The sequence below is a fragment of the Mustela nivalis genome (assembly GCF_964662115.1).
Source record: "Mustela nivalis genome assembly, chromosome: 3".
Classification (NCBI taxonomy): Eukaryota; Metazoa; Chordata; class Mammalia; order Carnivora; family Mustelidae; genus Mustela; species Mustela nivalis.
This window is the reverse complement of record NC_139022.1, coordinates 55,483,737-56,523,617: the sequence shown is the minus strand read 5'-3', so window position 1 is coordinate 56,523,617 and position 1,039,881 is coordinate 55,483,737. Positions and strand designations below refer to the sequence as shown.

The window sequence follows — 1,039,881 nt, the reverse complement described above, 5'->3', positions numbered from 1 at the left end:
GACTCCACCCCATGCTTAGCCTCTGGAGTGACGTTCCTCCGTGGAGCAGACTTCTAAAAGTTCTGATTTTGTTCTCCGTTGCTCTACTGCTTCCTGGGAGCCGGCCCCTCCCCGCTGCAGTCTATCTTCCCATATAGCACCTCAGATTCACTTCTCTGCATGTCCTACCTTCCAGAAAGTGGTCGCTTTTCTGTTCCTAGAATTGCTGCTATTCTTTTTTTCGATCTCCTGTTGAGTTTGTAGGTTCAAAATGGTTTGATAACTATCTAGCTGAATTCCTGGGACCCGAAGAAATTTAGATCTCCTACTCCTCTGCCATCTTGCTCCTCCCCCATACAAATTACTTTTATGACATCTTTTTCATTATAATCCATCAATGCAATTTAGTAAGAACCTGATAACTTTGCTTCATATAATAATCAGACTCTAGATCCCTTTCTTCAAAATGCCTACATGCAATTCAAGCATCTTAGTAGTGGCATAGCGGAGATTTAATTGACCAGTCATGAAAACACTATAGACTGCTTTGTAAAAAATTATGTTAGAGTATCTTCCAGTTATGTTATTTTTAAATTGTTTTTTTAATTATTTTTTTAATTTTATTTTTTTATTTGACAGACAGAGATCACAAGTAGGGAGAGGCAGGCAGAGAGAGAGAGAGAGAGGAAGAATCAGACTCCCCGCAGAGCAGAGAGCCCAATGCGGGGCTCGATCCCAAGACCCCGGGATCACGACTCGAGCCAAAGGCAGAGGCCTTAACCCACTGAGCCACCCAGGCGCCCCTATTTTTAAAAACCTAACTCAGATTTTTTTCCTCTCATCATTGATACCAAAGATGATTGCCTTCTCTTGCAAGCTTAATTTGGGCATCCTCCCCAAGTAGAAACTTCACCTTTCTTTGTATTCCTTTGATCTTCCTTCTCAAATGAGGAATAGCATTTTCCTTTCTTGACCACTCCTTTATTTCCCTTTTGGTACCATCCGCAGTAAATATGTAAATGTAGAATAACAACTCTTCTGATGTATATGTGCCTGTCCACTGTATCTTACATATTTTTTTTTATTTCAATGTGAGGATTAGTCCAATACCCCAAAGTAAATGTTTTATGCACTGACTTTGATGGTGCTCAAGTCTGCTTACACTGAGGAAATTAGCTGACTTGCACTTTTGTGGTACAATATTTGACCCTCAGCTCCATCAGCTACTTTTTTGAATGTTATCAAATGTTCCTAAACAGTTTACAGTGACTTGATGGATTCAAAAAAATAAAAATAAATATGAAAATGATGTACTATAAGGAGGTGAGAAAGATAAAGGGAGAACAAAGATAAAAATGGAAAAGTTAATACAAAAGTCATTCCTATTACATCTGCTCGAGGGAGAGAATTTGCCTCTAAACTTTCTAGCAGCTCATTAAATAAAAATCGATTACTTACATAATTCATGAGCCCATTAAACATTAAGAGTTCCTAATTATAAGACCAGAAAAACTTGCTCCCAAGTACCTTCTGAAAGACAGCAAGATGTGTCATTGAGGTCTTCAACGATATCCATTGAGTAGACAAATACCTTTTGCAGGTCTGTTCTTACGTATGTCCCTTACTATAACATGCAGAATTTTATGCCTAATATAAGAAAATGGCATGATAAAAAAGAAGAGTTGGGAAAAAAAAACTCAGGGGTGGTACAATCCTGTCCTAGTACACTACCCTTATTCTACTAACCTGGCTTGACTGAAGATGGTACACTAGAAATGAATGAACTCCATTGCCTTAAGTCTCTCCACTGATGATTGCTCTTAGCTGAATTTCATTTATTGAGACCCTCAGAGATTGCTCTGCTTAGGAAGTACCTAAAGAAGTGCATCCTATACCTGGCTTTACTGTAGAACCACCTGGGGAATTAAAGAAGAAAAAAAGACAGGGGGCACTCCTTCCATAGATCCTGATTTAGTTGACTTAGAGGAGTATCTTGGTATAGGCCATGCTTTTTAATATCTCTAAGTAATTCTAATGTGCATCCAGCATTGAAAACTGCTGTCTTTGAGAACAGCTGTTCCACTGTGCCAGTTACTATGAGTAGATACCTATATTTTCACATACGTTATGGTTTACAAATGTTTGGAGAAAGAAGATGGGATCTGGGGTATTTTAATTTTGACCATTAATACCAAGATCTGACTGCCTTAATTTCTCAGTGTTTTAAATTGGATAAATAAAATAAGCATAATTGACTTATTAAAAAGACAAAGAGAAACAGCTGGGCTTTGATTTTTTTACATTAAATTATCCAGAGAGTATTATTTGGGGGAGGAAAAAGAATTGCTCTGTCATTCACTGAATTGGCCCTGAATTATCATATGCATAAAATCTTTTGTTCTAAGCTTTCTTCTTAGTTTATCAAATCAGCATATTCTTTCTCAAAATTCCCATGCATCTTTAAACTCTCACTCAACTGTTATATAAATTGAATATTTAAGTAGGTGAATGACAAGGGAAGCCAAAGACTTGGTTTTAGGGCCTTTTCCCCAGACTGTCATCTACCTAATAGCTCAAAGTTGGTGTAAGTCAAAGTTGATGATGCCCATAGCATACTTCTCAGATTTCAGTGAATATAAGTATCAGCTGTGGGTACTTATTTTGAGAGGACGGACTCTTGATCCCGTACCCAGAGTTTCTGATTCACTATGCTGGGTGGGGCCCAGATCTCTGCATTTTTAAGAAGCATCCCTGGTGATCTGGACCCAGGTGTTCTATGGACCATCTCCAAGAAATATAGTCCCACAGAGAGTAGCCAAGCCTTAAAACAATTATTAGGCATATGAAGCCATGTTCTCAAATATATGGTCTCCAGAGAGAGAGGCCTAGAAGTCATTGACCCCACTTCCTCAAACCCACATCACAGAAACCACAGGTGCAAATTATCTTCACAGCCAGAACTTACCTACCAGCAACATCTTCCTTCCATTCCCTTAACAAGGATCATCCCAAAGACAAAAAATACAAGTGATGTCCTCCACAGGCCACCACGCTAGTCTTATTTTCTCTTTTCAAACCACACCTAAAGGCAAGAATCCACCAGATACATTTGGTGTGTTTTTCCTGCATCCTTATTTAAGGGAGCATATATATTCAATCTAGAGAATACACTGATGATGATAAATGTGACTCCTCCTTATAGACTTCCAATTTCTGAAATACCAATACCCAGAGATGTCGGTCATACCTCTAAACTAAAGGTACAAAACAAGAAACAAGTATTTTCTGTGCTCCAAAACTGAGTACACTATACCATCACAGGGATTTACCAAAGAAGACTTGATAAGAGAGTGCCCAAGTTTGGACATATGAAGAAAGAATATGAAATAGACGAGTTTATAAAGACAAGTTTGACAATAAAAGAACTCTTCATTTTTGAGGAAAAATGCGTTTTCTCCTATACACATACATACATAACCTGAACAAACCAGTTACTTGAGAATGCTTCATTTGGTTCCTCTATTATACTAACATCACTCTCCATGTCTTTAAAAATATATATTGTCCAGAAGCTGACGTAAGCATGCAAATGGATGAAACAGCAAAAATGCACTGGTTCTTACGATTAACTTCCAGATAAGGAGGTAGTTCCATTCAATAGTGCAGCTTAGTCTTAGCCAATATTGACTTTGGAAAGAACGCCGGGTTAAGATGAGAAAGTTCTGAAATTCCAAGCACTAGATCTTACTATACACCATTCTGAACCCACCTATAGCTGTATCTTATATGCCTATAAAATACAGACCATTTTATTAGTCAAAGTTCTTTAGTCATAAATCACAATTTACACAATTCTTACTTATTAAGAGTTAATAATGATAATAATGAAAAATTAATCATTTATTAAGATATAGTACTACTATTTATTCATTCACATAACTGAAAAACTCAGGCATGGCTAGATTCAGTAACTCAGAAGATGCTATCAGGAATTTGCCTCCCCTCGTCCCTCAGTTTGTCTTTCTTCTACAAAGGATTCATTTTCATGCACACTCTCCACCCAGAAGTAATAAAGGTGGCAACAAGCAACTCTGAGTTTAAATCCTCCCAGCATTAACTTTGAGGGAGATACCTTCCCTTTCTAAAGAGTTCTAATACATTGACTAACTGGCCTGATTTGATTTCTGTGCAACTTTAGAATAAATCACCATAGGCAGGGCAAGTGGGATATGTAGAACCAGAGCAGAGTCACATCTCACAGTAACCACACTGATGATTTATAGAGAATTTGTTTCACCAAGGAAACTTCAGATACTACTGCCAGTTGAATAAATGTTGATTCTGGTAAGAAAAAAAACAGTAGACAGGCACTAATGTTCTATTTCTTGGATAAAGAGGTTTACTGAAATGCCTATTTGTGTGGTGCTTAAATTATTACATTAAAAAGGGACATTGAGCAATTAAGTCTGTACCAGTGTATAAATGAAAAGAGTCTCAAATTCCCACAAACAATACTGAATACAAGAAGAAGTGTTCAATTTGGATCTTTCACAAAAATAATGACAATGAAAAATATACAAAGAAAACAGAGCAAAGATTTGAGACCTAAAATCTGTCTCTTATACTACGATTTCTACTCATCTAAGGTTGATGGAAACAGGTAGCTTCGAATCAATAAAAGAGATAGTTGCCTTACTTAAAAAAAGATAAATCATGGATGTTCAGTCAATACTATTCATTCTAAAACAAACAAATTATGATGTTCTTTTGTCCCCAGTTCTTCCTCTGAAAATTTCAAAGCTATAGCAATACTGAAGACTGTCATATTGACTATCCATATACCCTTCGCTTACACTTAACAGAGATTAACATTTTGCCATATGTGTTTTTCTCTTTCTCACAGGTGTGCAATGCATGCACACACTAATTTACCTCTACTGAGAAATTTGAGAATAATTTGAGGACATCATAACATTTACTCTCAATAGTTCAACACATATCACCTACAAATTAGGCATTCTCCTACATAACCACAGAAACATTGTTACACAAAAGAATTGAACACTGATTCCTTAATATCGGCTAATATGGTAGTCTACATTGAACCCCCAGTATCTCTAAAATTCCCTTTGGAGCTTTCTATTTTTGATCCCAGGATCCAATTAATATTCACATGATGCATTTGTTTCTTACAACTCTTTTGTCTCCTTTTTTAAAAAAATTATTTATTTATTTATTTGACAGAGAGAGAGCACAAGTAGGCAGAGAGGCAGGCGGGGGGTGGGGTGGGGGAGCAGGCTCCCTGCTGAGCAGAGAGCCCAGTGCGGGGCTCCATCCCAGGACCCTGAGATCATGACCTGAGCCCAAGGCAGAGGCTTCTTCCCACTGAGCCACCCAGGCAACCCCTCTTTTGTCTCTTTAATGTAATTCTTTTGCCATTCTTTTTCTTCCAAAACATCAACACTTTTAATAATCCAGTCTGGGGCACCTGGGTGGCTCACTGTGTTAAGCTTCTGCCTTCAGCTCAGGTCTTGATCTCAGGGTCCTGGGATCAAGTCCTGCATCAGGCTTTCTGCACAGCAGGGAGCCTGCTTCCCCACCATCTCTCTCTGCCTGTCTCTCTGCCTACTTGTGATCTCTCTCTGATAAATAAATAAAAATCTTAAAAAAAAAATAGTGCAGGCCAGTCATTTTGCACAAGGGCTCCCACTGTAACTTCATCTTTTTTTCTCATGATTGATTTATAATTCTGATGATGCCTACCTCCCACTGCCTCATATTAGGAGACACACAATGTCAGTTTGCTCCATTATTGATGATGCTACAGTTGATCACTTAAGTAAAATGATGTCTAGGGCACCTGGATGGCTGAGTCAGGTCATGATCTCAGGGTCCTGGGATTGAGCCCTGCATCCAGCCCCCAGCCCCCTGCTCAGTGGGGAGTCTGCTTCTCCCTCTCTTTTGGTCCCACCCCCCGCAATTCGTGCTCTCTCTCTCTCTCTAATAAATAAGTAAAATCTTAAAAACAATAAAAAATGTTTTTAAATGTACAACAAATTCCCCATTATATATGTTCCATTTCTACCTTTTCTTTATAAAGTGTTTCTGAGAGAAAACTTTTTTTGAGATTTATTTTTTATTTTTTTATTAACAAATAATGTATTATTAGCCCCAGGAGTACACATCTGTGAATCGTCAGGTTTACACACTTCCCAGCACTCACCATAGCACATACCCGCCCCAAAGTCCATAATCCAACCACTGTCTCCCTACCAACCCCCCACCCCAACAACCCTCAGTTTGTTTTGTGAAATTAAGAGACAAAGTAGGAGAGAAAACATTTTTAAGATTATGTGAGTATCTACTCCCCCAAAACTTTTACCTTATAGTTTTTTTATCCATTGGTGATGTTTTCCTGAATCTATAATTTAGGGAGAGTTCTTAAATAATAATGGTTTTCTTTATTTTTTTTAAAGATTTTATTTATTTATTTGACAGAGAGAGATCACAAGTAGGCAGAGAGGCAGGCAGAGAGAGAGAAGAGGAAGCAGGCTCCCTGCTGAGCAAAGAGCCCGATGTGGGACTCGATCCCAGGACCTTGAGATCATGACCTGAGCCGAAGGCAGCGGCTTAACCCACTGAGGCACCCAGGCGCCCCATGGTTTTCTGATTATATTATTTTTTCTTCATTTATTAGCAAGCCTTTTTCTGTAAATGACTGAGTCTTAATCTCACCCCAGTAAATATTGGTAGCATCTGTTCAAGAACATAAATTAATCCCCTCATTTTATATATAATTAGTATGATATATTCCCCAAACTCATGGCACAAATATGGTCAAATACCTTCTATCATCCTACTTAACTGCTCAGGTCCTTACCTTTCTTACTGATAGAAAGCCGGCTACCAACGTTTGGATTTTGGGATTCCCTCTCCTTTCCTTCTCTGAAGTGGTCAAAAAAACTGACTGATGGTCAGAGCAGGAAGGGGTGAAAGAGGGACAGAGGGAAGGAGAGATGAAGGTGACAGCCACATAGATTTTTATAAAGCATCTTCAGGGTAGTTATTACCAGTGTAGTGAGTGGCTGACATCTGGTGGTAAAACAGTAAAAATTTGCATGGGTTTGTACACTCCTAGAAGAGGGGCCATTTGGTGAATGACGGCTGTGTCTTCAAGAATAATTTAAAATGCTGCGAGTCACCCAGTTTTTATGTCCACATCATACCAAGCACCCAGGTATTTGAAAAGATCTGTAACATCAGCTGTCACATAGATACTGACAGTATCCATGTCATCTTTGACAATGGAGTCACTATTCTCCAAACCAGAGAACAGAAAACCATGAAATAGTTCAGCTACTTTTTCTTTTTAACATGAACATTTAAGGAAGGAAAAATAAACATATATAATGGCACTCAAAATCATTTGCATATTTTGTTAACCCATTGCCATTTTAAGAAATAAGAGAAAATTAAAATTAAGTTCAGAAAAGTTTAAAAAATGGGTGCTTGGTATTGATCCCTGGGAAAGAAGGCACAGGCGATAATGATGCCAAAGGCCATTACATCATTGGCTAGGAGATTGTGACCTGGACTGGATCTGAAAACTGGCAGATCTTTGTACAGTGCTGTGGGACTTGCTCATCTTCCACAGCTCTGGGGACAGCGCCAGTCCCAGGTTTGTGCCCCTACTCATGAATCAGTTCTTGGTGGTCTATGGCAAGAAGCCCAACCTCAAGTTTGCCAGTCCTCCAGGTTTCAACAGCCATGGTGGAGCCCCACAATTCCTTCTTGATCATTCACATGACCTTATATCATTCTTGCTGTGCCTTCATGGTCACCAAGGAAGCCATCTACGACATAGGTCAGCAAAACCAGGATATCATACATACTAATCTCCATCATTTGATTGGGCAGGTTGTGTCTATCATCATTACGTCTCTGCAATTTGACAGTACCCTGAATGTGAATTTGACAGGCTTCCCAACCAACCTGGTTCCATACCCCCACATCTACTTTCCCCGGGCCACTGACTCTGAGGCATCTCAGCTAAGAAGGCCTATGATGAGCAGCAAGATCACCAACACCTGCCTGAAGCCAGCCAGTCAAATGGCCAAGTATGACTCTTGCCGCAGCAAGTACATGGTTTGTGGCCTGTGGTGTTGGAGGGACGAGCCAATATCAACACAGCCTTTACCAGCAACAGGATGAAATGCAACACCCAGTTTGTGGATGTTGCCCAACTAGATTTAAAGTGGACGTCAACTACCAGCCCTCTGATTGTCATCCCCCAGGGAGACCTGGCCAAAGAGCAACAGAGTGTGGGCGTACTAAGCAATACCACTGCCGTGGCTGAGGTCTGGGCCTGCCCAAACCGTAAGTTTGATCTCACGAAGCAAAGTGAACATTTATGTATTGTATGTGGGAGAAGGCATGTAGGAAAGAGAGGTCTCTGAGGCCCAGGAGAACTTGGCAGCTCTGGAGAATGATGGGGAAGAGGTAGGCATGGATTCTGTGGAAGAATAGGAGAATGCGGCTGGCAGCATGGCTGGTTTCAAGTTGTTTACAATTAAATTTCCTGTATTAAATGATTAAAATAATAACTCTATGACTACTAAAAACCATTGAATTTTTACTTTATTTTTATTTTTTTAAAGATTTTATTTATTTATTTGACTGAGAGAGAGACAGAGATCACAAGTAGACAGAGAAGCAAGCAGAGAGAGAGGGGGAAGCAGGTTCCCCACCGAGCAAAGAGCCCGATGTGGGCTTGATTCCAGAACCCTGAGATCATGACCTGAGCCAAAGGCAGAGGCTCAACCCACTGAGCCACCCAGGTGCCCCTGAATTTTCACTTTAAATGAGTGAATTTTATTGTATGTTAATTTTACACACACACACACACACACACACACACACAATCATATTCAAAACTGGCAAACAAAGACCATCCTCAAAGCCTGAAAGCTCCTAGTCACAGTCGGGCCGTGTAGAAATCGCTTTGTATCTTCCAAAACTGTAGAAATCGCTTTGTATCTTCCAAAACTGAGTCATATCTCCTTCAAATAATGAATCATTCCTACCCCTACCAGGGGCCTTACTGATGAATTCTCTAGCTTCACACTTGTGAAAATGCCCTATAGCTGTCCTGCTTAGGCCAGCTGCCTACTCTTCCCCAGGGTGTCCTGCAACCCTGCTTTCCTTGCTTAGGTAAAGGCCTACAGATATGGGAACATTTTTGTTGTGTGTGGAAGTCTGCATCCCACAGCACAATTTCTCTACCTGGTGCCGTCCTCTTGCTGTACCCTCCTGCCCTCCATCTCACTGTCAGGCACATCTACTGCCTACTGTGGATTCCACAGCTCAGGGAGCCCAAGTCTGTGACATTCAAAACCTGAAGAGTCTCCCATAGGGGAGAGATGAGAAGCTAGCTATGGAAAGAAAGGAACTGTGTAGGAGGAGAACAGAAAACATTCAGCTTTCTACTCCTTCAGTACCTTCAGTGCCCATTCTGTCTTCCCTACTTGTACATGACCAGTCTTTCCACACAGTTGGAATAAAATTCTTTACCACTGGAGCCAAACACAGCTTCCTGTCAGAGTGAACTGAAATATCATATTGTTTCAGAAAAGCTCTGTATCCCAATGATCTTGGCAATTCAGGTATCTCAGTAAAATATATACTATGCTAAGACTTTCATGTTCTATTATGAACTGACTGGAATTCAAAGGAAGATTTAGGATTGAAGGCTAATAACTTCAAGTTTGTGAGGTAGGATAGGACATATTCCTAAGAATTTCTGATTCTTATTCTGGGGGAAAAAAAAAAGGTTCTGTCTCCAATTTTCAAATTGAAAATTGAGGTAAAAGTAGGAAATTGATATTCTATATAAATTACACTGGATTGTAAATTCCTTAGCAAAGACCAAGTGCTATATGATTACAAAATAATATGTTACTGCAAAGACTAATGTTCTATCTCATTAGGTTTCTATTGGCAGATGAGAATGAGATTCTTGAGAACTTGCAGGCTTTATTTGTAGTCCCTTAAAGGTGGCGTTCACATCTGGTATACCCATCAAAAGGCGGAAGGGGGCCAAATGCTCTGCTGCCATCATTCATAAAGCTAGGAACCTTGCTTGAGCATCTGTTCGATTGGCCAGGTAATATAAATAATGCCACAGACTATGTATCATCAGTCACCAGATGTCTTGGATCACTACCTCAGCCAAGATTAACAAGAAATGTGGCAGGTCGATAGCAAGTACAGATCTCTGTAGCAAAGAGAATGTCTTGGCCTCTCCAAAGGGACACATATTAATTAAAGTTTCATTCTGGAGAGTTCCAAACTGTGCATAAGTGAATGCTGAACTCCTATCCCCAGGACTCCAGATTCATATCCAAATATCTACCCAGTGGATCTACTCAACGTATAATAAGCATCTCAAACTCAACACGTTCAAACTGAACTTCTCTTTTCTTCCCCAAACCTGTTCTTCCTAGTCTTCTTCATCTCCGTGCTTCTAGTCCTGCAAACCTAAAAAGTTTAGAATCCTCATAGATTCCTCTCCTCCTCTAAAAGCTATCTCTGGTGTCAGCAAATCCTGTTTACCTTTAAAATATAACCGATACTAACCATTTCTCATCGCCTCCACTGCTATCCGTGCCGTCATCTCTCCCCTGAATTACCACAACAGCCTCATAACCAGTCTGCCAGTGTGCTTTTTCTGACCATTCCTATTCCAGTTTGCAGAGTGATTATCTAAAACAAAAATAGTAAGTCAGATCATGTCTCTTTTCTCAAACACTTTCAGTGAGCTCCCATATTAAACTAAAAACAGAGTCCATACAATGACCTACATGGCTGAACACAATTTATTTCACCCCCTAGCCTCTGTGGTCTCCTGCTATACTCCCCCTTATTTCATTCTAGGTCTCCTGGACCCCTTCTTATTCCTCAAAATGCCAGACACAGAAACACTACATTTTTCACTTGCTATTTCTTCTCTCTGGAATGCTCTTCCACTAGGTATACACATGGCTCCTTTTCTCATTCTATTCAGAATTTGTCATCTTCTCCTGTTAAGTTGATTTTTCTGCTCCCTATGATGTTTCTGATTTCATCCATGCTCTCTTTTTATGTAGCTTTAACCTACTCATTTTCATTGCATTTAGCATTCTACTGTACAAATATGTCACAATTTATCAATTCTATTGATGGAAATCTATGGTGTTTCCAATGTTTTATTATTATGAAAAAAATCCTCTTATAAACATTCTTGAACATAGCTCCTGGTGCAAAATTGCTGGATTATAGACTTGCTGCATCTTCAGCTTTGCTTTGCTACATAAAGCTAAACTATTTTTCCAAAATCGTTGTGTCTATTGATACACTCACCAACTATGTATAACTGTATTATCTCCTCTACATCCTTGCTGATATTTTTAATTATTCCCAATATGGTAGTTTTAAATCGTCTTTAATAAGGGTTTTGATCTGCATTTTTTTCTGGCTATTAATGAGGTTGAGCATCTTTTTGTATGTCGATTGACTGTATCAGGAATCCAACAGGGAACAAATGACAAGTTAGTAATCAAAGGAACTAAGTACAAAGATGTACATGGAGTGTAGGAGAACCCAGTCTGTCCACAATAGTGTTGTTTCCACCCTAAACCCAAAAGGACAAGAAGAGGAAAAGGTTACTGAAACCCTAGAATAGTTCTTACAAAGCAGGAAACTATGGCTAAAAGAAATAGCTAGAGTGAGGAAGGGATCAAGGAGAATATCTCAACTTCATTCTCCTCCCTCCTTCTGGTCTATTGTCAGGAAGCTCCATTGGCTAAATCCAACTGGAAGTCAAAGGGAATAGGAACTCTGCCAATGCCAGGATCCTGGACAGAGCACAGGAAAAGAATGTAAAGTTGGTATGTAGGGGCAAACAAAAGGTATCTGTAGGTGCTGTTCATGTTCACTTTTCTCTCCTATGAAGTACTTGTTCAAGACTTTTGCCCATTTTTGCATTGGATTATCTTTTTCATATTGATTTATATGGATAATAATTTCTATTGCAAATGACTAGTTTTTCTCGTAATCCTTATGACTTTTCTTTTTTCTTGTCCTAATATATTGGCTAGAGCACCTAATACAATAGCAGTGACACCTGGGACTGGGACTTAAGGAGAATACTTTCAATGTTTTCCTCATTAAGTATAAAGCTTACTATAGAATTTTTTCTTAATAACATATACTGTATCAGGATAGGGAAATGTTCTTTTGAGTTTGCCAAGAGTTTCCTGTTGCTCTTGTTGTTCTAAATTTCAAATGGATGTTAATATTCAGCGAATATTTTTTTCTGCATCTACTAGATCCAGGGTCTAAAAACTAGTGTCCTCAAAGGCCAAATCCTTCCCACATTTTTAAAAAATAAAGTTTTATTGGAAAACAGCCACACATACCTGTTTAGTACACATGGCTGCTTTCACACTACAATGGCAAAAATGTGTAGTTCTATGGCCAGCAAAGCTAAAAATATTTACTATCTAGTTAGCCTTTGGCACAAGTTTGCCATCTAGATGATTATACAAGTTTCCTTTTTACTTCTGATCTTTTTGTTTAACTGGCTATTCTCAGAGTGAACACCCCAAATCCGCTCCTTGTCATTTACTGTTCCATTGCCTACAAGGCTTATTTTTACTGCTTGCATCCTGAAGCTTCCTTGCCACTTGCTTTTCCTGGAGGCTGACAAATGAGAGGAAATAGGGAGCCCCTGTTGGTCACAGCACTGACCAGAGGTTCTGGCAGTAGACACATTCTTCTATGGCTACAAATACTGATGGTTAAACCCTCTTCCATAACTCCATCTCTCACTAAGCATTTCCTCTTCTTGCGCTTTCATTCCTATAGGTTTCTGGCTCCTACTGGTTATCAAAGGGATGTCCAAATATCCCTTACTGGTTCCATTAAACCTTCTTTAACTTGTTCCTTAAATTTTCTTCAGTTATAACTGTTTTTTGTGTTTCATCTCTTTCTTGCTGTGTCTCTTAGAAATGTAGCCATTAATTATACAAATTGCTTTTCTAAATCAATCTTTAATTTTGGGGATCTACTACTCAATTGCTCATAATGCATATTGTTATAGGTCACTGTATTCAGTTTGTTTTTTATTCTTTTTCGTGTTTGTATTTGTATTTATTTTTAAATTTTTATTTTATTTAATCAATTAATTAACATGTAGTACATTATTAATTTCAGAGGTAGAGTTCAGTGATTTATCAATTGCCACATTTGTATTTATGGGAGAATAACTTGTTATTTTCCTTTTTCATTCTGTCCTTTTCAGATTTTGATTATTACAATTATGCCACCCTCATGTCAAGACTGAAGGAGTATCCTGTTTCTAGACTGAATAGTTTGTGTAAGATGTAATACTATGTGTTCTTTAAATTTTGTTATGTTTGGCAAAATCATCTGGCTTATTATTTTTTTTAATCACAGTCAGTTAAATTTTTTTTTTAGAATTTATCCATTTTAATGTTTCAAGTTTATTGAGACAAAGTTGTAATATCTTCTATCTTTTAAATATATGTCTCATATCAGGTCCTGACCCTTTTTACCTCATAGTATTGTTTATTTATAAATTCCCTAGGTTTTTCTTAGTAGAATTGCTAAATTTTGCCTCAGTTCATGTCATTATATGTTCATTTTCTATTCCATTAATTTCCATTACTCTCATGATTTCAATCATTCCATTTTCTTTAGGCTTATTCACTTGTTCTGTTTAGATCACATTAAATTACGTTAACTCATTACTTTATAACCCTTTTTTTTTTCCCCAATATAAGCTCATAAGTCATAAATTTTCCTCTAAGGACAATTTGAGCTGCATTCTACAAATTTTAAACAGCTTAACTGAGATATAATTCACACAGCATATAATTTACCCAGTTAAAGTGAATACCGTAACAGTTTTTGGCATATTATGTTACTCACTTGATGGTAAATTATAGTAAAATATATATAATATAGAAGTTGCCATTTTAACAACTTGAAATCTACCATTCATTGGCATTAATTGTATTCACAGTGCTGTGCAACCATCACCACTATTTCCAACATGTTTTCATCATTTCAAACAGTAACTTTGTAATCAATAACCATTAACTCTCTTTCCCACTCCCCTTGGCCCTAGTAACTACTAATCTACTGTCTCTATAAATTTGCCTATTCTTAAATTTCATCAAGTGAAATTGTATTGTATGATTTCATACAATATTTGTCCTTTTTGTTTGGCTTATTTCATTTAGAATAATGCCTTCAACAGTCAATGACGTAGCATTCAGAACTTCATTCCTTTTGATGGCTAAATAATATTCCATTGTACATATATACTGCATTTTGTTTATCCATTCACTTGCTGATGGACACTTGTGCTGTTTCCACCTTTTGGCCATTGTGAATAATGCCACAATAAACACTGGTGTTCAAATATCTCTTCCAGTCCCAGCTTTTAGTTCCTTTGGGTATACACCCAGGAGTGAAATTACTGGTACATACGGTAATTTTATCTTTGAAGAACAGCCGAACTCTTTCCTTAATTAACTGAACCATTTTACATTCCTATCAGCAATGTACAAGGGTTCCAATTTGTCTACATTCTCATCAATACTTGCTAATTTCCATTAAAATATAGTGGAATTAAAATATAGCCGTTCTAGATGTGAAGTGATATCTCATTGTGGTTTTGATTTGCTTTTCCCCAAGTACTAATGATACTGAGCATATTTTCCTGTGCTTTCTGGCCATTTGCAGAACTTCTTTGGAGAAATGTGTAATTGAGTCCTCTGTACATTTTTTTTTTAAGGTTTTATTTATTTGACAGAGAGAGAGAGAGAGAGCACAAACAGGGGGAGTGACAGGCAGAGGGAGAGGGAGAAGGAAGCTCCCTGCTGAGCAGAGAGCCCAGTGTGGGGGCTTAATGCAGGGATAGATCCTGGGATGCTGGGATCATGACCTGAGAGTTTTTATTTTTTTTTAATTTTTAAAAAAATTATGAGTTTTTAATATATATTTTTTTCTGCACTTTAGGTTTTTTGTGTTGTTTTGTTTTTTTACATTACATAAATAGAGGCCATTACCTCTTCAAACCGTATTAATTACCCTAGGTAAAATTAGTGATTATTAAACATAGTTGGGTATGGCTTAACAGAGGTCTGATTCTAAGTCTTGTTCTGAAAGCCTAGGCAGATTTGCCACTGATTTACTTCTAGCTATGATCAAGTCACATAAACCATCACTATGATCATTTTATCACTATTTATTACATAAAATTGAAAAAATGAGTAATACATATATTTGTAAGGATATATATCCTTATATATATATTTGTATATATACATATATGTATCTCTTGATATGTACATATATACATATATATATGTATATATATTTGTAAGGATGAAATTCTAAATAAATAGAGCAAAACCCAGAACAAAACACTGCTCAGAAGCTCAGAGACTACAGATTTTGTATTATGATGCAATAGAAAAACGTGGTATTGGAGGAGAACTATTCCATCTAGTCTTTTTCCTCCATCGCTAATATGAAAGTGATACAGGGGAAGGATTAAAGTCAGACCCCCTTTCCTTTAGTTTCTCCTGATTCTCCACTTCGATTCCTGAGACTTTCAGAACTAACAGAGGCTTCCTTGGGATATAGGGGAGAGGAACAAAGTTGTCATTGACTATCTGGTCTCCTCCAGCTACCCACCAGCCAAGGCTTTCTTGTGTGCTCCTCACAAGACCTTCAAAGTCTGAACAGTGAGGTGGTCAGATACGGCAAGTCTCCTGGGCCCAGTGCCACTTAACTTCTAAACAAGTTGTGGCTGGGTGCACAAAGGAAGTAGTATTAATGGGAATAAGGAAGAAAGGGGGGTGAGGAGAACACTGAAGGATTGATTAGAGGAAGCAAAAGAGTCATTTTGCCTGGGCCTCACACTCAGGGCAAGCTACCAGTTTAGGTACTTTTTAATTTGATGGCACTGAATTGATCTTTGCCTGCTTAACATTAATTGTTAACACTGCACAAGGCTAGCATTTCCCACTGAATAATAAAGCACTTATAGAAAATAAAAGTTTGAAAGAAGTTTGCTTTTTAAATGCTTAATTTCTTTTTTTAATTACTAATTATACTGGTTAGAAACTCCCACTGGAAGTGGCCCAGCCCTTTTTAGACATGTGAACAACACTGTTACAACTTTCTATATAGTCAAACATAAGCAGAAGAGAATACTTACTTCTTTTTCAAGGCTTAATGTAGGGATCTGAACAAAATGTCTGTGCAAAAGGCTACCAATGAGATTTTGATTGAACGTAAGTAATGTATCCATTAAGAACTGTAGGTACTACTTTACTATCCAATTGGAACATACGCTCTAGGAGTGTAGGGATTTTTGTTTCCCACTAATATAACCTCAGTGCCAGAACAGTACTTGGAGCAGAGCAAGCATTTAATACATATCTTTTTTGTGTGTATGAATGAATCCCATAGCTATATATGTAATAAGTTTTCTTTTATAAATATCAGTGAGTTATTTTTTAGACAGTCACATAAGAAAATTTTACACTGTAAATGTTAATAATGATATTTAAAAATAACTTTTCAAGCCAAGATATTATTCTCATTTAAAATATATTTCTCTTCTATTGTAGCTCAGGATCTCCACTTTCTACTATATCATGTTTTTAAGTGTTCCTAAAAATACCACAAGGTGGCATACAAAACCTCATAGAGACATTTGTGGAATTCTGTCAAAAGACATGCCCCTCTTCACCTGGAGAACCCCTTCCAAGGCCTTCCTGGTCCGTCCCAGAAGGGCAGGTGAAGCTGTAGAGCGCACACCAAAGGTCAGGACTACTCAAGCAGTGCATCTGCAGGAGCTAGGTGGGTTGTCCTTGGGAGAAGACGGCACTGGGACAGAGGGCTCTCTGAGTTCATCTCTCCCTGTTCTGCCACACATTAGTGCAGGGCTTGAAGAGTCCAAGAATTCTGGGAACCTTAAGAAGGCATGTTTGACAAGGTAGGAACAGTTTGTTAGTGTGATTTCTAACTTCTGATTATTTAGGTAAATGGTATGTGGACCTCCATTTTCACTGACAGAGCCCTGCAAACATTAGAGTCAAGACTGTGTGTATACATAACTTGTTGATTGTTGTGTGTGTATATTTGCTTACTTATAATCTGTACTTGGAATTCCTACTTTAAAATCCCAAGATTTCAATAACAAAATCAGCAGTTTATTTGAATAGCTTGTATTGGCTATCGGGATTTAAAAATTATTCATCAAAATGGCCTACAATAGAATTTGTAAACAAAGGTAAGTACAGCAGCTATTATATTTATCTGTCACTATTTCGGTTTTTCTCCTTCCAGGAATATAGAAGGACTGAACTTAATGTATCCTTTGGTGTTAGGTGTGGCTATGTGACATTTATTTTAAATTCTGGTTTAGACTCTTTATAATTTATTGAGATGTAACTCTCATATCATAAAATTCACCCTTTCATAGTGCACAATTCAGTGGATTTTAGTATCTTCAGTTATGCAACTAACATCACTAACTTTAATCCTTTTGTACCATTGCCACCTGTACCCGTTAGCAGAGTATGACCAGATTTGACCACTGCAATTTGAGTAGGAAGGTTGTATATAACGTGACAGCAAGTCTTTTCCAGAGCTAGTGCTGGGTTCACCACCTTGTCCCCTTGCCACAGTGGCTGGTGTATTACACAGGTAAGGCTCTATCAGCCTGCATCTTGGAGGATACAAATGGAACCACATTAAGAATGTGGCTAAGAAATAAAAGTTTCATTATGTTTAGTTACTAAGAGTCTACCATGATCCATGCACACAGGATAAAGATCTGTTTCATCAGAAACTACTTGAAGCGGAATTTTTTTACAGTGCTTAGAAATTGTAATTATAAAATGACTCATTACTAATCACCCCATTATAATGAAAAAGAGGCTATTTTGAATGAGATGACTATTGAAGGAAAGTTACTTCATTTGAGCTAAGGACACTTAACCAATTATATTTACCATAGAGGGTCCAATATGACTCCATCATGAACTTTGATCTGTTGATGGGAACATGACAGGTATCACTGTTTGGGACAACTATGCTTTAAGGTTTCCTTCTAGAATCCTACCTGGAATTTACTTGGTCTATGGTATAAGATAAAGCTCGAGAATGGTATTTTTTTCCTCCAATCTTTTACCCTCTAGCCTATATTAAACATAATCTTTCTTCTTAAATGAGTAATTGCAGTATCTCAGGTCTCCATTTTCAGTATCCTATCACTATTCAGTATGGTTGATACATAAAATGTGAGATATTCTATAGATCTTAAGCTATGCTCTATTCATGAATAATGAAAGCTACCAGCATAGCTTAGGTTCCCATTACTCATCATCACTGCAAAATTGTTATCAATGACGAATGCCCATTCTTTTCTTCTCTCTTCCTCTAACGTACAAGCTGCCAGATTAAACTCCCTAAAATGTAGTTCTGATCGTGATACTTGCCTATACAAAAACCTTCCTCAGTTGGAGGAGCATTGGACTCTCTTCATTTGGGGTACTGAGTTAATTAAGCCTTATGTTGTGTGTAGTGTTTACATTAAACAAAACAAAACAAGAAGTAAAAAACCAACTCAAAATCCAAACACAAACTTTAAAAAATCCTCAGGAAAAAAAAAAAAAAAAGGTAGCTAGGTATTGTATTACTTTGCTAGGGCTGCCAAAACAAAGTACCACAAACTTGGTTGCTTATAAAAAAGGTTATTTATTGCCTCACCAGTTCTGGAAGCTACAAATCTGATATAAAGATGTTGACAGGGGTGATTCCTTCTGAGGGCTGTAGGAAGAATCTCTTTCTATGCCTCGTCCTTAGTTCTAGGTGATTTAATGGTAATCTTTGGCATTCCTTGGCTTATAGAAGAATCACCCAAATCTCTGCCTTCTTCACATGGCACTATCCTGAGTCTATGCCTAAACTTCTTCCTTTTATAAGGACATCAGTCATAGTAGATTAAGACCTCATTCTACTACAATATGACCTCATATGGGTTTACATCTGCAATAACTCTATTTCCAAATGAAGTTACATTCTGAAGTACCAGAGTATAGGACTTCAACACTGGAATTTGGAGGTATACAACTCAATCCTTAACAGTATTCGAAGCCCTCCACTAGCTTTCCTACTTCCCTTTTCAGCTTTATTTTCCCATACCTTATTATGTCACCTTACACCTGAGGCACTGCAGACAACCAAAAGGTTTCTGTGAATCACTACAATACTTGTTCTGTCTGTTCATTTATCTTCCTTTAATTCTTTTGGACCCTCTCATCACATCCTGTGCATTCTTCAAGGTCAAACTCAAATGATCCTTCTAATCCTTCTAAGCATAAACCCAAGATTTCTATCTAGAAATAACTTCTCTCTCTTTTGACTCCCTAGGTGTATTATTTGTACTTCTCTAATGGAATTTAGCATGTAATTTGTAACTTGTGTTATACATGGCTTATATTGGCCTATAATCCTTACCAGACTGTAAGCCTCTTATGAAAATAAGACACACATCTAACTCATCCTTTAATTTTCTCACAGTATTCTTCAAAGTGCTTTCTAACAAATATTTGTTGAATAAAGTTATAAATATCATAGAGCTTATAGTTTAAAACCTCTGATACTATTTTATCATTAGTATTTACTTAAGACTGGCAGAAAAAATTTTATTAATGGGTACTTTTGACTTTAGTATGTTTTATGGAAATGCACAAATGTTTTCAAACCAATATATAGATTCAGATGCAAATTCTGAGCCTAAAAGGTGAAATTATCAATATCCTATAAGAGCCCATTAAACAACTTTAAATTCTTTCCTACAATATTATTTTTGAAAGTTCCAATGACACAGAAACAAACTTCACTTAATTCACTGTTACAGTTGAATAAATATTTATTAAGCCCATTCTAGGTAGTTCAAACTTGTTTTTTAAAGGGGAGAAATAATCCAAAAAAACCTGTAAACTGAAAACATGGTACCAACACCAGAGAAAGATCTGACAGTCTTGAGCTGGAATTTAGTTTCCTTCGTAAGAAGCAATCATACTTTGCTTATTCTATTCTCATAAGAAAAAGTGGGTTTCATATATTATATGCTTCCTTTGCCTTTATATATATGTACTGACATTTAAACATGACACAAGTTTAGATAAATTAACAGTTATAAAATAAACCTTCAGGATTTAGTCATTCAGAGAATGGCAAGACACTTCTATACAACTTTTTTTAAGTGGAAAAGATAAAGATTCAAGGAGTTATACTTTTTAAACAATCACTTTACGTGAGTTTTGGTATTTACTAACTTAAGTACTCAAGGACTTGGTTTGAAGAGTCCAACAGACTGAAAGTCTGCTTTTCAAGAGTACTATGATCTTCTATCAATGGAGAGATTTTGGCATTTCTAAACTCTAACAGTTCACGATCTTTGCTTGATGTGAGTAATTCATTATCAACTACACCAATAGTTGCATCTTCTACCAGAATATTTGCTTGGTATGCTCCAACTGGAATTTCAGGCAATCCAATGTAGTCATGATCTGCCACAACTGAACCTTGTAAGAGATAAAGACTGTCTGAAAGAAGAAACATTGTAAGTTCACCTTTTAGAATTACAATTAAACATCATTTAAAAATTAAACAGTGTTAAATGAGGACGAAATCCCAAGTAATAAAAATTAACTATAAGATTAACTTCTGGTGGGTTCTCCTATCTGCTAAATAAATATACATGTCAAAGGGCGAATAAAATCATACATACATTTGACAGTTCATATATATAGAATTCGGGAAAGAGCAAAGATTTTAAAAGAGCCAACTTTTCCCATTCTCTTGATCGGTCTTTGGCAGGTATGTGTGATGTGGTAGAAGTGGCTGAAGATTATGGTGAAGATTACAAGCAAAGTTATAAAACTCTGCTTTTGATGATAGGCTTTACATACTATTGCAAGGCACCTCTGAGTCAATTAATGGGATACTGAAAGATATTTAACAAATTAAATTGTTACATTTGTAACTTTGATCTTCAAATAATCCATATTAGAACAATGTCAGGTTGTTTATAATTAGGACAATAATATTGAGTTGTTTATAATATGAAATTATAAACTATGATGAAGTTCCTAGCATCAGGCTTATATGACAGTTACTAGTGTCAGACTCATACAATATAGGTAAGTAAGCAGGCTTATATGTAAGTAGGCAGTTTAAAATGCTTAGCTTATTTGGGGCACTTGGGTAGCTCAATGGGTTAAAGCCTCTGCCTTCGGTTCAGGTCATGATCCCGGGGTTCTGGGATCGAGCCCTGCATTGGTTTTCTGCTCGACAGGGAGCCTGCTTCCCTTCTTCTCTCTCTGCCTGCCTCTCTGCCTACTTGTGATCTCTTTCTGTCAAATAAATAAATAAAATCTTTAAAAAAAAATGCTTAGCTAATTTAAGCCCAATTTAATAACAAAATGTTCATGAACTTTTCAGGTGGAGCTAAAATCATACCAAAAATACTGCCAAAGAATTCCCCTTGTCAGCATTCAGCTCTGTTTTGAGCAAACTTATCATTACTATCAGGAAAAAAAAAATGCTTCATAAGAATGTTAGACTGCCAGCAAAATAGGAGCAACTATTAAAAAAAAGGTTAATGTATATAAAACGATTCCTCCCTACCTGATATTTTAATTCATTACAACAAGGAATTCTTCCACCATAGATGATTAACTTCCTGGACCCCTGCCTTCTCTTTCTGGATTTTCTCCCAAAACATTAATGATTCTCTTTAAGATTTTAATAGCTTAAAGAACCCTCAAATTTTAGGTTCAAGAAATAGCAAGAGGAAGATTAATTGTCCATTAGATTGGAAGTCAAGGGAAGTTTCTCAGAGCAGATAAATTTCCTAATAAACCCAGGAACACAATCTTATTCTACCCATTCTCGTACTAGTATGCGAAAAGCTCAATGAACCTATTCCAATCCTGTAGATTTACACACTTAAGAACTTTTTATTTAAAAACTTAAAAAGGTCAAAGACATGCTGCTTTCTACCCACAGATGGCCTAAGTGGACTTGGGGATGTATGGACATTTAGTTTTGCACATTTTGTTCTTCATTAGGCAGAGTATACTTGGAATTTTAGTTTTGAGAGATTTTCCAAGTTTTACCCCACCAATTCTTATTTATGCAAAAGCAGTAATTAGACTAAAAAGGATGTAAGATACACATACTATGATGAAAACAGAAGCGTGGATAAATAAAGAACTAAGATTTGTTTTGTTTCATGAAAGCAGACCATAACTACAGTAGAGAGAATAATGGGCCCCAAAAGATGTTAATGTACTAAAACTCCCTGGAACCTGTAAATGCATTACCTTACATGACAAAGGAGAATTAGAGAAGTGATGGAATTAAGGTTGAGAGCCAGCTAACCCGAAAGTAGGGAGCTTATCCTGCATTATCCAGGTGGGCCCAAGGACAAGGGTCCTTAACTGTGGAACAGGGAAGAGAGAAGGCTGCAGAACTGATGTGGGGAGGACTCAACCTGTTATTGCTGGCTTTGAAGACAGAGGCAAGAGACCACAAGCCAAGCAGTGTGGGCAGCCCCTAAAAGGTGGAAAAGGCAAGGAAATAGGTTCTTTTTGGGGCCTCCAAAAAGGAACACAGCCCCAGCAATGCCTGATTTATTGGAATTCTAAGCTATAGAACTGTAGGATGTCTTAAACCATTAAATTTATGATAATTTGCTATAGTATCAATAGGAGACTTATGAAATATGAAAACCATCTCAGAAACTGTGAAGGGCAATCAGTAGATGGAAATCTATAAAAACTCTTTGCCAAAACAAAACAATAAAACTGCTCAAAATCTATATTGGGTAGAATAATGAATCAGAACATTCTTGTTCTGATTCTTTTCAGAACATTAAGATTGCAAAGAGATACAATAGTATGTCCTAAAACTTACTAAAATAATTAGTCTTAAAAAAGTACCTAGCATTGAACTGGACAAAATGACATATGCCTGCTTAAAATAGCAGAGAGAAATACTCGAGTACTGAATGTGCTCCCTCTACATTATGTTCTAGATAAGAATGGATAAGTAGTTGGCAATAGAAGCTTATCTGCTTTGGAGAGTGAGTCTTTAACACAGCTACAAGATATCCCAGCTGGTAGTAGCAATGACAAGTACAGACAGATAAATTCATAGTTCTTCTGGCTATACCACTTCCAAATTTATGTCAAATGAAAGAGTAGGATTTAAGACATTCAAAGGCATCTAGTTCGCTTTACATTCAGTTCAAAGACTCTTTAAAATCAGCTTTTGAGGTAATGATTTTCAGGACAATATGTGATACTGAAGAAAAAGACGGCAGAAATCATATTTATTTTGAATTTCTACAAAGAAAAGAAACACAAAATAAGGAACAAATCAAGAACCAGATTCCAGGACGGCCAGATCACACTTCCTTTGGTTAACAAGAAAAAACAATTTTACCCATCTCAGTTTCTTATATGTACACTAGTACTAATATTGTAATTTCCTTTATACTACTGGAAGAAATATCTACATAGAATTCAAGCATGAGGGAAAAATTAGATTGCCTCTGTTTAGAAACTGTTCTACTCAATTGGATTCTGAAATATGCAGCAGTAGCAAAATGTTTGGCCTCCTTTCTGAGAAAGTCTTTGGCAAGAGCAAACTGCAAAATGTTGAAGCAGATCCTGATATAGCAACATTTAAAATGTAAATTTTGTATTAAGTAAGGAAGGCTAACACATTAGAAGGCAGTGACTCCTGAATGCTGAGGTTAGGGAGAAAATCTTGCTAGAAAGGAAAGGACAACATGTATCTATATAATCTTTTTTTTTTTTCCCCTACTTAACTTACATAAGGCAGAAATCATAAAGGGCAGCTCAGTACTGAGAAGAAGTACAAGGAATGAAAGTGCTGATCTTCCAACAAAGAGAACACAGGTGCTATGAGGTTTCAGAATTACAACAGTCCAAGGTAAGTTTATTAATATAGAAAACAGGCTGTCACAAGGAGAAGGAAAGGTACGAAGAGTTTTTAACTTGAGAGTTTTCATACAGATCAGTACAGATCAGAAGCAAAGTTGAGCTATTTACTGAGCAACCCCCTTGAGGGGGGGCTTTATCCTAAAAAAATAAGGTAAGATTAAATACTGTTATTTTTCTTGTAATACTCACTTACGCCTATTAAATAACTCAGTTGTTTAAAAATGTACGAAATTCACCTTCCATTAATTGTTACTCATATTTAAGGGATATCAATGCTTTATTTTTCTTTATAGGAAAAATTAGCTGGCTGAGGTACCAATTCACTTCCTCTCAGCTAAATGCCCCAGAGAAACTCTAGGGAGAGGTTACCATAGGACAAAATAAAACAGTCTCCATTAAATGGGATTTAATCTGAAAGCCATAGCAAAATGTAATTTGTCTCTTAATTTCTGAAAGAAAGGGTTAACAAAATCAGGATATCCTTCTGACTGTTCAAAACCACATCTGGGGTCAAGTTCAACCTTGTTCAGGCTATCACCTCTTCTTATAGCACCTTACAGCATTTTGGTTACACCCGACCTTACAGCCTCCCCTGCATCTATCATGACCGGACTATAGCATAACATATAAAAATTAATCACTTTTTAAAAAGTTCCCTAGTATATTTATCTCAAAACAGAATTCTGGATGGTATGTTTGGTTTTGGCAACATTTATCTTAGTTGATATTTTCTCATGTTAAACCAAGACACAAAGTGACAAAATATTGTGAAAGTGAAAATTGAGAAGACCTAATTCTTCCTTCTGTGAAACAGGTCTAGTATCTCCTATGTGAACTATGGGTAAATGTGTGAAAAGGACACTAGAAGTCAGAATAAGATCTCTTACAACCCTGACAATTTCAGAAGAGTTATTCTAATAAAAGAGAATACCTGAGATCTAAAACTATACCACATCTTATAAAAATGAGAAGGGAAAAGAAAACCTAACCGAGAGAAGGAGTTTGGGCTAGATTGGGGGTAGATTCTTATATTATTTTTAACTTCCGTCCTCATTCACAGGAAGTAAAAATGTAAAGAATTGACAGATGCTTACCTTGTTCACTGGACTCTCTTATATAGGGCTTAAGATGGGACATTTTGATAGGTCTTTTAAGTCTAGTCCCAGTGTTGTCTCTCAGAACAGCACATCCACTCTCTGTAATATAGTCTATGACACAAGGACCAACCCATTCAGACTGGAACCGACCATCCTTCCACCAATTTTTCCTTTGTCTTAAAACTTCATGACCCACTTTCAAATGAAATGGATTTAATTGCTTTGGTTTCTTTTTAACAATGATCTTGCTTTTATTTAGTTCATCAGGATTGCTGTTCTCCAACTACAAGAGCAAAATAAAAGAGAAAACAAAGGGATGAAAGAGCTGTAGTTTCTTGAAGGTAAATGTAGATAACAACAAGATGGTCACTGCTAATACAAAAGCAGGCATGGATCCCATTTATTTTATTTTATTTTTTAAAGATTTTGGTTATTTATTTGACAGAGACGAGTGAGAGAAGGAACACAAGCAAGGGGAGTGGGGGAGGGAGAAGCAGGTTCCCCACTGAACAGGGAGCCAATGCAGGGCTCGATCCCAGTTCCCTGGGATCATGACCTGAGCCGAAGGCAGCTGTTTAATGACTGAGCCTCCCAGGCGCCCCACCATTTAATTCATAAAGTCATATTTCAAAACCAGTATCATTACCCCAATTTTACAAAGAAGTTAAACAGACAGGTTAAGTAATCTGCCCAAATCAAACTGGAAAGCAACAAGACCAGGAATATGAATTCAGCTCTACTGGATTCCAAAGAATAAAGCTTTCCCATTACTGCCTCTCAAAATTTTATAGCTAATAAACATACTGCATAATCAAGACAAAAGCAGAATTTAACAGAAAACAAAATCTGGCTTAATATATCGTATGTATGCCATATGTGTGTGTGCATGCTGAAATTTTTAAAATTACTTCATGAATTTTTAGACTATAGAGTTTTCTATTAAATAGAATCACCTGTCTTGCTGAAGTTGTCTTATTCTCTGTTATTTTATCAGCTTCTTTAATTGCACCTAGAATTTTGGCAAACATACTCGTATCATCACCATCCACTTCATGAAGAGCATCTGAAGTCTCAGGCATATAAGGATTGCGATTAAACATTTGAAAATATGGTGTATTTTTAGGAGGCTCCTATTTTAAGGAAAACGGACAAGGATTTGTAATAAAATATTTAAGTAGCCAAACAACAGTCATAACTCAAAAGTATAGAATCATAAAAAGACACATACCAAGTGAGTTACATTGAACGCAAATGAAATGGCTGATAGGTGATCATCCCAGTTGTTTGGGTGGTCAGCACAGTGTTTAGAAAGAAATGCTTTGATTGTGCTAGGTGTACTTTCAGTCGGATTAATGGTTTGGGAGGTATGAGAAATTACAATTTGCTTTGTGCCGAATAATCCACACAGTTCAACATTGATCTGAAAAATATATAAAACAAAGTTGACTTTAAAATTCGTATTTTACTTTTCCCTTGAATGAATGGCTTCAAAAGAATCTGAATCTTGCCGTTTTCACTGAACCATACCTACTCTATATAAAAACATACATACTGTATTTAAAACAGCAGTTACCATTTAGTGAGTCCTTACAATCTACTGGTAAATACACTAGATGCTTTACATGACTGTCATTATACCTTACAACAATCATGAGTTCTCATTAATCCCCTTTTAAATAGAAGAAGTTTTGGGAGGCTAAATTCCTTGCCAAACATACATGTACAGCAAGGAAATGGAAGTACAGAATTTAACACTAATTCTGAGTTCATATAACATTTTAATTCAGCAGACAATTTTTCAAACAAACACTGTATCACAAATCTAGTTAGTAGTTACGTGACTTTGGCAAGTAACTAAGCTTCTGTGTACTCAGTTTCCTCATCTGTAAAATGAGGAAAATCCTACCCAGAACCCTTTTGAGAATTATATGAGTACATGTTTGTAAAGTACCTAAAACAGTTATTGGCAAGTATTAAGCACTTTATAAATTGTAATGTTACTATTATTGTTGTGGATTTATTATCTGCAGAGCCTAAAAAAAAGTCAAAATGAGTTTAGAAAACTTCTAACAATAGGCAGTAAAATAAGAGTAAAATAGTCTATTTTTCCTACCTTATGTCTCAGAGTATTTTTTCTTATTATTTTTAATTGGGTAAACTTTTGGTTAATAAACTAGTCTTTTAAAAGATTGTATTCTTGTTGCCTAATTGTAAGAAGACAAGTAGTACCACAGTAACAAAAGAGGTAAAGCTAGTAAAAAACGCACCAAAACCAAAACCACATTTCCCATGCTTCCTTGTAAGGAAGGAATAGTCATGTGATATAGTTTTGGTAAAAAAGATGTAAGTGGGAAGTTACTGGGTTTTTAAAAGTTGTTGGGTAGATTCAGCTGCTACTAGGTATTTTTGTCTATTGTCCTCCCCATTCTTTCTGTCTGAAATACAGATTTTTGTGGCATGGCCTCTGGCAGCCATATTGTGATCCTAAGACTGAGTCACATCTCAAAGATGGTAGAAGAGAAAACTAGAAGCATGGGTTCCCAAAGACATTCAGGTTAGCCTTCCAACACTGGACCATCTGGTCTTCTTTTACTTTTTGGAGTTTATATATTAGGCACAAGAGGAGTTCTCTCACTTGCAGGTAATACATTTCCTAGCTGATATTTGTACTAATTTAGGCTACTTCCTTTTAATCTTTTTTTTTTTTTTTTAAAGATTCATTTATTTATTTGAGAGAAAGCATGAATTGGTGGGAGGGTGTGGGGAGGAAGCAGAGGAAGAGGGAGAGAATCCCAAGAGCACTCCACGTTCTGAGTGCAGAAGCTGATACTGGACTAATCCTATGATTATGAGATCAAGACCTGAATGAAACCACAAGTGGGATGCTAAACTGACTGTGCCACCCAGGAACTCCTCCTTTTAATCTTTTAATTCAGGAGTAGTTAAAAAGATATCCTAAAAAAAAAAAAAAAATCCTAGAGGGGCGCCTGGCTGGTTCAGGAGATTGAACATGCAACTCTTGATCTTTGGGTTCTAAGTTCAAGCCCCACATTGGGTGTAGAGATTATTCAAAAATTAAATCCTTAAAAACAAAAGAGAGGGAGAGAAATCTCAGAGAACTGGTGTCATTTGGGTCAGCCTCAATCTGAGGTCATAATCAGTGGTTTTAAATGACTGAGCTCTGGAAGAGGGTCAAACCACTTCTTAGTTTCAAGAGGCTGTTGCCTAAGAATGATCCGGTGAATTCATTTGTGGGATGCCAGCCCGATATCCTAACCCCAGAGCCTTTTTTCTCCCATCAAACCAGACATTCTATTAGTTGTTACAATTTTGGTTTTCCATAGACATATTTTTAAAATCAAAGAAGTAGATTTTCCTTTGGAAAGTGTATTTTCTTTCCTTCAGAGATTTACAAAAAGTTCATGCAGTTTATCGAAACACCTGTATTTCCATCCAATTGTGTGTGTAATACACATACACTGTATGCATCCACAGTGTAATATTCTAATCTTATTTCAACACTTGAGCAGTGTTTGGTATGTGTTTGCTGACAAAAGAAAACATTTCATTTTGTCACCATTATGCTAATATTTAAGCCATTTAAGCTAATATTTAAGCCAAAAAGAACACATTTTCTCAATCTTCAGTGATTTTTAGTTTTTTGCTATTAAACTTTACGAAAGAGGCTTATAAACATTTATTGCTACCTTTGTTAAAATTTCCAAAGACCTGGATTATCACATGACTTTAAACATAACCAGAAAAAGTGGTGACTCATAATAGCTTCATACAGTCATTATTTTTATCTCTGAGCACTTCATGCACTAAGGGTGAAGCTTTTCATTAGATATGGTGGAAGCAAATCAGTTTCTTGATATTTTGAATTTAGGTGACCAATTTCCTATCATATTTGTTTTCATCTCATTAATATGTCTATAAAAGAACTAGTACCAGAGGTTAAGTAGAAGTGTCAGCTCTATCATTTTCTTATGGCTGACAGGTGATTGCATTATTGTATTATCTTGTATTCACTGTAAGAAACTTAAGCCACCTGGCTATTCTATGAGGAGTAGTTTGGTGGAAACTAGATGATATTCAGAAATGCAACTACTACTGAAAACAAAGAATGAGCTAGGAAACTAATGAAGATCTCTTACATGTGTGGATTCTTATTCTTTTCTCAAGATAACTTTATATATCATGTGTGATATACAATCCTTTTTTTTTGTTTTTAAAGCCTTCTTTTTTTTGTTTTTAAAGATTTTATTTATTTAATAGAGAGATACACAGTGAGAGAAGGAAGACCAGCAGGAGGAATGGGAGAGGGAGAAGCAGGCTTCCCGCCGAGCAGGGAGCCCGATGTTGGGCTCAATCCCAGGACCCTGGGATCACGATCTGAGCCGAAGGCAAATGCTTATCGACTGAGCCACCCAGAAGCCCCCAATCATCTGCCTTCTTACATGTTGTGGATTCTTACTCTTTTCTCAAGATAACTTTATATAACATGTGTGATGTACAACTACCTGCCTTGTTGATCTGGGATACTCTTAATCATCTATACATACCATTAGCAAAACTTCTTTTCTTTCTTATTTATTAGGTAAAATAGAAATATAAGCAGAACTTCTAACATTGTTTATCCTATAAACTGGATTGTTTCATATGCCTCATTTTGACTATTGCTCTGTCAGTCAAGGCAGGCAAGATTATCTGATAGTCAACAGAACACATTCAAGTCTCAGCTTTAATGCAACAATTTTACTGCTTGCTCTTATGAACCTGGCTATGCGTCAGAATGTCTCTTCATGGCAGTTATTCTTGACTATGTGCCTTAGCAGTCCTAGATGAGAGAGATCCCATCACCCTATAATGTAATAACTGGAATGTTCAGTCAATTCCCTAGAGAAAAAGTAAGTATTATTACTATTTTTGTTTTTTAGATAAGTTAAAATGGTCTTAATTTTCAATATTCATTCCTATTTAATTTGAACACTTTTCCACATTTGTTATTCATTTATTTATTTATTTATTTTTTTACAGATTTGCTTATCTGAGAGAGAGAGAAGGAGTGTGCACACTCGCAGATGCATGGGAGCTGAAGGGATCAATAAAAAGAGGGACAAGGAGACTCCATGCTGACTGCAGAGCCAACATGGGGGCTCAAATCCAGGACCCTGAGATCATGACCTGAGTGAAATTAAGAGCCAAACACTTAACCAACTGGACCACCCAGGGCTAGGAACGGGATTTGGGGTGGGTTTCCACCATCCCCTTATATGTTGCTCACAGCATTTAAACTATACAAACAAGGGGTGCCTGCGTGGCTCAGTGGGTTAAGCCTTTGCGTTTGGCTCAGGTCATGATCTCAGCGTCCTGGGATTGAGCCCCGCATTGGGCTCTCTGCTCAGCAGGGAGCCTGCTTCCTCCTCTCTCTCTGCCTGCCTCTCTGCCTGCTTGTCATCTCTCTCTGTCAAATAAATTAAAAAAACAAAACAAAACAAAACAAAACAAAAAACTATACAAACAAGGTGGTTTATGCCAAACACCATTTTTCCTTTAGAATCTAGAATTTTGGTACAAGCCAGGCAGTGGGCACCTTCGTGACTAGCTACCAAAAAAAAAAAATCCTAGGCACTGAGGGGCACCTATGTGGCTGTTGGTTAAGCATCTGCCTTTGGCTCAGGTCATAATCTCGGGGTCCTGGGATTGAGCCCCACATTGGGTTCTCTGCTCAGTGAGGAGTCTGCTTTTCCATCTTACTCTCCCTCTATACTCTCCCTCTCTCAAATAATAATTAAAAAAAAAAAAAAAAAACGATTAATCTTAAAAAAAAAAATCCTAGGCACTGTGTCTCTAATGAGCTTCCCTGGTAGCACATTTTACATGTGCTTGCTTTAATTCCTTGTTGACAGAATTAAACATGTCTGGCTGTAATTTTTGTTTATATCAGTACTCTGTTTAATTATGAAAATTTTAAGATACGCCTTAAGTGTCATAGTCACTATTCCTTTTTTAGAATTTTCATATATATTCTTGCCTGTATATTCTTTCAAGTTTACTTTAAACTGTAAAAAGGTGAGGGCAAGAAATAAGCTCCCTCCTTATTAATGCTGATTAGAAATTAATTATATAAATTACTGTGATTTGGGAAAAATCAATACCTTTCAATATTGAATATTCTCATTCATAAACATGATATATTGTCAACTCTCCCTCTATATGTCAATCATATAATTTTTTTTTAACGATTTTATTTTTAAGTAATCTCTATGCCCCATATGGGTCTTGAACTTGCAACCCTGAGATCAGGAGTCATATGCTCTATCCACTGAGCCAGCCAGGGACCCCCAATCATGGAATTTTTAAGCTAGAAGTAAACAAGGATTATTTGGTCCAGTTTCCTCATTTTTAGTTTTAGGAAACCTAAAGACAGATTTATAATTATTTACTTGCACAATCAACATAAAAATCTTGGTCTCTTAACTGCCAGTCCAGCTACCTTTGTGCTATGCAATATTAAACTTCAATTATCTGTACCAATTTATATAAACTTACTAAGAACCCTATAATGAATGCATAGGTGTGCGTGGCACTGAAAGTTTAGTAAAATATGCTCTTAGACCTAACTAATTATTTGTCTTACCTCATGAATGAACTCTTCTCTTTGGTCCATTATTATTTTCTGAGGCGGTCCATATAAGAAAAATATATTGATAATAGCTTTAGAAATTTCTGATGCTGAAACATCACAGAGAGGCAAAATCACAACCCATTTTGTGAACAAATCTGTCATGATTATAGTATAAACATGACTTCTGTTGCTTGCATGAAATGGGCCCATCAGATCAACAGTAACTATACTCCATGGATTTTCCACCTTCAGAAGGTGCTGTTTCGGTGCTAGAATAACTGTATTTTTTGCCACTTGGCAATGCTGACAGGCATATACCTATAAAACAGGCACACAATAAGAAAAAGGATATACAGATGTTTATATAGTCAACATAATAAAAGCAGTCTTATTAAGTATGAAGTTTTTATTAAAATGGCTAATAGTTACTTTCTGTTTTGAAGGAGAAACCGTTAGACTATTCTCAGAATAGAATAAAACCTTCTGTTCAGAATAATAAGCAAGTAATTACTTGCTATTACAATCCAGTGACTACTTTAAGGGGTCTTATTAACATAGAACATCACTCTAGTTTACATTCAACAAATATTTTTTATGTAAATAAATATTTAAAAAAATTTATTATATCAAATTTATTATATTTTTAAGTCAATATCTGAATATATAATAATTTCTATAAGCAAAAGATTTTTGATCTATTCCAATGGTATTTACTAAAACATGATTTTATTCAAAAAATACTTAGAGATGCCAGAAATTCCTCAAGGTCCCAGGAAAATAGAAAGAACAAAAGCAAAGCCCATGCTGCCATGGAGCTTTTAATGTGAGTGGGATGAGAACTGATTAACATATGGATGGTGCCAATGCTCAGCATATTTCGAGAATTCCACTTTGGAAACCACTTTCAGACCAACTTGTGAACAAATATTTTATAAACTCTCTTTGCATAGTTACTTTTAATCAGAAGTTTTATTGTCCAAATTATATATTAGCTTTCATCATAAATAACCTCTATTTCTAAAAACCATATCCATTCTCAAATGATAAAGATCTGACAAAGATCAAAGAAATGTGTGGCAGGTTCTAAAAGCAAATACAAATATTGAGGTCTACCTGCACAGACAACAAACTGATATTACAAACAATATTTAAACGTTGCTTTAATTCTTTACACCTGAAGTGACAATCTTCTTTATAATTATTAAAAGGATCTCACATAGACACCAAGTCATATAGAGTACACTAGAAGGAGTAGGGATCAGATGACCTACCAGTAAAAACACCAGAATTCCTAGGGGAATATACTTTAAGAAGCTGAAGGTTGTAGTAAGTTATAAAGTTACAAAACTCAGACTAATGTCATCATTTTCACAACTTGATTTTGACTTTAGTTGGTTTTGGGTCTCTGCCATATTTGACATTTTCTACATCAAGATGAGATATGCACAAAAGATGACAGAACACACTGGACCTGACTTACAAACAGATTCTCCTTTTGAGAAGAGATTAAATGATGGCCATTAAAGAGGTAATCATTTAGTCAAAGGAATTTCACCCCCATTTGAATTCTGCCAAGATAAGAGTTCAATGATGAAAATCTGGTTCTAAATAATCTATTTTAATATGCTATTTTTCAAAATTTTAAATACTGTTTTATTTCAAATTATGCTTCAGTGATTCTAAAGGAGAATTTGAAAACCTGATCTCTTTTTTATTTTGAGGGGGGGTAGGGAGGGGAAGCGGGAGAGAGAGAATCTTAAGCAGGTTTCATTCCCAGTGCAGAGCCTGAAGTGGGGCTCTGTCTCACAACCCTGAGATCATGACCTCAGGTGAAATCAAGAGCTAGGCACCCTGAAGGAGAATTTTGATGGGAAATAAAACTCCTTTTAAATGTTTTTGTACAAACACTACCCATAGAAAAAGTACTTAACAAGAGGTAATCTCCAGAGTAAATCTGAAGCAATAATGAATTCTGGATATCTACTACAAAGATACTATTTAAAATATTCTTAATATGTAAGCCATACCCACTGTTTGACATCATTGGTCACAGAAGTCCAATAATAATTGGATTCCACTAGAGTAAGGGTTCTGGATATGCCATGATGAGCTCCAGTGTCATTTTCATGGCATTCTCTTAGGACTTTCTTTTTTTCTTCTTCTGAAACAATTACCAAACGGTTTTGTTTTCTGTCTTTTCCAACATAAAAGAGCTTTTTTTCTGGAATAAATCATAACAAAAAGATACTATTGCAATTTTTAGAGATCAATATAGTTTTAAGATAATCTAATCATGGCCTTATCATCAAACCATTATGGTTTTTAAAAATCTTTTTCCCTCTGAGATAGAATACTTATTTGTAATGATGCATACATACAACCTGAGAGGGTCTCAGCTGTTATGTTTGCTTGTTATATAAGAGGATCACTAGTTGCTATAATTTTGTAGCTATCCGTACCAGTGGAGCTAGTTTGTTCACCAAAACATGTGATAACTACAGGAGTATGAAATTATCTTTTTATGGGAGTACTCAAACTGGAAAAATACTTGCAGGCACCCCTTAAAAATGGCATGAATTAGCAGATGAATTATGTATAGATAAGCAACTTCTGGAACAGAATTTTCCAAAATAGTATTTCAACATAACTTACATTTTTATAAGCAATCACACTGTTAAGTTTTTCTAGATTTGAACAGGCGGTGGGATGTGCAAAGCAGGAAAGCAAGAGAACCTTTATCCTTAAGATAGTTCTCTGCTTTCTTCTGGAGGGTACCTGAGAAGAATCCATAGCTGGAAAGCAATTGAGGTGGGGAAAGAATCCTCTCTCTCTCCAGGGTGAGTACATACTCCAGTATGAGCACATACTCCAAAATACAGCACTAAGTTACTAGTGTTTAATGAAGCATATGCTGAGTGAAACATTCCTTCCTTGAATTAGAAGGTAAGCAACCTAAGGGCAGGAACCTTATCTACCTTATTCATCCATGTATTATCCCTAAGGCCTAAAATGTGATTGACACACAGTAGGAACTTGGTAAACATTTGCTGCATGAATGTTTAAATAAATAAATGAATGAACGAATCATAACTTTACTAAGAGCTAAGAGGTGTACTTATGAAGTATAAAGGAGTTACAGGACTGGATATACACAGAGATATGAGGAAGTATTTATATATTATTTTAAAGTCCCCTGATTTTGTACCTAGAGGAAAAACTTCCATTAATTAATAGCACCAACATTCATTTAGTCCTCTGGCAACCTAACTTCTGGCTTATTTCATTGCAAACGTCTCTTTCCTTTGAAGGAAGAGAAGAAGGAAAAATTACCATAATCTTTCAACATAAATTGTCTACTGCCTTTCAAATATTTAATCCATTCAGGGGGATTAGGTATTCAAAAATGAATGTGATCCTGAAAATATCTGATGGCAGAGGGACCACAGAAATAATTACAGTAAAAAGTCAATATTTTCATATCAGCATCAAATAAGCTCTTCATCAATAGTGACATAAGTGCTAGAAAATGCCATTAAAGTAGGAACTACCTGAACATGAGATGTTAATTCAAATGGGTGTTTTTTATTTTATTTTTTATTTTTGCCATGGTTATCATTTTCTATGATTTAAAGTCCTTTTCATGCTTACTTATATTCAGTTAGCTTCCCTGGAATTTTTATTTTGCTTTTGACTGAGAGTCATCATCAACTGCGCTGGTAATTGTTAAACAACAACCAGTTACTGCAGAAAATTCTCTGAATTCCGCAAAGTACACATAGAAAATCATCTATACTAACTCTACACTTAAGATCTGGGGCATACATGTTACCTTTGTTTCTTTTCTTTTGCTTTCTTTCTTTTTTAGAGACAGAGAGAAAGAGAGTGTGTATGAGCGGGGGTGAGGTAACAGGGAGGGGGAGACGGAGAGGGAGAAAGAATCTTAAAGAGGCTCCATACCCAGCACAGAGCCCCACACCGGGCTCCACCTCAGGACCCTGAGATCATGACCTGAGTCAAAATCAAGAGTTGGATGCTTAACCAACTCAGCCATCCAGGTGCCCCAGTGTTACCTTTGAAGATAAATTTTTTTGCTGCTCTTCTTATGCCACTTCTTTCACTTGGTAGTGTAGTTGGATGGTATTCACCAGTTCGTTTATAATATGCAATCTGTTTAAGATGAAGGTCACCATTTTTTCCACTACGGACCATGATGAACCTAGGTAAAGGTATTTAAAGATATAATTTGAATGGTAAGTTCATTCAGTTGCTATTTTGGTTCATGCTTCTGTCACATTTCTGCTTATATATGATTGAACATTCCCGGAATATTATCTGTGATGGAGATAAATATAGTACAGAAAAGGAACTGTGTGGTGTATACGAACTAAAATATTCAAAAGCTATTTTTGAGATACATCATAACACATTATCTTGTCTCCTTCCATGTGAAAAGAAATGCTGAAAATTTTCCACATACTGGGAAAAAACAAAATAAATGATTACACTTCAAAAAGTTTTGCATAAAGTCTCTCACTACCATCAATCGAAATCTTAGTTACATAGAATGGTTCTGTTGTATGACATTTAAATACGTGATAGGTTATAAAGGGAAAAAATGGTTTTTTTTTCCCTTCTTTTTTTAAAGATTTTATTTATTTATTTGACAGAGAGAAATCACAAGTAGATGGAGAGGCAGGCAGAGAGAGAGAGAGAGGGAAGCAGGCTCCCTGCCGAGCAGAGAGCCCGATGCGGAACTCGATCCCAGGACCCTGAGATTATGACCTGAGCCGAAGGCAGTGGCTTAACCCACTGAGCCACCCAGGCGCCCCTTTTTTCCCCCTTCTAAATACATTCATGGTCATTGCAAAATGCAAAAAAAAAAAAAAAAAAAAAAAAAGTCCACTCAGGTAATTTATGAAAAAGATCTATTTTGGAAATGTTTAAATGATAAATGACAGAGAAGATATTTAGTTATGCCAGATCTCATATACTCTTCTGAACTACGTATAAGCTGCTTTTTCTTGAACAGAACTGATTTTTGGTCCTGTACATACTTTATCTATGTTATAAAGAAAACTCTGGCCGTACCAGCAAAACCAAAACAAAATAAAATTTGTCTATTTTAGACCATAAATTATATAGGAAACCATTAAGTTAAAAAAAAAAAAAAAAGCCCCTTTCAGATTTTTAGGTGAAAGAAACTATTCTATGCAGATTATTCTGTTTGCCACCACTCCCACCCTTCCAGATCAATCTTTTGGCCTTTCTTTCCCTGCTACTGTGCCCTAAGAGACTGACCCTTGGAAACTACACTTACAGTTTTCTGATTAGGCTTGCTCAGTGGGAGGTGCCAGGAGGCAAATCAGAATGCAGAAGCAGTCAGGATATTTATTTATTGGTTTAGATTGCAACCCTCTGCAACTACTGCTTCTGTAGAATAGCCCATCTTCCATGTTTCTAATTCTCACTGCAAGTCTATAACATCATTTCCTCTTTTCGCTAACGCAGGAGCACTAGTCCATCATCATGCCCTGCTGTTACTAATCTCAGGGTACCATGCGGATTTCTTTGACCCTGTTCTTTGGTCTTTTAAGTAGGAGCTTCATTTAATTTTCTTCAGATTTCCAGGAGAATGTATCTTCTGTTTCTTCCCCCCCTCCCCAGATTTTATTTATTTGATAGAGAGAGAGAGAGAGCGCGTGAGCATGCATGGGGGGGGTAGGGAAGGAGAAGGAGAAGTAGGCTCCCTGCCTAGCAGGGAGCCCAACATAGGGTTGGATCCCAGGAGCCTGGGAACATGACCTGAGCCCGGAATCATGACCTAAGGCAGACGCTTAAGGACTGAGCCACCCAGGTGCCCCATCCCCCATCTTCTGTTTCCTACTAGGACTATAACACAGAAGCTTAAAATTTTTAATTCTGAAAACAATACTGATATTTTCTGATTACTAGAAGATCTAATGATGAGTGTACAAGAGAGTATTACTGCAGAAAGAATGTTAGAATAAAAAAGAATAGACTGCCCAGGAACCTATAGCTTTAACAGTCTATTAAGTCCCTTCTCCTATGATATAGTATATGACATAACCATCTTTCCGATCTTTTCATAACTTCACTGAGGATATCAGTACATTTATAATATCTCTTAGTCTTGGGTTAGCATAAAGAGTAACCTATTTTATGGTATATATAAAGATTTCTTCAACATGACACAAAAAACCACTATTCTTAATTAGGAGGAAAAAATTATAACAAATTGTACTTCATTGAAATCACAACCCATTCAAGAGACATCTTTAAGGAAAGGAAAAGATAATCCACAGACTGGCAGAAGATATCTTTAATATGTATATCTAACAAGGGACTCATACTCAGCATACATAAACAACTGCAAATCAAAAAGAAATGGATAAAAACCCAACTCAAAAAATAAAAGTAAAATCTTACACGGCACTTTAAAAAAGAAGATATCCAAATGGTTAACAAGCAAGTGAAAATGTGCTCAACATCACTACTCCAAAAGAAAATTAAGAAGTCATGATTTCTGTTAACTACACACTATCAAAAGGGGTAAAATTAAAAACATAAACAATGCCACCTATAAGAACAGGTAACAAATGAAACACTTATACATGATGGCAGTGCAAAACGCTACAGCTACCTTGGAAAAACTGAGTCTTCTAACTTGTCTACAGTAAGGACTTGACCAATCTACTTTTGAATTTATACCCCAGTGAAATGAATACATGACTATCAAAAGACGTGTAAGAAAATGTTCATAGACTTTTTGTAGTCAGAATAACCCCTAATTGGAAACAGTAAAGGCATGGAAAGATTTTACTATGTATATACTTAGCCCTTGTCCTGTGGCTCTGTCTTCAAATTCCATCATGCTCTAAATCTTAGTTCTTTTCAAACTCTCTTAGGTGAAGTACCATTCCCCCTGACCCCTACCACCCACTCCACCTGTCAAAGAAGACCTTGATGCCTTTACCTTAATGTCACCCTCACTACAGTTTTCCCCCTGCCGAATGATTCTGGCAAACTTCCACTGTTCATCAATTTTCATTTTAGGGAAACTGGTGAATCAAGTAGGGAATACAGACTATGCTGGCCTACCTATCCATTTGCCTGCCTGTCACTCTAGCTCTGTATTAAACCTCCTCAACTCTTAAACCAACAAGCAAAAATCATTTATCCTATTTTCAACTCCAGGGTACACTGACACAAGCTCTTCCATGTCCAAGGGAGAGAAAGAACTGCCCTGTCTCATTTTACTTCTTAAAGATTTTATCTTTAAGTAATCACTACATCCAACATGGGACTCAAACCCACAACTCTCAGATCAAAAGTCACATGCTCTGCTCACAGAGCCAGCTAGGCATCCCTGCCATTTCTCATTTTAGATTAAATCGCTAGGGTCTATATTGTATAAAATATATGACCAACCCCAAATTATGGTTTTCTATGAGTGGCTTTTGGAATCAACAATGTTCTAAATCATCTAAAACAGAACCTTGAAACATCCCATCCTAGACAGCTTCTGAGCATGGTATTTGGAAGAAGACATGATTTATACAAATAAGATAAAATCCTTTAGTGCCTTCCTTTCAGAGATCAGTAAAGGTTGCAAAACCTGAAGGACCTTAAAAAGAAAAGGGAAGAAGCATTTTCAGGCCTATTAAAAAGCCTCCAGGAGCAAAACCAAACTTGCACACCTTATGAGAAAATACAGATCCCATAACACAGAGGGATATGGGTAATTGTAACTGGTAGAAAAAAAAAAAAAACTGGCTATTGGACAACATGAATGTCTCCATAAACTACAGTGATGTCCATTATTTTCCCCTTATACTTAAAAACTTCTACCTTTTAAGTTCCCCCAACTGTCCCCTACAATTCTCCAGGGTGTCTTAGTCCACTTGGGTTGCTCTAACAATATACCATAGACTGGGTATCTTATTAACAACAAACATTTATTTTTCACAATTCTAGAGGCTGAAAAGTCAAAGCACAAGCTGGCAGATTCAGTGTCTGGTAAAAGCTTGCTTCTTGCTTCATAGATTACATCTTTGCTTTGTCTTCACATAACAGAAGGTGCTGGGGAGCTCTCTGACATCACTTTTAAAAGAGCACTAATTCCAGGGTGTCTGGGGGCTCTGTTGGTTAAGTGCCAACTCTTGATCTCAGCTAAGGTCTTGATCTCAGGGCTATGAGTTCAAGCCTTGCACTGGGCTCCACACTAGGCATGGAGACTACTTAAAACAACAACAGCAGCAGCAGCAGCAAAAATGAAAGGCACTAATTCCATTCTTGAGGGCTCCATCCTCATGACCTAATCACGTTTCAAACACATCACCTCTTAATATCGTAACACTGGTGGTTAGGATTTCAACATACAGATTTGCAGGAGCTGGGGTATGGGGGAGAGAACACACAAACATCCAGAAAATCTTTACTCTAATTACTCAATATAAGATAAAGCCCTTAGTACATTTAAGCATCTATGCTATTAGGATACTCCTGGCTGTCCTACCAAAATACATGAGCAAAGATTCATGTTCAGAAAGTCTATTCACTAAAATTAACCTTTCCACTTTCAAACCCTTAACTTTTGAAGAACTGAAAATACATCAACATAGAACTTTTGCTCCTCAGAGCAAGTACATAGTACAAAAGTTCAAGGAATAGAAGAAATCAATAAACAAAATCTTGAAAACTGAGTTCTCTGAGGTTTTTGGCTTTGTTGTTTGTTTGTTTGTTGTCAACATTAAGGTAGAGTGGACTCTTCTAATAGTGGAAGACATAAAAATCAGAAAATTTCCACATATTTTTGTATTTCAAAAGTGTGTTATATAAGGGTTGGCTGTCTTAGTAAAGAACAGAACACTAAAGGGGTGATTATTTGACAGTTACCTTGAAACTTAAAAACTATTCATTGTCCTAAGCATATTTTTATCTTCCAAATGAATTATTAGACAGAGTAGACACTATTAGAGACTGCCCTTGGCCATCTCCACTGCTTACTGACAAAGTCTGAACTATTTAGCCAAGCATCTACAACCTGGCACAATACAAGCTCACAGTTTCTCCTCTCGCCTTCTTTATATACCTTTGCCCACATCCCAACCACTCTCTGTACCTTGGTTTATGTCACCATTTCCCCGTGAATGGTTTATCCTTCCAATTTTATCTGAGTAAATCTTTTTTTTTTTTCCTAAGATTTTATTTATTAGAGAGAGAGAAAAAAGCAGAATTCCCACTGAGCAGGAAGCCCAGCTTGGGCTTGATTCCAGAACTCAGCTATCATGACCTGAGTCCAGGGCAGATGCTTAACTAACTGAGCCACATAGGTGCCCCTACCTGATTAAGTCTTAACCATTTTTCAAAATAAATCTCTTAGCACCTCACTGAAGCAAGCCTTTCATGATGTCTGAATCTGAAGCGATCTCAACCTCTCCTGACCTTTGTACCACTGAAGAACTTCCTATGTTTTACTCACTACTGCAGTTGTCAGGCCTTTCATCCACGTAACTTTTTATTTGTTTATTCATTTACCAAGTCCTTAAATCCTTATATGCACTAGGTTATGGGAATACAAAGCTAAATAAAAAACCAAAAACCTTTTGTTCTTTTATTTTTTTTAAAGATTTATTTATTTATTTGTGAGAAAGAGAGAGAGAGAGCAAGAGAGCGAGAGGAGAGAGAAGTTGAGCAGGAGCAGGGGGGAAGGGGCAGAGGGAGAGAATCTCAAGCAGAAACCACCTCAGCACGAAGCTCATTGCAGGGGCTTGATCTCATGACTCTGAGATCATGACCAGAGCTGAAATCAAGAGTCAGATGCTTAATTAACTGCACCACCCAGGCGCCCCAAAAAACTTTTGTTCTTTTAAAGGCAATGTTAAGAAAGTGAAAAGAATAATAACAGCTGGGAGAAAATATTTGCAGTATACAAATATAATAAAAAACTTGTATTCAGAACTTATAAATAACTCTTATTTCTTTCAAGTTTTCATTTAAATTCTAGTTAGTTAGCATATATGGTAAATTTGGTTTCAGGTGTAGAATTTAGTAGTTCATCACTACATAGAACACCCAGTGCTCATCACAAGTGCCCTCCTTAATACCTACCCTCCTCCCTCCATCAACTCTCAGTTTGTTCTTTATAGTTAAAGAGTCTCTTATGGTTTGCTTCTCTCTCTTTTTTTTCTTTCCCTATGTTCATCTATTTTGTTTCTTAGATTCCACATATAAGTGAAATATGGTATTTGTCTCTGACTTATTTTGCCTTGTTTAAATCTCTAGCTCCATTCTCATCATGGCAAAGAATTTGTAAAGAATTCTTAAATCTCAATAAGGTACAAACAATCCAACTTAGAAAATGGGCAAAAGATTTGAACAGACCTTTCATCAAAGAAAATATGACTTGCGAATAAACACATGAAAATAAAATATGCTCAACACAATTAGACATTTAAAAAAACAAATAGTGTTAAAATACTGCTATACATCTATCAAAAAGGCCAAAAAAGAAAAGAAAAGGAAAAAAACTAACAATACTAAGTACTACCAAGGATACAGAAATCGCTGGTGAGAATACAAAATGTTACAAACATGCTGGAAAACAGTTTTAACTCAAGAGAAATTAAAGTATATATCCATACAAATGTGTATGGGACTGTTTCTAGAAGCTTTATTCCTAACCGCTGAAATCTGAAGACAAACCAAATGTTCAGCAACTGGTGAGTGGATAAATAAATCATGGTAGATCCATATGGTGAAATACTACTCAGCACTGATAATGAGCGAACTAAAAAGATACTTAATAGGGATAAATCTAAAAACCATAATGTTTTTATGCTAAAAAGTCAGACACAAAAGGCTCCATACTATATGCTATTATTTAAATGACATCTGAAAAAGCCAAAACTACGGGGGCAAGGAATAATTTTTTTTAATTAAAGGAGAATTTTTGGGCGCCTGGATGGCTCAGTGGGTTAAGCCTCTGCCTTCGGCTCAGGTCATGATCTCAGGGTCCTGGGATCAAGGCCCACATCAGGCTCTCTGCTCAGTGGGGAGCCTGCTTCCCCCTCTCTCTCTGTCAAATAAATAAATAAAATATTTAAAAAAAGGAAAATTTTTAATTAACTGCAAAGGCAATTTTTAAGAATTGCAAAACATTTATACAATGCTTTACTGTGATGATCCTCACTACATCCTATGAAGTAGGCACTAGCTGTATATCCACTTTATAGGTAAGAAAATAGAGTTTCAGAGAGAGTATCCAATTTGCTCAAAGCAACACAGTGAGTGGGGGCACTGACATCTGAGCCTTGTTTTCTGTTGTTTCAAATTTTGTTGGCTTTTTTCTCCCTGCTATGCTAATAACATCATTACTGTCGATCTCAGATTTCATAATACTTGGTTCAGGCCTCTTCTAGTGAAGTTGTAAAATTATTTTGTAATTAATAATTCAGAAAGTCTTATTCACTTTTTAAAAATTTTTTATTTTTCATAAACATAGAGTATATTTTTATCCCCAGGGGTACAGGTCTGTGAATCACCAGGTTTACACACTTCACAGCACTCACCATAATGTCTTATTAATTTTTAATGTTTATATCATTTCACATAGTTTGGGACACAGTAGACATTCACGTATTTGTGAATGAGCTAAGAATTATTTGCCACTCCTCATAGGAAAGATAGCAGTGAATTAAAAAAAAAAGAGCACATGTTCCAAATGTAATTGTTATTGCACTTAGGAAAACACTACTTCTCTTACATATATATGGCAATATAAGTAGGGTGTGTCTACGAAGTCATGGCTTTCAGGAGTCAAAATTTGTGGTGTATGAGCTACCTAAGCTTCAGTAATCACATATGAAAAAAGAAAATAATACTTATTCTTCCTTTTTCATAAATATCAGGATCAGTGAGATTAAGCATTTGCAAAGTCCCTTGGCAAATGGTAATTCAACATATAATTATTGTTAGAGTATTTATTATCATTCATATCAAACTGTTCAAAATAATAGAAAACTCTTTTCTCAAAACCTCTATCTACAAGGAAAAAGATTTTAAAATCTCGTTTTCACTAATGGTGATTAATGTTTTATGGTAACGTTTATGTTTTAATGCTAACAAGGAAAGCCAGAAGACTGAAGAGTTGCACACTTTGTAATGATTATAGTCTAATGTGGTTCACAAGCTTAAATACATAAGAAAAATCAGTTCACAAAAATGAAAATCATCTAAATAGGTTAAAGTTTGCTGCTAATATTTGGCATTAATATACAGAAATAATACAGGCTTTAAGTTGTAGGAGTAGAACAAACATAAATGAAGTAGTTTCCCATATCCAAATATTAAACAAAAGTATCATTTACAAGGGAGAATTAGTGGTTTAAGTTATAAAAATAAATATTAAGCCTTCTTTAAATAGCCCTTATTTTTAAGAATTTGTGTTAAATAAGTACTTGTGTATTAAAATATGTAGGGATGATAAGAGGAGGTGAAGGTGGCTGATTACAAGTTCTGATTTTGCAAGAGGAACTGTCAGGGTCAAATCTGATTAAGCTTTAACGCTAGGTCCCTAAGACAACGTCAAATAAAATCAGTAAGTAGTTGCGTAAATATTTGTTACTTAATTCCTTTGGTTTTTATCTTGCGTATGCAAAAACTAAGGCAGTTAAGTATCACTTTAAGTAAGAACTGGACAAAACCCATCAAGGGCAACGACTTAAGTCTCCAAAGAGTTGTCACATGCATGTGTTCCAGCTTAAAAACTTAAATTTTGCAGTATTTCAACATATTCAACATACTGACTTGTGATCAGAGTTTTTACTTCTGATTTAGTGTAATCTTTGAGAAAAAGAGGAACACGATTTTTGGGGGTCAGGTCTAAGAATGGGAAAACTGATGACACCGGAACACTTGTAATCGGCTTCGCTTCAACCTACAAGTTCGTTGAACCAACATGCCCTCCCTTCCAGAAGCAGACCCACAAAAGTCACGTGGGATACACGAATTTCCATTTTGGAACACTATTTCTCTACTTTGGCCCAGAAACGCTCATTTGAGGAGAACTCACACGGAGGTAGTGTTCTTTTCCTTTTAAACTACACTACCGGACTAGATTCTCCCCCGAACTCGGCGATTTTCCCCCGCTAAAGGAAATTTTAATTTGGGGGGGCACGAGGGCAATATCCCAGATCAATCGACAACGACGGTCAAGGCAAGTGGGGAGAATTCTCCGGAGTCCGCCAACTGCGGCAGGTCAACCAGCTCGCGGTCTCGGACGCTCCTTTGACTATCGGAGAGGAGAGCATGTCCAGCGAGTCTGAACGACTCGTTCATCAATTCTTAAGGGCAAGGTCCAGCTACACTTGGCCTGACCAGCCAAACGATCTGAAGCAAACCTCGGTCCCACAGACGAAGCACCACCCCACGCCCAACTCCAGAACTCGCCCCTTTTCAAGTCAGCTGGCGCGGGACACCGCAACGCCCAAGCAAGGCCCTCTCTCCTCAAGAGCGCCTGCGCAATCTCCGCGGTCAATTAAACCCGTCCTTAAACTAGTCGATGCAAGTGGTTTCGAAATTACTGTCAGGGGATGCCGCACTTAAAAAAAAAAAAACAAACAATACCTCTAACAAAGCATACCGGAACGACCACTCACCGAAAGTGGTCCTACACACAAACGACAGGATTTAAGCTTCCTCTCGCGACTTATCTGGTGCTGCCGGAAACGGAACTACCGTGCCTTTTGGGGGGGGGTGTGTGCTTATGGGGGCCGGGCAGGCCGTTTGGCACTTGCCGGAAAGCGTTCCGCCCGGTGAGGTTTCTGTGTGAGACCCGAGGCGGGCGGGGAGAGGCGTGACCCACCGAGATAAGGGAGGTGGTGTAGTGCCTTGCAGTACCTCTGTGTGGCCCTACAGCTGCTACTGGAGTGAAAGACCTGCGTCCAAGCTAACAGCTGGAGTCTTTCGCGGACCGCTTGCCTTCTGTCTCTGGGATTAAAGGGGAAGCCGAAAGCTGGGAAGGGCGCGGCTCTCTTCTGCAGCTTGCGTGGCTGCTGCAGCGGTAGCAGGTGAGGACTCAGCCCTGAGGAGAACCGAGGTGCCGAGCTCGGTCACCCGAGGCCGCTGCTGGGCAGTTAGTTGCTTTGTCTTCTGCGCTTTGCGGAGCTTAGACACGCGCTCTTCCCAGGGGCGTGTGCCAGGGCGAAAGGCGGCGTGGGCGCGGAGGCGTGACCCTCCAGCCCCGAGGGTCTTTTTCGCGTCTCATTTTCTTCTCTTCCGCGGTTGCCTCGCTTCTGTATTCCTTGGGCTGGGGAGACCAGACCTTTCAGAAGAAACCGAAGGAAACTGCCGAGCGTCCGTGGCTGGTACTCCAGGCGGAGGGCTCGCTCCTCCAGAGTAGGCAGCCTCGAGTCTGGGGACTGAGGTGTGGGGAGGGTAGCGACGGCTGTTTTGATTTCCCTCCCTCAGTCTTGACCCCTCTTCTCCTCGCCGCCTGCCCCCCCTCACCCCCCCCCCCACTTCGGAAGAACCGAAAGGCCCTTGCGTTGCAGCTTTTCCAGAGTAAAAACGGAGACGGCAGGTCACCGCCTCACCTGATCAGTTCGAGTGGGCTGCACCTCGCGCGCTTCGAGGGAGAAGGACCGAGGGTGGGGACCTCAGGATCGCATGGACTCGGTTCTGGACGACTTCTGGGAGTTGGCGACCTTTGGATTCCTGTGGGTGATCCTTGTTTTGCTTCAGTGTGCTGGAAGCCTTAGATGGGGGAAGTAGGAGGAAGCGTGGCTGGCTTTAGTACCCAGCATCTTTTTGCCCTAGCCTGGGATAGGGTATTGTTTTGCTATTGAAAAGACTTCAGTGAAAAATACAGTTTTTGTTTCAGGCGGTTGCCAGTAACTGAATTTTTTTTTTTTCTTTTCTTTAGATTTTATTTACTTATTTGACAGAGATCACAAGTAGGCAGAGAGGCAGGCAGAGAGAGGGAGGGAGAGAGAGAGGGGAAGCAGGCTCCCTGCCGAGCAGAGAGCTCGTCGCACGGGACTCAGGGCTGGGATCATGACCTGAGCCGAGGGCAGAGGCTCTAACCCAGTGAACCACCCATGCGCCCCAGTAACTGAATTCTTAATTGTGCCAAGTGCTTTACGTATTTTCTCATATACTTCTCTCAACAATCCCATGAGTTATATTACAGTATTATTTTCACTTTACTGAGCTAGGTTCTGAGACTGAGAGAGGCCACTTAACTTGTCCTAACTAAAACCACTTTTGTTACTAGTAAACATTTACGCTTATTATTAAATGTGTATTAGAAACCACATTTATTAGACTCCATAATCTGTATTCTTAATTATACTACTTTTTATTTTGGGGGGGGAAGATTTTATTTATTTATCTGACAGACGGAGATCACAAGTAGGCAGCGAAGCAGGCAGAGAGAGAGGAGGAAGCAGGCTCCCCGCAGAGCAGAGAGCCCCATGTGGGGGGCTCGGTCCCAGGACCCTGGGACCATGACCCAAGCCAAAGGCAGAGGCCACAACCCACTGAGCCTCCCAGACACCCCTATCTTACTCTTGTCTTACCATTATGCTTCTTTGCTTCCAGTTTCTTCACTAATATTTTCAGTGGTTGAAAGTATTCATTAAAAAAAAGAAGAAAGTTTTCATTAAAAAAAAAAAAGAATTCAGTATGCCTATTTATGTGTCTTATGAAATGATCTCTGTCCTCATGCAGCTTCCATATTGTGAGGCAGAAATAAATAGTTCAGAAACCAAAAGACTAACTGCAGCATGGGTTTTTTTTGAAAGCAGACGACGAAGCTAATGTGCAGAACCTTCAGAGTTGCATGGTCAGATCTTGCTGTTTTAGGTTTTAAACTTGTATGACTTTTGTGGTGGTTGTGGTGAGGTTATTACACTTAACAGTTGGTGGGACGTTTATTGATCACCCACATAAGTGCTCTGCACCAGTTAAGTACTAGGAATATACAGATAAGGTCCTTGTTCTCTAAAAGCACCGGCACAGCTACGTATACATAGTATTAGGGAACTACTAATTTCCTAAGTGGAAATGATAATTGGTTATATAGAAGGATGTCCTTATTTTTAGGAGATGCATACTGAAGTATATAGAAATGAAGTAAATTGATGTCTATAACTTTCAAATGATAGAGCAAGTATATGTGTATATAAATAGAAAGTAAATATGGTGAAATGTTAGCAATTGTTGGAATCTAGTGGTAAGTATATGAATGTAAGTGTGTAGTGAATCATTCTCTCAACTTTTCCGAATATTTCAAATCTTTCACAATAAAAATTTGTGGAGGAAAAACCTTAACTCTAATGGAAACAGGTAATTGGGGAGATACATCTCAAATGCTGTGGATCATGAAAGATGGGAAAGATGCTGATGTGTATTTATGGGTTGTCAGAAGCATGACAGTTGTCAGAAAGGTGTTTGTTGAAGACTTTGCAGTTGTTTATTCAAGGAGGAATTGGAACTTTCAAGGGCAATAGTGAATTATAAGTAGAAGGACAGACAGGCTCAGCAAAAAGATAGTGTATGAATGTTTGAAGAAGGAAAAAAAAATCAATGTGAGGGTTTTGTGAAACTTGGCATGGGCTTTTTTGTATACACTTCTAACTGATGCTTGGCTGCCTTTGCCAGCATGCAGAAGCCTATTTAATAGCCTATTATGTAGCTGCAGTAATAGCGCCTTGGAACTGGAGCTACCATTTACAACAGTACTTGCATTGGAAACTGCTTTTAGGGTTTCAGGAAAATCAGGCTTTTCAAGAAAGGTGGGTTTATGAATACTAGGTATTACTGAGGCTTGATCAGTGGTATCATTTTAAGAATTAAGCAGCTTTGACCGTGGTAGATCTGTTAAAGAGAGGAGTGTTTTTTTTCAGGCAGTAGTGTTCGTGATAGTCTCAAGCAGTGTGGTAAGACTGGAAAACATGTCATGAAGTCTCCAGTGTCAGCCGCAGCAGCAAAAAGGAGTTTCTGTGGCTTCATTACGTGGGTGCTAAGTAGGTACCTTCTAAACTGAATTGTTTGTATTTGTTCTGAGCCAATAGGTCAGGAATCTAGGTCTTAATTATAAGAGCCCGCAAGATAAATAAATAGCTAACATTTACTAAATGCTTACCTTGTGCTAATTGCCATTGTATCTTCATTTTCATTTAATTTGCATAATAATTAATGAGATTTATCCCATTTTACAGATGGTGGCTGGAGTTTCAGTAACTTAGTTAAGGACACAGAACTAAGGACAACTTAACTAAGTTAACAACTTAACTAAGTTAAGGACAGTTATCAGCAAAAGCTATCTACCCAATTTTGTCAAAGTCTAGAGCAGTGCGTCCCAATGTGTGATTTCCAGGCCAGCAGCATGAGCATCACGTTGGAATTTTTAGAGTATTGGGTCCTACTTTGAGACTTTTTTTTTAGTTTAATATTTTAACAAGCCCTCTGGTGATTCTGATATGTGAAGTTTGAGAACCACTTCTTTGAGTGTGGATACTTACTAGCATGGTAGTTTCCAATATAAAAATCAGAGTTGAGCAGTATTTGGTATTCATGAGCAAGTATTTTACTTTAATTTTTTAATCACCAACTGTTTCAAATTTTGTAACACTGTGAAATTTTAATTTAAAGTTTCATAAAGTGAAGCCTGGCTAGGTACGCTAGGGTTTTAATATTTAATAGGGAGTCACCAATTAAACTAGAATTAGATCTTTAGGAAAAAGAGTTTTGGGGGTAGTCTTTGTGGTTCTAACATATAATCCAGCTTCTAAGAATATTTGATCAAATAATCTACTATATTACCAATAAGCAAATGAATTATTTGATATATCGTTTCATCTTGGTAGGTTATTAGTTTTAATATGACTAAGGGAACAGTAATACAAACAGCTTTGGTAAAGATGTTTTGAGATATCACTGTTATATGAGAGTTCTTAAACTGATGTTCATAGGCATCAGTTTATATAGAAAAGCTTGGATGTCAGTCATATAAAATTGTTTGCAGAATTTATTACTCATGTACATGTTTTTCTGAGGAGAAGATCTATAGATTTTATTAGGCTAGCCAAGGAATTTCTGACTTTTAAAAGTTTAAGATCTGCTGTTATAATGAAATCTTGTTTTTATTCTAATTTTATTTTGTTGATTTTTTTTTTGAGATTAGAATGTGAAACAGTTTTGTTTCCTGAACTTTCTAGTTAGTCTTTTAAAAATTGGTTTAATCAAATTTCAGATTGATTTATAGATGCCAGTGGGTTTTAAACCCACATTACACTTTATGGGTTTTTTTTTTTTTTCATTCTATTCAGGTATTCTTAAGTGCATTGCAGAGGTATTTAGCTTTTAATGGAATTTTGTTATAATTTGAATAATTTTCTCATTTGTTAGATATTTTTGGACTTGAAGAATTTAGTGTGTATTTTTGTTATTGTTACTTTGTTATTTTGTTACTATGCTTTTATTTTGAATCAGTTTGTCAAATTGCTGAAATGTAGGTTATTGAAGATTAGAGCTTAATTTTTTATATTTTATGGAAGCAAATGTCATTTCATTTGAAGGTATGCATCAAGTTACTGATCAAGATTTTACAAGTGTCATTTAAATAAATATTTTTGAAGTACAGTCTCCAAAATTAATTTCTTTTATTGCATTTTAGGTAGAAAGATTACTGCATCAACTCACTGAAGCAATAACCTCACTCTTTGTCTTTTAAACTTCATCAACAATGAAGCAATGATATCTGAGAACAGAAGAGCATTTGCCAACTAACTGTCATCACAATTCCAAGTGATTGTATAAGCAGAAACAAGCTGCGGCAGAGCTCTGTCTGCTAGTATAGAGAGAATGGTTTATTTAGAATCAGTTTTAGTATAGTGCTTTATATCTGTATCAAATGAAATAAAAATGAGTGAGGCCCCCAGATTCTTTGTTGGGCCTGAAGATACAGAAATAAACTCAGGAAATTACCGACATTTCTTCCACCATGCAGATGAAGATGAGGAGGAAGAAGATGAGTCTGTAAGTTGTTTTTTTGGAGAGAGAAGACCAGTACAATATAGGCTTCTTGCTAATCAGTGTCAGGGTGAATTAATAGTATCTAAATTGTGAAGACATTTTTGCACATAGAAATTTGTTGGAAATCTTCTGCACTGAAAAAGCACATTGTGTTTCACTAGTAACATTATTGAATCTGTGGTATGGCAAGAAATCCATTAGGGGTCAGATTTCTAAGTTGCTTAATGATGCTAACTTTAATGTCTTTCATGATATGTTCACTGATCTGCCTAGCGTAACACAGGATTGAGTTGAAAACATGGCAAGGAGAAAATAATCAGGGCCATAAACCAAAAGGGTTTCTTGTATACAGAAGTACCTAAAAAGTACATGAAGATAAAGAAATAAGTTGAAGGAGATAATTTTAAAAGTACTGACTTAGCCAGCTTCTTTAAGTTTGCCATGTTGTCAGTAAAAGTCGTGGTTGACCCAAAGATAGCCTTATATATTAACTATTCAGGAGTCTGTAACTGTGTGACTAGATGGAGAGGCTACATCAAGTATCCAGAGAGGTGTATAGGAACATGAGTCTTGTTTTCTTTTTGATCTATCTACGAGGATGTATAGCTGTACCAAATCTTTGGGAATAACACATATTTATTATGTTCATTTTACTATAGTTACATCAGCTCAACATTTTTCTTTTTTTTGCCATTTTATTTTATTTTTTAAACATATAATGTATTGTCTGTTTCAGGGGTACATGTTTGTGATTCATCAGTCTTACACAATTCACAGTGGTCACCATAGCACAGTTGAATGCTATAGAGCCATAAAAAACAAAATCTTGCCATTTGCAATGACATGGATGAAACTACAGGGGATTATGCTAAGCAAAATAAGTCAGCCAGAGAAAGACAATTTTCATATGATCTCATTGATATGAGGAATTCGAGAAGCAAGACAGAGAGGATCATAGGGGAAGGCAGGGAAAAATGAAATAAGTTGAAACCAGAGAGGGAGACAAACCATAAGAGACTCTTAATTTCAGGAAACAAACTGAGGACTGTTGGAGTGGAGGGGAGTAGGAGGGATGAGGGGATGGAGTGGTTGGGTGATGTGCTATGGTGAGAGCTCAACATTTTTCTTACTTGTTTTCCCTTTAGAAGTAGATTGCTTTACTGTGAAAACTGATTTAAGATACAACCTTACGTTTGTTTTTTCTTATATTTCCAGTTGAAAAGATAATTTTTTTTAAAGATTTATTTATTTATTTGAGAGACAGAGAGAGAGAGTGGTGGGGAGGGACAGAAGGAGAGTGAGGAGAGGCCCAAGCAGACTCCATGCTGAGCGCAGAGACCAAAACATGGCTTGATCTCAGAACTCTGACTGAAACTAGGAGTATGTCTCTTAACCAACTGCACCATGCAGGCGCCCTCATAATTTTGTTTTCAAATCAAAACCCGTTATACTTTGTAAGAGTAGAAGAAAACCCAAAAGACAAAAATAGCTATTGGATGATTCTTAACATCCATTTTCATCAACCATTTTCACAGTGTTGTAACACATCTGAAATGCCAATGAGACTGTCATTCACTTAAAACCTATTCCACCCCCATCTTACCCCAGAAAAAAACGATTTTCAGGCTTCCCTTACCAGCAAAATATTTCGTCACCTAAAGTTGTTATGCAGAAATCCAATGAATAAAACATATTTTTTTCTGTCTGCCTTAAGCTAGAAAGTACTATTGACTCAGCCTCTGCTAGCCTACCCCTTTTCGCCTGAGTTCTTCTGAGTTCATCTGTGAACATCACTGACAGCTCAAGTCCATTTCTTACAAATATCTAGAACTGTGCTCGTCTCTCCTCCCTTCTCCCTTTTATGTTTAGACAATATCAAATTTTTTTTCACGTATTATTCAATGTTGTACTATGCCTCCGCTCTTGTATGTATTTCTTCATCTCTGTGAAATGCCCCCCCCCCTTTTTTAGATTTTATTTATTTGACAGAGAGATCACAAGCAGGCAGAGAGGCAGGCAGAGAAAGGGGGAAGCAGGCTCCCCACCGAGCAGAGAGCCCAATGTGGGGCTCGATCCCAGGACCTTGAGATCATGACCCCAAGCCAAAGGCAGAGGCCCAATCCACTGAGCCACCCAGCTGCCCCTGAAATGCCCTTTTCTGACGGGTACCTTATGAATTGTTTTTCATTCTTCAAAACCTTGCTCATATTCCCTATACATTCTTCCCCTTCTCCTTGTAGATTTGAATACTTCTTCCTCAGTACTTTTTATTTTTTTAAAGATTTTATTATTATTATTTTTTTAACTTTTTATAAACATATAATATATTTTTATCCCCAGGGGTACAGGTCTGTGAATCGCCTGGTTTACACACTTCACAGCACTCACCAAAGCACATACTCTCCCCAATGTCCATAATCCCACCCCCTTCTTCCAACCCCCCTCCCCCCAGCAACCCTCATTTTGTTTTGTGAGATTAAGAGTCACTTATGGTTTGTCTCCCTCCCAATCCCATCTTGTTTCATTGATTCTTCTCCTACCCACTTAACCCCCCATGTTGCATCATCACTTCCTCATATCAGGGAGATCATATGACAGTTGTCTTTCTCCGCTTCACTTATTTCGCTAAGCATGATACGCTCTAGTTCCATCCACGTTTTCGCAAATGGCAAGATTTCGTTTCTTTTGATGGCTGCATAGTATTCCATTGTGTTATTATTTTTTTTTAAGATTTTATTTACTTGAGAGAGAGAGCACACACAAGCAGGGGGAGGGGTGGAGGGAGAGGGAGAAGCAGACTTGCTGAGCTTGACATGGCGATCTATTCTCGGACCCTCTGGGATTATGATTCGAGCCAAAGGCAGATGCTTAACCAACTGAGCCACCTGGGTGCCCTCACAGTACTATTTCTGTACCTTGACACATATACTTGTATTGCACATAGCATGAAGTACTACATTATTACTGTGATCTGTTCGATTCATAGCACTTTGAGGATAGGTAGTTTCTGCTTATCTAACTTTAGCATTTAGTGTAATTCTTAGACTATTGGTACTAATTAAATTGAGTTCAAATTTCTGTTGCATAGTTGACACTTTTGAGAAACTTGATTTGGTTCATTTGGCCTGCAGTTTGATAAAATAATTGGTTCCAGATCATTCTCCTATTTTTAAGATTAAAGAAAAGAATTTCAGAAAAATAAAATAAAGGTATGGATTTCATTTTAGACATTAAATCTATCAAAATAACTAAGATCTGGGGCGCCTTGGTAGCTCAGTGGGTTAAGCCTCTGCCTTTGGCTCAGGTCATGGTCTCAGGATCCTGGGATCGAGCCCTACATTGGGCTCTCTGCTCAGCGGGGAGCCTGTTTCCCCCTTTCTCTCTGCCTGCCTCTCTGCCTACTTGTGATCTCTCTAAATAAATAAATAAATAAATAAATAAATAAGATATGTTTTAAAGTTATTTTCATGCTTCCAAGGTTCTACCTAATAAAATCCTATAATTTTGCCTTAATAATGCAAGTTTATTTGTGCATTTTAACTTGGAAGTTTCTAGATCATTTTAACTAATGGATAGATACTAAATAGATCTGTAATAAATAAAATTTAACTTAGTAGCCTTTTTATAAATTATAGAACAATAGGGAATGTTAGGTTGAGTGCTTTTTTTACTGAAGTATAATCGACATAATAGTTTCATGTGTACAACATGGTGATTCTGCAATTATATACATTATGAAATGCTCATCATGATAAATATAGTCATCATCTGGCACCATACAAAGTTACTCTTATTGACTGTATTCCTTCTGCTATATTTTTCATCTCCACGATTTTATAACTAAAAGTCTGTACCTCTTAATCCCCTTCGCCATTTTTATCCATCCCACCTCCCCCCTTCCCTCTGGCAGCCACCAGTCTGTTTTCTGTATTTGAGTCTATTTGCTTTTTGTTGATGTTGTTTTGTTTTGGTTTTTAGATTTCACATGTTAAGTGAAATCATAGTGTATTTGTCATTCTGACTGACTTATTTCACTTAGCACAATACCCTGTAGGTCCATCCATGTTGTGAGTAACAAGAATTTTTTCTTTTTTATGGCTGACTAATATATATACTGCACCTTCCTTATCCATTCATTTATTGAGGGACACTTAGATTGCTTCCATATCTTGGCTTTTGTGAATAAGGATGTAGTCAGCATATCTTTTTGAATTAGTGTTTTTGTTTTCTTGGTAATACCCAGAAGTAGAATTAATGGGTCACATGGCATTTTAATTAATTAATTAAGTCAATTAATAAAGTATTAATTTAATCAAGTATTTATTTAACCAATAATGATTAATTATATACTATCACTATTAATTATTAAATTAATATTAATTATATAATAATAACAGGGACCTCCATACTATCTTCCACAGTGGCCATACCATTTTACATTCCCAGCAACAATACAGGATAGCGCTTGCTATTAATTATATAATAATAACAGGGACCTCCATACTATCTTCCACAGTGGCCATACCATTTTACATTCCCAGCAACAATACAGGATAGCGCTTGCTATTTTTTGTCTTTTTGATACTAGCCATTCTTACTGGTGTGAGCTGATAGATATCTCATTGTGGTTTTGATTTGCATTTTCCTGATGATTAGTGATTTTGAGCGTCTTTTCATGAATCTTTTTCCCATCTGTATGTCTTCCTGGGAGAACTGTCTGTTAAGGTCCTCTCTCCATTTTTTAATTGCATTATTGTATTTTTTTGGTATTGAGTTGTATGAGTTCTTCATATATTTTAAAAATTGACCCCTTAAAAAAATAAAAATTAATAAAAATTGACCCCTTAGTGGATATATCATTTGCAAATATATTTTGTTGGTGGGGAATTATTCATTAGGAACATCATAAGCTATATAGAGGCTTTTAATCAGGAAAGAATTGAATAACGGTACATAAAAGTGGATGATCAAGGGGGAAAAACCGCAGATCCCAGGGAGATTAGGCTTTACAGTCAAGTTCAATACCAGTTTAATCTCTAAATTTCATGAGTTAGAAGAGGGAATGAAGAAATCTAATTTTAGACATAAGAAGAATAGTAATTTAAATCTGATGTTACCCAATTTTATTTTTAGATTTACAATAAGAGAAAGACTAGTAAAACACTTTCGAGCTCAGATTACAATATTATGTGAATCATAAAATATGGAAGAGGGAAAACTAAAACAAACAAACAAACTGGGCACAGCTTTATTTATTTGATAAAACTCTTCATTACTTGAATGCAAAGATCTCAGAATGAATCTTGAGTCATTTTGTAAACCTCTGAGTTACTTAAAAGTATTTCTGTATCTTGGTTTTTTAATTTTTTTAGTTTTAGGACGAGTCGTGGCCTTTGAGCTGTAGCAAGGGCATTAGGAGATGAGCAATACCATTAAATAGGAATATTTAGTATGTAGATTGGAGTTCAAAGAACATTGACACCTCTGTTAGCAGTTTGGCTTTCTCCAAAATTTTCTTCCAAGTTGTTGTTGACCAACTCCTATTCAAGCTCAAACTACAAAAACAGTTTAATACTATATAATACAGCTTTGTAGTCAGAATATCTTATTTTAGGCAAAAGAATGTTTTATCCCACTCTCATTGGTCTTTTTACTTGGATTGGATAGGTTTTGACCCTCATTTTTCCCTTCCTATTGTGGCAAAGGTAAATAAATACTAGAGATAGTTAAGGAAGGAGTATTTTTTAAGTTTAAAATCAGAACAAAAATAGTAACAATGTCCTGAAAGTGAAAGTTTTTCAGACTTTTGTATTATTATTTATTATTTGTTATTTATTGTAACAAAAATGTAATTTAAAAAATGCCCTTTTTGGTTAATGTATCATTTATATTGATTACATCCTATATCTACTTCTGAAAAAGATTTAATATAGCTCTACTTTGGAGTTTGTATTAAATCAACTTGATTTTTTGTTGTTGTTTTCTTTCTGTTTTAGCCACCAGAAAGACAGATTGTGGTTGGAATATGTTCCATGGCAAAGAAATCCAAATCCAAACCAATGAAGGAAATTCTTGAACGGATCTCCTTATTTAAATATATCACAGTAGTAGTATTTGAAGAAGATGTTATTTTGAATGAACCAGTAGAAAACTGGCCTTTATGTGATTGTCTTATTTCGTTCCATTCTAAAGGTATTAAAGAATGGGGTGGGAACTCCCTTTATCGTCTTATAATAAACCTAATACATATTAATTGTAGAATATTAGATAAAACAGGAGAATAAAATTAAATTCATCCATCTCACAGATCAGTGATGTTAACATTTTTATGTATTTCTTTTCAGGCATTTTTTTCTCTGTGCATTTTTCTAAACAAATTTACTGTGGCTGTGTATATGTAATTTTATATTTAAGTTTTTCATTAGTTATATCAAGGAGTTTGTTTTTTTCGCCTCTATTACATTCTTCAAAGACCTAATTTTTTTTTTAAGATTTTATTTATTTATTTGACAGACAAGGATCACAAGTAGGCAGAGAGGCAGGCAGAGAGAGAGAAAGGAGGGAGCAGGTTCCCTGCGGAGCAGAGAGCCTGATGCGGGGCTCGGTCCCAGGACTCTGGGATCATGACCTGAGCCGAAGGCAGAGGCTTTAACCCACTGAACCACCCAGGCGCCCCAAAGACCTAATTTTTAACGACATCATAGGGTGTCATCATGAGATTGTCCTATGACATAGTTAACTATTATCCTAACAGTTAGTCTCCAGTTTTCACTATTAGAAATATGGTTGTTATGAACTCTTCTAATGCATATCTTTGTTGGAGCTACTCTAAGTTACTTAGAATAAATTCTCGGATTATTGGATATTTTTAGCCATATGCTTTTGCCATACAGAAAATGATCTATCTTTCCACATATACATATTCATATTTTATTTCTAAAGAGCTTAATATTTGAATTTTCCATTTTACTTGGTTTCTTCTATAAATCAAACAGAAGTATTAATTAAACTTAAGTATTACTTGATGGTAAATTATGCCTTCATAGTAAAACCCACAAATCAAAATTATTAGTGAATATTTGAAAATTTGTGACCCAAGAATCTGTGAATTAAGTGAATTTCTAAGAACTATAATTTAAAAGATGCATGCTCAGTTATAAATGTATTCATATTAAATCACCTTGTTACCAAAACACGTAATCTCCAGTTATGTTAAAGTTTTACTTTAGTTGGGTGTTCAAGAAATTTCTCCTTCAGCAAGAAGGAGATGGAACAGGGTTGAGATTTTTTGTGCTCCTATATCCTATAGATAAGCCAAGGCCCTGGTCTTTATAAATTGAAGTCCTTTACTTCAGAGAATTTTAAAATTGGCTTATCCTTCAGGGTAAGGTGGTCTTCCCTTACTACCACATGATTTTTCCTACCATTTTCCTACCTTTCCTATTTGTTTTTGTCTGTAAAAACTAGCTGCTATCTAAGGTCATATCCCATACGCTGTCTCTTGGTAAGGAAAAAGTTCCTCTTTAACAGCAGTAACAGAACCAGAAAACTGTTACAGCGGTTCCTATATGCTGAATTCGGTTAAGATGCTTTAAATCATAGACACTGAGATATCCTGATGACAAGTGATGAATTCTTCTCAGAGTCTTTACAAAACGAGAAGGGTTTTTAGTTTGTGGAAGTCATTCTTGGTATAGAGTACTTTCATTAAATTTTAAAAACTAAGAGGAATTTAGGAATGTCTTTTTTAAACTGACCATAGTTGTTTGTTTAGTTTTGTTAACTTCAGTATGCCTTTGTACTTACTTCCCCTCCAACTGTTCTGATAATAGTACAAAATACAGTGTCTTCACAGTAATACTGTAGTACCCAACGTTAAATTCTAAAGTTATGCATGCTTAACTGATTTTTACGCTTTTCCATAGATAAGATATTCACTAAAATATTGTCACTTAAGGAATATTAAATATTTATTGGGCGCCTACTCTGTCAAGGACTATACTGTTTGATATATACTCCTTTATCGAGTTCCTCAAAAACTCTACTAGATAAGACTAGTATAATACCCATTTACAGCTGAGAATCAGGGGCTTAGCGATGTTAAATAAACTTACCCAGGATCACAAAGCTAATGAAAGATGGAGCCAGGATTTTGAACCCTGTTTTATTAGACTCTATGGTATACTGCCACAACATCTCTTAATAATATATATTGATGGATAAAATTGGAGACTTTTAGTGTCAATACAGAGAGTGCAGTATAATTATTAAATGCTTTAGATTTTTTTTTGGACCTCTTACTATATCTGCTATTTGAGTTGTTTTCCATGTAATTAGTAGTTTTATCAAAGTCTAGAAATTTTAGGGAGTTAATTTCTAATATCTTAACAGTGACCTAGTAGCAGCAAGTATGATTCTATGCATAAATTTTATATTTAGAGCATATCTATTGTATGTGAATTAACTTTTGTTTTTGCTATTTTTAAAGGTGCATAAGTTCTTTGAAGAATTGGCAATTTATATGTATAGATATCAAACTAAAGTGAGAAGTTATATTTGTTTTCTTTTAAACACCAAGTGATTGTGATACACTTAATTATATTTAGATTTCTCTTTTGTACATGAAGTAATCTTGTTATTAGGTGACTTTGAATAATCAGGCATTGACTAACATGTCAGTGCTTTATATTTGGCTATATAGCCACTTGCTTGTTATGCCTTATCAATCAAATTAACTAGGAAAAAATAAGACTTATTATTAATACATGTCAAGTTTTATGTGTTTTTCCTTGCTTTGTATGGAAAGCAATTATATGCATAATTAAATTTACCTTTTATGGGAAGTGATACAGAATCAAATTGATATAGTTATAGATGTCAACTTATCTTGAGATTATACGGAATATGTTAATAATATGTGTTCTTAGGATTTCCACTGGACAAAGCAGTTGCCTATGCAAAACTCAGGAATCCATTTGTAATCAATGACTTGAATATGCAGTATCTCATACAAGATAGGTGAGTGATGGAGATGGCTGAATTAAGGGAAGGAAAAATAACATTTATTTAATGCCTACTGTAAGCTGACATCAGGTGTTTTCATATATATTAATTTGTGGTATCCTCTAAATAATACTTAGAAATAGGAAATTATACCTAGTTTTATAGATGAAGAAACTTGAGACTCAGGGAGATGAATAAATTTGCCCAGAGTCACAAGTAGTTCAGTCAATAGTGGAACAAGGACTTAAACTAGGTTTGTTTAATTTCCAGAGCCTACCGAACCATTGAAAATTTAGTTTCAATTTGAAATTATGAACAGTTTCTCTCTCATTTGACTAAAGATGAAATTAGGGTTGTACTCATTGAACTAGACTTTTTTTTTTAATGGAATAGTGCAATCTCATGATACATCTTAGCATTCATTTTACAGGCTAAAAGCATGGATTTCTAAGAAAAACTGTAGAATACAAATATATTTATTTATTTTGTTTGAGTGCTGTTTCACTCTGATGGCTACCATATAATTCCGCCAACATTTACTTTTCTTTTGTGTTAGGATTATTGTACGAGATTATATGTGTGAAAATGCATTATAAAGTTTAAGGCCCTATAGTTTTCTGGTTTTGTTTTTTTTTTTTGTTCTTCCAAATAGTACAATATCTAACATTTTAAAACATTTTCCCTAGATTTACATATTAATACATACTTCTTTGTTATAAATATATACATAAATATGTAAATGTATATTTACTTTAAGAAATTTAGAAAATAAAAGCAGAAAGAAAGGCATTTAATCCTACTACCGTCTATCCTATTTTTTCATGTGGAAAGCAATACATATATCCACTCACATTTTACACAACGAGGGTCACTTTTCTTTTACAATACCATGAACATTTTCCCATGTCATTAAATATTCTTTGAGTATAAAGTGTTTTGTTTTTTTTTTTTAAGATTTTATTTATTTATTTGACAGAGAGAAATCACAAGTAGTCGGAGAGGCAGGCAGAGAGAGAGAGAGGAGGAAGCAGGCTCCCTGCTGAGCAGAGAGCCCGATGCGGGACTCGATCCCAGGACCCTGAGATCATGACCCGAGCCGAAGGCAGCGGCCCAATCCACTGAGCCACCCAGGCACCCCGAGTATAAAGTTTTTAATAGATAATATGCTGTCATGTCATATCACAACTTTGCATTTAACCATTTCTTTTTATACATTTTTATTCTCACTTTGAAATATTAGTGTTTTAATATGTCACATAAAGTATTGTGCATACATTTTTGCTCTAATGAGGCTGAATATTTCCTTAGAAATGTTTAATATTTTTAAATGATTTATTTGTTTATTTAAAAAATAAGAAGACTGGATACCCATGCCTTTTTAATTAATACAATAGTAATAATGTACTCTTCAAATAGAGCAATAAAACTTAAAAAAATGTTTTCCTTTTTCTTCAGGAGAGAAGTATATAGTATTCTTCAAGCCGAAGGTATTTTACTTCCTCGTTATGCAATTTTGAACCGTGACCCAAATAATCCCAAAGGTAAGAATATGAGATTTTGAGAAAGCTACCTTTTGTCATTCGACATACTTTTGAGTTATTTCCTTTCTAATTAAGTAGAAGGAATTCAGAGAACTCATACTATTCTATTTACTTTTTTTTTTAATGAGCATTTTGCTCAGTTAAAGTGTGCCACTATAAGCTAAAAGGCCCGCTAATAATTTAAGAATTATACATCCTACTTTTCTTTGTTCTACATTTAACATATGGAATCATAAAGATTTTTGAATTACATGCTTAATAAATTTGTATTGATTACGGGTGATCGGTAATCAGGTGATTTATCTGTGGTTGTTGAATTCAGGATTAGAAACTTCATGCTAAGATACCATAATTTCTGATGACTGGGAGTTCAGAAATATTACTACTTATTAATATCCTAAAGCAGCCTTTGCTTCATTTTTCTGGTTATCTAAAACATAGCATGTAAGTTATATGTAACATTCTAAAAAGCCAAGATAAATGTTTATCTGCTTTAAGAGTTAATATTCTGACAAGGGTATTTTGGGGAATTTTGTTGATTTTATTGTAGTTTAAAGCAACTTTTGTTAAAAAACTAGATATAGCATTTATTATCAGTAACAGGGAACTTCTCTTATTTGTCTAGAGCAAAAAATTAACTTCCTGATTGGTTTGCTTGCTTACTTTATATAGGTTACTTTAATAAGTTAAATAATTTCATGTTTTATGGTATCTGTGATACAAATAATTCCATATAATTTTCAGGAGATGATAGCAATCTAGAAAGATTTCTCAGTGTTTCTTGTTGGCATCATTTCATATCTAATATTGAATTCTGTGGGATGACAAGGTAAGATGTCAGGTTCATAAGATTTTGAAGAATAACTGTAGTTTTTAATGTCAGAGATCATAAATCTTGATGTATATTTTTTGTGTAAATATTATTTTAAAGATGATTTATTATTTTAGCAAGAGAGGTTGGGGAGGGGCAGTGTAGAGAATCTTGAAGCAGACTTCCTGCTGAGTGTGGAGCCAAGACTGAGCTCCATCTTCAGACCCATGAGATCATGACCTGAGCTGAAACCAAGAGTGGGACGCTTAACCAATTGAACCATCCAGGCACTTCTGCATGACTTTTTAATTAAAATAAAATCATACGTTATCCACAGTTACTTTTCTTTGTAAACTCTATTCTAGTAAAAACTTAAACAATAATGTTAAATGTAGCTAATATACAATATGTAATTTTTCCTGCTGTTATGTTTGATTTTTAGAATGCAATCTGATTGAAGGGGAAGATCATGTAGAAGTAAATGGTGAAGTTTTTCAAAAGCCATTTGTGGAAAAGCCAGTCAGTGCAGAGGATCACAATGTTTACATTTACTATCCCACATCTGCAGGTGGTGGAAGTCAAAGACTTTTTCGAAAGGTAAACCTTTGTTATCCTAGGGGATACTGTTACTCATACTTCATAGAAATTCTATTAAAAGTAACCAAGTATTCAGTAGAATTAAGATTAAATAAAAATGTACCATTCAGGTATAAATTCAAACATATCCTTCTTTGTTAGAAAAGCAAGATGTTATTTTAGTTATTTAATGTTGTTTATGCAAAATTTCTACATACAAAATACCAAGAAAATTACTCGATTTTCTTTCTATCTTCCATTTATGTATCTGGCATATGAGAAATACAAGCAAAGATCAGTAGTTTGTAAGAAAAATGGCCTCCAAGATAGATAATTCATAGACACAAGTAATATCTATAACATTTACATTCATGAAAGTATGCTCAAAACTGTACCCATAATAAAATAAATGCAAATGAAGTCTAAAAGGTAATGACATTGAATTACTTTTTTGTTGACACAAAATCAAAAAGATCGAGATAGTTGCAAAACAGGCACAAGCCCAAATGTTGTTAGCAGAAATGTACATTAATATAGCCTTTATTCTCTTAGCAACATAATTTAACAGTGTATTAAGATCAAAGATGCACGTATATTTATAAGCAATTATGGAAATACAAAGTAAAACACAGTGAAGTACTATTTTATATCCATTAGAGTGGCAAATATTAAGTTTAAGAATACCAATTATAGATGAGGATGTGGAGCAGTGGGAGCTCACATACATTGCTAGAAGACTAAAAATTGTTAAAATAGTTCATAAAATATTTTAGATTTATCTTTGTAAGTTGAATATGAGCACCTAGTAATTCTATCACCTAGTAGTTCTACTTGTAGTATGTACCTTAGAAATGCCCTTGCACCTGGGACACTTAAAAGAATATTGAAAGCAATACTCTTCTACTGGCTAAAGGTTAGAAGACAACCTAAATATTCATTAATAAAATGAATAAATTATGGTGTACCTATACAGTGGAAAATTCTGTCGTGGAAAAAGTAAACAAAAGAGGGTTACATGCAAGAACATGGCTGAATCTTAGGAGCATTATTCTTACTGTTCATTGTATTCTTATGCTACTTAATTTACACGTAAGTTACATTACAACAGAAAATAATGCACTGTCAACTCTATAGTAAGTGTTGTTAAATATTTGTTCACCAATAAAAGTTTTTGGAAATGTCTAAGATGGAAATAGATGATTAAGAGGTTATATTATAAAAATGAGATGAATAACTTAGCTTTTATATTTGTGGACATCTTTTGTTTCAGATTGGCAGTAGAAGTAGTGTTTATTCCCCAGAAAGCAATGTACGAAAAACAGGCTCATATATATATGAAGAGTTTATGCCCACAGATGGTACTGATGTAAAGGTAGGATTGATTACAATATAATTTAATTTTGCCTTTAGTTTATCAGTGATACAGAAAAAGGGATTACCCCAAGGATAGACTCTATTCTGGATCTCTTTCTTTTTATGACTAGGGATTCTTTATCTATTTTGTATTATGAATGCCTTTGGCAGTCTGAAACCCGTGAACCCTTGTTTTAGAATCATGTTTTTTGATGCCCAAAACAAGATTGCCAGGGAGACAAATATTTTTTGAAATGTAGTTATAAAAATATTTAAAAACCAACTTTGTGATACAATAATATGTGTGCTTCTTTAAAAGGACATTAAATAATAAAATATAGTGGGTTAAGGGTCTAATAGCCACTAGTTTCCAAGCACTGATTAGTGTAAATGATGCTCTGAGATCTGTGACAACTGTAGTGTAATATAACAATATGTTTGAAATTTCCTTGGGTGACAGATAAGGTCTTAATTGCTTTACCTTCAACTAATCTCTGTCTCATGAGAGTATCTTTTTTTCTAAGGTATAAACCTGATTGTGAACCTCTCCTTTAAAATTCTCTTATGGATTTTGTTGACTGTAGGGTAATATTCAAATTCATAAGGGTGGCATACAGAATATTTCCCAGTCTGTTCTATGAACCTTATTTCTTACTGTATAAATGGCACCAAATAACTTACTCTTACCTTACTACATCGTGCTTTTTAATGCTTCTGGCCTCTGTGTTTACTTAGGGTGCTGTTCCCTTTCTTTTCTGCCTTTCAGCATATGCTGCTCCTCACCACCACCATCACAACCTTTCTTTTGGCTATTACTTCCTTTTATAACGTTTCTATAATTATTTTTACTTCTCCTTTGGTTAAGCTAAAAACAATTTGGGAAAGATCACATCCTATTCAACCTCGTGTTCCCTCATCTCGCTCAGAATAATCATTCTCTGTAGAGAACAGAACTTCATGTTACCAGTTTTGCCATGTAATTAATTATTTATAATCTTTTCCAGTGTATTGAAAATTTTGGCATGTGAAATAGAAAGAAGTGTGAAAAGAACAGTCTGGAGACTGAAGTATTTTTTATTGATTTTTTTTTCTTTTGATCTGTTGTCTTGCTTTTTAAAATTTAATACATTTTTTATAATATATACATTTTTAATGTATATATTTTAACATTTATTAAAGGTTTATACAGTGGGTCCAGATTATGCACATGCTGAAGCTCGAAAATCTCCAGCTCTTGATGGCAAGGTGGAACGAGACAGTGAGGGAAAAGAAGTTAGATACCCTGTTATTCTTAATGCACGAGAGAAATTAATTGCCTGGAAAGTCTGCCTTGCTTTTAAGGTAAGATGTTTTACAGGCCACATAGACCCTTGTAAAAGAAATTCTAATTTTCTCTCTTGAGTAAAAGAAATGTTACGTGGGCATTTAATAGGAAAAATCAGCTCAGAAGATTAAAAATGATATATTTGAACTGTTTATATGCTTCTCAGGAGATTCTTGTAGTGCCATTAATAAAAATATACAGTAAATGAAGGCCTTTGTTTTTCTGTATTCTTTCTGTGTTATGTAAAAGGGAATTTTGCCTATTTGTTCAGAAATTAAAGTTTGATGGACTTAACTAAAGCAGTGGCATTAACCAGTGTTTAGAGGTATTGTTTAACGTGGTAAAAACAACTGGTTAAAAGTACTGTTTACTCAGAATTGATAAATGATTGCTTTGTTGAATAAAAAAGGTCCTTAGCAGTCTTTCTCCTATAGCCTATTTATTGTATATGTTAAAATGTGTTCATGAAAGCAATATGAATACATTTCTTAAAGAAAACTTTTTATTTCTAGCATTTGACTAATTCCCTCAGTCTAGATCATTAGGCTTCCAATAATGTATGCTAAAGATGTAAACCGCGATAGTACAACCTGATCTTTTAAAGGATAAACTTTACCTTTTGAAGTCTTGTCTTGGGTATATAATGTAAAGACTAGTGTATTACTGGTTATTAAATAAACCTTTATGTCTTAATATATTGAAGTCACTTTTGTGAAAGGAATATTTGTCTATAAATACATTTTAATAGCTTTATATAAATTGTTTTAATTTTGTAATACCAGGATTCCAAAAGACATGACTTAAAATCCCATTATACTGGTATGTGATAATTTGAATATAAGATGCAGAACATAGAAAATTTCAGGAGCCTGAGCAGGAGCCTTGCAACTGTTTCCTTCTCCCGAATAAAATAAATGTATTTCAGGTGCTCACAAGGATATAGTTGTCAGGATGTAAAATATTCAGAGGGCAGAGCACCTGGCTGGTTCAGTTGGTAGAGCCCGCAACTCTTGATTTCGGGGTTGGAGTTTGAACCCCCCATTGGGGGTAGAGATTGCTTAAAAATAAAATCTCATTAAAAAAAAAAAAGATTCATAGGGGTAATTGGATGTTTCCTCTGGGACATATCTTCAAAACTGTTTTCCTTTATGCATTTTTGGATTAAAGCAGTAGAATTTCTACTATGACAAAATTTAACAAAGCTTTGAAAAACTGTTACTCTTGTTTTTTAATTAAGTGTTACTTGAAGAACATCTTATAATAGTATGTTATTTTTTGGCCTCTCTAATCTCTTATACATTTTGGTTCTATATTTATTTCATGGGGGAACTCAAATGGTCATATGGTATGTTTTATATATTTTCAGAGTACTCAGGTTAGAGATGGGTAATTTCATTTATTACTTACTATGAAATCAACTAATAATCAGTAGTAAATTTTTAGGCATTTATAAAATTTGATACATTGTAAGACTGAAAAACTGTGGATCCTAATTCAAATGTAACTTTTTAAATATAATTTATTTTAAATAGCAAACAGTTTGTGGTTTTGATTTGTTACGGGCCAATGGACAGTCCTATGTCTGTGATGTCAATGGCTTCAGTTTTGTGAAAAATTCCATGAAGTATTATGATGATTGTGCAAAAATACTTGGGTAAGAATTTTTCTTTACATTTCTCCTCTTTACCTTTGTTACAGCTAACGCATACTAGCTATTCAGAAACGAAATAATTGCAAACATCAAATGATCAGGGTCCTGAAAGCACTCTAGAATAAAAATCAGTGTTCATAAAATGACATTCCCCAAAGAACTACACCAAATCCTGAGTTATACTTCGGGTTATCAAAGGCGGAGTAATTTATGGCCAGGATAGATGATGGCTTAAAGATACTTTAACTTAAAGATTTAGAATTGCTATGCAGTGATTTTTTTTTTTTAAGATTTTTTTTTTTTTTTTTTTTGACAGAGAGATCACAAGTAGGCAGAGAGGCAGGCAGAGAGAGAGATGGGGAGCGGGCTCCCCGCTGAGCAGAGAGTCCAATGTGGGGCTCAATCCCAGGACCCCGGGATCATGACCTGAGCTGAAGGCAGAGGCTTAACCCACTGAGCCACCCAGGTGCCCCATGCAGTGATTATTACAGCTAATTTATTAGGTTACTTTGTTTTGCAAGTTTTTGGTATATGATTACAGTTGAAAAGGTTTCATTTTCTTACTTGGAGTTATAAAATGAATATTCATGAAATAAGTAACTGGATTAGAATAGAAATATTTGGAATTTAGAGTTCTTTTGAATGACAACTGTTTTCTACCATTACATGTCACTTCAAGATAGTCACAAGAGATTATCAAGTGAACCCAAAAGAAATTACTACATGTAGAAATGCGATTTTTATTTTCTTTGAACTATTTTCTTGTACCTTGATTTAGAAGATTCACAAGACATATTTTTAAACCGTTTCAAAGTATATATGACAAAAGCTTAAGAAACTTACATTTTAAAATGTATTGTCATAATTATCATATGATCTCTCTGATATGAGGAATTTGAGAGGCAGGACAAGGGGGTCCTGGGGGGAAGGGAGAGAAAAAAACGAAACACGATGGGACCAGGGAGGGAGACAAACCATAAGAGACTGTTAATTTCAGGAAACAAACTGAGGGTTGCTGGGGGGCGGGATAGGGTGGCTGGGTTATGGACATTGGGGAGGATATGTGCTATGGTAAGTGCTGTGAATTTTTTAAGACTGATGACTCACAGACCTGTACCCCTGAAGCAAATAATACATTATATGTTAATAAAAATAAATTTAAAAAATGTATTGTCGTAATTGGAGTCTGCTTTTATAATATATTTTAAAGATTGGAGAACTGACCCTTAAGGTGAAATTTGGGGGAGCTTACTAAATTTTAGCATGAATGCTGAATTGAAACAAGACAAAAAATGTTTTATAATTACTTAACATGTAATTATAAAATTATTGTTAACCCTATTAGTAAAATATAATGGATATTTGTTTAAAAAGAGCCATGGTATTTAGAGTAATTTCAAAAGCGATTAACAGGTAAGAAAGGACCCTTGGGGCACCTGTGTGGCTCAGTTGTTGGAGCTTCCGATTCTTGGTTTTGGCCCAGGTCAGGTCTCAGGGTCCTAGGATTGAGCTCCATGTAGGGCTCCATGCTCAGTGGGGAGCCTGTTGGGAATTTTCTCCTCCCTCTGCCCCTCCCCCCTTCTTTCACACACACTCTCTAAATAAATAAATAAAATCTAAAAAAAAAAAAAAGAAATGACCTGTGACCATAAAGAAGAGACAATCTTTGTTTTCAGAATTTATCTTTGAGTTGATATAATGCAGTTATAGTGATTTGACTCCAGTGTGATTTATACTTTGAAACTAATGTAAATAATAAATAATTCCAATTTTTTTAAAAGATTTTATTTATTTGACAGAGAGATAGTAAAAGAGGGAACACAAGCAGTGGGAGTGGGAGAGGGAGAAGCAGGCTTCTCGCTGAGTAGAGAGCCTGAAGGGGGCTCGATCCTAGTACCCTGAGATCATGACCTGAGCAGAAGGCAGACCCTTAATAACTGAGCCACCCAGGCGCCCAGTAATTCCAAATTTATAGCGTTTCTTCAGTGTGTTCTAATGTACCAGTTTAGAACTGCTAATATTTGTTTTAATCAGGATTGATACTTTGAGTTACTTTTTATGTGCTATAATCACAGAATCACTAGTTTGACCGTAACTTTTATGATTCTGTATTATTAGTCATTAAATACTGAGTTTTGTCTTAAAATGAACTAATTTCTAGTTTGTTTTTGTTTTTTTTAATCAAAGCAATATTGTAATGAGAGAGCTTGCTCCGCAATTTCATATCCCCTGGTCAATACCCTTAGAAGCTGAAGATATCCCAATTGTACCAACTACATCTGGAACTATGTAAGTTTGAATATTTTCTTTTAGAAATTTGTGTGGTTTTGTATATCGATCTCTGCTGTTACAATAGAGATTAAATTTCTGATGGTTACTGGACACTTTGCTGTGTATGTTTTCATATGATTCACTTGGCAGATGGAGAAATAGATTACATGCTTTTGCGGGGTCCACCTAGACTAAAAATCTTTTATATTGTTAAAAATAAAATTCTGTGGGGAACAATTTCTGAAAAATGCTTAGATAGTTATAGAACTATTGAATTAAGTCATAAAAATAAATGAGGTGCCAACAGGTATGTCACTTAAAGGTTCATAGTTGATGGTTTTACAACTTCTGAGTGTGTACAGAAAAAATATACAGGTATGTCTTGAAGTAAATTAATTAGACCAATATTGCCAGAGTGTCTCATAACATTCTCCTAGTGAAAATTACTGCTTGAAACTCACCTGCTATTCAGGTGAGTTGACCAAATGCTTCATATTCACAGCTTAGACATTTACATTAGCATGTTAAAAATTCTGAGAAGTCCTGGTTGGGTAGGGGGGACAAAAAAACATTTATAATGTTTTAAAACCAGTATTCTCAAACTATTTAGCATAACATTTTTTAGGTAACTTATTAAAATCCTGCAGGGTTGTATTCTGTGGCTTACAGTTCGGCACATGCTAAAGTATACCCTAGCGTTCTTTCTAAGACTGTGTTATCTTCTAGTAATTTGAGTTTGAATACCTGTTCTGTTCTTACAAGGGCAAAATAAATATAGTAGCTATAAAGTAAAGCATTATTTTGCTTTGATTTAATGAAATCTCAGTCCATAATGATCTATGCTACAAAACAAGTATTTCATGAAGTTCCAGGATTGCCGTTCGTTTACTTTTATCCCAGTGTGAGCATAACCATCTCTAGAGAGGAAGCTAATGTAAAGCTTCATATTACTCCCCCTCCAGCTTCTAAAAATCTTAAGATTGAATTTGATAAAATCAACTGGTTGTTATGAATACTGTTCTTCATAGGAAAGCTCTCAAATGTAAAAGGTAGCTTTAAACAAATAATGGGATGTTGTATTAGTCTGAATTATTTAACAGAAAACTTTGTTAGAAAATTGAAAGCATTTTTTTTTTTTAATTTTAGGATGGAACTTAGATGTGTCATAGCTGTGATACGTCATGGGGATCGAACACCAAAACAAAAAATGAAAATGGAAGTGAGGCATCAAAAGTATGTTTTAGGAGGAATAATTTAAGATTTCTGATAGGTGATTAGCTGATTTGATTAACACATCTTATAGAAAATCTGTTTTCCCATTTCTTGGCCATTAATTTAAACTGCTGGATGCAGTGAAAAGCCATGTAAAATAACTGTGTGTATCAGCATCTGAAAATTATTATGTTAATATCCATCTGGTCTGACTTTTGTTTACTGCTGGAAAGGCATAGACATCCTAAGGTATTCTGTTTAATCTTGGTTTGTTATTCTCTTCATTGGTTTCTATGAGTCTTTAACCTCTCAACCTTCTAGAAGAAAATTAGTAGAATGGAAGTTTATCTTATTTCTCTTCAGTATTTGATTTGGAAATAATAAAATTTGAAAACTTGAGCCAATAAATATATGTTGAAACATTTTTAATATGTATGGGTATACAGTCACTTCAGAGAATGTAATACTTAATATTACAATCATATACTCAGTTTCCATCATGAGAAAACTTTAAAAAATAATCTAGTGATTGTGAGTTTGATGTGCTCTGGAGAATAGTGAGTTTTATTGCCCAGGGTGGAGGAGCAACCTTCTATGTGAAAGAGAACACACAGTATTTGAAATCCATAGACCCGAGTCCCCTATCTTCATTATAAGTGGTTTGTGTAAGTATATGGTATTAGTACTAATTATTGCAAAGGACTAACTGTGCTGTCTTTTTTTTATAAGATTTTTTGATCTTTTTGAAAAGTGTGATGGATACAAATCGGGGAAATTAAAACTCAAAAAGCCAAAACAATTACAGGCAAGTGCATTTTATTTCTTGTTGGTTTTAAATTGCTAATGGCAATGTTACATAAAAATTCAGTTCTTTATTATTTTATAGGAAGTGCTGGACATTGCCCGACAACTTCTTATGGAGCTGGGGCAAAATAATGATTCTGAAATTGAAGAAAACAAGTCAAAACTTGAACAACTTAAGACTGTATTAGAAATGTGAGAATCTTTCTGAAACCCTTAACTTTGATAATTACTTGCTGTGTTCTTTTTTTAATATATGAGTTTGTTAAATTTCCTTTACAGTTGAATCTTTTTGTAATTTATTGCTGAATCTGAAGAGAAATTAGTGAAGGTCTAGTGAGATTTTTATTTGTACCAGTGAGAAAATAGATGCTTGTTTTGAAGGTTATTATTTTAGTTTTACTTTTCATTTTGATGAGAAGAATTTGGATATTTTATGAAGTACTACTTAGGATGAAAGCCAAATTGCTAACATGACCACTGATTAAATGTTGTTTAATTAAAAAACAATTTTGAGCTGTTTTAGTCAAGTGAAATTGATAACACCGGTATGCCTATTATAAACTTTACATATTTGACCACTTAGAATTTTATTTCCTTTAGATACCCATACATTTATTTTTTAATATTTTTATACTTATTTATCTCTTCAAAATTGTCTGAGTTTTGTAGAGAAACCTTTTTGTATTTTCATTTTTAATGTGATTAAAATGAGTATCTATTTTATGGAGATTTTCTGTAGGATATGTTAGAGAATTCAGCAATTAATTACAAATAGAAAGGTACATTAATATGTATTTTTAGTTTTCTCTAGATGGGTGTAATTTTTCTTTAGGAGATTGCATTGAATACTTACTAAATGTTATTTGTTTTGCTTGTCGTTTGTTTTTCAGGTATGGCCATTTTTCTGGAATAAATCGTAAAGTCCAATTAACTTATCTCCCTCATGGTTGTCCTAAAACATCTAGTGAAGAAGAAGGTATATCACTATTAATGTCTATTGTGTTTTAATTATGTGTAGGGACTTAACTACTCATTTGATGACCTTCGGGCCCGCTTGAGTGTAATAATTTAGGGACTGACATGCTGAATAAAGGAAAAAATAAAGTAGAGTTTTGTTAACTTTCCCTAACTATATTTTAAGTAAAGGATAGATTTTATTCTTGATCCTTCAAGGATAGATTTTATAGTTTTAGAAACTGCTTCGGACTTCCTTTTTACTCTGGGATTGTTTCAGAAAGTTTATTTATGACTAGATGTTACTTAATGGATTCCTTTCTTCCTCTTTTGGTAAAAGAGGACAGAGTATACAGGAAGAAAGCTCAAAAAGTACAAGAAAACTAAAAAGTACATAATGAAAGTGTTTCTGATATAGCTGTTTTCCTCCACTGAAAAAGTCAGAATAAGTATTTAAAGAAGGTCAGTCTCTAAAAGTAGTCAGCATAAAACTCCATAAATTCATTTACCTTTTAAAAGAAAAATGGGCAGGGGTTAGAGAAGCCATTTCATAGAGGAGTATAGATGCCCAATAAAATAATGATAATAATAGTAGTAACTACTTTTGCATATCACACTAGCAAAGTGTTTTCTTATTCTTTGTCAAATCGGTGATAAAGAATGTTAATGAGAAGTGTGAGTATATTTCAGTCTATTGATTGGAGTATAAATTGACGTAACTCTTTGAAAAGTTATTTGGCAGTATATATTAGAAACTCAGAAAATGTTCATATGAATTGATCTTAATTCTGCTTAGAAGAATCTTAGGCGCCTGGGTGGCTCGGTTGATTAAGCAACTGCCTTTGGCTCAACTCATGATTCCAGAGTGTCTGGATCCAGTCCTACATTGGGTTCCCAGCTCCACGGGGAGTCATCTTCTCCCTCTGACCTTCTCCTGTCTCCTGCTCTCTCTCTCAAATAAATAAATAAAATCTTGGGGGAATAAAAAGAAGAACCAATCCCAAGGAAGTTGTTAGATATTCAGGGAAAGATTGATCTTTGGGAATATTCTCAATGTCATTATTTATAGTAGCATAAATTGAAGTAATGATTATCTTAAATGAAAGCACAAATTTGATTATGTTGATCTTTAATAAATTTATTTTTAAAATTTGACATGTTGCTGTTTTGTCACACTTGTGATTAATAGCAATACAGAATTTCTTTTATTTAATGTTTGTGATAAAAAAATTCAGTAAATAACTGTGATTGAAAAAGTTTGTTAATTAATTTTCCTTCCATAAATTAATATTGGCCTGTGTAATAAACACAGCTACTATCTAATCCCAAGACAAAGGTTGATTTCTATCACTTTTAATGAATCAACATTAAATTTTTTAGAACTACTATTGCTTATTTTTATTTCTAAAATTTATTTATTTTAATTAATTTATTTTTTTAAAGATTTTATTCATTTATTTGAGAGAGAGAGAGACAGAGGAAAAGTGTAAGAGCCAGGGAGGTGGCAGAGGGAGAGGAAGAAGCAGGCTCTCCCCTGAGCAGAGAGCCCAATGAGGGGCCTGGATCCCAGAACCCTGGGATCAGGACCTGAGCTGAAGGCGGATGCCAAACTGACTGAGCCACCGAGGTGCCCTCTATTGCTTATTTTAAAATTACCTTTGTTTCTGTAGCCCAATACAGATTTTAGGACATGATAAAGGGCAGATGAATTAAGTATAGAAACTCATTTGCTTGTGGAACTTCCACTAATATCTGAGAAAAATCTTTGGTAAGGAACATAAAGAGATTGTGCAATTCCAAATTTAAAAAGTTGCTCTTGGCTACATTTTATTGTATAAATCATTCATAAACTTAAATTATAATAAATTTTAGGTTTTCTCATCTCATGTCTTCCTAAAATTATGCAGATCATTAATTTCTCATCATAAAAATGTATACATCTTCACTTCAGGTAGCATTACCTTTTATGTGAGACTTTTGATATAAAGACAAGATCTTGATCCTGTGGTCAGGGAGCTCTTAATCTAACATTGCTAGCACAACTAAATTAAATATATTAGGCAAATCTTATTGGTGTCCTGTCACTATGATAGCAGGGAAGGTAGAAGCAATACTTCTTTCAGAAAACTAAGAGCCTTCTCCGTAAAGTATGGAAGAGATTTTGAAATTTGAGTAAGATTTTAACTGAAGGAGCGAAGAGTATTCCTGAAAGAAACAAAAGCCTTACAGATAGGTATATGTTCCAAGGAACAAGATAATTTAGATAAAAGTTATATTTCACTGGATAAGAGAGAACAAAGAAAAAATTAATCTTGATAATATGTCTCTTTAAAATAAACAAACTTGACATTTGCCTCTATCTATTCACATGTGTCTTAGACAGCCGAAGAGAAGAACCATCCTTACTTTTGGTTCTAAAATGGGGAGGAGAACTAACTCCTGCAGGCAGGGTCCAGGCTGAAGAACTTGGAAGAGCTTTCAGGTGTATGTATCCTGGAGGTCAAGGTAAATCTTGTCGTTTCTTTAATTTGGTTAAATCTATGCATTATGTTTCCAAATCTTCATTTATTTTGTGATGTTATTAAATATTTATAGAAATATAGTGAGACAAAAATATAGCTTAAGTGATTTGAGTATTTATTTTCAGGAGATTATGCAGGATTTCCTGGTTGTGGTTTACTTAGATTACATAGTACCTACCGACATGACCTCAAAATATATGCTTCTGATGAGGGACGAGTACAGATGACTGCAGCTGCTTTTGCAAAGGTATAAATGTTTTTTAGAATTACTAGGAATGTCATCTAATATTATATTTTAAGAGATTTTTGCTAAGGCAATGTTTAAAAATTCTAAATTTGAAATTTCAAACTCAGGCCCTGAAATGGTGATGGGCTATATTATTAACACTTTATTTATTGCACATAGTTAGCTTATACCTTGTGAAATTCAGCATGTAACAAAATAATTATTAAAATGCTTTCTGTTAATTTGCATACTAATTTTAAAATCTGTATTGGCTTTATTCAATATATTTAGGGGCTCTTAGCTCTAGAAGGAGAGCTTACACCCATTCTTGTTCAGATGGTAAAAAGTGCAAATATGAATGGTCTTTTGGATAGTGACAGTGACTCTTTGAGCAGTTGTCAGCAACGTGTGAAGGCAAGACTTCATGAAATACTTCAGAAAGATAGAGATTTTACAGCTGAAGACTATGAAAAGGTGAGTTTAAACAAACTATTTTACATTGTGAAATATCATGCATGTACAGAAAAGTATATAAAACATAAACTTACAGCCTGTTGTATTAGAAAGCAAATACTCAGATAGCCACCATCCAGATACAGAAATAGAACATTGGGACACCTCTGACCCTGTGTGCCCCTCCTCAATTGTAGCTCTTCCCAATCTCTTAGAAATAATTACTATCCTTACTTTTTTTCTTTTTATTTTTAATATTTTATTTATTTATTTGACAGAGAGATCACAGGTAGGCAGAGAGGCAGGCAGAAAGAGAGGAGAAAGCAGGCTCCCTGCTGAGCAGAGAGCCCAATGTGGGGCTCTGTCCCAGGACACTGGGAGACCTGAGCCGAAGGCAGAGGCTTCAGCCCACTGAACCACCTAGGTGCTCCCTATCCTTACTTTCTATTGCTCTTTTTATAGTCTTCTCATATCAAGAAACTTATCTGGGTAAGTATGTATCCCTAATTGCTATGGTCTCTGTTTTGGCCATTTTCTAAGCTTCATACAATAGAGTAGGTTTTCTTTTATGTTTGGCTTCTTTTGCTCAATACCGTGTTTATGACGTTCATCCATATTTTTGAGAATTTCCACAGTTAAACAGTAATCACTTCTATGTAGTATTTTATTTTAGGGATTGGCTAACTTTTTCTGTGAGAGACCAGATAGTAAATTTTAGGCTTTGTGGGTCACTTTGGTCTCTTTTTGCATATTCTTTTTGTTTTTTAACCCCCTTTAAAAAATGTGAAAACCATTCTTTGCTCATGGGCTATGCCATAGGCTCCATTTGGCCTGTGGGCTGTAGTTTGATGACCTGTGTTCTATTCTATGAGTATACTATAACTTATATATACTTTGTATCATCGTTACAGTCTTGTGCTCTTATGATTAATACTGCTGAGCTTGTCATTGTGCATCTCCTAGTGCATATGAGCATACATTCTCTTGGTGTATTCTAAGACTGGAATTGTGACCCACTGTACGCTTCTGTTTCAATATTAGTAGATAATGTCAAACTGTTTTCCAAAGCCGTTATTGAGCCAATTTACGCTTCCACCAGAAGTCCATGAAAATAATCATTATTCTACATAGTCTCTATTCTTGGTATTCTCAGACTGTTAAGTTTTGACCGTCCTGAAGGTGGATGTGTAATAGTAGCTCAGTGTGGTTTTAGTATCTTTTGACCGTTTAGCTATCCTTTCCTGAGGCCTTCTCTTCAAGTCTCTTGTCCTTTATTCTACTGCTTGTCTGCTTTATTCTTAGTGCGTGGTAGAAGTTCTTACGTTATTTTGAATATGAGCTCTTTTTTATATGTATTCTAAATCCTGCCACCTACTCTGAGCCTTTATGATGTCTTTCAATAAGCAGAGGTTCTCATTTTTCATGAATTCCAAGTTTAATTTTTTTCCTTTATGGTCAGTCCATTTTTTTAGTGTAGTCTACTATCTTTTTTTTAAATTATTGAGGTATAATGACACACATTGTTTCATTAGTATCAGGTATACAACACATAATTAGTTGATTAGTTGATTAGTGAATATACGGACAAGAGTGTTTGTTGTGCCATGCCCGCCACAAGTGTAGCCACCATCTGTCACTGTGCAACACTATTAAATTATCATTGACTATATTCCCTGTGCTCTGCCGTTTATCCTCATGACTTGCTCATTCAAAAACTGGATGCTGGTATCTCCCATTCCCCTTTGTGGTCAATGCATTTTAATGTATTGCTTCTAATATCTTTTTCTCATTAGAGGTCATAAAATAGTCTTATGTATGATCTTCTGTAAGCTTTACTATTTTGCTCTTCACATTTATCTATAATCTGACTAAAATTGATGTTTCTTTGGGCTATAGGATGTCGAAATTGATTTTTACCCAGCTGTTTATACATCCCAGATATTTCAGTACCACATCCTGAAAGACTGTCCTTTCCCCTCTACTTTGTAGTACCATCTTTATAATATATATACATGATGTTTTTCTATACTATATTCTTTTATTGATCTCTCAAGTCCTACAAGGTTCCTTCTTCAAGTTTTTTTTTTTTTTTTTTTTTTGGCTTTTCTTGCATTTCCTTGTAAATTTAAAAATAACCTGTCAAAAATCCTGTTGCAGTATTGGATTACATGGATCACATCTGTAGTTTCTGAAAATGTATTTCTTTTAATTTATTTTTAATGCTGTTGTAAATAGTACCTCTAAAACTTTTATTCTCTGTTGTTATGTAAAAATAGCTAATGTTGACTTTATACGCATCAACCTTATTGAACTCATTTATTACTTTAATAATTTATTGGTAGATTTTTCTTTATCCTTTAAAAGCATATAGGGTTTTTTTCTTCCTTTCTGATTTTGTTTATTTATTTTGTTTTCTTATCTTCAGTAACTAGCTTAAAAACAGTACTAAATAGAAGTGGTATATCTTGTCCATGTTCTCAAAGATACCTTTTAACACTTGTCGATTAAATATGTTTTCTATAGATTTTAAAATAGCTATTCTTTTTCAAAATAAGGAAATTCCATTTTGTTCCTGTTTTGTTAAATGAAAAGTTGGTGAATTTTATCATTATTTCCTTTTTATCTCTTGTATTGTTTGATTTTGGGGAGATATCAAGCTATCTTGGTTCCTAGAATAAACTCAACTTTTATATGTATATGTGTATGTATGTATTTTGTTATTGTTGTTAGTATATATCCCTAGTTTGGGTTTGCTATTTTTGGGTAAGAGTTTTACATCTGTGTTCAAGTTAGACTGACCTTCACATTTTTGTTCTTATGTCTTGGTCTGCTTTCAATATCAGAATTATGTTAATCTCCTAAAATTTGTGAGGGTGTCCTATTTTGGGGAAAGAGTTTGTGTACATATCTTTAATTAAATATTTGGTAAAATTTACTAGTAAATCCTATGGAGATTTTCTTTGTGGGAAATCATGTAATCATTGTAATTATGGATTCCAGAGTACTTACTAATTTTTAGTTACTATATTTTGTGTCAGTATTAAATTACATTCTTATAGAAGTTTATTTATCATATCCTTTTTAAATTCTTTGTGATGTCTGCAGGATCTGTAGAGATGTCCTTTTCTGTTTCATAACATTGTACGGTCTTTTTTCTCTTGATCAGTTGGACTGGTTGATATACTTTACTAGTCCTTTTAAAGAAATATCTTTGATTTGTTGGTCCTCTTTATTATGTACTTGTTATTCCATTTGATTAATTTTTGTTTAATATTATATTCCTTCTATTTCTGTAAACTCATGTCACTAGCTGTGTGCTTATTAACTCATGAATGTTCAGTCTTTTCTAAAATACAGACTTTGGGCTATAAATTTCTCTTTAGCACTGCATGCATAAATTTTGAGGTTTGTGTGGTTTGGGATATTTTCTAATTTCCTTTGATTTTTCTTCTTTGATCATAGATTATTCAGAGGGTTTTTTGTTTGTTTGTTTTTCAAAATTTCCAAACTTATGGCATTTTGAGTTAAACTTTATACCATTTTAGTAAAAACAAGAATTCTTCCTGAATTTGTTGTTGTTGTTTTTGTTGTTGTTGTTGTGTGTGAACATTTCCCTAACTGTGGATTTTCCTTGTCTTTGTAGTTTTCTTAATCTTTGCTTTACATATTTGATGACATGTTGTTGGACAGACACAAATTTAGAAATGATATATCTCCACCAGTACTTTTTGCCTCAACATTTGAGGTTAACATAAGCAACAACACTTTTTCCCCTCTTACTTGGTCTTGACTTTTGTATCTTTTTTATCTTTTCACTTTAAGTCTTTGTGAAATTTTTTTTTAATTACGTTTTTAGATATATCTATTGTAATCTGCATATAGCTGGATTTTAAAAAATGTATTATGAAAATATTTAGGGCATTTTTATTTACAGTATAAATTATTGGTAAATTTAGATATGAATCCACTATATTTTCAAGGGCTTTACATTTATACTGCCTTAATTTTTCTCTCTTTGTTGAAATTGGTACTTTTTACTTACTTATTTCTGTTAGCTTAAAAATTATATTTGATTTTATTTTTTGTTTTGTCATTACCCCAGAGATAACAGTAGGCTTCTATGACTTTTTTTTTTTTTTTAAGATTTTATTTATTTATTTGACAGAAAGAGAGATCACAAATAGACAGAGAGGCAGGCAGAGAAAGAGGAGGAAGCAGGCTCCCTGCCGAACAGAGAGCCCGATGTGGGGCTCCATCCCAGGATCCTGAGATCATGACCTGAGCTGAAGGCAGAGGCTTAACCCATTGAGCCACCTAGGTGCCCCACTTCTATGACTTCTTAAAGTCAAATGTTTACATACATGGTGCTCTTACTCTGGACAATGCACAGATTCTAGAAAAATATTGTGCAAACGTTAACTTGCATAATAATCATCTGAAGTCTTATTAAAAATGCATATTCTTATTCATCCTATCTGGGATGGGGACTACGATTCAGCTTTCTAATAAGCTTCCAGTTTGTGCCAGTGCCTAGTTCTGAGACCATACATTTAGCAGCAAGCCTTAAAATCCTTGTAACATTTGCCTACCTGTAACGTGTATGCTCTTAATATTGTTTAATTTTGTGTATTTTAAACTGTACAATGTCGTTTTGTTATTCTTTTATGCAAGGAGTTTTTAATTAGATTTATCCATTAATTTGCCCTTTTTTGGGTTTTTTATTTTGTTTTGTTATGATTTGTTTTAGTAGGCTCCATGCTCGGTGTGGAGGGGCTTGAGCTTAAGACCCTGAGATCAAGAACAGAGCTGAAATTGAGTTGGGGGCTTAACTGACTGAACCATCCAGGCGCCTCTCATTTGCCCTTTTAATTACCTTTTATTCTTTTGGAAGTCCATAGTTTCCATTTAAGACCATTTTCCCTCTGTCTGAACAACTATATTAATTCTGTTAGTATCAGTCTACTGGTGGTGAATTCTTTTCTGTTTGAAGATGTTTTTATTTCAACTTTACTATTTTTTTTTTTTTTCTAAAGGGAGGGTAAGGGAAGGGCAGAGGAAGAGGAAGAATTTTAAGCAGGCTCCATGCCCAGCAGCAGGGTCTGACGTGAGTCTCAATCTCACAACCCTGAGATCATGACCTGAGCCGAAATCAAGAGTTGAATGCTTAACCAGCTGAGGCACCCAGGCACCCCTCAACTTGACTCTATAGGATATTTTCACTGGGTATAGAGTTCCGGGATAACGTTTATTTTCTTTCATTGCACTGAAGATACTGTTAGACCATCTTGTAGCTTCTAGTATTTCCCTTAAGAAGTCAGTTGTTGATCTTACTGTTAGACCTTTGAAGATAATCTTTTTAAAAATTAATTAATTAGTTAATTAATTTTTATTCTTCAGTAACTCCTTCTGGCCACTTTTAACATTTTTGCCTTTGATTTTCAGCAGTTATTCTGTTACATGTTTAGATGTAGATTGCTTTTTTTTTTTTAATTTTAAAAAAATTTTTATTTATTTGACAGACAGAGATCAGAGGTAGGCAAAGAGCAGGCAGAGCGAGAAGGGAAAGTAGGCTCCCTGCTGAGCAGAGAGCCAGATGTGGGGCTCAGTCCCAGGACCCTGAGATCATGAAGCTGGAGCTGAAGGCAGAGGCTTTAACCCACTGAGCCACCCAGGCGCCCCTAGATCGTTTTTTGTTTGTTTGTTTGTTTTTTACTTATTCTGCTAGTAGTTCATTAGGATTCTTGTATCTGTGGCTTCAGTTTGGGGAACTTGTTTTTGTGGTTTTGATTTTTGTCTTTTAATGTGGCATTTCTTACCTTCTTCTGGGTCTCTAAATACATGTTTGTTAGAAATTTCTCTTCTCTTATCCTTTAAAAAAAGTTTTTTTTTTTTTTTTTTTTTATCCTTTGGTCTCTATGCTTTATTATGGATAAAATTTTCTCACCAGTCTTCCAATTTACTAAATCTGCCTTTGGCTGTATTTTATGTGCTTTTAATTTAACCAGCGTATTTTTCAATTCTAAAATTTCTTTTTGCTATTTTAATATTGAATTTGTCATTTTTCAGTCATTTGCAGTTTTTTATTTTTAGTGTATTCTTTTATCTTTTTGAACACAGGAAGTTTCCTCATTTTTCAGGTGTTTAATTTTTTACTCTTTGTTTTCTTTCTTAATTCGAATATAGTTAACAGTGTTTTATTAGTTTCAGGTTTACAATATAGATTCAACATTCTACACATTACTCAGTACTCCTAAGTGTCGTCTTAGTCACCCATCTTCCATCTACCTTCCCTCTGGTAACCATCAATTTGTTCTCTTCAGTTAAGAGTGGTTGTTTTGATTGTCCCTTTTTTCTTCATTTGTTTTGTTTCTTAAATTTCACATAGGAGTGAAATCATACGGTGTTTGTCTTTCTCTGACTTATTTCACTTAACACTATACTCCTTACATTTATCTATGTTGCAAATGGCAAGATCTTATTCTTTTTCATGTTGAATAATATTCCTGTGTGTGTGTGTGTGTGTGTGTGTTTGTACACACCATACCTTTATCTGGTCATCTATATGTATACGCTTGGACTGCTTCCATTATTTGGCTATTTTATATAATGCTGTGGTAGACATAAGGTGCCTGTATCTTTACAAATTAGTGTTTTCCTCATTTTTTAGTTTTTAATAAATCTAATACCTAGAGTTTCATACTGTCCTGTTTTCTTTTGTGCCTGAGTTATCTTTTTTTTTTTTTTTTTTTTTTTGTGCCTGAGTATCTTGAGTAATGGATGCATATTTGTTTGTGGAAATAAAGTTAGCTTAAGATTATATTATCATCTTCCTATATGGCTTTCTTAATTTGTTCCTGCCATGTACCTGTTGGTACAACAATCTAGGATTGCCTTAATCCAATTTCAGAACAGGTCTTTCAGAGCTAATAGTTCACTTGAACCTGGTCTGCATTTTGTCATGGATTGGTTTGCTTCTGATTCATCTTTACTTTTTCAAACCTTAAATGTATAGTTTGCCAGAGTTCTACTTTTGGGAACACTGTACTTCACTTTGGTCCTCTTAACCTAATAAGACTATTAAACCTCTTTTCCACCTCTGTGCTATCTATTCAGACTCAATAAATGTCTCTGGTACAAAAATAGACCTAAATGCCAGGATCATTCTCTGTATCTCTGACCTATGAGTTCGGCTGCCACAATTTCTTACTATGCTATTTCTCAGATACCTTAGAGCAGAAATACAGAAGTTAGCCCAGAATTCTTACATTTCTTCAGTGATTGGATTGATCCAAACTAACTAGTTTATAATAAAAAGAAGTGAAATTCAATTTACATACTTTAAAGAAACTTTCTTAATGATAAAATAACTTGCCATGCTAAATATCAAAACTAATTTGAAACTATGTTGTCCCTAACAGATTTTGTTGACAGGAAAATCTCATCACGGTAGCATTAGCATGGTCATTAAGAGGACAAGCTCTATAGCCAGACCACCTGCTTTTTTTTCTCACTCTTTTTTTTTTAAAAGATATATTTATTTATTTATTTATTTATTTAGTTGACGGACAGAGATCACAAGTAGGCAGAGAGGCGGGCAGAGAGAGAAGGGGAAGCAGGTTCCCCACCAAGGAGGGAGCCCGATGCGGGGCTCAATCCCAGGATCCTGGGATCATGACTCAAGCTGAAGGCAGAGACTTTAACCCACTGAGCCACCCAGAGGCCCATTTTTCTCTCATTCTTGACCTACTATTGGTTTGATCTTAGGCATGTCATTTAACCTCTGTTAAGAAACTCATCTGGAAAAAAGATAATGATAGTGATAGAGTCTTAGGGTTATTGCATGTAAATATATGTTGAATGGTTAAAACCATACTGAGTCAGCAATTTGTCACTGTAAGTTAGAATAAAATTTCATTGTAAGTGAGAGTACTTCTGCGAAATTTTCTCTGTGAGTAATCTTATGATACCTAATATTTACTATTTTTTTAACATAAAATTCTGAAATTTTTATTTCCTTCTTGATCTTATTACTATATTTTGGGGGTCATCTTAATTTATGATATAGAATTATTCTCCAGCTATTGGAAAATTTTGTGTGTTATTCTCTTGGATAATTAGGCTTAACTAGATGTAAAATTTTTACTTTCTTCATTTGTAGCTTACTCCATCTGGAAGCATTTCTTTAATTAAATCAATGCATTTAATTAAAAATCCTGTGAAAACCTGTGACAAAGTTTATTCCTTGATACAAAGTTTGACTTCTCAAATCAGACATCGAATGGAAGATCCCAAATCATCAGGTAAATATTATGTATTCCTTGGGACATGAAACAAATGAAAATTATTATCCAGTTAAATAAACATTTTAAAACCAGATACATCAATCTAAAATTAAGCCTCGTACTGTTCTAGGTCTGAGTGAACATACATCCAGCAAAAGAATAATAGCTAGGTTACAGTTTCTTTTCTCTATGATAACATGAAAAAGATAATAAAATATTATTATTTGATAAATCCCGTAGCACTGTCATATAGTTAATGGGCAAGTAGGCATCTTATCAGAAACAAACATGGGAAGATGATCTGGGCTCTAACTCTGATATTAGCTTTGTTATAACTTGAGCAATTTTGAAATCTAGAGTTCTTCCCGGTAAAAATAAATCCTTTGAACTGTTTAATTTCTAAGGTTCCTTTCTGCTAAAGAGTGTCTATTCTGTTGTTAGTTCTGTGAATCTAGTAAGAAAGAATGGTACTTAAAATTTAGAATTGTAAATAGTCTTAGAGAGGCCTGTTATAATTGTTCTTTTTCTTCTGATTATTGAAGTGTGTAACATGAAGGTCTTTTCTTTAACCCAAGTCCTAAGCCAATTATTTACTCTTTGAAAGTCTGCAAAATAAATACTTGCAAATGGTATATAACTATGATAACATTCCCTACTTTCTTAATAGTTTTACCTCTGACACTAAAAGAAGTTTCTAATTAGCAATTTTTAAAAGTTTCTAATTATCAGCTTTTTAGTATATTCCCTTAATCTGATTCTAAGTTTAATAATACTACATCTGTTATGTTGTTTTAGATATTCAGCTTTACCACAGTGAAACATTAGAGCTTATGCTACGTAGATGGTCCAAGTTGGAGAAAGACTTTAAAACAAAGAATGGAAGATATGACATTAGTAAAATCCCTGACATATATGACTGTATAAAATATGATGTCCAGCATAATGGTTCCTTGAAATTAGAAAATACAATGGAATTATACAGGCTTTCGAAAGCATTAGCAGATATTGTTATCCCTCAGGTAAGTAAATCTAGGAATCAGTTTTCTTAGAGTGTTCTTTAGATTCTTTTAAAAAATTTCTGTCACTGGAAAAAAGATAGTTGGTTTTTATCTCTCTATAAAATCCATAACTTTTAAAGGAAAGTTAAGTAATTATGGACTTATATTTTAAGCTTTTTATTGTATTAAATCATTACTTGATTTTCTAATAATTTAATTACAATGATAGTTTAATAGTTTAATTACTACTTATTATGCAATAAAAAAGTTTTCTTTTTTTTTTTTCAAAATACCTGCACATAATTAAATAGACTTGCAAAATTTACATAGGGCCACAACTACCTTTTTCTCCCACTCCCCACATACTTCCATATTATTATGTACTATATGCAAGTATTTTGAAAAAAAAATGTGCAAGTAGTTTGAAAAAAAAAATTTTTTTTGAGAGAACGGGGGAGGGACAGAGGGAGAGAGAATCTTAAGCAGGCTTCACACCCATTGCAGAGCTGGACATGGGGCTCCATCTCACGACCCTGAGATCATGACCCGAGCGAAAATCAAGAGTTCACACTTAATTGCCACCCAGGTGCCCCTTGAAAAAATTATTTGAAGGTCAAGGTGTAAGTTATTATTGGAAGGGTGCAAGTCATGGGTCTTTTCATTTATAGGAGAATAAAAATAAAGGTGTAACCAGAATTCAAATAATTGAAATGTAATTAGGCAGAGAATCAGATTGATAAATAAAGAGGCAAATGACAAGACAAGTGAAATACAGAACATGATAAAGGAAAATGGTTCCAGATTCCCTGAGCTGAAATCCAGAGTCAGACCCCTGACTGAGTCACCCTGGTACTCCTTAATTCTTCTTAAATTTGGGACCTGTTTTCTACTCAATGACAAAAGATTATTTGGATATTATAAAGAAGAGATTGGAGTATATCAGATATTCTACCTATGAATCAAAGTTAAATAGAAGGAAAAAATGGGATACCTGAAAAATATGAAGATGCTGAACAGAAGTAGTAGCCTTACTTAAAAATACGTATGAAAATGGTTCAAATAGTATCAGTGTCCCTTAATTTTCACAGAAAGTTCAGGAAAAACTACAAACTTAAAAAACTGGGAATTCAGACAGTACACAACTTACCTATAATTATTTGTGTACCTGCTAAAGATTAGCTTATTCTTTCAGCCTGAGAGAACACTGCTTACTTGTTTGGTCAGATGTGTAATATAGACAATCTTAAGTATATTGTATGATCCAGTGATGTGCAAAATGAATTCTTAAAGAAGAAGATAAAAATACGTCACATATCAAGAATATACTTTGGGCCTTTTAGGAAACTTAAAGTTTGACTTAGCAAACAAGGAATTGTTATTTGACGATCTGTTTTACTAAATGGAAGAGAGTTTTTATTCTGCAAAAGAGAAATTTAAGGGCACCTGGGTGGCTCAGTCTTTGAAGCGTTCAGCTCTGGATTTAACTCAGGTCATGCCCTCAGGGTTCTGGGATCAAGTTCCGTGTTGGACTCTTGGATCTGTCAGTGGGGAGTTGGTTTGTCTCCCCTTGCCCCTCCCTGCAGGCATAGGTACTCTCTCTCTCTTTGAAATAGATTTAAAAATCTTAAAAAAAAATGCAAAAGAGAAATTTAATTTTACAGAATAAAGAGTTTTATGACAGGTAAGATGCTTTAAGATTATCATCAGAGTGAACACACTAAATTCTGCATAACTCAGTTTTAGCTGCAATGTATAGACAGTCATTGAGCTAACACTGGTTTGATTATAACTGAAGTTACTGAGTCAGAGTCATCTTTGTTTTGAAATTCAAGAAAGAAAGTTGATTCAAATTTTTATCAACTATTCCAAGAATGATTGCTGGCTTGTTTTGTTTTATTTTAAAATATTTTATTTATTCATTTGAGAGAAAGAGAGCACATGAGCAAGGGAGGAGAGGAAGAAGGAAAGGAAGAAACATACTCCCCACTAAGCAGGGACACCAAGGTGGAGCTCAATCTTAGGACCCTGAGATCATGACCTGAGCTGAAGGCAGATGATTAAATGAATGAGCCACCCAGGCGCCCCGGAATGGTCGCTGTTGATTCTGCTAACCATATAATTAGTTTGCACTGGAAGTTTTCATCCACTGGATGTTTTGGATTGCTTTGACATTAGTCCAGGCTTAGTGCATATTAGTTATATTCATTTCATCAGTGAAGATTATTTAAAAGTATGCTTTTTAACAGGTAAACTGTTAATATAAGGCAGTCTTAAATATTTAGGGTGGCTATATGCATTCTTCAGAGTAGGCTTTCAGTATATCTAAACTTAGCTCCTCGGTGGCTAACTGCACAAGTGATTTGTTAGCATAATCATGTCTATTTTGTTACATGACTTATGTAACCTCGTGCCTCTCAGTTCTGTATACTAAACATTCTAGAATTGGGCATGAAAGCCTGGTTTCTCAGAGTTGGGCTTAAAAAGATACTCAAGTGTTAATAGGGTTTTAGATGTTAATTTCTCCTATGTATCTATGTATTTTAGGTGTATTGCTTAAATCACTGAAGAAACTTCTTACCATCTCCTTATAGCTTAAATATTTATAACGAATTTTTCAAAGTACTAAGAATCAGTAAAAATGAGAATGGGTTGGGGATTTGAAGCATCATATATATCTTTTAAGATAATTTGTCATGCTCAACTGTTCTCGGTCTTTATTACAGTAATTGTCTTCGGATGTAGTTAGGTTAGATCTCAGCAGTCTGAGAATTTACTTGAAGACATCTCCAAAATTTCTTTCTTGGATAAATTACTTATCCAAATCTTTGGATTCTTTAGACAACATTTTGCCTGTCTACAAGAATCTGTTTTATTTTTGGTAAATTTATAATTACATTTTGGAAAAGTTGTAACTTTGAAAGCAGAGGTTTTTTTTTAAATATGCTTTTCTGTAGTTCTGAGATTATAACTTGAGTAGAGGTCAGCTTTGGGTTTACCTCCCTAACTTTTTGGTTTGATATTCCTTATTGTGGCAGAAACTTGGGATTTCTTCTTTTTTAATGGAGTATTGAATTCAGTCCAGTAAATATTATTTTGCTTTGTTAGCCTTCCTAAATCCACAACTATGGATGAAATACATTTATTTCCAGTTACTTAACAAACTAAAAGTTATTAATGTATTTATGGTAATTATGATGAAACTGTAGTTTATAATGGAAAAAAATGAAAATTTTGCCTACTTATTTCTCAAGGAAATTAAGACTATTTCAAGCTTAGAGACTTGATTATTCAGTCAAATAACGTAGAATTTTGACTAGTTTAGAATAGGTTAATTTAGATTGAGGATATCACTATCTGCAAGAAAAATGGGTATAGGCACTGGTATACCTCAAAGTGTTATGCCTCTAAAAATGTATTTCTGTGCTTACATTGAATTGATTAATTCTTAAATGTACACTGTGTGAATTATGTAATTCTAATCACAACTAAGCTTAAATATGCAGTTTATTGCTTTTATTTATTTTAAATTAAACTAATTTAATTATTATAAATATTTTTCTTTTGATAGAATTAACTTTCCACTTTTTAACTAGTCTCAATTTTCATCAAATAGAGGCCGTGTCTTAAAAATGATGCTTAAAAATAGTCATGATGTTATGGCAGCAGATAAGAACCTCTCAAGACTAAATTTGGTATTAAGGTTCTCTTAACTGGGATCACATTTATGAGCATTTGAAGACAATTTGTTTAGTTATTTATGGATTATGAAGTGGAGAGAATTGTTTATAATAGCATTTACTATATAAAGTCCATTGATACTCTCATTAAATATAACCACATAATAAGCTTTCAGATAGCCTCATCTGGTATTTTAATTAGTTCTATCTATGGCAGAAATGTTGTAATTACACGTGAGAACTGGGGTATCTAAACAATTAATTATTTGATCCTACTTGGTGGTGGCAGATGAACAAAACATGTATGTTGGTTAAAGGGAAAAATTTCTTTATTACAAAATTAATATGTTTGTGTAAAATTAGAAAATGTAGAAGTCACTGTGATATTACCAACTAGAGGAAAACATTTTAATGTTTTAGAAAATTCTTAAAGGATTTTTCTCTTAAATTCATGAAGATACAATTTTTCTCATACATATAACAAACATATTCTTTGCACAAATGGAACCAGAAAAAGCATACTCTTTTACTACCTGATTTTTTTTCCTTCACTTAGCACCAAGAACTTCTTTCCATATCATTAAAGCTATATGTACATCATTATTTCTAATGGGTAATGGTATGATATTTATTTATTTAACCAATTTATCGTATTTGGGAATCTGGACTCTTCATTTCTTTCACTCTCTTTTCACATGTCTTTACATATACTCAAGACTGTTTCTGTAGCTGCAGAAATCTTTCACTAGTTTTTTTTTTTCCAGGTAAACACAGTGTGAGAGCATCTGTCTCTTCATACCTTGCTAACAACACAAAAAAATTTCACCTAATGGTTTTTAGTTCCAGTATTTTCCTTTTATTTACACTTACACAATTACATATATATCTTTTTTACATACTCTGTTCACAGTCATCTATATTGGCAAGACTGTTGAACCAACCAAATTTTAGTTTATGATAAAGGGACCCAAGAAGTTTCTATTTTCATGGGCCTTCCATCTGTAATCAGTCAGCCTTTTCTTTACTTGACAGTTCTCAGTTTTATTATCCATATAGAGTTTTTGCTATTTGGGAAGTATCTGATAGCAGGAAGTAGTCTTTAAATTCAGGATATCTTAGAATAAACTTGGAGAGAGAGGGTATGCCTGTTTATTCCCACCTCCTCTCTGCACTCCTTTCTGTCTCTGTCCCTCCCTTTCTCACTTTCGGCTTTTCTTCCTCTCCCTCTTTTCCATCTACACACATATCACAGCTTTTTCTCTTTATACATCAGGTCATTTTCTAACCTGTTTCTTTGAACTGTAATTTTTATTAGAATTATTATTATGATTATGTTTTCTTAACACTTCATATTGTAAAACCTCATTGTAAGTTTGATTAACTCATAATTATTACTGAACTCATTAAATATAATTACATTACATTTTTTGCTCACCACTTTCAAAGCATTAGCAAAAGGCTTTTAAGTAATTTGTTAGCCTTTTTAATCTTTGGCATTTGAATAAACAAAATCTCATGGTTTCATTTGTATTTCTTTTCATAGGTTTATTGACTATTATTCTGTGCTCTAGTGTTTGTGTCCTTAGTCCATCTTTTTTTTAGGATTGTTTCTACATTTAAAACCTTATGATTGAGTCAAACTACTGTCAATTAATATTACATTCATTCATTCATCCTCCCTTCTTCAGAAATTACTTGCTTTTTCCATTCTACCAAAAAAAAAGTCTTTCCAATTATACTTAGAAGTTTTAGGATGGTATACTTGCAGTTGCAAAAAATGTAAACTCAGAAATTTGTAATGTTCAAAAAAAGAAGCTTAATAAAGGTAGTTGTCTCTTACCTAGGATGTTTTAAATAAGCAGTGCATTTGCTAGAGTGCTTTGTCATTGTACCCTTTTTCTAATAATGATATTATTTTCTGCTCAGGAATATGGTATAACTAAAGCTGAAAAACTGGAGATTGCCAAAGGCTACTGTACTCCTCTAGTTAGAAAAATTCGCTCAGACCTCCAGAGGACACAAGATGATGACACTGTAAATAAACTCCACCCCGTGTAAGAGACTGTACTGGTATTGTAAATCTATAGGCACCTGCTTTTGCATACTTTAAATCTAATGTTCCTATGAAGAAATCAGGAATGTGTTGCTTAGTGCACTGTGGAAATAAGGATTACTGAGGTATTGCTAACATTTAACTTCCAACCAAGGTTCTTTAGGGGTCCAAACTGAGGAAGAACGGAGATGAAAGGGGACATGTGTCATCTTTCATATGGGATCATCAGTGTGTACCCCATTCAGCAAGATAAATATCTGTGAGCTTCTTTAGGGTTATGACCTTTGTCAATCTTTTTTTTTTTTTTTTTAAAGAATTTTATTTATTTGATAGAGATACAGTGAGAGAGGGAACACAGGCAGGGGGAGTGGGAGAGAGAGAAGCAGGTTTCCAACTGAGCCCGATGTGGGGCTCAATCCTAGGACCCTGGGATCATGACCTGAGCTGAAGGCAGATGCTTAGCAACTGAGCCACCCAGGTGTCCCCGACCTTTGTCATTCTTATTAGAGGAGCTAAAATGATCTATTTACAGTGAATTTGACTAATATTAATTTTTTTAAAATATTTTATTTATTTGACAGAGATCGCAAGTAGGCAGAGAGGCAGCAGAGAGAGAGAGAGGGAAGCAGGCTCCCTGCCGAGCGGAGAGCCCGAAGCAGAGCTCGATCCCAGGATCCTCAGACCATGACCTGGGCCAAAGGCAGAGGCTTTAACCCACTGAGTCACCCAGGAGCTCCAAACTAATAAGTCTTTTTTGACTAATTTCAGAGATCCTAGTTAGTTCTAGTTAATCTTCATGTTAGAGGAATATCTAAAAAGATAACTCCTCAGTTGTGGTTGGAAGAGGGATAGATTTACTCATTATAGTTTTTTACTTCTAGTAAGATTAAATTCCATTACAAAATAATTTCAATACTTAATGTTTGACTAGATGGTTATGTTCTAACATTGTCTGCTACTAACTTTAGGTATTCCAGAGGTGTTCTGTCTCCTGAACGTCATGTCCGTACCAGGTTATATTTTACCAGTGAAAGTCATGTACATTCTTTGCTCTCTATTCTTCGCTATGGTGCCTTATGCAATGTAAGTAGAATAAGCTATTCCAATCTACCAAGTATGGTTCCTTGAACTCATAATCAAATCACTAGTACCAGTTTTTACTGTGCAATTTCAGTAATTGATCATTTACCATCATTTGTCAAAGGTCTACTATACACCAAGCACTGTGCTAGATGTTGGGGATAAAGACATGTTCTCTTCCCTTTGGAGAAGTTTAAGCAAACAATTGCATAAAATATTTTAGGTAATGTTATAGACTGGTGGTAATTAGATAAAAAGAACCTGATGAATTTGAGTTATTTAGGGGGTAGAAAGAACTTAGTGTTTGTTTGGATATTGTGCTTCTCATCTCTAGTTAGTAGTGAGTCATACCAAAATTTGGCTTAATACAGCCACACTTACTTTTATCTCCCACAGTTTAAAGGATTGACTGTGATACACTTAGGCAGTTTCACTTTGGGTCTCTGATGAGGTTGCAGTTAGACAATGGCAGGGGCTTGAATCAACTTAAAAGATTTCCTCTCACATCTGGTACTTGATGCTGTATGTCAGCTAGAACTTCAGCTGGGATTGTTGACTAGAATACCTATATCTGACCTCTCCGTGTGACCTCCTGCTTCCTCAAAACATGGTGGCTGAGTTCCAAGATTGAGTTTCATAATGGAACAAGCATGTGCAAGACTTTCTTATGATCTAGCTTATGCAGTAACATACTGTCACTTCTACTGACCTGAATTGGTTGAGGCAGTCATAGAGATTCATGCAAATTCAAGGGTTGGGGAAATAGATCTACATTACTATATGCATGGAGTGTCACTGTCACATTGTAAGATGAGTACTTGGGATTAGATACATTTGGTGGCCATCTTTGAAAAATAGGATCCATCACAATCTGTCTGTTGAATACACAATCCATGTTTCTCCTATATACAAAATTCACTTAATCTCTCATACAATATTACCTGTCTTATTTTATTACATCATAAACTTGACATCCCAGGTTTCTTCATCTAAGTCAAGTCCAGATATAGATAGGGTTCCTTGGACACAACTCCTGAATGCTCAAGAGCATTCGATCTTAATTCAAAGACCTATGAACTGAAGAGACCAATTATCTATCCTTCAAATATCCAACATACAGTGATGGGTTAGGCATTAGGCATAAGATAACTGCTGTAGATGAACTTTTCAAAAGAGGATAAAACAGAAGGTGCATTGTAGTCACTGGTCCATAGCAATTTAGCGAATCTCCCCAGGTCCATGTTGCCTATTCTTTATTTAGGCCTCTGTCATACTGCCAGGAAGTTGCTTTCAATGGCTCATGGCTTCATAATTTGGGTTCTTGATTGCTTCATCTGGGTCCTCCTTCCTTTAAAATAAAAAGTAGCTCATGTTTGCAGTTGAGTAGTTTTCTTCAACCTGCTTCCTTCCCAGAGAAGTTTGGGGTTCCAAACATATGTTTATTTTTAGCTCAGGTGGTGTTATTTTAAAAAAACAAAAAAAAAAAAGGAATAATTTAGAATATATACTGTAATTAAACACACCAAAACTAAAGATCTCTTAAGGATAGCCCTTTCTACCTTGGGTTCCTTATGTGGTTACTAAGGGATGGCACTCAGCAATCCTTATTGCTTAATACTGAGCATGTGGAGATATACTCCTAGGATCCCGAGAAAGTGTGTTTCTTTGGAAGATCTGTGAAGCACCTCATTACAGCTTTTGGAGGTCTTAGCAAGTGTTTTTTATAATTGCACTATGTTATGGCAATCTTGTGTTCCTTTCTTCTCGAAAGTCTGTTAATTACAGCATCGTTTGGTACCTGAAAATGCTGTGAATGAGAAACAGTTTTATTTTTAGACCCAGCAAGCTTCTTTATAATTGACAATTTCCTTGTAGCTTATCTCTCTCCTAGTTTATCACAGGCAGTGAGAAGAATCTTGGTGACATGTTCAGCACTTGTCCTAAAAGTCTCCAAAACTAGTTCATTAGAAATACTTCTTATTTATTTTCCACTGTCTACAGGCTAGTGTTTTCTATACTTTATGCCACTACATAGCAGGAGTTCATTTTCCTGTAGCTTCCAGTAACATTTTTCTTACCATTATATAATCCCTCACCAACAACCTCCTCCAGCCTGTTAGGCTTTCACTAACGCTCTCGTCAGGACCTTTCCAGTGCTCACACGTATGGAGAGTGAGAAAGAAGAGAGAGTCAAGAAAGATTCCTGTATCTCTAATGTAGGTAATTTGGTAGATGATCCTACCATTCACTGATAAAAGTAACACTTGGGAGGAAGATCAGGTCTTCAGAAGGAAAAATAATGAGTTTAGGTTTAGACAGCTTGAGTATATTCATATGTTAGGATAGAGGTTTGGGTTAAATGTACAGAGTTAGGAAGCCAATATACAAATGATAGCTAAGGTGGTAGCTAGTAATAAGGTTCCCAGGGAGTTTGTAATTGAAATGATAAAATGACATTGTAGGGATTGGTAATGAAAGTGATAGTGTACAAAAGAGACTTAGAAATTTTAATATCTGGTTTCTCAGTACACCCAAACTATAGAATACCTAGAAAAAATTTCACTCTATTGTGTTTTATATAATAGAGATATATTTCCATCCATCTCTAAAATTGCAAAAAATAAGAATTTTCCTTCAATTTTCTCTGTATGTATTGGTGTACACATCCGTACACATCTGTTAACAAAGTGGTTCTTAAAAGAAAATGTAGTTTTGTCTTATCTTTTTAATAAAGGGCATTTAGATATATAATGAAGATTGGTCAGTCTCTTTTTAAAAATGTTGTATTTATTTATTTGTTTGACAGAGAGATCACATGTAGGCAGAGAGACAGGCAGAGAGAGAGGGAGGAAGCAGGCTCCCTGCTGAGCAGAAAACCCGATGCAGGGCTCGATCCCAGGACCCTGAGATCATGACCTGAGCAGAAGGCAGAGGCTTTAACCCACTGGGCCACCCAGTCGCCCCTGTTAGTCTCTTGATTCTTAATTTTATCATTAGCCTTGATGAATAGTTAATATTAAAGTTATCCTAAAATTATTTCAGTCCTCTGTTCTCATCAAATTTTCTCATTCCTATGTTTTTCCTTGTTTCAGTTTCTTTGTCCCATTAAGGAATAGCAAAGTGACATTCCTTGCATGCATATGTGCATTATTGAGCTTTAATAAAGGAAATTGTAGGAAAAAATGATACTTAATTAGCAAGTAAGGAACTTAATTTATCCAGTAGTAATGATGGAATTGTTTGTTTTGGGGGAGAAAAACTACTTCTCCTATGTGGTTCCTTTTTGACTCATACACTTATTTAGAAGGTGGAAGAAGCATGGAAAATACAGGAGCCAGCAGAACAAGCCTGTGGAGCATTTTAGTGAGCAGTGGGATGAAATGGCAACAGATAGGATTGGAGAGCCAGTGCCTTGATGATCCTAAGGGGATTGGGAAACCATTTTTAAGTAAATGGCTTTGGTTGCTGTGTGGACAGCAGATAGTCTGGAGTAAATGTGAGAAAACCAGTTTGGAAGTTCTCTCACAGTGACCTGAAGAAAGGTATAACTTGGACTAGGGTAGTGGTAGTAGAATTAGAGCTTGTTGAGTATATATTGCATTCAGCTACATTTTTAAAACAGAAGCTGAACAGCTCCATCCTTTTAAAAATCTGCTTCCAGGATCTCAAAAAAATTATTTTTCATGTTAGTAAATACATGTAGGATCTTTAATATCATTATGATGTCCCATTTTCTAATATAAAAAATTAATTTATTTGAACTGTAATTCATTATTGCAGTTCATGTTACCTTTATAAGACCCTATAAGTGGTATCTTAAAACCTTGTTCAGTCTCTCCCCACTTGAAATTTTTTATTTTTTTCAGTGTGAACTGGGTAAAATCTAGCTCTCCATAATGGATTTTATTCAAAAAGGTGTTTGTTAAGGAAACATGATTGTAAGTAAGATTTCAGGGAATGTATTTAATAAGACTTAATTTAAAAAAGATATTTTATAGATTCTTGCATGTTAATTGTGTTCAGGAAGATGCTACTAAATATTATTTAATTTCATATGTTCATTAGACTAGACCTAGGAGAATCTATAACTGAAATACTGAATTAGATATTATTAGATGGTGTTTTCATTAATAATATAGGATCACAAACTCTAATTTATCTTTTTACCTACTGAAAATTTTTAGTATTAAATTTAAATCCATTATTTATAGTAACTCACATTTAGTGAAACTCAAATGCTATGCTAATATTCTCCCTTACCAATTTTGAAAAAAACGCAGATACATCTTTGCATATATTCCTACCGCAAATACACAAGCAGGCACATGCAAACAAACACAGACTCAGTTTTTTCCTCTGGAATGTTGCTTAGGTTGGGAATAGCTTCCCTAATGGCTTTGCATTAGAGCATTTAGAGGTGTGGATATCCATTTATTAAAATGATGCTAAGTATACATGGAAGAATACAAATTATGTGATGTATATTTAACTTTACTTTTCTAGAAACTTCAAAAGGGGAATGCTTCCTCAGAGATGTGTAATGTCTAAATTCGAAAAGTAATACATGCTGGTTTGAGATTTTGTTGTTGTTTTTTTAAATAAGTAATCAACATGTGATCTTGTAAGTTTAGGCTTTTGTGTGTCAAATTTCATTTTTTAAAACAACAGAAATCTTCTGAAGTCCAAAATATTGTATACTCTTACTGTATGCAAAAAATTGTTGTATGCATTTATTTCTAAAGTTTATGACATATGAAATGCAGGAAAGTTTTCTGTGATGTAGACCCTGTTGCGCATTGACTGTAGACTTTGTACTTTGAGTAGTTTTGCCTTTTCAGGTAGAATTTTCTACTTCAAATGCTTGTAGTACATTTTCTCTGGGATTCCTTTCAGTTCTCATGCTATATGATTATATGTTTAAATACCAATGATTACCTAAATGAAGATGGAGGAGTGATGAAAGAGATGATAAGATTAATCAAACTTGTAAATATTCCACCTTCTGCTGATTATTTTAAATACCACTGCAGTATAATGAGGCATATTTACTGATAAGTGTGTATTACATACATTGACTATCTAATACTGGGAAAAATAGCTCTACTTTTAGAGGATAGTATTCTGTTTATGAAGGGTGATTCCACACTTTGGGAGTTAAGTTTAACAACACACTGCCCCTTACTAAGCCTCAAAATACAATGTGCTTTTGTATTTCAGAGATTTTTATTTTTACTTTCTAGAAGCTATTTAAAAAGTCACCATTAGACTTTCTATTACTGCTGATAAGAGATTCTTAAAATACTTTAGCTAAACATAAATAATTTATCAAGACTTAAGTATAGTTGAGTTATTTTGAAAGGTTGAGCATATACGAATTTACCTTGTTTGTGTGGTATCACTCAGGATTAAACAAACTACCATAATGAAAATAAAGTGACTTTCAAGTAAAGTGGTATGTGAAAAATGCTTTTATACCTTTTGTTCAGGAATCAAAGGATGAACAGTGGAAACGAGCTATGGATTACTTAAATGTTGTCAATGAACTCAATTATATGACTCAGATTGTGATCATGCTTTATGAAGATCCTAACAAGGTAACAAGAGTTCTTGATTTGTATGTTATTATCAGAGGTAAATAAGTAGCCTGTAGTTTTTCATTTTGGAAATGTTCTATAATATTTTTTAGGATCTTTCCTCGGAGGAACGCTTTCATGTTGAATTACATTTTAGTCCAGGAGCTAAAGGATGTGAAGAAGACAAAAATTTACCATCTGGCTATGGATATAGACCAGCTTCAAGAGAGGTAATAAAGATGAAACTTGCAGTGTTTGGTTACTATAGTTCTAGATTTCTGTAAGAATTTCCTGTTAATATACTTCAATTCTTACCTCAACTACCAAGTTGCAAGATGATATAAATGTATGATTTGGGCAGACAACATTTCTAAGCATACTAGACTTTTATATTTTATTTAGATTTTTTGTATTTTTAAGACCAGTATTTAGAATGCTTAACTATAGTTTTGGTTGTTGTATTACTTGAGGACTAGTGCATGGTAAATACTGTGCTAATGAGCACTTGGTACAAATTATTGTTGTTTTAATCCTTACACTAACCTTACAAAGTTAAATATGTATTCAATTTAAAACTTATCACTAAATTATAATTCATATTGATAAATCATACACTTATGATTTAGCTTAATGATGTATTACAGAATGAACACAATTACAAAATAGCCAGGCAGGTTATATGTAGCGTATTATCGTCATTCCAGAAGACCCCTGTATGCCCCCCTCCCTATCCAACCTCTCTTTCTTCTCCTCAAAGATACATACTGTTATCAACTTTAGCACCATGTTTGAATTATGCCTATTTTTGAACTTTTTATAAATCGCAAAATATATGCTTTTGCGGGAGTGTGAGTGGGTTTGGCTTCTTTCTTTCATTATGTCTATGAAATATATCCATTCTGTTTTTGATTTTTGTTGTCATGTAGGATTACATGGCAACAATAAAGATAAATAAATACAGTGCAATGTGTTCATCTCTTCTACTTTGATCATTTATTTGTTTCTAGTTTAAGCTATGAAGTTGCTTTCATGAACATTTTTTTTTTAAGATTTTATTTATTTATTTGACAGACAGAGATCACAAGTAGGCAGAGAGGCAGGCAGAGAGAGAGGAGGAAGCAGGCTCCCTGCTGAGCAGAGAGCCTGATGCGGGACTCGATCCCAGGACCCTGAGATCATGACCTGAGCTGAAGGCAGCGGCTCAACTCACTGAGCCACCCAGGCGCCCCTCATGAACATTTTTGTACAAGTCTTTTGGTGAACATATGTACACATTTCTTTTGGATATACATCGAGGAGTAAAATTGCTAGGTCATAGGGTGTATATGTTCAAGTTTAGAAAATACAATCAAATAGTTTTCTAAAGATACTGCCATATCCTTGTCAGCACTTTGTATGGTCATTGTTTTTAATGTAGCTATTTTGAAGGCTATATAGTGATATCTTGTCATGGTTTAATTTTACATTATCCTCTGACCAGTAAGGATTAGCAATTTTCATATGTTTATTGGCCATTTGGATATGTTTTTTATGAAGAGCTACTGGCTTAGAACAGCATGATGTTGAATAGAAGTGTTGCTATTAAACACTTCACTCACAGTGCCCATGGGTGGCTCAGTCAGTTAAGCATCTGATTCTTGATTTCAGCTTAGGTCATGAACTTAAGGTTGTGAGAATGAGCCCAAGTCCAGCTCCAGGCTGGTTGTGGAGGCTGCTTAAGATTCTCTCTTTGCCCCTCTCCCCCCAAAAAATAAAATAAAAAAATAAATACTTCTTTATTCTCAAGCTAAAGTAAAAAGTAATGTTCCAAAGAGAACTTTTTGGGATTTTGGTTGAGATTACATAAATTCTGCAGATCAATTTTGAGGGCAATAAACTTACAGTGGTAGATCCTCTAGTCCAAGGGGTTGATATAGCTCTGAATTTATTTAGCTGTTTTTGTATCTGTTTGGTAAAATTAAGGGTTTTTATGTCTTGTATCTTCTTTGTCACATTAATTCCTTGTTCTTTATATTTTTATGCTATCATACATGGTTTATTTAAATTTCATTTTGTTTGTTTTAGTGAATAGTGAATTTTAACTCATTTGTGTATGAAAATTTTATAACAGCTTTACTAACATGCTGTTATTAATTCTAATAATTTATCCATGATAATATATGTAAATATATATATAATATATATAAAATAGATCATATCTATTTTCTATAGATAGGATCATATCTATGAATGATGACAAATGTCCAATATGGTATTGAGTAGATTTAATAATAGTGGCCCCACACTAATATTTCAATGATTTATTAACTGTGATGATTGTTATCAAGATTTTAGATATCTCTTAACCAGTTAAAGAAGTTCTTTATTTCCTATACTCCTTAGTTTGATGATGGATTTTATGTACTTCTGTCTGATTTCTTTTGACTAATGTTAGGTTTGTGAGATTTGTTGAATGTAATTGTATTTAGTTTTAGTATGTTCATTGCTATTGCTTTAAAATGTGTTTTACTATATGTATGACTATGCTCCAAGTTATATCTATTATATATCTATTATATATCTATTATTATCTATTATAGATAGATATTTGGTGTAAGTTGTTTTTAACTTGTTTATCTTTTATCTGGGACTCTATTTTATTCATCAGTGTCCTGGCGCATGGTACACACCCAGTAAATATTTAGTAAGTCATCATATGATTATTTATGCAATCATCACATGTGTTGGGACTATTTGGAACATAATTTAAATGTTCTGAAATTTATAAATTAAAATGCTGTTTTAGTTTGTGCTTATACTGATGATATTCCTGTATAATAAAACTGATCTCTGTTCTTTATTACTGTTACTTATTATTATTTCTTACTTATGTTGACATTTGACGAAATATAATTAAACAGTTGGTTTTGTGTGGCACTTTGTATTGTCACTTATTGTTTAATTTTTCCACTGTGTATTTCTTAAAGTCAGGAACTCTGTCATCTGTCTTATGATACCCAGATTAATATTAGGCTGTTGTAAAAACTCAGTTAATATTGATTCATTTGAATCAGCAAGCTTATATATGTGCCTCAACTAACTTCACAGTTGGTGGTTGAATTTATCATAAGAGACTCTTGCTTTATCTGAATTTTATATGTTGTATTCTTTGCTTATAGAATGAAGGCAGGAGATCTTTTAAAATTGATAATGATGATGAACCACATACTTCTAAAAAAGATGAGACTGATCGTGCTGTGATACTGTTCAAACCTATGGTATCAGAGCCAATTCATATACACAGGAAGTCTCCACTTCCAAGATCTAGGAAGATTCCTACAAATGAAGTAAGTATATGTGTCAGAGCATGTTTTTCATAAAACAAACTAACTATATTTTAATAAAACAGAAAAGAAAATACAGCTTTAATTACGGAGCTTGGGAACCTAACATATTTTTAATTGTCAACTTTGCCTCTTTCTCTAATTAATATTTTAAAAATAGAGAGGCCGTTAAAAAAGAGAAAAAGCTTTAAGAATCTGGAGCTTTATGTATTATTTTCCTAACAAAGTTGAGTAGACATAGTAAAATAAGACCTTTCTAAAAACTCATCTATTTTTTTCTCCTGTCACGTTAGGTTATTCTAATAAAGAACTTTTTTAAAAGTCTGATTTAATAGGCAGAGAATAATTTTTGCCTGAAAGTAGAGAGGAGCTACCAGAAATGCCTTGACAACAACTGATTCCAATGACACTGTAAATTAAGTATGAAATTCTAAGTTGTTAGCCTGATTGCACAAATCAGTATAGGAATTTGAAAATGTGAGGAGATAGTTGAAAATGTTACCTTTTGTATTAAGGTCTATAATTAAATAAGGCTAATTCTTATGTTCTCCAATATAATGACATTTAAATAACTACTAAAATAAGATTTAACAGGAAAGCTGAACAGTTGGAATGTAGCTTGTTAAGTAATTCTTTAACACCACTATGCATTTTTTATAATTCAAAAACCTTTATTTTGGGTTATCTGTATTTCCTATAGGCTGATTCTCCCAGCACTGATTGAGATTAGTACTTATAAATCTTTTCTAAATGCTCAAGTGAAAGTACAGAGCAAGATTTTAAAATAGAAACCACCTTCATCTTTTAAGTTAGAAAAATATCTTTGTTGATCATGACATATGCCAAGTCATGAGAGTTAAATATAACATTTAACTAGCAGCTGGGGAGTAAGAACATAAATAACAACAAAACAGAACTATGCTCATTTCTGTTGCCCCAAATTATACAAAGAGAAGTGCTTTATGATTCTCAAATTTCAAATAAATATGTGGCCCAATTTGACAGTTATGCATAGGAAAAACATCCATCAATAAGTAGATTGTGGTAATTTTATAATGGAAATTGTATCCTACTTAGGGTTTCTATAGGGATTGTGATATTTTAAGTTAATTATTAAAGACAATGACTAAGAGCTGTAGAATTTGGGACTGTGTTCTAGTATAGCTTAGTTTAAAAATAAGAAACCTGGGACTATGTTCAGGTATCTTTAATTTCAGAAAATTGGGAAGTGACATATTAATAGAACTTAAACATCTGTGTGAGGGCAGTGATTTTGATGTTGTTGAACAAAACAATCTGCACATTAATCAGATTGTTCAAAATTTTACCATTAAACCTTCTGTACTCCAGAAAGCTTCTAACACTGATTAAGCCAAATGTGTTGTGAGTCTTCATTTTGCAACACATTTGTATTTGTAAAATCTTCAACAGAATCACTGCCCTTTGTTAATCTTAAGACGCAGAACACATTTATAAACCTTTTTTCTCATAAATACTTAAATAATTGCTTTCAAGAGATTATTTCTATGCCATGCTAAACTTTTACTTCCATAAGGTAAATTATTCAAGTAAAACCTTGAAGACTTTTTCCAGCGTCCACCATCTCCATGGATATCAGAAGTTTGTACTTCCAAAAGACACACAGAGAAAAAGACTATTCTCTTCATTTTGTGCAAGTAGATTTTACTCTGTCCTCACTGTCTGAAACCTGAACATGCAAACATGTAAATGATGATGTTTGCTGCATGTTTTGCTTACTGAACTCTATAAATAATCTTTGGAGGGGGTAAACAAAATAGCTTGAAAGTGGAAACAAGTGCAATTTGAATCCATTTTACCTCTCTTTTTTAAAGTGTCTGGCAGATAGGTTTTCTTTTCTACATCATATACATTGAAATTTCTGTAACCCTTTGCACAATTCTTTAGTGCTTTGGGCTAGAAGGTTATCCAGTATAGCACAGAATGTCTTGAATATTTAAAATTAAGCAGAATACTTTTATACTTTAAAAGTTGCTAAGACAGAAAATTGTTAAATCTTTCCAGTTTTAAGAGAAAAGAGACAACTATTAAGCAGTATAAATATTTCGTATATTGAAGATAAGGTAATTCCTATAATTGTTATCACATACAATTAGATTTCTAACTCTTCCCATGAATTTCTCAAATATTTGAAATATTTGGCTCCCAAATTACTGTTTAATAGTTTTTTTTAAAAAAATTGATAAATGCGAACAAACTGTATTTTTTTTTCTTTCTGATCATTTGGCTCTGTTGTATCTAACTTTGCATGCTCTGCTTTTTTTTTTTTTTTCTTTGCCCCCTTTCTCACTTCCAGGAAGAGAGCCCCCTGAGTGTGTCTAGCCCAGAGGGTACTGGTACCTGGCTGCATTATACCAGTGGTGTGGGTACTGGGCGTCGAAGACGCAGATCAGGGGAACAAATCACTTCTTCCCCTGTCTCCCCCAAATCATTGGCTTTCACATCCAGTATTTTTGGCTCATGGCAACAGGTTTTTAAACTTTACTTCATTAAACATTTTCCTACCCGCATTCAGAGCAACAAATAGCTGTCTTTGAGGACATCTAATCCCTTATATTTAACATCAGAGTAAATCCTTCTGTATTTTAATTTTCCGTTCACTTAAAAATAAGCTTGTGATACCTGACAATATTTGAGAGAAAGAAACCTCTTACATTGCATGTGTTTAGGATTTTTATTGGAAGGATTTTAAATATCCAGGATTTAAAAATTAATCAATAAATTTTATATTCCTGGAACTTTAGTGTGTTTTTAAAAAATTTTAAAAAGGAAAGATACCTTTTTTGGCATAGTTGTCCTTCAAAACATTCAGAAACAAAATTATGTAATTTGATGGTAAGAAAATTTAATGACCTTCCCCTCCATAATTGAAAAATTAGATTCCATTTGGAATTTGCTGAGCGTATGAACATTTTTTAAACTATCAAAATTTACGTGGTCCTGTGTTAATTAGCAGGGTATACCTAATATTAATTTATCTCTCCTCACTATTCCATTATCTGGAAGTATTCTAATATCCAGTGTGGGGTTTTTTTTGAGTTGTATAATATTTTAATGCTCTGTTTATATGAAGATGCAATATATAGGTACCCATTAGTAATATGGGCTGAAATAAAAGGACTTCAGAAGGACTTTCTGTGATGACATTTGGAAATTTAAAATAATAGAATTTTCTTGCTTTTTTTTTGCTTTAAGAATGGAAGGTCTGCTGTTATACATGACTTTCCCAAGAATTTCAGCAACTTCCTTTTGGAAATATAATGCATTTGATTATAGGAAAAGGGATTATGGTATCCATTAAGGCTGTGAATATTTAAAGGTTACTCTGATAAAGCCCGTGCATGGATCAGTAATTGTATGGTGACCTCAACAGTCTCTGTCTGTCTTTTCTTTTGTTTGTGATTGTTTTTCCCCCCTTCAAATACAGGAGCTGTGTAAGAGTGGGCATTTGGCTTCTTTTAAGAGTGAAATTATATCAATCTATTAATTGTTTCTTTTCATCTGTCTTGTTTCATACATGATATTTCATTCTGAATGCCTGCTTCGCACCACTTCATTGCAAGGACTTCATATGAAATGGACTCCCTTCAGAAGGGGATCTTGCATGATCTTTCATGTTTTATGTACTTCTACTAATATTTATCATACAGCTTATTAACCTTTGTCTGTCTGGAACAGGCTTCAAATGAAGTATGGACTTTTTAATTGATTTAACTGTTTTACCTCATTTATTTTGCTTTGCTTCTACAGGTTGTATCTGAAAATGCTAATTACCTGCGAACACCAAGAACTCTTGTGGAACAGAAGCAGAACCCTACTGTAGGTACGTGGTCTAAAGGGAAATTATATTCCAAACCTTCTTCAACTCCCTCTTTTGCACATACGTAAAATTTCAGTGATGAAAGCATGACCAAATGCTATGCTTTAGTTTTAATCTAACACATACTAATTAAAAAATATTGTACGACTCAAAGTATACAGTAAAGTTTCAATAGAATGAACGAGGAATAGCATTTAATTTGATTTATAACTATTTTGACTGTCTGCAGTGTGAACTACTTAGTCCAGTTGCCAATGCTAGTTTTTAATCTTGTATTCTATAAATCAAAATCCCCAAATGTTTTAATTTAGGAATGAAACTTTATTCTCCCCAGTTGATAAAATTGTATATATGCTATTGCAAACAAAAAAGAAACTTCTACTAAAAAGAAAAAAAAAAAGCTTCTTTTCTGATTAAAAAAAAAATTTTAAGTGGGAGTGTTTTAAACCCTTTCTTGGTATATTGATTTTCCTTTTGATTATCTCCTAAGGAAAACCAAAGCAAAACTAATGCATAAGTGCAGTTGTTATTCATTATTGACCTATGGAACGTAACTAGTTCTTTGCAAAAAGTGTTGCGAAGCAACATTGAAAAGGACCTTTCTAAACTTAACTAGTTTTAAGCTCGTGGTTGGTAAACGATATGAGGTAATGGCATATAGTATTTTCTCTATAAATACTTGTCTAAATAGGCTTAATAAAGCATGAATAAGGTTCAACTTTTTATGTACTTTGACCTGCATACTAAGTATATGAACTCTTTGTTGATGACTATTTACTTGGGGATCTTCTTTAGTTAATACACACAGCTAATGTTGATAGCTTCTAATATTCCCACATTATCTTCCTTTATGTATCATAATGTATTTGATAGAAATTTTTTTAAACTTTACCAAGTGGTAAAAGTTTTCCTTGGGTATAAAGATTTTTGCTACAAATTAAACATTATTTTATACTGGCTATGTTTTATTTGCTAATAATGTGTTTCATGGGGTCTTATTAATTAAGATCTGAAGTCATTTAAGTATTAGAAACTTAAGGTGATTTAGGCCTGGATGACCTACAAGGAATTGTTCTCACATGGTCTTCTCACAGATTAGTAATTTGCTTTATTTTGTAACATATACTGATGATTCTTAACTCAGGGGTATCAGAAAAGATTCTTCATTTATAGACATACATTAAAAAATACTGATCTGTTATGACTAGACTTGTGCTAGGAGAGGTTTTTTATATGAACTGCTCATGCAAACTGAATCCCTTATCAACCTAAACTAATTCCTGTGGTAGTATTTTTAGTACTTTTAATATGTATATGTCTAATTATGGTATAGGTATATTATTTTCCTCAAAGGCAACCTTTTACCCAGTGTTAAATACCTTTATTTGTACATACAATAAATGGTGGTGGTGATTATATTAAAGTTGACATTACAAGTGAATTGTGAGTCTATTGAAGGCACTGCCAGATAAGTGTGGTAAGAGCCATGTTATTGCATGCTGCATGAATTCCCATTGTGAATGGAAGAACACCCGTTGTGTATGTATTTTCTCTAACTCCCATCAGGGTCTCACTGTGCGGGCCTGTTTAGCACCTCGGTGCTCGGGGGTTCTTCAAGCGCACCTAACCTACAGGATTATGCTCGTACTCATCGTAAAAAGCTGACTTCTTCTGGCTGCATAGATGGTATGTGCACATATGCACACACAGATTCATATGCATACCCACGCACACACCCATAAACATACAGTACTTCTCAAAGGCAAGCCTAAGTCCACTGACTGATTCAACTGGAATCCTAGCTCCCTTTGATGACACCTAGCGCCTAAATGACAATCACTGCTTTCTTGTCCATAGCTTGGATCCGTGTTTCATCAGAATTAATTGTAGTTAGACACACAGTACTTATTCAATGACTAGTTTGTTGAAATGTGAAATTTAGAACTGCATCATATGTATTGGTCTTATGGACAGTAAGTAAGCCATATTATAAAGAATAAGTCTTTCTCTGATCTTTTAAACTTTTATTCATTGTTATCCCTCATTTTACTTATTGACAGTGATCTAAATGAAATAAAGTAAACAGAACGTTTATAAGTAGAAGAAGATATTTTGGCAATACTTTTATAAAATAAACATAGGATGAGAATATTTTAGAATCTCTAGTTGGAGAGCCTCTCACTCTTGTTAAAATACCTTAAGTGTTAATATTCAGATTGTCTTTTGAGGCTCATGGAAGCTCGTGCCTGTTAATAGGAACATTTATTAGCCCTTTCAGGATTAGCTTTATTTAAAATGTTTTCTCATATATCCACAAATTTACTTAAGTCAGCAAAACATGGATTTACCAGAATTGCTGGCTCATCCCGCTTTTCTTTCTTTTGTATATTTCATTAAACACTTTGCCTCTATCATCAAGCCATTTTACTTTTAACCAGTACCCTCTCTCATTCCCTTCTGCATGTTACCTAATTCTAACCTCCTTATATATTTGTTTTTTCTCTCTTTTTTTAAGTGTTCTTCTTTTGGTAGCTGTTATGAATTTCAGGTACCTGTTTTTCTCTTTCTCAGACGCCACACGCGGTTCTGCTGTTAAAAGGTTTTCTATCTCATTTGCTCGACACCCAACCAATGGTACGTTTTGCTTTTATTTTAAAAGATATTCCCCTGCTTCATCCTTTTTTATTTTTCTTTTATTTCAAACTGTGGGGTATACAGTATCATTCATTTCTTCATTCTTAATTTCAGTTGGCATATAATTCCAACTTACTCACCTGAAGCATTGATACTGTCTAGCTCCCCTTTTCAGCTGTAATTTACATAATCACTTAACATCACTCATCAAACTTTTAAATGACCACAATGATGATGAGTTTTAATACTAAATTAGCACCTAAAAATCCCTTCTAATTTCTCAAGTGATCAGTCTACACAAATTTTAAAAATACAATTAGTATTCTGTTTTCTTTTTAATTCTTAATCATTTTAATTTTTTTTCCTAATTTGTTTTCTGATCACGTGGTTGTTTTATTTAGTTACTTAAAGAAATACAGAGACACGCTTGTCAAATAGCCAAATGAGATGTGTCTTTGAAAAGTTCTTGGGAACTAGGAGATGCAGATTTCACTGTGTAACATCATTTATCTGTGGCTCTTTGTCTAAAGTAAAACTGTGTTTGGTCTGGAGCAGTCTGAAAACTTCATCTAGCCCTCACTTTGTTCTCATGTGGCAATATGGCAATATGGTTTGCTATGGTGAAGCAACCAGTTTTGGCGTTTTTTTGTTGTTGTTGTTGTTGTTTTTTTTGGTACCACTGTTTTTTGCTAAAATTTGGAGAACTCACGATAGGAAGAAGACTAAGCTGAAAATCTAGAAATCTAATTCAATTAAATTTCTGAGGCTAACAATAAAGTGTTTCGTGCCCATTGTTGATAAACTGAATCCTTGCACTACTACTGCTTTCTTACACAGAGCTTGTTCTTCTGGGACAAAAGGGATTATTTACTGATCATTTTAAATAACTGAGGATCAAAGAATTTAAAGGAAAACATACAGATTTTTGCTTTTCTTCGGAGTGAAGTTGCTTTGGTCCCCTAGAAATTTTTTTTTCTTTTTAACTGCAAATAAATCTTTCAAAAACTCGAGTCAGGTCTTTCAAAAACTTCTATGAAACGAAAGGGTTAAACACAGCTTATAGTCACTCTCCCCTGTCTGGATCCTTTAACAACACACTTAAGTAACACTTAAGTAACACTTCCTGGAGGTGGAGTAAGAAGATCTCATCCTCAAACAAGAGAAAACTTGGCCTTAAAGCCTAATGTGCTTTCCATCCCTTGTAGCTCTTTAAATGCTACTTTCTGAAGAAAAAGATCCTTACTTGATACAGTTGCAGCTTCTAAGAACCTCTTAGAAGAAAAACCAAAGTCACAAGAAACACAGAAGTCACAAAATCCTAAGAAGTGACATTGCAGGTTTAAGACTGACTGTAGTTTTTGTGCGGACTGCTTATGTATTTATAGCCAGTATTGCAAGTTTTATTTATAGGAGGAATCTGTGTTTACTGAAGCTTTAAAAAAAGTTTGTGAAATTTAACAGAAACTAGAGTAACTTTATATTCCTTTGGCCGAGACTTTGGCTAAGACCCCCACATGTGGGTTTTCCACATGTGTGACTTAATGCATGTAAAATGCATTCTTTTCAACTCTAGAAATGTTTCTTTCGGGTTTTCAAGATTCTTTTTTTTTTCTTTTTAATACTGTGTTGTCTTATCTGTCCTATGAATTGTCATTTGACTCTTTCACTTTTTATTTCCCCTAACGTTTATGTTATTTCCATCTTAATACATATCATGGACTTACCCCTCCCTTCATCTTTAGTTCAAGGAACATGGTGAAACAAGTATCTTCTGACAGTGCTTTACCTTGTTTTCTGGGCCTCTGTGCAGAACACCTACACCTCTATAGGTGCTGGTCCGTTTCCTCTGTGGAATGTCTAGGCTCCAGTGGTATGTTTTCATAGCTTCTAAACATGACAGCAGGGTGGCTTTTTAAATTGCTGCGCTAACCCTTTCCTTGTGCATTAAATGCAAAGTTTACTAAAGATAAGTGGGGAAATATGTCACCAGAGGAACTTACTGTATTGTTATTTGCCTGTTAGGAAATCCAACAGGCAAATGCAAGGAAATAGTTGTTACAAAACATTCTGACTAGAGGAGAAAAAAAATCATATCGTTAAGTTTCGTGTAATGCCAAGAAAGGGTTTGCGTGTATTTGCATGAATCCTGTACTTTAAAAAACATAATACTTGTGCAAACCTAATTTTTTTAGTGCTTAATTTAGGTGCTTTAACTGCTGTTACGGTATAGTTTCTCTTTTGTTTTGTTTTTGAGTATATGTAATGTTACGTCATGCTTTGGTTTGCACCTGAAAAATCAAACAAACCGGTTTTATAAACCTTCTTCTTATTTTCATAGGAAGACTCCATTCTCTTTCAACCATACTTTCCCTACTTCAGCCAAGACTTAGGCAGTTCTCGGGTCACTCTTTCCTCCCCAAATTAAGTAAACAATCAGCCAAGTAAAATGAGCACATGCCTATTGAAGCAGAGAGTTTTGCAGTCTATTTGAGTTTGATTTTTAATTTTTATTTAATCATATTAGCCTTTATAGAAAATCTTAATTTAAGTGTTAAAAGTATTTCCTTTGGAGGAAAATTAGTTCGAATTTTGCAAAGAATAGCTGCAGAAGGACCTATTATTTCAGTTGTATATGAAAGCAATTTTAAAAGCCATTCCGTTGAATAAAGTTTAAATGAACAGGCTATTCATATAAAAAGCAAATAACCTATATCCTATTTATTAAAAAAAAACTGTATTTAAGCATTTTTGTTTCACTGATGGTATTAATAATATATATGTGCATGATTTGTTTCAAGGAATTTTTGTATTTCTGTGCCATTGTTGAATGCAAACATGTCTGTATTTTGTATTGCTTTTTACTTGGCTTGACTTTACTCAACTAGCAATTTCAACAATAGCATTATTGAGTTAATTCAAAAAGGTAGGTAAATGTTTTCAATTTTCATTTTCAGCATAAATGAATGAATGTTGTTTACAGGTCACACTAGAGAGTCGTTGGCCTTGGTATGACTAGAAAAGCTAATTTAAATCACTCTTCACAAGTAATTACAACATAATTATTCTTCAATAAGAGGTTAATTTTAGCATTCTGGCATCAGGGACACATTATGGCATCAACTTATTCACCTTTCAAGTAGACCTGAAATTTTAAAGTAAAAACTGAAACAATATAATGTTTTCTGCTTCTCCCCACCCCCAGGTTTTTTCCTTTAAGTATCATTCTTAAATTTTACCAAAATATAGAATGAAATTGTGTGCATGCTATACTATGTGATTACATTTAAAATGAAATCTTTGTCACATCTTGTTCCAATCCCATATTGCATAGCATCTGGCGTCATGACTTCAGAGATCTCGTGTGTTTGCATGTGATAGATTGGAAAGACCTAACCCGCATAGTTCGAAGCAGTGGTTGTCTTCCTTATGTAATGATTTTTTAAATATCCATATTTTTTTCTTTCTTTTTTTCAGGCTTTGAATTGTATTCCATGGTACCATCTATTTGTCCTCTAGAGACTCTTCACAATGCCCTGTCTTTAAAGCAGGTGGATGAATTTCTTGCTTCCATTGCTTCTCCATCAAGTGAAGTTCCAAGGAAGACCCCTGAAATTTGTAGGAAAATTATTTTATTATTATTATTATTATTATATCATTTTGTGGCAGTAGATACTATCTGAATATAAAAAGAAATATAATAACAAACTCAAGTAGTAGTAGTGAATAGAATTTTAGGAGAAAAGGGGGTATAGAGGAAGATTATTTGGAATTCTTTAGTGTAATTACTATGCAGTGTGGCGCTTTTCGTGACTCCTCCCAAAAATCTTTCTCCTTCCAGAAAGGAAAAAGAAAAAAAATCTAAGACCCAGCAATAGGGATGCCTGGGTGGCTCAGTGGGTTAAAGCCTCTGCCTTCGGCTCAGGTCATGATCCCAGGATCTTGGGATCGAGTCCCGCATCGGGCTCTCTGCTCAGCAGGGAGCCTGCTTCCTTCTCTCTCTTTCTCTCTCTGCCTGCCTCTCTGCCTACTTGTGATCTCTCTCTCTCTCTCTGTCAAATAAATAAATAAATAAATCTTTAAAAAAAAAAAAAAAAGACCCAGGAATAGAAGTCAACAGTATAGAGTTGTGGTCTTTTTTTATTTTCATATCGTGTATCATTTTATAATAAGCTTTTTAAAAAATTACAAAATATCATTTGTCATTAACCTACACAGGCACACATGCCCATCCCCACAACACCTTTGATAAGTAGTCATACTGACTGAGAAGGCACTCTGGACTAAAGAGAACAGATTAGGACGGAAGGGTTTTCAAGTTACATTCCTCAGAAAATATTCTGAAAATGTTCATTCATTGTATGAAGAAAAGGGATTCATGGCTCAGGAAGTTTTGGAAACTATTTATTATATTCCCCCCTCCCTTTAGAGAGATAGAGTTATATTTGTGTAGAAATAGCTAAGATTCTTCTGTCAGGAAAGCTGTATACCTAGATTTTCCAAAACTTATTTTTTGAAAAAACACAATTTTGGTGACATATTCTTCAGCACTGTTGTAAGGGACATCATTTTGGGAAACCTGTAGAGCTACCGTTTTGGATGTGAGAAGTCAGTTGACCGCTATCATTCTCAGCTCAATAGGATCCGTCAGCATGTTGGAACTTTAGGAAGCATACAGTTTGGGGAGAGCATGCTCTGCTCTGTTAAGAATCTTGCTGGGGTTAATCATATCTTTGGAAAGTCACAGTCTTTCAATGTATACTTTTCTCCTTTTTGTAAGTTGCATACTGTAAATCTGTTTCTCTGAAGAATGAAGCTGGAGGGCTTGGAATGAAAGCCACTTTCACGTGTTGCTGGGTTCTCTTCTCTGGCTACCACACTGTATTATTCTAGAGAGTTCTGTTCACATTGTATTCTGTCGGAATGGTGCCCCTGCATTTCTGCAGTATAGTGGGCTTCCCTTTTCCTCCGCTTCTGGTAGTAGAAGTCAACATTGAATCATTAATGATAATGGAGAGATATCGGGGCATTCTAAAATACTTTTAGAAATGGTTTTAGGAAGTAGGTTTTAATTTCAGAATTTTCATATGAATTATTCTGATTCTGGGAACTAGTAATACTGCAAATGAAATAACTTCTCCATGAAGTCAAAGTTAGGAAAACAAAGTATGTTCAGATTCCTTTCTTTTCTGTTAGGTGATAGAATGGACAGTGCTTTTCCTCAGACTGCATTAGAGAACCTGAATGAATTCTCATTTACCCTTTACCCTCTTTATACTTGATGTTTCACTTCTTCCCTGGGCTAAGGTTTTATGATCTTAAAATAGAGATGAAAGAAATATTCTGATTATTAAATTAGAACTTAGGATAGATATCAATGTTAGTTAGACTTTAGAAGATTTTCAGTGAATGACTTAAGGAAAATAGCAATAATGACTTCTGGGTTTTTTTGGAAAGAGAATTGTGGAATATTTACAAAAGGATCATCTTTGAAGGTGCATTCATTTCTGTGATGCTGTTACATTATGTTGGCTTTATTTCTGGGGTTAGTGAGTTCAGTTCATCAGAGTATATTATTGAGGTATATTAATGAAAAGAAGGATATCAAATTCCTTTTCCAGTTCAGATTAGCTCTTCTCTGAATCATGGATATAAGTTGTACCCCAACCTGTAGCTCTCTTAAAATTTCCTGCCATTGCTTACTAAGGGGACTAGAGGAGAACGTAAATACAGTTAACACAGTTCATAGAAGTGGATAAACCTTAGAGTCCATCTGGTTCTTTGGTCTTCAGTCTGTATTCCCAAGAGCTTTTGGAAGTTCCATGAGGACGACGACGCTGAATGGTTAGGCCTTATGTCTTGCATGGCTGCTTCAACCAGAGTATCTCTTTTCATCCATTTTGTTTTAAGATTTCATTTGGGAAAAATTTACTGTTTAAAGAAAAAAACTTAGAATACCCATTGAGGAAATCAAGCAGTTAGTGGTCAAGCAAGACTAAAACCCAGGTCTTCTAAAGTATATGGTTTTTTCATTCTTTTTGAATAGTAAAGAAAATAGATGCCAATTAAAAGTTATCTGACTTTTTATTTTTTAATTTATTTTTTATTTATTTTCAGCATAACAGTATTCATTATTTTTTCACCACACCCAGTGCTCCATGCAATCCGTGCCCTCTCTAATACCTACCACTGGTACCCCAACCTCCCACCCACCTGCCAATTCAAACCCCTCAGATTGTTTTTTAGAGTCCATAGTCTCTCATGGTTCACTTCCCCTTCCAATTTCCCCTGACTAACTTTTTTTATTTAATATTTTATACTGTAATTGCAGAATTAATAATAATCATAGTACATTTACATTACTTATACTTAATTCCCTGAACTGTCAAGGAATTTGTATCATGATGTAGACTATATTGATTTTGTGCTGTTTATAATAAAGAAGCTGACATTGTTAATCCTCTGTCACTCAGAAAGTCTTTTTCCTCACTTAGGACAAATTTAATTCCGTGCTAACTAGTAGATAGCTTAAAATGGGACACTAACAATATCTGATGGGGAGGAGGTGTGGAAATGCTAATTGGATAAGTTAAAAGAAGGAAGTTAACAGGATGAAAATATGCAAGCGGGAAAGAGCTTGGTAGCAATGTAGTGCCTTACATGGTACTTTAAGGATTTTTTCTTCATTTGTGTATTATGTCATTAATGACTACTTGGAGCTTCCACCAATGGGATTTATATTCATTCAGTGTAGATAGATATCAGCCATCTAAGGCACAGTTGGTGTTATTGGCTCACATATTTTTCAGAGACATGCTGTTTATTGCTATCAGGTCCTCCCCCCCAAAAAAATCACAAAAACAGGCAAATCTGTATTTTGTTAACTCTCCACCTCCTTTTGGTTGGGAACTCAGAAGCTCATGCCAGTAGCTAACTGGTTCTGGCCTATCCTTCCCCAGAGAAGCTTATTCTTAAGAATTACCCCTACGTTTCCTTTTTACACCTCTTAATTGCCCCACCTTGCTTAGAAAGAAAAAAAAATTCTTTAAAATTCCCTTGCATCAAGATAAATCTCAATTAGGTAATAGAGTAAGACAATTTGATTTATTACTTATAATCATATTAATTTATTCTTAACCAGAATAGTTTAATAGACCATAGTGTTCATGAATTATCTATCCCTGAATCTCCACCTCATACCTCATATTTTTAAGGGAAAACAATTTGGCACCCTGTCTTTTTTTTTTTTTTTTTTAATCAGGCAATAAAAGTGTCATAAGCTCTTCACCATCCCTTAAGAATCTGAGTTTCTGTCAGGGCAGGATAAAATTATGTCTTTTGCTCTATTCTTGTTGGCATACCTTTAAAGATTTTATTTATTTATTTGAGAGAGAGACAGTGAGAGAGAACGTGAGAGAGGAGTAGGTCAGAGGGAGAAGCGGACTCCCCATGAAGCTGGGAGCCCTATGCGGGACTTGATCCCAGCACTCCGGGACCATGACCGGAGCCAAAGGCAGCCGCCCAACCAACTGAGTCACCCAGACGCCCCATGGCATACCTTTAGTAAATACTGTTAAATGCTTATTATTTACAATAGAAACAAAACATCTATTTGGCTAAGAGCATGAGAGAACTTTTTATAGGAAAGATGATTTTGCTGAATTTACTCTCTAAACCTTACATTGTTTATTTTCTCCTGTAATGTATATTCTAAAGTCCACTAAATATGTCATTAGAAACTTCTAAAATGTAAAGACTTGGCAGGAAATTACTGAACTGCCATATCTGTTGTGTTTTTTTTTCTTTCAGCCTCTACAGCTTCACGTTCCAGTCCAGTAATGAGAAGAAAAATAACTTTAAATACTTATACGCCTGCAAAGATCCTCCCAACACCACCGGCTACCTTAAAGGGTACGAAAGCAAGCAGCAAGCCAGGTTAGGACTGCTTGTGAATTTATGATTCTGTATAGCAATCAGAGGAGTAAAAATAGCTTGCTTTTTGGGGTTAAAATCTATTTTTACAAAAGATCATTACAATTCCTAGAGTTAAAAACTGTTATGGTAGTCCATTGATGTATTTGTATTTTTTTTCTCTTTTGGCTCTCCCACCCCTGTATCTGTTAATAAAAATTATTTCATACTTACATGTTTCTGCAAACTAACTTATGAACTCTTTTTGCTTTTCTTTTGAGTCTAGGCATTATTTTAGTCCTTTTATATGAAATTTTTTTGTCTTCCTTTACAGTGTCTTAATTTTCCATTCTCAGTCTAATGGTAAGAATACCAAATTCAACTATCTTTTATCAACTTTTTTCTGTTTGTTTCCGTGAGTGTGTGTGTGTGTGTGTGTGTGTGTGTGTATGTGTGTTTAAGATTTTATTTTTTTAAGTAATGTAATCAGCCTAGGGCTTGAACTCACAACCCCAGGATCAAGAGTCATGCTCTACCAACTGAGCCAGCCAAGTGCCCCAACTTTCTTCTGTTTTTAGTTTTGGCCATATTTGATTGTGTGATTGATCCTTCCTGAAACTGTATCTTATTCTGACTTCCACAGTGTACTCTGTCTTGGTGCTCTTTACCTGTATCTGATTCTTCTACTCTTCTTGTTTGAGGGTCCTTCTTCCTACTTTCCTATACTAAATAAGGACATTCAGCTGTTCTTTTTTTTTCTTAACCTATACTTCTTTTCTTCAGAGAATTCTAGGCAGCTCTGAGTTTTTGACTGTATCCTCACTGGAAATCTCTTAATTCTTTGCCTCATGGTAGTGTGCTCAAATATTCTTTTGGTTAACAGTTTGTGCTTGGGAGTGGGAGGAACCTAGATTAAAATCTCAACTCTACTACTTGTTAGTTATATGATCTTGGGTATGTTACTTAACTTCCCTGATTCTTGGTTTCATAGTCATAACATCAAGGTAACAGTGCCTCTTAATGGTTGTCAGAAATGAATCCAATAATATTATAAAGTACTTGACCTAGCAGTAAACACTCACTAAATGTTAGCTGCTGTTATTGTTACAGTGTTGCAGACTATTCTCTTCACTTCCCCCCAAATAAATCCCTGTGATACTCAGGTCATTTTTCTTCTTCTAAAATGTTCTCCCATTACTTCCCACTCTTGAAGACCCAATCCAGCCCCCTCCACTGGTGATATATTTATAGGATTACCAAAACAAGAGCTCTGATGACACTCTACTTCTGACTTGATATTTATACCTAATTATAGCTCTGTCAGATTATCAGGCTTTAATAAGTTAAAGACAATATCTTAAATATATTTAAACTTAGTACCTTCTAAATAATCAGAATATGCAGGTATAGACAACTGAAGTCTTAAATATAATCTTAAATATAAAACTTAATATCTGAGTATCTTAAATATAAATTATGGTATATTCCATATGTAACTCAAAGCTAACACATATAGTTTTTTATTATGCAAAGAGCTTTTTTACTCTTATATTTCTAAACATGGCCCATGGCCATGCCATTATGGATGAAAAGTTACAGAGAGGTTGTGACTTACTCCTGTTCACATAACTGTTAATTGGTAGACTTGAATACTCTTTGAATCATGGTACATTGTTGTTTTCTATATATTAGACACATAATAAATGCATTATTTCATAAGCATTTTTAAATAATGATGAAATGGTATTGTATTTGACTTTCCAAATATAAGCCACTAAAAGCCAATATTGCATTTCTGGGATAAACCTTACTTGGTCATGATGAATAATTTATTTATATGTTGCTGAATTCAGTTTGACTTTGAGGATTTGGGCACCTGCATTTGTGAAAGATAGGGACTGGTCTTTAGTTGGGTTTTTTGTTTGTTTTCTTTGTTTTTGTAATGTCTTTTAGATTTTGGTATCAGGTTGGTTCTGGCTTCATGAAATAATTTGGGTAGTATCTCTTCCTCTTTCTATTTTCTGAATGAGTATTTGTAAGATGGGTATTTCTTAAATTTTGATAGAATTAATTTTGTTTCATTTTAGTGATGGCTTTGATAACTTGCAGTTTTCAAGGAATTTGTTCATTTTATCTAAGTTGTCAACTTTCTTATTACTTTATTATCCTTTTAATGAATGTGGTAATAACTTCTATAATTCATGATACTGATAATTTTTGTTGTGGGTTTTTTTTTTCTTTATTATGCTTACTAGGAAATTATCCATTCTGTTGGTGTTTTCAAAGAGCTAGATTTTAGCTGTTTGTTATATATTTTATTGATTTCCACTCTTTAATATTTTCTTCCTTCCTTCTACTTATTTTATATTTATTTCCTATTTCTAGTTTCTAAATCACTTTTTGTGAGACATTTCTTCTCTTACTATATAAACATTTAAAGCTGTAAATTTCCCTCTTTTAGCTACACCTCACAAAAGTTAAATTTTATTTTCATTCTCATTCAGTTAAAAATATTTTCTAATTTACGTTGTGATTTATTCTTTGAGTCATGGAGTATTTAGAAACATATTGGTTAATTTCTAAATATTTGGGGGGTGGGGATTTGATCTTATTACTAATTCCTTGTTTCATTGCATTGCAATTACAAAACATACGCTGTTTTGTAACATACACGGATTGCAGTCTTTTAAATGTGAAACTTTTTTATGGCTTACCATTTGGACTTGGTACATCTTAAATGTATCAAGAACACTAGAAAAGAAATTTTATTCCATAGTTCAGTAATGTAATGTTCTATCAGTACCCATTAGGTCAGAATTGCTGATAATCATATTCAGATCTTCTGTATCTTTACCATTTTGAGGGGTGGTAACAAGTGCATAGGAGAAAAGTTTCCTCACTGTTTTATCAGTTGCTTAGAGAGCAGTTTTCACTCAACTGTGGAATTGTCTGTTTCTGCCTTTAATTCAGTCAGTTTTTATTCTGTGCTTTGAAGCTTTTTTATTATGTACATATATATTTGATATGACTTCCTAATGTATTGACTCATTTCTCATCATGGAATTTCCCTCTGATTCCTAGTAATGGTTTGTCTTCAAGTTTATTTAATCTGTTGTGAATTTTGCTACTTCACATTTCTCATGCTTACTGTATGCATGAAGTATTTTTACAAATAGTCTGTGTCTTCATTTTTTTTTTTAGTATAACTTTTTTATTCAGAAAATAAAACCCAAAAAACCAGAAATGTTTTCCAACCATACACAGGAGAGGTTTGTGGTGGGGGGATGTCTGTCCATCTAGCCCCAGCCCCAGCCCCCAGCCCACACCCCCAGCAATAAGGGGTGTGGGGTAATGGCCCCCAAAATAAAAATGGTGTTATCTGTATGTCTGGGAAGGAGAGGGGTGCAAAAGCCATGGGGAGTGGTGGGGGGCAAGGACAGATGAGGTCAGTACTGGGAATGCCGCAGGTGGGAGGCCACTTCCATAGTATTTCTTGTTGATCATACCACCATGGACACCTTCTTTGCCCATCAGCAGGACTAGCGTCTTGGCAGTCATGGTGACAGTGATTTTGAAAGTGGGGGTTCCACTGGTGCTCTTGGTACGAAGATCCATGGTAAATTCCCCGTCCTGTCTGGCCTCTAGGTGTCAGTCAGTTCACGAAAAAACTTGACCAGTCTTTGCCAACCCAGGACACCAACCTCCGCTGGCATGATGCTGATGAACGTTTTCCCAGGGACAGCGGCCCAGATGGAGGGCAAGTCCTTATAGGCCACCATGGCAGCGTCCTGACAGGTCCTGTCCGCCATGAGGTTGTAGATGTAGGTGTTCTACCCGGCCATGGCGCTGCTGCTGGGGTCCATGTGGGCCCCTGAGCCTCCGGCTGGCATGCAGGGGGAGGCAGAGAGCTCAGGGCGCGCTGCGGTCCGGACCTCGGCTCTGCTCTCTGCTGTGTGTCCTTGAATTTAAGAAATTATTTTGTTGTTGTTGTAGGCAACATACACTTGGCTTTTTAAAAAAAAACCCATTCTAACAATATAGTCGAAGTGTTTATAACTCATTAACATTGTAATTATTGATATGGTTGGGTTAGATCTACTATTTTATTATATTTTCTGTTTGTATATTCTGATTGTTATTCTTTTATTCTTTTTTGCCTTGTTTTGTATTAATTTAGTATTTTTTAGTATTTTATTTTAACTTACCTATTACCTTTTTAACTTTATCTTTTTGAATTATTCTTTTATTGGCAGCTATAAATACACATCTCTCACTTTTCATGGTCTACTTAGAGATAATTTTATACTCAAAATGTGGGAAGCGTTGCAACTATAGGTTTGTTTACCTTCCTGTCCTCCCATCCTTAACACACAAGTTATCGATGTGTGTTACGTCCACATGTATTATAAAGGCTATAATTTAGTGTTGGAATATTTGTTTTAAGTAGTCAGTCATATATGTATTTTAAAGAAATTAAGAAGAGAAAAAAAGTCTTTTATTTATCCACTGATTTAGCCATATCAGTTTTTTTTTTTTAAATTTTATTTATTTGTCTGACAGAGAGATTACAAGTAGGCAGAGAGGCAGGCAGATAGAGAGAGAGAGGAAGCAGGCTCCCCGCTGAGCAGAGAGCCCGTTGCGGGACTCGATCCCAGGACCCTGGAACCATGACCCGAGCCGAAGGTAGTGGCTTTTACCCACTGAGCCACCCAGGTGCCCCAGCCATAGCAGTTTTTCTTCCATTTTCCAAGTCTTTGTTTCCATCTGGTTTTGCTTTCAACCTGAATCTTTTTAGCATTTCTTATACTGCAGATCTGTTTCTGTATTTGAAAAAGTCTTTATTTCACCTTTATTCCTGGAAAGTAGTTTGGCTGGATAGATACTTCTAGGAAGAAAGATTTTTGTTTGTTCATTTGTTGTTGTTACTGTTTTCAGCATTTAAAAGGTGGTGTTCCGATTTTCTGGTTCCCGTTGTTTCTGATAAGAAGTATTTGCTAATTTGAATTGTTCCAGTGTATGCTGTGGATTAATGAATTATTTTTTTTCTTCCTGCTTTGAGTATTTTCCCATCTTTGACAAAGTCTCAACAGTTTGACTATGGCAAGCCTGCCCAGGACTTTTTTTTTTTTTTTTTTAATAATTTGGATTGATGTTCACTTTTCCCTCTCCATTCTGCTGTTAACCTATCTAGTAGATTATTATTTCAGATATTTACTTATTCTTTAGTTTTAGACACTTTTTGATTCTTATAATTTTTTTCTCTTTGTAGATTTCCTATATTCCTATATTCTTATTCATTATAAGCAATCTTTTCCTTTGTTCTTGAGTATAGTTAAAGTGCTTGCTTTAAAATTTTTGCGTAACTGATCTGGCTGATCTTGGGATTGGTCTCTATTAATTTATCTATTCTCAAGAAGAAAGATGTTTTCCTGTTTTTTCATACATTGAGTAATTTCGGATTGTCTCCTAGACATTATGAATGAGATGTTGTATAAACTCCAGACTGTTATTTTTGTTATGTTTCTCACATCGCTTCTCGGCCTTTTGGCTAAGATCAAGTGTTGTTATGTTTCTCACAAGACTATTGAGTTGTTTGGGTTCTTGTAAAGCAAAGAGTTAACCTTGACGGAACTCAGATTGAAAACTGTGTCCCTTGAAGTCATTGATAGCTCACATTTCACTTCATTTCTTTTAGCCTCAGCTGGAATTCTTGGTGCTTACCCTGCTCATGCCATAAATATGATCAGGGTTTATACAAAAAATGGGGGGCTTTCCCTTTCTGGGATCACCCACCTGACTTCAAGCAGCTGTAGTTGTTCCAATATTTATCTTCTGGTTCTTAATGCTAAGAATGAGTTTTATGTTGGAGTTTTAGTCATTGCACATGGTTCAGACTAGTTACTCTGGATACTGTCCTCAAGCCAAAAGCTTTTTTTTTTCTTTTTCTTTTCTTTTCTTTCTTTCTTATTTTTTTTTCCTTTCTTTTTTTTTTTTTTTTTTTGAGAGCGACAGCTTGTGAGCCATGAGCTAGGGGCTGGGCACAGGAGGTGGGGGGTGGCTGGGAGGGTGGGGAACAGAGGGGTAAAAGGAGAGGGAGAGAGAGAATCCCAAGCAGGCTCCACACCCAGAGCAGAGCCCAATGTGGTCACAACCTTGAGATCATTACCTGAGCTGAAATCAAGAGTCAGGCACTCAACTGACTGAGGCACCCAGGCACCCCATTGTTTTTAAGGCCAGAAGCTTTTTCAAAAATGTATGTGTGTTGTGGGGACTCAGCATGGGTTTCCTTCTTCCAAGTGTTGATTTTTTCCATTGTATGCCTGCTTTTGTTTACTTTGCAGTGTCTTCAAATAGTTGTTTTTCATATTTTATCTTGAGTTTATACTTGTTATCTGCAGAAGAATTGGTGTGGCAGAAGCTTCCCATCTGGACCGGAAGTATAATCTGGCTTAGAATAATTTTTTAGCAACTCATTAGGGCTTGATTTTCATTTGGATATAGAAGGATGAATTCTCAATCAAGACTGTCTATATTGGGGCGCCTGGGTGGCTCAGTGGGTTAAAGCCTCTGCCTTGATCCCAGGGTCCTGAGATCGAGCCCCACATCAGGCTCTCTGCTCTGCAGGGAGCCTGCTTCCTCCTCTCTCTCTCTCTCTCTCTCTCTGCCTGCCTCTCTGCCTACTTGTGATCTCTCTCTGACAAATAAATAAATAAGATCTTTAAAAAAAATGATGAATAAATTAGTTTTCTAGGAAGAATGTAGAGTGAAAAGAAAATTTTTGGGGAACATGGCCCATTGAAATTACTTTTTTGTATTAGTGTTGAATTCTAAAATGTTAAAAGGTTAAAGATGCTCTATTGAATGTTTATAATGTTTCATTTACATCACAATTATAAAGTAATTATTTTATCACTTAGCAGTATTATTTGAACATGAATTCTTGTGAAAATCTAAGCAATAGTTTTCTTTTTTTGTATAGCTACCAGTGGACCTTCTAATGCAGTTGTTCCTAATACCTCATCTCGAAAAAAGAATATAACTAACAAAACAGAAATGCATGAACACAAAAAGACCACTGGGAAAAAGAAATGAAATCTTAGCAGAAGCTGGAACTCCTTAAATATATAAAAGTCACATGTTCAGTAGAAAAGGACACATAATAAACGTTGACTGAAAACTGTCAAAGCAAGTAGCTTATGTTTCTCTTATACATCTCTGAATTCATTTTAGAATATGTTAAATCTAGAGAATTCTTTGTATATATTCAGGTAAGGAACTTTTCTCATGATCTTGAAATGTTTAAGACAATGTTTATTAACATTTTATGATACCAAAAGTTATAGCGATGTAGGTCTGTCATTCTTAATGTTATGTTTACAGTGTACCTTTGATAAAGACAAGGACAGAAAAGCCTAGATAGCTTGTACCAGTGTCCCACCAATAATGCTGTTTACTGAAGAATCTGTGAGGTGACCTCTATATCCACTTTCATTTTCATGGGATTTTATCTTAGCTGTGAAAACCTGTAGCTTGGGTTAGAATTTGACAGTCAGGATTACTGATGCAGATTTCTTTGAGTGTATTTCCAAAGAGATTTCATTGACCATTTAGATTAGAAACCTTTTCCCCCAATTGTTAGAATTACATATATGCTGCAATATTTAATAACTGGAGTATTAACATATGGGTTATTTTTTCAATCTGTGCTTTGAGTTTTTTTATTGTATGTTATTTAAAATATTACATATACAGCTGGAATAACTACACCTTTATGCACATAAATTTCTTATATTAATTTGTAGAAAATATTTTCTTTATATATTTCCTTACCATAAGGTGCTTTTGCTCATCAGGAAAATTTTGCTTCATATGTTGGGAAGAAAGACATCTTTAGGGTTTTTTTTTAAAGAGATATAGTTGACAAGTTTATAAATGTTACACTTATTTTCAGAGTTCTTTTTAGATCTAAGGAAATCAGTTCAAAAATGGGTATCATTAATGTGCGAAAAATGTCTGAATTCTGTAGTTGGTAGATATTATCTATAGCACCTTTTTAGCATTTCTACTATTATCTCTAGTGTATCAGTTGGTCTCACTAAGAAAGCTTAAAGATAGAACATTTGAAATAAATGCTCTTTTCAAATGATTAGATTTTGAAAGGAAATTGAGATCATTGTTTTGTGATTTCATCTATGATGTGAAAAAATATTTATTATCCTTGGTGCTTTCTCCCCCCAATGCACAAATAATTATAAACCACTTGAAATGACTTAAACTGTAAACCAAACAGTACAACCTGATAAGAATTCCTTGCATTGCCAGTCAGGTCACTTAAATTGCTAAAGCTTTAGTTTGAAGCTTATGTTCAGGAAATTACTGAATTCTCATATGAACACATCTATTAAAATTTTTCAGGAGACTCTCCTAACTCTAGATCATCATCTAAGAATTGACTTTTAGAAAATAAGCATATTATGTGTTAGTTTTAAAAGTACCAGATACAGGAGTCACAAATATATATAATTAAACAAGTTTATATACTTATATACTTTGAATGTAATTGTATTATGTGGAGACATGTCTTGTAAACAGTTGAATGTACCTAAGCTTTCTGTATGTGAAAATGTTAATGTGCTCAGTGTGGGAGTAAGAAACTCCTTTTATTTTTTAAGTGGAACTGAATTAAAATATTTTATTTCCAGTATCAGAGTGACTTAAATGACAAATTATTTTTTATTCCTATTCTTTATCTTTCCTTTTAGCTTTCAAAATAGAAGTAAATGAAGAAAACTATTATTAAACAATGCTATCTTAGTTGTGAAATAAAACTTGCTGTTGGCCATACACATTGCAATATATTTCCTAGAAATTAACTAGAAAAGTTCAGCATAGCTCACTTTTTCCATTTTTATACAAGAACTGTGATTTGACTGTAGTCACTAAACTCAGTAATATTTTTGTATAGACTGGACAGTCTTATTTCAAAGAATCTTAATCCTTTTCTAAAACAACAAAAAGGCTTATACATAAGAGCAAGAAATTATAGTTACCACAATTTAGTAGAAGTTTGACTGAACCATCTGTTTCTCAAATGATTCTGTCCCTGGAAGGTATATTTTTCGTTTGTTTTAAATACTGGAAGATACCGCTTGCAGCTTAATCCTCCACCTGGCAAAGAGATGAGAAGGCGCTGCCTGAGGAACTGTCCAGCCATTCTGGGGTATTGATCTTAGAGTACCTTACTCATTCTTCCCATCCTTAACCATACATCTGAACTCAGACAACTTTGCCCTTGAAGTTGTGCTGGTGGCTTTTGCTGCCCTGGTTGTATTGAGGTCTCATAGTCCAGCCTCAATGGGAAATATTCGCGGGGTGGGGGCGGCGGGCAGGCGTGTTTCACCAACCTCAGGTTAAGGAGCAAAATGTGCTGAACAGCTGTTCTCATGTTTCCTTTGAGCAGGAAATGGAGGCAGAAGAAAAACAGTAAAGAGACAGAGAACTTGTGACAGTGTGCTTAGTATATACATGGAGCAAAAGGGAATAGATGGCCATGGAGAGAGACAAGTTAAATGTACACTTCTTCAAGAAATACTTCATTAAAACTCTTGAGACAAGACAAAAGTCTGTTTCGAACAGTACTACCCAGATTTCCCTCCAGGTTTTCTGGCTCTGCTCTGCATGTCCACTATTACCTAGTTTCATGCCAGTTTGAACTAAGATCTTACCTTTTTGTCTGGTGTTGGTCCTTGGTGAAAAGTCCTCAGTATTTCCTTTTGCGCTAATCAAAGTTTGCTTTCCATATAGTGTTCATTAATATTACATCATTTTATCCTTGACTTACCTGGACAGTGTAGACTGCCTGTATTTTTCTTAGTCAAGTGCGGATCATTTCTGCGATGGTTCAGCACCTCCCTCTCTAGCCTCTCTCCAGTTTTCATAAACTGTACTTAGAGCTGTCACCACTAGCAGCTTCTCACCCAGGGGAACAATTTTTCTATTTCTTCTGAAGGAGTCACTTGTCATAAGGAGTCCAAGTAGAAACAGCTCTCCCTTTGTACAGAATAATGGGTACCACACAATTGCCTTGTGACGTTTTCTTTATATGGGTCAATTGTTTTGAAGGTCTACTCTATATTCAGAGAATGGAGAACTATATAAGATCTATTATTTTATATGTAAATTATATTTTGATTAAATATATCATTTAGATTTTCTGTAACCTTTTCGTTTGGTCCATGTGCTTAGGCATAACTTGAGACAAAGGTAAATGAAAGTTTTCACTTAGGGGTTTTCTCCTTTTATGGTCGGTTTTAATTTTTTTTCTCTGCTGTATGTGGCTGTGTTTTCCATTGTATATGAATTCAGGACTGCTAGATTTCCAATGTGGGTATAACCTTTATCATTACAACAAAATTTTTTGTTGTTGTTGCTGTTTCCCTGGGTGCTTTTGTCCTGTAATTTAAAATGTCTGATATTAATATTATGACTGATATTTTAATTTAGCTTGCATTTGCTTGATTATATCCCTTTATTCATCCCTGTATTTTTTGTATTTTTGTCAGTTTTTTCAAGTTTTTAAAAATAGTATATGGTGAGTTTTGCTTTGTGATTCAATTTTAGGATTCCTCTTATTTCATATATTAGTGTAGTCTATTCATATGTAATATACTTTGCTTTTAGGTTAATGCTTTCTATTTTTATTGCTTTTGTTATTTTGTTATTTTGTTTATCTTTTTGTAACACTCCAAATAAGAAAAACTCCAGTTGAAACTTAAAATCATAAGGAAATTTAGAACACATTTCTGCAAGTCTGCAGGTGGGAGTTGGGTTCCAGCCACAGTCTTCTCAGTCCATACTGTCTTCAAGGACCCACCTTCTCTCCCTCACTCCTATAGCACTGTACAAGCTTTATCCCAAAGGTGTTTTCCCTCATGTTCACAAAACGGCTTCCCATGGCAGTTAGGGTTTTATGCTCCCTTGTTCATGCCTAACACAACAAAATTGAAGAAAATTCTCTCTTACCCATGGAATAGTATGTCTTTTATTTCCATGTGATTGGGCCAACTTATTTGGTCATCTATCCATTCCTGGATGAATAACATTCTCTAGGAGATTTCTATGGGCTTATTGGCTCTGAAGCTGGTGATAGGGTCAAGTTTCCCCAAAAGCCTCAGCATTGTAGATAGTTTGGACCAATTAATGCTTTATTGTGGAAGGCTGTTCTGTTCCTAGTCAGTGTTTAGCAATATTCCTATGCTAGGCTGCAAGAGTTGAGGTAGTCAATTAATACAATGAGCCAAAATGAAAATAATGATCAAGTCTCTGTTTACTTACTGTGATAATATAAGCAAGAGGCCCAAAAGAAAAGTAGTACGGCTCTTCACTGTTCTTCCTTCCCTCCTGCCCCACCCCCCACTGAGTGGCACTGGGCAGGGATCAATCACATGACATGTAGTGTGGATGGAGGAAATAGTCTCACTGCTGAGGAGCACTGAGCAGAAGATTCCTGCCTTTTTATGAACCCAGGGACAGGGAGGGGAGAGAAGGAAAGGCTAGAAGTGGAAAAAACAGGAGAAGTGTATCTTGGTCTCCTCTCCCCAGTAAGAAGGTCTCAGTGGAGATGCCCAAACATTGCCATAGCCAAGGTCCCCCTGAGAAGGAGGCCTCTGGATGGAGGTGCCAGGGCTGGGAAGGCAGATATGAATATGAGCATGGTGGCCATTGGTGGCCCGAGTCCTTGACTACAGCTCCCTTCAAAGACTGTGTGGGGAGGACAGCTTTCTGTCATAAAGCCCATGTAAAGGCTTTTGTAATTGCCTGTGATAAGGCTTGAAAGATCATACATAGGATTTTGGCCTGAAGCTGTTCTCCTGGTCTCTAACCTAAATGCCAGTAACTCCCCCTAAAAGAGAGTCAAAAAATGTCTCTAGATATTGTCAAAATGTCCCCTGGAGAAGCAGAATCACTCTGGGTTAAGAATTCCTCCTTTGAGCACATGATTATGTGAAGAAAGGATGGACATATGATCAAAATTTGGGTTCTGTTAGGGATGAGGGGTGGAGGGATGAATAAAGGATAAGTAATCAACAATATACACTGTACACTGCATTATGTATCATCCATATTTGCTCTGGTTTCCTTTGTTCCCCTAGTGGTTTTCTTCTTAACTGTAATTTGATTTATGTATTTCATTTTTTAGATGCTGTTGACTCCCTGCTATGAACAATGTCCAATTAGTATACTTTTTTTCTGCCTTCCCTCTAGAGCAGTTTTAGTTGGCTGTATTATTTCTTTGGTTTTCCTTGTGTTTAGCTTTATGCCTATAAATATTTTATGGCTTTATTACATGCTTATCAATTTAAATGCCACATTTTGAACCCCTGACTAATCAAGATGAAACCATTTCTACCTTATCCCCTTTTGGCCCTCTCTCAGTTTCACTTCTCCCTTTTGTATTTCCTCTGGTATGGCATTTGTTTGGGGATGGCTTTTTCGCTTTTCCATTTCTTTCCTGAACTCTTACAAACTCCTATTGCATTTCCTTCTGTTGTGTTGCCATGTGGTATCTCTAGATAAACTTCTGGTTTCCTTAAGTTGAATTACGACAGTATATTTGGTCATATATTTCACATGCTCAGTAGATCAATTTTTTTCTGATGAATAGTTTTCTCTACAATTTTTTAAAAAGATTTAATTTATTTATTTGAGAGAGAGTGAAAATGAGAGTGAACACAAGTAGGATCAAGGGCAGAGGGAGAAGAGACGCCCCACTGAGCAGGAAGCCCAATGTGGGACTCGATCCTGGAACTCAGGGACTCAGTTCTCGGACTCCTGGCTCACAACCTGAGCCGAAGGCAGACGCTTAACTGCCTGAGCCACCCAGGCACCCCTGTATCAACAATGGTTTTACCTGCTATTATTTCTCCTGTTCCTGTCCTTTTTCTTGGAGTGTTTGTGCGAGTAACAGGCAGGATCATTTTCATTCATCACTCATCTTGAAATAAGTTTCTTTCTAGCTCACCTATTTGGTATACAACCATATAGTGGGTAATGCAGCATTTTGAACAAACAGTTCTTCCTGGGTATTCAGGAAGCTACTTATGACAGGATTGTGGCTCTGCAAGAGCTGTTTTAGCCTTGTATTCTCTCCAGCAAACAATAATTGACAACTGCAGAGCTACTCCCTCTTGGAGACTCTTTCCTCCACTCTTGGCTCATCCACAGACAGCTTCTTGTAAGTGACATGTCTGTATCTCCTCCTTTGGCTTTGCCTCACTCGCTACTCTGTGGTCCCAGGCCGTATCCAGAAAACCCCTCTTTGCTGATTCCCACCGCATTTCCATTGTCTCAGACAAGAAATTGGTTTTGCCCCTCAGATAATGTCCACTATTTTGGAGTCTTTTTGTCTGATGACTTTGGGGTCTGGAGTAGAGACATCCTCTCTAGGCATCTTCCTGTTAGATCTCTCTTCATTTGACAGCTTGTTTCGTCGGTTGTATCTGAAGTTACAACTGTTTTCCTGTTTTGTTGAAGACAGTTTATATCTCTGTTTTATATTTGGGGATAATCATTTTTATTGAGAAATGATTTCTCCATTTTCAAACGAGGAATCACTTCTTTTTTGGTTACTATCCTTTGACAAGAAGGAAGAGGAGGAGGAAGAAGTCAAGGAGAAGCTCCTGTTTTATAACACAGTTAATATTTTTTTCAAGATTTTATTTATTTATTTGACAGAGACACAGTGAGACAGGGAACATAAGGAGGGGGAGTGAGAGAGGGAGAAGCAGGCTTCCCGCTAAGCAGGGAGCCTCATGTGGGGCTCGATCCCAGGACCCTGAGATCATAACCTGAGCCGAAGCCAGATGCTTAATGACTGAGCCACCTAGGTGCCCCAAAACAGTTAATATTTTTAAATGAAGTTAGTAATGCCAGTTTTGCCTTAAGTCCAATATTGTCAGTATCAAATGAAATAGTAATTTTGGTAAACTGCAACAGGAAGAACAAATTTGAAGGATTATTTGTGTTCTTTTGTTGTAAAAGAGTTGTGTATAGTCCAAATGTCAACCAGGGCTCTGTTTTCAATTGCATTTCAGCATTTTTGCAGTCAAAGATGTTCTAGACAGTTCCCAATACTCTTTTATGGTTGCTTTTGTTGCCACGGGAACAGCCTGCCTAGTAACAATCTGACCAAAAAAAAAAAAAAAAAAAAGTTATTTTAGCATCTTTTTCATTTATAAAATCTTTAAAATAATACGTTCCATCTTAAAGCAGGGTTTGGGGGGAAAAAAAACCAACCCACAGTATTTAACAAAACAAAATGAAGTCGGCCTTCCCACCCATCCATCTCTTGTTACGTGTGGTTTGAAGGAATGACACAATTGGGTGACCCTGGTGAGATAATGGATGTATGGTTTAGGCACCCATTTTAAAGCCCTTACAAGGATGTATCTCAATGTCCTTATTTATCATGCTATGTAATGTGCTTCATGAGTGCTTGAGGAAATAAAGGAAATTTTTTTTTTAAAAAGGAAAAAACCAATATGCTTTCTGAAAGTATTTTGCTACTTTAAAAAACTAGATTTTTCTCAAACTAGTCAATAGAACAGAATGCTTAGTGTTAAAGGGGGATGGATGGATAGATGGGAAGTGAAGGGAAAAAAAAATAAAGGACAGGTGAGGCAGAGAGAAGGAAAGAACATAAGATCTACTATTGTGTCGTCAAAACATTGCTGATATAAAGAAATGGGAAGCCAGGTAATCAAAGACTGTTTCACTATATGTAGAAAGAAATTTGTCCAATAGGAAAAATGAGACCTGGGAGTCCCAAATGTTATAATTCACAATAGTTTTGTATAACTGATTCTTCTTTGTTCATTTGGAAACCTTTCTGAAAGTTTCTAATATACCACATCTACCTCCTTTTTGAACATGAATTTAGGTAGATAGCGTAACTAAAACAAGTGTTAGTGGTACTGATATCCATTACTACTCCTTCTTGCTTCCCAGTGGCTCTTTCAAGGAATTTACTGTTAATGCAATTGATGTTACAAAGTTTGTAATTATAATTTTAGAATTACCTACTCGAGAATATTTACTAACTTTGGTTTATTACCCAGAGTGCACTTAGATCTAGATATTGCTTAGTATTGTAAATGCAAACTGTATTTTATATTAGCCTAAACAGTATGGAATATAGTTAGAGAAATGTTTTTGTGGCAAGAAAAAGAAAAAAATTATACCTAGTATATTGGTAATGTAGTACAATAGATTGTGTAAAAGCAGATGACTAATAGGAAATCTTTGAGTATACATAATGTGTTCTATATTTCTGCTGCATGTGCATTATTGCCTTGTTTGCTTGTTTTAATGAACATCTGTAGTTATTCTGTAAAACATTAATCTGGGTTCTCAGCTCTCTTTACAGCCTCTGACCTGATTCTAAGAAAGTTCTTGACCTTGTTACTTTCTGCCCTCTATTCTGACCAATGTTGCAATGATGAATAAGTATCTTTCTTCCTGTTTGAGAAACAGCAGACCTGATATCATTTTATCATAACATGATTATAACTCATTTTAACAACAACAAAAAATTATCCCTAAAAACTAGTTACCCCATAGGAATCAGATGATCTCTGGGTTGGGCCAGAAGGCTACTACATAAGCAGGAGAATTGGTTGCTAAGTAAGGAGTGGGAATTTGGGAGGAATTTATCTGCTCAAAATCGTACCTACTTGCTAGATACAGTGTCTGAAGTGTCAACAGTGGGGATCATATGGGGAAAATCATTAAGAAAGCTCAATGAACTCCCTGCCAAACACATAGATAGCCTCTTTTAAAATGCAAATACCCTTGGAAGGCTTACATCATTAATCTGGCCATTAACCCCATAATCTATCAACTGCTTTTCTCACAGTCATCTGAGAAAGGCATTCCTTCACCAAATGTGTGCTGGATGCTGATTATAAACCCATTACTGTGCTAAGCCCTGGTGTTATGAAAAGACCTGTTAGCATTCTTCGCGAAATTTACTGTCTTTTGGGGACCAAGTGCTTTAAAGCTATCACAGAGACCATGGCAAAATGAATAATTAAAAATTCTGGATGAAATACTTACTTTGGAAATGCATGTAACAGCTCAAAAACAAGAAACTAAACCAAAAGGTATTGGAAACAAAAGGAAGCAGTGGCTAAATCAAGCTTGAAGTCTTTTTGTCTAGGAGATTCAAAGGGTACCTCAATCCTTGATTTTTCAGGGATAATTTATTTGATCAGCGTGAGCTGAAAAGCTAAGGGTACTCTCGAAGAAGTATGATAGGGATTGAGGTGGCAGACTGTTTGCACGGCGAGTTGCTGGAGCTGGGCTCCGTTCATAGAAGAGAGCAGGAAAGACTCCATACTGTGTGAACCAGAATTGTAAAATCTTACACCTACTCATTGTGTGGAAAAGTCTTGCAAGTCCACAGAAAGAAGCAAATGCCAAAACACATCACTGGGATACTTTCACAGTCCAGGGCACACACAGGGAACTCCCCACAAAAGAAAATCACACTGAAAAAGGAGCTCGCCATTAAAAAACAACTTGCAAATCCCATGAGAACACCACAGCAGACCTTTGGCATCCTAGGAGAATTTTGATCTGAGGAAGTAGGTGGTGGTGAGTTATTGTGGCATGAAAGGATCAGAATAAGGTTGGGGCGGGAAGAGATTGCGCGTAGGGGAAGATCGGAAAGACGAACAAGGACAACTTCATAACTGTGCCTAGGGGGGTGTTGAGTGAGAAGCTTTAATTTAGGAGGCTTAAAGAATTTTGTTGACATTGGAGTCTAAACTACTGGAGACAGGGATGGTTTCCATGTTAATACAGTCTCAGAGTGAGTGCTCTGAACTGGTCGTCTGTAAATTGTAAGAGCTTTTCCAAACAAGTGATGTCAAGCTAATATGAAGTTCAAAAAAACTTAAGTCATTTTTATTTCATCAGCCTGGTAAGACTGTTCTCATTTTGTCATGGTCTCTTCCAGTTACTGTTCTTAGATATCTTTACATACGTCTAATTATTGTGCCACAAACAGAAAATGTTGTTTTTCCTAGGTTCTTTTTACTCCATAGCATGACATTCTCCCATGACCCATAGTATTTATCATGGTCATAACTATCAACTTTAAAATTCTATCATTTCATTTAAAATGTTTTATAAGTTTTATTAAATTAATATGTTTATATTAGATCAAGTTACTAAAATGAGACAAAAGGGATTCACTTTTCTTCCTTTTTTTTTTTTTGTTGACCTCTACCCATCCCTACCCCAAGCTTATTTTCTAAATGCATCTCCTTACGTGTTTTCCAGCTCTTTCTTCAGAGACTCACCTCTACATTTCTATATAATAATCTTACACAGCTGTGTTTTGATGTATCCATTTTAGATATTATCTATTGACTTCTTGTTATGGTAAGTAAGAATTTAACTTCCTAAATTCTGCTTTTCCTTTCTACTCTCTAATAAGGTTGTTAAATCATTAATCAGGACCTACAGTATGAGTGGGTGTATAAATATTGCTTATTGCTGAGCCAAGTAGTATGCTCTGATTGTTCCCTTTCTTGTAAAATACTTGTTTCTTCTTGAAACTTTCATCGGTTTCCATTCAGTGGCTGTATTGTGACTTCTTTAAATTCTCCAATGAATATGTAAAGTGGAGTTCAATATTATTTTCAACAACCAGGTAACTACTTAGTTCCATGTTCTGCCCCTGAATAGCTTCTTCTTGTTTCTTGTCAGTAGGATGACTTTAGAAGTTGGACACACAAAACTAGACCCCTCCCCCCCCCCCCGAAAAGTGACAGATACTCAGAAGTCAATCCAATGACATCTTACCATACCTAACAGTTCTGTGGTTCTACCAGTCAGGAAAAATTTGAAGTGAATGAAAGATTCATGAAGTTCAGTATTTTTTTCTTTTTTTAAAAAGATTTTATTTATTTATCTGAGAGACAGAGAGAGAAAGTGAGAGAGATCATGAGCTGGGAGAAGGTCAGAAGGAGAGCAGACTCCCCACGTAGCTGGGAGCCCAATGAGGGACTTGATCCCAGGACCCTGGGACCATGACCTGAGCCAAAGGCAGTTGCTTAACCAACTGAGCCACCCAGGCACCCCATGAAGTTCAGTTTTTAAAGTTACACAGGGGGATATTTATACTTGAAGAAGGGCCAACGAAATTCAAAATCTAATCAAGTCACATAGCCAGTCATATAAAGGTGACCAACTTAAAGACTTCTTTGAGTAGACAGAAAAATTAGGTGACATGTATTTACAGGCTAAGAGATGCAGGCTACGTAAAGGCCTCTTCCTCCTTAAGGTCATAGCATACTTAGTACAGCAGCAATATATTGTGCTCTGTAAGTCCCATCAAAGTTGAAGGCAAGAATCCCATCCCAGGCTAGTCCAAGGTCTTCTTGGAATAGAAAGAAACCTTGGACATGCTAACAAGGTGGCCACAAAAATGGGATGATAACTTCAATATTTTGTGGGTGGGTATGAGTTTTTTCCTTAGCGGGAAAGAACTATTTTTTTTTTTTAATTTTAAAATTTATTTTCAGCTTAAGAGTACGTTGGGAAGACTTCAAATTAAGCAGAGGAGTAGTTAAGGAATCAAACTTAATGATTTTTTTGTGTTAAAGAATCCCGGCAGTTTTGAGGTTTATGTAATTGTAGTATTTAAGAAAACCTGGTTAATGGCAGTTAACAAATCAGCCTTGTGATTTGAACTTTAAGGGGTGTAATTGATTTAACTTGATTTTAAGTTGAAATCTAACTTACCAAATCTATAAGAATTTATAAATTCTTGGAATATTTGTCACACACTTGAAGTATTTAAAATGCAATTTAAAAAGCCTACACAAGTGTCATGAACGAAGCTACTCAGTGGGACTGAATATTAATAAAAGGATCCCTCAAAAGTGATTAAAATTTACAAAATTTATGAATACCATACTGTTATCTTTTTTTTCCCATACTGTTATCTTTAAGTCAACTTAAATGCTTAAAGTCAACTTTGAGTTTATAAGTTTATTAAATTGAGCATTTTCAAAACCAAAGTGCTCTCTGCAAAATCTTTTTTGTACTCCCAGGCTGCCCTTTAATGGCATTACAGAACTCAAATTGACAGAGTGCCCTGCTCTGTGCGTCATTCTGGGCCCCTTCTCCCTGAGCCTGCCTCCTCTGCTTTCTTGTGTCAGCTTTCTGTTTCCCACATTTCACCCGTGTCCTCCCCTGAATCACGTGGTCACAAAGTCACACTCAGAGAAGCATTTGGCATTCTCCTAGGGAGGAGAAAGGGTGACTGTAGAGGGCTGGGTGAGAAGCAGATGTTGAGAAAAATACTGGTGTCCGCACACAGCCTTTCCCCCAAGCCCCATGCAATCCTTGTCTTCCTCTGAACCATATGCCCCCAGCCCTTCCGGGCTTGCTGGATTGACTGGTTTGCTTCACTTTCGTGTCCCCATCTGCAGTGCCTTGCAGTTGCCTCTGCCCTTCACACCCAGTAATACAATGTGGTGTGCTTTCTACTTTCCATAAATCTGTTGACACCTGATGTTCTTGTCATTCGTACTCGCTTTATGGTTTGTTATTTTCTAATCTCTCCTTTCTTGTCATTTTAGAGTGGTTGGGAGAAGGAAACTTAGATACATTTCAAGAGTTCAACTTTCATTAAGAGGAAATCTCATTTTCACAATAGGTCAATAGTCTATTAGATCATCTACCATAATGTGTTTAAATGTTTGTTATAGAGATCTTAAATTCCTTTTTTGTTTTCCAATCAGCTTTTTTTTTTTTCCTGATAAATTATCCCCTTCCAATGAATTACGAGAGGTAGAATTATGGGCTGGAAAATTAGAAGGTGATACAATGTGGGTTAGTAGAAATGTGTGGATTTTGATATACAGTTCAACTCCTAATTCCACTCATTCCTATCTGTGTGATAAGCAATTTACTTTTTTGATCCACCTGAGCTTCAGTACCCAAAATTCAGATTAAGACAGAATCTTCATTCCAAAAATCAAAATACTCTGCAAAGTAAATAAAGTAAATAAAATTTAAAATAACTAAATATGGCTTAAAAAATAGAAGGTAAAATAGTCTCCTTGGTGTTAATATCCTGCTACATAACCTCCTTAACAAATTTAATTCCATGATTTACCATTTTCCTTTCTTAAGAAATCTCTAGGTTTGACAATTTCTATGCATCAAATCACTTCTAAGTTTTATCAAACTGTCCACATGCTCCAGGCTTTCTAGGGCAGGTGTCTGACGGTTGAACAGTTTTTTGCACCCAATTAGAGCTTGGCAAATGGTATTATAATAAAAAACAAGTTCTTTTCTCTAATAGCGTTTTGCAATTCATATAAAAGTTATTATACCTTCCTGGAATCTTGCCAGCTTTTAGAAATTGACTAAGTACGATCGGGAGGATACTTCCTTTGCCTCATTGTCCTACTTGCATTACTAGGAAGTTGATTGCCCACACTGCACAGAATAGATTTGTAACTTTTCTGTTTCTGTTTTCACTTTGAAGAGAACAGTTTACTACAGATTTTTTTCAAATTGAAGCCCGCCCCGTTCTTGGGTCTTACTTTATTCTTCTCAGACTACAGATGAGACATTTAATATTTCCCTGAGTATACGTTCCACTTTCAACCAACACCTTTATTAAAAAGAAAAGCACAAGTGAAATCAGAGTAAATGGGGGTAGTCATTAGAACATCAGAACGGATTCTCTCTTTTTTTTTTTTTTTAAGATTTTATTTATTTACTTGAAAGACAGAGATCACAAGTAGACAGAGAGGCAGGTAGAGAAGAGGAAGCAGGCTCCCTGCTGAGCAGAGAGCCTGATATGGGGCTCGATCCCAGAACCCTGAGATCATGACCTGAGCCGAAGGTAGAGGCTTTAACCCACTGAGCCACCCAGGCACCTCCACCAGAATGGATTTTAAAATCACTTACATATTCCTGAATGTTTCACATATGGCCAGAACTAAAATACATAATTTTAAGAATGCTAAGTCTATATATTATTCACATGATTTAAAGAGAGCAGAAGTTCTAGTCAAGTAACTCAACTACAGTCCTTTCATTTGAACGAGACATATTCTTTTCAACTTCATCATGAATTATTTTGCCAAGTTCTTTAAAGAGCCTGGGGAGGTGAACAGAACATGTATGATTATTCTTACTTGATAGGTAAGGAAATTGACATCCAGAAAGTTTGCCAGAGGAAACACAGTGGGCCAGTGACATAGCTGGAAAACGGATTCAGGTGCTCCAACTCCTGGGCATTTTCGTCTCCCCGAACCATCTCCTGATGACCAGCTCTCTCACTGTGTAGTACTTTGACTTGCTAACCTTGCTCTGTGGCTGAAGTTCTCAGGGAATATCATTTGGTGTTTGTAATTCATTATGCAGTTACTGAAAAAATGTTTTTCACATCAGAAGCATTTGCACAGAAATTCTGGTATCTTGACAGGGTTTCAGGAGTCTTTATTTAAGAAATAAAGCTCAATCTTCTCTTTTATTTATTCAGCCTCTACCTCAACTCTGACCACTGTGTGGTTACAGGAAGAGAATGGGTGAAAACCTGGGAGATCTGTCTGTCTCAGCCCTGACCTCCATGACTGCGTCTCCTGGTCACCCTCCTCTAACCTCCGTTGCTTCATAGGTAAAACTCAGGATGATATCTACTACTGCTTCCCCAAGCTTTTTGTGATAAGTAACACTTAAATGATATATGGGATAATGCTTGGTAGACTGTAAAGCAGACCACCAAGGGAAGATACTATTATTTCCTCAATACCACAGAACAGGGGAAGAGATACCTCTTAGTTTCTTGGAAGAGAGAAAGTGAGAGGCCATTTAAAAGACATTTCAGGGGCGCTTGGGTGGCTCAGTCGGTTAAATGTCTGCCTTCGGCTCAGGTTATTATCCCCAAGGCCCTGGGATCAAGCCCCGCATCCGGCTCCCTGCTCAGCAGGAAGCCTGCTTCTCTCTCCCTCTGCTGCTCCTCCTCTTTGTGCTCTCTCTCTCTCTGTCAAATAGATAAATAAAATCTTAAAAAAAAAAAAGATAAAAGACATTTCAGCCTTAGCTGTTAGGATTTATTTGCTTGAATGATACAAGTTGACCTTTAGTAAAAATCTCTGCCATGAAAGCAATACAAGGATGGCAGTTTACAGTAGGCTGGGCGTCTCTTTACAAAGTACAGAAGTACAACAGTTAGAGCTAGATTAACATCTCAGTCTCCAGGGATGAGAGTAATAGGGAACAATCTGTAGGATTAAATCCACGTTCACTGAATTCACGTTCACTGTAATTCGGAAGTTGAGTTGTTTTCAAACTTTCTGGCTAATGGATTTTCAAATCCTCCTATCTTAAGTAAACAGTATTTTTTGAAAGAGCAATAGTAAAATGTAAAAATTAGTAAAATGTGTGTATATCTGTGTGCATGGAGGTACTCATGTAGGCAAGAACTAAGCATGGTAAATTTCCTGTTTCAGTTTGACAGAGAGAGAGGGGAACAGAGTCTGCCAGCTTAATACAAGTTGTATCTATGGTTGTTCAAACGTCTCAGTGCTTTAGTTGCCCTGAAGATAAATACCTGTGCATCCATTTCTACCCACTCTGCCTAACTTTGAAAATTCCTTTACTGTAGAGTTCTGAGATAAGAAATTTGGATCACTAAGTAGGTGAATAAGAGAGAAGAGCAGGGAGGGAGAAAAGGAAAATGAACTGATTTTAAAGTCAAAAAGCACCAAAGAAAATAATCATTTATTTTTTTTAATTTCAAGATAACTTATTTTCTAATAAATTTTAACACTCTCTAATAATATTATTGGCCCTTTAAGAAAATTACATTTGTGACATTGGTCAAGTCATTAAGTGATGATGTTCAAAAGTCCCTTATGCATATAGCAGTTTTGCAAATGGTCTTTCTGCATCAGAATAACCAAATGCTCTGCCACTTATTAGTAGAAAATGGGCTTAATTTTTCAATTTTCTGATAAGCAATTGTTTATGATTAATAAAACTAATGTGAGAAATTAATGTAATTTTTCTCCATTAAACATTTTTTTTGACAGTGGATTGCACTGTCTTACAAAAAAGTTTAGAAATGGTTCTTACTTCCATGGCATTTATAACATAGCAAATCTCTTTGACCAAGAACTAAACAACCAAAGAATTCTCTTATTTTTGTTCTTTTTTTTTTTTAAAGATTTATTTATTTGACAGAGAGAAATCACAAGTAGACAGAGAGGCAGCCAGAGAGAGAGAGAGAGGGAAGCAAGCTCCCTGCTGAGCAGAGAGCCCGATGCGGGACTCGATCCCAGGACCCCGAGACCATGACCTGAGCCGAAGGCAGCGGCTTAATCCACTGAGCCACCCAGGCGCCCCTCTTATTTTTGTTCTTTCATGACTATTATCTTGCTCAAATCTTTGCTAGACTGATCCAAAAGATAGCCTGTCCACATGGTAGAACTAGGCCTTTTTGGAATGGTTGGTAATATGCTGTTCATTTAACACTGAACAGTTATTAATGCAGGTCTCCTGGATGTTATTAGCAATTACTTGGGGAAAAAAGTTCAATGATTAATTAAATCTACAAATAAGCTTGGATGAAACAAAGTCAAATGAGCTTCATTAATGCAGGAATCCTTCACAGCCTTTAAAAATGATAACAAGTTTGTGATTCTTCCACTGGAGAGTTTAATAGACCATGTTTTCCAAAAGCTTTTGACCTTAAACTTCTTTTCTCATGAAGGCCTCTCTTGGGAAAGAAAGGTAATTTAGAAGTTGATATTAGCATGAATATTAGGAAAGCCTTTAAAATGGTCTGGCTCTGGATTAGAATCAGACAGAGTTCTAGTCCTAGCTCAGCTACTTATTAACTATGTCCCTGGACATGTTACAAAATAAACTTTCTGGATCCCGACTTTCTCTTCTGTAAATGAGAGTAAAAATACTTCAAATTGTAATTAAGAGAATTAACAACAACAACAAACCCCAAAAGCTTATGTGAAAGTGCCCTGTAAACTGCAAGGCATTTTGAAGATAAAAGCATCACAGGAAAAAAAAAATGGATATAGCAAGAAAAGTTGGTCTCACTAAGAATGTTTGACCTACTCATTTTTTAAAAATGTGCTCTGACATTAGATCAACGATATGTAATAATCAGATTTCCTGATTCCACAAATAAGAGTTGTTCTCTTCCAAACCATGCAGGTAGTTAAGTATTAACTTTAGGAGAAATAACTATAAGCCAATGAGGCAAACATTTCCATGTGGGTCATTATTTTATAACAATTTCACACGTGAATTCTTGCATCGTGCTTATTGAACTCGAGATTATAGATGTTAAAGAATAAGCCTCATTATGGTTGGTGAAATACCAGACTATAACTTTTCTCACTTGGATTGGCAGTGAAATACTCAGAAATGAGGAAAAGAAAATTATGTGAGTAAATAACAGGACGTTTTTGAGTTTCTGCCTAGCATCACCTAGATAGCTGGTGGAGAGCATAATAACCCCACGAAGGTCAACAAGAAGGTTGGAGAAGAGTGAGGAGGCAGAGGGCCTAAGACATCTAGCATTACTGAAACAGTGAAATTGGTTTTCCTCTCCTAGAGAAGAATGACAGTGTAGTAAAAGAGAGAGGTTTAGAGTTAGCTAGCCTGGGATTAAGTCCTGGTCCTGCCAGTCTATAAGTCATCTGTAAAATAGGTATACAGGGGTACCTGGGTGGTTGAGTCAGTGAAGGGTCAGACTCCTAGTTTCAGCTCAGGTCATGACCTCAGAGTTTTGGGATCGAGCCCCGCATCTGGCTCTGGGCTCGTCAACAAGTTGTCTTAAGATTCTTTTCCCTTCCCTCGCCCTCTGCCCCTACTCCCACTTGCATGCTCATAAATTTAAAAAAAAAATTTTTTTTAAATACAAATAATACCTATTTCACAGGTTTGTTGTGAAGAGTAAATGAGTTAGCATGATGCGAAAGGTATGTAATGTTAGACCTGTAATTTGTATATTTAACACCAGATGGCAGTGTGACCATCCCAGGTCAGATTGCCGGGGAGTCTGACAGAGGAACCGGCGAGAATATCTGAAATACAGGGTAACCAAATTCTAGAAGAGTTCTATGAAAATAAGATGAATTTAAAGGCCTTATGCAAATACTTCCATATAATTTCACAAATATATATATATATATGTTTTATATATATATATGTGTATATATATATAAAAGATCTTTTAAAAAAAGAAAAGTTTAAATAAAATACCTCTGCTTAACACGAGTTGCTTTCTGTCGCTAATTATTCCAACCATGGTTCCCTGGTTTACTAGGTGAATAAGCTTGGGCAAGTTACTCACCTTTTCTACGCCCTAGTTTTATCTGTAAAATAATACATGCATTTTAAAATTTTGTTGAGCCACTGTGTGTTAGACATTGTTCTAGGAGCTGTGGATATACACGTATTAAAAGGACAGAAATCTTTGCCTGTGTGATGCTCTCTCCAGTACCTAGAATCTAATGAATAATCAGAGAATGCCTATCATTTAAAATCAGACACTGGCTGTATACCAGGCTGTTAGAGCGAGACTTTCCACTTCTGTTTTCACTGAATCCCCAAAAGTCTAGAACTAAATTGTAGTTTCAAAGTATCTCTGCAGATTCTAGGGGCCGCTGATACAGTACCTACACAAAGAGTTGTCAACCCTCAGCTCAGAACCTCCCTTGGGCATGTAGGAGAGCTTGGGTGGGTCGAAAGAAAGAACAGTTTTGGTTTTTTTATTTTTATTTTTTTTTTAAGATTTTATTTATTTATTTGACAGAGATCACAAGTAGGTAGAGAGGCAGGCAGAGAGAGGGGGGAAGCAGGCTCCCTGCTGAGGGGCTCAATCCCAGGGCCCTGGGATCATGACCTGAGCTGAAGGCAGACACTTAATTTATTGAGCCCCCAGGCGTCCCTCTACTGGCCACTTTTATTTATTTATTTTATTAAAGGGTTTTTTTTTTTTAAGATTTTTAAATTTATTTATTTGACAGAGAGAGATCACAAGTAGGCAGAGAGGCAGGCAAAGAGAGAGGAAGGGAAACAGGCTCCCTGCTGAGCAGAGAGCCCAATGAGGGGCTCTATCCCAGGACCCCGGGATCATGACCTGAGCCGAAGGCAGAGGCTTTAATCCACTGAGCCACCCAGGTGCCCCTTGAACTGTTTTTGTTTTGTTTTGTTTTGTTTTTAAGATTTTATTGATTTATTTGACAGAAAGAGATCACAAGTAAGCAGAGCAACAGGCAGAGGGTGGAGGGGGGAAGCAGGCTCCCCACTGAGCAGAGAGCCTGCTGCTGGACTCGATCCCAGGACCCTGAGATCATGACCTGAGCTGAAGGCAGAGGCCTTAACCCACTGAGCCACCCAGGTGCCCCGCAAGAACTGTTTTTAAAGAGAATGTTTTTGGAGACAGTTCCCCACCGCAGTGGAGAGTGGGTAACATTCCTTCTCACCCCCATGAGAAAGGGACCTTCAGGAGAAGCCCCGGGGGAAGCCTGACAAGGAGTCTCCTGGAGCCGGAGCACATCAAGGTCCTGTGAGAGGCTGTGGCTGCTTAGCCCTAAGGTGGCAGAGCTGACGGAGGGGAGCTGAATTGCACGCAAAGTACATGTCTATTGCTGACTGGCCAAAAAGCAGGAATGCTTCTCATGGGCAAGATGTGAACTCCAACGATGGCAGAATCCCTATCTGGAAAGACTATCTCATAGAACTGTTAAAAGATAACCCGAGGCACATTGCAATTTTCAACGAGTTTGTTTGAGCAAGCATGGATTGTTCTGAAGCCGTGCTAGGAGCACTCCGCAGACAAGAGGTGGGGGAAAGGCTTGCATATAGCAGACCTGGAAGGAAAGCAAGGGAATGATTCGAGTGGCTGTAGCTTACGTGGTTGCCTTACTTAGGAACAGCCAGTTGGCTGTCTGTGATTGGTTGTTCTTCAATTTCATTTTCCTCGAGGGAGTGTGCTTACAGGAACTGACTCAGACTTAGGTTTCCGCTTGCTAATGTAGGCTACCGTGACATTAAAGGCACCTCAGTCTCCTGGCTTCCCTTGTTTAATTACTTTAACACCATAAAGGCCACCAAGTGGATGGCCAGGACAGGAGGGAGGAAGCATGATGACCACTTGGGGCAAGGCACGGTGAGCCTCATGGTGTGAGTACCCCAGCGACAGTGTCTTCGAGGAGCTCCACTGACGAGAAGGAATCCCGGCTGGCGGCCCACCAGCCCAGGAGCCCCAGGGGCTGTATCTGTGCCACTTGTCCCTTACTTCTCGCCACACCTCTGAAGTGAAGACAGGAGGAGTTGCCCACACTGGGAGAAGGAGGGAGCTGGAAGAAAGTTTGGAATAATAGTTATTACACTGCACTGAACATTTTCATTACTAAAATGAGAATATTCTTGCATCCAGAAGGGATTCGAGGATGTATGTTTTTGTTAAGATCCTAACAATGATTGTAGCTGCCTGACATTTCAGCTGGGGATGGGAAAATACTTAGCTCTCCGAGTTGAATAGAAGTGGATTTAACATAAACAGAGTGCCTCACATAGTAAATATTTTCAGTTTCCATCACTGTCCGTATTATCAGTCTGGGTAACTTGTTGGACTTTAAGTTGGATGACTCTCACACTGGAGATGGGATGTATGTGGCCAAGGACACCCAAGTGCTGTTCTGTGAAGAGCGGGCCAAGCAGAACTCATAGCACTGTTTCGTTCCTTCACCATCCGTCCACACCTCAGGGCGGGCTCTGTTCTCGAGCGCCCAAAAGGAGGGGGAAAGTCTCATACCTGAATGTCTGGTTCATATTTTCCAGTCTTCGGCACATAGTCCTTATGAGCTGTCCAGTAAGGCTCCGTAGTCCCCCCAGGGAAACAAAGTCAGAGCTACTCATCTTGAGATCAGCTCCTGCCATGTAGTGAGCCCTCCATAAAAATTTGTAGAATAAGCACCGGCCTGAAGGCTTGTGGCAAGTTTAGGTGGGATTCAATCACTTTGGTGATTTTGATGATGAACTCATCTGGTCACCAAGGCAAAATGGCGTGACTTGAATGGTGTCTTCAGAAACAGTTCTTTCTCACAAGACTGTGGGGGGTTTTCACCATGGAGTATCACTACTTTCACGAAAGACGGGTGGTATTTTTCAGAGTGGTGTTCTGCCACATTTTCCAGCAGTTAATAGGAATGGAGAGAGAAAATTAAAGTTTCCACCAGGCAAATAAGCTTGAGAAATGCTACATGCTTTGTCTTCCCCACCAAGACATACACATCGACCTATTATAGAGCCCTGAAAATGGCGTCCATCAGTTTTGCTAAACCAAGCATATTTACTGACTTTGTAGGCGCTCAGAACACCATTTCCTTTTCTCTTAGCACATTTGTTAGCATCCTTTGGACCACTGTTCTTTGTCGCACCATTCTGGATACATGGCATTGAGGCATTATCTCTAGAAAGGCCCTTTGAAAAGGAACAGCGTGTAAATAAATTGGTGTGGATTATTCCCAGCCATGATTCTGGAAAGGAGAGAGCAGGACTGCAAGGATGCAGGATCCATGGGCCTGAGTAGCTTTTGAGGAAGAGACAGAAGATAAAGGGTTGAAAACCACTATATATAGCCAGAAGACTGGGAGGTCAAAAAGGAGCAGGAGCCCAGTGGAGAAATGCAGTGTGTTTCCCAATTCTGTGTATGACAAGAGATAGAAAGAGTACATCATGTTGCTCTGGGGGACAAGAAATGCATCAGATTCTCAAAATAATTGTAAGGTAGGTCCCATTATTCTCGTGTTCATTTCACAGATGAGAGAACTGAGGCTCAAAGATACTAGCTTGCTCAAGGGCTGGGACTCGGGTCCAGATCCTGTCTTCAGAGTCCATGCTCCTAATCTCTGCTCTGTGTAGCCTTTGTGAATCCATAAAGTCAAATGGGACTTTTGCTGGAGGGGATCCCCCAAATCATCTAAAATACAAAAAACAACTGCAAATATAAAGGGAAACTCCCCTTCTTCTAGGTCCTCTGAAATGGGACCACTTTAATCAAAACCGACTGACATTAATGTTTACTCCTGTAACTTCTTGATATGACCTTTCATTTGCCCAGAATGAAACTAAAATTGATGTGAGGGAGAGCGTTCCAGGTAAAACAACTTATGTGATAAAACTTGTTACCTCATCAATGTTGCCCGAGGGGCAGGCTTACAGTTTTCCTGGGAGATGTTAGGCAGAAGGTTCTGATGCCATTTCATGCACCATTTAATCAGGTTTTTCTGGAGAAAGAGGGAGAGACAGAAAGCTCTATTTTTCTTTTTAAAAAATACAACTCCTATCTTTAGTATAAAAGCACCTCATGCTCACTATAGACAACTTTGAAGTAACATAAATTATAATTAAGAAAATAAAAACTGTGCCTAATTTTACCACCCAAAGACAACTGCTTTGATGTATTTACTTCGATTCATTTTTTCCTGTGCTGAATATATATATGTGTGTGTGTTCCACATAATTATGGTCATTCTGAATTCATTTTGGATCTTACACATTTTATTTAACATTATGTTGCAAACATTTTTGCACTTCTCAAAAAAATCTTTTTAATGTTTGTTTTGTCTGTCATGTTGCTTTAACTTTATTTTTATGTTTCGGTGCCGTGTCCTGTGTTCTTTGTCTTTCAATATAAGGAATATGGTTCTTTTGCTTTTGTCTTCTGTGGTATTTTATACAGTTTTCACTTCTTACTTGTACTTGCATCAAACAAACAGATCTCTAATTATTCAAGTCAAGATTGAAACCGAGTTTTTTTTCCTTAGCCCATGGATGGGGAAACTTTCTGTGTTTCTGTTGCCTCACACCTGTCCTCCTCCATTTCTTGATCTTTGCTAGATCATTTGGAGTTTAAACTATTGTCTAATATTTAATAAATTAAAATAGATTTAATTTATACTTAATATTATATTGTATATATTTATATTTTAAGTACTTATTATATTTGTATATTCAAATATACCTTTAAAGATGATTTGTTAACATTTATAATTCTTGTGACTGTATTTATAATGATTTTTTCTTTTTTACTTTTTAATTCAGAAATAATTTCAGACTTTCAAACTATTGCAAGAACAAAAAGATGTATAAACATTTTTGGAAGTACAAGCACTCCTAGATAAGACTTGAAAAAGATTTCAGTATATACTTGAGCAAAGAAATGTAAAGATGGCAAAAAGCATACAAAAATTCAAAAAAATTACCAGTCATTAAGGAAAAGTAAATTAAACCCGCAATGAGATACTACCACACCTGTGTTAAAATGAATAAAATCAAAAAGTACTAAGTGTTGACAAGGAAGCAGAACCACCGGAGCCCTCATCCACTGCTCGTGAGAATATAAAGTGATATGGCTGCTTTGGAAAAGAGCTTGACAGCTGTGTTAAAAAATCACACATATGCATGTCATAGGACCCAGTCATTCCACTCCTAGATATCTACCCACAATAAATGAAAGCATATGTACACAAATTCTTGAATTTCATTTTTATGTCTACAAATAAGTGAATGAATAAACAAATTGTGTTATATCCATACCATGGAATACTATTCAGCATTAAAATAGAACAAAGTATAGATACATGAAGCAACAGAAATGAGTCTCCATATAATTGTGATGAGTGTAAGAAGCCAGGCAAAAAAAGAATCCACACTGTATCATTCCTTGTAAGTAACTTGTTAGAATATGAAAACAAATCTAGTGCCCGAGCAGATCTCTTGGCTGCCTGGGTTGGGACTGGGGAGTGGGGTGGACAGGGTGGTGATACAGATCACTGTGGAAGAAAGGATGACAAAGACATGAGGCAACCCTGTACTGATGGATATCTTCATTATCTTGATTGTTGCAATAGCTTCATAAGTGTGTGTACATGTCAGTGCCTATCAAATTGTGCTTTTTAAGTAAGTGCAGTTTGTTTTAATTATACAAACAGTTTGCTTTAATTATACAAATTATATAATCTGTAAAAATTCATAATAGACACCATGTTTTATGTATATCTGGTACTGTTTTCTGGCTCTTTATAAAAAAAATAGGTATGTAAATGCATTTAGCACTCAAGTAGGCAGTTATAGGAGAGACTTGGTATAATTTACTTGAAAATAAATCTGTTTTAATATATCATCTTTTCTGTGAAAATGTTTGGTATAGAGTAAAAAGTTTACTTCTAATTGCGTATAGAATCATAGTTTTGTCTACGGCCATACCACCCTGAACGCGCCCGATCTCGTCTGATCTCGGAAGCTAAGCAGGGTCGGGCCTGGTTAGTACTTGGATGGGAGAATCATAGTATCCTTTTGGTATAGTTTCAGACTAAACAAACAGACTAGAGAAAACAATGCTAAAAACAGACTGAAAAAACAATGCAAGAAACAAGTTTTCCTGGCCCATGGAACCCAATAACAAAGCAGCAAAAACAAGAGCTACATCATTTGCCTTGCTCTCTCTCTAAATGCATAGATACAGATACATATATGCACGTGTCTCTATATATAGTCATACATAATACAGGCTGAGAAGTAGACCAATTTAACTCCATCTAAGAGGATTCCATAGATTTTTTAGAACTCTATTCATTGGTACCAGAATGTCCGAGATTTCAAAGTCAATTTATTAACAAGATGCCTTAAGCACTGTTGTGTTCAATAGATATTTTTTAAAAGTGAATCAATGAACAATTTTGTTTTTTGAATTGCTTATATATTGATGCAAAAGTTTTAATGAAAATAACTTTCAATATGTCATTTATTGATTTTGTGAGAGAGAATGGGAGCACGTGAGTGAGGAGGGGCAGAGGGAGAGGGAGAGAGATTCTCCAGCAGGTTCCAAGTCCAGTGCAGAGCCTGATGTGGGGCTGGATCACATGACCATGAGAGCACGTCCTGAGCCAAAATCAAGAGTCTGCCGTCCAACCAAGTGAGTCACCCAGGCAACCCAACTTTCGACATAGGTTTTAAAGATTTTATTTATATATTTATTGAGAGAGAAAGAGAGCACAAGAAGGGGGATCAGCAGACGGAGAAGCAGGCTCCCCGCTGAGCTGGGATTCCTGATGCAGACCTGGAGCCAGGCCCTGGGATCATGACCTGAACCAAAGGCAGCTGCTTAACCGATTGAGTCACCCAGGAAACCCCAGCATTTGATATTTTAAAAATTTGTTTCGGTCCTGTAGCCCCAAAAGTTGTTACTATTTATGAAAAAAATCCCTCTTAAATAGCTTCTGATCGAAGATACTAAAAATAAATAAATAAATAAATACTGTTTCCAAAATTATTTTGGCATTGAAGTTAGTATTATTTGTGTGATACTGTCTAGAGACAACTAAAAACAAAGATAATCACTTGATGGTTTAAAGTGGAAAATAAAAAAAAAATACTTTCTTTTGTTTAATTTGATATCCTTGGAATATCCTCATACTGTTATTACTTAAAAACTCTGGTTTATCAAAGGCCAGAGCTCATTATAGCACCAATACTGTTTTTTAATAGTAAAGTTAAGGTGTTAAGGTATAGGAGAAGGTAGAGAGGGGAGTAATATGAGAAAAGAGAGGTAGAACACTGAAGATTTCTACTGTTAAGTATAAAAGATTACTAAATGTGCATGCCACATATGGAATTTCTAAAATCACCATTTAGCCTTGAGCTGATATTTAATCAGCTCATCAATAATTCAATATTTATTAAACTACTATAGTTAAAGAACTATGAGCAACACCATGATAGATGTTTCTTAAAGCTTCAAGAAAGATAGTGCATAAGAAAAGTAGCATATGGCTGGAAAATGAACCTTGGAAAACATCTTTATAAGGGATGTGGAAGAAGTAAATCCACTGGGGGGGGCGGACAACAGAAGAAGAGAATGAAAACGCTAAACGGTGAAGGTGCGCATTATGTCATCTTGGAAATGAAGCTTGTATCATAAATACGGTGACACAGCACTGGGGACATGTTGTAGACATCACCGGTGCTCATCAATATCCATTCTCCTCTCCTTTGAGGCTTGAGGAAAACAACATACTCCAGCTCCCCGCCCCGCCCCCCCACCAAGGCAGTCGGGGCGATGTGACTGGGTCTAGCCAGTGAGCGTTCATGGGCAGTGAGGGCTGGCAGCCTTAGGCACAGAAGAGCCGATTTAAGATGTCCCTTCCCTCCCTTCAAGGGCCACCATATGTTGGCTCAGTGGAACGTCCCTCAACCTGTGTCCTTGAATGACTACAGGAGGCAGAGCATTTTTATGGGGACCTATAATACGAGAGAGAAATGTTAACTTGTGGGGTGTTTAAGGACTGAGATTTGAGGGCTGATTGTTTTTAAAGCGTGTAGTTAGCTGTTTTGACTGATACAGAAAGCCAGAATGAGCACTGCTACCTATCAGAGCAGCCAAGGTCATTTCTGCCAGGCAGATTTTGGTGGGCCTGTGATGGTTTACAAATAGGTAGGTAGGATGCTATCTTAAAGGATTTTCTCTTTCTGGATCAGAAAGATGACATCATCATGTGTCTCCAATGAAGAGATTAAAACAAGCATGGCCATGCTTTTGGTGGTATGTATAGATTTACCATTTCCAATCTCACACCCTTCAGATATCTTATCACGGGAATACTATTTACATGCGTGAAAGCTCCACATTGCCGTTATCTGTACATCGCAATCAAGCATCTTACCACCGTGGGCCTCTACGAAATGTTAACAGTTTTTATGAAGCACGGGAGGATGACAAAGGATTGTATATGGGATTTGAGTGACGTAAGTTTTAATCACCCCTTCCAGTCGAGACATTGTGCCATCATGCCCCACAAGATCACTCACCCAAGACCAACACCCGTGGCAGTAGAAACACCGGGATAGACACAAAGCTGTCAGAAAGTCCTGGGTGGACTGAGGGCTGTTTTGAACAGTTGTGCAAGGACATGCTGGTCCTGGTCTAGGGCATTCTCTGCCTTGCCTCAGGGCCATCAACGGTGCCAGGATCCAGGCCCATGCAGGCGGTGTCAAGTATAAAATCTTGGCGGTCCAAATACTGGTTAGGACTTCCCAAAAAAGCAGGTGGGGATTGATAGCTCTTGGATGGTCACTTCTCTTCTTCCGCCTCCTCACCCAAACCTCACCCAAACCTCACCCAAACAGGACAGGCGACACAAACTAAGATGTTTCTCTGGTGCCCATGGCTCTCCACCTTTAGACTCACACCTCTCTCCTGCCCTGTGAACAATCCAAGGGCATCACGTCAGAGCTAGGCTGGAGTTTGACCTTTGCCCTTCCCCCATATATGTTCCTGGACAGAGCAATGAGTGTTCCAGTTGGAATATTAACTGATAGGTTAAATTGAGGAGATATTGGAGGAGGGAAGTTTTGTTTTGTGTGTGTGTGTGTGTGTGTGTGTTTTAAAGAAAACAGCAGGGATGCCTGGGTGGCTCAGTTGGTTAAGCCGCTGCCCTCGGCTCAGGTCATGATCCCAGCGTCCTGGGATCAAACCCCACATCTGGCTTCTTGTTCAGCGGGAGCCTGCTTCTCCCTCTGCCTCTGCCTGCCACTCTGTCTGCCTGTGCTCACTCTGACAAATAAATAAATAAAATCTTAAAAAAAGAAAAGAAAAGAAAACAGCAAACTAGATTACAGAGTCCATCAAGAGAGTAAGTTTTACATGTGATGGGACAAGGATTCAAAATAGGCCCTGTAAATACACTCAAACGGATTAGGAACATTATTACCAACACGAATTGATAAAAAGAAAATGTAAAAAGAAACAGGTGGAAATATTATGTGTAAGAAAGCATAGGAGTTGAAATAAAGAGGCCCATAGAGGGCATAAATCGTAGAGTTGGTACAGCTGCCGAATTAGTGGACACACTTGAAATCTGATAGAGGCACTTTCCCAGACGAAACAGATAATAATGACACAGAAAATGTAAAAGAAAAGTTAAGCAGTATGAAGACGATAAGTAGAAAGCCTAACCTCTGGGTATTAGGAGTTCCAGAAACAAAGAGAGGAGTTAATATTTGAAGAAACCATAGAGATCAGTTCACCAGACTGAACGATGAATGCTTTCAGTGAAAACAACTGTAGTGTGACAACTATGAGAAATAAAGAAAAAACCCACATTTTGGTGTATTCTATGAAATTTAAGAATACCAAGGACAAAAAAGTTTAGTTAATTCCAGGAAAAGCAAATCAGATACCTCTAAACACTGACAGCTCTTCATTGGTGTTGGTTCTGCTCTGCCTATATGTACTGTTCATAAGAAACGGCTACGTTTCTAAGCTATCAACTTATCTGCAGTTGAAACAAAATAGCACTGGTTTGCCAAGGCTGATTAGAAAAATAATCCAACAAGGTTTGAGGATATGACTAATTAGTAAAAGAACAAAACAATTTATTCACCATGGCTGGGGAAAAATCTATTTTTCCTTGAATATATGCAGTATTTCCTTTGACTCTTTCAAAGTCCTAAACAATAATCTGAAAAAACATATCACCATGCTACATGACAACTATGAAGAGGCCTATATAAATACTCTAGGGGGGTAAAACTATAATCAAAGTAATCTTACCAACTACAGTGTTTATCATCATTATCATTTTGCAAAGTAATCTGGTTTAGATAGAAGTAGTTCATGTAAATGAGTGTCAGTAATATTGTTATAATCAATCAAAAGTTTGTTCTCTCCTCATTTTTTTAGTTCTCCAGTTAAAAATCAACTAAGTTTTGGGGCACCTGGTGGCTCAGTGGGTTACGCCTCTACCTTTGGCTCAGGTCATGATCTCAGGGTCCTGGGATTGAGCCCCGTATCAGGCTCTCTGCTCAGCGGGGAGCCTGCTTCCTCCTCTCTCTTTGCCTGCTGCTCTGCCTACTTGTGCTCTCTCTCTCTTTGTCAAATAAACAAAATCTTTTAAACAATTTTAAAAATCAATTAAGTTTTAGTAAGACTTGTCATTCTCATCGTTGTCATCATCATCATCACCACTCTGGCGTGTATTGGTAATTTTACCCCCTCCCCCACATATATAAAATGGCGGTCTTGATTCCGATTACCTTAAGTATTGGGCTTTCCTTGCCACCAACCCCCTTTTACCATGGCTTAAAACATAAAATGCCCAGTTTTTTGCTTGTTTTTTTGCCAGATCATTTGCAAAATGCCCCTTCTTTCCTTGCTCCCCTCAATATTGATTGAGTACTCATTTATTGTGTACTAGACTGGATGACGGTGATAAAAGAGAAAAAGAAAAGCTTTGGTCCCTGACCTAGACCTTCCATAAGATCACCAGACTCGTGAGCAATTGCTCCCTGCCCAACAGTTCAGTGTTGACTCTCCTGGGGACAAGGGGATTGGAGGATAGAATCCGGACCATGAAGATATTGAAGATATTGATTGTATGTCACCTGTGTGCTCCCAGGATATAGGAATGAAGAAAGTTCTCATGCAGGATTTGCAGCAATGGAAAGGCAAGTGGAAAAAATATGACTACAGTTATGATTAAGTTAAACTAGTTTCAGTGAAGAAGGGATGATCAGCAACTCCTCCAGGAATGTAGGAATGTCTTCTCTCTCAACCCTTCCTCCCCCCCTCCCTCCTTCTCTCTCTCTCTCTCTTTCTCTCTCTCTCTCTCTCACACACACACACACACACACACACACACACAGAGACACCCCAGATTTGATTTAAGTACCAATCTTAAGCATGCACAGTGTGATTTTAAGAGCCAACTCTTTCATTCTGACTCTGATGATTTTAGCACAGAAACACAAAAGCTTTCTTTTGCTTGGTAACTGTGATTGAGTTAGTGGTATAGCCTCCCTGAGATGGCTATGTCACTGAGGAACACAGGAACCAAAGAGCAGATTTATGGTTTCTGGCTGATGATTCAATAGGAATGGACCTAAGTTTCAAAAGTAATCAATAAAGGAAAAATGAACTGTGGGTGGGGGGAATCGGAGGGGGAGAGGAACCATGAGAGACTTCAAGAAACAAACTGAGGATTTTAGAGAGGAGGGGGTTGGGGGGATGGGTTGACCCACTGATGGGTGTTAAGGAGGGCACGGATTGCATGGAACACTAGGTGTTATACATAAACAATGAATCTTGGAACAAGATTCCAAGGTAATAAAAAAAATGGTGTAATTAAAAAATAAATAAATAAAAAGAAAGTGATAGTGCAAAAGTCACAATGCCTTAGAAGGAAGTCATCATTATCCTACTATTTGCTTGTGGTACTTAATATAATAACATCTTGATTAAACTCACCAAATTGTGTGAGTGGAGGTACCACCTCCTCAAAAAACCGGAAGCTGTCAGATGTTTAAAAAAGAGTCGGGGGGCGGGTAGTGGAGGGGAGGGTTTTTCTAGGTAAATACTTAGATGTTCAAAGGACAGAAAGGGTAGCCTGGAGAAGTGCAAATCTAGGCTTGAGAACCATTTGGAGCTTTTGTCTTCAGGTTGCCCAGGAAAGGTCCAAATGGGCCAACAAGGGGACCTGGACAATCTGACCCGAACCAATGGTGGTGTGTGTAATTCTTACCCAATTTCGAAAAAAAGTGGGCTTCTAGCATCAAATTGCTTTCTCTACCAAGAAGAAATATTTCCCTTGAGAATGATTAAGTGACCTTTCTGCTTCCAATTTGTCTTATAAAACTTTGGATAGTGAGTTTTTCCAGGAAATGGAGAACCCAATCCCTACAGTTAGAAGATTATCAGCTGTAGCACAGGAGGAGAGAACAGAAACTGCACAGTGTTCTGTGAATATCAGTTTATCATTTACAGATACACACCTCTCGACATTTCAAAGCCTTTGACATGGGCAACAGAAGGTGAGTCCAGTCTCATAATAAGACTATCTTCTTTGTCAATGAACCTAGAGAAGTAGAGATTAGTGACCATCGAGATCCATTCTGTCCCTGTGAGTCTTCTAGTCATATAAATTCTGCTGCATGCTTAGGTAGGATGATAGTTTCAATATGGAAATTTCTTAGAATTCCAAGAAGTCCAAGAAATGATCATCACCTGTGCGGTGCACATTAACATATGGGTAACAATCCAGAAACAAGGATATGAAAGTTCTGTGATTTGACTGCCCTTTTGACTACATTAGAATTTGAACAAAGAGATTACTGTATGCAAATTGTATACCAACAAGGGCAGAATACTTGGGAATGTGAATGTTAAAGTTACATGCTACTGTGTGGACTTCAAAAGGGCAACTGGAAACTTATAGCAACAGTAAATATTTATTTTTTTTCTTCATTCTCTATTTATTCATTCTCTACCTACAACATTTCAGAAACACATCTGACCCATGTGGCTATTGAAACAACATGGAAAATACAGAGACATCAAGGGAATGTCACTTAGAGATTCATAAATTTGAGGTGACATACACTAGGTTAATGTCTTTCGAAACCGTGGCTGTCTGCGTCATACTCAATTAAGGCAGACGCTGACGTGAATACAGTGTATTACTGGTGTTAATCTACTGATCTAATGGGAACCAACCTGCTAAAATGGGCTCAGATTGATTTGTTGTCTTATTTAGTTAGATGACGACACAGCTGATAATTCTCTGACATTGGAAGTTTGTTCCTCATGAAACAAACCAAGATAAGAAGGAGAGAGGTGAAGGTGGGGGAGGGGGTTCCTTGTCTTAAAGGTGGTTTCCACGTTGTGAGAAGGGCTGCCTTGTGTCTACTGAGTGTGATCTGCGTGGCAACCTCTTCCCATTTCACCAACTCATACTTTCTCTTTAAGAGATTTACAAAGGAGGAAGTTCATTTCATACCCATCCCTGAAGCCTCAGCTCTGCAATCTCCATTCTCCAATGGCGGCTGCTACCAACTACAGCTCCTTACTTTCCCCCCACGCTAGGGAGCTGGCCTGGACTTCACGTTCCTGTGGCTGGAAATTCCACACTTTGTTTACTTATTATGTAGTCTAACTCTCCAAAAGCACTAGCAGTCAAGGCTGCACGGGTGAAACAGTTTTCTCTGAAGAGTGAGGAATAATTAAAGAAAATTAATTATACCCGAGGATAAGAACCTTTAATATTATACCCAAGATCTATCTGTTGCCCTAGTCCAAGAGAAAAAATAAAAAGAGGCAAGGTCAACCCCTGAGAAGGGGTCATTTTAAGATTTTACTTATTTGACAGAGATCACAAGTAGGCAGAGAGGCAGGCAGTGAGAGGAGGAAGCAGGCTCCCCGCTGAGCAGAGAGCCAACAGGGCTCAATCCCAGAGTCCTGGGATCATGACCTTTAGCCAGAGGAAGAGACTTTAACCCACTGAACCATCCAGGTGCCAGAAGGGGTCATTTTATTTATTTTTTTATTTTTTATTTTTTAAAGATTTTATTTATTTACTTGACAGAGAGAGATCACAAGTAGGCAGAGAGAGAGAGAGGAGGAAGCAGGCCCCCTGCTGAGCAGAGAGCCCGATGTGGGACTCGATCCCAGGATCCCGAGATCATGACCTGAGCCGAAGGCAGCGGCTTAACCCACTGAGCCCCCCAGGTGCCCCAGAAGGCGTCATTTTAGAGCACACTGTATTTTTGTATTGTTCTTCTGCCTTCTTTTTCCTTGCTGCCAATGTTCTTCCTCCTCTTTTTAGGAAAATCCTACTGCCTGCCCCACAGGGATTTTACCTTGCCCTTATTTCTATCCCCCTCCTCCAAGGAGGATAATCCAGAAAATGAAATCATCTTCAACCACATTTTCAATGAGATATTCAGTCTGGAACAACCTGAAGGAAAATCCAGGTGGGCTTTGGCACTCAGAAGGTGGAGTGCCATACGGTTTAAGGCTAACCTGTGCCTATTCATCCTTCCTAAGGGTAACTAAAGAATAACACATACACAGAGACAGAGAGAGACAGAGAAAGAGAGGGCACTGAACAACAGTGTCACAGCAGAAAAGTTTAAATTCATAAAGGAAATAGAGACATTTTCCTAACTGTAATAGAATATGGGAGGTAATGTGTAAGAGCATCTGTCTTTATCTCCTACCTTCCTTGTTAATTGGGTGAATTTCTTGAGATCAAGAAAACTCCCCAAAGTCCCATCCACCTGTAAAGATTTCTTTGGTGGTTGGGTTTCTGTTGCTTTGTCTAACCTGGGGCCAGGGAGCCTCCAGTGGGGTGAGTGGATTCATTTCACCAGCACAGGTGCACAGGGCCCCCAAGAGTGGCTGCAGTGAAAACAAGCCCTCACAGCCAAAGCAAACAGCAAGGGAGAAGGCAAGGACTTGTCACCTTACTACTTTCCTTACCACTACTGAGGAGTTTCAAAGGAAATGCATCATTTACTGAGTTAAAGGGATCTGCCTCTTGAACTTTGCAAAATGGAAGGAGTGAATGCACCAAGACCTAGCAGTCATTCTGAGAAGCTCCTCTAGATTTAGGAAACAGCTTCGTGATGCTCCCTTTCTCACTGCTTCTGCCAAAGACTGGGTCCAGACTGGGGAACCAAGACTCCTGCAGGAGGAAGACTTGCTTCTTGTCGACCAGGGAGCCTCTGGTTTTCACATAAAGTGAACTGTAACACGGCAAAAAACTGTTGCCTGATAATACTTTTCTTTTTTTTTAACCTAATATACCCCCTCTTGGAAATGTCCCCAATAGTACTGTTACAAAGTTCAAGTTGATTTCTTATTCAAGTAAATGGATTTTAGTGGGGATGGAAATTTACAAAGAAACTCCTGTTTCTTGAGCCCCTCCTGCATGCCAAAGCTAGGGGCCAATTCTGTGGCTTCATCTTAACCCCGACTCTGCAGGGGCGGGGGGGGGGGGGTACCATCCCCCTTGCAAAGTGTTCCACCAAGCAATGCTATCTGAGGGTCAGGCAGGAACTGAACCCCAGTTTGCCTGACTCCGAGGCCCGCCGACCTTGCTTTCTATACATGTGGCCTCTGCTCAGTGCTAAGCCCGGATGGACAGCTTTTTACACAACAACCATGTTCCTGAAAAATGTAAATTAATTTCTGTAAATGGAATTCTATTTCAAATGTGTGGAGAGGCACTTTATTTTAAAGCTTTATTGCCTCACTTGCGAAGTGATTGGAAGGAGGTGCTTTTAGCTACTAGTTCTCGTGTTATTTCCAACTTGAAAATGGGAGGATGGAGAGGCACATACCGGAGTCCTCTACAAAGTCCATCTAAATCCTGGACCCTTTCTTTGAGAGGAGCGCACAAGATCCTTGAAAAGCATAAATCGTAGGGGAGGACAAAACCGTTATCAAGCAATCCTGGCTGGTTATGTGGTTGGAGGCCAAAAACAGAGAGACTTTTCCACTTCATTTTTCATTTTTCAGGGCTATCTCTATCACAGAGTGAGATCCATTTCATTCAGACTTTTGGAAATTTAGATAGAAAACTCAGGAGCAGGAACATTAGAAAAAATTTGGATGTGTTTTGATTCTAAACAAAAACTAGTTTTAGGGGCATCTGGGTGGCTCAGTGGGTTGTCTCTGCCTTCAGCTCGGGTCATGGTCTCAGGGTCCTGGATTGAGCCCCGCGTCAAAATGTAAGCCATCAATGAACACATATTTTGTGTACATATTATACACTGTATTCTTACAATAAAGTCTGCTAGTGAAAAGATAATGTTAAGAAAATCACAGAAAAGAGAAAATACATTTGTAATACTGTACTGTATTTAAGAGAATAAAAATCTTAGGGGCGCCTGGGTGGCTCAGTTGGTTAAGCATCTGCCTTCAGCTCAGTTCATGATCCCAGGGTCCTGAGATAGAGCCCCATATCTGGCTCCCTGCCCAGTGGGAAGCCTGCTTCTCCCTCTGCTTGCTTCTCTCTCTCTCTCTCTCTCTCTCATTCTCTCTGACAAATAAATAAATAAAATCTTTAAAAAGGTAAAAATAAAAATAAAGCCAAGTATACATGGATGGGCACAGTTCAAACCCGTATTGCTCAAGGGTCAGTTATATTTTCCCAGCTGTTTTTATCAACATCAAAGGAAAAATCAAGCTAAAACTTCATTCTGGATTTCAAAGCAGTGGAGTCTTAAAGTTATTATTCAAACTTTTGCCCTGATGCTATTGTGGAATCTGAGAAAAGGGTCAGTAATTTCATAGTCAACACACTGTCCTAGCTACAATAGTAACAACTAGGAACACAGATTTTTCCATAACCTTCTTTTTTTTCCTGGAAAAGAATGGGCATATTAAAGTGAATCCTCCTAATTAAAAAAGGAGGATTTTGGCTAAGTGTTTAGGAAGAACAAGAAGTTGTAGTACCACACTCGGCTACTGATTCACAAGGGGGAAAATGCCACTTCGTGTAGTTTCTGAGTAGAAAATTAACAGATTAATCAAAACTGTTAACAATTGGAAACCATCAGGCTCTGACTGGTTGAGGGATTTCAAAACAGATTATGTGAAAAATCTATTTTTGCATAAGCATTAATTTTGCATCATTCAAAATCAAAATATACAAAAGAATGTATACTAAATGAATTACCTCCCACTCTGTTCCCCAGCCATCATCTTTTCCTCCCTGGGCGCAATTCATAGTTTCCACTTCTTGGCTGTGCTTCTAGAGATCTGTTGTCGACATGCAGATGGGCTGCTTTTAAACTCCTTCAGTATTTTAAAGCTTGTTATTTTGACTTATTTTGCAGTTACAGGAAATAATACAGAGAGAGCCCATAAACACTTTATCCAGATTCCCTCTTGGTAACTTACAGTAGAGTGCTAGCGAGTTCTACACTATGGTGCAACATCACAGCCTTAACCCCCGGCAACCACTACTCTTCTATAATTTTGTCATTTCAAGAATGTCTGTAAATGAAGTCATACAGTTTGTAGCCTTGGCTTTTTTTCTTTCAGTATAATTCTCTGCAGGCTGTTCCATGTATCTATAGTTCGTTCCTTTTTGTTGCTAAGTAGTATTCCATGGTATGGATGTGTCACGGTTTAACCATTCACCCACTGAAGAACATCTAGGTTGTTTCCTGTTTCTGACTCTACTAAATAATGCTGAACATTATTATTATGAAGGTTCCAACCATTCATGTACAGGTTGTTGGGTGGATGTGGATTTTCATTTCTCTGGAAAAAGTGCTCAGGAATGTAATTGTTGGGTCATATGTCACTGCATGTTCAATTTTTTTTTTCCAGAATGTTTTTCCAAATTGTTTTCCAGAATGGCTACTCCATGTTTCCTTCTTCTTCTTCTTCTTCTTTTTTTTTTTTTTTAAGATTTTATGTCTTTATTAGAGAGAGAGTGAGAGCAAGAGAGGGAGAGCACGAGCCCAGGGGAGGGGCAGAGGGAGAGGGAGAAGGAGAAGCAGATTCCCTCCTGAATAGGGAGCCCAACATGGGGCTCAATTCCAGGACCCTGAGATCATGACCTGAGCCAAAGGCAAACCCTTAATTCACTAACCACCAAGGTACCCTACCATGTTCCATTCTTACTAGCAATGTGAGTGATTCAGTTTCTCCACATCCTCACCAGCATTTGGTGTTGTCATCATTTTTTTATCTTAGCCTTTATGCTAGTTGTATAAGTAATATCTCATTGTGGTTTTACTTTGCATTTCCTTAATGGCTAGTGATCTTGAACATCTTTCCATGTACTAATTTGCCATCTATATATCCTCTTTGGTGAAATATCTCTTTATATATTTTGCCTACTTTATAATTGGATTATTAATTTTTTTTTTTTTTTGCATTTTAGGCATTTTAAATATATTTTAGGTTCCTGTTCTTCATTAGCTATATGGTCTGCAAATATTTTCTTCCAATCTTTAGCTTGTCTTTTGATCCTCTTAACAGGGTTTTTAGCAGAGCGAATGTTTTTAATTTTAATGAAGTCCACTTTATCAGTTTTTCACTTTAAAATCGTGTTTTTCATGTTGTAACTGAGAAGTTTATGTTTTTCTAAGTGTTTTGTGGTTTTTATAGTTTCATGTTTTACGTTTAAGTTCATGATTCATTTTTAGTTAAATTTTATATAAAGTATGAGACAGCTTAAACTTCAATTTTTTTTTTCCCTAAAGATATCCAATTGCTTGGAGCAATATTTGTTAAAATGGCTATCTTCCCTCTGTTACATTGCTTTTGCTTCTATGTCAAAAATCAGTTTGCCATATTTCTGTGAGTCTATTTCTGGGTTCTTTATTCTATTCCTCTGTTCTCATTTAAAATAGCTATATAATAAGTCTTGCAAAGGTGTAGACTGAATCTTCCTGTTTTCTTCTTTTTTTAGAAAGAGAGGGAGAGATAGAGAGAGAAAGCTCAAGTGTGAGTGAGGGGGAAGGCACAGGGGGGGATGGAAAGAGAGAATCCCAAGAAAGTTCCATGTCCAGTGCAGAGCCCTAAACAGGGCTTGATCTCACAATGCTGAGATCATGACCTAAGCCAAAATCAGGAGTCAGACACTTAACTACTGAGCCACCCAGGCACCCCTACTCTACCATTTTTTTTAAAGATTTTATTTATTTATTTGACAGACAGAGATCACAAGTAGGCAGAGAGTCAGGCAGAGAGAGGGGGAACCAGGCTCCCCGCCAAGCAGAGAGCCCGATGCGGGGCTCGATCCCAGGACCCTGAGATCATGACCTGAGCTGAAGACAGAAGTTTAACCCACTGAGCCACCCTGGCGCACCCCCCCCCCCACCGTTTTAGGATTTTTTTTTTTTAAGCTGTTCTGAGACTGTGTTTTTCCATATAAATTATAGAAGAATAAGTTCATATGTGTCTACATAAGAAACCTTGCAGGGATTTTGATAGGGATTGCATTAAACCAAAAGATCAATCTGGGGAGAACTGACATCTTTACTAGGTTGGATCTTCCAATCCATGGACACCATATTTCTCTTCATTTATTCAGATCTTTGTTTCTTTCATCAGCATTTTGTAGTTTTCAGCATACATTGGTTAGATTTAAACCTAAGTATTTCTCTTTTTTTGAGTGACTATAAATTTTGCAGTTTTATAGACTGTAGTTTTGGTTTTCATATATTCATTATGGGTACATAGAAATACAGTAGTTTTTAATGTACATCTTGTATCTTGAGGCCTTGCCAAACTCACTTAAATAGTCCTAGGAACTTTGTTTGTTCATTTGTTTTTTAATAACATATAATGTGTTACTTGTTTCAGGGGTACAAGTCTGTGAATCATCAGTCTTACACAATTCACAGCACTCACCATAGCACATACCCTCCCCCATGTCTATCACCCAGCCACCCTAAACTGCCCACCCCTCCCCTCCAACAACCCTCAGTTTGTTTCCTGAGATTAAGAATCTCTTGGGCGCCTGGGTGGCTCAGTGGGTTAAGCCGCTGCCTTCGGCTCAGGTCATGATCTTAGCGTCCTGGGATCGAGTCCCACATCGGGCTTTCTGCTCAGCAGGGAGCCTGCTTCCCTCTCTCTCTCTCTGCCTGCCTCTCCATCTACTTGTGATTTCTCTCTGTCAAATAAATAAAAAAAAAAAAAAAAAAAAGAATCTCTTATGATTTGTTTCCCTCCCTGGTCTGAATATCTTGGGATTTTCTGTAGAAAACCAGGTCATCTGTGAATAAGGGTAGTTTTATTTCTTCCATTCAAGTCTGTTTGCCTTTTCTTGCCTTATTGTATGGGTTAGAAATTCCAGTGCAACTTGAACATTGAGTGGTGAGAACAAACAATTTTGTCTTTTCTGCAGCACTGAAGGGAAAAGCATTTCATCTTCCACCATTAAGTATCATGCTAACTGTAGCTTTTTTGCAGATGCTCTTTAGCAAACTGAGAAGCTTCCTTTTTTATTCCCATTTTTCTATGAGCTTTAAAAAAATCATAAATAGCTGTTGAATTTTATCAAATCCATTTTCTCTATTAATTGATGAGATCATTCGAGTTTTCTCCTTGAGTCTATTACTATGTGGATAATACTGATTTTTGAATATCAAACCAGACTTTGATCCCTGGGATAAACTCACTCAGTCATAGTGTATACTTCTTTTTCCATATTGCTGATTTTTATTTGCTAATATTTTGTTGTGTTTTTTACAACTATATTCATAAGGGATACTTGTCTATAGATGTCTTTTTAAACAGAGTCTTTTTTCTGGTTTTGGTATCAGAGTACTATTAGCTTCATAATATGAATTGGGAAGTGTTCACTCCTATTTTCTGGGAGTAACTGCAGAGTTGGTTAAAGAAAGTTAAAGTTATTAGTTAAAGTTATTAAAGTTAAAGAATTAATTTTAAATGTATGATGGAGTTTTTTAGGAGTACTCTAGACCCAAATATTATTTTTGTAGAAGTTTTAAAATTATGAATTAATTTCCTTTAATAGTCACATGGCTGTTCATATTATCTATGGTACAGATAATATGAATATGGTAGAGATAATATATAGAGATAATATATAGAGATAGTATGATTATGGTAGAGATAATATGTGGTAGAGTGCCTCTGTTCATATTGGGTGAATTGTGGTAATTTGTATTTTTCAAGGAATTGGTCCGTTTCATTTAAGTTGTCAAATTTATGAGTATAGAGTTGTTCATAATATGTTCTTATCATCTTTTTAATGTCTGCAGGGTCTATAGCGACATCCTCTGTTTTATTCCTGATTTTGATCATTTGGGTTTTCTCTTTTCTTCTTAACTTTGCTAGAGGCTTGTGAATTTTACCGATCCTTTCAAAGAATCAGCTTTCCATTTCATTCATTTTCCCTATCGTTTTTCTCTTTCAATTCCATTGATTTCTGTTCTGATCTTTATTATTTCTTCTATTCTGATTGCTTTGAGTTCATTGGGTTTATTTTGCTCTTTTTGTTTTTTAGATTCTTAAGAGATTAGATTAATCTGAGATTTTCCCCCCTCTTTTCTAATGTATACATTTTAGTGCTACAAATTTCCCTTTCCATGTTGCTTTACTTGTGTCTCACCTGTTCTGAAATGTTGTATTTTCATTTTCATTCAGTTAAATAAATGTATTTTTAAATGTCCCTCAAGAGTTCCTCTTTGATTCATGGACTATGCAGGGGTTTGTTGCTTCATTCCAAGTGCTTGGGCATTTCCTCGTTTTCTTTCTATTATTGATTTCTACCTTGATTTTATTGTAGTTGGAGAAGATGCTCTGTATGATTTCAATTGTTTTTAATTTGTTCAGATTTGATCTATGAACCAGGATATTATCCTTCTTGGTATTCCAAGATTGTGCATCCTTCTGTTCATGGGTGGACACAGATGTCAGTTACATCCTATTGGTTGATGATGTTCTTGATCCTTTCTGATTTATTGTCTCATTGTTCTATCAGTTCTTAATAGAGGGGTGTTGAAGTCTTTAACTATAATTATATGTTTGCCTGTCTCTCTGCTCAGTTCCACCAGCTTCTATCTTACAGCTCTCCTAGTTGGTGCATTATACATTAGTATTTCATGTATGTTGACCATTTTTATCATTTTATAATGTCCCCTTCTGTCTGTCCATTTTCTTTGATCTGACGTCCACTTTATCTAATATTAATGGAGCCACTCTTGCTTTGTTTTCAACAATGAATGCGAGATATATCTCTTTATTCATTCTTAAACTTTCAACCTGCTTATATCATATATTTGCTAAAGGACCCTAAATACAAATGACTGATAATGTGTGAGGCTTAACAAGACAGTCTGAGACATTAGGCATATGCTCTGTCTCCAGGTGTGGTGCTGGAGCCTGCGAGAGCTAAAGGGAAGGTTCATGAACGTAGGACAGAGCCATCCCATCTATGGATGCATTGTATACAGCAGCATGTTACTGTAGGTGGTAGCTCTGGGAAGGGACACTAAAAGCCTCTGTGGACAGATGCATATAAACCAAAGGACTTCCTCCAACTCCCTGTCATCTCCACCTACACATAGCCTGGTGTGGAACTCTTGGAACTTTGACCCTGCAAGGGAGTGGGGAAAAACCTTTAAGGAAAACTGAAGCCTTGAAAGTGAAATAAAAAGATGTGCTGATTCAGGGCCTGTTGGCCCTCCAGGGCACATTTGATGCCCTTTCCCTACTTGCCTCTGTGTGGCCAGAGAGCTAACCCTGACGGGTGTTTCTTTGATTCTCAGGATGGCTGGGGTGGAAGTTTGGCTGAATGTCAGGCACCGGCAGGAGATGAGAGGGTGCAAGGAGAGGAAAATCTATGGTCGTTTCCCCCTTTCCCTTCTTTGGCAGTAGCTGTTCCTCTTCCATGGTCGCAGCTCCCAGACTGGCCTTACTGCCAGGCCCCTGGGCTCCAGGACCTGTGTCTCCTCCCTTTCCTTCTCCAGCTAGGGGCCATGCTTGCTAATTTCTGGATCACCTCACCAACCCCTGCTCAGCTTCTGAGTTCTTCCACTATCTGCGGCATCATTTCCTTGCACTTAGTTGTGCCCTTGTAAATACTCAAAATCCTCTCTTTCCCTGGTTAGCCCCTGACGGAAACAAACGGGTTTAGAGCAAAGGCTGCAGTGTGATATTTCCTACACACTTGGCTTTGTAGTTTATATCCACTACATTATTATCAAATCTATCCACCTTGTTCTCTCAAGCTGGCTGTTTGCTAAGTGACGCTGTTCCATCCATATATAAGCCTTCTCAGGCAACCATCATTTCGAAGTCATTTTTCTGGGAAGGGTGGCTTGAGGCAAAGATGTAACTTACACAAGGAATCTTTGAGGGAGTGTTGGACTTCTCAGATTCAGACCTATCAGACCACAAGATCTTTTCGACATGTGTCCTTATTGTTTATAAGAATGGCATTTTTCTTTATAGATTGAATAGATCTTCATAAAACACAAAAAAAATCTGGGAAGAGCTTCTGCATTCCCTACCTCCCTTCAGCCACAGCCGCTACAAAGCCACAACAGATCGGAATTAAGGCAATACGCAATCAGGGGACCAAGGGGTCACACATAAAGTTATTATTGGTCATTAGCTGCCTCATGAACTGGTTTATTAGGTGGGTGTTCATTGTGATACTCAAAAACGGACTGAAATTTTGTGGGGTGAGGAGTTAAAGGTGGGTTGGAAGCACCACCTGGAGGGCAAGGCAATTTCGAGGCAAAGCCTCAAAGGTGGCTAGCCTGAAGCCTAATAAAGCTAAGGGCAAACCAGCACTTTATTGCTTTTGGCCAAAGAACATTGCCAAACTTTCAGAGCAAAGGGCAAGTACAAGTCATTCTTCTGAGAGGTTATGAGATTTCAGCTAGGACAGAATAAAAGGAAGTTTCTGAATATAAAATAGACAATATTTTGGAAGAGGTTTTATGAGCATGAGCATCAGAGCAATTCACCCCTGTGTCAAACAGATTATAATTTGAAATAATTGATGCAAAAAAATCCATTCATTTATTTATTTAATACATAGTATTTGAGGTTCCGTATTTGAGAAGCTACCTACGTATCTATGTTGGAAATAAAGTAATTTATGTTTCCTGAAATTGTTCTTTAGAGACTATTCTTCAAAGTGTCCTTCTCCCTCTGTATTCCCATACTTACTTCAGGGCACACAGAGGTAGTATAAAATGCCTTCCAGAGGAGAAGCCCGCAGGGATCACTCCGTTGAAATAGGGGTGTTCAGATTCATTTGCCTTTGTATTATCAGAGGCATATGTAGATTTTGGAACATGTTTGAATCAAGATTTATTTAAATTTGTTCAAAGTTAACAGCAAACTCTCTTGGATTGAGACTGGAACATAAATTAGCAACATTTATAAACCTTTTTGTGGTTCTACTCTCTGAGTTCAGGCTCAGCTCAGGCACTAACTAGGTGTGTGACCTCGAGGAAGTTCAACTTTCTAACCCTTTAAATTGTGGATCACATCCTTAGAGAAGTGAGAGGTGTAAATTTGGAAATGCATGTGAAAAGGCTTGGCACATCGTGAGAGGGAAACAAATGTCATGTTCTTATCGCCGAGTTTCTTGTTTGGCAGAGGTGGTTCGTATGGATTGAGAATAGAAAAGACTGATCAACTCTTTTTTATATATTTTTTAAAGATCTTATTTATTTGACAGAGATCACAAGTAGGCAGAGAGACAGGCAGAGAGAGAGAGGAGGAAGCAGGCTCCCTGCTGAGCAGAGAGCCCGATGTGGGGCTCCATCTCAGGACCCCAGGACCATGACCTGAGCCGAAGGCAGAGGCCTTAACCCACTGCCCAGCCTGATCAATTCTTATAAGAATGGAAAAGATCCAGTCTGAGGATTCAAAAACAGTGAATCCAATCAGAATTTAAATCTGAATGCACTTCACCCCGCGGTTTTCAAGACTGACCCTATAATTTGTCATTTCATGGGCTCCCAGTTCCTCCACTTCTGCTCGTGCTGAGTCCTTCAAGCAGACACTCCCAAATGACAAACCTCACCCCACCACCTCACTGAGGGAACCTGAGTGGAACCAGGCCTGCGAGTCGGACCGAGCTCCCGAGTCGGAGTGCGGGTTGGGACCGGGAGGAGGTGTTAGGACTCCTCCTCCCCACCCTAGTCCGCAACTCCCCCGCCCCCGCCAACTACTTCAGGCCTCTTAGCGCCTTTCTGTCGCCGGCCCGCCCTTCCTCGGGGTGTCGGAGCGGGCGCAGGAGGCGGGCCCCGCGCTGACGGGCTCCGCCTCGGCAGCCAGAGGGAGGAGGGCGGGAAGGCGGGCGGGGGAGGAGGAGGAGGCGGGGACTGCGCCGGGCGGTAGCTGGCGCCGAACGCGGTGGGAGAGGAGAGGGTACCCGGCTGGCTCGCCTGGCGGCCTCTGCCCGGATCTCGGCGCCGCAGCCCTGCGCCTCTCCCGCCCTTGTCTCCGGCTCCGCGGCCCGGGCACAGCGGAGGTGGCGGCGCCGTGGGCCACCGGTAGGTTGCACGGGGACGGCGGTTCCGCCTGCAACCTTTTGTGCTGTAGAAAAGGTGGTGGTGATGGGTGGGTGGTTTGGGGGGTGCCCCAGTCACCGAGTCCCGGTGCCAGCCCCAGTCGCGGCACCGCCCCTTCCTCCCTGCCTCGTGTCGGGGCCGGGCGCGCGGTGTCCGCGCGGTGCTGGGGAACCCCGGGCGGGCGGGCCTCCGGGATAGGCGGCGGGTCGGCCGCAGGGGCCCCGGGCCTCGGCGGGCCGGTCCTTGGGCGCCAGAGCAGGAGGCTGGGGTCTGGTGAACTGGGTGGGGCCCTTGCGGGGTGCGGGGAGCCCGCGGCTGCTTGGCACAGGGGTGGGGCCGGAGACGCCGTGAGTGTGCAGCGCGTGTGAGTGTGCGGGGGCGTGCGCCCCCGTGTGCGCGCGGCGTGCGCTCGCCGGGGAGGTGCGGGGACTCGGCGAGCCGGAGCGCCTCTCCCGCGGTGCGGCGGTGCGGAAGTCGGGGAGCGTTGGCGCGCACGCTAGTTCCTCCGCCGGCGTGCCCGCACCGCGGGGCAGCTGGCCTCGGGGCCCCATTGAGAAGTAGCTCTTTCCCGGGCCTGCTGCGCCTCTGGCCGCACGCCCCGGCCGCGCGCCGGGTGCGACTGCCCCGGCCAGATAGCGCCTGGGGGCGAGCCCTAACGGGCTTATCTCGTCGGCCCTCTCCTCTCGAGCCGCAATCCGGGGGGTGAGGCCGCTCTCCAGCCCGCAGCCCGCGCCCGTTGCGCTTCTGCGGGTGCGGCGGGGGCGGACGGACCGACCGTGCCCGGGGGCGCGCGTGTAGATTCGGGCCGAGTGCTGGCCAGAAGCGAAAGCGGCAGATTTGTCGCTGGGCATCTCCGCCCTCTCCCCACCTGTCGCGGGTGGACTTTGGAGCGGGTGGTAAGCAGAGGAAAGGGGTTTCCAGGCGGGCGGCAGTCACACGTTGAGCAGGCGGCCCCATTGTGAAGCTGCCAAACTCTAGTGGTGGAATCTGCAAATCTGCCAGCTAGGCGATGGGAACATGAAGGGAATGATGGCCCCGGCCCTTTCCCCTTGCAAATGTTCCACATCCTTAGGATCTTCCTGCTTCTCCGCCCGCAGCACTTTGCACTTGGGTGGGTTAGTTATCTGTGTCCAGCCAAGATGCTGAGAGGGTATGGTAGGATTGTAGTGCACAGGTAAAACTGGGGCTGGGAACTTTCTCACCATTTGAGGAAGAATAGAGACAGTAGCGTTTTATTGCATGCTCGCTACTCCTAGCTGAAAAGAGCAATTCTTGCACAACAATTCTGACGTTGCTGGAACTCTTTCTTTTATGTTGTTTTTCTGAGATGAGCCACCCTACAATTTAGAGTTGTTAGTTGCTTTATGTATTCTTTTTAACCCTGTAGAGGAAGTTACACACTAAGAGAGATAGAAATGATCTCTTCGCAAAGTTTATCTTCTCAGTGATTTCAAAATACAGTATTGGTTATTATTGCAGAAGTTTTGGGTACTTTATATATTCAAGACCATGATTTATGCTTACACAATTATGCTTAATGAATTTTGCATAGATTTTGGTGTTTCTGTCATGTGGCTGTGTATGCATTATAAACTTAATAAAATGACGAAGATGAAATGTTGGATTAATGAACCCGTAGAGCTCTTGATTTGATAAGAGCAGTGTATACAGTATGCTTCTGTCAACATTCTAGTTAATTAATTGCAGGTGAGACTGTTTAATAGTGACAACCCCAGGACAAAAGATATACAGGGTATTTATTGACCTTGCATCATGGTCAGTGAATTTGTTTCCTTTGTATAATTTTGTATCCTTTGGAGAGCTCTTGTACACCCTTTGAAGTATTTAGTGTGGTGGGAGTAATAAAACTTTATATACAGGGTTGAAATTTGCTTTGCTGTTGCTGATTTATATCCTTTGGGAGAAAAAAATCAGGTCTTTTCCTCCAGAGAGAACTCTTGATTCCGTCACCAGCCTATCAAAATAAGTTCCTGGGTTTAAGCTTTCATGTGGAAGGTTAACCAATTCCACCGTGTGCACCTGTCCCATTTTGCTTGTGCTTTCCTCAGAGACAGATTTCTTATAAAAACTGCATGTAGATCTGCAGTTCCAGTTACTGCCAGTCATATTTGTAGTGAAACCAGTTGTTTGGTTTTTTTTCCCCCTAAAAGTGAAGGGTGACTTTACATAATAGTGAGACAACATTGGTAATATAACTTTAATCTCTACTAGCAGAAATAGAGGGGAAATGGATGCTGCACTTTCAGGGGGTTGCTATTAAAAGAACTGATAGTAGGGAGAGAAACACCTGTTTGTTTTTTGTTTTTGTTTTTGTTTTTTTTTTTGGTCTTACTGAACTGATTATGGGTTGTCTTACCCCCTTGGTGAGGTTAATGATTTGTTTGTAAGGTCAGGGATGGTGGGTGGTTTCAGAAATGTCACACCCTGCTCAATAACTCTTCCTAAAATTGTTGATGATTTAGTTTTTATGAGTTACAAATGGAAAAATGAGATTGAAGTAATCTCTATGATGATCATGTAGAGTAGGGTAGGTACAGCTAAGCATTTTGTTCTTACTGTGTGTGTTGTAACTTTAGCAGTTAAGCCATTTTATTTCTGCTCAGTGTTCTATTACTTGAGAGATGTTTTGGTCCTTGTCTTTTTTATTTTTAGAGTAATCTTTGAGACTAGGGGTTGCAAAATATTTTCATTAGTCTGAATACAACGTTTACCTATTTTTTTCACTTGCTTTTTTTATGTTACTGATTTCTCCTTGAATAGCTACTCTGAGAAATATTGCCTGTTTTCATTTTTTTTTCTTTGTGTGTTAGATCTAGAATTAGAACCCATAACTTCTACTCTACCATTTTTCTTTGCCTAAAATTTATCTTGTTTTCTGTAATATACTCTTTAATGATTAGTGGGATTTATTTACCAAAATTCACAAGGGCTATTTGCTGGCTTCTGTACTTATAACCATATGATTTGGAAGTGATAGATTTAAATTTCCTCTTCTTAAAAACAACAACAACAACAACAACAAAAAACCTCTTTATAAAAGTAGACTCCATGGTGGAGCCCAGCATAGGGCTTGAACCCACAACCCTGAGAACAATACCTGAGCTGAAATTAAGAGTCAGACCCTTGACTGACTGAGCCATCCAGGTGCCCCTAATTTTTATTTATTTCTTTTTTCTTCCAAATTTTTATTTAAATTCTGGTTAGTTAACATAGTGTAGTATTGGTTTCAGGAGTAGAATTTAGTAATTCATCACTTATATGTAACGCCCAGTGCTCAACATAACTGGTGTCTTCTTTACTACCCATCACCCATCTAGCCCATCCCCCACCACCTCCCTCTGTCAACCCTGTTTGTTCTCCATTATTTTTTTTTCTTACTGCTATTTTATTAGTGGATCTGTGCTGAAGTCTGATACTTATGGCTTTTTTGTACATAGGGATTTTGTGTGGGCTTGAACATTTCTCTGTAGCGCTTTCTGTACTGGGGGGAAAAATACTGCCTTCTCTGGGTTCCCAGTACCATTCAAGTTTACTATTCTATGTTTTAGATTTCCTTGTGTTTCCATGTCTCTCTATCTTTCGTTCTTGCCTTGTCTCCAGCTTCACTTTTTGTATTTGCCCCAGTGCCTGTATAATGCTGGGATATAATAAGACTCAAGAAATATTGTTTCATGACAGAATGAGTGAATGAATAATTGAGCAGCTGAGTGGATACACCCAAATAAATACTCCTCAGATCTGTGTGGGAAGCCACCGTGCAAGCAGAAGGGTCTTTTTTCCTTACTTCCCCCTCCCCAGTCTTTTAATTCCTTACCTTTTCATTGTTAAATATTATTTTTGAAAAGGATAACAGTATAATTGCCCAACAGGGACACTTTGGAGTGATAAAGGGGGTGCTATAAATAATTATGCCGCATTACTGGCTGTGAACTGAGACATATGGCCTCCCTACTTTTGAAGGACATTCTTCTTTATTTACCTGTTTTGATATCTATCACCCTGCCTGAGAAATTTGACACACTTCCTAGTTAATGTTTGCAAACTTTCCTATTTGCAGAAGCTTCATTTGCAGTCATATGTGGGGTGTCTTTTGCTTAGTCACTCATGGCTTCCCTATCCAGAGGCCTGCGGGAAGACCTTGGCCATGCTGACTTTTTCCTATTTTCATTGCTTCCAGCATAATGTCACGGGGTTTTCTGCTCTTTTCAGCTGTTTGTAGCTGGAAGCATTATATATTCTAGCCTCTGCTCTATTTACTTCTGTCTGTTTTTCTGCACAGCATTTAGTATATCTTGTAAGCCTTTCACATGAGTTCTTTTCCTTCTTGCTGACTGTCTTGGACAGGAGATCTGTTGATACCTTGCCAAGACTTCATGGTCAAAGCATTGGCCAGAATCAGTTGCAAGTGTTAGGGACTTAGAGATTTTTAAAGTATTCTAAAAATGTTATTCAATCTAAAACTTTATTCTAGATTTAAAAGCAGGGGAACCTTAAAGTATTTGTCTACTCTTGCCCTGGAGTTAAAGTGGAAATTTAGGAAATGGTTGGTACTTTCATAGTAAACAAGGTCTATTAATTCATCATCCCTATTCTGCCAGGGTCTGTGGGCTTTGGAGTCAGACTGGTAGGTGTTCAGATTCTTGTTCTGACTCTCAAATAGTGTATTACTTGGTCAAATACTTTAAAGTGGGGGTGGTATTTTCTCCTTGAAGTAGCTATAAATTGCTTATAGCTTTTGGCATAGAGAAGACGTTCAAAAATATTGGTTTCTTTTTTATTAAAAATCCAGTTCTTTGGGAACTTTCATATGACATTACACACAATCGTAATTGTTTCTACAGGACATGGGATAAAGCCCTTTCTTTAGTTTTTCTCCTCCTTCTTCTTTTTTTCAACTAGATTCCTTTACAGGCAATCTCTTCAAGAAGACACATTCTTATACTAGTGTCTGGTCTCGTCTTTTCATTCTTCTCGTCGTCATCATCTTCATTCTCTTCCTCTTAGTCCCTGGGCACAGATAGCAGGTGGTTATACACACAGAAATAAGCAGAGTCAGAAATGAGGAAAAAATGAGACAAGGAATGGAGCTCCTTCACCTTAGTTTCGCCTGGGTGGCTCCCTTTGACTCTGTGTTTGTGTTCTATTTCTGGCTTGGCACTGCCCTAATAGGGATAATCAGTTACTACACTTTGTTTACTATGAAATTACCGACCATTTCCTAGACTTCCACATCAGCTCCCGGGCAAGAGTTGGAAAATTACTTTAAGGCTCTCTGTTCTCAAATCCAGCATGAAGTTTTAGGTTGATTTTTCTTTGGCTCTTGAAGAAACTGTTGGAAAATATATTTTTTCATGCATTTAAGAGCTTGAAAAGAAGCACGTATCACCAAATACGTGATACAAATTACGTGATAGTTTGAATGAGATTTTACAGTGTTTTCTAAAGCTAGTCTTTTTTTTTTTTTCTTAAAGACTTTATTTATTTATTTGACAGAGAGTTCACAAGAAGGCAGAGAGAAAAGGGGGAAGCAGGCTCCCCACTGAGCAGAGAGTCTGATGTGGGGCTTGGTCCCAGGAACCTGAGCTGAAGGCAGAGGCTTAGCCCACTGAGCCACCCAGATGCCCCTCAAACTAGTTTTTGTTTAGAATTAAAACACGTCCAGATTTTTCTTATGTTCCTGCTTTGTTTTCTATCTAAATTTCCAAAAGTCTAAATGAAATGGCTCTCACTCTGTGATAGAGGTAGCCCTGAAAAATGAAGTGGAAATGTTTCTCTGTATTTGGCCTCCAACCACATAACCAGCCAGGATTGCTTGATAACGGTTGTGTCCTCCCCTACGATTTATGCTTTTCAAGGATCTTGTGCGCTCCTCTCGGAGAAAGGGTCCAGGATTTAGATGGACTTTGTAGAGGACTCCGGTATGTGCCTCTCCATCCTCCCATTTTCAAGTTGGAAATAACACGAGAACTAGTAGCTAAAAGCACCTCCTTCCAATCACTTCGCAAGTGAGGCAATAAAGCTTTAAAATAAAGTGCCTCTCCACACATTTGAAATAGAATTCCATTTACAGAAATTAATTTACATTTTTCAGGAACATGGTTGTTGTGTAAAAAGCTGTCCATCCGGGCTTAGCACTGAGCAGAGGCCACATGTATAGAAAGCAAGGTCGGCGGGCCTCGGAGTCAGGCAAACTGGGGTTCAGTTCCTGCCTGACCCTCAGATAGCATTGCTTGGTGGAACACTTTGCAAGGGGGATGGTACCCCCCGCCCCTGCAGAGTCGGGGTTAAGATGAAGCCACAGAATTGGCCCCTAGCTTTGGCATGCAGGAGGGGCTCAAGAAACAGGAGTTTCTTTGTAAATTTCCATCCCCACTAAAATCCATTTACTTGAATAAGAAATCAACTTGAACTTTGTAACAGTACTATTGGGGACATTTCCAAGAGGGGGTATATTAGGTTTAAAAAAAAAAAAAGTATTATCAGGCAACAGTTTTTTGCCATGTTACAGTTCACTTTATGTGAAAACCAGAGGCTCCCTGGTGGACAAGAAGCAAGTCTTCCTCCTGCAGGAGTCTTGGTTTCCCAGTCTGGACCCAGTCTTCGGCAGAAGCAGTGTGAAAGGGAGCATCACGAAGCTGTTTCCTAAATCTAGAGGAGCTTCTCAGAATGACTGCTAGGTCTTGGTGCATTCACTCCTTCCAGTTTGCAAAGTTCAAGAGGCAGATCCCTTTAACTCAGTTCCTTTGAAACTCCTCAGTAGTGGTAAGGAAAGTCATAAGGTGACAAGTCCTTGCCTTCTCCCTTGCCTTTGCTTTGGCTGTGAGGGCTTGTTTTCACTGCAGCCATTCTTGGGGGCCCTGTGCACCTGTGCTGGTGAAATGAATCCACTCACCCCACTGGAGGCTCCCTGGCCCCAGGTTAGACAAAGCAACAGAAACCCAACCACCAAAGAAATCTTTACAGGTGGATGGGACTTTGGGGAGTTTTCTTGATCTCAAGAAATTCACCCAATTAACAAGGAAGGTAGGAGATAAAGACAGATGCTCTTACACATTACCTCCTCAGGAAAGGGAGAGGCCTAGAGGAGATGCTCGAAATCTTAAGCAATGTAGAAACTCTGTAAAGAAGTGGTGTTCTCTTAAAAAAAAAAAAAAGAAAGAAAGAATGAAAACTGTTTTCGAAGGCCTTTCCAACCATTTGCCTCAGAGCGGTCTTATGAAGGATTTTTATTGTTGCTATTTTACGGCTACGATGAGTAGACAGCAAAAATTAATTGCATAATAATAACATCACACATTTCTAAAGGGCTTTATAACGTGCAGAACACGTTCCCCTGACTCCTCCTCAAAGCAGCTCTATGAGGGAGGAAGAATGGTATCGTCCTCATTTTCAATATTGCTCTTTATACAAGGTCAGGCCACAAAGTTCTTAGCCAGGCCGTAAATAAGACCTGGTCTTTTAACCCCAGCCTAATCATCATTTTTTCATAGGATACTGTGAATTTCTTGAGTACATGAAGAGTGCTAGGGTGATGGACCTAACATTTAACCCCCAAATTTTTGTGTCTGTATTTAGTCCACTTAGCTGCCCTTAGTCTTGAGGTAGAATTTCAGCAGCAGAATACAGAGGAATAAACATGATAAAATGGTTGACGTTCAGTTTAGCTAAACAAAGTCAGTTTGCTTTAATAAAAGGAATTAATATTGCGTCCTCTATAACCTGTACCTGATATTAGTTACCTCCTGCTAGTTTCTTCCTGTGTTGCAGTTAGCATTGTTCTAATTGCTTTGTAAGTTGTGTTACTTGTTAAATTAAAGGTTTATTTTTATATTCCATGTTTAGTATCTGGAGTAGAGCAGAAGAAATATTATGCCTGTGTTCCCTTGGGACTCATTGGACATTCTACAGTGACATCTTCTGGGATTTAGTCTGGTGAGTTATATTTTGCTTTTTCTTTTTGTTAACCCATTGTATGAACACATCATCATGTGTTTTAAGGACTACATAAACAGATGAATGTGAAATGTCGAGATATGATTGCAAGTATATATACTACAGTAATGAAATTTTTAATGATGGGAACTGAAATTATTGTTGCAGATTGCTAACTTTATTATCTTGAAGTGTTTGCCTTATTGATTGGGGTTTTTCCTTATTCCTGTGAGATAAAGGAGATTTTTGGAATAATACTTAAGAATAGAGTAGTTAAGAGGTAATTGCTCTGATTTCAGGGAAATTTTAGTAAAACATTAATCCCTAGAGAAGGGCAAAATAATTTGCAAAAAGTTCTTGTTGTATATGGTCATATGATATTAAAGAAAGGCATATAGGTGACTGAAAGGAGCATCAGTTTCACTTGGTCATACAGAAGTTCACTGCAAGTGTGACCTTCTTTTTATTACATCATCAATTTAAACTTGCTAAAATTAACGCAGTGCTGTTGTCTTTTCGTTGTCTTTTTTCAGTGCGTCGCCTTTGTATCTATGCCAATGCAGTTATCCATGTGACTCCATGTGTTTGAAGGTGAAAAGAATTTAATAATTATCTGTAGCTTCTTAGAATTTTAAAAAGTATACTCATGTGAGTTCATTGCTGCTTTGCTATCTCATTATACTTAGGCAAGATCTTTATAGGTCCTTGCTTTGAATTGGAGTGGTCAGAATCCTTGGGGGGGAAATACTCGGGGAAAAAAATTCTGGAAAAACTTCTGGTTTCATAATAAGTGATCTCCAAATTAACCATCAGCAGCGGAACGATTAAAAAAAAAATGATGGGGAAAACCAGACACTTTCATTTCATTAGTTAGATACAGTGTACCAGATTAATGACAGTGCATTTTAAAACATTGGGAAAATGGAATCATTACTTTTAAGTTTTGAGGAAAAAAGCCATGTGTTTGAAAACTCAAAGTACAAAATACTTAAGTGGCTGAGTTAACTCATCTAATTTAAATAAAACACAAAACTAGGAGTAGTGAGTGGAATTTACAGGAATGTGTGTGTGGGTCTGTGTGTTTCTTTCTCTTCAGAGGCACATGTGTAGGTATGTATACATAATTGTGGATATAGTTATATATTAAATACAAGGACAGTCTAGCATAGCTGCAAAGGTGAAATGAACCAACAACTCAAGAGGTAATGAGTTACCTGTCATTGGAGGTGTTCAAACATAGACTGAACAACCATTAAGATGCCTTGTGATTCTGAGATCCAATAATTTGAAGAATTTTAAAATTAGGAAGATGTTCAAAAACTTGGAAGTGTGTGACAGGCTTCTTTTATTTTAATTTAATATTTTTTTTATTTTTTGAAGTCAGACTTCAAACTGAAGTATAATTTGTATATAGTAAAAATCACCCTTTTGTATAGTTTGATGAGTTTTGATAAATGTACCCAACTGTGGAATACCCATTACAGTTTATATATAGACTATTTTAAGCACTCCTCGGCAAGGTTCCCTGTGCCCCTTTGTAGTTTTGTTCCCACCTCCCAACCTTGACCTTTTGCAGTTGTTGATTGATTTCTGTCCCTTTAGTTTTCCAGAATGTCATATAAGTAGAATCACACATATGTAGCATTTTCTATCTTCTGCTTTCACTCTTGTAATCTTAGTTTGCTCCTTTTTATTACTGAAATGTATTCCATAGTATGGATGGGTCACTCTTTCTTTTTCCATTTCCCTGTTGATGGACATTTGGATTGTTCTAGTTTTTGGTGATTATGAATAAAACTGTTAAAAGTATTCATGTTCAGATCTTTATGTGAATATATATTTTCATTTTCCCTGGGTAAATACCTACAGTAGTGTAGGTGGGTCTTTAAATAACATTTATTTAGCTGTGTCAGAAATTGCCAAACTGTTTTCCAAAGGGCTGTATCTGATACAGGCTTCTAAGAAGCTGGAGCAGTGTGTGCACACCAAGGGGCCCGATTCTCATTCAGCACAGATTTATTTTTATTTTATATCCAGTTTCAACACGTTTGATCAGCACTTGCTTTTTAAGCCCACAGTGGATTAGACCCAGTAAGCCAGAAGGCATTAGGGATAGGTTGTTACAATTTCAAGCAGCAGAAAATGTATCCACTAGTAGGACAGTAATGACTGATCTAAAACAAAGCAAAACAAAAAAGGCACGGACTTAGAGGAGTGAAATTCTTCTGTCTGATAAATTCTGTCTGACAAGTTCCCAAACATGTCTGCAGAGTAGAATGTCCTGGAGGGGTGCCTGGGTGGCTCAGTGGGTTGAAGCCTCTGCCTTCAGCCCTGGGTCATGATCCCAGGATCCTGGAATCGAGCCCTGCATCGGCCTCTCTGCTTAGCGGGGAGCCTGCTTCCTCCTCTCTCTCTCTCTCTCTGCCTGCCTCTTTGCCTACTTGTGATCTCTATCTGTCAAATAAATAAAATCTTAAAAAAAAAAAAAAAAAGGTCCTGGAGATCTTTTTGAAAAGTTCAGAGCCTAGGCTGTGCCCAATAGGACTTCAAACACAGACCTGAGGTAGAGCACAGGCATCGTAGTTTTTGAAGCTCCTTGGATGCTCTTTGCATGTGTACAAGTTGAGGAACTGTGTCCCTCCCACGTAGCATGATGAAGTTGCCAGTGTCAGGAAACCGGGACTGCCTATCCCGCCCTGGGCAAGCCCCTGCCTTCATGGCTTCAGTGTCCTCTTCCTCATGACAGAAGCTCTGCATAGGTGAAATCCAAGATGATGCTGGCACTGAAACTAAGTGGTTCTAGATATTGCTAGACTGACAGTAGTCATGCTTGGGAGACTCCCATTTGCCAAGAGCCGGCTTTATTCCAAATGGATCATTTCTTGAAAAGGATTTTGTTCGCACGGTGACATTTTTGTTCTGTATATTTAGACGGTTATATATGTTTTCTCTTAAATGGAATTGCTGCATGTTACTAAAAACGGTTCAAGCATATGGGATAATTTTTTTGATTACTGATGGTGACTTTTTTTTTTTGATAAGCCTGATTAAAAAAAAAAATTCCCAGAATGCAGTACATTTCAAAAAGAATTCTTTGTAAGGCAATTGTGAAACTTCTCGGCTATTTTCGGAGCTGGTCTGAGGAGCTGAGGTACCTCGGTTATATTTTTTAAATGCTCCTTGTGCCAGACGCTTGGGAAGTTGGACCTCTTGGGGAGTGTTTAGAGCTGAGCATATTTTACACCGATGATGGTCTTTTGAATGCGCACATCTCGGTGTACCAGGGTCCCCTACACATTGGTTATACGTTGGATCTGTTGGCATTAGTTGCAGACGGAATTCATAATGGCATGCCATACCCATATTTTTAAAATAATGTGCTATTTACATTTTTCTAGCAGATACTGAGGTGCTACCTTGTCTAGCCTGGTTGAGTTTTGAATCCTCCCAGATTTCAAAGAAACACACTGGCCCCTATGAACACAGGTCTTTCATGTTTTGTAAATCTATGTCAGTACCTTTGTTATGGATTAGACTGGGAAGGAATTTGATCCTGAACACCCTTAGGTGGCGGTTAAAAAAAATCATATATGTTCCTGGAACTTGCTTAGGAGACTCAAGTTTTAAAAGTATTCATCAGCTACAAGTTGAGTTTCCTATTCTCTGTTGTATTTTTTGTTGTAGACTCTTCTACCAACAGAAATTTTGCTGCTTCTGTTATTACAATAACAACACTTTTCGGCTTTCTGTTTCCGGTTTTTATTTTTGCTTTAAACTGCATATGAAAAGCATTACTGGAATCAATAAAAGGTTGTCATTGCTCTGTGATTTCTAGTGCTCAGCAGTGCAGAAGGTAGCCTGGTGCCTAGTTTCCCGGTTCATGTTTATTCTTACTAGTGCGGTGGGAGTGGCTGCCTGTTGCACATACCTGCAGTATTTGTAAGAGTTCTTTGTAATCTTTTATCTTGGCAGTAGGCATTTATGAGGCACAGTTTATTTTAGGATAGGAAATAAAATTCTTCATCATGAATGGTTTGTTAAGGAATAATAAACCTATATGACAAAATATGAAGAATATTCTGATCACAGGTCATCTCCAGTTGTAGTCATGGTAGCCATGTTTCCTGATCACTGCTTTTATTAATTTCTCATTATTTATTTTTTTACAGAGAGAGCAAGTGAGCAGGGTGGAGGGGATGTTGAGGGCAGAGGTGGAGAGAGTCTTAAGCAGACATCATACCCAGCATGGAGCCCGACTGGGGGCTTGGTCCCATGACCCTGAGATCATGACCTGAGCCAAAATCAAGAGTTGGTTGCTTAACTGACTGAGCCACCCATGCATCCCTGATACAGTGCTTTTAGTAAGAAATTTTACTGTGTGAAAAAGTATCTCCATCTTTAGTATCACTGCCTTTTTGTTGTTGTTGTTGTTGTTGTTGTTGAATTACGGAATTAGAAAGTAGCTCGACTTCTTTTTCAGATGTGATACTACTTCTGCTCATTTAAGAGGTCACCTGGGGAAGTTGATCCTGTAACTACTCCCAGGGCCTTAGTCCAGTCTTTAAATCCAGTCAGGAAATTCTCAGCAATTTAATAGCATAAGAAGTTTGCTTTCTGTGAGTCACATTGAAGAGTGGAGGGCATACTGCTTAGTCAGCATTTCACTTAGCTAAAAACAAAATATTTGCCAGTCCATGTTCTCTTTTCTGAAACGTGGCCGCCACCTAGCTTTCTCAGTGGTGCATGCTAGACGCTCTTTAGAAGGACAATTGATATGTAAGTAAAAAGTTTTTTTTTTAAATCTAAGTAGTTTGCAAGAGTCAGGTTGTGCACTGTGAATGTTCCTACATGAATATCAAGATCTGAAGAGGTTCTCATACGTTCCACAATACACTGAAGAAACCAACGAAACCATCTCACAGAGCTGTTTTGAGACTCTTACTGTTTGGAGCAGTACTGACGTTTTTATCGCTAAAACATGCGAGCACTTTTCCAGAATTTACAGTCGTTCATCAGAAGTTCAGTAGGTTGCAGCGATCTATGTAACATTTAAGACAAGTGTTCTTATGTTCCAGAACCGTGAGACTGTAATTAAGAAACCTGACGTAGAGTGTTGACCTTAGTTCCTAGGCCACATACCTGTTAGAGTGTATTGGAAGTGGTTGTGTCATTAAGTTGCTGCTTAAGTGGTGTCTTCTAACAGGGGGTGTGTTGTTTACCTCAGCAAAAATGGCAGGTTTCTTACACCAGGCTGCTCGGTTGGAATTTCCAGAGCTCTTAGATCACATCGGTTTCTTTTGTTTGACCATCAGGGTGAAATCACTGTCTGTCAGGTATGTGCCTGAAGATCCTGTTAGGTAGTTTTGGCCAACCCACGTGGTGGTTTTTACGATGTTATGGCTGCTGGAAACTGAAGCCGCAGTGTTACTCATCTCTTTGTATTGTCCTGGTAGCTGTTTCATGTCCCATCCAATCGTCACCTTTATAGATCACTTCACTCACTGTCTTCAGTTTTCTCATTTTCTAGGTGCTGATTTTCTAGATAATACTTTCTGCCCTTTTCTCTCAAGCCTTTGCATCCTAACAAAGGTTTGTTCCTCTTCCCTTGCTTAGCAATTTTTATCCCTTAGAGGCACAGATGACTTTCAGCCTAGCCTCTGAATTATTACCCGAACCCTGATGGGTGGAGTGTGGATGCTTGGATTGGGGCAAGTTTGTAATGCACCGAATGAGAACACAGGAAGGTGGCTGGTGGTGGTGTGTGGACTGTCATGGACTCCCAGATTTGGAAGGGACCTAGACCAAGGGTGTCCCCTCATGTGGACTGACTGCTTGAGTGCCATCACCTAGGTCATTCTTACGTGGGGTACCCATTTGCATGTGTACTCCGTTTCCTGCACAGCCCTGGTTCTTTGAGCCTCACTGGCCCTCCTCTCCTTGTCTTTCAGAATGGACTGTAAGAGATACACTTGCCGCCTGTAGCTCCCTGTCAGGTTCGGTAACTTGGAGGCCTTAGATCTGACCTCCTGGGCTCCTTCTGGGTATCTAGAATTAGTGAGAAAGGAAGTATTAGATTAGTATGTCCTTTGGCTTAGAGGAAACATTTGTTTATTCAGTATAAGGTTTGACAAAGCTCAGGCCCTCTGAAGTGTATCAGATAAGAAATCTTCAGGTTTCTGTATGCTCATCAAAGTAGCTGATAGTCCTCCTAACAGAGAAATAAATTACACAATCAAATAAAAATTTACTTTTTACAGTATACAATAAAGCCAGTTACTTTAGATCTGAAAGGGTTGAGGGGGCTACAGTATTTTGATTAAATTTGGAACTACATAGACTAAAGTTTAGAGCAAAAAGTAAGTAAAAGCTCTGTGGATCCCTTTGACGTTTGCTCTATCACAGGACTCCGTTTTCAGCTGTGTTCTAGATGTCGGTGTAGTGAGGATAGGACGGTGTCTGGGGACTTCTTCATAGTCTTGCTTTATTTCCTCATAAAGGAAAGAATAGCATGCAAGTGAGGGAATAAGGCTTTTTTTTTTTTTTTTTTTAAAGCTTTAGAATTGCTTGGATTTCAAATGAATACCCAAACGTTGGGAAATGCTTCAACCAGGAAAAGGTGATTTGTTTCACAAAAGCATTTATAAGAATCATTTAATATAACAGTCTCTTCCAATAAATTTTTCATCTTAAAATTAGTTACTATTTGACATCATTTTGGTTGGCAACCTGAGATACTTAAAAAATTGTGTTTTCTACGCCATACTGATGGTAGTAGAAATAAAGTTTCTCTGAAAAGACACTGACACTCAATTTCCCTTAGTACTTTTTTTATTTTCCAAAATTTGACTTATCTGCAGCTTCCTAGAAACCTGGCCATTTTTCGTGGTACTTCTTGTCAGGGGGTTTTCCAAAGTACATAGTGTCATCATCATCATGATGAATAATATCAGCATTCATTGAGAATTATTCTGCCATTTATTAAACTATCCAAAAGTGCAGGATCTTAAGTATTGTAAAATAAAGTAATGTAAAAATCAGTGGCCTATTTTCTCGAATAGAGTGCATCTGATATTTTATATATGCTTAATACTAAAAGTGACCTGATTTATTGGATTTAGGGTTTCTTTTTAAACTTAGGAAATGGTTTGCTGTAAATAATTCACTGGGGACATGGGAGGAAGAACATTTGCAACATTTGGGGAACTTAAGACTGACACCTCCATACCTTCAAAACATTTCTTTAGGCCTGTGTTGGAACCTTTGCAGAAATCGATCCGTTTTCATCTTTCATTATATGCCCCTTAAACACGTTTGGAAAAAAAAAAAAAAAAGGCGTAGGTGTGAAGAGCTCAGCGCTTATTTTAAATTAAATGATGGAAAATGTAAAGATGCCAATTTTCAAGTTGGGAGTCCTTGGTGGATTCTTGTGGCGCCGTGTAGGATATTTTTATTTGCCTCACGTTGAGATCTGTACTTGATTTGCTTACTACCACATCAAGGAATAAAGCTTGCATGATTGAACGGAGTGCCTCCTGTAGGGAAGGACTGTTTTCTGTTTTCTTCTCTATCTGAACCTTTTAGTCGTCCTCCAGACTTTAAGCTGCCTCCATGTTTGTGAAGGTAGAGAAGTCATAGTCTTTCTTTTCTTTTTTTTTTTTTTTAAGATTTTTATTTATTTCTTTGACACACAGAGAGAGATCACAAGTAGGCAGAGAGGCAGTCAGAGAAAGAGGAGGAAGCAGGCTCCCTGTGATGCCGGGCTATGGCATCCCAGGACCCTGAGATCATGACCTGATCCGAAAGCAGAGGGCTTAACCCACTGAGCCACCCAGGCACCCAGAAGTCATAGTCATTTTAATGCCTGCTCTGGAGTGCGTTATGGACACAGATAAACGTCTGGCAGCTGGACAGTGGCCGCCTTTCGGGCCGGTGTTATTTCATGCTCCCCAAGCCGTCTAAACCGCTCCAGCTTGGCCCGAGGGTCTGTGCACGACGCCATTAATGATCTGAGTCTGTTTGCTTTCAGGAGTGTGCCGCCTGGTGCCTACCATGGAAGTCGATGTCAACGGAGAGTCCAGAAGCACCCTGGCCACGCTGCCCCTGCCGGTGGCCGAGGCGAGCTCCCCCGGCAAGGCCGAAGCGGAGAAGCCCCGCTGCTCCAGCACGCCGTGCTCGCCCATGCGCCGGACTGTGTCGGGCTACCAGATTCTGCACATGGACTCCAACTACTTGGTTGGCTTCACCACTGGCGAGGAACTCCTGAAGTTAGCCCAGAAGTGCACGGGAGGTGAAGAGGGTAAGGGAGAAGCTGTGCCTTCCTTGCGCTCCAAGCAGCTGGATGCAGGACTCGCGCGTTCCTCCCGTTTGTACAAAACCCGAAGTCGGTACTACCAGCCCTACGAGATCCCGGCGGTGAACGGCAGGAGGCGAAGGCGGATGCCCAGCTCAGGAGACAAGTGCACTAAATCTTTACCTTACGAACCTTACAAGGCCCTCCACGGGCCTCTGCCTCTTTGTCTTCTTAAAGGTAAGAGGGCTCACTCCAAATCTCTGGACTACCTCAATCTAGATAAAATGAGCATCAAGGAGCCAGCGGACACAGAAGTGCTCCAGTACCAGCTCCAGCACCTCACCCTCCGAGGGGACCGTGTGTTTGCCAGGAATAACACATGAGCCAGGGGCAGAGAGTACCGACCAGTGTAGGTCAGCGTCCGCTTGGCTGGGAAAACCCACTGTCGTTCTCTGTACAGGACTCCTTCACATTATAGATGGTTATATCAGCTCAGTGTTCCTGGAACCTAAAAATTGTCTGGATCAAAATTTGAATACAGGAATGAAATCACAGGTACTTGGGGGGAAATCGTTCTAGAGCACGCCACTGCAAAGAAAACAGAATGTCGGCCATTAGTTTGAATAGCTTTTTAGCTAGGGGGAAGAAAGGCTGTGGTCAGTAATGCCATCTTTATGATTCTGACACTCAAATTGGGAATGTTATCTGCTTGGTTATTGCTGACTTGGTATGATTCATTAGAAAATTATATCTTTAAGTACTCAAGTACTTCTTTAATCTCTGTATTTTACTATACGATGTATGTAATGATTTGTTTTATGAAATTTAGAACTTGAACATTGCTGAATTGGACCACTTTTTATTTTTAAATATTGAGTTTAAATATTTTATAACTGGTTTTGCACTGAAAAATTTAACATTTCAGATTGACAAGAGAATAATCTGTCTTCACTTGCCTCAATAATACTGTTGAGCAGTGGATTTTTTTATTTCCGCATGGAAAGTTATGGATCTCTATGGCTGTAAAATATTTCTTTATAGCATTATTAAAGTGTGTCTTAATACAATTAAATTTGGGATACAAAGTATTTATTTTACAATGGGTGGGGGGAAGCTTTTCCAGAAAGTTTCCAATATGAAGTTTTCATAAGTTAAAAAAAAGTTTCCTTAGTGCTTACTTTCTAAGTTAAAAATTCATCTGGAACTTTAAAATAGAGAGGATTCTTTTAATTACGGATGATAGGCATAATACTGTTTGCATCTGAATGTTCTGTAAGTGAATGAAACTTTTAGTAGAAGGACTCATGATTTCTACTATCGAATGCTTAAACTAAGTATGGAGTGAGACCATTCAGCATGGCATCCGGGTTATTCTAGTTTTAGTTCTGTGCAGCTCAAGCGCTCGTTGAAATTCCAGTTTCTAGGATTAGTGTGGGAGCCTAAAGTGCTTCTGCAGTTTTAATGGGTTAATCCTGGATTACTTAACAATTTGTGTCAATTGCACTGGTTTAATTTGTTGCTAAAGTAATAACGCCCTGGCTTTAGTAACAAATACAGCTCAACTATTCTTGAATATATTTTGAGAAAAATGTATGTAACTTAACTTTTGTAAAAGTTTCTATTTCTTTTTTTTCTTTTTTGACTCTTGAAGGTGCAATTTATTACCGAATTGGCATTTCTGGCAGCATAGAACTGCTTATTTTAAATTTTAGTTTGGGGGCTGTGAGTTTCTTAGGTGTTAGCAGTCTTGCTTATAAAATAAGAACACCTTTTATTAACGAGTGGGTCATTCTTGGCGCAGATATGACTTTCCTTTAACCAGAATGAATGGCAAACTCTGTTTAGAGCAGAATAATTATCAGAAAACCCTAGAACTCTTAATCAACATTTATTAGACTTTCACTGAGGCAAACCGTTTGAAAGCGCCTTGGGGAAGTTGACCCCTCTCTTACTGAATTGATCAGATTTCTTGGTGGGCTGGAAATTTTCAGCTGTTGTATATTTTAAAGTAAATTGCACCTTTGTAACATAATTGTATTGACGAATGATCACTAAGATTAACTATCTATACAGTCATTAGTTTGACAAGAAATAGAATCCTGTCAGATGCCAAAGAGTTGGGATTTTTACGTTTAATGATTAAACACCGTTATTTATTGATGATTTACCCTGTGGAACTGTATTATTTCTAACTATGAAATAAAAGGGTGATGTAAACACACATCGTTGTGTGGTGCTTTAAACAAGGTCCATCATCTACAGGCTAGTTACTGTTCAGGAATTGCGCCTAAAGACTTATTTTTAGGCCCCATTTTTGTAAAAAAATAATAATTATTATTATTTTTGGTGCTCATTTGCATTTTAGGGTAAAGGATATATTCATGGCAATGGTATGTATTCAGTCCATGAGGAAACACGGCTGTGTACCTATGAGATCTGTCCCCTGCCCATGCACCTAAGTACTTTGTTGAGCTAAATAAAAATGTGTAGCTCTTATGTTTTGTTTTGTTTTTACTTAAAGACAAGTGAACCTCAGTGGGGAAAATGAAGGGGTTGAAAGTTTGAGATATGTCACGTGAGCAATGATCTGGTTGGTAAAGAGAAATAGTTTTGAGTTTGGTTTCCTAGAAAGTGAGTTCTGAAACTCTGGGTCTGTAGTTCACAAAGTGTGTTTGGAGAGCTCCTTCTTTCCACCTTGCTTTCTCCGCACTCCGTGATCTTGTTGTGCTCCTATAGTAAGTAGTAGCTCATGGAAAAAAAAAAAAAAGTTTGGCTTGGCTCTCTTTTCACTGGAGGAAAAAGAAATCCCCTTCTTCAGACTTTTGACATGGTTTATACTTTTGTACTCTCCCCCTACCATTTTTTTTTTTTAAAGATTTTATTTATTTATTTGACACTCCGAGATCACAAGTAGACAGAGAGGCAGGCAGAGAGAGAGAGGAGGAAGCAGGCTCCCCGCTGAGCAGAGAGCATGATGCAAGGCTTGATCCCAGGACCCTGGGCTCATGACCTGAGCGAAAGGCAGAGGCTTAACCCACTGAGACACCCAGGCGCCCCTCCCCCCACCTTTTTATTCAATTTAATATTTCATACTAAACAGGGCACACTTGCCCAGAAGACACTTGATGCTATCTATCCTACAGTGCCTGACTTTCAATAAATGGCAGCACCACCACACTTCATATATATATGAATATATATATATTTTTTTTCTTTTCTTTTTTCTTTTTTGCAAAAATATCATGTTTTTGAGGCTCTGTTGATGTTTCAAGTGGCAATAGGATTTCCCTCTTCTGCCAGTCTGAGGTGAGCTGTGTTTGCGTCTCTGACTTCCCCTTGGCTGTGTTTGCTCCTCTGGTCTCAGGGCTCCTGGAGTCAGCAGTCAGGGAGGAATGGACAGTGGGGGATGGATTGAAATGTAAACTGGTACAGACCTTGCAGACTCTGGCTCAGCGAGGCTCCTGTTCCAGGCTGTTGCCTTATGTCATGTGATGCCCCTGTGTGTGCCTTTTTCCTTCCCTGAGATAAGTAATTTAAATGATTTCAGTATTTGGGATTTGGGAAGCTTTTATAAGATTGTAAGTTAACTTACAAAGACAAACTGGCCTTTCACTAAAAAAGAATCTTTATTGAATTCTTGAGAAAAGCAACCTACTTTTACTTATTTTCTTACTCTATAACATACTTTTTTTAAAAAAATAATTTTGGAAAGACTTTATATTTCATTATAACTGTTGAAAACATTTTAAAGGAACTTTTAAATGACCTTGGCCTAAGTGGTTTGGTCTCAGAGAAAGGGGGAGGAGAGGCTGTCTACCAGTTCATAAGTGGCATAAATGCTTTGGAAGGGTTGGGGCGGAGAGTGCAAGGATGCATGTTGCCGTAATGCAGAGGAAACAGCAAGTATTAAGCAAAATTGCCTTTTTAAACAATAGAATTTGATTAGGGAAGTGCAAATTGATGAAGATTCCCTTAGAAATATAATAAATTCGATTATAAAGCTAGAAGTAGAGATTGCCTGTGCTCCATGTGCTTTGCTTACTAATAATGCTGCTTTAGATAAGAATTATGAAATGGATTCTTTGATATTTTATATTACAAAAAAAAAATTAAGGATTTTTCTGGCTGAGGGGAACACGATCCAGAACAAATCAAAAGAAGAATGGGTTTGATTTGTTATTTTGAGTTTGCTGAGCCCCTAGGACATATCTGGGCTCCTGTTGGGGGTGATTGTTGAGTTTGTATTCTCACCATTGTGAAGCAACTTTGTGCAAGGTTTCATCAGATGATTTCAGAGGAGAAGCTGGAAACCAAATCTCCTGATGCTGTACCCCTGATCTCAGGGTTGTCTTTGATGTCCAGATTTATGGGAGAGCACCGGATGAGGAAAGAGCTCTTTAAACAGAAGAATGCAGCGTCTCCTAGAATGAAAGCGAGTGGCTGCACTGTCCGTGGGATCCTTAAGTGATCCCGGCTGGTGTCGCTTCTGGAATGAAGAGCTTTGATGCTTTTGCTTTTGTGGAAAAGCTAGCGGCAAGAGGAGGGAACGCTGGGTCTATCGCATTGACCTTCAAGTCTGATTCTTCACCAAAACTTTTTTATATAAAAGGATGCATAGAAATAGATATCTGGAAGACTTTGAATCCTCTCCGTCCGTGGCTTAACACTTCGGTTAGGAAAGGAACCGAGGCAGGAAGCAGTTTCTGAAAGTCCTGAAATGGAGATTTTGGCTCTGTGATTGGGGCTGGGATGGCCAGTACTGAGCCCACACAGCGCATGCTCCTCCCCTGCACCCGCCGTCGCGGTCGCTGTCCCGAATCCCTCAGAGGTCCAGGCGTGGTCTCCTTATCTTTCTTAACCGAGCACTATAGGCAGCTGCTACTGAATTGATCAGAATTCTGTAGGAGGTAAAACCTGTTTGTTTACCACATCCCCATACCCACTACAGTAGATTCTAATGGGAACTGAAAAAACGGTCTGGATTTTTTGAGTAGGAGGCTGTTCTTGATCCTGTCTCCTAACCAGAGACCGCAGGAGAACCGCCCATCCCCATTACCATCACCCACAGGGCTTCTCCTGAGCACATGCTGGCACTCTGCTTTCACCTCCAAGGACTTGACTCTTATTGGGAGAGGAGAAGGGGAAGGCAGCCTGAGATGCATGCCAAGTGCAGTGTGTTGAATAAATAGCGATCTAAGGAAGAGGAGCTGAAATCTATGGGACTGAGATCTGGGAATGAACTATCTTGTTCAGTAGCAGGGCCAACATATTTTGAATATATTCACCTCATTGCTGATGTGTTTAGAAGGTTAAAAAAAAAAAAAGCCTTCATAGGGAAGTCTGGGGAAGGCAAAGGCTTAAAATAATTGAATCTAAGAAGTATCATGGCATGGCAATAATGTTCGCTGGTTATCTACAGCCTTCTCCTCGGTTACCGACCTGTGTTCTAGAAGAGAAGCATTAAGGTAGATGGTCCTTCACTGAAATATTGGAATTGGGCTCAGGGCAAGTGAGAGCTATGAGGGAATAAGTAAATGGATGTTTTAGTGATCTCTTTGCCCTTGCCCTGCTCTTCCTGCTGGGGTGGGGTTGGCTGAGGATGATAGAAGGTTTTCTCTAATGATTTAGGGTCAGGGGTATATTGAAAAGTGTGAATTCTTGACATAATTTGCGTGAGAAATTGAACTATAGGGGAAGTGTTTTGTGCAAGGAGATTCCTCATATGGATTATCTTTTAAAACAGCTAACTAGAATCCTGCATTATGTGGTAGATTTCTGTTTTATACTTTCCAATATTTATAAAGTGTGGGTTTTGTTACTCTCAATGTTTCACATACAGTTTTGGTGTCATGCTCCTATAATAAATTACTAAAGTTAAAAAGAAAATTTCTAGGATTGAATATTATTCTGTGTCTGTGGTAGGTCACATAAAGGGACTCAGTGGTAGCTCACAAAGATATTCCATAAACATGACAAATGGCCTTTTTTTTTTTTTTTAGGGGAAAAGGACATACTGTATTACATTTGACATAACACTGTCTAGCTACACCCCACCCTGAAATTCATTTTTTAAGTGTTTGCTGGATCAAGCCCTCCAGACGAAATGGAGATTTTTTTTTCCTCAGAAAAATTTTTAAAATTAAATTAATTAATTAAAAAATTAAGAAAGATTAAAATATCTTTCCTTGTTTTTGAGGAACATTTTGGTGCTCGCTTCAGCAGCACATATATGAAATTAGAATGATATTGAGGAATGGTTTGACGAGAATAGAGATGCCAGAGAATAAACAGTTGAAAGGCTAACTTTCCTCACTGGGCCAGGCCATCTTGTACAGAAACCATAACAAATGCTGGAAATGACAATCGATCCTAATTTGTGAAGAGAAGAGTTGTAAGAGCCACCTCTGCTAGATTTAGTGTTGTATGTTGACAACCAGACGTACTGGTCTTGGGAGGCTATAGACAAAATGCAAATCCTGGTTTGAAACAGAACCACCAAGACCTAGCTATGATAATTTATCTGTAGGAGTCAATGCTTCTTCAGGTTCCTGGATTCAACATTTAGTTATTTATCCACAAAATATTACTGTGATATAGTCCATGTCAGGCACAGTGATTAGTCGTGAGAATGCAAGACCGTCAATCCCAGAAAGCCATAGTCAAGAACAAACACTCGCATTTTAAAGTGAGTGCTTCTAATAAAAAAAATTTCAGATCTTTTCAGCATGCAGAGGAGAAAGTTCCTGATTCCACCGTAAGTGTGGGGAAAGCTTCACAGGGAAGCTCTGCTGGGGTGCGGAGGGTGAAGAGGGTTTTGCCTGTGGGGGAATTCCTGCGTGGGAATATAAAACTGGAAAAGGCCTTGAGATTCATCTGTTCTGCTTCTTCTACTATCTAACCCAACCTGGACAGAAGTATGTCATGTATCTTTCTAAAAATGTCTAGGAACGGGAATCATATTGAGTCACTAGTGTATTTGGCCCAAGTTTTCCATTGAGGAGTTGGGCGGTGAAATTTCAAGTCGTGGTACTTGAACTGCCAAACCGAATTTTAGTCAGCATTTCTCCTAATCCAGCCAATTTTTACCTTAAAGTAACTACCTCAGCCCCACTGACTCCAACTTTTGTGGGTCTCTGGTGGTCCAGAGTTTTCAGATATTCTTTGCATATGTGTTGGGAAGAGGAGTACGTTTTGGGGTACCAAGTAGCCAGTTTCAGACTCTCTTTGAGAGCACAGCCAGAAACACGGGGCCCCGGAGAAAAATCCAGGATGCTCCCAATTAACAGAGTCGATCCAGCAAGATGAGTGGGGAGGGAATCCGGCTTTCCCTGTCTCCGCTGCTCTTGATCAGGGCGGAAGAGCACACCCTGCTCTGCAGGCTCCAAAACTCAGTCTTCACAAGTTCATTGTTAAGGTGAGAGGAGGGCCTTGTTTGGGGAAACAGTGCTGGTTAGACTCTGAGGTTTGGGACGACTGTTATTTGAAGCTTACCCTGGGCCTGGGGTGTCTGAGCACTGGAACCGCTCCCAGAATTCTGTCCTGCAGGCCTCTTTCTAGGACTGCGTGCTGGAGGAGAAGAGAGGAGCAGGTGGAAATATCTGAGGGCTGTTTTTTTTTAAATGAAGGTAATGTTTAATAGCCAACCATTTATTTCTCTGTTCCCCTCTCTTTGCTTTAAGGAGCCAGCCAAAAACAAAATATTGAAAGAGCTAAAATACTGGCCTTTCGCATCATGTCTTAGAGTTGTGATCACTTTGCTTTTGTGGTTTTAAGAATACCCACCCTGGCTGTGCCACTTATTTGTAGGAAACAACTGATCATTTCATTTTTATAAAATAGGAAAAGTGATTTCTACTTTATAGTTCTTGAGAGAATCAGACATACTGAAAGTAATATCAATGCCTATCTCATTGTAGTTGCTGAATAAAATGCAGTTATTGACAGTGATAAAAACTGTCTTCCAAACTCCTGACCTGCTCTCTTAATTTGCCCCACAACTGCTTTACGAAGGTTCTAGACCATAAAAGAAAAGCACTACATTTAAAGTTGAAGTATTTTCTTTTTTTTTTTTTTTTTTTTTAAAGATTTTATTTATTTATGTATTTGACAGAGATCACAAGTAAGCAGAGAGGCAGGCAGAGAGAGAGAGGAGGAAGCAGGCTCCCTGCTGAGCAGAGAGCCCGATGCGGGACTCGATCCCAGGACCCTGAGATCATGACCTGAGCCGAAGGCAGCCACCCAGGCGCCCAAAAGTTGAAGTATTTTCAATAAAATACTGCACAATCTCAAAACATGTTTGAGCTGTGTCTGAGCCAGTTGGTGAACTAGTGTTGTCGGAAGTGAGTTGTTGATGTTCCAAGTTGTGCAGCTGTGCAAAGATCATGCACTTGGGCATGGGAAGAAAAGATTAGACCTAACATGAAAATTCTTCTTGTTGAGTCCAGTTTCGTAGAATTTTATCTTATTAAATGTTTGTAACATGGGCTTGAGACTCAGCAAGATTAAAAAATAAGGACTGTTTAAAAAGGAGTGGACAGTTTTTTATTTTGATTCTTATTCTCCATCTTTTTTGCTAGTAATTTTCTACCCAGTGCTATATTTTTCAGATTTCTTGGATTTGCTGTCTAGTTTTTAATTTGAGGACTTAATACCATTTGGGAAATAAAAGACACCAGAACAGAACCGATCTGTCTCAATAGATTTCTGAAGTTTGAGTTGTGAACCTTTTCCCGTGCACACATTATAGTTTTGGTTAGGGACTCCTGAACCATGCAGTGAAACATTTGCTGAATAACCCATTTGCAGAATCCATTTTTTGTGCCTTGAATGAGGTCATGTTCTCGGTCATGGTTTTTAGTCATGTCTTTTAAGAGAATGAAAACTACTTTACTGTGAAGAACTTTCTGCTTCTTACCACATAGTTCTTTCAGGTTGCTATCTCCGATCATTTGAAGACCTTTTTTTTTTAGCACATTAAGCAGAATTCCTGATCCCATTCTCTGGCCCATGATGCCTCTCTACAGAGGTTGATTTCATTTGCACCTATAGGTCGATTGTGCATATGGTTACTCTTCCTATTCTGGAAAGAAAAAAAAAAAAAGTAAAACCAGAAACTGTGGTGATATATTTTGTTACCAGCATCTTTGGCAACAAAGGGATAAGTAACAATGACAGAAAGCATCGAGAAAGTCGCTTCTTTTTTGCCCTGATGTAGCCACAACTTCTAAGAGCTGGAGCTCACCCCACCACTCTCTCTGGGCCCAGGCACTGAATATAAAACACGGGGTTGGGTGTGGTCCAAGGACCCACTTCTGGTAACCCACACATGGTTCCTCCCATTTTAGGACCAGCTGGCTCTCAGGGCTCTCATCAAAATATACAGTGTAAGTAACATAGGCCATCCCTCTAATAGTGATTAGCCATGGCTGACTTAATAAGAATGGAGAAGAGAAGAAACTTTGTACATGTACCATAACCTGAATGTTTACATCTCTCCATTAACACTTGTTTGTTTGTCCTCTCAGTGCCTGCTCTGGTTTCTTCCTCCCTTCCTCTCTTTTTTCCTTCTTTCCTTTTTTTTTTTTTTTCCCTTAAGATTTATTTTGAGAGAGAAACAAGGGTTGGGTGGGGGAGGGGAAGAGGGAGAGAATCTTTCAAGCAGGCTCCCTGGTGAGTGCAGAGCCCAAGGAGGAGCTCCATCCGAGGACCCTGAGATCATGACCTGAGCCCAAACCAAGAGTCAGACGCTTAACCCACTGCCATCCAGGCGGCCCCCTGGTCCAGTTTCTAGTGTATATTTTTTGTTTAAGTGTTGTTTTTGTTTTGCCTAGGCTAAATTGAAAACCCAGAGGGGAATTTTTCAATTATTTCTGCAGGAGTTTTCCTGAGTTGCTAACAATGCCCTTTTTTGTTGTCTAGCCACTATGCAAACTGGCTTTGACAAGAGCCTCTGAGAATTTAGCTTGTCTTCTTTTTTCATATAAAAACATATTAGCCATTTTAAAAAATCTTTTTTCCAAAAGTCTCTTGTGGCTGGTACAGCTTACTTTTTCATAGCTTCTGAAGTAAAACACAAATTTTTTTTTTTAATGCACAACTGTAGATTCTTCATTCTGTAACAAAGCCTCAAATGGACACATTCTTTTTAATGTTCTGTGATATACCTGAAAGGTGGACATACTGGCAAAAAACTTGAAAATCAAATTTTATTTGGTTGGAAATGGAAAAGGCAAAAGAACCAATTTGGCTTAAATCTGCATTCACAACACCTCTGTAGCTGCTAGTTTCAAGAAGCAATGGAATATTGGGGTGGAGGAGGGGGAGTGTGTGATTGGACCTTTTTGAAATTACAGAAATTTTCAAAACATTTTGTACTTAAAGGCTTTTTAAAGCTGTGTTCCATTCATACGAATTTAGATACATAATCGAAGTTTATAATAGCCCTCTGTGCAGTGGGTTGCTCCATAAAAAATCTGTACCAACAAGCATCTTTATGTGGGCTGTTAAATGAGTAACTCCCCATTCACAGACTTCATTCAGCATACCTGGGAAGTCTTGTTGCCCCTGCTGAAGGCCTGCCTCTTACATGGCATGCCTGGTGTTTCGTTTTGAAATCAGTCACTGTTACAGACTGTGTGTGTGTGTGTGTGTGTGTGTGTGTGTGTGTGTGTGTGTGTGTGTATTTATTTGTTTTCCCTCTGGCTATTTCCTAGGTTTAAACTGCCTTGGTTCATTCAGATTATACATTGAGATCCTACTGTGTGCACACAATGTTTTGACCCTAAACCAGATTAGGTTGTAGGTGGCTTTGAAGGATAATGATTAATGTTCAGAAAGCCTCTGCATTTTCCTTAAATTAAATATAGCATGCTCTTTGTTTTGTGTACAGATAACCAAGGGTTTTGCGCAGTTGGGTTATCATGAAAGATATCATCTGTTTGACAATTTGATAATAGTTATTTGCTCTCATGGATGTACTATTCAAGAAACTTTGAAGTGACTGTTCTAAAAGGAGATGAAGAACTTTACAAGTAAATAATTTCACTTAATGTTTGAAGAAATCTGTGAGTAAAAGGCCTTAGGATGATCAAGTCAGCCTATGTGTGAGGGTTTCCAGATAATTGCTCTAGATTTGTTCAAACTCTTAATGATAGTGCCAAAATGAAAGGAGCAATGCAAACACGGTGGAAACTGAGAAATCGAAGTAGGTTCAGTAACACTCACCTCTTACTTTTTTTTTTTTTTAATTATCACCTGGTTTATACTTAAAAATAACTTTGCAATTGTAGACTTCCAAGTTTACCCCAATGTTCTCAGTACTGTGGGCTATATGTGGTTGCACAGTGTGTGTTAGCAGTACCATCTTGAGATTTTTTAAATGACTTGTTATTACTGTGAAGTCACAAAAAAACGTGACTGCTGAAATATGCAAGAATTAGAGCAAGGTGATAGAATCTGGAGCATCTTATAAAAACCTGACCTTACGCTTTCATTTATTGAACTCCCACACAATCTTTTCTTCTCACAAGTTTAATTGAGTTGCACTCAATACTTGTTTTTTGTGGATTAGGATAATTATGCCAGAATGACTTTAAAATCTCTTTACATGTACTGTTTAGCTTGGGCACTTCTTATAATCACTTGGAGAGGGATGGGAGTATCCTATCCAGAATTCCCAGGGTAGGGAGGTGGGGGAGAAGAGGAAGGTGAGTTTAAGGAAGCAGCTACCTTTGTTCCGCACGTTCAGAGCCGCTAAGGTTGATCATGGAATTGAAAGCTTCATGACTGGAAGGAGCCGGGTAAATGTGAAACCAAGCAGCAGAATATGCGGTGAGAAGAACATGGGCCTTGAAACTGGACAAAACCTGGATTTGAATTCTGGGCATGAGCTCTGGCACTGACGCTCTGAACTGTATGACCTTGAGCGACTGAATTTGAGACTCAGTGTTTTAAAATGTGTTGTGGAGGATGGGAGTGAAATTAACATGTCTTTGCTCAGCAACTGTCTGGTGCTGTAGTTACTCTTTTTTTTTTGTCAGTTTATGATAAAGAATGACATCTATTCACCTTTGGCGTATAATTAAGGATAATGCATCACTCATTTTTATTGACTTTTCATTTTTTTAATCATTAAAATAATGGCATGGCATTTCACAGACTATGAAAACTCAGTTTAAAAACAATTTGGGGGAAAAAAAACAATTTGGGGCATATTCTTCTCCTATGAAGAACAAGCTATTTTCTCAAGATATCTTTGATATTTGATGGTGCGCAATAGAAGCGATATGGCTGATGTCAAATCCGAATTGATTTTCCAAGAAGAGTGTCAAGCCGTTGTGCGTTTGCACCTAGCTGAAATCTGAAATGATTTTCCTTCCTCTCGTTTGTATGACTCATTTTCACTGTGAAGGCAATTCATAAAAACAATGTGTAATCAAACCTGCCTATCAAGATAAACCATTCTTTAGCCCACTGATTTAAAATTTTGTGTTTTTTCTTTAAAGATTTTATTTATTTATTTGATAGAGATAACAAGGAAGCAGAGAGAGAGAGAGAGAGAGAGGGAAGCAGGCTCCCTGCTAAGAAGAGAGCCCCATGTGGGGCTCGATCCCAGGACCCTGAGATCATGACCTGAGCTGAAGGCAGAGGCTTAACCCACTGAGCCACCCAGGTGCCCCTGATTTGAAGTTTTTTAAACAAACAACAAACAAAAAAACCCAACCCTTTCATGACCAAACTACAAAGCATCCTTCAAACAGATTGTAAAATTAATAGAATTACCTAACTTGAAAATATTTAAAAAGCATTTCTAAACCGCTTCCCAACCTAGACCTATATGTTAGTTACAACAGGTTAGATTTAAGTATTTTCCTGATGTTTCCTGATAATTAATTGCATAGCCTCCTGGAATCTGATATTACAGTGTAGCTAAACAAATTCAATTGAAGATTAAGTGATGAGGTGGAAATGTAGCCTCACCTTGGTTTCAGACAACATTACCCTTTAAATAAGATATAGTAAACCATTAGTCCTGAGTTTTTTCTTTTTTAGTTATTACAACTGCTTCATATTTGTTTGTAGAATAAGACTGTACAACCTTTCCTCTCAGTCCTAAGTCATTAAATGAATGCTCTGTGAGATCCTAGAGATGATTTTGTTCCATAGTCACATCAGTTTATGAATTCAGTGTAGGAAAAACAGAAACAATTGCAAATTTAATCCTGGAGATCATGGTCACTAGCTTAGTGGAGTTATTTTTACTGACTTTATTGGATAGAGTATCTGCTTTCTGTGTGATTTCCCTACCCTATTTAATAAATACTTGGTGACACAGCAGTTTTATGACTTTGTGCCTGCAATTGCTTATTTTGAGAGCAGCAGGTTTCTTTAAAGAATATTTACTTGGGATTTTTTTTTTTCCCCTCTTGCTGCTGCTACAAGTCAGAAACTTTCTAGACCAAATCAGAACTATTTTGATCAATATAACCTCATTTACACATTTAAAAAAATGTCCTGTTAGGTCTAGTCTATCACAAGGGAAATATTTTTTTCCTTTAACATACAAATGAGAGAGCTAGGTTAAATATAGCAGATAATCTTAATGCAGTGAACATGCTGAGGACCCATAAGTATGGCTATTTACCAATTTGAGTTCCCTAAATGAGGGCAGTGAGCATAGGAGCCTGTGGTTAGCTGGAACGAACGAGCAGAAACAGCAGTGACCTTTTGTATCAGGGGAAACACATCATTCTGATTCTGGCTTTTCACAGCTTATGTGTTCGTGTTTTTAATGTATGACTGAACCTGAAAGTTCATCTCTAATCTTGATCCACAGGGAATGGCAGAAATCCTAACCAGCCAAATGATACAAATTTAAATTTCCTGTGGAGGAAAGGTCAGTAATGTTCTGTTTGTTCGCTGGGGACAGTCTCAGCACAGCAAGCAATCCTTCTGATTAAAATTCCCGTTGAGAGCTAGTGGTTTGTCTGACTGAAAAACTAAATAAGTCCTTAATCACCTAGATAAGATGACATCACTGGCACATCATAAACTGTCCAGCAGATGAAAAACCCCTCTCAAATATCAACTTCATTTCAAAATTGAAAAACAAAAACATAGGGCTACATTAAACAGCAGCTATTTATAGTTCTGTGATGTAAGACCTCCAGCTTCCTATAATTCCCATTGTTCTCTAAAAATAAAGACCCATTTAACTGAGGAGGACTGGCAAGTGATCTTGTGATGGATTTCAGTTATTGTTCAATGTGTAAGACCGGGCAGAGGACCACAACAGCATGTCAGTACTGCGGGGAGCCTCTGGGTTGCTGGGGGTGGGGGAGGGGCGGCGGCTCTCTGCTCCCAGTATACACCTGTTTGCACCCTGGTGCTGTTGAGGAAATAACACTCTTGTGGTTGGCTTCTGCTTTTCTAGCAGAAAACTTAGTCCTTTTATACGATGAGCACACAGCCGGCATACTTCGCTGCTATCAAGTGACTGACCTAGTGAATTAGGTCAGCAAGGAGAAGATTTCGTTCCCTTGCCCCATCCTTAAAGTTCTTGTTTTTTTTTTTTTTAAACCGTGGGAGCTTTGTATCTGTATCACCTACATCTAACTAGGGCCTTCCTGTGCAGTCTCAAGACAGCCTTCATCCTGAATTTAAAATAACCTTGGATGCACCATTTTAAGTAGAGGCCAACAAAATAATGTTACACCCTTGTTAAAGTTTCTAATATGAGATTCGACTTGACAGTCCCTTCTTTCAGTTTACTGCTTTTCTTTCTCAGTTGTGATGTGCGCTCTGGGGCCCGCCCTTTTTCTTTCTTATAAGACAGGAGAAAGTAATACAAAACAGAAGTTAAGAAAAGATATCCAGGGGCGCCTGGGTGGCTCAGTGGGTTAAAGCCTCTGCCTTCGGCTCAGGTCATGATCCCAGGGTCCTGGGATCGAGCCCTCCATCGGGCTCCTTGCTCAGCAGGGAGCCTGCTTCCTCCTCTCTCTCTGCCTGCCTCTCTGCCTGCTTGTGATCTCTGTCTGTCAAATAAATAAATAAATAAAGTCTTAAAAAAAAAAAGAGAGAGAGAGAGAGAGAGAGAGAAGACATCCATGCAGACGAGGGGCATTTCCAGGCTCATTTTGAAATCACATAAAGCAGTGGGTCTTTCCTGGCTCTGTGGTGTAAGCAGAGCTCCCAAGGAGAGCCAGGGACAGGGTCTGTTTTGGGCGAGGCCCTGGGAGTCCTTGCCTTAGGCTTCTCATCTTGTCAGGGCTGAAGGGCTGAAGGAGAATTCAGGGATTTCTCGCAATCGGCAAACCCTGGCATTTTGTCTTTAATCTCTTTTTCAGTGTGAATTCTGTCAGCTGATCTGAGAAGGCTCCCAATTACAGTCTGAGGTGCTCTCCAGTGTCTAAAACTGCTCAGGAAAAGGGCTTTCTTTTCAGGAATATGATGGCAACTGTGTTTTCTGAGCCTTTAGCTTTTCATATGAAATCATACTAAATTGTGCATGAAGGTGAAACACTGAGGATGATGCAGCCTTATTAAATTGAATTTAGTGGCTGGTTAATTCTGATGATGCTGAAATATTGCTCATTGGGAAGTAGGCGCATCCGTGCCAGGAAAGTCCTTGGTGCATTTGGCGTGGAGCTGTGACATTTCGCTCTTAGGCTCGAGTGAAACATGAATAGAGCTGACAGGGCAACAAGGGCTAGGCACTTGAGTGGTCTCACTTCTAATGCATTTGGGTAGTTCTCTGTGTGCCTAATTATAACTGAGAACTTTCTAGATTTTTCTATTTGGTAAATACATGCTATTTACTCAATTTATTTTTTTATTTTCAAGATTTTATTAATTTATTTGAAAGAGAGAGAGAACACAAGCAGGTGGAGAGGCAGAAGGAAAGGGAGAAGCAGGCTCCCCCCTGAGCAGAGAGTGCGACACTCAAGGCTCGATCCTAGGACCCTGGGATCATGACGTGAGCCAAAGGCAGACGCTTAACTGACTGAGCCACCCAGGCACCCCTATTTACTCAATTTAAAAGGCTTACTGCTCGGATAAGTAAGTCTGAGATATATTTTTAAATTATCTAACTCACACATTCTCTGTTATCAGAACCAGCTCTATTTTGTGTGTGCAAGTGCATCTAATACCAAAGAAGCTGACATATTTGACCAACGCTTAGTAGGTTTTCAAAAGCAAAATATTTTCAAATGTTTATCCGTGTTTTAAGTGGACACCTGTTGTAGGAAGCAATGGACACGAGGAGGCAAGTTCACAGACTGAAAACTTGATAAAAGTATTTTTGTGGACAAAGAAAATGATAATCAAAAATGGGGGGGGGCCTTGAAACATTCTTGCTGAGCCCAGTGTATAATTCACACCACTAAGTGCTGACAGGGCTAGTGAACCCTAAGAAGGTGGATAGGGCTTTTTCTCATTATTCGTATAGAATTCTCTGCAGATGGTTGTGTCTTATGTGAAAATTTGAATTTTAACCCCAATTCCACAGTATCCACTTTGAAGTCCTTGATACGGTGAAATTCTTCTGGTTTAGTACTGAGTGGGCTTTCATCAGTGAGTCTTCACATTTTGGAGAGAGAGAGAGAGAGAGAGAAGTCCAAACTGCTTTATCGGCTCGGTGGCCCTAAGTGCTTTGCTGATTCCACAGAAGGTTGTGTCACAGACCACGTCATATGGTCTCCGCCTCAAACACTACTCAGGAAGCATAGGGGTCACACAAGGACGTCAGAAATCTGCACCACTGGGTTATTTGCCAGAAGGCTCCAGGTGGGATTGACGTATTTAGTTTTCATTTGGAAATATATCCACTTGTGAAGTATCAGATACCAACACAAATAAGCAAAATAATAATAATCTTAAGTGATTTGTAAGATATGTCCTCTTTTTCTATTGTGCTTTGTGACTCCCTGCAACTTCTTCTGAGTCTAGAAAATCACATTTCTCATACCTAGCAATAAGAATTGAATATAGATGACCAAATTTACTATATATATAGGGGTACTAAAATTTCAAATGTTTAAAAGCTCATTTAAACATTTTTACTGGGGTATTATTTTAAAAGCATTGACTTTTTTAACCAGGGACGCCTTTTCCTGCCACCTTATCTAAAATTGCAAAACCACTTGTAACTGTCTCGATAGACTTTTTTTTTTTTTTTTTTTTGCTTTATTTTTCCTCTTGGCTTTTATGACTAACATACTGAATATCTTACTTATCCTGTTTATTTTCAGTTTCTCTCCATCAGAATGTAAACTCCTTGAAGGCAAAGATTTTGTTTTGCTCACTGCTGTCTGTCCATTGCCTAAAACGTTGCCTGACACAGAGTTGGCGCCAAATGAGTATTGGTTAAAAGAATAAATAAATTTTAGGAGACACAGGATTCATTTATTCATATCAGACATTTATTAAGCAGGCACCGTGTGCCTCTGCCTCATATGAGTAAGTACCCATCTTGGTTTGTGAGTTTGTTTATTTATTTATTCATTTGTTTATTTTTGTCTGTGAGTATATTTATTCAGTTAATGAATGTTAAATTCATTCACAGTTTTATTAAATGTACAGTTCCAAGCACTCTTGTGCCTGAAGAGGTCTGTGATTTTCAGTATTGGTGTTCAACAGAGCCCTACTGACTTGTAGGAATTAATATGGGCATTAAAAAGACTTCTACAGGTGTAGTTTATTTACTTACTTATTTTTTAAAAAGATTTTATTTATTCATTTGACAGGCAGAGATCACAAGTAGGCAGAGACGCAGGCAGAGAGAGAGGGGGAAGCAGGCTCCCCACTGAGCAGAGAGCCTGATGTGGGGCTCAATCCCAGGACCCTGATATTATGACCTGAACCGAAGGCAGAGGCTTTAACCCACTGAGCCACCCAGGCGCCCCTACAGGTATAGTTTAAATGCTAAATGTAATTGTGTGAATCACTCCAAGTGAATCATGTACATTTAGAGGATGGGAAGGAACCAAAGAAAAGAGAAATCTTCAAATCCTACAAATCATGCCTGGCCAAAGTAGACCATGCCTTCTGTCGCTTGACAGTTTTGCCAGGGCGTCAAAGCATTGGAATCATGTGCCTGGGTCTGAAAGCTGGCTCCACGACTCACTGGGTGACCTTGGGCACGTCCCTTAGCCTTTTTGTGTCTCAGTGATCGAATCTGAAAAGCGGAGTTTGGTGAGGAGGAAAGGAGGTCATACATGTACTGGGCTTAGGACAGCGCACAGAGTAGGTGCTCACTGGTGTCCGTGTTGGTGTGGCTCTATCTAACTCAGAACACTTTCTCTGTTTAGCCTGTTTTTGCCTTTCTTTAAGTACTGTGAGATTCATGCTCTAATATTTTTGCTTTATTGGAGAAAGGAGAAGCAGTGATTATTAAATGTTGTCTCATGATCTTAGTTAGCCCAGTGTTGCTTTCCCTCTCTAGGGGAGCCAGGGATCAGGTACCTTGTATACACTATGTCCCAGAAATGAAAACCAAGGGATAATAGTTGGTGAATTTAAGAAGAGTTTAGAGGGACAGTTTTCAAGTGCATTGAACCCTGGGGACTTGTGCATCTGGCCTGGTGCTACTCGGGGATAGATGGTAGGGCAAACAGCCAAGTTGCAGTGGGATCTCCCTCTTCCTGGTGATGGGATTTTTTTAATCAGTTCCCTGAGTTTTTAGAGAAGCAGAAAAGAGTGAAGGGGGAGGGCGGTAGGGACAGAGACCTTGGTTTAAATCACAATGCTTACTGGGGCACCTGGGTGGCTCAGTGGGTTAAGCCGCTGCCTTCGGCTCGGGTCAGGATCTCAGGGTCTTGGGATCGAGTCCCACGTCGGGCTCTCTGCTCAGCGGGGAGCCTGCTTCCTCCTCTCTCTCTGCCTGCCTCTCTGCCTACTTGTGATCTCTCTGTCAAATAAATAAATAAAATAAAATAAATCCCAATGCTTATTAATTAGCTATAGACTTTGGGCCGGATTGCTGACTGTATCTTGAAGTCTTGCTTTTCTTATCTGTATATTGGCCACAGAAGATTCTCTTTCATGCTGCTGCTAACGGAAGACCCACGTTAGATCACTTTGCACTGGTTCATGAAAGATGCCCGGGACTTTGTTGCTGCGATAATGATGGGTAACAACAGGGTCTACCTTAAAGATTTAGGGACTAAATGGGATCTATTTAACACCAAGCACATAGGATATGTTTTTAAATTGTTCTTCCTTCCTTCCTTCATGGCTTTCCCAGGAATGGGTGCCATTCTCCTGCTTCCCCAGAGGGCCGTCTATACCTTCTGCTCCTCCTTCTCTCGTCTCCAGCAGCACCTCCCCACTCAGAGTGTTGCTCCCTCCCTCACACAGCGTATCGGCCCACATCTCTTGCTTTGTACTCCGGAAACGCAAGAGTCCGAGGAGGATGGCAAAACGGGCCCCTTAGCGAACACCACGCATTTCATCTTTTTGAGCTCTTCCGCTGAAAACATACCCACCTACACCCCTCTCTTCTTCTCAACCATGATTCTAGATACTCGGTGCTTAAAATCACAGAATTCTAACACTAAATGGTGTTTTGTCCCGAGGCAGAAAACCGAGGGCCTGCAGGCCAGTGCAGCCCAGAGACATTTTCTTTCACTGCTTACAGTTGGCTTAGGTGGGTGTTTTAACAATTTTGAATTCGTTGATAATATTTTTAAAAGTCTGACACTTCAGGGGCGCCTGGGTGGCTCAGTAGGTTAAAGCCTCTGCCTTCAGCTCAGGTCATGATCCCAGGGTCCTGGGATCGAGCCCTGCATCGGGCTCTCTGCTCAGCGGGGCGCCTGCTTCCTCCTTTCTCTCTCTCTCTACCTGACTCTCTGCCTACTTGTGATCTTTCTCTCTCTGTCAAATAAATAATAAATTTTAAAAAAAATCTTAAAAAATAAAAAGTCTGACACTTCAAAAACAGACTCATAAATGGTACTGGCTACTCTGGCCAAGTGGGACATTTGGACAACCCTCAGCCCAAATCCCCAAAGGTTACGCCGGGCCGTAGTGGAGCGGCAGCTGTCCCCTTCCTTAGTGTCCCCTGTGCACACCCAGTCCCTCACTACTGTCTTCCTTCCTTTATTTATTTATTCATTTATTTTGGTCTTCCTATATTTATACCTGTATGGATGCTGTCCATGCAAAAAATCCAGTTCTTTCCATTTACCGATGTGGCACCTGAAGCCCACTGGGGCTGAACGCCGCTGCTTATAGATCCTAAAGTGAGTTAGTAAAATGGGTGAACATGAGAATTCTAGTTTTTAGATTCTTTGACTCCTACTCTTTTTATCTCCTTAGCTGAAATTCATGGAAGGTCATTATTTGGCTGAGGACAGGTCTTGAGCTTTTCTTTCTTTCTTTCTTTTTTTTTTTTATGACGAATTTTCAAACATCTTGGCTCATTATCTTTCCTGGTTAGAGCCTGAGCAAGTCTAAATGAATTCACGAGTCCCATTTTGTTCTTTGGTCTTATTTCTTTCCTTTGTTAGGGTTTGCAGCCTCAGGCCAGCCCCCCACCCCCCCCCCACCCCGCCCCGTACCCATTCCCAAGCTATAAGGCACTGATGCTGCTTGCAGACAGTGTTTAGAATATAAGGTGACTTCTTTCAACACCATCCATCCAGAAATGGCAAACTCTGATTCCTGCCCCTCAGAGCCAGGCGGTTAACTCGTGGATGTGACAGGCTGGGGACACCTGAAGAAAGAGCACACAGCCATTCCTCAGGTGTCAGCGGCTGTGAGGGAATCCTGGGGCCATCACATCTTTTTATGCTTTTCTTTGGAAGGGGAAGCCTCAAATGAAGATTTTATATGAAATCTCAGGCTTTAAACTTGGCTATTAATTCACATTTGTAAATGAAACGGTTCTGTCTAAAAAGAACAAAGGCTCAAGTTTGTGAGCCCTACTAAGGAGAAATCTGGATTAAAAAAAAAAAAAAAAAGTAGTCTGGGTTTAAAAAGAAAAAAAAAATGGAGGGAACAAAAATGCCCAGAACGGCAAAAGGGAGATTGACACAGTGCACAAGCTATGGTTTTAGACAGACTCGGGGTTTGAATCTCAGTTCTACCACTAGTCCTGTGTGATGCTGGTCACATGACTCATCTCTGATCTTCAAAACCCTCTTGTGAAAAACATAAGGACCAAAGGAAAAATGTAAGTACAATGCCTCTCACACAACAGGTACGGAGTTGAACTCAGCTCTTTTCTTCCGTTGTTGATACCATCGTGGTTTTTGTAGGATAGTGCATTTGAATTTAAAGTCGTGTACTTACTTTGTTGTTCTTTCCCCCCCCATCTCAGAGTACCACGAGTGTGGTGGATTGAAGACTGACTGTTCCCTCATGCTCACTCTCTTAGATGGAGGACCAAAGTGATCCTCTAGGCAGAGATAGGCTGTATGAAATGTTACCTGGTACAATGAAAAGACATTGAAAACAAGTTCCTATTTATGGCATTAAAACTGGAATCAGCAATTAAAATACATTCAAATATGGCATTATAAAGGTAACGATTCACTGAGAGGAAATATGCTATATTCCCAAGTAGCATTTCCATTAAAAAAAAAACACATAGATATCAGAACAATCCAGAAAGTCTGGAAAATTCAGATGTTCAACTTTATTTTTAGACATCATTTCAGTTTTCATGGGGAAAAAGACATATTTTATAGCTTTTTTCTTTACTTTTTAGGGGGGAAAATCAAGATCTCTCCTACTGGATTTGGTTGAACTTCGAGAGAATTCGAAGTGCCTTTTTGAATAATGAAAGCTTTTAGACTGAAGAAATGCCCACCTTCTCCCTTAATATCACCAATGGGAGCTGGGGTGGAGTGAGGTTAAATAACTACAGACAGAATTTTGGGATTTAGGGCCTCTACGTATTGATTCTGTTATCATCCAGTTAGAAATTGTTTGATTTGTAACCATTTTTCAGCTAGGGGTGGAAACAAGAAAAGCCACAAAGAAAAGAATGGAGCCAGGGGTCACCAGACCAACCATATCCCCTATTGAGATGGCGCCAGAGACAGGGAATCCCGTCTCTATCCACTTGCCTGGTTTACATGTGCCTCTCTCTCCCTCTCATGCATTCTCTCTCTATCTCACTGTCATCTGATGTTATAGAATGGCTTTCCATTTTTTTGCCCTTAGCAAAGGATGAGTGATTATAGATACATCCTTAATTTTTTTTTTTTTTTTTTTTTTTTTTTTTTTTTTTTGGTGCCCGGTGTATGGCAAGTCTTAATTTCCCTAGGCATATCTTAGTTTAGGGGAAATGTTCCCATGGCAAAGATAAAAAATATTCGATAAAAATCTTTTTATATATTTTCCTATAATTTCTCTTGTAAGCTTAGAAGTGGTCTGAGTTGTATGATGTAGCCGTTGCTAGGGAAACTTGCTTTTTAGTGAGCAGCAATTTTCCAAAGCAGATGCATTTCCTCTCTTACTAATGAGTGTGTAAATGGTACCTCTATTGCTTTTTGCCTCCATATTTTGGAAACAACTTGAACTATTTGCTTAGGACAGCAGACATCTGTTTTATAAAATTGAAGCAGATAGACTCCTAGAATGTCTTATTTATATGCAACTTGTGCTGCATATTTCAAAAGCACATTTGCTGTTCGGCACTTTCTTGTTAGAAGACATTTTACACCTGTTAATGGCAGAAATAATTGCTTAGATTTAAAAAAAAAATAGTCCTCTCTAAAAGGTTTAACTATGTTTGGTTGCATTGTGCATCTCATTCACACCAAACCAATGGGAGGGAGAGGAACTTTCCTGATTTGGGCTGGGCAGCCGGCTGGAAGTCCTGCTACATAATAGCAAACGGAATATTGTTATGCAAAGTTGAGCGGGAGCAAGGCTATTTCAGAGGCAATAACATTTCCTTCCAGTTCACTGATCCACTAATTTCTATTCACTTTAAACTGCTCTTGTATTTTTCAAAGAAAAAAAAAAGCTATTTTCTACCATTTGCACTGTTCTAATCTTTGGCTTTGAACAGAATCTGCCTGGATAATAAGGAGGAATGGTCACCCTCCTGCTTTTACAGACAGCTGGTAATGGGTCCAAACACATGCAAATAAGGAGTAGAGCTATTTCCATAAAAGGTGGAGCCGCATGCCCTCTAATTATGCTCTCTGGTTTTAGACAGAGGAGAAAGATGGATTTAAGGAGTTAGGAAAGGGAAAAGGCCAGAAAAGGAGGGCAGCAGCTTGCGTAACATAAAAGATTATCTGAGCAAAAGACAATGTACTCACAGTTTTTTAAGTATCTCCCTCCCTGAAACAGTCCTCGAAAAGTTTCTAAATTTGGTGGCTTTTTATAGTACCGCTGAAATGAAAGCCTATTATTCTGCTTATTAGTTTAAATTTATAAGAGTGGCCCTCTGATGTGATTATACAAGATCATACGTATCTTTTTTCATTTTGTGAAATCATTTACTCATTTTATTTTTCTTGGAAGTTTTGTACTTCTTAACGATCTTCCTTAAAAGGATTAAAACTGCATTAGCATTGGGTATATTATGGGAATGGTTTTATGGTTTTAGATCTCAGTTTATTCAACTTGAAGCTTTTTAAAAAAATAAATAATATGCTTTACTAATATACAGTTTCAAGCTGACTTGGCATTCTGGTTGTAGCATGTATAAGGGAGAATAGAGAGGAATTAGTATTTTTCTAATATATCTCATACAAGATTATCAAGAGGATTCTAATGTACCCAGAATGAGAGCCAGATTTTCCAACAAGTTACTTTGAATAGAGACTTTCTCTGTGGGTGTGATGAGGTTATTGCTCCTTTCCCATTCCTGTATTGGGAATGTAAATTACCTTGTTTCTAGGGAATTGTGAGAATTTTTCCTCCCTGAGTTAGATATCAGAATAATGCTTCTATTCTTGATAGTATTTTTCTTTTTTTAAACTACACTCTAGAATTCATTTGAATTTCATGAGTTTTTCTGTTAATATTTCTGCCAGTCGTGGACAGTTTCTCAATCTTTCCTTTTTTTTTTTTTTCTTTTTTTAATTTAACCGAGACATTGATGGCCTTGAGGAGTACTGGACACTTATCCTGTAGAATGTCTCAGATCTGGATTTGTTTGATTTTCTCCACCGCCCACCCACCCCAGCCCTGAGTTAGGCTAGCTAGGGTTACCATATTAGGGTGGTCCCTTGCTACTATAACAAAGTACCATGGATTGGTTTGTCTGTTTGTTTGTTTTAAAGATTTTATTTATCTGTTTGACAGAGAAAGAGAGACCACATGCAGGGGGAGCTACAGGCAGAGGGAGAGGGAGAAGCAGTATCCCTGCGGAGCAAGGAGCCCTACGTGGGACTTGATCCCAGGATCCTGGGATCGTGATCTGAGCCAAAGGCAGATGTTTAACCAACTGAGACACCCAGGCACCCATGATTTGGTTGTTTAAACAACAGACATTTATTTCTCATAGTTCTAGATAGTTCCAGAGGCTAAGTCCAAGATCAAGGAGCTAACAGATTTGGATACTATGGGAGCTCTCTTCCTGACTTGCAGCCAGCCACATCACTATCTTCCCACATGGGGAGATAAGGGGGAACAAAGGACAAAGAGGGGGAAGGAAAGGAGTGAGGTAGGATGGAAGGGGTTGGGGGAGACAAAAAAGGAGAGAGAGAGAGAGAGAGGTAGAGAGAGTGCTAGTGAGAGTTGTAGCCTCTGCTTCTGACAAGGACATTAATCCCATCCTGAGGGTCCCATCCATCTGAAGCTAATTAACTTCCAAAGGCCCCACCTCCAAATACCATTCCTTTGAGGGTTAGAACTTAAACACGTGAATTTGTGGGGGACACATTCAGTCGATAATGGCCTTAATCCACTATGACTGGTGTCCTCATAAGAAGAGGAAATTAGAACATAGGGAAACATAGACTAGACACAACCATGTGAAGATACAAGGAGAAACTGGCCATCTGCCAACCAAGGAGTGAGACCTCAGAAAAAAATCAAGCCTACCAACTAATACCTTAATCTTAGACTTCCAGCCTCAGGGCCTAATCCAGTCAGGGTTAGTGTGGGGAGAAGGGAAGAAATGGATGCAGAGGTTTTACTGAGGAAGTCACATTTAAGTTGGGAGCTCAGGAAGCCACAAGGCCAGGGTGCTGAGGACAAGGGGCAGAATGTCTAAGATGAGGCTAGGGAAAGAGACAAGCACATGGCAAAAACCAGGGATCTTGCTTCTTTCAGTTGGTATACTGGTTCATGTGGCATTACGGATTCTCTTAGAACAGTTGAATTTCAAACTGTGCTCCCGGAATCCTAGGTGTCCTTGGGGTGCACGATTGCCAGCCAGGGCCTGGCTCTGGGAAGGTGAACCTACCTCAGCTGGAAAGATTTGCTTTTATCATGCAAGCTTCTCTTAAAAGTCTTACTTACAGGAAAGGTTTTACCCAGAAAAAGTTTGAGAACTATTGTTCTACATGACTTTTATGTTCTGCAACTTGATACCTGCTTATCTGTTATGCGGGTATGTTTTACTTTATTTAACCAATTCTCCCATAGCCACATATTAGGATTGTCTTTAAAGTTTCATTAATAAAAACTCATGAGCATCTCTATTCAGACTTTTGTTTGCATGCAATGACTTTGTGCAAAGTTCTTTCCTTGGAATTCTATCCACACACAACTGACTGCATTTTTAGGAATAGAATTGTTGGTCAAAGGGTATGTCAGTTATAAAGCTGCATAATAAATGACCCCCAAACTTAGAGGCATAAAAACAAAAATAAAGCTTTATGCTGGGTCAGGGATTCAGGAGTGGCTAGCAGGGTCTTTCCTGGGGTTGCAGTCAGATGTTGGCTGGGCTGTTGTCATTTGAAGGCTCGACCAAAGATGAAGGATCCACTCCACGTGGCTCTACATGTGGCTGTTAAGTGGTGCCAGCTGTAGGTGGGAAAACACCATTCATTCTTCTTCCCATGGGCCTCTCCACAGGGCCGCTTGAGTGTCCTCACACATGATAGCCGATTTCCCCAGAACAGAACATTCCAGAAAGCAAGACTGAGGTTGCATTGCCTTCAATGACCTCACAAAGGAAATCACATGCTGTTCCTACTGCCATTTTCTATTGGTCACTGTGCTGAGCAGAATAATGATGGTCCCTCAAGGATGTCCTAAAACAGTGGAACTTGGAACTATGTTATCTTTTATGGCAAAGGGGAATTTACAGGTGTTGTTAAGTTAGGATTTTGAGATGGGTCGAGTGTCCTGGTTCTATCCAGGTGGATCCAATGTAATCACAGGGTTATTATAAGTAAAATAAGGAGGCAGGAGTGTTAGAGTCAGAGATGTGACTATAGGCACAGGTGTGTCGAATGGTGTGATTGCTGGCTAGAGGCCACGAGCCAAGGAAGCTGGAAAAGGCAGGGAAACAGATCCTCCCTTAGCAACTCCAGAGAAAACACACCCTGTCGACACCTTGCTATTAGCAGTTGTGACCCATTTTGAACTTCTTGCCTCCAGAACGTGAAAACACTAAATCTGTTGTTTTACGTAGCTACATTTGCAGCAATTTGTTACAGCAGAAATAGGACACTACTGCGGTCACCCAGGCACGATTCACTGTGGGAGGGAACTCCAGGAAGGAGTGAATTCCAGGAGCCATCTTGGATGCCACAAAGGATATGTCGGCTTTTAAGGTATTGATAATTCTATTGTCACACTGCTCCCTAGAAAGATTTTATGAATCTCTACAATCAGAAGTTTGGGGGAAATACAGATTTCACTGAGATCAGAGAAGGTGTCTTTCAAATGAGCAATCTTTCCAGGTCCTTCATCCTCCGATGGAGGAGAATACAAAGGGGAAGTAGGCTCTTTAACTGCCCAAGTTTCTTTCCATCTGACCTACTGGGAGAATAGGTAGCAAATAGGACCACAGCCAGAGGCCCTCTTCCTATCTTCATGTTTCCTGAGACCATTTTCTTTTCCCGCCACAGTTTATTCTGACCTCCTTCAGTAAGAGTAGATTCCTACTTGCAACTCCATAAACGCAGTTCTTGGTTAGGAGAAAATAGACTCTAAAGCCAAGAGATTTCTAAATATTAGATGAATTTTTTTGTTACCTTTAAGTGTTATTCTGAGATTTGTCTCTCAACCGGGTGAACCTTTTCATACTGTTCCAAAAAGAGGAACTTGAAATAACGACTCATGTGTGTTTAAGAGAAAACAAGTGGTCTCCATAGCAGCTAAGGTGAGCTTATTCTTTGCAGAAGGCAAATTCTCTGTTGGGGAAAAATTTTAAAAGCTTATCTCTGGCTCCCTGTTGATGAGGCCTAATATCTGAATGTGCTTTCATAGCGCTGATATTATATTACAGTCCTGGGCCACAGTGAGTGAGGAAAGACTTATTTTTCCCAAAGAGTATCTGCTGCCCAGAAGAGAAACACCGAGCAGGGTTCTTTCTCATTTCAGAAGTTATTATTGTTTTTCCTAGAAGATATGAAATGCTTTACAATGAGTTAAACTAAGGAAGGGAATATGCCAGTCATCAGATGCTATTTCCAGCGAGGAAGTCCGGGTCCTCCATATGCCCCCTCAGGTTTTCCCCACAGAACTCACACAATTCCTCAGAGGGAATTTAGAGGCCACTTAGTTCCCCTCATGCTTTAAATGAGGGATCTGAAGGCTAGAGGCTTGATCTGCCCTAAAAACTCAGGATGTGTGGTTACTAGGCCAAGGACTCGACTGAAAAGAATATATTTTATTTACCATGCAAGTAGTTTTCTCTTCACTTCCTATCTTTTCCCCCTTCCCTTATAATCAGCTAGGAACTTTCAGTTGAAAAGTCTCAAAAATTCTAACCCCAGCTTGTCTAAGCCAAGGATATTCACTGCGTAATGTAACTTACAAATCCCCAGGTAGGTTTGATTCCCATGACATTTGACTCAAGCGGTTTCTTTCTCTAGGCTCTGACTTTTCTCCCAGTCCCTTGGTTCTCCATCCTCTGCGTCAGAGCCGTTTTCAAATACAGTTCGTCCTTGCAGTGATAGGAGCCTCTCCTTCTCCAGGTTCACGTCCGGTAGGAGAAGGAGCTTGCCTCTCCCCTGGCTGCCCACCAAGTTTCCCAGCATCCCATTGTTTTTGACGGGGTCCTGTGCTCCTCATTCAACCAGCGTGATTGGCCATGAGGCTGCATCACTCTGCTTTGTCAGGCCTGATCCGTGTGCCATAACCCTAGAGCCAGGGGTAGAGCCAACACTTCTTGAATCACAGGGACTGAGAGTGCAGGGAACTTCTGGGTATTGTGACAAAAAGAAGGGGAGTGGATGCTCTCTGACCCCCAAGTTGCAAGTGGTTTTCTGTATTCACTTTTAAGATGTCTTCCTTTCTATTTAATTTATTGAGCACCTCCTACATACTAGGAATGTAATCAGGGAAGGAGTACAAGTAAATATTAAAATGAATAACCCCACAAACAGGTGAAGTAAAAAAAAAATTAATGGTTAGTGCTTGTGTATTAGAGAGACATCCTGTAAATACAGATAGCATGATGTGATGGCTGGGCTATTTTCTTCAAAGTTGTCTGCGTTTGTGGAGGAGGGGTTGGGGGTGTGGATGAACTAAAATTGGGTGGATAATTGATGAAGCTAGTTGATGGGTGTGTGGGGTTCCATATACTGTTCTGCTTCTGTGTATGTTTGAAATGTTCTATAATAAAAAGTTTAACAAAACTGTCCTACAGAAAAATATGCTGTTGGGTAGTGACATGGAGGAGAAAATAAGTATGGTAAAGTGATATTTATATATATAATATATTCTGTAATATATTATATATATGATGCATCAAGTTTCAATGGTCGGGGAAGAGTTTCCAAGGAGGTGATGTATTTGTTATAATCTGAAAAAGGACTAGTAAGGAGACATTAGGAGGACTACACATAACACTACTCTCCTCCTGCTTGAGTTTGGAAACAATTGAGAGGAAGACAAAGGAGTCAGACAGATGGAGATCAAAATATCAACTTTATTATAATATAATTTAGAACAGAGCTTATACATATAGTCAGATAAGATTGCTAATACTTCTCTGAATTGAATTTATGCTTTAAAACTGCACGCAAGATCACAGACTAGAATACACCCTTATGGAAGCTGGAATAGAGAATAGGATAAGAACCTGACCAGGGTTAATCAGTCCCTTCCTGCAAACACCCCAGTCAAGTGCAGCTCCCTGTCCTAGGATGAAGTGAGTCAGAGTGGGAAGGACAAAAGACCGTTTAAGTGTCACTGTGGGACTTCCTCATGAATGGGTCCAGGAGGAGTGAGAGTACAATGTTCTTTTCTAATCAAGTAGAACAAGTAGTAGTAAACGTGGTTAAGGGGGGTGAGGTGGGTGGAGAATAGAGAAGTGTTTCCTGGGTAAATAAGACCGTACGTGCAAAGGCCCTGTCTACTGCCGTGAACAAGGCATGGTGCCTCGTGTTGGGGGTACATAGGGAGGAGCCAAATTTGGTCTCCACCCTCAAGTTGTCTGTGCTTTATATGAGAGACAAACCCAACAAGATTCAAACCCAATGAACTTTAATACTAATACAGAAGAGTATGTGCACTAGAGGTTAACATCATAGAGAAAGTGAAGATGAATTCTGAACAGATACTAGTGGAGGAGAGGGAGAAAGAGGGGAGAGTAAAAGAGGAAGATTAGGAAAGGCTTCCTGGAGAAGCAAGTATTTAAGTGGTCCTTAGGAGTGGGTAGAATTCCCATACGGGGAGGGGCAGGAAGGACGCTCTAGGCAGAGAGAACTGCACGAGGCCTCTTCTGGCCTATTTTTGCCCACTGTTCCACCTGTATAATTGTCTCCACATTGTTCCAGCTTTTGAGGGAGGGGAGGCCCCTTCGATCCCCTCCCCCAGGTTCCAGGAAGCCTCAGAGCCCAGATCCCACATTCAGCGCTATTGCCCTCTTTCTCCTACGGTCCCACACAAAGTGACCCTACCCTCAGACTTTCTGAGGCTTCTACTTGTACGGCTCGTGTGGGTGGATGGCTATCAGCAAGCCAGGATGCACGCCCACAATGAAGCTGGTTTTATTAGTGGCTTGAGGTCAAGATTGCAGAGAATCAGAGTTTGTCTCTGCAGAAGGGAATACTCTTGAGGGAGCGGCAGAGGACTTTTCATTGTATGCTGTGGTTGTCACATGGAATGACATTGTCATCCTGTTCTGTTCCACCTACTTTCTAAAGCTTTTAAACAAACAAGCTTGAGAGGGGGCCTCTTTAAGAAGTAGGGGGAGGGGCGCCTGGGTGGCTCAGTGGGTTAAGCCGCTGCCTTCGGCTCGGGTCATGATCTCAGGGTCCTGGGATCGAGTCCCGTATCGGGCTCTCTGCTCGGCAGGGAGCCTGCTTCCTCCTCTCTCTCTCTCTGCCTGCCTCTCTGCCTACCTGTGATCTATCTCTGTCAAATAAATAAAAATAAAAAAAAATCTTAAAAAAAAAAAAAAAAAAGAAGTAGGGGGAGTCATGGGAGAGAAAGTTTCCCTCCCAGGAGCGCATGTGACAGGTCTTTCTCTGATGTCTTAAATAGTGGGATTCCCACGTTGAGGTGGTTATTCTTAAATAAAACAATAGATTGAAAGTGTGTCTGTTTTCAAAGATTCACCCAAGAGCTATTCTCTGTTTTTAACACTTGAAGGTGTTTTTCCTGCCCTAAAATAATTTCTATATGGCCAAAGTGCAGCGGAGTCCTTGCTGCACTGAATATTTTCAAATCTCTTGGCATTTACAGTTCACAGCAGGTGGTGTTAAGGGGTACGTACTGACCAGGGAAAAGAAGAGGCACGCTTTTTTCGGAACGTCTAAAGGTTAATTGACAGGCTGTTGTTGATCATAGGAGACAGCTTGGAACAGGTCATCTGTGACAACCCCTCAGGATCATAGCTACTCTGAAAATTGTAAGAAGGCACCATTCCTTCAGGTGGAGGCCGTTCCAGGCCAGCCCGGTACAGCTGGGTGTGCAGAGCACCCACTGGGTTTCAGTGCCTTCTTTGTTCTCGGTCTCAGGGCGTTTCTTCATTGATTCGCCAACACACCTGGGGCTATGTTCACCAACAGGCTTAAGAGTGATTAGCTACTCTGATATGAGTCACTGAGTTTCCTTATTTTTGCCAAAATTACATCCTTTTAACCTTGAGGGTTGTGATGGTGGGTTTTATGTGTCCACTTGACTGGCCTGCGGGTTACCCAGAGAGCTGGTGATACATTATTTCTAGGTGTGTCTGTGGGGGTGTTTCTGGATGAGATTAACCTTTGACACAGTAGACTAAGTAGTTTGTCTTCCCCAGTGTGGGTGGGCATCCTCTGATACCTTCAGGGCCTGATTATAGAAGGAGAAAATAGAGGAGGGGAGAATTCTCTGGCTAATTGTGCTGGAACATTGGTCTTCTGCTCTCAGACTGGGATGTACACCATTGGTCCTGCTGGTTCTCAGGTCTTCCGACTTTGGACAGGAGCTTTCTCAGAGCTCTTGGGACTCCAGCTTGTAGACAGCACATTGAGGGACTCCTCGGCCTCCATAATCCTGTGAGTCATTTCCTTATAATAAATCTCTTTATATATATATACCTCTTGTTTCTGTTTCTCTAGAGAACCTTAACATAAGAATCAATAATGGTATAAAATTGTTTGATTTTTCACAAATATATCATGGAGTTTTCCTTTTCTGGGCCAAAGGATGTTCATTCTCCATTCAAAGCACTTTATTGTTCTGATCTTCCATACTTCTCCCTTCATACCACAGTACTGCCCATCTTCCCATTCTTTTTGTTTCTGACCACATTTTTGCAATATATCTCAGAACTCCTAAATCTCTTCAGTTATTCAAGTTCATTCATATCCATCCTGGTAGGGATGTTCTGGGGAAGGTCAAGGAGTTGACGTTTTTATTTGGTCACTGTAGACAGGAGTCCTATCTCTACAAGTGTTGGCTTAAGAGTTCCTGCACATTTTAAGTTAAGAAATTTTGAGGCTATTAAAGAATACAGATTCATAAAAACTTTATTTATATACTTAATGTACTCATCCATATACTGAGTGCGAGGACTTGAGCTACATGCTGTGGAGAAAACAGCAGATTACAATGATGACCACATCATCAAGGTTCTTACAGTTTAATGACACCATAGACAAAAATAAACGTCTTGTGATACAAGATACAGTGGATCTAGTAGGCAAGCTCCAAGTGCTGCAGCAGTTCAGATAAAGGGTAGGAGCTGGGAAAGCTTGATGGATGTGACTTTTGAACAAAGGTTGAAGAATAAATTGGATGACAAAGGGGTGGGTGAGAATTATAGACAAATGGGGTGTGGCAAAACATAGACAATGGGGGGGTGGGCTGAAAATGTGGTCTGATCTAACTGAAGCTTACAGTAGAATGATGAAAATAATTAGACAAATTATTTACTGAGTACCTACTATGAGCATGCATTGTACTTAATCTCTAAACCGTAAAATAAGCATGGTTATACCCTTTCCAGATGAGAAGGTCTTCATCTTCAAGGAGTAACTTGCCCGCAGTTATGGAGCTGTTAAGTGGTGGTGGTGGAAGTCAAATGCAGATCTGTTAAAAGCTTGTGTTCTTTCTACTGTGCGACCACTGTCCATCACTTGTGGATGTGGAGGAAAAAATGAGGAATGATATTTCATTCATTCAGTAGATTGGGTAGCTTAAGAAAGAAGAGGTATATGCCAGGAAAAGAATATGCTTTGATTGAAAAAAATTTAATAGGCAAGAATGACAAAGGAATGCTCATAGCTAGATGACACTAGAAACATGATATTGGTGGTAATAATTAGGTGTCACTGAGCTCCCAAAACTGGTTAAAAATTACTTGATGTCTGTACTCACAACTAGGTGTAGTACAGTTAAATGATTCATTACCTGATGTGGTGGGAAGAACAGAGGTGTAGACCCAGAGAGAACTTGGTTAGAATGTTAACTTACTATACTTTTCTACACTTTGAATTAGATTAAATTAGGTAGGTTATTTAAATGTATGAGTTTTAGTATCCTTATCTGTAAAATGAGCATATATGCGTGTGTACTAGAGTTGTTGTGAATGTAGAAAAATGTTTTAAAAACTTAAAATGCATTTTGTAATAACCAGAGTGGGAGAATTAGGTAATGAAAATAAAATTCTGCTGTAGAGGCAAGGGTATCTCTGAGCATGTCTAATGAAAAACATAATAGTATGATAAAAATATGAATATTCATAGCATCAAAATTAATCCACCTTAATAAAGGTTGTTCTTCCCTTTACAAAAAGAATTATGTGCCAGAACAGGCAACTAAGGATATGACTCTGAATTAAATGATATTCTAAGAACTGAGAGGATTTATATTAATGTATCTAACAACAAAATATACCTAAAAATTATCAGTTGTAGAATCTCATGAAAAATACAACGCATTCTACTGTGTTGAAATAGGCTTTTACATCCATTGTGTTAATGCACTTCTGTCTGAATTTTTAATGACAGTTTTTAATTCTTTTTGAGAAAAAAAAATCAGTACATCAAAAGTAGGTCATGCTGTGCATAGATTTCTTTTACTAGCTTGATGTGTGTTAACATAGTAGACTGAGAATCGAACCTTCTCAGAATGAAAAATGGATGATTCTGACGTTTATATCGAGCACCAGAAATATTATAAACATATTTATTGAAAATGTTGCTGTGGTTGTTTTGAGTGAAACATTCTTGCAAAAAACACTTGTCTAGAAGGCTTTGTTTTTCTTAATAGACTCTTCTAATTGAGACTCTTAGGTGGAAACCTCCCAGAGGGAAATCCTGTAATTGCTGAAAGCAGGGAAGGAATGTCCACCATGCCAGATAATTTCACCTTCCTCAAACCCTAGCCCCTGTTGCTTTAATTGATCGCTTACCCTATCCCAGGGCACTGGACCTCGATTAACTTGTCCAGGGAAATATCTGGAATGGTTTTTAAGCATATCTGACTAGCAGAGTCTTGAGGATGTGTTTACGTGCATTTTGTAAGGCATCATCAAATAACTATCCTAGAACACATTGTGAAGAATCGTATTGAACTCTATCAATAGTGTTATCAGATTTGTAAAGCAGAAACAAATAAAGACAAAACACATAAAACAAAACACAAACCCCAAACTGGGCAAGTATATTCTTGAAAGAGTTCTCTTCAAGACACTAGGGCAAAATGCTGAAAAAGAAGTCCATCCTGCAAGATATGTCATCATTCTTGCTCTGGAGTAACATATGCACAGAGTGTAGTTTTAAAAGTTGCAGAAATGATTGCAATAAACTGATAAGTCTCACTCTGACTTGCAGTCTATATCTGAGTAATTTGTTTCAACAGAGAGACATATAAATGCTACAATATCATTTATTGCTCTTACATTCTTAGTACTCAGGTATCCCCAAGTCTTTGGGGTTCTTTTAAGATTTTCTTTTCTTTTCTTTTCTTTTTTTTTAATACCTGTCAGTTTTCTTGAATGATGACTATGCTCATAGTATATCTAAATCTAAGGTTACAGTATTAAAGTACAGAAAATTAAATTAATAAATATAATCAGTGAGGTTCATATGCAAAATTCAATTTTACTTCTATATATTGCTAATTGAAAAATCTAAAACCTGTTTGATGTTATTTGTTGCCATGTAAAAGCAAATACTTGGGAATAAATAAGGTTTTTTTTTTTTTTTTGAGAGAGGAAGTGGGGGTGGGGGAGGAGCAGAAGGAATGGGACAAGCAGACTCAGTGCTGAGCTTAGAGCCCAATGTGGGGCTTGATCTCATGACCCTGAAATCATGACCTGAGCTGAAATCAAGAGGTGGATGCTTGAAGCACCCCGGTGGCTCAGTCAGTTTATTGGCTGCCTTCTGCTTGGGTCATGATCCCGGGATCCTGGGATGGAGCCCCACGTTGGGCTCCTCGCTCAGTAGGGAGTCTGCTTCTCCCTTTCCCTCTGTCTCTTTCCTGCTTGTGCACTCTCTCTTTCTCAAAAAAATAAAAAAAGAAAAACTTAAAAACAAAGAGTTGGATGCTTAACCCACCGAGCCCCTTGGGTGCCCCAAGTATCCCCAAGTCTTAAAAAAATTTGTACATCTTAACCTTGGAATTTATCCCATTTTAAGGGTTTGTTCCATGTAAGTAGTCATAAATTTAGATACATAAAATGTACAAAAATGGTCACTGTTGTTTTATTTACAACAGCAAAAAAAAAAAAAAAAAAAAAAAAACTGGAAAAATACTGGAAAGAGCCCAAGTATCTAATAATAGGAGAGTGTTTAAATACATTAAACTAGAGAGTCATAAGTTGGAATATTATGCAGCCATTAAAAGTGGAGGTTTCGGGGGACCTGCGTGTCTCAGTGGGTTAAAGCCTCTGCCTTCGGCTCAGGTCATGATCCCAGGATCCTGGGATCGAGCCCCAGTCAGGCTCTCTGCTCAGCAGGGAACCTGCTTCCTCCTCTCTCTCTGCCTGCCTTTGCCTACTTGTGATCTTTGTCAAATAAATAAATAAAATCTTTAAAAAAAAGTGGAGGTAAAGATTTTATTTATTATTTGAGAAGTGAAGCAGGCAAAAGGAGTGAGAGAAGCAGATTTCCCACTGAGCAGGGAGCCCAGCATGGGACTCAATCCCAGAACCCTGGGATCATGCATGACCTGAGCTAAAGGCAGACGCTTAATGGACTAAATCACCCAGGAGCCCCAAAAGTGGTTTTTGAAGAATATCTTATAATTTCAGAAAACCCTTGGAGTTTGATATAAGTATCAAAATTAAAATTGTAGATACAGTTTCTACCTAAATTATAAAGACACCAAAATATGTTTGCATTAAAATTACTGGAAAGGAATACACAAAAATATAACTGCCTGTTTTGGGGTATGGGAATTTTGAAAGATTTGTTTTTTTTTCATTTGTTTGTTCACTAATTCATTCATGTAAGAAATCTTTATTGAAAACCTAACATGTGATAGGTGCTATAGGAGAGCTGAACAAATTAATGGAGAGCAAAAACTAAATAGCCTCCGTCATCATTATGCTTCCAATCTATTGGAGAAGACCTATATTAATTTCAAAAATCCACATTCAAGTAAATGTAAAATTGCAACTATGCCAAGTGTTAAGCAGGGAGGCGACCATGAGAGCATACAATAGGGAACCTAGCATAATGTGCAGTTTAGTTCACAAAAGAAATGACAAGCATACTAAAATTTGGTATGTGGGCAGATTGAAGCAGGTACGTGGGGAGGAGGATGCTCAGCGGGGAGCCTGCTTCTTCCTCTCTCTCTGCCTGCTTCTCTGCCTTCTTGTGATCTCTGTCTGTCAAATAAATAGATAAAATCTTTTAAAAAAATGGGCTTGAAGCAGTGAATGATCAGGGAACACTGAAGACTCCTAGGTTTCTAGCTTTAGCAACTGGTTGGTGGGTGGTGCCTGTAAGTACTTGGGAGGAGGATTAGACTTGAGGAGATAATGTTTGGTTTAACATGTGTTAATATGAGATGCCTTTGAGGCATTCAAGTGGAGATAATGGCAGGCGGTTGGATATATGGGTCTTTTTTTCTTCGCTCTTTGGATATATGGGTCTTAAACTCAGAAAAGTCTGGGTTCATTCACTCTCTTATCCCAGGTGACTGGCATATTGTAGGCATTTAAAAAATCTTACAGAATGAATGAATAAATGAATGGACTGAAGAAGTATATTTGGGAGTCACTAGCTTATGGTTGATAACTAAAGTCCTGTTGGATAAAATTCCTAAGAGCATAGAATGAGAAGAAAAGAGGACATAGAAAAATTCCATTTAATGACTTTGAAGTTTCAAGAAAACTAGATATCATTCTGTCTTGAAAACCACAAGGGAGAGGTCAATCTTCTCAAAACTTCTGATAAATTGTATATGGTGAGGATCCAAAATGAACACCCAAAATAATATCTTCGGGTTTAGATATTAAAAGCCATTAACTAGTGAACTTAGCAAGAGTTATTTAGGTAAAAGAGTGAGTGGGATGTAAGGGGAGAAGGAGATAGAAATGGTTTTGGGACACCTGGGTGACTTGGTTGGTTAAATGTCTAACTCTTGGTTTCAGCCTAGGTTATGATCTCAGGGTTCTGAGATGGAACCCTGCTCGGAGCCCCCATTGGGCTAGACACTCAGCATGGGGTTCCTCTCTCTTCCTCTGTCTCTTGAATAAATAAGTAGAAATCTTAAAAAAAAAAAAAAAATATATATATATATATATATTATTATATATATATATATTATCTAAACATGAGGGAAGGGGCAACAGACGCTGTTTATTGATTAATTGATTGCCAGGGATTTAACTCTGGTTAAAGTCCACGGGGAAGGATGGATTCAGATTGTGTGTGTGTGTGTGTGTGTGTGTGTGTGTGTGTAAGATTTGAAAATACAAGAAGGATAAAAAAGAGACTATTATATAAATTTCCTGTGAAGCTCAGAGGAGATGAAATTCAATGCTATCCTAGTCCTGAAGGAGTATCTTTTTAGGATAATAAAAGCCGAGGAAGTGAGTTGATTCTCAAAGAGAAGAGGGGTACTTTCTCTTTGGTACAAGGTGAATGGGAAGGGTACAGAAATAAGTTGACATGTTGAGCATGATGGTCTCCATTTCTTCTGTGAAGTAGAAGGATACATAATGTGGAGAAAAGAAAGGAAAAATGAGAATGGGAAAGCTGGAGGTTTGAGGAAAAATGAGGGCACTTTAAGTAGTCATTTTATTTTATTTTTTTAAAAAATTTATTTTTAAGTGATCTCTGTACCCAATATGGGGCTTGAAATTATAACCCTGAGATCAAGGGTCACTTGTTCTACCAATGGAGCCAGCCAGGAACCCCTAAATAGTCATTTAAATAGATTGCGAATGAGGTGGTCCGAGAGACATCATAGGGAGGTTGCCTTCCTGAAGTTGGTCCTATTAGTTCATAGCGATGTTAGTCTGTCCCAGTTGCGGACTTCCTCTAGCAGAGCTCAGCCACTCATGGCAGGAACAGAGAAAGGCAATAGTTGGGTTTATCCAGAGGTGGGATATTGCCATACCAGTGAGACGTGAAGATGGCAGAGCAAGAGAGTTCAAAATATCAATGGAGATTTTTCTGTAACAAGGGACTCTGAAACCTAAGCTGGATATGTGAAGGAAAGAGAGTGATCCTAATGTCCTGCTGATAGATTGACACTAGAAGGATCAGTGGACTCGTGTTTCCAAAGAGGTTGGAGATCGATCATAAGTAAGCAACTTGAAATGTAGTTTTTGTTAAAGAATGGAATTTTTGAATGGCTAACATTACCTATGAAATTCTACAGACACCCCCTCCTTCCCACCAACCCGATCTGTAGCTTCTCTTTCTGCAGTTTCAGGTTACCTTCAGCATCTGCAATCAGAAAGCACATGATTCTTTTCCTGATGAATTGTCAGGTCGATAGTAGCCTAAGGATACATCGCAAGTCTCTGTCATTCATCTTCATCACATAGCTGTTTTAGCATCTCACATCATCACAAGAAGAAGGATGAACACAGATAATAAAATATTTTTAAAATTTGGGGGGTATAGCTGATACACAATGTAACATTAGTTTCAGGTGTACAACATAGTGATTCAACTTCATACATTACGCTGTGCTCACCACAAGTGTAGCGGTCATTTGTCACCATACAACACTATTATGGTCTTACTGACTATATTCCCTATGCTGTGCCTTTTATTCCCATGACTTGATCATTCCACAACTGGAAGCCTGTACCTCTCACTGCCCTTTTACCATTTTGCCCATTCTCCAGCTCCCCTGTCTTCTCTCTGGCAGGCATCACTTTGTTCTGTGTATTTATAAGCCATAATACGATATTTTGAGAGGGCGAGAGAGACCGCATCCATGTAATTTTATTATAGTACTTCTATTTTATTATAGTTATTGTTATTAATCTCTTACTATACCTAATTTCTAAATGAAGCTTTATTAGATGTATATATAAGAAAAAAAATATGTACTTTGTATAAAGTACTATCTTCAGCTTCAGGCATCCACTGGGTGTTTTGAAATGGATCCCTCATGGTTAAGGGGTGTGGGGACTACTGTATTTTAAAATAATTAACAAATTCAACTTTAAGTTAGTCTATGTGCTTCTCATCCAAGGTGTCAAATAGTTTTATTATGAGGAACCCTTTACACTAACAAATTTTGAAGGTCCCCACCCGCATGTTCTAATACTATGGTTTAGTAGCTATTGAATGAGAAGATGCTTTTCAGGCATACTGGGTCATAGGTAAATCTAATGAAAACAGTAGCATAGAGAAGATTAGGAGAAGGAAGGGAAAAATGAAGGGGGAGAAATTGGAGTGGGAGATGAGCCATGAGAGACTATGGATTCTGGGAAACAAACTGAAGGTTTTACAAGGGAGAAGAGTGGGGGGATGGGTGAGCCTGGTGAGGAGTATTAAGGAGGTCACGGATTGCATGGAGCATGGGATGTTATACGCAAACAATAAATCATGGAACACTGCATCAAAAACTAATGATGTATTGTATGGTGATTAACACAACACAATAGAAAAATAAACAAATAGAATTATACTAATTACAAAAAAAAGTAAAAATAAATTTAAAATAATAACCAGAAAAAGAAAGATAGTATTTGTAACAAACAAATTTTGAGGCTGTGTGCATTTGAGGGGTATCTATGTAGGTGGGTATAATAATTTTAAAACTCAAATTAGTTAGAATTTGGGACAAGTAGCCATTGAACTCCAACCTCCAGGGTGAGGAATAGCTGGGCCATAGTTTTTCAATGATCAGTTTTGAATGGGTTTATGGGGAGAAATACACTTTGAGAGATTTGAAATTGATGGCAAAAAATGGTTTGGTGGTTTTGAGTGAGAAGTGTGTTAGAGGTCCCTTCATTGAAAAAGGTTTAGTGCTGGGCACAGGATGATGAATAGACTGTGGTATGCACAGGTTATATCTGAGGTAAGATTGAGGTGACATGAGTCAACCAAGGAGAAAGAAAGTAAGACTATAAACATCCTGACTCCATTTACCTTTTCATTTTTCTGACCCAGTGAGAATTAGTTAACCTTAATCCCCGAGTTGATTTGGCTTCTGTGACGTGATTCTTTGTTTCGCACCCTGTCTCTCTGCAGCCTTCTATGTGCTGCTGTTTCTAATTCACATTGTGAAATGAAGGATTGTGCTCTAGGTGGGAAAAGAGTTAGGAAAGTCAGAAGGTGATCGCACATTATCCATGCTTTGCGAATGTTGAAGAGAGGGAGGAAAGCACAGCAGCGTGAGAATTTGTCCTTATGGAGCTGATAGAAAACAGTTTCAGGCATAACTATGTAGAGCTTTGATTTATAATTCAGTTTACAGGCTACATAACATGCTAGTTTAACATAGGGGATATGGAGTGAGAATATTTTAGTTTAGATCCAGTAAGTAAGGATCTGTGCCTTAACAACTGCGACCTTGAACATGATACTGAACCCCCGTATGTCTCAATTTTACAACATGGAGTTGTTTGAGTTTTGAGTTGTTTAAGATTATTAGTGAGATAATCCACTTAGAATACTGTCTGGGACTTAGAAATCCGAGTTCAACTAATGTTAATTCTTTTTATTATTTTTCTCATTAGTAAAGTATTATCAGTGATATTCTATACTGCAAAATGTAAGTGTTGGCTTTTTTGTTTGTATAAAACTGCTTGCTGGTTCATTAGCATTAATTCTTGATAAATCTAGCCAGTGTCTATTAATACACATTAAGTTGTTATTGTGAGTGGATGAAAATCTGATTTCAGACAGTGACCTAGTGCATGAAGTAAATATATTCATTAGTGTTTTCTAACTTTCCTTATCCAAGCTTAGCTAAAATCATTAGAATCAGAATACATTCTTAGAAAAAGCCTGGGATAGCAAGCTCCCTTCTGCATATTCGTAAACCCTCAGCTCCCCAGCCATTGTGCATTTTGACTTCTGATGATCTCTGAAGAGAGAAAAAAATGTTAGCTGTTTTCCCCTTGCCCTTTGGAGTGAAGTTATTATACCACAAGCAATAATACTCATAAATGAGTGATAACCTAGTGGCCTTAAAAATGAAGGGAATGATAACATTTTGGGTGTTTTTAGGTTGTAGGTGAATTACAGTTCATATTTTTTTTCATATTTTTTTTGTATTAGCATACAATGTGTTATTTATTTTAGCATACAATGTGTTATTTATTTCAGGGGTACGTGTCTGTGAATCATCGGTCTTACACACTTCACAGCACTCAACATAGCCCATACCCTCCCCAATCCCCAATGTCCATCACCCAGCCACTGTATCCCTCCTCCCAACCCCCCAGCAACCCCCAGTTTGTTTCCTGAGATTAAGAGTCTCTTATGGTTTGTCTCCCTCCCGATCCCATCTTGTATCATTTATTCCCTCCCTACCCACCACGATCCCCTGCCCTGCCTCTCAAATTCCTCATATCAGAGAGGTCATTTGATATTATCTTTCTCTGAGTGACTTATTTCGCTTAGCATAATACCCTCTAGTTCCATCCACGTCATTGCAAATGCCAAGATTTGGGGTTTTTTTTTTTGATAGCTACATAGTATTCCACTGTGTGTGTGTATATATATATACATACACACACCACATCTTCTTTATCCATTAATCTGTTGATGGACAGCTAGGTTCTTTCCATAGTTCGGCTATTGTGGACATTGCTGCTATAAACATTTGGGTGCACGTGCCCCTTCGGATCACTACTTTTGTATCTTTAGGGTTAATACCCATTAGTGCAATTGCTGGGCCATAGGGTAGCTCTATTTTCAACTTTTTGAAGAACCTCCATACTGTTTTCCAGAGTGGCTACACCAGCTTGCATTCCCACCAACAATGTAGGAGGGTTCCCCTTTCTCTGTATCCTCCCCAACATCTGTCATTTCCTGACTTGTTAATTTTAGCAATTCTGACTGGTGTGAGGTGGTATCTCACTGTGCTTTTGATTTCTATTTCCCTGATGCTGAGTGATGTTGAACACTTTCTCATGTGTCTGTTGGCCATTTGGATGTCTTCTTTGGAGAAATGTCTGTTCATGTCTTCTGCCCGTTTCTAGATTGGATTATTTGTTCTTTGGGTGTTGAGTTTGGTAAGTTCTTTATAGATTTTTGATATTAGCCCTTTATTTTATATGTGATTTGCAAATATCTTCTCCCATTCTATCTTCTTGGTTTTGTTGACTGTTTTCTTTGCTGTGCAAAAGCTTTTGATCTTGATGAAGTCCCAATAGTTCATTTTTGCCTTTGCTTCCCTTGCTTTTGGTGTTGTTTCTAGGAAGATGTTGCTGAAGCTGAGGTCGAAGAGGTTGCTGCCTGTGTTCTCAAGGATTTTGATAAATTCCTGTCTCACATGGAGGTTTTTCATCCATTTTGACTCTATTTTTGTGTGTGGTGTAAGGAAATGGTCCAGTTTCATTCTTCTGCTTGTAGCTGTCCAATTTTCCCAACAACATTTGTTGAGGAGACTGTCTTTTTTCCATTGTGCATCTTACCTGCTTTGTTGAAGATTAGTTGACCGTAGAGTTGAGGTCCATTTCTGGGCTCTCTATTCTGTTCCATTGATCTATCTGTTTTTGTGCCAGTCTTGATGTCTTGATGATTACTGCTTTGTAATGGAGCTTGAAATATGGAATTATGATGCCACCAAATTTGGTTTTCTTTTTCAACATTCTTCTAGCTATTAGGGGTCTTTTCTGTTTCTATAGAAATTTTAGGATTATTTGTTTCATTTCTTTCAAAAATATTGATAGTATTTTGATAGGGATTGCATTAAATGTATAGATTGCTTTATGTAGCATAGACATTTTCACAATATGTTTTCTTCCAGTCCATGAGGATGAACATTTTTCTATTTCTTTGTGTTTTCCTCAATTTCTTTCATGACTACTTTATAGTTTTCTGAGTATAGATTCTTTGCTTCTTTGGTTAGATTTATTCCCTCGTATCTTGTGCTTTTTGGTGCAATTATAAATGGGATCAGATCCTTAATTTCTCTTCTTTTGTCTTATTGTTTGTGTATAGAAATGGAACTGATTTCTGTGCATTGATTTTATATCCTGACAATTTATTGAATTCCTGTACAAGTTCTAGCAGTTTTGATGTGGAGTCTTTTGGGTTTTTCTTGTAAAGTATCATGTCATCTGCAAAGAGTGAGAGTTTGACTTTTTCTTTGCCAGTTTGGATGCCTTTTTATTTCTTTTTGTTGTCTGATTGCTGAGGCTAGAACTTCTAGTACTATGTTGAATAGCAGTGGTGATAGTGGACATCCCTGCTGTGCTGCTGAGCTTAGCGGAAAAGCTCTCCATTTTTCCCCATTGAGAATGATGTTCACTGTGGGTTTTTCATTGATAGCTTTTGTGATACTAGAGGTATGTACCGTCTATCCCTACACTTTGAAGAGTTTTGATCAAGAAAGGATGCTGTTCTTTTTAAGTGTTTTTTTCAGCATCTATTGAGAGTATCATATGGTTCTTGTTCTTTCTTTTATTAATGTATCACATTATTGATTTGTGGATGTTGAACCAACCTTGCAGCACAGAAGTAAATCCCACTTAGTTGTGGTGAATAATCCTTTTAATGTATTGTTGGATCCTCTTGGTTAGTATTGGTGAGAATTTTCACATCTGTGTTCATCAAGGATATTGGTCTCTAATTCTCCTTTTTGATGGGGTCTTTGTCTGGTTTGGGGATCAAAGTAATGATAGAATGAGTTTGTAAGCCTCATAGAATGAGTTTGTAAGTTTTTCTTCCATTTCTATTTTTTGGAACAGTTTCATGAGAAAATAAGTATTAATTCTTTTAAAAATATTTGGTAGAATTCCCCTGGGAAGCTGTCTGGCCATAGGCTCTTCTTTGTTGGGAGATTTTTGATGACTGCTTCAATCTCCTTACTGGTTATGGGTCTGTTCAGGTTTTCTATTTCTTCTTGTTCAGTTTTGGTAGTTTATAAGTCTCTTGGAATGCTTCCATTTCTTCCAGATTGTGAGATTTTCTGGTGTATAGTTGTTCATAATATGTTCTTATAATTGTCTGTATTTCTTTGATGTTGGTTGTGATCTTTGCTCTTTCATTCATGATTTTATTAATTTGGGTCCTTTCTCTTTTCTTTTTGATAAGTCTGGCTGGGGGTTTATCAACCTTATTAATTCTTTCAAAGAACCAATTCCTAGTTTCATTGATTTGTTCTACTGTTCTTTTGGTTTCTATTTCATTAATCTCTGCTCTGATCTTTACTATTTCTCTTCTCCTTGCTGGGTTTAGGCTTTATTTTCAGTTCCCTTTCTAGCTTCTTTAGGTGTAGTGTTAGTAGGTTGTATATTTGAGATCTTTCTTATTTCCTGTGAAAGGTTTATATTGTTACATACTTTCCTCACATGACCACCTTTGCGATAGCCCCCAAATTTTGAACAGTTGTGTTTTCATTTTCATTTGTTTCCATGAATCTTTTAAATTCTTCTTTAATTTCGTGGTTGACTCATTCATTCTTTAGTAGGATGTTCTTTAGCCTCCATGTATTTGAATTCTTTCTAACCTTCCTATTGTGGTTGAGTTCTAGTTTCAAAGAATTGTGGTCTGAAAATATGCAGGGAATGATCCCAATCTTTTGGTACCAGTTGAGACCTGATTTATGACCCAGGATGTGATCTATTCTGGAGAATGTTCCCTATACACTACAGGAGAATGTGTATTCTGTTGCTTTGGGATGGAATGTTCTGAATATATCTGTGATGTCCCTCTGGCCCAGTGTGTCATTTAAAGCCTTTATTTCCTTGTTGATCTTTGCTTAGATGATCTGTCCATTTCAGTGAGAGGGGGTGTTAAAGTCCCTTACTATTGTATTATTTTCAATGTGTTGTTTTGATTTTGTTATTGGTTTATATAATTGGCTGTTCCCATGTTAGGGGCATAGGTATTTAAAGTTGTTATATCTTCTTGTTGGACAGACCCTTTAAGTATAATATACTGTCCTTCCTCATCTCTTAGTGTAGTCTTTGGCTTAAAATCTAATTTATCTGATATTAGGATTGCCACCTTAGCTTTCTTTTCATGTTCATTAGCATAGTAAATTGTTTTCCACTCCCTTACTTTAAATCTGGAGGTGTCTTTGGGTCTAAAATGAGTTTCTTGCAAACAGCATATTGATGGGTCTTGTCTTTTTTATCCATTCTGATACCCTGTGTCTTTTGATTGGGACATTTAGTCCATTTACATTCAGGGTAACTACTGAAAGATATGAATTGTATTGCCTGTAGGATGATTCTTACTATGTATTGTCTCTGTTCCTTTCTGGTCTGTTACTTTTAGGCTCTCTCTTTGCTTTGAGGACCCCCTTCAATATTTCCTGTAGGGCTGGATTGCTGTTTGAAAATTCTTTTAGTTGTTTATCCTGGAAGGTTTTTATCTCTCCTTCTATTTTCAAAGATAGCCTAGCTGTATATAGTATTCTTGGCTGCATATTTTTCTCTTTTAGTGATCTGAATATATCATGCCAGTCCTTTCTGTCCTGTTAGGTCTCTGTGGATAAGTCTGCTGCCAATCTAATATTTCTACCATTGTATGTTACAGACTTCTCATCTCAAGCTACTTTCAGGATTTTCTCTTTGTCACTGAGACTTGTAAGTTTTATTATTAGATAATGGGGTGTGGACCTATTTTTATGGATTTTGAGTGGTGTTCTCTGTTTCTCCTGGATTTTAATTCTTGTTCCCTTTGCAAAATTAGGGAAATGCTCTGCTATAATTTACTCCAATAACCTTCTGCCCCCCTCTCTCTTTCTTCATCTTCTGGGATCCCAATTATTCTAAAATTGTTTCATCTTATGATATCCCTTATCTCTTGAATTCTGCCTTTGTGGCCTAGTATTTGTTTGTCTCTCTTTTTCTCATCTTCTTTATTCTTCATCATTTGGTCTTCTATATCACTTATTCTCTCTTCTGCCTCATTTATCCTAGCAGTAAGAGCCTCCATTTTGATTGCACATCATTAATAGCTTTATTTCTCCAGGAAGAGATTTTGTTTCTCCAGAAAGGGATTCATTAGTATCTTCCATGTTTTTTTTTCCAGCCCAGTTAGCACCTTGAGAATCGTTATTCTGAACTCTAGTTCTGACATATTACTAATGTCTGTATTGATTAGGTCCCTAGCCATCGGTACTGCCTCTTGTTCTGTTTTCTGTGGTGATTTTTCCCACCTTATGATTTTATACAGATAAGAATAGATGACTGAAAAAATAAAATACTAAAAGGGTAGCAACGACTCCAGAAAAATATACACTAAGCAAATCAGAAGAGACCAAAAACGGGTGGAGAAGAGAGAAAAAAGAGCAGGGGCATATATATACATACATACATATTTTTTTTTAATTTTTTTTAGACTGGTGAAGAGAACACAGCTACACACTTGGTTCTGGGTGTACTTTGGTCTGTTAGAAGAAACTGCCTCCCAAAATTTTAAAGAAAGAAAAACTTATATATATATACCAAAATAAGGGTAAACATGATGCAGGGATGGAATATGACTGCAAAGGTGAAAATTTAAAAAGATTCTGGAAAAGAAATTGATAAGAAGTTGGTTGAGAAAAGAAAACAAAATGAGGAAAGAATGTTATCAGGCTAGAGACTAGAACAAAGCCATATGCTAGATTTAGGGTATATTTTGATCTATTAGAAGAAACTGTATCCCAAAATTTTAAAGAAAGAAACTCATATATGTATACTAAAAATAAGGTGAAATACAATGAAGGGATAGAATATGAGTATAACAGTGAAAATTTTAAAAAGATTTTTAAAAAAGGTATTGATAAGATAAAATAGTTTAAAAAACATTAAAATAGGAAAGAGGAAACATTTAAAAATAGAATAAGAAAAAAATAAAATAAAATAAATTAACTTTGAAAGACTAAAGAATCATGGGGAAAAAGCCATGAATTCTATGTGCTGTATTCCCGTAGCTCTGAAGTTTTACAGTTCTCATCGATGGGTGAACTTGGTCTTGGCTGGATGTTCTTGTTGATCTTCTAGGATAGGGACCTGTTGCTGTGACTCTCAAATGTCTTTGCCTGAGGAAGAATTGCACTGCCCTTGCCAGAGGCCAGGCAAAGTAATCTGCTTTTTTGCTCTTGGTATCTTTTGTTCCCTGAAGGCTTTCTGTATAGCTTTGGAGGACTGGGAATGAAAATGGCAGCCTCCCAATCTCCCACCCAGAGGAGCCAGAGCTCAGGGCCCCAATCCTCAGTGCACCCTCAGAGAATAGCAATTAATCCCTCCTCTCTCCCTGGTCTCTGGCCACACTCCATGCTCACCTGGCCCCTTATCAAGTGTTTCTAACTCTGGTGCATGGCCCTGTTTGGAGTCTCCAAATCCAACAGATTCCTGAAGCACACTCCTTGTGCCACTCCTCCCAGAGGAGGAAGGAGGGGGTCTCCCTGGATCTTCCAGGGGTCCCTGCTTGAAGAGCAGTGGTCTGACTGTGCCTTGGATCATGGTTTAAGGTAACCCCAAGCTGACACCACACTCTTTGACTCTGCAGCTGTTGTCCCTGCTCTGATACCTGGGAACTCTGCTACACTCAGGCACCCCTGGTCATTTTGTGACCCGATGGGTCCTGAGACCACACTGTCCCCACAAGTTCTCCACCCCTCATTTTTAGACTCTGGAGTGACATCCCTCAGTGGAGCAGAGTTCTAAAAGTTTCAATTTTGTGCTCCACTGCTTTACTGCTTGCCAGAAGCTGGCCCCTTCCCCCATGGTCTATCTTCCCGTATGTTATCTCAGATTCACTTCTCCTCACCTCCTACCTTCCAGAAAGTGGTTGCTTTTCTGTTCCTAGAATTGCTGTTCTTTTCTTCAGTCTCCTGTTGAGTTTGTTGGTGTTCAGAATGTTTTGATAGCTAGCTGAACTCCTGGGACTCTGTGAAATTTAGGTCTCCCACTCTTCTGCCATCTTCCTTCTCCTCCTCTTGAGTCAGTATTCTTGATCAAACTTGAGATGGTTTCCAAAATATTACAGTATAGAGAAGGCAAATATTGATCAAAACAAAAAAGAGCTTTGGAAAATGCTGTAGGGATTAGTTTAAATGCTCTATATTTGAACAATGGAGTAAATATCATTGATAATAATTGGCAATCTATCCATTCTATATCATACAGCCCAATTGATTATGCACCTAACAAAGAAAAGTCTACATATGTAAGTGCAAAATATCCTCAATTAACATAACCTTTCAGTCTATTTATACTTTATACAATGTGTAATATAGAACTGATTGTATGAATCATTAATTAATTGTACTGATTATATTAGCCATTAATTGATCATTAATCACTCTCAAACACTGGAATGTTAAAATTCTCCTTGAACAGTTTGAAAATCCCATATGTATAACTCTCATTGATGCCATCATGAAGTTGGGCAATGAATCTATTACAGTTACATTTACTGAAGTTCATAAAATCCCTGTGGCTTTCTTTATGTCACATAAAGTTTATCAGTGGCCACAACTGACAACAGTTGTCTGTGCAACGATGGCATCACGGAGTCAGACATGCGGTTCTCTTTTATGTCAAATCCTACCAGAGACATTGTGCTTTGAGAACTTTGGTGTGGATGACTTAGAACTTGACAGAAGAATATGGGACAGATCATAGTTTGGGTTACCAAGACCTTCGTAGTGGCTTTTATTGATTACTTTCATTTGCCAAGTTGCTGTTGGAGCATTTCTTATACTGAGCCAAGGGTGGAGAAATATGGCACATTTATCTCATGCAAGGTTTATGCAGACTACATTCACTGTACAAAGTGGGGGGGGGGCAAAGGGCACAGGGTTAATAAAAATCTTCAGGTGATCCTAAGGTCTTATGTGTGTTTCAGCTTATTCCTCTTGAATTTTTTTTTTTTTTTTTTTTTTTTTGCAGAGCTATGAAGATAAAACAAAAGGGATTGACAGACATATCACCATGACCTTTCTCTCTTACACATTGATGAAGAAGGTAATGAGCAGTAAAACAGAGAATGAGTAGGCAGCAGAAGGGGAAAAGGGGGCTCACAATCATCTGGCACATTAGGCTTGGTATAATCATAAATAGACTGCTTTTGGACAGTCTCTTTCCAAATTAGATGAGGGCATGTGTCTAATTTTTATTTCTGAAAACACTATAAGCACTGCCCCCATCACACCCCATATTTCACGTAATATAGGCCCTTCCAAAGTGGCTTGATTACCTTCCACTGAATTATTCTATTAGGAAAGAAGCTTTCATTGCTTTTGGGCAAGAAGACAGGCATTGTGAGGATGTGGTCTGCCACTCAGTGACAGTGTACTGCTGTGCCTTTGTTTCTTGAGTACACACTGAGAAAAGAATACTACAGCAGACCCCCCTGCCTAAATGGCTTAGACTCGGGAACAATCAGACAAAAACATAGGGGAAAGATGGAAGAAATGGTTATTATCAAATGTACTAGACATTGCCCTTCACTAGTCAATGTTAAAGTCTGGGTTAGTGTAAATCAGAGGTGGAGATTCTGAAACAAAACAGAACAGAGATTGAGATGATTTTGTTGATGCTTCTTGTTTTTCACATTGTTTTTGACTCATTTATGAGAGATGCATTTTTGCAATGGCTTTTTGTAATGTGCCTCTTGCAATGTGTGTGTGTGTGTGTGTGTGTTTTGATTAGTGTTGTATGTGTAACACTAGTATTAACAGATTAAGGTATCTGCTGGTATGTGTGTTGTGAGTGGTGACTGTGTGTAAGTGTGTGGTGGTTGGTGGTGTGTGTGGTGGTGGTAGTTGTGTGTGAGAAGGGTGGTAAGTGGACATATGTGGGAGAGGCTATTGTTGTGTGGATTTGTAGGAAGTACGGGTCTAGCTTCTGTCCAGGCAGACCACTGAATTAGTATTTGGCCATTTGAACAAATGAACCTTTGGCATCCTCAGTTTATCTGTGGATAAACTGTTCAGTGCTGAGATGCTGGCTCTTTTCTTTGAAGTCTTTAGTGCTTGTGCCAGTGAAATTCCATTGCAAGTTCTGAGGAAGTCTTGAGCATCCTCCCAAAGCAATTGCCCTTGAACTCTGGTTGTTGAGGAACCCCTCCCTCTGAATATCTTTTCGATCTGCTTTAGGAGGAGAGAAGGAATGAATGTGAAAGGAATAAGAGGAAGAGAAAGGGATGGAGAGGGCTAGGGAGAGACAGACACAGAGATTCCTGCTGCTGTTCTGTGGCTCTGCCATCTCTAGGACAACCTGGGCTTTTTCCTCTGGGGATTCTCCCTGACCTGGATAGTAGGCTGGGCTCACAGAGCATCTCTAGAGGCACTAGTACTTATTCCCACCATTATAAATGAGTTGAGGATTAACTAAAGTATTGCTGGATGGCTTCACAAACTGGCAAAGTACAACATTTCGACCAACCTTATCTGGGACAAAATTAATCTTTTCAATTCTTGACTAAAAAGTCCTGCAACAACTCAAATCCCTGGTTCATACCAAACCAAATTATCTCCCTTTGTACATATAATGACTGAGAGAGAGAGAGAGAATATGAATGAGGGTGTGGGAAGGGGCAGAGGGAGAGGGAGAGAGAGAATCCCAAGAAGGCTCCACACCCAGCGTGGAACCTGACCTGGGGCCTGATCTCACCACCCCAAGATCACAACCCAAGCTGAAATCAGGAGTCAGACACTCAACTGATTGAGCCACCCAGGTGCCCCTTAGGTGATAATATTTTGAAAAAGCAAGTGGAAAAGGGAAGGATAGCCTCATTTTTGTTAGCTGATATGTATACAAGGTGACTCTACCTCAGTGACAGCAATGGCCAGAGAATTATTGCTTTTTGATTCTGTGACTCTGTTAGGTCTTCAGAAGTGTATTCAAAAAATCAGTGTTATCTGGCTTTAGAGGAAATGTTTTTAATGGGCCTGTTGTTGCCTGGTCACCCTGGGATGCCTGATCAATGTCTCTGCACATTGATAGAAGCACTGTGCAACCTGTTTCTGAGCAAAACATTCTAGGGGCTCAAATGCTTACAGAGGTCAGACAGATGTTATAAATGTGTGCAACAATTTGGTATATGACAGTAGGTAATATTGGGGATCGTGTGAGATTGAGAAATGTCTCTCTCATGTAAAGGAGGTTGCTACTCTTTATTCCAGTCTGTGGATGCCTTGAGGGAATGAGTGTTGTGGGAATATCTCAAGGTTTCTCCATATCTAGTATAAGAAACAGTCTAAGTCGGGGTCATATACAGTTAAACCTGTGAATGAGTCATCCTGAAGAAGGAGGTTAGAGAATCCTCTGATACTAAAATCTCTCAGGGAGGAGTATATTAGTCTTCTAGGGTTGCCATAACAGAATACTACAGTCTGGGTGGCTTAACCACTAGAAATTTATTTTCTCACAGCTTTGGAGTCTAATATCAAATTATCAGCACATTTAGTTTCTGAGACCTCTCTCCTTGGCTTGTAGAAGGCCGCCTCATGGTGTCCTCATCTGGTCACTTCTCCATGCTCTGGCATCCCTGGAGAACTTTTGTGTGTCCAAATGTCCTCCTCTTACAAAGACATCAGTCAGATTAGGTTAGGTCCTGTCCCGCCAATCCCATTTTAACTTAATTACCTCTTTAAGGATTCTATCTCCAAATATAGTTACACCCTCAAGTCCTGACTGTTAGCACTTTAATATATGTGAAGCTGGAATTGGGGAGACACACACAATTCAGCCCATAACAAGGCAGCACCCCACAGTCTAGGTTTCTCAGAGGCGGCAGCTTGGGCATCTGTGTCCCATTCTCCTCATTCAGACCAGTAGACAAGTATGTATTATAAACAAGGAGGGAACAACTCCAGCATCACACACACAGTGACTTAATTAATGGTTTAAGCTTATCCCTAGACAAGAATCCCCAAAGAAACTTGTGATTAATGCAGATTATAAAGGCTTGCTAGGGACAGTGTGGAAATACTTAACTATTGCAACAGAATCAACTTTTTTCATAATTGTGAACCGTATTCCATTCTGGAGATGGCATTGTCCTTAAATAGTTAGTAATTGGTACTTCAGTGCCTTCTGGCATTTGTTCTAAGCACAGCTCCTATCCTCTAACACAAAGCATCTGTGGTGAGAAATGGTGGTTTAGATGTTCTGTCTGCGTGTTGCCACCGTCTCTGAAGTCAGTAAATGCTTAGACTTCCAGATAGAGGCTCCCACACGGATGATGAGAACAACTACACAGACTACTTTTTCCAGTAAGTAAAGATAAATTTAACTTTTGTGGGGGGAGGGAAGGCAAGCAGAGTAGAAATTAAATATCCTAAGGATGTGCTTGGAACTCTTCACCTAAAAAGAAGTGCATGTGCTTTTTGTTGGGTTGGATGAAAATCAATAATATTGATCTGATAACTTAAGAATTTGGAACCAAATATTCTCACTTCACGTTTCTATAACTTCACTTGGTTACTGGACGAATCAGAATGCTGTTGTTAAGTGCTGAGGCATTTTTGCAACCCCATGGGTAGACATCATGATACAGCCTCACTTCTGGAGTCCTAGGAAGCAGAGTCTTCGGAAAAAGTCGTAAGTAACAAACATCAGGGAATGAAGACTTGACCTAAACTATTCTCATCAGTTTCTCCACTTAAGAATTTGGAATTAGGTTCAGAGACTTTAGTTCATCCCTATTGGAGATGAGGGAATAGAAAAACGGGTGTGTGTGTGTCATATTTGGGCCGTGTGCATCCCAAGGTAGAGAAGGCCTATCTGCAGAGAAGGAGAATAGAGGAGACAGAGCAATAAATGTGGAAATGGGAGCATCTTATCTTCTAGGGCCATGGTGATTGTCATCACAGTTCCTAACTCCCATGTTCTTGCTTCTTTCCTTGCCTGGTGTGGCTTAGGGATATTTTCTGCCATCTGAGTTCAGTGAAATATCCATGTATCTTTTTAGTAAATACAACTACTTGCTTAAGAGTGGTTGAAAGATCCCGTTTCTTACAATCAGAATATATCCCAGACCAAGAAAAGTAATCAATTAATTGTGAAAATCATCATCCAATTCTGAGTAACCATCCCAAATCTTTCCGTGTCTTCCTTCCTTGGAGATTACCTTTGTAGTCAATGTACCCTCAGTTTATACTCTGAATTTTGAAGAAATGACTATGGTGAATTTTGCTTGCTGGTTTATATTACTTATTATCAGATTTTCTATGGTCTAAAGGTTTTATTTCTGAAATATGGGAGCCAAGTATGCTAATTTTAATGCTATAGTGTTTAACACACTTCTGGTCCATATTAGAGCCTCAATAAATAGCTGGGGACGGATTCATTTTGCGTTCTTTTCTAAGTCCCTCATGTGGCCCAAAGCTTTGTATTGTTGGGTAATACACTTGGTCTGGCTTCTAGTGGATACGGACTTGATCCATGCCGCGAAGTGACTATGGTAGAATCAGTGCAATGACTCTATCAACTGCCTGAATTCAGATACTGTCAATGTATTTCACATTTCTTATCTCTTTTCTTACTCTTCTGCTGTGGAGGATTGCCAAATAGTCCAGTCCAGAGAAATTCAGGGCTAGATGAAGATTCATTTTCTTGGATAAAATGCGGGATAGTATGCTATTCAACTGATGGCATACTTTGGGTCTCTAAAATCACCTCGTGTATAGTCAGTTGGATAATCAGGGTCAGGCCTAAGGTAGACTGGCTGCCACCGGCAGGTGTGAAGCCCATGGGATTCTTAACACCATAAATGTAGTCTGATGCACTTGTCCTTTGGAAGAAAACACCCTCCAATTACTGAGATTTGACAGTTTTGCCTTCAGCTCTAGAAACTGCTGCCTGGTAATTAGTGGTACAGCCTTAGGGCAGCTCCTGCATAGCTGCTACAAGTACTTGAGGCAAGAATCTAGCTACCTTGAGTCAGAGCTTTCTTAATACCTTTATTTGTCCTTTTTACAAAGAAAGATATAATCTTGCATTTATATAATTAGAAGTGGCATGGGCACAACAAAGTGAACGCACTTAACGCTACTGAACTACACACTGAAAAGTGATTAGGAGGATAAATTTAATGCTACATGCATTTTATTACAACAAAAAATGTAAAAAGGTAACAACTGGCTCATGATCTTCTTCTTACCTATATTTTGCCTGAGGTCACAGGGAAGTGCTGATGTAGGCTAAAGGTGGCCCTTTGGGTTTAAATTTATATTAAATGTTTTGTTGGATTAACACTCTCCCTCCATTCACCTTGAATGCTAAATATTCTCAAATATCTCGTAAATACCCCAGCCTTCCTCCTGTCTGCTTTGCTCCTATCAACGTTCGTTGAGCATTTATATCTGGAACAAAGGATTCCAGGAGCAGGATGTGCTCCCTGCCCCTAAGAAGCTACAGACTGGTTGGGATCACTGACAAGCAAACAGTGGAGCAAAAATTCTAAGACAAATATGTATGTCGACATGATGTTCAGGAAAACCTGAGAAGGGCATCCGCCAAGTCTGTGTTGAGGGTACAGGGTGGACTTGCAGGGCTCAGGGGAGGAGGTAACGCAGAAGGGAGTCAGGGAGAGTGAGAAGGGAGTAGCCGAATGAAGAAGGGAGAGCAAGGCATTGGAGACAGAAGGAAAACCATGGAAGAAAGTACAAAGCCTGAGGCGCATGAAATACTGCAGAGAATTTTATATCTTTGGTGACTTGTGTTTATGTGAGAAGGAGCTGCTGGGAACAGGTTAAGAAAGGTGGGGAAGTGGCAAGAAATGAGGCCAGAGAAATAGACAAGGTCAGACCCTGCTATACTGTGATCAGGAGATGAGAGTATCCTAAAGTTTCCTCTAAATATTTGGAGGTAGAATTATCAATGGAATTTAAACAGAAAAGAACATGAGATTTTTGGTTTGAAAAAATCACCTTGACTGCTACAAGAATGAATTAAAATGGAAGATACTGGCTGACTTTTCAGTAATCCAGATGAGAAATGACAAAACTATGAACTAAAGCTGTGGGCCTGGAGGAGAGGGAAGGGAGTTGAGAAATGTGGAGGATGACTGGGTAGGAGTGGGTGGGGAGGAAGAAGGAAGAGTGGAGAATGAGTAGTGCTTAGAGTACCACTGAAGATGTGTGCATGCGATACATGGAAAATCACCTTCCTTAAGATAAATGTAGTGAATAATAGTCATGCTCAAATATTTAGGGGTGAAGTGTACAAATATCTACAGCCTACTTTGAAAAAAGATGGATTAATACAAGGCTAGATGGATTGATATGTGATAAAGCAAATATAACACAAGTGATAGAGGAGAATCTAGGCATATAGGTATTCACAATTCAATTATTTTAATTTTTCTGTGAGATGGATAACTTTCAGAAATATGGGATATTAGATAGAAATATATAGAATAGAAATAAATAGAAATAGGGGGGGGGATATTGATCCTAAATTTATGCCGTGTGGAGAAATTATAATATGGCTTATTATATAAAGCAATTACAAAATAATTTGAGTTATCAAGACCATACTCAAAAACTTAAAAATCCCATCACATGTACTACTCATAAAATAGAGCATTTCTACTCTGTGACCATATTAATAAACTAATGGATATTTTACTTTAATCTTTTTGCTTTTTCAAGCCATATATATTTTCTGCCAAATAGTTCAGAGGCAAATGACCAGACAAAAACATGCTATTGAGCTAGATACCAGTAGGTAACATATATAAAATATAGCTTACTGAAGATTATGTTATTCTACTTAGAAACTAGTATAATTGACTTTGGGTACTGTATATGAGATGGCAATTTTAAATATTTTTGAAAAACAAAGAATTTCCCAATTTGTTATATGACAAAGGCAATGATTGTATGCTTAAGCAAGGAAGGGAATCCGGACAATATAATAGATTTGGGGGTCAAGGGGCATGAGCAGAGAGGGTTATTTTAGGCTTGGATATAATGAGTGTGAGGTGTATATTGTTTTGAAACTCAGGGGAAGGTTCTATGATGGAGGTGGGGAGTCATTGGAATATAGTCTGATGGTTACATGGACAAGACACCGGGAGGGAGGTAGAGTGCAAGAAAACATGACCAAGATTAGGGTTTTGGGGGAACATTCATAGAGATACAGCAGCCAAGTCTTCTAAGAGGACTTGGAGGGAACATCTTCAGATAGGCAGGAGGAAAATGCATGCACATGAGGAAGAGGCAGAAAGAGACATCACAGACCTGAGAGAGATCAGTGAGTCAGAAGGAAGGGGTGCCTAGCAGTGCCACGTGCTCCCCCTGAAGTCAAGGCTAAGGAGTAACTACTGGGTTTGGTTGTTCTAAGTGATCAGACACCTCGGTAAGAGTAATTCCAGTGAAAAGGTAGATTCAGAGCATGGGATACAGGCAATAAGGAGTTGAGGAGCAAACAGGTTAGATTTAGACACAGCGAGTGTACATTATTCTTTAAAGAAGTCTGACTATGAGAGATAGAAATAAACACGGTATTTTTTATAAGATCAGAACTCAAGTACATCTGAGGACTTGGAAACAGATGAAACAGAGTAGAAGTTGGTAATAATTGAGGCCAAGTGCCTGAATGGCTGTGAGGGTAAGGAACCCAGAAGTCAGATGAAGAATGCAAGCCAGGATGAGCCTAGGGAGAACTCCCTCACCTCCCACTGAAATGGGGAAGAGGAGGTGAGTGTGTGTATGGATAATTTCCTTTCCTGGGTGGGGAAGAGGGCAAACAGGAAGGTGAAGAAGCTCTACTTCCTGGCCTCTTATTTTTTTCTATGACGTACCATATGATGTGGCCAGATTCATGTGATAGGGAGAGTGGTTGGGGTCAGGGCTTAGGAAGTTGATCTAAAATAACTATCGTGGAACTGTGAGTAGAATCAGAATAGAGTCATAGAAAGGAATACCAGGTCATCAGAAGCAAGGTTGGGTAGTTTTCTCTGGGAGCGCTCAGCTACTTGGATGTAAGAGACCTCTCTCTCCAGTTCCACTCTGGACTGCTCATCAGCTCTCAGCTGCCTTCTGCTTTGAGTTTAAGCCTCAGAATGTACCAGAGGTTGATACTCCTTGTGTAAAGGGATAAATATTTTCCACCTGTACAGCTCACAACAATGAGAAAATGAGTTTAAAGATGTTTTCTCCAGAAATCTAATTTGAAATATACTCCCTTTTGATGTTGGTACCATAATTAGATTGACCCACAGGCAGACATGACCACTTAAGCTGGACATGATCTAGCATTTCTGTTGTATTTGACAGCTTGTCTCCTTGGGCAGGTAGTGTATTCTGGTTTTACAAACCTAAATGCTCTTTTACTGGAAGACCAGTCGCCCAGTCTAACTCTCCTCTTCAGCTCCTACATATTTTAGGGTGGGAGTCAAGATTTCACAGCTTTAAATTATAATCTTATTATTCATGTTGTGTTTTCCCACTGGCCACGTGTCATCCCAGTGTTCTTTCTGGACAAGTCACCTCCAGTCTTCATGTCTACTTTCTCAGATACAGTTTCAAGGTAGGAATCAACTTAAAGGCAGGGTCAGTCTCTGGTGTGTGGCTTCCTGTGTGAGTCCTAGATGCTTCATTTTGACAGCTTGCTTCTCATGTGGTTTTCTTCTTCACCTCAGCTTCAGCTGCAAGTCTTTCTCTGAAATTCCTTTAAGTGAAGAGCCTCTTGGTTTCTCCAGTGATCATTACCCCGACCACTCCTCATTGACATCCAGAAAAGCCCACCACTGAGTCTTTCCTGAGTCACCATACTCAGGAGACAAAACTTGTTGGAGTATCAACTTGGTTTCACTTGGTTTCCCATGGAGCAAGATTAGTAAATGTTTCAGGAACAGTAGTGAAGTATGGAGTCAGTTCTGAATCAGAACCCAAAATAATTTCTTTCTTATTACATCTTTGAAGATTTTATCCCATTCTTTGGATTTAATGAGCTATTTGATGAGTTCCACTTCCCTACCTTCTGCTTACTGAAAGGTGCTCCTCAGGGTCCCAGGCAACATGGCAAGGCAATAAAGAGACAGATAAATCACAGTACCGGTCATCAAAGGTACTTACAGTTTGGTGAGAGACTAGCTAACAGCTCAAAAGATAGTGGTGCTTTTTAAAAGATAGGGTACAGAATAATCAACTGGAAGGCAAGAAAAAAATGCAGATTGCGGAGCACATCCTTAGATCTATTCTAGAGGGCTGCCAAAGAATCTGTGTTTTTAACAAGCGTGTAGGGGCGGGTGGGCTGGGCAATGGTGGAGGTGAGTCTGATGCGGATGGTGGGAGAACCACATTTGAAAAAGCAGCACAAGATGATGTATGGGGTTATGGTAAAGGTATCTGCCGTGGGTGCTTTGGGATGGAAGGAGGGGCTGACTCGCTAAGCTGATGGAAGTGGTTATAGGGTGAGGAGGCTGAAGAAAGGAGGTTTTATTACTATAACCATATTGTCCTCTCACATGATCTGTAAAGATGAAGTCATATAAATCTCCTTGACCTTTGGCCCTTTGTCTCTAAACCCCTCCTAAAGTATTTCCTGCTGGATTTATAGTGTGCACACTTTTCTCTTATATATGTTTTTATGTTTTGACTGAACACATTGCACTCTCTGTAGCTTCATGGATTTTGTGTGTCTCTTCCCATTTCTAGACACGTACTTTAAGTAGCAGTTTCCTCCAGAACCAAGTTTCCCATCCTTGGCTCCTTATTTCTCCATTTCAATTATTGTGTATGTTTTTTGTCTTTGACAAACAAGCTCTTTTCATTACTTTTGAACTCAAAATATAACCCTTACCTGACTCAGACTGTGAATGCATTGTTTGTTTCTGTCAGTTCGAATGTAGAATGTAAGTCCAGTGATACTGGACTGCAAAGAAAAAAATGTCCAATTGAGAACAAGATCTATTCTTTCTAGAAATCCATTAGCTTTAATGGGTATGAGTCTATAGTTTTTACCCTTGGGAATTTTACAAAGTGAGGGCTACATAAGCAGACTAGGTTAGAGTAACTAATGGTAAGTATTATGGAATGTTATCACAGGATAGCTTAGCACCTTTACATTTGTGTCCTTGAATTTACACGTTGATGTGGAGAAAGTGTGAGATGTATCACATGCAAATCTTTGTGTAGTTAGTCTTTCAAATAAGTCATCACTGAGAAATGAGAAACAATGTCAAACCTTTTTTATATCCAAGTATTTTCCCCTCATATTGAAAGGCTGATATACAGAGACAAAGTTGTTGTGTTACCTTGACAGAAGGAACGATGTGAAAGTCGTGTCACCCATTTTATGAAAGAAGACACTCTGAACTGAATTGTGTTCTCCTAAAATGAGCATGCTGAAGCATCGATCCCCAACACGACTGGTTTAGGAGAAAGGGCTTTTAGGAGGTAATTAAGGTAAAATGAGGTCACGAGGGTGGTATCCTCCTTGGATAGGATTCGTGGTTGTAGAAGAAGAAGAAGAGAAAGAGATTCTCTCCTTGCATCTGCACGTAGGAAAGGCTATCTGAACATGCCGTGAGAAGGCTGCCCCCTGCAAGCTGGGAAGTGAGACCTCACTAGAACCTGACCATGCTGACACCCTGATTTGAGATTCCAGAACCATGAGAAAATACATTACATTTCTATTGTATCAGCTACCCAGTCTATGGCATATTATTATGACAACCCAATGAGGCCAGTAGAGAAGATATACTTGGCAGCACAGGATTTTTGATCTGGGTTCTCATTCTAATTCCACCGTCCTTATTCTGTGGTTCTAGAAGTTTCATGAGACTTCACTTTTCTCTCTACAGCACAAGGGGAGTAACGCTGACTGACTTCAAAGATATTTTTTATTTTTTGAAATCTTTGATTCAAATTACATAAAATGAATTGCTTTGTTGGAAATGATATACAACATTGAGTCAGAAGCAATCTTCAAGGCCTTTTTTACCCAACTTTCTCATTCAATGAAAAAGGAAATTAAGGCCCCAACATATTAAGTGATACACCTTTTCCATTGTCACATTCCTATTCCTAACAGCACCTCAGTGTGTAGACATTCTTTGTTCCTCTTCCTGGTTACACCACTGAGTGGGGTGCCAGCTGTTAAGTAGGATTAATGTTTTCTATCACAGACCTCTTTTATTGGGAAAATGTTAGTAAATTAGAAAATACCATGCTTTTCAGAATAAAGCAGTTTTTATTGTATTGTGGCAATTTATGATGAAAATACTCTATGAACATTTGCTTGTAAAGTTACCTAATATTGTATTTAAGTATTTTCCTCTAAATATTAATTAATAAGTAATGCCAATAGGCATATATAGCAGTATTTTTAATAAATTATTTGACAAATGTTTTAATAAAATAAAAATTAGTTTTTTTAAAAAAATGCATATGGTAAATCATTAAATAATATAGATGAGTTTATGAAGAAAAATAGGTTTCTCATCCACAATTCTCTATTTCTAATTATATTCCCCAAAGGCAAAATCTTTTAGCTTTTCCCTTTTAAATCTCTTTCAAAGACTACTTTGATAACTTGAAAGCATATGTTTATTCCTATGCTCTTCCATAAATCAATGAACCACATCCACAGACTTCTTATTAAGAAAGTTGAGGTAATAACTCCCATTGCCCCATTTCCATCTCCCATGCTAAAGTTTGTTATTAAGATTTTTGTTTTTTCTAAACCTTTGCAATTTTTAAATAATATCATAAAACTCAGTTTTTGGGTAGGATTGTTGGGTTCTTTGCTTGTAAAATGAGTACATTGAAGTAGTAGAACTCCAACTCTTTTCTCACTTTTTATTTCCTATTTCAACACCCTTCTCCTGTCAGCTACACTTCTGTTTTTACATTGTCAAGGTTAACATTTACATCCCATTCTGCAACCACAAATGTGTTACAGCTTGTACAGACCTTGACTCTGAATGTTGAAAACCGATAAAACAATGTTTAATATTTTATTTTTAAAGAATGTTTTGGAACCCCAGATATTCTGTACAAATGGATTTTCTGCAAAAACAGAAATCAAAAGTTTGCCCCTTAGGCAATCCTGAATTTAAAAATTACATTTATTTGAATTATGATGGTAAGTAAATATGCCATTATTCTCTGCTTTGCTTTTAAAAAATGGCTTAGCATACATAAGATGTGTGAAAGGGTGTTATGAATATCATTTAAATAATTTTTTTAACTGTTAATATTTATAAAATCAGAATTTCTGGTTTGGTTCAAAAGGTATGATTAGACACTGCATTAAATTGTATTACTTTAGAAACCTTGATAGTGACTCTTTGACAACTGCTTTACTCATTAAATTCAGTAAAATTCTACCTTTAATTTGCTTCTGCCATGTGAAGCTTAAAATTATTCCAAGTAACTAAATTAGAACCTCACTATAAATCATCCTCAGAGTCACACCAAAAAAACTGTTATTGTTAAAGTGTAATTACGATAGTTGGTTTGGGATGAAGGGAAGGTCTTAACCTTAATAATCTCCCTGTACTAAATTCTCTTATGTCCAGTGAAGCTTGTAGGAGATTTCAGTGGGCTTTGGGTCAAGTGCGTCTGTATTTTTAATTATATCAACAACTCTAATACATCGCCTTTTTCTGTGGTCGTATTTCCAGTATGGTTGCTAGGGAGTTATTTGTATAGCAGGGACTACAAGCCTCTATGCCTTTTTGATGAAAATATGTTCTTGAGCTTCCTTGCCTATTTAGCATTTCATATCTTGCAGACATAAATCCTGGAACTAAGCTTAGCTCACACAGCTCTGTATATTTTTACTTCCCCAAGGATAGTTATATCATTTCTGAGGTAAGAGGATCAATACGGAATAGGGTTCTCTAAGTAAGGGCTAAACCAGCACCAAATATAGCACTGATGAAGCATTTAGTGGCTTCCTGTTTGTGATGTCCATCAGAGCTATAAAGCTGACTAATACCAGGATTTGAGCTCTGCAGAGGACTGTATGGTCACAAAATATCTGAGACAGTCTTCAAACTTGTCATTGTGCCTGAAGGTTTCTATTTTTACAATAGGTTGAAGTAGAATTTCCTTTTAAAGCCCTCAATTCCTGATTAAATCACATTTTTCATTAAGACAGAATTTATTATGAACTAATATTACTATATTTCAGTAGATCGTTCTAGATTATGAACTCCTAGAAAGCATTTATTATGCTTTATTTTTTAAAGTATGCATGTATGTATATACTTATTTATGTTCAGTTAGCCACTGCATAGTACATAATTAGTCCTTGATGCAGTGCTCAGTGATTCATTAGTTAAGTATAACACCCAGTGCTTATCACAGCTTGTGCCCTCCTCAATACCCATCATCCTGTTACCCCCTTCCCCCATTCTCCTTCCCTCTGGAATCCCCAAGTTATTTCTCAGGGCCCATAGTCTTTTGTTGGTTCATGTCCCTCTCTGATTTCTCCCCCTTTGGATTTTCCTCCCTTCTCTCATGGTCCTCCATGCTTATGTTCCACATATGAGTGAAACCATATGATAAATGTCTTTCTCTGTTTGACCTACTTCACTTACTTAATCCCCTCCAGTTCCATCCATGATGATGCAAATAGTGGGTATTCCTCATTTCTGACGGCCGAGTAATATTCCATTTTGTACACATACCACATCTTTATCCATTCATCTGTAGAAGGGCATCTTTTTTCCTTCCATAGTTTGGCTATTGTGGACATTGCTGCTATGAACATTGGGGTGCATATACCCTTTCTTTTCACTCCATCTGTACCTTTGAGGTAAATACCCAGTAGTGCAACTACTGGGTTATAGTGTAGCTCTATTCTTAACATCCCAAAGAACCTCCATACTGTTTTTCCAGAGTGGCTGTACCAACTTGCATTCCCACCAACAATGTAAGAGGGTTCCCCTTTCTCCACATGCTCACCAACAGTTTTTGTTTCCTGTTTTGTTAATTTTTGCCATTCTAACTGGGGTAAGGTAGTATCTCATTGTGGTTTTGATTTGTATTTCCCCGATGGCTAGCTTTGTTGAGGATTTTTTCATGTCTTTTAGCCATTTGTATGTCTTTTTTAGAGAAGTGTCTATTCATGTCTTTCGCCCATTTTGTGACTGGGTTATTAGTTTTTTGAGATTAGTTTTTTATAGATATCAGCCCTTTATCTGTAATGTCATTTGAAAACATCTTCTCCCATTCCATGGATTGCCTTTTAGTTTTGTTGACTATTTCCTTTGCTGTGCAGAAGCTTTCTATCTTGATGAAATCTCAAAAGTTCATTTTTGCTTTTGTTTCCTTTGCCTTTGGAGACATGTCTTGAAAGAAGTTCCTGTGGATGATGTCAAAGAGGTAACTGTCTATGTTCTCCTCTAGGATTTTGATGGATTCCCATCTCACATTGAGGTCTTTCATCCAATTTGAGTTTATCATTGTATATAATGTAAGGGAATGGTCCAGTTTCATTCTTCTATATGTAGCTGTCCAATTTTCCCAGCACCACTTATTGAAGAGACTGTCTTTTTTCCACTGTATATTTTTTCCTGATTTGTCAAAGATTAGCTGACCATAGAGTTGAGGGATCATTTCTGGAGTCTCTAGTCTATTCCACTGGTCTATGTGTCTGTTTTTGTGCCATGCTATCTTGGTGATCACAGTTTTGTCATATGAGCTTGAAGTCAGGCAACATGATGTCCCCAGGCTTATTTCTCTTTTTTTTAATCCTTCCCTTGGCAATTCAGGGTCTTTTCTAGTTCGATACAAATTTTAGGATTGTTTATTCCAGCTCTTTGAAAAATGCCAATGGTATTTTCATAGGGATGGCATTGGAAGGGTAAATTGCTCTGGGAAAGATAGACATTTTAACAATATTTATTCTTCCAATCCATGAGCATGAAATATTTTTCCATCTTTTTGTGTCTTCCTCAATTTCTTTCATAAGTGTTCTTCAGTTTCTAGTGTATATACATCCTTCACCTCTTTAGTTAGGTTTATTCCTAGGTATCTCATGGTTTTTGTTGCTATTGTGAATGGAATTGATCCCTTAATTTCTCTTTCTACAATTATATTGTTAGTGTATAGAAAAGCAACTGATTTCTGAGCATTGATTTTGTATCCTGCCACATTGCTGAATTGCTGCATGAGTTCTAGTAATTTGGGGGGTAGAGTCTTTTGGGTTTTCCACATAAAAGTATCATTTCATGTGGGAAGAAGGAGAGTTTGATTTCTTCTTTGCCAGTTTGGATACATTTTATTTTTTTGTTGTTGTTGTTTTTTGATTGCTGAGGCTAGGACTTCTAGTACTATGTTGAACAATAGTGGTGAGAGAGGGCATCCCTGTTATGTTTGTGATCTTAAAGGTAAAACTCTCAACTTTTTCCCACTGATAATGATATTCACTGTAGGCCTTTCGTAGATGGTTTTTATGATATTGAGGAGTGTTCCCTCTATCCTTGTACTCTGAAGAGTTTTAATCAGCAACGAATATTGTATTTTGTTAAGTGCTTTTTTTCTGTATCAATTGAGAGGATCATATGTTCTTATATTTTTCTTTACTGATGCATTCTACCACACTGATTTGAGAATGTTGAGCCACCCTTGCTTCCCAGGGATAAATTCCACTTGTTTGTGGTGAATAATCATTTTGATGTACTGTTGGATCCCATTAGCTAGGATCTTGTTGAGTATTTTGACACCCATGTTCATGAGGGATATTGGTCTGTAATTCTCCTTTTTGATGGGGTCTTTGCCTGGTTTGGGGATCAGTATAATCTGGCCTCATAGAAATAGTTTAGAGGTTTTCCTTCTGTTTTTATTTATTTATTTATTTTGGAACAGCTTCAGTAGAATAGGTATTATTTCTTCCTTAAATGTTTCCTAGAATTCCCCTGGGAAGCTATCTGGCCCTGAACTTCTGTCTTTTTGGGAGGTTTTGGATTACTGCTTCAATTTTATTACTGGTTATTTGTCCATTCAGAATTTCTGTTTCTTCCTATTTTAGTCTTGGTAGTTTTTAAGTTTCCAGGAAGGCACCCATTTCTTCCAGGTTGCTTAATTTGTTGGCATACAGTTGCCGGTAATAGTTTCTAATATAGCTTCTACTTCCTTGATGTTAGTTGTTATCTCTCCCCTTTCATTCATGATTTTATTAATTTGGGTCCTTTCTCTTTTCTTTTGGGTAACTTTTGTCAGTGGTGTATTGATCTTATTAATTTTTTTTTGATCTTATTAATTAATTCAAAGAACCAGCTTCTAGTTTTGTTGATCAGTTCTACTGTTTTTCTTGGTTCTATTTCATTGGTTTCTGCTCTGGTCTTTATTATTTCTCCTCTCCTGCTTGATTTAGGTTTATTTGCTGTTCTTTCTCCAGCTCCTTTAGATGTAGGCATAGCTTGTGTATTTGGCATTTTTCTACATTTTTGAGAAAGGCTTAGATGGCTTTGTATTCCCCCCCTTAAGACTGCCTTTGCAGCATCCCATAGGTTTTGGACTGATGTGTGTTTTCATTCTCACTGGTTTCCATAAATTGTTTAAGTTATTCTTTAATTTCCTGGCTGACCCACTAATTCTTTAGCAGGATGCTTTTTAATTTCCAAGTGTTTGAATTCCTTCCAAATTTTTTCTTGTGTTTGAGTTCCAGTTTCAAGACATTGTGGTCTGATATCATGCAGGGAATAATCCCAGTCTTTTGGTATTGGCTGACACCTGATTTGTGACCTAGTATGTGGTCTATTTTGGAAAAAGTTCTGTGTGCATTCAAGAAGAATGGGTATTTTGTTTATGTATCCATTCATCTGCTGATAGTCATCTTGGTTGTTTCCAAGTTTTGGCAATTATGGAAATAAAGGTTGTATAAATGTTTGTGTGCGGGGTTTTTGTGGCTGGCTATAATTTTTCAAATTCTTTCATTAACTACCAAGGAGCACAATTGCTGGATCATATAGTAAGAGTATGTTTACTTCTGTAAGAAACCACCAAACCACCATTCACAGTGACTACCATTTTGCATTCAGGTAAGAAATGGATGATAGTTCCTGTTGCTCCACATTGTCAACATTTGGTGTTATCAGTATTCTGGATTTGGACCATTCTAGTACACAGGTAGTAGTATCTCAATGTTTTATTTATTTATTTTTAAAAATATTTTATTTATTTGACAGAGAGAGAGAGAGAGAGAGAGAGCACAAGCCGGGGGAGCAATAAATAGAAGGAGAAGCAGGCTCCCCATTGAGCAGGGAGCCAGATGCAGGGCTTGATCCCATGATCCTAGGATCATGACCTGAGCTGAAAGCAGACACTTAACTGACTGAGCCACCCAGGTGCCCCATTGACGTTTTAATTTGAAATTCTCTGACATGATGTTGACCACTTTTTCATATGTTTATTTGTCATTTGTATATTTCCTTTGGTGAGGAGTCTGTTCAGGTCTTTGACCAGTTTTGTGGGTTTTTTTTGTTGTTGTTTTTGTTGTGTTGTGTGGTTTTTTTTTTTTTTTTTAAACCTGGTTTTTTGCTTTCATACTATTGAGTTTTAAGGATTTTTTTGGGTATATTTCAGATAACAATCATTTATCAGATTTATCATTTTGCAAATATTTTCTTCTTGTCTGTGGTTTGCTTTTTCATTCTCTTGACATTGCCTTTTTCAGAGCAGAACTTTTTACTTTTAATGAAGCCCAGCTTTCCAATTATTTTTTCTAAGAGTTGTTCCTTTGGTGTGGTTTCTAAAAAGTCATCACCTTACCCAAGGTCATCTAAATTCTTCCCTGTGTTACTTCTAGGAGGTTTATAGTTTGTGTTTTACATTTAAATCTCATTTTGAGTTAACTTTTGAGTTAACTTTTATAAAGAGTGTAAGGTCTATGTCTAGATTCATTTTTTTTTTTTTTTTTTTTTTGCATGTGGATATTCAGTTATTCCAGTGGTATCTATTGAAAAGACTTTCTTTGCTCCATTGTATTACCTTTGCTCCTTTGTCAAAGATCAATTTACTCTATGTGGGCTTATTTGTAGACTCTGTATTTTTTTTTTTTTTTGATTGATCTATTTGTCTCTTGACTTACCAATACCATACTGTCTTGATTATTGTGGCTTTATAGTAAGTCTGAAAGTTGGGTAGTGTCACTCTTACAATTTTGTTCTTCAATATTGAGTTGACTATCCTAAGTCTTTTGGCTCTCCATGTACTCTTTAGAAACAATTTTTTGATATCAACAAAGTAATTTGCTGGAATTTTATTGGAATTATGTTGAATCTATAGGCCAAGATGCAATGACTGAAATTATTGACCATATGGAGTCTTCCCATCTATGGAAATGAAGTTTCTTTCTAGTTAGTTCATTCTTCTTTGATATCTTTCATCAGAGCTTTATAGTTTTTCTTATATGGATCTTGCACATATTTTATTAGTTCAATATCTAAATATTTCCTATCTTGTGGTGTTAATATATATGATAATGTGTTTTTAATGTCAGATTCCACTTATTAATTTTTTGCATATAAGAAAGTGATTGATTTTTATTCTTCAGCCTTGCTATACTCACTTATTAGTGTGAGATTTTTGTTGTTATTATTGATTTAATCAGATTTTCTACATAGATTATCATGTCATTTGTGAACAAAGATAGTTTTATTTTTTTCTTCCCAATTTGTATACCTTTTATTTCCCTTTATTGTTTTATTACATTAGTTATAACTTCGGGTACGATTCTGAAAAGCAGTGGTAAGAAGGGAGTTTCTTGACTTGTTCCTAATCTTAGCTGGAAAGCTTCAAATTATTAAATATGATGCTGGCTGTAGATTTCTTTTAGATATTCTTAAGCTGAGGCAATTTCACTATAAGTTTCCTGAGAGGGTTTTTTTTTTTTTTTTAAATCATAAATTGATGTTGGGTTTTGCTAAATCCCTCTTTGTACCTATTAATATGATCATATGATTTTTCTTCTTTAGCCTGTGGATGTGCTGGATTATATTATCTGATTTTTGAATTTTGAAACTGCCTTGTATTACTTGGGATAAATTCCACTTGGTTGTGGTATAAAAGTCTTTTTGTACATATTGGATTCAATTTGCTAATATTTTGTTGATTTTTGCATCCATGTTCATGAGAAATATTGGTCTATACTTTTCTTGTAATATCTTTCTCTGATTTTGGTGTTAAGATATGCTTATAAAAGGAGTTAAGAAGTATTCCCTCTTCTTCTATCTTCCAGAAGAGATTGTAGAGAATTGTTATTTCTTTCTTAAATATCTGGTAAATTTTGCCAGTGAAATCATCTGGGCTTGATGCTTTCTGTGTGGAAGCTTATCAATTTTTTACATTTTTTAAAAAAGATTTTTATTTATTTATTTGACAGAGATCACAAGTAGGCAGAGAGGCAGGCAGAGAGAGAGAGGAGGAAGCAGGCTCCCTGCTTGAGCAGAGAGCCCAATGTGGGGCTCCATCCCAGGACTCTGAGATCATGACCTGAGCTGAAGGCAGAGGCTTTAACCCACTGAGCCACCGAGGCTCCCCAATTTTTTACATTTTTTAAGTGAATAATGGACTATTCAGGTTGTCTATTTCCTCCTGTTTGAGTTTTGGTAGATTGTGTCTTTTTAAGGAATTGGCCCATTTCTTCTGGATTATTGAAGTTGTGGGCATAGAGTTATTCACAGTATTCCTTTATTATCCTTTTAATGCCCATGGGATGGTGATGTCCCCACTTCATTTCTTTTACTGGTAATTTGTGTGTCTTCTCACCTTTTTTCTTAGCCTGGCTGGAGGTTTATATTGATCTTTTCAAAGAATCAGCTTTGGGCTTTGTTAATTTTCTTTATTGATTTCCTATTTTCAGTGTAATTGATTTCTGCTTTAACTTTTGTTATTTCTTCTGCTACTTTGGATTTGATTTGCTCTTTTTTTTTTCTAGCTTTTCAAGTTGAAACTTAGATGATTGGTTTTAGATATTTCTTCCTTTATAACATATGCATTAAATGTTGTAAAATTCCCTCTAACCACTGTTTTTCATTACATCCCACGAATTTTGATAAGGTACTTTCATTTTCATTTAACTCAAAACATTTATAAATTTCTCCTTTCACCCATGTATTGTTTAGAAGTGTGTAGTTTTATTTCCAAGTATTTGGGGGATTTTTACAGCTATACTTCTGCTATTGAATTCTAGATAATTCCATTGTTGTCTGAGAGCAGACATTGCATGATATATTCTATTTAAAAAAATTTTTTTTTAATTTAAGAAGGTGTATTTTATGGTCCAGAATGTGATCTATCTTGGTGAATATTTTATGTGACCTTGAAAAGTATATATGTATTCTGCTGTTGTTGGATGAAGTCATCTATAGATATTAATTATATCCAGTTGATTGATGGCATTGTTGAGATTATTTTCTTACTGATTATCTAGCTACTAGATCTGTCAATTTCTGATAGCAATATATTAAAGCCTCCAACTATCATAGTGGATTCAACTTTTTCTCCTTGTGGTTTTATCAGTATTTGCCTCATGTATTTTGATGCTCTTTTGTTAGGCACACACACATGTTAAGGATTGTTATGTTTCCTTGGAGTATTGACCCCTTACAATTATGTAGTGCTCCTCTTTATTCCTGATAACTTTGCACTCTGTGAAGTTTCTCTCCTGAAATTACGATTGCTACTCCTCCTTTCTTTTGATTAGTGTTATGATGGTATATCTGTCTCCTTCCCTTTACTTTTAATCTACCTGGGTCTTTATATTTAAATTGGATTTCTTTTATACAGCATATACTTGGGTCTTTTTCCTTAACCACCTAATAATCTCTTTTAGGTGGTATATTTAGACCCTTGACATTTAAAGTATTATTTGATTATTTGATTATTGATGTAGATGGGTTAGAATATACCATATTTGTTATTGTTCTCTATTTTTTTACTTTTGTTCTTATTTTTGTCCTCCACAATTTTTCTATCTTTCATGGTTTTAATTAGATATGTTTTGTGATTCAATTTTCTCTTCTTTATTAGCATATCAATTATACTTCTTATTAATTTCTTTAGTGATTGTCCCAGAATTTATAATATACATTTACAACTAAACCAAGTCCACCCTCAAATAAGAGTATAATACTTCATAGGTAGCATGAATACATTATAATCACAAAAATCTTCCTAATCCTTCTATTGTGTGTATGTGTGTGTGTGTGTGTGTGTGTATGGTTACTATCATTATTTTGAACAAATTTTTATTTGTTTGATCAATTAAGAGGAAGAAGAGTAAAAGGTTTTATTTTATCTTCACTTATTCCCCAGTATTCTTCCTTTGTTTATGTAGATTCCAGTTTCTGACCTATATTATTTTTTTCTTCCTAAATAACTTCTTTTAACATTTCTTTAATGGATTTACTGAAAACAAATTCTCTCAATTTTTGCATGTCTGAAAGTTTTTGTTTCTCTTTTACTTTTGAAGGTTAATTTCACAGGGCGCAGAATTCCAGTAGGTTGGTGACTTTTTTTTTCTTCTCAACACTTTAAATATTTCACTACACTCTCTTCTTCCTTATATGGTTTCTGAGAAGAAGATGGATATAATTTTTATTTTTGCTCCTTATTAGATAAGTTCTTTTTCTTCTGGCTTCTTTCAAGAATTTAAAATAGCTTTGATTTTCTGAAATTTAGATATGATATGCCTAGATGTTTTTTGTTTGTTTTGGGGTTTATTTGTTACTTGTTCTGCTTAATGTTTTTTAAACTTCTTGGATCTATAGTTTGGTGTCTGGCATTAATTTGGGGGAAAGTTCTTAGTCATTATTGCTTCAAACATTGCCTCTGTTCCTTTCACGCTTCCTTCTCCTTCTGATATTCCCATTATGTATATTGCATCTGATGTTGTTGCCCCACAGTTTTAAAATATTCTGTTCTGGGTTTTTTCCAGTCTTTTTTTTTTTTTTCTTCTTCTTCTTCTTCACCATTCTGTATTGGAAGTTCTGTTGTCATATCACTAAGCTTAGATATTCTTTTCTAGCTGTGTTTAGACTACTAATGAGCCCATCATAAGCATTTTTTCATTTGTACAGTGTTTTTGATCCTTAGCATTTCTTTTTGATTCTTTCTTAGAATATCCATCTCTCTGCTTAAATTAGCCATCTGTTCTTGCATGTTGTCTACTTCTTCCATTAAATCCCTTTGCATATTAGTCATAGTTTTTAAAAAAATCCCTTGTCTGATGATTCCTGCATTATCTATCTGACTTTTGTTCTGATGTTTGTTCAGTCTCTTCAAACTTTTTTTCCTTTTAATATGCTTTGTAATTTTTTGTTGAAAGGTGGACATGATGTAGTGGGTAAAATGTACTATAGTAAATAAAACTTTAGAAATGTAGTGGTCAGATTTGTGGGGAGGAGATGTGTATTACAGTCTTATGATTGGGTCTCAGCCTTTTGGTGAGTCTCTGCCCCTGAGCTTTGAACTCTACCAGTGACTTTCAGTCTCCCATTGCTTAGGTGTGACAGGATGGTTAAAGAAGACTGGAGTTGGGTGTTTCTCTTACGCCTGTAGTTTAGTTTCTGATAAAATCCCAGCAGGCTAGGCTGTGGTGAAACAATTTCTCCTGAAGGTAAGTCTTTTAAATAAGAAAAGAATTCTCTTATTTCAAGATGGTTCCTTTCTTCTCCCCGTGATGGAATTCTCTAATATTTTCTGTGAGGATCTAGTAAAGAATATAGGATCTAATAAAGCTCCTAGAGGTAAAACCCCAAATGGTTTTACCTATAACTGAGGCACACTGGAGTTCTTAAACTCTCAGTTGTCTACACTGAGTCACCATCAATCTGTCAAGTAAATTTCAGGTTTTCCTACCCTTGTACTGGTTATCTCAGAGGTTTATGCTTTGGTAAGTTGTGATTCACTCTATCCACCAGGTTGTGCCTACAATTTGGGGGGCAACAGTTTGTCCTTTGACCTCAAAGTGCTGATGGATCTAGGAAGAATTACAGATTTTTCAATTTGCTCAGCTTTTTTCTTGTTAGGATGAAGTAGTGACCTCTAGGCTTCTTACATCCTGGACCAGAAACCAGAATTCTGCCTGAACTCTTGATAATCATTATGCCCCATTTTTTTCCCACTAACTATTGGTTGACTGGAATTCTGGGTGTGTGGTATCTTAGCCTGGGCTATCTAGGAAGCTGAACCCGAGTTAAGGTCTTATGTGTTGTTATTTTATTAGGGAGTTCAATCCCAGGGAGCAAGGGATGGGGGGGGGGTGTGAAATAAAGAAAAAAATGACAGCCCATACGAAGATGTGTTATGAAACTGGCCACTGCCTGGTATCAAGTTTGATTGACTATTCAACTTCAAGAGGTCTTGGAAAGGCCATAAAAGGTTTACATTTCAGAAGAATCTCGGGGGTGGAGTGATAGTAAAAATTTCTCTGCTTACTCAGTCTCCCATTCATTACAGTTTTACTCCATGGTTTAACTCTTTTACCCTGCACTTTTAGCTTGTCCACAAGTTGGTAAAGAAATAGGGTGTCTTAATTTGAGTACCCTTGAAAAAAGAGTTTGAATAAAGTTTTGGGGTTTGAATAAAGGCTAGGTAACTTATTTGGAAGGTGATCCCAAGAAGTAAGAGTGAGGGGGTTGGGAGAAAGAGAGAAGGAGAATAAGACAATATAAAGATGTTTTATTAAGGTCCCTAGTGGTTTTATTCTACCAGGAATGCTGAGATGCAGTCTGTACATTTCTCAGAATTGTCTATCCATAGGATGGGAGGCTGGGACATTTACCTACTGTTTCCCATCCCCCATTTAGTGAGAGTTGTCCTGAGGGCTAATACCTCTTTTCCCATTTTGGACAGTGCTTACATGTAACCTGAGAGGACTTCTGGGATTTTGGAGAACCCGTTTGTTTGATTTGAGTAGCCAGCATGAGCCTGAGCTTGTACACAACTGCCTATCACAGAGGTGGGCCCAAAAAATGTGCCATGGATTATCAGGTGCCTCAGAGAACAGGGAAGTGTGGGGCAGATGATCAGGATATTATTTCCTTTGTGGGTAGTGTGAAATTGACCCTCCATAATGGTGCTGACATTGAGTGGCTCACATTGTTTATGTAGTCACAGGTCCTGTTAAAAACATTTGCCCAGGACTCTATACACCCTAGAGGGAGCCCTGCCTCTGTGAAGCAGTTGGTTAATTGCAGTAGCTAGAGCTGGAACAGAAAAGTAAAAGTGAGAGGACTTAAAGTGTCATACAGGAGGTAACCGATAATCTTGGTTGGGTGCGTCCTCAGAAAAAAATTTTTTTTTTTTTTTCCAGAAGAGTTTAGAGTCTATGTTTCTCTATACATAGAGAATAACATTTGTAAAAATTTTATGAGTCAGTCATCATATGGGGGTAGATTGCAAAATGTGACTGCAAATTCTTTTCATCCTGGTATGTATATTCCCTCCATTCAAAGATGGATTCTATTTCTCTACTCTTTTGAGTCTGGACTGGAAGATAACTTTTTCTTTTTAGTCTATAGGTCTTAGATCTGGAGAAGTTATACCACTGGAGCTAGCTTTGTGACTCCCATTGACCAAAAGAATGAAGTGGAAGTAAAATTTGGCAAATTCTGGGACCTAATTACCAAGAGGTATTGCAGCTTCTACCTTTACCCTCTTCACTAAGGCCATCAGAGGCAGGAGCCAGTCTAGCCTGCCAGAAGATGAGAGGCCATGTGGAGGAGAATCAAGGCATCCTAACTGATGGCTAGCACCCACTCCCAGACATGTGACTAAAGCCGTTGTGCATCCTCCTAGCCTGGCCACTCCTCTCTACTCAATGAAATCACATGAGTGAATCCAGGCATAACCAGATCAGACTACCCAGCCAAGCCACAAAATCCTTGTTGTTTTAAGACATTAAGTTTTAGATGATTTGTTACACAGTAACAGGTAACTAATCTTACATTGCCAAAATCCTAGGTCTTTGGAAGAATTTTTTATGCCCTAACTAAATAGGTGACTAAATTAAATGGTGTGTCAATATGTTTGCAAATATTAATAAGGTTGACTGGAGAGTTTTGGAGGATTCCTTTTCTGTTTTTAACCAATGATGAAATCACAAATGCAGAGTCACTGTTCTGTACCAGAAAGTAAGCTTATGAAAATTATACCTCAGTTAAATAAAAGGGTAAATAGTACCTTAAATAGTCTGTGTAACTACAAAGAATAATTTATATGTATGAATTCTTGGCTTCTGGGGAAAAAAATCATCAGTTTAGTGACTCAGAATTTGCTTGTGTAGATGGTGCAATTTTGTACTCTGCCTGATTTTGTACTCTGGTCTGATTCTAATTGATTCTGTGGATCAGAGTGGTTACTAGCATTCACTAAAAAGACCTAAAGGAATGGGGCTCTGTTGGCTGAGTCAGGACTGAGTTGTTCTGGTAGTGTTCCAAAGAGGTTCAGAAACTGGCAATGATGGGAAAAGGGAGGAGGAACCCAGAAAATAGCTTTGCTTGGCACTGTGATGTCTAAAATCCAGAAATAACACATTTTCTAATGAGAGAAGGGAAATCTCACATCCTGCCTTTATAATTTGTAGCAGCAGAAATTTGAGTTGGGTAAAAAATGGAAAAAGAGAGCTAATGGATTTTCACAAGATCACTCACTGATTACAAGAAATCCTTCCTGCATGGTATTAGGTACAGTAGGCCCAGTTCTTTGACAGTGATATGCTTGTTATCTAGATTATGAAATTCATAATTCATGGGACAAATTTATCTAGCTTCTAGTATATTTTTGTTAGCCTATACTATGTATAAATGTAGTGTGTTGCAACAATTGAGCTTCATCTAAAAAATCTGAGACCTTTTGCATGAAAATTCCTGTTTTCAACATGTCTTGAAAGTTAGATGATCTAGCCACAGTTCTAGAGTGACGGATGGCACCCACCTTAGACTCCATAATCCTTGGCCCGCAGGGTATACTGTTGACCTTATTAGTCTTCTTGTTGTAGCATGTGCCAGCCTTTCTAGTCATTTTGAAGGGGCAAGTACCCTGGTAATCTGGACTTAATTGACTATTTAAACAGCAATAAATGCCTTGATTTTCCGTAGGTGGAAAATGATTAGAAGAAGTGATCTACACATGAAACGTGCATTTTAAATCATTTGCACTACTAAAAAGGCACCAGTTCAGGCAGAGGATTCATAGGTTTAGATACAATGCCTTTAGGGACTGCTTCACAGCTGATAAAGAGATGCTCCCAGGCTGACAAGAGGAAGAGAAGAGAGTCACTTGTTACTGGGAGTGAAAGAGGACCCATGTTTTACTTTACTGTTCCCTGAAACAAAAAGCTGTCTGCATTAGTCTGTTCAGAGAGAACCACAGACAGCTCCTCCATAGTAGCAGCACAGACCTACAGAGCAGCTGAAAAGGACATCACGTACCTCATAGGCAAGCTGTGTGAACAGTATGTGAGAACAGGGTATTCTAGTCTCCACCTTCTTCCCAATGCCTTGGCTTGGTCGAAGATCTTAGAACTTCGACAGAACCCCATTAAAAGGAGAAGAGAACCTAAAGAATGATAATAATAAGTTTTCTATAATCTCATTGAAATGGTGCCTGGAGTCAGTAGTTATTATAGAAAAAATTACACTTTTTTAAACACATCTAGAATTGTGGCCTGATATTCATGGCCATTAGAGAACATATTTTAGGGAGGTAAAAAAAAAAAATATTCCACTAAGTACAGTTAGCTTGTATTTTCATGCTATTGTGGTTTGTTGTTGTTTTGCCCTCTAACACTGTTAAGTTTATAAAATACATCCTGTGATTCTGCACTTGATTGTTGCACTGAATATTAGAGTCCTGATCGTGGGAGTTAATTGCCCTCACATGTTCAGTCATTTGCTGCCAGCTCAGTGTCTTTGTTTTAAGAGCATCCTTATGTTTCTCCTTCCCACCAGCCAGAAATGTTTCCAGTGCTGTGCACAGGTAATGGCTCTTTAAATTACCACCGCTCCGTCATCTTCTGGACAGGTTTTCTTCAAGAGTCAGCAAACAAGCAGGACCTTCAAGGACTGCTCTCCAAATGAGTGGATCTACTTTGTATGGGCGGAGTTTGTACTGGGGAGTGCTTTCTGTGATTCCGGGATTTTATCTCAAGGTACACTGTTGAGGTACATTGAGGTACACTGTTCAGTCTTAAACCTTAGTGGAGCACTCCAATGGCAAACTTTATCAATATGGCAACTGTATTAGTTTATTTATTTGGAAAATATATGGTTATTGGCACTATTGTTCAGGATAACAAATAAGATCCAGTATCCTCTCTCTTGGGTAGGAGGTGAATATATGCGTGATTGTAAAATGATGTGAAAATACTATGGTAGAGTAAGGCATGGGAAAACAAAGGACAGAAATTGGGATTTGGGAAGTCCATCTAGAAAGGGAATCAGGAAGCATTCTGGGTGAAGTGATATCCAAGGTATGTTTCCAAGTAAGGGGTTGGAATTATTCGAAGAAACAAGGATGTTCCTTGAAAGCCGTGTTAGAAAATATAGACTACTCAGAACTGGATGTGGTTTTATGTGTCACCATTAAAGGATTCTAAGCAAGAAAAGAGCTTGATCTGCTATTTTTGAAATGAGCACTTTGGTGACAGTGTGGAGAATGAATTAAGAGCAGAGCAAAGGCAGGGGAAAGGATATCTATTAGCAGGCAGTTAGAATAGATAATATATTATAAGAGCCATAACTCAGGCACTAGAAGTAGGGATGGATAGATGATATATGGATGGATAGAATGGATAGATAGATAGATAGATAGAAAGATAGATAAACTCAAAAGATACCAAGAAGGAAGAGGATTATGCTTTGAAGACTGATTGTATGGGTGGGGTGAAAAAGGGTAGGAGTCAACGATGATTTCAGTTTTCTGCTTGGGTCATTGGTTATATGACTGGATCCTTCATAATGTTAATGAGCAAGATGAAACGTCTTCATCTGAGGATGAATAAATCTTTGGATTTGTTGACTTCAGGGAGCCAGTCGAATGCTCAAATAAAGATTCCAGTTAACATTTGGGTATATGGATCTGGACAACATGGGAATATCTGGGCTGGAAACAAATATTTTGGAGTCTTTAGCACATAGAGTTAGCTAAAACCTGGAGGATGAATGAGATCATCCAGGGATTGTTTGTAAAGGGAAAAGAGGAGAGTACCAATTATAGATTTACGAGGCACAGTGACTTTTAAAGGAGGATCATTTGAAGAGTATGTAAAACACTTGTGAAAACAAGCAACTAGGAAAGTAAGAAGAAAACAAAGAAAGGGTGAAATGAGGGAGCAAATGGAAGAAATAATTGAGAGAAAAGGAGAGAAATTTCCAACTAGACCTGAGCTAGATCTGTTCTGGCTAGACCTAAGATTTCAAGAGGTAGACTTACTTAGATTTTTATTCCAACCCAACTAATTAAAATAGATGAAAAATTCATTGTGAATAAAAGCATAGCAAAGACAGAAGAAATTAAAAACTGACCTCGGAAAAAAATCAGCAAAACAAGTACAGTTTTATTTAATGATTTAAAAATGAAGCAAACAAGTAAACCATCTGCAAATTTATTCAGATAGCTTTATTTTTGGGTAAATATTGGGATATGAGTTTAAATATTTTTGAAGTAAATTGCTTATTAATCTTGTTTTTGGCAATTCCTATTGTTGTATCCAAAATGAAAATGAGTGAAAACTATTTAAAGTACCCTATGGGACAACAAATTTTAGTTTTTGTGCTATCCAGCATATCTGCTTCAGTAGTTGAAGGAAAGAGCAGTGCAATGACTAAGACAAACATGGCTATAGTAGTTTGCTACAGCTGCCATAACACAGTACCACACACTGGGTGGTTTAAGCAATAGAAATTTATTTTCTCACAACTCTGGAGGATAGAAGGCTGAGGTCAGATGTCAGCAGGGTTGATCTCTTCTGAGCCTCTTTCCATGACTTGTAGTTAGCCATTTTTTCCTTGTCTCTTCACATGGTCTTCCTTCTCTACATGTCTGTGTCTTAACCTCCTCTTCCTCTACATCAGTCATATTGAATTGGGGTCACCCCTAATGACCTCATTTTAACTTAATTACCAAGAGGAAGACCTTAACTCCAAATACAGTCACACTTTGAGGCACTGAGAGTTAGGGCTTCAACATATAAATTTTCGGGAGGCACGATTCAGCCCATGACAACCACAAAACTCAATCTGCTTAAGAATTTTAATTGTATTTATTGACAGAAAAGGAAGTTTTTTTGTTTTTTTTTGTTTTTTTTACATAATCATGTTTTTAAAATTTTAAGTTTCAGAATGTGTATATTTTATCACAGGCCTATTTTCATTTTGTTATTGTTAATAAAGTATGTGACTATATATACTTAGAAGAAGCACATTTCACTGAATCACTAGTGGATGCTATATATTTGTTATTGTAAATCATGGAATGATTGCTTGAGAGTTTGAAGACAGCCACACATTCTTTGATACCCTTCTCATTGAGAGATGGGGGTGGGGAGGGTCTTATGTCAATGTCCCCTTCTTTTGAATCTGGAAGTGTCCTCTGTTTTGACTATCACTGAAGGGATTCAGTTCTGGGCTTCAGCCTTATGATACTGGCAGCTTCCGTTCACGTCTCATGTCATGGCTCATGTTTCATGTCTAGGCTCTTCTAGAGCCTAGAGGAGCCCTGAGCTGTCTGGTAAAAAGTCCACTACTCTGACACTGCCATACTGGGGAGGTGATGTATGGGTGATCTGGTCATATATGGGTGATACAGCATCATTGTTAGGCATCAGATATGTAAGGGTTTGGGATCTCTCATCTGCTAACTGAATGCTGCTAAATAACCTTGGTCAATCCCACTTAGAAAGTAATAGTTGTAGAAATATGTTCTACAGACTACTTCCCATCCCCACACTGTCTTCATGAAATAGACATGAAGTGAGATGTGTTCAAGACTTTGATGGGATAGTATCAGTTGAGAAATTTTTTGTATGTGATGTGAATTTGGGGGGGATGGTACTAGACTTTCTTTCAGAGCCACTGATGATCCTTAACATGACATTGGGGGCTCAAAAGGAAATAAAGATTTGCTTCTTTGCAGAAATACTTCAGTGAGAAAAATGTATTATATTCAAGCAATATTCTGTGTAAACAGCTAATAAATCAGGGAAAAAAGGGAAAAAATGTTAACAGTAATTTAGCAGCAAATGGGGCATTTGACCTGCAGCTCCCAGATGAATTCTCAAACGACATGAATAATTTATTTTAGGAAGGTGAAATGATATGGGTTATGTAATGCCTGATGAGAAATTGCAGTTGTAATCGTGGAAATTGCTTCTACTTAGCAGGGTCACCAGCAGAGGAAGGAGCAGTCCCAGGATATCATTTTCCACCTTGAGAATCTTGGCCAAAGCAGTGCCTAAGTGCTTTCTGCCCAGCTGTGAGCCAGCTAGTGTAGCCAAAGTTAGCTTCATTTCCAGAGACCTCAAAAGCCCTTTGAATATCTAGCACCCAAATGGCCTCTGTGCTATTTTCTGAGAGACTGTGCTCCAATCACAGTTCCTCGTCTTAGATCTGCAGTTACATCTCCTAGATTGGCACAGATGCAAGGCTCTCCCCAAACTAGGATAAACTGTCAAGTTGTAGGGCAGCTCAGTTGCTCCTTGGAATTCATGCCCTAAGGGACAGGCATTCCATAGAGCATTTGGAAGGCTGACAACTTTGTGCTGGCAGCTGAATTTTGACATTTCAGGCTATTATCAAAACGCTCTCAAACAGCTAAAACTGTAGGTATGTGACAGTTAAGCCTTCTGTGAGGCATGTTTATCTGGCAGGGGGAATGCTATCAGTGCCTTTTTATTCTATTTCGTTGTGCATTTCTGTGGCTTTTTGTTAATCAACTAAAACTAATGCACTGTTGCGATCCTAAAGTGAGGATGGAAATAAAGAATGATGGTTAGGATTTTAGCCTCGAGACCATGCTGAATTTAAAGATACTGCCTTCCCATGTCAAAATACTTAGTTGGAAAAATTTACCACTGAGCTTCTGAGAAACGTAAGAAACCATAAGGATTTCACTTATTTGGTAGTTTCTGGAAAGGCTTACACTTAGCCCTTGCCCTGTGGACTTAGAAGGATATAATGAAACACAATATTTCTTCCAAAGCTAGAGCTGACATGTTGGTGTCTGAAAACATATTGTCATAAAGAGTTGAAAGGTGAGGTTTTTTGTTTTGTTTTGTTTTGTTTGTTTGTTTGTTTTTTTAAATACAATATGGTCCTCTTAGTTTTTGTTCCATTAAATGCTGAAAAAAGAAAATAATTGTCCGGCAGAGTTAGAAGAGCCATTTTGAGAGAATCAGAAAAGGAAGAGTTGAGATTTTTTTTAATAGTGAAAGGAGGAATAATCCTGTAGTTATATTTACTACCTATACATAGTATATATTTTTGTTAACAAAGAAAACATGAAATTACATTACCAACAGTAGAAGAATATGGTTCTCCTTTTTCTAGAAAAACTGGTTAAAAACACAATCTCCTTATCTTTCTTGGAAAACATACCTCACTCTCCCTTGCTAACAACCATCAGGTCAACTCAGAGACTTAAACTTGTCCCAATTCCAGTAGAACCCTCCCCAAAGAACGTAGCAAAGAATCCTATCTTATGCTTAAATACTGGATAAGCACAAGCTGAAAAGTGTCACTAAAGGAATAAACACAACAAAATCCCCCAGGTTGCCACAAATTGAATGTGAAATTGTAGAAATCTTTGATGTCCTCTGATTCATGACCAAAAACTGAATTTAATAAAATAGCTTTGCTATGAGTCATGATCATATTTTCAATGTATATATACAACACCAAATAGGCAGTCTATTCAGTAAAAGTAATTTCTCAAAACAATTCTCAGCAGGGAAAAAAAGAGAAATATGTTTAGTTGGACTTTGTTCATGAGTTAAATTTTACAGAGACACAGATTTTATTCAGTGCCACAGTCTGATCGATAGGCTAAGTTGTTTGGTAGCTCTGCAGTGACACTAATAATAAACAATTATATCTAGATAATAAATAAATAATAAACAAAAATATCTGAACTTAAAAGAATGTGTATGATATGCTAGGCATGGTTCTAAGCTGCATACACACACACACACCCCTCACATAGACCTATGTACATATGTATACATACTTATACATATGTGTAATAGTTAATCTTCAAAACGTCATTGACTAGGTAGATGCTATTATTATCTCCATTTTTCAGAGAAAGAAATAGAGGCTCAGAGAGTTTAAATATTTTGTCCAGGGTCACAAAGTGGTAAGGTTGGTATTTAAGTCTGGACCATCTGATGGTAAAACCTATGCTATTTATCACTACATTATAGTGCCCTTTGGTTGAGTTTCCAGGACATTTACATGTTGAAAAATACTCAAAGTTTACCTGCAAACCCAAAATCTCAAAATTCTCTACAGGTTTCTTAAAACATGTAGTCTATATAGTGAAGAGGAATGACCACAATAGGAGAGATAGTTTCAGTGCTTCCATATAAAAATGTCTGGAGGCAGAGCTGATAATAGAAAAATATTGATTGTGAGTTTAATAGGTGATGAACTTCAAGACTGATAACAACCAAATTTATATCCTTAAATTTTCCCTCTCATATTTGCAAATTCCCCTTTCCACATTTGAAAAGCTAGTTTTTAGAAGTGATGAGTCAGCCCTAATGACAGCTGTTAGCTCAGATTAGTGCCAGTAAAAATCTCTTTCAATTTCTGCTGCACATCTGTTATAGTTGTTGTTTTTTATAAAACTGTGGCTAGTAGGCTATAGGGTGGTATACAGGAGTTTTTCCTATATTTAAAATATTTTTCTGTATTTCCTTTTTTATGACTTTGCCTCATTTCCTGGAAGTTTTTCTGTTAATGCATTATAATCACTTAGCTTCAAGCAGACACCAAGGAGTGAATAAAAATATGAATGCTTTCCTCAAGTAAAATAAGGTTTATTTGGACTTAAAAAATCTTAGCTTTATTATTTTTATATATAAAGTTATTTTTTTCTATGTCATCATGTACCCCTGAATTTTAAATTGCTTTATTATGGCTATTAATTGCAATATTAAGATACACTATGTTTGAGAAATAAGCTCTTTCTTTTCCCTGAGACTTCTATTTGCTTTGGTCAGAAAATTATATGATCCTTTCGTTATTTATTTTATCAGGAGTTTAAAAGCAAAAACAAATTCCAGTACAGGCTAATTGGGTGGCAAAAGTATTAAGACCTTCTGATTACTGAATTTAGTCTTTGCCAGAGGGCTTTTAGTCAATGCTTTTGAAACAGTTGCATATATTTATATACAAAAATTCAATTCCTTATTTACATTTGTCATTATGGTGAGAGAATGGAGTTTTATTTGAAATTTCTGCCAAAGGAGGGGACTTTGAGTATCAACCCCATGGGTCTTGTCTTCATCTCTGATCAGGGCAAGCTCTCTTAGTGACAGCTGCAGTGGGCATTCCACCACCCATAGGCTGCCTTGGGTCACGTGGTCAATATAAAGATGGAGAATGACTGTAATAGAGGTAATGTTTTCAATGTTTCAGATACAAAATTGTCTGGAGGCAGAGCTGGTAATGGGAAAGTATTGATTTGTGATTTGAAGCTCATCAGGACAGATAATAGCCACCTTTACACCTCAAGAGCTTCCACAAAGTCTGGCTTCTGGCCAATCCTGGCTCTACTGAGAAGGCAGCCATGAGAAATGAAAATCTATGGGTTTATACTCAGACTCTAAAGGTTCTCAAATTCCCTTCCATGTGGCACCAGAGATTTGAAATTTGTTTCCAGGAATCTGACCTTCGGTTTCCTTATCTTTGAATTAGAAGTAAAGCTATATATTTTTTATTTTTTCCAAGGACTAAAAGGAGATGAAAATCTGTGAAACTTTTTGGGTCTCTCAATAAATATACCTATTTTTAGTTTGCTAGTAGTCTGACAATAATTGTTACAATGATGATGAAAATAGAAAAGTAGATATTGACCAAGATCTATTTTTGTTGGGTCAAAAAGACTTTACCTTTGTGAGGATTCTTTCTTGTGGAATTTGCAACACTTAGCATTTTTCACAGTGTGGTCCAGAGACCACCTGCATCTGAATCACTTGGAGTATTTGGCGAAAAATCAATTACCCGTCTCTATCCTGGACTTACTGAATCAAGATCTCTGGGGAAAGGACATGGGTGAACACATATTTAACATCCTCAGAAGATTTTTTTTCCCCCTGTACAGAAGTTTCAGAAGCATTGCCTTACCATACCTTTATCTGTATTTGTATCTATTTTATATATAGTGCTTTATACTTAAAAAATCCTAAATCACTTTGACACTTAGAATGTCATCTGCCTCTCAGAACAACTTTGTTAGCTATAAAGTACAGTTAACATCTCATTTTTATAGGTGGGGAAACTTGATCTAGAGAAGTGAAGTTTCTCACCCAAGGCTCAAAGACATTAAGAGGTAGACTTTAGGTCTCTGCATTCCGGGTTCCTTGTTCTCTATACTATATCTCACTCATTCTCCTTCTACCAGAGAGGATGTTAGCTGCAGATAGTTTGGGGCTGCAGGTGAATCTTGCTACTGTACACCACCTTATTCTATAATCAGTAGAGATGTGTCAGAAATTTTTAAGAAGTAAAATGACTTTATGAAATCTGTGTTCTAGGAAACAGCCTTAGAGAATGGTTTGGAGAGGACAAGCAGGAAGCAAATTGGGAGACCCATGCTCTCTTTTCCTCATCAGTAGTGGAAGCTGGGTTACTTATCCTAGAGTTCCTCAGTTGCATTCTAGAAGGCACTGAAAATGAAAAAAAATTGGAACAAGACACAGTTGTGAAACCCAGAAAATGGCTCTTTACCATATTAATTGAATTTTAGCATCAATAACGTTAATATGGCTGTCTCCTCTAATAAGTTGTGAACTCTGTGAATAGAGCCATGTGTTATTCATCTTTGTATCCATAGAATTTAGTTTAGGGTTGATCATATGGCTTCACTTAAGCATGCTTGTTGTTTGTGCAATAAACTTGAGTGAATGAGAGTAAAAACTTTTTTACATTGTCAAATATAAATTATTGTTTAAATACAAAGCTCATTTTTATTAGTGTTAATAGAAACCAGCATAAAGCTATAGGTTTATTTACTCATTTAGTCATCATAATCACCCTATTAGAATAAACCCTTTTTTACACATGAGCATCACAGAGTGGTTAAGTAACACCCAAGGTCAGTTACTTGTCTAAGCTCTAGTCCTAGTGGAACTGGGATTTGAATTAGGTAGCCTGGTTCCAAAGCTTCACCGTGCCACGTTATATTCATAAACATATCATTATGTTTCAAATACTTATCACTTTTGATATCAAATCTTATTGGTATAAATTAGAGTTTAATAGGTGCACTATATGGTAGGATAACAAACAACACTAAAATATCAGTGGCTTGACCCAATACAACTTTATTTCCTATTCACTTAGAGTTTGATGTGGCTTAGATGACTTTCCTCTGTGGCTCTCCTCCAAAAGATGACTCAGCGACCTGGGTTGCTTTCATTTTGTAACTATGCCACCTCGAACAGGTGTCCTCTAGGGTCAGGAGGCAGTTGAAGAGAAATGAAGGAGGCACATCAGCTCTTAATGTCTTGGTCCATAAGATCACCTGTTCTATCCGCAATACTTCACTGGACAGCACTATTCCCACAATCCCAGTTAACTGAAAGGGGGACTAGAAAATGTAAAGGAGCATATGGATCTTTGGTAAGCACTAAGAATTTTTCCCACAATAAAGGTAGGAAAATACACAAAAATAAAACATGGGGAGCAATATGTTTTACTTTAGCCCTGACTCTACTGCATATTAGTCCAATGATCCTGATAATGTAATTTATCTGCTTTAAATCAGTTTTGTCATGCATAAAATGGGTACAGTGAGTGAGACCCAGCTCATAGGGTTGTTGAAAGGGTTAAGCAAGACAATAGATGTAATAACCATAGCACAGTGGGGGATACACAGCAAGTGCTCAATATATCATAGTCATTATAGTAGTTGGGTTCTCCAGAAAAGCAGGATCAATATGGATTATATATAAACATAATGTACATATATATACATATATGGGTGTGTGTGTGTGTGTATAGAGATTGATTGATTTAGTATAAGGAATTGGTTCATGTAAAAATGGAGTCCAGCAAGTCCAAATCTGCAATTTAAATTCAAAGACCCAAAGCTGCTATAGAATCAGGAAGAGATGATGTTCTAACTGGAAGGCCATGGAGCAAGAGTATTCTCTTATTAAGGGGTGGGTAAGCTTTTTTACTCTATTTAGGCCTTCAGCAAAAGATGAGGTCAACCCACACTGGGGAGGACAATCTGCTTTCTCAAACTATTGGTTTAAATGTCAATCTCATCCAAAAACACCCTCACAGAAAAAACCAGAATAAGGTTTGACCAAATAGCTGAACACCTATGACCCAGTCAAGTTGACACATCACATTAACCATCACACCCATTACTGTTATTGTTATTATTATTACTGTTATTATATATAGTCTATAATAAGTTTTCTTGCTCCTTGATGAAGTTCATTTTTTCTCACCCACATTTTTTTCTTTTTAAAGACTCACATTGGGACGCCTGGGTGGCTCAGTTGTTTAAGCAGCTGCCTTTGGCTCAAGTCATGATCCCAGTGTCCTGGGATCGAGTCCCACATCGGGCTCCTTGCTCGGCGGGGAGCCTGCTTCTCCCTCTGCCTCTAGCCTGCCACTTTGTCTGCCTGTGCTTGCGCTCTCTCTCTAACAAATAAATAAAATCTAAAAAAAAAAAAAAAAAAAGACTCACATTAAAAATTCCTCTCAGGGTGCCTGGGTGACTCAGATGGTTGGGCATCTGCCTTCGGCTCAGATCATGGGATCGGGTCCCGAGTCGGGCTCCCTGCTCTGCGGGGAGCCTGCTTCTCCCTCTCCCTCTGCTGTTCCCCCTGCTTGTGCTCTTTCACTCTCTCTCTCTCTCTCAAATAAATAAATAAAATCTTTAAAAAAAATTCCTCTCAGATTAATACTCAAACAGTATGACACCTAGGAGTGAAGACAATCTTTTGGTGCCTGGAGAGAGCAGACCAAGGTGGTAACTCTCTTACCAGACCACCCATCTCAGTAGTCCAATGGCCACCATGAACGATGAGCAGACACTTCCTTTAAAAGAGGAGAAGGGAGTTGAGGGAAATTGGAAGGGGAGGTGAACCATGAGAGACTATGGACTCTGAAAAACAATCTGAGGGGTTTGAAGGGGCGGGGGTGGGAGGTTGGGGGAACCAGGTGGTGGGTATTAGGGAGGGCACGGATTGCATGGAACACTGGGTGTGGTGCAAAAATAATGAATATTGTTATGCTGAAAAAAAAAATTAAAAAAAAAAAAAGATGTTTTGTGGAAGACTGAAAACAAAATTGTCTCTTCAGTCTTTTGGCCTTTCTCTTCCTCATTACCATGTCTGTAGTAATCATGTTTGTGTTATTTTTTTATTTATGCACACTTTATAGTGTTTAGTTCAATTTTAGTTAGACTCTCACATTCCTATTAAAGCTACTGGCTTCTATAATCCTCAGTTCACATTTAGCAATGTCTTCATTGACAGTCTCCAAACAATCAGGCAAGGCAAGGAGGAAAAAAAATCTGCCAAAACTGTTGGAGTTGTGCAAAGAAAGCAATCAGCTGATTGACGTAATTTCTCCCTTTTCAGCTGGTTGTCATCATAGAGACACAGATGAAGAGATATTCCAGAGCCAAGTTCATCTCTGTGATACATTGGAGAGACACAAAAAGCCTGGAAAGACATTGTGTTCTTGGTGCCCAGAAGTCTAGCAGACACAGGCTTTGTCAAAATGGTAGAGGAAATAAATTCTAGGCACATGATGCTTTCCAGGAAATGTCTTCTAATTTTTGGAAAATTTAACCAGAAAACTTCCTTTGAGAGAATTTATGTCAGTTATACACACTCAAGCCAGCTAACCTGTGGGACTGAATCAGCCAGTCAGTTGGTAGTGATTATGAAGCAGTTGTTTGAATGGATGGAATGTCTGGCCAGTGAATCCCTGAGGCCAGACAAGCAGTATAGGTAATAAGGAAGGATTAATTGCTATATAGTCTTGTTTCTTAGAGAGTTTCCCCAAAAATGTGGAATAATTTCATCTATAGGTTGCTCAGTTGGTGTGGGTCCATCAGAAAGGAGGCATCAAACACATATTTGGTTGTTAAAAAGAAGCATATACAGTAAGCTAGCCCAGAAGATTCTTGGTCTTATTTTAAAATATTGGAATATAAAATTAAAATGTTTCATTTTATTTTAATATATTAAAAAAGTAAAATATATTTAATATATTTATATTAATATTTAATATCAATATCTTTAACATTATTTTCTATTTAATATTATCTTAATGTTTAATATATTAAATTGAATTAAATGCAAATACTTTCCTGTGATACAAAAATAAAATAGCTTTTACATAATAGTTACATATATGGAAACACATGTAATGATCATATTTTGAGTTTTAAGCAAAAGAGGTGTTTGAAAAAGTCTTGTCAAAGTTACAAATTGTGTTATTTTGCATTTAATAGCCAAGCTCTATTTAATTTTGTGTTTCATGATAATTACCATTGTAGGGACATAAAGCAGAGCCAGAGATGGTCAAGTATCCACTTCTTGATTTGCACATTGACCTGCACTGTGCTTATTATGCCTTTATGTAGGATAGCACGTACTTCAGCAGCAGGAATATAAAAATGTGAATTGTATGAAAAATCATACACTATCTATCAATTTTATAGTTACTATGATTTATCACAGAAAAGTCTTTAAAAACCTAAATGGGAAAGATTATTAGAATATGCAAATTTATTAATCTATCACTTAAGTTAATTTCATCATATTCAGCAGGGGAGAAAATACACCACTCCAAACTGTTTCTACTCTTCGTTATGTGGATGATCCTATGATACATTTTTTTTTATAAAGTTCTATGTGGACTCATAGATATAGATTGTAGAACCTCTCAGAAGTTTTTGTGTAAAGCCAATAGGAATAAAGGAAAAGTCTCTTTCCACTACTCACACTTCTGACATCGTTTGTGTGGATTTTTCCACACCAAGCAGTTCTCCAGTTCTCTGTGGACACCAACTAGATGTCCTATCATCGACAATTTAATTCATCCTGACACTACCTACCCAGAGTTAGCACAGACCACACATGTTTAAGGCTCAGTCCCACATGGCTGCCCCACTTCAGACTCTAGGCACAAGTCCCACTTGCACTCATAGGATTTGTCACCTGTATTTCTGACCAACTGGCTATCGATCCTCCCCCCCCTCCCCCCCAAGCTCACTCATTTGCTATAACAGTTCATATAACTCAGAGAAACTCTTAATTATATTTATTGATTTATTATAAGGGATATAATAAAGAACACAAAGAATTATTAGGTGGTAATAAGAGACACACAGACTTAGGATTCAGTGGCCCAGTTGTGGCTGCTAAATCCTGGTTTGCTAATTAATTAGTCCTTTCGGGTGCCTGGGTGGCTCAGTGAGTTAAGCTGCTGCCTTCAGCTCAGGTCATGATCTCAGGGTCTTCTGATCGAGTCCCAAATCAGGCTTTCTGCTCAGCAGGGAGCCTGCTTCCTTTTCTCTCTCTCTGCCTGCCAGTCTGCCTACTTGTGATCTCTCTCTGTCAAATAAATAAAACATCTTAAAAAAAGTTAAACAATAATTAATCCTTTCATTCATTTATTCAATGATATTTTATTGAGCACATACTATGATGTAGACTATTCTAAGTACCAGGAATATAGCAGCAAAGCCCCAAGCCTGTGCCATCATGGAGTTTACATTCTATTAAGGAGAACCTATTAACAAACAGGTATTTATATCATATGACAGATAGTAACAATCACTGTGGAGAAAAAGAGAACAAGAAAAGGAGTTCCAGTGAGCCAGGTTGGAGGTGGGGTCTACGCACAGATTCAGAAAGACCGGTCTGATACATTGACATTTGAGAGGAAATGTCTGAAGGAAATGAGGGAACGCACCATGCAAGTATTTGATGCAAGAGCCTACCAGGCCCAGGAAACAAAGGCCGGGGCTCCAGGGCAGGAGCGCATTTGGCATAGATGGAGACCAATGAGGAGGCTACCGTATCTGGAATGGGGTTGGTGAGAGAGATAGGATGTGAGGTCAGAGAGTTGGCATGGGGGAGGACCTAGAGGGTGGATATGTGAGTTGATCTGTGGTTCCTTTTGATAATACCCACACCTTGGCCTCAGGTTCCTCCTACGTTACCCCAGGGTCCCTTGGTGGTTCCAAGTCCCTGCCCTCCTATTTGTCTCCCACACTCCTCTGAACGCCAGATTTGGCTGGATCTTCACACCTGCACTTCTGTCTTTGTACTTTGTAATGTAGTCACACTATTCATCCAGGTCTGGACAGTCTTGGTCTTGTGCCTTTTAGGAGTCTCTGCCCTGTTAGCATTTGGAATGTCTCCCTTGGGGACTGCGTAGACTCAGGCTCCAAAATGCCCACCCTCCCTTATGATATGTGGCTTGTTCTGCTTCGTCTATTCAGTTGGTTACTAAATTGTCATTCTAAATGTGTCATTACTAAATTGTCATACTAAATCTCTTTCCCACCTTTTTAAAAAAATTTCTAATTTTTATATTGCAAATTGTAAAGCCCCATCCAAAATGCTCAAATGAAAAGGGAATTTCATTGGTTTACAGGGCAATGCCAGTGTCAGGTTTGTTTGATCCAGGCCTCAAATGACCACACCAGGATCTCCAACTTGGCTTACCTCGAAATGGCTTCAGTTTTAGGCTCCACATGGTAGCAAAGTGGCAGTTGCAGGAGTAAATCTCTCACTCTTTCCCCCTCTCTCCCTCCCTCCCTCTCCTGTCTCCTCAAAGAAAAAGTCTAAATCCTACTAGCTCTGATTGCCCATCTCTGAACTAACTACTGGAGCTGGGGGAACGTGGGAAGCCCTGTCACATCCCTTCTCCTGAGGCAAAGGTCAGTCATGAAGTCCTTCCGAAGCCTATGGGCTAAAAGTGAGGGAGGAAAGTGTTTCCCCGAGGGAAACTGGTGTCTACTTACCAGAAGGAGAGCGAAAGGATTTGGGTGGCAAAACCACTAGATGTTCACTACACCTGCTGCTTATTTTCCTGCTGTAGTTACCACCCCCATTTATCTGGAAGTAGGTTCTTGTATTTTAGGCTATGACCTATATTCTCCACCTGCTTTAGTTTTATTTATGTATTGTGGGCTTCACACATCAGGGCAGCCAGTGGTTCACAAACGGTAGCGCCTGGACCGTCACATTGGTATCACCTGGGAACTCGCTAGAGGTGCAGATTCTTGGCCCCGCTGTAGACCTACCGAATCAGAAACTGAGGGGCCAGGGCCAGCAATCTGCCGTTGAACAAGCCATCCAGGGGATTCTGATTCATGCTCCCGTGGGAGAACTTCGGCTTGCCTGTCTCATAAGTGGGAAGATGCCAGAGATCTTGGATCATATGTTGTAGCCACTCTGGGTACAGTTTCCACCCGGGACTTGGGATTCTTACTTGCTTGTTTATTTTTTAGTGACTGGCTACTATTATTTTAGTAAGTAATAGTAAGCAGTGGTAAGCCTCTGATGTTGCTTGTCTGCGAGATGCAGCTTTGGGTATACCCACAGTGATCCTGAGAAGACACTGGTATTGGTAGGAGTTTCTGGACATGGAGACTCTGTCCCTGACCTCACCTCGCTGTGGACCTCCACTAATTGCCTGATGATTGTTCTATTGTTTTTAACAATAACCTGGGGGTCTAAATTGCCCCACACACCAATCCAATCAAATCGTGGCTTTTTTGATGGAATAGTTCCGGAGGTCCTTGCTTGATCCTTATTCTGAACCCAGGAGGGCTCCTCCCTGCTGCCTTCCCCCCCTCCCCCCGCTCCTATCCTATAAACCAGCTGGCCCACAGTCTAGGCTGTCTCTTCATGAAATCCACGATCTCCCCTCAACTGCCTTTCAACACAACCTCTACTGTTGGTGAGGGAGCCTTAGAGTTGAATTTCTCCCTGCTCCATTGCAAATGAAGTCAGTGCCTTTGGAAGGAGGTGAGCTCTCTGTTTGACAGTGCTTCTCCTTCCAGACAAAAATCTATGAAGCAGGGCTCTAGAACTGGGTGTGGGGTAAATAATGAGCTCTCTCTGTGTGATAACCCCATTCCAGAAGCTCAGTGCTCAGTGGAATGTAGAGGCAGCAATTTGAGGTCCTCTTGGCTGCCTCTTCTGGTACGGAGCCACTGTCCCACTATCCAGCCAGGGCAGGATAGCCAGGGCTGCCTTGTCCTTGACCTGCGGCACCCGAGGTAGAGCCTCTACTCCTGACAGCCCTCCCAGCGGTCAGGTGGAAGAAGGGAGCCTCCACCTCCTGAGGGCACCCACCTGACGCTTAGCCTCAGGTCCATGGGCTGGATGAGAAATGCTGAAGTCCTGTTTTTGAGGGAAGAAGCTGAGAAAAGAGGGAGCCCTGGGCCAGAGGCTCTGGTCACATGGAATGGAATCTTTGCCTCACTGAGCGGAGAGTGGGAAGGAGGGAAGGATCTTGGTCCAATTCCACAGATTCTCCCATTTCTTACCAAATTTTCAGACTTTCTTGAGTCGATATTGTACTTTCTATTTGCTCTTAGGACCATTTCCAGAAGCTTTAAATGATTTAAAAAAAAAAAAAGTTCACCCGTTTCACTGGTGTGTGGCTCAGCAGAGCTCCTCACTCTGCTCTGCCAGAGGTCAGTCTCCCTATGTTAGATTGGAATTGATGCCAGTTGTTTTCTAAATTATGCCTGAAGTTAATTACACTCTGGACACTGTGGAGTCTGTCTGGGCATGGCTGGGAGAGTCCCCCTATTTCCAGGGCCAGATGCTTGGCCCCACGCCAGGTCTGACACGACCTGATAGTTCTGACCTCCCCACAAGTTCCATATTGCTGTGAATGTTTTCCAATGTCACGAGCCCCATGGCAGGAATTGTAATGGGAAATGGTGCCGGTAGGAAGAACGGGTGTGAGAGCCAATTGCCTTTTGCAATTTTGTCCATCAGCCCAACCTTGTCAGTTAAAGTCACCATGAAGGCTTCCCTTCCAGGGTGTGTGTTGACTTCCTATTAGAGGGTGCTCGTGTTTTCTTCTTACTCTCCAATAGCTGTGGAGACTTTTCTTTTGATTAGTTCTTTAAAACCAGTATTCAGGGATACTTGCCCTGCATTGCAGCTCTCTTAGGAAGAAAAATATCGACCTCAAAGCTCGAGCATTCTTCATGCAAGTGCAGCCTGTAAGTCATGAGTATCTCAGAGGTACAGCCCTCAAAATGCCTTGGCTGATGTCATAGGCCTAAGTGAATAGTCCTTTGCTCATGCAGTTGGAGGTAGCCACTATGCTTTTATTCAGCCAACATCGAGTGGACAGCTACAGACCTGCAGACACTCTGCTTGGACTGAGGCCAATGAGGAAACAGCCCCAGTTTCTTCAGGGAGTTTATAGTCTAGGGGAGAAAACAAAAATCAAGTGTCACAGGACAAAAATAACTGTCACAGGACATGGAGACAGAGGAGGGGAATCACAGCTGTGTGTTTCAGCCTTTGTTCCCAGATACTCGCATCCAGAAAGCAGTGCTGAGGGTCTTTTGGAGGGAATGGGAAGGAGGTTCTCTTTAAAGTTGAGAAGTGAATGAGAACTGAAGATGTATAAGAATGTGTCCAGGCATGCTCTTTCTCTCTGATTTTTTAAAAATAGATTTTATTTATTTATTTTTGACAGAGAGAGAGAGAGAGAGACAGACAGACAGATAGACAGCAAGAGAGGGAACCCAAGCAGGGAGAGTGGGAGAGGGAGAAGCAGGCTTCCTGCTGAGCAAGGAGCCTGAAACAGGGCTTGATCCCAGGACCCTGGGATCATGACCTGAGCCAAAGGCTGACACTTAATGACTGAGCCACCCAAGCACCCCCTCTGATTCTTAAATAAAGGCAGAAAAGGAGAAGAAAATTTCTGTCTTCACCAGAACATGCTGAGGTGCTGGCATTGTGACAGTCACCTAGCAAGGCACAGTCTGCAGTCCAGAAAAATGTTCTTGGCAATGTCCAAGTGAGGAGCTAAGAGCCTTGACACAGGCTCCCTTCAGCAGGATGAGGGTGACTGAAGACTGAGTAGGGTTACTCTTTGAGAATTGTGAGCGCCACTACTCTGGGTTGTCAAGAGACAATGATTCCTTGCCTCAGAAAGATGAAAAGGAGACGGTATTGGCCTCACAACAGGAAGACACTCTGCTCGTACGGCTGAAATGCCTGATGTTGTTCCTAGAAGGAAGCAAACTAATGGACTTAGGATTTATTCTTTACCCCATCAGGCTTTATATGACATTGAATTTAGGCAGCCACAGTATGGGAGCTGGTGAGGAGTAATCAGCCCTGCAGGTTTACTTACAAAGGGGAAGAAATGACAATGACTACAAAACAGATGGGAAGCTAGTCCTCACACATTCACAGAGAGAGGGAAAATGAACAACAGACCTGGATAGGGCAGAACCGCCCTGGGCCAGAAAAGCCAGCCAGGGCACAGCCCGGGGTGAGTCTGTCTGGGCATTCATGACTCGGGGTCACAAGCACACCTAAGCGACTGAGGAAGAGATGGGAAGAGAATAGGGGTGTGGATGGACCTCTCAACCTTTCCCCACCTGGTTTCCATGTGCTATAGGAGGACATTCCCAGGTTAAGTCTGACGTGCTCCACACAGAAAATTTGTCCCAGGCTCAAAGTTGATTGCGCACTGTACACCATTGGGAATGCCTCTGGTTTCCAGACTTGGTGGTCAGATATCTGAGAGGTTAAGAGACAGGCCCTCCTCAATACTTACCTCAGCTTTTGGAAAAAGCTCCTAAGGTTCTCCTTCCCTTCAGTCTTATTCCTGAGCCCCCTCTCGCATACTGTTGCCAGAATGATCTTTCAGGAGTGCAAATTGCCTGTGTTCCTCCCTTACTCAGAGGTTTTGCTGGCTGCTCAGTGCCTGTAGAATAATGGTCCTTACAGAGGACATAATTTGCTTTTTGACCCGGCCTCTGTCTGGCTTCCCAGCTACCAGCCTCTCGCCACCCCTTTGATGCATACACATTTAACGTGCCGGCAATGGTAAAGTATGTGCACACAGTCACCTACTTCATGCCCCTTTTCCTTTGCTTTTATTTTTCTTTTTGCTTAATACCCACTTTTTTTTTTAATTTTTAATTTTTTTATAAACATGTATTTTTATCCCCAGGGGTACAGGTCTGTGAATCAGCATTCACCAAAGCACATACCCTCCCCAATGTCCATAACCCCAGAGGGAGACAAACCATAAATAATACCCACTTTTTACCCCCCCCTTTTTGGGTCAGACTTTCTTAAGAAAGATATTCTCATCCGTTTCAGACTACATTAGATGTTCTATGCTTCTGAGGACCGTGCACTTCCCACTAACCACTAATGACACTCACTGTATCATATTATGTGTGTACTTCTCTCTCTCTCTCTCTCTCTCACTTCTCTGGGAGCTTCTCCTGGCTGTGTCTTATTTATATTTGTGTCAGCCGGGGTGGAGCATAATGCCTGGGACATCGTTGACACTCCAAAAATACTTTGTTGCATAAGGATCCTTAAGGATCCTTAACTGCCTCCCGAATAACTAATTCTAGACAGCATCTGTTTGGATTTTGACTGCAGTCTGGAAGCAAGAGGTGCCTTCATTTAGCCATTGGACCTAGTACTGTAGCATCCTGCAGCCTGCCAGGCTGAATGCACCTGAAAGCCTTAGGAAATCTTGTCACTGTGCATTTTAGTATGTGACTACAACTTGAGTTGAATAGGGAGAAATGAATCCTGGCCAGCACTGAGCATCGTGCCAGGAATAGAATAGAGGGGCCATTGCGGTCAGCGAAACTGAAGGTTACCATGGTGTCGTCAGAGGGTGTTTTCAAAGGGTAGTGCACCGTATGCCTCATTCCACCAGGCCTCTGCTCCATGGCCCTGAACGGAGAAGCCTTTGACTTTCAGTATCCTCAGAGGAATGACACATTTCCCTTCTCTCCTAAACCTGTCCCTGCAGAAGCCTGCTTACCCTTGAGTCCCTCTGCAGAATAGTGAATGTGCTCTTGGCCCCTCCTGGGTGCTCAGTGAAGGGCATCTGATCAAGAGTGCGCCAGCGAGGTGACACAGCAAGCAACCAAAGCACCTCAGACGGCCTTTAGTGTCCTGTTCCTTCTGCATAGAACATCCCGGGTGTCTCATTTGGAATATCGCTAGTTATCACTTCCTTTCCTTCCCCCAAACGGAGGGTCACCTCACTGACCGGAAGGTCAAAGGTGTCAGCTGAAAACCAAACCGTATTCCTAGACAAGTGCATGTGATAGGTTTTCGACCCGAGGGGAGGCTTTGGGGCGAAGAGGGACTTGTCACAGAGGGGAGAGAGTGCGGTGTGCTTCCAGGGTGTGACAGACACTCACAGGGCTGCAGGAGGAAAGTCCACCATCGCCTTTCCTGCTTGGTGGGAGATATTTTTTTTATATCCTTGAACACCATGTGATTAAAACAAACAAACAAACAAACAAACAAAAAAAAACCCCAGAAAAACCAAACCTTCATTTTGAATGTAAACCTGTGGGAATGAAGATGATCTCACAATCTGCAATAAAAAGGTCACCTCTTGATCTTGACTGTTTCCCAGCTAAGCACATTCAGGATGTCATTGCTGGCAATGGAAAGCCTGGAGTGCCTGCAGCCTCCACGCTGTGATTTAGTGAGGGGAGTGACTGAGAGTATTTTTGTCAGAGGAACTGGTTCTCTGCTTAGCCTCAATATTTCATAAAAAGCTCATTGCAGCAAAATTTTCATTTGGCAGCATCTGCTGGGCTATCATCTTGATAACTTCACATTAAGTAACAGTGACACTTCAAGGTCAAATGGAAGTCAAATTGATGTGAATATTCACTTAAGAACCTTCTGTCAGTCCCATACATTTAAAAAAAAGATTTAATTTTTGTTTTTTTTTTTCTGTAAAGATGCAGGCAAAGCATGTAATCAACAGTGTTTGTAGGAAAAGTTGGGATTCTCTGAATCATAGGGCACCTTAAAAAAGCTTAAATTTGAAGATATGAGGGAGATGGTAGGAAAACCACTAGAAGGAATATCACCATTGCCTCTGACACTGTTGATCTTGGACAAATCATGCAAAGTGTAGATCTCGGTTTCCCCAAATGATTGGTTTTTGGGATGCCATTGAAATTAATTTCCTAAATGTTGCAAAACAGTGAAACATACTAAGGGAAAAAAGTGTGTGTGTGTGTGTGTTTTCCTTGAGCACTTAAATAATAGAGTGGGCAGCAGTTTCTTAAGTGAATAGGCTGAATAGAATGCAAGTCACAAGGAGACTGACAAGGTTGGGAGAAGAGTCTGAGGGATGGAGGGACAAAGAAATTTGGCCTATTTGCATTTATAATGGAGAACACAGGATGCTGAGGCAGGAAGGGGCCTTTACTAGCATGGTCTTAGAAGTTAGGAGATGACATGTGAGCTGTGTAACATAGTGGCCAGAGAGCAGGATGTCAAGTGTGCTGGGCCTTGATCAATGCCAAGCCTGAAACGACTGAGAAGCATTTACTTCTGAGCAGTCTTGGAAAGTTAGGTATTCTATTTGAGGATAATGTAAGCATTTGTTTCTGGAATTCTGCCCAGTAACCCAGAACACACAAAAAGGTCTCAGGGTAATTTGATCAGTGTTTCTGTAAAGAACACCAAAGCCACAGATTCTGTTACTGGCAAGACAGAAAATGCATTATAAGGGAAGACAACATGTTTCATGGGATGATGGCTTGGCCTGGAGGGACTGAGGAGAGTTAACTGACAGCAATTAGGAGCAATGATTAATGCTAACCTAAACTTCTGGGAACCCTGCCCGAGCGCGCTCATCATAGTGTGTTGGCGTTTGGAACGTTGTTCCTTGTTCTCGCTCTCCAGAGTGATGCAGTTTGGGTTGAGGTTCTCGTTACTCTCTCTTGCCCGCCACCACCCGCCCCCCACTACCCTCCTTTTGAGCACTGACTGGAAAAGACATTCTTTAGAAGTGCTCTTTTTCCTACTCTGTCATCTTATGAGGTATCCACGACTACATGTCTAGAGGGAGAGTCACCTTTTCAGCATCACTGCTTTGAGATAGTCACTGAATTTGTGGGCATAATTTCTCTTCCATAAACTGGTCTTTTTTTTAGCTTCTTGTAAGTAGTGTTGGTAACTGTGGAGAAAAGGATTGGTCCATCCTTCTATGGCCATGGGCCTCGCCTTCTTTGACCTGGGGTGGAGGGGCATGTGAGGGTTGGGGAAGAAAGAAAGCAGATGTTAGATAAGTTCCTTTGAGCTCCATGGTTAAAGTTTTTGTTATGGAAACTGAGCATTTTCGATTGTTGTTCAGGGTATATAGCATACCAGACAGCCAGGGAGCATTGTTTTAAACCATGTTCTAACCACACTACCTATGCTGCAGATCTCCACGTGTTGGAGGTTATGGAGCACCTGCCCGGACCATTAATAAAGCTAATTCTTTTGTGTAAAATTGCCTATCATGTCCTAGAATCATTTTGTGATTTTGATTTGATTCTTTTTTTTTTTTTTAAAGATTTTATTTATTTATGTATTTGACAGAGAGAAATCACAAGTAGATGGAGAGGCAGGCAGAGAGAGAGGGAAGCAGGCTCCCTGCTGAGCAGAGAGCCTGATTCGGACTCGATCCCAGGACCCTGGGATCATGACCTGAGCCGGAGGCAGCGGCTTAACCCACTGAGCCACCCAGGTGCCCCATTGATTTGATTCTTGAAGAGAGGAAAGTGAATCTTTTTTTCCCTCTGTACTAATAAGTTTTTTTTTTTTCATTTTTTTTTCAAAGATTTTATTTATTTATCAGAGAGAGGGAGGGAGAGAGAGCGAGCACAGGCAGACAGAATGGCAGGCAGAGGCAGAGGGAGAAGCAGGCTCCCCGCTGAGCAAGGAGCCCGATGTGGGACCCGATCCCAGGACGCTGGGATCATGACCTGAGCCGAAGGCAGCTGCCTAACCAACTGAGCCACCCAGGCGTCCCTGTACTAATAAGTTTTTATTTATTCATGTATTTCCCAGAAACAAGAGAGAAGGGAAAGGGGTCAGCATGGGTGTTACCAAACAACAGCGAGTGGGAACGAAGTGCACATGGCACAGCAAAATCGGCCATCAAATAATCACTCCCCAAAGATGAAGTCAGTAAAGCTCAAGGGGCTTCAGTTTCCCTCGGGTCATAAACGAGGGGAAGGGATTAGGGAAAGAATAGATAGGTACAACCTTTCCTCCTCTCCCCCCAATAAATTCAAGATTTCACATAAAGCTTTGGTTTCTAGCAGTAACCATGGAATTATGTCCCTCTTTCTCCTCTTAAACAGTCATGTGGCCACTTTGACCTAAGTTTCTTGCATTTGCATAAAAGTTTCTGAGTGACTTGGATATACATTCATTTTCCCTTTCTTTCTTCTGACCCTCCTACTTCTTACCTGGAATGACCCCTTCATTGCTTCTGCTTCTCTCTACCCTGGCATTAGAGATTAAAGTGAGTTTGACCCATCCAAATATAAGTGTATTAATACACATCACTTGAAGAAATGGCCTTGACACAGGAGGTTGGGAACAAGGGATGGAGTGTTTTTAGGTTCTTCAAGATGTAAATGTGTTACATTGGGGGGGGGTGCTTTTTTTGAGAGGGAGGATTGAAGTGGGGTTAGGGTAGGAGTCAGAATTTTAGGATAGAAGATCTAGCCCAAAATAGGATATGGGGAAGGAGAATGGAAAAAAGGATGGTTCAAGACCCCCATACTTCATGAGGGGTTGCTAAACTCTGTACCAGATTCTTTTCCTGGTACAAGACTTTTTGTCAAAGATCTTTGACTATTTTTCCCAATGAAAAAAGAAGTTTATAAATAATAAAACACAAAAAGAACATGAAGACCAACACATTATATTCACACAAACCAGGTCACCTAGCAGTCACCTAATGAGCTATTTGTGAAGTCCTACAAGTAGACAAATGCAATAACTAGAGGGGGACAGCAACTGGGGGAGACAAGAACCCAGAATCAGACACACATCACGTGATGCGTTCTATTGCATTTGCCCCATGAGGAAAAGCAAATCTTCCACACTAGTATGATAAAAGCTGAGAACCATTTCCTGTCTAGAAGTTCTGTTCAGATGTTTTTAAAATTTGCCTTGTCAAAATTCTCTTACTTGTGACATTCCTCAGAATTGAAAGTAAACCTGCATCACTTTACTTTTTAAGTTATTTCAGGTGATTACTCCTTCCCCTTCAAGAAACTTCCCCTGATCTCATGAAGCAAATAACAACTGGTACCCATCTTCTATTTCACCTTGTTCCCGAACTCTCCCCTTGTAATGATCATATCCATTCACTCATTGAAGACTGTGGGCCTGTCTCATGGTCTTTTGTTTCATTTCTAGTTCTGACCTCATTGTGGCTGATGGCAAAATCTCAGATTTTTTTTCCTTCTTCATCTTCAATATAATCTTCTCAACCTCTGTACTTCATAGCCTACTGCCATAGTCAGAATAAACTTCTCCGTCCTGGAAATCATATACCTAGACATTCTTTTTTTATAATCTCCTGTCTTTTTAGGTCATTTGCTAAGTTGTTCCCAATATATCAATTCTCTGACCTCATTGAGATCTCTATTCTGCTTATCATCTACTTTCAGTGTTTCAAACATTTCCTCTATTTTTCTTTCCTCATCCAATTCATATAATTCAAGACTTCAGACATTCTTTACTAATTACCTGAGATGAACTACCACATCTTCTTTCTATTCTTACTTGACAAGACCCCAGTCCTGGGTCCTTTTCTCTACACCCATACCTCAGATGATGAATGTTCCTGAAGAAATATAATGATTTCTACTTTGGTAATGGTTGACTAGATGATTTGGACAAATTTTTAAAATAACTAAAAATGCTGGGCATATTATTAAAAACATCTCTTTTAAACATTGCAGAATTTTAAAAGATATTAAGAAATTACCAGATTAAAACTTAAGGAAAACTGGAAACTCAAGAGGTAAGCTGAATACTCAACTCACTTGGTCCTGAAGGTATTCTAATGTTGGGAAAATTGCACTTTGTTTTTGGTGGCTCAGAGGTAAGAGATTATTATTTAAGGCCTAGGGCCAATGCAAGTGGATAATCTAATAAGAGACTCTTCACATTAAGTCATAATCACAAAGGGCTGGGAAGTGTGAATCAGAAAGAAACTGCTGAAAAAGTTTCCTTGAAACTACATGTAGAAGAAGAAAAAAGGAAAGGAAAACATTTTTTGAAAAGTTGTAGCCATAAGCCAAACTTTGTGTAGATTTGCAGATTAACTTCACATATTCTGAGGGGTTTAGGGAAACTGCAAGTCAAAAATTTGTTGTAAGGTGGTTCTAGAGTGGTAATGCCCTTGGTTTCTGACAGAAATAAATTCAGATCTTCTTTGGAGGTAGACAACTTGGTTCAAAGCTTCAAGGAATCCCTGTAAATATATTTCAGAGAAAGTAAAAACATGGAGTCATAAACAAAATCAAGTATGTAAGGCAACAGAATATTATGAGGTGGAAACATTAGGAATAACATAAAAACAGGTTGACAAAAACTTTACAAATTGGAATCAGTGGATAAAAATTGTAAAAAATTATGCTTATTCTCCTGGCAAACACACAAAACTCTAAAATTTAATGTAAAAGTATTGAAAAAAGAGCCAAGTAAAACTTCTAAAAATGAAAAACTAAAGATAACTCAGATTAAACTCAAGTGTCTGGATTTAAGAATAAATTATCCACAGAATTAATGCAAAGATTAATGGAAATATGAATGAGAAGAAAATATACAGGGTAAATCATAAAGAGAAGTAATGAAGGAAGCTATAATGTATGTTTAACTAAGAAGAGAGAGTAAGGCAGGGGCAATATTTAAAGAAATGATAACTGGGGTGCCCAGGTGGCTCAGTCAGTTAATCGTCTGCCTTCAGCTCAGGTCATGGTCTCAGGGTCTGGAATCAAAGCCACGTCATGCTCTCTGCTCAGTGAGGAGCCTGCTTCTCCTTCTTCCTACCACTCTGCCTGCTTGTGCTCTCTCTCTCTCTCTGTCAAATAAATAAATAGAATCTTTAAAAAACAGTGAATCACTGATGACAGAATTTTACAGAACTGATGAAATATATCAATCCAAAGACTCAAAAACCAATCAAGCATGGTGGTTACAATGGATGAAGGAACTAGACTTTTGGTGGATTTCACATTTTGTGTATGTTCAACAGATGTTGAATTAGAATTTTGTGCACCTGAGACTTATGTACTGTTATTTACAAATTTTATCTCAATTAATAAAATCAAATTTTAAGCAGAATAAATATGACCTGTGTACCTAGATACTTTACAATAAAACTACAGAACACCAATGAAAGAGAAAAAAAAATTAAGGAAAAAAATAATCTAGGCCAGAAAAAAAAAATGTTAGAATACTTTTAAAAGAATAGCAGTTAGGTTTATTGCTGACTTCTCAGTGTTATCTATGAAAGCCAGAAGTCAGTGGAATGATACCTTCTAATTGCTGGAAGAAAAGACCTGCCACATTAGAGTAATATACCCTTAGAAAAAACTTTAAAAAGTGAAAGTGAAATAAGATCATTTTTAGACAAACAAAGATAGGAAGTGTTTGCACCAGGTATTATGACTAAAGGAAATTTTAAGGGAGGATGAGCTCAAATGAAAGGCCTAAAATGAAAGAAGGGAGAGTAAAGAAAGAAAAGAAAAGAAAGTGGTAAATACATGGGTAAATATAAATGAACAGTTACTATGTAAAATAACAATAATGTCTTATGAAGTTACAGCACACTATTAAAATACATGTTAATAATATCATATGCTGAGTTAGTAAACTCAGTGAAAACCTATGGTCTTCACTATCTGATAGGAGGGTAAAGGCATTAATAAAATTTAGAAATATTTATTTAAGTACAAATATATATTTTATACACTTTTCTGTATGTATATATTAATTCACAATAGAGTCAAAAAGTTTTTAATCCAGTGATTGAGTCCTCTGTAAGTTAGGTCTTCAGCTTTAGTCAGCAAGATTTTCAGTGCTTCTTGGCAATCCTGTCTGGTTTCCATAGTCATGTCCCTAACATTCTCCACAGGAATGCATTCAGATATTCTCCAGTCCCCTACTCTTCTCGGCTCCCAACCTATCTCCTCCTCAGCACAGAACATTACCTCCTAATTCACAGAGTATGGAACAGCCAAAAAATCAGAGCTTCTTCAATTTACTGCCACAAAAACAAAAGTTTTCTCATCATCAAAATCAATCCTTTCTTGAAATTTCTCCTGTTCAAGGGACTGAGCTGTTGCTTCTCCAGTCAAAAACCAATTCCTCTGTTTCTTCTAAGAGATTTTATTCTTTCTACTCCATTGCCCGTCTATACATCTCTCTCTTTAAAGGGCCCTTAATCTTAGTATTTAAACATGCTCAAGTTTAAATCCTATTTATCTTAAATGATGTGTGCCACATGGGCACATGTGTGCGCGCGCACACACACACAGACACGCACATTTAGACCCCAAAGTTCCCTTCTAAACTAAATTGCATACTATCTCTTTCTTTTTCATAGCCAAACTTCCTGAAAACATTGTTTTTACTCTCTGTCTCTATTTCCTCACTTCCTACTCAATTTGCTAGAATAGCAGTTTTCAAACATTTTGATCTTAGGACTTCTTTTAGACTCTTGAAAATTCACAAGGACCTCAAATAGCTCTTGTTTAGGTGGGTAGCCACAGGTATTACCTATTCTGAGATGCTTAACTTCTCTTTCCAGATGGATAAATACTCTGTCCTCTTTATTTTTACCTAGAGTGAACATAGAGTAGAATTTTGTGTCTTGCTAATCTTGGAATCCCTGGTACCTGACTCAGAACTTGTTACTTTTCGGTTATTACTAACTCTATCTGCTTATTTTCCTGATCTCTTGAATTCTTTGTTAGTAAATATGAAAGAGTCAGTGAGTATTTTTGCCGAGTTTCTTTTTAAGTTTCTTAGGTGCTTTGTGCAGATTTAAAACAAAGTGAAAGAATAGTTTATGAAACAGGAGTGCAAAACCAATTCAACCCCACTCCTTGGAATACATGAAAAAGAAAAAAAAAGAAACAACCCAGATCCAATTTCACACTCCAGCTGAATTCTGTCCTATATCTGAGAAAATTGCCCCAGGTGTCCACAATGGAACTTCTGCTTGAGATTCTAATATGCTAAAGATGATTTCTCAGGAGATGTTATTTTTTTTGAGAAGTGACTGAGAAAAAACTTTGTCAACAGCAAATTAAAATAAAGCTGAGATACAATATTATTATTCTGGCCACATGGAGTGGTTTTATTCCATCTCCAAGCAAAGAAAGAGATACAGAAGGAAGTCCAGGAATAAAGCAAGGTTGATGAAGTACATACACTAACTGAAAGTTAGTTTATGGTGGTTTTGCTGTAAGATAGGCTGCCTCTCGCTTCCACTGAATGGAGGGTTCTTGTTGTTTGTAACTTTAATATCTCAAAATCTTTAAAAATATTAAGACAAAAATGGCTTGCAGTAAATGCCATTACATGTGTGATTCTGTGTAGCCAGATTCTGGTATTATTTTACACATTATACTGGAGTTATAGCTGCGTAGGTTTTTGCTGGCCCTGAGGAAGTGTGTGTGTGTGTGTGTGTGTATGTGTGTGGTCTTTGACAGGAAAGATGGGTGAAAGGCAGTTGTGGGAGGGGGGAGGGGGAGCAGGTAGAGGCAAAGCTGGGAAGTATATCTGAATGGTCCTTGCAGATGTAGTATGCAGGGCATCCTGGGAGACAATTAACCACATTGTCATTATATGGTATAAATGGGTTGGAATGTAGCTGGTGGTGGAGGCTTGGTAAATAAAAACTGGGTGCTGAACACTACCCAAGAGGTTGCTTGCTTTAAAAAAATCAAATGAAATTTAAAGAATGATTTCATTCTTCATAAGTACTCTTGGTACAAAGAACAAAAAAAAAAAAAAAATAGAATTTGCTTCACGAGTCCAGTGTTAAATCTGAAATATGGTCTGAGGCAAAGAGAACCAGATTCCCTGCAAAGCCTTAAGTGAGCCCTTTGTGCTCGCCAGCTTTCATTGAGTACATGGGTTGCCCTAGTGATGAATGTCCTGCTTTGTGTGGTCTCAGCATTTTTTCTGGAGAGGCTATTTTAATGAGAAGGTGAATAGAGGGGGCTTCTTTTGAAAACAGGATAAGAGGAGGGCCACTTCTGAAAATGCAAGCATAATGGTGCCATTCCTTATCACAGAGATCTGACAATCCCAGGAGACTGTCTGCTTCTCCCCGTCTCCCCCCTCTTCTCTTCTCTTCTCTCGACTAATTGCTGTTTTGGTTTGGCCTATGGTCTCAATCCCTGGAATCTTCTTTTGGAAGTACAGAGTAGCCCACCAATCAGATCCGACCTTGTACCCTGGCCTCCTCTTCCCTCCTTGAAAAAGGGAATAGACTCTCGGTGTTTCAGGGAAGGACACACCCATGCTCCTTTCTCCTACCTATTTTAAAATGCTGCCCTTTTTCAAGATTTACCCACGCGCTAAGAATTATGCCGCAGCCTGTTTGAACACCCTTTCTCCTTCAGGATCCATTATGCGGGGCAGGAGTGGGAGGAAACCATATAATTGCTATATTTTAGGACTCGCTTGGGGCTAGCTTTGATTGAACGCACACAGTAAACTCTTGATTATCCATGCTAATGGAAGGAATAGTAATTCAGAGCGTACAGTGTTTCTGACTTTGAAATGTGTTATGTGATTTTTTTTTCTCTTTTCTGAAAGCAGTAGCAGGTGGTTTACTGAGAATAATAGTGAAATTACTTTTGTGTTGCCAATGTTTTTGGTAGGCAAAATGTGAGAGGCACCATTCTCCTCATTCCTGTCCCTACCCCACAAACTCACCTGGAACAGACTCCTACTGCCTTCAGATGACATGGTCTTTTTTTATTTTCCCCTTCTCTTAAAAAAAAATGAACTCTCAAGAAATTGGTCAATGGGGAAGGTTTACTTGACAGGTAACCAATACAAGGCACACACTGTCCGATATTTACATTTAAATAGGAGTGAACATCAAAGCCAAGGAAACAGAAGTTACTAATATTTCCATAATATTTAGTAGTTGCACAAATAGGGTAAGTTCCACTATAGTAAGTAATTATGGTTATTAGTATTATAGTTTTGATGGTATGTATTTTTATTTGTTTTGTTTACCAGTGTTTATAATGGTTCTGTGAATTTAAAAATGCACCTACTACTACATTTTTGTGGATCAAATGAGAAACCTTGTTCATTTTTTAAGTACTTTTTTGTATACATTTCTGGGTATTCCTACAACTCTCCCAGAATACAGATCTCAAGAGTTGTTGTTGTTATTAAAATAACCAATTCTCGGTTTATTCCCCCTTTTGTTTGTATGTAGTCAAATGTCTAATTCAGTGTAAATTTTCAACGGACTATAGAATGATGAAAGGGTTTTTTCCATGCACAGTCTCATCGCACTTTTGCTACTTTGCACTTTGTTGATTTGTCGGGCCAAGTTTTCATCATCCTTATGGAGACAGCTTTCTTCTGGAGAGAAGCGGCACAGTTGTATGCTGCTCACGGGCCGTTTCTGCCCCGGACCCAAGCTCTCACAGTGTGTGTGTATGTGTGTGTGCGCACGATAAACCACTCACTGCACAGTGACCCCAGCTGGGCTCACTCCAGCCTGTTTTCCTTAATAAATACAGTTAACCAAAAGATCTTTCAGCTTTGTGCCGTGTTAGTTGAAAAGAAACCAGAAAGAAAAGGTCAGCATGGACTAGAACTCCCTTTCCTTGGGGAGCCTCTCAAAGGAAGCAGGAACAACCGTGGAATATTAAGGTGGACGGCTTCTGATTCCACCTGGAGGAGGGAGGACTTGGCTTGTGGTTAGAACTTTCCTCATGCCTGTGTTGTGCTAGGGAAGTGAGTTCACTGTTGGTTCTGGAGACTGAGCAGGGGTGAGAGCCAACTCTGCCACTTACCAGCTTTGCAAATAGAGCAGTTTAAGTCCTCTTGGCTTCTGTTGCCTCATCTTGATAACAAGAATGTCCACTTTAGAGTGAGAGTACATTTTTAAAAATTTGCAAAGGGCTTAACTTCATGCCTGGTACACACACATTGTCAACCCTGATGAATACCTACTGTGAGCTAGGAATGAGGCCAGATAAGTTTTGCATGGCCTGCAGTGCAATTCCTCCCTGTATCGACCCATTCTTCCCAATGAGAAAACTGAGGCTCCTGGGAGTTCATTAACATGCTTTGTGTTACCCAGCCCCCCAGGGAAATTTGGACCTGTGTCTGTCCCTTTGTATAAGCTGTGACCTCCCTGGGGTTTGAGTGGCCAAGAAAGTTATATCCGTTCCACAGCTACGGTCCCCAATAATAAATACCCCCCTTCGGTTATGAGGGAGATAAAAGGTAAAAGCATTTATCAAGGGGGTACCTGGGTGGCTCAGTGGGTTAAGCCTCTGCCTTCGGCGCAGGTCATGATCTCAGGGTCCTGGGATCAAGCCCCACATCTGGCTCTTTGCTCAGCAGGGAGCCTGCTTCCCCCTCTCTGCCTACTTGTGATCTCTCTCTCTCTCTGTCAAATAAATAAATATATATATATTTTTAAAAAGAGCATTTATCAAGGCAGGGATTAGGTAACTGTGGTCAGTTCTCCTCTTTTGTGTTCTTTGGAGGGTGTACTGGGGCCTCTACCCCGGGGCTTGGCAGGGCACAGCGAAAATGACACTTCCTAAGGGAAGCTCTCCCTCCCCACCCTTCCTGGGGTTGCTAAGCCTCCGTGCCACAGCTGCCATGAAGGTATTATCACGACCTGAAATCATGTGTGAATTTGTTTGGGTCCTCGACGGTCCCTCCCACTGCCCTGTGAGGTCTCGCAGAGAAGGGACTTGGCTTTGTTCACTGCTGCGTCTTCAGCACATGGCCCAGTGCTCAGGCGTGGGAGGGCCGCAATAAATATTTGACCGATTGACAAATGAAGAAGTCCAACCCTTGTGGGAAGGCTGTAGTCCTGGGAGGCGTGCATTGTGTGGGAGCCCCCACATGGCCAGGCTTTCAGTAAGAGATAAAGGGAGGGTTCGGGGAGTAAAAGGTGCCTGAGTTCTTTGCCATAGGTCTGCTTTGTGCCCCTTTGATGTCAGGAGGGAGCTGTCCTGATTCTTCTGCCAGAGAGTGAGGCCTTGAGGTGCAGCCCGTGGCTAAATATGTCCCAGCTCAGCTTCTGCTTCATCCTCATTAACTCCACTTCATAGCTGGCCACAGGGAAAGATTAATTTAGTGACCAGGCTTAATAAATAGATGCTTCTGGTCTTACATTTCATGCATTGCTCTCAGAGGCTAAGAGCTCACTGAAGTGCCAGTTTCAAGATGTCAAGGGCAAGCAGCTGGGCTTCGGGGAAGTGCAGAGATATTTCTGCTGAGCCTTTGTTCCCCAGCCCAAACTGCAATCACCAAAACTGCAGCGACGACAGGAAAAGCCTTCAATATCCATTTCCTGCGCAACCTAAAAACCACATTTCTGAATCGGATTGCCTTTGTGAGGCATGACCACATGCATGGCTCTCCAAGCACATCAAGCCACATTTGCCGAGGAGGGAGTGTCAGAACGTTTTGATTTTATCAACACATACACCTTTTTTGGGGGGGTGGGGTGGGGGTGGTCCCTGCATGGCATCTGACGTAGAGATTCGTAACCTCTTCCCCGCTAGAAAGCATTGACAAAGAGTTTTCATTTTGGAGGAAGAGGCTTGTTTCCGGGCAGCCATCTCCAGAGAAAATCGAGCGTGAGGTACTAGATGGTAAACAACCTCGTTTCCCACAGGGGCTGAGGCGACCTGAAGAAGTTCCAGAGTGAGTCCACGAGAGCAGCAGAATCATTATGGAGTGTGTGTGTGCCCATGTCTATGTGTAATTGTAATGTATAATTAATACAGAGCTAAAATTAAACGCCTGGATGAAAAGACTGGCAGGCTGAAGAGGCTGCGGGATATCGACCTGTGAGATGCAGCTTGTTTGCAGCAAACCTCAGCTCGCAGTGCTCTTTTCCACAGATGTATGCCGTGGTTTTTTTCTTCCTTTTTGTTAGGACTTCAGCCTTGAGGAATGACGATTTTGCAGTTTATGCGCTCCCCATCCCCCGCCACCCCGCCTCTGACCCCGACCCCGGGAAGAAATTTTTGTTTCATTTACTCTTGTCCTCTAACCACTTAATGATTATTTTCTATCAACTGGGGAGACTCCCAAAAGCAAGCAGAAAAAGGACAGAAACATCCCTTTCCTGGTACCATTCCTCTGTCCTTGGTTGGCACTGACCTTGCCATAAAGCCATGAAGGTTTGTAGCCCGAGAGGACTTCTGACTCTTGCTCACAAATCCTGCCACGTTCCTCATGACCTCCACCATAGGTGACCCGTGGGTGCAACTGTTGCCCTTGATTGTTAATGAAGGTTGGATTCTTGGAGCAGCTGTTCATTGAAAATTTAGGGAAAAGATGGTTTCCCCTTCTCTTCTTCCCTGATTGTTTGAAACTCACGGACAGGCTTGAACTAAACAAGCATCTGGCAAGACATGGCTTCTAACTCCCACTTTACTTTTGTCCACACACAGACCCTCTGTTCCTGCCGCTAGCCAAATGAATGCTCATTTTCTGCCAGAAGTTCTACAAGTTCTTTGTGTCACTCCTAGATTTTGCTATTCTCCACTTGAGCAGTGATCTTATTTCTTATTTGTTTGAATAACCTCTAGCTCCTGGTTTCCAGGGAGGCTTTCTAGTAAACTCCCTGAGCATCTTCTGACAAGATGTAGTACATACTAGTCACAGCTTTCTGACATCCTCCTCCTAGAATTCCAATGAGAGGAAAGAGAGGGAGAAAGGGAGAGAGAGACCCCATTAATTCTCTTCTGTATCATCGTCAGCAAGTACGAGCAAGTGATTCTCAAACTCTCTTGCTTTTGTCACTGTGATCTTGAGCCAGTTATGAAACAACTCTGAATCCTGGGATACTCATTTGTAAATGGGGAGACAGAAGCAAAGTTTAATTCTCTCTGAATGTGAGGTTGGCAGAGGACCCAACACAGCTGAAAATCTTCAGTTTATTTTCTCTTTGATGCCCTTGCTGAAGCAGGAAAACCAGTGCTGAAGTTTCAAAAACATGCATCCTGGAATTGATCAGAGGCCATTAAAAAAAAAATATTTATTTGGCAGAGAGAGAGCACAAGTAGGCAGAGTGGCAGGCAGAGGCAGAGAGAGAAGCAGGCTCCCTGCTGGAGAAGGAGCCTGATGTGGGACTCGATCCCAGGACCCCGGGATCATGACCTGAGCCAAAGGCAGCAGCTCAACCCACTGAGCCACCCAGGCGTCCCTCAGAGCCCATTTTTAACTGATGGGAAAGTTCACTCAACAAAATTGGTTTGAATCCTGCATCCAATCTGATGGTATTAAATTATTAGTTTTGATGAAAGAATTCTTTGTGTGTTTTGATTAAAATAAATGTTCTGAAAAGGTTCAAAGAACTTCTTGAAGAATTCCATGTAATAATAATAATAGAAAATAAAGTACTGAAAACAAAACAATATTACAAAATTTATCATTGGCTAAGTATGATTATTATACTTTTCAGCTCACTTACGATATTTAGAAAATAAAATGGGAAACGATAATGGGCCCAGAGCGTCTCTAAAAGCAGACTTAGAATGACAGTCTGGGTGGAGGAAAGGGCTAGAGTTGGTTTTGAAGTTCTGTTTCCATAGGAAGCCTGGTGATTTTACCCATGCTCATCAGGGGCAACTTTGATGCTGATGAAGTCATGGGGCTTCCCATAAAGTTGTGTTTGCATAACCAACCCAGAGTCCTTACTTACTGGTAAGGCAGCTTATTGAGAACTTTGAGTGTATTGACAGAGACAGTGGTTGGACTGCAATTCATTTTTGCTACCAGTGAGGATAAATTCTGTCCAAGATATATTTAGGGCTTCTGTTTTAAGTTTAATTTGTTTAAAACACAGTGTTAAGATTAGATATGTGAAGAATTCCAATGTTGCCAATTTCACTCACCACTAATTCCTAGACTTGGAATGATTTTTTTCTTTGCAGAAACAAGGTGTTTGAAGAAGTAGTTGAGAATTGCAAATGTGATATCAGAGCTGTGCACGTGCTGTGATTTCTTTCCTAGGACACGATATGTTTGCAAGATCTGTGATGTTTGCTCTCTTTAAGCTTGGATGTTTAAATAAGGGTTTTTAAACTCTGTGCTGAAGAGACAGTCAAATTATAGTATTTTTCCATACTTTATGAAAGGTAGTATCAGCATTCCAGAGGGGCAGTAATGTTCACTGGGGAATAAAGTTAGGTCTTACCTTTAGATGGAATACCTATGGGATTTGGTTTGAGGTCTTTCTGTCCCTAAAACGTCTTGATCTGGTTACCCACAGTGCCTGAAAACCTAAGATATCTCATATCATTGGGTAAAATCAGTAAAATGAAAATGCAATCCAGGAGGAGATGCAATGTCACATTAATTTTGCAGATTCGGATATGTAAGTCTTGTCTATATGTGCTTATCCTGGGAACTATATCTGCTTCTAACTGTACGGATCAAGCAGCTAAGCTTTGTATAGGCCGGAATGGCTGACGGCACAGACTGTCCTCTGGTACTTGTAAGATGGTTCTTGATTTTATTTATTTAGACATTCAATACTATTAATCAGGCACTACTCTGTAAAAGTGGAAGATCTAAATATGAACCCTTGAGTATAACTTGTATTTTTTTCTAAATATCAGCTATTAAAATTCTTTTGTTGATCACTATTTCCCTGTGCAAATGTAGTTATTCACCAAGGGTCTTCATGTTTAGAGTAAGAAACCTTCTGAGACCTTCACACAGAAGGTGTTGGGAGTAGTTGGGAGCCATATGTCTTTGACAGGGTTCCCCCACAGCTTACAGACCAAGCAATGCAGAAAGGATGGGAAGTAACTAGGAAAGAGGGGAAGAACAATCTACCCAGCCTTTTCCAGGATCTTGGGACTGTGTTTAGTGCTTTCTTTTTCATTATTTTGTGAATGGTGGACCATATGGGTTGTATTTTCTCACCCTTGTGTTTTGGGGCTGACTCGTTTTAGATCATTTATGTCCTTGGACATCTTTGTCAGTTTGAGAGTCAGACGTTGGATTTATTATGACACATTCTTTGGGTTTCCATGAAGAGTAAAGCCTGAGACCAGGACTTGGGTGCAGGCAGTTTATTTGGGAGATGATCTCAGGAAACAGTGAAAGAGTAAGAGGAATGAGACCCGGCATAAAGATTGAGGACATTGCCTTGGGCAACATGTAGGGGCTTGCTTTTGCTGAGACTTGATGAGACCCGTGCAGAATGCTTCTGAGACTTGTCTGCCTGAGGGTAGAAGGAGAAGGCATCCATCCATTGGCTTTCACACCTCATTGGCGGAGGACTTAGCTGGGATGTTTACTCCCCTGTACTTCTGGACTGGACCGTGCCTGCACCTGTTCTTGTGCCCAGTGGGCACCTGCAGTGACAGAGAAGACCCTGAGGAACAGCAGAAAGACGTGCAGATGATGGCAGATGTGGAATGCAGGTAGAGCATTTTGTCTGAGCTTCTATTACTATCCACTGCCGCCATCCTAAAATCACAGGGGATGGTGATGGTGATGCTTCCTCTGGCTCATTCATCACTCTTTTCATTCATCTATCCATTTCCAAAGAGATGTCCATCCATCTCTTGGGCTAAACGCACTTAGCGCTCATTCTATCCCAGTCTATGAGCTAAGCTCTAGGGATGTAATAGGAAAGCAAGGCATGATCCTTATCTTTAGGGAACTTACATGTTATTGACAAGCAGGGACACCTAGTCTTGATAGATTCTTCTATGAGAAGCAAAAGTGAAGGTGATTTGGAAAGGCTGGAGGGTAGCCAGTTAGATTTAATTCTGACGGGCTTTATGGTGCTCAATAAAATGAAGTTGAATTGGTCAGAATTCTAACAGTGTAACCTATTAAAATGTAATCTTCAGCCAGTCCTACCAAACTACTTGGTACATGTCAGAATTAGTTTTCTGTCACAATGGGAATATTTAAATGGTAGAAAAATTACTGGTTGATTAAGATCACATTTCCATCCTTTGGCCGTCTTCTCTCAAGTGCCATATTATTTTGTGGCTCTACACACACACACTTGCTGAAAAAACAACAATGATGTGAGTACGCTGCCTTGAGTATTGCTGATTGTTGAACTTTCAGGCAACTGTGAGGTAAGTAAATGCCAAAAAGAAAACCCTTCGAGAAGGCAAGGATTAATTAGGGGCGGCAAGCTGTTTGCGATTAACAAGGTTCAATAGGTTTCTTGCTGTGTGAGTGGATTTCCTAGGTTTTCCTGGGCTGGGGTTTAAACAAGAAGTAATTTGGGCTGCTGATGTCATGTTCCAGAATGCTCAGGTGTGCTTTCCCACAGCGCAGTCTCCAATGGAGCCTGTTTAGCATCACTTGCTGCTGAGAGCCGTTTAAACTTGCATCCGAGGTGTCACTTTCTGCCTACTGTGGGAAATTCTTCCCAAATGGTCCTTGGCTGGCATCTTGCCCCAGCTAAAATCAATGCAGTACAGTCCTTTGAGTCCGGGCATGGGGCCAGGAGAGCAGGAGCATAATTCTCATGTGGCAGAGAAAGACGGACGTGAGGGCGCTGCACAACATTATCTTACTTACAAACTCTGAAATGGCAGAATTATACTAAAGAATGGACGTTAGACCTGTGACCATCCCTCTTGGAGAGAAGATTCCCTGGCTATAGATGGAGAAATTCACTTACCTTTTTAAAAATACTGAGTTCCTGGGGCACCTGGGTGGCTCAGTGGGTTAAGCCTCTGCCTTCGGCTCAGGTCATGATCTCAGGGTCCTGGGATCGAGTCCCGCATCGGGCTCTCTGCTCAGCGGGGAGCCTGCTTCCTCCTCTCTCTCTGCCTGCCTCTTTGCCTGCTTGTGATCTCTATCTGTCAAATAAATTTAAAAAAAAAAAATACTGAGTTTCCATAGTGTGCTAGTCACTACTGCCAGCTGCTAAGGTAGTGAACAAGACAGAGAAGATCCATGCTTCCATGGAGATTATATTCTTCTGGGGGAAGACGTGAAAGAAACAATTAAAAAAGATAAGCAAGAAAATGACCAGATAGGTGCTGTGGAGAGAAGTAGGGTGATGTAATAGAGAGTTTCTTGGTGGGAGTTTCTGAAGGTTTAAAATAGAAAGGTGTAGAAAATTGGATCCAATTAGTGGAGTACAGAACAGTGGTGCATGAAAGTCTGGGTGATAATGCATTACCTGCATGGTGACAATGATGTGACCATGATGGGAGAACATGAGTAGCTTACTCTGGGTAGGGTTTTCAACAGGGTGTGAAGAGCAAAGGGGACAAGAAACAGTTACCAGGATTGGGAGCACAATCCTCTGAGTGGTACCGAAGTCCTGTGGTATTGCAAGCTGGAGAGGCAGTTCCACTTGCTGGGAGGAGGCCAGGGTGAACCTCTTCCCATAAGTGGTACAGTGTTGTGTTGACTGGGACACAAGGCGTGGGTGCTGGCTCTCACTGGGCAGCTGGGTGACAGAAATGATGAGCTCCCTTTGCACAGTCTGTCATCATCCTCTCCTTAAGGGATCTACTCTCATAGCACCTGCTGCATCTATGGCTTTATCCCTGAGGGAGGATTCATGAGCCAAGACATGCGTGATTTTTCCATTCTATATATATATACCTGCTATGAACTGCAGATGGGTAAGCCAATTTTCTGTCTCCTTCCATGGTAGGGCAGGATGAAAAATGTGCATATGTTTATACAAAAAAAAATATTTTATTAACATCTGAAATTTTTCCTTTTTGCATATTTCTTTTCAAATGACCTCTCCTTTGGCCATTATTATCATCCTGTGTAAAATAAAAAAAAAACACTTCCATTCTACCCATCTACTCTCTTTTCTTTATTTATTTTTTTTATTTTTTGGAGATTTGCCTTTTAAATTTTATACTGCCTTTTTGAATTGGATACTTAATTCATTATTTTTCAGTTTTCTTTTAATACTTGAATTTAAGGTTGCTTGTGGATTCCTCTCAAATGACATCAGCTGTATTCTACTAGTTCTGAAATACCGTGTTTTTTAGAAATTGCTGTTCGATTCTAAATAATTTTCAAAATTCTGTTATGATTCAGTTTTTTGAGCCACAGATTAACATGTGTTTTAAGATTTTCAAATGTGCAGGATTTGGGAGTTATTCTGTTGCTGATAATTAGTTTTATTGCTCCATCAGAGAATGAGGTCTGTATGAAGTCAATGTTTTGGTGTTTGCTGAGTTTTGCTAAGTTGTATTGAATTTGGTCAATTTTTATAAATGTTCCATGTATGTTTACAAAGAACATATATTCCCCTAACAGTGCTGGATTTTATACATACATTTTTTACATCTTGTTAATTGTGACATTCAAATCTTCTATATTCTCAATAATTTTTATTCACTTGGTTTCTATGTTCTTGAGGGAGGTATATGAAATTCTCTCATTGTAGTTTTGTATTTTGTCATTTGTAAATGTTTTTCTCATATTTTTGTTTATGAATTTTCAAGCCATGTTGTTAGGCGCTTAGAGGTTCAGGATTATTATATTTCCAGCAAATGTCATCTATCATTACGAAATGCTTTTCCTTTTCTCTATAATACTTTTTGAAAAAAAACCTTAAAATTCTTTTTCTGATATTAAAAATGCAACCTCACTTTTTGAAGTTTATTCTTAGAAAATCTTTCTACATAATTTTAGTTTCTATTTTGGGGGAACTTAAGGTTGGGTGTTTCTCTTATTACATATAACTTGATTTTAAATAAGCTTATTTAATAGTTTCTCTTTCATTGATAGTTTTATCATGATTACTTTGCTTAAATTGTTCTACCATCATAAATTCTGCTTTTTAGTTATCTCACCTTCTTCTTGCATTGCATTTTCTTCTTTTATACTTCTATCAGATTAATAAAGTTCTCTTTACTCCTGTCTTCTGCATTTGCAAAAATGCACTCTATTTGTAATCTTTAAGAGTTTGTCCCCACCTTTTATACATGCATTCTTAACAAAATATAGGTCTAACCAAACTCTCTGGCAAACTCTTTGCCTTTATACAATAAAAGCGCTATTAAATGTCCTAATGTTAATCACTCCCTCCTATATTCAATGCTCATGTTGCTTTGTTATTTTAGTTCTATTTTTGTGTGAGTTTGGCTTTTCTATGAAACAAAAATCAAGGCAGGATTAGATGCAAGAAATTAAGTGAAAGAAATGAAAGATAAAGATAAAGTGAAAGATAAAGAAAGAAGAGAACCAGAATAGAATGGGCAAGTCTTCAGACCATAATGCACAGCTGAGAACCATGAAAGGAGAGAAGGAAAGGAAGTAGGAAGTAGGAAGTAAGAAGAACTTTAGACTTCAGAATTTTAGATTTCTGGGACGGTTTTGATGGAGAATTCCTGACAAAAAGTTGCCCACTGGAAGAATTACATGTTGAGCAAGAATGTCTGGGCTCTTGTACCCTGGAGACTAGACCTCAGAATGAACCAAGTGCTACAACCAGAGGTTCAGTACCTGGGTTATTGATCAATCATGCTCTTTTCAACAGAGTATTTTTTTTAATATTTTTAAAATTTATTTTCAGCGTCCCAGTATTCATTGTTTTTGCACACACCCAGTGCTCCATGCAATACGTGCCTTCTCCAATACACACCACCTGGTTCCCCCAACCTCCCACCCATGGCCCCTTCAGACCCCTCAGATTGTTTATCAGAGTCCATAGTCTCTCATGGTTCAACTCCCTTTCCAATTTCCCTCAACTCCCTTCTCCTCTCTAACTCCCCTTGTCCTCTATGCTATTTGTTATGCTCCACAAATAAGTGAAACCATATGATAATTGACTCTCTCTGCTTGACTTATTTCATCATCTCTCCCAGTCCCGTCCATGTTGCTACAAAAGTTGGGTATTTGTCCTTTCTGATGGAGGCATAATACTCCATAGTGTATATGGACCACATCTTCCTTATCCATTCGTCTGTTGAAGGGCATCTTGGTTCTTTCCACAGTTTGGCGACCGTGGCCATTGCTGCTATAAACATTGGGGTACAGATGGCCCTTCTTTTCATTACATCTGTATCTTTGGGGTAAATGCCCAGTAGTGCAATTGCAGGGTCATAGGGAAGCTCTATTTTTAATTTCTTGAGGAATCCCCACACTGTTCTCCAAAATGGCTGCGCCAACTTGCATTCCCACCAACAGTGTAAGAGGGTTCCTCTTTCTCCACATCCCCGCCAATACATGTTGTTTCCTGTCTTGCTAATTTTGGCCATTCTAACTGGTATAAGGTGGTATCTCAATGTGGTATTAATTTGAATCTCCCTGATGGCTAGTGATGATGAACATTTTTTCATGTGTCTGATAGCCATTTGTATGTCTTGATTGGAGTGTCTGTTCATATCTTCTGCCCATTTTTTGATATGATTGTCTGTTTTGTGTGTGTTGAGTTTGAGGAGTTCTTTATAAATCCTGGATATCAACCTTTTGTCTGTACTGTCATTTGCAAATATCTTCTCCCATTTCGTGAGTGGCCTCTTTGTTTTGTTGACTGTTTCCTTTGCTGTGCAGAAGCTTTTGATTTTGATGAAGTCCCAAGAGTTCATTTTCGCTTTTGTTTCCTTTGCCTTTGGAGACGTATCTTGAAAGAAGTTGCTGTGGCTGATATCGAAGAGGTTACTGCCTATATTCTCCTCTAGGATTCTGATGGATTCCTGTCTCATGTTGAGGTCTTTTATCCATTTTAAGTTTAATTTTGTGTATGGTGTAAGAGTATGGTAAGAATAAACATTGTTAAAATGTCTATACTTCCAAGAGCAATCTATACTTTTAATGCCATTCTGATCAAAACTCCACCAGTATTCTTCAAAGAGCTGGAGCAAATAATCCTAAAATTTGTATGGAATCAGAAGAGACCCCGAATCGCTACAGAAATGTTGAAAAACAAAAATTTAAAGGGGGGGTATCACGTTACCTGATTTCAGGCTTTACTACAAAGCTGTGATCACCAAGACAGCATGGTATTGGCATAAAAACAGACATATAGACCAGTGGAACAGAGTAGAGAGCCCAGATATGGACCTTCAACTCTATCGTCAAATAATCTTCGACAAAACAAGAAAAAATATACAGTGGAAAAAAGACAGTCTCTTCAATAAATAGTGCTGGGAAAACTGGGCAGCTATATGTAGAAGAATGAAACTCGACCATTCTCTTACACCATCAACAGAGTATCTTGAAGGGCATTCTGAGAGCATTGAACAAATGCTCATGGGAGCATTGAACAAATGTTGCCAGATCCATTTCCTTCTTTGCTAATTCTCTCTTCTGTTCAGTTTGACCTGATGGTTAACCTACTCATTGAATTTTTACTGTCAGCGATTAACTTTTTCATTTTTAGGTGTTCTATTGGTGTGTGTGTTTTTTTCGAATCTGTCAAGTTTCCTTTTTCTCAGTATCTTACTATTTTCTTATAGCTTTTATATCTTTTTAAAAAATCTCTTGCTGTATTTTAATTATGCTTATTTTATAATCTATTCTGTCTGCCTCACATTCATCCTGGATAGTTCCCTAATATGTGTCATAATTTGTGAGCTCATCTTCTCTTGGCATTGATCTTTCCTGAGGGAATCTAGGGCAGACTGATTTGCTACTGCATGATTCTTCAGAGATATTTTGGCTCATGACATACTTACCTGAATTATCATTTTGACAATTCCTATACTACCCAAGTGGAACTCCAAAGGCATATGTGGTACAATGCTGGGCATTTGGCTTCTTAGGGGATTATTTCTTTCTCCTACTTATATCAGAACAGGCTTTTTTATAGTTTTCATTGGTAGATGAGTTTAGTTTCTCCAGTTTCTCTTCTACTGAGGATTCAGCTTTTTTAAGTTCCCAGGTTTATGCAAGGTCTCAGCTCCTAATTCTGCTTCACATGGGCCTAAGTTTTTTTTTTTTCCTCTGGCCCCTGTGTGTGCATTATAATCCAAGCCCTTAGCCATCAAGTCCTCATTCCTAATCTGACTCCTTCCCATGTTTCATCCCATGTCAGATTACATTCTTACTATCTTGTTTTGTTTTTTTTTCTAAAGATATTTATTTATTTGACAGACAAGAGATCACAAGTAGGCAGAGAGAGACAGGGGGAAGCAGGCTCCCAGCTGAGCAGAGAGCCCACCAGGACCCTGGGTTCATGACCTGAGCTGAAGTCAGAGGCTTTAACCCACTGAGCCACCCAGATGCCCCCATCTTGGTTTTCAGTTTCAACTTCATTTCTTGCATTTTGGGATATGCATTACTTCCATGAAAAAATTAATCACAATTTCAAAAATAGTCATATATATATATATGTATATATATATATGTATATATATATTTTAATATGACTTTTCTGAGTCTTTTTAGCATGACATTTTTATGCAATTTTATTTCTTTGGGTTGCTATCCTAGACATTCTTTAACCTGCCTTAATTTTCTTATTAGTGCTTACTCTTCTGTTATAGAGTGAATTCTCCAGAAGCAGATGCTGGGGTAGAGTTTGGGGTCAACATTGTTTATTAAAAATTAAACAATGAACAGGAAGAATTTGACCTGCAGTGTGGGCTTGATAAACCCTTGGCCAGCCATGTTAGAAGCTCTGGGGTGAATACTGCTTTTGAGAGTGGCCCATATTGAGCCAAAATGTCTGAACTTCTCTGTTCCTTTTCCCTGCTTAGTTACCAGTTGCAGACTTTCTTGGAAATGGTGTGGTTTTGTGAAAGGTGCCTCTCTGCATCTCAAATGGGTCCTGAAAGAGGTGACAGCTGGGCCTGCCCACTGACTCCCTTCCCCGTGGCTGGACAGTCCTTTTTTGAAGATGATTGGGACAGCACAGCTCTGTGTCTACCACACACTTCCCGAATTTATACTATTTAGTCATTTCTCTATTGATTTTTGTTTTCTTCACTAAAGAATGTAAGCTCTGTGTACAAAGCTGAGGTTGGCCTGGCACAAATGAAAAGCTGGTGTTTGTGATCTGAGGAAAATTAGTTGTGATTAGTGAATTAGGCCTAGACGTTGATGTGTCTTGAAGAGTAGGAAGAGAGTGTACATTTATTAGCTAGTGCAATAACCTTTTGTTGCTGTCATAAATGATCACACACTTGGTGGCTTAAAACAGCACAAACTTAATATCTTATGGTTCTCTAGGTTAGAAGTCTGGTTCCTCTGCCCTTGGTCTCACAATACTGAAATCAAGTTGTTAGCTTGTCTGAAGCTTTGGGGGAGAATCTGTTCCCAAACTTATTCAGGTTGTTGGCAGAACTCATTTTCTTGTGGGCATAGGTCTAAGGTCTTTTCCCTTGCTGGCTGTCAGCTGATGGCTTCTTGGAGCTCCTTCAGGAACACCTGCATTCCTTGTCATTTTGCTCTTCTTTCTGAGCCAGGAATAGTGAGTTGAGTCCTTCTCATGTTTTGAACATCTCTGACTTTCTCTTCTACATTTCTTCTGTTTCCAGCCTGAGAAAGTCCTCTGTTTTTAAGAGCTCATATGATTGGATCGACTCTACCAGGACAATACAGGATAATCTCCCTGTTTTCAGATCTTAGACTTAATTATGTATACAAGGTGTTTTCATCACATAATATGATAAGTCACAGTTATCTAGTGTTGACAACCTTGGGAGACATTATGCTGCCTACCACTGTTGCGGAGAAATTTCAGAAATTCCTGATGTAATAAAGTTGCCATTTTTGGAATATTTCTTAGCAGTTAGGTAGAGAATAGATAGGACTAGGGAGACAGTGAGAGGGTGTTACTCTAACAGAATATGAAAGCATGAGAGCATGGATGAAAGATAGAAGATATGGACTTCAATTAAAAGAAAGATATGGACTTCAATTAAAGTGTTTAGGAATACCTGACCAGATTTGCTGGTGGATATAGGGAGTGGAATTGGATAGTGGGTTGCATGAGATAATGTGTTTGAAAGGAGATGAGTTTGGTTGAGGAGGTTGTGTTCAGTATTACCATATTGCTACGGGGCTGCATCATCCAGACCATCAAAGACTTAACACAGTGGCAAGATTATATGGAGCAGGCCCTATATACATACATCTCTTTTAATTTTGACTTTAAAAGCATTTATTCTAGAAACACTGCAAATGGGCAGTAAGATCCCAATTATCTATCCAGATAAGGAGTAATGTATGCAAATCATCCAGAATAAATTTCTAAATCCTAAGTGACATACCTTTGACCTGAAAACACATTCTGTAATTCGAGACAACGTACATATCTTCTACAGTGTGTTTTTCTTAGGCTGGTGTTAAAATAAGTTTGTGTTCTCTCAATGAATCAATTGGTGACTGAGAAATTTCCTTTGGAAGCATGTTGAAGGGAAAACAGCCTAAATACTAATTTTTCAGGAAAATAACATACATAGAGATAATTAAGGAATCACTCTATTTTTATTCTTCTTGTACAGATGGTAGAAAGAAAGATGAGTTATTCAAAGTCTTAAGGAGAATCTATACAGGTATTACCTTAGTTGTCATTTGCTTTTCACCAATGAATTCCTGGTAGAACTGGAAAAAAATACATTGAATAAGTGGTATCCCAAAACAGAAAGGTCACGTTTCTTTGTTTGCAGCACTGAATTCTCCAGAGTAGCTGGAGTGAGTTGGTTTTTGGCAGCTTGCATGACCAGCAATTCTTTGAACACCTGCAGGCCTTAACCTTCAGGTCACTCAAGGTTCAGGCTGAAGAAAAGCTAGAGAGAAGTATTTTGAATTAAAGAATGGATAGCAAAAGGGCAGAAAACATTTGGAGGGGAGAGAATGGATCAAGCAAGGTGTTTAACTGTATAGAAATGGCATACTTTTCAATATTTGGTGGATTTGCTCTGTTTCATTCGCTGTGCTTCTTTTTCTCATCAGCAAATGTCAGTTTTTATCCTATCAATAGAAAGGCAGCATTATCCCCATTAGGCTGGACAGGACAGGTTTTATGATTCCTGAAATGATACCACCAAGCAACTTTGCCTGAAATTTTAGGCAGAAATAGTTTGTTTTGTGATCGAGATGCAAGGTTTTGAGAAAGTGGGAGGAAAGAGAAATGGGTCAGTGCCAGTGTTCCAGATGAGGTATCATAGAAACAGCAGCATAGGGAGGTAGTCTTGATTGACAAAGGTTGGGCATGATTCAGGGACCTGTACCTGGGGTCCAGGCAAATATTGAGAGATCTACCATCTTTCTGATATACCTATGCCTAATGTTATAGTCATTGTGCCTGTGTGTGACTTTCCTGTAGCTTTCATTAAATTCTAAAGGTTAAGGACCAGTGGGCCCAGAAGGGAGATTAAAGAAGCAAAATAAATCTAAAACTAGATAAATATTATCTGAAACAGTTCCTAAAGCAATCACTAGTTGGATAAGGGCATGGGATGAAAGAGAAGAATTTTTTAAAAACATCTTCCCTTTTCTGAGAACATCAAAATAGACAGTGGGTCCTCAGGACAGTGGGGAGAAGGAATGTTTTATATTGAATATCGTTGGAGCAAAAGGCTTTAGAAGGATATGAGCCTTATTTACATATTTTCTGGAAATGTGTCAGAAAGAATGAGAGCATCTCTGTATGCCAAACTTCAACCAAAATAGATGATCTGAGTGAAGGAAATATTATTAAGGGAGCTGGCTTGCCTATTGACATTTATTTAACTCTTTTAGAAGAAAGTACACATTGGCAAGAGTTTTTGGGAAAAAAATGTATCCGATTTCCAACTATAAGAAAAGGCAACTGATTTAAAGCCAAGGAGTATTCTTGGACTGAACTTTTGTAGTGCCTTAATTTAGCCAGCTGGTGAAATGCTTTTTTTTTTTTTTTCCAAGTATAAAATTATTTAAACTTTCCAAAGGAAAGATTTTCATTTTGGTTTTAAATCTGGACGTTATTGTAAAGTTGTCCTAGTATGAATATGCCAAAGTAACCTCCATTTTTTAGTGATATGAATATATATAAGAGGGGTTTTCATTTGGACAAAGGAGGTAAGCTTGTCCCTATATACTTAGCCAATGGTTCAATCTTAGCAAGCAGCGAGGGGACTTTTGACAAAGATATGAATGACAGCGCCCTAGATCTATATAAATCATCAGGGATCTAGCTCAAAAATTTAATGTTGAGTTTAAAAGCAAGTGGCAGAAGGATATGTATGGTGTGTTATTTCTGGATAAGTATGAAAAATTTGAAAAAATTATGTATATTGTGCTACTGGTTGCCTGGTGTGGGGGAGTTGCCTGTAGGGCAGAGAATAAAGAGAAATGAGAAATGAGGTTGGTAGTTGTCAAAGAGAACTTTAGTCCTTCCTTTTCCCTCCGTTCCCCCCCCACCTGCTCCCTCCCTCCTCCCTTTCCTTCTTTCCTTAAAAGAAGGCAAGCACAAATTGCCTGCACTGTTTTATTTTAAATTACCCTCACAGGGAAAATAGTGGAATAGTTAATTCAGTATTAAACGTTATTAGTTCTGGGAGTTGATGGTAGGAATATATGTGTTGTTCTTCTGTGTTTTAGGGACAAAGGATCATTTACTGAAGATCCCTATCTATGTATTACATCATTGTTAAGTGTTTTTAAAATGCCAGTGTTAACACCAATCTCCTGTTTTCCTACCAGGTATCCCTTAGAAACAAACAGGCAAAGAAAAGAATGAGAAAAAAGAATCGAATTCCTATTCCATATTCCATGATCAAGGTAAAAATAAGGAGGTGAAAACACTTGGACAGAGGTTTAAAAGTGAGAAAATAAATCACATAAGGGACAAACAGTATAGAAGAAAAAGGGGAGAGAATATAAGCAAAGAGAGTAACCGGGGACAGTTGAAAACTTACACATATTATGAAGCAAACCAATTACATTAAAAGTCAGTCAAGTCTGGGGCACCTGGGTGACTCAGTGGGTTAAAGCCTCTGCCTTCGGCTCGGGTCATGATCTCAGGGTGCTGGGACGGGCCCCGCATCGAGCTCTCTGCTCGGTGGGGAGCCTACTTCCTCTTCTCTCTCTCTGCCTGCCTCTCTGCCTACTTGTGACCTCTCTCTGTCAAATAAATAAATAAAATTTTTTAAAAAGTCAGTCAAAGCAGTTGGTCAATATCATGTGAAACTTGTGAATCTTAAAATTTGAACTAAGTGTCATAAGATCCATGAGGCTAAAATGTGGAGAAAATGAATCTGTCACATGTCACATTCAGATCAACCTGAAGCAGGTGGGTCAGAATTTGATTAAAACGTTCTGCTGTTTCTCTGTGTTTTCTGTGAAATGAGATGCTAGACAAGACACCTGTTCTAAGAGTGTGGGAACATGACCCGTCCACAGAAGATTTGACCTGTGAGCACAGACTTCGGCATTTGCAAGGACAGACACTCCTTTCTGACTGAAGGCAGTTTTTGTCTGGAAAGCTTCCCTCTAGCAAGACAGAGACCCGAGGAAAAATAATAATAGGGCCGTGTGGTCATGAAGACATGGCCTCTGCAACTGATGACTGCGGGTCTACAGCTCCCCACTGTGCCAGGCATTCTCAGTGAAGGTCGTGGAAGGGAAACCACATCCAGGATGGCGGGGAACGCACACGTGTTGGATCACATTTGGGTCTTTGGATTCGTATCTCCATGCCCTTCCTCTCTCTCTGCCAGGCCTGTTGCCATCTAACCGCAAGGCTTCAAATGAAAATAGACAGGTTCCTCTTTGTAAATTGTCTTGGGAGGCCTCTCCTTATCTGCTTTCTTCTTCCTCTAACTGGCCCTTTACGTCCAGCAATTTGTGCTGGTTACAGAATGGGGGAGCTGGGGATGAGAAAAGACATACTCCAAAGGGGAGAAACTAACAGGGTCTGGCAAGGAAATTATCCTTGGTCCTTCAGTGCTTCCTGCTGAACACATCAGTCTCAACTGGGTTTTGCACTGGTGACCTTGAGTCCCTCCTTTGCTGTAAAAACTGAACAGAGATGCTGAATAGAGCAGAAATAGAGTTCCTCATGGTGAGTAGTACCAAGTTGAATAAATCATGCCTTCAGAACCTGACCTGATTTTTTTTTTTCAGCAGAATTTTGTGATCCCCTAATGGAAATGTTTTAGAATATAAGGGCATATATGATTTCCTGAAAACAATTAGGGGTTCTGTAACACAGCACTTCTAATAAAAATTAAGAATTCTATGGCAAAAACAAATATGAGGTTTTATTGATAAGCTGATGGTTGCACAGGAACACTAGGCCATATTGACTTTAATAAAACATTAAGTGGTTTAATTAAATCATTAATTCCACCCCCAGTTCCATTTGTCAAAAGACAGTCAATGTAAAAATAAAATGGTTTCTTTTTTTAGCTGCTTCTCTTTCCTCTATAATTTATTAAGATGAGTCTATAGATTGACTTATTGCTATTCTGCCATAAAGCACTTGCTGTCATTTCAAGAATATAGCACTTTAGGCAGGATACAAGGAGGTATTGATTTTAAGGTGACATCTTTCTTCACTTTTCATAAAAGGATTTTTTTAGACAAATCTATAAAATGTGTAAGAATGTAAGAGGTTTAAGTCACAACATTATTACAATACTACTAAAATGATTATTAGCTTGTTTCTCTGATTTATGAGGAAAACTTAGGAGAGGTAAGTGAGGAATTTTAAATCCATATAATGGTAGTCATTACCTATTTTCTTTTCACATTAATTTTTATTTATGAAAGTAGAACAGAGATGGTTTTAAAAGTCAGTAATATCAGAAGGCTTAGAAGTAATCTTCTGTCTCCCCATGCCTACCCTGCAGTCCTACTTCCCAGAGAGAGGCAAGCCATTTCTTCAAGTATTTATCTCTATATTTAAAGATAATATGCTGTCTTAGCCTAGATTTTCTAAAAACAGATGAACTCAGGAATTAATACTTGGATACTTCATTTGGGGGGTATAAGCCCAGAGAGGTGAAGGTAAGGCAAAAGAGAAGGGAGGAAAAGAGAGCTACAAAGCATTGCCATGTGATGTGCTACGTGGCGAATACACAGTGTGCGTGTCAGGTCCACGTGCGACTTCAGCACACGGGCTGGGGGCAGTCACCCCACCCTGAATACTGTGCGGATGGGAAAAGGAAGGGAAATTTACCTGCATGGTTTCCTCTTGTCTCCTTTTTCTCTTCAGTCACAGTTCACTCCTTGGGGAGCTGCCTCTTCTGTCCTTTATTGCTGAGCCGTCTGGCCTTCTGGTGGCCCCTCCAGAAGCCTTATTCCCTATCTGGTGGTATTGCATTCCACTGAAGCTCAGGAGAGGAGGGTGACTTGGTGTGGGTAGGCACTCAACATGTGGGGTTTGTGGGTCATCCACGTGCTGGATGTTACCTTAACTCTGGCCAGCTGGGGCACTTGGCAGAGTGGTAAGAGGTGGGAGTGGGGGGCTTAGCTCAGGAGGCAGACAGCCTCCTTAGAAAGGCGATAGTAGGGTCAATGTGAGTGGCTGTGTAATACACATACTGTATTTATTCCTTGATTTACTGACTTTGGACATTAAATATCGCCTTCTTGATATGAGCTGATGAGCATTTAACTCTCTTAAATCTCTTTTCTTTTCATTTCTACTCCAATGTAGTCATATAATATTTTTTGTATTTTTGTCATGACCAGGTAAATTAGGTTACCGCTCAGCCAAGTAGTGACTGTAATTAGATTTTCTTTCTTACACAACTTTTATTTCTCCCGATTATCACAGGTTTTTCTTTACATTGTTTTCTAAGGACTTGTTTGATTATTTTTCATTGCCGACAGTGATCTCTTCGTCCAAATCCTCCCTCATAGGCTGTCAATTCCATTTTTATTTTTTTCCTCCCTTTATGACTTTTTTCCAGAGCCCTGAATCTTCTTGCTTTAATCTGGACTGATTGCTTTTCAGGCCTGATGGTATGGAATCCTTTCTTTCCCTTTTCTTGGGTACTCCTTTGTTTTGCTTGAACACATCTCACAGTGGCTTCCTAATATAAATATGGTAGCCATGTCTAGTACCTCTCCATAATCTGCTTTCCTTCCATCTTGGACAGATGAGAGGGTGACACTTCACTGCCTCTTGGCAGCTATATAGGTCATTAAGTAGTTCTGGTCAGTGGGTTGTGAGTAGAAGTAACATGTTCCAGTTTGGGCAAAAGTATTATCTTCCCCTATGAAGAAAGATATCATGCCATGGAAGATATTTGACCTGGAAAATACAAAGGAACAGGAATTAAAATAGAATCAAACTTGTCTGTAATCTAGAATTCTATATCAAGCCAGGTTATTAATTAAAGGTGAGGGGGAAATAAAAATCTTTTCAGATTGAAGTGGCTCAGAAATGTATTTCCCGTGAGCCCTTTTGTATCAGTCAGGAGAGACCAGAATTCCAGCAATGCTAAAAATCTCAATTGCTTAATAAAGCAAAGTTTGCTCTCTTGACATACTTGGAATTTATGTGAGTATAAGAGATTTTCCAGGTCAAACATCTTCCATGGCAATTTATCAACCCGGCCTTAATTTGGGTCTTATGACCTTCTCTGTGTAAGCATGATATCTTTCTTCATGGGGAAAGATAATGCTTTTGCCCAAACTGGAACATGTTACTTCGACTCTGCATCTAGTTGATACCATTCATTCCTTGAGTGTTTTTTCACTTTATGGCACAAAAAAGTATTCTAGATTCATATTGGATCTTCCCTAGTCGGCCTGGAATGAGACAATTCTCCAAGAAGGCTTGGCTTTCTTCTGGCAGAAAGTCAGCTCCCAGTCACTTCAGAGAGTACCTTGGCTTAGAAGCTACCTTGTCCAAGCTGCCTCTGGGCAGCCCCACTGAGGGAGGTATGAGAGTCTGTGTTAGAGTATACCTCCTGGAAAACCCAAACTGTGACTGAAGCCAAGTTTAGTCACTAGTTATATTCATTGATATTGGGGTATTGTTGTTCCCAGGCTCTCAGGGGGCAGAGGTATTGTGTATGTACACGTGTGTGTGTGTGTGTGTGTGTGTGTGTGTGTGTACACACACAAATGCATTTACAAGTATATTCTTTTATGTGTCTGTGGTAGACTTAAATATAGGCCCCCAAATGTTATCCACATTGGCTAATTGGATCGTTGGCTATCCACATTGGGACAACCAGTAACATTCAAGGGGGTCCACGGGTTAATTGGTAGTAATATACCAGCGCTAACTTTTTTATTTTGGTAGTTATACTGTGGTTGTGCAATAGAACTATCCTTGTGAAATGCACATCAATTTCTTGGAGAGTGATGGTGCATCACATCACTGCCTTATTCTCAAATGATTCAGAAATAAGTGTTTTTGTATATTACTTGAAACTTTTTTGTAAATTTGAGATTGTTTAAAAAAATTCAAGTGACTCCCTCAGCTTTTGCCAAACAGCTCATAGCATTACTTCTAGGCTGGTTGTTGATCCTCTTGGGCAAAAGGGGATGTGGAAGAAGACTGATGGAAAGTGCAAAGTGAAGGAATAAAAATTTATGGGGAACGTCATGCCACTGACCCCCCTCATCCTGAGAACTGTCTCCCAAGATTTGATTGTTTTCCACTGAAACTCCATTCCTTTCTCATTTCAGCTCCTTACCAACCCTCACCATTGCAACTATAGGCCACTAATTTGTTTTCTGATATTTTATCCCCACTACCCAGCTTAGTGTCTGGCATGTGGGAGGCTCCATAGTCATTTAAAAGATTAATTAATAATCATCTCTAGAAATGAAGCTGCCAATGAAGTCTTGAAAATATCAGTTAGTTCAGGCTTTATTTAACATTCTCCATTAGTTAAAGAACGAAGCAGCCAAAAATTTGTTTATTTTGCTTTCTGTGTTATTATTTTGAATGAGGTATTTCTATTTATGGCCTCTCCAGCTGCATACATTTTCCTGAGCAGTCCCAGTAATTAGCTTCCTGGAATATAATGCTATGTGCCAGGTTCCTCTAGTCTAGCTCTTTTATGCTTACCTGCTTGAGAGAGTTGTCGTGTCTTAAGAATTGATGGAAGAAGATGCTTTTTTAAGGATCACTTCATGATTTGGTTTAGCCTAGACTTCTTTTTTTTTTTTTTTTTTTAACTTTTTATTTTTTATATACATATATTTTTATCCCCAGGGGTACAGGTCTGTGAATCACCAGGTTTACACACTTCACAGCACTCACCAAAGCACATACCCTCCCCAATGTCCATAATCCCACCCCCTTCTCCCAAACCCCCTCCCCCCAGCAACCCTCAGTTTGTTTTGTGAGATTAAGAGTCACTTATGTTTAGTCTCCCTCCCAATCCCATTTTGTTTCATTTTTTCTTCTTCTACCCACTTAAGCCTCCATGTTGCATCACCACTTCCTCATATCAGGGAGATCATATGATAGTTGTCTTTCTCTGCTTGACTTATTTCGCTAAGCATGATACGCTCTAGTTCCATCCATGTTGTTGCAAATGGCAAGATTTCATTTCTTTTGATGGCTGCATAGTATTCCATTGTGTATATATACCACATCTTCTTGATCCATTCATCTGTGGATGGACATCTAGGTTTAGCCTAGACTTCTGAGTACCAACCGCCCTGGGACGCTTCTTTCTTTGAAAGATAACCTTAATTGGACTAGATTTTTGATGCGTCAACTGTGATGTGGAGAGGTTCTTTCTTTCCCATTACTCTCGTATTAGTGAAATGGTGAACTTGTAGATTCTTTAGATGCCATGGGCTTGGATTTGCTCTTTCTTCCTAGCCAGGATAGTATTTTGCTCCCTCGTAGAACAGAGAAGGTCAGTACCTCTAGAACTAGGCATTTACTAATTATCACATTTCCCAGCCATGCTGCCTGAAATTATAATAGCTCTGGTCACTCATGTCCTATGCAAGTACAGCATGCTTGTCATGAGACCAGTAGAATCTATTCTACCCCAAATTCAGAGTGCTTTCTTGCTCTTGCTTCTTGTCATTATAGAAAGCTCTCAGTGCAAGTTTTGGATTTGGGGGAAAATTACTATTTGTTTATCTTTTCATATGAAGTAATACAGCCATTCCCATGGCAGCATTCCTGCTTCTGGTGACCAAGTCATTATGCTTTGGGGACAGATCTCCTTTAAGAGGAATATAAGGAATTCACCTTATGATGGAATTTCCAGTTCCCCAGGGTGCGAACTATGGTTCCGTGTCCGTGAACTGACTTCAGGTCTTTAGGAGGGAATAAAAAAGAACCTAATGCATTTCTCTGAAGGTCACTGTCTTTTCTCTTCTCTCTACTTTTTCTACATTATTTACCAGAGTTTCTTGCTACGCCATGAGGTTTACTCTCTGCCTCTCAGACCACTACTTCTATGTTATACAGAGAGTTAGTGTCTCCAGTTCCATTATGCTCAGGTAACCTCCAGACAACTAGTTTTTACAACTTCTAACAGATTTCAGTTTATCTTGAAAATGAGAATTTAAAAAAAAAATCTTTCCACTATTTTTTAAAGGGAGTGAAAATATCAGATGAATTAGTTGCTGGAGCCTCTCTCCCCCTGCTTGAACACATTTACCTATAAATGGCTAGGGAGTTCTTCCATATAGTAGGGTTTATGTTGAAGATAATTTGGAGTCTCCTTACTCTTTACTCTCAGGGTAAGTACTCACTCCTCTTTTTCCGTATAGCTTTTCTTTATGATCTCACTTACCTTTGTTGTGTCTCTGCTTCAGTACAAAGCAAGTATTTTACTCTGTGGCAAAAGAGTATACTGAATGTCTGTTGCCTATGACACAATTGATCTACGATTTTAGGACTTGTGCTTTAAGTTATTTTTTATTTAGGAAAAATTAAAAAAAAAAGGTCTCTCGAGAAAACTGACAGTTTTAGGGGTGCAACTTGAGGCCTTGGAAAAGAATAAAGCTAATGCATGAAGGTGTTTGACCTATTAAAAGACCCATTAAGGAGCTCAATGGGTTAAAGCCTTTGCCATCAGCTCAGGTCCTGGTCTCAAGGTCCTGGGATGGAGCCCCACATCAGGCTCTCTGCTCAGTGGGGAGCCTGCTTCCCTCTCTCTCTCTCTCTCTCTGCCTGCCTCTCTGCCTGCTTGTAACCTCTCTGACAAATAAATAAATAAATAAAATCGTAAAAAAAAAAAAAAGAGAGAGACCCGTTAACATTGGCAGTAACTAACTGAGTCAAAGAGTTGCTGAGTAAGGAAAAAATTCCTTAGCGACAACATTTTGTTATCCTGAAACGATTCTATGACAGAGTATTGATCTGTGGTAAAAGTGCCAGGAGTGGTAGAGAATCAGCACCCAGTTATCTCATCGAATGTTCAGCCTAACAAGAGGCACAGGGACTAGGTAGAGGCAAGAACATGTCATGCAAAATGTAGCACGCTTCATTTTTAAACTCTGGTAATTCATTGAAAATAATGAGGTGAAATTTATGTCTTCACAGCTTGAGTAATGGTGCTTTAATAGCTAGTTTAGGATGCCACCCCACCCAGCAAAAATATTTGAGATTTCAGTGTCAGAACAATGGTTACTTTTAATTAAGAATGTATTATAACTCATTTAATCATGCCCCCTTCCCAGGTCATCTGAGTTATGGTCTGAAGGACAAGCCCCCCAGGTATCCACTATTACCTCATCTCCATTCTGGGTTCAGTATAATCGCCAATCTGACTCCATCTCCTCGCTCTCTTGTGCCCCCAAATCTCCGGCTCATGGTCAGCAAACTTGTATCTATAAACTCTTTTCTGATTATTCACTTGCTTTTCTTGTTCCAGCAGAAATTCAGCTCTTCCCAAAGGGACTTCTTCTCATCCTCTGAGTTTCAGTTGAATAGAGACACCTCTCTTGCCCATCTTATCTGACCAGCATAATTTTTATTCTCTATCTGTACAAGCTGGTTATTTTTCTCCTTGCACTCATTATCTTTTTTGCTTATTAAATTCATTGATTTATTTTGTTGTTTGTTTATGGCTTGACTCCTCTACTAGAAGGTCAGCTCTTCTATGGGAACAGAGATCTTGTATAGCAGGCAACTCTTCTCCAGAGCCTGACATACATTGAGAATGAGTGACTGAATGGATGATTATAGAGCTAACTTTTTGATTATTTTTTAAGATTTATTTATTTTTTGAGAGAGAGAGAGAAATACAGTGGGGAGGGGCTGAGGGAGAGAATCTCAAGCCGACTTCCCATTGATCATGGAGTGGTAGGCCTGGATACCACGACCTTGAGATCATGACCTGAGTCGAAATGAAGAGTTGGTTGCTTAACTGACTGAGTCACCCAGGCACTCCTGAGTAAATTATAAAAACTAATTTTATCTTTTCACTAAATATATGGATATATGGTCATCACTTTTTCCTGATAAATAGAATATTTATCAGTTAGTGATGGCCTAATGCTGCTTTTACCAATATTCAGAAGAAAAATTTAAAAATCCCATATAGGTTCATCAGGGGGCCACATTTACGTTACTTGGTTTTTGAAGCATTAAACTTTGTAGCAGGTCATGATGATCTTATTTGATATGGCGTATTGTCCTTTTCTCCGTAAAAAAGTTGGCAATTTTTAAGCTATTTCTCCCCCCGCCCACCCCCCTACGTATCTAGGAGTGCACTGACTAGCACCTGTAACTTGTTTAGCTGAATTGATGAATACACAATTCTAAGCTGCGTTTCAAACCAGGTATAAACAGATCCTGGAGTTAAAACACCATAGTTATGAACTGAAAAAATGGATGCTATAAGTGGTAAGAGGCTACTTTAAAAATATTTTTCCTTTCAGGATTGCTGTGGATAGGGTACCTCCATTATTCTTACTGTGTTTCAAGGACATTTTGTTCAATTAAAACCCTGTCATGGAATTTTTTTTTTTAAGATTTTATTTATTTGATAGAGAAAGACACAGCAAGAGAGGGAACACAAGCAGGGGGAGTTGGAGAGGGAAAAGCAGACCTCCCGCTGAACAGGAGCCCAATGTGGGACTTGATCCTAAGACCCTGGGATCATGACCTGAGCCAAAGGCAGACGCTTAATGACTAGAGCCACCCAGGCATCCCCTTGTCATGGAATTTAAAATGTCTGTCTTACTTCAAGGCTTAGGAATTCCTAGGTAAGATTTTTAAAAAGACGATAAATACACAAATATGTGCACACACAGATTCGTTACAAAAGATCAGGAGGATGTTCTCATGAAATAAGGGGGGGAAATGGAAAACAGCATATCATCCTCAGTATATTTTTGTGGAAGTCTGTAATTAACTAATTCACAGTAAATATAATAATGCTGAAAGAACTAGGGCTATATATAACTCCATCAGTCCAATTAGTATCAGATTTCACATGTAATTAACACTCCAGAGGAAGGTGAGAAAAGCTGGAATGAAAAGTCCATATGAGAGTAGAGTGAAACTATTGGATCACATTACTTTATGTTGGTGCAAAGAACAGATAACAGATTCCCCAAAACAAAATTCTTATTTATTTTGCAGCATAGAAAAATACAGCAGGGATCATTTAAAAATAAATTCATAATTACAGTGACTACAATTGAACAGATTCACTGAGCAAAACATTTTATTAATATCTACAAGTTGAGAAACTGGTAAAGCATAAAGGACAAATATGTATAATCAGTGGGAAAGTTGCCTGAGAGGGGGATTTTAGCAAAATAAAGGATTTGGTGTGGTTCAGTGGCATTCACCCAAGAGAATTCCTACTTCAAACTCACGTTCACAACGTAACACTTGGTTGCTTTGCTCCTAATCAACACGGTAGTGGAGCTCTGTGAAAGGTCAAGCTTGAATCCTGTATTATTTGAACAATGTCTACCAAAAGGGGTCTCTTGTTTTATATGTATAATTTTAATTACAGATTACTATATGTTTCTCATGATATTAAACTATATTGCAATTTCTTGTATAACCTAGTGACCAGTTTAAAGTATGGGGGAATGAATTATACGATTACGAACTTAGAAAAGCACAATCATTTCTCAAGCACTGTCGTTTAAGTATACTGATTTTGAAATTCAGTTGAGGGCTGAGTGTGCATTGTGCAAAAATAAAAAAAATAATAAAAATAAAGGTGAGGAAACTAAATATTGGAAAAGCCAAATGACTTAGTGGACAATACAGCTGGATGGTGACAGAACTGGGATAATATCACAGGCTGCCAGTTAACAGTGGTGATCAGTGGCAGCTTTTGCTATGAAAAACAAAGTCCTGTCTCTGACATAGGACTCTGCTGTCTCCTGCCAGCATCCAGGGAACTCTGGAAGACTTTCTCACTAAATTGCATAGTCATTCCAATAGGAATTCTTTGGCCCCTGGGCTCTTCTACACCATTAAACCCATTTAAGTAGGGTAGAATCTCAACCAGTGACTTCCCAAAGGGCCCATTTTCCTGACAAACTTCCCAACGATTCCACTTCCTGAAAGTTCCCTCTTCCTTCCTCCTCCTATTTCCCTCCAAACAAACACAGAGTGGGGGCTTCAGAGATCCTCGAATTTATTTTCTTACAATGTAAACCCACCTTCTTGGTCATGAGTAATTGGTCTGTTTGAATTTCTTTTTTTTTTTAAGATTTTATTTATTTATTTGAGAGAGATCACAAGTAGACAGAGAGGCAGGCAGAGAAAGAGGAGGAAGCAGGCTCCCTGCCATGCAGAGAGCCCGATGTGGGGCTCGATCCCAGGACCCTGAGATCATGACCTGAGCCAAAGCAGAGGCTTGAACCCACTGAGCCACCCAGGTGCCCCATGAATTTCTTAGAATCAGTATGGAAAGAGAGAAATTATTCTCTCATGGGGAACTAACCGGACCTGAGAACATACATACTGGAAGTTGTGAGCTACAGTCCTTTTCCTCCATGTGAATGACCACGCAGAGAATACCATTGTGCACATTATTCATAAAATGACATATATCTTACTTTGCCCAAGACATTCCCCGCTTATATCCAGTGTTTATGATTATGAATACTGTATTTTCTCAAAATGTCCTGATTTGGAAGCTGAATTATATGGTCACCCTGATCACCCAAGATTCTGATGGCAAATGTTAGAAGCTGGACTTGGACAGCAGCTGCCTAGATATTGTTAAGGGTTCCACCATCCAAAGTGAGAGACATAACGTTCAAGCACTTGGAAAGAGTGGAGGGACAGTATTTACTGCTTTGTGAGAGCAAGTGCCTCTGAACTGGGAAGTCTCCTATATCTTTTCTATGAAAAGAGAGGAACTCCTTTTTGAATTCAGTTTTTTGTTAGTGTTGCTGGGTAGGCCCTGTGTTATTGGTGATATGCGGATTAGCTCAGCCTGATGTGTTGATCCTTCATATGATGGTTACAAAGGCTATTCTACCTTATGCTCTGGCTGCTGACTTTATGAGTAAGCGGGCAAGCAATCTTCATGTGTGGATGTCGCCAAGACGCTGTGACTGTCATTGGGATTTTGACCTAAGTTTGTGCACTCATTCTCTCTGTCCACAAAAGTCAAGCTGCAGGGAGAAAGAAGAATGAAGTGGGTACACAAAAAGCAGGAGGACACAGAGAGATGAGGACTTCGGTTTTCTCCTTTGTTTCTATGCCTAGAGGCTACCTCTGAGTTTCATTCTCGCCTTAGTTTCCAGAGAGGCTACCGTTTGTTCATAATGATACCTTCAGGCTTAAAAGTTCTCTCAAAAACTTTTCTGTCACTAGCAAACCTTAAAGTCCGAATCCAAATCAGAATCTAAACTCAAAGTTAGCAGGGGTGCCTGGGTGGCTCAGTGGGTTAAGCCTCTGCCTTTGGCTCAGGTCATGATCTCAGGGTCCTGGGATCGAGCCCTGCATCAGGCTCTCTGCGTGGCAGGGAGCCTGCTTCCTTCTCTCTCTCTGCCTGCCTCTCTGCCTACTTGTGATCTCTCTCTCTCTGTCAAATAACTAAATTTAAAAAGTCATTAAAGAAGTTAGCAGATTTAGTTTTCATCGGTGATCAGGTCAGTAGCTGGAATTCATGTGTTGATGCGTTTACCACATGAATGTTGAGTGCTTAGTGAACACTGGACATTGAGCTAGCCTCAGGGAATACAGTAAGTCAGACAGACATATTCCTACCTGCCTCCAGTCATCAAACCAGAAATTACAGATGTGAGTCCTCCCCACTCATCTTCAGAAGATCAGGTAATCCACTAGCATAATTCAAACCTTGTTTGTGCCTCCTGAGTATTCATAGCCTGTGAAAAGTCACTGAAGTGAAATACTCCACTCAAGAATGGGTTCCATTCTATTTGTGTGTGTGGTGTAAGAAAATGGTCTAGTTTCATGCTTCTGCATGTGGCTGTCCAATTTTCCCAACACCATTTGTTGAAGAGACTTTCTCTTTCCCATTGGATATTCTTTCCTGCTTTGTCCAAAAAAAAAAAAAAAAAAGTTTGGAAACATATGAGGGATATTTTTCAACCAAAAATATACATGCATAAATATTGTAGATGTGAGCTGTGAGGTATTGTTAGAGTGGTTACTGTTTTAAAAATAGGATTTTACCTCCCACTCTGGACATGTCTTTGAAATGGTTTTACATGGCTGTTCCATGGATTTGAAGAGAAAACATTTTTTTTTTTAAAGATTTTATTTATCTGAGAAAGAGAACGAGAATTAGTGGGTGAGGGAAGAGAGGGAGAGGGGGGTAGCAGGCTCTCTGCTGAGCAGGGAGTCCAATGTGGGGCTCAATCCCAGGACCCTGGGGTCATGATCTGAGCCAAAGGCAGACACTTAACCAACTGAGCCACCGACACATCCCTAGAAAACAGAACTGTACTATATAAGCCAAACCTCTGGAGAAAGCATATTTTCTCAGAAATCAGGGTGGGTGGGGGACAGATAAATCCAAACCCAGGAAGGTGCTTGAGAAGTGATTTGGAAGCAAGGGATCATTGAAATCATGTTCTCAGGCTAAGTGGGCGAGGCAAAAAAGGAAATAGACTGATTGTGTGTGGCATTCCCTTTCTTAAATCATTTGTGTTCTTTGATTTCTTAATTTATCTTCACTAAATGTAATTCCCAAGTACAGAGCAGTCCGGGGATTTTCCTTTATAGCATGCACATTAAGTCAACAGATGAGGCAGAACAAGAATTGGAGTGAGACCAGCATGACTTGGGCCCATCAGGGACCTCCTGAGATAATTTGGACTTAGTTTAGGGCTTGCAGGGGTACTGATGGAAAATCTTCCAAGTTTATCAAGGATTTGGGCTAGCAGAGTTTTGACAGCAGCAGGCCAGTCTTGACAAATGTAGGGCTCTGAATAGGCGATACTATGTGGCATATGACCCAGAAAGCCTGACACTGTAACTTGGCCCTCTCTGTTAAGTCTACTTAAGGTGGAAACCCTGACAGAATGCTCCTTCATCTCCTCCACCTGCAGGCAGTGAGGTGAAGGACACAGGATGTATTCCTTCAGGAAGAGTCCACAGAGATGTGAGGTCTATGTGTAGCCAGCTGACAAGCCTCGTTAACGACACTCGTGTCGGGAGTTCACTGGGACCAGTCACTGTTCACTGTTCATTTCCCATAAACACATGGGACAGATACTATACTTATCCCCATTTATAGATGAGGAAACAAAAGCAGGGAGAGTTAAAGGAACCTGCCCAAGGTCACAGCCAGAAAGTGACAGAGCTAGAATTGGAACTTGGGCCTTCCGGTTACAGAGGACATGCTCTAAGAATTTTTCTGCCTCTCCTTAATGTTAGCAGGCTGGTGGCAGCCAGTTCTTGGCCCACATTAGGTGCTGAATGAACATTTATTGACTAACTGACCATTGGACTCACGGCAAGTTCTCCTTGATTTGCCAAAATGCGGGCTCGTCCTAAAATATGCAGTGAGATAGTGCATCTGTAGAAGCCCGGCCGTGCACTTTCCCCTCCCTCTTTTATCGATTAAAGATGGAAACCTTGTGGATCTTGAGCAATGTTCTTAGTCTTAGAACTGAAAAGTTCTTTTTGAGTCACATATCCCTTGAAAATTGTATCAAAGCTTAAAATTCTCTCCACATAGAAATGCTCACACACAATGTTGCTGGGGTTTTGCATAATGTATGGAATTGTTTAGATCTCTAGAACCTTCCAGGAATAACAACAGTACTTTCTGAGGAGTATCTTTAAACTTTGAACATTGATACCTTTCACTTTCAAGTGAGTTATACGACTGCTTAATTCAGGGAAAATTGTATTCCCATTTTATTGAGGTGGTTGCCTTTGTTTTTCTCCTTCAGGGGAGAGCTCCGTGCCAGCGTTACAGTTGGCTGTGGTCACTAGCTGGCTGCCTGGTAACGGCACAGTTTGTACGTTCTGTGGCAGGGCTCCAGAAGGGCTGAGCGCTCCGCTGGGGAGCGGATGTATGAGCTCCAGGTTTCTGACACGAACATTACTGATGCTGCCCCTGCTGAAAGACCTCATTATTATCATGGCAAGGACCGGGGGAACAAAGGGACCATTGTCAGAACAGAGGGCTATCTGTTATTGTTAATTGAATATTTTTGATTATGGTATTAAGTTGGATAGAGGATCGCAGCATGGCTTTTTTTGGGCATGGGTTCATTTGTGCAGCTTCTCTTGACAGGAGAACGAAGGAGCACAGGCTCCCACACTCACAGGCCTCCTCTGGCCGAGCTGTAGTGAACGACCGCTGCAAGCTGTCGCCATCTTTTTGAAGAGTTCACAGGCTTCTGGGGGTGGGGGGCATGGGAGGTGAAGAGTATAGGAGCATGGCTTGACTCTTGATCTCTTTTTCACATTTAAGATTCTCTGTAAAATATCCTTTGCATGAACCACGAAGCCCTCCGTGAGACCGTAGAGATATAAACAGGACGTGTTGCTGGGCTCCATGTGTTTTAGTCCTCAGGCAAAGACCAGGACTGTTGGACAACTTTGGGAAGTGGGTCATTACCTCATCTCTGTGAAACCACACTACACCCTTGGTCACAAGGAAGGGTCATAGGATGAGTGAGAATAACACTGGATGGAGGGATGAAGACCTGGGATCCGTTCCAGTTCAGCCAGGAACAACCTGTGTGATTTTCAACAGTTGACTCCCTTCCTGAGCGGCAGCCATAAAGAAGAGGACTTGAGCTGTACGGGTCTCGGGAGCTCTGAAATACTATTATTTTGTGAAAAGACGAGACCTCAAATTTTTTTGTTGTTGTCAGAAGCTCTTCCAGAGCACTTGAAGCTGACAGTTGAACTCCCTGCAACTTGTTTTCCGTGTTCCATTAGTAAGGGCATGGGACTTCCGAGTACCTCACAGAATTGTGGCCACACACTAGGATTGTTCCACTAAGAAACAAAGTCGATGCTTAGAATTCATTTTTGAATTTCTCCGAATGTCACTTCCAGGGTTAAGAGCAGGACATTCTTGATTTATTTTGTGTTTTCCCCTTGTAGTGTCACAGATACTCAGGTAATAATTCAGGTAATATTGTGATGCATGCCTTTGAGTTTTCTCCCCTAAGTGTAGCCTACTTTTCTTTATTTTATTTTTATAACAATACTTGTTATTATTTTCTTTCCTCAGGGAAGTCCTGGGAAGCACTTGGGCCAGTCGATTGTAAAACGGCCTGACAGAGATGACCTTGTTGAGTTGAATTATTTCCTCGCCATTTAAGTCACTTCATTTCTATGATCTTTATTTTTCCAAATATCACCTTCCCACATCCTGGCCTGTAGGCATTCTAGGAAGCCTACAGTCAAAGGACAGAGCGGAACATTTAACAAAGAATATGAAAGAGAAAATAAATCAACGTTTATTGTATTTATGCTTTCAAAAGACAGGGGTATGGGACATACTACATTTTGATGCTAACATGTGCAGCCTGAGGGGCAAAAACATGGGGGGTGGGGATTAATGATGTTGACGTAAGTTGTATTTCCTGAATGTTAGATTAGATTTTGGTGCGTTGGTTCAAAAACAAAGTTATGATCTTACCACAAAGCTTTAGTGTATCTGAGGAGCATTCAGTTAAATGCTATATAACGAAAAATTCTTTTGTTTCTTCCCACAGCAGATCGGTGATGATCTGTGGGCCCCTTCTCTTAAGATGAGGGTTTCTTTCACATTCTGGTCTCCTCTAGAGGTCGGTTCATGAAGTCTTGAATAGCCTGATGCAAAGGAACCCACTTTTTGATGGATGCTTTCAGAGCCGTAATCCAGCTGCCGAAATAACATTAAGCGATTTTTAAACAAACAGGTCATTTAAAACAATTACTGGGCTGTAGGAAGGCAAAACGTTAAAAAAATAATCTCTTAAATGTATTTCCTAATTGTTTCTTCTAGTTATTTAGCTTGAAATTAATACAGGAGGCCCTGATCCTTCGGTTTGGATTGAATGAAAAGGTAAGATATCAAATGTGGAATATACAATGGTAGCAAAGAAATAAAACTACATTGATGTAACTGATAGGATCAGAAGAAGGCACAATGTTTGTCAACAGAGATTAACGGAGCTGTAAATCTTTTACAATCATTACTAGTATTTTATTGTTTCTAATTAAATTTCAAGTTCGAATGGTCAAATGTATAGTAATCAAATATTGCCATTAGGGCAAAATATTCCTTTTTACATTCTGCAAATCACAGCGAACTCTGCAGATTAACTCCTCTCTCTTTCCTACTCCCTTCTTTTCATTTTATTGGGTGATGTTCCATAAAATGTGCCAGTATGTAATTTATTCTAAAGTTCGTTAGTTGTTATTTTTTTTAGAAGAATGGTTTGGATCAGGTAAGTTCAGGTAGGGGGAGGCATAGAGAAGTAACTCAGCATTCGTTCCAGTGCAATGTGTCAGGAACATTAATAAGTTAATGTCCTCTGTGATTCTCTGAGAGGGGAATATAATTTGTATCATCTCTTAAATTTGCCTAGCTATATTTGAGGAGTAGGGCATCTTATGAAGCCAGAATTATATGAACTATACTTTGTGAAACTCTGCTCTTAGGCTTTGAAATATTTCTCTAGTGATTCAATATTGTTACCTATTGATAATATCCACTCACGGATTTGGCAGTGAAACCCAACTATTCAAAATCCACTCTTAAATCAGATAGGAGTTAACTTTATTTCATTGACCTCTTTTCCTATATACCAGCTGGAGCCTCACCTTCAAGGGAACTGTCTTAGTCCGCCACACAGATTGTAGAGCACAAGCCCAAGGAAAGAGATCTTGGCAAAATAGCTAACAATTCTATATTCCTTAACCTCCCACTCTAGCCTATCCTTAGGAATGGGAGGAGCAGACAGGGTTTACATAATGGGAGAAGTCCTAGGGAGACTCCTTTGTTCCCTACATGGTTACTGCTGGAAACCCTGAAATTCTACTTTCCAAGTTCTATTTCTTTGGGTTAAAGCAATGTAGTCGGTTCTTATAAATACGCCTGGAAATTTCTACCATGTTCTCTGTTTTAATAAATGACTGTGAATTTCTTTATGAGATCTTTTTTGACCCAGACAATTGGGAGAAAGCATCTGGATGAGGTGAGGGATGGTCATCAAGCCGGTGAGGGTAGGAATGGGAGACGGAGGGCACCGGATGTCTTAGGGGTTGAAATTAGAAGGGGGAGCGTCCTCTATGTCCAAGAGAATACTCCTTTTGCCTCATGGTTTTGTCTCTGTTGACTCTACTGCTCTTTTTTCCCTCAAATCATCATAAACCCAAGTACCCATTTCTGCCTGCCAAGCTGGGTAGTGAACATATTGAATTAGGGAGGTAAGTTCTGTATCCTTCAGTGGCTTATAGCAAAATGAAACAACCGGCCATATTTAGATGGACACAACAATAAGAGTTATATGAAAGGAGCCGAGACAGTGAATCTGAATTAATAACTTATAATATTTACAGATAACTATGTGAGTGGATCTTTTATATTGAAATCTGAGTCAGTCACTGCTTTAGGAAGAATGGCGGATTCCTTTTTCATTGTAAAAAAGTACTTCCAGAAGAGTCATCTTCTATGCATTGAAAGAAAAAAATGCTGGGGAATATTAACTCTAGAGACTATGCAAAGAAAGGGAGAGACTTAATTGAAGGTGGGAGTTGAAATTGGAAAGTAAGGATAAGGGTTTTGCTAAGATGACTCTTGTCAGCACAGATGATGAAGAAGAAATATGTAGACCTTGACTTACCGTTGGTTCTCTGTCTTATTCTCTGCGCAGAAATAGAAAGTCTTGAACTCTTCAGATGGAGGTTCGAGTTCAATTACTGACTGCTTGAAGCTTAGGGTCTGCTCATTCACCTTATATCCTTGTAGATACAGGCCACCTACAGAGGGAAAGAAATGAGGAGAAGAATAGAGAAAGAGTAAGATGGAGAAAAGGAATCTGAAAAAGCACCAAGAAAAATTTTTAACTGCAGGAACCTCTAATCTAAGTGTCTCATTTTACAGATGAAGAAACAGACTCAGGACAGTATGTAATTTAATCCACTAATGATTAATGTCAAGACTGCTAATAGAGGTGGCTTTCCCGTTTTTCATTTTTGTGGTCTTCTCACTGCATGTTCCGTATTTAGCGTTGGGTTCCCGTGGGTCTACTTTACCTGGAGGACACATTTTGAAATAAATTTTTTGGTATCAAAGAGTGACACCTGTGCTGTCACATTAGAGGAAAATTAAATAATATTTGATCGGGCAGAACCATTAAGACATCCTTCCTGAATAATGAGATTGCTAGCAGTTTCTAAAACCAACACAGATTCTCACCTTCTTTGTGCATATGCAAAACACATTTAAAATATGAACCCGCAGAGTGATATGAGAGAGCCAACTTGAATTAAAATGAGAATGAATGACTGGTGTTAGGAGATAATTTCTTCCCCATGGTCCTTTGAATTCATGTTAGTGGGTATATATTGCTTGGTCTGAATTTTGTTTCCATTACTTGGGATAGGGAGAGCATATCAGTTTGGGGGAAGATGATGGAAAATTAAAACCCTTTGTGTTTTATAGTGTCTTCATGCTCTGAGGTAACCTGAATGTCTTGTTGATACTCTAGGCATCACTAATACTGATAATTCGGTGTTTAAACCTCTTTCTTGCTCTTGCTAACTCTTGTTCTAATCTCCCATCTCCCCACAAGATGCATGTTAGTGCTCTGACAATCATCCTATGCCAATAACGGACTGTGAAGGGAAGATTTGGTTCCTTTGAATGTGACTGAGTTTGTTTTCCTTTTTTTATATTTGGTACCAACATCTGGAACACATACATTTTTTTTTTTCTTTTTAAATGCAAGGAGTGGTTTTTGGACTTTAAAACCTGTCTGTTCTATAGAGGGGGGTTTAGATACAGTACTAAATTCAAAAAAGGTTTTCATTTGAAGAGTCCGTTTTAAAGCTAACTTCTAGGAAAGCACTCATTGTAGAAACGGTTAGATTTTTTTTCCCCCTTTAGTAGGCCCCAGTAAAACAGTGTTTGCCAAAATCTGAGATTGAGATTAGCTGTCTTTGTGCGAATGCACACACCATAAAATCCACACATTTGAAGTGTGCAATCATTGATTCTTAGTTTATGTATGGAGTTGTGTGGCCATCACCAGAATCTAATTTTAGTACATTGCCTTCACCTCCGAAAGAAACTCCAGACCCATTATCAGTCCCTCCCCATTTGCTGCACCTTCCTACCCCCAGGTAAACCAACCTCCTCTCTGTGTCCACGGATTTGCTTTTCCCAGGGTGCTCAGGATAAGTGGAATCATATGCTCTGTGGTCTTTTGTGACTGGCTTCTAATCTGATGTGCCATTTTCTGGGTTCATCCCTGTGGCACGATCAGTTCTTCATTTCTTTTTCTTAACAAGTATCTTCCATTGTATGGGCATACCACACTTTATTAGTTAGTTCACAGACATTTGAGTTTTCTTCATTTTTTGAGCTCTTACAAAGAATGTTATGAATGTGTACAGATTTTTGCATAGACTGGGGCATATACTAGAAGTGGAATAAGCAATATGTTGGTTGTTTCAGGACCATGGGCTACTTAAAGACATACCAAGGGTTAGTTTGCTGTCTTAATTCTCTGCTTCCAACAATAGTACAAAATGTTTGTATTGTTGTACTGGTTTCTGACCTTTTCCTCCTGGTGACATTTCCCTTTCTCATATGTCTGAGCAGATATGAATACCCTCTCTCATTCCTACCCTTTTTGGGAACAAACAGAAAGTTTTGTCCAAAAACGTGTCTGCTACAAACAGGAGAGTTTTGGGGCCCCTTTTCTAACCAGTTATAGAGTAGAAATGATTGGCAGTAAAGACATCAGATTACTCCTCCATTACCTCATTTGAGGTGACCTCATTGGGCCAGTCTCTCTGTTATTAAGTAGCAGCAGTAAATAGAAAGCTGGCACAACATTTGGGCAGAGATTTCTCACAAGAACTATGCAAGCATTAAGTGTTCCATTTGTTGCAATAAGATAAAATGTATCTGAGAAGTACACGCAGACCTTGATGTGATTTATTCAAGAACAATAGTTAACAGTCACAATTTGTTACTTTTACCTTCTGCTGGAGAAAAATAAAAGGGAAAAAAATCACCCAGTATATGGTGAATGACAAGGGGCTTCAGGCCTATGAAGAGGCATTTGACTTAAGGGCTTTTGGAATACTGACACAGTGGCTTTTTAACATTAGCCAGCACAGGCAAGGCAGTAATGCATGCTGTTCAAGTACGAGCACTTTCCTTGACAGTAAGCACAGACTTCAGGGAACTGACTGGTGCTATTTCTACAACTCTGACAGTACACATTAGAGGCATATTTATCTAGCTGAAAGTAAAATGTGAGATTCACATCTAATGTGGTTTTCACAGGAAATTAGGGCCATATTGCCTCTCACGTCGTGTACTTTCCCCTCATTTCACTGTTATCTTTCCCGGCCTTCTGTCTGTTGTCCCCAGGATTGCCTCGCTACCTCAAGTGACTGTTACAGTCAGTCAATCATGTCCCAAACACTACAGATACCTGTAGAAGTGAGAAATAGCACATGATGTCTCGTGGATCTCTCATCGAGAAGATAAACCAATGGAATAAAATAAATGTAAAATGAATTGAAAATAAGCAACTGAGATGCTATGGTCAGGGGGGGTCTTGTCTCTGGGAAGTGGTGACTACAGAAGCCTGAGCTTAATAACAAAGCAACTAACATGGTAGACATAGGACAAAGATAATGGGAAGGAGAAGAAGCTTTTTTAAATACCCTAAGACTGTGAACGTGAAACTGCCCATTTAGCAAGCGTGAATGCAGAGACAAGTGTTTTTGTACTTGAGTGTTTTTCCAACCTTTTCGGCTGTGATCCAAAGATGTAAATAAATGCAGAGCTCTACATTTTTAAATTTTCATACAGTTAGCCCAAAAGTTTTGTGAAGCACTGGGATGTATCATGATATTTTCTATGCAATTAAACTCGATTCTGTTGTATTTTTAAATACTTGTCACAACCTACTACGTCGACTGCATGATTCAGTCATGGGGTAAAAACCTGTAGTTTGATGAATAATGCTATAAATAGCAACCAAGGCCTGCTTCACAGGGCTGGAGAACAAGGAACCAAAGGAGGGTGGGATACGCAAGAGCCAAGCAAAGCTTGGACAATACACATAAGGGAGGAAGTAGTGATCAGACCAGTGCAAATGTCACTCAGTATCACCTAGAAGAACTGAAAATAAGTACTAGAACTCTCTATAATCTTTATGAATATAAAGATTCATATCCCATGTATAGAAAAATGATTACATTAACTGAGTATTTTATTTTTGATTAATGTATTTCTTTTAGTGCCTACAGTGTTCATGGCACAGCATGGGTTCAGCCATTCTCAGTAAATTTCTCTGCTGCCTGTCGTCACAACTCCTGGTGAGGAGTTGTTGGACTACACAGACCATGGCTACGACAGTCATTGTGCTAATTTCTGGAGACCCAGCACCGATTGCTACTTTAACAAGATTGATTTCTGGCAGGGAGTGCTCTCTCTAACATTATGGCTAAGATGATGGGCATAGGGTTTGGATAGCATTTGTTCATATTTTGTCAAGTACCAGCGGGGGGGACCACATAAGCGTGTTAGTTAACTTCTCTAAACCTTTGTTTCCCATTTATAATGGGACAATAACAGTGGATGTTTTTCCAATATTAGTTTTAGATGATGACTATAAAGTGCTTCTAAGTCTTGGACACGTAGGAAGCATTCAGTGATACATGCTAACTTTCCGCCTCCAATACACCCAAGCAGTATGATCCAGTACTCTCAAAAAAACTGTGGCTCCCCTGGGCAGTGATACTTAGTGGACAGTAGAGAGAGGCATTTCTGTTTGGAGAATTTCCCCATGGGAGACTGGGATATGTCTCCATTGTAGCTTGGGTTTTGTTGTTCCCGAGCGTTGGCTCCGGGCCTCAGGTCCTGATGCAAGTTAAGATGTACAAGAAGACTGGGGAGGATTCCTAGAAAAAGGATGCAGACCTCAATTCACAGTTCCAGTCTGGGGCAGGGGAAAGTACTCCAGAAGATCTCCTGCACAGCTACCTTCATGCTAGAGAAGAGTGAGCGGCTGGTTAACCCTCGGAGAGCTTCCATCCAGACCCAGCATCTGTCAGTGTCAGAGTGGGGAGGAGGTGGCAGGAAAGCACATTTTCTGGAAGAAAGTGCATGTTCAGACAAGTGGTATTTTTTTATTTAAGAAAGAGTAGAGTCATGTAAAACCCCAAATCACAGGCCTCTATTTTAGAACATGGCCTAGATATAACAATTTCTTTAGGAATTTCAGTAAGAAAATGTTCTTTTAATCCACATTTGAGATAATTTAAGCTAGAAATCGAGGGCCTGTGGACATAGGCATATTTAAGATGTACAGCAGGGTGGGAATGGATGGGTTTGGATTAAACATTTTTATTAGTCACAGAATGATATATTTTCAAGAGAAGGATTTAAAAATAGATAGAAATTAGGTAACTTCTTAGGGCTAGAAAGAATGTGATACAGCAGAAGGGCTAGGCGTCTGGTGGCCTGAGTTTTGGTTTTGCCTTTGAATTGGCTTTCTAATCTTCTAACCTTTCTCTACTATTAAGTGAGGGAAAAACAAACTGTTCACACTTGACGGGAATGATGGCCATTTGGGGTGACTTGATTCATTCATTCATTCAAAATACATAATATAGAATCATCTTTGGCGCATATAGTCCCTTAGAAGAGATAAGATGGCTATCTAGAGGTAACATACAAGGTAGAGGGTGGTAAGTGTCACAAGATAGGTAAGTGTGGAAGACCAGAGAAGGGAGATACTTTGTCTAGGACCATCTGGGATTGTTTTATAGCAGACATGGCTGGTGACTGAATAAGCATTTGAAGGACTGGTAGAATCTGAACAACTAGAGTTGAGAAATCAGTAGGTATAGACTTCCAGGGGAAGGACATGGTGTCAGAAAAATGCTCAATGTGAGGTGTGTTAATGAAATAGAACATGACCATGTTCGGTTAGAGTGCAAGTCACTTTAGCACATGGAATGGAAAACAAAACCACAGAAAGGGTTTGGGGACAAAGTATAAAATTCTAGAGTGCTCTGGAGGCAACAAAGAACAATGGAAGATTCTAGAAAGATAAGTGAGATGATAGGACCTGAATATAAAGAGGACTTCCTTTTTTCCTCCTCGTCTATTTTTTCTTTTCCTTTGTGTAACTTAGGCTACCTGGGTTCAAATTCTGTCTTCACCATTTACTAGCCAGAGGGAACATGAGCTAGGTATCAGTTTACCAAGTGGTAGTTGGGAAAGTAACCTGTCTCATAGGAGTGTTACTGAAACTTAATGAAATGATAAGCAAAAACATTTAACAGAGTGACCAGTACAAAAGCTGCACTTACTAATGGTAACTCTACTTTTGTTGTTATTATTTTTAAGACATTTATTAGTAGCTATTTCCCAGGGGGTCACTTGTGATCTTTCAGAATAAGGGAAGCCACCTAGTGGCTGTCGTTACTGTTTTAAACCCGGAGTCAGCAGCAATCTCTGGGCCCCATGGATTTGGAAGCATTTAGTTAATATTTCAGTTTGGAGTAATCTGAGCATTCAATCCTAAACCTTTCTTTTCTATCTCTGGAAGCAGTCTCCAAAAAATGAGTTTCGTTGATTTGGTAATTAAAATGATTCAGACTTTTGCAGTGATATTTATTTTATTTATTCATTTATTTATTTATTTTAGAGAGATGTGCATGGGGGAGAAGCAGAGGGAGAGGGAGGGAGATAATCTTTTTTTTTTTTCCCCAAGATTTTATTTATTTATTTGACAGAGATCACAAGTAGGCAAAGAAGCAGGCAGAGAGAGGGGGGAAGCAGGCTTTCTGTTGAGCAGAGAGCCCGATGCGGGGCTCAATCCCAGTACCTTGGAATCAGGACCTGAGCCGAAGGCAGAGGCTTTAACCCACTGAGCCACCCAGGTGCCCCGAAGGAGGGAGAGAATCTGAAGTAGACTCTGCCCTCAACACAGAGCCTGACTCAAGGCTCAATCTCATGACCCTGAGACCACAACCCCTGCTGAAACCAAAACAAGAGATGGACCCTCAACTGACTGTGCCACCCAGGCACCCTTGCAATAATATTAATAGTAAAAGTGCCAGTCCATGACTGTTTTGGAGGTTTGTTGTGTTTATCTTCATTTCCATCCTGGTATCAGGTACTTAAAACTATGGATTTGGAGTTGAATAGGAACAGCGTGTTCTGTAAGCACTTAGAGAAGCTGGCTCTCTCCTAATAGTTGAATGATGTTTTGGGTTATGTTGTAACACTCTCAATAGAAAGGTGAATAAGTGAAAGAGAATCATTGTATCCTTCATCCTGAGTAATAAGAAATAGAACATAGTGTGCCATTCACCTTGTACTTCTTTTGCATTTTCCAACAAGGCTGAAATGGTCACTAACTTCCTTTCCATTTGGCATGGCTGTCTAGCTTAATTAAACATAAGCATTAATGTTAAAAAAAAATAATAATAAATGACTGCGGTTCAAGGATATTTACTACTATTAACTATTTAAGGATTATTCATTTGGTGAAAAAAATCCAGCCACAAATAAAATGCCAATAATCTCTTTTGTCAAAAATTACAGGAAGGCTAGGGATGCCTGGCTGGCTCAGTTAGTAGAGCACAGGATTCTTGATCTCGGGATTGTGAGTTCAAGCCCCACAATGGGTGTAGAGATACTTAAAAATAAAATCTTAAAAAAAATTACAAGAAGGATAAATAATATTTCTTGTCAAAATCAGGCACAACTATTTCATTATTGAATTATAGTGTTTATATACCCATTTTGTACATAGAGCTTTTAAAATACATAATTTAATAAATTGGGGCACCTGGGTGGCTCAGTGGGTTAAAGCCTTGCCTTCCAATCAGGTCATGATCCCAGGGTCCTGGGATCAAGCCCTGCATTGGGCTCTCTGCTTGGTGGGGAGCCTGCTTCCCTTCCTCTCTCTGCCTGGCTTTCTGCCTACTGTGGTCTCTGTCAAATAAATAAATAAAATCTTTAAAAATAAAATAAAATACATAATTTAATAAATATGCAAGATGTATACATGCTGTATAGAGAGAGCTTTCTATGTAGAGCTTAAATTACCCTAACAGCAGTTACCTCATGTAATCTTCCCAACAGTCCTATAAAATAGATAGCTGTTTCCATTTTACAAATGAAGAAAGTTAAGTTCTAGGAAGTTAAGTAACTTGCCTGAGAAAAATTAACAGTTAATGTTCTTTCTGTTACTCAATTGCCCAACATTAGGAATACTCTGAGAAAAGGGAGTTACTACCCCCCAGAAAGATACTGGCATTGATTCCGAGTATCATCAGCGACCATAAGAATGAAGGAGTTTGGGAGTCTGGGTGGCTCAGTCAGGCAGAGCTGAAGCGTCTGCCTTCAGCTTAGGTCATGATCTCAGGGTCCTGGGATCGACCCCCTGCTCAGCAGAGAGTCTGCTTCTCCCTCTCCCTCTGCCTGCTGCGCGCCCTGCTTGTGTTCTCTTTCTTTCCGTCAAATAATATTTAAAAAAAAAAAAAAAACCTCTTTCAAAAAAAAAAGAATGAAGGAGTTTATTTTTTGCTTTTCTAGGGAATAAAAGCATGGGATCTGGAGTTAGCTTGGCTGTGTTTAGCTCTCAGCTTCATTGCCTACTACTTGTGATCTTGTTGAGTGAAGTAGCCTTTCCAGCTAGTTTTCTTATATGTAAAGGGGGAATAATAATAGTATCTCTTCATTGGAGGGTTAATGAACTAATTTAGGCAAAGTACACACTAATTTAGGCAAAGGTTTGGTTAAAGGTCCATAAAGCCAGGACATCTCTACTATTATTACTGTAACGACTATTATTTCGACTAAAAGTTGAGTCCGTACCTGAAGCCTGGGTGGAGCGAATGCTAGCATAGAAGTACAAGCAGCCGTCCTTCAGAATGCAGTAGTGCTGGACCCACCGATCCGTGCTTCCGTCCGATTGGTGCAAAAGGCCCAGGCACTCTGGGTTCTTGATAGCCAGGGGTGGGAGGCTACTGTTGTGCAGAGTAACATCTTCCCACACATGGGTCTGCAGGTGTAGCACAAAGGGATCATCTGAGTGGTCATCTTGACTCCCAGAGCCAATGATAGCAGCACAAAGACTGTTTGATTTCAGAGAAGACACTGCCTTAAGTGATTATATTGTTAAGTCAATCTCATACTTGAACTACTAGCCAGAAAAGCTGAATTTATCCAGTAGCTGTAGAGAACTTCTTCCTTTCCATGTCCATTAACATCCTTAGTCTTGGTTTCTATTCTAGTGTGAGGAAGGAAGCCCAAAGAATATCAGTGGTATTTAGAAAGGAAGTGGAAATGGGCACCTCACCAAAGACTGATGGCCTTGTCTTTACATGCCGGTCCCAATGTGCTATTTCACTGACCGTGGGGATTGTCCTCTTAGCCCCATTCCTGGCCTGTCTACTGTGTCTTACAGCAGCCCGAGGTTCATACTTCACTTTAGAACTCCCATTTGTGGGCGCCTGGGTGGCTCAGTGGGTTAAGCCGCTGCCTTCAGCTCAGGTCATGATCTCAGGGTCCTGGGATCGAGTCCCGCATTGGGCTCTCTGCTCAGCAGGGAGCCTGCTTCCCTCTCTCTCTCTCTGCCTGCCTCTCTGCCTACTTGTGATCTCTCTCTGTCAAATAAATAAATAAAATCCTTAAAAAAAAAAAAAAAAAAGAACTCCCATTTGTGATGATTCACAGACCTGTGCCCCTGGGGCAAATAATACATTGTATGTTAATTTTAAAAAAAAGGAGAAAAAAATAACTCCCATTTGTGCAAAGGACCAAGATAAATGCCCCAGGCCAGATTTGGCCTTAGGGTCTCACGGTCAGTGATGTGGAAAGCCATTTTAAATCAAGATCTTCTGGGAGGGCAGCCCTCGATCCACAGGCCTGATGGGCAGGCTTTCCCCTGTAACTTGACCTGAGGCCGGGGACACAGTGCTTCATCTCTTTATCATAATTGCCCGGCCACGTGCTGGCCAGGCCTCCTTTATTTGGTTTCAATTTTTGCATTTCAGTTTTAACAAGGCAGTGCAGAAGATTTCAGGATGCAGAGCTGACTGTATTTTTTGCTGTGAGGTGGAAGCCTGCTGGGAGTTTGGGTGTGCCTTTTTCATTCTGCTATAGACACTCTGAGTGCATTAGCAGAACAGAACCCTCTTAAAAACATCACGCTCGTTAGAATGACGCATTGGAGAGATGGATGAGGGCGTTGAGTATTGTGCTCCAGGTAAAATGAAACACAAGTCTCGCTGTTTATCATAGGATGATGCCAGTGATTATTCGGAAAGGACAGTTATAGGACACAGGGCAGTACATGTAAGCTCAAACAATCCAAATTCTCCTGAATGTTCAAGAGCCAGAATCTGCAGGGAAGATAATGGATTGTAAATATCTTTTGCCTGTGTGGCATTTTGTGAGAAGGTGAGCATATTTAAAGGAAATCTATAACCTTATTAGAAATCTTGTACAAAGCATAAAAATGAAATAATTGGGCATTAAAGCCATCTCCCCTGCCCAGCCAAGTGATAGCACTAGCACAGAAAAAGGGTTATCAAATATCTTAGGGCCTAAAGTGATGACTCACCTGTTGATGTTAGGAAGTTATGACTTTATAGATCAAACCTAAATTAAACAGTATATTGCTTGAAACGGGGAGTTGTGAACAGGTAGGGACAGTGAAAGGCGGGCTAGTATGTATCCAAAACAAGGATATGAACATAAACCACTGCATTTCTGAATATAAGACGTTCATTTTCTAATAAGCGGCTCAGCCAACAGCACAATCCCAAGACATCCCCGAGATCTTGTACTTAAGGAATGAAAAGAAAACAGAAGCAGTGGTTTAACCTCCTGGACTGCGCTGTGTGAAACGGAAATCCCACCCCCATATGTGACTTCCCAGCGAGTTCACTGAGAGAAATGTCACACCAGCCCGTGAAAATAAAAAGAACAGCAGGAACCCAAGTTCCCTCATAGAATCTGAATAGAAAACCCTGTTCACTTAAAATCCTCTTTCCCAGCTTTTAGAGATCTGAGAAGTCCCAGGGTGAACTGCAGTGACATCCGACTTGATCCTTTCCCCCTCTGAGAAAAAAGCAGAATCAAGGCAGAGATGAATATCACAGATGCCTTACCTGGCGGACGGGATGGGCTGCTTTGTCCATTGCCTGGAGCCACCTGAAAGACAGTCCAATGCGAGGCACTCTCCTTTGGGGGCTGGTTAAGTATCCTTGGGAGGGGCTTGTCGTTCTCCCTGGAAACCCATCTTCCAGACAGAACCCTCCCGAGGCTCAGAGATATTTTTTCTGCTTGAAGATCATAGTGGAAAGGCCACACATTCTTACAAAACTGGTACTACTAGAGGGTAAAATCCCACCCCCCACCAGGCATATTTAAAATAAATCATCGGGGGCGCCTGGGTGGCTCAGTGGGTTAAGCCGCTGCCTTCGGCTCAGGTCATGATCTCAGGGTCCTGGGATCGAGTCCCACATCGGGCTCTCTGTTCAGCAGGGAGCCTGCTTCCTCCTCTCTCTGACTGCCTCTCTGCCTACTTGTGATCTCTCTCTGTCAAATAAATAAATAAAATCTTAAAAAAAAATAAAATAAAATCATCATTATCCTTCTCCTTTGCCATAGTTTCATTAGTGTGTAAGAGAAAATTCATTCCTTCTTTTATTTTTCCCAACGTATGTGGATTTATGACCACCAGCAGAGCTAGTTAACAATTGGTGTTCCTGACTGGAATGCACAGGCTGGACAGTACAGTCTGGGAAGACACAAACAGTCGCTGTCCTGAGCTCCCCGCCCAAGGGTTCCTTGGACAGTCCATTTTTAGTGCAGACCGCATTTTCTTAGTCTTGTCTCCTTAGCCAGGTTCCAGCCTATCTGCCCCACATCGTTTGCCAGTCTTTTTCAACATTCTTTTAAACTCTGTGACTCTCAATCAAGCCCTACAGCTTGCTGGCTTCCCCAAAGGTTTGACTGATTCCTTCTGTCCTCCCTGGTTCCATTTCTTCTTTTGTAGGCTTCTCTGATCCTCTGCCACATCCCTCATCAGCTCCTCCCTCATCCCCACCATGAGAGATCCTCCCTCTCTACCCTTAATTCCCAGACCGTTTTGCCTTCTCAGATAGCACTTCTCAATTTCTATTTTGCATTACAAATACCCAACTAAATGCCCTCTCTTCTTGGTTCAGCATTTGTCTGAAGGCAAGAATTGATATTTAAACATAGTAATACTCTGTGGAGAACTTAAAACAGTGTCTTGGACACATTAGCTAGCTACCCAACAAATACCCATGATGAAATACAATCAAGTTACTATTATCATATTTCCCTATTTGTCCTTTAAAGCAGCATGTATTTGAATAAATAATGTTCCCCAAATAGGAACAGTATATTGTTTGCCTAAGAGGTTTCAGGGCTAGGCCTCTCTTTAAAATTCGAGCTGCCTCCAAAACCTCTTAAAGAGATATGCCATTGATAGACTGTTGACCTTTTACATTTTTTTCATTCTTTCTCACTGCATCCAACCTTCACCCTAAATTAGCAGCACTTACACTCAAATTTTCATTTGGCTCACAGGATTGACCAATGGTCTCTATTTCCTTAGGCTGATACACTGAATAATGATCCTAAGTCACTAAATACTTAGAATTTGTAGGCTACTGTCTTAGAAAGCCTGACCCTCCAGTTGGGTTATATGCTTCGAAATGTCAAGCCTACTGCACTATTTTTGTACCTGAGACTACCCATCCAATTAGCCTAAAATATATGAATCTGATAACTTTGGGAAGCTAGATGTGAACCATGACAGTACTAAACTTTTTTAGAAAATGTGGAGGTCTAGAGTAAATGAGTTAGGAGAAGATGTTTCTCTTCTTTAGAAAGTGTTTAAAAAAAAAAAATTGGTGGGGCGCCTGGGTGGCTCAGTGGGTTAAGCCACTGCCTTCGGCTCAGGTCATGATCTCAGGGTCCTGGGATCGAGCCCCGCATCAGGCTTTCTGCTCAGCAGGGAGCCTGCTTCCCTCTCTCTGCCTACTTGTGATCTCTGTCTGTCAAATAAATAAATAAAATCTTTAAAAAAAAATTGGAGAAATAATAAAGAACCAAACATCTCAATCTTCAGAAAAAGTTGATTGACTTATGCTGTGAATCTGCCGTTCCCTCCTCTACTTCCAATTCCCCAAATCTATAAAAGTGCTATTGAAGAAGCATTTCCTCCACCCAAAGTGAAACTCCTAAGATCAAAGAGTAACGAATTACCTTTTCATTTCTTGGTTTGAGGTTGCACAGAAGCAAAAAGTCCTATTTCCAGACTGAGGCGTACAGTTGAACACAAATGGTTTTCCCAAACTGCTATCCATGCCAACTTCTGCACCTTCTAATTTTATTACTTCCAGAGGCGAGCATTTTCCTTCATCCTGTAATTGATAAAAAAGAGGTTCGACATGGGCAGGCACTGCAACTAGGCAGATAAGGAGAAGATGACTGAGGGAAGGAAGGCTAAGCTTATTTTTTTAATTGACTGTATATTCTGAAATGAAAATATAACCCAAATGAGGTTTTGTTGATTATGTTCTCCATGATATATTCCATGGAACTCCAAATTTCCAGCTATGATATTTTTCCACATCCTTTTTTTTTTTTTTAAGATTTTATTTATTTATTTGACAGAGAGAAATCACAAGTAGATGGAGAGGCAGGCTCCCCGCCAAGCAGAGAGCCCGATGCGGGGCTCGATCCCAGGACCCTGAGATCATGACCCAAGCTGAAGGCAGCAGCTTAACCCATTGAGCCACCCAGGCGCCCCTTCCACATCCCTTTTGAGTAGCCTCTAATAATATGAATTTTATTTATGCCACCTTGGGGAAGTATGATTAACCATTAATGCTCATTTTTCCCATGAGAAAAAAAAAACATTAAAAGAAATTTATTTTACAAAATGTATGTGGTTGATAATGACACGAAATTGCTAGTTAGTGTCTACAATGAGATGCTTATTGGGGCAGGCCCTCTTCTACATTGTTAATATATATTAATTGGTTTTCTTGACCAATGCTCATGAGGAAGTTGCTTTTATCATCTCTATTTTATAGATCGGGAACCTGCAGCACAGAGAGCATAAAGAACACTTTTTTTTTTTTTTAAATGACAATATTTTAAAATACCATCTATATGTGCAAGACTAAAATAATTTTACAGGTAAATATTTTGTTACATTTATTTTACAATGACATCGCAAAACATCCTGTCCATTATTCATGTCTTTTCTAAAAACAGCTATATTGCTGTGTAACTCATATGAGTCAAGTCACTAACTGTATGGGTACAAATTAGTGATTGCTTTAGTCAGTGTGCAGAGTTGCGAAACCATTGCCACCATCTAGTTTTAGAACTTTTCCATCGACCTCCAAATTTTCTTTGAGGCCATCTGTAGTCATTTGCCGCCCTTGCTCCCCCACTCACAGGCAATGACACATCTGTTTTCTGTTCCTATTGATATGCCATTTAGGTACATTTCATGTAAGTAGCATCATACACTAGGGTCTTTGTGATTAGCTTCTTTTACTTAATGTAAAGTTTTCGAGTTTCATCCATGTTGTAGCCCTTGTAATTCTTCATTCCTTTTGATTTTTGAGCTATATCCTCTTATATGGATATAAATCTTCTAGTTCATCCATTCATAAGATATGGGGGATTTTTCTTTCAATTTTGGTCTATTCTGCATAATGCTACTGTAAACATTTGTGCACAGGTCTTTGGGCACATGTTTTCTTTCTCTTTGGTAGATTACTAAGAGTTAAATCGTTGGGCCATATGGAAAGTTTATCCTTAACTTTACCGGAAACTGCTGAACTGTTTTCCAAAGTAGCTCTGCCATTTTACATTCCCACCAGTAGTGTATGAGTGTTCTAGATTCTCTATACCCTCACCAATGCTCTATAGTGCTTGCCTTGTTGATAAAGTTGCCATCCTACTAAGCATTTAGTAGAATTTCCTGGTGATTTTAAATTGCATATTTTTCTTTTCTTTTTTTTAAAGATTTTATTTATTTGACAGAGAGAGATCACAAGTAGGCAGAGAGGCAAGCAGAGAGAGAGAGAGAGAGAGAGAGGAAGAAGCAGGCTCCCTGCCTAGCAGATAGCCCGATGCGGGACTCGATCCCAGGACTCTGAGATCATGAGCTGAGCTGAAGGCAGAGGTTTAACCCACTGAGCCACCCAGGCAGCCCCTAAATTGCATATTTTTGATGCCTCATCATGTGGGACATCATCCAGACCAGAGCTTCTCAACCAATTTTAGGTAATAACTTTGAGATACAGATAAAAAGTATGGGCCCACTCATCCTGCCCCCAAACATGCATGTGCGCACACACACACATGTGTGTGTGTACCCAAACACGCATGTGTAAATACATATGTGTACATGGATACACACATGTGGGGGCATGTAATACCTATGTGTGTATGTGTGCATGTAAATGCGTATGCAAAAATTTTTTGCAACTTATAAATAGACGGATATAAGAATATTCTTCAACTAAAAGTAATATCTCAGAGTTGTATGGCACTTGAGTTTATAAAATATTTCCCCGGGCTCCGTCTTTTTTATTTTTTATGACTACTGTATAAAATAGGAAGCCAATGTTATCCTCATTCTCTAGAGGAAGAAACGAAGTTTCAGTAATGCGTCTCAAGGTTAAATAGACAGAAAAAGATCTTAAACACTGGTCTTTTTGGCTCTGTTTTCTATAGTATTTCTCCCACGTGTTTGGCTTCTTAGGCCATGGAAATTTGGGAGATTGCTGGATCTCAGCATTAGCACTTGAAAGCTGTAGTATTCAACATTTAAGGAGACGGAGCATTTCCTGAAGCCATCAACTTTTCTGGAATAGAGAGAGATGCAGAATTTTGATTTTTCGATATTATTTTCTCAGAGCATTCCAAACTACAAAAAGAAATGGGGAAAGGAATAAAGCCCGGGAATTTCATTCTCTTGAGAAGTGAGAGATGAGTCATTTCCTAAGAGCAAACGTTCACGGGGTCTGCTTTCCTGTGGGTGTAGGTAAGACGATATGTCGGTCTCTCAGTGTTGGTACCATTATGGTGCTCCAGAGCTACCGTGTTCTCCATGTCCTTTGCTGTAGAAGAGTGCAGAGGACTACACTCATATGGTGTGTGACACGCGACCAAGAGCAGTACCTAAAATCACTCTCTCTTCTGTTCAAGGAGCAGCTTTGTGAGAAGAATGAATGATTGATGAATGGACTAGATTAAAAAATGAATGCTACTGTCTCTTACAGGGCCTCTAGCCTGGCCCAGATTCCATTTTGACTAATCTCAGCTGCTGCCTCATTGTCCGTGATTAGGAGCCTCCTGTGGCCCTGGGAGCAGCTGCAGGAAGACCCTAGACACAGAGCCTGTGTAGTGGGTGTGGATACTCCTGCAGCTGTTCTTACTTGTCTGACTCTTTTCTCTCAGTTTCACCCGTCCAAGAACCTTTAAGTTCACTCTGATGGAGATACAGGGTTTGGAAAAGGTTTTCCTTTTAGTCTGATCCTAACCGTGCTGTAGTTCGGTATTTGCAGATCAAATGTTTTCTAGGGATAAGGAACGACTAGAACTCCATTTTGCCTTGTTGCTGTGCCCTTAGGATCATCAACTTTTCCTTTAAGCAAAACTCAGTCCCTCAGTTTGATTCTTAAGTGGGTTCTGTTTGATTCTTTCCCTATGGCTCTGCCAAAATTCTCACTTATGTCAGTACTGAAAACAATAAAGATTTGTTTAAGACCAGTTTCCCCACAACTTTGTATTCTCCTTTCCAAGGCACGGAAAGGCTCTAGCTTCATTTTTCTCTGCTTGAGCCAAAATAGAAATCTAGCTGCTTCATGTGTGCAAGATAGAATAAAATAGAAAAGAGGCTGAACAGAACAATATCACGGACTTGTTTAGTGAGGTCCAGAAGCTATCAACTTCAGAATAAAGGAACTTGGGCTCTTGATGCCAGGTGGCCTTGGATAATGTTGACATTGCCTGTCATGGAAATAAGATTTCTACGGAAATAATCCCAAAGGTCAGACTGCTCAGAAAAGGGAAATAGCAAATAATAATAATGATAAAACCCAACCATAGTGAATCTACTTCTAAATTAAATTATTTCTCTAAAGAAAAATGTGGTCAAGGACATTTGTATATGTCTGCAACGTGGACTCTCTAGTAAACTAAAATTACCTACAGAGGTTTTTAGCTATTTTCTTTGGTCCAAATTTTGGTTTAAGCTTGGTAGAAATATTTTGTGGTGGTGCCTCTTTGTCTAAAGAGAGAGAAAATGTAGGGACACTATGCCAGTGAAACACTATGTGTTTCACTTTATCTGAAGGCACAGCCATGAAAATCTAGGAACTAAGAAGGAGGAAAAAGACATCTTTAGCCATGAAAAAGAGCTAATTCTCAGTGGGGAAAACAGAGCCAAAATATATTTAGAAGGAAAGAAAGCATGCCCTAAAGCAAAACAGCACATGAAAGGTGTATAAAATACACATCTAGAGAGCTGTATTTAAAACTAGCGGATGGAAGCAACATTGAGGAGTGAGTGTCTCTTAGAGCCTTATTAATGATGATCAGAGCCTTTGATCTGTAGGCAACAGTTTGGGGGCATCTCCTCCTCACTGGTGTCTGAAAACCATCCTTCTTTGATAGCTGAGATAGAGTGGCCTCTGGCCATGTCATAGCTGACTAGATCAGGAAGGTGGCAAAGCCCACCGAGGTAAGAAGGAGAGATACAAGAGTGCTTTCGCTGTACTGACGTTTGCTGTCTTGGTTCTTGATTAAATGGAAGCCTTGACCCTAGGGACTGCACTCCCCTCACGATACAACTCAACATCATTACATATATGTATGTATGTATGTATGTGTTTGTTTATACTTTCCTTTATGCTCTCCAAGTAGGCAAGAAAGCATGGATGAAGAACAGAGGGCAAGTCAAACTTGTTTGTGGGTGGTACTGGGGTCCCTGCCCAAACTTTGTGAATTTAACATTTCTCACTTGGTTTTTATCCAAAGATTGAGATGATGACAATTTTCTCCCCCATGGTGGCAGCAGCTCTTGTCTGAATAGAAGCATAGTTCCTGCTCTTTTCCTGCTTTTATAGTGCCTGGCTGCCACCAGCAGCGGCAGCAGAGGTAACTGGCTGCAAATTCGGAATTTTGTGCTTTTCTTTTCGGTTTGCCTGGAGTGGGGAACCATGCTTTAGGAATGACAAATACATGTTGGCAGCATCACGTTGTTTCCTGGCACCAGGGAGATTCCAGGCTCTGGGAGGCACAGGCGGCTTTGGGGCCTGGAGGAGTCGATGTGCTCACAGACCTACGTGTCACAGTGCACCCAGACAGGCTTCCTGCGTGGCAGTTAGCGAGGGGGCAGGGACGGCGGCCATGTTGGAGTCCCAGCCGCCCAGGCTTTAAGGCTTTGGAGAGACGCTTCTGACCTCAAGCATATGCCTCATTTGTCACCCTTTTCCTTGGTTCCTAAACTGTCCCTGAGAGCATAGCAACTACCACCTGGTCCGAACAGCGAGACTGGGAAGACGTTAATCTGAGTCATGCTTGTGACCTTCCCAAAATTGTCAAGAAGTTACCAGGTGAACTGTAAAACCAAGATAGTCTACATCTCAGGCTCTGCCAATGAATGCTTGCCCTACAAGCTTTCTCTCTGAACTCGCCATATTTTTGGTTTGGAGATGGATTCTAGAGCCAGGAAAGCTGGGTTGGAAAGCTGACCTTGGGCAACCTCTTTAAATTCCGTGCCTCAGTTTCCTTATGAGAGAAGATTTAGTCAATACATAGGTAAACTGTTCAGAACACTGCTGTGCATTTCATAAGTGATGGATACATGTTAACTTTCATCATTTTTATTTTTTTGTTAGCTTTCATTATTATGTCTATATAATATATTTCATATTGCATAGAAATTTGATGAAATTGGGGAGTCAGAACTAGAAATTAACCGAGATTTTTTTTAATGTTTTTTTAAAGGTTTTATTTATTTATTTATTTATTTGAGAGGGAGCAGGAGAGAGAGTATGAGCAGCGGGGTGGGAGGTGGAGGGGCAGAAGGAGAGGGGGAAGCAGGCTCTCCACTGAGCAGGGAACAACATGTGGGGTTCGATCCCAGGACCCTGAGGTTATAACCTGAGCTGAAAGCAGATGGTTAAGCAACTGAGCCCCCCCAGGCTCCCCCCAGCATCTTCCTTTATAAGGAGGAGATGAGGTGAGATCATCTATGTAAAGTTAACCTAAAAATGAGGTTTTTTCCCTTCCCACATCTGGGCTCTGCTTTCCGTTGAAGTGCAAATGAAACATCACTGCCATATCCCTAGGGCTCAAGACACCATGAGAGGAAAGTTCTGCACCAGACCAACCAGTGGTGGTTACTGAGAAGAGGGCTGGGCCGCGCTGGGGCCTGGGTGGGCATGGGGCTGGAGCAGGGGAAGACGGCAGAGAAGGGAGGGAGTCTGGGTGACGTCGCTATCTTATCTAAGAAAGGAGTTGCGATGTTCTCGATGTTCTCGGTGGTTGGCTCCTGTGTCTGGATTCCTGCTAATCTTCCCCTTATTCACAGATTCAGAGGAGTCCGCATTTGCCTCTAGTTATATGTAGACCTAGAATCTCCCATCTCAGATAGGTAGATGCTATCTGTTGCAAGAGCAGGCACTTACTAACGGCTCTGCCTTCCTCTGTGATCATGTCTTGAGGCTGCTGTCTTTTGGCCTGGTTGTGCTTGGATGAACATCCTGGCTGGAATGAATTTCTTTCTCCTTACTACCCTCTCTCTTGTCCTTCCTTCCTCCAGCACTTACTGAAGGTGTCTGTACCTTTTGCCAGACTTCGTGCTAGGCACAAAGACCCACCACGGACATTACCAGCCTTAGACTGATCTGTTGGGTCTTCAGGCAGTCTCATTCTTGACAACAATTCCTAGGCCCCCTTTCTGGCCATGTCCTTAGGTCCTGGGATTCCCAAACCCAACATGCCCTTTATTACTCGTGGTTTTTTGCCTGCCTTATTCTGCCCTCTTCTGACCCTCATTATGAAAGGGGTGACCCGGGGGCACTTGGGAGGCTCAGTGGGTTAAGCCTCTGCCTTCAGCTCAGGTCATGATCCCATGGTCCTGGGATCGAACCCTGCATCGGGCTCTCTGCTCAGCAGGGAGCCTGCTTCCTCCTCTCTCTCTCTCTGCCTCTCTGCCTACTTGTGATCTCTATCCGTGAAATAAATAAATAAATAAATAAATCTTAAAAAAAAAAAAAGAAAGAAAGAAAGAAAGGAAGAAAGGGGTGACCCAGTTCTTCCAAGAGGGAGTGTTCTGGTTCTCAGTGGATTCAGACGTTTATCCAGACATACACGATAGCATACTCAGTACTTCAGAGTAGAGAGAACGTGGTTCTCTTTCTCCAATCTCTTTGCAGACCTCCCCTGCTTTCATCATTTAGGGTGTGTTATGGACTAAATGGTTGTGTCCTTCCCCAAATTCATATGGTGAAATCCTAACCTCCAGTGTGATGGTGTTAGGAAGTGGGGCCTTTGGGAAGTGATTGGAACAAGGGGCTAGACCTCCATGAATGGGATCCATACTCGAGTTGTTTTAGACATTGCCCCTTCTGGCATGGGAGAACACACACAAGAGACAGCCATCTATGAATCAGGAAGCGGGTCTACACGGGACACCGAATCTGCCAGAGCCTTGATCTTCTACCTCCTCGTCTGCAAAACCGAGAAATCAGAATTTGTGGTTTAAGGCACCCAATCTCCAGTGTTTTTGTTATAGTAGCCTGAACAGACTAAGTCAGGGTGATAACCTAAAGCAAGAATTCTGGTTTTCCTTTGAAATATTTCACCCCAACCTTGCATTTCTTTCCTAGCGATAGCACTTTGGTCCAGGGTCTTGGCATCGCATGCCTGTGTTGCTATAGCAGCCTCCTGGCTGGGTTTCCCAATGCCAGTGCAGTCTTGACAATGTAATTTGAACTGCCTGATATCATACACCCAAGGTCTGCATCCAGTGCATTTCCCATGGTATTCATTGCCACTTGACTGCCTCTCAGATCCAGATTTATCCTTCATTGCCTGGTTTGTGAAAATGGACCTGGGACCTTAATAGTTTAATATTAATATTAAACATAAATAAAAATTATAACATTTTTCCTATGCCAGCTGGCATGAAGTTAAACTTTGCCAGTACAGAGTTCTGGAGGGGCGTTGCAGGAAGAAGGCTTCTTCCTTCCAGTTCCTGTGGGCGGTGTTGCATTTTTTCTCTATTCCTCAGCCCTTTAGGTTTCTTCCGGTGCTAAGTGCTTGTAGGATACAGCTTCTCCAGGGTTTCCCAGCTTCAGTTTAGGCATTGATGGTATAGTGGGGAGTCCCAGACACTGAGGCCTGGGTGCCTCTGTACACCCTCTCCTCAGTCCTGTGCAGCTAGACAGGTAAGAAACAGACCCCCATGCCTTAGAGGTACTTAAAGTATACTAAGTTATTATAGAGGGAGGTCTTCCCAACTCCCAGTTTCAGCAGCACCTCCACAGTGGCACTCCAGCACCTTCTATGTACCCAACTCACTCTACATGGCCAAGCATCAGCCTCAGCTCACATGTGCCCTGGACATTTGTTTTGTGATTGTTGCAAGGCAGACACCAAGCTCTCTGGGCCTCATACCTACAGCAGTGCCCAGTACTCTCAATACTCCTGACTCCCTGCACACCTGTCCAGCAGCCTTGGCTCACCTGAGCCCTAAGGGTTGTTTCTGCTAGCCCAGAGACTGTGCACTAGCTCTGTCCTGCCAGCCCAGCAAAATCTTTCATCAACCAGTGACTGCAACCAGCCTTCTCTAATGAGGCCTGAGACCCTATTTCCAAGTTTATGCTTCCTTGAGTACTCTCTCTTTCTACCTGAAGACGCTTAAGAATTCCCTTTTTTAACTTTATAATTAGTTTCTTATCATTGGTCACTAGTTTAAATTATTGTGTGCAATGGTTAATTCTATATGTCACATTGGCTCATGATGGTGCCTAGACATAAGGTCAAACACCATTCTAGATGTTGCTGTGATATATTTTTTTAGACGTGATTAACATTTAAAGGAGTAGACTCGGAGTAAAGCAGATTACCCTCCATGATGTGAGTGGGCCTCATCCAATCAGTTGAAGGCCTCAAGGTAAAAAGACTGAGGTCTTCCAGAGGAAGGAGTTCTGCTTCCAGACTGCCTTCAGACTCCTGCTGCAAAACCCACTCTTCCCTGGGTCTCCAGCCTGCTGGACTGCCCTGTACAATTCAGATTTGCCAGCTCTTACAATGGCCCAGTTCCTTAAAATCTCCCTCTTGAGTATACACACACACACACACACACACGCGCGCGTGCGTGTGCGCACGCGCACAGACACACACGCGCACACACACTTCCTGTTGGTTCTGTTTCCCTCACTAATACACTGTGTTATTTCTTTCTCCTGACTGGACCAAGATTAATAGACTCCTGAACAAGTCAAAAATATCTTGTCAAGGGGCACCTGGGTGCCTCAGTCCATTAAGCGTCTGCCTCTGGTTCAGGTCATGATCTCAGGTTCCTGGGATCGAGCCCCACGTTGGGCTCCCTGCTCAACAGGGAGTCTGTTTCTCCCTCTCCCTCTGCCTCTCCCCCCATTCATGCTTTTTCTCAAATAAATAAATAAAATCTTTAAAATCCAATCAAGTCTTTCCGGCTGACTCCAATCCCCTCTCTAACCTGACCCACCATTTCTATCAATTTAATTAATCGTCCTCAGTGTCCATCCCAGGAATACACCCCCCTCATTCCTTCTCTGCCTGCACTCAGTTTCCCTCACCTTTCATGCCTTCCTGTCTTTCCTCTTCCTATTCATATTCTAGCCAACCTCAGGTTCCTCTACCTTCATGAAGTCTTTTTATCTCTTGCAGCCATCACCATACTCTCTCTTCCTGCAGACTATGCCCATGCCGTATCACTGGGGGCTAAACTATATAGTACCTCATTTGGTTTGTGTGTGTCTATGTGTGTATGCCCTAATATTTACTGAGATCGAGTTTTTATGGTGAAGCAGGTCCTATGCTATATACTTTTAATCATTTGATCAACTCATTTAGGAGGTTTTTTTCATCACAGACTCTTTGTAGGGGGCTATTCATTCCTCTCACACTCAGTATATAATTAAAAATTTTCTTCTTTCTTTAAGGAAACAAATGAGATTAGCAAATCAGAGCTGTGGTCTCTTGTTCTTTAAGATTTTTTTTTTAAATTTTTATTTACTTGACAGAGAGAAAGATCACAAGTAGGCAGAGAAAGAGAGAGAGAGAAGCAGACTTCCCGCTGGGCAGAGAGCCTGATGCGGGGCTCGATCCCAGGACCTGGGATCATGACCTGAGCCGAAGGTAGAGGCTTAACCCACTGAGCCACCCAGGTGCCCTTGGTCTCTTGTTCTTAAGTAAGATGCCAGAAGACTGGGGTACCCCCTTCTTGGAAGAAAAACAACAGCTACATATTGGGAGAGAGGACATATAATACGTCCTGTGAAAAACCTCTCTGTGTGTCTGCATGTTATAGCTGTCTGTTGGTTTAGTACATCTAGTAAATAATGGAATCTTCCCTTGAACCTGCCTCAATTGAGACAGCCATTGTGAAACTCCTTGGGGATAGTAGATTGGATTAGAACACCTCCCCCTCTTTACATTAGTTGCTTGGTCATGTCTGCAGAGTTGACTGGGAGTTTCTAGCAAACTCCTTCCTGTCTAACCAAAGAAATCTAAATGGCTCAGAGCTTTGGAAGAGGGAAGAGAAATTTCACCAACATATTGTTAAAAATAATGTAGATAATTCCTGAATGTCATTTGACCTTGTCTTGTGTGAAGAATAAAATGGAAGCAAACAGGCCCTGATTCTTCACCTCAGAAAGGATTGTCTTAATACTGCTTGTTGATTTTGGCAGGGTTATGAAACAATATCACTGTGAGAGCTGCATTATCCACATTCTACAAACCGGGAAGTGGGGACAAGGGGGTTAAGTAATTTGACCGAGGAAATGCAGGTAATAGGTGGTAAATCCAGAAAGTGAACCAAGACTTACTGAATCACAGCATGAGACTGTCTCAATGAAAAGGGATTTAATCCATACAGGTGAGATTCAATGTGTCCCATGTTCACATTCACCTTGGGAGGTTAGGGCTAATATTATCCTCATCTTATAGTTCAGGAGAAAGGCTTGGAAAAGCTCACTGAATTCCCTGGGTCCACCCAGGTAGCAAGTGAGCAGGACCGAGGCTGGATCCCAGTCTGTGAGAACCAGGGCTAGTAATCTTATTAATCTCTGTTCAAAAGACTATTTCATGTGGGTCTTATGGACCCAGGTAGATACAAGCTCCATCTGAACAGGGATTATGTGTTTTCCCCAGGTAGTAGCTAAGACAGGGTTGAATCCAGAGGAAGTGCTCAGTTAAACACGCAATGATCAAAGCAGATGACTGTCAAGGAGCCCATAGTCCTGGTATTCAGCACCAGTCTCTCTTGGGATAGGTGTGTTTTGCTGTGTTTCTTCACAGCTATAACATAATCCCTTCAGAGACAAATTTTCCTAGTTCTCTTTTCTCCTCCCTAGAGTTATCTGAAACTCACTTGTGTGGTGGCTTTGGCCTTTTTCAATCCTTGAGACCTCAAGATAGAAGATTGGCCCTGGAGGATGTGCTACTCAGGACAGACGATGGCTAGAGCCAAGGGGTAGCCATGAAGGTGGTGTTGCACGCTTTGAACTTTGGTGTCCTGGCCCTGGCTCTGCTGCTTCAGGGGTAGCTTACCCACTACCTGTCATCCTGGAGTGAAGGACATATGGGCTATTTCTCCCAATTTAAGGAATGATCCTACAGAGTGTTTTGGCCACTGCATGACTTTAATTCAGAGATCTCATTGATTATTGTCCTTCTCCTATGATGTGGGCAAAGAAAAATAACATCATGAAAGAGGTATTCTAACTGGGACCAAAGCTTTGGGATAATATGTTGATTTAATCTGTTACTCTGTTCCACTTTTGCACAGAAGCAGAATTGACTAGGTATTAATTTTCTCTTCAGTGGAAAAACATTTGGAATCTCAGGGCTAAATGGTATTTTCTTATAAAATGTTTCAGCTCCATGAGCTCTACTTTTATTCTACTTCTGCAGATAAAAAAAAATGAAACCTGCCCCAGTTTTGTAGTTTAGAGATACTATTCTTGGAATTGGAGACTGTGATTTATTGGAAATATTATTGACTGTAACAGCAATAAGAATGGGTTTCCTTAATTTTTTTCCCATTTGTTCAAAAGATTGTACTAGATGCTTTTATATATATATATATATATATATATATATATATATATATAATAAAATTATATGTATTTTAAATTCCAACAATATTCCTTTTGGATCTGTGTAGATCCTTTATGCCAATTTGAATTATGCAAATTTTAAAGAGTACGATGTAAACATCAAGTACAAAATTACAAATAAGGTAAGTACTCCCAAATTTAAAAAATCACAAGAATTTTTAAACTTTTGGGCCAAGAGCACTCTTTACTCTGTTGCCACAAGGTAGTGCTTCTTTCGCTGGTAATTAGAAATACCTGCCATTCTCCGTCAAGCTTAGTCTTGGATTCCATCCACTCTTGGGAAAACATTCCTTGCATAAAATACAATTGTCTTGAATTGTAATGCCAGACAGCCAAGAGCAGTGCGTTCCTTGTAGGTGATGAGCAATTAGTGAATGATCATGTAGTGGATTTGAATAGGGTAAATGTGGTCAGAAACAAGCTGGTTAGTCCTTCACCTTTGGGATGAGAGCCTGACCACTCTCTTTTCATCCCTTCTGAGCTCATGAAGAGGGTTTACATTTCCAGCTGAGGATGCAGGTGGGAACTTTTCCTGTCCAGCCAAGTACCTCTAAGTGGCTTCAAGTTGATCCTCTCTTTGTTGCTCTTAGACTCCTTCCTCCCTCCTCTTTCCTTTAGAAAACTAGCACATGTCTGAAGGCTTTTTGTACATAAACTTTTATTCTCAAGTAAGTGTAGATTCACAGCAAGTTGAAGAAATATGTACCCTTACTCAGTCCCCCTGACACATACATACACAATCATCTTATAAAACTCTGGTAGCACATGTGTTTCTGAAGGACAGTAGCTCACTGAGTTTAAGTTCTGAGGGAAACACATCTATACACTGAGAGGCAGTTACCGTCTCCTCAGGCTTCAGTCCGGGATGGGTCATGAGCATGGGCAGAAGGAGGCAACTGGCATCTTGGAAATCTTAAGTATTTTATCTTTGGACTTGTGTTTTGTAAGTGAGGATGGAACAATGGAGCATGCACTGGGGGGCTTGGAGCCTCTGCTCACATGGGGTTCCACCTGCCTGCCTCTGAGAGATGTGGTGTTCGTCTCCTGCTCTCCTGTTCCCCGCCAGGGACCACTGCTGACTTCCCCTACTGTGGGGTGCTGAGTGTGGGAGCCAGAGTATTGGGTTGAGGGGAAGCATCTGGTGCCTGCGAGGGTCTGTGCTTGCCCGGCAAGTATCCTCATGTTTGAGGGAGTTATTTCATATTGAATAATACAAAACACCATGAGAAGTCAAGACAGAGATGGCTGAAGAAAGGAAAAAGCGTATAAACTGCGTTTTGAACAAAGGGCCCTACATTTTCCTTTTGCACAGGACCCCACAAATTATTATTGCCATCTCTACTTAAAACTATTTTTTAGTTAGCCCAGCCTCTTACAAGAAACCTAGGCATGAAAATGAATATTTATCAGGAAATAGGAAGCTTCCACAGAAGCACAGAGGAATATTTGTTTGTCAAAGGCAAATATAGTTCCCACTAATGCCAGAGAAATCTTGCTAAAGCACCTTTTTATCAAGTCAGAGGCTCTAAAACGCGCAGTGCTCCCTGCTCACAGAATACAGTCCGTAGCCACAGCCTGGCCCCGGGCTCTCCAGAAATAATCTGCCCTCATCTTATTTTCGGAATTTCAGGTTTGACCAGACCTTGATTGAAGTCTGTGCTTGCTTCCAACTGAGTACAGTTCATGCTTTCCCATTTCTGTGCCTTTGCTTAAATAATTTTATTTCCTGAAATGTCATCTTACCCATTCTTTGAGGCCGAACTGTCACTTCTCTCCTAAAGTTCCCAGTCTGTGCCTACCACAGTGCCTTTGCGCTTGTTTCCTCTGCCCATGTCATTCCTCTCCTAGGTCTTATATAGTTAGAGCCACCTTGTCTTTAGAGAAAAGGTCACCTTGCCACAGAGGCTTACCTAAAGACCTACTCGAAACTAACCTTCTTCTCATCCCACTCATATTCCATTAATTGTATTTATCACTATTTAGATTAACTTTGTATATTTATTTATTTGTTTTTACTAGTGCAATGATCATTTTCCCCCTAAGAGTAGGGACCTCTTTTGCCTTCCTCACTTCCATAGGCCTCAAACGGTTTAAGCACGCCTGGCATATACTTGTTGAACAAAGGAAGGGCTCTTTCCCTCCTCCAAATGCTGCAGCATTGTGTATGTCGTATTTTCCTTCCATGTTTTCCCTCCTCTTCTATGCTGTTAGCTTCTTGAGGGTGGGGAATGATTTGTTCTTATCCCTCACAATGCCCAGGAGAGGCCTTAGGTTCTGATACGTCTTCACTGAATGCATGTATAAAAATAAATGGTGCAGAGGCAGAGCATTTTTTTCCCCTTTCAGAACAACTGGACACAGCATTAAGCCAGAGAGATCAAAACTAATTGCTGGAACGAGCAGCACATGCCATTTAGCATTCATTGCCTCTGTACCAAGGACAGCCTTAGAAAAGTGTGTAATCAACTAACAGCCCATCGTATCCAGAGTGACCTCTGTGTTCATCACAAAGCTATTCTCTTCAGGCAATTGGTTGCCTTTGTGGCCTGTGGGATGAAAAGCTTCCTAAAATAGAGACCAGGGATGAAGTCTAGTTCTGATGGGAGGGATCAGAGCTGGAGGGCACCTTCTTTGTGAGCATCGGGCATCTGGGTTATTCTCTTGGCGAAGTAGTTTGTTTTTCATTGTTGATAAAAATGGAGATACGAACCCACAAATCATTTGGGGGATCTAGGGAGCGCGAAGGAGGTAAGTAAGGTGTGGCGTTAGTCGAGAGTGACAGGTTTGGGACAGAAATGGGACCATTAAGTCAAAATGGGGTACATGCAAAACAAAACAAAACAACAAAACAAAACAAAACACAGAAGAGTGATCTGTTCTGACTCTCTTGGGCAGAGGCCCACTGAACGGCTCACGTGGGCTGAGGTGAGGCTTCTTACGTTCTGTGATGAAAGTGGGGAGCAGCAGATTACCCCCTCAGGCAATGGAGAACAGGGTGAACACGCACAAGCTGAGACCTCTGGAGGCCAGTGAGGGGACATGCAACATCCGGAAACTCCTTTGCACAGCTCCCTCCCCCCTATTCCGGCAGAACAGCTTCTCGCCCTTAGATGCTGAGCCCTTGGCTTCCCTGAGGAGCAAGGAGGGCTCCCCTCCTCTCTTAGCTGTGCAGAACCTTGTGATGGGAAGCCTCTACAAGGAGAGGACAAACAGTTTCATTCCTGGGGAAAGTTCGGGATTCAAAGAACGTTTCTTGGAGGGGAGGGGCGGTGTGTGCGGCACACATAGGGAAACACAGCTATGCAAACTGTGAGACACATGGGAAGCGTGCCACAGCTCCTGAGAGCAATCTGCCAGGCTCAGGTTCCTCCTCAGGAGGCTGAGATTGGCCGTGGGTGCTGATGGAGAAAGGTGTGATGACCTGAGCTGGTGAAGTTAGAGCTGGGGAGGGGATTTTAGGGAAATCTTTCCAGCAAGGTCTTAGAAGCCTGGGGGGAGTGAAGACTTATTTCAGTCTTCTCCCCCGACCCCCAAGGGAAGGCTTTCTATTGTGTGATAAGGCAGCATGACTTGTCCCCCATGGAATGTCCCCAGGCCCCCGGTTCTCAGTCCTCCAGATGGCATTCCACACAGCTCTGAGCTGCAGTGCAAGGACGGTGGGCAGAGGCCACGGTCTGAATCCCTGCCTGTGTCAATGTCTCATGGCGATAGCAGGTGGGGCCCTGGACTCCAGGCGGGATGAAGGAGTGGAGGTGGTGCTCAGAGAGGTCTGACAAACGCTACTGGGGTAGAGAGGCGATTTCTTTCCTTCTCATTCCTGCCACCAAGAAAATCATTCTTCTTACGCCTCATAAGAGAGAAATTCGGCAGAGCCTGGCCAGAGATACCGTCTTACCCTCGAGGTCCTTCCCTTCTGTGGCTGCTGCTGTCTTGAGCCCTGCTTTTCCGTTCTTGATGACAGTACAAAACCAAAGGGCTTGCCTTTAGACTTGTACAGTCTGGGCTCTGAGTTCCTTCATTTTGGCTAGATGTTTCCGGTTGGTGAGTAAATTATTTATCTGTCAAGTCAGTTACCTAGTAAAGCAGCACTTGCTTCCTAGGACTGAGGACTCTAGTGTGCCAAATGGTACCTCGGGTTCCAGCTCCCGCCAAAACAAAGACCAGCTTAGGAGCTACAGGGACTCTGGCAAGGCCTAGCAGCTCTACCTCCCAAATCCATGTCTGGTGTGTCTCCCTCCTTGTCACAGGTCTGTGTGGCCACTGTTACTCTCGGACGGAGCCACGTCATCTGGATGGCGGTAATAGCATCTCAGCTGGCTTCCCAGTTCCACCCTTGATGTCCTCCTTAAGCCATTCTCCACTCAGAAGCCAGAGGCATTGTATTCATTTCCTATCGCTGCTGTCAGGACCTGCCACACTTGTCGCAGCTTAACCCACGATCGTTAATTTTCTTAAGAGTTCTGGAAGTCAGAAGCCCACAGCTATTTTCACTGGGCTAAAGTTGGGGTGTTGGCAGGGCTGCATTCATTCTAGAGGCTCTAGAGGAGAATCTCTTTCTTGCCTTTTCCGGCATTAGAAGCTGCTTGCGTTCCTAGGCTTGTGGCCCAGCTTCGCAGTAACCTCTGCTTCCTTTGTCACATGTCCTTTCCTGAGTCTGATTTTCCCACCTCCCCTTTATGGGGATCCTTGTGATGACCTTGGGCCCACCTGGATAATCTAGGATATCCTCCCCGTCTCTAGACTCCTATTTGTTTTAAAGACTTTATTTATTTGCAAGACAGAGTGAGCAAGAGAGAGAAAGGAGCAGAGGGAGGGGCCGAGGGAGAGGGAGAAGCAGGCTCTCCACTGAGAAGGGGGACCAACGTGGGGCTCAAACCCAGGACCCTGAGATCATGACCTGAGCCGAAGGCAGACGCTTAACCGACTGAGCCACCCCAGTGCCCTGTCAAGACCCTTGACTTAATCACGCCACAGTGTCCTTTTTGACATATAAAGGAATATATTCACAAGTTCCAGGAATGCCGATGTGGACATCTTTGGGTAGGTGGCACAGTGTAGGGGACTGGACACATTATTCTGCCTACCCAAACATCATGTCACTCATCTTGTTCAGATGTATGACTTCCCTTTGCGTGTAAAATAAATCCACACTCCAACACCTGGCTTTCAAGACCCTGCCCATACCTCCAGCCACTTGTCCACCAGCTTTTCCCTGACTCTGTGCCCCTGTCACCCTGGCTTGTGCCTCCTCCTCTGAAAACCCCAGACCCTCTCCTTTTGAGGGTCTTAGTGGTTACTCTCCAGCCGGATTGTTCTGGTCCCAGCTCCTCACACAGCTGTTTACTCTTACTTTGGGTCTTTGGCCAAATGTCAGGTTCTCTGAGAGATGGTGAGTATATAGCAGAAGAGTTTCCAATTATGGAATTTGTTGTTTATTAGAAGGAAGGAATATACCATTAATTATGTGGCTAGGACCTTTTATTGCTTAATCCTCAAATGCCCCATTTGTCAAGCATTGTGGGTCCCACTTGACTCAGAAGAAGAGACTGAGGCTTAAGTAACTTGCCTAAATGTCCAAGGCTAGTGAATAGTAGAGTGGAATCTGACAGCAATCCCAGTACCATTACTATTGTACATACCTGTATAGCAGGGATAGCTTAACCAATAGGAGAAAGCTCAGACTGTGGATGGACACTTGAATTCTGACAGTACCACTTAGTAATTGTGTGACCTTGAGTGAGTGCCTTAATCTTGCTGAAATTCAATTTCCACCTCTCATATCTTTGTTAGGAAAAGTAAGTGAAGTAAGACATACCAAGACCCTGTGTAGCATAATGCCTGGTAGTAAAGTGAATGCTTAACAATTTAGTAGGTCTAAAATGGTATTAATAGAACCCTGCTACTCAAGAAGAGAGGCATTTTTGCTTCCCTCTAACTTAAAAGAAACTTCAGTGAAAAAAACAAATACTCCAATTTAAAAATAAGCAGAAGACATGAACACTTTTCCACAGAAAGACATCCAACAGACACGTGAAAAGATGCTCAACACCGCTCATCGTCAGAGAAGTACAAATCAAAACTACAATGAGAGATCCCCTCACACCTGTCAGAATGGCTAAAATCCACAATACAAGAAAAAAATAAGTGTTGGCAGAGATGTGGAAAAACAGGAACCTTCCTGTACCGTTGGTGGGAGTGAAAACTGGTATAGCCACTGTGAAAACAGTATGGAGGTTCCTCAAAAGATTAAAAATAGAATTACCATATGATGCAGCATTCTGCTACTAGGTATTTACACAAAGAATATGAAAACTTTAATTCAAAAAGATATATGCACCCCTATGTTTATTGGAGCACTAAATAGCCAAATTATGGAAGCAACCCTAGTGTCCTCCATAGATGAATGGATAAAGAAGAGGCAGTATAGTTTTATACAATGGAATATTATGCAGCCATAAAGAAGGATGAGATCATGCCATTTGCAGCAACATGGATAGACCTAGAAGGTACAGTGCTAAATGAAATGTCAGTCAGAGAGATATGATTTCACTCATATGTGGAATAAATAAATAAATAAATAAACTTTTAATATAGAGAACAAACTGATGGTTACCAGAGGGGGCCTTGGGTGGGGGAGATGGATGAAATAGGTGTAGAGGATTAAGAGTTCACTTACCATGATGAGCCCTGAGTAAAGAATGAATAGAGCTGTTGAATCACTATATTGTATACCTAAAACTAATATACCACTGTATGTTAATTATACTGGAATTAAAATTTTAAAAATAAAAGAAGCTTGAGTGAGAAGAGTTGAAAGAAATGCCCCTGGCTAATAGTTTCCTGTATTTTTATCATTATTTCTTCCTATCACAAATATTCTCAAGCTGAAATGCACTGAAACAAGTTCCCCCATCAGGAATGGATATTTTGTAACTCACTCACAATCTGCAGGGAAAGTTCAAAATTTATCAGTGTCGAAATGATGTTCTTTTGGGACAGTGGAAGCACAAGAAATATTCCAAGTGGGTGAGAGAAAATGTCCTGAGACCCAGTAGCTCTTGTTTCCACATAAGATTATCTCCCTAGTGAAATATTTCCAGAAAGCTGTATTTTTCCTATCCCTCCAGGAAGGTAAATCACTTATCTTAAACTCCCTTGTTAACAATTTCCTTTCCATGTAATGCTTAATGCTGCCATGTTTAAAAGACAAGTGTGTGAAAAATGTTAATACAGATATGTCATATCCTTGCATCTAATCTCCAACAAATTCCCATAACTTTGAGAACAAAGCCCAACCACCACTCCTTGTCTGATAAGGCTCTCTACCATCTCATTCTGATCTACTTCTCAGAGTTCTGTTTCTCGGCACTATTCTCCATTCCATCACTATTGCCTCAACACACCACCCACTTAATAAAGAAGGTGCTGTTAGTTGCTCTTCATTCTTATGCTGGGAATTAACTACAAGGATGTAGACATGTTTATGTTCACGAGAGCACCATGAATGAAATTTATCCCTACATCCTCTACAGATGAGAGGAGAGTTTCTAACATGGTCTAAGATCTCACTATCCCAAGATTTGGACCGACCAAACCTATGGGTATTATATATCCTTACAGGTAGCTAAGATGGTATACAGAGTGCCAACAAAGCAAAGAGCTTCAAAACTTGTATTTAAAGTATCAATTTATTGATTACCAAATAGGTAGTCTGTCCTCATGGAAAGTTCAGTCACTGGGTCATTTTTCAACAAGAGTCATCAATGATATCTCCACTTTCTTGTATAGAAGATGTCCTAAGAGATGTGCCAAGTCCTAGATATCCATGCATCTTTCCTTTAACTTCAATGCCCCTTACTTTTGTTGAACACCTATGAGGTGTAGGCACTTTCTTAAAGACATAGACACATAGAAGTATGGAGCTGGAATAAATTAATTATAATCTGGAGATACTTACAGGCTCTCATGAAGGAGGCCATATTTTGGCATCTATAGATCTATGTTAGAGGGAAGAGAGCCAAGCAGAAGGAATGATGTGGAGACCGGCGTAGGAATTGGAGCAAAAGAGTATTCTGGGGCAGCAGCAAGTGGAAGGACACTGAATGGAATGCATTAAGATGCATTAAGATGCATTAAGATGCATTCTTCAGTATGCACTGAAGAATGCTACGGGAGGTAAGTCTGGATGTTATACTCACATTACGGAGACTCTAATCAGCCAGGCTGATGCATTTGACCTTGTTCTACGGATAGTAAGAAATTACTGAGACTTGGAATAGAGAAGTGCCACGATCTCCCATTACTTATAATAAAATATGGAGAAGAGTTTGTTGCATGTTTCAGATGAGTAAGTCATTTACCGTAGGTGTTTCTCAAACAACACATATCCTAATTTCTTTCTGAGCAAGGATTATAAGCTCAAAAGAGTGTGCTCCTGAACAAATACAACAAAAAAGGATTGCATTGTCCACATTTTGCTCTTTTATGTTCCACTGAGTTTACAAGAATGTCAACAGAATACTTGTGCCTGGTTAAGATTGATAATATTTAGATGGAAAATTTATAAGAACTTGAACAGAAGAAAAAATGTTTAAAAAAGCGTAACTGGACTCTAGCCAAAAAAGCCCATTGGACTAAATTTATCAATCAATTTCAAAATAAGAGTTTACAATTAAATTTAGGAAAGTCCTATTTCAGGGAAATGCAAGAACCCTCTCACCTTTGGGTCTACATTGAGTTCTAGCTAAGCCAAGGCAACTAGCAGCTAAGTGAGCTTGGGGAATATGCTTTCCTTTCTAAGCCTCAGTTTTCTCATCTGTAAATGCGAGTAATAATGTTAACTACATACATGGGTCATTGAAATTATAAGTTTGTTATGAGCTTAACAGTTCTATTTGTTCCTAAGAAACTCCCGGTAAATATTTGCCATTTTTACTGTAGTACTTTCCTCCTGTTTTTAATAAAATTGACATTGAAAAAAATTATTATCTTCCATATTTCACTTCCCTATTTTGTTTATATAGTTTTTTAAGTTTTTTATGGAACAGAACAGTTGGTTCTCATTATTCATGAATTCCATATTTGTGAATGTTGTGAATTCATATTGTGAATGTCATACTTGCTAAAATTTATTTATAACCCCCAGATTAATACTCACAGCACCTTCATGGTCATTCATGAATATGTGCAAAGTTGTGAAAAATTGGTGTTCCCAGCTAAGGCTGAACAAAGCAATGTTCTGTCTTCTTGTTTCAGCTCTTATTTTGTGAACAAGTCCTTTTCCTGGTCTATTTACGCCATAAATTTTGTATTTTTATATTTTGAAATTTTGTTTTTGTTTCTTTGTGTTCTGGTGATTTTGCTTTTGTGGAATTGTTGGCCAGAGTTCCTAAGTGCGAGAAGGCTACGAGGTGCCTCAGTGGAAAGCTTGTTTGAGTTCGTCGTCTCTGTTAGATAAGCTTCATTCAGGCTTAAGTTACAGTACCGTATGCTGCAAATTTGATGTTAAAGAATTAACAGTATATATTAAATAAAGTGTATCTGAACAAAAACATACATATACCCTGATGGGCTGATGAAAGTGTTGTGACCAGAGGTGTGTGGGAGCCTCACTAACCCTGTTTCCCCTTGGAGGAAGGGTTCAGTACTCACGAATTCGCTGCTTGCAGTCATGTCATAAAATATGACTTCTGAGAGTAATGAGAATCAGCTGTGTTTTTGAAATTTGTCCTTAAAACCATGAATATAATAAGTGGTTAAACAACTAGCTGTTTAATCAATAAATATACCATTATAAAAACATTGTTTAAAATTTCTGGCAACTTGTTATTTCTTGGTCATTTTATGTGGGACAATTATACTTATTTCATTTGTTTTTGCTTTTTTAGCTCTTTGTTACAGTCTCCAAATTTTATACTATCAATTTCATAAAAAATCAATTGAAACAACATATAAAAGGCTAGTGTTTTCATTATTTTATTCCTTGCATATTTGTTTCAGGCTATTTATCTCTTAGTTAAGTTTTTGTTTGTATTTAGTTTCAATTGGTTGAGCTCTTTGAATAATAGTCACAGAATCCTGATAATGGTGGTATTAATAGAAACCAAATACATCTTTAAATAGTGAGAATGTCATTCTTCGTGAACCAGCAGGAAAGGTTGTGTCTAGGTTCTTCTTGTGAAAACTCAGACACAGAAGCCGATGGGCTATGTGCTCATAGATCAGCAGGAAAGTCTAGCTCCAATACCATGTTGTAATATAGATTTTCTTTCATCTCAGAGAGTTTAATATTTTAAAAAAGATCTGTAGAGAAAGAATTTTTTTTTGCAATTTGTTTTTGTTTCAACAGTGTTCCTTAAAAGAAATTCTTTATTTTAATTTATACATAGTTATTTTCTAGGCCTTATGTTCTTTTACTTTTAATTTATTCTTGAAAAAATTACAGAATTTGTAGACACTATTCTCTATCTAATAGTCCATAAAGACAATTGAAAATGTTAGCTAATAATCTTTGTCGTCTAAACTACTGGCCTTTAGCAGTCAGTTACAAAAAATTTGAAAAGGACATTATCCAAATTGATTTAAGACCTTGATATCCACTATATGGACACCTCAGGGACTGAGATACAAGAAAAAAATAATAGAATTTCTATTTTTAGAACTCTATCCATAAATGTAATTATAAATTAAGCTGTATTAATATTTATAATTAATATTATTATTATTCAATACCAATAATATTAATAGTAATATTAACAATACAGCAGGGACAATAGATTGTCCCTGCTATACATTGTCATGTAGCCTGTGTTTCAGGCAGTTTGAGTTAGCAACCTGTACCCAAGTTTCCAACTCCCAAAAACAGTGTCTGAATTCCATACTCAGAGGCACTAACAACATGCCCATGGCTGTGTGTTCACTTTGAGCATATTGCAATATCAAATTAGTATATGGGTAAGGGAATTAAGAAATTAGATTACCTATGTTAAAAAAAATCTTTATAATACTTTCCAATGATATGAAGCAGTGATTTTGAAAATTCGGCACCACACAGAGGTTTGCTGGTTATGTTGCAGGAAGATAACATGTCAGACTTAAGATTCATTGTGTATGGTTTTTTTGTTTGTTTGTTTTGTTTTTGTTTTTGTTTTTTTACTAAACCAACCAGAAACCCCTCACTTGCAGCTTTCTGACCTTTTGTGATGACAAGTAGTTATCAGTAGTGTGTTACCTAGCAGATATTTGAAACAATAAGCAGACTTGATTTGGCCCTGCAAGGTAAAGGTCACATTTTAATAATGGATGAGAAAGGAACTGCTCTTGAAAGAAACTCATGTTATAAGGAAAGTATTTTGGGAATATTTCTCTCATTAATGATTTAGCTGCCACAAAGAGTGGGTTTCACTTATAAAAACTCATCCCTCCACATTTAAGGGACTTGGAATTTAAGAATCTTCCAAATAAGATGTTCTGAACCCATTTGTTAAAAATAGTAAAATGCAATACTGCCCAGATAGTTTGCATGGATGAGTGACTGACATCAGGGAAGACAAAAATTTACTAGCCAAATTTAAATGAAAAACTTCTGCATAATCGGTGAATGGGATTGAAAATGAGTACCATGGGGCACCTGGATGGCTCAGTGGGTTAAAGCCTCTGCCTTCGGCTCCGGTCATGATCCCAGGGTCCTGGAATCGAGCCCCGCATCGGGCTCTCTGGTCCTCGGGGAGCCTGCTTCCTCCTCTTTCTCTGCCTGCCTCTCTGCCTACTTGTGATCTCTGTCTGTCAAATAAATAAAATCTTAAAAAAGAAAAGAAAAGAAAAGAAAATGAGTACCATGATTTAGGATGTGCAGCCAATAAGGCACTTCTTCCGTTTGAATCTCTAGCTTTGTAAAGTGTGTATTTAAGTTATGACAGCCACTAAAACTATGTAGGAAAACAAACTGAATTCTGGGCGAGGCCTTTGAATTCCTGTCTCACAAAGACCTAAACCAAGATTTTTTTAAAAAATAAAATATACTAAATGAGTTGGTCTGAACAATATTTTTAAGACGAGAGAGAATACAATGGTTCTTAGAGTCCTTAATAAATAGAAAGTTTTAGTGTTGATTTTTCGTCCTTTTAAATTTATATTTTTTGTGTAATAATATCAGAGCAGCATAAGAATGTAATTTATAAATAAAGTCCCATATACTGGGGATGTGTGCGTAAATTTAACTGAAAGAATTAGGAGTTCACTAGCCTGGACTACCCATTCTAAGAGTCGAAAATGAAAATGGGTTTGGGACCTTGGATATACATTTCAATTTTCTTTTCCTTTTATTTCAAACTTTTATTTAAATTCTAGTCAGTTAGCGTACCATGCAGTATTGGTTTCAGAAAGAGAAATCAATGATTTGATTTCTTCACTTACATACATACATGTACAAGAGTCCTCCTTAATACCCATCACTCCCCAGCCCATCCCCCACCCACTTCCCTTCATCAACCCAGTTTATCTATTTTTTAAAGACTTATTTATTTATTTGAGAGAGAGAGAGCAGAGAGAGAGAAAGAGAAAGAATCTCAAGCTGACTCCTCTGCTGAGAGGGGAGCCAGACGCAGGGCTTGATCCCACGACCCCGAGATCATGACCTGAGCTGAATCAAGAGTCATATATGCTCAACAGACTAAGCCACCCAGGTACCCTGTTCTCTGTCTTTAAGAGTCACTTATGGTTTGTTTCCCTCTCTTTCTCTCTTTCCCCCTCCCACATGTTCATCTGTTTTGTTTCTTAAATTCCACATATGGGTGAAATCATACGGTATTTGTCTTTCTCTGTCTGATTTATTTTGCGTAGCATAATATATTCTAGCTCTGGCCACGTTCTTTTTGAGGGTTGAGTATTATTCCATTATATGTATCTCCCACGTCGTCTTTATCCATTCATCAGTTGATGGACCTTTGGGCTCTTGCCATAATTTAGCTATTGTTATTAATGCTGCTATAAACATCAGGGAGCAAGTACCCTTTTGAATCTGTATTTTTGTATCCTTTGATAACTACCTAATAGTGCAATGGCTGGGGTAGTTCTATTTTTAACTTTTTTTAACCCCTTTTTACCCCAATGATGGGTAGTTCTATTTTTAACTTTTTGGGGAACCTCCATACGTTCTCCAGAGGTGGCAAATGTCTTTTAAAAAATTCTTTCCCAAAGAGAAACTTTTCAGAAACAGCTATCCTTTTGTATTTCAAAAAGAAAAGGCAATTTAACACTAGAAAATTAGGAAGGACGTGTTTACAAAAAGAAAAATAGACACTGACACTGAAAGTAATTTACTTATGAGCAACTTAAAACATTGTCCTATAAACAAATTTTTTCTGTGACCTCTTGAATACCACCATGGAATGGTACTGGCCTGTACCTCCTAATTCTCACAGTCTTTTTTTTTTTTTTTTTTTTTCATTATACTTTCTCAGGATTTTTTTTTTCGGTAATTCATTTCTTTTTTAAATTTAATTTTATTTATTTATTTGACAGACAGAGATCACAAGTAGGCAGAGGAGGAAGCAGGCTCCCTACCGAGTGGAGAGCCCAATGTGGGGCTCGATCCCAGGACCCTGAGATCATGACCTGAGCCAAAGGCAGAGGCTTTAACTCACTGAGCCACCCAGGAGCCCCTGGTAATTCATTTCTTAATGCTACATGGATTTTGTCCTCTCCTGTGATAGTTATCCTCCTCCTTCATGTCTTCCTAGACTCAGGGCTCAGGTAAAGCACCCCTGGTGCTATCCTTAGTGAATCAGTGGCTTCACCAGTAGCCAGAGCAAACATTTTTGCATTTTCCATTTTAATTTGCTTTCTGGATGCATGGCCCACTCTAACCCTTTCACATTTTTGGTCTCACACAAATAGACATTTGGCTCCTCTTACCTCAGTATACATTTGTTCCCATTCACCAATTACTTCCAGTTATAAAAGCCATTAGAATTTCAGGCCTACCTTTTGTGATACTAGAAATCCTTGCGTCTATGACTCTAGTCTTCATGATCAAACTTCACATTCCTATTTTCTTGACTATTATTGAAAATGTCAAGTTACAGATTTTCAGAAACAACCCCTGAAGCTTCATTGTTTACTTGCAATAATGGGAAAGAATGTTGATAAAAATTCTGTGTACCGTTTCTGGCTAATTATTTTTTTCATTAGCCATTTCATGTGTATGTTAAAAGAAACAAAGACCTAACAAAGCAAAACCACGTTGAAATCTCCACAAAGTTCCACAGTATGTGTGTTACTTTCCATCACCAATGCCATCTCTTATAGAAAATGAAGTAAATTGGAAACAAAATCTGTGAACATTATTTTTGTTTCATCACAATATCAACCAAGAAAACACTAATGGTTTCATTTTCCATATGGGGCCTAAGCCTGTGCCCTTTGAAAAGTTATATAACAGAGGTTATCAATTTATGCACCCGTTCCAGGATTCTCAACACACATCGTCATTCAGTAGGAACAGTCAGGGTCACTCCTAGATGAAATTCATGTTTGGTGCACATCTTGTCCCCTAAAAATACCTTCTTTCCATTGTTCAGTCAACAATTTCCTTCCTGCCTTCTCACCCCGCACCACTGGATGAACATGCCTCCCGCAGCATTAATTTCCCAGCAGGAAATTCCTCTCTCACCTCTTGCTCCCAATTACAAGGAAGTGAGTTAACGGAAACTGGCCTTCACATAGACACTGTTGGCTTCTGGTATGTGGCAACAACAAACTGACTGGATCCAGGAATAGCATGGTATTTAGCATAGAAAGAATTCTCCAGGGAAGAAAAAAGATTGAGATTATGCTCGGTTATAGAAGCACTGGCATTCTGAAGGTGCATGAAGCAAAGTTCATAAAATAGAAAAAGTAAAAAAAAAAAAAAAAAAAAAAAAAAGGAGGGGCGGGACGGAAGAGGCGAAAGTAGCAACAAAGTAGCAAATGAGGGGGGAATCTTTCCTTCCGTGATCTACAGGTGAGGACTGACAGATGGAATACTTTCTTTCAAAGATAAGAGAGACCTTGAAGATGGTGAGGAAATTGTGTCAGGTCATGATCTCACATGATCCAGATCTCTAGAAGGCTTCTTGATGTGTAACAGTCTGGAGAAGCTTGTGTATCTTTTTTTAAGAATGGGGCGCCTGGGTGGCTCAGTGGGTTAAAGCCTCTGCCTTCAGCTCAGGTCATGATCTCAGGGTCCTGGGATCGAGCCCCGCATCGGGCTCTCTGCTCAGCAGGGAGCCTGCTTCCTCCCCTCTCTCTCTGCCTGCCTCTCTGCCTACTTGTGATCTTTGTCTGTCAAATAAAATAAATATTAAAAAAAAAAAAAAGAACATTTTAAAATGTGTTAATCAAAATACATAGGATTACAAAGGAAATCAGTTATAGGTAGAAATACCACCATCAAAATATTAAAGACAGGGGCACTTGGGTGGCTCAGTTGGTTAGGCAACTGCCTTTGGCTCAGGTCATGATCCTGGAGTCCCAGGATCGAGTCCTGCATCAGGCTCCCAGCTCAGCAGGGAGCCTGCTGCTTCCTCTGACCCTCTCCCCTCTTATGCTCTCTCTCTCTCTCTCTCTCTCTCTCCAATAAATAAAACCTTAAAAAAAAAAAAGGACCCAAGTTTAAAAAAATATTAAAGAAAAATTTGTGATATGGTAGCACTTGCCTTTTTAGTAACACATTAAACAACAGAATCTGGTAATAGTTCTAACTGATGCCTTACTTTTAAAATAGTGATGAATATAAACTATTTTAATATATGAACAATAACTGTAATATGACATAAGCTATCTATAATTTCTGTTATCAAAAAGTTGACAGAACAGCTTATTTTATAATGGTATGTTTCCTATTTTATAATTGAGAAAAATTTTAAGTTGCAGTGAGAGGTTAGTAAAAATAAAGGTGGAACTTTTTTCCCCATCCTAGTCCAAGAACCTTTTAATATTACGCTCTCAGGGGTCTCTGCACTCCAGGTTAAGAACTTGCGTATCTATGGGCTGAAGACACGGGTTACGGCACTGTGAAGGATGGTGTCTATGGTGGGATACAGGACGTAAGACTGGTGAGAGCAGTACGGGATAGCAAGATAAAATCTGGAATGGCAGATGAATAACTGTATCTGAGTTGGTTTTTCTCTCTTTGATTCTTAGTGCCATCCCCCAAATTCATTGTCTCATCTCTTGCCTGAATTAATGCAAAGCTTTCTAAGTCACTGTATAACTCAACTTCCCAATACTGCCCCACAGTCTTAAAGAATGGCTCCATTTATCTTTCAGTATGCTTCTGGGGTTCAAAACAACTCGGTGAATCTTCATGGCCACCCAAACAAGGTACAGCTCTTTATTCTGAATTTAAGATTTGTTACTATTTGGCTTTGGTCTATCTTTACAACTTAAATCTCCTTTGGTTTTCCCCAAGTAGCTCATGGTGCAATCAGATTGGTCCACTGACGGCTCTTTGGTTGGGTCCAAGCACATTCTTGTCCAGCCTTTCCTCAAGCTTCCATCTGGAATTTTTTTCCCACATTATATGCGCAGAAATCCTACTCAAGCTACAAGTTTAAGTTCAGTCACCATCCATTGTGAGTGTAGGAGCTTTGTCCTATTCAACTTCATTTTCACACTAATGTTATCTGTGTCCCTTGCACACAAAAGATGGTCAGTAAGAGCAAGAGTAATGAACAAGATGACTATACATGGGATATTGGCAAAGACACAAGGTTATAAATAACTAAATGGGATTTGAATGGGATTCAAGATAGTGTGATTCAGCATTAGGTCTGAAAAACTAGGAGAGGGGCACCTGGCTAGCTCAGTTGGTAGAGGGTATGACTCTTGATCTCAGGGTCATGAGTTCAAATCCCACATTGGGCATAGAGTTTACTTTAAAAAATATATATTGGGGGGCGCCTGGGTGGCTCAGTGGGTTAAGCCGCTGCCTTCGGCTCAGGTCATGATCTCAGAGTCCTGGGATCGAGCCCCACATCGGGCTCTCTGCTCAGCGGGGAGCCTGCTTCCTCCTCTCTCTCTGCCTGCCTCTCTGCCTGCTTGTGATCTCTGTCTGTCAAATAAATAAATAAAATCTTAAAAAAAATAAAATAAAATAAAAAATATAAATTGGGAGAAAGAATTCTGATATTTGGGAGAAAAAATAGGGAGTTGGTCAGCAATGAATCAGAGGTCTTTTCTCACTTTATTTGGATTAAGCTGTTTTCATTTTATTTGTCTATAATACTTTATCTTATTGTTCCTATTATTATTACCTCCCCATCTAGTGAAAAGGAGGAGAAAATAAGGCATATTAGCTGAGAACTATGGAGGAATGAATATTAACATCATGGTAAGAAGTCTAGAGAATATCTTTTATATGGAGGCTAATTTTTTTTTTTAAGATTTTTTTTATGTAATTCTTTTTTAAAAATATTTTATTTATTTATTTGACACACACAGAGAGAGATCATAAGTAGGCAGAGAGGCAGGCAGAGAGAGAGGGGGAAGCAGGCTCCCCACCAAGCAGAGAGCCCGATGTGGGGCTCGATCCCAGGACCCTGAGATCATGACCTGAGCTGAAGGCAGAGGCTTAACCCACTGAGCCACCCAGGCACCCCTCCTTTTTACATAATTTTGACATGCTATTTCTTAAATGTTGCCTGCCTTTAACCTGTATGCGTTAACCTGCCATTAACCTGTATGAGATTCTGGTTAGAAATTATACTAACAAACTCTAGCTTTCCAGTTCCCAGAGTACCTATTACAGAACAAGGCAATCTAGTGGCTGCTGATGATATGAGATCTGAGGAATTCTCTGTTCCCTATAAATTATTCAAAGGCAATTTCAACTTACCAGAAATGAATTTCCTTTTCTATGAAAAAAAAAAAACAAGTTTTGGTCATCTTCACCTTAAAATAACCTAATGGTACGCAAGACTTAATACATGGGTACAGAATATTTCTCAAGAAACTTGTCCTGTGAAGGCTAACCTGACCTAAATTCATGTCTCTTTACCAGATTCAAATGCAAGTTGATATCTGTTAGACGAAAGAGCTGGGTGAGAATTAATATTACACTGACCTTGAGTTCTCTCAATTTCTGATGAGAAGTTTCAAGTTGCAAATGTTCCTTCTGTGCTTTCAGAACACATTTTTCACAGCAAGAGCAGATACTCTGCTTATAAGCTTTTTATTTTAAAATTTGTTGGGTGGTATTCTAGGCAACTCCTTTAATATCTTAATTCTTTGCACTATACAAACACCTCTGACCATCTCACAAAATGGAACACAAGAGATTTGGGGACCACAGTTCAGCTTGCCTTGTCATTGTGTTTGGCCCAAGGAAACAGGAGATAGGTAGTCCGTGCCACTATGCAATATTTAGGACAAAGATGACTCAGTTTAAATGGAAACATTATCCTAATTCTGAGGCAAAGAGCAGATCTGTAAGCAAATACCCTCCATGTAAATGATGATGACAAACATATCCCAAAGGGAAAAATGCAAATAGCATATGTCTTTCTGAATAATTTGCCTTAATTGTCCATTCTTAAACTTGTACCCTAAGAATTTCTTGTGAAGAACAAATTCACAAACTTTAGTTTATGGATTCTCCTTTTGCTGGTCTAGCAGATATATTTTTTAAATTTTTTTTATAAACATATAATGTATTATTAGCCCCCGGGGTACAGGTCTGTGAATCGCCAGGTTTACACACTTCACAGCACTCACCATAGCACATACCCTCCCCAATGTCCATAACCCCACCACCCCTCTCCCAACCCCCCTCCCCCCAGCAACCCTCAGTTTGTTTTGTGAGATTAAGAGTCTGTTACCGTTTGTCTCCCTCCCGATCCCATCTTGTTTCATTTATTCTTTTCCTACCCCCAAACCCTCCCACGTTACAACTCCACTTCCTCATATCAGGGAGATCATATGATAGTTGTCTTTCTCCGATTGATTTATTTCGCTAAGCATAATACCCTCTAGTTCCATCCACATCATTGCAAATGGCAAGATTTCATTTCTTTTGATGGCTGCATAGTATTCCATTGTATATACATGTATATATATCCATTCATCTGTTGATGGACATCTAGGTTCCTTCCATAGTTTGGCTATTGTGGACATTGCTTAGTCTAGCAGATATTTTACTGAAATAAGAAGGTAAGGCTATTCTGGGGGAAAATCATGTATTATGGAGCCATAAAATAATTTCCACTCTAACGAAGCCTCTGACATTTTGGTTAAAGCATTTGAAGGGTGTGAATTTTGGTTGAAGAGTCTTTAAGCAAAGGTTGTTGGGCTTCTGGAACATCATTCCCAAGGTCCCACCACTATAGCTGCAGCTACTGTTAGGCACTATAGCCTACTCGAAAAATCTATGGAAGAAAGAAGTTACATGCTTTCTCTTTAAATTTTTGATGATAAAAAGTAAGAAAGAAATCAAGCATTAAATATATCAGTCTATATCGGGCAACCAGAAATCCTACTCTTTGTTGGTTTACTGGGGTTGCGTAAGTAGAAGAGTTAGTTAAAACAAAACAAAACAAAACAAAAAGCACCAAAACCTCAGTACCTAATTACAGATGGGAGGTGGGCAGGCAAGAAGTCCAAATTTACTCTTTATGCTTTTTTGGCTATAGTCTTCTAAATCAAATACAAAGATACCAGTGGATTGAGGAACATACTAATTTTCCTCATCATTCCAAACGCATTTGCCATGTCCTCATTGTTGTCTACTGCAGGGGTTAAAATCACAACCTCCCAACCCACAGTTTCACTAATGGAACTTTCTTTCCTATGTATCCCCAAGAACTGGATCAGCTGAGAGCTCAGTGCTCTTGAGATTCAGGAAGAGAACATTATTGCCCACAAAATTACATCATTCATAGGAAAAATAATATTATACCCTAAAGAAAACCTAAGGTCCTTTGATTATTCAAATCCAGAAAGAAAAGGGCTCCTTTATGTATTATAGATAAAAAGCCCCACAAATTATCAAAGACCTATATGTTTTTTTATAAAGGGAACTACTAAAGGTCTCTAAAACTCCCTAATGTTTTGCAGGTTTTTTGTCATGCATTAATCTTCCCTTTTTCTCTTGGAGGTGTTTTAGCCTTTTCCTACTTTGAAGAACAGCGCCTGTACTAGCAGAAATAGAAGGCCATACTATTTGAGGAGGCAAAACACTGGTAAAATGTAAATTCTACAAAGCATCAGTTCTCAACTTTAGTGTGTATGACATTTATGTGTGTGTGTGTATGTGTGTGTGTGTGTTTTAATGCATATTCTGATTCTAATAGATCTGTGCTTATTATAATCCCCACCCCCATAAATTCTGATTTGAAAAACCTGATGTGACGCCCAAAGGTATGTGACAAGTGCCTGGTGATTCTAATTTGTGGGTTTCAGGCTACATTTTGAAAAACAATGAGGTGGAAGAAAGCAGGCTATTTTAAAAGCTCTTTCAAGAGCTACTTTGTAGCACTACCATTTGTATTTGGGGCCCTCTGTTTGTCCCTTTAGTAAATCTTTCCTGCTTGCTTGTGATGTCGCCTCTCAGCAACATCCCCGCAGCCCAGTGTCACACACACACAATTCTCCCCCACCTCTGCACTAGGGAGAGACACGCCTGCCCTGTTCCAGGATGGCCCCTCCCCCTTCCCTCTTTTTTTTTTTTTTAATTTTTATTTTTTATTTATTTTTTTTTTTAAAGATTTTATTTTTTTATTTGACAGAGAGAGATCACAAGTAGGCAGAGAGGCAGGCAGAGAGAGAGAGGAGGAAGCAGGCTCCCTGTGGAGCAGAGAGCCTGATGTGGGACTCGATCCCAGGACCCTGAGATCATGACCTGAGCCGAAGGCAGTGGCTTAACCCACTGAGCCACCCAGGCGCCCTCCCCCTTCCCTCTTTTAAACTTTAGTGCCTTCAGCATCTTTCTCTACACCAGGTAGAAGGTCTCAAGATGCAGTAGGATGAACTATCCAATACTTATTAAGGATATAATGATTAAAAATTGTTTAATACTTCTTCCACAGGTCCTTTGTATTAATTGTTTCCTCTGCTGATATCATTCCTTCTGATCTTTGTCTTATCTTAAATACCATCCTCTCAGACAAGCTTTCTTGACCCTTCCTTGAAAATGGTTCCCCAACCCCATCCCTCCCTGAGCCCCTGTCACATCCAAGTACTTGTCAGTGTCTAAACTTATCTTGTCTCTTTTCCATCTCTTCCCACAGTAAAGTGAAACTCCATGAGAACTGTTGGTCTTGACTACTATTTTTACAACTCAATCCTGGCATAAACGAAGTTTTCAATAATTATTTTGCCAATAATGGGATGGATGTGGATTTCTCCCGGGAATGTCTTTTGGAAGTGAATAGGACACGATGATCTTGCCTCTAGCTCCCAGAATGCCAGGGACTGGGGTAGCATGGAAAGTAAGCCCCAGGTGGGGTTTTGTTTTAGGGGAAAAGGCAGAAGGTGGTAAAAGGTGATTTTAAATGTCCTTTTAAAAATGGGACTTCATAATACCAGATAAATAGCTCCAATACAATAGCACCCGAAGAATGTGGTCTTCTCATGGCAGAACTTTTCCTACATACACTTGCACCCTCCTAACCCAGAACCAGCTGCTTAGTGACAGTGCATGGTCTTCTTGGGGGAAATTACCCAAAGTTGGAGGCTGGAATGTAGTATAAATAGGAGAAGTTTAGTTGAATGTCAGCCACATGGTTCAAATGCTGGACCTTCTCTTGTAAGTTATATAATATTGAATCCCCATTTTCCTATTTTGGAAAAGGAGGAAGCTGGTTTAAGTTCATTTTCCAATCTCTTTCTGCATTAACAAGAATTTTATGGTTCAAACTCTGATCCGATGGTAGCTCTGAAAACCATCTGTGAGTAAGTGGCACCACCTACTGGGCATCTCTTAAATTACAAATGAGTTTCAAGGAGGTATTGAAATTTTGCAAGATGAGCTTTTTGGAGATCTTACTGAGAACTTGCAGACCTCTTTTTACGTTGACCATGTGCATTTACTGACTCATTCCCTTCTTTCTGAATGCTATGAGCATACTTCCTTCGACTGGATATTTATTTGCCTAAAATAATCCTGTGAAGTAGACAATGTTCGCAAATCTTACCTAATAGTTCTTAACCTTAGCCTCTCTTTTGTCCTGCAACTTTCTCTAGGGGTTGACACAGTTATGAGGTGGGGACAAGTGGGTTGGGCAGCCAGCAAAGGCTGATATCTAGAGTAAAACCAGATTAGCAGGGTAAGGTCCAGCTTGGAATTGTGAACCTGGAAAGTGGTTCAGGAACTGTGGTTTCCAAGTAGTTGACAGGCAGGCAGGCATTTTAGCCAAGCAGACCTGAGTTTGTTTTTTGTTTTTTGATTTTTTAAAATATTTTATTTGTTTATTTGATAAAGCAAGATCATAAGTAGGCAGAGAGGCAGGCAGAGAGAGGAGGAAGCAGGCTCCCTGCCAAGCAGAGAGCCTGATGCGGGACTCGATCCCAGGACCCTGAGATCACGACCTGAGCCGAAGACAGAGGCTTAACCCACTAAGCCACCCAGGTGCCCCTGAGTTTGAATCTATACTCTCTTAGGACCCATGTGACCACAGGCAGTTTACTTAGAATAGGGTAAAATGGGCCAAGGAGATAGCATCTAGTATTTGAAAGTATGTGTAAGACCCTGTAACTATTAGTTTAAAAATATTATGTAATTTAATCCACATAAGAGTCTTATCAGGAAGACATCATGCCCCATGAAATGTTGGTGGCCCATTGCTTTTATCATCCTACACTCTTTTCCTGGATAATCTGGGTATGCTTATAATTCCAACAGCCACGCGAGAACAGAAACAGATACCTGATTGCAGTGAATTAAGAAAGAAAGTAAAAGACTCCATTAGATAACTCTCAGAGTTTGCCTTAAAAGGGGAGAAGAGAGAAAGTTACAAGAAATATACCTGCAAGGGCATTTCCCCTCGGGATGGCAGAGAGAAATATGCCTTTAGATTTAGAAAAAGTAAGATCAAAGCTGTAGGCAGACAAAGCCAGCTATAGCAAGGGAGGTCCCTCCTCCTCTAAGAGGCTTGTATCTAGCAGGAAATTAATTCATAGCAGCATTTGACTCCACTGACCACACCTATCTTTTTGAAACACATTTGTCTCTGGCCTTGGGGAACATAAGACTTCTCTTGTCTCATTGTCTGTTCAACCAGACAATGCTAGATCAACCCCAAATGCTAGATCCTCACTGCTGCACCAGACTTCTGACTGGCTCTGTCCACAAACCAATGGCCTTGGCCTTAGCTCTCTCTTCTCTTGTAATTTCCATTCTTCCTAGTTTATTTCATGGCATATGGTGCCAACTCCATATGCGAATGATTAACCCAACTGATGCTCTTGCCAGACTTCTCCCCAGCCCTCCAACATCCTGTCTCCTCATATAGTCACCTGGACATCTAAAGGCACAGAAACATTCTGGTGATAAGCAAAACCAGAGGGTGCTTTCAGAAATGCCTATGCTATTTCCTTCTACCGCCCAATCAAACCAATTCTGTGAGCCTGGTTTTCTTCTGCTTCTTGGATCAATTCTAGGGCGAACACTAGGAGTTACTTATTTCCTGGCAACTGGTGGTTTACTAAAAGTTGTAATAAAAACTTATTCAAAAATGGGGGGCTGTACAGCTAGACTGGCCTTCAAAACCCACACTCTTACTCTACTTCACCTTGTCTCCATTTAGTTCTTTTCATAAAAGGAAATCAGTGACAAACAGATTTACAAAGAGATTCAAGACACATAAAACACCAAACTTATTTCATGCTCCAAATTTTACTCTTTGTTCAAAATGAAGTCTCCCACACTATTGCGTGTTATTTAGTCTCCTGGGTCCCTCCTCCAACATAGCAAAGTAAATATGCTGTGGCGATCAGAATTCCTGAAACAGAGACAAGTATTTAAAGCATGGCATTGTAAAGCCCAGTGTGTGAAGCGTCTCCCAGTCCTCACTATGCTCCCCCCACACACCCATATTTAGTTTCTTGCATACATAGACTCATAGGACAGACAAAAGTTAGCTTGTTCTGCGACAATATACAGAGAATGCCTTGTTTTGTTTCTAACCTGGTTGAACATTCAGTCTTCTCCTTCACAAAATTCAATTTCTCTTCTGCTACCTATGGGCTAGCTACACCCGAATTTTAGGATAGATGGCTTATAAGGCAAACATATCCATCAGTTATTCCTCTATCTGTATCTTCAACTTTTCCCCCTCTCTGTTTGACTCTACCCTCCGCAGCATTCACCTTTTGGTATCTTATACCAGAAAAACAATAACAAAACAAGTTTTCCCTCATACTTCCTTTTCAGCTGTCATTAGAACTGTTTTTTTTTTTTTTTTGTAATAGCAGATTAATTAATGGCAGACGAATTAATACAAACTCTATCATTGAGAAAAATAGAAAAGTTGAAGTGTACATATAAATGGCTCTTCAAATACTTCGGAAGGCTTGTAAAACAGTGAAGTATAATGGGGCTAAAACCCAGCAGGGGAGGAGCCCAACACTGGGGCCATTTCATCTGAAAAGGCTGAGAAGCTAAAAACAGCTTTCAAGTACTTCATGGAGTTTAGACCCCCTGAAGAGGTTGGTCCTGATAAGTTAGGCTCTGAGTTAGAACCCGCAAGGAATGACCCTGGGTGAATGACAAAAATGGCCAACCCTCACAAGGACTACAGGTTGCTTACAACTATTTTCATGCTGATTAGAGGAAGATGATTTGGGACTAGCCTTTATCATTCCAGCCGAAACAAAACTGCGGAAATGGCAGGTGCCAGAAACAGACCTATGGGGGATCCTGATAAAGGATGTAATTTCACATGACTGTGATTACTGTGTTCAAGTTGAAACATTTCAGCTTATGCAGGAAACTATAAAAAAAGAAAAGTCAAATGAAAGCTGGAACTGAAAATACAATTATGAAAATTAAGAACTTTTAGGGGGTTGATTTGATATTAAACTAGACAGTGGGAAGTCTGTGAGAGGAATCTATGCAGAATAAAGCACAAAGAGACAAGGAGAGTGTGTTTTGGGCTTTCTATGGAGAAGTTAAGGAAAATGTTGCCAGGTGAAATGCTTGAAGATACAGGGACAGATGAATGCCAACAGAGCAAGTAGGTATGTAGATAAATACAAGAATATTGATTGTATGAAAGGATATTAATAGTGTCTTAGCAAGTTATATGGAATTAAAATACATGGTAACACCTACTACTTAGGGTGTGGCAAAATTACATGCTGTGATGGCCATAAAAGTGCGTTAAGTACAAATTTATATTCAATGCTAATAAACACATGTTGTAATAGTTCTGATAATCACTGAAAGAATAGTAAGAGACTTAATAACTCCCAAGTTAAGTGGAATTGAAAAACTATTTAATGAAAGCAGGCGAGAAAGGTAAGGAAAAGAAACAGAACGGAGAGACGAGTGGAAAGCAAAAATGGTGATAGTAGATGCAAACCCAATTATATAAGTAATTAACTGTAAGTGAACTGCATACTCAGTTATCACACTGCTTCTCTAGTCACTTTCAGAGACAAGGTTTTCAAAAGACTGGTCTAGCCAAACTATGGAAAGAACCTAGATGTCCATCAACAGATGAATGGATCAAGAAGATGTGGTATATATACACAATGGAATACTATGCAGCCATCAAAAGAAATGAAATCTTGCCATTTGCGACAACATGGATGGAACTAGAGCGTATCATGCTTAGCGAAATAAGTCAAGCGGAGAAAGACAACTATCATATGATCTCCCTGATATGAGGAAGTGGTGATGCAACAGGGGGGCTTAAGGGGGTAGGAGAAGAATGAATGAAACAAGATGGGATTGGGAGGGAGACAAACCATAAGTGGCTCTTAATCTCACAAAACAAACTGAGGGTTGCTGGGGGGAGCGGGGTTGAGAGAAGGGGGGTGGGGTTATGGACATTGGGGAGGGTATGTGCTTTGGTGAGTGCTGTGAAGTGTGTAAACCTGGGGATTCACAGACCCCTGGGGATAAAAATATATTATATGTTTATTATATTATATGTCTACAGGGCACCTGGGTGGCTCAGTGGGTTAAAGTCTCTGCCTTCGGCTCAGGTCATGATCCCAGGATTCTGGTTTCAAGCCCCACATTGGGCTCTCTGCTCAGCAGGGAGCCTGTTTCCCCCTTCTCTCTCTGCCGGCCTCTCTGCCTACTTGTGATCTCTGTCTATCAAATAAATAAATAAAATCTTAAAAAAAAAAAAAAAAAAGACTGGTCTACAAATGCTACTTACACTTTTCCAATTCACACTAATGAATTGTTTCACTCTGCATAAGCCAGATTTCTTGTACCAAAATTTGCAAGGACTTGCATCATGCCAAACTTAATGGATACTTCCTAATACTCATCATAGCGTGGTCTTGTGGCGACACTGGAAGACACTGGTAACCTTCCTTTTTGAAACTTTTTCAAAAATCTTGGTTCCCAGCACAGGTTTGGTTTGTATCCCTCTGGCCACCTGGCCACCCCTCTCCACCACCCTTCCCTTTTCCTTCTACTCTGTCCACCTTGGGGTAAAGCTGAGAGCTCTCTTTTCATCTCACTTTATATTCTCTCCTTAGGCAATCTCATCAATTTCTGTGGGTTTAAATAATATATATATATTTTTTTTTAAAAATAATATTTAATTTAAATGTATATAATTTATATATATTTACATAATATATAATATATATTTATTTTTAATATTTAATTTAAATTTATATAATTTATGTATATTTAATTTATATATATATATGTACCATACTGTAACATGTAGAATAGACAACACTACAAATTCTCTTTCTATATTCCATAGTTGTTCAAACTGAACTACTGATCTCACCTTACCCTGTACCCTTGTCACCTCTTCCCTCTTCAGTAAATGATACCTCATCCAATGAGTTACTTGTGCTAGAGCTTTGAAGTCGTCCTTCAATGTTCCTTATATCTACTTTCTCTGCCACATTGAATTCATTGCCAAATCTGTTGGTTTTAGCTTTACATATATCTGGAGATCTGTCCACTCGGCTTTATTACTCCCACTCCGATCAAGACCACTGCCTCTTCTCGCTAAAATGGCACTAGAACTGGTATTTCTATTCAACTCTCGTGCTCTTCCAATTTATTCTCCACAGAACAGAAAGATCTTCTGAAAATTCCTTTGCCTGAGATATTTTGGTGGCTCTCTATTATGGTTAGGAAAACATCCAAATATCCCTGTCACTGACTCTGGGCCCCACATCACCAGCCTCTTGCTGAACTCTTCCCTGCCTACCGCCTTGCACTCTGGTTTAACTACATGGGGCTTTCTCCGAGATCCTCAGACTTTTAAGCTTTTTTTTCCCCCCAATTCGGGGACTTCACACATATTTATTCTGCCTAGAAAATGTTCATCTCAACTTCTGGTCTGGCTAACTTTTATTTAATCCTCAGGCCTCAGATGAAATGTTACATCCTCAAGAAGGAATTCATTACAGAGTTCCCATTTTGTTAATTTATACTAGACCCTTCTTTTTACTTTTGTGCCAATTGTGAGCTTCCTGATTCTCCTCTCCAAATTCACTTCGCATGTGCACCACAATAGTGGATGGAATGCCTTTCCATAGTTCTTTTACAGTAAACGTGGGTGCTCAGCTTTTTCGGTAGAGGGCGCTGGAGGCACATTGTAGGAGGAAGCCTGCTCCTGGTCTTTCCAGGGGCTCAGACTGGGTCTAGCAGTGTGGGTATATGGACACATGGGGGTGTTCTGACCCAACGTGCTGACCCTGAGTCCTGGCGGCCCCAGTGTGGCCTAGTGATCACCTTCCTTCAGCCCTCTCCACGCGGACGTCCTTCCTATGCTCCAGGTCTCTGCCCGCCCCCACCAACCCCGGTATATTGATTCCCTGCGTTCACTTCTCCACCCCCCCTAGATTTGTCTCCTGCCCTCCCCAACCCACCACCCTCCAGACATAGTCTTCCTCACAAGGACACCTTATGCTCCAGGTTTCCAGTCCACACGGGCATCCTCACTCCTGTCACATACCCATGCACAGGCTACCAGCTTCTGTTCATGTGCCCCCTCTGTGATCCAAAGGGTTACTTCCTGTCTGTTCTGTGACTGGTCACTCATTCTGGCCCAGCAGACCAGTGGGCTGCCCTGCTGGCCCATGAATTCAACTACCTTTCCCCCAGGAGATCCGAATCCCCAGCCTTGGAGAGGATAGAAGTAGTTCTAAGTTTGTCCTTGCTTGACTACTCCCCCTTGGTACCAGATAGGTTTTTGTTTTTGTTTTCTTTTGTTTTGTTTTGTTTTGTTTTGTTTTGTTTTGTTTTTTATAGCCTGTAGTTATTCTTTTATCATAATTTCACAATTCTTCATATCAAAGTTCCTTGTTTAAATCACTGTGTTACTGTATCTCTTGGTTAGATCCAGACTGCTACTGTTCTCCTCCCTCGCCCTGTCATTGTACTTACAGTACTACTCACCATTGCAAATTTATTTGTGAATATATTTCTTAATATCAGTCTGTCCTATGTAACCATAAGCACAAACAGGGCAGGTACCCTGTCTTTGTAGTGTGTGTTTCCAGGGTTTAGCATAATGCCTGGCTCGTAAAAACACTCGATAAATATTTATTGCTTGAGTGAATACTGTATAGCTGAGTTCATTTTCTGCCAATTTATTCTGTTATGTTCTTATTATGCCCCTTTAACTCTTCTCCATCATTGCTATCTATTATAAAGATCAGATGTAATATATTCTGGAATTTGCAGCTCCACAAGGGATTGGATTTTGGTCCTTTATAAACAAAATAAAGCCTTATTTTTGTATTCTACCATCTCCACACTAAAGCCTACTTGTGGCATTGATGGTCTGTGTCCAAACTATATAAGATCCACATTTCTTTCCCAAAGAGGACTAGAAACAGTTAAAAAAAAAAAAACAACACAAAAAAAACAGAACACCCTTTTAATTTTAACCACGATACCGCCACACTTCTAATTCTTCACATAAATTCTACCCCAGGATTCATATACTCGAACCCTTACAGGGCCTACTGGGTAATTTAAATGACTGGGCTCAGTGTAAGGAAATGAGGAGTAGTAGGGATTATGGCAAATTGGACAGCACATGCTTCACCTGAATGCATTTAATTAAAAAATTTATGAAAACATCGTGCAAGCCAAACATAACATCTGCAGGCAGCACCCGTCCTGAGACTGCCACCTGGCAAACTCAGACCTGGAGCACTGGATCCAGGAACCATTCTGAGTTTAAGAACAGGAAGCTTAAAATATGGGGTGCTTGACATAGGCTGCTTTATGTTATTTGTTTCGCTGAGGAAGGCCATCCCAGAAAAGCTAGCATTGTCTTGTCACTGTTTCACAAGAAGAAACAAAAATTATCACTGAAAAGGTAGAAAGGACACATTCCCAGGATAAAGAACTATCTATCCTGTGAAAGAAAAACTGGTAAGCTTGCATTATTGTTTTTATTTTTGCCTTCTGACTCTAGACAGGAACACACTTTGCCATGGGACTCGCCCAGGTTACAAATCAGTTGCATGAGAATTACCCTGAAAAAGCATAAAAAAGAACATAAAGTTTCCAAGACCCCCTTGGGGGGTGGGGAAGGAGAAGGAGACAGGTCTTTGCATATACTTTGGAAAACTCTTCAGGGGCTTCTGAAGCAATACCCAGGCTGGAAACTTCTGGTCTGTTTTACTTTAACAGTCAGAATAGAGAGAACAAGCCTGGACTGTCGTTTCTCATCCTGATTACAGAGAATCCTATTTTCCTGCACTGGAGGGAGACAGAGTTTTTTCAAAGTGGCAATGGCTCACATTCCCACAAAAGGTAGACACCTCTTCGTGGATGTCCCAAATAAATGACTCACAGTTTAGGAAAAGGGATTCTTTGCAATGATTCGATATGCAAAGTTATTCCTCATTTTTAAAAAGGTATTGATTTTTTTTTATTGATGTACTCCTTTCTTTGATCCAGAAAGCAATTAAGGTTTTAAGCATGTTATATATATAATACAAAACGAAAAAAAAAAAAGGAGAAACTAGGGTAATGTAAAATAAAGATTGTGTCGTATGTAAGGAAAACAAGCCAAACTCCTGTTCTTACTTCACTTACTAGAGATAGATCACACCTGTGGTTCAGAGTGAAGCCAACAGGTCAGAAGACAGTGGGAAGGAGTCAGCCCTCTCTTGAACCAGACAGCTCACAAGCTCCTAGAGGACGGAGTGAGTCACTGTTCAGCCCCCACCAACTGTTGCTTGGAAATTTTTCAAGAGAAGCTGGAAATCGGGACTTCTGTGGGAAATCTCTGACATTTATGATATTTGCATCTGATTAAACAAATTAAATACCATATTGCGTAGGGCTGAAAAAACACTTCTGCGGGCAAGACGTGACCCACAGGCTGACCGTGTGAAGGGCACCCTAGAATCACCCCAAGTGCCTTCCCCAGATCCCTGGGCCAGTCCCCATCCCTCGTGTGCTGAGAAACGCCCGGAAGGAGGAGAATCGGATCTGCTCATTTCCCCAAATATTCCAACCTTCACCTATAGTTAAAAATCGCTGCTTTGATGAAATCTGGGAAATGAAACAAGGTATTCTAGGCAGCTTCTCGGAGGCTTCAGAAGCCTCGCTGACATCAATCCCTGTAACCTAGGGAACCGCGCTCGGGCGCCGCGGTCCAGCGAGATGTTAGCTATACTTTGCCTTAGCCCGCTTTGATTTCTCCAGGGTACTAGGTATGCACTTTGGTTCTTATTTTCTTGGCTTTGATAAGGAAATTTTCACAGAGGATCTGAAAATAGGAATAAACGAGATAGAAACTTATGCCAGCCTTGATTTATGCAGCAGCGGAGAAAATAAATTACAATTCTCGGGACCTCTGAAGAAGGAAAAGTACTTTAAAAGTCACAGGAGAGAACACTGTTTCCAGAATCCTACAACACGGTACCTTATGAGAAAGCACTTTGGGAATGGACAGACGGCACTTCTCAGTTTACCTTCTTATGTCTGTAATAGTGGAGGCAGCCGTCATGCTTCAGCACAAACCACCTCTTCCTCCAACCCTTCACAAAACCCGAGTGAGTCCTTTTATGTAGGTAGCCGCGGCAGGTGGGCCGCGGGGTGTTGGGACAGCGACTGATGTCGGATCCCACCACCAGAGTCAAGATGTCAGGACCTAGAGAAATGAATTTGGGATAGTTCAGTGCTTGAAAAACAAAACAAAACAAAACAAACAAAAAAACAACAACAAAACAAAACAAAAAAACAACTTACAATCCACTTGGAAAGATTGTTGCTTTTCAGAAGGAATGGAGGAAAGTGGGGTTATGGTTCGCATACACAGAATAAATGAAATAGACTCCTATAGCTGGAATGAATGCGAGCGTTCCTTAGGGACTCAGTCCCTCACGTTGATGAGGAAAATAAAAGCTGGAGAGGTAAAGTGACTTCTCCGAGGACCCACAGCTCAGGAGGAGTTGAGTCAGCCGTGGGACCCAGGATTTCTGGCTCTTCACGCAGAACACGTTGTATTCTACCATGTGGTCTTGTCAGCTCTCGTCTTGGATGACTCAAGTCTATCCATTCTCACTGTCTATACTAACGTCAAGTTAAATCTTTAAAATATTGTGACTAGATCCAAGGGAAGGGAGATGGGCAATGTTTGGCTTTTCTCTCTCATTTTTATTCAAGATAATTGTCTTCCACGACCTGGGTTAGCTCACGGGAGGAACTAAGCATGCTAATATATCTGTTGCCCATATCCTTTCTGATCAAAATCAATGATAATCCTCTGACCGTGGAAGTAAACAGAAATTCTAGGAAAGCCGAGGCACAAATGTTTTTTATCCTTTTTTCTTTCCTGTCCAACTTAGTGCTGCGGGTTTGACCCTGAACTTCCAGGTACCTGTCCTCTTTCTCAGAGTGACTTCCTTGGGGCCTGGACTCAGAGGTGTCCCCTTCCCTCTATGATCAATATGGTGCACAGCTTGGGGGAAACTGTCCCTGTCCCTAATAATATGAGGTCACCGTTTACCAATTGTGCTTTGATGCTGCCAGCGTGGAAACAGACTTTCATCATACGCCTACCTCTTGATGCCTCAAGAAAATTCTCTGAATGTCACTCAGACAGACAACAACCCTGACATGCTTTGAAGATTGCAAATGGGGTATGACTTCATTTACAATTCCTCTGAGAGGGAGGCCACATCCCTGAAGGGGGACATTTGGCCTCAGCAGCGCTGACTTCATCATGATGTCTGACATTGAGATTACCGATCTGTTTAGAGCTGTCTATGGAAATGGGGGTCAGTGAGGAGACTCTTCTTCTATAAATGACAAGCTCCAACCCAGGGGATCATTCCTGGCTGAGCCACATGGCCCTGAAAATAAAGATTTGTCCCAGAAAGGCTGACACAGTCTTAACTTTAGCAGCACGCAAAGCACCTTGGTAATTAAATAACTCTGTGTGTCAAGATAATTCTTCATTGCCATGTAAATACATTTTAATTTATTGAACTGCCCTTAAGCTCCTGTCAAAAACACATCCAGAAAAATTAGAAGAAATGCTCCAGATTGACCGGCAACCCACAAATGTCTTTGTCTTTGGACTTTAGTCCCCAAAGAACTGCACTCTGGACTAATATGCATAGTTGACACATCTGCCAATTTATTTATGTACTGCTGCAGTGGGCTGCCCCTTGAGGTCATTTTCCTCTTGCTTACACAGACTGCATATGGGTTTCTCTGATACGGATCAGGCTAGGCTTGAGTTTCAGCTGGCCAAAAACATAACTTGGTCCACCAGAAAATTCTCTCTGGGGCAGGGATACAGATGGTCCTGCTGTGGCGTGGTGTCATCATATTAAAGGAAAGTTTTTCACATTCAGAGTCAGGACATGATCCCGATACACGGGGAGTTGCTGAGTTCCAAACAGCTGCTGCTGTTGTGATGGTGGTTTGACATCCTTTGCAGGAGGACGTGGGTCTGGTAGAATTTAGATTTTTTTATATGATTTCCATGTTAGATTATTTATATAGTCATTGTAGTGTGTTTGTGTGTGTTAAAAGAACTAATTATAAAGTGTAGAATTTAGATTTTTTTATATGATTTCCATGTTAGATTATTTATATAGTCATTGTAGAGTGTGTGTGTATGTTAAAAGAACTAATTATAAAGTGTACACAGTTAAACCCTCCTGGTTTTGTTATTACTTATCTACTAATTTTACTGGGAGCTAAAAATAGGGCAATGTCCTAGGACAGTGCTCCTCAAACTAAATGTAGATGCAAATCACCCAGTGTGTTTGTTAGACTGCTCTCTCCATTCAGTAGGTCTGGGATGAGCCCTGAGATCCCATATGTGTAGCAAGTTCTCACTTGATGTTGGACCACAGCTTCAATGGCGAGTAGCCCGGCGTGCCTCAGTGGCCAGGAGGGCTCTGCGCATGAGCGGTCTTTGTCATTAACCACTAAGCTCTTCTCTTTCCTTGGCTATGATTTAGGTTCCCCCTGTGGGCTTTTCTTTTTCCAACTGCAGTATTTTACAAAAACAATATTATTAGCTTTCCCCCCGCTTAAGTCCTTCCCTAAGTATCTCCCCGCCCTGGAGAAAGAAACTCCTGGCCATTGCCTTCCTGGCCTGGACAGCCCAGCAATCTCGCTTGCTTTCTAGGACACAGAAGACAAACGGCCTGAAGCGAGAGTCCAGAGAACCATTTGTTTCAGGAAATGAACGAGGTTGAAAATCCATGTTTTTTGCAAATACATTTCTTTGGTGATGACGTCCTTTAAAAGACAAGCTCTCCAGCAAACTCTTCCTCCCTAGCCCTTTGGCCTGGAGTTTTGAAAAGTAGGGAGCTGTGGGTGAGGTTATTTACAGCTAGAGGAGAGAGAAAAATGATTTCTTTTTCTAATTCACACTTTCTCCTTGGATCACTGTCTTCTTATTATGCCACCAATCTTACACCGTGTCAGAGTCGCACCTCTGCTGTGAGACAAACGCCACCACTCCTCACAGGCGTGGAAGAGGAATGTGCAAGACAGGTACCATCCCCGGGGCTGCGCGGTCGGCCGGCGCTGCGTTGGGCCGCCCAGGGCCCAGACTTCTGTACTTGTTTTTAGTAAAGCTGCTCTTGGGAAACAAAGGAGCCCAGCGGGTCCAAAGGACTTCTGGGTTGATGACACTTCATTGTTTCCCTTTCCTCTTTCTTTTCCGTGTTTTTCCTTGATGATTAAATCTTCTCTTTCGGTCTGCGAGTAACTAGTCCCCAAAAGCCCAAACCAGGAGGATGAAGGACTTCGTGAAGTCAAGATTCACATAGAACTGTTGTCATTCCCACTGTGATCCCGAGCACTTGGTTAAGTCTGTTTTAGTTTTCCCCTCGGCCAAATGGAGGTAATTTGTACAGGGGTGTGGGATTAGTATTTTTGAAGAGGATTATTATTTGATTACTGTCATATTACATGCTATATTCTACAGTGTAATATATACTAATATATTATTTGATATTAGGATTGAATAGGACTTATGTCAATAGAATTCTTGATCTTGCAACATACAGTAGGACCCCTTTCTAGTGTTTGGAAAGCTGGATTTCAGATTTGATGTTTTAAGGAAAATGATTTGATGTTTAGATATCTAAATCAGCAAAGCAGCAGCCTGTAACATAGTGATATTTTATGAAAGTTTAGAATATGTAGGAATGAAACTGTACAGAAATTTTAGCAGTAAAAAAAGATATCAGGCTTTTAAAGAGTTGATGCAAACAGGTACCAAAGGCAGGGGAAACATGCAGATTTTTAAACAACTTCGGATTTACTTGTTACTCTTGTTGGATATTGCAGAAACATATTTTTTAAGATCTCTGTATACTATATGAATTGAACAAAAGGTTCTATTTTTTGTTTCATGATTATTGCTTTCTCCAACAACTTGGTGACTTTCCTCTCCCGAAGAGAACCCCCAAGAGCTTGTTTCAAATTCTACACATTCCAGAGATACCCTGACCAATTTATAGCGTGCTAAAATGGAACACGTAAAGCACAACATAAAAACTAAATTATTCCTGTTATTTCTTTTCTTTTCTCCCCCCCCCGCCTTTTTTTTTTTTTTTTTTTTTTAAGTTTCATGGTCGTGGATGTCCCTCTCCCAGCCCCACTGCCTCTCAGCAATCCTATTTTGTTTTCATTTTTGCTTTCCTTCACATTCCTGCCTATACACTGTAGAATGTGCAGGGAGCTAAAACTATGCGTGGGTGGGTGCCGTTGAGGAGACCTCCTTCTGTTGCTCATGAACTTGGGTGCAGACTGCTGAGCCCATCATAACACTCAGGTCATTGCACACAATTGTCTTTGGAGTGCAGACCTCCTTTTTTGTTTGTTTGTTTCACTTTACTTGCTGGCTCCATTCCTAATTCTCCTCACACATTCTGCTCCCCACAATAGGCACTCACAGAACATGTCTGATATAGGGGTGCCTGGGTGGCTCAGTTGGGTTAAGCCTCTGCCTTCGGCTCAGGTCATGATCTCAGGGTCCTGGGATTGAGCCCCACCAACCCCCTGCATCGGGCTCTCTGCTCAGCAGGGAGCCTGCTTCCCCCTCTGTCTGCCTGCCCCTCTCTGCCTACTTGTGATCTCTCTCTGTCAAATAAATAAATAAAATCTAAAAAAAAAAAAAAAAAAGAACATGTCTCATATAGGACTGTTCATGCACTCTTTTGTGTATGTCTTTCTATTTCATATACCTGACATGCAAGATCTCATTCTATTTCTGTCTCGCTCTCTCTTTTTAAACTCTAAAACGTGTTTTTTAGGGTCTACGCATGTTGCTGGCTAGATGCACATCTTGCATACTGTTTCAAAGTGAGGCATCAAAGTGCAGAGTATGCATTCATTGTTGGTTTATTTATCCGTTGCCCCCTGTGCTGGTCGCTCAGACTGCCTCTAACTGTTCTCTGTCACACAGAACACTGCAATGAACGTCCTCGTGTCTGTCCTCTCAGCAGTTTCTTTGGGCTTGTATCCACAGACGAGCAATTGCTAGGACAAAGGATTTATAGGTGCTTCATTCACTAGGTGCCGCCAGACTGCTCTCCGAGACACCGATAGCACAGCAAGAAAGAGTACATGAGGATTCCCATTTTCTCAGAGCCTTGCCAAAGCTGGCCCTAATCAGATTCCTACCACCTCCCCCCCACCCCCCGAATCTGGGGGATCTAAAGTATCATCTTGTTCCTCGTTGCGTTTCTCTGATCACTAAAAAAATGATTTTCCTAGTTTCGTTTATTGACGTTACGCTTTTACCTTAAAAATTGAGGTCTTTAATATATGTGAGGTCCACCTTTGTATATGGTATAAAATAGAAAGCATAACGTAGGAAGGAAGAAATCCATCCAATTTATGGTTCTTTATAAAAATGATGTAGTAAAAATTTTGTCCCCTCCTCATTGTGCTGCTACTTTTATCATACATCAAGTTTTAATAAACATTTGAGTGTGTTTCTGAGCTTTTAATCCATTCCATTCCACTGGTTTATTTCTGTGAGTGCTACCTTTTTTATTAGTTATTATTATGGTTTTGCGATATACCTTAATATCTCGTATGAAAAGTTCCTTTGTCATTGCTAGCCCTATCATAAATGAGCTAGCTATTTGTAGATGTTTATCCTTCTACATATATCTGAGGATAAGTTTGACAAACTACTCAAATATTTTTAATAAAATTTTATTAAGAATTTATTGAGTAGTTGGATTAATTTGGGAGGGGGATTAAGATCTTTACAAAGTTTTCCACCCATAAAGATACTATATAGCTGTAGTTATTTAAGTCTTCTTTTATGTACTTTGGTTGAGCTGTAAATATTTTTTTCATGAAGTTCTTGTGTGTTCTTGGTTTGATTAATTCTTTCCTACCTGGTAGTTTTGCGGCTATTATTAATCATATATTAGTTTCCTTTTATTTTCTTTTTGGTTATTACTGGTATAGAAGAACACTACTGATTTTTATAAGGAGACCTTGGTTTGGTCAATCTTTTGCTAATTAGTTCTAAGCACTGGTATATTGATTTTGTTATAATCATATAATCTGCAAATAATAACAGCTTTATCTCTTTCCTTCCAAGACCATTTACCTTTATTTCTCTTTCTTGCGTTTTTGAGTAAGTCAGGACCTTAGCAATGTGTATATACTTTTACATACTTTTCTCTTTTCATGGTTAGGTTTTTGAGAGTTAACTTTTATCAAATTATAAAAAGAAACTTATATTCCTATTTAGGGAATTTAAATTGTACACTCGTATTGAACTTTATTACATGATTTTTTGTTTTACGGAGATTGTCATGCACTTTCTTTCTTTGATTCACTTGTGATGAGCTGTACTAAAATATTTTCTTAGAAAGCCATGCTTATTTAGGGATAAACCCTACTTCATTATGATGTACTATATGTAATTTTAATAAACAGTTTGATTCAGGTACTTACTATTTTTTTTTTTAGGCTTTGTGCATCTATACACTCATAAGTAAAATGGACATCTTCTTTTGTTTTTCATATTATACCTATCTTGTTCTGGAATCAAGATTATAGTAGCCTCATAAAATGAGATGAGAAGCATTCACTCTCCTATTTTCTGGAAGAACTCTGTGGAGTAGGGGTTATTTGTTCTTTGGAAGTTGGAAAAATGCCATCTGTAAAAGTGGTAACTTGCACTTTTGAATGGAGAATGAAGTGGGGGTGGAAATGGAAGAAAAGTGAGGTGGTCTCTTTACTCTATAAATACCTTTATTGTGGTCTATACAAAATTTCTAACCTGGCACTAATTTTGGCACTTTAAATACTTTTGGAAAATGTTATTTATCTAGTTTTCACATGTATTGTTACATAGTTGTTCAAAGTTGTAATTTATTATTTAAAAACTTCCACTTTTTTTTTCTATTCTTTGTTATTTATTGGCATCTTTTTTATATTTATTATTTCTCAATTAAAAGCTGTGTTACAGAGTGCCTGGGTGGCACCTGGGTGGCTCAGTCAATTAAGCGTCTGCCTTCAGCTCAGGTCATGATCCCAGGGTCCTGGGATTGAGTTCCAAGTCCAGGCTCCCTGCTCAGTGGGGAGCCTGCTTCTCCCTCTCCCTCTGCTTCTCCCTCTCCCTCTGCTTCTTTCCCTGCTTGTGCCCTCTCTCTCTTTCTCTCTCTCGCTCACTCTCTCACTCAATAAATAAATGAAAAGTTAAAGAAAAAGAGGCTATGTCACAATTAGTCTTAGAAATTAAGCCTGAGGAAGAAGTGATCAACACCCTAATCTAGCTGGGTTTAAGGGCCATCTAGATGTTTTCCACTGACTACGCAGACCAGGTGCTGCCATTTGTTTGGCTTTCAGTAGGGCGGTTTAGTCTTGGCTGCCCAGCCCAGGCCAGGGAGAAAAGCACTAAGAAGCTATCTCTCAGCCATTCCTTGCACCCTTGCACGAGATGTTGGGCTGTCCTGGGCTATCGGCCACACTTCCTGTTTCCCCGAACATACACACGTAGGAAATGAACTTGTTTACCTAAAAGTCTCTTAACTGTCCTTACTGGAGCGTCTCAGATCTACAATTCACCTTTTTGCTTCTGAGGCATTTCCACTGCTGTGTTTGAGAAGGTTTAGCAAAGATATGGGGAGGTTCCCTGCCAGTCAGGGAGGCCAAGCTGGCAAGCAAGGCATGGTAGAAACCAAATTACAACAGCAGATAAAGCCATCCTACAGAAAACCGTCAGGAATAACACGAACGAAGGTGTTGAGGTTAGCTCTTCTCCAGTCTCAGTATTAGTTCATTATCTCTTGGGAATAAAAGAATCCTCTTAAATTTTAGAGATGTTTTCTGCTTTCCATTAACTGGTAGAGTGAGTCTGAATGGTTCAATATTACCAAGAACATTAAGCTTGTTGGGGAAAAATAAAAGAAGGCCTAAAAGTGGAAATAAAATCAGCTTTTATTGAACTAAAAAAAATTAGAAAAGTAATTATTTGTGAGAAAGAAACTAGGACAGCCAAATCCAAAAGTAAGGGATAAAATCCCCTCATTATCCAATTCATTAGTATAATCGTTACCATATTATCTGGATTTCTTATCTCTGCTGCGTATAGGATAAATATTTGTTTAGGATTTACAAGGAGTTGCTGAACGTGCTCACTGATAGAGTCCTTGGGTTTCTGAGGCACCCACTGCACAACAAGTCCTACAGAGCAGCCAAATACTCAGCTAAATTCTACATCGAAAAGGGCCAGAATAGCTTACCAGGATACAAGATCTGTTTGTGGTTTTCTTGTCCTGGTCTCCACTAAAGAAGTCTGTCTCTGTTGCTACCCCTCAAGCATGATGGCATCACCAGGAAGGATAAACAATACTGACTGTTCAGTGAGTTGTACTTAACAGCACATGTGGCCTATACTAAATGCTTGAATTTTCATACCTTTCATACCTTTTCATATCTCTTGCCTGAAAATACATTTAGGAGCAGGGAGGTGTGTATGCAGCCCTTAGAGGCCAGGAACAGGACACCTCTGGAAATAATCCCAGGGGTGGAACCCAGCATTTACCAGCTGTATATTTTTAGTCTGCAGGGGGATAAGGATTTGTAACACAGTGTCAAAGAAAGTAACTTGTTTTGCAGAGAGGAAGATGTTATTGACCTTCCCAGAGAAAGTGAGTGGATGCAGGGGCATGTAGTATTATTGCTCTCTTGGTGGTTCCATCTGTGTCAGGACTGCTTTCAAGGCAGGCCCTTAAGTGGCCCTAGGATCTGTAGAAGCTTTAGATTTGTGGTTTCTTTCCTTCTTCCTCTTTTTTTTTTTTTTTTTAACATTAAAACCCCGAGTCTCTTAACTCTAAAAACTGATGGAAAGGGAGTCAAGGAAAAAGGAGGGAACAGGGGAGGGAGAGAGGACAGGAGGAAGGAAGAGAAACAGTAAATAAATTCTCGTAATGAGAATATCATTACAGTGACATTTTTTTCAAAGGCAAGGGGTTTAAGGACACATTTTTGGGGTAATAAATAGAGCACACTTTGTGGCCATTTTCTGGTTTCCCTTTTGTAGCTGGTCATTAATGCAGAAGGAACGTGGGGGGGGGGGGCAGAAACATGATTTAATTCCTGTGATACACCCATGTTGATGGCAAGGTTTTAAAGGGGGCTTCCGGGGAGAAGCACCTTTGCACCCTCCGGGCTGTTGCATCCTCCCCATGCTGGAACTCCCTGGTGTACCGAAGCCCTCTGCGTCTTCAGCTTAACGCTGAACTCTGTGAGCAGCCCACCCACCTTTCCTTGCAAGGTGCACAGCTTCTGCGTGCTCCACGCTGGTGACCTCCGTGCCGTTGACAGCCAGCACCACATCTCCGATCTGGAGCCCGGCTTCCTCCGCGGCGCTGTCTGTAAATGGACAGACAACAAGGGTCTCATTGAGGAGGGGTCCCAAATTGAGTGCCCTGCTGTTTGTCCTCTTTTTAAAAGGCTCTTTCTCTAAAGGGCCTTTCTTTCCAACTTTAGACAATTGCCTCTGTCATTAATAAGAAGGAAAACGCTATCCTCGCCGCCTCCCTTTCATTTCCTGCGCGCAGTTTCTTTGCACATTCAGCCAGGCGTCTGCATGGCCTCTTTGCAGTATAATAGCCAGGCTGCTCAAAAACTCAATCTATTCATCCACCAGAAGGTTGAACTGCTAGTTCTCATTCCTTCATTGCTGCTAGGTCTCTTTGTAACCCTGAGAAAATCACTTAACCTCAATATCTTCATCCATAAAGAGGGGGGTGGGGGCAGGGCTTCTCTGCAGGATTGTTGAGGGAACAAGTAATTGAAATACTTATGAAGTTGTGGCAAAAACAGATCTTGGAGTAGTCGGGTGGGGGGGGGGTGGAAAAAAAAGAAATAGAGAGCTTCTTTTACTTTGATTGTAGAGGCTCCTTTCTGAGACATCTCAGAAAGGAAACCGAAAATAGTCTAAGCCTTAGGATTTAGGCTTTGGAAGGTGGGGAGGACCTCTCCAAAGGCTATTTATTTTATCTCCTGGTTTTCTAGCATCTGCACTTACTGTAACATACCTAATATTTCTAAGGGTAAGAAAGGGCGTAATAAGCCATTTCAAGGTTAATTCATTTTAAATAAGCTCTCCCATATATTGGACCAAGATTCATGCTGTAGCAGTTTAAATCCATTTTTTTCCCTCTTTTAGATAAGCTTAAGCTTATTTCCTCTTCTTTAATGGTTTTTAATGACTCTAGCTTAAAAAGATTTTTTTTAAGTTTTTAATTTTAAGTCCTGTATAGTTAACACACAGTGTTATATTAGTTTCAAGTGTACAATGCAACGAGTCAACAATTCTGTACATTACACATTACACAGTGCTCATCACAAGGGTCCTCCTTAATCTCCATCATGTGTTTAACCCGACCCCTCCATCCCTATCTCCCCTCTGGTAGCCATCAGTTTGTTCTCTGTAGTTAAGAGTCTGTTTCTTAGTTTGTCTGTCTCTTTCTTTCTTCCTTTGCTTATTTATTTTGTTTCTTAAATTCTATACATGAGTGAAATCATATGGTATTTGTCTTTCTCTGACTGACTTATTCCACTTAACATCACACTCTTTAGCTCTGACCGTGTTGTTGCAAATGTCAAGATTTCATTCTTTGGGCGCGCCTGGGTGGCTCAGTGGGTTAAGCCACTGCCTTCGGCTTAGGTCATGATCTCAGGGTCCTGGGATCGAGTCCCGCATCGGGCTCTCTGCTCGGCGGGGGGCCTGCTTCCCTCTCTCTCTCTGCCTGCCTCTCCACCTACTTGTGATTTCTCTCTGTCAAATAAATAAATAAAATCTTAAAAAAAAAAAAAAAAGATTTCATTCTTTGTTATGGCTGAATAATATTCCATTATATTTATATCTTTTTTATCCATTCGTCTATCAGTGGACACATGGGATGGTTCCATATCTTGGCTATTGTAAATAATGCTGCAATAAACATAGGGGTGCATCTGTATTTTCAAACTAGTGTTTTCATATTCTCTGGGTAAATACCTAGTAATGTGATTACTAGATCATAAGGTAGTTCTATTTTTAACTTTTTGAGGAACTTCCATACTGTTTCTTGACAGTGGCTGTACCAATTTAGATTCCCACCAATAACAGGCTTTGGAAGGTGGGGAGGCTTCCTTTTTCTCCACAGCCTCATCAACACTTGCTGTTTCTTGTGGTTCGATTTTAGCCATTCTGATGGGAGTGAAGTGATATCTCATTGTAGTTTTGATTTGGGATTTCATTGATCATCAGTGATGTTGAGCATCTTTTCATGTATCTGTTGGCCATCTAGATGTCTTCTTTGAAGAATATCTGTTCATGTCTTCTGGTCATTTTTAAATTTGATTATTTCTTTTTAGCTTTTTTTTTTTATGTTGAGTTGTATCAGTTCTTTATATATTTTGGATACTAACTGTTTAGTGGATACATTATCTTCAAATATCTTCTCCCATCAAGAGGTCACCTTTTCATTTTGTTGATTGTTTCCTTTGTTCTGCAGAAGCTTTTTATTTTGATGCAGTCTCAAAGTTTTGTTTTTTTGTTTTTTTCCTTATATTTCCCTTGCCTCAGGAGACATATGTAGAAAACTATTGCTCTGGCTGATATTAGAGAAATTACTGCCTCTGCTCTCTTCTAGGCTTTTAATATTTTAGGTCTCACATTTAAGTCTTCAATCCATTTTGAGTTTATTTTTGTGTATGGTGTAAGAAAGTGGTCCAGTTTCCTCCTTTTGCACGTAGCTGTCCAGTATTCCTAACACGATTTGTTGAAGAGAATGTCTTTTTCCCATTGCATATTTTTGCTCACAAGAAAAGTGAGTAAAAAGCATCCAAACTAATAGGAAGAAGTATTTTACTAGCAGATGACATGTTACTATATATAGAAAACCCTAAAGATTCTACCAAAAAACTACTAGAAGTGGTAAATGAACTTAGTAAAGTAGCAGGATACAAAACCAATGTACATAATTCTGTTGCATTGCAGCTAAAATGATGTAGCAGAAAGAGAAATTAAGAAAACAATCCTATTTACAGTTGCACCAAAATAATAAAACACCTGGAAATAAACTTAACCAAAACACACACACACACACAAAACAAAAAACAAAACAACCCTACAAAACACTGATGAAAGAAATTGAAGATGACACAAAGAAACAGAAAGACAGTCCATGCTCATGGATTGGAAGAACAAATATTGTTCAAATGTCTGTATTACCCAAAACAATCTACACATATAATGCAATCTCTATTAAAATACCAACAGCATTTTTCACAGAGCAAGAACAAATAATCCTAAAATATGTAAGGAACCATAAAAGATGCCAAATAGCCAAAACAATCTTGAAAATGAAAACAAAAACTGCAGTATCACAATTGCAGACTTCAACTTGTATTATAAAGCTGCCGTAATTAAAACAGTAACATGCTGGCACAGAGATGGACACATAGATCAATAGAAGAGAATAAAGAGCCCAGAAATTAACCCACAATTATACGGATAATTAACTTTTGACAAAGGAGGAAAGAAAAAGCAATGCGAAAAAAACTGTCTTTTCAACAAATGGCATTGGGATTACATGGACAGGTACATGCAAAAGTATGAAACCTGACCACTTTCTTATACTATACACAAAAATAAACTCAAAATGAATTAAGGATTTAAATGTAAGACCAGGAACCATAAAAATCCTAGAAAGGAGCATAGGTAGTAATTTGTTTGACTTAAGCCATAGCAATATTTTCCATTTCTTCTTATCTTAGATCTTAGTCCTAGGTGCATGTTCATGGACTTGCAGAGCATTATGCAATATTGGCTGTCATTATCTAAAGTGTCCTCAAAGACTTTTAATCTTAAAGCATGACTCAATTGGTGAGGTAACATGACTGAATATTTTTAGCTATGACTAAGGTTTGTCTAAGCCTCTTTATAATAGTAAGGGGAGGTCTTCTGTGCTCAAATAAGCAGTGGCTGATCAACATAGGAAGGTTAAGTAAAAAGTAATAATTGATATCATCTTCACTTACATAATATCATCCATACAACCAATTAAAATCTCTTGATGGTTGATCATTTGAATAAATTCCTCCCATAGTCTTAAAGGGTTTAAAGAACTTGCTCATGGCAATGCCTTCTGAATTGAATTCCAAAATGATATATATGTCAAGAAACAACTTCTTACCAATTTTTATACTCCCTGGGGTAACCATATCTGATGTCTTATATGTAGTAGTCTTCTAGTTAATACACAGTGAATGAACAAATGGATGACCTAAAAATTATACCTTCAAGAAACTTAGAATTACACTGGGGAAGATAAGACATGCACAATCAAAAAGAAAAACAACTTTGCGATTTGATGAGTGGCAAGTATAAAATAAATAACAAAGATAATAGGTATTGTAAAACTTCAGAAAAGGGAATTCTCACACTTCCATCAGAGTAGTTAAGAAATGCTTTTCAAAGAAGGTGGCATTTTGTCTGACCTTGATGAATACACAGATTCTTCTTATAGGGGAATAATGAAAGAACATGGTGGCTAAGAATGCTGGGTAGTCACAAATCCAATTCCTCTTCTGTCTGGGATCATGGTTGGACAGATTTTCTCAGGCTCTCTTGCTGCTGGGTAGGCAATATGATTGAGCTCTAGCCATTGGAATGTGGATAGAAGTGGTGTGTGCCATGTCCAGGCCTGGCCCATAAAAACATCCAATGGACCACCCTTCATATTCTTTCCCCATCTTCCTACCAGATGCAGATGCTTTAAGAACAAATGAATTTGGATCTTGAAACATTCTGTGGGGCAAAGCCACCTTCCAGCCAAGAACATCTACAATGGACAATTAATGTGAAAAACTAATGAGGCTTTATTATCTTAACTCATTAATACAGTTTTGTTGCCAAAGCTAGCATAATCTCAAATAGCTATCCATGAAGGAAAAGTTTTTTGAGCAAAGTTGCATGAGCAGAATGTTTTAAGACATGCCAAAAATTCAGTGACTCAGAGCAACTGCAGCAGAGGCTGTAGGTGGGTAGAGGCAGTGTGGAGGATAAGGCTGGAAAGATAGCCAGTCCGTAAAAGGGTCTTGAGTATAAAGATGAATGTGTACTTGATACATCAACAGTGGAAATCCATTAACAGTTTGTGAGCAGAAAATATATATGCAGTGGTTTTTAGAAGATTAATTTAGAATGGGAAAAGATTAAGATAAGCAAGTCTATTGTTATTATAAGAATTAAATATAATCTTGCAATATGACTCTGGAAATAAGAGCTGGAAATGAATGGGAGGTGTTACATACTATCATAGGACAGAAAACTCTTCATTGTACTTATTTGCATATCTGTCTTTCTACTTTTAATGGAATATGTGCAGCTCAGGGACTTATAAATTTTCATTTAGGTATTTCTTATACCTAATAATCTCTGGCACATGGTAGGGGCTTGAAGAGGTTGGCTGAAGGTATTTGTGTGTTTTTTGATAAACTGAAATAACCATGAAAGAAAAAATAGAAAATGTTCATTGAGCTGGTAGAAAAAATAACTAGAAACCTAGGAAATGAGAAGGGCCTGAGAAATTGATTTAGAATTTATAAGTAAAGGGACAAGTATACAGAAAAAAGTAAGAGCACTGAGGACAAAATCTTGAAGAATAAAGAAGAGCTGAAGAAGAACATAAAGAAGGTGCAAGCAGATCCTAGAGAACATGGAAGCAAGAATATAAGATAAGTAAAAACAAGAGAAGAATTTTAAGGTGGAGGAAATGGTCAACGGTTATACAGTAACAGCACAAAAATAACCACAATGATAGCATTTTAAATCCTAGTCTATTTGAGAAGTCAAGAACAAGGGTCAAGAAGTGATTAAATCTCAATATGGGAAAGTAAATGATATTACATAATTTTAAGGCGTAGGATGGAAATGGAAGACAGATGTTTGAGCCGTTGGTGCTGATCAGTATATGCTGAATGATTAACCAAATAGAATCATACACTGATATCATCAAAGGTAGAAGACTTTGATGAAAGGTCTTCTCTCCCAAGTAAACAACTTTTTGAATTGAATAACCCATCAATGTGGAAATAACTCATTTTTTAACAACTTTGTTAAGTTATAATAAACATACCATATATTTCACACATTTAAAATATAAAATTGAATAGTCTTCGGTATATTCATGGAGTTGTTCAACCCTTACCACAATCTAATTTTAGATCACTTTTGTTACCTCAGAAACTCCATAACCATAGCTGTCGATCTATTTCCCCCAACCTCTCAGTTCTAGGCAACCCTGGGCCTCTATGGCCTTGTCTATTGCAGACATTTCATGTAAATGAATTTGTACAGTACTTATTCTTTTGTGTTTGGCATCATTCACTTAGCAAAATATTTTCAAGACTCATCCACATTGTACCAAGCACTATATTCCTTTTAATTGATGAATAAATGTTTTATTACTAGAGTCTAGCACATTTTGCTTATCCATTCATCAGTGGACTGAAATTTGTGTTGTTTTCACTTTTTGGATAAATAATGCTGCCGCGAGAATTTGTACACAAGTTTTTTTTGTGGATACATATTTTCATTTGTCTTAGGTATATACCTATGAATGGAATTGCTGGGTCAAAGGGTAACTCTGTATTTAATTATTTGAGGAATGAACAGACTATTTTCCAAAGTAGCTATATCATTTTACATTCCCATCAGCCGTGCATGAACATGGTGAATTTCTCCACATTCTTGCCTGTATTTGTTATTTTTGACTTTTTGATTATGACCATCCTAGTGGGTATGGAGTGGTATTTCATTGTGGTTTCTTTTGCATTTCCCTGATGACTACTGATATTGAACGTGTGTGTGTGTGTGTGTGTGCACGCGCGTGCACATGTGCGTGTGTACACACACATGTGTGCTTATTGGCTATTTGTTTATCTCTTTTGGAGAAATCTCTACTCAAATCCTTTGCACATTTTAAAATTGGATTATTTATCTTTGTATTATTTTGTTTTGCAGTGAAAATTATTCTTGTTGTAGAAAATTATTTCTGTAGTGTAACCCTTCTTGACAGCTCATTTGATTGCTTTTAGCTATAATTATAGATTGCATTGACTATGTTCCCCTATTCTGCAATGCAACCTACAAATTTTCCCTTTATTAATCATGGTGAGAGTTTGAGGCAGTAGGGCTTCTTGGAGGAAGGAGGTATTTCAAAGTGACCCTGTAATATACCACACAGTATGTAATCTACTTGAGGCCGTTCTAGGGAGCAGATGGAAGTATATATATCCTGTATTAGACAGAAAGGATTAAGGTGATAGGAAAAGATTTTCTAAGTTTGTTTCCCTAATAGGACCCTTGACTGTATAGTTTTATGTTTATTATAAAGAGTTAAATGCTGAGCTACTCCATCTTTTGATGCATATTTACATATAATGGAGGAACTGAAAAACTTATAATTAAAAGGGGGGGCTCGTCTTTTCATTTAAAAAAAATTGTACTATAACAGTAGAATTTTAAATTCTACAACTTCCAGAAAAATGGGCCTGTCCATAATTTCCTCTATGGTTTACACAACCCTAAATGTATAGTTTTCTTTTCAAGTTTGCTTGGTATCAAAGTTGGAACATCTGTTTCTTTTGTTTATGCCAACAGATCTCATAAGCATTTAGGCTTTCATAGAAAATGTTCATGCAAATGCCAGCGGGTGTGGGCAATTAGTTATGTAAGCTACAAGCAAACTCCCTCTCTGTAGAGTTATGGATAATCACTTCCATTCCACCTACAGGTCTCCCTGCTTTATCTTTTTCTCTTCAGTGTGTAATTAAGCCTTTCTAGTACATCCCGAACAATGTTTTGTGGTGTGAATGAGATTTTCAGAAGTGCAGAAAATACGTGTAATTTTAAAGTCCCTCAACCCCTCATTTAGCAGATTTGACTAGACAATAGATTTCAGAGGTTGCTCCTCAGCATTGAGGAGTACATTTAAAAAAAAGAGAGAGAAGTAGACTCAGCAGCTACATGAATCCCTGCCAGGGCAGCACTTTCTGATGTTGAATAAAATCCTAGGTTAACTCTGCATTATACGGTTTCTGCTACTGTAGAGATCCTTCGGCTCTTCCTTTTACAAAACCTCAGGGCCTCCTAAATACAAAGTCACTTGCAAGGCAAACATTGTGATTTGTTTTCCATTTGGATGGACGAGACACAGTTGATGTTCTCATTGGAACAGTTACAAAAGGCATCAGAAAATAAAGAAATTATTATGTTTTATTAAAACTGCTTTTAGTTATTTTATCTAGAAAGAGAGGTATGGAAAGTGTTCTGGGTGTTTTGTAAAAATCTGATTCAACTTATCAAGTCAGACCTGTTTGACTTTTAAAGGGTAGTCCTTTTTATTTTCCTTATGAGTTTTATTTCTTTGTTTAACACTGATCTTTTAAAGTCAGAGGTAGAAAGAAGAGAGTAGGGAAAGGGCAAGAGGGAGTGGGAGGGAGAAAATGGAGAAAAAGAAGGAGAGGAGAAAATAGAATGGGAAGATGGGAAACATCCATGAATATGTTCCCTATGAATAAACATGTATTTCCTTAAAAACAGAGGTCTTTGAAAAACATAGTAAAAACTCAGAAGAGACTCTATGATAACAACTTGCCTATCTTTGTGTCTATGTAAAAATAATTAAGCCAAAAATTATTTTTTACTTTTGGTAATTTGAAGGGCACTAGAGGTCAAACAAGGTTGACTCTGGCAAAATTCCTCATTTTTATCTTTTGTCCCATGACTTCCTCTTTTGCGCTCCACCCCACACTTACTTGGGGTCTATGCTTCTACTGCCAAATTCCACCATGTGGGTAAAACCCCTCTCTTCCACAATCATTAAGGAATTTATTTGCTAAATAATCACTTACATATTTAATTAACTGATTAGAATTTAATGAAAAAATGAAAAAAGAACATCAGTTGGCATTCATTCACATAAAAAAGTAAAAATATACCCATGCATTTGCATTTTAATATCTAATTACAGAACAAAAAGGCTTTTCCCCCAGTTCAAAGAACTTTCAGCTTAATAACTTGGCCCTTTGCTTTTCTATAAACATGTTAGAATCTCACTGAAAAATTTCTTTACCAATAAAACAAAAGCAAAAACAAAAGCAGCTACTCTACTAGAATTTTTTTTATAAGATTTTTATTTATTTATTTGACAGATCACAAGTAGGCAGAGAGGCAGGCAGAGAGAGAAAGGAGGAAACAGGCTCCCCACTGAGCAGAGAGCCCGATGCAGGGCTGGATGCCAGGGTCCTGGCATCATGACCTGAGCCGAGGCTTTAACCCACTGAGTCACCCATGTGGTCCCTCTACTAGAATTTTAATGAGGATTCCATGTATAGATCAGTTTAAGACAGAACTGACATCTTTCAATGTTAAGACTTAAAAATGATACTTAAGTTTTTCCTGGTGTTAATCCAGGTGCTCTTTAATGTCTTTATTATTTTCCAAGTAGTATTCACTATACATTTATTAGAACTATCATTATCAATATGCTTTTTTTTTTTTCCTAAGGACTTTCTGTTCCATACCCTATATGGAGGTCTTCGATCTACACTGCCCAGATATGCCTTCACCTGCCACACTTTCTGATAGTCTTACCTCATGCTGAGGTTACATTGTCACCAGGAAGTCACCAATTCCAGCCACTGACTGAATTTGGAGGGTGTACTAGAGCCAGGCTCATTCTGGCCAAGGCAAGACTTCTTGAAATAACACTCTGCTCTGGGGCTTCCTATCAGCCTGTCTCAGGATTTTTCAGAGTTACACTGCAGCTTGAGGTTCTAACTATGTAATCCTGATTCCTTCTCTGTCTCCACTCACATGTGCCAGATCTCCTTGTGAAGCCTTCAGAAACTTTTCCTATGTATGCTCTTGTCGGGGACTGCCTCTGGCCGGGAAAGTCCCTGCCATTACAAGAAGGTGCTTGGCTCACTGCTAGCAAAATACGCTGCAAGTATACAATGAACTTTCTGGTGAAGCCCGCCTAAAGGAGGATATAGTTATTGGCTGTATCAAATTTCATCAGCATAGTAACAGGACTCTCATTGGCTCTCCCCATTGCTTGACCCCTTATTGGTCACCCTGCTGTATATAAGCTAAGGAAGTTGATTAAATAAACGGAAATGAAGCATTAACACCATGCCAGGCTCATTGTCGTCCTTGCGGGGCCGAGGGCGACAAATGGTGCTGAGACCCGGGAAATATTAAGAAAAATAGAAAACCCTTGCAAGGGAGAAGTCCGCAGGTAAGCGGGGAAGGGACCATGATCAAAGTGGTGGGAATCTTGTACAAGACCGCAATAAGAAGCGGGGCGGCCTTAGAGCCGGGATTAAGCAGCGAGTATACACAGAACAGCCATTAGGTTGGGATTCCAATTATGGGATCTGGACTGTCAAAGTTGAGGTTAGAGGGTTCCCTAAAGGACCTTCTAAAGGCCAATGGCACGCCATTAAAAACGATAACTGCTAGGACATTCTTGAATACAGTTGAGACAGTGGTGCCTTGGTTTCTGGACGAGGGCTTCTAAATATCCCCCAATGGGACCAGTTAGGTGAGGATTTTAAGAAGAGGGATAAAAATAAACCATTACCGCCGGGAACGTTAGTTATATAGACTCTAGTCAGAGGGTGCCTGGGAGGATATAAGCCGAAATGTGATTCAGTTATTCAGGAGGGCGCTGAGGCACTCGAGGAAGTGAAAGAAGAACGCTCATCTCTTGCTTCGGAAAGGAGTAATTCTAGCGAAGGGGAAGAAGAAATGTCGGGGGAGGAGCTAGAGTGGAAGTTCAAATTAAAACCAGACCCTCCCTGTTCAGCAGTGACCCCTAGTGCTCCGCCTCCTTACAATCCCCTGGCCGGGGAGATAACATGTAAATGTCATCCCTCTGCTGATGAGGATTGGAAGACCGCATGGAGGGGGGCCAATAGCAGCTCGATTTTCCCAGTTCTAGAGGACCAAAGTCATCAACGGTATCACCGGCCCTTGGAATTTAAATTAAACAATTAAAGGAAGCGGTCATGCAGTATGGCCCTCAGGCAGCATTTACTATTTCTCTAGTGGAGTCCATAGCAGGCATGAATTTAATCCCCGAAGACTGGGGGAATTTAGCAAGGGCAGCCCTCTCTGGAGGGCAATATTTGGTCTGGAAGACAGCATGGCAAGAGCATTCCCAGGATGTTGCACGGCGTAATGCCGCAGCAGGCAATCCACAATGGAATCTGGATATGCCCAAATGGTTATCATGGGACCAGTCCAATTAGGGTTACCGTTGGTATCTGCCCTCCCCTCGAGTTGGCCTTCAATTGTTGTAGATATCAAAGATTGCTTTTTTCCTATACCATTATCTCCAACACATTATATGGGACAGAAAGGTACCCTTTTACATAGGGCATATCAGGGCACATACGGCTCTCCCCGGCCCCTTGACGGAAGGCAATCGCACTGCAGACATGTTAACCAAAGAGCAATTTATCTTCACTTTAATGGAAAATATTCAACAAGCAAAACAATTTCACAAGCTATTTCATGTTAATGCTCTTACTCTCAGACTTAAATTCAACATAACTAAAGCTCAAGCCAGGGACATTGTAGTCTCTTGCAAAAACTGTGTTACCCTCTTGCCATCCCCCTCCTTAGGAGTTAACCCACGAGGCCTGTTACCCAACCATATATGGCAAATGGATGTTACTCACATCCCTGAATTTGGTAAACTAAAATATGTGCATGTTTCCATGGACACATGTTCTGGTGTCATATTCGCCTCTATCCATGCTGGGGAAAAATCCAAAGATGTTATTTCCCACTGCCTTCAAGCCTTTGCCGCTTGGGATAAACCTCGACAAATAAAAACAGACAATGGACCTGCATACACCTCACAAGCATTTCACGGTTTCCTTACTCAACTAAACATTACCCTAAATCATGGTGTTCCCTACAATCCTCAAGGACAGGCCATCGTGGAACGTGCCCACTTAACCATCAAACAAACTCTTTTAAAACAAAAAGGGGGAATAGGGGACACGTTCCGGTCCCCTAAAGACAAACTAAATACAATTCTATTTATTTTAAATTTTTTGACGCTCGATAAAAATGGTCAAGCAGCAGCTGAAAGACATTCAGCCCGTATGGATTCTTCCCCCAAGCCCTTAGTTCTTTGGAAGGATATCCTTACGGGACAATGGAAAGGCCCGGATCCTGTATTAATCTGGAGCAGAGGCTCCGTTTGTGTTTTCCCACAGGACAAAGAAGTGCCGATTTGGATTCCAGAGAGATTGGTCCGGAAGGCCCCTGAGAACGAGGATGAGGACAGAGGAAGCCGTGATCCTCCTACTGTCGTAGGGGACTCTGATATTCCTAATTCCCCTGATGGCGACATGTAAATTATGGGCTATTCTGAAGGCTTGGCCCTATCCTTTACCTTTAACTAATTCTTCCTTTATCTTCCCCCCGTTCTTCACTAGCTGATATACTGAGTGTTGGTTCTATTCCTTTTTCTGCGCTTTGTGTTACCCCTGTAAAATTCTCTCAATTTAATAAGGCCAGCAATTCCTCCCAACAGCTCTCTTAGTATTTGCAGGGTGCCTGGTCTGACGATATTCAAAATTTCACATGAATCCTTCTGGCTGAGATAACTCGAGTAAATAGCACGTGTGTGCAACCAGCTTCCCTTCCAGAGCTATTTCAAACATTCAGCAATATGTTCCAGTTCACCAAAAATGGGCTGGTACAATTGGTCATCTTGTCCTCCTTCTTATTGGCATTCTGCTTCTATTCAGAAACGTTCACCAGTGGAGAACATAGCAGTGTCCCAATAGAGGCTGGGACATCTCCCCAGATATGGCTAAGCATGCTAGATCGGTAGTCAAAGACGGGTAGGATCAGTAGAGAAACATACCAACCTAAGACAGGACAGAGATCATCAATATCTTGTGTCTGATGACGGGTAAGGATGTTTTCTGCTACTGACAACCTAAGACAGGCACGATCTCTGCCATAAAACAAAAAAGGGGGAGATGTCGGGGACTGCCTCCGGCCGGGAAAGTCTACGCCATTACAAGAAGGCTCACTGCTAGCAAAATACGCTGCAAGTATACAATGAACTTTCTGGTGAAGCCCGCCTAAAGGAGGACATAGTTATTGGCTGTATCAAATTTAATCAGCATAGTAACAGGACTCTCATTGGCTCTCCCCATTGCTTGACCCCTTATAGGTCACCCTGCTGTATATAAGCTAAGGAAGTTGATTAAATAAACAGAAATGAAGCATTAACACCATACCAGGCTCATTGTCGTCCTTGCGGGCCGAGGGCGACATACTCTCTTTCTTTTGTCTGTCATAGTGATTTCCTCCACTCTTTTGCACATCTACTTTCATATTCATGACTATTTCTCAGACTATAGGAGCTGAGAAAAAGGACCTCCTTTTATTACCTTAAACAAATTTGCATCAATTCCCAATTTACTGTAAACCATGGGAAGGCTCATTTGAAACTGTCAGGGTAAGATTTCTGATGAATGGAAAATAGAGATGAGAAATAGTGAAGAAGATAAACCATGCTTGCAAGCCTATGAGGCAGGCTCAGGCAGAGGAGAGAAATTCTAAATTGGATAAAAATGCAAAAATTTTGATTATTACACTAGAATAACCTATAGTTCTATGATTACTGTATGGACTTTTAATGACAAAACAACAGTGCTTTTATTGTTTAAGAGAGACTACATAAAATTAAGATCCATCCCAGAACTCACCCGGAGCAACAAAGAGTGGGTCGGTAAGTTAAGCTTAATGGAGAGTATTAAGAAAAAATTATTTTATGTAACACACTGAATCCTACTTAACCATAAACAGGTATTTGGGATAATGTCAGTTTAACAGTTTAACTAAGAGGAGTTGATGTGGTTTTTAAAGTATTGGGCATTTTTCTTAACAATTGAGAATGGACTAGGTCCACGCATTCAAAGGCAATTCCTCGATAAGAATAATAAAATTTTTAAAGAATGGGAATCGATGGAAATAATAAACCAAGAAGAGACAGACCACCTTTGTGTGTATTAGATAACACTTTGTTGGTTTGTGTGACTTGTGTTGTCTCTCTGTGGGTGCAGAGTGTCGTGGCAGCAGTACGACTTGAGGCTCAGTTCCTTGACGTCCTCTCACATCTTCTTCATCTCTTCTCCATTATGTGGTGGCTTGAAATAGGTAGAGCAGCATTATTCTACTCTCAAGTCTGGAGCGTACCCTGGTTTCCTAGCAACTCAGGCAGGCAATGTTATCCCCTTGCATTGGGCGTAAGTGAAATAGTTCACATTGTTCTGTAGGGGCCCAGAAACCAGAGGACATTTGAGGGTTGGAGCCCATCCCCTCTCTTTTTATGACTCTGATGTGCCATTAGAAGACTAGAACTGCAGAAATCATTTTGAATCCAAATGGGAAGCTTGTAACACCAAGGAAATTGGGGTCAAAGAATTCATACCTTTGATAAAATTGAGCTACAGAAACAAATCATCCACCTACGCTAAGAACCTTCAACTTTTGTGAGTCAATCAACCCCCTTCATTGCTTAAACCATTTTCAGTCAGATTTCCTTCGGAGTTGCAACAGAAGGTCCTAACTGATAGAAGCCATAGGGAAAGAGCTCTGTTTCCAGGGGCAGAAATTCTGAGATCTGAATCTGGGAGTTGTCGTGATAAAGTTGTGTAACTTTAGGCCAGTTGCTTAACCAGTTTGAGCCACCATATATTAGTTCATTAAATGGAAGTGATAATGTCAAGTTTCAAGTTCTGTTGCATAGATTACATGGGAGAAAGTATATCATAACAGGTATCCAATGAATATGATGGCTTTTATATTTAAAGTAAATTTGATTTCCATTTTGATATTATAAATTAGCAAGTAAATTTCCTGTTAGAAAACATCAATGAATGTGTAATAGATATCCAAGTTACTTAGCACTAAGTTAATCCCCTCTGGCTTAAAGGAGACTAATCCTCTATATTACACAAAATCTATGCCATTGATCACCCGGCGTAAATGGTAACTTGTACAAAGAACTTTCCTTAGGAAAGCTTCTAAAACTATAAAACTTCCTTGTTGCATTAGGAATATTTCACATTCTACTTGGATACTCAGTATTTCTTCTATTCTCATGCACTGAGAATTGATTGTTAAATTCTGTTCATGTAAAAAAAATAGGTGATTGTCTGAGTCCACTGTTTCCCACGGGCGTCCCCCAGGACCGTGGAACGCCGGACTAGGAGGCGACGATTTCACGTGCTCAGCTCTCACCCCTCTGGCCTTTACCCAAGCTGAGAAGCCATCCACTTTTTTACAGATATGAGGACACATTCCCAGTGGAATCACAGAACATACAATGGAGGAACACCTGAATGCTGAGAAGCAAAGGAAAATGAAATGTGATCCTGGATGATAATGGCACCAGAGAAGGAATTATGGCACCAGGCCAAGGCAGGAAGGGTTGTCAGGGAGGTGGTACTCCTCCCTTCCTTCTGCCCCATGCTGACCCAGCCTTTAGCCCTAAGGTTCTCAGAGTCTTCCAACAAGCATTTTGGAGCATCTCCTCTGTTGCCTTAAGACACTGCACAAAGTACTGAGGATAAAATGATGTATAAAATAGTTCCTGACCTTGGTGAATTCATAGTATAGATGGGGACCATAATGTAATTCAGAGATCCCCCAGTGGACCTGGGCCTCCCTCTGTGATAAGCTCATTAGGCCTTTCCTAATGCAACATGCTGGCTGTAGATGTCTTTATCTTTTAGTCCATCCAATCTTAGTCTTCTAGCTCTAATTTTTCATAGCATTGATCTCAGATTATTCACCTGGTATACAGATCAGGGAGCAAAGGATCTGACTTTGTTTAGGTGTTTGTGAATTTCTAATTTGCTTGTTAGGAAAGAAGGGAATCTGAGGAGCTGTAAGGGAAATAATTTAGGGAGAATGGAACTCCTCCCAGAAAGGATTAGAGACAAATAGATTGGCAACAGTTGCCTGTGTAAAACCATTCTTCTCTCCAGAGCTTCAGCCCTGTTTCAACAGCTACAGGTAGGGCTCTTCTCTGTAGGGAGACCAACGCCTTGTGGCGACCAGGGGACCATGTTCCACAGGGGAAAGCATAGTCCTTTAGAAAGTATTTGACTCTGATGTGGGCACTTTCAATCACCATGAGTTTTTGATAGACCGAGATTTAGAAATTGCTTCTATTGCATGTGTATGTTTTATGGGACTATATCAAAGGCTATTTATTATCTAGTGTGAAGTTGGATTGAGTGGTTCTGGTCTGAATGAAAGCTGCTATAGTGAGACAACTTACTAGCGTCCACTTCAGTTACCACGATTGGTTTGGAGAATTGAATTCGGAATCCCCAGGGATAATCACCAGTTCCTTTGAACAGTCTCACCGTTCGCTCGCGAACTAAAGAGGAAGCAAAGAAGGCATTCTTTTGAGTTACTCTTTAGATACCACAAATATGATCGTAAAAGTAGCTAGTATTTATTGCTAGTTTATGACATGCCAGATCTAATAAAAATGTTTTAACCACTCACTAGTATTATCTAATTTAATCTTTATGTCAGCCTGTTATTATTCTTTTTGTGGAGAGGAAGAAACTGAGGCACAAAGAGGGTTTTTTGTTTTGTTTTTAAGAGAGAGAGAGTGTGGGGGGGGGCTCCGTGGGGTGGGGAGAATCTTTTTTTTTTTTTTTAAGATTTTATTTATTTATTTGACAGAGAGAGATCACAGTAGACAGAGAGGCAGGCAGAAAGAGAGAGAGGGAAGCAGGCTCCCTGCTGAGCAGAGAGCCCGATGTGGGACTCGATCCCAGGACCCTGAGATCATGACCTGAGCCGAAGGCAGCGGCTTAACCCACTGAGCCACCCAGGCGCCCGGGGTGGGGAGAATCTTAAGCAGGCTCCTTGCCCAGTGTAGATGTGGAGCTTGATCTCATGACCTTGAGATCATGACCTGAGCTGAAATCAAGAATTGGATCCTTAACTGACTGAGCCACCCAGGTGCCCCAAGACACAGAGAGGTTAAACAGTTTGCCTGAGTCACATGGTGAGTAAGGGGCAGTGCTCACCACCCCAAGGCAGTATGATTCCCAAAAGGCAGCTGAGACTTACAGGTCTGAGTCACTCAGATCCATAAACAATAGGCCATCTGTTGCAAAGTTCTACATGGAAATAAGAAAACAGAATCCTCAGCTGTATATTTAACTCTTACAGGACCCAGGGAAGCCTGAACAATTGAGTTTCTCGGAATAAGCAGGAACTGCTGGGTGGACTTTACAGATATTTTTAACTATAAGGTTGTGCTGTATTGAAGGTAGTTCCAGAGACTTCACAGTAAGAATTCATGGATTTTTACATTAGTCTAATGACCTTTAATTAATGTGGTCCTGTTATTTCTCAGTCTGCTTTTCCATGTTTCTTCTCCCTTTTCCTCCTGCTACTTTCACAGCATCTTTTCTGTATATATGTAGGGCTCTGGGTGTGTGTGGGGTGTGTGTATGTCTGTGTGTGTGTGTGTTTATTTCATCTTCTCCTCACCAATGAGTTTGGTTTATTCATAACTTCAGCTCACTCGTGGACCCTCTTGAGTTTTCTCTACCTCAACTCAAGGCCTTTTCACTTCTGTGCTCACTACCATAAGGGCTTCTTCAAATTTCTGAAAGTGAGAATCTCATCAGGTGAAAACATCTCTGCTCATAACTGTTTGGGCTGTTACTCTTTGGAGGCAACAAAAGGGCAGGATTATAAAGCAGAAAATATGTCTCCGCAGGACTGTTCTTTTTGTGGCAGGACAATTCACATAATGGGAGATGTGGATATTGTAAGCAGTTTGTCTTTTACTGTATATTGACATCTTGGTTTTTATTTAGAAAAAAAAATTTATGCCTAAGTCATACTAGAATATAAAACTGAAATAAAACTCTGAAGGGCCTACGTGATCTCAAAAAGATCCATTTTTTTCAGTGCTGACAAAGTTATCCCATGAAGAATGTTAAACAAAAGTCTTCAAAATACTGAGTGGTTAGCTATATTTAAGGTCAAATTCACCAGAGAGAACCACTCACCCAATACTGGGAGAATTAATCTGTCTCCCCAAATGATACTTTATTGTGGTATACTTTATTGAATGATTTTATTAATTTTTCTATGTTAATATCTAAAAATGATAAAGAATAAATCATAATAAAATATAATGATAAACTCCCTACGTGCTATAAGTGAATTATTGGTAATAGGCCTATTGTTAAGTCTGTAGGGGACTAACTGTAAAATAAGAATACTCCTCTAAAAAAGAAAAAAGAATACTCCTCTATTCATAAGGACAGGGCAAATTCACACCTTAAAACTATAATTTAATAGTATCCCCTTTTATTAAAAAATAGGAGTACATTAGAATTTATCGGTAACATTTTGCTGCTGCTCTCCAACCCTTCTTTGATATTTTGGTATTTCCCTTCTCACATCTCAGAGGGTTTGAGATCTTCCTCCAGATTAGAGATCAAGGACATTTCCTCCTTTCGGGGTTGCATCCTCTTTAGATCCATATTCAAAGGCTATTATGGAATGCCTAATGTAGGCAAATTATAGATAGAATTAGAAGCAATTAAGAGGCCAAAGGAAAGGGCGCTGGGTGGCTCAGTGGGTTAAGCCTCTGCCTTTGGCTCAGGTCATGATCTCAGGGTCCTGGGATCAAACCCCGCATCGGGCTCTCTGCTCAGCAGGGAGCCTGCTTCCCTCTCTCTCTCTGCCTGCCTCACTGCCTACTTGTGATCTCTCTCTCTGTCAAATAAATAAACAAAATCTTTAAAAAAAAAAAAAAGAGACCAAAGGAACTCTTAAGAATTTAAAATGATTGACTTAACAATTACATTTTGAGTGGGAAAAGATCTTACTCCAGGTTTCTACTTGATGAGGAACTTCTTCCTTGCCATCTGATAGATGATCTGGGTGGGTGAGTCCCTGATCTTTGGAGATACTATTATTATTAATTTACATTACAGTTTAAAGATTTCTGATTACAAAGTTTGTAAGAAGATGTGCCGTTATTTTATTAAATTTTCTCTCTGGTATTCTGAGGTAAATGAGTAGGGTTTTTTTAAATGAAATTTCCTATAAGAAGTTACAAATATAGTAAAAAAAATTAGGCAATATGTCCGAATGTGTTTGGATGTGACCTTCTGCTTGGTCGTCCAGGGTACAAAAATATCTGCTAAAAACAAGGAAATAAGTGTCTCTGTCTTTTAGTGATCCATTATAGCCTAATAGTGGAAGTTATTCATTCATGAACATTTACTGAATATCGACCAGGTGTCCAGGTGTTTTCCTTTGTGTTACGACTGTAATGGTAAAGATGGACAAGAGACTTCTTCTCATGAACTTTTCATGCTAGACACTGGCTGCCAAAATCGGCATGCGTTTAAAGAGAGGAAGGATAAAATCTCTTCGTATGCATTAATGAAGGAATGTTTAACTTTCCAAAATGTCTGAAGAAAATACAGTTTTTCTGTTGTTGAGCACAGTATCAGGAAAACATGCCGAAGTTCCTGGGAAGGCACTAGTGTAACCCAGCCCTAAAACTCTGTCCTCTGCTCTATTCCATGCTCTTGGGAAGATTTCCATCATTTCTTTAATTTCCTTTTGGCAGTCATTTTATATCACTGTTTTGATTGCCATTTACTGGATCTCAGAATAATTTAAGGGACAGAAATAAGAAATTCAAGGACACAGAAATGGATATTTTCACAATCTGTAACAGGCTGGTAGCCAATCAGGGCAGAAAGAAAATCAGAAATCCTATTTCTGACCTCTGTAGAAATCATTTCTAACATCCCCACTTGTCAAAACGTTTTGCTCCCTCTAGGTTACCCTCTTGATACCGTCTTCTGCTTTTGACAGATTGATTACCCAACAGATATTTGTTTAATGGAATATTTTTATTGTGTTGACTCAAATCAAATCATGTTTGTTGTTTTGTTTTTGTATTACATGAGACTGTGAAGATAGCTACTGCTTTCAAGGCTTCGGTGATGGTGACTTTTTTTTCCCCTTCAATCAGGCAAATTGAATGTCAACAATGTATGCAAAAGTATAAACAATTCAATGAAGTCTTTAAATGGTGAACTCAACTGTAGCATTCTCCTGTGGGAGAGGAGACAATCAAAATGTTTTGCAATATGTTCCCCTCCCATTCTCAAGACAATTTTCTCATATTCTAAGATTTGCAGGCCTGGTTTCCCCTGCCACTGTCTGGTGGATAATCTATGAGTGCCACACAGCTGCTGAAAAGCCACAAATGAATGTCATTGTCTTTTCAGAGACTCTGTGCGTACATCTTCAAGTCATTTATCCCCTCAAATAACACACTTCCTTGGAATCATCTTGTTAGATGTAAAAGTGCAAATGAAGGTAAATATTTCCATAAACATAACACCACTCATATATTAAAAATACCTTAAATTTTTTTTTTTTGCTCCCTCAATATGCTTTTTTTTTTTTTTTTTTTTAAATTTGAGAGAGAGTGTGTGTGTGCACTCAAGTGAGCACAAGAGTGGGGGGAGGGACAGGGAAGAGAGAGAATCTTAGCCCCTGAGTCGGGGCTAAATCCTAGAACCCTGAGATCATGATCTGAACCAAAGTCAGACATTATAAGCTTAACCAATCAAGCCACTAAGGCACCCCTCAATATAATTTGATAGTGATGCAAACCTTTACCTAGTTCTCTAACTTCTAGAAGAGCTCTTTTAGGGGATATAGATTGATTTATTTTTTAAGTGTAAAATTTATTCTTACAAAATACAGGCTGGTAGATATAAATTAGTATTGCAGTACCTTAAGATGACATTAGGTTAATTAAGGTATTTTTTAGTTAAAAACTATTCATTTGCCTTCAGCTCACCTCTCCTCTTAATCTTCGCCTTCTTCTGCTGATATCTCAATGTCATGTAGTTAAGAACATAAGCATCTGCTAACACTTCAAGTAAGAAAGATCAACTGCTGCATTCTCGAACTAAGTTTCAGTCCAATAAATGGTATTATGAAACTCACTGGCAGCATTTAAACATTTTGTTTTTCTTAGGTGTGATATGTATATCACACATAAGATTTTCTTTGGCAAAACTGAACAAAAACACGTGTATGTGGATATGTATATGCACATATATATGAGAGTATATATGTATGTGTATGTCTGCAACTTTTGGGCAAAATTGAAGAAGTTTTCATTTTTTTAACTAAAGCAAATAATAGTGAATCAACCAAATGCTTTATTTTTTGATGACCATAAGCAGTTGTTGAAATAGTGATAATTGTACTTTCTCACAGATATCATGTATTAGTACTTGCCAAAACACTGTGAGGGAATAATTGTATTTACTCATCGCATGTTTTCATACCTGCCTGCTATAAACAAAGAGGCAATAAATATTCATAAATCTAGTGAGTATCTTAAGTAACAGCAATTGTTTAGAATTCATAGAAAATATGTATGAATATATACAAATGTATGTGAATATATATTTAATATTTATCCAAAATTCTCATAAGAATTAAGAAAAACAGGGGTGAGGGGCACCTGGGTGGCTCAGTGGGTTAAAGCCTCTGCCTTCGGCTCAGGTCATGATCCCAGGGTCCTGGGATCGAGCCCCGCATTGGGCTCTCTGCTCAGCAGGAGGCCTGCTTCTCTTCCTCTCTCTCTCTCTGCCTCTCTGCCTACTTGTGATCTCTGTCTGTCAAATTAAAAAAAAAAAAATCTTAAAAAAAAAAAGAAAAACAGGGGTGAGAGATAGCAATATCTCTTGACCATCTTCAAGGTCAAGATGGATAGAAATAGCCAATAATAATGATCAAAAATAGAATTTCATTTCATTTTTTATAACACTGTAAGATTGGCAGAGAGGTAATAACAATAAATGACTTTTCTAAAGTCAGATAGCTGGTAGATTTCTGAATGTTACTGAAATCCAGGACTTCTTATTTATTCATTCAACAATTATGTATTGGCTTCCTATGATGAGGAATGCATCAATGCATATTCCTACAATACAATACATATTGGGTGGTTGGAATACATCAGAGAACAGATAGACAGAAATCCTAACCTCCCAAATTTTGCTTTCAGCCTGGTGTCCTTTCCCTCTACTATTCTATTACACAAATAAAAGTTAAATATTAAAATCTTTTAAAAAGTTTATTTCTAGATTCTTATCATCTATTTTAATTTTCAAAAATTCTGTTCTGAATTCTTTGAATTTTTAGACTTAGAGTCTTATACTTACTAGTCAATGAATGGTTAAGCTTATCATGATATGAATATAAATAAATATTCTAAATGTACAAAATATAAAACTTGTATTTTATGCATGTGTGTAGGAACTGATTTAGATTTACAACTTTGCCTGTACTGAACATGAGAAGTACATCTTTGTAAAATCTGTCAGTTCTCACTGTGTGTCTTTAACAACTTCCACTAGTGCCTGGACCATAGTAGGCATGATATTTGTTAAATGCATCATTGTGTAGTTAATTTACAATATTATTTTCAACCTGAATCTTTGCTTGCTCGAGTTAAATTTTTAACTCTTTATCAAGGTCATTTATTTATACCAATAAGGCACAAATTTATAAAAGCTCTACATCTTAAATTTTATAGCAAAGATTGCATGAAATAATAATTTCATATATTAAAACTTATAATTCAGGTATGAGATTTTTTAATCATTAAGCTGTTACTGCATTAAGGAAATATACATACTGTCAGTAAACTAAAAATTTCATAACAATTATGAAATCATTAGAATATTAATAAAGTCTGCAAAAACATTTATATTATTAAATGAAGATATACTGACTAAATAATCACATTTTAAATGTGAAAAACAGGCTATAAAATCTTATGTATCAGACTGTATACATGATAATATAAAACGCATATTTCATGTATATTTAAAAACAAAACTAGACCTATGTATAATACATAATAATTAAAAAATCCAGAAACAATAAAATGGTTATATTTTGGTGTTGGAACAGTACATATTACTTATTCATACTCTTCAGTAGATTTTTTAAAAATAGTATTTTTACCCCTAGAATGGAAAATATTGGACCCCTCCTATGTTAATCTTTATTTCAACTTTGGAATGACAATTCTATGTTTGAATGAGCTCTTAAAACAGTTTTTAATAGTTTCAGATTCTTTCCAAATAGTAAGAAATACACTGTATATGTACACTCCAAACTCCAAAATCTCCAAACATTCCACCCTGTGTGTGCATTTTGCCAACCTCAGAAACTAGCCTGGAGCTTGGCTACAAGTTCTCTAAGGTGTTTCTTTTATACTATAACTGTAGAGTCCTTACCAGCTACTGGACGGGGTTTTTTGCTAAGACATCTGGGACTGTCCTCCGGATTCCCATCATCCCCTCGGAAAACCCATGCTGCTGAATGGAAATTCTCTGTGTAGAATCCTTTCTCTTCAAGATCAACTCGAAAGCCAAGATCCACAGAGCAGCCATCTTCTGAAGTGACTGAGGAGCAGAAAAGGGGTAAAGTGAATTATGCTCTGGCAAGAAAGGAGAACCTCACGTGCTAATGGGCAAAGTAGGAAAGCAGCAGAATGTGTGCAGGGGTGAAGTGTTCACTCAAGGCACAACATCATCCTTGATAACAAGGAGCTAAGTTCGTTAGTTCCCTTGGGAAAAACTTTGCTAATCCTAAAATAACATAAATAAAACAGACATTGCTTGAGGGCCTACATGATGGAAGTCAGTACCTTACAGATGGCACTGTGAATCTTTTTGTTGAGGAAAATATGGAGAAAATAATTGTTCTGAGACTTACATAGTAATACTTAGGGTCAAGAGGAAGCCATGTAAGACTGCAAATGAGAATCTTTTTCAAAACTCCAAGCACAAGGGAAGAAACCCTATTACTTTCTGTGGTTCAAAGAAGGCACTGCAGAAACATCCCTAAGAAATTCCTGTGATCCTCCATGTAGAATAAGGCATATCGGGAGGTGGTAAAGTTTCAGTCAGTAGGTTCATTCATAGAAGTTATGGGTTTCAATGTATGTGGAAGTCTCCTGGCTAGTGTGAAAGGCTGTGCTTGCGAAGCCCATAGCATCGCTTTTCTGTATTTGCTTCCAAGGGTTTCTTCGTTGCCCTGTTTCGGTAACTCATACCTGAATAAAGTCATGCCCCACATCTTTCAGTCTTTCAAGCATGCAGAATTAAGAAGCAGCATTTCAGAACTAAAATATAATTTCAAGAAAAGCCTAAATCTATGACTTGCATCTCTCACCTATCATGAGGAGGGGTGCGGTTTGAGGTCACACTATGCTTTGTCAACAATAGCAGAACACCTCTCTTTCAATCTCTCCTTATAGACTATATACAGTTCTCCCTAGATCTTTCCCTCAAAGAAAGAGCTAAAGTTTCTTCCTTCTTCTCACTATGTCTAGCATTGACCAGCTGACTTCCACTGAAGGTCTCTTTTCTTCTCACTGATTGACTCTGGAGAACCCTCCTGAATGGGTCCAGTCCTTGGCCCTACATTTTCACATCTGCTTTCTCAGTACCAAAGACTGTAAATGTTACTTATTGTCCTGACACACAGACAAATGCAACAATAGTTTCTAGCTCATATATTTGTTTCAGTTGCGTAGAAATGGTCACAGGTGGTATGATGACCAAGCGTGCATCAGCCTAGTCTCTTGCAGACAGTCAAGAACAAACTCCAATATCTTCATAAAAATTTATTAGTGAAGTATAATTGACATACCATGTTATGTCAGTTGAACCCCAATATCTTCAATGCTTATTCTTGTAGTTCTTATTTTGTACAGCAAATGAGATTTCATGAATCGTCTGATAACTAATCCACAGTTTAAGTGGTTTCAGGTGCATTCATTCATTGTTCTCTCCTTTATTGAATTGAATTAGCCCAAGAGAATTGTTCTTCTGTCATAAGGAAGGTGCAAGTTAAGCACAACGGGGGTGAAACAATAAGATAGGGGACTCATGAGGCAGTAAGAGAGTTCATAGGAAAGAGAGAACAATTCTGGATGCAGGGAAGGAGAGGATTAAAGGAAGAAGAACTTGAGGAGTGGGCAAAATCTCTACAGGAAGATGGGGTTGTGGACTGCTAAGTAAACATGATATAGACAAGTAGACTGAGGGTGAGGAAGTAGATACTGAGAAGATAGACCATGTTGGTTGAATAAGTACACTGTTAGTGCAGAAAAATAACGGGGATGGCATACTGGAGTGCTATGTAATGATAAAGTAGGAATGTAAATTATATGAGAATGTTACTGGATATCTTGTTGATTAAAATAAAAAAGATGAAAACTTTAGAATACCTTAACTCTGCATACAGCATGCCTTCTTTCATACATCATAATTCAAAATCACTTTTTTTGCATTCATTTTTTTAATAACTCTGAGTGTGACATTTGAGTTTAGATGGTGGGAAAAGTAAACTAAAGAAATTATAACAATTTGTTGACCCATCTTTCTGAGGTTTAGGCCTAATTCAAAGTTGCTTTCTACATTGTATTGACTACAGTTGCAGAAGCCCTGAAGGATTTTAAAGTATGAAAGCACCTTTCCTTATTTGATTTATATCTTATATTGTTGGCCTTAAGTATTCAGTTACATTTTAATATTTATGAATATAAGGTACAGATTCCTGGGCCCATGGATTTATCTTTATTATTATTTTTTCCCCCAAGCAGTAGGTCGGTCTCTAAATTATAGTGATCTTTGTTTTTATCAGCATGCAAGAGACTGTTAAAACAGCTCACTTATTTACAAACAGATTTGATTATGTGGATGAGTGGTTTTCTGTTCATTCAGTTACCAAGACAGAGCTAATCAACATACCCTTACATAAACTGAAACATAAAATTTGTGATAAAATTCAATGAAGCAGCAAGCCACACACCTGCTGCAGCTTTGAACTTCCAGATTTCTCAACAACTGCCCCTGTGGAACTTTAAGCCAAGTAAAAAACAAATCCAAATGTACCTTTGTCACTAAAAATTTGTCTCCAAAATTTGGCTTGTGGTGATGAGCCTTTTAATAAATGAAACTTTAAAACAGAATGAGCCCTTAACATTGCCTGGTATTACTGAAATTGGATTTGAGCTTCTTTGTTCTTGAAAAACTAGAACACTTCTTTTCTTTTTTTCACTTGAGAATCAAAAAATAAAATGCTCAACTCAGTTCCAGATGGCTTTAGACATCCTCATATCTCTTACATTCCTCTGTATTATTTGCACATAATAATGTGGTATCACAAGAAGGGAGACCCAGTTTGGAGTTTCCCAGAGATGAATCGGGTTCAGATCTGAATGGTCCGACCAGAGGTGGTAGACTGGGTTCAAGAGCATAGGCTATGTGGGCTTGAAAACCAGCTCTGCCGCTAATTTATACCCGAGTGACTGGACACGTCACTTATCCTCCCATGACTCAGACTGCTCATTTGGTAAAGTGAAGATGAAAATATAGTTCTTAATTTATGATGGTGTTAGCATAACTCATAAGCAAATGTTTTGTAAAGGCTGACATAATAAGCACAATGTAATTGTGAACTCTAATTTTTATTTATTTTTTAGTGTATTTTGCTCTTTTTTTAAAAAAAGATTTTATTTATTTATTTGACAGACAAAGATCACAAGTAGGCAGAGAGGCAGGGAGAGAGAGAGGAAGGGAAGCAGGCTCCCTGCTGAGCAGAGAGCCTGATGTGGAGCTCGATGTGGGGCTCGATCCCAGGACCCCAAGATCATGACCTGAGCCGAAGGCAGTGGCTTTTACCCACTGAGCCACCCAGGCGCCCCAAACTCTTATTTTTAGAAAGCAGAGTTCCTTGGCCTGCTTGCCTCTCTCTCTCTCTCTCTCTCTCTATCCCCTCCTTTCTTATTTCCATGGAAACTAAGTTTTTGAAAATACATTTATGCAATAATTTTTGTAGCTGAACGAAATAAAGGAAATGCTATCAAGTATCCTCATACAATTAGACCCAAATTCTTGCCACATCTGTTTGTGATACAGGAGCCGTTTGAGATGATAAAAATCAGAGCTCCATTTTGCAAGCCCTTTCTGACTTTAGTTTACAGCCTTCAAGTTATTTACCTGGTGTGCCTTAGTCAGCATTCCCCACAGCCTAGATGCATTGATCAACTGTGTCCACATACATAAATATGTCATTCCTAATGTCTTTTCCAGTTATTATGTAGGAAGTCAGAGATGAGTGAGATTAACAGACTGAGAAACACCAGCTGTAATGATGCTCGATAAAGCTGTCAGGTTTTAAGTCATGGATTAGTAGCATATCCTGACTCTATAAATGAGATAGAAATTAAGCCACACACTAAACAATGGTAGCTCCAGCACCTCAGAGTGAACTGCAGCCTCTCTTGAAATGTTTCTGAAGAAACACAACATGAGTGTCTGTGGCTTGGATTAAACTGAGAAATAAAATGGCAGACAGTTCAATTCCCTTGTGTCTTAGGTCATACCGATTGTTCAAGTTTTCCTTCTGAACAGAATTCGCCTCAAAGAAAACAGTCATTGTTTTAAATTAAAATGACTGTGCTCTTTTGGCCTGAATGTGAATGTGTGTAAGTGACACAGCTGACTCCTGTGTTGTTTTGTGCGGGCCCTGGTAAATGATTAAGTGGCTCTTCGAAAGGAAAAACGAGAAAACAACCACCCTGATTTGTAATGTTTGCCAGTCTCCACTGCACAAATACTCCCAGCCTGACCAATTTCTAGCTACCAACCTGAACTCACTGCATTGCAGTGTTAGGACAAAGTGTGCTCGGAGAGCTACTGTGAACCACCCAGAGCAGGTTCCAGCACACCCATGGCCGTGTCTTTCTCTCAAGAAACACACAGCAGATGTGAATGTCTAGCAGCAACTATGTCTAGAGGACAAATGTCTAGATTTGTCTAGACAAATCTAGAGGATTTGTCCATCAAATACTGGATGAAACAGGCTTGGACTGAAAGGATCCAGGAAGCTCAAAGACACAATGAACTAGAACAAAGGGGTCCTTCTACAGGAGAAGAAACAGAAGACCAGAGAAAAGGATCCCTTTTGCTATGACACATAGACATCGTCTGTGGTTAATCAAGCAAAGCTTCCATTCAATCTAATTTTTTTTTTTTAGATCAATCATAAATTGTTCCAGGTAATAGTGGAAACTACTGCTATAAGTAATAGATTTTTATTACTGCATGTAACATTTTGTTTCTGGTTTTCTTGCTTATGGCCAGATTGTTCTTCCTTCTGACTCTTGCTTCTTAGCTCTTAAGATGGGTAGATTTGGATTACGTTAGTGTTAGTGGATTGTCGAGGACCTTGGTAATTTTGGTTACATGGGTTTAGAAGTCTGAGCGGCAGTTGAATTTTCTGTGGTATAAAAGACAAGAATTTCAAGGGTCCAAAAGGAGAAAACAGAACTCAATCAACATGTGGATTATAAAAGGGAAGTGGGGTTATAAAAGGGCTTCCTCAGGTGAATACAGGGCAGTTGGAGGCCTTTAAGGTAGAGCGGCATCTTAGAAAGGTTTTCAACAACAGCAGGACCTCAGTCTCCTCATTCCTTCAAGGTTCCTGCTGATCTTTCCCTCTGGCCAAAGTCCACAAAAAACCAGGGGGCAAATTAGCCCCTTGATATAGTCCATAGAGGAGAGACACCTAGGGCTGAGTACAAGGTGGAGAAGAGTAGAAAAGGAAGCGAGGTGGGCAAATGGAGGCTATTTGTAGATGTGGGTTCAGGATAGAGCAGTAGCAAAAACCCAGTCTCCCAGTTTGATGAGAATGCTAGAAAACATACATGCAGGTAGGTCCTAATTCTTGCAGGTATTTTATTGAAAGTGTGATGAATCGAATTACACATATGTAGAAGCAAGAGTTGCAGCTGAATTTTTTCTGCATAATAAAACAGCATTTCAAAGTTCAGAGGAAATCAGCAAAAAGATGGAAGGGAAAGGTGTGTGGTGTGTGTGTGTGTGTGTGTGTAGCACAGCATGTTTTAAGACCTATAGATGTGTTTGAAAGCAAGAAGGGAATCAGTACACAAGTAACTGAGAAATACCTGAAGTCCAGGATCAGCCTATAAGCCGTGAAGTGAAATCATAGCAGAGAATACATGTAAGAAAAATTGTTTCCTGTTGAAATCTATTTGACATAGAATATTATGTAAATTGAAGGTGTACCACGTGTTAACTTAGTACATTTATACAACATAATATGATTGCTATTGTAGCAATAATTAGCACCTGCGCTACATTTCATAATTATTCTTTTCAGTGGTTTTGAATAATGAAGTTCTAGTCTTTTAGCAAGTTTGATGATAATACAATGCTGTTGTCTGTACATTTTATCTTTAAGACATAGTTACTACTCATTGCAAGTTAGTACCTTCAAACAACATCTGTCTTTTCCCCTACTCCCCAACCCTTGGTAATTACCATTTTACTCTCTGTTTTTATGAGTTTGGCTTTTTTGATTCCACATATAAGTTATACAGTACTTGTCTTTCTCTGACTTCTCTGTAAGAAAGTTTTGATGCAGAATGACAGGAACACCACCAAGAGTGAGGGAGCTAAAGTGCCCCAGGGTGCAAACAGTGGGGTAATCAGTTGGGCAACCACGGGAGAAACAGCAGGTAGTTTGACGTTCGTACATCACTCACTTTGAACTACACTGTGGGTCAGGAAACAGCAGTGATTGTACCTGTCTTTAGCCATGAACAATGAGTGTGTGAAAAAGTCAAGGACTGAGAACAGAGGACATCCAGATGGGATATGGGATATCTTGTGCAGCAGTGTCATTTATTGCAACCTGAAGCAGGAAACTATGAGAAGAGAAAGGAAATTAGTATCTGAAGAAATCGTCTCTGAGAATTTATGAGAGTGGAAGAATGTTATGAGTCATCAGGATGTAATGGCCTGTGGGATGATAAACATGAAAACATATTTGAAATACACGCAGTGAAATACATGCTAGAAAATTTTTAGAATACCAAGGTTAAAGCAAAAACTCTAAGAGCTAATAATAACAAAAGCTGGATTAATTGCAAAAGTTTTGAGAAGGAGATTGGATTTAGACTTCTCATCAGCACCAGCAGCCTCAGGAAGACAGCTTGTTCAGTAGTCAGAACCTGGAATTCTGTCCTGAACTATGCCAAATTGCCATTAAGAATTAAATGACAAATATATCTTCAGATATATCAGGACTCAATTTATCTCCCAAATAATCTCTCTCAAAAAATTATTAGAGGGGGACGCCTGGGTAGCTCAGTTGGTTAAGCAGCTGCCTTCGGCTCAGGTCATGATCCCAGGGGCCTGGGATCGAGTCCCACATCAGGCTTCTTGCTCGGCAGAGAGTCTGCTTCTCCCTCTGCCTCTGCCTGCCTCTCTGTCTGCCTGTGCTCACTCGCTCTCTCTCCCTCTGTCTCTGACAAATAAATAAAATCTTTTAAAAAAATTATTAGAGGATTATATTAAGATGAAAAAAGAAATTCTCTTGGAAGTAATTGGTGCATCAAGCAACGATATGGAAAACTAATTAAATATTATTAAGTATCGATTATTAAAATATTTCTTAACAATTTGAACCAAATTCTGCAATATATCAGTATAGAAACTGATGAGGGGAAGGGGGACTGGAAGTGGAAGAAAAGGAACATCACAACAAAATGTGAAGCAGTGGGAGTATTTTATTGGAAGTCTAATATAACAAAGGTATTCTCCAGGGAGGTGTTTCAAGAGTCCACGAACAGAAGAGGGATAATAAAACAACCCTACAGAGTAGTATATGTGAAACTAAAAATTTAAGATTACAGATCCAGAGTCCGTGTTGCCAAATAGGAAGATGCAACTGGAGGAATTAGACATTGATCAAGGGATAAGAATGAAACACGATCAGGATAAGACAAAATGGACCACTTAAATTGTCTTCTTCACTGTTTACATGAATGCAAGAACACTGTGCTGGGATAATACAGTACAGTGTTTTATTATTTCAGTATCACTATGATTTTGCCCACATGTTTATAGCTACATTCCATTCCTAATCTGTGCCAGCTCTGTAACTCACTCTGGATGAATTTTCCTGCTGCATTCAGGAACTGCATTTGTGTCATTCTACCTGCTTGTCTGTAGGAATAATCTAGAATAGTCACTACTGTCTCTGTCATAAAGACCTCATTCTTTGCAACACAGCTCTTGGGATCCTGGACCCGACTGTAACATGTGTGTGCCCGGGCGTGCACAGCACACACCAACAAGCAATTCTCTGGACACCTCGCTGAAAATTCCAAACCTCTAAGCTCTGTGGTTAGCTTTCTGTGGTCATCAGCCCCAACTAGGTTACCTAGGGCCTTCCGAAGTTACCTTAATTGCTCTCCTCAGGGAATTCTTTTTTCTTTTTTTATTTTTTATAAACATATATTTTTATCCCCAGGGATACAGGTCTGTGAATCGCCAGGTTTACACACTTTACAGCACTCACCAAAGCACATACCCTCCCCAATGTCCATAACCCTACCTCCCTTCTCCTAATCCCCCTCCCCTGAGCAACCCTCAATTTGTTTTGTGAGATTAAGAGTCACTTATGGTTTGTCTCCCTCCTAATCCCATCTTGTTTCATTTATTCTTCTCCTACCCAAAATCTATAAAGAACTTAGCAAACTCAACATCCAAAGAACAAATAATCCAATCAAGAAATGGGCAGAGGACATGAACAGACGTTTCTGCAAAGAAGACATCCAGATGGCCAACAGACACATGAAAAAGTGCTCCATACCACTCGGCATCAGGGAAATACAAATCAAAACCACAATGAGATATCACCTCACACCAGTCAGAATGGCTAAAATCAACAAGTCAGGAAATGACAGATGCTGGAACGGATGTGGAGAAAAGGGAACCCTCCTACACTGTTGGTGGGAATGCAAGCTAGTACAACCACTCTGGAAAGCAGCCTCGAGGTTCCTCAAAATGTTGAAAATAGAACCGCCCTATGACCCAGCAATTGCACTACTGGGTATTTACCCTAAAGATACAAACGTAGTGATCCAAAGAGGCACGGGCACCCGAATGTTTATAGCAGCAATGTCCACAATAGCCAAATAGCTATGGAAAGAACCTAGATGTCTATCAACAGATGAATGGATCAAGAAGATGTGGTATATATACACAATGGAATACTATGCAGCCATCAAAAGAAATGAAATCTTGCCATTTGCGACAACATGGATGGAACTAGAGCGTATCATGCTTAGCGAAATAAGTCAAGCGGAGAAAGACAACTATCATATGATCTCCCTGATATGAGGAAGTGGTGATCCTCGGAGAATTCTAATAAAGGTTTTAGGAGCTGTGAGGCAGCAACCAGTGGACCAAGATCCACTTTATATGAGGATGAATTTGAATTACCAAATTCAAAAAATATATTTTATATTTCTTATAAATCACAATATTGCATCAACTCTTTCATTTTTTTCTTTTCTTTCTTCCTCCTTTCCTCTCTTGCCTCTTTCTTCCTTCCTTCTTCCCTTCCTCCTTCCCTCCCTCCATTTCTCTCTTTCTCTCAGGTTTCCATATCACTGTTTTTCATGACAAACTGGTATGTTCTATAAATAACACAGAAATGATGAATGTCTACTATTTGGATAAGTATCTTCTAACAACTCGCTTCTAGAATCTTGCAGCCAGACTAGTGGTGGTATGTACTGAATGTACTAATACTCCCCTCTATTTTCTTTAACACGTTATTTTCCCTTCAGTTGGATTTCCTTCCATTCTCAGTTGCAAGTGATTGTGGGACTGAGGTATAATGCTGATTTAATAATACTCTTTCAATACCAAGAGAAATACCATTTCATTAAAATATATATCCATTTAAAGACAATTCCTCACTTTAGAAATGATAAATCAAGAAGAAAATTGTTTCTTTTAATCAAACATACCAATCTTAGCTTTTTCTATTATACATATTTTTGTAAGCCAACTCAAATTCTTTGAAGTAGGGGACAGATTTAATTCTGTAAAGAATCCTATAGTTAGTTGTTTCAGTTTCTGAAGAGAAAAGGAGCCTTAGTAGACAGTTGTGTTTTGAAGGAGATAATTTACCAAGTTGGGATTCTTTAGTGGACAAGGAGGAGTTGATCATTCCAAAAATATCTTGTATATAAAGGCATAGAATCACCACATTGCCATGTTCAAGCAGTAGGGTTTATATTCTGGAGATACGAGGGAGGGGACCTGGTGGGCTTGACCTGTTGCTTTGCTCTGGTTTTGGAAAAGAAAGTGATTGTCTACTCACTGGATCCTTCAGTGATGTTGCTGGTAAATGAACTCCCCCCTGCTGAACTGCATCTTTTGCCGTCTTTGAACTGCTGCCTCCTCCTGGCCCACTGGTCTATTGCTTCTTCTTGGGAACCATCGCTGACCCTTGTGCCTCTTGGAGCCCATTCCTGGGATAGTTTGCGGAGGCTATTTATTTCCAAATTCCAATCTAGATTAAAGTATGAAAGGGAGACAACATTTCAAGATAGAAATTCAAATATTCCAGGCAGGCTTTGAAACAGAATCACTATAGACTAGGACTAGAATAATTCAACTCTTCCACAATTCAATTTTTAGACTTGTGAAACATGAAAAAAAAATCCATTTGGATTGAAGGTGGGACCACGCATTATCTCATTTGGAGTCAATTCAATTGATAATGCTTAGGTACCAGAAGTATGCCTGGTACCTAAGAGAGCACATGTGCTCGTGGTGGGGAGCATGGAGGAGGGAAAGGGAAAGAGAGACCAGCGGCTTGATCTCACAATCCCGAGATTGATCTTGACCTGAGGAGTTATTCTGGAGGAGCAATGTGCACATAAATTGTTAATTATGCCCCCTGAATTCTCAAAAAGAAAACAAGATATTACCTGAATTAGTTAAATTATAATCTATGAGAGTAAATTTACTATTCCACTCAAGTCCATTATGGTTTAACTTCTATTAATCACAATAATGTAAATTTCATGCTATTTTTCTTGTTGCATGTGTTGACTCAAAATAAGGAAAAGGGAAAAAACCCCAAATGAATGAGGCTTTGATAACTTTGTATTTGAGTAAGTAACAACTTGAAATACTTGATACACTTCCAAACTGCTGCCTACTGTTATTATAAGCCATGGGACTGAGGAATAATTAGAAGAAAGAAAATTACAAATAAACTAATTGCAATAAAATCAGATTTTAAGAAAACAACTAGCAAGGCAAAATAAAAGGAAAACAAAATAGCAAAGCACATTATACCTATTAGGTAATTTGATAGGCTGGAGTTGGTTAAGATTTTACTTGCTTTTACTTTTTGACACTATATGAAAGGCAAGCAACAGCAATTTAAACAGAGAACAGATCTTAACCTTTATTTTTATTCTATTCTAAGGAGCAAAGGAGTTTTAAAATTTGGCCTTTGTAAATTAAAATCTAATTTATGAGTATCAAAGTTTACTCTTAGAACTATTTAAATAATAAATGGGATATATCCATGAATAAATTATCTCTTTATTTTATTCATAATTATTAGGATTCATTTCCTTAACAATTGAAATTTCACTTTTCAGGGACAAAGACCTGGAAGATGGGAAGAGTCATTATCTAACTCCTTTCATTATTTTTTTTTTTTCTCCTCTTCATTTTCTGTGACTCAGCTGTTGACCCTTAACTCTTCCTTAGGAAGTAAGAGGAGATCAGAAAAATGACATTCATTCATTCATTCTATATTTACTCTTCACTTTCTTTCTTTTTTTTATTTTTAAGATTTTATTTATTTATTTGACAGACAGAAATCACAAGTAGGCACAGAGGCCAGCAGAGAGAGAGGAGGAAGCAGGCTCCCTGCTGAGCAGAGATTTGGATGTGGGGCTGGACTCTGGGATCATGACCTGAGCTGAAAGCAAAGGCTTAACCCACTGAGCCACCCAGGCACCCCTGCTCTTCACTTTCTATACATATATCCTTTACTTATTATTATTATTCTTTTTTTAAGAGGAATAGAGAGCACATGTGCTCGTGGTGGGGAGCATGGAGGAGGGAAAGGGAAAGAGAGACCAGCAGCTTGATCTCACAATCCCGAGATTGATCATGACCTGAGGAGATTACCTTTATTTATTTATTTATTTGGCCTCTGGGATTTCATACATTGGTAGAACTTTTAAAAATTCTCTGACCATTTTCTCCAATGCTCACTCTAGTTCCATTTGTTGAGATTAGGAGTCCAGGTTGATTCTGAAGACATCCATGAGATAAGAAGGAAAATTTTGCAATGTCAACTATTTTACCTTTAAAAGCAATTCTTTCCTGGGTGCCTGGGTGGTTCAGTGGATTAAAGCCCCTGCTTTTGGCTCAGGTCATGAAGCCAGGGTCCTGGGATCGAGCCCCACATTGGGCTCTCTGCTCAGCAGGGAGCTTGCTTCCTCCTCTCTCTCTCTGCCTGCCTCTCTGCCTACTGGTGTTCTCTGTCAAATAAATAAAATCTTTAAAAATAAATAAATAAAAGCAATTCTTTCCTGAAATTGCTGGAGAAAAAAACAAGTTCTTTTTTTTTTTTTTTTTTTTTTACGATTTTATTTATTTGTCTGAGAGAGAGAGAGAGAGAGAGAGAGAGAATGGGCAAAAGGAGGGAGAGAACCAAGCAGGCAGGAGAAGCTGGCTCACCAGTGAGCAAGAAGCCTGATGTGGGACCTGATCCCAGGACCTTAGGATCAAGACCAGAGGCAAAGGCAGGCAATCCCAAAAAAGAGAAGTTCTATGAGCCTAAGAAACTGTGTGATAGAAATATGGCCCTGTGATATGGTGGGGAAAGTTTTCTTCTAGCCTTTTCATTTATGTATATAAATGAAAGAAATTGTGTGCCCTACAGTATGTTTTGAAGTATTCTTTGAGAACCACTGTAATGCCCACTGAGGACAGTGTCACTCCCATCGTCCTGCTTGATATTTATAGAATCTCAGGTTTGCAAAAATATATAAGGTAATTTGGTCTAATTACCCTATATGCTTAAAACACTTTCACAAGATTTCTACTAAGTAGTCATTCAGTGTAAGCTTGTACACTTCGCATACTCAAATGTATTACCCGTTTCCAACCTGGATCAGCACAATCGTTTCATATTTCCAACTGTTAGAAAGTTTTTACTTGGTGAATTGAATCTGTATCTCAGTAACCTTCATTCCCATATGAACTTTTCCTCCTTGCATGAATATCCAGTGGATATTTACTGAGCATTTCTAGGAATCAGGCAAGATGCTTGCCTGGTTTGGGGCCGAAATGAAGACAGTCAAGTATTTCGAAGGACTCTATTAAAATACACACGGTCACTTTGTAGGAGTAATATGTTAATCCATTAAAAGACATACTAACGTTTTATCAAACATGAATATAAAAATAGAGAAGTATCACTTTGTGGGGGAAAAAAAAAAAAAGAAAAAGAAAGCAAGCTATCACTTTGAAAGCCAAAGGGAGGTCTGCAAAGTGAGCTGGAGACCGAGGAGAGGAAGATGCTCAGCTGGGAGAAGCCCTGGGGGAGGAAGGATGGGCACCGAAGCTGGACCCCAGATCCTGCACCCTGGACCCTGCACTTGCTCATCTACGGAGAAATGTTGAAATGGGCACCAGTGTGAAAAGTTCACAATTTCATCAAAAGCTAACTTGTTGGAAATTATCCTAACAGCTGTATTCTGCTACAGGAGAAGGAATATTTTCTTTATTCATCTTTTGATTCCTAGAACTTGATACAGATCTTGGAACCACCCTTTGCCTTGGTGTTGGCTTTCAGAATCACTCCTCCCCTGGAACGTAGCAAAATAAAGTATCTTACATATGCACGCAAGTTTTGTGTCCCATTATGTATAAAGGGCTTCTTAATGATAAATATTTTATGCCATGTAAAATAGCGTTTAATCTTTCTCATTCTTTCCTTGCCATTCTCAAAGAGTAGCCTAGTTTTGGTTTCTTCATTAATATATTATATGATATAAAATTTCTAGTTTTTTAGCAGAGATCTTACAGTTATATTTCAGTCTATTTACAGCTGGAGAAATAAGGCCCTGAGAAAGTTCTTTACCCAGGAATATGGAGACCTGACTTAGCAGGGGAATAACCCAGGATTTAGTGTTAAGACTCTCAGACTGGTTGGTATCCTTTCCTTTGTATCACTGGCTTTTTGACCTCCTAAAACCTGCCCATCTCTACCCCCTCTTTTTTATCGAGTTCAGAGGTCAAAGACTGTTTAGTCTGTACTTTGTCTTGAAAGTTTTATAGTATAGAGGTGCATGTACACACCCCCCCACACACACACGTGTGTGTGTGCGTGCGTGCACATGCATGCATATATATATATATATATATACATATATATGTATATATATATATATATATATTCCAGATCTCCAGCTCTCTTGAAAAATTAGAAGATCTGGCAGTAATAGACCTGTATTCTCATTCCCTGGAGACACAGTTCCCTCTCAATCACCAACACTCCATTATTTCTCACATGCAGCCTGCTTTACTCATTTACATTATCTTCCTGGCTCCTGTAAGCAGTCCAGATTGTGACCTCTAATCTAGTTAATTTGCAAGCACACACACAGATGGATAGAAGGGACTACATAATACAGATCTTCTTCAAATTATGATAGGGTTGTGTCCTGAAATACTCATTGTAAATTGAAAATATCGTAAGTCAAAAGTGCATTTAATGCGCCTAACCTCACAAACTTCACAGCTTAGCCTAGTTTACTTTAGCTGTGCTCAGAACACTCACATTAGCCTACAGCTGGGCAAAATCATCTCCCACAAAGCCTATTTTATAATAAAGTGTTGACTATCTCACATAGTTCATTGAATACTGTACTGAAAGTAAAAAATAGAATAGCTGTATGGTTTCAGAAGGATTGTAAGCGTCTGGGTTGCTTCTCCTTGTGACGGTGTGGCTGACTGGAAACTGGGACTACCACTGCCCAGCATTGTAAGAGAATACGGCGCCACATGTCACTGGTTGGGAAAAGACCAAATTCAAAATTTGAAGTATACTTTCTTCTGAATATGTATCATTTTGGTGCCACCCTTAAGTTGAAAAATTTAAATAGAATCTTTGTAATTCAGGGACTGTCTGTATTATAGTCAGCACTTTCATGCCAGGGATCCTTTTTTAAAAGATTTTACTTATTTATTTGACAGACAGAGATCACAAGTAGGCAGAGAAGCAGGCAGAGAGAGAGGAGGAAGCAGGCTCCCTGCTGAGCAGAGAGCTGAATGCGGGACTCGATCCCAGGAGATCCTGGGATCATGACCTGAGCTGAAGGCAGAGGTTTAACCCGCAAAGCCACCCAGGCGCCCCCTCATGCCAGGGATTCTTAATCTGAGTGACATGGACAGGATCTGAGGAGTTGGAGGACACTTCTGAAAATTTAGCCATAAGTTTATGCTTATATCAAATTTATAATTTTCTGATAAAACAGTACAAAGATGTCCTAGTTCCTCAAAGCAATCTACACCTTGCAAAGATTACAAAATCCTGGCCTGAGGTATCCATAGTATAATTAATAATAGTGCTGAATAAAGTATAAAAAATTTTATAGCTCTAGGAGAGTCAAATCCATACAAATATTTAGAGATTTAAATATTTTTAATACAAACATTTATATTTCTGAAGAATTTCCCTGTTTTTTTTGTTCTATTTTCCCATATGAAGGCAGAGTTTCACACAAAGAAGCCTGATGTGACTTCCTTGAATCTTGCATTCAACAAATACTCATGGAGTGCCTGGTCTACAGGACAGGCACTGTTCTAGTGTTGTGGATAGAGCAATGATTGAAACAGAAGTCGTGCCTTCCTGACTGCATCCTTGTGAGAGAAGACAGAACAAATAAAGCAGTAAACTATATAGCATATTAGAAGGTGGCAAGTACCGTGCATAAAAATAAAACACAAAAAAAGGATGGGTTATATCTTGGCTGGAATGGACAAGACTCAGGTTGTGGTTTTAAGCTGAATGGTCTGAGAAGTCCTCACTGAGGACTGAGAAGGTCTCATGTGAGCAAAAATTTGAAGGGATGAGAGTGAACCATGTGGGCATGTGGGGGAAGAGTGGTCTAGGTAGTGGAAGCAGCCCAAGCAAAGGAACTGATGCAGTGTCTTGCCTGGCAGGTTCTAGTAACTCAAGGAAGTCACTATGGCTGGGACAGAATGATCCCGGGGAAGAGGAGTAAAGGTGAGGGAGGGAGAATTGTAGGGACAACCTTTTCCTGAATCATAGTAACACATGGAACAGATAGTTGCAATTGTTCACCCAATGAGATCATTTCAAAGTCTACTGAAATGCAGCATCAGCTTTGGGCAGATTCCAACTTGAATTATTAATATACTTAAGGAAATAGGCCTTGCTGGGAGAGGCAGTCCAGGGAAGAGAATGGCCTTGGGGGAAAGAGAGCCAGCCTGGGAGGTATGCATCCGGGGAAGAAATGCATCTGTTTTGAGAGGCACAAGTGCTCTTAGTGCAGATCTGCCTCTTGCTGACTCAAATAATTACAGACTGAAGCAAAAGTTGGGGTTAATGTCATTGATCTTGTTATCTGGAGGTATGTTGGCACTTGGAAGGAGTCGCTGTGATCGACAGATCTTTGCTTAGGGTGTTCCTGTTAAGCGAGTGTCTATAGCAATTTGTGTTATTTTAGGAGATTTATTCTCTGTACAGTAAATTTCATGTTTTATGCCAATACTTATATAACTGCGCTTTCTGTATTTTACTTCTACTTTTAGGCTGTATTAATTCTATTTTGGAAATTAGGGATGGAACGACAAAGAAAAGATAGTTCCATCATTCCTGGACATGTGAGGAATGTTATCAGTGGTTTGAAAGGGAGTTTTTATTTGTTCAAGATGTATTTTGTTTTTTTAAAGATTTTATTTATTTATTTGGCAGATAGAGATCACAAGTAGGCAGAGAGGCAGGCAGAGAGAGAGGAGGAAGCAGGCTCCCCGCTGAGCAGAGAGCCTGATGAGGGCTCGATCCCAGGACCCTGGGATCATGACCTGAGTCGAAAGCAGAGGCTTTAACCCATTGAGCCACCCAGGCGCCCCTCAAGATGTATTTTAATAGACAATGTGGAATAATGCTAATATTAAATATAAAATATTTTTAACTTATTGAGGAAAAACAAGGAGGGCCTTCTGTGAAGTTGTCAAAATGATATAATGTCGACCCAAGATTGAAAGCACACAGGGCAGTATTATGTACTTAGAAAAGAGCTTCTATCCTAGCCCTCTAGAGGTCTGGAGAGCTGCTGGGTTCTATCAATGTTTTGAGCAGGGCCAACCAATGCACAAGGGAGGTCAGGGGTCTGCTTGAGGTCAGACACCCCCATGGATGGCTCAATCAGGATTAGCCATGGATGTTTCTGGTTTTCGTCCCTTGCTTTGATTACTATTCCACATGGCTTCCTGAAACATGTACACCAACCTTCTGCAACACCCCAGCAAGGTATAAGAACACACTTTCTCACCAACATATTCTTCCTATTATAGATATGCTTAGCTTGCAAGAAGGAAAAAACGGTAGATTATTTAAGAGTGGCAAAAGGCTAACGTTTCCTACAAAATTGATTTGGCAATACATCAACCTTTTAAAGAAATTGATTTTTTAAAAACTTTATATTAAATTGCAGCCTTCATGATTTTGTTATGCACTATTTATGGGTGGAGTAGGTGATAATGTAAAGAAGCAAGCTGATATATGCTTCCCCATATTCATTTAACTCTAAAATACTCAATATATCTTCAGCATTAAAGAAGAAAAGCCCAAGCAATAAAAAATAAAATAAAAATTTTTAAAAAGCCCTCACATTAAGACTTTCCAAAGCTCAAACATGTAAGAATAATGAAAGTTAAAGATTCTGTAAAGCCACCATACCTGCCAAGGCCTTCTGCTTCTGAGGCGACAATAATACATCTATTTGGTGATAGTAAGTTTCCTTTGGGTCATTTCGATCTCCTTCAGAATTTGGCTTTGTCGATGCAATCCTTTGGCACTCTGTTGGCTCCTGTTTAAAGCTGGTTAGACCAAGGCCTTTTTCATCTTGGTTGCCATATTGGTCTGCATCATTGGTCAGTGTTTTCTCTATAACAAACAGTTTATCTGTAGCACATGCTGTGCAGCTGAACTCAGCAGTGTTCGGAAAATCCATCGGAAAACCGACTTCATCATGATTCTCATTTGATAGGTCTTCAAAGTCTCTATGGCATGCATCCTTTACTACTGGCATTACTTGGAATTTGTCTTTTTCATCATTTCCCAGAGAGTTGCATGAGTCTTCAGGAGTTTTCATCCCCATGGGACAATGGGAATAAACCATGCCTTCTTTATCGTTTTGAATAATCAATCTTTGCTCTAACGCATCAGATACTAAGGACATGACTAGCTCTGTTGTTGTGCTGAGAGCTGCTGTCTCTGGATGGCTTGCCTGGGATTTGGCTGGACCCCATTCCACAGTGCTGTGGCTGCTACCGTTGAGGGGGCTGCCTGCAGAGAGGCTGCTGAAGGACGCAGGGCTGAGGGTCGAGCACTGTGTACTCTTCATTTCCAACAGTTGCTCTCCTGTTGTACAAGAGTCACTATGTAAGGTGGCTTTGTGAAAGTCTCTGTCAGTCACCTCAACATGCTCTTCCTCACAGTTTTTTAAAGACTCAACACAGTGCTCAAAGGAAAATGTATCCCCAGGGATTTCTTTAGGTTCTGAATGTCTGGTGGCCCAGGGGGATGGGCCGAACGAGGTGGAAGACCCGAGAGCGTTTTGACTAGAAGGCAAAGGTAAAGAGGTTGATTTCTCACAACAGTCTGCAAGTGGAATTTTGCTGCCTTTGTAATAAATGTCGGCTGCCTTTTCTCCTACCAGCTGCATGCTCGGAGAAGACAAAGAACGTAAGGCAGAGTCTTTGCCACCTTGAACGGGGAAGGTACCAGTTATGGCACTTGGCAAATAATTCATTTCTTCTGTACTTCGCCTGATACATAAGTCTGATATGATATCTTCTGGCATATCAAAGATGACTTTTGTCTCTTGGTCCACATCCTTGGGATCCTCAAAAGACATTTTCTGTAAGTCCATTTCTCTTAACCCTGTGGTCTTCAGGGTGTCTTGTAAAGTAGGAAGAATGTTTTTGAGAGGAGCCTTAGCCTCAGAGAAGGGTTTTTTTTTGAGAGTGCTCTGACTAATTTTGAAGTCCTCCTGCTGAGAGATGGCAGATTCTACATCACAGTGATCTAAAACTGGAGATACTGTATCAGGGTTATTCTTCTCCCTCTCAGGGGTTGAGCACAGAAAATCCACAGCTGTATCGATATTCTTCTCCTTCTGCACAGCAAACACAATAGGAGGAGAGACAGGCAAACCTTCTGAACTCTGATGCTTGTTCTCAAGCTGCCACTTTTCAGGGTGCCTAATTTCAGATGGTGCAGAAGACCTGGAACATTCTTTAGTAGTGTGATTGGAGGAAATGTTTTTGTATTTAGCTGTTTTCCCCTTTCTTTTAGGATGAGTTATATTAATTAATATGTTCTGTTTCTTACTCATGTATTTAACTTTAATTCCTTTTTCCACAATGCTTACCTTTAGGGAGGGTCTCTCCATTCTGGCAATTTCTTCAGACTTGGATGCCTCCTCAGGTTTTAGTTCTTCTACCAACACATTCCTACATCTGGAAGAGCAGCTTCTAGAAGTGTACCATTTCTGAATGTGTCTGGAAAAGTAATGTTGGCGACATAGTGGACATCTCCTTTTTGTTGGGAACTGCATTTCTGTTTTACAGAAAAATCTGTTCTTGATTTCTACTTGCATGCTGAAAGCCCCACATTTTACTTCTGTAATGATTTTGCCTTTTGTTGGTTTAAGGGCTTCCACTGTGTCTGGGAAATCCTGCAGGGTAATTTTTCCTGATAATGATTCTTCACAGGCATTAAACATAGCCGCTGATAACACTTCGTCTCGTTGATGAGAAATGGATGGAAGAAGATGATCATTTTCCTTCTCCCTACTTATTTTGCTGTCAGGTGAAAGTTGTTTATTATCTTTAGGAAGGAAAGGGGAATTCTCTTTTGCATTCATAGAAGCAGATGCATGCTCATCTCCATTTCCCTTAGATTTCCCTAAGGCCTTAGTTGGATGAAGCACAGCCTTTGGGGTATCTCCTTTGACTTCCTTTTCAAGATCTTTTATATTTTTTTGGTATGCTTGATTATCAGGTTGAGGTACACCTAAAGAAGAAGAAAAAAAAAAAAAGAAAAGAAAAAAGAAAAAGAAGAGGAAAAAAAAGGTTTTCTATGTCCATTTAGAAACAGATGGGACTCAAATTCTAGAGTAAAATTCAGTGCATATTCTTTGTATTTGAGCAATATTTTCTTTCATTTCTAGTATATAAAGGTATTTTCCATAAAAATTCTTTTCTAATAAATACCTTAGTTTAAATCAGTTATTTTAGAATGTAGATTATTACTTGGTAGTTCTAGGAACTAAGAATGTAATTATGTTTGACTCTAAAGCAGAGACTTCCAAAATGGGTGAAAAGAACATTTCAGAACAAATTTATACAAAATTTATACAAAGAGACTTCTTGATAAAGAATAAGTTTCCATGATCAAGTATTTGAACATGGCATTAAAATATTATATATAACACTACTATAATACAGGCTAAATCAAGCTTGATTTAATTTGAAAAGCAAATAAAGAGACCCAAGTATGGGTTATAGACAGCCTTTTAAATAGGTCCAATAGTTTCCTTTGGATGGGTAGAGGCTTTTTATAGCACAGAGAAGGTGTCCTGGTATTGCCAAATGCTATCACTTTCCAGGGGAGAACTAGAGTCTGGATTTATTATATTGTGAAATCTCCTAATTTCTAAAGATTGTCTCACATTAAAAACAAAACAAAACAAAAAAACACAACGAAACCTTTTATAGATGGAGGCCAATAAATTTAAGGACCAGCTTTGGCCCAAGAACTGCCAGCTTGCAACCTTTACTCTTCCACTTTATAATTTTAGAATATTTTGCTTGAAAACGTTGTGAATCTGAGTATGAAGTAACAGATCTTGTGTAAAAAAAAACAGTGGACAAAAGACAAAGATCTCATATGTTTTCAATTACGTCTGAGAGAGTATTTGGAAAGGAGAAGAGAGAAGAATGGGCAACAAATAGAGACATCATGGAAACCTATGATCCAGGTCTCCATGAAAATAATTTTAATAGGTTGATTAAGCTAAAAATTGGAAAAGATTACTTATAATTATTTTGAATGTTCTTAATTTAAATATGATATGATTAATAAAATATATGTAAATACAAATAAAATCATATTTTTATAAATATTTATATAAAGGATAAATAAATTCTCTGTAACCAGAAAAAGAAAAACATCCTACCAAAGTTTGGCTGGAGGTAGCATACAAGTATGAGGTGTAGAGATAGAACTACTTTTTTAGAATCAAGTAAAGAATCATAGGTTTAGGAATTACTGCTTCCTAACTTGAGGTTCTCAGGCATCCTGGAGTTCCGTGGAGTTCCAGTTCGCCTCTCTGCTAGTCTGAGGCAATGGCTGTTCTCATAGCAAGTCCTGAGAGAGTTCCCAGCAGGCCTGCTTACAACCTGAGAGCTGTAGTATAGAAATCGTGGGAGATAAGACACGAAAACATATCTCTCTAAAACCCATTTACAGTATAGCATGATTGTACTTTATATACTGGTGGACTGCTTTCTAAGACTATAGATGACAGTTTATTCTTAAAAGAACACCCTCGTGCCAAGAGCAGTTCAGTTTATAGACTTTTCAATTTCATAATTTTATAGTTTATAGCCTCTTTCAACTGACTATACTTCAGTTTCCACAACTAGCAACGTAGAACTGAGATAGTCATACAATAATCCACTAATAATAGATTCTACGGACAGGGGTCTTAATAATGATAACTTTTTTAATAAGTAAATATTTCTGTTTTAAATTTTTATTATTTGCAATATGTACATACATCCCAAACTTCTAAATTGTTTCATAACATTTATATAGATTTATCTTCTTTCTTTTATAGGCATTCTGTGGTAAAAAAGCAAAGTACTTAGCTGGGTAGTTCATTTTATACATACTTATAAAACCAATGAATGAGACTTACATACTGTGGGATTCAAGATTTTCCATTTTTTACAGACTTTTCTTCTTTCCTTTCTCATTTTGGGGAGCTGAGCATCTTCAGTTTTCACTGTCCTTTGAAAGCATAAAATTTGAAATTATTTTGCCCTCAGAATACTAACTTAACTCATTTGCTCACTTGATAACATAGTATCTTTCTCTGGTATCCAATAGTGCTCTCCTCTGAATACGTTGTGTTATCCTAATTATATCTTCCTTTCCTATTTAATTCTACCCCAACTATTTAAGTTCATTATTATATCCCATGTGAATGCTTAAACATGTGTTTTTTCTTATGTATAGACATTTAGGATGCAATTTATAAAGTCATATTCTGTTTAACTGATGATTTTTTGTATTCTAACTTTTCTTAGAGTAATAGAAATACGATTTTTGTGGGTTGACATATATTTATTATCATCAAATTTATAGCCATGCCTTATTGAGGGGGAGTAGGGTGAAGGGGAGATGGTTTGCCTCCATTACAATATCACCATAAACACTATGTTTAAATATTTTAAGATTGGATATGTACTCTATGGTCTTGTAGAAGATAAATTTAATTCTATAGTTTCATCGCAAAACAAATGGTTATTTTCCCTGTTGATGATGTCTTAACTGATAAAAAGTATTGGGAAAATTATTTGGGGGAGTTGCAGCCTCCTAATTTCCTCAGATCACCTCCATAGGCACCTGCCTGTGCTTAGAGCTATGCCAGATTCAATTGCTTTCCTTTTAGAGGATTAAACTGTGCAAAGAGGCAAAGAGAAATAGCTTCTCTCTGAAGCAATTGTTTTGGGTGTATTTAGGTAGACTCTGCCTTTGGATACCTCAGCAGAGCAGCTCAACTTTTATCTGTTTGACACAAAACTCAAATAAAATGGGGCTGTTTTGTGGCCAGTTTTGGCAAAAATTTATTTAAATTCTTCTTAACTTCTCTCTGTCCTCAAAATCCCCTATATCATGGTATGTGATGATTTCAAATGCTTTTCCTCTATAAACTCTCAAAATCTCAACTTTCTGAAAACTCTTTTTCCTTAGGCAACCTGTTTTATATGGAGTAATTGACACTATTTTGGTGTCTTCCAATTATCCTTTCTATTCTTTCCCCCAATAGGCACAATTAAGTTCCGATGGCTGACTAAGCAATAATCCTTTATTTTTGTTTTTTTATTTTTTTATTTTATTTATTTATTTTTAAAGATTTTATTTATTTATTTGACAGGCAGAGATCACAAGTAGGCAGAGAAGCAGTCAGAGAAAGAGGAGGAAGCAGGCTCCCTCTGAACAGAGAGCCCGATGTGGGCCTCGATCCCAGGACTCTGGGATCATGACCTGAGCCGAAGGCAGAGGCTTTAAGCCACTGAGCCACCCAGGTGCCCCGAATCCTTTCTTTTTAGAAGGCCAACATGGGGGTTGGTTTGGGGAGAGGATTACAAACACATAATTAATATTTTTCTTTTTTTTTTAAATTCCCATCTTAAACATATAAGGTTTTCTAATTTTAGAAGTGCTTCAAAAACGCTTGACTAGGTTATCGATTATTTCTCTGTGTAGTTTGAACAGCAAAATGTAGGGGGCTCCTCTGTGTTTAGTAGAGAGTACTCTGGGCTTTGACTCAGAAGGTCTGGGCTGTGTTCTGGCTCTGCTGCTTATTCACGGCAGGTCATGCAGTTTCTGTGAGGCTGTTTCCTTTGACTCTGAAGCAGAAATGTGACAAGTTTCACCTTCCAGAGTGGTTCTGAAGAAACAACTGAAAATGTGTGATAAATAGTTCCAGTCAAATGGCATCGATCATTCTTAACCTTATGTAGGTCAAGGTATCTACATATGTGTTAGATAGACACATTAGTACTGAGCAGTGCCTGACATGCGGAAAATATCCATCACATCAGAGCTGCAAGTGAAAGCTTAGGTAAAGCTAATCCAACCATCAACTCTTTTTGAGTGAGAATTTCTAAATGAAGTGTTCAAGATCATCCCATTCAAAAGTCTCATTTTGTTCGGGAAAAATGGGTACGCAGAGAGTCCCTGCTTCCTTTATCACTCTAACAGTGGTAAATTCAGGACTAGAACCCAGGCTATTAGGAATTGGGCTAACTCTCTCTCTGAGCAGACCAGCAGAGTATAGAGTCCTGAGATTGCTTCTGATCATACAGAGCAAATTTTATATATTTTTTGCACTTAGGGTCAGAAAGAGCATGACAACTTTGATCCAGGAAATTGAATATACTATTGAACATTGAATATGTATGTAGTATGTAGCACAGTGCCTGACACATCATGGGCACCCAATAAATATGTATGACTAAGTGAATTAGATAGACAGCTCAATCTGCATCTAATTATATTTTTAATAATGTACCCTCTTGTATTTCTAAACGGTCTTTCTTATTACTGTGTATTAATTTGTTGATTGTTAATAAAGGTCTATTTTTATCTGATTTTTTAAAAAAACATTTTATTTATTCACTTTGACAGACAGAGAGAGATCACAAGTGCAGAGAGGCAGGCAGAGAGAGAGAGAAGCAGGCTCCTGCTGAGCAGAGAGCCTGATGCTGGGCTCCATCCCAGGACCCTGAGATCATGACTGAGCCAAAGGCAGAGTCTCAACCCACTGAGCCAGCCAGATGCCCCAATAAAGGTCTATTTTAAAACAAATACACTGCTGATCTTTCTCCCCATTAATTATCTCTCTTGCTCTGTACTGCTGTAAGAGGTACCCAAATCAATGATAGTGCCTAGAAAAATTGTTCTAAGTCCCATGAGCAGTCTCTCATGTGTGCTACAAATTCTAGTTTACTTGTTTACTTAAACAGAAGCAAAGATTTCCCCCATTTACCTGCTAAACAGGGCGCAGCTACAGGGACATTGTCTTAACTGACCATGAGCAAAATGAGGAGTGGAAGAAGGTGTTCCTTAGCGTCCCAGTCTACTGTTTCTTTGTTTCTTGTGGGGGGCCCTCTTCTTCCTAGTCAAATCACTGTATTCTCTCCCCTGCCTCTTCTCTTCTTTCACAAAGAGCCTAATAAATTTATTCATAGAGACAGTGCTTGCTTAGGACACCATAAAGCCGGGGGCACCAAAGTTTTAAAAGATTAAAGAATTCAGCATTTTAAAAATTTCAGAGCAGTCATCACTGGGGAAATCAGAATATTGTTAGATTTCCTTCCACATGCTGTAGAATTTTTTAATTTCACATCAATATCACAATCGTTTCAAAGCTTTCCTACAGTGATTTAGTGGTATTTGCATACTGGGCATCTGGGTGGCTCATTTGATTAAGTGCCTGACTCTTGATTTCCACTCAGGTCATGATCTTGGGGTCATGAGTTTGAGCCTGGCCTTGGCTCCTCTGCTGGGCATGGAGCCTGCTTAAGATTCTCTCTCCCTCTCCCTGAGCTCCTCTGCCTGCCACGTGCACACAGGCAGACATGCAAGCTCCTTCTCAGGGAAGAAAAAAAAAAATTATTTTGCAGGGGTCCTGCATGGCTCAGTGGGTTAAGCATCTTGCCTTTGGCCCAGGTCAGGATCCCGGGTCCTGGGATCTAGCCGGGCATCAGGCCTCCTGCTCATCAGGGAGTCTGCTTCTCCTTCCCCTTGGCTACTCCCTCCTCCTCCTGCTTGTTCTCTCTCCCTCAAATAAATTTAAAAAAATTTTTTTGTATTTCCTATCTCTAAAACAAGTATTTCACACTTTCTCTTTTTTCCACCCTCTTAACCCTGCCCTTCTTCCCACTCTCCATGATGATATGGACATATGATCAGAGGAAATAGAAGCTGAGTGAAATTCTCTGTTTCCCAATACCAAAGCTGTGAACTTCTTTGTCTCATTTGTATCATATACAATTGAATCTTTCTTATTTGAAAGATGAAATGGTCCCTAGGACCATTGTCCTACAATTATTTTTCTCTTCTCACATAGTGTCAATTTCTGTCTTCTGTAGCATCAGTCTCATGTCAGAGTACAAACATACCATGACTACTCCCGTCTATTGTCACCTGGCTCTGTTCACCTCCACAGCACATCTTGAAGGCGTTATCTATTAAATTCCACTTTATCTCCTCACATCTCCAAACTCACTCCAGGAAGTCTGTTATGTGGCCATCCTACTGGGAGCACTCTTGCCTCAGTCACCAGGGACATCTATATTGCCAAAGCTTCTGGTCCCTTCCCTTTGGTTAGCTTTTTCACACTTTTAGCAGAATTGGAGACAATTGGTTATTCTGTTCTTCTTGACTCTATTTCTTTGCTTAGATTTCATGGCACCATGTTCTCCCAGTTCTTGTCTTGCCCCACTGACCATTCTTCGTAGATGCTTTTGCTCAGGATCTAGTCTCTGCCAACTTCAGTGCTCTTTTTGCCTCTTCATCACCTCTCTCCCTAGGAAATCTCAACCATTTTCATGGCTTTAAAACCATCTGTATGGATGACTCTAAGATTCATAATTCCACTCCGGACTTTTCCCCAAGTACAGTGAATCCTTCCAATCTCAGCCAACACCTTCAGCATTAGTCTAGTTCAAATCAAACACTGACATATCACCTTTGACTCTTCCTTTAACTCACTTTCCTCCTCAAAACCACTAGCCAGTTTGCCCTACACTATTTCTAAACTTCTTATCCTAATGTATCCATTTATTTTCTTCTCCTTACTACCACTCCAATCTAAACCTCCCCCCTTTTCTACCTATATGTGTGTATATCTATGTGTGTATATGTGTATATATATTAATCTAGATTTTAAAATATGCATATGTAACATATAAATATAACATATATAACTATACATATATAACATAAGTAATATATAAATGTGCATAAAATATACAAAATATGTAATGTATATATATACATGATAAATAGGTATATATTATATTATATATGTATATTTAAAAAATCTAGACTACTTCAATAACTTTCTGACTTTCTTCTATATTTATATATTATATGTAATATATAATAAAATATTTATTTAAAATAAATTTAATATATTTATATTTATTGATTGTTCATATAGCCAGAAGAATTTTTAAATATATAAATTAAATCATGTCATCCTCCTCCTGTTTAAAATTATCTAATGGCCTCTCATTCCACTTGGAAAAAAATTTAAGCACTTCAATGTTTTTTTTTTTTAACACATATGCATAAAGTCTAATTTTACTCACAAGTAAAATATATCATCATTAGACCTTAGGATGTACATTAAGGTATCCATTCCACTACAGATTCCCTAGATTTATGTTTTTCATAAGTGTTTATTTGTTCTGGTATTGTTCTGAAAAATTGATAATAAAGCTTAGAAAAGTTACCATCATTGCTGTTATATATCAGCTGAATCTTATCACATTTGAGACCTTTATGTTGTATTTTATAGATCTTTTATCTAACTGGGTTTTGACTCATTACTATAATTTACAGAAGAATGAGTAAAAATATAAACAGGAAATACTAACAATATCTTTCTGCTGCAGTATTAGATAGTGACACAATTGTCCTGAGAAAACTGGTAGATGGTAAAGATTTTTTCAAAGGTATTGTTAGAAAATTTTACTGGTGCCACTATTCTGACAAATTATTTAAAAATTCTCTATAGCATTGCTAAGCTGAAATGTTTTCCTTGGACCATTCAAAAGCAATGACCTGTTAGCAATAAGAAGAGAAAGAGTCATAAAAGGGTACATAATGATCACTATTACAATTCTAAAAGGAAACTAAATATGATATCAACGATACTTCAATTTAAAAAAAGAAAGGAAAGAAAAGAAAGAAATTTCAGAAGGTTAAATGTTAAACTTCCAGGGTAGTGTACTAGCTCTCTTTAATGTCTTTATTATCCATTGGCTCCAGTTTTCTGTAGAATTTGAAAGAAATCTTAGTGTATTTCTTATGGTTTTATGTCCTTGATTTTAGCACAAAGCCCATGTTCTCTGTACTAAATGTTTAAAGGAGATTCATACATGTAAAACACACCATGGAACGTTTAAGCTTAAAAATAGTCAAAGAAAAGAAAATTCTAAAGTTTCCATTTACTTTTGAAAGGGTACCAGCCCGTCTTCTGTCATTCCTGATTGTTAGTGGCATGGATTTTAAACTATATTCTTCTGGCCTTTATTTTTTAAAATTCCATAAGGTTAAGAAGACCAATATTGGAAAACGGCTCTTTCAGTAATGACCATATCATTATCATGATCAAGTTTGCACTCTGGTTCCATGGGGCTGCAAGGATGAAAGCGGACACACTTGGTCGCTGCGTAATAATTCTTAATGAATAGTTTTCTAGTGTCTTGAAACTCAGCAGCTTTAGCTAAGATCACTTAAGGCGGTCTCGGTACTATTTCAAGTTGTCTTTTATGCCTTTACTTCTTCCCCGTGTTGGAAACAGTAAAGTGTAAATGCGTTTCTACTTATGTCTATATACGTTCACCTGGATAAAACACTGGAATCCGTTAGGTTATCATTTTAAAATAGAAACGTCCAGCGAAACCAGCTTTTCCTTTCCCCAAGCACACAATAAGTTGTTGAGGCTCGTAGGTAGTATCCATATTCTTGGTGATCACTGGACATCATGTGTAATGGTTGTGAGTCCAATAGACATAAAAGAGCCTCAGTACTAAAATTATTATCCTGAAACATAAGGTTTGTTGGAATGCCCTCACCTTTTTTGACCCATAATTGATCAAACAGAACTTAGAGGTTGAGGGTAATGCTTGGAGAGCGAGAGGCATGCCCTGTATACGTGAAATGAGAATCTGCAGAAACGACATGAAATGCAGATAGAGAAGAGCATTGTGCAGTGTGGAATTTATTATTGTTCATGTTACTGTGACTAATGTTTTAAAAATTGGGTAAGGAAAAATTTGTATTAGTGAACCAAAAGGAAATTGAGCTCAGTATTCATTAATGAAGTTTGATAAATTAAGTAATACCAGTCAAGGCAGGAAAGGAGGAACAAAAAATGAAAGTTACTTATACACCTGAGAATGTCTGCTGTTTGTTTCAGGATAGATGGGTGTGAGATCACCTACCCAACTCCCTCCTGTCTCATCAGAGGAAACGGAGAGGCAGCAAATGGCCCAGGGAAATGTAGCCCTGAGAGCCTGCCTCACTTCCTCTTCCACCATGGCAAGACTCTGAAAGTGAAGAATTTTTTAACCTAAGATTTTTCAAAGATGTTTATGGCTATACAGTGTTAAACGTAGAGGATCTTTCTCGTTTGCTTCAGAAACTACCCCTTTTTTCTCTCAATTTATTATAAAATGAAAGGAGTTAAACTATAGTTGGGAAAACCCAGTGTACGTCCCACAGAGGTAGCTTTCCTGCAGAGATGCTCTGGGCTCAAGGTCCTGAGCTGGACTTAATGTGGAAATGTAAATATAATGTAAACTTCAAGGAGTTCATGGTGTAGCCCAGGGAGTCTCCAACTTGAGAGTGCTCAGAATGTCACTGAACACCTTGCTAAAAATGTAGATTTGGGGCTTCACTTTAGAGATTCACAATCTGGGGCAGGACAGAGGAATATGCATTTTTAGTAAGTATTCACTCTCCTACTCCCTTGCAAGCAAGTGATTCTGATTCAGAACCCCCCACCCCCCAAGCAGATCTAACTGGGTAGGTGGGTTGGGTTCTCATCCAGGAAATCTTTAACCGCCTTAAGAGTTTAGAGTAGGGCAGTCCTGAGGAAACTTGCAACGAATTCAGTTTCACTTCATGCCACCTCATTCTCTTCCTCTCCCAACTGGTATGCAATAAGGTTTACATTTTTTATTGTTTTGGTTTAAGCTCAGATTGTTTTTCTTTCTCTATCAGCAAGCTTCTAGGGAGAAAACTCCTTGAGACATCACTTGGTTTTTGTTTTTGTTTTTTGTTTTTTTTCTCCACCCCATTGTAAAGAAGCTCTGCTAAAGTTGTGTCCTAAATCAATCTTAGGTATTAACTCTCCAATATCCTTCTTTTATCTTGTGCTAATCATAATTTGTGATAAAAATCTAGCATGTCAGATTAGCAGGCCAGAGCCTCTGGAGTAAGAAGATGGCACATATTTTTGATTGCTTATCTCCCATGTTCACATTTGACTTCTCAGAGTTAAAAGGTTCCTATATTTTGGGATTGACTTTGTTTATAAGAGCCAAAATGGTTGGCAGGTACATGGGGCATTACAGTGTAGTGGAAGTATTCAGACAGGGGGTACTTGGTAGAGTGAATGAGGTACCCAGACCTTGATCTTCCTATTTATAGTGGTGCATCCATCAGCTCATTTCCTGAGAATATTTGTTGGGCATGGCTCTTTATGAAGCACCTCTTGTGAGACTAGTCTCCTCTGAACCAGACTTCTGGCTGCTCCACAGTCAACCTGACTTGAGCCAACAGAGCTTTAGAGGAAATTTAATTTGGGGCCCTGCAAAAGTGGATAGAATGCCCCAGGGTATACAGCCATTGATTAACCCAGTCTCCTGAGAAATCATTAGGGTTGTAGGCTGAAATGCAGGATCCATAAGGACACAGAACTTGTCTATCTTATACTTTGATGTGTATCTATTTTACATATGTGGAAAAACACAGTAGTTAGTAAGCATTTTAGGGTGGATGAATGAGTAAACCTTGCTCTAATGTTTCCCAACTTCAGTCATTTGTATACTACCTTCATGATTCTGACTATTCCCTTGAAATATCCATGCTATTTGCTTAATAGTTTCTTGATTCATTAAAATTTTACTTTAGCTTCACGTTAGGTAATAATGTATGTGAAATTCTGGGTTGTAGCTATTGCACATTAAAACAAAAACAATAACTAATAAAAAAAGAAAATGTCTTTATGTTGTACCACCCCAAACCATTTTATATACCAGCAGTGGTATGTTGCCTCTTGCTTGAGAAGATAAAGTCATATGCTGTGTGCTGTTATCATGACATTATAAGACTAGAAATCTGTTTTGTATTTTGCCTTGCTTCATTTCCTTTTTGGCTTTGGGATGATTATTAGACTACAAGTTTTGCTAATCCCATGTGCAGAACGATGCATGAATTAAATATCATTGTATGAAGAGGAATCACCCTATTCAACTACAATTACAACCTGAGCTACTCTAAATTTTTTTTCAATTGCTAGGTCTGAGAAGTCTGTAATTATGGTTTTCCCCTACTCTGACCTTGACCAGCACAGGGACCTGCAGACTCTATCTTGAGAATCCCATTTCCATTCTCTCAGTCCTAAGTGACAATTTACATTATTCCTTTTCCACTAATTATACTGTCTGCAACTAGATGAGAGTGACAACTTTATTGCAACATTTATATATTTCAAATAATAACAAGTTTACTAAACAGGTGTATTTCTATTAGACGAACAAAGAGGAAAAATAAAGCACATATGTGCACTTAAATATGTCATTAGATGCTTTGAAAAATTGGCCAAGAATAGGCACAAAAGGATAATTGAATAGATCTCAGGGACTACTTTTTTCCTGCTCAAGACTTTCCCTACCTATTAATTAAATGAAGAATGCCTTTGAGTTTTCTAAAGAGGAATGCTGTCTCCTTTTTCACTTACGGAAGTGGAGCCACACTACTTCACTAGGTTACAGAAGAGCTATGCTTCTCTGAAGACTTAATAATTGCTGAAATACCAACTCTTGATGGGTTTAAATAACATCCTCTTAATTTTGAAGCATTCAACCTTAAACCTCAGTTTGAAGTAGTGATTGAATATACTGTGTCTTGATCTTCATATAGAAACCTCTGTGTGTAATTTCCCCCAAACATGAAATCCCTGTGATTCTTTCAATGAGATGTCTTATCCCTCAGGGGCAGATCTCATCAGTTCTGCTGACAACAGAGTTTTTGATAGCTCAAAACAGAAAATGTGTAACATCTTTATCCCTTTTCAGCAGAACCCAGGAAAACCAATATATAACCACACTGCCAAGTTCTAAACAGTGAGAAAAAGCTGAAGTCAACATTTAAACACTCAAAATAGTTTTTCCTACCCCCAAGCAAACCTGTACTTTGCTCGTATTAGCCTAAAAAATGGCCATAGGTTAATTTCTACTTCTTCCAGTCACTCAGAAGGAAGTAATGAATATATTCTATATATTGTATATATCTATATATATATTTATAAATGCATATACAAATTCAGAAAGAAGCAATGAGTATATTCAGTGGAAATGTTATCATCATCAGCTATTTATTAAGAGCTAGCTTTTTATTTCTATTAGGTATTTTGGGCATTTTTATTTTTTATTTATTTTTATTTTATTGGGCATTTTTATTTCATTTTATTAGGCATCACGGTTTAGAGTTCATAATTCAAGATACCTTGAATTGCCTTAAAATTAAAATTATTTGTGTTACCTCTGAAAGAAGTAATTTGGTGAGACTCTTAATGTTAACAAGACATAAGGTCTACAAAGATGCTTCAATGAAAAAACTTAGAGACATCATCTTCAGTAATTTCAGAAATCACGTTTTTAAAAAATTTCTATGCTCATTTTACTAATTCTCTAAACAAATTTTCATAGCTTAACCCATTCTAATGCATGTTTTTGAAAGCAACAAAAAGGCATTTCTTTTAAATGTTTTATGTTTGATATTTTCTGCTGACCTTTCTCTTATATAACTGAGGCTACCAACTATGCTCTAGTTTGCCCACTGTCATAAAAATGTGTGTCAATTGCAGTCTGGCCAATGATGAGGGAATGAGAAATTATGCTTAGAATTAATCTGCCAGGGTAATTTAATCGCTTTATGATTAGGTTTATATTGGGCAGATAATCAGGGCTAACATTCCATCCCATCCCTCAAGTTCATGGAGCTCTGGGCAGTTACATGAGATAAGAACAACGGATCAGTGTATTTTGTGTAAGGAGCATACATCTTCACAAGTCAGTACACTCAGAATTTTCATTCTGCTTTTTACAAAAATAATCAGGAACCAGTCTATGAAAGAGCCATCATAACTGAGAGAGTTGAGAATTGGACCCATCACAGTTGAATTCCTGGTGTGTCATTTTAAAGACCTTTTTGAAAACCTGGCTATTGAATAATTTTTTTCCCCTGAAGGCACCCAGGCTCTTCATTAAGCATCCTGATTGTAATTTCGTCACATGGGTACTACAGATTTCTCTGAGAAGTTAAATTACTGCACCCGGAATTTTTTTAAAAAAGGGAATTACTAGAACTGAGAGTATATCTGGGAAAACCAAAAGTAGACAATAGAGATCTATTTTTCAGTTTACTTTCCAAATGAAGGGTTTTAGGATACTTATTCAACACTGGTGCAATCTGACACTAGAAAAAATCACTAATGTTTAAATGCTGGGATAAGAAAAGAAGGCTAAAAATAATTTAGTATTTAAGTTCTAAGTGAGATTAAGAAAGGTAAGAAGGACTGGCTGAACTCTTAATGGTGAGAGAAATCTTTGTAAATTTATATTGACATCAGAATCTTGGAAGATGTCATTTAAAGATCAACTGATTGTGAAATTACAAATATGTTATTTTGCAAACTTTGATTTGGTATTATTTATACAAAAGATATCAGCCAGAATATTTTGCTAATGAAATTGGTCCAAATCTCATAGTAACTGCAGTTGTTTATAGGAAAAACATTATTCCCTAATGTCTTCTTTCTGGAGATCAGATCACAATGCTTTGGGTGATCAATACATTTCAAAAAATTAAATATAAACTTTTATATAGGTAAAATTACTTTCATATAGTATAAAATTAAGGAAGAAAAATTCTATTAACTAAATCAGATGAGAAAATCATTTTGGTGATTAGTAAATTTAATGCTGCAATGGAAACAAAGCAGAATTATAGAAATTCAAAACAGGGGCTATTGCTTTGAAATGAAACTGACCTTCCATGAATTCAGAATGAATTTCAATTATGCTTAGAAGCCTAGCTTGTCAGTTGCATTTTCCTTGCTTTCCAAATGCACAATTTATTTCAAATAACCAAATTAGGATATGGATGGTAGCTATTCAAATGTGCATATGATGTCTTTCTTAGCATAAATAAAAGAGGCCTAAACACACTGACTATTTAGAATTTTTTTTTTTCTCCCATCCATCCTTTTTCTGTATCCATCCTATTTGGTAACACAGCAAGTTACAAACAGCTGTTGGATTTTTTTTTGTGACTGGAAAGAAATGAGTTGTTAAATTGTCTTCATATATAACATTCAAATAATTTCCCTTTTGCTATTATCCTTTGCTAAGCAACGAATCTAGGACAGAGGGGATTAAAATAGAGGATACTTCATTCAAAACAGCAAAAGAAAAAAAAGAGAAAGTAAAAAGAACATTTAATCAACTCACCTGGGTAAAGCCTTCATAATTCCTCAGCTCTGAAGGAGACATAGATAAAACCCAAAGATGTATTTTGAAAAACAAGAAAAGGAAGTAAAGATTTGAATACTTCTTCTTGTTCTACTTGGGATTTATCTGGGTTGTCTAAATCCAAAATCTGATTAGCATACTTAATCTTATGGAGTGTCAGGAATGATCTACCATCCTTTAATCAGTCTATTATTATCTGTCCTAACCATTCCTTTCAGTCTGTTGGGTTTTCAAACATACCTTTAATGAAAAATGATGTACTGTGTGCTTTTGTGGCCTAGGAATTTCGATAGGGGTACTTCAAGACACAGATGATGTTCATGTGGTGTAAATGGAGTGGAAGAACTCCCACCCATCCCAACCCCCCCCAAAAGGAGTTTGATCTAGTTTGGTTCTTGACACTGGTGGGGTTAATTATAAGGTAACTCATTTATCTTTGTGTGAAAGATACAGGGGCAGAAACAGTATGGTGTATGGTATGGGATGTATGGTGTGGCAGAGGTTGTAGATCTTGATGAGGAAGATTTAAATTTGAGTCACATTTCCATATCCTATATTGATTTTGAGGGTCATTTGACTTTTCTTAGGATCAATGTGCTCATCTATAAAACTGGGATAAATAATATAGGCTCTTATTTAGAATTTTTGAAATCCAATGAAATATGTAAATGAAATTAGTTTAGAAGTAGAGTTTAGAATCTTTAAATAAATGAGACATTTCTATTAAAGTAGTAGCAAATGACATGGCTCATAATTATATAGGTGATTCTTATTAATGTCGAATAAAAACTTGGAAGGTTTGTCTGTAGCTTTTTTGCAAACACATAAATTATGATATATATGAGGCTGGAAGGAAGGGAAGTGATCAGAGTTCAAACTGCAGAGGTAAGTTGCTATATTAAGAAATTTGGACTTGATCTTTTGTCCAAAGGAGAGTCTTTCTGAAGAATTTAGCAAGATCTCTTTGGTTGCATTGTGAAGAAGGAATTGTGAGTGAAACCTGAAGGGGACCAATTTAAGAACCTGATGCAGAAACCAGATGAGTAGCCTGAGTTCAGATGGTGGCAATGGACAGAGAGACAAGAAGTGTTAAGATCCAATACATATTAAGAAGTAGATGGAAGGAAAGAGAAGATAATGAGACTCAAGAACTTAAAAGAAATAGGATATGAAGGAATGAAGTAGACAATAATACCCAAAAGTTCCGTATTAGAAATTGCAAGATTATTAAACAGAAATGTACTTGGGATAGAAGATATTTTAATTGTACACATGTAGTATTTGGGAGGCAGTGAAATGTCCCAGCAGGTATCCTAATAGATAGGTGGAGATAGAAATCTGATAATTAAGCAAGTAGTGAAGGTCTTACAGAAATGTCCAGAGTAACAAGAATATAAGGTCCAACCTGAAAAATGACCAAAATTGAAGGAACTAAAAGAGAAATTTGAAACAGAAGTTCTCAGTACAGCATTATTAAGAAAATTCTGTGAGGTAGCTCTGATAAGTGGAAAGATGAAAGGATTTGAAGTGAAATACTTGGGTTCAAATTTTGGCTCTCCAATTTATTCACAATGTGACTTTGAAAAAGTTAACCCCACTTAGCCAACTGTAAAATGGGGATAATGATATTGATATTCATTTCACAGGGTTAAGGATAAAAAGAAATAATAATTGTCCAGATTTATATATAAAGTCCTATATAAATATTATTAGGATTATGAGAATAAGCTAATCAAAGTGTTACATTTTCTTAGGAGTCTGTTGTAAAGATCCATAAGTAGTACTGAGAAATATGCTGGGAGAAAAAAGGCAACAAATACTTTTCACAAAGTTCAGAAATCTGGATTTGAATTAAACTTACAACTTATTAGTGTTAATGTTAGATATACTGACCAAGGAAAATATACATACCCCCTTCATGGTGTAAAAACCAAACAATGCATTCTATGTGATCATCTTAATAGAATGATGATAAATCATTAAAGAATACTAGGATTTATTATCATATAGAATATTATAATTTATCATCATAATAAAATGAAAAATCCTTATTATTCATGAGGATGTATGAAATCGCTGGAAACTAAAGAAAAAGATCAGTATGACAAACCCAGTAATATGTGTAAAATGAGAATATTTTTCTGAACTAATTATTATTAGACATCTGTACAGCAATAAAACTTTGACGTCCACACTGACACGTGCCTATTTTCTTTTCATCCTTGACAGTGCCTCCCAGAACACGCAGAGTTCCTACTGGCTACCACTCATGGCGACATTCCCAGTAAAGAGCTCACTACAATGCAGAGCAGATTATGTCAGGACCAAGGCAGCCTCTGAGGTTTGAATTTGTACATGTTATTTGGAGTTCCAAATCCTCCAAACTGGCATTAGAGTACTCAAACTTGTTTCATAAACACAAGTAAATCCAGCAAAATAACTCTTAGCAGCAAAGCCATTGGATAAATGGCATTTTAAATTGTTTTTAGCTCCACTGATAGAGATAACTTCAGCTTACTGCTACCTGAAAGCAGTATAAATATTTATAAGGTACTCTACTGAGGTGTTCAAAACATCACACTGCTCCAATAGACTACAATTTCAGGGGACAGTAAAATGGACAGGATGAAAAGTAAAAAAACCAAACCAAAGCCAAAAAAAAAAAAAAAAAAAAAAAGCAAACAAACACTTCAGACAACATCATCTGTCCATTTACACTGGCTGTTCTAAAATAGATACAAGTACTATTTTCAATTTCTGCTTCTGGGTGGAACTTTTACATCACTAAAAATGAAACCACCTCACAAGTTAAGTGGTTAGAATGTTCTTAATCCATTAGGGATGAGACAGTTGGTCTGGTAGAGTTTCCATGAGCCTAAGACTGGAAAGGCTGGATATATTTTTTTTGCTCCTTATGCTGTATTTTGTCTGTCTCTTATAGACTTCTAGTTAGAAAGAAAAAGTTTCCATTAGCAGAAAGTCTTCTTTTTAAACTTAAAATCGGTTTTAAAACTTCACAGCTGCTCCGACTATTCTGTACAGCATCATTACAATGGGAATTGTGAAAAGAAATACCCATTGTCCAATGCTGGACTATGTGTTGTATGTGTAGCAATAAAAGAGAAACATAGTATTGAAAGAATAGAGAAAAGTTGAAAGTGCTATTTCCACCAGTAAGTACAATTATATGTAGATATCCTTCAATAAAAACAGGATGAGGAATTTGCCTGTTAGCCCAATTAACATAACCAAATGTTCTTTTTATAGTTGAAAAAATGTTTCCCAAACAATAAAAGAACTCAGGCTTCTGATTACCCATTTTTCCTATGCCATCTTTATTACTTGAATAACTTTCCTTTTGACAATTCTACTTTGGGCAAATAAAATGAACCATTTGAAAATCTATTGTAGATGATAATAAACTGTGCTTGCTCTTACAGAAGCTGTTCTGAATTCTACCTGAGTGTCCTGGGAAGAAAAAGGACAAGGCTTAGTGTAGGGGGAAAAATCATTTTCAGTATTGAGTTTATTTTCACAAAGAAACTCCTTTCCATTTCTCTTCTGACTGGTAAGGCTTTTTGAAGATGCAGGCTCTGGTGACATTATCCTTCTCTCCTTGAAATATATACCCTCTGTGTATTACATCTGCCCCTACCTTTCATCTGCCTCTATGTCAAAGCCCCCTAGCACGTGAACCCCTGATTGAGCACCCTCCACCAGCACTGAAGTCAAACTCTCTTGCCCTCTTTTTCAACCCATTTGCTGCAAGGACTTCTGGGTTGCCTCAAGAACTAGCTCTTTTACATGTATAGACAGATACTTCCGATTTTGCACTTTTGGATTACTTTGTCCTAGATATTTTTCTACCAGAAAAAACTGTGCCTTTTGCCACAACACATACATAAAATTCAACAGCTATTACTCCTCCCTTGCTTGAATACACACACACACATATGTATATATGTTTGTACATATATGTATGTCTATATATATGTATGTATATATTCAGAACCTAATAGTTGGTTCTAATCTTTAATAAAATTTGTGTTAATCAATAATTAATGGATTTGTTTTACAGAACATTTTCACCTATTATTTTCTATATACACATTAGCGACATAGTTCTAGAACCAGCTGTCTACTTTTATATGATATTTAATTGGGTTTATTTGGCTTATTAACAAACATACTCACTCCTTCCACCTCATGGTCTCACCCTTTGTTGTTCCATTCTTTTGTCTTCATCCAAATCTCTAACCTGATCTCTGAAAGTTACTTAGTAATTTTTCCAACTAAATATGTGTGCTTCTAATTCTTTTAGTCCTTCCATGAACAATAAACAGTGGAAAATTCAAAATGCAAAGATTGGTAATTTGAGACAAGTGATAAAAACAGACATTAGTCATATAACTTCAAATCTGATGATGAAAAATTATTGACTGTGTATACAAATGTCTACGTGTAAGTTTGTATGTGTGTATATATACACATATGACTTAAAGATTTAATTTTTCTAGATAGGACCACTTTTAAAAGGGCTTTTATACTTTTTGTTTACACATCATTAAACAAGGGAGGATGACTAAAGTTTGGCTTTTTCATTTTTCAGAAGACATTTCTCAAAACATATTAAAAAATACATAACACACAAAACAGAATAAATGGATAAATATTTTAATATATTGTTACCTTCATTTCCATTAGAATACATTCATGGCACTTGAACCTCTGAAATTTGCTATTCCTTTCACTTACATGCAGTTATTTACCTCAGAGGTTAGCAATGTTAAGAATGATTATTAGTAACAACAATTTACTTACTGATTTTCCCTGAGCATAGGATTAAATAACCAAAGCTAAATTTATAACTACATTTTGTTGATATTTTATATTTTACTTTGCTACCTGAACATGGAAACCTGGAACTTTATGATGTAATCTTAGAATCTCTAAGTAAATTTGGAGTAAAACTGAACCTTAAGTTTTAAGTCCCACTTCATTAGAATCAAGGCACATAGTTTTCTATGTATTTATGTAGTTCAAATTTTATTATGTATCTTAATGTCCAATGTAAGTCAATTTTGTCCAAATTCCTGATCCCAATAACATTTCATCTGTTACTAAGAAAATCATTGTTCATTAGTAAAGTTCTTAATCTAAGAAAATTATATTTAAGTTAAATGATTTTAGTTTCTAAAATTTTAATTAACAATATTGGTAAATTAAATTATTTCTTTTTATTCCTTATTCCTAATTTCGTCTTATCATTCCTTCTTGTCATTTAATTTCTTAACTTTACCCATAATTTAAATAGTAGTTTCTACTTCCTACTAGAGGAAGAGTCCTACACTAGGCTATATAGGACAGATTGTTAAAATTAAGCAACTTAACTATAATTACAATTAATTGTATGAACAATGGTAAGTTGTAATTGTGTAACTTTCATCGATTAATAAATTGATTCAACTTTAATGGATTAAATTAATTAAATTCACCTTTCAGGATTTCTTTTTCTTTATCTATAAAAGGTCACTGATCTACATATATTATCCTTATGGTCTCTTCCAGTTCTAACATAAAATACTAAAGAGCCAAATTATGTAAACTTATATATTTATAGACTAGCTTTTAAAACAATTTCAAAATAGCCTTATAAAATATGACAGTTCTATGTTGTGAAATTGTGAATTACTACAGTTTACTTTTCTCTGAATCTTGCTGATTCAGTTCTAAGATATACTTATTTTATAAAGGCTTCTTTGAATGTATTGAAATAAGGCCAAAATCAAAAAGTTGCATTTCAGTTTAGTAAATATAATTAGTAATGATTACATAATTTTTGCTAATACAGATACATCCCTTATCACAGAATGACATAAAGCCAGTGTTTTTATTAAATATGTAAACCTATCTGGGAAATATTAAACATCTGATCTTTGAGGAGAATTCTTCAAATACACTTGATTTCAGTGAGAAAGCAGAGAATTTTGATTTGTCTTAAAAACAACTTTGAGTGTAATAAATAACTATACATATTAATTGATTTTAGGTTTAAGGGGGAGGTTCCATACATAATGGTATGCTCTCACTTAAACTCTCCTTTCATGAAGGCATGGTATTCTGATCACTAGCAGAGTTGTTAAAGTAGAAAATTCTTAACACTGATCAAAACAGACACATGGTAGCACTATAACAGCACCACTGCTAGAACAGTGAAACCAGGAGAAAAAGTGGAATACAATGGGAAGTGAACAAAAATCAGCTACTGACGGCTGAAAGAACCTTTATGGTAATACAGTGACTGGAAATGAAGCTTAAAATTCATTAAAATTATTTCTCAAGAATAGAACTTTAGTGAGCAGTCTAATGCTTTAAAGAAGCACTGGAATTTAGGTTTGTTTACATTTTAGAGTATCTATCTTTATAACATGATTTTTCTTAATAGAAATATGGTTTAATATTTGGACAGGCTGACTTGGATTTAACAAAAACTGAGGCAATGTTTTAACTTACAAAAACACAGATTCTATGGTTAAGATGGAAAGTACGTGTTGAAACTATTTTGGAAACCCAATACTGTGTTGTGACATTCCAAAGAGCAATAAATATTTCTAATCTCACTTGAGGAATAAGTTATTAGAAATCAATTAATACTCAAAATCTAGTTATTTGATTTAGAGATTGGGGTTCATTCCAATCCAGTGTTTGATTAACTGATGGGCAATAGCTCGGCTTGGAGGCACAAAGAATGCCTGCTGCTTCCCTTTGGTCAGAACATCCACAACCTAAAATACACCATAATAAAATGTATTAGGATTTCAACACTGTCACAACTTAAGTACTACTTCTATGCTTATGCAATTTAACTAAAATGTGACTATTTTACAGTGAGTAGCAACAGTACAAAGTGACAACATCCATGTTCAATATGCAAAATTTAGTACAGTACTTTTAGTTGATTCAATGAGTTAATGAATCAATTTGTAAAAATATTCCAGAAGAGCATATTCCCTTATGAAAATAAGGACATGAAAAAGAAAAGTACATGCTCCATACTTCTTTTCTTTTCTTTTTTTTTTTTAAAGATTTTATTTATTTATTTGACAGAGAGAGATCACAAGTAGGAAGAGAGGCAGGCAGAGAGAGAGGAGGAAGCAGGCTCCCTGCCGAGCAGAGAGCCTGATGCGGGGCTCGATCCCAGGACCCTGAGATCATGACCTGAGCCGAAGGCAGTGGCTCAATCCACTGAGCCACCCAGGCGCCCCTCCACACTTATTTTCAAAGTAAAATCAACTTTCCAACAGTTTCCATTTTATAAAATTCCAAAAAACACTTAATTTGTCCTTTGTGAAGTTGAACATAAAATAAATTTTGTTTAGGCAAAGCAGAAATGATTTCACTCTTCATTACTAATAGTGCATCCATTTGTTTTCTCTACAAATACTTTGGGTTAAGCAAAACACAGACAAGTAATTTATCTTTCATTATACTACTGAAGGAAGATGTTTTAAAAAGTTTTTGTGAATGTATCTTTGGTATATAGTTTTGTTATTTGTGTCCTTAAGCACATTTTAAAAAGAACAAGAACTTTTCAAAAATTTTAAGCATTTTTACTGATACTTTTTGAGGACTACTTGTTTTAATGCTGTAAACTAAAATACAAAATATCTCAGAATAATCTTCCTGTTTCTCATAGTTCTCATAATGTTTACCTATTTTAAGTCCATTGAAAAGCATCATTAATCTGAAGGAATGGCATTTGAAATTAGAAAATGGCACAGAGTCATTAACTAAAAGAACCTTACAGAATGAGCTGATATAGGACACATCAATTACACTGTAATCCATGCATGATGGGTGGGCCATACCATTCATTCAACTTGGTGAAAACATGTATCCCTGCTGCATGCCCAAACTGATACAGTCAGAGAACAATCAATAGAAGAAGGAAATTAAATTGAACTTTACCTGTTCTCTAGTGAACCAGCGGGCATCCTCTATTTCATTCTTGTCAACTTTAATTTCTGTAGACACTGCCACAGCTAAGCAACCAATCATTAAGGAGGAGGGCATTGGCCATGGCTGACAAGAGACATACTGAACATGGCCAACTTTGACTCCACTTTCCTCTTCTACTTCTCTCCGAACAGCATCTTCTATTGTCTCTCCTAATCAAATGGGGCAAAAGAACAAGTAGCTGATGAACATGCCTTGGACATTTTGTGCTCCGAATGGTTCAAACATTTGGAAATCACTTTGGACAGAAACCCAATTCAAAGCATGAGAAAGCAGAAGCCTAAAACTAGACTGGAATTTTAAAAAAAATTATTAAAGTATATGACCACATACATAATCAAAATGCCCCCAAATTTTTCCTGAATGTCCAGATTTTTTGGTTACAGTGTAAAAATGGTAACATCTACAACTATCCAGCACCTGCTATTAGCTGAACACCATGCAAACATTTTATATATTATCTCATTTACATATTATCACTAAATAGTTACAAATTACCATTCCAAGATTTTTATAAATGGCTTTTTCCTTACTAAAATTTTGAAACTGTTTTCTGTCATTAAAAAATTACTGCAGACAACTTTCTTGAAAAGAGTTGAAAATTACATTAACACTAAAAGTTTAAAAACCATATAAGAAACAGTATTTTTTCTTTCTAAATGATTTTTTTTTCTTCTAGATGACTATTGACTCAGTTATGATAAAATAAAGTAGTGCCTAGAAATGTACTTAAAAATTTTTTTAAATTTATATATATATAAATACATATCTATTTTTATTTGTATGACATATATAATATATAAATATATATATTATATATATAAACATATATAAATATCATATAAGTCATATAAATATGATATTTATATATTTATATGATACAGAGAGAAAGATCACAAGTAGGTGGAGAGGCAGACAGAGAGAGAGGGGAAGCAGGCTCCGTGCCAAGCGGTGTAACCCTCTGAGCCACCCAGGTACCCCAAAATGTGCTTTTTAATTCTGATTTGTTAGAATTGAGAAATAGAATAAAGAGAATGGTTTCTAAGTTTATCTGAAAGTTTAGAAATATTTTGCTATTTAAATGTAACTTTTTATTTCAAATAGATGCTATATTTCCATATTAAAATCAACTCATGTTCACCAAAAAAAATTGTGGAAAGGTAAATCATAGACTAGCGTTAAGATATCTGCTAGGCCATAGCTAAAGAATACATATTACAAAACACCTGAAATGAGAAAAGATAGATAAACAACCAAAAAAAAAATTAGGCAAAGAGTATAAACATGTAAAATTCAGAGAAAAGAAAATCAGATGCCTAAAACACATTTGAAAAAGATGCTCCAACAGCAGGGAAATGAAAACTACAATAAGACTATTTCATACCTATCAGATTAGGACATTATAAAGTATGAAAATCCTAACTTGGTGAAGATATGGAATAATAGAACATTTCATGTGCTTTTAGACTATAAATTGGTAGGAACACTTCCGAGAGCAACTTGGCAATGTCTATGAAAGGTTAGGATGCTTATAACCTATGAGCCAACAATTCTACTCTCAAGTATACCCTTGATAACTCTTGCAAATGTGCACAAGGAGCAGTATAAGAATATTCTTTGCAGTGTTGTTTGCAATAGCCAAAACAGATATAAACTAACTGTCCGACAGCAGATGGGTGAATTGAAGAGTATTTATAAATAAAATGGTACAAAGCAGTTAAAAAAAAAAAAAGGGCGTAGAGTTATTAGAGACAGCATAGTGATTAAGAGCATGCATGGACTCTGCCAAATTGCTCAGGTTTGTATTCCTGCCCTATCACTGATAAGCTGTTTGATCTTGGGCAAGTGATTCAGCCCCTGTACCACAGTGCCCTATCTGTAAAATGGCTGTAATAAGTATGTACTTTATAAGGCTGTATGAGGATCATATGATTTAATATCTGGGAAGCCTTCAAAAGAGAGTGTGCACAAAGTATGTTTACTACTATTATTATCAGTGCAGATTAATACTGGAAGTTAAGATTAAACACATATATTAATTAGCATTTATTCCACAGATATTTGCTGAGCTCCTACTACATATAAGGCAGTGCTCTAAGGGTGTGGGCTATAATGATGAATGAAATAAAGTCCTAGCCCTTACTCAACTTACATTCTGGTATGAGAAGATAAGAAAAGAGTAGATAGATAAATAGATACATCATACATACATCATATAATAAATACAGAGATACAATCTCATATACATAAATACAATTATACATACATAAATACATACATACATACAAACCATGTCAGGTAGTAATGAGCGCTATAGGGAAAAGTCAGGCAGGATGACAGAATTGTGAATGCAGAGTATGATGCTAACTAATGTATTTGGGGCTATTTGGGAAGGCCTCTTTGATAAGGTGACAAAGTTGGGTCTAGTAAAGAAGGAAGTAAGGTGTAAGTCATGCAGTTACTTTGGTAATAGCAATAATATGAAAGACGAAATGTTGAATTATTAAAATGGACAAAATTATTCTAGTAAAAACAAATATTACAGCACTCAAAATACACAGAAGATATTTAAAAATGCCCAATTTCACAGCATGATAATTTTCAAATGCCGCCTAAAATTTTTATTTGGAAATTTTAAGTTAAAGGAAGATTATTATTAAAATTATTAAATAAAGGCTTACCAGGTTCAATAAATCCAGCAAGGCAAGTAAACATGCCTGGGGGAAATCTTTTCTGCCTGCCTAAAAGACATTTGGTCCCATCTGGATGAATAACTTGCATGATTACTACTGGATCTGTTTTTTAAAAAAAAATCAGATGAGTGAATGATAGGAAAAATAATTTAATTGTGTAAAGTCACTGTCAAACAGTATAATAAAAAGGTATAGCCCTTATAAGAACAAGACTCTTTTCTAATTATGAGACTGTTTCTTTCTGCCTCATGACAGAATATTTCAGGGAAACTGCAAAGAATATGATACGTAAAGAAAGATCAATTTTGCCTTCTTCTTAATAGCAACAGGTATTACATACTTACTGTATGCTAGGCATATATTTTAATTATAAAAATGTTAGAGTAGGCACTTTTTAAAAATAATTTATTTATTTATTTGAAAGAGAGAGAGAGAGAGAGCACAAATAGGGGGAGCAGCCGGCAGAAGGAGAAACAGGTTTCTTAAGCCCTACGCAGGACTCAATCCCAGGACTGCAGGATCATAACTGAGCTGAAGGCAGATGCCTAATGAGTGGGCTACCCAGACATTCCAAGAGTAGGTATTATATGGCATGAAGAACATACAAATTTTACCATAGTAAATACGAATTTTCCTCTCCCTTCCATCCCAAACTTGAACAAATGTTTTTAAAAGCTAAAGTGGCTCTATGACTAAGTTTAAGCCATTAAAAACATAAAATTTAACTTAGAGTTTATTTCCCAGAAGTCATTAATGCAGTGAATTCTCCTTACTAGATCATGAATGAAAACAGGAATCAAACGGAAAAGGCTCCTGAGCAGTGAAACCAGGTGTCACAAAGTCATGCATTTTACTCTCAGGAGACTTCCTCAGGTATTGATTAGTTTATTATTATTTTTTCACAAGTTTTAAAGGACGAGGTTCTCATATTTCCAAACCTATAGAAGGCTCCAAAGCAGCATTTAGAAGGAGAGAAGGTATGTATAGGTAGGCAACATGAGTGATGCTAGCTCCAGGCTGTACTGCCTTGGTGATGTCCTGAACAGGTACTGAATTGTTGTTTTTTATTTATTTTTATTTTATTTTATTCTTTTTGGTCTCTGCACTAAGCAGATCCAGATTGGTAGACTTTTGAAATCATGTATTTTAATACATAAAATTCATTTTGATTAACTCAGAGTTAAGAAATGGCTAATTAGGAATGCCTGGCTGGCTCAGTAAGATTAAGTTTCTGCCTTTGGCTCAGGTTATGATCCTAGAGTCCTGGGATCAAGCCCTGCATCAGGCTTCTTCCTCAGTGGGGAGCTTGCTTCTCCCTATGTTTTGCCACTCTCCCTGCTTGTGCTCTCTCTCTGACAAATAAATATATAAAATCTTAAAAGAAAAAAAAGGCTAATTATGTACAATGTCCCTTACTTAAAAGCCATGAAACTATTTAATATTTAATACTTATAGTCTCAAGTTATATTAAATGTGGTTTTAATAAAAAGGTGAACCCTTCAAAAACTCAAAATCTTGTCTTCCCAGAATGTCTTATTCCCTAAGATTCCAGATGGCTGAAATTTCACTGTAAAAGAAAAAGCTTACCAACTCTTGGATATGATGTATTGTGAACACCATGGAGGCTAGGGCAGTCTTCTTTTAAGCAGACTCTTTTGTAGCCACCTTCTTCAATTTTAGTTGCACTTCCACAGGTTGGGCAGAATTTGTATCGACTGTGCCAGGCAAGAACAGATCTTGCTTGGGCTACAACCCCTTTAAGAGAAGCATAAAAAAGTTTTATTTCTGTGATAAACTGTAAACAAATTATCAAAGTAAAATGTTCATAAGTCAAGGCATACACTATATTTTCTGAATAGCTAGGTGATCAAGAATTTTCATATTCTTATTTTTATAATGTATAGTTCTTTTGAAATAAAATATTTAATCCAATAGATGACAGATGAAAATCTGATTTAACTTTAATTTGAACTAATAAGATGCAACTCTTATGTAAGATAGGTATTAGCACACCTATCTTATATACTATATTAGGTCAGGCTTTTACAATTGGTGATTTTTAAATTTTAGATACACAAGGTTCTAGTGTATTCTAGTGAACTTACAAATATTGATTTTATAATAGTGACTCTTATAAAAATACACTATGTAGACACTTCCTAATTTAGACTTGGACTATAAAGAACATATTAATAGAAAACTACAGGAATTTCCTTTCCTGGGTCCCTAAACTAGTACCGGTCCATGTCACCATGAAACACATCCTGTTTACAACTGGAAATTGCACAGAATATTAAAAAAAATACTTCATTTATAACATTCATGGTTAACTTTGTTCATGAAAAAAATGCCTACTAGAATAAATCTTCTATATACATATATAAAAATATATATACTTTGGCTATAGCCTTTACCCTGGTACTTCAAAAAAGAAAATGGCCTGATCAGAAATGTTATAATTGAAACAGTAAAAGTAGAAATGTTACATTTGCATTTGCCTGACACTTGCTCTCACTAAAACACATTATTTGGGTTAAGGATTTTTGAAAAAAAAAGCAAAGTGACCATAAACAACAATAATAATGTTTTAAACTGGGAAAAACAAAATAAACCATGCATAAAAACAAATTAATACTGAAATTCAATGAACTGTAGGCAACAGTAAATATTTCCTTATTATGTCATCTTGTAATATGTAATTTGTGCTACTTACATTATTTCAATATTGTTTCAATAAGAAATGCTAGTATTTATTTAGTACCAACTATGTGTGACGCATCATAGAAAGATCTTCATATGTATCATTTATTTATTTATGAGGAACAAAACAGTTAGATTTCTATTGGCCCGTCTGATACAGAGGATAGTGGGGTATTGGCGGATAATACAAATGACAAATAATACAAACATATTTTATGTGAAATGAATAAAAATACTTACATAGTTCAACCTTACATAGGTTACCTCATTTTATTTAATGTTTAGATCCATCCTATAATGTAGGTATTATCATCCTCTCTTTCTAGAGGAGGAAACTGAGGCACAAAGAGGTTAACTGTGGAAGTTTACACAGCAAGTGAATAAAAGGGCCTCAGTTTTCTTGCTAGTAAAAAGAGAGAGGAAGAGAGAGACCCTTTTGATCTTAAAATTACATAGCTACAAAGAAAAGATATTTTCTTTTTCAAAAAATAATTTATTTATTTTTGAGAGAGAATGAGAGCACGAGTGGTGGGGAGGGGCAGAGGGAGAAGCAGAGTCTCCACTGAGCAGGAAGCCTGATGCATGGGCTTGATCCCAGGACTCTGGGATCATGACCTGAGCCGAAGGCAGCCACTTAATGACTGAGCACCCAAGTGGCCTGAGAAAAGATATTTTCTTTAAAAAGTGCAATGTTTTCTCCATAGATGAGGAGACTAAAACATACCAATCCAGACTTTGGGATGAGATAATCTAAGCGGTCTCTGAAAGGACCCACCACACATCTTCTAAGGGAAGGTGGACAATGACAAGGTGACATTCCTTACCTCCCACTAACTTTTGAGGATACCTTTATTTAGCTTATATTCTTTCCACTTCATCAATATACCTCTTGTCAAATTCATCAACAGCTTCCTATTACCAAAATGAAAGATCCTTAAAAAAAATTTTTTTTTGGTCTATCTTACAGCATTCAATATATTTGACCACTTCCTCCTTGAAATACTCTGCTCTCTTGATTTCCATGAGCACATTCTCCTGTTTTCCTCGTACCTTATGGCCACACTGTCAATAATACCTTTGATGGCTCCTCTCTTTCTACCTGACCTCAACATTTAGGGGGATTAAGGTATGATTCTGAGGCTCTCTTTCTTGCTTGTTCTCAACTCCCCATCTCAGTTTCCTGAGATCTAAATATCACCTTTACGTTGATGACTCCCATATGGGTATGTCCACTTCACACCTCACCTCTGTGTTCCAGATTCCAATATCCTCCTCTATAACTGAATATGCCCAAAACTAAAATCTTGATTTATTTACTTCAAGACTGTCCTGCTTCACTTGCTCAACCTGTTACCCTATATTAATCAAGAAATAGTATCACTATACACCAAATTACTAAACTCTCAAACCTAGCCATCATTCTTGATCTTTTCTTTCATCATTATATATCCCATACCCAATCCATCAGCAAATGCTGATAATTTTCTCTCTAAAATATACCTTGAACATAAACCCCTTTCTTTATCTATACCATTATCACCTTAAGTCAGGCTGTGGTCCAGGGTACTATCATCTCTCTCACTTATAATAGCCTCTACACTGATCAAGCCTGATCAGTTTTACCTCCAGAACATCTCAAACTTTCCCTTTTGCTCCATCAAACCAATCCACTGCAATCTCTTTACTTAAACTACTGTAATCGCCAATCCCCTCTTAACAAGACTTCTAACTTCACACTTAATTACCTACAAATCATGATCTACAAAGCAGGCAGAGTGAGGGTTTTTGTTTTTTAAAACCATAGGTCAGGTTACAACATTTAAAAGCAATTTGGAATAAAACCATGGCATATAAGGCCCCACATGAACTAGCATACCCAGCAACAGAAAACAAAATAATCAGTCTTTGCCATCATGCTTAGTGTGTAGCAAGTGCTCATAATTATTCACTGAAGAATCAAATAACACTAGCACACATTAGGATTAATTTTGGGGAAAGTAATTTTGGCTGATTAAAACTACTGTAACTGCTCAGGAGAGTAGTACCCTAGAATGAAAAATTTAGGAAAGTTCTAATGAAGATAGCCTAATTTCATTGCTTACTGAAAAAAGCACGCCTCCTAGAAAATGAAGATATGTATAACTCCAACCCAGTTCCAAAACCCCGATTATTACCAACAAGTAATTGTTACCAATAGGTAAACCATATACACTTCTTACCAGCTTCTTTTTCTTTCAATTGCAGAAGAGCTGGCATTGGAGGATGAAGAAAATAACAATTTTCGTGTCTTTGCTTAAATTCTTCGGCAGCAGCAGGATCTATACCTAGAGCAAACCAGGCAACCAACCCATCTTCTTCTTCTCTTGGGACTTCTCCAGCATAATTAAATGATTCTTTTTTCATTTCAAGTTCTACTCCAAGAAAAATCAAGGTGATCTTTTCACGCTGACCCAAATAATTTTTTATATCTGTGTAGTTCAGCTGACAAAGCCTGACTTCTGGCTGTTGGAAACTTTCTTTATTGCCACCTAGAGTAACCAAGGGATTTAAGTCTGAGAAAAGGATATAAACTGTGGCTGGATGGCTTTCTTTAGCTAGTAGCCAGTCAGAATTATTTCTTTTTTCACTTTTTCGGTCTAATAGTGTTCTGCTAAAATAATTTTCACAATCTTCCACTTCATTAGTTATGAACCAAGGCTTCATCCCACCTTTAGCATTAGCTAGTAAATTAGCTATATGCTTATAACCCCAAAATTTTGCAATATCCAGTGCAGTCTGCCTTGATTTATTGACAATGGATCTGTCACACCTACAGATGGAAAGAAAAATAAAATAGGAAATAAACATTTTCTTTAATATTTATTACAATAAAATGTTTCCAGATGCATATGATAGCCCCACTAATGATTATTATGTAGATTTTTCCCTTTTAGGACATAATTTACTAATGGGAAGGTTAAAAGATATAATAAATGATGAAAAGTTAGAGATAGATATTTAGTATTTCTGGGGAATTATAAAATAAAAACAGTAAGTTTTATATGTTATAAGAAAAAATTAAAATTTTATGAGGGGTTCTTCATAGTCATAGTGGGTAGATCTACATTTTCTATTGGGGAGTAAAGGATTAGACTAACTCATAAATTTGATTTGATATTAAGTATGAAGGATTTCTCTCTCAACAAATGGAGTTAAAGGCTTTTAGTTAGATACTATGCTGTGTTTTTATATAATAAAACTGGTCAGTGAGTTATTTACAAGCCCAATGGTATAAATATGGCTACAAGAAAAATATAAAAGGAAGTATGTAACCCAGAAATTAAACCAGAGCCCTTCAAGTAGTAGTCCCTAAAATGTTTACCCTTTCTCAAGTAGAAATTGGACAACATCTGGGTGCCCATTTCTTGCAGCATACATTAAAGCAGTCCAGCCATTTTCAGACGTTTCATTGAGAAGAGATGGAGAATGACTGAGGATTACTGTTAACCTGGCAATATCTCCTTCTGCTGCTGAATAGTGAAACTGGGAAATTATTTCTTGATTTGGGCTTCTTTTTATAGAAGACATTTCTTCCTTAAAAAGAGGAAAATAGAAAAAAAAAATCCTCATTTTCAATTGCTATTTGTTCAATGGTGGAACATTACCTACATACAGATGTAATTAGGACAGTTATGGTTTTTAAATTACATACTCTTCAAAAGGTAATTAGTAGTCAATTGGCATCACAGCATACATTTCAAAATTGTCTTAAATATAATTTTAATTTTAAATATAATTCATCATGGGATGTATAACAACGTATGAAGAACTTTGGTAATAAAGATAAGGAAGCATATCCTTGAGAAGGAGTGTCAGGTAACAAACATTATGAAGAGGAGGAGGACTCTGAAGTATTCCGGAGGGATTTCAATATAGATCAGAGGAATGAGGGGAGTTAAAGCGTAAGTCAAGTCAGAGGTTTTTTAGCAGATGATGAGTAGTATTCTCTTAGATTCTATAGTACCCAGAAACAGGTGCCTTCCCTTAGGAAAATTATTATCCTACAGCTGATTATTCGAAAATTGTGTTAAGTTTCACATGAAAACAATTTATTGCTTTCCCGTGCACAATTAATTCTACAATCCATCTGGGATTGATCTTGGTTCATAGTATGAAGTAGGGGCTAGATACATTTTTATCCCAGTGGATAATCCGTATGACTTGGCACCACTCTTGAAATTACCATTTGTCCCATTGCACTGCAGTTATCATTTTTGTCATAAATCAGGTAACAATATATTTTGGATCAATTATTGAACCCTGTTCATTTGGTCACTTTGTCAAAATTTGAATCAAAGAAGCTTTTTAAACCATTAACTTTGCATTGTTATTTGCTGTTTCAGTAAGAAAAATATAGAAAATATGTTTCATACCTCTTAATAAATTTCATCTCAATGTGGATTGAAAGTGGTAGAGCACAAACTGAACTATTCTTTGTGGAAATGGTTCAAACTTAAGTTCTCTATGAGAATAAAATATTTTTTGTAAGATATTAATTTTTGTTCAGTGAAATGCTATTTAAGAATTGATTTGGGGGGCGCCTGGGTGGTTCAGTGGGTTAAGCCGCTGCCTTCGGCTCAGGTCATGATCTCAGGGTTCTGGGATCGAGTCCCGCATTGGGCTCTCTGCTCAGCAGGGAGCCTGCTTCCTTCTCTCTCTCTGCCTGCCTCTCAGTGTACTTGTGATTTCTCTCTGTCAAATAAATAAATAAAATCTTTAAAAAAAAAAAGAATTGATTTGGATTCTAACTAGTTTCTATTAATCTAAGCATTAAGATATTTGGGTTAAAAAGAAAAGGTTATAGTCCATACATTTTGAGTGCCATCTCTAGCATTCCCACACTGCAATTTGGTTGATCAGTTTTATAGTCGAGGGAGTATGAACAAAATTTAAGGAAAAATGGGCTGAAAATTTACTTTTCGTGTTTTTATCTTCCTGCTACTTATAAAAAGGTAAAATTTAACTACACAAAGGGGAGGTCGGCGGGGGTGGGGCAGGTGAAATAGGTGATGGGGATTAAAGTATACTCAGGATGAGCATGCAATAGCATATAGAACTGCTGAATCACAATACTGTACACCTGAAACTAATTTTAACACTTAACTATACTGGGATTAAAATAAAAGGCTTAAAAAACTACTCACAGGAATGGTGAAAATGTGTTTATAATTTAAATTAGTGGAGTGGCTTTTATATGAGAAAACTATTTCTTTACTGTAGAATTTACTTCGCTGTTCTGTTCATACTGAGATTTCTAAATGCTTTACAAATATTATCAGTAACAAAAGCTACAACTTTTCAGGACTTCATTTGGAATCATTGCTGTATACTGACTCATGGATAGTGTCCCTTTCAAGTTGCCTTTCCCCTAAAACAGATTTTCCAAAAATCACCACACAGGTTCTTCAGCTAGGTTTACTTTAAGCAATATTTTACTGTGTCATGTTCTGAGGTCATAGTCATTTCTACACCCTCCCCACAGGACACTCCACAGGGCAGACTGCAAAACTGTCCTCCAAAAACAAAGTACCATTCACTATCTCCGGTGCAATTCTTATGACTACAATATTCTCAGAAGAAAGGCAGTGAAAAATGTATACTTTCTCCCTTGGCTTTTTTTTTTTTTTGGTGGCAGCATAGCCATCTAGAAACAACCATTTCTCTTTCCAGAGAATCACACAGAATCTGCACTCCAGTTCTCCTGCTGGATTTATTTTTTCATTTCTCATTGACAGGTTCTCCACAAGGTAAGAATGTGAAGGCAGGATGAGGTGATTCCCTTAGCCAAATGCCGTCCTTGCTTTCCAAAAAGAACACAGACCATTCTGAGAGGCCCTTTAAGCAAACGACACCCAACTTTTACCGGTAAGTACCGAGGGCCCACGACTCGCTCATGGTCACATGGTTAAGGAGACAGGGCAGAGTTCAAATACAGATCCGTCAGTGAAGTCAATGACGATTTAACGAATTCCACGGCCTTCAGCATTCGAGGTGGCCATTTAACAGGTCAAGCGCCACCTACACAAGGTCTCTGCTAACATTTAATTGCCTTGAGATAGTTTACTTTCTTGTCACTTCTGTGAGACTCCTTTTAAACGGGAATATACAGAGGCGGCAGCACTTCGTTTTCCCCACCTCACAGACTGGGCCGCAAAGGCCACAGCAGCCTACCGGCGGCATCCCCTGCCCTCTCTGTGAAGCCGGGCTACCAGCCCATAGCTCCCGCGCCTGCATCCTCACCGCATTCCGAGGCTGCGCCAAACACCCAGCATGGCCAGGCCAACAGCGCTGAAATCAAAAAGTACTGAGAATTGGTCACCCACCCCAAGAAGGGCACCGGGGCCGACTAACTACTCATTGCTGCTACTAACCCAAAGGTGACCAGAGTAGAGGAATGCAGGATAGAGCCGCAACACCGGGAAAACCCCACTCTCACTCTTCCCGGCGCCGGATTCAGCCTTCCTGACTTCCGGCGGAGGTTCGCTATTCTCGAACGGTTTTATGGGTAATGTAGTTTCACGGTCACAAATAGTGCGCGATCCGTGAAGGGGAGGGGTTTGGGGGGGGTGGAGGTTGGCGAAGGCGCTCGGGAGCCTCGGCGGGAGGTCCAGGCTGTGACATCCAGCTTCTTGGGGGTGAGTGAAAGGCTGGTTTTCCTTCCCGGTCTTCCGGAGACCTATGAAGTGTGGTGCGGCCGACGTAAAGCTGTAGGTCTGTGGAAGAGGTTTTTTAAGTTTTCCAGTGTTTCACACCCAGTCCCCTAACCTCCTCTCTTGTATGGTCTGATGCAGTGGCATGCATGTTCCAAGCATTCTTCCACCTGGAATATTGGCTGGACCTAAAAACAGTGTGCACCTCTGAACCTAAACTCGTTATGTGCAAAATGGTACTATATATTATTGCCTACTTCATTTAATCGTCCTTTAAAAAGTATATATTATGTGCCCACAACTCCTCCTTGGATTATGCGGTTAAAAGAGGATAATGCGTTTTAAGCTCTTACGAAGTTTAGAATTTAGAGTTAGTACTCACAATGCAATTATCATTCATGCTGTTATTTCACTTACTGTGTTTTCAAATTCCAAAACCTAAAGTTACGTGAGTCCGAGCTTGCAGAACTGGCTGTTGGTAGTCTTCTAGACCAGGGCTTTTTTTCTTTACAAACTGCCACCTTGGCAATCAGCAAGTTGAATTGGCTAAGGCTGACCATTGCTTCCTGAATGAATTTGAGACATTGGAAGCTTTTTCTTCTCACAGTGAAGTTATGTATACTCCTTGGCATTGTGCTTTCATTACTGTTTTTTAAAATGTTTACTATTTATTTATTTATTTATTTATTTAAGTTTGTTTATTTATTTTTTAATAATCTCTACACCCAGTGTAGGGCTTGAACTCGATACCCCAAGATCCAGAGTTGCTCGATTTTCTGACTGAGCTTCCAAGGCACCCCATCATTACTGCTTTTTAAAGCTTTGCCCTATGCTTCTTTCTGTGGGTAGTTGTCTTTAGTCTCTAATGATAGCAAGGATCATACAGAAGATCAGAAGTACAAAGTTTTGGTAACCCAAACTTTTGTCTTCAAACATATATTTAATAGATTAGTATAAGGAGCAGTCATATATTAATCATCTAGCATAAACAATTACAAATATATAGCCATGCCAGTTTTTTGAATTCTTGTGAAGTAAATACCAGGCACCATATTATTTTATTGATAAATATTTAAGGGTAAACTTTTTGGAATTATGAATATATATTTAAAATGTAAAATGGCTCTTAAAAAGAACAAAATTATATTATCGTTAGTATGACTAAAATTTTTATAATAATTCTGTAATATGGAAGACTCATTAAATATCAAATATAATTGTCTCAAATTTTTAAAAATATATTTTACACTTCTTCTAAAACAAAGTTCTAAACAAAGTTTCCACATTACAGTTGATGTTTTTTGATCTATAGTTTCTTCTACAATTTTTTTCTTGTGATTTATTTAAGAATAATGATTATCTGCTTTGTAGACTGTCCCATATTCTGAATTTTAGAAATTGTATTCCTGTGTTTCTTTTTGCCTTATTTCTTATAAACTGGTAGTTCTTTTTTTTTTTTTTGAAAGATTTTAATTATTTATTTGACAGACAGCAATCACAAGTAGGCAGAGAGGCAGGTTGAGAGAAATTGGGGGGGAAGCAGGCTCCCCGCTGAGGAGAGAGGCCAATGTGGGGCTTGTTCCTGATCCTTGGGATCATGACCTGAGCTGAAGGCAGAGGCTTTAACCCACTGAGCCACCCAGCTGCCCCTGAACTGGTTATTCAGATTCAAAAAACATTTTTTTCCAATGGGCAGAAAGAATTCATAGGAATTATTTGCTTCCCATTATTTTACATTAAGAGGCTCCCACTGTCTGGTTGTCTGTGTCATGTTGCAATTGCTTTTTGGGTCTAAATATTGTTAATATGAATTTTCCCATCACTTTTCAGCTAATAGTTTTAGCAGCCATTAATGATTATTGTCTAGTTCCATTATTTCTTTAGAAGTTGCAAAATGATGAAATTCTAATTTGACCATACTACATTTATTAAGAGAAATTATTTTTTGTAATAAAGAGCTTTACCTCATTAAGTACAGTTTACATAGGAAAATTAGGATAAGTGTACAATTTTCCTTTATTTTCTAGTTTTAGGAAAAACTAGAGTTAGTTCCCTAATATCCTTCAAGTTTTTAAATATTTTTATGAACTTATAGATGTTAAAATTTTTGATATATTTCTAGTCATTGAAGATATTATTTAAAACATATTTCTCTCTCTGCCTGCCTCACTGCCTACTTGTGAGCTCTGTCTGTAAAATAAACAAATAAAATCTTTTAAAAAACCATATTTCTGTAATATTTATTATTTTGATGTTCAAATTGTTGAACTTAGGGTTGGAACCCTAAGTGGGCTCCTTTGTTCTTTTGACCAGGGTACTGTAGTGTTTGACAGCTTCCTTTCTGGAATAACAAAATGTTTTAAAGTCATCTTGTAAGTATTCTACACAGATCTGGAATCCGGACTTTTTTCAAGGAACCTTAGAAATGGTATTTAGATACCACAGTTCTTTGTATTTGGGGTGCTCATTGTTAATAGGTTACTGAATGGTTCTCTGCATGTATTCCTCCTCTAGGGAAATTGAACAGATACATATCCTATCCAATAGAAGTTTACATTCCAAAGACAAGAGTGGTGCCAACATGGACATTGATGCCATAAAGTAATGTTTTCATTTTATTAATTTCCTGCTTGGAAACTTAAAGGTTCCCTAATACCTAGAAGAAAAAGTTTAAACTGTTTAGCCAGCATTTCTACCTTTCTTAATATGGACCCAACATATATTTTTTGCCATATTTTCCCAAGAATCTCATATCTAAGTATATTCATGATCCAGGCAAACTGGCTTATAACTGACCTAGGATACCTCTTATGATTTCTTACCTCAGACCTTTTGCTCATGCTACTTTTCCTAACTTAAATGCTTTCCCTTAACCAAATCCAATCCATTTCTCAAAGTCCAACTCAAGTCCCTCTCTTATTGGGTCTTCTAGATTATTTCTGTCCACACGATTGTTAGTTTACCATTGGTATCCCCTTGCTCTTGACACTTCAGTGTATGCTGGCTTTTATCCCAATTGCCAGCCACTGTATTCCTTTGTCTGAGGGCTTTTTCTTGTCACCAGGGTCCACTTTGTATTTCTGCTCTGCAATGCCAGATGATTAATACTGCCTGGAAGTAGCCCTAGATAAAGGCTGACATGAATGAATATATAAAATAACTGTGTCTTTCACATACTGGCTAGACTGCTTTGGACTGGTTGCCAGATATCCTGAGTGGAATTAGTGGTTTTTTTGTTTGTTGGTTGGTTTGTTGGTTTTAATCCACAATGGATACATGATTAATAATAACCAACCCTTTATGCTTGCCTTTCCTTACCAGGCTCACTTCCTTCTTTCCCTACCATTTTTTTCTCCTATATAAGCAATTGCATGTGAATCTTTGTCTCAGGATTTGCTTTTGGGAAAACCTAAATTAAAACAATCTTTTTTTTTCCTCCTTTTAGTTCAGAACCTCTGTTGTATGGTAGTTATTCTCCAATGGAAAGTTTGGGAGAATCATTAACTATTATTATATAAATATATCCCTATTACTACTCATTCTGGGACACACTATATTTTGTTGTGTATATGAGAATTAATGTTATTGCAAACCAGTGCAAGGAATTTGGATTGATTGCCTTTGAGTTGAATAATTTGTAATTCAAATTTGAAACCATGTCCTGTCCATTTATAACATTGTTTTACAAAATGGCCTATCCCTCACTATTACCAGCCCTTTCGGATTTCATGGACCTTTTGTTGTACTTTTAGTTTTAGCTGCTCTGGAAAGTTAGTCTCTACCTTTTTTGTGTGCCCTGCAAATGAATGTTATGTATAACACATAGATTGTTTCTTAAGACAGAAATATGCCACTGTATCCTGAAAATTTAGTGAAAATCCATCTAGTTATTTTTCCCTCAACCAGACAGAAACTTTAGTTAATAGATAATATAGAAATAAAAGTTTATGTAGATAATTTTATTTGGTAATTTAGCCTTATACTCTCTGGAGATATATCTTATTCTTACACATTGCCTTCAAATTTTTGTATTTTTTTTTAAGATTTTATTTATTTATTTGACAGAGAGGAACCTTAGAGAGAGAAAGAGAGAAAGAATACACAAGCACGGGGAGTGGCAGGCAGAGGGAAATAGAGAAGCAGGCTACCCACTGAGCAGGGAGCCCAATGTGGGGCTTGATCCCAGGACCCTGGGATTGTGACCTGAGCCAAAGGCAGACACTTAACCAACTGAGCCACCAAGGTGCCCCTCAAATTTTTGTATTAAAACTTTATGTAGTTTTGCTTTATTCTCTAATAGATTGTTTTTTTAATTGAAGAGGGTCTGATTTTTAGAAAATTGAATATGATAATGGCTGCTTTTCTTCCTATCTAAGGCACTTAATAAAGTTGGCAGTTGAGAGTGGTGAAGTATGATGGGAAACATGCTTTAAACTTGATAATATAGAGGTGGATTCCTTAAAAGTATCTTCACATAAGATCTTTGATATAAGGTAATTTCACATATAACTATAGTTGGGGTGTTTCTGATTTACATACATCATACAAATATACTACATTCTTGAATATACCAAGTTTGCTTTGGACTTTGGACAAGCTTTTCTTCCTGTAAAAATATTCTTCTCTTAGATTTTTGTCCTTTTTTTTTTTTTTTAAAGATTAATTCATTTATTTGAGAGGGAGTGAGAGTGCAGAGGGAAGGGCCGGGGGTGGTGGGAAGGAGAGAGAGAGAGTCTTAAGCAGACTCCACACTAAGCATGGAGCCCCATAGAGGACTTGATCTCAGCACTGAGAGGTGAAACCAAGAGTCAGATGCTTAACCAACTGCACAACCCAGGTTCCCCTCCCTTAGATTTTCTAATTGCTCTCTCCTTATTACCTTGTCCTCCAGATCTTTATTACCCTGTCATGGCAATATGGGTATGACATGTTAAGATAACCAAGTCACATGGAGATAGGACTGGCACTCACCCTTGAGAGGGAGCTGCTATGGATGGCTGCCAGACTTGAAACAGACTTTATATGAGTGAGAAATAAAACTTTTGGTGTAACCCTGAAAGAGATTTCAGGGTTAAGTCGCTACCTCACTGTAACATAGTCTGTTCTAAGTGATACAGGAAACAGTGACCAGGTAATCTCTGAACTGAGATTCGAAAGGCCAAGAATAATGAAAGGACAAAATCAGTTCATCAGGAAATCTTCCTTTCCTTCTTGCCAGGGTGGGGTCTGGTCCCTTAAAAGAGTAGGAGAAGGGGCGCCTGGGTGGCTCAGTGGGTTAAAGCCTCTGCCTTCGGCTCAGGTCATGATCCCAGGGTCCTGGGATCGAGCCCCGCATCGGGCTCTCTGCTCGGGGGGGGGGGGGGGGGAGCCTGCTTCCTCCTTCTCTCTCTCTGGCTGCCTCTCAGCCTACTTGTAATCTCTGCCTGTCAAATAAATAAATAAAATCTTAAAAAAAAAAAAAGAGTAGGAGAAAACTTAGAAGTAGGTTAGTACTCCAGATTCTAAGGAGATGGTAGAGTTTACTATGTTATCAGCTATGTCAGGAAAACATACCATAAAATTCTGATATTCAAGGGCCCTGGTAGGCAGAGTGCAGACAGTGCTTTGTCAGCAGTCCCCAACTTGTCTGATTTAAGGCCTGTTGTGCTCACTCTGCTTTTGCAAATACATTTCCCCTTACTGAAAATGACAGCATATAATAGCAGTTGGCAGAGATGACCAAAATAAAATACTTTCCCCTTTGCGATGCGTACATCCAGAAATGCATTTAATCTTTAAATATACTCATTTATGATTTTTATGGGTACCAAGCCACTTTTGTCGAGTTTAATGGTAATTTCATCTGTCTTATGATTTTCAAAAACAATTTTCAGAGTTTTTCACTCTTGGAAGTATATGGAAATGACTATATTTTTCACATAAACATCAATTTAGTTTATGTATTTTATAAAGAATTCCCAAACAGCAGTTTATTCTTATTTATAAATCATCTCTCCCCTTTTGCTGTGTGAGTTGTGTTTTATGAAGCAACAACCATGATATGAGGAGGGGTCTGTCTGATCGGGGGCAGAATTAACATTTCTTTGAAAGAGGAGCATTCTTTCTGTGTACTCAAGTTAATTGATACAGTAATTTAATCATTGAACCAATGCTCACATTTCATGTTTAAGTCACTTAAGCTTGATTTTTTTCTTTTTTAAAATGTCTAGGCTGCTGAGGATTTAAATGGATTTGTAGCCTTTAAAAATGTCGTCAAAACTGATTGCAGCATGACATGCATCAGATTCTGTATTCAGTTTCAGTTTAGTTATTTTGAAGCCATCAGATGAAAAAAGATCTGCATTTAATATTCTGCAACAGGTTTTCCTATCACTATCCCAAAGCCCAGAGGAGCACAATATATTTTTTTTAGTTTTAGTCTTCTATTTTTCCTTAGGATATTTTTGACCCTAGATACATTTTCCTTTAAATTTGACTGAGCTGTGATCATGGCTCTGACCTCTAGCCTTGAAAGAAGAGGAGTTATGCCTCTCAGGAGCGATGCCTCAGGCACTTTGCAAGTCCGCTGGCAGGGATTATTTCCCAGGCTGTGAAGCAATGACCTTCTACAGAGAGTGAATGTCTGCAGTGCACGTAAATTCCTTCAGCCGTGATTGAGAGCCTTAGGTTTGTTACCTGCTCTATGAATCAGAGTCCATTCTATCTCTATGGAGGACGAATAATTTAGTGCTATATTTAAAGCCACATGTTATGTGCTCACATGTCAGTGAATTTATTGTTGGTGGTGAATATATTTTGTTTTTGAGCCCCATATAGGTTTCGTTCAGAAGTAAATCTGGAATTTTGGAATGAAAAACTGGAATGACTTTACTATTATAGAGGGCACCTTACCTGTAATTTCTCAACGAAGTGCCCCAACAGTGTTCTGTCAGCTGTCTCTAACTTGTATGATTTCAGTATCCCAGAGAGGATTTTTGTTGCCTCCTAAGCTATCATTACAACAATAATACAATGCTGATTGCCACGATAGTCTCAGAATACATTAAAAAGAGGAATGAAATTTAGAATGATTAATAAACACTTTTTGAATCTGTGGGATGACATTTTGTTTTTATTCTCTGAGCTGTCAGTCTATATTCAGTGAATTTCCAGAGTTTTGAAAAATTACAGGAATATTCCACCTCTCCCTCTTTTTATTCCAAAAGTACCTATACATTTTTAAGGTACGAAAACCTCATTTTTAACGTTATATGGTGATTTTTTTTTAAAGTCATGGTAAAGCACCTTATGTATTTTATTTATTTCTTAATTTAATTTTATTTAAAGTCTTAATTTAATTTTTTCATGTTCCAAGATTCTATTTTATTTTTATTTTTTTAAAGTAATCTATACCGTCCACTATGAGGCTTGAACTTCTGACGCGGAGATCAAGAGTTGCATACTCTATCACCTGAGCCAGACACCCCAAAAATGCTTTATGTATTTTAAGTTCCTGTGAAAAAAATCCTTGAGAATCCATTTATTGTCACTATGCTGGTTAGCCAGTTTCAATATAAATCTGATTGGCAGAATTGTGGAAAAGCCAGAATAATTTAGGAGAGGAGCTGTGCCACTGAAGGCCACATGAAGTACTTAGAAAACACTTTACCCTTTAGGAAGCCAGGATAAGGAACCATTACAAAATGCCACTAGGGTACCTCATATAATATTCCATTTTGTCCTAGTTAAAAAGTTATCTGCTCTGAAGAAAACATTTCCAATTTAAATCACATGGAGCTTTTCTGGCAACAGGGCCACCCATGTGACAATTCTTATGTAGGACCAAGCACTTTGATCTTAAATAAAATTTGAACAGTAATTTATTTATTCATTCAGAAATAGGAAAGGGATTCTTCAAATGTTAATGGAGAATAGTACTGGAAGGTACAACTTAATCAAATTCTATTATCAAATCTTTTCCTTTTCCACAATTTAATCTTAATGGAGATCCCTTATACAGAATGTATCTAAGTTTGTTAAAGCCAACTGTTTAAACTCCCATGGATAAAGCATAACTTACCTAAATTATATCTCATTATTTGTTCTCTTTTGTTTTGTTTCTGGTTCTTAGCAAAGGAAATCTGTGATATATTTGGACACAGATTTATTTAAAAGCCCCTGGCCTCTTGAACATTTCTGGTAAAACAGAGAAGAAAGTGGAAGCAAATACTATCTCTGTTCTATCACCAGTATGATGGCATTGGGTAATTAGATACTGATTAGAGCATCTTAGCTTTCTGTCATCCAGTACCTTTCACCTTCACCTTTGCCTTCCCCTCCTTCCGTCCCCCTTTCTCATCTTTTGTGAGTAATATTTAAATGAACTTACAAGAGAAAAACTAGAATGGTATAGTTTGAATATACTGCTTTTCAAATATTGGTTCTAATCAGGAAATAAGAATATAATTTCATCTTTGAGTTTTAATGATCTCAAATAGGGACATAGTACATTTTAATTTGACCTGTAGGCCAACTTTTGGAAAGGTATGTGAATTATCTTTGTAGAATTGTGTAAGGTCCGAAATGTAGTAAATGATATAAGTCAATCTGATTTATAGTTTTATACTCTTTTTTTCTCTTACAAGTAGTCTCTGCCTCCTCCTTGGCATTCCTATTGTGCCACCATCATTATTTAAGATATTCTCATTAGGATTACTGCAGTGGCTTCATAACTATTCTACCTGTCTCAGGGCTTATCTTCTAATTTACCCTCTAGAATACAGTCAGAGTGACCTTTGAAAATCCAATCATTGGGGTGCCTGGGTAGCTGAGTGGTTGAGCTTCGAACTCTTGGTTTCTGCTCAGGTCATGATCTCGGGGTCTTGAGATCCAGAGCTCAGTACTGAGTCTGCTTGAGATTCTCTCCCTTATCCTCTCCCTCCCCCAAATATGCCCCTTCCCTAGTTAGTGGATGTTCATGGGCACCCCCCCCCCCACACCCTTCTCTCTCTTTCAAATAAATAAATAAATAAATTCTTAAAATCCAATTGTTACTTATTTCCTTAAAATGCTTTGTTACTATGCATCACTTTTAGGATAATATAGAATATGAGGTTCTTTCTCTTTCTTTTATTGAATTACCACTAATTAAAATTTGGGGAGGACATATACCTGGTATATATTTATTTATTTACTAAAAAATTATGTTCATTAAATAATTTGTTCAAAAAGGAGAATTTGGAAAAAAAAGGTGATAAGAATAATTGTATAAGAAGTTTTAATATTTTATTCCTGTACCCTTATATTTGTCTTATAAACCTTTGGGCATATGCACCCAACTTTGGAGAATCCATCACTTCCTTATTTGCTACCTACCCTAGACCCATAGCTAAGTAATTTCAGAGGATGTGGCATGTCTCTTCTCCTAATTCTTCTGGTCGAAATAACTACCCCACTTCACCTCCTCACACATACAGCCTCTTCTGCAGTAATGCCTGCTTGATTTTCAAAGCTCAGTTCATGTGACACCATCTTTGGGAAATTGAGTTTACATCCCTTTGTCTGTTTCCAGAGCAGTCTGAATGAACCCATCCTATAATATTTTGTAGTTTAGGTTTTTTTTTTTTTTTTTTTTTCTGTCACTCAAATGAGGATCTCCTTTGGGAACAACTATTTTGTTCATCTTTTTAAACTTAGAGGCAATCATTAGCCCAGCATATGTTATACCCACTGTAGGAGTTAAATGAATTCATGAATGACTCGAGAATGAAGGAATGAAGGTAGGAAGGGATCCAGAGGGAGGGAGGGAAGAATGAACAGGTGTGCTCAAGATAAAACAATCAGTTACTGGTGGAAAGAGAATCTTAATCCATATCTCCATGGTTCCCTGATAGCCAATTGGTAAATATTCAGGAATGATAACTTTGCATTATTTTTAGGTGAGAAATTCTGATTATATATCAGAATATATGATTCTGATACATATCAGTATCAAATATAAATATTGTTGGGGCATCTGGGTGGCTCAATCAGTTAAGCATCTGACTCTTGGTTGCGGCTCAGGTCATGATCTCAGGGTTGTGAGATTGAGCCTTGCATTGGGCTCCACAGCTGGGCGTAGAGCCTGCTTAAGATTCTCTCTCTCCTTCTGCCTCTACCCTGTTTCTCTAAAAAAAATTACATATCTGCATCTATATATATGTAAATGTTGTCTGATTTTGTCTAGTTCCTAAATATTCACCTGGTTACTTCTTCCTATTCAAAATTTCATTTTTGTCCTTTAGAAAAAAAAATACTCTGTTTTATGTAATGCCTAGGGCCAGCACAGGTATGTAAAATATTCAAGTGCTTAAAGTTCCTTTTGAAATGAGTATGAGGATAGAGTGAATCATAGGAAGCAGGTTATGGATAAGGATAATGTATTTTGATGATATTCAAATTCATGCAGCAAAGACCAAATAAGTCAGAACAGATTTGCTGGTTCATCAGTTGTGCTTCTTCTGCATCCTTATTAGTAAACTGTAACACATTTTACAAAGACCCATCATTTCCCACAGGGTACAGCTCTAGGTTAAGCCTAAAAAAGCAACTTTCATTACAGATCATTCATTGAAAGTGGAGTGAAGCAATTACGGTATCTCTCTGAAGAGGTACATTGGCCAAACACTCTACTTTGGAATAGTGCATTATACTGGATTAGTTATTTAATACATTGACCATTACTGAAACTTGGAAATGCATGTAGATGCCCTCTTGGGCTTAGTGATATTGTTAGAAAAGCAAGAGATATATTCTGGGGGTGGAAAAACATCCCTCACCAAGTTTCTTAAAAATTAAAATGCAGTAATTTCCCAGCTGTTTTTTTAGTTTTATGCAGTTTATAGTACTAATGAAGGTTATTTTGAGAATTTACAGAAACTGGTATTTCTCACTGTAGTAATCATTATTCTGTGACATATTGGTATAACCAAGTTTCTATTCTGTTGATAACTTGTCTTGAGCAAATTTAGATGTAAAATATAAAGACCCTTCTTTTATATTTAATTTGTCTGAGTTTTCCCACTTGAAATACTGGAATAAAATGCATAAGATCTGCTTTTTCATAATGGACCAATAATAAAATCCTGGCTCATTTTAGTCAAATTAGTTTTTCTAAGGAGTCAAATTGTCTCCTTGGAAATGTTTGACTCTTTTCTCCTAAAAGTAATGGATTTTTGTCACCTTTCTTTGATATTGGGACTTGGGTATTTTCTTTTTCATTTCTTTAAATTTAAAAGCTCTGAGTTATTTGAATATGTCAAATTTAAATTATTTAAATTAAACTGAATCTTTTGAGTCTTTCTTGAAGGTTTTGAATATAATTCCAAATTGGAAAAATATTTTTTTCCAGCTAGTTAATGATTTCTCAAATCACAGTTGGAATTTCAGAGTTGAAATTTCTCTGTTTAAATGGCATATCTTCTATATAAAAGTAATAGCTTATAAAAACTTGCCATTGGTATTCAAATCTCAATCTAAGATATGTTTCTTTCACATTTGCAGAGAGTTGTTACATATTTACACATTCTGGATATGTAGAAGTCCATCATTCTGTGGGACTTTTTTTTTTTTTTAACATTGCCATCTTTATGTATTTATTCTTTAAAAGATATTAAAAGATATGAAAGATGTATACTATACATCCAATTTGGAATGCATTTGTGTGGAGTACTATCTTAGAGAGATGCCATAGCTGTTATTTATTGTGTCACAATTACCATACATTTATTTGTTCATGATCTTAGCTTTTTCAACTTTACTTTTTCATTACCAAGAACACAGTCTAGCTCAGAGATGAAAATTTCTCAGCCACACTGGTGAAGAAATTGTAACAATAGAAGTAATGGATTTAGGTGAACAACATTTATGTTAGTTGATGCATTTACATGATTTCTATCAATATAAAATGTCAATAATTTAAGTGACTGGGATTATTTAAAAGACAGACTTAATATCTACTAATGAAATAGTAGTTTATTTTTGATACAATATCATTTGCATTTTTTCCCCAAATTCTTTTTCGTTCACTTGTATTGGTATGATAATATTTGGTTGAAATGGAGTTTTAATATTGCCTGCCTGGTTTCAAAACCTGACTCTGCTACTTAAGAGGTATGACTTTTGGACAGTTACTTAATCTGTGCCTTAGTTTTCTTTGAAGAATGGACTAATTAATGGTAACTTCCTCATAGAATTGTTATAAGGATTAAATGAGTAAAAATAAGTACAAGGCTTAGACAAATATTAACATATGCAATTTAAAACACATTGAGATCATTTCTTAGTCTCTTTTGTTAAAGACATGAAAGTGTTTTTGTTCTTGAAATGGAGATGTTTTTCAAATGATCACCTAGAATAAAAAAGTGAATTGCATGAGAAAATTCTCTTATTAATACAGTTTATTGTGCTTTTAAGAGTGGGGTTAGTGGGTTAGTGGAGAAGCAGAAGCAGTTTCCAACATTACCTGATTCTTCAACAATCTAGTTTTTGTACTAAGGTTTATGGAGACTCTATTTATGCATCTCTTCTGCTTCTGTTGTGATCAAGTGCCCTTTTGTTTTTTAGGTTAGGGAAGAGGTTATAGCATTATTTGGTTCCTACAACATGTGGTAGGCATAGATTATTATCCTCATTTTTTCTAAGCTTCTCTGTTGACTCATAGAGGTTGAATGACTTCCCTAAAGTCACATAGCTAATCTTAGTGACAGAATGCATAACATTAGCCTCATATTTTACCTTACATTTTTGATAACTGTTTCCATCTATCAAAACTCTATTAAATAGGACATTGCTTTCAAAGATACTTAAACAACAGCAAAATTAATACCTGGATTATAGAGGATTTAAGGCCATTGGTATTATAAAGTGACCAAGGAAATAGGAATGGTATTAATAATTTTTTTTGTTTTGTTTGTACTCTTTGGAAGGATCAGAACCCTTGCTATCAGGTTGTTTTCATAAGATTGAAGGAAAGCATAAAATTGGTTAAGAACTTTTTCTTAATTGATACATTGTTTTTGAAAAATCTTATTGTACTCACAGGTTTTGGAAAAGTACAGAGGCTAGAATTAGAATATCTTTGAAGTATTTTAAGAAGTATGTCTTTTTGATTAATCTGTTGACCATTCTTAGAAACACAGAGGAAATAGTAAATCTATCCTTTGGTAAGCGTTTTCTCTAAGGATCCTTAAAATCATCAACACTATGATAGCTTGAAACACTAAAAGGGCTTATTTAAAATATAAGCTTATTGGCAATATTTAAATGAACTCCAAGATAAAGTATTTACTTGGCTTTATTTGTAATGAGTATCTATTTGAGATAAGTACCTGTCTGCTTTTGCTGGGTTATCCCATGGTACCAATCAACTCCAAAATTTCAGTTACTTATAACAATACAGGTTTATTTCTTATTCCAATTACATACCTATTGCAAGTTGACACGTAACACACCTGCACATTATTATAACACAGGCTCAGCCCCCCCCCCCCCCCCCCCCCCCCGTGGTCAGAGAGAAAGGAAAGCAGGCTGACTCTGTGAAACTGGAAGATCGCCTTCACATTCCTGCTTGGCAATGGCAGTCCCTTGGCCTTCCTTTGGATTGGCCAAAGCAAGTCATGTATCCAAACCTGAGGTTGTGGTGGTGGGAAATATATTTCTTTCATGGGGAGAACTACTAGAGAGGGAATTTAAAAGGAGGAGGGATGAATATTTTAAAGAAATAATATAATCTGCCACAGTCACCACTATAATTCCTAGGTAGGGACTCTGTTAAGATAAATATTGCAGTTTTCCATAGAGGTTGCTCATCTTTAAAATTTATTTCATACATAGTATCTACATCTTTAATTTTTTTTATTACTGGATGGGGTTCTAATTTTTTGGTTGTATCAAAAATTTCTCTGTATCTCTTGTGTCAACAAATTGTTGGAGTCAGGGCTCTGTCTTTAAGAAACAGAACCCACTGTAAACCAGTGTGACTTTAAGGGTGTGGGGTGGAAGGTAGGGTTGGGGAGAGCAAATGAATACAAGGGAATGTCTTGGAGCCCAAGGGCAAGAAGTACTCCTAGGCTCAGTTGGAACTGGAAAGGTTTAAGACATTACTCCCTCTCTCTGTGTTGTCTTTTCTTCTTTATTTCTGTACATGTCTTTCTTTATTTTCTCTATGCATATGGACATTTCTACTTTTCCATGCATTCCCGTAGATCTTGAGTTTTCCTGTCACCACTTCAGAAAACATCGGAGACCAAAATATCCTTTCTGCATTCCAATTCTGAACTCCCAGAAGAGAGTAGCACTGCCCAGTTGCTTATGACTGGCTAGAGTCATGGAATTTGAATTTCTATGATAGAGTTGCTGGGAGGGAAAATCCACAGAAAGAGAGTTGTACAGACAACCCAAAAGCTGTCTTTTATGCAAATGTTAGGTTTCTTGGTCAAAAAAAATTAGCAGCTTTAAAATGAATTTTCTTTCTTTTTAATAATAATAAAATCCTCATGAATATGTTTTAAAGAAGTTCTCAATTGTGGCTTTTTAGTGTATGATAAGAGAGAGAAAAGGAAGCACAGTGGTAAAGCTTTCAAGGCAACTAACATTTCAGTTTTGAAGCTGTTAAATTATAAAAGAAAAAAGTGTTGGATAAACTCGTGTTCTTTTATACACTTTGTTCCTGCCTTCACTAAGAGGCAGTGTTAGGCACTGCTCTGGCTCCACGAATAGCCATCTCCCCTAAGACCCATGGCTGCTGTATATCATGTTTTTCTAGAACAGGGGAAAAAGAGAGAGGCTCAGTATTCTTTAAAAAAAAAAAAGTTTTTTTCAACCTTTCTCAGACTTAAAAATACATATTAAATTTGTCTATTATAGTATCAGTGTTCCCTTAAAGTTTGTAATGTTTAGCTGCACTGGTAAAACAGATTAAAAATATCAGCATATTATAATTTTTTCTCCAACTTTTTATTTAGAAAATTTGTAAATTTAAGCAAAGTTGAAAGGCTCAAAAAGTGCTTTCCCCTATACCCTTCAGGTAGATTCACCAGTTTTGCCACATTCACTTCTATCTCCCTACATGCTTATATCTTCCTCTACTTCTTAGACATGGTTTACTCAATTAGAAGGAAATCATATAATTCCTCCTGGAAGAACTTTATTACTCTCATATTCCTGGAGACTGCAACCCGTTCTTTTTTGGCAAATAAATAATGCTCTTTTAAAACTATACCACAAACAAATGTGAATAACTAAAAAGGTTCAGGGCCTTTATAGTTACCTATTTTGTTCCTTTTGCATACTAAGAGGATTTTACCATATAGATATAACTTTAGGTACTGTCATGCAAAACTTTATCTGTGGCTTTCACACAGATTGTCTCTAAAATCTGTGTTGCTATTTGTTTTCTAGACCAGTTTGCCCATGCTAATTCTATTTTGGTTTATTATTGATATTTGCTGAAAAATGCTTTAGAATGAACAGCAGGTGGCAGTGCTAGTAAAGGTTGTGACTTTCGGTATATAGTCAGCTTTGAAAGGACTGTATCTTTTAAATTTACACAAGTAAAGGTTAATAGGGAATCTTTAAATAGAGACCTACATTTATCACTAATTCATTTTATTTCAAGAATTATTTTTGCAATCAATTGAATGAAGACAAATTGTATTTAAAAATACTGTTTTAGAGACTGAATTTTGTTTTAATTGTAGGACCAAGAACTCAGAAAAGCCAACTTATTTTTTCCTTGCTTTTTGCTTATTCTACAAGAAAAAAACAAACAAACAAACACCGAATACTTAAAATTAGAAAGATTTCCTGTTGCAGGAAAAATGTCACAGCAAAATCACTTATTTTTCTGTTGATGGAAAGGTGGTTATTTTGAAATTTTGTGGCAAACTTCAAGAAAGCTTTTATAGAGCTAAAATGCTCTTATTCCACAGAGTAATACATTTTAGAAAGCTTAAACTGCTTTAGGCATTTGTGGAAATAATTGAAAATTTCTTCTTTAAGTTATGATTTTTTTCATAGATCATAATTTTGCTGTATTTGTCTGCTTTCCTTTTAAAGAAGAGAAACCGGGGAAATAAAGTAATTTGTTTCCACTGAGGTGTTATACTTGTTTTCCACAGTTTTTGTGTCATTTTACCACAGATGATGAGTTTTGAAGAAGATGTATCAAAACTTAACTGTTTCTCAAATTTTAATAGATCCATACATGTTTTTAAATAACTTACATATTGCATACTTAAACATTCCTATGTTTGTATATCCATGTGTCATCTAGATGTTAGCTTACAGCAGACTAGTTGATTTCTGTTATTAGCTCAACTTAACTTATTAGAACTCACAACACTTAAAACTACAAGAGAATTGGGAAATCAGGGTCATTGCTCAGATGAAGAAACTGAGGCCCAAGAGAAATTTCATTGAAGGAGAATTAATGTTGTGCAAGACCTTGTTACATTGATTCTTGGGACTCAGGAATGACTCAGCTAAAAATTATTATATTATTTACTTAATATTCTCTGGACTCCTGTTGTGTTCCCTTGACCTCTTAGGAAACAGGGAGGAGGAGTATCATTCACTAGGTCCTATATTTTATTATGAAGAAAATGATTTTAACAAATACTCTTTTTCCTCCAGGAAACACATAGTTAGCCACTTAATTAACTGAATAGTTGACTTCATACTTGATGTGTAATTAAAATTAGATGAGCTTTTCTGAACCCTAGTTTCAGTGCTTTCTGAGAAATAAGCTATGTAGTGACAGCTATTATTATCCCTACTTTTTAAGATTAAGTGAAAAAAAGTGACAAAATATTTAAGTTGCATTAAGATAAAACACTGAGTCATCAGGAGATTTGAGTGGGACAAAAGGACTCTTAGGCATAATCATCACCATTCCCCCAAGGAACAGCTTTTTCCATGAAGAAGAAACAAAACAGAATCAAATCTTAAATTTTTCTTCCAGAACTTCATTAGAACTAGGAAATGAGATAGAAACATCTATACATTGTATGTGGGATAAATCATTATGAAATAGAAACACATTGCCTTTTCTCAAAATATCAATTGTTTATTAAAGTTATTAGTTAACTCAGATACAATTTTTTATACTTTTGATATTTAGTTATGATCAATTCTTAATCATTACCCCTTAAATTTAGTTTTTACATATAGAGTAGCTCCTTTTTTTTTTTTTAAAGGCTAGGCAAGTCACTGTTTCTTGAAAATTCTCAGGTCAAGTCCATAGCCAAGTGAAGTACCTTAAAAAAAGAACGTTATCAAGTTTGGCCTGCGGTAATATATGCTTTAAATTACAGCACAACTCATTCCAAATCAATATAATGAATTGATTTGTGAATGTTTCAGGCAGGATTGCTTTCTTTGGATTTTGTCTATTCAATGTGCACTGCAGTTAAAGCATCTTTTTTTTTTCCTGCATAATTAAGTCCATGTTCTTGGCCTTTCACTGAGTTTAAACTGGGTTTAAAAGGCAAAAATGTATGTTAAAGCAAAATTATGCACATCCATTATTCTTAGTCTTATAAATATTGAAACATTTTTTTTCTCTTTTTTTGAGAAATAGAAGAGAAAATACAGCTGAATGGCCTGAACTTTAGTTCCCATTTCTTAGGATATTTTATGTCTGGAAAAAAATTGAACTTAGTGTTTTCGAATGCCTAAATTGCCTGAATATACAGGGAAATTCTTTATAGATATGATTATGTTTAAATTATGGTGTATGACAAAGCATAAGAAGAAACGAGATAGTTATTTAAATTTTGAAAAACCTGGAGAGATTTTGAGTTAATATATACACGGAAGGCACTATAGGGAAAGAGCAATTCAACTAACATTTACTGAGTACATATGTAGCAGTGTCTTCTATGTGCCAGGCACTGAGTTAGTCATTTTATAGGTATCTTTCAGTTTCCCAGCCATCCTTTAAGTAATAAAATACATAATCATTTACATATATGGAAAATGGAAAGTTCAGTGCAGCTAGGATTAAAACACAGTCTTTTTAGTGATGTTTTGGACTCCAAAGCCATCTTGTTGCATCATTACCTAGTACTTTTCAGGTACTGGGAAATATAAAAATAAATCAGTTCAGTTTGTAAGGTCTTTAAGGAATTACATAGGGTAGTCTGTTGGGAGTCCTAGGCATTCAAGCAAATCATTTGCATTACCATGTGATAAGTCCCAATACATATCGATGTACTGCAATAAGGGAGGGCATTATTTCTGCTAGAAGGAGCTAAATGTGTAACCATTGCGATGTGCAAAGGAATAGTACTGAAGAAACGAGAAGTAGTATCCTATGGCTGATTTTGAGGTTCTGGAATTTTATGCAAAGTAGTTGAGGACCCCTGGGTTACTCCGATTTCCAACGACCCTCATTACTGGCTTCCTAGGTGGTTGTTAGAGCCAGTAGATTTTAACTGTTTTGTATCCTTGAATGCACAATTAAATTATCAGATTTTGTAGGACACATCAGACTTATAGAACAGAATACATTCACAATGCTCGTTAGCAAGACATACTCACTTTTAAAAAAAAAAGATACACATATTTATAAAGTATATTCTAGTTGTCCAAAATTATTATTATTGTGAAAGAATGCATACCCAAAGAGGTGCTTGTAGGGCTCACTTGGCAACTTCCTATCAGTTGTTTCAGTGTTTATGAGCCGTGAACAAGATATGTTAGACAATGCACATGGTTGTATTGTAAGAGAGATGACTCGTAGGACTTTAGATTCTTTGGAAGTATAATTATAAAGAACATTCCTGGAACTGGCAATAATCTAATGCTCTGAAGTGCATATTTTCTGTGAACACATATGACACACTGAATAATATACTGGAAACTTATGGATTGATACCTTACAGGCATTGGGGATCTTTTTAAGTGCTGTTATCTACTGTGAGAAATAATTGCATTTTTCAGTTCATCCACCCCAAATTTTATTTTTAGATTTCATTTGTAATTTGGGAATTAACAGAATCTTAAATTTGGGACATTATCCTGTGTAATATCTGATTTTAGCTTGATGAAACTGTGTTTTCTATCTCCTGAAATGTTGTTCAGTTGTGGAATTTCTTGCATTCTTGGTGAGTGCACTTTTGTGCCCTTAATAATATTAGTTGTATTTTGAAATCAAAGTTATTGATTTATAGATATATCTATTGGTTCTGAAGTACTTTTCTGACAAAAATATGAATGTAATATAACTTAGGAACTTAAAATCCATATAGTGCTCAAGTTACACTTTAAGTTAAAAATACACAATGTGAGGCAGTCACCTCAGTAAGAGAAAAATATATGGAAATGCAACAATTCTCACAAATACTTTAAATAGTAGTTTTTCTGCCATATGTAGAGTTAGAAGAGTTGCTTCTCTTCACCTCAAAGCAGATATCCTTATCACTAGCATTAGCACAAACTCCAAAATAAGGCTTATCATTATAACTTTTCATGTTTTTTTCCTAAATGTTTTCTAAACATGAAACTTCAAGTAATAGAAGATTTTAAGTCAGGAAAGGAATAAGCAGTCTTTATTTTTATTATGGGTGTCAAATTAAGCATAATAGGTAACAGTTGGTCATTAGTTTGTTTTTTTTTTATGATCTCTAGGTTTAAAGGAATTTAAGGTTTACAAGACAACATACGAGTCAATTAAAGTATAAAATGTGTGTGTGTGTGTGTGTGTGTGTGTGCGCGCATGCATGGTTTTAATCTTGCTATTGCTACTTTTTAATGAAAAACAGCCATGTTACTGCTGTTCTTTTTAGACTATTGTCTTACAGAAGTCATTTTCATTCTTTGTATAAATAGGCCCAAACAAACTCTAGGTTGATTTTTGTCTTATCAGTTTCAGGAAATAAGGCCTGTGATGCCCGATCATGGCCTTTCTGTTGAATTGTTTTATGCCTAGGAGGCCGAATCTAAAATTCTTATTAGCTTGTTAATATGTCAGACATAATTGGAAAGTATGGAGTGCTTCCTAATTATTATCCTGGTAACCTCAACTCTATCTACTTTGGTTTTCTCAGCAGTGTGAAGAGGTGTGAGCTTCAATTAATATTTGGGATTATGAAATCACAGATTTAAAGGTGTGAAGTGTGTAAATGTCATTATTCTAATAAAGATTCAAATTTACAAGATGAAACCTTTAAATAGCCTTGAATAAATTGAATCTCCCAATAAAGCAAATCCGAAAATGACCATAAGAGGGTGCACAGGCATTGTAGGAACAAACAAACCCAATTCTTAGAATGACACAGAGAAGTTTATCTTTGTGACCATGAAATATTTAACATTTTAGAAAACATTCAACGCTTCCAGAGTATTTCGTTGAACATGACATGAGTTTATGCTCCTCTGAGTATAATCCTACTTTTCTTGATTTCTTCTGAATGAACAAGTTGTCACTATGTTGGTTCTTGAAAGGCTTAAATAGGATCAAATCAGGAAAACAGTGTCAAAAAGAGGATATAATTATAGCTGTTGCTATTGAAACAACTGAATCTAGGGGTTTTTAAGTCATAAATTACCATATTAGAGAAATCTAGATCCTGTTTTATATTCTACATGAAAAGATGGACTTTTCACTTTAAGGGAGAGGAAATTAATTCTTAGAATAAGGGCTTTGGGAAAGTTTGAGAAAGAAAGACAAAAATGCTATAAAATGCCTTCTAAATACAAAGTACGAAGTTTCCATTTGTTAGTTTGGGCTTAAAATTATTTCCTACTTTAGATTATATAATTTTGTGAAGCATATCTGTAAGCAGTCTTTAATGGACTGTTTCATTCTTTGCAATTTTTAAGAAACAAATTCATTTAAAAAAAAGAAAGAAAACCAACTTAAACAAAATACCTAATCTAAAATTAACTTTAAATATTAGTAGATTAATTGACAAATTGATAAAAGGAATAGTGCTCTTATGGGGCATTGTTTTTATAAATTTTCATTGCATTAGAGAATTAGATGAAAAAATTTTTAATATAACGTCTTTTGTTTATTTTGTGATAACCCTAGAAAAATTGAGAATTATATCTCCTATTAGATTTAAGTGAGAGGGAATAAAATAAATGAATGTTGGGCATTCAATATTAAGGCTGTATCTAAAGGAACTACTTTAGAAATAATCTATTTGGTTTCATGTTAGCTTTTCTTTTTCTTTCTTTTTTTTTTTTTTAAAGATTTTATTTGTTTATTTGACAGGCAGAGATCACAAGTAGACAGGCAGGCAGAGAGAGAGAGAGGGAAGCAGGCTCCCTGCTGAGCAGAGAGCCCGATGCGGGACTCGATCGCAGGACCCTGAGATCATGACCTGAGCCGAAGGCAGCGGCTTAACCCACTGAGCCACCCAGGTGCCCTCATGTTAGCTTTTCAAAATAAAGTCAACTTTGGAAGTGAAATTTTGTAGTAGACGTCAAGTCAGTGGAAACATTTCTTGATTATATGAGGTCACGTACTAAGAAAAGCCCAAAAGCTCATGGCATTCCTCATTTTTTCTCCATCAGGATCTTAGAACCACAAGAAGCCCCCCCCACCAAATTACTATCTATCTTTTAGGTGACTGTCCTTCATAAGAGCTGAATTAAGGGAAGATCTGGTAACATGATTCTTCACATTGTTGTGGTATGTCAGAATCAGATTCTTGGAACTTGGTTATCCAGATAGATATCCAGATCATAGCCCTAGAAATTTAGCAGTAGAAATATCTCTGCTTATCCCTTGGCAAATTTTTATTACAGTTAAATTATTATAAAGAATTCTTAGAGTGGTGGTGCATAAATAATGAATCTTGGAACACCAATAAATAAATAAATAAATAAATAAATAGAATCGCACACAAAAAACCAAACCAACAAGGGTTGAATACTATAGACTGATGTATGAATGTTAGAAATTATCAGTGGGATCTGGGCCTAGTCTAACTCCTACTCCACTTTGTTCAGTTTCTAGTTGAGATGGAAAAGGTGGTCAATTTAGAAAAGAAAATTTATATTCTTGCTGAACTCTCAAAAATGTATTTCAGCAATGACTGAAAGATCTGCCGAGATTCATACTGATTTCAAGATTTAACAAAGGTAACATAAACCTCAGCTGCATAAAATAACCCAGTAAGAATCTAGATATACGCAATTACACTTTTTAAAAAATATTTATTTTAGAGAGAGAGAATGTGCATAAGTGGGGTTAGGGGTAGAGGGAGAGAATCTCAAGCAGACTCTCTGCTCAGCTTAGAGCCTGCTAGGAGGCAAGGGTTGATCTCATGACCCTGAGATCATGACCTGAGCCAAAATCGAGAGTTGGAAACTTACCTTACAGAGCCACCCATATGACCCACAATTATACTTTTTAAAATTGAAGTAGAATTGCCATACAATATCCTACTAGTTTCAGGTGTATATCATAGTGATTTGATGTTTTTATATATTTATGAGAGGATCACCATAAGTCCTGTTACTGTCTGTCACCATACAAAATTATTACAGTTATTATTGACTATATTCCCTATGCTCTTCATTACATCCCCATGACTTTCTTATTTTCTAACTGGGAGTTTGTACCTTTTAAACTCTTTCACTCATCCGCTAACCCCTTACCACTCTGGGAACCAACAGTTTTTTTCCTGTGTCTATGAGTATATCTCTGTTTTATTTGTTTTGTTTTTTAGATTTTACCTATAGTGGAATCATGTCTGATTTATTCCACTTAGCATTATACTAATGTCCATCTTTGTTGTCACATATGGCAAGATTTTATTTTATTATTTTTTTATGGCTGGGTAATACTACATTGTACATACAAACACATCTTCTTTATCCATTTATTTGTTGATGGAAACTTAGGTAGCTACTGTAAATAATGCTGTAGTGAACATAGGGGTGCATGTGTCTCTTTGAATTGGTATTTTTGTTTTCTTCCGGTAAATACACAGGAGTGGAATTTTTCAGTTGTGTAGTAGTTCTATTTTTAATTTTTTAAGGAACTTCCATACTGTTTTCTGTAGTAGCTGTACCAATTTGTATTCCCACCAACAGTGTACGAGGGTGAGCTTTTCTCCACATCCTCACCAACACTTGTTATTTTTGTCTTTTTGATAATAGCCAATTTGACAGGTATGAAGTGATGTCTCATTGTGGTTTTGATTTGCATTTCCCTGATTAGTGATGTTGAGCATTTGTATGTTGGCCATCTGTATGTATTTTCTGGAAAAATGTCTTTTCAAGCCCTTTGTCTATAATCAGGTTGTTTTATTATATTAACTTATGTACATTTTTATGTATTTTGGATATTAACTCCTTATCAGATGTATGATTTGCAAATATCTTTTCTCATTCAATAGGCTGCATTTATGTTTTGTTGGTGGTTTCCTTTGCTATGCAAAAGTTCTTTAGTTAGATGCCATCCCAGTTGTTTATTTTAGCATTTTTTGCCTTTGCCTGAGGGCACTAATCAAAAAATATTGCTAAGACCAATGTTGAAGAACTTGCTACCCATGTTTTCTTTTAAGAGTTTTATGGTTTCAGGTCTTACATTCAAGTCTTTAATCCATTTTGAGATTATTTTTGTATATGGTGCAAGATAGTGGTCCATTTTCCTTCTCGTACATGTAGCTATCCAGGCAATTATACTCTGAATGAAAAAGAAAGCAAGATGTATTAATTCCAGTTTCATACTGGAAGGAGAGAAAGGTCTGAGCATATTGTGAAGGGCAATAAATAGTCATCTTACCTAGGTTGCTCAGTTATTGGGCACCTGCCTTCAGCTCAGGTGATCCTAGAGTCCTGGAATCCAGTTCCGTATCAGGCTCCCCGCTTGGTGGGAAGCCTGCTTCTCCCTCTCCCGCTCCCCCTACTTGTTCCCTCTCTCACTGTATTTCTTTCTGTCAAATAAATAAATAAAATCTTTAAAAAAAAGAACAAAGGATAGAAGAAATAAATATAGTACATTTACTCAACATTTAGTTACTATATACCAGACATTGGTAACCTGTTGCTATTTTAAAACTCATCAGCTCTTAGTACTTGGGAGTTCTGAAGAGATGACCTTATCTTTCTCTTAGAGTCTACGTCTACTCAGAAGATGTCAGATATCCTAGTACTTTTAATAAACATTCCAGTCACCCTGCATTAATTATTAGACTCTGCAGACTTGGGCATAACTGAGTTCTAAAAGGCAGTTATGTCTTCTAATTTAGTGTTGATATGGGTCTTCTGTGGCTCATTATGCTACATTGGTATTTTTCATAGTAGTCAATTAATTTTGTAGCTCAACTGGACAGAGTTGGTGCTACTTTGACATTTAATGTCAGGGTGGCAGAGAGTTACATTTAAAAAAGAAAAATTGCTATATTGGAAATAAAGAGTGTTTAAAGGAATTGTTTTATATTGTGAAGATAGCTAATGTTTTATTTCATTTTGCTTTTCCTTTACTCATAGGCACTAGGGACAGCCAAGGTTTTTTAATTCATTCTTCAATCTGTGATAAGGATTCCATGTCATCCTTCAAAGACGGTTTGATATTTATCTTCTTTAAAGGTCTCAAGGGAAGGAAAATCTATAAGCTACCTTGGTGACCCATCTTAGTGTAGAATAGCCCTTATACATTTATACAAAAAAGAATGAAGAAAATTTCAGTTTGACATAAAAATCATCATTTATAACAGCTCACTGAGGGTGAGGGGACGACTACACATTCCTTCTCTTCCCATGTGGAGAAGACTAATGACCTCTCACAGCTCTCACTTTCCCCTGCGTTCTGCCTGAAATCCTTGTGATCGGTGAATGTTAAATGAAGGGAGATCAACAGCTGTCAGGCGGTGGATGTATTTTTGGGGAAATGAGAGGTTGAGGAAAACTGGATATCCTCCTCTTCCATCCTTTTTTTTTTTAATCCATAGGTCTTTTTTCCTGACTTTCTGCTGGCCTCATCCATTTCTCCCAGCTCACAAGGTTAGGTCATGACAAGTATTGACACTGGGGTGCAGAACTCTCTGAGGCTCTGTGACAGAAAGGAGGTGATTAAAAGAAGAAAAAACAAAAGCAAAAACAAAAACGAAAAAACTGACTTAAAGTGAATTAGGTTGGGCCAGGCATAAAAGCTGGAGTGTTCATCTCAACTTTAACTCAGAAGCTGATGCCCTGGGGATAGAATGGACGGGTAGTAGGTGAAGGGGATATATTTTGAAGCAGCAGCTTAGTAAATAGACTCTTGGGCCTCTGTGTAATATAAGGCCCTGTTCCGTTAGGTCTCAGGGATAATCTATGTTCTCCTGGCTACATACTCCATAGTTTGAGACTTTAAAGAAAGCAAGTAAGAGCAACCAAAGCAGGAGTTATATTTTAATAAGATGGTAATTTTGAACTACTCTCTCTGGAGATGGTCTATTCAAAAGTTTTGTGGGTATGATGCTATTTTAATGAAAGCAGCATGAGAAATGCATCATATTACTACATAATCAAGCTGTGATAGTGTTTTCATTAGCTATTACATCACTGCTCTGTGATCTGCTCTGATTCCAGATGAGATTTAAGGTGTTGACTGCGGACTATAAAGTCCAAAATTATCTGGATCTTGGTTGCTTTATTCTCCCCTAATGTGATCATTATAAATTTAGAGTTCTGGGGGCATTTTTGCTGCTGGTTTTCAGATTACATTGATGGAAATTGGAGAATAGGATACATGAGTCCTTGCTTATTAGGAAATCAGCTTTTGGGGCAGGGGCGGACATAAAAATACTGCAAACAGCCATCTGTTAACACTGGGCTTTCTTTGAGAGAGGAAGTTCTATTTCAAAATGTTAAATATTTAAATTATTTTAAATAACTGGTTGCCTTTAAAATGTCAAGTATTGTTTTGTATATGTAATCTTGTACTTAACTTGTATGGAGTTAAATTTATGTTATACAATAATGTGGTTCTGGCTTAGGGCTAGAGGCGTGTTACAGACCGAATGTTTGTGTCTCCTCAGAATTCCTATGCTGAAGCCTGTCTTGAAGATGATAGTGTAGGAGTGCTGACAATGTTGGGGTTACATGTTCTGAACCTCTTGACGATTACCTTAGAAATAGCCACCGAGGCCGGGTTTCACGGCCAGCACGACAAATCGACCAGGAAAACGTGTAGGCTAAGGAAAAGAAATTAAGAGACAAAGAGATGGGGGCAGGAGGGACACTGAAGATGATGTCCAACAGTGCCAATTTTATTCCACATCTTACAAGCATTTGTAAGGCAGACCACAATAGGAGGAGTAATACATCAGTACCTAGTCAGATGACTGCAAGTTTCTATAACAAGTTTACATTAACTACAAGCAAACCTCGTGATGCCAGATAGTCTCGGCTAAAGCCATTAGCAAGTCAATCAACCAGGGAGTAGGTTATGGGAAGTACAACAAGGATTAACTAAGAATGCACGAATGCACGACCCTTACCACATTGTTCCCTTCTGTAGGGAGAGAGTGTGGGAAGTCACGTAGGCGAGCGCACGACACATAGCACAGACCCTTTTCTCAGTGTTACTCAACTTTCCCGTCCTTACCCTTGTCAAGGTGTCTGGACTTTGAAGGAGACACAAGTCAGGGCCTGGTTTGATCCTCGACTCCAACCATGCCGTAGCCTCCAACAGCTGGGATGGAGGGAGGCTTGCTTCAGGCTTCCATGAATCTGTTAGAGCTAATGGAGTTTTTTGTTTTTGTTTTTTTCTTCCTAACTCACAGGTGGCCCATAAGATCTAATAAAGTTTAGCTGTCACATAGGTATGCCAACCCTCTGAAATGCATGCAGACTCTTTTATCTTACTGTAGTGCCCCCCCCCCCTTGCCCCACCATCTATCCCCTGGCTCTATAAAATTTATAGGCTAAGGTCCAGACTTTGCAGAGAATAACTGTGCAGGGTAGGTCATCACCCGCCCCGTCTATCCTGGCAGTAAGTTACCCTGAATAAAACTGTAAACTGTAGAGGGTCACCTGCTTTGTTTTTCAGTCTCAAAGTGCCTCCTCAGTTTGGGGGATAGTTTTCTGTTCTCCCCCACATTCTAGTAGACCTTATTTGTAGCTAAGGACTTTGGGAAGTCATTAGGTTTCACTGAGGTCATGAGGGTCGGGGGGTGGCTTATGATGGGGTTAACATCCTCTACAGGGAAGAGGGCTTGAAGAGAGACTGGTGTGCTTCCCCCCACATCCATGAAAACCCAGTGAGAAGGCAGCCTGCTGCAAGCCAGAAAGCTGGCTCTTACCAGGAAGCTTATCTGCTAGCACCTTGATCTTGGATTCCTCAGCCTCCAGATCTTAAGAAATAAATGCTTTATTTAAGCCACCTACTTTATGGTATTTTGTTCTAGCAGCCCGAGTTGACTAGGTTAGGATGAGAATATCAAAACAATTGTACAATGTAAAATATTACTCTCTTCGCTTCTTTTGTGAACGTTCTTTTGAACTTTCTCACTACCTTTCACAAATCCCTAGCTGCCATGGACCCATCCTACTGGCTTGAGAAAGTATCTATCTCTCAAAAATCTGTACTTCGGAATTTTACTTGTTTTCTAGTACACAGCCAAAAATTTATGTCATTTATCAGTACATCTCCCTCCCTTTTAACCCATATTCAAATGACCGTTAATTCTTATACCAACCCCCCTCAATAATTCTGATTCTTCCCTTTTGGTTCTTATCTATACTAGTCCAATTTATTATCATCTCTTGATTGCAGAAGTCTCCTAATTGGACTCCTTCTTCCATTCTAGCTCTACTCCAATCCATTTTATTCAAAGTGATCAGCATCATCTTTTTTTTTTTTTCTCAATGGATTTATTTTTCAGAGCAGTTTTAGGTTTCTAGAAAAATTGTGTGGAAAGTACAGAGTTCCCATGTACCTCCCTGAACCCAGTGGTTTCCCCTATTATGAATGTCTTGCATTTTTGTGCTATACTTATTACAGTTGATGAGGTGTAATTGATACATTATTATTAACTAAAATTCATAGTGTTATGTTAGAGTTTTCTCTTTGTAGTGTACATTCTTTGGGTTTTGATGTATGTAGAATGGTATATATCCACCACCAGAGTATCATTCAGAATACTTTCACTGCTTTAATAATCCTCTGTATTCTCCTGATTCGTCCTTCCCTCCCCTCCCCTTTGATACCCACCAAACTCCCAACCCTCTCCATTCACTATTTTGAGAATGAAAGTCTGACATTTTAACACAATGTTTTATGACTTATCTGTTTATGCTATTAACAATATTTAGATTAATTTGTTTTACATTTTAAAATGAAACCATTTTGAGGATTTCAAGGAAGCTGAGGACCCTCATCCTGTATGCACTGACATCCATCCCATCATGTAATTTCACATAAAATTTCACTCTGAATCCATGCTAAGATTAGCCCTGTCCCAAAGAGAACAATTTGTATACAGTTCTTTGTACCTTATGGAATAAAGCACTAACAGTTTCTTTTAATATTAACTAAAATGTGTAAATTTAATGTGCAAACTAAAATTTTAAGCTGTCCTCCTGGGGTAGCTCTATTGGTTATAAAGAAACAGAATTCACTTTTAGAACAAATTTGATGAATATATTTTTTTCTCTGGTGAATAGGGTTTTTTTTTTTCCACTGCTGTTTGAGCTTTTAAGATTGCCCAAACATTCATAGGTTGTAAAAAGTCATTCTCATTTCGGTGTTTGTGAAAGCCATTTCAATATGTGCTGTTTCTCATTTGCAGTGTTTTCTCTTTTTCATTTTCATTGTTCCAATTGTTTTAACCTATTCAGTTTTTCTTATAAATTATTCCTTCTTCAAATATGGGATTCTGTTTCTAGATAGAATATTTACTGAAGATACTTGAGTTCATAGAGATAATAGGACTGGAGATCTAGGAAAACCCTCATTTGATTACATTAATTTTCTTGGCTTGTCCAGCTCTCCACCATGATCTCAACAGGTTCCACAGCAGATCGCTGAGAGGTCCACAGTTTCATTGCCTCTTCCATAGCCATGGTCCATTCTCTGGCATTTGCAAAGGAGGCCTGAGGGTTCCATGGGCTGCTCAATTTCAGCAAGACCTCCCAGCTCTGTGTATTTGAGGAGTCTATCTCACTAAGAGAAGCTTAAGAGAAGGAAGCCCAGAGATCTCACTTTTTGCTGGTAAGGCAATCACTCTTCATTTATCTTATGACTACAAGTATCCAAGGTAATAATCATCAAAAAATGCTGCATTTAGAATTGCTTACCCTTCTAAAAAAAAATCAGGACAAATCCCATTACACTTTACTCTCATGTTTATCTAAGTTACCTTCAGAAGCCTCCAAATTTCAGTTCAGAGATCATCAACTAGTCTCATGCTCCAAAGCTTCAAATATCTCCTAATATGACCAAGTCATTTGCCTCCACATCATACTTCAAATTCTTTCACTGCATCAGGCAGATGCTTAACTGACTGAGCCACCTAGATACCCAAAACCTGGTCATTCTTGAGGATATTGGTACTCATCTAGTTTTCTTTACTGGTGACAATTTTAAAATCTCACTTCCCACACATAACAGAGACTGGAGATGAGGTAGATGTCCTCCTGTTTCATTGTTTTTTTCTAGATTATTGTATTTCCCTTCTTGGTAATCTATAAACCTCACTGAAGATTTGAAAAGCTGAATCACTGTTTTCATTATTGATGACTTCAATAACTTTGTGGATGATCACACTCAATCCCTATGAGCTTCTTGACCTCAGTTTTCCTGATCACATTATAGTCTATGTGCTAAACTTTGTCATTACCAATAGGTACCCCACCGTCAAAATACTGAATTTGAACATTCTACTCTTTAACCAATTGTATTAGTTTACTATTGCTGCTATAATGATTTTAGTGGCTTATACAACACCATTGTTTTATCTTGTATTTCTGGAAGTAAGAAGTCTGCAATGGGTTTTAGAGGCTAAAAGCAAAATACCAATAGAGCAGCATTCCTTCTGGAGACCCTCTGGAAGAATATGTTTGTTTGCCTCTTCTAGCTTTTAGAGGCCACCTACTTTCTGTGGTTTGTGACCTCTTCCTTCCTTCCTTCCTTCACTTCCTTCCTTCCTTCCTGTTCAAAACCAGAACCATGGCATCTTCAAATCTCTCTGAATTTGACTCTCTGTTTCTGTCATCACATCTCTTATTTGTCTCTGATTTTTCTGCTTTCCTCTTGTTGTGGCCCTTGTAATTATATTTGGCCCATCTAGATAATCCAGGGGAGTCTCTCCATTTCAGGATATTTAACTTAATCACATCTACAAAGTCCTGTTTGCCATATAAGGTAACATATTTACAGGTTCAGCGGATTGGTATGTGAATGTCTTCAGTGGACCATTATTTTCTTCTGTCAGATCAACTATCTTATATTTCCAGGTCATTTACTTATTCTGTCTTTGTCATTATTTGATTACATTTGGATCTAATTCATTTAATATACTACTTATTCATTGTGTACTACTGTTGTAATGGACTCACTTTTCTCCTTATCCAATTTATATTTGATGGCACAGACACTCTCAACACCCCCTCTCACTTTCTCCTCTGCACGCCTGCCTTCTGTAACATTCATGAGATTGTATCCTTGGTTAAACACAAGCAACTCTCTGTCCACCCATTTTGTATCTTCACCTGAGCCACAGGAAGTGGCTGGAGAAATGCAACTTTTCATGAAGATGTTTCTTATCCCTCTCTTCCTCTTTTCTTCCATGTGTAGGGGCTTTAATAGCATACCTGTCCTGTCTCCAGCTTCTTATTTACATGGCAGTAGAGGAGATGTGACTTTATTTATTTGAGAGATTGAAAGGGGCTATTGGGAACATTTCCATCATCCTCCTTGGCATCTGACTGCCTGCAGGAGTTCCCCGTCCTATGTGCTATGTTGCTGTGAGGGAGGTTTAACTCTATCAGGAAGCCTGCAGTTTTCCAACACTGATGATTACTGGGTTGGTAGGTCTGTCTAATTGTGGACTTTAATATTAGGGATTCTGCTTGTCCACAGATATCAGACACATTTTCCACAATCAGTGCTATTAAAAAAAAAGGTGATGTTTTATTTCCTATTTGTTTTTTTCTCAGTTGAAACACAACTTGAGTTTATTATTTATGGAGTACCCCTATATCTGACCATTCTACCTAAAATATCCCTTTCATTCTCTGATCCTTTGCCTTGCTTTGTTTTTCTTTGTAATAATTACAGTACTTGCTATGATGTATTTATTTATTTGTTCTGTTTGCCCTACTAAATGTAAGTTCCACAGCGTAAGACATTTGTTTTAGCTATATCCATAGTGCCTGGAACAGTGATTGGCTTATAATGTGTATTTGTTGAATGATTATTGAGAGAAAGAGTATGAGAACATTTTCAGTATCATCTGAAGATTTAATTTAGACACTTATAATTTTATTTTGCTTTATTAAAAAAGCGCCAACTCTCAATTATCCAGGGTATAGTTGCTTAATTTGGAGATTAAATGTGGTAAAAAGTAATAATAGTTCATATGTTAAAAAATTAAAATCTGAAAAATTTTGGTGTATAGAAAAAAAGTTTTGTATACCAGAAAGAGTCTATTTTCTTCTTTTATTTTTAAATATTTTATTTATTTATTTAAGAGAGAGAGAGAGAGAGAGAAAGCATGAACAAGGGGGAAGGACAGAGGGAAAGGGAGAAACCGACTCCCTCCTGAGCAGGGAGCCCAATGTGGGGCAAGAGTCTAGAATTATGTAATAACTAACATCTATCAAATATATCAAACATATATCAAATGTGTGTTCTTCAACTTGGGAATATCTTTTTTCTTGTCAGTCAGAAGTATAGAATGTTAATTTGAATTTTGGAATTGAAGCAAAAAAGCAGAGTGGTTAAAGAAATCATTCCATAGAGAAAAAAATGCACCATTTCTTCTTTATAGCATGTTCTAGGGGAAAAAAACAAATTTTTTTTTGAAAAATATTTTCTTTTATGCCCTTTCTGAGTTCAAGTGGTTTGAAAAAGTGAAAGCATGATAACAGACCCTCTTTTTGAAAGCTGTGATAAAATTTGGCTCCATTAGCAATGGTTAGAGAAATGCTGTTCTATCGGAAAAAAGTTTATTTGAAAGTCTCAGAGTGAAAGATGTAACAAATACCTACTGTTCCTCTTTTCTGATAGGAGACCTAGGTTTTCCTGTTTTGAGTCTTCCCTTTCCTCTTACAGTTCCTGTGATTCAGGTGGGCCTGATTGCTCTCCTGGTTCCAGAGGGTGTCAGAAGGGTCAGGCTTGCGTGATCACCATATTCCATATCCTTGGCTACAGTCACTGGTATGGAGATGAGCTCATGACCCAAGCAGTCTTGGTCAATGGTAATGCCAGGACTTCAGCTGGAACTCTTGGAACAAAGTATGCGTTTTAGCTGGGGTTGATTGGCTTGGTAGAATATAAAACTGTGGTTGCCAGGGTTGTCTTGGTGGAGGCAGGCCAACTCACTGAAAATCAATTCTACAAAAACTAATTCTCTGAAATTAAATTTACCAAATGAAAATTTGCTCAAATGACAAATCTACCAATTTACCAAAATCTTATTTCTTTTAACTACTTATAAGGATTACTACAATTTATACTTAGTGGATGTTTTAAAAGATGTAAATGCTTTTTAAAAATAAGTTTTTATTTTTTTAGTTATTTTTATATAAGCATCTTGAAGAATTCATAGCTAATAAATTCTAAGATTATGGGGTGATTTATTCTTCTAAAAATATTTCATGTTTAGAAAATAATATTTCATCATTAATAACTAAGAGCATTTTATGTGAATTTTTTTTCAGTTTCTGTTTCCTTCATATCTTTTTAATTTCAGTTTTTGTATTGTCAAGATTCTTCTGCCAATCTTCCATGTGACATTTAAATCTCAGTTTATTTCCAAGAAGTGGTAGTAAAATTTAATATTTGGTTTGAGTTTTTCTTGGTGCCTTCCTGTTAGTTTTGTACTTTAAGCATATAATTTTTAGGATTTTTAATCAATTTCTATTTTGAGTCTCCAGTATTTTGTTTTTTTGTTTCCTATAATAGGCTAAATATGACATAGTAATCACATAGTACATTACAGTAATAACAGCAATCGCCTCTGTTCATCCTAATTTTTCTAATGCTGCTTTGAATAGTTTTATTGTTTAAAGCCAAATCTCTCTTTTTTTTTTTTTTTTTTAACTTTTTATTTTTTATATACATATATTTTTATCCCCAGGGGTACAGGTCTGTGAATCACCAGGTTTACACACTTCACAGCACTCACCAAAGCACATACCCTCCCCAATGTCCATAATCCCACCCCCTTCTCCCAAACCCCCTCCCCCCAGAAACCCTCAGTTTGTTTTGTGAGATTAAGAGTCACTTATGTTTAGTCTCCCTCCCAATCCCATTTTGTTTCATTTTTTCTTCTTCTACCCACTTAAGCCTCCATGTTGCATCACCACTTCCTCATATCAGGGAGATCATATGATAGTTGTCTTTCTCTGCTTGACTTATTTCGCTAAGCATGATACGCTCTAGTTCCATCCATGTTGTTGCAAATGGCAAGATTTCATTTCTTTTGATGGCTGCATAGTATTCCATTGTGTATATATACCACATCTTCTTGATCCATTCATCTGTGGATGGACATCTAGGTTCTTTCCATAGTTTGGCTATTGTGGACATTGCTGCTATAAACATTCGGGTGCATGTGCCCCTTTGGATCACTACATTTGTATCTTTAGGGTAAATACCCAATAGTGCAATTGCTGGGTCATAGGGCAGTTCTATTTTCAACATTTTGAGGAACCTCCACGCTGTTTTCCAGAGTGGCTGCACCAGCTTGCATTCCCACCAACAGTGTAGGAGGGTTCCCCTTTCTCCACATCCTCGCCAGCATCTGTCATTTCCTGACTTGTTGATTTTAGCCATTCTGACTGGCGTGAGGTGATATCTCATTGTGGTTTTGATTTGTATTTCCCTGATGCCGAGTGATGTGGAGCACTTTTTCATGTGTCTGTTGGCCATCTGGATGTCTTCTTTGCAGAAATGTCTGTTCATGTCCTCTGCCCATTTCTTGATTGGATTATTTGTTCTTTGGGTGTTGAGTTTGCTAAGTTCTTTATAGATTCTGGACACTAGTCCTTTATCTGATATGTCGTTTGCAAATATCTTCTCCCATTCTGTCAGTTGTCTTTTGATTTTGTTAACTGTTTCCTTTGCTGTGCAAAAGCTTTTGATCTTGATGAAATCCCAGTAGTTCATTTTTTCCCTTGCTTCCCTTGCCTTTTGCGTTGTTCCTAGGAAGATGTTGCTGCGGCAGAGGTCGAAGAGGTTGCTGCCTGTTTTCTCAAGGATTTTGATGGATTCCTTTCGCACATTGAGGTCCTTCATCCATTTTGAGTCTATTTTTGTGTGTGGTGTAAGGAAATGGTCCAATTTCATTTTTCTGCATGTGGCTGTCCAATTTTCCCAGCACCATTTATTGAAGAGGCTGTCTTTTTTCCATTGGACATTCTTTCCTGCTTTGTCGAAGATGAGTTGACCATAGATTTGAGGGTCTATTTCTGGGCTCTCTATTCTGTTCCATTGATCTATGTGTCTGTTTTTGTGCCAGTACCATGCTGTCTTGATGATGACAGCTTTGTAATAGAGCTTGAAGTCCGGAATTGTGATGCCACCAACGTTGGCTTTCTTTTTCAATATCCCTTTGGCTATTCGAGGTCTTTTCTGGTTCCATATAAATTTTAGCATTATTTGTTCCATTTCTTTGAAAAAGATGGATGGTACTTTGATAGGAATTGCATTAAATGTGTAGATTGCTTTAGGTAGCATAGACATTTTCACAATATTTATTCTTCCAATCCAGGAGCATGGAACATTTTTCCATTTCTTTGTGTCTTCCTCAATTTCTTTCATGAGTACTTTATAGTTTTCTGAGTATAGATTCTGTGTCTCTTTGGTTAGGTTTATTCCTAGGTATCTTATGGTTTTGGATGCAATTGTAAATGGGATTGACTCCTTAATATCTCTTTCTTCTGTCTTGCTGTTGGTGTAGAGAAATGCAACTGATTTCTGTGCATTGATTTTATATCCTGACACTTTACTGAATTCCTGTATAAGTTCTAGCAGTTTTGGAGTGGAGTCTTTTGGGTTTTCCACATATAGTATCATATCATCTGCGAAGAGTGATAATTTGACTTCTTCTTTGCCGATTTGGATGCCTTTAATTTCCTTTTGTTGTCTGATTGCTGAGGCTAGGACCTCTAGTACTATGTTGAATAGCAGTGGTGATAATGGACATCCCTGCCGTGTTCCTGACCTTAGCGGAAAAGCTTTCAGTTTTTCTCCATTGAGAATGATATTTGCGGTGGGTTTTTCATAGATGGCTTTGATGATATTGAGGTATGTGCCCTCTATCCCTACACTTTGAAGAGTTTTGATCAGGAAGGGATGCTGTACTTTGTCAAATGCTTTTTCAGCATCTATTGAGAGTATCATATGGTTCTTGTTCTTTCTTTTATTGATGTGTTCTATCACATTGACTGATTTGCGGATGTTGAACCAACCTTGCAGCCCTGGAATAAATCCCACTTGGTCGTGGTGAATAATCTTTTTAATGTACTGTTGAATCCTATTGGCTAGTATTTTGTTGAGTATTTTCGCATCTGTGTTCATCAAGGATATTGGTCTATAGCTCTCTTTTTTGGTGGGATCCTTATCTGGTTTTGGGATCAAGGTGATGCTGGCCTCATAAAATGAGTTTGGAAGTTTTCCTTCTATTTCTATTTTTTGGGACAGTTTCAGGAGAATAGGAATTAGTTCTTCTTTAAATGTTTGGTAGAATTCCCCCGGGAAGCCATCTGGCCCTGGGCTTTTGTTTGTTTGGAGATTTTTAATGACTGTTTCAATCTCCTTACTGGTTATGGGTCTGTTCAGGCTTTCTATTTCTTCCTGGTTCAGTTGTGGTAGTTTATATGTTTCTAGGAATGCATCCATTTCTTCCAGATTGTCAAATTTATTGCCGTAGAGTTGCTCATAGTATGTTCTTATAATAGTTTGTATTTCTTTGGTGTTAGTTGTGATCTCTCCTCTTTCATTCATGATTTTATTTATTTGGGTCCTTTCTCTTTTCTTTTTGATAAGTCGGGCCAGGGGTTTATCAATTTTATTAATTCTTTCAAAGAACCAGCTCCTAGTTTCGTTGATTTGTTCTATTGTTTTTTTGGTTTCTATTTCATTGATTTCTGCTCTGATCTTTATGATTTCTCTTCTCCTGCTGGGCTTAGGGTTTCTTTCTTGTTCTTTCTCCAGCTCCTTTAGGTGTAGGGTTAGGTTGTGTACCTGAGACGTTTCTTGTTTCTTGAGAAAGGCTTAAAGCCAAATCTCTTAACAAATTATTTCTAAGTTCATATATTCAATTGTTTATTGTGGGAAACCAGAATAATGTCATTTCTTTTGGGTGATTTTTTTTTTTATGTCATATTCTTCCACTTTTGGACATTTTAAGCTTTTCTGTACCAATTCCTCAGATGACATATGAGCTTAACTTTAATTTTAGCAATTGTTTACAAAATTTCAACAAAGGTATTAACATCAACAAAGTCATGAGACAAATTTATTTTCACAGCACTGGTTTTGGAAAAAAATTGGTAAAATGACCTAAAATCTACTTTCTACCGCAGAGGAGAGACTTGTTAAAAATGAACTTCATGCCGAGCTAAGAGAGAGATTGCGGACAATAACATCATTTGAAACCTGGATCCTAATATGCTTTAAAGTAGAGGTTGGAGATTGGGTTGTCAGGGATGTAAACTTGGAACTAGACTTTAGCATATAGGAAGTATACTGTGATCAACACCTACAGAATTGAAGTAAAGGTGGCTGATTGGACAGAGAGAGAAGCTGGGCTATGATGTAGTCTCAACAAGGACTGCAGACCACCCCACTTTTTGGGGAGCTGGGATTCCTTTATTTACCTCTATCTTTTCCTAGCATCAAGGGGCCAGGGAAGCTGAACTGTAAACAGAAGGTTGCATGGGAAACATGGGGAGTAGCGACTTTACTCAGCACACAGTGAAGCCTTCGATATCTTGCACAGTGGAGGATTTCTTTCTGGTGACTGTTCATGTCTCTTAGAAGTGGTACTCTTCCCCATGGAAAGTGTCGGATAGAATCACAGTGCCACTTTTGCCTCTGAAACCCCCCTATTTCCAATCTCACTGTTCATAGCTTTTTTGTAACAAAATTTAATTTCTCTTTTTTCCCAGTTCTTCTAGAAGGTTCTGACTAGACCCTCCATGAATAGTTTCCATGTGTCTCCTACAGCCTTTGATTCTTAGAACTAAACTTATGTTGTGAACACTGATGAACATATAAGCATTTTCATTGCACAGGAATTAGCTATATCTGGGAGGGGGAAGTCTCCAAATAGGGTTTTTACCTGGTATCCTATATAAATGGGGCTTATTTTCACTTGCCTTGATGCCAAAGTCTTCATGGTATCTGGTACCAAGACTTAACATCTGTCTCTGAAAGACTTAAAGCATATAGGCATACCTCTTTTTGCCATGCTTTGTTTTCTTATACTTCGCAGATAATGTACTTTTACAGATTGAAAGTATATGATAACCCTGTGTTAAGCATGTCCGTTGGTGCCAATTTTTCAATAGCATTTGCTCGTTTTGTGTCTCTGTGTCACTTTTAGTAATTCCTGTAATATTTTAGACTTTTTCATTATTATATTTATTATGGTGATCCGTGATCAGTGATCTTTGATGTTACTATATAATTGTTTTTGGAATGCCACAAATAGTGCCCATATAAGAAAGTGACATTAATTAATAAATGTTGTGTGTGTTCTGACTATTCCACTGACCAGCCATTTCCCTCATTTCTCTTCTTCTCCTCAGGCCTCCCTATTCCCTAAGATGCAACAATATTGAAATTAGGCCAATTAATAATCCTACAATGGGGTCTGTATTCAGATGTTCAAGTAAAAGGAAACATTGCACATCTCTCACTTTAAATCAAAAACTAGATATGATCAAGCTTAATGACGAAGGTATGTCGAAAGCCAAGGCAGGCTGAAATCTAGGCATCTTGTGCCAATCAGCCAAGTTGCAAACATGAAGGAAAAGATCTTGAGGGCTATGAAAAGCATGACTCCAGTGAACACAGAAATGATAAGAAAGTGAAACAGCTTTATTGCTGATATGGAGGAAGTTTGAGTGGTCTACATAGATCAAACCAGCCACAACATTCTCTTAAGCCAAAGCCTAATCCAGAACAAGGCCCTAACTCTCTTCAATTCTATAAAGGTTGAGAGGTGAGGAAGATACAGAGCAAAAGTTTGAGGATAGCAGAGACAATAAACAAGTGAACAAGATAAACATGATCATTTCAAACAGTGATAAGTGCTCTATAGAAAATATAACAGAGTAATGGACAGGGAGTGGAAAGAGGGAGCCGCTTTAGGTAGTGTGATCAGAAAAGGACTTCACGGGTGGCATTTGAGCTGAAAACTGAATAGTGACAGAGCTAGTCATGTTAAGGTCATGGGAAAGATGAATCAGGGCAAAGAAAATAAGTAAGTGGTGATGGTAGACCGGAGTCTAATATAGACGGTAATAGACACTTATTTTTATTCAAATAGCCAATTGTATTCTGATGGAGGATTTTAAGTCAGGGAACAATATAATCTGATTCATGGTTTAAAATGGTGATTCCAGATTTGGGGGACATAAGATCGTCAGGGAGCACGAGAAGAGGCAAGGAGACTGGTTAGTGATTCTGCTAGTCCAGGAGAGGGATGATGGTGGCTTGAAGTGGTGGTCCATCCGGGAAGATGGAGAGAAGGGAGAGAATTGAGATACACTTTGAAGTTTGACTGTAAGACTTGCTGATAAATTGAGATAATGCTAGGGAAGATAGTAGTGAGGTAATGAGAAAAATCAAGGTTGATAAATTTCCTTCTTTCTTTCTGTAAGCAGTTTCCTCACAAGGTGATGGTCTTCCTTTGCCACTTCCATGTCTGCCCCCTCTCATCTTCAGAAATAGACCACCTTCCAGGTATTGTCGTGAGAGATACTTTCTGGAAAGAGAAGTCTGTCTTTTGCCCTGACTGCCTTGTTTTTGAGAAACAGGACTACTAGAACTTTGATGACTATGTTTCCATCTTAAAAACACCATGTTATATTTGCTGCCTTTGTTTTTGCTGTTACCCCTTGCAAGTTTGTGTCCCCACAAAATTCATATGTGAACTCCTAACATGCAGTGTGATGGTATTTGGAGATGAGGCCTTTGGTAGGTGATTAAGTCATGAGGGTACAGCTATCATGAATGGGATTAATATCCTTATTAAAGAGATCTCAGTTTCCTGGACCCTTCTGCCATGTGAGGACACAGCAAGAAGACAGCCCTCTATGAACCGGGCAGCAGGCTCTCACCAGATATCAAATCCGCAGGCACCTTGATCTTGGACTTCTAAGCCTCCAGAACTGTTAGAGATAAATATTTGTTGTTTGAGCCATTCCATCTATTGTATTTCTGTTATATCAGCCTGAGTGAACTATAACACCCCTGCCTTAAATTGTTTGACCTGTGTCTCTGGCCTCCTCCAACCCTCTCCAAGCTCTAGAAACACAATTTTATCTTTCACATATTAACTCTTCTCTTTAGTTTTCCCCACTGTCTTCAGCGGTATTAGCTACTCTATCCTTCTGTATCTTTTTGTACCTGCCTCTAATATTTTATTAGAACACTTTCTCTATTCTATTTTCATTGTTTAAATTTTTGTCTCTTCTGTTGGAATGTGAGCTCTTCGAAGATAAGAAAAACATCCTTTTTCATCCTGGTATCCCTAGCACAGAATCTGGTACATTATATGTTCTGATTAAATGTTTGATCAATTAAAGGCATTGAGTTACCTCCCATTCTGTTTTAATTAATTTTACTTGTAACCAATTACTGAAATAAAAGTGTTATCAAATAACACCTAAGTTCCATTCTTACCAAAACAGTTAATTTATGTGTTTAATGTTTATTTAAAGGAATCTTTTAAATTTCACATTATATTTTTCCAATCTCTAAAGCTCTTTGCTCTGCTGGGTCCAACAGATGTCTCAGAGAGTTAAAATAGGTGAATATTAACTGACCTCTTTCCTTTTCCCCTGTTCCTACTAATATCAGTTCTGGAAAGCTTCAGCCCCCTGCTGTTTGATGGAAACTTGTCAACAGTATGTCCCAGTGTTGCCACATGAACTCTTCCTAAGGAAGACTGTGGAACAGCTTGGCGTTTTTTGAGGAGCATCTTGCTTCTAAAAAGCAACTGGTTCTCTGTTGCCTTAAGTCTGCAGGTAGAGATGTTGATGGTGAGAATGATGTCCTGTGTGAAGGGTGGCCAGAGATTTTAGATTCAGATTCTTCTCATTTTAGATTCAGATTCTTCTCTTGAAGATGAATGTATTTCTTTCTTCTAATTTTGGAAGATTTATCTTTTTTTTTTTTTGCTTTGAAGCAAAAGGATAAGGAGAGAAACAATTTGATGATTCATATTAAAAAGGGAAAGACACTAATGTGTGTCATATTTTGTCAGGAGGAGACAGAAGGGTAAGTACACCTTTCACACTTTACCAAGGTGATAATTATGGTAACTAAGTTGAAGTACAAGGCATTCGTTGATAGAATATGTTTAAAAAATATTAAATTGTTAGCAGGTTTGAATATGCATTTTTCTAAGTTAATCATTGAAGGGAAGCCAAAATAATTATATTTTGACCAAGGATAGAATGGAGAATTGTGCTGCTATTACTGCCTTCTAAAGAAATGCAGACATTGGTATATGTCTGTGGTTATACCAGAGTCTCAAGCAGCTTACCATTGATACGTATTGGGAACAGCATGGTATTGGCTCATCTCAAGATACAAATCTCCTCTGCAGCCTGATTTCTTTGCTTCTCTTTGGAGTAAAAGTTCTCAAAATTGTTACCTGCACTTCTGGTCCCTGAGAGCTCTCTTTATATCTGCCTACACTCACTCTTCTCAGGTTGTTGCTCCTCCACATCCCACCAAAATCTCTCTCATCAAGGTCAACAAACAGCCTCAGGCTGCTCAGTTCAATTCTCAGTCCTCATCTTACTTGACCTATTAGCAGCGTTTTACCCAGTCAAGAATTCCTTTTTTCTGAGAACTCTTTATTCGCTTAGCTCCCAGGATACCACGCTCTTCTGATTTCTTTCTGCATTACTACTGCATCTTCTCTCTCACCTCTTTTCTGATTTTCTTATTTCTCCTGACCTTTTAATGCTACTTTGGCTCAGGCCTCAGACCTTGGATCTTTTCTCTCTCTTTCTCCTTACTGTGTTAGTGATCTCATCTGCCTTGTGGCTTAAATTTTGTCCATGTGTTTGCTATTGCCAGATTTATATCTTTTGACCCAGACCTCATATATCCAGCTGACTATTCGATAGCCTCATTTAGATCTCTAATAGATACTTCAAAATTAATATGTCCACAGAGGGATTTCTACTCTTGTCCTCTCCAAATTTATTTCATTTATAGTCTCCCGCATATCAGTTAATGATGACTCCCACTTTCTAATTGCCCAGCTCTGAAAGCTTACACCAATCTGTTAGAATATACATTGACTCCACCTTCAAGGCAAATCCAGAATTTTGCATTTGTTTACAGTCTCTATTGCTACTAACAGGGCCTAGTTTACCATTATCCCTCATTGAGATGGTTGTAATAGTTTTCTAACTAGTCTCTCATGTTCCATAATTACTGCACTGTAGTGTTTTCTCAAAGGACAGTCTGAATAGTCTTGCTAAATGTAACCTACATCATATCACTCTTCAAATCACCTTCCACCGGTGGCTCTTGTTTTTCTTCAGAGTCAAAGCAAAAGGCCTTACAGGATATTATGTATTAGTATCTTGGTTAATTATAACAAACTACTATAGACTGATTGGCTTAAACAATAGATATTTATTTCTCGTAGTCCTAGAGTCTCAGAAGTATAAGATTAAGGTACACCAACAATTTGATTCTTTTTTTTTTCTTTTTTAAGATTTTATTTATTTATTTGAGAGAGAGAGAGGGAGAATGAGAGAGAGAGAGAGAGAGAATGAGCAGGGGGAGAAGCAGAGAGAGAGAGGGACAAGCAGACGGCACACTGACTGTGGGGCCTGATGTGGGGCTCAATCTCTGACCGGAGCCCAAGTCAACATTCAGATGCTTAACTGACCGAGCTACCCAGGACCCCCCGACAGGTTTGCTTCTTAATGTCCTCCTGGCTTTTGGAGGGCTTCTTACTGTTTCCTCACATGGCAGAGAGAAGAAGATCTGGTGTCTTCCTCAACTTAGAGGGGTGCTGATTTTATCATGGGACCTCCACCCTCATGGCTTCATCTAAACCTAGTCACCTCCCAAAGGCCCCACCTTTAAATACCATCACGTTAGGAGTTAGAGCTTCAACATTTTGGGGAAGACACAACCATTCAGCCTGTAACAGCTTATAAAAATCTCTTGTTCTCCACCCCTCACAGCCTGTAGGTCTCAGGCCTTCCTTACAGTATGCTAGTCTGACCATGAGAGCCTTCTTCCTTTTCCTTGAAACTACAAGGTACTATCCCACATCACAGCTTTTGAACTGACTGTTTTTCCTGAAATGTTCTTTCATTAGATACATGTATGGACCTACCCATATTCCCCTTTAAGCCTTTATTCCATTGTCACTGGATAAATGAAGCTTACTATGAGTATCTTGTTTAAAACAATTTGTGACCTCTTTCCAAACACTCAAAAGCCTTTTTACTTTTGTTCATTTTTATCCCATGGCACTTTTGCCTTCTAATATATTGTATATGTGATGGCGACAGTGGTTTGTACTCATTGAATATACTTCCTTGCAGTACCTCTTATGCCTTTTGCATTTTGGTGGGTCATATAGCTTTTTTGCTTGTGGAATATGTGTGGAAGTGATGTGTATCACCTCTTGGCCAGGGCGGTTCAGAGCAAGTATTTCGTCTTCACGTTTCTACTTTCTTTCTTCATCTCTTGGCTGGCTGCTGATGATTGAGAGAGACCGCTAGAAGGAGAAACCTGATTTTGTGAATCACAGGAAGGCTGTCCATAGAACACCCAATTAGAACAAAGAAGTTGAGGAGAAAAAAATATTATTGCATTCCAAAGGTATGTCCAGCTTCCATTCTCATAGGCTAATGCCCATGATATTTTATTTCATTATTTTTTAATTTATTTAAATTCAATTAACCAACTTATAGTACATCATTAGTTTTGGAGTAATGTTCAAGAACTTCTCAGTTGCGTATAACACCCAGTGCTTATCACCTCTTGTGCCCTCCTTAATACTAACATCACCCAATTGCCCATGCTATTTTAGAACATTTAGAATATCACCCTGAGAGCATAACTGGATCAGTGCGTTCACTTGAAGCTGAGTGGGGTAAGTAATAGCTATTAGTGGAGAGGACTAGCAACAATTAATATGGATACTATAGGTGTCATCAACAATTTCAAGAGTTCCTTAGATGAATTAAATAAGGATCACATGCATTCAAGATCATTGAGTATTGACTAAAATTTGGGCTAGTTTATGTGAAAGTTAGTATCTTAAATCTTAGCTGGTGAGTTAGACAGGTCAGGAGAAAAGGTTTCCAGAAGGGAGTCAAGACCCTACTTTAGATGTCTGAGCCAAAGTTAAGAAACAAATTATTATATTTGAAATTTGGAAAACCAAATAGATGTTCAGGTAAAAAGAAAAATCTAGGTGCTACTCAAAATAGCCATTTATAGTCTGACCTAATGATAAGCTTGGGGCAGTGAGTTTATGGTTCAGAATTGGCTCCTGCATCTGATATAAGTCTTAGTTTATAATTGATAATTTAATGTTCCCAAAGCTAAAAGTTTTGAGTGATGACAAACAAGGAAAGAGCAGATGTTTTCACCTTCGCTGCCCAATAAATACCCCCACAATGCTTTGTTAATAAAGTAAAGGAATGAATAGGCAGAAAGGTTTAATTTAGATATTTCAAAGATGATTAATAATCTTAAGTTGTCCAGTGAGTTAAAATATATTTGGTTGTATCTAGGTAATAATCTGAATATGAATTTTTTATCATAATTTCAACTTGCTCTTAAGTTTATGTGGGGCAGTTTTTCGATATGAAATGTAGTTATAAGACAGTTTGTGATACAAAGTACATCCAGGTGATCCTTGACCAACTCAAGAGTTGGGGCTCTTCTTCCCTCTGCCCAATATAGTTGAAGATCCATGAATAACTTTTGACTTCCCAAAAACTTAACTGCTAATAGGCAGAACCAGGAGAGACCCCTTTTTACTGCCATGTGCAATTTACTGGAGAGATGAACTGCTCAGGCGGAGATGATTGGTGTCACACAGCATTTTAAGCAGATACTTGCAACACTTGAGCTCACTGCAATAGCAACAGGAAGTGGCTATGAAATTATTACGGTAGTACAGTATGTACTATAGTTAATTTTATGCAGTTTGATTTAATTTTTCATCTTTATATTTGTTTACATTTCTCGCAACTCTGAGTGGCACCAAGTATGGTCTGTAAATGTTCGTGTGCATAACTTTTTGTAAACTTTAACTTTTTATAATAAATTGGTGTATGTTTTATAGGTAGTAAATGATAAAATAGAGTACTATCTACCTGTATTTTATGCATTCATGACATAGCTTTCTCTTAATTTTTTCAATATTTCTAGGCTACATGGTTTGTCTCTTGAGTTTTTTCATTCCTAAAAGTCTTCCAATGTATTTATTGAGAAAATATTCAAATTTGTGCAGTTCAGATTCATATCTATGCAGTTCATTTCCATGATTTACAAGGCTCAATGTGTATTATTTGCAATTAAAGTCATTTAATTAATAGTAACTTAAAAATAAGTAAAGAACTAAAAATAGGGATAGCATTAGTTTAAGAGACATAGTATGAATTAACCATTTTTTTAAAAAGACTATTTGAGAGAGAGATAGAGGGAGAGGGAGAAATAGACTCCTTGCGCAGTAAGGACCCACTTGTGGGACTTGATCCCAGGACCCTGGGATCGTGATGTGAGCTGTAGATAGACACTTAACTGACTGAGCCACCCAGGCACCATGAATTCACCTTTTGTACAGAGAACTGCCAACACTTAGTGTATATAAAAGTGACCATGGCTATCAATATTTTCTAAAACCCACAGGATAAATTTATTCAAAATGTAGAAAACTAGGATTTTAATATGTGATCTCATATGTTTGATTTCCTGGATCAGGAAATTAGGGTTTGCTTCTCAATGAACAAATAGGAAAAGCCAGGATTATATATATGTTCATTTTATGTTGAAATAAACTTTTGTTTTAAGAAGAATGCAAGGCCCACAATGTCTTTGGGTGGGATTTAATGCCCAGGTGTGTGGCTCTTTATTAGCTGGAGTGATGGGTGATAATAATTCACCCTCCTTTGCTTTGTTGAATCCAGCTAAGTTCTCCTAATGATGAACTGGAAAGTTGTGTCGACCCTTTGCCTACTCCGTGAAGATGTGGCTGGTGTTACTGCCTTATTGTCAAGTTTCTCTGTATTGTCTTCATATTGACCTCTCTTGGGCCACAGGCAAACATGAGAGTTTTGATGAATTGCCTACAAATTGTGTATGTTGTTGTTGTTTTAGAGAGGGAAGAAGAGTGGGAAGAGGCAGAGGAAGAAGGAGGGAGAGAGAGAGTAGACTCTTTCCTTACTGCAGAGCCTGATGTAGGGATCTAACAATCCTGAGATCATGACCTGAGCCAAAATCCAGAGTTGGATGCCTAACTGACACCTAGGTGCTCCAGAGATTGTGTTTTTTATCTTATTTTTACAGTGACTCAAAACAAATATCTGAGATAACATTCTAGCCACCATCCTAGTCAGTGCTTTGTTGAGTCAACTCTCTGTCAGGATAATCTTTTGAGCTTTCTAAAACACATTTCTCTCCCTGTATTTTCTCCTTTTTCTTTTATGCAGGTTAAAGATTAGGTGTTTCCTTTGTTCAGAGATGTGTGGAACAACATAAATTAAAAATGGTAGTGAAAATTTATTGAATATCTTAAACAAATATTTTACGGTTATGTTCAGTTAGCCAAAATATAGTACATCATTAGTTTTTAAGGTAGCATTCAAAGATTCATTAGTTGTGTGTAACACCCAGTGCTTATCACAACATGTGCCCTCCTTAATACCCATCACCCCATTACCCCATCCTCCCATCCCCCCTCCCTTCTGTAACCCTCAGTCTGTTTCCCAGAGTTCAGTCTCTCATGGTTTGTCTCCCTTTCTGATTTCTTCCCATTCAAATTTCCTTCCCTTCTTCTATGGTCCTCGATGCTATACCTGATGTTCCATATATGAGTGAAACCATATAGTAATTGTCTTTCTCTGCTTGACTTATTTCATCTAGCATAATCACCTCTAATTCCATTCATGATAATGTAAATGGTAGGTATTCATTTTTTCTTATGAGTGAATATCTTCTGAATGCTAAGTACTTTACTACTTTGTAAATGAGAACAACTTTAATTCTCATAGTACCTTATAAAATGTGTATCATCATTATTCCCAATGTTGACCTGAGAACAGAGAGCTGCAGTGACTGTATCACAATAGTATTATACAGAACAGAAATGGGTAGGGTACTTTCCTTTCTAATTAAAATTTCCAAAGCTGAAGTCATCTGAGGAGACTAAAATTGGTGTTCCGGAAATAGAGGAGAAACGGAATATCTCTAAGATAAAAGTAACAGGACAGAGGTATATTTTCCTATGATTAAAGTGAGATTCCCCAGACTGGGAAGAAGAAGTTTGTGGACCTCAGAAGACATGAGAATTTTTCTGATTCCTGACCCAGGATTAACATACTCTAAAGGCAGGTTGTCATGTCTAGCTGGCTGCCTGTTCTTTTTGTCTGTGTGCATTTTCATAGACTTTATTTTTTTTAACAGCAGTTTTGGGTTTGTAGAAATATTGAACATAAGGTAGAGATTACTTATATGCCCTCTGCCCCCAACCCATGCATAGTATCTCCATTATCAACATACCCCACCAGAGTGGTACATTTGTTACATTTGTTATAATTGATTAACCTATACTGACACATCGTTATCACCCAGAGTCCATAGTTTACATTAAGGATCGCTTTTGATCTTAAATTCTGTGGGTTTTGTCAAATGCATGATGATATGCATTTACTATTATAGCATCATACAGATTATTTTCAGTGCCCTAAAAATCCTTTGTGCTTAGCCTATCCATCCTTCCATTTCCTGACCCCTGGCAAACACTGGTTTTGTTATTGTCCCTATAGTTTTGCCTTTTTCAGAATGTTAAATCTCTGGAATCGTACGGTATGTGGACTTTTCAGACTGGCTTCTTTCACTTTGTAATGCGCATTAAAGTTTCTCCATGTCTTTTCGTGGCTTGACTGTTCGTTTCTTTTTATCCCTGAATAATATTCCATTGTCTAGATGTACCGCAGTATATTTATCCATTCACTACTGAGGGACATCCTGTTGCTTTCATGTTTTGGCAGTTAGGAATAAAGCTGCTCTATGCATCTGTATGCAGGTTTTTGTATAGACGTAAGTTTTCAGTTACTTTGAGTAAATACCGTGGGTCATGATTGCTGGATATTTATGTTAGTAAGAGTTTGGTTAGTTTTATAAGAACCCGCCAAACTGTCTTCCAAACCAGCTGTTCCATTTTGCCTTTGCACCAGCAATGAAGAGTTCCTGTTGCTCTATATCATAATCAGTATTTGGTGATATCAGTATTTTGGATATTGGCCATTCTAATTGGCTGCCTATTTTTGTAAATACAGTTTATTGGGGCAAAACCATGCCCAGCTGTCTACATATTGTCTAGGGCTGTTTTTGCACTACAGTGGCAGAGTAGAATAATTGTGACAGAGACCTATGACCTGCAAAGGCTAAAATATTTACTCACTGCCCCTTTACAAAGTGTTTGCCAACCCCTGTACCACAGAGTTGTTGTTACGGGATCTGTTCTGGGTATAGCTGTTTTACATGAAGCTGACATTCAGAAAATTATTTTCCTGTTTCCTATGACCCTATTAGAACTCTTGCAATATCTTAGTTGTTATGGATTAAATAAATTCTTGAACAGTTTCTTGAGGCTCGATATTATTTTAAATAATCATGCTTTGGGAGTGCCTGTGTGACTCAGTCAGGTAGGCATACAACTCCTCTTTGGCTCAGGTCATAATCTCATGAGATAGAGCCTCACATCCTCAGGCTCTGCATTCAGTCGGGAGTCTGCTGAAGATTTTCTCTCTCTTTCTCCCTCTATTCCACTATCTCTCTCTCCCCTGCTCTCTCTCTAAAACAACTAAATCTTTTAAAAACATGCTGTATTTTTATTTATAGGCACATATCTATATTTCTGCGAAGTCTTTTTTATTGTTATTTCCTTAAGCACATGAATTCAATTAAGGTTTATTTTAATATACATTTTCTTTTAGCATTCTCTGTTGCCCTCCTCTTTTTTTCTAACAAGCAATTATGCCTCTCCCCCCGTTTCAGACTCACCCTGCTATGTAGCAATTTAAAATAGTGCCAAGGAAAGATGCTTGTCCCTGTTGAATCTGTGAAGCTGTTAACTAGTTTCTTCTCAGGTGTCTGCTGAAGATGAAGCATGTTTTCAACAAATGTGTTTCAGGGACTCTCTGGCTAGTTTTTCATCATTATTTTCAGCTACAAGGAGGTTCTGACCAAGAGAATCCTTTGTATTCTAAATATTATTTTACCAAATTGCCATCTTCACACATGTAGTAACTTCACATTTATTTGGCATAGACAACATGACCTACAGAGTAATTTATGATCTAAATGCAGCTTGTAATAGCAGAATTGCTGCTGGTGCTTAGAATTAATTCAGAAATCACTGTCTGTAACGTAATGATTTACCATTGTTTTTGAACCATGTTATGGAACCTACAAGTATTAATTAAGAATTATGGCATAAGGCCAAAGAGAATCTGGTGAAGTTTTATGTTGCAGCGAAACAACATAAAAAGTACTTTGAATATAATATCAAAGTATTTTGAATATAATAAACATTTTCATGTTTCCAGATCAAGTTGGGAGAGATATTGTTTAATGTACTCTGAGGGCTTGAATCATGCCACATTTAGTCTACAATTTGGATAGTTCTAATAGATAAATAGGTCCCTTTTGTGAATTTTAAAAACTTAGTAAGAATAATTCACCAAGTTTGAAGCAATTAAATGGATTTAAAATTGAAGTGAGACTTAAAGAGGAGGATTTTATAGAACAGGTCAACAGTGGTGATTTTTAAAAGTTGGGTAGAGTTGAAAAAAATTGGTAAACAATTGAAAATAGACCAGAATGAGGAAGTGGAGATTCATGGAATGTTTAAACAATATGGTCTGTCTCAGATATAGTGCATCCCTGAAGGCTTAGCTTCAAGTAACTTTCTCCCCAAGCAGCTACCAGAAAATCCCTACTAAAAGTGATGATGCTAATGAGAACGGTCATTAACATCTTATAGCATTTTATAGCACTCTAGTCTATAACGCCCTTTCTCAAAATGAAGTTCATTTGATTTCATAATGTGTCTAGAAGGTATCTTTATTTCCTGTACTCCTTTATTTATAATTGCCTGTCAGTGCAATATTCTTCCATCATTCCTTCTTTATCAGGGATGTATGTCCAAGATTCTAATTTGGGAAGTAGGTTTAGGTGTAGGCTACCACTCCTTTTCTAATATTCCTGATTCTAACATGTACCACCAGGATCATCTTATATGAAGCATTTTATGTGCTGTTTTGCCTCTATTTATGTTCAGGTTTTGTTTTCACAACTAAGGTAACAATTATTAAATGAATTATAAGGCTAATCAAAACAAAACATATCCATAGAATAGGTATCCTAGGAATTAAAATCTGACATTCGAATTTTACAAAAACTCCCATTTGCCCAGAATTTAACTCAACTTAGTTAATTTGACAACTCTTTTTTTTTTTTTAAGAATTTTATTTATTTATTTGACAGAGAGATATCACAAGTAGGCAGAGAGGCAGGCAGAGAGAGAGGAAGGGAAGCAGGCTCTTTGCTGTGCAGAGAGCCCAGTGCAGGGCTTGATCCCAAGACACTGGGATCATGACCTGTGCTAGCAGAGGCTTTAGCCACTGAGCCACCAGGCACCCCCGACAACTCTTAAAAGTATTATGTGTTGAGTGAAATAAGCCAAGGAGAGAGAGTCAATTATCCTATGGTTTCACTTATTTGTGGAGCATAACAAATAGCATGGAGGACATGGGGAGTTAGGAGAAGGGAGTTGAGGGAAATTGGAAGGCGAGGTGAACCGTGAGAGACTATGGACTCTGAAAAACAATCTGGCGGGGGGGGGTGGGTGGGAGGTTTGGGGGAACCAGGTGGTGGGTATTAGAGAGGGCATGGATTGCATGGAGCACTGGGTGTGGTACAAAAACAATGAAAACTGTTATGCTGAAAATAAATTTAAAAAAAATATTAAAAAAAAGTATTATGTGTTAAGTGTTACAGAGACTTCCAAGCTGCGTAAAACATGGTCCTTGTCCTCTAAGAGCTGGTAATGAGGGAGGTGAGATAAAGCAAAGTAGAATATTCTCACAAAAGGAAATTCTCAGGTTAACTGAGAATTATTACAGTTATCCTAAAGAGGCTATCAATGACCAAAAAAATACAAAAGCAGTATAACATACTTGATATCCAAAGCCCACTGTAGCTTTACAATATTCTTTTGATGCCTATGGAAGAAGAATGACTTCTCTCTCTCCTCAAATGTGTTGGAATCCAGGAGAATCTTCCTTTTATGGGAGAGAACCAGATGTAATAAGTAGGGGAAAATAAAATGGCATCCCAGGAAAGTGCAGTTTGCAAATGAAGGCAAATTTAAGTAACCGGCTGGGGATTAAAACCTGGAAAAACAAGGTGATAGAAAATGGGAGAAGATTGGGGATTAATTCTAGGTGACAGAATCATGTGCACTTTGCCAAGGTTTCTGTGTGCTCCCAGGAAATGTTTACAAACAGTATTCTAGGTGCAAAGAAAACGGCTGTGACAAGTGGACAACTTGGAAATGCTACAAAAATACTGGGGGATGTTATGGTTAATTGGATTATAAATAAAAAGTTAGTTTTTTCTTTTTTTTTTTTTAAGATTTTATTTATTTATTTGACAGAGATCACAAGTAGGCAGAGAGGCAGGCAGAGAGAGAGGAGGAAGCAGGCTCCTTGCTGAGCAGAGAACCTGATGCGGGGCTCGATCCCAGGACCCTGAGATCATGACCTGAGCCGAAGGCAGGGGCTTAACCCACTGAGCCATCCAGGCACCCCAAAAGTTAGTTTTTTCTATGCAGAGAAAGAAATTCTTAAAATGTAAGCTGTGCCTCACTGTCAAAAGTTTCTCCCATTTTTTCTTTTAGTAATTATTTGAGGAAGAATAATTATGAATAATTCTTCATAATTATGAAGAATTATTTATGAAACACCATACAGCTGTTTATTACAATTGATCACTAGGCACTACATGGTGATATTGTCTACTTTTGCCATCTAGTAAAAGCTTGTCATGCAGGGTTTTTTGTTGTTGTTGGTTTTTTGTTTTTTGTTTTTTGTTTGTTTTGTTTTTTTCCTAGTGAAGAAATCTGTCAGCTTTGCTAAAACATAGGTTTACTGTCTGGCATTGTTCTTTCAGGCTTTCACTTTATGAGGCTACAAATGTTCTTGATCCTAATGGGAACCCATTTTTGTTGTTATTTTTCTGGATAAGTGGCTTCTTTTTCTTTTGTTGATGGCCTGAGGTGGATCGGGCTGAAGACAGCACTACATTAGACTTGTGTTCTTTTGAGGCAAATACAGTTTGTAAAGAAAAGTGGAAACACACCTTGATGAAGAATGTCCAGTAGGCATTGTGCTTTTGAAAGTGCCTAACCTTTCCTCTATATGTAATAGGGATCAGGATTCATCCTCTCAGTTAATAATTAGTATTTGTGGGGTGCCTGGGTGGCTTAGTGGGTTAAAGCTTCTGCCTTCAGCTCAGGTCATGATCTCAGGGTCCTGGGCTCAAGCCCCACATTGGGCTCTCTGCTCAGGCTCAAGCCCCACATTGGGCTCTCTGCTCAGCAGGGAGCCTGCTTCCCTTCCTCTCTCTCTGCCTGCCTCTGCCTACTTGTCTCTGTCTGTCAAATAAATAAATAAAATCTTTAAAAATAATTAGTATTTGTTAGAGACCAGATAGTATTTTAGATGTTAACAATACAGTGGTGCCTGAGCCAGGACAGGTTTCTAAGCTAAACAAGTTTATGAAACCAGTGAATAAGTATGTGAACAAGATAGCGATTATTGCTAAAAGAAAATAAAACAAATCGATGGGATAAACAGGAATGTGGGTCAGAGACAGGTGGTAATTTAGGTGAGCTGATCAGGGAGAGCCTCTCTGATGATGATAGGGCATTTAAGAACTGAATGACAGAGACAGTGGCATATGATGATCAGGGGCTCTGAATGCAGCCCAAGGAACAAAACTAGCACATCAATGGCTGGGTGGAAGGAACAAGGCTATAGGTATTAAGAAGCTTGTTGGGCAGTTCTTAATTTTTGACTTGGTAAAGATGTCTGTGTAAGCCGTAGCCAACTAGGGTTGGAATACAGCTGAATTCAGAAATTTTAATAAAGATGAAGGCTTTTATTTATTTGTTTCCTTTGTTGTTTCTTCTAACCAGATTAAAAGTATAAATAAGTTATGAGGGCAAAAAATTTGTTTAACCTACTTAGACAACAAGCAGTTTTCTTATTTAATCACCTAAGATTATACCCAAAAAGCAAAATGATTTTTTATTATATAAAATCATGTTTTGTAGTATTGAAGCAGAATTACCAAATAGTTATTGGAAATATTTTATTAATCTTGTATAATTGTTGTGGGTATAGAGTAAATGAATGTTTATTAGCACCCACAGTATTTCAGGAGGCACTGTCTAAAATTCGTTGTAACTGTTGTCTTCTTTAAACTTGCTCCATTTTATGGACAAAGAATCAAGGTACAGGAAATTTAAGTTATGCAAGTAGGAGAGCTGGTCTCTCTCATGGATCCGAAGCACAAACCTGCCATATTACTCTTTCCCTTACAGCTTGAAAGTATTAACAATTCTTTAAAAATAAACAATGATTATGATCATTTACTTGTTCAGGTGGGGTTTCTTTTTACCTGGTTCTAAGTAGTGAGTTTTATCCTGGATATGATAAAATCTACGTTTTTTGTTTGTTTGTTTGTTTGTTTTGTTTTTTTTTTTAACCCCTTTTAACTAAAGCTTATTATGTGGAAGTGTTAAAGGTTAGATGGCTTTGTTATTATTTACCATCTGACCTGCTATTGTACTGGAGTAAGATAATAGCATTTGGGGAAAATAGAACCACTGATTTTTTTTTTTTAAGAATTTTTTTTTTTTAAAAAGATTTTGTTTATTTATTTGACAGAGAGAGGTGACAAGTAGGCAGAGAGGCAGGCAGTGAGAGGGGGAAGCAGGCTCTCTGCTGAGCAGAGAACCCAATGCGGGGCTCGATCCCAGGACCCTGAGATCATGACCTGAGCCAAAGGCAGTGGCTTACCCACTGAGCCACCCAGGTGTCCCAGAACCACTGATTATTTGACACATTCCTGTACAAGGACTTAGAGTAGGATGAACTTCATTCCTAATATTGTTTTTGATGATTCATAGGTGAGTTGGGCTTTCCATTCAGAATGCAGCAGAACAAAACCTCTGGTGGGGGTGGTGATAGCTGCAGTCTTGAAACTTTGTGACACAATTCATCACTGTGATTTGAATTCTCAGAATTATTCCTTTCTGCTTTTACTACTGGAAATGTTTTACTTTAATTAAAAACGTTCAGTCCCCAGCAGGCCTCATATGTATAGACTTGCTAATTCATAAACTTAGTTCATGGCTTTGAGTTACAATTTGTATTCTCAGTGACTAGATTAGTGATCACTAAGAAAGCTAGTTACTAAATGTGACTGGTTTGGTATAACTCAAACAGTATGTTGTAACAACAGTAAGTCAGCTTATCATTTTGAGGCACAGATAGCACATTGAAAAGAAATTATCCCATCCAGTCATAGAAGCTAAGAAATCAACGCTTTTTTATGAAGAAATATTTGGAAAAAAAAAACAAACCACATAGATCCACCCTGGTTTTATTTAAGTAAAATGAATGTCTCCTTATATAGAAGAATGTCCTCTTACATATTTTCAGTCTTGTTGAAGAGGTAAATGAGAAACGGTGTTTCACTGTCGAGATATATCTTGCACATTTGATGGAAAATTACTGAAGAGAAGCAGTCACATTTTAGAGTCTCAAACCTGTTAGAAAGTAAGAGCAGTTTCTCTCTATGGAATTGTTATTGTGAAAAAAATAGGCTAGCTTATAACACTGGGGTGCCTGATTTCAAGTCCAAGTTTATATTGGGCCTTCAACAAGGTGTGGAACTATAATAGGATGTGGTGGTTTGATATAAGGTAGTTTATAAGTCTGATTCTTACAAGCCCATGACATTCTACTGAGAAATCTCTGCTCTGATTTTTCTCAAGTAAGAAATGTATATATGGGGGTCATTGTTAGACATTCTGTGTGGGTTAAAGAAAATAAATATGAAACAACTACTGCTATATGGGAACATTTCCTTAGTGTCTATGCTATGGTATATCTCTGGCATGTTTGAATTGTTGGTAAAAGAAGAAAAAACTACTATAGATATATTGATACCTACAATAACTTTGGGAAAGTATTGGTCATATTTAATTATCTTGGATTTTGGCTGTTCTACTGATATTGTTTTCAGAAAAGAGATAAAAATAAGACCAATTATAATAAGAAGACCCAAGTTCCTGGTGGTTTTCTCATCAGTGGGTAAGATTTTAGGGAAATCCCAATTTATCTGATTTAATAATGTCTGTGAGAAAGTAATTTCCAGGATACAAATAGTTCTAATACCGATTATTTTCATTGCTTTACATAATCCTCAGTGTTTCACCATCTTTAATTACTATATTGCTGACTTGTGAATGAAGATCTGTAGTGATCACAGAATATGTCCTAGGCATGCTTACTTTGGCAGATCCCAAGCCTTACTGTATCACATACTAATTCTCGTGCATCTATTTGAATGCAGCACATTAGACTGATTTTTTTTATGTAAAAATTTTAGATAATTTTATTTGAAAAGAATAAATTATTTCTTTTGCTCTTGAGATTTAATTTTTTTGTATTTGCATATGAACCAAGTAGCAGTTGACATACATTTCTTTTTATTTTTAAAGATTTTTATTTATTTGTTTGGCAGATGGAGAGAGAGAGCATAAGTTGGCAGAGCTGCAGGCAGAGGGAGAGGGAGAAGCAGGCTCCCTGCTCTGGAGAGAGAAGCAGGCACCCTGGGAGCCTGATGTGGGGCTTGATTCCAGGACCCTGACATCATGACCTGAGCTGAAGGCAGCTGCTTAACCCACTGAGCCACCCAGGTGCCCCAAGTTGACATACATTTCTGTGGACATTATTTGTACATTGATTTATTTTTATTCTTGGAGCCAACTATAAACACATTTGGAGGGAGGGGGCCCTTGGAAAGCTCATATTTCCTATGTTTTTTGTTTGCAGTATTAATGCAAAAAATGCCCCTGGCTCTGCAAAATTGGTCTAAACTACTACAGTTCTGTAAGAAGTCTAAGACAGTTATTGCATAGCTGATTTCATGGTTCTTATGGCAAAAGTTGGTAAGTATTTACTTCCACTTTTGTAAAGAGTAATGTTGAAATGCTTGGGCTTCTTGAGACAAAATACTGTCACCTCAAGGATAGTGTAACTGTCAGACTCAGTAAATCTGAGGTAAAACTGCTACTTGATATAGAACAAGTACTACTCTGGTACCAATTTTTTCTAACAGATAAAATGATCATTGATTTAATCACACTTATACATACACATATGTTTGTACATATAACTTTTAAGATGACTGTATTATATGTCTTTACAAAAAGACAGAAGCCTTCCTACCCCCACCTACACTGTAGACACAACAGATTGAAAAAAAAAAAAAGAAAAGGTTGAACCTTGTGGATCGAAGAAGAGGCAGAGATATAAAACGGATTAAAGTTAAAATGAAGATAAATTCCTGAAAGCAAACAAAGGCATGAGAAAATGCAAAAAGCTCTCAAGGTTAAATAGAGTGGTAATCTCAAAAGCCAAATGAATTTAAAGTTCTATTCGGTTTTATCACAACCTTTCGCAAATAAGACCTTAAAGAGATACCTGGGTAAATATGATGAGCTACTGCAGCGGTTCACCACAGGAATACCGTATCTGTCATCTGATTCCCTCTTTCTTACCGTTACGCCTCCATGTAAAAAAAGTGTCGGTTTGAGACCGATTTCATGACTTACTGATGTTTGAGTCATCTCAGTACAATGTGTATTTTGCTTTCAATTCAAATCCTTGGGTCCGTCCAAGGCCAGGCACCATTTGTTAATTAGAGAAAGAATATTCAAATTGTCTGAACATGGTTAACACCCCAGTATTGAGTTCTGTGCCAATGTGGCTGGATTTTGTGTTTAATATCTCCATGGAACAGCAAGTTTTACTGTGGCATTAGCTGACGATTTCTTACTCTTCCCATTAATCTTTTCCTGTATACTTGCTGAGGGCTTTTGACCTGGTCACTCAGGGACTTGCCAGCCAGCAGTTGACCAGTATGTGTGCTTTGTTTTGTTTTCTGGTTGATCTGGTGGGTCATCAGGTCAGTGCCCAACTATATTAGAAATAATAGCTGTAAGTTAAATCGTGGTGAGCCTTTAAAAGCCCATAAAATGGGTAAAAAGCCATTTGATCACATTTAATGCTTAAGTAATACCCTGGTAGAAGTTTGATTGTGTGAAAAATGACAGGTACGTATACTACCACTAACCTGTCCACTGACTCTTATTTTATAGCAGTTTTGAGTATTTCTAGTTTTCAACAATACTAAGTTTGATTTTTTAAATAGCAGGTTAATTGGAAAGGGGATTGCAATAAAGATAGTACAAAATACCTTCATTTGACTGCTAACATTTCTTTATAAGGTCACACTGTGCTTCCTCTAATCTCAAAAAGAAAGTATATATTGTGCTTGCATTGCCTGACTTTTTTCTGGTAGAAAGCATACCATGTTGTAAATTTATACTTTAAAAATATTATGGATAAGAAAAAATATCATATCTAAAATTAGAATTTGTGGAAACGAAAATGAATAATGTATTTATTCAAGAGTTGAGAAATGAACCTTATTTCCCAGTGGAATGTGGAGTTACTAACACGGACAACGAAGGAATGTTAGTTAAAGTTCAAGACAGCAGAAATTCAAGGAAAACAGGCTTTTTAGATATCTTATTACTTGTGAGAAATGACTGAACCTTTGAAAGTAGGACACTGAAGTGAAAAGTAAATCTATAGGAGGTATAAGTAGATATGTGACCCACCGATAACTTTTTGATGTGGGGATGGAGCCTGAAAGTTTCTAGGTACTGGTCCTGCTATAGGTAGCTAACCTGTGGTGGGGCCCAGTGGGAAGCAGTTTCCAGATGACTGGGCTAGTCTTGCTCTGAGAAAAAGACAATGAAGACTTAGTGTGTTTGAGGAGAGGGAGGGAGAACTCAGGTAAGATTGTAGATGACAACAGTGATACTGAATTCTGGATCAATTAGAAGTGGCAAGCAATCAGATAGTTAAAGTTGAAGCTTGAATAGACTTCCCTGTAATAAAAAGGTTAATACCATTTTCACCCCAGGCACTCACTTCATGTTTGTACAAGTTAGCTTCCAGTAGTAATGTTTTTGGTAAGAAAATGGGGGAAAACACTGCCCTGGCTTTTCTACTGGCTTTAAAAACATACACAGTTTCTTATATAGGTTGGGCATTTAAAAATAAAACATAGTTGGTAATATTTAGTTGAAGAAAAATACAGCTAAAATTTGGGCCTTAAATAAAAATCATAGATTCCATCATCTTCAACAAAACATAACATAAGCTTGTGTCAAAAAATTGTCCATTGAGGAGCAGGGATTCTTGAATGGTCTGGGGTGCACTTAGGAATCCAGAATGGGTTGTATTTGGTAGGAGTTAGTCTCCTTACTCTGACTCTCATTTGCAATTTTCTTACCAAACCAGGGTCATCTAAGAAATTAATACTCACAAGTTATATGACTTTTAAGCAAGAAACTAACTCGTAAATTTAGAGATTGCCACTTAAGTGGACAGTGAATGTAAGTGGATTATTTTATGGAGGCTTTGAGGCCTCTAATAACTTTCTGTAAAGATTCTTTGATATATTAAGAGAGCTTGTGATTTATTTACTGCATGCTCTTTACCCTCTGCACCATGGGCAAAAAAAAAATGCCTAAATCTAGAAGTGGCTGAGTTGAGTATGGTATAGAAAAAAAGTTGAGTTGAATGATAAGCATTTAAGAATATGAAAAAGAAATATTTCTATATCCATTGGGCTCTTCTAGTAACAGATTGGTTCAAAGCAGATCTCAGTAGCTTGTAAGGTAGTATTGGTCATTTTCACGTCCACCCTCAGCCCTGAAATTGCTTTCTCTTCAGTGCACTTTGCTTTACTTTTTCCCGTAAAGACTCTTTGTTCTGTACTGCAGTTAGTGGTGGATACATCGGTCTTTTTTGATAGGTTTTTAAGCTCCGCTTCTTATATATCTTATTCGGCTCTCAAGACACTGCCTTACTGATAGTAGCCTTTCAATCACTGCTTTTTGAATTAGATCTTGAGAACTATTTAGCCTGCATCAGGAAATAAGCAGACTGCCTAGAGCCTCAGATGCCATTCCAGCTTTACCACTTGCTACCTGAGTGGCCTTGGAAAAGTTACTCAGTCTCTTTGAGGCTTAGTTTCTCCACCTGTAAAATGGGCTAATAAAAGTACTTGTCTCTTAGAATTTCTGTGAAGGTTGGCTAAAATAATTTATGTCAAGACTTAGGACAGTGCCTAGTGCCATCTATAGGATACATATAAAGGAGTCCATACATTTGAGGTATTTGATTTTGGTGATGATATCCCAGTACTTTTTTCAGAGATTACTTAAAAGAATTATTGACTACAGCAGTAGAAAGAAAACTGTATTGAAATACTGGAGTCTAGATTTTCTTCTTGTTTTTATTGGTATTTATGTAACCTTACCCTGACCAAGATTTCATGAGCTTGATTCCTCATTTAGAAATGAAGTTGTTTGGATTTGATGTCTCTACAACTACTTCCAGTTTAAAAGTTTAGTGATTATTATCCTATTTATGCTAATGGAAGGGCATTTTAAAAATACAATATATGAACCTTTAAGATATTAGGTTATTTATGTATGATAGATTATACTTGATTAAAAATGAAAAAATATTAAGGTCTTATTGAGACCACAACAATTAAATAATGTTTTAATCTGTATAAACCTCAGTTAAATAAGTAAGTAAGATGTATGTTTATTTTTTAGAATTTAACATTTTTATCTGCTTAGCAAAAGTTGAAACTAAACAGATGACTTATCAGGTGAAGTGATAATCCAGATATTGATAGAACTGAATAAAATGCTGCACAAACTTAATGAATGTGTCCTTTTCCCAGGGGCAGTTTACTAATGTTTTGGTGACATCTTTGGATCCATTATGCTTCTGTCTGGATGATTGCTGAATGGTTGAGCCATTCGTCTGAAGTTCTCTCTGTGACTTGGGTTCCAAAGCAAACTGACATTTAAGTCTTGATGACTGGAAAGTGGGAATGATCCACTCCACCATGAAACCCTGGGTTTGAAGGGATTACCCTGGATCTTTCATAGTTCTGAGCTGCAACACATGATTGATTAGATCTTTTCACTCTAAGTACCCAGCAACTATAACCCTCTTGTTTCTGCTCTGTTGAGTTTTGAAGTGATAACATTTAGTGCTATCTCTCATTCCTCAGGCCCCATTCACTCTCCAAACCATTGCAATCCGATTTCTGCCTTGTCACGTCATTGAAACTGCTTTGGCAAAAGATAACACCTTCAAAATTGTAAACTCCAATGGATATTTTTATCCTTTTTTTTTTTTTTTAACTCTACTGCTTTAGATGATACTGCTACGTTCTCCTCTAAACTTTCTTTAAACAAATACACTTTCTTTGCTCTGTGCATTCATAACTTGTTTTCCTTTCCTACTGACTGGTCCTTCTTATTTGAAACTTTGTATTATCTTTTAAACCTTAATTTTATCCTTTCTCATATACTCAAACTCAAAAGATCCTGTGGGCTCTACTTTCAAAAGGTTCCTGATTCCTACCAGTTCTTGTTACCACTCTAAACTACCATCATTCTCTTATGAATTAATGGTACGACCTTCAAAAAAAAAAAATAATGATAGCAACAATAAAAGCCTGTTTTTTTTGCCCATACAGTAAGTAACAGCCAGAGTAGGTTCATTAAAACAGCCAGAGTAAGTTCATTAAACGTAAATCATATTACTTTGCCAATTTAAACTTCCACTGGCTTCCAATATTATTCAAAGTAAAACTCCACATAATGAAGTCTATACAATGTTCATTAAGGCTCTTCTTCATCCGGCTCCTTATTCTCTCTCTGACATCTCTTCCTTCTATTTTCTTTCTACATTTGTAGTATTTTTTCATCAATACTGACCCCATGTTGTTTCCCAATCCAAGCACACTCATAACTCAAGATCTTTGTATTTGCTAGTTCTTTTTTCTTGGAAAGCTCTATTCCTAGGACTAGGAATTCCTATTATCTAGATATCCGACTATCTAGGAATGATTCCTCTAACTCACCTTCTCACTTTAGGTCTTTGCTCAAAAATCACCCTAAAAGTGAAGCATTTCCTAACCATGCCATATAAAATAGCAATGCTATCCCTCCTTCAGACCTTATTTGATTTTTCTCAGTTGTACTTGTCTTCATCTTTTTATACTATTGGTCACAGTTAGATATATTGTCTTGACTTTTTTCCTAAGCTTCCTGAAAAACAGTTCTACTTAATTGTCCTGCAGACACCTTGAATGCACATGTTCAAAACTTAAGCACATTTTATGCCCCAGAAATACCCATCTGTAACCTGAGCAAAACCTTTGGGATCATTCTTCTATGTAATTATTTGTATTCTTTTTCCACCTGTAATACTCTTTGTCACTTGTTAATTCCTACCCATGCTATAAGATCAGATTTCACTTCTTGTAGTTTTTTATTAGCATGATTTCCACTCTTAGAATGGAGTGTTCCTCTCTCTTTCTATAAAACCTTGAGCTTTATCTTTAACCACTGTATATATTGAATTATAGCAATTTGATTTCTTTAATTATCTCTCTCCCCTAATAAACTATAATCTCCTTAAGGATAGGGATTGTGCTCTACATATCTTTCTGTTTCTAGCACCTTAGTATTGTCAGCATAGAAGGCACTCAAGGAGTATTTGTTAAACTGATTATAGAGTTTTAAGGAAACTACTAGCCCAAAAGGGCAGAAGAGAAGAGAAACAGGAGAAAAGGAACTTTGTGCCCTAACCTGATTCATTACCAAGATTAATCTTTATGCATCTCTAAAAGCTTGAAGTCTTGGGGACTGGAAGTTGGGCATAGGGGTAGAATAGGATTGGCATGAATTTTGTACCTTTGGCGACAGATGTGTTTGAAGACAGGAAAGATCGTAGAGGTAAAATAACAGAGCATCCTTCTCTTAACAATTTCATAGCAGTGTGTCAGGTGGCTGGCCCAGCTTTAGTATCCCTGTTGGGTGGTAGCAGAAGGATAAATTCCACAACAGTGAATTCTTAGATCCAGCAGCATCTTGTAAACAGGAGGAAAATAGAGGACAGTGTTATGTTTCAGAGAAACGTTGTGAATGAACAATATAAATAACAAACTTTTAGTATATTTAAAATGTATAGATAATTGGATAATTAACTTCCTTTGATGCATGGCTTTTTTCTTATCCTTCCCTGCCTAATGGCAAATAAATAGATGTTGAATTGAGGCTTAGAGTTAGATAATTCAGTGGCTGATGTTTCCATATCTGGTCATTACAGAGTTAGAATAGAAATCTACTTCTGACTCCAAATATTTGCTTTTTGTTTAATCTCTTGCTTTTTCAGAAAGAGGTGTTTCCAAAGATGTGTATTCAAGTACTGGCTTCCTTCCTTACTAATCAGTCACTTAACTTAATATTTATACCACCTAGCTCCCAGAGTTGTGAGGCTCTAATGAAAACTACAAAGTGTTACATGGAGGTAGTATTTTTAAGATCACCTTAAAAATAGGAGACTATCGTATTGGTATATATATTGTCACCTCATTTAAAATTATATTATTTGATGTTTAGTATATTAAAGTGACAAACAATATTTAACTAGGCTAATGTTATTTTGTTATTGTTACTTCCAGAACAAGCCATCTACTTGATAAATTAATTATGAATATATTTAAACCTTTCTCTGAGATAGTGTCCACACTCAAAAACGCAGGGTCTACACTCAACTGCCACTTATGATGAGCATGTATTCTTTTGTTTCTGCTGGTGGCTTATGCTTCCTGAATGGGTTCCAAGAAAGAATCATGTTATATTGATTTCCTCTTAGAGCAAGTTGTTGTATAGCCAGCTTGGAATGTATACATGATTGTAGGAGTTCGTAACATTTGTTAGAGGAAGCAGATCCATATTTATAATAAGCACTTTGCAGAACATTTTTTTCAGGAAGAAATATTCTAAGTTTTTACTAGGATATTAAGTGAATTATTATATAGTCATTCATTTACTCAACAAATATATACTGAGTAGCTATTACATGCCAATGTTTTAGGCACTTGGAAATATCTATGAACAAAATAGAGTTTCCAGCTTTTTGTTTCAGTAGGGGGAGACAAACATCAAACAGTGAATATAATAAATGAGTATATTATGTAGTATGCTAGTATGTGAAAATTAATATGGGGAGAAAAAGAAAGCATCGTAACAGAGATCCAGAGGCTGAACTTATGCGCTCATTCAGCCAAATAGTGAGTATTTAAGTATAGCTGCAAAGAAGGTAATATCTAATTCATACTGCCCTAGCAGTACTTAGAGAAATCCAAAATCTAGCTTGAAAAAATCAGCAAAGCTGGTGATGATATGGGGAAATGAGGCTAGCTAACAGATTGCTAGTGGATGTGGGAATTATTCCAACTTATAAGTAACATAATTTGACATTATCTTTAAATTTATCATGAACAACTATTTCACCAACTTCTGTGAATCCATCCTCCCAAAGGGAAAATATTAGTATATAAGGAGTTTAAGGGTGTTTATTCCAGCATTGTGTGTAGTTGCAAAAGAAGGAAAGGAGGTGATTGGGTAGGAGCCAATGCACAAAGAAAGCAGAAGATGGGCATGCATCTGAATACTACCAGTAACTGAATCCATGAAATTTCATGGATAGTACCAGGGAAAACAGAATTAAAGAACAAGTAGGATTTTAAGGAAGTGTAATTGATATCCTTAAAGAGATAAAAGAAGCTAACGCAACCAGGAAATAATGACAGGCTTAAAAAAATTAACCAATTAGAGATCATCAAAGTAAAAAGCTCAGTAAATGGTCTAACAGTAGAATAATCAGAGATGAAGATTTAATTAATGATTAAGAAGATGGAACAAAGGAGTTTACCTAAAATTCAGCACCAAAGACAAAAAGATGAGAAGTATGAAAGAGATAATTTATTTAGGTTCAAAATTGCTATATTCATTTAAAAGATTTCCAGGAGTCTCCAGTTATTGTGAAGTGAGGCACTATGGGCAGTAAAATCTCCCGTGACACTCTATACAAGGCCAGGGTTTGGGGTGGGGGGAGGCAGGGAAGGTCCTGTGCTGCTACCAGGAGGTTTTTGGATACTTTACTGTACATTTTTGTAGATGGTGGCGCTGCAGATCATCTTGAAGAACTCTGACTCTTAGTAAGGACAAACACCTCTTGGGCACCATCAGGCTTAATTCCACTCCCTGCCCCAAGTTCTCTGTATGTGTTTTGGAGGACCAGTGGCATCTGTGATGAGGCCAAGGTTATGGATAGTCCCCACATGGACATTAAGGTACTGAAGAAATTCAATAAGAATAAAAAATCAGTCCGGAAGGTGGCCAAGAAGTATGGTACTTTTTTGGCCTCAGAATCTCTGATCAAGCAGATCCTACATATCCTGGGTCCAGGCCTTAATGAGGATAGCAAATTCCCTTCCTTGCTGAGCCACAATGAGAATGTGGTGGCCATAGTGGATAAAAGTGAAGTCCAAGATAGTTTCTGGATGAATAAAATGCTGTGTCTGGCAGCGGTTTTTGGCCACGTGAAGATAACAGACAATGAGCTTGTGTACGACATCCACTTAGGTGTCAGTTTTCTGGAGTCATTGCAGAAGAAGAATGGGCAGAACATGTGGGGTTTGTACATCAAGAGCACCATGGATAAGCCCTAGCACCTGTATTAACAGCCAGCTTAGTAAACTCTATTGCTACCATTAAAAATGATAATAATAAATAATTAAAAGATTTCCGAGAGGAGAAAAGATTCTGTGACAGTACCTGTACCTGTATACCTCTATACCTGTATATTCTTTTTTTTTAATTTCTTTTTTTTAAATTAAATTAATTTATTTATTTTCAGAAAAGCAGTATTCATTATTTTTTCACCACACCCAGTGCTCCATGCACTCCGTGCCCTCTATAATACCCACCACCTTGTACCCCAACCTCCCACCCCTCCGCCACTTCAAACTCCTCAGTTGTTTTTCAGAGTCCATAGCCTCTCACGATTCACCACCCCTTCCAATTTACCCCAACTCCCTATACCTGTATATTCTTAAAGGTTGGTTATTTTTAATTTAAACTTTTTTTTTTTTTTTTTTTTTGCAAATCCAGTAGGTTAATAATTATGAATGGCATTGAAGTTGAGGATTATTTTCTATAATGAATAGATATGTGTATGTATATATATGTATTTTCTATTCCCTCGTCTATTACCTATTTGTGACCTTTGGCTTTTCTATTAAATTATTGCTTTTTAAATATATAAACCTTTTTTATATGGAGGGGATAATAATCTTTTGCCCATCATATAAGCTACTAATACATAATCTTTGTCATTTAAAAAATTAGTTATGATATATTTTATCTTTGAGATTTTTTCCCATTTATTCAAATGTCAATATTTTCTTTTTATGTTTTCTGAATTTTATGAGTATCTTAAAAAGTATTCCCTTTTGCTTAGCCCCCCAACCTAATCTATATTTTATTTAACTCCTTTACAGTTTAGTTTTTCAGTTTTAGATCTTAAATCAATTTGAAATGTATGTTTAATTACTGTATGAATTAGGGAGTTTTCATATTAAGTCTTTGTGTATGAGTTTAAAAGCTTGAGCTATAATGTTCCATTCATCTCTGTACTTGTGTTCCTCCTAGTACCATACCGTTTTAGTTACCAAATCTTTATATTTTTAACCAGTAGAGAAAGTGATCTCATATTATTCCTTTTTCCAAACTTACCTTTGCAATTCTTCTGTATTTGCTCTCTAGAAAAACATAAGAATCTATTTGTCAGGTTTCTGTATTTTGTTTTAAAGTAAAACAAATATGTAAAACCACAAAAAATATATGTAGCTTCATGAATTAATGTAATGTGAACACCCTTTTAGCCACTACCTGAGCAGGAAATAAAATTTTGTCTGCCATCCTAGAATCCGTCCACGTGCCCTATCTGAATCCCAATTGCCCCAATAGAAACCATTACCTTGACTTTTATACTTACCACTCCCTTGAATTTCTTTATTAGTTTATTACCTGCACACCAGGGTGCTAAACTGAAAGAAACTCAAGGGAGTGATAGGTATAAAAAGGAAGACAGTACCAAGGTTTAATTATTTCTTGTAATTTACCAGTTTCCAAGATAGAGAATTGATTTCCGATCATCTTGCAGAGAACTATTGGCTTTTTTCCCGATCATTATGAACTCATAGATTTAAATGTGTTGTGATAAGTCTCAGTATCTTGGCATTATTTTTTTCCTGAAGCATAAGTTGTCTCATTTTTGCCTGGTGGGAGACTCTTCCATTTGACTCATGAGTGTTTTGACAGGATTCCGGTAGCGTTTGATTGCTTCCTTTCTCTACTCTCTGCCTGGTTTCACAAGAATTTCTGGCTTTATCTTGCATATTTCCCATGTCGGTTCTCAATCCTTTTTCCAAAAAATCAAACTCTGGATTATTCAGTGGTAAGTTGGATTTTGAGTTTAAAATCTGGATGCCCGTTTATGTTGGTCTAGTCATTGTTTCTTGGCATTTTAATAAAATTAAGTTTGTAGGCAGAGGTGAGAAGCCCACAGAAATAATATATCTTTGAATATATACATATCCAAAAATAATATATGAGTTTATATAGATATTTTCCAATAAATGTAGGTTCTATGGGTTTTTTATGTAACCTCGTCTCAAGGACATAGGAGATTGTAGAATTAAAATTTCTTATTTCCTTTATCCTAGATTATACATGCAGAAGCCTTAAAATGACATTACTAATATGACAATTATCAATACGAGCATGGAACACAATTAAAGTAATTTTTGTACATGCTATTCACATTCCTTGCTCATTTCATTTTTTAGTGGTTGAATTATAAGGTCTGAGTATATAAAAGTTACCTTTTAGTTTAATTCATTTAGTTTTAGTTCTCAATGTAATTATAAATGTAATGCTCAGTCATCAGTGCTTATGTTGATATTTCTGTAGTCATTTTGGTTGCCAGAATTCTTTTCTTAGTAGATTCCTTAGAAAGTTCTCATGAGAGTATTCCTGAATTCTTGAACATCTGTAATAGTTTGCTTTATGCCCTTTGTATTTGAAAATTAGTTTTGCTGCGTATAAGGTGCTTGAGACACATATTCTATCATTGAGATTGAGATTGAGATTGATAATAATAAAATATATTATTCCTTTTTTTTTCTGGCATAGACATTGCTATCAAAGTCTGATGATAATCTAATTTTATTTTTCTTATAAGATAAGTGCTTTTAAAAAAATGCCCAAACATATTTTTTCCCTTAAAGTTCAGTAATTTTTTAGAGTACAACATAGTGAAAGTAGTTCCAAGTCTGTAAGGTACATGAGTGTTTCAAGTCTGGAACTTAGGAAAGTTTTATTGCACATTAGTTTTTAGTATTTGTTTTATCCACTTGCTCAGTTTTGTTGTTGTTGTTGTTGTTTTAATTTCAGGGACTCCTATGATCTATATCCAAGACAATATCTTCAGTATTTTTATCTCTTCAATATTTGTCATGTCCTTCCTTCCAAGCCATGTTTTGTCTTTTCTTTTTCAAAAACTTCTAAGGTATAATTTACATAAAGTAAAATTCACCCATTTTAGTGTACTGTCCTTTGGATTTGAGGAAAGTCAGTAAATGGAAATGGAAATGTGGTGTAAATGTCATCACAACCAAGATATAGAGAGAGCTCCAGCACTCCTATCCCCCAGATTTCTCTGTACTCCTTTGTAGTTGAGAATTTCCCCTGCACCAATCCTGGAACCACTGACATATTTTCTGTCTCTATAGTTTTGCATTTACAAGAATGTCTTATAAATGGAATCATATAGTGCATATCTTTTTGAGTCTGAGTTATTCCATTTAGTGAAATACATTTAAGAGGCATGCATGTTGCTTCATTTATCATAGTCTGTTCTTTTATTGCTGTTTACTGAGTAATATTCTAGCATGTGAATGTACCACTGATTCTTCATTCCTCAGTTGAGAGACATTTGGGTTGTTTCTAGTTTTAGGTAATTATGAATAAACCTATAATAATTTGTATATGAGATTTTTGTGTGAACTAAGTTTTCATTTCACTTGAGTAAATACGTAGGCATGGGATTGCCAGTTGATATGGTCATATGTGTTGAGAAAGGCTTCTGCATCTAGAAAGAATGAAGCTGGTGTGACGAGGGAGGAAGCACTGAGTGACCTAATGGTGTTAAGTTCTTGGTCTCAATTTTACCTAAGATCCAGGTGCTTCTTTGTTTTCCCCATAACTTGGTTATTCAGTTTTCCTTTAGATTTCATAAAATAATGTCCTTTGGATAATTCATTTTTGTCCTGCCAGGCAGTTCTAAATATATTTCTGATGTGTGCAACAACGTAAGACTTGTTTCATGGCAACCTTTTATTGAGCATTTACAGTGAACTAGTTACTGTGCTCAATCCTTAACATGCATTTTATAATTTGTGGACTGAGGTTGTCCAGCCCATTGTACATTGATTGCAATGAAAATTTAACTCATTGTTATAAACGAGAGAGGAGGAATAATGAAAATGAATATCCTCATGTGGAACTGATGTGTTTACTAAAGGGCTAGAAACATGATGTTAGGCATTGCCAATGTATTTATTATTTTGGAGAAATGCACTTTTGATTACAAGTAACTTTATTGTTTAGTACAGGCACTTTAATGTTGACAAGTCACTTTGGGCAAAAGAACAAGTACATTGCTATGAATTCACACATAAATATGTAGATTACTTCTTTGGTGTATATATTAATAAATAAAATATTTATGAACTAAAGCCTTAAAATGGGAGATTTAACCTCATTATGGTTAAAACACTTTGCTATTTCCATTAGTTCTAACAAAATCCAACTTTATAGTTCCCTTTGGAACAGAATTTTAAAATATAGATGAGATATTATACCCCTCAATATGGCTATGACCTTTATTGAATAATTTAAAATATTTTGACTTTTCTTCTGTTTTGGGATGAATGTTGTCTTTTCTTGAATTACTTTATAAGGACACATATGATAGGTGCTATTTCAGTAGTTTAGATGCTATGTGTTTCTGGAGTCGAGAAGAGGGAGAGGCCAGTTTCTGGGTTGGAGGCTCAGGGAAGGCTTAGGGGAGAAGGTGATAGTGGAATAGGGCCTTTAGGTTATTTGTGTTCAGGGACCACTGGCACCAAAAGGAATGCTTTTATTTAATTTGTATGTAATATAGTAAACTGCTATTCTGGTAAAAGATTCACTTAAAAAAAGTAACAAAATTTCTTTTTTCACAGTATTTTGAACATACTGTTAAAACAATTAAGTCAACATTGCTGGATTCTTGACTAATTATTAAAAGAAAATCATGCCCTCTTTGATCCTATTTCCTAGAATAAGATTATTCTCTTATCTAATTTATGGTGGAATTTTTTTATATTTAACAATAATTCTATATTTCATCATTATAGTTGATTGACATGAGTTCCAGCAAGAGAGTTATTTTAAATTTTCATGATCTCCTGGAAAAATAATAGGTCATTAAAAATGAACATTATTTATTCAGTAGAGATCAAAAGAATCAATGTGGTCACTTGGTAAAATATACTTTTGGACTTAAAAATGACTCAAATGGATTTTTAGAGTAATAAAACAATCCAGAATGCAATAAAAGCACACTTCAAAACAAGGAAAATCATCATGACATTTAGAAGCAATAGAAAAAATAATATATAACCTATTTGTAATTGATTGTAGTAGGACCTCTGGCATTTCTGTGTACTAAGGGTCTTGTTCATGGAGCCATTGCTAATAAACAGGGAAGTGTTGCTGATTATTTATGAAACATTTAAGAAATAATGGTTCATATTTGGCATAAATTCTAAATTAATGTCTTGAATACTTGTATGCTATATAGTATTATCAGTCTAATATGCTGATATACAGGGATCACTATAGACACTCGTGTAGAGAAGTTTTCTTCGTATTTACAAGGTGTTGAAAGATTTGATTGCCTTAACCAGAAACTGCAGACATTTGCTATAATGTTTGTGTGTCCTATAGTAAATGTGGTGTTTTGTATGTGGTACATGTTAAGCATCACACAAATGATTTTAATCCATTATGCAAATTTTTTTAGTAATACAATAGACTACATGCTTTGAAATGCTTGTGTTAGCATTGGTTGACTCCATTAATCTTAAGATAACATCAATGGAGCATGTGGTGGCCCCACGCTCTGAGCAAGTGAACCTCTTTCGCTTTATCAAACCCACAATATGGGTTCCAATTTTTATTTTTATTTTTATTTTTTTTTATTTTTTCAAAGATTTTATTTATTTACTAATTTGAGAGAGAGAAAGAGAGAGCCCTAGCAGTGGAGACTGGGGTGAGGGGCAGAAGGAGAAGCAGACTCCCCGCAAAGCAGGGAGCCTGACTTGGGACTTGATCAGTACCAGGACCCTGAGATCGTGACCTGAACCTAAGGCAGATGCTTAACAGACTAAGCCATCCAGGTGCCCAAGTTCCAACTCTTATATATGCCATGCCAATAAAAAGTTTGGGAAGCCCTGAAAGTAACACTTATTGATTAGTCATTATGTGGAAGATATTGGCCTCAGAATTAAGTGATTTAAAAACAACAAAATATCTTATGTTTTTAAAAGTATTTAAAATCTAATATAAGAGGAATATGTAATGAATAAAAAACCCCAAAGATTTGTTATTTCTTTTTTAATCAACTTAACATGTATTCCAAGTCCCCATTTCCACTGTAATGAGAATCAATCTTGCCAAATCAAGGTAACTTCCAATCTAAAGCTGTATCTTCTGGATAAACTCTGGCAACTTTAAGTCTCCTTTCCTGCTTCTCTTCCTCAGAAGGATCTAGGTTCTTAGACGCTTCCATGTTTTCATGACATTGAAGGGAGGTGGTAGGTCTGGGGTTGCTATCTGCTGTGTTCAGTGTCAGCATACCTTACCCTCTGTTCTGTGTCAGCAGGATGCAGTGAGCATTCTGGGAAGTTCATTCTGGAAGCCTCCTCACTCTTACCATACTTTTCATCCCCTTATTCTTCAGGGACACTATATCTTAATTTTCATTTATTTCTCTCCCTTACTTGGGCAAGAGAGTCTTTTCTGATTCTCTCCATATCCCACAGGATTCAAGGAAAAATGTTGGAGTGGGCACTAATCTCAAGGTACTTCTCTGTCTATGCCTGTCCTGTTGTAATTTATGCTTAAAAGTAGTGGCTCCTTGTTGGCCTGCATCACACCATCAGGCTGCCTGTCTCCAAAATCCATACGAGACGTGCAGTTTTTTCTTTTTTTTTTTTTCTGCCTTCATATTCTCATGAAAGTTTTGGTGGTTTCTATTGACCCCATTTTTCTGGGTTTCAGGCCGTCAATGGGAAGAAAGTCTGGTAGAACAGTTGAGAAGTTGCGCATAGCTTCCCTCCTCAGGTCCTCTCCAAGCTCAATCTCCCATATCACCCATGAACATACGAAAGTTCTGGACAATGGGACTTATATAAGCATATTCCTCCTCCACCCTAATGTGCTTTGTAATCTAGACTAGTATTCTTCAAATTTCTTTTTGATAGAAACCCTTTGTGAGAGGTATATTTTCATATCGACCCCCCAAATCACACACTTACCTTAGTCTTACTAATTGCAATGTACTCTGTTCTAATTCACTAGGGAACAAACAAAACAATGCAGCCTAGACCCAGGAAATTTTTTTGTGTGACTTACGGGTGGGACCTGAACACCAGTTTGAGAAGCGATACTATAATCCTTTGCTCTTACTCCTTTTTACTCCCGATAAACAAAACCAGATATTTAGAATTCTAGTAGACATCTTCCCTTTTCAAGTGGGTGGGTCTTGCAAATAGAGTTTTGACCTTCAGACTAGTACCTATGCTATATGCTCTAAAAATCCATTTGAATTATTTGTTTTGGTCTATACCCTACTCTCCTCCTTTGGCAGGGACTATCCCTGGGTATATGGGCAGACAATAGTAAGAAAAATGAGGGAAACCATCTACAGATTTTATCCTGCTGCATATAAGTCAGAGAGAAGTACAGAATTTTAAATTTCCAAAGAAATTTAGGTTAATTTTCCTGGCCAAGGAGTTCACAGAGGACACTGTTATTCAGGGGGATTATTTGAGTTGTCCAAGGTCACAGAGCTTGTTAGAGACACAACTTAAACTCTTTGCTGTTGACTGTCACATGATCATTTTTTCTAACTAACACTATTTGGTCTTTTCTTAAAATTAGAAAATTGGTCAATTGTAAGATAATACAAAGTGCTGACATGGAGTGGGGGCTGGTTTGCCTCATGTACTTACTAATTGTTAGGGCTTTTTTCTCTTCCTCACCTTAATGGGTCTGAGATTGAAGTATTCATTGTGTCTGATGCAGTTCCGAATTTTATATATTCTCTGTCTCTTTCTGTCTTTTTCATCATACTTAGTGTGCTGAGGGAAAAGTGAATATTGCATTTACTTTTGTGGGATCACTATTAAGCCTTGGTGTTAGAGGGCCTGACAACTCATGTACCATAAGACAAACGTTTGTGGCTTAAACTGGTAGTCACTTTGTTCTTTGGCTGATTTACCTGGTAATATAGAACCATCTTCCATTTCAACTCTTCTTAGAGAAAACATATGTCATACACTGACATGCAGATATCTGGACAGTTTTGATGGTCTACATCAGGGATCAGCAAAAAGAGGTTTATTTAAAAAAATACATATCTAAAGAGAAACATGTCAACAACTCTTTTAGAAAGTGTTTTATCAATATGTCAAAGATCTTTGAAATACACATCAGTGTTTATCTCAGAGTTGTGTCTGATCACAAAAGACTATGTTGAATATAACTTAGATATTAGCAGTAGTGATATGATTAAGTAGATTATGGTACTTATGCAAAATAAATTATTATATAACCCTGAAGTATGATATTGATGAACTGTGTCCATGACTATGGGAAATGTTTTGTGTTTTTAGTTTTATAAAGGACACATAAAATTGCAACCTCAGTTTGAGATTAACTATGTAAAAACAATCATATGGAAAAAGATGAGAAGAAAATAGATTAAGATAAAATCATGATTATCTTTGGGAGATGAATTTCCAGTGATTGTACTTTTTCTTTTCCCTTCCAAATCTTAATTTTTTCCTTCAAAATGTGTTGTTTAGTATGCACCTGTGTAGTATGCACTACACATACTTGGGGGAAAAAAGTTTAAAAAAAGGTATTTTAAGAATATGTAATATCAGTTTTAAAAGTTGGAAGCAGGAAAAAAAATCTCAGGTTTTGGGTTTTTATGGATTTTAGGTTGTATTTGATTATAGTGTTCAAAAATGCTCTGTGAATTGGACTACAGCACAGTTTTTCGCATGGAGAATCCTGAGATGTAATATTAGTGAATTGCACCCACTATTAGTAATGTGGAATATGAAGAAAGAATATGCTGAGTGGAAAGAACATCAATCTTTAAACAACAGGTGGAGTTATTATTTAGCATTTTGAGTGGGCCAGGGTGTTTGTTTGTCTCCTGCTGCTACTTATAATTCAGCACTCTTGTTATTTGATCCAGAATAGAGGAGCACGTTGAAAAGAGAAGAAGAAATGAATAGCTCCTCCACATCCTCTCCAAGGAAGGTTACCTGCAATCAATCCCGCCCGAATGAGCAGCAGCTACAAATGGGTGTGCTCTCTTGAATTCACTGGCTGTACCCACAGTCCACGCTGCAGTAGTTGAAGCAATCTTCCTTTGAAGATATTGATTTCCTATGGAATTGTCATTTGAAATGATGGATCTACAGTTGGGTTGGGACCTGGAGGAAAGATGGTTGTGTTTGTGTTGCAGGCGTGAATCTCGACAGGCTTTGTCCTTCACACAAAGGACGAAAAGAAAGGAAAGAAATTATTAGAGTTGGGAGAAAGATGAAGGAAAATACTTTAATCAGTTTCCGGTTTTGCAGCCCATTTCTAATACCTGGGACGAGGTTATTTATGGGCCTATCATTTCACAGCAGTTGGATTTTTTTTTTTTTTTTTAATTCCTAAAACGAAAGTAGTAAGACGTGGTTATGTACTTTACAACAGAAATGCAGAAGGTTTTCTGTTTTGGCTAGAGTATTCATGCTCACAATTGTCTATTTCTCAGAGGTGGTCTGAAGGCTGATCTTTGGGTCAAAGTGATAACAGTCCTTTTCCCAGGGATTAGATTTCCTGGAGCCCTGGAGCCTTTCTTTCAGAAGGACTTAAATCTTGATTGTTTGCATCCTAAAATATTGGGCCTTACTACTTTCTTTCCAATCTCCCTTCTCTTATCTTCTTTTAGATAACACGAATTTCACATAATATAGATCATCTTTTTCAGTAACAATCTTTCCTTTTTTTTTTTTTTTGCCATATTTTGAGGCAAGTTATTCTAGCCTTTCTTTTTTTCCTCTTGTCATTTGTTTTTCCTGTTTGCTCTACTTTTTACCTCAGAAACTATCAACAATATTGGGTTGGGGTTTGTTAATCAGACTGATTATTTGCTTGACCTATATTCTTTTCATATTATTCTAGATAGGCCCAAGGATATTAATATACCATTTTGTTTTCTTCATTTTTAGAGAACAGTCTATGATGCAAAGTATGTATGTGAGATTCTCAGAGTGTGTGATATCCAAAAACATTAAGTTCCTACAGCAATTAATAAATACCTATCATCAATGAATGCAGCATTCTTCATGAATAAATTTCATAACAAAAAGGTGGCTTTATTATCAGCCTATATTTTTAAACCATTTTCTAACAGAAAAATTTCTATAAAACCCGTCTTTCTACTACATCAATTATAGTAAAATTATATCACTTATAGGTGTTAGTACTGTGTAACTGGTACTTTTTGGAGTTTGGGGTCATTGAGTCATATGTCCTTAGGCTAAATGACCACTATGATTCTTTGTAACGGCATTTAATATATATATATATACTGATTTTTTGGATATTGCATTATATATGTCTTTAAGCAGCTTTTTTGGCTGTCTGAAACATGTGCTTTCCCTCTTTAATTTTCTGCTTTTAATCTGCTATGTACTATAAAAAATTGTGTCTGTACTAAGAATTCTGTTAGAAGTAGGAATAAGTAGTACCTGGGTAATATTTAAAAACACAAATTTTGTAATATCAGAGTTGAGCTTTGGGTTCAGCTTTTGACCTCTATTTTTTTGCTGCCTTGAGCCCTTTGATAAAACACTTGATTTTCTGATTCTTATTAGGATTGCAGAGATTTGAAGTTGTTGGGCAAGTGTGATATTGAAATATGTGACTATTTCTAAGCAATGCCCATATTAATAGGTAGATCAACTCTCAGAATGTTATGAGGATTAAATGTATCCTATATATGAACATTTGATACATGACAGTCAGGTCGAATGTGTGTGTGTGAGAGAGAGAGAGCGGGGGTGGAAAGAAAGGGAGATGGAGAGAGGTAGGAGGGGGAGGGAGAATCTAAACCCATCTTTCAGGAAAGAAACGACTGTGAGAAGTGGCTGAAAACTTCCTTCGTAGCCATCTCTAGCATATTCCACTGACCTGAATCACAATTTTCAGCACTATTGTCAGGCAAACAGCAATGTCAACTTCATCTTAGTTTTGTTTAGGACACATTCCCTGTAGTTCTTCTATTTAGAGAATCTATTTAGTTTGGGGAATGGACTAAGATTTGTGTATGTGGATTAATTTAAGGTGAAAAAGAGTATGAGAACATCCAAGTGGAGCACTGATTCATCTGATTTTAGTATTCGAATGAATTTCTTTCACACCAAAAAAAAGGAAAGTCCACTTGGTAGATGCTTGGTGATGATCACGTGTCATTATAGCACTGGCTTATTGCCGAATAATTAAAAACACACTTCCAAACTAGAGAACTCTTCCAATTTGGACATAAACATATACTAGGATTCAAATACCAATTTAGGTTTCCGTGGATGAAACCTTAATTAATCAGAAATCAGTATGTTAGGAACTCAAATAGATTTCAATAGTTAAATAATTTCTCTTCTATCATGGTAAAATAAAATAGCCTAATATTTTTAAAAGATTCTTCAATAACAACAACAACAACAACAACAAAATTGTGTATTTTCTAGGAAACTCCCATATAGCCAGGGTTCATCGTCCATTTCTGGCAAGATATTGTTAATTGAGTTTTTCTTGTAACAATTAAGGAAGAAATGTTTACTCCTTCAGGACAGTGGGACTCTATGCATTCTTTAAATTCCTACAAGTCAAATTCTGATTAGATGTATTTATAAAGATTATCTGATAAGGATTTTCTATATAAAGATTTTTATATTCGTCTTCTTCATGCATGTGCATTATTAATAGGAACAATGTCATTTGAAAAACCATTTTACTCAGATTCTCACATTTATTTTAACAAAGTAAAGTGTTAAATAAAACTAGTTCAATGAAACAGCCTGTTATGTTGCTGAATGTTTATGGTAAATACGTACCATTTCTCGCTCATCTTTGTTTAGACAGACTTTCATTTCTGACATTTATCTATCTTATTTACCAGTCAGTGCTATTTATATTAGTAGGCAATACTCTTTCCTATTTAACTTTGGTATGATCACTATGTAAGTATAATTTTGAGCTCAGCCACCTGTTTATACTTTCTGTCATATGGAAAAACAAAATCCTTTCTAGAGGAAGTATTTAAAAGAAGGCAATGGTTGTGAGTGAGACATTTGGCAATCCTAACCCTAAAGCAGCCTTAAATTACATTTTTAAAAACTGTTAGCCTGCATTAATTCCTGAGGATGCTTATTGGTAGGCAGTATAATTGAGATGCTGGTTGAGAATGAATGGAGTAGCAGGACCATTATTGATAACACTTGGATCTAAGCTTTTAGCTTATAAATATTGAAAATGTGTTAACATGTATTGATGTTTGGTCATGAACCCAGGGGCAGTGAAATACATAAACAAGGCACTGAATACATAATAAATGAAGGAGCCACAATTCTGTTGTTACATTGATGATGTACTTTTCACAGGCATTTTTTACTTTTAACGTGGAGAATATTCTTTCTTGTCAAATATTTGGAAAGGACCTGTGAAATCTTCTAGTGCATAGGTTTGCCAAATTTCAGCAGTTTACAGAAAAATCTCCGATTAAGTTTCACAATGAGTGTGGCATACTAGGGAGTCTGGAGATCAGAGTTTAATCCTATTACAGTGTTGTTTTCCACCTTAACACCAGGAATCCATTTTGGACATTGATTTCAAAGAGCTATTATTAGGTGAATGTCATTTTACTGAGTGATCTAAAACTGAATGAAATCCCCCAGTCAAATCTTTTGTCTTGTATACACCAGTAAATGATGTATGAAAAGAATAATTTACTTCAATAATACGGAATTTGACCTGGTAGGCTCTGCTATAAAATAACGAATTCTCTTTTCTTGAATTGGGGGTAATCAGAAAGTATAAAGAGAGATGGAATTCTGCTGAGCAAAAATAGTTACTATATTTTTGTTAATGAAAAACATTTATTTCTGAAAAAGCATTTTTTAAGGTGGGCTGAAGGAAAAGCTATTGGATCTTTAGGTAGTAGAATGAGAGTTTTGACCAAGGTTTTGTCTTCCTATCATTGAAAAGAATTTTCTTAGTATGAGTTTCTAACAATATGGGTAATCAGAATTGGAAAAGAAAAGACTAGTCTTGTAGGATGTCAGGAAAGGGCATGAGCAAGCATTAGATTAAATGAATGCACACAAAAAAGACCCCTAATGGGATGAATACCCAGCTTGTCACAAAAACGCTTAATGATGGAGTAAAGATAAATTTGTCAGTTTTTCATATGTTGAATATTCATCATATAGTCTATGCAGCTGTATCTTAGAATGCTATTTCCTTTTTTTTTTTTTTTTTTAACATAAAGCAGATTACTAGTTTATTCTTAGGTACTGCATTATGTACCTTGCATGCTTAAGTTAACCATTATAGACAGAACTTGAAATGGTATTTTGTTATTCTCAGTATTTTTTTTTTCTATTGTATGATCAGGTTTATGGAATCTACTTTTTTTTTTTTAAATTAGGCAAAAGATTATGTGAAAATGGGCATATTCCTGGTTGGTACACAGGTAATCTGATTTATATTTATTCAGTGTTAAGTAAAACTAGTACTATATTAAATCATATATGCACATATGTGTTAAGGAATGGACATGCACCTGATTATTTATTAGTAGAGGACATGATCTTAATTATCTTTCTAGTAGGTTTCATAGGTTACTTCAAAGTCTATCAGATCTTTCCAGACTCAATAACACATATAATTCAAATTTTACAAAACTGTAACTTGGAAGTAATATTTATAATATCTCATTGGTCTTTATAATCTTTGTTTCAAACTAATTTAAATGACCAATTTAAAGATTTAAAGTAATTATGTAGATAGATATATAGATATAAAATACCTGACTCCAGAAGTGAGTTTAAGATGAAACTTATGAAGCTTAAGCCTCAGGGTCCCCACTTGCACAGGTCCTTTTCAATTCTAGCATGTCCTCCTCCCTGGATATGGAAAGGAAGTGCAGGTCATGCTCTAGGTATTAGACCTGTGGGTAGTTGTGGGTCACCAGCATCTCCATGTCTACCCACGTCCTCTATGAAAATCTTACCTGGTAGAACTCTTTGTTCATCCAGACCCTACCACTGTTTATCCTGGGGATCTGAACAAATGGTATTCTTTCCTTGCATGGATCAGAGGGCTCTGAAGGTCTTGATTTGTTGCCATTTGTGCCCTCTTCTAACAAGGACCAGTTCACAAGGGACTGGAAGGACCTAGTTAGGTCCATGGGGTAAGTCTAGGGAGGACCTCGCTAAGTCCATGGAGTGAGGCATATATTACAGATCAAAGTGCTGAGATTCTTCAAGAGCTTGCCCACAGTGATTGTAAAACACTATAAAACTGTGGTTTTATAGTAAACATCAAATAGTATAGTAAACATAAAACAACATAAAAAACATAAAACTCCCTCTGTGTTGAAGCTAAAAAAGCCTTCTAAGCTATCAATAACACAAAACAAATTTTCATTAACCATGCTAGAGGAAAGACTGAATTATCATTTTTTTTGAAAGTGATATACAAATTATTGCTAGTCAGAATGAGCCCAAAACGGAGGTTAAAAAGTATTACACAAGTACTACGGAAGTGGCAATTAATAATATTGTTAAAAGTGATAGGTTATTTTCTTATGTTCTGGTATTTTTCAGCTTTTTAAAACTTTATAATTTATTACAAATCCTTTCCTCATTTAAATATATACTCACTTTCACAGCTACTTGTATATTTACAGTTTTATTTTCTAAAAAATAATTCTCTAGGCTACACGAAACCTGGATCCTGTCTCTGCCTGGTGCATAGTAGCTATTTAATACACATTTATTTTATTCCCCTCTAGAGCCATTAAATTTCCATTGACTGTATAAGTAATGATGACTTTATCTACTAATATTGGTTACATACAAATGCATAGTGTCTATCAACTATGTTACACTTACTTATTATACCATTTTAGTGGGTTGAATGATGGCCTTCAGAAAGATATGTCCACATTCTAATCCGTGAAATTTGTGAATGCTCTCTTATTTGTAGAATGGGTTTTTGCTGGCCAACAGACACATGAAAAAATGCTCAACATCACTCAGCATCAGGGAAATACAAATCAAAACCACAATGAAATACCAGCTCATACCAGTCAGAATGGCTAAAATTAACAAGTCAGGAAATGACAGGTGTTGGCGAGCATGTGGAGAGAGGGGAACCCTCCTACAAATTTAGTGGGAATACAAGCTGGTATAGCCACTTTGGAAAATAGTATGGAGGTTCCTCAAAAAGTTGAAATTGATCTACCCTATGACCCAGCAATATCCTTACAGGGTATTTACCCCAAAGATACAAATGAGGTAATTCAAAGGTTCACCTTCACCCCAATGTTTATAGCAGCCATGTCCACTATAGCCAAACTATGGAAAGAGCCCAGATGTCCATCAACAGATGAATGAATTAAGATGTGGTATACATATACAATGGAGTACTACTCAGCCATTAAAAAAATTGAAATCTTGCCATTTGCAATAATGTGGATGGAACAAGAGGATGTTATGATAAGTGAAATGAATCAATCAGAGAAAGGCAATTATCATATGATCTCACTGATATATGGGATTTAAGAAACAAAACAGAGAATCATATGGGAAGAGAGGTAAAAGGATAACAAGATGAAATCAGAGAGGGAGACAAACCATAAGAGACTCTTAATCATAGGAAACAAACTGAGGGTTGCTGGAGGGGAAAGGCATAGGGGGATGGGGTAACTGGGTGATGGACATTAAGGAGGGTACATGATGTAATGAGCACTGGGAATTATATTAAGACTGATTAATCACTGAACTGTACATCTAAAACTAGTAATATATGAGAATTAATTGATTTTAAATAAAGAGTAATAATAAAATGGTTTTTGCAACTGAAATTTTCACAACCTCCTGGGGTAGGGATACATTTTTGAGCCTGTATATATGAAAAGGATGTATTTTAGATGTTTGTTCCTATGGCTAAAACACAGTGTGCCTCCTTGTGCAACTGGGAAGTTTCATAAAATTTGGAACTATGTCTTCTTTACTTGTCTTTTGACTCTGGTCCTGAATCACCACTGTGATCCTTGGCTCTTTTCTAATTCACTACATTGTACATCAAGGGAGTCATCCTTCATTTTCCAGATAGTCCCTAAACTTAGTGACAAGAAACAGAGAGGACAGACAAAAGAGGAGGTGGCAATGTGACCATGGATGTAGACCACAGAGGAAGAGTGATGGGTACACGAGTCAAGGAATGACAATAGCTACCTGAAGTTAGAAGAGAAAAAGAACATAGTCTGCTCTAGAGCCTTCAGAAGAGTGGCCCTTCTGATGTTTTGGTTTTGAATTTCTAGTCCCCAGACTTGTGAGAGAATAAACTTCTGTTTAAGCCACCTGGTTTGTGATAATTTGTTACAGCAGCCACAGAAAACAAATACATCATTCATTTTACCACAAACATTTTCCGATGCTATCATCAATGCACATTTTATTGTAGTAAACAAATGACAAGAAATTAGGTGAAGGAGATGGTATTGGAGGCTGAGAAGGAGAAATAGAACAAATTTTGAAGACCGAGCAAAATCAGGAATGTATATTCATGAAACAGAAAATTCTGCTTTTTCCTTCTCCTGTTGCATTCTTTTTGATATCATCGTTTATTTTTTTTTCTATATGTATTGAGGAAATGGTTAACGAAGACTCTATTTAAAGACTTCGTGAATTAGAAAAGAGCCAAGGATCACAGTGGTGATTCAGGACCAGAGTCAAAAGACAAGTAAAGAAGACATAGTTACAAATTTTATGAAACTTCCCAGTTGCACAAGGAGGCACACTGTGTTTTAGCCATATGAACAAACACCTAAAATACATCCTTTTCATATATACAGGCTCAAAAATGTATCCCTACCCCAGGAGGTTGTGAAATATCCAGTGTGCCTAGGTGTGACCTATTAATGGTACTGTTTTCCTGATTATATGAAGATCTTGCTTTTATTCTTTTATAATGTATTTTAAAAAGCATCTACTTAAATAAACTGACTTCAGTATGTTTTTGCTTTTTTAGTTGTACAGTTTTTATGTAGATATACATAAGGTATAAATACTCATAAGCTAATAAGTGTACAAGTTGTTTTCATTAAATAGGAACAGTGATCTAGACTTAAGATTTGAATTGATGTGACTGTTAGAAAAAATGTATTAGTCATTTGAATGCATGTTAGGAAATATTCTGAACTAATATATGTAGAAAAATTATTTCAATTTCATCCAAGAAAGTAATTTAACCATTTATATTTAATAATGACTTCCTATTTTGATGTGTCTGTATATTGAATTTTTATATATCATCTTTGGAAGGTATAGTCATTTTTCTTAAAAACTGATGAGGAACTCATGCATTATATCCACTGATGGACTCATTGTTCTTTGTAAGAAAAAAGATGAGAAGGAATGTTTTATCTTGTTTTGTATTAAAGGACATTTTTTCTTTTTAAAAAGATTTTATTTATTTATTTGATAGGGAGGGAGAGAGAGAAAGCGCCCAAGCAGGGGGAGTAGCACAGGGAGAGGGAGAAGAAGGCTCTCTGTTGAGCAGGGACCCTGATGCGGGGCTCGATCCCAGGACCCTGGAACCATGACCTGAGCCAAAGGCAGACATTTAACCCAGTGAGCCACTTAGGTACCCCAGAGGACGTTTTTTTCTAAGAGAAATTTAATGTATTTATCAGTATTGGCCCACATTCTTTTGGTAGTCTGTCCAAGACAGGTGGGAGATAACAGGTTCTCTTATTTTTTTATTTTTTATTTTTTGAAGTCTATTTTTTTTAAAGACTTTATTTGTTTGACAGACAGAGATCACAAGTGGGCAAAGAGGCAGGCAGAGAGAGGAGGAAACATGCTCCCTGCCAAGCAGAGAGCCCCATGTAGGGCTCTATCCCAGAACCCTGAGATCATGACCTGAGCCAAAGGCAGAGGCTTTAACCCACTGAGCCACCCAGGTGTCCCTTTGAAGTCTATTTTATCTAAGTTTGGCTATCTTCTCTAAAAATTTCAATTATTTATTATTCTTATTATCATCATTATTTTAGTTTTTATCTTAATTCCAGTTAGTTAGCATACAGAATAATATTAGTTTTTGATGTACAATGTAGTGATTGAGCACTTCCATATAACACCCACTGCTCATCAGGCTGGCTCAGTTGGTAGAGCTTGTGACTTTTGATCTCAGGGTTGTGAGTAAAAAAAAAGGGGGTTCTCTTCTTTTAGACAAATCTATGTTGCCCCATCCGGAGCTATCCTCTGAATCCACTTCTATATATAAAAAATATAAATTGCTTCTCATTGTCTCATTGCTTCTCATTGTAAATTTGAGCTGTTTAGCATTCATAAACAAGCTCTTTTTAGTTAAATTACTTCATCTCCTATTATTGCCTCTGCTCCTCATCCTCTATCATTTTATATTGCAATTATGCTGTACTGTTGAGCCATATAATTCTATGCCTTTGTACATTTTTACAAGCATGGTGGGGTTCTAAGTGAGATGCAAACATCAGGTAATTTGTCTGGAAAACTGGTGGGGTGGGCACTTTTCCTTCATTGACAGAACTTCTTAGAAGAGCTTATTCTGAGACAAAAAGAAGGATGAGTGTGTTGTAATAAGTGAACCTTGGCTGCAGAAGGGCAGAGCCAACCTCAAGTTCAACATGTTCCCCATCATTTGTTTAGCTTCCTGTTGTGCTCATGTCTGAATCCTATGGAGACGAAGTAGGAGAGAGAGGTAGAAAAATCATAAAAAAGATTAAAGGTAGTAGGTGGGGGGTGGGGGGTGAAACAGAGGATAGGGATTAAAAAGAGCTCTTATGATGAAAAATAAAATGATAAAAATGGTAAAAGATTTTAAAAAATCACTTTTTCCCTAAAATCTATATAAAACATTTAGACTGCAGCATCCTTGCTTTTTGAATCTTCTATTTGAGTAGAATTCCTACTATGCCTTGTTGTAGAACTCCCTGAAATTTAGATTATATGAATATCCAGTGATGGCCCCCAGAGAGCCTGATGCCAAGGAGATGCTCCTGGAAATATACTTTATCATAGGTCTGTATAAGACACTTGGATCTCAGAAATATTTGATTATTGTGGTACTGGCATTGGAATTACTAGGAACTATACATTCTGTGTTAATAGATTGAGAAAAGTTTGGAAGTTTGGAAGTTCCAAACTTAATTATTTGGTGTCCTAGAGTCTTGCTAATTAAATGAATCTCATCGGATTTATTTATTTATGTTATTGTATTAGTGTCTGGAAATGGCAAAAATAATGATCCTTCTACTACTATTTAAATATCAAACTATGGAAATTATACAGAAATTAAATTCTTTAATTCAAAGACTTAACTCTGTTATGGTGGGATTTTAGTGCTTGCGGCAGGGTTGCAGACCTGATTTTTGATGAGATGTTTTTCAGGTGTTGTCCTAAATCACACCTCCTAACTTCCTACCTCGTTATTCCTTCCAGAACTGCCTCCAAATAACTACATTGCTCTAAGCATTAAGGGTACTCTAAGATGGCTGATGACTCTCTGGGGAGAGGGCCATATGCTCCATTTTTTACTCTTAACTCACTTCACTACTCCCATCTACACATGAGAATCCTCATATTTATTATGGAATATACTGAATAGGAAAAGGTCAGTTGTGATGGTTGCTGGGAAAGCCAGTTCAAAGCAGTTATTAAGAAAGATCGGCTCTTTATCTTCTTTTTTGTTTTGCTTTATGTTTTTTGTTTTTGCCTTAAGAAATACTGAACTAGAGTTGGGGAAACAGTCTTGGCATAATAACATTGTGGGTTGAGATCTACTGGTTTCATGCAGGATTCAGATTGGTGCATTGAAAGAAGTAATTGATCCAAGAGAACTTGAGAAACCTGAAACAGTTATTACATCCCATTCAGGAATAATATCATTAGCTAACTTATTAATTAATGGGAATTTTAAAAACAAAATTTTCTCTGTTAAACCTTGATTAAATTGAACAAACAAGCATAACCTTAACCCTTGATCCATGTGAATGGAGGAGATCTTAGATAGTGTCAAATGAACTGGGGACAAGAATGGCCACCCAGGGTTGTGAGTCTCCCTGTAGACAGATCCCATTGTTGGGATCTCCTTCCCCTCAGTCTGTGTAGAGCTCTGATGAGGACCAAAGTGGACCTCCACATTCTGTTGTGCCTGAGATACTACCGGTCAGACTTCCCTCCTCTTTAGTATATTGTTGTGGTCCCAGTTTCTATATTTTTTGCAGATTCCAATAGCTGGGTTCATGAAAAACTGTATTCTTTTTGTTTTAATGGCATTCAAGTGTTTCCCTCTTTGAAACTGCCTGATCAAATTTTATTACTCTGTATATGAAGCATTGGAGAAGTTAAGCAGCTTTCTGTTCACATAGGTTACTAAGACCGGAAGCCAGGTAATGACTGAGACAGACCAGAACCAAGACTTTTGTCTGCTTCTCAGTCCATTCAGATTTTTTTTCACATTATGTATTTTTTGACTAAAATATAGAATAAGTAGCTCCTTTTCTATCTGAGAATGCAAAAATGGCTAAGGTGCTCTTGAAAATAATTACAGTTTACTGCACCAGCCAATGGAAAAAGAAAGCTAAGTCTAATCACTTATTTTTAAGTATTTATTAAATGGACTCTTGGTGTGGGCATTGAAAAATAGAAAACCTTAATGAAGACCATACTATATGACATGGCATATTATATATTTATTTGAAAAAGGAAACAATGAAATTATTTACAAAGTGCGCAATGGTTATACTTAATTAGCTGCAATTTGGGAATTTGAGAGCACTTAAAAATTTTTTCACAAGTATTAAATAGGAATCTACAAAGTGTCAGGCACCGTGTGAAGTGCTTAGGTTGCAATGATAGCAGTTTGGACATGTCTCCTGCCTCCTTGTGCATACTGTCCAGAGGGCGATATAGACAAGTAAGTGGGTAAGTAAGATGCATTGTGAAAATGAGCATCGGAGGGGAAGTACAAGATATGTGAGTACTTAGCAAGGGTACCATATCTAGACATGGGAGTGTGAGAAGTTTCGCCAATAGTAGTGACATTTAAGCTGCAAAGTCAAGGATGAAGAGAAGTTAACCAGGTGAAAATAGGAGTTAGATCGGGTTGGACAAGCATTGTAGATAGAGGAGCAGAATGTGGAAAGTTTCCAAATTAAAAGAGTAAATGTTTCTTTTTTTCAGGAACCAAGAGAAGTTTAGAATCATTGAGGTATGCCAGCTGCAAACTTTGCTGTGGTTATTTCAATGATAAGTAGACAATGTTATTATTTTTCCTCAGGGCACAAATTATTTGGCAAATGAATACCTTTTCTAGACCTGGACATTTAGGAATTTTTTTCCTTTTTATTTTTTTTTTGACTTCTCTTTCTTTCTTTCTTTCTTTCTTTCTTTCTTTTTTTTTTTAAATTTTATTTATTTATGGGAGAGACAGAGAGTGGGCAAGCTGCAGGGAGGGCCAGAGGGAGAGGGAAAAGCAGGCTCTCCACTGAGCAAGAGGGCTCTATCCCTAGGTCCTCGGGATTATGACCTGAGCTGAAGGCAGATGTGCTTAACCAACTGAGCCATCCAGGTGCCCATCCTTTTTATTTTCTGAAGAAGGGACAGTATGATAATCTCCAAACGTAGTGGTTGTTTATTATCTCTGCCTCATGTGTATGACTGTGTGTGGGAGTGTTGCCCATAGGATTGGATACCAAGCTTTTACATAACTTGTTGACCCCTGTGAATCATCACAAATAGATGCCTTCTGTTGTCACTAGCAACACAAAATGCAGGCATTGTGATCAAAAACCTTGTGTGACTTGTCATATACAGTTGTTAACGTGTTTCCAATTCTTGGCTCTCCTAAACTTTATTTTATATATTTTATAACTTGTTCACATACAACACTTCAGAATCCTACTTTAACACTTGAAAGTTTCTGAGAAATTTGCCACATTGGACAGTTGTACTTGACAACTAGAAGGGGAAAAAAAAAGAAGTATAAAAAATGATTGTAACTAACTTATGCCTATCCAGAGCAAACTGGTGATGAAAGATTGTCCTCTTTATGTTCTCTGTACTGAAACAACTTGCTCCCTTCCAGCACAGCTGATGCTTATATATTAGGTCATTCAGTATTAAAATGATTATGAAGATTCTTAATGCACAAATGTGCCCTAATAATGTATAGTAATTATTAGCAATTATAATCATGATCATTTTTAATGTTATTAATAGCTAAAATTTATGTCATGTTACTATATATCAAATACTAAGCCAAGTGTTTCATGTTTATTATTTCATTTCGTCTATGTTTCGTTCTTATGAAGCAGGCATTATCATTTTACTTATCCTACAGTAAAAGAAACAGATGCATGGAGAGGTTATATACTTTGCCCCAAATCACAGAACTAGTATGTGGGAGGAAGAATTTGAATCTAGGCTCTCTGACTTCAAAGCTCACTTGCATACTAGATGCTAAAGTTAGTTGCATCATAAAAGTTTGCAAAAAGAGTCAAGTAGTAGCCTGCCTAAGAAACCAGTTGAGTATGGCACGAATTTAAAGGATAAGTTGCCTTGGCATGATGAACTATCTTCTTATGAGTATTTTCAGGATATTTATTAGGTTAAAATTAACTTGCAGTTCTTGTGGATGCTAATAAGCTGCCCTGTTTACCTTTAAGCTGAACTTTACAAATGGTATTGTACCTTTATAACCTTGACATTTATTAAGGTTTGAAAAGTGCTGTTCTCTACTTGAGAAAAGAGTAAATGTACTCTTAGAGTGCTTTGAAAAAAAAAAAAAAACAAAAAAACCCCGTGCTGTATGTGTGAATTGTTTGAGTGGTTCTTTATGGTACACCGAGCACTTTTGCATTATTTTATTTTATTCTTATAGCTTTCCAAGAGTGGAGATCTATCGAGTGGGCATTATTGCCTCCGTCGTGCTGTTAAGGAAACTGATTCTCAGTGAGTTAAGGATGAGCCAGAACCAGAACATGGAACACCGCTATTTTCCCTATATGCTGCTTCTCCCTATATGCCTCTATAAAATTCGGAAGAAAAATAGGTTAAGGAAATTTCATAGGGAATACTATGTAAGAAGATAAAGTCAGCCCCCCCTTAGGGTAAACTAGAAAGTGACACTACCTCCTGACTCCTTAACATTACCAGATACGACTTGGTTAATAACCTCACTGCAAATAATGAAATTCCCAATTATAACAACTTGTAAACATGGCATATAGCTTTTTTTGCTGGCACCTAATATGTCATTAGAAGATGGGGGGTTTGCAGGCTTCATGGACTTTAGTTCTCCCCCTTTACCCTACAGTGATGCTACTATGGAAGGAAGACAGGTACTTATACACAGTGGCTTTATAAACCCTAGGAAAACTGAGGAAGCTCCTTCCTCCTTTATGGAGGTAACTCATTGACTGTCCTGGAAAGGACTTAGAGAATTTATTTTAGTAAATAGAACTAAAGTAATTTCCTTTTTGAGAACCCATTGTAGAAGAAAGCTCCATTCCAGTAATTAGCCAGCATAGTCAAATTCTTACTAAAATTTGTATTCAAATAATCTGTGCTGTGTTTTAGAAAATGTAGCTCTTGGCCAAAATTTTCCATATTGAACTATAGAAATAAGAATGAGGTAAGTGGAAGGGTGTTTTGGTGGCTCAGTTGGATGAACATCCGACTCTTGATTTTTGGCTCAGGTCATGACTTCAGGGTGTGGGTGTGTGGGTGGGATGGAATCCCCACATCAGGCTCTGTACTCAGCAGGGAGTCTACTTCTCTCTTTCTCTCCCTCTGCCCCTCCCCCCCTGCTTGCACTCTCTTTCTCTCTCTCTCTCAAATAAATAAACCTTTTTAAAAAGTGAGTCAAGTGGCAAAATAATTGAGTTGAAAGTATAGATTTTGGTGAATAATGGGTAAGAATTGGACACCATAACATGTTTGAGAAAATCTTGTAATAATCCCAAGGCACCAAAAATGTTAGCCTAAAGCAAGTGTCTGAAATGGCCAGTGTGCATAGCAAGATGAGGGCAGGTAAGGTCAAATAGAAAAGACAAAAATGAATGTACATTAGCCAATAGAAAATATCTTTTTTATTAAAATAGTGCTAGAATACTTTTACAATGAACACATGTTACAGGAACTTTTTGGTCTTCAAATGTGATGATAAAAAATAATTTGTTTCAATTGAAGAAATATTTCATTACCAGGCAAGTACTTATAGTCAGAAGCCTGGGTAGCAAAATTGCCCATTGTATTGGCCAAAACATCTAGCTTCATGCAAGCCAGGAAGGCACTATAATGCCAAACAACTTGAAGAAAATAAAATGACACAGGGGTCAATAGACTGATTTAAGGCTCCTTTAGAAAGAGAATTTGAGGTTTGCCCAGGGCAAAGACTTCATGCCTCTGGTGATAAGGTCCAATTCTCTCTGCCTTAGAGATATAGGTCTTAATCAAATCTATTATACCTGGGTTTAGGCCAACTCTAGTTTATGTAGTTAACTTAAGCAAGATCTATCATGGGTCTGCCTCAAACTAGCTCTGTGACCTTGGTCTAGTACTTAACCTCACTGGGTCTTTTTCTATAGCACAATCAATATACCTCCTGTTCTTTTTCAGTCCTCACCGGGATGCCTGTGAACAAAAAACGTAGTAAATGTGAAGTTGTTTTGAGTTTCTCAGAGAAAAGACACATTGAACACTGGAAGTTATTGCTGTTATTAAAGTTAGTGATCATTATTAGCAGTACATTGGGATAAACAATACTGCCAGTAAAGATTTGAGTATCTCTTAGCGAACAATTGGGAGAGTTCAGCTTAAATGTTATGAGGGTTCTACTGGAGTAGGTACAAGGTTCAGGTATAATACTTTTTTCTTTCTGGGAAGAGCATGAACGATAGGTTTATTTAGAACCCACTAAAACATTTTCTTAGTTTTTTAAAAATTGGAATTTGAAGATGCACAAGTATCAGAAAAAAATCTGTTCTGTTTGATGAGATTTACTCATTTCAGTGATGACTGATTGGCTTTAGTTGTTTGTTTTGTTTGTTTGTTTGTTTTTTTCTGCTCCCTCTATATATAGCCTCTCTTCCTAGCCTCCTCCATACATGACTATGAAATAATTATAAAAATCAATGCATTGAACAATCTGTTTACCAACATGTTAACATGTAATACTCGATTTTTTCAATATTTTGTGAGCATGTTTTTCTGTTCCGCTACCCACTGGTAAGACTGGGGAGTAGAGAACCTTGATCTTTATAGCAAAAGTATCTTGATATATTCAGATAATTTTTTTCAAATCACATTCAGTATTTATTATGGTCAATGTCTACTTTCAGGGGAGGGGTAGTCTCCTGCATTCTCTCACCTGTGTTGGTTGAAGTCTGGGATCTAGATAAGGACTAACTGCCCATGTGAGGGGCTGCATGTTCTTTGTGAGGAATCTGGGGCACCTCTCTAGTTGGCCATTGCCTCTTCTCCATCTAGCAACTGGCTGCTGATGAGATTTGATGCAGCTGGTCTCTAGTGTTGGTTCCTTGGGATGGCACTTGAGATGATCATGGGTGGCTAGGGGCATTCTCTCTGTGGCCCCCTATCTGAGAAACAGTATGGGGATGGTGCCACTTCTTTTCCGCAGAATCGTTATTGGATGGTCTCTGTGTAGTCTCCTGTGGTCACCATCTATCCTTCCTTGCCTGACATTGTTTTTGTAGCCTGCTCTGAGTACTCAGAAAGCGTCATTTCCTCTGCCTTGGAGCTTCAGAAAAATTAAAGAGAGTAAGCTTTGTCCTATTCCTGATTGTTTGCAGATCTTGGTGCTTAGCAAACAGTGCTTGGTGCCTGTGAAAGGTCTGTCTATTTCTGCAAAGGACAGAGGAGAAAGGAGGAAGTTTAAGTGCTCTACAAATTCCTTTCTATCCATTCTCCCTGGATGCCCCTTTTCCTCTACAAATAGGCTTTTAAAAAAATTTTTATTTATTTATTTTTTTGTGGCAAAGTTTTGGTTTCTTTGGATATGCCTAGTGCCAGGTAATTGACATAAAGACTACTCCATTTCACATCCCTATATGATTCTTGAGTGGTTCTGAATCTTTTAGAAATTAGTTTGAAAGTTGTTTTTATTCGTTCTCTTTAATTAGGCAAAATAAGACATCAATATTTCATGGTAAATGAAATCTCTCTCCTATTTTTAAAGATGCCAAGAGATAAAAATCTAGGTTAATCAGTTCCAAATTATGTGTGTGTGTGTGTGTGTGTGTGTGTGTGTGTGTGTTTCTTCCCACAAATCAGAAATGTTGACATTGTTTTCCTGGCTTTACTGATGTGAGAAATGAATCTCAGAGAAATTGTCATATATCTAATGAAAGGCAGAGGATATATTCAAGTTGAGATTTGGCAGACTTCAAATTCTGTATTCTTTCTGCTAGACAAAACTACCTCTTAGCCTGCCATTCCACTTGGTTGGCCAGCATTTGAACCCTATTCCTATGTAGGGGAATGACCTTTTCTTTATGCATTTTGAAAGGGGCATCACCACTTGCTATTATAGAAGGTGAAAATATTAGATACTTTCTTAGCCTCCCTTTTACCTAGGACAAGCACATGTGACCTAGGTACTTCTAGGTCAGTGGTAGTCATCCTACAATAGGGGGTACTTTGAGGAATTTTCTTGTCAGCGGTAGGAGTTGTCTGTTGGGTTGAACTCAGGGGGAGCGAAAGCAGTGCTGCCTCTGCCTGCATCCAGTATGGAGGGCTGGCAGTGCAGATAGTGCGTGCTGCAAAGTCCCTACCTTGAGATGGCCATCATGGGGTTCAGATCCACACAGTCAGTGGCTGAATCAGGGGCATTCTTCTTTTTTTTTTTTTTTAAAGATTTTATTTATTTGTCAGAGAGAGCGAGCGAGAGCGAGCACAGGCAGACAGAGTGGAAGGCAGAGTCAGAGGGAGAAGCAGGCTCCCTGTGGAGCAAGGAGCCCGATGTGGGACTCGATCCCAGGACGCTGGGATCATGACCTGAGCCGAAGGCAGCTGCTTAACCAACTGAGCCACCCAGGCGTCCCAGGGGCATTATTCTTGACTGCATAACTATGTGTCTCATTTCCCAACTTTGCCAATGAATCTGAGACATACCTAATATTCTTTTAATAGATGCCTTCCTATTTAAATTAACTAGGATTGATTTCATTTTGGGGTGGGGGTTCCAATCTCCAGTCTTCTGAATCATTTTCAGCCCAATTTTCTGTTTGATGTTTTTTTTCCCCCCTGGCTTTGGGGTTTATTAAAGAGCAAGCATTGGATAAGTTTTGCAAAGCACTATCCATTATTTCCTTAAAACTAAGTGTGATTATTAGGATACAAAGAATGTAATTGCTGCAACATCCCTGGCAATATGCAATAATATACAAGAGCATAACCGAGTTTCCCCATAACTTAGCAGGCACGGGCTTTGGAATTTGTGAAAAGAAGAGCAAAATAAGCATTTGAAGGAATTAATTTTATGAAGCGATGTCCTTCAGTTGCCATCTGCCTAGCGGCACCCACTCAGTTCAAGAGTTAATGCACTTGAAGTCCTTTATCCTCTGTGCACTCCTTCCTTTCCTAACAAACCAGTCTCTCCTTTGACTTTACCTTTACATTCCTCAGTATTTTCTCCCTCTGTCTTGTAAGCTTACTCCCAACACACACTGATGCATAGGATACATTTGGTGGCTCCTCAGGGTGGTGTCTCATTTTCATTTTCCTCCTCCAAAATCAAGGATACTGTGTCTCATTTGTATTTCTCTCCAAAATCAAGCCCAATTCCTGGAACAGAGTTGGCAATCAGTGAATATTTATTTAAAGAAACAATTAGTACTGTAAATTATGGTATGGTTCATTTCTTTCAATTTCACCTTTTCTTATGTTAAATTTTCAAGAGAGGTTTCTCTGCATGATTTATGTAATTCTTCATTAAATTTCCATGATTTATTTGGCTTCTTCCAAAACCCCTAGTTCTTTCTTAACTCAAAAATTTCCATATTCTCTTCTACCACTCACCCCCTCTATGTAAACCCACATATAACCCATGTGCCCTACAGAACAAGGTGGTCCAGGGTTCATGGCTATGTTTTTTTAAATAAAAAATCTCCTCTGAAAAACCTTGATATTAATAGCAGCACATTTTAAACACGTTTTAAACTACCTTGTATTTCTCTGGCTCCACTCCATTGTTGCTACTGTCTACCCATTAATACTTAGGAAAAGGGTTTTTTTGATTGCTTAGTGACACATGGTTATGTTCAACATTTTAAATATAATTTGGGGAAGAGAGAAGTTTAGATTGGACTTAGACATGCCTTTAACTTTATATGCTTAGAGCCTACCTCCCAAAGTTCTCTGGTACAGTCATTATCCTAGTCTATAGTGTAAAACTCTATTTGTGTTATCTGTCTCAGAATTCTGAATTTCATGCTGTGAAATATGGGGTTCCATTTTGTAACACTCCCTTTCTAGAACCTACTCTTTATTTTCAAAGAGAACAAGGATTATAGTGGAAGAAAAGAATGAGGATAATAATGGCTCCATTTTACAAGCACCCTGTCAGGTTTTTGTGATGTAACCTTCGTCAATTTAAGTAAAGGCAGGTGAGAAAGACCCAGGGGCTCCAGCCACACAAGGCTGCCCTACATGTACCTACTGTTCTATCTAACCCTAACTCTCTCCCAGTCTTTTCAAAAGGAGAAAAGAAAAGGACATGAATAGTTCCTGTCTGTTGTACTGCAAACTGGATAGAATATATCAAAGAGGAAATTATACGTCTGGGATTTGGAAAACATTCATTATAACTGATCATAGAACAAATTGACATGGACTGGTGCAATGTGCTGGCCTTACAGTAGATTTAAATATATAGAACAAAGGCAAGGACAAGCAGTAGCTTAACCTTGATTTTCAGTCAATTTCCTTAAATATCCTTTTAAGATTTCTACTATATTTTGGGCTTAAAAAAATACCGTGGTCCTTTTCTAAAAAGAGACTATGTTAAACATCACATTGTATAAACAGATACCTTTGAGGCATTTAAAGTTTAGTCAGGGAGGAGGCAGGGAAGAAATACAGCAAGTATAATACAATGTAAGATTTAATACTAACTGCTTTACTGTGATTAATTACCTTGTGCCTTAAACTCTTCTAACTGCTGTACCAAGAGGACCTCATTTAATCTTTGTAACAACCCTATTATTAATCTGCATTTTACAAAGAAGGAAACCAAGGCACAGAGAGGTTGCCCAATGCCACACAGAGAGTGAATAGTGGAACAGAATTCAAAGTCAAACAGTTTGGCTGCAGAGCACGTATGCATGTTTTAGACAGTAATAAGAGGTGACATGAGGCAGTACATATATGCTAAATGAGTGAGTATCTCAGAGGTAGCTAGATGGTGGCTTGAGCTAAATCTGTGTCTTCACTCTTTGGGTCACACTCTGTTTGGCCTGCAGGTTGTTTTGAAGTTTCTGTGTATTTTTAAAAATTTGAAATTAATTGCCAGTACTTAAAAAGTGAGGGATTTTCCATAAATATTCTGATGTTTGGCTCTCCCTGATAATTCAGAAGATATGGATATCCTCTATCCACATTTTTATGAGGAAACATTGTCTGCAACCGCATAGCTGTTGTTCACTTAAAAAGAGGCTTGAGGGGGCACCTGGGTGGTTCAGTGGGTTTAGTCGTTGGCTTCGGCTCAGGTCATGATCTCAGGGTCCTGGGATCGAGTCCCACATCGGGTTCTCTGCTTGGCAGGGAACCTGCTTCTCTCTCTCTCTCTCTCTGCCTACCTCTCCATCTACTTGTGATCTCTCTCTGACAAATAAATAAATAAAAATCTTAAAAAAAAAAAAAAGAGGCTTTAGTCTTCTGTTTGCTACAGTCCTCACCACTCCCTTTTATTTCCTAGATGAATTTTGTGTGTCAGCTGCCATTTATCTTTCCACTTCAATATTTTCTGTTTGTTTCTCTTGTGGTAAAGTTAGTACTTCTGCTTGTGTCCATATCAAGTGTGAGAAAAATGAGAAATGAACATAGATACCAAGCATTTACAGTTATTCACTCATTTATGTTATTTGTCAGGTTTGTAAACTTGAAGTTTTAAACTATGGAGGACACAACACAAGGCTCACTTGGATAGGAAAACTGCTCAATATAAAAAAGGAAATTACTTGGTTCCAAGACAGTGGATCGGATTGTTGTAGATAGAGCAACATATGTTAGGGAGGATAGGAAGGTTAAATGGGTAAAAACGAAATCACAATTTGAATTAAAAAAATAGGTTCTGCAGCAAAACAAGCATTACTCAGTTTTTGACTGGAGTCATTTGTGTTGGTTTTGGTGGCTTTTGAGGTTGCAATGAATGAAATGCATGAATAAATCTACGAATGTTTTCATGGAAGGATAAATGATGTCTCCTCTTTCTCTTTGTCCCCTGTCTGTAAGATAGAAACATGTGCACACACACACACATACTCAGATATATACATATATATCCAAACATACAAGCATATGCATACACTGATACGCACTCTTCTTCCGTTTGAATTGTTCGATGGTTTTAGTGACAGGATTAGACATAATGTTGATGCAGCTACCAAAGTAAATTAATTACTGGACCATAATTCTATCCAGATGTCCAGGTATTAATAGTATTAGAGATACTGTTTTCCTTCAGGCAGGTACTTAGGGTATCCACAGGGTCACAGAATCAGTAGGGAGTAAGGGATAAGCCATGGATGCCTTACAGATTGAATCAACAGGTAACTATGTCCGTATGATTGCCAGCCAGTCAAGGTCTGGCTTTTCAAATTACCTGGCAAGGTCTTCTATTGTCATCTTATCTCTACAAGCTCTGAGTGCAGCCTCCTCCAACCCTTGTTCCAGATGGAAGAAATAGTTTTAAGAAATATCATTTTAAATAGGTTATTACCTGGCATCTCCCAGAATTATAAAGTAAGGAACAATTGCGGAACTGTCCTGGAGTGCATTTGACTGAAGCATCTTCATGCACAGTGAGGCTCACTAAGCATTATTTTGCTACACTTCACTGTACTAGAGATAGTTCTCAATGCAATAGTCCATTCCAATTTATCTTATGCCAAGAAAATGAGTATTTTTTAAACTCCAGAGGTACAATTTCCTTTCTTACTCGTTCTGTCTTAAAAGAAAATATCACTTCCAAACAAAAAGCAAATATTTAAATATCTCCCTTACTCCTTTCCATCCCTATCTTTAAAAGATTAGTTATCAGAGTAAAATAATTTGTAGTAACTGTGCATATTTTTAAGATGTAGCCTGGCTGAGCTACTTCTGTTCAATACATAAAATTTTTCTTAATAAATTGCTTGAAGCAAAATAGGAATTTCACAGGTGTTCTCTCTTCAGATGTAACAGCTGATTTCAAACATGTTGGTTTGAGACCCATGAAAAATAAAATTACTGTCCTGCAGGTGCATAATAATAAATAAACATTAAAGGTTGAAAGTATATGCAAAGCACATGCAAAGGCAAGTGCTAACCAGGTTTTATAATTGAGAAATGTCATAGCATTTGCTGCAGTGGAAAAAGCCTAGGCATTTTCAAGTTCTGTTCTGTGGACACCAGTTTCCATCTGTAAGGGACTCCCTTCCTTCCTTCCTTCCTTCCTTCCTTCCTTCCTTCCTTCCTTCCTTCCTTCCTTTGTCCCATCCTCTCTTTGTAAAGACCCACGTACTCTGTGCCACTTACTGTGCCGGGTGCTGGGACACGGACTCCCTGTATTAGTCTGCTTGAGATGCCATAACAAAATACCATATCATATCATAGGTGGTTTAACAACAGAAATTTATTTTCTCATCTCTGTGGAGGTTAGAAGTCCAAGATCAAGGTTTTGGCTGGTTTGGTTTGTGCTTACACCTTTCTCCTTGGTTTGTAGACAGCTGTCTTCTTGCTGTAATCTTACATGGTTTTTCCTCTGTGGACAGGCATCCCTGGTGTCTCTTTCTCTATTGATCAGTACACCAGTCATATTGGATTAGGGTCCCAATCTTAAAACCTCATTTAAACTTTATTACTTCTTTTTTTTTTTTAAACCTTTGTTACTTCTTAAAGTCTCTATCTGTACATACAGTCATATCCTAAGGTACTGGGGGTTAGGACCTAAATGCATGAATTTGGGAGATACAGTTCAATTCATATCACACCCTAATAAAAAGTCCCTGCTTTGGAGAGATTTATAAGAGAGGGAGATAGAGAAGAGAACAAAAGTTTGAATCTCTTGACCAAGGATTCTTGGTCACTTCACCTATCAGTTTCTCACCATTTTTCGTGTAAGTGGTGAGTTGGGTAAATAATATCTAGGGTTCCTAAAAGCTTCTGATGATCTGTGATTCCAAGCCTATGTCTAAACTTAGGTTTGCCAAATACAGCGTGTAATAAATATGGAGAGTGGAAAAAGAGCATGACTGGGCAGTGGGAACAGTAGCAACTGAAACTCCCTTTCCAAGGGCTACTGGTATGACTGAGATCATTCTCCTTCAATTTGCTAAGAATGGTCCCCCATCTCCCATGGAGTTCAGGCAGTTGGTGATTTTTATTAATCAATCATCCACCAACTTTATGTTCTGAAAGAATGAACTATCATTTAATGAATTCTAAGCAAAACAAAAGAAAAAACCCCAAAACTCTCTCCTGAGAGTTGGGCAGACATTTTGTTGCTTGAATTTAGGGACTGACTTCCTGAAAGAATTCCAGAAACATGTACCACCAACCAATAAATTAACTTCTCCCTTACCATAATATCACATGCATGCAATGGAAACCCTTAATGTTGCATATTCAGTGACATATATATAAGGCTTGTTTTAAAAATTGTGATTCTTCTTTCCAAAAATGAATTTCCCTTTTCCTTTTACCTTTTATCAAGTGTGAAGTAATTTAAAAATCCATTAACACATATTGCCATGTTAATTGGATGATATTTTTCAAGGTCAAAAAACTATCAATAGATATTGAATAGTGACTATAAATAAACTCATCACAGTAATTAGATTTGTCAATTAAAATTGGGAACAGCTAGCTCTTTATGACTGGATTAAAGGTGGATCACTTTGGGAAAATAATTTTCCTCAACATAATAGATGAAGATTGGATGATGATCTCATAAGCAAATTTGACCCCATGAGTGAAATGAGCTTTTGAGTTTTTTCATATCAACAGATTCAGAAACTCTAGGAAGTATGGACGCAGCTGAATTTTCTCTAAAAATACTTTAAGAATTAAAACAAGTGAAAATTCCAACATAATATTTACAGGACAGTGTAAAAGCAAGACCTAACATTTATTAAAAACTTGGTCTGTGCTAGCCTGTACACTGAAACTGTAATGCATTATCTCTTTTTATTCCTTATAAAAACCACATGGGGTATATAATTATCTTCTTTTTGCAGGTGAAACTTTTCCAAGGTCATTCATACTACTAATAAGTGCCAGAGCTGGATTAAAATTTAGGTCCATCTGACTCCAAGCCCAACACTCTTGTCACCTCTCTGCATGTCCATGACTAGATAAATATTTTAATTAGTTTCACTTTGTTCGTACTCTCTCCAAGTGAGAAGATTTGGTGAAGAAAAATGTAACTCTTGTTGTTTTAGTTTTAGTAGATTTGGAAAGGTTATTCTGAAAACCAGATTGCATAATTTATTGCATAGTTCTTTCTTTTTTTAATCTGGGTATTGTACAGTATATAGAAATTTGTGGCCACTATTTGCATTCAATTTTGTTGGTGACACAGAGCTGTATATTTTTTCCACATATTCTTTCTTATAATGGGGTCTAAAGATGCATAGCAACTTTAGCATTACTGGTCTGGGGATGTCAAGTGTTTTGATGGATGGAATAGAGGTGTGACTGTCAATTTCGGATACTGCCAAAGTGACCTATTCACTCAGCAAATAATCTTTAAGTGCCAACTATGTGCCAAGACCTGGTCTATGTGCTGGCAATACAACAGTGTAATCAAAAGACAAAAATTCCTGTATTCAAAGAATTTCTGTTCTGGGGATAGAAAGGCAGAGCTAGTGTGTGATCTCAGAGCTTTCTGACTGCAAAGTGCGTACTCTACCAGTAAGCTGTTCTGCTTTCATATCTACTCAGTCAGTTTGTTTGTTTGTTTGTTTTTACATAAAACACATGCGTTTGGTGTGTCTGTGTGGGGTGAAAGTTTGGGGGGTATATAGCATGTGTGAGTCATAGCTGGGTAGTAACATATTAAGCTTTGGTCTGCCTGAGTTTCTCAAAGTGTGACAGTAACTACTGCCGTCGGAGAGCATGATGCAGTAGGGCAGGGTTCATACTTTCTGATTATTGCAGAAAATAATAATACTATTGATTATTGCAAAATGTCTGGACTTTGTGGTATGTTGGATCCCCAAGGGGAACGGCCCCAAGAACTTCTGTGATGAGTGAGGGATTGTTATATGGACTAGCTGTCATTGCTGATGGTGAATTTGAAAACCAAGTTTTTATTTATTATTTTAATGAATATTGTCATTGAGTAATCATTATGTTTTAGGTTCTGGATAGTGGACAAACATGAAGATTTGGAAAAATGACACAATGGGGCATATATAGCAAACACCAAATATTTTGACATGGATATAATATTGACTGGAAGGATAGCTGATGGTAAGGCTGAAGAGATAGAATGTATGCTGTATTGAATGGTGTTTGATTTTATGGCAAAGAATATGAGCTTTCCATACTTCTCATACTGGGAAGCCGACATCTCTGGGAGCATGTGGTTGATGCTACGTGATACAAAGCTGATATTTAAACCTGTTTTCTCTGTAATACCAACTTTTTCTTGATTACCCCAGGGAAAAAAATTAAAATTACTAAACAAGGATAGATTACAAGTCTATATGCATTTTAAGTTTTTTATCATTTTTTGAACTATAATGCACAAGAGAAAAATAAGCATCTGTGTAGAGAGGGTGACTTTTCACTGGTGACTACCCATGTCTCATCAAGAAATAAAATATTACATGCACCCTGAACCTCCCCCCCCCCCATGCACTTCTCTGGTGTCTACCTCCTTTCACAAAGAGTAAGCATTTTCTCCTGACTTCTAAAAGCACAAATTAGTTTCACCTGATTTGAACTTTATAGTCAATGGAACCATACATACAGTGTGTATTTTTTGGTGTCTGGCTTCCTTCATTCATCATTCTATTTGGGAGAGTCATCAGCATTTTCTGTATTGTTGTAGAGTGTTCATGCTCTTGGCTATATGGTGTCATTGTGTGAAGGTACCACATTTTGTCTGTACACTCTGCTCTTCATGGGCATTTGGTAGTTTATGGTTTTTGGCTAATACAAGTAGGTTTGTTATGACATGAAACTCTGTCTTTTCATGGACATATGTGTGCATTTCTAAGAGCCAAGTTGCTGGGTCGTGTGTTTGTATATGTTTGGCTTTAAAAGATACAGTTTTCAAAGTGGTTGTGCAATTGATATTCATGCTAGCAATATCTTAGAGTGTTGGCTGCTCTAGATTGTTGATAAAAGTTTCCATCTTTTTAATTTTAGTCATTCCAGTCGGTATGCAGTAATACTTGATTGTGACTTTTAATTTGCATTTCCCTAATGAAAAATTTCGTATTTTTTATCATTTTGATATTCTCTTTGGTTAAGTGTTAATTTTTGTGCACTTCTTTTTAAAAGATTTTATTTATTTATTTATTTATTGAGAGAGAGAGAGAGAAGGAATGAGAGACAGAGAGATCACAAGAGGGGGAAGGGGTAGAGGGAGAAGCAGTCTCCTAGCTGATCAGGGAGCCCGATGTGCAACTCGATCCCAGGACCCAGGGATCATGACCTGAGCTGAAGGCAGATGCTTAACCCACTGAGGCACCCAGGTGCCCCAGGTTTGTACACTTTTTAATTGGATGTTTCTGTTTTTGTCTTTTTCTTAGTGATTTGTGTAAGTTCATTGTGTGTTCTGATACTAGCCCTTTGTTAAATATCCATATTAATAATATCTTTTCTCAAACCACATATTGACATATATTTGGCTATTATATGAGACTTGAATGAAATACTGCTTACAAGAAGGCACTTTGGGTTATGCCCCAATCATAGGATGAAACTTTTCTCATGTATTTGCTCCACTACCACTTAGGGGTCTAGGTACCATATTCTCTAGCCCTCTCCTGGGCTCCTTTCAATCCAGAAAGATTTGAGAAGTGATTAACAATGCTAAATTCACAATGTTTACTAGTACACTTCATAGTCTCTGGAGTATTATAGAATTTATAATATGGAGTCATATTTAATAGATTTTTAGAAGATTAAGGTCATGTTTGTAAGGATGACTTGCATGTGCTGTTGAATTAAATACGATGTTTTAAGAGGCTTAGGTGGTTCTCACTCAAACAAAGAAGTGGTTTTTCAAAAATGGTGACCTTGGGGTGCCTGGGTGGCTCAGTGGGTTAAAGCCTTTGGCTCAGGTCATGATCCCGGGGTCCTGGGATCCAGCCCCACATCGGGCTCTCTGCTCAGCAGGGAGCCTGCTTCCTCCTCTCTCTCTCTCTGCCTGCCTCTCTGCCTACTTGTGATCTCTGTCAAAGAAATAAATAAAGTCTTTAAAAAGTTAAAAAAAAAAAAAAAGAAATGGTGACCTTTTGGTAAGTAGATACCTGGCATGTTTTAAATCTGAGGATGACAACACTATTGTTATGTTGAAGCCTTGGTAGGGAGGCCATTGATATATTGGCCCATATCTTGTTTGTATACAATGTAAGTAGGTTTCTCTTTCTGTCACTCTTCCTCACAATTTAAATATGTGTATCAGTTAGGAATGCATTCTGCTGTAAATAGCAATTTAAACCCATGAGGGCTTATTTGTTTTATGAAACAAATTTCAGGGGTGCGGAGTCCAGAGCTGGCATAGCAAGCAGCTCAAAATGGTTGTAAAGGACCTACCTGCTTGCTTTCCATTTTCACACTCTCCTCTCTTTAGCATGTAGGTCTCTGTCCTCCTGCTTCCGGACTCAGGGTCATTGGATGACCACTGAACCTACGGGGAGAGAATATGTTATCCAGGCAGGAAGAAGCCAGAGAGCAAAAGAACTAGTAGGCTTTATGTTCATAATGAAATCATCTGTAGGAACTTCTACCTAGTTCCTATGGCCTGAACTCTGACATGGCTGCACTTGGCTCCAAAGCAAGCTGAAGAGCGCGATCTTTTTGCTTTCTTGCTGAGAGAGTAGGCAGACTTGGACAAAGAGACCTGGAAAAAGGGATGTAGGGCCCGGAAGAGGCCTTCCCTCTCTTCTTTCTTACGTATTTTTTAAACTCCTGGCTATCCTTATAAAAGTATTAGAGGCTTATTGGGGAATATTTGAGAAATATTTAACATCCTAAATAGTCATTATAGATATTTTGGCTTGCAGTTTCCTAGTCACTTTGGAAAACAAAATTGGAGTGCTCAGTGTCCTCATTAGTGTTGGAGGCGTCAACTGTATTTCTACATGTATCTGTTTATTATGAAATAAGTGAGTTAACATCGACATATTTAATCCCACCCCCCATCCTCTTAGCTGTGGTTTCCCCCCCCCCTCTGTTTGTCAGCCCTAAACACTGTGAGAAACCTGGCTCTCTTTATCGTCTTCTGATTCACTTACTTGATCCATCCTTTGGTAACCAGTCTCCTGTCTTACCACTTTCCTCTGCCATCACTCTGCAGGTCTTCCTGGCTCTGTTCAGCCTTCCACATCATGTGCCAGGTTGCTCCCTCACAGAGACCTGACCTCCTCTTCCCGCTTGGACTCTGACAGCTGTGCTAGGCTGCTCTTCTGTTCCCGCTCTCTTCCTACTTCCTAGAGGAAGCCCCTTCCCCTAGAGGCAGCTGAGTGCTGCAGCTTCTCACCGGTTCAGCGGACCACCGATGCCTACCTTGATGGGTTCTGTCAGTTAATTCTGGATGCAGTTTTGCAGGAAAAGAAGGGAAGGAGATAAGGATATGAAAGAAACCATTTGCCTTTTTATTGTATGCTCTTTCTGATGGTAGGAATTTTCTATTTTCTTGTAAGTATATAGGGTGATCTTTTTGGGGTGATTTAATATATTATTTTTGAGTCTAAAATAATATGCCCGTAAGGGATATTGAAAAATATATTAATTTTTCTAAATTTGTTTGCATTTAGTTATTTGATCAATTGGACATTGATTTTGTCATTTAATCTTCTGCAAGAGGGGAAGATCTGAGCTCTTCATTCTGTTATTGCAATACCACCTTCCTTTTGTTACTTTCCTCATATTCTCTTCATGTGGCTCCCCTCATCCCTTTTCTGTTTCCCTCTATTTGTATTTACTTTTCCTCTTTGTATCTCTGTTTCTAGATTCCCTCAAATCCTGCGACCAGAGATCACAGCCCTTGCCAACTGCCCCCTAGAGGGCCCTTTGCTTTCCCCTCTGCCATCCGCGGAAGGCTCTCTCTTATGCCTTGAATTGTCAGCCAGGTTTTAGGCACTCAGGCTGAGCCACTCACAGTAACGAATGCCAAATAAATCACAGACATGTAAGGCTGTTCCTAGGAGAGGTGAGGGAAGGAGAACCCTCCAATGCTCTAAAATCTTCCAGCCCTAGCTTTCAGTCAGCAGAACTTTTTTTTCCCTTTTCTTTCTATCTCTCTCTCTCTCTCTTAAAGATTTTATTTATTTATTTGAGAGAGACAGTGAGAGAGAGCATGAGCGAGGAGAAGGTCAGAGGGAGAAGCAGACTTTCCATGGAGCTGGGAGCCTGTCCAACCAACTGAGCCACCCAGGCGCCCATTCTTCTCTGTGACGTGACTGTCTTACCTTAAGCAAAGAATAAATTGCTACTCCAATATGTTTCTACCATTGGTCAAAAGACTTTTCCCATAATATCTAAGTCAAATATTTTACGTGTTGGAGAGGGTGAGTGTAGAGGTTCCAGACACATCCCAGGATAGCTCCCTCAGTCCTCCTTTTTCTTTCCCAGATAAGCAAAAACATGCTTAGTTTGCATATTGGAAACAGTCATGAATGTGAACTGCTTTTTGTTTGTCTCAGTAAGACACCATGAGAATAACAATTACTCATTTCACTACTGTAGGTTTTACATTTCCTAATATATTTCCAGTCTTTAAATGCCTAGGGCGTAGTTCTCAGACCACAGCTTAAAATAAGTAGGGATTAAGGGACTAGAGAGATAAAGATAAGGTTTAATGAAACGGAGTTGGAAGGACTAAAGGACAGTGAGTAATTTCCCTCTCCTCTTGATTCCTAAGTGAATGCGTTTGTGAAGAGCTTTGTTTTAGAGGGATGCTTATGTCCTGAGTAAAGTCAGAAAAGGCAAAAATGATGTGGTTATAATTAGGAAATGTTTGGGGATGGGCAGAGACAGAGTATATAACATATTTTTGAGTTGAGTGATTTTTGAAACTACCTTCAAGGTGAAAGTAATAAGCCAACCCTATGTCAGTCTTTCTGGAATATACAGTCAACTCTTGATTAGGTAAGGGAGCCGTGGAGGGAATAATTAGCCAAGAATGGATAGTTCCCTATGCTTTTCTATTAATGTGGGCAAGAGGGTGATTGGTTAAGGTTGTTTAATAGAGGAGAGAATCTTTTTTTCTCTTCTACCTTTTCATTTTAAACTTTAACTTTGTTTCTCATTTCATAGAAATAATCAGGAGAGAATTTCTTTATCTTCCTATCATCACATCATTCAGCACACTGCATCTACACACATAAACTCTTTTACTATGGATCAAGAGTTTCTAGGTATGGTAAAATCCTCTGTCTCCCCTCCTGACACCACAATTTACTCTTAAGACCCTATCATCTCTGGCCTAGTCAAGAGTATTACTCTAACAAATCTTTTCTCTCTTGCTTTATTATTTCTTGCTTTTTACCAGATCATTCCAGTGAATTAACATAGAAGCTTTCCCCTATCTTCCAAACAAATAACAGTAATAAGAAACCCCTCAAATTCCCTGTGCTCCATTTATTTTTCTTTTGAGTAAAACGACTAGTAAAGGCTTTTCTATACATACTGTATACTTTTTGTCCTCACTCATCTTTGAGCCCACTTGATGACCTTGAAACCACTCTCATAAAGTATGCCTGACTTTTATGTAGCTAAATGGAATGGTCAATTATCACCTTGTCTTACTCAGCCCCTCAGTATCATTTTACACAAACACTTCCTCACTCCTAAAACACTGTAGCTGATTTCTAGGCTACCCCTTCAATCTTGGTTTCCTACATAGCTAGAGATGCCTCCTTAGTGTCTCGTTGCTACCCTGACCTTTAAAATTTGGAGAGCAATTTCTCATTGTTCTTTTCATTCCTGTGGCTTTAAATACTATCTCTGTGCCAAGGACTTCTTTACCCATATATAAACAGCTTGGTTTTATTTACTTATTTAACTTTCTCAAGGCCCCTGATCAAACACTGGGTTTTTAGTAAGTCTTCTCTGACCTGCCTCAGTAGAAGGGTCAGTCTCCCCCGTCATTCCTTAGAGCCCCTGATCTTCCTTTTTCTCCTCAGCCCTAAGCAACATCTGGCATGCTGTATATTTACCTCCTAAGCTTTAAATAGAATATAAACTCATGGAGTCAGCAATTTATTGTTCACTATTGACTCCTGGCACCTAGAACAACATCTATCATGTAATAGGTACTAAATACATATTTACTGAGTGGATGGCAGTGGAAACAAGCATACTTTTTATTTTGCTTGAAAGTTGCAAGGGCTGGAGTTAGGTCATGTTTGTGTAATAGGATGGGAAGGGGGAGATGGACATGTTGTAGAAAGAGCATGGAGGCCAGAGTCCAAGTGTCAGCTGGTTGGCACCAAGCCAAACTCTTTGGAAGGGAATTCTAGCTCTGAGTGATGATGAAATGATTCATGCAGCATAAAGATGGGCGATAGACTTTGTTAGGCATCAGGGTAATGAATTAGGATATCCTCATGTGGGGGTGGGTAGCTCCAGAATTTTTCGGTCAGTTGGAAAGCAAATCGGAGATACGCTAGCTAAAAGAAACTGTTTTCAGGACTGACTAGCTCTGTGAATTCTTTAAACCTATTTGTCACAAACTGTAACTTCTTCAGTAATATATATATATATTTTTTTTTTCTAAAAGATGGGAGACTAATGTTCTTTTCTTAAGAAGTGTTTTGGCTTATGAAGAGAGGCAGCAGAAAAAAATAACACATTATGTATATGAAAATCAGCAGCTGCAATGTGATGAAAATAAGGCAATAGGATTTTTAAATTAAAAATATTCTAATTTCAAACCTCCTGTCTCTTACTATTAAAAAAATTCTCTAAGACAACAAGATACAGCTATAAAATCTCAAAATCTGTTTTAATCTTGGTTCTACTGTAAAACTAATGGAATAGCAAAATGGAGAATTACTTATATTCTCCTTACTTTTGCTTTTTTTTTTTTTTTTTGTACATTGAGGATGCTGGACTGGGGTAGAGTTAGCCAATATATTTCATCTGCTATGCCAACTGTGATCTATTGGTAAGGGCAGCCTAGAGTGCTGTGTGGATAATCATTGGAGACCACACCTAGGCTCAGTGAAAAAGAAGGCTTAAATTGATTGGTACTGTCTGCCTTGGGTTTAGGAAAGATGAATGGCAGCATGTGTGCATTGTGTCTCGGCTATCCTGCACTATGCAGGCTATAAGATATTTTCAGTTCTAAAATTCAGTGATTGGGAATACCTAGTATGTTATGTGCAGTCTTTGCAATAGAGACAAAGATAAGATTTTATATGTAAGATATTAAATTATTATTTTTAGTGTATGTTTTTGGAGAATCTGAATGTGTTTCCTAGCTATTTCTCTTAAAGGTCCTAGGGTTTTTATATTAGTCATAGTGTTTTTACATTGCATGCTAAGTGCAGCATGGTAAGTCTATAAAAGCAGCATACAGAAATAGTAGTAGTATTTTGGCATGGAAAACTCAAACTAACATAATGAATATGATTTTTTTAATAGATTGTAGTTTAATTTCAAAATAATTTTTCAGTTTTTCCCACTGGCTTTTCCTAATAAAAGCCCATGGGAAGTACTATTTTAGCCTCCCGCAAATGAGGCATTTTAATCCTAGTCTTTTCAAATTACTATAGAAATTTCTAGAATTCAGTGATGCTATCTATGTTAAAAGAAATATAAGGACGAGACATAAGGAAGACTACCTAGAGACATAGAAAGAGACTACCCAGACATAAGGAAGACTACCTAGAGATATTTAGAGATAATACAGCTTTAAACATGGAACCTTAATTATGATGCTTCAATTCATATTTCTGAGAGCAATTCTTCCCTGCCCTCTACCTGCAATATGCCATGTAAAAGATAGAGGACATTTTGGGTTAAGCCTATGGTTCTGATAGAATTTAATCTGTTTTCCAAAGAAAGTACCAAAATATGATACAATGATGTGACTGGATGAAAAATATCATTATGTTTGGAATGTTTTTAGTGCTAGTAATCTAAATGATCACAAGGAAGAAACTTCTGTTTGTGGAAGTAAGCATTTGTTCTTCACATAACTATTAAATGTGTTTTATTCATCTTCAAACCTGACACTGAACTTGGCACTTAACTTCTTAACCTTTTTGAATAGAAATAATTTAAATTGGACTTTGGATAAATGTATTCTGAAACATATTACTCCATGTATAATCCTGAAGTTATTTGTGATATTTGGATGGCCTGTACACGTTTTCTCTAATTTCTAAACTTTATATAATGGATTTTTTTTTTTTGAACTGAAAAAGGATAGTTAGAAATCATCATTCAATTTCTTCATTTTCTTTTCCTCTCCTTTCTTTTACTTTACCATTGATATGATTTCTGTATTCATCTTGGTCATTTGTTATTCTTCTGTTTTCCCATTTTTCTCATCTTGCTCTTACTGTTTTAGATGTACTACAATAAAACAAGCCAAATCCCACTTTCTAGATGAAGCCTAGTGGCAGCCAAACACCTGGTTCAAAATGAAATGTCTGTTAAATTAACTGAACAGTGGTTTGCTTTCACACCCTGACCAAATTGTCTGATTTTAGTTTGGACTGGGTTGATGGTTTTCCATTTAGGCTATCCATTTTAGTCCTTTTAGTAAGCTGATTTGATTAACTGAGTTTATTTTACTTACATTACTGTAATCTCCCAACTGATGGTCTGCAGGTAGCTCAAGGACATGAGGGGTTTTTGTTGTTGTATTTTTACAAAGCAGCTATCTGCTGTTGGACAGGTCCATGACGTGTTCATCTCTCAGCAGCTTGGACACTGCTTTCTACACAGTAGGGGTTCAGTATTTGGTTTATTTTTAATCTCTATGTATTCTCTTAGTTTGTTTACTTGAGATATAGTTTAAGAGGTTTTATCATAAATTAGGACCTCACTTACTTGGTTCTGATATGAATTCTCTGGAGTCTTTGTTGAATCATGATATTCTCCTGAGCTCTTTAGAAGTCTTCCCAAATTTGACCCATCTTTGAAGACTTCACATTAATGAGAACGCTATCTGGTATCTGAGATTCTTTCAATAGTTGGAAATACCCTATTCTTTTCACTTTGTATTTTTTAGATTTGTTGAAACTCCAAAATTTATTATATCATTGAGTGTTATTGATATGTGGATAGATGACAATTTCTGAATAAAATTTACTTGAGAGAAATGTAGGTGATTAAACCCCAAATCTCTTTTTTGTCAATGGTGAACCACTACAGAGGGAGGAAGTGAATGCTGGTATTTAAGAACACTGAAGGAAATGCAGAAATGGGACTTTTGTAGTCACCAAAGGGAATTCAAAACTGGATCTTGATAAGCCTCTTTCTTTTACATATAAAGGAATAAGGTCAAATAAAGATTAAGTAATTTATGCAAGATGCAGACTAGTTAGTGACTGAGAGATCCTGGCTCCTATTCCAGTGCTCCTTTGATACCACCATCTGGGAGGTAATTCCTAAGTTCCTTAGATGTTCACATCTCTCGAGCTCTGTTCCTGCCCTTTCTTCTGTCTAGAATAGATCATAAATGGCTGGGTCCCTCTAAACATTTTACTGAAATTATTAAAACAAAAACAGTGAAATGTCCTGCTGAGCTGGGTTGGTTAAATGTGGGAGGCTGGGTAAGGGCGAGTAGTGAGTGGTTAAGCATCAAAGATTTCATAGGTCATGTTTATCTAATATTTTCCTAGTTGTTAAAAAAAAACCTTACCAACTTGCATGGGCTTTTACAGCGAAGACCAATCATCCCATAATCACCAACACTCTCCAGCAATGATTTTCTTCCTTATTCTGTTATATGGGAGTGCATTCCAATTTAAGGTACTTTAACTGTCAGAAATATCAGAAAGAGCTTTTGCACTTTAAGCAATCTTCTCAAACCCCTCTCCAGTAGACACACAGTGAGAGCAATTTTGAAGCAATCCTTGTTTTGCCTTCCCATTGCCCTTTCACCCCTGATGTAGCTTTCAGCTAATTAGCTCTTCCTGACATCGAGATGGGAGTTATAAGGTGCTCTACCTAGAGAGGTAAATTGGGGAGGTCACACAACTCTAGCCTTGCTGGGATTTATTTGTGAAAGCCATATTTTGTTTAGCTACTTGACACCTAACTTTTCAGTTGCCCAAGTGCTCACAATTTCAAGGTTCCAATGAACTGAAACTTACCATCTTAACTTTAGGTCAGCATCTTTACTCTGCCCTTGCCTCTTATCCTTAGGTATTACTAGTTCCAATCATAATGAAATCCATTTTTATTTTGCTTTTTATAAATTTGAAGAAATATTGAATGTCAGGACACAATCACTGGACTTATTTCTGCAGGCATATTACTTAAAGATGTAAAAAGGCAATGAAAGAACAAGGACCCCCCTCAATATTTTTAGCCTACAGTATGCTTTGGGAAGCAGCAAATCAGAGGATGGTGCTCTGCTAGACCTTCAGAGAGGAATGAAGCCAATTAATGTACACTCACCAGCAGCAGTGCTTTATTTGAAGGGTCTTTTACAATGAAACTTTTTAACAGAGTAATTATAGACATCTGCTTCATGTACCTTAGCAGCAACATAGCCAGTATTTGCTAAGATCTTCTGAGCATTTACAGCTTTACACAAAAGGACATATTGGCAATTTTGTTTTCTATATAATAGGCAGACTATGCAAAATACTGAGCTAGAATTCAGCATTGTTGTAGAAATGCTCAATGTCACCAAAGCGATTGACTTGTTCCACCTGGCTTTCAGACATTTGGAGAAGCAAAACATATGTACCTTAATTGCAAAATGTGGGCTTAATGAACGTGCAGGCGTTATGTTATACCAAACGCAACAATCGACATGATGGCAAGCTGCTTAAGAACATGTCACAATGTTTGGTTTTTAAGAGGTTTGCCTTTGGCAATGTTTCAGAGAAGAATGTGTTCCTTACATTTGCAGTCCTGTGAGCCAATAATAAAATGTTCAGCATATGAAACTGGTATTTATTTTAAATTGCTATGTCAATATTTTTGTTTAAAAGCAGGTTTGATTCCCTGTGTGGACTTTGTTGAAGCCTTCTATCACTGCTTTTTATTTGAGTTTGATTTAGCTTCTTTTCCCCCTGATTTTGTGTTTTGCAGAATGGCTTGCATGAAAGCCTTCTGATTGGGTGGGTGGGGGGGGATAAAGTTGCTATGTGAATTTCAAAGCCCAGAAAATGTAAAAAGGAGCAACACTTGCTGAAGGCATCAGAGAAGTGAATGCAATCAAGCAGGGTTGGCTTGTGACCTTGAAGCTTCCCAGAATAGCTACCACATTTGGAATAATGGAAGCCCTGGATTCAGATGCCTCAGGATGACCTCATCAGCAGCAGCCCCCTTCCTCCTACTGTGATGTCTCGGGGCTTTATGTCAATGTTTAGCCCGTTAGCAGAAATCCAGAAAATCAGGCTTTTGTTTTCAAAAATACAAAATAAAGGCAGCCATTATGGAATATTGCATAACTGATTTAATCCTAATGTGATGTCAAAACAAATTTACCCCACAGTTGAGAGAATGCTCTGTCTACCGCGGGTACCATTGCTTTGTGGATGCTGGGTACTCTTCCAATAAATTTTTGGGCAGTTGTGTTCAAAAACTCTCACAATTCTCCATCCCGGGCACATTTCTGTGGGGTAATTAAAACGGTCTTTTTATAACAGCAATATGAAACAGTATGCATCATCTATACACAGTGAACTGAAAAAATATTGTATTCATAAATTAAATTGGACATTTTGAAAGGTTAACGCAAAAAGCTACTTTGCTCTTGGTAATCAATAAGGAAAAAAGGATTTCAGGTAATTAAAATCTGTGAAGTGAACATTTCTCATTTGGAACCTATTAAAAAGAATATAAGCGGACAGAGGCAAGAGATAAATATGGAAAACAAGCCCTTCAAAATTTTTGTTAAATGTTGGCAAGGGAATATAATAACATATATTCAGAGGTCTGAAAGAATATAACATGTTATCACAGATAATGTAACAAATTATACAGTCTGTATATAAGTCATGTCTATACATTATTTAATTTATGCATTAGGTTGTGATTTTAAAATATGACTGCTCTATATTTTGGGCTCCACTTTAGCTATTCTGTATGTCTTCCTTATTCAAAGTGTGACTCAGGAACCAGTATGAACCATGGGTGCTTGAGAAAAATACACAATTCCAGGCCTATCTCTGACCTTCTGAATCAGAATCTGCAATTTAATGAGACCCCCCCCCCCAGGGATTTTTATGCACATTAGAGTTTGAGAACATGGCTTTGGGTGATTGTCTCATAGTAAGGTGGGTTGTCTCTTAAAAGTTTGTGTTCATTTTATTAAACGCGAATCAGTAGTGTTTTTTTGGCTAAATGCAAGGATAGTAACTGACTCTCCAGAGGTTATTCCAGAGTGCCTGGCTTCCTGCAACGTAGGAACTAAAGGAAATGCTCTGTGAGCGTGGAGACAGACTCTAACGCAACTTAGTTCTGGGCCCCTGTTGACACAACTTTTCTTTTTGCTCAGTAGCAATGATCTTTCCTTGCTTTACCATTTGCCTATCAAAATTTAATCTCTGGGGGCACCTGGGTGGCTCAGTCAGTTAAGAGACTGCCTTCAGTTCAGGTCACAATCCCAGGGTCCTGGGATCGAGCCCCACATTGGGCTTTCCACTCAGCAGTGAGTCTGCTTCTTCTTCTCTGTGATCTCTCTCACTTTCATTCTCTCTCAAATAAATAAATAAAATCTTCTTAAAAAAAAAAATTTAACCTCTGGTTCCAGGTTACAGTTCCCTTCATCTAGTCTTCAGAAATCACTTCAGTGGAATTTTTTTGATACCTTTGTTGGAATATTATCAGTTCTTCAGAATTTTTCTAGAATTTTGACCCTGGTTATAGATGCTAGACTTTGAAACATGTGAACACTTGCCCTTCTGTGGTGGTTAATTTTATGTGTCCACTTGGTTGGGCTAAGGGTTTCCCAGATAGCTGGTAAAATATTATTTCTGGGTGTGTCTGTGAGGCTGTTTCTGGAAGAGATTAGCATTTGAATCAGTACACTGAGTAAAGCAGATGGTTCTCCCCAATGTGGGTGGGCATTCTCTAATCTACTGAGGGCCTAAGTAGAGCAAACACACAGAGGAAGAGTGAATTCACTTCCTCTTTTTGAGGTGAGACATCCATCTTCTCCTGCCCTTGGATGCTGGACATCAGCTTCTGGTTCCTGAGCTTTCAGACTCAGACTGGGACTTACATGATCAACTCTCCCATCCTCCCTCCAAGGTGGGTCAGTCCTTAGATTGATTGCCTGCCTGTGATTCCTGCTTTCCTCGTTTAACCTTCTGGTCTCAGGCATACAGCTTCTGCTAGATACAGTATGCCAGAATATAAAATCCATTTTGCTTTCTCTTCAGTTTTCATATAGCTCTTAGAACACTGAAGTGGCATATGCTTCATTTTTGTTTTGACATAGAGTTGCGAAGATGTATTGTTTTTATGATGGAAGAAATTTGTTTTTGCTAAGGATTAAAATATATGGTTATGGGTTGTGGATAATAAATATTAATCTATCTATTTATCTATCTCTCTATAATCCTTTCCAATGTGCTGTGTGCTGTGTGGTATAAGGATGAATTATAAAAGACATGGTCTAGAGCTCCTGGTGCATGTTATCTGTAATACAGGTAGGCCACTATGTAAGTGCTATGAAAATAGAAGTGACAGGAAGGGCATTAGGTGCTCAGAGTAGAAAGAAATCACATCAGCCTGATATTCAGGAAAAGGCCCGAAGAAGAGGCAGTGTATGAATAGAAACAAAATGGAATAGGGAAATGGTATTCCCAGCCCAGAGCATAAAAAGGGCACAGGGGCTAAAAGAGATTTATATACAGTGTACCCAGAAACATAATGGACATTTTGCTGAAGCTGAATGTATGTGAAGGCAAGAGGTGGGAGGCAGAGAAATCTGAACGCGATGTGCTAAGCATATGAACTGGAAGGAGCATAACTGGTAGTGACAAAAATGGGAGAAAAATAATGCTGTAGGGAGAAAGGACGCAAAGTTCAGCAGTACCTGGTTACTAAAGGCTAGCCATGGGAAGATCACACGTGGCAATGAAGAAGTGTAAATGAAGTCCTTTTTTGTCAGTCTAAACAAGATTTCTCATCAAGATGAGGAAAGGATATATTAGAAGTTAATGGCACCATCAAGTGAAGGGCAGCCACATTGGGAATACTGGAAACCCTGGACAGACAGAATAATACATGGGTCATATGTATGGCCAAATGGATCGAATCGATCAAGAATCCTGAACATCCACTTATGAAACTTCGCAGCTCAGGACAGGGGAATCAAGAAAAGTGGTTCTCATGTACCAGAACAGGTGAGTTCGGGGTAAATGGAGAATAGCGTAATGCAGAAAGCATGGACTCACTGTGTGACTTTTGGCAAGTCATTTCAACTCCCTGGACTTCGTTGTCATCATCTATAAAATGAGGATAGTCTCTCTATCTCTGTGGGTACTTTTTGCCTAATTTTCTAGTTCTTTTGAAGATCACAAGCGAACCAACAAATTTCATCTGGGAGACTGTATCAGTATGATGAGGTGGGCAGTTTACATTTCTTTTGGAATATCAGGATAGTAAAAAGATTGTTGAATCTACGTTCCAAATACCAATTCCCATGGAGCATTGTTGGGCACTTAGGTAGTAGTGGTCGAAGCACAGTGTGTGAGAAAAAACACCATAGGACCCCAGACCCATGTTCACAGACTTTTTGACCACTGGACTACTGGAGGAATCAGTGGAGAGTGGGAGTTAGAAGTTACTAGTTAGTCATCCCAAGGTGACTCTGTAGCATAGAACATGATATTGGACCTTCAATAAAAATGTTCTACCCTTAGCTTATGTCTGCGTCCATGATGGTTCAACTTCAAGTTATATATTTTTGGGTTTCATCTTTGAGGAAGTTCTTAAAACAATTTGTGATTAAGACTTTTGCTTCCAAGTATGATACGGTCAGTTTACACACCTCAGGGAGTGTCTGCCAATCAAGTAATACTTTTCAGTGCAATGTTAAAAAAAAAAAATTCTGGTGGTTGTAATCCCTTCTCATTACAATTTTCTGCACAGTCTACTCTGGAAAGAAAACTGCAAAAATAGAAAAAAGGTGTATTTTCAGGATATTATTCACAATTAATGCCAAGTGAATAAAATCCCTAAGTGTTTAAACGTCAAGGGAAAGACAATGTTAACTTGACCTCCTTCAATTTTCATATGGAGGCTTGTGAAGTTTGGGTAGGATAAAGAGAAAAGCACCTTTTATTCCCAGAAGCTTTTTAAACCTGCCTTTAGTAGGCACTGTGTGTCTTCTTTTTGTAATCTCAGGTTTTATAGTCTCCTTTATCAATTGTGAGAGGTGTGGAAGGGCTAGTTTATATCTTTCAGAAGGGACACCTGGGTCAACAGGTTGAAAGAACTTTGAAAGTTATTTGTATCTTTGCCAGTCACTGCATTGTGTGAGAATCACTGTAGCTAGTGTGTAAACTACCTTTGAATAAGAGACAGAAAATGGAATTTATCAGGGGACAATGCCCTTTGTTTAGAAGGAGCAACAAAAGATGAATAAAAGACCACAGCCAGTCTTCTGTGTTTAGTGTCCCATTTTTCCAGATAAAAAAGGGGATAATATTCAATCTTGATTGTGCACAGAGGCCTTTGGTACTTTAAGGAGATGGAGGAAGAAGGGAAATGAAAAAGAAATAAAGCAACCAGTATGTTCTTGAACTGTGACTTCTGGCAGATGCATTTAAAAAACAACCATTACATTTTGTGGGTATATCTGTGAGGCTTATCCATTATGTGTGCAAACACAATCTGATTAGTATTTGTTATAAGCTCATCTTGTCTGCTTTTATTACAGACATCACCTTCAGATGTGGGGCCACTGCAGCTATTAAATCAGGAATATTTAGCTATTATTTGTAATAAATGTCAGCAGGGCTGAACTGAAGCCAGCAGGAAATGTTCAGGGCAGAAAACACACTGACATTCATTCATGCAAATTTGTACCACTGGTAGAATTAATCATAAAGAGGGAGGGTAGAGCATACAATGCATTTATATTACTGGTTTGGCCAATTCTCCTTCTTCCTGAATATGAGAGTTATAATGAACAGAAAGCAATCTGCTGACAAATAGTCCCATGTGAAGTGCAGGCCGTGAGATTAACTTTCCAAAGCAGACATGTTTGGATTTATAGTGGACCACCCCCTCCTTCCCACCACACAACCCCAGCCCTCTGAGGCAGTCTTGCAGTGTCCTTTTTTCTCTTTAAAAGGCATCTAGATTTAGCATGCACATAACTATTACCTCTTAAAATCCCAGGGACACTCTAAAGAGCATTCCATGCATATTGCTGAGTATTGGATCAGCCATACCCTATTATAAGTCAGGGTGCTTGCGTCACACTGGGAAGGTATGGTGATAGGACCTGGGTTGGTGACTATGAAGGAATCGTAGTTTACCCAAATGGAGAGAATTTAAACTTTTTAAAAAAATCTGTTCTGTGTAAAGTGATGCGATTTAACCCATATGACTGAAAAATGTAGTCTCCTTTGAGAAAATTGCAGTCACCATCATCAACAAAGCTATGACTTGCACTGAACATCACGGAGTATCATTTAATTGTATGAGTGAGTAAAGTTAAGACCAGAAAAGAATTAGTGCACTTATTTTTTTTTTTTTAGAAAGGTGAGACAAATATAAGATGAAAGCATCCTTTACAATTTTTCTCATTTTCTCACAGCATGGAATTATTATTCATGGGAAACAGAAATTACTTAGAAGAGTTGACATAAAAATTATAGGTGACTTCAAAGATATTAATTACTCTTAGTTGTTTTAGTCCTATCATTTGAATTAAAAACATGGAAAACACGAGATAAAACTATGCTTGATAAAGTTAACACAAAATTTCTTTTAAAAATTGTATGCTGATATTGGTCAAAATTAAGGAAAAGTCTTCTTAAATGTTTTATGTATCGTGGAAATCATTTCAAAGTAATGCTTTTCTAAAACACTATCATTTTCTCCCCACTGCATTGAATATGCTCACATTTATGGAATGTGTATTATAAACTGAATACTTTTCTTCCTAATTTTAATCCCTGATGTGATTGTATTGCTTGCATTATTTTTCTTTGTCTAGGTTTTAGAAGAGAGCTTGTACAACCCAAGTGGAAAGGGACATTTCTGTTGATTAAGTGAAAATTGTAGTAAATATAGTAACTGAATTGAATGACTTATGCTATAATTAGGGAGATCAGTAATGGCATCAAGGTGAGGGATGGAGTGTGTTTTAACCTATAGAGTTTCTGCTGCACTAATGGAGAAAATCAGAAAAGCTGATGCAGCATTTTGACTTCATGGCTTTTCAAAGCTGAGCTATTTTTTTTTTTTTTAAATAATGCCCTTATAGTATAATTATTGATTCCAAGTCTTATTCTCCAGAGGATTTGCAGGAATTATACAGAATATATATATTTTAAAGTAAATGGAGAAAAGATGTATGAATTATTAGTACCAGCTAACATATACTTACAGGGAAGGTCCGTATAAGGCAGATACACATATAGAGACTATTAGAGCTTATGTAGTTTCTAAAGCGGAGTCAAAACTTTGGCTTTGGTCTTCCTGATGGCCAAAGAGAAAGAGCAATGCAAATCTTATGTGATAAAAGTTGTTGGAAAGAAGAAAAAGTATTACTAATCCGAGGCAGACAGACTATGGTAGCCCCCAAGATTCTCGCCTCCTGGTATTCATACCTTACATAAGCCCTTCCCTTTGGGAATGGAGAGGATCTGTGACTTCTAACTAGTACAGTATGGCAAAGGTGAAGGGAGGCGTGATTATATGTGAGCAGTTATATTACATAATACTAATACCACTCATCTTGCCAGGACTTTCAAATTCTCCCTTGCTGGCCATCTCCAAGATGGCATATGGTGAGCTGCCATAAGCGGAACGCCAATGGCAAGGGGAAGGTAATCTCTAGCCAACAGCCAGCAAGGAACAAAGGCCCTGATTCTGGCAGCACAAGAATTGAATCCTGCCAGCGCTCACGTGAGTGGATCCTTTTCCATTCGAGCCTCAGATGACACTGCAGCCTTTGCTGACACCTGTTTTATTGTATTGTATTGTATTGTATTGTATTTTTTTAAAATTTTATTTATTTGACAGACAGAGATCACAAGTAGGCAAGGAAGCAGGCAGAGAGGGAGGGGGAAGTAGGCTCCCCGCTGAGCAGAGAGCGCGATGCTGGGCTCGATCCCAGGACCCCAGGATCATGTCTGGAGCTGAAGGCAGAGGCCTTAACCCACTGAGCCACCCAGACGCCCCACTGACACCTGTTTTAAAACCTTGTATGACTCTGACACAGAAGGCCCAGGTAAATCATTCCTGATCTCCTGACCCACTGAAATTGTGTCTTGTTAAAAGCACAATTTCCTCTACAGAAATTTTCTATGATTTCTTATGTGCAGCAATAGGTAACTTATGCAAAATATACAGAGAAATCTTCAGTTTCTCTTCTGTTTGGGTCCTTAAACTATTTAAGGATTTCTTTTTCTACTCCCCCCGCAAACATCAAATCGCCTGCATCTTTCGCCCTCAGAGAAATTTGTTCCCTTTGCTTTCTAAAGACCTCACTTTCCTCTGTTTTTCCCTTTTCCATCATGAGACAGTTCTTTCTACACCCAAAGAAAAATGATTGTCCAGGAGTGTCTCAGATAGTAGAGCATGCTACACTTGATCTCAGGGTTGTGAGTTTGAGCCATACATTGGGTATAGAGGTTACTTAAAAATAAAACCTTTAAAAAGATTAACATCCAGTCTCTGGAGAGACTACTTGCTGTTTTCTCTTCCTAAGAGATTTTGATGCCACTTTAAAAAATAAGCATAGGAAACACATATTTATTATTTGTCAGGCTCTGTTTTAACTGCACACATGTTAACTCATTGTACATTAATAAAAACCATTTTTTCTCATGAAAGAATTGAAACTCAGAAAGATGAAAGAATTTTCTTAAGGTCACAAATTTGTTAGTGCCAACTGGAATCTGATTCCAAGCAATCTGGTTTCAGAGTCTGTACTTTTAACTAGTAGGTATTCTCCTGCTTAAAGGCTCATAATGGGGAAGACCGTTATTGGAGTGTGTATGTGATTGGATATAAACCCGAGTCTACGTTTCCTGGTGATACTTGCGGAAGGTGAATGTGCTAATTCATTTAATTTTCACTGTGTAAGAATACATTCATGAAATGGGCAATGAATCAACCATAAAATAAAAGGAGAGTCAAAGTTGTTTTGGCTTCCCTGTTGGGCATGTGGCCTGAATCACCTCATCAGGAGGCTCATTTCAGCGCCAGTTTTGATTACTCTGAACTTTATTTAAGAAGGCAGCTTTTTCTTTCTTCTTGATTATTCTCCTTGAACCTTCAAGTTTAAGCAACAGGACCAACTGATGTGCCTTTCAGAATAAATCACCCTTGGCCTCCTGTAGCCATTCCTCCATCTCTACCTTTACTTGCTTGATTGTTGAAGTTTTGTATGGTGTGATGATTAATTTTCTGTGTCAGCTGGGCTGGGCTACAGTGTACAGACATGTGGTCAAGTGCTATTCTGGATATTTGTGAGTGTGTTTTTGGATGAGATTAACATTTCAATCTATGGACTCTGAGTAAAGCAGATTGACCTCCCTAAGTGGGAGGGTCTTAACCAATCAAATGAAGACTTGACTAGAACAAAAGACCTCCAGCAAAAGGGAATTTTGCCAGCAGATAGTCTTGGACTTGAACTGAAACATGAGCTCTTTTTGGACATCTAGCATGCTGGCCGGCCCATCCTGCAGATTTTGGAATTGTCAGCCTTCAGAATCATGTGAGCCAGTTCCTTAAATGTTTCTACATACCTCTACACATCCTAATGGTTCTGTTTCTCTGGTGAACCCTAATATAGTAGCCATGTGCTTCAGAGGGAGGTTGGTCCTCCTTTCAGCAAAAAGAGGGGAAAATGAAATGTTAAAAGAATTCTACTGGGGATATTTTGGGTTTCCTCAATGATAAAAAGAGATACAAAAGAGGAGATGATCTCTTACATCACTCTGGACTTTATGGGCTGTTGAGACACCGGAGCAATGCTAGTCAATTTGGGAGGAGAAGAGAAGGTAGCCAGAGAAACTGGTTATATGTTCAGGACAGTAAAGCAGCAAGCTGAGAGATTATAGTCACTTGAGATATCATTGAACTGGAGAATTAGGCAACCTAATAACTGAGTTCGGAACTTCTTGGCATACAAGATAAGAAATGTTTATATTGTTTAATAAATTCTAGTTGGGTATTTATTTGCTGCTGACAAGTACTAATGGATATTGTTAACCATGATATAGCTCTAGGGAGCTGAACAAATAGATGTGCTATATGTAATTATTAGATATTGGTTACTAAATCAGATAACAATCTTTTAAGAATACAGAGTCCAGGCAGTTAATGTATTTGAGTGAACAGTAGGAGTGGTGAGGACTGTGGGGCTCTTGAAGAGGGTGTAGTCTACCTAAGGGGCAGCTACCCAGCGTCTATAAATTGTTGCTATTTGAAAATGCTATCCTGGGACTGTCAGGTTTTTTGAATTGTTGAGAGAATCTGAAAATTTGGATATACTTTTGAAATCTCTCAATTTTTAAAGATTTATAATTAATTGAATTTATAAACATTAAAACATAAGGGGGCCAAACAATTGAAGTTGAAAGCCAGAGTCTACCTTTATGCTTCTAGTTTGCAATTTCTGAGAAAAAGTGCTGAATTTCTGCAACATATATTGAGTTCTTGTTTCATCTTGTGCTTTTGTGATTAATATTTACCTCTTTTTCTTTGTACTGCATAGGTAGCACAACTAATGATCTCTTAAGGCCATTCCTGGATAGTGATAATAAGATCACATTATCTGAATACAAGAGAATGCTTATCTTCCCATTTACTTTAATTTAAAGCATTAAAAAGTAATTATGATATAAAGTTTAAAAGATAGATGGAATGTAGAACACATTCTTTTTACTACCCTTTAAATTGATACCAAGACACCATTTTCTCTACAGAAGTTTTCTATGATTTCTTATTTTTATTTTGTTTAGAAACAGGCTTGCTGAATTAGCAACACAGTCCATCTCGATTTTAATTCTAAATGAATATGCAAAAATTCCTGTGCAGACTACAACACTATTGACTCTGAGAAAAGTTAAAAGTTAAAGTCAAAAGTTAAGTGTTTGAAAGCATTGTTTTTCCATCAGTAAAATGTGAAAGCTGAGAATTTAAATAGGTAGCATCCTTTTGACTTTAAGATGTAATGATTCTTGGTTTATGGCAATAGCACACAAGTTACATTGGGGGAAGAGTTCAAGGTATTATCTTTGTAACATTATTCTCTAGTCCATGTATGTTACCCATTGAAAAACTTGTGAGGGAGTCAATCTGTTAATTCACCTCGACCACTAAACTTTTTCAGAGTTAGAATTTGAATAACATTTTGGGGTTCATGAGTTCCATGGATTCTGTAATCAACAGGTAATGAAGTACTTTATTTCTTCCCAAACAGAGATTTTAAAAATGAACCACAAAATGTAAAAATATTTACATTACTTGTCCTCCCAGTCAGGTCTATAACACCATTCATAATTTCTTTGCAAAAAAAAAAAAAAAAAAGGAAGAAGAAATCTATAAAAGTATAATGAAATGGATGTAGTGATGTTGCTGCTGTACAGTGATGAAAAAAATAGCAGCAACATCACACCATCGTGGTATCATTAATTAAAAGATGACTTACACTTTCTCAAGGCGATGAGTTCCCCACGCACACTCCATAGGCATTCTAAATTTTCTTTTTGATTTGTTTGTATCTGTTTTCAGGCTGTTGGCTAATTATGCCAAAGTCTATGTATCAATCTTCTGTGTGAATAGAACAAATATATGCTAAATAGAATAGAAGTTTCTTGTTGAATGTGTACACAAAATTCATTGACTAACAAATATGACCTAACTCTTTAGGGAAGGAGAATGAAATTGATGTGTTTCCTAACACTGAGGTTTGGTGTTCATGATGAATTGAAATAATCTGGTTTTCATCCGATATGGAATTCTCACCTTCTTGAGAAGATTTGTATTATGTAGAGATTTTGATGCCCTCTACTTTACATTCTAGGTGTTTAATGACCATTTGTGTAAAAGAAAATTTTACACGAAAAAGGAAACACTGCCCCAAATTGGTTTGAGTTTGGAGGTATTTAAGAATTTTATCCTCTTCTTGAGATACTTTTTGTTATATTCAGCACTAGGAAATTTTTAGAGATCCTGGAAGCAGTAGGAATGAATTATTGTGTTTATTCAATCTAAGTTAAAAGCTCTCACACTTGATTCCTCAGCTGGCAGCTCTAAACTAGAGCATTTATGCTTGTTAAAAATTGATTTTTACCATGGCTAAAAAGTTGATTTCTTTTTTCTTCCCCCCCTTACCCATTCTTATAAAAAGGAATGAATATGAAGTGTTTTTGTGAAATTCATTCACTTTATTTTTTTGGCAGCTGAGATTTCTCTGGTTATTTGAATATGAACTCGTGATCCTCTCTCACCATGATGTGAGATTCTTAAATGTCTTCTACTTGAGGTAGAAAATACGTCAGAACTCATTAAGAGGTTACCTGCACACTATATTGATTTTTATAAATTGCTCCTTAAATTGTAGTGGGCAGCTTGACACACATAAAATCACTAAGGTCAGGTAGTATTTGGATGAAATTAATGCATTTTGCTCGTAGTTACGGATTATGGCTATTCTCTGGTACTGTGCCATAAATAATTGTCTGTTAGTAAATTATTTAAAATACATATTTTTATCTTCATTTTTAATGAAGGTATATGTTTAATAAATTGTACTCATTGTTATATTAAAGATGTCGGCCTTGGTGCCTAACAAACTATGATCCTTCCCAGGCCAATCTTCCCTATCCACAGCTATTGCTGAAGAATCTGATCTGTGCAGATAATGGAGCTCTACCCCCTTGAATCAACTGATCGGGAAATAGGGAAACATTAGTGGTTAAGAAGGGGAGGAGAAGCTGAAAGATGTCGTGAGATATAAATAGAACCCTGAGTGATGATTTTAAATCAAAGTTCTGAGGAGGTAGAACTGTGAGTAATCAGTGGTTACAAAGGGGAGAAAAGATTATAGGTCTGTCTCTAGGTATATGAATAGCGACAGTGGAGTATGTATTTGACCAAAAAAACTGGGTTAAGGTAATGCCAGTGCACTGGTGTGAAGAATCTACCATGCCACAAGGATTTTATCCTTCTGAGCACCAGATTGCCCTGGGTTTCTGTAGCTGTGTATCCTTATGGTACCTTTCTTGTTATATAAGGTAACTCAAGTTTTTCTCTATTTCTTTTTTTTTTTAATTTTTTTTTAAAGATTTTATTTATTTATTTGACAGAGAGAGATCACAAGTAGGCAGAGAGGCAGACAAAGAGAGAGGAGGAAGCAGGCTCCCTGCTGAGCAGAGAGCCTGATGCGGGGCTCAATTCCAGGACTCTGGGATCATGACCTGAGCCAAAGGCAGAGGCCTTAACTGACTGAGCCACCCAGGTGCCCCAAGTTTTTCTCTATTTCTTGACATACAATGAGAATTAATCCATTTTTTTTTCTAGCCACAGAACCAATTTTTTTTTATAAAGATTTTATTTATTTATTTGACAGACAGAGATCACAAGTAGGCAGAGAGGCAGACAAAGAGAGAGGAGGAAGCAGGCTTCCTGCTGAGCAGAGAGACTGATGCGGGGCTCGATCCCAGGACCCTGGGATCATAACCTGAGCCGAAGGCAGGCGCCCCTTAACCAAAAACTTTTAGAATGGAAATGGTATGTATATATTTTTAAAGATTTTATTTATTTATTTGAGAGAGAAAGAGAGCACGAGAGGGGGGAGGGTCAGGAGTAGCAGCATGCTCCCTGCTGAGCAGGGAGCCTGATGTGGGACTGGATCCTAGGACTCCAGGATCATGACCTGAGCCAAAGGCAGTCACCTAACCAACTGAGCTACCCAGGCACCCAAGGGAACTGTATATTTTTGTTGAAAAGGTCAGGATAAATTGAGTAGTCCCCTTTTCAATGTGTGAAAGTAGAAAATCGCTATTTAAAACCAAATCAAGTATACAATGATATTCCTTACATCCACTTCCTTTTTTACCATGTCTTTGGAGGTAAAGGTTATGTTTTGATGAGTTTTTTTGGGAATCCATTACTAATATGAATAAAAAGGTAGTAAGTTAATTTTTGAGGTATTATTAGATGTCACAGCTTCTCAATATATTGATTTGCTGAAAATATTTGGTTTGCTTGCAGACTGATTTCCTTTTAGGAATACATGATTTTGTTGATACCAAGAGACATATTAGTTTTTTTTCCTTCCATATTCCCCTCTCTAATAATTGTGGCATGGCAAAAGGATGGAGATTATGTGTAAGTGGAGGAAGCTAAAAGTGAAGTAGAGAGGAAAAAATAGTGGAGCAGGGAGGAACCAAGAAAATTATCAGATAAAATAGGATTTCACTGATACTGGTAATAAAAAAAAACTACCTCTTGCCACTAGTATTGTTTTTATTGCTAGCAATCTTTGTAAAATGATCTTCAGAACTAAACTCAAAAGAAGTGTCTCTGCTTTTGCATTTTATATAATTGTGGAGAGGTTGTTTATGGACAGATAGGCTTTTTAAAGCAGTATCTGTGGATGAGAGACTGTGAACAGTGTTTCTTACATAATTTTACCACCATGAAAGTCTTCCAAGTCTGTGCAGATTATGCTCTTGTGCAGGTTATGAAATAGAAATGCCAAGTACTTAGGTAATATGGCCTGGGTCAGACAATATGTAGTGGATGTGGGTGTCAGAGTCCTCTGGCTCCCATCTTCCTAATGTTGGGGTCAACATCTCTTTAATGAAAATGAGAAAGATGACCATGGAATACTATGCATTTAATAAAACATAAGTCTGTGTTCTTGTAAAACTAGTTCTAAAGATAATCCTATATTAATACTCTATTAATATTTGAAGCCCTATCTGTATTTTAAACCTTCCAGGATAACTAATTTAAAGAAAACAACACAATTTTATATTTGTAATATTTAGAATATCAAAAATAAAACATAGTTGAATTATTTTTGTCACACTCCATTGAGTATATTAAAAAAAAAACTTAGAGTGACTGAAATACCTGTCATGTTGAGATGGTTGTCTTCCAGAATCTAGAATTATATACCTAATGTTCTTATAAGGTCTTATGGAGACCAGTATACTAGTTCCTTATTATTTCTAATATTATTAGTATTAATCTTACTACTGCTTTCCAAAATTGGACACTTTATTGGACCAGTAAATAATTTTCAGGATTACTGGACTCTCTCTCATTTCTCCAGGCTGAAGCACTTGATCCCATTAGGTCATGGTTATCAATACCAAAAAGCCATTGCAGTATTCATTTTTGGGACACCTGTGAACTTTGCAGTTATCCAGAAAACAGTGATGGTATGTGTTTCTTAAATGATTAGTGGGTATCAGAGAACACACTAGTTCTTCCCACAGCCCTTTACCACTGACTGCCTAGAAACCTAGGCAATGTCAAACAGTACACATTTGTTATAACTAAGCTCCATTCTTGTTTAAAAAAAATAAAAATGCTTTCTCATCTTTTAAAGTTTTTTATTTCTCTTCTCAAATCTAATTTTATTGTTCTGTTCTCACATGTACATTTTTTTGATAATATGCTTATTATTTAGATTGTCCCCAGTTCTTTTTTTAAACTTTTAAAGCTTTTTATTTTTTAAAATTTCTTTTCAGTGTTCCAGAATTTATTGTTTATGCACCACACCCAGTGCTCCATGCACTACATGCCCTCCAGTTCTTTTTAGAAAGAACAAGTATTCTCTTTCTGCAGAATAATATAGCATTACCTTGTCCGATAAAAATAAAGGATAATTTGGTTGTTGAATCTATGAGGGCAAAGAAAATTATGACTAGAGACATAATTTATTGACTGTATTACTGAAATTTATCATTGTCTTACTATACGTCCTGTGTAACAATACTACCTTTCAAAAAGTTGTCTAAAAGGGGATTGCCTTTGTATACTTTCTTTGGAATATTATTGGCTGACTGCTTGAAAAAAGTGAAATGGCAAACCACAGACTGCGTGCATGTTTAAAAGTTGATCTTCACAACTAAGAGAAAATAGTGGCTTTTGACTTAGTTATTCATTCCACACAGCAGTGGATGGGTGGTTATTGTACAACACCAAACATTCTGGGGTGAGATTTGCTGTAATAACACAAACCAACAGGTTTAAACCTCAGAAATGACCTTTTAAAGGGCAGGCATTCAATTTTGACAAAAATGATCAACAGCAGGCTTGAGGGTAAAATATAAAAATTTAAAACCCTACAATTAGGTAGCTTATTTAAAAACACAGGATGAGAGGCACAGATGGTTCATATTAACAAAAGCAAACAAACAAAAGACTAAACATATGAGTATAAAATTAGCAATGGCAAGAGATGAACTACCTTAACAGAATGACTCTAAAAATATATGTATCTCTTCATCTATGAGTATTTATTGGGAACTAGAGGTAAAATAGAAGTCTTTGCTTTAGAAAAGTTTACCGTCTAATAAGGAGGATAGACTTTATATCAGTTATTTAAATCTATGTGCAAATAAAATTTCACCCTATAAATTTATTTGTACAGAAGTATGAAACAAGTTTTGAAAAAGATTAAAGAAAACTCATGCATGGATACAGATACAGATGTAAATTGTTGTGCTTCTGTATGTTCCAAGAGCTATATATTTCTCTCAATCTGTTCTTCTACCAAATGATGTAGAATCAAAGTATAGAAAAGTGATACTTGTTTCCAACAGTAATTGCTGGATTCAGATGATTGGACTTACAGGTCAGGTAACATTTCTGAACCAGTGAACCATCTGCTATGCTCGTGTGGTACTTCATTAAAAGCTAGGTGAGAATGAGAAGATACTGGGTTGGATGGAGGAGGGGCGACGTTCATAAAGAAATAAAAGTGCTTTTTGTCCTTATGAGGGTAGTAGTTTGAGATTGTAGTTATGGCTGGGAGAAAAAGAAGTGTGAGTGAAGGTCTCTGTTCCATAAACTATTCTTCATCCTCTTTCCAACTTTTGTTCGTGGGCTTGTTCCTCCTTTCTCTTTTAAAAAAAAAAGCTTGTATTTTCCAGATAATTCTGCACTGAGCCCAAAGTGGTTTGGATGGAAGAAGTTGGATTGCTTATGGGGCAGTATTTTAGTTTTACTTTTCTATTGGCCTTGATTCTTCTTTGTGACTGTTTCTGGCTGTGTGGGAGGGAGAATTTTAATTCTTTTGCTTGTCTAAAGGCTTGGGATTCTTGATATATCCTAATTCGAGGGCCTGAGCAACAGAGGAGAAAGGGCCTTCTCAAATTCCAACTAACTCTGAACTTTGGTTTTATGAATGCCCAAGGCATTTGATTGTTGTCCTTCATAGATACTTCCTGTGATAGCATGTGAGGCTGTCAATAGGAAGCTAATCTGTTTGATCTCTTAAAGTGAATGGTTTCAAGGACACCTGCTTATATGGAACACTATTCTATATCCAATTGCTTTTATTAAGTTATTTTATAGATTGAAAAACTTCATAGCATAAAAAGTTTAGTGACTTTCCAGCACCGCTCAGCAAGTCATTGTCAAGATAATGCAGACTCCTGAAACTGAATGTAAAGCCTAACAATCAGGTGATTGTATATGTACTCTTTTTTTTTTTTTTTAATGGGCCCAGACCTCTTATAGGCTCCATTATATTTTTTTGTGGTTGCTTGTTTCTTTCAGCTGGCCATACTTCACAAGCTCCAGCTCTCAGAAACAGTAACTCCGGGAGTGGCACCCTTGGCAGCATCTGGCTCATCATTGACCCGGAGACTGGCTCTGTGTAGCAGCCCATCCACGCAAACGTGCCTGTGATTGACCCACAAAATGTTCTCATTCCATGAGTGAGATTTTATGACTTGAATGGGCCAGGGGTAGTAATGTGCACACAGAAATCTGTAACACATTTTTTCTTTTTTGAAACTGGGAATGCCACTTGTCATAATAAAGAATTTTCTTTTCATTTGCAAGATTTCTCTTTATCTCTGACTTCTCCATGTTTCCTCTCAGCTACATTTAGCCATGAATGAGCTGTAAATGGGATAGTATGGAGCATGGGATGAGATGTTCAAAGGCAGCAGGGCGGCGGGAGGTTGGGGGCGGTGATTCTTTTCGCAGTTGATCTTCTAATGACTTGTTCAGTCTTCCAGGCGGCTGGCCCCGTCATCAGTTCTAGCACTTGAGACAGTGTACCCTTCCAGCTGCTAGTACCTTTGTCATACCTACTGTTGCATTCAGTGCCAGTCTGACAGGGCAGCGTTGGCAGAATTTTTCTAACCTCCGGTACAAAAGCAAAGCAAAGCAAAGCAAAGCAGTTATATGATAAATGGATCAGAGTCATCTCCTATCTCTCCTTGGAATGAAATACTTATTTTTCTTTTTCTTCAGACAAATGAGGGTGAAATAAGACAGGCTTGTTGTGGGGAAGGAGATGAATCAAAGAATTTCCTTACGTTTCAATCAATACTAAATGCTTTGACATATGTTTTCCACTGGGAGGGCGGAACTGGGGTTGTCATAGAGTAATTAGAGGCTGGTGCACTGAGCATTGTTTATGCCCTTCAACCAAATACCACAGGTAGTTAAGCCTTTTTGTGTGTCTCTGTGGCAGGGATTCTCCTTCCTGGCGGTGATGGAGAAGAGTCTACAGATGTTTTCTACAGATGTCTCCCAGTGGGGACTCCCTTTTACTGACTTCTTTCTCTTTGTCGCCTGCTTCCTTTCTTCTTTCTCACATCTGCCCATTCCTTCCAGTGAACTTTGTGCTGCTGTTCAGTCTCTCATACCTGCCTCCTAGATCCCTTGCATCTGACTTAGCTTTGTCCCTTCTACTCCTTTGCACCTGTAATCTGTCAAGAAGACTACTTGCACTTTTCCAGATCTCTTGTCAAAACCCAGTTTTGGAAAATGTTTTCAGTACATTACCACAATAAATACATTTCCATAGATTAATTGTTGAGTATTCAAAGGAAGAAGAAAAAATATATATACATACACACAAAACTACAATAAAAATAGTGTCCACTAAGGACACCTGGGAGGCAGATGCCTTCGGCTCAGGTCATGATCTCAGGGTCCTGGGTTCCAGTCGCTCGTCAGGCTCCTTACTCAGCAGGCAGTCATCTTCTCCCTCTGCCTCTGCTGTTCCCCCTGTTTGTGCTCTCTCTCTCTCTCTGTTTGTCAAATAAATAAATAAAATCTTTAAAAAAATAGTGTCTCTAATTTAAATCAGCCATTAAATGTGAACTATATGCTGTGCTTGATGCATTCCGTTAATATTTACTGATTAAAAGGGCCTGCAAATCTAGACTTAGAAAGAACTTTGACTGACCTGCAATGAAACAGTATATGAAAAAGTAAATAAATATGTTACTAAAAATCAAAAGTTGGTCCATCATTACTGAAGCTGTATTTTCTCCTGCTAATATGATTACCATTAGATATATTACTATTATACTAGGAAGAATAGGAAAGTCTAATGGAAATAAACTGTTGGACTAGATAAGGTATCTTGTCAACCCTTAGAATTTTTAAAGTTTTGTGCAAAAATAATATATATAGTATTTTAAATTTGTTTAATACCCCTGGAAAATTATTTTTCTTTTACTTCTGTGTACTTTTATTTCTCCTCTAGATTTTTCTATAGTTTTCCCATAGTTTTCTATAGTTTTTCCCATTCATTATTCTCATACTATTACAAGCATCCTTCTATACTTCTAGTTAAATTGTATAAGCCTGGAATTTTAAAGAAATGTTTTTAAAATCATAATTTATTTATTTACAGGATTCTTTTTTTTTAATTTAAATTCAAATAGCCTTTTCTCTCTTTTTTTATAGGTCCCAGTTTTTACTTTATTGTTATTTTTTTTACTCAGCCTTTATTTCTAAATTTAAATTCAGTTAGCCTAAAATTATAACTTATAGGGGCGCCTGGGTAGCTCCGTCAGTTAATCAGCCAGCTCTTGATTTCTCTTCGGGTCATGATCTCAGGGTCCTGGGATCTAGCCTGGAGTTGGGCTTCACACTCAGCAGGGAATCAACTCAAGATTCTCTCTCCTTCTGCCCCTTTCCCTGCTCGCACTCTCTCTCTCTTTCAAATAAATAAATAAATCTTTGAGAAAAAATAAAGTTGTAATTTATATTAGTTTTTTTGATCGAAGATAATATGGATACATACCAGATATATTATTCGTTGTTTTTTTTTTCTTTTACTAGATGACATGCAGGTGAGATTGATAAGGAACCCTTGGGGAACATTTATTTATAATTGTTTCCATAGCCTATCTTTTCATCTCTAACTAGCTTTGGAACCTAAAAAGATAGGAAAAATATATACCTTGCTAAAGACAAGAGAAACACACACTGTGCTGGAACATAAGAGTTTGTACAGATGTGGAGAATGTGTTTCGTCCTGGCTTTCACAACTGACTAACGGAGTGGGGGCAATCTGAAAGTGTGTCATTAGCTTCTTAGAAATCATTAAAAGTGGAAGCAGGCAAGTGATGAAATGGAGTGAGTAGAAGAGAGGATAAAAACAAATGTCAAACCTGGAAGCATTCAAATAATACTTTATGTGTATTTTTTCTTTGGGTTAATTCTCGTTTTTGTTAGGAGACTTTATCTTCTTAATAGTAATAAACTGATTGATACCTTTAGCTCTAATTTTTATCCTGGGTGAAATTTACAACAATGAGTACAAATCAGAGTTGTTTAGGAAATATTCCAGGTGTGGAACAGTTCTTTTGCTTTTTGTACTTTTGTGTTAGAATATGTGGGAAATGCCTGAATTTGGGAACCCTGTGGCTACCTAACTGTTTTATTTGCCATGATATTTGAAAATATGTTATTAAAGACAGTTTGTTACTAAATTCTCACTGTAAACCAGCGAGAATTCTTCCATTTGCCTTTTTGATGCCTGAGGACAGAAGAAAAGCAACGATGATTTATAGTAATGTTCTATATCCAGAAATTTTTTTAGACAAATACTTAACTACATAATTGGGTGACTTCATCTGGGGAGGAGAAATTAGCATACTTTATTTAAAAAAGTATACACCAAGGGCAAACAAAGGTTTAATAAAAATTCATTAAAACATTTTTTAAAGTAATTTTAAAAATATTTTTCAAAGGTGGCAAATTTAAAAGTCCTTTGGTGGAAGTGTGTTCATTTTCAGATGTAGGCACCTCTCTAGCACCATTACATGAACACTAAAGAACCATTAGGGCCACTCACACCACCAAGGGAAGCAGAGACTTCAACTGGAAAAAAAAATTTTTTTTCTCTACTGTAGGGGAATCTTTTTAAAAAATCAGACCTTTTCCTGCTTTCTAAAGTGATAACAAAGTTTCAAAGTTCTCTCTCCCATGAGGCAGGTGACCCAGTTCAGGAATATTATAAATATAATGATAACTCTTCCTGATATTGCTTTCAGAAAAGTGCTTATCTATGGAATGCTCATAGTAGGATGTCCTTGTATTTTTAGGATTGCCAAAGGTAAACAAACCTAGAATCTATAGATTTATGGAACATCCTCTCTAAGTTCTTGTCTATCACTGTGGGCCAGAAAGTTTGTTGTATATAAAAGGGAAGGGCTTATAGAGTCATATTGGATATCCCAGAGCCCTCCCAGCTTCACCTATGCCTCTTGATTCTGGGTAGGATCTCTGATTTGACAGTCTAAAACTTTGTGTCATCACCAACATAGCTTAAATATATTAAATAACTAAATTGGATAACATGCGGGGCGCCTGGGTGGCTCAGTGGGTCAAAGCTTCTGCCTTCAGCTCAGGCCATGATCCCAGGGTCCTGGGATCGAGCCTCACATCGGGCTCTCTGCTCAGCAGGGAACCTGATTCCCCACCTCTCTCTGCCTGCCCATCTGCCTGCTTGTGATCTCTCTGTCAAATAAATAAATTTTTAAAAATCTTAAAAAAATAAAAAATAAATAAATTGGATAAAATGCAATACTTTTACACATGTGATCTCATTGGATTGTCCAAGAACCCTTATTTTAACAGAGGAAATAACTGAAGCTCAGAGAGGTTACTTAAGTTACCTTAAGTAACTTTTGCCTTAAGTTACACAGTTAGTGGTAAAGGCTGGCACATGCTAGACTTCTTATGGGCAAATGAAAATATAAAATCTAGTCTGTTTTCCTGTAGTAATCCTCAATGTTTCATACAAATGATATTCTCTGTCACTGCAAATAACATGTCAGATTTTTACTAAAAAGAATCATGAGTATATGGTTGCAGGAGTAGTAGGCTAAAACCTATTTAATTCTGGATGTAAAAAAAGGGAGGGGCCTTGTTAAGGAGAGAATTTAACTGGAGAGGAGACCGAGAAGACTAATTTCAGGTAATTTGAGAATCTGACATTGGAGTAGCTAGGATAAGGGCTAACAGAAGAGTAGGCAAGTTGACTTATATTCTGAGATATGTGAGGAATAGAAGTGTTTAAATGGATGTTAGAAATCATTTCATGCCATCTACTCTGTAGTGATGTAAATCTCAGTTGACAAAATCAGGTGTGCTGGAAGTGTAACATTACTTTTTATTACTTATTTTAACCTACTCTGGCCTTCTTTCCACTGGGTAATGGAAAATCTAAGGCATAGTTCTGATCCCTTCCCTGAAGTGAGTTTAAGTTCTAGGGGCCTTTGAGGAGCCCAGACAATGCACTGATACTGGAACACCCTTAGGTCCTTGATACCTGCTGAGTTGTACATCAACTTATTGGTTCCTTGGTCTTTGCTTCACACCCCCCACCTCTGATATCATTGCTCTGCCATGCCTAGACTTTTAGCTAGTAGTCTGCTAAGGGCTCATTTCTAAGTTTGTTCTCTTCCTGCATTTTCCTAGTGGGCAGTGGAAGCAGCAAGCTTATTTCAGGCCCATTTTTTTTTTTTTTAAACCCACTATGCAGGGAAATTCTGGGGTCTTCCCAATTCTTTGGGTTCTACTGGGCAGTGAGGTAATTTCCCTGTAATCTGAACTTCCCACAACTCTGAAATCGTTTTTTCCCACTGCAGCCGTGGTCTGAGATAAGGGGCACGGTGAGTGCTCAGGCCACTTTGTTCGGGCCACATTAACTATCTAAGCTCTCTTTGCTTCACCTCTGAATTAAAGTAGAAAGCTTTACTTTTACTTCCGTATTTTTTTTTTTAAGATTTTACTTATTTTTTCGACAGAGAGAGATCACAAGTAGGCAGAGAGGAAGGCAGAGAGAGAGGAGGAAGCAGGCTCCCTGCTGAGCAGCCTGATGCGGGACTCCATCCCAGGACCCTGAGATCATGACCTGAGCCGAAGGCAGCGGCCCAACCCACTGAGCCACCCAGGCGCCCTACTTCCATATTTTTTATATTCTGAAAGTCCCCTTGGCCTTAAGTTTTAGGCACTCCAAAGCTTATTCTTTGTTCTCCTGCTGTCCCAAACTTTCCAGAGATGTCAACTGTTTAGCTGCCTAAATGGATTAAGTTTTTTATTTTTTATTTTGATCTTTTTAACATTTTTTATTTAAATTGAATTAATTAACATATAATGTATTACTGGTTTCGGAAGTACAGGCCTATGATTCATCAGTCTTATATAATACCCAGTGCTCATGGCATCATATGCCCTCCTTAATGTGATGGACATTACATTACCCCATCCCTCCACTGCCCTCCCTTTCAGCAACCCTCAGTTTGTTTGCTATGATTAAGAGTCTCTTATGGTTTCTCCTTCTCTGGTTCTGTCTTGTTTTATTTTTTCCTCTCTTCCCCTGTGATCTTCTGTTGTTTCTTAAATTCCATGTATCAGTGAGATCATATGATTATGGTCTTTCTCTGATGGACTTATTTCGCTTAGCATAATACCTTGTAGTTCCATCTGTGTCATTGCAAATGGCAAGATTTTTTTTTTTTTTTTTTTGGATGGCTGTCCAATGGGAGAAGTTTTAAGCAATAACAGGAAATAGGAGAAATATAAAGATGAGCAAGAGAGCTGTGGTGTTGAGGAAATGGAGTGAAATCAAGAAGCAGAGCCAAGATTATTAGGTAGGTAGTTTAACTTTACTTCCTTCCATGATGCCATAGCCCACGGACAAGAGAGAAATGTTATAGCAACAGTAATAATGATGGCTAACTTTTATTTATGGCTCAATCAGCTGGGGACTCCTCTAGTAAATATTTACAAACTATCTCATGAATCCTCACCACATCTGTATGAGGTGTATGTATTTTCTTCATGTTACGGAGAGCAATGGCCTCTGCAAAGAGAAGCAGTAACAGTGACCTTCTAGGGTATTCTACTTCAGTGGCAATAGGCAATATGGTTATATTAGTTATATGTTGCTTCATAACAAATTACCCAAAACTCAGCAGCTGAAGTCAATAAACATCTTCTGTTGTTTCTGTTGGCCAGAGATTTGGAAGCAACTTAGCGAGGTCGTTCTGGCTCAGGGTTTTTCACCAAATTGCAATTATTGTATAGGCTCAGCCTGCATTCACCTGGAGGCTTGAGTGGTGCTGATGAATCTGCTTCCAGTGAGGGTCACTCATATGCCTGCTAAGTATGTTCTTGACGTTGACAAGAGACCTCAGTTCTTTGCCATACAGACCTCTCCACAGAGCTGCTCATGACAGAGTTTCCTCATGACATGTAGTTGGCTTCCAGACAGTGATGAGAGATGCAGAGAGGAAAAGAAGCTGCAATACTTTTTATGTCCGAGACTTGGAAGTCACACTCTGTCACTTCTTTCGTATTTGCTTATTAATTTGTTAATTTCATTTCATTTGTTAGAATCAATCACTAAGTCCAGCTTATAGTTTAAGGGCAGGGCAATTAGTCTCCAACCTTTTGAAGGGAAGATGTCAGAGAAGAGGTGGGCCTATTTTAAAACATCAAAGTGTGCATTCGACGTTCATCATGAATGCTGTAACTTAGTCCAATTTGACTTTTAACTTGCTCTGTACACATGTGTGTGAAAAAAATGTGTCTCTATGAAGAAACATATCCAAAAGCTTATTAGGAAGGTGTATTATATGCAATTGAATCTGCCCATACTTTGTGCTAGTACTGTGGTATAAAATGATCGATCATATTTTTGATTTGTACTTTATGGTGCTTAGGAAGCAAATTTTAAATTTCCTTTGCTTTTATTTGTAACTCTCTTTGGGTTTTCTGCTTTTTTCCTTGATGTATTGAAGTCAGTCTCTGTGGTGCGTTCATCAACCTTGGGTTACATTTCTAGGTAAAATGCAGTTTACAGGCTCTAGCTCTGCACACATAGGTTCAAATCCCCACCTCATCACTTAAGAGTTTTGTGATCTTGGATATATTAATAGTCTAAGTCTCAAATTCCTTGTCTGTAAAATAGGGCTAATAATAGTACACATGAAAGATTATGCTGATTAAATGGTTTAACTCCATATATATTTAGTCCAGTGTTTGATATGTAAGTGCTCAATAGAGGTTACTGTGTTGTCATTGCAGTTATTTTTCTAATTATCTCATAACAGAACTAGCGTAATACCCCCCAAAAGGCCTTATATCTTTTAAAAAAAGGTTTTTTTGAGTGATAAATGATAGGAGACCACCAATCTCTTTCTCATGGGGTCATAATATTTAGAAAGTGCTTCCTCTTTAAGAATGAAGCTTTAAACCTATCAGTTGTCATGAACCTGATTTTTTAGCACCTGACTTTCAAAAAAAAGTATTCATATTCCCACGGGATCAGGCCAAACGATTTAATTGATTTCTCTACTTCCTGATAAGGTCAGTTGGTTAATGATGGTAAAACACTTAATTGTGGTAGAGTCACAGGTCAAACTTCCCAGGTCATTTCAGTTTTACTGAGAATTTGTCTTTTGTTTTTCTTTTTTCAGCCTTGTTCTTTGTTAAGTCAGATCTCAGATGATTGTGTTATCAATCACTGTGGCAACTCTTACTCTATATGCCCAATAATATGCTCAGGAAATCATGTACATTCTTTTCATGATATAGTTCTATTACTGTTTTCATTGCACATGATAAGGAAAGCAATATGCAAGTTTCTGAGCTGGCAAATGGAATGTACCAAAACATAGAATTTATTTATTTTTTTAAATTCAGGAACTATTCTATTCAAAATGCTTAGTTCCTGGGCTTTTTAAGACTATGATTCTTGGATTGAATCTCTGGAAAAGTAAATAATTTAATTATCTGAATTCAAATAAGTGTGTGTTTTCCTCTTTTATAATGATAACATTTGGAATATTCTGTTTCATAGAAAGCCATGAATCATCCAGCTATCTATGAAGGCAGGGTATGATAGATGTGACAGTGCACAGAAGATTCTGTAAGGTAATTTGGCTTCAATTTGCCTAGACCAGCCCAGTTCAATGCTTAAAACTATATATCTCTTCAGCATATAAATGGGTATAGTTGTTCAAGGTAGGCTGTGGAACTCTTTCCCTACAGGTTGTTTTTCCAGAGAAAGTAGTGGGAGGGAAGAAGATACTTTAAACTTTTTCTTTGAGGAGGTGCTTGGGTGGCTCAGTTTGGTTAAGCATCTGCCTTCAGCTCAGGTCTTGATCCTAGGGTCCTGGGATTGAGCCCCACATTGGGTACCCTGCCCAGTGGGGAGTCTGCTTCTCTCTTTCCCTTTGCCCCTGTCCTGGCTTATGGTCTCTTTCTGTGTGTCTCAAATAAATAAATAAATAAAATCATTTAAAAAACCCCACATTTTTCTTTTAGTTGTTTTACTAGAAATTCTCAATTCTAGATGTGTGTGCATCATGATCATCTATGGGGCTTTAAAATATCCAGATGCCAAGTCTCCAGCATAGACTTAATGAGTCTAAAAATCTAGGGATTGGGAACAGAGATACATAAATTAGAAAATCTCCATGGTTAAATTTAATGTACTTTTAGATTTGATAGTTATCATCTATGTTGAAGTTTTGTTTGGAAAAATATACCAGGAGTCATTTTGTAATTTCCTTTTACTAAAGGCATAGACAAGGAATTGATATACAGTGGACATGCTCTGTCATGGGTAGGAATTTTGGACAGAGCTTCAAAGCCTGTGTTGAAGGAAATAAGGAAATGGGGAAGTAGTAATAAGGAATCTCTCTCTTCCCCTAGCTTGGATTAGAGGAATTACCTTGGAAAGCTTTGCTTTGAGCAGAAATCTAATACTTTTGAGCTGGGTTTCAATTTTATTTTTGACAAACTAACATTTCAAAGTTTTTTTTCTCAGATTTGATTTTACAGACTTTACTGACTTGTGATTCAAAGTAAAGTTGCATAATGACTTGTGTTTTTGTGATAATGTACTTTCTGTGTAGAATCTATTGTATTCTATGATCTTGCATAGGTCGTTTGCTAATTTCAAGGTTTAAAGTCTCAGAATGAGTAATCCGTTACATCAATCTTACTTTCAATTATTAATTCCTTGAGGGTAGCTCATGTGTTTTGCTCACAACTCTGTATCAATTTTTGGTTATTGTGTTCACTGTTTTGACTCTACTTCCAGTGTCTAGCATAGTGCTTGGAACATGGTTAGAGGTCTTTATCTATTGAGTGAATAAATTCTCCAAATCTGCTCAGTTTTTACTCTATTATTCTACTTCTTTTGGCCTGATAGGAATGTATGACATTTTATTATTGAAGCCTTTTTTTTTTAATACCTGCTATGACCATGCAGTACTTTTTTGAAGCATTCCCATCGAGAACTGAAGAATGAAGGAATGAAGGAATGAGGAATAAGAAACATTCCCACCGAGAACTGAGCCAGTGCCCTACTCTGTTCCCCTTGCTACTTCACATGACAACACCTCTCTGAGATACAGTTTTAAGTGTTGAACTTGAAATGTTAATTCGTTTGTGCTTATGAGCTGGACCAATTCTTTACAGCCATCACCATCCTGCTCTTCATAGTACACTTAACCACTTTGCACTTAATATTTTCTGGCACCTGGCTGCATATGTATTACTCTGGAAAAAGATCTTGGCTTTTGTGAAAGATGGCTTGGGAGAATTCAATGTATGTGAAGTGAATGATTGTGACCATTATTTTTAGGAAGATTGTCTTTAAATAGTAGTTTTCAACAGAAAATAAGACATGATTCTTAGCAGTAGTGTATATGCAGCTTTTAATAAGTTTTACTGATTTTGCATATTTTATCATGTTCGATGTCATTTTTAATCCCCAAACAACTGGGAATCTTGAAACTTTGAACTTGAAACTTGAAACTTTGTACTTCAAAGATTAAGCAGTAGAAAAAGTGTTGCGGACTTTCTTATGACAGTTAGTAGTTTCAATAATATCTACCATTTAATGAACTATTGTAATACATCAGGAGCTCTGCTGCTTGCTTTATAAATATTATTTTATTTAATTCTTAGGGCTGTCCCAAAAAGTAGGTACTGTGAGTAGGCAAACCGAGACTTAGAACTATTATCTTGCTGACCAGGCTATAAGTGGCACAGTGTCTGGGTTTGGTCTCAAGTCCATTGAGAAGTTCTTGTTCTTAACCAACCTAACATGCTCTTGGGGCTTGAATGCCACTTTCCTGATAATGAATTCTTATGTTCCCCGTTGCATCATGCTTTCTTCTCTTTATCACAACTACTTTAGGCCTCAAGTCCTTGAAGACAATGTAAATATTTTGGCCACACTTATAAATGCTGGATTTGTTTTACTTAAACTACGTAAAGCATTATAAAATTTATACAATAATGAATTATATGATAAAATTCAGTATTGATACTCAAGAGTAATTATTATTTGATTGGATTTTACTGTTTTACTGCTTCCTAGCATGCAAAACAATTATCTGGCTATTGTTTACATTGAGATTTGTTGTTTTATAAACTCTAATTCTCAGAGAACAGATATTCACTCTGACCAAATAATATCTTTCCTCTGTCCCAAGCATGCCATTATTCACAGGTATACGCTAAAGAAATCCTTTTGGATTACGGTGATGTAAGTAGCTAGTACTTTAGAAAATCCACCGAAAAGCAAGCCATGGAAAGGCCAAATAGGCTGGTTTTGAGAAAAATCCTTTTCTTTCTTTCTTTCCTTTTTTTTTTTTTTTTTTTTTTACCCAGTCCTCACCTTCACCTCTTACCCATTGCATGGCTGGATTTGCAGTGCTTCTGTTAATGTGCTGTTTCTCTTTGTCCAATTTACTGGCCAGATGACTGTGTCATAAAACCACCCTCACCACCACCACTCCTGGTACTAATTAGCACCCCGTTTGTCAGCTTCAGTCCAGTGGTGAGGACTTGAGTGGTTATAAATACTGTAATACCTTTTCACCTGTGAAAGTAGCTCTTCCAAAGACAAAGAAGAAAGCACAGCAGGCAGGAAGCCTGCACTGTTGCCACCTGAGCTGTTCCTTTCTCTGGACAATTTCAAGCTTTAACATCTGTTCTAAACACTCCATTTATTAAACTAAATAACAAAATACATTCATCTGTGTATAATAGTCCTCCCAGGGGATACAGAATGGGATTTCCCTCTTTTTAAAGAAAGTGAAACACAGTTGACAGAGTCTCGGGTCTGTTTAATGTCAAGAAAAGCAGCCTGGGAAATAGGAAAGAAACTTATTAGGAAAGATTTTTTTCCCCCCTCTTTGACCGTGGCATGACTGCTGCTGAGGATATGCTTATGTGTATTCTCCTACAATTTTTAATTACTGGGTTTAATTGTTGGCAGGTGGGTAAGAGTTCTGTTACATGTAATGTTTAATTGTTTATCCTTTGCTCTTTGTTAGAAATTGAATGCATTAGTTTGAAAATGAGACTCAAGAGGTCTGTTGTGGTAATGTGTTCTTTTCCCTGCTAGAGGACAAAATAGACTCAGGTTATAAAGTTCTGATTCTTGCAAGGTCAGAAACTTTCCTCACAAATAGAAGGCCCATGATTACCTATGACTATGTAGGTCACTCACTTTACAGTCTTAATGAAAGTAAAGAATGGCAGGAAAATATAGCCCTTTTTAGATGGATATCAAAGTCTGTTCTGAAACTAACATAGATAAAGATTCCCACTTTCTCCCTGCATTATCATAGTTCAGATTTAGATCTTCATTCTCTTTCTCTCCTCGTTCTCACGCTTTCCGTCTAGTCTCCTAAGGACTTCATCCAGATTCTGAACATCCTTCATTCACAAGACTCTCATTTAGAATTCCCATCCTTTCAAGTCTCAATCATCTATAGAGCACAACCTCTCTCAGTTTACTGAGTTCATAAGGAGTGGTTCGACTGTTAGAAAAGGGACTGGACGAGTGGAAAAGTAAGTCTAAAGTGTAATAAAAATAAACTGGTTAAAAGTTTATAGATGAAGTCGATGATATAAGTGATTCTAGGTTATGGATGGAGGTCGTGGAAGATAGCACTGAAGTGGAAGCAGTCAGTCAGGGGAGAAGTGAGGAGGACAGGCTTCAGGGAGGATGAAAAATAATGTATTTAGTGAACACTGGAAGAAAACATGCTCTGAGGATGTTGGTAAGCTTTTGAAATGAGGAAAAGAAGACAAAGAAGGTTCAATACCTATTGGTCTTGAATTTACATTAACAATATCTGTAGTGTACCTAGGGTGATTATTACTGTATCTGTAAATACGCTATCTCTCTCATGACCTACAGAGGATTGTACATTTATGGTACATGCATGACTACTGACTCATCTATCTGGTATCTAGGAAACATAAGGGAGCTTGACCTTTTGTGGAAAACATACTTGTGGTGTGAAATGCAGCAAAAATACTGAGTGGTATGAATTGCTACTTTGAGTTTGACAAAAAGGTCTTTTGTTTAGCCAAGTTAAGCAAAAAAGTACTGTGTTTCACTTTTATGAAGAGCTTTATGGATTTTATGGATCCGGTTTGCTTGCTATAGGCTTACGTAAATCGGTGATTTGGATCGCTAACCTATCATCAAGTGACTTTTTTGTGGGGGGGGGGGACTGTTGTTATTCACAGATACAGGATAAAATTTAGATCATTCTTAGATCGAGATCATTCTCTGCCAGACCCATGATAACTATGAATTCACATTCTCACAGAATTCCTCCTCTTCCCTATAAAATGATGACTCAAACTGATTCCTTAGTATCTGCTTCCTTATCTTTAGAGACCATCTGTGTAATGCACTTTATTTTAAAACATTATTTATTGAATTTTCATGAAGAGGTGTGAGGATTTAGTTTTATTTAACCTATTGCACATGTATGTTTCTCTTTCTTCATACTCCCCAAATACTGTAAGTTTGGGTAGGTCAAAGTTAGGTGTGAGGAATTAAATGCTATTTAAAACTGAGCCATGTAGTATACTCTTAGCACTCTTCCTTTCTTAAATAAAAATGGGAAGGAGAGTGTGTTTTGAGAGAACCCTGAATGAATAACTCCTGATGATCTCAGATGGGTTTGGAATTCTAAGTTAAGAGAACTGTCTCTCGGAAATTTGAAGTTTTTTTCCTACTAAATTTGCTTTCCATTATTTCTTTGAGGATGTCCAAAGGTCTTTAAATGCTTGATGCTTTGTTTATGACTTTTTCTTCTTTCTGAAAGAAAACCTTCTTCTTTTTATCTCTTGCATTTTGGTCTTTCACACTGATGTGTTTTGTTGAGCTGGACCTTCATTTAGAGGGCTCTTTCAGTTGGAAATTGATATTCTTCAGTTCTGGGAAAATCACCTGGTATATTTCATTAATTATTTTTTTCCTTTCTGTCATTTCCATTATTTGGATATTAATGGTAGATTTTGAGGTTTTCTTCCTCTGGAGTGGCCTGTTTCTTTCTAGGTGATTTTTAAAAATAGAATTTTACTCTCCTTCATGTTAGAGACTTTCCAAAGATGTCTTTTCACATTTATAAGGTGCTAAAATGTTGGTTGGATATTCTGGTGGAGCTTATCATTTCTGTACTTTACTAAGTTGGCCTTGCTTGGGCTATTTTCTTGTAATGCCAGTATCTTTAAATCTTTTCCTGATAGCTGGACTCCCAAGGTGAGTATCCTCCAACCATCTTCCTAAAAGATATTAGCCTGGCTTCGGGATTCTGGAGTCCAGCTGAGCGAGGAGCCCCTGTGGGTGACAGGTAGGGCAGAATGTTGTATTCACGTATTGCTCCTATTTCCCCTTATAGTCTTGGTGTCAGCTTGCCTGTAAGTTCTAAATTCACAGATTCTTTTTTTCACCCTCTGTGAAAATAAACTTCCAGTCGTTTTCAGGGATGAAGTGGTTCTTTGGCTGCACAGTTACTATAGGAGAGAGGAAGGTATCTATGAATTCTAACTGCTTCTAATGCAGATTTCAACCAGCCTTCCTTTTAGTTCTTCTTTCATCCTGCTTCCAGGGGTAACTAAGTGTAACTGAACTCAAGGGATTCACTGCTTGGGGATCATCAAACTTGGGGATCATCACTGCTCGGTGATCATCAAGGAAGTGCTGAAAGCAAAGAACTTTTTATTACTTATTACAAGTGAGGAGACAGGGAGATAGCTCTCAAAGCACTCTCTCCCTATCTGTTAGTACAGGAAGCTTTTATTCAGGGCATTAAGGGGTGGGGGCAGGGAGCTTGCATAGCACTTGGGTTCTATTGCTCATGCCTTATAGGTCAAGGTGCTTGTGCATATATGGTATGAACATATGGTATGTTCAAAAAATGGTGGAAAATTCTACACATAAGAGGAGATCTTACTATTATAATGAGTATTATAATCAGGGAGCTTCTGTGCAGGGCCTCAGCACAAGGTGGCTCATAAAAGGGCCACTTAGCAAGGGGCGATCAGGTGAAACTCCTCCTTGGGTATCTCCTTACCTAGATGTGTTGGTTCTCCAAAACATATACCTTCCCTGTTTTTGTTCTTTCCCCTCCTTCCTTCAGCTGAAAGCTTTCATCTCTCTTCTTTGAGTAACTTTCCATTGCATCCTAGCTAACATAGGAAGGGGCTCCTATTCCTGAGTTTTTGTGGATTCTGAGTGTGATTATTTCTTTCCCTTCTGTATGGCCAGCTCAGGGTAAAGTTTCTCATAATTCAGTTACAACTCACCCACCTACTTTCCAGCTTCAAAATGTCACTGTTGCCTTCTTCTCTTATTTGTTTTTTCTTCTGAGTTTATACCTTTAAATATCAGTGTATTATCATTTTAATGGAGTTTCAGGAGGGAGCTAGAGTAAAAGCAAGTATTCTGAGAGCTTTACTTGGAAGTTGATCATTTCTTAAAATAGTACTATTCCTGCCTGAAGTATTTATTTTCTCTTAAGTGTACCTATATTTGATATATTATTCGTGGAATATGAGTGGAAATATTCCATCCTACCCTGGACAATAAGGAAAAAAAAAAACCTTAAAAATTTACGAAAGTAGCCGAACCTCTTTACAATGCTGATTATGCAATATCCACCTAATCTTAAACTTTTACCCTGGCTATATATATTTTATATGTTTTGAACCACTACTTTGCAGTAGGATTAAAAGACAAGGTGAGTTGGTTTCAGGACTGTTCTGATGAAGCTAAGAAATTATGGCATACAGAAACAAGCATTCCGGGGCACCTGGGGGGCTCAGTGGATTAAAGCCTCTGCCTTAGGCTCATGATCCCAGAGTCCTGGGATCCAGTCCCGCATCAGGCTCTCTGCTCAGCAGGGAGCCTGTTTCCTCCTCTCTCTCTCTGCCTGCCTCTCTGCCTACTTCTGTCAAATAAATAAATAAAAATCTTAAAAAAAAAAAAAAAAAAAAAGGAAAGAAACAAGCATGCCGAAGTGATAATTACCAACAACTCAAGAGGAAAAATAAACACTTTAGATCTTCAACATTCTGGTATAAAAAGCACGCATAGTATGCACAAATCAATAATAACACATAAGTTTTGAAATGAGGTTTTATTTAATGAATGCCAACAAGAATTTAATCCTTGCAACTCATTGAAAAAATGTTTCATTCATTTGAATACATAAGGTGTTTTTTTCCTACTGAATTTGTGACTCCAGAAAGATTTTGCAAACATTAGAACAGCTGCCAATGCTATCAATTATGACATACACTAACTAGAATTGCACTGAGAATTTAAAAGGGGGAAAAAAGAAATGTACAAACACCTTTAAGGTATTAAATTTTTCAACAAGGCATTCTTGTTATTCCCAGATATGTGTAAAACTTTATAAAATGCTACATAAAGTTATTGTCCATTTTGTTACTTTGGAAAGAAATTTGTGATTATTTTAAACAAGGCATTTTTTATTTTGTTTGCAAGATATTTCTCTATCATGGTTGCTCGTATTAATTTCTGTGTGTGATGTGTATGTGGGAATTAGTGATACTTGAGAGATCAGAGCCTATTCAAAGACATAAAAGGAACATACTTTTAGGAATTCATGTTAAAACAGCTGATACTGATGTTTCTCAAGAATTAACTTTCATCATTTTAGAATTCTGAGCCAATGTGTCTATGCAGGAAAACAATCTGTCTTTGGCTCTCCATTGCCTTGTCCTCAGCCTCCTTGGTTCAGGACAACGAAATACTTCTTTGTTGATCCAGATGAACTGATAGGAGTTAATTAAGCAGCATTTCTTCTGCCTAAGACAATTCCAAAAATGAAAGGAGCTTGATTTCAGTTTTGAGGGAAGTGTTTCTATTTACCGTGTCTTTTTATGCATGGATGGGGTTTTCCACCCTGAAGTTAGGACTCCAGGAAAGATTTGATGTACAGTATTTAGAACACAGTAGGGAGAAAAACAGACAAGCAATATGCCCTCCCTTACCAGGGAGTCCTTAACCTAGCACCTTCTTTAGATGGATCACAACAGAGAACCAAGAAATGAATAAATAAGGTTTGTGGGTTGCCAAGATATATGGCCATGTACAAAATAAAGCTCACAGACTCAGCTCATAGGAAAGCTTCTTAGGTCCTTGTATACCAATTGTTTGTTTCTATTACAAAAGTCCAATAGGTTCTTTTCTACCCACCAATATTATTTCAAAAATATTTTAAAAGAAGGGGAAAAGGGAGGTAGAGAGCTGGATGCAGACAAGCTGAAGGGATGCTTACTGTAGGTGAGGGAGAAAGTAGGTCAATAAATCCCTAAGAATCCCGAGAGCAACACTGCACAACTCAGAATATAATGCTGATGTTGGTAGTGGTAATCATGTAGTGGATTTCAATTTTTGAGTGGTTTCTATGGGCCAGGATTTGCTTTATGTAAACATTCATACTTGATCTTTGTAATAAATCTGTGAAATACAAATTGTTTTCTTTAATTAATAAATGAGGTACCAGAGGCACAGAGAGGTTAAGTCACTTGCATGAGGGTCCACAGTTAATGATGCAGATGCAGAGTAGGCACTCCCACAGCTATGCTGTGCTCTACTGAATAGCTTTCATTTGATGGCTCTGAGTCATCAAGAAAATGTTAAATTATGCTCAAGATTTTTGGTTAAGAAGATAGAGAATACTGTAGCATGATTAGTGGGATAAATGTCAGTTTTCTAGAAGAATTCTCTTTTATCTAATTGTAAGCATATGTGAGGGACAACTAAACAAGGCCCCATGACAAAGCTCTTAAAGATAAGAGAGAAAATGGTTGATGTGCATTTATTATGGGCGTTATTCCAATCAACAGGGGCTGATGAATGACATTTGGGATGCCTGAGACAAGGGTTGATATTGCTGCAGAGCCATTAGGGGCTGTTATTGAGGACTTATGTGAGGATGGCAAAGCCTTTCAAATTTGTCCAAGGGAACATTTGTTTATAAAAGGAAAAGCAATCTTGTCAACATACAGGAATAAAATAAAGTTCAAAAATAGAAAAAATACTAGAATAGTAATGTAATCCATACCATTAGATACAGTCAGTAATACTCTTTTTTTTTGGTCTTATGAATGTATAATATCTTGGATAATTAAAAAAAATTAGTAACCTCTTTGACATCAGTCACAGCAACTTCTTTCAAGATGTGTCTCCAAAGAACAAGGGAATCAAAAGCAAAAGTGAACTTTTGGGACTTCATCAAGATAAAAAGCTTCTGCACAGCAAAGGAAATAATCACCAGAGCAAAGAGGCAACCCACAGAATGGGAAAAAATACTTGGAAATGACACTACAGTCAAAGGGCTAATATCCAAGATCTATAAAAAAACTTCTTAAACTCAACACTGAAAAAAACAGATAATCACGTCAAAAAATGGGCAAAGGATATGAGCAGACACTTCTCCAAAGAAGATATACAAATGACCAACAGACACATGAAAAAGTGTTCATCGTCATTAGCCATCAGGGAAATTCAAATAAAAAACCACATTGAGATACCAGCTTACACCAGTTAGAATGGCAAAAATTGACAAGGCAAGAACCAACAAATGCTGGAGAAGTTATAGAGAAACTGTTGTGTGGAATGCAAATTGGTGCAGTCACTTTGGAAAACAGTGTGGAGGTTCCTCAAAAAATTAAAAATAGAGCTACCTTATGACTTAGCAATTGTACTGTTGGGTATTTACTCCAGAGATACAGATGTAATGAAAAGAAGGGCCATCTGTACCCCAATATTCATAGCAGCAATGTCCACAATAGCCAAAATGTGGAAAGAGCCAAGATGCGCTTCAATAGACAAATGGCTAAAGATGTAGACCATATATGCAATGAATATTACTCAGCCATGAGAAAGGATGAATACCCAACTTTTGCATCAACATGGATGGGATTGGAGGAGATTATGCTGAGTGAAATAAGTTAAACAGAGAAAGTCAGTTATCATATGGTTTCACTTATTTGTGGAACATAAGAAATAGCATGGAGCACATTAGGAGAAGGGAAAAATGAAGGGGGAGAATTCAGAGTGGGAGATGAACCATGAGAGACTATGGACTCTGGGGAACAAATAGAGGGTTTTAGAAGGAAGGGGGTGGGGAATGGGCAAGCCTAGTGATGGGTATTAAGGAGGGCACGGATTGCATGAGCACTGGGTGTTATATGCAAACAATGAATCATAAAACACTACATCAAAAATTAATGATGTACTGTATGGTGACTAACATAACACAATAAAAAAAATTAGTCAGTGTCAGTCTTTAGGTGGGTATGCCTATGAATAGAAAACTACATAAAGTAGTTGTGCTATCTCAACCTCAAAAGTGGGACTAATTTTTTTTTTTAAGATTTATTTATTTATTTTAGAGAACGAGAGAGAGAGTGAGCTACTTGGGGGGCGGAGGGCGGGAGGGGCAGAGGGAAAGGGAGAGATTCTTTAGCAGACCCTGGGCTATGTGCAGAGCCTGCTTGGGACTCCATCCTACAACTTTGAGATACAACCTGAGCCAAAATCAAGAATCAGAACCTTAACCTGCTGTACAACCCAGGTGCCCCAAAAGTGGGGCTAATTTTTGATGTAATTGATTTTTATCAAATTAAAAAATAATCAGTGTCTTAGATGAAACTTGGTACATATATATCAAGGTGCATATGACGGCTAACAACTTAGATGACAAAAGTGCTAAAGTTGAGCAGATCATGAAAAATTAGACAATAGCCAACAGAAGTCAACTAGGGGTGATTATTTGCAAATATATTAATGACAAAAAATTAATAACATATATGATTGAAAAAAGTCTGGCTTGGAGGAAATATGCCTGGAGATTACCTAATAGAACTATAAAGAAAAATAAGAATCACAAACCTACATGAGTTGATAACTTCTAAAGTTATTAAGACTTGTTAATTTAATAGTATTACTGATGGTTTCATCGATGAAATTAAACAGGATTGGAAAAGGACTCTGTCCAATGTCTAAATACCAAAATAATGGCCGAACTAGAAACACAAAAGATCAATGTTAAAATGCCTCTATTTCATACTCCCTAAAAAGTTCTTCAGGTTTACTATGCATCTTTTTCATGACCATAATTTAAATGATGGTTTTTAAACAATTACTTAGTGTTATAAAATGGAATCTAGAAAAAGTAAGCTCTTAACGGTAATTATATGTTCTATTTTTTAAAACATGTTGCAGGCTGACATTTATACAACCTTTCTTCCATATTTCATCCCTTTTCTTCAATGCATTGCAATATACTTTCACTTTATGTGCTATGTTGTGGTAGAGACTGTTAGTTTTTAATGCTCTCAAGCTGAATTGTAGTGATTTGTCTTCATAAATAGGCCAAAGTCATAAAAGCCATGATTTAATGCATTTTCTAAACAACATATGACATTATATAATTAAATCTTAAGTAATTTAATCCATAAACAATGTGATTTAATGTGTTACAGAGTCCTTGTGTAAAACAACACAGTAAAGTTTCATTATAATCTACTGTATGGCTTTAAGTTTCATTGTATGAACTTGAATTATTACCTTTGAGAGAGATTTAGACTTACTTCATGTTATCCTAAATAGTATCCAAAGTATGGAAACAAGTATTTGGAACTTAGTTGGTGTTCAAGTAGGTAGTGTAAATAGTAACATAACATTTACACACACACACACATACACAAATCCCATCATGTTGTGCTACTTTTTTATGAAAATGTTTTGTTTGTACAGAGCATAAGTGTCCTGTGCAGCTCTAATAAAAGATAGACAGAGTAGGGAATGACTAGAGGGATAGTTTCTGTTTTTTTCTGTGGGGAATTTTTAGCTTAATAGCATCTGGTAAAGTTCCTGTTATTTTCGGTAAAGTCAAATCAGAAAGTAGCATATAAATGCTTTCTAGACATTTGGATTCAGAAATAACATGGATTATATCCTTATCATAGACAATAATATATTTACAATTGTGGTTCTCAGTTTTTATTAAATCCATACTCCTCCTTCTTTACATATCTCTCATTTATACTCATAAAAATCATCTTTCCATTCCCTAGCTTTTGATATACTTCCTTCTCTTGCAATCTGGCTTAAGAAACACTAATTTATTTATTTTATTTTATTTTTTAAAGATTTTATTTATTTACTTGACAGAGATCTCAAGTAGGCAGAGAGGCAGGCAGAGAGAGAGAGAGGGGGAAGCAGGCTCCCTGCTGAGGGGAGAACCTGATGTGGGGCTCAATTCCAGGACCCTGGGATCATGACCTGAGCCGAAGGCAGAGGCTTTAACCCACTGGGCCATCCATGCGCCCTAAGAAACACTGATTTAGAACATGATTTTGAAAACAGTGACTCAGTTTTTCTTTTGGGAACCACCTTGCCCTCTTTTAGTCCATATAGTTTGTTTGAGCTAATTCCAGTCTAATCTAGAGAGAGAGGAGTAATTCATGGATTTTTTTTTTTTTAATACCTAGCTGCAGTTCAGAGATTGATATATGAAGTAATAGGTACATAAGATTCAATTCCAAGAACTTTGGCATGAACTTGTAGAAGAGGCTATTTTTGCTTATTTATATTCTTTGTAAAATTGCTTTCTGTTAGGATAGCACAAGGCTGGAAACGTCAGTACTCACAATATAGAGAGGTCACACTTAAAATACAGCTATTGCAAAATGAAGCTGTGCTAACTGTTGGAAAATGATGAAATACTGATCATATTGCTTGAGCCTCTCGGTCTAACCATGCCTGAAGCTAACATTTTTTTCTTGAAAATTTTCAGTCACGGAAAAAAGCAAATTAATGCCCCTACTCCCATTTTTCCTGTGCTTTAATGAATTGACTTAGCTTTCCTCTCATTGCAAGCAAATATCCTGACTAATACAGAAATAACTTATGGAGATATGCATATTCCATTAATTGATTCTTTACTTATATGTTTGTCACCCTCTTTCTCACTCTCTCTCACACACACATGCACACACACACATATATGCAATGCAATATAATTTTCCTCCAGCTTGTTACTCTCTTATCCACAAGCTCTCTAGCAACATGAATATGGATTATATATTCAGTAACCATTATATAAATTATTCTTGAAGCACAAACCATTACTTTCTTCAGATTGGATACTAATAATCATGTCCTTTTAAACAAGTATAGTTAGCTTATTACCATGTTTACCTGCAAACTCTTCTTTTATCGCCAAAGCTGACAGTATTCTTTTGTGCTAGTTTATGATTCTCCTCTAAATTCATAGTGTAGCTGTGCCTTGGCTGTTTTATTTCCTTATCCTCTCTCTTTCCAACTGAGTTTCTGTTTTTGAGATGTTATTGACTTCTGGATCTCTTCCCTTTCTCATACCTACTATATCCCTTACTGCGAATCCTTAACTTAAACTTAAATTAATCCTTAACTTAAACCTTTGTCACAGCTGCTCCTTTGCTAATCTCCTCCCTCCTCTACCAGTCTTTAAAGCGTCTTCCAGGAGGTACACGTATGAAAGGAGTTTTGTGGACTACGATGTTTGGATTTTTTCGTACGGTGTGCCAAGGACATAGCAGGCATTCAATACTTGTTTATTGAATTAGTATAAACTTACCTGACTAAAATAGCATTCTAGACTTCTAAGAAAATTAATGCTGTTTCAGAGCTGCCTGATTTATGCCCAGAGAGCAGATTAGACAAGGAAAGAAGTGAGCTTATTCATCTTCCCTTCAACATATAGTTAATTTTGATGATGCCTGTTAATCACTCGCTGCTGTTCGGAAGGTGGTAGCAGCCATGTCTCTCTTTTTAATGAGGTTATGTTTTCCTACAAATGCGCCAAGAGCTAAACAATGAGACTTCAAATATTGGTAAGCAATTGTTCATCTTTAAGTACAAGTTCCTGTACTATTTTATCCATTTTTTAAAAAGTTTATGAGACTCTGGGGAGATTATTAGGAAGAAAAGGCTGCCATACTTTTGGCGTTGTAATATTGCTGCATTCCCAATTTCAGATCCTCTCCCACACTCATTGCCCGGGTTCTGCCCTTACAGAGACCTCAAATGGCCCAGTTCCTCATTTCCTTCAGTCATCATTCCCTCTGACTTGCTTGTTTAGAATTTGTCAGTCACCTTTATAAAGTACTAATGCCCTGGATTGCCTGTGCCTTCAACCTCTAGCCACATCTGCTGTGTCTGGATCCAGTCCTGGCCAGTTTATCCTTTTTTATGTTCCGGGAGCTATCGACTTTCAATAGAGAATCATTTGTAAGTGTTGATTTGATATGCTCTGGTCTCTAATTTACTTTTTAACTCACAGTGAATAGCAAGAGTTTTTAAATTCATCTATCAATTTCCTAGTAACAAGTTTTCTAAATTTCTGATGTCTTTAATCCTTTAATCTCATTCCATCAGCCCCAATATTGTCAGATGACCTTACCTTGATTCACAAAAGGATAGAGACCGTCATTTTAGTCGCAACTTTGCGCATCTTCCCTCTTCTCATGCGTACCCTCTCTTGATACTCATCTTTCTTCCTTGTGTCCTTTTGTGTGGAAGTTGCATCCTGTCTTCTTTGTAAGGCTAGGTGCAATCCATTTGCTCCTTAAAGACCCTTCATTCTTTTCTTGATCTATAGCATCTTTAACCTTTTCATCATCAAACTTCTTCTCTGAAACCTGCAAATGTACAAAGGTCTCACCTCTCTTTTACCATTGCCGAAATGTGACATTCAGAACTAATAATTGTTGTCTCTTCCTAATTATGTACTCCAAGACACTGTTTATTTAGCTTTGTTATCTTACATCTATGAAACCCTTTCTTTAAATTCACCTACAGGATCCTAATTGCCAAATCCAGCAACTTTTTCTGTTTTTACTCTCAGAGCATTTGGCTTTCTCTAACATGTTGTCTTGTCATTGAAATTCTTTCTGCCTTTGCTACAGCATCCCAAGAATCTCATTTTTCTTATCAAGAGACTCTGCCTGCAACTCCTCATTCCCATGTCTACTTTATTTTCACCTTACATCTGCTTGGAGACCTAGTATGCTACTATGTGTGTCATCTTTTACAATACTGGCTTATTATGACTCTATGATGCTTTAAAACCAAGATAAGTTCTTAACATCATAGCCAGGCAGATAAAGACAACAATCCTCATCTCTCCTACTTACCCTACTTACCGTATCTCACCCAATTTGCCTACTGCCCCATCTCAACAGGGATTCCATGCTACCTCTAAACTAACTTGTTCACTATACTAAAATAATTCCCATAGGACTCCTTCCTTTTTGCCAGCTAAAATTTCTATGACTGGGAAAAAATACTCTTAGAAGCTAATGATTTCCAAACATGTATGATGAGCAGAAACATTAACTTACTCTTGCTTTCTTTGAAATATTTCCTTCTTTTGATAGGAAAGCTAATATTTATTAACTTCCAGATGAGACATCCACAGAATATTGGTGTGTGCAGTTGAATATCTAAAGTGTGTCACAGCTGAGCTAGGTTTAGGTATGACCTGAATGAAAAAACAGGCTCTGCTAAAAAGGACCTCAACATTAGCCTGTGCAGTAGGGCATTAAGCCTAACTTTAGCTCATATATGAAAGCCTTCATTAGTTTAAATATAGTTCCTTTTTAAAAGTTAAAATATTTTTTTCTCTTGGGAGGTAAGTAGATATTTTATTAGTATTCTTAAAATCATGGCAAGATTTTAAGTGATACTTTTGGTTCAGCATGTGAAATTTGATTATTTTCTGTGATGTACTGCCACTTAATCCAATTCTAGAATATGGACAAATCCATGTTAGTGAGTTTATAATTACTTTAGGATTTACTAACTGCCTGTATCAAAATCATACCCATTTCTATTTAAAGGTTTCTAAAAAATAATCATTTATATTGAAAAGAAAATATGTTAGATACATATTTACTCTATTACTGATGAAAACACAAATGCAGAGTCCTTCAAATGAATGTTTACTCAAATACACAGTGCCCCAACTTTTCCTTCTTTAATTGATTATTATTGGTTTCAGGTGTTATGCTATGTTAACCATTTAATATTACATCATGGCATCACATTCATAGAGAAATGGGAACACTCAATTTATGTGTGTGCTAGATACCAGACATTTGTTATAAATGCTTCCAGTGGCTTGCATACCTCATTTTAAAATGTGTGTATGCTGTCGCTTTTGGGTTTCTCCAAAATATTGTATAGTTAAAATCATCATTAACATGAGTACTGTGAATAGCAAGAAAAGTTGAATTTTCTTTCCTATAATTCAGCTATACTTCTCTGTGAATAATAATTATCAATTTATCTGATGACTTAAAATGATTTAAAATGATGTTTTTGATATGGTTATTTTATATACAGTAAAATAGCTTCTTACATTGTCTTGCATTCTTTAGGTTACATGAGGTTGAGTAAAGAATACATGTTTAATGTGCAGCATGTATTATATGTTATATATGTGTATATAATTTGCTTTCTCATACTACTCTTAAGGAAATTGTCAAGATTAGTTTTAAATGAACTATGCCTTCCCATGGAATGATTTAAAAATCCTAGTCTATTTCATAGCAATATATTGAGATACTTCCCATACTAACTCAGAAAGAAGTTTGAAAAGTAACGTCATGGGTCGCAAAGAATATGAAATGTAGGTTCTTCCTTTTTCATCCTATTTTGAGGTTGATGTTTGCCAATGTGAAAGTCACAAAACTTCATGGTTTGGCTTCTTTACCCTCCACTAATGAAAATATATATGAGGATCATGAGGTCACATCTACCACAAAAATCTACTGGTATCCCTTCTAAGTTTGTGAAGCTTTTGTCTTTCTTGTTGGGGTTGGATTTGGAAGATAAGTGAAATTTGGGGCCTTTATAAAGTTTCAGTTTCCAATAGTTATGCTTGCCTTTATCAGCGTATGGTCCTCTGGGATGTGAATTTGACTTCAAAGACAAATTGGTGCAAAAGAGAGATGAAGCCTTCCTATACTGCAATAGCGATGGGTTTGGGTGTCTGTGCTTCCCTAGAGGTCTGACTGCCTGCCTTGCATCCTACGCAAATGCTTTTTTATTTTTAACTGAGAGTCTATTTCCCTTGATATGGAACTCTTTTGGACAATGTGTCCTCTGACCTGAACCCAAATATCATTTCTTATATGTTAGGGATCTAATAAGGCATTTCTATGATGTCTGAAAAATCCCTAAAGCATAAAATCTTTGAAATTACTACTTCTCCTGATAGGGACATAATGTGAATACATGCTTAAAAGCTTGGTCCTGTTTTTGAAATGTCTAAATACATACACAGAACAGATAAGAAAATGGGGTTCAAGGCTGATTGTCCCTTCTTCCCTGTACACTTAGCTAACTCAGAAGAATAGCTAATATCTTCCATTCTGTTCACAGAACATGCTACCCTCTGCCCAGGTCTTGCTGAACACGAAGGTCTAATGGGCTACTAGCCTGCTCTATGGTTTGGTATGTTTTTACAGTTACACTACTGGTTGGCTTATATGCTTACAATAGTGTCTTCCCAAACTTATGTGTCGATTATTATTAAAATTATGTAATTTACTTGATAATCTATGAGTTAATGTAGTGTGAGTGTGAAAAGATAGTTGTTTCCATGATAACTAATTAGAATGCGCTCTGGAAAGGCTTGATAAAGGTGAAGTACTAAAAATACTGTGTTTGCTGTCAAATTAGGTGTAAGCAAGCCCAATATAAACAACTGGAGGATAAGTTATTAAAACATAGAAATTTGGTTTTTGATAGAATTGTAAAATTCTTGTTTAAAAGGTGCTATGTAGAAATTGCATATAATGAATTATATGTATGATTAATGAAAGAAGGAAAAGGGGAATTACAATCAGCAGATTCATATATTTGTGAAGAAAAAAGCCTTGTCCTACATCAAAATATTATATAATGAGTGTGGTTTATCTTTCATGTAAAATGAAATATTTAAGATGTTACATAGTTTTTCTTTGATTTACATACCTTCTCTTTGATTTCCTGCTTTTTCAGTTATCTGACCAATCACTGTTCTAGATAGCATAAGACCTTTTCTACTGTAAATGCTTTGGTTCAAATAACTGTCCTTTGCTGCTTATTTTATTTTATTTTATTTTTTTTTAAGATTTTATTTATTTATTTGACAGACAGAGATCACAAGTAGGCAGAGAAGCAGACAGAGAGAGAGGAGGAAGCAGGCTCCCCGCTGAGCAGAGAGCCTGATGTGGGGCTCGATCCCAGGACCCTGAGATCATGACCTGAGCCGAAGGCAGCGGCTTAACCCACTGAGCCACCCAGGCGCCCCTTTGCTGCTTATTTTAACTCAGAATCCCCAATTCTGAGTAGAAAGCAGATTTTTTTTTTTTTTTTTTTTTTTTGCTTGGTCAAGTTGAATTTCCTAGGTGCACTGTGTTCTTTCCCTACTTTCTCAGCATCCTCCTCCACCTTTTTCTGATACATCCAAAGCAAGAGCCACATCTGACTTCGGACTACCTGGCAACATGTCATAGACTTTATACATTTGATCATATCATTTGGGTTTGCATCAGCTTCCCACCCATCTGATCCATCCGCTTTATCCACTAGCAAAGTCCTACTCAAATATTCCTGCTCAAATATTCATCTCCTCTGTAAAATCATCTCAATAGGGAACTCCTTTAATATTCCAGGAATCTTTGTTTTAGCACTTACCATTCATGTTGCAAGATGATTTTTTTTTTAATGCAGCATTTGTTTCAGCTGGAGTCTAAGCTCCTTAAAGGGGAGAGAAACCATGTATTGATTGTTTCTGTATCCCCAGATCCTAGCTAATACTAGGTATTCAGTAAATGTGTGTAGAATGAAGTAACAAAGAGATCAAATTTGTTTCAAATTGAACTAACAACTAGAATCTTCAGAGAATAAGGTCTCCTTCAGAAACTTGTGAATTCCCTTGTCTTTCCACCTTAAGTTACCTCTTCTCTTTTTGCCTCTTACCCCATTCTTTAATCTGTTTCAACTTCTGTATCTCTCATTATTCCTAAACCTACTGTATTTCAATTTCAGCCCCCACAAATTTATGGGAGATTTTAAAGAAGATGGTAAACAACTACTGGCAGGGAATTCTAGAAGGAATTAAACTATCAGATGGTGGGTTTGACCATGTTAAATTTAAGGCTCCCTCTTGCGCTAATATTCTGTGAGTTATCTTTCAGCAGGTACTAGTTCTCTCACAAATTTACGGTACCCTTCACATTATACCATATGGACTGTCATCCATTCTACTTGGTAACCATGACTCTCTTATGGAGCCTCTCTTTTATCATCTAATTAGTGACAAATAAGAAGGGGTGGGTAAAGTGCCCATTTACCATTCTACCTACCTCTTAATAAATCCACAGCCAAGGGAATGGGCTCTGTAGAACTGGAAGTTTGTCCTGGCAGATGGCTGGTTTTGTTTACATATCCCCACATTCTACTCTCTATTATCCGAGATTAGCAGAGTGATAAAACTTCGGGTGTGTGTGTGTGTTTCCCACTCTGCATCCATAATCTTCCTGAAACAGAAAAGACAGTGTACTTCCGGTATATAAAGGTAGTAGCAAGAAGAAGCAGGTTGAGGGAGATTCAAACACTGGGTCACATCTTATTGTCAAATATATTCAGATGGTTTGGAGTGAAGATAGTCCAATGCATGTGTACCTTTTACTCCTGAGTATTAAATCGGATATCAGCAGATTCAATTTAGGATGTGCAGTAGTCTAGGATAATGTGGGGGCAGCAGGATCTTAAGTACTTAGGGGCGAATGCCAATTTAGGTCCCAAGTGCTGCCATAAACTCAAAGATCTTATGATCAAAGAATAGTAGCTTTTTTTGTTGGCAGGACATTTATTTAATAGGACTAAGATCATGGAAGTTACCTAGAGCCCAGTATTTGTAACAACCAATACTCAATTTCATGATGCCCTATATAGAATTCTGCTCTTTCTGGCCAATGGATGATCATTTCATTTCTTTGCTGATTATTTCCTAAAAATATGCTATACACTTATATTCTACCACGAGTGGTTAAAAACTCTGAAGTCTTATTTTTTGGTGATTATATGTGGCTGATAATTTTAATCCTCTAAAGCTACTTTGTTGGGAGCAATTTGGTTTAAGATTTCAAAACAAAAAGTGGTGATTTAACCATATGAATTTCCACGGTGTTTATGAAAACCAAGTTTCACTAAATACGTTTATACAGGGCTCTGAAATTTTACCTTTAGTGGGATTAGAAAATAAACATTTTGAAATAGGTTTCCTGGACATCTGGCTAATGCTAGCATCGCAAATCATGTGTGTAGGGGTGTGTGTCTGTGTGTGTGCACGTGTGCATGTGACAGAGACCTACAAATAATAAGAAAAAAAAATGTAGATCAACCATCTATAAAGTCAAACAGGACACAGAATAGAAACAAATGAACACTTTCAAAACTTAATTAAAAAACCCAATTGAGGGTATGTGGGCTAGAAGCACAGCTACATCTTTTAACCACACAAAATTGCATTTCATTTCAGGTTCCTGTCAAACAAAGCTACATTTATCAGACACTTAAAATGAAAACTGACATTAGTACCAGCTGTTGGATGAAGGCGGGCAACAACTCTCCTTAACTTTAGCAGTTTGCAGTGTCTGTAATCTGCAGTTAGCTGTGACTGATTCAAGTTTATGTCCTTGAAATAGAGAGTGAAGCACCCTGGTAGATAAAATTAATTGATAAAATTTAGGTATATGATTTAATGCACAAAAAAGAGTCACATGGAAAACAGAAATTAATATCTATTCATAACAAAATTACCCTTTGGCTCATTGGCAGCAGGGAGCAAAATAATTCTGGGATCGATAGGAATTCAGGTTCGAGCTGAGGGACTTTGCCAGTTACACAATTACCTTGTGGCCTGAAGGGGCCAGTGTCTTGCCCTAGGCAGTGCTATCACTCTCAAGTATTCCAAAGCCCTAAACAAGTCACTCACTTCCCTTCCAAAATTGTATGCATAGACGATAATCCAGAGGAACTGAGAAGCTTCAGATGCCCTGTTATTAATATCTGACATGTAATATTTCATTCATAAAGTAATGACTTTGGTTCTTTGGACCCTCAGCAAGAAACTAAAACAAATGTGACTACACTTTATAATAAGCAACACTTTATAATAATCTCTTCTTTTTCCCTTTTGGTATTCATTGTGATATCATTAATCAGTGCTGTACTCCTGACAATAAATTGTGATGTTCCCAAGAATGCGAAAATACATTATTCTTCTGTTGTCCAGTATTCTGTATGCCACACATGCCTTCTAGTTAAAAACAACTAGAAGGGTCTAGGAAAAGCATTTAGTTTAAATTCAGTTATTCAACTGTTTTACTTTTGAGACCATCACGATTACCTTGGGATCTCATTAAGAGCTGTGAAGATTGCTTTGTCATTTGTCTATTGTCCCTGGAAGGAAAATAAATTCCTTCTTTTTGATTTTGAATCTGTAGTCTTGGAATGTTTGTTTTTTTCAATCTATATATTATGAATATGCATATTTGCCTGTTCTAGTATCCATTGCAGATGATGGACATAAAAAGGGAGGAAAAATTATGTCCATTTGATCCACTTCCTAATGCGAACATTATCCATCTGTTCTTAATAGACTGTAATCAGCCCTATTTATTTTTAATTTTTTTCTAAAAGAAATTGACAAAGACAAAATAAAAGATGCATTTAGGATTTGAGAAAAATAGCTTCCTCATCATGAATCTCTACTAGATCTAATTTGTACCATGTCACAGATCACGTCATGAAAGCAATATCCACAGATTAAAATAATACTCGTACAATCTGCAATCAAAACAGAAACAGTTGGCATTTGATATGTGACACTCATGTTTTCCAAGTGTATTTTAAAAATTGGAGTAATAGTAATATCTACTTACTAAAAAAAGTAAGATAGATTTGTAAAATAAGGCTTAGGATGAGTTTTCTTTGGCACCACATGCCAGGCTCTATTCCTGTAGGAACTACATTCAACACTTTCAGCTATTTTATTCCTGATATCCACCCCATATTTCTATAGTAAGTGGTTTATGTATGTGTATGTTCTTTTTCTTTTAATATTGCCCCAACACAGGATACCTGGGTGGCTCAGTGGGCTAAGCCTCTGCCTTTGGCTCAGGTCATGATCTCAGGGTCCTGGGATCGAGGCCCACATTGGGCTCTCTGCTCAGCAGGGAGCCTGCTTCCCCTTCTCTCTCTGCCTGCCTCTCTGCCTACTTGTCATCTCTCTCTCTCTCTGTCAAATAAATAAATAAAACCTTTAAAAAAATTAAAAATAATATTGCCCCAACACTGGTATATTATTATATTTGATTAAATAAATATTCAGTTTTTGTGTTAATGATTATATAAATACTATTAACTGTATGTCAGGTGGCATAATCTGCTACCTTCCTGGTATCATATGTTATGTTGAAAATTGCCTTTTTTATATTTTCTCTCTAATTTCTTTCAAACTCTTCAGTGGAACTGTGAAACACCTCTTAGTACCTTTATTCACACAGTAAAATATATCAGATAAACTGTCAATTTTTTTTTTTTCTTTAACCAGGAGACATCTGACTTGTCTCAGGACCAGTAGCCCTCCTCAGGACAGTAGCCCTCCCAAGCCCACTGCAGGCATAAGGCAACTTGTGCTGCATGACTTCAGGGTGTTCATTTATATAGAATATGATGTGAATGACAGCTTCTCTCTCTGTTCAAACCAAGTTGTACCATGTAGTGATCTTGACCTTTCTTGGACATTTTATCTACTTGTTTGAAACTATGCTAGTTGTTCCCCAGGCCTGTTGCATGACTGTTGCCCTGGGTCTTTTCTTTACCATTATTGTGATATTCTTTTCATCTCTCTCTGCCTTTTCCTGGATTTTAGGTTTTCATTGCTCTAGGTTCTCTACATCATTTTAGTGGGGCTCTTCTCTAGTAGGTCCCAGAAAGCATGCAAAGGATGTAAAGCTTGCATGGTTAAGAATATTTTCATTCTACTCTCCCACTTGTTTGATAGTTTAGTTGGTCATAAAATCATAGTTTGGAATGTTTTCCTCAGAATTTTAAGGCATTTCCCTCTGTTGATGGTGAAAATTGCTGTGTTGTGTTGTAGCTCCATCCTTTGTATATAGTCTTTTAATTTTTTCTGTGGAAACACTTTAAAGCAAATGTTTTAGAATTTTATGATAATGTGCCATAGGATGGTACTTTTTCAATGTATTGTGGTTGGTATTTGTAGTCCCTTTCAATGTGGCAACTAACCTTTAGTTGTGGGAAATATTATTCATTATATAATTCCCTTCCTCCTCCTTTTTTTTTTTTTTAACATAGATCTCTTGCTAGGTAAATGTTTGACTTCTTGCTCCAACCTTCTAATTTAATTATTCTTTCTTCTCATTTTCCAACTCTTTCCTTCCTTCCTTTCTTCCTTTCTTTCTTCCCCCTCTTTTTGCAAAGTAGACTTGATTAAATCTTTCAAAGTTTCTATCGAAACTTGTATTTTAGCATGCCTGAGTGACTCAGTTCGTTAAGCATCTGCCTTCCGCTCAGGTCATGATCCCGCAGTCCTGGAATTGAGTCCTGCGTGGGGCTCCCTGTTCCACAGGGACCCTGCTTCTTCCTCTGCCTGCTGCTCCCCCTGCTTGTGCTCTCTCCCACACAAATAAAGAAATAAATTCTTTAAAAACAAACAAACTTGTATTTCATCTAACATTACCATATGCTCTTTGTTTTTTATACCCAATTTTCTTATTTTGAGGATGAAATAGCTTCTTTAATCTCTCAAATTTTTTTTTAAATCTCATTACATTATCTCTGTTTTTGCCAAGTTCCTTTTACCTGCTGTCTTTTTTTCACGTTGGAGGCTTTTTTGAGATCTCTTTTGGTTTTTGGCAATCATTCAGATGTAGGAATAGTGACTGAAAAACTGATGGGTAACTTTATGTGTTATTTATAAAAGGTAGATCTAACACAGATCCAGATTTGTTGTGAGTTCCCTGAACGTCTCATTGGCCGCTTTTCTAATCATGTTCTCCAAGATTAATTCATTCTATTGCTAGAGTGTCTGTCTACTAGCATGGTGACGGTTTAGGTGGGACAAAGCCTGGAAACTCATTGTGCAGTATATAGAAATTAACTATATTCTCTATTTTAGTAATAGAATTTAACTTTATTCTCCTCACCTCTGCCTTCACCAAGTTTTTAGCCTCTCTGGTCAATTTCTTTAAATACTGAAGCTCTCCATCTCTTTATAAAGGGAATAGTTGCCTACTTGTTTAGGGTGGGAGTCTGGACTTGAGGATAGGGGTTATCTGAGGGGAAGCATTGTAGTGTATACACTTCTGGCTTTTAGCCTACTACTCACCAAAGTCTACACTTGCAGAAGCTTCCTAAGTCTCTCCAGAATTCTGCAGCATAAACAGACTTTCTTTCACTGGTGTGCCTCACTGCATATGCTGACATTTTAGTTTTCTGCACTCAATTAAGTATGTTACAACTCATTCACTTCCTTTCCACATCCCAACATTTGTTGATATATATTCCCTATTGTTTCCTCATTTTATCTTCCTTGTGGTTTAAAACTCTTTATTTTCTTGTCATCATTATTTTGGTAGGGGCTCAGAAGGGAGTAAACAGAAATAAATGTGGTGGGCACCTGGGTGGCTTAGTGGGTTAAGCCTCTGCCTTTGGCTCGGGTCATGATCCCAGGGTCCTGGGATCAAGCCCCGCATCAGGCTTTCTTCTCAGCAGGGAGCCTGCTTCCCTTCCTCTCTCTCTGCCTGCCTCTCTTCCTGCTTGTGATCTCTCTCTGTCAAAGAAATAAATAAAAATCTTAAAAAAAAAAAAAACAACATAAATACATGTGTAAAATCTGCCATGTTGTACAGGAAATTCTCTAATACAATTTTATTTATCAGAGAAATTACCATATTGAAAATATCTGTATGTCTATTTACAGAGTATTTTCCCTATGCTAAAATCCTCTGTGCTCTATCTATTCATCCCCACCCTCCAAAGCCCTGGCAATCACTGATTTTTTACCATCTCCTTTTTCAGAATATTATATAGTTGGAATCATCTAGTTTATAGCTTTTTCAGATTGGCATCTTTCACTGAATAATATGTATTTAAGTTTCTTCCATGTTTTTCCATGGGTTAACAGCCCATTTCCTTTAAGCAATGAGTAATTTTCCATTGTCTATAGGTACCTCTGCTTATTTATTTATTTATTTATTTATTTTTAAGAATTTATTTATTTATTTGACAGTCAGAGATCACAAGTAGGCAGACAGGCAGGCAGAGAGAGAGAGGGAAAAGCAGTCTCCCCACTGAGCAGAGAGCCTGATACGGGACTCGATCCCAGGACCCTGGGATCATGACCCCAGCTGAAGGCAGAGGCTTAACACAGCCACCCAGCGGCCAGTACCTGAGTTTATTTATCCATTCACCTGATGAAGGACATTTTGGATACTTCCAAGTTTATGCAATTGTGAATAAAACTGCTATAAATATTCATGAGCATGTTTTTGTGTAGATGTAAGTTTGTAGCTTCTTTGGGGAAATACTAAACAAATGATTAGTTTTGTAAGAGACTTCCAAATTGTCCTTAAAAGTGACATACCATTTTATATTCCTATCAGTGGCATAGAAGAGTTCCCATTGTTTCACAACCTCATCAGCACTTGGTCTGTCAGTGTTCTCATAGGATACAATGAACTGTCCTGTGAAGTGAGATGCTGGGGGGCAAGAACGATGATGTTGAATGTCATGCCTATTTAGCTGAGAGATCCATGGTCAGAATTCCTTTGATTTTAAGACTGTGAAGAAATTTGATAATCTTTATATATCTGTATCGTAGGTGTTGTTCGTGCCCTATTGCTGCTCTAACAGATTACCATAAACTTGGTGGCTTAATACAAATTTATTATGTTACAATTCTGAGGTCAGCAGTCCTAAAATCAAGGTATTAACAGGGTTACATTCCTTTTGGAGGCTCTACAGGAGAATCTGTGCCTTTGCCTTTTCAGCTGTTAGAGGTGGCCTGCTTCTTAGTCCCCTCTTCCATTTTCAAAGCTAGCAGGGTAGTGTCTTGAAACCTCTCTTTGTCTCTGAACTTCCATTGTTACATCTCCTTCTCTAAGCATCCTGTCCTGATGAACCTCTTTGATTACCCTGGGTCCACCAGGATAATATGGAATAACCCCTAACTCGAGATCACATCTTGAAAGTCCTGGTTATATTATAAGATAACATATTCATAGGTTTTAGGGAATAGGATGAGGAAATCATTGGTGGAGACATTATTCCGCCAACCACATGAATTGAAAACATTGCTTCAATCATATTGGTAGACTGCATATTTCTTTGATGAAGATCCAGGAAATGATTGGCTTCAGGTCAAGTTCTGTATGTTTGTTTTTCTAAATAGTTGATTATTTCCTGTTTTATTGACTCACTATGAAAGTGAAATGTCAATTTTAGCCCTCTACTTTTGCTAGTCTATTACTTATCTCTTATTAATCAACTACTTCTTTATCTTTTTTTAAAAAGATTTTATTTTTATTTATTTGACAGAGAGAGACATGGTGAGAGAGGGAACACAAGTAGGGGGAGTGGGAGAGGGAGCAGCAGGCTTCCCCCTGAGCAGGGAGCCTGATATGGGACTTGATCCCAGGACCCCGGGATCTTGACCTGAGCTGTAGGCAGACACTTAAAGACTGAGCCACACGGGCGCCCCACCTACTTACTATTTATCTTAATTGAGGAAAAGGCTATTGTTTAAATCTTCACTTGACTGATTCTTACTCCCTTCTAACATGAACCTTTTTGGTATTCATGTCATTTTATTATTCTACCATAAATTTTATATTTAGATTTTATTCTACAGAACTTCCTTTTGGAGTCTTCTGGCAAAGAATCATTATATTCAAGATTTAATATAATAGACAACAATCAACTGAAGATGAGCTAATAGAATGAGCTAATAGAATATATGCCTTGAAAAACTAGCAAAATAGCTGCAACTGTGCCAAGACAGATGAAGAAAAAAAGTTTAATGTGTGTTTTTTTTTAATTTTTTAAAAAGATTTTTTTTAAAAAAGATTTTATTTATTTATTTGACAGAGATCACAAGTAGGCAGAGAGGTAGGCAGAGAGAGGGGGAAGCAGGCTCCCCACTGAGCAGAGAGCCTTATGCGGGGCTCGATCCCAGGACCCTGAGATCATGACCTGAGCCAAAGGCAGAAGCTTTAATTCACCCCTAAAATGTGTTTTAAATAGAACATAGATATAAGGTAGCATTTTAAAAAGAAGCAACAAAGCCAAAATTTGACATGAAATGTAAGGTTTCTAGATGTACTGTATACTATATTAGTATAGGAACCATCCATCAGAAAGGGGTACCAGGCCTGAAGAGTTTTGCAAATAATTTTATTCCAAAACTCAAAAAACAATAAATCTTATCTTGAACAAACTCTTCCTGTTATTGACTATCTCCTTTTATGTAGGTATAAATACCAGGGATGCAAGAATAATTCAACAGATCAAGGTATTTTTCTATACAGAGTAAGAGCAAACAAGTGAACACTTCAACTGATGTAGGAAACAATTTGATAAAATTAAATATTTGTTTGTGATAAAAATCTTACAGATTAGGAATAGAAAGGAACATTCTTAATCTGATAGTATTTTGCATTAAAATCATTTAAAAGTATAACTAATGGTGAATAAATAGTATGATATTACTTTTGGGACATAAAAACAATGCTTTTATTTCTCCTACTTTTGAAAATAAATGACAAGTTGGTATAAGAAGGATAAAGGTAAAAATAAAATATAGCAGCTTTATTATTGATAAGGATTCTTAGAGAACGTGGTTTGTGTATGCAGCCACATTGGCTTTCTAATTCTTTTCTCCTCTTTTGAGCTTGTTTTCCAAGTGGAAATGTTCCTCTGCCTGTCTCAATGTGAGCACTGCATAGATGGCCAAGGAACCTAGAATTCCAAAGGGTAAGTGGTTTTGAGGAAATGTACCCCAAAAGGGGGTGATTAGAGAATGCTTAGTTCCTTATCCTAAACTTAACAGTTTGATGAGTAGTGGCAATAGTCACATGGTATTGTAAACTTGGAAGTCTATGGAAATGTGAGGAATGAGTAATAAAGTTATAACTTAATGGTTTTTATTGAAACCAAAAAGAAGATGGTGATTCCTACATTATATCCACTATTTGCTATTGTACTAGAGAGCCAGGACAATAGACTAAGTCATCAAAAACGAATACTGTTACGCTGAAAATAAATTTAAAAAATTAAAACAAAATTAAAACAAAAACAAAAACAAACAATAGTTGAAGGAAATGAAAGAAAGACATGAAGATAACAAGTGTAAAATCAAGAAAAATAGATAAGAAGTTAGAAACATTAAGAGGATTCAATGAAGTTGCCAAATATAGCATGAATATTGAAAAAAATAGGAGAAAATTATACAAAGGGATAAAGGAAAACTTGAAAACTGGAGAAATGTGTTACAATTATTACTGAGAATATACATTTTATAAAGATGACATTTCTCCTTCAAGTCAATCTACATATTAAATGCAGTACCAATTATAGTCCAAAAATAAATTTTTCTGGGTAAATTTACAAACTGATTTACAAATTTCTGTGGAAGAATAATGGTCCAATAATGGTTCAGTAAGGAAAGTAAGACTATGGAGGTTAGTTGATAAAACAGAGTAGGAACTCAGGAACAACCTGTGGAACTCATGGAAATCTGATGCATTTGATATGAAATAAAGGAAGAGAGGCAGATTATCCAATAAATGGTGTTAATACAATTTATTATTATGAAAAAGAAACATTACTACACTATGTACAAAAAGGAATTATGTAAGTTATGGAACTGATATAAAACATTAAATTTTTAAAAAATTAGAGGAGATTATGGGTAGAACTTATTCTACTTTTTTGTAGGAAAATATTTATTAAACAAGACATTAAAAGTATCAAATATAAATGGAAAATTGATAGGCATGTCTGTTTCAAAATTTTTAATATTCTGAATATATTTCAACATAAATGACAACAGATTACAATTAAAATTATATGCATTTTCATGGGCCGCTGAACCCTTTGAAAATTATACAAAATTGCAAATTATGTTCACAGTCTATAAAATGAGTGTATGACCTCCAAATTAATTATAAGAAGCACTATTTTAGGCAATCTGTACTAAACTCTGCCTGTATTCACAAATACTTAGGAGAGCAGGAAAGTCCTCTTTAATCTATTTGTTCCCCCAATTCTAATATTTTTTGGCACTTGTCTTGACTCTTCAACTGGTCCTTGGATTTTAGACTCAATACATGTATACCACTCTCTGCTTTAGGAAGGATTTGATTGACTTTTTAAAGATGTAACTGTTAACTATAGTCTAGAAAAGACATCTGTTACCCTCAGTTTTGCAATAGAGCTATGGTGCGATCATTCCCTCTGAGAATTAGAAATTAGGAGTAGATATATCTGATAGCTATATCGGATAGCTTAAGTGTTAAATTCAAATTTCTTATGAAATTTTAAAAAAATGAATGCTTTTTAGTGTATTTTTTGCAATATTTTGAACATACTTCTAAAAATGTGTGGCTTATGTGGTATGATACATTTAGCAATCCTATTCTCTGGTGTAAAGACTCTTGCCATTGCCTACTCCTAAGTAACTTGGGTAACACCAATATGTCCATTCTTTGGAACATAAATAGGGATTTTATGAATATTGTTCTCTGATTCAGAAAATGATTCATCCTTGGACTCCTACAATAAATTTATTGCAGCAGACCAAAATCATTCATCATTCATTACATTTATCTTCCCAGGTGATTAAAACAAACAAACCAAAAAAACCTATGATTTAGTTCACCAAGATTACCAAAAATACTCAAGTTATTTAAAACTGTAATTTGAGGGGTGCCTGGGTGGCTCAGTGGGTTAAAGCCTCTGCCTTCGGCTCAGGTCATGATCCCAGGGTCCTGGGATCGAGCCCCACATCGGGTTCCCTGCTCAGCAGGGAGCCTGCTTCCCTCTCTCTCTCTGCCTGCTTCTGCCTACTTGTGATCTCTGTCAAATAAATAAATAAAATATAAAACAAAAACAAAAACAACCCCCCCCCCAAAAACCACTGTAATTTGAGTCAAATTTCTAAAACACCGAGAATCCTAGTTTTACAGATTCTCTTTGAGAATATTTCTCTCACCTTTACCCCTCGTCTCCCCCACACATACACAGTTATTACCTCCAAGCCTGTTGTTTGACTTTCAAATTTATGTTCCAAATACATTTTAGGTGGTTGTTATGCAGGAAATTGGAATTGATACATAAAAGCAAGCCTTAGAAAAATCTAGTCAAAATTGAAGAATTTAACGATATAATACCTTTTGAGTATAAGAAATTTAAGTTTCCTAAATCTATTATCTCTGTTCCATAGCATTTTAAAACATTGACTCAAATTATACTTTATGTGATTAAGTTGTTTTGGCAATCTTGGTGTTCGGTAGCATGATTTTATATTTTCAAATCATCCATGAAGGTAAATTTATGAACAATGAATAATTGTATATTTGAACTTAATTACTGTAGGAGTCCATAGTGGGTGTGTTTTCTGGGACAGTAGGAAACAAGAATAATATGAAGATTTAAGGTGAATTTTAGGAACTATCATTTTATAATACAAAGAATAAATTTAAGGATAGATGTTGTGGTAGACAGAATAATGGCTCCTCAAAGATGCTTATGTTCTGATGCATAGAACCTATAAACATGTTATATTTAATGCCAAGGAACAATTAAGGGTGCAGATGAAATTAAGGTTGATAATCAGTTCACCTTAAAGTAAAGATATTACTTTGGATTATCCAGTGGGCTGAATATGTTCACAGGGATTCTTCACACTATTAGGGAAGTAGAAGAAGAATCAGAGTCAGAGAAATACTTGAAGATTATATTCTGCTTGTTTTAGAGATGGAGAAAGAAGTCATAAGTGAATGGGCACAGGCAGACTGTTGAAGTTAGAAAAGGAAAGGAAACAGATTTTTCCCTAAAACCTCCAAGAATGCAGCCCTGTAATATCTTGGTGTTAGTCCAGTGAGACCCTTTTTGGACTTCTGACCTCCAGAACTTAGAGATAGTGAATTTGTGTTTTTTTAAAGCCATTATATTTGTGGTGATTTTCCAGAGCAGTGATAGGAAACCAATACAAATATATAATTTATATAACAGTAAAGATTTTCAATTCTAAGTTAAAGTTTCTCTCTTCTAAGGTAGTGCATTGGGTTGGTATATTTACTTTTTAGCCATCATTTATTGGGCTTACTATATGTGAGTACTTTGCTAATATACTTTACATATTTTACTTCATTTTTCCCCAACCAATTAGGTTGTGCTTTCTTCATGGATAAAGAGACTGAGCCTTAGAGGGATGAATTCATAGGTCCACCTTTGAAAAGCAAAATAGATATATCTGAATTTAAAAGCTCTTAAGTATTCCATCTTCATTAGTAGAAATAGCTAATGTGTGATATGCACATCACTAAAACAAATTTTTTGGGGGGGGAAGGATACACTGTTCTCACGGGTAGAAAGATTAAGGAAGATAATGGAAGAACTTTGGGTTAAGAAATGTTTGCCTATATTATTTATACTATAATCTGGCTAGATATTTATAAAATTTTTAAAAAAGATTTATTTATTTGACACAGAGAGCACAGCAGTGGGAGTGACAGAGGGAGAGGGAGAAGCAGGCTCCCCGCTAGGCAAGGAGCCTGTTGTGGGGGTTGATCCCAGGACCCTGGGAATATAACCTGAGCCGAAGGCAGATGTTTAACCAACTAAGCCACCCAGGCATCCCTGGATAGATATTTCTATAGAGACGTTTTCTATGGTTTTCTGGTGTGCTTGTACTGAAAGAGATATATTTCACGTGGGTTGAAAGTTGTGACTTTTCTTGCTTCATGCTAATGTTGGCATTTTGTTATACATTTAAAAGAAAAATTTGATATTAATTCAAGTAGTGACCTTAACTAATATTGGTTGTACTTTTGGTCCTGATAAAAATATGAATCGTGAACATGACACTGGATGTAAGATGGCTAGAAGAGAAGTTGAATGATCTAACAGTTCACAGGACTAGCATCATATGAAACAAAACTTACTTTGCCCAACATTAACTATATATCAGGGCTTGGTAATGGAACAAAAGATGTGGGGGAATCTGCTTTACTACTTAATTCTAAAATTCTCGGATACTATTCTACTTTGTTTTATTCCATTTAACTTTATTTTAAAACAATCAGGAACCATGAATAGAATGCCGTCTGTTTTATTCTTTGCCATATTTCCTGCCTGAATGCAAAATCCCATTCACTGTTGGGATTTGTCTCATCAACTCTTTTTCCCAGACAGAGAACTTAGTGGACTCACATTTTATGATAAGTAAGTGTATGCAGTATGTAGGTAAAGTTTATATTACTTATAACTGGTATTTCAGAAAGTGTTCAGACTCTGGGGGAAAAAGAAATTGACTGAAAACTAAGAAAGCAGTTGAATACCTTTGTTAGACATCTTTTTTTTTTTCTTTTCTTTTTATTAATTAAACATTGCGATAGTTTACTTTGCTTTCTTGTATCAAGAGTGATGTTTTGCATCTGATGGTTGATGTCTCTATCTTTACTAGAGTAATTTCAAGAACTTTTTGTTTTTCAATTGTGAGACCCAAATGCATCCCTGCTATTTTTATGAAAGAGACTCTGACCCAATCTGGCTGAAGCAAAGAAACTCACCTTACTGAAAAGTCCTAGGGTATAGCTGTCTTCAGGGGCTGAAACATTATCATTAGAATTGACTTTCTTCCGGGGCACCTGGGTTAAAGCCTCTGCCTTCGGCTGGGGTCATGATCCCAGGGTCCTGGGATTGAGCCCCTCATGGGGCTCTCTGCTCTGTGGGGAACCTGCTAACTCCTCTCTCTCTCTCTGCCTGCCTCTCTGCCTACTTGTGATCTCTGTCTGTCAAATAAATAAATAAAATCTTAAAAAAAAAAAAGAATTGACTTTCTCCCATCTTTTAGCTGTACTTTCCACTGTGTTGACTTTAATCCCATGGGAGCATCGATTTCTATCATCACAAAATCAGTTTCAGGGGAAAGAGAGCTTGCTTTCTAGGTTTGAGATCTGTTGACGTATTTGGTTTAATGTGACTCTTGTACCCTTACTGAACCAGTCCTATGGTTGAGCAGTGGGAAATCCTAAGTAGCTAAGCATAAGTCATGCATTTCATTTGTGGGGACAGAGTCAACCTCACCAGATCCAAGCAGAATGGGCTTCATTATCATAAGAGGTGGAGATGGATGCTAGCTTGGGAAACCTATGAATAATCACAAGGTCCTATTTTTCTAGACCCTGCTTTACAACCAAAGTGTGAGGAAAACAGTCACTCTTGATTATTTTGACAAATGGTACTGTGCATTCTCTTTGCCTGGTTAGGATGAGTTGAGTTTAGTGTTTCCTTTGGGGATTATGGAAGTGACTTGACCTTTGTAAGAATAAAAGTAACACCACTGACATCAGCTCAAATGAAACTAGTTTTCCACAGTCAAGTGAAAAGTTGCTGAACAGTGCCTATTCTAAAAGCAGATTACAATGAAAGATGACACACAGAAGAATTAAAGTAGCTGTTAATTTTAGGTTCTTGCTAGTTTTAGTTACAAGAAAGAATTTAATTAACTTCAGTTTAGATAGCTAGCAGAAGAGAACATCTGCTTTCTTGATCTAGAGGGAGTTAAAATCAAAGTTTTGAGCCATTGAAATAGAAGGGTTGGGAATCCTGACTGAACTTTATAGCAGATGAACAAGTACAAGAACACAACTTTCCTAAAGATACGTAGATAACTAGCTTGAGTTTTTTGGGGACTGGTTAAGAGCAGGATGGGTTTATTATTAATTGAGGGAAACCTTAAATGTGTTCAGCTTCATATGTAAGTACTATGTCATTTAAAATTATGAGTAACTTTCTTAGAAAAAGATTTGAGGAAATTGAGTTTGATAACTTGGACCATGTATATTTACTCACTGAAGTGAACTTTTAATCAGTTTCTTTTGAATGACAATGCAATTGGGATCCGAGGAAATGAATCTCGTTTACCACTCACATTATCCAGCTAATTGAAGTCAAATGAGTCGGACTTATGCACTGCCTTTGGTGCTCTGATGTGTATAGTTTTCTGGTTTGATTTCTAATCCAGAGAATTCATTGATGTGGCAAAATGATGGGCTGAGAGCTCAGCCAGCTAACAGAAAAATGGTACACAATGTATAAGAGACTCCTCTGAAATCCAGTTCAATGAAAGATAGTGTTTAGGGCTTCCTGAATGAATTACAGCCTGGTAAGATACAGCTAGAAAAGCAGCGAAACCATTAGCATAGACAGTAGAGATGCTAGGCTGGAATGCTTTTATATGCCAATTTAATGTTTGTGATTATGCTGCACAGATTCAGTCCTTCATAAACCCATTTCTATGGCAACAGAGAAATGTTGAAAGCCCATGGCATATAGCTAAGACTTTTGAAAATTCTGACTACTCTAAAGGAATACGTTATCTTCTTTTAATGCACAAATTTTAAGAAATTGAAAATTACTGAATAACCCATGAAGCAGAAGATCTGACATCTTATAGTTAAGCCTGCTGAAAGCCTTATTTGATAGCTTATTAAATGCAGCTGGTATGTTTAAAAGTAAGACTAGAGGGGGAAAAAAAGAGTTGAGTCTGTAAAATGCTTTAGTCCAAATAAGCCTTTAACACTTTGGTGATAGTAAGAAAATGCAGCCCATCTTCCTGCAGCAGTTTACTTTTAGGATTCCTTTACAGTTTTTGAATGGGATATTGTGAGATGCAGCACAGAGATTTCAATAGCAAATAAATAAACAGAAGATAACCCGGGGAAACTTTTAATAATCTGATAGCCTTGTAAATGCTTTCTTCAGAAATTAACTTTGGGGACTTTGACATTTATTTTCTTATAACAAGGGTGAATCGATTATTGAATGGTTGAAAGCACACAATGCATATTGATCTGTTCATGCGTAGCCACTTTCTCCCAGCAGGCACCTTGCTGCCTGCAACATATTTTTAAATAGGATTACTACTCATTAAATTACAATGACCTGAAGCAGTGGTCAACGAAAATGAAATTGCCTCGGTTCATCATGGTTTGGAGCATTGCCATGGACATTCAGTGGCTTGCTTTCCCTGACGGAAGTCGATCTGAAGTATATACATGGATGACCGCTTCAATGTCTAGAATTGAGCAAAGCAAAACCCTAAATTTTGTACCTATGACCAAGGCTGAAATACGAGCAGAGCATTATACCACAATGACAACTAGTTTTGAGAAATCTTTATTAAGCAATATATATTCTTAATCGATATTTGATATTTTGTGTAGCAGTTTACCAGCTACTGATGCAAGAGATTAGAGTTTAATTTTAGTCAATATCAGAATGCTGATGAACAAAAAAACCTGTTTTCTTGCTGTGAAAATAAAGCCTGTTTTGTAATTTAGACTATACAAGGCACTCTTTTGGAAAAAGTTAATTGTCCTCCTTGATCTTTTTAAGCTAAGGGGAATTTTTTCCTTTTATTTTTTGCTTTTTTTTTTTTTTTAAATGGCAAAGCATATAGGCAATTGCTTTAAAATAATGTCCCAAGATATTAATGGAGGCATCTAGATTGGATGATCATAGGAGGGTATGAAGAGGTATAATGTGGGCATATTAACATTTTTCCAAAGGTAATGTATTATTCATGTAGTAATTCTTGACCATTGGGGATAAAAGACCTTAAGTGCCTTATTACTCTCTTCCTGTTTATATTTTATTATTCCATGATTTAACCACTATTTATACATTACAATCTGTGTAATAATTTCTACCTTCTTAATTCATTTTCTGATACATGAGAACTTGGTATTCGTATATGTTTCATATCTTTCTCTGAGAGATCAGGTCCTATGTTATGATAAAAACTTGGGGGTCCAAAGCCCTCATTCTGGTATATTAAACTCTGTGTCTATCAGGACTTCCCATTATATAGCTTAATGCATTGAGAATTTGTTATTCATAAAAAGATCATGCAGTCTCTTCATTTCCTCTGAGAAATTGGGACCAGGCCAAAAGAGTCTTGTGATAAAGTGTCAAGACCATAAGCTCAATCACAAGGTCTGAATTTCCTTTTTTCTTTTCTTTCTTTTCTTCTCTTCTCGTTTTTTTCTCTTTTGTTAGTTTTCTTTTCATATCTCATGTAATATAGTTATTTACAGGAGCCCATTTAGTTCCACATCTTCTGTCTCTCTAAAGTTCAATTTATGCCAGGTATCTTCATTCTGGTGTGACTCTGACTTCTATGTCTACTTGAACTGTCGTAACTCTTTGGAAACTCAGAGATTTCACTATTGAGTTAAGTCCCTGGGGCTCTGGGCTTGGATACCTATGAGCTTGATGCCACACCAATGAACTTACTATTCAGGTGTGATCTTAGTGTTTACATTTGTCTCTGTATCCATACTATTTCTTTATATTCAGAGTGAGCTTCCCTTTTTCCTGGGGTATCTATAATAGGCTCTTTAGCACCCCACTGACTCTCCTTTATAAAGTGACACCCTCTCTACTATCTGTAGCCTTCTCTGTTGCGTTACTTTGCTTTGCTTTTCTCTGTAGCACTTCTCATCTGACATACTGCACGTTTACTTACATCTTTATTTATTGTTGGTTTCCTTCCATTTGAGCCCCTTTGGGGCAGAGACTTTGTTTACTGCGATTTCTCCTTTTCCTAGCTATAAATGCCAAGTAATTATTAGTTGAGTGATTGACTACATGCATGAAAGACTGAGTTTTGAGGGTTAAGATCCTAATGACAGTCTTATCTCTGCTTTTAGGAACAGTCGTTGACAATAAGATTCATGGGTCTTTGAGGAAGATATAAAACTGAGAGACCAAATTGCATTCCTGATATTTATAAAAATTTTATAATTATTTTAGTTGAACTGTTTTATGTTTTACTGGTTGGAACCTTCCGATAATTTGGATCTGCATAGATAGGTATTACCTGTATGCTAAGGAAACAAGAAAAGTGGAAGGGAAAAACTTTGGATCTACATTAATCGGTATTAACTATATTCCAAGGAAACAAGAAAAAGTGAAAGGTAAAAACTGATATCTATCTAAGAATGATGTTGCCCTTTTAGAGAGTAATGTTAGTTAACATAGGTAAGAAGTTCCTATATAATAGTTTTTGCTTTATTCCTGGTGCTGAACTAAGCTATTCATGTTTATTGTTCAAAAGTATAACTACTGTTTGGACATATGAATGGATTATGATCTTGATAATGTAATGTTTGGAAGACTTAGCAGTTCTTTCACCATAAATCCCAGGAGAAACTAGCTCCTGGTGGTAAGTCCTATGTAGCCTTCCTGTTGTGGAAATAAATAACATGACCACATATGAGAAAGAACTATCACCACAAAAGAGAGATCATTGCTCAATCAGGGTGAATTTAAGGATGGAAATTTAAAATGCAACAACAACAAAAAAATGTCAGCTGTTTAGGAATAATTGGTTAAGTGGAACATTCAGCCTCATTGAATGATTTTGGATTATGAGTCATGATTTCATCTCAAAAGTTAAGTACTGCAAACCCCTGTGAATTTTAAAGTCTAATAAATAAACCAGAAAAAAATTTAAAAAAAAAATAAAGGAAAACTAAGCTGGTTGGAGTATAAAAAGATCTTAACAAAAGAAAGTTCACTTGAGGATATGAGCATATGTGAAGTTCCGGAAAATATCTAGAATTGATGATCCTTTCTTTATGCTGCTCATCATTTCCTTCTAGAAATTGTGCTGCTTCCCTTCTTGGAATTCTTCTCTGCCTGATTTTATTATCCAAATCTTACTCATTATGAGGGCTTCCTTCTGCAGGAAACCCACTCTGTCAGATTTTACACTGAGCAATCTCTATGTTTATAAAACCTGGGAGATTTTAAACTTATACATGGTATTTCTAAACTTTAGTTCTTTGGTTTTTTCAATAGGATTTTCAGTAACTAGGGGGCAAGGATCACAGTGGTTTTGCTTCCTCTTCCTTTTTCTCCTTCTCCTCTTTCTTTTCTTTTCTTTCTTTCTTTTTTTTTTTTTCTCTTCTTCCTTTATTTCATTTGATTGGTGACCCATTGATAGAATTGAGTATGTTTTCTATTTCAAGGTGCTTGATAAAATTTGGGAATGTGTAGTGCAGTTGAAAGGTTTGGAGTCAAACAGGTGTGGCTTTTAATTAATAATCTGCCAAAAATCTAGTAGGTTCTTTGACCTTAAGCTAGTTTCTTCCCTTTATTTTTAAGGGACTGCTTTAAAAGGATATACCTGTTAATGCCTTTGTGAAATTTAACTTGATAATGCACATGATCTGTTTGACATACAGAATGTACTTGGCCATGTCCTAATCTCTTCTCATCTTTATTTTACTCATTTGACTTTGTGATGATACTCATTTTTTGTGTGGGTCATGAAATCTAGTATGGCAATTCTAAATGAAGATACTCTGTCTTATCACTGTGGTGCTACCTAGAAATGCTTGGTAAAGTGGAAGATAATTATTTAGTGAAGTAAATGGTTATTTGGGGGGTATAAATATTGTCCTTTCATTCCGGTTTTCTAATTTTACTTCCTCTCTTCCTTCCCTTCCTTCCTGCCTGCTTACCCACCCCTTCCACAAAAAAGCATAACACTTATATCCAGAGATAAAAAGCAATTTAAAAACTTTATATAGTGGTATATAAGGTGGATATACACATAAAATTCATTTTATAACACCTAAGTGAAAAAAATGGTATTTCATTACTTCATTCCTTCCTTAGTTTGACAAACAGAAGCAGTATACACTTAATGCGTTCTTTCCGTTGACAAAATATATTCTCTAGAAACTCATTGTGAATTTAAAACTATACATGGCTCTGATTAGGCACATCTTGCTATCATTTAAATTTTTATCTAATTCTGGTGGTTAAACTTGACATTTCTTTCATACATTTTCCACAGATGATTTACCTTTCATATGATATATAACATTAACATCAATTTTCCTACACTTGATCTAATTTTTATTTTTTGTCAACATTTCTTTTCACTCAAGTGCCTTTGTCTAGCTTTTTTATTTTTTTTTTTAAGATTTTATTTATTTATTTGACAGAGAGAGATCACAAGTAGGCGGAGAAGCAGGCAGACAGAGAGGAGGAAATAGGTTCCCTGCTGAGCAGAGAGCTCGGTGTGGGACTTGATCCGAGGACCCTGGGATCATGACCTGAGCCAAAGGCAGAGGCTTTAACCCACTGAGCCACCTAGGCGCCCCTAGCTTTTCAGTTCTTACTGAAAGTTGCAACACTATCTGATTTATCATAAACTTGAATATTTCATTTCATAATCTTTCTTCCAAAACATTTCTGATTGTGTTAAATAAGACAGACTTATTTTCTATTCTCTCATCACTTCCTCAGTGGTCTTTATTTTCATTATTATTTACCTTTACTTTTAGCCCTTAAGATAGTTTATAATTCTCTGTTATAATATCTTTATGGAGGCCATTTTAAATTTTTGAATAAAATTTTATGATACCCAAAGTGTTAGCAGAACTGGAATGCATTATGTCTCTGTACCTTATTTACTCTCTTTCTATATATTTTTATGTGAACACTGAAAAAAAAAAGATTATATACATTTATACATATATTATTTAACTAATGTTAAAATGTGAAGAAATTACATTTTTCTCTTATGATAAACCAGTATTGTTTGTTTGTACTTTTATTTATTTTTAGTATCTTTTCAATTTTTATCTTGCTTTTTTTTGCTCATTCCAGAATGGAAAAGTTTTGTGCACTAGAAAGTATGGCCAGGATTAGCCTAGCTATTTGCTTTTTTTCACTTTTGAGCAATATATTTAATACCACCTTTCTTGAGAAAAAATTATTTGGTTGATTTTTATAATAACTACTTTGGCATAAGAGAGAAATCTCTGTACTTTGGGGACCCTAAAATAACCTTGTATAATTTAGAAACAGTATTTCTAATTACTGAACTTTTTGTAACTTTGATGATAATACTTATTTCTAAACTTTCCCCATATCCATATAAATAGGTCTATGTTTACTATTGATCTCATGACCTAATTTTTCTCTCTGGGCCATTTTTTTTTCTTTTTGTTTGAGAAAAAAAAAATTGCATTTTCAAAATACCTAAGGACCAGATTAAATTAAAAAAATATTTCAAGCATTAAAGTTTTAGTTGCACCTGCAATCACTTTTTTTTTTTTTGGACTAACCATTTGGAATAATTTTGCCTAAAACAGCTCCTTTTTATTACTTTCTTACTGGCACTTAAAAAAAAAGACACATGTTGCCATATAAAACTGGCATCCCTCCCTCAGCCTTAATGTATTCACTTAGGAGTAGTTGTAAAATTCCAACTTAAAGTACTTTAGGGTCTGCTTATTCCAAGATCTACTGGAAAAGAAAATATCTGGAAGGGGAGCATACCCAGGAATGATTTAAATATAAATATGGTAACTAATGTTAGTCTCACTCTATGACTATACTTACCATTTTAATTGCTGCATAGGGATTCTAATTACTATTTGTTCTTGCTATTATTAATTTTTTTTTCATTTGGCTTTTTTTGATACCAATTTAAGGAAATGTTTTCTAAGAAGTAAGGCACTTGTAGGATATTGTGATCTTTAATAATACAAACAACTATTCAGAGATTTATAATCAGAGATTACTTTGAATTTCTTCATTCCTTTATATAAATGGGCACTTGACTATATGTGAAATTTTTTAATTGGTTATGGTTGACACACACACATTAGTTTCAGGTGTACAACATAATGAACACTCAACTATAATGAAACTTCTAATTTTACTGCTCCAACCTAGTCTTACTCAAAATTTAAAATTAAACCTCGCTTGTTTTTTCTTTTCTTTTCTTTTTTTTTAAGGCTCCTATCCTGTATTTAAATCATTTCTTTTGAATGTTTAACAACGGAGTAACCAGGTACTAGGGGTGTTTATTTCTTGTATCCATAGATCCAACAAAGACTCTAGATGATTCCAAAAGTTTCCTTTCTGCAAGAATAAAACTTTCCTGGTTTCGTTTCTTTGATTCCTTAAGCCTAGCTATAATAGATCGTGTTAAATTATATGACCTAATTTATGTTAATGGATAAACTAACCAATATGTTGTAAACTTCTCCCCAGATAGTTTTTCCTCTATCTTAGCAATAGCGAGAATTTTAGAAAGTGCAACTTAACAGAAGAGGTAAAATTTGTCATGTTGATACGTATTGCATCTCCCACATCATAAGGCATTTTTATCTGCCTATTTTTCCCACAAGTAAAATCAGTTCTGTTGAGTAGACTTCAGTGTTAGGGGCTCATCTGGGTTAACTGAACCTGATCATGTTTATCTCATGAGATTTTAATTGGTCTGATACGATTATGATGCATTATGCATTCAGCACCAAATTAGTGATAATCTATCTATGGAGTACAATATCATTATTGATTGCATTTATCACATTTTAATATGCTAGCAATGCAGTATTTCTAAAATTTTAAAATTTAATGTTTTTGAATAGGTAATCATTCACATGGCTCAAACATTCAAAAACTATGAAATGATAGTAAAACTTTCATAAAACCAATTTTTCTCAGCCACCTGGTTTTTCTTCATATAGGCAACCACAGTTATCCCTTCATTTATATCCTTATGAAAATATTGTGTGTATATATATATATATATATATGCAAGACATAAATACACTTCCTCATTTATCTTTTTAAACCAAATGGTTGAATATTATAATCATACATATCAGATATCATTGTTTCATATTAGTACATAAAGATGTAGGTTATACTTTGACTATGGGTGCAACATATAGATATACCACAGTTTATTTAACTAGTCCCCTATTAATGGATATTTAGTTTTTTCCCAAACCTACTCTAGTTCAAACAGTCCTACACTGAATAATCCTGTGCATAAATTATTTGTACCCATCTGAGTTGAATTATATTCGAATCAGTTGTATTAATAATACTTGATCCTGATTTAATAATACTTGGTGCCTTGCCTTACTCAGTTTTTGGAAGTTTAATTTTCCTTTTATTGAGTTAAATTTAAAAGCATTTCCAAATACAACATTTTGTCACTGAAAATAGTGAATTACCTTTTAAAGAATGAAGTATGTGATGGTTGATTTAATTAAATAAAAGAAAAAGGACAATACATTCAGTGTTGGGGCTTACTTATTCAACTAGTATAGCATGAAAATATTAGAAGTAAAAGGATTTTGAGGATGCTTTTCTGTAGTAAGCCAAAGGATCAATGAAGGAGGATAAAACTGCTTTTCTTCTTATTTCTAAAGCCAATTACAGTATGAATTTGAATCTGGATATGGCAAAGTTTTTGGTTTTCTTGCTTCCCAGGCTTGGTGTGTACTATGAGAAAGAAAAGCAGGCACTCATTTGAGGCTGATTACATTATAGATACAGGGAAAAATCATAACATCTCTCTTCCTATAATCACATTTTTACCTCCTCATGCAGTGCACACCTGTGCCTTGTTGGCAGTTGTACTCAATGGGAAGTCACACATCACATAGCTCCAGTAAGGGAGGAAATTAGTTTCTTGCAATATGTGTCCTTTCAGATGACACTGGGTGTTTCTTACTGAAGATCTGAGATATAAATAAATAAAAAGTCAGAAGAGAAACTTTGAACAGAATTCAGTGCAAAGGGCTTCTGGCATGTTGGGTACAGATCTCCTTGCCATTGGTAATGGAATCATAATGACTTTAGTAAATGCTCATGTCTCAGTTTATTTAAAATTTAATAGCAATTCAAAGAAGAAAGCTTTAGAATAAAATTATGTATACTAACTCTGCACTTTGCATGAATTTTCAGGCTGGCTCAGCTGAACAATTAGGATGTGGCAGTGCATTCATTTGCCATATGAGTTCAACATTGTCTTCCCCTACCCCACCCCCTGCCCAGTCCTCACTGGAAATATTTTGCAGCTGTGTGACTTCCACATTGCAAGACTGTCTGAATTTCTCTTGTAAAGCCAAGATAGTTCTTGGAACTTTTACTTTGCTGGGTAGTTTTCAGTTTCCCAATTATTTAATCTTCTTTTCATTTTTGTGTTAGCTAGTTTCAAGCTATGTTTCCTATCTATGTCTTTGTTTTACATATTTTATGGTCTGGACTATCACATGCTTGGATGTGTTTTGCTACTTCCTTAATACAATTAATGTCTGTATATAAAGGGAAATTACTGCATTTGTGAAGTTAATTTGTCAACTTGGATTACTCAATAAGCATATTAGATATATGATTAGGGCAAAAACAGGGAAAATCATTCAAAGTTTTATTTGAAGTTATATGTTTATTTCACAATAAACATAAAAGTAGTCATAATTAGAAAAAATCAGGGTTTTGCTGGAATTGTTTATTCTTATTTTGTGACTTTGTGTCACAAATATTTGGAATTTTGTAGAAGACCATGAAGTCTCTTGAAATCCTTAGGATCTTTAATAATTTTAATCTGATCCTACTTGTGAATTCTCCCAACCATTTTTTTTCTTCTTCCCAAGTTCCCAGATATTAGAAAAGAGAAAAGCTATTTTTTCTTTTCATTTTTCTACCTCATCCTTTTTATAGGCAGACTGTTGTGTCTACAGAGCAAAAAGAGTCATAGTTCTAAAATCTTGATCTATTTTAGGGGTTGATAATGATGACACATGAGCCAAATCCAGTTTGCCACCAATATCTGTATGGCCTACCTGCTAAGAAGGGTTTTGCACTGTTTTAATGGTAGGAAGACAATGAAAAGATGAATAGTATTTCATGATAAATTAAAAATTATCTGGAATTGGGAGACCTTTATTTCCAGGAAGAAAGAGTACTCATCCTGCTAAGTATATTAAAAAAATTACATATGAAACAAAGAATAAGACCCTGAAAAATAGAAAAAGAAAGACAATTAGGGTCTTCAGGACACAAACAATAATACTGTGATATGATGAGTTTCTTTAGTTTTCTTTTTACCTCATACAGCCTATCCTTGGAACTGAAAGAACCAGAAGCCTGCAAATGTCAATGGTCACATAACAACAAAAACCTTATTTTTCTAGCCAAACACTAGGATAGGCACAAGCTAGGAAGACAGAAGATTTTCTGACAATAACAACTATACTTCAGTCAAACACCACAGAAAAGCTTAGTCCAACTCCCTACTTTTCTGGCAAAGTCTGAGTATGAAACCTTTGCAAGGCTGTAATGAGGCATCCCAGCCTCCCTGGTTTTTCTTTTTCTTTTTTCTTTTTTTTTTTTAAGATTTTATTTATTTGACAGACAGAGATCACAAGTAGGCAGAGAGGCAGGAAGAGAGAGAGGAAGGGAAGCAGGCTCCCCGCTGAGCAGAGAGCCCAACTCGGGACTCGATCCCAGGACCCTGAGATCATGACCTGAGCGGAAGGCAGCGGCTTAACCCACTGAGCTACCCAGGCACCCCCTCCCTGGTTTTTCTACCAGGGTTCATGTGGTGGGTCCTTACTTCCATCTCTCTAGCATCTGTGGAAACAATGTGGGGAGCCTAGACTCTTATCTAATAGTAATGAGATAGGTCTCCTCCCTCCCACTGTGGTGGTGTCAGAGGAAGTTTAGTGGTTATTCAGAACGTTCACCAGTGTCCAGTTGTAATGAGTCCACTCCTTACAACACATGGTATCAGTGGAGGCACTCCTGTTCCTCCCAGTCACAATAGTATTAATGGAGGCCTGGTGGGGAGCTAGAACTCCCACCCTGCCAGCAGTATCAAGGTCTTTCTATCCTTGAGAGTCAGGGTATGTCAAGTGGAGAACCTGGATTTCTACCCTCACTTTGAAGTAATGAGATGGTAGTACTCCACATTTTTCCTTTGGAGAAAAAAGCTAAAAATACAGGTTTTAAAGAGTATCCAGAATCTCATAATATAATACTGAAAATGTCCTATTTCCATTTGAAAATTTCAATTTGAATGGGAAATCAGTAGATACCAATATCAGTATGAAAAAAATCTTAGAATTATCTGACAAAGATTTTAAAGCAGACATCATAAAAATGCTTTGATTAGCAGTTACACAATTGAATAAATGAAAAAAAAGTCTTAACAATGAAACAGAAATTCTCATCAAAGAATAGAAGACATAAAGAAGATTAAAAATATAATAACTGACATTAAAAAAACTCAGTGGGATGACTCAACATCAGAATAGAAAAATTAGAGGAAAGAATCAGTGAACTTGAAGATATAACAATAAAATTTATCTAGTCTGACCAACAAAGGTAAAATTTTTGGAAAAAATAAACAAAGCTTAAGGACATGTAAGACTATAACAAAAGATCTAATACATCACTGGATTCCCCAGAGGAGAGGAGAAAGAGGGGTGGGACTAAAAAAGTAGTCAAAGAAATAATGGCTAAAATCTTCTTAAATATGTTAAAAGTCATTCAAGTTGTTACTCAGGCCCAGAATTCTGAGAACTCCACACTGACACATTATAGTCAAACTTCTGAAAACTAAAGGCAAAATAATAATAATAATAATAATAATAATAATAATAATAATGAAAGCCAAGAGAAAGAAACAAGTATTTGTTAAATAGGGACAAACAATTCAAAGGACATTGTGTTTTTCATCAGAAGCCATGGAAACCAGAAGGAAATAGCACACATTTTTCCAAATCCTAAAAGAAATGGGCTATTAATATAGAAATCTTTACTTGGTGAAAATAAACCAAATTTTATTCTAAAATAAGCAATTATATCTATAAACTATTAATTATATTATTATTGGTAAGATGTTAACACTTGTAGAGCACAGTGAGTTGTTTATATATAATCTAATACAGGGCATTATTACTATAAGCATCTTGAAAAACTGTTGGAAAATCAAAATGGAATCCTAAAAGAATGTTCAAGTAACACACAGTAAAAGAGGAAGAAAAATGAAGGAACAGAAACCAAAAAATAAAATGGCAGACTTAAGCCATAGCATATTAATAACTACACTGAATGTAAATGGTCTAAATATATCAGTTAAAAGGCAGATTTACATAGTGGATTAAAACACATGTGCATATTGTTCACACACACACACATTTGATCTTGCTTGTATGTTGTCTGTAAAAACTCACATTAAACATAAAGCAGTTAGGTTGATATTTATAGATCATGTGAATATTAGTATACATAATAGCATATATGTTGTAATCCTAAATATGTATGAACCAAGCAACAGAGCTACAATGTATGTGAAACAAAAACTGATTGAACATGAGGAAGAAATAGACAAATACATAATGATAGTTGGAGACTTCAGCACCCTTATATTAATTTCCTCAAATGTCCATAACTAAGTACCAGAAACTTGGTAGCTTAAAATAATAGAAATTTATCCTCTTTCAATTTTTGAAGTCAGAAGCCTCAAATCAAGGTGTTGGCAATTCCTGCCCCCACTCCCCGAGGTTCTAAGGGGAATCTGTTTTATACCTCTCTTCTAGCTTCAGGTAGTTGCCCCAAATTCTTGTCATTCCTTAGCTTACAGAGACACCAGTTCAATTTCTGTTTCCCTAGGTCCTCTACTGTGTCTCAAATCTGTCCCTCCTTTTCTCTCTTAAGGACCCTTGTTGTTGCCTTAGGGCCTATTCTCTATTCAGGCTGATCTCATGACAAGCCCGTTAACTTAATTACACCTATAAAGAACCCCTTTGTCAAATAAGGTAACCCTCACACCTTCTAAGTGAAGATGTCTTTTCTGAGGACACCATTCAATCTATTACAGCTCCTATTTCAGCAACTGACAGAGAAAATAGGCATAAAATTGGCAAGGATAAAGTAATAACACTGCTATCAACCAATAAGATATAATCAACATTTATAGAACATTATACCAAACAGAAGAATACACATTCTTTTTAAGTGTTTATAGAACATATACCAGATTAGATCACTTTCTGTGTGTAAAACAAACCTCAGAATATTTAGGATTGATATCTACAGAATTTTTTCTTTTGCTGCTATAAAACTAAACTAGACATAAGTAACAGAAAGATAACAGGAAAATCTCCGAACACTTGGAAACACACATAGCTATAAACAACCCATTTCTAGATAATTTATGGGTCAAGTAGAAAGTCTCAAGAGAAATTACAAAGGAAACATTTAATTAAATGCATATTAAAATAAAACAAACAAATTTGTGGGACACAGGTAAAGCAGTTATGGGAAGGACATCTATAACATATTTTATATTAAATTTTAATTAATTAAGCAGATTAAATTAAATAAGTTTAAATTAAATAAGCAGAAATGTCTCAAGTGAGTAATCTAAGACCCTCTGTAAAGAGCCTATTGTAAAAAGACCAAATTAAACCCAAAGGAAGAAGAAGAAAGGAAATAATAAAGAGAAGAACAGAAATCAAGGAAATTGAAAACAGAAAAACAATGGAGAAAATCAATGAATCCAAAAATGGCTCTTAGGAAAAAAGAAAATCAACAGACCTCTGGCAATATTGACAAAAGAGAGAAAAGACAAAATATTACCACTACTACTAAGAGTGAAATAGGACCTGTCACTATAGGCACTTCAAACATCAAGAAGGTCATGCAGGACGACTACAACTGTATACACATATATTTGACAACTTAAACAATTTCTGAATTCCTCAAAAAGTACAAATTTCTACAACTTACTTAATATGAAATGGGACATTTGAGTAGCCCTATAAATATTAAGGAAACTAAATTTGTAATTTAAAAACGTCTAAGCCCAGATCCTTTCACTGAAGAATTCTACCAAATGTTTAAAGAATTAATGGCATTTCTACACAATCTTTTTCATAAAATAGAAGAGGGAGAACATATTCTAACTGAATTTATGAAGCTAGTAGTACCTAGATACCGAAACCGAAAGTGGTTAGAAAGAAAGGAAAACTATCGAATTATATCCATTCCATGGCATACTACTGAGTAATAAAGATGTACAAATGTGACACATAAAATTTGGATGATTCTCCAGAAAATTATGCTATATAGAAAGAACCAATTGCAGAAGTTATAGTATTCTTGAAATGACAAAATTATAGGATGGAGAATCAATTAATTGTTGCTAGGAATTAAGAATGGAGGTTGGGGAAAAGAATGGGTGTGGTTATAAAAGGACAACATGAGGGTTCTTTATGGGGTTGTAGATATTCTGTCTCTTGACTCTGTCAATATCAATATACTGGTTGTTATATTCTACTATGGTTTTATGAGATGTTATCTTTGGGGAAATAGGATGAAGGATCTCTTCATCCTATCTACAGGATCTCTTTGCAGTATTGTTTACAACTTAAGTTAATCTACAGTTATCTCAAAATAAAACAATCAAAATTACAGTAAATTCAAATTTCATTGTCTATAATTTTTTATTTTTACTTAATCATATGCGGTTGTCTATGTATTGTCTATATGTGCTTTTGTGCTGAAACAGCAGAATTGTTTAATTGTGACAGAGACTTATAGCCTAGAGAGTCCAAAGTATTTACTATTTGTGTTCGTTTTTTTTTTTTAAAGATTTTATTTATTTATTTGACATACAGAGATCACAAGTAGGCAGAGAGGCAGGCAGAGAGAGAAAGGAGGAAGCAGCCTCCCTGCGGAGCAGAGAGCCTGATGCGGGGCTTGATCCCAGGACCCCGGGATTATGACCCGAGCCGAAGGCAGAGGCTTTAACCCACTGAGCCACCCAGGCGCCCCACTATCTGTGTTCTTATAGAAAAAGTTTGCTGAGCCCTGATCTATTTGATGAATTTCCCTCATCTCTGCTTCAGCAGCTGTCTTTTTTTTTTTGCCAATCTTTAGCATTTTCTTGGTGGCTCATTCCTGCCCCATACTTACCAGCTGATGATGTTTTCAGGCTGAGAATGTTATGACCTTTGGCTCTCTTGATTAGTGCTCTGTTGTTAACCTTACTTCTGGTCTATTCTAGGCCTTACCTTGTATTATTGGACTGGAAACTCATCTTTTGCTTTATTTCTGAGGACAGGCCTTTAAATCATATCCCATTTCTAATAGGTGATTGCTATTGGGCTGCCTCAAGAAAATTTATTTCTGAAACAAGATAGTATCCTGTTTTGATTTCTTCATTCAGTAAGTACTTATTAAATGATTTTTATACCAGATCCTAGAAATTCAGGATCACAAGGCAGACAGTTTTCAGTCTCATGTAACTTAAATTCTTGCAGGATAAACAGACAATATTCAAGTAAGCAAATAACTAAACAAGATAATTTCAGAAAATAAGAAAGTGTTGTGAAGAAAATAAAGCAGCAATAAGTGTTACGGGTGGTTGTCCTTAACTAGGCAGGTAGTGATGTTCTGTCTGAGGAGGAAGCCCTCCTGTTTTACTCTGCCCCTGTGGAAATATAGTGCCAGGAAGAGAATATCTTGGGGGAATAGGATCCCAAACCCTTTTAATAACAACTACTAAAGGCCTAAAATGCCATTTGTTTATAAAGCTTAGCTTGTTTGAGCAATAGGATATGTGGCCATTGTGGCTGGTGTTCAGTGGGTGGTATATGAGATGAATTTAAAGAGGTAGCAGGGGTCAGATCAGCTGGAGCCTTACAGGCCATGATGGCAATGAGTTTAGATTTTAAGATTTTTAACAGAGGAATAACATGAACTCACTTATGTTTTTAAAAGATAATGCTGACTACTTAATGGAGAATGGAAAAGTTAAAGCAAACAAATTAGTAAAGTCATTCTTGTAATAATCTGGATAAGAGAGGATGATGTCTGCCTATGTTTCCTCAAATTGAGTTAATTAAAAATTCCATTAATAAAGGAAGAGGAACATTAGAAGTGGTTATTTCAAAAGATCTCACTGCAACCAAGAATGTAAATAATGGAGTTTAGTTCCTTGGTCATTTGATCAGTTGAAGGGTGAGTATCCTGAGAAATGAGAAAGAAAGGAAAGTTTATGTTATCATTAAATATTAAGGGTTATATCCAGAATAGTCTGGTATGTGATATATCTAGTGTGGTATAGTGGTTAGGGTTCTTCAGAGAAACAGAACATATATACATTTACATGTATGTATATATGCATATACATGTATATGTATATGTGTGTATGTGCACACATATACGTGTGTGCGTGTAAGAAAGAGGAAGAGAGAGAGGGTGCAGTGTTGATTTATTTTAAGGAATTGGTTCACACAGTTGTGGAGGATGGCAAGTTTGAAATCAGGAGGCAAGCAGGCTGACAGGTTGGAAACTCAGGGAAGGTGATGTTGCAGCTTAAGTCCAAAGGTAAACAGCAGGTAGAATTCCCTCTTCCTCAGGAGTGATCAGTCTTTGTCTTAAGGTCTTCAACTGATTGGATGAAGCCCACTTATGTTATAGAGGGTAATCTGCTTTACTCGAAGTCTACTGATTGAAATCTTAATCTTAAAAAAATAACCACAGTAACATCCAGATGTATTTGATCAAATACCTGTGTACCATGGCCTAGCCAAGTTGACACATAAAATTAAATATACCTAGAGAATTTCAGCTGTAGATACCACAGCCCTGAAGAGACCATGTTGGACAAAGTGTAGGAATTTCAGGAGTAATAGGTGGAATCAGGTGCCTAATGACCAGAAGGACACACCTTGATTTTGGGGCTGTGCAAGTCTTGTCAAAGTTATTGTTGAGGGTATGAGTAAAACCTTGGAAATAATAATTATGGTTAAGTTTATCAGCTGCTTAGAGAGGTGAAGGCTTAGAATTAGATTTGATTCAAAGAAAATAAAGAAATGTGGTTTATTTTTCATACTCAGATTTATGGACCTCATATTAAACATGATGTAGAATGCCAAGGAGGGTGAGAACAGTTCACAGGTTAGGTTTTAATTTTATAAGAAAACATCTATTTAAGAATTAAAAAGGCACAGGTAAAACTTCTTATTTGTGCTGCTAGTGCTAGAGTAGGATGTCCATGTTAATGCTAATTCTAGTCTACTTCAGCTCCTGTTTCCTCTCTGAGACTTGGTGAATTTGAGAGGCAAAAAATAAGACCACTATCAGAGTTTTTGTGATCCATTTTCAGAGTTCTCATTATAACAAATGTATATTATTATATTAGTTATATTAGTTATTATTATATTACTTATAGTATATATTTATATATTATATATTAGTTATATTAGTTATTATTATATTAGTTATCTTGTATTTGTAAAACACTGGGCTGTGTACTCAGGGAAACACAAAGACATAATATCTGCACTAAAGGAATTAATGCTGTAGGTGGAGGTCAATAAGCAGGCAGTGTATATACAGACCACTCTGACTTTTGGGTCAGACCAGTAGGGGTTATAATTCCACACTTAAACTGACTACTAGCTCTATGCCCCTGGACAACTAATATATTCTCTTTGAGACCATTGTAAATGGTAATAATACAGTGGATTCACATGTTATACTTGAGTTACTTTCTCAAGTAAAAGATAAAATGATAATCCCATCTAATCAATATTATGCTTGAAAATATCCCATCACTGAGGAAATACTGCATCCACAGTTTCATATATACAGAGCTACACAGTACCTCTTATGTACTAAAATTTGGCAATTTCTACATTGGACTAATGAAAGAATAAAAGGATTGTCTGTAAATAAGTGTCTGAACATTCAACCATTTTTCTTTTGAAATGGCTATCAATCCCCAGGGAAAAATGGGGATTTAGGTAGGGAATTATTTGTTTCTGCTTTCTTAAAACATTTTCTCCATAATAAATCTTTTTAATTATGTGTATGTGCTTATAGATTTGATTTCATTGTGAGAATTAAATTGAATAGTGAAATAGCTACATTTTTTAAGGCGTCAAGGGAGAGGAGATTTACTGGGAATATGTTCTAAAGCAAGTCCAACTACAACTCCAGTGTTGTAAGACCACTGTGCAGAGTAAATAAAACACTTAGATAAATCACCTATTCTCACACCTGACATAGGATAAACACTCAAATGGTAACTATTTTTGGTTAGTTTAATTGATTTATATGTTATAGATATAATTTGATCATCATAAGGTTGATTGAACTAAGTGATGGCTTCATTCAGCCTTAAATTCTCTTAAATATTTTTAAAGTCTAATACATGATTGATTCTGACATTTTGCACAACTGTTTAAAGTATCTTGAAAAAGGATCCCTGGTTTGGAAAAATGATGCCTGGTTTGGAAATCAGGAAGGGCCACATGGGGTGGGGTGTTTTGGGGACACCCTTGAATAGTGGTGTTTAAAGGCTAAAAAGAGTGATTTTGACAGCCACTTTTGGCCGAATATACAACAATCACTCCGCTTCCTACTCTGGCCTTTCCCGATGTCCTTGCTGTATAGAGCCCTGACTCCACAACAGATCAGAAGCTTTCTTTTCCAGCTTTCCTTGCTGCTAGGCACAGAATGATTTATAAAATATGGCTACTTGGTAGCTTCTAGATCTTTTAGCTCTAATTATCAGAGTGAAAGATGAGACAGACATTTTTCTATGAGCACAAAAATATAGGAAACATTTCTGTAATACTACATGCCACATGCCATGTTAAGATATTTATAGTTTTTCATATTAAAATATTAAATCCTTACTTCACATATATTAAGTCATGAAATCCTAGAAACTATTTTTTCTCTGTGTTATAGATGAAAAACAATCTAAAGCTCAGAGAGCTTATATATATTCTGAAGGTTACAAAGCAGTAGATTTTGAACTCAAGTCATTTAATTACAGCAGCTGTGGTCTTGGCTATTTTCTGTGTAATGAATCCCAGCAGACTGGTGATGATAACTGAAAGAGGGAAAACACCAGCTCCTTTTCTCTTGGGACAGAAAATTAACCAGAACATACAATTGAGTTCCTCTGCATCTTTTTTCCTAAAGATTTTATTTATTTATTTATTTATTTGTTTGCTTGTCAGAGAGAGAGACAGAGAGAGAGAGAGAGAGAGAGAGAGAGAGCACAAGCAATCAGAGTGGCAGACAAAGGCAGAGAGAGAAGCAGGCTTCCTGCTGAGCAAGGAGCCTGATATGGGACTCAAACCCAGGACTCTGGGATCATGACCCTGGGATCATGACCTGAGCTGAAGGCAGTGGCTTAACTGACTGAGCCACACAGACATCCGAGTTCCTCTGCATTTATAGAATTTAGGAATATTTAAGGTCTTTATTGTTTAACTCATGGTTAAGTGGATTTTCTCTTATTTGCAAATAATAAGAGATAATCTAGGGATTCCTTAGGTAGTACTGGTGGTAGTGTTGGAGTGGGAAATGAACATTTCAGGGAGAGCAGCATGGACAAATTCAAGGATGGGGTGGGTTTAGGAATTGTTATTAACCTGGACCAGGTTCATGTGAGAAAGTTGTAGGCAGTGAGTCTCGAACTACAGGATAAGTTTTAAAGTAATAGCATCTAATTCCAATCTTCATTAATCTCAGACAGCACTGAGTGTTTCTTTTTAAGGTCGTTTAACATGGGAGCAATAAATGGAGAACATTGCTTTAGGAAAACAACCAGATGATGTAGAAGGTCTTTCTTCCAGAGGTATGGACAAAGCTGCAATTGCATTTCATAAATGTGGCTACAGAAACAAATTTCTCTATGGCATTTGTAACTGAAGAGTTATCTCTAGCCCTGAATTGTATTTATATATTTGCAAACTCCTAAGAAATATCTGTGCCAGGAATATCTGCTGCCCTTTATGTTTACATGGAAATGTTTGATTTCTCACTATTATCTCTCTAATTCATTGCAAAATGTTTTAGAGCAAAATTACTTCCATTATCATGTCCTCTAATGCTTTTTTCTTAGAATCCATATAATGTACAGCTTTGTAGTTCCCCTGTCTAATGAAACACTACTGGCAAAGGCTCTAAATCAAACCTAGGCTTTACTTTAGTCTTCCCATTTTGCTGAAACTGAAGGACAGATCATCTGTATCACCAACATTGGTTGTTTACTTTTTAACATTGCCTCTATTCTCCTGATAGTAGAATATTCTTTTCATGCCAGAGGCAATGTACTATAAAGAAAAAAAGATGGCTTTTGATTGAAAGAGAACTAATTTCAGATGTGACTCTAACATTTCTATTTTATGTCCTTGGATACGTTCTACTTAAGCACTCCAAACCTCGGTTTTCTCATCTATAAAATGAAAATAGCAGTTTTTCCTTGTAAGGCTGTCATGAAGAATAAATGAGTCAATATATGTGTTCAGTAAATGCTAGACATCTTTTCTTTTTTTCTGACTCCTAATGAGTAAGTGGAGGTAATTATTCAGAGTTTTTGTAATATATCCTGGAAATATGAAAGATTAGAATTACTTTTTAAAAAAGGAATTAGCTATTTTGAATCTGTTTAAATATTACTTTATTACTTTATATTATGTAGTTCAAGATGAAGTATCTGCTTCTTTTGGAACTCTTTGTAGTTTGTTTCTTTAAGATACTTGTATTACACTGATTTGCAAAGAGCTTAACCCATAATTTTTATATCTAAAAAATATGTTTCTTCTATACTCACCTGCTCCCTGTTTATGATATCAACAAAACAGTCACTATCAAATAGTAGCAAAACAGAAAATCAAACGAAACATGGAGGGCATTCTTTGTGTTCTATTTGTACTGATTAGTTCTTTGAAAAGCGAAGATTTTATCATAGGTTCTCAAGGAAGTTCTTACTAAATTTGAATTTATGTTCACAGATTGATAGTAACAGATTTTCACTTTGTTTTGACATAAAGCAACCATGACATTTAACGGTGACTCACCTGCAAGAGAATGATAAAAAATCAGGCAGTTGATCAAATGAAAACCAGTCACTAAGTCAAATATAAATCTGATTTACTCTGATACTCACCATGGGCATCTCTGGAAATCCCAAATGTATCTACTAAAAGCAGGTACTTCAATGGTTCTAAACTTAGGGATACTCTGAACAGAGAAGTTTAGGAACTGGGAGACTCATAGGTGAAGGTATGAGATAAATAAGTCTAAATTCAGGACAAATCCAGGACAAATTTTCTCAATAATGTGATATTTTTCATAGGACTGATAACTTCTAAAAAGAGCAACAAAACTAAAGTCATCTTTGGAAATTGAAAGCACTTTCATAATTTCCTGCTAAATAAGTACTGACTTAATTTTGACATTCAGTATTTAAAATTGGTTTCACCATGTGTCTTTCACAGTTGAATTTATCCTGGGGATGTTTAAGTAAGTTTCTGGTAAATGTAGTGTCAGTACAGTAGTGATGATGGAAGAAAATTGTAAAAATCCATACATTTCAAACCTTAAAAATTATGTAACAGAGTTATAAATTCCAGATAGAGCACTTATCATCCCTGTGTCTTCCCTTAAACATCCAAGGGAATTATAGACACAGTATCAAGATTTAAAGAAAGCTCCAAAAAGCATTTTAGATCCCCCAGATAACATAACTGGAAAGGAATTGTTTGAACCAATGTACTCATTTCATAGGGACAGAGACTGAGGCACTGAATTGATTTACGTTGAATGACAACAATAACAAGGGTTATGAAGATTTTGCAATCCAGCTGAACAGGCAATCACTGGAATCACATTATTTGCACGTGAACATAAATTATAAGGAGAAACTTGAAGGTGATGGTCTTTCTGATAACACTAGACATAGAAAAGAGATGATAAAAGGACCACCAAATATGTCAAATAAGCATGTGAAAAGAGGCTTCACATTGTGTGTCAAGAAAAATGCAAATTTAAACAACAGTGAGATATCACTCTACACCTATTAGAATGCACAAAATTCAGAACACTAACACCACCAAATGCAGGCAAGGATGTGGAGTAATGGGGATTCTTATTGCTGATGGGAATGAAAAATGTTATGGCCACTTTGGAAGAGAGTTTGACAGTTTCTAATCTACGAATCATACACATACTATGTGATTAGCATTTTCACTCCTTGTTATTTACCCTAAGGAGTTGAAATTTATGTCCATATGAAAATGTGCACATGAATGTTTATAGCAGCTTTACTCATAATTGTCAAAAGAGGGAAGCAATCGAAAGTCCTTCAGTAGATGGGGCACCTGGGTGGCTCAGTGGGTTAAAGCCTCTGCCTTCAGCTCAGGTCATGATCTCAGGGTCGTGGGATTGAGCCCCTCATCGGGCTCTCTGCTCAGCAGGGAGCCTGCTTCCTCCTCTCTCTCTCTCTCTGCCTGCCTTTCTGCCTACTTGTGATCTCTCTCTGTCAAAAAAAAAAAATACAAAACAGAAGTCCTTCAGTAAATGAATGGTAAATAAACTGGTATATCTAAACAATGGGACATTATTCAACACTAAAAAGAAATGAGCTATCAAGCCATGAAAAGATGTGGGAGAATCTAAATGCATATTACTAAGTGAAAGAAGCCAATGTGAAAAGGCTACATACTGTATGATTCCAATTATATGACATCTGGAAAAGGCAAAACTATGGACACGGTAAATCCCAAATTGCCAGGAATTGGGGTGGGGAGTGGAGGAAGAAGGGATTAATAGGCAGAGCATACTGAATTTTTAGGACAGTGAAAATACTCTCTATGACTCTATAATAATGTATACATGTCATTATATGTTTGTCCAAACCTATAGAATGTACAATACCAAGAGTGAATCCTAGGGTAAATTATATGGACTCTCGGTGACTATGATGTGTCCATGTAAGTTCATCAGTTGTAACAAATGTACTGCTCTGGTAGTGGATATTGATAATAGGATACTATGCATGTGTGGGAGTAGGACACAGGGGATAGAAATCTTTGTGTCTATCTCTCTATTTTACCGTGAACCTAAAATTGATCTAAAAATATAGTCCTGAAGATAGAAAAGTTTAAGAGAGTTAGTATTGGTTTAGCTTGATCCTAGATTGTCCAGGTGGCGACGAGCTCAGTCTAATCCAATAGAACCATTGTTTTCACTCCTATAATTTCTTAAAGAAAAATTGCACCAAACAGGTTAAACTGGCAGGGAAGATTTTATTCAAGACTATTGTAATAGGGATTGAGGTTATTGAAATAAGGGAGACAGTGAACTCAATTCTGTTGAAACAAAAGGGAAAAGAGTTTTTAAACATTGGAGTAAGTTAATGGGAAGGTACCAGAGGACACACTGGTCAATGTGATTAGATCATCTGTGTTTGCTAATTGCTGCTTATCAAAGTTAGGCTCCTACCTTCTCACAAAGACTCAGAGATAGGAGTACTATCTTTCTTGATGATTGCTTCTCACAGGGATGGTTTCCAGGTCTTAGAGCAAAATATCTTTGGATTACAAGAGTCTCAGAGAAGATTTATATCTGAGAGGCAGAGAAAGAATTTACAATTGAAAGCTTTCTTAAAAAAGGGGGGGGGGGAGATTGGGGCTTATATTCATGAAGATACCTGTCTAAAGTGTTATCAAGGTAAGGGGAAAGGTAAGGCTATCTTGGTATGATACCACTATTTTATAAGTCACCCTTATATATTCACATGACATTTATGATTATCTAGATGAGCCATGTAATTCTCATAAAATGGTATTAAAATCATTTTGTAATGAATCAAGTGCTCAGGAAGTACATGGTTAGACAGTGTCTCACAATAAAGACTTGAAGGAAGTTGCATCTAGGTTTTTGACTTGTATCTAGTACTTCTTCTAGGTGTTAGCTTGTTTCTTTAAAATAACAACCATATTTGGGCAATTTACAGTTTCTATAGCACTTCCATGTCGATTACCCAATTTGCATTTCACACAGAAGGACAGGTGGAGAAGCAGTAATTACCTTTAATTATAAATGAGATAATTGAAACTCTGAGAAATTAGGACACTTTCCAAATAATGGAATTGGAATCCAGTTATCATGATCCCATTAACTAATGAATTAAACACATATTTAGACAAATACCCAATATGTGTTCAAGTTCTATGTCAAGAGCTTGAGATTCAAAAGGTAGCAAAGTCTCTGCCTTCGTGGAATTTGCATCCTAATGAGAAGATGAAAAGGCAGAATGAGAGGAAAGAAATATGAGAAGGAGATTATAACAGGAAGCAATAAGGGCATTGAGAGAAAGGGTATCCTATCAGGAAGGGTAGTTTTGCTTCTTTGAATGAGATGCTTGGGAAGGCTTCTCTGAGGAGCAGACATTTGAGCTGATAACTAGTATAATAACTTCCTAAGAGAGGGGACAAAAACTATACAAGTCTAGAGGGGGAAAATCACCAAAATACTTATTAAGTGCCAGACATACTTCCAGTCCCTTGTGAATATGAACTCGTATAATGCTCAAAGCTTCCTTTGAGATAGCAAATTTTTTTTTTTTTTAATTCCAAAGCTATAAGTGGCCACAGGAGGAAGGCTGGTGTGGCTGGAGCATAACGGGAAGGTAGGAGTACAGATAAAGCTGAGGTCAAAGAAGGACTGAAAGTCACTGGTAGGGCTTATGACCCATAGTAAGGAGTTGGGATTTTATTGTACAAACTATGACATCAACTAGAGTGTTCAGCAGGAAGTCATGAGATTTGACTTACCTACATCACATCAAACATCACGGACTCCAGGGCACCTGGGTGGTGCAGTAGGTTAAGTGTCTGACTCTTGGTTTTGGCTCAGGTCATGATCTCAGGGTCATGAAATAGAGCCTCATTTCAGGCTCTGCACTGGGTTTTGCACTCAGCACAGTCTGCTTGAGTTTCTCTCTCCCTCTCCCTCTGCCCTTCCTCTCCATGCATTCTCTCTCTTGCTCTTTCTCTCTCAAATAAATAAAATAAATAAATATTTTTAAAAATTAAGGTTTCCTTCTCTCTAATGTTTGATATTTATATTCAGGAACTATTCCTGAGGCCAGCTATTATCAGCCCTCTACCTGTGAAAATAGGTGAGGGGAAGTAGAAATAGTGTATAGTTGGGGAGAGTTGGGGCTAAAGCTGGACCATACCTTATTGTATGGAAACCCTCCAACAAAACACTGGGGCACATGTTACAGTACTGCTATTGACAAATATCTTTTTTCTGTCAACATAGGAGAGCTATGCAGTATAAATATTACAGTGGTAATATTCATTTTAATAAAATTTCATTTTATTATTGTAATAAAATTTCATTTTATTATTGTAATAAAATTTCATTTTATTATTTTTCAAAGTTTTTATTTAAGTAATCTCTATACCCAATGTGGGGCTCAAACTCATGACCCTGAGATCAAGAGCTGCACGATCCACTGACTGAGCCAACCTGATGCCCCTGTAAATGGTCATTTCATTTTAATACACTTACTGCAACTCTTTATCACTAGTGGCATCATTCTGGGTATTTTTCAACAGGCACATTTATCTCTTGTTATTCAAAGTAGTTGACATGTTGATCTGCAGATTTGTGCCTCTTTGAAGAGACTGTGTTTATTGTTATTATGTTGAGACAGTTTATCAAGGTCAAAGTGTAAATGAAAATAACCAATATTCTACACAGGAGTATTCAGGAAGAAAGTTGCAATTCTTTCTTGACTCTGAACATATGGAGCTTAGGTTGATATTTGATATCTACTTGGGAAAAAATATGATGGATGTATTGAAAGTTAAAGGGAATAAAAAATAAAATGTATATAAACTGCAGTCTTAAAAAAGAAGTTAAAATTTTTTTTCAGCAGTTTGCATTATAGATTTTATAATCCTTTAACATCCTGAAAACAGAAGAACTTACACAGAGATTTAGTGACTTTCAAGTCAAGCAAATTAGTTGATGAACAGGGATCATATAAGAATATCTTTCTTAATAGAAAAGGCTGAGATGAATAAAAACCCTTGAGATCAAAACACTAAAAGGATTAGGCCAATTGAGTTCCAATCAGCATACTTTTCAATAGGCAGAAGAGGATTTTCAGCCGTGTTCAATGAGTTCTTTTTAAAAAATGATACCTGAGTGACGAAGTGACGAATACTATTACAATATAGGGAGAAATGCTGATGGCTCTTCTCTCCCTCCTTCTTGCAGCACTTCCTTCAGTGCAGTTGGTGGTCTCTTTACAGACAGAAGAGCCCACTCAGCATATCCAGTGTTAGGTAGTTCCAACCTCTAACGTGCATCTGGGAGAGATTGAAGATGAATGCACCGAGAGCTCTGAGTGTCACAGGGTAAAGCTCACGTGAGTGCCAGTGTGAATACATTTATTCCTGGGACTAAACATTTTTTCCCTTTCTCCTTGGACCTTGGTAGAATATCTTCTCATGAATTTCTAGGTGGGTACTGTCCTTACTTAACCAATCTGGCTTCCGGGTTGTCTGTTTAGTAAATGCTCTCAGAATCTCCAGACCCATGCAGCTGTTCTAGTTTGATGGTCGACTTAACTGTGAATGATGCCTCCTGACATTTGCCTGTGAAGATGACTTTGGCAGAGTTGTTAAGAAGGAGAGAAGGCGATTTTGTGTCAGTTAAAACGCATCAACATTTTAATTGTTTTAGTTCATTTCCTGCCCAGAGAGCTCTTGAAAGTTTACCCATTCTGCCTAAAAATCCGGGACATTTATTCTGCCCTGGGGGTTCTTGGTGCTCGGGTATATCCATTTGGCCATATTTCTCTTTGGTGTGATTTCATGTTTATAAATTATTGTTTGTCCCTTTTGTAATAAGGCACAGGACAAGATTCTAGGGAGGAAGGGGGAATAATTAGCATTACCATTCATGGGGAAATAGAAATATGGCAAAACCGGCTTGCTTCCTTGGAGCATTTGGGATGAACTACCATGATTTGGAAACATTTTGTGAATTTACAAAGATCTTCAAGACTAACCATAGTTTACCATGTGAATTTTGTATTGATTTTTAGCAATTTCAAAAATTTGACACTTAGCTTAATATGCACTTCTAGGCTCTTTAATTAGATCTGTATATATAATTCCAAACTGCTGATGGAAATTTTATGAATTATTTTAAGGGTTAGGAGAAAGAAAAAGAAAGAAGCACTTTATCTTTTCATTTAGTGGTGATTTTCCTTGTGGTGACTGAAGTGAATACAATGGAGAATTTTACTCTTGTTAGGATATTTTGAATATTTAAAAATTTTTATAATACTGTGCTTTCATATCATTCCACTATAAGTTGTTAGAGCATGACATTTTCATAATCCAGTGTTAAAATAAACTTCATAAAATAAGAAATTGTTAAGGCTTTATTTTGTTTGAAAAGGAATGTGTGTATTTTCCACTTAATTTTCTAGGCTGCTAATTTAGTTACTAAGAGCTTCATAAATTCTCTTTTTATAAACTGGAGAATTATAGGATGATTTACTAAAGGCAATGCATGTGGAACAAAATCTAAAGGTTTTACAATATCTGCTTTTCTGTGAAAAATGTGGTTTAACATCTACCTGGATAATTTTGCTTCCTGTATCACTGAGACATGTCTCATCTTGTCTCCACTTTGATCATCTTTCACGGGGATTAATTCACAACCTTCCTGACTTGTCATTTCCTCTTCATTCTCACATACCGCCAGCTAGCTCACTTTGCATTTTAGTAAAAAGCCTGCTGTACTTTAGTAAAGGCATGGCTCTGTGTCTGGTCTATGGCTATGTCAACAAATAACACTATGATTTGGGGTGGATTATTTGATAGTAATCTACTTACTACATGCCTCACAGAGTGTTATGATAAGACATGAGATAAAATACATCAGGACGTTTTTAATGATGAAGTGCCATATAAGTAAGAGACATCTGCGCTTATTATGTCTTCCTTGCTCGGAAATCTTCAAATTGTTTTCTGTTTCTTAAATAATCAATTCAAATTTTTCCTATCATTCAAGGACTCCCAATCTCCTACCTTAATATTGTCCCTTAATATTACTCTTACTTTTCCAATCCTATTCCCTTCCCTCTCATGCACTGTTGATTTCAATGATGTTTTCCAAATTCTGAGCTTTTGTACATGTTATTTCTTCTACATAGAATTTTCTTGTCCAAATATCCAAACTGTTATACATTCAGGAGGTTTTTCATGATTGTGCTCCTACATATGGACGCAATCTCTCTAATACCTGAAAATCCAAATCTGTTTTTCTGTATTTCATCACTTTCTGTGTTATTTATGATCAGACCTTATCTCCAGTACTCTACTTTTCTGAAAGGTTCTTTTTACCCCAAAGTACCTAAAATTTCCAACTGCACATTTTAGTTGCTCTATAATATTTGGTGAGTAAATATAAGAACTTATTGTTTTTCTTTTTTCTCTCTGTCAACATTTTTTCAGCTTTTGACAAAGTAGTAAGATACTCAACGTACAATGTGGTGGTTTGATATACATATACATTGTAGTGGGATTCCCCTCATTGAATTCATTAACATATCCATCGTTTCACATATTTACCCATTTTGTGTGTGTGAGAATATTTCAGTTCTACTCTCTTAGCAAATTTCCATTATATAATATAGTATTATCAACTATAGTCATGCATTAGACCCTCAGACCTTATACATCTTTTACTTGAACGTTTGTTCCCCTTTATCAACCTTTTTCTATTCCCCCTCTCTCCAGCCCCTGGCAATTACTTTTCTACTCTGCTTCTGTGAATTTAACTATTTTTTTTTTAAGATTTCACTTATGAATGATACCATGCAGTATTAGTCTTTATTTGTCTGCCTTATTTCACTTAGCATAATACTCTGCATTTCCATCCATATTGTTGCAGGTATTGTTGCAGATAAGATGATTTCCTTCTTTTAACAGGCTACATAATATTCCATTCACTGTATATGCGTGTGTGTGTGTGCATAGATATATAGACAGATAGATAGATAAAGATGTTTATCAAGAACTCTTAGGCAGTTTCCATACCTTGAGTATTATGAATAATGCTGCAGTGAAATATGGGAGTGCAGAGAACTCCTTAAGATAATGGTTTTGTTTCCTTTAGATATATATCAGAAGTGGGTTTCTGGGTCATATGGAAGTTCTGTTTTTAATTTTTTCAGGAACCTCCGTGCTATTTTCTGTAGTGACTATACTAGTTTACATTAACACCAAAGTGTATCAGGGTTCCCTTTTCTCCACATTCTTGCCAATATTTATTGTCTCTCATCTTTTTCATACTCACCCCAACATACTGGTTTAGGATACCTGCATAGCGATTTTGTTTCTCTGATGAGTGATATTGAGCACCTTTTCATGTAGTTTTTGGCCATTTGTATGTCTTTTTTGGAAAACACCATCTAGTCAGGTCCTTTGTCCATTTATTAATTTGGTTATTTGATTTTTTTGCTATTGCATTTTATGAATTCCTTACATATTTTGGGTAATAACCTCTTATTGAATCTGGGGTTTGCAAATATTTTCTTCATTTCCCACTCTACAAGTTGCCTTTTCATTTTGTTGATGATTTCCTTTGCAAGCTCTTAATTTTGATGTAGTCTTACTTGTTTATTTTTGCTTTTGTTTCTTTTGATGTCAAATCCAAAAAGCATTGCCCAGACCCATGTCTGTGGAACTTACCCCTATGCTCTCTTCTAGGAGCTTTATAGTTTCAAGACTTACATTTAAGTTCGTAATCCATTTTGAGTTTATTTTTATGGATAGTGTACAATAGGGATCCCGTTTCATTCTTTTGCATGTGGCAATCTAGTTTTTCCCACACCATTTATTAAAGACACTATCTTTCCCTGCTGAATATTCTTCCTTCATTTTTCATACATTAACCATATATGTGCAGATTTATTTCTAGGTTCTGACTCTGTTCCATTGTTCTATGTGTGCATTTTTATGCTACTAACATACTGTTTTGATTTTAATAGCTTTGTAATACAGTTTTGAAGTCAGAAGTGTGATGCCTCCAGCTTTGCACTTCTTTCTTGAGAATCCTTTGGCTCCTCACTGTCTTTTGTGGTTCCTTACAAATTTTAGAATTGTTTTTTCTATTTCTGTGAAAAATGCCCTTAGAATTTTGATAGGAATTGCATTGAACCTGTAGATAGCTTTAGATAGTGTGGACGTTCTTTTTTTATTTATTTATTCATTTACTTATTTATTTATTTTTAAAGATTATTTATTTATTTATTTGAGAGAAAGAGAGACAGAGTGAGAGAGTATGAGAGGGGAGGTCAGAGGGAGAAGCAGACTCCCCATGGAGCTGGAAGCCCGATGCGGGACTCGATCCCAGGACTCTGGGATCATGACCTGAGCCAAAGGCAGTCACTTAACCAACTGAGCCACCCCGGTGCCCAAGTGTGGACGTTTTAACAACATTAATTTTTTGTTTCTTCTACAATTTCTTTCATCAGTGTCTTACAGTTTTCAGTGAATAGTTCTTTTATTTCCTTGGTTAAATTTATTCCTAGGTATTTTATTCTTTTTTAAAGTTATTGCAAATAAGATTGTTTTCAGATGAACCTTTTTTTTCAGACTTGAGGATTAATAAAGCATTGGTTTCAGAGAAATTAAGACTATCATTTTTCTTATTCCCTGAACTCCTTTCAAGAAGTTTCTATGCTTAATGGATCCTAAGGAAAAAAAGATTATTACTATGATGATGATTGCAAGTATGTACAGATTGCAAACATTTGATGTCAACTTTCATTTTTTAATTGAAAGTTAGATAATGAGCAAATCTTTTGTTAAGAACTGCTCTTTCTCTCTGTGTAGAGATTTTCTTTGAAGGTTATCAATTTCTTCTGACAATCCCCTCAAGTTAGTAATATCTCTTGTTTAGACTTTACTCTTAGGGACAAAATGCTGCAATGTTGTGAAGGCAAGGAAAATTTTTTCTTCACTCTCAACTTCTTCCAGAGAGACACATTAACAGGAGAAAAAACAGAAGTTTTATTACATCTGCACAGAGGCCCAATAATGAAGTTGAGTCCTAAAGAAATGACGAAGGCAGGCAGTTTTTGTACTTTTTAGACAAAGCAACAATAAATCTGTGAGGCATTGACAGGACAAAGAAAACTTAATTTTGGCAACTTCAATTAGTAAGGAATTCTAAACAGAATTAGGATTGTGGTGAAAATCAGTAAGAAGTAATAAGTGTTGTTTAGACAGCCTTCTCAGCTCTAAATTCCCCATCTCTGATGATAAGGGATGCCTCTTTATTTCCTCGTACTGGGAGGGTACCTTGCACGAGAGATTTATTTCTTGCTTCCAGGGGCACAGGAGAGGGTCGGAATGTCTTTCCTGACTTGATTGTCTCTTAAGTAAGAGACAGTATTTATGTGGAATAATCAATATGCCAAAGTGGGGGTAGCCTTCCTCTGGCTCCCACATTTGGAAATAAGAATGAGGAATAAGAGGGACATGTATCTATCTCAATATTTGTTTTAGTTCTTGGCCATATTGGAGATAGTGTGTGTGTGTGTTTGAAGGAGTGCGTTGGGGGTTGTCCCAGGAAATGTGGGCAAATGACAGAATTTTGAGAGTCATTTGGGAAGATTTTACATTTTCATTTGCTCTTAATGATAGTTCAGTGTATTTAATGAATGTTATGTCATTTGTATTTGTATAGTTGATGAGACATGTACGTCTCTTATTTCATTAAGGAATTGAATACTTATTTGGAAATGTTACACCATTCCTAAAAGGCAATAAAAAATGAAGGGAAGAGTTAGATTCACTAAGTGGAACATTTGTCCCAGGTTTACTCTATATTTCTTTTATGTGGGTTTTCTAGTCAGTATAATGGCATCGTAAAACTTCCTAAAACTTTAGTAGCACAAAACATCGTTTATTATTTTCAGAGACTCTGTGGGTCAGTGATATTTTCAGGGTATGGTGGGCTGCTTTGTCTCTGCTCCATAATGTGTAGGGCCTCACCTGGAATGTATGAAGACTGGAGACTGAAATTAGTTGAAGGTTTCTCTGGGCATCTCTGCTTCTAGTCTCTCTATGTGATCTTACAAACTTGGTGGGTTTAAGGTAGTTGGACTTCTGACAAATCAGTAGAAGACTCTGAAGTCTCACAACCAGAGAAAGAGAGGGAAAGTCAGCAGAAGCTGAATTGCCTTGTTTTGACCCACTCTCAAAAATCACACAGCATCTCTTCCTGTATTCTCTTTGTCAAGGCAATCACAGAGTCCTACTCAATTTCAAGGGGAGGAGAAATAGACCATAGCTTTGGTGAGAGAGTGACAAATTTCCAGAAAATCATGTGGGACCAGAAATCTCACACTGGCCATTTTTGGAAAAGATTATGGTGCATGTGTTGAACTTTCAACTTAAACTATGGTATAAGATTATAAAATTTAACATAAATTACTAACACTTGGTTTGGGAGTATTGGTCTATTTCAGACTACTATTCTAGATTTATTGTTTTTTGGGTTGTTCCCCCCCCCGCCCAGGATTTTAGAACTTCTTAGTTTTTCTTACTAAGTTGCTTCAGCAATGGTCATATGCTTGACAGCAAAAAATAAAAATTAAATGGGCATATTTAAACAAATATATACTCCTACAATGATTTCCCCAGAAATAATTACCATGTAAAAGTAATTAGAACCTCAACTGTATTAAAGTTGAGTCCTTTTGCTGACTTGGTTCAGCAGACAGACACTAATCAAGCTTAGGAGGACGATTGTAATTTCAGCATACAATATCCAGAAATAAAGTGAACGTGAAAGACTCTGTGACTTTCAGAGATGGAGTTGTGCCCTTTCTAGCAAAGCCTTTTATTTCTAAAATGTGTGCTGTTTCTAGCAGACCTGAGTCATTAATGCCTGTCTCCTTTCCATGTTGTTCTGGATGGCCAAAGCATCATTATTGAGAAACTACTTTGTGCAGGGCACACTTTTTTCCTAATTGCTTTGCATAGAGATGAGTGCTTTTTCAAGGTTGAAGGCTTTGGTTGAGATAAAGACTGCTATTGAGCTAATCAGAGCATATGTGGGGAGGGTAAGGGGGTCAATGTTGTTCTAAGAACAGAGCCTTTTCCTCTTTACCTTTTTCTCTTTTTCAAATACAGATCTATTCTAAGCCTTTAACATTTTCTTATTGTTGTTTTGCCTTATTCCCATCTGTATGTACATTTTACCTTTCACAGGAATACCCCTTAGACACACACACACACGCGCGCACACACACACACACACACACACATTAATTCTAAGAAAGACTAAAATCTGTATTTCCATGATATGGGCCCTCTTTTAGAAAATAGTTCTTTTGTGTTGTTATGAATATTGCAGTCAGTTGGTATATTTCTGTTAACTCACTCTAAAAATATACTTTATAGAACTGAAGGCAAAGAATACATACTTTGGCCTGCAACTTTATGCTTCTAGAGTAGTCAAGCTTTTAGTACATGTCATGCTCTAACTAGCCTTTAAAGCATAGTCGTAGACCACTTTTTTTAATAGACTTTACTAGGTTGATAGTAAAGTAATAAGTGAATATGTTGATAGTTTAAGTCTATACTTCAAATGCCATTTTATTATTCACTGTAGTTTTTATGCATTTTGATTTAACTTATTATATTTTTGCCCTGAGATAATTCATGCAAACTGTGCCATTCAGAAAAGCAGAGTATATACCTACATGGTTTTTAATGTATTTTTATATGGATTTAGGGAGCTGAAGTGCAAAATGAAAGTGGCCTTCTTGCTTCAATATTTTAGTCCTTGTCCTCAGGCAGGTGAAAGTGCTGGTGATGTAACTTCATGAGGTGCAGGTCTTAGTGTTAACATTACTTGGAGTAGAAAACCTCAAATGAGGTTTTTGTGATGCACTTTTCTTGCCCACACCCATGTTTTTGTGGCCCAGTGACATCCGTAATGAGGTATCTCTCAGGGGCAGGGGGCAATATTAGTTACCAGCATTCTGTGATTTCTCCAATAATTCAGTGAACCACTAGTATTTCTAGTAATGAAATAGGAAGAGAGAAAAAAAAAGAGGAAAGAGGGACAATGCAAAAATGAATAAAGGAAAATACAGCTAGATGTAGGCAGGAAAGCAAAGATTAGATTAGCCATACGGAAGCAATTCCTGTCTGATTTGTTAAATAATATAATTTGAATAAGTGAAAAAGGAAAATTAAGCCAAAGGAAATAGCATGGGCATATGGACCAAATTGAGTCAAGATTATAAAATTAGAATTTAATTTTTTTTACCATCTTATGTTTCTCTAAATGTTTATTTCTGTTCAGAATCTATGGCTATAAAGACATATGCATCTTTTCTCTGAATGTTTTGAAATGCTTTTTCTGAAGTCTGGGCTGTACTAAAAATTTCAGTTGTTTATTCTAAACTTTAGGTGGCTGAGTAACTTCCTATATTCAATAATAATAATGCCAACAATATATTAAATATCTACTCTACCCAGAAATTGTATATACATGCACACACACACATACACACACACACTCAGTCTACTCTGAACCAGAAATTGTACACACACACACACACACACACACACACACACACAAAGAGTAGATGAAAGTGTGCAGAATTAACCACCTCAAAATATTCCTTTTTGGCATGTGGGTTATTTTAGGCCGGTTATTTTTAGGAAACAGAGGGCAGGAAAAGCTCTGAAAACAGTAAAACTTACCCTTTCATAAAAGACATATATATATATATATATATATATATATATGGGAAATCCCTCTCTATACCATAAAGTGGATGACCCCAAATCTCTAGAGACTGCTATTAATGAAGAAGGCAATGACTTCAATCTGCATAGCAGCTTTACTCTTGTTCACTGTGCTTTTCTTGATAACCTCCCATAACAGGACCCCTACTACCTCAACAAGTTCTTTTGTCTTTAGCTGGAAATGGTATTTAAGGTGATAGCTTGAGCCACTTAGAGTAGTTACTCAGTTTTCCAGGATGTTTCTCATACACAGTGGAGGTACACGTGTTACTAAATTTCTTTTTGTTTTTCTTTTGTTAATCAATCTTATTTTATAGGGGGGTCTCAGTCACGAAACTTGAAGAATAAGGGGGAAATTATTTTTCTTCCCCCACATAGATCATTTTGATTCTATTACACATATGGCAAAACTGAAATTCAGAATGTTTGCCCAGAAGTACATATTTTTTAATTGGCAGGCCCAAACTACATCTTCATAAAAAGTCTGTTCTTTCCCCACTGTTCTGTCATATCTGTTGGTCACAAGTAAGTCATAAAATTTAGAACAATAGTTCTTAATGTGGCTTCTGTTTAATAGATGCAATTATTTGTAACTCTGGTCGGATTTTATTTTATTTATTTATTTATTTTTTCATTTTGTTTCATTTTATTTTATTTTATTTTATTTTATTTTATTTTATTTTATTTTATTTTATTTCTTTTCAGTGTTCAGCATTCACTGTTTATGGACCATACCCAGTGTTCCATGCAACAATACATGCCCTCCTTAATACCCACCACCAGCTTACCTACCCCCCACCTCCCTCCCCTCCAAAACCCTCAGTTTGTTTCTCAGAGTCCACAGTCTCTCTTGGTTTGCCTCCCCCTTCCCATTAAAAGGCTGTTCCATTGTAAGTGGAAAAAAGGCTTAAACTTGTGTCAGGATATTTGAAGTTTCCCATTGGTATTATGGGTTTTTGTTGTTGTTGTTGTTCAGTTAGGTCATCTTAAAAAATGTAATCTTTATCTTTTACTGGCTAACCTACAGTGAAAAGGTCTTTTTAGAAGAATGAATTAGAGATCAGAGGTTTATGTTCAAAAGAAAAAGATCAGAAAAAACTTTATCTCTGCTAGTAACCCTTATTCACGCAACGACCCCCAAATCAGATTTTTGTGTGTGACTGAGGGAAGGACAGAAATTTCTCTTTAGCCTCCAGGGTCTCAAGTGCCTTCTGCTCAAAATAATCCATATTCTGGGGGAGCTATTCTGAACCCCTTCATGTTTCATTAATTATTAGTTATTTACAAAAGTCTCTTTTCTGTCTTCTAAGAGTAGCCCTAGTGTCCTCCCCCAAAATTCATCTTACTCTTTCATCCTTAATAACATCTCAAAAAAAAACAATGTAGGTTAACCAAAATAAACATTACCACTTCTCTGTGACTTCCTTTTATCCTCACATACTCTTAATTATGTTTCTGTTGATGCAAAAATAACCAATAGTCTGTTGGCATTTTTAGCATGTGCCTAGCACACCAGCAGAAGAACATAATGGATAAGAATTATTATTATTATTATTTTTTAAAGATTTTATTTATTTACTTAACAGAGAGAGATCACAAGTAGGCAGAGAGGCAGACAGAGAGAAAGGGAAGCAGGCTCCCTGCTGAGCAGAGAGCCCAATGCGGGTTTCAATCCCAGGACCCTGAGATCATGACCTGAGCCAAAGGCAGAGGCTTTAACCCACTGAGCCACCCAGGTGCCCCTGGATCAGAATTATTAATTGAAATTTCAGAATGTAATGTAAGTAGTCATAATGGACAGAAAGCTATCTCTGGATAATTTTTATACCAAGTGTGTAATTTAGTATTATTTGTGAATTACATGTGGAGGTGATGAGGCTGGAAATGAGGGTTAGGAATGAGACCTTTAAGTTTATAAAGATATTAATTCCTCCCTGATTCCCATTCACAGGTTCACAGGTTTCCATTCAGTTTAGATCACAGCCATACTACTCACCTTCTCTCCTGCTTGATTTTCAATGTGGGTTTTCTCCATAATATATCCTATGAACAAAATAAATCCTTCTATTACTTCATTCAGTGGATCTATGTCCTATGACATTGTGTTTATTTCCATATGTTAGTATTCGCAGCTGCCTTTGTTCAATACCAGCATGCAGGGCAGTTTGATATCGTTTGGTTCTCTAGCACAGAAGTGAAGTCACCCTGTGGCTAAGCAGACACGTAGAGTGACCTGGTGGTAATTTGTGGATATTTGTTCAGGAAGGCATGTCCCTTAGGGGCTCCCTCTGTTCCCTTCAGTGCAGGAGCTGGACTTCCTATTTAAATCTTGGGATATAATGAGCTGCAAAGTAGTTATTCTTTTAAAAAGAAGTGTTGAGGGGCTCCCGGGTGACTCAGTGGGTTAAGCCTCTGCCTTGGGCTTAGGTCGTGATCTCAGGGTCTTGGGATCCAGCCCTGTGTCAGGCTCTCTGCTCAGCAGGGAGCCTGCTTCCTGCTCTCTCTCTGCCTGCCTCTCTGCCTACTTGTGATCTCTGTCAAGTAAATAAATAAAATCTTAAAAAAAAAAAAAAGATTTTATTTATTTGACAGAGATCACAAGTAGGCAGAGAGGCAGACAGAGGAGGGGGGAGCAGGCTCCCTGCTGAGCAGAGAGCCTGATGTGGGGGCTCAATCCCAGGACCCTGGGATCACGACCTGAGCAGAAGACAGAGGCTTTAACCCACTGAGCCACCCAGGCACCTCAAATAAATAAAATTCTTAAAAAAAAAAAAAAAGAATTGTTGGTATTTTATTCAATTCCTACATTTCTGAAAGGCCTACAAATATTCCTCTTTTCTGTAACATTAGTCTAGTTGTAATTTTAGTGGGGAAAATGCCTTAAATAACTTAATTTGGGAGAGACAAAAATTAGATGAACAGAAACAGAGCTTGAAAGGTAAGTAGAGAGCTGAGCTGCTGTAGTTGGTCTTTGTTCTTGAGAAAGTTGCCAGACTGCTTACGAGTGTGAAAGAGAGGATGTGTTAGGGTCCCATGGTGCCTATTAAGGCTTTCTAAGTAACAACTGAACTTCACTGGGCTCTGAGTGCTTGAGGTAGATAGATGGCTGATGCTCAGATTCAAATGCTACTCCTGCCTGAAGGCCCTATTTTTTGAAATACTGAGATAGCTTGTAAATTCGCTGAATGCAAGGGAATAAAAGCGACTGTTATTCACCAATTAAATTCTTTCCTCCCAGTGCAGAAATCAATCCTGTACTTTAGTCAGTGGGGGAGATAAAACTCTAGGACAGCAACCAGCTGTGGTGGCAGAAGGAAAGGCAATGAGAGTTTAGAGACAGGAACCACGCTTGGCTAAAACAGGGGAAGAAAATGGACTCAAATTGGCATTGGGTGTTCACTCAAGGGCATGTATCCTCTGTCCTCGGCATAAGCTGATAGAATCAAAATAGACCACATGGGGCAAAGGGCTGGCTTGAAAAATCAGTGTAAGCAGCTTGGTTGCCTCCCATAGATGTGGAGGAGCATTCTGTGGTCACATCCCAAGGGCGGACAGGAAACAATACTCAGTTTTCACTTTGTTTGCCATGACTATTAAAGAAAAGTCCAGGAGATGGCTGTTGGAGTAATGAAACCAGCGTATTATGAGTGAGTGGAGACCAGGTGACTGGGAGCATTGTGGACTGAATGCAAAGTACTTTGAATGAATAACCCAAGGCAGTGATTGTAATTGAGTGAGATTAAATTGGAAAACTTTCAGAGGCCATGATGAAGGGATTACATTGCTCACAGCGCTAGGAGAGAACATGCATGTAAATTAATTGAGCTCACGTAGGCCAGACCTTGGATCAGAACATCTATATTTCACCAATGGTACTTATGGAAAATTATGTATTTTACATAGTGGTACATAGTGGTAGAAAAGAAATCTTTCCCTCTTTAGGAAAAAGCAACCCAGGAGTCCTGGAATAGTGAATTGGCTCTAGAATTTTCCCTATGATCAGTTTCCCTTCCTTAGCGGATCCCTGCCTTATAGAAACAGGGACTGTGATTTATCCCTGCTGTGGAACAGGTGGCTCCAGGTCCTTCATTATAACTGAGCAATTTGTGATGGTCCTGTCACACTCTCAATTTGCTTGCCCATGGATTGGTGGGTCTTTCTGGGTCACAGGAGAAAAAAGCAATCCCAGAAGTTCCTCCTTTTAAAACGGTATTCTTAGGATAATCTAATGTGTTCGCTATTTTATATCAAACGCCACTGCAAGAATAGCTCACAGGATTGCAGCCTTGAAGAAGCATGGGGCTGGAGCTTCAGAAGCCCCAGCTTACCTTGTGTTCTTTTTTGTAGGGCTCTGAATAAGCCATACACAGGGAACATCACAGTGGTAACTCTGCTTAGTGATCACAATTTCCTGCTTTGTGTTTTTGAAAAGTTTTACTTCTCAAAGGGCCTAGATCAGTAAGCCCTTGACATCAAACTTGGACAGAATTTTTGAAATTTCATTTAAGCACAGAAATTTGAAGTTGCCTATGATTGTGGCATGCCTTATCCCCAAAGTGCATGAGTTCACATGTTGGGCTCCTGTGCAAAACAAAATTGTACACATCCACACGTGTGTGCATCCACACACGTATGTTTAAAAGGTGTTTACTTATCAAAAGTGTTTTTGGTGACCACATGTTCAGCCTATACAGGTAGCAAAAGTACAGTCATGTGTTTTATCCTCTGATGTGGGGTAGGGAGCCCTATTGTGTCTACTTGGACTTTGGGGGAAATTAGTTTATTACACACCATAGCCAGTTATGAGCAAGGATGTGAGTGAACAAGAAGCAGAGGATGATACACTGAAGAGAGAAAGGAGAGAAAAGGATGGTGAGGAACGTGTCTTACTTGGGGGTAGTGCTTATATGACCTGAGAGGTGACATCATGGGAGGTGGCAATGGAATTTGGGAAACCCAACTCTTGACAATTATACGTAGCTTTAAATCATCGCTTGCTGTTAGTCATCTATCCTTAATAATGCAGGGTAGCAGAGTTTGCTACTCCAAAATATCTCTTTGTATAAGGATTATCTTGAGCTGCTTATTTTTAGGCAACCAGAGACACAGGAGAAGCTCTGAAAATTGAATAGAAGTTAACCTTTTGTAAGAGGCATTTCGACGGATAAGGAAAACATCTCCATTTGTAACGGTGTCTCCCTCTGTACCAGGAGGAGGACCAAATCTACCCTCATAGGTAGAGCAGGCAACTGACAGATCTGCCAACAACCAGACCTTATTGTACTGTGCTTTGCCTGATCGTCTCCCGAACCTGATTTCCCTCCCACACAATCGCTTTCCTCTTTAGCCGGAGATGGTATTTAAGATGGTAGCTTGGGCTATTTCAGGGAGTCACTTAGTTGTCCTGGGTACTTCCCGTACAGAAGTATGGGATATATAGAAGATACATATGACCTGAAACTTCTGTTTGCTTTTTTTCCTGTTAATCTGTCTTGTATTACAGAGGAGTCTCAGCCAGGAACCTAGAAGGATAGAGGAAAGCATTTCTCCTTTCTCTAATAATATTTTTCATTTATTGCACTGGAAATTCAAAGTCTACCACCTTTCTCCTCTCTCTCTCTCTCCCTTTCTCTTTTTGGGGAGTCACCCCATTATTCTACTTTTCTTACTCTATCTGGAAACAAAAGAACCAAAATAACATCATCAACAAAAATATTAACTCTTCTCTTTGCATTTTTAAATTCCTTTCATTTTGCTTATTTATTGCCTCTTCAGGTGTTCTTCTGAAAAAAGGTGTGCATACAGGAGTTAAATAAATATGAAACTGACCGCATCAGGGATCATACCGCTGAACCTAGTAATCTCAAGTTTCTGACTTCTTAGCCTATTTCTTATGCTTCTAAGCATAAAGGCAAAAAACCTGATTTGTGTCTTTGCTCTGTTTGCTATACATGAAAAGCTCTGATGCAATGACATTGGTTTGATATCTTTAAATCACACAAAAGTTACTAAGTGTAACACATTTTTCCAAATTTTATTTTGCTTTTTAATTTGTTTTTACTTTTTTGACATGCATGCTGTTCAAGATTTGACACACATGGAAACACACACCTACATATATACATTAATATGTTTTTTTTTCTTTCTGAGTTATTTACTGTTTTTTAAGCTCTTTGTCCTTCTGAATCAGTTTCTTACCAATGTCTTTATTTTTCTGATACACTTTTTTTCTTTAACTTGAATCATCTGGGATTTATATCAAAGTGTGCTATGAAGTGTAAATCTGTCCTTTTAAAAAAATAATTGTTTCATACCACCTACTGAATAATTTACCCCTTTGTTATTGGTATCCATAATCCTTTATATCACATATTAAATTCTTTTGTACACAGAGGTCTATTTCAGGGTATCTTTGTGGTTTTCATTATGTCTGTAAATTTTCTTGCCACTATCACAATATCTTATTATTGTAGATTTATAATACACTTTTGTATTTAGCACAATAAATTTACTTCCATTATTTTTCTTTGTCAAAAATATATTAACTTTTAGACGAGCTAATTCGTGTTTGTATACAAGGAATCGCTGTGCTAACTTCAAAAACTGTCCATCTGAATTTTATAGGTAGTGCCATTAAATCTATATATTATTTTGGAAGAATGTGTACTCATAAATAAATCAGTTTGCTTTTTCTTTTTAAGGACTTTATTTATTTATTTGACAGAGTAGAAGAGAGAGAGCACAAGCAGGGGAAGCAGCAGACAGAGGGAGAGGGAGAAGCACGCTGCCCACTGAGCAAGGAGCCAGATACAGGGCTCTATCTCAGGCCCCTGATATCATGACCAGAGCCAAAGGTAGACACTTACCTGACTGAGCCATGCAGGTGCCCCAGTAAATCAACTTTCTGATTTATACTAATAGAATAGTTTATGTTTTATTCAAATATTAATATTTTATATGTTTTTCATGAAGATCCTCTGAAATTTTATTTGCTATCTGGAAGAAATTGTTTATTATGGTTTATAGTAGCTAATTTAAATTATTTGCTTTTATTATTTTTTTCTTAATAAGTGTCTATACTAATTAATTCCATTATTGACTATAAAATTTTATAGTAGAGTATATGGGGTTTTCTCAGAATAGAATCATACTAATGAGAATATTGTTTCCTCCTTTCTAAGTGCTATGTTTTTCTTCTTGTTTCACATCTTGTGTATTTGTTAGAACATTTAGAAAAATGTTAAATAATATTAGGAAATTAAATATGCTAATCTCATTCCTGAAACCTTTAGAATTTGATGACCAAAACTGGTTTTGGTCTGATTTTAAGATACATTAATGGTGAATTGTTCATTTCTTAAAATACATATCAAGAAATAATCTTTTTGGAATCTGTTGACATTATTAAAAGTATTCTCTTATTTGAACATATTCCTGTTAAAAAGATTTTCTGTGATTTGTATTCCTGAATTGAAACTGACTTGGTCATGGTAGATGCACTGTTGAATTCAAATTGCTTGTATCTTATTTAGAAATATTCATATCTATATTCATAAATGAATTTTCTTTAAGGTTAGTTTTATATGTCAAATGTATAATATTAATAAAATTAAAGTTTAATATTGAACAGAATTTAAGTGAATATAGAGTAGCAGAACATTTTCAAACTTTTTATGCCATTCTCTGCCAGGTACCGGACCATGCTTTTCTTAAGACAGTATAGTTTTGAAAAGCCACACATTTGCATAATGTCTTTGCTGTTGTTCCTTTGTTCTTTGAGTTGTACTGAACCAATTGCTTTAGAAAGTTATTTCCCAAATTCTTCCCACAGGTAACATTTAGGTAAATAAGGCTCTTCAAAGTTAGAATCAGGGACTTGATACTTGGTATACGTCCTGCAACATCAAAGAGCAAGGCCAGAGACTCTGAAGAAACATAACATCAGAAACTTCTCCCACCACTCCTCTGGTTAAAATGTCTGTTCTGATTAGAAAGGTATCAAGAAGGAACCAGGAAAAAAGGCAATACTGCTGCTGACAAAGTCTTAGGGAAAGGCATTCCTTCACATTGATTCTGATGCGGGAGTTCTGTCAGACCGTCAGTAAACTCTCTTCCGATCCTTCCATCCATTGTCCATTTTTCCTATCTGCTTTCTGGAATGGTGTCTATTCCAATTATCTGTTCCTTGGGAATGGGAAAGAAGTCACTGATAAAACTTTCTTTTGAGACATTTCGTAATTTCTTTTCACACTTCTACTTTATATAATGGCTTTCGTTTTTCTCAGGTTTTCAGCTTCTACTTGAACTAGATTTTGTAACTGTGGTTCCCAGAAAGGAGTACACTGACACTGTTAAATTTATCATCACAGAATTATACATACATAAGTTAAAAATCTTCTCTGTTGTTGCTTCTGTAGGTCCTTTGACAATGAATCATTAATTTGGTAAACTATTTCAGGTGGATCCCCCTGAGCTGTAGTTCACTCTGAAGGTTTTGCTGAGATTTTTCCATTAATTTCTAATTACTACAGTGGAATTAAATTTCCTTTTATAAGCTTTCTTGTACTATATATGGCAGTTGTAACTTTGACACCCTTATCGTGTCACTTGGATTTCTGTGTCTGGATGCTCTGTGGGCACAGTGTCTTTTCTTCATTCAGAGTTCTAAATTTGCCCTTGGCAGTGAGCTGTCTCTATTTTATGACATGCTGATCTATGAGCTATGTCTCTCCTTTGTCTGTTGTTGTAAACAAACCTGAGATGACTGGGAGTATTTCTCTAGTGAATGAATAGTCTGCTTAACATTCTACAGTTTCAAGCATGACAGTATAAGAGACTCATAAATACCCTGGTTGTCTTGCCCCATCACTGACTTTCAGGAAATCACACTTAACTTTCATATCTTTACTTTGGAATGAAAACTTGGAGGTCTTCTGAGAAGCCTGAAAACAATTTCACTGAAAGATCGGGGAATTCTTTGTATTAGCCAGGTATGGAAGTAAAGTACATCTGGTTATTTTCTACTCTTTCGGCTTTCTACTGACCTTCAACGGAAATGAAATTTAATTCCCTCAGTCTCCGTACAGCATATGGTGAATGATTAAGAATCAGTTATTCCCATCAATTGTGGAAAATGACAGGACAAACATCATCTGAAGATGTGAACATTTTTTTTTTTTAAGTGTAATGACTGATTTGCCATAATCCACCTACATCTCTCTGTTTTCCCTTTCACCAAAGGCCTGGATCTGCCAAGCAGCTCACCTCTCTACTGAGGCATGGAATAGAAATTTTTTTTTCCAAGTGGTGATTAAAAACCTACTAATTGCTTTAACTAGAATCATTCTGTAGTATAGAAGCATAGTCTCTGCTTAAGCCTGATCTATCTTACGGTAAACCTATACATGCTAGACTGTTTTATTTAATGATAGCCTTTCTCACTAACTAAAATTGTATTTTATATTTTAATTTATTTATTGGTATCTATTCTATGAAAATATAAGCTATATCAGACTAGGGTCTTGTCTGTCTTACTCTCTATCATATCTCTGTTGTCTAGAACAATGCCAGGCATTTAGGAGTAAATCTTTCCAGACTTTCTGATATATTTACCCTTCTTTTTATTAGTGTGGATTAATATTTACATTTTAAATTGAATAGTCTCATCTATATATATGTTAATATTATAAACTATCTCAAATCTTTTTTAAAATACAGTAGAGTACAAATGAATAATAAATAAGAAGCCAACCAGTATAGTGTACTTGCAGATATGGCTTGAATTTTCTTAAATTATGTTGTGATTTAAAAAATATGTCAAGAGAAAAGGGAAACAGATACTCTCATGTACTGTTATTGAGCATATGAATTGGCATAACTTTATGAAAGGTAATTTGGCGGTATCTAACATTATATAAAAAGCACATACTTTTGACAAAGTGATATCATGTTATCAATGTTAGAAATGTTTATAAATATAGTCATTCTAGTGCACAAAGATTTTTGTAAATGAATATATATTTCAATATAGTTTTAGTAACAGACAAATCAAACCAAAACCAAACCAACCCACCCCATGCCAAATCTGGAAGAAAATCTGATGACCAAGAATCATTGAAAATTATTATGGGGAATGATCTAATGTAAGACTATGAATCAGTTTAAAAAAAAAAAAAAAGAAAAGAAGTAGTTCTGTCAGTTCTGACATGAAAAATTGCCAAGACACAAAATAAACAAGTTGCAGAATAATGAGGTTGTATAATTTCATTTTTAAAAGGTTTTTATTTTCATATTTATATAACAGTAATTTATAAATACAAGTACAATAACCACATTAGTTAGATTTTGTATTTTAAGATTAGAACCAGTTTGTCAGAAACATAAACCAAGTAAAAAGATCGGTATAATGACTTAACTTTTGGTGAATGTATCACAGAATCATGGATATTCTCCAGGTGAGGATCGAAGAAGTGATTTTGTTGAAGGAGAGGAAAAAATTTTCCTTAGTCCAAGGTTCTTCCACCCTGACAAAGAATTAAATTTACATGAAAAAGACTAACAGGAGAAAAAAAACCCAAAGTGTTTTATGTGCCTATGGAGGCCCAATAATGAAACTGAGTCCTGAAGAAATAACCAAAGCCGGCAGTTTTAATACTTTTTAGACCAGGAGACAATAAATCTGTGAGGAATTGACAGGACAAAGAAAATTTAACGTTGGGAGCTTCAGTTAGTAAGGAAATCTAACAGAATTTGGGCTGGGGTAGTAAATTAGTAAAAAGTAATAAGCATGTTTTTTATGCAGCATTCTTGGCTCTAAATTTCTTATTGGTGATAAGGATGTCTCTTTACCTTCTGGCACAGGCAGGGTACCTTTCAAATGAGAGATTTATTTCTTGCCTCCAGGGGGACAGAGGAGGTTCTGAGTGACCTTCTTGCACAGGCTGTCTCTTAAGTAACTTTTATTTAAAATAATATGCCAGGGGCGCCTGGCTGGCTCAGTGGGTTAAAGCCTCTGCCTTCAGCTCAGGTCATGATCCCAGGGTCCTGAGATGGAGCCCCACATCAGGCTCTCTGCTCAGCAGGGAGCCTGCTTCCTCCTCTCTCTCTCTCTCTCTCTGCCTGCCTCTCTGCCTACTTGTGATCTGTCAAATAAATAAATAAAATCTTAAAAAAAATTTAAAATAATATGCCAAAGTGGCATATTTGGGGGCAGCCTGCCCTTAACCTCTACACAGTGTAGCAGATAGGAATGTAATTTAAGAACTACAGACAGGGTTGATTTTTAGCTATGACCTTTGATTGCTATGTAATTTCAGATCATTACTTAAATTCTCTGAGCCCCATTTCCCTATATGTAAACTGGAGATACTAAGAATGGTTGATATGCATTGAGGACTCACTATGTGCTTGAATACTTATTTAAAACCTATATCACCAAGCCTGTAAGAAAGTAATTATTTCTGTCTTACAGATAAAGAAACCAAGGTACAGACAAATTAAGTAACTTGTCCAAATGATAGAGTTAAGCAAGTGTTAGACTTGACATTCCAATCCCTGCAGCAGAACTTTGTATCCTGGCCACTTAACCAACACTCCATACTGTTCCCTGTCCATACTCATAGCTCGTTTTGCTAGAAAAAAGTGTATTTGACTATCATAACAGAATGCCTGACATCTGGTAAGTTGTCATTAAATATAGTTATTTTCTTATTCCAGAAATTATGGTATGGTGTTCTGTCAGGTCGAGACAGTAGAGGTCTGAAGAGCCAAGCCTTTCGTTTAGTATTTTGGACTTTGACAATTTAATGAAATATATGGTTGCAAAATATAAATTGTACAAAATGGATTTATATGTTAAACTAAAAAATAATTAATACCCAGACTTATGAAGTTTTCCCCCCATAATCAACAAGCTAATGAAAGGCAGAACCTCTCCTTCATCTCCCTTTCTTCCTTCCTCCCTTCCAATTTCTCTCCCTCACTGCAGCCTTCTTTCTTTCTTTCCATACATAGGTACGTTGGGATGGCATATAGTTGGAACAGGGGTCTAAGCTACCTTTAACCTTAAAATCTGAGCACCTAAGTTAATGAACTCGTCATGAAACTGCTGCACGTTCGGCATACCCATAAAAATACCAACGTCATTTGGAGCTTGGTCACGGACAGCTGGAGGTGTGGATCTGAGGGTGGGGAAGACTCTATGGCTGTCAGCTAGATGACTATACACCTGCAGGAAGGATGGGTGCCAAATAAACTCAGGTGGAATCCTGGTACCAGCAATGGAGGATAAAACAGATCCCTGATTAGAAATGTATAGTTGGGAGAGCACTATATATTGATGGGAAGCCTACCATGACGTGCCATGGGAGATGGCAGTGCTCTACAGTTATCACACCTCACATTTGAGGGAGGTTAGCAGAGCTGTCTGCGCACATTGAAGGATGGAAGGTGGTAGCTACTGGAAATGTAGTCTAACAACAGTCTTATAGTGACATAGACTATTAGGTAAAGAGCAACATAGAATCCATGTTGGTTGTCATGGGCCCTGGGTGTTATATGCAACTAGTGAATCGTTGAACACTACATCAGAAACTAAAGATGTGCTATATGTTAACTGATTGATTGAACATAATAAAAATAAATACATAAATAAAAAAAATGGTCACCAAAATCAACCAATCAGTCCATGTTTGTTCTTTTTTTAAAAAATTAATTATTTTTATTAACATATAATGTATTATTTGACCCAGGGGTACAGGTCTGTCTTACAGATAAAAAAACCAAGGTACAGACAAATTAAGTAACTTGTCCAAATGATAGAGTTAAGCAACTGTGAATCGTCTGTGACTCATGTGTGAAGGTCTGTGAATCGTCAGGCTTACACACTTCATAGCACTAACCATATCACATACCCTCCCCAATGTCCATAATCCATGTTAGTTCTTAAACTTTTTCCAGTAGCAGAGATGAATGACTTTATAGTTCTCAGGAATTCATTCCTGGAATGCTTCAAAAATGTTTTAAGAATTTCCAGCATGAGGGACAGTGGTAAGCTGAGAATGTGTGTATGTGGTAAGGGAGGAAGTAATGAAGTGACTATCCTATAGCAGTGTTAGGCAGGAGCAATCCAGTTTTATTTCCCAGTTCTTATGAACCATATGGGTAATTTGACACAGAGCTCATGTGATAGAATTAATAACTGTAAGTGATGCTCTTATTTCAATTTTTGTCTATAGATCTTTGAAACTTTGATATTTCATTATTTTGCTGTCAGTTTTCCCTGGAGTAGACCTTGGCATAGGATCATTTGATTTTTTTTTTTTTTGTAGTGTTAATACTACTTCTGCTAGATATTTATTTTTAGCAACATTGTCAGGTTTTATATGGTGTATTTTCTCTGCATCTTTGAAGATAACATTTTGAGTTTTTAAGGTATATTTTTGGTTGGCATTAAATCATTGTCATATGCATTACCACACTGCCATCCCAATTCTTACTCAAATGTACAAGATAGTAAAAATTCAGTTGTTGTTTTTTATTTTTAAAGATTTTATTTATTTATTTGACAGACAAAGATCACAAGAAGGCAGAGAGGCAGGCAGAGAGAGAAGGGGAAGCAGGCACCCTGCTGAGCAGGGAGCCCCATGCGGGGCTCGATCCCAGGACCCTGAGATCATGACCTGAGCTGAAGGCAGTGGCTTAACCCACTGTGCCACCCAGGCACCCCAGTTTTTTCTTAATAGGAAAAAATAGAGTAATCTCCAAATTGAGGAGGTCAAGAGGGAGAATGTATTAATGCGTATTTGACATAATTTGGAACATTGATTAGCTTAGTCTGTGAGCTGTTACTCAGGTATTAAAACTAAACTTTTCCAAACACTGGGATAAAATAGAATGCTGCATATTATCATTAGAATCCTTTTTTTTTTTTTTTTTTTACAAACCGAATTTCTTTGCAACTTTTCTTTTAATTCAAAAAGGTATAGTAATTAGGTTAGCTGATGATCTAGATGTTGGTCACACTTATTTTTAAGTGAATTAATTTTTGAGTTGTGTAAAAATACACTAAAGCCTATGATATATTTTTTGCTTTTTAAAATTGAAATAACACCAAAATTTTTATTGTTCATGTTTTTTAAAATAATTTTTAATGTCATAAAACCAAATCCTTTCTACCTACAAGTATGTTTTAGAAATTTTATAGTTTTGCTCTTTTGTACCTGAGGATTTCTAATGAAGAGTGTGACAAAGTGTCCACTTCTCTGGGTGGAACTGAGAATTGTTTCTAAAACAAAATGTCTCCCCTCCAGGGTCTAAAGGTCTAAAGGTCTGAAAAGGTCTAGGGGTATAGGTTTATCTAATGAAAAGTAAAAATAAAAGAATTAAAGCTAGAAGCTATGTAAATGAATCAGGATGGCTTTTGTTTAAAAATAAATCCAGCATGTGAAACAATTAGCAAATATTAATATAGACTCATGAATAGAATCCCCTCTTAAATTAAACCCTTTTACCTAAATTTTAGTATCAACCATGTTGATATCATGGAGAACTGTCAGGAGAGCTGACATTCTTAGAAGACATAACATCCCCTGTAACCTTTAAAGAAAGCTGCTTTCTGAAAGCCCTAAAGGCAGACTGGTCAGAATGGCATTTGTATAGTGTGGTAGGAGATGTTAAAATAGCAACACACGGAACCCTTTCAAGCAATTTTTATGCCATGGACAGTGAGGCTTTTGGAAAGAAATCTATAAGTAGTGATTTGTCACCACTTATGTAAAGTGGAATAATTTCAGACATTTTTTTTTCCTAGATCAGAAAGTGCTATACCCAAAGTGAATAATAAATCAAATTTGAATCTTCTCATCTTGATATATACATCTCTGAGGATATTATTTTTAAACCTAACATTTATGTCTTCATTCTCCACAGAACTAAAGTCCAATTTTATAACTTTGCAAATTTTTTCAATCACTTCCTTTGGTGTAACAATTACAAGTGCAACATATTTGTAATAAAACTGTCAACCATGGTTCAATTCAAAATGTATCATGGGGAAGTCAGACTTCTGAAGTGGGAAAAATCTGGTACTTTTCTTTGAGAACCAGTAAAGGTAAACTCACAGGATACTTCAGAATCAAATAGAAATTTCCCAAACTCAGGGAAATTTCATAATTTCAGCTTTTCATAATTACAAAAAGACTTCAAGGGTACTTAATAAACTATTGTCTCCACATTTTTGAACCAATGTGGTGGGCATCATTTTCAACTGTTGTCTACCCTGAGAAAAGACTGACTTCATATTAGAGAGAAAAAAAGAATATCTATTTATATTTCACCCTCAGTCAGTTGTATTTTTACTATCAGTGAGGCTTCTGAGATCAATGTGACTCTATGGTTTCTTGTGTGTGTTTGTGAAGTACAAAAATGAAGCTGTCTATCTCCCTATCTAAAATATCCCAGGAAGACTTATAAGTCCTCTATTTTGTATGTACTTCATAATCTGAATATACTCTGTAATTATTTACTGACTTTGTCCTCTTCAAGTTTGTACATCAGAGATTTAACTCAATTGCTCAAGATGCCACATTTGTTCACAGGATTCACAATTTCAATTATTCATAATTGAGTATGTGATGATCTTTAGTGTTGACTTTGTTTAATACCTTCCTCTCAACAAGAGTTTATAAGGTAGATGTAGGAGATATTTTAGCTGAGGTTTTGGTTTCCTCACCATCAGCTTTTTGTGCACAGTACGAAAACAGTCTGAGATTACTGATTAACTTTTTCTACTTAAACCAGGTTACTGACGAGGTTCAGTGTGCATAAAGAAGTTGGGATCTGCCAATTCACAAATACATTAACGGCTAAGGTTCAAACCATAGTATAATAAATGTACATAGTTAGGGTTTTACTCTTTGAATGCTATCCCTTAAAACAAACATCTATTTGTGATTTTCATATTTATGTCTTCTCTTGATTACATTTTAAATCCTAAAGTGTAGAGGTCTTATTTGTGCATGTTGAATATAAATGTAGGAGTAGATATTCAGTTGCCAAGGCAAAACTCCACTTTTCTATTGACTGTGAGGATTTACTAAATCATGATAGGGGTATTTCGGTAGGGCATATGAAATTGCTGAGTATAAATGTCCAAGATATTGTAACTTTACTTGTAATGACCTCATGTCTTTTAAAGTAACCAGGCAGTAGTAATGCTATGTAGATGTTTTCCTGGGTAAACAGCCAGTCCGTCCATAGGGAATAAGTTTAATTATCAGTTTTTCTTTGCCTCTTTGATCATTCTAAACCTCTGAGTTATGAATACTTTACTCTGAAGATACATCATCTGGGAAGGTTTCCAGATTCATCTTTAAAGAACTGAACTCCCAATTTGTGATTCTTTAGGTCATCTTCTTACATTGGAAATATGACCAGTAGCAGTACATTAATACTAAAAGATAGAATGAAAATTCTTTTATATTAAAATCCTTTAGGAATCATTTTGGAAATTACTTGTGAGTGAAAAATGTAAAATATGGTGGTTATTTTTTGTTATTTCTGGCTAAATTTTTAGTAAAGTAAATTCTTTTTTTTGTCAAGTAGGTTTATTTACTACTTAGAAGTCCATAATTCAATTTCGATAGAGGATCCTATTTACTGATAGCAACATAATGTTTTGAAAACATTTATTAAATTGTTACATATTTCCACAAGTGACTTGTTCAACATCAAAAAAAATCATTACGTACTAAGAAATTCTTTATCCTCTGAAGTGGAATAATGTAGAATGTCATCTCATTCCTAGATAATGGCGATACAACTCCGATCCTTTTAGTTTTCTTGTCAGAGGACAAAAAAAACCTATACTAGAATTTACACAATAGTGAAGTCACTTTGCCGAGATAAGATTATATGATAAAGAACACCCTTTACTTGAGATATTTGAGACAGTGCCTTTTTCCTAAATATTAGACAGACAATTACATACACACACATCCATGCACACATGCACAGCCTTAGAAAATATATATTGATCTTATGACAGACTTTTAATTCACTGAGTTACTTTTTTGGTAAAGTTCATTATGACCACATAAAAGAGAGAAAGTGATGTTTCCTAACTGTCTTTGAGATAGTTATATCAACTCTTTCTTTTATGGCACTGAAATAAGATATAAAATTCAGTGGGAGCCAACCGACCCTTATCTGCTTTGATGTTTCCTATTGTAGATGTCAGTCTTTTGAACCTTAAGCTTTTGACTTGACCACTATTTCTCTTGTATCTGGACATACTTCCTGCGTTTTTGGTTGCATTTCAGTAATTCTAATTATAAAAAACAATGCTGTTTTCCTTCAAATGGAAAGGAACTTAACCAAAAGCAATTTGTTCAAAACAATATTTTGTTAGAAAATACACATTTCTAGTTCCAGGGTTTTTTCCATCCCTTTTTTGATTCTTTATTGTTTCATATTCCCCTTTTAATCATTTAATTTTACCTTGTGCTCTTTCAATACTAAAATATTTTAATACTGAAATATAACATGTAAGTGTACTAGTTGAAAAAATCTATTAGAAAAACAATAAATACATATGTTGCATATTTAGAAAGCTATCCTGAAGAATGTGACTTGTGTATGTGCATGTCCATACACATGTCTGTACATACATGCCAGTAACAGAACTGGACTTTGGAGACGTTAGAAGAATTATGGGTATTATAGATTTTCATATCTTGAATTCTCTCGAATGAGCCTGCTTTGCTTTCATACAGTGAATTCTGCTTCCATTTCTCATTGCTTTAAGACAAAGAAAGCCTAGTCCTAGGCTTTGCAAGGTACCTACAGTGAGAGTTGCAAGACAGAATTGGGTTTGAGGTAGAGAATGAAAATACCACAGGGAAAATGCCAGTGCTACACAAATGTGAGCACATGTCCATAAGTGTGCATATACACACACCACACACACACACACACACATAAACACACACACAGTTTGCTTTTCTCACATACCATTCTGTCACATAATAAAGAAAGTAGTACTTTGAGAGAAAGATCCCGCTAATAACACTCAAATGCTTTATAAATATTCACAGTGGTTTGCATGCTGGATGCTGATCCATTCTGCCCAGTAGTTTATTCTCCCTGTGACTGCTTTTCAGTGCAAAGGAAACGATACTTGACTAAGCAGACCGGATCAGCATGATGCAAATACTGGTAGGAAATGCATAAAAGAATGTCACTCGAAGAACAAAGTCCTACCTCATTTCAATTTCAAAATATTTTTAAACATTCTGTAATTTTGGTCAGTGTGTGGTTTTGTATTTGCAGTTATAAAGCATTGTATTTACACATAAATTGCAGACTCAATGCAGTGAGCTACTGGCTGGCATAAAACATTGACAACACGTTTAGACAGCTTGTGTGTTTGTATGGAAGGCAGTCACATATAAGGGATGAGTTCCTGAAAACCAAGCATAATTCAAAGTTATCGTATTTCAAGAAAATTTTCTTAGAAGAATAAATGTAAACACTGAGTGCCTCCTTTGAATGCCTAAATATTTAAGTTTGTAGCCTATTTTAAAATTCTTTTTATTTTCTCTAAAATAGTTACAGTAATTTCTTTAATAGTAACATCAGGGAGAATCAGAGTCATTCCATCATCATTTCTATCAGTCAGTGTCCATTCAGAAGACAAAATCTGTGGAACGATTTGAATGAGGAGAGTTATGTTAAAAGGTTTGGTAGTTAGAATTCTAAAGATTATAGTATTACTAATACAAAGAGCAGCTCTTACCCCTAGGGATGAGATAGAGCACCCAAGGAAGAGTTACCTCACAACTACTTAGAGGCAGACCTTGAAGGAGGTGGCACAGCTGGGGCTTCCTGGATGGCAGAAAAATCATTGTACTGCTGCCCTGGTAGAACCTGCTAGAAACCTGACCTCTAGAGCTTGCCAGAAATCTACCTCTGAGAGTGCAGGGGTAACCGCTTCACCATGAGGTGTCTTTCCAGAAAATTCTCAACTACAAGACCCTTAGCCAGGTGCTATGGTAACTGCTGTGCTCCAGGTGCTGGTGACTAATCAAAAAGAACCTGCCTACAGTGCAGGCGAGGCACACACCAGAATCAGGAAGAAACACACTTTTCTCATGCAATGTCCTTCTCACCCGCCAGACAAACCTTAACATCCTGCCAGCAAGTGAAGGGAAAAAAAATACTTAAAGGGTTCTATTTTTTCATTGAGCAGGCAATGAAAAATGTATCAGGAGCCAACAGACAGTAAGTTGGTAACAGGCACAGTCTTTATCTTAATATTTTATTGCCTCTAAATTTTACTACCAAATTATGGATTTCCAGATTTTTTCCTCTACCACCAAGCGCCATTTATGGCCACTTAATCACTTGAAAAATAAAGACTATAAAAAGATTTTATATTACATTGAAGGTGAACATTAAAATAATGTCATGAGATGCACGCAAATCATTAACAGAAGTATTTAAGCCCATAAAAATGTGTTGCTCAGATAATAGGAATATTCACCAAATGAAATGGAGTTAGAATTTATAGTTCAATCACCATGATTTTAGAAACTAGGCAATTCTTGATGTGTTTAATTTTTTGATATTTGTGTTATATTTTGCATACAATGAGGTTCATAAATATATTTTTTTCATATTACTTTATATTTTCCAAAATCAAGTTCATGGAAAATACAATTTCACTAAGGATATCCTCCATCGTGTGGTTAAACCATTGCTCTTTGCTGTTGGACAAGCAGACGAGAGTCTAGAATGATGATCCTGAAGCTAATCACTGTAATGGAAAGAAGTTGTTCTATCTCCCATCCATCCCAGTGAGGAACTGGTCATTTTTCAACACTCTAACATTGTCATTTAACCTGTGCTTGACTCATTCTTGCTTACCTAGTTGAAATTATACTTGGGGGAGTTTCTTCATCTTCTTAAGCCATTTTACCTTTCAGAGTTTCACATTATTTTTAGAGAGTAGTAGTCTGGGGCTCTGGGCCTGGAGCCCAGTCCTCTATCCAAACCTCTAATTTGAATTAGTCACCCTGTAAAATCATGCAGGTCATTTTAACCCTTCTTAGCTTTTCAACCTCTGAAGAAGAGGTACTGTTTTCACTGATAATGCTGAAACTGAAGTCATTCTACTTTAAAATGCCATTAAATTTAGGGAAAAAAAAAAAACCAAAAACAGGCTTGAGTCACATTTTATAAGCAGTTTTCTTCACATTGAGCTTTCCTTCTGTAAAACCGGTGCTAATATTACAAGGAGAAAGCATTTTCCAAGACAGATACTTGGTCGACATTCCTGGCTTATGAAAGACAATGATTTCATGTAAGAGAGTGCCAGGTATGCCTTTGGGCTTTATATTAATTTGTGAAACATTCCTTTCATTATGTTTCCTGTTCAGAAATTATGCACATTTGAATCAAAGCCCAATGACAGTGTCTAGTAACTGAAAAATATTTATTTCTCCTTGGAAATCTTACCTGCTTAATTACCCAATCTTTTGGGAACACAGCCAAAGCCTAGAGTGAGTCTTTTGTTGTAGGAAGAAAAGTGAAAAATAATTTGGTGCTAAGGGGAAACAACTCTCTTACAGCTCTTGTGGACCATCTTGTCATGTTTGGAGTCGCTCTGCTAGGCTGCTGTTGTTATCTGGTTTTGTGTCATTATGGTTCACATCATATGGTAACCTCATGGTAAAGAACTCATTTCCTTTAACCACCCTTCTTTTTTCTTCTGCTCTCTCCTATTCATGTCCAACTTGCTCTGGCTTGTTCATATTCTGGGAGTAATGGGGTGAAGTTAATATAAGACCGTTAACTCTCAATTACTCAGGGGCTAATTATTCAGTCTATTGATTGCACAGTCCAGCCTTTGCTTTTCCTGCCTTTTAAAGGGTGGTTGGCTGCCCGTTAGGACTTGAACCTGACAAGAGTAGGGGGTGGAGAGAGAAAGCGATAAAATTCAAATCTATCTCTTCTGCAGCTTATTAGCACTGGTTAAGAGCGTAGGTGAATGGCAAAAATATAGTTTGGGGACACCTGTGTATTTAATTTGGTCTTACTTTTCCGTGTCATCTTTTACCATGGATAATTGAGTTGGCTTCATTACCTTATGTTCATATAGTTAATTCTCAGAAGTTGGGTTTTTTATTGCTTCAGGGCAGTGACTTAATGGATACTTAAGGCATTTGAGGGAGCTATGGGTAAGCTACATAAACTTCATTTTTCAGATACGGAAGTGGAGACACAGAGTTTTCAAAATGAAGAGGGGCATTTGGTGGATTAATGGGTCAAGTGATTTTTCACTCTTTGGTCTGAGCTCACAGATATATAGATGTGCTAGAACTACTTAATGCTCATTTGTCTCATCCAATGGTTCCCTACAATAGTCAGCAAATCTAATATAAGTGGAATATTAGAATAGTGGAAATCTAATATTAGTGGAATGTTATGGAATGTAGTAAGTACTCAATAAGGGTCAGCTTAATTCCATTGTAGTAATCGTAGGTGTAATGGTATTAGTACTAATACTAATGAGGTCTTTGGTTTTTTAATATTTCAAGAATAATAAATAAAACCATGCATTTACCAGTGGTAAGACTGTGTAGGTAATTAATTATATCAATTAATTATGTAATAATTTAATTTCATAGTATGGTTTTATGAGATTTCCTTAGTGCAACTCCTTTATTTTATAACTATGGCAACATGGGTCTAAAGAGTATAATTATTTTTCTAGGTTCACCTTACAAAGGCAGAGGTGCCAATGGAATAAGGATGTAGGACTAGTGGCTCCTAACTCACCTCCCCCCTTTTTTTGATAATTGTACTGATGTTGGATCACCAGTGATTTAACTCCTAGAATGAACAAGTGCCCTTCACTACCAGTGTTCTTGATGTTCTGATTGGAAATGGAATAGAAGAATAACTTTAATAAACCTGGAGGAATGATAACAGCAGCAAATCCTTAGGTGTTAGTAGTCCAACAAAATGCATGGAATAGTTGTAGAAGTAATGTACGTTACTTCTAAGGCAAGTCTTTTAGAAATATGCATGCCATTTCCATATTCTTTCATTTTCTACCAGCTGGGTACAGAAATCCATGAAATCGTAGGGGATAGAAAACCTATAAGATAGATATGTCCAGTGTCTCTGGGTTGCTACATGGCGGAAAACAGCTTTCTATTTATTTATTTATTTATTATTATTTTTTTAAAATATTTTATTTATTTATTTGACAGGCAGAGATCACAAGTAGGCAGAGAGGCAGGCAGAGAGAGAGAGGAGGAAGCAGGCTCCCTGCTGAGCAGAGAGCTCGATGCAGGACTCGATCCCAGGACCCTGAGATCATGACCTGAGCCGAAGGCAGCGGCTTAACCCACTGAGCCACCCAGGCGCCCGGAAAACGGCTTTTTAAACAGGAATATCTGCATCAAACTGCAAGGACAATGAGAAAATTCCATCATCATAAGATAATGACATTTGGGGGGTATGTTAGTAGTACTGCAAATAACATCTATGCTAATTTTTTACAAAAAAAGTTATAAATTTGCAAGGTCTAAACTATAATACATATAAGCATAAATATTATATTTTCTTATGAAATGACAATTCAGTTTGGCGTAAGTAGTTACTGTTTATTTTAAAGAGGCTTCTTGTAGTTATTTGATAAGGCATTCATATAATACTATCAGAAATACTGAAATATAAATCTACATTCTTCTCAAATAATATCTTGTCATGGCGAACAAAACAAATTACATTTCAAATTATTTGGACTAAAAACAATAGTGAACAGAGCGTGCAGAATGGCACATACAAAGTATGCAAGACTATATGAAGTTAAAGCAACAGTAATGTACCATAATTTATAATAAGTATAATACTTTTTATTCTGTCAGAGAAGTTATCACACTATGAAATTTATGTGAATTTCTATAACTAATACTTCTCTTTGAAAATAAAATTAGATTTATAGTTTCTTTTTTTGTCTTGTTTTGTTTTGTTTTATCACTTTACCAGTGTCTCAAAACTATGGTAATGTTCACAGTTTCTCCTGATGCCACCTGCTATTTAATCACATATATTCACCCACAGAGACATGAGCACATTTTAAAAGAAAAACTCCTACATTTGACTGCCACCATACTCCAGATCCCTGTGCGTTTGTCTTTAAGGCTTTAGCTAAAACCTAAGGCCAAAGCTTTCTTCATGCTCCTCTCTTCCTGCCAGTCTTATTTATTCCCTGATTCTCATCTCAGAGATTCTTTAAGAGTATAACCAGTGGCTCCTTTCCCAGAAGACCCCATTTACAGGACTGAGGCTTAGAGCTGACTTAGAGAAGCAAAGTCTCTGGGTCAAGAACCTACGGCTGCTCCTATGGGGGTGATAGTTAAATCATGCTAGATTGGGGCTGATAAAACCAGGAAGCCAGAAGCTTCCAGACTGCATTGGCTATCGGTGTGAAGAATTGTGCTGCCCACTCCACCCTGTAACGTTGCTGCCCAGCCTGACCTGAGAGGAGATTCCACTTCTCTCAGATTCAGTTGCCGCGTGCCTCTCACACCGCAGGCGTATCACAACACTGAGAAGGATCCAAGCAAATATTTTTCATACAACATACTTCCCATACTTCATCTGGTACTCAACTAAGAGACAGTAATCTACGACCTCTACGACTGGAAGGGGGGGAAAAAAACTGGCCTGCGTCCCTGTTGAACTTACTGAAAAGATCATCATGAAGCAAAATTGTTGATGGTTGATTCTACATGACTTTCACGATATAAACAGACTTGAGAACCCAAGTTCTGAGTAACACATGGGAATCCTGGTGCACTGGGATTGGAAGTAACAGATAATGCTTGCATATGGCTTCCTCACACCCACTGTCACTATAAATGCCATTACCATTTCCCTTCCCACTTCTCCCCCTCTCAGCCTCTCTTCTTCCCTCCATTCCTTCCTTTCTTTTCTTTTCTTTTTTCTTTTTTATTAAAGATTTTATTTATTTGACAGACAGAGATCACAAGTAGGCAGAGAGGCAGGCAGAGCGGGGGGTGGGGGTGGGGGTGGGGGGGGAAGCAGACCTCCTGCTGAGCAGAGAGCCCGATGGAAGGCTCCATCCCAGGACCCTGAGATCATGACCTGAGCCGAAGGCAGAGGCTTAACCCACTGAGCCACCCAGGCGCCCGTCCTTTTCCTTTCTTTTTTAACGGAGACAGCTGCATCAGGTTTTTGGAACTTCAGAATAAGTATGCGGCCCTTCTCAGGTTGGCTATTTCTATAATATAGAACATACAACATTTTCCTTCCATCCCTCTGATGGCACTGAATCAAGCTTGACTTCACAACTGATTCTGAGACATCGCTGGTACAACTTTTGGCAAAACAAAAAGATTTGCCTGACTTTCTTCCAAAAAATCTGTTTTGTTCCTCTTTCAGCCTTACCTTTTGCCCTTGAATAATACATCTTACCTTTCTCCCTTTCTAGCTGGGGATAGTTTTTCTGTCTCAGGAATAAACATTTGGAAAATGCAGGTATCTCAGGAAAAGTCAATTCTTTGACTTAAAATCATTTGTCCCGGGAGTCAGAAATTGTGTAAGTGTTTGACCTGAGACAAAGACACGAGGGAATTTGAGGTATATGTGTCTGTGGGGGTGGGAGTGGGGTAAGTTCTTGGTGGCTGGGGAGAATTCATGACTCCGGAGGATTAGAGACCACAGAAAGAAGCTTGCTTAGATTTCCATCTTCTTTTTACCCATGGCCAACTCTGTTCCTCTTCAACTATGTGGATGCAAATAAAAAAGAGAGGCATTGAAAATATGCTACTGGCACGAACTACTCTTTCTTATTCCTTTGTAATATGGTTCTCTATCAAGTTACAGTTCTAATGAGAAATTGCCTCTTTGCAACTATGGAATATGTACCAATGTTCTGGAATAATCTTGCTGAGAATGCAGGAAAAACACAAGCAAGAGACAGAGCATTGCAGATCAACCCATTCGAGTTTTTTGTTATGGGCGGGGGAGGCAATCATACTCCGTTCCTGCTGACAGAACTCTGGCTCAGAAATAAATATTGGCAACATCTCTTTTCTATACCAAATACAATGAATAATTTTTTTTTCACTATAAATGCCATAATAAACTTGCTCTGTTAGGAAAGAGCAGAGATGAATGAAGCTTGACGTTCCCTGGTTTATACTCAGAGAATAGCTATTCATTGTGTTTTATTCTTGTGCTACAAAGTAAAATATGCAAGTTTATCTTTTAAAATTACTCAGGGAAAAAAATAAAATTACTCAGGAAATGACAATGAATTGCAAAATGTAGCTAAAGAATCTGGAGGAGAGAAAATAGAGGATATACTAATTAATAGAAATGTCTTGTCTCCCCCATAGGAGATCAAGCTAAAATATAATAAATTTTTCCTTACCATAAATCTGTCTTAATGGTCAATAATTCAATGTCTTATCTGTTTGTGTTTTTAAGCCTCAATGCAAGTTGCAGTGCTTTGATATCCAGTCCGAATCTGTTATCATTGGCTGATGCAGTGGGAGAAGTTGCATTCTGCCCAAGGCTCTAAAAAGCCTGCCTAAGAAATGGAACAAATAATGTTAAAATTTATATGGAACCAGAAAAGACCTCGAATAGCCAAAGGGATATTGAAAAAGAAAGCCAACATTGGTGGCATCACAATTCCGGACTTCAAGCTCTATTACAAAGCTGTCATCATCAAGACAGCATGGTACTGGCACAAAAACAGACACATAGATCAATGGAACAGAATAGAGAGCCCAGAAATAGACCCTCAAATCTATGGTCAACTCATCTTCGACAAAGCAGGAAAGAATGTCCAATGGAAAAAAGACAGCCTCTTCAATAAATGGTGTTGGGAAAATTGGACAGACATATGCAGAAAAATGAAATTGGACCATTTCCTTACACCACACACAAAAATAGACTCAAAATGGATGAAGGACCTCAATGTGCGAAAGGAATCCATCAAAATCCTTGAGGAGAACACAGGCAGCAACCTCTTCGACCTCTGCCGCAGCAACATCTTCCTAGGAACAACGCAAAAGGCAAGGGAAGCAAGGGAAAAAATGAACTATTGGGATTTCATCAAGATCAAAAGCTTTTGCACAGCAAAGGAAACAGTTAACAAAATCAAAAGACAACTGACAGAATGGGAGAAGATATTTGCAAACGACATATCAGATAAAGGACTAGTGTCCAGAATCTATAAAGAACTTAGCAAACTCAACACCCAAAGAACAAATAATCCAATCAAGAAATGGGCAGAGGACATGAACAGACATTTCTGCAAAGAAGACATCCAGATGGCCAACAGACACATGAAAAAGTGCTCCATATCACTCGGCATCAGGGAAATACAAATCAAAACCACAATGAGATATCACCTCACACCAGTCAGAATGGCTAAAATCAACAAGTCAGGAAATGACAGATGCTGGCGAGGATGTGGAGAAAGGGGAACCCTCTTACACTGTTGGTGGGAATGCAAGCTGGTGCAGCCACTCTGGAAAACAGCATGGAGGTTCCTCAGAATGTTGAAAATAGAACTGCCCTATGACCCAGCAATTGCACTATTGGGTATTTACCCTAAAGATACAAATGTAGTGATCCAAAGGGGCACATGCACCCGAATGTTTATAGCAGCAATGTCCACAATAGCCAAACTATGGAAAGAACCTAGATGTCCATCCACAGATGAATGGATCAAGAAGATGTGGTATATATACACAATGGAATACTATGCAGCCATCAAAAGAAATGAAATCTTGCCATTTGCGACAACATGGATGGAACTAGAGCGTATCATGCTTAGTGAAATAAGTCAAGCAGAGAAAGACAACTATCATATGATCTCCCTGATATGAGGAAGTGGTGATGCAACATGGAGGCTTAAGTGGGTAGGAGAAGAATAAATGAAACAAGATGGGATTGGGAGGGAGACAAACCATAAGTGACTCTTAATCTCACAAAACAAACTGAGGGTTGCTGGGGGGAGGGGGTTTGGGAGAAGGGGGTGGGATTATGGACATTGGGGAGGGTATGTGCTTTGGTGAGTGCTGTGAAGTGTGTAAACCTGGTGATTCACAGACCTGTACCCCTGGGGATAAAAATATATGTTTATTAAAAAAAAAAAAAAAAAAAAAAAAAAAAAAAGCCTGCCTAGTTTTCCATCAAAGGACTAAAAACAATCAGCGGCTTTTTTGTTATTATTTTAAAAGAATCTGTAGTGGGGAAAATGACTATTCTGGAAGAAACAGTTAATATATTCAGTGCTTTGTTCAGTTAGACCCCCAGTTTCTTGATGGCTACCATGGTGTTCAGCAACACTCTATAAAATTAACATCTAAAGCACAAAAGACCCCCAACAAATAGTTTTAACAACAACAACAATAACAACAACAACAACAATCCCCCAAATTGGCAAAGAAGCAAAATGTGAACTGAGGCGATCCTTAAGTTTGAGACAAAGGTGTCAGGAGATGTTTCCAGTTTCAAATCACATGAGGTAGGAAAAGTACAAGATTATACAGGTGTTACCTCATAAAACTGAACTTTAACACTGTACTTATTTTTTTCTTTAAAATGCAGTACAAAATGGACTCATCCTTATTGTAGTCTTTAAATAATTATTAGGCTTAATTGCCACAGTTCGTAGAAATTTTAAAATTAGCTAGTGGAGCTTATCTCTCTGCAGTGCTCAGTGTTAATAAAACATGCCGCTCCATAAACACATTTCACATCATATTTGTCCATGATTATTTCATTGTTTTTCCAAGTACAGATGCCAAGAGACAAAGTGTTGCTGAATTCCTGTAATTACAAGCATTTCCCTCAATTTGTGTCCATGAAGTATGTAGTCAATCTCTATTGTCTTCTGCCTTAGTTTTGAATCTGTCCCCAGTGCAGGAATGTCAAAAACACCATTTAGCTACACAGCCTGCTCAATTTAAAAAAAAAAAAAAAAAAAAGGAAAACCGTATTCAAGCTACTAATTAAGAAAAGGAGAAGTGAGCTGTGAATAAAAAGAACTGCCTTCTAAAAGGCTTTAAAGAGAAACTTGCAACTATGCTGCTTTCAAAAAAGGGATGATTCTTAGTTTTCAAAGCTAAATTCTAATATAGCAGTCAGAGGCAAATTTAACTAACTCCTTAATGTTTTAAAAGCAGCAATGTGAATGAAAATTCAGGTAATGTCCATTTCTTTTCTACCTTTAAAGGGGAGCTTAGTTAATTAATTTTTTTTTTTCAGTTAACAGATGCTTGTTTTTCTAGAAGCTGCTTCTGTCTCTTTAAGATCATTTTGACAATTTTGTTAAATATGCATTCCTTTGAAAAAATGCAGTGATATCTTATAATGCAGAGATATCTGGCAAAATTGTCAATAGCGTTTTCTCCTCAACAGATAATCTTCAAAATGATTTATTTCAACAGCTTCTCAGATGTATTTAGAATAAACCATATTGTGAGAACCGTAGATAAAGGGTAAATGATTTAGACAGGTCAATTAATAGCAAATAGTGAAAAAATTCTCCTTCCATTTAATGTTGCAATGTAGAATTCTCCTGCAAGAAGAGGGTAAAAAATTTCAGATATATAGCTGGAAATAGAATCTAAGCAGGCTAAAATCTAAAATCTAAGTGGATTTTGAATCCACTTCAAAATCTAATATCTACCTTGAGGGCAGGAATGTCATATGTTCTCTTGAAATTCATTCTTCATCGTTCCAATGCTCTGTGTATTGATTGACAAAAATATGGAAAATTCTATATATTCAGCAATATGTTACTGATTTTGGTTTAACTGGGTACCTGTGCTGGAAGAATACCATATATTAAACTATTTGGATATCTTATGTTTCTTTATGTCCCCCCCCCCCCATGATGCTTTGAACATGTAGTAGTCTAGTCAGTTGCCCTTATTTCTATTATTATTCTCCCAGAAATGAGAAGCCCACTGAAGTCCATCAGTAGTTCACCATGGTCATTTAGGTTCTCATTTTTTGTACCTTAGGACCTACGTCCAGGAGCACTTACAGAAGAAGGCCACTAGATGCTGCTAGTATTCTTTCCATTGCTCAGTATTCCGCAAAGCCTTTCCCTTCCAGGATGAGTCCTCAGACATGGAAGTCTGTCCTATCAAATTGGAGCCATTTGGCTTCCCACCTTTAGGAGTAGCTTGGTTGCTATCTTCAGAGTATTCCTTCTTTGAGGCAGGAGGAATGAAAGAAGGTCCAATTTTGGAGACTTATTCTCAAACGACCTTGTAGGATATTGTACCAAGACCCAGTTTTTACCGAAATTCTGTTTCCTCCATGCCTGCAATTCTGCTTTGGACCTCATGCAGGGTCTATGAAGGGTTGGATACTTGGCAGTCTCCATTTTCCCTTCCACCTTCAACCCCAAAAGATGGAGTTTTATTTTTCAACCTGATTTTGACAGCTGGGTCCCTGCCACCTTCTGAGAAATGGGCTGTCTTCCAGTTGCTGATAACCATCTGAGTGTTTTTGTTGGTTAAAATACATGGTCTGTACATATATTCATAGTTAGTTCAGATGGAAGGACAATATGGCTTCACTCTGGTGACCAAACCAATACAGGGGTTTCATCTGCTAATCTGACTAGCTGGAACAGTGTCCTTTTCCTTTTTGTAAGTACTTCTTATTTCTACCTCACTCCACTAACTTATTTAATAGAGTGAAATAGATGAAGATAATGTTCGTTGGTATAGGAAATCATTTTTTGCCCAAGGTTATGCAAGTAGCCCCCTTTCCTATGATACTAAAACTTTTGGTCTTACTTGAGCGAATCATGTTTCCTAAAAATTAATACTTAAGTGTGTTGATTGTAATGAGATTATTTTTTAAACTAGTAACATTTCTTGAGATTACTATTATAAATAATATATTTTTGTTTCAAAACTACAAAAGGAAATTGAAATAAGGAAAACTTCAAAACTTCAGTTATCTGTGCTCTTGTGTGTTATTTCTATTATAAATATATCTAGAACTTTTGACTGTGTACCAATATTCTACTAAACCCTTTATAAAGAGTATCTTTCTAGGTTATATTATTAGGTAGGTAAAATATTTTCTCTATTTTTTCAGGTGAGAAAACTATAACCCAACTATAACAAAACTATAACAGAGAGAGATTGCCCAACATATCCACTGTTTTACAGTTCCTAGGTAGTAGGGCTTGAATTAAAATACAAGTTGGACATCAGAGTTCAGTCCACCAATCAATGTAATACATCCCTCCTCTACTTTAAGCAAATTTGTTTGCAAGAATTAGAATAGCTAATAAATTTTCACATAAATTCTTCACTTTATATCCTTTAAATATACTTCAGTGAAAGAAATTATGAAAAATGAGCTTTAAAATTGTTTACCTTAAATATGTATTTGCTCTTTTTATGCTGGTAGTCAGGCCCTAACACAGTCTCATCTTTCACACATTTTCAGTGGAACTATTTGGTATAAAATGTCCATGAAGTTCTTAAAGCAAAAATGTCTTTAAGGAAAGGCTAGTATTATGTTGAGAACATTTTTTTTTTTTTTCTCACAGGTTTCTGAGTTCTTCAGGGATTTGAATTTCATTTAAATTAGTGGAGCTCTGATCAGATTGTTCACTTTTTCACTTATGATGCTTGCTATCTATAATTTAGGAGAAATGCATGGATCCATTTTGTTCAGTGTGGTCTCTAAAGGACAAGTTTGATATGGAAAGCATTGAAAAATGGTAGCATATAGTAATTTATGGATTTTTTAAATAGACCCTCTATAGTAATTGGGTTTCATCTAAAGACTGTAAGTAGAGTTTTTCCCCTAATTCTGACAATAACAATTATTCTTATCTAGTTTAGTTAAGAAGGAAAATAATTCAGGTGCTCATAGCTCAGAAACTAATGATGACTTTGAAACCACTCACAGCTCTGCAATAATTCCATAATCTATAAAGAGGATAGGAGCATATCCTCCTGCAAGAAATACTGAGCTTATTGGGTGAAAATGAATTACCTATTATCATTTGTTGGAAAAAGAATATTCAGATGTAGATCTGAATATGAGGATATGTGGCAGAGAAAATGCAAGTACTATTAAAGATAACATACTGTGGTGTTGAAGGAAGAAGCCTATCTTCTACTGAAGATGATTTTGCAAAATATATCTGGGTTAGTGGACATCCTTCAGTAAATATTTAAAATATGTGCACCCTAACTACAAGTAGGCTTAACAGAAAAAAAATTATACATAGAATATGATATTGTAATAGATTTTAAAGACTATAAAGTCTATTCATTTTCTTTTCAACGTTTCTGATTTGATGAAATCTGAGCCTGATTTCTTAAGTGTGTATTAATCAATGTAACTTGGAGGTCTACAGTAGATGTCAAGTAAGATCTGGGCTCTATGTTTAGACTTAACATGAACTACTCATGATAATTTTGTTAATGATCTTTATGCCTCAGTTATTTTATTTCTAAATGTGGGTTACAGTTAGTCCTCAATATTTCAGAGAGAAAATTGTAACACACTCTAAGTAAAAGCTAACATGAATTGTTCACATGGGAAGAAAGTTTACCAAGGGAGATTGTTCAGGATATAGGGAAGGAGGGAAATAAGAGAAGGTGATTAAAACAAAAGGATGGAATAGACACAGAGAGAGTTGTTCCCAGTGGAATTAAAGGGGAAGGAGAAAATTTAGAGTTTTTTAGGGTGGAGAACTGATCCCATCTTTCAGTGGACAATTCATCAAGATATCACCAATGAGAGATCTGTGAATTCCCATATAGGTATTATGTTTTGAAAGTTTGATTATGAAGTCAAGAGGATGACCTTGGAGGAATTGTTTTCATTGATCCAAATACCAAATGTACCTGCAAATACCAATCATAGCTTTACTCAAAATGACATGAATTATTACTTTCAAATTGATACCTGGAAACATGTATTTAAGTACCAGTGATGGGAAGGACTGCTCCTAAGCAAACAAAGAAAGAAATAAAAAATCATTATGTATATTCATTACATAATTTCTACCCATCCTTTAATTTTTATAAAGATATTAAAAATTTTAAGTTATCTAATTTTTTTTAATGGTTAGATTTCGAATGTGTAAAGTCTAAGTCCCACATAAAGAGTGAGACTATCTTATTCTAAAGAAAAAGGCCAAGGAAGAAGATAGTTAATTTATATATTGAGACAAAGTATTTAAAATATAAGTAATACATATTTTAGAAAGAAGCTGGTCATTATATAACAAAAGGATTGTCAGAGTCACTTATATTAGAAGCAAACCCACTTCAGAAGAAGCAAACAAGAGAATCTCCTCATATTGGCTAAAGCCTGATGGGGGTAGAGAGAATATTTGTATTCTGCTTATTGCTACCTAACTGTAATCATGAGCAAGTGCCTTCATCCCTTCGAGTCACCTTGAAGGGGGAAAGAGTAAGAGGATCATTAACTGCAGATACTTGGTTAGAAAGCATCATATTGAAAGCATGGCCTCCAAAAGGAGGGAAGACAGGCTGAAAATATTGTAGAAGTACAGCTGAAGTTTACTATTACTTAAAAAAAAAGTTTTGTTGACACACACTCCATATATAATACAATTCCCCAATTTAAATTATATAATTTGATGTTTTTTAGTATGTTTGCAGGCTTAGGCAACCATCCCCACATTCCATTTTGGAACATTTTCCAAAATGAACCCCCTACCTATTGCAATGGTTCCCCACTTAGTAACCTACCTTTCAAGGCCATCCCTATCGTGTTTATAGGGATAAACACTTCTATCGATTTGCTTATGATGGACCTTTCATATAAAGAGAATCCAACAGTAAATGGTCTCTATTACTGGTTTCTTTCATCTTGCAAAATATTTTCAATGTTCACCCATTTTGTAGCATGTATCAGTACTTTATTCCTTTTCGTACCAATATGCCACGTTTTGTTTATTCATTCATCAGTTATTAGTTTTTACTTTTTGGCTATTATGAATAGTACTGCTATGAACATTCCTGTCCAACTTTTTATGTGGAAATATGCTTTTATTTCCATGATTACTTTTTGTATCAGAAATTTTTTTATATCTGATTAGTTTAAGGTAAATAAAAAGTATGACAAAGATGATAAAAGAAACAAACAATACACAGTAAAGTTTGTGAGGAGTAACCTATTTGCTACCTTGTCCTTGAAGAAAATAAGACTTATAAAGACATGAAATAATTATAAATGTAAACGTCTTTTGAGCTACTCTAACAAAAGGCAGAATATTAATCTAATTTTGGGGGTACTGATGTTGTGACTCTGGACGAGGAGACATGTTGAAACTGAATTCTCTCATAAAGGAGGAGATAGCTGGTATAATTAAGAAGAATGTTTTGCCAATGAAGTCAGGCTTCTCATTATGATTTCAGTGTATTTGAGTTCGGTATCCCTTGGTAGTTTGTACTGTAGAGGTCATATTGTTACACATCTGGCATCATGTCTTTTAGGGAAATCCCGTCTCCACAATACCAGGTGGACTTTCAACACATGATACATCCCTTTGGAGCAAATTAGCTTGGGAGTAGAAAGATGTGGGTGTGTATTTTCTTGTTACTAAGTGATGAGTGAGAATAGACTATAGTGATGAATATAAATAAAAAATTAAGAAAAATAAGTAACTGCTCTCTATTTAGATGTGGTAAACATATTTATTCCAAAATGAAGAAAAAGGATAATTTTGATAACTAAGGAAATACTTAATAAGTGGGTTAATACATTCCTGACTTTTAAAGTTACCCGAACAAATAACTGAACATTCTAATTCCAATACAGAAGTTAACATAAAAATCGAATTTGAGTTTAAACTAAATGCTAAGATGCTTGAAAAATCTCTTTAAAAAATCTTTTTAAATGGTGTTTAAGAAAAAACAAAGATTTTTTGCTTGTTTGTTTTGTTTTTTTCTATCCCTGAAGATGATGGCTCTGGTCCCAAATAATAATAATCACACAAAACTCATAAGTATACTGAGAAGAGGTGCCCAGGGAAGTCCTAGTAAATGAATAAGCATACATATGTGTAATGCTGTGATTAGAATATAAAGCAAAACCCTGGGGTGCCTGGGTGGCTCAGTTGGCTAAGTGTCCAACTCTCCATTACTGCTCAAGTCATGATCTCAGGGTTGTGGGATAGAGCCCCACCTTGGCCTCTGCGAGGGGTTGGAGCCTGCCTAGGATTCTCAATCTCCCTCTCCCTCTGCCTTTGCCCTCTCTCTCTTACTCTCCAGGGAGGGAAGAAAAAAAAAATTTATATATATATATATATATATATATTAGCAAAACTCTGAAAGGCACTAAGTTGAAGTTAAGTTTCAAATGTCTAAATATGCTTTTTCTGGGTCTGTATTTTTAACTTTAAAAAAATTGATATTCTTCAGACACATTATCTCAGAGTACATTATATTCTGATACTCATATGCCTATCTGAATGTCAGATTCTGTATTTACATTTATCTTCCAATTGGTATATAGCTCAATTTTGCACTCCCAACAAGAAATCTTTTGTGCAAGACTCCATACAGTTTGTAAAAAATAATTCTTCAAAAATAAAGCAGGTGATACTGCTTTAGTTCTTACAGTTCTAAGCCTGAGTTTTATTGTCCTTGGTCTTCCCTTGTCAACTCTTCTCAGACATAGGAACCAGTTAGATAATAATGACTAAGGTTCTTAGCAATTGGTTTTATTTTAAATTTTTCTGGGGGAGGGAACTTAATTGAAGAAAAACTCTAGGGAAATCTTGAAATGATACAATTTGATGGATATAAAAGCTTTTATAGAAGATACAAGCATAATGAAAATAATACAAATCTGCATTTTTTTAAAGTAAAGACAAGCATAAAATCTTACTTCTTTTGCTCTTTAAATTTTTGTTTTTCATTTTGATTGCCTGATTGCTTAAGTTTATATTCTAGTGTTATAAACTATCTTGTTCTATTTGCATCAGTGCAATGATGATCATAGCTAAAATTTCTACATAGTTTTTCATATATGCTGTATATTGTTCTTAGTACTTTCACATACATTATAATTGTTATCATCAAAACACACTATGAGAGAGATAGATTATTTTCACATAAAGAAATGAGAAGTGTGGAAAAGTTAAGTAATTTCTCCAAGATCATCATACAATAATTATCAGAAATGGGATTTGAATTTAAGCAGTCTGATTTCAGAGTTAGATAGTTAAAAATTACTGCATCTGTCTTTCATACGTCAACATTATAAGCAGTCTCTTTTTGTGTGTGTGTGTATGAAGGGGCTTGATGTGTATCTCTAAAGATAGATTCAGGGGCACCTGGGTGGCTCGGTGGGTTAAAGCCTCTGCCTTCAGCTCAGGTCACAATCCCAGGGTCCTGGGATCGAGCCCCGCATTGGGCTCTCTGCTCAGCAGGGAGTCTGCTTCTCCCCTCTCTCTGCCTGCTGCTCTACCTACTTGTGATCTCTATCAAATAAATAGATAAAATCTTTTTTAAAAAATGTACATACCTTAATGAAATAATTTATTTAAAAAAAGATAGATTCATTATTTGCCACATTTGTGTATATAATATACTTATTCCTTAGGAGTATTTGGCCAAATATTAAATATTGGCCAAATATCAAAATCAAAATAGTTATTCTGATATTACCTGAGACAGAGGAAACTTCTGAAGGAAAATACATTTATTCGGTCCTGGCCTTGCCAACACCAAAGTTTAAGGTTTCAGGTTCCCATCCTCATTATATGGCACTTCCCTCTAGGAATTAAATATATCATAATTCTATATATCTATTCTATCTATATATCTGATACATTCTAAATGTATCAGATCTAAATCAAAACCTATAGCTATGTTTTTCAGGTCCTCTAGAAAAATAATAAACTTTGTGGAATAGAGAAAACTGGGATTTATCATTTTGTTTTAAAAATAGATGTTATGATATTTTAAATATCCCATAAACTATAGTGTCAATATTTTGATGGAATAGGACAAAATAAGTCAAACTAATTTGCTAAATTCTCCATAGTGCTTTAATATCAATGTCTTTCAAGTATATTTTTTCATAACTCCTTTTCTGAAGACATATCTTTCATTTCTCCAGTGTGGACACTAAAATTAGCTATCATTTTTTCTTTTTTAAAATTTTTATTTATTTGTTTGTCAGAGAGAGAAAGTGCACAAGAAGGGGGAGCAGTAGGGAGAGGAAGAAGCAGGCTCTCTACCGAACAAAGAGCCAGATGTGGGACTCCATCCCAGGACCCTGGGATCATGACCTGAGCCAAAGGCAGCTTAACCAACTGAACCACCCAGGCATCTCACTATAATTTTTTCTAATATGACATTGCATTTAAATTAATATAGAACATTTAGTTTTATTTCATGTGAATTTCATAACAACCCTTATCATAATGTTTTATTATTTTTATTCACTTGAAATTCAGATTCCATTTTGTTTTCTTTTATTCCATGTCAGGATGCAGTACCTTCAGCAATGATGGGAACATGGCAAAGGGCTAATTTACAGGGTTTGGTTAATGAGGGCCCCTTTAGGGATCGTAACTAGAAGCTTTGGCAATTTTATAAACTCAACAAAATCAGTATCAAACCATGATTCTAAGGTGGTGTGTTTTGGGTTTTTTTTTTTTAATATTTTATTAATTTTTTATTTTTTATAAACATATATTTTTATCCCCAGGGGTACAGGTCTGTGAATCACCAGGTTTACACACTTCACAGCACTCACCAAAGCACATACCCTCCCCAATGTCCATAATCCCACCCCCTTTTTGTTTGTTTGTTTGTTTTTTACCTTACAAAGCATTTTCCTCTCTGATTATGGAAAAATGACTTTGATGTGGTAGGACAGAGTACTGGGTATTGATACCTTTTAAAAATCTACTTTAAAACGGAAAGACACCCAGCTGTGACAAAATGACAATGCAGAGGAAACAGGTTGATGTAGTTACTTGCCTCCATTTCATTAGGAACATTTAAAGATGACTTAAAATTCAGGAATTGGGAATGTGTGTGTATATATATATTTACACCAGATGATATATATTTTGTTTTATTAAAAATGATTGGAGTATAAGCTTTTAGGACAAAGGAATTGTGAATTCAAATATTGTTTTGAATAGTCCTTATAAAGTGTATCTACTCAAGTGCAATTAAGTAGCCACTGTGATAATTATCTCATCTATATTTTGCTTTCTCTCTCTAGCCTTTGGATACTCTGCTCTCTGACACAGCAGGTAGCTGAGATACAAGAACTTTTTCAAAAGCACTTTGAATATGACTCTGACAGCCTTAGTGGCTAGCAACTTTTGTGCCTTTTTAGGAGACAGAGTTGTAAATTGCCAGTCACAAATACAAATGAGCATTGCTTGCCAAAACTAACAAACTAATAAATAAATAAATAAATATTTGAATTTTATTCTAATGTCCTATAAACCAGACTACATGCTTTCTAAGGATGGAAAGATCTATAGCTTTGCAATTCATCTGAATAACAAATATCAATTAGGAATACTTCATGAATAATTCATATGCATATTAAACTACACAATGTTAGAAAGCAAGGTGCCTGTAGACGTAGTTGGCAGGTGTTTCTGGTATGTGTGAAGTTACCAAAATTGGGCTGTTGAAAAATATTATTCTTTTATAACTTCATCTTTATTAGAAATGCAGGAAGTACTTACAATGTTATTTGAACAGACTCCCAACACGTAAGTTATGTGGCAAAGCTTAGATGTGGTAAAAACATGATGGATTAGAAAGAGGCTTTACATCTTTGAAAAAGAAAGATGTTCAATTGCATTGTCAAAGGAACTATACTTATTTGAATTAACGGCTGCTGACTTTTGCCTGGGGTTTTTTTCCAGATGTCAACAGAAAGGATAAACATAATCCTCAATTACTCCCCCTGCATCTGCCAAGCATTCAGGCCAAGTCTAGGTGAACAGCATAGAGAATTAAGGGGAAAGGAGCCCTGCCACCCCCTTCCCCATTCCTTTAAAGCAGAATTAATGCCATGCTAATTGAAATGGTTTCATTTTGTTCAGAGTATTTCTTGAAAATTCAGGTGCTGTAAAATGTCAGTTGTTATGTTTTGGCTGAAAATGGATTTTAAAAATACTTTAAATGGTGTTGTTATTGATCTCTTGAAAATAACAGTTGAGTACAGTGCTCTAAAAACACACTTACACAATAAAGTCCCAATCGTTTCCATTGAGATTTAAGAACACAATGATGACAAATCTTCCCTCAAGTGGGCCGTGGGGCTCTCAGAAGCATCAGGATTCCTTGATTAACTTTTGCAGAGTGCCTTGAGGAAGCAAATTTCAGGAGCAAGAGAATTCTCTAACAATGTGGTACCTGAGAGCAGTTAGACAATGTAACATTGACCAAGCACCCAACTTTCCTCGGGGTCTAGTTCTGTTTGTAAAACCAAGAGGAGTAAGGTTCTTCTTTTTGGTGGGTATCTTAACCACCTGAGAGGACCAAATCTCTGAAGGTTCAGTCTTATTCTACATCTGGTAATATTTGTAGATTTTGCAAGAAAATGTCTATAAAAGCTCACTTTAGGGAGTGAAAGAATACACTTCTCTGGTTCATTTTTCTTTTGTAATACTCAGACTAAAGCATTTCCCCCCCATCTTTTCCACCTCCCTCCCTCCCTTTCTTGCTTCCTTTTTACCTTTATTTCTATTTTTTGTCTCAGACGCTTATTAAAATCAATAAAAGCAACTGAAACATCTGCTTGAGTTAAGATGCTTATTGGTTTTCTTAAACTAGGAGTTCAGAGATACACTGGATTCAATTAATAGTTGATCAGAGACAACCTCAAGTACTTAGTTTCTTTCCATTTCGGTACTTTATCCTCTACAGGGTCAGCTTCATCTTAATTCAAGCTTTTCTCTAAAGACTACCTCTTTTCTGATAGCTTTCATGGGAGATCAGGAAAAACTTTTTCCTTGAAGATCATCTATTCCCATAGCCAAAGCTGGACTGGACCCAAACCTGAAGTCACTGCCAAGCAGATGGAATTTCTGATTTGCTTAAGCCAAGGAGTTTCAGTTAGGTCTCAATATCACCTGAATTGCCTGGCCCCAAATGGAGGAGATGGAGAAGTAATTGACTAAAAGGAATTGGCATGCTATACTCAATTTCTACTCAGTTTCACCTGGTCATGATACTGTAAATTTAATTCAACAACAGTGTCTCTAAATTATATATGGATAAGATTTATAAAAGGCACTTTACATATATATAAAAGGCGCTTTCCTGTGCCTTTGAAAATTATATATAGATATAATTTTACATAATATATAATAACCAATTAGACCAGTTCCCTCCCTTCTCCCCTTCTCTCTCTATGGATAGATAGATAGATAGATAGATGATAGATAGATAGATAATAGATACTTTGTTGAGTTTGTGTACTCGACACCTTCACTTTGATGTGTACATAATAGACCCTTACAACTGAGATTGTCTCAAATTGAACTCTGGATTTCCATTCTCTGTCCACTATATTCTACCTCTACTCTTTCCTGTCAATAAAAATTCACCCAGTTGCTGAGCACAAACATTTTGAAGTTATCCTTGAGTGCTTGCTTTTCCTGACTTTTCCTATCTGTTTGGCTCAGTATTCATTATGTATCCTGTCTTCTCCTCCCTCCACTGCTACTGCTCTCATAAAGCTACCAGCCCCTCATTTCTGTAATGACCTCTTGCTTTCCTTGGGACTTAAACTCTCACTATGTTATTCTACTCTACTCACTATAAAAAGCATGATATTTTATAAACAGATTTTTGTCAGAAACAGCAATGGCCTGTGATCACACTGAGAAAAAAATTCCAAAAAAAGATCCTTTATAATCTGCCTCTTGGATATCTTACCGCTTTCATTGCTTCCCCATTTATAAGCCTATTTTGGTCTTACATCTTTCTGGTAGTTCCTCAAAAGTAGTAAGCACATTTACTGTATTTCACTAAAAATCTATTTTTAAATAGAATGATAGGCAATTTTTCCAAGTTGTACCACCTTACACTCGCTGGTTATGTGTAAAAATTCTGTTTGCTCCACATTCTTACCAAAACTTTTGTCTGATCAGCCTTTCCCATTTTACCCATTTTGGGTTCTGCTATTCATTCCTTCTTTTCCCTGCTCTTTTCATTTCTTTCTTTTTCCTTTTCTTTTTCCCTTTCCCTTTCCCCTTTCCTTTCCTTTCTCTTTTTCTTTTTGTGTGTGAGTGTGTATGTGTATGTCTGAAGGGCTTGCCTTTAACAGTTTTGCTTGTGCATAGAAACCATTAATGAGTAGAAATTATATATCAGGGAGATTATTTGTAAGGATTAGATTAATCATCTGTTCTATTAAGGATGGATCCATTTTCTACTTTTGGTAAAGTATTATATACTGAGCAAAAATAGTGTCTGCCAAAATAGAGTGTCTTGAAGTCCTAGCGTTCACAATCCTGTCAATTTATTATTTTTTTCTGGATATCTGTGTTTTTATATAAGAAGTAGTAGGCTCGTTCATTTTGTATTTAAGCTATTCTGCCTTTCCTGTTTGCTTGGATGTTCAGCATGACTGAGAGTTTATGAGACTTTTCCTGTGTCTTTGAAACATGAATATATATTTGGGAAAGCATTTTAAGAAGCTTTTATTTTACACCATCTACTTGTTATTATTTACTAGTACCTTGTTGGCTCCTGTCTGTTGAAACATGATAAAAAAAAAAAAAAAGGTAATTAACTATAGGCAAAGTCTAGATCTGGGGATTCTTTCTTCCATAGTTAGAATAAAAAATTGCATGGACACCATTTGTTATGTAGATTCTTATGTATGGATAAAACATGACTTTATTTGAGTCTGGAGGTATGAAATTATCTTATTATATAAGCAAATAAATACATGATTTAGGGGAAAAGTTTTATGTTGTATTTCTCTTATTTTGTGAATACTAATCTTTTGGAATGGTCACAAATTTATTAAAGGAAATTATTTTCTGCTTGATGAATATTTTGTTTTGTTTCTCTTTAAGAGGTTAGAGTAGTGTAGATTTGGAAGAAGAAATGGAAATAAAATCTTTCTGAAGTTCTAAATCCTTCAAGATAAAATATGCAAAATTTCTTGTAACTGCTTTTTATATGTAAATCCCAATGTGTAGCACATAGTAGTGTCTCAATAAATAGTTGTTTTCTGGCTTTTTTAATGGTTGAGTAATAAACCACTGAATGAAAAAACCATGATTTATTTATCCACTCCCTTGTGATAGACATTTGGAATTATTTTTTCTAGTTTTGGACAATTATAAATAAATCTGCAATGAAAAATAATAGCTAGCTAGCTAGCTAGCTAGATTTCTCACAGATATGTTTTTATTTCTATACTATAAATATCTAGAAATAGAATACATACAGATAAGTATGTATTTTACTTTCAAATAGATTGATTAGCAATTTTTCAAAGTTGTACCACCTCACACTCACTGGCAATGTATAAGAATTCTGTTTGTTCCACATTCTTGCCAAAACTCGGTCTTAGCAGTCTTGTGAATTTTAGCCTATCAGGTGGCTGTGTAATTATAGGAATGTCATTGTGATTTTAATTTGCATTCCTCTCCTGATACTATTGATGTTGAACACCTTATTTTTTTCTGGCTATTTGATACTCTCCTTTTTAATGCCTTTTCTTTTGCCCATTTGAAAAATTGAGTTGTTTTCATTTACATCCGTACCTTGATTTGTAGGAATTTTTTATATACTCATGATACAATTCCTTTGTCAGATATATGAATTGCATATATCTTCTTGTAGCCTGCACATTTTTGTGGGATCAATTTTAAGTCAGAAAAAGTAATGAAATGTTTATCCTGATGATACCAATTACTGTCAAGGGTGAATAGAGTCAGACACTTTAACTGAATGAGCCACTTAGAATTTCACTTGTTGTTGCTTCATTATTAGTGTATAGGAATGCCACAGCTTTCTATACATTGATTTTGCATCCTGTGACTGTAGAATTCATTTATCATTTCTTGTAGTTTTTTGGTGGAATCTTCAGGGTTTTCTAAATACAGTATTGTATCATCTGCAAATAGAGTTTTACTTGTTCCTTACTAATCTGAATATTTTTCACATCTTTATGTTGCTGATTGCTGTGGCTAGGACTTCCAGTACTATATTGAATAAAATGGTGAGAGTGGACATCCTTGTCTTGTTCTTGACCTTAGGGGGGAAGCTCTCTTTTTTTCCCCATTGAGGATGATGTTACCTGTGGGTTTTTCCACATAACGCTTTTATTATGTTAAGATATGTTCCCTCCAGACCTACTTTGCAGAGGATTTTTATCATGAATGTATGTTACACTTTGTCAAATGCTTTTGTCTGCATCTATTGAAATGATCATATGGTTTTTATCCTTTCTCTTACTGACATGATGAATCATGTTGATTGTTTTGTGAATATTAAATCACCCTTGCATCGTGGAATAAATCCCACTTGATTGTGATATATGATTTTTTAATATATTTTTGGATTCAATTTGCTAATATTTTGTTGAGGATTTTTGTATCTATATTCATGAGAGGTAATGGCCTATGGTTCTCTCTCTCTCTCTCTCTCTTTTTTGGTAGTATCTTTATCTGGTTTTGGTATCGGGGTGATACTGGCCTCATAAGGCACCTCTACTCTTAGATACCATGAAGGCCATTAATTTTTTTTTTTCCTGCTCAATTCCAGTGAATAGACAAAATCATTTTTTTCTTAAAATTCTAGTTACAGTGGCTTCATGATATATTTATCAGCCTAAGACTTCTCAGGACATGGACATACCCTGCAGAGAATGTGAGTTCCGTGGCCCTGGTGGCACTGTTTGGTACCGAGATGTTGTGACATTGTCTCAAATATTGGAGATGTAGATGCACCTGCAGTTACTAAGGAATTGCATTCTCTGTTATATTTGACTCTGTGTTAAATGCTGCTGTGAAAAAGGGGCAGATAAGTGAGAGACTTTGGGGTATAGAATATATGGGAAGGGGCATCTCAGCCAATTCAGTGACCATTCTTAAAGCCAGTCCCCCCAGTCCTACTGAAACAGGGCTAACACAGTATTTTAAAGCTCTGAGATTAAAACTGTGTCTTTAGGGTGTACCCACTGCTTCTTTAAACCTCTGGAATTGCTTTCACGATGATGAATTCTAGTTCTACTGATATGCTACATTACAAATGTGACAGGGGACCCTTGAGAATTATAGCAGAGTGTACTTTGGAGAGGTCCCATTTTCTATATGTAAAAGCCACTGGGTTCACTCTTTATATAATTCTAACTTGAAATGAAAATTAATATATGGTAATCAGAGTTCATGTCATAAGAATACTTATCTTGAGAATACCTCTTTTATCTAAGTGTTCATTAGCAAAGGTAATAAATCTAATAATCTCTCCCAAATAATCATGCATTAAAAAACTATTCCTGAACAGGGATACAAATGTGTGTCACCTGAATTAAAAAGGAACAATTCTGAAGAATTTAAAGATCAATTTTAAGCAGGTGCTAGGATTTTATTAACTGTTTTTTACTTGCCAGAAAAGAGAGCCATTTCTCTTTATCAATCAAGGCTCATACACTTCATTTAGAATCTTTGACATTTGTAGTTATAAATAGAGCGTGCGAACAAGAACAGGACATTTAGGTGACTCTTTTAGTAGAGTTGTGAAGGATAGGGTTATGCACACTAATAATATGATTATCAAAATTGTTTCTGATGATGTATAGTATTGAAAAATGGGTATGATGATTTCTTAGTCTGTACTCTACCTAAGGGAAATGGAAATAGATGAAAAGATGTATAGCAGTTAAAAAGATCAGGATACGGAAAGAGCAGTTATCATTATTACAGTAAATTTGGTCTGGAATATTTGAAAATGAGCCTGAGCACTTGGTTGATAACCATTGCCCTGAAGAAACCTACAAATGATTTCCCCTGGAAGTAGGCTAAGGAAGATAATTCCAAAAGGACCTTCTTGATTATAGTTAATAAGCTTTCAGCCTGTAATGATGTCCATGCACACGGAATGAACAAATTCCTGAAGTGGACTTCTGATTTCAGTAAGTCCTCGGGATTTTCTTAAGTAAAAATGGTCCTTTGTGTATATTAACTGTAGAGGTACATATGTGTAGGTCCATTTGTATATGCAAATTGTAATGCACATGTAGGCTCTATTTAGAGAATACAAATTCTCTTCTCCTGTACATTTAGCTATTTGCATTGATGTCTGTGAGACTGGATATTATTCAGCAGGAATGGCATAGTAATTCTCATTTCATTTACATTTTATAGGTTTGTACCAGGTGTATGTCACTTCATGTATCGCATTTATGACTCAGAAACAGCTCTATTTCAAGCCTGTATTTGTGAGTATATATGTGTTTGTAGGTTTCTATTTTAAGAATTTAAAGGTTAATTATATTCACCTGAATAGTGTTATTCACCTTTGGATGGGGTAGCTTAAGATAGGGAACTATAGGGGCACCTGGGTGGCTCAGTGGGTTAAAGCCTCTGCCTTCGGCTCAGGTCATGATCTCAGGGTCCTGGGATCGAGCCCCACATCGGGCTCTCTGCTCAGTGGGGAGCCTGCCTCTCTCCTCTCTCTGCCTGCCTCTCTGCCTACTTGTGATTTCTCTCTGTCAAATAAATAAATAAATTCTTTAAAAAAAAAAATTAAAAAAAAAAAAGATAGGGAACTATATTAAGCAAAGTTCATGGTAATGAAAATCTCAAAGGAGAGGAGGCCTGGAGCAGGACAACTTGGCCTTGAATCCTGGTTATAATACTTACTGGCTATTTGGCGTAAGTCCCTAGTTTCTTCACTTGTAAAATATGAATAATGATGATAATAGCACCTACCCCATAGGATGTTTTTAAGATTAAGCAAGATAACAAAATGAAAAGCACCTAGTATATTACTTGAATGAAACACAGTTAATCTTGAGTAGCCAGTAGATACTGCTATAATTCTTTCTAGATCAGTAAACTTCATGAAAGCAGTGGTGATGGTGGTAGAACTGCCATCTATGATATTTCCAACACAAGCAGCTGCCTCACCACTATGTGCTGTGGGCCAGAAGAGCTAAGAGATTACAGATGGTCTGGAACAAGTCATTCTTTCTGCCTGAGAAATAATTTAGAATGAATTTTGAAGTTTAATCTTCGTAATTCATCAATATTCTTTAATAGACACATTAATAGACAAAATTAGAAGGCTGAAAGAGGAACGGCATGCTAAGTTTTCAAAACTGGGTATTCCGAGGCGTATTTGGAAGAACTTATTAAAGATAGACATCCATGCCAGGGCTGATGAATCAGAATGAAGCGTAGAGTTATTTAGAGAACATTCACAATTCCAAAAAGGCAATCTGGGTAATTCATAACAAATAGTGGTGGCTTTATAAGACAATTATCATCAATAAACATTTATAAGCATCCGCAAGGGCCAAGACCATACATTGCACTAGGTGTTACTGAATGATTACTTAACTCCAAGTCTCACTAAAGTTCTGGAGACCTGGTTATCCGTTGATGCATCAGGGAGTAGTTATGATGGAAAATGATCACAGTAAGCTTTTATTGTGACTACCGAAAAACATGTCACACATGGTTTCAGATTTTTGATGGAGCAACTGAAAATAGGATTATGTTCAAATATGTCATATTCATCAACATGACTTCATTTAATGTAGGAACTGTTCCAATGAAATTTTTAAAAGACTTGAAAATGACACTTCTTTGATGTTGTTTTTGTATCACTGCGCTATCCTGCTTTTCAGTTAGCTTTACAACCACAGCTTTACACATACACACACACGAAATCATGGGGGAATTCTCACTGAGAAATACTTAAAGATTCCAACTTTATTTCAGGCTACAGCAGAATAACTTAGAGCAGACAGAGTGAGTACTAGTGATTGTACTAAGTGAAACTCCCTAAACTATATTTTTGCCAGTGGACTTGGGGTAATTCATACCAGCATAGAAAGAATGGACAGTTTGGGGTTACTCATATATTGTGCTTGGCTCATGAGCAACGTTAATGTACCTTGTTAGGTGACTCTATATATCTCAGCATTGAATGTTATGCACATAATATTAAGATTACCTTTTATTTTCAGAAAGAAGCTCTTAATTACTACATTGGTTACCTCTATCTTTAGTAAAATACCCCCCCCCCACGCCTTTTTTTAGACCTCAGGCTTCTTAGATTTTGTATAGACACATCGTGGGGACCCATTCTATTAAAATGCAGATTGTGATTCATTAGATTTGGGGAGGGATCTGATATTTTGCATTTCCAACAAGCTCTCAGTTGAGGCCTTTGCTTGTAGTTCAGGTACTACAGTTTGAATAGGAAAGCCTGAGTCAACACATTGGCAGTTACTCTATTTTAAATGGAAATGCCTCAAATTAGGGGAAAATGTGCCTTTATCCTTACTGGGATCTGGCTGCTTTCAGTTCCAGAACTATGAGGAAAGACATTCTAATGACATTCTATCAACCTGAGAGAACAAATCCTGTATCTCAGGATATTCCTTGTTTTATGTAAGACTTCTTTTAGATTTCCTGACAAATGTCAATAGTTAAGCCACATTTTTTATTTTGTTGTAAATTTATGAGGAGAAGCTTATCAGAAAGTCAGTGTCATCTTGGAAACAAAATCTGAAATGTTTTATTTCCATTCCTTTGCAAATTAACATGGATGGCTATGTTTTAAATCTTGGATCCTATTTTTTTTTTTTGAAGATTTTATTTATTCATTTGAGAGAGACAAAGGGAGAGATCACACAAGGAGAGAGGCAGAAAGAGAGGGAGAAGGACTCCCCACTGAGGAGGGAGCCTGACATGGGACTCTATCCCAGGACCTGGAGATCATGACTGAAGTGTAAGGCAGATGCTTAATCTCTGAGCCACCCAGGTGCCCCTATTATTTTATTTTAGTCCCTCATTTATTATTGGGTTAACATTTTGAAAGAATACCAGAGATATCATTTATTATTGGGTTAACATTTTGAAAGAATACCTTTTACATAGTTCTTTTGCATCCTGGAACCTTTCTCCCAGTAGAGCTTGATCAGGAGGCTGAGGCATACTACCCACTGAAACAAGCATGCACAATAATCTAAAGGGAATAAAGAGTCAAATTTTTGACTTTTGAGCTCATAGGTAGACGTTTGTAAATCTGCTATGAAGTCAAAAGTTTGAAAGTTGAACCTCTTTTTGAGCTGGAATGGGTAGACTTTAGTCAGAGAGAACAGTTTTGTTTGAATTCCAAAAGAGGGGCTCTGAATATCAAGAGCAAAACCTAGGGAACTCAGGGCTCAGAGTTGACACAGCAAACTGCACACTAGGGAAGACTGTATGAATGCCATGAAAGCATTGTCCCCATTCACATGGAGCCAGTTTTGATCACTGGTTGAGAGAAGATCAGAGGGAATGTGACTAGAACTCGGAGGCTGCCTGGAATTGTGATCTGGGTGGTGGGTGTGAGGAGTGGGGCTGGGCAGTTTATACATACACAGATATGTTTAGGAGAATCTGAGAATAGAAGACACATGTGACCGACTTCACAGAATATAGTTGGTGAGAACTACAAACCTCTTTGGAAGACTTGTGTTTAGTGTATTGTTAAAGAGACAGAGCGGCAGAGGCTGAGAAGAGCACCTCTAATATACCTGCTGGACTGTCTCAAAGTCCTGTCCTCTTAAGATGGGGAGGGATATCTGAGAACCAAGAAGCCTAGGTCAGCATGATGAGTGTATACATGCTTGGGCTGGATTGAGGCTATCGGCAGAAAATAACAGCAACTCATAAGGAGACTAGAAGAGATGTGTTACATACAACATTGAGAATGGAGCCCTGGACCAAATCCCCAACCATACAGCCAGCCTTTGAGAAGAGAGATTACCTCAAGAAAGAAAGGAAGGGAAGGTCAGAATGGAATGGAAGTCGTAGAAGAATCCTAAGGCGTGACCGCTCTTTGATGAAGTTGTATACTAAACGGAGATCAAGATTCAAATTAGAAGTGATTGTGTTTAAGTTGAATTGTGAAGACTGAGTTACCATCTCATCCCTGGGAATTGGGGAATTGAGGCTAAGTGAGCTAAATTAAGTTTAGCAACATAATAATGAAGTTACAATTTATTAACCTGAGCTCTGTGCCTAGGTCAATTCATAATATCTATAGTAAGACAATGATAATAATAATGCTAGCCCTACTTACTTCAATTTTAATTAGTAGGAAAAAAACCACATTCCTATTGAAATTCAGAGTAGGGATCAACCTCAAGGATAATCAGGTTTTGTCATTACTCTTCTTACAATCTTTGAATACTTTTTCCTCATTTTCTGCATAAAGCTCTAAATCCTTTATGTCGCTGGGAGACCTATAGGATCTTGCCCTTTAGCCCCATCTTTTTCCGGTTGCCCTGTCACTCTCTTTGTTCCAACTATATATTCTTTTCGTTTTTTCAAACCTGACTGCACTTCCCCCACCTCAGTGCCTTTTCAGATGTAATTCTCCCTGCTTGGAAAATTCTCCCCTCCAACCGCAGGTGCAAGTCAAGTTTCCTTGTTAAATGCTCCCATATCACCTGGCATTGCTTCTTTATAGTACTTATCACATTTGAAATATGTATTTGTTGTTGCTATGGATAACATAAGTCTTCCCTCATGGTCTGTGGACCTCAGTGCCTCAGAGACCATGCCTGTCTTCTTCTCGGATGTAGTCCCAGGGTATAGCACGGGCCCGATGTGGTTACTTACACATTAATACTTGAGGAGTAAGCAAGTGTATGAATGAATGGTATGATCCAATACTCTCATTTTACACATGAATATATAGGGATTGACGCATCTGCATTTTCCAGATATTGTTGAACTAGAACTGAAGGTGTTTTGTTATACCTTGGGAAGAAGATGGGAGAAAATTTTCTCTAACCCTCGAAGATACTCAAATGAAATTCAAGAATATCAACTTGTTTAAGAAATCATTACCCCATCTCCTACTGTCCCAGGCTTTTTTATTATATATTATTTTATGTTTATTAGTAAAACTTGTTCTTAAAAGAATCGTTGGTCATACCTATATCATATCTTATGTATTATGTTATGGCTAGAATGTAACACTTCTATTTATGAACAGAGAGTTGGTCTCCTTGGCTAGCTTCTTAAATTTTGTGGGATGTTTTGAAAGATGAATACCCATCAGACTGATAATGGCCTCTTATAGGTATTTTTTTCCCCATGTTAGCCAGAAAGGTGCATAATATTTTTTAAAAAGATGTTTGTTATACCATCAATAGTGAAGCAATAAAGACCATGGAAACAGCCATACATGTCACTAGACAAAATAAGAGTCTCAGCTTGTATTCTCTTATACAAAATTACACAATTTTAAATTGCACTAAATTGGTACTAATTTGGCAATCTTAGCTTGGATATGCTTCCAGTCTTAAAATTCTAAGGACTCTAGACTTGAGGGGAATTCACACCAGGTTTAAATGAAATGTATTTACAGCACAGTGGGAGAAAAGTTTTATTTTATTCCTGGTTTTCTCTATGCTTCTTGGTGTGGAAGCTGTGGAACTAACCAATCCTTATCAATATTTAGCATCTCTTCTTTAAAAATGACAAGCTTTTGGAAAATAATTCAATATCAAGATAAATAACCATAGTTCTGGCTGCCTAGGTATGTTTTAAATACTGTTGAGGAGAGGGAACATTTCTCCTAAGAAAACTATATGAATGTCAAGCAACTATTTTTTTCTGTAAGACCTTATAAATAATAACTAACATTGTGCTAGGACAATAGAGGATTTTCTCAATCTCCTCTGGGTGCCATGTGGAGTACTGGCTGTTAGCTCGCATTTATGACAAAGTATTATTTTTCTGCTAAAACAGATGGATTTTGAATTGACATTTTGACATCACAGGAAAATACATACTGTCCTTTCAAATACTCCTCTCGGATATATCAGGAAAGCAACTATTAAGTGAAATGTATGACAGCAGGACTTCATTCTACTTTTCTTATTCGAGTGTTTATTTGTTTGAATTGGCCATAGATAGGTTCCTAAGGATTTGAACTGTGTCAGAAATGATTTGATTTAAGTCAAACAACGAACGCAGTCACACCTTGTCACCACTCCCCAAATGACTTTTTGGGGGGATGGGCCACCTTCGTGGGCAAAATGTAATAAGTTCAGTAAAGCTTTCCTGGGCATTGCCTCATTTGTAAGATATACTTAAGACTGGAAAATGACATAGGAATATTTACCAGCTACAGATATTAACAAAACAATTTCTGCTTCTATAAATGTGAATATGGAAGTGCTTAGAGACAAGTATGTGACAGCTTGAAAATAGCATATAAATTATATAGCATACCAGATAGAGATATTATCAGAATAATTTCTGTATCTGTAGATGTAGACTTAGAGATATGTTAGTTTTCATTATAGAAGCATTTGCTCAGGGGAATTATCACAGTGGGGATTTTATTGTAACTGTGTGTGTGTAATGGGCAGTTGGTAAAGATTAATTGATTATTGTGTTTAATTAGGTATAGGGGAATAGTCAAATCTATTTTATATTTTATTTGGGAATTTCCTGTTATTCTTCATGTGCAGACTTCTCCAGGTTTTCACATATTTGAAATTTAGATTTTTTTTTCTTGATCTACTTACTAAGTTCATTCCTTTGGATTTATTTTCTATTCAGATATAAGATTGTTTCTAATGTAAAAATACACCTTATGCATTTTGACAACCCCATTGAAGATATACCTTCTGTTCACACTTGCCTTACCCACACTTACGACTGCCTGTATGAGCCACCGTAGTAAGCTGTAGATCATTGCACCTTTTTCTTCAATTCGTCTGAAATCATTCTCAATCATTTTGATAAAAGCTGTCAGTCCTTATTCATTTTCCCTTTCAAAAGGACTCAAAAGGTGCTGCGTTCTCATTTGTGTGCCTAATCCAGTCTTGTTAGCAGTACACTTTGCTTCTCCAGCGTGAACTTAGGTACTGTTTTGTTAGGACAGTAAATGACACCACAGGCAAAAGTATTATTATTATTACTATTGAGATTACTATTACAGACATTTAGTTGTGACTTTTTTCTCAAGAACTTACTTTGTAAAGCTGGCTAAAAATTATGTTCAGTTTATATTAACTTTACCTTTTAAAAATCATGTTTCTAAATCTTTTGGGTAATATTGTAACAAGAGTGTTTCAAGGTCCCCTTTCTTTTACGTGAAACCAGTTCAGTCAGCAAAGTAGAAGGCAGAGCTTTGACTATCTTCTTAGATGTCTCCTTATTTGAACGATCCAGCTTTGTCTGCAGTGAATCACAGTAAAATGAATATGCCGAAATATATATTCCAGGAAGTGTGGGTATTTTTTAATTGCCTGTTCATATAATTTAGACCTCAAATCCATATCAACCTTATAATTTAATCAAAAGAAAGATGTTGTCAAGCAATTATTGTGAATTCCTAATGTATGCCAGGTATAAGCACTTTGTCATTTCAACCATACTGAACATGGGGATGACTCTATGCAGATGAGGATACTGATGCTTATCAAGTTTCAATAACTTGACTAGTTATTGTTAATATAATAACTTGACTTCTGAATGACAGAAGTGTGAGTCAAATTTGTGTCTTTCTGATTCTAAAGACTGAGATCTAGTGAACTTTTGGATTAGGTTCTTTCATGTTTGTTTTCCTTATCTCTAATGCTTAATGGTATGCTTTTAGACCTTGGTAATGAATCCATGGTTACAAGCTGAGTCTTAGATTCTTAAGGTTTCCATTGCCAGCATTTTCCTCTGCTTCAACCGATTTTTTTAAATGATTCAATACAAGGACTAGGTTGGTTGAAACCTAAAATTTGAGATAAGGGACTCAATAGTCATGCATTTCAAAATTCAAGCTTTTCCCCCGTCATATGAAAATCTCTCTTATGGTATTTGGAGATAGCAGTGAGAGAACCTCAGGTTGTCAGGGATCAACCATATTTTATATGGTCGTTAATATTTAAAGTATTTTACTAATGATCTAACTGTTCAGTTTACTTCTGTTGGGGGGGATTATCAAGAAGATATAACTGCCAGTCGACCTGTAAGCTGGATCTGGGCAATTGGAGACTCTGAACCACCTCACCTGCCTTAGAATGTGTGTTCTGCTTGCTTTCCCTGCTCCTGGAGGTTGCTCCAAGCATTCAGCCTTGAGATAGGAATGTGTTGAGGCTATCTGGACTGGGTATGTGGCTAAACCCGGTTAGGGCCTCTATATAAATCTCTAGGAGTTGGCTGGTGAGTGAAGTCCACTGTTTTGAGGCTGCCCAAGTCAAGCCTCATCTATCAGTTCCCTTCATTACTAAACTGGCTATCCACCAATCTGGATTCATCTGCCTCTTAGGTTTCTCCCTACACTTCATGTATGGGGGCCAGTTTCAGATTATATTGGGAAGTTTCATTCCAACTTTCCTCTTGTGATTGTGTTCTAGCTTCAGAGCATTGTGGTCTGAAAATATGCGGGAATGATCTTGGTCTTTTGGTACCAGTTGAGACCTGAATTGTGACTGAGGATCTGATCTATTCTGGAGAATGATCCATGTGCACTAAAGAAGAATGTGTATTCTGTTGTTTTGGGATGGAATGTTCTGAATATATTTGTGATGTCCATCTGGTCCAGTGTATCATTTAAGGCTTTTATTTCCTTGTTGATCTTTTGCTTGGATGACCTGTCCATTTCAGGGAGGGGGTTGTTAAAGTCCCCTAGTATTACTGTATTATTGTCAATGTGTTTCTTTGATTTTGTTATTAATTGGTTTATATAGTTGGCTGCTCCCATGTAGGGGCATAGATATTTAAAATTGTTAGATCTTCTTGTTGGACAGACTCTTTGAGTATGATATAATGTCCTTCCTCATCTCTTATTATAGTCTTTGGCTTAAAATCTAATTGATCTGATATAAGGATTGCCACCCCAGGTTTCTTTTGATGTCCATTAGCATGGTAAATTGTTTTCCAGCCCCTCACTTTAAATCTGGAGTTGTCTTTGGGTCTAAAATGAGTTTCTTGTAGATAGCATATTGATGGATTTTGTTTTATCCATTCTGATATCCTGTGTCTTTTGATTGGGCATTTAGCCCGTTTACTCAGGGAAACTATTGAAAGATATGAATTTAGTGCCATTGTATTGCTTGTAAGGTAACTGTCACTGTATATTGTCTCTGTTCCTTTCTGGTCTACTACTTTTAGGCTCTCTTTTTGCTTAGAGGAGCCCTTTCAATATTTCCTGTAGAGCTGGTTTGGTGTTTACAAATTCTTTTAGTTTTTGTTTGTCCTGGAACCTTTATATCTCTCCTATTTTCAATGACAGCCTAACTGAATATAGTATTCTTGGCTGCATGTTTTTCTCATTTAGTGTTCTGAATATATCATGCCAGTTCTTTCTGGCCTGCCAGGTCTCTGTGGATAAGTCTGCTGCCAATCTAATATTTTTACCATTGTATGTTATAGATTTCTTGTCCTAGCTGCTTTTGGGATTTTCTCTTTGTCACTAAGACTTACAAGTTTTACTATGAGATGACGGGGCCTATTTTTATTGATTTTGAGGAGGGTTCTTTGTGCCTCCTGCTTTTGATGCTTATTCCCTTTGCCATTTGGGGAAATTCTCTACAATAATTCTCTCCAATATACCTTCTGCCCCCCACCCTTCTTCTTCTTGTGGAATCTTAATTATTCTAATATTGTTTCATCTTATTGTATGACTTATCTCTCGAATTCTCCCCTTGTGGTCCAGTAGTTGTTTGTCTCTCTTTTGCTCATCTTCTTTATTCTCTATCATTTGGTCTTCTATATCACTAATTCTCTCTTCTGCCTCATTTATCCTAGCAGTTAAGAGCCTCCATTTTTTTAAGAGCCTCCATTTTTTTATTGCACCTCATTAATAGCTTTTTTTTTTTTTTAATTTCAGCTTGGTTAGATTTTAGTTCTTTTATTTCTCCAGAAAGGGATTTTATTTCTCCAGACAGGGCTTCTCTAATATCTTCCATACCTTTTTGAAGCTCAGCTAGCACCTTGAATATCGTCATTCTGAATTCGAGATCTGACATATTACCAATGTCCTTATTGATTAGTTCCCTAGCCTTTGGTACTGCCTCTTTTTCTTTTCTTTTTGTGGTGAGTTTTTCCACCTTGTCATTTTATCCAGATAAGAATATATGAACAAGAGAATAAAATACTAAAAGGGTGGGAAAGACCCCAGAAAAATGTACACTAACAGAATCAGAAGAAACCCCAAATTTGAGGGAAAGAAAGGGGATAAAAAGAAGTTTAAAAAAATAAAAAAAAAATTTAAAAAGTATATATTAAACTGGTGAATAGAACAGATCTATGCACTTGATTTTGGGTATATTTTGACTTCTTAAAAGAAACTACCTTCCAAAATTTTAAAGACAGAAAAACTTAGATATATACAAAAATAAGGGTAAACACGATGAAGGGATGGACTATGACTATAAAGATGAAAATTTTTAAAAATTCTAAAAACAGAATTGATAAGTTGGTTGGAAAAAGAAAGTGGAGGGAATTTGCTTAGACTGGAGACTAGAACAAAGCCCTGTGCTAGATTTAGGGTATATTTTGATCTATTAGAAGAAATTGTATCCCAAGAATTTTTTAGAAGAAAAAACCCTATATGTATACAAAAAATAAAGTTAGGTACAATGAAGGACAAAATATGACTATAACAATGGAGGTTTAAAAAGATTTTTTTTAAGAAAGGTATTGTTAAGATAAACTAGTTAAAAAACATTAAAAGAAGAAAGAAGAAAAGTTTAAAAAATTAGAATAAGAAAAAAATTTTTAATTAATTAACTTTGCAAGACTAAAGAATCATGGGGAGAAAGCCATGAATTCCATACTTTGCTTTCTCCTCCTCTGGAATTCCACTGTCCGCTGTTCTTCTTGATCAGTGAGCTTGGTCTTGGCTGGATTTCTTGCTGATCTTCTGGGGAGAGGCCTGTTGTAGTGATTCCCAAATGTCTTTGCTCGAGGCAGAATTACACTGCCCTTGCCAGGGCCTGCGCTAAGTAATCTGCTTGGGTTTGCTCTCGGGAGCTTTTGTTCCCTGAACGCTTTCTGTAGAGCTGTAGAGGATGGGAATGAAAATGGCGGCCTCCCAATCTCTGGCCCCACTCCTCAGTGTACTCTTGTAGAAAAGCGCTCAATCACTCCTGGTCTCCAGCTGTACTCTGAGCCCACCTGGCCTGTGACTGAGCATTTCTGTCTCTGGCACACAGCCCCATTTGGAGTTGCCAAACCCAGCAGATTCCTGCCTCCAGAGAAGGAAGGTGTGTTTCCCTGGACCTGCCACTTGTGGGTTTCTTTAGATCTGCCACCTGCTCAAAGAGCAGTGGTCTGACTGCCATGGATCACAGTTTAGGGTAACCCAGAGCTAAGAGCTCGCTCCTCGGCTCCTTCTCTGTAGCCAGCTTCCCCGCTCTGATACCTGCGAGCTCTGTTGCACTCAGACATCCCTGATCCTTCTGTGACCCTGCAGGACCTGAGACCACGCTGTCCCTGTGAGGGCTTCACCCCCCCTTGGCCTTTGGAGCTATGTCCCTCAGTGGAAGAGACTTTTAAAAGTTCAGATTTCATATTCTGTTGCTCCGCCTTTGCTGGGAGCCGGCCCCTCCTGCGGTGGTCTATCTTCCTGTTGCTTCAGATTCACTTCTCCGCACATCCTACCTTTCAGAAAGTGGTCAATTTTCTGTTTCTAAAATTGCTGCTCTTCTTTGATTTGATCTCCTGTTGGGTTTGTAGGTGTTTGAAACGGTTTGATAACTATGTAGCTGAACTTCTGCCACCTGATGTTGTCTCAGTCTGCTACTCCTCCGCCATCTTGACTCTGGCTCCTGTAGTGGAAAGTTTCAGAAGAGGTTTCTAACCAACAACTTTTACCACTTTAAAGGAATAAAAGTGAGTAGCTATTTTATGGGATGCCTTGGTTATTTTTCTCTTTCACTCGGGGGCCCCTGTAACAATATTGGTCTAGAATTTATTCTGAGTTTCAGATGATGATTGACAGTGAAATCATCATTAATATTTGTAGGGGTTCCACAGGGTATGTGATACAGATGGTGAAATAAACATACATCAAGAGATTTGCTAACACATAGCTTAATCAAACTCACTTGTATCATGGAATGATAGAGGTCAATGAGTGTGAAAGGTAGCATATTCTTCTTTTAGTTGAAGAAAATGGAGTATAAAGGAATAATTAATTGATAGTAGAGGCAAACACCTGTTCATCCACAGAGCCGATCAGTGAAGGAGCCTTGATTTAAAGTCTGGCTGCTTGAGTTTCCATCTCATTATTCTATATAGTCTATGAGGTCTGGATATCCCCTGAGTAGGCCATCAAAGGGTTTTTGGAGGAGGACTGGGTCATATATTTCCTTCCAGTGAGTTCTGAGTCTTTTAGGCAGAGGTGGAGTGTGTGTTTCTCTATGAAAATGACCTCACATCATGTCCCCCACAGTTGTAGAGTAAGCTGTCTACACACTATCCCCATGCACTGCCCCACCAAGCAGTTTGTGTTGCTGCTGTAGGACTTCTGGGTGGGGCTGCCAGTCCAGGACTGTTCTGAAGCTCTCTACAGATAGGTTCAAGTTCCCTCTCGTCATTGAGTCCCAGAAGTTACCACAACTCCAACACCATCCATGCCATTCCTAGTCAGGCACCAGGCTAAGAGTGTTTTCTCTTTATCACACAGCTTTGGATAAGATGGAGAGTGCTGGATTCACAGGGCAGTTGATGATACTGAGGTAAAGAGAGGGAAACGGACTTGGCCTGCAGTCACAGAGCCGGGAAACAGCTGGTAAGAACAGATTACTGATATAGCCGTTTCTTCTTTGCAGCAAAGCTAGAAGAGGGGTTGATTTCCCCCATCTTATCCCCTGAGGAAGCTGAGACTCAGAGAGTCTGAGGAACTTGTTCAAGGTCACAGAACTGTGAAGGAGGGCAAATAATAACAACAACAGGAATAATAATATTAAGATAACATTCTTGATAGTTACTATATATCAACCATCATCTCAATGAATGCTCACAGTTCTAGGAAAGTAGATACTATTTACCCCTATTTTGCAGATGAGGAAACTGAGGTCTCAGAAGTGAAGTAACCTGTGGAAAGCACATGGCTACAAAGTAGGGATGAAAAGAAAAAGAAGCTAACCTTTATGGGTTGTCTTGCTATTTAATTCTCACATCCCTACTGGGAGAACTGGTGCAGTTACCTCCATTTTGAGGAAAATTGGGCTTAGAACATTTATTTGATGAAGGTCACACCATTAATAAATGAAAATATAAAAACAGTAATAATAATACTAATAGCAATAGTAAGCTAACATATTGAGTACTTACTGTGTGCCTAGTATTATATCACTCAGAGAGTTAAGAGATTTGTGTAAGACCACAGGGCCAGGAATGACAGAGTGGGGATTTAAATTCAGATCCCTAAGAGGGAGAGCCTACTGTGGGAAGGGAAGTTGCTGAACACCAAGGCCCTTCAACTTGGAGGACATCAGCTGCTTGGAAGTCTTTCTGGCACGATAGGCATTTGCAAGGTAAATTCCTCACCTATTGTATTAGTTGCTTCAAGACAGGGTAAGGTCTATGCCAAGACTATCTCCCATGATGCAACTCAGTGTCTCAAGATACAAGCTTGCCAGCAACTCCTGGCAGACATCATGCATGACATCAGGGTGCTGACCCCCAAAGACAATGATGAAGCTGGGCACAAAGACAAAGAAGCCAGGGGATCTGAGAGCAGGGGCAAAATGACTGATGACAACCACCTGCAGAGGCATGGAAGGAGATGGACCTGTACCTCCAGCCTCTGAGTCTCACTCACATTGGTAGAATGCCATTTCCAGGCTCCTTCTCCATACCTGAGCGGATCTCCACTATTGGTGGTTTTCTGTATGTGCCACCCTAGTTCTGTCCCTGCAGTACCAAGAATGTCCTGCAGGGGCACGGGGCAAGAGAAGTGACCCTGAAGTTCTTGATCAGAGTCCTGGTTCTGAAGGGTCCCACTTTGTCCCACTATCACCAAGGTAATTGGTTCCAGGACTCCCATAACTATGCAGCTTGCTGGAAGCCAGGGAGGAGTAAGGAGGAGGTCTATACTTCCTGGCCTGACCCACAGAGAGAAGAGTTCCCACAGTTCTGAGACCTCTCTGTTAGTCCTATTTTACAGGTTGGAAAACTGGGGTTCAAAAGAGGAAAAGGGACTCAAAACATTTTTATTTTGGTCCTCTGACTTTTTATATCTTATTTTCTACTCCAATATATTGTTTGTTTTAATAACTTTTCAATCATTGTGAAGAATCTAGAGTTTTAACTTTATTTGAATAAATGTAGAATCTTGTGTATGTACTAGGAGTCTTTTGTATGTGCTAGCTATTCAATGATTATTTGTTGATTTGAATATTTTAATTAGAAAATGGAAAGGAGTATCTTCACACCATTTCAGAGAATCCATGAGTCCTATTGATAAAGGGATTTAAACCGAAGTGCTATTCAAGAAAGGGTAAGATAATAAGCCCCACAGGTAGGAAGAAAGAGTATGCTAAGGATAATGACCCTCATGCTATGAGATGTAGGGTCCTGATGGATAGCACAAGTGGATTTAAGAGGACGTGAAAGCAAATGTGCCTATTCAGTTGCTGATCAGAAAATGACAGATGGGTTCCCTGAGAAAGCTGAAAAGGCACACCAGAAGGAGAAAACAATACTATTTTTTAAGATAATGGAGACATTCTTCACAGATCATTTCTGGAAAAACCAGCCGGCAAGTTTATCCCCTGATTGAGGCACTGAATACTTTTCAATCAGAGCACGATGAGTTGACCTAATAAAAGTTTTCAGAACAAAAGTAAAGCAAAATTGAAGACATTATAGGCAGCAAGCGTTTTACCTTTGCACGTTTTGCAGTGCCATTGAACGATCACATTAACCATCTTAAGGCAGTGTTTCTTAAAGTGTCTAGGGGTATTCTGAGACCCTTTCAGGGTTTTGTGAGGTCAAAACTATTTTTATAGTATTACTAAGATGTTATTTGCCTTTACCAGTTTTACTCTCTCGTGGATACACAATAAAATTTTTCCAGAGGCTACATAAAGTGTGATATCACAACAGATGGAATGCAGATTTGTGAATATAGCTGTCTTCTATTTAGTAAAGGTACTGAAGAGGTTTCCAAGAATGTAATAGAATACACTTCTCTATTTTTTTTGTTTCATTTGGAAATCTAGTTATTTTTACTAAAAAATATTATTTATGTTATTGTATAATGGGTATATTACGATTCTCCTAAAATCAATTCATAAATTTCTCAGCTTTAATTTAAAATATAATAAATATTGATAGATAAAATAAACATCAAAAAAGCCCTTAGCATTCTCAATGATTTTTTTAAGTATGAAGAGGTCCTAAATCTGGAGAATTTCAGAACCTCTTTCTTTAGGGATATGAGAATATTTCCTCTAAAAACTGCCTGTGGATGCTAAAGATTGCACATGATCACCAATGCCCATTTTTCTTCCCCATTTGGAAATACAGGAGGAGAATACTTTCTCACATCCGTACAAATAAGCAAACCTATGTGGCTAGTTCTAGAATGCATTATGAGTAGCAGTGATACCTATGTGTCACTATTTGTCAAAATGTTTGATGACCAGTATGAGATATTTAAAAAACTCTCTTTTCCTGCCATTGTGACCATGGCAGCATGTGTTGACATAAATGTGCCAAAGATTAAAGCAGCCTGGAATATTGAGCCAACCTTAGAAGAAGAGTGACTCTGGGGGACCACCTGGATTGGCAGTAGATCTGGCATGAGCAAGGAAAAATTTTTTGTTAGTGATAAATCCCTGAAGCTTACAGGCTGGTTAGTACTGGTTAGCCTATCTTGGCATGTACCAGAATCGACAGATAATTTTAAGGGCTCATTACATTGATAGCTAAGGGAAAGTCCTCATACTATTAGAAAAAATGGTGATTCAGAATATTTTTTCAAAATTATCATTGATTAATTTTTGATGCTTTAGAGGCAATTAAAAAATCACATCAGGCTCTGTGTACCTAATATACCTAATATAGATATATAATACCTGATATAGATAATATGTAGTTCCTTCTCTTTAGGAACATGTGACCAAAATGCTGTGTTTTGGGGGGGGGCTGCTTTGGGATATCCAGAGCTCAGATATAATAATCATTTGCATTTACAGAAAGTAACATTTTCCTATGTAGTAGCTCACTGTATGATGGTTATTAAATGATTACTATAATATGCACTCTCTTGGAGATAATACAGTGACAAAATCTTCAATGTCACCATTTAACTTAGGTAGGAACTTGAGGAAAAAAGGGCAAAGTTTGAATGCCAAGGCAGTTGGCACATTTTTCTAGTGCTTTCCAGGATGTCCCTGCAAGGCCTTAGGTTGCATCTTATTGACCACTCTTAGCTATGAGGAAGGTTGGAAATCACAGGGTTTTTTTGTTAGGTAAACTGACACCCTGCAGAAAACTGGTGGTTCTCAATAAGGTAGAAGAGCAGATGGATGTTGAGTAGGGAGCCAGGCATGTCTTCTATACTTATCTTTGGTTTTTTTGAGGATCTTGCCACCTTAATTATGCTGAAAACATGGGCTCTCATGTGCTGGCAAGGCACGGAGTTCTCAATCCCTAGTGCTCCAGAATATCACTGTATCACCCACCACCCTGGCTCAGAGAGCTGCTTCTGGTCCAACAGCATTCTCCTTCTCACATGTTACTTTAGAGGCTGAGACATCTTTGAAAACTGCCTGCTGATCCCTCTGCAGCAATGTACCACACAGTCATACTCTCCCCTGGACTCTGCTCTGGGAGTCAAGCCCAGGTTCTCTTTGCTCTTGGACCCACAGACTTCTGTTCTCACAGTGTCTTCTAACAGCAGGGAAATTGGCTTTTCTTTATGTTGTAAACCCAGTCATTTTGCCTATACCTAAAAATCCTCTCTGTCCTTTGGAAGCAGAAGGACTCATGGGCTATTTTTTCTGATGTCTGTCTCCATAAAGCAACATTTTCAGCACCAGCTCCCCATTGGGATAGAAAAGAGGGTGAAGAAAATACCAGTTACCATCACAGTGTCATTCTACTACATCAGTGACTGCTTTTCAACATAAGGATGTAAGGTTTCTGATATGCATATGCACAGCATGCTATGGGAAGCCCTGGAGATCCAATCCAGGAGCTCTCAGTGATGACTTCCTGGAAAAGGTGATGTCTAAACTGAGAAGTTACTTGAATCTATCCAGTTGAAAATAAAAGAGGGAAGGAAAGACCAAAGAAGGGAAAGAATGAGACCAATTACAGAGAAAGGAAAAAACATGTGTAGAAAAAGAAAAAAAAAATTATGAAGGAGTCAAGAGATTGTCAGTAATTCAGTCTATGGCTTGAGAGGACAGTGTGAAATGGAGAAGGGTGGGGGTGGAGAAGGAGTAAGAGAGGAAAAACTCATTTGGATTTTATCCATGAGGAAACTGAGCAGTCCTAAAGATATTACTTCAGTAATATCTCTCTGACTACAGTTTGAAAAAAGGATTCAAGCAGTGCAAAATTGGAGTTAGGGAGACCTTCTAGAGATCTGCCGTAATTCTTTTGATAAGAGATAATGTGAGGTTGACCTCTTGCTATAGTAGTGGGAAGGAAATAATTGAATGAATTGGAGTGTTAGTATGGATATAGAGTAATTGCTACATCACAAATCAACCTTTGTCTTTGGATTGGCAGTTGAGTGTATTTGGTGACATTCTCTGAGACAAAATCATTAGAGGAAGATCACATTCTATGAAGCAGCCCGCCTATCTAAAGTCCCTCCCCATTTCCTGCTCCATTTGTTTTTAGAACTTAGGATATTTTATTTTTTCTGAGTTTGTACATTGCCACCACAATGTAAACTCCTTGTGGAAAGACATTTGTGAAAGTTTAGTTCTCTATTATATCCCTGACTTCTAGAACAATGCCAAGCACATGGTGGCTACTGAATTAATATTGGATACATGGTTGAGCGACTGATTGGCTGTCCAAGTGAGTAAGAATGGGCCAATAGTCAGATAAATAATGTTCAGTATTTAGACCTTCTGTGTGTGAGTTGCCATTTGGCCTTCTTTTGGGGATATCCAGGAGACATTAGAGATATTGTATGAAGCTCAGATGATGAATTGATGTAGAAATAGAACTTCGTATGGGTCTCAAATTATGCATAGCCTTTTAAATAGTAAGAGTGAATGAGATGGCTATCCTGTGATTCAGCTCTTGGTTAAAGAAAATATCCTCTCAGTAGCTATTCTACTCCACAGCTACTTTTGTTCATGATAGAAATTTCATTTCTTCATCAAGACCATGGAAGACTCCTTTTTGAAGGCAGCTTTCCCACACTTCACTCTCAATATTTTCTTCACCAGGAATATAATCTCTTCATTGAGATGTATTGATTTTTATGTTTCATGTTATATCTTACATGTCATGCTCTATCTCATGGCTTAAGTTACTTAGATACATGGGGACCTTTTAGGATTTTGTGATTGACAACTAAGAAATTGCCAGAAGCAAAGGCTACTTATCTTGCACTCTTTCCAGTCTTATTTAAGTGCTCTTGAAAAATGTTATATTCACACAAGTATTTTCCTAGAACTTCCCATTTTCTTTCTTCTAATTATTCTTTTTTACATTTTTAAAATGACCTGCACCTAAGTGATTTTTCTCAGGAGAAAAAGTTTAAGATATCAGACAGATACTTGCTTTTTCTTTTCCTTTTCTCTTTTTAGATGGAGTTAGCCTCCAATTGGCCTCTGTTTGTAATAACAAGGAAGTCTGAATTCTTCCCACTAGTCAGAAACAGAGCCAAATTTCATCAATCAGTTCTAGAAGGTAGAGGTTAGTGGTGGCTCTCTGTAGTAGTTATTTTGGAGGTAACTTTTTTTTTTTGTTTTGTTTTGTTTTGCTTTATTTTTTAGAGTAGATGTGAGAGGAGTCCTCAGATTGGAAAGTGTTGATGTTCATAAAAGTGGCTGGAAATGTTATGGGGCTGAGGAACTGATGAGGGCCAGGCATCACTAGTATGTTATTTTCTTTTTCTTTTTTTTTTTTTTAAAGATTTTTATTTATTTATTTGACAGAGAGAGAGCACAAGTAGGCAGAGAGGCAAGCAGAGAGAGAGGGGAGGAAGCAGGCTCCCTGCTGAGCAGAGAGCCCGATGTGGGACTCGATCCCAGGACCCTGAGATCATGACCCAAGCCGAAGGCAGCGGCTTAACCCACTGAGCCACCCAGGCGCCCCACTAGTATGTTATTTTCATCCCAGCATCAAGGTACACCATAGGAGTCTTAGGAGACTCAAGACAGATTCATGAGGTGGTGGATAAATTGACTGACTTTATAATAAGAAGAAATATTTCTAGGTTTTATGTGATAATTAGAGTATTAGTTTCCTTAAAGATTCTACTTAATTGATAGTGTTTCTTTGTAAGAGCTTAAAAGAACTTGAGGGTTGCAGATGTGAAAAAGGGAACTATCTGCCTAGTATTTTCTTTTTCAAGAAATTATGCCAAATTATGTTGAGATTCCTTAAAAGTCATCTCGGCTCTTGTAGTAGCTTCTGTTCACCCAGTGTGAGAAATGGCTATTGGTTGTTATTAAATTGTTTGCAATCAGTCTATAAATGATTCTAGAAACATGAATGAAAATATCAAAAACTTGGCTTTGCCATATAAATTGTAACATTTGTGAAGTCAGGGCCTGTGTGTTATTTTTTTAAAAACACTATTCATCATATGTCACAGCACTTCATATAAATGGGATTAAACACATATTTCTTGGTCATTCATTTGTTAATTATACAAGTAATTTGAAATCATGCTATAATACATGTTTTTTTTTGTTTTGTTTTGTTTTTTTTGGTAGTAGCTCTGTATTTGCTGTATGCAGGATGTTTGTTTTTAGCTTTTAATTCCCTAACCTGGAAGTCTTACAGGTAAAAGTTTGAGGCGCAGCATACTTTACCTAGAAATTTATTAGTAGAACTTTAAATGGAACTTAAGACTTTATATTCTTAGTGTTTGTATTTGATAATAGAAATGATTCTTAAAATGTGTTTTTGCCCCTGTGGATAGAATAAGCCCTTTGGGAATCAGTTATTCCTCAACTGTGCAATGAATAGTTTTCTCCTTATCTTGAAAAAACAAACTAACCCTTGGAGATCAGCATCCCATTAAGGGAGTGGTTTGAGGTTGAAACATGGATGGATCTACTCATTTGCAGGGCAGTTCCTAGATACTTATTTGAAGCTCTAAGCAGAGGTCTCTATATTCCACACTTACCCTCTTTCATCCACAATCATAAACAATTCTGACTTAGTTAAAAAGCTTTTATAGTAACAATTTACTCTTCTGTCTTTGGGGGAGGAGACAATGATAAAATAATTATTGTCCATAGAAACAGCTCCAGCTCTTCATTGAAAATCCAGTAACAAATTGCACATGGAGTCAAATAAAAATAATCTATTTCCTTCCAGTCACCATAAATTCCAAAGGCAGATTGTTCTTTAACCCTTCTTCCAATTTTTTTTTTTTTAATCCCTAACACCAATCCCTGGCATTGGTGAATAACATGATTTTAGATTTAAGCCTGTTTCCTACCTCAGGCTTAACATTTAATGTCACAGTTTTAATAAATGATTCATTTTGGAGAGGTAGAGAGCCAAGCAAGCATGTTAGGTACTGGCTGTTTATTCATAATAAATGTAAAATACCCAGAGAAAATATACATCCTTAAGCTAATCAGACAAGTGGCTTCAGGAATTACAACACAAAATCTTTCATCTGTTTCTTGAAAACACTGGAGCACTGGAGTTCAATATTGATTGAAAAAATCTGTAAGCACAGGCATGGAATGCACAATGAATCTCTTTGTGTAGTATACACAGTGAATGTGTTTTATGTCAGTGTATGTGCATGTACAGCACAAGGAATCTCTATCTAGGAAAGTGTGACTTGTGGTTAAAGGACTTGCTCAAGTGAGCTAAATTACTTTCAGGTACCTGGCTCTCAGTAATGCCGTGTGATTTAGTGTTGCTCCTCCTGATCCATTTGCTTCTATGTGACAGAAACTTCCAAGGAAGGTCAGTGGTATATCTAAGAGATTATGACAGCTGAATTATGGTTTCAAACAGGTTTGGCTTTTATACTACCCTAGAAAATGAAATAGCTTTTGATTTATAGTCATTTTCCATTAATATGCATTTCTCTCTTGTATTTCACTTGAAATTAGGCAGGCCCGGTTTATACATTCCACATTACTTCTTGAGACGCCTTCCGAATTACATATTTTAAACAAATCATTCTGTCTAAGTTGACATCAGGTGCAAACAATGAGAGAATAAGTAAGAGGCTTTGAATTTCCCTGGCTATTAATAGCAACATTAAAGGCATCGAGACCTCTCTGTATGACATGCTAGTCACGGTATATTTCTCTGTTAATAATCTTGTATGCAGCAAAAATTTAAAAAGCACCAGATTATCGGTTCTATGATATCCATCATTAGGTTTTTTTTACGTTATGAATAATTTGGGAAACAAATTTTCAGGTTTCTGGGTCTTTGATGGTAGAAAAGTGCATCCCAAATTTTATAAACTTAATCAATAGTAGAAGAGAATACATTTTTTCTACCTGCTAAAATGTACTGTTTCCCTTTCTGGATGGTCTTGTGATTTTCCCTATTACAATTGACTGGATAGAAATTTCACATTCCTCTGCCTCTTCTTTCAGTCTACTCTGGATGACTTTCAAGGGCACTTCAATCCAAGCTTTAGAAGGATAGGAAGAGTGTAAGCTGATAGTCCCAGATCTTCACACTGTGGTTGACTGCAACTTTTGAGCTTAAAGATATGCTACTCTGGGTTCTCTTAAGTCTAGGTTTTGAATGTAAAAAGAAATGTATTTTACAGCACAGGAACACCAACTTACATTTGCTTTGCCTCACTCCGTTTACTGTATGGAAGAGTAGATCTGCTATCACTAATTCATTGATTTATTCAACAAATGTTTGTCACGTGCCTGTTGTCTACCACATCTTCTTCAAGAAATTGAGAATACAGAGATGATGATGACAATGTCCATGACTTTACAACACTAATTTCTCACTAAGGAATTAATAATGTTATTTTTATTATTTATTGAAATTAACTCTGAGCTCAAGTTTCCATGATCTGATGAAATCTCACAACCTCTTACCCATAGAAGGAAGGGCATATTAGGGGAGAAAGTATAATTTCATGTATAAGTATTGGGAGTTGAAAGGGAGGGAAAAGTTCTGCAGGAGACAGTGATGCTGAGGCCCTTACCCATGCTTCATCCATCAGGAATGGCCTTTCTGTGGTGCAAGAACACTTTTCTAACATTTTAGTTCAGGTAATGACTCATTCCTCAGTAAACCAAAAGCTTCCTACATGCCTGATATATTTATCTAAATTATGTGTAATAAGGCATCTCTTTATAGTTTTCAGAATGCTCAGTTTGAGGAAACTATTTTAAAGAGAATTATATAGTTTTGCCAAGGAAATAGACATGGGACCCCATTTAAAAAAAAAAAATGGATGACCTGTAATAAAGTTGCATGGAAGTATTCTCACAACCACCTGAAAATATTTAAATGCAACTGAGTTCTTTGTTAATAGAAAGTTTGCTGTTATTTTGGAGCATTAGAAGCTTTTGCTCTTACAGGGACCAGTTAACCAGGAGCTCTGATCGCCACAGCAGGAAGTATTTTTTCTTTAATATTACAGATTTATGCCTGAATGCATGAGGCAGTTTGTGTTGCTGGAGCTGATGATCCTCTTCCTCTTCTTGTCTTTTCAGGCAAACCTCATTTAAAGATCAGGTCTGTGCAGGCCTGCTTCCAGCTTAATCTGTTCTTCTCCATATAGTGCTGTCTGCATCATTATTACTGATTTGCTAAATAGCAAATCAAATCCTGTTTTACAGGCTTCCCTAAACATCGCTCTGTGCCTACCACGTGCTGTGTTTCAATCAACAACTTATAAATAAATAAGTAAAAAAAAAAAAATCTTTAACAGTGAAGTTTGCGGGTTAGTGTAGTTACTCTTCACTATGGATGAACATTAGACTCGGTGGAAGACTTTTAAAAAATGTGGATTCTTGGGGCACCTGGTGGCTCAGGTCATGCTCAGCAGGGGTCCTGCTTCCCCCTCCCCCTGCCTCTCTGCCTACTTGTGATCGATCTCTCTCTCTCTCTCTCTCTCTGTCACATAAATAAATAAATAAAATCTTAAAAAAAAAAATGTGGATTCTTATTCCTCACCAAGTCTGAGTGGAGAGTTTTCTCCATGTGATTTTAAAATTTTCTCCATGTGATTTTACTGCATGTCTGCATGTCCCTTGGAAGTGGAACAGATGGCCTTGACAACAAATAGATATTAAAGAATACAATAAATATTATTGTCTGGGTGCAGCATATAGTGAGCTTACAGATGGGAGGGTGCCTAGCTCTGCATGGGCAGGTCACCTGACTGAGGAAATGATATTAGTTTAAAGATGATTGGAGTTAGATCCGTAGAGTAGATAGGGAAGGTCAATGTATGCAAAGTGCATAGAGGCATGAAATAACTAATATTATAACAGTTTTCTAGTACATAGAAAAATTCCAAGAGTTGTGTGGTGAATACACATTTACCCTTACCTATATACCCAAACTGTTAATATTCTAAAATAGCCTTTTGAGAAAAACAAAAACGAAAATAAAAACAACCAAAACAAAGAGAAGAACCAAACAAAACTCTAACCAAACAACAGACCTTTAGCTTCTTCTTAATGCAAATATCAATGAAATAAGGCATTTGATGTTATAGTTATACTTTTGTTGATGCATAAATAATATGCCTTTTAAAAAATTAATGTGCCCTATCACAATAACTTACTGCATTTATGAGACAACAGTCTAGTTTATCTGTACAGTTTTAGCTAACTCTTAAAGTCTGATTCTGTGTGTGTGCATGTTTTGCTAGCAAAATAGACATGCTTTATATAAATATATCTATTTTTAAGATAATACTTTATAAAAACCTCTCCTTCTCCCTGCAATTCCAACTTATGAGAATTTGCCATATTTCTTTGGGAAATTATCTGATATAATCCAGTTCTAAGATGCTTATTTGCTTTCCATGAATACCTATGATAATACTGAGGAAGAGAAAAGAGGACTGTCAATAGAGTTATTTGACAGCCAATATACAGGGGTACATTTTCCATTAGAATTTGAGAATTAGTGACTCTGGAAAAAAGGGCGAAAGTTAATGTTTACGATGACCACTTTTTTTCTGGACACAAAAATAAATGTCAAAGGTAGGCCAGCGTATTGGCTTTCTTACCATTTTTTTTAAACCATATATTGCTTATAATCAGAAGCATGTAGGATAGTATCCATCCTTAGTCCTATGGTCTGTATTGAATTGTATTTGGTTTTAATTATGTAATATGTGCTATTAGAGCATTAGTAATCTCATGAAATAAAGAATTTAGACTAAAATGTTTCTTAATCACCTTCTAAGACACACATCTCATAACTCTATGTAACACATCCTTTAGAAATTGTCCTAAGGTATCATTTTGGTTCATAAAATTATTTTAAAATTTTTGGAATTATTCCAACTTGCTTATTAATTTTCACTATTTACAATGTATTTCTTGAGCAACACACAATACACAAATAGTCATATTGTGTAAGATGTATCTGTGTTACAATAATTATTAACTCGGGAAATAGAACTAAGTCAGGACCACTGAGGTGGAATTTAGAATTCTGATCAGTGTTCAGCATTATTTTATTAGTTATCACATTAAATTGAAACCATTTGAATGTACTTTTGGTAACTTATTTTTGCTCAAAGCAGATAATGCTTATGAATTGCAGATATGTGAAACATCTATAACATTACATGTTATTAAGGTTTAATGTTTGTGGTGGTCAGATCAGAACTATCAAATGTAAATTTCTCTCAGGTGTTCATGCAGTTAGGAATGATTTTCAGAATAGATATGCTAGTTTGAAGCATGGATTAAATCATTTCTGAGGTGATTCCCCTTCTTTTCCTTTGGGCTGGACTAACTGCTATCTCTATGTTAGATATACAGTGACTTATAAATGTGAAGCCTGATCTGTAGCTCTAGAAAGAAATAATAAATTGTTGGTCACCTCAGGCATTTAGACTGTTGCTGGTAAGCAAAGATATTTATATACACTATCACTTGAGGAGGGCACTTGTCCCAGATTTCCAGTGTATCCTCTGCTGTCTTGATTTGGGGATCTTTGAATAATGTATGTACTTTCTTATATGTTAACAGGCATATTTTCATTAAGGGGTAGCCATTATTATTGTTATTATCATCATTATTTCCTTCAAAATCAATGCTAATATTTTTGTCTTGAGGTGGGTAAGTCTTTAAAATTTTTACTACCCAGCATGAGTTCTCATTTCTTAGTAATATCCTGATTTTCTTTTGAAAAATTACCTCTTTCCCATTGTATGTGGTCTGGAAAGTGTAGTTAACCATATTGTACTGTTTTTTTGGCCTGTTGAGTTCAGCTAGAAGTTCCTCCACATCTCAATACTCATATATACTCGAGGGGTACATGTGAAACCCAAGTTTAGCCAAATAGAATCTCTCTTCTAGGATTTTAAGTCTTGAGTAGAATGAAACAGGGTGGAAGAAACAGCTAGAATTTATTCATTCCAGCAGTTTGTTTGTTTGTTTGTTTCTTACAGAAAAACAGCTGTAGTCTGCGTTTTTGCCTGATTCTAATTCTGATTCTAATTCTAATCTTGGTTATCCTCAATTCCATCCACTTGTAATGGCCTGATATTCTTCTAGTAAGTTTATTTTTATTATGTTTATTTAGAATGGGTTTCTTTTGTTCACAAACAAATTAATATAGCTCACACTGAAGTTAAGTTACGTAGTTAAATAACACCAATAACTTTGAACAAGGAAATTAATATAGCTGTTAGGCTTCTGGTCCAGAAAACTGCCACCTTTTTTGAATCTTTTTTTAACTTTGAGAAGTCCTTTTGCTCTTGACCTTCAGAAATGAACAATTCTAATAAAATATTAAAAGATATGGACTTGATTTATTTTAGTAGAATGAAAATGAAAGGGGAGAGGTTTTTTTTTAAGCTTGACAATATCGATGTCTACTTCCCTCTAATTTTAATGCAGAAGCTGTCAGTGTACATTAGAGACAACTCAGTAAATCTTTACAGAGAGGAGACATTGAAAAATATTCTCCTGATTATCCATTTCCCTCTTGAGACCAGAGCTACACTACACATGATATACAATATGTTTCAACCAAAATGGAAAATATAGCTAATTACCATTTTAGTCAAACACATCAGGGATTACAAAAAAAAAAAAAAAAAAGTAAGCAAATATAGCCTATTTCTAATTATCCAGGGAGAGAAACTTTGTGAATTGTTTTCATAGATCTTCTTTTTTATTCTGTTTTTCTCTCTCGCTCTCTCTCTCTCTCTCTCTCTGTGTGTGTGTGTATGTGCATGTGATCACCTATTTGAAACTTTCTTTTGCTCATTTGCAACAAAGAGACTGCATAAGCCAGAGTTTAGCCCAAGCTGTTCTCATAAAGGGTAGATGGAAAGCAATTGCTTCTATTGAAATCATGGCCATTTTACTCAATTTCACTGATATACATACTTACATAAATAAGCCAGAGAGCTTCTTTAATATTCCAGCAGTTTTCACTGTAGTGGAAGCATTTGGTCCTAGTTACACTGCAGCTGCTTATTTTCTGTATGACCTTGTATGACATCTCTTAACCTTTTTCAGGACTTGCTCTTCATGCTGCATAATGAAGTGCTTGGATTAAGTGATCTCTAAGGACTTTTTTTCCTTCTAAAATGAGAAAGGTAGATACTGTTACTAACGATTGTCAACATATGCATCCCTAGGATCCATTTCTTCAGCTGAGTGAAGTCAAATTCTGGTAACTAATCTACTTTTCTGTGGAAAAACCATCATCAAAGATTGTGTATAATTGCCGTGTTTCCTCCGTATTAGTTTTAGGTTTAGCAAGGGTGTCTCTTCATGTAGTGCAATCTTTACTTAAAATATCTCATGAACAGGATGACTCATCTAGTTTTAAAATTAAATCTTACTGGCCAAAATATGGTATTTGAATCAGATCCTCTGAGTTTTAGGATGAAATTGGAGGCTTAGTGTTCACTTTTGCTTTCAAGTGGTTTGCTAGCTTGAATATAAGACCTTCATACTCTGTGTGAAGAAAGTATTACAATGTAGAGTACTATGTGGTTTATCTCTCAATTAAAAAAAAAATCTTTTCCATATATCTCAGAATAAGTTTAATTTGACAAACATTTATTGAGTACCAGGAATGGTTGTGGAAGATAATGGTACAAAATAAAATAATAGCTGTATTATGCAATAGTAAGCTGCAACAGTCTACTTACTGAATATGCCTTTCCAACCTTCAGCTCCTTTTTTCCACTGTACCCATACATTAACTTAAAGGTAACTTTTAGATCCTTGATTTTTCAATTTTCTATCTCCGTACCCTAGCCTCATTTTCTTCTGCATTTCGTCTTGAAACCATGAACCTCCTTTTCTCCCATAACCTCAACAGCTTTGTCTCCCTATCTTTCTCAAAACCTGCATGCTGAAGGCTTGTTGTCAGCCTGGATTATCCGTTCAACTGTGTTCAGGCAACTAAGCACTGCTAAAGGAAATCAAGTAACTATGGAAAGATGGGACAGAACAGATTTATGGTTTCTAGCTTCAGTTGGGTACTTAAATCTTCCCGGAAATCCTTTAAGCTTTTCATCAGTCTCTCTTCTATGTATTTTTATTCTAGGCTTCCATAACTCTTCCCAAAATCCCTAGCCTACTCCTGTCCTTTGACTCACAGAAGTCAACTCTGCCTTGGAATTCATAGAGAAAACAGACCAGACTAGGAGGACTCTTCTAGTTTTTCAACATATCTCTATCCACTCTAACCTTTTCCCTGTTTTCTCAGAGGAAGGAGACATTCTTTCTGTTAAAAAAAAAAAAAAATCCCCTACTTTGCTATGGGTACCATCATGCCCATTTCCTCAGGGACATCAGTTCATCAAATATCATAGCTGAATCTTACAATCTTATAACTGCAAGATTCCTGTAACTACTTTCAATAAATCTCCATTCCTGCAACCTAAAACAGTTAATAAGCCCAGAAATCACTTCAATCTTGTATATTTTTCTAACTTTCCCACCATATAATTCTGTCCATTAACAGCCAAGTTTATTGAAAGAATGCCCCTCATCTCTTACTCATGCCACTTATACGTATGTGATTAGAGTCCTATCCTTGGAAATTACTGAACTTCTCTTGCCAATATTTCCCAAAACTTCTCATTGTAAAACTGTATGGTTCTTACATAATTGATTTCTGAGTGGTATTTGATAGTAGAGTTGACTTTTTCATTTCCTTCCCTTTAAAATGCTTTCTTCTCTTGGCCTCTTTGTTTTCTTTCTACTTTTTGAACAGCCTTGGCATCCTTCTTGGAGATGTATCCTCTACTGCATTCCCTATTTCTGTGTTTCCCATGGTTTCATCTGAAGCCCATTACCTTCTCAAAAAATATGCTGAGTGACAAAGGGCAGATTCTGCTACATTTTCTGTGACCTCACTAATTACCATCAGCTGCTTCTTTGGTCTCCTCAGGAAGGAAAATCTTGGGAATCAGGTTTCTGAGAAGATCCATGGTGATAACAAAGAAATATAGATTGATGACTCACAATGCCGGACTCAAACACAAACTTGCTGCTGTGCATCTTAGCCAGTCTCCATTAGTTCTATGTTTGCTCCTCTTAACTGGCCAGTGGCACCTCAAATTCAACTTGTATAAGACTGAACGCATGATTTCTCTGCCCTAAATCAACGGTTTCATTTTATCCTTCTTAGTAAATGGAACTTCATTATCATCTGATTTCATAAGCTAAAAATTAGAAGTAATTTTTTTTTTATTATTCCTGCCCTCCTCATTCCTATTGTTTCCTAAGTCCTGTTGATTTCTAAATACCCCTTTAATAAATTCTGTTTGCTCTGTACTCAAACTCTATCTTAGCTACGTTAGCTTTGTTTAGCATAAATATCAACTGTATTATTTCAGTAGTTTTATAATTAATGCTTTTGTCTCTCACTTAGCTTTTGTAAAATGAATTTAAATTTAATTTCAATAATTTAATGTTAATTTAATTTAATTAATTTTTAAAGGCCTAATTGTTCAAACTCTTGTGTGGAATCCTCAGTTGTTCTTTTTTACCTTTAAGATAGAATTTAAACAATCTTGGGTGTAACAAACCAACAAACATGGATTTATCTTATTCAGTCTTTCCCATGTATTTTCTTCCATGTAGCCCCTTTTTGGACCACACCCTAATACATGCTTTTTTTTTTTTTTTTTTTTAAACCTGTGGCTCTTCACGACAGTCCTTTAATGCTTCCTTTCTTTGCTTCAGGAATCACTATAAATATTACCTCTCAAAAGCATTTTGATGGTCCTCAGCAATCCACTCCCAACCATACCTATTGAATTCTTTTGTGCTGCCTTTCTCATGCCTGTTCTTATCTGCCAGCATATCACTAATGTATTTTTTAATAGTTTGATAACTTTCTATTTAGTTTATGAGAATGTGAGATCTTTGAGGATAGGAGTTCTATCATTTCCTGAGTGCCTAGCATCTTTCTTGTATAGGGCCTATGAGATATAGCTAATACAAAATGAAAGACTGATAAATGAATTAACTCTAGAAACTTCCAGAGTCTAGTGATTTCTATAAAAATACTTAACAAATTTGGAAGGTGAGTGAGATTTTTAAAGGTGAGTGGGCCTGGTCTGTCACGGACCTGGAGCTCTGATTTATAATTGCTCTCTACTATCAACTTATAAATGACAAAAACCTTCTCCAATCTCATGTTAGACAGCATGTACTCATATCAGAATGATGTGAACAAGTTTGTTGATGATTAATGAATTCAATGAAAAAAAAAAAAACTGTACCTTGCAATGTCAGGAGAATTTCTTTGTCTGGACAGGTAGTCAAGTTTCCTGCAGAAGGAGCTAGGGAGATATTTATTCTTAGTTTTTTTTCAGGCTGGGATGGCTTATTCAAGTTAACTTCTGAATCTGCTTTCTGCCAATGGTCACAAGTCATAAAAATTGTTCCACAAAACTCCTTCAGTTTGCAATATTGACTTTCCTGTCCACTAACTTTATTCTGTCTCTTGATTGATCTTATTTGCCCTTTGGATTCAGTACAGTTTTCTTGCTACAAACTTGGACCATAAATACTGTCGTTCTAAATCCCAGTTACATAGCCTCAGGCTTCCTTTTGGTATAACCCTTCCTTGGTTAATCTAGGCCAGTGTTTCTCACTATGGCAGTATGCTATAAATATCTGGAGAACTTAAAAAACACAGATTAGCAGTATTCCAGCCCAGACCAATTAGAGAAATCCCTGAATATAGGGTTCAAGTGTGGGCATTTTAAAAAAAGCCAGACATGAGTATTATTGACAGAGACCCATTGGCCCAACACAGTGAGAATTTTGTGTTCTGAAAGGAGAGTAAAAGACACCATCCTCTGTTCTTTGGAATAGGGAGTTGAGAAGAGTTTGTAACTCAGTATGGAGGGATAGTTTTTGATGAAGGCAATATTCCACTAAAGGGATTCCCAGGTAAGTAGAGTAAAGTAAGTTTTAGAATGGTACCATAAATAATTTACAGAAATTACTAGATCATTGATTCAGTTTAACTGTGTTCCAAGACAAACCAATTTCCCAAAACCTCATCTAAAAGTTTTGATGTGGAAACACCTTTGTAACAATACATGAAATTTTATTTTTCTCCTGATTACATTGAGTAGAGGATATGCCAAAGATTTTAATTTCCAGAGATTTAATTAAATTTTCTTTCAATTAAAATGTTAAGTTTCCTCTATTTGAAATTCAATCTAGTAGGAGCAGTAGTAGTAGTACCAAACTATTAAAAAGCTATTAGGAACATATACTCATATACTTATCCATTAATGGCATTAGTATAATAAAAGTTTGTTTCCAGCATTTTTGTTTCTGGGGAGGTCTAAAAACTGAAAAGCTTAATCTCTGAACACATTGTTTTTATTTGCAGGACAAAAATGAAATAAGTTTACTTTGAAATTAGAAATTGCTAATCCTATTTCCTAGAGTTGTTAACAGTGAGTCACTGTTTACAATTGGATTATCCACTGAACCAAGGGCCGCATACCATGTGTGATGGAAATTGAAAAAGCCCGTATGACTAGCTGCCATTGATTTCATGTTACTGCACAATGGTAAATGTGCCATCTCTTTAACACTATACTCTATACCTCTATTAAAGTGCACTTTCACGATTAGAAGCACATGAAAGTAAGTCATTGGTGAGGAGAAAACTTTAAATACAATTATAATATTAATGAAACTGACTGAACTTTTGGCTGCCCCAAAATAATAATTTTTTTTTTTTTTTTAAGGAAAGCATTTATAAAAATGTGCAGGTGTCATCCAAGTCATCATATCATTCTAGGAGATAACTATTCTTTTCATTTTGTTTTCATTACCGAATAACATGAGTTGATCTCCTGGTCCTCATGTTAGGATGTAAATGTTATCTTCAGTCCTCTTTATGTAACAGTATATTACTCAGGGTACTGCAGAGAAATGGAATATGTGTGTGTGTATGTGTGTGTGTGTGTGTGTGTGTGTGTGTGTGTGTGTGTAATGGCATCAATACAATAAAAAATTCTTTTCCAACATTTTAGTTTGTGTATCTTCATCAGTATCTCTATCTGTATATCTCTATTATTATCTATCTGTCAAGAGATTTATTATAAGGAAGCAAGGAATGGCCTAAATGATTACAGAGGTTGGCAAGTCCCAAGATCTGTAGGGCAATTCAGCAAGCTTGAGATCCTGATGGTATAGTTCTAGTCCAAAGGCCAACAGAGTCAAAACCTAGGAAGAATTGGTATTTTAGTTCAAGTCTAAAGACAGGAAAGAATTTATCTTCATAGTTCTTTATCTGAGTATCATCTATACTTGGATTCTCTCTCTCTTTCTACACACACACACACACACACACACACACACACAGAAATCCACTCTTTTTCACTGTGTTTTGTTTTACACTTACTTAAATATTAGCAATAATAGAGCATTCATATTGTGTGTGTGTGTGTGATAGTGTGATTTAGGTAGGGCAGAGAGTTAGGTGAGGAAAGCAGTGGGGCGAGTACCCCAGTACATTACATTCTTTAGAGAATATTTTGGGGGATGCATGGGTGTAGGTGGGACTTGATAGCCAAGATACTGACAAGAAATGTCTTTGTAGCCTGCTCTCCTTACTCCCATCCAAGGAAGTCTAAAGGGTTCTGCACAGGACCTGGGTTCGTTCTAGAATGTAGAGTTCTAGTTGACTTTGCCTAGATGCTTTATGGTGAACTAGGGTTTTGTATAGCCAACATCTCCAATTTAAACCACGGTTTCTGAGGAAGTCAGTACTAGAGCAAGAAGACGCCATGCCTGGGGGTGTCAAGCAAAAGACAAAGTGAGCTAGAGATCAGGGCAGCCTCTGTGCTAGAGATCTCCTTGAGCTGGAGCCTGCTCCTGCTAGAGTCAGAGAAGCAGGAGGCCCAGGTGTAGGGTTAGCTGTAAAAGTGAGATGAGGAGAAGATCTTGACACACAGGGTCCTGGGGTTTCCCTGTCTGCCTTGCTGCTTCTCACACTCACCCTCCTCCTACAAGGGACAGTTCCACCTACACATGGGTCAACATACCTGATAGGTCCAACTACTAACTGCTATGTTCATTTTTTTCTCAGTCTCTTCTGGGAACCTTCTTGTGGGGGTGTGTGTGCAGAGGGAGGACACAAACATTAACTTTGTGTCTGCTGGAGTCCAGACTGGGTTTGCCTTGTGCAGTGAGTGTGAGAGGTGATGAAGAGTACCCCCACCCTCATTACGGGGAAGAAAATCCATGTCTCACAACCCAAGGGCTGCAAAGGTCTTGGCTGCCCCTCTACTTGGGGAATGGAACCAAATCTACCTCGGTCCGACACCCCCCCCCTCCTCCAGGTGATTCTCACTCCCTGCTCACCATGGGAAAAGGATGCCTTGGGATCAGTGACCCCAGCTCCAGAGCTCTGAGGCAGCGGGGATGAGGGTAAGTCATGGAGTCATGGTGGGGATGATCAGAAGAGAGATTACTTTTTCTTGAATTTGTTTTGCTTCCACAGAACAGTTTTTCAAATTCTTCAGGAGATAGGGAAAGAACCCTGGATAAGTCCTCACTTGACAGACACATTTCAGACCTCATCTGATCCCCACCCAGAGGAAACTTGGTTCACCTCCTATTGTTTGCTACCAGCATTTCATAGTGACAGATCTGAAGGCCTGGCCTTCCAGGCTCACTCCCCCTGGGCTGAAGTCTGTGGACTAGCTAGCTCAGGGTGGTCTCACCATAGTCAGAGAACACTTGGATGTCCTAGGTCTTGGGGAGGTTTGAAAGGGTGTCTGAACCCATAGGAACTGAGTTTTCCTTAAGTAGGCAATGACTTCTTCATTTCTTCCTTCAAGATTATCTTTCTCGAGTTAGAGAGTCACCTTACTGAGTTCCTGTCTTTGACCCTTCCTGAGACCCTCCATCTCTTTTCTGGCATTATCATCTTTCTCTACCTCTTCCTATGATGTCTTCTGCTTCTTTCTTTCTATCTCCACAATGGCCAGTGACAAACTGCATGACCAATAATCAATTTCAATCTTGGTGAGCAGGTTGGAGTCCGGGGCTGGGCTGCAGGGAGCATGGATGATTTGATGACAAGATCCTCAGAAGAAGGCTTGTGCTGAGAGCTGCTATCCACAGATTCTCTCTGCTTATGGATCTGTGTCTGCTTATACATGTTGGAATCTGAGTAGGATGATGATGGAAATGGGCCAGGGTATTCTGGGGGGTCCCGGTAATTCTAGGGGCTAAAGCCTGGGAGATGGTTCCAGAGGTCCTGCTCTTTACCCACACTTCTGGGGATGCTAAGGGGGAGGGAGACGTGGATTTGGTGAAAACAAGATCTTGGCTTCTGAGCCATTCCATGTGTTCCAGGAAGGAATAGGGACAGTGGAACTTGTAGATCATCATGAGGCAATTATGTCCAGGATAATTTTGTCCTTGGGGATGGCAGCCAAGTCCTTGTAGCCCAGCACCTTAATATCCATGATGTTTGTGTGCCAGCACAACTAATAAAATATTTGTAAAAATTGATCTGTGTATTATGTAAAATAAGTCAGGTTACCACCAACAGCTTGTGATAAATTAAAGCTGTGAAAATTATTGTTAAAGGAGTATGATACCAGTATAACTTGAAATGTTTAAAGCTATTATTTTAAAAAAACAAATGTTTAATTTTGTGTAAATGCCTAAAAATGGGCTATATGTGGGATTTTGGCAAACTAGATATAAACTAGTAACTAGATTACTATTTGGTAATTTGGATATTTGGTAAACTAGATATAAGAGTTTGGTAAACTAGATATAAGAACAATGGGCAATAAATTTGATTGGATAATATTAACATTATTAGATTGATAATTTAGGTCTAAATATATGAACATGGGTGTATTCATAAGTAAATTCAATATGCTATGTAATATGTATTACATAAAATAAGCCAGGTTACCACCAGAAGTTGGGATGAATTAAAGTTTGTGAAAATTATTGTTAAAGGATTATAATATCAACCATAACTTGATTACATATATATATGTAATGACATATATATAACATATATATGACATTAATGTATTCTATGAGCTAGAAAATATAAGAATTAAAAGTTTTAACAGGTGGTATATACATATGAATTGAAATGTATATGTAAAAATGGTTTTTTCTACAACTCGGTTAATAGTCTTGAACAACCCTGAGTGCTTTTACTTGCATTGGGTCAAATCTGTGAATCAGTATCAAAATCTGACTGCCTCGATGAATCAGTGATTTCCTATTTTTTGAAGACTCTCCATATTTCCCTTGATCTCTTGGGATGCAGTTGTTTGTTTTATTATCTCCCCTCCCCAATTTCTAATTATTTGAATACTCTTATTTTAGTTGTGTCATGGTAGTAGCAGAACAAAACAATAGATTGGGAAATCAGGGAACAACTACTGCAGAGCCAATATAAGCAGATTTAGGTATACTAATTAGTGGTTTTCAAGAATGTTAAACATAGATGTATTTTCCTAGAAAAGCTTCAGCTCCAAACAGAACAGAGATAGCTGAGTTGGCAAATAGATACTTTGCAGATTGCCGACTCAGTGTTACTTTACTTCACAGTTGTTTACTGTGAACTTAAGGGCAAACAGGACTCCTTTAGCTTTTCCTTATGAAGGCAAAGGGAAAACCTTCTGTTTTAAGTAGGATGTGGCTTATAGAAGCATCTTATTAAAATGACATTCTCCCTGTGGGCATATGTATTAAGAACCAGTTCACCCAGCCTAAAATCAATTACTTCTGCCTATGGCAAAGAAAGTCTGAGTTAAACATAATTCTCAGAGGTAGTTAGCATTCCATTGAAGGTTATTGCTTCCATCCAAGAGAGGAGTTATCCAATTTAATCAATTCTCTGAGTGTTAAACCTCAGATAGTAAACAACTTAAATTATGAACAGTGCAATTATTAGGTATAACAATTAAGACACTGTGTTTTAACTGGATAATTCGCTGAGTAATCAATGGTTAGCCAGAGAGTTCTCGTTGTTTAATACTTATTGGAACTCTTTCTCAGAAGTGAACACCTTTGCAAATTCACTTATTTCCATGGCTTTAGACTTGCCCTCCTCTCGTGTGTTCCGCACATTGCTGTCAGAGTTTTCTTTCCAGAGGAAAAACTGGGGTTGCCCTTCTGCTTAAAATAATCACTTTGCTCTTCCGTGCTCTTGTGGTAGAATTCAAACAAATTTATGTGTCTCCATCGGTGCTATTTGCTTCTTTAGCCTCATCTTTTATCTCTGTGTGTCTTTCCTTTCTTTCACTTGACTTCTACGCTCCGGTCATTCTGGATTTTTTTTTTCTTTAGTTTCTCCAGACGTGATATAATCTCTCACTTCCTAATTTATTTCGTCATTTAGTTTTCAACATAGATACCAATTTCACTGGACATCTTTCCCAGACTGACCAAGATGAAATTGATATTCTTGCTGTGTGGTCCCAAAATGCTCTGCTTTTCATTTATCCTGTGTCTCTCCATGTGGAACTTGCTGGCTTATTTAATCCTATACCTCTTCTTCACACTGTTGTATTCCTATAGGCTAGGCCTTAAGCAGGTAGTAGTTGATCAAACAAATGTTTATTGAATGATTGCATGATAACCTCTTTGTTAATGTAAAGGTGTTTCTAAATCTCTTACAGTTAATAAAGAAATAATTCTCAACACATCCCAGAAATTTGATATACTTCCATTAGAAGTTACAGCTTACCTTGTAATGATTTTAAAGGCAAACGGGAGGCATAGGAAGATCTCTAGTATAGGAGTTGTGTGTATGCGGGAGGGTACATTTAGTTAGAAAAGTTCCCAGGTAACATATATTCCTCTGCAGCACTATGGCTTCTGAACTAGATTCAGGTATTTAAGCACAGAAGTTTGAGCTCTTCCTAAGCCAGCTATATTTTAAATATGACTTGAAAGTCTTTATACCTAAACCTTGGGGGAGGGAAAAAGAAAAAGACCTCATCATTTGGATATTACAAGGACAGGAGAAAATGGCTAAGCAATTACCTGTGCCTCTATTTTCCCATTCTAGTTTTAATAGTTTCATTTCTCACTTGGGAATTCTTTTACTTTCCATTAATGTTAATGGTTCCTTCAAGATCAGGACTTAGCTGTACTAGCTCCCTGTTGAAGAGGTATATGGAAGTGCTTGTTAGGTCTTAGGGTTTACCCAGATAGCATGAATCTTAAATTATAGATAGAAATCTTATCTGTAAGCAGCTACTGTCCCTTTTCCTAGTTATAGCTCATTAAAAGATTTGGGCCATGTATTCATACTAAAAAAAAACAAAATAAGACATGGATATTAGAAAGTAAAATGTTTAGAATTTTTTTAAAAAAAGCAAATATTGGCTTTCGGAATCATCAGCTTTTAGAGATAAATTAGGAGGGATCTTCAGAAGCTTCAGAATTCTCTTCTATCAGTAAGGAATGGGCAGCTACTTTCTTAATCCTGGACAGGATTTACTGAAGTGTTGGGAGAGTGTAGAGGAAAAATGGCTTTACCCATTTTTTTTTTAAATTTTGCACCCTATATCTTAGAGAAAGAATGCTTTGATAGAGAAGAACTTACTATTTGAGAACCAAACATTGAGGATCATGATGGATGGGTCCATTAATGGTATGGAGATAGGAAGCTCTCTGAGAAAAGCAAATTTGACTCCTATATGACACAATGTAAAGTTGTTGATGACTTAAATGTAACAAATATTTTGTAGTATTTGAGGAAAAATAAGTATATTGTATAACTATTGACATTAGTAAGTCATTTAAAAACAAAACACCATATTGCATGGAGCACTGGGTGTGGCGCATAAACAATGAATTCTGTTATACTGAAAAGAAATTAAATATAAAAGAAAAGCAATTCTTCATTGACTTTGTTTATCAGAGTAGACAATAATTATATGGAGAATATGGAAACAAAAACCTTAAAAAGGAGGATTTCTCAAATATTGTAAAATATTAATCATAAGTTAGAATCAAAGGTATAGCTGTTTTTCTTGTATGCTTAGAGCATATTTGTATTTTTAAATAAATATTCAGTAATAGAAAAAAAAATACCAGAAGCCAAAATCACCATTAACCTCTTTAGTAAAATTTACCACAAAAAATTTTTAAAAATAGATATTTTTCTATCATATATACATGTCGGTTTGAGGACATGTTTGAAAAATACATATCTAACAGAGAATTTTCTTAGTTTATAATGAAATGTCACAAATAAATTGGAGATAAAAATGAAAAAAAAAAAAAAGAAAATCTTTCCGTTAAAGGGATAAGTAGGCATTTCATGCATGCAAAAAAATAACCGGGCCAACTTAGTGGCTCTGTGGGTTAAGCCTCTGCCTTCGGCTCAGGTCATGATCCCAGGGTCCTGGGATTGAGCCCTGCATCAGGCTCTCTGCTCGGCCAGGAGTCTGCTTCTCCCTCTCTCTCTGCCTACTTGTGATCTCTCTCTGTCAAATAAATAAATAAAATCTTTGAAAAAAAATAATAACCAATAAAATGAAAATGCTGAAAATCAATAACAATGTAAAAAGATACATTATAGGGGTGCCTGGATGGTTTCGTTGGTTATGCAACAGATTCTTGGTTTCAGTTTAGGTCATGATCTCATGAGATAGACTCTCATATACCAGTTGTGGGGTATGTATTGATACCATTAAAAACATTCAATTCTATTGACATTGAAAGTTTGTATCCAGCCTTTATTGTAAAGATACACATAAATCAATGATACAGATGCATATACAAGAATATTATTGTTGGGCTGCCTGGGTGGCTCAGTGGGTTAAGCCTCTGCCTTCGGCTCAGGTCATGATCTCAGGGTCCTGGGATCGAGTCCTGCATCGGGCTCTCTGCTCAGCAGGGAGCCTGCTTCCTCCTCTCTCTCTCTCTCTCTCTCTCTCTCTCTGCTTGCCTCTCTGCCTACTTGTGATCTCTCTCTGTCAAATAAATAAAATCTTTAAAAAAAAAAAGAATATTATTGTATATACAAAACGTTAAGTTCCATGGGGGCATGGAATTAGTCTGTTTTATTCTGTTTAATGAAAATTATTGGAACAGTGTCTGACACATAGTAGGTACTTAATAAATATTTATTTTTGTTGTACTGGTATGTAGTAATGATAAAAAGCAATTTAATGTGGGGTGGCTAGGTGGCTCAGTCAGTTTTAAGCATCTGACTCTTAATTTCAGCTTAGGTCGTGATCCTGGAGAGATGAGATGGAGCACTATATCCGGCTCTGTGCTCAGTGAGGAGTCTGCTTGACATTCCCCACTCTTTCTCTGTTACTCCCCCTGTTCATGTTCTCTCTTTCTCTTTAAATAAATCAATCAATAAATAACCCCCTTTTTAAGGAAGCAATTTCAAGTGTAAAAATATAGAAATGGTTATGTAATTAGGATGTATTCAAGAAATATACTTTTATGCAGTTATTTAAAAGAAAGATATGAAGAGTGTGCTATGCAAGGACTTTTATTATATATTAAACATGTCCTTTAAAAAGCAGGTAACATGATGCTCAGTATAGTCTCAGGTTTGTAAGTGTTTTTAAATGGTGCACACTGAAAGGTTAACTGTGGTTAGATATCATGTAATATTTTTTTCTAATGTTATATTGTTACCTTTTACTTGCCAAAGAAAATAATAAAGTGAATTCGTGAAAAATTCATGTTAATAATTCTCCACAACTAATGGAACACATTTCATACTGATTTTTTTTTTTATGTTATGTTAGTCACCATACACTGTATCATTAGTTTTTGATGTAGTGTTCCATGATTCACTGTTTGTGTATAGTATGGCTAAAGGCTTGTGATCTTACTCTCATTGTCCTTTGCATATTAATGAACTACTTTCTCTTCATGTACCCTTTGTTATAGGCAACCTGAGTCTCTAACTCATCCACAAAGATAACTTTATTCTGTGTATTTTAATATTACTTCAAATATTTTCTTTTTCTGAAAAAACTTTTTCTAAGAAAATAAAGTTACCTTTTATTTCTGTTAAAATGTCCAAAATGTATCTTAATAATAAACTTTTAATTTTTGGAAATATAATTTTAATTTAAATTTTTTTCATTTTTCTATTTTGTATCCTTCTTATGGCATTTAACATATATATTATGTTTTTTCTTTAAAGATTTTTATTTATTTGAGAAAGAGAGAGAGAGTAGGAGCAGGGGGGCGGGTCAGAGGGAGAAATAGGCTCCACACTAAGCTGGGAGCCCAATGCAGAACTTGATCCCTGGGATCATGACCTGAGCCAGAGGCAGACGCCTAGCCAACTGAGCCACATGTTTCTAAACATGTATTTTTCACTCATAGAATATGTTTTTTGATGATATGGACTAATATGTTATTTATCACTTTACACTGTATAATGCATAGCAAAATAACTTGAATAGAGCAGATGATTTTTTTGAATTCCTAAGCTGAGAAGATGTTGTCAGAAAAGTTCAAATATGGTGTTACTCCTATAGAAAGAAAAAAAAGATAACATTTATAAGGTAGCTTAAAATTCTAAGGAGAAATTTCAGAGTATTTAGCAAGTTTTTATTTCACCTGCAAAATAAGAGTTTATGAGTATATTCTTAAATTTAACTCAAGTATACAGCATTAGAATGAGGGATATTTTTAAACCAATGTTTTATTAACTCTGGGTCATTGTTATGTTTCATTTTACAGCAATTAATATATGTCAGTGATCTTATCAGATCACACATGCGGGAGTCAGAGCAAATGTAATTTTGAAGCTCTCCTGAGTAAGAGATTTGGGACTGATATATGCCTGCAGAAGTTTTTGTGATTTTCTCCAACTTCCAAATATCTGAAATCTTTCTGAGCTGATCTGTTTGAGAATTTAAGACCAGAAAGTTCAGATAAGCATCTTAGGAATTATGACTATGTTTTCTCAAATGTGGCAGGTGTGCAGCACTTTATTTTGGCTTTCATACAGAATCTTAATCCATGCAGGAAGTATGCCACTTTATCTGTCTCAGTCATTAGTTCTACTGACACCACTAAGTTGGGAGATCCAAATGCAATCACGGATAGCACACACCTGTTTAATACTTAACAGCTCTTGTCATGGTGGTCATTTAAAAAGAAGGTGGTTCTAAATGCATCCTTATCTCCTGGGCAAGTCATCGTGGGGTCAGCACATTTCCTCACTTGTCTGACTTTGCTTCTGTGTCCATCGTGTCCTTTAACTCTGCCATTAGCAAGCAGTCGTTCAGCGAAAGGTCCCTGTTGCCTCAGCTGGACCCTCCAAGTCCTCTGAACTTATAGTACTCAGATGCTCCAGGACTAGCTGTTTTTATTTCTGTTTTTCCCAAGAATGTCCAAATAGGTATGTGTTAGACTCGAGTTTATGAAACAGCTGAAGCAAAACAGCCTGTACCACAGTGAAAAATTGGGAAGTCTCACGATGAGTTGCCCCAACTCTCTGAGCTGGGGATAAAACAGGGCTGATTTATTTTGCTCAGATCTCATTACAGGGCTTAAGAGACTGCCCCAACTGTCCTCAGGTATGAACAGGAGAATAAACTACAGCCCAGGGAAAGGGTTGAGCTCAAATGTCCTATTGAGATCCGGCCTCTTTCTTTATTATTGACAGCAACAACATTAGCCGCGACCGTCACCACCACACACACACACAAATATTTTCTATTTTTTATTTATGCCCACAATGCATGCCTAGTCAGGTTGCACATTTGCCTGGAGAACACCACTAAACTGCTTTCAGACCATTTTTCCATGTTACTCATGTGATTATATTGTGATGTTGCAGATGTGATCACGGATATTTAAAATATACAGTTTAATTGTATTGTAATTTGCTTTTTTCCCTCTGTTTTCAAAGCTCAGGCATTTTAACAGTTTTCAAAAGCTCAGGCATTTTAACAGTTTAGAAAAATATTTTAGGGTTTCATTTTTTTTTCCAGATTAAGACAATGTATGCCTATAGCATTATTTAAGAAAATGGTGTTTTTCTCTTTCAGACCCCAATTTCCACTCATTATCAGAGAGCTGAATCCTAAATCAGAGACTGCAGAGGAGAGATGTGCAACCTGAATAAAACATTTCCAGAAGAGCCTGAATAATGGTTCTGAATAAAGGGAACTGAAATGTTCTTGAATTATAATTGGGAAAATTTTAAGTATGTGTACTCAGGAACACATGTACTAAGAAGAGGTTAGTTATTATTATTCTTTGTGGTTTTTAACATTTATGGGACCCCCTAAGTATTTTTAGTTCTGAATTGAACAGAAGTGGTCTGATAAGTGAGCTCCCATCTAAATTACCCATGTGGAGATTCACCTGTAATCATTCTCTGTGCAGAGAGAGGCAGCATTGATAAACTACTCCCGAATAAGTGGACTGTTAATGCTAGCCATAGAGTCTAACTCACAGCAAAATAAAATAATTAGTTCAGACAAATATGGCCTTTAAAAATATCACTTGACCCCCTTTTTTTTTCTTTTACCTAATTTCTCTGTGGTAGGGCATTCAGAAATTAGCAAACACATTTATTGGATTAATACAAGATTACTGAGAAATTTGGAGAACAAAGTAAAGATGGAAAGATGAGGAAGACTAAAGATTAGAATCAATCTCTGACTCCAAGGGCTTTATGCTCCATAGGTAAGTAACCGAATATCTTTTCTTCTTTGTCTCATATCAACAATATAGAATAAAGCAATGGCTACTTTAGAGAAACTGCCTCTGATACTTAATTCTGTAAAGCTGTGGTAGAAAAATTTCTGAAGCAATGAATATTATAGTCCAGAAGAAACTTTAAAAAAGAGAGCTTAATCCTATGATAATTGAATGTTAGATAGTCAAGAAAGGTAGATATTTGAGCCGTGATAGAATCTGTAAGAATGAATACATGCTTCTATATGTAAGTTTCTCTGCCTGTTAATTTATAGGCACAAAAGTAAAAAATGGTCCTACCACTTAAGAAGAAACCAAATATCCACCAATAATTATAATACGGGGGATGCTTTGAATTCTAAGCTAAATATAGACTTTATTCTCTAGGCTTTGGGGAGCTGTTGAAAATATTTGAGCAGGTGAGTGACATGTCCAGAATTGCGTTTTATGAAGATTAACCTGATGGCATTTTCAGGATTGATTAGCGTGAAGGCTGCATTGTGACAGAACAGATTGTAGTAATGCAAGTCTGAAATATGGTGGTGGCAATGAGAGTAGAAAGGAAGAAATTGATTTGAAGGATCCATGACAGTGGACTACGGGACTTGATTATTAAATATGTGACCTGAAGTAGGGAGATGTTAGTGATGACTCCAGACACTTTGAAACTGGATGAGAAACCAAGGGTGGAAGGGAAAGAAAGTCCCGACTGTTAGTGGTTTATTATTATTTCTTGGATGCTGTGAATCATGTAACTGATTACATTCTAAAAATCTTGGGTCCAAATATGTGTTCCACATCTACTAAGCATGCTGTGTCATCCTGCCATTTATTTTTTGCACAGTCGCGCACTACCAACCATAGGTATGACATTACTGAGAAGTGTACTATGTGGCAAAACTATAGTTGACTATATACCAAGAGAATGCAGAGATGTGATTTAATGTATTTTTAAAACTTTAACTTCAGTCAATAAAAATTCTAGTAAAAACCTACTTCCAAGATAAACTAGATCATTGAGTTAGAAATCTTTTTTAAGGGGAACCTGGGTGGCTTAGTGGGCTAAAGCCTCTGCCTTCTGCTCAGGTCATGATCGCAGGGTCCTAGGATCAAGCCCCGCATTGCATTGGGCTCTCTGCTCAGCAGGGAGCCTGCTTCTTCCTCTCTCTCTGCCTGCCTCTCTTGTGATCTCTGTCTGTCAAATAAATAAATAAAGTCTTAAAAAAAATCTTAAATTTATCTGTCTCACTGAAACCAATACTAGACAAACACACACACACACACACACGTATACCACATACCACATAGGTAACTTTTCTCTGAGATCACTGTTCAGGAAATATTGCTGAAGTGGTGTAATGTGCTAGGACAAATTCTTTTAGAATTTTTATATTATGCAATGTGTATTTCATTTTAAAGTTTTCAAACCACCCCTTACTGACTTGAAAGTTAATGTATCTCACACTTACATCCTCCTTTGCATTTTTTTTATTAATTTTTTATTTTTTATAAACATATATTTTTATCCCCAGGGGTACAGGTCTGTGAATCACCAGGTTTACACACTTCACAGCACTCACCAAAGCACATACCCTCCCCAATGTCCATAATCCCACCCCCTTCTCCCAAACCCCCTCCCCCCAGCAACCCTCAGTTTGTTTTGTGAGATTAAGAGTCACTTATGGCTTGTCTCCCTCCCAATCCCATCTTGTTTCATTGATTCTTCTCCAACCCACTTAAGCCTCCATGTTGCATCACCACTTCCTCATATCAGGGAGATCATACGATCGTTGTCTTTCTCCGCTTGACTTATTTCGCTAAGCATGACACGCTCTAGTTCCATCCATGTTGTCGCAAATGGCAAGATTTCATTTCTTTTGATGGCTGCATGGTATTCCATTGTGTATATAGACCACATCTCCTTTGCATTTTTAGCAAGTTTCAGGCAAGTTCTTTTGTAATTGCTTCACATGTTCACAAATTGCCAAGATCCGGAAGGACATGTATTTCTACTCTTCCTTCCACATATTAAAGAGTATGGGCTTTACTTGAAGCATCCCGTAGACTTGTTTAAATGGTTCAGGAAACTGGGGAAGTAATAATTCCAGTAGACTCTTTTGCTTGAAGGGATTAGGGCTATTCTGTGTGGAAATATATGTGTGGCACTTAACAATTTTATTCATATATAACAATTATGCAGAAAAACAAAAACACAATTGGTAAAGCCACAATTGGGAAGGCATTTTACTAACTTCCTTTGTGATTTCAAATATTCTATTCCTTTGCGATTTCAAATATTCTATTTTCCTCTTTTTAAATTTCTTATCTTTATAACTTCATTTTCTTTAACAATATGTGTTGTCATTCTCAAACTGTGGAGATATCATGGTGGTACATAAAGCCAGAGGATAAATGTCACTATCTTTATGGAAAGTGTGAAAATGTTACTTTAATTTGGGAGGACAGGTTCCAAAGCTTTAGCAGTAAAATAAACATTTACTGTTGTTTTTGTGTATAGGCAGCCTTCACAGGAATTTAAGTGATAAACTGAAAATTTCAAAAGGATGTAAGGTTTGGAACAGGAAGCTATATTCTCTGCCTATGATTTTTGAAGGACTTGCTCACAAAGTGATGTGAGTTTAGTGGCCAAGACTTCCAAGTATTAGGATCAAACAAATCTAGTTTGAGTTCTGATTCCATTATTAACTAGCTGGGTGGCTCTGGTATTTACTTAATTTCTGTACCTGTTAACTTCGTGGTTTGTAACATAAGAGTATTACTATGCTCTGTGGTTACAAATATGAAATAAGATATTGAGTGTAAAATACTTAGTACACCCCATTGCATGCTTACTGGTTCATATAGGGTTACTTGTATTAATGCACACCTGCTATTAGCGTTATAAGGTAGTCATAAGAGAAGATACCTTTTGATATTGTGAATTTTAAAACACCTTTCTAGGGCACCTCATCAGTTAGACAGTTGTTTTTCTCTTTATTGCTTTGTCAATTTTGTGTTCTTTCCTTCATTACCCATACATCTCTATATTGTCATTGTGATTTAATAATTTGGTTGCCTTGTTACTCAAAGGAAAGTGTGGGCTTCCTGAGTACTTGTTCTGGGAGTGGCTATGGCTGTCTCATTATATGCTAAGTGGGGATAGATTTGTGTAAGATCATATCTAAACCTAAAGTTAAAATATTGTTCATCACAAGTTTTGTGTACTTCCATTCTTTGGGTCTAGTCTGAACCAAAATACTTTATTAACTTGATAAAGTTATTTATAATGAGTTTTAATCACATTTAAGTAATGTGTAAGTTTTAAACCTTTGTTTCATGGTATATTATGGACAAAGCAGGACAGTTTGTACCTCTAGCAAGGACAAGGAGAAGGACTAGGTCACTTATGAGATGAAATTCCCATTCTAAGGGAATACAAAAAATGCAAAAGTTTCAAACAGATCATGATCCAATTAGGCATTCACTTCCCAATTCACCATATGGGAAGGTGTTGATAATACCCATATATTATTCAGTTTCCTCAAGAGCCTAATTTATTATTTTGAAATTAGATACAGATTAATTTGAAGCAAAATGCTGCTGTATTAAACTTTGTTCAAATGCCTAAAGATGCAGGTATATTTTCAGTGTAAAGATAAATTTCAGAAATAGCCTTGAAGGTTGAGGGCAATCCTTTCTTTCCTATCCCTGAATTTCTCTTTCTGTGATATAAAATAAGAACATATATAATCTTCTTTTATACTTAATGACACTTTAGCAACTATCTAATTTTCTTCTAAGCCCCCAAATCAGGCATAAAATAAAAATAACTATGTAAAACTTAACACAATAAAATAAACCACATACAAAGTAGACTTAAGCAAATTAGAATATGTGACTCATCATGCTAAGGCCAGTTCTCCTTAAGCAAACCTTTGGATAGAGATGCTTATGTTGGTGATTTAGGAATAATGTCCATCTCATTTTAGTCTGAGTTACCTTGGCAAATTGAATCATGTAGTTTTACGTTTTTTCCCTCTATAACATGGGGAATGATCCTGGGGATTGCCTGGGTTTCTGTTCTTCAACACAGGCTAAATTTTGGAAGAGAGAGAGAGAGTGTGTGTGTGTGTGTGTGTGTGTGTGTGTGTGTAAACAAAGATATTTAAAGTCACCACTTAATATATAATCCTTGTCAAAGATTGTTGGGGAGAGATAATTAATGCTTGGCTCTTTAAGAGTAAAGTATTTTCTAACATTTTGAGAATTTCTTGTATGTGGAAAGATTTGGAGCTGTCCTTCATTCATAGGTGGGTGTGAGATTATCTGAAGAGCAGTGTTCTTCTCAGACTGGGGCTCTTTGAACATCAATTCTGAAAATGCAGGGAATCAATGATCACTTCTAGGACATGAGCTAATTTTAGGTAGTAGGAAAACAAGCACTTTTTAACTTTAATTAGTTGAGATTTTTAACTTAAATGTGGGGTAGGAAAATAACAGCTAGCAAAATAAACCAGAGATTTCATGAGATAACTGGAATTAGTGTGAAATCAAATAGGTAGTGTCAATAGCAAATATTTGTATTTTTGTCATGATATGTGACATATCTTATAAGGATATAGCCAGAATTATGATGAGATTATGTAAGTGATTGAAGTTTGGGAAAAACTGCCCTTAAAAGGGGGAAAAATAGGCAAATCATGTATCTTTTCCCTGTCTTATTTCAGTGGGGGCTACTGAGCATTTTTTGCTTTCACCACCAATTAATAAGGATGAATGCATTAGGCTAATATCTTCCAGTGGAAAAGAATATAAGTAATTTTGTATGTACTGTCTGCTAATGCATTTCTTTTGCTTACTTTGGTTTAAGGTAACGCAGCAACTGGTTTTAAATTACACTTTGTGAAGAAAGCTCATCAGTTTTAAGTAGGGTTCATATTTCAGGTTAGAAAATTTAAGTATTCAGAGAACAGATGTTGGTTAAATCTGTGTGCACATTTTTTCATTCACTTGAACATTCAACAAATATTTATTAAGTCTCCATTTTCTCTTTGAATTAGCCATAATATCCTTATAACAAGATTCATATTTTAAAATTTTAGTTTTATTTTTGTTGCTGTCAGGAAAAAGAAAGCCACCCACATTTATTTGTTAGGTAAAATTATCATGGATCTTATTATTTTTCTTGTTTTAAGAATCTAAAGCAGCGTTTTGCCAGTATGAGGTCATGCACCATCTTAAGAAGTCTCCTGAGATACCTTCCAAAATATAAGTTCTCTACAGGTGGGGTCTATGAGTCCATAACTGTAATGAGTTCTTAAGGGATTTCTGTTTGTACTTCAAAGATTGGGAGCCACTGAAGAAAAGAGTAGGGACTGAATTAGAATTTGTGCAAAATTCTGCATATAGATAGATGTTAAACACACTCTTTAAATAATAAATAATTATGGTTCTATAATTGAAAGAATAGCTGATTGGTTTTATTCTTTTTTCATTCTCATCTCCCCTCTTTTCCTTCCTCTTTCTCCTTCTTGCTTCAAACCCCCTTCAAAGGCAACATCGCACAGGTCCTCAACTCCTTAATTAAGACTCCTTGAAAAAGTTGATTCCTCTACTATTATCTTTATATACTCTTGAAGACCCCCCAAGTACAATGTTTCCATTTCATTTCCTTTTCAAAAATGCTTAAGAAGTGAACAATGCGCATACAATGCTCTCCATCTAGCAGCTGAAAAATAAAGTGCCTTGTTTCAGAGAATGCTGTGGCTTGAATAGCTGACTCTGCTTTAAGATATTTTCATTGATTCATTTGATTCACTTTCTGTTGAACTGATCACAAATTGTCAGAGCAATTGTCAGTCTCAGAATAATAATATTACTACTTCTAGCTGCACCTTGGCGAGGAAAAAAAAAAAATAAAAGGAAAGTTAAACACATCTTGTTCTAATGCAGAGATGAATAGCACTCAAAGAGTCCCATTGTGGTGCTTCTGGCATTGGTCAACAAAGCTGAAAAGCAACGTGGGACAAACAAGGAAAAACGGGGCAATGTTCCCATAAATTCAAAATTAAGTTCCTTCTTCAATTTCCGTGAAGCAAACTCCCCGTGGTGAACATCTGGCAGACCATTAACTTTTGTTACTTTATTTTATTAAAAAATCTTAAGGTGAGAGAAATTTCTCCATTTGGAGACTTGATTTAACATTGAAGCTGAAGTCTGGGCCATCATGTTATCATTTGCATAGTACCCATGATCCAAGACAACATATTGTCCATACAACCTTTACGAAGCTTTCCACCAAAGGTTGCAATTCTCTGTCACTTTTAAAAATCATTAATCCTGAGAGTTATATTTTTAGCATATAAATCAGCTGATCAGTGGCCTGTATATGCTGGAGGAAAAGTGACTGTGAGATTCTTCATACTTTATAGCTTCTTGCTTGCATTTTTTTACTGTATTATTTTCAACAGGAGCTTGAACGTCAAAACTATTTACACAGAGCTTTTTCAATGATCCATCAGAAGGATGTGAACTGTTGATTGCACCATTTTCTTTATTTGCACAGCTGCTATAACCTTCAATCTAAATCATTTTCTTACTGTGTCTTCCCTTTCTCTTTTTTTTCCTTTTGTAAGCTGTCACTTTCTAAAGTAAACATTTCATATTCCACCATCAGAACTATTTGTGCACATTAACTTTCAAGCCATGCACTTGCTTATTAGTCAAGTTATTTTCTGTGAAAAATACTGGGTAAATGTTAGAGAAACAAATGATTTATTTTTTGTTTAATTTAATGCAATTATGAACTTCCATCTTTATAATGCATTTCTTTGATTGCATGTATGCAGCTATCATACCTCTCATCTATCTTAATTATTTGACATGATTTTTAACCTAAGCAATTTTAAGTTGAAACATTTATTCATCTTTGGGAATGGTTTTAATGGATTTTTCTCTAAAATAGCACAGAAATACAGTTTCTGTTTATTACAGTTACCTTGTCTCTGTACATTCATACAATAATTACAACAAGCTGCTAACCAACCCTGTATCTTTCGAGAGTATATTGAATGTTCTTCTTTTAGTTTTACAAAGACTTTTTGAGTATAGGCAGGTAGTAAAACTTTGATATTGACTTCTGAAACTATTCCAATGCCTTTTTTTTTCAGTTTATAACAATTTTTTGATGATAATATTTTCAGATGTAAAAAAAATAAGTAGCTAAATCTTAAGATTTGTTTTTGAATTCTCATATATTTCTGCATAGAGTTACATTAAAAATAAAAAGAACTTTGGTTGTAATGTATTTTTCCCCAATAGTCTCAACTTAAATATACATCTGCCCAATCAGTATACTAATTACTCTGCTGTTTGCAAAGTGAATTTTATAGAATTACTTTGTATTTGGTGGTAGCTCTGAAAGTTGAGTTAGGGTAGATATGATTATGGAGATAAGAAGTCAAGCAGGAAAGACATGATTTTGAATAGGGAAAAAATGAGGTTCAGATTTTAAGGGATTTTTATAAATGTTTATATAAAAAGTAAATGCAAAGTTTTATGGTTCTAAATGTGCTGTTCTTTCCTATATAGTGGAGTTATTATATTTTTGGAGACTTTTTAATTTTCTTAAGTCATTTTTAAACATATATACAAAATAGGTTATAAAAAATTCAAACAATTTTTGATGTATAATTGAATCCCATAGCTCCTTGACAGAAATACAGGACTCATAAAGAATTTTATATTTGTATTACTTTTTAATTATATGAGTAATACAGAAACACTTGATAAATTATTCTAAAACCCTGAAGTATATAGAATTAAAACAGGCAAACCTGCTTTTAGCTTTTAGAATTTTAGGAATTCTAGTTCCTTCTACAATGTAACAGTGCAACTTCTTTATCTATTTCTGCTACTGGATTTTTTTTCTTAAATTAAAAATATGCCTTGGAGTTCTTTTCATATGATTTATCTTGTTCTTTTTAATTACTTCAGAGTTTTCTGTAGTAGCAATATGATATAATTTTATTTAGAATTCCCTCATTATTGAGCAATTTACTCTTATTTTTGCTGTTAACAAACTGTGCTGCAGTGAACTTCTTTTGTGATATGTTTGTATACACAAGTAAATATTTCTAACAGGTATGTTTCTAGGAAAAGAATTATTGGTTCACCAAATTCTCACTTTTGGGTTTGACACATCTTGCTATAGTACTTTTCTCTATCAACAACATATAAGTGATCATTTGTCTCTCCCAGTGCCAAACCAGATATAATCAATTATCGATTATAATTATTTTCTAGTAATATTACATTATTACCTCAATTTCTATCTTGTTGATTATTGAGAGCATAGATCAGTTTTTCAGATGTTTATATTTTTCCTAGGAATTGTATGTCCCTATGTTTTGACCATTTTTCTGTCAAGTTTTATTTTTCTTATTGATAAGAAGTTATACTTTATGTAATCTAGTCAAAATCTAATCAAAAAGGAGATAGAAGAGTGAGGTAAGTTCCCAGCCCTGTGTTGTAGCATCTGCAAAATCTGGACATTCAAGGTGCCTTTCTCATAAGGGCTGAATAGTTGTTAGCTTTTATTAGTTATGACTATATATCTAAATCTACAGTGCTCTTTCTAAAGAAGTCTATTGAGACTATGGAGCACAAGAGTACAAAATAGGGTAGACAAGTTCCAAAAATGTTAATTATGTGTATTTTTCTTACCTAACCTGCAGATTCCCAAAGGGAATGAATCTTTAAGAGGGTCTTTGGGCACTTTTCAAAAATTAAGTAGACATTCACTGTCTGATTCATTTAATCAATACCGACACAAAGGGAGTTTGCTTAGGCCTCCTCTCCAAATATATGTCTTTCTGATTCATTTAAATTTACTTCTTGTATGGGATAATTTAATCAGATAATTGCTGATTTCTAATGAATTTATTATTTGTAGATATAAGTAATGTACCTATAAAATTTGTGGGAATTTATTTCCAAATTTAACGGCTAGACTATTCCAGATTACTAATAAGTTTCATGAAGTCCCAATATTGTCTTTGAATTTTAAGTTCCACTTTATATTTGTGTATAAGAATATATATATATATGTACATATATATATATGCATATTTTATCAGAGAAAGATTATTTAGAGAAATGGAGGAGAAATGAACCTAAATATGACCAGAAGACATACCTCATTCTTGAAGAACAAGAAATTTATTCTAATGTCCATGCAGGCAGATTGTGATAGGTGATTTTAATATATAAGGACTTTTCCCTGACAGTGTTCTCATTATTGCAATTCCCCCAAATTCCTAGTCATTCCAAAGACCTGAATACTTTTATCACCTTACTGTACTTTTAATCTTCTTTGAAGTTGCTTATGTATTGCTCTTTTATTCAGAACCTTGATTTTTACCCATTCGATCTGTTACTTGGGATTTTACCTTCTGAGGTTCTTGGAGCTGCTTTCTTACCAGCTGACCCTTTGCGCTCTCAACATGCTTCTTTACACTCACCCTCTGCCTTTTCATCTTTCAATTTATATCATCTCCCTCATTCCTCTTTTCTTCAGCTGCACTGAGCTTGTTTTATTTTGTGCACATAGACGAAAAATGCCCTCATGACAAGAAATGTCACCACTAATCTTATTTTCCATTTCTAGTGTGTATTTTATTAAATTTTTTTTTCATTTCTTAACCTACATAGTGACACAGTGCCAGGCTTATTTCAAGATTTTTAACTCAGTCAACACCAACTGGCATGTGTTAAACCAGGAGAAAAAAAGAAATCAAACAGAATAAGAATTACCGGAAATCAACTGCACTTTCTGGATGAAGAACTTTGGTAATTGAATTGTTACGTAGCCACTAGGTGTAGAGAAAGGAATATAGAATGCCCAAGATAAAACTGAGGAGAATTATTGAGACTGTTAAATTAGATTTGAATAATTGGCTCCTGTGATAGAACCTATTCCTATAGGAAAGCGTCATATGACTTAACCTGAAAAGAAAATTACTGTCAGTCCTAAATCTCAATGACGAAGCAGTAGCAAGCCAGATATGTAGTACATTAAGTAACATAACCAAGTGCCTGGTTATGACTGACCACTAACATCAGGAAACAAACATTGCATAGGTATTAGGTGTAAAATAGCTTTTTTCTGTTTCTATATGTGCGAGTAAAAATGGGCAAATGGGAAGATTTGAAGTTTTCCTGTTTTTGACATTTTACTGAATAAATTGGGGCTAGCCTGGAATTTTAAAGTCTCTTAAAAATATATTTTCACTACAATCTAACTCTTTGCACATTTTGGTGTAAACATTTGTTTGAGTAATCCTACCCATGTGGGTGTATGCCATAAGGTGAGGGAAAAAAGAATGTCAAATAGCAAAATTTTGTTCCAGAAAGAGCTTTTGATTTCTAATGATGAAAAAATGAAATTGAATTTTAAATACAATGAGAAATATTAGCTTATGTTGTATCAAAACAGTGCATTGTAATGATCTTTTCCAAAGCTGGAAGTCATCCCAACATAATTCTAGTGTTTCTGAAAAAAAATTATTATTATTTATGATTATTTATACCTTATAACCTTTCAAAATAATCTCTTATTCTGATGTTTACAGAATATCCTCTACTTACTTAGGTGGTCTAACATAATCTTTGAGGGCCCGATCCCTTGTTGCAGGATGAGTTTACTGGTCTTCCATAACAACTACAGCTTTGGGTTAGGTTTTGATGTCTTATATCCTGAAAAGGAAAAAAAAGTTGAGTTTTCATTTTTTAATTTTTAATATTTATTATTTTTAAAAAGATTTTATTTATTGATTTGTCAGAGAGAGAGAGTAAAACAGGAGGAGCAGTGAGCAGAGGGAGAAGCAGGCTTCCTGCTGAGCAAGGAGCCTGATGCAGGACTCAATCCCAGAACCCTAAGATTATGACCTGAGCCAAAAGCAGACATTTAACTGACTGAGCCTCCAGGCTTCCCAAGTTTTCATCTTTTTTAAAATAAAAATGATGAAAAATATAGTAACCTAAAAATAGTTTTTAGGATAAATGAAGATTTGGGATGAAATTTAAATGTAGTCTTACATATTATGGATAGATTTTGTGTAGCTTAGATTCGTAGTACTATTAGTCTTTTTTATCAAGCTGATGAAGATACATATCTCATCAAAAATATGTTGCCATTTTCTTATATTTCGTGTAATTTGACTACTTCCACTTCAAAAAACCAGTTGCCTGATGGGATTTACTAGTCAGGAGAATTTATGCTAAGGCCATCCCAATTTCCCTGCATTTATTGAGGATTAGCAACAGATTGGTAGATAAATGATACCCATGGAAAGCTAAGGATACATTGAACTTATAAAGCTATTGTTTTATTTTGTTTTTGCAGGGATGGGCTTAGCATGAAAGGCCTGCTGTGTCTGCTTCCAATGCTTTGCACTTTATCAGTATAATCAAGAAAGGCTCAAACCTGAAGTAGCAAGGGATGAGTCAGGTCCTCAGTTCAGAGGCAATGTTGGGGACATAGGTGAAAACCCCTGTTTGCTCAGGGCTCTGGGCTTCAGCTTTCCTGTCACTTTCCCTTCAGTTTTCTCAAATGTTAGAAAAGCACAATTGGAATGACATTCCACATGACTAGTGCACAGGCTAACAATGTTGATAGAAAGGATAAACAATAGCTGGACCAACATATTTTATGAGAGAAACACTAGCTAAAGAAAAACCACAGACATGCTGAATACTGAGAAAAAAAGAACATTTTCTCATACGTTAAATTGCAGAAATAGATATTTGGAACAATTTTGAAGTCATTGTTGTTGATGGGAACAAATAGGTAGTGTTTATATATATATATATATATATATATATTTTTTTTTTTTCCCATTTTCTCCAACTGTTTTCTATCTCTTCTCGGCTGATGATATTGCTTTTTAGATGACTGAGGATGACTTCCTTCTAGGAGCTCAGATTAAAATATAAAATTTTAGGGGCGCCTGGGTGGCTCAGTGGGTTAAAGCCTCTGCCTTTGGCTCAGGGTCCTGGGATCAAGCCCCGCATCGGGTTCTCTGCTCAGCGGGGAGCCTGCTTCCTCCTCTCCCTCTGCCTGTTTCTCTGCCCACTTGTGATCTCTGTCTGCCAAATAAATAAATGAAATCTTAAAATATATATATAAAATTTTAAAGATTTTATTTATTTATTTGATAGACAGAGACCGGCTTAAGTGGGTACGAGAAGATAGACAGAGACCACAAGTGGGCAGAGAGGCAGGCAGAGACAGAGAGAGGGGGAAGCAGGCTCCCCGCTAAGAGAGAGCCCAATGCAGGGCTCTATTCCAGGACTCTGGGATCATGACCTGAGCCGAAGGCAGAGGCTTTAACCCACTAAGCCACCCAGACACGGGGCTCAATCCCAGGACATTGGGATTATGATCTGAGCTGAAGGCAGACGCTTAACTGACTGAGCTGCTCAGCTGCCTTCTCTTTCTGTACAAAGTTCAGATTGCATCAGGACAGAGAGAGGAAGTGGCTGTAAGCCATGCCTCGTCGGGGAGAAACAGATGGGGAGCAAAGTAGTTAACTTCACTCCAGTTATGTTCCCAAATAACAGAATGAACTCACTTGCCTCTGGCCAACTTATATTAGTAGTGAGTGAGGAGGGGTTTCTGAAGAGGCTATGTACTTGGGAACAGGGATGGTTTAATTTTCTCTACAGGTAGTGATGTTTGTATACCTGTTAGAGCTATGTAGAGTTCTGTGCGCTCCTGGCAGAATCTAATCCCCTTGGGGGCATCTGAGTGGATCAGTCAGTTAAGAGTCTGTCTTCAGCTCGGGTCATGATCCCAGGGTCCTGGGATTGAGCCCCGCATTGGGCTCCCTGCTCAGTGAGGATCCTGCTTCTCCCTCTCCCTCTGACTGCTGGTCCCCCTGCTTGTACTTCTGCTCTCTGTCAAATAAATAAATAAAATATTTAAAAAAAAAGAAAAGAATGTAAGCAAGCCCCTTAAATCGAATGCAACCCTGGGTATAGTTAGGAGGAGGTTTAGACTGATTGGAACTATGCTTCTATCACTCCGTGAGACAGAGATTAATAAATACTTTTTTTTTGTTAAATTAGATATAGCAGATTAAGGCTTACTTGTTAAGGAGAAGACCTTCTTTCCCTGACTAAAGGAGATGCCTTGGCAACATGGTTATCAGGCTTCACAAATTTGGCATTAATTTAAAAAGGTCGAAGAAGAAAGTGAAACTAAAAATTAAAAACAAAACAACAAAAACATGTCACATGTACTGGATCAGAGGAGTTATTAATTACTTGTATTTAAATATTTAATGCTACTTATATGTGATTACTGTGTTGTAACTAAGAAGGAATGGTATCAAATAATGTATAATTTTGATGACAAATTATATAAGGTAGCATCTTATTATTTTTAGTATTTTAATGGGTTTGACTATCAATCGCATACTAATTATGCTTCATATTTCTGAATTTTGTCTCTGGTTTCTTATGTAAATTTTAATCTCCCATTATGAGTATAGCCTTTTAGCTGTTTCAGAGTGGCTCTCTTTTTGTTTTGTTTTGTAATTTTGCTAGACTCTTTCTTTTGTTTAACTCTGTTTCAAAAATGCATATTCAAATAAATTTTCCTCTTTACATTTGTGGCCTGCTGGCTCATTTGGTAGAACATGCAACTCATCTCGTTCAGGGTTGCGAGTTTAGGCCCCACATTAGTCATAGAGTTTACATTAAAAAAAGAAAGAAAAAAGACACCATTTTAAATGGGCTGTCTGTTACTTCCATGTCTAATTTATGTTCATTCAACTTAGCTAATGATAGCATAATTTTGAGTTTCACAAGTCTACCAGTTGGCTTGTTTCAGTTGGAGGCTAAATTTATAGTAACTTATAGAAACTCAAAGCAATTGACATCATTCAATTACTTGACTCTTCCAATAGCCACGTCTTCTTCATGAGAGAGAATTTGTGTATAGTAAGAGCTAAAAATCTTTAAGTGGGCCTAGGAAAAAATGGATAATGGAAAAATACATGTAAAAGCCTGAATGATCTTTTTAAAATGCAAATAAAATCATATTATTTCCCTCTTAAAAACATACTATGGCTTCTTGAGACATTTAGAATAAAATGGGGGGAAAATACCTACCTTTACCAACAAAGCCTGGTATGTTCTATCCCTTGCCTACCTCTGAAATTTAACCTCATGTCTCTTCATCTCCTGCAATTTTATTGACCTTTTTCAGTTCCTCCAGCATCTCCTGCTCTTTCCAGCTTTAGTATCTTTTGTATGTACTGCTTCCCATGCCTGAAAGCTTTTCTTCCCGACCTCTTCAATCTGGCTCTTACTCACCTTTCAAGTCTCATCATGAAATATAATTTCTTCTGTCACTCTGGACACTGGAGTGCCATTCTGTCATTCTAGTCAGAATTATGTAATTGTTCCTGAATAGTACTTTTTCATGGCTTTTTCTATTACCTAGCTCCTATCTTGACACATTAAGGGCATTCAAAGAATGCGTATTGACTGAGGGGTCATTGGATTTCTGAAGTCTCTCAGACTGTATTTCTTAAGTATCAGTACATCTTTATGTGAGAGTTACTGAGATCTTTGCTATTTCACTACCTCATCATGCTTCATACCCCAGTGACTATTCGCTTCCATTCCAAATTAGTGTTTAGTTGCAAGTTCAAGAGCTCTTGATCTAGAAATTCATTGCTGTAATCTTCAACACTCAAATTCCAAGTCTTTAATGTTTTCCCTCTTTCCCCAAGTTCTATCATAAGGGCCGAATGGGAAAGACAGTGCTGGGAAGAAGTTGAGCAGAGGAGCTCAGCCATTCCTCTGGAAATTTCCATGTTTATGGCCCTTGGAGATGAGGTAACAGAATATGCTCATGTTAGCCATCAGATAAAGAAACTGCTTCCTAATGTTTTATGTCCTGATGTAAATGGGTGAGAAAATATGAGGACAGATAAGAGTAGATTTCTCAGTCTGTAAATTTACCTAAAAGCTTGATGGCAAGCATTACATCATGGGGTATTTATATCTGTCTGTGGATTTAGAAACTGCATTTTTCCCCCATTGTTTTATTTTCTAGTTTAAGTTTCTTTCTCTTGCGTAACTCATTGTGCAGTGAGAGTCCCCATGGATCAGTTGGCTAAGCAACAGTCTGGAAACTCAGGTGCTCTGTAGCCCATCCCCTGCTGGGTTTTTAATTTGCTGTGTAACCTTGAACATGCCTCTTAATATCTCTGTGCTTCAACCTCAGGGTCTGTGAACGAGTGAAAAAAAGTATTAAACTCCGGGCATATTTGTGAGGAAAAACTAGTAAATGTGGTTGAAAAGCACTGTGAAAATATCAAGTCCTGACCATAAGAAAAAGAGGAAACCAGACAAACCCTAGAACAACTTAGATATGTACTTATAGCTGCTGATAGAGAGATTGAGTTTTGATGTGAGGAAAATTTTTCTGACAGTAAGTTGTTAAAATAGGCTACCTCTTTGGTTTATAATATTTCCCTGCTGTTTCACATTTTATTATGTCAATGCCAATCTCTCATCAAAATATATGTGAAAGCCATAAAATAGAAATTGTCATAACTACAGCTAGTTATATGAGACATGTCTAGGCTTTGAGTAAACAGCCTTTGTTAGTGGTCACATTTTATCTATAGCTCAGATAACTACTAGGCTGGTACTACCAGATTTTGTCAAGTAAAAATAATGGTTTTGTTGTTGTTATTGTTGTTTTGGTGGCTTTAGAATTTTACAGCTTAAAGTACTGTTCTTTCCATGAATATTTCCTTAATTAAATACCAACACAGAAATTGCAAATTGTTGAATTTTAGGCCCTTGAGAATAGGGGAATAATGTGTATCTATGTACTTTTTAGGGGCTACAGGAACCACATCCTATATAGTCATTTATTTTCTTCCTATTTCCAAATTTATTACCAGACTTATTTAACCTCTTTCTTGAATATATCTGAAGGAGCTGACATCTGGTAAGGAATGATCTTCTGGAGAAAGGGATTAAAATAGTGATTTAGGAATTGATATGGACATGAAATATTGTTTAAGGAGATTCTAGAATATTTGCCTTTAGAAGTCATATAATGAATTCATATAAACCCATTAATTTTCAGAAATCCAATGTTGTTCTCTTCAACTTTAATATTAAAGATTATTAGATCCACTTTTTTATAGTTAGAATATCAGTCTTCTGAATGTGTGCATGATCAAAGACCCCACCTTTGGAATCAATGTTTTTGCAGTGATATCTGAGCAAGATTAGAATGTTGCTAATAATAATGAAAGTCTTAATTAAATATAAAATCCAATGTAAAAATTCTGTGGCATTACCATATGGTTAAGAGGTTTGCTTTGCATTTATAAAGATTGTCCTAGATATGTCAATAAACCCTGATGGATATGAATAATATTTCCATCAATTTATCTGAAGTAAATCTTGTGATTCTTAACATAAAAGAAAGGTGCTTGAAGACTGTGAGATCATTTTGGTTTTATCTACAGTTTTTAAGTTGAAATACTTAGTAGTTTTAGTTCAAGTTTGAGTCGCTAACTTGTCTGTCCTTGATGAAAAAACTTCAAAGAATTTGGAAACACGGTTTCAATAAATTTGTCAATTTGCAGTTTTTCCTAATTAAATTGAAACTTTTAAGCATACAGCTTTTAATTGTAGCTATAGTATATTGCATTTGATTGTTTAATTATTGAAAATATAGTGCAGGCCTTTTTTAACATGTACTTCATATACAACTTTCAGTTTCTGAGCTATGGTCATGTCTTAAATGGATATTAAATTATCTATGCACTCTTGGCTTGAAGTTTCTTTCTGATATAACCCTTTTCTTTTTGTTTTCGGTTTTTGAATTTATAAAAACAGTGGTGGCGAATGCTTTTTTGAATTACGGCATGGTTAAAAAAACTTGAATCAATATCCAATACAACGTATAGCATTAATAACATCTGAAGCTCTATATTGAGTTTTCTTCATGATCACAGTAAATATATCTTTTTCCAAGAGGAATATACAGTGTTTGCCTTTAACAGTATAGGTTAAAATGAGAGAATCTTAAAAGAATAATGGAAGAAAAACAGATCCAATGAAGGCAGAAGCTATATTTTACTTAGAAAACCAGAAACAAAATTTATAGCGCACTCTTTAAATAATATGTTAGTTTGACTCCTGCTGTGCTATATAATTTCATACATTTAATGTGAACTTGGGGACTCATTTATATTTGGACCAAGTTCATCTTACCTGCATCTGTACCAAGTGAACTTAAAGGACAAACAGGAGAAGCAGTAGCTTATACATGGCAATTTTCTGAGACTAGTTGACTCTTACTGACTTATCACAAAACATTTGTTTGATATAGTGTGCAAAGCAGCATTCAGTATGTTAAGACTTCCTCATGTGGCATAAAATTCTATTGGTCATTAATAATATTAATACTTCTGTAATTCACGTGATCACTAAAATTGAAATTACGTGCTCTGTTCACAAATTATGTGCTCTTTCACAATGGAAAGTAAAGAACTGAAGAACTGACAATTACTTCCTGGAGTATAATATATTGGCTGAATATAAACAGTTTCATAAATATCTTGTCTTCAAACTTCATTGATAGGACAACTCTTTTCCTAAGACCTATTTTACACATACCTCTCAGTGCATCACGATAATTTCTTTTTTTCTTTCTTGGTGAGGATTGACTAGTTAATGTTTACAAAGTATTTTGAAGGTGTCAAGTGCTATGCAAGTGCTAAACCCAATAAAAAGTATTTTATACTGAATCTGATAGCTGATTTGTGCAGCATCGAGCTTGGTGAGTGAATAGAGCAAAGATGATTAAAATCAACATCATTTGTAATTTAAAATACTGTGAACAACAAAGAAGATCCAACTATGGTTTTCGTTTTGGCAGGCTGCAAATATAGATTGCTGAACAGCGGTAGTCTGTCAATATAAAGCATTTAGCACTTCACTAAGCAGCTTGAGAGTTTTCTACTTTAGGAAGAAAAAAATACAGATGAAATCAGATTTGGTGTAACATTATTTTGATGGATTGACTATATCGTTATTAAAAAGAAAACTAAAATTCAACAAAATCTGAGAAGAAATAGTCTTCGCTATAGAACTTATCAGCCTGGTGAATGTTCCAGAATGAGATTCTCTCCATGAAGTCTCCTCATTCCATCCTGAATGCACAGAGTGATGATGAAGCCAACCGCACAGGAAAACAAAGCACAGAATTCATAAAGAAAGATTGACAATAGATAAGAAATTGGTAGCCACTCATACGAGAAGTTGTTTTGGAATCCAGTTGGGCAGTTTCCACAATCAGTTTAAAAAAGGCACAAGATTTTTTTTATTAAGTAATCAATGTTGATGGAGTCCATAAAATATTCTCTGGCCTTTGGGGGAACACCTTTATTTATTATGTTTATATAATGCCAGTCTTAAAAATAATTTAAGATTGCTCTTAAGGGATATAAAATGAGTAGGACACAAATAATAAACTCACAGAAGTAATAGTTGGAGAAGTATAACACAATGCCTAAGTAAAATATCTCTACTACAAAGGAGAATGTGGAAGTTACATGAGTAAGATATTGATTCGACATTTAAGGAATTCATAGGAAGAGATATTGCATCCATCAGGAGAAATCACAGGCTACTTTTAAATAAGGTGTTACAGATTTGCCAATATCTCTCTCTCTCTCTCCCTATCTCTCTCCCTCTCTCTCTCTATCTATTGAAATGTTTCTGAGAGAAGAGCAATATAAATAGATTAATTTGGTTCATTAGTTACACAAATATTTATCCTGATTCTTATATTTAAAAATAAAGGTCTTGTATTTAGGAAATGCATTACTTTGCTAATAAATCAAGGCTCTGCATTTGCGGTTCACTGATTAGTTTTTTGTTCTGTTACAGAATATTACTAAGACTAGTGTGTTTAAGAATAATCCACATGTAATTTTTGAAAAGTTGCAACAAGATTCATTCTCATATTTCTACTTAAGTTTTAGGCAGATAGGCAAAATCATTATGCTTCAATCATTCCATTGGCCAATAAACCTTCTCAGTAACAAAATTGGAGATATGACCTGCCAAAGAGTTAAAGAGAACTAGGCACTTTGATAGTAGTAAGACTATATTTTTATTATCATTCTAATCCCTTCTACTGATGCTTTTATTCTTTAGCTTATAATCTTTATATACCTAAGACCCCTGTCCTGCTTCTTAATTTCCTGCCATCCATATTCCTGCTCTCCAATCACTAACCTGTTTCCTTTCCCATATTAGAGTTTCTCGTGTATCTGCTTTAATATGCACACTCCTTGGAGAGTATTTTAAAAATTCAGAAATGTAAGGATATTAATAAAATCTCTCATGATCTCACCATCAGAGATATTTTTCTAATATTTTAGGGTATGTCTTCCAAATCATTTTTTTCATCCCTACACTTTTAAAAGTTAGTAGACTATATAAATACATATTTAACCTCATATCATCAACTTTCCAGAGGTTTCTTTTGGAAGATGGTAGTGGTGTCTTTTCACCATTTCTTAAATCCCAAGAAATAGGAAATAACAGTGTCTCTCCAGGATGGAGAGACGTTAATTTGTAAAGCTCCAGGTCAAAGTATTGTGTGAACAAGGCTAGCCTTACTGTTTTTCTGAAATATTTGAGAATGGAGCATCAACCAACATTTATTGAATTCTCATTGCATGGTGGGACAGCATTATATTCTAGAATGGAATGGGGTGTGTTGGGATGGCAGGACTATTGCTCTTGCAAACCTAATCTGTGCATTCATGGCATAATAGTTTTTGTGCACCTCCAGTTTTTCATTAAACATTGGGCTTCGTGAACCTTAAGATAGTTAAATTCATTTTTAGATCACCAGCACCTAGGACAAAACACAACATATGCAGCGGTTAATGAAGGGTTCTTGAACTGAATGTCAGGGCTATCCTAGGTTACTTTAAGATGACTTGAAGTCCATTTTTTTGTATGAATGATTCCTAAGTTATATATGAAACACTCATAACTAAAACAATGACTATTAATTCTGGTCCTTCCCACATGGCAAGTCCTTACTCTGTAACAGTCAGTGTGCTTTATATGTATTGGCTGATATCACCTACAGAAACCTGAAGGAGTAAGGTCCCTTACTGGCATGATTTTACGATAACTGAGGTTCCGAATCTTGACATAATTTTCTCAAGTTCATGTAGTGAGCAAGTGGGGAACAGTATGTGGACCCAGTTCTGACTTGAGTGTAACCCTTATGCGAGACTGCCTCACACCAGCTAAAGGGAGGCACCAAGGATAAGAAAACAGAGCAACCAGAACTTAAAATGACTCATCTGTTCAGTTCAAAGGTGATCTGAGAAGGTCCTTAAACTCATTTGCAAAGATGAAATAACTTAAGTTCTATTAAGTATAAGTAAGACATAGAAGAACCATGAGAGACTATGGACTCCAGGAACCAAACTGAAGGTTTTGGAAGGGAGGGGGGTGGGGGGATGGGGGAGTCTGGTGGTGGGTATGAAGGTGGGCACGTATTGCATGGAGCACTGGGTGTGGTGCACAAACATTGAATCTTGGAACACTGAAAAACTAAAATTAAATTTTAAAAAGGGGGGAGGTGGGTGGGGGGATGGATGAGCCCAGTGATAGGTATTAAGAAGGGCCAGATTGATTGCCTGGAGCACTTGGTGTTCTATGTAAGCAATGAATTGTGGAACACTACATCAAAAACTGATGATGTACTATATGGTGACTAACGTAACATAATTAAAAAATGATTATGAGGCAAAAAAAAAAAAAAGGACCTACTAAATTTTCTTGTACTGTATTCATTTCTAAATGCTTAATTCTGAGAAGGATATTTTCAAATTGGGATTTATCCCACAGAGACTGAAGAAACTAAAATCCATTTCATTTAAGAGCTACAGTAATGGGGTTTTAAGAGCTAGGAGAAGAAAAAAGAAAAGAGTTTATGTATGATTTTGAGGGAAGGTTATTTGTAGGATGTGGGGTTGAAGCGAAGTTTGGGGATGTTGACAGGAATCGAATCCTATTCGAAACATTCCATGTTGGAGTGTGGATTTGCAGAAGTCTGAATGAGAATCTATTCCATGTGACTATGGAGTTCAGACTTAAGAACAATGGATGAAAATTCCCAGGAGACCAAATCTAACTGTGTATAAGGAATATCATTTTAACAATTTCAGCTGTCCCTCTCACCAAAGGGCAGGTGAATGTGCTTTTGATCTTTTTTATTACCAAATATCTGGCAACATGCCTGACTTGCAGTCAGCTTCAGTGTTGGTTTACTAAATACTTGAATGGGTGTTCAAAAGCAGTCTAAAGAGCTAAATGATGAGGTATGGATTCCTATTAATGTAAGGTTCATTCATTCACAGTCATTGACAGGGACTGGCTAGTATGCCGTGGAATGGTTCTTGAAGAGCCTGGTATGAGGAAAACCTGGCATCAGGCAAAGTGCAGAGGCTTTGCTACGAAAACCTGGTTGCCAGGTTAGGGTGGAGGTGTAAGCTGGACAATGAGCTATGGATTCCTGCTTAGAGACCAGATGAGTCCCAGTGCTCGGGGCGGGGCTGTGGCGGCCGATCCACACTAAGAGGTTCCAGCTGTCAGGGAACAGGCAGGCCATTTACATGAGTAAGTCTTAGACAACTTTGATATAAAAGATTTTAGCATTTTGATGAGTTAAGATTACTTGAACACTTGGAAAAATAAAATTGCAGATCTTTTCATAAACTGTTAGTAATTACTAAAAGAAATCATTTCCAGAAATAGTATGTTCAAATCAGTGGTTCTCAAATATGACAGCATAAATCCCAACTGAGAGCATTAATTCTGATTTAGGAGTGGGATGAAATTATTTCTAAGTTAACTTTTCTCTTTTAAAAGAAATTAATCAGCCTCCTTTTCTCTTTCCCCAACCAATAAAAATTTAATTATACAGATTTTTTTAAGGTTTTGGGTGCTCTCTGATATATGGAAATGTTTTTTTCACTTATATTTATGAACATCAGTGAAATCTTCAGTTTAAAAATGAAAGTTTAATTAGCTTTTGTTTACATTATGGTAAATAATGGATTGTTTTCATTTTAATTAGACTGAATCATCTAGTAGTTTGGGGTTTTTTTCCCCCTTCTAGGAGGCTAGTAGTCTGTCTTTAATGTTTTTAAAATGAGAGAAAAAATTCTGTCTATTCCAAATATCAATTATTCTGTTCTTGTTATTAATAAGAATCCCAAATTTTAGCTGATGACCTTGATGTCCATTGCAAAAGTTAGGTTTCCTTTGAAATGGTTGTAGCTTTATGAGTAAATGTTGATCAATGAGAACTAAGTGTTATTTGCAACTTCCAGCAAATATCCTCAAAAGGAATGAGGTTTCCATTCTGAGACTCTTTCTTTATTCCTGGGATGTGGACATGATGACCAGAGCACAAGCAGCCATCCTGTGAAATGAGGCAACACACAAAGGATGGTAAAGTAGCAGGAAACTGCAAAATAGCTCTGGGCTGCCTAAATCTGTTACTGAAAGAGAAATGTTGACCTTGTTCATCCTTTTTTATTGGTGGTTTTTGCTGCTGTTGTATATTGCTGAACTTACTGCTGCTATACCAGAAGATTTAACTGTGGAGGGCATACGTAAAAACGCACACACACACACACACACACACTCATATTTGTGTAACACTATTGTAACTGATTTGTGTTGGAGCTGCTCAGTAACCTTTACAGTTGTGACAGTGATTAAAATCTACCAAACACCTTTGGCGATTTGAACTGTCACAGATTGACATCAATGACTGATGTATTTCTAGATTTTGCCTTCTGGGAAAGAGGAAAGCTGCCCTTGAATCTTCCTCCAAACAGTATTTTCTAAGTTGTTGAAATTTGTGTTTGGAAAATAAATCATACACGAGAAAGAGAATTTAGAAGAAAATAATAAAGTTTTTAGGTTAAAAATGCATTTTTGGCACTTTGAAGTCCACACTAGTATAAAATTATTTGTGATAAATAATTATTTTATTTAAAAGTACTGCAGCTTAGGCTGTTCATTCAAATGATGTGGAAATGATGTGAAGTAGTATAGGATGGATTGAGTCCCAAGTTTTTGCTTCTCCTTGTGGTCTGGTACCTTTTGATCCCATGGGTTTGCTCTTTAGCACAGACTTGACTGCAATTAATTAACTGAAATCTTGCCGAATTCCGTTCACGGAAGCTGGAGCCAAAGGCTCCCTCCTTGCCTTTGGGTGCTAAGGGCATTGTGCCGATACTTTGATTTGAGGTCATGTTTATTCCTTTATTCATGCTGTTCACAATGTGGCTGCTAAATGTACACCTATATTAGGAATTCCTGCTGTTAGCGTAGGTATACCAAATGGAGTCCAAATCATGAGTAAATGCTCTACAGGGAAATTGGGCAAAGTCTGTGAAACTTTTTTTTAAGCCCTAGGAATGTTTAAGAACATCTTTAATAGAAGGAACTAAATTACATTTCCATTTAAGTCTTGTTTTAAACAATAGTTCACCCAAGGCAAGAAGAATATGTAAAGATTTTTGTGACTCTAAGATCTGTGCAAGAAAATAATTGCAAAAACAATTTACGCCGAAAGTAATTCTAGCTAATTGTTTTTAAAATGTGTTAAAAGTAGCATCTCAAAGAGTCGTGTTGTAGAGAATTACAATTTGTTATTGTGCAAAAATTACTAATAAATGTACTGTTAACCCTGTATCTATAATAGCAGACTATCCTTATATACATTTATCTACACAGATGAGCCATGTAGTAGAGAAAGAACGTGAGATTTGTAATTTCACTTAGCTGATTCTGATGTGGGACTAGGGGGCGTAGTTTGAAGAAGCTGACTTGCTTATCTCATCACAAATACAGGGAGGTCTTATGTCATATATGCATATATATGTTATTCACTTATTCTCACTCTTTTAATCTGTCAAGTATATGTGTGTGTGTGTGTGTGTGTGTGTGTGTGTGTGTGTATATAAATGTGCATGTGTTGTAAGTGTGCAACTCGATGGATTTTCACAAATTCAGAATACCAGGCAACTGGGACTTATGTTACGTAAAAGAAAGTTTCTAACTTCCCAGGTGCTCTTGTTCTCTTCCAGTCCCAACTCATCACGAGGATAAATAGTATCCTAACTTCTAATGATACAGATTTTTTTTAAAATATTTTTCTCAGTTTTAAAAATTGAGGAGTAAAATATTTTCATTTAAGCAAAGAGAGTACAAGAATTTTAAGAGTTCAGCTTAACAAATGTTTATACACATTATATAGAGAATTATATAACCATCAGTTAAGTCAAGATACAGATTTCTATCATGCAAGAAGTTTTCTTCTTCCCCTTTTCCTGTCAATACTCATCCCCTCCCCAGAGATAACCACCTTGTAGTCATACAAGTCTTATAGTCTTACTCTTAATTATTTATTCAGTGAGACTTTATTGTGTTAACTGCTGTGCTGCCTGCTAGAAATGAACAACATGTCTCTGCCTCTAAGGAAATTACTGCAGAGAATCTAGATCCCTAAGCAGGAGATTTCAATATTTTGTGCTGGGGGCTATGATGGAGATAAGGTGAGAGCTCCCTGGGAACTCTAGAAAGAGCAGCTAAATCCAACGTAGACATTCCGTCAGGCATCCTAGTGGAAGGGTTGACTACACCAGAGGTGAAAGCTCGGGGGGAATTAGCCAGGTAGAGGAACTGCAGAGGAAGCCCTTCTACTGAATCCTAGAGACTGAAAATCGAATGACTTGGAATGCAGGAGGACTGGATCTTAAAATGTTAGATGGAGAGACAGAAAATAAGCTGCAATGATAGTCAGAGACCAGGCCACGTAAGAAATCTGGGCTTTGTCTTGAGAGTTTGTGGCAGATATGATATGAGCAGATTTGAATTACAGAAAGTTCACTGGCTGTGGTGTAGAGACTGAATTGAAAAAAGCAAGAATGGACTTAGGAGATTCAATCTTGAATTGAAGGAAGGGGATTGTCTCAATATTCGAAGTGACCCCTGAACCAGAAACAGGAGTACTAAGAACTACATCTAACATTTTAGCCCACATTCACCAAGCCATTAACCTCAGGCACTGCCGAGGGCTTTCATAACCTACTGTTTGTGGATCCTCAACACAACAACAGAGGCAGATCTAACCAACTCCATTTTATTGGTAACAGACTGAGGCACACAGCTGAGCAACATGCCTAAAATCACACTGTGAGAGATGGAGCCAAGATTCAAACTCTGAAATTCTGACAGTAGGACTTGCCTTCGTAACCATGCTGAATAGAACTACTCTGTTAATACATTTGATTCCGCATTGGCACGTGTCTTCAGTTCACGTGCACTGTGAGCTGAGAAGACTTCCTCACAGAGAAACCTGTGGAGTTTTGTTTTCTTGAACCTGTACTCCCATCTCCACTCCCACATATCTAAAATGTTCTTTACTCTAAGTTAAGGTGTTTTAATAATAAAACTCTCTTACAATTTTCTGATGGTTCTGTTAATAATTAGCGTAATGGTCTAAGCCATTCATTAATGATTTCTCGGTTTCTTTTCTTTTTTAAATTTTTTAAAAAAGTTATTATTATTATTTTTTAATTTTATTTATTTGACAGCCAGAGATCACAAGGAGGCAGAGAGTTAGGCGGAGAGAGAGGAGGAAGCAGGCTCCCTGCAGAGAAGAGGGCCCAATGTGGGGCTCCATCCCAGGATGCTGGGATCATGACCTGAGCCGAAGATGGAGGCTTACCCCACTGAGCCACCCAGGCGCCCCTTATTATTTTTTTAGATTTCTCGTTTTCTTTACTACAAGCAAATTAAACAAAATAAACCTTGTTTGTATTCTATGTTGTTCTAATTGCCATCTGAATCCAGTGCACAGTCCCTACCCCATTACTTCAGATCCTCTGAAATTCTGAGGCAATCTGTGGCTACACTCGTTTTTCTCTCTCCAAATCCCAATATATCATAGGTCAAACTCCACCTGAAATTCTTGCTTTTCCTTGTGCTGCCCTGCTCTCTCACACTTGTTTGTTGCCATCTTGAACGATCTCTGCCTCTCTGTTGGAATCCAAGGCACTGTTCAGGGCCTCTTTAACCCCTCACACCTGTCCCTTAGACTTCATTTAAAATGGATTCCTTCTCTACTAAACCATTGTATTTCTATAGTATTTGTTTATAACAAATATACTTGTTTATACAAATATATTTGTTTATAACAAGTAATAGTACTTTGTTTATAATGCTCCGTGAGAATTCTATTTGGTGCCCTTTCAAGGAAACTTAGAAGGACTGCTTGCCTGCTAAAGTGATCTCACCATCTGGCTCCTATTGCCTAAATTTTACAATTAAAACCAGAAGCGGATTAGCCATGAAGCTAACAAAGTTTCAGCTTCAGTGCCCCTCACTTGAACAGGCAGGCCCCTGTGAGTGCTGGGAATTGAGGAATATTCTAGGGGAGAATGGAGACAGGTTGCTCTCAGGAAGCATGTATGTATAATCATATTTGTAAATTTTCTAAAGATATCTAAAAATATAAACATGCATGCTCTCTCAGGTCTTCAATATTTTGTTGGGATTCTTTTCTTATTCTAAAGCCATGATCACTTTCATACCCAATTTTGCATTTGTAATGTTGTATTCTCTTTCTTAGCCCTCCAAATTATACAAGCTTCAGGTTTCCTCAGATCTGGATCTATCTCTAATTATCACATTATTTCACTTACTTAAGTCAGAGTAATGCCTTGCCTGGTTTCATATTCCGACATATTCCATTTTTATTGCTGAGATAAAAAATTGTTTCCATTTTTATTGCTGAGGATACTTAACCATCTTTCAGATAAACGTCAGGCCTGGCTAGAAATCGGTCTTATTCCCAACCCAAGCATGAAAGCAGTAACTCAGTCTGTCTGCAAAGGTCAGCAATGTTTGGATCCTTTTGTGGTCTTGTAGTCAGGTTCTAGGAATCTGGTACCTTTTCCCTGTTTGTTATCATCGCCTAATGACTAAATCACTTTGTTTCCTTGAGTCCCTGCCTGGGATATTTGTTAGGGAATATAATCTCAGAGCTGTAGGAAAAGACATACTGCTGAAGAAAAGCTTTGACTCAAGCCTCTAGAAAGACTAGACACTGGATTATTTTATCACACACAGCAACAGCAAAACAGCAACAACAATGGCAACAAAAAGGCGGTATTGCAAGAATGAGTATCTTGAGTGGAATCAGCAAGCTGGGAATGAAGGACAAGCAGGGAGCTGCCGTGATAAGAGATGGGTAAAAGGGGCAGGGTAGGAATTGGTTTGTCAGAAAGAACACTGGGACGTAGCCTTGGTAGCTAAGAATTAGAATTGCCATTTATCATGACTTGCCTTGACAGTACAATATCAGAGAATATTTCTGATCTTTCTTTCTTAAGTGAACCCCTGGATATATTTTGATGTATACTGAGTCACGTTACAAAGTTAGCATTTGTTTATAGATAACAAGTATATAGGATTCAAAGCATATTGATAGTACATGAACAAAATTATCTGTAACTGTTTTCTGGTTAAGGTCATAGACAATTTATTGCATTCTTTTTTTTTCTCCCTCTGCCAGTTGTTCTGCATTAAGCATTTAGTTATTTTTTAATTAGGGGAAAATAAAACTACTACTGTTAAACAATGTTTGGAGGAAAAGATACAAAACTAAACACAAAAAAATGTACCAAAAGATCATATACCAATTTATTTACAATGATTACCTTTAGATGGTTGGAGTACGTGGGTTTTATAAACATTACATTATTATTATTATTTTACTTTGTGTCAATTGATTTATCCACATTTTCATATTTTGGTGTATTTTATTTTTGAATTAGGAAAATGAATAATGTTATAAAGGGACATGGGAAGAAATATTCTGAAATATTAAGAATGATTATCCTTAAGTGGAGCCAAGTGAGATTTCCTTGTTTTGACATTTTCTTTTGAGCAATTTCTATAATGGAAACTGTGAGCATTTCAATTTTATTTAAAATAAGTCAACATATTAATATCTATTGTATATGGATAAGTTTGTGTATAACTATTTCTAGAAGAACAACCATCTTTTCAGTAAGTATATTACTTTGTTATCATATATTCTAAATAAATAACTAACGTATTTGTAACATACATATCTTTTTGACAATATCTATTTTGAACGTCTCATAAATTTTCTTGAAGTATTGGATGAATTCATTGCGGAATGCAATAAGCATAAAGTTAACATGAGTTAAGAATTAAGTAGTTATTCATTTCTTTTGTAGTAGTATCTCAAACTTTTTTCATTTTAATAGTGGCAATGTGATAATAAATGAAAATATTTTCAAGAATGATTTCATTGATAGCCACTCTAACACACATGATTAAGTAGAAAAACGTAGTCTGTACTTACTAAATGATAGTTTCATTCCCTTCAAAATAGATATTCATCTTGGTTGGCTACTCTAGTAGAATTTTGTTTAAGACTCTAAGAATTGCATTAGAAGGCAGATGTGACTTAGTCTAACTTTAAATTCTTGTTAATATAGTACACAAAGAAAGGACAACTATTCTAAGATCCAAAATGTATACATCTTAATCCTGAAAGTGATATCATTTCAAAGTGAATTATAGCACTCTATGGAAAAGGCTTGCATTGTTATTTAAGTTCATCCATTCATTTCAACAGGATTAAAATAAATGATGCATTTACCTTACATAGCATTGAAATTCCTGGTGATGAAAGGAAAGGGTGAACTTCAAAGGTGCAATGTGCAAGATTTAAGATCTGATGGAGGGATTTACTTTTCAAATTGTCATTGCCATTGATTGGATTTACTAATCAATGAGCAAGAATTGACTGAAATGAGAAGCTGTGCCTAAAACTGGTAAATCTATATATTTCATATTTTACTTTTGCCTTTTGAAAGACAAGGCAATTTTGATCAGTGGCTGAGATAACATTATGTATGAACCTCCAAAACTTATATCCTGGATCCTTACAAAACCACTTCAAAAGCACATCTAAATTATTTTGAAATCTATTTATTTGGAAATGTTTTTCTAAAACAATGTTTTATAGTTTTAGATTTTAACAATGCCTTGATTCTTCTAGCCTTGTGACTTCATTTTTGTATTTCTGTGTTTTTATAGCCTTTGACATAACTTTCTGCTCTTGTTTATTTTTATTTTATGAGCTATTTTTTCAATAATTAGTATGATTTTTGAGGTCATCAATCTTAATCATTGAAATTGTATATTATACAAAAATGTATGCTCAATTAGATGAAATTAATCAAAGCTACTGTATGTATTGTGCAGGTTTAGTGATGAGTTACAGTGCTTATACACTTTTCCAATAATTATTTTAAGCTAATTCACTTCTTTTTAGAAAATACATACATGACTACCAATCATATTACTTTAAGGTTGCATTGACCATACCTTATGGCAACCATGATAGAAAAAACCATTCTTTTCTTTTCTTTTTTTTTTTTTTAATTAACAAATAATGTATTATTTGTTTCATGGGTACAGGTCTGTGACTCCTCAGTCTTACATAATTCACAGCACTCACCATAGCACATACCCTCCCCAGCGTCCAACACCCAGCCACCCAGTCCCTCCCACCAACCTCCCCCTCCTTCAGCAACCCTCAGTTTGTTTCCAGAGATTAAGAGCCTTTTATGGTTGGTCTCCCTCTCTGGTTTCATCATGTTTCATAGCAAAAACCATTCTTTAAAAATGTTTTATTTGGGGGTGTCTGGGTGGCTCAGTGGGTTAAAGCCTCTGCCTTCAGCTCAGGTCATGATCCAGGGTCCTGGGATCGAGTCCTGCATCAGGCTCTCTGCTCAGCACGGAGCCTGCTTCTTTCTCTCTCCGCCTCTGCCTGCCACTCTTCCTGTTTGTGCGTGCTCTCTCTCTGACAAATAAATAAATATAATCTTTTTTTTAAAATAAGACATAAAAATTGGAAAGGAAGAAGTAAGGTTTTTTTAAAAAATGGAATTTTAGAAAAGAAATAATTTGTAAGTTGCTCTCATTGAGAACTTTTTAACGAGTTCACCATGGGTGAATATGATGTTGACTTTCAGAGTCCTCTGAGTGACTCTGTGGCATTTTCAGTTGATGATGTTTTGAAATTTTCCGTCTGATTTAATCAACAAGGGGGTTTTAGGAGTATCCCTCTCCAATATGGAGGTTGAGGTGGTTGGCAACTTGATCCTTTTATTGCTCTTGGCCACCCTCCCCTTCGCAAGAATCCCCAACTCTCCACAGCAGCCAAGTGCTGCTTAGAGGCATGTGGGGAGGCCAGGAGTGTGACTCCCACATCCTCTTAAAATTCTGCCTCTCTGTTTGGACTGGGCATCCCAGTCCTCAAAACCATCCCTGAGAAATGGGAAGGGAAAAGCTCAGGGTGAGAGAAGTGGGATATTTCAAAATTCTGCCAAAAACAGCAAGACCGGAAAATCCTTGGCAAAACAGAAGAACTGGCTACTTTAACACCTTTCTCATTCCTGAGATCCCCTGTTAACTGCAGTGCTACTGTCCCTAAAGGTTCTGTTTTTGCAGGTGGAAAAGCAGTTGGAGCAGCAGCACCTTCTCTCCAACTCAAACATTCTTTTCCAGGCCCTCTGTGGAGCAGCTTGCTCCAGTGAACACAGCCTTCAGCTATCAAATCCCAGAAGACCCATTAGACCTTAACCAAATGACAGCCTGTAAAGTTCCTTGGAGTGAAGAATTAGGTTGAGCGGTTAACCTTCCCCATGCAAAGGACAACAAAGAAATTCTAGTAAGAGGTAAAAGGACAGAAACTCAATTTACTGTTTTACTCTTAAATTCTCATCCCTCGCTCACGGTGGAAAAAAAATGCATTCGCTTTCACAGCCATTTTCCTTTGGCAGTTGGCATAGGAGTCTACCTGCAGCAACAGCCTCTGCTTCTCTGCCACTTACTATCCATTCCCGCTCGCTGCCTACTCCACTCAAGCACCTTGTATAAAGTGATACTGCTTAAGCCGAAGTGCTAAAATCGGCCTGCCCTAAATGGGATATGAAAATGTGGGAATATTAGCCCTTAAACAGTAGGCTAGAATTTCTTTCATCCATCCATCCCTAAGGCAAACTGGGTTTTAAAGCCAAAATCACAGGTTGCCTTTTGCTTTGTAAATCAGCAGTTGGATGTGTAATTGGGATTTTTTTTTTTTTTTAAATGTCAAAATGACTCTTGGGTGTTGATCTGGCAAGTGGAAATAACATAGAAAGGCTGTATAAGTAGTTTTAGAATGGCAGTTAAAATCTCATAATCTGACTTTAACAATTGATTTTGCTCCAAATTTCCATATTGGTATTATTCAGCTTTTGGCTGAAGATCTGGAAATGGAACTTTTCCCAGTGAAACTTGGACTAAGCCTAATATTGGACTTATCGTGTTCATAGTTTGGGTAGGTAAATTTTATACATCTAATTTGCAGACCAGCTTATAGAAACAGGAGATGAAAAGACCATTTCATTTATTCCCCTGGTGGGGTGGAACATTTTCTCCCAATATGTTTTCCAATTTACTTTTGAAATTTATGGAGCTTAAGAAAAGTACCATTCCATTATCTAATAGTTCTTGCTAATAGGCAGTTTCCTTAAATACCCAGCCTAAATTTTCCATTGCTCATCTGACTTCAAATCTTCACCATTTTCCAATCTTATGGACTTTATAACTTAATGTTTGCTAAATCCTTAGTTAATAGCCATTCTCAAGATTGTGATTTAAAAAAAATGTATATTAAGTGGTTTTGCTCCCTTAGAGATTCTATAAACTACTGATGGAATGTGCTAAACATTTATGCCCAATTTCTAAAAGAGCAAAAAGTATTCACAAACTATTGCTCTGGATAGCAAGAGATGAACCTATTTCTTCTGCCTTGGTAAGAGAATTGTTTTGCTTAGTTTGATGCTATCAAAGTTTCTCTAAGAGAGAATAAAATGTGGATTGATCATGTTTGTGGTGGTTTCTGAGGTGGAGCCAAGAATGGTGCATATGGAAGGACATTTAACAGAACTGGAAAGCAGCAATTTCTTTCAATCACTAGTAACCTGTGGGTGTTTTAATCATTGACCTACCAGCAAAAGACTGCATCTTCCATTATCAGTTCACTGATATATTTGGATCTTTTAGTCCACTCACATTTCAACTATTTTTTTCCCTTAAGATTTTATTTATTTGTTTGACAGAGAGAGAGAGAGAGAGAGAGAGAGTGAGCTCAGGCAGGGGGAGTGACAGGGAGAGTGGGAGGGAGAAGCAGGGAGCCTGATGGGAGGCTCCATCCCAGGACCCTAGGATCATGACCTGAAACAAAGGCAGACACTAACTGACTGAGGCACCCAGGTGCCCCACATTTCAACTTTTATATTCTATGTTGAAAATCTGTCTTTACTAGACTTGTCAGTTTGGCTGCTGTGTGGATAACGATTATTGGGAATATTTTCTGCATGTTCCTCTTTATAATTAATGTCAAGTTTTTGGTAATAATAGCTAAAATATATTGAATTCTTACTATGTACCTAGTGTTACTTGTCTTTATTTATGTAGTCTTGACAGAAATCTTATTTGTTAGGTGTACTTATTATCCCCATTTCACAGGAGAAGAATATGAGATACTGATTAATCCATTTGCCTACGGTTTCAGCACTGTGATGAGGCAAAACCAGAATTAGTTTCCATGTATTCAGTCTCCAGAGCCTATGGTTTTCACCACAACTCTACAATGGTCAAAATGAGAATATTTTTATTATTAAACAATACTTCACAACAGCATTTTTGGAGTATTCTTGCCAAAAGTATTAATCTGTATTTGATTAAGCTTTTATTTTTTATTTTTTTAAAGATTTTTTAAAAAATTTATTTGAGAGAGAGACAATGAGAGAGAGCATGAAAGAGGAGAAGGTCAGAAGGAGAAGCAGACTCCCCATGGAGCTGGGAGCCTGATGCCGGACTTGATCCCGAGACTCCAAGATCATGACCTGAGCCTAAGACAGTTGCTTAACCAACTGAGCCACCCAGGCGCCCTGATTAAGCTTTCAGATGCAATTTCTAATTTACAGGAAATACGATAGTGTTAAGGAACCCATAGTGATGTTGTCAGTAAAATCCAGACTAAGGGAAATTGGTGGATAGTACACAGAACCTACTTTCTTCAACAAATAAAATTGCAAGGAAGAGAGTATATGCATGTTAAAAGGGTAGAAATTGGTAGATTAAAAAAAAAAAAAACCTTAAGAATCTGTACTCCCATGTTCATTGCAACGTTGTTCACAATAGCCAAGAGGTGGAGAGTATCTAAATGTCTATCACTGGATGAGTGGGTAGAGAAAGTGTGGTCTATACATACAACTGGATATTATTCAGCCTTACAAAAGATGGTGGGGATTCTCCATTTGTGACAACATAGGTGAATGTGGAGAACATTATGCTAAGGGAAGTAAGCCAGGCACAGAAGGACAAATACTATACGATACTATTTATACAAAGAATCTAAAGTAGTTAAACTCACAGAGGTAGAGAGTAGATTGGTGTTTTCCAGAGCTGGGGAGGAGATGAAACAAGGTGGTTTTAATCAAAGGGTACAACATTCCAGTTGTACAAGACGAATAAGTTGTAGAGATCTGCAGGCCATGGAGCCTGGAATTAACAGTGCTGTAGTGCATACTTAAAAATCTTTTAAAGAGTAGATTTTATGTTAAATGTTCTTATCACAAAAAAGATGAAATAAGTAAATGGGGCAGGAAGAAACTGTTGGAAGTGACAGATATGTTCATGACATCAATTATGGGGATGGTTTCATGGATGTCTACTAACTCCAAGCTCATAAAGTTATATGCTTTTACTTTTATGCACCTTTTACTATGTCAATCATACCTCAATAAAGCAGTTTAAAAGAAAGCAGGAGATTTAGTAAATTTAAGGCACCAGTAACAATTAGCATTAATCAATTAATTAATTAATTATTTTTAAAAATATTTTATTTATTTGAGAGAGAATAAGAGAGAGAAAGCATGAGAAGGGGGAGGGTCATAGGGAGAGTAGGGAGCCCAGAGAGAGATCTGAGCATTTATCAACCAGTAACTATGTAGGGAATCTTATTTGGATCCTTATACAAGAAAAAAATTTAATAAAGACATTAACGAGACTAGAAATTTGATCTGGAGATGTGATGATATTAACAAATCATTGTAAATTTTTGAAATGTAATTATAAAGTGGCTAAGTTTAAAAAAGGTGTCTTTATCTTCATTATGTGTATATATATATTTGAAATGAATATTTCACATATTCATATATGTATTCATTTCAAATATATATATGTTCATGTACATGAAATATTTAAGCATAAAATTATATGATAGCCAATATTTCTTTTAAAGTAATATTAGATGGGACAGGGGGTCAAAGTAGAGAAGATAAGAGATTGGTCATGGATTAAAAACCAGTTGACATTATGTAATAGGTATATGCAGGCTTATTCTATTTTTGGTTTCTTTTGTGGATTTGAAATTTTTAAAAATTAAAAGTAAGAAAAAACAAAAAGGATAATTGATGACAATCTTTTCAGTCATTTGTGAAAACTGTGATTTATAACAATGTATGAAATTAATTATTACAGAACAGGGAGCCAAAAGGTTTCAGATACTTATGGTTTTATGTTATGAGCTGTCATTCTCATATTTGAGCTAGCTTATGTTTTCTCTCATGAAGAACTCTGCAGGCATCATTGTGACTTTAAGGGATGATAGTGGGAAAATTTATTTTCAAAAAGAGCTGAAAGCAAATAAAAAGATTGCCGAAATCCTTCAGAACAGAATATGATCAGATTTACTCTAAGTGGTACTCATTTACCAAAAGTGATTAAATTACAGTCAGGATGTACCCTGAAGTACCCACTTCAGTAGACAGCTGGGAATATATTTAGGAAATATAGAACACTGCAGTACCTCTGTGTTTTATCTCACGCAAACTACTCTTAGGTTTTCATGATAATAGAATACACCACCTGTGTTTTCACTGCATATTTCATTTGGGCTTAAACATGAAACTTGTTGCAAAGGAAGATCATATTTTTCCTAAGAAAAATTGATCAAACTTTGTTTAAAAAAAAAAAAGGCACTATGTGCACTGTTAATGTTTTTTTCTGTGATGTTAGAAGAAATATGTCCTAAGAAAGGTAATCCCTGATTTAAAAGGAAAAAAACAGGTAGTATAATCATAAAAGTTAGAAAATGCCACATATGGGAATAACTTCAGCCACAACAGAAGTGCTAACTTTTGTTGGTAATGCCTGGCTGACTTCCTTCAAGCAAGCATAACTATATGCTTTGGGAAAAGCATATACCCTACTGGTTATTGGATGTATTTTCCTTCAGGAATGGCAGAAATAACTGCTCTTAAAATTAACTATCAAAGTAAGAATTCCAAAATATATAATCTGTCAAAAATCATATTTTGGCCTTTAATACCCAGAAGGAAATCATTATGAATTTATGGGGCCAGAGCCATAAATATATATAACATCTGCAGGATACTGTGCTTATGAGAACTACTTCATCTGCTAGATTAAGGTTACATTTATTGCATTTGAGTATAGTTAAGCAGAACACTTCAAAACCTCATTTTACCGCAGTTTACTTCTCTGCCATAAATTACCAGCACTTTTAACGGAACAGACAACGTGAGAGGTGTGCGACTGCTGATCCCCCTGTTTATCTCTGTTCTCTGTAGCAGAAATTTCAGGTTTACATTTTCATTCAACAGTCTGCAGAGGAGGGGAATCCGACAGATTGTGACGAAAGCAGTGCCTGACAAAACGCCTATTGCACTGCCCGGCACAGCCTTGCTGCCGCCCATAATGGTGCAGTGAGTAGCAATGTCACACCACCACAGCAGTTCACGCCAGTGATTTCAACAGATTTTGCGCATTAATATATGATACGCTGGTTTTTTAGATCACATGGCAAGATGCTAGTGAAATCCTTTTCCAAGAGAATGATAAAGACCACTAATTGGCTATTTTAGGTTCAGTATTCCACTTATTATTTAGCTGCTCGGGAATAGGTAGAAACAGAAGTCTTTTTGCTAAAGAGACTTGATCTAGGAAATTTGGTGTTTGCTGATTGAGTTTGGTGTCTAAAAGGTTTTTTTTAGCATGATTTTTAAAGCAAATATTTTATTTCCGGTGTTCTGGGCACTGTTTTATGTGGTGTATTTACCTTAAAGAGATAAGGTAAGTTATTATGATCTTTTGTTATTTACTTGGACACAAGGATACTGTCCTACTAATTGTGACTCATTTTTTCCCTCAAGAAAAGGATGGTTTAAATTTAAAAATTATTATTAATTAATTTATATTATGACAATTATGATTCCCAAGAAAATAATCTTCTGTTATCTGTACATATCTGTGAATGAACAGTTAGCTGTTACATTATGCAATTAAAATGTTTATGATGATTTGATTTATCCCTCAGTGTCACCTATAAAATTTAAAAAATGAAGGGATGAAACAATTGGGTGAAGATTTCTTTCCTATGTTAAAGTAGTTTCAAGAAAATGTATTACGAAATGAGTGATGAGAGATGCCATTATTGCCTGTATCATTTTGCACAAAGTTCTGATTTTATGTCCCTGTCATAAATACTAAAAAGTGGAGAAAACAATGACTTGTCACTTTCTAGTTTTTCTCAATTCATAATTTCTCCCTTGAAAAACTGATTCTACTTGAAATATTTCTGCACGTACCAAACAAATATTTTGCTTCACAGTCAACCATTTGCTTATCCCAGAGTGACCATTATTTCCTTCCTGGTTTTACAACTTTTCTAGCTATGTAACTGTTATTAGCACCCATTTTCACTCTGAAATAGTCTGAATTAGAAAATAAATCTTACGGTCAGTCGAGTCCATACCTGTGTACGTAACTAGTTCAAAAATTCTAGTTGACTTTAGAATCCTGTTCTGTATGAAACGAATCTTATGCAGTTACAATATGAGTTCTGTCCTGTGATGGGGTTCAGGATATGCTCCCCCCCAAATACGGCAAGTTGGCACACTGATTATTTTAAGCTGAAGAAGTTTGAGAAGACAAGCAGAAGCAGGAAGGTCACTCTGGGGACTTTCTCCTGCCCTTCCCCGAAATAGGTTAGAAAACGCCCATGTGAGAAATACCCTCCATATTCCAGGAGGAAAGGAACATCCTTATGAAGACAAAAGTATGCTGAGTACAATCCTAACAAACTTCCCTTACTAAGTTTCCCCCAGTTTACTGCACGTACTTCATACTCCTTGATCTATCATATTTCTCCATGACTGTCCATCTTTCATCAAATCCAGTGTAAAAATACTGATTTTTTTTTTTAGGTCTTCGTTTCCTTATGAGGGCTCCGTGTCACATAAAATTTGTATTACATACATTTGTATGCTTTTCTTCTATTTGTCTTTGTCAGTTGAATTTTCAGTCCCATTAAGGGGCCCCAAGAAGGTTGAGGAAAACGTTTTCCTCCCCTACATTTATGTTGTCTTTTCTATGAATATCAAGGATAAAACAAAGAATGCTGAAAATTTAAAGGACTTTAAATAAAGTATGACTTAAAAAAACAGATTGGAAAATATGAATCAGAAATTAATACATTAAACATTCATATTTTATGAATTTTGGAGAAAAAGATTATAAGGAGTTGTAAAAAATGTATTTGAGCAATTACATATTGATACATGAGTATATGGACAGGAATTTCTCAAAAATGAAAGTATATTAAGGTGATGAAAATTTCAACAAATATTTTCTCTGAAGCAGTCTGTTAAGCAATGTCATATAGTAAACTACTAAAAGTAGATAGATTCAAAGTATTACAATGTATTTATTATGTAAATTATATTAGAAAGTTAATATTATGCATATAAATATATTTAAATAGGTCAGGTACAACCTTAATTGATCAATGGGGAAATCAGTTTATGACATTTAGATTCACCCATGACCTCCTGTAAAGTAGGAATTGTTTCCTGTGTACTTTTTAAGGACATTGGGCTGGCATCAATTATCTGGGGAAATAGAGAACCTGAACTGACACTTTAAAGGATAAAGAACCTCTTAGGTACCTCTAAAGTGTGTTTTAGTAAACCATGCAGATTGATGCAACAGTATCCTGAATGTAACATACAGAATGAAATATGGATAATAATTAGGTAAAATGTTACTTTGAGATTTTTTATTCCCAAATGGCTTATTGCTTTCATATTCTTAATCCAGTGCCCTTGTAGGTCCAATTAAGATGCATAATTGAAGAATTCCAAGTAAATAGACTGCCTTGGCACCCAGAGGGTATTGTGCCTGGTAATGATAACTCTGAGTTGGACAGAAAGAATATTCACAAATGTTAGCAGAGGAATATGTATTTAATAACATGAAAATAATGTATTTTCTAAGCATAAAGAAAATCAAGCCCGAGAATCCGGGGTTCTGTGGTAACTTAGAGTGCCCTTGTTTTCTTTCTTCAGGTCTAATTTTTTTTTTTAATTGAAGTATAGTTGACACATATGTTACATGAGTTTCAAGTGTACAACACAGTGATTCGACAAATTTACATACTATATTACATCCACCACAAGTGTAGCTACCACCTGTCACTATACAAGGCTACTACAACATTTTCAGGTCTAATTTTATACTTCATTCCTTAGTTCTTTCTTCCATAATGCCTTCAGTCTTAAGTAATGGATAAAAATAAAGGCAGAGGTAGCAAATTTTAATTTATTAACATTATTTTCTGGTTTTGTCTGCAACTTCCTTTGAAATGCTGGGTGAGGCAAGCCATTTTACGACTACCAGGCACTCCTTCCAAAGTATTCTATTAGACTAATCAATGCTTTAGTTTTAGAGAGAATTGCATACACATATTTGATTTTGACATGGGCATTAGTGACCAAGTATACAGGCAGTATGTTGAACCAACCATTGTCATGATGCACTTCAACTCTTTTATGTAGGGACTTTTATTATTTTACCTGTCCTCTGTCTTATACATGTGGAGGCAGGTGTTCTCTGTACTGTGGATGAAGAGCACACAAAACATGGTGAAAGGGAATCACTTGGGCAGTATTTACATTTACATTGTGCAGTATTTACATTTCTCTGATAATTGTGTGACTGTAACTATGCTGTTATGTTATTTCTCTGTTATGAATTATATTTATGTCTTATTAGTGTGTCATTCCAAAAAATAGGGGAAAAGGGTAATTGCTAATAAGAGTACCATTCATCTTTGTAGGAGTTTAGGACTTTATTTATGACATATAATTTATCCATAAATTATATATTTATAAATATAAATGAATATATATAGAGAGACACACACATATATATGCGTAGAATATATATATATATATATATACAGACACACACATATAAATGAATAAGAGTAGAATGGAATATTCTATGTTCTATTCTAAATTCTAAAAGGTATTTTATTTGTATTTGGCTATGGGTTTGTCCAACTATATAATGAGAAACAAATGGAAAGCTATAATTGGATATAATCATTTTCTATTTCTATCTGAAGATGATTACCTTATTAATATTTTCTCTTTGCAAATAATAAGTACTTGTGAATTACTGTATCCCTGCCCACACTGCCCGGCTCTCCTTGGTTGAAACTACCCCTTTTGTGTTTGAAAGTCATTCCTTTTTCCATCCATTGGCATTTTAACTGAGTACTCAGACCAACTTTTGTAATTTCCGTATGGTGATTTTCTCTGAAGGTAATACCAGTAGTGCTAATGTTGCTTTCACTGACCAGCAAATATTGGTAATCCTTAGTCACCAAGCAGAAACAATCTCTGCCATATATCCTGCATATAAAACTAGTGTCCTAGATCATAGGGCAGAACACAACACTAAAAGTACATTTGTGTTGTTACAGGGCTGTCTATTGGTCAAATATCCCTGATTATTGCTTGTTTCCAGTTTCATTTTTCTTCTGATTTAGCACAGTTTGGAATCATATGTCTGAATTAAACAAATGCTGCTCATGTTCAAGTATTTTATAGTTGTCAAGAAGTTAAAATACATTGAATTAAATCACTTTTTATTCTACTTATCTCTTAAGAGACAAAATCTAGAGGAAGAATTATCATGGAGCCAGCTTATACAAGTCTTTTTACTTAATTTATATGAGGAATTGAACTATGGACTTTTCTTCCTACAGGTGATGTTTGTGTATTTTTAAAATATATAACAACAACAAAAGAATATACTTTTGCCACAATTCAAACGATTCCTGCCAGTCAAGCTACTCCATTTGACGTCAGTCTGCAGCTTGTGTATACTCAGTCCCAGAGAACTGGGATTAGATGTAGTTTCGCTTCCAACAGGTGTTCTGAGAGAATTTTTCAAAATCAATATGTTCGTTGTGGGACTCAGCTTTCAAGATTTGTTTTGCTCTTTCAGTTTGCCCTTCTTGTTGAAAACTGTACCTTCAAAAGGAAAACCTTCCTTCAACCTCTTGACTTAAATTATTGGTATTTAGTTAACGACTGAGCTTTACCAAGACTCCTGGGAACAAACTTGGTGAAATAGAATATAGAAAATTATGAAAAAGTAGAAGAAAACAAGTATTAGGAACACGGTGTATAGCAAATAAGAACTTTTCACCCCAACAAGATTGCTTTAGTTTGTTGTTTAAGTGGTTTTGGTCCTGGAAAACTTCATCAGATAAAAATAAGATAGCTCTATTTTTTAATGAGAATAAAGAACGCTTGTTAAACATGCGTTCTTTTTTATGAACTTGTGTGTTTAGCTTCTTTTGTTCAGAGACAGCAAAATGTTGTATTTTTCCATTTCAGCATAATTTTAGTCCACTGAAATATTTATTTGCCATCTGATAGGAATGGGAATACCTTCCAGGTGCTATTTCAATCAAGAGGGCCTCGCTACGGGCAACCTTTGTCTCTCATCACTATACTTTCCTAAAGATAAGACAAAATACAAGCATCTGGGTTAGACAAATAGTGCTTATGTTGAAATAGTGCTCTTCATTCTACATCTGGCAAGCAGTGGAATTTGAATTGGCTTGTTCTTTATGCAATACTACAGTGCCAGGATTTACTGCTTTAATGGTCAAACCTATTCAAAGTATGTAAGTGTGAATGTGGGGTGTGTGTGTGTGTGTGTGTGTATTGTGTTTGATGAGGAAATGCTGTTTACAGGATATTTCAATTGATATTTTATTGAGAATGTGTATGTAATTCTTTTTCAATAATGGCTATCTATATTGAAATGTTATTTTTATTTATTTTTTAAAAACTTTTTATTTTTCATCTTTTTACTTATATTTTTATTTAAGTATAATCAGCATGAGTATTATATTGGTTTTAGGTGTGCAACGTAATGCTTTAACAATTCTATACATTATTTAGTGCTGATCACAAGAAGTGTACTCTTAATCCCTTTCACCTATTTCACTTATCTCCTCCCCCTACCTCCCCTCTGGCAATGACCAGTTTGTTCTCTATATTTAAGAGTCTGTTTTTGGGGGCGCCTGGGTGGCTCAGTGGGTTAAGCCTCTGCCTTTAGCTCAGGTCATGATCTCAGGGTCCTGGAATCAAGTCCCACATCCGGCTCTCTGCTCTGCAGGGAGCCTGCTTCCTCCTCTCTTTCTCTCTGCCTGCCTCTCTGCCCACTTGTGATCTTTCTCTGTCAAATAAATAAAATCTTAATTTAAAATAAAAAAGAGTCTGTTTTTTGTTTGTCTGATTTCTTTGTTTATTTTTATTCTCAGGGTTTACATATGAGTGAAATTTATGAGATTTGTCTTTCTGTAACTGACTTATTTCGCTTAGCATTTAATCCTCTACATCCATCCACGTTGTTGCAAATGGCAAGATTTCATTCCTTTTTATCACTGAGGATTATCATTTTTACATGCATACCGCTTCGGCTTTATTGGGTCATCCATTGATAGACACTTGGGTTGTTTCCATATCTTAGCTAAATAATGCTTCAGTAAACATATAAGTGCATATATCTTTTTGAATTAATATTTTCATTTTCTTTGGATAGATACCCAGTAGTGGAATTGATTGGTAATGTGGTAATCCTATTTTTAATTCTTTGAGGAACTTCTGTACTGTTTTCCACAGAGGCTGCTTGAGTTTGCATTCCCACCAGTAGTTTAAGAGGGTACCTTTTTCTCCACATACTCACCAATACTTGTTGTTTCTTGTCTTTATGATTTTAGCTATTCTGACAGGTGTGAAGTAATATCTCATTGAAGTTGAGGATCTTTTCATGTGTCTGTTGGACATCTGTATGTTTTATTAGAAAAATATTTCATCTCCTCTGCCAATTTTTGATTTGGATAATTTAGTTTCTTTGATGTTAGAGTTATATAAGTTCTTTATGCATTTTGGATATTAACCCCTTATTAGATATATTGTTTGCAAATATCTTCTTGTATTCAGTAGGCTGCCTTTTTGTTTTGCTGAAGGTTTCTTTCACTGTGTAAAGCTTTTTATTTTGGTGTACTCTCAATACTTAATTTTGCTTTTGTTTCCCTTGCCAGAGGAGGCATATCTAAAAAATATTTCTTTGGCTAATGTCAAGAAATCACTACCAATGTCTCCTTCTAGGATTTTTATGGTTTCAGGTCTCACATTTAGTTCTTTAATATATTTTGAGTTTATTTTTGTGTGTGGTATAGGGAAGTGATCTAGGTTCATTATTTTGTATGTAGCTGTCTAGTTTTCCCACCACCATTTGTTGAAGAGACTGTCTTTTTCTCATGTATCTTCTTGCTTCCTTTGTTGTAGATTAATTGACCATAAAAGCATGAGTTTGTTTTTGGGGTCTCTGTTGTATTTCATTGATCTGTGTGTCTTTTTTTGTGAAATTACCATATTGTTTTGATGACTACAGCTCTGTAGGATATCCTGAAATGTGGGTTGTGATACCTCCAGCTTTGTTTTTCTTTCTCCAGATTGCTTTGGCTATTCAGGACTTTTGTGGTTTCATACAAATTTTAGGATTATTTGTTCTAGTTCTGTGAAAAATGCTGTTAGCATTTTGATAAGGATTTAATTGAATTTGTAGATTGCTCTGGGGCATATGGGTAATATGGATATTTTAACAACATTGGTTTTCTCAATCCATTAACATAGTACATCTTTCCATTTGTTTGTGTCATCTTCAATTTCTTTCAGTGTTTTATAGTTTTCAGGGTATAGGTTTTTCACCTCCCTGATTAAGTTTATTCCTAGATATTTTGTTCTTTTTGGTGCAATTTTAAGTGAAATTGTTCTCTTAATTTCTCTTTCTGCTACTTCATTATTAGCAAAAAGAAATGCAACAGATTTTTGTATATTAATTTTTTACCTGTGACTATACTGAATTCATTGATCAGTTCTAGTAGTTCTTTGATGGAGTCTAAGGGTTTTCTATATAAAGTATCATGTCATCTGCAAATAGTGAAAATTTTACTTCTTTCTTACTGATTTCGATGCCTATTATTTCCTTTAGCTGTCAACTATATCTCCTGATCTTGAAAGTAGTGGCTTTATGAAGAAGAGGTTCTATAGTGCCTTGCAGTGCATTGTCTCTTGTTCACCAGAACCAGGTACTTCAGAGATGTCTCCTGTACATGTTGCATCTGACCCACGGTTGTGGTTAAGCCACATTTGCCTTTGGTCCAGTCAGTTCTAATAGCCGCTTTGTCTGTTGTGGGCAGGGTTTGATCCCTTTGCTGTTAAGGGGCCAACCTGGGCCCCCTCGGTCTTATAGTTGGGTTCAATCAGATACCTTCCCTCATCCCATTTGCTGGAACTGTGGTTGCGATGAACTTGGGGTGCTCTCCTTTCATCATCCCCTGAGAGGCTTTTGTCGGTGGGTGTGGTGTGCAGTCAGACCAGATATCTGCTCCCAGTCTATCTGTTGGAGTTTCAGTGACCCTAAACTACAGGGCTCTCTCTTTGTCCTTGCCCCCTGTGAGGTTTTTGATGGTGAATAGGACCAGCAGTCAAATCAGAGGTCTTCTCCCAGCCCACTGCTCCTGCCGCAATGGGACTAGAGTCTTTGATAATCTGTCACTCTCCCCAGAGCAGGGGTTATTATTAGGATGTCAAGAGAACTACTTTGGAGGGATTCCTGCAAAGTGGGGCAGTTTAGATGGGGTAAGTCAACAGGAAAATGCATGGGCAGAGCATGGGTGTTAGTAAGCCTCAATGTAGAGTATTTGTTCTGGTTTCCAAAGATTTCAGACTATCTAGGCTGGGGTGGAGGGAGAGAAATGACACCTGCCAGCTCTTTTGTTCTTGGAGAAGTCTCCTAAAGATCCCTGCCCCTTCAGTGCACCTTCTGAGATTAGTAAGCGAACCTTCCCATATAGTGCAGGCGCTTTTCCAGCTGCTTCTTTGATGTGGAGTTGTTTGTTATGTGGTCTCTTTAAGGGTGGGGTCTCAGTTTCCTACCGTCCTCTGGCTTTCCCAGGGCTTAGTCAGCTGATTTTTTAATTACCCACCTTAAGCTCCATTGATTGTAAAATCTGGCAAAGTTAAGCCTCACTTGTTTTCAAAGCCAAGTGTTAGTGGGATTTGTCTCCCAATGCAGGTCCCCCATCTGGGGTGCCTGTTGTGGAGTCTGTTCTTCTCCCTTTTCCATGCTTGTGGTGTCCCTCCCATTTGTGGCCAGTCTCCCTAGGAGTTGGTTTCTGACCACATATCCACCCCTCCTACTATTTTAGATGTGGCCTCCTCTTTATGATTAACTGTGAGGTTTCCTTTCCCAGTTTTCAGGAAGTTTTCTAGCTTAGTTGTACTAATACAGCTATTATCTGGGTGATAGTATCTGTGGGACAAGATGATCTTGGGAACCTCCTACTCTGCCATCTTCCCAGGATTCCCTTCCTATATCTAAATTGAACATTGTAAAATAATTTTATGTTTGAATAAAAGTTGGGTGAAAAATAACAAGTAAATACCCATTTGGAGCAAATTGTCTATGAAACTTGCTTTCAGACAAAGCTGTGTTTTAATTTGTATTAAGCACTTTTTAAAAACTCTGACTTATTATCAGCAAATAAATTCCCACCATTTGAAGTGAATTACTAAATTCAGTACTTTAGATCAGAAAAAAAAAAAGGCAACAAAATACTAAGTAGTACCTTACCGAATATACAAAACAGTTACATGGGTATTTACTTTTCTGTTTTTAGAAAGAACTAAGTCTTTTATTTTTTGAAATTTCTCATAAAAAAAGAAATGCATATTATCTTTTATTCAGGTCATTGTAAGTAAAATAAACAGCCTGACCTTAATAACTTTAACTCCTCTATTAACTTTGTGCGTGCTCAAGAATTATAGGCACAGCTGAGTAAATTACAGGAAGAATAATTAGAAAAACAAGGACAACAGGTGACAATTTGGTCAGGCTGCCAAAATCCTAGCTTATTAATTTATTTATCTATCCTTTCCCATTTTACAGTTTTCCTCTTGATATTGGATACTGTGCTCATTCCCTATTGCTCATTTTAATGAATACTTAACCATATAAAATATTTGTTCATTTCAAGGGAATTCCCTCTGGTTTCAAAAAAGAATGCAGAAGCCATTTCAGAGCTTAATTAGGGAGATTTGGAACCTCTATGCTTGTTCAATCGATTTTTATCACAAGTAAAAGCATTTTAACTATTCCCTTTGTCTACACAATCATTTGCAACCCAGCAAAAATATTCCATTTCTTCCACAGTAAGCTTAACTAGGCAGGACAGTCAGTTGGAGTGAGGTCACACTGGAAAATGTTTTTAAAAGGTTTTATAAACCCTTTAAAATTTTAAGTTAAGTTTTAATGAGCATTGCAGAAGAGTTAGATCCCCTGGGGGCAAATCAATTTTGAGTGTTACAGCGCCTGTTCCTTCAGCCTGTGAAGTACCACCTTAACTGACTTCTCCCTGGTTATGTTGAGCCAGATATTTAGGATGAAAGAATGCAAATATACAGCCTGTGAATTTCTCCCTTACCAAGGGTCACCAAATCCTTCAGCCATTTTATTTTTTCAAGTGGTGAGAGGGATGGAATGGGTGGAACAAAGTAGTTGGCTATTTTAGCACTAAGAGAAGTGTGAGGTTTAAGGTGAACCATGGAGGATTTGGGAACCTTCATCTGTTTTTTGTTTGTTTGTTTGTTTCTCCTTTCCCTTGGGTCTAGATCAGCTCCCAATATAGTAAATTTAAAATTCAGTCTGGGACCCACTGTGGTTTAATGTGACTATTGAAGGATGAAGGAAAGCTGCCTAATGAAGTTCAGAGGCCATGTTTACTTTCACCTTTTTACTCAGCTGTGCTTTGTTTTCTGGATTTTTAGACTCTCATAATGTTGGACATATGAGATTCTCTCCTACACGGTTGCACAGTTGCTTCTTCCTGTATTACCTCAAATAAACTGACACCAAGCATCGCCCTAAAAAGGGCATTATGCTCCAGAGTGTACTTCTCTGGAACTCTTTACTACATTCTGCTGTCTCCCTGCAGTAAGGAAATTATATATTAAAGATTAACTGAGCATATCATTTCCTCTCTCTAGGCTGCCATGAAGCAAGTCTCACTGCTGCTCAGTATTTTTACAGCTTACCCCTCTAAAAGAAAAATGTGAAGGCTGGATGAAAGCATGTTCTTCAGCCCATCTGTGAATAAATATTTAGCCTTCTACAAATGCTAAGTAATGGGCTGTATTGAATCCTAGAATGTATTTCTATAATGTTTTTTATTACTACATTTACCTGTTACCTTCTCAAATTTTTGTTTAAAGGTTATCTTCTCAGTGAGGCCTACATAACTGTCCTATTTAAATTTTGCAACATGTACCACAACCCTCTCTTTATTCTCCACCCTTGCTCTCTTTTTTTTTTTCTCATTGGATTTTGTACACCTAACATAATGTATCTTCATTCTTATTAGTTCTGTCTTTTCCCCAGGGAAAAGACATAATGCATGCTGCCATGGGCCAGTAGTTGTGTCTGTTTTGTTCACTTGTATATCCCAATTATCTAGAACAGAGCCTGGAACAAAAGGAGTGCCAAATAAATGTTACATTATGTAAACGTATTCAATAAATATTATTATTATTAAAATATAGATTTAGATACATAAATAAATATAAATTGATACAAACTAAGCTCATATATCATTGTATTCATTTTTTCATAATTGCATTTCACACATGATTTAATATTTATAGCAAAACTATGAGTAGCTGTTGGTCCCGTTTCATTGAAGAGGAAACAGGAAGGTTGAATAACTTGTTTGAGGTCATATGATTTGTAAAAGGTCAAGGTGGACTTTAGGCCCATTTGTATCTGACTCCAGTGTACATATTCTTTATACTTACTATGAGATTTTATTTATCCTTGATATGTTTGAGAGAAGCCCTTGAATAATATATGTAATCATATTAGTTTCTTCTTGATTAGAAACTTGTTTTTTTTCTATCTGAATTTGCTTTGGATATTTCAGTTCTTCTGTAGTAAAGTAAATGATCCCTGACTTAAGATAGCTCAGTTTCTTCTCAAAACTAGTCTAATCACTGACCAGAATTTAAAGCTGAATTTAAGTCTGTTGGCTCCTTAGCGTGTGTGGGGTTTTTTTGTTGTTGTTGTTGTTGTTTTGTTTGTTTGTTTGTTTGGTTTTTTTTACTTTGACCTTTATATAATCCTTGGGCTTCTGGTGCTAAGTGACACTAAGGGTGACTAACATCTTATTCTTACACTTAACTATTTTGTAAACATTTTGTAGCTGCTTCATAAGAAATTGCTTGCAAGTATAAGGCACATAAACAACAAAAACTGTAGCTAATTTAATGTAATTTTTCCTGGATGAATTATTTTAAATGTTTTTTAGAGTGAGGATGTAATTTCTTTTAGAATTTTTGATTGGATTCATCCCCAGTTTGGAAACACAAAAGAAGAACACAAGCCATTTAAAATCTCATCAGCAAGGCAGAAGGGGGGGTTAAAAAGCTATTTTTTTAATGACTTTTTCAATACATTGTTACATTAAGTGGGATAGGTTAGATTATAATGAAGTAACAACTTGAAAAATTGAAGTGGCTTACAACAAACTTATTTCTCCCTTCCATCCCTCCCTGGTCAGTTACTATTCTGCTCTATCCTGTTCATTCCAGGACTCAGGCTGATGGATCACGCTCTAACTAGAACATTACCACTGGTTGTTCCAGAAAGACAAAAGAAACCTGGCAACTCGCATGTTGGTTCTTAAAACTTTCGCTGAGAAGTGGCATTTCACCAACCTAAACAAACCACACGTTCATGCCTGAATTCAACAAGGCAAGGAAGGAGCCACCTGCTGCACTTGATGACAATGGGGAAAGGGTGCCTGATAGTTTTTAAGGGCGGTAACGAGTAATTTCAAACATTAATAAGATTTACTTAAGAGATCTTTTAAAATGTAACCTCACTGGGTTTTTTAAAAAAAACTATTTCTGTCTCCAAATAATGTGAGAATGTTTTTCCTTTGTTTTTGTTGTATCTTAAACATAGCTAGGCAAAACTATATTGTGCTATATACACACTTGCATAACACTCTAAGATTACCATGCTTTCCACTAATGGTCAAATTAAGTAAAAACAACATTTCCTACCACATTTTTTTGGAAGTAACTTTGTATTTACAATAAGAAATATAGTCTTTGTTCTGAAAATCACTCATTTAGATAACCCCACCCTAGGCTGGCTCTTCCAGTGTTCAGTTTCACTTCACGTGTTTACACACACACATTTGTTGTCATACCTCTGCCAAACTGGAATAATCTGTGTCAACCATGCTGTCCAAACTGTAGTGCGTTTTACATAATGAGAATGCAGCTGGCACCATGCATTGATTCCACATACTCTGAACATATGGCTTGGAGAAGGCTGGAGAAGCTCTGATCAGGAAACTTGATTCCAGTTAGAAAAGATGTATTAGAGTCCGTAGTCCTGTGAAGAAAAATATTGTTTCATAAATACAGGCTTCATTAAGCACCTGTCTGCACAGTTTACTGAGGTTATTCAAGTTCAAAGTAAGAATAGCAATGAGGGATTATGCGTCAGTTTGAATATCAAAATTTATTTTGACTAAGGTCGGGACTACAAAGTGAAATGAAACATAAACCTCTTTATGCACCTTTTACTACTGGAAATGTGAAGGTTGACTTCACTGTCCATTTGGCTCGCTAAATCGCTAACAGGCTAATATTTTTCCTCTTTGTCCAAAGAGACATTTAGACAACTTTTGTCCTCTTGCCTGACATATTCAAACAGTAAATGTTACACTTCTATTCCAAGTTATTGTGTTCCCCAAGAATGGGCTAGGGGTAGGAGGGATGGAGATTTGCTCAGAGTCCTATGGGCTTAAGGCCTTGGTCAGCCTCGACACAGATTAAGATGGCTGCTTGCACTATGGCTTTTATCTCAGTCATTATTTGCCATGGGTACTTTTTTATTTTTTAAGATTTTACTTATTTATTTATTTGAGAATGAGAGAAAGATAGAGATGGACATCCAGAGAGAGAAAATGAACAGGGGAAGGGACAAAGGGAGAGAGGAAAAGGGAGAAGCAGACTCCCTGCTGAGCAGGAAGCCCACCAGGCTTGATCCCAGGACCTGGAGATCATGTCCTGAACCAAAGGCAGATGCTTAATGGACTGAGCCACCGTGGACCCCTGGTTTTGGGGTATTTTTAAGGCAAACTTTTTCCTCACTCTCAGAGCTGGGTGTTAGAACTCTGTCTCCTATAGGCTTTCCCTTATTAGTCTTGAACTCTAGCATCCTTAGTAGAAAGTTGCTCCAAGGAGCTTCTGGTCAACAACCATGCCCATTTTGAGAAGTAGAGAGCAATGATTTGGGGCACAGACTTTTCCACTCCCTCTGCAATCAGTTACGTTATTCATCAGTTCTATCACCTAGAGCACCTCTTGGGATACTATATTGCAGAGCATTATTCCTTCAGGCAGCAGCTACTTAGGAAGCACTTTTTGATCTCCTAGGATTGTCTGGTAAAGTTAGATTTGGAAACACAGTGTGAGATCGTTGTATTCCTTCCACGGTCTATTAGTTAAAGGTGATTTCTAACACTGCATTAGCATATATTGAATATTAGAGCCAAATGCTTTCTCTGTTACTGGTTCTCCTTAAAGGTATGAGATCTAGAAATAAGTGGTCTTGTGCACAGAACTTGGTGGGAGCTCAAAGGAACGGCTCTGAGTTTCCTACAGCTTGTGAAGAGCCAACAATGTGCTCCAGATATTTTCCAGTTATTCTCCATTTATCCCACCATACCCATCATTCTCCATCTTGTCCTATGCCTCAAGAGGTTATCATTTTGAACTGCATCAGTAGGTACACTTGCCCTCTGGCTTCTGGTTTGGTCAAGTAAGGCACTGGTAGGAGAATGAAAGATGTAAGGAGGGTGAGATAGGCACATTTAGTCCCATGGTTCCCACCATATGCCATTTTTATAGTGGCTTCTCCTTCACTCCTAACAGGTATAGTAGTTCTCTATGTCCCAAACCCTGGTGATCTGAACCATTCCTTTTTTTGATTTATCTTAAAACTACCCACATGTCGTAAATAGTCCCTCAGGTAAACTCTCCTCCATAACCCCTTTTGATACATCTCTTTCTTCCATGACTTTGGATGATAGGAAAGTATTTTGTAATCAAATGATTGTGGTTGTAAATAACTGATCCAATAAATTATGTGCCACCATTGTGCACGGTGCGTTCCTAAAAGTTGTTTGCTACAACTTGTGGATGCAGTTGGTCCTGTTTAATTGTATCTCACTTTTATTCTACTCTTGTGTTCTTAGTTTCCTGAGATAGAACCTATCCCTTCCCTTACTACATAATCTTCCAATTTTGATAAGATGTGTTCCTAGATTTGGAATCTAACAGTGTAGGGATATTACTTTTCTATTCAGATTGACCAGATGCAGCTCTTTGTTTTTAGGAGAGTTTGGGAAAAAATGATTAGAATGAAGGATGAGCTAGTTTTGCTGTTGATTTTGTAACTCTTGAGTAAGATTTTTAATGTCTCTAGATTATAATTTCCATTTTTGTAAAGTGAAAAAGCTGGGCCAAACAAGTGCTTTTTTCTATGACTACAGTTTTAAGCCTCATCTATATGCTAGGCACTCAAAAGACTGCTGATGATCTATTAAATATCTAGAGCAACTTAATGGAGAATTGTGCTAGGAAGTGCCATTTTTGTTCCAAATTATTTTCCCTAATTCTAGCATTTCCTAAGTTGGGATCTGTCACCTTTTGGAAGATCCATGGACGGTCTTTAGGTAGGGTGTATAGTCCTTTGAAATTATATGTTAAAAAATGATGTCCACTCATGTTTTTCTGAGGTGAATCTCTATCTTTGACCAGATTCTCAAAGGACTAATGACTTCCTTTGTCACACAAAAAAATCAAGGACCATAGTCCTTTCCCTTACCCCTACTGCTATGAAGATATGGGGATATTACAGTTGCAGGCTGCCAAATACATAATTTATGTATAACCCACTGCCCCCACAAATGCACTTATCATGTACCATGAGCCATCTTCTTTTCACAAGTTTTCACATTTCTTTAGGATCTACTGATGGATTTTCAGATCAACTTTTGACTCATAGATATGAGAAAGAGGCTTTTTGTCTATGTGACTTTCTTTTTAACTATAAACAGCAGAAATATTCAAAGATTCTCTTAGGATAAAGCAAAGAAGCAGATTTCTCTCGCAGAGAAAAATCAGATTAGGAGACTTTATTTTAAAATAAAGTGTGTATGTTCTGTTTCTTACTGTGTTTTTCTTTCTCCGAAGTACTAACTGATCTTAACAGAATTCTCATTGAAGTTTCTATCTCTATTACACTGCTCTATCAAGCCTTTGTTTTTTCTTTCATCGATTTTTTCTCCTGTTCTCCTTATAAAAGGCATCAGGTCACATCTACATGATAGTAAATAGAGTAGCAGATCAGTACTTTCATGCAGAATCAAACTCTAAAGGAGGCAGACAATTACTTGCCTATGGGTGGTGTTTTGTTTTTCAAAATATATCCCTCTCTCTTTAATATATTTCAATCCATTTTCCATCCTCAATATTCCCCCCAAACACTTTAGTTTAACCAATGATTGTGTATCAGTCTCCCTATCTACCTACTTTTGGTCATCCTTTTTTTTTTTTTAATCTTTCTGCCATCTACTTTTCTATCATCTATTTTTCTTTTTTTTTTTTTAAGCTTTTATTTATTTATTTGACAGAGAGAGATCACCGGTAGGTAGAGAGGCAGGCAGAGAGAGAGAGAGAGAGAGAGAGAGGGAAGCAGGATCCCCACTGAGCAAAGAGCCCGATGTGGGACTCGATCCCAGGACCCTGAGATCATGACCTGAGCCGAAGGCAGTGGCTTAACCGACTGAGCCACCCAGGCGCCCCTATCATCTATTTTTCTATCTCTGTTTATCAATCTTAAGATAGAATTTTGAGATGTCATCTTAAGTAGTTTATAAGAATTAACTCATACATTATAAGAATTACCTTATCCTCAAAACCTATAATTCTCAATTTTTTCATCAGAAGCCCTTTATATTTTTATTTTTACAGTTATCAAAGATCTCAGAGAATTTTTTGTTTGCATAGGCTTTCTCTGTTGATGTTTTTTCACATTTGAAAATCAAATTGAGAAAACTTCAATATTTATTAATTTAAAAAAGTAACAAAGCCATTGCAATCTTAAAATAAATAGTATTTTATGAAGAATAAAAATAGTTTCCAATACAAAAGCAATGTATGAAAACAGTAGCTCTGTTTTATATTTTTCTAATGTTTTTAATGCCTATTTTAATAAAAGATAGCTAGACTCTCATGTCTTCTTTTGCATTCAGTCTGTTGTGATGTGATATTTTATAGGAAGCATATGAAGAAATTCTAGCCTCATTTAAATATCTAGTTGGAAAATGTATGACTATTTTAATAACCTAAAGGTTATTTCAATGTTGAGTCCAAAATCATGTCAATAAGTTTTTTATAGTCTGTTACATTTGAATCCACTGGAGTATTTTTCACATTGAATGGATATTTTTGCCCATGTAGAGTTTTGAAACATCATGCATTAGTCATTTGAAAAATGTTGGTTCATAGATATATGTGGATCTTGGCAGTGTTTACACAGTCTTTTATATAATATAAAAGAACAAAATGAAATAAAATTAATATTTTTTACTGGTGTATCTATAACATTCTTAAAGGGAAAAGAAAATTGTTTTTTTTTAAGCTGCAAGTGCCTTGTAGAAGAATAGAACCATAATATACATTAGTGCTACTACCTTTGTAAAAGTCAACACAGTGAAAAATGCAGATAATGTTTTAACATTATTATAAAAGTGGTTTTAATCTCACACATCTCCTGAAAAGGCCTCTAGAATCCCCTTACATCCACAGAGCACACGTTGATAAGCACTGCTCAAAACAGCCCTTTGAGGAAGGTTAACATTATTTCCATTTTGGGTAGAAATGGTGGGTTGAAAAAAATTGAGGCAAAGGGCGCTTCTGTGGCTTACTCTTCAACCAAGGAGTAAGTGAAGGAGGTGGGTATTACTATGATAATCTGCTGCCAAATTCATGTCCTGAACCTCCATTTTGATAAATGCAATAACATTTTTCAGTCCTCACCTTATTCAACCTACACCATTTGTCATTACTGCTGTTTCCTCTCTTGACTACTTCCTTCCCTCTGCTTCCATGGTAGCGTTCTCTCCTACTTTTCCTATGCCACTCAGGCAACTGGTTTATAGCCTCCTTTGCAGTTTCATTGTCCTGTAGCCATCCATTCTCTAGCCAGAATACCTTAAGCCTTCCTCTTTCCTCTCCCATCTTGCTCACTTTAGAATCCTGCTAGGCAATATCCATGTGTAAGCTTTAATTACCATTGATATGCAAATGACTCAGAGATTTATATCTCCAATTCTGATTTCTCATCTGTGAAACATTTTTTATTTTTAACTCATTTTACATGATTTCTTCTCTCAAACACATTCTAAACTCTGTAGGACCGTAAGCAGAACTAGGCATCTTCTTCCCACCCGTGACTCCAATTAAAGCTATTTTTCTGTTTTCTATTGAATAAATGTTATTTCCATCTACCTACTTGTAAGACAGGAGCTTAGGAGTTACCCTGGTTACTTTTTTTCTCCCTCGATCCCACTCCTCACCATGTACCCCCAAGCTACCATTGTATCTTATTTGGCTACCAATTTCCACAGTGAAGGCAGAGTGTCATGCAAGTTCAATCCTGTTTCCTAACTTCTAAAGAAATTCTGGGACTCTTCACTGCATTTAGGATAAAGCCTAATACTTTAAGATGGCCAATGAATAGGATGACTTTTACCCAGCAACCAAATTGTGCCTCTTGTTATTAGTAGGAGCCTGTTTCACCTTTGAAAGTTCCTTGGTTTGGATGATTAACCCACGTGGGCAGCCTATCTATTGAGATCCTGCCTGATTTGGTTTCTGAAAACATGTACAAATCTCTCTATTACTGTGAAATTCACCATAAATGCTTTTCTTCTAGTCCATGAGTTACAAGTATTTTTATCCACTTACATCCTATTATTTATTTATTTTTTTTTCAGATTTCATCTCAGTCTTCTCATTTTAAGGTCGGGTTTCAAATTCTACCCGATTCACCCCATAGCACCATAAACACTCTATTGTAGCTCTTGTCTCATTTGTACTGGATGGTTTTGTGATACATTTCAATAACCCCTTTTAGACTATAAGCTTCTGGGGACAAAGAATGTCCCCAGAGTATTTTAGAGTATTTAATAGTATACAGAGTATTTTATAGTATACAGAGTATTTTTTAGTATTTTAGACTATAAGCTTCTGGGGGCAAAGAATGTGTGTGTGTGTGTGTGTGTGTGTGTGTGTGTGTGTGTGTGTGTTTAAACTCACTGTAGTATCCTTAGTGCCTTTCAATATCTGGACAGAATGTACATTCAATAAAATAATTCAAATAAATGAATTTTCAATGCCTGAGATAGTAATTCATCCTAACGTTTGTTAGGATCAGAAAAAAAAAAATGTTTATTTATTTTTGGATACTCTTTTAAAATGCAAATATGAAAAACTTTAAGTAATGCTAAGATCTCTTTTTTCTGAGATAGTTCATCAGAGAATTTTTCATCTTCATAAGAAGAGCCAATGGATAAAAATGGAGTTGGTGAAAGGGAAAGATAACTCAAGAATAAGGAAATGGCAGGAGTTGAGTGTGTGTGTGTGTGTGTGTGTGTGTTTAGTTTAATGTGGGAGGAAGATGATGATTTCTGCAGCCCTGTAGGGTAAGATGCAGAGTCCCATGAAATTTTAGAGTTTAACCACTGGAGAAAAATATTTGGATATAAGCAAGCCAATGGACCTTTTGTTTTTTTATTTTTCCCATGGTAAGAGAGTTCATTCTTGGCTCACTGGTCCTCCAGCGTAATGGCATGGCAGCTCATGAAGGAAAGGCAAGAGAAAATGGTACAGTTGGTGCCAGATAAAGAGGGTAACTGGAGACAGGTTACTGCAGCTTTGTTTAATGAACACATGGGAGGACACAACCTCTGCCCCCAAGTCATCAGAATTTTCCAGAAGTTCAATATTGATCTAATACCCTGAGTCATAGGTAATTTGATAATGACCTTTGTTATAAATGCCTTGAAGAAAGCTTCTTTAAAAGGGGTCAGTCTGGGATCATGCTAAATTTGATAAATGTTCTCAGATATTTTAGCCCATTGGCTGTCAGTGGATCGAAAACTATAAACCCCAGATTCTAATGGCAGACATTTTTTTTAAGCTAAAATTATGAAAACATCAAATGACCTCTGACCTACAGGACAGCAGGAGACACTTCACATTGCTTTGCTGACCTGCAAAGTGGCACATGACTCCTGTAATTACATGATTCAAAGCTCTTCCTAAGCCTCTCCACTTCCACCTTCAAGGCAGATGATGTAATAGCCACATGTCAAAGCATCTGAGGGTATATTGAAGGCCTCTGGTATTTAGTTTATTTAGCCCCAAGGCGTGGTGTGTAATCTATTCCCTTGAAAGGTACCAGACACATTTGAAATACAGTTTGGTGTTGTGCATTTTCTGTGACTTAATGATAGTGCTTATTTAGCAGTGTGTAGAAATCTTCCCAATGACTAGTTTTCAATCATAAAATGACTTAAAGTGTTAGACATTTTTATAAAATAAATAACAAAGCTTATTTCTATTAGTCAAAATTATCTTTCCTCAAAATTTTCAATACCTTTTCAATTGGTGATTTTTCCCTTGTAGCTTTGCAGGTTTAATATAGTCATCAGCAGCAATATGTAGAGAGAGAAATCTTTTACCTCTGTAGTCTCCATTATTAAATATGTTGGGACAAAGATTATTCCTACCAGTCTAGAAAACTAAAGAAATCAAATTTAATTAATGCAGATCTCATCATAAATTCATTATTAACTTGTTAAATTTTGCCTTCCTTTATATTTTTGTTTTATAAGCAAAATTATCAAAATAAATCTCTTCTAGAATTAAAGACTAGAAATAATTAAATTAATGTACAGGTAAAACTTAAAAACTTGATAGTTTTGAAATTTTACTCAAATTTTATAAATGTTAAATTTTTTTCCACTTAGAATACAAATTAAGTGCCACCTAAGAGCATATTTGGAAATGAATGATTCATTTTGGATTTTAATTTGTCTTGTTATACATTGGTCCATACGTTTTAAAAGAAATGCATTAATAGTATTTGACTGATAAATGTTTTTTAAACACTAGCAGTGTTGAGAGTCATGATTTAAACTATCCATTTTTAATAAGCAATGTTCATTAAGTACACATTTTGACATCCCTTTATTATAGAATGTGACATGCTGAATTCTCATTATTTCTTCAAATGTCTCTTATCACATCAATGTAAGATTGTCTATTGGAAAAGCACTGTGATTTATTTAAGTTTGTATCTCCTGAACAAGCACAATTTCTGGTCCATGAACAGAACTTGATAATCCCTTGTTGAATGAATATAATCTCTACAATATATACATAATTATAAGGGAGTAAGCTCATGAGAAGAAGAATCAACCACTCAAAACCCAAATTCAAAAGATAACTCAAACGCAAATACGTCAGCAAAGAGAGTCAATGATATGCTGTGGAATCAGTAGAATTGGTACATTTAATTTTGCTTTCTGGCATGTATATGTGTGTGGGGCTGAGGGGGCTGTCAACATGACAGGCTCAGGGACAGTGGAGGATGAGCATACCATAGAGTCTGAGAAATTCAAGGTAGACTTAATGTAGCGACATCATCCTAAAAGTGTATTATTTTGTCCAACAAATATGTATCAAATTCTTGCTATTGTGAGGATGTAGCAGTAGATAAAACAAAGCCTCTATTCAGAACTCACTTCCTAATTAATGAATAAAAAAGTTTGGAGGATAAAGGAGTTTCATTTGTTATAGAGACAATAGAAAGGCATTTTTCCCACTATAAAGATAACATTTTAGATCATCTTTTAAAAAAAGAGATGCTCAGAGAAAAGATTCCCAGATTTCCGTCTAATTCTCTGAATGCTGAACAGATTTACCTGAAAGAAATTTTTCCCATTGTCTTACCAACCGCTCCCCCCACCCCACTGCATTGTTAGCCAGTTTCTTCAGCATATGTCTATGATGGGAATGAAGGTAAATGAAGGACATATGCTTGAATGAAATAATGAACAGGAGAGGAATGTTTAACAGGAGAAAAGACTTAGGGGGGAAAAGCTGTATTCAGATTTTATTTCTAGAGCAAGTAGAAAGGAGAAAAGAAATGTTTGTGAAAACAGCATCCTGCTTGGCTAAGATTCCACAGGATTATATTCAAACCTAGGTATTGATATTTAAACCCTTGTATTTCTTTAGAATATTTTACTCAGTTGTGGTGAACAAATATTCTTTAATCCACCCTTTTAATTTACTTCTCTGTAAAGTTCAACACATTATAGTTTTCTTTACTAATTAGGGGTATATTTCCTTTACCATGTTCTACAACTTTTATCTATTTTTCTTTTTACATGCGATCCCCCAAACATGCCATGGTTATCAATTTTGGATAAAATTATTATGTTTCTTTCTTTTTATTATTTAATACATATTAAAAATCATCTATCTTTTTTAAACATTAGAAGTTGTACATTTTTATATTAGAGAAGTCCTGAGATTTCTTTCAAGGGATGCTTGAAGCTACCTCTTTATTAAAACTCTATCTTGACATATTAAGGAGACGTTTGCCCATGTCAAAATTTGAGAGGTACTGGAGAATGCAGGAGGCCTGCCTCTTCCCTCATTGAGGGCACCAATATATACAACATCTCTCAGTAATGTGTGTTGCGGCCTTGATCACTCTACATTCCATATCATTCAACATAGTGCAAAAAATAGTCATTTTCTTGTGCCACTTAAAATGTTATTGCTTTGCTTTCCTAATTTTTTCTTTGCATAAATGTATTTTAATAAGCTAACACATTCTAAGACAAGTATCATTCTAAGACAAGATAAAAATATGTAAATAGTCACTATGACCATTTTTATTTTTTCTCCTGTACTTCCAAATTCACCTATTGGGTTTTCACGCATTCTGGCTTGAAATTAAGATCTTGCTACTGCCTCTAAACTCAGTCTTCTCTCGGATAGTCTAGTTTTATGAGGGCAGAAACATTTTTGTAGGTAAACTCATCAATTCACTGAAAATTGTGTGGTTTAACAGCTTCCAGACTGTGCAAATTTAAAGACTTAGGCATTCTTCAACTCAAGTGCAGTTGATTAACCTAAGGATTTAGTAGTTAATACAAGTTACACATTTGCACAGTCATTCCTAATGTTTATAAAGGTGTAAGGTTTGCATAACATTTGCATTGTTATCCTTGTCAATCAGCTTTAGCCATTCTTAGTTTGAGTAGACTAGACAGGTCTAGTTGGGATATGTATAGAGGCATGAAGCTGGGAAAAGCAGTTAAATGTTATTTGATCACGTAAGTGAAATAAGACGAATACAGGGTCAAGAGTGGGTTCCGTAGTGACCACCAAATTTATTGGACATCATTCTTTCATTTTAAAAGTATTAAGGATTATTAGCCTGATTCTTCATTTTCTCTTAACCGAAGTATTTTCACTAGCTGTGGTTCTACTTTGCCCTTTTAAAAAAATTACGTTCCTATGTGGTTGCTCTCTTCCTTTTCTAATGATAGCACACAAGAAAATCATTTAAACCGTAACCTCTAAAGCCACTTAATCAAATCTTACCTATAAAATGGAGTGTGCATCTTCACCACAGTACATTCAGATTGGCATTAGAAAAGGGAAATCTTAATTTTCAGACTTACAGAGTTGAAAGGACTATACCACAAAATGTGCATGATGACATTTACACAGCCTCAATGACACAACACTTTAGAATGAGAGCTCCAATCTCTTGACTATGGCCCACCTGCAAGTCATTACAGACCATAAAATGTTTCTCAAGTCCTGACCATGTTATTTATAGAGCTTGACCAGCCTGTCAGAGAATAATAACAACATTTTATACTTCTGCTGTGCCCTACATCTCAATGTTCCTTACCAACATGAATAAATTCGTATATCACTTCTGTGCGGTACTGGATAAATATTATGACATCAAGTTTTACATATGGGGAAGTAGAAAATGAAGTACAGATGTTAAATAATTTTCTCCAATCCCAAGTCACTATGTAGCACTTTTCTACAGGCCATATAAATAATATCAATGATCAAAACTGATGTGTAGGGGAGTAGGGATGGGTGGAGGGAAGTGGGGCTCATTTAAGTCAATTGAATATAGAAAACCCGCAGTGGGAGTAGTTAAGCTAAGAAAATGGTTGGGGGAAAAAAGAGGGATTAAGTCACTATGATTTATTTATAGCTTCTATCCTACTAACTTCCAAAAAGGGTTTGAAATTGGAGAATTAGGATGTCTTTCTCCCCAGAGTATTTCTGCAGGGAAAAGGAATGAGAATAGACACTGAGAGAAAATTGTGAGAATTCCTGATGAGGGATTACTGCTCAGTTGATCTGATTGTATTTTTTGGTAATGAGCTTGTAGATGGAATAAGCAAAGAGTTGGTTGAGAATTGGTATTTATTACATCTTTAGCCCTAGAATTCTCATCTTCATTCTTTTCTTCCCCTTAATCTTTATCCACATCTTCTCATAGCTAGTCACTTACCCACTCCCTTCTATGTCATATATATCTATGGTTGATATGTACTTAATAATACAAGTTGAATGTAAATAAATAATATAAAAGTAATTAATATATAACCATATAATATAATAATAACTATAGACTATATACACAATATGTTATATATATGTGTGTATATATATATACCATTATTTTTGTCTTAATATTTTGATTTTTTCAGAAACTCAGATGAAACCAAGGTTCACTCCACGTGCAGACCCCACAGGATTAAATGACTATTTGGATAATTATGTCCTTAATATCTATCTCCTCTAGCGGATTCTATGGCAGCAGGAACCATCTGTCAAGTTTCCAGCACTACTTCTTTCTCTGGTACATACCACAGGGTCTGGCATATAATAGGGCTCAATAAAAGTTTTGTGAAAGAGTCTCCCATGGGGATAGAGCATACCGTGTAGTGGAATATACAAGGCACTCATGGAAAGTAACTTTAGAACAAGAGAGTAAAAGGGCTTTAACATTTTTTACCTGTGGAGAAGCGAGGCTTCAAGTGAATAGTATAAACAATATGATCGAAACATTTGAAAGAAAGCTCTAAAATTAAATTAATATGGAGTCTGTCATCATCCTGAGAATAAATTAAATGGGAGAATTCATAGTTACCCACATCTCTAGCAATCAGAGGATTAAGTGAGAATAGTCATTATATGACAAAAAATGCACTGAATAGAATTTGGTTCTATTAAAATGCTATAGATAATTTCTTGATTATTTTGAAATAGCATAGACATTTTCTTTCTTTTTTTTTTTAAGATTTTATTTACTTATTTGACAGACAGAGACCACAAGTAGGCAGAGATGCAGGCGGGGGGGGGGGGGGTGGAAGCAGGATCCCTGCTGAGCAGAGAGCCCGATGCAGGGCTCAATCCCAGGATCCTGGGATCATGACCTGAGCCGAAGGCAGAGGTTTTAACCCACCGAGCCACCCAGATGCCCCAGCATAGACATTTTCTTGATTGCTTTGTTTTAGGCAGTGGAGATTGACTGGCAGTCAAGATTCTGGATTTTGTGGAAGCTATGTTTAACCGCATGGAACCAGACATTACACACCTAAACAAGTGTTGTTTAGTTTAGTTTAGTTCTAGGGCTAACTATAAATATGGTCATTTTGGATAACAGTATTACAAAGAAAAGGGGTTAATATCACTGTAAACATAGCTGTAGAGAAAGAGGACTGTTCTAAAAGGAGCTGGAGATTGGGTCCATGTGTAGTCCATGGAAAGTTGTTAAACAGAGAGTTTATGTGGGCTAATTTACTTTTTTAAAGGATAGTTCTGGGTCTTATGAGAAGAATGAAATGTATGAAGACCACAGAGGAGGTGGAAAGAGGTAAGAAGTTCTTGAAGAAGTCTGGGTGACATTACGGTTACTGGAAGTAGGAAGATGGCATTCGAGATGGAGATGTGTAGATGCGAATATCAGTAGAACTGGGCATGTACTGATGGGATGATTGTGCAAGAACAATGTTTAAACTCAGAGATGTTCCATAAATATTTGGTGTAAGCAAATCAATGTATGGTAGTACCCTCCTATAAGGTGGGAAAGATTGAGAGGAACAGATAATGGGAGTTATAACCAGGAGTTTGAAATTGGACATGCAAAAATGTCAAGTTGGTCTTTGTGAAGTCAGGCTTTCCTAGGAGATACCTGAACTGCAAATATAATTGTTTAAAGGCATTGGACTATGTGAGAATACTGAAAGTGAAAAGCGAGGAATATGCCTGACCTAGGCCTTAAAACACACTAGCATATGAAGATTCTGTAAGTCCTTGTTACTTAAGATATGTTCTGTGGACCTACAGCATCAGCATCACCTGGAATCTTACTAGAATTGTAGAATTGCCAGACTTGCTGATTTGTAATCTGAATTTTTACACAAATTTCTATTCTACAGCATTATATTATAGTCTTCCCTAGAGTGGTATAATGATTGAAGAAGAAGGAATAATGAGGAATGTGTGGTAACAGAAATAGCAAAAGAGGAAAGAGTTTTAGGTATGAAGAAGTTGTCAAACTTGTGGAATGTCCCTGATAGGTCAGATGAGGTAAGGACAGAGATGATTTTTTTTTTAAATTTCATCCCAAATTACTTTCTTAAAAAATCAGTTTAAAAGTTTACATATTATTATTAATAATCTGCATCAGCACAAGACATACTCTATTGGCTCTCATGAGGTCATCTCATTATCTCATAACCACCACTAGTACTAACTCATTATTCTCCTATTTTCAGAAAAACCTTCAACCAAACTGATAAAACAATTGTCTCTGTGTCTCCTTTTCATATTTCCTCTTCAACAAATTCCAATCTGGTTTCTCTCCTTATTGTACCCGTTAGGGAGGATAAAACAATTTTACAGCTGGACTGGGAAAGTTTAATGCTTTTATTGGGGAATCTTAGATATTTTTTTTGAGTAGGAAAACTATTTCCTAAAAATACTTTTAAATAAGTGTTGCTAAGTAGGCCAATTTTATGTTCATTACGGGTATATTTCCACATAGCAATCATATCTAGGATTGAATGGCGCATCTATATACAAGCGTAGCATAAAAAGGAGTTTAAATAATCACCTTCATGGTAAAGTGGATAAAATTAATACTGCACCAAGGGATCTGTCAAGATAAATAGAAAGAGGAAATTGAAGATGTTGACAGCTATATCTATCTGGGTTATGTGTTGATGGGGAATTTAGCAGATGAAAAAAGCTAGAGTGTGTAAAAAAAAATAGTCTTCATCATTAGGTGAAGAGCTGCTAAAAATAAGAAGAAAGGAAAAAAAATTAAAAGAGCTATGTAATTCTACCATCCCGTCTCCAGCGGTGCAAGTGCCACATGTCTGAAAGATGCCACTAAATGCTAGGTGAGAGCTCTAGCAAAAGGATGTAATCTTTAAGTAACTCAAGGTGCGGTGAACAGAAAATACACTCAGCTCTACTGATAACATTATACCTGGGCTGAATTATACTCGTAATGTGGCAGTTATAAGGCAGGTAATGAATAATTCAATTAAGTTTCATTCCTTTTCTCAAGTTACAGAACTAGGCCCTGTTCTAAACATCAAGATTTGTAAGTCTATGGCATCTCATTTAATGACAAAGGAAAGGTATGTTTATCAAAATGTTACTAGAGACAGCAATAAATGGAAATTCCCAAAGTACAGATGAAGTGTTGTGTGTGTCAAGGAGTGAGCAAAGGAATGATCATATTAAGTTGTGGGGATGAGAAGACATCTCATGAATAAAAAATCTGCTATGCATCCCCAATCCCAGTCATAGGACCTACTGCATCGGTACACATAAAATAAAGGGTGACTGCTTACTAAATGAAATCGAAGCTTCAGAAAACTTAAGAAGTGTCCAAATGTATAAATGGGGAGAAGGAACATGAATTAAGGCACCAAACTAGGGAATAACAGAGGGTACTTTGAAGAATTGCAAATGAACCATCGTAACAGAAACACATAGGGTGTTACGTGAAGTGCATGGTTTTGCACTTTGTGATGTCTTACAATGCTTTGCTAGATGCGGCATGTGCCCTGGTATGCAGGGCACACTTATCCACAGGAAGAGGCCAGGTGGTTGTGTGCTCTAAGCTCAAATGTGTGCCTACAGGATTACATCTTCCCAGAGTTAGCATCTTTTTCTAATTTGCACAAATGTGCCCTATAGATACTAGGGTCATTTTGTATAAGAAGGTATTGGAGAATGAGTATAGAAAGATAAGTTAAGGGCACATAGCAGAGGATCTTGAATATTCCTGGGAGGAATCTGTTCTTAATTCAGGAGGTGGTGGGCAACCTAATCAAGGAAATTTTTTTTTTTTTTTTTTTTTTTTTTTTTTTTTTTAGCAGAGAAGGGCCATGTTTGGAGCTATATATCAGATCTTAAAATTGGTATTGGAAGAAATGGGACTGGTAAGATTAATTAGAGGAGCAAGTCACAGAGTATTACTTAATGTAAAAAGTATCTTTTATGGATTAAATCACAGATTATGTTAATTTTGTGATTCATTAATTTAGTCAAATGTGAAAGCATATCTGCCTTAGTAGACATATGAAATCAATGTCTAAAAAAATCAATGTCTATGACTAATAGAAAAACACCTTCTACGTATGTACATGTTACATAAGCAAGATAAAAGTTGTGTGATTTTTTAAAAGTGTATATATAGGACAGTTTCTGGCCAGCTTAGTTATTAGGGATATTAAAATGAATAAAACAGGGGTGCCTGGGTGGCTTAGTCAGTTAACTGTCTGACTCTTTATCTCAGCTCTCGTCTTGATCTCAGGATCATGATTTCAAACCTGCATTGGGCTCCATGCTGAGTGTAGAATCTACTTAAAAAAAAATAATAAACTAGAATAAAATGAATGAAACATAATCCCTGGTATGGTGAATGACACTTAGCATGATAATAAATATCTTCTCTTGATGTTTCTGGAATTTATTTTAAGCTAAATGTTTACAAATTGTTGCAAGGTAAGAATATTCTTTTATCATAGCCAGTTATTCCTAGTTTTCAGTGGTATTATACTCTTTTTTCATTTTTACATGAGACAGTCAACTTTATTTAAAATGGTATGAGAAGAGCTTTTATGATACTTAAATTATATCTAAGTAAATAAACAAATAACCTTTAAATCTTATGTATAAACATAAGAAAGCTTCATGAATATGTTACTCCTGATTCAGATGCTGTGATACCTATAGTTTTTAGCCTACTGCATTATTAATAGAAGCACCAAATGAAAGGAGATATATATTTAAGATACGTCAGTCACTACATTTAATGTTGAACAGGTAGCATAAGGTTTTTTTTTTTTTTGTTCTAACACTATTGTTAATTAATTTCCACTATATCTGGATAATCTATATTGGTATCAGAAACAATAGAAATAATTTAATTAAAAATTGATTAAAATTAATTAAAAATAGAATTGGATTCAGGACAAAGAATTGGGATGATGAGAGCTCACATCAGGGTGAGAATAGATTGGACCATAATTCAAATTTGTGGGGAAGGAAGATTATTAGATAGTTGCCATTTATCCTCCCAAGTTTGCTCTCCACTCTTTCTCACCCTGTTCTCATAGCTGTTGTGGACCACAACAATGGGCTTTCTTGCTTCCAGCTGGGTTTGGCTAATGGGAATGGATTTATTCTCCTGACTTCCTCTCTGCAGGACCATCTTGGGTTAGCTATTTCCTTCACTGCAGTTCATTACTCTTCCAACAGTGACTAACTTTCACCTAACGTATTCCAGTAACCATTCCCTCTTGTTCCCTCTGGGTCTTCTAGGGCTTAGAACAATTCTGATTTTACTAGCTGGCATTATCCCACAGTCCCTTGAAGTGTTGTGAAATTTTGTAAATAATCTCTTTAAACTCTCTTCAAATAACCCTAATGTGAGAATGATATCTCTTTTCTTTTGAGGACACTGAGGGGACAACAATGGATCAGGAGGCTATAACAGTATGTGCTGTATTAAGTGATCTTGCCAAGAGGACAATATTCAGATATTTTTAAGGTTGAGAACACTCAGCCGGGTAGAATAAAAATCCCTTAGAGAACAGAATTTAGAGATTAGAGAAAATAGGCAGGTCTGAAGTTCTGGGTAACCATGAGAATACAAGAATTAAAAGATAAGGACAGAACAAGTGGTAAAACAGAAATGACATCAGTGAAAAGGAGGGTATTAAAGGCAATCACTTTATTTCCCCACTTATCTGAATAACTACAGGGACAGGGACGCATTTATGTATCTATCTATTTGAAGCACATGGCTAAGATGATGGGAGTAGAGGCATATATGTTGACCTTACTCAAATCTCTTCCACCACTTCTCCCAAGTCTGAACCTCAACTCTTTGTACTCCCTAGGGATAAGAAAAATAGCTCATAGCACTTGGAATTAAGAAGAATTATTCAGGTGGTATAATGATACACAGAACAATAACCCCCAAAGAGGTTCACATCATAATCCCTAGAACCTATGGATATGTTATCTGACAAAGCAAAGGGACTTTGTAGATGTGATTTAAGGTCAGGAATTTGAGACTGGGAGATTATCTTGATTTATCTGGTGGGCTTCATCTATTCACATGTATTTGTCTTCAAGAGCAGAGAAACTTTCCTGGCTGTGGTCACAGAAATGGATGAGACAAAGAAAGAGTCAGAGATATATGACATTTCTGGCTTTGATGATTGAGAAAGAAGACCACCAGCCAAGGAATATGGGTAGAATCTAGAAGTTGGAAAAGACAAGGAAATAGATTCTCACCTAGAGCCAAGAGAAAGAAATACAGCCTAGGGAAAACTTTGGTTTTTATCTTGGTAAGATCCATGTTGGACTTACAGATGATAAATTCATCTTGTTTTAAGGTAGTAGGTTGGTGGGGATTTGCTAAAACAGTAATTAAAAGCTTATACCAAGAGCGTTCACAAAGTATGGAACTTGGAAATTTTGGATAAAGAAATAAAATACAGGGTTGCCTGGGTGGCTCAGTGGGTTAAGCGTCTGTCTTTGGCTAGGTCATGATCCTGGGGTCCTGGGATCGAGTCCCATATTGGGTTCCTTGCTCCGCAGGGAGCCTGCTTCTCCCTCTGCCTGCTCTGCCTGCTGCTCTCACTGTTTGTGAACTCTCTCTCTCTCTGACAAATTAATAAATAAAGTCTTTTTAAAAAAAAGAAAAAATAGAACAGATAATCCTAGCTGTTGGAAAGAAGTTGATAAGGGTAAATGCCTATCAAGTTGGAGTTTCCTTTTGAGTCAATACACTTTTTTTCACCTATACTAAGGTGAAATTTCACATATACCTTAGTATAGGTGAAAAAAAGTTGATAAAAAAGACAATCAGTAAATTAATGACTGGCTCTGCCAATAACTATATAAAAGTTCAATAATTTATGCATAGAAAGTTCGGTGTTATTCAGAAACTCAAGAATATTCGCTTGTTTGGCGTATGTGGGATATGACAGTGATGGAGATGAAGAGAAGAGAAGCTTACAGTTTATAGTTAAGCAAGGCTCACTGCTGCCACCTGAAGTCGCCAAAAATATGCCCTCTCCTACTGACTTTTGTGTGCTCTTAACTGTTGCATAGCGTATCTATATGCATTTCTGTGTGTGTGCTTTTCTCTTTTTTAAATTTTATTTCTTTTCAGTGTTCCAAGATTCATTGTTTATGCACCTTACTGAGTGCTCCCTGCAATATGTGCCCTCCTTAATACCCGCCACCACGCTACCCATCTCCCCACCCCGCTCCTTTCCAAAACCCTCAGTTTGTTTCTCAGAGTCCACAGTCTCTCATGGTTCATCTCCTCTGCATTTCTTAATTGCCCTTGCTTGGGAGAAACAACCCCATTTACTGTACTGTTCCCAGCAGTGAATCTGAGGTTAGTGTTGGCAGTGGTTGTAGAGATTTTGATTTGGTCACACAGTTTTACTGCTGATTTTCATTTCGATCACACCGTTTTAATGTTGATTTCTCAAAATTGTCAAGAATTTAACTCTGTCTTCTACATTAGAGAAGAAATAAACTATTCTTACACCTTGTTCTGCCCATTTCAAGAAGAGCAGCTGGAGAAATCTCTATATGCTACGGGGAATGATTCTCAGATAAGGACCCATAGGTTCTCCATAGCCAATCAATTTCAGGAGAGACTGTGGCGCTGGAGAGTGGGATTCTTCTCTCATTTAGGACTAGAGAATAAGGAGGTCTTCACACTTAAAGGAAGAAACGTATAAGATGTGTTAATAAAATAAACCTGTGTATACAATTCATTTCTATAAGTCATAACCCAGTTTGAAAAGCAGACCGAAAGAGAAAGAATTTCGGAACTTTTTCTAAAAGCATTCCGTATTTTTAAAAATTGGTGCTTTAGATTTTGTGATGAGTGTGCATTAAAAAAACAGAAGTCAGCTGTATAATTCGATGACTGTAGATTTTTTCCCCCACATTGTCGTGTTTCAATACAATTCACAGCTGTATAAATAATGCCATTCATAAGCAGAACTCAGGCAAATTCAATTCTGTCTCTATTAATGCGGAATGTGCTAAAATTTTCCACTTTTGTTTGCTTAAAGAACATGTATGTCTTGGCACACAAAAGCTCTCTTGTGTTCACATAATTGTAAAAAAAAAGTTAAACACCCACCTCAAAATCCTAAGGGCACTAAGCAGTCATCCTTCCAAAGAGGTCTATATTTTCAGACATGACGTGTATTACTGATTGTGGAACAAAATCCACTGTAAGATTTCTGTGGTTGTCTAATACAGACAAAGCAGCTGGGAGAAAAATCTTACTGGTTGCTATTTCCCCAGATTTTCTTTCATCTCCCTCTGAGGAATTTGTTTCCAGAGCATACACAACACAATCCAAAAAGGGAGGCTTTTTTGAATGAAACATGCTCTGTCTTAAGCGAGTTCTAAAGTGGTCTGAATGTGAAGCTTTAGAATCTGATGATACCTACTCCATGGAGGCCTGACAGTAAGTCATGTAATACATCGATGAGTTTATGGGTTTCTCGGTTAGTAATTCCAGATGGTGTGTCTGTGCTCCGGCTGTGCACTCTGTGTAAATCATCTCACTCACAATCAACAGATACCCAGAAGCACTTTAATTGGAAACATTTATTTTTACCAGTTATTTATAACTTTCAATAGAATCTCATTCAAGAACATGGAGTCCCTTGTTTTTCCTATTAGTTGAGCTCTTTCTTTCTTTCTTTTTTTCTTTTCTTTAGAGAGCAGGTTTTGACTGGGTACATACTGCCTGAAATATTTTTCCCGAGATTTTTGTATGCTCAATATATTTGTGGTTTAATCTTAAGAAATGCTGCTATCGAATCTTTTGCCCCTCTCAACATCACCTTCTTGCCAACTCTTATTGTGGACTAGGAAGGACTTCAAAAGAAAAGCATGTTTGCCATAGTTGAAAAATGATTTCTGTTAATGCCAGGGTTTTGGTATCAGCTCTTCAAACCACCATCATTAATCTTAATTAGAAAACTAAAGCAAAGGTTTTTACCATTTGCAATTAATATGGGACCTAATTTGGATTCAGATTCCAAACTGAACTCACTGTCTGCTTGTGTTGGAAAATGTGTTTTATACCTGCCAGTACCAATATTGTTTTAGTAACCAAGGAAAGAGCAGTGCCTTGACTGACATCAGAATAATCTGTGTCGACCATAAACATTAATCTTGTTTAGAAAGTCAAGCTGAACTTTGTCAAAGAAGAAAGGTCTAGGAGGAAAAAAACACACAAAACAAAAAACAAAATACCCAACAACCAAAAAACAAAAACCAAGTTTTCTTCAAGGCTATACAGAATATCAAAACCACTGAGCTACATCCTCATATTTCTCTCACTGGAGAGGCAATGGATTTATCCATTTGTAATGATGGCCCTGGCCTTTGCTCTTTCTTATATTGTTCTACAACTTTGGAGGAAATATGACATCTGAGCTCGTCACAGGAAAATTAGGAGACCTACTTTTATGTTGCTCTGTGTTGAAATGACACAAAAACTAATTAAGAGATGATATCTCAATTCTCAGAGACATTACTTCCAACTTGGTAAGCATTTCAAGTTGCTTTTAATTTAATTGAATTTAGTTGAATTTACTAAACACAGAGATCTCTCTAAAGCGATATTGGCCAGACTATTTATTATATTAGAACCACTATTTATCTCACCTTCGAAGTGAACCTCTTACCACTGATGGTCCATTGGTCTACTTTTTTTTTTTTTTTTTTTTTACCCCCCTGAGGTTGTGAGAACTTTTCAGGAATGTTGAAAACTGAGCTATGGTGTTTGAACCTAAATGAAAATTATCTAATGTTCACAAGAGTATTATTTTCAAAAGTTTACCAACTGCTATAGTAAAATGATATTTGTATCCATATAAAGAAACATATATATCTTGGTATTTATATGTGTATAAATATCAGCTTATTAAAGCACATGTATATGTGTGTGTGTATATATATATATTTACACATATAATCTATATGCATATAATGTTACTTGTGTTTTACACATTTTTCAAATGTGAAAGAAAAAAGGTTTTCAAAAAGGTATATGGTAGGGCGCCTGGGTGGCTCAGTGGGTTAAGCCCGTGCCTTCGGCTCAGGTCATGATCTCAGGGTCCTGGGATCGAGTTCCGCGTCAGGCTCTCTGCTCGGCAGGGAGCCTGCTTCCCTCTCTCTCTCTCTCTGCCTGCCTCTCTGCCTGCCTCTCTGTCTACTGTGATCTCTCTCTGTCAAATAAATAAATAAAATCTAAAAAAAAAAAAAAAAAAACAGTATATGGTAGCTCTCAAATCAGGACCAGAATTCCTAGTATCTAATTTTTAGTAAATTGATAACCAGCCTGCCTTTCAGTTTTAACACACCCAGATGAACAAAGCTAATGATTGGTATTTAAGTGTTTTATCTAGTTTTATTTGGCTAGCAGAGAGGAGTATAACTGCTAAACATTCTCCTAAAAAGGGAAAGGAATTTCTGATGCTATTTTTCATATGGTCTCTATTTAAGCAAACTTTTTACATCTTGATCCTAATAAAGAATACAAAACACAATATGTTTGAAGATGGATATTATTTATATGGAAATTAATCATAGTAGTTTGTGTATGTTTTGCCCATATTTGAAAAAATACATAATAAAATATTTTAGTTTTTAATTTTTTTAAAGATTTATTTATTTATTTTAGATTGAGAGAGAGAGAGAGCATGAGTGAAGGGAGGGGCACATGGGGAGGGAGAGAGAGAGAGAAGCAGACTCCACTGAGAGCAGAGCCCTCTGCAGGGCTTGACCTCACGACCCTGAGATCATGACCTGAGCCAAAGTCAAGAGTTGGATGCCTATCCAACCAAACCACCAAGGTACCCCAATAATAAAACATTAAAAAAATTAATATGGTTGATAAACACTGATTAACAAGAATAAATTAAATAGAAACTCAAATATGACAGCTGACTCTATTGACTTCAAAATATACCCCAAATATAAACCTTTCCTCAGTACACATCCTTCTTACCACTCTCTTGGACCCAGAAATTTACTCTAGCCAAATATAGCTGAATTTCACTCATCACTAAACACCTTGGTAATACCAGCATTAGGGGAGGCTGGCAACTGTGAAGAATTTTGCTCTTTCAAAGAGTATCCACTTTTGCCTTGTCAATTTCATTATGGGAATGGCATTTCTCACAGTTTTATATAATATGGTTTTATGTGTGTATACAAATGACTTTTCAATGCTAGACATTCACCATCAGAATTCTATTAAAATAGTGCTATTCTGGCTATGAAGGATGTTAGATGAATTAACATGGGGTTCATTTATGTAGACAATTTTCATTATTCTTATTTAGAAAGTCATATTTTCTGATGGCCATGAAAGGGTTTTATTTTGTTTCTGAATTCTCAGCTGGCAACTAAATCAAAAACCCATTTCCAATAACTGCCACCACATAGCTTACATATTCCTATGCTTCATTTTCTTCAGCTATCTTCTAAGTGTAAGTGTGATAAAGCTGCAGAATGATCTTCTCTTGTGAAGGGCATCAGTAGACACCTAGTTTGTATCTTCTTACCACTCTCTGTTTCTCACTAAGTACAGCATTGTCTTTATCTTCTAATCTCTAGTTATAGATGTCTTCATTATAATCTGAGGGGAGTTGTGCTAGTAAACATGATGAATTGGGAAATGTCTTTAAAGTCTGTAGCCTAGGGGCACTTGGGTGGCTCAGAGGGTTCAGCCTCTGCCTTCGGCTTGGGTCATGATCTCAGGGTCCTGGGATCAAGCCCCGCATCAGGCTCTCTGCTCAGCGGGGAGCCTGTTTCCCCCTCTCCCTCTGCCTCCCTCTCTGCCTACTTGTGTTCTCTCTCTCTGTGTCAAATAAATAAATAAAATCTTTTCAAAAAATAAAAAATAAATAAAATCTGTAGTCTGGTGAATAACTCTAGCAGCAGGTTAATATATTGTAATAAATTTGAAAATAATTTAACTATGGAGTATATTATTGTCTGCTTTCAGTGTTTTCTTTTTAGACTTGATCTGTAAGGTTTTGAAATAGAAACAAAGAACATCTCAGAAGAGATCTTGGCAATCCCAAAGGCAATCCCTGTTCCGCATGTAGTACCATATGTTGAAAGACACTAGTGCCAAATGGCCTATTGTGGCAAATTGTACATTTTTCTTACTTGTTGGAGTTTTCTTTTCAGTCAATACTATTTTTTTTTGTCAGAATAGTGAAGCGATCCAGTTGATTGAAATAGAATATAATTAAAATCATGTATCATTTCAAAGATATTAACTAGCTAGTCCAATATTTCTTGAAGAACACATTCGTAAATTAGTTCACAATTTGGTTTAGCTTAATTAGTCTTCCATTTAGGGTCTTTCAACATATGGTGAGTCTGAATAAGATGCAAATAGCAGTTTTTCATATTAAACAAAGTGATACTTGTTTGATTCCTATCAGCTTATTCTGACTGATGTGGTCCGCCAACGCTCGCCCGCGAGGAAGGAAGACCACCGACACAGGATTCTTCTCTATCACGCTTTATTGAAGTGCACTTGGTTGAGGTTTGTAGGGTGATGGAAGCAGGAAGCGCCTGGGTAGAGCCAGGGCTGCGCATATATACAGGCTAGCTGGGGCGTGTCTCATTCTGGGGTACGTGGCTCACTATGGTAGGTCAGCCTTGTTGCTGGGCAGAATAAGCTTAAGGCCACGCGTCCAACCACTTGTTTACGAGGCTCTCCGGCGCCATCTTGTAATGGCGGCAACGGGTTGCCACATCTCCCCCTTTTTCTTTTATTTTGCAGTCATGGCTAAAATCAGAGGAGTGTCCCCTAGTAAACATGTCCTCCTTTGCCTAGGGACGGGAGAGAAACGGAGGTACCCGTATGCAGACACTCATGACTTTCAGGGTGGCTCACCCTGTGCACTCCTAGGTGCAAACCACCCGCGGAAAATGCAAGGTTGTCTCTATTCGGGTGCAATGGGCTACTCAAAGCCCTCCGAGTGCAAGAGCACAGCCTATGTTTCATTTAACATGCTGAGCCAAGCTTGGGGAGATGTTCCAGCCTCTATAGCGGCAAAGGCACGCGCTATGGCCACCTTCTCTCTTCTGCGAGCCCTCATTACCCGCAGAATTAAGAACAAAGCCACCAGTAGTCCTGCAAACATTAGCATGCCCATGACTCCTACTCCGAGAGTGGTAAAGCACAAGGTGCCTTGAAGGTTGAAATTTGTAGCGTTATAACGCTGTACCTTATTATTGATTTGTTTACAGGGTAAATCAAAAACACATTCTGGAACATACAGATGGGGTAATATTTTTGTCGCGTTTGTGACTGGCATGGGGATGGGCCATGTTCTTGAAACGGCCCAAAAGGTAGCTCCCTCAACTCTGGTCAGGCAGATCATCAGCACTATCAGCATCTCCAGGGTTGGAGTCCATGTCTGCTTCTTTGGTGTTGTCATCGGTTCTTTTATCCAACTTTCGCGTCAGTCGTGATGGCACCCACACCGGATCCGAGCGGTCCTGTGGAAAAACACAAACAGCTCCCCTGGATCTCCTAATCACGGGATCCGGTCCATACCATTTGTTATCCAGGATATCTTTCCACATTACGCGTTCCTTTATGGCCTCAGCCTCTTCTGCGTGTCTATCTGCCGCACTTTTGCCATTGGCATCCAGAATTAAAAAATTGATAGTAAAGATTGCTAGGGATAGGCGATCTCGAGGGGTCATAACCGCCTCTATTCCCCCTTTTTGTTTTTGTATTAGTTCTTTAAGCGTGCGGTTAGCGCGCTCAACAATACCTTGTCCTTGAGGATTATATGGCAATCCTGTAGTATGCTGGACCTGCATCTGGGCACAGAAGGATTTAAAGCCTTTTGCCGTGTAGGCAGGGCCATTATCAGTTTTTAAGTTCATGGGTTTGCCCCAGGCCGCCCAGGCTTGCAAGCAGTGCGTTTTCACATGAGTAACCTTCTCTCCTGTCAGGGCTGATGCAAACACAACACCTGAGTAAGTATCTACAGACACATGGACCCATTTTTGAGTGCCAAACTCAGAGAAATGGGTTACATCCATCTGCCATAATGTAAGAGGTTTTAAACCTCGAGGGTTGACTCCTATATGTGGTGGGTGGAGATAAGTAACACAGGATTTGCAAGACTTAACGATTGTTCGAGCCTGTTCTCGGGTGATTTTGAATTGGAGTCGTAGTGTGTCTGCTGGCACATGAAACTTTGTATGAAAATCTGTGGCTTGAGCCACGGGGTCTAGTGTCGCCATTACCATGGATACCCTGGTGAGTTTGTCAACCACTTCATTGGCTGTAGACAACGGGCCCGGTAAGCCTGAGTGGGCTCGTATATGTCCAATGTAAAAGGGCTTATCACGGCCGAATATTAAATTTTGTATTTGAGTAAAGATAGAGGCTACAGTGCTCTGTTCCTTGATGTAAGTGGTCACTTCCAGCTGACGGACAGCATTAACTACATAGGAAGAGTCAGACAGAAGGTTGAAAGGCACTGATGAGAAGGCCTTAAACACCTCGAGAACCACTAGGCACTCGGTCACCTGAGGTGTACCAGGGCGAAATTGAAATCGGACAGGATCATGTCCCATAACTTGGTAAACTCCTATACCTGTTTTTGATCCATCTGTGAAAATCTGAATAGCGCCCTTGATAGGGTTTGAGGAGGTCACCTTAGGAAAATAGGCCACATTTTGACAAAGGAACTGTAATAGCTTGTCTTGAGGATAGTGATTGTCAATTTCCCCAGAGTATGCTGCCATCAAGATAGCCCAATTATTCATCGTGCCCGCTAGGACTTCTACTTGTTCTTTGGTATAAGGTATGATTAACTTATCCGGTGGGTACCCAAAAGTGGTGATGGAGAATTTTAGGCCTACTAGAGCAGTATGGGCAACGGCCTCAGGATAATAGTGCAGGGTACGTTGACCTTGTGAGTGTCCATGTATCCACCATACTGGGGCTGATTGCCAAAACACCCCCGTAGGGCTCCCTACAGTAGGGAGAATGCAATAAGTTAGGGGTACCTGAGGGTCGACACGTTGTACCTGTGCACCCTCCAGCGCCTTTTCTACCAGTTCCAGGGCGCGTAAGCCTTCCTGTGTCAGAGTTCTAGGGGAACTCAGATCAGGATCACCTTCTAGGATCTGGAATAATGGTCTCAACTCATCCCTGGTCACCGGGAGATAGCTTCTTACCCAATTGATATCCCCTAGCAGCTTTTGGAAGTCATTTAATGTCTTAAGGGAAGTCTTGGCAATTTTTATCTTCTGAGGCCTCACATGCTGTGCTGTGATACGTGTCCCTAAGAACTCAGCTATCTCAGTCCTTTGTATCTTTTCTGGGGCAATGAGAAGTCCTGCTTTTCTCAAGGCTAGATCTACCGCTATCAACACTTTATCAAGGGTCTCCTTCCGTGGGTGAGCTAAGAGAATATCATCCATGTAATGTATCACACGGACATCAGGGAAATCACACCTAACTGGATCTAATGCATGGCTAACATATAACTGGCACATAGTAGGGCTGTTGGCCATTCCCTGAGGTAAGACTCGCCATTGGAAACGGCAGTCAGGTTTTTCATGATTTATGGAAGGGACCGTGAAGGCGAAACGCTTCTTATCTTCCGGGTGTAATGGAATAGAGAAGAAGCAATCTTTAATGTCCACAGTGTATACCGGCCAATCTTTAGGCAGGGCAGAAAGAGTTGGGAGACCTCTTTGCACTGGCCCCATTACAGCCATTTGTGCATTGATGGCTCGCAAATCATGTAACAGTCTCCACTTACCTGACTTCTTTTTTATTACAAATATTGGTGCATTCCAAGGGGAAGTGGATGTTTCAATATGCCCTAGTTGCAGTTGCTCTTCAATAATTTGATGTGCCGCATGGAGCTTTTCTATTGAAAGGGGCCACTGATTGACCCACACGGGCTTATCTGTTTTCCATGGAATTTTTAGAAAGTCATCAGTGGCCCCTAGGAAAAACCCAATCCCTTTCTATCATTTTTCAAACTAGGACTGACTAGCTCTGATTCTCCCTGCAAGTATCTACCTAGGCCTTTGCCTGGCATATAGCCTTGTTTCATCATCAAATCTTTGCTCTGTTTGGAAAACGTTCCCTCATTAGTCAGAATTAGATTTAATTGACTCTGGACATCTCTTCCCCAGAGATTGATGGGAAGGTCCAGTACGAACGGCTGAAAAGTCCCTTTGTTCCCTTCCATCCTCCAATGTAGAGTTTTTGCACTAATCTCAGGTGTGTTTTGATAGCCTAGCCCCTGTAATGTTTGAGAGGCCTTTTGCAGCGGCCAATTCCTTGGCCAGAATCGTTGGCTCATGACGCTTCGGTCGGCCCCCGTATCTATTAGACCGGTGAAGGCCTTTCCTTCTATCTCCAAACTACACATGGGGCGACCTGTTAGCTCCAAAGATAAGTAGGCCATATCGACTCCAGAGGATCCAAAGCCCTTATCTCCTCTGACCTTATTTTGGGCGGGGAAACGGTCATGCAAGGATGAGAGAATTACCAGCTGGGCTATTCTGTCCCCAGGGGCAATGGAGACAATGCCAAAAGGTGAGTGACACATAACCCTAATTGTACCCTGATAGTCTGGGTCAATGATCCCGGGGAGGACCAATAAGCCCCTCATGGTGCTGGATGATCGGCCTAAAACCAGCCCAGCCGAGCCTACAGGAAGAGGTCCTGACATGTCAGTAGGAACCGCTTGTATACCCATACGAGGGGTTAAAACCAGTCCGGCGGTGGCGCAGAGGTCCAGCCCCGCGGAGCCTGTCGTGGCTCGTCGGGTGCTCTCGGCGGCTGAAGGATCCCCTCCTGAAACGCCCCATATATTTTCGGGCCCTGAGGGCGTGGGCCCCTCTGCATGTTTTTTGACTCCGGGACATATGGGTTATTTATAGGTTGTCCATTAATGTCTTTTGTGGATCTACACTCATTGGCCCAATGTTTCCCCTTCTTGCATCTTGGGCATGTCCCTGGCTGCTTGGTATTTGGTCCCTTTGCCCTAAAGCCTTCCTTGTTAGGACAGTTTCTCTTTACGTGTCCCGGCTGTCCGCAAATGAAGCAGCCATCACGTCTCCCGTGCTTAGTAGCCGCTATCATAGCTCTGGCCAGTCCTTCATTGGTGAGTGGTCCTCCTATCTCTCTGCAGGCCTTTAGCCACGCATCTAAACCTTTTCCTTTCCATGGTGTGATCGCTCGCTGGCAATCCTTAGTGCATTGCTCATAAACAAGCTGTTGCACTAGAGGCATGGCCTCCTGAGCGTCTCCAAAAATTTTTCCAGCTGCCTCTATCATTCTAGCCACAAAATCTGAAAAAGGCTCATTCGGTCCTTGGATTATCTTAGTCAGGTTTCCTGATACCTCTCCCCGTTTAGGTATCATCCTCCATGCTCTTTTAAATATTTCTACGATCTGCTGATAAACAGGCACCGGGAAGGCCGTCTGGTTATCAGCCCACTGTCCCTGCCCCAGTAGCATATCAGCAGTCCAAGGTGCTGTGTTTGGTGTACGAGCATTCACTCGCGCCTGATTATGCGCGGCTTCTGTAACCACTGCTCTATAGTCTAGATACTGTCCTGTGTTTAGGCACGCTCGAGCTATCTCCCACCAATCATTTGGTGTCAGGGCTGCGGTGGTGATCCTATCCAGTAAAATTAACGTATACTGTGCATTGGGCCCCCAAGTACGGGCGGCCTCTACTAAGTCCTTCAACTGTTTGTAGGGTATGGGCTCATGATATCTTTGCTGGTTTTGGTTTTCAAAGACAGGGAACGCAACAGCGTCCAGCGGGGTGAACTCGGCAAGGCATCTGAGCGTTTTTCGAGAGAGCCTATGGGCCCCTCCGTTCTGCTTGCCTGGATAAGGCGGAGGCGGAGCTCTTGCCGGAGGCGGCAGTCCGTATCGCTCCTCCTCATATCTAGCCACCTCTTCCTCTAACTCCTCCTCCTCGTCCTCCGTTAGTGAGTCATCTCCCGAGTCCCTCTCTTGCTTTACACTGAGAGCGGCGAATTCCTCATAGAACTCATCTAAACTCGGGTAGATGGGTGCACTGGGAGCGGTTGCCTTATGTCCTTTGTGCTTACTTTTATCATCTGTTTCCTTTTGTTTTTCACTTCCTCTTTTATATCCCTTTTCTGACTTCTTCATTTGTTTTTTGTTTCCCCCTTCCTTTATACTACTTGATTCCGAAAGGCTGTCCTGATGTTCCGCTAAAGCACGCCTGCCCTTTTTCAGATGCTCTACGTGTTTTCCGTCCCGTAAGCACGCATGTGCCTGTATGGGGCTCACGAAGTCTGGATATTTGCACTCACGTATCCAAAAGCAAAAAAGCAAGGCTACAACTGCAAGGACAATTATAGCTATAGCAGCTACCCAAGGCTCAAGTGTCCAAAATAACATACCGGGGAATACTTACCGGCGCCGACCACTTCGCATGTAGAGTTCTGAATCCTTTCTAGGCTCCCCGCGGTGTCCGCCGAACTATCCCGGGTTTTCGGCACCAGCTGTGGTCCGCCAACGCTCGCCCGCGAGGAAGGAAGACCACCGACACAGGATTCTTCTCTATCACGCTTTATTGAAGTGCACTTGGTTGAGGTTTGTAGGGTGATGGAAGCAGGAAGCGCCTGGGTAGAGCCAGGGCTGCGCATATATACAGGCTAGCTGGGGCGTGTCTCATTCTGGGGTACGTGGCTCACTATGGTAGGTCAGCCTTGTTGCTGGGCAGAATAAGCTTAAGGCCACGCGTCCAACCACTTGTTTACGAGGCTCTCCGGCGCCATCTTGTAATGGCGGCAACGGGTTGCCACAGACTGACCTAGTGTTATGATTTGTAAATGCTTTAGAAGTTTGGGGGGAAAGCAGGTCATCTAGAAAATAAACATTTTAAATTAAATTAATCAAAAAGGAGTTTTTGATTAAAAATAAAATGCCTAGGGGCACCTCGGTGACTCAGTTTAGCATCTGGCTCCTGATTTTGGTTGAGGTCATGATCTCAGGGCTGTGGGATTGAGCACCGCCTAGGGCTCTGTGCTCAGTGTAGAGTCTGCTTGTTCCTCCCTCTCTGCTCCACCCTTTGCTCTCTCTTTCTCTCTCTAAAATAAATACACACAATCTTTAAAAAAGTAAAATGTCTGTAACACTCCTAAGCAAATTTTAATAGTTTGACTACACTCTTTTGAAAAATAAGTGTTAGTAACTTGGGGAAAGTATCTTCTTACAAAGTCTAAATATTGATGCTTACCTCTGGGGAAAAATGTAAGAAATACATGAAGAGAAATAGAATATATCCATATCATTTTCCTATAAATATATGTCTAGAAGTAGCAGCAGCTTTGGAACAAGTGGGACCAAAATATAAAATTGTTAAATAAAAGCATTGCATTAAGTCAAAGTCATGCATATATAATTGTTTTAAGTTAAGATAATACTCTGCTGAGTATTTCAGGAGATAGCGGTATAAAGTCTTGCAATATTTTCATTGTACGTTTTTTCCATACACCACTAGAGGCCACACAACTCCAAAAATAAATGAATGATTACACAGACTGCTAATCAAGGCATAAAAGAAAATAGGAAGTTAAATGGAAGGATTACCACTGTCTGCATGGCAAGGTTTTATGTTCAGGGATTTTCCTGGAAGAGTTTAGATGGCCCCTATGAAGCCACCAGAATTTGTGCTTTTTATTTCCTTCTCTGTCTGCAACATACTCCTCTGTTGCACATTCCTTACACAGACCCTCCCACACAGAGTATATGAGATGTGTGAGTCAGTGCACGTGGCATACAGAGCTTTGAAAGAATTATAACTCTGTGCCTAATGAATTATCTACCAAGAAACTGGATTAAAAAAAGAACGTGCTGTATTATAATTTAGACTGCTAAAAATTCGTTTGCTTTCTTTTTATATTACATTAAATAACAGTGTCTACATGTGTGACAAAAATATCACCATTTTTGTGTGTCAAACTTTACATTATGCCACAAACATATTTTTATAATAATTAGGTAAAGACCCCTGGAGACGAACTGCCTTCTTCCTCCAAGAGCACACCTCCTCCTAGATGATCTGAGAATAGCGTGGGGATACATGTTATGTTACTAGTAAACAGACCAGTCTTCTGGATCTCTTCTTACATCCTAAGTAAAATTAGATGTAGCGTTTTCAGCCTAGTTTCTAAATGTTTTGTCTGTGAGCCGCCGCTTGTCACCTTGAGCAGACTTAACCAATTAATTCAGTTCTCTGGTTCCTGGCTAGACTTGAATCATAGGAAGCTTTCATACCATCTTAGAGGAAGTTTAAACTGTGATCTCTCTGGTGAATAAAGAGTGTCTAGGCTCTGGAAATTTATTTTATGAAAAACCAATAGCACCTGTGCTTGCTTTTATAGAAGACATGGCAATGTTACCAAGTATTTCTCTAAATGCCTTTTACTCTGGGCACTTCTAACAGCTTTCCTGATGAGTAAATATAATTTTTCTTCTTTTTCAGCTAAGAGAAGAATAGTTTAGGGAGGTTAAATAGCATTGTGATAGAAAACTAAGATCTAAGGCAAAGTGTCCTTGGATTTTTCAAATACAATAGTTCATATTGACAATTCATAAATGATGCTATGTCAGAATTAATAGATCAAAATCCTATAGGGCTTCTCTCATGTCCAGAACAGTGTAGACTACTCAGGAGATATAAAGACATGTAAGGTCCAGTTCTACCTCCCAAGAAACTAACCATCTAGATGTAAAACTAAAAATCTATTTTTAATACCAATATAACTACATGCTGTGTACAGAGGTACATCTGAAATAGTTAAAAAAAAGTTGGTCAAAGATGGAGAATTACCATATGCAAAATAAGAAAATAGAATGGCAATAGTGTTCTTGAAGAAGAACACAAAATAGAAGGGAAGTATTAAACAACAAAAAATGTATACCTTATAAAAGAGACTGCAATCTTTGCTGAAGCTTAGTATTAGTACGATTAGTATTTTCCCTCCAAATGAGATAGCTTCATGACACAAGGATGTTATAAATACAAAGAAGTATCAATAAGGAATATTAATGAGATACTTTGAAATAATGTTATCAATGTTTGGAAAATCAAAATGAATTAATAATAGAGAGGTATATTTCCTACTTGAGTAATATAAGTAATTACAAATTATGTAGATATCCTTGACATTTTATATTGCATATAATTCTATATATGTATTTTATATTAGATAAATATAAATTGCATTATAATTTATCTGTGTATATATGCTTCTTATCATACCTAATATATATTCATATATTTTGTGTTATATATTACATATAACACATATCTTTATGTAATTATGTTTTAGAGAAAAAAACTACCTGTCATCAAATGGTATAGAGAAAGGATTAATATATTCCAAATTTCAGATATTATGTTTCTTTTTAAATCCCATTGGATATAACTATAAACGAATAAAAACTTTAAAAATGATAACTCTTAACATTCATAAAAATTATCATACGGGGGCACCTGGGTCGCTGAGTCAGTTAAGTCTCCAGGTCTTGGCGTGATCTCATGGGTCATGGGATTAAGTCCCGTATCGGCCTCTGCTCTCAGTGTGGAGTCTGCTTGGGGATTGTCTCCTTCTATCCTTTCCTTTTCTCTCTCTCTCTCAAATAAATAAATAAATCTTTAAAATAAATTATCGTTCAGAGTAACTCTTACATGAAGACATATAACTGAAGAGATAGTTAATGTTTATGTACTTTAAATACTTTAATAGTGTCAATACTGCGTAGATATAGATTCAAGGTTGCTCAAACAAGTTTGTTCTTTTTTTCTTTTAAATATTTTGTCTATTTATTGAGAGGGAGAGAGAGAATGAGCGGGGGTGGCAGAGAGGTAGAGGGAGAGGCAGACTCCCTACAGAGCAGGGAGCCTGATGTGGGACTTGATCCCAGGACCCTAGGATCATGACCTGAGCCAAAGGCAGATGCTTAACCAACTGAACCACCCAGGAGCCCCAAACAAGTCTCTTCTTAAACAATAAACTGTTTCTAAAACTTATATGCAAGTACAAAGGGTCAAGAGGAGTAAAACCACCCCAGATTAAAAAGACTTAGATGCAAAAGTTGTGTGTTCATCCTTTCTGATGGCTGACTAATATTCCATTGTCTCTATGGACCATATCTTCTTTAACCATTTGCCTGTTGAAGGGCATCTTGGCTCTTTCCACAGTTTGGCTATTGTGGGCATTGCTCCTATGAACACTGGGCATAAGGAATAGCATGGAGGACATTGGAAGAAGGAAGGGAAAAATGAAGGAGGGGGAAGCAGGAGAGGGAGATAAACCATAAGAGACTGTGGACTCTAAGAAACAAACTGAGGGTTTTAAAGGGGAGGGGAGTGGGAGGATGGGTTGACCCAGTGATGGGTATTAAGAAGGGCACAGGTTGTGTGGAGCGCTGGGTGTTATATGTAAACAGTGAATCTTGGAATCAAAAGGTTGCATCAAATACTAATGATGTATTGTATGGTGACTTACATAACATAATAAAAAAATAATAAAATAAAATAAATATTTCCATTAAAAATTTTTAAAAAGCCTCTTAGAAAACAAAAATATTAAGATTGTTTAGGAGTGATTCTGGGACAGACAATTGCAAATAGTAGAGAGGATTTCTATGTAGGAGGAGCTTTGCTGTATGAAAGACGTGGGATGGCAGGTTATTGACCAAAGGAGTGACTATTACCTTTGGGGATGTGGAAAAGTAGATTTCTTATACAAGAAGCAAGGCAGTAAAAGATTGAAAAACTTAGTAATATAAAAAATTAAGAACTTTAGCTCTACAACCAAAACTTATGATGTATTACATGTTGGCTAACTGAACATAATGAAAAATTTAAAAAAATTTAAAAAGGAGAAAAAAGAACTCAAGCTTGTGAAAATGCATTTTAGAGAAAGTGAGAAGATAGAACACGAACTGGAAGAAGATATTTGTGGCATATGTAAGCAAAAAATATTAATTTCCAAATTTATGAAGACTCTTGGGGTTAATAAACAAGTAAACAGAACTGAAAAAAAATCTCCAGACGTGAACGGTATTTTGCAAGAAAAGTAATACAAATGGCTAAAAAAAGATGTGATGTGCCAAACTTCATTAGTATCACAAAACTCTAAGTCAAGATAGCTATGAGATACTATTTTAGATCCATCCAGTCAGAGGAAGGAAGTTAAATCTGCCTACACTGAGTTTTACAGATAAGGTGGGTCCCCGGGGGTCAATTCTGCTGGCAGAAGCATAAACTGGGTAATCAGTATGGGAGCCAGTTTGACATTATCTTGTAAAAATGGGCTTTTGCTTCCTCTAAGATCCAATAGTTCAACTCCTAAGTATTTATACAAAGAAACTCTTTTGGAAGTTCATCAGGAAACATACAGTTAAGGTGCAGAAACATACTTTTCGTAATAGAATATCAAATATCATAACTTCCATAAATAATAGATGAATATGTTTTATTATAACCACATAAGGGAATATTAGGTATCAGGAAAAACAATTGAATTGTAGCTGTGCTCAGTAATAGGGGTGACCTTATTACGATAGTACTGAATGGGAATCCCATATGCAGTATGATGACCTCTATCTAAAGTTTAAAAAAAAATCCATGTAAATTGATTATCTTAGTTATCCTTTATTTTATTTTATTTTTTTTTAAAGATTTTATTTATTTATTTGACAGAGAGAGATCACAAGTAGGCAGAGAGGCAGGCAGAGAGAGAGAGAGAAGGAAGCAGGCTCTCTGCTGAGCAGAGAGCCCGATGCGGGACTCGATCCCAGGACCCTGAGATCATGACCTGAGCCGAAGGCAGAGGCTTAACCCACTGAGCCACCCAGGCGCCTCTATTTTATTTTTTAAAGGTAAATTTTACCCTATTACTTTTTAGAGAGAGAGAGAGTGAGCATGGGGAGAGAGGAGGAGGGAGAGAATCTTAAGCAGGCTCCACACCCAGCACAGAGCCTGACAGGGGGTCAATTTCACGGCCCCGAGATCATGACCTGAGCCGAAAACCAGAGTTGGATACTTAACCGACTAAGCCATGCAGGTGCCCCAGTTATCTTTATTTTATACTTTAAAAAGGCTTTTTAGTAACAGATGGTAGATGGGAAAAGGTAATTAGTATAAAAATATGCCTAGAAAGTAAAAATGTAAAATATTTAAATATTTAATCAAGGAAAGAGTATAGTCTGATAAACACTTTTCATTTTCTATGGAAGCGTCAATGTAGACAATCTCTCTGCAAAGCAATATATTACTATCTTGAGTAACTTAAAAAAATTTTTTTTGAGGACATAGTTCTTAGACTCAGTTCCAAAAAATAATCAGTGATACAAAGATTTTATATAAAGATATTCATCACAGTGTGATTGACAGTAACAAAAATTAGAAATGAAATGTAAACTATTATAATTATATATAGTATATACACAAAATGCACATTAGGCAATAATTTAAAATTATACTTTACACTTTTTAGAATAATCAGTTAATTATTTTGTACCAAATAGTACCTAAACATCATTTTAAGATGTAAGGGGGAAGAACCAGGAAATTAACTAAAACATGTCTCCATCCAGAAATAATGCATTAGTAGAATATTGTTCCTAGTTCCCCAACCCCTTTCTCCCTTTTTACTTATTTATTTATGTATAAAAATAAATGAGTATTTATTATATATAATATATTTGTATTTATTTTACACACAGAGCCCTCTGATTCATGAATTTTCAGGAGTATTTCTTTTACTGCTATTGTATGTGAACAAAAGTTATCACTGTTTATAATTTTCTTGCATCAACATATATTCCTTGCAGATCTACAGATAATTTGTTCACTGCTATCTGAAACTTCTTGTGGGAAAACCTGAGGCCAATTGACTGGGTCCACCTTTAACCCCCAATGGTGACATTTTCTGCAAGGATCCTGAAGAGTTCTTTATTTTTCAAGTCTGATGGTATAATCACAATATTTTCAATATTATATGTTACATTATTTAAAAATGCAATGTGCCATTTTAATATTTATATATACTTTTATTATGACAGATTTTTATTCATTTGTTGGATTCTCCTTTCTCAGCATCATTTATATCAATACTATGATTTTCAGGCATAGTTATCTATTCCACATGTTTCTAATTCAGTTTTTATTTCTATAAGTTTTTTTGGGTCCACTTCACTGTAATATTCCTGTTTTTTCTTGGTTGTGAGGCACTCTCAATAAGCTGTTGCTTTTTTTTTCTTTTCCTTTTTTTTGCATTGTGTTTTCTTTTAGATTGGATTCTGACAGTTTTAAAAATGTGTTGTACATTTCTTTTATCCATTTCTGTGGTATACTTGCTTACTTGCTAAATATTTTCTTTCTCTCATCTCACTTTGCCAAAACCTTTGTTTGTTGTTACATCATGTGGATTAATTCTCCTCAACTCCATGACTACTATGTTTGAAACCCATCTTTCATCCTCTACCTACCTCTGGTTTGTAACTAGAGATGTGACTTTTTGGTCCACTTGGGAGTAAGATCTTTGCTGGAATTATATGTAGCTTTTGTTTAATATCCTGGGCACTTCTTACACTTCTTAGCTTATGTGACATGGTATGAACTAGAGTTGTCTGGACTTAGCTAGAGGGAATATCATGATCCTTTGGCAGAAGACTGGGGTGCCTCAGATCACTCCCCACAGCTCATCATGCAATACTTGTAAATGGCTGGAGGCTCTTACTCTAGAGGGGTTTAGCTCCTGCTTTTCTTAGATTATCTGCTTACCATGTTTATCCACTGGTCTTCAAACTGGTGTGTATTGGTGAGACTTTTGGAGATTTCCTTGACTCACATTCTGTCCAGAAATGATACAAATGTGTTATAACAGAAACATTGACATAGCAGAATTCTTTCCTTGGTTGAGATTTTTCAGAGATTATGGCATTAAATTTTACTTCTAACTTGGTTTGTTTTGCAGATGTTGAAATTTCTCTCTGGTTATTTCTGCTTTTTAAAGTTTTTGTCTAATACTGAGGGATGTAGATTTTGTAATCTTGCTTTTTATCTAGAAATCTCCTTTTATTACTTTTTTATGTTTTGTGTTTTTTTAAGACATCATTTTAAGTAATCTCTACACCTATCATGCAGCTTGAGTTTATAACCCAGTGATCAAGAGTTGCATGCTCTACTAACTAAGCCAGCCAGGCACCCTAGAATTCTCTTTTAAATTATACATTTCTGGAAAAAAAGACGTCCGTATGAACAGTAAAATCCCCATATTAGAATGCTTAAAAAAACAATTGTAAAATAATGACTAATATCTTTTGTTAGGGCTTTACTGGTTATTTTATTCTTTATAATTTTCTGTTTTTCAAATTTATTATTATTTTTTAAAGGATTTTATTTATTTGACAAAAAAGAGACACAGCAAGAGAGGGAAAACAAACAGGGCAAGGAGAAGCAGGCTTCCTGCCTAGCAGGGAGCCTGGAGCTGGGTGAGGGTCTAGATTCCAGGCCCCTGGGGTCATGACCTGAGCTGAAGGCAGAGGCTTAAGGACTGAGCCACCCAGGCGCCCCTTTCAAATTTATTCTAAGTATTTGCTGCTTTGATTGTCTAAGCAAAAAGCTGAATTATTTTGGAAATACATGAAGTTCTTCAAACCTATCAGAACAAATAAAAAATAGTAATTTACTTGCGTTTTGCAGGATTCAGTTACATTTTAAGTTTGATGTAAAATGTTGACTGACTGGTAGAACCTTGTTAATGAAGTCTATTAAGTGTATAATACGCAGAAAGTTTAAACACAATAGTATGCAGATACGGGAAATTCTGAGGACTGTCAAACCTCAAACGACTTTTCCAAAAATCGAAATTTATTCAATTATATATCAAGTGTTCATTCCATAGGAAACCAATTCTGTTTAATTTCCCTTATTTCCTGAGTCTTTGTACTCGAGGTTATTCATGTGAGTTGTTATTTAGGTTTCTTTAGGAACTGTAATTTTTCAGATTTCTGGTTTCCATAGACCAGGCCCATTTTAAAAATCCGTTTGGGGACTGGTAGAATATTGCCAACATTTTGTTTTTTCAAGCTCCAAAATGAAATAGGACTAACATCTCTTTTTATCACCTTAAAGAAAAGATTGTATATATCTGGATAATCCCCTGTAATTATCGGCTTTGAAGCAAAAGACCTATTTTCTACATTTGGTTCCTCTCACTTAAAAAAGTTTGAAACAGGACACTTTGTGGCTCTCCCCAGAAGTTCTGGCTCTTGATTTTGGCTCAGGTCATGATCTCAGGATTGTGAGATGGAGGCCTAGGGTGGGTGATCCGTGCTGGGCTCTGCCCTGGTCTCTGTGCTGGGCTTGGTACTGGATGTGAAGTAAAGTTCACTCTCTTCTCCCCTCACCCCCAACCAAACCCTCTCTCACTACAAAAAAAAAAAAAAAAAAAAAAAAAAAAAAAAAAAAAAAAGAAAGAAAGAAAGAAAGAAAAAAAATTAAAATGATGCAAATAGTAAGTTATGGAGTCGTGACTGTTAAAAAAGCTTATAGTTTAGTCACAAGCTATTGCATTGTAGGATAACTACAGTAAGAAGTATGGGGCTCTTGAATACATTGTTGCAGTGTAAGGTATATTACATATAACACACCACTTTCTGCATTAGGAGGTGAGAAATGTATATCTTGATTTAATTGGAAACATCCTTTTCTCCTAGAAAAGATGCTTCACATACCCCACTGGGGAGAGCATACTCACAATTCAAGATACAAAATGGACTGAGCACAGTCACAGAAACAATGAGGAACTGAATCGACTGCAGACAAATCATTTCAATTCATTACAAAATGAAAGTTAGGCCTGGACTATTTCATTTTGGATTGCTTTTTGCAATCTCATAATCTCTTTAATGGAAGTGATTTGTTAATAAAACAGTGGTAATGAAAGAGAAGTATCTGTTTACAACAGTCCCCTTATATTTCTTGTGCTTATGCCTGCTTTCATTATTCATAGAGAAAGTACACAATTTGGTCTGGTATATATCAGTAATGGAAAGCCACTTACAGGAGGGTAGGGAAGGACATCATCAATAGAGTATAATCTCTGTTTCTGGAATCATTATTGCCCTCTTTGGAGTGCTTTTTCAACCTCAAAGGCAATAGATCTTTAAGCAAGCTAAAAGCTATAATAAAAACATATTTTACCTTTAGTCCTTTAAACGCATCTCTTTGATCTAAATGGGCTCTCTGGTTTAGCAATTACCACTTAAGTTTTTCTCATTTCTTGTCTTGGGAACCTATATTCTAGTCTTATCCAATGGTAAAATTCTAGAAAGAAAAAATTCTCTTTCAGAGATAGATGAATTATTTTTCTTCATATGGCAAAAATCCCTTTATGACACAAATGATGTTGCAATAGTCTGTTGTGTCTTGCATAAAAGTCTGAATTCCCTTAAAATTAGAGGTCCATTATTGATAGAGGGGTGGTAAAAAACCTTATCCAGGATATTAAGACAAGTTATATTAATTAAAACAGGGGTAGAGAGAAGACATTTGATCTAAAGCATTAAAAAGATTAATAGATTTTTATTTTTGAAACCAAGTGTGAAAAAATTCATTTTTGAAAAAAAAATTATCAGAGCACAAAATCTGAAATAAACATTTATTTAACAGAAGCTTTCAATAACACACTTAGAGAAGGTGTGAACTCACCATTTACAATGATGTTTCAGGATACTTAAATCGTTCAATTCATAAGTATTACACCTTATATAATTTTCAGTCTCCAGCACTTAAAATATCACAGACACAGGCACAAACACAGATCTATCTCACTAGAATATCTATGGGAAGAGAGGGACCGTTTGTCTATGGAAGAATGGTGGAACGTTCTTATGAACCTTCTGCAGAATCTGCCACATGCAAGTGAGTGGCTTAAACTCTTCACATTGTTTCCTGTTGCTGAGAGCTCAGAGAAAGATCAGCTACATACTTTGTGGGGCTCAATGCAACATGAAAATGTAGCATCCTTTTCAAATAGTTTTAAGTTGACTATTCACTTGCATGCTCTTTGGGCAGGAGGATATCTGGAGGGTGATTGTGGATATTCCCAGGCCCATCAGGGCCCTGTCCCATCACTTGAGTGTGCTTGCATGGCTCACCTGTTGCTGGATCCCCAGGTCCTGCCAGGCTTCAGACCAACATGCTGAATCTCATAGAGCAGGGAAGTCAGGCCAACACCACAAAGGGCACTAAGACTTGCTTCTGGAGGCACTAGCTACATAGCCCAAGGTGAGTGAGAGACTCCTGTAGAATGTCCCAAGCCTCTACCATCTGGGGAGGAATGACCGCCGCCAAGTCCCACCAGGGTGAATGTGCCTGACCTCCACCCTCTGCATACTCATGAGCAGGCCCTAGCTGGTGACAGAGGGCCCATGCCATCATTGGGCAGGCAGGGAGAGGGAGAGGAAGAGGTTGAGAACTTGTCCAGCAGAGGTGGAGGGGGATGGGACTGCAGGTGAAGAGACATTCTAGGTCCCTGAGCTATGCAAAGGTCAAATTCAAAGATAAAATTATTAAGAACTTCAAGTCAGTGATCCAAGTCACATTAAAACCCAAGTATTGGGCCTTTACTGTGCATAGGGCCCTCTGCCACTGTTCTGGCTGCAAGTTGGTGAAGATTGTCCTGGCCCAAAGGGCAACAGAGAGTGAAATCTGTATCCTGGGCATCTGAGGAGGATGTGCCTCCCTGGAGCATTAAGAAGAGTTGGGGGGATGGTGCCTGGGTGGCTCAGTGGGTTAAGTCACTGCCTTTGGCTCGGGTCATGATCTCAGGGTCCTGGGATCCAGTCCCGCATAGGGCTCTCTGCTCAGCGGGGAGCCTGCTTCTCTCTCTCTCTCTCTCTCTCTCTGCCTGCCTCTCTGTCTACTTGTGATCTCTCTCTGTCAAATAAATAAATAAATAAATAATATATTTTAAAAAAAGAAGAGTTGGGATGATGTTTTTTCATTTCAGTATGAAAAAAATATCAGTTTCTTTGTTTTTAAATTATATTTATGAATAAAAATCAAGGAATAGCCTCAGAATGAGCATTGTTTGGAGTAAACTCTCTTTGCAGGTACATGCCAACCTGATCGTGATTTGGTTTCCTTGCCCTTTGGGTCGACTCATAGGGAAATTTGTGTTTATTACCTACATGATTTTCCTGATTGCCATTCCCACTGCCTGCATTGACTAATGTGACAAGTGTTTTTCCTCCTGTTCCAGTAGATAGCCTATTAGGATTCTCTGTGTGATTTAATTAAATAAGGCGTTCCCTAGAATTCAAAGACAAAGTCAGTTGACATTGAAACAATTAGAAATACAAATAAAATCTGTGAAATTAGGTGGAAAGATTTCACTGGCCCTGTTTCCATTATTTTTCTCCGTAGAGAGGTCTGTTCCTTCTCTCATCCCCTACACGCTTCATAGTGAGCGTGAGGATAAGGATGCATCTTCCACTCATAATCAAAAGGCCTCCTTCTTGAATGCTCAGGACTACCCACTCTTGGCCAACACTGTCCATATATTCTTCTGAGAATTTGATAACTAACTCAGGGTCTTCTTCTCTCCTTCAGGTTTCTCAAGTTACCCTGGGAACCTCAGGGCTGTTCACATAATGAATCCAGCACTTTGCCCGTTTGATTTTCCTAGTGAATCTCCATTCCCCTTTAGCAGCAACCCACACCGAGGGGTCACACAGGACAGCCCGTCCTAACTGACAGTTTTTTCAACTGTGAAATCGTGGAGTCCACTAATCCACTTCTGCACAGTTTTCCATTTCTTTGGATTTCTCACCAGCGTGCTGCCATTCCTTTTGCTCTTCCGCACCCCTACGATTCCCAGTCCTTTGCTTTATTTATCTGGATGCTACTAGTCCTTACTGAGTTTTCTTTCTTCCTTTTACGCACTCAACTCCTTGGGCTATCACCTTAATCTTACCTGATTTCTCTTTCATCACGGCCACCGTGTAAGATTTCAGCTTTGATTCTGTTCACTCCATCCTTCTCTATTTCTGTGGCTTATAAATAGTATAATGGAATGGGGGGGAATCTAACTCTAGGATTGAGTTTTACTTCAAATTTATAATTTTAAGTCTTTAGCTGAGCAGGACGTTCATTGTTCCCCAGGTTTTATTTTTTATTTAAATTCAAAGATAAAATTGTTGGGGCACCTGTCTGGCTCAGTTGGTTTTGTCTGACTTCAGATCTGGTCATGATCTTAGGTCCTGGGATTGAGTGCCACAGTGGGCTCTGTGCTCAGCAGGGAGCCTGGTTGTCCCACTCTCTCTCTCCCTCTGCCCCTCCCCTTGTTTATGCTCTCTCTCTCAAATAAATAAAATCTTTAAAAAAATTCCAACAAAAACAAATATAAAATTATTTACCCAGCTTTTTCTCCCTGGATGTATATACTCATATTTTTGTCACTTTCCTCTGCACTTGAGTCTATTTAAGCACTCATTCAGCAAACTACTTTCCCAAATCACAGAAAATCTAGAAGTTCTTTGCCAAAATTCCATATTTTGGCAAAGGAAGCATTCCTCCTTCCTTTTCAAACTACAAAGTTATAGACATCTCTATCAGTTCTTTCTCTCTCTATTCAAACTCTGGCATGAACACTCTGATCTCTCTTTGGAAACTGTGGCATCAGTCTATTCTATTTCTATCTGTAACAATATCTTATCATTTGGCCCTTTTCCTCTAACATATAAGCAATTGCTAATTTCCCCCACAATATAAATAGAGAACAACAAAAACTTCATTTCTCACACCATTATACTCCCTACTATCCTTTCTTTCTCTAGTTTACAGTTGAAATTTTTGAGAGAATATTCTATATTGGCTATCACAATGCTTACAGACCACTTATAAGCGAACTTTCACTTTTACTTCGTTTCCAAACATACTGTAACTGGGGAATCCAAAGATATCTTATGGGCATTTTTTTGTCTGACTCTACTTATCTACTTATCATTTATTACCCCTGTCCTCTTGATTCTACTTAAACTTTTGCTATTCACTCTTATCTGAGAAAGAAAATTACTGGAATTAATGGGAGATTAGATATTACAAAGGACATAGGAGATTTGAAGCTATAAGAACTCTCCGAAATGGGGGAGGGGAAGGAGAGAATAAAAAATACATATATACCTGTGGGACAACTTTGAATAGCCTAATATAGGTATAATTAACTTTCCTAAAATAGCGTGGGAAACAGTATTTATTTAAGTGTCACAAAAAATGTTGCTAATTTGATGAAAATTATCAACTCATAGATTCTAGGAGCTAAGTAAACCGCAAATATATACACATGAATTTCAACTTTTGCATATTTGTGGATGACTGCCAACTAGGGAAGACATGCTTTTATTTTTTATTTTTAAAATATTTTAGAAGATTTATTTATTTATTTTAAAAAGAGAGATGGTCCGGGGAGGGCAGAGGGACTGTGAAAGAGAGAAAGAACTCAAGCCCAATCTTCCCTGGGCACCAGTGGGAAGCAGGCTTGATCTCACCTCCCTGAGATCAGGACCTGAGCTGAAACCAGGAGCCGCAGGCCCAGACCACAGCGCCACCCAGGTGCCCCGCGAAGAAAGGCTTTTTGATCAATTCGTTTTGTATGTAATGGTCAACCTATTAGACACCCTTACCTGGATGCCCCGTATTTTTAAAACAACATGGGGGCGCCTGGGTGGCTCAGTGGGTTAAAGCCTCTGCCTTCGGCTCAGGTCATGATCCCGGGGTCCTGGAATCAAGCCCTGCATCGGGCTCTTTGCTCAGCAGGGAGCCTGCTTCCTCCTCTCTCTCTGCCTGCCTCTCTGCCTACTTGTGATCTCTGTCAAATAAATAAAGAAAATCTTAAAAAAAAAATAAAAATAAAAACAACATGGCTACGCATTTGCCTGTTTGTTTGTCAACCGGCATTTATTGAGATGCTGATAAATTCCATACAGGGCAACAGGGATCAAAGTTGCAAAAATGGAAAAGAATGCTTCCCAACGACCTCTAGGTACCTACGCAAGACAGACAAGATATTTAAGATGCGATGTGTCAAATTCCATAATGGTGATGACTAAAAGGTTAAAAGTACCACAGGTCAAGGCATAACTGAATCGGACTGAGAGAATCAGCCAAATGTACTACTATTTCAATTAAAGGCTGAAGGTTGCCCATTAACTGTTGTGTTCACAAGGTCATTGGCAAGAGCTCTGCCGCAGGCTTTGCCAAGTGCAGCGTCTTGCTACGCTGGCTGCTCCAGCCACCAGAGGGCGCCCTTTCCCCCAACCGGAAATCCGTCTGCGCCGCCCGGAGGCCCAGTTACTGCCGGCCGCGGGACTCTTGGGAGTGTGGTCGAGGTCCCTGGCCCCAGGTGGGTTGGGGGAGAAAGGCGAAGGCTGCATGGAGATCCTTTAAGGGAAGGGTACCTGGGAACACAATCTAGGGGCTAGGACTGAGTCAGAGGATGGTCCCGGGAAATGTGGGGAGGGGGCTGAGGAGATGCAGGTAGGAGGATATGGGCTCCCTGGGGCTCGAGGCAGGGTGGGGGTGGGGAGGGGTGAGGGCTTTAAGAGGCGGTGGTCTTGGCCTGAGGATATTTAGGCAACGGAGAGAGGTGAGGAGGTCCTGAGAAGTGAGAGGAGGAGGCTTCTGTCTGGAGACACGCCGCCATTGGCTGGGAAGAGCCCCGCCCCCGTCCAGAGGGTGTGGGGGAGGGGGCGAGAGAAGAAATGAGTTACAAAAGAGATCATTTGTCCCTTAGTTAAAACGGATTCATTAAAGTAGTAGCGACAGAAGCCAGATTCCAGTAGGATGAAGAGAGAATAGGATATAAAGAAATGGGAACAGGAAATACAAATTGCTTTTTGTCTCCGTGTGAAGCTGTGGAGGAAGGTTGGCATGGGACAGTCCCCGAATCGGAAAGCAGGGAGGACACGAAAGGGGAGAACCATTAATTCTGCGTAAACATCTTGGGGTGGAAAGTGGTAGTGCTCACCAATATCTGGCTTCCCTGCTTCCTTGCAACACCATTGCCCTGTATCCAGCTGCAAACCCTTGCCTTTAGTGCGGGCATGTGACTGACTTGTGATCAGAGAAGTTTGGGCAGAAATCATGTTCAGCGCTACCAGATATGACCTCTAAAATCTCGTATGGACGCTTCTGTATTCTTTATAAAATTAAAAGAATTCTTGTTTTCTCGTGTGGATGCAGGTGATCCAGAAGACTTGGTGAAATTGTGGAGCACAGGGAGGAAAAAGCCTTGGTTTCTTAACCACAGTGCGGAAGCTTATCTACTGACACGGTACTGTGACATGACTATCTTTAAATTTAATTTCTATTTCTTTAAGCCCGTGGATATTTGCTTTGCAGTATTTCAGGTTGCAGCAGTTTTTTAAAGCAGAGCGTCTGAACTCTTTGAAGGATTTTAATAATTCCTTAACATGTTTTATTGGGATGTCTGAATATATTCTTTTATTTACTTGTGATTTATTGCCTCTGGTTCCCACAGTTCCCAGAGTTAACATTTGTGCAGTTGGGTGCAGAGAGATGAGCCAAACCCCATGCACTGCCCTCATCAGAAGACATTCCTCTCAACTCCCCTTCCCTTCACTGCCACCCCAGCTGCTGTTTCTGCACCTGCTGCTGTGGATCTGTACCCAGGTCGTGGTCAGCTTATTCTCTCAGAGTCTCGGGAGTCCTGGAGAGGGCTAGGCAGGCACATGTTGCTTTGACAACCCCTCCTGTGCTAGTTGCTGCCAGGTGTATCTTTTTTGCTCAGAGACAAGGTCTATAGTTACAGAGGATCTCACTTAGAAACCGTAGGCCCTGAGATAAAAGTTTGTAACAATTTTAAGAAGGCAACAGCAGAGCATTAAACCAAGTGTGGAGTTCCCTTTTGGGCATGGAGCCTTGTACAGCTGAGCAGATTGCCTGGCAACTGAGCTGTTGAAATTCCAAAGGTGGTGCAGGTGTAGGTGCTGTTTGATCCAGAGGTTTATAATGTCAGGATTTCATTCTATTTTTCTCTGTAGTTTTTTCGACTTTTCACTCTGAGTTATTTCCTATATTGGTTCCATCCTTTGACTAGCTTCCTGCCTGGAAGAAAAATGGTCATAGGAGTTCCGGGTCTTTTATGAGTGTGTTAGGTAGTCGTAAGCAAAATTGTATTTTTGTTCCATATATCTCATTCCATGTGTTGAGATTCTCCCCAGTTAAATAGGCATGGGTTACATGGCATGTGCTTGGGGTAGGCTACCTGCTTGGCTTAGTGTAGATTATGTGCTTCACCACTGTCGTAAGGTTTCCTGGAACCAGTGGCTCCCAGCAGGATAACTAAGGACTTTTGGAAAGTAGGAATTGGTACTGTGGAAGAAATCAGAAATGTCCAACACAAAACATTTCTTGAGTTAATGATTGACAGGTTGGAATACTTTATATCCTGGGAGAGGATTTGTAAATATGCTTCTTGTTTCTAAAGTCTTAACTGAAATTGTAACTAGTATCCTATAAGCTGCTCTCTAGGTAAATATCACATGACAGTTGTTAAAAAATTGTGATGAGAAACAGATGTCTACTTAGGGATGTTGAAAAGAAGCACTGGGTACAGAACATGCTTAGTATTTTTCCAGCATTGCTGGAAAAAGATGTCTCAAGGCTTCAGATGACCAGTACTAGTTATATCCTAGATTTATGTCTCTCTGAAGATTTAAAGAATAAAATACTCGCCTGATGTAAATATCCTTGCAGCAATGGCAACATTCCCTATAATTGTTCTGTGGTTAATGGACAAATTTATATGATTCGGTTTGCCTAATGAAACTGCACACTGGGAGGAAGTGGTATATATAAATTAATAGTAACTACTAATAAATTATCAGTCTAGCTTAAAATAAGCCTTTTAAGAGAGTTCTGATGTGTTCCATCTCCCAAGAAACTGAATGTCATTCAGGAATTGAAAAACCAAAAAAAATAACAAAATTTAAAACAAGTAGACAAAAAGATCTTGATTATGTTCTCAACTTGTATAGCTGAGGATATGACCCCTGGTAATGTCATACATTTGTTTGTTCAGTAATTGATTAATTAATATCATGCATTGGGCACTCTAGTGTTGTTCTCCGGTTTGTGTTGAGATGCAAAGATAGGCTAATCTGATAGAGTGGACCTTTGGTCATTAGGCCCCAAATCTTGTTTTCTCATGATCTTAACAATAAATCCTAGCCATTGTCCCTGATTCCTATGCTTCACTACCAGATTGCAAAAATTCTATTATATAAATTTAGCTATAATTATATATACTTGTTGATTTTTTCTGGGGAGTCGTACTAAAATATGTACTTTTATAACATGTACTTTTATAATATGTACTTTTTATAACAATTTATGTTATTTCTCTATCTAGAACTTATATATTAAATAGGAAAAATAGGCATGGAATGAAGAAAAATGTAATGTATTTGTTTTGATTATTAAATAATGCAGCATATAATTTGATTAATTTCAAAGGCATTTATTTTTTACTATGATAGCCACTGAATTTCACTTTTGGGGGCTATGTTGTTTTTTACAAAGCAGATTATTAGATTATAATTCCCTTCCCGAGTCATTTTTGGTTTGGGTTTTCAATTAGGAAGACAAGCAATTACTACTGTTGAATCTGGCAGCTAGCCACTGTTTTTAATTGAAATGGTATTTTGCAAAATAAAGAGCATGAAGTAATTCAAGGAAGTGGTGTTGATGTGTTAACAGGAGTGAAGTATAAGGAATGGTGATTATATATTCTTAACATGCTAAAAATTTTCCAAATTAACAGTTGGTAAAATTGTTATGAATGTTGCAGCAAATTCATCTACTTCTTGGAGAAACTCGAATAATCTGGGGGCACTTGCAAAGATGCTTTTTTCAAAGAGACAAACAGATCATAACAACATCACAGGAAAGCAGGGACTTAGTTTAAATAGAAATAGCATGGCTTCGGAGTTAGATGGGTCTGGATGATCCCGTATTGTCCATCGTTTAGGTGAATGACCATAATTAAATACTGTAAACACTATGAAGCTTCAGTTCTCTCACCTCTAGAAACTGGATTCAGATTTTACATTACAGATTTTTTGAGTGTGTATGGAGAGTAAATGAGGTAATATCTTGGAAAACACATATTTCTGGTTCTGTAGTGTAGATTTTCAATAAATGGTACACGCTGTTTTTGTGTTTGCTTATTGGGGGCATATTGATAGAAATGTATGGAAAAACTGATAACTTGTATGAAGAAGTTTTATATTCTACCGGTAGTCTATTAATATATATCAGTATTCAAATCTCACAATATACTTACCTCAGTTTAATTTAGCATCTCCTTCTGCTCAGTTTTTTTTTTTTTTTTTAAAGATTTTATTTATTTATTTGACAGGGAGAGATCATAGTAGACAGAGAGGCAGGCAGAGAGAGAGGGAAGCAGGCTCCCTGCTGAGCAGAGAGCCCGATGTGGGACTCGATCCCAGGACCCTGAGATCATGACCTGAGCCGAAGGCAGCGGCTTAACCCACTGAGCCACCCAGGAGCCCTCAGTTTTTTTTTTTTTTCTTTGCTCAGTTTTGTTTTGAGCTCATCTAGAATGAATCTAAAGACAGGATTAAAATCTTGCCAAGCCTATGAAGCCTATGCTGACCTCTGAAGTTTATAAATAAAGGTTATATTGCTTTCTGTAAAGACTACATGCAAAAAAGAATGATTGCATAATCAAAATAACCAAAGTTAATTAATTATTAATTCATTCATTCATTTTTTTCCCTCACCAAATTTTTGTCTTGTGACTATTGTAAGTCAGGAATCATCTGGGGCACTGGACGTTTAATCTAGTTAGTTGAATGGTTTTCAGCCCTGGTCTCGTATTAGAATCACGTGGGAACATTTATAACGTTCGAATGCCTGGGCTCTATACCCAGAGATTCTGATTTAACTAATTTTTGTGAAGCTCAAATGTATCTTAAAATCTCCCGATGGCAATTGTAGGATGTAGCTGTGCTTTGAGAACCACATATTTAAAATAGTGGATCTCAATCTTGTGAACAATTGTAATCGTCAAGGTAGTTTTAGAAAGATACTAATGTCTGGGTACCATTATTACTTGTGTGAGAGTTCTGCAATGTATGTAATGGAGGTCTAGGTCCTTGGATTTCCCACAAGAAGATTTACGTGGGGATCTGTGCTGGAATATAGACAGCAGGAAGGAAGCAGCAAATACAAAGTTTATTAAAGCTAATGTACACTCTCAAGGTGGGATGGGGGCAGGTTCCAGGAGGTGAACTGGCCTCTGGCTTGTTTTGGTTGTTATTGGGTCTCCCAGGGCTCGGAGGAGCTGTAAAGTACATTAAGGTGGTTTCTAATGGAGGCTGTTTCCAATAATTTGGGGGACGACTCCCACATGTTGGGAGAGGGAGTTTTTTACTCTGTAAGGTTTGTACCTGAACTGTCATGGCAGCCTTTCTCCATCCTGACAAGAGCTGTGCTGGGAATGCAGCTGCATTATAATGAGTCTTGGGGTTACCCTGGAGCAGAGGTGGAAGAGAAGAGCTCATGCTCCACACCCGTGGCTCTGGATCTATCACCCCTAAGGTCTTGGAAGCCATAAGATCAGGATGTTGTGCCCCTGGGCTTTTTAATGTGTAGCTTATTCATCATGGTGCTTGCCTCTAGCTCTTGTTTATATCATTCCCTTCAAGGACTCTGCCTCTGGGCTTTCCTTCCTCTGCTTCTGTCTAGCTTCTACTTAACACCATCTTGGAGAATTTGATGTAATTGTCGATTTTAATATGCTGACAAATTTGAGAGGCACTAATTCTGGAAAAGATTAATAGAGGTTATGAATGTATTGAGTATGAAGTTACTGACATTGGGCATGTCTAGTTTGGATATCAGGGAAGACTGTTCTGAAACAGTGGCTGTTGAACTGAGAACTGAATCATGGGTAGACAGCAGCATTGATGATGTGAACCTAGAAATGGGGGTGGTTCTTCAAGGGGAATGTGTTTAGAGGTTGTGAGAATGCGGAGAATAGCAAGGCATGAAGAGCAGGGAAAAAACTGGCATGAATTGAGGCAAGCAAGGTTGGTCACTGGGTTTGATCATGAAAGAGTTATATATCAATTATCAATTTATCAATTAGCAATGATCAATTTTTTAAAAAAGATTTTATTTATTTATTTGACAGACAGAGATCACAAGTAGGTAGAGAGGCAGGCAGAGAGAGAGGAGGAAGCAGGCTCCCCGCTGAGCAGAGAGCCAGATGGGGGCTGGATCCCAGGACCCTGGGATCATGACCTGAGCCGAAGGCAGAGGCTTTAACCCACTGAGCCACCCAGGTGCCCCAGCAATTATCAATTTTGATAAAGTTTTTCTACCCACAGTTTGGCTAGTAAGTTAGAAGGAAGAAAAATGGCTGCAGATCTGTTGGGAAGCTCTTATGATATTCCGAGAGAGAGAATTGTGAATTAGTATAATGTGGTGATAAAGAAAGATGGAAAGGTGAATGGATTTAAGAGAAGGAAGCCTTAGGATCTGCTAATTGATGAATTGGGGGCAGAGAGAAGAGGAAAAAATCAAGGATGCCCTATAAATTTCTGGATTGTGTAATTAAGTGGCACATAATGCCATTTAAAGGGAAACTCTTGAGTAAAAATGTGTTTGAAAGGAAAGATCATGCATTGATTTAATTGACTAACATTTGAACCATAGTATTATAAATAAGAATAGGTACATAAAAAGAGGCAAAAAAAAAAAAAGGAAAAAGAAAAAGAAAGCCTATACATAATTAGGGTTAGGTTTAAAATCTGAAATCTCAAAGTAAAAAATATTAAATCAAAATAAAGGTATTTGTTGAAGTTTCTCTAAACTAATTCTTTGTGAAATGACTAAGGTTTCTTCTGAAAGGGAGAAAAAAGCAAGTGGGGGATACTCTAGTCTCTGATTTTTGCTTGCATTCCGTTTTTTTTTTTCTTTTGGTCATACTAAATAGATATGAATAAACATTAGCAAGCTAAATTCATCTATTCTTTCAATAGGTGGACAGTATTTGTATGTATGTAGTACTTTGAAATCCAATTAATGTACTTTCTATTATTGTTCATTCCTGGGAGTTCCTTTTTCTTTTCCATCATTTTCCCTACTCATTTTCACATTTTGTTTTATCTTTTTAAGTTATAATTGACAAAATTGTAAGACATTTAAAATGTAGAATGTGATGATTTGATATAGGTATACATTGGAAAAGGATTTCCTTCCATTGAGTTCATTGATACATCTATCACCTCATATGAGGTGACTTTGTTTTTGTTTGGTGAGGACATTTAAGTTCCACTCTCTTAGGAAATTTCAATTCTATAATACAGTGTTATCAACAATACTCATCATATTAAACATTAGATCCTCAGACTATCTTCACATTTTGAATCGGTAACATTCATTGCCTAAGGCATATTTATCATAGAACAATGAAAGCACTGCTCAGATTTGATTAGAAAATCAGAGATTTTTACACTCATAGTATATCAGTGATAACAAATGTACTGATTTATAAATTACTCAAATTAGTTATTCTACAGATCAGTTTTAAAGCACAAGATCATAAGGGAAGGGAGGAAAACATAAAAGAAGATGAAATCATAGAGGCAGATAAACCATAAGAGACTCTTAATCATAGGGAAAAAACTGTAGGTTGCTGGAGGCATGGGGGTAGGGGATGGAATAACTGGGTGATGGACATTAAGGAGGGCACATGATATAAGGAGCACTGTGTGTTATGTAAGACTGGTGATGAATCACTGAACTGTACCTCTGAAACTAATAATATATTATATGTTAATTAACTCAAATAATAAAGAAATAAAAAAATTAAAAAGATAGTGGAAAAAAATAAAGATCAGGGATTGAAGCTTATGAACTTTTAGCATAGGATTTTTCAAACCAACAGACAGTAAAGTGAGTGTAGGATGCTCATGTCAGAGCAGTTGTCCTGGGCTTGGGAGATCAATTTCTAGGAAATCAAGAGAAGAGAATCAAGAGTATACTCTGGTGTTTGCTTGGGGAAGACATTTTGCCACATGGCTATTTCTTAGAGTCACAATTCTTTGGAAGAGAGGGGTAGGGTGGTGATAGAACTACTTAGGTTGATTTGGGAGAATCTCCAAGCCAGACTTTTTTTTACCTTATTTCTCAAGGTAGAACCCAGTCCTACTAATGAAGCCTTACACCAAGACGAATCTAAGCTGATGGACTGAAGAAAGCTTCACAGAGAGCCATATGCTTCAGTATGGCTTTAGGAAAGAAACTATAGCACCCAAATGTCCATGAAAGAGAGGTCGTAGTACTGGGATAGAGAAGGGTAGTTACTATAAGAAACTAGATTTGAGGATGACAATGGACAGCAGCAACAGTTGGTCAGCAACACTAACCATTATTGACCAGAGGTTGTTGTGGCATGTCTTATTTTAAGTTATTATTAATTTAATTAATGTAATATAATTGAATAATTATATATTGAGATATATAAGCATAGAAGTACACTGATCTAAAGTACACCGCTCAATGAATCTTACATGTGTATCTCTCTGTATAATGACTGCTGTGGTCATTACCTTTCTTCTACCTCAGAATATTCCCCATGGCCCTTATAACCAGTAATCTACCCCTCATAAGTAATTACTTTTTTATCATCTTTCATCGACAGGTAGTTTTGCCAGTTCTTGAAATTCATGTAAATAGAATTACACAGCAAGTTCTCTTTTGTGACAGGCTTCTTTTCCTCAGAATAGTATTTTGAGATGTATCCATGTTTTGATGTGTACTCACTGTTTTTCTTCTCAATTTCTATGTAGTATTTAATTCTATATATATACTACAATTTATTGTTTTTATTCTCCTCTTGTTGGACATTTTGATTATTTGCTGTATTCATGCCCTTGTATAATACCCTTCCCTAGAGTGTGAGCTGGAAATAGTGATTTGTTTCTGATGATTAGAATATGGCATATGTGACACGATGCCACTTCTGTTAGGTTAATTTACAAATGACTGATACTTTTGTGTTTTTGGCATTCTCTCTTTATTGCCTTATTGTTTTGTGTGCACTGATGAAGCAAGCTGCGCTTTGAAGATCTGGGGTAGCCTGTGACCCACAGTTAGCAAAAACTAAGGGTTTCAGTCCAGTAGACAATTAGGAACTGAAAACCACTGCCTCCTGTGTTTGGAAGCAGATGAGTCTGTAGATGATACCAGAGCCATGGTTGACATCTTGATTGTAACCTTGTAGGAGACCTGGAAACAGAGGGCCCACCTTAGTTGTGCTCACATGTTAGGTACATAGAAACTGTGACATAATGAATATGCATTGTTTTAAGCCTGTAAGCTTTGGGGATAACTTGTTATTCAATAAGAGATAGCTGGTTGAATTGGGTATATTTGTTTTATAACTGTCAAGTTGGTTGATACCGTTGTTCAGATTCTTACTGAAACAGGTAAACAGCTATAGCAATTACATGAAAATAGGTTTGTTAAGACTTTGGACATCAGACAGTCATATACAGTGATATTTGAGAGATGAGAAACTAATAAGGTAAAGTTGTGATTGCCCAGTTTAGCCTTAAAAAGAGTTTTCAGGCAACATTGCAAGTAAGGGAGACTTACAGGGAGTCTAGAAGACTCTCTAATTTGAGGAGCCAGAGCAAACATTTAGGAAGGACAGGAAAGCTTAAGTTCTTAGAGCTGAATATCCACAAGGAGAAAGGAACAAAGAAAGACAACTCTGGAATCTTCATTGGTTTCCCCTCTAGTGTTCAGTGGATACATTAACAAATGCATGTGGTAAAACTATATTAAGTCAGGGATAGAACAATCACCATTCATTGGGCACTGATTAGAGTAGTCAGATCTTGCCTCTTCACAATAATTAGCTTTAGAGAACTACTGCTTTGGGTCCACAAAATGAACTTCCAAGTATTTTAACTATGTTCTAGAACAAAGCCTGTTATATTTATAGAAATTACATTATATATGTTATATTTATTAATGGATATACAGTGTGTGTGAGTGTGTGTGTGTGTGTGTGTGTGTATCTTAGCCAAAATCTAATGAGGTAGAATTCATAATATACTACATCTAATGAAACATTTTGAAGCACACAAAAAAGAACCAGGGATGTATGATTATGAGGAGGAAAATAAATCAGTCTAAACCTACCTAGATGTTAGAAATAGCATACAAGGACTAAAGCAGTTATTGTAACTCTGTTCCATAAATTCAAAAAGCAAAAGGAAGTTGGACATTTTATGTAGAGACATGAGTTAAAAAATACATCAACTAAACACTGGATGAGATTAATGGCATATTAGATATGGAAGGAAAAAGATATTACTGAACTTGAAGACAGAGTAGTAGAAGCTATCCAAAATGAATGCAGTGGGAAAAGGGAGAAAAAGGAACTGAGGCCAGGAGGCCTGGAGGACTACAAGTGGTATAATATATGTATAGTGAAGAAAACCCAAACCCAGACCCAAACTTCTTTCCTTACCGTTTTATCCCCAATATCAAGCAGAGAACCTAGATTATGGTAGGACTGAATAAAAAATATTTCTTAGGTGTATGAGTTAACATTTAAAGTGAATCAGGAATTGTGAACTTTATATAATTACTGATTTGAAGTATATTTATTAGGCAAGTGAACAAGATCTAAAATCCATTTTGTGGTAAATACTAATGTATATATTATTGCTTAAATAGATGTTTAGATCACTATTTTGAATCTTTAGTAATTAAATCTGTTTCTATATGTTGAATAGTCAAGAGGGAGAAAAATACACAGTGAACAAACAGTTCACATTTGAGCAGCAGAAAAAGATACAGACCTGCTACAAACCTGCAAGCACTCACAGTAGAAATACACATTTATTCATAGAATAGAGACAAATTTATTTATTGTATGAGTTCAATAAGAACAGGACTTCTGAAGACAAGTATGAAATGGATCTTCCTAATATTCTTATGAGCTATTGACTTACATGACATTTCTAAAAAGTCATTGTAGTCTCTGTCCTATAGCAGTCCTGTGCAGTTCATTTTAATTAAGAGTTGGTGCCGACAGCACTTCCCTTTAATATAGAATACCTTTAAGAGATAATTTAAGGGGACTCACTAAAAATTTCTTTTATAGACAAAAAAGACCTACTACATTTTTTATCAGATTCTTCTTATCTGAGGTTCCTGCTACTTGAAATCATGGAGGCAGGAGCTAGATTTCAGTCTACTACTTTCAAAGAGGCAGAACATATGGGCTGCCCATAATGGTTTCCTTTCAAAGAGTGCAGTATATAAAGCAGGGGGAAGAATGACTTTACAGTGAAGAAGGCTGACATTTAATCTGTTTTAAGATCATAAGTTTATCAAAAAAGTGAAGTAGAAGACATGAATAATATACTTTAGTATATAAGAGAGGAATAAGTATCTGTGACAGTGAATAAGAACAAATTTTGAATAAAATCTAAGAAACTTGACATTCCCTAACTTTGGCTGTTTTTAAATATTAAGCTTTTATTATGTTTTTTTGACCTAAGATTTTATTTGTAAGCATACTGATTGATTGCCTACAGTCTAGGTACTTCCCAGTAACCAAGGACTTCAGGACTATGGAACAGATTAGGTAAGATACTTATTGGATACTGGCTTTACCTTCTTATGCTTTAATGTTTATACTGAAAGCATTTTATTTCAGTATATTATATATATATATATATATATATATATATATTTTATATTTTATATTTTTATTTTAAATTTTATTATATATTTTCAGCAGTTTATTTCAAAAACTGGTGACTACACTGGATATTCAAAAGTGAAAAAATAAATATATGACCTGGCTTGAAGAATCTCACAGTCTAGTGAGAGAGATTAATGCATAAACAATTAAAGTGCAATGCATTGGGTGCTATGATAAGGCAGGGGAGGGAATGCCTAAGCATTCTGGGCTTCCTAGTACAAAGTCTTAGAAAAGTCCTGATCACCCTTGTTTTTTGCTTCATTAAAGTATAAAGTCACTTTTACTCAAAACCCTGCTGTTTTCAAAGCATCTTTCTTTTCTTAGGCCATAATCTTTTTTTTTTTCTTAATAAAGTCATAGAATATTAATGTTGAGACAATAAAAGGGTTACTTAAGCTCATCCATTATATCTTACTAACTCATTCACGAGTCCCATGTGGAGTATCTGAATTAAAGGTCATCTACCCTATGTTTGAGCACCTTTAGGGCTAGAAAACGCAATATATTTTGGAGTAGCCTAGTTCACTGTTGTAACAACCCAATTATTTAAAATGTTCTTTAACATTAACTCTTAGTTTTGCTTCTAGTCTTTTTTCATTTATTATAGACCTGCCTTTGTTTCTTTCAACCTTTAAATAGAGGACATTAATAGAAACACATATGTAATTTAAAATTTTAATTACTTTTCAGGTACAAATGTTAGAATAAATTCATAAACATCAATGAAAACATTTTATGCAGCTTTAATGTATTACATACTTAATAGCTGTCATTTTAGTAGGATATCATTAAATATTATTTCTCAACTTGTGGTAAGTGTGTTTCAGTTAATGTTAATAGTTCATAAAAATTTTTAAGACTATCTCCAACTCATCTAAAAAATATAATTTTGATCAATAAAAAAGTGCTTTTAAATGGCACCATAAAGAGTAATCGAATAGAACTAGGTTAAAGCAAATGAAGTAGTAAAGAAATTTTTCTTCATCTGAAAAATTCATTGAAGAATATTTGTGGGTTTTAAACACATCATTAGGAAGCATTATTCTTAGGGATGTGGTATGGAGAGGTACATTTAAAGTATATATCTAGATATCAAAGGTAGAATGAGAAATACTCAAGTGACTTGAATAATATATTTCTCTTGATTGTTGAATCTATTACAAAAAAAAGAATGAAATCAGTTATGTGTGATGTTGAGATTTTATATAGAGTAAATAAAACATTAATGAAAATATTAACAGATAGGCAGTAATTTAAGGTTCTATATTCCCTGCTTTCTTGAACTGGTAATGTCAATTGTTATCTCCTTTCTGATATAAGAAAATTAAAATGTATGTCTTAAAATTTTTAAGTAGTCAGATTGACTTCTTGTATTTACTGGTTAAGTTATTTTTGTTAGGGGCGCCTGGGTGGCTCAGTGGTTAAATCCTGACCCCTTGGCTCAGGTCATGATCCCAGGGTCCTGGGATTGAGCCCTCCATTGGGCTCTCTGCTCAGCGGGGAGCCTGCTTCACTTCCTCTCTCTCTGCCTGCCTCTCTGTCTGCTTGTGATCTCTGTCTGTCAAATAAATAAATAAAATCCTAAAAAAAAATAACAGAAAGAAATAGTATGAAAACTGTATGTTTTTTCACATTCCTTTGCGTTTGCAGTTAGTGTTTATAATGTCTAGAAAGTTACTCAATTTTATTATTCCAAAGTGAATATTAAACTCTCTGCATTTAAAGAACAATTGCATACCTTTTATAAAATTAAAACCTAAATTATACTTATTCTTAATTTAACATAATGTTCCCAATTTTGGCTGGCCAACCTTCTATATTTCCTTAAGTGTTCTACAACTTTGATATATATATAGGATTGAAGAATGTCAGATGTGGTCAATAAAATGCTACTAATTCTACTTATGTACTTCTAATAATGCAAGTTACAATAAATTTATTCTCTATTGCTCTTTATGCTATCTTTTGAACTTCACAAGTATTCTTTCACATTAGTGATTAATTTGTCTAGTATACATACAATGATGTTCACTTTCGTTGCAATTATCTTTACCATGAATATAGACCTTTACTGTCATCTGTATTTATTCTTGTTGGCCTTATATGCACTATAGGAGATATATCCACTTATATTCACTGTAGGGGATATATCCATAGATCTCTATGGATCTTTATATCCTCTGCAGATATAGATGTATTCTGTAGATACATCCTATCTATTCATATATATATATATATATATATAGTGAATAATATTGTGATGGTTAACCTTATTTGCCACCTTGACTGAATCATGGGGTGCCCAGATACTTGACTGTACATTGTTTTTGGGTGTTTCTGAATCATCAAAGTAGATTGGCCTCCCCGATACAGGTGGAGATCATCTAAACCTTTGAGAAATAAGTCAAAGAAAGACAATTATCATATGATCTCTCTGATATGAGGAATTTGAGAGGCAGGGCAGGGAATCATTGGGGGGATGAAGGGACAACTGAAACAAGATGGGACCTGGGAGGGAAACAAACCATGTAAGACTTTTTTTTTTTTTTTAAGTATTTTTTAAAGGATTTTATTTACGTTTTTGACAGGGAGAGATCACAAGTAGGGAGACAGGTGGGGCGGGTGGACGCAGGCTCCCTGCTGAGCAGAGAGCCCAATGTGGAACTCAATCCCAGGACCCTGAGATCATGACCTAAGCCATCCAGGTGTCCCCATAAGAGACTCTTAATCTCAAGGAACAAACTTAGAGTTGTTGGAGGGGAGGAAGGTGGGAGGGATGGGGTGGCTGGTTTATGGGCATTGGGGAGGGTATGTGCTATGGTGAGTGCTGTGAATTGTGTTAAGACTGATGAATCACAGACTTGTATCCCTGAAACAAATAATACATTATATGTTAATATATTATATGTTAATAGTACATTATATGTTATTTTTTTTTTTTTTAAAGTTGGAGGAAGGAAGAATTTGTTCTCTGCTTCACTGTTTGAACCAGGGCAAGAGATTCTTCTGCCTATTGATTGCGATTTATACCCTCAGCTCCCTGGTTCTCAGGCCTTTGGACTCAAACTGAGTTATATTTCCACTTGAATTATACCACTGCTTTCCTGGGTCTCCAGCTTGCTGATGGGTGTTGGTGGGACTTTCCAGTCTCCATAGTCATGTGAATGAACTTCTTAAAATAAATATATAAGATATTTTAAGATTTTTAAATATTTTAAATATTACAATCCTCCTATATATATAATACATGCTTATATCTATTATATGTATTTTATATACGTATTACATATCTCTCTTTATATAATATATATCTATATCTCCTATTGATTATTTTCTCTTGACATTTGTATAAAATACATACAGTTATGTATGCATATACATATATATAAACTAATATCTTATCATAATATATCACAATGTATGTATTATGATATCTATCTGTCATAACCTCTTTATCTATCATGCCTGTGTTTGGGCTTCCAAGCAAGTATCAATAGGGAAATAGGTCAGTGATTTGTTTCAAAAGTTTGGAATAAATCAAAAAAACAAAAACAAAAACTTAAAGGATAAAAGCAAAAAGGAAGGAAAATTACTGAAATCATTTGTATTAAGATGTTATAAGTTTTTTAGATGGACAGAAAAGTTACATTAATTTTAGTAAAAGAAATATATATGTTGTTTTAGGTAATTAATTTACCTTACAAGTGGGATTTGGTTTCCTAAGACAAGAAATGAAATGAGTTTTCTTCCAGATTGTTTCCTGAAGACATTCTAATATATTCATTAGGTCAAAAAGGCCAATCATGTTCCGTGTGTCATTAGAAATAGTATGGGGTACAACCCAGAAAACATCATTATAATGTTATCTTATTTTTCATTGGAATTAGCAAAACATCAGAAACATGAAAGCTGTCAAGTCCTTTCGAAAATCTGTAGGAACCATGATGTCAAAGGTAACACTAGAACCTCAAGTTCACCAGGATACTTCTCCCCATCCATTTTCTGTTTCTACTTGCCTGTTCTTAGCTTTATTTTGCAAGCTGTTTCCCTTCATATGGTTGGGATGAGGACCAACATTACCCATTCCCAGTTTTAATCATTTTCCCAAGAAAGCACTTTTATTTTTCCCCACTCTTTTCATATCAGTCTTGGACTCTGATTAGTATGCCTTGTTCCCAAACCAATCCCCATCTCCAGGAGAAATGACCTAATTTATGTTGATCAACTTTGTATCAATATATGTCCACTGAAACCAGGGAATTGGACATTAAGTTTATAATCAGGAATAGAAGGATATGGAATGATACAGAGGTGACCAAAAGCAATAAACACTATATTCCATTATATATAGTAACATACTGGATGTAGTGTGTCTCAGTCTGTATTACTAAGTATGATTCTGTATTAAAAAATTTAATAAATACAAATTAGAGCTTGGATTAAAAACCATATTGTAGTATGAGACATTTATTGCACCAGAAATCAGGGGTTATATATTCTAGGTTAGTCTCTTAAAATTCATAAAGTCTTGGACAAGTCATCTTAGTGTTGTGTTATATTTTTAAGATTTTAAAATGGGAATTTTACTACTGTAAATGCTAAATTTTCTTCACGGTGTCTTTGAAAATGATACTGGATTTAGAAGAGACTAAATAAAATGGTAAAGGAGAGAAATATTTATAGACCTAAACTGTTTTATCTGTCTATATACCTATCTGAAGTAATTATGAATATTATAGTGTTTAAAATGTTTGCTGTCGGAGTGCCTGGATGGCTCAGTCAGTTTGGGCATCTGCCTTTGGCTCTGCTCATGGTACCAGGGTCCTGGGATGGAGCCTGGCATAGGGCTCCCTGCTTAGCAGGGAGTCTGCTTCTCTCCCTCTCCCTCCTTCTCCCCCTGCTCATGCTCTCTCCTTCTCTCCAACTCTGTCTCTCAAGAAAAAAAAAAAAAAAAAAGAAAGAAAGAAAATGTTTGCTTTCTTCTCTGTAATTCCTCAGTGACACTTAAGGTGGCCAGAGACTATTGCATAGATAGATAGATATGCCTACTGATAAATATTTTGTCAAATTACTTGTTAAATTTACTTAAATAATTTTCTTCTTGCTTTTACTGTTACAGCCTTGGAACTTGTACAGTTTTACCATGCTGGATTCCAAATGTTGCTACTATATAAAGCTTTGAATAAAACCTCAGTTCCCCTCAAGACTATTTACAAGCTTACTCTGAACTATACAAAGTACCCCTGATCAATAAAGTAGCACTAACGAGACTTGCCCTGTAATATGCAACCTTCCAAATTTGTTAAATATTCAGAAGCTACCCATAATAGGAAATCTGAGTGGTCTTCACTCTTTCTTTGTCCCTAGTATCGATTTTTATATATGATGGGAAGGAGGAAAAGGTATATTTAGTATGCTCCTCAGCTCCTTTCTTAAATATTTCACCTTACTGGATACCCAAATGCCAGCTCTACTTTTATCCCTTAATGACTGCTGTGGCTAGACAAGTTACCTGGAAGCTCACAACTTGCAGAAATATCTAGAAATGCAGAACTAGAAATATAATACTTAGAACCATAATGATTTGAGATATTGTGGGCAGAGAGCCTAGGGCCAAATTTCTTCCCCTTCCAAAACTTTCAGTTATGCCTTAAATATCCAAAAAGCAGTATAGATAGGGTAGATTAGATCATCAGTATTCCTCACAGAATGACTTTCTCATGCATTCATAAGAAAACTATAAGGATAATCCTGTTAGTCCCATTTGTTGCATTTTCAGATGACAGCTTTGGACCATTTTTCTTTCTGTTATCTTGTGGAACAATATGGTAGTATTTTTCTCAAACAAAAAACTCTACAGCTAGCTTTAACTTGCACTTAGATGAGAATATACTGACGTGATTTCTCAATTCACTATTTATTTCATACTCATAATTATGTTAATAACAAGAAAAGCTATACTTGTATTATAATTATGTAATAGTTACAACAAACTATAGAACATATACCATCTTTACAGTCATTGTCATTTTCCCAGGAATAGCTAATAAAATAATGAAAATATAACAAAAGAAAAAACAGCCATTGGAGTCATAGGAACCTGGTTTTAAATCAGGGCTCTATCTATTTCTAGCTCTTGGATATATGGAATTTACCTGCCTTTATGAATGTACACTTTTTGGTCTGTACATAGCGTAACAATATTAGAGCATTTGTGTTAAGAATATAGTATACTGTCTAGAATGTTAACTTTCTTCCTTCCCTCTGTAGTACTCTCATAGAGAGCCCAACTGTCTTCAACTGATTTCTCACCAAATTAGAGAAGATTGTTTCTTGTATTTGTATATAATGTTTATGTTAAGAGGTAATATTTTATAATTTACCATGTGTCAATGAAATTGTTGCCATGAAAAGGTGATGTAAATCACGAAATTGCCTAAGACTGTACATGTGAATTGCATGTCTGCCTGGGAATAGGAGGTAGTTGGCGAGGGGTACTTCACTTCTTTCTATATTTTATTATTATAACATTTCTTTGTGCTTTATACTTTGTTTTGGCTAAAATTAGCATGTTCACTCATGCCTCAGAACTTCTCTATGTTATCCCTTGGGGTGAAAGAAATAGAATTACGTGATATGTATAAACAAGGATTAATTTAATCGTAGTCAAATCCACATTTGCTCTGTGAGTGAGGTTTGCAGAGGATTGTATATATGATGACGTTAGATATGGTTTGACATCTTGTTTTTTGAGGCTAACAATTTTTGAAAGCATTTAAAAATTACTTTATTATGTTATGCAAAATCACACAAAGAAATAAAAATGAATTCAGCAACAAGTCAAGTTTACTTTGAATTTAATGTTTAAAATAAAATTTCATATCTGTTAGCATAGAAATTAAGTTTAATGTGATTCTCAAAGGCATCTCTATCTTTGCAAATGGCAGTTGTCTTGCCTAGAGATGCGTGTCTAAACAGTATCGTACTTGGGACATCCTGTTCATTTTTATTCCCAGCATTGTTCATCACTCAGCAGCATACTTATTTAGTGGCAGTCTATGAACTCTAGAGTAGGTAACTTTAGTTATAAGGGTACGTGTGGGGGAGACTGGGAGAAAGAAGCCTAACATACATGTGGATGACAATGACGTAAGAGGAAATCTTAAGGAATCATACTTCTCCTTGGTTTAAGGTTTAGCTGTTTTGTGGTTAAAAAAATAGTTTGGGGAGATTCAACTTTATCCCAAATCAGTTTACAACTGTCAATTTTTTAAAGCCTTCACAGAGGGAGACATGAATTTGACACCTCTGTTAGAGCTAAACTTCTGAGAGTATCAGGAATCAACAGATCAGTTTAATAAAGAGCGAAAAAATCCATTCAATGTAACATTAAGGTTTGGGATGGAATAGAGTGAGTTGTGGATTTTCTTTCAGAAGACTAATAGCAAGGTAATGTTAACTTGTGGGATGTTGACAGGTATTGGAAACTGGATTGTATAAAAGAATTGAAGAATCATTAACATAACAGAGATCACATTTGTTTTTAATATCTCTTAAGTGAGAGAGTAGTGAAAGTGAAAGTGATGATGCTTGAAGTCACTGAAAGTCTTGACTAGTCAAAGCGTAGGGGATTGTCAGCCATAAAGGGTTATAGCTTCTGCAGAGTCAGAAATTCAAAAATAGAAGCAATAATATATGCCCAGTATAAATAAATTTACTCGTCTGTGACTATGAGCATGAGCTGGCTGCGATTAGAATCAAAACTATTGGGGCGCCTGGGTGGCTCAGTGGGTTAAAGCCTCTGCCTTCAGCTCAGGTCATGATCTCAGGGTCCTGGGATCGAGCCCCGCATCGGGCTCTCTGCTCAGCAGGGAGCCTGCTTCCTCCTCACTCTCTGCCTGCCTCTTTGCCTACTTGTGATCTCTGTCTGTCAAATAAATAAATAAAATCTTAAAAAAAAAAAAGAATCAAAACTATCCTATCACAGTTGGAGCTATTAGAATGGGCTTGGGGTTGATTTAGAATGTGAAAAAAATCTGAATTTGAATCTTAAGACTGTCCTTAAAATTATAAAAAGTCCCTAAAAGCTTGCTTCTCATAAAAAATTGTACAAAGTAGAAAGGAAAACATGACTTTGACTATAGGTAGGCTAAAAGATAACACTCATTTAGTCAGCATTTAGGTTTAATTTTAAAAGAACAAATTTAATCATTCCTGAATGATCCCATAAAAATCTAAAGCTTTATATAGGAGAATTTTGTTTGTGAAAAATTTTCAGAAAACAAATTTTCATGTGTATGCATTTTTTTTTAAAGGTAAGGAGGGTATTTAGGGTAAATTGAGTAAAGAGTTAAAAATGTTGTCATGATCCTAAAAAACTCATTCTGGTTTCAGTAACTTAAGGAGTTTCCCTATATGGTTTATTAAAAAAACATTTTCCTTAATTAGTCACTGTTTAACCTTTATTATATTCTACATATTCCATTCAAAGATCCATAAAAAGTAACATCATACCTATCTGGCTATTTTGGCTTTATTTGAGGTAGATTTTTTTCCTTTTATTTTATAGCTACCCTAAATTTGGGACCATTATTTTCTTGATTTTATTACTAGAACAGGTGCTGTGCTGGGTTTTGGTTACCTAGCTTTGTTCAGGTTAGATTTTAAGAGGCAGGAATTAAAAAAAATAAAAGTGTAATGGCTAAAATACAGACCAGGCACCTGCTGTCAAATAAAATCAACATGGAATAAATCACCATTGCCTGTGAGTCAAAATTTTACCTTTACTTTGGCTGTCTGCAGAGCATAGCGCAGCACCTGAGACATCATTATGGGATGGCTTTGTCAAAGGGTGCCATTGCCTTTGATGTCAGATGCCAGAGCATTTATGTTATGCCTGGGATTTATAACATTTTCTTTGGATACATCTTGGTATGGTCATGACCAGAGTTTATTTTATTATTATTTGTTTATTAGCCATTATTTCATATTTTCTGTTAGGTTTAATGAAAGATTTTTAGTCATACAAGTCAGCCTTACATAAAAATTTGGGAGGGGCACCTAGGTGGCCCCCCAGTCAGTTAAGTATCTGACTCCTGATTTTGGCTCAGGACATGATCTCAGGGCCTAAGATCAAGCCCTTCGTTGGGCTCTATGATCAGTGGGGAATCTGCTTGAGATTCTCTCCCTCTGCCCCCAAATAAATAAATAAATCTTTAAAAAATTGTTTATAAAAACAAGTACTGTATTTTGCTAAGTAGATTTTATCAAAGTCATCTAGTTCATAAAATAAGAAAAAATTGATTCAGTTGACAAAACCATACTCCTTTCAAAATGTATTTTTGCTGAAGTAGAATCATATCCCTTGTATTAAACCACTTAAAATAATGTAGTGATATACTGGTTCAATTTTTGTTAATGCCATTTGGGCATCAACTATATGTTAAAGTTCTTTTTTAGACATAGTGAAATTTAAGATGATGGGTAAGAGTCAGCTCTCCTGTCTATAAATTTATAATGCACAGTGATCAAAGAAAATAATATATGCATGCCTATATGCATATTTGAGGGAAATAATTTAAGTGACACAATATAGAGGTTCTCAGAATTTAATCCTTGGATTCTGGGAGCTAATTGGGAATGCATATTCTTAGGTTGTATCTCAGACCTACTAATTCAGAAACTAGAGGGTGAAGCCCAGAAATCTGTATTCTAACAAGCTGTCAAGATTATTCTGATCTGTGATTCAGTTTGTCAATCACTGTGTGGTATATTTACAAATAATTTATTCATATTCAGGAAGTAAAAGAGAAAATTGTTCTTTTTTATTGAAAGGAAGACATCTTGGGAAGGCAGTTCTGAGCCAAACTTTCAAGGGAAAGTAATAAAGGAATAATACTACCTATGAGCTAGAATATTTATTTAAATATTACAATAATCTATGAGATTACTTTCGCTTTGCAGAAGAGGAAATGATCACAGACTTTAGTGAAATTGCCCAAGGTCACAGACTTAACTCTTGACCAAGACAGGAATTGAAACTTGATATATTAAGATCTCAGTGAGAAGAATGTATAAGAAAAAAATCTTACTCAAATATAGTTTTTTCAACCTCATGGAGACTCGGCTAGGCAGAATTCTAAGATGGCCCCCAAGATTCCCAGCCTCTGCCATATCTCCCTATCATTCATTCAGACAATATCTAGACACTGCTATAAAAGGATTTTAGAAAAATCAGTTGACCTTACGATAGGGATATTATTTATTTGGTTTTGACCTATTATATGAGACCTTTAAATCTGAGTCAAGAAGTCAGAGAGCAATGAAATCACAGATTTGAAGCATGAGAAGGATTCCAGGAAGACTTGCTTATTTGAGGTGAACGGAGTCATTTGGCAAGTGATGTAGTTGGTTGTTAGTGGCCCCTGACAGTGGCGCCTGGTTGATAGCAAGAAATGGGACATTCATTCATGTGGCTGCAAAGAAATGAATTCTGCCCACAGCTAGTTATCTTGGAAGCACATGCTAAACCTCAGATGTGAATTGCAGTCTCAGCTGAAACCATGATTTTGGCCTGGTAAGACCTTGAGCAGAGGGCTCAGGTAAACTCACTGGACTTTTGACTACCAGAAAGAGTTCATTCATAAATCTGTGTTGCTTTAGCCCACTAGGTTGTAGTAATTTGTTATGTAGCAGTAGAAAACTAATATCGATTTTGGTTAACAGAGGTGGCAAGGTGCTCTAATGAATACCTAAAAATGTGGGGAGTACACAGTTGGAACTGGTCAGTACAGAGAATAAGGGAGAATTTGGGGAGTTTGTAGAGGAAGCCTAGAACATAGTGTTAGGAGAAATACAAATGGTAAAGGCATTGATGGAGAGAGGTCAGAAGGAAATGAACATGATAAAGAAAACCTAAAAGCCTTGGACAGATTATGAGTGGCAACCTGGACTTTAAGGAAACTGACAGTGAGGGCCCAAAAGGAGGTAATGAATGTGTTAGAAACTGAAGGAAGGGGGATTCTTAGTAGAATGCTTAGCAAAATTGTATTCTACAGCTATGTGGAAAGAACTTTTAAGGAATGAACTTGGATGTATAGCTGGGGATGTTACAGACAAAAATACTGGAGATCCTGCTTGGTTTCTTTTTTGTGCTTACAGTAAATATAAGAGGGGGAGACATTTGAGGAAAAACTGGTTAAAATAAAAACAAAAATGAAAACAACAGGAAAAAAAAAACCCAAAAACAAAAACCAGAACAAACAAAAAACCCCCAAATGCTTAGTGATTTTGGAAATTAGCAGACTGTCTTTCCATTGGCAAAAGATTATAAAATTAAGATTTTTCTCTCAAAGTATGGCATACAGTAAAAGCAGAGGGTATGGCTCTATAGTCTTTTGTTAAAACGACAAGAAGATAAAAGATGGGTCATACGAGAGTATCTTTTAAGAGATTAAGGGTATGCCTCACCAGTCTTCTCAAAGGGGTGTACCTTTGGGAAGCTTAGGAGAATTGTCCCTTAGCCATCTTAGCAGGAACAACAACAGCAACAAATATATATACACACGTGTGTGTGTGTGTGTGTGTGTGTGTGTAATCTCTGAAATATTTGTAGTTGTGGATTTTATGTAATGGACTAAAACCTAGTATAATTCACCATAGATATTTATGATTCTTGAGAAAATTATATCAACAGAAGGGTCTCTAGATTGGATTTTAGAAGAAAGAGGGAGAGGATATAAAATGAAGAGGCTGTCATACACCAAAAATTCTGTTGGGAAGAAGGCTGATAAAACTGTTCAGCTGCCAAAGTTTCTACTTGTAATGACTCAGAAGGTCAAATCAGGAGCCCAGAAAGGGGATGGAACTGAAAGCCCAGAAGGCTTATTACCTCATCAGAGAAGTCTGGTTGGATTTTGCCTGGCTGGATTTCAAAATTGGCCCCAAATTGGCCCTTTTTAATTTACATTTTCTTTCTTTTTGAAATCAACTTCCTATACTTTTTATCCTATACCAGTTCCACCATTAAAGGTTGTGAGTGTGCATAACTTGGGCATATAACTTTATCTTTAGTTCCACAGGTCCACAGATAGAAAGTAATTGTAACCCCAGGTGGGTTTTAACTTGGAATCTGATCAGCCCTAATTCAGATCAATAGATAATGAGATTTAGATGATGAAATTTTAGACTTTAGCCATTGTTTGAATGGGATGAGATTCTTGAAAAGCTTAGGAAGGGGTGAATGTACTTTTGCCTTTGGGATGGGCATGAATCTTTCGGGGCCAGAGGACAGACTGTGTTAAGCTGGATTTTTAGATGGCCTCCAAGATGTACACACATGTTTACTAGTTATTCAGTCGAACATTTAACTAGTTACTTCTGTGAATGGTTTTTTTTTTTTTCAGAAATAATTGTTTTCAAACCAGTTTCCTTCTAAACTACCTGAAAAAATATGTATTATTATTATTTTTTAAAATTTCAATTCTAGTATGGTTAACATACAATGTTATATTAGTTTCAAGTGTATGAGATAGTGGTTCAACAATTCTGTATATTGATCAGTGCTCATCCTGATAAGTGTATTCTTTTTTTTTTAAATTTAATTTAATTTATTTATTTGACAGAGAGAGATCACAAGCAGGCAGAGAGGCAGGCAGAGAGAGAGAAGGAAGCAGGCTCCCCGCTGAGTTAGAGAGCCCGATGCGGGGCTCGATCCCAGGACCCTGAGATCATGACCTGAGCCGAAGTCAGAGGTTTAACCCACTGAGCCACCCAGGTGCCCCCTGATAAGTGTATTCTAATCTCCTTTGGCTATCCCCCCCGCCTCCCGCCGGGTGACCATCTGTTTGTTCTCTACAAGAGTCTGTTTTGTTTTCTGGGCATTTTCTGGGGTATTGACATTGATATGAGTGTTATCTAGTTGTATCTGTGTTTAAAGTTTACTCCAACATTTTCCCCCAAGTCAAAAGATGTATTTTTTAAGAGTTGATTATATGTGGAATATAAAGTTGTTTTGAATAATGGAGCCCCAAATAGCTGATATAAATGGACCACTGTTTTCCTAAATTAAATATTACTTGCTTTCCTCTATATTGTACCAAATTATCACATAAATTACCTCACTTCAAGAGAATCTTTTGATTTGTCACATGAAGAGATAATCCTTCCCTCAAATTATTCTGTCAGAACAATCTGCTCTATCTTCCATCTATCTATAGGTCACCATCATTAATGTCAAATGCCTTTTTAAAAACTTTTTTTTCTTTTCTGTTCCTTTTTGTTTTTATGCAGTTGTTTTTGGAATTCACTTTGAGTCTAGAGTTATCTTAACTTAAAAATACCTCGTTTTTGAAAATATTTTTATGTATCCTTAGATTGTCTTTTTTTTAATTTTTAATTTTTAATTTTTTTAATTTTTATTTTTTTAATTTTTTTAATTTTTTATTTTTTATAAACATATATTTTTATCCCCAGGGGTACAGGTCTGTGAATTACCAGGTTTACACACTTCACAGCACTCACCAAAGCACATACCCTCCCCAATGTCCATAATCCTTTGAGTCTAGAGTTATCTTAACTTAAAAATACCTCGTTTTTGAAAATATTTTTATGTATCCTTAGATTGTCTTAAACAATTTCATTGTATAGCTTTGAGCATTCATTAAGAAACAATTTTAATATTTTATTTTGGGTTATCTTTGGTACCTCAGAATTTGGGGGGCATTCACTGAAACATACTCATTGTTTCTCCTATATTTGCAGTAGTTAGTGGTAGTAGAAGGGTTCGCATGCAACAAAAATTTGAACTTTCTAGGTACTACAGATATATATTCTGTATTTTTCTCATATATAAAACTAGTGCCATTAAAAGAATAAGAGTTTACTTTTCTAAAATTCAACCATCAAATCCATCACCACATGAATTGGTGACCAGATTTTTTCTGCTGAGAGATCTATCAGTAGAATGGACTATACATTTAAATTTGACTTAATTAAAACCAGATGACCTTTGTAAAAGCCTCCTGTACACCACTGAGAGGGAAACAAGAGAGTAAGTACATAAACCTTCAACTTCCACATTATATACAGTAGCTGATTTCAACGACTTTACTTAAGTACCACATTTCAGATTGATTTAGTCTCCCTAGAATGTATGTGTGGCAACTTCACTTTTACGCAAAGATAATGTTTCTCAAAATTACAAGATGACATTTATTTTTCAAATGAAAAAGATAATGTTTCTCAAAATTACAAGATGACATTTATTTTTCAAATGAAGCTCACTTGAAGAGGGTTATCATTTCAAGGTAAACTTAATTTCTTCCATTGGTTTGAGTTCTCTCTGTGAAGCTAAATTTGTTTAAGCCTCTCCATAATGTTGCTGACACTAGACTTAATTCTTTTTAATTGTGTGGTCCCTATTGTAGAATAGAGTTGAATTCTGTACATCAAGAATGAGATACTGGCAGTTTCTGGTATAGGAAAAATTTTGATGTGGATAGAAACAGAGAGAGATGGAGGAAGGGAGAGAGAAAACTCTAAGATAATTTGATTATTAAATTTTTCTTCTTAACCAGTTTTATTAGTAAAAAAGAACTAATAGCTCTTGATACTCTAAACTTATTCAGAATCTTACAAAGTAGACATTTAAAAAATATTTACTTATTTGAGAGAGAGAGGAAGTTTGAGCAGGGGGAGAGGCTTAGAGAGAGGGAGAGAGAGAGAATCTCAAGCAGACTCCCTGCTGAGCACAGAGCCTGACTGGGGTGGGGGGGTGGGGGGGGCTCGATCTCACATACCCGAGATCATGACCTGAACCAAAATCAAGAGTCAGATGCTTAACCGACTGAGCCACCCAGGTGCCCCAACATTTTCTACATTATAGGGTTTTACCTCCACAATTAATAATCTTTGATTTGGACAAACTTTTACCTTATTAATATGCTTTTGTTGGATATAATGTTTAGATAGGTACACATATATGCACATGCATTCTGTTTATCATGTTGATTCTCTGAAACAGCCCTAGAAATGTCAGCAAACCTCCCAGAGGCAGGAGGTGAGATTCATTTCTATTTTAAACTACATTAATTCTGAATGAAATCAAGCCTATTTTCACATTTATTATGGTAACATGGCCTGAGGAAAAAATTGCAGATTTTTAATAAGGGCATTTCCATTGGTTTCCTTCCATTCCCCAAACTCATAAATCAATTTCTGTCTGTTAGCCATTATAAATTTGTCAGTTCTTATGTATAAATGTGACAGCCAAATACTATTTAAATCTATAGAGTTATATCTCTCTTAGTGAGCTAAACACAATGTTGGCCTCAATGATGGCCCCTTAGTCTTTTCGAGTTTATTTTTTTCCAGCTCATTTAAACTATCTAAAACAGAAAGAAAGACTTTGCCCAAATTGAATATATTCCAAATACCAGCAGAGTATATATTTCTTTGAACAATCTAGCAAAAAGTAAACTTGAAGTCACAATAAAGGAAGTGGGAAAACCAAGATATTCAAAGTTTTTTTGAAGGATAAAAATATATATTGAACTATATTATAGAAACAAATGACTTTCAGGATCTTCAGAACTTAACACTTCATATCCTTAACACCTTTGCATTCACATGGTAAACATTAATTTTTGGGTAATAAAAATGTGATTTAATACCACATCTACAGCTTTATGCATATTCCAAAAGTCTCAGCAGACTAATTAGAAGTATCACGTTTTATGGAATGAGCATTCCTGCTTATTTTCTTGGCCTCTAACTACTGTGTAAAATTTAAATAAGGGATGCGTGTCTACAGCAGAGAGAAAGGTGGAGAAAATGAAAATGGAACTGCAACTAAGCTAATAAGGTGAATGTATTGGGTCTATAATTTTTGTACCAACAAAAATTCTTTAGAAGGGTCACAGTGAAAAAGTGATGATAATCAGACTAGATTTTTGTACATTACAGAATTTATGACAGTATCCAAGGCAGTCATTCCTTAGACCAGTTGAATAGATGTTAAGAAACAGTCAATAGTACTAATTTGTGCCTATTATTTCTTACTGCCAGTCATGTAGCTCTGTAATTGAAATGCTCAGTAACAGTTTTCTACCTAAATTTTAATGATGCCCTTTATAATTCTCTTTTTAATGCAGTTCCTGAACTTTAGAAAGGCTCCTCACTGCCAAATGTCAGTTCATTATGAAGTACTGCATTGGAAAACCTTGTGCTTAACCAAAAAAAAAAAAAGGTATTGTTCATTGTATCTGTTGAAAATCACATTGTCCAGTCATTTGCTAAAATTGTTGATCAGTCCTATTATACAAAAAAATGTAGAGAAAAGATTACTTAAAATTAACTGTTTTCTAATGAAACAATTGTCATGTGCAAACTATTTGAAAAGAACATTTTAAAAGTATACTCCTAATTAATTTATTAAATGGCATGTGGCTGCCATAAAAAACAATTTTATAGCTACTTAGAGAACTCTAAGAATTATCGTCATGGCATTTACCTTTAAAATTTCCCGGATAATTACCAGATAAAATTCACTGATTGTTACTTTTTACCCAGTTCGTACCTCCACGGAAATAATTTTCTCTTCTCTTACATATTTTAGAATCAAAAGACCCCTTTGCCCATTCTGCTTTTCTGATCTACTGTGGAAAATCATGTGAAACTAGAATTCCTGATGTATATTCAGGTTACTAATTTGAATTTGGTAAAAGGTGTGCTTAAAGAGCAGAAAGAGACCACCAGAATTTTTCAGAGTAAATAATTATTAACTTTACTATTATTTTAAAATTTGATGAAAAATTGGCAGTTTTGTAACCTGGGTTCTGCACTGAGCAAATATAGTTTAAATTTAGTTGAAGAGATTGAATAATGTTTATCTTTTGGACATTTGGACATTTATTAAGATCCCTAAAACTAGGAGATCAAAATTAAAAGCCAACTGCAGTTTCGTTTATCATTTCAGAGAGATTTACTATAATGCATTCTGTTTATACCTATTTAACAGTTGCATCTGCAGACTTATTGGACAAAGGTACATATGTCTTTTGGGATTCACAGCTTTGGAGAGATTAGGACTTTTAGATTTGCTTTTCTTGTGGAGCTCTGTCAGGAGTCATTTATGGGCAAATTATTCTGATTAGGAATAGATCGTTTCTCAGGACTGCCATAAAATAAATCTAAATGTCTCAGCTGTGTTTCTGGTCCAGCAACACCCTCATTAAAGAAACACCACACAGTTGCTATGTTGGCAGCCCCAATTTTAAACACCAGTCTAGGCTGCATGCAAAAGAGAATAAATTGCCTTCTTATTCCTCTAACGGTCTGTAGTGCTTGTAATTTAGGATCAAGAGGCTCTCTGAGAACAATGTCCAGAAGCATAAACTACTTCTCCCGCAAGAGTATGATACCTGTGAAACAGATGTCATTAACTACAATTCTCAATTTTTCATGTTTGACAGGAAAAGCCAAATATTTTAGGGGTTATGTAACCATTATTAATAGGTAATAAGTGAAAATATTCCCAAGTTAAATTTCATTTCCCAGTTTCAGAGGACTTCATTATCCTTAGTAAAACTGATAAGTGTAATGTGAGAAGAAAAAAAAAACCCTGAATTTAAACACTCAAGGTACTAAAAAAATTAAGATTTCAGTGGGGCTTCAGTCATGTCATAGATCAACTGCAGTGCTTTTTTGCAGTGCTGATTTTAGACTATAGGCTCTATAGCTTGTGTTTTTAACCAAAACAATCCCTGAGGTTTGAAAATATGAGAAACTGGCCCTGTCAGAATGCAGACTGCTTAGAGGTAAATGTTCAGTATCAAATTCACCCTTATTTTTTAAAATGTGGCTTTTGGGGTAGTTGTTTACCACTTAGATGCTATTTCCATCTCTCATTTGTGCTGACCTGCTTTCAAAATGTAGAAAATTATAGATGTCTCAAAGCTAAGGAAAAATATCAGAAGTGAATGAAGTAATATGTTTTTTCATAAAATTCCATAAAACTGAGCAAATATTAATCCATTTTAATTGCATATACCCATGGATTCACATAAGAAAGCAGAAAATGAACAAATACCTGTGCATGACAAGATACATATTATATACATATTGTATCAAATTTTATGTTAGTAATTGACCTCATTCATTTTATCCTCTTTATCATAATGACAGAACACTAGACTAGGACCTTTGAGAATACTTGTAACATTTTGATTCTTTATTGAGAAGGGGGAGAAAAGGTTCAGTTCAGCCCAGCAGACATTTAATGCTCTGTTGCAGCCACTGCTTGGGACCCTTAGGTGCACAGTGAAGAAAACAGAGTTTCTAACTGATTTGCCTTATAGCCAAGAATAATTTACATATTTATCTAGATTAAAGTGCATATTCAACTCCTAGGTTCTTTCCAGCTAAGAACAGTGACAACAAAAATCAAAACTACTAAGCAAAACTCTGCAAAGGATGCACCAAACTTAAAACTGTAAACAGTTTCAACATGAACATTTTGGTTTTTTTCTCCCATCCTCTCTTCACTACAACTTTCTCACTACATAAATAAAATTACCTAAAATTTTTCCAGTCAAGAAGCGGAAGTAATGAAAATTAGGTAATTCATCTGGCCTTCCCAGAAGCTTGTAACAGGTGTGGGAGAAGGAACCCAGACCTCTGGCATTTTATTGAATGGAAGAATTGAAATTAGAAGACTGTGCCCTGAGTCTGGCCTCAACACCTCCTATTTATGTAACTTATTTCTATAATCTGTATAACTTTGGAGAATTCACTTAGATTTGTAGCACCATGACCCAATTCACCTGTAAAGTGACCTATGATACTTTTCTTTCCTGCAAGATTGAAACAATTAATATATGAAATAATATACATGAGCAAACCCAATTAAGTACCTCAGTTTCATAATAAATAGATTTTAATGTAAAATATCCCCTGATATTAACTATTTCTCATATTAAGAAATGTCAAAAATTCTGAATGGTCAACAAATGGGCACCAAATAGAAGTTATTAATTTTAATAGACTTAGTTAACATAATATTTTCACTTATGCATATTTTTAAGAAACAAATGTTCTATTTTTAAAAATCATTATAATCCCAGTTAATCCTTAAAATGCCCTGATTTATACTTAAGATTAGAAAAATATTAAATTTTGATATTTTGCTGATCTCCCCCAACACATTAGTCATTCTGCAGTGTCACTGGCAAAGTGCAGGCTCTAGCAATAGAAGTAAACCCTGCAAATGGAATGATCTTTCAAAGGAGCTTCAGTGCCCAACTATTATTAGTGTCATAGAACATGAAAATTGAAGCCAAGGAATTTAATTCCAAAGCTGGAGAGCTTCAGATTTAATTCAGTTGTTATGGTGATAACAATTATATGAAAAATATTTATATCACTAAGTTAATAGGTATATAAATGAAAGTTGCTTGGCAGATCAACGGAAAAGTGATGTTTACTAAAAATTGAATTCTTGTGGTTTTAGAGGTAACAAACTTTCTAGGGTCTGGGCCAATACATATTTGGTATATTACCTCAATAAATATAATTTGTTATATTAACTTGTATATTAACTCAATACATATTTGTTATATTAACTTATATTTTGGCTTATTCACATTATTGAATGTAATTAATTTAGACTTACGTTTTGTTCTCTTAAGATAGAAAACCATATCTATCTGTTTTGAAAGTCAAGAAGCAGGTCCTAGATACTTTTTGATAGTTTTGAATGAGGCAGTGGGAATTGCTCTATTTTCCTGTCCATGTGTCCCCCCAAAATGCTTTGCAAAACAGCCGAAGACAAACTTCCATCAGTGAATGAAAGAAATTTCACAGATACAAGGAACTTTCGAGGATATGGGTCAAAGGGTCAACTGATGTTTGACTTACGAATCTTGTTTGGGAAATACCAGAGGAGTGAATTCATGTGAAAACTCCTACCTTGAGCTTTTCTTTCAAGATATGTCAATGAGTTTTTCAGACAATGAATAAAAAGAAAATGAAAGATCAGAAAAGGTCACATTTGCTTTGGATCTGGGATATTGTGCTTTTATCAAAAGAGAGGAATTCTGACAAAAACTTAAAAAACAACAAAAAAGAAGATTTCTGGTTTGACAGCACAGCTCTTGCACTCCAGGTTGCAATGTTTGAGTAAGGGCAATTTACTGGTGCAGACAGTTGGTTCAAGGGTGAAAATGGCAGGTGTGGTAAAGGTAGCAGCTGAATATTAATTGCCCACAGGATTGTATCCCACTTGGTCTCTTTCAGATATAAGCTTTAAGCCGCGAGATGACTTTCAAGTACTATATCTCTCACTCTGTACATTCAAAGCCACTCAGTCATCTTGAAATTCTGCAAGGTGGTGAATGTTGCTTCCTTTTCTCAGACGCCCAGAACTTCTAGTCAGATATACTTACCTATTTTTAAATTAAGCTATTAGTGCTAACAAACAGTAATAATGAATCAAATACCTTGTTTTCATTTTTACCCATTTTATACTGTAACACAGAGTAAGTGGTAAGATAGGAAGAAAACAGATTTAGTAGTCATAAAATCAGACTTGGACTGTTTGCTCTCAGCACTGAAAAGCCCTTAGATTTTCTTAAGATCGTAAAATCCAGGTTTCATTTTCCTCTTCTATAAAATGGGAATAATGATGTTAAATACATTTTAGGAGAGCACATATTAAATAAAATAGAATTTTGAATTCTCTGAACAATTACCTGGCAAAAAAACATTATCCAATGTGTATTTGCATAATTCTCTTCTCACAGAAGGAATTAGAGACACCTCTGATTTTATGTACCTAATTACTTATTATAAGTTTGCTTACTATCTCATGAGTATTAGAGAAACATCTTGTTTCTCATTTTTCTCTCTGTTCACTTTCTTTCAACTTGAAAGTGAAGTGTTCAATCAGAATCTAATGTCTCTTTTAAGGATGACAATTTTGTGCCCTTGTTTTCTCCTTCATTATATACTTATTTTTTAGTGGAAACAAAATAGTTTATTATGTTATTTATTCTTATATAGTTAGAATTAATTTGACAAAATTTCCTAACACTCCTTAAAAAGTTAACAGCTGTAGGCAATAGAATTTCATCTCACATTTTCATTTTACAACATCACAGTATAGCATATGTGATCTCCCACAGTGTGGCAAACTTGTCAACAGTTCATCAAAGAGCAGATATATTCCTCATGGTAGAGGAGAAACAATTAATCCTCAGAATGAAACAACTATAATTACACTGTGGGTCCCCCCTCTCTCCCGCAATGAACTTTAAGTGTTATTTTATTTTCTGATTAATCTAGTGAGGGTAATTCAGAAGTTTGTGTGCCTATTTTTCAAGTCACGTGAATGAATATTACAAAAGGCCCAAATTTATATATTTGTTAAAATTTAAATGTAATACTGAGTCTTTATATGCACTAAATAAAAATCAGTTGCTGATGATGAAGAAGCAGTGCTATCTATCAATGGAAAAGCTGTAGGCTATAGAGTAAAACAAAACTTAGTTCTTAGTATCACTAGCTGATTCATATTGAGAAAGTAATTTAACATTTCTAGGGCTCATGTTCCTAATCCATAAAATGAATAATGATAGTAGTACCCATCTTATAAGGTTGGTTTAAGAATAAAATGAGATGAAGCTTAGAAACACTTAGCATAGTCTCTGGGACACTATAAGCACTTGATGAGTATGTTTTGTTTTCATTATGATAAAATAATAATAACGATATCATTTTTATTCCCACAGAAACATATTTGGAATGTCATGGGCATAAATCTAGTTAAGTGTTTAGTTGATATTAAAGGCTTTATTTGTGACATCTGCCTTTTTGGTAGTACTGAGATATTGACTTGCTCCTCAGTTATAATACAGGATTCTGGCATTCAGGGGGTTTGGTTGGACGGCAGAACCGTGAATTATCTGCTAGCCAGCTTCTTTCAAAATTCAGTATGATATAAAGTGTCATCTTTAATGCATTTTTCTTACATAAGCAAACATACAAAACCTGAATCTGAAGTCTCTACAGTTATACTGTAGATTTTTTGTATGTACGTATCATTTAAAAGTACATAGCAAGATATTAAGCTGTTTATATGTAATGAAATTTCAGGTGATTTGGATTTTCTAAAGTGTATGAAAAGTATAATAATGCTTCAGATATGGTAATAGAGGGGGTGCAAGGAATAGAAAGATGGGCAGGTTTAAGAAAAATTAAATAGAGGAGTTGCTAGACACAGTGATGAGTTACAGGTAAATAGAGACAAGAGCTGACCAGGTTTTCCTAGTTCCATAGAAAGGATTACTACAAGTCTGATGGCTCTATAGAAGGAAGAGCAAATATGGGTGTAGGGGGAGGTAGTTTATGTTAAGGACAGTTGGTGACATGTCAAAATTGAGGTGCCTGTACGATATCTGGAGTGAACTTGAAATGGCTTAAATTTGGAGAATGGTTAAAGCTGAAGATATAGTTCATACAAAACAGATAAGAAAGTAATTGATCACTAAAACATGTTCTAAATAAACTACTTGGGCTTTTTTTGGATCCCACATAAAAATATTGTATCTTCTGCACTTAGCTGAACTATTGATAGCTAATAGAACATTTTTATTATAAATATTATTTCCTCTTGAAAAGCTTTATTTTCTTAATCCATTATTTTCTTTTCTTATGTTGGGAATGTCTATACACCCTTTAGGGAAAAGAAAGTAATACTTAAATAGGTTAAATTTGGTGAGCATACTTTGAAAAATATTTTCTAGTTGGTTTCCAAAAGGAAAAAAAAAAATTAATTGCTTTACTGGAATGAAAATATTTTTCTTTTTTCCTTTTTCTTTTAAAACCAGGCTTTGTTTCTCTTGCCCTTCTCCTGTGGAGAAACAGCAGGGAGTAGATTTTCTTAATACAAGAATTCATTATCACCCTTGTATTACCTCCCTGTGGTTTCTGGAAAAATTCAATCCTGACTACAATCCCTGGCTGTGGTGTTTGTCTATGCATGTTTTGAAGATGATTGTAGCTATTTTATGTCATCAGGCCTCTAAATTATACTCTTCAAAAAGTTGCTCAACTTATTTTCCCCATCTTTTATCTTAGTAAAAGAATTTTAAGTCCATGGTTTTTGTCCCCATCTTACACATCTTAAGTGTCCATCTTGTTTCCTTTTCAACCACACAGTTATTTCTACATTATGGAAAATATGTTTTCTCATTGTACCACCTGTCCTCTTCCCTCCGAATTCAACCAAAATCAAAGCTTTGTTATGGTCTTAAATATTAATAATTCATTACTGAGATGAATTTAGAAATGAAATTTGCTGAGGCAGAGTATAAGAAAATCTACATGGAAAAGACAAATCAGCTTGTACACTGGAGAATTTTGTGCTGAAGAAAAACTAATATAAAGAATTGTAAAAAGTTCATTGCCCATAAGAAGGGCAGTCAGTTAGAAATTTAGTAAGAGTAAATAAATCCTGGGATTAATGCTTCATGCATGTAAAATAGTTTCTGGTTACCATTTAGTTCTTCTAAAAATAATTTACTTTAGATACCAGCATAGCTGGTATACTTTAATTGCAATATGGTGTAGATAATTAGGGATGATTTTGAATAAGAACGAAGTACAGAGAAAGAGGAAGATGACAGCAGAGTAGAAGGACTCTGGGCATACCTCATCCAACAAACACAACTAGACAACTATCAAATCATCCTAAATATCCCAGAAATTAATCTGATGACTGAAAACAAACTCTACAAGTAAAGGGAGAGAAGAGGCCACATCAAAGAAAGGAGGAAGTGTGGAGAGGTGTTTTAAGGAAGAAACGGAATTGTGGTTGCTTTGGAGGGGAGGAGGGCATGGTCGCAGAGAAGAGTGAGAGGGAAAGAGAGAGAGAGGGAGAGAGAAAAAGAGAGAGAGGCACACACAGAGGGGAACACACAAGGAGAATATACCCTCAAACCCACTGTCTTGGAAAAAAAGAGGACTTGAATTTCATGAGTTCTTGCAACCAGCAGGGCTTAATCCAGGAGTTTTAAAGGTCAGCAGGCTTGGCAAGGTTAGAGCTCAGAGTGCACTGTAGTGCTCCTGGAGAGAAGGCAGACAAACAATTTGGGAATGAATAGTGTGCAAATAGTGATCTGCAGAGTGCCTGGGGCACATAGTGGGGAGCTTATTTGCTCTTCTCAAACTGCTTTCTTGAGAGGCCATTTTCATGGAAACAACTCTCCTTGAACAAAGGAGCTGGCTGGTGCCATTTCTTTCCTCACTCCTCATGATAAACGCAGAGCCATATGAGGGAAGCAGCACAGCACCAAAACTGTCTGCCTAACTTGCATACACCAAGCCTCACTCCCCCCATGCTCTGGTGGGACTGCCCTTGTTACTCACTTGCCTCAGTCCCAGTGTTGCAGTGGGCTCCCTCCCCCAGAAAACCAGCACAAACCCCTGCTCATACCACATCTTCCAACCAGAAGGTTCTACAGGTCCTCAATTCTGGTACAGGTGGTGGCAGGTCTTATTTCACAAGCAGATCAGGACCCAGCTAGTTAAAGCTCACCACATTCAGAGTAGGGACCAAACATTGCCCACAGCAGGCAAAGAGAGCCTCTGCAGATGACTGGCTTGAAGGACAGAGCAGCCAAAAACAGCAGCACGGTGCACACAGCACACACTGGCAACACTCCCTGAAGTGCCAGGCCCCATGCACTAAATGACTTCTTATTCATAAGGCCATTCGCAGGAGACAGAACTGGCTTTTTTATCATTATTATTATTTTTTTTAACACACAGAAGGCAGAGATTTAGACAAAATGTGAAGATGGGGGAATTTATCTCAAATTGAAGAAAAAAAGCCATTGTCAGAGAACTAAACAGAACAGATGTAAGTAACATGACTGATAGAGAGTTTAAACTAATAATCATAATGATACTCACTGGCCTTGAGAAAAGAATAGAAGACTTTAGGGAGACCCTTACCACAGATATAAAAGAGTTAAAAAAAAATTCAGTCAGAGGTGAAGAGGTAATAAATGAGATTGGAAACAGGCTTGATGTAATGAACAAGCTAGAAGAAGCAGAGGAATGAATTAGTGACCTAGAAGATGAAATAATGGAAAATAATGAAGCTGAACAAAAGAAGCAAAGAAGAATTATGCAACACCAGAATATAGTTAGGAACTCAGTGATTTCTACAAGTGTAATAACATTCATATTATAGGAGTCCCAGAAGAAGAGAGAAAAAGAGGGGAGAAAATATATTCAAAGAAATAATAGCCAAAAACTTCCCTAATCTTAAGAAGAAAACAGATATCCAGATCAAGGAGGTACAGAGAATTCCTATCAAAATCAACAAAAAGAGGTTCTTTTGTTGATTTGTACTATATGTACTATATGGGTTTTTTTTGGTACTCTTTTGTACTATATGTTTTACATATTGTAATTAAGTTTGCAAAATGCAGTGATAAAGAAAAAATCTTAAAAGCAGCAGGAGAAATGAAGTCCTTACCTTACAAGGGAAAACCCATAAGGCTAGTTGGAAATTTCTGAACAGAAAGTTGGCAAGCCAGAATAGGGTGGCATGATATATTCAAAGTGCTGAATGGGTATTCTCTGCAGCCAAGAATACTCAATTCAGTAAGGCTATCACTCGGAATAGAAGGAGAGATGAGAGTTTCCAGACAAAAACTAAAGGAGTTTGTGATCCCTAAATCAGATCTGTCAGAAATATTAAAGGGGACTCTAGAGTGAAAGGAGAGACCAAAAGTGAAAAAGACAAGAAAGGATCATGGAAAATCTCCAGGAATACTAACAAAACAGGTCATCAAATGGCAATATGTCAGTAATTGCTTTGAATGTAAATGGAATATTTGCTCCAATCATAAGAGATAGGGTGTCAGAATGGATTAAAAGAAAAAAAAAATAAGACCTATCTATATGCTGCCTATAAGAGACTCATTTTAGTTCTAAAGAAACTTATATATTGAAAGTGAGGGGATGGAGAAATATTTATCACACAAATGGATGTGAATGAAAGCCAGAGCAGCAATACTTATATCAGACAAACTAGACTTTAAAACCAAGACTATAATAAGAGACAAAGAAGGGTACTATATAATAAGGGGACAATCCAACAAGAAGATAGAGTAATTGCAAATATTATGCACCCAATGTGGGACCACACAAACTCATAAAACAGTTAACAATAAACATAAAGAACTAATAATAATACAATAAGAGGAGGGGATTTAACACTTCTCTTACATCAATGGACAGATTACCTAAACAGAAAATCAATAAGGAAACAATGACTGAATGACACACTGAACCAGATGCACTTCACTGATATATTCACAACATTCCATCCTAAAACCGTAGAATACACATTCTTTTCAGTGCACATGGAGCACTCTTTAGAATCAATCACACATATTAGGTCACAAAACAGAATTCAACAAATACAAAATGATTGAAATCATAACACACATTTTTTTCTGACCACAATGCTATGAAACTAGAAGTCAACTATAAGAAAAAATCTGAGAAGACCACAAATATGTGGAGGTTAAATGACATGCTACTAAAAAAAGAGGGTCAACCAGGAAATCAAAAAAGAAATGTAAAAAATGGAGTATGCAGTTGAAAACACAGTGGTCCAAAACCTTTAGTATGCACCAAAAGTGGTCCTAAGAGGGAACTATATAACAATACAGGACTACCCCAAAAAGTAAGAAAAATCTCAAACAACCTAATCTTATACCTAAAGAAGCTAGAGAAAGAACAATAAACAAACCCTAAAGCCAACAGAAGGAAGGAAATAATAGTGATTATAACAGAAACAAATGATATAGAATCTAAAAAATCAGTAGAACAGATTAATGAAACCAGAAACTGATTCTTTGAAAAAATTATTTATATTGATAAACTTCTAGCCAGACTTATCAAAAGAAAAAGAGAAAGTTCCACATAAATAAAATCACAAACAAGAGAGGAGAAATAAACAGTAGCACAGAAATACAATCAATTATAAGAGAACATTATAAAAAACTATATACCAACAAACTAGATAAGTGGCAGAATGGATTAATTCCTATAAACATATAAACTACCAAACCTGGAACAGGAAGAAAATGAAAACTTGAACATACCAAAGACCTGCAAATAAATTGAATCAGTAATCAAAAAAAGTCCCAACAAACAAAATTCCAGGACCAAATGACTTCACAGGCAAATTCTACCAAATGTTTGTTTGTTTGTTTGTTTGTTTAAGATTTATTTCTTTCTTGACTAATAGACATGTGAAAACGTGCTCAACATCACTCGGCATTTCAGAAATACGGATCAAAACCACAGTAAGATACCATCTCATGCCAGTCAGAATGGCTAAAATTAACAAGTCAGGAAATGACAGATGTTGGTGAGGATGCAGAGAAAGGGGAACCCTCCTGCACTGTTGGTGGGAATGCAAGCTGGTGCAGCCACTCTAGAAAACAGTGTGGAGGTTCCTCAAAAAGCTGAAAATAGAGCTACCCTACAACCCAGGAATTACACTGAGACTCTTAATCTCAGGAAACACTGAGGGTTGCTGGAGTAGTAGAAGGGGGTGGAAGGAGGGGTGGCTGGGTTATGGACATTGAGGAAGGTATGTGCTATGGTGAGCGCTAGTGAATTGTGTAAGAGTTATGAACCACAGACCTGTACACCTGGAACAAATAATAAATTCTATGTTAATAAAAAATAAAAAATAAATAAAATTTAATTAAAATTTTATTTATTTTTAGGGAGAGAGAAAGAGAGCGCATGAAATGGGGTGAAGAGCAAAGGGAGAAGGAGGGAATCTCAATCTGATTCCCTTTTGAGTGTGGAATCCAACGTGGGGCTTGATCTCATGATCCTGAGATCGTGACCCAAACAGAAACCAAGAGTCAGCTGCTTAACCCTCTGAGCCAATCAGGCACCCCTCTACCAAACATTAAAAAGGAATTAATACCTATTGTTATGAAACTATTTCAAAAAATAGAAAAGGATGGAAAACTTCCACATTCAAAGAGGCCAGCCTTACCCTGATATCAAAACCAGACAAAGATACCACTTAAAAAGAGAAGTAGAGGCAAATATTCCTGATAATGCAAAAATTCTCAATAAAATACTAGCAAACTGAATCCAGCAGTACATTAAAGAAAATTGCTCATGATCAAGTGGAATTTATTCTTGGGTTGCAAGGGTGGCTCATTATTTACAAATCAAACAACTTAGTACACCATATTAATAAGAACCATATTATCATTTCAATAAATGCAGAAAAAGCATTTGACAAAGTACAACATCTATTCATGATAAAAACCCTCAACAAAGTAGGCTTAGAGGGAACATGCCTCAACATAATGAAGAGTATATATGAAGAACCCAGAGCAAATATCATCCCCAGTGGGAAAAAACTGAAAGATTTCACTCTATGGTCAGGCACAAGACAAGGATCTCTATCTAGTCTTACCACTGTTACTTAACATAGTACTGGAAGTTTTAGTCATAGAAATTAGGCAATAAAAAGAAATAAAAGGCATCCATATTAGTAAAAGAAGTAAAACATTCACTATTTGCAGGAAAACTTTCACTATTTGAAGGAAGAAGTAAAACTTTCACTATTTCTATATGTATAATAATACATATAGAAAACCCAAAAAACTCCACCAAAAACCTGCTAGAACTGATAAATAAATTCAGTAAATTCAGTTAAGTCCCAGGATGTGAAATCAATATGAAGAAATCTCTTGTATTTCTGTATATAATAGTAAAGCAGCAGAAAGAGAAATTAAGGAATCAATCAATCCCTCTTACAAGTGCACCAGAAACAATGAAATACCTAGGAATAATTCTAATCAAAGAGATAAAAGACCTGTATTCTAAAAACTATTAAACACTGATGAAAAAAAAAAAATTAAGGGTGACACAAACACATGGAATGATATTCCATGCTCATGGATTGGAATGTTGTTAAAATGTCTACACTGCCCAAAGCATTCTAGAGATTTAATGCAATTCCTATCAAAATACTGCCAGCATTTTTCACATAGCTAGAACAAATAATCCTCAAATATGTATGCAATCACAAATGACCACAAAGGGCCAAAGTGACCTTGAAAAATAAAGCAAAGCTGAAGATACCACAATTCCAGACTTCAAGTTGTATTACAAAGCTGTAGTGATCGAAAGAGGATGGTACTGGCACAAAAATAGACATATAAATCAAAGGAACAGAATAGAAAACCCAGAAATGAACCTATAACTACATGGTCAGTTAATCTCTAGCAACACAGGAAAGAATATCCAATGGGAGAAAGAATGCCTGTTCAAGAAATGATGTTGGGAAAACTGGACAGCAATATGCAAAAGAAAGAAACTAGATCACTTTCTTATACACAAAAACAAATTCAAAATGGATTAAATACCTAAATATGAGACCTGAAAGCATAAAAATCCTAGAAGACAGTATAGACAATAGCTTTTTTGACATTAGCCATAGCAAGTTCTTTCTAAATATGTCTCCTTAGGCAAGAGAAACAAAAGCAAAAATAAACTTTTGGGACTTCAAACTAAAAAGCTTTTGCACTGTGAAGGAAACAATCAACCTACAGAATGGGAGAAGGTATTTGCAAATGACATATCTGATAAAGCATTAGTATCCAAAATATATACGGAACTTATAAAATTCAACTCCCCAAAACCAATTAATCCGAATAAAAATGGGCAGAAGACATGAGTAGACATTTTTACAAAGAAGTCATCCAGATGGACGACACCCAAAAAGATGGTCAACATCAATAGTTATCAGGGAAATGCAGTTCAAACTTCTTGAGATATCACCTCACACCTGTCAGAGTGGCTAAAATCAACTACAACTACAAGAAACAGTAGATGTTGGTGAGAATGTGGACAAAGAGGAATCCCCCTAACTATTGGTGGGAACGCAAAGTGGTTCAGCCATTCTAGAAGATAGTATGGACGTTCCTCAAAATCTTAAAAATAGAACCACCCCACAGTTCCACAATTCCCCTGTTGGGTATTTATCCAAAGAATATAAAAATACTAATTCAAACATCCCTCTAATGTTTATGCCAACATTACCTACAAAAGCCAAATTATGGAAACAGCCCAAGTGTCCATTGGCTGATGAATGGATAAAGAAGATGATATGTATTTACAATGGAGTATTGCTTAATGATTAAAAAGATTGAAATCTTGCCATTTGCAGCAACATGAATTGAGCTAGAGCATATTATGCTAATTAAAATAAGTCCATCAGAGGAAAACAAATACCAAATGATATCACTCATCTATGGAATTTAAGAAACAAAAGAAATGAACAGAGGGAAAAAAGAAGAGAGTGGCAAATCAAGCAATAGACTTTTAACTATAGAGAACAAACTGACAGTTACCAGAGGGGAGGTGTGTGGAGAGATGGGTTGAATTAGGTAATAAGGATTATGAAATTCACTTATTGTGATGAGCATTGGGTGTCATGTGAAGTATTGGATCATTATATTGTATACCTGAAACTACTATTACATAGTATGTTAACTAATTGGAATTTAAATAAAAAATGAAAAAAAAGTGAAGCAATGTGGATTTGCTTGGCAGTTTCTCTCCTTCATTATGTAAAAATTTTTTTTTAAAATTTTTTATTTTTTTTATAAACATGTATTTTTATCCCCAGGGGTACAGGCCTGTGAATCGCCAGGTTTACACACTTCACAGCACTCACCAAAGCACATACCCTCCCCAATGTCCATAACCCCATCCCCCTTCTCCCAACCCCCCTCCCCCCAGCAACCCTCAGTTTGTTTTGTAAGATTAAGAGTCACTTATGGTTTGTCTCCCTCCCAATCCCATCTTGAGAAAGGTTGAAGGGAAAACTTAGTCTATGTTTACAGGTGTAAGGTTTCCAATTAGCTGAATGACTAATGGCTTGATGTTTTCTGACTAATGTAGAATTTTTCCTTCAAATACAATCTTGGGGTCTGCAGTATTCCTTTATACTTTACTTTGACACTGGACATTAAGGATATTAAAAGAAGGAGGAGGAGGGGGAAGGGAAGGGAAGAGGGAGTGGGGGAGGAGGAGGAGATGGAATGTAGTAACAGAAGTATTACCTTTGTAGAACTTAAGCCTGTTACCTCTGAGTAAGCTCATGTAAAGAAAGGAAGGAAGGAAGAGAAAAGGGAGGGAGAAATGCCTTGAAGTATTTGAATACCAGATAGAACTGTTATGTTGCTAAACCAGAAATTTTATTGGATAGAAGGTTACTTTACCTACATTATTTAGTACATTTTTTTAGGGTGAAATAAAGTAATTAAAATGTCTGGACTTAATTATGAATTTCATGAAAGACCAATCTGATGATATGAATGTGCTGGGAACTTTAGAAGAATTTTGGACATAGACATATACTTTAAATTTCAGAAAAGTAAATTCTGGTGAGGCAAAAAACATAGGTATGGTCTGATACATGGAAATGGAAGTCCATAGTAATTCTAAAATTAAATCTCTTTATTTAGAAATCTCAAATTTTGAGATCTTTGGAATTAAGATTAAAATATACTAATATAGTTATATAGGACATTTAAGAACTTAACAAAAAATGAATACATAATCTTAAATTTCTTTCATGTTTTTGACTATTGAAGGATAGGCAGGAGCAGGCAATTTTATTAAGAAAATGTGTCTTTCCATAGCATGTCTTACCACTACAAACAGACATTCCAAACTGTCTGTGATACCTAGGCTCTGAAAATGGTTCCCAATGAGCTGTATCTCTCAGTATGCCCTCTCGTAGTTCCCTTCCTCTCTGAGGTATTCTGTGATTTGCATTAGCTAGTAGTATATGGAAGTAATGATAGTCTGCCAGCTCTGGGCCATGTCTCTGAGAGGATGGGCAACATCCATTTCTTTACTTTTGGAAGACTCAGTTTCATAAACCACCATAAAAGAAGTCTCATTATACTTCTAGAGAGACAATATGTAGTAACTGCCATAGAAATGTTGGGATAAATAAGGACTGTGCCAGAGATGGTTATTTGTTTCTAACTCTGCACTGGAAAATTAGAGCAAAAGTTCAAGACTTGGAATTCTCAACTCAAGGAAGAGACCAAAAAACATTTACAACTGCTCCAAATAATGCCTCTACTTCCTGTAGTTTCATGGTCAATCTGAACACTAAACTATGACCAATAACCTAGATACTACATTGTAATATTAGGAGAAGCTCAATGTCATGCACAGTGGTCACCAAACAAGTGCTGGGTAAATAAATAAAGTCTTGGCACAAAAAGCATGGTTCAAGATAAATATGGTAAAAAGAAAAGCAATGTTTATATACGAATACACTCTGAATTCATTTTAAGGAAAATTGAGAAGGATAAAACATATGGCCCCTTTCTTATAAGACTTTAGGAATTATAATTTTGACCCTTTGATTTGAAGGAACTTATGGAAAACATATCTTTTATCTGTAATAATAGCTTTGGTGTTAACTTCTTAGTTTCTTACCTATTTTAATTAAATAATCACTTTAAATATATTTTGGGGATGTTTATTCTAAATGTGAAAGATTAGGGTTTTAAGTTCTGCCTCCAGTCATGGTAATTCATGTTTTCGAAAAAGTGGGAAAAAAACTCATTTCAGTATCCCTTTCTGATTTCTTATTTGAAAATGATTCTTCAGCTTACATTTTTTGATGATTATTTTTAAATAACAGGCAGCTGGCATTTGTGACCTGACATGAAAAGCATGACAGTTGAGCTTTAAGCCACACATACAGAAATCCAGTTCACCATAATCTTAGTGGAAGGATTAGATTTCTGTTTTTGTTTAACTTTTCCTCGGGAGACAGACACTTAGCTATTTACTTCCACTTCTACTTGGTGGGGAGGGTGTCATTGTTGTTGCTTCTGGGTGACATAAATGACCTTTTCAGCTTAAATTCACCAAACTTTCAGAATGCAGTTTAGTATCTGCTGAAGCCTTAAGGTAAACATACATGCGAGACAATATTTCATACTGGAGTATTCCCCATCCACCTATGTTATGAAGAGTGATCTTCGTAGAGGTAGTTGCACTCTATTCTCTAAATTGTTTTTAAATTTCCTTGTGGCTGACTTAAGTCAATAGAGCAGTGTAGTGCACCTTTTGAAAAATCTCCTGTCTCACTTCTCAATACTCCCCATTTTTTTTTTTTTCATTTTAAGCAAGAGAACCCACCGTCATATACTGTATAGTTATCTATGATCTATTGGTCCAACTCTGCTGGATTAATGCCAGATTTCAACACTTAGCTCCCCACTGGCAAACTACTTTCCCACCAGTGGTTAAAAAATGATCACTTTTACGCTTAAGCACACACATTGACATCTCCCGTCTTGAATTCCTCTGAAAAAGAAGAAAAATAGCTAGAGAAGTCTACCATAGCAGCCCCCTCTGGCAGGGATTCGAAAGTAAAAGAGCATTTTCAATTTCAGTCAAAACCAACTGGTTCAGAAAAGTCAGGTACTTCAAAAGTTAACACAGGGCTCCCTTTGGTCCCATCAGGATTGATATTCCTATCTGCCCAGTTTGCTTTTACTTACTTCAGCTGTTTTGTTATTACTTACAGAAAATGTTGCCTCAGCTGGAAAGCAGAATCATATCAGAAACCATTTTTAGAGGAGTTTAATGATGATATTTCAGTGGGACAAAAGGAAAAGAGTGCCCCCTCAGGATTTCTTTAAAATCCATAAAGCTAGGTTTTGAAAAGAACATGATTGGAATGCAGCAAGAAACCTATCCTTAACAATTCCTCTTCATTGAATTGCTTCCTGGTTGTTCTTTAAATGGCAACCCTTCATAGTATGGGGCTTCTTTACTTACTGGAAAAAAAATGGCAGCCTTCTCATGACACAAAACTATTAGTTTCACACAAGGAATTGAAATAATTTATTTTTTCCCTTTCCTGTTTTAGGATGAAATTTTAAGCTTTGGTCAAGAGATTTTTCATTTACTTCTCAAGGGTAAATGGGATAAGAAATCTTGAAATTGTAAAAAAAAAAAGTGCCAATTGAATTTGAAAAAGAAAAGTCAACAATTTATTTTCTTGAATTTGAAAATTTTTTGCTTTCCTTGATTTTTCAAGCAAGTAGAGTTGTTAGATTATTGGAGGTGTTTCATGAGTTGTCAACATACAACACATTAAAAAACCACAGTATTTTAATGAGGCTTTAAGAGAAAATCCAGAAGTTTTCTGAGATATTTATGAAAGAGATCCAAATAGAAAATTGGTGCTTACAAAAAAAAATCACAATAAAACCAGAAAGGATACAGCAGAACCCAAGGAGACAAGAGTAAAGGAATGCTGTTGAGTTAGGTGGTGCCTTATATGAGACTATCAATGCATAAGCATTTACAGAAGGACCCTGTGGACTTACAAAGACAGGGGTGCTTTACAAAGACAGAAATAGTCCCTGGAAGAAATAAAGAGCTAGATTTCATTTTAGAGGCCATACCTTAACTTTTTCTAACTCTTTACAATAAAAAATGGACATTTTTATAAAGGCAATGTATAAGGAAACAACCCTGAGTATCCATTTCCCAGTTAAAGCAAATGAACATATTTAATGGAAATATGGAGGGAAAAAAAGAAACTGAGTCTAGGAGGAATGAGAAAAGGAGATACACAAGAATACTGTCCTTGCAGAGAGAGGAGACAGCATCAGGAGGAGGAAGCCTTAAACAGTTAAAGCTGTAGAGTAAAGATCAAGGAGGGTTGTAACTTTTGGGTGGTCAAGAAAGATGGGGACTGAAATGCATCAGTGAACTTTGTGACAAGGAAGTTTTTGTTGATCTTACAGGAATTTCAATGGAGTGATTGCTGGAAGTTTGAAGAGAAAAAGGAAAAATCAGGAACAATAAGTAAATAATGTTATTTAAGAATTTTAATTGGGGTAGAGGGGTGATCAATAGGATATCAGAAGTAATGATAGCAGAGGATTATGTTTGTGTGTGTGTGTTTTGATATAAGATATTTTATAATATTAAAAAATACTTCTTATTTGAATTTTAAAAAGTGAGGAAGAAATAGAAGTTGGGACAATGTCACTTAACATGATAGTGAGAAAGAAAAAAGATGATAGTGAGAAGATATTTAGAAATAATATTCCTAAAAATTAATAGAATATGTAATAAAGCACTATAGTAGAGAAGTGAATTTAGAGAGAAGAAGGAGTTTGCCTTTCACTCTGAGGTCACAGGGATAGATGAAAAAAACAAGGAGAAAAATAGTGAGGATATATATGTGAACATACATGAAATTTTTTGTTGTTGTTTTTTGGCCTTTCAATGTTTTATTGGTAAAAATCAAGTGTAGAGAAAAAGTAAAAAAATTGTATAGCAAATGCTTTTATACTGACATATAGTTTCAATAGTTAACATATTTCATAAGTTGTCTCTCTCTGTGTCTCTGTCTCATTCTTTTCCCCTTTCTATAACTGAAAAATTTCAAAGTAACTTGAAGGTATAATGACATTTCATATATCCGCGTTCATCTTCTGAAGGTTTAATTAAATTAATAAATATAAGGCTATTCCCTAATATTTAAGATCCAATTTGGAATGATTTTGATCAGGTGAATAGAGATTCCAAGTGGATGTGGAGACAAGAGGTTCGAGTTTGACTAGACATCAGGAAGTTGGAACATTACTTACAGACTAAGAGCTAGAAAACATGAAGAATAATAAGCAAAGATTGGAACAAAATTGTAGTTTTACAGTCTAAACATTCAGAAAACTATCCCTGCTGTATAACTGAAGAAAATAGACAATTCTCTGTTATGTGAATTTTGAGTGCAGAAAATTCTTCATCACTTGCCCTATTCCATACTTCTAGCCCTGCAATTTTCCTTGAATTTTTCATGTTATACATTATTATAGGTTAAATGAATTGACAGTCTCTATTAAAGAGTAAAAATAGTGTATCAAATTTTCTGTATCATTAATATTGTCATTCAGTGAACAGTACTTATATTTTAGCAATGCCTACCATAAATAAATGACTCTTTAATGCTAAATCTCTAGAGCCTATGGTATTCTACTTTCAGCTAATTTTGTAAATGAGATCTCAGTAGTGTCTCTAAGACACTGTGTTTTAACTGCTTTCATTGTTTGTGTGGAGTATCGGACCTCCAATTCAATTGACTTTTCATTTATAAGTAACTAAAATGACCAATGTAATATTTTTACTAGTTTGTGCATATACATCTAGCGTATACATCTCTTTTATTTCTTTTTCTTTTAAGATTATTTATTTTTTTATTTGACAGAGATCACAAGTAGGCGGAGAGGCATGCAGAGAGAGAAAGAGGAGGAAGCAGGCTCCCTGCTGAGCAGAGAGCCTGATGTGGGGCTCGATCCCAGGACCCTGGCATCATGACCAGAGCCAAAGACAGAGGCTTTAACCCACTGAGCCACCCAGGCGCCCCATCTCTTTTATTTCTTAATAATTACTTATTATTAAGCGTTACTGCTTTTATTAAGAAGAGCACCAGTATCTATTTCTGGAGATTTCCTTGACATGAAAGGGCCTATAATCTATGGCATACTCAGGGTTTACTCATTCCTAAATGCATTGCTACTTACAACAAACACAGAAGAGAAAGTGAGAGAAACAGAGAGACAGCAAGACAATCAAAGAACTCCACTGCCTGGTTATTCCATTTTTATACTTCATGTGCAAAAACCAAGGTCATTGGGAGAAAGTCTTAGAATAAATAGAATAAAATTGCTTTTATAGCACAAAAGAGAAGTGTATAGATATAAAAAGGAAAAAAAATAGTATTTCAGTAATATTTCCCTCATATTGTCATTGTGAAGTTGAAATGAGTTGATACATTAAACCATTTATAATAATACAGGTAGGGGAAAAGAATGCGATATGAATGTTATGTGATACAGTTGTTTTCACTACTTTATGTGCTTGGACATCCAATTGAAATAGAAAATATTTCCCTTTTCTCTTTTATTTTTATTTATTTATTTTTTAATTTGGCAAAAAGTGAAGTCACACTTATGTATACACAGCAAAAATAACTTAAAAATATTTCTCCAGATTATTTGGTTCTCTTAGATTTTTCTCCTGTCCATCATGAGGACAGGAAGGAGCAGAGTGGAGACACAAAACGGCCTCAAAAAGCACAAGTCCAGATGTGAGCATTTTTTTTTTCCTCTAATGGGCACTAAATGGAAAGAAAATTCAAAATACTTTATATTGCCTTTTAAAAAGTAAATTTACCATTTTTATAAGAAAATGCAATAGTTCTGTAGCAGTTAAGCATTATTTATTATTTTCCTGTCTTTGAAGCCTTAAGAGGAGTCAAATCTCAGGCCACATCCTCTATAGAATCTGATTATAGTGCTACATCTTGGGTGAATTTTATGGTTGTTTAAGACATGTTTGAAGAAGGGCACCTGGGTGGCTCAATCTTTAAGCAACTTCCTTTAGCTTAGGTCATGATCCTAGGGTCCAGGTATCGAGCCCCAGGTTGGGCTCCCTGCTCTGCGGGAGGCCTGCTTCTCCCTCTCCCACTCCCCCTGCTTGTGTTCCCTCTCTCACTCTCTCTCTTTCTGTCAAATAAAGAAGTAAAATCTTAAAAAAAAAAGTTTGAAGAAAATAAACTAAATATACTTTTACAGTGACTGTTGAATATTTCAGAATATGTATATATGTCCATACTGACTCATCAGAAAAATAAAAATTGCATCATACCAAATTTATTTTATTCTGCATTCTTAAATGTTGGTAATTCATATTTCTTTATGTCAAATAACAAGCATATTTAATTAACCAACATTAATAGGCTTCTGCTATTTAAATTCTAAATATAAATTTATTTTATATCAAAGAAGTCAGAAGCATGGGGGCTTCCAAAAATTTGATGTGGTGCATGATTTTTCCCCTATTATTTTGAAACTGAAACACAAATTTCATATATTAGACTATAAAAATGAAAAATAATACTAGGTGGTGAAGACTGAATTTGGAAGAACTGCCTTTTCTGTGGAAGTTACAAATTTGCCTCCGAAATGAGAAAAGTGATTGTTAAAACAAAATACGTCGCTTGCTTTCTAAAATACATCAGTTCTATTAGAAGTCTCTTATATAATATCTTACATGGTAATCAGTTTATTGGGCTTTCAGAGTTGAAACGTGAAATTCAACCTTGTGTGATTAGGAATTTCTGGACGCAGCCTTTCCCTGAGCAAAAACCCTTAAGCCTGTGATGTAACTTGGCTTCTGGTAACAATGGACAGATTTTTAGTATCAGATATCTTAGTATTTTTTGAGTTTAGTTAAACATGGAAATGTCCCTTCTGTCATTTTCTAAATTTTGTTCTTGTTTTACTGATTTTTTTTTAACAAAACATATGCATGCTCCAATAAAACAAAATCTGATTATTATTCATTAAATACCTGCAATCTGTCACAATCTTAAGGATGTTGTATTTCATTTCCGAGTCTATTACGATACAATGAATCTGATTATCTGTGTGAATCAAATTATCACCCAGAAAGTAAAGGTAAACAAAAACACTAGTTGTCTCACATTTGAAGTTTATGTGAAGTTTGTCAACTGACTGATTGATTTACAATATTTTAAATATCATTAAAAATATGTGGGGCACCTTGGTGGCTCAGTGGGTTAAGCCTCTGCCTTCAACTCAGGTCATGATCTCAGGGTCCTGGGATCGAGCCCCACATCCGGGCCCTCTGCTACTTCCCCCTCTATCTGGGCCTGCTGCTCTGTCTGCTTGTGATATCTGTCTGTCAAATAAATAAATAAATAAATAAAATCTAATATATATATATATATATATATGTAAGTGTTGAAGGTAAATTTTTTTTTTTTAAGATTTTATTTAATTGAGAGAGAGAGCTTGCGTTGAGAGGAGCAGAGAGGAAGGGAGAGAGAAAGGGAGAGATTCTCAAGCGGATTTCAGGTTGAGCACCAAGCTTAACACAGGGCCCTCTCCCAAGACCCAGGGATTATGACCTAAACTGAAACCAAGAATCTGGTGCTTAACTGACTGAGCCATCCAGGCACCCCACTGAGAGTATACTTTTATACTAATTCAAAGTTAGAATTACGAAGTATTCCTTAAATGCTATCATTCTGTGATTCATAAATATTTTTGTCTTATTATTCAACCAGTCTTCCTTACTCTTATTTTATTTATAAGGCAATAACAGTACAGTTAAGGACACAAAACTATGCAGTGTAGACCAATCCTAGCCACTCAAGAGATGAGAAAAATAAGATTTACACAAATGGGGAGATCTTACATTTCTACAGGGCTGGGACTTGAGCTCTTTCTCTATTTCTATAGAGGGGAGTGCTACAGCTGTGCCTCATATTTGCTTTCCAAAATTTTTTCATGCCTAAACCAGTGCTGAGACATATCTTGATGAAAGCTATTTCATTTTGTAAATGCTGGAGAACGAGTAAAGGAACAATTATTCTGGTTATCAAATGAGTTTGTTAGAGGCCAAAAGAGTCTTTAGCTCAAAATCTAACAAAGAAAAATGACTGTATTGGCTCTGGTAGTTTGATTTTAATGTATGCAGATTTTCACCTAGTAACTTTATATTTTAGTAGCTTTTAGAATAGGACTTGGCATTTGTGTTTTACTTTTTAATTTCTTTGGAATGTATTTAATTCCAAAATCTAATAAATAGCTATCTATGCACACATTTAATCAGTGTGTAAAATATTTAATATATATGCATTGCACTTAACAGATGCTATACAGAGTCTGCTTGCATCATTAGCTTCTGAATCAATGTCTTGTTTAAGTGGGTCCAATTTGTAGTGTTAGGCTCCTTTCTTGAACTTCAGCCTTAAGGGAGCCCCAGAAATTTGGTCTATTTTGGAAATTTATTATTTATTGTAAGGGCTAAGTTGCTATAGTGAAGATAGCCCAAAGTATAGCTGCTTACAGAAAAGATGAGTGCATTAATTTTCATATGGCAGTCCCAAGATGAGTGTCTGGATTGCAGGGTGGCTGTGCTCTGCATTCTCATTCTGGGCCTGGACCTTTCTATTTGCTTGCTCAACAGTCTACAAGGTTGCTATCCTCCTCTGTATAATCAGAGCTTAATTGCAAACACATCATTATTTTATTTTTAAAATATTTTATTATTTATTTGACAGAGAGAGATCACAAGTAGGCAGAGAGGCAAGCAGAGAGAGAGGGAGAAGCAGGCTCCCTTGCTGAGCAGGATGTGGGGCTCAATCTCAGGACCCTGAGATCATGACCTGGGCTGAAGGCAGAGGCTTAACCCACTGAGCCACCCAGGCGCCCCCTGAACATTATTTTAATGTGCAGAAAGAGGAAAGGAGAGCACTAGTAAAGAAGGGGGCTTTTACGTTGGCGATGGCCAAAAGCTAGCAGTCAGTCTCCTTAGAATCTTTTTTCAAAAGAGGCTTTTTAGACTGTTTCAGAGGAGGCTGGGAAATATCTCTTGCTGGGCAGCAAAGTACTCCATTACAGCTCTGTTACTGTGGAAGAAGTGGAGAAGACCTGCCTGACCCTGACATGGGAATGCCTGCCTCCAGGAATTCCCTGGAGGTGGGCTGCTATATAGCTGTATGTACTTTTGAACAGTATTTTAAATTCTTCAAGTAATCTGTGTAAATTCAAATTCTATAGTGGAAATGACTTATCTGTAAAACTTAAAAAATGTATATTTTATAAAACATTCTAACATTTTTACAGAATAGCTAATTTATAGCTATCATTAAGTTCTGCATGACAGACTTGAAAAATATGACTACAAATGTATTAATAAAAATATGGGGCCTTTATTGGATCCTCGAGATCTTAGTTTATATTTTGATATGATTAATGAATGTACTCCGATTTACTCATTTGTCCTAACAAATAGTTATTGAATGCCCATGTTCATGTATGTGCACATGGAGAATTAATAATACCATGTTATCTACTGTCAAGGAAATTAAAATTTAATAAGAAATATGATACATGCATAGAGATCTTATGCAAAAGACAAAATAAAATGAACATGCCTTTTTTGTTTGCTTTGTGAGAATTTGATTTCCAGAGGTACATAGAAAATTTAAGTTCAAGAAAACAGAAATGCATTCTGGTTGGGTTCCAACTACAGAAACATCCAAGAATTATTTGTTACATTTTGTAGAATCATGTTTCTACAAGAGCTAATTGATCAGAGAATGTTATTTCTGTATTGTTCACAATTACTTGAAATTTTCAAAAACTGTTTCTCAGCAATTTTGCAGCCTCAATGACATATAAGTTCAGAAAACCCCAGACAGTTGTATCTTCTCAAATAGAGATAAGGAGACTGTCAGAATGTCCATCTTCTCTTCCAAACTGCTTTAACAATGACAGGCCACAAATCACTCTGGGCAGAAAGAAATGATAGTCTGTGTCAACTATGTTCTTTCCCCTTTAGGTTTGAAGATGAAGAAATCCTCTTAAACTATACACTAATGCGTAGTAATTGATATCTCTAGATCGGCTTTGATGCTGTCATTCTTATTGTGCATCTAAAGTTAGCACCTTACAAATAGCAATTTGCCTCCTGTTCAGGGAGCAGAAAAATAAATTTGCATGAATTCCTACCAGTATGTAAATATGGGTAAAGACCACTGGTAAATCATTTCTAAGGGCTGCTTCATTTATACTTAGTAGACATATTATGTCCCTCTGATACTTAATAGTAATTATCTTTACTTAAGTCAGAGTTTCTCAGGAACTGTTTTGGTAATGTATATAGGAAAAGCTTGTGAGACACTGAGGCCTACTACATTGATTAAAAACAATATGCTCATGGTATTCCTTCATATTAAAATTCATAGATATTTCAAGGATCTTCTTGAATCGGTTGGAGCCAAGTCCCTTATGATGTTTACTATAAATACAGCAAATGATCTCTCTTTCTCTCTATATATATTATATATATCTCTCTATATATGTATAATCTATATATGCTATATAGATTATACATGTATAATCTATATATGTTATACAGATTATACATTATATGGTGTTTACCTTTCTTTGACTTACTTCACTAAGCATAATGCCCTATAGGTCCATCCATGTTGTTTCAAATGGCAAGGTTTCATTCTTTTTTTATGGCTGAGTAATATGCCTCTGTGTTTGTGTGTGTGTGTGTGTAAATACCACATCTTTAACTGTTCACCTGTTAATGAATACTTGGGTTGCTTCCATATCTTAGCTATTGTAAATAATGCTGCAGTAAACACAGGGGTACATCTATATGTTTGAAATAATGTTTTCATTTTTTGGGTAAAAACCCAATAATGAAATTAATACATCATAAAGTATTTCTATTTTTAATTTTTTGAATAGCCTTCATACTGTTTTCCATAGTGGCTATCTACTTTATATTACCCTGTATTCAGGTTTCCTTTCCTTTACATTTGTTCTTTCTTGTCTTTTTTGTACTAGCCTTTCTGATTGGTATGATGTGATATCCTCTTGTGGTTTTGATTTGCATTTTCTTGATGATTAGTGACATCAAGCATCTTTTCATGTCTCTATTGGCCACATGTATGTCTTATTTGGAAAAAATATCTGTTCAGTTATTCTGCCCATTTTTAATTATTTTATTTTATTTTTTTAAAAGATTATTTAATTATTTGACAGAGAGAAAGAGCACACAAATGGGGGAGTTTCAGGGAGAGGGAGAATCAGGTTCCCCCCTGAGCAGGGAGCCTGATGCGGGGCTTAATCTGAGAATCCTGAGATCATGACCTGAGGTGAAGGCAGACTCTTAAGTGACTGAGCCACCCAGGTGGCCCTTCTGCCTGTTTTTTAATTACTTTTTTTTGCTGTTGAGTTTTAAAATTTCTTTGTGTATTTTGGCTATTAACCCCTCATTAGATATATCATTTGCAAATATTGCAAATATCTTCTTCCATTCACTAAGCTACCCCGTACCCACACCCACCTATTCTCCAGCAACCCTCAGTTTGTTTTTTATAGTTAAGAGTCTTATGGTTTGTCTTCCTCCCTGATTTCATCTTTCTTTATTTTTCCCTCTCCTCTCCTATGCTCCTCTGTTTTGTTTCTTCAATTTCATGTGGGTTAAATAATATATTTTTCTTTCTCTGACTTTCTTATTTCAATTAGCATAATACCGTCTAGTTCCATCCATGTCCTTGGAGATGGCAATTCCATTCTTTTTTATGACTAATATGCTTGTGTGTGTGTGTGTGTGTGTGTATCACATTTTTTTTTTTTGGTATCACATTTTCTATATCCACTGATCAGTTGATGGACACTTGTGCTGTTTTCATAGTTTGGCTATTGTAGATAATGCTGCTGTAAATAGTGCATATATCCCTTTGAGTTAGTATTTTGTATTCTTTGGGTAAATACCTACTAATGCAATTGCTGGATTGTATGGAAGTCCTATTTTTAACTTTATTTTTTAACACTATAGCTGTTCTTTAGTGACTCCCCATTTCTAATTACTGCTAACTCTGGAAACCAGGGGTTTTTTTGTTTCTTTGTTTTTTTTTTTTTTGTTGTTGTTTTTTGTCTGAATTTTTCCATTCTGGACATTTCATTAATTCATTCATATGGACTTTGAATCACATTTAATCGTACTGAAAATGTGGTCTTTTGTATCTAATTTCTTTTATTGTGTTTTCAAGGTATTACTCATGTTAGAGCATGTATCAATACTTTATTCCTTTTGGGTCAATAAATATTCTGTTTTATGGATTTACCACATTATATTAGTCAGGATTCTCTGGAGAACCAGAGCAACAGAACCAATAGGTATTCTTTATAGGGCAGTTGTATGCATATATATGATTTATTATATGGTATTTCATGTGATCATGGAGTCTGAAAAGTCCTACAGTTGGCCACCTACAAGCTAGAGACCTAGGAAATCAGTGGTTTAGTTTGTAGGCTTGAGTACTGGAAAGCTGATGGTACATATGCCAGTCCCAGTCTTAAGGCCTGGGAATCAGAAGTGCTGAGAGAAGATTGTTGTACCAGTTCCATCAATAGTTAGAGCATCAACTCGTCAGGCAGAGTGAGAATTCAACCTTCCTTTTTTTTTTTTTTTTAAGAATTTATTTATTTATTTGACAGAGAGAGAGATCACAAGCAGGCGGAGAGGCAGGTAGAGAGAGAGGGGGAAGCAACTCCCCGCTGAGCAGAGAGCCCGTTGTGGGGCTCGATCCCAGGACACTGAGCTCATGACCTGAGCTGAAGGCAGCGGCTTAACCCACTGGGCCACCCAGGAGCCCCATAACCTTCCTTTTTTTTTTTTTTTTCTATTTCTCAATGGATTGGGCAATGCTCACCCACACTGAAAGAGGGCTATCTTCTGTATTCATCGCACCAATCAAAATAGTAATATCTTAGCACAACAGAAATATTGTTTAACCAGTTATTTGAGTTTCCCCTAGTCAAGTTGACATGTAAAATTAATCATCATACACATTTTGTTTTATTCATTCATTATTTGATGGGCATTTGGGGTTACTTGGGGTATTTGGTTTTCACTTGGGCCTCCTGTGAATAATACTGCTCTTACATTTGTGTACACACTTTTGTGTGCACATATGTTTTCAATTCTATTATGTATATACATAGGAGTGGCATTGTGGGGTCATGTGGTAACTCTATGTTTAACTTTTTGAGGAACTAACAAACTATTTTCCAAAACAGCTCTACCATTTTGCATTCCTACCAACAATATATCAAAGTTTCATTTTCTCCACAACACCGGTACTTGATACTCTCTTTTTGAGTATAGCCATCCTAGTCGTTTTTTTGTTTTGCTTTGTATTCATTTGTTTCTTTGTTTTTTTTTTTTTTGTTGTTGTTGTTGTTGTCGTTGTTTTTTGTCTGAATTTTTCCATTCTGGACATTTCATTAATTCATTCATTTAATGTCCGGTGGTGTTAAGTATCTTTGTATCTTTTTAGGTGCATTTAGGGCATTTATATATCTTCTTTGAAGAAATGTCTATTCTGACCATTTGCCATATTTAGGTTGGGTTATTGTCTTTTTATTACTGATTTATAAGTGATCTTCAAATATTCTGGATATTAGATATATGATAGGTAATCACGTATAATACTGAGATATATCCTGTCTAGATATATCTACTGAGATACATGATTTGTTAATGCTTCCTCCTTTTCTGTGAGTATCCTTTTGAAACCCACATGTTTTACATTTTTTTTTTTTTTAATAACTTTTTATTTTTTATAAACATATATTTTTATCCCCAGGGGTACAGGTCTGTGAATCACCAGGTTTACACACTTCACAGCACTCACCAAAGCACATACCCTCCCCAATGTCCATAATCCCACCCCCTTCTCCCAAACCCCCTCCCCCCAGCAACCCTCAGTTTGTTTTGTGAGATTAAGAGTCACTTATGGTTTGTCTCCCTCCCAATCCCCTCTTGTTTCATTTATTCTTCTCCTACCCACTTAAGCCTCCATGTTGCATCACCACTTCCTCATATCAGGGAGATCATATGATAGTTGTCTTTCTCTGCTTGACTTATTTCGCTAAGCATGATACGCTCTAGTTCCATCCATGTTGTCTTGATAAGGTTCAATTTATCTACTTTTTTTGGTTGCTTATACTTTAGATCTAAGACTCCAAGGTCATGAAGATGTGTACCTATTTTAAGAGTGATAGTTTTAGATATTACATTTAGGTATTTGACCCATTTTGAATAATTTTTCTTTATCGTGAGAGGAAGAGATCCAATTTCACCCAGTTATTCTGTAGTGTTCTTTCATTTCAGTCTGAAGAACTTTTTTTAGTATTTCACATGTGAAATCCTGATAGTGAAAAATGTTCTCACTTTTTATATCAATTTTAATTTTTAATTTTTTTCTTCAGTTTTAATGAATCACTTTGCTGAATACAAGATTTTTGTTTGATATTTTTTTGGTTTATTGGTTTTTCTTTTAGCACCTTAAGTATATGTTCTCCCCACCTTCTGGCCTCCCTGGTTTCTAATGAAAAATCAACTGTTAATCTTATTGAGAATCCAACATACATGGTAAGTTTTAGTTCTTTCATGATTTCCTCTTTGCCTTTGACTTTGACAGTTTGTCTAGTTGTAGGTCTCTGATATTTTATTTTGTTTTTTTTTGTGTGTGTTTTTTTGTTTTGTTTTGTTTTGTTTTTCCTATCTGTAAATGGGATTGTTGGATTTTTTGGATATGCAGTATAGGTTCATATTTTTCATTAAATTTTGGAAATTTGGGGGAAATTATTTCTTTCAAGTATTTTTTCTTCTTTTTGTCTCTCCTTTCCTCTAACACTCCCATTTTGTATATATTAGCCTGCTTAATGGGTCATAGGTCTTTGAGAGTCAGTTCGTTTTTCTTCATTCTTTTCTTTTTCTTTTTCCTTCTCAGTCTATGTAATCTAAATTGATCTATCTTCAAGTTTGTTAGTTCTTCTGTCTCAAGTTTTCTTTTTAGTCCCACACTCCTCCAGTATAGACTTCACTTTAGTTTTTTACTTTTAAGCCCCAGAATTTTTATTTGATTCTTTTTTATAATTTCTGTCTCTTTACTGATATTCTCTATTTGGTGAAACAGTATTGTTATACTTTCTTTTATTTCTTTAGACATGGCTTCCTTTACTTTTCAAACATATATAAAATAGCCTGTTTGAATTCTTTGCCTAATAAGTACAATGTCTAGGCTTTTCAGGGACAACTTTTATTAATTGCTTTTTTCTTCCTGAATAATGGCTGTGCCACTTTGTTTCTTCTTGACTCATTTTTTTTTTGTTTTGTTTTGTTTTTTGTTTTTTTTTTGTGTGTGTGTTCTTTTTTTTTTTTTTTTTTTAATTTTTTATTTTTTATAAACATATATTTTTATCCCCAGGGGTACAGGTCTGTGAATCACCAGGTTTACACACTTCACAGCACTCACCAAAGCACATACCCTCCCCAATGTCCATAATCCCACCCCCTTCTCCCAAACCCCCTCCCCCCAGCAACCCTCAGTTTGTTTTGTGAGATTAAGAGTCACTTATGGTTTGGATTGGGAGGGAGACAAACCATAAGTGATTCTTGACTCATTTTTTATTGCTGTTTTTGAAAACTGGAACTTTTGAGTAATTTAATGTGACACCTTTGGAATCATAATACCTTATCCCCCTGTCTTTGGCAGAGTTCATTGTTGCTGGTTTTTTAGTGAGGTTTTTTTTTTTTTTTTTTTTTTAAGATTTTATTTATTTATTTGACAGGAATCACAAGCAAGCAGAGAGGCAGGCAGAGAGAGGGAGAAGTAGGCTCCCTGCTGAGCAGAGAGCCCAGTGCAGGCCTCCATCCCAGGACCCTGAGATCATGACCTGAGCTGAAGGCGGAGGCTTCATCCAGGTGCCCTTTTTTAGTGACTTTTCTGAGCTAATTCTGCAAAGTCTACATCCTTCATCCTCTATGACCACTGGAATTTTTGCTCAATTAGCTTAATTGTCAGCTAACATTTGGGTAGAGATTTTTCTTTCTTTTCTGAGCATGATTCTGTATCGTGAGGTATATCTTCAGTAACCATTTAGCCAGTTGAAATATTCCCCCTTATTTTCACTTACTGCCTGAACAAAGCCTCAAGTCAACTAGAGGTGAGATCTTAGGGCCTTCTCAGATCTTTCCTGGGTATGTGCAGAGTCCTTGGCAAGTACATAACCCAGTGAATGCACATAGCCTTCTAGAGTCCCAGCAATATGTTAGAACTTTTCAAAGACTTTGGGGGCATCTCATTCTGTAGGTTTTATCTATAAAGGTCTTGGCTAATCTTTGGCTTGCTCCAGTTCTTGTCCATTACTCCAGGGAGTTGCAAATTTAAATAATTACCTGTAACTTTTTCAGTACATACTCCAGGGAAAGGGTTTTCACATTGGGTTAGTTCAGAGTGAGGTCAAATAAAGCAGGTTTGTAAGTGAGGTCTTCTAAGAATTACCACACAAGTCAAATACTTAACATTTGTCTGGAAATGAAGATTTTGAAGTGCTCTAACACTGTTCTGCCCCCTCTGGTGGCTGCCATACTGCTAGATTTCACTGTGATTACAGCTTGGTAGTTTGCAAGGCTACCAACAAGATGGGGAGTTGGGACTATGATCATGACAAGTTAAAAATGCCACAAAGCTCACTGGTTTTACAGAGATTCAGGTGTTTTTCTTGAATAAGCACTCCCAAGAATTGCTGCAAGTCTTTGTCTCATTTCCAGAATCCTGAAGACATTGATTCTGACAATATTTTATAGATTTCTAATTGTGTATATATAGAAGAGAATTTTTGGAGGTTCTTACTCTGCCATTTTTGCTAATGTCTTCTGGTTCTCTTGAGAATGTATTTACATGGAAAGTGACTTTATCTCTCCCTTTATGGATGCAGTAACAGATATTCATTATGTTTTCAGTCTGACTATCTTTTCCACAGGAGGGGCCATGGACAAATAGGACCCAGATCACTGTTCACTGTCATTATTCCTGGCAATGTAACTGGCTTACCAGTTTTTACAACAGGACTCCATCAGCATTATGAGATAAAAAGAATCAAAGTAAATGTTTTGAAAGATGAAAGTAATCTCACAATAACCTCTGATTGGATATCACACACACAAATAATCTAGAAGATCAATATTAACGAGGAAAGCAAGGGCCCTAAGACATTGTTAGAAACCAGATTATACACTGCTGTACATATGATAGGAACATACTAATATGAAAGGAACATACTAATCATGTTCTTTTAAAGTGTGGCAGACAACTTTGTTGCCTTTGTCATCTTGGATTTGCTCAAATATAAAAGTGTCCTTTTGAAGACATGGGTTGAATTTTAAAAGATAATGATTGTTTTATTTTTTATCAATTAAAGCTTCTCACTTAAAAAACAAAAGATTGCTGTCTTATGTAGTTACTTGCAAGAAAATCATAATCATTGGTCTAGGAAAATTATTTAAAGAAAACTTAAGAGTACCTGACTAGAAAATTTAGAGGTAGAACTAGTGCAATTTAAAAGGGAGAGTGGATTTTATTAAGTGTTTATTGTAGCAAATCTGGTAAATATGTTTGTTGTTCCACAGAAAAATCTTCAGTTTAAACAGTTCATTTAAAAATTTCTGTCAGGTGATTCATCATGAAATGTCTAGAAAGGAGTTCTGTTTTAATAGTTGTGTATTCAAAATGGTATGCTAAATTTTGAGAATGAAGGTAGGAAAAAAGTGATCTAAAATTAAAAAAAAAAAGTATTTTCTATTTTCTTTTGATGAGAAAGAGTTTTAGTCTTTTGGCAACTTTCACATATGAACTATAATATTGATTGTAGTCATCATGCTATGCATTACATCCCTGTGACTTATTTATTTTGTACTTTTGACCCCCATCATGCATTTAACTCCCTAACCCATTTTCCCTCTGGCAACCGCCATTCTGTTTTGTGTATCTATGAGTTTTGTTTTGTTTTATTCATTATTTCATTTTGTTTAGTTTCACTTTAAATTGTACATATAAGATAGAGTATATGATACAGTATTTTTCTGATTTATTTCATTTAGCATAATACCCTCAAGTCTGTCCATGTTGCACATGACAAGATTTTATTCTCTTTTAGGGCTCAGAAGTATTTCAGTGTGTGTGTGTGTGTGTGTGTGTGTGTGTGTGTGACATCTTTATCCATTTATCATTTGATGGACATTTACATTGTTTCCATATATTGGTTATTGTAAATATTTCTGCAGTTAACATAAGGGGTGCATATATCTTTTCAAATTTGTGTTTCCATTTTCTTCTGATATATACCCAGAAGTACAATTGTTGGATCATATGATAGTTCTATTTTTAATTTTCTGAGAAATCTCCACACAGTTTTCCATAGTGGTTGAACCAGTTTATATTCCCATTTAATAACACATTAAAGTTCCTTTTCCTAATAGCCTTGCCAGCACTTTTTTTTTTCTTATCTTTTTGATACTCACTATACAGCATGTGTGAAGTAATACCTCATTGTAGTTTTGATTTGCATTTCTCTGATGATAAGTGATTTGAACATCTTTTTATGTACTTATTAGGCATCTGTATGTCTTCTTTGGAAAAAATGTCTATTCAGATTCTCTACCCACTTTTAAATCAGATTGTTTGCTTTTTTTGGTATAGAGTTGTGTGAGTTCTTTATATATTTGGGATATTTGCTCCTTATCAGATATATGATTTGCGTGTATTTTCTCCTGTTCATTAGGTTGTCTTTTCATTTTGTTGATGGCTTTCTTTCAGCGTAGAACCTTTTTAGTTTGATAGTTTCACTTGTTTATTTTTGCTTTTGTTGCCTTTACTTTTTGGACATTTTAATCATAATGTGGCTTGGCGTGGATCTTTTAGGGTTGATCTTTTTTGGAACTTTCTGTGCTTTTTGAAACTGGGTATCTGTTTTCTTTCCCAGGTTAGTCAAGTTTTCAGCTGCTATTTTTTCAAATAATTTTTCTACCCCTTACTCCCTTCTCCTTCTGGGACTCCTATAAATGCAAATATCATTTTGCTTGATGCCATCCATTGGTGCCTTATACTCTCTTAACTTTTAAAAATTCTTTTTTTTTTTTCTGCTCTTTTTGAGTAAACCTTACTGCTCTGTTTTCTAGATTACTGATTCTTTCTTCTGCTTTGTTTAGTTTGCTATTGAATGCATTAAGTCTGTTTTTCAGTTCAGTTATTTTATTTTTTAGATCTGTGACTTCTGCTTGGTACTTTCTTGTCTTTTCTGTCTCTTTGTTTAAGTTCTTACTGTATTAATCAGTTCTTCTCCCAAGTTTGGTGAGCATTACTTTGAACTCTTTATCAGTTGAATTTCTTATCTCCATTTCATTAAACACCCCCCCCCCCAAGTTCTTGTTCTTTCATTTGGAAAAAATTCCTCTTTATTTCCTCATTTTACGTAAGTCTCTGGGTTTGTTTCTATGCATTAGGTGAAACAGCTATCTCTCCCCATCTTGAAGGAGTGGCCCTGCTTAGAAGATGAATCTTACCTTTTAACCTTGCCCTAGCTCTTTCTTGTCTCTTGAACCTTTGTGGTGTATAAGTAGCCTGATGATTTATCTTTGATAGGTCTCAGTTGTTAAAGGTGTGTGAAGACTTGTCAGTGTTCCAAAGGGAGGAATCTCATTCAGTACCTAATTTCAGGCTAATTGGAAGCCAGATCATTATGCGGTAGCTTTTAAAGTATACAAATATGTATGGTTCTGTTAGACCATGGTTGTAAACCCTGCTGGCCTCTGAACTATGCGATCTGGGATGACTCAGGTGATAGTTGCAAAATTATGGCTCCAGATGAATGTATAAGGTCCTTTTTAGTAGTACTTGTGAACTGTCATGGGCCTGGAGGAGAGTGCAAAGATCTGGTCCCTCAGCCTATGTTACCTGCGAACACGTCTGTAGCCTCTAGATGTATGGCAAATCTGAAGTCTCCCCCTCAGATTGAAGCTCCAAGACAAGTCAATAGGCCTTTATCACAGAAAGACTTGATGTGTCAACCTGCTATGTATTGCCCTGGGAATGGTTGCCTGCCATGAACTGTTTTCTCTGATAGTTTAAGTCCCAGGGGAGCCAGGAACACAAGTCTCCCTGACCCCCAGAGCCATGCCATCAAGGAGCATCCCCTGTATGGACTGCATATTTCCATCAGCTTTCCCAGAGCTGTGGGAAAGCACAGGGCCAGGGTGTGCTTGATGTGTTTAATGAGGCAGTGGAAGAGCACTTGGCTGGGGCATACTCAGTAGTGCTGTCAAGATAGGGGAACACAAATACAGTGCCTTTCAGCACATTCATCCCCAGAGAGTGTCCTAACAAACCCCTGCCCCTCTAGCAGATGCTTTAATATTAGCAAATTAATGGGGCACCTGGGTGGCTCAGTGGGTTAAGCCTCTGCCTTCTGCTCAGGTCATGATCCCAGGGTCCTGGGATCGAGCCCCACATCGGGCTTTCTGCTCTGCAGGGAGCCTGCTTCCTCCTCTCTCTCTGCCTGCCTCTCTGCCTACTTGTGATCTCTGTCAGATAAATAAAGAAAAAATCTTAAAAAAAATATTAGCAAATTAATCTCTTTTTCATACAGTCTTTAAAGAATCATATGAAAATAAAAACAGCATGTTTTAGTGAGGATGAACGTATGTGAAAAGAAATAGGAAGTGGAAAAGATGTGAATGAAAACGGAAGAGAATTCCCAATTCCTTTCTAATATACTGTAATGTTGATAAAAGTAATCAGGAACTGATAGGGGAGTTAAAATAGAGACTAGAACCTGGGTAATATTTGGGAGATGGGGAAAAAGACTCAGAAATGTAGTTGAATGAATAAAGAAGAAACGGGGTGTTTGTGTGTGTGTGTGTGTGTGTGTGTGTGTGTGTGTGTCTGTATTATATATTCCACTGTGTGTGTAAATATTCCATGGTGGAATATTACTCAACCACAAAAAGCATGAGATCTTGCCATTTGCTACAACATGGTTGGACTTACAAGGTATATGCTAAGTGAAGTAAGTCAGTTAGAGAAGGACAAATACCATATTATTTCACTCATATGTGGAATTTAAGAAACAAAACTACTGAACAAATAGAGGAAAAAAGAGACAAACTCTTAAATACAGAGAACAAACATGATTGACATGGAGGAGATCTAAAGGAGATTAAAAGTATACTTACAGTAGTGAGCACTGAGTATTGTATCCAATGTTGTATAATTTTGTACACCTGAAACTAATATAACACTGTATGTTAATTATATTTCAGTTAAAAAAAAAAACAGTGATCAGGAACAGCTAGGGAGGTTATAATAAGGAGAGCTTGGGTAATTTTTGGGAGATGGGGGAAAAGATGTAGAAATAAAGTTTGAATTTTACCTCAAATCTGTTCTAATGATAGATTTTCTAAGGAGACAGGTACTTTGTGTTTTGAAAAATGAATTTCACATTTATACCATTTTTGGAGTAGTCATAGTAAAATTTTCATTAAAAAGTTATGTGTTACTGAATCACATTAACTACATATTATTCATACATGAGAACATGTTCTACTTCAGGTCAACTGTCTAGTTGGACCTTTTATACTTCTGAATTCCATTATGAGAATGCAGCAGTCTATTCTTCTGAGAAATGAAAAGAAAAAAATGATAATTTTGTACAACCCTAAAATGATTTTTTTTTCTTTTTCATAAGAAAGTTGTATTTAAGAATATTATTCCTGACTCACTTGCCCAGGAGTTAGCCTCAGTGACAGTCAACTAGGGTTGGGATGAGAAAAGTTGAAGTTTTGCTTTTCCCAGAAAGAGCCTTAGGCTAGGAGCTGAGGAGAGTGAAAGCCCTGGCAACCATTTCCAGAGTCTTTAAATGATTGTTTTTTAAAAATAATTTTCACCAGTCCTACTTTGGAGTGGGTCAGTAGAGCTCCTTATCCTGTCATACTGAAAGTTGATCCAGTCCTACATGTATTTCTTAATGTGTTCTTGTTAGTTTAATTACAAAAATAGCACAAGTTTTTTTTATAAAACATTTCAATAATATAGAACTTCGTGAAGTAATAAAATTATACTCCCTTTCAGCCAGTTTTGCTTCTTAGGAAAAACCACTGCTAAGTTAAAGTTAATAATTAAGTTTTAAAATGGCATAAAATGAATTCTACAGGAGCAGATGTCCCTTGTAAACAGCATGTGACACCTTTGTTTTAAACTTCTTATGTTAGTTCCACAACTGTCTTGTCTAACTTGGGCCTCAAACACAAAAGCCATATCTTGTGCACGGGACTGTACCTGTGCTGCCTGTCTCAGTCTTTGGCTTGTTTCCATAAATTCTAATGAAATCAAAGGGCCATGTCTCAGAACTCATCTTACTTGATTGACCAGCAGTACTTGATAAGAGTTGAACACTCTCTTTCCTGAAAATGCTTTCCATTTCCTGCTGACCCACAAATTGCCGATTTTCCTTCTATTTTTATGGCTACTCCTTTTTAGTCAACTTTATTGGTTGCTATTCATTTATCTATAAACTCTAAAGTTCTCAGAATTATTCCTTTGAATCTCCTTTCTGTCTACACTTAATCCTTTTCTAATCCTTTTCCTTTTCATTCAGCCAGGTAGATTTAAATGCTGTCTGTACACTATTATTCACAAATGTTCATTGCCAGACCTCTCACCTCTTCCTGAATTTGAAACATATATCTTATGTTTAATGGGGATCTCAGAATTCACATATTCAAAACTGAGTTCTTGTTACCATACTGCCCTCAACCAGCTGTTTCCATAGACTTCTCTATCTCAGTAAATGGCAACACTGTTCTTCAGTTATTCAGATCACAAATCATGGACTGCTCATTCTGTCATACCCCATTTGTATTCAGTTCTTTGGCAGGTCCTGTTGCTTCATCTTCAAAATTATATTCAGATTGATGACCACGTCTCATTAAATCTATTGCCAGCATTCTGGTGCAAGTTGCCACCATTTCTTTTATTGAATATAACTAGGATCCCAACAGTAAAAATATCTGATACTCAAATATGATAGTTAAAAGTTGGGAGGGAGACAAACCATAAGTGACTCTTAATCTCACAAAACAAACTGAGGGTTGCTGGGGGGAGGGGGTTTGGGAGAAGGGGGTGGGATTATGGACATTGGGGAGGGTATGTGCTTTGGTGAGTGCTGTGAAGTGTGTAAACCTGGTGATTCACAGACCTGTACCCCTGGGGATAAAAATATATGTTTATAAAAAATAAAAAAATATATAAAAAATAAATAAATAAATAAATAAATCTCTTAAAATGCAAAAAAAAAAAGTTTTCTTTACAAAGACATTTTACGTATGTACGAGTTTTAAGAAAATCAGAACTGGAGCTAGTGGCAGCTAGGTAATTTTCATTCCTGAGCCTGGGAGACTAATTTTATGGATTGACATGTCTTCCCAGTGGGAGCAGGGCAGGGGGGAAGATACTGAAGTCCTAATCCCTGGTACCTATGAATGTGACTTTCTTTGGAAATAGGTTCTTTGCAGATAACTAAGTTAAGATGAGGTCATTAGGATGGGGGCTTCATTCCAGATGACTGGTATCCTTATAAAAAGGGGAAATTTGGACACAGAGTTGACATGTGCTGAGGGAAACCAATGTGAAGACACGGGATAACATCATCCGTTACCAGAGAACACCTGAGGGTACTGGAAATTAGAAGAGAGATATGGAATAGATTTTCCTTCATGGCCCTCCGAAGGAGCTAACCCTGCTGACACATTAATTTAGGCTCCCATCCTAAGAAAAGTGAGAAAATAAATGTTGTTATTTAAGTCTTTCAGTTTGTGGTGCTTTGTTAGGACAGCTACTAATGAGGATAATTGGACTAACCCAGAAGTTTAGAAAGTTGATTTAATTTGGTAGATTTGAAAGGATCATTGACTTTTTGTTGAATAATATGACCAGGCATAGGCAAGCTCTAAATCCAAGGAAATACTGACCTCACAAATTTCCCTTCCTCTGATCTCTTCCCAGATTTTCCTGGGAGCTCTGCAGGTTGAGTATACACAGGTCAGCTTCCTAGCAGAGAGAAAAGCGTGAAAAGGGTAGAGTAAAGGTGGAAGGACAAAATGAAGATGTCTGGGATGGCTTCCAGTTAGTCTCTCTTTCATCTTCTCTGTCTCCCACTACCTGCTGTCAATACAGCAGTAAGAGTGTCACCCCTCTGCTTATACGCTCAGGTCATTAAAAAAAAATTCCTAAAAAGAACCAGTAAGGTCATACATATGTGGCTGGCCATTAACTCTAACGTCACCTCCTAGTACTCTTTGCTTTGCTCATATTGTTCTAGCCAACTTGGCCTTCTCTTTCTACATTTATTTCCACTGTTCGAAATAGTCATCCTACAGATACCTGCATGACTTCCATTCTCCTTTCATTTAGGGATTTATTCAATAAGGTCTCCTCAGACTAACATTTTACTTATTTATTTATTTATCTATTTATTTAATTATTTATTTAATTTAAATTCAGTTAGCCCACTTAGAGTACATCATCAGTTTCTGATGTAGTGTTCAGTTATTTATCAGTTGTGTATAAGACACAGTGCTCATCTCTTCATGTGAAGAGATGCCCATCACCCAGTTACTCCGTCCCCCCACCCATCTCCCCTTCTGCAACCCTCAGTTTGTTTCCTGGAGTCAGAAGTCTCTCAAGTTTGTCTCCTTCTCTGATTTCTTCCCATTCAGTTTTCCCTCCTTTCCCCTATGATCCTCTGCACTATTTCTTATATTCCACATATAAGTGAAGCCGTATGATAATTGTCTTTCTCTGATTGACTTACTTCCCTTAGCATAATATCCTCCAGTTCCATCCACATCAATGTAAATGGTAGGTACCATTCTGATGGCTGAGTAACATTCCATTGTATATATGAACCACATCTTCTTTTTTAAAATAATTTTTTATAAACATGTAACATATTATTAGCCCTGGGGTACAGGTCTGTGAATTGCCAGGTTTACACACTTCACAGCACTCACCATAGCACATACCCTCCCCAATGTCCATAACCCCACCACCCTCTCCCTACCCCCTCCCTCCAGCCACCCACAGTTTGTTTTGACACATTAAGTCTCTTGTGGTTTGTCTCCCTCCTGATCCCATCTTGTTTCATTTATTCTTTTCCTATCCCCCAAACCCCCCATGTTGTATCTCCACTTCCTCATTATCAGGGAGATCATATGATAGTTGTCTTTCTACGATTGACTTATTTTGCTAAGCATAATACCCTCTAGTTCCATCCACGTCATCGCAAATGGCAAGATTTCATTTCTTTAGATGGCTGCATAGTATTCCATTGTGTGTGTGTGTGTGTGTGTGTGTGTGTGTGTGTGTATACTACTACTTCTTTATCCATTCATCTGTTGATGGACATCTAAGTTTTTTCTGTAGTTTGGCTGTTGTGGACATTGCTGCTATAAATATTTGGGTGCACGTGCCTCTTTGGATCACTACGTTTGTATCTTTAGGGTAAATACCCAGTAGTGCAATTGCTGGGTCATAGGGTAGTTCTATTTTCAACATTTTGAGGAACCTCCATGCTGTTTTCCAGAGCGGTTGCACCAGCTTGCATTCCCACCAACAGTGTAGGAGGGTTCCCCTTTCTCCGCATCCTCGCCAACATCTATCATTTCCTGACTTGTTAATTTTAGCCATTCTGACTGGTGTGAGGTGATATCTCATTGTGGTTTTGATTTGTATTTCCCTGATGCCGAGTGATGTGGAGCACTTTTTCATGTGTCTGTTGACCATCTGGATGTCTTCTTTGCAGAAATGTCTGTTCGTGTCCTCTGCCCATTTCTTGATTGGGTTATTCTTTGGGTATTGAGTTTGCTAAGCTCTTTATAGATTTTGGATACTAGCCCTTTATCTGATATGTCATTTGAAATTATCTTCTCTCATTCAGTCAGTTGTCTTTTGGTTTTGTTAACTGTTTCCTTTGCTGTGCAAAAGCTTTTGATCTTGATGAAATCCCAGTAGTTCATTTTTGCCCTTGCTTCTGTTGCCTTTGGTGATATTCCTAGGAAGAAGTTGCTGCGGTCGAGGTCAAAGAGGTTGCTGCCCGTGTTCTCCTCAAGGATTTTGATGGATTCCTTTCTTACATTGAGGTCCTTCATCCATTTTGAGTCTATTTTTGTGTATGGTGTAAGGAAATGGTCCAGTTTCATTTTTCTGCATGTGGCTGTCCAGTTTTCCCAACACTATTTGTTGAAGAGGCTGCCTTTTTTCCATTGGACATTCTTTCCTGCTTTTTCAAAGATTAGTTGACCATAGAGTTGAGGGCCTATTTCTGGGCTCTCTATTCTGTTCCATTGATCTATGTGTCTGTTTTTGTGCCAGTACCATACTGTCTTGATGATGACAGCTTTGTAATAGAGCTTGAAGTCTAGAATTGTGATGCCACCAACTTTGGCTTCTTTTTCAGTATTTCTTTGGCTATTCAATATCTTTTCTGGTTCCATATAAATTTTAGGATTATTTGTTCCATTTCTTTGAAAAAAATGGATGGGATTTTGATAGGGATTGCATTAAATGTGTAGATTGCTTTAGGTAGCATAGACATTTTCACAATATTTATTCTTCCAATCCATGAGCATGGAACATTTTTCCATTTCTTTCTGTCTTCCTCAATTTCTTTTATGAGTACTTTATAGTTTTCTGAGTATAGATTCTTTGCCTCTTTGGTTAGGCTTATTCCTAGGTATCTTATGGTTTTGTGTGCAATTGTAAATGGGATTGAATCCTTAATTTAATTTCTCTTTCTTCTGTCTTGTTGTTGGTGTAAAGAAATGCAACTGATTTCTGTGCATTGATTTTATATCCTGAGACTTTACTGAATTCCTGTACAAGTTCTAGCAGATTTGGAGTGGATTCTTGTGGGTTTTCCACATATAGTATCATATCAGCTGCAAAGAGTGATGGTTTGACTTCTTTGCTGATTTAGATGCCTTGAATTTCTTTTTGTTGTCTGATTGCTGAGGCTAGAACTTCTAGTACTATATTGAATAGCGGTGGTGATAATGGACATCCCTGCTGTATTCCTGACCTTAGCGGAAAAAGTCTCAGTTTTTCTCTATTGAGAATGATATTTGCGGTGGGTTTTTCATAGATGGCTTTGATACTGTTGAGGTATGTGCACTCTATCCATACACTTTCAAGAGTTTGATCAGGAAGGGATGCTGTACTTTGTCCAGTGCTTTTCAGCATCTATTGAGAGGATCATATGGTTCTTGTTCTTTCTTTTATTAATGTATTGTATCACATTGATTGATTTGTGGATGCAGCCCTGGAATGAATCCCACTTGGTCGTGGTGAAAAATCCTTTTAATGTACTATTGGATCCTATTGGCTAGTATTTTGGTGAGAATTTTTGCATCTGTGTTCATCAAGGATATTGGTCTTTAGTTCTCTTTTTTGATGAGATCCTTGTCTGGTTTTGGTATCAAGGTGATGCTGGCCTCACAAAATAGTTTGGAAGTTTTTCTTCCATTTCTATTTTTTGGAACAGTTTCAGGAGAATAGGAATTAATTCTTCTTTAAATGTTTGGTAGAATTCCTCTGGGAAGCCATCTGGCCCTGGGCTTTTGTTTGTTTGGAGATTTTTGATGACTGTTTCAATCTCCTTACTGGTTATGGGTCTGTTAAGGTTTCTCTTTCTTCCTGGTTCAGTTATGATAGTTTATATGTCTCTAGGAATGCATCTGTTTCTTCCAGATTGTTGAATTTGCTGGCATATAGTTGCTCATAATATGTTCTTATAGTTCTTTGTATTTCTTTGGTGTTGGTTGTGATCTCTCCTCTTTCATTCATGATTTTATTTATTTGGGTCCTTTCTCTTTTCTTTTTGATAAGTCTGGACAAGGGTTTATCAGTCTTACTAATTCTTTCAAAGGACCAGCTCCTAGTTTTAGTTGATTTGTTCTGTTGTTTTAGTTTATTTATTTATTCATTTATTGGTTTCTGTTTCATTGATTTCTGCTCTGATCTTTATGATTTCTCTTCTCCTGCTACGTTTAGGCTTTCTTTGTTGTTCTTCCTCCAGCTCATTTAGGTGTAGGTTTAGGTTGTGAACTTGAGACCTTTCTTGTTTTTTGAGAAAGGCTTGTGCCACTATGTATTTTCCTCTCATGACTGCTTTTGCTATGTCCCACAGATTGTGAACTGTTGTGTTTTCATTATCATTTGTTTCCATTAATTTTTAAAATTCTTCTTTAATTTCCTGGTTGGCCCATACATTCTTTAGAAGGATGCTGTTTAGTATCCATGTATTTGGGTTCTTTCCAAATTTCCTCTTGTGATTGAGTTCTAGCTTCAGAGCATTGTGGTCTGAAAATATGCAGGAAATGATCCCAATCTTTTGATACTGGTTGAGACCTGATTTATGACCCAGGTTGTGATCTATTCTGGAGAATTTTCAATGTGTACTATTCTGTTGTTTTAGGATGGAATGTTCTGAATATATCTGTGATGTCCCTCTGGTCCAGCGTGTCATTTAAGGCCTTTATTTCCTTGTTGATCTTTTCTTGGATGACCTGTCCATTTCAGTGAGGGGAGTGTTAAAGTCCCCTAGTACTATTATTATTGATGTGTTTCTTTGATTTTGTTATTAATTGGTTTATATAGTTGGCTGCTCCCACATTAGGGGCATAGATATTTAAAATTGTTAGATCTTCTTGTTGGACAGATCCTTTGAATATGATATAGTGTCCTTCCTCATATCTTATTATAGTCTTTGGCTTAAAATCTAATTGATCTGATATAAGGATTGCCACCCCAGGTTTCTTTTGATGTCCATTAGCATGGTAAATTGTTTTCCAACCCCTCACTTTAAATCTGGAGGTGTCTTTGGGTCTAAAATGAGTTTCTTGTAGGCAGCATATTGATGGTTATTATTTTTTTTTAATCCATTGCTCTGCCACTTGCCAGGAGCTGGCCTTTCCCTCTGAGGTCTATCTTCCTGTCGCTTTGGATTCACTTCAGAAAGTGGTCGATTTTCTGTTTCTAGAATTGTTGCTCTTCTTCTCTTCCATCTCCTGTTGGATTTGTAGGTGTTCTGAATGGTTTGATACGCTGTCTAGCTGATCTCCTGCTACCTGATGTCGTCTCAGCCTGCTACTTCTCCACCATCTTGACTCATGAACCACATCTTTATCCATTCATTTGTTGAAGGACATCTCGGCTTATTCCACAGTTTGGTTATTGTGGATATTGCTCCTATGAATGTTGGAATACATGTGCCCCTTCTTTTCACTGTATCTATCTTTGGGGTAAATACCCAGTAGTACAATTGCTGGGTCATAGGGTAGCTCTATTTTTAACTTCTTGAGCAACCTTCATACTGTTTTCCAGAGTGGCTGTACCAGCTTGTATTCCCACCAACAGTATAAAAAGGTTGCCCTTTCTCCACATCCTCACCAATATTGTTGTTTTCCTGTTTTTAATTTTAGCTATTTTCAACCCTTATTGTCCACACATATTTTTTATTTCCCTTCTCTGTAGTGTTTATCACTATTTAAGTCTGTGAACATCTTCCTTGGTTTGCAATGGGGCTAACTACTGATAAACCCATTGTAAATTTGAAAATATACGAAGTTGAAAATGTATTTAGTACAACTAACCCACCAACTATCATACTTTATGTACCTTAAATGTGTTTGAAACACTTATATTAGCCTACAGTTGGGCAAAACCATTTCACACAAATCACATTTTATTATAAGACGTAGTTTATTGAATACTGTACTGCGAGTGAAAAACAGAATGGCTGTATGGGTTTCGAATGGTTGTAAGTGTGTGGATGTTTGCTTTCATGATCACATCGTGGACTGGGTGCTGCCGCTCACTCCACTGCCCAGCATCATGAGAGAACTTCATACACTTTATCACTAACCTGGGAAAAGATCAAAATTCAAATTTGGAAATGCCATTTCTAGTTAATCTATATCATTTCTGTGCGTTTGCAAAGTCAAAAAGCCTAAGTTGAACCTTCGTAAGTCAGGGACCATCTGTATATTTTATGTATTTATGCTATATATTGTCTCCTTCCTCCAGGAACCTGTAAGCTCTTCAGGGAAATGAAGCTTGTCTACTTTGTTCACTGCTGTACTCCCAGTGCCTAAAAATAGTGCCTACTTACAGGCTTTAATGAATATATTTTTGAATTAATTAATATTTTATATCTTTGTATTTATGTTCTCCTGTCTTATGAACTTAATCTTCTCTAGCAACTAGTTTTGTAATTATTATCATCTTATTATTTTCTAAGTCTGATATTTCTACCATCAGATTTTCTAGTATGAAGAGATACAATGGGACAGATGGCTTTTTTGTAGCTGATGTTTAATGGCTTGCTGTAATGAACACAGAATCCCTAAAATCCAAATATATGCACAAATCCCATGTATGGTATCTTTCTGATAAGCCTGCAACATTCCTTGATAATAAACAATGTGACTTCAAAGGGATCTTTTTCATGTTCTTTTAAGTTGGGGAACTGTTTTATCTTTGGTCTTTCTTTCCATTTCACCCTATTTAATCTATTGAACTGTGCTCCTTAAGTGTAAGCAACAATGGCAGACAGTATTTATTGTTTTGTTCAAAACTATTTTGAAAAATTTGGTGAGGAACATTATATTTCAGTACACATTTCTTTTGGAAGAAGAAAATGTAAACAGCCAGTACTGCCAAATTGTACTGTCAACTCCATGTATAACTATAAAGAAAGAATAATGCTATTTTTATTGCTATTCTCTATGTAGATCTGATACAGTAGATCCTAGGTAAATACATTATTACTAAAAGCCTACAGGAGTTGACAATTTAAAATACCACTATTCTTTGTCAGGACTTTGAACCCCAGTGTAGATTATTATACTGATTTTGTGGCTAATAATCCTTGCTATTTCTTTTTTCTTCCCAGTATTCTTATTGGCCTTTTGTCTTTTTTATTCTAATACAAATCACTGTCATGTTTTAGAGTCCCTGCCTCTAAAATGTAGATCCTTGTAAGTCTCTTATGCTGTGTCTGTACAAACATTTGGGCTTTCCAATGGTGACACTGTGTGTTCTTTTTACAGAAAAAGAATTGGAATTAGAAAACACAAAGCAAATAGCATCTATAGCTTTTAAGTAAGTTTTTGATGGCTTAAAGTTTATGAAAATTTTACATTTTCAGAAACCCAGAAAAATTTTCTAGGTGATGTGATAATCATACAGAAAAAAGAAATCGGCTCTTCTTTGGAACAGAAGATGATTCCTTTTAACAACATAATAAGGTTAACAGGTCATAGATGCTTATGTTCTTAAATTAAACTAATCGGCTTTGGTAACAGAATAGTGTTCATAACAGTATTTTAAGCAAGGCATTCTTCTATGAGGAAGAGAAGAAAGTCTTGATTTTTTTTTCTTTTGAGTTTCTCTTCTTTCCCTGATACTAACGTCCACCAGCCCCTCAAATTCTGAATTGCTTCTCTCTACACACCCTATAAAACTTGCTTTCTCTCTTTCATTCTGGATAATCATAAATTCCAAGAATATGGTTTGCATATACTCCCTTTGCCTATTGCCCTTGTGTTTTTTTTTAAAGATATGAATTAAAAATTTTCTCAGTTCATTTATAAACTTGAAAGCAATCTACTTACAATTAAATGAGGGATACTTGTCCCTCAACATCTTTGGCAGGCATATTTGGTTTAGAGAAGACAGGGTGGGGTGCTCAAAATGTTATTTAAATTGAATTCTGAGATAAGATCCTTTTCTATGGTCTCCAAGGCACAGATGGAAGCACAATCACATATTGAAAACCTTTCCAAAGGCTGTGACCTTGAGTGACTCTTCAAAAAAATGAAACAACTAATTTAAAAATGAAATGCAAATGTGATTTGTGATTTTTGTGCCCTATATCCATGCATCTCACAGAAAAAAAATGTCATTTAATGGAACTCAACTTTTTATAATAAAAATTAAAGTGGTATAAATAGGTATAGTTTTTGAATATAGTAAATTCTTGTATTGTCAGTTGTTTTGGTATACAGGTCATAAGGATGACATACAGAAGACCAAAGAAGTCTCCCATTTTTAAAATAGAACACTTTATTAAAATTAATAAATAAAATTAATAATACAATTTAATAATAAAATTAATAAAAATTTAAACAGAGCCCCACTTAAGAGGCAGTAAGTAGATGCAACTAAACCCATTTTAAAGTAGCTGTAAAAGAAGGTTATGAAAATATTTATTATTCCACATATTTGCCATTTATCCTTTAGCTTCAAGGGCAATGCTTGCCACTCAGCCTTAAATCTGCAAAAGTCATGTGTATGAAGAAATGGGCATGATTGCTTATTGTAGGCTAAGTTGCAGCCTAAGTCTTAAAGGCACACATTTGTGAAGTTCAGAGCGCTCTGAAGTGTCAGTTGGCATGTGCTTGATGAAGAAGCTCAGCGAGAAAGCCAGCTGGCCTGCAGTCATACTAACTGCAAATAAACAATTAATACCAAAGGGTATATATTCATATAGTCAAAAGAGCAGTTTAATCCCATGGTATCCCTTATTGTGCTGCTCTCAATCATTTGGGGTGACAGGTGCCATAAGTCAGCCTTTTGAGTAACTGCAAGTAATTGTAGCAAGAAAATGAACAGAACAAGCTTGCAAAGAACAAACAGAAGGCAGGAAGGGTGGGTGGTGTCAGAGAGAAAACTGAGGGGAAATCTCTCTTTAAGTATGAAACTTTCAAGCTGTTCTCCTAATTAGAAAGCACATAGAATACTTGGGTTTACTTTTTAAAAAAAATCTATTACCAGAAAATTATGAATGAGATGACATATTTACTATTGAAATAGTAAATTTCTCAGTATGGATATAATACTTTTCATTTTGCAGTATTAACAAGTGAAGTGAAACATACTGATAGAGCACACCTGTAGAGCACTCATATTTAAAATTTTGTGAAATAAAGTTAAGTATAGCACTTTAGAGAATTGAAAGTGAAGCTATCCCTTTCCCCTCTGCAGTCATATCTAAATTGTGCCAAAATATATAGAAAACTGAATAGGAATAAGGCAGATTTCCCCCCCATATTTATTTCCAATAACTATCATACATACCACTTAATGACAATTAATGTAGCATTGTGGTTAAAACCATGCCAAAAAAAAAAAATCTGAGCAGTTGAATATTGAACCTATCCAAACCTAAGGGTTCTCACCTAAAATTTGGAATAATAAGCCAGATTCATAAAGATTTTGTGAGGCTTAAAGTAGAAGTTTTAACCTTTTTAAAAATATTTATTTATTTATTTCAGAGAGAGAGAGCGGCAGTACACGCATGTGCACACATGGATGAGCTGGGGGTGGGGCAGAGAGAGGAAATTTCCAGCAGATTCCCTGCTGAGCGCAGAGCTGGACCCTAACCCCTGGGCTCCACCTCACAAACCCATGAACATGACCTGAGCTGAAATCAAGAGTCAGATGCCTAACTGACTGAGCCACTCAGGTGCCCCAATAGTTTTAAGTTTTTAAGTATTTGATGCAGTTATTAGCACATGCAGGGATCAGTAAATGATAGATGCTATTATGTGAAAGCATGTTAAATTATACATTTTAACTTGTATGTCAGATTAGTACAGATAGGCACACCTGGGTGGCTCAGTTGGTTAAGCCACTGCCTTTGGCTCAGATCATGATCCCAGGGTCCTGGTATCGAGTCCTGCATTGGCCTCCCTACTCAGTGGGAAGCCTGCTTCTCTCTCTGCCTCTGCCTGCCTCTCTGCCTGCTTGTGTTCTCTCTCTCTCTCACAAATAAAAAAAAATAAAAGTCTTTAAAAAAATTACAGTACATAAAAATTCCATAGAGAAGTACCGGATTGGATTGCACATTTTCAAGTGATATAAAGGAATACTCAGTTGTAAAATTCACAAGGAGTGGATAAAAGGGTCAACAGAAGGGAGATTTGTGAAGAGATTTGTTTTGGATACATTTGCTGAACTGCTTTGAGTCTCATTCACAACTCCATTAGAGATAGTTTGAGTTGTTTCCTTCTAATTTCAGTCCTCGAGTGCACTAATTTCAAAAGCAAATCTGAAAGCTCGGTGTGTGCTGCAGGAAATATGGAAGCACGTTGATTGGGGTGTTTGACCCACATGTGAGATAACTAAAGGCTCACACAGCCTGAAGCCACAGTGTAGAGAGGGCTACTGCTACTTCAGGAAGCTAGTGACCAAACTGCTATTGGTGAATAAAGGGGCACCATCTCCAGGGATTATTGCACAACACCTGGTAGGGTGTAGGTATGTATTAAAAGGGATCTTGTCCAAAATGGTCTCTACTAGAGGATGCAGGGCCCCCAGAAAGGAATCTATGATAGGTGGACCTAGGGAAAAACCTGAGGCTGATGTGATGCCAGAGCAGTCAGCCAAAGCAAAAGGGTTAAATGTGGTAAAATGAGTCCATCAGGAAAATTTCTTAAGAATCTACTAAAATTCCTGTGAGAGAAAAGTTCAGTCTTAATTATTAGCCATTCCCAGAGGGTATAGAATCCCGTTAAAACAGTCAGATGAGAACTTTGCATAATCCTCTCATTCCTTCCTCTGTTCCAATTCCAAGGAGCCAGAAACTATGTGTATACATTAGAGTAGGTGAGTTCACATTACAGTAACAAATAAATACTAAATCACATTGGCCTAAAACAAAAAGCTTATGTTCTTATTTGTGTCCCATGCCTGATGCAACATTGGAGGAAGTCATTGCTTTATTCTACTTATTTGGGGATCCAGATAGATGGAGCTTGAACCTTCCCAAACATTGAAAATTATACATAAAAGAGACTCGGGAAGAACTCACATCTTTTCCAGAACTAGATTGGCAACATTTTAAGCTGCATATTGTCCAGAATTAGGTTGGGTGACCCACTAAATTATAATATGTCAAGAAGAATGATGCTATTTTGAAGATTGAATGTGAGAAATATTTGATAAACATCACTAAAATTTTATGATCTGCCCTTCTAACCAAAAATAATTTATATACTTTCTTCTTTTTTTTTTTTTTAAATATTATTTATTTATTTGACAGAGATCACAAGCAGGCAGAGAGGCAGGCAGAGAGAGAGAAGGAAGCAGGCCCCCCGCTGAGCAGAGAGCCCGATGCGGGGCTTGATCCCAGGACTCTGAGATCATGACCTGAGCCGAAGGCAGTGGCTCAACTCACTGAGCCACCCAGGAACCCCTATATACTTTCTTATAGTAAAATATACCACCACCTTCTCAACAGGTGCCACCCCAAAGTCTTTCTCATTTTTGGCATCTAACTCCAAGTTTAAGATTGCTGGATGATGACTAGTAGTCTCTACATCAGGTTTGATGTGTTTTTTTCTTGACATGGAGGACAGTGAACTAAGAAAGAAGAGTTATCTGCTATCTTCAGAGCCAAATCACAACAGTAGAAGATGGGAACAGAATAACCATAATAAAAATTCCATTTGGAAAAGTTCTTGCCTATGGAAGACTTAAAAATAGATGTTATAAATGTTCCCTGTCCTGATAATGGGGAATGGATGAGGCTCTAATTTTTGTCCCCCTTCCCCCACCAAGTACCTGTATTGTTCTCTTTGGTCCCTGGATCCTTTCTCTGTTTCTTTTCCAGTAACCTTCGACTGTATCGGCAACAGGTATTAGGAAGTCTGTTCTTGGGGTAAAACAGATAACTCAGCATACCTCTTACCAATGTATGTTAGGAGATACATTGAGCCACCCAGGCACCCCTATATACTTTCTTATAGTAAAATATACCACCACCTTCTCAACAGGTGCCACCCCAAAGTCTTTCTCATTTTTGGCATCTAACTCCAAGTTTAAGATCGCTGGATGATGACTTGAACATTCACAGTTTCCTTTAGGAAAAGCTGATGGTATTTTTGGCAGTAGTACTGTCTAAATGACATAGGAAACCTCTAGTGATTAGAAATCTCTTATGTTTGATTTCAGTCATCTCCACATTGCAATAGCCAGATTTTCCATTCCTTTCTAGAATATACTTTAGATTTGCTATATTTCTATGTTTTCTCTCACTCTTGATTCTTCATCTCTCCAGAATTAATTACGGATACTTTGAACTTTTCATACATCTGGGGGAAAATCCCATCATTGGTTTCATCTCTGAGCCATGTTGTTTAATTCAAAGTGATTTGGTACCACAGTTCAAACTGAGTATTTTCTCTAAGACTAACCAAATGTATTTAGTGGTCTTAAGAATGCATATTGAGGACTATGCTCTTGTTTTGATCCTTGCTATAAGCCTAAATTGGAATCAACATTTATTACTCAAAGCTTTTCTTAGTTTAATCTTTTTACTAGTAAGTGATGAAAAGCAGTTGCATCTTTTGGCCCTGGAAGTTCCCAAATTTCAGGACTTTCTTAATTCCTCCTCATTCCTTTTGAAAAACCAGCTAATTCTTTTCTGGTAAATGTCTTCTTTATAGAAGTTTGCCAAACCCAGCTATCAGCAACCAACATACATCAATAATGTTGTTTTTCAACCTCATCCCTTCAAGCTACAAATTAACTAAGTAAGTATCTTTCTAGTTACCATTAATTCCTTTGTCATTTCTAGGGTCCGGTATTGGTTTCTCCTATTTTTTGCCACATAGCCCCTAAACTACCGTGTGTGTGTGTGTGTGTGTGTGTGTGTGTGTGTGTGTGTGTGTGTGTGTGTTTTGTTCTTGTAGCACTCCTTATCCCATCAGAAGAGGTTGGATTATTTGGTCTAACAGTTAATTCCACAAACTCAGTGGTTTAGAAGAATCATTTTTTTCTTGTGCCCATTACATTTTCCTTATTAGTTTGTGCTGAGAGGGTAGGAAAGGAGTGCCTGTTCAGAAGAGACCTGGGAGGGGGGGGTGCACCTGGGTGTCTCAGTGGGTTGGGCCTCTGTCTTCGGCTCAGGTCATGATCTCAGGGTCCTGGGATCGAGCCCCACATCATGCTCTCTGCTCGGCGGGGAGCCTGCTTCCCCCTACCTCTCTGCCTGCCTCTCTGCCTACTTGTGATCTCCATCTGTCAAATAAATAAATAAAATCTTTAAAAAGGGAAAAAAAAAAAAAGAAGAGACCCAGGCGAATCACTGTTTTGGATGTTGCTGTTCATTGCATATAAAGGAAAGAGAAATTTTGGAGGTATTTTCATCAACCATGTAACTCATGCTATTTCACACTTGGAGCTTATTGGCCAGAACTGTTGATGCAGTTCCACCCAGTTACAAAGGGGCTAAGAAATGTAGTTCGACCACGTACATTCAGATGGAAAGCTAGAAATATTGGAAAACAATGCTGATGACTAAGGCAGCAAGTTGTTAGCAGTCTTGAGGGAAAGGGAGATCATAATGCCACCTTCCACACAACAAGTAGCCTTCAGGAACTTGGCCCTGGCTGGGGAAGGAAAGAAATTTAACTGTAAATCAAGCTGAGTTTTGATGGAAACATTGTATTATTCATCCTAAGTCTCAGTTGTGACTGTCTTGTATGATTCTAGGTGATAAAGGACTATATATTATCCAATACAAGAAAACTATGGATTGCTCTATCCATTGGCCCCACTGAATAAATTATAAAGTGACAGTGGGAGATAGACAGATATTCATTTTGATTACAAGAGTTCTGTCTGTTTGACATGCCAATTGCCATTGCCAGTGGCCACCTCTACCATCATCATCAGTTGCACTTATGTTTATGAATACTTTAGATTGATAAAAATATTGGGTTTGGGTCACCTGGGTGGCTCAGTGGGTTAAAGCCTCTGCCTTTGGCTCAGGTCATGATCCCAGGGTTCTGGGATCGAGCCCCACATCAGGCTCTCTGCTAGGCAGGGAGCCTGCTTCCCTTCCTCTCTCTCTGCCTCTCTCTCTGCCTACTTGTGATCTCTCTCTCTCTCTGCCAAATAAATAAATAAAATCTTTTAAAAATATATTAGGTTAATATTTCTTAGCTGCTATCTGCCAGTAATCCATAGATAATAAGGAAAGTTTTCTCTATAATCAGTATTTGTATAGCAGTGCTTTTTCCAGTCTTTTTCAATGGAAGTATCATAAGACAGTACATTTTTTTTTAATTTTTTAAAGGTTTTATTTATTTATTTGACAGAGAGAGAGAGATCACAAGTAGGCAGAGAGGCAAGCAGAGAGAGAGGGAGGAAGCAGGCCCCCCGCGGAGCAGAGAGCCCAATGCGGGGCTCGATCCCAGGATCCTGGGATCATGACCTGAGCTGAAGGCAGAGGCTTAACCCACTGAGCCACCCAGGCGCCCCAAGACAGTACATTTTTAAACTTTCTCTCCCAAACACTGCATTATAGTTAGGGTTCTTTGATTTAAATACTATCAGGTAGCTCTGGCTAAGTTAAACTAAGTTAAACTGAACTTACTGAGTGGACCTGAGATAGTTTACAGGGTTGACGGGGAGGGCTAGGGAATTAGACTGAAAACAGAAAAGGAAAGTTTAAAAGTTTCAAGGACATTAATTGCAGTTTCTGCTTTGTTAGGATGGATGAACAAATTCCACTTTTTCCCTTGCTTTCATCGGTCCCCTCATGATTCAAATTCATTGGGAGAAAGTTGATTGGTCAAGCTTAGTCTGATGACTTACCCACCTTTTACTGTATCTCAGAAGTGAATGGAATGATCTAGCATGATCTAGCTTCCATGGAGGAAGCTAACAGGTTTTTTTCTTTCTTCTCTTTATAGTAGAGCAGACCACTGTATTTACTATTCCTCCACACTGTTTGAGTGGGAGATAAGTTTTCCTTTTCCCAGTACATAGAGTGCCATTAGGAACAGTGGTAGTAGTTGCCTGGTAATCAAAAAACAAAACAAAACAAAAATGCATATAGCTGGTTTGCTTCTGTCTGAAGGGTTTGGAGAACATATTTTAATAAACATTTGCTTGTTAATGATAGGAACAACCTTGTAAGAAAAATATGTTGGGAAGAAGTTTTGTATCCATATCACTTTTCCAGTCAATAATCTATACACAATAAGAAATAAAGAGGCATGTTTGAAAAACTGATATAATTAGCTCATTCAAACCTCTTGCTTTTTGGCCCTCTTCTTGTGGTCATACTCTGCTTTGAAAACCAGAGTCGCAGCTAAAAGTTTCAGGGCTCTACAGTGTCATGTCTATGGCAAAATCGTCTTTTCTGCCCCTCAATTTAGTCATTCTCTAGCTTCTGATAAGCTGATGTAATTTCCTCACAGCAAACGAACTGATTCAGTTGAGCCTTTCCCTGACACTGACTATTAATTCTTGGTGGAGGCCAGGCCTCGGGGTTGGTGGTGTGATGGTCATGGTGGAAGTGATTTATGACTGTGTTGATTTTTTGGAGCCTTTACCACATGTCTAAGGATTACGTGAAGCCCTTACAACAAAGATGTAATATTAATTAGAGCTACAATGTAAGTACTGTAGCTAATAGAGTAACATGGGGGAAGCTCCAGAAAATCAAAGAAGATTGTGTTTTCTGTTTTCTTGAAAGACAGCAGGAGTAAATTACTTTGACATGCATTGTGTGTTCATGTTTCCTATGCATTTTTGATTTCTTTGCATAAAAAAAATTAAACCTTTGACTGGATAGCAGTTGGCAATGGTTCATTTTTATTCACCACTGTCCATAACTGCATTGAATAATTATAATTTGTCCTACCATCTGAGACTCTTTCTGACATTTGGCTGCCTCTGCCCTGCTGCTCATTTATGCTTAAGTTTGTACCTGCTCATTAACAGATTTGTCCTAAAAATAACTTTGAAAGTCTCAGATCCTGAGCTGTTAGCAGTTAGCCTACATAACTAAGGTTATAAAATCAGCATCTGGCTAGAACTCAAAAAGCTGACTCTGTTCTCACTTGCTAAGATAAAGAAAGGTATGTGCTTCTAATTAGCTATAAAAACTCTAAAATACTGTATGCTATCATGAAGGTTGTTTCACATTGTGCTGCAGTGTTTGTTACTTCATTTCAGGCTTAGAATTAAATTATGGCATCTCTCTACTATGTGTGATGAAAGCTGTTTTCTCTTGTCTTTTTCACAAAACCTTAAGCCAGAATGCTTAGCAGGAGTACCCTGTTTGGTGGTTAAACATTTCCATACAGTTTTGCAGTTTTTAGAAATAAATGTATTAAGCTACTTTAAATTGATCTCATTCTGGATATTTAAGAATCACTGCATTTTAGAGTGCCAGACTTATTTGGTAACATTTGCATTTTATCTTTGAGTTAAATATTCCCAGGTTTGACTAAATTAATTCCTCACTTTCATAACAAAAGACATTCTGGGAATAATTCCATGTATGTAAAGATTCTAAGAAAGATTTCTTGTTTCCAGGATTCCCCGTAAGAACATATGGGTAATTTCTCTTGTGGGAAAGTAAGATAATAAATAGAATATAAGTACAAAATAATTATTTTATATTTTGATGCAAATTACTTAGATATTTAATGCAGTTAATAAAGTGAAAATAGACTGTTTAGTAAAATCAAACCTGTGGTGTGTGGGGAGGCAGAAATTTGAAGAATTTGAAGTTTGAGAGTTTAAAATTCAATTAAATTGGTGTAATATTTGAGTTAAGTCTTTATCTATTGATTTTGCACTTAAAGTTTGCCTTGTATAGTTGTTTGCTTTAAAAACATGATTCTATTCTAATCTACTTGAAAGCAGGCATCTTAAAGTGCTTCTTTTTCTATATCTAGCATAAAACCTAGCATACATAATGAATTAGATAAAAGTACTTACTAATGGAGGGCACCTTGGTGGTGCAGTCATTTGAACTTCCCACTCTTGGTTTTGGTTCAGGTCATGATTTTAGGGTCCTGAGATTGAGCCATTTTGGGCTCCATGCTCAGCATGGAGTCTGCTTGAGACTCTCTCTCTACCCCTTATCTCCCCTGACCCTGGCTCTTTCTCTTTCTCTCTCTAAAAAGCAAATAAATCTGAGGTGCCTAGGTGGCTCAGTCATTAAGCCTCTGCCTTCAGTTCAGGTCATGATCCCAGGGTCCTGGGATCCAGCTCAGCATCAGTCTCCCAGCTCAGCAGAAGGCCTGCTTCTCCCTCTCCCACTCTTCCTGCTTGTGCTCTCCCTCTCTTGCTGTCCTCCCTCTGTCAAATAAATGAATAAAATCTTTTGAAAAAATGCTAAAAAAGTACTTACTAATGGTCTTGGAGTATAACAATTCTTAATAAAATATCTTAAAAATTTACAAAACTCTTAGCATTTTATCTTCTCTGTCTTTCTAGAAATTGTTTACCTGGAAAAAAAAAAACCATAGATACAGAATGTGTTTCCTGAGTCTCAGTTACCTCATGTTAAATCAGATCTCAAGCAGAGTATATAACTTTTTATTATTTATGTGTTATTGTTATTAAAATAAATAAAATAAAATAAAATCTTACAGAAAAAGATACAGAAGAAAGTGAAATGTTAGATTTAATAAATACCCTGTCTCACTCTAATGACTAGTAGTAATGACCATTGATAACATTTTGTGTCTTTTCAGAAGTTTCCATATGTAAAATGCATATATGTTTGTAATTATTGTACAGCTATAACATAAAAATCTATACATCTGTAGTATTTTTAAGGTGTAATATATTCCAAAGGGTTGTATATCTCCCTTAAAAATAGTTTTTATTTGAAATTGTCTCTTGTCTTTTTATTTGAAATTTTGTTTCCATAACTGGGAGATCTGTCTGTGTCAATATGTATAAATATAATTCTGACTAGAATTCTTTTGTATGAATAATAACAATTTAACAGACCTAGTCCCTATAGGTGAATATTTATGTTGATTCCAACTTTGGCTATTATATACAGTGGTTCAGCATATATCCCTCTAATGTCAATCTTTTGAATTAGCCATAAGACTATAAATCTATGATAAAGTCATAGAAACAGAATTTGTGTATAGAAGAATGGGTGAAATTAATATTTTGTTAAGTTATTTTCTTGCTTTCCCCTGCAAAGTTTAGCAATTTCTTTGTTTTTATTTATAAATTAGTTTTTGAATCAGTTTAGGCAATTTATATTTTCTTAAAAAAACTGTTTATCCACATTTTTCATTTTAGCTAATTATTTTTTAAATATTGTTTTTATTTTGCAATATACACATTTTTCCATTTTTATTTTTAAGCTCTTTCTTCCTTTCTTTCTTTGCATTCTCTCATGTTTAACTTAAGTGATAGATTGTTTTTCAAAATCTTTCCCTTTTTGTTTTCTAATTTATTATTTTTTCATTTTCTTATTTTTTTTAAAGATTTTATTTATTTATTTGACAGACAGAGATCATAAGTAGGCAGAGAAGCAGGCAGAGAGAGAGGAGGAAGCAGGCTCCCTGCTGAGCAGAGAGCCCGATGCGGGGCTCGATTCCAGGACCCTGGGATCATGACCTGAGCTGAAGCTAGAGGCTTTAACTCACTGAGCCACCCTGGTGCCCCATTTTCTTATTTTTAATGTCCAATTTTAAAAACTAAGTTCTTTCTATTTTCCTCACATTAATTTTTTCCCAGCTTCTTTGGTTGAATGCTTAATTAATCTCTTAAGGGTATGCGTTTGTTCTGAAGTGAATCTGATTTACCTTTCCCATTTTTAATTTTTTAGCATCCTACAATGAAAGATGGTAAAATCAGTTTGTATTTCTTTATTTTCTTTTAATTCACCTCCTGACCCTCTCTCCTACATTTCATTTTCCAATTTTACTGTACTCTTAATTCTCTACCACTAGGATTTATATCATAAGTGTTCTCTAAATAGCTATAATTCCTTGATATAACTTATTAACATATATGTATTTTTGTTTTTAGTTACATTTGACCTTCATTCCCAGTTCATTCAGCACGGCTTCATCATTACTTTCCTTATTAAACTGATTTCATTATTTAGTTTTCCTAAGAAGGGGTTCTAAGGGACATTGTTATTTTTGCTTGCCCACTATACCTTAGTTTTTTATTTAGTAATGTTTCCTTCTTTAGGAAGTCAACCTGTTCTAAACTTATTTCTTATGGTTTAAGTGAGGCTGACTCTAACCTTCAACTCTAGATATAACTTAGTTATGACTAAATAAATTACCTTATTAATAACAATTGATTCAATAAAGTACACAAACCAAGATAGGATGAGATCAAATCCTTGAATAACTATTGAAATCAAGGTGAATAAGGAGCTATCTTTGCAGAGATTTTTAGTGATGTGTCTGTAGCCATCTTTGCCACCATGAAGATTTCCCCTAAGAATGAAGATCATACCGAGGAGCTCAAAGTTTGTATATGCAGAAAGCAATAATATCCTAATGTGATTATTTGAGCCTCTGGACTCGGTTCTGGTTTAGTCCACCTATACTCTCCAATGATATTAATGCAGGGCCAACTCTCACCAACTTTTCCTCACCAACTGTACTATATTTTATGCCTTGGACATTTATCACCAATCAGAACACAATTGATACCCTTTTCACTTTTATTGAGAATAAGAATTCTTTATGACTCATAGTGAACTCACTATTTTGCAGGTTGATACTGTTTTGTCTGTGGTAATTTAGGATTAGAATCTTTCATTATCACTGTCTTTTTGCCAGTTCCAAATCTGATTGCCTTCTTCCATCTCTTCTCCTGCTAATCCCCTACATCTAGTACTAATAGAGTGTCCTCACATTTCCTTATTCAGCCTACCTATCTTACTGCAATGTCATGTGATACAGGCTAACATGTGTCCCTGTAGTCCTCAGAATTTCCAGTTCCAGGCATAGGACCACTGGTTAGGACCTCTGAGACGCTACTGGAAGCTTTGTTTATCTTCTGTTCAGTTTAATCCAACATTCATTTATTTAACAGCTGTTTTTCATAGTTTAAGATTTGAGGGTTTCCTTTTTCTCTAGTTTTACAAAATATGAAATATCTTCCTCTTTTTATATGCTGGATTGGCTAGATTAAAGAGTAGGTAGACACTTTTTATTTTGATGAAGTCCCAATAGTTTATTTTGCTTTTGTTCCCCTTGCCTTAGGAGACATATTTATTAAGAATTTGCTATGGCTGATGTCAAAGAGATTACTACCTGAGTTCTCCTCTAGGATTTTAATGGTTTTCATGTCTCACATTTAGGTCTTTCATCCATTTTGAATTTATTTTTGTGTATGGTGTAAGAAAGTGGTCCAGTTTCATTCTTTCGTATGTTGCTATCCAGTTTTCCCAACACCATTTGTTGTACACAGCAAAGGAAACAATAACATCAAAAGGCAAGGTGTGGATTTGGCGAAAATATTTGTAAATGACAGGTCTGATTAAGGATTAGTATCCAAAATATAAACAAACTTATAAAACACAACACCCCAAAATGAATAATCCAATTTAAAAATGGGCAGAAGACATAAGTAGTATTTTTCCAAAGAAGATATCCAGATGACCCACAGGCACATGAAACAGTGTTCAACATCACTCATCACCAGGGAAATACAAATCAAAACTACAATGAGAGATCACCTCACACCTGTCAGAATGGCTAAAATCAACAACACAAGAAACAACAACAGATCTTGGCAAGGATGTGATGAAGGGGGAACCCTCCTGCACTGTGGTGGGAATGTAAAGTGGTGCAGCCACTCTGCAAAACAGTATGGAGGTTCCTCAAAAAGTTAAAAATAGAACTACTCTACAGTCCTGCACTTAAACTACTAAGTATTTGTCCAAATAATACAAAAATACTAATCCAAAGAGATAACATCCTCCCCCCAATGTTTATAGCACTATTATCCACAATAACCAAACTATGGAAACAGCCTAAATGTCCATTGACTGTTGATAGTTAAAGAAGATGTGGGGTGTGTGTGTGTGTGTGTGTGTGTGTGTGTGTGTGTGTGTAATATATATATAATGCAATATTACTCCACCATCAAAAGGAATAAAATCTTGCCATTTGAAGAGACATGAATGGAGCTAGAGAGTATTATACTAAGCAAAGTAAGTTAGTCAGAGAAAGGCAAATACTGTATAATATCAGTCATTTGTGGAATTTAAGAAACTAAACAAATGAGCAAACGGGAAATATATAGTGAGGCAAATCCAGAAAAGAGTGCTGATTTTTTTTGCACTTTCTTAATTTTGAATTTATGTGTGTTTATGTTACATTCCAGAAACAATTGTGATGAAATTGATTCTATAGTTAAAAAGGTATCCATCTGAAGGGACTTTTTTTTTTTTTTAAAGAAATGTATCCTCTCAGTTCTCTCGGAGAATAATTTTTTAAGCCATACAATATTGACAAAGACATAATTGATTGATATTGATTATAGCTATTAAATTCCTGAGTGGCTTTCTTACATTTCACACTTCATATCCAGGTAACTTTCTAAAGAACAGTTTTTCTCTTGTCACTCTCAGTTTAAAAACCTTCAAAGAATGTCATGCTGAAATGTTTGATTTCCTTAGTATTAGAACCCATGATTTTCCATCATCCTTAGCTTCATCTATTGCATATATCCTATATGACAATTAGAATCAATTATTTGATTGATTGATTATTTGATTTTATCTGAAAAGGGCCTCATATATTTGTTTTCTGCCTTTGCTCAAATGTTTTTTTTTTTTCCTTTCCAAACTCTTCTGTTCTCATGCTACCTGCTAAAATCTCATCCATTTGTAATGACCAGCTTAAATACTACCTTTTTGTGAAGATCTTGAAGATCTTCCTGATTATTCTCATTTAAAAGTTTAGTCTTATTTCAACTTAAATGCTTATTATTCATTGTAGAAAAAACTTAACGGAATTTTTTTTTTTTTTTTTTTTTTTGGTCATTTGTGTATTATATCTTGTTCTCAATTTTAAACTTCTTAGGGGCAGAAATATTGGTTGTATTTGTATGGTATTTAAAAAGCAGTCTACTGAATGATATAAGCTTTTTCATAGACATTATAGCATGCTTATTTATTTTAAGTTTTTATTTATTTATTTGACACAGAGAGAGAGAATGCGCATAGTCCTTGGGAGAGGCAGGCAGAGGGAGAAGGAGAAGCCGGCTCCCAGCTGAGCAGTGAGCCTGATGCAGGACTTGATCCCAGGACCTTGGGATCATGACTTCAGCCAGGCACCCTGATGGCGTACTTACTTTAAAACAAAAGGATGATGCGTGTACATAATTAGGTGTGATGGATTGAAATTATTTCTTTCAAAGATAGATGGAGAAACCTCCCTGCAAAGCTATGTGGTGGTATTTATTAGGCTTAAGTATGGCATATTTTATTGAATTTCACATTTTACCTGAAGATCAATAATTTAGAGCATTATTTTATTTTAAAAATTAGTGTGTTGTGCTACATGTGCTAAATTTGGCATGAGATTTAAAGATAAAACATGAGAACTCAAAAACTATTTAAACTGCAATCATGTTTTGTGGAACGTATCTAAGTTTTTTAGGTAGCCTCATAATTTATTACCTTAGAAAGAAAACATTTGAAAATCACTGGAGGAAGTGGAAGTACCACAAGAGAGAGGAACATTTAAGAACCCAGGGAACCTAACACACAGTAAAAATTCAAAAAATACTTGGTAGGAGACACACTAGAGAAATTTTGCATTCACAGATTCCAGTGTAGTAATGCAGGAATACCAAACTAATAACAAATTATGTCTCAAAAAATTGTAAAGTTTTATAAAACTTGGTGGCTGTGAAACCGGACTAATATATTTCGGTAAGCAAAATGTTTACTTTTGACAAGTCCCAAATTATTCTAGGTTAATAGTAAAAATGTACTTGTATTTTAACCATGCTCCATTTTTTTTAAAAGATTTTATTTATTTATTTGAGAGAGAGACAGTGAGAGAGAACATGAGCGAGGAGAAGGTCAGAGGGAGAAGCAGACTCCCCATGGAGCTGGGAGCCCGATGTGGGACTCAATCCCGGGACTCCAGGATCATGACCTGAGCCGAAGGCAGTCATCCAACCAATTGAGCCACCCAGGCACCCCAAGAATCACCAGTTCTATACTGTACTCAATGCTCACCTAAATAAATGTTGTTACTATCTATCACCAAAGAACCTTCCTATAGTATTAATGACTATATTCCCTATGCTGTACTTTTAATCTTTGTGACTTTTTTATTGTATAACTGGAAGTTTGTACTTATTAATCCCCTTCATTTTATCTGTATTTTATCCTAGCAACCACCAGTTCAGTTTTTTCTCTGAATTTAATGGTCTGTTTTTTCTGTTTGTTTGTTCATGTTTTTTTTTTTTTTAAAGATTCCTTATATAAAGTGAAATCATATGGTATTTGCTTTTCTCTGTCTAATTTATTTTACTTACCATAATACCTTCTAGGTCCATCCAGAGTGTTGCAAATGACAGGGTCTCGTTATTTTTTATCAATGAATAATATTTTATTTTACCACATCTTCTTTATTCATTGACGGACACTTGGGCTGCTTCCATATCTTAGTTCTTGTAAATAATGCTGCAATAAATATAGGGATGCATACATCTTTTCAAAATTATTGTTTTTGTTTTCTTTATGTAAATACCCAGGAGTGGAATTACTGGATCATATGATACTTCTATTTGTAATTTTTGAGGAACTGCCACTTTTTTCCACAGTGACTACACCAATTAACATTCCCACCATCCATGCAGGATGGTTCAACACATGTTCTTCTTGTTGGTTCGATGGTATTTGAAGTATTTTTATATTTATAAATATGTAATAATTTCTATATATTTCATATCTCATATTTTTATTTAGACATTATCCATTTGAAAACACTCAGGAAACACTGCATACTGGCATAGCCAAACTTGTCTCTTCATACTGTATCCAAGCTCCGATTTGCATTTCCTCCCCTCAGCTTTTATAGTTACTTTATTTCCCATCTGACATGCCTTTTTCATCTTTTCTCATAGGCTTTACAAATCTTAAGATTTCTCCTGAAAGCCTTTGTTGACAGAAGAATCCCTGTCTTTGAATTCTGTGAATCTATTTTTTGGGAACCTGTTATTTATCAAATACTATACAAATGGCATTTGCTGTAGTTTCAACATATTGAGTCTCACTGTGCAATCCTTTGAGTACTTGGGGAATTAACTATAGTTCCTTATGTGGTATTTGTTTTACATATTTAATCTCTGTGAACTTATAGGGACAGATCATGTCTTAAACTAATATGAATATAATGATAATTCAAAAAATATTTATACATTTCAGTTTAAGAAATATTGATTGCTCATTTGGGGCAGGGTTTTCTGGGAGATTAATAAGACTGTTTCTTTGTCCCAGGATTTAAGGTCCCGAGAAATTTGGGGAAGAGATTAGGCAAATATTAAGGATAATTATAACAATTTTTCTTTAAGCAGTATAACAAAATATAGGTGAGGGTCCCAGGAGGCGGTTTCTCATTTTGTTTGGAGTATAATGAGGATATTTATAATAGGAAACTTCTAGGACTGCAAAAGTTTTTAAGCTGTAAAGATACGGTTAAGTAATCTAAGTTCAAGAAACAGTGATAAGGATGAATCTAGAGTGTATAATGCTAAGCAAAATAAGTTAGAGAAGGACAAATACCATATGGTTTCACTCATATGTGTAATTTAAGAAACAAATGAGCAAAGGTTAAAAAGATAAAAAGACAGAGGCAAACCTAGAGGCCTACTCTCAACTATAGAGAACAAACTGATGGTTTAAGAGGACATGTGGGTGGAGTCGGATTAAATAGGTCCTGGGTGTAAAAGAGGGCACTTGGGATAAGCACAGGGTGTTATATGCAAGTATTGAATCACTATATTATACACCTGAAATTAATATGACACTGTATGTTAACTAACTAGAATTTCAGTAAAGACATGCAAAAAAAAAAAAAAAAAAAGGAACAGCATAGATAGTCATATACAAGAAAGTATAGACCATGTTTGCAGAACAAATAGCAAGTGGGAAAAACATACATAAGATCCCCAGGAGATCTCTATAAATAATACGAGTCAGCTAAAAATTTAAGTGAAAATTAAGTAGATTCTGAATATTGGTGATACTTAATGTTACATTATTGAGGCATTTGCTTGAATTTTGTAGACAAGGGTCAACATGAAGATTTTAAACAAGGGAGTAATGCCATTTGAGGAGTGATTTAAATAGATTAATTTAGCAACATTGGGCAAAATAGATTGAATGAGTTTTTAAATAAATTGAGTTCTCTAGAAAGTAGACCCTTGTAGATAATGGGTAATGAAGGCCTTAAATGCATGCTGACTGTTGCAAAAGAGAGATTAGTGTCTGAAGATATTTCAGTTATTGAATGAATACAACATGGCAGCTGATAAGAGGGTGCTACAGAGGGAGAAATCAAAGTCTTCAAAGAACTTGTTTAATGGAAGATCTTGGGTCTTACTAAGTCGAGAGAAAAGTCAGGGAAATGGTCAGGTAACATGGGTTGATGAGAATACCTAGAACATTTTCAGGACATGTGAATCACCTGGGATACTTTAAAAAATACTGATGACTAAATTGCACCCTTGGAAACTCTGAGCTAGTGAGTCCATTGTGTTGGGTACAGGAAGCTTAAAAGCTCCCTAAGACAATTCTCATATTAAGGGAAGTTCTCATCTAGATTCTGACTGCTTAATGCAGTCCACAAACCAGCAATATTCACATTATCTGGAAACATGATGGAAATTTACATTTTTAGACCCCCACCACAGAATACCTTAAATCAAATCTGCAATTTGAATACTTGCTTAGGTGATTTGTATGCATATTACATTTTTAGTAGTGCTTATCTATACACGCTAGAGTCATCTGAGGTGCTTTAAATACCAACCACATCTTGATCCCACCCTCAGAAATTCTGATTTAATTAGTATGGGGGGTGGCTAGGGTAGGTGTAGGTATTGTTTTAAAAGTTCCCCGGAAGATACAGACACGAGTTAGAGATGAGAGCTACAGGTATAGTGTTGTTACCTATACATCCAAGAGTCAGAATCCCAGGGGAGTTCCCCCCCACCACCCTTGATTGCTGGTAACAGCATTAAAATGTAACTAGAAGGAGAATGAGAAATGTTTTTGTTTTCTAAATGTATTGCAAGATAGAAGGTTGGTTAATGAGAATCTACAGAAATATTTTACGTGACTTGAATTTTAGGTTTATTTGGAGCAATTTGGAACAAGATTGAAGAATAAAACAGTGCAAAAAGGTCTCCCAGAAAGCACTTTAAATATCCATATCATCAGTGTACAATAATCTATTTGGAGTTAAGGTAAACTTTTTAGGCATCTCTGATTTTTCCTTCTGAACCGATGTGGATAGCTACCCCATTTTGAGGGACTTTATAATGACAGCCAATGTGAATTGTTGCCACACTCAATTTGCAAGGGCAGAGTTTCAAGCTAGAATAATTGCCTATTCCACTCCAGAGATGGAATGCTGACTGCTTCATTACCAGCTGGATGAACCAGGGCATGAGCAATTTCAGACAATGTGAACCATGCTCCTTTACACTACCCATGGGTGCTAGTTCCCAAATCTACTTACTCACTCTCCCCAAGTGACAACAGATATGTTTTGCTTGCTGAAAGATGCCCTGGATAGGACTAAAAGAGTTGAGCAAATGCACCTGTGCCATGCTCTCTACACAGTGAATCAATAACTATGTTGGAATATTACATAAGACATTGTGGAATCAGTGATTTGGTTTCTGCCATTATTAATTTTTTTCCATCTAACTTTATTCCACTTCCAAGACAAAGGGAAGGACTGTTAGAGGGTCTATTAATAATAATAATAATATTGACATATGCCAAGCCAATAAATATTAATTAGGAAGGTTTAACTCAGAATTTTATCTGTTTCAAGAAGTTTTATGGAAAAGCCCATGAACCTTGGGAAATAATGTTTTTAAAAAACATTTACGCTTAGAACTTTGCATAGTTGATAAAAACTCTTATGAGAACCATTTTAAGGCATAACATTTTTTTTTCTCAATTTAAGTTACTTATAATATGCTAAAGGTACAACTTAAATAACAAATTAGTTCATTTAAAATTGGTATTCGTTTCATTCTGAGTTAGAGGAAACATTACCATTGCTTGCGACAAGAGTGAATTTCAGATTTGTATTAGTGAATTATAAACTATAGTTTTAAACCATATCTAAGCACATGGAACATTAGAAGTAGTTTCTGGTACAATGGAAACCATGATGGAAATATTGGTAAGAATGGATTCAAGTAACTAAACATAATTTATTTATTCTTTTATTAATTGTGAATTACTCTATATTTACATCTCTTTCTATGTATAGTTGCAAAATATACATGCATAAAAATGATGAGAGTAAAGTATAAATTATTTTCTAAAGAATTATGTACACCACACCAAGTTTAGAAATTCAACATTTTTAGTTACTCCAGAGTCTCCTGTGTGTCTTCCTCATCACCCTTATTCTGTTCAGACATAAAGAGTTTCTTGAATTTTGTAATGTTTTTAATAGGTAATATTGAGTTATAATGCACATAACATGCAGTTCACCCTCTTAAGGTGAACAATTCAGTGGTTTTTAGTACATTCACAGATATGTTTAAATATAGGCACAATCAAATGTAGAACATTTTTACCACTCCAGAAAGAAACTCTATTTGATAATAATCAGTTCACATTCTCCATCCCCCAAATCTGTCCCCAAATGATATTAATTTGCTTTTGCTTTCTTTACATTTTCTTATTTTGGATACATCAGGTAAGTGGAATGACAGAGTGTGTGATCTTTTGCAATATTTTGAGTTAGCATAGCATTTTCATGTTTCATCTATGTTGAAAAATGTATCAGCACTTCATCTTTATGACTGAATAATACTCCATTGTATGAGTATACCACATTTTGCTTATCTGTTTGTCAGCTGATAGAACATGTAGGTTATTTCTACTTTTAGCTAATGTGAATAATGCTACTTTCAGCTAATGTGAGTAATATAACTATTCATGTACAAGTTTCTGTGCAGGTATTTTCATTTCATAGTGGAAGAAGACATAAAAATAGTAAGCATGGGGTCTCTGTATTAAGAATTGATTTTCCATAATTTCTGAATCCACTAATATCATATATGTGTATGATATGTGTGTATGTACAAATGTGTATGAATATGTATTTGTCATTTATTTTATATGACCTGTTGTATATATCACATATAAGATATTATATGTCAAATCATATGCATAGCATATCTTCTAGGAAATAAGCAGAGACATAAATCCTGCTTTTTATAAAATTAGAGAATTTTTGCATCTTGAAAATATCCACATTTTAAAATTCATATTACCCTAGTTTATTTTCCATCAGTGCTTAGAATCATCTTTATCCCAGAGGAAATCCTTTAACATGTTTATGAAAACTCTTCTAATAAGACTCAGGCAACATATCTTTTCATTAGGGAGCTAAATAATATCCATTCATATTATCTGTTAGCTGTTTAGGAAATATATATTGAGAATTAATGAATAGGTAATTCATCTATTTTTATTCTTTAAGTAAGTTGGTTTAAACATGAAGGCAGAAAGTTATCTATGTGAAGTATTACATAATTCAGAAACTTTTGACAAGTGAACTACAGTTTCAAAAGCCCCCCATATACAGCTAGACTTACCCATTTCTTATGGGAGGTACATACACATTTTTGCTTCCAGATTTAGCTATAAATATTTTTATTCTAAGAACATACTTGGGTATTTGAAGCTGACCCACTGGTGATTCTTTTTTTCTTTTTTGTAAACATGGCACCTCATCTTGGCGGAATTCCTCAGAGAAAAGTAATTATGAAATTGGGTAAAAAAAAAAAAGCAAGATGAAACTAACAAAATAAGATCAAGACTAAAGTACTGTTTTAACTCTCAGAATAACCGTTGTGTGCATTGTGTAAAAAAGAGGATTTAATTAAAGTAATATCAGGAATAAGTTATACCTAAATGATATCTTAATGGAGAATGTTAGAATTATTTTAAATTTGGCTATATATGTATTTTTCTTTGTGATTTTGTAGAATCACTTATTAAATCAAGTAAATAATTTATTGTCTTACTATAATATAATCACTTGGAATCTACATTGACAGTAAATAGTTTTCATTGCCTACTCGATAGGAATGGTGTAATATTACCAAAAGAGAATGGTTGTCAAATAAAAAGTTTGGTAACTTTTATGTAATAGGAATATGCTGTAAATTTGGGGGTTATTACCTCCTATAATATTTTATACCTTACATATTATTAGTTTCTCTCTCTTTTCTTTTCCTTCCTTCCTTCCTTCCTTCCTTCCTTCCTTCCTTCCTTCCTTCCTTCCTTCCTTCTTTTCTTCCTCACCACCTCCCTACCCCTCTTCCTTCTCTTCTTCTACCTCCTCCTTTTCCCCCTCTTTCTCCTCCTTTTTCTTCTTTTTTTCTTGTAAAACAGTTAAATTGTCATTGAAATTACCAGTTTATTCTTTGGGCATTGTATCTGATAAACAAATTAGACTTTTGTCTTTTTTTTAAATTGCATAGCAGTAAAATAATATAATTTCTCACTAGAGCCATAGGTAAGGTAGTAGTCAACAAAGACATAAATTAAAGTTTGCCCTTTTTTGTGGCTTGTTAGTGTTTAGAGTTTATTAATTTAAGGTTCCAAATTAAAGTTATTGATTTTATGGGGATTTAGAAATAAGCAGAGATAAAACTTTCATGAAATGCATGTACATACAAGTTGATGTATATAATCTTTTAAAGTTCACTGTAAGTGAATCAGTGAGAGTCATTTTAGGTTAGTGTCAATCAGTTCCTGCCACATTCTGTCAAGGTTGCTTGAATCATGATAAATAAAACTCATTCAATTAAATAAATTTTAGTTTTTACTTCTCTTTGTATAGCTCTCTTTGTATAAACTCTGACGTTTTCTTCTAAACATCTTATATACATATGGCATTTTATCTCTTAACTCAATTTAGTCTTAATTTTTAAAGTATGAGTTTTAGGAGGAATTATAAAGAGGAAGTAGGGGCGCCTGGGTGGCTCAATGGGTTAAGCCTCTGCCTTCTGCTCAGGTCATGATCTCAGGGCCCTGAGACTGAGCCCCGCATCGGGCTCTCTGCTCAGTGGAGAGCCTGCTTCCTCCTCCTCTCTCTCTCTCTCTGCCTGCCTCTCTGCCTATTTGTGATCTCTGTCAAATAAATAAATAAAATCTTAAAAAAAAAAAAGGAAGTAAAAGCTATAAGGTGCATACTATGTTCATTTATATTTTATGGTCCTACCTTTTCAAAGCTCTCTCACTTGTTCCTTAAGATAACTTTATTAGGTTTGTATTTTTATATCATTTCTTTAAAAAAAACAAGGTTCAGAAAGCTTTAGCAGTTTTCTGGAAATCATAGAGTATGAGTGAGTCAGAATTAAAGCTGAGATATGTTCAGTTGCAGAGACCTAACCTGTTCTTCTAAATCATTCCTACCAGAAATCATACTCTTCAAATTATCTAGAAATCAAGGATACCTGCATGTTTCAGAATAGGCTAGGTTATGCTCTGTTAATAGTAAGTATTCCAGTAATCTTACTAAGTTGACATACCAGCTTGTGATACTCCGGCATGAGTTGCCTTAAAATTTATTTCTTTGTATTTACAAAGAGATCCAGGCTATTAGATTCTTCCATAGTCACCAGAGAAGCAGGAAGAGATACTGTGCATAGATTCCTAGAATTTCAGCTAGGAAATAACATATGCATTTATTTTCATTTCCTTGGCCAAAGAAAGTCACATAATCGGGTATAATTTCATAGGGGGCAATGAAGTCCAATCCTATCCAGTTCCTAGAAAGGGGAAAATAAAAAACTATTTGATGTAAGCATCAGTGGCTACAAATGTTCATCTTCTAGTCAGCACATACTTAGCTGACCTTTCCGTAGGCAACATACACTCATCCTCATGAGGCAAGGCCAAAATATCCCATTAATTCACAGCTTTATCTCAAAATTCATTATGTTTACATGATATGCAGTAGCCTGAACATTAGGTCTGATGCAGAGCTTCATGATAAGGCTTGTAAACTCAAAACACAAGTTCTCTGCCTCTTACCTATCTAATAAATGGTGACACAACAGGCAAAACCATACTAAACAGTCTAGGTTTGAATGGAGAGGATGAGAAACAGCAATAACCAGTACTGTGATTTTGAAATTCTGCTTGGCAGAGATCATAATTCTATACTGAGGAAGGGGAAGGTCTCTTAGTGAGATGTGAATTTTGCTCTCCTCTAGGCGTCTCCACTCTGTTGGCTGTGGCCTCTGGGGGTTTTGGTTTTGTTTTTTTTTTTAAAGATTTTATTTATTTATTTGACAGAGAGAAATCACAAGTCGGCGGAGAGGCAGGTAGAGAGAGAGGAAGGGAAGCAGGCTCCCTGCTGAGCAGAGAGCCCGATGCGGGACTCGATCCCAGGACCCTGAGATCATGACCCGAGCCGAAGGCAGCGGCTTAACCCACTGAGCCACCCAGGCGCCCTAGGGGTTTTGGTTTTGTTTTTATTTTTCTCTTCATTCTCTTTCTGGGCCACATCTGAAGTGGGCATTAGAAAATAAACCTTCCTTGGGGGCTGGGCTGAGCAGTTTCCTCAGTGTGATTCCTGCCTCTCCAGCTTGGGACTTAAGGATCATTTTTTTTTAAATATTTTGTTTATTTATTTGACAGAGATCACAAGCAGGCACAGAGGCAGGCAGAGAGAGAGAGAGGAGGAAGCAGGCTCCCTGCCAAGCAGAGAGTCCGACGCGGGACTCGATCCCAGGACCCTGAGATCATGACCTGAGACAAAGGCAGAGGCTTAACCCACTGAGCCACCCAGGCACGCCTTAAGGATCATTTTGATGTGCAAAGAATCACAGACTTTTTGAATCTAAGCTCATTCTCTAGGAATAGAACTCTCTTAAAATTCGGTATACTTACTATCCATTTAATTCCAGTCCGTTTTTTTTTTTTTTTTTTTTTAATTGGTCACAATGTTCTAAGGGTATTTCGGAGTTGACATGATATAGTTGAGCTCTATCTTGTCTACACTTTTCAGCAAATCTATTTTTCCTATTATAATTTTAATTTCACCAGTAAAAAGTCAAAGTAAAAAAAAAAAAAAAAGGCTACATCTGAGAAAACTTTTTTACCCTGCTTGCTTCCACATCAGTTAGGAAGAAGGTCCTGTTTGACATCTAAGCATCACAACTATGATGTCTCCTTTTCAAGATACCCACCCTTACTGCCCTAGATCAGAACCTCACCATTCATTAAAGTTTTCTGACTAATAATTCTGTTTCCAATGTGGCCACCTCACCATTTTTCACCACTCTAATGCTAAAATAATTGGTAATGAGAGTTCTTAGATTTGTCTAACTTTTTTTCTTTCTTGTCTCTGTGTTTCGTTTTTGTCACTTAGTTGCTGTTACCTTGGGTTAATACTTGTCTTCTTGGAAAGTCTTTAGCCTATTTTCCCTGATCTGTGTTGTCAATTGAAATGATTTACTTGGTAGAACAATCTTAATTTATTTGGTAGAACAATCTTACTAAATGGCATATTTATTATCTACATTTCTTTGGGTCAGGAATTTGGTTTATCAGAGTCCTTTGTGTCAGGGTCTTTAATAAAGGCTACACTCAACTTGTCATCTGGCGCTGAGGTCTCACCTGACTCCTAGAGGGTTGGAATGATCAACGTCTGTGCTCCTTTACATGTTGAAAGGATTTGGTTTTTCAAGAACTGTTAGAATGAGGGCCCCATTTCCTTATTGACTCTTGGCTGGAGGAGGCTGCCCTCAGTCTTTGCCTTATGCACATATCAGACATGACATTTTGTTCCTCTAAAACCTGCAAGAAACAGAATCTGCAGGCAAGGTGGTAAGTTGCAATCTTATGTAACATAATCTTACAAGTAACACGCATCACCTTTGCCATTGTTTAGATGCCAATAACAGGCCTATCCAAACTCAAGGGAAGGGATTTATACACAGTGGGAATACCAAGAGGAAGAAATTAATTTGCATTGATCTTATAACCTGCCTCACACAGATGTGATAGATAACTGTAGATTTGATTTAATCTTTGTGAAAGCCTGAGGTATAATTTTTACTTTGTCTTTTGTCTCTTTTAAGACTTCTCAGTTTAATCTTATACTAGTTAGGATTAAAAAATAAATTACCTTTTTCAAAACTGTAAGTTTCTGTTTTCAGAACTTGATATTATCTTTCACTACTACTTGCACACTGGCTAGTTATTTTTTGTGACCAGTAGTACTTTGTGTAATATCTTGCCAGTTCAGCCAGCTACAGTCAAAACACACTAACAATCTGTTCTCCATTTCGTTCCCTAAGGCTGCTGTTCCGTAGAAGTTCACAGCCAAGAGAGAGTAGGGAGAACAGCATCAGCCCTCTTTGCTTCTGATTCCAAATGTTTCTATCTCCTCTACTAGTCCCACCCTCAGTAATACAGTGGTTCAGGATATTTCTCCTGTACTCTGTACAGTGAGAATTAAGTGTCACTTAATTCCAGACTCGCCAAACTCTCTGGAGAATTCCATCTCCACCCTTGTCTTTTGAAGCCAACTCTGAAAGTAAAAGTAGTAGAGGAACCATCTCTAAGCCCCACATAAGGACTACACTTCTCTCTGATTCCACTTTATCATTCAGAGGCAAGAAAGCCTGCCCTCTGTAACTGGCTATTATATATATTTGTTATTCTTCTACAATATTTAGATGAAAAATTTGCTTCTAGAGAGTAACATGTGATGACTAAGAACCCTACCATTCTTATTTTCAGTAAGTTATTATTTATTATTTATATCTTGAGAAAAATGATGTGTATATGTATATAGGAATGCAAAAATGTATGTATTGGAGATATGCTTTGGCATGAAATTACAGAATAGCTCCAAAAGAGAAGAATTGGTGTCCTCTATTTCTGAGGTGTATAGTCTCTGAATCAGAGAACAGGTGAGGATTAAAGCATGTCTTCCATTATTTTTTACTAGATAGGGTTAGTTCTGTGAATTGCATGTGTCATGGACTTGTGGACCTTAAGTCTGAGTAGCTTTTTTTTTAATGATTTATTTGTTTATTTGAGAGGGGAAGGGTTGGAGGGGCAGAGGTATAGGGAGAGAAAGTCTTAAGCAGGCTCCACATTCAGCATGGAACCTGACATGGGGCCTGATCTCCGGACCTTGAGATCATAACTTGAGCTGAAGCCAAGAGTTGGACTCTTAACTGACTACGCCATTCAGGCACCCAGGTCTGAGTAGCTTTTTAAAAATTAATTCATTTATTTGTAGTTGAAGAATAGTTGACATACAATATTATATTGGTTTCAGGTTTATAACAGTGATTTGACAGTTATATACTTTATGAAATGCTCATGATGATAAGTATAGTTACCATCTGTCCCCATACAAAATTATTGCAGTATTATTGACTGTATTCTTTATGCTGTACTTTACATCCCAGTAACTTATATATTTTATAACTGGCTGTTTGTATTTTTTAGTTTTTGCTCCCCTGCATGGCAGTGACCAGTTCTATTTATGTTTCACAACAGTTTCTGTTCTGTTTTGTTTTGTTTTTTAGATTCCAAATAAGTGAATAAGTGAAATTATATAGTATTCGTCTTTCTCTATATGACTTTTTCAGTTCTCATAATACCCTCTAGGACCATCTATGTTATTGCAAATGGTACGACACCATTCTTTTTCATGACTGAGTATTATTCCATTGTATATGTATACCAAATCTTCTTTATTCATTCATCTTAATGGGCATTTAGATTGGTTTTTATCTTGATCCATGTAAATAATGCATATAAAGTTGGGCATTTATCTTTTTAAATTATTTTTTTTTTCATTTCATTTGGTAAATACCCAGAAGTGGTTACTGGGTTATACGTTGTTTCTATTTTTAATCTTTTGAGGAATCTCCATACTGGTTTCCATAGTAGCTTGTTTTTTCTTCAGTCAGACTTTCTGAATCAAATATTTTTTCAGTTCCTCTAAGTTTTGGCTTATTTGTCAGTATTAAATTTCATGTTACAGATGTTTTTTAATCCCTTATTTATGTCTTGGTTATTTTGTGAGAAAGTGGAAGAAGCTAATTGTCATAAGTTCCTGGCTTGAAGGCCATTAAACATGCTTTCAGATTTTTAATCATCGTATGATTATATTTAATAATATGCTATATTTTACTACTTTTAATTCTATAATATTAATAAAATTGTATGTTAATAACCTGGAGAAGCGCCACCCTAGAAAGAAGTGAAGATTCAAAAAAGTTACATGATACTGTCAATTATAGTGTGAATTAGGAAACCAGAAAGGACACTGTGGTCAATACTTAAGTAATGTCAATTCAATTCAAATGTGAATATAATATATAGTATTAATTGGATTTATGTGTATATAAAATAAAAATATTGGCAGAATTTTATGTGTGTCATTATAATAAAAGTAGCTCTTAGAGATGCATCTCTAACATATTCTTGAAATTCTAAGAATGTATCTGAGTCATACCCAGTGTATGAGAAATTACAGAAATAAGTAAGGTTGGAGAGTAAGTAAAGGAGAATCTTTCTGAAACATACTGCTGCCATATCCTCTAGCACACAAAATTGTTTCTGTAATTGTTGTTGTAATAATGACTTTTCTTTTTTCTTATTTTTAAATCTAAAATTAGCAAATAATAGGTAGCCAGAATAAGGAATCCCTGAGCAATGTATATAGGGCTTAAAGTCATCAATACCTCAAGAATTAAACCATCACAGTGATTATTTTTTGCTTATTTGAGAAGTGTGATCTATTGCCTACTCACCATTTAGAGATGCATATATCAATATACCTCTGTCCAAATAAGATCATTTGGAAACATCTACAGGGGCTCATGACTTTTTTATCCAATTTCTGTTCAATAATTAACTTTTAAAGAAAAGTACTACATAAGGAATATAGTCCCATCTGAATTTTCTTTCTTTCTTTTAATTTAATTTAATTGTTTTCAGTGAATTTTATTTCTTTAAACAAACTTGCTATTGTGCCAGGTGGGGAGACATACACTTAGTATATTTTAGTGGTGTCATGCCAGTGCCTCAATGTATTTTCATAATAATATAAAGCTTGCCCCTACTAGGAAGCAATAATAAATAACAGAAGCTTTAAGTGTAATAACACTTAGAAAACAAACTTTATATAAAGATCTTTCTAAATTTATGTTTAAATTAAACTATATGTAAATTATAATATTTGTGTTAAATTTATACTTAAATTACATGTGTAATTTAAAACTTATATTTGTATTTATTTGCATATGATTATAACACAAATTTAATTTATGACATAATTATATTTACAATAATGCCATGAGTTGGCATTTATTTAAGGAAGCACTGTAGAATCCCTAGTACAGCATCAGTATAGTTTGTTGAGATAAAAAGGGATAATAACTTCTTATATATTAGTGTATTTAATGAAGTAAAATACACTATTTTGCAATAAATGTGATACATTGTATTTGTCTCTGACTGCCTCAAAAGTGAATACTATCACAATAAATTTTACATTTGTATTCATAAATTAATGTGTTATACATGATAGGCCTATTTTTATAGATATTATAGATATATAATATATATTTCTACATTTAGCTTGAATTTAATATTGGCAATAAAACATGATCTTGTAGTGGAAGTTGACAATAAATATTCTTTGTAGCCAACTAGATTTTGACATACAATTAAGGAGAGTCTCACAGAGTAATTTTCACATAGATCAATAACATTAGAATCTCAGCACAATTCTGCCTCTGCTGATACAAATGAAGGACTCATTTTAAATTACTTCAGCTAAAATGGGATTACTCAAGTAATGTTGGATAAAATATCTTTCTTTAGGCAGTGTTGAGGACTTCACATAAGAAAAGATAAATATTTAAGTAATAATTTAATCATGGATTTTTGGAACTTATTAAAGTTATGACACAGATGGTTTGTTATACAGAAAAGAGTTAATTTTATAACATATAAGCAAATAGATTATTGGAACTTGTTCATTTACAATGTGTTATATGTGTTTAGCTATTGCACAGTAAGTCCAATTTTTTTTTTAATTATAAAACTCATCCATATACTGAAAACATCTGGAGACAAGACCTAAGGAAAGGATAGAATAGTGTCTATTCTACCAATGGCTCTGTTTCTCTATTTTTATGCCCCCATATTTTTACCAAACTCTCATCCTCTGAATCAGATTTGCCTATCTAAATTATACTTTTTCACTGAGAATCCACATTATCCCCTTTATTCATCTGAGAGGTTCAGAGGGGAAAAAGAGACAACTTAGTCTAAAATGAAACCCTTTTAATAAGGCTGTGTGTCAAGAACCTGGGGTCATTCGTGGATAAAGTATTATATAAAAAATATAAAAGGGGTGCTTGGGTGGTTCAGTGGGTTAGGCAGGCCTCTGCCTTTGGGTTGGGTCATGATCTCAGGGTCCTGGGATGGGGCCCCGCATTAGGCTCTCTTCTCAGCGGAGAGCCTGTTTCTCCCTCTCTCTCTCTCTGCCTGCCTCTATGCTTACTTGTGATCTCTGTCTCTGTCAAATAAATAAATAAAATATGTAAAAATATAAAATAAAGTAGCACCAGATCATTTAGTAAAGACTTGCCCAGTTACGATTTAAATTAAGTTAGGAGTTCTGACTGCAGAATCCATATCCTTAGCCACCATGCTATACAACCTCTCTGGATGACTTTTTATGTCCACTGGCTTTTTATGATGACATACTTTCTGCTTTATTAATTAGTACTGGAAAACTGAAGTTGCATTCACATTTTAGTTGCTTGCAAGAAGATTTATATTTTAATAGGCTGCACAAAAATGTTTAGTGACTGTTTCAAAGTCTGGCTGTTGAAGGCGAGAGGAAATGCTCATTTGTTTGAGCAATGAGTCTTTCTTGTTAAGACTATGGAAGTTGTGAAATCATTTTATTTTTCCTTTCTTCTGAATCTTTTCATGTGTCAGCTGTAATGCTGTTTGAATCAAAGACATTTGATTACCATCTATGTTCTTCTCTAAAACTGAATGGAGAGCTTTGTGGAAGATTGGCAGGCTTGAGTAGTGGACTATTTTGGCATTGGCAAAGTATTGCAACAGAAGAGAACTTGCAACTCTTCTGTTCTATGGTTGTCAAAGCAGAATTCAATGCCAAACTTGGCAAAGGTTCCAGAGCTTTTTGCTTCATCAATTACTGGTTCCCTGAGAAGCCCGAGCCATCTCTTTCTATTCCAAGAAGGTGTTCCCATTGGTCAACTAGTTTAAGAATCTGTAGTGGGTTGCTGTGGTATTTTCATTAGGATACGAATACCAGTCATATTTTTATCTGTAATATAAAAGACCTTAGGGAAGATACGAATTCCATTCAATCCTATTCAGAATTTGTATTATTAGAAAATGCTGCCCGAATAAATGTCACAGTCCTCCTTCCTGGGTACAGTCTCTATAATCAGATGGATAGGTCTTATTCCTGCTCCATTTGCTTGGTAACTGTGGTACTTTTGAATAAATGCCCAATAGGCTTCTTCATATGTTAAATAGGTATAAAAATAAGACCGATTTGATAGTATTTGTCTGAGGAATAATTGAGATGATTTCTATTAAGTAATAATGGCTCTTCCTGGGACATAGTCAGCATTCAACAAATATTTGCTGCCTTCATCATGATTATGATCATGGACATAAATAAGTCTAGATAAATAAAAACATTATGAGGCAGCTTTATATTTCTTTATGCATATGATAACATTCAAGGAAATAGGAGGGCAAAGGAAGATTGGAATGGGGAAAAATGTATTGATTCAAAGTAGATTGACATAATCTGGAATACAAAAGACTTGGTCATAATTTGAAATACTAAAGACAGGAAGACTTATGGCAGGATTCTTTGGAGAATTTAGTAATCCATCATATATCCTAGAGAGACCTGGATATAGATTATCTTTATTAAGTTCTCTCTCTCTCTCTCTCTCTCTCTCTTTTTTTTTTTTTTTTTTTTTTTGAGAAACTAGATTTGCCGGGTCCAGAGTCAAAAGGAATTAGGCTTTTAGAATACAAGGTATTATGAAATATGCCCCAAAGAGTTAGAAGTCCAAAGGAAATAATTGTGAGTCTATTCAAGATTGAAGCATGGCAGCTCCCCCTCAGTAAAAGGGGGCTACCGGCTTGGGAACCTCACACTGCTCACACTATTAGGAACAAGGCACAGGAAGTGTTTCTACAAAGATTTGGCTGGATTCTTCTTTTTTTAATTATAATTTTTGTGTTGTGTTATGTTAGACACCATTAGTTTTTGATGTAGAGTTCTGTGACTCATCGTTGGCTGGGTTTTTCTTATTTATCAGGGCTTAGCTGAAATGTGTCCTTCATAAGAGGCCATCCCAGACTACCTGATATTAACACCTCTCTCCCTTTCTCTTTTGTTGGTCTCATTTTCCCCTCTTTATTATACTTATCATAAATTGTAATTATTTAGGTATCATTTTTTATATAATATCCTCTAATGTCCGTGAATATAAACGCCCTATATGATCGGTTTGTTAATACGTAGAGAACACTGGATATAGTGGTTTTGTACTGTAAGCCCTTAATACGAATTTGTTAAGTAGAGAGAAGAACAACAATTTACAATAACAAGGACAATAAAACTCCAGGTAATCTAATTCTACATTTGTTATAAAATAAAGGCAAAATTAAAAGGATAACCCCTCAACAATGCAACATTTTTATGTTATTTCCTCCCTGCTTTGTGGAATTATCTCTTGGTTTAACCTGACCTGTACAAAAATGTTGAGGGCAGGGAGGCAACATTTTTGCCCCATTTCTACAGCAATCAGCTTGGTGATGCTTATTAATTTAAATACTTCCCATATTTCTAACATATTCTGCCTCATATTTATAACAAATTCTATAACTGAAGTTCATCATAGAAAGCTCTGTGAGATTGTAAGCACCATCTTCCTAAGCTATATAAACTTTTTTAGTTCAGATACCTTTATGATAATTTACATTGTCTGCACTTTCCTGTATTTCATGAGACTTCCAAAGAACTTCCAATAACTTCTAAAGAAAAGATAATGATTTAGGATTGATTATCCACAGGGTCCCTTGAATAGCACATTGTTTGTAATTAATTCCTTTTCAGAAAAAAAAAATCTCTAATAGATTAAGAAGACCTGTTTACCACATTCTATTCCTAGCCATTGTAGGAATTAGAAAGATTTTTTGGGGGGGACATCAAATAAGAAAATGTATAAAGTAAAGGCTCTATAAACATACTATCAACATGTGTATCTGAATGGTGAAAAAAGCTTCCTTCCTTGAAGAAATAATCACTGTGTTCATTCTCTTTTGTAGACTCATAGCAGTTAAATGTAGCAACTTTAAGAAAATGTCTTTTATTTCAATATGGTAAGGAATTCTTGCTAGAGTAAGGTGATGTGTATTTACAAACTTGAGATTTCTACACAGATAGATTGAAGAGAAGCAGTAATTTTCAAATTTACAACAAGCATAGAATTCAAGCTATTTTCAAAATGTTCGTTTAAAGGGAAAATAATTGCTTTTGAAATAGTTATCAAGTAATAAGTCTTTTTTATTTTCTCCATTATTTTAGAAGCTGATATAAAGAGACATAGTACTCTCAGGAGAGCGCGTTTTGATTCCAGGTTTTTTTTTTTAATTTATTTTTTATTTATTTTCAGCATAACAGTATTCATTATTTTTGCACCACACCCAGTGCTCCATGCAATCTGTGCCCTCTATAATACTTACCACCTAGTACCCTGACCTCCCACCCCCCGCCCCTTCAAAATCCTCAGATTCTTTTTCAGAGTCCATAGTCTCTCATGGTTCCCTTCCCCTTCCAATTTCTCGCAACTCCCTTCTCCTCTCTAACTCCCCATGTTCTCCATGCTGTTTTTGATTCCATTGTGCTTGATTAGCAGCTGGTATTACAATGAGTCCAAGTTACGTGAAGGGCCTAGGGAATGTACTCTATGAGGTGTCACCTCCTAGAGAAAGTACACAATAGCTAAGGGGAATATTTCATTCTTTTGAGTCTAAACAAATGTGGAGAAGTTACTATGAGTGACAAGAATCCAGGAGAAGACAGAGAACTGAAAGGAAACAGAAGGTCCTTAGAAGTGAGAAAATAATTTTTGTTATTAAACAGTTCATTCTAAGTTAGTTACTCAGGACTGGATCTGATACAGTAGGTCTTATATATATTTGAAATATTTTTCCATACCCAAGTAAGTCTAAATATGGACACATGTGTATAAATATGTTAAAAACACACACACACTATTCTTATAAAGGATCAGTCTTCAATACTTATAAAATACAGAATTAGTCTATGAGAAATGCAAAATTGTAAAAGATCATAAATATGGATAAGTAAAAAATCTTTGACAAAAATTAATTTGCACATTTCAGCCTTTTGAAGAACTCTAAGTATTATTACATATTCAAAAAAAAAAAAAAAAGTTACAAAGTCAGTGTTAAGAAATAGTTGAGTTCCTGGAACTTCGACCTGAGCTAGTTTGTAATGTGTGCTTCAGTGACTTCAGTGGTAACATGAATACAGCGATCCCTATATTAAAGGTCTGTTGTGTCAAGGGATAGTTTATGCAAAGGGTACCTGTCTTAGTTCTTTCAGATTCTATGGCAGAATATCAAGGACTGGATGTCTTATAAACAACAGAAATTTATGTCTCACAATTGTGGAGATGGGAATTCCAAGATCATGGTGCTTGTAGATTTAGTGTCTTAATAAAGTCCAGCTTCCTGGTTCATAGAAGGCTGTCTTCTCACTGTGTCCTCACATAGTAGAAGGAGACAATGAGTTCTTCCAGTCCCCTTTATAAGAGCACTAATGCCTCATGATCAAATAATTCACCTCCCAAAGGCTGTACCTTCAAACACCATTACATTGGGAATTAGATTTCAACAGATAAATTTTTTGGCAGGGGAAGACACGAACACGAGGGTTATACCAATGCCCAACAGAAAAACAGCTGATTGAGGATACTCAGAAAATTTTTGTGTCCTTTCCCTGCCTCATTAAGAATGCCACTCTAAAATATAAGCATTTTAATGGTATGTGTTTTTTAAGTGCATTGCTTTTCATGATCTAAAATACAGAAGAAAAGAGCTAAGTAAAAAAGGAAGAAAAAATAGTTCACATATTTGTGGCTATCTCTCTGAGCCAAATGGTTTGACCAAGCAGTTCATGATTGTGAGACTATGTTCAGTTGATGGCACCAGTGTGCTGATACTAGTCAATATTTTGTTGATTAAGCAGGTTACATGTGCCCTAAAGGGCACTTGATACTTGTTGTTAAAGTTTAGAAGTCCAGTTTCTATTTTTCCTCCATGATAAACCATTTTTTTTTATGAGCGAGTTGATCACCCAAAAGTAGTTTTGATATTTTCTTCCAATAATAACTTCATAATAGCTTATGAACATAGAAAGTTGAGATCTCAACAGGTTGCACTATCTGGTACATAAGAGACTTTGATTTAGAAGATGAGTATTGACGGATAGCCAACCTAGGTTTTTGAGAAATTTAATACATGAGAAATACCTGGTTTTTAAGAGCATTGACAACTTAAATGCCCACCAAAAATGAATGAATTTTAAAGTGTCCTCTTGAGTACTGTGTTTGAATGAACTCACCCATAGAATATGACTTGGTAGTTCTAAATGCTGGAGAGCATCACTAAACTGTTCATATAGCTAGCAAGCTTAATTCTTAATTCTTAATTCTCCCTCTAGGTTACAATAATAAAATCACATCCATATATATAGACCATTTATGTTCCTATTTTCTATAAAACGCAAATAATCAAATAAACTATTTATTAGTTTGGTAACAGACTATGAATAGACAGGATTCTAGAACATAACCCAATTTCATATAGTTTAGAATTTCTAGTCATGCTAAACAGCTCTTGAAGATGTTAAGCAGCTTGGATTATTCATTAATAAATTCTTGTTTAAAGGACTACAAGTAAGAATGGTCAATGATGTCATATTTTTAAAAATTCATTTTATAGGTTAAGCAGCTTGGATTATTCATTAATAAATTCTTGTTTAAAGGACTACAAGTAAGAATGGTCAATGATGTCATATTTTTAAAAATTCATTTTATAGGTGAAATTATATAGAATAAAAATAATAGTGATAAGTATGACTTGTAAATTTGTCATATTCCATAGTGCTCAGTTTTTTGTGGATATTATTCATGTGGCATTCAACATTTACCTTTAAGATCTAGAGGGTACTATTACTGTTTTTTTAAGTGAAACTTAAGCTTAGATCATGAAATTAATTTGCCTAAGTTTTAGAATCATTAAGTGCAGAACTGTATGTAAACTTAATTCCAATGCCTACAGATTCTCAGGATTGATAGTGCTTGCTTCTCCTAATGAATATCGTCATATTCTTTACCTCTCCCACTCTTACTGGCATGAAAACAGATAACTAAATAACTCCTATAGTCATATCTTGAATTAGGTTACTTCTAAATGTCTCTGTGATTAGAGCCATATCCTTCTGATTTTTGAGAGTATATCGTTTTTTTGACCTTGAGACATTTGTGTTAATTGCCATGAGAACATTTTTTGACAGTAAAATCAATAATACTCTGAAAAGTTTTTAAATGATAGTAGAAGGAATGCTATCAATATAACATTTATAAAAACAGGAAAAGAATACTTCTTATTTATAATCTAGAAAGTTGTCTCTGCTCTGGAAGATTAAAACACTGTTGTAAGAATTAAGAATTAACTGAGCTTTAAGAAGATTTATGGAAAAGTAAATTAGGTTTCTATTTTAGTTTGTACCAGTTAAGGTTCTATGAACAATGCAAGTAACATCTCAATAAGTAATTATGATGGAACTTTGTAGGCTAAAGGTGTTTTCTATAAACAGTGTGTTGAGATCAATTAGCATCCCTAATGAAATATATAGAGCAACTCTAAATGACATAAATTGAAATGTGCAAAAACAAGGGAATGTAAATTTTCTAGGAGGGATTTACTGCATTTACTTTGGAAGCATACCAAAGCTTTCACCTCCTGTGAGTAACATCTGAAATCATGTCAGATAGAATCCAATTAGATATATTGTCTATAATTGGGTTTTTCTTTATTAAAAGGGCTTTAGAAGAATGAATATACACAGTATAAATAATATATACATATATAGCTAATAATGATAATAGTTAATAAATATGTAATGTATAATATATACAATATATATAATAATGATAATAGTTAACTAAATAATGTACAGTTAAATTTTCTACTAGAGTAGCCTGTGCCAACATTTACATTAAAGAACCAATTAGAAAATAAGAATGAATACTGGAACAGAATGAAGGTGAGGAAGAAGGTGGAAATATTTGTGTAAAAATGTCCACAAATTTTTAATAGGAGCAATTAAGACAGAAATTGCTGAGAGTCCAGATCTACCTGTATAAGAAAACTCAGGGTTATTTATTTCTCCCCTTCATGCATTTTGTAAGATAAAGAGTTCAGATCTATGATCCATTGATGAAATACCATATACCAAATGTTTTTATAAAATCACAATAGTTAGTTCTTAGTTTTAGAACTATGGCAATACACAATACACCATACAAAGGCCTTTACGGGACAGGGTGAAGAAGGAGAACTAAGAGGAGAAGGGGGAGAGGGAAAGAATGAGAGAAATCAGGGAAATGAGACAAGTCAGGGAAATAAAATTTTTCTTTAATTCAGTTATATTCTCTTATTTACTATTATCTCTTCACATTAAAAACATGTTGTATTTATTTCAGAATAGTCACAAGTCCCAATGCCTCATCATTTTTCCCTTTAGTTATTCTTTATTGCCTGTGGCACAACCCAGTGCCCCAAGCTAATTTGGTGTTATTTCTGGTCATGCTCCTCTTGTCTTCTATAAGCATCTTAAGTTATTCCTTTTCCCCCCTCTTGTTCCATTCATTCTTTCATTGTAATGTTATAGCCATGAGTTTTCCTCATGTACTCTAAGGTGACAATTTAAGATTTTAAATTATTCTTTATAATTACCAGTTATAAATAAGAAGACAAAAGAAACCATACATAACATTTTGCAACATTTATAAAAGGCTGAACGTCACTATCTCTAATATATTAAATGATTTTTTTTTCATAGAAGTAGAAAAATTAATAAAAAAAACAATCTAGGAGAAAAAAAGTGGTCTGATGATAGAGGGATAATTATCCAGGAAATACATAAAAATATTTAACCTGTGTAATAAGTAAAGAAAAAGAAAACCATGATAATGCTATATCACTTTTATCTTTAAAGCTGTAAATCAAGGGGTGCCTGGGTGGCTCAGTTGGTTAAACCTCTGCCTTTGGCTCCAGTCATGATTTTGGAGTCCTAGGATCAAGCCCTGTGTCAGGCTCCCTGCTCAGCAGGGAGTCTGCTTCTCCCTCTGACCACCGCCCAACCCATGCTCTCTCTTTCTAAAGTAAATAAATAAATTTTATTAAAAAAGGAACTGTAAATAAAAAACTTTCATATTTAATTGAACAATTTGTCCTTTAGGAAGCAATTTCAAAGAAATTAATAGAAATAAAGACCTTTATTGCATACTACTTTTAATAGTGAAACTGAAGCCTTTGTAAATATGCCAGAATAGGAATGTGGTTAATTATGCTAATAGATCTAGGTATAGATATATAAATGAATGACAGAATGGCTTTATTAGGTAATAGAATTGCAAGGGTTTTTTTTTTATTCTTATGTTTAAGTTTTAAAGTATATATGTAAGATCTTATTGGATAGACCACTTTATTCAGATACAGTGCCCTTCTTCATCTCTTCTTACACGCATGGTTTTAAAATCTAGTTTGTCTGATAAGTATTGCTATTCTGGTTTTCTTTTGATGTCCATTTCCCTGATAAATGTTTCGCCATCTGAGTTCCTTGTTGGCAGCATATAGATAAGTCTTGGTATGTTTATCCATTCTCACACCCTATGTCTTTTGATTAGAGCATTTAGTCCATTTATAATTGGAGTACTTAACTGATAAATATGTATTTATGCCATTTTATTACTTCTTTTGTCATTGTTTCTGGACATTTTCTCTGTTACTCTCTAGTAATTATTGCTTTTGGTCTTTCCTTCCCACTCAGGGCCCCCTTAATATTTCTTGGGGCTGGTTTAGTGGTCAAATTCTTTCAGTTTTTGTCTGCTGGGAAACTCTTTATCTCTCCTTCTATTCTGAATGATAGTCTTGCTGAGTATGTATTCTTGGCCGAGATTTTTCCCATTCAACATGTTAAAGGAGATCCAGCAATTGTAAATATTTATGTGCCCAATTTGGAATCACCCAAATATATAATACAATAAGGGACATAAAGGAACTCATTGATAATAATACAATAATAGTAGGGGTCCTTAACACCCCACATATATCAATGGACAGATCATCTAAGCAGAAAATCAACAAGGAAACAGTGGTTTTGAATGGAATACTTGACCAGATGGACTTAACAGATATATTCAGAATGTTTCATCCTAAAGCAGCAGAGTTCTTTTCATGTGTACATGGTACATTCTCCAGAATGGATCACGTACTAGGTCACAAATTAGGCCTCAGTAAGATAAGTGTTGGTAAATGTGTGTGTAGAAGCTAATAGAAATAGCTGCACTGTTAACTCACTAAAGGTATCCTGTATATAATGTGTTAAAAATATAAAATACATATGTAGTGATACGAGACTGTTAAAGTTTTTATCAGTTTATTTGCCAATGTGTACATATTTTTTATAAATATCATTACTCATTCTTTCAAATTTTTCTTTGTAGTTCCTCTCTGCTCATTTTAACCCACTAAAGTGTATAAATAATTTTATCAATTTTTGCTGTCTTTGCCATTCCTCTTCATAACATGCACGTGCACAGCTGTACTTTGGTTCCATAAGGACAAACTCCCCTCAAAGTAGGTTAATCAATGAGGAAATATATAGGATCATGTAATTGCTAAGTTCAAAGGTGGACATGGAACCCTTTGAACTAGAATTAGGCTTATAGCATGGAATATTATGCCTCTTGATTCTAGGGATTTCTCTTCCATTTACTAACAATGATGAGTGCTAAAATTTCTGGCATCTGTGGGCATTGATGCCTATAATTTGAATAACAGGTTTTATTAAAATTGTGTGCATTTTCAGAAAAAAAAATTAGAGACAAAAAGTAGATATTAACAAAACTAAGAGCAGTTTTTTAAAAGATAAAAAGTTGACAAACCTTTAGCATAGATGAGAGAGAGAATACTCACATAAAGAAAATCAGAAATGAAAGAGAAGACTATATCTGATGCCACAGAAATACAGAGGATCATGAGAAATGAAGAACAGTTCTATCACAACAAATTAGAGAACTTAAAAGGTATGGATAAATTTCTAGAACCACGGCTATACAACTTACCAAGGCTGACTAATGAATAGAAAATCTGGACAGACAAATTACAAGTAAAGAGATGGAATCAGTAATCAAAAATTTCCCAACAAAGAAAATCTTTAACCAGGTGGTTTCACTGGTGAATTCTACCAAACATTTAGAAATGAATTAATGTGTTAGTCCTCACAGTCTTCCTTCAAAAAAAGAAGAGAGGAAACACTCCAAACCAATTTTATGAGGCCAGCATTAGCCTGATAGCAAAGCCATATATGAACGCTACACAAAAGATAAAACTATACACCAATGTTTCTGATGAAATTAAATGTAAAAATTCCCAAATATATTAACAAATTAAATTCAGCACAACATTAGAAGGAGCTAACACCATCATCAAGCAGAATTTGCCCGTGGGATACAAAGATGGTTCAGCACATGCAAATCACTAAATATGGTACACCACAATTAAAAGAATGAAAGATAAAAAATCATGATTATATCAATAACTGCACAAAAGCATTTGACAAAATACAACACACTTTTGTGATTAAAAAAACACTCAACAAACTGGGTATAGAAGCAATATATCTCAACATTATAAAGGCCAATATGACAAGTCCACTGCTAACAACATATGTAGTGATGAGAAGTTAAAAGATTTTCTTCTAAGATTAGGAACAAGAAATGTACTCACTGTCACCACTCCTCTTCATCATAGTACTAGAGCCAGAGCACTTAGGCAATAAAGAAAATAAAATGCATTCAAATAGTACAGGAAAAAGTAAACTTGTCTTTGTCAATGATATGGTATTATATGTAGAGAATCCTAAATAATCCACCAAAAAATTATAAGAACTAATGAATAAGTTCAATAAAGTTGCATAATATAGAATCAATTTAAGAAAATAGTTTGTGATTCTATAAACGAACAATGAAATATCTGAAAAAGAAATCAACACCTCATTCACAAGAGCATCAAAAACAATATAATACTTAGAAATAAATTTAAGGAAATGAAAGATCTATGCACTAAAAACTACAAGAGTTGATAAAAGAAATTGAAGATGATATAGACAAATGGAAAGAGATCCTGTGTTTATGGATCAGAAGAATTAATATTTATTGTTAAACTGCCATATTACCCAAAGACATCTGTATATTTAGTGTAATCCTTATCAAAATTCTAGTGGCATATTTCACAGAAATAGACAAAAGTGATTTTAAACTTTGTATGGAAGTATGAAAGATTCCAAGGAGTCAAAGCAACCCTGAGAAAAAACAAAGCTGGAGACATCATGCTTCCTGATTTCAAACTATATGACAAAGCTATAGTAATCAAAACAATGTAGTACTGTATGAAAAGTAGGCACATAGACCAATGAAATGGAATAAAGAGCCCAGAAATAAATTTTCCTTATGTGGTCAACTAATATATGACAAGAGACTCAATGAAGAAAGGATAGTCTCTTCAATAAATGGGCCCATGTAAACTGGGTAGCTCTGAAGAAAAATGAAACTGGATCTCTTTTTTATACTGTTCACAAAAGTGAACTTGAAATGGATTAAAGACTTAAACATAAGTTCTGAAACCTTAAAGTTCCTGTAATAAAATACAAGGCAAAAGTTCATTGACATTGGTCTTGACATGGATTTTTTGGCAAAAGCAACAAAAGCAAAATGTAGTAAGTGGGATTACAGCAAACTAAAAAGTTTCTGGAGAGTTAAGTAATAAAATAAAAAGGCAACTTCTGGAATAGGAGAAAAAAATTGCAAAGCATGTATATGATAAGGAGTTAATATTCAAAATATGTTAAGAGCTCACACAACTGAATAGAAAACAAAAACAACCTAATTAAAAAATGGGCAGAGGAACAGAATAGGTATTTTTCCAAAGAAGATACTCAAATGGACAACAGGTACATGAAAAGGTATTCACCATCACTAATCATCAGGGAAATGCAAATCAAAGCCACAGTGAGATATCATTTCACATCTGTTAGGATTACTATTATCAAAAACCCAAAAGATAACAGATATTGGTTAGGATATGGAAGAAAGGGAACCCTTGTATATTGCTGGTAGTAGTGGAAATTGGTGCAGCCACTATGGAAAATAGTATGGATAGGCATAGGAGTGGACAACTTGGTATAGGGATCCTCTGGCTTGCAGAGGGACAGAATGTTCTCCTGACTGGAGTCTATTTGGAAGCAAGTATATTGCCTCTCCAAGAACAAAAACCCTGTGGGTACTGTTGAGGGGGACAGAGGGGACAGAGTCATGGTAGAGGGCAGATAACCTGGTCGCTGTTGTTCACTGTGCTTCCCCATAGACTCCAGCCACTGATGCAGGTGTACAACTTTTTTCTGGGGGAAAAAAAAAAAAAAAAACACAGCACCAGACACAGGTACTCCTCTAGAGGAGGGGAGCAGGTCTGTGCCTTGTTCGATCCTTTAAGATTCAGAGTTTCGAATCCCAGTGGCACTCCAGGTATAAAAGAGGAGACCTGTGGCACTGGGCGCGTTAATGGCCCCAGGCATAGACAGGTGAGGGTAGGGATCTGACAGCCCTGGCACACAGGAAGAGAGATTGTTTGCTTTTCTCTGGGGCCTCCTGGAATAGTGGTTGCAGCAAATTCCCCTCCACAGGGATGAGAGGGTAGGGTGATGCCATCCCCCACCCCTCTCCAACCAGTACTGTGGGACCTCAGTGAGTGACACATTGCCCCTAGTGGAGGCAGGATCTGCTTGCACCAAACCCTGCCCCACTGGACCCTAGAAGTGCATGGTTACTAGTGCAGTTCTGACTGTGAGCCAGCTGCAGTGGGTCTCTCCCCCAGAATTCCATCACAGGCATCCTGCATGCACCAAGTCTGCTAATCATAGAGGCTCCAAAGTGTCAGTTTCAATTATGGTGGAAATAGGACCAGGCTTTATATATATTCTTTTCTCCTTTAGAATGAGGCTTATAGTTTTTTTTTTTTTTTTTTAAGATTTTTATTTATTTATTTGACAGAGATCACAGGTAGACAGAGAGGCAGGCAGAGAGAGAGGAGGAAGAAGGCTCCCTGCTGAGCAGAGAGCCCGACGTGGGACTCGATCCCAGGACCCTGGGATCATGACCTGAGCGGAAGACAGAGGCTTGAAACCACTGAGCCACCCAGGTGCCCCTATCGTTTTTGTTTGTTCATTTCCTTTTCTCTCTCTCTCTCTCTCTTTTTTTAAGATCCTCCTCCTCCTCCTCCTCCTCTTCATTCCAAGCTTATTCTAACAAACAAATCAAAGCACATCTAGTTAAAGGTCCAAACACTGCTCACTATAAGAAAGGAGGAACTGTGCAGAGAATTGAATCTGTGGGAGAGAGCAGCCCAAATACAACAGCAGAGTGCACACAACATACACCAGAAACACTTTCTGAAGCACCAGGTGCTGGACAGTATATGGCCCTTTTTTAATACAGCATTACTCTTAGGAGCAAGAAGCATGCAAAGTGACAAGATGGAAGGACTCTTCCCAAAAGAAAGATCAAGAAGAAATCACAGCCAGGGATTTGCTTAATACAGATATAAGCAATAGATCTGAACAAGAATTTAGCACAATAGTCATAATAATACTAGCCAGTCTTGAAAGAAGCAAGTAGAAGATGTCAGAGAAACCCTTGCTATAGAGACAAAAGACCTAAAAGCTAGTCAGGCTGAAGTAAAAAGTACTATTACTGATATACAAAACTGATAAGATCTAATTACAATGAGGCCAGAAGCAGCAGAATAATGAATAGGTGATATTGAAGATAAAATTATGGGAAATAGTGAAGCTGAAAAGAAGAAGGAAAGAAAACTATTAGATCACCAAGGTAGACTTAGGGAACCCAGAGATTCCATAAAGCCTAAAGCCTTATAATATTCATATCATAAAGGTCCCAGAAGAAGAAGAGCAGGGGAAAAAAATGCAAAATTTATAGCTGAGAATTTCCCTAATTTGAGGAGAGAAACAGGCATACAAGTCTAGGAGCACCGAGAGCGCCCCTCAAAATCAACAAAAATAGGTCAAACGTAGACATATCATCATGAAACTCGGCATATACAAAGATAAAGAGAATTCTGAAAGCTGCTGGAAACAAAATGTCCTTAAACTACAAGGAGAGACACATAAGGTGAGCAGCAAACCAGTACACAGAAACGTGGCAGCCAGAAGAGAATTGTATATTCAACATGCCAATTGGGAAGATATGCATCCAAGAATACTTCTTCATCCAGCAAGACTATCATCCAGAATAGAAGGAGACTGAAGAGTTTCCAAGACAAGGAAAAACTAAAGAAGTTCATGAACTCTAAACCAACTCTGCAGGAAATGTTAAAGTGGACCATTTGAGCAGAAAAGAGAGACAAAAAGCATCAAAGACCAGAAAGGAACAGAGACAATCTGCAGGAGCAGTGACTTTGCAGGTAATACAATGGCACTAAATTTGTATCTATCAATAATTAGTCTGAATGTAAGTGAACTAAATGCTCCAATGAAGAGACACACTGTATCAGAATGAATTAAAAACAAGACCCATCAATATTCTGCTTACAGGGGACTCATTTTAGACACAAAGATGCCTCTAGATTGAAAGTAAGGAGGTGGAGAACCATTTATCATGCAAATGGACATCAAAAGAAAGCCAGAGTAGCCATACTTATATCAGACAAACTAGATTTTAAACTAAAGACTTTCATAAGAGTAGAAGAAGGGCAGTATATCATGTAAACAGAAGATCAACAAAGAAACAATGGCTTTGAATGCACAGTGGACCAGATGGGCTTAACAGCTATATTCAGAGAATTTCATCCTAAAGCAGCAGAATACATGTTCTTTCAAAATTTCAAAAAAATTTTGAAAGACCACAAATACATGGAGGTTAAAGAACATCCTACTAAAGAATGATTTGTTTAACCAGGAAATAAAAGAAGAAATTGAAGAAATACATGGAAGCAAATGAAAATGGATGCCACCAAGGCAGTCAAAAGAGAGAAGTATATAGCAATGCAGACCTTTCTTGAGAAGCAAAAAAACATCTCAAAGATATAACCTGATCTTACACCTAAAGTAGCTGGAAAAATAACATCAAATAAAGCCTATAACTGGCAGAAGAAGGGAAATGATAAAGGTAAGGGCATAGAGACCCTAGGTGGCACAATTGTTTAAGTGTCCAACTTTTGGTTTCAGCTCAGGTCATGATTCTGGGATCAAGCCCTACATCTGGTTCCATGCCTAGCTTGGAGTCTGGTTGAGATTCTCTCTCCTCCCTCTGCCCCTCCCACTCATGCTATTACTCTCTCTCTCAAATAAGTACATCTTTAAAAAAAGAGGAGAAATAAATGAGAAAAATTTCAAAACAAGAACAGCAAAACCAAAAAAAAAAAAAAAACAGTAGAATAAGTCAACAGAACTAGCAGCTGGATCTTTGAAAGAAGTATCAGAATTGATAAATGCCTAGCTAGACTTACCAAAAGAAAAGAGAAAGGTCCAAAATAAATAAAATCAAGAACGAAACAGGAGAGATCACAATCAACACTGCAGAAATACAAACAATTATAAGACAATATTATGAGCAATTATATGCCAGCAAGTTGGGCAATCTGGAAGAAATGAATAAATTCCTGGAAACATATAAATAATCAAAACTGAAACAAGAAGAAATAGACAATTTGAACAGACCCATAACCAGCAAAGAAACTGCATGAATAATCAAAAGTCTGCCAACAAACAAGAGTCCAGAGCTGGATGGCTTCTCAGGGGAATTCTATGAAGTATTTAGAAAAGAATTAATACCTATTCTCTGAGACTGTTCCAAAAAATAGAAATGGAAGGAAAACTTGCAATGAAGAACAATGAAATTCTGAGTCTGGCATTACCTTGATTCCCAAACCAAACAGAGATTCCAGTAAAAAAGGAGAATTACAGAACACTATCCCTGATGAACCTGGATGTAAAAATTCTCAACAAGGTACTAGCTAATCAAATCCAAGAGTACATTTAAAGAATTATTTGCTAGATCAAGTGGGTTTATTTCTGGGCTTGCAGGGGTGTCCAGTATCTGCAAATCAATCAATGTGAAATATCACATTAATAAAAAGAAAATATTAGAATGATATGACCCTCTCAATAGATGCAGAAAAAGCAATTGACAAAATACAGCATCCTTTCTTGATAAAAACCGTCATGAAAGTATCATAGAGGCCATGTATGAAAGACCCACAACTTAATACCATCCTCAATGGGGAACAACTGAGAGCTTAGGAAAAACTAGAAGGTTAAGAACATGTTAGGGATGTCTACTCTCAGTACTCTTGTTCAGTATTGGAAATCCTAGCCTCGGCAATCAGATAACAAAAAGAAACAAAAGGCATCCAAATCAGCAAAGAAGTCAAACTTTCACTCTTCGAAGATAACATAATAAATAAAACCTGAAGGACTCCACTAAAAATTTGCTAGAACACAAGCATGAATTCAGCAAAATTGTAGGATACAAAATCAATGTACAGGAATCTGTTACATTTCTATACACCAATAATGAAGCAATACAAAAGAGAAATGAAGGAATCAATCCCATTTACACTTGCACCAAAAACCATAAGACAACTTGAAATAAACCTAATCAAAGAGGTAAAAGATGGGTACTTCACAAACCGGAGAACACTAATGACAGAAATTGAAGACAAAAAGAAATGGAAAAACATTATATGCTCAGGGATTGGAAGAACAAATAGTGTTAAAATGTCTATGCTGCCCCAAATAATCTGTGCATTCAATGTAATCCTGATCAAAATAACACCAGCATTTTTTAGAGAACTAGAACAAAAAGTCCTCAAATATGTATGGAACCAGAAAAGACCTCAAATAGCCAAAGTAATTTTGAGAAAAAGTAAAGTGGGAGGCATTACAGTCCCAGCATTCAAGTTATATTACAAATCTGTAATCATCAACAAAGTATGATACTGGCAGAAAAATAGACACATAGATCAAAGGAACAGAATAGAGAACCCAGAAATGGATCCATAACTGTATGGTTAACTAATCTTTGACAAAGCAGGAAGGAATATCCAATGGATAAAAGATATTCTCTTCAACAAATGGTATTGGGAAACTGGATAGCTGCATGTAGGAGAATGAAACTGCACCACTGCCTTACACCATACACAAAAATAAATTCAAAATGGATGAAAGATCTTAATGTTAGGAAACCATCAAAATCCTAGAGGAGAAATCGGCAGCAACCTCTCTGACCTTGGCCACAGCAGCTTCTTACCTAATACATCTCTAGAGGCAAGAGAAACAAAAGCAAAAATGAACTATTAGGACCTCGTCAAGATGAAAAGTTTCTGCATAGTGAAATAAACAATCAATAAAACTAAAAGACAGTTGACATAAAGGGAGAAGGTATTTGGGAAAGACATATTGGATAAAGGGCTATTATCGAGAATCTATAAAGAACTCCTCAAACTCAAATTCCAAAAATCAAATATCCAGTTAAGAAGTTGGTAGAAGGGGTGCCTAAATGGCTCAGTGGGGTAAGCCTTTGTTTCAGCTCAGGTCATGATCTCAGGGTCCTGGGATGGAGCCCTGCATAGGGTTCTCTGCTCAGCGGGGAGCCTGCTTCCCTTCTATTTTTGCATGCTGCTCTGCCTACTTGTGATCTCTCTCATTCTGTCAAATAAATAAATAAAATCTTTAAAAAAAAAAAAAAAAGCTTGTAGGAGACACGAACAGACATTTCTGCAAAGAAGACCTACAAATGGCTAATAGAAACATGAAAAAATGCTCAACATCACTCATAATCATGGAAGTACAAATCAAAACCACAATGAGATACCACCTCACACCTATCAGAATGGCTAAAATTAACAACTTGGGAAACAACAGATGTTGTCAAGAATGCTGAGAAAGGGGAACCCTCTTGCAAACTGGGAATGCAAAGTGATACAGCCACTCTGGAAAACAGTATGGAATAGATTCCTCTAAAAGTTAAAAATGGAACTACCCTAGACCCAGCAATTACACTATTAGGTATATATTAAAAGGATACAAAAATAGTTATTTGAAGAGGCACATGCACCCCAGTGCTTATAGCAGCACTATCAACAATAGCCAAATTATGGTAATAGCCCAAATGCCCATCAACTGATGAATGGATAAAGAAGATGTGCCTTTTCTCTCTCTCCCCCTCCGTGTGTGTGTGTGTGTGAATGCATGTATATATATGTGTGTGTATAATATATTCTATTCTAGATATACAATATATATTCTATTTAGTCAACTATTAAAAAGAATGAAATCTTGACGTGTGTAATGACATGGATGGAACTAGAGTATATAAAACATAGGGAAATACTAATATTAAGTGAAATAAGTCAGAGAAATACAAATACCATACGATTTCACTCATGTGGAATTTAAGAAACAAAACAGATAAACATAGGGGAAGAGAAGGAAAAATAAAATAAACACAGAGAGGGAGGCAAACCATGAGAGACTCTTAACTATAGAGAAGAAACTGAAGGTTGCTGGAGGGGAGGGGAGTGGGAGAAAGGAGTAAAAAGATGATGGGCATTAAGAAGGGCACTTGTGATGAGCATTGGGTGTTATATTTAAGTGATGAATCACCTAAATTTTACTCCTGAAATCAATACTACACTATGAAGATATGGAAATAATACTACACTATGTTAACTAACTTGAATTTAAATAAAAATAAGTTTTTAAAAATAGTGTAGAGTTTTCACAAAGATTAAAAGAAATAAAATTACTTCATGATACATCAATCCCACTTCTGGATATATATAGAAAGGAAATGAAATCAAGATCTTAAAGAAATATCTGCACTAATTTGTTCCTTAAAATAGTATCACAACAGCCAAGATATGAGACCTATAAACAACCTAAGTATATATACAAAGCAATATTATTCAGCCAAAGAAGGAAATCCTGTAATTTGTGATAACATGAATACATCTTGAGGGCATTATGCCAAGTGAATTAAATCAGAGAAAGAAAATTACTGTGTGATATCACTTGTATGTGGAATCTAAACCCAGACTCTTAGAAACAGAGAGTAGAATGGTGTTTACCAGAGGCTGGATGGGGTGAGGTCTGAATGGTAGCAGTGTGAGAGAAAAGGTTGAAAGTTCTAAGCATCCATTTATAAGATGAATAAGTTTTGTGGATCTAATGTACAACATGGTGATTATACTTAATAATAGTGTATTATATAATCGAAAGTTGCTAAGAGAGTAGACCTTAAGTGTTTTCACCACAGAAAAAGAATCGGTAATTATTATGATGTGAGGGGAATGTTACCCCAAGCTAAGTTGGTAATCATTTTGCAATATACAAGTGTATCAAATCAGCATGTTGTACACCTTGAATTTATACTGTTTAATGTCAGTTATATCTCAGTAAACCAGGAAAAAAAAAAGTCTGCATTTTCAATTCCAGGTAAAAGATTTTAATTGGTTCTGTTAGGTCATATAAATTGAGTGCTTTGATTCACTACAATGGGTTTAGTAACTCGTCTCTGACAGAGGAGGCATAGCATTAATTCATAGCCTTGCCAGAGGGAAGGATATGTTCCACTAATAATGTAAATGAATTTGCAGAAATTCAAGCAAAAGTATGGCTATTTTCCAGTATACAAGTGTTCTAAATCTTAATCGAAATTTATTTTCTGCTTAAATTGTTTTTTTTGTCAGTCCTCCTTTATCCAATTTACACCATACTTTCTCTAAGTCGTTTAAATTCTATACACACACACACATGAATCAAATGATAATTTTGATTATTCAATGATTTTTTGGATTATTCAATGATTTTTTTTCAATTCTTCATATGATATGTTTTCCTTCTGGATTTTTATGTATTTTTATTTTGAGAAATGGCAAATTTCTCCACATCTTGTTTAGGTCTTTGCATATTGATTATGCACCTATATTTCAGCAAAATCACTAACTTGATACTAACATTGGCTAGACATACTGCTTTTTTGTGGGCAAACTACTTTTATTAAAATCAAAAGATTTTAGAGATTGTAGGGACAAATACCCATCATTCAGCTTTTTCTTTTACACAGTTGAGCTATGCTTGGTGCCACCGACAGTGCTTCTCTGAAGTTGTCTCCATGCACACTAGGCATCAGATATTTGAGGTTCTTTCTTTTTTCTTTTTTTAGCTGAATAGTGTATTGACATTAGTTATTACTGGAGTATAATAAACTGAACATTCAAAGACTTACCTAAAGGGCCCTTTGGATTGTACCTAATCTACTCTCTTATTCTCTACCAATGTTCACTTCATACTCTGGGAAAATCAGGGTGTTACTCATACCACATACTTAATGAAACTTGCATATGCAGTGAGTTGAGTTGTTGTCTTACGTCATATTTATGTTATTATGAGAAACGCGTGTACAGACAGCCTCTTCAGCTGTTAAGGTAAAATCTTGTCACTGAAGAGGGGTATTTTGGTTGGGCACAGCTTTGATATTTATAATGTTTCTATAGTGAAGAACATCATGTTAATTTATAGAGCTTTTGGCACATGCATGTTGATTAGTCTTGCAAATAACCACTCATCAAAATAAGCAATATTTCTGCTGGAGCTGCAATAAAGAATGCTGATTTATTTTTAATACCAAATGTACAGTCAACTGTCAGTTAACTGTATTAATGCAAAGATGGAACACTAAAAATTCTCAGCATTATTTTGATAAATAATTGAAATTTTTCCTTTACTATTAATTCTACTGCAAAAAGCAAAATTGAATGGCTTGTATTTCATGACTTTTAGTTTTTCTGAACTTCACTGTAGTAGTGAAAGGAGAAATTGGCAAAATGGGCAAAAGTCATTCAGCAAAAGAGAGAAGTCAATCACCTGGATAATTTACAAACTGTACAATTAGCTCTGAAATAATTAGGGGTTCACTGTATCTCTTCTGAAAAGAAATAGAAGGAAAATAGTATTTGTGTTAAATAATGGAGCTAGATAATACATTTTATGGGGGAGTATTTATTTCATAACTTCTGTTAATTTTACTCAAGTTTATCACATTGAACTTATATAAAATTAATAGTAACTTTTCAATGCAGGGCATAGATAAGGAAGAACTATGGCATAGGAAGCCCTCAGTTCTAGTCCTAGTGAACAATTATGTTTTCTTTTGGATACTTCAAGAAAACATAACCTGTCGAATGCCCATTCTGTGTCAGTCACTCTGATAATTACCAAAATTTAAGTAGGCATACAATTAAATTATACTCTGGAGTAATGTGTAAGTTGTTTTAGGGAGAAAAAACTTGCATATAAATAAATCTAATATAAGTTACTATAAAAGAATGTACTAAGCCACAGTAAAGGTTACTAATTATTAATTACTTCTTAGAAGGAAAGCAGTCAGTCTTTCATGGAAGAAACAGTATTTCAAATGTCACTTGTAGGAAGGATATGGAAATCTAGGGAATATGGAAAAGGACAATAAAAGGTGAATTAAGTAATGATAATAGAGTGATGCAAGAAGAAATCAGAAAGCATGCTCAAGGATTAGCATGAATTTGAACTAAAATGTAAAAAAAAGTGTGAATCTGTATACTGAAATTACTGTTGGAAAGGGTAAAAAAACATTTGGAGCCAATTCCTACAGGACTTTGAGAATCATAGACTTCAATGGGAGATGGCTTGATACATGGATAAAAGTGCCACTTTTGAAGTTAGAACTTGATTCCATCTTATATTTGTAGCTCACTAACTGTATAAATACCCTAAGTACTTCTGTCTCTGTTTGCTCATCTGTGGAATTATAGTATTACTGCTTGGGTTAATAGGAAACCTGGAAACTGCATGTAAGGTATCTAGACCATTGTCTGTACCAAATAGGCATTTTGTTCCACAAAATATAGGCAGTCATGATCTAGATTTCAGTAGAAAATGATTATTTCTGTAGTACAGGGTGTCAATACAAAAATGCTTTGCATAGAGTGACACTGGAAGTAGAGAGACCACACTGATATTATACCAGCAGTCTGGGAATTAGGAAAGGTGGTAATGTAAATGATGACAGCTGATAGGGAAATAGCTTTCTAAGTCGGAAAGAAAACTTGAAGCTGAAGGTATCAGCTGGACAATTTTCCACTGCTCATCCAGGAGAAGGTTTGTGGAAGGGTAAAAATCACTCTGTGCCACAGTTGAAATTACATAAGTGAGTCTAGTAGTGATGTTTTCATGCAAAATACTTCTGGGGAAAAATAAAGCCGTTCCCAAAGTTAAAAAGGGGCTTCTAAATAATCTAAGCAGAAGAGACAGAGGATGAACATAACTTTTATTTTTATAGGAGAGGATACTGAGATTTGTTTAAATAACTAGTTGTGAGATTTAGACAAGCAGAATTTGGAGAAACAAAACTTTATATTAAATAATTTCTACTTTAAGAAAGAATGGTTTCCCTAGCCACTAAAATAACCCCTAAATTAGTTAAAGACTAATAATAATAATTGTTAAAAAACCTGAGAGTCAGAACCAACCTTTTAAATCTTTGCTAACTACAACAGTATATCTAAATTTAAAAGAACAGTCTTCAAATACTTAAAGAAGGAATTAACATCTGTTCTATTCAAACTATTTCAAAACATAGAATAGGAAGGAAAACTTCTAGATTTGTTCAGTGAGGCTAGCATTATCCTGATAGCCAAACCAGACAAAAAGATACTACACAAAAAGAATTCTACAAGCTATTTTCTTTGATGAACATAGTTGCATAAATCCTCTACAGTATTTTAGCAAACTAAATTCAACAGTGCATTAAAAACAAACAAACAAAAAAAAACAACAAAAAAACAAAAACAAAAACCATTCACCATGACCTAGTAGGATTTGCCCCAAGGATGCAAAGGTGGTTCAGCAATCACAGATGATCCAATGTGACTCATAAAAATAATTATCTTATTAGGAGCATATATAAAGCATTTGACAACATCTGTTCATTGCTAAAAACTCTCAACAAGATAGGTTAAGGGGAAATATACCACAACATGATAATGACCATATTTGAAAAACCTACAGCCAACATCATATCTAGTGGTGAAAGACTGAGAATTTTTCCTCTAAGATCAGGAACAAGGCAGGGATGTCCTCTCTCATCACTTTTATTAAACATAGTACTGAATGTTCTAGGCACAACAAACAGATAAGAAAAAGAAGTAAGATACCCAAATTGGTAAGGAAGAAGTAAAACTGCCATTATGTGCAGATGACATGATAGCTATATATAGAAAACCCTGAAAACTACTAGAACTGATAAATGAATTCAGGTAAGTCACAGGATACAAAATTAATATACAGAAATGTATTGCATTTCTATACACTAATAACGAACTGTCAGAAGGAGAATTTAGAAGAATTCCATTAACAGTTGCACTGAAAAGAATAAAATACCTAGGAATAAACTTAACCAAGGAGGTTAAAGACTTGTACTCTGGAGATGATAAAACACTGAAGAAAGAAATTGACGGTGATACAAAAAAAGAAAAGATATCCTATGTTCATAAATTAAAAGAAAAAATATTGTTAAAATACCCATACTACCCCAAACAATCTAAATGGATTTAGTGTAAATCCCTATCAAAATACTTTAAGAAAGTATATGTGAAACAGTGTTTTTCACAGAACTAGCACAAATAATCCTAAAATCTGTATGGAACTACAAAAGACCCTGAATATTGAAGCAATCTTGAAATATATTTTATATATATATATATATATATATATATATATATATATATATGTATACTGAGTAATAAATGGAATTTTTGGATCATTATGTTATACACCTGAAAGTAATATAATAATGTGTGTTAATTATACTTCAGTGAAAATTTAAATGAAACTGTAGTTCTGATGTTAATAATAATAATAGAATATGCAATAATTTAAAATGGTCAATATTTATTAATTAATCACTGTGTAACAGGAATTAATAGGTTGATTATCACCCTAGTTCATAGGGGAAGGGACTCACTCTTACAGAAGTTAAGTAGTATCACATGGCCATCCTTGTAGAAAACAGAAGTCTCTGTTACTCTTTTCTCTTAATCTTCCATTTACTGCTGCTCACAGTGGAACACAGGTTTTATATACCATTTGCAGATATTGAGTGAGGATAAAACCCAGCTAGAATGAATCATAAAAAAGCTAATTCACTTAATTTTTTATGTCTGTCTCTAGATCAGAGACCAGCTGATGCTGATGCTGATGCTGATGCTCAGGACCATAAAATTGGTATACTGTTTGTCTACTATCTAAGAGCTCAGTAACTTCTTCAGATTTCTTTTTAATTTAAATCAATTAATTAACAGAAAATATATTATTGGTTTCAGAAGTAGAGTTCAGTGATTAGTCAGTCTTATATAATACCCATTGTTCATTGTATCCTATGCCCTCACATTTTTTTATGATGTTCTCTGTTCATCATTAGTAATTCTTCTTTTATATCTTAGGGTAAATATAATAACCTGGAATAGAACCTTATTGGACACAGAATAACAGGAAGCATAAATAATAAGAAAAAAGTACAATGGGTGATATTAGTTTTATCATTTTCCATGCAAATTTCAACTGTACAAGAGATTATAAGCTATTTAGATCTCCAAAATTGAATACAAAAAAAAAAAAAAAAGTAAATAGGCAAAATGGAACACACACACATACAAAAACAGCAAAATTAAAAAAAAAAAAAAAACAATAACAGGGACGCCTGGGTGGCTCAGTTGGTTAAGCAGCTGCCTTCGGCTCAGGTCATGATCCCAGAGTCCTGGGATCGAGTCCCACATCTGGCTCCTTGCTCAGCAGGGAGCCTGCTTCTCCCTCTGCCTCTGCCTGCCATTCTGTCTGCCTGTGCTCGCTCTCTCCCCCTCTCTCTCTCTGATAAATAAATAAAAATCTTTAAAAAAAAACAAAAAAAAACAATAACACATTTTCTTGTTTAGAAACAGGTAAGAATGACATTGGATTTATTTATTTTTTTTTTAACTTTTTATTTTTTATAAACATATATTTTTATCCCCAGGGGTACAGGTCTGTGAATCACCAGGTTTACACACTTCACAGCACTCACCAAAGCACATACCCTCCCCAATGTCCATAATCCCACCCCCTTCTCCCAAACCCCCTCCCCCCAGCAACCCTCAGTTTGTTTTGTGAGATTAAGAGTCACTTATGGTTTGTCTCCCTCCCAATCCCATCTTGTTTCATTTATTCTTCTCCTACCCACTTAAGCCTCCATGTTGCATCACCACTTCCTCATATCAGGGAGATCATATGATAGTTGTCTTTCTCTGCTTGACTTATTTCGCTAAGCATGATACGCTCTAGTTCCATCCATGTTGTCGCAAATGGCAAGACTTCATTTCTTTTGATGGCTGCATAGTATTCCATTGTGTATATATACCACATCTTCTTGATCCATTCATCTGTGGATGGACATCTAGGTTCTTTCCATAGTTTGGCTATTGTGGACATTGCTGCTATAAACATTCGGGTGCATGTGCCCCTTTGGATCACTACATTTGTATCTTTAGGGTAAATACCCAATAGTGCAATTGCTGGGTCATAGGGCAGTTCTATTTTCAACATTCTGAGGAACCTCCATGCTGTTTTCCAGAGTGGCTGCACCAGCTTGCATTCCCACCAACAATGTAGGAGGGTTCCCCTTTCTCCACATCCTCGCCAGCATCTGTCATTTCCTGACTTGTTGATTTTAGCCATTCTGACTGGTGTGAGGTGATATCTCATTGTGGTTTTGATTTGTATTTCCCTGATGCCAAGTGATATGGAGCACTTTTTCATGTGTCTGTTGGCCATCTGGATGTCTTCTTTGCAGAAATGTCTGTTCATGTCCTCTGCCCATTTCTTGATTGGATTATTTGTTCTTTGGGTGTTGAGTTTGCTAAGTTCTTTATAGATTCTGGACACTAGTCCTTTATCTGATATGTCGTTTGCAAATATTTTCTCCCATTCTGTCAGTTGTCTTTTGATTTTATTAACTGTTTCTTTTGCTGTGCAAAAGCTTTTGATCTTGATGAAATCCCAATAGTTCATTTTTTCCCTTGCTTCTCTTGCCTTTTGCGTTGTTCCTAGGAAGATGTTGCTGCGGCTGAGGTCGAAGAGGTTGCTGCCTGTGTTCTCCTCAAGGATTTTGATGGATTCCTTTCGCACATTGAGGTCCTTCATCCATTTTGAGTCTATTTTTGTGTGTGGTGTAAGGAAATGGTCCAATTTCATTTTTCTACATGTGGCTGTCCAATTTTCCCAGCACCATTTATTGTTTTTATCGATTATAGCTACTTTTATAGATATTTTTGAGAGTAAGATTCACCAGTAAAGATGTCTATATCTATCAGTAAGGATGACATTTCAGAAAGCAACAGAGAGATATTCCAATGTGTCTAAGAATTCAGAAAAAAAAAAGTTATTAAGGATGAATTTAGATCTTAAAAAGGAAAAGACATCAGAAGGTAGAATGCTCATATACTTGTCCAAAAATAAAATATCCAAAAGTTATTAATAAGTCTTCAGAAATTAGTGAAAATAACTAACTTAAGAGTAAGAAAGTTGTTATACTTTTATTTTTTTATGTTTTTGTTTTAAAAAAAGAAAGCTGTTACACTTTTAAAAAGAATAAAAAAAAAAAAAAAAAAAAAAAAAAAAGAATACATGGATATAATCATGGCCAGTAGCATAAAACTAAGCATAAATAAATGATATAAACATGAGTTCAAACTTAACAGAAATGTTAAAAATGAATAAACATTTCTTTTCAAAATTACAAAAATTAGATATATTAGATGAGAAAAGTGTCAAGAAGTGTCATTTCATCTTTTTGTGAAGGATTTATGTTTAATTTTAAGAGTCAGATGAAGAGAACAAGTTCCTTAAACTACCAAAACTTAACATAAGCAAAGACACAATCTGAGTGGTCTGTAATTATCAAAGACTTAACTATTCACAGAAAGAAAATTTGAGATCAAAATACCTTTAGAAGTATATTTTACAAAGCATTTAAGAAACAAATGAAGAAAATACTACTCAAAATCTTCCACAGAATAGAAAATGTAGGAAAACTGGTAACTAATTTTATGAGCTCAGTATGACTTTGAAACTAGCTTGATGAGGACATTATAATTAAGTAAAATTACAGACCAGTTTCACTAAGAAACACAGGTGCAAAATCCTAAACAATATTTTAACTCATCAAATGTAACAACTTATGAAAAGGACACTGTAATGTCATAATCTGTCTTCTGTCATGAATACATTGTTAATTTAACATTTGAAAATCAATGTGTTTAACCACATTAGCAGGAAATGGAAAAACGAATTAATTCATCTCATTAATTTCAGAAAAAAGCATTTGATAAAATGAATATCTATTATTTATAGACATTTATCAAACTAAAAATAGAAGTTAGTTTGATAAAAAGTTAACTACAACAACCCACCCTTAGTTAAACAAATTCGTGCTGAATATTATGCTTATTTGTAGAATGTTGAAAGCACTCCTTCTCATTTTCTAAATGAGAAAAGAGAATTCCCATTGCTACCACTTTTACTAAATATTTTACTAGCGAGTCTAGGCGGTATCAAAAGGAAAAAATAGTGTAATTGTTAACAAATGAATAAAAAACTGTTATTATTTATAGTAAATGTCATTGTGTATATTGAAAGTTTAAAAGAATCTATAATTTACTAGATGATGTGAATTTATCTATGCTCTTTCATATTGTTATAAAACTTGTTTTATATCTGTAATTGACAGAATAATCAGAAAATACATTAAAAATTTTTATCATTTGCAGTAGTGTTTATATATAAAGTAATATAGAAAGTATAGAAATAGAAAGTATAGAAATATTTCTTTTTATCCTGACTTGAATTTTATTAATTTAGTAGTTTTGTTTATAAATTCGTTGTAGTACTTACAGTTGTTACAAGAGAGTTGTAATCATAAGTGGTTTATATCTAATTTTATGTCTGAATGTTATATAACATTGACATAAAAATTAAATTTATTTTTCAAAATAAATTAAGTCAATGCAGGCAGTCAGATTTTTTTCTTTCCATTTAACAGGGTCTGTCCTTTATTCAAGCCTAAAAAATACTATGTCAGTCCATATGTAATTATGAAAAAATGCAAAAGGTATGCAAAAATTCTGTACAGAAGGTCCCAGTAAAGGAAGGGATCTCCTATAACTGTGGGTTACATGGTCAGTTTTCCTTGAATTGGCCTACACATTATACTCAATCCAATAAAACTCCCAGCAATGTGCATCTGTATAGAAACTGGCATGCTGTCTCTAAGTTAAAGGAAATACAAAGGACTAAGAATATAAAAACACTCCTTTAGAATAAAAAATTAGTGGACATATACTAACAGATTTCTTGATTTATTATAAAGCTACAGTGATTAGGATAAATTAATATTGGCCAATAGAAGAATGGACCACAATTAAGGGCCCAGAATATAACTCATGCTTGATATTTTGACAAGGTATCACTGTAGAACAGTGGGAGAAACTTTAGTTTACTCAATCAAGTGCATTTTGGCAATGGGATACCCATATAGCAACTAATAAAAACAAACAGTGACAGTGATTGGTTATTTGCAATACATATCACCAAGAGAGAATTCATACCAAGATTATATAAAGAATTTCTACCATAGGAAAACAGAGATAACTGAAGAGAATTAATGTCTTTTAATTTGAGCAAGACCATCACAGAGATACCCAAGTAGCTGGCTAATAAATATATGAGAAACGTCTCACCTTCTTTCATCAGAATGAAAATTAAAAATATGAGGGGATAGTGTTGGTCATGATAGATGAAGTTCAAAAACTAAAAACTGACCTAGAGTAATGTAAACATGTACTGTTGGTGGGAGTATAAATTGTTAGAACCGCTTTGGCATAGTTGTTACTACCTACTAAAATAGATATACATACCCTATGACCCAGCATTTCCATTCCGAGTTACAAAGGGAGATACTTAACAAAATTTTGGTCACTATACCAGAAGACATGCACAAGAAAGTTCATGGCATAATGCTACAAAATGGGAAAAATCATAAAGCGCCATCAAAAGTAGAATGGATATATAAACTGTGGTAAATTCATTCAATGAAATATTATGTAACACTGAAAGTAAGCTAACTGTATCTGCTACAACAGTATGAATTAGCAAACCTATATAGCAGAGTCAAAAGAACAACATGAAGTGGTACAGGCTGTGCTGGTCTCGTTTATATAAAGGGCAAAACAGGTGAAACTGCCCTATGGTATTAAAAGTCAGGAGAGTGCCTACTTGTATAGGGAAGGAAGGAAACAGGAAGGATACAAAAGAGAGCTTCTGAGGTACAGATAAAATTTCATTGATTGATTTAGGTGGTAGTAAATTGAACTATATTCTTTTGTGCCTTTCTCTGAGTGAATATTATACTTCAAAAAGTGTTAATAAAATAGCAACCAAAATTATGATTTGGAACATTTCTAATTTTCTTTCCTTGCTCAATTATTAATCTGATAATAGCAAATTTAAAATGAATGTTCCTCTCTGGTCTATTGTCTTTCTGAAAATGAATAGGTAAAAAAATTAAAGTTGCTCAGAAAGCACAAGTTCCATGAAATTATAGATTAAAGGGTAAATGTTCAAGGCATATACATTATAGTTAAGAGAAGAACAATAGTAGGGAGAGAAAGAAGGGTTAAATAGAAGTTTCTGTATTATTTAAAAATAAGTGCATGGAGAGTATTACTCCTATTTCAAAGAAACTATGCTTTCTGAAAGCAAATAGCCTCAATGTATATTTTTCATCTTTTTACTTTTTCTCTTTTGGAACTCATTTTAAAAATAAATCTTGACTTGCAACTTTCAGATAGTTTGAATAAACTTGATTTAATTGTGCAAGATAGATTACCCTTCTAATTGGAGAAAGCATTTTCTACTTTAACACTTAGTAGGATTTAGCTGGTATGAATGTTTAAATGGTGTGGTAGTTGATATAGTGCCTTAAAACTCTTTTTAGGATCTTTTCTCCAATTGTCATGGTTTAAGTTAGTTTTCTAAGCTGTTTTGAATATGATGGAAGAAGTAACAGGGAAAAAAGTAAACTGTTTGAAAGGGCAGAATTACTTCTAAGGTATGAAGTTAGCTTTTCTATAATTAAGACTGTCTCTAGGCTTGATTCTATAAAGAAGTTTAAGTGATATCTGCTTGTTTTGAATGGAAAAGGGCTTCCTACTCAGGAACACTCCCACACTGGTGAGTTAACATGGCCAAACTCACAAAACTATGAAATTTTTTCCCTTTAAGTTAGATTGTTTTCTAGGATTCTCTGCCAATTGATAACATTTCTTTCAAGGATGTGATATTAAGCCATGGTTTGTCATGAGTGGTTTAGCAAAGATTTATTCGTTAGATTATTATATTAGTTTCCTGTGGCTGCTGTAACAAATTACTTCGACCTGATGGTATAAAACAGCAAGAATTTATTCTCCTATAGTTCTGGAGGCCAGAAGTCTGAAATGGAGATCTTGGCAGGGCTCTGCTTTCTTTGGAGGCTCTATGAGAGAGCATCCATTCCTTGCCAATTCTAGTTTCTGATGGCTGACAGTGTTCCTTTGTTTGTGGCTGAATCTCACTCAGTTCTGCCCACTTCAGTGTGTGGTGTTGAATGAATTGCTTCTCTCCTAAGAGGACCCTTGCCATGGTCTTTAAGGCCCACACAGGTAATCTAGGATAACCTCCTCATGTCAGGATGTTTAATTTAATCGCATCTGGAACCACACTTTTCTTTATAGAGTAAAATTTACAGGTTCTAGGGCTTAGGACCTAATACCTTTGAGAAGTCATTATTAAGTTTCTATATCTATTAAAAAGATTCCCAGTCTGATGTAAAGGAGCAAAATGTAAGCAGGTACAATTTGATAGAAAAAAATGAGGAAATGGTTCAAAGAGCAGACTATATCTTGGCAGTGGGCAATTGAAACATATTTAAAGCAATGAACATGAGGATCATGCAAGAAAGGAAAAGAAAGATCCTGAAATGGCATATATGATAATGATACAGCACTAATTTAGCATTTAATGGAAGTCTGGCATTGTCTTCAATACCAGAACATCTGAGTTTCTTGTGGAAGGAATAGGGAAAGAAAAAGAAATCACTTTGTTCTTGTCATAGTTCTGCATTTTACCTGGTTCCAGTAAAGTAGTAGAATTATAATTTGCGTATAGGTAATTGACATGTACCTCATAACTAGCTACTTACAATAATATAGTATAATTTAAAAGTAGATACTTGAGGGATTTTAAATTTGGCTTAGTTTAGAAATGTATGTATGGTAGGAAGTATTTCCATGCAGATTATGATTCAAGTTTACTGTTTCTTTGGGAACTCATGCAGCTTTAATTTGCATCTGTACTTTTGTGTAATTTTAGATATGTTATATCTAATCTAATCAGTATTACAAAAGAAGTATTTAATGCACATATCATCCATATGAAAAGTGTGTATTATGTAATATGTACAACTCAGGAATATCATGCTCATGAACTTACTTGCTTGCCTTCCTACTTATTATTATTAAAGTGAAATTTTAAGAGGAGACTACTGGAAAATGACTTTGCTACTGGTGTTATCAGTTTTGGATAGTTTGAAACCAAGTAATTTCCTTTTTGTTGTTGTCTGTCATTCCTTTGATGAACAGTTTGCCTTATTTCCTCTTAATGGTTATGATATAACAGTTATAAACCCAGCCTTCCAGTTTTCTTACCTGCTGTGCAATGAAAAAAAGATGAGCCAGGCTTCACAGAGTTATAGAGTTTGAGACAGGGATGATAATTTCCCACTACAGTCCTCATTTGGTTGCCAAGATATGGAATATCAGAAAATATGGTATTTCCTGAGAACTTAAACCTATCTTAGTATATGTGCTGCCGAAGCGAGCACTAAACCTATCTTAGAATGACAAGCAGTATCTGTGTAATTTACTGGAGTCAACATTCTAAGCATAATAATATCGGTTCTTTAAATTTATGAATCAATATGATAAAGATATTTCTTTTTAAGCAACTGAACAGTAAAATACGGATGATGAAATGAGATTCATTCTTTTTTTTATATATTTGTTCATGACCTTTTACCAGAAGTGTTTTAGTAGCTTCCCAATTGGTTTCTGTATCTACAATTTTCTACTTATATGTTTATACACACTTATATATATATACTTATATATATATATATATCTTAGATATATCTAGATATATCTATTTATATATACATACCTAGATATATATAAGTATGTATATATAAGTAGATATATCTACTTATATAGTATATATATATCATTTTGCTCTTAGGCTAATGTTTTTAAGTCCTTTGTATACATCCCAAATGAAGAATTAAACATTGATTTATTCAACAAATTATTGAGATCATTAAGAGGATTAAAACACCGTACTTGAGGCTATTCACCATTTTGACTTAGGTACATAGGAAATGCATGTAAATTGTTATTATACAGGATTGAAAGTGAAAAGCATGAGAAAGGTAAATATAAATTTCAAAAATTTTGGAGCAGAGTGAGATTATTTCCCAATGCGGGAAAAATATTAATCCATGTAGAAAGGCCTTCTTAAGATTGGACATGATACCTGGATATTATTTGTATAAAAGGGTTAGAAGTTACAGAGAACACCTAAAACATTTAAACTTAATTCTCTAGATAATTTTTAATCATTGGTAGATTTTAAGTCGGGGTGTTCTACAATGTTTATTTTTTCTTTAGTAAGATAACATTTTTGAAAATATGACAAGTGGCCCCTGGGGGGTGGTTTGTAAGAAGAATAGTACATTAAGGAAGCTATTACAATGGGGTGAGAATCTGTATTAAGGAATTGCCCATTAAAGTGGAGAGGAATTGCTATTTTTTGAGAAGTACAATTAATAAAACTTGGTGAACAACAAGTATGGAATGATGAAAGTGAAAGCTGAAGATAAATCAGTTTTCTATATTGGTTGATTTGATGGCTGATGATGACATTCTCTAACGAAAATTAGAGAAGAAAAGGTTTGTGACAGAAAGAACAGAGGAAGATCTTAGAACCCTAACATTTAATTTGATATCCTTTCATTACATATATGTATATTTTTTTACACATAGAGAAGACCTTAATTGATACTTTGAGACAGAGTGAAGAGGTTTGAAGATTCCTTGTGGTTCTGCCTTAGCTTGCACGTCCTAGTGAGTTAAATGAGTTTTGTAGTTAGCTAGATCCATCTACCTCAGGAGGTACTTAACAAATATCAGTTACTACTGAAAATGCATCTTTAACAGCAGTTTTGCTCAACTCCTAAGTATCTTATGCAGTTATCACTTCCAATAATTTAGAGTTCTGGAAACATAGTTTTATCCGTCTTGTTACATTTACAGTGATACTTTGATTTTCCCTATAGTTTGGAGATTAGCTTCTTGGCAACTGTTGAGCTAGCTTGGCATTTAAAACACATATGGTTAAGAAATAATATATTATGTTTGACTTTTTTGAATCTAAAAGGTATAGTAGGGGAGACAGTGCAGTTCTGGAGTTTAAAAGAAGCTACAGCAAGAGATATAACTTTACAAGTCATCATAAGATGCCTGGGTGGCTCAGTCAGTTAAGCATCTTTCTTCGGCTCAGGTCATCATTCCGGAGTCATGGGATTGAGTCAGGCTCCCTGCTCAGTGGGGAACCTGCTTTTCCCTCTCCCTCGGCCCCTCCCTGCCCCACTCGTGCTCTCTCTCTCTCTCAAATAAATCAAATATCTAAGAAAAAATTAAAAAAATAAAAGTCATCATAATGTTGATAGTTGGAACCATGTTAATTGACATGTTATTTGTGAGAAAACAAGATAAAATACAGAGAATAGGGATGAGTTTAAAAGCACTTGGGAATGCTAAAATTTAAGATATGGAAAAAAGAACAATTGAGGAATAAAACTGAAAAATGCTAATCCAAATTGTAGAAGAGATTAGAAAGATTGTATAAGGGAAGACAGGAAAAGATGAGCCCCTCAAGAAGATGGTGGAAAACAGAATAGGACGATGAAGTGACATTTTGCATGGAGTCATAGAGAAGGTCTAATAATTAGGAGACCTGGGGGAGAAATTGTAGTAGAATTGTTTATTTCAGACACATTGGAAGGATTGAGGGAAGGCCAGGACTGAGATGAATTGCTGGAAAATTCTCTTTCAAAGTTTGGAAATGAATTTAAAAATTATATACTTTTTTATAGATACAGGATTTACATTATTTTTTATAGGCACAGGATGTAGAGGGTGGATATGAAAGAGTAAGATTAGATCTTGGTTATAGGATCAGGAGAAAGAATCAGAGGAGATAGATTTGATAGAGATAGGCTGATGGAATAATATTTCCAAGGAGACAAAAGAGCCGAGTATGGGAGCAGGGAGGTGGAAACCAAGAACCCAGGGAGGTAAAATGAAACAAAAAAAAAAAAAAAAAAAAAAAAAAAAGAAAGAAAAAGAAAAAAGAAAGAAAGAAAGGAAAAAGAAAAAAAATTTAATATGGAAATCAGAGAAACTTTACAACAAGAAGAAATTTAGTATCTGTATCTAAGTTCTTTTAGTTAAAGTTTGTGCCAATCATTAGAGTAGATAGATGAGTAATGGTTATTTCTCTACAGCCTTACTTTGAAGTTACCAAGACCTAGGTCACATTCTACCATGCACAGAAATATTTATTAGTGAGCATACAAAAAAATTCATACAAAATATTTAATAACTTTGGTGGGCTTTTAGATTTCTATTGTTTAAGGTGTTGAATTAAAATTCATGAAAGGTTCATTGAAGACTTACATGAAAACTATTGTAAAATAAGCATATTTGAGGGCGCCTGAGTTTAGTCATTAAGCATCTGCCTTCTGCTCAGGTTGTAATCCCAGGGTCCTGGTATCAAGCCTAACATCAGGCGCTCTGCTCAGTGGGAGGCCGACTTCTCTCTCTCACCCTCCCCCTGCTTGTGTTCCCTCTCTCACTGTGTCTCTATCAGATAAATAAAATCTTTAAAAAATAAATAAAATCGGCATTTTTAAAATTTCATATCAGACAACTAAATCATGCAACTGTATAATGAGGTACAGAAATATTAAAGATTAATTCTAGAGTGTGTCTATGATCTCAAAAATTTCCTTAAAATAATTCAACATAGTATTATATCATGTATATAATATTTAGTTTCCATTGATTTCTAGTCAGTTTTCCCAAGCCACAAGCCATATTCCATGAGTGATCAGCTAGTATTATGTTTCATAATAGGGAATTTCAGGAGCCTCTGCTAACTGTATCAACCTTCTGTAACCTTTAAATTAAAAGAGTCAATGCCAGAAATTGATTTTCATTGTTGGAAATAGTGGCCTGTTAACAATCATTTTGAATGGTGGACTAGCATTGTAAGCTGGAATAGATAATTAGAGATATTCAATATATGTGCACTGGTATTCCCCAACCTCATATGACCAGGTTGTAAAAATCCTGTAGGCTCTGGTACCCAAAGCTTGATTCCTAAATGTGTCCGTGTCACTATTAGGTTAGGAGAATGTCTGGCTTCCTATCTCCTATAAAGCATAATAGAATTCTACCTCTGGAATGTTGTCATATATAACTCTAGGGACTATTTCATGCAAAGAGTTGATCAGAGAACATAAAAGGTTAGAGAACTGAAAAGTAATGTGCCTGACAGAATAGGTACTATAAACTGTTTGTGCCTGCTTGCTGCTGATGAGTGATTGTTAAATGAATGTTCACATGTGTGACAGAATTTGCTTTGAGGCATGCTTTCATTATCGCATAGTTAGGAAGTGGTGGTGGAATAGCTAAATCTTTGTCTGCTTCAAAGTTTTCCAGTGTCGGTTAGGCATGACCTGGTTAGCAAAGGTCAGTTTGTTATAGAGATCATCTCTATCCTGCAAGGATTGGAAGTGTCTCTAAAATATTTCATCCCATCCATGTTGCGCTGTGATGACCACTTCTTCAGGGCACTTTGTTATTCAGCAAAACCTCATGTGTTATTAGGAACTAAAGGTACCTGAAGCTCTTCTTGTATCTCCCTCTGTGACAAAGACATTCTGAGAATGATAGCCCACAGTATTTTTTGTGTGAATTTCTGATTGATGCAAATGACTATTCCTAGAATTTAATTTAAATGTAAATCATTAATATATAGGTAATACCATGTTGCCTATGCTGAAGTATTTCAAAGTGAATTATAGCTGTCTTAATACTCTTTGCCTTTTAAATAAGATGCCCATAAAGAATGTAGCCTCACAGGAAAACATGAAAATCTAGATAGATTTAAAGTGCGTTCCCAGATCTTTTCCTTTCATTTAACTACTACTAAAAGTAGACACAGTCTAGTAACATTATTCTCAAAGAGGGCAGTCCCACTGTATCAGGAGGCATTTGGAAATATGGGATGGGGCTTTTTCAGTTGTTAAGATAAATGTTGTGATGACTGAAGAATGCTGCCACAGTGCTAAATTCCACACTGAGGAACAGCAGTTTAAAGAATTCAAGGCAGAATCATCCCACTGACAGTGCCAGTTACATTTCTGTTGAGGAAAACTGCCAGACTAAGCAATATAAATTTCCTCATCCTTGTATATATTAAGGGGTTTGTTATATTGTAATTAGTGTTTCTTGTGTTTCTATATCCATTCATCTGGATAATTTGAGGGAAGACTGTCATTTTAATCTTCATTTGTTTGAGAACTCTTACAGTGTTGGCAAACAGGGGTTTTTTAATAAATGTTTGTGTTGAATAAATGGCATGCATATGGTCCAAGTTACTCAGCTTTTTGTCTTAAAGAGGGAAATGCTCGTGTTTTCTTCGTGAAGCCAATTTAATCACAAGCAATTGGGATCCATCCGCCTCTAGATATATATATACCTTCAGATCATAAAAGAATAAATCAGGTTGAATTTAATTTTAGTAGATCTGGTAGGAATTTATTTGGTATAATTCTGTGTGAGTGTAGTAAAACATAATGAAGGAAAGGACTTCAATCAGAGTCAAATGTTTCTAAAGATAATCCAAAGTTGGTTTTTTAAATATTTGTTCCTCTAATATTAATGTAAACCAAGTTTCAGCACAAATAGGAAAGCTCCATCTCTACTTGCAGTTTCTGCAACAGTATATTTCTGAGTTAATTTTTTTGTGACTTTCTGAAAATGTAGGCTTCTAATGGTAATTCGTGGTCCAGGTTGTGTAGGAAAATAATTATCAGTGTTGGGACACGCACAGTTCTCTTATTAAGCATCATAATACCATCTAATTACACAATACCAATTGTGTAATTCTATTAGAATATTAAATTTTAATTTTGTATTATATGTACAAATCTTTGTTCTTTGAAATATCTAAGTTTGTGTTAACCTATTATCTAAAGTCTTATAGGGGTGCCTGGGTGGCTCAATGGGTTAAGCCTCTGCCTTTGGCTCAGGTCATGATCTTAGGTTCCTGGGATTGAGCCCCGCGGAGCCCCTCATCAGGCTCTCTGCTCAGCAGGGAGCCTGCTTCCCTTCCTCTCTGCCTGCCTCTCTACTTATAATCTCTGTCTGTCAAATAAATAAATAAAATCTTAAAAAAAAATCAACAACACTAAAGTCTTATAATTCCTTACCAGTTTCCAACACTGGATTATAAATCACATAGGATAGCTTGCTAACATTCTAGAGGACAAAAGCAACCAATACCAGCCTGAATTTCACTGTTTTCCTTGGTTGTTTGGGATTTCTTTTCTTTTCTTTTCTATTCGTTTCTTTTCTATTCGTTTCTTTTCTTTTCTTTTCTTTTCTTCTCTGGGATGTGTGTGTGTGTGTGTGTGTGTGTGTGTGAATTACGTTGAGGTGAAAATTGGTTTTCTTTTTCCATTTTTATAGAAAATGTGTTTGTATGTGTGTATGTATCTGTGTTTGCCTTTTAAAAAATGTTTGATTTCCATCTGTCATGTCTCAATCAATAAAATAAAGTAGAGCTGTTACCAGAACTTTTTGCATGTTCATAATACTTGGAACTTTAGGCTTTCTAGATTTTACCTAACCTCTAGAACCTCAGCAGATTCGGGTTATAGGACTGGTTTTAGGAAATTCTATTAGATCATTAATTTATGATTATAGGTTATCTGGTGGGGTGTGGGATAGAAACCGATGGAAAGGTACAATATTAATAGTGGTATATAGCCTGGGAGAAATTTTGAAGGTGTATGTGGTAGTGATGAGTTGAAGCAGGTGAATGCATCATTTGAACAGTGTCTCTTAGGGCAAACGCACTCATATTAGATTCAGCATTCTGGAATTTGATTGAAGATAGTATACCTGCAACTTTCTGTTATTTCTCACTGCCACTGATGCAAGAAAGAATACTTTCCACCTAACCTAATTCTTAATTCTTTCCTAAATAAACGTGATAGCTACTCAGAGATGAGCTAGGCGATCACTGAGTTTCAAATCCTCCCTCTGCATGCATAAGCTCAGTTTTACATTCATAGTATTAGACCACATAGCAGATGAATTTTTTCTTCTGCTAGTAACATGTTGACACTAAACTGCAGGTAGATGCCTTTTTTTGTGCAGTTATGCTCTCTAGGGAAGAGGAGGGAAAAAAATCTCTAGTTGTATGTACTCTGGAAATAGATCAAGTAAATGTCAAGTGACCTCACAGGTAATGTAGAAAATTAACAAAGAAAATGTGTGTACTATATTTGGTAGTACTCTTATTTCTTGACATCATTGCAGAATCATGTACCAATCTTCCACCATCACCAAGAAATTCTATTTTATAAAACCTCTTTTTGAGTTAAGTTTCTTGACCAATATATAATATTTTCCTAATTTTATTGTCCAATAAGAGTGGTTAATAAAATACTGACAAATATCATGAATTTTTGGCAGACTCTTGAACTCCAGCATTCAACATCTAATCGGACAATATCTTTAACAACAGTCACAATTTGACCTATGTTTAGATAATCTGAGTTAGTACTGGGGGATAAAGTCTGCAAGAGAGAGATAAGTCAAAATCCCTGAATATAATTAAAATTATATTCTTGATTTTATCTTGATTTCTCTAGGGTATGGTATGGTTGTTTTTTCCCCCTTATTTATTAAAGCCATGCAATCCATTCAATTATGATTGACTTAATTTAAATACATATTATTATTTGGTTGATGAGAAGGAAATGTATGATGTCTTAGTGATATTGGCATGGCAATTTTGATATGGTTTTCATGACTTAAACACCTGCTTGTAAGGAGCTGGTGAAGAGAGGCAGCCAAATCACATCATATCAATTCTAGAATAGCTGTCAGATGTCATTGACATTTAGCTACTGCAGTGATTAGGATTAAAATGGAACTGGTATGGAAACTTTGCTTGAAGGCTAGGTGTCATTCCCAAAGCTAGATTCATTGAATTCCATTTCTTGTGTTACCTTTGAAGGGTGATACATTCATAATAGAATTTAATGGTGGGGTTGTTTGTTTTTTTCTTGTCTCATTTATTCATTTTCTGTTTCTTTTTTTTTTTTTAAGATTTTATGTATTTATTTATTTGAGAGAGAGAATGAGAGAGTGCATGAGAGGGGAGGGTCAGAGGGAGAAGCAGACTCCCCACTGAGCAGGGAGCCCAATGCAGGACTCAATCCCTGGGACAACAGGATCATGACCCAAGTGGAAGGCTGTTGCTTAACGAACTGAGCCATCCAGGTACCCCAATTTCTGTTTCTTTTCATGATCTATTAGTGTTATTTATTTTCAAAAGAAAAATGTGAACTCAGAATTTATGAAAACTTTTCTAACTTCCCTTGGCTCTTCAGTTACTCATATATTAATATTTCTTTTAAAGTAAATAAAATAATATATTTATCTCATATTCAGCTCACTAATCTGTTGCATTACTAATCATTGAAGTCCTTATTTAATTTAAATAATTTTATTTTTAATGTAATATATTTTCATTAGAAATTATTATCTCAGCTATCTTCAGACACTTAATGCCACAAATGTTTGAATTGGGTAGATTGTAACAAAAATATTGTTAGAGCCTATGAATAACTTCAGAGTACACACCCAGTCTAATTTATTTAAATTTCCAAATATTTTCAAGTTTATGCTTGCCAAACAAAACACTCCAGTGGGGCATACTAGACTGGTAGGTTGACACTTTTTAACCCTTGATTTAGATATTTCTAAAAATAAGTTCAGAGCCTAACTTATTAGATATTTTCCTTTGTGTGTGTAATACCTGTGTATTGTGTTATCATATAGATGTAAGGTTTTTTTCGCCTTAAAGCACCAGCCAGTATTTTTACCAATTTTGGGGAGTGTATGTTCACAAAATTATTGTTGCCTTGTCATTACTACTTGATTTTGTTAGTTTTCTCTTTTATTTTTGTGTAGCTATATTTGAACTTATTTACTTTTTCCTTTGTTTTTCACTTTATTTTTTCAGAATTAATTCATAAAAGTGGAATTCCTGCATCAAAAGTTATGATTATTTTCACAAAACTCTTGAAACATTTTGCCGAATTACCCTCCAGCCATTGGTAGTACATGAAAATGGCCACTTGCTACATCCTTGCCAAGTTTTGTGTCCTAGTTTTCTCATTTAAATATGAAATTACAATAACACTTTATAATAACTATGTGACCACGTAGGCTTGTATTAAATGAGTTAGTAATATGTAAAGTATTTAGAATCAAGCCATGAACATTTTTGTTGTTACTATTTGAAAATATGTTGGTAAAATTGTTTCTCATTCAATTTAATTATTAGATGGGACACATTTTTTCTTATGTGTATTAGACATTTTGTTTCTTCTTGGGTGAATTGTCTATTTATATTCTTAGCACAAATTTCTAGTGGGTTTTTGCTTATTCTTATTTATTTTTATGTACTCTTTATATCATAAGGATGTTAACTCTGTATCTGGACTAAATGGTTAAAATATTTTCTTTAGTCTCTATGTCTTTTTATATGCAAATGCTTAATTTTTTTTATGAGTCATAATCTTTTTGTGTATATTTTTCCTTTTCTTTATTTAGAAAGTGTTTCAGTTTTCTGTAGCTGCTATAACATAGGTGGCTTAAAATAACAGAAATGCATTCAGTCATAATTATGGAGACTAGGAGTCTTAAACAAGGTATTATCAAATCAGTTCCTTCTAGAGGATCTGAGAGAATCCATTTCCATGCTTCTCTTTTAGTTTCTTATGATTGCTAGCAGTCCTTGGGATTCTTTGGCTTGTAGATTCCTTGGCTTCACTCCAGTCTCTGCCTCCATCTCCACATGACCTTCTTCCTGTATGTGTATGTAATTGTGTGTAAATTTCCTTCTTCACACAAGGACACCAACAATGCTGAATTTAGGGCCCATCCTAAGCCTCATCTTAAGTTGATTACATCTGCAAAGGCACTGTTTCCAAATAAGGTCACCTTCATGGGTCATGGATAAACATGAATTTTTGTAGGACACTATTCAATACAGTGCAGGAATTAATTTCACATTCCAGGATCACAAAAATAATCATTATATATTTTTTTATTTTATTTTTTTTTTTACAGTTCTTTAATCTATCTTGATCACCATTGTTTACTGAAGTAATCAGTAAATAATTATTAATCATTTAGACCTTGAAATTTAAGAATCCTTCCATTTTGGGACACCTGGGTGGCTCAGTAGGTTAAGCTGCTGCCTTTGGCTTAGGTCATGATATCAGGGTCCTGGGATAGAGCCCTGCATCGGCTCTCTGCTCAGTGGAGAGCCTGCTTCCTCCTCTTTCTCTCTCTCTCTCTCTCTGCCAGCCTCTCTGCCTATTTGTGATCTCTGTCTGTCAAATAAATAAATAAAATCTTTAAAAAAAATCCATAATCTCACTATAGTTGGTTTGGCTTTTGGCTAAAAATTAAGTATTGTTTATTTTCCTCTTACTGGTAAAATGAATTAGCTCAGTCTACGTATGTGTGTGTGTGTGTGTGTGAGAGAGAGAGAGAGAGAGAAATATAATGTTCACTATCTCATTCTTATAAGAAAAATGTATTTCCTACTCTTTGGTTATGTAGCCAAATTACATGAAGAAAACAGTAGGAATTTTTGTTATGTCACAATGCATCGCTATTCAGTCAATAGGGATGTAAAAATCTGTAATGAAATACGAAAGGGAAAAAGGTAAATTGCCCTTTTTTGCATCTTAAAATCTCCAAAGAAAATTGAAGTGTTCATAAATCTTTATGAGTAGTGCACTTCACACACACACACACACACACACACACACACACATATATACACGTACACACACACACACAAATAACCAAAGAATGTATAATGCTGTTAATAAAAAAGGTCTTTGAACATTTGGTATTTGAAGTACTACTTAAATGGAGTGACATCTGAGATTTTTATCCTTGGATAATTCTTTTATCAGTTGTTTGATATAATGTAACAATTATTCATGACATGATACAGTTGAAATGGATTCACTAGATAAATAATAACCTACACTCTGCTTCTCCATTATAATCCATGACTTTTATATTTATCCTTCAGATGAAAAATTTATTTAGGGATGTAGAAGAGGCACAAAATGCTTTGTTGAGTGGAATATAGTGTAGAGCAGCATGTAAGAGGAGGAGCAGCTAGCCTTATACCAAAATTGCTTTCTTACTGGCCTGTTAGATACTGAGACACAGTAATGGAGGGATTTTGTTGTTGTTGTTGTTGTTGTTGTTGTTTTACCAATAAAGTAGAGATTAGGGACAGAGAAGTATCTTTTTTAATGTGCCTCCTGTATATTTCCTTCTTTCCATAAGCACTGTAACGAATTCCTTCCATTCTACCTTCATAGAAGGCATCGTGTCTTTATAAAAATTTCTGAAATCCCAAATTAGCACATCTTATCACAGTTGCTAGAGTTACTTTTGCTCTTTCAAACATCTTTCTATCAATTTGGAATATTTGCTGTAGCACAAATTGTCCACACTTACCTCACCCAAATCAATTTTACATATGTAAATATTAGATGAAACCAAACCAAACCAAAAAATAAATAAACAGAAAAGGTAGCAAATAAAACTATAGTAGTTTATAATTATAGCAGATCCATTGTTTATTAGGACTGATAGTACATTACAAAAGTACAGTAACACAGTTCTAGGCCATAACAACCATTTTTCTGTTATCCATTTTCCAAGCTTAGTATAAATTTCCTACTCTTAATTATTGGTAGATTGCAAATTATTCTAAATGATTAGAAACAATATGATACAGATTGCATAGAATGTATGTGAGTCCTTTATGCCATAAAATGCCTTCTTTCCATCTTCATTTTTAGTGTAAAACTAAGAAAATAGATTTTTTAAAAGTATATAGTTATTTTCTCCAAGAGAGCTTGAGTTGTTGTACTGAATGACCAGCAAAACAAATTCCAAATATATTCACACTGTTGAAGTTATTCTTTTCATAGTAAAATGGGAAATTTTAAACTGGTTTTAGTGTACTGTTATTGCAGAGTTTCTTTTTCCAATTCTAAACATATATTGCCTATCACCAGCCCTATTAGCTTGCAAATGAGTATGCTGTGTTCAGTCATAAATTTAAAGGAATATTGGATAGAAGTTGTTCAGAAGAGAAAAGAATGAAAATGTAAAGTAAATCTGATGGTAATATTCATTGGTACAACATGGGAAAGTATAATGCTTGCTTTATTACAAAGTTTTCTTCTGACCAGAGCTTTTATTTTGTTTGGTGTTGTTATGATATTCACAGTAAGCTCTTTCATGATAATATGAACTTCTGTGGCTATACTGGATCTCTTCCATTTGTCCGCTAGATCTACTTCTCCCTCAGGATATTGATTGTATGAACTACATCAACATGCTACTTTGCCCTCCAGTTTCTTATTTGATTTGACTCAGAGGAACCAGCAGGAGATGGGGAACAAGGAAAGAAGGGAGAATACTGGATTTGGGTTAGTTATTTTCCTGTTTCTCTTCCTGATATGGAAATAGTTCATGTTTGTTTATTTGTTTGTTTGCTTTTGCTGTTTCTCTCTACTAAGAACCATAGCTGTGTCAGGCAATCTAACCCATAGAGCTCTTATTTGCCTACATACTATAAAGTCTTCCTATTCTTACAATCTCTTTGTGTACTGTATTATCCTTTGTAGGTCTCCTTAATCCTTCCTCATGAATCAGTAGTTATCTCTTAAACTCCTCAAAGCACCCAGTTTCAATGCGCCACATGTTTCTTTTCTGGAACCTTATTTATACAGTGAGTGGGAATAATGGGCATGTGCTTCTAAAAGTAGTTGTTTATAGACTTGAAGCATTAGGAGAGTACTTGCACTCATTCTACAGACTATTTTAATACTTAATCTAAGAAATGAATTGTGAAAAATACTGCTTTTGTTCTTTTGAGAATGTTCAGAGAAGTAATTATGAAGGAAACTAGAGACCCTATATTTAATATATATTTTGTAAATGCATATATACATAAGCATACTGATATACATGTATATACACACAAACACACATAAACATATATATTTGTGAAACTAAAACCCTGTAACTTAAAATATATCTTATTTTTATTTTATCCTCACCTTCTCCTTCTGCAAAGCCCCTGTTGGGAATCCAAAGTACAGCCAATCTGCTGTCAGTCTGAGATTAATCCATGTCCTTAGCTCTAAGAGCTTCTGCTCACAATACACTATTTGAGAAGAAAAATGAAACAAAGAAGAGAAATTAAACCTATTTCTACAATTCCTGACATCCAAGTCCAGCTTCCCATTTTTTCCCCATATAGCTAAAACAGCTAGCAAATTGGCAGTTCTCAGTAACTGAGGCCATGATGCCTATAGTTCCAAAAATTCAACTTCTCGGTTAAAGCACAATGATAATAAATAAGAACAAAGGCAATTATTTAAAATCTATACCCTCATCATACCTAAACATAATCCAAATTTCAGATTACTCATGGGCCAAGCAAAGAAACAAGCTAACAAACTCACAGTTGTGATCCTTTGGGAAGTACAAAGGAAATTCCAGGAAAAAAAATGCATGGAAGAGAGAGGGCAGCCAGTGGAATCTAAAATTAATCTCAAACCATTATCAGAAAGATCACTTAATATGTGAAACTGGAGATTACAGGGACAAGATCTGTAAGAACATGTTGGATGCTAAGAATATGCGCTGGAGAAGGTGGAGGGAAGGGGAAGAGAATAGAAAGAGAAAGAGATTTTTTTGGAATCAGCATGTTAAAAGGAAAAAGAATAAAGTGGTAAAATCCAAGATATTTCAAGGCAAAAGTGATTTTTTAAAAGACTTTATTTATTCATTTGAGAGAGAAAGAGAGAGCACAAGCAGGGGAAGCAGCAGGTAGAGGCGGAGGGAGAGGGAGAAGCAGACTCCCCACTGAGTAGGGAGCCCAACATGGGGCTCAATACCAGGGCCTAGAGGTCATGACCAGAGAGGAAGGCAGACACTTAAGCATCTGAGCCACCCAGATGCCCCCAAAAGTTATTTTTAAAAAATCAAGACATACCACCCATCCCTTCATTTCTTCACTCCCCCTTAAAAAAAAAAAAAAAAAAAAAAAATCTAGTGAAGAACCATTCTTGATTACAGAGACAGAAGTGGGTGCTTTTGAACCAGGATTCTTATATAGTTTAACAGGTTGCCAGTCCTTGCCCACAAAGATGCAGGGAATCAAACACTCCTCTTCTTTGAAAACTGTGACAAAATTACATTTTTTAAAATGTGATGCCATACCATTCGGCTGGCAAGAATTCTGCCAAAAACACTAAAAAATGGTAGAGCAAACAAAAAAACTCTAACAGGACACTTGAAAGCATACTACATATCTTTTTTTTTTTTTTTTTTTTTTTTTAAAGATTCTATTTATTTATTTGCTAGAGAAAGAGAGAGCACAAGCAGAGGGAGTGGCAGGCAGAAGGAGAAGCAGGCTTCCCCCACAGCAGGGAGCCTGAATCAGGCTGGACCCCAGGACCCTGGGATCATGACCTGAACTGAAGGCCATGGCTTAACTGACTGAGCCACCCAGGAGTTCCCATACTACATATCTTAAATCAAACATTTGTGGATTTGAAAAACCATGTTGAATCAGAAATTCAAAATCTAAAATATAATGTTAAAAAAACAGAAAGAAATAAAACAAACTTGGTTGAGCCAAGGAAAGGAATGAAAGAACTGATAAAGTCTGATCAGAAATGAATATAAAACTGCAAGTTCATCAAGGAGGAATAAATTTGAATGAAAACATGAAACATAATAAATGTTGATAAATACATATAGGCACATGAAAGAAAAAAATAGAGAGGATAAAGCAAGCAAGCAAATGGGTAAAATGTGGAAAACAGGTGAATCTGGGTAAAAGGTACATAGGTATTATCTGTATCCTTACCCTTAAGCTACTTTCCTTTAGAATTAATAATCAAGGAGGTAAAAGCCTCAAAAAATTATTTATTTATTCTTTTTCAAAATTTAAATTCAATTAACGTATAGTGTATTATTAGTTTCAAAGGTAGAGTTCAGTGAGTCATTAGTCTTATATAACACCCAGTGCTCATTATATCATGTGCCCTCCTTAATGTCCATCACCCAGAATTCAAATGCTATAAAATAAATTTTAGGAGCCAGAGAAATTTCTTGGAATAGGAGACAGGAAAATAAGAAATCGCAATAAAAATTTTAAAATTTAAAAATAAATTCTGTTCTTGGTTTACTATGCTAAAAAAGAAAAGGTACATGAAAAAAAGCAAAATTAAGAAGTAAATAAAGACAGAAAGTGAGATAGAAAATAGAGATAGAACCATTTAATATATTCGTATCTCAAATATTACTTATTTGAAAAAAATTAAAAAGATAAACCATGTGGTAACTTAATGAAGACAAACATGAATGAAAGCACAAATGCACAAAATTAGTAATGAGAAGGAAAAAATAACCATTGAAACAGAAGGAAAAATATCAAGTGTCTGATAGTGTCGGTAACTATTAAAAATGGTATTCGAATATATATTATTAGAATCCTTAAAATGCTTTCTCTTAAGGGACACATTACTAAAATTGCAATTTATTTTCTGGAGATGATAACTTACACCTAAGACACACATATTCAAATAGAAAATGTAAGTTGATACTTAAATCTGATTTTAATATTAGTGGTAGAAATAATTAATACTCATTAGTAGTAACCACTACTAATAAAGTATATATATATGATTGATCTACTTATTTTTGCTTTAATTACATATATTTATATACCTTGGAAAGTATGGTTTTCAATTAGATTTATGTTGTGTTTTGCTTTTATCTGTGATATAAATCTAAAAATGTAAGAATTCAGAATAATTCAATATGCAATACTTTTGTTGCATTAAGATCTTATATTAAATATCAAATATACTTTAAGAAAATATTACCTTCATAAAAGACTAACACATTACTATGTAATTCAGATATTAATTGATATCTATTATTTATTTTTAAAGGGCAGATCATTACATTTGTGACAGATTTAAAAATTCTGCAATGGAAATTTAAAAAATAAAATTAAAATTAAAAAAAGACATTAGCAGGATAATAGACAAATGCAAAGAAGGTGCATAGACTATTAAGTAATATTATAGCAATGTTAATTTCCCAGTTTCAGTAATTGTATAAGATGGTAACATTAGGGGAGGCTAAAGGAAGGGAACATCGGAGCCCGTTCTGTATACTATCTTTGAAATTTTTTGTAATTATTTTAAAACAGTTTCAATACTGAAGGTAAAATAAAGATAATTTCAAACAAAACACATAAAAAGAATTTTTGCAATGGAGAAAGTTTGTAGAAGTCCTGGACATTAATTTTAAAATTAACCTGAATGAATTTTTCCATGGTTACTGGGAAACTGAATTTGCAAAATTACAAGAATTACATATTTGGCTTTTCAGATTATTTTTCTTTTCTTTTCGTTTTCTTTTTTCCCTTCTTCTTCTTCTTCTTCTTCTGAGGAAAAGCTGCTACAAATGAAGTAGCTCAAGGAAAACACAGTTTTTGTCCTCTGGCTACTGGCTAAGTGGTCAAGGGTTAGTGAAGTGGTTTTGCCAGGTTTAAAATGTGCCTTCTGTATCTGACTCCAGGGAGACTGATCTTGCTCTTACCACTTTTTAGGAAAGAGGAAAAGGCAAATATGTGGAGGGAAAGGCAGTTCCTTTTTAGGAAGTTGATCCCATTATTTCCATTTACATCTCAGAGCCTAAGTCCTGTGGCTGGTCACACCTAGCTTCAAGGGTAGTTGTATTTTTAAAATACTAAGTGAAAAATACATGTTGAAGTGTTTGTCTTCTCTTCCACAGGATTGAATATCTGTTTTTAAGAGATTAGAATATTTGGTGACTGATTACTTACTGTCAAATGAAAATTAAATAGTACAGTAATCCCAAGCATAGATTATTCTTGTTTATGATTAGGGGAAACAACAGATTTTTAAAAATGTATCCGTGATATTGTTTAGGTCAAAACAATTTTGGTTGCCCTTCTTCATCTTGACTCTAGTCAACTGATTTCACAATATAGAAAAAAAAAATTATTCACAGTGTTATGCTAGTTCATGATCATAAGACTTATATTCTGAATGTGAATAAAATGATTTGTTATTTTGTAATTGAGGTAACCTGCTTACTTTGCTTTGAATAGAAGTTGGTGTTTTGATTATACCTAGCTCCTAAGGAGGATAGACAATACTGTTCTCACTGTAAATTGTTTTGTACCCAGAATGAGCACTGGGAGTTCTATGACCAAGAAGAAAATCACAAATAGATTCAGATAAATGAAAAAGAAGTGCCATCTGATAAACAATGGCTAAATTAGATTAAAGGTGTATCTCCATAATCCCAGAACAAGCAGCAATATCTTATTCCCAGCTTGCTGTTTGATTCGTAGTCTGGTGAAAGTGTTTATCTTTTTCAGCTCTAATGTAAAAAATATTTAAAAAGTTTTTAAATTGTATTCTGGAGTGTGCTGTTACAATACATAGATTCAGAGCAAATTAAGCTTGATTGGACATGTAATTTTTGAAAACCCCTTCTACTTGTCTGTATAACTTTATGATTTCTCTTTCAGTCTTTTAAACTTAAAGGTTTAAGGGGACAAAATTACTTTGCCTTGAACCTGCAAGTGACAACTTCTAGCAGATACGGTACCCATCAATGTCACTGATGTCTTTTAAAAGAGTGAAAATGTTGACCTGTGTTCCTATGAATGTTCCTCCAGCCATCCAGTTTCATGTGAAGAAAATCTATTTCCAACCTATATATTACTTCTGATAAAACAGCAAACCTCCAGGGCTCTGAGAGGTTTAGTTGATCAAAATGGTTTTTTAAAGATGTTCCTGAGGAGGGACCATTTGGATCATCTGTCTTGATATCATCTGTTACCCATTTCTAATTTGATTCTTCACATTCTTTCACATTTTGATATGTCTAAGGGGAAAATACACATTTGGAATTGTGTTTTGTTATCCGTGTTCTGACACAGAGATGCAGCCTTATTAAGAAATCGCATCTACATAAATTAAAAAAAAAATAAAGCAACTCTTAGGTCTTTTGCTAGATTCCTATTTTAGTGTTTTACCCTTAACACATAGTAAGGACTTTGCCACCAGGAAAACAAATTAAAAAATGGAAATGCAGGCAGTAAGAAATGTTCTAAACCTTTGCTATAAATTTATATACCGATGAGTAATAGTAATATTGTACAAAACAGACTTATGAATTCTAAAGTAATTTTTCAATTCTTAAGGAACACTTTTCCCATTTCTGTAACTGTTTTATTTTGCTCTGTTGAATTTGAGAGCAGAATCACTTTTGCTACTTAGTAATTAAAAGATAAAATCTGTTATAATATGTCATTATAGATCATTGCCAAATAAAAAGCAAGCACCAGATGGTGTGCTTTATGCTAAGCTACAGTGAACATGCATTAGAACTCCTTTTTCTCTCCTAGGGAAATTGCAATTTATTTTAGAGAGATCCTTTATACTATGGAAGCTGTAGAGCAAGAAGCTGTTTTTGCTAACATAGAATCCATAAAACGTTTGGTATCATCTCTGGCTTTAATGCTCTGTGATCAGTTACCTTACGGAACACTGTCATGCTTCATTTATTTTCCCTGCTTTCTGCCCTTCCCCCTCCCCCCTCCTCTTCCTTTTTATCATGTAGACAATCAATGAGAGACAACTGAAGCTAAACTATAGGAAATCTAATTGTCTATCAGTTGTTAATTAAAATTTTGGAAGATCTAACAAAGTCTTTATTTTTCTTTTATTGACATTCTGAGTGTTCTGTCCTGAGAGAAAAGATTCCTCATCCAGTCCCCTGGCAGTGATGTGCTTTTAAAATTTTGCCTCTCATTTTACTTTCTTTTTGAGGACTCTGAGCCACATGCGGAGGCCTTGCTCATCACTGCATCTTAAGTTTTATTTTCAGTGTTCTTCCCTTTGTTCTCTGCTGTCTTGGTCTCCTGACTTCCCTTCTGTTTCTTGAAAAGGGCCAGCTGTTCCCCATGTTGGCTTTTCATAAATGATATTTCCCTCAGCTTTCTTGTCTCTTCCTCAAGGTGTGCCTCCTCCTCCTTAATATGTGATTTCATTCTGAATAACAGGGAGGCAACACCTTCATCCCATGTCTGATCTTGACATTAAAACTTGCTCCCTTAATTTATGCTAGTCATATATTTATATTCTCTTAAATTGTCTGTCTTCCTCATTGTATTTTTAAAATCCAGAATGATGGAGACTATGTAATTTTTAGTAACTAATATATACTAATATATAAATTCTCTAAATAATAAATATTATAAATAACTAAGATAAAAAACAGGAAAATAACTACTTAATGTACTATCAACTTTTTTTATAAAGCCAGTATTTAATTATCAATAGAAAAACTACCACTACTTCGGAAATAATTCAGGTTGAATCGGAGTCTCTTCCTCACTCTCCAAGTCCTTTGCCATTAACAGATGCAGCAGAAGTATGTGGGAATAGTTACGGTGCTTTGCATTTGTAGAGATGTTCATTTGGAGAGAGATGATTAACTTAATGTAATTTAGTGAATCACTTCACTGTCTTCATTAAAAACTGAATGAAGAAATTATATAATATTTATAAGAATGGATTTAGATTAAAGATTTTACTAAAATAGACAAACAACTGAGTAAAGGATTTTTGTTTTCCTTTCAAGATATTCTAAAATAGCACTAATAACTATGTAAATAACAACTGTTTTGTAAGTAGGAAAAAAGCAGCTTTACCACCTCTGAGATTTTTGAGATGGACATTATTAGTAAATTAAAGAAAATAATCTAGTAAGATAAAATTTTATCTCCCCTTCTCTTACTTGAAAAGTCATCTTGATTTCTGTATTGTTTGGACATAGCTCTGTAGCATTTAGTCTAAGTGAATAAATGAAACTGATCAATTATAAGGGAAATGTTAAAAACAAATTCAGAGAAACAAAAGTGTTTATATATACTTCAGTTTCTCTTTGGGAATCATATTACTCTTCTAGCACCGCCATAACAAAATACCACAGAATGTGCGGCTTAAACAACAAATTTATTTTTGCACAGTTCTGTATGCTACAGGTCGAGCTGCAAGCTTGGTTTCTTGTGAGGCCTTTCTTTTTGGCTTGCAGGTAATTACCTTCTCACTGTGTGCTCCATGGGCCTTTCTCTGTGTAAGTGCAGCTTCTGTCTCTTCTTATGTGGACCTTTTGGACTATTATGACCTTATTTAATGGTTCTCTGTCCAAATATAATTACTTTGGTGGTTAGGGCTTCTACATGTGGATTCTGGGGGACACATTTAAAACTGTAACAGGAGCATTTGCACACTATACTTTGAGTGAATGATTATTTATTAAAAAATATGAGATACTACTTTCCAGTACAAAATGAAAATGTAAGGATCACATCTCAGAGACCCATTTACTCATAAAGTCTCCATGCTGCTAGTAAAGTAGTTGGAACTTAGAGATCGTGCAGTAAAATCCAGAAGTGAGACATATGAAAATATGAACACTAATGTGAAATGTTTTTCTCCCATTCTTTAATCCACTGTTTTACAGTGTTCAGGTGAAGAATAATCTCCACTGATTCTCCTTTAGAAGGGTATTCCTTCTTCAAATGAATTCTGTCGAATGCTGCATACAGAATGTTCTTTGTGAAGATTCACAATGCTGTGTCCTCTAAGAATTATATAAAGTTGGCAGAAAGATCCATATTAACAGAGGTTACTGTTTTCACTTCTTGTTAAAATATGTGAATTCCAGAGATATTTCTGCGTAAAATGCACCAAAAAATAACCCCGACTTAAAGTACCCTTGCTCTAAAGCACAATAGACAGATAGGGATCTGTCACATTAAGTGCTAATCTACTTGCTGATTTACTTGTGCTATAGGGAAGTATGCTTAAACTTCCTGTTTTGTTGTTTTGGTTTTTTTTTATATTCTTATTTTAGAGCTATTGTTCGTGGGGAATTTTAACTGTGCAAACCTTTCTATAACTCTACTTTAAAAAGTAAAATGAAAAAGGGAAGTTTAATACTGTAGAACAAATAGAAGTGTCAGAATGGAGATTCACTATTTATTGTGAATTACCTTGCTTTCATTGGCTGTAGTCAAGCTTTTGAGGTTAAAGAAACAGTTTTCTGAGATTGGCCAAGTATGCTTCATTTGAACATAAACATGCTCAAGAACCATAACAATATTAGAGGTTTCAGAGTGCCGTTCGTATACGTTAAACAAATGCATACATTGTATCTGAAGAAATTATTTATTCAACATTTGTCATGCATTTCAATGGGTAAAAATCACATGTGCATAGAAAGCACTTCCCTCAGAATCAACAGTCAGAGATTCCTTGTCTTCTTCCAAGAAGAAACCTGGCAAGAGAAAAGAGTATCTGAAGCGTTCAATGCCATTCAAGTTCAGATACTGAATAAACTTGCTGTCAGTCAAAAGTCAAGATATATTAGGAAAAAAACAGCTTGTAAGTAAACATCAATTCAGTTAGGTTAGAAAAAAAATGAAAAGCCAAAAAGCACAATGGACTAACTCAGGGGTAGCTGCAGAATGCTTCAGGTCCTACTCTGTCTCAGAGATAAAAGAATAGACTTTTGATGGGGAAGTGGAAGAGTACTTTTTGTTCTTTGACCCTGGTATTCCTAGATGTCTAGAATGTCTTTATGCTAACTTTGCGGAGCGGGGGGTTGGGGGGACTTAGTTTTTTTTGTTGGATGTTTTGTAGATGATTTGAAACTCCATTAAACAGATTTTTGAACAGTACAGAAATTACATATTCTTACACCTTTGTTATATTATTTCTAACACCCGGACTTACTGCAGAAATGCTATTAATACAATAAAAATTGATAAAATGTAAAAAAAAACCCAAAAAACCCACTAATGTATTTTTTACCATGGAAATCTAATTGTAAATGTCAGAGAAACACAGAGTTAACTGTTTAATAATCATTTTGTATAATTTGCCATTTGTATTTCCTCCATTTAAAGAGTTTTTTGTTAAGTTAGTGAATTGTACATTAAGTAAAACAACATATGGACATGGAAAAGAGGTACAGTATATTTAACCCACATTTATATACTTTGAAGAGCATAGCTAAAAGTTATTGAGCACTATCTTATTTCTTAAATCGCATGTTACTGTTTTAGCTTTCAAAAGGAAAACATCCAAAGGATAAATAAGAAAGGATTCTTGCTCATTCCATGACAATTAAAGGAGTATTCTTCCTGGTATTGTGAAATAAATAAGTGAAGAGAGGGCATCCCAGTTTTAGTAGTTAATTTATAAACATTAATTATTTTATTATTTTTTTAAGCTTTAGTAACTATTTTGTAAATGTTAACTATTTCATTCTTTTTATGAAATGATCACACTTTATTAGACTTTCCTTGGTGTGAGTTGCAATCAAAACATTAAAAATATTCTGGTGTAATTTATTTCTCTATGCTTCCCTGTATTTCATAATGTAAAAACAACGAAACTCTATTTTTTAATCATTTTTATGATTTTCTGACTTTACTTCTAATGTAAAAAATAGTAATAATAAACCAATTCAATAGCTTATTTTTATATTCTCAAAATATAAAATTTTTACAGAATTTTTGGATTATCAAAATGACTGCTCCTTCAGTTATGCTTTCCACAAATTTATTCTTTACTGAGCACCAACCCTTTCCTTGTAGGTCCAGTTCTTATATTTCTATTTATTAAACACATTCAGCAAAAATATCATCTGCAATCACCAATTATAGTTTTAAAATAATTTGGTTCTTACTATATTTAAACTGGGATTTTCATAACAAGTGACAAAAGAAAATAGATTTTTTTCCCTATGATAATGCCAAAAAAATATTCAAAGCTCATTTTGGTATAAAATGTTATTCAATTAGGGATGCCCGGGAGGCTCAGTGGATTAAGTGTCTGCCTTCTGCTCAGGTCATGATCCCAGGGTCCTGGGATCAAGGGCTGCATCAGGCTCCTTGGTCGGTGGGAAGTCTGCTTCTCCCTCTGCCTGCAGCTCCCCTTGCTTGTGGGCTCTCTCTCTCTCTCTCTCTCTGACACCTAAATAAATAAATAAAATCTTTTAAAGGAATGTTATTCAATTAAAATGATTTAGAGCTTTACTTCTATAATACTTTGAAAGTAAACACAGATTAATTAGCTTTTATCTTTCTGGACATCCTCATCAAATTTTGTTTTTTCTTTGATAAATATCTTAAATATCAATATTCTGATAAAACACATTTTTGAAAAAAAATACTTCTGACCTAGAATGAGCTATCTTACTACTTTGATTTCTAATGTATTAATGTACATGAATTGCATCTATAATGGTATAATTTTTTTCACTGTCATACTCTAAGGCCTAGAATTATATACATAAAATATATTGCACAATCTGTGCATACATACATGAATAATAGATGATTATTCAGAATGAATTTATAGGCTTCATATAATCAAACACAGAAATAAAAATAACAAATGAATATGTGTTAGCTTGAACTCTCTAAGTTGGAGAAGACAAAAATACTTCCGATATTTGATCATTTTAAAAAGAGCTCTCTCAAATGAACTTTTAAAAAGAACACCTTGGAATATTTAATTGACTACCTTATGAAAATATGACCTCAGAATTGGTCACACTGACTTTGAACACATCATCATTTCTTTCAAGATTGACCTTAGAGACTTGATGCATTTTAAGTGAGTTGCCAACATCTGTGATGAAGCCCTTCTATTTTCATGTTTCTGAACTCCTTCTCCCCGCCATTTACTTAAGACTATCAGATTCTAGGGAAGCTTCTTGCTCTAGAGAAATTTATACTAGCAAACTAAGTTACAAATTTTAAACTGGTGGTAGGGGTAGGAATAAGGAGGGTGGTAAAAGCAATATTTATCCTGAGTAAGACCACTAAGTATCTCCATAGAATAGTCCTTTTCCAAAGGACACATCAGAATATTATTAGAATATTATTTTAAATTATAAATTGGTCATTGCAGATGATAAATTGACAACAGAATTAGCACAAAGGAATTGAACTTTATTTTCAAATGTAAGTATAAGGTTTTGATAGCTGAATTTCTTTATTGGATGAAAAGACTGCAAAGTAGAACAAAACAAGCTTATCATATCAAATGTGCCACTTACAATCTAGGCCAGGTTACTATCCACGGGTTTGTGGATTTGTCCTCAGTATCTTTATTTGTAAAACAACAACAACAATAATAGTAATGACAACAACAACATTAGGACACTTACTAGCTCCTGGTGACTATTGAGAACTTGAAACATGGCTAGTGTGACTGATAAATTATTACTTTAATTTCATTTCATTTAAATTTAAACCTACTTAATCATATGCGTCTAGAGACTATTTTATTGGATGTTGCAGTTTCAACTTTTTAAAAATATATATATTCCTCATTGTGGGAGATTCTGAGAAGAAGACATAGTGGTCAGGATTTTGAATATTTCTGCACACCTCATAGGAACAATGAGCTCAAATAGGGTAGGAAAACAATTGCAAAGACAAAATTTACAAAACAAAACAACTAGGTGACAAAGACTCTAGGTGACAAAGAATTCAATATGTCATCAAATAGGAACAAACTACTGGCAGCCTCTAGACTGGTGTAATATCAACAGTGGAACATGAAAATGCACAAGAAATCAGTGGATCAACAAATGGACTTGAGAACTTCAAAACAGCCAACAGTTACTGAAAGGAAAATATGGAAAAAGAATCTAAGGACAACAAAAGCAAGAAGATTTTGTCCACTCCAATAATAGAAGAATGCAACAGGTTCCAGTAATATATAAATGAGATGAAGCAATCTAGGCCCAACAAACCTCAAAACTAATAAATCAAGGTTAGCTTCTAGAACAATCTTCACATTAAGGAGAAACTGGAATAGAATCCAAATTAAGCAAACCAAATCCAACAGAGAGAAGGAAAGCAAAAGTCCAGATAAAAGTAAGGAAACAGAACAGATCTTAGCAATTGTTAGTAATAAGAGTCAGAATTACTCATATTGCTCATTTTAAAGAAAATTTTCTTTTCCATAGTCAGTCTGTTTCCCTAGAAATGCCAAATATTTAACCTCAATTTTTGTAATATCAGTACTTAATCTTTGCTTGAATATATGGTTTATTATACTACATTTTTCTTATGCAGCACCACAGACATTTCAACCAACAAGTCATAATTTCAAAATACAATCAGTGGAGAAATCCAGATTCTTCAACAGAATTTGTGTACAGTGAATAGGCATAATTGTAAAGAAATCAGGTAGAAACTTCTTAGGCTTTGATTCAGTGATTTTTTTTTTCCTTTACTGATAAGAAACAAATAAAGTAAGGTATAATTTTCAGTGGTTTAGAAGATTCTTGTTCCTAGTAAGAGTTTTTTTTTTTAATTGAAAAAAAAATGCAGCAAATACAGAACCAGAATTTAACTTATTTCAATTTATTATACATCTAAAGAACATGTTGATATCCATCACTCAGGTCACTGCCATCTTGAGAGGTGGCAGCCTGAATTACAACCTGGGTATCTCAACATTCTTAACTGCAAAATCAACATCCCATCAAGAGAGTTTTTTTTTTTTTTTTAAATTTTCTTAATATCTCTCAGGACTGCATATGTATGTATATGAAAGAAGTATGTAATCTGTGTATGTGTATGTGTGTGTGTATATATATATTATTTATCTAAATTTGTACATATGCTATTTATGTGTAAAACTTTATATGTCTGTGTGTCTGCACACACACACACACACACACACACACACACATAAGTATGGTATGTGTATGTAGTGTATATACTCCTGCTGCTAAAATATAGTATAAAGTTAATTTTTATACATTGAATTTTTCTACTTAGGAGTCTTGATGAATTCACATATTGATTTTTATAGGTAATATGTAAACTTTTCTATTTTCTGCAACACAATCTCATCATCTGAGAATAACCACATTTTCATAAATTTTGATGCTCTTATTGTTTTTTGCTTTCCAGCATTGTATGTGTACTTCTTTTTCTTGTCTAATTGTAGATAGCTGGGAGTGTAAGATAAAAAGAAAGAAAGAGGCAATCCATAAAAGACTGTTAACTCTAGGAAACAAACTGAGGGTTGCTGGAGGGGAGATAGGTGGGGAGGATGGGGTAACCGGGTGATGAGCATTAAGGAGGGCACTTGATTTAATGAGCATTAGGTGTTACATGCAGTGGGATGAGTCACTAAATTCTACCACTGAAATTAACAATATACTATGTGTTAACTGAGTTTAAATGAAAAAATTTAAAAATTATTTTAATATTGAATACATGTGCAGATGATGGATGTCCTTTAGAAAAGAGGAAACAATTTCAAGATTTAAAAATTAAAGCTAGGGGCTCCTGGTGGCTCAGTCCTTAAAGCGTCTGCCTTTGGCTCAGGTCATGATCCTGGGGTCCTGGGATTGAGCCCCCACATTGGGCTCCCTGCTCAGCGGGAAGCCTGCTCCTTCTCCCTCTCTCTCTCTCTCTCTCTCTCTCTTTCTGTATTCCCTCTCTCTCTGTCTCTCTCTCTCTTTATTTATTTATTTATTTAAGTAAGTTAAATCTTCAAAAAAATTAAAAATAAAAAACAGCTAATATTTTCTTTGTTTAAAAAATTTTGGTAGATACTCTGTTTAAAATTAAGAAATGCAACATAGGTTAGTGTACAAAAACATTTAATCATAGATAGTGAATTGTCTTCCTTAAAAATTATTAATTTGTGTTTTTCTCCTTTTTATCTAGTTTTGTTTTGAACTGTATTCAATTTATAAAATTAAATTAACTTTGGAATCAGCCAAATTGCAACATGATGGAATACATGTTTTAAGTCTTGTTGGATTTCTCGTGCTAATTTTGGTTTAGGAGTTTACACAAAGGTGAACGGATTTTATAATTTTCCTTTCTTTTAATGTCTTTGTCAGATGTTGATATCCCTCATATCACAATTAGATCTATCTGCATTTCTTTCTTCCTCTGGAAGAGTTTGTGTCAAATCTATTTCATCTTTTCCTTCAACATCTGATACAGTCTACTACTAGAGCTCTATGGCCTACATGTTTCTATGTGGGAAAGATTTTAATTATAAACTAAGCTCTTTAAAACACTAGTTAGATTTTCTTTTCTTTCCTGTACAATTTGCAAATCAAACTCATGCATTTTTTTCTTCACTTCATCTCTTTCAAATATATTAGTACTTTATAATTGTTAATAATATCTTAGATTCTTTCTAATATTCATAAATTCATAATGTTCCTTTCATTGTTTCCTTTTGAAATTGATGTTGCAAATTCTTTTTTTTAAAAGATAGACATACAAAAATCTTAACAATTTAATTGATCTTTATAAAGACACAAAGATAAAAAGTAATTTTTGTCAGTGCTGAGTTTTTTTTAACATTAACTTTGCTTCTCTATATGTTAGGTCTTCTAATATCCTTGAGTTATATTCACTCTCATCTTTCTATTTTAGAGACAGATAATTATATAATTGGAAACTTTTCATCTAATTGAAAACATTTAGAATCAAATTTCTGCCTTATTACAGCTCTAGTTTTAGCTCTTAAGTTTTGTTATATTACAATATTAACCTTTTTCTGTAGTTTTTTGAATTATACTAACTTACAAAATTGCAGTTACTTTTGGTTAATTATTTTCCATTTTCATTTGGGTTTTTATTTTGGGCAATGAATAATTAGGCATGATTTCCTGATTTCCAAGAATAAAATGATTTAGTATAATCTTTTATTGTAGCTGAATTTTTCTGTTATTTAATGAGTCAAGCCTTTGGAATTTGGAGAGGTATCTTTTATGTCTCAGGATATAGGTGATTATGGTGATTTTGTATGCATTTGAAAGGCTAATATCTACCATATACATACAGATTTGTCTTTTTGTCTTTTCTTCTTTGATTTCTGATTATTTGATTCAATTATTTTTCAATAGCCTGTTGCCCTTTTTCTCTAACAATTCATTGGATCACAATGTTTACTTTTATTCATATAGTGAACATTAGGAAAAGTGAATTTCTTTTATTAATAAAATCATAGTATATATTTTTTCATTCTTTCAATTTCTTTCATTCTCTTTCAGTCAACAATTGTTTTCAGATGCTTAATATTTATTTATAGTTTTCCTTATGCATGCCCTTCTTATATTGTTCTTTATTTCTTCCTGTATCTACAAGACTTTATCCAAAATCATTTATGTTCTACTTGAGAAAAAACACTTTAATGCTGGATTGTTGCTATGCTTATGATAAATTATCTCAATTTTTGTTCTTCGGAATTTCTTTCAGCTTCTTTTTTAGATGGCATTTTTGCTGCATATAAATTCTGTGTTTGAAATTTGTTGGATAGAGCATCTCAAAATGGAAATTAGTTTTCATTTTGGTATAGTAACTATAACATTTATCCTCTTGTCCTTTGCCCTCTGTTGTTTGTGTTGAAAATTCAGCCTTCAGTCTTATTGTTGCTCTTTTGACCTGAAATTTATTTTATTTTAATTTCAGTATAGTTAATATACAGTGTTGCAGTTTTAGATATACAGTATAGCAATTCAACAACTCCATATATCACCCAGTGATCATCACAAGTGCACTCCTTAATTCCCATCACCTATTTCACCCATCACCCCACCTACCACCCCTCTGGTAATCCTCAGTTTGTTCTTTATAGTTACTGTTTCTTGATTTGACTCTTTTCTCTTTTTTTCCCCTTTGCTCATTTGTTTCATTTCTTAAATTCCATATATGAGTGAAATAGTGTGTTATTCGTCTTCCTCTGACTAACCTACTTTCTCTGGCTGACATATATATTCTAGCTCTATCTATGTCTTTGCAAGTGACAAGATTTTGTTCTTTTTCATAACTGAACACTATTCCATTGTGTGTGTGTGTGTGTGTGTGTGTGTGTGTATACATACCACTCTTCTTTATCCATTCATCTGTGGATGGAAACATGGGCTTCTTCTATAGTCTGGTAGTTCTATATAATGCTACAATAAACATAAAGATGCATGTATTCCATTAAATTAGTGTTTTTGTATTTTGGGGTTAAATACCCAGTACTACAATTACTGGATCCTAGGGCATTTCTATTTTTAACTTTTTGAGGAAACTCCGTACTGTTTTCCATGGTGGCTGCACCAGTTTTCATTCCTACCAAAAGGACGCCAGGGTTCTTCTCTACATCTTGATCAACATTTGTTGTTTCTTGTATTGTGGATTTTAGCCATTCTGGCAAGTATGCGGTGATATCACATTGTAGTTTTGATTTGCATTTGTCCACGGAGGAGTGATGTTGAGCATCTTCTTATGTGTCTGTTGGCCATCTCTGTCTTCTTTGAAGATATGTCTATTCATGTCTTCTGCCCATTTTTTAATTGGTTTTTTTTTTTTTGGGGGGGGGGGATGGTGAGGTATATAAATTCTTTTGTGCATTTTGGATACTAACCCTTTATGAGATATGTCATTTGGAAGTCTCTTTTCCCATTCCATGGGATGTCTTTCAGTTTTGTTGATTGTTTCCTTCACTGTGAAAAAACTTTCTATTTTGATGTATTTGGATCAATTTTTGTTTTTTTATGGTTTATTTTTGTTTTTGTTTCCCTTGCCTCAGGAAACATAGAAAAATGTTGCTATAGTAGATGTCAGAGACATCACTGCCTGTGCTCTACTGTAGGATTTGTGTGTTTTCAGATCTCAAATTTAGGTCTTTAATTTATTTAGAGTTTATTATCAGGTATGGTATAAGAAAGTGGTCCAGTTTCATTCTTTTTGCATGTTGCTGTCCAGTAAACCAGCCTTACAGGAAAGGTTAAAAGCAACTCTGTGAGTGCAAAACCATAAGTAAAAGTAAGAAAAAGAAAAAGGACAAAAGGAAAAAAAAATCAAGTATAGCTATAAAAATCTGTCAAGAGAAACACAAAATAAAAGGTTGTAAAATATCATATCAAATACCTGGATTCCTTACTCCATATTTTTTTATTATCTTTTACTTTTTTTGAATTTGTGGTTACCATTCAGTTTATACGTAACATCTTCTGCATATAGCAGTGTATATTAAGCTGATGGTTGCTTAACTTTGAATTCAATTTTTACTGCTCTCCTGTCTACATTTCAGGTGTTTATAGGGCTGGTTTACTGGTCATGAATTCTTTAAATTTTAATTTCCTGGAAAACTTTCTATCTCTTTATTCTGACTGATAGCCTTGTTGGATAAAGTATTCTTGGCTGCAGATTTTTCTCTTTCAGTGCTTTGAATACATCATGTCACTACCTTCCGGCCTACAAAGTTTCTGCTGAAAAATGTGCTGATAGACTTATGGGGTTTCTTTTGTATGTAACTGTCTTCTTTTTTCTTGCAGCCTTTAAAATTCTTTCTTTATCACTATTTTTTTTTTTTTTTTTTTTTTTTTTTTTTTGCTGTTTTTGTGTCATGGTGTGTACCTCTTTGGGTTGAATTTGTTGGGAGATCTCTGTGCCTCCTGAATCAGAATCTCTGTTTCCCTCTCCAGATTGAGGAAGGTTTTAGTGATTATTTCTCCAAATAAATTTTCTGCCCACCTTTTCCTCTCCTCTCCTTCTGTCTTCTTTTGGGAACCCCATAAAGTGATGTTATTATACTTGATGGAATCAGTGAGTTCTCTAAGTATACCTTATGAAACCGTCTTTGTTTGTCTCTTACTTGGTCACCTTGATTGCTTTGCCTTACTCATTCTTCCAGGCCACTGATATATTCTTCTGCTTCCTGTAGCCTATTATTTATTCTATCTGTTGTATTTTTAATTTTATTTGTTGAGTTCTTCATCTCTGATGTGCTATTTTTTATCTCTTTGTCGATCTCTCTGATGTCCTATACCCTTTTCTGAAGTCCAGTGAGTATTTTTATGATCAACACTTTAAATTCTACAATAGGCATATTACTCATTTCTATTATGCTTAGATCTTTAGCTGTGATTTTGTCCTGTTCTTTTCTTTGGGACATATTTCTCTGTCTCCTCATTTTGTCTATCTTTCTGCGTCTGTTTCTGTGTGTTATGAAATTCAGCTTTGTTTTCTGATCTCCAAAGTAGTGACTTTATGAGGAAGAAGTCCTGTAGTGACCTGAAATGCAATGTCCCCTTTTCATAGAACCTGGCACTTAAGGGGAGTCTACTATATGTGTTTCTTGTGTCCTATTATTGTGTTTGAGTTGCTTTTCCTTTCAGTCCATATGTCTGCACTGACTCTTTGCCTGTTATAGGGTGTATGCATGCTCTGTGGTGTTAATGAGACCCAGGTAGTCTGGCTCTGTGGCAGTATGTTTGCAAAAGGACTTGAGGGTAGGGCAGTATGTTAGCAAAATTTGCACTGAGCACCTAGTCCTAGGTCAGATCCCTGAAAGCACAGCAGCAGCTAGGCATGCAGTAGCCAAATTGGGCAGGGGCTAAGGAGTCTTTGTACAGGGCATATGGGTGGAGGAGTCGGTGGGGTTAACAAAATTTGTACTGAGCCTAGGGCTGAGGCCTGTAGATTTGGGGTGGACAAATCCTCAGAACTTGGAGGTAGGATGCACTGCTAGCAGGTTAGGTGTCTTCTTCCTGAGCTGTTGTCTCTTTAGGGATGGGACTGGTGTCACTTGCCCTCTCTGCTTGTCCAGTGCTGAGTCAGCTGAGTTTTAAAGCTCAACATCTCCAGATCCAAATCCTGCTGGTTATACAAATTTATGGAATTTATCCCACCTAGTTTTCAAGGCCAGATGTAAGGGGATCATCCATTTCTCCTGTGCTCTCTGGTGCTTTCCCCTCTCCTTGACCACAGCTCCCTCCCTCCTGCAGACAGCTCTTGTGCCAGGAATGGCCAGCAATCCCTATACTGAGGGATGAAAGATTACTCTAAACTTTCCTGTTAAAGAGAGAAGAAGGCAAGGGAGTCAATGCTAAGACACAAAAACCTTTGTTCTTCTTTACTCCTGCTTTAATTGTAATTCCGTAATAATCAGAAATCCTTATCAGTGTTTCTCAAGCACCTGAGGTGTGACAAGGGGTCTTACTGAAACTGGAGCATCTGTTTATGGGAAAGATAAAATATGCTAATCTGCATGTTCTGCTAAACATAGCCTAAGGGACAATGCATACATCTTTCCAATCACAGAGCAGTTATTTGGGCTAAGAAAGCCTCAGGGAAGGCAACTCCCAGTGGCATTACAAGGGCGGAGTGGTCAGGCAGGCCTTGGCTTTCCAAAGGCCTGCACCCTGCTCCAAAACCTTCACCTCCAAAGGTTTCTCTGTTACATTTTAGCATGCCAGCTATTATGGCTGATTTCATGCATTACATTAACCTTAACACTCCTGGCCACCCATTCTGCCCTTCCTAATCTCTTCAGCTGGGGTTCTTTTCTATATTTAGTTGTGGAGTTTGTTCTGCCAGTCATTGGTCACTGTTCAATTTATTACTGGGATGTGAGTGATACCTCATTATAAACAGATGATGAGGTAAGCTTAGAGTCCTCTTTCTCCACCATCTTCCTAAGCGTCTACCTTTTTTTTTTTTTTTTTTAATTTTCTCCACTACTTTTATGATACTCTTTTTGTTCTGGGTTTTCAGTTGTTTTAGAAGTGCCTCAGTATGGTTTTCTTTGTATGGTTTCTTCACTTGATTTTTAGAACTATTTGGTTGATGTCTTCCATTAGTTTTGCTACTTTTCTCTGCCATTATCTCAAGCAATGCTTTTCCCTCATTCTCTTTATCTCCTGTGATGCTCTTTACACACTTGTTAGTTATTTTAAAGTTTATGGCTGAAATATTCCCTATCCAAATCCATATGCTTAAATGTTCTCATTTTTTTCATAATTTATAATCACGTAGTTTAATTTCCTTATGTGTTGGAAATTTTAAATAAAAAATGAGTTATTTGAGATTCTCAATTATCTTCCTTTGACTATCACTGAGATTAGATACTAGAAATACTAGATCACTTAAATCCAAAAAGAAGACTGAAGTAAATTGATGATGCATTTTTATGTTTGGGAAGAATGCTTTCTGATTTAACCTTATTCCTAAGATTTAACACTTATCTTCTCAGCCAAAGCCTGTGGAATGAATAAGACTTTGTCCCGTTCTCTCACTCTACTTAATATCATGTGTTCATTTCAAAATTATTTTTTGCTTATTTACGTAGCAGTTACCTGCTAGGCAGATCCAAATATCTGCTGGGGATAAGCAGTGCCAAAGTACACAGGTATTCATCCCTACTCTCTGAGATCTTTGCCTGACAATTCCTTACTTACTTTTAAGATGTTCATTGCCTTCACATATGTCCAGATAGGTATGTGCACATGCATATATATGTGTATGTACACACATACACACTTAGATATGTATATGATATAAGGATATTCTGTTTGTTTTTAAGGAATGATTATTCTAAACCAATAGACCACTACTCCAATTTTACAGAAAGTGGATTGTCATTATTTTATTTTAACACACTTGAAAAACTTCATTTTTCAATATTATTATTAAATAATTTGAATATTTAATTTTTCAGTCACTGGCTAGTTATCAGTTTAGATCTTGAGTTGCCCTTATAAAGCATTTTACTTCAGTTTTCCTCTCCCTTTTCCCTGCTATTACATATGAAGGATTTTGATGATCAAGATACATATATTTTATATTATATATGTTTTTATATTTATATATTTATATATAAATTTTTAGATATATATAAACACTTATATATTACTCACAAACATGGTAGGTTTGGGCCAATGGAATCAAGATAGAGAGCACTTCCTTTGCAATCTCTGCCTTATTTCAAAAGTGTTCTCTTGCTTATGTTTGAACTGAGTTTTCCTTTTATAATCCAATTCTATCTGCTCTTGATATTTCAGGCGTTCTTCATGTTTTCTAGTTTACTGAGAGTACTTCCTGTTTTGCAGACAAACCATAGAATTATTATAAGTATAGTTTGTTTGTTTGTTTTTTGCCCTGGTTTGAGGGGTGCCTGTAACTTATAGTCATCATGAACCAGACATTCTCAGTATTTAAAGCAGATTTTTGTTTGTGTTGTATTTTAAGTCACCGTTTAGTCAAAGCCTAGAAATCTGTAAAATTAAAAATATTTTAGTCACTGTGTTACATATAAGTTACATTTTTTAAGACTTTTTTTTAAAAAAAGATTTTATTTATTTATTTGAGAGAGAGAATGAAAGAGAAAAACAGAACATGAGAAGAGGGAGGGCCAGAGGGAGAAGTAGGCTCCCTGCTTGGCCCGATGCGGAACTCAATCCCAGGACTCTAGGTTCATGACCTGAGCTGAACTGAAACACCCAGGCACCCATAAATTACATTTTTGACCTAAGAGGGGACCCCTTTTAAACATGAAGTTATTTTCACACATTGAAAAGAAGAATTTGTTATTCTGTATTTGTGAAATACAAAGTGGATTTGTTTACATTGGGTAGATAGGTCTATCTGGAGTATTTAGTTAGTTATAAGCATTGATAAGTGATTTAGGGATATGTTAAAATAATCTGTTTAAATCCTCATGACACAATCTTGAGGTTTACAAATGTGTATTAGCAAAGAACATATGATTAATAATGTACTGTGTACCACTTTCACTTTTTGCAAATTTAGGACTAAAATCTTTCAAGTTTTCTATAGAATTTTGGTCACTTTAATTTTTTACATTATCTATTGAAAAAAAAATTGAATTAGCTGAGATTTTTAAAAACAACACAGTAAGAACCCCAAAGAATCAAAAAAGTTAAACTTCCATAAGGAGAATCTTAACTTTTACAGGAAGAAATTAGTATATAAGTGATGAACACAAATATGTAAAAGCTATTTTGTTAATCAGTTTGACTATTGCTGTAGGGAAAAAACATATATCCGTAAGGTAATGCCTTTGTTGTGGTTAATTATCAGTTGTATTGTCATTTAGCAGAATACATGTTTTAATGAGAAGATTTTAGTATTTTGCTGTGAATAATATAACATAAATAATTGTTCACCATAAAGTTATCAATTGCATTTTAGAGCTTCATTATACATTTTGGTTTGATAATGCTCTTTGTGTAGGTTGTCACAACCAGAAGCTTTTTGAAGCCATCTTAAGCTATAGATATTATTCTTTATAGTTTACATCATGCATTCTTTGTGATTAGTTTCTAAATATCCTCTTGTAGTAATTATTTTTAAAGAAATGAGACAGTTATTCTGATACTATTTGCAAAAATTGGCAATTAAGTTTGTCTATTAAGTTACTCAACTTGAATAGTCAAATGTATGTGTATCAGCCTCATTATATTACCTTTTTAAATTACATACTTTTATAGAGAGACACATCAATGCATCTTATGAACTATAAAACAAACACCATTCTATGAAGAAAATTTTCTAATACAGTAGTCATTTTTTCTTCTACCTATTTTTAAATTAAAGAAATAATTTACTATGTCAAATCAGTATATACTGAATTGCTGTTAAATCTTCTAGGCTAAAAAAATAGAGGCCCTTGATAGTAAAATCCATTACTTTGATATGTATTTATATTAGTGCTGTATATGATATATTATTGTAAAATATTTCCAAATAATTTTTCTGAAAGAATGAAGGCAAGTTTGGCATGGCTTTTGTAACCCATTGCCAAACTTGAGAGTGCCAGAGCACAGGTCTGCTGGACAGACACTCACAAGCCAGTAGCCTTGATAATACGACTGTTGACTTCAGTGCGACAGGCTGACCTTAAAATTAATTGGAAGTTACATCACATTAAAGATATGTCTACTGCTTTAATAGGCATTGTGAGACAGAAAAGCATCTATTAGCCCTCCAGCCCTAATGATTCTGTGTGGGTTGGTTAATGAGATGTAAACCTCACAGCCAATTCTGAGAAGCAAAAATGGTAGCACTGATGGCAAGAGAAAACATTATTTTTCCTTATCTTATTCAATTTTCTGAGTATTCTAAATATAAATTGTTTCTCTAAACATATTTTACAATTTGCTAAAAATGTTTTTTCTAATTTTCAGTACATGGTTACTAATTTTGCTAATGATGTATGTTTTTCACCTTTATTGTATGTTTCATAATTCTGTGCTTAATGATATTTAAATGATTATTTCAGAGACCTCTGTCTGTGTTTAAAAATGTAAGGTACTAGAGGCTGAGAAATGTCATATTGCTTTGTTTACTTTTTTTTCCCCCCATTTGTCTTTATAAGAGAGCTTCTGAACTGGAGAATTTAGGGGAAGATAGCCTATATATGTTTTTCAAAAAATGAAAGTATGAGTATTATCTGAACTGTAAATTGGGGACAAATTTTTCTTCACACCTCTAATACCTCCTATAATTATCTGTTTAAGATGATGTTATTAGGTTGCTGGCTTTTTTTTACATAACATTCAGAACAACCCTTGAATTATCATTGTAACAACCAGCGCCAGATGTTCTATGTGCTTTTTTGGGCACGCAAAGAATCTCAGTGAGCTCATTAAACTCCTGACCAAAATGTTCAGTTTTTACCAAGAAAACTATTCATCTTGCCAGGCCATTAAACCCTAACAATAATTTCAACAGGTACAGAGCTCCAGCTATAGCTCACTTTATTCAGCTGTAATTGTTCCTCTGTGATTTGAACTTACTCTGAAAATTTCCAAATCAATATTTGAATAGATGTGGAGAGCCTAGGATATTTGTGTTTGCTTTGTATAGAGTAAAAATGCTACTGTACTCTTTTTGAGTGCTTATTCACATATTATCATGGACATTGGGATGCCTTTGTTAGCAAGTATGTCATGGGATTAAAAAATATAGAGATTTTAAAATTCTTTGCTGGGGTAGCAGGTTTTTAAATTTAGAGTATGTAATTTGTTTTTAATTCAGAGTGGTACACCTAGGGTGAAAATGTACTCAAATGTACCAGCTTTATCTGCATCTTAGGTAATTGTGAGAAATGTGTAAGCATCTACATATTTATTGCACAGGATCAAAGGAAAAGGGACACACATAAAGGTTTTCTGTCTTAAATCACAGAATTTCTCTCTTGCTTTATGGACTTTTGAGATTAGTGGGAAAAAAGACATTTTGAATCTGGTGGTGGTTAAAGTATATTGTGTATGAATGTTTAACACAGGAAATTCTCTTTGATGAGCAGAACATGCCAGTTTTAAGCAAGGAAAGTGTGGATTCACCTATTGTTTTGCATGGCAGATTCATGTGTATTTATTTGCAGATTGCAGATCTTTAGAATCAAGTAAAAACATGATCAGAAATTATATTTGTATGACATGGCTACTTTGACTCTAGGCAACAGCATAAACAGGCAGAATTCTCTTGATTATATAGGATCCGTTATACCTTATAAAAAATACAAACAGTAGGTAAATAAAATATTAATGTAGAATGGATAGAGATTTTAAAATGTGCGTGTGTGTGAAGAAGTAAATTGGTGTGGAATCTGTGAATTCACAATATAGTGAAGCGTTTACAATTTGCTAAAGATGTCATACTGGCAATTCCGCATTCTTAATTGGTTTGAGTTGGAGAGGAAAGGGCAAAGATAATACCTAGTAGCCAATCAACAAGCATCCTAAGGGCAGTCCTCATCAAAGTTCCTTGTCTCTTTTTGAAAAACAGATTCACGTCCTTATGAATATATGAGATGGTTCTGTTTAGTACAGCCTATTAAAATGTTCGAGTTTTCTTTACCTTTTTAATTGGGGAGGATTCATCTTTATGATAAATACAGAAAGAGTACTTTGGTGAAGGCAATCATTTATTATTTCATGAAATAAGCAAACATTTGAATTCTTCCCATGCCATGGGTCTGCTTCCTATTTTTATGGCAGTTGCTTTTTAAAAGAGTTTCTTTTTAACTGCAGTTTTTCTTCTTTTATATCCTGGAGGCAAGGAGAAAACAAGCTTGTATTTTTCTTTCAGCTTGGAAAGAGAGAAAGTATTCCCCCCCAAACAAAAATATTGACAGTCAAGAGGTCCAGAGAAGATCAGTAAGCCAGAGCCGTGAAAGACATAAATAAGACTTTTTTTTTTTTTTCTTGGCCCAAGGGATGTAAGCAGATATATGCAGTACGCTCTACATGCTCAGTTTTATTTTCCTGGGGGTGACATTTCTTAAGGTGACTGACAGAATTGTTTTGTTTTTTCATCAGGTTTTTTTTTTTTTTTTTTTATTAGTTAGTTGTATTCATGCAGCTTCCTCCACTATGTCAAGTCTCACTGTGAAAACAGCAATAGCCGTATGATTATCTGGCACAACTTATTAACAAAAACAGAGGCAACATAAGAATTGCTTGGTGAATTGTCTCTGTTTTGCTTGAAGGACATGTTCTCACAAATTACCAACTGATAGAGATGTGGGTACACGGTTGACCAGTATTCACTTGGAGTTCATTTAATAAAAAGTAACAACAAACAACCCAGAAAGGGCAAAGTGACTTGGGGACAACTTAAACGATGTGATGATTGTTCCAAAATTGCTTTATACCAAAAAGATAAAATTAATTTTCACACTGAATTTAAATAAGTAGTAACGGTGCTTCTCTCATTGATGTTTACCTAAAATTTTAAGGTCAGAGGCAAGAACTAAAAGGAAATGAGGTTCTCCTATAGGGAACAGGAAATTGAACATTCTTGTCCAAGGCTTTTCATGTCTAGTATGAGAATAGAGAACAATTTTCTTAGAAGACAGACTCCTTTAGTTCACTGCCCATTCATTGACTCAGTCTCTCATAAAAGCTGAATGTTTGTCAGGCACTAGAAATAAAAAGATGAAGCTTTCACCCTCTAGTATCTTACATTCTAGCTGGAAGAAATATAATTACTTATAATAAAATATGGAAATACTTTTTCTAAAAGTGCAGTGTGCTGTGGAAATACAGATGTTATATTTGGCCCTGCTTCCTTACCATGATGCCTGGAATGGGGAAGCAGTGAATAAACTCTTTAAATATTGTATTCAAGGTAAAAGAAAAGATAAAGAGGCTCTTGTTATTGTTAGCTGCTTTCTTTTTTTAATCATCACTCATATTTTGTCAATATTATATTTTCTGAAACATCTGGGAATGAGGCATGATAAGTAGAAAATGAAGATAGAGAAACTTTCATGACTCACTTTTAAAATAGCCAGTGGACACAGAGAAGAAAATGTTCTTGATAAAATGATGTCCTGGAAAAAAAAAATCGACTTGAGGAGAAATGCACATGTAAGTAAGAAATGAGTGAGTGAGTTTATTCAGAATAACTGCCCAGATATCTATGCACTTTAAAAACAACATTTTACGGTTTTGATTTCTCTATCTGTGTAGTTATCAATCTTTTTGGTAAAATATTACTGATTAGCAAAACTCTGAATTCTAGGTTTTATGTGGAACAAAAATGAAGAAAATAAAGATTTGTTTTTTGAGCTATAATAGGAATCTGATAAGGAAGAATCAAGATCAGATTTATGGTCATTTCACTACTAACATCTTGTCATAGGGTCGGCAGGTGATACTTGTATGTACAAGGTATACATAGATATCTTTGTCAACATGAAAAACATTTATTACATCTGCATGATTTTAGGCATATGTAAATAACATGTCAAAAATGAAATGCAAGGGCTAATTTCTTAAAAGAACAATAAGAAGAATAGCTCATAACTTTTTGAGAAAACTATAAAAACAAGAGGAGGGATAAAAAAGTCATAAAGCAAAACAAAGAACTATTACTTTTATTAATAAAATCTGCAGTGTAGGAAAAATAAACTTTAGGAGGAAATTCAAATTGTCGCCATATAAAAAAGAGATATAAAATTATATATTATAATATTTTGGAGTACTTTATCTTCTAAAATCTATTGTATTTGGATGTATGTGTTTTTCTATCAAATTTTATCTGCCTTCAGTACAACAATTTACCATGTCATTAAATGTTTCCACAAAAATCTTACTGTATGCATAAAATTTCATTCAAAAGGATCCTTCATTTTTAAATTTTATTTTATTTTTTCAGTGCTCCAAGTTTCATTGTTTATGTACCACACCCAGTGCATGCCCTCCTTAATACCCATCACCAGGCTCACCCAAGCCCCCACCCTTTTCCCCTCCCAAACTTTTGTTTTTCAGAGTCCACAGTCTCTCATGGTTTGTCTCCCCCTCCAATTTCCCCCAACTCACTTCTCTGCTCCATCTCCCAGTGTCCTCCGTGTTATTCCTTATGCTCCACAAATAAGTGAAACCATATGATAATTGACTCTCTCTGCTTGACTTATTTCACTCAGCATAATCTCCTCTAGTCCCATCCATGTTGATACAAAAGTTGGGTATTCATCCTTTCTGATGGAGGCATAATATTCCATATATGGACCATACCTTCTTTATCCACTTGTTTGTTGAAGGGCATCTTGGCTCTTTCCACGGTTTATGGCCATTGCTGCTATGAACATTGGGGTACAGATGGCCCTTCTTTTCATTACATCTGTATCTTTGGGGTAAATACCCAGTAGTGTAATTGCAGGGTCATAGGGTAGCTCTATTTTTAATTTCTTAAGGAATCTCCAACTGTTTTCCATCAAAGGGATCCTTAATTTACTGATATTTGACATATTTTCCATTGTTTCAATGATTTTTCTATTTGGCCAATTCATCTATCCCTTGTGTGTCAACAGAGTCTGTATTTTCATTATCTAGAGATGAAATTTCGTTAGTTTTAAGTTTTGGGGTTTTTTTTTTTTTTAAGAATAGAAGTTGGAGGAACATAAAATAAAAGTGATAGTGGACTAAAAGAAAGATGAGGCTATCACTAGAGTACTATCATTTAATACCATAATGGTTGATGTAGTGGCAGAATAGAATTTAATGAGAAGACTTTTATTGTATACCTACTTCATACTCTCTGTTGTATCTCTATCATCTCACTTAATCTCAATAATCCAATGATACAAATAAACTGTTACTCACCTTTTATGGCTGAAGAAGCTAAAACTCAAGAGTTTCGGAACCTAAGCTTTCTGACCCCAAAGCTTGCCCTGTCGACTGTAAGTTTTTCTAGAAAGTTACCTGACTATGCCTGTGTTCAAAGAACAGCAGAAACAAGTGCAAGAGTCCTTGGTACCTGCCCAGGTTTCCATTCGGGGCTGCTGCTTTATATTGACATCATAAATCCTGGGATGGAAGTAATTTTGAAAGGTCACCTAATCCATTCACCCTGCCTTAAACTTTCATGACAGATGAAGAGCTACCTTATTCACTACCCCTTCAAAAGAAAGTACAGCTTCCTTCTGTCCCTTATTTCTGGATTTAACAACTTCTAGTGCAGGAAATCTCATTTTTTTTCTTTTTCTTTTCTTTTCTTTTTTTTTTTTAAATAATATAAATCCCACTCAATGCTTTTTAAGCTTGTTGCCTTTTGCTCTGCTTCTTGAGAATACACAGTGATGTCTAAATAACAGTATTTACTATATTTAGAGATGGATACTAAAAATGTCTCTTCTTCAAAATAATGCATGTCCTTTTAACCTTTATTAGAAACACTTATTTTTCACTGTTTTATCTTTTATTTTTCTTCTTGCCATTAGAGTTAATTTATTTTAAAGTATTAATGGATTATTCACATCAGGGAATCCTAGAAGGGTTTTGACCTTGATTTTGCTGGCTTTCCTAGGAGACCTTTGTTTAAATTCCTCCAAAAAGGGGCACCTGGGCAGCTCAATCAGTTGTGTCTGCCTTTGGCTCAGATCATGATCCTGGGGTCCTGGGATTGAGCCCCCCACATCCAGCAGCTTGGTCAGTGAAGAGTCTCCTTCTCCCCCTTCCTCTGCTGTTCACTCTGCTCGTGCTCTCTTGCTCTCTCTGTCAAATAAATAAAATCTTAAAAAAAAAAAATCCACACCTGCCCTGTAGAGTTCATCAACAATGTCAAACCACTGTGAACATCTTGAGTTTTTTTTCTTTTTTTTCCTTGTTGTGATTTTTGTCTGGCTACTTGCTTTTTCTTTTAAAGATTTTATTTATTTATTTGACAGACAGAGATCACAAGTAGGCAGGGAGGCCAGCGGAGAGGAGGAAACAGGCTCCCTGCTGAGCAGAGAGCCAGGCAGGGCTGGTTCCCAGGCATGACTTAACCCACTGAGCCATCCAGTCACCCCAAGGCCACTTGCTTTCTTTTAAAAAAACTTAATCAAATGTGAGTGTTGTTATAGCCACACTTTGTGGGTAAGTAAATTCTCCAGTGCAAACCCTTCCTACCCTAGGTATTTATTGGTTAATGATTATTTTGAAATTCTGCTTACTGTTATGTGTTTTCTTTTTTTCTTTTAAATCTCTAGCCCTGACAGTAGTTTTTGGTTCACATTGTGTAGCTAACAGGGAGTCATGTCTATTCAATTTTTCTATCTTAAATTAAATGGGATTAATGCACTGAAAATTCTTTTTTAAGTGATTAGGTTAATAATCTGGAAATTATGACTTCCCAAATAAGGCATCTCCAGAGCTTTTTTACTTCATTTTTTCGAACTACATTTTTACCTGTCCTCAGATTTTCCAGTAATTAATGCAATGTTCACGTGATTAATAATTCTAAATATGATTTATCTTTGTGCTTTACTTTCAAAACAGTGGAGACCATCTTCTCAATTGATTTAACAGCTGTAGATCTTGCTAGAGGTCACATTGCAAGATGGCATTTGTCATCAATCATGGCTTTAATTACAACTTAGGTTATAGCTTAGTAAATTTTCTCCTCTCCTGATAATTTCTCAAACATATTTACCCTTAAATTTTTTCTTCTTAAAATACATTAAAATAATAATACACCTTACTACGTGTTCATGTTTTCTATTTCCTGGCACTGATTAGTATTCATATTTTAGCAAAAACAAAAACAAAGGAAGCGTTAAAATCTGAATGATGTCCCCCACCCCAGACAGAGGTAAACCTGATTATATGCACAGTACCAACCTCTGTAATACATAAAATGTCCTGAGCATTTACATACAAATGTGCTTAATTTTCTATCCTAAAATAAGCTTCCGCTACCTCTGCTTTTGTACTCTTTCTTGTAAAACAAAACCAAAAAAAGCAAAACTCCAAACTGCCATTTACTCATTAAAGACTACAAAGAAGTACAGTACTGTGTGGACATGTAAAAAGCAACAAGATTTTTAAAAAGTATTCATGATAATAAAAAGTATCCAAAGGAAAATTAACCAAGTATTTTAAGATAGTTGCCTAAATTTTCCAAACAATCATATATGAACTCCCCTATGAAATCTGAAAAAGCATACTGTAAATCCACACCTTCACGGAAACCTAGATATCTAACAGTCATAAATTGACCAACTTATGAAACAACCATGTATCTTTGGAAAACTAGAATATTCAACAGGTTGTTTGTAGGTTTAAGTTTAGGTTAACTCTACAAATACGTGAATTTCAAAATGGTAGATTTTGTTAAGTATTTGAGTAATACTTAAGTATTAATACTTAATAATTAATATTAATTAATACTTAAGTAATTTGAGACATACATCAAATGTGTTTAAACCATTCAAAAAGCTATGTAACTATTTTAGATGTATATAATATAAAACATTTAAATATTTTATGAAGTTAAAATTCATTTTGTTGAATCAACTTGTCAATCTTCAATTACATGAAACTTTTTATTTTTATTAATTTATTATTTATTTTTAAAAGAGAAAGAAAGTATACACATGTGAGTGGTAGACAGGAAGGGAAGAGGAAGAGGGAGAGAATATCCTAAGCAGGCGTCACACCCAGCAGAGAGACTGGCATAGGGCTAGATCTTACGACCCTGAGATTGTGACCTGGGTCAATAACAAGAGTCAGGTGCTTAACCAACTGAGCTATCCAGGCACCCCTGAAATTTTTTTTCCTTTAAATCGTTTTTGTCTGGTCCATCATTTTATGTACTTAGGCTGGTGTAACAAAGTAACAAAGATTGGGTAGCTTATAAACCACAAAAACTTATTCCTTACAGTTCTGGAGGCTGGAAATCCAAGATTAGAGGGCCAGCATGATGGGGTTCTGTTTAAAGAACTCTTAGGGTTGCAGGCTGCTGACTTTGTGTTGATTGTTAAAAGGGTGAGAGAGCTTGCTTGTGCCTCTTTTATAAGGGTACTAATCTTCTTCATAAGGACTCCACCGTGATGACCTAATCACCACCTCATAGGCCCCACCTCTTAATATCATCATATTAGGCATTAGGTTTTGATCGTATCCATTTTGGGGGTAACAAACATTTAGACCTTAGCACCCATTTTTTAAACTAAATTAAGTGTTTAAAGATGACAGTGTGCTCAAATCACGTTTTATAGAAATTTCATAGGAATTCTAAAGAAAACTAAGAGCAATAGCTATATTATGCAACACATCAAAACGTTTTATTTAATTTTTTTCAGTTCAGTGATGGTTCACCCAGGTTATAAATCCCACCATAAAGTAGTAAGAAAATGTGAAGAATGAAAAATTTTTAAATATTATAATAGATTCTTTACATTATATCCCAATAATAGATCATTTTAGGGCAGTTTAGGATTTAAGTTAATAGGTATAATTTAAATCTGTTAAGCAAATAACTTATTTTAATTAAATATCTGAATTAAGATTAGCCTGTTTAGAATTAATAAATTGTCAATCCATTTTGCTGCCAATATCTTACTTAGAAACTAATAAAAATTAGCAGCATTCTTTTAAGTTGGCACAACAAATCCCACATAATTTTTCTCTTATCTGATGTGATTGAATCTGCATGGTTTTTATATGGAAAGCCTGTAAGAATTACCTTTATTTCTACTACACTACATTTAATAAACAGAAAAGACTTTATATTTCCAAATATTTTAAGTATTATTGATGGTTTCAGTTTCTTGTATTTTATATGCAATTTAAATATCTAATTACCTTTTCCTTGCTCAATAACTTATTAAAACAACTTAATTGTTGCTCATTTTAAGCTTTGTTGAATGAGGGGCACCTGGGTGGCTCAGTGGATTAAGTGTCTGGCCTTCGGCTCAGGTCATGATCCCAGGGTCCTGGAATTGAGCCCTGCATTGAGCTCCCTTCTCAACGGGGAGTCTGCTTCTCCCCCTCCTTCCTACTTGTGCACTCTCATTATCTCTGTCTCTCTCAAATAAATAAATAAAATATTTTTATTTTAAAAATAGCATTTGTTGAATGAAAGTTCAGTAAGTTTCAAGATTATCTTTAGGTCAGACTTACTGGTATTACCTAATGACAATAAAAGATGAATTGCAAATCAGGTGATATTAACTAACATCAGTATTCGAAGTCTGAAAAATAAAACATTTAAGGAACAGCTCTCGTATCTCCTACATTAAAATTCATATAGAAGGAAATAGTTATACCATAAGGAGTCAGACTGATGGGTGAGGGCATTGGAAAAGCACAGTAAATGTGAGATCAACAAGATCCATTTTCAAATTGTATTTTTCAGTTCAACCATATGAGACCAAGCTGGTGCTGTATCGGGAAATGGTCCACACAAGGGGAAAAATGCGATTATGATATTTCTCATTGAATCAAAATAATACAATTGTTATACTCAGTGCTTTTCACCTTGCACAATCCTGCAACTGGCCTAGAAAGAAGTAATTCTCACATGTTTTTCATAAATGAAAAATGAAGGATGTAGTGCAAGATTTATACCAAAAAGAAAACCAAATATTGAATTTTTCTCAACAACTTAAAAATACTGCAATTCTTAATATTTAGGAAATTATTTTGTTAAAGTTTAATTAGCAAACAAAAAGGAGAGGCAGCTTAACTAATTTTAATTCTATAATGCAAGTATTAACATCAAGAGGATAGAATAAAACGTTTTCTTTGTATTTGCCTTATTTGCTCTTTACAAAAGGAAGTAACTGGTTTCTTCTGGAGTTTGGCTTTACTTGGTAACCAGTAAAATGGGTTTTGGTCTAAAGGATGTGAGTGAACTTTTAAGCTAGATGTTGCTAATTTTAATTATGCCCGGAATGGCCCTATATGGCATATTTTTAGAAGTATCTTGGTCTCAGAACTGAAATAAGTGAAAGTTTACTTGGAAATTCAGACTTTGGATACCCTGTATTAATCATTTGTACTATAACTTGATATTTATACTTAGCACAGATTTCTGTTTCCATGAATATAGAAAAAATATAAAACAAGAAAGTGGCTTTCAGTGAACTGTAAATCAATACTTTGGCAAAAATATAACCTGTTAACTTTTCTCTGTTCCTATCCAAACCCCAGGCTAATAGCACTTCAATATTTCAAATGTTAAGTAAATCTTCTATAACAAAACCATACTTTTGAAACCAAAATATGTCTGGTTTTGATTTGTTATTCCCACATAAGCACAGAACATACACTACTTCCCATTGCTCTGGCTTTACCACAAGCATGCTTTCTCTAGTCTGTGAGCATAAATATGAAACAGGCTCTTTTCATAAAGGAGGAAACCAGTTTAAAAAAAAAAAAGTTACTGTGGCTTGGAAACTTCACTTTTCCTATCCCACAACTCCATACAAGAAGGTCACTTTTTTCTCCCAGAGGATGTCTCAAATCAATGCTTGTTTCTGTCATTTTATTCTCTTTACCTTAAAGGATAGGACTAAAATTTCCTTGCGATGAATGGGCATTTAAACATTACTCCTATTGATCATATTTTCTTGGATTATATTAAAAACTTAATCCATTTTGAAAATGCATGGAGTTCTGAAATTTTTTTTAAGATTTTATTTATTTATTTGTCAGAGAGAGTAAAAGCAGGGAGAGGGAGAAGCAGGCTCCCCACTGAGGAGGAAGCATGTGGGGCTCAATTTTGGGACTCTGGGATCATGACCTGAACCAAAGGCAGAGTTGAACCTACTGAACCACCCAGGCATCTCAGTTCTGAAATTCTTACTTAAATTTACTTAAAACAAGTCTGGTCCCATAAAATTTCTTTGATTTAATAAGATTTATTAATAAATATTGAGATGATTATTTGGCCTACATTAATAACTCAGTTAACCTAAATCCAATTTAATTTGAAAACTCTCAATCACTAGTCATATCGGAACTACTAGAAATAGTAATTTTCTTTTCTAACTTTATTATGGTTCTGTTATACATTACAAAAATTTAGTCAGAATCTATACCCAGTAAAGTCTACATGGCTCTGATGGTATCGATTGTCTCCTAGACTATGCCAAGCGGGTCAGTGTGGTAACTTGGCAATGAACTGGCAGGAAACCTGTACCTGCTTGGGAGATTCTGAGCACATCATTTGATTCCTGTATATCCAAGTCTATGGAAAATGTTACAACTTTCTCTTTATTAGGAAGAAAGGAAGGAAGGACGGAAGGAAGGAAGGAATAGGAGGGTAAAGAAAAGAAAATCTAACTTTTAGACAGGAACCAGCTTGGCCACATAATATTGTTTGCATAGAAATTGAACAGTATAATCAGATACATGTAGTTTAAGAAAAAAAAAAAAAACATTTGAGATGTTCTGATTGAGCAGAGAAGTGAGGACATATGGACAGCATCCATGCAGTTTCTGCAAAATCCATTATGTACAGCAGATTGAGTCAAATATATTGTGTCTATGTTTTCCATCAATATTCTGTCCTTGAGACATGGAACTACCAATACATTATTCTTTAAGAAGCCATTTAATGCCTTCCAATTGCAGAGGACATAATGGGGGAGACACCTTAGGAAACTTATTCTCTTGCTGAGTTTAGGGGCTTCAAGTGGTGGGTGGATGTTTTCCTGTGATTATGATGGGAATTCCACTGGAATGTATTATTTAGGAGAAAGCAACATGATTTTCTATAAAGAATGACTTTTATTTTCTCCATAGAAGTACATGATAAATTCTCACAATCATGAATATAACTTTTAGACATACTCTAATGTAAAAACAAACAAGTTTGATTGATACCATTTTTGTATATTCCAAGTAGTGGTTTGTGCTTTGCCACTTTCTACTTGTAAATTATCCTCAGTGTACTTTTTTTTTTTTTTAATCTTTTGTGCCCTTTTCTATGTGAGCATACATAAAAGCATTGAGGGAATCTTGGTGATACTTTATCTACTGTAATTTTATTTTGGTATCCATGCTTTTTCTCAAACCTCTTCTCGGCGGGAGATAAAGAGGTCAACAGGAGGCCCAAGTTGGATTTCACATCAGCCGACTGATTGGTGTCTTTTCTCTGAAGCATTGTGACACTGTTTGCTTGATTGGCAAAATAGGCCTATCTCACCACGTACATACTGTTCATTTTGTTTTTTCTGTTTTATGTGATTAAGCTCCATTATGAGGATTTTCAGGTCACGCACAGTTAAATGTTATTCCAGCTGATGGACACTTTGATCAACTTGTCTCACAACTTTTCTTTGAAAATTGCATGTTCCCTTTCAAAAGATTTCTCAGCAAAAGTGGTTTTAAATTAAGTCATCCAAGAAAAAATAATACACAGAAGCCGATTAATATATTCACTGACATGGCTTGTGCTCCCTCTTCTTTCTTTTATCCTGACCCATGCAGTTAATTTGAAGGACAAGTATTAAATATGTGACTAAGGGGGGGGAAAAAAAAGCAATAGAGAGAGATTGCCCTTGCAGTCTGCCCCAGAATTTATTTTCACCATTATTCAATGGAATGAGAAAACCATACCACATGTTGTGTTGTTGTTATTGTTGAAATGTGTGAACTTGAATCTTTAATCTGTTCATTGATGCAGGTTGTGCATTTGCCAGTGATGGAGCTCTGAATATAATACATAGAGACTGCAAAACAAAGGTTATGTTTTTATGTTCATGATAAGGGTGTATTTCGAATAGAACGTTTTCTTAAGTTTCAATGTATAAATGTTTCACTTATATTACAGGCCTATACTATTAGACATTTATAGTTCACATTTTTTGGACATTTTATTTAAAACATGTATAATAAAGTGGACCACAAATGCTATACTAGATAGAAACTTCCACTTTTACCCTGGTTATTAATCAAGCATGTTAAAATAGTGTCATTTTACTGATGATTTTTATCTTAGAAACATTTCACTTTTTCCTTCTGCTTTTTACAAAAAAAGATCTAATAGTATGACCTATTTCTCTTAAAGGCATGTGCATATATGTGTGTCCTCATAATTACATGCTAGCTTACATTTTGCTCTCTTTTAATATGTCACCATTGTTACACTTTAAATAATAGCTCATGTTATCAAATACCCCAAGAGCATTGATAGTCTTTCAATGAGTTCAAGATCTATTCCTAACTTAAAACACACTTGTAATGAATTCCGCACCTGCATAGCTGAAAGGCATTTTATGTATCAGGGTCTCCAGGGCTTTTCAGGTCTAGAGATTATAATACAGCAATTAAAGCAAGGTTTGTAGTAGCATTCTCATTATCTGAACAGAACTCCATCTTCTGAAATTGACAGAAAATATTTAATTCTAGACATTGAAAGATACTGTCTGGAACATTTGCATTAATAAAGGGGAAACCATACAGTGGGTCATGTTACTTTCAAAGAGATTAAAGAATGTATAATGACAGAGAAACTCAGGGAACTTCCTTATAACAAGAAAAGAAGGTGGGAGACTCTTACATAGAGCTTTCAAATGACTGTGCAGCGTTAAGCTGGCATGTGAGAAAAGAGATTAACTGAAGGGACTGACAGCTTGAAACTGCCAGAAAGCTAACCATGCTATTTCCTGATACTAGTACTACTCGTCAATGTCAAATTACAAGTTATAACATCCTAAGGGAGGGAGATGAGGGGATTACAAAATATTAAAATGAAGATATTGGGAAAAAATCTCTATTAACACTTGATCTTGATACTATCCTGATAAAGGAAAAAATAAGTAATACCTCTCTAAATCCATGGGTTGTAGAAGTAGAGCTTGCCAACACTTCTCATTATTGTAACTTAGATATTATCATGTACCTCAATATGTCATCCGAGTATCAAAACTCTAGTGTCTAACTGGGTGAAACTGGCATTTCATAGCATTTGTTGAAGAACCTAAAACAAAGCCAACTTAATAATAAAAGCAAATAATTGTATCACTTTATAGTGCTCTCATAGGTATCTAATTTATATAGTCTTCATCTCTTAAAATAAGTCTTCATCTTAAAATAAGTCTTCATCTCTTGGTAGTTGAGTCAGATCCTCTTATTTTATCCATTTCTTTCTTCTTTTTTAAAAAAAGTATTATTGACATACAGTATCCTAGTAGTTTCAGGTGTGTTTGATAGTGACTTGATATTTTTATATTGCACACAGTTGTTACAGTATTGTTGTCTGGATGCACATTGCAGTACATTAGATCCCCATGATTTATTTTTTATAACTCCAAGTTTGTATATCTTAAATCCCCTTTCTATTTCACCTACCTTCCTTCCCATCCACCCTTTCTTCCCTCTGATAACTAGGGTTTCCTATATCTATGAGACTGCTTCTGTTCTGTTTTGTTTGTTCATTTGTTATTGCTGTTGTTGTTGTTTTTAGGTTCCACATATAAGTGAAATCATACAGTACTGGTCTAACTTATTTCATTTAGCATAACATCCTCTAGGTCTGTTCATGTTGTCACAATGGCAAGATTTTATTCTCTATGATTAAATAATATTCCATTATATAGATAGATATATATCTCACATCTTCTTTATCCATTCATCTGTCAGTGGACACTTAGGTTGCTTCCATGTATCCATTTATTAATTGCTAAGAAGCTGGGTCTTTTAGCTACCTACTGTCTTCTGTAAGGTTATCAGTAGGTTGCGAAAGGAAGTTTCTAACATAACTCTTCTGATTTCCAGTTCTGTGCTTTTTCCTTTACACTGTGTTGCAACTTTAGTGGTCTCTTAAATGTTTTCATAAGCATCTAAATACAGACATATTTGATAACCTTTATTTTTTTTAAGGCTGTACTCATTTGCAACTGAGTGTGAAAGGCCATTCTAATGTTTTTTGTGTTTTTTGTTTGTTTGTTTTTGTGTTTTTTTTTTGTGGTTCACATTT

At 36.8% G+C, this 1,039,881-nt stretch overlaps 6 protein-coding genes and 2 pseudogenes across 61 annotated transcripts; 4 read left to right on the top strand and 4 right to left on the bottom strand.

Moving 5' to 3' along the window:
• Nucleotides 1-16,790: 16,790 nt before the first annotated feature.
• On the bottom strand, nucleotides 16,791-45,607 carry GIN1 (gypsy retrotransposon integrase 1). Of its 4 annotated transcripts, none has more exons than XM_082723826.1 (8): nucleotides 45,512-45,607; nucleotides 35,903-36,048; nucleotides 33,860-34,053; nucleotides 31,845-32,150; nucleotides 26,430-26,621; nucleotides 26,155-26,331; nucleotides 25,199-25,484; nucleotides 16,791-17,030 (listed from the first exon to the last, which is right to left on the bottom strand). In XM_082723826.1, the coding sequence occupies exons 2-8, from the start codon at nucleotides 36,039-36,041 to the stop codon at nucleotides 16,993-16,995; spliced, it is 1,332 nt and encodes a 443-aa protein (XP_082579952.1). In that variant the 5' UTR covers nucleotides 36,042-36,048; nucleotides 45,512-45,607; the 3' UTR covers nucleotides 16,791-16,992. The 4 variants fall into 4 exon arrangements, with proteins under 4 accessions (XP_082579952.1, XP_082579950.1, XP_082579951.1 ...); XM_082723824.1 differs by lacking the exon at nucleotides 16,791-17,030 and adding an exon at nucleotides 19,979-20,675 and having other exon boundaries at nucleotides 45,512-45,606; XM_082723825.1 differs by lacking the exon at nucleotides 16,791-17,030 and adding an exon at nucleotides 19,979-20,675 and having other exon boundaries at nucleotides 45,480-45,583.
• A 12-nt stretch (nucleotides 45,608-45,619) lies between these two features.
• Nucleotides 45,620-123,683, top strand: PPIP5K2 (diphosphoinositol pentakisphosphate kinase 2). Of its 42 annotated transcripts, none has more exons than XM_082723767.1 (33): nucleotides 45,690-45,922; nucleotides 48,761-48,884; nucleotides 50,537-50,894; nucleotides 56,888-57,083; nucleotides 59,819-59,909; nucleotides 61,350-61,435; nucleotides 62,689-62,843; nucleotides 64,093-64,194; nucleotides 65,355-65,516; nucleotides 67,032-67,153; nucleotides 69,338-69,439; nucleotides 70,568-70,654; nucleotides 71,363-71,438; nucleotides 71,520-71,629; nucleotides 72,328-72,413; nucleotides 74,771-74,896; nucleotides 75,039-75,160; nucleotides 75,431-75,613; nucleotides 83,751-83,892; nucleotides 84,670-84,893; nucleotides 90,476-90,603; nucleotides 91,571-91,685; nucleotides 97,169-97,276; nucleotides 97,369-97,485; nucleotides 100,414-100,581; nucleotides 102,134-102,250; nucleotides 102,914-103,087; nucleotides 104,368-104,440; nucleotides 106,004-106,123; nucleotides 107,009-107,071; nucleotides 110,546-110,686; nucleotides 114,878-115,003; nucleotides 121,959-123,683. In XM_082723767.1, the coding sequence occupies exons 3-33, from the start codon at nucleotides 50,781-50,783 to the stop codon at nucleotides 122,069-122,071; spliced, it is 3,849 nt and encodes a 1,282-aa protein (XP_082579893.1). In that variant the 5' UTR covers nucleotides 45,690-45,922; nucleotides 48,761-48,884; nucleotides 50,537-50,780; the 3' UTR covers nucleotides 122,072-123,683. The 42 variants fall into 42 exon arrangements, 37 of the variants coding, with proteins under 37 accessions (XP_082579914.1, XP_082579889.1, XP_082579896.1 ...); XM_082723777.1 differs by lacking the exon at nucleotides 45,690-45,922 and adding an exon at nucleotides 45,953-46,570; XR_014309796.1 differs by lacking the exon at nucleotides 48,761-48,884 and having other exon boundaries at nucleotides 45,684-45,922; nucleotides 50,533-50,894; nucleotides 110,546-110,619.
• Nucleotides 117,768-119,260, bottom strand: LOC309861912 (profilin-1 pseudogene; annotated as a pseudogene). Its single transcript has 2 exons — nucleotides 119,192-119,260; nucleotides 117,768-118,809 (listed from the first exon to the last, which is right to left on the bottom strand). The product of its transcript is annotated as a profilin-1 pseudogene (transcript).
• A 42,014-nt stretch (nucleotides 123,684-165,697) lies between the features above and the next one.
• Nucleotides 165,698-184,368, top strand: MACIR (macrophage immunometabolism regulator). 2 transcript variants are annotated; one of them, XM_082724396.1, is made up of 3 exons: nucleotides 165,698-165,886; nucleotides 173,768-173,857; nucleotides 181,884-184,368. In XM_082724396.1, exon 3 carries the CDS (start codon nucleotides 181,907-181,909, stop codon nucleotides 182,528-182,530), a length of 624 nt encoding a protein of 207 aa, XP_082580522.1. In that variant the 5' UTR covers nucleotides 165,698-165,886; nucleotides 173,768-173,857; nucleotides 181,884-181,906; the 3' UTR covers nucleotides 182,531-184,368. The 2 variants fall into 2 exon arrangements, with proteins under 2 accessions (XP_082580522.1, XP_082580523.1); XM_082724397.1 differs by lacking the exon at nucleotides 165,698-165,886 and adding an exon at nucleotides 166,887-167,054.
• A 23,967-nt stretch (nucleotides 184,369-208,335) lies between these two features.
• LOC309861173 (uncharacterized protein) lies at nucleotides 208,336-942,419 on the top strand. Of its 6 annotated transcripts, XM_082723834.1 has the most exons (7): nucleotides 208,336-208,837; nucleotides 231,145-231,219; nucleotides 465,589-465,718; nucleotides 716,103-716,176; nucleotides 853,314-853,404; nucleotides 909,984-910,074; nucleotides 942,378-942,419. In XM_082723834.1, the coding sequence occupies exons 3-7, from the start codon at nucleotides 465,642-465,644 to the stop codon at nucleotides 942,408-942,410; spliced, it is 366 nt and encodes a 121-aa protein (XP_082579960.1). In that variant the 5' UTR covers nucleotides 208,336-208,837; nucleotides 231,145-231,219; nucleotides 465,589-465,641; the 3' UTR covers nucleotides 942,411-942,419. The 6 variants fall into 6 exon arrangements, 2 of the variants coding, with proteins under 2 accessions (XP_082579960.1, XP_082579961.1); XR_014309800.1 differs by lacking the exons at nucleotides 208,336-208,837; nucleotides 231,145-231,219; nucleotides 465,589-465,718; ... (1 more) ...; nucleotides 909,984-910,074; nucleotides 942,378-942,419 and adding exons at nucleotides 466,408-466,488; nucleotides 749,113-749,200; nucleotides 757,801-757,993; nucleotides 758,304-758,448; XR_014309799.1 differs by lacking the exons at nucleotides 208,336-208,837; nucleotides 231,145-231,219; nucleotides 853,314-853,404; nucleotides 909,984-910,074; nucleotides 942,378-942,419 and adding exons at nucleotides 757,801-757,993; nucleotides 758,304-758,448 and having other exon boundaries at nucleotides 464,658-465,718.
• On the bottom strand, nucleotides 321,412-434,122 carry LOC309860922 (uncharacterized protein). The gene is made up of 12 exons (XM_082723357.1): nucleotides 434,042-434,122; nucleotides 429,793-432,132; nucleotides 422,149-422,340; nucleotides 412,170-412,337; nucleotides 405,116-405,217; nucleotides 388,995-389,105; nucleotides 379,700-379,878; nucleotides 336,420-336,577; nucleotides 334,289-334,331; nucleotides 331,989-332,175; nucleotides 323,752-323,887; nucleotides 321,412-321,785 (listed from the first exon to the last, which is right to left on the bottom strand). Exons 1-12 carry the CDS (start codon nucleotides 434,097-434,099, stop codon nucleotides 321,686-321,688), a joined length of 3,774 nt encoding a protein of 1,257 aa, XP_082579483.1. The 5' UTR covers nucleotides 434,100-434,122; the 3' UTR covers nucleotides 321,412-321,685.
• NUDT12 (nudix hydrolase 12) lies at nucleotides 451,064-466,341 on the bottom strand. 4 transcript variants are annotated; one of them, XM_082723830.1, is made up of 7 exons: nucleotides 466,225-466,341; nucleotides 463,176-463,387; nucleotides 462,034-462,623; nucleotides 458,702-458,869; nucleotides 457,103-457,216; nucleotides 454,374-454,573; nucleotides 451,064-453,190 (listed from the first exon to the last, which is right to left on the bottom strand). In XM_082723830.1, the coding sequence occupies exons 2-7, from the start codon at nucleotides 463,379-463,381 to the stop codon at nucleotides 453,080-453,082; spliced, it is 1,389 nt and encodes a 462-aa protein (XP_082579956.1). In that variant the 5' UTR covers nucleotides 463,382-463,387; nucleotides 466,225-466,341; the 3' UTR covers nucleotides 451,064-453,079. The 4 variants fall into 4 exon arrangements, with proteins under 4 accessions (XP_082579956.1, XP_082579957.1, XP_082579958.1 ...); XM_082723831.1 differs by having other exon boundaries at nucleotides 463,176-463,383; nucleotides 466,225-466,336; XM_082723832.1 differs by lacking the exon at nucleotides 466,225-466,341 and adding an exon at nucleotides 465,727-466,206.
• On the top strand, nucleotides 530,738-531,127 carry LOC309861172 (large ribosomal subunit protein uL1 pseudogene; annotated as a pseudogene). Its single transcript has one exon. The product of its transcript is annotated as a large ribosomal subunit protein uL1 pseudogene (transcript).
• Nucleotides 942,420-1,039,881: the final 97,462 nt, after the last annotated feature.

Coding starts and splice junctions, on each gene's coding strand:
- NUDT12 (XM_082723830.1), bottom strand. CDS start 463,381: ATGTCTTCTATAAAAAGAAGCCCAAATCAAGAAATAATTTCCCAGTTT. Junction 462,624..463,175: donor CAATTTCTACTTGAGAAAGG/GTAAACATTTTA, acceptor TTCCATCTGTAG/GTGTGACAGATCCATTGTCA. Junction 453,191..454,373: donor GCTGGTTCACTAGAGAACAG/GTAAAGTTCAAT, acceptor GGTGTATTTTAG/GTTGTGGATGTTCTGACCAA.
- PPIP5K2 (XM_082723757.1), top strand. CDS start 50,781: ATGAGTGAGGCCCCCAGATTCTTTGTTGGGCCTGAAGATACAGAAATA. Junction 70,655..71,362: donor ATGGAAGTGAGGCATCAAAA/GTATGTTTTAGG, acceptor TTTTTTTATAAG/ATTTTTTGATCTTTTTGAAA. Junction 71,439..71,519: donor AAAAGCCAAAACAATTACAG/GCAAGTGCATTT, acceptor ATTATTTTATAG/GAAGTGCTGGACATTGCCCG.
- GIN1 (XM_082723824.1), bottom strand. CDS start 36,041: ATGGTCCGTAGTGGAAAAAATGGTGACCTTCATCTTAAACAGATTGCA. Junction 34,054..35,902: donor AAAAAAATTTATCTTCAAAG/GTAACACTGGGG, acceptor GATTTATTCCAG/AAAAAAAGCTCTTTTATGTT. Junction 32,151..33,859: donor CCAATGATGTCAAACAGTGG/GTATGGCTTACA, acceptor CCTGTTTTATAG/GTATATGCCTGTCAGCATTG.
- LOC309860922 (XM_082723357.1), bottom strand. CDS start 434,099: ATGAGAAAGGAAAGAAGAAAAGTCTGTAAAAAATGGAAAATCTTGAAT. Junction 412,338..422,148: donor CAACATCACTGAAGGATCCA/GTGAGTAGACAA, acceptor TCTGCTCCTCAG/TCACTTCAGAAGATGGCTGC. Junction 332,176..334,288: donor CAGCCCATCCCGTCCGCCAG/GTAAGGCATCTG, acceptor CTACACCTGCAG/ACCCATGTGTGGGAAGATGT.
- MACIR (XM_082724396.1), top strand. CDS start 181,907: ATGGAAGTCGATGTCAACGGAGAGTCCAGAAGCACCCTGGCCACGCTG.
- LOC309861173 (XM_082723834.1), top strand. CDS start 465,642: ATGCCGTCCTTGCTTTCCAAAAAGAACACAGACCATTCTGAGAGGCCC. Junction 465,719..716,102: donor ACGACACCCAACTTTTACCG/GTAAGTACCGAG, acceptor TACATTTTATAG/GTTTGTACCAGGTGTATGTC. Junction 716,177..853,313: donor TCTATTTCAAGCCTGTATTT/GTGAGTATATAT, acceptor GTGTGGATGCAG/GTGATCCAGAAGACTTGGTG.